The sequence below is a fragment of the Penicillium verrucosum genome, assembly GCF_028828655.1.
Source record: "Penicillium verrucosum strain IBT 35672 chromosome Unknown utg000002l_segment0_segment0, whole genome shotgun sequence".
NCBI lineage: Eukaryota > Fungi > Ascomycota > Eurotiomycetes > Eurotiales > Aspergillaceae > Penicillium > Penicillium verrucosum.
Genome location: NW_026643211.1, coordinates 2956210 through 3952792, shown reverse-complemented (window position 1 = coordinate 3952792; position 996583 = coordinate 2956210). Strand labels below are relative to the sequence as shown.

The 996583-nt window shown below is 47.9% G+C and overlaps 371 protein-coding genes across 371 annotated transcripts; 179 read left to right on the top strand and 192 right to left on the bottom strand.

The window, feature by feature from the left end:
* Positions 1 to 981: 981 nt before the first annotated feature.
* On the top strand, positions 982 to 1293 carry N7516_007156 (uncharacterized protein; the record flags this gene model as incomplete). The annotated part of the gene is made up of 2 exons (XM_057219876.1): positions 982 to 1122; positions 1186 to 1293. 2 exons carry the CDS (start codon positions 982 to 984, stop codon positions 1291 to 1293), a joined length of 249 nt encoding a protein of 82 aa, XP_057073967.1.
* Positions 1294 to 1641: 348 nt separating this feature from the next.
* On the bottom strand, positions 1642 to 3971 carry N7516_007155 (putative C2H2 finger domain protein; the record flags this gene model as incomplete). The annotated part of the gene is made up of 5 exons (XM_057219875.1): positions 1642 to 2176; positions 2236 to 2847; positions 2898 to 3161; positions 3223 to 3893; positions 3966 to 3971. 5 exons carry the CDS (start codon positions 3969 to 3971, stop codon positions 1642 to 1644), a joined length of 2088 nt encoding a protein of 695 aa, XP_057073966.1.
* Positions 3972 to 5548: 1577 nt separating this feature from the next.
* Positions 5549 to 9109, bottom strand: N7516_007154 (putative C2H2 finger domain protein; the record flags this gene model as incomplete). The annotated part of the gene is made up of 1 exon (XM_057219874.1): positions 5549 to 9109. One exon carries the CDS (start codon positions 9107 to 9109, stop codon positions 5549 to 5551), a length of 3561 nt encoding a protein of 1186 aa, XP_057073965.1.
* Positions 9110 to 11229: 2120 nt separating this feature from the next.
* On the top strand, positions 11230 to 12884 carry N7516_007153 (ammonium transporter; the record flags this gene model as incomplete). The annotated part of the gene is made up of 4 exons (XM_057219873.1): positions 11230 to 11241; positions 11299 to 11513; positions 11579 to 12137; positions 12195 to 12884. The coding sequence occupies 4 exons, from the start codon at positions 11230 to 11232 to the stop codon at positions 12882 to 12884; spliced, it is 1476 nt and encodes a 491-aa protein (XP_057073964.1).
* A 1056-nt stretch (positions 12885 to 13940) lies between these two features.
* N7516_007152 (putative nucleoside diphosphatase (Ynd1)) lies at positions 13941 to 16381 on the top strand (the record flags this gene model as incomplete). The annotated part of the gene is made up of 5 exons (XM_057219872.1): positions 13941 to 14083; positions 14137 to 14171; positions 14226 to 14352; positions 14413 to 15774; positions 15798 to 16381. Exons 1-5 carry the CDS (start codon positions 14074 to 14076, stop codon positions 16379 to 16381), a joined length of 2118 nt encoding a protein of 705 aa, XP_057073963.1. The 5' UTR covers positions 13941 to 14073.
* A 727-nt stretch (positions 16382 to 17108) lies between these two features.
* On the top strand, positions 17109 to 18180 carry lea1 (U2 snRNP complex subunit LEA1; the record flags this gene model as incomplete). Its single annotated transcript, XM_057219871.1, has 4 exons — positions 17109 to 17187; positions 17282 to 17322; positions 17463 to 17723; positions 17818 to 18180. 4 exons carry the CDS (start codon positions 17109 to 17111, stop codon positions 18178 to 18180), a joined length of 744 nt encoding a protein of 247 aa, XP_057073962.1.
* Positions 18181 to 18688: 508 nt separating this feature from the next.
* Positions 18689 to 19645, bottom strand: N7516_007150 (uncharacterized protein; the record flags this gene model as incomplete). The annotated part of the gene is made up of 1 exon (XM_057219870.1): positions 18689 to 19645. The coding sequence occupies one exon, from the start codon at positions 19643 to 19645 to the stop codon at positions 18689 to 18691; it is 957 nt and encodes a 318-aa protein (XP_057073961.1).
* Positions 19646 to 21212: 1567 nt separating this feature from the next.
* N7516_007149 (FAD-binding oxidoreductase) lies at positions 21213 to 22943 on the top strand (the record flags this gene model as incomplete). Its single annotated transcript, XM_057219869.1, has 5 exons — positions 21213 to 21518; positions 21589 to 21692; positions 21752 to 22097; positions 22156 to 22391; positions 22442 to 22943. The coding sequence occupies 5 exons, from the start codon at positions 21213 to 21215 to the stop codon at positions 22941 to 22943; spliced, it is 1494 nt and encodes a 497-aa protein (XP_057073960.1).
* Positions 22944 to 23168: 225 nt separating this feature from the next.
* On the bottom strand, positions 23169 to 23643 carry N7516_007148 (uncharacterized protein; the record flags this gene model as incomplete). The annotated part of the gene is made up of 2 exons (XM_057219868.1): positions 23169 to 23328; positions 23426 to 23643. 2 exons carry the CDS (start codon positions 23641 to 23643, stop codon positions 23169 to 23171), a joined length of 378 nt encoding a protein of 125 aa, XP_057073959.1.
* Positions 23644 to 24167: 524 nt separating this feature from the next.
* On the bottom strand, positions 24168 to 24748 carry N7516_007147 (uncharacterized protein; the record flags this gene model as incomplete). The annotated part of the gene is made up of 3 exons (XM_057219867.1): positions 24168 to 24312; positions 24363 to 24695; positions 24744 to 24748. 3 exons carry the CDS (start codon positions 24746 to 24748, stop codon positions 24168 to 24170), a joined length of 483 nt encoding a protein of 160 aa, XP_057073958.1.
* Positions 24749 to 25111: 363 nt separating this feature from the next.
* N7516_007146 (uncharacterized protein) lies at positions 25112 to 25858 on the top strand (the record flags this gene model as incomplete). The annotated part of the gene is made up of 2 exons (XM_057219866.1): positions 25112 to 25120; positions 25193 to 25858. The coding sequence occupies 2 exons, from the start codon at positions 25112 to 25114 to the stop codon at positions 25856 to 25858; spliced, it is 675 nt and encodes a 224-aa protein (XP_057073957.1).
* Positions 25859 to 26338: 480 nt separating this feature from the next.
* N7516_007145 (fungal specific transcription factor domain-containing protein) lies at positions 26339 to 28628 on the top strand (the record flags this gene model as incomplete). Its single annotated transcript, XM_057219865.1, has 5 exons — positions 26339 to 26394; positions 26485 to 26767; positions 26821 to 27404; positions 27452 to 27622; positions 27674 to 28628. 5 exons carry the CDS (start codon positions 26339 to 26341, stop codon positions 28626 to 28628), a joined length of 2049 nt encoding a protein of 682 aa, XP_057073956.1.
* Positions 28629 to 28753: 125 nt separating this feature from the next.
* N7516_007144 (metal-dependent hydrolase family protein) lies at positions 28754 to 30097 on the bottom strand (the record flags this gene model as incomplete). The annotated part of the gene is made up of 1 exon (XM_057219864.1): positions 28754 to 30097. The coding sequence occupies one exon, from the start codon at positions 30095 to 30097 to the stop codon at positions 28754 to 28756; it is 1344 nt and encodes a 447-aa protein (XP_057073955.1).
* A 356-nt stretch (positions 30098 to 30453) lies between these two features.
* On the top strand, positions 30454 to 32126 carry N7516_007143 (uncharacterized protein; the record flags this gene model as incomplete). The annotated part of the gene is made up of 4 exons (XM_057219863.1): positions 30454 to 30594; positions 30654 to 30859; positions 30925 to 31687; positions 31749 to 32126. 4 exons carry the CDS (start codon positions 30454 to 30456, stop codon positions 32124 to 32126), a joined length of 1488 nt encoding a protein of 495 aa, XP_057073954.1.
* A 175-nt stretch (positions 32127 to 32301) lies between these two features.
* Positions 32302 to 34222, bottom strand: N7516_007142 (GMC family oxidoreductase; the record flags this gene model as incomplete). The annotated part of the gene is made up of 3 exons (XM_057219862.1): positions 32302 to 32518; positions 32590 to 33212; positions 33276 to 34222. 3 exons carry the CDS (start codon positions 34220 to 34222, stop codon positions 32310 to 32312), a joined length of 1779 nt encoding a protein of 592 aa, XP_057073953.1. The 3' UTR covers positions 32302 to 32309.
* A 1571-nt stretch (positions 34223 to 35793) lies between these two features.
* Positions 35794 to 37632, bottom strand: N7516_007141 (putative aromatic amino acid aminotransferase; the record flags this gene model as incomplete). The annotated part of the gene is made up of 3 exons (XM_057219861.1): positions 35794 to 36820; positions 36881 to 37439; positions 37509 to 37632. The coding sequence occupies 3 exons, from the start codon at positions 37630 to 37632 to the stop codon at positions 35794 to 35796; spliced, it is 1710 nt and encodes a 569-aa protein (XP_057073952.1).
* Positions 37633 to 39072: 1440 nt separating this feature from the next.
* On the top strand, positions 39073 to 40584 carry N7516_007140 (MFS transporter; the record flags this gene model as incomplete). The annotated part of the gene is made up of 1 exon (XM_057219860.1): positions 39073 to 40584. The coding sequence occupies one exon, from the start codon at positions 39073 to 39075 to the stop codon at positions 40582 to 40584; it is 1512 nt and encodes a 503-aa protein (XP_057073951.1).
* A 470-nt stretch (positions 40585 to 41054) lies between these two features.
* Positions 41055 to 42246, bottom strand: N7516_007139 (uncharacterized protein; the record flags this gene model as incomplete). The annotated part of the gene is made up of 3 exons (XM_057219859.1): positions 41055 to 41469; positions 41531 to 41804; positions 41859 to 42246. The coding sequence occupies 3 exons, from the start codon at positions 42244 to 42246 to the stop codon at positions 41055 to 41057; spliced, it is 1077 nt and encodes a 358-aa protein (XP_057073950.1).
* Positions 42247 to 42727: 481 nt separating this feature from the next.
* N7516_007138 (uncharacterized protein) lies at positions 42728 to 43595 on the top strand (the record flags this gene model as incomplete). Its single annotated transcript, XM_057219858.1, has 2 exons — positions 42728 to 43274; positions 43345 to 43595. 2 exons carry the CDS (start codon positions 42728 to 42730, stop codon positions 43593 to 43595), a joined length of 798 nt encoding a protein of 265 aa, XP_057073949.1.
* Positions 43596 to 44031: 436 nt separating this feature from the next.
* Positions 44032 to 44754, top strand: N7516_007137 (uncharacterized protein; the record flags this gene model as incomplete). Its single annotated transcript, XM_057219857.1, has 2 exons — positions 44032 to 44289; positions 44353 to 44754. The coding sequence occupies 2 exons, from the start codon at positions 44032 to 44034 to the stop codon at positions 44752 to 44754; spliced, it is 660 nt and encodes a 219-aa protein (XP_057073948.1).
* Positions 44755 to 46491: 1737 nt separating this feature from the next.
* N7516_007136 (uncharacterized protein) lies at positions 46492 to 47526 on the top strand (the record flags this gene model as incomplete). Its single annotated transcript, XM_057219856.1, has 1 exon — positions 46492 to 47526. The coding sequence occupies one exon, from the start codon at positions 46492 to 46494 to the stop codon at positions 47524 to 47526; it is 1035 nt and encodes a 344-aa protein (XP_057073947.1).
* Positions 47527 to 51786: 4260 nt separating this feature from the next.
* N7516_007135 (uncharacterized protein) lies at positions 51787 to 52410 on the bottom strand (the record flags this gene model as incomplete). The annotated part of the gene is made up of 1 exon (XM_057219855.1): positions 51787 to 52410. The coding sequence occupies one exon, from the start codon at positions 52408 to 52410 to the stop codon at positions 51787 to 51789; it is 624 nt and encodes a 207-aa protein (XP_057073946.1).
* Positions 52411 to 52424: 14 nt separating this feature from the next.
* N7516_007134 (uncharacterized protein) lies at positions 52425 to 52705 on the top strand (the record flags this gene model as incomplete). The annotated part of the gene is made up of 2 exons (XM_057219854.1): positions 52425 to 52494; positions 52533 to 52705. 2 exons carry the CDS (start codon positions 52425 to 52427, stop codon positions 52703 to 52705), a joined length of 243 nt encoding a protein of 80 aa, XP_057073945.1.
* A 1631-nt stretch (positions 52706 to 54336) lies between these two features.
* N7516_007133 (uncharacterized protein) lies at positions 54337 to 55704 on the bottom strand (the record flags this gene model as incomplete). The annotated part of the gene is made up of 1 exon (XM_057219853.1): positions 54337 to 55704. The coding sequence occupies one exon, from the start codon at positions 55702 to 55704 to the stop codon at positions 54337 to 54339; it is 1368 nt and encodes a 455-aa protein (XP_057073944.1).
* A 436-nt stretch (positions 55705 to 56140) lies between these two features.
* N7516_007132 (uncharacterized protein) lies at positions 56141 to 57921 on the bottom strand (the record flags this gene model as incomplete). The annotated part of the gene is made up of 6 exons (XM_057219852.1): positions 56141 to 56484; positions 56578 to 56815; positions 56914 to 57234; positions 57305 to 57738; positions 57784 to 57859; positions 57919 to 57921. 6 exons carry the CDS (start codon positions 57919 to 57921, stop codon positions 56141 to 56143), a joined length of 1416 nt encoding a protein of 471 aa, XP_057073943.1.
* Positions 57922 to 59038: 1117 nt separating this feature from the next.
* Positions 59039 to 59329, top strand: N7516_007131 (uncharacterized protein; the record flags this gene model as incomplete). The annotated part of the gene is made up of 2 exons (XM_057219851.1): positions 59039 to 59106; positions 59151 to 59329. Exon 2 carries the CDS (start codon positions 59171 to 59173, stop codon positions 59327 to 59329), a length of 159 nt encoding a protein of 52 aa, XP_057073942.1. The 5' UTR covers positions 59039 to 59106; positions 59151 to 59170.
* A 1241-nt stretch (positions 59330 to 60570) lies between these two features.
* On the bottom strand, positions 60571 to 63629 carry N7516_007130 (MCM DNA helicase complex subunit MCM6; the record flags this gene model as incomplete). The annotated part of the gene is made up of 5 exons (XM_057219850.1): positions 60571 to 60693; positions 60775 to 61764; positions 61824 to 61959; positions 62015 to 63395; positions 63449 to 63629. The coding sequence occupies 5 exons, from the start codon at positions 63627 to 63629 to the stop codon at positions 60571 to 60573; spliced, it is 2811 nt and encodes a 936-aa protein (XP_057073941.1).
* A 1234-nt stretch (positions 63630 to 64863) lies between these two features.
* Positions 64864 to 66649, top strand: N7516_007129 (uncharacterized protein; the record flags this gene model as incomplete). The annotated part of the gene is made up of 2 exons (XM_057219849.1): positions 64864 to 65346; positions 65474 to 66649. The coding sequence occupies 2 exons, from the start codon at positions 64864 to 64866 to the stop codon at positions 66647 to 66649; spliced, it is 1659 nt and encodes a 552-aa protein (XP_057073940.1).
* Positions 66650 to 68654: 2005 nt separating this feature from the next.
* Positions 68655 to 71476, top strand: N7516_007128 (uncharacterized protein; the record flags this gene model as incomplete). Its single annotated transcript, XM_057219848.1, has 3 exons — positions 68655 to 68696; positions 68754 to 70554; positions 70611 to 71476. 3 exons carry the CDS (start codon positions 68655 to 68657, stop codon positions 71474 to 71476), a joined length of 2709 nt encoding a protein of 902 aa, XP_057073939.1.
* A 753-nt stretch (positions 71477 to 72229) lies between these two features.
* Positions 72230 to 75802, bottom strand: N7516_007127 (uncharacterized protein; the record flags this gene model as incomplete). The annotated part of the gene is made up of 12 exons (XM_057219847.1): positions 72230 to 72526; positions 72598 to 72774; positions 72830 to 73689; positions 73741 to 73918; positions 73971 to 74058; positions 74122 to 74221; positions 74278 to 74435; positions 74495 to 74614; positions 74678 to 74759; positions 74818 to 74902; positions 74955 to 74975; positions 75029 to 75802. 12 exons carry the CDS (start codon positions 75800 to 75802, stop codon positions 72230 to 72232), a joined length of 2940 nt encoding a protein of 979 aa, XP_057073938.1.
* Positions 75803 to 78206: 2404 nt separating this feature from the next.
* Positions 78207 to 82687, top strand: N7516_007126 (DEAD/DEAH box helicase; the record flags this gene model as incomplete). Its single annotated transcript, XM_057219846.1, has 13 exons — positions 78207 to 78844; positions 78895 to 79657; positions 79719 to 79739; positions 79789 to 79873; positions 79929 to 80010; positions 80068 to 80187; positions 80241 to 80398; positions 80460 to 80559; positions 80623 to 80710; positions 80767 to 80965; positions 81025 to 82061; positions 82119 to 82295; positions 82352 to 82687. 13 exons carry the CDS (start codon positions 78207 to 78209, stop codon positions 82685 to 82687), a joined length of 3804 nt encoding a protein of 1267 aa, XP_057073937.1.
* Positions 82688 to 83403: 716 nt separating this feature from the next.
* On the bottom strand, positions 83404 to 84797 carry N7516_007125 (uncharacterized protein; the record flags this gene model as incomplete). Its single annotated transcript, XM_057219845.1, has 4 exons — positions 83404 to 84116; positions 84212 to 84524; positions 84622 to 84678; positions 84783 to 84797. 4 exons carry the CDS (start codon positions 84795 to 84797, stop codon positions 83404 to 83406), a joined length of 1098 nt encoding a protein of 365 aa, XP_057073936.1.
* Positions 84798 to 87053: 2256 nt separating this feature from the next.
* N7516_007124 (uncharacterized protein) lies at positions 87054 to 89604 on the bottom strand (the record flags this gene model as incomplete). The annotated part of the gene is made up of 3 exons (XM_057219844.1): positions 87054 to 89209; positions 89302 to 89435; positions 89510 to 89604. 3 exons carry the CDS (start codon positions 89602 to 89604, stop codon positions 87054 to 87056), a joined length of 2385 nt encoding a protein of 794 aa, XP_057073935.1.
* Positions 89605 to 90354: 750 nt separating this feature from the next.
* N7516_007123 (cation-transporting P-type ATPase PCA1) lies at positions 90355 to 93470 on the bottom strand (the record flags this gene model as incomplete). Its single annotated transcript, XM_057219843.1, has 3 exons — positions 90355 to 93188; positions 93245 to 93329; positions 93390 to 93470. 3 exons carry the CDS (start codon positions 93468 to 93470, stop codon positions 90355 to 90357), a joined length of 3000 nt encoding a protein of 999 aa, XP_057073934.1.
* A 1058-nt stretch (positions 93471 to 94528) lies between these two features.
* N7516_007122 (uncharacterized protein) lies at positions 94529 to 95371 on the bottom strand (the record flags this gene model as incomplete). The annotated part of the gene is made up of 2 exons (XM_057219842.1): positions 94529 to 95049; positions 95107 to 95371. The coding sequence occupies 2 exons, from the start codon at positions 95369 to 95371 to the stop codon at positions 94529 to 94531; spliced, it is 786 nt and encodes a 261-aa protein (XP_057073933.1).
* Positions 95372 to 96467: 1096 nt separating this feature from the next.
* Positions 96468 to 96689, bottom strand: N7516_007121 (uncharacterized protein; the record flags this gene model as incomplete). Its single annotated transcript, XM_057219841.1, has 1 exon — positions 96468 to 96689. One exon carries the CDS (start codon positions 96687 to 96689, stop codon positions 96468 to 96470), a length of 222 nt encoding a protein of 73 aa, XP_057073932.1.
* A 539-nt stretch (positions 96690 to 97228) lies between these two features.
* Positions 97229 to 97766, top strand: N7516_007120 (anthrone oxygenase family protein; the record flags this gene model as incomplete). Its single annotated transcript, XM_057219840.1, has 2 exons — positions 97229 to 97286; positions 97348 to 97766. 2 exons carry the CDS (start codon positions 97229 to 97231, stop codon positions 97764 to 97766), a joined length of 477 nt encoding a protein of 158 aa, XP_057073931.1.
* Positions 97767 to 98397: 631 nt separating this feature from the next.
* N7516_007119 (carbonic anhydrase) lies at positions 98398 to 99152 on the top strand (the record flags this gene model as incomplete). The annotated part of the gene is made up of 2 exons (XM_057219839.1): positions 98398 to 98540; positions 98612 to 99152. Coding segments are annotated over 2 exons (684 nt in total), but the record flags the coding sequence as incomplete, so codon positions are not given.
* Positions 99153 to 99189: 37 nt separating this feature from the next.
* N7516_007118 (uncharacterized protein) lies at positions 99190 to 99471 on the bottom strand (the record flags this gene model as incomplete). The annotated part of the gene is made up of 1 exon (XM_057219838.1): positions 99190 to 99471. The coding sequence occupies one exon, from the start codon at positions 99469 to 99471 to the stop codon at positions 99190 to 99192; it is 282 nt and encodes a 93-aa protein (XP_057073929.1).
* A 2032-nt stretch (positions 99472 to 101503) lies between these two features.
* On the top strand, positions 101504 to 102492 carry N7516_007117 (uncharacterized protein; the record flags this gene model as incomplete). Its single annotated transcript, XM_057219837.1, has 3 exons — positions 101504 to 101886; positions 102058 to 102313; positions 102373 to 102492. The coding sequence occupies 3 exons, from the start codon at positions 101504 to 101506 to the stop codon at positions 102490 to 102492; spliced, it is 759 nt and encodes a 252-aa protein (XP_057073928.1).
* A 38-nt stretch (positions 102493 to 102530) lies between these two features.
* On the bottom strand, positions 102531 to 103408 carry N7516_007116 (uncharacterized protein; the record flags this gene model as incomplete). Its single annotated transcript, XM_057219836.1, has 2 exons — positions 102531 to 102744; positions 102828 to 103408. Coding segments are annotated over 2 exons (795 nt in total), but the record flags the coding sequence as incomplete, so codon positions are not given.
* An 808-nt stretch (positions 103409 to 104216) lies between these two features.
* On the top strand, positions 104217 to 106061 carry N7516_007115 (MDR family MFS transporter; the record flags this gene model as incomplete). The annotated part of the gene is made up of 4 exons (XM_057219835.1): positions 104217 to 104414; positions 104474 to 105368; positions 105424 to 105881; positions 105945 to 106061. 4 exons carry the CDS (start codon positions 104217 to 104219, stop codon positions 106059 to 106061), a joined length of 1668 nt encoding a protein of 555 aa, XP_057073926.1.
* Positions 106062 to 106424: 363 nt separating this feature from the next.
* N7516_007114 (kinase domain containing protein) lies at positions 106425 to 107535 on the top strand (the record flags this gene model as incomplete). The annotated part of the gene is given in 4 exon segments (XM_057219834.1): positions 106425 to 106525; positions 106537 to 106618; positions 106675 to 107036; positions 107061 to 107535. The coding sequence occupies 4 exon segments, from the start codon at positions 106425 to 106427 to the stop codon at positions 107533 to 107535; spliced, it is 1020 nt and encodes a 339-aa protein (XP_057073925.1).
* A 734-nt stretch (positions 107536 to 108269) lies between these two features.
* On the bottom strand, positions 108270 to 109248 carry N7516_007113 (class I SAM-dependent methyltransferase; the record flags this gene model as incomplete). The annotated part of the gene is made up of 3 exons (XM_057219833.1): positions 108270 to 108719; positions 108794 to 109179; positions 109236 to 109248. 3 exons carry the CDS (start codon positions 109246 to 109248, stop codon positions 108270 to 108272), a joined length of 849 nt encoding a protein of 282 aa, XP_057073924.1.
* A 1664-nt stretch (positions 109249 to 110912) lies between these two features.
* N7516_007112 (uncharacterized protein) lies at positions 110913 to 112007 on the top strand (the record flags this gene model as incomplete). The annotated part of the gene is made up of 1 exon (XM_057219832.1): positions 110913 to 112007. One exon carries the CDS (start codon positions 110913 to 110915, stop codon positions 112005 to 112007), a length of 1095 nt encoding a protein of 364 aa, XP_057073923.1.
* A 365-nt stretch (positions 112008 to 112372) lies between these two features.
* N7516_007111 (putative oxidoreductase) lies at positions 112373 to 113077 on the top strand (the record flags this gene model as incomplete). Its single annotated transcript, XM_057219831.1, has 1 exon — positions 112373 to 113077. One exon carries the CDS (start codon positions 112373 to 112375, stop codon positions 113075 to 113077), a length of 705 nt encoding a protein of 234 aa, XP_057073922.1.
* A 142-nt stretch (positions 113078 to 113219) lies between these two features.
* N7516_007110 (putative aldose 1-epimerase family protein) lies at positions 113220 to 114559 on the bottom strand (the record flags this gene model as incomplete). The annotated part of the gene is made up of 3 exons (XM_057219830.1): positions 113220 to 113407; positions 113460 to 114128; positions 114274 to 114559. The coding sequence occupies 3 exons, from the start codon at positions 114557 to 114559 to the stop codon at positions 113220 to 113222; spliced, it is 1143 nt and encodes a 380-aa protein (XP_057073921.1).
* A 364-nt stretch (positions 114560 to 114923) lies between these two features.
* N7516_007109 (cytochrome P450) lies at positions 114924 to 116659 on the bottom strand (the record flags this gene model as incomplete). The annotated part of the gene is made up of 3 exons (XM_057219829.1): positions 114924 to 116063; positions 116124 to 116396; positions 116453 to 116659. 3 exons carry the CDS (start codon positions 116657 to 116659, stop codon positions 114924 to 114926), a joined length of 1620 nt encoding a protein of 539 aa, XP_057073920.1.
* Positions 116660 to 117323: 664 nt separating this feature from the next.
* Positions 117324 to 118450, bottom strand: N7516_007108 (zinc-binding alcohol dehydrogenase family protein; the record flags this gene model as incomplete). Its single annotated transcript, XM_057219828.1, has 2 exons — positions 117324 to 117849; positions 117906 to 118450. The coding sequence occupies 2 exons, from the start codon at positions 118448 to 118450 to the stop codon at positions 117324 to 117326; spliced, it is 1071 nt and encodes a 356-aa protein (XP_057073919.1).
* Positions 118451 to 118983: 533 nt separating this feature from the next.
* On the top strand, positions 118984 to 127374 carry N7516_007107 (putative polyketide synthase; the record flags this gene model as incomplete). The annotated part of the gene is made up of 8 exons (XM_057219827.1): positions 118984 to 119957; positions 120013 to 120300; positions 120375 to 123155; positions 123215 to 124014; positions 124115 to 125675; positions 125748 to 126472; positions 126542 to 126970; positions 127358 to 127374. The coding sequence occupies 8 exons, from the start codon at positions 118984 to 118986 to the stop codon at positions 127372 to 127374; spliced, it is 7575 nt and encodes a 2524-aa protein (XP_057073918.1).
* A 388-nt stretch (positions 127375 to 127762) lies between these two features.
* On the bottom strand, positions 127763 to 129696 carry N7516_007106 (fungal specific transcription factor domain-containing protein; the record flags this gene model as incomplete). Its single annotated transcript, XM_057219826.1, has 2 exons — positions 127763 to 129050; positions 129119 to 129696. The coding sequence occupies 2 exons, from the start codon at positions 129694 to 129696 to the stop codon at positions 127763 to 127765; spliced, it is 1866 nt and encodes a 621-aa protein (XP_057073917.1).
* Positions 129697 to 130554: 858 nt separating this feature from the next.
* On the bottom strand, positions 130555 to 132371 carry N7516_007105 (amino acid permease/ SLC12A domain-containing protein; the record flags this gene model as incomplete). The annotated part of the gene is made up of 3 exons (XM_057219825.1): positions 130555 to 130942; positions 131014 to 132230; positions 132294 to 132371. The coding sequence occupies 3 exons, from the start codon at positions 132369 to 132371 to the stop codon at positions 130555 to 130557; spliced, it is 1683 nt and encodes a 560-aa protein (XP_057073916.1).
* Positions 132372 to 132780: 409 nt separating this feature from the next.
* N7516_007104 (aspartate aminotransferase family protein) lies at positions 132781 to 134103 on the top strand (the record flags this gene model as incomplete). The annotated part of the gene is made up of 1 exon (XM_057219824.1): positions 132781 to 134103. The coding sequence occupies one exon, from the start codon at positions 132781 to 132783 to the stop codon at positions 134101 to 134103; it is 1323 nt and encodes a 440-aa protein (XP_057073915.1).
* A 351-nt stretch (positions 134104 to 134454) lies between these two features.
* N7516_007103 (uncharacterized protein) lies at positions 134455 to 134943 on the top strand (the record flags this gene model as incomplete). The annotated part of the gene is made up of 2 exons (XM_057219823.1): positions 134455 to 134768; positions 134847 to 134943. The coding sequence occupies 2 exons, from the start codon at positions 134455 to 134457 to the stop codon at positions 134941 to 134943; spliced, it is 411 nt and encodes a 136-aa protein (XP_057073914.1).
* Positions 134944 to 135208: 265 nt separating this feature from the next.
* On the top strand, positions 135209 to 135701 carry N7516_007102 (uncharacterized protein; the record flags this gene model as incomplete). Its single annotated transcript, XM_057219822.1, has 2 exons — positions 135209 to 135262; positions 135315 to 135701. The coding sequence occupies 2 exons, from the start codon at positions 135209 to 135211 to the stop codon at positions 135699 to 135701; spliced, it is 441 nt and encodes a 146-aa protein (XP_057073913.1).
* A 464-nt stretch (positions 135702 to 136165) lies between these two features.
* On the top strand, positions 136166 to 137279 carry N7516_007101 (uncharacterized protein; the record flags this gene model as incomplete). Its single annotated transcript, XM_057219821.1, has 4 exons — positions 136166 to 136220; positions 136271 to 136709; positions 136772 to 137016; positions 137086 to 137279. 4 exons carry the CDS (start codon positions 136166 to 136168, stop codon positions 137271 to 137273), a joined length of 927 nt encoding a protein of 308 aa, XP_057073912.1. The 3' UTR covers positions 137274 to 137279.
* A 203-nt stretch (positions 137280 to 137482) lies between these two features.
* N7516_007100 (NPA1/URB1 family protein) lies at positions 137483 to 140985 on the bottom strand (the record flags this gene model as incomplete). The annotated part of the gene is made up of 3 exons (XM_057219820.1): positions 137483 to 137806; positions 137870 to 140778; positions 140832 to 140985. 3 exons carry the CDS (start codon positions 140983 to 140985, stop codon positions 137483 to 137485), a joined length of 3387 nt encoding a protein of 1128 aa, XP_057073911.1.
* A 923-nt stretch (positions 140986 to 141908) lies between these two features.
* N7516_007099 (GNAT family N-acetyltransferase) lies at positions 141909 to 142704 on the top strand (the record flags this gene model as incomplete). The annotated part of the gene is made up of 2 exons (XM_057219819.1): positions 141909 to 142365; positions 142421 to 142704. The coding sequence occupies 2 exons, from the start codon at positions 141909 to 141911 to the stop codon at positions 142702 to 142704; spliced, it is 741 nt and encodes a 246-aa protein (XP_057073910.1).
* Positions 142705 to 143384: 680 nt separating this feature from the next.
* N7516_007098 (uncharacterized protein) lies at positions 143385 to 147080 on the bottom strand (the record flags this gene model as incomplete). The annotated part of the gene is made up of 1 exon (XM_057219818.1): positions 143385 to 147080. One exon carries the CDS (start codon positions 147078 to 147080, stop codon positions 143385 to 143387), a length of 3696 nt encoding a protein of 1231 aa, XP_057073909.1.
* Positions 147081 to 147899: 819 nt separating this feature from the next.
* N7516_007097 (ATP-dependent RNA helicase SUV3) lies at positions 147900 to 150295 on the bottom strand (the record flags this gene model as incomplete). The annotated part of the gene is made up of 2 exons (XM_057219817.1): positions 147900 to 148971; positions 149025 to 150295. 2 exons carry the CDS (start codon positions 150293 to 150295, stop codon positions 147900 to 147902), a joined length of 2343 nt encoding a protein of 780 aa, XP_057073908.1.
* A 351-nt stretch (positions 150296 to 150646) lies between these two features.
* On the top strand, positions 150647 to 153132 carry N7516_007096 (Sec1 family protein; the record flags this gene model as incomplete). The annotated part of the gene is made up of 7 exons (XM_057219816.1): positions 150647 to 150680; positions 150745 to 150782; positions 150848 to 150935; positions 150995 to 151141; positions 151201 to 151403; positions 151456 to 151922; positions 151983 to 153132. The coding sequence occupies 7 exons, from the start codon at positions 150647 to 150649 to the stop codon at positions 153130 to 153132; spliced, it is 2127 nt and encodes a 708-aa protein (XP_057073907.1).
* A 576-nt stretch (positions 153133 to 153708) lies between these two features.
* On the bottom strand, positions 153709 to 154479 carry N7516_007095 (putative G-patch domain protein; the record flags this gene model as incomplete). Its single annotated transcript, XM_057219815.1, has 1 exon — positions 153709 to 154479. The coding sequence occupies one exon, from the start codon at positions 154477 to 154479 to the stop codon at positions 153709 to 153711; it is 771 nt and encodes a 256-aa protein (XP_057073906.1).
* A 1459-nt stretch (positions 154480 to 155938) lies between these two features.
* On the top strand, positions 155939 to 157280 carry N7516_007094 (putative oxidoreductase; the record flags this gene model as incomplete). The annotated part of the gene is made up of 2 exons (XM_057219814.1): positions 155939 to 156119; positions 156189 to 157280. Exons 1-2 carry the CDS (start codon positions 155943 to 155945, stop codon positions 157278 to 157280), a joined length of 1269 nt encoding a protein of 422 aa, XP_057073905.1. The 5' UTR covers positions 155939 to 155942.
* A 237-nt stretch (positions 157281 to 157517) lies between these two features.
* Positions 157518 to 158879, bottom strand: N7516_007093 (NAD-dependent epimerase/dehydratase family protein; the record flags this gene model as incomplete). The annotated part of the gene is made up of 4 exons (XM_057219813.1): positions 157518 to 157945; positions 158022 to 158478; positions 158554 to 158788; positions 158851 to 158879. The coding sequence occupies 4 exons, from the start codon at positions 158877 to 158879 to the stop codon at positions 157551 to 157553; spliced, it is 1116 nt and encodes a 371-aa protein (XP_057073904.1). The 3' UTR covers positions 157518 to 157550.
* Positions 158880 to 159749: 870 nt separating this feature from the next.
* Positions 159750 to 162408, bottom strand: N7516_007092 (deadenylation-dependent mRNA-decapping factor PAT1; the record flags this gene model as incomplete). The annotated part of the gene is given in 5 exon segments (XM_057219812.1): positions 159750 to 159873; positions 159934 to 161408; positions 161423 to 161965; positions 161997 to 162165; positions 162231 to 162408. 5 exon segments carry the CDS (start codon positions 162356 to 162358, stop codon positions 159750 to 159752), a joined length of 2439 nt encoding a protein of 812 aa, XP_057073903.1. The 5' UTR covers positions 162359 to 162408.
* Positions 162409 to 163135: 727 nt separating this feature from the next.
* Positions 163136 to 164454, top strand: N7516_007091 (glycosyltransferase family 15 protein; the record flags this gene model as incomplete). Its single annotated transcript, XM_057219811.1, has 4 exons — positions 163136 to 163183; positions 163233 to 163991; positions 164043 to 164331; positions 164387 to 164454. 4 exons carry the CDS (start codon positions 163136 to 163138, stop codon positions 164452 to 164454), a joined length of 1164 nt encoding a protein of 387 aa, XP_057073902.1.
* A 618-nt stretch (positions 164455 to 165072) lies between these two features.
* On the bottom strand, positions 165073 to 166126 carry N7516_007090 (mitochondrial 37S ribosomal uS12m domain-containing protein; the record flags this gene model as incomplete). Its single annotated transcript, XM_057219810.1, has 3 exons — positions 165073 to 165214; positions 165300 to 165400; positions 165502 to 166126. The coding sequence occupies 3 exons, from the start codon at positions 166124 to 166126 to the stop codon at positions 165149 to 165151; spliced, it is 792 nt and encodes a 263-aa protein (XP_057073901.1). The 3' UTR covers positions 165073 to 165148.
* A 145-nt stretch (positions 166127 to 166271) lies between these two features.
* N7516_007089 (proteasome maturation protein) lies at positions 166272 to 167010 on the top strand (the record flags this gene model as incomplete). The annotated part of the gene is made up of 3 exons (XM_057219809.1): positions 166272 to 166274; positions 166435 to 166882; positions 166943 to 167010. The coding sequence occupies 3 exons, from the start codon at positions 166272 to 166274 to the stop codon at positions 167008 to 167010; spliced, it is 519 nt and encodes a 172-aa protein (XP_057073900.1).
* Positions 167011 to 168139: 1129 nt separating this feature from the next.
* On the bottom strand, positions 168140 to 168969 carry N7516_007088 (uncharacterized protein; the record flags this gene model as incomplete). The annotated part of the gene is made up of 3 exons (XM_057219808.1): positions 168140 to 168297; positions 168363 to 168446; positions 168558 to 168969. The coding sequence occupies 3 exons, from the start codon at positions 168967 to 168969 to the stop codon at positions 168140 to 168142; spliced, it is 654 nt and encodes a 217-aa protein (XP_057073899.1).
* A 2441-nt stretch (positions 168970 to 171410) lies between these two features.
* erg8 (phosphomevalonate kinase) lies at positions 171411 to 172931 on the bottom strand (the record flags this gene model as incomplete). The annotated part of the gene is made up of 2 exons (XM_057219807.1): positions 171411 to 172518; positions 172588 to 172931. 2 exons carry the CDS (start codon positions 172929 to 172931, stop codon positions 171411 to 171413), a joined length of 1452 nt encoding a protein of 483 aa, XP_057073898.1.
* Positions 172932 to 173880: 949 nt separating this feature from the next.
* Positions 173881 to 175056, bottom strand: N7516_007086 (class I SAM-dependent methyltransferase; the record flags this gene model as incomplete). The annotated part of the gene is made up of 1 exon (XM_057219806.1): positions 173881 to 175056. One exon carries the CDS (start codon positions 175054 to 175056, stop codon positions 173881 to 173883), a length of 1176 nt encoding a protein of 391 aa, XP_057073897.1.
* Positions 175057 to 178180: 3124 nt separating this feature from the next.
* N7516_007085 (NACHT domain protein) lies at positions 178181 to 182440 on the top strand (the record flags this gene model as incomplete). Its single annotated transcript, XM_057219805.1, has 1 exon — positions 178181 to 182440. The coding sequence occupies one exon, from the start codon at positions 178181 to 178183 to the stop codon at positions 182438 to 182440; it is 4260 nt and encodes a 1419-aa protein (XP_057073896.1).
* Positions 182441 to 183022: 582 nt separating this feature from the next.
* N7516_007084 (uncharacterized protein) lies at positions 183023 to 183923 on the bottom strand (the record flags this gene model as incomplete). Its single annotated transcript, XM_057219804.1, has 3 exons — positions 183023 to 183211; positions 183272 to 183497; positions 183550 to 183923. 3 exons carry the CDS (start codon positions 183921 to 183923, stop codon positions 183023 to 183025), a joined length of 789 nt encoding a protein of 262 aa, XP_057073895.1.
* Positions 183924 to 184973: 1050 nt separating this feature from the next.
* On the bottom strand, positions 184974 to 187252 carry N7516_007083 (pyridoxamine-phosphate oxidase PDX3; the record flags this gene model as incomplete). Its single annotated transcript, XM_057219803.1, is given in 6 exon segments — positions 184974 to 185210; positions 185354 to 185447; positions 185586 to 185714; positions 185990 to 186656; positions 186670 to 187002; positions 187075 to 187252. The coding sequence occupies 6 exon segments, from the start codon at positions 187250 to 187252 to the stop codon at positions 184974 to 184976; spliced, it is 1638 nt and encodes a 545-aa protein (XP_057073894.1).
* Positions 187253 to 189236: 1984 nt separating this feature from the next.
* Positions 189237 to 193028, bottom strand: N7516_007082 (pentatricopeptide repeat protein; the record flags this gene model as incomplete). The annotated part of the gene is made up of 1 exon (XM_057219802.1): positions 189237 to 193028. The coding sequence occupies one exon, from the start codon at positions 193026 to 193028 to the stop codon at positions 189237 to 189239; it is 3792 nt and encodes a 1263-aa protein (XP_057073893.1).
* A 1719-nt stretch (positions 193029 to 194747) lies between these two features.
* N7516_007081 (putative salicylate hydroxylase) lies at positions 194748 to 196295 on the bottom strand (the record flags this gene model as incomplete). Its single annotated transcript, XM_057219801.1, has 5 exons — positions 194748 to 195200; positions 195260 to 195341; positions 195402 to 195717; positions 195776 to 195942; positions 195997 to 196295. 5 exons carry the CDS (start codon positions 196293 to 196295, stop codon positions 194748 to 194750), a joined length of 1317 nt encoding a protein of 438 aa, XP_057073892.1.
* Positions 196296 to 196753: 458 nt separating this feature from the next.
* N7516_007080 (uncharacterized protein) lies at positions 196754 to 197653 on the top strand (the record flags this gene model as incomplete). Its single annotated transcript, XM_057219800.1, has 1 exon — positions 196754 to 197653. The coding sequence occupies one exon, from the start codon at positions 196754 to 196756 to the stop codon at positions 197651 to 197653; it is 900 nt and encodes a 299-aa protein (XP_057073891.1).
* Positions 197654 to 198135: 482 nt separating this feature from the next.
* On the top strand, positions 198136 to 199287 carry N7516_007079 (F-box protein; the record flags this gene model as incomplete). Its single annotated transcript, XM_057219799.1, has 1 exon — positions 198136 to 199287. One exon carries the CDS (start codon positions 198136 to 198138, stop codon positions 199285 to 199287), a length of 1152 nt encoding a protein of 383 aa, XP_057073890.1.
* A 700-nt stretch (positions 199288 to 199987) lies between these two features.
* N7516_007078 (amidohydrolase family protein) lies at positions 199988 to 201183 on the bottom strand (the record flags this gene model as incomplete). The annotated part of the gene is made up of 3 exons (XM_057219798.1): positions 199988 to 200136; positions 200199 to 200676; positions 200746 to 201183. 3 exons carry the CDS (start codon positions 201181 to 201183, stop codon positions 199988 to 199990), a joined length of 1065 nt encoding a protein of 354 aa, XP_057073889.1.
* Positions 201184 to 202466: 1283 nt separating this feature from the next.
* N7516_007077 (uncharacterized protein) lies at positions 202467 to 203602 on the top strand (the record flags this gene model as incomplete). The annotated part of the gene is made up of 5 exons (XM_057219797.1): positions 202467 to 202496; positions 202568 to 202748; positions 202803 to 202870; positions 202939 to 203312; positions 203371 to 203602. Coding segments are annotated over 5 exons (885 nt in total), but the record flags the coding sequence as incomplete, so codon positions are not given.
* A 1089-nt stretch (positions 203603 to 204691) lies between these two features.
* On the bottom strand, positions 204692 to 207609 carry N7516_007076 (chloride channel protein; the record flags this gene model as incomplete). Its single annotated transcript, XM_057219796.1, has 7 exons — positions 204692 to 205606; positions 205668 to 206022; positions 206076 to 206401; positions 206454 to 206531; positions 206582 to 206941; positions 207004 to 207071; positions 207129 to 207609. 7 exons carry the CDS (start codon positions 207607 to 207609, stop codon positions 204692 to 204694), a joined length of 2583 nt encoding a protein of 860 aa, XP_057073887.1.
* A 401-nt stretch (positions 207610 to 208010) lies between these two features.
* N7516_007075 (histone-fold domain-containing protein) lies at positions 208011 to 208746 on the top strand (the record flags this gene model as incomplete). Its single annotated transcript, XM_057219795.1, has 4 exons — positions 208011 to 208068; positions 208124 to 208209; positions 208264 to 208354; positions 208418 to 208746. The coding sequence occupies 4 exons, from the start codon at positions 208011 to 208013 to the stop codon at positions 208744 to 208746; spliced, it is 564 nt and encodes a 187-aa protein (XP_057073886.1).
* A 301-nt stretch (positions 208747 to 209047) lies between these two features.
* Positions 209048 to 210248, top strand: rip1 (ubiquinol--cytochrome-c reductase catalytic subunit RIP1; the record flags this gene model as incomplete). Its single annotated transcript, XM_057219794.1, is given in 5 exon segments — positions 209048 to 209059; positions 209077 to 209476; positions 209621 to 209709; positions 209785 to 209935; positions 209994 to 210248. 5 exon segments carry the CDS (start codon positions 209048 to 209050, stop codon positions 210173 to 210175), a joined length of 834 nt encoding a protein of 277 aa, XP_057073885.1. The 3' UTR covers positions 210176 to 210248.
* Positions 210249 to 210813: 565 nt separating this feature from the next.
* she9 (putative mitochondrion biogenesis protein (She9)) lies at positions 210814 to 212417 on the bottom strand (the record flags this gene model as incomplete). The annotated part of the gene is made up of 2 exons (XM_057219793.1): positions 210814 to 211676; positions 211754 to 212417. 2 exons carry the CDS (start codon positions 212415 to 212417, stop codon positions 210814 to 210816), a joined length of 1527 nt encoding a protein of 508 aa, XP_057073884.1.
* A 989-nt stretch (positions 212418 to 213406) lies between these two features.
* Positions 213407 to 213937, bottom strand: N7516_007072 (putative stress response RCI peptide; the record flags this gene model as incomplete). The annotated part of the gene is made up of 2 exons (XM_057219792.1): positions 213407 to 213813; positions 213880 to 213937. 2 exons carry the CDS (start codon positions 213935 to 213937, stop codon positions 213407 to 213409), a joined length of 465 nt encoding a protein of 154 aa, XP_057073883.1.
* A 1401-nt stretch (positions 213938 to 215338) lies between these two features.
* N7516_007071 (SH3 domain protein) lies at positions 215339 to 217020 on the top strand (the record flags this gene model as incomplete). The annotated part of the gene is made up of 3 exons (XM_057219791.1): positions 215339 to 215430; positions 215504 to 215587; positions 215637 to 217020. The coding sequence occupies 3 exons, from the start codon at positions 215339 to 215341 to the stop codon at positions 217018 to 217020; spliced, it is 1560 nt and encodes a 519-aa protein (XP_057073882.1).
* Positions 217021 to 217744: 724 nt separating this feature from the next.
* Positions 217745 to 218567, top strand: N7516_007070 (glutathione S-transferase family protein; the record flags this gene model as incomplete). Its single annotated transcript, XM_057219790.1, has 2 exons — positions 217745 to 217901; positions 218011 to 218567. 2 exons carry the CDS (start codon positions 217745 to 217747, stop codon positions 218565 to 218567), a joined length of 714 nt encoding a protein of 237 aa, XP_057073881.1.
* Positions 218568 to 219601: 1034 nt separating this feature from the next.
* N7516_007069 (actin-binding ADF family protein) lies at positions 219602 to 220313 on the top strand (the record flags this gene model as incomplete). The annotated part of the gene is made up of 5 exons (XM_057219789.1): positions 219602 to 219607; positions 219669 to 219679; positions 219757 to 220002; positions 220065 to 220113; positions 220179 to 220313. 5 exons carry the CDS (start codon positions 219602 to 219604, stop codon positions 220311 to 220313), a joined length of 447 nt encoding a protein of 148 aa, XP_057073880.1.
* A 612-nt stretch (positions 220314 to 220925) lies between these two features.
* Positions 220926 to 221944, top strand: N7516_007068 (cytochrome c oxidase subunit IV family protein; the record flags this gene model as incomplete). Its single annotated transcript, XM_057219788.1, has 3 exons — positions 220926 to 221403; positions 221571 to 221764; positions 221855 to 221944. 3 exons carry the CDS (start codon positions 220926 to 220928, stop codon positions 221942 to 221944), a joined length of 762 nt encoding a protein of 253 aa, XP_057073879.1.
* Positions 221945 to 223103: 1159 nt separating this feature from the next.
* On the top strand, positions 223104 to 225138 carry N7516_007067 (F1F0 ATP synthase subunit beta; the record flags this gene model as incomplete). The annotated part of the gene is made up of 6 exons (XM_057219787.1): positions 223104 to 223114; positions 223186 to 223355; positions 223495 to 223580; positions 223646 to 223688; positions 223817 to 224133; positions 224206 to 225138. 6 exons carry the CDS (start codon positions 223104 to 223106, stop codon positions 225136 to 225138), a joined length of 1560 nt encoding a protein of 519 aa, XP_057073878.1.
* A 1092-nt stretch (positions 225139 to 226230) lies between these two features.
* Positions 226231 to 228765, bottom strand: N7516_007066 (1,4-alpha-glucan branching enzyme GLC3; the record flags this gene model as incomplete). The annotated part of the gene is made up of 8 exons (XM_057219786.1): positions 228692 to 228765; positions 228511 to 228635; positions 228360 to 228459; positions 228199 to 228311; positions 227451 to 228142; positions 227060 to 227395; positions 226355 to 226985; positions 226231 to 226257 (listed from the first exon to the last, which is right to left on the bottom strand). Exons 1-8 carry the CDS (start codon positions 228735 to 228737, stop codon positions 226231 to 226233), a joined length of 2070 nt encoding a protein of 689 aa, XP_057073877.1. The 5' UTR covers positions 228738 to 228765.
* Positions 228766 to 229751: 986 nt separating this feature from the next.
* N7516_007065 (uncharacterized protein) lies at positions 229752 to 230637 on the bottom strand (the record flags this gene model as incomplete). Its single annotated transcript, XM_057219785.1, has 3 exons — positions 229752 to 230000; positions 230074 to 230305; positions 230366 to 230637. The coding sequence occupies 3 exons, from the start codon at positions 230635 to 230637 to the stop codon at positions 229752 to 229754; spliced, it is 753 nt and encodes a 250-aa protein (XP_057073876.1).
* Positions 230638 to 231237: 600 nt separating this feature from the next.
* On the top strand, positions 231238 to 231699 carry N7516_007064 (uncharacterized protein; the record flags this gene model as incomplete). The annotated part of the gene is made up of 1 exon (XM_057219784.1): positions 231238 to 231699. One exon carries the CDS (start codon positions 231238 to 231240, stop codon positions 231697 to 231699), a length of 462 nt encoding a protein of 153 aa, XP_057073875.1.
* Positions 231700 to 233264: 1565 nt separating this feature from the next.
* Positions 233265 to 234417, top strand: N7516_007063 (lipid-binding SYLF domain-containing protein; the record flags this gene model as incomplete). Its single annotated transcript, XM_057219783.1, has 3 exons — positions 233265 to 233307; positions 233368 to 233492; positions 233557 to 234417. The coding sequence occupies 3 exons, from the start codon at positions 233265 to 233267 to the stop codon at positions 234415 to 234417; spliced, it is 1029 nt and encodes a 342-aa protein (XP_057073874.1).
* A 278-nt stretch (positions 234418 to 234695) lies between these two features.
* N7516_007062 (uncharacterized protein) lies at positions 234696 to 237213 on the bottom strand (the record flags this gene model as incomplete). The annotated part of the gene is made up of 3 exons (XM_057219782.1): positions 234696 to 236315; positions 236345 to 236926; positions 236965 to 237213. The coding sequence occupies 3 exons, from the start codon at positions 237211 to 237213 to the stop codon at positions 234696 to 234698; spliced, it is 2451 nt and encodes an 816-aa protein (XP_057073873.1).
* Positions 237214 to 239160: 1947 nt separating this feature from the next.
* On the top strand, positions 239161 to 240133 carry N7516_007061 (dienelactone hydrolase family protein; the record flags this gene model as incomplete). The annotated part of the gene is made up of 3 exons (XM_057219781.1): positions 239161 to 239398; positions 239461 to 239542; positions 239623 to 240133. 3 exons carry the CDS (start codon positions 239161 to 239163, stop codon positions 240131 to 240133), a joined length of 831 nt encoding a protein of 276 aa, XP_057073872.1.
* Positions 240134 to 241091: 958 nt separating this feature from the next.
* N7516_007060 (uncharacterized protein) lies at positions 241092 to 241586 on the top strand (the record flags this gene model as incomplete). Its single annotated transcript, XM_057219780.1, has 1 exon — positions 241092 to 241586. The coding sequence occupies one exon, from the start codon at positions 241092 to 241094 to the stop codon at positions 241584 to 241586; it is 495 nt and encodes a 164-aa protein (XP_057073871.1).
* Positions 241587 to 242090: 504 nt separating this feature from the next.
* Positions 242091 to 243967, top strand: N7516_007059 (ankyrin repeat domain-containing protein; the record flags this gene model as incomplete). Its single annotated transcript, XM_057219779.1, has 3 exons — positions 242091 to 242294; positions 242345 to 242457; positions 242512 to 243967. 3 exons carry the CDS (start codon positions 242091 to 242093, stop codon positions 243965 to 243967), a joined length of 1773 nt encoding a protein of 590 aa, XP_057073870.1.
* Positions 243968 to 245113: 1146 nt separating this feature from the next.
* On the top strand, positions 245114 to 245915 carry N7516_007058 (LITAF-like zinc ribbon domain-containing protein; the record flags this gene model as incomplete). The annotated part of the gene is made up of 3 exons (XM_057219778.1): positions 245114 to 245150; positions 245209 to 245668; positions 245750 to 245915. The coding sequence occupies 3 exons, from the start codon at positions 245114 to 245116 to the stop codon at positions 245913 to 245915; spliced, it is 663 nt and encodes a 220-aa protein (XP_057073869.1).
* A 363-nt stretch (positions 245916 to 246278) lies between these two features.
* Positions 246279 to 246974, top strand: N7516_007057 (uncharacterized protein; the record flags this gene model as incomplete). Its single annotated transcript, XM_057219777.1, has 1 exon — positions 246279 to 246974. The coding sequence occupies one exon, from the start codon at positions 246279 to 246281 to the stop codon at positions 246972 to 246974; it is 696 nt and encodes a 231-aa protein (XP_057073868.1).
* A 2358-nt stretch (positions 246975 to 249332) lies between these two features.
* On the top strand, positions 249333 to 251468 carry N7516_007056 (uncharacterized protein; the record flags this gene model as incomplete). Its single annotated transcript, XM_057219776.1, has 1 exon — positions 249333 to 251468. The coding sequence occupies one exon, from the start codon at positions 249333 to 249335 to the stop codon at positions 251466 to 251468; it is 2136 nt and encodes a 711-aa protein (XP_057073867.1).
* A 1066-nt stretch (positions 251469 to 252534) lies between these two features.
* Positions 252535 to 254343, top strand: N7516_007055 (uncharacterized protein; the record flags this gene model as incomplete). Its single annotated transcript, XM_057219775.1, has 3 exons — positions 252535 to 253023; positions 253092 to 253426; positions 253488 to 254343. The coding sequence occupies 3 exons, from the start codon at positions 252535 to 252537 to the stop codon at positions 254341 to 254343; spliced, it is 1680 nt and encodes a 559-aa protein (XP_057073866.1).
* Positions 254344 to 254815: 472 nt separating this feature from the next.
* Positions 254816 to 256285, bottom strand: N7516_007054 (uncharacterized protein; the record flags this gene model as incomplete). Its single annotated transcript, XM_057219774.1, has 2 exons — positions 254816 to 255370; positions 255461 to 256285. 2 exons carry the CDS (start codon positions 256283 to 256285, stop codon positions 254816 to 254818), a joined length of 1380 nt encoding a protein of 459 aa, XP_057073865.1.
* An 840-nt stretch (positions 256286 to 257125) lies between these two features.
* N7516_007053 (class II fructose-bisphosphate aldolase) lies at positions 257126 to 258046 on the top strand (the record flags this gene model as incomplete). The annotated part of the gene is made up of 1 exon (XM_057219773.1): positions 257126 to 258046. The coding sequence occupies one exon, from the start codon at positions 257126 to 257128 to the stop codon at positions 258044 to 258046; it is 921 nt and encodes a 306-aa protein (XP_057073864.1).
* Positions 258047 to 258269: 223 nt separating this feature from the next.
* On the bottom strand, positions 258270 to 258758 carry N7516_007052 (uncharacterized protein; the record flags this gene model as incomplete). Its single annotated transcript, XM_057219772.1, has 1 exon — positions 258270 to 258758. One exon carries the CDS (start codon positions 258756 to 258758, stop codon positions 258270 to 258272), a length of 489 nt encoding a protein of 162 aa, XP_057073863.1.
* A 2279-nt stretch (positions 258759 to 261037) lies between these two features.
* Positions 261038 to 262852, bottom strand: N7516_007051 (cytochrome P450; the record flags this gene model as incomplete). Its single annotated transcript, XM_057219771.1, has 5 exons — positions 261038 to 261212; positions 261262 to 261428; positions 261513 to 261623; positions 261694 to 262562; positions 262645 to 262852. 5 exons carry the CDS (start codon positions 262850 to 262852, stop codon positions 261038 to 261040), a joined length of 1530 nt encoding a protein of 509 aa, XP_057073862.1.
* Positions 262853 to 263922: 1070 nt separating this feature from the next.
* sdh2 (succinate dehydrogenase iron-sulfur protein subunit SDH2) lies at positions 263923 to 265071 on the bottom strand. Its single transcript, XM_057219770.1, has 3 exons — positions 264598 to 265071; positions 264366 to 264517; positions 263923 to 264315 (listed from the first exon to the last, which is right to left on the bottom strand). The coding sequence occupies exons 1-3, from the start codon at positions 264938 to 264940 to the stop codon at positions 263995 to 263997; spliced, it is 816 nt and encodes a 271-aa protein (XP_057073861.1). The 5' UTR covers positions 264941 to 265071; the 3' UTR covers positions 263923 to 263994.
* Positions 265072 to 265576: 505 nt separating this feature from the next.
* Positions 265577 to 266610, bottom strand: N7516_007049 (uncharacterized protein; the record flags this gene model as incomplete). Its single annotated transcript, XM_057219769.1, has 3 exons — positions 265577 to 266099; positions 266155 to 266249; positions 266302 to 266610. 3 exons carry the CDS (start codon positions 266608 to 266610, stop codon positions 265577 to 265579), a joined length of 927 nt encoding a protein of 308 aa, XP_057073860.1.
* Positions 266611 to 268017: 1407 nt separating this feature from the next.
* N7516_007048 (uncharacterized protein) lies at positions 268018 to 269652 on the bottom strand (the record flags this gene model as incomplete). Its single annotated transcript, XM_057219768.1, has 4 exons — positions 268018 to 268149; positions 268285 to 268729; positions 268793 to 269301; positions 269434 to 269652. 4 exons carry the CDS (start codon positions 269650 to 269652, stop codon positions 268018 to 268020), a joined length of 1305 nt encoding a protein of 434 aa, XP_057073859.1.
* A 1166-nt stretch (positions 269653 to 270818) lies between these two features.
* On the top strand, positions 270819 to 272626 carry N7516_007047 (amidase family protein; the record flags this gene model as incomplete). Its single annotated transcript, XM_057219767.1, has 2 exons — positions 270819 to 271114; positions 271168 to 272626. 2 exons carry the CDS (start codon positions 270819 to 270821, stop codon positions 272624 to 272626), a joined length of 1755 nt encoding a protein of 584 aa, XP_057073858.1.
* A 1633-nt stretch (positions 272627 to 274259) lies between these two features.
* N7516_007046 (polysaccharide lyase family 1 protein) lies at positions 274260 to 275652 on the top strand (the record flags this gene model as incomplete). Its single annotated transcript, XM_057219766.1, has 4 exons — positions 274260 to 274594; positions 274672 to 274797; positions 274875 to 275205; positions 275311 to 275652. The coding sequence occupies 4 exons, from the start codon at positions 274260 to 274262 to the stop codon at positions 275650 to 275652; spliced, it is 1134 nt and encodes a 377-aa protein (XP_057073857.1).
* A 251-nt stretch (positions 275653 to 275903) lies between these two features.
* On the bottom strand, positions 275904 to 277014 carry N7516_007045 (putative sexual development protein (LsdA); the record flags this gene model as incomplete). The annotated part of the gene is made up of 2 exons (XM_057219765.1): positions 275904 to 276614; positions 276667 to 277014. The coding sequence occupies 2 exons, from the start codon at positions 277012 to 277014 to the stop codon at positions 275904 to 275906; spliced, it is 1059 nt and encodes a 352-aa protein (XP_057073856.1).
* A 361-nt stretch (positions 277015 to 277375) lies between these two features.
* Positions 277376 to 279380, bottom strand: N7516_007044 (putative MFS hexose transporter; the record flags this gene model as incomplete). The annotated part of the gene is made up of 9 exons (XM_057219764.1): positions 277376 to 277628; positions 277683 to 277920; positions 277979 to 278081; positions 278133 to 278464; positions 278523 to 278633; positions 278686 to 278832; positions 278887 to 278990; positions 279039 to 279164; positions 279214 to 279380. The coding sequence occupies 9 exons, from the start codon at positions 279378 to 279380 to the stop codon at positions 277376 to 277378; spliced, it is 1581 nt and encodes a 526-aa protein (XP_057073855.1).
* A 1305-nt stretch (positions 279381 to 280685) lies between these two features.
* Positions 280686 to 281660, top strand: N7516_007043 (uncharacterized protein; the record flags this gene model as incomplete). The annotated part of the gene is made up of 2 exons (XM_057219763.1): positions 280686 to 281201; positions 281259 to 281660. 2 exons carry the CDS (start codon positions 280686 to 280688, stop codon positions 281658 to 281660), a joined length of 918 nt encoding a protein of 305 aa, XP_057073854.1.
* A 266-nt stretch (positions 281661 to 281926) lies between these two features.
* Positions 281927 to 283714, bottom strand: N7516_007042 (uncharacterized protein; the record flags this gene model as incomplete). The annotated part of the gene is made up of 3 exons (XM_057219762.1): positions 281927 to 282577; positions 282632 to 283381; positions 283451 to 283714. 3 exons carry the CDS (start codon positions 283712 to 283714, stop codon positions 281927 to 281929), a joined length of 1665 nt encoding a protein of 554 aa, XP_057073853.1.
* A 2651-nt stretch (positions 283715 to 286365) lies between these two features.
* On the top strand, positions 286366 to 286959 carry N7516_007041 (uncharacterized protein; the record flags this gene model as incomplete). Its single annotated transcript, XM_057219761.1, has 1 exon — positions 286366 to 286959. The coding sequence occupies one exon, from the start codon at positions 286366 to 286368 to the stop codon at positions 286957 to 286959; it is 594 nt and encodes a 197-aa protein (XP_057073852.1).
* A 1791-nt stretch (positions 286960 to 288750) lies between these two features.
* N7516_007040 (uncharacterized protein) lies at positions 288751 to 292225 on the bottom strand (the record flags this gene model as incomplete). Its single annotated transcript, XM_057219760.1, has 7 exons — positions 288751 to 288910; positions 288977 to 289324; positions 289379 to 290505; positions 290559 to 290593; positions 290683 to 291905; positions 291965 to 291997; positions 292062 to 292225. 7 exons carry the CDS (start codon positions 292223 to 292225, stop codon positions 288751 to 288753), a joined length of 3090 nt encoding a protein of 1029 aa, XP_057073851.1.
* A 2102-nt stretch (positions 292226 to 294327) lies between these two features.
* Positions 294328 to 294897, top strand: N7516_007039 (RlpA-like double-psi beta-barrel domain-containing protein; the record flags this gene model as incomplete). The annotated part of the gene is made up of 2 exons (XM_057219759.1): positions 294328 to 294449; positions 294543 to 294897. The coding sequence occupies 2 exons, from the start codon at positions 294328 to 294330 to the stop codon at positions 294895 to 294897; spliced, it is 477 nt and encodes a 158-aa protein (XP_057073850.1).
* Positions 294898 to 295026: 129 nt separating this feature from the next.
* N7516_007038 (HesA/MoeB/ThiF family protein) lies at positions 295027 to 296647 on the bottom strand (the record flags this gene model as incomplete). Its single annotated transcript, XM_057219758.1, has 3 exons — positions 295027 to 296050; positions 296112 to 296325; positions 296407 to 296647. 3 exons carry the CDS (start codon positions 296645 to 296647, stop codon positions 295027 to 295029), a joined length of 1479 nt encoding a protein of 492 aa, XP_057073849.1.
* Positions 296648 to 296906: 259 nt separating this feature from the next.
* Positions 296907 to 298684, bottom strand: N7516_007037 (sugar porter family MFS transporter; the record flags this gene model as incomplete). The annotated part of the gene is made up of 5 exons (XM_057219757.1): positions 296907 to 297260; positions 297330 to 297352; positions 297405 to 297639; positions 297725 to 298554; positions 298609 to 298684. 5 exons carry the CDS (start codon positions 298682 to 298684, stop codon positions 296907 to 296909), a joined length of 1518 nt encoding a protein of 505 aa, XP_057073848.1.
* A 1372-nt stretch (positions 298685 to 300056) lies between these two features.
* On the bottom strand, positions 300057 to 301225 carry N7516_007036 (uncharacterized protein; the record flags this gene model as incomplete). Its single annotated transcript, XM_057219756.1, has 4 exons — positions 300057 to 300830; positions 300878 to 300973; positions 301019 to 301072; positions 301127 to 301225. The coding sequence occupies 4 exons, from the start codon at positions 301223 to 301225 to the stop codon at positions 300057 to 300059; spliced, it is 1023 nt and encodes a 340-aa protein (XP_057073847.1).
* Positions 301226 to 302833: 1608 nt separating this feature from the next.
* Positions 302834 to 303247, top strand: N7516_007035 (uncharacterized protein; the record flags this gene model as incomplete). The annotated part of the gene is given in 2 exon segments (XM_057219755.1): positions 302834 to 303118; positions 303131 to 303247. The coding sequence occupies 2 exon segments, from the start codon at positions 302834 to 302836 to the stop codon at positions 303245 to 303247; spliced, it is 402 nt and encodes a 133-aa protein (XP_057073846.1).
* A 2521-nt stretch (positions 303248 to 305768) lies between these two features.
* N7516_007034 (uncharacterized protein) lies at positions 305769 to 306590 on the top strand (the record flags this gene model as incomplete). The annotated part of the gene is made up of 1 exon (XM_057219754.1): positions 305769 to 306590. The coding sequence occupies one exon, from the start codon at positions 305769 to 305771 to the stop codon at positions 306588 to 306590; it is 822 nt and encodes a 273-aa protein (XP_057073845.1).
* An 808-nt stretch (positions 306591 to 307398) lies between these two features.
* On the bottom strand, positions 307399 to 309528 carry N7516_007033 (uncharacterized protein; the record flags this gene model as incomplete). The annotated part of the gene is made up of 3 exons (XM_057219753.1): positions 307399 to 309093; positions 309168 to 309382; positions 309447 to 309528. The coding sequence occupies 3 exons, from the start codon at positions 309526 to 309528 to the stop codon at positions 307399 to 307401; spliced, it is 1992 nt and encodes a 663-aa protein (XP_057073844.1).
* A 1610-nt stretch (positions 309529 to 311138) lies between these two features.
* Positions 311139 to 312974, top strand: N7516_007032 (MFS transporter; the record flags this gene model as incomplete). The annotated part of the gene is made up of 3 exons (XM_057219752.1): positions 311139 to 312197; positions 312248 to 312654; positions 312716 to 312974. The coding sequence occupies 3 exons, from the start codon at positions 311139 to 311141 to the stop codon at positions 312972 to 312974; spliced, it is 1725 nt and encodes a 574-aa protein (XP_057073843.1).
* Positions 312975 to 314088: 1114 nt separating this feature from the next.
* N7516_007031 (NCS2 family permease) lies at positions 314089 to 315974 on the top strand (the record flags this gene model as incomplete). The annotated part of the gene is made up of 3 exons (XM_057219751.1): positions 314089 to 314178; positions 314257 to 315177; positions 315231 to 315974. 3 exons carry the CDS (start codon positions 314089 to 314091, stop codon positions 315972 to 315974), a joined length of 1755 nt encoding a protein of 584 aa, XP_057073842.1.
* Positions 315975 to 317202: 1228 nt separating this feature from the next.
* N7516_007030 (serine hydrolase domain-containing protein) lies at positions 317203 to 318363 on the top strand (the record flags this gene model as incomplete). The annotated part of the gene is made up of 1 exon (XM_057219750.1): positions 317203 to 318363. One exon carries the CDS (start codon positions 317203 to 317205, stop codon positions 318361 to 318363), a length of 1161 nt encoding a protein of 386 aa, XP_057073841.1.
* Positions 318364 to 318533: 170 nt separating this feature from the next.
* Positions 318534 to 319733, bottom strand: N7516_007029 (uncharacterized protein; the record flags this gene model as incomplete). Its single annotated transcript, XM_057219749.1, has 2 exons — positions 318534 to 319335; positions 319396 to 319733. 2 exons carry the CDS (start codon positions 319731 to 319733, stop codon positions 318534 to 318536), a joined length of 1140 nt encoding a protein of 379 aa, XP_057073840.1.
* A 906-nt stretch (positions 319734 to 320639) lies between these two features.
* Positions 320640 to 322065, top strand: N7516_007028 (uncharacterized protein; the record flags this gene model as incomplete). The annotated part of the gene is made up of 3 exons (XM_057219748.1): positions 320640 to 321342; positions 321410 to 321704; positions 321753 to 322065. The coding sequence occupies 3 exons, from the start codon at positions 320640 to 320642 to the stop codon at positions 322063 to 322065; spliced, it is 1311 nt and encodes a 436-aa protein (XP_057073839.1).
* A 1229-nt stretch (positions 322066 to 323294) lies between these two features.
* On the top strand, positions 323295 to 325109 carry N7516_007027 (zinc finger CCCH domain-containing protein; the record flags this gene model as incomplete). The annotated part of the gene is made up of 5 exons (XM_057219747.1): positions 323295 to 323492; positions 323590 to 323637; positions 323694 to 323994; positions 324055 to 324410; positions 324471 to 325109. The coding sequence occupies 5 exons, from the start codon at positions 323295 to 323297 to the stop codon at positions 325107 to 325109; spliced, it is 1542 nt and encodes a 513-aa protein (XP_057073838.1).
* A 574-nt stretch (positions 325110 to 325683) lies between these two features.
* On the top strand, positions 325684 to 326607 carry N7516_007026 (MBL fold metallo-hydrolase; the record flags this gene model as incomplete). The annotated part of the gene is made up of 1 exon (XM_057219746.1): positions 325684 to 326607. The coding sequence occupies one exon, from the start codon at positions 325684 to 325686 to the stop codon at positions 326605 to 326607; it is 924 nt and encodes a 307-aa protein (XP_057073837.1).
* A 219-nt stretch (positions 326608 to 326826) lies between these two features.
* On the bottom strand, positions 326827 to 327551 carry N7516_007025 (glutathione S-transferase family protein; the record flags this gene model as incomplete). Its single annotated transcript, XM_057219745.1, has 2 exons — positions 326827 to 327109; positions 327166 to 327551. The coding sequence occupies 2 exons, from the start codon at positions 327549 to 327551 to the stop codon at positions 326827 to 326829; spliced, it is 669 nt and encodes a 222-aa protein (XP_057073836.1).
* A 1660-nt stretch (positions 327552 to 329211) lies between these two features.
* Positions 329212 to 329448, top strand: N7516_007024 (uncharacterized protein; the record flags this gene model as incomplete). Its single annotated transcript, XM_057219744.1, has 1 exon — positions 329212 to 329448. The coding sequence occupies one exon, from the start codon at positions 329212 to 329214 to the stop codon at positions 329446 to 329448; it is 237 nt and encodes a 78-aa protein (XP_057073835.1).
* A 686-nt stretch (positions 329449 to 330134) lies between these two features.
* N7516_007023 (putative glycosyl hydrolase) lies at positions 330135 to 331376 on the bottom strand (the record flags this gene model as incomplete). Its single annotated transcript, XM_057219743.1, has 3 exons — positions 330135 to 330546; positions 330596 to 330852; positions 330906 to 331376. 3 exons carry the CDS (start codon positions 331374 to 331376, stop codon positions 330135 to 330137), a joined length of 1140 nt encoding a protein of 379 aa, XP_057073834.1.
* A 4058-nt stretch (positions 331377 to 335434) lies between these two features.
* N7516_007022 (uncharacterized protein) lies at positions 335435 to 336776 on the bottom strand (the record flags this gene model as incomplete). Its single annotated transcript, XM_057219742.1, has 5 exons — positions 335435 to 335870; positions 335935 to 336077; positions 336128 to 336349; positions 336402 to 336506; positions 336579 to 336776. 5 exons carry the CDS (start codon positions 336774 to 336776, stop codon positions 335435 to 335437), a joined length of 1104 nt encoding a protein of 367 aa, XP_057073833.1.
* A 1243-nt stretch (positions 336777 to 338019) lies between these two features.
* Positions 338020 to 339796, top strand: N7516_007021 (uncharacterized protein; the record flags this gene model as incomplete). The annotated part of the gene is made up of 4 exons (XM_057219741.1): positions 338020 to 338160; positions 338227 to 338297; positions 338366 to 338943; positions 339009 to 339796. 4 exons carry the CDS (start codon positions 338020 to 338022, stop codon positions 339794 to 339796), a joined length of 1578 nt encoding a protein of 525 aa, XP_057073832.1.
* A 595-nt stretch (positions 339797 to 340391) lies between these two features.
* On the bottom strand, positions 340392 to 340705 carry N7516_007020 (uncharacterized protein; the record flags this gene model as incomplete). The annotated part of the gene is made up of 2 exons (XM_057219740.1): positions 340392 to 340566; positions 340656 to 340705. The coding sequence occupies 2 exons, from the start codon at positions 340703 to 340705 to the stop codon at positions 340392 to 340394; spliced, it is 225 nt and encodes a 74-aa protein (XP_057073831.1).
* Positions 340706 to 341666: 961 nt separating this feature from the next.
* Positions 341667 to 342821, bottom strand: N7516_007019 (uncharacterized protein; the record flags this gene model as incomplete). The annotated part of the gene is made up of 1 exon (XM_057219739.1): positions 341667 to 342821. The coding sequence occupies one exon, from the start codon at positions 342819 to 342821 to the stop codon at positions 341667 to 341669; it is 1155 nt and encodes a 384-aa protein (XP_057073830.1).
* A 1182-nt stretch (positions 342822 to 344003) lies between these two features.
* On the top strand, positions 344004 to 344672 carry N7516_007018 (uncharacterized protein; the record flags this gene model as incomplete). Its single annotated transcript, XM_057219738.1, has 1 exon — positions 344004 to 344672. One exon carries the CDS (start codon positions 344004 to 344006, stop codon positions 344670 to 344672), a length of 669 nt encoding a protein of 222 aa, XP_057073829.1.
* A 1773-nt stretch (positions 344673 to 346445) lies between these two features.
* Positions 346446 to 347742, bottom strand: gprC (the record flags this gene model as incomplete). Its single annotated transcript, XM_057219737.1, has 2 exons — positions 346446 to 347563; positions 347625 to 347742. 2 exons carry the CDS (start codon positions 347740 to 347742, stop codon positions 346446 to 346448), a joined length of 1236 nt encoding a protein of 411 aa, XP_057073828.1.
* Positions 347743 to 352864: 5122 nt separating this feature from the next.
* Positions 352865 to 355330, bottom strand: N7516_007016 (uncharacterized protein; the record flags this gene model as incomplete). Its single annotated transcript, XM_057219736.1, has 1 exon — positions 352865 to 355330. The coding sequence occupies one exon, from the start codon at positions 355328 to 355330 to the stop codon at positions 352865 to 352867; it is 2466 nt and encodes an 821-aa protein (XP_057073827.1).
* Positions 355331 to 355911: 581 nt separating this feature from the next.
* On the bottom strand, positions 355912 to 358653 carry N7516_007015 (putative pre-mRNA splicing factor; the record flags this gene model as incomplete). The annotated part of the gene is made up of 4 exons (XM_057219735.1): positions 355912 to 356380; positions 356404 to 356699; positions 356762 to 357092; positions 357119 to 358653. 4 exons carry the CDS (start codon positions 358651 to 358653, stop codon positions 355912 to 355914), a joined length of 2631 nt encoding a protein of 876 aa, XP_057073826.1.
* A 609-nt stretch (positions 358654 to 359262) lies between these two features.
* On the bottom strand, positions 359263 to 361350 carry N7516_007014 (gamma-glutamyltransferase; the record flags this gene model as incomplete). Its single annotated transcript, XM_057219734.1, has 7 exons — positions 359263 to 359711; positions 359764 to 359897; positions 359950 to 360110; positions 360176 to 360758; positions 360809 to 360968; positions 361022 to 361055; positions 361114 to 361350. 7 exons carry the CDS (start codon positions 361348 to 361350, stop codon positions 359263 to 359265), a joined length of 1758 nt encoding a protein of 585 aa, XP_057073825.1.
* Positions 361351 to 361985: 635 nt separating this feature from the next.
* N7516_007013 (uncharacterized protein) lies at positions 361986 to 363390 on the bottom strand (the record flags this gene model as incomplete). The annotated part of the gene is made up of 4 exons (XM_057219733.1): positions 361986 to 362367; positions 362429 to 362476; positions 362533 to 363156; positions 363218 to 363390. The coding sequence occupies 4 exons, from the start codon at positions 363388 to 363390 to the stop codon at positions 361986 to 361988; spliced, it is 1227 nt and encodes a 408-aa protein (XP_057073824.1).
* Positions 363391 to 364855: 1465 nt separating this feature from the next.
* Positions 364856 to 365909, top strand: N7516_007012 (uncharacterized protein; the record flags this gene model as incomplete). Its single annotated transcript, XM_057219732.1, has 2 exons — positions 364856 to 364868; positions 365008 to 365909. 2 exons carry the CDS (start codon positions 364856 to 364858, stop codon positions 365907 to 365909), a joined length of 915 nt encoding a protein of 304 aa, XP_057073823.1.
* An 800-nt stretch (positions 365910 to 366709) lies between these two features.
* On the top strand, positions 366710 to 367546 carry N7516_007011 (uncharacterized protein; the record flags this gene model as incomplete). Its single annotated transcript, XM_057219731.1, has 2 exons — positions 366710 to 367400; positions 367479 to 367546. 2 exons carry the CDS (start codon positions 366710 to 366712, stop codon positions 367544 to 367546), a joined length of 759 nt encoding a protein of 252 aa, XP_057073822.1.
* A 683-nt stretch (positions 367547 to 368229) lies between these two features.
* Positions 368230 to 368935, bottom strand: N7516_007010 (uncharacterized protein; the record flags this gene model as incomplete). Its single annotated transcript, XM_057219730.1, has 2 exons — positions 368230 to 368431; positions 368484 to 368935. 2 exons carry the CDS (start codon positions 368933 to 368935, stop codon positions 368230 to 368232), a joined length of 654 nt encoding a protein of 217 aa, XP_057073821.1.
* A 1159-nt stretch (positions 368936 to 370094) lies between these two features.
* On the bottom strand, positions 370095 to 371968 carry N7516_007009 (MFS transporter; the record flags this gene model as incomplete). Its single annotated transcript, XM_057219729.1, has 6 exons — positions 370095 to 370349; positions 370425 to 370997; positions 371053 to 371114; positions 371174 to 371568; positions 371632 to 371857; positions 371953 to 371968. 6 exons carry the CDS (start codon positions 371966 to 371968, stop codon positions 370095 to 370097), a joined length of 1527 nt encoding a protein of 508 aa, XP_057073820.1.
* A 1377-nt stretch (positions 371969 to 373345) lies between these two features.
* Positions 373346 to 375338, bottom strand: sit2 (putative siderochrome-iron transporter; the record flags this gene model as incomplete). Its single annotated transcript, XM_057219728.1, has 2 exons — positions 373346 to 374951; positions 375025 to 375338. The coding sequence occupies 2 exons, from the start codon at positions 375336 to 375338 to the stop codon at positions 373346 to 373348; spliced, it is 1920 nt and encodes a 639-aa protein (XP_057073819.1).
* Positions 375339 to 375392: 54 nt separating this feature from the next.
* Positions 375393 to 375890, bottom strand: N7516_007007 (uncharacterized protein; the record flags this gene model as incomplete). Its single annotated transcript, XM_057219727.1, has 2 exons — positions 375393 to 375569; positions 375879 to 375890. 2 exons carry the CDS (start codon positions 375888 to 375890, stop codon positions 375393 to 375395), a joined length of 189 nt encoding a protein of 62 aa, XP_057073818.1.
* Positions 375891 to 376979: 1089 nt separating this feature from the next.
* Positions 376980 to 378202, bottom strand: N7516_007006 (uncharacterized protein; the record flags this gene model as incomplete). The annotated part of the gene is made up of 5 exons (XM_057219726.1): positions 376980 to 377275; positions 377349 to 377543; positions 377593 to 377706; positions 377762 to 377905; positions 377965 to 378202. The coding sequence occupies 5 exons, from the start codon at positions 378200 to 378202 to the stop codon at positions 376980 to 376982; spliced, it is 987 nt and encodes a 328-aa protein (XP_057073817.1).
* Positions 378203 to 379634: 1432 nt separating this feature from the next.
* Positions 379635 to 382062, top strand: N7516_007005 (GH92 family glycosyl hydrolase; the record flags this gene model as incomplete). Its single annotated transcript, XM_057219725.1, has 2 exons — positions 379635 to 381406; positions 381456 to 382062. The coding sequence occupies 2 exons, from the start codon at positions 379635 to 379637 to the stop codon at positions 382060 to 382062; spliced, it is 2379 nt and encodes a 792-aa protein (XP_057073816.1).
* A 548-nt stretch (positions 382063 to 382610) lies between these two features.
* On the top strand, positions 382611 to 383495 carry N7516_007004 (flavin-linked sulfhydryl oxidase ERV2; the record flags this gene model as incomplete). The annotated part of the gene is made up of 4 exons (XM_057219724.1): positions 382611 to 382834; positions 382921 to 383049; positions 383135 to 383425; positions 383480 to 383495. The coding sequence occupies 4 exons, from the start codon at positions 382611 to 382613 to the stop codon at positions 383493 to 383495; spliced, it is 660 nt and encodes a 219-aa protein (XP_057073815.1).
* A 1418-nt stretch (positions 383496 to 384913) lies between these two features.
* N7516_007003 (LYAR-type C2HC zinc finger protein) lies at positions 384914 to 386643 on the top strand (the record flags this gene model as incomplete). The annotated part of the gene is made up of 3 exons (XM_057219723.1): positions 384914 to 384934; positions 385000 to 385122; positions 385234 to 386643. 3 exons carry the CDS (start codon positions 384914 to 384916, stop codon positions 386641 to 386643), a joined length of 1554 nt encoding a protein of 517 aa, XP_057073814.1.
* A 1185-nt stretch (positions 386644 to 387828) lies between these two features.
* On the bottom strand, positions 387829 to 388146 carry N7516_007002 (uncharacterized protein; the record flags this gene model as incomplete). Its single annotated transcript, XM_057219722.1, has 1 exon — positions 387829 to 388146. One exon carries the CDS (start codon positions 388144 to 388146, stop codon positions 387829 to 387831), a length of 318 nt encoding a protein of 105 aa, XP_057073813.1.
* A 1691-nt stretch (positions 388147 to 389837) lies between these two features.
* Positions 389838 to 390992, top strand: N7516_007001 (putative NF-X1 finger transcription factor; the record flags this gene model as incomplete). Its single annotated transcript, XM_057219721.1, has 1 exon — positions 389838 to 390992. The coding sequence occupies one exon, from the start codon at positions 389838 to 389840 to the stop codon at positions 390990 to 390992; it is 1155 nt and encodes a 384-aa protein (XP_057073812.1).
* A 367-nt stretch (positions 390993 to 391359) lies between these two features.
* Positions 391360 to 391737, bottom strand: N7516_007000 (uncharacterized protein; the record flags this gene model as incomplete). Its single annotated transcript, XM_057219720.1, has 1 exon — positions 391360 to 391737. The coding sequence occupies one exon, from the start codon at positions 391735 to 391737 to the stop codon at positions 391360 to 391362; it is 378 nt and encodes a 125-aa protein (XP_057073811.1).
* Positions 391738 to 392777: 1040 nt separating this feature from the next.
* N7516_006999 (ATP11 family protein) lies at positions 392778 to 393859 on the top strand (the record flags this gene model as incomplete). The annotated part of the gene is made up of 2 exons (XM_057219719.1): positions 392778 to 392953; positions 393010 to 393859. The coding sequence occupies 2 exons, from the start codon at positions 392778 to 392780 to the stop codon at positions 393857 to 393859; spliced, it is 1026 nt and encodes a 341-aa protein (XP_057073810.1).
* Positions 393860 to 395747: 1888 nt separating this feature from the next.
* On the bottom strand, positions 395748 to 396843 carry N7516_006998 (alpha/beta hydrolase; the record flags this gene model as incomplete). Its single annotated transcript, XM_057219718.1, has 4 exons — positions 395748 to 395907; positions 395958 to 396083; positions 396141 to 396653; positions 396707 to 396843. The coding sequence occupies 4 exons, from the start codon at positions 396841 to 396843 to the stop codon at positions 395748 to 395750; spliced, it is 936 nt and encodes a 311-aa protein (XP_057073809.1).
* A 194-nt stretch (positions 396844 to 397037) lies between these two features.
* Positions 397038 to 398312, top strand: pre3 (proteasome core particle subunit beta 1). Its single transcript, XM_057219717.1, has 5 exons — positions 397038 to 397267; positions 397320 to 397365; positions 397440 to 397454; positions 397518 to 397793; positions 397849 to 398312. The coding sequence occupies exons 1-5, from the start codon at positions 397228 to 397230 to the stop codon at positions 398171 to 398173; spliced, it is 702 nt and encodes a 233-aa protein (XP_057073808.1). The 5' UTR covers positions 397038 to 397227; the 3' UTR covers positions 398174 to 398312.
* Positions 398313 to 399588: 1276 nt separating this feature from the next.
* Positions 399589 to 401166, top strand: N7516_006996 (putative cyclin-dependent protein kinase complex component; the record flags this gene model as incomplete). Its single annotated transcript, XM_057219716.1, has 2 exons — positions 399589 to 400776; positions 400828 to 401166. The coding sequence occupies 2 exons, from the start codon at positions 399589 to 399591 to the stop codon at positions 401107 to 401109; spliced, it is 1470 nt and encodes a 489-aa protein (XP_057073807.1). The 3' UTR covers positions 401110 to 401166.
* Positions 401167 to 403085: 1919 nt separating this feature from the next.
* Positions 403086 to 403403, top strand: N7516_006995 (uncharacterized protein; the record flags this gene model as incomplete). The annotated part of the gene is made up of 1 exon (XM_057219715.1): positions 403086 to 403403. One exon carries the CDS (start codon positions 403086 to 403088, stop codon positions 403401 to 403403), a length of 318 nt encoding a protein of 105 aa, XP_057073806.1.
* A 352-nt stretch (positions 403404 to 403755) lies between these two features.
* On the bottom strand, positions 403756 to 404363 carry N7516_006994 (uncharacterized protein; the record flags this gene model as incomplete). The annotated part of the gene is made up of 5 exons (XM_057219714.1): positions 403756 to 403791; positions 403840 to 403922; positions 404038 to 404054; positions 404174 to 404225; positions 404288 to 404363. The coding sequence occupies 5 exons, from the start codon at positions 404361 to 404363 to the stop codon at positions 403756 to 403758; spliced, it is 264 nt and encodes an 87-aa protein (XP_057073805.1).
* Positions 404364 to 404706: 343 nt separating this feature from the next.
* N7516_006993 (uncharacterized protein) lies at positions 404707 to 405975 on the bottom strand (the record flags this gene model as incomplete). The annotated part of the gene is made up of 2 exons (XM_057219713.1): positions 404707 to 405598; positions 405971 to 405975. The coding sequence occupies 2 exons, from the start codon at positions 405973 to 405975 to the stop codon at positions 404707 to 404709; spliced, it is 897 nt and encodes a 298-aa protein (XP_057073804.1).
* A 671-nt stretch (positions 405976 to 406646) lies between these two features.
* N7516_006992 (nuclear pore complex Nup192/Nup205 family protein) lies at positions 406647 to 411893 on the bottom strand (the record flags this gene model as incomplete). Its single annotated transcript, XM_057219712.1, has 5 exons — positions 406647 to 406697; positions 406760 to 407028; positions 407077 to 407232; positions 407288 to 411622; positions 411707 to 411893. 5 exons carry the CDS (start codon positions 411891 to 411893, stop codon positions 406647 to 406649), a joined length of 4998 nt encoding a protein of 1665 aa, XP_057073803.1.
* Positions 411894 to 412218: 325 nt separating this feature from the next.
* On the top strand, positions 412219 to 421446 carry atmA (DNA-binding protein kinase TEL1; the record flags this gene model as incomplete). The annotated part of the gene is made up of 9 exons (XM_057219711.1): positions 412219 to 412297; positions 412356 to 412398; positions 412469 to 413806; positions 413920 to 414251; positions 414307 to 418750; positions 418804 to 419194; positions 419274 to 420335; positions 420398 to 421373; positions 421427 to 421446. 9 exons carry the CDS (start codon positions 412219 to 412221, stop codon positions 421444 to 421446), a joined length of 8685 nt encoding a protein of 2894 aa, XP_057073802.1.
* Positions 421447 to 422446: 1000 nt separating this feature from the next.
* On the top strand, positions 422447 to 423721 carry N7516_006990 (zinc-dependent alcohol dehydrogenase; the record flags this gene model as incomplete). The annotated part of the gene is made up of 4 exons (XM_057219710.1): positions 422447 to 422571; positions 422624 to 422672; positions 422727 to 422883; positions 422949 to 423721. The coding sequence occupies 4 exons, from the start codon at positions 422447 to 422449 to the stop codon at positions 423719 to 423721; spliced, it is 1104 nt and encodes a 367-aa protein (XP_057073801.1).
* A 931-nt stretch (positions 423722 to 424652) lies between these two features.
* On the bottom strand, positions 424653 to 425849 carry N7516_006989 (uncharacterized protein; the record flags this gene model as incomplete). Its single annotated transcript, XM_057219709.1, has 1 exon — positions 424653 to 425849. The coding sequence occupies one exon, from the start codon at positions 425847 to 425849 to the stop codon at positions 424653 to 424655; it is 1197 nt and encodes a 398-aa protein (XP_057073800.1).
* Positions 425850 to 427716: 1867 nt separating this feature from the next.
* On the bottom strand, positions 427717 to 429372 carry N7516_006988 (uncharacterized protein; the record flags this gene model as incomplete). Its single annotated transcript, XM_057219708.1, has 3 exons — positions 427717 to 428715; positions 428780 to 429184; positions 429355 to 429372. The coding sequence occupies 3 exons, from the start codon at positions 429370 to 429372 to the stop codon at positions 427717 to 427719; spliced, it is 1422 nt and encodes a 473-aa protein (XP_057073799.1).
* Positions 429373 to 429986: 614 nt separating this feature from the next.
* On the bottom strand, positions 429987 to 430310 carry N7516_006987 (uncharacterized protein; the record flags this gene model as incomplete). The annotated part of the gene is made up of 1 exon (XM_057219707.1): positions 429987 to 430310. The coding sequence occupies one exon, from the start codon at positions 430308 to 430310 to the stop codon at positions 429987 to 429989; it is 324 nt and encodes a 107-aa protein (XP_057073798.1).
* A 371-nt stretch (positions 430311 to 430681) lies between these two features.
* On the bottom strand, positions 430682 to 430888 carry N7516_006986 (uncharacterized protein; the record flags this gene model as incomplete). Its single annotated transcript, XM_057219706.1, has 1 exon — positions 430682 to 430888. One exon carries the CDS (start codon positions 430886 to 430888, stop codon positions 430682 to 430684), a length of 207 nt encoding a protein of 68 aa, XP_057073797.1.
* Positions 430889 to 431836: 948 nt separating this feature from the next.
* Positions 431837 to 435239, bottom strand: N7516_006985 (uncharacterized protein; the record flags this gene model as incomplete). Its single annotated transcript, XM_057219705.1, has 3 exons — positions 431837 to 432172; positions 432259 to 434967; positions 435006 to 435239. 3 exons carry the CDS (start codon positions 435237 to 435239, stop codon positions 431837 to 431839), a joined length of 3279 nt encoding a protein of 1092 aa, XP_057073796.1.
* Positions 435240 to 436057: 818 nt separating this feature from the next.
* N7516_006984 (uncharacterized protein) lies at positions 436058 to 438898 on the top strand (the record flags this gene model as incomplete). Its single annotated transcript, XM_057219704.1, has 1 exon — positions 436058 to 438898. One exon carries the CDS (start codon positions 436058 to 436060, stop codon positions 438896 to 438898), a length of 2841 nt encoding a protein of 946 aa, XP_057073795.1.
* Positions 438899 to 439536: 638 nt separating this feature from the next.
* Positions 439537 to 439833, top strand: N7516_006983 (uncharacterized protein; the record flags this gene model as incomplete). Its single annotated transcript, XM_057219703.1, has 1 exon — positions 439537 to 439833. One exon carries the CDS (start codon positions 439537 to 439539, stop codon positions 439831 to 439833), a length of 297 nt encoding a protein of 98 aa, XP_057073794.1.
* Positions 439834 to 440129: 296 nt separating this feature from the next.
* N7516_006982 (mitochondrial 37S ribosomal protein mS29) lies at positions 440130 to 441702 on the bottom strand (the record flags this gene model as incomplete). The annotated part of the gene is made up of 2 exons (XM_057219702.1): positions 440130 to 440992; positions 441057 to 441702. The coding sequence occupies 2 exons, from the start codon at positions 441700 to 441702 to the stop codon at positions 440130 to 440132; spliced, it is 1509 nt and encodes a 502-aa protein (XP_057073793.1).
* A 227-nt stretch (positions 441703 to 441929) lies between these two features.
* Positions 441930 to 442732, top strand: N7516_006981 (ribosome biogenesis protein RRS1). Its single transcript, XM_057219701.1, has 2 exons — positions 441930 to 442035; positions 442122 to 442732. Exons 1-2 carry the CDS (start codon positions 441977 to 441979, stop codon positions 442726 to 442728), a joined length of 666 nt encoding a protein of 221 aa, XP_057073792.1. The 5' UTR covers positions 441930 to 441976; the 3' UTR covers positions 442729 to 442732.
* A 943-nt stretch (positions 442733 to 443675) lies between these two features.
* N7516_006980 (uncharacterized protein) lies at positions 443676 to 445743 on the bottom strand (the record flags this gene model as incomplete). The annotated part of the gene is made up of 2 exons (XM_057219700.1): positions 443676 to 445153; positions 445206 to 445743. The coding sequence occupies 2 exons, from the start codon at positions 445741 to 445743 to the stop codon at positions 443676 to 443678; spliced, it is 2016 nt and encodes a 671-aa protein (XP_057073791.1).
* Positions 445744 to 449259: 3516 nt separating this feature from the next.
* Positions 449260 to 449843, top strand: N7516_006979 (uncharacterized protein; the record flags this gene model as incomplete). The annotated part of the gene is made up of 3 exons (XM_057219699.1): positions 449260 to 449358; positions 449411 to 449696; positions 449758 to 449843. The coding sequence occupies 3 exons, from the start codon at positions 449260 to 449262 to the stop codon at positions 449841 to 449843; spliced, it is 471 nt and encodes a 156-aa protein (XP_057073790.1).
* A 23-nt stretch (positions 449844 to 449866) lies between these two features.
* N7516_006978 (geranylgeranyl transferase type-2 subunit beta) lies at positions 449867 to 450390 on the top strand (the record flags this gene model as incomplete). The annotated part of the gene is made up of 2 exons (XM_057219698.1): positions 449867 to 450205; positions 450265 to 450390. The coding sequence occupies 2 exons, from the start codon at positions 449867 to 449869 to the stop codon at positions 450388 to 450390; spliced, it is 465 nt and encodes a 154-aa protein (XP_057073789.1).
* Positions 450391 to 451014: 624 nt separating this feature from the next.
* N7516_006977 (uncharacterized protein) lies at positions 451015 to 452754 on the top strand (the record flags this gene model as incomplete). The annotated part of the gene is made up of 1 exon (XM_057219697.1): positions 451015 to 452754. The coding sequence occupies one exon, from the start codon at positions 451015 to 451017 to the stop codon at positions 452752 to 452754; it is 1740 nt and encodes a 579-aa protein (XP_057073788.1).
* A 2978-nt stretch (positions 452755 to 455732) lies between these two features.
* On the top strand, positions 455733 to 459236 carry msh3 (mismatch repair protein MSH3; the record flags this gene model as incomplete). Its single annotated transcript, XM_057219696.1, has 3 exons — positions 455733 to 456531; positions 456588 to 457681; positions 457731 to 459236. The coding sequence occupies 3 exons, from the start codon at positions 455733 to 455735 to the stop codon at positions 459234 to 459236; spliced, it is 3399 nt and encodes a 1132-aa protein (XP_057073787.1).
* Positions 459237 to 459888: 652 nt separating this feature from the next.
* N7516_006975 (uncharacterized protein) lies at positions 459889 to 460533 on the top strand (the record flags this gene model as incomplete). Its single annotated transcript, XM_057219695.1, has 1 exon — positions 459889 to 460533. The coding sequence occupies one exon, from the start codon at positions 459889 to 459891 to the stop codon at positions 460531 to 460533; it is 645 nt and encodes a 214-aa protein (XP_057073786.1).
* Positions 460534 to 461671: 1138 nt separating this feature from the next.
* N7516_006974 (40S ribosomal protein eS28) lies at positions 461672 to 462229 on the bottom strand (the record flags this gene model as incomplete). The annotated part of the gene is made up of 3 exons (XM_057219694.1): positions 461672 to 461733; positions 461927 to 462010; positions 462169 to 462229. The coding sequence occupies 3 exons, from the start codon at positions 462227 to 462229 to the stop codon at positions 461672 to 461674; spliced, it is 207 nt and encodes a 68-aa protein (XP_057073785.1).
* A 659-nt stretch (positions 462230 to 462888) lies between these two features.
* On the top strand, positions 462889 to 464058 carry N7516_006973 (ATP phosphoribosyltransferase; the record flags this gene model as incomplete). The annotated part of the gene is made up of 5 exons (XM_057219693.1): positions 462889 to 462905; positions 462967 to 463001; positions 463121 to 463612; positions 463684 to 463831; positions 463887 to 464058. 5 exons carry the CDS (start codon positions 462889 to 462891, stop codon positions 464056 to 464058), a joined length of 864 nt encoding a protein of 287 aa, XP_057073784.1.
* A 485-nt stretch (positions 464059 to 464543) lies between these two features.
* Positions 464544 to 468571, bottom strand: N7516_006972 (uncharacterized protein; the record flags this gene model as incomplete). The annotated part of the gene is made up of 2 exons (XM_057219692.1): positions 464544 to 467240; positions 468194 to 468571. 2 exons carry the CDS (start codon positions 468569 to 468571, stop codon positions 464544 to 464546), a joined length of 3075 nt encoding a protein of 1024 aa, XP_057073783.1.
* A 489-nt stretch (positions 468572 to 469060) lies between these two features.
* On the top strand, positions 469061 to 470101 carry N7516_006971 (metallophosphatase domain-containing protein; the record flags this gene model as incomplete). The annotated part of the gene is made up of 1 exon (XM_057219691.1): positions 469061 to 470101. One exon carries the CDS (start codon positions 469061 to 469063, stop codon positions 470099 to 470101), a length of 1041 nt encoding a protein of 346 aa, XP_057073782.1.
* Positions 470102 to 470990: 889 nt separating this feature from the next.
* On the top strand, positions 470991 to 472112 carry N7516_006970 (MDR family NADP-dependent oxidoreductase; the record flags this gene model as incomplete). The annotated part of the gene is made up of 2 exons (XM_057219690.1): positions 470991 to 471806; positions 471867 to 472112. 2 exons carry the CDS (start codon positions 470991 to 470993, stop codon positions 472110 to 472112), a joined length of 1062 nt encoding a protein of 353 aa, XP_057073781.1.
* Positions 472113 to 472731: 619 nt separating this feature from the next.
* N7516_006969 (SDR family NAD(P)-dependent oxidoreductase) lies at positions 472732 to 473673 on the top strand (the record flags this gene model as incomplete). Its single annotated transcript, XM_057219689.1, has 2 exons — positions 472732 to 472795; positions 472844 to 473673. 2 exons carry the CDS (start codon positions 472732 to 472734, stop codon positions 473671 to 473673), a joined length of 894 nt encoding a protein of 297 aa, XP_057073780.1.
* A 370-nt stretch (positions 473674 to 474043) lies between these two features.
* N7516_006968 (uncharacterized protein) lies at positions 474044 to 474700 on the bottom strand (the record flags this gene model as incomplete). The annotated part of the gene is made up of 1 exon (XM_057219688.1): positions 474044 to 474700. The coding sequence occupies one exon, from the start codon at positions 474698 to 474700 to the stop codon at positions 474044 to 474046; it is 657 nt and encodes a 218-aa protein (XP_057073779.1).
* Positions 474701 to 476418: 1718 nt separating this feature from the next.
* N7516_006967 (cation-translocating P-type ATPase) lies at positions 476419 to 479715 on the top strand (the record flags this gene model as incomplete). Its single annotated transcript, XM_057219687.1, has 1 exon — positions 476419 to 479715. One exon carries the CDS (start codon positions 476419 to 476421, stop codon positions 479713 to 479715), a length of 3297 nt encoding a protein of 1098 aa, XP_057073778.1.
* Positions 479716 to 480432: 717 nt separating this feature from the next.
* Positions 480433 to 481989, bottom strand: N7516_006966 (uncharacterized protein; the record flags this gene model as incomplete). Its single annotated transcript, XM_057219686.1, has 1 exon — positions 480433 to 481989. One exon carries the CDS (start codon positions 481987 to 481989, stop codon positions 480433 to 480435), a length of 1557 nt encoding a protein of 518 aa, XP_057073777.1.
* A 2332-nt stretch (positions 481990 to 484321) lies between these two features.
* On the bottom strand, positions 484322 to 486657 carry N7516_006965 (putative TBC domain protein; the record flags this gene model as incomplete). The annotated part of the gene is made up of 2 exons (XM_057219685.1): positions 484322 to 485406; positions 485463 to 486657. 2 exons carry the CDS (start codon positions 486655 to 486657, stop codon positions 484322 to 484324), a joined length of 2280 nt encoding a protein of 759 aa, XP_057073776.1.
* A 904-nt stretch (positions 486658 to 487561) lies between these two features.
* On the bottom strand, positions 487562 to 491526 carry N7516_006964 (telomerase reverse transcriptase; the record flags this gene model as incomplete). The annotated part of the gene is made up of 6 exons (XM_057219684.1): positions 487562 to 489472; positions 489535 to 489972; positions 490025 to 490389; positions 490447 to 490689; positions 490749 to 491025; positions 491083 to 491526. 6 exons carry the CDS (start codon positions 491524 to 491526, stop codon positions 487562 to 487564), a joined length of 3678 nt encoding a protein of 1225 aa, XP_057073775.1.
* A 1386-nt stretch (positions 491527 to 492912) lies between these two features.
* Positions 492913 to 498575, top strand: N7516_006963 (putative Rho guanyl nucleotide exchange factor; the record flags this gene model as incomplete). Its single annotated transcript, XM_057219683.1, has 3 exons — positions 492913 to 493005; positions 493065 to 497390; positions 497442 to 498575. The coding sequence occupies 3 exons, from the start codon at positions 492913 to 492915 to the stop codon at positions 498573 to 498575; spliced, it is 5553 nt and encodes a 1850-aa protein (XP_057073774.1).
* Positions 498576 to 501018: 2443 nt separating this feature from the next.
* N7516_006962 (Ulp1 protease family protein) lies at positions 501019 to 502108 on the top strand (the record flags this gene model as incomplete). The annotated part of the gene is made up of 6 exons (XM_057219682.1): positions 501019 to 501084; positions 501136 to 501163; positions 501241 to 501255; positions 501313 to 501362; positions 501423 to 501442; positions 501517 to 502108. Exons 1-6 carry the CDS (start codon positions 501049 to 501051, stop codon positions 502106 to 502108), a joined length of 741 nt encoding a protein of 246 aa, XP_057073773.1. The 5' UTR covers positions 501019 to 501048.
* A 569-nt stretch (positions 502109 to 502677) lies between these two features.
* On the bottom strand, positions 502678 to 504431 carry N7516_006961 (aminoglycoside phosphotransferase family protein; the record flags this gene model as incomplete). The annotated part of the gene is made up of 4 exons (XM_057219681.1): positions 502678 to 503627; positions 503698 to 504103; positions 504163 to 504301; positions 504376 to 504431. 4 exons carry the CDS (start codon positions 504429 to 504431, stop codon positions 502678 to 502680), a joined length of 1551 nt encoding a protein of 516 aa, XP_057073772.1.
* Positions 504432 to 507168: 2737 nt separating this feature from the next.
* Positions 507169 to 510039, top strand: N7516_006960 (cullin family protein; the record flags this gene model as incomplete). Its single annotated transcript, XM_057219680.1, has 5 exons — positions 507169 to 507864; positions 507924 to 509004; positions 509059 to 509478; positions 509538 to 509898; positions 509976 to 510039. The coding sequence occupies 5 exons, from the start codon at positions 507169 to 507171 to the stop codon at positions 510037 to 510039; spliced, it is 2622 nt and encodes an 873-aa protein (XP_057073771.1).
* A 3197-nt stretch (positions 510040 to 513236) lies between these two features.
* N7516_006959 (uncharacterized protein) lies at positions 513237 to 515286 on the top strand (the record flags this gene model as incomplete). Its single annotated transcript, XM_057219679.1, has 4 exons — positions 513237 to 513268; positions 513358 to 513868; positions 513965 to 514593; positions 514658 to 515286. Exons 1-4 carry the CDS (start codon positions 513262 to 513264, stop codon positions 515284 to 515286), a joined length of 1776 nt encoding a protein of 591 aa, XP_057073770.1. The 5' UTR covers positions 513237 to 513261.
* Positions 515287 to 516169: 883 nt separating this feature from the next.
* N7516_006958 (mRNA splicing protein SMD2) lies at positions 516170 to 516911 on the bottom strand (the record flags this gene model as incomplete). The annotated part of the gene is made up of 4 exons (XM_057219678.1): positions 516170 to 516212; positions 516292 to 516540; positions 516787 to 516819; positions 516883 to 516911. 4 exons carry the CDS (start codon positions 516909 to 516911, stop codon positions 516170 to 516172), a joined length of 354 nt encoding a protein of 117 aa, XP_057073769.1.
* Positions 516912 to 517650: 739 nt separating this feature from the next.
* On the top strand, positions 517651 to 521340 carry N7516_006957 (putative GATA transcription factor (Ams2); the record flags this gene model as incomplete). The annotated part of the gene is made up of 3 exons (XM_057219677.1): positions 517651 to 517690; positions 517758 to 517911; positions 517971 to 521340. 3 exons carry the CDS (start codon positions 517651 to 517653, stop codon positions 521338 to 521340), a joined length of 3564 nt encoding a protein of 1187 aa, XP_057073768.1.
* Positions 521341 to 521913: 573 nt separating this feature from the next.
* Positions 521914 to 522127, bottom strand: N7516_006956 (uncharacterized protein; the record flags this gene model as incomplete). The annotated part of the gene is given in 2 exon segments (XM_057219676.1): positions 521914 to 521969; positions 521989 to 522127. 2 exon segments carry the CDS (start codon positions 522125 to 522127, stop codon positions 521914 to 521916), a joined length of 195 nt encoding a protein of 64 aa, XP_057073767.1.
* A 332-nt stretch (positions 522128 to 522459) lies between these two features.
* On the bottom strand, positions 522460 to 523020 carry N7516_006955 (putative ssDNA binding protein Ssb3; the record flags this gene model as incomplete). The annotated part of the gene is made up of 3 exons (XM_057219675.1): positions 522460 to 522524; positions 522607 to 522661; positions 522784 to 523020. 3 exons carry the CDS (start codon positions 523018 to 523020, stop codon positions 522460 to 522462), a joined length of 357 nt encoding a protein of 118 aa, XP_057073766.1.
* A 557-nt stretch (positions 523021 to 523577) lies between these two features.
* Positions 523578 to 525017, top strand: N7516_006954 (microfibrillar-associated 1 family protein; the record flags this gene model as incomplete). Its single annotated transcript, XM_057219674.1, has 1 exon — positions 523578 to 525017. The coding sequence occupies one exon, from the start codon at positions 523578 to 523580 to the stop codon at positions 525015 to 525017; it is 1440 nt and encodes a 479-aa protein (XP_057073765.1).
* Positions 525018 to 525484: 467 nt separating this feature from the next.
* On the bottom strand, positions 525485 to 526364 carry N7516_006953 (trafficking protein particle complex subunit 5; the record flags this gene model as incomplete). Its single annotated transcript, XM_057219673.1, has 2 exons — positions 525485 to 525971; positions 526087 to 526364. The coding sequence occupies 2 exons, from the start codon at positions 526362 to 526364 to the stop codon at positions 525485 to 525487; spliced, it is 765 nt and encodes a 254-aa protein (XP_057073764.1).
* Positions 526365 to 527570: 1206 nt separating this feature from the next.
* N7516_006952 (putative NAD+ kinase) lies at positions 527571 to 529379 on the bottom strand (the record flags this gene model as incomplete). The annotated part of the gene is made up of 5 exons (XM_057219672.1): positions 527571 to 527727; positions 527809 to 528085; positions 528173 to 529178; positions 529235 to 529279; positions 529356 to 529379. The coding sequence occupies 5 exons, from the start codon at positions 529377 to 529379 to the stop codon at positions 527571 to 527573; spliced, it is 1509 nt and encodes a 502-aa protein (XP_057073763.1).
* A 668-nt stretch (positions 529380 to 530047) lies between these two features.
* On the bottom strand, positions 530048 to 531345 carry N7516_006951 (uncharacterized protein; the record flags this gene model as incomplete). The annotated part of the gene is made up of 9 exons (XM_057219671.1): positions 530048 to 530131; positions 530187 to 530213; positions 530265 to 530399; positions 530450 to 530541; positions 530611 to 530821; positions 530878 to 530911; positions 530984 to 531055; positions 531123 to 531210; positions 531321 to 531345. The coding sequence occupies 9 exons, from the start codon at positions 531343 to 531345 to the stop codon at positions 530048 to 530050; spliced, it is 768 nt and encodes a 255-aa protein (XP_057073762.1).
* A 309-nt stretch (positions 531346 to 531654) lies between these two features.
* Positions 531655 to 533184, bottom strand: N7516_006950 (rRNA-processing protein LAS1; the record flags this gene model as incomplete). The annotated part of the gene is made up of 4 exons (XM_057219670.1): positions 531655 to 532147; positions 532253 to 532696; positions 532846 to 532985; positions 533065 to 533184. The coding sequence occupies 4 exons, from the start codon at positions 533182 to 533184 to the stop codon at positions 531655 to 531657; spliced, it is 1197 nt and encodes a 398-aa protein (XP_057073761.1).
* A 473-nt stretch (positions 533185 to 533657) lies between these two features.
* Positions 533658 to 534746, bottom strand: N7516_006949 (uncharacterized protein; the record flags this gene model as incomplete). Its single annotated transcript, XM_057219669.1, has 1 exon — positions 533658 to 534746. One exon carries the CDS (start codon positions 534744 to 534746, stop codon positions 533658 to 533660), a length of 1089 nt encoding a protein of 362 aa, XP_057073760.1.
* An 8708-nt stretch (positions 534747 to 543454) lies between these two features.
* Positions 543455 to 543661, top strand: N7516_006948 (uncharacterized protein; the record flags this gene model as incomplete). Its single annotated transcript, XM_057219668.1, has 1 exon — positions 543455 to 543661. One exon carries the CDS (start codon positions 543455 to 543457, stop codon positions 543659 to 543661), a length of 207 nt encoding a protein of 68 aa, XP_057073759.1.
* A 1157-nt stretch (positions 543662 to 544818) lies between these two features.
* Positions 544819 to 546484, bottom strand: N7516_006947 (glutathione-independent formaldehyde dehydrogenase; the record flags this gene model as incomplete). Its single annotated transcript, XM_057219667.1, has 9 exons — positions 544819 to 545022; positions 545070 to 545142; positions 545195 to 545573; positions 545716 to 545811; positions 545868 to 545897; positions 545947 to 546120; positions 546179 to 546222; positions 546282 to 546307; positions 546368 to 546484. 9 exons carry the CDS (start codon positions 546482 to 546484, stop codon positions 544819 to 544821), a joined length of 1143 nt encoding a protein of 380 aa, XP_057073758.1.
* A 944-nt stretch (positions 546485 to 547428) lies between these two features.
* Positions 547429 to 548638, top strand: N7516_006946 (sugar phosphate isomerase/epimerase family protein; the record flags this gene model as incomplete). Its single annotated transcript, XM_057219666.1, has 7 exons — positions 547429 to 547528; positions 547582 to 547678; positions 547732 to 547869; positions 547926 to 548084; positions 548144 to 548246; positions 548299 to 548471; positions 548521 to 548638. The coding sequence occupies 7 exons, from the start codon at positions 547429 to 547431 to the stop codon at positions 548636 to 548638; spliced, it is 888 nt and encodes a 295-aa protein (XP_057073757.1).
* Positions 548639 to 548859: 221 nt separating this feature from the next.
* Positions 548860 to 549126, bottom strand: N7516_006945 (uncharacterized protein; the record flags this gene model as incomplete). The annotated part of the gene is made up of 1 exon (XM_057219665.1): positions 548860 to 549126. One exon carries the CDS (start codon positions 549124 to 549126, stop codon positions 548860 to 548862), a length of 267 nt encoding a protein of 88 aa, XP_057073756.1.
* Positions 549127 to 549206: 80 nt separating this feature from the next.
* Positions 549207 to 550598, bottom strand: N7516_006944 (uncharacterized protein; the record flags this gene model as incomplete). Its single annotated transcript, XM_057219664.1, has 1 exon — positions 549207 to 550598. The coding sequence occupies one exon, from the start codon at positions 550596 to 550598 to the stop codon at positions 549207 to 549209; it is 1392 nt and encodes a 463-aa protein (XP_057073755.1).
* Positions 550599 to 550880: 282 nt separating this feature from the next.
* Positions 550881 to 552077, top strand: N7516_006943 (uncharacterized protein; the record flags this gene model as incomplete). Its single annotated transcript, XM_057219663.1, has 1 exon — positions 550881 to 552077. One exon carries the CDS (start codon positions 550881 to 550883, stop codon positions 552075 to 552077), a length of 1197 nt encoding a protein of 398 aa, XP_057073754.1.
* Positions 552078 to 552942: 865 nt separating this feature from the next.
* N7516_006942 (alpha-keto acid decarboxylase family protein) lies at positions 552943 to 554808 on the bottom strand (the record flags this gene model as incomplete). The annotated part of the gene is made up of 1 exon (XM_057219662.1): positions 552943 to 554808. One exon carries the CDS (start codon positions 554806 to 554808, stop codon positions 552943 to 552945), a length of 1866 nt encoding a protein of 621 aa, XP_057073753.1.
* A 4332-nt stretch (positions 554809 to 559140) lies between these two features.
* Positions 559141 to 559827, top strand: N7516_006941 (uncharacterized protein; the record flags this gene model as incomplete). The annotated part of the gene is made up of 2 exons (XM_057219661.1): positions 559141 to 559298; positions 559368 to 559827. Exons 1-2 carry the CDS (start codon positions 559219 to 559221, stop codon positions 559825 to 559827), a joined length of 540 nt encoding a protein of 179 aa, XP_057073752.1. The 5' UTR covers positions 559141 to 559218.
* A 463-nt stretch (positions 559828 to 560290) lies between these two features.
* On the top strand, positions 560291 to 562430 carry N7516_006940 (uncharacterized protein; the record flags this gene model as incomplete). The annotated part of the gene is made up of 4 exons (XM_057219660.1): positions 560291 to 560507; positions 560592 to 561047; positions 561760 to 562184; positions 562245 to 562430. The coding sequence occupies 4 exons, from the start codon at positions 560291 to 560293 to the stop codon at positions 562428 to 562430; spliced, it is 1284 nt and encodes a 427-aa protein (XP_057073751.1).
* A 174-nt stretch (positions 562431 to 562604) lies between these two features.
* Positions 562605 to 563927, bottom strand: N7516_006939 (mitochondrial 54S ribosomal protein mL38; the record flags this gene model as incomplete). Its single annotated transcript, XM_057219659.1, has 2 exons — positions 562605 to 563329; positions 563396 to 563927. The coding sequence occupies 2 exons, from the start codon at positions 563925 to 563927 to the stop codon at positions 562605 to 562607; spliced, it is 1257 nt and encodes a 418-aa protein (XP_057073750.1).
* A 2411-nt stretch (positions 563928 to 566338) lies between these two features.
* On the top strand, positions 566339 to 567169 carry N7516_006938 (mitochondrial 54S ribosomal protein uL4m; the record flags this gene model as incomplete). Its single annotated transcript, XM_057219658.1, has 1 exon — positions 566339 to 567169. The coding sequence occupies one exon, from the start codon at positions 566339 to 566341 to the stop codon at positions 567167 to 567169; it is 831 nt and encodes a 276-aa protein (XP_057073749.1).
* A 377-nt stretch (positions 567170 to 567546) lies between these two features.
* On the top strand, positions 567547 to 571270 carry N7516_006937 (uncharacterized protein; the record flags this gene model as incomplete). Its single annotated transcript, XM_057219657.1, has 7 exons — positions 567547 to 567660; positions 567722 to 567883; positions 567941 to 569136; positions 569484 to 570081; positions 570148 to 570187; positions 570245 to 570930; positions 571001 to 571270. 7 exons carry the CDS (start codon positions 567547 to 567549, stop codon positions 571268 to 571270), a joined length of 3066 nt encoding a protein of 1021 aa, XP_057073748.1.
* Positions 571271 to 571437: 167 nt separating this feature from the next.
* Positions 571438 to 573537, bottom strand: N7516_006936 (Zn(II)2Cys6 transcription factor; the record flags this gene model as incomplete). Its single annotated transcript, XM_057219656.1, has 3 exons — positions 571438 to 572433; positions 572486 to 573469; positions 573532 to 573537. The coding sequence occupies 3 exons, from the start codon at positions 573535 to 573537 to the stop codon at positions 571438 to 571440; spliced, it is 1986 nt and encodes a 661-aa protein (XP_057073747.1).
* A 510-nt stretch (positions 573538 to 574047) lies between these two features.
* Positions 574048 to 575463, bottom strand: N7516_006935 (uncharacterized protein; the record flags this gene model as incomplete). Its single annotated transcript, XM_057219655.1, has 1 exon — positions 574048 to 575463. One exon carries the CDS (start codon positions 575461 to 575463, stop codon positions 574048 to 574050), a length of 1416 nt encoding a protein of 471 aa, XP_057073746.1.
* Positions 575464 to 575720: 257 nt separating this feature from the next.
* Positions 575721 to 577633, bottom strand: N7516_006934 (arylsulfatase; the record flags this gene model as incomplete). Its single annotated transcript, XM_057219654.1, has 2 exons — positions 575721 to 577422; positions 577476 to 577633. The coding sequence occupies 2 exons, from the start codon at positions 577631 to 577633 to the stop codon at positions 575721 to 575723; spliced, it is 1860 nt and encodes a 619-aa protein (XP_057073745.1).
* A 541-nt stretch (positions 577634 to 578174) lies between these two features.
* N7516_006933 (sugar porter family MFS transporter) lies at positions 578175 to 579851 on the top strand (the record flags this gene model as incomplete). Its single annotated transcript, XM_057219653.1, has 3 exons — positions 578175 to 578283; positions 578384 to 579045; positions 579114 to 579851. The coding sequence occupies 3 exons, from the start codon at positions 578175 to 578177 to the stop codon at positions 579849 to 579851; spliced, it is 1509 nt and encodes a 502-aa protein (XP_057073744.1).
* A 368-nt stretch (positions 579852 to 580219) lies between these two features.
* On the bottom strand, positions 580220 to 581188 carry atfB (bZIP transcription factor atfB; the record flags this gene model as incomplete). The annotated part of the gene is made up of 1 exon (XM_057219652.1): positions 580220 to 581188. The coding sequence occupies one exon, from the start codon at positions 581186 to 581188 to the stop codon at positions 580220 to 580222; it is 969 nt and encodes a 322-aa protein (XP_057073743.1).
* A 798-nt stretch (positions 581189 to 581986) lies between these two features.
* Positions 581987 to 584129, bottom strand: N7516_006931 (uncharacterized protein; the record flags this gene model as incomplete). The annotated part of the gene is made up of 3 exons (XM_057219651.1): positions 581987 to 582690; positions 582746 to 583057; positions 583106 to 584129. 3 exons carry the CDS (start codon positions 584127 to 584129, stop codon positions 581987 to 581989), a joined length of 2040 nt encoding a protein of 679 aa, XP_057073742.1.
* Positions 584130 to 584538: 409 nt separating this feature from the next.
* Positions 584539 to 585967, bottom strand: snf4 (AMP-activated serine/threonine-protein kinase regulatory subunit SNF4; the record flags this gene model as incomplete). The annotated part of the gene is made up of 6 exons (XM_057219650.1): positions 584539 to 584781; positions 584844 to 585221; positions 585274 to 585311; positions 585381 to 585530; positions 585615 to 585738; positions 585923 to 585967. The coding sequence occupies 6 exons, from the start codon at positions 585965 to 585967 to the stop codon at positions 584599 to 584601; spliced, it is 918 nt and encodes a 305-aa protein (XP_057073741.1). The 3' UTR covers positions 584539 to 584598.
* A 702-nt stretch (positions 585968 to 586669) lies between these two features.
* Positions 586670 to 588631, bottom strand: N7516_006929 (uncharacterized protein; the record flags this gene model as incomplete). The annotated part of the gene is made up of 1 exon (XM_057219649.1): positions 586670 to 588631. The coding sequence occupies one exon, from the start codon at positions 588629 to 588631 to the stop codon at positions 586670 to 586672; it is 1962 nt and encodes a 653-aa protein (XP_057073740.1).
* A 1025-nt stretch (positions 588632 to 589656) lies between these two features.
* On the bottom strand, positions 589657 to 591867 carry mdv1 (uncharacterized protein; the record flags this gene model as incomplete). The annotated part of the gene is made up of 4 exons (XM_057219648.1): positions 589657 to 589932; positions 589992 to 591058; positions 591118 to 591712; positions 591784 to 591867. The coding sequence occupies 4 exons, from the start codon at positions 591865 to 591867 to the stop codon at positions 589657 to 589659; spliced, it is 2022 nt and encodes a 673-aa protein (XP_057073739.1).
* Positions 591868 to 592409: 542 nt separating this feature from the next.
* On the top strand, positions 592410 to 593432 carry N7516_006927 (chorismate mutase ARO7; the record flags this gene model as incomplete). Its single annotated transcript, XM_057219647.1, has 3 exons — positions 592410 to 592480; positions 592637 to 593288; positions 593355 to 593432. The coding sequence occupies 3 exons, from the start codon at positions 592410 to 592412 to the stop codon at positions 593430 to 593432; spliced, it is 801 nt and encodes a 266-aa protein (XP_057073738.1).
* Positions 593433 to 593637: 205 nt separating this feature from the next.
* Positions 593638 to 594599, bottom strand: N7516_006926 (protein-transporting protein BCP1; the record flags this gene model as incomplete). Its single annotated transcript, XM_057219646.1, has 3 exons — positions 593638 to 594180; positions 594235 to 594468; positions 594528 to 594599. 3 exons carry the CDS (start codon positions 594597 to 594599, stop codon positions 593638 to 593640), a joined length of 849 nt encoding a protein of 282 aa, XP_057073737.1.
* Positions 594600 to 595068: 469 nt separating this feature from the next.
* On the bottom strand, positions 595069 to 595893 carry N7516_006925 (uncharacterized protein; the record flags this gene model as incomplete). The annotated part of the gene is made up of 1 exon (XM_057219645.1): positions 595069 to 595893. The coding sequence occupies one exon, from the start codon at positions 595891 to 595893 to the stop codon at positions 595069 to 595071; it is 825 nt and encodes a 274-aa protein (XP_057073736.1).
* A 583-nt stretch (positions 595894 to 596476) lies between these two features.
* Positions 596477 to 596963, top strand: N7516_006924 (uncharacterized protein; the record flags this gene model as incomplete). Its single annotated transcript, XM_057219644.1, has 2 exons — positions 596477 to 596791; positions 596868 to 596963. The coding sequence occupies 2 exons, from the start codon at positions 596477 to 596479 to the stop codon at positions 596961 to 596963; spliced, it is 411 nt and encodes a 136-aa protein (XP_057073735.1).
* An 860-nt stretch (positions 596964 to 597823) lies between these two features.
* N7516_006923 (alpha-mannosyltransferase) lies at positions 597824 to 599314 on the bottom strand (the record flags this gene model as incomplete). Its single annotated transcript, XM_057219643.1, has 1 exon — positions 597824 to 599314. One exon carries the CDS (start codon positions 599312 to 599314, stop codon positions 597824 to 597826), a length of 1491 nt encoding a protein of 496 aa, XP_057073734.1.
* Positions 599315 to 600181: 867 nt separating this feature from the next.
* On the top strand, positions 600182 to 602593 carry N7516_006922 (Zn(II)2Cys6 transcription factor; the record flags this gene model as incomplete). The annotated part of the gene is made up of 1 exon (XM_057219642.1): positions 600182 to 602593. One exon carries the CDS (start codon positions 600182 to 600184, stop codon positions 602591 to 602593), a length of 2412 nt encoding a protein of 803 aa, XP_057073733.1.
* Positions 602594 to 607116: 4523 nt separating this feature from the next.
* On the top strand, positions 607117 to 608348 carry N7516_006921 (uncharacterized protein; the record flags this gene model as incomplete). The annotated part of the gene is made up of 2 exons (XM_057219641.1): positions 607117 to 607374; positions 607476 to 608348. 2 exons carry the CDS (start codon positions 607117 to 607119, stop codon positions 608346 to 608348), a joined length of 1131 nt encoding a protein of 376 aa, XP_057073732.1.
* Positions 608349 to 610586: 2238 nt separating this feature from the next.
* On the top strand, positions 610587 to 612822 carry N7516_006920 (uncharacterized protein; the record flags this gene model as incomplete). Its single annotated transcript, XM_057219640.1, has 3 exons — positions 610587 to 610873; positions 610932 to 611070; positions 611122 to 612822. 3 exons carry the CDS (start codon positions 610587 to 610589, stop codon positions 612820 to 612822), a joined length of 2127 nt encoding a protein of 708 aa, XP_057073731.1.
* A 379-nt stretch (positions 612823 to 613201) lies between these two features.
* N7516_006919 (uncharacterized protein) lies at positions 613202 to 613906 on the top strand (the record flags this gene model as incomplete). Its single annotated transcript, XM_057219639.1, has 1 exon — positions 613202 to 613906. One exon carries the CDS (start codon positions 613202 to 613204, stop codon positions 613904 to 613906), a length of 705 nt encoding a protein of 234 aa, XP_057073730.1.
* Positions 613907 to 614872: 966 nt separating this feature from the next.
* Positions 614873 to 615289, bottom strand: N7516_006918 (uncharacterized protein; the record flags this gene model as incomplete). The annotated part of the gene is made up of 1 exon (XM_057219638.1): positions 614873 to 615289. The coding sequence occupies one exon, from the start codon at positions 615287 to 615289 to the stop codon at positions 614873 to 614875; it is 417 nt and encodes a 138-aa protein (XP_057073729.1).
* Positions 615290 to 615678: 389 nt separating this feature from the next.
* On the bottom strand, positions 615679 to 616274 carry N7516_006917 (uncharacterized protein; the record flags this gene model as incomplete). Its single annotated transcript, XM_057219637.1, has 3 exons — positions 615679 to 616024; positions 616077 to 616127; positions 616222 to 616274. 3 exons carry the CDS (start codon positions 616272 to 616274, stop codon positions 615679 to 615681), a joined length of 450 nt encoding a protein of 149 aa, XP_057073728.1.
* Positions 616275 to 617215: 941 nt separating this feature from the next.
* N7516_006916 (uncharacterized protein) lies at positions 617216 to 617482 on the bottom strand (the record flags this gene model as incomplete). Its single annotated transcript, XM_057219636.1, has 1 exon — positions 617216 to 617482. One exon carries the CDS (start codon positions 617480 to 617482, stop codon positions 617216 to 617218), a length of 267 nt encoding a protein of 88 aa, XP_057073727.1.
* A 1199-nt stretch (positions 617483 to 618681) lies between these two features.
* Positions 618682 to 619604, top strand: N7516_006915 (YoaK family protein; the record flags this gene model as incomplete). The annotated part of the gene is made up of 3 exons (XM_057219635.1): positions 618682 to 618889; positions 618999 to 619171; positions 619215 to 619604. 3 exons carry the CDS (start codon positions 618682 to 618684, stop codon positions 619602 to 619604), a joined length of 771 nt encoding a protein of 256 aa, XP_057073726.1.
* A 1958-nt stretch (positions 619605 to 621562) lies between these two features.
* Positions 621563 to 622621, top strand: N7516_006914 (uncharacterized protein; the record flags this gene model as incomplete). The annotated part of the gene is made up of 1 exon (XM_057219634.1): positions 621563 to 622621. The coding sequence occupies one exon, from the start codon at positions 621563 to 621565 to the stop codon at positions 622619 to 622621; it is 1059 nt and encodes a 352-aa protein (XP_057073725.1).
* Positions 622622 to 622974: 353 nt separating this feature from the next.
* N7516_006913 (uncharacterized protein) lies at positions 622975 to 623676 on the top strand (the record flags this gene model as incomplete). The annotated part of the gene is made up of 1 exon (XM_057219633.1): positions 622975 to 623676. The coding sequence occupies one exon, from the start codon at positions 622975 to 622977 to the stop codon at positions 623674 to 623676; it is 702 nt and encodes a 233-aa protein (XP_057073724.1).
* A 1151-nt stretch (positions 623677 to 624827) lies between these two features.
* On the top strand, positions 624828 to 625067 carry N7516_006912 (uncharacterized protein; the record flags this gene model as incomplete). The annotated part of the gene is made up of 1 exon (XM_057219632.1): positions 624828 to 625067. One exon carries the CDS (start codon positions 624828 to 624830, stop codon positions 625065 to 625067), a length of 240 nt encoding a protein of 79 aa, XP_057073723.1.
* A 548-nt stretch (positions 625068 to 625615) lies between these two features.
* On the top strand, positions 625616 to 627718 carry N7516_006911 (kinesin-3 family protein uncB; the record flags this gene model as incomplete). The annotated part of the gene is made up of 2 exons (XM_057219631.1): positions 625616 to 625973; positions 626049 to 627718. 2 exons carry the CDS (start codon positions 625616 to 625618, stop codon positions 627716 to 627718), a joined length of 2028 nt encoding a protein of 675 aa, XP_057073722.1.
* Positions 627719 to 628121: 403 nt separating this feature from the next.
* On the top strand, positions 628122 to 629947 carry N7516_006910 (translation initiation factor eIF2B subunit delta; the record flags this gene model as incomplete). Its single annotated transcript, XM_057219630.1, has 3 exons — positions 628122 to 628182; positions 628253 to 628881; positions 628955 to 629947. The coding sequence occupies 3 exons, from the start codon at positions 628122 to 628124 to the stop codon at positions 629945 to 629947; spliced, it is 1683 nt and encodes a 560-aa protein (XP_057073721.1).
* Positions 629948 to 634336: 4389 nt separating this feature from the next.
* N7516_006909 (uncharacterized protein) lies at positions 634337 to 634882 on the top strand (the record flags this gene model as incomplete). Its single annotated transcript, XM_057219629.1, has 1 exon — positions 634337 to 634882. The coding sequence occupies one exon, from the start codon at positions 634337 to 634339 to the stop codon at positions 634880 to 634882; it is 546 nt and encodes a 181-aa protein (XP_057073720.1).
* A 210-nt stretch (positions 634883 to 635092) lies between these two features.
* N7516_006908 (DNA-directed DNA polymerase alpha subunit POL12) lies at positions 635093 to 637295 on the bottom strand (the record flags this gene model as incomplete). The annotated part of the gene is made up of 3 exons (XM_057219628.1): positions 635093 to 635370; positions 635442 to 636741; positions 636796 to 637295. The coding sequence occupies 3 exons, from the start codon at positions 637293 to 637295 to the stop codon at positions 635197 to 635199; spliced, it is 1974 nt and encodes a 657-aa protein (XP_057073719.1). The 3' UTR covers positions 635093 to 635196.
* Positions 637296 to 637535: 240 nt separating this feature from the next.
* On the top strand, positions 637536 to 638717 carry N7516_006907 (CRAL/TRIO domain protein; the record flags this gene model as incomplete). Its single annotated transcript, XM_057219627.1, has 2 exons — positions 637536 to 638328; positions 638386 to 638717. 2 exons carry the CDS (start codon positions 637536 to 637538, stop codon positions 638715 to 638717), a joined length of 1125 nt encoding a protein of 374 aa, XP_057073718.1.
* A 751-nt stretch (positions 638718 to 639468) lies between these two features.
* Positions 639469 to 640062, top strand: N7516_006906 (uncharacterized protein; the record flags this gene model as incomplete). Its single annotated transcript, XM_057219626.1, has 1 exon — positions 639469 to 640062. One exon carries the CDS (start codon positions 639469 to 639471, stop codon positions 640060 to 640062), a length of 594 nt encoding a protein of 197 aa, XP_057073717.1.
* A 1428-nt stretch (positions 640063 to 641490) lies between these two features.
* N7516_006905 (uncharacterized protein) lies at positions 641491 to 643506 on the bottom strand (the record flags this gene model as incomplete). Its single annotated transcript, XM_057219625.1, has 7 exons — positions 641491 to 641505; positions 641560 to 641993; positions 642056 to 642634; positions 642686 to 642978; positions 643040 to 643059; positions 643119 to 643248; positions 643304 to 643506. The coding sequence occupies 7 exons, from the start codon at positions 643504 to 643506 to the stop codon at positions 641491 to 641493; spliced, it is 1674 nt and encodes a 557-aa protein (XP_057073716.1).
* Positions 643507 to 645269: 1763 nt separating this feature from the next.
* N7516_006904 (FTR1 family protein) lies at positions 645270 to 646572 on the bottom strand (the record flags this gene model as incomplete). The annotated part of the gene is made up of 4 exons (XM_057219624.1): positions 645270 to 645810; positions 645862 to 646307; positions 646364 to 646485; positions 646542 to 646572. 4 exons carry the CDS (start codon positions 646570 to 646572, stop codon positions 645270 to 645272), a joined length of 1140 nt encoding a protein of 379 aa, XP_057073715.1.
* Positions 646573 to 647422: 850 nt separating this feature from the next.
* fetC (putative ferrooxidoreductase Fet3) lies at positions 647423 to 649238 on the top strand (the record flags this gene model as incomplete). The annotated part of the gene is made up of 2 exons (XM_057219623.1): positions 647423 to 648647; positions 648694 to 649238. 2 exons carry the CDS (start codon positions 647423 to 647425, stop codon positions 649236 to 649238), a joined length of 1770 nt encoding a protein of 589 aa, XP_057073714.1.
* Positions 649239 to 652101: 2863 nt separating this feature from the next.
* N7516_006902 (uncharacterized protein) lies at positions 652102 to 657591 on the top strand (the record flags this gene model as incomplete). The annotated part of the gene is made up of 4 exons (XM_057219622.1): positions 652102 to 652258; positions 652376 to 652699; positions 652768 to 652958; positions 653023 to 657591. The coding sequence occupies 4 exons, from the start codon at positions 652102 to 652104 to the stop codon at positions 657589 to 657591; spliced, it is 5241 nt and encodes a 1746-aa protein (XP_057073713.1).
* A 981-nt stretch (positions 657592 to 658572) lies between these two features.
* Positions 658573 to 660081, top strand: N7516_006901 (GDP-Man:Man(1)GlcNAc(2)-PP-dolichol alpha-1,3-mannosyltransferase; the record flags this gene model as incomplete). Its single annotated transcript, XM_057219621.1, has 2 exons — positions 658573 to 659416; positions 659474 to 660081. The coding sequence occupies 2 exons, from the start codon at positions 658573 to 658575 to the stop codon at positions 660079 to 660081; spliced, it is 1452 nt and encodes a 483-aa protein (XP_057073712.1).
* Positions 660082 to 660311: 230 nt separating this feature from the next.
* On the top strand, positions 660312 to 662369 carry N7516_006900 (uncharacterized protein; the record flags this gene model as incomplete). The annotated part of the gene is made up of 2 exons (XM_057219620.1): positions 660312 to 662159; positions 662259 to 662369. The coding sequence occupies 2 exons, from the start codon at positions 660312 to 660314 to the stop codon at positions 662367 to 662369; spliced, it is 1959 nt and encodes a 652-aa protein (XP_057073711.1).
* Positions 662370 to 662897: 528 nt separating this feature from the next.
* On the bottom strand, positions 662898 to 664866 carry N7516_006899 (MFS transporter; the record flags this gene model as incomplete). The annotated part of the gene is made up of 4 exons (XM_057219619.1): positions 662898 to 663198; positions 663348 to 663559; positions 663620 to 664526; positions 664616 to 664866. The coding sequence occupies 4 exons, from the start codon at positions 664864 to 664866 to the stop codon at positions 662898 to 662900; spliced, it is 1671 nt and encodes a 556-aa protein (XP_057073710.1).
* A 1105-nt stretch (positions 664867 to 665971) lies between these two features.
* N7516_006898 (inositol polyphosphate kinase KCS1) lies at positions 665972 to 669962 on the bottom strand (the record flags this gene model as incomplete). The annotated part of the gene is made up of 2 exons (XM_057219618.1): positions 665972 to 667862; positions 667930 to 669962. The coding sequence occupies 2 exons, from the start codon at positions 669960 to 669962 to the stop codon at positions 665972 to 665974; spliced, it is 3924 nt and encodes a 1307-aa protein (XP_057073709.1).
* A 1922-nt stretch (positions 669963 to 671884) lies between these two features.
* N7516_006897 (DUF614 domain protein) lies at positions 671885 to 673367 on the top strand (the record flags this gene model as incomplete). The annotated part of the gene is made up of 2 exons (XM_057219617.1): positions 671885 to 673037; positions 673132 to 673367. The coding sequence occupies 2 exons, from the start codon at positions 671885 to 671887 to the stop codon at positions 673365 to 673367; spliced, it is 1389 nt and encodes a 462-aa protein (XP_057073708.1).
* Positions 673368 to 676066: 2699 nt separating this feature from the next.
* Positions 676067 to 676867, bottom strand: N7516_006896 (BTB/POZ domain-containing protein; the record flags this gene model as incomplete). The annotated part of the gene is made up of 2 exons (XM_057219616.1): positions 676067 to 676769; positions 676824 to 676867. 2 exons carry the CDS (start codon positions 676865 to 676867, stop codon positions 676067 to 676069), a joined length of 747 nt encoding a protein of 248 aa, XP_057073707.1.
* Positions 676868 to 677781: 914 nt separating this feature from the next.
* On the top strand, positions 677782 to 678063 carry N7516_006895 (uncharacterized protein; the record flags this gene model as incomplete). The annotated part of the gene is made up of 1 exon (XM_057219615.1): positions 677782 to 678063. One exon carries the CDS (start codon positions 677782 to 677784, stop codon positions 678061 to 678063), a length of 282 nt encoding a protein of 93 aa, XP_057073706.1.
* An 826-nt stretch (positions 678064 to 678889) lies between these two features.
* N7516_006894 (uncharacterized protein) lies at positions 678890 to 679372 on the bottom strand (the record flags this gene model as incomplete). The annotated part of the gene is made up of 3 exons (XM_057219614.1): positions 678890 to 679171; positions 679221 to 679280; positions 679346 to 679372. The coding sequence occupies 3 exons, from the start codon at positions 679370 to 679372 to the stop codon at positions 678890 to 678892; spliced, it is 369 nt and encodes a 122-aa protein (XP_057073705.1).
* A 3721-nt stretch (positions 679373 to 683093) lies between these two features.
* On the top strand, positions 683094 to 683406 carry N7516_006893 (uncharacterized protein; the record flags this gene model as incomplete). Its single annotated transcript, XM_057219613.1, has 2 exons — positions 683094 to 683249; positions 683329 to 683406. The coding sequence occupies 2 exons, from the start codon at positions 683094 to 683096 to the stop codon at positions 683404 to 683406; spliced, it is 234 nt and encodes a 77-aa protein (XP_057073704.1).
* Positions 683407 to 683973: 567 nt separating this feature from the next.
* On the bottom strand, positions 683974 to 686210 carry N7516_006892 (putative ABC transporter; the record flags this gene model as incomplete). The annotated part of the gene is made up of 2 exons (XM_057219612.1): positions 683974 to 685445; positions 685499 to 686210. The coding sequence occupies 2 exons, from the start codon at positions 686208 to 686210 to the stop codon at positions 683974 to 683976; spliced, it is 2184 nt and encodes a 727-aa protein (XP_057073703.1).
* Positions 686211 to 687148: 938 nt separating this feature from the next.
* Positions 687149 to 689038, top strand: N7516_006891 (CAIB/BAIF family enzyme; the record flags this gene model as incomplete). Its single annotated transcript, XM_057219611.1, has 4 exons — positions 687149 to 687515; positions 687574 to 687872; positions 687929 to 688429; positions 688487 to 689038. 4 exons carry the CDS (start codon positions 687149 to 687151, stop codon positions 689036 to 689038), a joined length of 1719 nt encoding a protein of 572 aa, XP_057073702.1.
* Positions 689039 to 692766: 3728 nt separating this feature from the next.
* On the bottom strand, positions 692767 to 694254 carry N7516_006890 (integral membrane protein TmpA; the record flags this gene model as incomplete). Its single annotated transcript, XM_057219610.1, has 1 exon — positions 692767 to 694254. The coding sequence occupies one exon, from the start codon at positions 694252 to 694254 to the stop codon at positions 692767 to 692769; it is 1488 nt and encodes a 495-aa protein (XP_057073701.1).
* Positions 694255 to 696777: 2523 nt separating this feature from the next.
* afeA (adenylate-forming enzyme AfeA) lies at positions 696778 to 698771 on the top strand (the record flags this gene model as incomplete). The annotated part of the gene is made up of 3 exons (XM_057219609.1): positions 696778 to 697023; positions 697152 to 698275; positions 698339 to 698771. The coding sequence occupies 3 exons, from the start codon at positions 696778 to 696780 to the stop codon at positions 698769 to 698771; spliced, it is 1803 nt and encodes a 600-aa protein (XP_057073700.1).
* Positions 698772 to 701378: 2607 nt separating this feature from the next.
* N7516_006888 (uncharacterized protein) lies at positions 701379 to 702299 on the bottom strand (the record flags this gene model as incomplete). Its single annotated transcript, XM_057219608.1, has 1 exon — positions 701379 to 702299. The coding sequence occupies one exon, from the start codon at positions 702297 to 702299 to the stop codon at positions 701379 to 701381; it is 921 nt and encodes a 306-aa protein (XP_057073699.1).
* A 259-nt stretch (positions 702300 to 702558) lies between these two features.
* Positions 702559 to 704419, bottom strand: N7516_006887 (ferritin-like domain-containing protein; the record flags this gene model as incomplete). Its single annotated transcript, XM_057219607.1, has 2 exons — positions 702559 to 703959; positions 704024 to 704419. The coding sequence occupies 2 exons, from the start codon at positions 704417 to 704419 to the stop codon at positions 702559 to 702561; spliced, it is 1797 nt and encodes a 598-aa protein (XP_057073698.1).
* A 769-nt stretch (positions 704420 to 705188) lies between these two features.
* Positions 705189 to 705518, bottom strand: N7516_006886 (uncharacterized protein; the record flags this gene model as incomplete). The annotated part of the gene is made up of 1 exon (XM_057219606.1): positions 705189 to 705518. The coding sequence occupies one exon, from the start codon at positions 705516 to 705518 to the stop codon at positions 705189 to 705191; it is 330 nt and encodes a 109-aa protein (XP_057073697.1).
* Positions 705519 to 735916: 30398 nt separating this feature from the next.
* Positions 735917 to 736904, top strand: N7516_006885 (SDR family NAD(P)-dependent oxidoreductase; the record flags this gene model as incomplete). The annotated part of the gene is made up of 3 exons (XM_057219605.1): positions 735917 to 735989; positions 736062 to 736292; positions 736327 to 736904. 3 exons carry the CDS (start codon positions 735917 to 735919, stop codon positions 736902 to 736904), a joined length of 882 nt encoding a protein of 293 aa, XP_057073696.1.
* Positions 736905 to 737103: 199 nt separating this feature from the next.
* On the bottom strand, positions 737104 to 738212 carry N7516_006884 (isopenicillin N synthase family dioxygenase; the record flags this gene model as incomplete). Its single annotated transcript, XM_057219604.1, has 2 exons — positions 737104 to 738090; positions 738144 to 738212. The coding sequence occupies 2 exons, from the start codon at positions 738210 to 738212 to the stop codon at positions 737104 to 737106; spliced, it is 1056 nt and encodes a 351-aa protein (XP_057073695.1).
* Positions 738213 to 738669: 457 nt separating this feature from the next.
* N7516_006883 (uncharacterized protein) lies at positions 738670 to 739884 on the bottom strand (the record flags this gene model as incomplete). The annotated part of the gene is made up of 1 exon (XM_057219603.1): positions 738670 to 739884. One exon carries the CDS (start codon positions 739882 to 739884, stop codon positions 738670 to 738672), a length of 1215 nt encoding a protein of 404 aa, XP_057073694.1.
* A 452-nt stretch (positions 739885 to 740336) lies between these two features.
* N7516_006882 (uncharacterized protein) lies at positions 740337 to 742173 on the top strand (the record flags this gene model as incomplete). Its single annotated transcript, XM_057219602.1, has 6 exons — positions 740337 to 740489; positions 740601 to 740657; positions 740714 to 740997; positions 741061 to 741430; positions 741504 to 741911; positions 741973 to 742173. 6 exons carry the CDS (start codon positions 740337 to 740339, stop codon positions 742171 to 742173), a joined length of 1473 nt encoding a protein of 490 aa, XP_057073693.1.
* A 2467-nt stretch (positions 742174 to 744640) lies between these two features.
* On the bottom strand, positions 744641 to 747164 carry N7516_006881 (uncharacterized protein; the record flags this gene model as incomplete). The annotated part of the gene is made up of 3 exons (XM_057219601.1): positions 744641 to 745484; positions 745542 to 746399; positions 746455 to 747164. The coding sequence occupies 3 exons, from the start codon at positions 747162 to 747164 to the stop codon at positions 744641 to 744643; spliced, it is 2412 nt and encodes an 803-aa protein (XP_057073692.1).
* Positions 747165 to 748020: 856 nt separating this feature from the next.
* Positions 748021 to 748335, top strand: N7516_006880 (uncharacterized protein; the record flags this gene model as incomplete). The annotated part of the gene is made up of 1 exon (XM_057219600.1): positions 748021 to 748335. One exon carries the CDS (start codon positions 748021 to 748023, stop codon positions 748333 to 748335), a length of 315 nt encoding a protein of 104 aa, XP_057073691.1.
* Positions 748336 to 748789: 454 nt separating this feature from the next.
* On the top strand, positions 748790 to 750000 carry N7516_006879 (amidohydrolase family protein; the record flags this gene model as incomplete). Its single annotated transcript, XM_057219599.1, has 2 exons — positions 748790 to 749780; positions 749840 to 750000. The coding sequence occupies 2 exons, from the start codon at positions 748790 to 748792 to the stop codon at positions 749998 to 750000; spliced, it is 1152 nt and encodes a 383-aa protein (XP_057073690.1).
* Positions 750001 to 750142: 142 nt separating this feature from the next.
* N7516_006878 (uncharacterized protein) lies at positions 750143 to 751777 on the bottom strand (the record flags this gene model as incomplete). The annotated part of the gene is made up of 2 exons (XM_057219598.1): positions 750143 to 751608; positions 751669 to 751777. The coding sequence occupies 2 exons, from the start codon at positions 751775 to 751777 to the stop codon at positions 750143 to 750145; spliced, it is 1575 nt and encodes a 524-aa protein (XP_057073689.1).
* Positions 751778 to 752293: 516 nt separating this feature from the next.
* Positions 752294 to 753592, top strand: N7516_006877 (putative cell cycle control protein (Cwf23); the record flags this gene model as incomplete). Its single annotated transcript, XM_057219597.1, has 1 exon — positions 752294 to 753592. One exon carries the CDS (start codon positions 752294 to 752296, stop codon positions 753590 to 753592), a length of 1299 nt encoding a protein of 432 aa, XP_057073688.1.
* Positions 753593 to 753803: 211 nt separating this feature from the next.
* N7516_006876 (YgfZ/GcvT domain-containing protein) lies at positions 753804 to 755129 on the bottom strand (the record flags this gene model as incomplete). Its single annotated transcript, XM_057219596.1, has 1 exon — positions 753804 to 755129. One exon carries the CDS (start codon positions 755127 to 755129, stop codon positions 753804 to 753806), a length of 1326 nt encoding a protein of 441 aa, XP_057073687.1.
* A 263-nt stretch (positions 755130 to 755392) lies between these two features.
* N7516_006875 (decapping enzyme complex catalytic subunit DCP2) lies at positions 755393 to 758009 on the bottom strand (the record flags this gene model as incomplete). The annotated part of the gene is made up of 2 exons (XM_057219595.1): positions 755393 to 757905; positions 757979 to 758009. The coding sequence occupies 2 exons, from the start codon at positions 758007 to 758009 to the stop codon at positions 755393 to 755395; spliced, it is 2544 nt and encodes an 847-aa protein (XP_057073686.1).
* Positions 758010 to 758737: 728 nt separating this feature from the next.
* N7516_006874 (DUF4112 domain-containing protein) lies at positions 758738 to 759677 on the top strand (the record flags this gene model as incomplete). The annotated part of the gene is made up of 3 exons (XM_057219594.1): positions 758738 to 758812; positions 758895 to 759109; positions 759173 to 759677. 3 exons carry the CDS (start codon positions 758738 to 758740, stop codon positions 759675 to 759677), a joined length of 795 nt encoding a protein of 264 aa, XP_057073685.1.
* Positions 759678 to 759804: 127 nt separating this feature from the next.
* Positions 759805 to 760983, bottom strand: N7516_006873 (uncharacterized protein; the record flags this gene model as incomplete). Its single annotated transcript, XM_057219593.1, has 2 exons — positions 759805 to 760828; positions 760898 to 760983. The coding sequence occupies 2 exons, from the start codon at positions 760981 to 760983 to the stop codon at positions 759805 to 759807; spliced, it is 1110 nt and encodes a 369-aa protein (XP_057073684.1).
* Positions 760984 to 761302: 319 nt separating this feature from the next.
* Positions 761303 to 763256, top strand: N7516_006872 (uncharacterized protein; the record flags this gene model as incomplete). The annotated part of the gene is made up of 7 exons (XM_057219592.1): positions 761303 to 761377; positions 761435 to 761629; positions 761683 to 762008; positions 762074 to 762114; positions 762168 to 762242; positions 762293 to 762903; positions 762963 to 763256. The coding sequence occupies 7 exons, from the start codon at positions 761303 to 761305 to the stop codon at positions 763254 to 763256; spliced, it is 1617 nt and encodes a 538-aa protein (XP_057073683.1).
* Positions 763257 to 764330: 1074 nt separating this feature from the next.
* N7516_006871 (uncharacterized protein) lies at positions 764331 to 766049 on the top strand (the record flags this gene model as incomplete). Its single annotated transcript, XM_057219591.1, has 1 exon — positions 764331 to 766049. One exon carries the CDS (start codon positions 764331 to 764333, stop codon positions 766047 to 766049), a length of 1719 nt encoding a protein of 572 aa, XP_057073682.1.
* A 187-nt stretch (positions 766050 to 766236) lies between these two features.
* Positions 766237 to 767458, bottom strand: N7516_006870 (WD-repeat containing protein SWD2; the record flags this gene model as incomplete). The annotated part of the gene is made up of 3 exons (XM_057219590.1): positions 766237 to 767015; positions 767066 to 767291; positions 767348 to 767458. 3 exons carry the CDS (start codon positions 767456 to 767458, stop codon positions 766237 to 766239), a joined length of 1116 nt encoding a protein of 371 aa, XP_057073681.1.
* Positions 767459 to 767996: 538 nt separating this feature from the next.
* On the top strand, positions 767997 to 769217 carry N7516_006869 (putative mitochondrial oxaloacetate transporter (Oac); the record flags this gene model as incomplete). Its single annotated transcript, XM_057219589.1, is given in 7 exon segments — positions 767997 to 768013; positions 768078 to 768152; positions 768205 to 768334; positions 768398 to 768868; positions 768923 to 768937; positions 768952 to 769068; positions 769125 to 769217. The coding sequence occupies 7 exon segments, from the start codon at positions 767997 to 767999 to the stop codon at positions 769215 to 769217; spliced, it is 918 nt and encodes a 305-aa protein (XP_057073680.1).
* Positions 769218 to 770820: 1603 nt separating this feature from the next.
* On the top strand, positions 770821 to 772268 carry N7516_006868 (ribonucleotide-diphosphate reductase subunit RNR2; the record flags this gene model as incomplete). The annotated part of the gene is made up of 4 exons (XM_057219588.1): positions 770821 to 770850; positions 770938 to 771177; positions 771273 to 771606; positions 771664 to 772268. The coding sequence occupies 4 exons, from the start codon at positions 770821 to 770823 to the stop codon at positions 772266 to 772268; spliced, it is 1209 nt and encodes a 402-aa protein (XP_057073679.1).
* Positions 772269 to 772813: 545 nt separating this feature from the next.
* On the bottom strand, positions 772814 to 773462 carry N7516_006867 (SRP9/SRP21 family protein; the record flags this gene model as incomplete). Its single annotated transcript, XM_057219587.1, has 2 exons — positions 772814 to 773242; positions 773391 to 773462. The coding sequence occupies 2 exons, from the start codon at positions 773460 to 773462 to the stop codon at positions 772814 to 772816; spliced, it is 501 nt and encodes a 166-aa protein (XP_057073678.1).
* Positions 773463 to 776161: 2699 nt separating this feature from the next.
* N7516_006866 (EthD domain-containing protein) lies at positions 776162 to 776527 on the top strand (the record flags this gene model as incomplete). Its single annotated transcript, XM_057219586.1, has 1 exon — positions 776162 to 776527. The coding sequence occupies one exon, from the start codon at positions 776162 to 776164 to the stop codon at positions 776525 to 776527; it is 366 nt and encodes a 121-aa protein (XP_057073677.1).
* Positions 776528 to 776930: 403 nt separating this feature from the next.
* Positions 776931 to 780288, bottom strand: N7516_006865 (WD40 repeat domain-containing protein; the record flags this gene model as incomplete). Its single annotated transcript, XM_057219585.1, has 5 exons — positions 776931 to 778724; positions 778784 to 779339; positions 779525 to 779682; positions 779815 to 779969; positions 780201 to 780288. The coding sequence occupies 5 exons, from the start codon at positions 780286 to 780288 to the stop codon at positions 776931 to 776933; spliced, it is 2751 nt and encodes a 916-aa protein (XP_057073676.1).
* Positions 780289 to 780558: 270 nt separating this feature from the next.
* Positions 780559 to 781224, bottom strand: N7516_006864 (2-oxo-4-hydroxy-4-carboxy-5-ureidoimidazoline decarboxylase; the record flags this gene model as incomplete). Its single annotated transcript, XM_057219584.1, has 3 exons — positions 780559 to 780612; positions 780669 to 780768; positions 780827 to 781224. 3 exons carry the CDS (start codon positions 781222 to 781224, stop codon positions 780559 to 780561), a joined length of 552 nt encoding a protein of 183 aa, XP_057073675.1.
* Positions 781225 to 781920: 696 nt separating this feature from the next.
* N7516_006863 (uncharacterized protein) lies at positions 781921 to 785924 on the top strand (the record flags this gene model as incomplete). Its single annotated transcript, XM_057219583.1, has 7 exons — positions 781921 to 781994; positions 782071 to 782258; positions 782326 to 783065; positions 783137 to 784196; positions 784253 to 785021; positions 785066 to 785820; positions 785890 to 785924. 7 exons carry the CDS (start codon positions 781921 to 781923, stop codon positions 785922 to 785924), a joined length of 3621 nt encoding a protein of 1206 aa, XP_057073674.1.
* Positions 785925 to 787231: 1307 nt separating this feature from the next.
* N7516_006862 (uncharacterized protein) lies at positions 787232 to 789327 on the bottom strand (the record flags this gene model as incomplete). Its single annotated transcript, XM_057219582.1, has 5 exons — positions 787232 to 787972; positions 788011 to 788493; positions 788559 to 788717; positions 788783 to 789042; positions 789123 to 789327. 5 exons carry the CDS (start codon positions 789325 to 789327, stop codon positions 787232 to 787234), a joined length of 1848 nt encoding a protein of 615 aa, XP_057073673.1.
* A 714-nt stretch (positions 789328 to 790041) lies between these two features.
* Positions 790042 to 791288, top strand: N7516_006861 (pseudouridine synthase PUS4; the record flags this gene model as incomplete). The annotated part of the gene is made up of 3 exons (XM_057219581.1): positions 790042 to 790075; positions 790136 to 790870; positions 790981 to 791288. 3 exons carry the CDS (start codon positions 790042 to 790044, stop codon positions 791286 to 791288), a joined length of 1077 nt encoding a protein of 358 aa, XP_057073672.1.
* Positions 791289 to 791626: 338 nt separating this feature from the next.
* Positions 791627 to 792752, bottom strand: N7516_006860 (EBP2 family rRNA-processing protein; the record flags this gene model as incomplete). Its single annotated transcript, XM_057219580.1, has 2 exons — positions 791627 to 791916; positions 791993 to 792752. The coding sequence occupies 2 exons, from the start codon at positions 792750 to 792752 to the stop codon at positions 791627 to 791629; spliced, it is 1050 nt and encodes a 349-aa protein (XP_057073671.1).
* A 294-nt stretch (positions 792753 to 793046) lies between these two features.
* On the top strand, positions 793047 to 793440 carry N7516_006859 (heat shock factor-binding 1 family protein; the record flags this gene model as incomplete). The annotated part of the gene is made up of 3 exons (XM_057219579.1): positions 793047 to 793124; positions 793186 to 793285; positions 793355 to 793440. The coding sequence occupies 3 exons, from the start codon at positions 793047 to 793049 to the stop codon at positions 793438 to 793440; spliced, it is 264 nt and encodes an 87-aa protein (XP_057073670.1).
* A 536-nt stretch (positions 793441 to 793976) lies between these two features.
* Positions 793977 to 795144, bottom strand: N7516_006858 (protein disulfide isomerase family protein; the record flags this gene model as incomplete). The annotated part of the gene is made up of 2 exons (XM_057219578.1): positions 793977 to 794551; positions 794616 to 795144. The coding sequence occupies 2 exons, from the start codon at positions 795142 to 795144 to the stop codon at positions 793977 to 793979; spliced, it is 1104 nt and encodes a 367-aa protein (XP_057073669.1).
* Positions 795145 to 795594: 450 nt separating this feature from the next.
* On the bottom strand, positions 795595 to 798175 carry N7516_006857 (MKT1 family protein; the record flags this gene model as incomplete). Its single annotated transcript, XM_057219577.1, has 7 exons — positions 795595 to 795684; positions 795736 to 795928; positions 795990 to 796468; positions 796523 to 797452; positions 797515 to 797612; positions 797742 to 798104; positions 798169 to 798175. 7 exons carry the CDS (start codon positions 798173 to 798175, stop codon positions 795595 to 795597), a joined length of 2160 nt encoding a protein of 719 aa, XP_057073668.1.
* Positions 798176 to 799045: 870 nt separating this feature from the next.
* On the top strand, positions 799046 to 800430 carry N7516_006856 (uncharacterized protein; the record flags this gene model as incomplete). Its single annotated transcript, XM_057219576.1, has 7 exons — positions 799046 to 799216; positions 799277 to 799336; positions 799396 to 799449; positions 799521 to 799537; positions 799602 to 799752; positions 799803 to 800154; positions 800264 to 800430. The coding sequence occupies 7 exons, from the start codon at positions 799046 to 799048 to the stop codon at positions 800428 to 800430; spliced, it is 972 nt and encodes a 323-aa protein (XP_057073667.1).
* A 695-nt stretch (positions 800431 to 801125) lies between these two features.
* samB (MYND-type zinc finger protein MUB1) lies at positions 801126 to 802238 on the bottom strand (the record flags this gene model as incomplete). Its single annotated transcript, XM_057219575.1, has 1 exon — positions 801126 to 802238. One exon carries the CDS (start codon positions 802236 to 802238, stop codon positions 801126 to 801128), a length of 1113 nt encoding a protein of 370 aa, XP_057073666.1.
* Positions 802239 to 802279: 41 nt separating this feature from the next.
* On the bottom strand, positions 802280 to 802963 carry N7516_006854 (uncharacterized protein; the record flags this gene model as incomplete). The annotated part of the gene is made up of 1 exon (XM_057219574.1): positions 802280 to 802963. One exon carries the CDS (start codon positions 802961 to 802963, stop codon positions 802280 to 802282), a length of 684 nt encoding a protein of 227 aa, XP_057073665.1.
* Positions 802964 to 808265: 5302 nt separating this feature from the next.
* N7516_006853 (WD40 repeat domain-containing protein) lies at positions 808266 to 809669 on the top strand (the record flags this gene model as incomplete). The annotated part of the gene is made up of 5 exons (XM_057219573.1): positions 808266 to 808380; positions 808521 to 809233; positions 809301 to 809390; positions 809460 to 809579; positions 809649 to 809669. 5 exons carry the CDS (start codon positions 808266 to 808268, stop codon positions 809667 to 809669), a joined length of 1059 nt encoding a protein of 352 aa, XP_057073664.1.
* Positions 809670 to 811852: 2183 nt separating this feature from the next.
* N7516_006852 (phosducin family protein) lies at positions 811853 to 812852 on the top strand (the record flags this gene model as incomplete). Its single annotated transcript, XM_057219572.1, has 3 exons — positions 811853 to 812467; positions 812543 to 812772; positions 812837 to 812852. The coding sequence occupies 3 exons, from the start codon at positions 811853 to 811855 to the stop codon at positions 812850 to 812852; spliced, it is 861 nt and encodes a 286-aa protein (XP_057073663.1).
* A 1532-nt stretch (positions 812853 to 814384) lies between these two features.
* N7516_006851 (putative transcription initiation factor subunit (TAF30)) lies at positions 814385 to 815929 on the bottom strand (the record flags this gene model as incomplete). The annotated part of the gene is made up of 7 exons (XM_057219571.1): positions 814385 to 814473; positions 814576 to 814696; positions 814759 to 814899; positions 814982 to 815124; positions 815284 to 815435; positions 815728 to 815768; positions 815921 to 815929. 7 exons carry the CDS (start codon positions 815927 to 815929, stop codon positions 814385 to 814387), a joined length of 696 nt encoding a protein of 231 aa, XP_057073662.1.
* A 1010-nt stretch (positions 815930 to 816939) lies between these two features.
* On the bottom strand, positions 816940 to 818010 carry N7516_006850 (Ran GTPase-binding protein YRB1; the record flags this gene model as incomplete). The annotated part of the gene is made up of 4 exons (XM_057219570.1): positions 816940 to 817022; positions 817078 to 817206; positions 817264 to 817522; positions 817714 to 818010. 4 exons carry the CDS (start codon positions 818008 to 818010, stop codon positions 816949 to 816951), a joined length of 759 nt encoding a protein of 252 aa, XP_057073661.1. The 3' UTR covers positions 816940 to 816948.
* Positions 818011 to 818486: 476 nt separating this feature from the next.
* On the bottom strand, positions 818487 to 821051 carry N7516_006849 (uncharacterized protein; the record flags this gene model as incomplete). The annotated part of the gene is made up of 1 exon (XM_057219569.1): positions 818487 to 821051. The coding sequence occupies one exon, from the start codon at positions 821049 to 821051 to the stop codon at positions 818487 to 818489; it is 2565 nt and encodes an 854-aa protein (XP_057073660.1).
* A 175-nt stretch (positions 821052 to 821226) lies between these two features.
* On the bottom strand, positions 821227 to 821575 carry N7516_006848 (uncharacterized protein; the record flags this gene model as incomplete). The annotated part of the gene is given in 2 exon segments (XM_057219568.1): positions 821227 to 821332; positions 821352 to 821575. Coding segments are annotated over 2 exon segments (330 nt in total), but the record flags the coding sequence as incomplete, so codon positions are not given.
* Positions 821576 to 823591: 2016 nt separating this feature from the next.
* N7516_006847 (putative MFS drug efflux transporter) lies at positions 823592 to 826038 on the bottom strand (the record flags this gene model as incomplete). Its single annotated transcript, XM_057219567.1, has 13 exons — positions 823592 to 823596; positions 823653 to 823711; positions 823790 to 824000; positions 824062 to 824217; positions 824292 to 824451; positions 824509 to 824573; positions 824636 to 824993; positions 825048 to 825129; positions 825193 to 825275; positions 825334 to 825426; positions 825486 to 825567; positions 825631 to 825821; positions 825877 to 826038. 13 exons carry the CDS (start codon positions 826036 to 826038, stop codon positions 823592 to 823594), a joined length of 1707 nt encoding a protein of 568 aa, XP_057073658.1.
* A 576-nt stretch (positions 826039 to 826614) lies between these two features.
* N7516_006846 (uncharacterized protein) lies at positions 826615 to 828161 on the bottom strand (the record flags this gene model as incomplete). The annotated part of the gene is made up of 3 exons (XM_057219566.1): positions 826615 to 827238; positions 827292 to 828017; positions 828042 to 828161. Coding segments are annotated over 3 exons (1470 nt in total), but the record flags the coding sequence as incomplete, so codon positions are not given.
* A 647-nt stretch (positions 828162 to 828808) lies between these two features.
* On the bottom strand, positions 828809 to 829784 carry N7516_006845 (uncharacterized protein; the record flags this gene model as incomplete). The annotated part of the gene is made up of 2 exons (XM_057219565.1): positions 828809 to 829561; positions 829620 to 829784. 2 exons carry the CDS (start codon positions 829782 to 829784, stop codon positions 828809 to 828811), a joined length of 918 nt encoding a protein of 305 aa, XP_057073656.1.
* A 1413-nt stretch (positions 829785 to 831197) lies between these two features.
* N7516_006844 (uncharacterized protein) lies at positions 831198 to 834486 on the top strand (the record flags this gene model as incomplete). Its single annotated transcript, XM_057219564.1, has 2 exons — positions 831198 to 831726; positions 831833 to 834486. 2 exons carry the CDS (start codon positions 831198 to 831200, stop codon positions 834484 to 834486), a joined length of 3183 nt encoding a protein of 1060 aa, XP_057073655.1.
* A 488-nt stretch (positions 834487 to 834974) lies between these two features.
* Positions 834975 to 836138, bottom strand: N7516_006843 (uncharacterized protein; the record flags this gene model as incomplete). The annotated part of the gene is made up of 1 exon (XM_057219563.1): positions 834975 to 836138. One exon carries the CDS (start codon positions 836136 to 836138, stop codon positions 834975 to 834977), a length of 1164 nt encoding a protein of 387 aa, XP_057073654.1.
* Positions 836139 to 838112: 1974 nt separating this feature from the next.
* On the top strand, positions 838113 to 839491 carry N7516_006842 (uncharacterized protein; the record flags this gene model as incomplete). Its single annotated transcript, XM_057219562.1, has 6 exons — positions 838113 to 838275; positions 838338 to 838403; positions 838467 to 838513; positions 838586 to 838965; positions 839029 to 839118; positions 839209 to 839491. 6 exons carry the CDS (start codon positions 838113 to 838115, stop codon positions 839489 to 839491), a joined length of 1029 nt encoding a protein of 342 aa, XP_057073653.1.
* A 686-nt stretch (positions 839492 to 840177) lies between these two features.
* N7516_006841 (cytochrome P450) lies at positions 840178 to 841819 on the top strand (the record flags this gene model as incomplete). The annotated part of the gene is made up of 2 exons (XM_057219561.1): positions 840178 to 840475; positions 840567 to 841819. 2 exons carry the CDS (start codon positions 840178 to 840180, stop codon positions 841817 to 841819), a joined length of 1551 nt encoding a protein of 516 aa, XP_057073652.1.
* A 619-nt stretch (positions 841820 to 842438) lies between these two features.
* Positions 842439 to 844835, top strand: N7516_006840 (uncharacterized protein; the record flags this gene model as incomplete). Its single annotated transcript, XM_057219560.1, has 3 exons — positions 842439 to 842505; positions 842553 to 842722; positions 842781 to 844835. 3 exons carry the CDS (start codon positions 842439 to 842441, stop codon positions 844833 to 844835), a joined length of 2292 nt encoding a protein of 763 aa, XP_057073651.1.
* A 1371-nt stretch (positions 844836 to 846206) lies between these two features.
* On the bottom strand, positions 846207 to 847945 carry N7516_006839 (glycosyltransferase family 15 protein; the record flags this gene model as incomplete). Its single annotated transcript, XM_057219559.1, has 6 exons — positions 846207 to 846548; positions 846604 to 847006; positions 847064 to 847150; positions 847208 to 847618; positions 847678 to 847696; positions 847909 to 847945. The coding sequence occupies 6 exons, from the start codon at positions 847943 to 847945 to the stop codon at positions 846207 to 846209; spliced, it is 1299 nt and encodes a 432-aa protein (XP_057073650.1).
* Positions 847946 to 850032: 2087 nt separating this feature from the next.
* N7516_006838 (PH domain-containing protein) lies at positions 850033 to 851229 on the top strand (the record flags this gene model as incomplete). Its single annotated transcript, XM_057219558.1, has 1 exon — positions 850033 to 851229. One exon carries the CDS (start codon positions 850033 to 850035, stop codon positions 851227 to 851229), a length of 1197 nt encoding a protein of 398 aa, XP_057073649.1.
* A 1535-nt stretch (positions 851230 to 852764) lies between these two features.
* N7516_006837 (DMT family transporter) lies at positions 852765 to 854351 on the bottom strand (the record flags this gene model as incomplete). Its single annotated transcript, XM_057219557.1, has 6 exons — positions 852765 to 853070; positions 853133 to 853548; positions 853606 to 853678; positions 853751 to 853756; positions 853816 to 854142; positions 854229 to 854351. 6 exons carry the CDS (start codon positions 854349 to 854351, stop codon positions 852765 to 852767), a joined length of 1251 nt encoding a protein of 416 aa, XP_057073648.1.
* A 749-nt stretch (positions 854352 to 855100) lies between these two features.
* rab7 (Rab family GTPase YPT7) lies at positions 855101 to 856129 on the bottom strand (the record flags this gene model as incomplete). Its single annotated transcript, XM_057219556.1, has 6 exons — positions 855101 to 855210; positions 855284 to 855431; positions 855525 to 855704; positions 855766 to 855861; positions 855952 to 856005; positions 856100 to 856129. 6 exons carry the CDS (start codon positions 856127 to 856129, stop codon positions 855101 to 855103), a joined length of 618 nt encoding a protein of 205 aa, XP_057073647.1.
* A 284-nt stretch (positions 856130 to 856413) lies between these two features.
* N7516_006835 (ATG16 family protein) lies at positions 856414 to 857183 on the top strand (the record flags this gene model as incomplete). The annotated part of the gene is made up of 3 exons (XM_057219555.1): positions 856414 to 856498; positions 856558 to 856934; positions 857025 to 857183. 3 exons carry the CDS (start codon positions 856414 to 856416, stop codon positions 857181 to 857183), a joined length of 621 nt encoding a protein of 206 aa, XP_057073646.1.
* Positions 857184 to 857940: 757 nt separating this feature from the next.
* Positions 857941 to 859521, bottom strand: dot1 (histone methyltransferase DOT1; the record flags this gene model as incomplete). The annotated part of the gene is made up of 2 exons (XM_057219554.1): positions 857941 to 858904; positions 858968 to 859521. 2 exons carry the CDS (start codon positions 859519 to 859521, stop codon positions 857941 to 857943), a joined length of 1518 nt encoding a protein of 505 aa, XP_057073645.1.
* Positions 859522 to 859966: 445 nt separating this feature from the next.
* spb1 (rRNA methyltransferase spb1) lies at positions 859967 to 862603 on the bottom strand (the record flags this gene model as incomplete). The annotated part of the gene is made up of 4 exons (XM_057219553.1): positions 859967 to 860526; positions 860589 to 862323; positions 862383 to 862532; positions 862586 to 862603. 4 exons carry the CDS (start codon positions 862601 to 862603, stop codon positions 859967 to 859969), a joined length of 2463 nt encoding a protein of 820 aa, XP_057073644.1.
* A 297-nt stretch (positions 862604 to 862900) lies between these two features.
* N7516_006832 (uncharacterized protein) lies at positions 862901 to 865612 on the top strand (the record flags this gene model as incomplete). Its single annotated transcript, XM_057219552.1, has 5 exons — positions 862901 to 863011; positions 863080 to 864960; positions 865016 to 865095; positions 865148 to 865297; positions 865354 to 865612. 5 exons carry the CDS (start codon positions 862901 to 862903, stop codon positions 865610 to 865612), a joined length of 2481 nt encoding a protein of 826 aa, XP_057073643.1.
* A 398-nt stretch (positions 865613 to 866010) lies between these two features.
* Positions 866011 to 868678, bottom strand: N7516_006831 (uncharacterized protein; the record flags this gene model as incomplete). Its single annotated transcript, XM_057219551.1, has 10 exons — positions 866011 to 866060; positions 866112 to 866758; positions 866811 to 867070; positions 867124 to 867192; positions 867242 to 867280; positions 867330 to 867897; positions 867946 to 868150; positions 868224 to 868377; positions 868471 to 868516; positions 868575 to 868678. 10 exons carry the CDS (start codon positions 868676 to 868678, stop codon positions 866011 to 866013), a joined length of 2142 nt encoding a protein of 713 aa, XP_057073642.1.
* An 844-nt stretch (positions 868679 to 869522) lies between these two features.
* Positions 869523 to 870197, bottom strand: irs4 (the record flags this gene model as incomplete). The annotated part of the gene is made up of 1 exon (XM_057219550.1): positions 869523 to 870197. The coding sequence occupies one exon, from the start codon at positions 870195 to 870197 to the stop codon at positions 869523 to 869525; it is 675 nt and encodes a 224-aa protein (XP_057073641.1).
* A 193-nt stretch (positions 870198 to 870390) lies between these two features.
* N7516_006829 (uncharacterized protein) lies at positions 870391 to 871029 on the bottom strand (the record flags this gene model as incomplete). Its single annotated transcript, XM_057219549.1, has 1 exon — positions 870391 to 871029. The coding sequence occupies one exon, from the start codon at positions 871027 to 871029 to the stop codon at positions 870391 to 870393; it is 639 nt and encodes a 212-aa protein (XP_057073640.1).
* A 496-nt stretch (positions 871030 to 871525) lies between these two features.
* N7516_006828 (uncharacterized protein) lies at positions 871526 to 874800 on the top strand (the record flags this gene model as incomplete). Its single annotated transcript, XM_057219548.1, has 4 exons — positions 871526 to 871749; positions 871811 to 873320; positions 873380 to 873637; positions 873685 to 874800. 4 exons carry the CDS (start codon positions 871526 to 871528, stop codon positions 874798 to 874800), a joined length of 3108 nt encoding a protein of 1035 aa, XP_057073639.1.
* A 1841-nt stretch (positions 874801 to 876641) lies between these two features.
* On the top strand, positions 876642 to 877970 carry udpA (UDP-N-acetylglucosamine 1-carboxyvinyltransferase family protein; the record flags this gene model as incomplete). Its single annotated transcript, XM_057219547.1, has 1 exon — positions 876642 to 877970. One exon carries the CDS (start codon positions 876642 to 876644, stop codon positions 877968 to 877970), a length of 1329 nt encoding a protein of 442 aa, XP_057073638.1.
* A 352-nt stretch (positions 877971 to 878322) lies between these two features.
* N7516_006826 (DNA ligase (ATP) DNL4) lies at positions 878323 to 881692 on the top strand (the record flags this gene model as incomplete). The annotated part of the gene is made up of 7 exons (XM_057219546.1): positions 878323 to 878390; positions 878449 to 880547; positions 880609 to 880740; positions 880792 to 880924; positions 880987 to 881092; positions 881161 to 881605; positions 881673 to 881692. 7 exons carry the CDS (start codon positions 878323 to 878325, stop codon positions 881690 to 881692), a joined length of 3003 nt encoding a protein of 1000 aa, XP_057073637.1.
* Positions 881693 to 883102: 1410 nt separating this feature from the next.
* Positions 883103 to 883556, bottom strand: N7516_006825 (uncharacterized protein; the record flags this gene model as incomplete). Its single annotated transcript, XM_057219545.1, has 2 exons — positions 883103 to 883289; positions 883327 to 883556. 2 exons carry the CDS (start codon positions 883554 to 883556, stop codon positions 883103 to 883105), a joined length of 417 nt encoding a protein of 138 aa, XP_057073636.1.
* A 1159-nt stretch (positions 883557 to 884715) lies between these two features.
* On the bottom strand, positions 884716 to 886167 carry N7516_006824 (uncharacterized protein; the record flags this gene model as incomplete). Its single annotated transcript, XM_057219544.1, has 1 exon — positions 884716 to 886167. The coding sequence occupies one exon, from the start codon at positions 886165 to 886167 to the stop codon at positions 884716 to 884718; it is 1452 nt and encodes a 483-aa protein (XP_057073635.1).
* A 2349-nt stretch (positions 886168 to 888516) lies between these two features.
* N7516_006823 (uncharacterized protein) lies at positions 888517 to 888783 on the top strand (the record flags this gene model as incomplete). Its single annotated transcript, XM_057219543.1, has 1 exon — positions 888517 to 888783. One exon carries the CDS (start codon positions 888517 to 888519, stop codon positions 888781 to 888783), a length of 267 nt encoding a protein of 88 aa, XP_057073634.1.
* Positions 888784 to 888984: 201 nt separating this feature from the next.
* On the bottom strand, positions 888985 to 889638 carry N7516_006822 (uncharacterized protein; the record flags this gene model as incomplete). The annotated part of the gene is made up of 1 exon (XM_057219542.1): positions 888985 to 889638. One exon carries the CDS (start codon positions 889636 to 889638, stop codon positions 888985 to 888987), a length of 654 nt encoding a protein of 217 aa, XP_057073633.1.
* Positions 889639 to 889892: 254 nt separating this feature from the next.
* Positions 889893 to 890485, bottom strand: N7516_006821 (uncharacterized protein; the record flags this gene model as incomplete). The annotated part of the gene is made up of 2 exons (XM_057219541.1): positions 889893 to 890353; positions 890434 to 890485. The coding sequence occupies 2 exons, from the start codon at positions 890483 to 890485 to the stop codon at positions 889893 to 889895; spliced, it is 513 nt and encodes a 170-aa protein (XP_057073632.1).
* Positions 890486 to 890528: 43 nt separating this feature from the next.
* N7516_006820 (uncharacterized protein) lies at positions 890529 to 891397 on the bottom strand (the record flags this gene model as incomplete). Its single annotated transcript, XM_057219540.1, has 4 exons — positions 890529 to 890644; positions 890709 to 890865; positions 890954 to 891022; positions 891083 to 891397. Coding segments are annotated over 4 exons (657 nt in total), but the record flags the coding sequence as incomplete, so codon positions are not given.
* A 753-nt stretch (positions 891398 to 892150) lies between these two features.
* On the bottom strand, positions 892151 to 892487 carry N7516_006819 (uncharacterized protein; the record flags this gene model as incomplete). The annotated part of the gene is made up of 2 exons (XM_057219539.1): positions 892151 to 892273; positions 892320 to 892487. The coding sequence occupies 2 exons, from the start codon at positions 892485 to 892487 to the stop codon at positions 892151 to 892153; spliced, it is 291 nt and encodes a 96-aa protein (XP_057073630.1).
* Positions 892488 to 892521: 34 nt separating this feature from the next.
* On the top strand, positions 892522 to 895235 carry N7516_006818 (putative C6 transcription factor (NirA); the record flags this gene model as incomplete). Its single annotated transcript, XM_057219538.1, has 5 exons — positions 892522 to 892593; positions 892661 to 892715; positions 892770 to 893733; positions 893785 to 894153; positions 894209 to 895235. 5 exons carry the CDS (start codon positions 892522 to 892524, stop codon positions 895233 to 895235), a joined length of 2487 nt encoding a protein of 828 aa, XP_057073629.1.
* Positions 895236 to 895600: 365 nt separating this feature from the next.
* N7516_006817 (serine/threonine-protein phosphatase) lies at positions 895601 to 897018 on the bottom strand (the record flags this gene model as incomplete). The annotated part of the gene is made up of 3 exons (XM_057219537.1): positions 895601 to 895603; positions 895664 to 896930; positions 897002 to 897018. The coding sequence occupies 3 exons, from the start codon at positions 897016 to 897018 to the stop codon at positions 895601 to 895603; spliced, it is 1287 nt and encodes a 428-aa protein (XP_057073628.1).
* Positions 897019 to 897489: 471 nt separating this feature from the next.
* N7516_006816 (uncharacterized protein) lies at positions 897490 to 897918 on the top strand (the record flags this gene model as incomplete). The annotated part of the gene is made up of 1 exon (XM_057219536.1): positions 897490 to 897918. One exon carries the CDS (start codon positions 897490 to 897492, stop codon positions 897916 to 897918), a length of 429 nt encoding a protein of 142 aa, XP_057073627.1.
* Positions 897919 to 898283: 365 nt separating this feature from the next.
* Positions 898284 to 899665, top strand: alg3 (dolichyl-P-Man:Man(5)GlcNAc(2)-PP-dolichol alpha-1,3-mannosyltransferase; the record flags this gene model as incomplete). The annotated part of the gene is made up of 3 exons (XM_057219535.1): positions 898284 to 898410; positions 898473 to 898996; positions 899063 to 899665. 3 exons carry the CDS (start codon positions 898284 to 898286, stop codon positions 899663 to 899665), a joined length of 1254 nt encoding a protein of 417 aa, XP_057073626.1.
* Positions 899666 to 899692: 27 nt separating this feature from the next.
* N7516_006814 (putative eukaryotic translation initiation factor eIF1a-like protein) lies at positions 899693 to 900276 on the bottom strand (the record flags this gene model as incomplete). The annotated part of the gene is made up of 2 exons (XM_057219534.1): positions 899693 to 899900; positions 899966 to 900276. The coding sequence occupies 2 exons, from the start codon at positions 900274 to 900276 to the stop codon at positions 899795 to 899797; spliced, it is 417 nt and encodes a 138-aa protein (XP_057073625.1). The 3' UTR covers positions 899693 to 899794.
* Positions 900277 to 901361: 1085 nt separating this feature from the next.
* Positions 901362 to 902981, bottom strand: N7516_006813 (sugar porter family MFS transporter; the record flags this gene model as incomplete). Its single annotated transcript, XM_057219533.1, has 1 exon — positions 901362 to 902981. One exon carries the CDS (start codon positions 902979 to 902981, stop codon positions 901362 to 901364), a length of 1620 nt encoding a protein of 539 aa, XP_057073624.1.
* A 2200-nt stretch (positions 902982 to 905181) lies between these two features.
* On the bottom strand, positions 905182 to 905477 carry N7516_006812 (uncharacterized protein; the record flags this gene model as incomplete). Its single annotated transcript, XM_057219532.1, has 2 exons — positions 905182 to 905342; positions 905453 to 905477. 2 exons carry the CDS (start codon positions 905475 to 905477, stop codon positions 905182 to 905184), a joined length of 186 nt encoding a protein of 61 aa, XP_057073623.1.
* A 1016-nt stretch (positions 905478 to 906493) lies between these two features.
* On the top strand, positions 906494 to 913627 carry N7516_006811 (uncharacterized protein; the record flags this gene model as incomplete). Its single annotated transcript, XM_057219531.1, has 1 exon — positions 906494 to 913627. The coding sequence occupies one exon, from the start codon at positions 906494 to 906496 to the stop codon at positions 913625 to 913627; it is 7134 nt and encodes a 2377-aa protein (XP_057073622.1).
* A 503-nt stretch (positions 913628 to 914130) lies between these two features.
* N7516_006810 (BTB/POZ domain-containing protein) lies at positions 914131 to 915005 on the top strand (the record flags this gene model as incomplete). The annotated part of the gene is made up of 2 exons (XM_057219530.1): positions 914131 to 914295; positions 914355 to 915005. 2 exons carry the CDS (start codon positions 914131 to 914133, stop codon positions 915003 to 915005), a joined length of 816 nt encoding a protein of 271 aa, XP_057073621.1.
* A 2546-nt stretch (positions 915006 to 917551) lies between these two features.
* Positions 917552 to 921733, top strand: pkcA (protein kinase c; the record flags this gene model as incomplete). Its single annotated transcript, XM_057219529.1, has 13 exons — positions 917552 to 917771; positions 917806 to 917946; positions 918049 to 918315; positions 918379 to 918873; positions 918930 to 918965; positions 919021 to 919416; positions 919474 to 919742; positions 919779 to 919905; positions 919962 to 920526; positions 920592 to 920793; positions 920857 to 921159; positions 921219 to 921261; positions 921337 to 921733. The coding sequence occupies 13 exons, from the start codon at positions 917552 to 917554 to the stop codon at positions 921396 to 921398; spliced, it is 3126 nt and encodes a 1041-aa protein (XP_057073620.1). The 3' UTR covers positions 921399 to 921733.
* Positions 921734 to 922364: 631 nt separating this feature from the next.
* N7516_006808 (uncharacterized protein) lies at positions 922365 to 922565 on the top strand (the record flags this gene model as incomplete). The annotated part of the gene is made up of 1 exon (XM_057219528.1): positions 922365 to 922565. The coding sequence occupies one exon, from the start codon at positions 922365 to 922367 to the stop codon at positions 922563 to 922565; it is 201 nt and encodes a 66-aa protein (XP_057073619.1).
* A 25-nt stretch (positions 922566 to 922590) lies between these two features.
* N7516_006807 (uncharacterized protein) lies at positions 922591 to 924285 on the top strand (the record flags this gene model as incomplete). The annotated part of the gene is made up of 3 exons (XM_057219527.1): positions 922591 to 922610; positions 922747 to 922912; positions 923005 to 924285. 3 exons carry the CDS (start codon positions 922591 to 922593, stop codon positions 924283 to 924285), a joined length of 1467 nt encoding a protein of 488 aa, XP_057073618.1.
* Positions 924286 to 925019: 734 nt separating this feature from the next.
* On the top strand, positions 925020 to 926504 carry N7516_006806 (MATE family efflux transporter; the record flags this gene model as incomplete). Its single annotated transcript, XM_057219526.1, has 2 exons — positions 925020 to 925646; positions 925704 to 926504. 2 exons carry the CDS (start codon positions 925020 to 925022, stop codon positions 926502 to 926504), a joined length of 1428 nt encoding a protein of 475 aa, XP_057073617.1.
* A 295-nt stretch (positions 926505 to 926799) lies between these two features.
* N7516_006805 (tubulin-specific chaperone D) lies at positions 926800 to 930703 on the top strand (the record flags this gene model as incomplete). Its single annotated transcript, XM_057219525.1, has 6 exons — positions 926800 to 926970; positions 927041 to 929543; positions 929602 to 929884; positions 929937 to 930281; positions 930346 to 930511; positions 930566 to 930703. 6 exons carry the CDS (start codon positions 926800 to 926802, stop codon positions 930701 to 930703), a joined length of 3606 nt encoding a protein of 1201 aa, XP_057073616.1.
* Positions 930704 to 930732: 29 nt separating this feature from the next.
* On the bottom strand, positions 930733 to 931842 carry N7516_006804 (CE1 family esterase; the record flags this gene model as incomplete). Its single annotated transcript, XM_057219524.1, has 1 exon — positions 930733 to 931842. The coding sequence occupies one exon, from the start codon at positions 931840 to 931842 to the stop codon at positions 930733 to 930735; it is 1110 nt and encodes a 369-aa protein (XP_057073615.1).
* Positions 931843 to 932659: 817 nt separating this feature from the next.
* N7516_006803 (U1A/U2B'/SNF family RNA-binding protein) lies at positions 932660 to 933617 on the top strand (the record flags this gene model as incomplete). The annotated part of the gene is made up of 4 exons (XM_057219523.1): positions 932660 to 932700; positions 932756 to 932762; positions 932837 to 933143; positions 933223 to 933617. 4 exons carry the CDS (start codon positions 932660 to 932662, stop codon positions 933615 to 933617), a joined length of 750 nt encoding a protein of 249 aa, XP_057073614.1.
* Positions 933618 to 933903: 286 nt separating this feature from the next.
* Positions 933904 to 935112, bottom strand: N7516_006802 (H(+)-transporting V1 sector ATPase subunit D; the record flags this gene model as incomplete). The annotated part of the gene is made up of 8 exons (XM_057219522.1): positions 933904 to 934148; positions 934200 to 934240; positions 934299 to 934308; positions 934371 to 934419; positions 934473 to 934798; positions 934860 to 934870; positions 934930 to 935042; positions 935098 to 935112. 8 exons carry the CDS (start codon positions 935110 to 935112, stop codon positions 933904 to 933906), a joined length of 810 nt encoding a protein of 269 aa, XP_057073613.1.
* A 171-nt stretch (positions 935113 to 935283) lies between these two features.
* Positions 935284 to 938151, top strand: N7516_006801 (mRNA splicing protein SYF1; the record flags this gene model as incomplete). The annotated part of the gene is made up of 5 exons (XM_057219521.1): positions 935284 to 935457; positions 935516 to 935632; positions 935697 to 935750; positions 935822 to 937833; positions 937890 to 938151. Exons 1-5 carry the CDS (start codon positions 935368 to 935370, stop codon positions 938149 to 938151), a joined length of 2535 nt encoding a protein of 844 aa, XP_057073612.1. The 5' UTR covers positions 935284 to 935367.
* A 663-nt stretch (positions 938152 to 938814) lies between these two features.
* Positions 938815 to 943920, bottom strand: N7516_006800 (uncharacterized protein; the record flags this gene model as incomplete). Its single annotated transcript, XM_057219520.1, has 6 exons — positions 938815 to 939165; positions 939244 to 939626; positions 939688 to 939794; positions 939850 to 940238; positions 940300 to 940645; positions 940703 to 943920. 6 exons carry the CDS (start codon positions 943918 to 943920, stop codon positions 938815 to 938817), a joined length of 4794 nt encoding a protein of 1597 aa, XP_057073611.1.
* Positions 943921 to 945272: 1352 nt separating this feature from the next.
* N7516_006799 (putative Rho guanyl nucleotide exchange factor) lies at positions 945273 to 950184 on the top strand (the record flags this gene model as incomplete). The annotated part of the gene is made up of 5 exons (XM_057219519.1): positions 945273 to 946475; positions 946529 to 947498; positions 947555 to 948593; positions 948651 to 949563; positions 949615 to 950184. 5 exons carry the CDS (start codon positions 945273 to 945275, stop codon positions 950182 to 950184), a joined length of 4695 nt encoding a protein of 1564 aa, XP_057073610.1.
* Positions 950185 to 950518: 334 nt separating this feature from the next.
* N7516_006798 (tRNA lysidine(34) synthetase) lies at positions 950519 to 952718 on the bottom strand (the record flags this gene model as incomplete). Its single annotated transcript, XM_057219518.1, has 3 exons — positions 950519 to 952251; positions 952311 to 952487; positions 952565 to 952718. 3 exons carry the CDS (start codon positions 952716 to 952718, stop codon positions 950519 to 950521), a joined length of 2064 nt encoding a protein of 687 aa, XP_057073609.1.
* Positions 952719 to 953002: 284 nt separating this feature from the next.
* N7516_006797 (uncharacterized protein) lies at positions 953003 to 955047 on the bottom strand (the record flags this gene model as incomplete). The annotated part of the gene is made up of 5 exons (XM_057219517.1): positions 953003 to 953582; positions 953632 to 953876; positions 954137 to 954707; positions 954763 to 954970; positions 955023 to 955047. The coding sequence occupies 5 exons, from the start codon at positions 955045 to 955047 to the stop codon at positions 953003 to 953005; spliced, it is 1629 nt and encodes a 542-aa protein (XP_057073608.1).
* Positions 955048 to 955767: 720 nt separating this feature from the next.
* On the bottom strand, positions 955768 to 957462 carry N7516_006796 (tetratricopeptide repeat protein; the record flags this gene model as incomplete). Its single annotated transcript, XM_057219516.1, has 1 exon — positions 955768 to 957462. The coding sequence occupies one exon, from the start codon at positions 957460 to 957462 to the stop codon at positions 955768 to 955770; it is 1695 nt and encodes a 564-aa protein (XP_057073607.1).
* A 1606-nt stretch (positions 957463 to 959068) lies between these two features.
* Positions 959069 to 959341, top strand: N7516_006795 (uncharacterized protein; the record flags this gene model as incomplete). Its single annotated transcript, XM_057219515.1, has 1 exon — positions 959069 to 959341. One exon carries the CDS (start codon positions 959069 to 959071, stop codon positions 959339 to 959341), a length of 273 nt encoding a protein of 90 aa, XP_057073606.1.
* Positions 959342 to 960187: 846 nt separating this feature from the next.
* Positions 960188 to 960898, top strand: N7516_006794 (uncharacterized protein; the record flags this gene model as incomplete). The annotated part of the gene is made up of 1 exon (XM_057219514.1): positions 960188 to 960898. The coding sequence occupies one exon, from the start codon at positions 960188 to 960190 to the stop codon at positions 960896 to 960898; it is 711 nt and encodes a 236-aa protein (XP_057073605.1).
* Positions 960899 to 961603: 705 nt separating this feature from the next.
* N7516_006793 (WD repeat protein) lies at positions 961604 to 965180 on the bottom strand (the record flags this gene model as incomplete). Its single annotated transcript, XM_057219513.1, has 8 exons — positions 961604 to 961858; positions 961918 to 962113; positions 962184 to 962272; positions 962329 to 963278; positions 963362 to 963578; positions 963635 to 964865; positions 965006 to 965084; positions 965144 to 965180. The coding sequence occupies 8 exons, from the start codon at positions 965178 to 965180 to the stop codon at positions 961604 to 961606; spliced, it is 3054 nt and encodes a 1017-aa protein (XP_057073604.1).
* Positions 965181 to 966559: 1379 nt separating this feature from the next.
* N7516_006792 (uncharacterized protein) lies at positions 966560 to 967109 on the top strand (the record flags this gene model as incomplete). The annotated part of the gene is given in 3 exon segments (XM_057219512.1): positions 966560 to 966841; positions 966890 to 966946; positions 966960 to 967109. Coding segments are annotated over 3 exon segments (489 nt in total), but the record flags the coding sequence as incomplete, so codon positions are not given.
* Positions 967110 to 967200: 91 nt separating this feature from the next.
* Positions 967201 to 968277, bottom strand: N7516_006791 (putative mitochondrial carrier protein (Pet8); the record flags this gene model as incomplete). Its single annotated transcript, XM_057219511.1, has 2 exons — positions 967201 to 968157; positions 968218 to 968277. 2 exons carry the CDS (start codon positions 968275 to 968277, stop codon positions 967201 to 967203), a joined length of 1017 nt encoding a protein of 338 aa, XP_057073602.1.
* A 649-nt stretch (positions 968278 to 968926) lies between these two features.
* N7516_006790 (uncharacterized protein) lies at positions 968927 to 971699 on the bottom strand (the record flags this gene model as incomplete). Its single annotated transcript, XM_057219510.1, has 5 exons — positions 968927 to 969693; positions 969756 to 970680; positions 970746 to 971090; positions 971257 to 971564; positions 971651 to 971699. The coding sequence occupies 5 exons, from the start codon at positions 971697 to 971699 to the stop codon at positions 968927 to 968929; spliced, it is 2394 nt and encodes a 797-aa protein (XP_057073601.1).
* Positions 971700 to 973123: 1424 nt separating this feature from the next.
* Positions 973124 to 973761, bottom strand: N7516_006789 (mitochondrial 54S ribosomal protein uL11m). The gene is made up of 2 exons (XM_057219509.1): positions 973615 to 973761; positions 973124 to 973521 (listed from the first exon to the last, which is right to left on the bottom strand). Exons 1-2 carry the CDS (start codon positions 973741 to 973743, stop codon positions 973189 to 973191), a joined length of 462 nt encoding a protein of 153 aa, XP_057073600.1. The 5' UTR covers positions 973744 to 973761; the 3' UTR covers positions 973124 to 973188.
* A 434-nt stretch (positions 973762 to 974195) lies between these two features.
* N7516_006788 (survival factor 1 family protein) lies at positions 974196 to 975600 on the top strand (the record flags this gene model as incomplete). Its single annotated transcript, XM_057219508.1, has 4 exons — positions 974196 to 974215; positions 974272 to 974487; positions 974571 to 975432; positions 975502 to 975600. The coding sequence occupies 4 exons, from the start codon at positions 974196 to 974198 to the stop codon at positions 975598 to 975600; spliced, it is 1197 nt and encodes a 398-aa protein (XP_057073599.1).
* Positions 975601 to 976155: 555 nt separating this feature from the next.
* On the bottom strand, positions 976156 to 989307 carry N7516_006787 (uncharacterized protein; the record flags this gene model as incomplete). Its single annotated transcript, XM_057219507.1, has 4 exons — positions 976156 to 976602; positions 976665 to 985203; positions 985251 to 988959; positions 989025 to 989307. 4 exons carry the CDS (start codon positions 989305 to 989307, stop codon positions 976156 to 976158), a joined length of 12978 nt encoding a protein of 4325 aa, XP_057073598.1.
* Positions 989308 to 989824: 517 nt separating this feature from the next.
* N7516_006786 (uncharacterized protein) lies at positions 989825 to 995018 on the bottom strand (the record flags this gene model as incomplete). Its single annotated transcript, XM_057219506.1, has 14 exons — positions 989825 to 990121; positions 990175 to 990327; positions 990379 to 990564; positions 990626 to 991139; positions 991200 to 991603; positions 991661 to 992731; positions 992794 to 992976; positions 993031 to 993099; positions 993154 to 993223; positions 993275 to 993333; positions 993401 to 994076; positions 994127 to 994234; positions 994290 to 994856; positions 994912 to 995018. The coding sequence occupies 14 exons, from the start codon at positions 995016 to 995018 to the stop codon at positions 989825 to 989827; spliced, it is 4464 nt and encodes a 1487-aa protein (XP_057073597.1).
* Positions 995019 to 996583: the final 1565 nt, after the last annotated feature.

Genomic DNA, 996583 nt, shown 5'->3' with positions numbered 1-996583 from the left:
AATCTTCAACTTCAAGCAAAAGTTGTCAACGGCATCATTTCACGAGTAGCCATCTAGTCTTTTCCGGTAATTCTCCTCCATTTGGACAGTTTTGACGCCGAGTCAACATGCTCAGTCAACAACATGCTCGTCCTTCTCGACCTTTTTGTCTTTTAATAAGTAAGCGCGAGACAATATGAGAATATAAACTCCATCCGGGTACTGGAGAGTCAATCTAAGCCTAGTTATCTCTAATCTTGTCCTCTAGTGAGCTCACATCCTCGATCACTTCCTTGCGCATGTACCATTTTGGATCCTTTTGTAATGATTCATAGGCAAGTTTTATATGGCCACTGGAAACGCTGTCTTGCCAGTTGTATAGCTCCTACTCCTGATACCAGAATTTCTTCCGGAGCGCCTATTGCTCTTCGTCGGCATTTCGCAATTTCAGGAGTGCCCGACCCTTTTTTTTTTTTTTTTTTTTCAGTGTTTCCTCCCGTTGAGCGAGTTCATGGACATGATAATCACGCATGATAAGCTTTACGAAGAGGTCGACATGACAACGGGCTGTTTTGTTGCCTTTGCCGTACGGAATTTGGTTTGCCATCGGCGTTGTTGGTAGTTGTACGTGGTTTTCAATCCACAAAGACTCTGTTTCGTAGACCATACGTACTGTACTGGAGGGAATATCTTGGAGATGGATCATTCGGTGGTCATGCGCCGACGCCCGAAAACATCAACTCTGTGTGTTAGAAGTAACTAACTCTGGAAGAAACCGAACTTCGATGAGCAAAAAAGCTCTCGGCCACCTTTTATCTGGACTTGTTTTGGATAAGCTGTATGATCATGAGAGAAAGAGAGAGCGAGAGACGGTATAATACATCGACACCTGAGGAATAAATGCCAAGACCACTATACCCGAAATGGAACTCGAACTTCAACATCATCCTGGCTCATCTCCTCGGATATCAACGAGCAAGAAGACACCTTAAAAATCACACTATGTTCTCGCAATCAGCTCGTCGGTTAACACCGGCTGTGATGTCTTTTCAATCTGCTCGAGCTCCCATGAGCCGACGCACCTTCACCTCCACGCAAGCCATATTCAACTCATCACAGAAGCCAAGTGCATACAAGGAAGGGGTATGTATATGTTTTTCTTCAAGCCCGCAGGATTTAATTGGGACCTTCTAATGTTCTATATAGATGAATCAATATCGAACCTTTACTGGCCCCTTCGCCAAGGTCTTCTTGGGGGGGCGTCTTCGTCTATCAAGTCCTTTATTGGACCTGGTTGAAGTTGGAGATGGATGAGATTAAGGTGGCGAAGAATGGTGAGACCAGCGAAAATCAATTAATCAGTACTCCATCATGCATGTTGCTTACCTTTCTTGCAGAGAAAGTGGCCGTGCTTGAGAAAGAGGCCCGGGAGATTACTAGCACTCAGAAATGAATCCGATCTTGAGAGAATCTTGAGAAGACATGTACCATATTATGTTTCATTGATGCGCAGCACCATATTATATTGTGGCTTTGAATAACGCCATGACACTTCCAGATTTGGAGAAACATTGTCTTGGTCATGATCCCAATAAACCAAACATTGCAGAATATCTTTATTATATTACGAGAAGCCAGGACTCCAGTATTCAAACTGGTATGTCATGCCGCGGCATACTTGCGCTTCCGCCCACCAGTTGTTGCAGCCTTCCGACTGTGGTCAAACGTCTGTACCGCAACATCCTTGGACTGATCCATCTTGTCCTCCTCGAGCGACGAAGACGGGAATCGCCAGACTTGACCCCTCTCCCCTTTCTTGAAATGCTCAATATCAATATGATTGAACCTCTCATCCAGGGCCTCGGGGCCATGGTTCTTTAGTGGGACTCTGTGGTTACAGAAGCCACACCAGAAATGCGACTGGCCAGCCAGATCGAGCCGGTTATTGCCAGCCGAAGCTGCGATGTGATATTCGTGAATCCCATGCTGACGCAGGTGGTGAGTATATGTGTCGGCTCGACAGAACAACCGCTCGCACGAGGTGCCTGTTCGCGCATCATGTTCTGTGCAGAACCAACTTGGCACACCGAGATGTTGGGAGCTCTCATGGCGCTTCCAGTCGGCTTTGCTGCCGAAGGATTTGGCGCAGTGGGGGAATGTACAGCCGTAGGGTCGTTCGTGACGCTTCTGGTGTTTTCTGATGACGTTTGTGGTTAATACCCTGGTAAGAATACGGAAGGGTTCGGGGTGGCTTACTTCATTTCACAGCGCAGCCGGGTCTGCTTTGGGCACGCGTCACATTGGAACCAGCCACGTTTTTCGCTATCAGGTTCCTGCGCGGTGACTTCGTTGTCATCGGATAACCGTTCCAAGGCCACCGAAAGCACCTTCTGCAGCATTTGCCTCTGAGGCTGAGAGAGCTGAGCGGCGTCGGTTTCAAGGTCGATCCCCTCGTCAATATTCTGACTTGATCTCCGCCCACGGTTGTTCATCATCTTCGTCATGGCGTTGATTAAGTTATCAGCTGCGTCTGCAACCGATCCATCGGGCCTGGTGATACCGCGTTCAGCGGACGAAGCTTGACTCGTTCTTGATAGACCTAGGGAGCCAAAAGCGGGAAATTGAGAAGATGTCGAGTCTGCAAGAGGCGGCGTAGTATACTGAGGGGGTCTCGGTGCGGCAGTACCAAATGTGAAGATATCAGGCCTCTGTTGGGATATGGAACCGTATTCCGGCTCCAGATCGGCGATCGACTGGACGGACGCTTCGTCTTCTTCCTGCCCTAATACCGACTCATCTCTTGAGCTACGGTCGTCGAAGCTCTGCTCCGGCTGGTCGAGGATGACTTTCTCATACCAATCCATGGACCTGTTCATAAATTAGTGGTTGGAACATTGCATGTCTCATTCTAATCTCACTTTTTCAGGAGTGCCTCCCCATCCTCCTCATGATGCATCCGGTTCAGGTGTTGCTTGAAGTTATCGAGACGCGGCCACCTCTTGTTCGGACGAGGGCAGTTTGCTCCGAAACACATGTATGTCATCTTGGGCCCACGCTCGGGCTCTTTATTGTGAACGCATTTCTTATGACGAGCAAGATCATTAATGGTGCCGAACCCGTCCTTCCGCGGGCAATTTGGCACGTCACATTTGAACTGTTTCTTATGGCGAGCCTCATGTTTTCTATGGAAGTTAGTTTCCTGCCATCAATCACCATTTTCAAATTGAAACCCAAACGACACACCTTTTGTCCGAAGGACATTTCCCAACCCACTTGCACGATGGATGCTCGCATCGCATAGAGGCATCAACCAACTGTGCCGGCGAGCTCATGAATTCCGATGTGTAAGATGGCTCAGACACAGACCCATACTGAGGATGATCAAACAAAGACCCCGACTCGGTGGACATATTCTCTGTCATGTCGATGTGAGGGCTCGAGGAATCCACGCTGTACGAAGAAGCAACCACAGATTGCGTTGCACAGCTGGTCGCTCCGTACCCGGAATCCGTAGAGTGATAGCTATCTATGTACTGGCTCCCGTTCTCGGAGGGTTCGCTATATCGATGTTGCGAGAAGCAGCAATCCTGGTCGGGCATATGGGCAGGCATGTTCATATGTGAGATGGACGAAGCGGGTGGAACGCCGGTGGCCAGCAGCGGATTCCAGGCATCTTGGTCGCCTGTCAGACGGGAGTGAGTGTATTGGGAGTAGTATGAGTCTCGGGAATGTGAAGACCATTGGCCTAGGAGTGGGTTAAGTGTTGGATCGAGTGATCCCAGTTGGAGGTCTAGTAGTGGGTTTGTGGCATCGAAAGGAAGTGAAGATTTAGTATCGGACAGATCATGTCCTTCGTGTCCAACCATGATGCCTTGTAGGACGTCTGTGGAGTCATTCCAGTCCAGCTGTGTTTCCTGAGGATGGAGTTAGATTATGATTCATTCATGTGGAGAGCTGGGGTGTTATAGAGCAAGCAGGGCACGAACCTCCATTGCTATATAATAATAATAGAGTCTTTAATATAAGCGAAGAAAAATTCGTAAAGTCGAGAGAGAGAGAATAAGCCAGTCAAAATGGGAGGGGCACAGTATTAAAAGGCTCACGATGCATGCAAATGCCAAACCCTACACGCGAGAGACACGCAAGCTCCACACCCTCGCCCCGAGCCGGTTGACTTCACCACGCGATAGGCGATTCAAGGGTTGGAATGTGTTAAGCGAACATGATTATTAGGAATATGCCCAAAAAAGAAAAAGAAAAAGAAAAGAAAATAAGAATCTACATAAAAATGTAAAAAGGAAGAAATTGCTAAAAAAATAAAAATAAAAAGCAATACTGAAAATACTGAAATTTGAAAGGTAAAAAGGCTAAGACAAAAAAAGTTCACCCTCGCGTGTTGCCAGCGTGGAATGCAACATGTCATCCCTTGATTGCACAGCCCCTTCACCCGGGTAAATATTATAATTTGTATGGAGAACGGAATATACAGGAGGTAATATTATGATGATATCTTCCATAACAATGAGGCTGATAATTAATATCCAATAACAGATCATCAACACCTTAACCCAGGTCGTCCGATTGACGATCCGCTATACTTCCCCCCTCATCCCCCGAGGTTCCCGGGGTTGATTCAGCCCACTTCTAATATAATCTCAGATAAATCCATAATTTACACGTATCACACCCACACACCCACGCACATAGAAAATGTCGTTAGTCTCGCTGCACGAGGCATGCAAGACAAATCCAGACAAATCCAGCCCCTCATGGAGATCTCGAGATAAGTCTCTAAAGGGGAGGAGGGGCTGCAAGGGAGCAAGGACCGGATTGGGCTGTGACAGGACAGACGATCGACATAGCTGATCGACGGCGATACTCGCTTGCCATGTTCGTGCCGCAAGGGATAGTTAAAATAAGATAAATGCGCACGTTTATACGCGATATGGAGTAAATGTTATGCAGTTTCAGATTTAGGAGTTAAGGAGGGCTGTCTGACTTTGAAACGAGAGTATTTGAATTTATAACCTTAATCGGATAGATACTCCGTCTCGTCTTGTGTGTCCTGTATGTCCACAGATGTTCACTCCAGGCCCGGGGGCTGCCCAGGTGGGGTACACTTTATGTCATGAACCGTGGAACCATGTCTTAAGTGGGAACAGCCTAGTACAAAAAAGGAAAAGCCAAAACATAAATCTGATCTCTCATATGCCATGCACATCGCCGTTTAGCAAATACGCCATTCGGTCTGAAACGGAATTCCTGAGCGCCCCAAATATGTACAGAGAGATATTGAGAGTACATGTTAAAATCATCATCATAGTCATCATTCCAGAAATGCATAAGACTGGGACCTGCTTGCATAACTCTGCTGATGCTGGAAAAAAAGGGTACAGGAATTCCTTCTAGTGATCATGTGCTATCTATTACGATGCAGCTGATGTGGAAAAATAGATAGCAGAACGGAGAAGGGGAATAAGCAGAAAAGAAGAAAAAAAGGAGAAAAAAACAAAAAAAAAAAAAAAAAAAAAGGGGGAAAGACGATCTCAAGGGAGCATCGTATTTATAATCACATTCGGGAGGGACATCCAGAAGAGTAAGTCGCAGAAGTGTAGGGGATGTTGGACTCCATGGGTTGATAAGCCGGGTAATTATCGGGATACAAAGAGGGATGAGGGAGAAACTGAGCGAGAGGATACGAGTGTTGCATGAGATCTGCCTCGGGGGATCTTGATCTCGGCACAGTGTTATAAGGCGGTGGGTACGTTACCGAGTTCTGATGCAGGGGATAGACCTGGGCCTGAGCGGGGTGGAGTGTAGTTTGGTCAAATTGATCTGGCGTCTGCGTGTATGCTGAGAACTGATCAGGGATGAGAGAGTCTGTCATGGACTCGGGCTCCATGGAAAGTTCGCCGCCAGAGATGGTGGAATAATTTGTCAGCGGGACGTTGTTGATTGAGAACGCAGGGTTGGCGGGCGTGCTAGTGTTTCGGATCGCATACTGCGGCTGCAGATGGGTGGAGGCCGTTTCGGGTCCTTCGTGTCTAGGGTGATATGGCGCAACAGAGGGATAGGTTGCGGCCAATGATCCGCGATTTGTCTCCACTTGGCTGGGGTTGGCGACATGGGTTTGAGCGTTGCTCGGCTTCGCTAATCGCAAAACGGGCAGGGCTAGTTGCTCCAGGTGTTTGCCAAGGTGGACTGACAACTTTCTCCACTCACTACAGACATTCCCGCAGAAGCGGCATGGTTCCTGCTGGGGGGCCTGTGCGGTGTCATGCCGACATTCTTCGACCATTTTCCATAATCGATCAAGCTCTTGCTCCCTTCGGCTATTCGGAACAGCCTCAGCATCCACAGTGCTAGAGGCTTTGCCCGTCTTTTTGATCTTGGGCTCTGGCATTTTGTGTTCCCGCACCAAATGCTGAACAAAATTGTCCTTACGATAGCATTTGTGGCTGCACTCGGGGAATGTACAAGTCCACCACTCCAGGTGCCGGTGTTTCTCATTCTCATGGCGAACCCAGTCTGCTTTACGCTTGAATGACTTGGGCTCGGTGCAGTGGGGGAATGTGCAAGTAAATGGCTGCACATCCTCGTGAACGTGTTTGGACCAGTCGGACGGTTTTTGGAATGTTTTTACTTCGAAGCAAATGGGGCACTCAAACCGGGCGGGAAGACGAGTGACTGGCGGAAGGGGCACTCCGGGAGGGAACTGTGTCGCGGCCCCTGTGCCGTCGCCTGGAGAATACTGTTGCTCGTGTCCATAATTGAAACTTGTAACTTGGAACTGGATTTGTCCTCCCTCAGGATCGTTGGGGGCCTTGGGGTCCTGCAACAGAGTGGGTTGCCCTCCCTGAACAGTACAAAAGTTGTCGGATTTACACATATGGTTGGCAGCTGCAATAGAATGCTTCTGTTGCAAATCAACCAAGATCTTGTATCGACGATTTTGCTCATGTGCTAGGCGGTGAATCAAAGCCGGCTCAAGCCTTGGATTCAACTGCATGATCTGCGATCTGAATCCTTCGATTGTCGGCACTGGGAGACTTTGAACAGCAGGGAAATCCATAACCACGCCTATGTTATTGCTGGTGTCCATGTCATTCTCATCTTCGGCGCCTCCGGTTTCAGGGCCCAGAGGTGTACTTCTGGGTGTTTGGTCGGTGTCCGAACTGACTCGAGGCGATGTGATGTTTGGAACTGGTGGTCCACCATGAGCGGTCATAAGATTTATTAGCCCGGGGCTACTTGGTCGGGGGATCTCGCTTCTGCTTCGACCTCGACCCTTAAATTGGATGTTCAAGGAACTCCTCTCCGGATTTGGCGAGGGTGCAGGCGATACTGCTCGGACAGGCTGACTACCCCCGATAGCCGTCATTTGGCTGGTCATTGAAAGAAGTGCGTTACTCAAGCTTGGCGACCGCGAATGGCGACGGTGCAAGAACCCATTTCGTGGTGAGGAACTCGGTTTTGCCGGTGTGTCCTCCGTATCACGATGAGGAAGCCCGGGGTAGCTATTAGATTGACCAATGGAAAGGTCAGATGCTTGGCGCTTCAGAATTGAGGATGCCTGTAGAAATTGACGCTTAAACAGACTGGTGCGTTTCTTGGGTTGTTCGGTGAAGGAAAAGTTCTCGAGAGATGCACCAACATTGATAATGCTATTGTTATCAATGGTTGCTGCGAGCGATGCCGTTTCAAGATCCCGCACACGTCTGTTAAAAGCTATCATAGCGTCGGTAGAGCTGTCCGGCTGCATCGCTTCCGATCTGGGTGTCGCATCGCGAGGGGGATCATGCCAGGGATAAAGACGGACACTTTCCTCAGCTTTTATCGGAGAGAAAGACGAGTAGACATCCGGGGTGCTGCGATCATATCTGCCAGGTTCATCTGCATCGGCTGTGGGCTCGTCGGAGTAAGTGCCAATGCTTGCTTCATCTTCGCTGATGTCGTCGCTGCTCTCATGAACTAGTACACCGGGTCCAGGGAATGATGCGTCTGTGGTGTGGGATTTTAGGTTGAAATAATCTTCTTGTTTCAAAGGGTGGTCCCCGGTACTCCTCGCTCGAAGTCTCCTGGAAACATGGTGTAGGCGTGGAAGCGGTGGACTAGGTGAGTCCCCACCGGCATCGCTGTTGGCTGCGCTTACCGATACAGACCAGTGGGAAATGTCCTCATTTTTCTCGTTCCGTTCTCGCTGAACATGAATATCATTAGGGCTTGGTACAAATTCATCTCCACGGGACCTTGGATCAATGCCAGCTAGATGGGTTGATGGGTTTGGAATCCATCCGCCGTCCTTAGATCGCTTCACGGGAACAGACGAAACCGAGTGACGATCGCCATCATCTTCGTCTTCCAGCTCGCTTGGATTAGCAGATAGGTGTGTAAAGGACTGGCCGAGACGTCCTTGCGGTGACGCGCTGCGTTCCTCGGGCGAATCGCCTCGAGTGAAAGTTGTAACCTTGACGACGGGGCTTCTTCCCCTAGTTGCGCTCGACGCCAGCTCGGTGGTCGACTCCTCGTTGGTCAAGACACGGAGTCTCGATGGCTCGGCGGCTGTGTTCAAGACACCGAGGCCAGCCTGATACGAGGTGGGGATTGATTGTTGTACGCTAGAATTGCTATAAGGCTCTAGACCTGCGGATGGCGAAATCGGGTTCGGGTTGCGGTCCGAGCTCGTCCACTGAAAAGCATTCGGTGCCATAGACGAACCCCATGCCGGATCAACGGGCGCAGTACCCTCCCCAACCCTATACGATGGTAGGTTTTCATTTTGCCATGTCGAACCACTATCCAGTTCGATATCTTTTGGTTCCACGAAGACACTTGTATCAGAAATAGGGGAGGTACAAGTGCTTCGGTCCGTATGATCATTTGTTCTTGGGTCCAAATAGCCCTGGATTGTGGAGTCGATCCGAGTGTCCTCATGGGGGGATGAGCTAGGTCCCGCACTGTGCCCAGGACTTCCCCGCGATGGCGTTGGCGTTAATCGAATGGCACTGGCTTGAAAGAAGACTTCCTCCGGGTCGGATGCGGCTGACAGGTAAGGATCCGGAGCATATCGATCTTGAATCGCATCTGCTGGCGATTGCCCCTGAGCGCTGAGTGGGGAGGCGCGCGACATATTCAAATGGCGGTCAATTAGCCTAAGATTGACCGCGAAAATGAGGGGAGTATCAAATCAAGTCGATTTAAAAAAGCATCGAGTGGGGAGGGTGTTCGGTATAATCTATGGAAGCAATTTTGCGATTATATTGGAGTTTGTTGCCCAGTTGTGTTTGGCGTCCTGTTGTCATGTCCTGTATAACCTAGTCCTGGTATGGTCTTTTTGACCCTCCCAATACATAAGGTAGTGGAGACTGAGACTGAACAGACGATGCCCCAAATAGTTATAGTTGAAATTGTACTTGAACTTGAAAACCAAGAAACAAAGTAAATGAAGATGGAAGATTAAAGAAAAAAAAGAAGAAGAAGAAGTGATGGGGGCCGAAGATCAGTCGGAGATGAGGGGGACAGCTGAACAAGCGCCGGGCGCATCCCTCCACTTATGATTTTATGCAGGACTAATAAGAGAATCCAGTATAAGAACATATATATTAATATATTATCTCTCTTAGTCAATGGCACAGGTAAATGCCTGTCAGCCTTGTTTAAAAGAAGAAACAGGAATTCTCCCTCAAAAAAAAGCGGAGCATTTTTTTGGTGTTTTTTTTTTTTTTTTTTTTTTTTAGAGCCTCACGAGGGAACGGCTCACAGCAAAGAAGCCCCCTTGTGGCTGTGCAAGTTGTATTCTTTCTTTACATCATGGCCTATGAAGTAGTAACTAGTAATGGAGTCTATGGTATTTCCACAAGTAGAAAGTATACATAACTAGGGTAATATGTTTATTATATACGCGCCCTAGCCACAGCATTCCCATTTCTATTCTTATCCTCTCTGAGCTCAGCCTCCCGTGGGGGTCCATCACAACATTATAGGGCTGAAAGTATTGGATGAACGTATTGGATGGGTTAGCTAAATCAAGTGAATTTACCCTTTGACTTTGGAAAGAAATCACTCGTGAAACTGGCTTATGCAGCATTCACATTCCTAGGTTCTATCTATATATCTGACTAGTGTCAGTACATGGGGCATAATAATAATAGATCCCTCCCTACGCGCCCATTAATATATTTATAAACCACATGGTTTATAAACAACCCCTTTGATGAACATGTCAAGATACCATCAATTTCTGAATCCTACCTAGTTACAAACAAAACTGCAATAAGTCTTCAATAACTTCAACCTTCGGTTAAGGTTTGTACCGAATGTATGGTGAAAACTCCTTCAACCAAAGATGCAACGATCAATCACGATCACAATTCTATACGCCCAAATGACAGGTTGGTCAGTAACTGATTTTTAGTTCAATTCTACCTAGTTGTAGGTAGATTTGGGCTACTGGCGTCTGTGTCTTAGATCTCCCATGACGTGCCCCGCAGTAACGACTCAGCCTCAATAATAAGAAAGGATAAGAAAGCCCCACAGCTTTTATTCTAACCACAAAGATTCATATCTTATGACCTGTAAGGAGTCAAGATATGTAAGGAGTCGTACATTGGCCTAAAATCATGAGGTTTATTCTGGCAATGGTGTACTAGTTCACAATTTGGCTGATGACAACGTTGGAAGTAAGGCACTATTGGGGATAACTAGTGAGGACGGGGCTGTGGAAGTATTTATACCCGGACATATAGATCCTGGTTAGGCACCTTATTCGCTTTTAGTATAATACTTCCTTCAATATAAAAAGACCACTCCGTATTCAAAGCCCAAGAACATGTGTAAACTATATTTTCAGATTGTCCCCCAGATAAGATAGGCTTTTCGATAGCAGCCTAAGCCCTAGAGGGTTGTAAGATCCGGGGTCAGCACGAGAACAAGATGCAATTGGATGGTTGAAACTCCATGAAACACATACTCTCGGATCCTTATCTTAGATCAGATCGGATCAAGTCCTCTTACTGTCAATAATTGATCTGACAGTCATAGAAATTGGAGGGACTCGGGGATTTCCCGTGAGCGATCCAAAGCTCCCCAGTGATGCAAGAGAGTCTTAGCTGCTGCCATAAAATAGATAAGATGTTTGGAAATTGTTCTAGCTATTATGAGCCATGTGAAAGTCCATTCTACTAGAGAATATATGTGCTGTGGACCCCCAAATCCAAGAATTCAGGATTGCGATCCATTCTAGCTCTCATCATGGCCGACGGTGTAAGTATATTGATTGAAATGACCCTTGCACACAGCTGACATGGTCATATAATATAGCCAGTATACAATGCGTCTACCCCAACAGGCGGAGATCCACTCAAGGTCGATGTAAATGCTCAATATGCAGGCGTCGAATGGAACTACACCTACATCATATTCTGCTCGTTCATTGTTTGGTTGATAATCCCCGGGATCGGTCTTCTATACAGTGGCCTCGCACGCAGAAAATCAGCGCTGGCATTACTCTTCCAGGCGTTCATGGTTGTGGCTGTGTATGTTGAGGTCTGCTCCAAACCCCACGTGTACATGTGCATTGTACTAACAAAGATTCCACCAGAACAACCTTTCAATGGATGTTCTGGGATTACTCTTTGGCCTATGCTCGAGATGCAAGTCCATTCATTGGGACCTCTAAGAACTTTGGGTTGAGAGGTGTGATGGTAGCACCATCACCTGGCTCGGCTGATCTCCCAGAGATTGTATTCTGCTTTTATCAGCTTCTATTCTGCGCGTGCACGGTAAGCAACACCTGGCAATTCAATGTCGAATTTAAATTTAATGGAATCCCGCGGAAGGTCATGATCGTTGTCGGCGGTGCATTCGAACGAGGCAACATGATCCCCTCGCTGATCTTCAGCTTCTGCTGGGCGACCATCGTCTACTGTCCCCTAGCCTGTTGGACTTGGAATAGCAACGGGTGGCTGTATAATCTCCCGTCGCTTGATTTCGCCGGTGGCGGCCCAGTTCACATCGCATCTGGTTGGTCGGCATTGGCTTATGCCTTTGTCCTGGGGAAGCGCAAAAATATCGACCGCCCTTCACAGGCGAAACCCCACAACACCACCTTAGTCTTCTTGGGGACGGTGTTGATCTGGTTTGGATGGTTCGGGTTCAACGTATGTCACACCTGTGCCTTTTTTCTAAACTCGAATCTGACAGTAGTTATTTATTAGGGCGGCTCTGCCCTCAATGCCAATGTGCGGGCAATGCTAGCGGCATTTAACACCAACACTGCGGCTTGCACAGGAGTACTAGGATGGGTGCTGGTTGACTATATCAAGCACCGCGGGAAGTTTTCGGTAGTAGGATCGTGCGAAGGCGCAATCGCAGGGCTAGTTGGCATCACGCCAGCGGCCGGATTTGTGTCTGTGTGGCTTGCGGCCCTCATCGGGTTCCTCACGAGTATCGTTTGCGCCCTCCTCCAAGATATCAATGAGTGGTTACACATAGACGAGGGGATGGATGTATTCAAGCTGCACGGTATCGATGGGATGGTGGGGGCCTTCCTTACCGGGATCTTTGCGTCGCAGTCTATTGCGGCGTTGGATGGCGTGACCGAGGCTACTGGAGGCATTGACGGCAATGGAGTGCAAGTTGGAAAACAATTAGCCGAAGTGTGTGCTATCTCGGCATATTCTTTTATTGTCTCGTGTATCCTGCTCTACATTCTCAAGTTCGTACCGGGGATGCAGTTGCGGGTGGATGAGGAGGCGGAAGTGGTTGGCCTGGACCGCGCGCAGTTTATTGATGAGCAGATTGGTGAACGGTTGCTCCTGGACGATTTATGCGGGTCTTCATCACCCACAAGGGTGCTTGATGGGCAGGTTCCTGTAGTGGTTGACTCTCAGGAAACGAAGACGTGACAGGGTTACAGCCCGTCTCGTGACTCCAGCCTCCATAATTGTATGTAGAACATACGTATAACTAATTAACCTGTCTCGGATCCATTAACTTAATGTTTTCTAATTTTATTTTTTTATGTCCTTTTGTCTATCTCTTTTATGAATAATATTTTAGTGAGAAATGTCTAAGAAAAACAAGCTTGTGATTTGCAATTTGTGTTAAAATCCGAGCATAAAGTGATACTAGGTAGTATCCATATACCAGTCAGTACTCTCATACATGGAGAAGGCTTCTAGCCACAGGGAAAAAATATGAAAAGCCTTGGCCAAGACATATACCCTGCACCAGACTGACGCAACGAATCTCCGGCTTCCAAGACCGGGGAAGGGAGGGGCTGACGTATACTTTCCCCTCTCCCCAGCATTCTAGTGTAAGCCCTGTAAGCCCTGTAAGAGGGTCCTTTTCAACCTACATTCCATGATGACGAAGCTGGAATACATATCCGCTTACAATGTATATGTAACTAACTACCTAACTATAGTTAGTTAATAAATGATGAAGTTGAGATACATGTAGTCAAGACCCAAGTGGAACCGTCCCATGTCAAGATTTAAAACCGTTTAGGTTGCATGCCGCAGTGAGACGTGTACACATCTGCAGGAGTAAATAACCTTGAAGGTATATGTGGTACATTCGAGATTGTACGATGTTGTAGATCCTTCGATGTTACTATAGATGTTATAGTTAGTTACTAACCTTGGAAGTTATCCTAGTTCTGTTATAGTTAGTATGTTGTATGTATGTTGTATCGTACGATGAAATGAAAATAAGGGAAAAGAAAAAGAAAAAGAAAAAAAAGAAAAAAAAGAAAAAAGATTATTTGGTCACAGGAAGTTACGTTACCCACTAGTTACTCCACTTTCCCTAATTTAGACCAATCTGGGCCCTTTTCGTCACTTAAAATTCCTAGTCCGGCCCGTCATGTTTCGTACCGCCCCGGAGTCGTCGCGTCCAGGCCGCTTTTGGCACTCTCCTTATCTTTCTTGGCTGGAGTCCCTCTCTCTCCTCTCTCTCTCTCTCTCTCTTCTCTCTCAAGTCTTCTTTACTTCCTGTCATTCGTTTACCCCATATTCTTGCTCTTTAATTTGAAGAATTGTTCTCTTTCTTTTTGACAAGTCTGTCATGATCTGCGAATAATCAAAAGTCCAAATGGGCAAATGTATGCAGACCCACCTCAACTTTCATGATGCGGCAAATTGACCTTTCTATTAGGGCGTTATGGTGTTGTCCTGGACGCAGGCTCGTCTGTATGTCGACCTATTTTGGGAGGCTCGGGGTCAGATCACTAATCAACCGTATAGGGGACTCGCGTACACGTTTACCGATGGCTACGAAATGCCGCTGCACGAAAGCATGCCCATGTAGAGGAGTTGAAATCGCTGCCGGAAATCAAAACCAAGGAGGAATGGACGAAGAAGATCCACCCTGGTGAGTAGTTCTCGAGTCAATACCAACCAACAACCCAACACTAACCCACCTGCGCAAAAGGTGTTTCTTCATTCGCCAATAGACCTGAATTGGTTGGATCAGACCATCTCGCTCAACTGTTAGATCACGCCAAGGAAATCATTCCTGCCGAGGATGCCAAGGATACTCCCATATTTCTCCTCGCCACTGCGGGCATGCGACTGCTAGGAAACCTCGAGCGACAATTGCTTCTGGATCAGATCTGCTCTTATGCTCGCGATAACTCTGACTTTTTGCTTCCGGACTGTGGTGTTCACATCCAGGTGATTCCGGGTGTGACCGAGGGACTATACGGATGGATTGCGACAAATTACCTGATGGGATCCTTCGATGCCCCGGAAAAACACGACCACGGAAAGGGACACAACACCTACGGATTCCTCGATATGGGTGGCGCATCGGCCCAAATTGCGTTCGCTCCAAATGTTACGGAGACAGAAAAGCACGCCGAGGACCTCAAATTGTTGCGATTGCGGAATATCGATGGATCGGTTCAAGAGCACAGGGTGTTTGTCACTTCGTGGTTGGAGTTCGGCGTGCACGAAGCCCGAAGACGCTATCTAGATGCTTTACGGACGGCAATTGGGCCGGATATCAAAGAGTTGCCTGACCCTTGTCTTCCCAGTGGATTGCGGACTACGCTTGATGGCAAAGTCGCATCGGCAAGCGAGACGGAAACATACCTGCTAGGTACAGGCAAATTTGACGAATGTCTCCGTCAGACATTCCCATTGCTGGATAAGGATGCTCCGTGTGCGGATGAACCGTGTCTGCTAAACGGTATCCACGTTCCAGCTATCGACTTCGATGTTAACCATTTTATCGGGATCAGCGAATACTGGCACACGACTCACGAAATTTTCGAGATGGGATACAAGGACAAAGCATACGACTTCAACACATATCAAGAACGGGTTCAAACGTTCTGCTCTCAAGACTGGGACGCCATTGAGCATGGCCTTGAGCAGCATAAATGGGGAAAGAAGGTTGATCATCAAAAGGCCCACGAAGTATGCTTCAAGGCATCATGGATCATCAATATGCTACATGATGGCATTGGAGTTCCTCGCGTGGGTTTGGAGGATACAATTGGCTCTTCGCATAATGGAACTAAAGAAGTCCTGGCTCATGGAAAAGAAAAGGGCTATCTTGATGCGTTCCAGGCGGTCAACAAGATTGACTCGACCGAAGTGAGTTGGACTTTGGGTAAGATAGTCTTGTACGCATCCTCTCAGGTGCCTCTAGAGATCGAAGAAGGTCTCCCGGTAGGCTTTGGCAGCAACCTCCCCGGGATCCCGGCCGACTTCCAGTATCCCAGTGTTCAACTACTACCGGATTCAGACAGCTTCCACAGTGAGCACTGGCATGACGCACTATTTGACGGTGATTCCCCCGCCGGATTCCAGGCTTCGTCCTCTTCATGCTCATTGTTGTCATGGCCGGTTTCTTCTTGTGCGGACGCAGCCGTCGATCGCGGATCTTCAACCGCGTGAGCAACGTGTTACGCCGTGGTGGACCATCGCACCCCAATCACCCTAAGAAACGAAAGGGACTCAAATCGATGTTGCCATTCATCAACCGAAGCGCCCCCTCTTATGAGCGAGTTCTCGAGGACGGTGCTCAAGATTACGAGCTTGGTGCCATCGAGTCCGATGGGAGCGAGGATGGTGGACGTCTTTCCGAGGCAGACTCGGCTAGACTGGGACCACCGAAGCGAGCGTCGAGCTGGGGCAGCAACAGCAACACTCCCAGTTTCAAATACGCGTTAGATAACAGTTCGACCGGGACAATTGGTCTTGGGATCAGCGGTGGTGGCGGTGGCTCAGGCATTGCTATGGATCGAGCAGGCTTGGTAGTCAGGACGGAGAGCAGGGACCACCTGGCTCCCATTGCTTTAGGCCCTACAACCAACGGACGTCGATCAAGAGCTGGTAGCCCAACAAGATCCCACCAAAAATCTCCCAGCATGACCCCCCTGGCCGACGACTAACGCGACATATTCACCTGAACCGAATTATGCATAATTACTTACACTGCATTGCATTTTCAATTGGAGTTTGACTTGTTTGACATGCGTCGATTCATTTCGGTGCTGTCTGATTTCTTTTTTTTCTTTTTTTTTTTTTCCTTTCTTTTTCATATGCAAAGGAGGTTCATGTTTTTAACGAGTCGCGTGCGTTATGGCAGCCTGCTTTCGATTCTTCATGTCATATTTCAAACACTGTGCTCTGGAGTACCTTTTTGTTGGTTGGTTGCGGTGCTTTTGATCTTAGGCCGGTGATTTACACGTAATGAGGTGTGTACTATTAGTGGTTGAGAATGTTTTTCCTGAATATAGATTAATACATTTCCAAGGTCTATCTTGTATTTGGATTGTACATCTTAGTGCTGATTAATATTGATCAATTGATTCCAAGGTTAGTTATGCTACCTAGTAACTAATACCTGGAGGTAGGCAATTACATAGATGTTCGCAGTCCAAGTCATGTTGATGCCAGTAATTCCAGGCAAAAGGAAATATCACATGACTGTATTTTCACCGCCTGGCAAAAAATGATGTAGAGAGAAACTGGCGCAAGTAGCTTCTGATTCACTCGTTGCATTGATTCACTAAGCTTGTTCAATATTCTTCCAGAACACTTCGCCTATGCCGTCGCGATAAAATTTACCATCCCATACACCCTTTACTCTCGGCAACTGCCACCACCGTCGTCACCATGCGCTTGACCGCTGAGCTCATTCAAAGTTCCCTAACATACATCAATCCGCTCACAGATCGTGAGCTGGATCTCCGAGGTGCGTTCACCCACTACACACCTGCCTGAAAAGAACAGGTACTACACTTTTGATAAGAGCTGGATTGATATCGTCTGTTTGTGTGGTCGTGTAGGTCACAAGATCCCCACAATTGAGAACTTGGGTATCGCCAAAGTAAGTGCTGTGGTTCTTCCCAATCCTCGAGGCAGATTTGTCTCTGTTGTCTCTCTCCATATCGCTGCTAGACCTATTTCTGAGTCCAGTCCTCAGTCAACTCAGTCATTCCTTGCGAACCCGATGTTGACAGCTCCTAGGATCAAGATACGATCGACTTCACCGATAATGACATCTCTTCCCTCGGAAACTTCCCCCACTTCCCTCGCCTCCGCACCCTCCTCCTCGCCCGCAACCGTATCAATCACATCCAACCGGCACTCGCTACTTTAGTGCCTAACCTGACGACTCTGGTCCTGACCGACAACAATGTGTCTGAACTTGTCCACCTCGATCCCCTGCGGACCTTGGGACGGCTGACACACTTGTCTCTCGTCCAAAACCCGGTGACACGCAAAGAGGTTTGTCTAGTCCTTCATGCATATGCTAGTTATATTTGGCTATATATTATATGGCCTGGATTCTGTTGGAAGTTAAGCTAACTGGTTCTCGTAGAACTACCGATACTGGCTCATCTGGCGCATTCCCTCCGTTCGCTTCCTTGACTTCCAGAAAGTAACTGACGCCGAGCGCGCCACGGCTAAAGAGCTCTTCGGCACCTACGAGGAACCCTCATCCCTCGCATCCAAGATTCTGGGTGTCAAGTCCCGCACCTTTGACGTTTCCGCCCCGGCTGAACGCACCCCCGCCGAAAAGGGGGTCCGAGTACAACTCACGGACAAGGAGCGCAAGCGCGTTGAGCAGTTGATTCGTGACGCGAAGAGTCTGCAGGAGATCACCAAGTTGGAGAAAGAGCTTAACGAGGGACGGATACCCGGTGGAGCGGATGTCGATGGTGATGAGGCCATGCACATGTGAGAGATGATATCTGGCTCTCTCTCTCGTGGATTGTGTCGTGGATCATGAACATGCAATCACGTTTTGTTGTCTTTCTTTTCTTTGGAGCTTAGCTTTCTGGGTTTCTTTTCTGACCGGGTGGGGTTTAGTGTGTATCGTATCTGGGTATTCCTTTATTCATGTGCCTCTAGTCTGGGATCGAAAAAAAAAAATCTCAGCTATGAATTGTGAGTATATCGAATTGAAAAAAAAGAGTATTTGGTGCTTCAAGAGAAAAACATCATGTTAGACTATCAGGCTGTATCTGGAGTAACAATCATCGAGGTGCCCTAAACAGCATTGAGCCTACGAGTTCGTCTCTGCGACTTCACTACTATTGTCTTATATAGCTTCAATCCCTGTAAAGTATTGATAGACCAAGATGTAATCTCAAGGCAAAAATTATATGATATTAAGTCAGATAAAGTCCTATGTACGATTTTGCTTCAGCCTTAAAAATATATACATCAACTCGATACCAACTTGGGGATCATTCATACCCAGGATCAAAGATCCTCGCCTTGTAAAATTCAGCATCATCCCACCCTCTCTTATCCGTCACGGTATTGGGTGCGCTCTCATCACTAAACGACACATACTGTCCCATATCACCTTTTGCCCCGCGCACCCAGGCATACTCCCCAGAAGAATGCTGAACCAGAGACTTAAGCTTATCGACCCCCATGAGAACATCAAATTCCGCACTGGTTGTGTTGTACTTATACGCAGCAGCAGTATGCGTCAACAGCAAGATGTCATCATCCTTGTAACTGGCAGAAAGGTCGTGACCATTTCGCGCCCTGCCTTTCACCTTAGGCAAAGGGATTGGTTTTCCATCCCTCTGTAGCTCGATGTCCTTACCTTTTCCCACCACATCATATTTGTGAAGGTAATCCTCCCCGATGGCCCATAACTTGCTACCATGCCAGAGCACCCCATGAGCCTTTTGAACAGTATATTCATGGCTCTTCTTGATCTTTTTCAGATTGTTGACATCTGACGCATCAGTTGGAACATACAGCGTCAGCTTATGGGAGGCCGAGCTTGCGGCAACAAATGCTCCTAGATAAGGGATTCGTTCGAGGGAATGCGGGTTGCCATCAGGTGTTGCTGACCAGATGACGTCGTCTATCGTCGTGGACTTCTGCCCAGATTTGATATCGATCATACCAACTTTGCCTCCTGACGCAGCGACCAGGGCAACCAGGCCCCGGTCAGCCGTTTTGCGGATTTTGACTTCAGAAAGGTCGGCCCAAACATCCTTTTGCCAGGGCCATGGGTTCAGGTCGGCAGTGAAAGACCAGTGAATGGCGTCTTTGTTCCATTTAGACGCATCTCTTGGGAAGATGCGAACGGACTTGGAGTGCTGGTCGGTAACAGCCAGATGGTAGGCTGTTGCGAAGGGAGCTGCAATGGAGAGACAGAGGAGAGTATTTTTAAAATGCATCGTTGTGATGATGATAGATGTTGATTACACCACTAAGGAACAAGTCACTGGAAAGAAAGTAGACAAGGAGGGATCTCATGAATTTATATCTTCTCCAAGCTTCTACGGGATGATACTATCAATTTGATTGGGGAATTGCTTCGCCATACAACTATTGGGAAAACCATGCTCGTAAAGCTCGTATACAGGCCAATGTGAAGCTCATTCTTGCCATCGACTCGGGCAAGATTCAACTAACTTCCGCGGAAAATTAGAATGAAGCTATTCTTAGATTCTCAGATCGGGGCTACTCCCAAGGGCGGGATAGGGTTTGGCAGGCAAGGGCTGTGCAATACGAGTTCTTCATTCTTTACAACCTCGGTATAGCGACAGGGATAAAACGGAACATAGCTCGTATAATGCAGATCCGATGGGAGATCGAATTAGTTAACCAACAATCACTTACCATTCAAGCTGTGTCCCACATAATACGAGCCTACCCCAAATTCCTTTAACATTTCATCCCGCGTGTTGATCCGAGCGGCCTTTCATGCTTGAAAGCTATTTTCAACATGCAGAAAGGGCTTGACTACTCTAACTGGACTAAGTCTCGTATTCTATGGCGATCACATAATACGAGTAAAGCGAGGGGAAAGGCCCCTTTACGGATATGTGTATGGTTACACTTCATCTGCGGCTAATAGTCTTGACACTCGCTGGATCAAAGTAGTGGACTACGCTATAACTTGTGTCTTCCCCGAGAGCTGGAGTCACTCAAAATTGCTGGTCAAAAGAAAACCAAAGTCCCATCATGCGGTATTATTATTAATTAGTCTTGACTACCCTTCTTTCTTTTTGCTTCACCGTCACCATCGCAGCAGACCCTCGTTAAGTATTATGGAGATCGGTACATTCTGGCCTACAAGGTCTAGTTTTACTGGATCTGTCATTGAAAGAAGTACGGAGTAGTTTAACTACAATATTGGTGGCGGTGCCGAGATGTCATAGTCGTCATGACTCATGATTGTTGAACTACAGTACCTGGTACCTTACCTATTAAGGCAACTGTAATAGTAGTTAACTAGAGATAGTTAGTTAGTGGAGATAGATATCAATACTACATGCTTAGTCCAATATGTCCATCCAATCATATTCAGGTTCAACAAGTTCAGAGTCCCCCTGGACTTGAAGAAACGCCACATCTTCACATTCAAGTCAATGTATAACATTCGACTGTATACAGTTTACACAGACTATAGAGATAGAATCCCGTTGAAATCCTATGCATATCACCCTACCATATACCCTACAACAGCTGCATCGTCCATGACAATTTCGGCAAAATGGGTCCACTCTACGAAGTGGATGAAATGCAATCCCCACTCAAAACAATCCAATCTAATAAACCAGCTAGGGAGCTAGAGAAACTAGAGAAACCGGAGTAGCTTTATAGCCATTCAGAACTAGGCCCATATCCAGTAACACCCCGAGCAGTGAATATAGCCAAGACTCCCGTTTCTTTCTTCCACCCCGCTCTTCCTTGACCAGGCCTCCGAATTTGTATACTACCCAGCTATACTCATTCAACATGCGCATAACATTAGCCATATTCTCGCTAGTTGGTGTACTCGCAGTATCGATAGCCGCTGCTACATCGCCCAATGTTGCGGTAGGCTGCAAGGCGCTGCAAACACCCCTTGGGAATTCGTTGTTCTTCGCCAGCAGCATTGTTTACAAGTACGAGGCAGCGAACTTCTGGTCGAACACGGAGCTGATGGATCCTGGCTGTGTTTTCCGACCGCAGTCCAGCGCGCAGCTTGCGGAGGGCATTGTGGCGCTAGCCGATGCCAATGCTCAGTTCGCTGTTCGGGGTGGTGGACACATGGGTATTCGGGTGGGTTTTTTGATCTTCAAGTTATTAACTGTAATAATATGTTGGTTTGACCCTGTTCTGACGGTCGCAGGGCTCCAATAACATCAATGATGGCGTCTTGATTGTTATGTCGAACTTGACTACTTTGGAGTTGTCGAAGGATCAGTCCATTGTGTCCATTGGTCCTTCTCACCGGTTAGTTCTTTGTTTCGTTCTGTTTGCACCGGTGATGGTCTTTACTTACCTCTGTTTAGGTGGAGTGATGTCTACGAATACCTACAGAAGTTCGAATTGACCGCTGCCGGTGGTCGTCTCGGCCCTGTCGGTGTGCCGGGATTGCTCCTCGCTGGCGGTGTCAATTTCTACGGTAACCAGGTTGGCTTCGGCTGTGATACCGTTGTCAACTACGAGATTGTTCTTGCTGATGGCTCAATTGTGGAAGCTAACAAGACGAGTCATCCGGATCTGTTCTGGGCCTTGAAGGGTGGAAGTAGTAACTTCGGCATCGTCACCCGGTTCGACTTGGAGACTATTAAGTCGGCCAAGGTATGGGCTGGTGCGCACACCGTGTCCGCTGAGCACATAGATCAATTTCTGGCGGTATGTCATATTGGTGTCCTTGGTTGCTCTAGGATTGGTTACTAACTGGTTTCATTAGGCTGCGGCTACCTACGCATCTGAAATCTATGACCCCAAGACGCACATTGTACCAGCTCTTTTGCCCGGCGAGACTACTCTCGCCTCCGTGATTCTGTTCTACGACAGCGACACTATCAGCTACCCCGATATCTTCAAACCGTTCACCGATATCCCGGCTATTAGCAGCACCCTTGACTTTAAGACGGTCGCCGAATTTGCCGCAGAAACAGCCGTAGTGGTGATTGATGGTATCAAGTACGATCCCCCGCTCAGAAGACTATGGTCTAGTAGCTAACCAGACTTAGTGATGTATTTGTCGCCGGAACTGTTAAGGGCACAAGCTACAAGGAGCTCCTCAGTGGAATCAGTATCATCAACCAAACCTTCTTCAACGAGCTCCCCAAGCTGTACGCGCAGGTTCCTACCGCCAACATCTCCACTATCCAGCTGGACTGGCAACCTATCGGCGCCGACTGGATGAAGGCCTCCGAGGCTCGTGGCGGGAATGCCCTCGGCCTGGACTCCGCGCATGTCTACCTCTGCTACGCGGAGGTGGTTGAGTGGATTGGGTCGGCTTATGATGAAATTGTCGCTTCCTGGGTTGAAGAGACAACGTACAAGATTAACAATGCTACCCAGAAGGCCGGCCTCCATGATGCATTTAACTACATTGGTGATGCTGCTGGATTCCAGTCTATCTTCCCTGGCTATGGTGCGGAGAACCACAAAAGGCTCCGTGATATTGCGAAGAAGTATGATCCTCGGGGTGTTTTCCAGACTCTAATGCCTGGTGGATTCAAGGTTTAGGACATCCTCGGGATGTGAATGATTCTTTCCGTGGATGGACAGAATATGCATATAGAGTATATACTGGCAGGATTTGCGCCTGTTACTGTTATACAATACTTCGAGGTTTCCAGAGGGTGATAAAATCCATGTTTCGCGTGATGCAACTGGCATTTGGGTTTGATGGCGAACAAATGGACTAGTATCTTAAAGATACCGATTGCAATTTAGTATGGGCAGATACAACTAGACAATGAATTCCCGGAGTCTTTCTTTGTTGAGAATTTCTGCTTCCACCAATCTCCCCGTCTCGGTAATTTTCCCATTGACTTGCTCATAGCGTACCAGCGCGGGAATGTTGTTAGTGCCCCACGTTGTCCGGTAGACATTCCGAGGGTTAATCCATCTGATAGATATAAGCTCAATGTATCAGATGACATGATTTTCAATATAATTTGGAAAGAAAATATCATAGGTTTAGGCACGGCCATGGTAAAACTTACTCGGGCTTTTGTCCAACCTCGACAATAGCTAATTCTGGCGCATCATCTCCGGAAAACGCGTTGTTGATATGGGGCAAGGCATCCCGTACGTCTGGGCACCAAGGTTGTTTGGTAATTGGATCTGGTGAAGATATGAAGGCAAGGAATAATTTCGAGTCCGGGCTCAATGCCAGCTCTGTCGCCGAACTTGGCAGTGTGAAATGTTTGGTGATTGGCATTCTTGCGACTGTGGATACCGTTCGAGATTGAGTGCAGAATTTGAACAAGAGGTATGGCCGAGACAATGGGATTTTCGAGATCCAAAGTCCAGGCATTTACAAATTCCCCGTTGACATGAGGTGTGGCCTTTGTTGATTGCATGACTAAGCGCATGGCAATTCCAGCGGTGTGCCTGACGCAACAATCAAAGGATTATGGATATTGCTCGATATCACCAATGTCATCAATATACAATGGCCAGACGGAGAGTATCTAGTTCCAGTCGCCTGGGGTGACCGACAAGAACGTGAATGGATTGTTGGTTAACTGAACGGAGTGTGTTTCACCTGCGAGGCTGATCCTAGGGAAACCACAGACGTCGGATTCTACGTGTAAAGGACGTTTTAATAGAAGCTTGAAAGAATATTAGAGGGTAGGCTTATGATCTCGTGCGTGCACATATCAAGGTTATCAGTGTGAGCCACATAGAGCACGGATTAAACATAGGCAAATCCAGTGGCCCCTAAAAGGTAGGCCCGCGTATTTAATTGACCTGGTCGGTTTCATCTTCGGCCTCCTCATCATTTCCGTCATCAAACAGTGCCCGTGAGGCATCCGTAGGCTCCCCAGGCCACAAGGTGGCATAGAGGTCACGCGCATCGGCCCAGTCTTCATAAAGACCATCAGAGCTATAGATAATTAGCATGAATTATCTGGACGGGTATAACATGCAGCATACCCAAGATCAATATTTTTCGGTGCCAGCATCCAAATCCTGAGAAGGATGCATGTAACGACAACATCGTATGGCTTTTGAGCAGTCTTGCAGAAAGTCCACTCGCCCGGCTTGCACAGGATGAAGGGTTCATGAGCCCCATCTTCAACCCCGTTCAAGTCTATGCCTTTTTCAGAGTCCACGAGCACCGGTGTAACTTCGTCTTCATACTTGGTTGGGCCGCTGAGAGGAATCCGGGCTTCTTTGATGATATTGGGGACATCTTGGATGAGCTGGGCCCAGGCCTTTTGCCATTCAGGAGTATCCCAGCCACGTATGGCATAATAATGCGTGTAACTTTTTCTTGTTAGTAATGTAATCTTTTTGGATGATGGATGGACTAACCCCATGGTTGAAGATGAGAGTGTTGTGGTAGTTTGTGTAGAGGAGTAAGTCGAGTTGTTGGAACGAAGTTGGAATGAAGTTGGAATGAAGTAGTTACCTGCTGGGACATTACATCACTTCACAATCCCCCGATCTCTTCCTGCTTTGGAGATAAAAAAAAATAAATAAAAAAAGAAACAAAGAAATGATGAAGAGCAGTGCAAGCCCAGGTGATCACTATTTTACAATTTACTGCATCTTTTAAGATGAACCAAATACAATCTTTGGCCTGAACAAACAGGTGTCTCAGAGCTTCCATTGCTCTAAGCAACCCCATCTTTATCCTCGTTCCCCCGTCTAACACAACTGTCTTTCAAACTTTCACAGAGATGGCTGAAGTGAGTATATATGAGCCTACTATCTAGATAACTTTAGGATGATTACGCTAACATCTCTCCTCTACCACCTAGTCAACAACTGATGAGCAATGTTTAGCTCCAGAGCTTCGTCAAGCTCTTGATGACTTGAAAACGGTTGTCCATGCGACAAATTGCTGTCTGACGACTTCTCGCTTTCTGGGCTCGTTCTCAAACATCAGTACCCAGCACTCGGAGATCCAGAGAGCTATCGAAAAAGTGACCCAGTTTGCACGGGACCAGGAAGAGAGGGCTGATCAGGCTGTTCAAAAAGCCCAAACGGCATTTGAAGCTCTGTCTCCTGAACACCAAAACAGCTTGATCCAGTACTACGGGGAGGATCTCAGTTTCTACCTTGAAATCGCCATTTCTCCAGACTCGTCGCATACACCTGCATCCCCTTTCAGGGAATTCCAGGTTTTGCTATTTGATATTGAAAACCTCCATCGTGCACTTGCCCGGGTACGTGGAGTGGAGGCAAACATCACCAATGTCTTTTCTAGGCTACCGTCCATCCAACGACTGAGGCGGGAAAACCGGGACGAGGAAATTCGGCTGTTAGAGCTACGCAGCTCGGCTGAGATTCAACTTTGTAGGCAATTCCTTGTCTTGGATCGGGAACAACAGGACATGCTCTGGTTATGGTATCAGGATTCTATGGGGATCAGTGCGACCCAGAGAGATGACAATGCGAAAGACCCTTACTCGGCTAGGAGTTGAGATGGAGACAGCCATGAGAATGATGAGATTGTCAATTCGAACAGTATCTCAATGTGCAATCATCATTGAAGCACGCAAACCCGCAAATAGGGAGAAAGAATATCAGATGCCTACAGTTTCCGATTGGTAGTATCATGCCTCGAATCGCCGACACATAATTCACCCATCAGCCAGATATGGGCTCTGAGTCAAACCACTCCATTTATCTCGTATTCTTTAATCCATTCAGATATTCGCCAATTATTGGGAGAGTGTGGGGTAGATAACGGGCCAAATTGCCGAGTTTCGGGAAATTGTCCTTTTCCTTATCCTCTCTGTCCACACTCTTATGACCCTTCGGATAACTGTCCAAATTGATTATGGACTCTGCCTCAAAACGACGAAGAAGAATAAGACGGGTTGCCGATGAGGATCGCAAAAGAGCACCCCGAGCGTATGCATGATTCATTCGAGATGATGCGTATCCACTGACTGGCCTAGATGCGATCGCTGCAAGACCAGAAAAAGCAGATGTGTGGAGGTGATACCGGGAAGATGTCAGTGGTGCTTTACGAGGAACCTAAGCTGCAGGTTTAGAAGGTAGAGAGTCCATGGTTTTGAGAAAACATCTGTCTAACATGCGACAGGGAGAGATCGGCTTCTGTTCAAGATACTGCGTCTAGTGCCCTCACTGAACCTAGCGTACTCACCACATCAAGCACCAGCCAACCACAGCTACTACAAGATAATGTCAATCATAATGATCCGCTTTCTCCGGCATCAGTCTTGTCCCAAAGGCTCGCCGAACATGTTGTTGCAGGTCAATCCAAAAGGGCCCCGTGGCCAAACATCCTCTCCCGTCTGAGGGAGGCTTTCTCGCTAGATAGAGATGCTGCTCCCGAAGAAAGGGACATGGTGGCCATGCAGGCCGTAAGTCATATTGATATTTTGATTCTCGGTTCATGCTAACTAACGAATTCAAGCATATGATGCGTTCAAAGGCACCTCATCCATCTGAGATGGCATGTTTACATGCAGCAATTGATGCATTTCCCCCACGGCCGGTTGCCGACTTCTTACTTTCGGTATTCATTAAACATGCAACAGATACATTTTTCTATTTGGACCAGGACCAAATGCTGTCTGATATTGACCAATTTTACATGGACACCACCTCGCCGTTGAGATCTGATTTGAGCTTTGTCTGTCTTGCAATGGCAACTTTCGCACTAGGCAGCCAATGGACGCCACTAGAAAGACCAGAAGGATTCGCAGTCAGCCTACATCGGGATAATGGTGATTTAGGCCAAGTGTTCTATACCCATGCCAAAACGCTTATCCCCGACCTGATTGACCGACCCTGTCTCCGATCCATTCAAGCGCCTTTTCTATTAGGTGTCTACCTAATGCCAGCGAGTGCCATTGGATCATCCTATATCTATATGGGCTTGGCTTTGCGCAAAGCAATGGCATTTGATCTCCATCTTAACCCCGAGGATCAAGCAGTTGATAGTCGGGAGAGAGAGGTCCGGTGTCGGTTATGGTGGTCAATATATTCCCTCGAGAGGTAGGTGACAGGACCATCGTCAACCTCAACCTCACTAACCACTTCAGATGTACTACCGTCAAACTAAGCAGGCCTCGCTCTATTGATGCCAATGTAATCAAAGTGCCACATCCATCGCCTCTCCCGGCACTCGATCGCCTACAAAGATACAACAATATTCAATTCCAGATGGCGTACAGTCGTCTAATCAAGATCCTCGACCGAATTGCCGAGCCATGGTATGTTGCTTCGGCCTTAATAAAACAATTTGAACTTATATTTTATTCAAGCGGCGCTGTCACCGGAGCGGAAGAGGAGTCCGAATCCGAAGCCCTGGCCTCTGAGCTTCGACAATGGAAGAAGTCTTTACCACCAGACTTCAAGCTTGACGACACGGACCCAAAAGACTCAAGATACCGCACGATCTTCCATCTCTATTTGAATTACTACTATGCGTGGATAACCATGGGAAAAGTCGCCCTCGTAACTGTCGCCCGAACGAGGCTTCGCTGTCATATGTTTCCTGAGTCGCGCCCTCCTGATCCAAGCGATGCTACGTTGAGGCAATCTCGATATTGTGCAAAAGCAGGCAGAAAACTTCTCCTACTATTCGAGGATCTAACGAAAACACGCAACATCACTCGTTTCTCCTTCACTGATTTCCAGGGATGCAGTATTGCGACGATCGTGGCACTAGTGGCTGGGATTACGGAACGCGATTCAGGATACAATGCTCGAGTGAAGTTTGGCTTAGATTGCCTTCGGAGAATGGCAACTGGGAACATGACAGCCAAATTGGGCGTGAACTTTGTGGAGGCTGTACAGTCGATAACAAACGAGGCCGCGGAGAAGCTCCATCAGGCGTCCTCTGCGGTCAACGAAACACAGAATGTACAAGCTTCGGCGTCCATATCTGATTACAACCAATGGGCTGAATGGCTTGCCAGACTGGAACATCCTCGAGCACCAGAGCAAAGAACAATCCATGAGGTAGAGTCTTCTGTGCCGTTCTCACATCCTGTACTGCACTCACAGTCAAACGAGAATACGTCCGACTGGAAGACTGCTGGTGAACAGTATACCTCTGAAAGCCCAAACCCGCAAAACCTAGCATATGACTCAACGATGCTGCGTGAGTTCCAGCCTATAGAGCATGACCCTCTTTCGGGACTCCAGAGTGATGATCCAACGTTTCTCATGGGCTTGACTGGGATCGACGTCCTAGACTTTTCTGGGTTTACATAAATATCCAGGGACAATGATGAGGAATCATACAAACCCATATTTGATTCGTAGGTGTTTAATTCTGTCTTAACACTCACTCACAACACCAACCGCCATGCAATGCAATTCAGTGTGCAACAACATAATCATTGTACTCTCACTGGAATATGACCATCCACTAGCAACGCATCCCACCTACTTTTATAGACACGACCATCCTTCATCACACCAAGCACATGTGCATCAGGCTTATCAAAAACGGTGACATCCTCAAGCGGATTCTTATTTAGAATCACGACATCAGCATGGAAACCCTCCTTGATTTGACCTAGCTCATCCGCATATCCCATCATCTTCGCCGGATTCACAGTAGCACTACGCAAGATCTCCAGAGCCGACAAAACTTGCGATCGCAGTGCAAATTCATGGGTCTGCGCAGAGCCCAGTGGACCCAGTAAATCAGAGCCATAACACATAATCACACCAGCCTCCGAGGCAACCCTCAAAGCCTCAAGACCGGACTTCAACACGATCGAGTTCTTGGTCCGAGATTCAATGGGCAGATAATTTTTCCACCGCTCGGAAGCCATTTGAGCATACGTGATAAGCGTAGGGGTCAAGTAGACCCCCTTCTCAGCCATCAACTTAGCAGTGGATGGATCGATGAAGTTCCCGTGCTCAATACCACGGACACCATTATCGATACAATGCCGGATAGCCTTGACTGTGTATGCATGAGCCGTGACAAAAGTCCCAGCATTATCGGCACATTCCACCATGGTCTGAATCTCCGCCGCCGTAAACTGCAGATGCTCCAGCTTATCCGTTGGCGAAGCCACACCACCAGAGCCCATGATCTTAATAAAGTCTGCACCGCAACGAATCTCCTCCCGGACAGCAGCCATGCACTCCGGCATGCCGTTGCACATACGACCCAAGTTATTATTGCTATGGGTACCGCCACAGCATTCCGTAGCCTCATGCGGGCCGCGCAGATCAGCATGACCACCAAATTGCGAAAGGGCATGTCCTGAAATGAAGATGCGGGGTCCGGGGAAGACACCGTCTTCGATAGCCTCTTTCAGAGCAAGCTGGGCACCGCCACAGTCGCGGATGCTGGTGAAGCCACGATGCAGCATCTGCGAGGCTGTGTAAGGTTGGCGCAAGAGTTGGACGTCATTTGGATTTCCGAAGGCTTTGGATAAGTCGCTGAAACCTGGGACTGCGCATAGATGTACGTGGGCATCGAATAGACCGGGGCAGAGGTATTTGCCTTGGCAGTCTACTGTTTTGAGGTTGGTTTTTGAGGCTGGGATGGATGGTTCTGAGCCGACGTAGGTAATTTTGCCTTCGGTAGTTATGAGGGTTGTGTTTTCTTTGATTGTGCCTGATTCGATATCAACGATGTTGGCGTTGATGAATTTATATCCCTGCGGTGCTGCACGGGTCCATGGCTTGATGTCTGAGCCGGGAAGGGTGGCTTGTGACATGATGGGATTGTGGAATATAGTACGGAAGTATTCTGGATAAGCTGAATATATAGGATTTAATGGATTACAATGGAGTTTAAATACTCTCAATCTAAAAGAGAGAGAAGTCAAGTTGCGGGGGAGTATCTCACATTCGGGTGAATTCGACAGATTCCCGATGCCATCGGACCGATGTACCTTCTCCGCATATCCTCCAACTTAAAAGATAAGTCTCCATTTATAGAAGGGGAGAAATCCAGGGCATATCTTGGATATTTGATCCTCGTCTTTGACTGTTTTGTTGAATCTGAGCTTGTCCAAATCCACATATCTCAATATTGGTGTATCAAGGGGGCACCACTTCACTTCCACCCGTGATGGACAACTTGGAGAAACGTGCTACGAGCAGCGATAATGCCGATCCAGCAAGTGGTGAAATGTTTGAACTTCGTGGAAGTTATACCAAAGAGGAAGGGAAAGCTGTCCTACGCAAAATTGACTTGGTCATTTTACCTTTTGTACGGGATTCAAGCTGTCGTCTTGGTTCTTTTTTCAGGCTAATGATGCATACTTTTAGATGTGCTTCGTGTTTTTTCTACAATACCTTGACAAGCAGAGTCTCAGCTATGCTGGTGTCTTTGGTCTCATTGAAGACCTCAACATGACCAGCTCGCAATATTCATGGTCGAGTTCAATCTTCTATGCTGGCCAACTGGTCGCCGAGTATCCATTTATATACCTCATGAGCAGGCTCCCCTTGACCAAATTTGTCGGCGCGACTGTGTAGGTTTGCTTTCGCGGTGTTATGTACTATATCTGTTCCCATCATGTGCTAACCACCAATTCAGAATCATCTGGGGTATTGTATGCATGTGTCTCGCAGCGCCAAATGACTTCGCCGGATTTGCCACTGTGCGCTTCCTTCTCGGCTTCAGCGAAGGCGCCGTCTCGCCTGCCTTCGTGACAATCACCAGTATCTGGTACCGAAAGGAAGAACACAATGTCCGCACAGCATTGTGGATTTCCATGAATGGTCTAGCCCAGGTTCTAGGCTGCTTCCTGATGTATGGCATTGGCAAAAACCCCTCACTTCCAATCGCTCCCTGGCGCGTGCTATTTATCATCTGCGGCGCTATAACTTCTGCTGCAAGCGTGGCGTTCTTTTTCCTTATGCCAAACGGGCCCAGAGATGCATGGTTCTTGAATGCTCGCGAGAGGGAAGTCCTATCTTTACGCATGGCACAGGACCGGGATGGTGGTGACAAGTCCTCTTTTTCGGTTGCTCAACTCAAAGAGGCAATGATGGATCCCAAGGCGTGGGTTGTCTTTTGGTTTGGTGTTTTGGTATGCATGCAATCACCGGTTTTGACTTTTGCATCTCTTGTGATCAAGTCGATCGGTTATACTAATCTCGAGACTATGCTATATACGGCTCCATCGGGAGCTGTACAAATTGCTTTGTTGTGGATCGGAGTTGGTCTAGTGTTGATCTTCCCTAATCAGCGAATGCTAGTCATTCTTGTTCTTATTATCCCGCCTCTGATTGGGACTGTGTTCCTGATGAAGTTAGATGTGACTGCTCAATGGGGTTTAATTGTTGCCTCGTGGCTGGTATGTAGTATTTCTATTGACCAGACCAGGTTTCTGCTGTTAACCCTCTTTTCTTTTGCAGTCTTCATGCATTACCGCCTCTATGACAATACTTCTTTCACTTGCGGCATCGAATTTCAAGGGAAATACCAAGCGTGCTGTTGTGAACGGCATGTTTTTCATTGGTTACTGTGCTGCCTGCATTGCCTCGCCTCAACTATGGACTCACAGCCCTCGTTATACGGAGGGTGTGATAACATCCATTGTGACATGGTGTCTGCTTTTTGTGGTGGTGATTTTATTCCGCTTCTTGTGTAAGTGGGATAATCAGCAGCGTGATGAACAGGCTGCCAGTTCTAGTGTTGTTAGTGTGGATCAAGAGGTCAAACTGGACGAGAATGGGTTGCCACAGACAGACCTCACCGATAAACAAGACCGACAATTCCGATATGTGTGGTAATTAATTGCTTATATTCGTCTTGGAAAGTATTTCTTGGAGGTTAACTAATATATGCCAAATATACCCGATTGCTGAAGACCTGCCTCCTCAAGTACAGAGGCTACATAACGGCATTATTGTTGTTCAGAATAAATAGTTGTTCAATATGCGTACACTATGTTAATATAAGAGGACAATGCCAAATTACAACTGCCCCTTGATGATATCGGCCGCACGCTCAGCAACCGCATACACGGTGCTCTGAAGGTGACCGCAGACCTGGAAAGGCATGACGGAAGCATCCACGACACGAACGTTCGAGGTTCCGTAAACCTTCAGCGATGTATCGACAACACCACCAAGTTCCTTGGGCAGCATGCCAGCTGTGGTAATCGGGTGGAAGTTTGATCGGTCTAGGGAAACGAAATGTTAGCAATGGAATTCCCACCAAACTTCTCTCAGCAAGTCGAATGATAACACGTACATTTGCTGTAGATAAAAGTAGACCAGGCCTTATCATCGGCACCAGCAGCAACCGTAGAAAGACCGGGGGTGGTCTCAGCACCAGCCATATCAGCAAATGGCTCAGTCTTGAAGATATCACGGATAAACCGTGCTGCCTGTGCCTGAGCGTGAAGATCAAAGTCCAGCATGAAGTACTTGGGGTCAATGATAGCCGGTGCTGTGGGGTCTGCGGAAGAAAGGTGAACGCTGCCGCGAGAGAAGGGAACAGAGCCCCAGTATTCGCTGCTGTATGCGGGTCCAGAGGCCGATAGGAGGATCTCCGCAACAGGAATTTCATCCTTGAAGATCAGATTCCACTGGATCTTGAAGAAACGGTAGATGTCGCGGGCGTTGGTGATGTTGCCGTTGGCGGATGCAACCTGGGCTGCATAAGCGGGAAGCTTGCGAAGAAGTTCGGCTCCCAGTGCGGTGGAGTTGGGGAAGAGCTGGTCAGCTGAGGGATAGGCGACGTAGGTAGCACTCTTGTCGCTACCGTAGGTCTTCTTTGACTCGAACTTGAGGCCGTTGTTCATTTGGTCCTGCAAGTTTTCGCCGACAGTTGGCAGGTTAATCTTGGTGGCGATTCCGTGCTTGGAAAGAATGCTAGAGGGGAGGAGTTTGGGTTAGCTTCCGTCAAATGTTGAACGGGGGCGGTGTTATGCTTACTGTGGGTTTCCGACTCCAGAAAGCTCGAGCAGAACGGGAGACTTCAATGCGCCAGCAGCGAGAATTACTTCACGGGCAGCCTTCACCACGGTCTTTTTGCCGTTGGAAAGAGTGACTTCGACACCATTTGCGATGGCCTCGTCTCCATCCTTCCAGGTAATCTTGTTGGCGTGTGTGTTGAGCCAGACATGGAGGTTGGTTCTGTTCTGGTAAGGATAATAGTAGGCACGAGCAGCATCCTCACGGACGTTGAGATCAGCATCAACCGTCTTGGGATACAGACTGTATCCAACCATGTCTCCGCTATTGGCGTCCCGGTTGTACGGAACAGGGACATCGAGGTTCTGGTAGGTAGCGTTCAACTTCTGAGCAAGACCGTCGTTCAACTGTGTTGAAGTCCAGCCAACCTTCACGGGCCCAGTAAAACCGTGGTAGGCCGGGTCAAAGGCAACACCCGATCCCTCCAAGGATGGGTAATTTGCCGGGTCTTGAAATTTCTCGCTCTTTTTGAAGTAGGGGAGGAGGGTCTTCCAGTTCCAGCCCTTGTTGCCGATGGTCTCCCATGCGTCGATCTGGGCTGCCTGGGCACGGAGGTAGGCCATTCCGTTGATGGTCGATGTTCCTCCAAGTGCCTTTCCGGCACGCAGGACTTGTGAGGATCCACCGGCATATTCTTGGGCAGTGGTTTCGTAGGCCCAGTCAATGTCTGTACCGAACGCTTTACCGTATCCGAGGGTGTCGGTCACGTTTGGGTTGTTATATACGGAGCCACCAGCTTCGATGACGAGGACCGTGGTGTTCTTCTGCTCGGACAATCGGTTTGCAACAACGAGGCCACTGGTACCACCTCCAACGACGATGTAATCGTAAGTTGAGTTCGACTTGTGTGGGGCATGGGGAACAGCAACTGCTAGTGGAAGCAGGGCAAGGCCGAAGAGGCTACGCATGATTGCTATAATTCCGGTTCTAAGGGAGAGTGTTCAACAAGGAATATAACAGAACTTGTTTCCTATTGATTTCCTCGAGGCTACACGAAAGATTTATACTTTTAGGTCCCAGTATGATTATAAGCATGGCGATCCACCTCTTGATTCAGCAAGAGGACGGAGCAATTTGTCACATCAGACTAATTCCTCAAGACGCGATTTACGGTATCTGTTGCTCCGTACTCCGTATGTGGCAAATGGAAGAACAGAAGAACCCACTAGTTATCCACCTCTATCTACCTCGATCTACCACTACATACTTCGTAGGTATTCTTTTTTTTTCTTTTTTTTTTTTTTTTTCTGCAAATCAGATACATAGCCAATGGCCAAGCCTAAGCCCAAGTTGCAGCCGAAATTAGAAGTAGATCCTTCTGAAGTTACAATTGTGGATATAAAGGACAATCCTGACACCTTAAATCTCCGTTATTTCCCCGTTATAGCACCGGTAAGCCAGTTTAAAGTTCTTGTAGTGTCTCTCGATATATAAGCCCCCTGCTTGTTGATTCCATAATCTCCTTCCATCTTCCACTAAGTGGATCGATGGAAGTCTTACTCATCTTTAGTCAGGAAACAAAAAAGGTAATAAATGGATCAAAGGATTTACCTACAACATACTCCGTACCGAGGTATATGTTATAGTAACGGCATGCCGATCTTATTCGTTTCGGAATTGAGACCGAATCTCCACAAAAATAACCGGACCGGTGTTGTGTTTCACTCGTTTTTAGTGTAATAAGCTGTTTTAGTGAATAGTCGGTTATATTATGTCTTGAGGAGCTATATAATCCATGGGCTGTGCAATCCGTGGGCTATGCATATCTAGGTAACCATCGTGACTACTTTTCTGATTGGTTTTCTTTTTTGGGGAATCTGATAAACAGAAGAGCACCTGACGAACTAAGTTTTTTCTTCTAGGTCTTAGTTAGTTAGTTAGACCCTTAACTATGTTAGTTAGGAGTAGTGTCACTGTGGATACAATATACTACCCAATACGGAGAATTCTCGACCCTAATCATAGAGTACTCTGCTAAAGTACAATCGCGTGATTCAATTACAGTCTATTTTTTTTTTGTCAGAAAATGATCACCGATAACTGCTTTGAAATAAAATCGCCTCCAAAAACATACTATGTCTATGTTGTATGTTGTATATCCAACACGCCGGGCTAGTACGTGAAACATTTGGACCCCCGGATTAAGGATAGCACATACGAAGTTAGAGTCCATTTTTAGCATTCATTTAGCTGCACATAGTCCATTTCTTGTTCTGCAGGCATCGGTGATTCTAAGGAGCGTCCACCGGGAATCTATGGGAACGCAGTGAAGATCTCCCCAAATTCAACATGATCTTCAAGATCTTCGATTAAAACAAGTTCATACAGGGCTTTAATTACACTTGCAGTCTTGATGTCTTGATCCCTTTAAAGTATCTATCCATATTACTTGTACGTTGTGCCACAATACAGGAAACTTCAGCGATTATATTGATTCGTGGCGTTTTTAGGAACATTCTGAAACAGATTATCCAGTCTATCAGCATCCGTTCCCTAAAAGGTTAACACCCCGTGAATTCAAAGTATCCACGGCATCCTCATCGCCCAATCCATCAAGATCCTTGCGCAGCCAAAACGACCGGAACCCCTCCACCAATCTCTGGGTAAAAGGCGCCAACTCGTCAGCATCCATAGGGGCAAAAGAAAGCCGAATATACCGATAAGCCTTCTGGGCAGACATAGGTGTCGCAGTGAACATCGATCCAGGACAGACAAGACAAAGATGAGGCTTCTTGGCCAAATGAATCCAAAGCGCCTGTGCGAGTCGCTCGGGAGGATATTTTGAGTGCAAGGGATGGGTATCAACCCGAGTCTCAACCCACACGAACATACCGCCCATTGGCCAGATAAACTCATACATCTGCATTCGATCAACGACCTCCCATGCATCGATGTGATCTTCACTCGATCCATGGAAGAGATACTTGTTCTCTTCTAGAATCGTGCACATGGCCTGCATGCGCGTTTCATACCCGGCGCGTAGCCCTTCCAGCCACCGTACCCAACCATCCATGTGCCAGCCCGAAGCGATGTGTTTGGATGATTTCCCGGATTTATCATCCGGTTGACCAACGATCATTTCCGCTATTAGTGATTGAACAAATCCGGATGGTTGTTGAGTTGACACTTCTGTTATGCGAGTGAGACGTTCGATGATAGCCGGCTGTGCTGTGATCCAGCCTAGACGACTACCCGGTGCAATGGTCTTGGAGAATGTGTCGAGTCGCACTACCCGACCCTCTATGTCGATGGATAGATATGAGGGGACGAGTGAGTCCAGATAGGCATAGCCTGAGGACTTGCCCTCGGCGTTGTAGTTCTTGGTGTATAGATTTGGTTCTGATGATGAGCCCCGGTAATGCACCGTCTTTTCGTACGCGGATGGGAACTGCAAGTTCCAGTATGGTTCGTCCTCGATGATTATCACATCGTATTTCTGGCAGAGGGCGTAAATCTCCTTTCGGCGTTCGACAGAGAGCGTTCCACCAGTGGGATTTTGACCAGTTCTCATCATCCGGTCAGCACACATTCACAATATTTTTTTCTTGCAAAGGATATATACTCACGACACAGTATACATCAAATGAGGCCGTCTGCCACGCCGGAAATCCCAATTCTCCAACACGTCCTGTAATCCTCCTTTCCCACTAGCAAGCATACCCTGACCATCCATCACGACACTCACGACATTCAGCCCACGAGGCGACACGGTCTGGATAGCATTCATATAAGCAAACTCCTCACACAAGACACCCTCCCGCTGCTGGATCCAATCCCGGTCGGGATTCCACGTATTTGTAAATGCTTCAATAGCCTTAGCAAAACCATCGGTCGATCCACAGGTCAACAACACCTCAGGTCCACCCACGTAGGGTACATTTGGATGTAGATGGTCTCTTGTGAACGAGCGCAAAAAGGTAGTTAAAGGAGGGTATCCTTGGGCGGTGCCATATTGGAGGGCAGTTGTTAAGTCGATTTTGCGAGTGAGATCTGATGTGGGACTCTCCTTGGGGACTGTTACTCGGACGAAGGGTACGTCTTTCTTATCTTTGGATTCAAAGCGTTGGGGTAGAGCGGCTTTTGCTTCGAGTGTATCGTAGGGGAAATAGGAGGCATGTGGCAAACCTATAGTCGAATTATCGAATTAGTTATATATTATACTCTGTAGAAGTAAATGGGTTTTCTTTTTATTACCTCCAGCGAGATTAGCAATTCCAGGTGTCTGAAAGTATTTATATAACCCCTTGACACTGCTGGGTTTCTTGTTCTTCGTCGCATAAGACAAGTGATGTGACAGGTCTAATGGTGGAGCTGTCATGATTGCCGATCTAACGGTTTTGCATCAGTCAGATATTAAGGTATGAAAAAAAGCAATAACATATAACTATATAACATATATGTTATATGTATTGAATGAGATAAAAGAAGTACGCTCTCTGAATTACTGAATACAAAATTATTTTAGTCGGAATCCCCCGGTTAACCCCCCGCTGTGCTTGATAATCAGGGACTCCAATACTCTCAGTCTCCACCAGATCTAACTTCTTTTTGATATGAAACTGATTTGGTTGGCTATAAATTGGTAGATATCTTATCTGACTCTGACAGAAGTGGGACTGACTATGATTACCACGCAATAGTGATTGGATTCCTCTGGGGTGATTGGTTTCTCATATGACGAGCTCGGAGTATAGAAGTTGAACTGCACTTTAGGCCATTCTACCTCAATGGGTCTGTGGTCATGGGGCTACTTCGAGGTTGGCTTTGTCCTAATACTCCAGCATCTAACTATGTATACAACATAGGAAATTATTAGGGCTGTCTCTTTTGAATATATTCACCACTTTGTTGGTGTTAAAGCTAGAAGCATGGGAAGAACGACAGAATATAGAATATAGAATATAGAATATAGAATATAGAATATAGAATATAGAATATAGAATATAGAATATAGAATATAGAATATAGAATATAGAATATAGAATATAGGATATAGGATATAGGATATAGACGAAACGGGTGTAAATGTGATTGGTTGCCATCACTATGAAAACATTTACTTGGACTGGGCGCGTGTTTATATGGACGCGACTAGATGTGTTCATATCCGGTGAATTTCTGAAAAGTAAGATAAAGTGCTGGACTTCTGAAGAAGTCATTATGTTCTCGTCAATAGTGTGCACTAGCCCTATGCCATCGGAACTGATTCTATACAAAACCATCATTTGAAACGCGTTCTGGACATTGTAATAGACAAAATCCACAGTTGTCGCGTAAAGCATATTTCCGGATATCCGAATAGTCGGATATAAAATCTGAGATATCGGGCGCCATTGAATGAGTGACTTCCCGTTTCCCCCACATTCATATATCATATATCATAAGCACCAACTAGAATAGCACTCCTCGTTTTAATGAAAATCTTAAGATTTGATCTTGCTAATATGATTGAAGTCAACTTCTAAGCCGAACTTCTTTCGCGGTTCGCGGTGGATCAAAATTCACCATGTGGCCGGCCCACAAAAGGTTGTCAGCGATGAATTTTAACAGGACAAGCCATATTCAGCGGCAACACAATTTCCATCTCTCCTGCAAGACCCAGTTCTTTTTTCTAACGCTATAGGGCTGGTAGCCACCCGGAAAAAGAAATAAACGGGAGATGGATCCAAGAAGAACTACCGACTCAAATCTTCCGCTTCATACCCTTCACTCGTTTCCCCACCCCCTGGAGAGGTTGGATATATGATTTTGTTTAATCATGGGTGACAATGACATGAATCTAAAGCCGGTCGAGTCGGCGCGGTCACTCGCTTCGACTTTCTCGCCGATCCACGAGGTCTTTTTCGTTGCCATTGTTTGCATGGGTCAATTTATGACACAAACCAATGTCGGAGTATGTCTTTCGCCGCTTGATATTGTCGGCGATAGCTTTGGTATCGATGACCCCGGCGTTTTGAGCTGGTTCATGGCAGGGTACTCCTTGACTGTTGGCACATTCATCTTGGTGTCTGGCCGGTGCGGCGATCTATTCGGTTATCGTCGAATGTTCATCATCGGATTCTGCTGGATTGCGCTCTGGTCTCTTGTTGCAGGTCTCAGTGTCTATTCAAACTATATCCTCTTCATCTTTGCACGTGTTTTCCAAGGCATCGGTGGCGCATTGCTGATGCCCAACGCATTGGCTCTTCTTGGAGCCACTTACCAACAAGGAAAGAGAAAGAATATGATTTTTGCCATCTTCGGTGCCGCTGCCCCGAACAGTGCCCTTTTGGGATCTGTCTTCGGTGCGATCTTCTCTCAGTTGGCTTGGTGGCCCTGGACATATTGGACCCAGGCTATCGTTGCTCTCGGTTGCGCTGGATTAGGCTTGGCCGTTATCCCGTCCATTCACCACGAGACTGCCTTTGATAGCTCCTTCTTGGGCCTGCTAAAAGCCCTCGATGCGCTCGGCGGAGCTTGCGGTATCGGCGGCCTAGTGCTCGTGAATATTGCATGGAACCAGGCGCCTATCGTGGGATGGAGCGAACCCTACGTCTATGTTCTTCTGATCATTGGAATCTTGTTGATCGCCGCGTTCTTCTATGTCGAATTTCGGGTGGCTGAACACCCCCTCATTCCGTTCCATGCATTCAGTCGCGATGTCTCGTTTGTCCTTGGTTGTGTTGCCTGCGGTTGGGGCTCATTCGGAATCTGGATCTACTACTTCTGGCGATTCGAAGAGAAGTTCCGTCAGGTGACTCCTCTCCTAGCATCTGCGCAGTTTGTCCCCGTGGGCCCGATGGGTATCATCGCATGTGTTGTCACCGGGTGGCTGATGGGCCGCATGCGCCCCGGGCTGATCATGCTGTTGTCGATGACTGCCTTCACGTTAGGCAATGTTTTGATTGCCATTGCTCCAGTGCACCAGACCTATTGGGCCCTGACATTCGTTTGCTTGTTAGTTATCCCTTGGGGTATGGATATGTCGTTCCCTGCAGCGACTCTGATGTTGTCGAATGCGGTCGAGCGCAAGCATCAGGGTGTCGCTGCATCACTGGTGACTACTATCGTCAACTACAGCATCTCGCTGAGTTTGGGACTCGCCGGTACTGTGGAAGTTCATGTAGACAATGGAGGTCACACTCCCGATGATGTTCTGAAAGGATATAGGGGTGCCTTATATTTGGCTGTTGGTCTTGGTGGGTTAGGGATGTTCCTCAGTGCGATCTACGCATTTAAGGATTATCGAGATGAGAGACAATCAGTGAAAGCTAATAAGGAGGAAGCTTAGGAATAAGTTAGTGTCTAATTGTACATAATATTTGATTTTATAAAATCAACAAACTGGTCAATCAAGCTCGGTAATCTATCACCCTATACGTGAATTCTCTAGGATTGGTTCCTTCTCTGGCATTTGATACATCGACCTTCCAATTCTTTTCCCAACTACACTTTGAACCTCAGCAAAGACCACTTTCATTGCTCAACTCACCGTCGACGAGCAGTTGAAAAGGAAAAACTTGTGACGTTCTTGCATTTTTGGGGCATGCCACGGTTGGGCGGAACAAACACCTGTGTATGGAATTCCTAGTTCCGAACTCTATGTGCTTCTTGGGTATCCTTCTCGATACATAGTCGAAGACAATACACAACTCAGTCAATCCCTTGTTCAAACAAATATTCATACCAGATAGACGCGAAGTGTCGGATTATTAAATGGGACCTGCGTCAAGATAGACCTAATCCGGAAAATAAGAGGCCTCATTGTCGATATCGTGGAGTCCACTGACTCCATAACTCGATGCCGCACATAAAGTATTCCAGACCCTTGATGTACATCTCGAGTTCATATGACAAGCTTTCCATGCGGTTGTGTCGAGTTTCATCAGTGGATTGCTTGAGAGCGAGCTCCAATTCCCGACAGTAGCTATACATCAAGCGCTTACAGGCTGTATATGGTAGTCCTGTCTCGTTGGCGAGAATGTAGATGGCGGAGAATGGCCAGGTCCCATCGGTTGGGTTCGCCTGGTATACTTTCCATTCTCGCTCCCAGCTATAGATATCATTCATAACACTGACATGCCGAAATGCGGTGCTTTCCAAGGCGGCGGTCTTTTCGAGTTCGGAATTGGTGAGATAGAGCTTGGCACCGAACCTAATGAGAGCTGTGTAGAATCTAAATGGCTGTCAGGTCTCAACAAAAATATCCAAAGATAAACAACAACCACAATACATACGGTCTGCCCACATCTATCTCCCTAAATTTCAGGTATGATCCGAGAGTCTTTATCGTAGTCCTCTCTTCAGATGTCTGAGCCTGCAGCAGTTGACAAAATCCCTGGGCAACATCGCTTGCTAGAACCTCATCCATACTTCGCATGGCCATGATAGTATCATGAAGCATCCACTCAAGGCAGATACTTCTGTTGGGGCTGGATGTTCCAAGGGCAATTGTCATGACCCTGTTCCGATACGACAGCATTTGTGTAAAACTCATTCTTTCAAGTTGATCTATCTCAAAGGTCAATAGATGTCCAAACCCAACCTTCAGCCACAAGAACTCACCATCAATGAGGAAAGACAAGTAAAGCATCTTGCATGTCATGTCAATGCGATCATCTAGCGTCAATGGGAGAAAGTGACTAAAGGCGCGGGAGAACCCGATACAAAGGAACCCCTTTTTCTCCTTCTGGCTGGTGAAATTCCAATTGTTGCTGAAATAGGGCTCAACCTGAGCTTGAATTTGTTCCCATCCTAGTGGATGAGTTTGAGATTCTAGTTGACGTAGTGGAATCTCACAAGGGACATTTCGTGGTGTTGAGTACTGCCTGGCTGATTTGTTTACTGAATAGATATGGGATGAAAAGATCGGCCGATTGACAGCCAATTCCACTGTAGATCTGCTTTCATCTGCCAATCCCTTCCAGATGCATACCCTTTGAAATCTATGCATTGCAACTTATGTTGGGGGTTCATTTGAGATTTTGGTTGGCAATTGCCAGTCTCCACCACACGATGCCAAGTTGCTTATAATTACGCACGGACCATCGAAACGTGATGGGTCCATGTACGACGTGACGTCCACGTGTGACAGAACACACTTTGTTTTACGCTTAATCTCTAATTCTACTCCCAAGTTTGCTACAATATACATATATGTACGCACAATACCCAATCAACATTGTCTCCCCATTATTATCTCATCTTGAAGGCTGGACTCAATATTAGAAATCAGTACTACCCCGCTAATCCAATCATCGGCGTTTACGAGAAGAAAAGGCCAAAGACCTTTATACTGACACATGGTTCCAGCTTCGGCTTCTATTAGCCATAAAAGCTCTCTGCAGGTAGCCCTACTACGCCTCCGTGCAATCAAAGCATACAGTGGAAGTATCCCCGGCAGTTCTTTGAGTCTGTCAACAATTGCTACCACAATGAGCACACCGTCAAAGAACCGACAGCCTGCCCCATGGCGCGATATCCTTAATTCTCATCTCGAACAAACACCTGGATATGAATTCACAATTGCAACAATTGGCTACAATGCTCAACATCATCCTGTACCTCGCCTGCGGACTTGCGGCTGTCGTGGTTTCTTCCCAGAACTCGAGCTCCACCCTAAGGGCCAGGAAGCTATGGACCAGCAGGTGGAAGATGGTGGCAATCCACCCATGTTCGAAAGTGACATGCTGTCATTTACCACTGATGCTCGAATGGACAAGCTTCCTCAACTGGAGTCCTCGGGTCATGCGATTGAAGCGGTGTTCTGGCTAAAGGATCTTATGACTCAGTGGCGCATCAAGGGGACGGCATATGCAATTGGCAATCCAAGTGGAGAGGATGCAGAGGAAGAGAAGATATCTCGAAATGAGATAAGACAAGCATTGAGGGTCAAGGGGGATAATGACAGCGACATTGCAAAGTGGACATGGGAAAAGGCTGTCACAAAATACTTTGCAAACCACTCCCCTATCGCAAGAGGTATGTTGTCTCATTCCTGTACTCCCTTGATCGAGATTTAAAAGCCCTGTTTGCCTGACTCGGAATCTAGGTTCTTTCCGAAACCCTCACCCTGGACAACCTAGGTCCTCAACTCCCAGCCAACCAGATCTCAAACTAGGTCAAGAGGTTCTGGACCTCCATGACCCCGTTGCACGGGGAAATTTCCGAGTTGTCGTTATTCGACCGGAGGAGGTTGAGCGTCTAGATCTTACTGATCAAGAGGATGCCAAAAGATGGAACTGGACGTTGATTGACGGAAACGATGGTTCTCGATGGGATGAGGTCGAATTGTGGCCGTGATTACAATACTATAAAGAAATTTACTTTCTACATGTTCAGATGAACTTGTATGATGTTTTCATCTTAAAGTATAAGGCCTATGTATCTATACACATTAATGGAATATCTTGCAAGCCTCCAAGTCAAGCAAGGTCTTGGTAGTTTCCGTAGGTGTTTGTTGGAAGATGCACCGAGTGACTTGATTTGCGGTTTGCTTGATTTGCAGTCGCGTCGTTTTTGTCGTGTCGTTTTTGTCTTACGGTTGTCGCATGCTTAAAAGAATTTTTGCTCTTACCAACCTGCAACTCGGTCACGACGACTAATCCACGTCCCACACACGACAATTACCTTTCATTTCTCACTCACTTTCATCTCATTAGTGAAGGTTCGTCCCCTTGGATCTTGTTCTCTTACCCGCAGTACCCCAGCACATACCTGAGCAGAGTCCGTCACCAAAATGCCTATCAATAACCCTGCCTGTGCTGACTGCAGAGCCAAGAAGAAGCGGTGCATCCACCGTGACCAACCTGTGGAGGTCACCGGGACTCAAGCTGTCCCATCCACCATGTCTTCCTCCTCCGCTCCCCCTCCCCCTCCCCCTCCCCCTCCCCCTCCTGTCCCGACTCCCGCGGCGACTCCCGCCCCTGTCGCTCCCCCTGGTGCAGCCACCAGAAGCCGCCGCAAGGCTGCCGAGGCCGCTGAGGCCAAGGCCAAGGTACGTAACATAGACCTTCTGACTTCTCTTTGGTGTTGTCACCCAGCTAACGCATGGATATAGGAGATGAGTTCCGCCCCAGGGGACTCCAGCGATGACCTTTCCTCCGCGCCCTCCGAGACCGAGGCCGAGGCCGAGAAGGAGCCGGTGGTGAACAAACCCACCAAGCGCACTCGCCGCGCCAAGGCCACCGCCGCCGAGTCCCAGACCGGTGCCCGTGGCCTCCCCTCCGATAACCTCGACGCCGCCTGCAGCATGTCCGTCCACGCCATGTTTGCAAGCCAGCTGGAGGAGAACCTCCAGGAACTGGAGAGGAAGATGGAGGCCTTCCACGAGGCACACCGCGATGGCCTCGTCGCTCCTCAGGCCTTGAACGACGCCCACCGTGAGGCCCAAGCCGCTGGCAACAAAGTCCAGCGCACTGTCAAGGGCTGGGTTCAGACGTGGGCCGTCTATGGCCGTTGAGATGTTTTTTTTTTTGTGGGGGGCTTTTACTGGTTTTGTTCTGGGAGGATTTTCTTCGGTCCCTTGATATGGGACGTGCGTGACCAGGTTGGGATAATTCACGTGGTTTCAAGCCACGTGAGCCTGGTCGGCACCATGGGTCTGTTTGTTTTGTTTCGTTTTTCGAGAACCGTTCCTGGTGTCCCCTGGACACCTACTTAATCCATGGATTTTTCGAAGTCGAGTCATCCCTTGTAAACATAAACCCCTATAATAAATAGTCTCCATACATATATGTAGTTGTAGGCCATAATGATTAGCATAGCCCAATGTTGAACGAGTTATTTGTATGTCACGTGTGAAGCCTAGAGCTAGTAACTTCAATATACAACATAGCCAGCCGTCTTTTACAAGAAAAAATTATTTTCAAAGTGGTTTGGGGGATCTGGGGGACCTGATATGAGAACGGGTACAGGGAAGTCCCTAGGACTGTACATAAGCGAAATGCAAAGGGGAAGTTTATATTACCAATGGCCAGCTCTCGATTTCGACCGATCAGCCAACCACCGTTGCCTATCAAACATGGTGGGACCCAGCCTCCAACCAGGGACACTCCCGGTTCTTCCGCGGGAGGGATCGTCCGGCTCCCCAATAGTGTGTGTCCTGGTGTACCAGTATTGGAGTATTTGAAGTATTTGACTTTCATAATACCAGTACATACCGAGGTATTCCCCGTGATCCCCCATGATCCCCGAGTCCCCGGTTTTTGGTCCCCGACCGTTACGTGTCAAACCTGTCTTAGGAAAGGTACCCGTCACGGGTGTTGATGTTTAGAAAATACAGGGTTCTTATTATCTTTTCTATTCGGCCAGGTCTAATCGAACAATCTCTAGGTTTCCAGGAATCTCTCTATATATTTCGGTTGCTCTGGGAGACTGGACTTTCCGAAGAATGGGTGACTTGAGTACAATATACAGTATTTGGATGATCAGGATCATATTCTCATAATGATCACCATGGACTTTTTTTTAGAGCCTATGTAAGACTTGTTACCATATCCAATAACTAGTGACATAGAGGAAGCTAAAGTACTAATGGAGCACGGAGTATGGAGTACGCCATAGACTCAGTTCCCTAGGGCAACACTACTCTTAGTCTGCATAAACTGACACTGACACATGCAGTAATCCACCTCACCGCTCGAGTGATAATGGGACAAGCGGTCCAATCATTAATGAAAGAAGAGAAGTTGCAGATGCAGTTAGCCCTAAGATGTGTAGGATGTGTGGCAGGATACGTAGGATTCCTATCAAATACACATCAGGGGGGTTATTTTTCCATACGACTTGGTTATATATGTCGTATTAAATGTACCTCTGTACAGTACTCCGTTGTACCCAAGGTATGACCCACTAAACAAAGTATTTACCATACCAATACCATATTCCTTGGATTTCTCGTCCCAAGGTTCTTTTATTTCTCTGTTCAACTTTCCCCTCCTCTCTGCTTCACCGTTACTTGCACCTTTTTAACTGCAGATCATATATCATTGAGGGGTCACTGATCTCTTCTCTTCGCGCTTTCTCTGTCACCTTTTGTCTCTCCATCTCCTTATACGATTCTGGTCGAACTCACGATTTTTTACGACGAAACGAACACCCAGAAGCACACCTACCCAGTTATAATAATTTGACCGCCCATTCGTTAATTTTGAGCCTCTGAAAAGTGTGGCAACGGGGGGGGATTCAATAATTTGTTATGGCCATGGCATCAATGGATGCTCTGGGGGCCTTCACCCACATGAAAGACAATATTCCTACATGGATCACTCGCGTTTCAGAGCTTGCGACACACACTCACAAGAAACACAATGAATACTCCGAAGCTTACAGACGCCACGCAAATGTCAAGTCCCGCCGACGCAAAAACAGCTCTGTTTGCTCCATCCATACCAATGACCTCGTTCCGATCGCAGAAAGAAAGGGTCCCAGCCCAGAACCTCCAGCCCTGGAGACACCACAGGATCCATCCGAGCAAATCCAACGTTCAGGTCGCAAGCGCACTACAGATGAGGCCCCATCACTCGAGTCCAATGAAGAATACAGCACGGTAGTAAGCACGCGGCACAATGTCATCATTGAGTATGATGGTCATACACAACAGACGCTCGAGACAATTGTACGCGATATCGGGGTGGCCAGGAACAACATTAGACGAGGACAGATGTCATTGATGCCGCGCACCGGACTACGCTCGGGCTTGTTAAGCAAAGGCATGATGAATATGCCGAGTGGACTGGGACAGGCGGGGCCACTCTCTTGTGTTCGCAGCACCCGGACCACATGTGGAGTTGTCGGTATCTCTGGGACCAGCGCACTTCGGAAAGACTCCCCTTTTGACTTCGCAGACAAGCAATTGGAACTTGCTCATGCGCTTTGCGAGACCGCAGCTTACCAAGTCCTCCGATCTGGCGACTGTGGCACAGAATTGGACGGCGTGGAGGAGAAATTCAAGATGCTACTCGAGGCAGCTATCAATGAGGTCGACCGTATTATGGCAGAAAAGAAACAACAAGAAGAACACGAGCAAAAACAACAAGAAGGGACTGCCGAAGAAGGGCCTCCCAAACCGCCCCCTACTCCATCCGCAGCCCGACTCGCCATGGTTGCTGCCATTGCTGCGAATAAGCCCTCAATGACCACGGCAGGCACCATTGAAGTTGATGATAACTCATCTCTTTCGGCTGAGTCGATTGACATCACTGCATTCCGATCCACCCGGATCCGAGTGTAAACACTGACCCAGCCAACCCTTGACCTCATATTAGCGATTTAGCGTGTGCTGAAACCCTTCCAGCAAAACCATTCCAGCCAGTTGATACCTTTGATCTATTGAGACCATTTCTTTCTCTTTGATTGGCCTTTTCTTTTTGCCTTTCTGCATCTTTGATTGCGATCTGATTTGTAGTTACGGGAGCGCGCATACCAATTACTCCATTCATTCTCCTTGCGATCCATATTCTACTGTTCTTTCTTACTGTCTTTGAACTTTTTTTTTTTTTTCAAATATTGTCCTTGTTTTGGGGTACATATGATATCTCCTGCCTGTCTCTTGCATCAGCTCATGACTCATTCCCAAGGGAGCACGGCGTTGGAACCGGCGTTTTTATTGTTATTTAAGTTTTTCTGCTTCTGTCCTTGCCCATGGAGTTTCCTGGTCCTCTCTGCGTTCATTGCGTCCATTCTCAGTACATATCTAAGGCCGGAATTTGAGTTCCTTTTTTTTTCTATTTTTTTTTCTATGGATATTCAGCTTTGTTGTCAGGATTGCATGCATATAAGGTCTACAACATACGATGAAGGATATCACAAAGAATTGTATAGAGTACGACTCCGTACACCGTACGTGGAAGGCGTGATGGTCCCAACATTCCAACAGATTTGAGTCAAGTTCCGCCAATAATGTGAAATGTACAAATGAATTTGGATCCTCATCATTATCATTGTCTTCCCTGTAATAATCCTGGATTCAGCTCGGCAACATCCCAATGCATGACCGTTACCGTCCCCTGTCTCGGTACGGGAAGACAACGGCATGCATGTCTTCTAAATGATTCGCCAAGCAAAGTCCCCCAGGATGGGCTCCGTTGTGGAGTCCCGGAGCCAGTGATACTTAACCTTCCTAATGAAGTAAACAGTCTGGTCATATACAAGTTAACGAGTTAGCTTGGAGACATAAGTGGGGGGAGGGTTAGGGGTAAACTTCATTCTTTGTACAATTACAACAATGTTGTAACTATAGTTATGTTGTCTACTCCATATAACAGATAACAGAGTATCACCCGTGTGCATTGTCTCTTAGATCTTCAATGTTCCCCACGACAGCCACGAGGGCTGGGGCGGCAATTTCCTTAATTTGTTTCACGTTCAAAGTACATCTTCAAAGGATTTGTACGTATGCATGCGTAGCACATGCTGCAAAGTACGAAGTAAAATGTACATCATGCGACCCATTAAGGGTGCCTACTTTGTACTTAGTACAGAAAAGCCTTATTTTTCTACCTACGAAGAACTCCGACTTGGCTTCCGGTGTATACGTGGACATGTTACTACTATACATGGTCTAGACACATTTTCTTTGGGTCGATTGATGTGGCAGCTGAAATAATAATAATATATATATATATATAATATATAGTGTATATAGTATTATATATATGTATACTAGTGGCTTCCACCTGGCAGCATGCAAGTGCAGGGATCTTGCTTCTCGAAGGTACAAAGTACGTAACTGAATCATCTGGGATACCATCTCTCTGTATTGGTATTATATTCCTTCTTTCTCCTTTATCTCCAATGTTCCCCTGATAGTCTCACCTTTAACACAGGATCTATATCAGATCTCAATTCAATCTAATAAAAACAATGGAATATATTAAGGAAGATACTTAGTATCAAAGCTGGGACTCTTAATTCTGATATTAATACATATTGTACAGTATAAGCATAGTAATTTAATATATATTCCGTACTGAACCCCGCCCGTCTCTATGCCGATCATTTCTCGCTGTCAACTTTACCTTCCCCTTTTAGGTAGCGCGGATCATTATTCCAGTTGTTGTTGTGTTGTCGTTTTTTTTTTTTTTTTTTTACGAGATAAAAGTACGATGTCAGAGAGGGGACAAATTTGAGTCCTTGTACATGACAGAATTGTTTTTTAAGGCAGTTTGACAGGGCCTTATCCCTGTACATGACAGAAATGTGTCCTCCCCCTTAATAGGAGATTCCATGATACATTTGCAGTCTACATATCAAGCATCAACAAAAACACAAGCACAAATTACAATTACAATTGCAATCCAGAATTTGTATTTTAAATTGATATTATCGACCCCACTCCCACTAGCCAGAATTGACAGGTGTCAAAGGACATAGCAAGCCAAGCAAGCCACCACGGTATCCTACCGTAATTAATCTTGGATAACAAGGATCTTCCCCGACGCTTGACGGCAGCGGCCCTTTCTCTGTTAGTGCTGAATCCACAACAAGGATGTGAACATGGTGCATAGGCTATAGTAACCTCCTTCCGTCCTTGGCAGGAAGGTCACAGGATTCTACTAGCTTGCTAGCAGGGAAGATTCTGCTAGTTTCTATTATTTCAATTATTTCAGGGGAGATGTTGGTACTTCTGGATGTGATATCTAAATTGCGGTAGAATCCAATCTTGCTTGTATGTTGTATACTCCATACTCCGTACGTGGTGTGATGATACACAGCATAAACTTTGTGCGGGTATTTGATTTTGATGGTCAAAAGGTAAAATCCACCAATCCACCTGGGCACTCAAAAGAAGCTTACTTGCAGGGGAATGGGGTGATTTGAGTGGATTAAATACAAGTACGGAGTACTCCGTAACTCACAGAAAACTAGCTGTATCAATCCATCTCAGTCTTTTAACCAAAGTACCTATATGTCACATGTTCACAGGTACTATTGTAAAGTACCAGGTATCATTGATTGTAACTAACTAGTTATAGCACAATAAAGTCCATGCCTCAGTAATAGAGAACCAGATTGCTAATTGAGTTGTATTTCTTAATCCAGTGACTAGATCGCTTATTTTGCAATACTCGAGAACTTATGTGCGGTATACAGAGTAGAATATTGAACAATTTATTAATATAGTTATATATACCCGGGAGAGAGAAACTCACTAACTATATATACTACATAGACTTCTTTACAAGGTCAGAAGATCGGACTGTGATATTCAAGTTCTGTAGCCTCCCAGTGAGTTGTAATATATATAACTAGGTAAGGATTAGATAGTACAGTAAGGACTCGTTCAATATATATACCATTGAGCCACTAGCCAACCATCGTCATAAGAGTTACTGACTTTCTGGGGTTTGATCTCCATCCACCTTGCAATAACAGTCAGTTACACTGTGCAAAATCTATTGCCTAACAAATAACGAAGAAAAAAACATTCATAGGTCAAAAAGATCAAAGATATTGCATTGACGGGGAATCGAACCCCGGCCACTACTTATCAACCACTTCAGATGAAATGATATGGTGGAAGAGTAGTATTCTACCACTGAACTACCAAAGCTCCTTATTGGTTTTATTGCCTTGTAATGTATTCTGACTTCCTAGAATCCAAACTATTTTCCGTTTATATAAGGTGCGGGTGAAATTCAAATTGCCCACTTTCAAAGTCCACCCTCCTCCATACCTAGTAGAGTACAGTGCCCTGTGCTAATCTGGGTTATATATTATTACATGGTATACCCTAGGACTATCCAGTTTCATACCTAGCTTCCTGCCTGCCTGTCTGCCTGTCTACCTATTTGCCCGCCCGTCTACCCGTCTTGACTTCATCTTTACCGATATCCTGCCTGCTCCGCTACCAATGACACCCCCTCTAGTAAGCCAGCTTTGCAAGAACCTGGATATCATACAAAAAGTCCGGGTAATTCGGAAAGCCACCGAATAACGAGACTCTACTTGTGTATGAACTCGTCATCGGAAGTGGGTGGATGTTTTATGTAGACAGATAAGCAGGTAGGGAGGTAGGCAGGCAGGCAGGTAGGCAGGAAACCAGGTAATAAGCTGGATAATCCCAGGGTATACCATATAATATTATAACCCAGATTAATACAGAGCACTATGTTGGATATTCAATTAGGTAGGGGGCAGATCCATTGACCGCTCTGAGAATGGGTGGGATTCACCCACCCATACGGATCTTTGTAGTATATATTCGTAGGACGCTGTAGAAGTTGGAGTCGGAAAATCTCCAAATGAACAACCATCTACTCCCCTCCCCATACAACCTGTCACGACCACCAACATGGCTGGAGCGTATATTATTACAACCACTCTGGGGTATCCTATTAGGAGGGCCCACCCATTCCGAACCACAGAAACCATCAACGCCAATTCCTCTTCAAAATAACTCAAATCTCCCTCCAGTCCGCATAATATGCATTTCAGACACGCACAATGCAACCCCTCCTCTGCCACCAGGAGACATATCCACGCCGGCGACTTAACAGCCCATGGCACCTTCGATGAAGTGCAAGCGCAGCTCCACTGGCTGTCTTCTCAGACCCACACCCATAAGATTGTCATCGCGGGTAACCATGACCTTATTCTGGATGAAACGAGTGAGATGAAGTTTCTTACGCGTGAGGGACTTGGTGCCGTGAAGCGGAAGGAATTGGACTAATATGTATAAGGAGACGCACAGATTTGCATTAGTGAGGGCAATGATGATAGTTGATTTATAGCCAGCTAACATTCGTCTGAAACCATCAATGTCTTCGCCCATGTACTTTAATTTGGCCCAGTCTCGAAAGCTCGTTTTGCCGGCAAGAGATCGCGTCGAACATTTCTTGAGTTCATCCTCGAAATCTTCACAGGCATTCGCACAACGGAGGAGGGGATATTCGAGACTAGCGAGTTCTGTATCGGTGTTCGCATTCAAGGTCTCTGCTAGAGCTCCAAGAACACCAGTCAGACCCTCAAGCTCCTCCGTTAGGTCGCGTACGCGTTTTGGATGAGATCGGTAGCTTTGAACTACATCGAAGAGGGCACTGCTGGATTGAAACCACTCAGTAGCGAACAAGATCTCGAGGCCTATGAGCGGTTTGGAGTGGAAGATCATGTCCATTCTTGAATCATCACATGGTATTCTTGGACGATAGCAGAGCAGACAAGCCGCTCTGCATTGTACCTCAGCTTCGCATCCTGGTCGGTGGGTATTTTATTTGATCTGACCATTTCCTTCCACAGCTCCATTGGTCGTAGTCCCATGCGAAGAGTTGCGACAGGCAGTTTGTGAGGCGGCTTGTATTTTCACGGCGGACCGTGAGCGAGAGAAGGAGAGAATGCGAGGAGACGAATTCATGCAAGCTCAATTCAGAAGGACTTTGCAGGTTCCGTGCTTTCTTACCACCGAAGGCTGATCATCGCGTTACCCACCCATCGTTTTGGAATAGAGCATCAACTCCATAGAGAAATAATACTCTTTGGCAGGTCACAGTGTATCGTAGTAATGGAGCAGGCTTGATCTTTCGAGCCAACTGTCAACGAATGCAGACTAGCTGGCTTGCTTGTGTATATCACCCCTGTGATACTGAATGCTCTCTATGATCACATCGCCGAAAATATCGATTTACGCATCGAAGAAACATATATTTTTCTCTGGGATGATCGGAATGTATCTCCAGGTCCCTGGAACTAACTTGATGGAGCGAGCTGCCCTGATGACGAAGTTTGGTGAGCCGGCCAGGTAACCCCGCTAACTGAACTTTCTAAGGATTCAGGAACCGGACCGAATTTGTAAATCTATTGGCAATTTCGTCTAGGTAATCAAGAAGCATCGAATCGACTTGTATTTTGGTAGTAGTGACTGAAAGTCAGCATAGGGTGATGCACAAAAGACCATAAATAAGTTGATTAGCGTGTTGGTGCCTGAGGCACCAGCTCACTCTTACGCAAGGTGTGAGTACTATAAAAAAAGAAAAAGAAAAAGAAAAAACTGGTATAGTTTGATACCGCGAATCAGAGACTATAATTGAGATCGCAATTAGAAAAAACCGATGCCGGAAAAGCCAGCTTGAATTTCTGGCGGCTAAAAAAGAGAAGTCATTGTCAATGATATGTTCTATATCCTCCCACGACAACAGACTAATCCTTTCTCCTCCGCTTTCAACATGGGTGGAATAGTAAAACCCCTACCCTTTACGTTAAGAAATCAAATGCGATTAAGCTTATTCTCATGTACCTAGGTAAGTATTTGAGGGCCCATAAGGCGTACTTCTCAGACTTTCTTGTCAACCTCACTCCCCCGGGAAATATATACAGAGGTGTCCCGATATTTTGAGACAATGAGATCGCTGGTCGACGTGATTGAAATACTAGTAGCTTGCTCGCAGATACCCTGGACTCGATTCCCCTTGAGCTCAGTCTCTCATTAACGTTTTTTCTTTTTTTTTTTTTTTCTACCGCTGAAGATCAGTTTTCTATCCATTTTCCTTTCTGGTTGGACGATTACTTGCTCAATGGAAGATTGGGAGGAGCGGTGTTTTCGTCAAATTCCCGGCAATGTACCACTCCCAGTCGATTGAGCTGACCGATAATTCGCGCTGCGGTTGGCTGAGGTTGACCGTCTAGCAAGATCGCCTGCCATTGCGTAGGCTGATTGATCTCTTGGTTTCAAGCACAAATTAGTTCGATGCCTCTGGAAAACGCGACTGAAGCTGCGATACCATTGCATTGAATGGTGCTATTGAAACAAAGATCGTGAAGATAAACAACTTCAAAGAGATAAATTGATCACTAGGAGTACACGTATGGCCGATATTGTGACAAATGAGTTTGACTCAATCGCCCCCTTGCTTCCTGAAGAATTTCACTTTCTGGAGCTCGAAGCACATGGCTTGGTTATGTCCAATGTAAATACTACTTATCCCACATCCACTAGTACTGCCTTTTATAGATGAGGAAGGAAAACGAATAGTAACATCCTTCTACATAATCTAGCAAATCGTCTTGATTACATACAAAAAGAGTCAAATTGATCTATTAGACTAGCTCATTCATCAAGAACAACCATTCCCAGCCGCCGAGCAACCGCACTCATATCCACGCCACGCACAATATTCGTATTATCAGAAAGAACCTCCGAATCATTGACCTTACTACAATGATTCTTGTAGAAGTAAACTCCGTTCTCGGAGACAAATTTTGCGCGATCAAGAACGACTGTGAACGTGCCAGATTCGTACGGTAACCAGTTGTACAGATATTTTTCAGGGCCACGAGGAGTAACTCGTTTTGCAGCTGGGGGCTGATCCTCTTCTAAGAGGATATTGTGAAGGGCGCCAATAGGGAAAGGGCTTTCCTGGCTTTCTTGATTTTGCTGGGATAAACTTTCAAGAACTTCATTTTGGGCGGGGCCGATGGCCGACCAGGAATTGGACTTTGGAATGAAGAATTTGAGGGTGAGGGTTTTATTAGCCGGAAGGTAGGAGAGGACAGACGCTGTAAAGAGACGCGCTATGCTTTCGAGGAGAGAGAAACCTGCCGTGTCGCGTATATGACTAAGAAAAGATATGTGGACAACGTATTGGATGTTAGAGGTTTTGCCCTTAGGAGTATTGGTGACTATAACAATGTCGGCTTCTCTAGAAACCTGGAATGCCGGACTAAGAGAAAAGCCACTAACCGAGGTTTCTTGGCCGAGCTGGTCACGAATCTGCTCTTCTGTTGGCATATCTTGGCCAGGAGGTTCGCCCTCATCAACATCTAAGGCATATCGCTGATCGGCATAAGAAGAGACGTTAAGGAATAAATCGAGGATTATTATCTGGCCGATATCTATTTGCTCCGTAACACGCTCGATAGATAGTTCAAATGCCTCTGACCTAAGGTCTTCATTGTCCTCGGGTGAATGTTGCGCCAAGTCAGCATCAGCGCGTGTACTAGAAAATGTGCGGTTGAAGTAAAGTAAATCCGGGCCTTCGCCGATCTCCTCAGCCTCCTCGGAGTCCTCCATATTGCCCACTCGATAACTGTGCGATCGCACCAGAACGCAAAATCCAATATTGGATAGGCGATTGGGACGATTCCATCGCGCAATCAGTGGAAGAGGATTTTCGACTCCTGACCGATGTTGCTGCTTGCGACGCGCGATTTCCATGCGATTATGCTCAATGCAGGCAAAGCCATCGGGCGGGCGGTATGAGTAAATTTCGAACAAAGGCTTCACTTCGTCATCCGAGAACGTCTGCATGAGGTATTCTCGGAGCTCTTCGTGGTCGTCGTCCAGGGGAACAAGACTGTAGACCTGAATGGGAGTTTCCAGATCGGGGTCTGTCTCGTATTCTGGCGAGACATACTGCTCGAGCACGACAGGATGACCCAAATGGTCCGTGTAGGTGCGCACTTGCTGCCAATCCATCTCAGATCTTGCAACTGGGGCTATGGTTGGTGCAAATGAGCAGCGACCTTTGATGAGGAAAACAGGTTTGAAAGAGACTACTGAAGTAAACGTGGGGAGCGACGGGCTTAAATGGAGGGGAGGGGTGTTACGTAAGCAGGGAGAAGATCGACACTTAGGGCTAATCGACCAAGTAAGTTGAGCATCCGGGCATGATGAGAGGAGGTACGTAGGTAGTATGGAGGAGAGAATGTGCAAGTGTGTACTAGTAGATTGAATATGGTACTACTGGTAGGTGGAAATCTTAATATACCGAGAGAGACATAAAGTCAGGTGACTGCCCAGTAGCATGCCCTACTAGTATGAACAGCAACAAAATCAATTGAGTGTTATAGTCAGAAATTGGCTAAATTTACAGCTGCAACTAGGTACTTCTCGGGTGGCCTCGTCAAATCTACTACAGGCCCAGCTTTCCTAGCTGGTTGCCTCCCCACATTCCGTACTTGCTTTCGTCATTTGATGCACTTGTCGCAGTACCAGGAAGCGGTTTACCCGCATTGGACGTTGGGAACTTGAATTTTCCCACTGCTGCGTCTCCAGTAGTCATGGTGGTGTCTGCGAACTTCTTCGCGACAGCGTCTATCTTTTTCGGGTCCGTCTTATCTTTTATGGAACTGATCTGGTCCTTAGCGGTCTTGTGCCAATCCGCCTGAATCTGCTCAATCTTGGCCAGATGGTTGTCAATCCAGTAGGCCCATAGGGTACGCAGACCCCAGTGTTTGAGGCCCCGGGGGGTATCGTCTGGCTTAAGGGCCTATCCGTTTGGCTTGTTCTAGGAATATTGGCGGGTATATTCATGGTCGAATTCGTCCGAGATCAATTCGATGTTCTGACTGGGCTTGGTCCACTTGTCGCTAAATTCCTGCAGATAGTTCCAAACAGTAGCAGTCATCATGACCTTGTCCGCTATCTCTTTTGGCTCAACGATGTAACCGTTGCTAGGGTCGTCCTTAGGGAGGCTAGACTTCCTTCCTTCGGTAATAACCTCTTTGACTCCGTTGGGCTTTTCGTGATACATAACGAGCAGGTCAAGCGATTGGCCATTTCCGAGGAATTCAGCGGTATGTTGGACCTAGTTCATTTTGGGCCCATTATTTCTCGACCAAGTCATTCCGCCACTAGAACCTATACAGATATCATTAGTTAATATCAACAAGACGCTACACACACTCCCCTAGCCTTCTTACCTCCAAACACCTCCGAGCACCAAGTCGAGTCAGGACGTGTCCATTTCTTAGGGAAAGGAACCTCGCCAAGACCTCCATATTTGGATTCCTTTCCTCCGCACACCCACTCAAGGAAATGCTTGACCAGATGTACCTCGAAGACGTGCTCCGTGCGGAAGTCCTTCGCGGGCAATTTGCTATTGCCGTCAATGAGGTATACATTGTTCGCTCCCTTGACGGAGTTCTCCTTTGTTGTCTTTGCCGAGCACCTTCTGTTGTCGTTGATATCTTGTGAGCTGGATAGCATAAACTCGGGAAGATACCACTATTATATTCTCATCAGTATTTGCGTCTTGTTGAACCGGAAGAGGAAAAAATAAACAATTAAGGCATACCTTCGCCACACCCGTCGGCCCGTCGTTCTTTGCGTTACACCGGGGATACCTCAAATATATAAATTTCTTGTTGTTATTATAGAAGCTGAGACTTATCTTTTTAGGCTCTTGTGGGTCAGAAGCGCGGTCGAAAAGGAACGAATCTGTATCGTAGCACTTTCCACTATCTGGGGATAGGTAGATAGGACAAGAACCACTATCATCGTCACGGACGAACAGAGAAGAGACATCTCGTTTCGAGTCATCGCTGTCACTGACTTTCGTGCCGTATATTGAGTATATCACGCAAGAATTCTTTCCCCTACCCTTACTAGGGCAATTAAGGAAGTCATCGGGGATCGTGACCAGAGGGCCAAGGGTAAGTGTGTCACGCTTGGCAATGGAATAAGAAACAGGCATAGGCATGTATTCATTTCTACGCGAGGAAGAGTCTTCTACAGAAGAATTGTATGCTTTATAGCCTAGCAAAGTTCGCTTACCCTTCTCACCAACGTAGGTTGAAGGCGTGATTTGCTTCCTAGGCACCTCTACGAGCGTGACTCGGAGATCGTCGCCCTAACTAAATTCCTTAGGGGCGTTAAGCTAAGCGTATATCTTTAAACCGGCATCAATACCATAGCTAAATAGGTAGCTATTGTCCCTATTAAGTGAGTAGGAAGCTTCCGTATATCCGATTATATATCTATCTAGGATAAGATTAACGGAACACCGGGGTATCTTCTAGCGGTTATCGAAGTCAATTCTAAAGCTGTTGGAGTCACGTGACAGCCATGTGGGGCTGCATGTGATCTCGACCCACAGGACTTAGGTTTATGTTTAGATCGTAGCTAGTTTCTCTTCTCTTCTTCTTTTTCTCTCTAGAGTCTACAATATCAATCCCTTGGATTAACATCTTATTCCTACATAGCCTGTATTTCATCTAACAACTGTGTATACAGAAAACAGCAGTCCTGGTATGTGATTTTCAAGTTGTACGTAGTCTACGTATGAAGCGCCTACATAGTCATACGTAACTAGTTAACTAACTAGACTGCAACAGGTTAATTGAACTTTGATTGATTGATTGATAGGTGGGAGGATAGTGAGGGGCAGAAGTCATCTCAGCTTTGGATAGATATTGGGCTGGCGCACGCTGAGGGTATAGGGTAACACCATTCGACTGGCTACCATGGCCGATGAGGACGATGATGATACGATCTCCATGCAGAAGACCAGAACCATCGATAACGGGAACGATAACGGGTGATGACGTTGTCGAGGTCGAGAGACGTCAACATAGGTAGTTATATATATATATGTGTATATATAGTTGTGTGTATATATAGTTGTGATGGGGCCACAAAGAACATCTGTAGGTCTATATATAACACTGTCGAAGTTGAAGGATACAAGGTAGAGATGTGTTCAAATGTAATTGATCTAGAAGTAACTTCCTATCCTAGAAAGTGGTACCTAGAAGAAGCAAGAACTCCAAGCTAAGAGTATACAACTACCTTCCATCTCTCACTTCTCTCTTACTTCTCCCTCACTTCTCACTCTCACATCTCTCACACATCTCTCACACATCTCTCACACATCTCTCTCTCTACACACCCCACTGCCTCAGTTGCAATTGATGGTGACATTGTCGTGGCCAGTTGTTGGTTGGCGTGTTTGTCGACTCTGGCTGAGTTCTCGCTTCACAGCATCATTTGTCGTCATTGGCTAATACCCATCGTCTTCCACACCGAATAGTCGACGAGATGCCCTCTATTGGGCCAAACCAGGATACATCTACACCGCTTGTGATCTCACCCGCCCGCGTTCTTCTATCCCATAATATCTCACACTTTATCCTCTCACCAAGGATCGAGACTACGATCAGGAATGCGCCTTATTCTCAGCAGCGCCATGAGGCCTTCCTCTGACCGGGGACATCCGCCCGGTCAGTTTGGAGAAGACTTCGTTGCTTGGCCGGCTCGGAACAAGAACCGGCGTAGGCATTGGCGGGTATTCCGACAAGAGATGGCACCGCAACAGACATGAGAGATGTCGTCACAGGGAACGCAACCTTGGATGGTCCCGCATTTGTTTTTCACTCTCCCTGCAGATTTTGGTAAATATCATCCTTATTCCTTAGCCTGGACGTAATCTCATTATAAATAGGTCGTTACTTGGAACTGTATGACACGTTGACCAAATCCGGCGTAGACAACGAGGCCAAATCCCGTTGCCGTATTGACGCGTTGATATTTGTGGTCTATCGGACTTTATCAGAGCAAGACCTACTTCCCAACACTGGAGATAGTAGAGCCACTCTCTCTTTTGAGACTCCATTCAAGTGGAGTCCAGTCCCTGTTAATGGGGTTCCACACACATGTACTGGAACCGCCGACTACACCGTCCTCTTCGGGGGTAGAGATCATATGGCCTGCCACCTAATAGTGTTGGAGGCTAAGAAGAGATACAATTTGTCCGGAGCCGGGCAGTTATTAGCCTACATGGCCATGGTTCAAGTGAACCGAAAGAGAACTACCTGAAAGACCTAGGCTGCCAAAAGCAGGCGCTCAACTATTTCACCATTGCAACTACCTGTCAGTTTGCTCTCGATGGCCGTGGGCCTCGGAATCTCAAGGACCAAGCAATTGCTACTATTTCCTGGCAAACAGCCCAGATGCAGAGAGTTGGCTAGTTACTGGAACATCTCACTGGGCAGGGGCTGATCATGGACTTGGTCGACATGGAAATAGCCAGACAAGCACTATCGGATCACCAAAATGATATTATGCAGCCCCTGTGCAGTAGACTTGGTCATCTGCTATGTTTGGTAAACCCCCGGATGAAGAAAGCTATGTCGGTGTCCACTTCGAAGATGCCGAGATCTGGTTGATGTACATATTGGGTTATAACTGGCTGACACACCCGGACGTGTTCAATCTTGATCGTGTGGAGAACGAGGTACTTGCATTTTTTGGCTTAGTTTGTGTGTATCTCGCTGTTCTCTCGTTATAGGGATGTTACTATTGTTATAGACGGGTTGGTCTAAATCCTTTTGGGTGAAGTCATTCTTAGCTCCTATTCCTTTTCAATGAAGTTGCCGTTACGGATCCCTGAATACCTGGATTGATTTGAATTCAGTATCATTCATGTTCTATTAAACATAAGACGCAACTAAACGGATATCATCACTCATAACCCCCTGCTCCTTCTATTTAACCCAAAAGATAGACAATACGAAATAAAGAAAAAGAACAGCATATTCAAAAGACAGGAAGGACGATCCCATCTCACATCTCCTCGTAGGCACAATCCGGATGCATGACGAAAAGAACCTTGCCGTCATCTTGCTGGTCGTCATCGCCAGTTCCATCTGTGAGGCCAGACCCGGAGATACGCAGCAGGAGTTTGTCCTATAGAATAACTTTGTTAGTGACATGTACTTATGGAAATTCGCAAATTTGCAGATGTTGCCGTAGCAAAGAACGACTAACCTTGACCATGCGTTTCAATACCTTGCCTGCTAACTCGCGCTCGCGCTCGTAATCATCTTCGGTGTTGAGTTCACCCTCAATTTGCTCCAAGTACCAAAGTAGAAGATCTTCTTGCTCGACACCTTCGCCCGAGTTCATCTCGTCCTCGTGTACGCGCCGGACGATCTGGTTCAGGATCTTGGCGTACTTGTCGTAGGTGATCTTGGTCTTCTGGCGTTCCGGCTGGGCGGGGGCTTGAGCAGGTTCCACGATATCACGCATGGGGCTGTCACCCTCGTTGTCACCATCGGCCATCTCCTGGTCTTCGTCGGCGCCATTGGCGTGAGCAGGGACATCATCTTCAATCTCAACATCATCCTTCTCAACAGTCACGATACTCTGGCGGAGAAGATCGTATGCCTCGATGACGAACTTGGGGGTGATCTCCTCAACACAGTTGGCCTTGGCGACAGCCTCAGACAAACGGATCAAAGACTCGAGCTGACGAACGGTGATACGGTATGAAGAGCGACCCACACCTCCCTGGGCGTCATTAGAGCGCAGCTCCTTGTATTTCTCGACCAACAGTGTCTTCGCCTCGTCAGTAAAGACAGGGCGGAATGTGCGGGCGAACCGAATGTAGCGCTGCAGTTGTTCTGTGCTCAGTTCGGGCTCAACAGCCTCATCGCGGTTCATGTGCACGTTAACAATGTGCTCAGCCAAGTTGCGGTCAACAGACTCCTTTGGATCATCGCGGATAACAAAGAACACATCGAAACGACTCATAATGGGAGCGCTGAAGTTCAGGTTGTTCCGAAGGGTTTGCTTCGGGTCGTAGCGACCATTAACAGGGTTGGCAGCAGCGAGGATGGATGCACGGGCATTCAGAGTAGTATGGATACCAGCCTTGGCAATGGAGATTGTCTGCTGTTCCATGGCTTCGTGAATCGCGACCTGATCGGCGATATCCATTTTATCGAACTCGTCAATGGCACAAATACCACCACCGTTCTGTAAGGAAAAGGTCAGCATTGAACCCACACTTAATCGGAGCCACATTTGGAACATACCGCAAGCATCAGGGCACCTGCTTCAATGGTGAACTCGCCTGTCTCGGGATCCTTCACCACTGAAGCGGTCAAACCAGCTGCCGAGGAAGCTTTACCACTGGTGTATACTGCACGAGGGTGCAATGAGCAGACGTATCTAAGCAGCCATGTCAGTAACCAATGGTTATACGTGAGGAGTTGGCAAAACTTACTTCAAGAACTGACTCTTACTGGTCGATGGGTCGCCGACAATACAGATGTTGATATCACCACGAAGTTTCAGGCTCTCAATTGATGTCGACTTGCCAACACCACCAATCAACTGCAAAAGGAGACCCTTCTTGATTTGACGATGACCCCAGATCATGGGGGCAATTGAGTCCACAAGTCGGGAGTAAATATATTCTGAGTGCACCAGTCGCTTGAGATCCTGGACTTCAGCCGGGGTAAGACTTTGCAAGAAAGCTTCTTGGGCTGATTCATCCCCGGTATCAGCCTCCTGGTTCTGGTTCAAGGAAGCCAGAATATTATTTGACTGGCCACTCAACTGCTGCTCCGGCTTCTGGCCAGGAGTCGTTGTGTCTGGGGTAACCATGCAGGAAAGGAAAGCCAATCGGTAAGTCAGATCGCGCACGCCCAAAGACTTCAATCCAGAGACTCCGCTGCCACCGACCTCGTTACCTCGGAAGGAATTGTTATCGCGGACAGCCTCAGGACGCACACCGGGAAGACCCAACTGACTGACATCAGGAACGACAATCAAGGTACCCGTAAAGACGCAGCGTTCACCGGCCTTGGCGCGATCAACCATCTCACCACGTAAGATGACATCCATTGTGCGTGGCATACTACCAGTCGGAATTTCGTGCGACGATTCCTGAAGCTTGACTTTTTGCCAATCGACAAATGTACTCTTTCCGATATCCAGGCGCCATCCTACGCGGTTACCGCAGGTGTTATTGGGGCACTCCGTTGGCTCAGTATATTTGAAAGTTTGTTCCACATTCGGGACAACAGTCTTGCAACCTTCACAGATAAAAGTTCCCAGCGACAATTCCGGTCTAACTTCTGAAGTTCTTGTGACAGTTCCAGAGACGGAAAGCAATTTTCCGATCTGATTCGTCCGAAGTTGTCGCAGTCTGGAAACCAAAGGCAGGTTGTAAAATGCAAGGGCAAACAATTTGTCAGTTTGCTGGTGGCGAGTCTTCTCGCGGATCTGACGCTCCAAGTCGGGGTTATCTGAAACGCCCGCATATGCTGAGGCAACTGAGGTACTAGCTCGCGAAGAGGCGCTGGCAGTCATTCGGTGGGAGACGAAGTATTCGGGTTCGTACTTGGCGATAAGATTGTGAAGTCCTTTGGTGAGGAAAGGTTGGAATCGATAATATTGGCCGGCAATTGCATCTGCCAGGACAGGATTAAGGATGTGTGTGAAATCGACGTAGAGAGTTGATAGTTCGAATTTTTTCATGCCCTTAATCTGAGCAATATAATACTTGTCACTAAGAAACTCCCCTGATGAGGGCGGCGCAGACGACGAGGGTTCATCGATGTATGATTCGAGCAGCTCTTCAAATGCCTGCTGGACTTTCTCTGCCGCTTCATCGACCACCGGCGGGGGCCAGGGGCATATGGATTTCGCATACGGCTGACTGTCGAGCTTCCCGCCCCGACAACTTGGTCATCTGGGAAGGCATTCATATCACTCATAGGGCCATTGCTCTCTGAACGTCGGGAGCTGGGCAGATTGTCGGATCGGAGGTTTTGATCACGAGAAGGCGCAGAGCCCAGCTCGGACTGGATCACGGCGTCGAAAAGGGAAGACATGGCAAAGAGCTAATCAGCTAAAAATCGCCAATGCAAAAAAAAAAAGGGTATTAAGCTCCCACGTCTTGGAGGGGGGAAAAAGAAATGTGGAGAGATGATATCCTTGACTCGGTTTGCTATCTTAGTTTTTCGTGGGTCTCCTTCGCGGGTCTCCTTGGGCAACTAACGCGCGACGCGAACGCGTCTTCGGAAGAATAATTGATCCCACACCGACGCGTTAAGTGGTTTTTACTTATATAATCATATACGCTAACCCATATAAGGCAGTAGGTCCTCTCTCTTCTCCAGTGCAAATAACATTGAGTGTTCTGCTTAGCGCCCCCACTATCGGTCATATAAGGCGCACAAATGCTAGCTCCCGGGGTTTCCGAAGTCATATCCTAACTTCTGGTCTTCAATCCCCGAAACGTGTTCATCTTACATTTACCTATGAAATTAAAGGGGAATAGGGTAATTATGGACTTGGAAACTGCAGCTATGGTCAATTTGGACAGTTTAACCGTAATTATTGTCAATACTAATAATACTCCGTATAAGAGTGGCAAATCAACACCCCTTTTCATTCAATGGGTGACAAATAGGGATATAAGACAGCCCCTCAGCCAGAAGCCCACTTTTAGATGATATATCCCAAATCTCGGGTACTACCTCACAGTTCGGCATCCTCCGTAATATATATTTATTTGGAATGAAATACAATAAACTCCAAATTTGAAATTCGAGATTATTTTCAAGTACAGAGTAAGACAGTGAACAGGTCAATAAGTAACTAGTTTATGCTTGTTTCATATGTGCATATGTGCTTATGTGCTTATAGGCATATGGATCACCTTCCAAGATTGGAAATAGTTACATTGGGTAAATGGTTGATGCTTGGCGCTTATATAAGAGCTCCTCCCCGGGGTGCCCACCGGGAGGTGGTGCCCGGCACTGGAGCATCTGAAACTATCCTGTTATTCCCTCCCGGGGAATTATATTCCCCTCGCGTTGTATTACCTCGTAAGTTAGAACTATTCGGTGCTAGCGTGCTTTCCTCAGCACCCTTTCTTCCGTGCATATTCTCCGTGACCTTCTGACACTGTCATGATATAGGAACTTGACTTCTGTGTCTTGCGATGGTTTCTACCAAATCCCGAGTCCTTGGCTGGAGGAATCTTGGTAACTATTGGTTGGATATGCAGTCTTGATTGTTTCATTGTGTCGACAAAGGAAATCTACCTTTTTGCAGCTCGACATGTCTGAGAACGAACGACGGTTAGTATCGACACTGACCAGGCCCAGCGCTGTCCCGCCGTTGGGCCCGTCTGACACGGATGCATCGGGTAAGCCTCTCGGCCCGCCTTTACGGGCCAACCTCTCAACTTGCATGCACAAATCAGCGAAATCTTCTCAACCAGCCCCCTCTGCATCTGGATATGGCCCGCAAACTGCCAAACCTGGAAGGCGACGACGCGCCGAGTCAACGAACGCACCCAAGAACCAACACTTCTACTTTGTTGATCAGAACTCGTCATCGAAAGAAAAGCGCGCTCATGTTATGCGCCACCATGTACAGGAAAAAAGAAAACAGCGAAAAATTTCACGCGGGTCATCCCCCGCAGAGCAAGGCTCCGATTATACCTCATATCCGGCGAAGAAAGAGGCAGGAGCTATTGAACAGACGCGACTGGAGTCGCTCTCGACAGCTGTACAAAACCACCCAAACGGGGAAACTTCGGTATGGGAATCACTTTCCTTTAGTCAAGTATCTAGGCCACAGCCAAGGCTAGCCTATAGCCTAATCGAGGTGTAGGCTTAGCTGTAAAGACGATGGATCGGGATGCTAATTTTATGGTGTGATACAGCTACAAATCAGATTCTCAAATCTGAAATCACAACCTCATACATCCATGCTACAACACATTGGCTCGCCGATCACGATACTCGATGCTTCACGAAAGGATCCGTTTGCCAGTCTCCCAATCGAATACGACAACCTAGATATTGAACTGGCTGACTATTGGAAGAACAAGTTGACGTACTGGTCCGGGCAAAACCTTCACGTGAAAAACCAGATTTTCCGCACTGCTATGGGAAACCCTCTTTCATTCAAGGCAGTAGTCCTGGCATACTGCGCGCGGTGGAAAGCACAACTGTATGGCATGTCCGACAGCACCGAAATTCAGCGCCATGTTGGTCAAGCTGCGAAACTGATCGATGACGCTACCTCAGGCTTGGCGATAGTCAAGGCGGATGACCTTGCAATGGCCTTGGGTGGAATGGCCTTGCACGAGGGGCGTTTCGGGAAGAAACAACTGGCCCACATGTATGTTGACCGGGCGGTCCAGATTATGCGACCGAGAACAGGAACCAACAGGCCCGTGGAAGTATTTGTCCACTACGTCCGATACCTTATGATGGCAGAAAGCCCCCAGATCAGTTTGACCGAGCAGCAATGGCTGCTCACTTTTCTGCGCGGAGCTGAAGATCTCATGCGGCAACACAGCTCCCCCGAATACATCCTTCAAGCACCCCACAGAGTCAAGGCCTTTGAGATGGAAAGTCCTCTATTCTCCCTGCTGTCTAGTGGTCCCCGGCCCTCTCAAGTGCCGCATGAGTCGCGCATCTATGTGGTCCGCGATGCGCATACCCAAGAGGTCAGCCGGACGGCAGCGCTCATTTATATCACGGCTGCATTGTGGGATTTCCAGAAGTCCCCAAACAAAACTGACCGATTCCTTGGCTTTTTATCTACGGCGGTGAAACAGCACCATCTCGATCGAGATCCCGCTTGCGAAACCCTTCTGTGGTTGCTACTGGAGGAAGGACCTGATTCTGATTTACAAGATCCCGAACGGGCGTGGTCCACTGGTGAGCTGCTTCAGGCACACAAACGGCTACGGCCGGACCTCCAGTTCCAGTTTGATGAGATTCTCATGAGTTTCTTGTGTTTTCAGACACCTATCCGTGGGGTCACTGCATTTGAAGAGGACCTTCGACATAGTTCACATAGTTCTCATAGTTCACATAGTTCTCAATGATAAAAATTTCCGATTTTAACTCTTAATGCGGCTACTCTCTGTACAACATATGGTATTCAACACACAACTCAGGCACAAGTGGAATGTCTTGGCAGTCTTGGACCCGAGTACCAGGATAAGTCTAAGCGTCATTGAGTTCACCCCAGTGGATACTAAGGGGGAACCTTGGAACCTTGGAAGCTCCAGGGCTGGTTACCCCTTCCAGATTTTCAGACCATTTGATATTCGCTGCATAGTATATCATAAGGAGAAAAAGAAAAAAAGGGAAAAAACACACACACAAAAAAAAATAAAAATACAAAACCCACAAAATCTATGATCCTTTATGTTGTCGATGTTTGCCACACCACTTGGCAAAGAAAGATCGGGTCTCTATGAGTCCCAAGCGCATGCGTAACGCCGAGATATCTCCACAGCAAAACTCACCCGAGGCTAACCAAATACGTATGTACCACCCGTGTGTCGCGTCGCCCACAAGTATTCGGGAATTGTGAGATCGATCGTCATACAATTTGTTGGTTGTAACTCTTAACGTTACAATGTAGATACATCATTACAGTAGATCAATTCATCGCCTACGATTCATGATAAAGTCCAGAATGTTACATAGAAATTTCTTTTCATTTTTCCATTGAGGTGTCATAAGTGCAGCTTTAGTTATCTAGGGGCGTAGCCAAGGTTTCAAGTTTGTTTTAGGGCTCGGTAACTTTACCTACGGAGTACAACACTGATGGACTTGCGAAGGGGCCAATCTTAGCCCCACTGAACACACAGATTTGGGTCAATAGTGTAGCCCACTAGCTAACCTTAGCGCTGTGTGGCGACAAATCCCGATCTACGTGAGTTATTGGATCCAGCTTAGGTACTTTGTGTTTGGTATGAAATTATCATTTGACGATCATCTCATGACTTACTAGTGGGAATCGGTATGTCATGACACGACAGACCACAATGATGTTGATAGTCCACTAACAAAGTAGAAAGTAAAAGTAAAAAAAAAAAAAAAAGCAATTGCATTTGCAATAGTAACCAGAAAGCACAAAAGACAATCTCGTGTCTTCTTGGACTCGGATATTGATCTGTGGAGACACAATTTCCATACCCCTGGATTCTCTAAGGCCCGATAGATAAATTCCTTGGGACTTCCCCCAATTTCTGAGTATGTGCGAGGATTTTCTACCTACAAAGTATTCCTAGAAGTTTGTTTTGTCTCACAGCATCCCTTGCACGGTTACTTTAATTGATAAACATCCTTGTCAACTGAACGTCATGATCGTCGGGTAAAGGAGCTACCACATTGTACGGTGGCTCATTTCGGGTTTGCAATGTAGATGTGGCTGAGGGGTGTGTGGCGGACATCTTCCATGTCGAAGGCTGGAAAAAGATTGGATCGACCCTGAAAAAACTCTTTTTTATAAAAAGAAAATGGGTTCATTTTCATGTGATCGAATAAGAGAGACTGGGGCTGTGGATGGGGGTCATTGCTTGCTACGAACGTGGATCTTATGGTCGCATCTCGACCACAGTGGACAAAAGACTGGATTATCCACTACCCATGGATCCCATGGATTGACCAACGCTAGAATTGTGATATCAAGTGCAATTGCAGGGGGAAAAAAAAAGAAAATAGAAAAATAGAAAAATAGAAAAGAAAAAAAAAGAAAAGAAAAGAATTCCTAAATTGGAAAGAACCACAAAAAACTCATCTAAGGTGGTCCAATTATGTAGACAAATCGAAGATCCTCGCCCCTCTCCCTCCTTGTTGTTCATGGGTTTCCATGGGTCTTTGCTAAACTTTAAGCTTCCCTCTCTTCTCTCTCTTCTCTCTCTCTCTCTCTCTTTTTATTTTGATTTTATTTTTTTACCTTATCTTTTTAATTTTCTTCATACCTGGGGAGACTTAACCCCCCTCCTCCCCCCTCCCTTTCTAATCGATCCTTCTCACACGTGAAATTGAATCGTGTTTTTGGACATCTTGAATATACCATTGCGAAATACCTTCAGAATGGCCAACGATGCCGTTCACTGGCTGGGTGCCAGGGCCTCGGTAAGCCCTCTCGCACACCTAAGTAGCTAGCTTTTTCTTTATACTAACGAATACTAGGGCGATCAGCCGAAGGACACCTCGCCGTCGCTGTCTGGCCTACTCGTCGTCCTAGTTCCCGCCCTCATTTCCTTCGTTGTGATGGTGTTACTCTTCATCATCCTGCGTAAGAGCAACCGCAGAATGTACATGCCCCGAACCTACATTGGATACCTCCGTCCCTCGCAGCGCTCCCCCGACTCTCCGACCGGAGCCTGGGATTGGATCAAGGCCATGTACCAGCTACCCGACACCTACGTCCTGCAGCATCACTCGATGGACGCCTACCTCATGCTTCGTTTCCTCAAATTGTGCTCCGTCATGTTGTTTGTCGGCTGCTGTATCACTTTCCCCATCCTGTGGCCTGTCAATGCCACTGGTGGTGGTGGAAAGGCCGAACTCAACATGCTGAGCATTTCGAATATTAGCGATACTCAATACGGTCGTTACTACGCCCATTGCTTCGTCGCCTGGATCTTTGTCGGCTTCATCTTCTTCATGATCACCCGCGAGCACCTCTTCTATATTAACCTGCGTCAGGCGTACCTTTTCTCGCCCGCTTACGCTAACCGCCTCTCGTCTCGCACCGTTTTGTTCACGACCGTTACCCAGGACCTCTTGAACAAGGACAAGCTTCGCACCATGTTCGGCCGCGACAAGGTCAAGAATGTCTGGATCGCAACCGATACCAAGGAGCTCGAGGAGAAGGTCAAGGAGCGTGACGCTGCTGCCATGAAGCTCGAGGGTGCCGAGACCAAGCTCATTGTGCTTGCTAACAAGGCACGCGCCAAGGCCCTGAAGAAGCAGGGCTCGACTGAGAACCCCGAGACCGACATTGGCGATGGCCAGTTTGATGAGGAGTCTGGCTCCGTGGCTGCTCGCTGGGTGGAGGCTAAGAACCGTCCCACACACCGTCTCAAGATGCTCATTGGCGAGAAGGTCGACACTATCAACTGGGCCCGTTCTGAAATCGAGCGTCTCTCCCCCGAAATCGAAGAATTGCAGGCAAAGCACCGCGCTGGAGAAACCAAGCTGGTTTCCTCCGTCTTTGTCGAGTTCTACCATCAGGCTGATGCCCAGGCTTCCTTCCAGTCTGTGGCCCACAACCTCCCCCTGCACATGAGCCCTCGGTACATTGGTCTAGACCCTACTCAGGTGATCTGGTCCAACCTCCGCATCAAGTGGTGGGAACGCCTCGGTCGCTCCGCTGCCACCCTTGCTTTCGTTTGTGCTATGATCATCTTCTGGGCCATTCCCACTGCCGTTGTTGGTGCCATTTCCAACATCGACTCTTTGACCTCGATTGTTCCTTTCCTGAAGTTCATCGACAGTGTTCCGTCATGGATTAAGGGTGTTATCACCGGTCTTCTGCCCACTATCATGATGGCTGTCCTCATGGCGCTGGTCCCTATCATCCTTCGCCTGATGGCGAAGTTGGGTGGTGCTCCCAGTCTCGCTGCCGTTGAATTGACCGTCCAGAATTGGTTCTTCGCTTTCCAAGTGGTTCAGGTCTTCCTGGTGGTGACCGTTGCCTCATCGGCTACAAGTGTCGTTAGTGATATCATTGAACAACCCTCCTCGGCTGCCTCGCTGCTGGCCGAGAAGATCCCTACCGCATCCAACTTCTACATCTCCTACATCGTTCTGCAGGGATTGTCTTTCAGCGCCGGTGCTCTTCTCCAGATTGCTGGCCTCATCATCGGCAAGATCCTGGGCAAGCTGCTCGATAGCACCCCTCGCAAGATGTACACTCGTTGGTCAAGCCTGGCTGGTCTCGGATGGGGCACTGTTTACCCTGCCTTCACATTGTTGACCGTCGTCGGTATGTTAAACCCCGGAACTGGTGTATTCGAATTACGATACTAACTTCCGTTATAGCAATTGTCTACTCTTGCATTGCGCCGCTTGTCATGGGCTTCGGTACCATTGGCCTCTACCTGTTCTATTTCGCCTTCCGGTACAACCTGTTGTATGTGTCGAACGCAACCATCGACACCCAGGGCCGGACCTACACCCGTGGTCTGCAGCAGCTCACTGTCGGCTGCTATCTGTCCATGGTTTGTCTGATTGGCCTGTTCGCTATAGGCTCCGGTGCCGACACAATGGCTCTTGGTCCCCTGATCCTGATGATCATCTTCTTGATCTTTATCATCCTGTTCCACCTCTCGATGAACGCCGCCATGGAGCCCCTCCTCAACTACTTGCCCAAAAACCTCGAGGCCGAGGAGGAGAGTCTGCTCGCCGCGGAGAAGGGCAACGTCAATACGTTGAACGAGAAGTCGAAGGATGACGACCTGAATGGCGCCAGCGGCTCTATCTCGGCCCCCCGCGACAGCGGCGTCGCCAATGTGGACAACGGCCTCGGCAGCGTCGACTCTGCCGAGAAGGGTCTCACCGATACTTCATCCCCAGCCCCTAAGCCGAACCTGTTCACCAAGTTCCTGCGTCCGGACCTGTACCACAACTACCACCAGCTGCGCAAGCTGGTTCCCAGCTCCTCGGAGATCCCCACCTACTCCGCCGAGGTCGAGCGTGACGCCTACTGCCACCCCGCCATCACCTCGCAGCCTCCTCTTCTCTGGATTCCCCGCGACGCCATTGGAGTCAGTTCCCAGGAAGTCGCACACACCTCGCGCGTCATCCCCATCACGGACGAGGATGCCTATCTCGACGAGAAGTGCAAGATCCAATGGAACGAGGAGAAGGGCCAGCCCCCTATCTACGAGGAGAAGATTGACTACTGAACGCTTTCTCTCCATGCTCGATCTTGATGCAGTCCTCGTTAAGAGTGTCTAGTCAATGATCTGTCTCACCGGCCGACGAATGCGCCTTGTTTATATGCCTTGTATACAGACATGTCATCGCCGACCCGGTTTCTTCTGTGATACCCAGCTAGCTAGTCCACTTGACTGGCCCGCTCTACCTCGGATATTTTGTTATATTTGTCCATCTAAGATTGGTTCTGGAGCTTATACAACTCCTGGGCCTCTCGCTTTTCCTTTCTATAATCTTTAAAGTAATCCATCGGTGGTGCTCGCTTGTTGACGTCTCATGTCAATGTTTTGTTGTGAGGATTTTGGCCATAAAATTGGACATCTTATACCATGCTTGACGATTCTTGATTTCGAGTATGTATTGCGTGATGTATTTATATTCAACCGGCCACTTTTGGTTAGGACTCTGAATGATATGGATGATTTTTCCTCTTCTATCCCTCCTACTTATTGCCTTCTTATTCTCTATTTAATAGACTAGCCTGTACGTTTTTCAAGTCTTTATACCATTGACTACGCAGCACGGTCACCTTTTCTGAAGTCAAATGAGTGTAGATGTCTAGGAAACCCATCTGGGCAGTGCAATAAGAATAAAATGCCCTTCGTAGCTGAAGCTCAAACAAGCCACTGCTCAAATCCATCGTTCTTCCCCTTTCCTCTTCTTCAATGTAATTCTTTTTTGCTCTTTTCTTTTTCTTCTTCGCCTAGTCACCAACTAATCTCTTAATCTTCTTCTGAAGAATCCACATCGAGGATCCCTGATTCGACAACCCGGACCCAGCTGTGGACATGACTGTTTCCCTTGTTATTGAAAATGGAGAATCCACCGTTTGGCTTTTCACGGATTTCCCCAGAGAGACCGAGGATCTCCTTGAGCGCATCTGCATTGAACACCTGACGGATATTCTGGGTCTTCCTTTTCTGCAACTCGACCATATAGTCGTCAATGGATCCTTTGGCCACAACCTGGACGGATTCCACAACGCGCGGTTGTCCGATGCGGTACAGTCGACAGTAAGCCTAGCAGATCCAACGTTAGCTTGCTAATGGCCCTTTCAGCCTTTCTAAGATCCGAGTCCTGGCTCCCTTACCTGGTCTTGGATTGCTTCATTCCACCAAGGATCCACGAGGATGCACTTGTTGGCCATAGTCAAATTGAGACCCACGCCGCCAGTCCTCAAGGAAGAAATCATGATCTTGATGTCCTTCTGCTCGCCGAATTGCTCGATTTGTTTATCACGCGAGACGGGAGATACTCTCCCTGTAATCTGTATTGACGCTGTTAGTTATGTGACTCATTTCGTTTTCCCGACCTTGACGTACAACTACGTATTTCCAGCCCTCTTCCTCACACATGAACTGAAGAAGTCGGACGGTCTTCAGGAACTGAACGAAGATCACGATCTTAACGTTCTCATCATCTTTCACCCAGTTTGTGACGAGTTCCCGAACCGCTGTGGTTTTCGCAGATGGCATGCCATCGCCAACCCGCGAAATCCAATCATCCTCATCCTCACTGGGCTCATTCCACTCATCATCGGATGGATCTTTGCGTAGGAACTTTTGTTTGAAATCCTTTGAATGTCGCTTGCCAAAAACGTTGTTGCCCTTTGGCTTCAGCTTTGACTGCTTTCTTTTCTTTGGCGTGCCCTTCTTTGGCGAGTTCTCTGGTGCATCATCGGAATATCCGGCCTCCTCGATGGGGTTCTTGCAAGAGCTGCAAACTCGGGTGATGGTATCGAGGTTTCCGTTTTCATCAGGAAGCTCGTCGAAGCAGCCTTTACAGTAAAGGTGGTAGCAAGACGTAATAACAAAGCCCAGTTCTTCCTTCACGATCACATTGCAACGAGGGCATAGCCTGTACTTGAGCTCTTCAACTACCCCCTTGTCTTGACGGACTTTCTCCATGTGGTTGTAATATATGCCGCGAAGCTCCACAAAGTTTCCCGGAAGCCTGGGTCGAGCAACTTTGTCTCCCAGAGCGAGAAGCAAGTCGATAATGGTTTCAGATGCGGTCTCGGGCACACCGTTTTGCGCCATGTCCTTGAGCGCTTCGATCACGCCTTTGTTGAGAATGGCCTCTAGAGATTTTTGAATGAGCAGCGGGTGGCTCACAAACATTCTGAGCATTGTTATCACGGCAAAGATACATCTGCTTTGTTTTAGTTTTGTATCCGCCGTTCCTGATAGACTGTGTTAGCGGGTTGCCTCATCACTAGTATTGCCAGGCTTACCCTCAATCATCGCAATGCCAAGATCCTGGATTTCCCGGTAAAGCAGCCTTTCAGCTGCTGAAAGCTCGACCTCCACAACTCTGCTTTTGATTCCTGGGAGCGACACGATGGGCTTGCCAAGCATCCGCGTACTGTATGTGCTGCGGTGCAGCACGATTTCCAGGATGTTGTTCAACCCCTAAGTGAAAGGTTAGTTTCCGATTTCGAAGTAAAAGATTGGCGAGACTTACATTGGAATACTTCTTCAAAAAAGTCTCGTACTCCAATTTTCCCGATGTAAAGATGAAATGGAGGTATGGATACAGTTCTTCCACGCCGCTGGAATATATAGTTAGTACACATGATTCCAGTCATTTCAAACCCACAGTAGATAGTGCGTACTTGTGCAAAGGTGTTCCGCTCATGGCCCATTTGAATTTGCCTTTCAAGGCTCGGACAGCGAGAGAGGTTGCGGAATCTTTGTTCTTGATTGCATGAGCCTCTACGAAGCCGGATTAGTATCAACGTGGATATATTCTGACGACGCCATGCACATACCATCAAGGACGATCCGGTGCCAGTCAATCTTATGGAAAGGTCCAGCTCTGCAATCAAATTCTTCCTTCTTCCAGGCCTCTTGCTCTTCAGGAGACCTGGTGGTCGCTGGCGGCTTCAACTTCGGATGTGAACTGCAGATTTGCTCATATGTGGTAATCCTATAAAGTCAGTAACTGGACATAAAACAGACCATAACTCGCTTGAAATGTTGTCTTACACAATGCGCTTTGTTTCCATCGTTTTCACAGCAGCGCTCGGGGTTGCTTGTGAACCGGCGCAATACTCGAAAACGCTGCTGCTTATCTTTGGCACGCAATGGGTTTGGATTTGATTGATCCTATGGCATTCAGGTTAGGAAAAACAAACAGCCTTGACCCGTGAGGCTAGGAGTGATATATACCACTGTGCAATCAAGCTTCTCGGCACAACGATCAGGGTAGGGGCGTTTGAACGACGGGGGATCCTTTCGTGCGCGATAGTTGCTGGTGAGAAATGTAAGCTTCTTGATACCATAACCCTATAACTATCATTTGTTCTTACCGAGAACCGTCAGTGTTTTCCCGAGTCCCATCTCGTCGCAGAGCAAGCCTCCATTTGGCTCCTCCGGTGAGCTTTCGCGGTCGCGCTATTCAGGTTAGCTAGACATCATGTCTCAATACCAAGAATATCAAGCCTACCATCCATGCAGCAGCCTTCAGCTTTTTCAATAGTTAGTCCCATATCATAGTGTCGGTTTGATAGAGATTCGAACCTGATGGTGTTTCAACAGTGTGTTCAGTCCGCCAACCTTCCAATTCATATCAACGATTTTTGCCGAAGGGTCGAACTTCTTAGAGAACTCAACCAGTGCATGGACATCCCTTTTGGCTTGTGGCTGGTCCTCAATGGAAAGCTTCGAAACCACCTCATTAAGCGCTTTCGACTTATCTTTTAGCTGGGAAACAGGGATGTGCATATCGCTCGCATCCGCATTGGCATTTGCAGCACTGAGTATATCATTGCACATTAAGCTCTTGACCTTCTCATTCAAGGTTGACGAAGCTTTTGCCTTCTTTTGTCGCTTTTTCGCGGGCCTCTTTTTTGTTGGCTTGGTCGACGATTCACTGGGATCAAACTCTGAACCATCATCAAAAGACGGTTCCTCCTCATCCTCATCAGATTCATCATCCGAGATAGTTTCGTAATCTTCGTCGGAAGCTTGCTCGTCATTGGAGCTTTCGGTCGAGTCTCTTTGATCCGGCGATTCTTGCTCGGACTCGTTGGACAAATCCTTTGCTTCGGGGTCCACATTAGGGTCCTCATTGTTGTGCACTTTCTTCGAAGCAAGGAGAACTGCGCGGGGTTCCTGATTTGGCTTGACACTTGTGATGCTGATTTCCAGGTCTGGAAATTTGGCAAGACCGGTTGTCTGGTCCTCTGCCTCAGCTTTTAGCTGCATGTTGTTGACAGTAATTGAAGCCTCCTTTGAAGCTTCCATGGGAACCTCCTCAATTAGGTTCATGGTATATTCAATGGATTGGTTCATTTCGACTCGCTCTTGCGAATCAAAATTGAAGGATGGTACTGGAGATGGTGCGGGAATATAGAATGGTGAGACAAATGCGGGCACAGTCTTGGGTACAAGAATGTGTAGTGAGGGAACAGAAGGTTGAGTGAGTTGAGTGAATAAGGTTTAATGAAGAAAGAACTCGCAGGTGTGTTCGAACTCGAGGTAGGGGATGAGACAGGAGCTCGGTGAATTGTGTTAGAGATGAAGAAAGGCTCCAGTATAGCAACTTAGAGCACGCAAATGATGCCAGAGGTTGATGCGAAGAGGATGTTTAAGTCCAGGGCGACAAAAGAGCTGAGTTGAGTGGGAAGTAGAGGATGGTGAGAGAATGATGGTCGAAGGTCTGTGAATCAGAGATTATAGAATTGGAGAATCAAGGAGAACATATAGGTTGATGTTAAAAGGATAGAGCGAAGGAGTAAGAGATACGGATGGGGAACGAACTGAGTAGAGGGATATTGAGGAAGTGAACGGTGAAGACTGTGACTATGGTAGGAATGGAACAGATATTGAAGGAATGAAGAAGGGTAGTGGAGACAAGTTGAGAGTGTCTAGGTGTAGGAAGGGGAAGGGTATAAGAGGAACGATGGTTCGAAAGTAAATATATGATGCCTCGGTGAGATGTTCAGATGTTCAAAGTTGGTTAAGTAGGGTTGATGAACATCACGTTGAAGACGAAGCAGAGATGTTAAGAGAATGTACTTTAAAGGAGTCGAGGTTGTTACCCGGAAAGATGAAATTGAAGTGCTTTATGAGTTGAAGTATGAGAACACTTCAAAAGGCCGCATCAGCTATATCCTTTATCCTTTTTAGCTGCACCCTCAAAGCACTATTTTATAAAACTACTACCGAGGAGAATGTAGAGGAAGGAATCTTGATATCCAACCCATGGGAAAGCAGGATATTTACACCCTGAATCTGACAAACAAGCGCCTAGTCTGCAAGCAAACAACACGAGATGGGATCATCTCAACAATATTCTAACATGTTTGTTCGATGTCTTTTTCGATGTCTTCCTTAGTATCCTCATTAATGCCCTATCATTTTATACCCATTATCAGGTCTAAAACGATAGCAATAATATAGGTGCACTCATTAAGGATAGAGGCCGTGTAAGCGGTCGACTATTCTCTTCATAGGAATATCATGTATCCTGAAATAGTGTATTATTTCAAGTCAAAACAGACGAAAGGAACATACAGATTAAAGTACAGGCAACGAAGATAGTGACGATAGCCCTAATGTATGGGCTGTCACGATGGACCTCTAAGATAGGGCCCGGAGCTCGAGCTTCATCTATATATGAAGAATGATATTTAGGTCTCAACCTCTAGGATGGGTGGTTCTGAAATGCTTCCGCGCTCTTCACACTATATCTTTCGTCTTTCCTGCTTCGCATTCCCGTTCCCACACTGTCCTCATACATTGTCAAACCAAACTCGAGTCATGACCTGATTGATTTCTCTAGTTGCTTCGTCTCCCTAAGGGTTATAAAAGGCCTTCGTTTATTTCACACCCCACATAATTCCTCCCTCCGCATTCTCTTCACGACAGAGTTTTACAACAATGACAAAAACGAGCTAGTCATCGCGTAATGGCCTTGCCTCCCTAAGTGTCAAGCCCTAGAAGTGCTGGTTATAAAAGGCGTCTACTTCCTTCATCCCGAACATTCATCCTCTGTCCTTCTTCACCTAGTTACTAGTTAGTACACTATCCTTTATATCGCCAAACCAAATTCGAGTCTTGATATACTAGCGGGGGTGGCTAAATAACCTTTCTCGCCATATAATTTCTCGATAGTACGCAATTAGCCAAACTACTCATTCTGTTGTTGCAAAACCCGAGTCAACTTGTATTCGATTTCTTAGTCTCCCTAGGCGTGGTGGCCATAAAAGGCTTTTATTTCCTTCACACTATACTTTGCTTCCTTCATATCCCCGCTACGACACTATCAACATCTATAATTACAAATCCAAGCTTGAATTGGTCTTCATCTGATTGCCTCGTCTCTATAGTGGTTATAAAAGGCTTCTGCTTCCTTCCCACCGAACATTCATCCTCTTTCCTCCTTTATACACTTACTTGCTAGTTATATTGTCCTTTATATTATTACCTAGCCTAAACTAGGGACTTCATTTACTAGTAGAAGTAGCCAGGGACTTCCTTCTCGTTATGTATTTTCCTCAACCCTATACATCCATCTTCTTATACCCCTAAACCATCTAATTGCTTTGTTTTCTGTGGGGGTTATAAAAGGCTCCTACTTCCTTCCTACCAAACATTCCTCCTCTCCTCTCCAAAATCCCTATTTGTTGCAATGTCTTCTTAATCCAGCTTTTACTTTTTAGTTCTTACTACCCTGCATCCTTACTTGATCACCATGGAGTCCTCCGAAAGACAGAAAGAAACCAGCAAGAACAGCAGCAAGAACAGGGTCCCGGATATGCTTCATTCCAATTTAAAACTGAATGATCGCCATCTCACTTTCAGAGCCAACGAGGGGACTCAATACATGCCACAAGACACAATCTACTCAGCGGCGCAGAGTCTGCGCAATGACAAATCTGCCTTTGGTGAATTACACTGGCCGTGGACCAAAAAAGAGTTTCCCGATGAGAATGGTCATGGAATCAGAACCTGGGACAGGTGCAATCCATTGACCATCAAACAAGAACCAAGCATCAAACGGGAACCAGGAATCAAAATGGAACCAGGAATCAAGACGGAACCAGGAATCAAAATAGAACCACCGAAATTCAACAATACTCAGCAAGTTGAAGGCCGTCTTGTCATTGACCTCACAGAAGATGACGAGGATTCATCAGCTCAAAAACGTCCGATGCCACGTGCTGAATTATTGACCGCCATCAAAAAGCGCCAGAAGACGACTATGGCCCCGACTGAAATCATTGACCGCTCAGTCAAAGGCTTGTTCGTACAGGATGATGATTCCCCCCGATCTGTCTCCTCCGGCATCAGCGATCCGTGGCTTGAGCTAGGCGAAGATCACGTTTCTGGGTAAGTGTTAAGGGGACCTCTTCATGGGAATGGTAATCTGACGGACCTAGATTCGATGAATACCAGAAACAATTTCAAAGCCTGCAATCTCCTTCCATCGAACAGCAGATTGAGTTCGAAAAGCGGAGAGAAGAAGAGCTCCAACGAAGAAGAAAGATTAGGAATGACAAGCTTTGTGAGCTGACTGCAAAAGCAAAATCGGAAAATGGGTCCGAGGGTGATAATTCTTCTCGTCCTGCCTTGGAAGAACAGCCTCAACCCAAAGACCTTCAGTCCCAAGAGGACAAACAGTCAGAGTCGAAAAGGCCTGCTCGAGTAAAGCGAGTGGTTACACGAGTCTCAAAAGCGGGAATTAGAAAGTCCAAAGAAATTGGCCTTGCTCAGTTGCTTTCCAAGGAAGGGTCTCGAAAGGCTGCTAAGGCTACCGAGCCTGAATCTGAATCTGATTCTGAACCCGAATCTGAACCTGAAGCTGAAACGGCGAAGGCACCTGACGAAAAAGGAAATCGGAAAAAAGCTCGACGCCAACACACGTTATTGTCAAACGAAGAAATCCAAAGTATTTTCCGACGGGATGCTGGTACCAAAAAAGGAAAGGATCCGTTACCCCCTGGGTTTGTCTCTACGGAGAAAAACAAGCAGAAGGCCTTCAGAGAGATGCTCGCTAGTATCCCAGTTGAAGAAAAGGCTGAAGCACGTGGAGACCTATCCATCCTGAATGAAGCTACAAAGACTTTTAATCCAACAGCAAAGTCAGACGGCTTAGGAAAATGGAAGGTTAGAGGGCTGTTAACACCTCTAATGGTGAACCAGGTTTGTGTCCACTTCTTTCCACATTGACTTTAATCAAATAAACGATTAACGTTTAGAGCAGGTATTGGCTACCTCTTGGATGGTGAGTTCGGATTTCTTCCTTCGGACCTCAAATGTACTGATCCATATAGTGCAAACGCGAGACCTCTTCGGGCAAGCCGAACGGTGGTTTACTCTGTGATGTGATGGGATTTGGAAAGACCCTGTCGACACTGGGTAAGAGCAATAGAGCCAAGAGACTATGGCAAAGCACAGAACTAAGCATTTCTAGCGTGCATTGTGAATCGAAAAGTGCCAACTGAGCCAGAAGGTCCGACACTGATTGTCGCCCCGAGAAGTTTGATAGAGACCTGGTACGGCACCTCCTTCAGACTATACTAAATATTCTCGTTTAACACTGAATGTCATAGGATGACGCAGATTCGGCAACATTGTGACCCTGACGCAGTCGGGACTGTCATTGCACATTGCTCTGGTGCACGCGTGAAGACCAATAACCTCGCCAACTATTTCCGACAATGTAACATTGTGTAAGTGCTGCTTCCGACCAGAGACAAACTAAGTTTTTACTAATAATAGCTAGGTTGACGACGTACACGGATATATCCTATTCCTACCCTAATCTAAAGCTGCCCCCTGGGCTGAAGACTGAAGCCGCCATCGAAGAATGGTGGAACCAGGAATATGACCAGAAAGCAGGCGTCTTTCATGAAATCCACTGGCATAGGATTGTTCTCGATGGTAAGTCAATCATGACTGGAAATGGAAACCAAAGGAGACTGGCACTAAGTAAAGTCTACAGAAGCACATATCATCAGGAACAGGGTGACCAGAACATCGATTGCAGTTCGTTCTCTAAGTGGGAATTTCAAATGGGCTTTAACCGGAACACCTTTGCATAAGTGAGTCCAGGCTATGTTTAAAATGGATTCGAGAAGGAATTTGGGGCTGACTCTCTAACATAGCTCCGTTGATGAACTTTATGCTCTATTTGCATTCATCGATGTCCCCAACAGCCACCCATACGATGTGTTCATGCATAACTTTTGCGATGTAAGTTTTGCTTTTGCTCAAAGAATTTCACATTTAACAAGATTTTGCCAATCTAGGGGACGCACCATGCTAAAGATCGGTTGATCAATACGCTTCGCGCCATCATCCATCGCAAGACGCACGAGAGCCGTCATATGGGAAGGCCCCTCATCGAGCTCAAAAGATTAGATCTGAAGAAAGTCAAGATTGAGTTCTACCCAGCTGAGAAGCAGATCTACAGCGCAATCGCGGAGAAGTTCCTCGAGAAAGTCAATGGTGAGCTTGGAAGCCCCCGAGAGTGCAGTCAATTGAATTCACGGCTAAAATGGCTATAGCTACTCAAATGAAAAAGCAGAGGAAATGCGTTTTAACGATGATCCTAAAGCTACAGATGTTCACCAGTCATCCACTCACCGCGGAAGATTACCTCAAGCGGGTGTGTAATTTCAACAACAGACTGGTTACACAGCTAAAGGGCTGGGTGAGGGATGAAGAAAGCCAGGGAAACCCGTCCCCATCAAGTAAAATTGCGAAGTGTTGTATTGCAGGGAAATACCAAACCGGAATGCCTACAGCTCCTCTGAGGGCTCGAACACCAAGCGAAAATCTTCGACCACGGCCGCCCGGCAATTGCGCAAAGCTTGTGTCAAAGTTCGAGGATAAAATTAAAGATCTCTTGAGACGTGAAGCATACTATGAGAGTGACCATCGCACCTGGTTCTGTCCTGGCTGTGAGGGGCTCCCAACAAGGGCTATAATCACGGACTGTCAACACCTTTACTGTGAAGAGTGTTTCGACGCACTCCCCGATGAAGAAGGAAACACCGATGGTGTCGCTCGATCGTGCCGTACGTGCAGAATGCCGATCAGAAAGGCTGCATTCTACGGAATCTACGATGACTTCGACACACCTCCAGTGGAGGCTGCCGAGTCTTCTTCTCTTGGACGAGCGGGCCAGCAAAAGCGACCAGCGACGCCAGATACAAGTACAGCAAGGGAAGACCAAACCAAGAAACGCCGGATGGGTACAGGCTGTGGTTCCACTTTCTCGGAATGGTTATTGGCCGACGGAAATCTAATCGAATTTGACGGCGAAAGCGACGACAGCGAACATGGGAACCATGACGCAGCGGAAGACGAAAACCCCGACGAGGATGATGTTCCCTGTGAAGAAGAGATTGACGAAAAACAAGACTGGATAGCAGAATACGGGAGATCCATGCCAGGCGCCAAATTTGATGCAATCACGTCTCAAGTCAAGAAGTGGCTCGAAGAAGACAGCACCGCAAAGATCGTGATATTTACGCAGTATGTCAACAGCACTAGGCTTTTGAAGTACATGTGTGAAGATAACGATTGGAAATGCTCCCAAGTAAGTGTTTCGAGAACAATGAACCAACAGAGCGCATATCTAACATGGCTTCACCAGATTGCGGGTCGAATGGCCAACAGGTCACGAGAAATTCATTTAGACAATTTCCGAAATGACGATGAAACGAAGATCATGATTGCATCGATTAAGACAGGTGGTCTAGGTCTTGATTTCTCTGTGGCAAACAAGTGCATACTGGTTGACCTATGGTGGAACGAGCCTGTCCAAGACCAAGCAAGTCATCAATGAAAGTTGAAGCTCCCGGGGTTAGCTAACCTGTCGAATAATAGGCGTTCTTTCGCCTTTGGCGGATTGGTCAACAGCGAGATGTCCAATGCATCATTCTAATGGTTAAAGGGTCCATTGACGATTGGTTGAACGAGACCCAGACGCGCAAAGCCAAGCAGATCAGCGAGGTCATGAGTCAAAATGTGCTCATGGCCCGAAGCACGCTCAAAGAACTGCTGCAGATGTTTGGTGAAGTTATTGATGACCCCAAGAAGGGATTCAGGGTCGTACCGTACAAAGAGACGGCCCAAAGTGCGTCAAATCCCACGCGCAACCGCGCGTCCAAATCTACGCCCAAAACCACTACCAGAGCCATTGGCACACGAAAGGCCATTTGATCTACGCCTGTTAATCAACGGAGTTAGTTGGCCGGGATCATTACGGCAGAAGCATGGACAATGAGATGAAGAGCGAGAACGAAAGGAGAGCAAACTACTAGTCCTGAAGTATTCCAAAAGGACACCAAAAAAAGATGAAAAACGAAAATACACCAAATAACAGGAACGATGTGGACCATGGCATTTTGCGTCGCAGGAGGGTTTTGAGATGAACTGCTTATGGCTGAAATAAGCCTTTATTCTTAGTGGAGGACGTCCTTTGTAGGATACTCAGTACATTTACATAGCAGAAGCGACGCCAAATTTTAGCTGGTCAACTTGAATCTTACCCAATATCCTATTAGGCCTAATTAAGCTATACAAATGGGATACGAGAAGTACTGGATTTGTCTATTATATTGGCATAATATATGGAAAGGTCGTTGCATAGGAATTGCAGATTAGGATGCGGTTGATTATTTTAAATGGACATTTATAGCTATCTGAAAAGGTGTCTAAAAAGACATCTCGAAAGACATTTAGAAAGACATCTGAAAGGACATCGACACATTACATCTGGTACTACGAGAATGTTTACGCAGGATGCACCTTTTGTTTGGAAAGTTAATAGCAAAGATTCATCGGCTATCAATAAATTAATCACACATGCCGTGAATCATAAAAGCATATTCGAATTGAGAGCACAAATTGACGTCACGCAGCTGTAGGTCCCCAGCTTACTGGTCCTGGTCATCCTCCTGCTCCAGCTGAGGCTCTCCATCTCCCTCAGGAGTGACAGGGCGACTGGCCTGGGGCTGCTGGAAATCAAGGACGCGGCGAACGTTCTCAATGTTGGGCCGAGCCTGGACGGGAGCATTGTTACGCAGAGCAGGCTGGCGGCCAGAGCGGCGACGATTCTGTCCTCGTCTGGTGATATCCCCGAGTCCTTCATCCCTCTGAGCCCGGGTGTCAGTCAGAGTCGCATTACGCAGCCGACCATTACGCTCCCCGCGGACTTGTGTCTCGTCAGCCCAGAGGGTCTGGAAGACCTCTCGGCCGCGGCGCATGTGGCGCTCGGGAACCGGGTTGATGGCAGGTCGGACAGGTCTGATAAAATCAGACATCTCCCGGTGGAGCGGGAGGCCGAAGGCATCGGCATGGCCCAGTGAAGCCTCACGTCCAGGGAAGTTGGGGCGAGTGTCCTCCACCACAACAGAGTCAGCGGAGTCGGGAGCAGTGAGGAAGATGTTCTCTTCATCCTGGTCGATGTTGAAACTTTCCTCCACAGGGCTGACATTGGGGGTCTCCTGGCCCTCGGGGTCTTCGTAAATAGCGAAATTGAAACTAGATGGACGGTGGGTCTCCCAAACGCGCGAGTTGGGAATAGTAATGGGTTTGAGCTCAGGTAGCTCCATGGGAATAAGAGGAGCCATTGCACTGAGGGGGGAGACTGACACTCGTTGTCACCTAGATTCGGAATGATCAGCTGCTCGTCCAAATATTTAACAATAGAAAGAAGATGGGATGAAAGGGGAGAGAACATACCAGGTCGAGACAGAGGAGACTCCACAAAAGTGCAAGATGTGTCGTTAGCTGGACTTGCCTGCTCGGGTTCCGGGCTACTGTCACGCTTGCGCTTCACCCCAGTAGAGTCGGATGTAATGGAAGGGTCCGTGGCAGGGTTGTCCGTCGAGCGGGGGAATGTAATTCTGAGATGAATGTGGGAGAGTCTACCAGGTCGAGACACAGGAGACTCCACAACAGCGCGCGAGGTGTCGTTAGCTGGACTTGCCTGCTCGGGTTCCGGGCTCGGGGTTGGCGAGCTGGGAGGGAAAAGTTTGATCTCAATCTCATGGACCTAAGGGGTGGACGCACGAGAGCGTCAAACGTTAGCTTGTTGAGACACAATGGGCAACGCGCGCGAGAACGAGGAAAGGGCCGAGAAATATACTTACCCACTCTTCGTCCACGTCCATGGTGACGTACGCCTCCACCTTGGGAAACGGGTAAGTCTGCTCAGCGATTCAATTAGTATACATTGCCCTTCATGACACGAGTCTTTACATCGCGGATGTCTTATTTATTTGACTTGGAAAAGTAATTAGAGAGATCATACCCTTAACGAAGACATATTGCAATATCGTGGATTCGAAATATCGTTGGGTATCCGGTTCGCTCAACTGCCGGTTGACTCGAGCGCTTTGACGACTGTGCTTCGAAGATGTTAGTATAGGATCAAGACGGGGGGTATATTTGGCTGTTTGGATTACAATACCAAACCACTTGAAGCTATCGATATTCCCTTCGATAGCGTCGACGGTAACGACAGGGCAGAGATGGGAGAAATGGGATTTGAGATATAAACACTCGTTGTTTATTCCCAGACACGACGGAGTTTTCTATTGCTTAGTCGCTCCCCTTGCGGGTCCTGCTTAGTCGTCGACGGAATCCGTCGACGGAATCCAGCGGAGGTTACTAGATGTAATGTTGTGATCTATAACATTCACATCATCTGGGGTTATGCTTAGTCGTCGACGGAATCTGTCGACGGAATCCAACGGAGGTTACTAGACATGATGTTGGGATCTATATGGTTCACATTATCTGGGCTCCTGAAATAAGGATATTTGAACACCGGCAACACGTTATATCTATTTTCTGAATAATAACAAAGCTAAGAACGTTGTAAGTCTCCTTATTATGGTTGGGAATTAGAGGTGGTTAGTTATTGTATAGTTCGTTTTATAGATCGATGCGGGCAAGAGTTGTCACGTGCCTATCCCTCGCCCAATCAGCTCACAGCATAAGCGCCAATTATATATGGCTACGCAGAGGGGTAGAGGGGCCAGGGTTACTTTCGGATTTTAATATATACGATGTCTCAATATCTTAACTAATGCCTTGTGTATGGTAGAAAAACAAAATACCTGAATTACAACTACAGAGGCCCGCTGAATATCTACCTTAGACAGCATCTAACCTTATTGTCGTGCTCAGAATGGAGGAAGAGTACAAAGCTATACCCTAGAATATAAGTTAAGATAAGGCAATTGAAGGTATGAAAAACTTCTAATTGGTGTGTACTAGTATGATCTCCTATCGCCATGAAAACGACTTCACGATGCAATAGACGACAGCAAGCCAAAGGCCGGAGTACTAGTTATTCCGTTCCGAAAGATTTACAATACACTACCCAGGTAGTATATCCTAGGATCTAAAAGCGGTCATGATTAAGGTCAGATTGAGGCACTAAGACTGCAATTCTTTACATTAAATCTGAAAAATCCTGGCCCTTATGCCCCTACGAGCCATGGCTTTTCCCCCGAATATGCGTGTTCATTAAAAGATATATAGAGATAAGTAGATCACGAAGAAGACCCACAGACACATCGGATACAGATAGGGCTAGCAAAAGGTCTAAAGAATACGAAGAGAGCGAGACCGAGACAGAGAAGATCTCAGCCGATACGTAATTAGAGAAGGGAAATTCTGCAATCACTGTACAAATAAATGAATTATGTATTACGGCGTAGAAGGGGGCAATATGCTGTCGTGCTCAGAATGGAGGAAGAGTACTACATACTATGTAGTGAGGTACTGCTCCTGAGCAGGGAGGGATAGGCTCACTTGTTTGATTTATATGGCAGCCGTAAAATAGTAAGCGTTCAAGGCTTGACTTGAGATCGGGCCGAGACATATACCCATCGGCCCGGCCGTTCATGGATTTGAACACGAAACATTGTACAAGGATCCCAGTCTCAAACAAATGGTGGATAGATTGTGACTGGTCAGTTATCTATGGGAACAAAGCATGGGTCTACTGGCAACCAGCGAAGAACAGAGACCCAGTAAAGTCATAGGTAAAAGCCAATCCATCCACCACCTTATCAACACATATTGTCAACCCCAAGTTATAGTCGTCACGACTGTACTCATCAGATCCAGCACCAGAAGACACAGCACGGACAAATCACCCTTGAGAGATTTCAAGAACACCAAGGAAAATATTCAGGGGAGAGGGAAAAAAAGGCCCGGTAATAAATACAGCAAAATCACACTAGAGAAGCCAGAGCCAACGCAGCAAAGGCTTAAAAATGCGGAGTAGGGGGCAGTTATTGAATACCGGTATCACTTTGCCGAAATAGCATGAGCAAATACACTGAGGAACGGGGGAGAAAAGACAAGAAAATGGGTATTTTGTTCTCTCAAAAGGAAGTGTGACGTTGACGTGGGATCTGGGTGGATGGAAAATGAAAAACTAAGATCACGTGCTCCTGTACATCGGCTTCACCAAGCTAGCGTAAATAATCATAAATGGTGATTGGGCAGTGGTAAATGGTGCGTAAATGTAAGGAGGCGTTAGAAATCCTTTTTCGGTATTTTCCGTTTATCTGAACTGACCAGGACCAACCATGCCGCCACGGACATCACCGCCGTTGGACTGGCCGAACATCTCCAGAAGGTGTCTAGACGAGGGAGGACCCTGTGGGCCAGGGTTTCCAGGTCCAAAGGGACCCTGGCCACCGGGACCAAGTCCCATCATGGCTTCAGGGTTTGGCGGCATAGGAGGGAAGCCTGGGGGCGGGCCGTTCATGTAACCCGGAGGTGGCATCATGCCTGGAGGCAGACCGCGAGGGAAGCCTTGGCGCTCATTCATTGGAGGCGCGTTGCCGGGCATAGGAAGCATGCCAGGGGGGAAGTTGGGGTTCATACCGCGGCCTGGATTGGATATTCCAGGAGGAGGGCCCATAGGGCTTGGTACATTACCCTGCTGCGGGACAGGTTGGCCAGTCCATCCAGGAGGTGGCAGATGCTCGAGTCCCGGGGGTCGCTGAAGCGGCATAGGAGGCTGACTCGGGCCTTGAGGAGGCCGCGAGCCACCCGGAGTGATAGGACCACCCGGGGTCATGGGGCCTTGATTGCCCTGAGGGAACGGCATATCGTCAAAGAATCCCATAGGCGGACCATTTGCAGGTCGCCGACGGAGATGCTCGCTATCCGGTCGCTGCATGTTCGCAATGGCCGGGTCGTCGAGGAAAGTGGGCGTCTTTTGAGCAGAAAGCCCTGGCGGAGGACGTGACATGCCTTCTGGCATCAGACCTGGGGGAGGGGCAATGCCCGAGTTGGGAGACTGCTGGGGTAGATGACCCGCAGGCGGTGGACCGACTCGGACTTGCTGCATCAAACGAAGCAGGTGCGCCCTCTCCAGCGCCTGGGGATCCTTGGGGCCAACTTGGGCCATTGGATTCTCGGGGCCAGCGCCCATGTAATCGGATCGGTGGGGGTGTTCCCTGGAAGGAGATGACAGAGATAGGGCGGCATGTTGCTGCTCGGCGTGCATCATGGAGATATTCCGTTGTTGCTGGGGCAAACCCATCTCGTGCGGCGTAGAATTTTCCGAGCGTTGTCCACCAAGCATTTGTAGAATGCGCTGGAAGCCTTCTTGGTCCGCATTGTGCGATGGGAAAGGCATACTCTCAGGCACCGGCTGAGGCGGCTGTTGATAATGCTGGGGCTGAGGTGGGGCACTGAAATAAGGCATTGGCTCGGGCTCTCTGGCAGGGCTCTCTGGCATGGGACTAAAGAGACCTGCAAAACGAGATGACTTTCCAGGCTTTCCGGGAAAGGGAGAGGGTTCCTTTTTGGCGACTGGATCGGCAGAAATAGGAGTACTGACTTCTGGGGTCTGAGGCTGAGCCTTCGAATCACCCAATAGTCCGAAGAATCGTTCCATTGACTCGTCGGACATGAACTGAGCACCGGAATTGCTGAAGATCTCACCATCAGTACGGCGGAGCTCCGGCTTTTGCTCTTCAACGTGTGCTTGTCTTTTCTCCTCAGCATGTACCGGGGGTTGTGCGGATGATCCAGATCCAGCCTTCATACGCTCTTTCCACCGCTCAAAGTCCTCCTGAGTGTGTGCTCGTCGTGGTTCGTCTCGGTCATTGGCATCCAGCCATTCAGGTTCTTGTTCAAACTTGGCGCCACGGTTCCACTCACGTTCGGTGCCGTGTCGGGTCTGGTTTTGGCGCCATTCTCGGTTGCGCAACGGCGCTTTATCGTCATCGGCATCAGCGCCCTCTTGGGCCTGTTCCTCGCGGAACCAGCTCCCTTCATATTTGGATCGTGGGGGCTGTCCTTCTTTCCGAGTGGGGAATCGGCCATCTTTGTCACGGGGCACCCGTTCAGCATTGGGATCACGATGTCCCTCTCTGTTTTCCCATCGATCGAACTCGCCGTTTCGTCTAGGCTTGCGCTCCTGCTCATCCGGGCCGAATGTGCGACGTGGGCGCCCAGCGTTCCAGTCTTCTCTTTCCCCGCGCCGGGCAGTCAGTGGCCCTGGCTTGGACTCCCGTCGATCTAATTCTTTATCTGGGGCATCGCGGTCCTTGAAAAACTTGTCTCTGAAGTTGAATCGGTCGTTCTTCGTTTCATCCGAATCGTTTGGCCGCACCGCTGGTCGGTCTGTCTGATCAAACGAGCCTTTGCCGCCAATGCGAGATGAAGCAAAGGCGGTTTTCGGGGGGCCGAGCACAATGTCCTCTAAAAGCAGAAAGAACCCACATTAGCAAATGCCTCGATTGCGGATCAATCAAGATACCTGATGATCGATAGGAAAGGGAGATGATAAATACCAGAGTTGGACCCCCGAGAGATATGTTTGGCTTCAAAAAAGCTAGGTCTTCTGTTTGTGCCAGTCTCAGCCGGATTGTTAGAATCACGGGTGCCATGGGGTTTGCGTTGTGTGGTTGTTGGATCAGGTTGAGGCCTAGAGGTTGTGGTCAGTCTTCACGTTGACAGTGCGGGACAGTCGAAGAATTGCGATCATTGGAGCCAACATACATCCACTCTTCAATTGGAGGCAGACCAGGAGGTTTTGCGACAAGGGGCGAGCCGCGGAGCCATATCAGCTCATCGATCTCGTACCGTCGCGCCATGGCGGCTCGGTCTGTAAGGTTGTGTGTGTGTGTGTGGTCTTCTTCACGGCGATGATCGGTTCATTGGTTGAAGGATAACGAAACTGGATAGGGGAATCAAAAGGGATGTGCGAAGGTATAGAATATCTCAAGCAAAATATGGTGAATAGGTAACAGGCAACGTTGGGTGGTTATGGGAAAAGAGGTTGGATGAGGAGAAGCACACAAGCCACCTTGTGGCGATGGCGGTGACCAGAGTTTCGGGAGCCAACTTGACACTCGCCAGTTGGTGCACAAATATGTGAATCATCCACATTTGGGATACTTCCTATTTTCATATTCATGACCAATTTTGAGGGTCTATATTGAACAATAAATGCAGTCTATAAAAGTGTCAGTGTGCCATACAATTGGATAACATCTTTATACTTGAGGGTAGATATAGGAGTCTATATTAAACAGTAAACGCGATCTGTATGCCAGTGCCATACAATTGGATCGCATTTTATCTTTATATTTAAGGATAGTATAAGAGTCTGTATTGAAATACATTTTCATATTGATACGGAGAAATGATATAAAAGAAAAAAACAAACCATTGGATTCCCTAGTACGATGCGGAGTATTGTTTGTTGAAAACAACCGTACATACATTAACCCACAAAGCCACTTCGACATATCAAAAGAAGATACACTATCCCATTGAAAAGCATAACCTTATATTCCCAGAAGATAATCGAGATAAAAAGAAATGATTGTTTCACCCACAAGCTACATCTTAGACCACCGCAAGAGCACAGCAGCGATGATCACAGGCAGTACGCTGATTAGCTCTCCCAGACCCGCAAACTGAGGCGGAATTCTGGCATGTACAAAAGCCCCAGCCGCAAGGAGAACGGCAAATGTGTTGTACACAAAGCTCCAAATAAAGTTGAATTTGATACGTCTCACAGAGACCTTGCCAACATTCATCATGGTGAGAAGGAGAGATAGATCTGGACGCATAAGGACGACATCGGCTGCAGACTTGGCAACGTCGCTACCTTCATTCAGGTGAACACCAATGGTTGCTTGTGCGAGCGCCACGGCATCATTGGTGCCATCCCCGCAGAAAATGACAATTGGCACCTTACCATCCGAACAATTGTTTAGCAGATTTTTGATGTATATCTGCTTGTCTGCCGGAGAACTACGAGCGTGAACATTGCGCTCGGGGATTTGTAACGTTGTGGCCACGTTTTGCACGGCGCCTTCATCATCGCCTGATATCACATGAACTGACACGCCGCGTCTCTGTAGAGTATTGACCACGTGGGTTGCATCAGCTCGGAGAGAATCTTCGAGACCGAATACCGCAAGTAGTGCGCCATCGATGGCGAAGCAGAACGCAGTATAGCCTTGCGAGAGAACCGGCTGGACCAGGGGGTGCGTGGAAAGCTCTAGCCAACGAGAATTCCCAGCTTGCAGCGTTTGACTACCTAGTTTTGCTTCCACACCTCGACCGGTCACGCTTTTGAGGTTGGGGACAGCTGTTGCAACAATTCCCTTGTGGCTAAGATGATTACCGACAGCAACGGAAACCGGGTGCTTACTGTCGCCGACCAGGCCCAAAAGGAGTGATAGACTTGATTCTCCGTTTCCAAGGTAGTGTTCAACGGCTACGCTGAGCTTTCCTTGGGTCAGGGTTCCTGTCTTGTCAAGAACCACGTGAGAGGCCTTGTGGGCGACTTCGATGGCATGCGCGGACTTGAAAATCACCCCTCGTTCCGCGGCGATACCACTGCAGATTACAACCACCATCGGTACGGCAAGGCCAATGGCGCAAGGACAGGAGACGATGAGCACGGTGATGGCGTAGGTGACGGCCTGGACGGTTGCTTCGGAACCGGTCTTGCCTTGCATCGCTATGCCAACAGCAACCCAAACCACAAATGTGACGATCGTCAAGCCCACAATGACTGGAACAAAATAGGAAGCCACCTTGTCGGCAAGTTCTTGGATCTTTGGTTTAGAAAGCTTGGCTTCATCAACCATGGCGGCGATGGTGTTGATGATATTGTCACCCGGGAGGCGAGTTAGCTTGACAATTAGACTTCCCGACCCGTTGATTGTTCCTGCAATGACACGCGATTTGGGACTTTTTTCAACAGGTCGGGACTCTCCAGTGAGCATCGACTCGTTTACTTCAGATGAACCAGATGTGACAGTTCCGTCGGTTGGGATTTTCACATCAGGAAGAACTTTAAACGTGTCTCCATATTGCAGTAGCCTAACGTCAATTTCCTTGGCCTCCGAAGAGTTTGATTTGTCCACGAGAAGGGCAGTTTGGGCCTGGAGTGATCGAATAGAGATTGACTCTACCGCTTTTTGTCGGGCAAGGGTGGCGATATATCGTCCGAACATTATCAATGTAACTAGAAGGGTACTTGTCTCGAAGAACTGGCCAGTAGAGAGAGGTTTACCAGCGACGAGAAAGCCGAAAGAAACAACAGAGAAGATGTATGCCGCACTGGTACTTAGCACAATAAGAAGATCCATCTCAATGACTCGCGAAAAGAGAAGTGCCTTCAAAGCTTTAGGGTAAAAAGGCCCTGCTATGACAACCTGAATAACAGTAGCCAAAGCTAGTGAGGCAGAGCTATAGGCGATTTCTCTCTCGGGGATGGGAGCCCATGCCATGACTAACACTGGGATGGTGAGGACTGCTGATAAGAGAGTCATGAATCCAGAATGGTGGACATGCTTGCTTCCAGCTGCGAGTGCTGGGTCAGCACAGATGGGGGCAAGCTTTGCAGTCTCGCCCCAGTGTTTTTCAATGAGATCTCGTGCCCCAACCACTTCCGGGTCAAAAGAAACACGAACAGTACAATCCTCGACGAGCGATATGCCACTCACGCCTTCTGGCCAAGCCTGGTTGACGATCGAAAATGGATCTCCAGAAACAATAATATCCATAGTTGACCCATTGCTGGTGATGGTCTCGCATTTGAATTCTGTGGTCCGCTCCAAGTGCTTCATAATAAAGTCCACAGTTGAGAGATTGAGGTCCAAGTCGAATTCAGCTCGAGAGAGAACCAGACTTGTCCTCAAGTTCTTTACACCTGTCACTGTGGCAAGGGTTCTGTTGAGTTTCGTCTCGCAGCCAGTGCAAGTCATACCGGATATCGAGAGAACCACGTGCTCGACGCCTATGGCCTGGTTCTCTAGATCAGGGGTAATGCTAACAGCACCGCTCTTGTCTTTGAGCAAAGCAGGCTTTTTCGAGGTGCAGCAAATATCAGCGCAGGAACCACCCGGTGAGTTGACTTCTATTTCGTCGGTTTCGGGGGCGCAGGGGTCGGTGAAGTTGACACTGGATGTGGTAATATTAGGCTTAGAGCAAGTTTTGGAAGAACATCTTTCGCTGGTGCCGTTTTCAACACCACGTGCAACTTTGTACTTTCCACCATTCTGGGTGCTTCGACGCGGCGATCGACTTGTAGAGGTGCCACTTGCGTGGTGAGATTCAACCGAGCTGCGGGAAAGAGACTGTTTCAGTGGCCTTTCAGAGCCCCGCCCCTTTCCCAGCGAAGAGTGCTTTCGAGGCTCGCAACATGATTCCTTGCCTAGGGCAAGAAGAGCACGGCAGATACATCCGAGTGCTGTAAGCCTGGCGGCATACTGCTCTCTAACCGAGCGATGGTGACGGTCGCAAGCTCTGCGGTTGAACTTTGCACGTTCCACCGGTGTAGATGTTGAGGAAAAAGCTGCATTGCATCCAAAGTCAGTAGAGTTATATAAAAATAAGCCATTTCATTTCAACATACAGTGTCCAGCTCCTGCCATGCAATGGGTGCTTGGCCCCGTATTACACTCGCGTAAAGCCAGGCGGTCGAGGCAGGTCTCATCACAGCAGGGTGAAGACTTGCCCTCGCAGCACTCTGCCACAGTAGGTTCAACTGCAGTAGCAGGGTCGCTTGACCATGGGGCACTGGAGGAGGAAACACTGCGGTCTAACTTCACAGCTTCAGTGTTAGGGTTTCTTGCACAACAAGCTTCCTTAGAAGCAGAAGCACCAATTTCCTTTTCACCAATAGCCTCCGTAGACTGGTCGTTGCAGCAGCCCCCTCGCAAGTTTCGCGTCGAGCATTGCCCTTGCAAGGATCGGTAGGTCCAGTGAGCCAGGTCTCTTCACTTTCGGCAGAGGAAGTTGTATTGTTATTGTTGTTACTCGTTTTGTTGTTTTGTGTAACACGGTCCCCGCAAGAGCTCTGTTGACTGGATTTCTCTATTGGCGCACCGCCATAACAAGTCGCAGAGGAAGTATCGGGTTCTTTTACCTCAACCTCGTGGGTCGCGCCTATTCGAGAGGGCGTTCCTCCGCAGCAAGAGTGTTCCATAATGCTGGTTCGTTGTGGAGCGAAGGAATGCGGGGATGGGGACCCGACGGCCCACGGGGTTGTGTCTGTCGGGGGATTGGGGAGAGAGTTTGGCTTGTTTGCAGGGAACATCAACGCCAAGTCAATACCTGCTCTTCGTGAGCATTCGAGGAGTTCTACTTAAATCTCTCAAGTTTGAATTTATTTCACTTTAAATGTGACTATACTAGTATAAGCCCTAGCTGTTGAATCTACGAGACCGCATGGTGCAACCAACAGTTCCTTGTGAAAAGTGGACATCACATCTTTCTATTATTGCATTGGCTGTCAATGACTTTCACTGACGAGTCAAACGAATAACTATCAAGTCCTAAGTCACAAGGATATCCCTATCTTCATGGATTCACGGCCGCACCTCATAGTGGGGTTCCCCATTGTCCCGGTCTGGGATCGCACGCATTGGGACAATAATGTGAAAGTTGTATGTTGTATAAAGACTTCCAAAAACAATCTGCACTTGGTATACACATCCGTGTCGGGGAAACAGGCAATAGGTACTCTCAAAATTCAATGTCAACAGTATACTATCACATCATGTCCCTTCGGATGCTGGTCGTCGATTCTAACTCAGACGGTGGCGTAAAAAGCTCCTGCGGCGCTGGTTTAGCCTTCATGTAGGAGCTGCCGTCCGGTGCTTGATCCCGACTTCCAGTCATCTCTTGCGGTGATGATCGTTGTCGCCGTCGGAAAAGGAGGAACCCCAACGCAGACAGCACCGCCAGTCCGGCCACGCTCACACCGACGCCGATTCCTGCTTTCGCGCCAGTTGAGAGCCCGCTCGTATCAGACGATGCCGCTTCTGAGCTTGGAGTAGTTGTCGGGGTAGATGAGGACGTCAGGATAGATGAGGTCGCCGAGGTAGATGTGGATGTTGTCTTATTGGGCATCACGTGGAATCCCGGAGAGTATAAACGAGGTTCAGTGGGAGCAAAGCTTTCCCCGGTTGGTTTAAAAGTGAACCCGTACTCGTTGGTGTCGGATAGCGCTTCCTCATCAATGGCGACTTTCCAATTAAAAGTTCCTGAGTACGAAACGTCTATTGTGCTAGCTATTTCGCAATATTGTCAGTCTAGCATCTCATGATCTGTGTTTGGGGATCACGTACTTGAAATCTTTTTGGACCACGTAGAGAAATCGGTGTTCCATGCATTCACCCAGAGATCGGCTTCACTCGTGCCATTCATATCGCGATCCAAGACAGAAGGATCCCAACCAGACCAGTCAATGGTTAACGTAGACCCAATATAATACGTAGTAACGAAGTCTTTATTGTTTCCGCTAGGCGTTCTCCATACAGTTCGGCCTGACGCGCTTTGAGCCACCTGGGACACCGAGATCAAGAGCAGCCATACCCACGCCAGGTTGGCCATGAAGTGCAGCAGAATTGGAGCTCCCCGTTATCTCACAATGAACAAAATGACGTTGTTTCAAATCCGAAGAATCCGAGAAAGGAAAAGCGGAGGGACCAGACCTTAGGGAGGCTTATTTTGGGAGTTGGAAAAGTAAACATTTCCCAAGGGCCAACCCCTGAGAGGTGCGACATACCTAAGTACCTCTATGCACGGCCCGTAGATCATGCCAGGTTTAAGGTGCTAGAAAATCGGTTGGGAACTGGCAACCGACCAACATGCAAAGGTAAATCTAACTACGAATGACCTTTCACTTCCCTATTTGAAGATGCCACTCCCTTTCTTGTCTCGAACTCAGGAACAGTGTGTATTATGGAACTAATCTTCCCATATTGTGTGCCAAGAAGAAACTGCATCCCTTGGCGATTGGGATCTGCGGTTCACTGTGTTCCGTTACATTTTCAGCTCTTAAATTGCCCTTTACATAATACGGAGGTACCTCGATCATAAAGAGAGAGCTAGTTATATCTCCCTGGCGGAGGAACGTAGATTCAAGCATTATTTTTAGGAATTCTTAGTACTAAGAACATACCTTTTGAACAAGTACAATCATAGTCAAAGGCCCCCACACTAAATAACATCGTGAGGCTGAAAGACCCTCGGCCCTACCCGCAGCGCCCCCAAGGTTAGGGCCCACCAACACCGACTAGGTACCGGTTGGTGGGCTTGGCACGGTTATATCTCGTTACAACAGTCTACAGCGTACTATTTTATATAGTATTTTTACAAATGAACACTATATTAATTTTTCAAATACAGGGCTCTTTGTACTCCTAACTCTCAACTCTTTCAATTTCTTAGTATCTTAGTATCCTAGTATCCTATATATGTATAGGGAGTTCTGAAGTGAATTAAATCTGAATTAAATCTGAATTGAATCTGAATTGAATCTGAATTGAATCTGAATTGAATCTGAATTGAATCTGAATTGAATCTGAATTGAATCTGAATTGAATCTGAATTGAACGGCCGGCGCATCGTGGGGCTTACCCGGTGTAGTAACGATCTTACTGCGGGTGTCTGGGTTGTACATTTTCCGGCACCCTTCATTGGAATTCTACCTCGCCACATCTGGTGACACATTCGTGAACTTCGCATACAGTGTGATCAGGCTCGGGGGCTCCCGGAGACGTGCCAGAGTAGAGCGGATAGCCTGGGCAGACGATCCAATCGCATCCACCGCAAATTCCACATCAAAACAGTCAATATCGGGTGTGTCCATCGTCTTAGGGATAAAAGGTGAAGAAGGATAAGGTAAGGAACTACCTTGGAAGAGCATGGTGGATTGGGTAATTGCATCTGTCCTTTTATAATCACTGTCAGGTCAATGGTAGACTAGTCGGTACCTAATACTGGTTGAGACCAAGGCATTCTGATACTCAACCTTATTCTAGAGCAGTATTATAGTTAACTATGTACATTTATTCTAGTTATATTGTATTTGAGGATATATCACCTATATCGAGTCAACCCTTCACGATCCATCCATGGATATATGGATTGATATATAAATGAAGAGTTTGAATTCGATGACACCACATCCCCCGGGTTTGGGAGAGTCAACCCTATTGGTATTAACAATGAGATATACATAAGGCAGTAATAAAGATGCCTGAGAGGGCATTCCTTACGCAGACTTTGCGGGACCTTCTGCCATATAATATTGGCGGGTTTTGGCGCAGCCGCTAAACCCGATATCCAGAATGTACGTAGTGTCGGTTTTTGACCCAACGATTCAATCCGAGCTTCCAACCTTTTCTTCCACGGTATAAAGTCTGAAACGTTGGCAATTAAAAGGGAAGTTCTTACACTATCAACATGAACTCTGATATCTTAACAAAAGTCGTTGCAATTTCGTCATCCTTTTGGCTGTCAGGTATGTATCTATCTGTCTCCAATAAGAAAGCGCATGATACTAAACATGTCAATTAACACAGGCGAAATATTCACCTACTCTTGGGGCGCAGTGCCCGCAGTCTTGGTCGCCACTCCAACCTCCCAGTATTTGGCTGCAAAGCAATGGGTCGCATTTTACCATAGAGGTCATTCATTGGGGCCACCATTTGCCATCCTAGGAGCAGGGGGCTTTATTTGGTTGGCTTTGAAGTCCCACTCCTTGTTATACTGGGAAGCTGCAATCCTCAATATTAGTATCGTGCCGTGGACACTTCTCTTTATGTTACCAACAAACACGAGCATATTCGAGGTTGCGAATATGAAAGACTCGTCGGAAACACCCGTCCGTGATGAAACACAATTGGCTCCCCTGCTGAACAGATGGGCCAGTCTCAACACCATTCGCTCGTTTTTCCCATTCGCGGGCGGTGTTTTGGGATTGGTAGCAGCTTTGAGCTAATCTCCGTACTGCTTGTGCTGGGTGGAACAACCGAGTCTTATCATAATATGAACTCGAAGTACTTTGGCTCGATGGTCTGTTGCTGTTCACTATTTTATCCGACTGGAATCTCCTTGCGCGCCGCTCTGACAGCGGCGTCGAGGTGTGCGACCTGCTGACAGGCCGGCGCCGGGGTAGTGTGACATGGAAGTGCGACACGGAAGGGCGGCGAGTTTTAGTGGTTGTACTGGTATGACCCTGGCTGTTGGAATGTTGACCAGCGGAGTCACGGTATATATAGTAAGTGCTTGACGAAGAGGAGCCCCACGCGGAACTGGAGAGCGACGAGTAGCCAGCGGAAGGTTTGGACTTTGTCTGACTTGAGATTGTAGAAAAGCGAATTAAAAGCAGCTCAGAAATTATATAAAAACAGGACGAAAGTAAGTAATTATTTGATTAAGTAGCTACCTACGTACCACTAGACCTGCAGTACCTTGAAATTGATCAGCGGAAAGTCTTGGCACGCGCTTATATAAGCCCAACCCCTCCGAAATCGTCAGGTCCCAACCGATTCGGAATATCTGACTGACCTCTGTCGCAGAACCTCGAACCGCTATTCACATCTGCGAAACCTTTGCACAGCTGACAAGATGCCCCCAAACCCAATATCAATCGCTATCTCAAGCAGTCGCTTGACCACATCTTCCAGAACAACAAGAAATGGGTCTCGTCGAAGAAAGAGACCGATGCCACCTTTTTTGACAAGCTTTCTGCTGGACAATCGCCTGACTATCTGTAAGCAACATAGACATGACCTCGTGCTCGTCAAAATTGGTCAGATCGGAACACGTCTAACGACCAATCAGGTACATAGGTTGTAGCGATAGCCGTGTCCCCGCCAACGAGATCATGGGTCTAGAGGCGGGCGAGGTCTTCGTTCACCGTAATATCGCCAACCTAGTTCCCAATGTCGACCTGAACGTTATGTCCGTGATCAACTATGCTGTGCGACACTTGAAGGTCAAGCACATCATTGTGTGCGGCCACTACAACTGTGGCGGGGTCAAGGCGGCCTTGACACCTGCTGACCTGGGTTTGCTTAACCCATGGCTCCGAAACATCCGCGACGTTTATCGCTTGCACGAGAAGGAACTCGACGGGATCCCCGAGGAGCACGCGAGATATAATCGTTTGATTGAACTCAACGTGATGGAGTCCTGTAGGAATATCATCAAGACCGCGGCTGTCCAGCAGAGCTACCAAGAGAACCAGTACCCCATCGTTCACGGTTGGGTTTTCGATCTCGGCGATGGACTGCTGAAGGACCTCAAGGTTGACTTCGAGGCTGAGTTGGCGGATGTGCAGAAAATATACTGTCTGTCCCCGGGTGCCAGCTCGGAACATTGAATGGTCGCAATCACAATTGTCAACTGCCAGTCACGACTTAAGCGTTCGGTTTGTCGTTGCTCAGCTTGTATCTTTCAGACTTCTCTTCCGATGTGTTTCTTCCTGTCTCCATGGAGCCGTTCATATGTCTTCGTGACAGTGGGTGGCCTGCCATAGTCAGCTTTTCCTGTTCATCGATCAGTTCTGCTTCTTGTTTCTTGTTTTGCTCTCTGTGCGCAATAGACACCACGCATATCGACGATGCGGAATTGAAGAATCTCCATCCAGTTGTAGAAGAGGTAAAGAGAAAGACAGCCGTGTAATGGAATGAGCGGTTCATTGAGTAAGCGAGACAGGGGAAAGGCTACCCCAACATCTGTCTAGCAGCTTCACGGACTTGTTCGCCAGATGCCTTACCTCAACCAGCCACGAACGACGACGTGTTTACTAGACTTGGGGTTAAGGTCAACCTGGAGGTCACGACGGCATGCTTTATAGTAGTCTCGCAGGACAGGTCGCCATCAATTATCATATTGCCAAGGGTTCTGAGCACGAGTAGGTGGTGGGGATATTAAGGACGGTGCAATCTTTGGTGTTGAAGGGTAGGTATATAGTTTCCAAGGTGGCCTTGAGAGGCTAGTCAGCATCTGAAGCCGCTTTCGCTCCTGCTACCTCCAGGGCTTTGGAAGAGAGTGAGTAAGTAGAGTTGTGGGATGCTGTAGGGAGGGAGGTATCGCGGGGAACAAAAAAGGTCAGCTTAACAAGGGGATTTTGGCAAGAACTGTTCACTCGGTCCTTGCCGATCGTTATCCCAATATGTACGTCTCATGGCAGTCGAACTGCCGGGGCCGATGGTCGGTTCCGAGATATGACCGGTTCGGCCGGAAGCTCCACATTTGAGGCTAACCCTGGATTGGGACCTTGGAATTCGTTTCACTTCCAGAAAGGGAAATATCCCGAGGTCTCTCCAGTGAAATTTTGGGAAGGCAGAACGACTCGGTACAGGTAAGTACCTATGATGTAGGTAAGTACCTACAACATAGCTAGGTACTAGCTAGGTACCTAGGTACCTAGGTAGTCACTTAGGCATTTAAAGTTTGAACTCCCGAGGTCCTCCCGACCTTCCAAGGTTGGCCCCAACGCCGAGAAGAAGGGAAGTACTAAGGTGATTTTCATACAGATATTTAATTAACAATCCCATATATTTCAGAGTAGCTCATTCGATGCCTTTTCACCAGTCTATTGCACTCTATAACTAATCTATTTATGCACGTAACTTGTCACATACGACCATAAAAATAGGGCTTCCCGTCCGCTCAGCCATACTTAAGCCCTAGGAGATCAATGCGGTTGAATTAAATGAGCCTTTAATAATGTTATATTCTTCATTGAGCCCAATAGTAGATGAAATCCAAGCTTAACGATTCTTTTTGTTTCATTGAAGCCTTTAGACACTGAAACTTATTAGACCAAATCGCTTGCTCGTAGGCTCTTGAGTATATGTAGTAAGGAGATAACGATGTTATTGGTTCACAACCAAAAGTCCATCGACGGCCACAATAAACTCATCCCTCGTCATCTCGCCACGATCTAGAGAGTCCTTAAGCCCCTCGATTTATCGACCTTTTTGTCATACTCATCCAAGTCTTGGAGCTTGTCGGCCGCAAAGTGTTTCACCTCCGGTCTGATTTCCAACTCATTGACACGTTCTCTCCACCACTGAGCACTCACGCATTGCAGTAGCTGCATGCAAGGGAAACTGAAGGAGTCGAAGAATCCACTAGATAGGAGCATATGAAACCACATAGCTCCTCGGACCATTCGACAAGCTCAGAGAGTTCCGTACCTAGCCTTTTAGGCATTTTCGCTTCTTCCTTTGCCAAGGCTTCTTTAAAAATGTTCAGACAACTGAAATATCACTTTGTGGCTTCGGGAGGGTTGCCGTCCTTGAAATCCCACTCTTCATTAACCGGTCGGTCATGAAGAAGCCACCAAGGAGCTGAACCGAACAACTGCGCCGGTCCCGCATACACCCACTTAAGATCCACAACCCCGACAATTGTAAGGTCTTTCTCGCTTTTCACGATCATATTTGCTGGGCCGAAATCATCGCATATAAGTTTAAAAGGCCCATTTTCATACGCCGTATTCACAAAGCGGGGTATTAATGATCCCAGAATACTCAGTGAAGTATATTTGGAGATACACACAAAGCCAAATGGGGAGTGGAAGGCCTTAGGCAGCAACACTGTAAACAATGTCTACAACATACAAGGGAGTGGAACGAGCCACATGGAGACGGCGTATATTACACTTCACCTGGTCATTGTCGACCATATCTTGATTCTTCAACTAACTCCCATTCAATCATTATGCCTACCAGCTTCCCTACGTTGGGTTTTGGTACGGGTCAACGGGCTGCAGCCAACCTCCAAGCCCGTAGCCAAGTCATCGCCAAGGTCGAAAATATTTACAGGGACGTCGAACTTTACCCTTCTACAAATATAAACCCTGCCTCTTACGGATTTCTTGGCATCGATTGTCGACCTCTTATGCTAGATGAGAATGGAAAACACCTTGAGATCCCAGCGTCCAATCCCTCCAGTCCGATTTTCTTTGAACCACAAGGTGCTGCATGGGTTCCCGATGTTTGTGAAACCGGCCCTGAAGTCACGGCAGACCTGAGAGAAATCACTGATGAATGGGATAACGACAAGAATCATCCCTTAGTTCCGAGCCTTCATTCCCAGGTCAGGTATGTATTTTTGGGCCTGGAGCGGATGTTCTTCCAGTTCCCCCGAGAGTTCGACATCCAGGGAGATGGTGAATCCCACCCTAATCTTAGATAAGTGTCCAAATAGGTGAAGAGGTAAGATATTAAGCCATATTGCGACAAGAGATTGGTATATTGATATGTATTACGCAGTGGCGCTATTGTGCCGTCGGTTATCACCGATAGATTCTACCCAGCTATTTGGGGATCGATGCGATGCTCGCCGGCCGCTGCCTTTGTGCCAAAGAAATTGCTGTATCCTGCAGGAACACCCCCACACACTATAGTCCGCATCTTGATTGAAGAAGAGCCCAGCGAAACGCTGACCCGGGCAGAGGTGATGATCCTTACCGCAACTATGATTACACGGCTGGAAGGCGAGGATTGCCTGGAGTCCAACACTATTCCAGTGAGCACAGATCTAAGATACCCTTATATGCAAGCCAATATATATTAATTACAACACAGGTCATGGCTATCACGATCTTCGGGCGAATGAAGGCCCGAGTAATCGAAGCCCATTGCACCCCGCAAGTTCTAGTCATCAAGAAGACCGACCTTCTGGATTTTTCGACTAACAAAGTATAAGAATATGGAAATTCTGCTTGGATTCATGTGTGCCGACCTTAAGCCACCGGATTGACGATCAACATTGATCCGAGGATGACTTGCCCGAATTCATCCATTTCCTCACATGAGCCTGTGTGGTACGGACCATATGTCTTCATCACAAGGAAGCTATCAGTGTCGGTCCCGTTCCGCAGGTGTCCTTCGTACGCTCCCTCGATAGACGCAAAGGTGATAAAAAGCTCATGTCGATCCTGGAAAATCAACATGAAACTAGAGAAGTGTGGTCTGTTAGTCAAATCCTTTGATCCTATATACTTAGAGGTGTTTGAGCGTGAGAATGCTGTAACACTTACTGTTCGTTGAAGCGGGCCATCTCCCTAGAGTTGTCCATCACACACGCAACTACTTCACACGCCTCTTGGGTTAGAATGGCCTCAGTGTCCACAGTGCGCAGCCTCTTCTTCGCCTCCACGATAGCGAAGATGTCCCTGGTCTGTTTCGAGCGCAATGCACCATCTGTAAAGGCATTGAACTTCATAGTGTGGAACTGGCATCTGAAGTGCACGCGGTTCAGTACCCACTCTAGGTTGGAGTGCGTAAGGTGGGAGACTGTTTGGAGAAGGATTAAGGCGACCGCGTTTGGTGTTGCCTCGTCCTCACCATCTGGAAGCGGAAGGATACGTCGGCGCCTAGCTCTAGTTTCCTCGGCTGTGCGCTGCATTCGGTCCCTATCGTGGATCTCTCCGACGGTCATTGTTTGCTGTTGTAGACGCGCCACAGTGGAGAAAGACCCTGGCCACCTATTACTGGTGACTGGGATATCATCAATCGAGTCCCGAGTGTCGAGGAGGTGAAGGTATCGTTGCCATTCGGTGGAGGTAGCGAGGAGCTCGGCAGCTCTCTTTAGGACTTCTGCAGTGAACCCGAATGGCACCTTTTCCGAAAGGTGTTAATGCGGGAAATTGAAGGTGAGTACGAGCGCATAGTTTGCTAGTTATGAATAGATTATGAATAGATTATGATTCTTCTTCTGCTTTCTCCCCACCGTGGTCTTTACAGCTTTCACCTCACTTTGCTTTCGCCTCACTTTACTTCTACCTCCTTATATTTACCAACCTAAATGTGCTTAAACGGCTTAGATAGGAATTCATTGCTGCCCAGTAACTAAAACAAAGGATAACCGTATCGCCTTCAACACCATTGGATATTCGATTCGCAAGTCATTTCCGGCATCACGATATCAGACCTTTTCAGCGCACCACACCCAGCGAAACAGTCCGTTGGCCGGCGGGGACTCCGGGTGTTGGTGAAGGCGGTGCCACGATTGCAGGCTGGAGTTGCCAACTGGTCAATCCACCATTTGATATATGTTGGTGCCTTAGGCATCAACTCCTCATAAGGTAGATAATCGGTAGATCTTCCCTCCAACCCTCTCCCTCTCTCCCTCCTCACTTTTTGGCCTACACATTGTAATACGATAATCGTCCTCGACCGTCGAATTTCCTATTATATTCCCTCTGGAGGAGTAAGTTAATTTAAACATATAGTTTTGCCACGTTTCTCTTTTATGAACGGCTAAGGAATTCCCGAAGACAGGGATCAGAGATGCACAATTCGGGACCGGCGACTTTAGTTTCTTTGTTTCGATGTCGCCGGTCCGACACGCATTTTGCAATCCATTACTATTACCAGAGGAGTTGTACCACTCACTTCAACACGATTCACACAATTAGATCTGGGATATGTCTTTGTCTCCAGATCAGATCAGAGCTACCAAGTCAGAAGATGCTGGCAGTACTGCCCAACCTCAACATGAGAACAGTACCGAGGAACCAGAGGGGAACCCAACGGCGATGCACGGCTTCAAGCTCTGGGTTATTTTCATCGGCATATGCTTCGGTGCTTTCCTGATGTCCTTGGATATCTTCGTTATTGCAACAGTACTATTATCACCCCCTTTTTGTCCCTAGGAAATCGGATCATCTGACACCATGGATAGGCCATTCCATCTATTACGTCCGAATTCAAGGATACGTCGCAACTGGCCTGGTATCCGGCCGCCTATTCACTCACGACATGCGCATTGACTCCGCTGGCAGGAAAGCTAAGCGTAACCTTTCCCCTACGCTGGATTTATATTATATTCTTCTCTATCTTTATGGTCGGAAGCCTTATCTGTGGCTTTGCTCCGACTAGCAATAGCTTTATTGTGGGTCGTGCAGTCGCAGGTATCGGGGCGTCCGGCGTCGCGAGTGGTGGGTTTATTATTGTTCTTACGGTTGCTTCGGATAAAGCGAAACCGCTCCTTATGGGTATCTGTAGCAGTTGCTTTGCTATGGGTCTAATCCTTGCACCCGTTATAGGAGGTGCTTTCACGCAAAAGGCAACGTGGCGGTGGTGTTTCTGGGTCAACCTTCCTCCAGGTGCTGTGACATTAGTCGCAATGTTTTTGTTCTTTAAACCCCCATCTATTCAGCGCGATCGGACAGCTCTCCAGCGGATTAAGAATCTCGATCTGATTGGATGTGCAATCTTCATTCCCGCTGTCTTCATGTTGCTTCTCGCTATGATGTGGGGTGGCACGCAAAACCCTTGGGGATCGGCAACAATCATCGGTCTCTTTGTGGGGTCAGGTGTAATGCTCATACTGTTTGTTAGCTGGGAATACTTTCAGGGTGATGACGCTATGATACCCGGGAATCTAATTACCAGACGAAGCGTCACCTTTAGTGTCTTATTTTCCTTCTGTCATTTTGGGTCTCTCGGCATCCTGAACTACTATCTTCCAGAGTGGTTCCAAGCCGTGGAAGGCGTAAGTCCACTAGAAAGTGGTACGCGGGTTCTAGCTTCAGTTCTCGCTCAGATCGTGGGAACACTATCTTCTGGTATTCTAGGTAAGCCTAATACTTGGATTTCACCTGAAAGGTCACGGAGGCTAAAACTAAATAGCGCGGAAGCTCAACTTCTATAACCCATGGCTCTTCATTGGACCTCTCTTTATGTGCACGGCCGCAGCGTTGTACACCCAGTTCAAGCCATTTAATACACCATCCAGCCATTGGATCGGGTTCCAAGTCATCCAGGGTCTCGGGGTTGGTATGGCCCAGCAAATGCCCTCTCTTATAGTCCAACTAGCGGTCCATGATAAATCGGAGCTTATGCCCGCTGCCGTCTCTCTCAACCTATTCTTCCAATATCTGGGTGCTACAGTCACACAAGTTCTCGGCGGTATCGTGTTCCGTTCAATTCTGGGCAAGACCTTGGACGACCATGGTCTGAGTGCTACACAGATAGCGTTATTATCTGCCGCTGGAACTGCCAATATCCGTGGAATCACCAATGCGAACTTCCCCGGACTGTTGCGTCCAGTTTTGGAGTCTTATAACAAAGCTATTACTTCCACATTTGTGAGTGGCCCTTCCCGAGGCGATGGCATAGAGGGATTTTAGCTGACTGATGGACATCTATAGTTTGTTCCAGTTGGTACGACAGCCGCAGCATTCTGCTTTGCTTTCGGGGTTAAGTGGACGAGAATCCATGCGGTAAAGAGTATGGATCCTGAAGCGGAAGAGGTTGAACAGAAGTAGGGGTCTGGCAAGCCTGTTCTATGAGTCTCGGGGGAAAGGGTAATCCATTATTTGTGTACAACAAGTAGCGAAGTGATCGATGCTGAGATCGATGAAGCAGGGGAAAAGACTAAGCTATCTACTACGCTACGTATTTAGCTATAGGTCTGTGGTATATAGATTATAGACGCGAGTTTTGTGATAGTAGAGAATTTGAACATTCAGAAGATGGATGTAAAAAGGATTGTGTATTCTTCAAAAGATTTACAACTAGAACATGACGACTTGTGAAAATGACTTCTCCCTAAACGGTGGTATTCTCAGGCATCAACATTGTTAAGGCCTGAGGCCAACAAGAAGTGCAAACCCTGCAAACCCCCGGGCATGGCAGGAACTCTTGCGCGAGCAATGCAGCATCACCAAGAACCGCCGCGTTTCAAATGGCTTTTGTACTCTTGTCGCAGAAACTACGGCGATTCCTATCAGTATGCTTTAGTCTCAAGGACTGGATAGAGATTGCGTTGATTTCTCCTTTGTTACGCCTGATCCACTGGCCCACTTGTCACGATATTGAAGCGGTATAAGTCGAGCCCGTCCCTTTCTATCGCAAGAGCTTCCTGACCAGCTTACATAGGGACCTCAATGCGATTACGAAGCAAATGAAACTAGACACGGAAAGGTCGAAACCATTAGCAGAGATGCTCAAGGACAATTTATCTCTGGTGGGCTAACTGGGATTGTGGAACTCCTTGGTGATGGTACCGTCCTCAAATCACCATTTCCTGACGCTGAAATGGAAAACCATATCCTGGACATTGCCAAAGAAGCCAGTATCTATCATCGCCTTGGCCCACATGAAAGGCTGGTACGGATATTAGGTCACTCTAGGGATGGCCTTATTCTTGAGTATATGAAAAACGGTGACCTCAAAACCTATCTTCAAGCCCAAAACTCGATTCCGGTAAGCCTGAAGTTGAAGTGGGCACACCAAATTGCGTAAGCCGTCTGTCTCCTATATAGTAACGACATACTTCACTGCGATATCAAACCGCGAAATTTCCTCTTAGATGCGACTCTTAATATCAAAATCATTGACTTCTCTGGCTCTTCGCTAGACGGGTCTAAACCGGCATCTGGTAAGGGAACTCGATTCTATCTCCCACGATATTGGAGAGACCTACCTACCGTGGCTACAGATCTATTTGCGCTCGGGTCGACTCTTTACGAGGTTTTTCAAAGAACCAGTCCCTACGAGGAGATCCCTAGCGATCAAGTGGAAGAGTATTTTAAGAGAAATGAGTTCCCTGATGTTTCTACTATTCCATGCGGACAGATCATCAAGCAGTGTTGGTTGTCCCAAGTCGATTCAGCCGAACATGTGCAGGCTTTCATGCGAGATATAATTCGCAGCAAGCTCAACGCCGACTATATCCATCATCTCGATGGTTTAGACATTGCTCGGGGTATGTCGATTGACCAAGTAAGGTATCCTTAGGATCGGGACAGTCGATGCCGGTTTGTCATATTTGAAAGTTCTGGTCGTCATGTCGCATGATGTTAGACAGCCACGATAATGCTTAGTGGATACAAGATATTCACACGTCCTAGAAGCTGCCAACTCTTGGTGTTTTACTCCTTTTTGATAGGATACAAACTTTGATTGCACTATTTCGTCGCTAGATAGAAGAGCGATAAAGGATCACTGATGTCTGCGCAGATATTAGGAATCACGGCTATTAAGGTAGCCGTCATTTATCCTAAAGCGTCTGCCGTCTGAATAGGCGTCCAAAAGCAGGGAATTACTGCCTGGTAAGAGGCCAACGATATGCCAGCAAAATATTACCTTGGGTTTTCCGCCGGGGGCGCTACATCACATCATATAAGTTCAAACGAGAAAGGATAGCTGTATTCGGACATCCCTTCATCACTCTCTTTCCGTCGCCAAAGGATAATGAATACCACCGATTTTTGCCTCTCCCTTCCTCCCCCAGCCGTTAGCTATTCAGCCATTGACTGTAAATGCTAACAACGGCGCACTTACTTCTATGGTACAACTTGAGGAGATTGTGTTGGCAAGGAATAACCTATGTTTCTAGGTATTGGGGGTGAATCTCTCAATAAACCCCCAAACGGCCATGGACGCATTACTACTCACTTTATCAAGTTACCAAAAATAATTTAGAATATAGGAGTCTTACAGAGTACGAAGTGCATGATGGGAAACTGCAGTTATTTTACCCCAACCGCCAGGAGTGAAACTGCCTTCAAAACTCCTGGCTCCGTGGGACACAGGCTCCGCATCTCCTCCGTCATCAAAATCTTCAACTTCGCCATCTGTTCCTCTGGGAGATCTTGGCTCGCATTCATCATCTGCGTGACACGTGTCATCATCACCCCGATAAACGACTCATACGACCGGAACGGTATGTCGACTGGCACCTCATATACCTCAACGTCGCGATACCCCGCTGTCTTCAGCTGCTCCTTGAGATTAGGTGCCTTGGCCCAATCATCTGGGATAGACGGGGGACTACGGGCTGGGTCAATCTTGGTGATGGTTCTCAAGATCTTGAGCCAATCCGTCTCCGCCCACGACGAAGCCGCCAGGACGCCGCCTGGCTGCAACACCCGCCTGGCCTCAGTCAAAGCCTTCAGGGGACTTTTGGCGTTGAAAAAAGACTGTCATACAAGTGAAGCAAAATGAGCATACGAACAACAATCGGCAATCAAAGAGACAGGTTTCGCCCACTTACCCATCCCGCCGCAACGTGGCTCAGTGAATCATCATCGATGCTATGTAAATCCATGGAATCGAGGACTTGAGTATCGACCCGATTCCACAACGAATCCGAATCGTCACTGATCTTGCGGTTCTTGACTTCCTCGACTTGTTCCACCATGGCCGGCGCAAAATCCGAGCAAATCAGAGTACATGACTCGGGGAGGCTGGAGCCAAACTCGTCAATGATACGCGACATAATTGGACCTGGACCGCAGCCATCATCCAATATACCTGTGGCGGTCGAAAGCGGGAAGCGAGAATTCAAGCACTCGAGCATGACGGTGATCGGCTTCACATTCAAACCACCTGTCATATCCTTGTAGGCTGCCGCTTTCTTTCTCCAATCTTCGGGGGATGCTATTGGGGTGTCTTTGTTAGCGTGTGTCCGCCCATGGGCCATAGGATGGACGAACTTGAGACAGGCATTTTGGTCGGTGGCACGAGTTGGTGTTCTGAAATGTGGTTGCTTATTTACCGTGGAAGGTATGACTTGGGTAGTGACATTTTTGTATAAGACCTAGAGGGAGTCTTTTGATACTTCTGGCTAGCCACTTTCGGATTTACTTGGTTGTGCATCCGGCGAGTTTCTGGACTGAACGGCGGTTATGGGCATGTGTGTGAAAGTCTCCGTGTCCCGATAAAAAATGGGGCGTTCCAAGATTGGGAGATGTGCAAGGCTAATGCTTAGCAGAAAGCCTAACACGGGCTAAGGCTTACGTTGGACGGCAAGAACACTGGGCAGTGACAGTGGGCCTTAGAAATCGTATTGTAGCCCCCCGGGGCTGTGCCAAGCACCCACTACACTGTGCCAAGCCCACCAACACCAACTAGTACCCGGTGTTGGCAGGCTTGACTGGATAACAAATTTCAAGAATTAAGTATCTTTTGTATGGTAACTCCATACAAAAGATACCTCAATACAATATCCCCTAACCATTTGGACAGTTGAGAAAATTGATGTTATATTGATATTGTAACTAGGTACCCTTTGTATGGTAACACCATACAAAAGATACTTAATTCTTAAAATTTGTTATCTGAAAATCTGTTATCCAGTCAAGCCTGCCAACAACGGGCTTGGCACGGTGTAGTGGGTGTTAGTGGGCTTGGCACGGCTTCGAGAGTCCGATCTATATATAGACTTGAGTAAGATGAGTAAAGTGGATTAGACCTGATTGCTACGTTTCATCTAACCTTTACCCCACCCGCTAACCGAGTGCTTAGGAGCTTCATCCTCCGAGACCCTCTCAAATTGAATGTGCTAAAGTCGGATACTCTTGCCGAACCAGTTGGCTAGATCTAAAATTCCCGAGCTGGAAGATTGACCCCCTGGTAATCCACTTCTGGTGAACATGAAAGCCCTGACGCTCACAAGAACCTGTTCACAAAAAAAAAAGTCAGTATCCTGAGCGGGGTTATAGACCATAAGCACACTTGATCGGGCAATCGGGGGCCAAAATATGCGGACATGCATTGCGTCTATCTTGCTCCGTGGTCCTTCGGGAATAGGCACTTGAGAACGCGACCACCAATGTCCTATCTGCAGCCCGTATAATCTTCATTTCTAGTGAAAGAGATTGGCAAATTCCTTTGCGATGTTGATCTAGCCGCTACCGGACTCCCGGCTCATTCGAAGCCCATAGTCGCCGCCTTGTATGGTGGGGGCGATATGCGGATGACAACTCGAACTCGGGCTAGATGTACTTTGTAGACTACAATTGGGGCCCTCTGGGGCTGAGGTCGATGGGTCGATGAGAAGCTAACTGTAAAAGGTATGGCTTATTCAAAACAGTGTGCAACAAACGGCAATTAAGAGAGTTGTCGGCCCGGGCCTTTCTGAGCCAACCTTTGTAATATATACACACACACACACTCACACACACATATCAACATCGTTCTACTTGATCCCTTGTTATAACCAGCACGGCGGGATGATGCGTGTAGAATCCAACGGTGAAGGGAAGCTCCGAGCGGCGTGTGACCGATGCCACGAACTCAAAAATCGCTGTACGCGAACAGGTGGATCAGAGAGTCGGTGCGATCGATGTGAGAGGCTTGATATAGACTGCGTGTACAATACCAGTGCCCAGATGGGTCGGCCAAGAGTCTCTCGGCCCGCTCATAACACCACCTCAACGGGTGCCGGCGACAGACATGCGAAGCATACAGCTAAACGACGGGCGGTCCGGTCCGGACAACAACGTACCACCAACAACAACTTAACGCCCGTTGAACATGTGGATCATGTTGATCCGGCATCTAGTGAACCTCCCGAGAACCCTGAACCCGTTCTCGGCCTTCTGGATCCTTCCATTCTCCCTCAAGGTACATACGCACGCAATGAGCCTGCACTCGGAGACTGGCAGGTAGCGCAAGCTAAGCCCTGGTCAGCCATACCTGGAGAGAATGTGGACTGGTATTTACAATTATATTCTTCCGACTTCACCAATCCACCCAACGACGACGTGACAGTTGGGCATGCCCAATCATATAATCCAGTGGACCCCCGACACCGATACAAAGGAGGGGGTTCAGATCACTCCGATTCTGGGATGGGGATGTCGGAAAAGGCAACCCCGGTGAAGATCGGCATGGATGAGCTTCTGCGGTTGCAGTGCCATTTGAACGCTCTGTTGACAGGCGCGAGTGAATCAGCGACACCCCACCAGCCGGCCCTGGATGAAGTTCTGGTCGCATGTAAAGATCTGTTAGAGTTGCTTCCAGGTCGCCAATCGGACTCCAGTGGACCACCTACTCCCGGGAATCCTGTGGACAACTCTTGTCGCCCCGCATTAGACCCACTGAGGATAAACTACATTGCTGTACTGCAGGTAGCTACGTCTTACGCATATGCCCTGCAGCTGCTGGATCTCGCCGTTGATAATCTCAAGCCCCAAGCTGGGAACTTGGCGCTAGTCAGCTTGGGCATTTTCAATCTTGCGTCACAACCGGCAATGAGCACTTCCGTGAGGGCTTACATGATCTTCAACATGGTTCATCAACTGCGCGACGCTATCAGCCTCCTGACGCCTGAACACGGGGGAAGGCCGTCATCCCATCTATCATCCACAGACGGGTCACAAGTAGCCACTACAACAAATTCGATACAGGCTGCTGTGTATATGGTGTATGAGATGGAGACATCGTTACTCGAGAAGTTGTCACAAGTTATGAACAGTCCATAGTCAGGGTTAACAGTGCTCGGATTATTAGTCCAAACCATATATACTTTGAATAGTATTTATATATTTGCCCTTCAACACGGATGCTGAAATATCCGAGCCTCGACTGTTCGGAGGCAGAGCCCAACCAAGCAGTTGTAAATGGGCCACCTTCTACCCCAGCCTTCGATATCAGAAGTCGCCGGTCACCGGCAAGTTTTAGAGCACTAGTATAATCGGTCCGCTGAATGCCCTAAGCTGGCCCGGGGTTCTAACACACACGGTGTTTTATTAAAGACAGGATTCTTGGGAAAAGAAGTCTTTCTTTCCAGGGATCGACTACGCAATTCATCTCCAAACACACAGTCACCTCAACAACCCCCGGCACGATGCTCCCGGAAATGCGACCCGCCATCATCTGCCTTCACGGCCACGGAAGCAACGGGGCAATCTTTCAATATCAATCCCGGAAAATCATACAAGTTCTCGGGACCCGATTCCGCTTCCTGTTCGTCGATTCTCCCATCACAACCCCCCAGCCCGGCGTAGGAGTCCAGCCCTACTTCGCGGAAATCAAGCCCTACAGACGCTGGCACCAAGATGCCAACACAATCGGCTTGTTCGACGTCACAGCTGAAGATATTGACCGCGAAAGACGTTTGGTACGTGATAACCTGGCCGACGTGATAGAGCGTGAGCGCCAGAACGGTCCGGGCGTCGTCGGCGTCATGGCTTTTAGTCAGGGTACGCGTGTGGCGACTGCTTTATGTCTTGACCCGGAGCTTGGAGTGGATATCAAGTTCGCTATTATGATTTGTGGGATTTGTCCTTCGTTGCCGCTGACTGCTGAGCCTTTGTCGGGGACGTTGGATATTTTGTCTGTTCATGTTCAGGGGAGTACCGACCCTTGGTCGTCTAAGGGGACGAGGCTGTCAAAGGAGTACTTTAATCAGAAACTTGTCAGCGTTGTGAGGTTCAAGGGGGGTCATGAGATTCCAGCCAAGTCGCAGGATGTGGATAATATTGCTGGTAAAATTATGGTGGAATATGATTGTGACTCTGTGCCAACTGCGCCAGCTATGATATCTGTATAGCGGGGAGGCCATGATGACAGAACTTCAAGAAGAAACTCGTGATTTGTTATTTGCAACCAGCATCTTATCTTCCATAGCTTCTATATATATATATCTAGTTGCGACCATGGATTCCATTTAACCATATGTGAATTGTAGTCCTCTATTGCCCATTGACCAAGAACTTGTAGGTCGCAAATTTCGTAAACAGTCCATCCATACCCCAAATGGTCTTTCGGTGTCTCCATTCCGGGTGGTGGACGGCATCCGGCCAGTCTTGCATCTCCAACGATATCGCGCCGTGCTGAGATACCTTGCCTTCGCCTTGATCTTTCTTCAACTTCAATCCACCTACACAAACTGTCAGCTTTTACTCTAACCCACAGGGAGCGGGGTTTCTTACTTATTTCATTATCCCAGGTATGAACGTGGAGAGCGTCCTGATCAGTGTAAAGTTCCATGGTGATACCCGATAGATGCGAGGAGAGTATCGCGACAGGGTCATCCTCCTTGTCACCCAACGGCTTATGGGACAGCGCATAAGTCACATCCAATAATGACCCCTGTTCTTGAAGCTCTTTCCCAACATATTTCGGCGTTGACCAGAAGTCGAATTCTTTCCCCTCCGCGTTACTTCGAATATCTCCAGTCGGAATACCACGATCATCAACATCGAATCGCATACCAGCCACCGGGAGATGAAGTTTATGATCAAGCACTGTATCGCTGGCATTTGGTCTGAAACCATCAAGGTTAAAGAACACTTGTTGGCTGAAGTTGATCGGTCCAGCCTTCAGCAACGGAGTCACCCCAAAAGCGATCCGCCATTCATACGGCGTAACGGTATGTGTCACACAGGAAGCGAAGATACCCGGAAAACCATTCCACCGATTATCGAATAGGACGAATGTGATGCTGTTGTTGATATGCACTGCGATGTCCCAAGTTTGCCGACCCCACCCCCTCTCGCCGCCATTGTATAACGAGGTGCCGTTGTGTGCGTTCGCCGTGAGATTATAGAGTGTTTCATCCACCTCGTAGCTCGCACCGCTCAAGAACCCAGCGTATCGTCCTGAGGTTGGAATATTAGTAAGGTTTCTGGGCGGAGTGAAGGTAACGGAGGATTGCAATCGCAGGTTGGATTATGAGGGGAAGAGCTGCGGAGAGATGCAGATTCATTCTCGAATGTTGGTATAAGATAAAGAGAGATCACATACCTATGATTCCGTTCAAGTACGGATTCGACGTTTGTTGAGGGTAATCCTGAGCATCGTCCATGCCTAGGACAATATCAATCTCTTCCCCATGGGTGTTGTTCAACCAAAGGTTTGTAAGAGCAGCTCCATGGTTGGTAAAAGCCAAGCGAATGCCTTCTGCTTGAATAATATATTTCCCGTCTTCATTTGCCGGCCACAGCGCTGTGAGTGCAGCAAACGGGCTTCCGCGGTTCCAAACCGACTTGACCGCTGCCAGAATACCAACGGAAAGTTTCCAGATATTCATTGCAAGTTCTTATGAAATCTCACGAGGCTTAGAGCTGTTGGAGGATATTAAGCGTCGAATTGTCTTTCCTTTTGATCGCGAACTTGTAGACTGCTATTACAGAGCTTACACCGGCTTACGTCGCATCTCAAACCTCCCATATGAGTGCTGTGCCGCTTGACCGGCGACTTTTTGTTGCACGGCATTTGCGTACTCCAGGCAGTTGAAACGATCTGGCTCAATCAATTTCTATCACTAATATGCCACAACAGTAATTCCTTGGTAAACAAACGTGGTCTTATGACACTAGGTTGATCCTGAATAAACAAATCCAAATATTGTATACCAAGCACAAATTTCAAGTCCACCGACATGTATATGTCACTCACACATTTGCCGGCCGGACAAACTTAAGTCGACCAAAGATTCCCTCTGCGGACTTATTTGTTTGACCGAACTTCAGCCTGCCAGCGGTGTCGGGGTTGACAAGTTCGATCTCGAACGTAGACAATACAGCCGCGACGAGACATTCCAGAGTCGCTCTCGCGAAATTGGCTCCAATGCAGTTTCGTGGCCCAGCTCCAAATGTCAACATAGCGTAGTTACTAGATGCGCCTCCCGAGTTGGCTTTTCCTTCTCCAATCCATCGGTCCGGATTGAAAACATCTGCATCTGGTCCCCAGAGCGTCTTGTCGTGGTTCGTCACCTCGGCTGAGTATATCACAACGGTGCCTTTCGGAATTCGGTGGCCGGTTATCGCAGTATCTTGTTTGGCGACTTTGATAATAATGGGAGAGAAGGGATAGCACCGCAGGACTTCGTTGCAAAAGGCATTTAAGTAGGGAAGATTCTGACCGCGAGGACCATGTTCGGTCACTGCCAGGTCGGTTCCTAAGGCGTCGTGCAACTCAGCTCTCAACCTTTGCTGCATCTCCGGCCGTCTTCCAAGCTCATACATGGTCCATTCGAATGCTGTGGCGGTGGACTCATGGCCGGCAGTGAGGAAGGTCATGACATGATCAATCAGATGGTGTTCTTCAAATACACCGCTTGCCAGAGCGACAGTGACGATATCCTTTTTGCTCATGTCCTCGCCTGCCACTAGCTTTTCCTTTCTCTGTCGGATGACCCCACCCGTGATTCCACGGAGGTAATCCGACGAGTTGGAGATCTCAATGAGCTTTTTCAAAGGCACCTTCATCAAAAGGCGCATATCGAAGTATCGGCTGAGCAACCCGACCCAACTGAATAACCGGGTAGGGTCCAGAATCAATTTTCTGTAGTGGCTTCGGAGGTCATTATCGGGCTGCTGCAACGTCTGGAAGTCGTGTCCCATGCCGGCGAGCCCAATGTTATCTAATGTAGCGCGGGAAACGTATTCGCGGAAGTTTATCGGTGCGTCAGGGTTCGCGTGCAACTCGTCCCCCATGCATTGGACCATTTCCTGGGCCTTTCGCCAGAAGATATCAGTAAGATTGCGAACATGGGGCACGGTGAAAGCCGGCATCATATTCTTGCGGTGTAGCTGTGTGTCTTCGTCAGCTGTGACTTCTAGATGAGCAGCATGATTCTGTCATTGACATACTTTGAAATCCTCGTTGCTAAGAAAGCCAAGGTTGCTACCCGTGAATCTTTTGATGGCAATTTTGACCAGATTTTGGTGAGCGTAGTCGAAGGCATTGACCGTGAGCATATCTCTGATTGCCGCTGGACTTGTCGCTAGGAGAACCTCTCCATTCAAAGCTGAGTATATTCGGAGAAGGCCTTCGTTGGGAGTGTCCTCGACAATCTTCCGCAGTGGCACCCATGCATTATCCGGGAAGAGGACGGGGTAATTTCCCGTCAAAATTGTTCGATGCTACTTCATTATTAGGTTGTCTTTCGATATAATGCAAACAAGACGACTATGCATACCTTCGGGGTTGGGAGATCCCAGAAAGGAGTGAAATAGTAAGGATAGAGAATCATCCAATAAACCGCAAAGCCAACAAAGGCACACACCTCAGCGCCTAGCACTTTGAAGAGCAATGCAGTATAATATCCACCGGTGAAAGCCTGGTAGACAATTCCCACCACAGTCAGTGTAAGCATACACAGCCATATCTCGAGAAACGATCTCATCCTGAAAGTTATACTGAATGAGAGAAACCTCGTGATAATTTGTTGTGTGAATAATGTTTCGATGGATATGGTATGGTAACCGTTTATCTTCTTAACATACGCGTGAAAACGGATGTCATTTGAAACTGAGACTGGATATAAGCCTTTCTCGCTTTCTGAAAAAGTATACTAGTTGCCTGATATTCCGGTGCACCGTCGGCACGTTCGTATGCGCTCCTACAGTGCCAAGACTATGGACCGGCGACTTCTACAAAGAGTAATCATGGAAACTGGCCACTAGTTATGTGGAAGGATTAAGCAGAATTACTAGTGGAGGTGTTGATACTATTTATAAATTACGACCTACATTTCAAATCCCACTGCTCTGAGACTGTATCGGTTCATAAACAGGGCTATATATACGCTTCATGGTGAATCTCGGCTCGATATGAAAATAGTGCAATAGTGCAATATATATATATTGGCAATATTACCTGACACATCCAGTTACTCAAATACAGTTAGTTAAATAGCAGGGAGATATGGATACCAAGATCAATCCTCGTTCTCAGGTTGGTGTGTTTCCACTAAGAATTGTGATTTCCGTGGAATCTAAAGAATAGATATAAGCTAGTGATTGTATCTCCTAAACCGCTAATAGACCCCGAAATTCCGATCGATATCATCAGACTCCGCAGACGAGCTTGTATCCAGATACCTTCTTGTCCTTAAGAAGCTTAAGACCAACCAATGTTTCCCCAAGACTCTCACCTACTAATTTGTGGGGATGTGTCTTCAACTTGCCATCGTCCAGTAGCTCTTGCGCCAATGCAAACCACTCAAAACCAAACTTTCTATACTCTTCATTTCCTTCTCTACCGAATGGCTCTGGCCAACCCAGCCTTTTACCAAGGAGTGTTGGACCCAACACCCAATCCGGAACGACCGTGTTCGGCCGGGTATGGAGGAACTCAGGGAAGGGTTCCAGTGCGGTGTATTTACCTCCAGACCTGCCAATACATTTGTAGCAAAATTGCATTGTTTCTGGCTCCGAAATGCAGTCAAGAACAAACTTGAGGGAATTACGCGTATGTTTGCGAATATCATCCGCACATGTCTCCTCGTGGTAGTCGAATACTGCAGTGGCTCCGGATGATTTCACAAGTTCAAAGTTGCTTGGTGAGCAAGTCGCTATGGGGTTAAGTCCCGACCTAGATAGATGCATGAGGTCCCAAACTTCATGAAGCACGGGTGATAGCAATCTTACAGTTTGAGCAATTGGATGGCGAGGGTACCAGTGGAAGTACTACCACCATATACCAGCACATCTATTGGCTTGCTGGCTGGCGACTTGGGAGAACCAGGAACATCCAGCGACTTGAAGAGTGCGAGACCGATGGTACCAATTCCACTTCCCAGCGTTGCCGCTTGTTCAAGTGACATGTGGTCCGGGACCTTGATCGTAGTAAGATCTGTTGCGCCGACAATCTGCGCAAATGCGCCAACCGAAGGGGTGAGAGAATGCATTCCTGGAACTGCTCCGCAAATTCGGTCTCCAGACTTGATGGGTACGGCAGTTCGAACTTTGGAGCCAATGGATATGACTTCGCCCGCAAAGTCCATACCACCGATTGCGCCAGGGTATGCCAGTTTGCCAACCATTTTGGAGTCAATTGGGTTGAGCGCAACGAACGCATTCTTCACCAAAATCATGTCTTCCTCCAAGGCGGGAATTGAGATATCATCGCGTAGGCCGAGAGTGCCATCGTTAAGGGCAACAATGGCAGTCTGAGTGGAGGGTAGTCCAGGCATTGCGTGGAACAAGCAAAAGGGCGAAATATTGTTGATGAAAGTTCGTGATGTTGAACGTAAAACGATCTAATAGCTATGGACGTTTTTGGTGTGGTAAGGATTCAAAATAAATTCCTCCACTCCAGACAAGCGCATCTACTAGTCCAAATCATAATAGACTAGATAGAATCCAGAACTGTTGAACTGTCAGCTTAAGTTGCCGGTTCTCATATAATTACATTCCAACCGGCGTTCATCCCCACGGTCCGGTCCACCGGCGTATAGCGAACATTTAGCCCGAGTTTTGGCCCCATCAGCCCTCGTAAGGCAGACAGTTTGGCATTTTCTAATCTTAGCGTAACTATGCAATAAGATGGTAGGATTCATGTAGTTATTGCATATATAGATGATGGTTGTTGAACTGGTTTGAAATCAGATTGCTGAAGACAAATCCATTTCCCTTGATCAACTCTGGAGTCATTGAAGCAACATCTTATACTTGAATCAACTCTCAAGTCTACTCTCCTTATCATTGAAAATCACTCCTTTCTACTATGTCGCAAGCCAGGAATGAACCCATTGCCATTGTGGGCATGGGATGTCGCTTCCCAGGAGGTGCAAGCTCGCCCTCCAAGCTGTGGGATCTCCTGAACAACCCAACAGATGTCGCCCAAGACATTCCCTCTTCGCGATTCAACCTAGATCGCTTCTATCATAAAGTCGGTAGTCATCACGGGACCACAAACGCTCGCCAGGCCTACCTTCTGTCAGAGGATATTCGTGAGTTCGATGCCAAGTTCTTCTCTGTCCCTCCAGGCGAGGCAGAAGCCATCGATCCCCAGCAGCGAATTCTTCTGGAAGTGGCATACGAGGCCCTCGAAACTTCGGGCCATACTCTCAGCGATCTGTCCGGGTCCGACACCGGAGTATTTGTCGGCCTCATGTCCCAGGACTACTTTGCGCTGAACGGCCAGGACGTGAATTCCGTTCCCACCTACGCTGCATCTGGCACTGCAGCTAGTAACGCCTCGAGTCGGTTATCTTACTTCTTCAACTGGCATGGACCGTCCATGACGATTGATACCGCCTGTTCATCTAGCATGGTCGCTGTGAACGAAGCCGTGCAGTCCCTTCGGAATGGCACCAGCCGCGTTGCTGTTGCTTGTGGAACAAACCTGTGTTTATCGGCCTTCACATTTATCACACTTAGCAAGCTTAGCATGTTGTCACCGACCTCTAGATGTCACATGTGGGATGCCGACGCGGACGGCTACGCCAGAGGTGAGGGTGTTGCTTGCGTCGTGTTGAAGACTCTTAGCGCTGCTATTGAAGATGGAGATCACATCGAATGCGTGATCCGAGAAGTGGGAGTCAACCACGACGGCCGGACAAAGGGCTTAACTATGCCCAGTGCTACAGCCCAGGCATCCCTAATTCGAGGCACATATGCCCGGGCTGGGCTGGATCCGACAAAGGAGGAGGACCGGTGCCAGTACTTTGAAGCTCATGGGACAGGAACCAAGGCCGGGTGAGTTGAAACCTTCTGCGCATTGTTGGATTAAATCTAATATACCTTCTTTCAGCGATCCTCAAGAGGCTGAGGCTATCATGAAGGCATTCTTCCCCGAGCCTGATTCTGAAGGCGAACTCTTCGTCGGTTCTATCAAGACCGTTGTCGGTCACACCGAGGGTACTGCGGGACTGGCAGGTCTTATGAAGGCTTGTTTGGCCCTTCAAAATGCAACTGTGCCCCGAAACCTACTATTCAATAGCTTGAATCCCGAGCTTGAGCCCTTTACTAGGAATCTTCATGTTCCTACGACAAATCAAGCTTGGCCTCAAATACCAGATGGCAGACCACGGAGAGCTAGGTTAGTTGAAGAGTGGACCCGGACTCGGACTTTAATAATAATATTACTCCTTACTGACTTTTTCTACAATACAGTGTCAACAGCTTTGGCTTTGGGGGTACCAACTCTCACTGTATCCTTGAAACTTATGCAACAACGCCGAGTGGCCCAGCCCTTGAAATACAGGCAGCCACATCGAGAACATGCTGTATTCCAGCTGTATTCTCTGCGGTATCTGATACCTCGCTTATAGCACTCTTGCAGTCCACCTATGAATTCATTGACAAGAACGAAGCTATCGATATATCTGAACTGGCGTACAATTTGAGCACCAAGCGATCTGCGCTTCAGCGAAGACTTGCAATTTCTGCTGCATCGATCGAAGAGCTTCGAGAGAGGATTCAGTCTACTATTGAGGCGGCATCAGGGAAAGAACCCACTTCATCTTCCATTTTAGCTTTGCCTGGCAAAGCTTCATTGCTGGGTGTTTTCACTGGCCAGGGCGCTCAGTGGCAAGGTATGGGATCGCAGCTTATTTCATCGATTCCGCTGGCCCAAAAAACAGTGGAAGAGCTGGATGCATCTTTGGCAAGCTTGCCCTCTTACCACCGCCCAGTCTGGACTCTAGCCGAAGTGCTCACTGACAGCAATGCACCGGTTGGCGAGGCCTCACTTTCTCAGCCTCTCTGCACCGCTGTACAGATAATTCTGGTCGATCTTCTTCACGCTGCAGGGATTAAGTTCCAAGCAGTTGTTGGTCATTCGTCTGGTGAGATTGCTGCGGCCTATGCTGCAGGCTTCATCACTGCACACGATGCCATCCGCATCGCATACTACAGGGGATTCTACGCCAAAATGGCCGCCGGCCCTTCTGGAGAGAAAGGAGCGATGCTAGCTGTAGGAACATCCATCGATGATGCCAGTGAGCTTTGTCAGCTTGACGACTTTGTCGAGAAGATCTCTGTCGCTGCCCACAACTCTCCAACCAGCGTGACTCTGTCGGGTGATATCACGGCTATCACCCAAGCACAGGGAGTTTTGGAAGAGGAGGAAAAGTTTGCCAGAGTTTTGAAGGTCGATACTGCTTACCACTCGGCCCACATGCGTAAATGCGCTGTATCCTACCTCATGGCATTAACAAATTGCAACATTGAAGTCCGCCAGCCTGGGCTCGATGCACCGCAGTGGTTCAGCAGCGTCCGAAAGGGCGAGATTATGACTAGCCTGGAGGGGTTAAATGGCCAATATTGGGTCGATAACATGGTCCAGCCCGTGCTGTTCTGCCCAGCCGTTCAAACATGCATGACATCTTTGGGCAAATCAATCAACTGTGCCTTAGAAGTCGGACCGCATCCTGCTTTGCAGGGCCCTACCAAAGATTCTATTCATGACGGAGGCTATCGGGAAATCCCATATACCGGTACCTTGAAGCGTGGAAAGGACAGCATGGCAGCATTTTCCGACACACTTGGGTTTATGTGGAGTCACTTTGGACCTACTGCTGTGAGTCTCGGAGCCTTCCAGCAAGCATGTTACCCGGATACTCCATATACGATGATCCACGGTCTCCCGACGTACCCTTGGACCCATGACCAGGGCTACTTTGTTGAATCAAGACTCATGAAAACTTTCCACAACCACCCGGCGCCCTTTCATGACTTGCTGGGCGTTCAAACTCCGGATGGAACACCAGATGAATGGAGATGGCGAAACATCCTAAAAATCAACGAACTCAAATGGCTCTCGGGACACTCGCTACAAGGCCAGGTTGTATTCCCTGCCACGGCTTACATCTGCCTCGCCATGGAAGCAGCGCTGCAGCTTGCGCAGGGTAGAACAGTGATGTCGATTGATCTCCTCGATCTTGAAATCCGCAAAGCTATTGCCATCCACGAGTCCACGGGAACTGAGCTTCTCGTTTCTATGGCCAAGATCTCTACACTCGACGGCGAGTCGAGGGAAATTACAGCTGACTTCACGGCCTACTCCACAATCAGCAAAGACTCCGCCAACTTGGCACTCAACTGCTGCGGTCGTGTTCGTGTGCTTCTGGGAGAGGACTCGGAATTCCACTTCTCACCTAGACTGTCTCCCCTCGGGAAGCTGAACGCAGTGGACGTGGACAGCTTTTACAAGATCCTCCGAGACGACTTCGGATTCGGATACGAGGGACCCTTCCGTGCCCTCACGAATGTGACTCGTAAATCTGGATTTGCGACGGGAACAATTCGATGCGAGGGTTTCGATGATTCCGAAACTCCTCTGCTCTTCCACCCTGGTATGCTGGACAGTGCCTTGCAGGGCCTGAATGCTGCCCACAGTGCCCCCGGAGATGGCCGTCTCTGGACCATCGTGGCGCCGACTTTCTGTCGTCGCGTTTCGATTATCCCTGGCCTCTGCGGCACCAAAATGGCAGACAATGTTGGGATCGACTGCACTATTACCGATCCTCGAGATACTTTCGTCACTGGAGATGTGGAGGTCTTCTCGGAGGATTTCAAGGAGAAGATCATCGAGGTTGAGGGGCTCACCTTTTCTCCGTTCGCAGGAGCGACTGTGGATAACGACCGATACCTTTTCCAGGAGCCATTCCTGTGCCTTGACAAGCCCGATGCCTACGTTATCTTTGGCGACAGAGAGGCGACTCGGCAGGAGAGCGTAAAGGCTCTTGACGCTGAGCGTGCGGCATTCTACTACCTCAAGACCTTCCATCTCTCAGTCAGTATTTCACAACGCGAGACCCTTCCGTGGTATCGACAAGCTCTGCTGAAGAATGCTGAGCGGCTCTTCCATATTGTCAATGACGGGAAGCATCCGTTTGCCCCGCCCTCTTGGGTGAACGATACCAGAGAGGATATTTTCAAGATGATCGACAGGTAAGTAGTTTGTACCTTGTTACATGCCTCATTCGGATCCTCTATTAACAGTTTTATAGCTATCCCGTGACAGATGCCGATTTCAACCTGACTAAAGCTGTCGGAGAAAATATGCTTCTTCCTTCGGTACTGAATGGAGATACCAGCATCCTGCAGTACATGACGAAGGATAACTACCTTGAGCAGTACTATGTGGATGCTATCGGATTCCAGCTGCTCAACTTCCTGATTGCTGGGGTTATGGAGCAGCTTTGCTTGAAATCTCCTCGAATGAACTTCCTTGAGGTGGGCGCCGGAACTGGTGGTGCAACCAAGGCAATCTTAGAGAAGATCGGACACTCCTTTGCGTCATATACTTATACCGATATTTCGAGTGGCTTCTTCGGTCATGCTGCGGAACACTTCCCTTCTCATGTCAACAAGATGAATTTTAAGACTCTGGATATCACAAAGGATCCCACTGGACAGGACTACATCCCCCACACCTATGATGTTGTCGTTGCCTCTAATGTTTTGCACGCGACTGAGTCATTGCGTACCGCGCTTGAGAATACCCGAAAGCTCTTGCGACCGGGTGGTTACCTTGTGATGGTTGAGATCATCCGCAACGACGTGATGCGCCATGGTCTCGTCATGGGCGGACTCCCCGGTTGGTGGATCGGCGAGAACGACGGTCGTCAATGGGGTCCCAGTATTACTCTTGAGGATTGGGACCTTATTCTTCGGGAAACTGGCTTCAGTGGCATCGAAACCAATTCGCCCATGCGCGACCCAGTGGGCGTGCCCGGATCCATTATTGTTTCTCGGGCACAAAACGATGTTACCAGCCAATTGAGCATGCCGCTCAACTCAGCTCCTAGTACGGACAGAATCCCCTTTGTTGGTTATTGGCGGCAGCAGTCTGTCTGTCACACCATTCAGGGACCAAATCTGCCTCACGCTGAGGCCCCAATTTTCAGATGTCATCAAGCTGAAGAGTTTCGACAATCTGCCAGCACTCCCTGAGAGCTACCACGTTCTGTGTCTCGCTGAGTGCGATGCGAACTTGTTCGAGGACATGACGGAATCTATTTTCTCGAACCTGAAGACAGTTATAGGTTCTGCAGTCAGTGTACTCTGGTTGCTCCAAGGTCGTCGATCGAACAACCCCCATGCTGGAACTACCCTCGGTCTCTTCCGGACACTGTTCTACGAAGCTCCTGGAACCCTTTTCCAGACTCTGGATATCGCTTCCATAAATATGAATGATTGTTCAGTTATCGCGAAGTCAATGTGCCAGCTCAGGCTCCAATCGGAAATTTCCAGACGTGCCGAGTCGGATAAGATACATTGGGAGTTCGAGCCAGAGCTGGTCCTTAAGGACGGCCAGCTCCATGTCCCAAGAGTCCGTCCGCATGATGGCCAGAACGATAGATACAATTCATCCAAAAGGTCTATGATTCACGAGGTGGACACCCAGACAACACCTCTGGCGCTGGATTTCGTCGACAACTCCTACATGCTACGGGAACGACACACCATTGAAAAATCCCCACATGGCCTTGTTACCGTCAAGGTGTCTTGCTCTTTCTTGTCTTCCATCAAGACTCCAGTGGGATATGTATTTGTCAGTCTTGGAGAAGATGTCAAGACAGGAGACAAGACACTCTGCTTCTCCAACCGCAACGAGTCTATCGTGAAAGTCCCCAAGTCTTGGACTGTATCCATTGATGAGGTCGAGGTTGACGGACAATTCATGTCCTTTGTTATTGCCGACCTCACAGTCCAATGGGTATTGCAAATGCTGCCACCCACAGGTACTGTGTTGGCATACGAGCCAGATCCAGTTGCAGCATCACTGCTATCTCAGCAGTTGAGCAGACTTGGCAAAAAGGCATGTTTCCTGACGTCTAGTCCCGAAATGTCTGGCCGAAACTGGGTGTATGTTCACCCTAATAGTACCAAGAGAGCCATCACTGCTCTCTTACCATCCGACGTTACCTTGTACGTCGACGCCTCCGGAGCCGAGCCTGAATCTCAAAGACTTGGATTCAAGATTACTTCCTCCCTTTCATCGGTCTGTGACAAAGTCAAGATGTCCAGTCTGACTGCATCGGAGGCGTCCGTTCTTCCGCACGATGCCCCCGAAGCCATCACAAATCTGCTCCGTCGTGCTGCTTCCTTTGCCTCCTCACTGCTATCCGCACAAGCAACTCCAGAGGGCGCACCACTTGACATCCTACCATTGAAACGAGTGGTTTCAAACTTCGTTTCTCCAAACCCAAGCTCACTGATTTACTGGCAAGAGGATCAATACGTACCGGTCTCTGTTGAACCTATTTTCGAGCGTGATGACTTGTTCCGCCCCGACCGCACGTACTGGCTAGCTGGTCTCGCCGGAGACACTGGACGATCCCTGGCCGACTTCATGATCGCCCACAATGCTCGCAATATTGTGCTCAGCAGTCGTACGCCCAATCCCGACACAGACTGGATCCAATGGCACAAGTCAAGGGGTGCGACAGTGAATTATTTCGCAGGGTAAGTAACAGATTATTGGTTTAACGGAACTCACCACTTGGAAGAAGATTGCTGACCAGATTCCTTGCTTAGTGATATCACCAGCTTCGAATCCATGAAGCAGATATTTGACACCATCAGGCAGTCCATGCCGCCCGTTGGGGGTGTTGCGAATGGAGCCATGGTTCTACGAGACAGTTCCTTGATGAAGATGAGCTTCGAGGATTTCCAAGCAGTCCTGCGTCCCAAGATCCAAGGCACAATTAACCTTGACCGACTCTTCTCCGATCCCAGCCAGCCACTGGACTGGTTTATCGGATTTAGTTCGATCGCGGCAACAGTCGGTAACCCTGGTCAGTCGGCGTACACTGCCGGAAACTGTTTCATCAAGGCACTTATCGACCGGCGCCGTCAGCAGGGTCTGGCTGGATCATCAATTGATATCACTCGATTGGTGGGACTGGGCTTCATCGAGCGTGAGAGCCACGGTCGCCTAACCAAGGAGCACCAGGAGCGACTAACCACGCGATCTGGCACCATCGCGATGAGCGAGAATGATCTGCATCAGTTGTTTGCCGAGGCCATCTTGTCCGGACGACATGACTCGGGCCTGAACCCAGAGCTCATTACTGGTCTGGCACCCATCTCTGTTGAGCAGTCCCAGGACGCATACTGGAAGACCAATACCAGATTGTCGCTGTTGATCCGAGAGGTGGGACAGGGCGGCACTCAAGGGGGAGAAAGTGGCAACACGGTCCCAGTCCGGCAACTGTTGGAAGCGGCTAAGAACATGGAGGACGCGGTAAAGGTGCTTTCAGGTACGTAAAATCAAGTTTCAGGACTTCTCTCCTACCCAATTAAACATGATCACTGACAATGCCGTCCAGGTGCTTTCAAATCCAAGCTGCAAGCACTGAGATTCCTTTCGGATTCTGACAGCCTCTATGACACAACGCCTCTGGTGGATATGGGCGTCGACAGTCTGGTTGCTGTGGAGGTGAGATCGTGGTTCTTGAAAGAACTCGCAGTGGACGTTCCAGTGATGAAGATTCTGGGTGGTGCCTCGATCACGGATTTGGTGGAAGTTGTGGCGCAGAAGCTTCCCCAGGAGCTGCTGACTCGACTTGATCCCGAGGGGAAGCAAACCCGCGGTAGTGAGGATGTGCCAGCCCCTGCTGCCGACAATAAATCCGAAGAAACGGAGCAATTGAAGACCAACGGTATTGACAGCGACAGCGCCCACGAGGTCAACGGTGTAAATGGTGTGAACGGTGTCGATAGCACCGATGATACCATTGAGGTCGTGAACGTCACCAGTGAGACTGTGATCACCACACAGGTGGAGCTCAAGGGCACAGATGGCGTTCTCCCGATCATTATCAGCGGGCAGGAGGTCGCTTCTGACGAAAGCCGTGATATCCCCGTTTAATTGTATTAGTTCTTGTTGAACAATCTCCCATGCATGCATGTTTGTTATTTGCTACAGACTGAGCCTTTTGTTTGCTATTTACTAGCTTGTTTGATACAGATTGAGCATTGTTCAGATGGTTTAACACGGTATATAACCCCCTGCATTTCTAGTTTAATCAATTAATGATTCTTCCTCTGCTTTCTCCCCACATAGTAGCAATCTAGTTCAACAGGTTGCTCAACAGTTCTGTCGAATAACAAGGTTGAATACCGCGGTGAAATTCGGAGTACAGGGCATCAAAACCTCTGAAGAATCCCTTTGCCAAACATTGAAGATATACCACAATTCGAGGGCGTAGGGCCAAAAGACGTAAACACCGGGCGATGCTAAGGTTCGGGCTGCCAAACTAACATTCTATCACCTAATTACCGTAAGGTAAATAGCAGACAGTGTTGAGCAACCTGTTGAACTAGATTACTACTATGTGGGGAGAAAACAGAGGAAGAATCATTAATTGATTAAACTAGAAATGCAGGGGCTTATATACCCTGCTAAAACCATCTAAACAAGGCTCAATTGCAGACAAGCTAACAAATAGCAAATAACCAACAAAGGGGCTCAGTCTGTAGCAAACATACATGCATGCATTGGATATTGCTCAACAGACAGCAAGGGCATATTTGTATTATCCGCTGTATCAAAGCACAAAACCTTCCGACAAACCTCTTGTCCCAAACAAAAGATCTTCTAGAACAGACGGATCTATATTATCATTCTCCGCCAAATCCGGAAATCCTGATGCAGACAAGTCATACTCCGTCTGAAGGTTATCCATGCCAAGCTTTTCTACCAAATCACTACAGTGAGCAAGACAGTTATCTGCAATATCCCAGTCAAACCTTTGACGGTGGGCCTGAAGGGTGTTGATCATGTCTTTTGCAACATGGAGCGGCGTATTCCGATTATTTCCTTTCATTCGAAGACCGCTTCGAAGCAGGAACATCGTGGCTGAGGTAATCGAAAATGCGTGCACTGGAATCCAGAACCCTTGAAGTTGCGTCTCGTCCAGCTCTTGTATCAGATGTGTGATATCCTCGGCAGATCGTTGCGCGTGCATATGGAGCGGCGAGGGAGTGCTTTCTTCCGTCTGGGCAGAGCCATTGCTAAGATCAAGCTGGATGCGTCGGAGGAGCAATTTTACTGCCAAATAGGCGAGTCGGAAGTTCGCAGCTCCAGGAACGTCCAAGTTTGTCCCTCGAATAACAAGTCGACGGACGTCGTCAGCCAGAGACTCTTCCCAGTCACTCAGAACTTGCTCCAGGTCCATTGCAGACATTTCAGCATAAGACGCGTGTTTTGAAACGCAGTAAACATGTTCCAAATAGCGAGCAAGCACATCGGTCAAGGTTGTGAGCGCGACAAAAATAGAAGCTGCTGCTCTCTGGTATGCCGAGGCACCTGTGGAGCACAGGTCATCCACCGATGGAAATGGCACATCATATTGTGCCCGATGAACTTGTAAGGGTGTCCCATAGGCCAAACTACACCAGCGATCATGTATAACAACAAGCCACCAAATTCGAATACGGAGAGCCTTTTCCAGTGGGGAGATATCCCAGCTTGAAGGGTCTCGATTGAGTCCAAGTGCATTGGATAGGGCGACTGCTGTCCCCACCATCCCACCATTTCCGAACATTGAGGTGCTTGGTCTGCCAGACACATTGATGATTATAGAAATCACTGTTGAAAGTCCGGGTGACAGAAACAGCTCCGAATTTAAAGCCTCGTTTGCTTGATTCCATATGAATCGGATATCGGGAGTGCGTCCTGAGCGTAGCTTGGGTGAACTCCTCCAATAGACAAGGGAATTGGCGTACAGGCTGCAGATCAAGGCCGATGATATCTTCTCTTTGTTCAAAAAATATGCAGTTCTGAATGAAGCCTCGTCAAATACTGGAAAACATGTATTCGCCTTTTGGAAGAACCTGGCGGGTATATTGTAAGTCTCTAGAAGCGATCCGAGCATGTAAGAATACTAATTTTGGATACCCACAAATTCAGATATTCCTCTATATCAGGATCCAAGTATTTTTCGATCACTTCACATTTTGATGCTGCCAGCGATTGAACGGTAGCCACACCTAGTGGCCTTCTTGGTACAACATCAAACCGCACAGGCCTCATCGGTCGAGTCGATGTTGGCCTCGTGGCCAGGCATCTGTTCCGAGAAGTTGAAGCGACACACAGATAGCTCTCCAAAATGGCATTATCACCCGCAACCGCGGGGCTGACAACGTGAGAGCTATCATCCCCGGCCTCCGTAACAATATCCACAAGGTTGGGCGGATTCTCTGCACTTTGCTCATACCCTGAAGCACATGAAATCTGCGGCAGATCTGCCAATGTTGCAGGAACCTGTGGATCCACCCCAGTGCCCGAAGTCGCCAGATTTGCAGGTTGGAGCAAAGTGTGTGGCACGGAATAAGTCCGAGCATGGAGAGGACCGTAACTTCTATAAGCGAAACGGCGATTCACGTTGGCTGGCGATTTCCGCAGCGAACTAAGAACTTGTGACTGATAATTATCATCAGGACGTGGGAAGATGCATTCAGTGCCGTGAGCTTGGCACATTATACATACGTCCGAGGAATTTCGCGTCTTACATCGGGACTTGCGCTTCTTACAGGACAGACATGCTGGGTACAGATGCGACCGGTACGGTCGACCTTCCCCCTTTGGCATTATTCTGGTCGTTCATTTCTATCTCCATATTGAGCCTTGTATGAATTGATGAACGGGAGACGGAGAAGATATGGAAGAGGGGGATAGGCCCTGAGGTGGGGGGTTCCCCGAGGACATTCCCTCGGACATTTCCGGCGTAGGACACTTGCTCCCAGTTGATGGTAGGTTACCTATAAACCTTACCAAATAATGGCGATGCGATCCAGATGGAAATAGAATGGAGAAAACACTGTGTGGATTGACCGTCTCGCACGAAGAGAGGAGGAAGAGGAGGAAAGGAGACAGAGAGAAGCTATCAATACATCGAGGTTCTATCACATTGTTATGCCTCAGGCATCCAACACCAAACGATTCCTTGCGCAGCTCTTCGCTGGTTACAACAGGGGAGTTACCCAAATTGCTCCAAAATTGGTATAGTTAACTCGTGCCCAGCGGATAAAATGGATTCCTTGTATGAGTTGGTGGTCATCTCTCTGATTTACATTTTGTCACATTTTTTTATTTTATAAATAATCAGGTCGTTGGACCATTTCCCTATCCAATTCAAACCCTAGTGTAGTTGCAATTATATCTAACCATCTGAACATAGGCTCATGCTATAGCAAACAAACTAGCAAATAGCGAACATGCATGGGATAAGGTTCAACAGATATCACCATTCTTGAGACCTCCCTTTATCATAATCCGACTCAACCTAGATCAGTGATTTTCCGCTGGTATATTATGACAGAACGAGCTAAACACAACTCAAATGAACCGTAGCCAAACCGATTCCAAAACATTCCTAGGCTTCTTCATTGGCCATTCAATTTCATCAAGTTCGGCCTTTCCACTGAACAGGTCAGCGTCTTCCGATGGGATCCATCGCGTCTTCTTGAGAAATTTCCAAAAGAAGAAGAAGCCAAAGAAGAGCGGGAAGCCGATATAGGATGTGACAAATCCCGGTGTATTCCAGCCGCCTGCGATATAATCGAACCCGTTGAAGAATGCCACAATGCAGAGATATCCTAGTGTAATATAGGTAGAGTAAGGCTGGAGAATGAATGAGAGTGGAATGGACGCTTTGTCGACATTTTGCGCCTTGAGGGCTGCACGGAAGCGGATATAGGCAACGCAGATGGAACACCATGTGTATCTAGATTTGGGGGTGAGTGAGCTTCAGGTTCAGATCTGCGAGATTCTCCTGGCAGGAGGGAAACCACGTACAAGGTTGCGACTGTGGCTAAATTTTGGAACCACTGGAATGCTGTGCTCGAGCCAGATCCCATTGACAAAAAGGACAGAAGAGAGATGCTCATTGTCACTAGAAGAGACCAGATTGGGATTCCTTTCTTCGTACAGCGAAGGAAGATCTTCGGGGCCTGGTTATTCAGCGCGAGAGCATATAGGTACCTGGTCCCCATAAATACATAGGAGTTGCCCGATGAAATAGCTGCAATCAAGATCAAGGAATTGATGATGGACGGCAAGGCCTGTATACCAGCGAGGTTGACCGCAATAACCCAAGGTGACTGAGCACTCGAAGAACCACTGCCCCCCATCAAATTAACGTTATTACTAGGGCATACCATTCCAATAGCCAGCGCAGCAAGGACGTAAAAGAGCAGAAGCCGCCAAAAGACGCGTTTGATTGCCCTGGGGATATTTCGACGTGGATTCTCAGCCTCACCGGCGGCAACGATCACAGTCTCACAGCCGTTAATAGCGAATTGAGCGTTGACCAAGGTATAGAAGAATCCAAGGAAACGACCACTGGTCCCGGTACCAATATATTCCTTCATGATACCATCTGTTTTCCAGTAGTGGAACCCAAGTCGTGGCTGTCCCGGTACACCACCAAGGTCAATGCAGAGGGTCACCAGCAGCAGGCCGATAATGCCGCAAAGTTTGACACATGCACATGCAAATTCAAATTCTCCAAAGATACTGACAGCAAAGATATTCAGGGCCACCAAGACTATGATCAGAATCACAATCCACACGGCAATACTGACCTCGTCTGCACCTGACCAGAACTGAATTATACTGCATGCAGCCGATATCTCGGCACATAATGTAATCACCGCCGTGAACCAGGTGTTCCAGCCCACTGCAAACCCAAGTGCGTCGTCCACGTATCGAGCACAAAATTGGGGGATTGCACCTGGGAGAGGAAGCCAGGCGGCCATTTCTCCCAAAGCCATCATCATCATGAAACCAGCGATACTAGCAGTGAGGTAACCGAGAAAGAGTGACAGAGGGCCGGAAGTCCGAAGTGCATGTCCAATACCGAGAAATAGGCCTGTGCCTAGGTTTCCGCCGAGGGCAATGAATGTGACATGTCGAGCCTTCAGCTCTCGTTGGACGTTGCCGAATTGGACGTTTCTGAGCTCTGCGTTGGCAATATCGGGTGTTGAGTGCTTGTCAGGCAAAGGCTTTTGCTTCTGTGGGCCTCATTAGCATTCTTACAAGGGTAAAGGTGCGTAAAGGTGCGTGAAGCTACGAACCATTAGCCCATCATCTCCTGACTCGAGGTCTGCCTCGCTGGAGCTAGGATTGCGGTTCAGTGGAAAATTGATAGTCATAGCGAATGTCAGATGTTGCCATCGTCTATAGTGCTCCAAGCACTATAATTAAATATTACTCACAAGCCCGGACAAAGCCGAGGGCAAGTAGACCTAGATGATAACGCCATCCGACTAGTCAGTAGATAGAAGTCGGACAAGTTTGGCCGGTGTTTGATCTATTGAATCATTGCCCTTGAGCCACCGGTCTTGGCCGCGGCCACCCCACACAACAGCATTCGCCGCGGGCAGTTGAATTACGAGGACGAGGATAGAGAACAATCTCATTTCAGGGAAGAGTAGTGTTCAGTATTCTAACAATCATTCATTTTTATTATTTAAGATGACCGTCCCGCTGATCTCTCTCACACACTTTCACCCACTCCGGTTACTCAACATCTGATATCGCACCTACACTGCCAAGATCAATATGGGCTCCTTGGACACCACTCAGACGTTCTGGTCGAACGTCGACAAGTATCTCATGACAACGGGCGTTCCTTTCTCTCCAGTTATTATCACGAAGGCTCGTGGCACGCGCCTTTATGATGCCAGTGGCAATTCAATTCTCGACTTTACATCCGGCCAGATGAGTTCCCTGCTCGGCCACTCCCATCCTGAGATCGTGGAAGTCGTATGCAAGTATGTCGCCGAACTGGATCACCTGCTCAGCAACATGATTACCCCTCCGGTCGTCGATCTCGCTGAGCGGTTGGCTCGCTTTCTGCCAGCCCCGTTACAAAAGTCCTTCTTCCTGAACACCGGATCCGAGTCGACCGAGGCGGCTATCAAGATGGCCAAGTGCCATACTGGCAACTTTGAGATTATCGCTTTCTCCGCCAGTTATCATGGTCTCACCCAAGGCTCTGGCTCTGCCACCTACTCAGCCGGGCGTAAGCGGGGTGGACCTTGTACGCCTGGCCAGCTCGCGTTCCCTGCCCCATACGCCTATCGCTCACCTTTCCGAAAGACCGATGGCTCATATGACTGGGAAACCGAGATGGACTATGGATGGTCCATGATCGACCGCCAGAGCGTTGGCTCTCTCGCTGCGTTTATTATGGAGCCCATTCTATCCACGGGGGGTATCTTGGATCTACCTAAAGGATACCTGAAGCGCCTGTTCGTCGAGTGCAAGAAGCGCGGCATGCTTACTATCATGGATGAAGCACAGACTGGTGTCGGTCGCACGGGTCAAATGTTTGCTTTCGAGAATGAAGACGTGGTGCCCGACATTCTCACTCTCTCTAAGACTCTCGGCTGTGGACTGCCCCTTGCCTCTGTGAGCACGACTGCTGAAATCGAGCAGGGTTGCAAGGAAGCCGGGTTTCTATGGCTGACAACTCACCTTAATGATCCCCTTACTGCCGCTGTTGGCAACAAGGTGCTCGAGATCGTTGAGCGTGACAATATCTGCCAGCGTGCTGCTAAGCGTGGCGCTCAGCTGCGCGAGGGCCTTATCAAACTCCAAGAGAAATATTGGTGCATTGGTGACATTCGTGGCCGCGGCCTTCTCCAGGGCATAGAGATTATCTCTGACCCCAAGACACGGGCCCCTGGCTCTGACCTTGGCCAGGCTGTCTCCGATCGCGCTATGGCTTGCGGTCTCTCCTGCAATGTTGTAAATCTCCCGGGTATGGGTGGTGTCTTCCGTCTCGCACCCTCGGTCACCGTCACTGCCGAGGAGATTGAGGAAGGTCTTCAAATTCTTGATGAGGCCTTTGGGTACGTTTTGAAGACTATAAAGGCCTAAACAATCGATTTGACTGGTATTGCACCAAGTAAAAGGGAAAATTGTTTGACGATGTGGAGAGCTAACCTTAAGAGGTTTGTTTTCCGATATCGTGTGTCCCGTTTTCTTTACTCGAGATGTCGGTCCACTCTTTAGTTCTACGAATGCACAAATAATGGAAATAAACCCAATAAATTGGACAATTAAGTATCTTCTTAGTCAGAGCCCTCTGCAGAGTGCTGCTTAGTGTACTTACTGTATTTAACTCTCACGGTTGACGAACCTATACCCTATAAGAGCACCCTTTTCAGTCTAAGGCTCAGGCTCTATTTCTACCAGGGTCATGAGCGGTGGGTAGTAAATTATTACACCATGCGCTCCAAGATCCTAGCTAGTGTCCCCTGGCCTGTACAGGTGATTGTCGGCAACATAATCTACAATAAGAACGTCCGTAATATGCAGGGTCAAGGCACCGGCCTCTTTTCGGGCGAGGAAATCGCCGCATTCCGGCAGGAACTCTGGGAATCTGTTGATAGGCTTGTATCGGCTGCGTATGTCCAGCGTCGGGATCGAGAGGGGCCGTTCTGGGTGTGGGGCGGTGATGCACCCACCGAGGCTGATGCTGTGCTGTTTGGATGCTGTGCTGTTTGGATGCTGTGCTGTTTGGATTTGTGGTGTCTGGTTTGGTCTATGGGGCGTAAGTACACTGTTCCAAGCTGTGCCTTCAGACGTATATCTGATGATACATGCTGACTTTTCGGAAGGGCTCCGGAAACCAAGCAGATTGTGAACAGTTGCCCGGCGTTGGTGGAGTATTCTCGGGGGATTCATGACAAGTACTTCCCAGATTATCAGCTTTAGGAGTAAATTTGGAAGTGTAGCGATATCTAGTCTCAGCTATATCTTTTCGTTCCCGAGCCATTCCTCTCCGAGCCATTTCTCTCCGAATCCATTCTTCTCCGATGCCATGACTCCCCAGTTCCTAACCTATTTGTTCCGTCTATATAACTTACAACATATATTTTTATAAACCTAGCAAGATCAACTGCATCTCCAGCTCTAAAAGCCCATCCTACTTTGCATCCCAAAATACCCCCATACCCCAAATCCCCATTTTATTCTCATAATGTCAGCCGGTCCCGAGCTTGATAACGTCACTGTGCTGGACTGGCTAGAAGCAGTAAGCCAATTTTTCTTCTAGCAAAGCAGAACAACCAACTTATATCGATTAGTTCCACGGGGCGAGTGCTACCCTCAACGCCGATCAGTGGCTGGACGAATTCATGACCGACGACGTGGAGATGCAATATGCAAATAACCCCGTGATCAAGGGCAGCGAGGTGCGACAGATGTTCAAGACCGTCCTTGGCCAACTGGACATGATGGTTCACGATATCCGCTACTTCGACTATGTCGCTCCTCGTATCTATCAAGCCGCGACCATCCGGTATCTTGTCAAAGGAGACAACCTAGACACGGACGAAATCACGATTCCTGGTTTTGCCGTGTTCTCTGTCCGGAAGGACGATGCCGGACGTGTGAAGTGCTATCGGGCAGAGACTTTCCTCGAGCCTTCGGCGGTGTTTCAACGAATTGTTGAAAAGTCGGGCCGACAATAAAGGCGATTTGTGGTAATAGAGGAGTCTGTTTCTCTACAAGGGATCAGTTGCGGGCTCAGGCATAAGTCAGGCCAAAATAAGGCATTCAGGCATTAAATTCAGGCATTGGCATTGATACACCGTCGTAGTCAGAGTATGGAGAACTTAGGTAGTTAAGTATACATAGACTATATTAATCCACTTACCCACTTTTGACCAATGTCACTGTGTATTTAGTACATAAAATAAGATCTACAATCATAGAGCCAAGAGTGCAAGATGCTGAAGCAGGATTTGGGGACATGAATAAGCGTCATACTGACGCGATCGATTCTATATATATATAGATATAATATGTAGATCCATCTATTTTGTCTTAAATTACATATATCATTACAAACTACACATATATCAGTATCTTATTTGAACTTCTCGTTAAACTCCATACTAGTCGATTTCCATCACTACAACAGTCTGAAATCATCATGCAACAGGAAGTAGAAAAGCCCTCCCGGGGACCTCAATCTCAATTTGAACAAGGTAAGTTAATATCCTATAAAATGATAATTGTTTGTTAATAAGTACTGCAGGACATCAAATTCCCGTGGAGCATCAGAAAAAGCCCGGCTTACAAGCTGAAATGGAAGATCCCAAGCCCACCTCAAACAAACTCCCAACTGAGGATAATGGGTACCAGACCTATAAAGCGGCGGGAAAGCTTTCTGGAAAGAAGGCCATCATCACTGGCGGGGATTCAGGAATCGGTCGCGCAGTTGCTATTCTATTTGCTATGGAAGGGGCATCTAGTCTCATCACATATCTGCCCGAAGAGGAAAAGGATGCACAAGAGACCAAGCAACGAGTGGAAGAAACCGGACAAAGCTGTTATTGCTTTGCAACCGATATCCGGGATAAAAAGAACTGTCAAAAGGTGGTTGATACAGCCCTTAAGACCTTGGGTGGAATTGATATCCTTGTCAATAATGCTGGGACTCAAACGATGATTGACGATATCAAAGAGTTGGAAGAGTATGTATCTTCTATTTCTTGTTTCATTCCTGCTGGAATCTGCTATTAACACGTTTCTATAGGTCTCAATGGGAAAGCACGTTCGACACTAATATCCATCCCATCTTCTATCTCTCCAAGTACACGCTTCCTCACTTGAAGAATGGCTCCACGATAATCAACTGCGCTTCGGTCAACCACTACATTGGTCGCCCTGATCTGCTGGATTATACATCCACAAAGGGAGCCATCGTGGCTTTTACCAGAGGACTGTCTAACCAGCAAGTCAAGAATGGAATCCGGGTGAACTGTGTCTGTCCTGGACCAAGTAAGTTCAACATACCGAAATTGAATCCAAATATATAAGAACTAAAAGAACTAACGAGGATATACCTAGTCTGGACCCCTCTAATTCCAGCAACCATGACTACCTCCGCAAAGGAACAGTTTAGCGGTACACCAATGGGCCGCCCGGGACAACCCAGTGAGGTTGCAACATGTTTCGTCTTCCTTGCAAGTCAGGATAGTAGCTTTATCTCGGGCCAAAGCTTGCATCCGAATGGGGGAGTCGTAGTCAATGGATAACTACGGAATCACAGTGGATTATGCCCTTTCTTCCCAACCTGATCCTGACCCGGACTTCAAAAACCAGTAGCACCCTAAAAGGACATGCGTGATAGTATATTGGTCGAAGATAAATGGATATTTGACACGGTTTATTTCACCTAACTACATATGACCAGAAACGCAAGAACGCCAATGATCCAATCTGCTATTGTACAACTTCCAATGCCTCAAACTTGCGCCTGAATCTCATCAACGACCCGTCCAAGAGTCCCATTACTCCAACCGTCAACTCGCTCACGATCACACTTCTCATACAAAGCACGGGCAAGTGCTGCAAGCTGACCGGCCTCCTTGGGATTAGCCTCTGCAGCTTGGATCTGGATCCAACTTATGACACCAGAACGCGTGATCAGGGTGGTACTGCCACCGACCTGAGCGGCGCGGTACACAATGTGCAGGATCTTTCGTCGAGCTGCGGGGCCGAGGGTAGGGGACTGGTAGAGGGAAAGAATGCGCTCGAAGACATTGGCCCGTCGGTAAACCTCCATATCCTACATTCAATGTGTTAGTAATTGTGGTTTGGGAGGTGTAGAACCGAAAAGGTAGAAACTTACAGCCTCGGTGCGGAGTGCCTTGGTAAACAGGTTAAGAAGCCAGTCGATCTCCTCGAAATACCCATCATCCAACTCAGGCTCGTGCAGGAGGATTTTGTCAACCCAGTATGTTGGGATCTTCTCGACTTCCCAAGATGGTGCCTTCTGCAGGAACTTGTTGACTTTGCCGTAAACCTTGTGGAGGGGATCTATGAGAACTTCCAGACAGTTTGCAGCGCACTCGCCCACAATCCAAGGAACGGGCTTCTCCATGCCAATGTTGTTGACTGTCTCGAGAAGCTCACCGGCTAGAGTAAACACCGTGCGCCATTCAGCGTAGGTGGATTCCTTGAGTTTGGCCATGAAGCGAATGATATTGGCGAAGGCCTGTCTTCGAACTTCTTCGTGCTGAGAACAGAGGCAGAGCATCAATTCGGCGACGTGGCCCTGGTCTACTGCTTCCGAAATATCCTCTCTTTCCCATTTGTTCAGGGCATTGTGGGTTGTGCCTTCGGTGGGCAGGGATCCAAAGATCTCATCGAGGTCAACGGTAGAGGCTTTGTTGGAGGAACTAGGCACATTAGAGCCAGAGTCAATGTCCATCTTATCCTCATTGTCGACATTATCTGCCTCCTTCAGGGACTTCTTAAGAAGAGACTTGATTTTCTTAGTCTCAGTTGCTTCAACCAATGCATCCCGAGCAGCTTTGAGCACCTTGGTGCTCTCGCCCGCCTGCTTCAGATTACCCAGAAGACTTGCGATCCAAGTTCCAACGGCAGCTTCCGTGGATGCATCTCCGCTCTTGACGACAAAGGGCCATTGCTCAACAATCGCAGCAACAAGCGCGCTAGTTGTTCTAGACGCATCCTCGGATAATGACTGTAGCAGATCCAAGTAGTGAACGGGCTTTTTGGCGACACGTGAGACACAGTTATCAAAGAAGACCAGCTGTGGATGCAAAGCATCAGCCTCGGAATTCTCAAGACTAGATAAGACAGATGCAAATGCATGTGGGGAACTGTGCAGAACAGAGTTATCAACCAGAACAGTCTTGAGCAGGGTAGAGATACGGCGCGAAGAGTCCTTGTCTGAAGTATCCATCAGAACCTTGAGAATCGAGGTGAAGGGTGAGTATTGCATGGATGCTGGCTTTTGCCACCAACGTAAAGAAGCGGACTGTTGTGCGATCTGGAGGATGCTCTGAAGTTGGCTTAAAAGCGACTCGGAATCATCCGTGCTAACGTCTGGGGCCTCCAGTCGCTTTAGAACATCAACCAACACTAGTGAGACGTCAAAGCTTTCTTCCAGAGCAATGTCCGGCATCACTTCGTAATAACAGGTCAATAGCTCTGCAACAGCTTCCTGCTGGGTCAGGTCATCCTTTTCTGTTCTTCGGAAAAGCACAACGACGTCCTTGACAGCAGGGCATCGGCGAGAGAACTCGGCCAGCAACTTAGCAGAAGCCTGGTTCCAGAATAGCTGACCTTGGCCGTGATCCGCCTGGAAGATTTTGAGAACAGCCCGCAGCTTAGTGAACGCGAGAGTCAGGATTCGGACGGCGAACAGAGTGATAATCTCCGCATTCTGGTTGAGGCAGCGGGTCATAATCTTCTGGCCAAGGGGGCGGGGGAGAATATTTTCAATAACGATAGAAACCGGCGGTGGCAGGATAGGCTGCTTCTCCTTCCAGCCACAGTTTGCAGGGACAGGCAACTGCACAGTTGAGAAAAGGAAAGCGGACTCGGCCATCCATGAGGGGGTGGCCTTGGGGTCTGAAATAAACATAGTTTTCCTCGAGAAGTAATCGGCAACGAGTTCTGGGGCGACTCTGAAGATCGATACCAGCAGTTCAATCTGCAGACTATCCACATCAGGCCGAAGGCACTGAATGAGGAATGAAAGGGAACCATTGCGCACGGGGACAGAATCTCGGTATTTGTCGACGTAGATGGGGGAATCGAGGCCTAATTCAATGCATGCATCATCATCAACAGCTAAGGTCTCTGGGTCGGTTCCGGCGGGATACCAGCCGGTCTCGGGGAGGAGAACGCCGAGTCCGGCAGTTTTGCAGACATTCATCATGACTCGGTGGATCTCATTGGCGATTATGACACCTCCAGCATTAGGTTCATCTGACTCGCGATCATAGCCATAAAGCGTGACCAGTCGTTCGAGATTATGTCTGTTGAAAAACTTGCTCTTCGATTTGCGAGACAGAGCGGAGTCTTGTACCACGTCCCTCTCAATAGCCTTGATAATTTCTAGTACAGTGTCCCGCGGATCTTTCCGAATGTATTCGAGGAAAGATCTGGTGATTTTGTGCTGTTCGATGATATCATTCTTCTCGGATGCATGCTGAACTCTCAGGTTCGCTAGCAGGTATCGCTGAGCGTTGCGTCTAAGGGTCGACTTGTTGGACGCATCCTCTGAGACCTCCTGTGCTTTGTTGGGGGTCAAGAAGACTTCCAGTCGCTTAAAGGTAATGTACCGGCGAAGGTACAGCTGTCGTGCCACTGCTCCTCCGTCAAAAGTCACGATCTCCGTAAGCAAACGGAGACATGGTGAGATCAAATGCTCTTTAGACTTGGTTGCTGTGAGACCGCGGTTGAACAATCTCAGCTGGTCTTTCTGCAGCAGATGCTTGCAAAGCGCGATTCCGAATTCCCGGAACTCCAGTTCCGACGAAATCGTCTTAAGGAAGATCGCAAGAACAGAAGGGACACTAGTCAATAAAGGCTCATTGTTATTGCTGTCGCCAAATGACCAAGATTGGATGATGTCTGCAAAGCACACTGAGGTTTCATCCTCCTTCCCGGAGTTGGTGATTTGCTTATCGCAATACTCCTTGAGGACACGCAATTTCTCTGCTTTGTCGCTCTCTTTTTCTGTCTGTGCAATTGACAGAATAAACTCTTTAAACTTGATTATACCTATCTTCTAGTTAGTTTTGGTGTAGCTTTGGGTGGCTCGCGATCTGCCTCACCTTGCTTTGCCAACGGGGCATTTTGCTGGACAGCTAACAATTCACGCAATGAAGCAGCAGACTTGATATTGGACGTGACAATCGGTTTCTCTGGTTTAGGATCATCGAGCTTTCTTCTCTTCGCCCGAGAGGGATGCTCTGTGATGTGCGACATGATTTGATGGGTTGGAGTTGTAACTTATTTTTTTTTTATCGATGTCCCGATACCATCGACATTTCCAGCTTGTTGATTGGTTGAGGACTCCCCGCCCGGTACAAAAGTGTGGATACACCGCCTCTTTCTGCTAGATTAATATAAGGGCGGTGTGTTATTAGCCTCCGATAAGTGGAGACAACATCATCTCCATCCTTTACCTTTGTACTCCGTACATCTCTGGTTGTCGATTTCTCCGGGTCCTTTACACGATATCTTCGCAATGATGGCTTAGACAGCCTGTTAGCAAAGGCTATGTATGGGAATGGCACTTAATCCTGTGTTGACAGCGATATGAATAGCCCGGATACATACAACGGACTTATCCGAGTCCTACGGTGTTAGCACCCTCTATTGCAGTGTCTAATGCCGATCATTATCAGCTTCTACAGGGATGCTACACGACACTCGGACAATTAGCTCTTGGGGCGTATACTGGCGATTAACTGTGCCACCCAGGACATAACTCTCTCATTGATGAATTATCCAATGGCATCGTTATGTCCCAGTTGGTAAATTCAGTCACCCGTACACGTCCCAAAAACGGCTAGGTTGAAAGATAGGTTGGTGGTATTGGACTGTTGCCTTAGAGCCGTTCAAGATAAGTCTAGCTTATCTGGTCCATCACCCTCAGGACACTTGTTAGGTGGCCTTATGTCCCTCATGGCATCACGACCTTATATATAGTCCAGTAGTTTCCTCCTACCTCCTCTCTCTCTTCATCACTCTCTTCATCGCTCTCCCTGTCTGCCTTTTTTTATAGTGAATGCCATCATTATTTCTCCATTGAGTAGTATTCTCTAGAACACATCCCCTTTGCCTCCAACAGCCGACTCTCCCAGTCAGAAGTTAAAGACCTTCGAATCTTGTTTTCATTCCCCATCATGACATTTGTCATTCAGCCCTGTTTCCCGGAAGATGCCCCGGGCCTTGCAGCGACTATGATGGGTGCTCGTCTCACCGATCCCCACTGGAGGTGTCTGTGGGATGATCCATCTGCCGAAGGCATTATTCCTGGGGCCACCAAGCGCCTTCCTTGGAATTTAGTGACCGGCACAGAAACCAAGCGGCATCAGAAGGTTATCGATGTCGACACTGGTCAAGTGGTGGGGTATTCGCGATGGAGCCTCCCTAAAACTTTGGCAAAGAAGGGCGATGTCTGGCTTGAAGCACAGGTAGCCGAAGGGACTCCCACCGACCGCGCAGCATATGAGAAACAGTATCAAGAGAACACCCGGGATGGACAGGCTATAGGCCTAAAGGTTGGGGAGATGATGGATTATCGCAGTGCTCCTCTCGAAGAAGCGGATGCCCGAATTACGGCAAATGGGCCGTTTCTGAGTAAGATGCACACCGATATATCAGTAGCAGGCGGATTACTGATAACACTCTCCAGCTCTTGATTATTTGACAACAGACCCTTCTTTCTGGCACCAAGGTATCGGGAGTATGCTCGTGCAAAGCGGACTGCAGATCGCAGATCAACAAGGAGTAAAAACCTATGTGATGTCGGAACCAGCTGCACTGAAGCTATACCTCAACCTTGGCTTTCAACTGGTGGATACGGTATCGGTGGACTACTCCTGTTATGGCGGAATGGAGCCCATGGTCGAGTATTTCCTTGTTCGTGAGCCATCTCAGGTGGAGTCTATAAGTGTTGATGAGCAATATTTGTTATGATGCTGAGTTGTAATTCTATATATTCTCTCTTATGACCAGATGGATTGCGATGACCGGGCTTCTGTTGCGAAGGACAATATGGACTCATCTGCATTGACCGAGTATCGGTCTCTCTTGTGGTCCGATTTCATTCCATTTTGTTGATTAAGATTTAATCTCCCCGTAAAACAAATTATCATACCTTGGCACTAGTTGGCTTAGGAATGGACCAAAACAACATTTACCTCGGCCTGATAAGAAGATTCTATATATTTATAGTGAGATAGACGATATGTTTACGGTTCCCCTACGGTGTATGTCTTTCCTATATGCCATTCCAGGGTAATCAGTCGCAAACTATATATACAATGGGGAGAAAGACATAATTCCTAACAAACAGCTTTGTTATATATATTATCGTTATAACTATACTCTGCACTAGATAGGAAGGAAGGCTTGATTTGCGGCGAAGGCTTTTTGCTAGCAGGGTGCCGGTATCACTTAGGAATGCTTAGTGGTGAATGGAACAAACAATAATATCCTCATCTAGATATCATACAAGAACAAGATCGAAAACAAGTAACTCCCATACTTTAAGCTAAGTGATTGATGCAAAAACAATGGTAAAGAGATATAAGACGCAAGTAATAGAAAAACTCACGATTGCAACCATGGCTGGCATATTGGAAAGACAACAAAAATCAACCCCAAGTTCCACCACCACCACCTCTGCCCTGCCGCCGCTGGGCAGAAATACGCCAATCGTCTTCGCCAGCAAAGCGGTTGTGCAGGGGCTGGATGCGCTCCGCCTTCTTACGCTTCGACAATCGATCCGTAGGTGCAACCTTGAAGAAAGTGGGCGCTGCCTCCACGAGCCATTTCGGCTCAATAGCAGTCGTGCAGTGCATGTACTCCTTGGTCGTGAGAACCAAGGTGTGGTAGATGACGTGCTCGGCCGGTTTACCGAACATCGCGGAACTGGGGTGCATGTATACGGGCGTTCCTTCCACCAGGGTCTTGTATCCCTCCTGGGGGTCTTTACGCGCTGCGTTGCGGAAGAAGCCGGTGCACAGGGACTGTCGCACTTTCATGGTATCCCGGCCGCAAGAGACGATGCGGTGCTTGTAGCGGTTCATGATGCCCATCAGCTGCTGGCGCACATCTTGGGCGCGCTTGATCTGTCGTGCTTGAATGAAATTCTCGAAACACCAGGAATTGTTGAAGCCTGCGCTCTTCCACCCATTGTACACATTGAGGAGGGTCAGATGATCGCCGTGCGGATCGTGGAATTTGGACTTCTTCTGGTCTGCTTGTTGCTGCTTTTCTTTGGGGCGATAGAAGACAGACTGGATGGACAGCATGGCGACAATGCTAAGCATTTCATCGGAGCAGCCTGAATCCACAGATGCAATGAGCACCTTGGCAAGCGCAGGTTCCATGGGGAAATCAGCCATCTTTCGTCCGAGGCGAGTTAAAAGACCCTCATCATCAAGTGCTGACAAGGCATACAGTTCTTCGAGTGCTGTCAACATGGTGTTGGTAGGAGGTGGGTCCATGAAATCGAAGTGGAGGAGGTCGTTGATACCCATTGCCTTGAGCATGAGAATGGTATGTGAGAGGTTCTGACGCTGAATTTCGGGAATGGTTGTTGGAAGCATTTCAGACTGATAGGCAGCCTCCGTGTACAATCGGAAACACTTTCCAGGTCCTGTTCTTCCGGCACGGCCAGCTCTTTGCTTAGCTTGCGCTTGGGAAATGGGAGTCACCACAAGGGAATCCATGCCGAGCTTCGGATCGTAGGCGTTCTGCTTCACGAAACCGGGATCAATAACGTAGTAAATCTGATCAATTGTGATCGAGGTCTCCGCAATATTAGTTGCAATGACGACTTTACGTCCGCCCGGGGGTGCTGGATCAAAAATCCTACTCTGCATCTCACTAGGTAGTGCAGAATAGACAGGTAAAACGACCAGATCAGGGACACTAGGTCCCAAAGCTTTCATGCGCTCGAATAAAATCTCACATGCTGTATCAATCTCTTCTTGGCCTGTTAAGAAGACCAGAATGTCACCTCGCGGTTCGGTCAAGTGAATCTGCATGACAGTGATGAGTGCGGCATCCAGGTAATCAGACTCAGGTTCCTTGGAGTACATGACTTCGACAGGGAAAGTTCGGCCAGGAATGGAGAAAATGGGACAGCCGTGGAAGTATTCAGAAAACTTTTCAGCGTCCAGTGTGGCGGACGTGATAATCAATCTGAGATCGGGTCTTCGTTTGACCGTCTTTTTCAACAATCCGAAGAGGATATCAGTTGCGATTGTCCGCTCGTGCGCTTCGTCGAGCATGATAACAGAGTATCTCTTGAGGTCTGGATCCAGAAGAATTTCTCTCTGAAGCATTCCATCGGTCATGTACTTGATCTTGGTGTCTGGGCTGGTACAATCCTCGAAACGGATGGTATATCCAACCTCTGCTCCGAGCTTGCAGCCAACTTCCTCGGCCACACGTTTGGCCACTGACATGGCAGCAACACGGCGAGGCTGGGTGCAACCAATCATTCCATTGTTTCCATATCCGCCCTCGGCCAGGTACTGCGTCAACTGTGTGGTCTTTCCAGAACCCGTATCTCCGACGACAATCATCATTTGATTGTCCTTCACTGCATCCAGCAATTGCTTCCGGAATTTGTAGACCGGCAGACTCTCGCGTTGTTGTTTTATCGACATGGTCGTCCGCTTTCCAAAAGATGGGTTCTTGCCCATCGTCACTCTCTTCCACTCCGGTACAGCCTCGTCCGGCTTGGGCTGCTGCGTACTCCGCAGATCAGCAGCAAATTTTCGCTCTTCCGGTGCAACCATGGGATCCTGCCATTGAGCGTTCAGATCAACATCCGCCGCCTTTTCGGCCGCCTTGTCCTGTGCTTCCTGCTGCTTCAGTTCGCGCCTCTCCTTGGCAAGGTTGGTGCCTGCCATAGCAGAACGGTTCATTGAACCATCGGGAGCCTTGACAACACGAATAGGAGAAAGTTCGAGGGATTGTTTCGTCTGGCCAGCCAAGAAAGGAGGCTCCTCGTCTTTGACCTCAATGTCGACATCTTCCTCCTCTTCGAAAGTGCCTTCGCCGGTGAGCGTTGCGTTATATTCATCGTCGATATCGGGATAGTCCGCTGCAGAGGCAACACCGGAGGCTATCAATTGTCTGATCTCCCACCGCTCTGGCGAAGTCATGCGCTTTCGATTCCTCATTCGCCGACCTCCGGAACCTTCAATAACGGGCACATCGGAGCCGAGGCTGCCGCACCTATCATCTGCGAATCCACCATCGAGACGTTCCATATTTGCACCAGAAGCAAGGCGTTTCTGGGGAACAAGGTCCATGCCTGTCACTTGATCCACCTCTTTCATGGACAGTCCGATGCGAGTGCCTTCAATACTAGCGACTTTGACTTTGACTGGTTGTCCACGTGAGACCAGATCTGAAGGGTGATTGACCCGTGCTCCTTCTTGCATTGCTGAGACGTGAACAAGACCATCAACCTTCCCCTTGACGCCCTTTAGATTCACAAAAGCACCGAAATCTTTCACACCTGTAACGGTTCCATCGTAGATTTTGAACACAACGGGGTGGTCATCCAGCTCGACCGGCGGAGGACGGCGGAAATCATCATCCTCGTCACGATCGCGGTGTCTCCGACGGTCACTATGGCCATTGCGACGGCTGTCTTCCCGGTTGTTGTATTTTCCAATCGATCTACCGAACTCGTCCACGAGATCATCGTTTTTGTTATAACGCTGGGCACTTCGGGATCTTGATCGCAAGCGGTATTTGTCTCTGCGCCGTCCACGGTCGTAATCGTTGTGCTCGGGGCTACGGCTCCGCTTCCTCGTTCCACGGTCGTTTCTCGATGCATGTGGTTTGTCCTCCTTCGCTTTTCCTGCCAGGCCCTCGAGCATGGCGAAAGTGTCGTCCATCGCACCTGCTTGTGCGTCGGCCTCGTCTGCCGCTTGGCGATCTGTGTAGTCTTCTTCCGCCCAGCGCTTCTCCGTATCGGGGACCGCAAGGCCCTTGAACACGCGAGTCTTTTGCTCTAGAGCATCAAGCAAAGCCATATCGTCGTTGGCGTCAGAAGTTCCCTTGTCGTTCTCTGCTTTCTTTCCCTTGTACTTGGGGTGCATCGTGAGCACCATGCGGTCGACACTCTCCAAGAGACTTTGTGGGAATTCGCCGCCCATGTCGTCGAAAAATTTCTTGAAATCGGAAAACTTGCCGTTGCATTTGAGGTGCTGGTCGATTACGAACTCTGCGAGGGTCTTGTCGGCGATTCCGAGGTGATTCTCGAACTCGTTCGTCACGCGCGAGACGAGCGAGAACAGCTCCAGAGACTCGAGGTCATCCATGATGGGCGGTAGAACAAAAGAGATCCGACCAGATAGAAGATAGAACCAGCAAAGCTGGAGAAGTGACGTTTCAATTGGCGAGCGCGCAAAACATCTCCCGTCGCAGCAGCTCGAGATCTTGAAGGCGGAAAATTAGTGCAGCCGAAGTTGCCACCGATAAGATACGGCGGTAACTTGCCAAGACTTATAGCCCCTAGGTGAGAGTTGATGCCTGAGTGCCTTATTTAGCACCGCTTTTTACACTGCTCTATACAATCAATGTGTATGGTAAATTTATTGATACTACAAAAATGAAGCCCTTCATCTACAAATGGCAGTATCTCCATGTTTTTGGACGGTTTGTAAGTGTCAAAAATAAAGAGGATTTGTCAGATCAGGGGCTTTGTCTATGTATGGTAGGAATTGATTTAAATGGAGATGAAAGGCTTCATTTTTGACACTTGCAAACTCCCGAAAATATGGAGATGTCACTCACTATTTGTATGGAGACGAAAGGCTTCATTTGCAAACAATTACGAAGGCTTTTGTAATAGAAATTCAGGTATTGTAATCTTTCTGCCGTTCTAAAGTGAGGCATTCAGGCATCAAATTATCTATAAATGGGGGTTTGAACCCTGGCCACTAACTATAAGTCTTGGTAGGTAACTGCACTTTTTTGACGATGGTCAAGTGAGACTTCATCGATTTATGGTCACAATATAATAGTAAATGTCGGAGAAAGTAATAGTAAATAAGTCTAGAGGTATTAGGTATTATGTATTGAATATTGGAGATCAGTTTTATACATCTAATATACATATTTCTTGTTGTACATATTCATCACTCTTTGGGGATTTCTGTGTCATAGTACGACTCTTTTGAGTCAGACTCCGAGTCATCCAAGTCGGGGGATACACCCTCTTCCTCACCCTCTGCTGCCGGTGATGGCTCATATAATGAGAGATCAGCGTCGGACGACTCGCCCTCTGCAGCCTTTCCAACCTCCGAAGCAGTTTCTTCGGAGAGATTGATTTCCATTTGCTCTCCTTCACCAGATGGTTGCATCCAGTCTCCAGCAACTCCCATGCGTTCCTGCTCCAACAGCTGTTTCTGCAGAGCAATCTGGCGCTTCAGAGAAGCACCCTTCCGCAGCCTCTTGTTAGCGGAGAATTCAGTCAATGCCCGAACCATCCGCTGCTCAACAAGTTCCTTGACATGGCTTGCCAGAGTTCGGTCGGTGAAGACACCACCGAATCGGAAACTGAGCCACAGGTACAAGATAACTGCCCTATGAAGGCTCTCTAGATCATGCAAATACTCATTACTGCCAGAAACGGGCTGCTCGATGACTTCCAGGTTGAGATAGGCGATATCCAACAGTCGCCCTTCATGATGTTCGGCTACACAGTCCGCCATAGCACCGGTAACATCACGCGCACCTGAGCTTTTACGGTCCATTGGAGAAACCATGAATTTTAACTGGTCCTCGAATGGCAGCCCTTTGACAGTGTCGATAATTTCGGCGTTTTCCAACTGACTGCTAGGGTCACACAAGAAGAACAAAGGGTTGACCTTTGCAATGTCCAAGACCCGCTTGATCAGATATTCGAAAGGTACACCTGGTGGGAAGTAGGCGGCGAATTTCCGGAAAACAGATTCTGGAGGGAAGATGCCAGCTGCACTCAGCGGTGGGGGTTCCAACTTCAGAGCTTGCTGGATATATGGAAGGTCAACCTCTTCGAGACAGGAGATCAGGCCCACGTTAGGCTCCTCATTTTCACTTTCCGTGGCATTGGCTGGGCGATATCGACCAGCACGTCCGCCGATTTGTTTAATCTCGGGGACAGTAAGCCGTTGAAGTCCAGTCGGGACACGCTTGACGAGGGTGTCAAAGATAACACGTTTGCAGCTCCTATTGTTGGTTAGTATGGAAGCGCAAGTATAGCAAGTGAGCGTAGAACTCACAGGTTGAGACCCATGCCAATCGCATCACTCGCCACGAGGAAGTCATAATCATTATCTGGGTCATTGAACAGATTCGCCTGTTGGGTCCGAATCTCTGCTGGCAGACCACCATAAACGATGGCTGCGCGTCTTCCGGTGGTCTTCTCGATGTCTGCCTTCATGGCGTGTATACCTTTGCGCGAAAAGACGACTATACAATCACCCTTTTCAAGGCTATTAAGATTACCCTTCAAACTGTGCGGCATCACCTCCAAGGCGTTCAGACGTTCGTAGCGGTGGACTTCCAAATTGTCTCCCGTGAGTGCACATAGCTCCCGAATCAAGGGTATGGCGCGGGTTTCACCGCACAGGTGCAGTTCGGCTACCTGGGCACCAAGGAAAGCTCGAGTCCATGCCCATCCTCTTGACGAGTTAGCAATCATTTGGATCTCATCGATCACGCCAACATCGTATTCCTGCCCAAGGCTAACCATTTCCACGGTATTGCTGGTAATACGCGGCACCTGATCATCGTCGGGAAATTTGACATCGTCACCAGTAACGAGACTGCATGGAACCCCATCTGCCTTGAATCGATGATATACTTCTTGCGCGAGCAATCTCAGCGGACCTGCGTAGAACCCATTCTTGCTTTTCGCCAGCCGTTGTAGTGCATGGTAGGTTTTTCCGGAATTCGTCGGCCCGACATGGAGATGGATTGTTCGCTGCATTGATCGCGCACGCGGGTACCACTCGGCTGGCCATCGAAGGTCCGTTACTTCTTGCTGTGCTTCTAATATGGGTGCTGAAAACCTCGCAGTGATGTTTTCCGAATACTGCATGTATTCCACCTCCTCCCGCAGGCCCTGAATTCCAGAAGCGAGGTAGGCCTTTTGCAGCGCTACCTTTGTATGCCGAAGGGGTCCCCATTGTGCAGATGCCTTCTTATCATCTGATTTACAGGCGTTTTTAATTTGGCGCTCGAATTGAGTCCATCCTTCAAGTGAATCGCCTGATTTCTTCAACTTGCCGTATACATCGTGCAGAGTCGCATCCACCAGTTCATTGAAATCTCGTGCGGCCGCAATATCCTGTCGGGCAGACCTTGCGGCCGAAACTCCTCCTTGTGATTTGCCTTTTTTTGTATCTTTCCTATCTTTCCTGTCTGTGAAGATCTCGGGTTTGACCTTTCTTGATCGTTGCAGAATCGAGGTTGTGGTGAAGGGACGTACAGCGAAACGAGCTAAGGGTCGCAAAGTGAGGGAGCGACTAACGCCAGTCCATGGCTGCATTCCTAGACGACGGGGATTCTCCAATCCCGTAGAGAGAGGAACGATTCAAGAACAAAAGAAAGTCCGAAGTCCGTAACAAAGAGAAAGGGTAGAAGATTTAAAGAACAAGGGGACATAAGGAGAGAAACCAAAAAAGTTCCCTTATCGACTTTGATCCACTTTAAAGCTCCAATGGTGGGGAAAACCATCTTCCCTTCATATACCTCAGACGGGGCCACCTCTCCTCCTCCTTGAACTGAACCTCTATTCACTCTTCCTTACTATATCTGTCTGCCTTTTTCTTTTTTTGTACTCTTTCTTTTCTGTTCCAGTCTTGACCCTGAAGCCCCAAGTTGTGGGCTGCCCGCCATCATGGGCTCCTCGATAATTAACATTCAACGCGACTGTGGGTGCCTGCTTCTACTACCTCTTGCAAGAACCCCTGACTGACCTGATACTGTCTGGAATAGTTATACTGAACACAATCCGCAATACCGGCGGCCATGAGGTGAGCCCGACCCCTCCGATCAGCCCCTCTACCGCGGATACTGACGGCAACCCTCCCCCTAATAGTGGAAAGTACTGGTGGTCGATGAGACCAGCAAGAAATTGGTCTACGGCGCTGTGAAGGAGGAGGAAATCCTCAATTTCAATGTTTGCAGTGAGCTCGTTTTGTTCTTTGCGACTCAAGCGATCTCACTAATCACCACCACACCATAGACGTCGAGCAGATCGAACATCGACGACCGTCCAATCCCGATATGGACGCGTTGTACATATTGTCCCCGGAATCGTACGTGATCGACTGTCTAATGGCAGATTTCGAGGTGGGCCGGTACAGAAAGGCATTCTTGGTGTGGACTTCATGTTAGTGGGCTGGTGAACCGGAACCCATCGCGACGTCATTTAGCTCACACAGCTTATAGCCCTCGACCCGCAGCTGCGATCTCGGATTGACCGGTCCCAAATGGCGCGCGAGCGCATTGCGGACTTTTACACTATGAATATCAATTTCTATCCCAGGGAATCACGCTTGGTCACATTCCGGGACCCGTGGAGCTTCCCGATGCTCTTCCACCCGGGTTGCAACAACTTAATTCGGCGTCATTTGGAAGAATTGGCCCAGAAGGTAAGATATACTCTCCGAGAATGTCGATTGGGCTTGCTGACGTTGAATCAAGGTCGTCTCTCTTTGCGCTTCCCTGGGCGAATACCCTGTGATTCGGTACTATCGGCCCCGGTCTCCGACTCACGAAGCCGGAGTTATGTGCTCTCACTTGGCGCGTTTCATTCAAAATGAATTGGATCAGTTTGCGCAACATCAGCGTGACTTCCCGCCCCAAACAAACCGACCCCGAGGCGTACTACTCGTAGTAGACCGTTCCATGGACTTGTTCGCGCCCCTTCTTCACGAGTTTACATACCAGGCCATGGTCCATGATCTTCTTCCTCTCACAGATGGAGACAAGGTCACCTACAAGACGGTTTTAAATCAGGGCAGCAGAAATGAGGAGGTCAAGGAGATGGAGATTGGCGAGAATGACCGAGTCTGGGTGGATTACCGCCATATGCATATGAAGGATGTTCTTGGAAAACTGGGCGAAGACTTTGCCAAATTCCGAGCAGCGAACCCTCAGTTTGCAGACGAGTGAGTTTCAACGGGCCTTCCCCATACCAGAGTCGAAATACTAACTTGAACTTTTTTCAGTAATGACAAATCTAACGTCAACACCATCAAGGATATGTTGGGCGGACTGACAGAATTCCAACAAGGTAAGGACACCTACACGCTGCACCTCAATATGGCACAAGAGTGTATGAACTACTTCCAGTCCCGCAAACTCTTGGAAGTGAGCTCCACCGAGCAGTCATTCGCAACAGGTCTGGATGAGAACTACAAAAAGGCAAAGAACCTAGCAGCGCAACTCGTACAGCTCCTCGATGACGACTCAGTCGTACAACCAGATCGGCTTCGACTCATACTTCTGTACATCATGTATCGTGGTGGATTGCTAGGTGGTGACATTCGCAAACTCATGGCGCACGCTGGACTCCCACCACAAAACGGAGGGGTGATCGCCAACCTCGAACTCCTTGGGGTTCGTGTCGAGAAACCTCTAAAGGATGAAAAACCACCAGCGCAACCTCTTTTCAACCGACGAAACCCACCACCCGAATCAGAGGAGCTCAGCCTAAACCGGTATGAGCTAGCTATCAAGCAGATGCTCGAAGACCAGCTTCAGGGCAATCTGGACCCGACTGTTTTCCCCTTCACGCGTCCGCACACCGAGACGGACGGCGCCATAGCTGCTCAAGAAATGCAGTCACAGCAAGCCTCTTTACGCAGCGCAAAACCGACCTGGGCACGCACAAGATCCGTCGACCAGCCTCGACAACGCATAATCGTATTTGTGGCCGGTGGTGCCACCTACGGCGAGTCACGAGCCTGTCACGAAATCTCAGCGGCATACAACCGGGATGTCTACCTTGCCACAACCCACATGTTGACTCCGAGTCTCTTCCTCCGCCAGGTAGGGGACCTTGGTGTTGACCGGCGTCGTCTAGACCTCCCATACGAGCGCCCCAAACCTACTGCTCCAGCCCATCTCTTCGAGCGCGAGGCCCCTCCAGCTCCTAATCCGCCGCCACAGAAGAAGCCCGTCTCAACAGCACACCTCAACCCGCCAGCTCCGCCAGAGGCACTGATGGCTGGTATGTCAATAAACGGAAATGGAAGCGGAAGCAGCCCTGCCTCATCTGGTAGCGGAAAGCACGACAAGAAGGACAAGAAAGATAAGGACAAGAAAGACAAGGACAAGAAGGACAAGAAGGAGAAAAAATACCGTTTCTTCAAGTAGCATTTGCCTTTTCTATTTCTCTTGGTCCCACCCTGTTTTCTGTGTCCTGCTGTCCCCATCCAGCGCTTTTGTGATACCATTCTTTTCCTTGTCTTTCTGTTGGTCTGGTCTGGTCCCTAGCATTCAAGGCGCTATTGTCAGCGGTTATTTTATTTATTTCCTAAGATGAGTCCTATAAAGACTCAATTCATGGGAATGTGCTCACTGTACTACAATTCATGTTAGGTAGAATCTGGACTCCAGTTTCAACTTAAATGCCTACAAGTAAATATTCAAGTTAAGCACTCAAAACAGAAACAAATGCTGTATCTCTATGAAACTGATATCCATATGAAACCACACATCAAGGATTATACATAGAAAATTCTCTTGCACAAAGTATGCCTTTTTTACAGCCTTCGTGTACATCTAGAAAGAGCATCTAAAAAAGACCAACAAAAAAAGACATGACAAGGCCGCATAAGCCGCCGATTAGGTATCCTTGGAACAAATAAACAACAAATAGGGGTATCATTGAACACAAAAACAAGAAAAAAAAGAACATTCGAAGCATATTCCATCCATGCAACCCACCACCTAAGCCCCCTTCCCGAGATACTTCAAAACCTCATCATTTTGATAAAAAGCCTTCCTCATCTTCTCCGCCTTTTTCTTATCCTCCGCAATCTTATTCCGCACCTGCTTAGCATTAAGCTTCTGCGCCTTCACCGGCGCAGGTCTAGGCGGCAACGGATCTCCATCCCGATCAAGCCCAGTCCCCAGTCCAGCCGTACCATGCTTGGCATGGGGTTTGATAGGTTCGCGGATCCCCTCACGGCCCGATGCGCCAAGCCCAAGTCTGCTATCAGGATCCCAGCCGTAGGTAGAGAGGTATCGGAAACCTGAGCGTGTGCGGTCGAGGTGCGATGGCGGGTGTGAGTGAGCGAGACAGAACTGGTGCACGAGTGAGGCTTCGTGGGGAAGTGGCTTTTTGTCTGTTGTATTTGCTGTGGCTTTGGGGACAGGTACGTGGCACACTTCGCAGTATTCTGTAGTTGCGGGCGCGGGCCCTGTAGGTGGAGGCGGGGGGGTTATGTCTCGAGTTGGTGGCGCGGAGTGTGTGCGGATTGGTGGTGAGGGTGCGCGCTGGGTTGGTGTACTCGGTGATGTACTTGCGGCTGGTTGGCCCATCACAATAGAAAGATATGTGTCTGCGATGCTGGTGCCGGAGGAAGAGGAGGGAGTTGGGGCTGTTGTTGTGTCTAGATTGGAGGAGCGCACGAACTGAACGGGTTTTCGCCGGATGCCGGAGCTGAAGGGGCGTTGTTGCTCCGGTGGGAGGAAATAATCTTCGTCCTCAGAGGTCATGGTTGAGAATGGTAGAGCTCTTTGAAGAGGAGAAAAGGAAGAAGACGGAAAGAAGAACTGGGGGGTGGAGGATACGACCGATTAAATATGCCACCAGACACATAACTCTCTCATTGGTTCATATTGCCAGGCAATAATTTAGATCTCTCACTTCACAGGAACCGTATTGAATCTAACTATAGTTATACAATTAGCGTAGTACTTTATATAGTATTTTTATAAATGAATACTGTTGAGCAAGCTGTTACTATATGGGGAGAAAGTAGAGGAAGAATTATTAATTGATTAAACTAGAAATGTAGGGGGTTATATACCCTGGTAAAACTATCTAAACTCTACTCGATTGTAGCAAATAAGCTAACAAATAGCAAATAACGAACAAATAGGACTTAGTCTATAGCAAATATATATATAGGAGATTGTTTAACGAATACTATATTAATTTTTCAATACCGGGCTCTTTATACTCCTAATTCTTAACTCTTAACTCTTGATTTCTTACTATCTTACTATCTTAGTCTAAACTGAATCTAAACTGAATCTAAATTGAATCTGAACTAAACCTAAATTAAATCTAAATTATATTATATATATTATAATTAGACCTCCGTAAAGCCTATAGATTTAGGCCTACGAAAACCTATAAAAGCCTTTCTATATAACCTTTTAAAATTACCTTATATTTAAGCCCTATTTTTTTATCTTTTATTAAGATAATATTTAGTTATTAAAGAAGTAGAATATATATAGAGATAAATTTATAAATTACCTATTAGATAATCATATAACGCGTTATATAGATAATTTCTAAATTACAGATATTCATTTAGAAAGTAGTAGTACTCTCTTTTCAGTCAAAAATATATATCTGATATCAAGATATCAACCTTACCCTTTTTACTAATTCCCTAACTTCTAGCTGTCGTATATAGTTTAAAATTAGACTATATACTAATATAGCCTCCCTAAATCTATATGTTAAATTTAAACTTTCTATAATAAGTAGAGGGTCGTAATATAGCAATTACAATAGTAGTGACTCCGTAGGTTTTTAGGCGCCAAGACCCCTTGATTGGGCCCGGATAAAATCTGCGGAGGTCTAATTATAATGTATTGTAGAGAGGGTAGTGAAAGAAGGAAGAATTCAAAGTAATAGCTACATATAGGAAGGAAATTGGCAGATCTCTTGGCCACTGTTATATACCATTATAAAGTGTATAGTATAGAAAAATAAAGGAGAAGTTAAAATTAGTAAATGCTTCAAGAAGGCGGTAATGGACTAGGCGGTGAGATAATAACCAATGAGAGGGTTATGTGTCGGGTGGCATATTTGGCGCCCGTAGGAGGAGCGGGATTAAATGGTGGCGATAAGAGATAAGCGGAGATGGGGACGTGTACGTTGGAGAAATCCCTTTGGACACACACCTGTCCTTTCTCTTCCCATCTTCGCATCTCAATTAAATATGCCCATCCCCATCATTGCCCAGGGTCTTCGGGATGGCGTCTCGTCCATCCCGCATGCCTGGACAATCCTCCGCATAGCACCATGGGTGCTAGCCCTGGCGGCACTGAAATACTATTTCGAAGGAGCCCGCAACGGCTCGGAGCGAATGATGCGATCAAAAGTGATAATGGTGACGGTAAGACACCACATCTAACACCACCCCAACCATCCAATTGCCCAATCTAACAAACATCAAAACCATCAGGGCGGAACATCCGGGATAGGCGCAGAAGTCGTCCGCGAGCTCGCAACTCGCGGCGCCCAAGTAATCCTCCTAACCCGCCAACCACCCTCCGACCTCTTCCTCTCCGAATACATCGACGACCTACGCACCAGCACGAAAAACCCCCTCATCTATGCCGAACAAGTCGACCTCTCCTCCCTGCACTCCATCCGCACCTTCGCAACGAAATGGATCGACAACATCCCACCCCGTCGACTTGACGGTGTAATACTCGCGGGTGGCATAGCCGAGCCCTCCGCAGCGCGCACCTTAACAATAGACGGCATCGACCAAGAATGGCAAACAAACTACCTAGCCAACTTCCACCTCCTCAGCATCCTCAGCCCAGCACTGCGCGCACAGCCCGCACACCGCGACGTGCGCGTGATCTTCGCAACATGCTCCAGCTACATCGGCGGCAACTTCAGCAATTTCGAGTCCGTGGCGCGGGGGAAACAGAAGGTTGTCTCGAAACGGACGAAGACTTCCCCTGCTCTGTACGCACAGCCGAAGGGCGTGTACGCGCTCAGCAAACTTGCATTGACTATCTTCGCGCACTCGTTCCAGCGGCATTTGAATTCGTACGAGAGGCCGGATAGTCTGCCGCCTTGCACGCGGGTTATCGTTGTTGATCCCGGTCTCACGCGGACTCCGGGAATGAGGCGGTGGTTGACTGGCGGGTCGTTGTGGGGTCTTGCATTGTACTTGATTACCTGGCCTATTTGGTGGTTGGTGTTTAAGTCGCCTACACAGGGTGCGCAAAGTATTCTGTATGCGGCGATGGAGCAGCAGTATGGACGGGGTGGGGGTGGGTGGTTGATTAAGGAGTGTCGGGAGATGGATTATGCGCGGGCTGATGTGCGGAATGATGAGGTTGGGAAGAAGCTTTGGGAGTTTAGTGGGAAGATGGTTGAAGAGGCGGAGAAGGAGAGTGCTGTTATAAGGGCTTTGGAGAAGAAGGAGGTTAATATTGAGAAGCAGAAGGTTGAGGATGAGAAGGTTAAGAAGGAGGCAGCTGAGAAGAAGGGGAAGAAGGCTGAGGGGTCGAGGAGGAGTCGGAAGGGTCAGAAATAAGTGAAGATATGTGCATGTGTATATCTATTTTTTATATGTAGGTATTGGGTATGATATGATATGATTATATAGATGGAGTTTGAGGGCTATAATTCCACCATAACAAAAAGAGAAACAAGCTCAAAATTATAGACCAAGCATCACCAAAAAAAAAAAGGAAATTCGTTTCATGTATTCTACCAACTAAATCCAGAATTTTAGGATTTCTCTATCAACAAAGGCAAGACTCATTACAAGCCACAGAACACGACTACATCACCCGAAGTAAATTTACTTCTTGAGCTGAGCGACCAGCTCAGCAGGGGGCTCCTGACGGTAACCCTGGGGGTTGTTCTTAGTCCAGAGCCAGAGATCCTCGCAAGCCTGCTCGAGGGTACGCTCAGCCTTCCATCCAAGCTCGGTGTTAGCGCGGGTGGGGTTGGCAGTGAGGTTGAGGACATCACCAGCGCGACGGGGAGCAACCTCGTAGGGCTGGTCCTTTCCGACGGCGGCGGAGAAGGCGCGGACCATCTCGTAGACGGTGCTGCCCTTTCCGGTACCCAAGTTCCAGGCGCGGACACCGGGGTTGTTGGCGCGGAGGTAGTTCAGGGCCTTGAGGTGGCCGTCTGCGAGATCCAGAATGTGGATGTAATCGCGGATGGCGGTTCCGTCGTGGGAATCGTAGTCTAGGGTGAGATGTTAGATTGGGGGGGTTTTGCTAATGAGGGAGGAAGCGGGTGAGGGGAAGGAAGGGTTGCATACCATCACCGAAGACCATCAACTTCTCGCGCTTGCCAGTAGCAACCTGGGCAAGCAGGGGGAGCAGGTTGTAGGGGACACCCTGGGGGTCCTCGCCCATGATACCGCTGGGGTGGGCACCAGCGGGGTTGAAGTAGCGGAGCAGAGCACCGTTCCACTTCTTGGCCTCGGCCTCGTTGCCGGCCTTGGTGGCGTTGTTGCGCTGGGCGTTGATCACGTCGGTGATGGCGGTCTCGACGGCGAACTTGGTGTTGCCGTAAGGGTTGGTGGGGCCCAGAGGGCAGTTCTCGGGGATGGGGATCATGTCGGGGAAGCGGGTGGCATCACCGTAGACGGTGGCGGAGCTGGAGAAGACAATGTTGGTGACATTGTTCTTGACCATTGAGCGCAGGAGGTTAATGGTGCCGTAGACGTTGACCAGGTAGTAGTCCAGGGGCTTCTCGCCAGACTCGCCAACGGCCTAGATTAAGACAATTGGATTAGCTATTGGATCATGCGATACGGGTTATTTTTTGGTGTCTCATAGGATACATACCTTCAGGGCAGCGAAGTGGATAACGCTGTCAATGTCGGGGTGGGCCTCGAACACCTTGTCGAAGCTGCTCTCCTCGGTGACATCGAGCTGGTAGAACTCGGCCTTCTTGCCACAGATAAGCTCAATACGCTTGAGAGCCTCAGGAGAAGAGTTGTACAGGTTGTCAGCAACGACGACCTTGTAACCAGCCTCGAGAAGGGCGAGGGTGGTGAATGAGCCAATGTAGCCCGTGCCACTAGCGGGAGTTAGTTTCCAATATATAATAAGCTAAATAGGGAATTGTCCACTTCCACTTACCCAGCAACAAGAACTGAACCAGCAGACATGATTTAAATTCCGTGATAATTAACAGGAAAGATGGAAAATACGGAGAGGTCCGGAGTAGAAAGCGGACGAGGGGCAGCTTTTAAGGGGAAATTGGAGGTGGGGGGGACCTGGGCCGCCTCCCCACGTGGATATGTGATGATGCGGCCAAGTGGTTTGATGTGTCGTTTTTGTTCTTTTTCATCTCTTTGGTTTAGGATTAATTTCCAAATATCCATTGATCTACACAATTGAACCTCTTAATTTCCTTTTTCTCCCTTCTCCTATTCGAGGTTATTAGGCCATTGTTGATTGTTGATGCGGACAGTACATCGAAGATGTGCTGTGACCGGGAGAGGTGAAAACAGCCCTGAGTCTCGAAACGGGCAAGGATATGCAAGGATGAGCAAGGATGTGCAACGCAAAGAGAAATCACTCGAATCACTTGAATCCCTCGAATCCCTCGAATTCTCCGAAATCCCCTGAAATTCCTAAATTTCCTGCAAACAACGTCTCAACGCCGAATAGGGACATCTGCAAGGGGGACCAGTCCCCGTTCCCGGGGAATTTCAAATGTTTCCACCACATCTTATTTACTGTTTGAATATAGAACGTTGAAGTGAAATTGGTATTGGAAAAAAAAAAAATTGTAAAATAAACCGGGGTCAGGTACAATAGTATAACCTGATTTTTGGGGCCCCGTATTCCCTGTAGATGTGCTAGATAGTTGTGGTTGCATTTCAGCATTGTCATGAGACCATTGAGTACTCAAGGCCTCAGGGCTCATTCTCATTCATTCAAGTCTGGAAGAGCTGGGACAGAATTGATTAACGTGCCAAGGGTAGATACCCAAGGAGGCTCAAAATTATAATACCCTTATTGATCGAGGTATTTTAACCGAGGAGCTCAACGTCCAGACCAATGGCTCGCATGAAAAGGTTGACGTTGTTCAGACGCTGACTACCCATGTCGGCAGGGAGGGTCTTGCTGTATCCCACGGTCTCCATGACTCGGTCCCTGTAATAAATTGATTAGCACTGTTTTCGCGTATCACTATATCAAACCGGAAACACTCACTTAACGGCAATAACCAGGCGCTGCTGCTGCTCAGGACTGGCGCCAATGCCCACGGCGGCAAGGAACTGCCACACATACATATCGTCACCGGAGCTGATCGATCCAGGGAAAATGTCATTCAAGCCGAGTTCCAAAGCATCAAACAACACGTTGAACTTCACAACCCACTGCTGCCAATCGTGCTCGGAGGCCTGACCGGCCTCCTTGACGATCTCGGCACGACTGAGCAACATGGTCAAAATGCCCAAGCCAACCTTGGTACGAGCCACAGTCTGCACATGGGCTTGGTTAATGACCAATCCCAAAAGACCAATAATAATGTTGAATGGCGCCTCGTTCACGTATCCCAAAAGGCAGGGCATGACAGCCAGCGAGAACAGGTCAATGGCTTCGCGCACACCGAGCGATGGCTGGGCCTCGCCGGGCACGGGCTGAGCAAGACGGACCACATCCAGACTATCCAGGTGGAGGACAACCATGGTGAGAATAGTGACACGCTGTTCCTGGTCAATGTGACGGAAGATGCGAGGAATGGCTTTCTTGCCCTTGGGGTATGACAAGAATGCGATAAAGGGGTGTGGTGTCGTCGAGTTCGACACAATAGGTTCCATCACCTTCAATGACTGCCACAATTTCCGGTTGAGCGAGTGAAGTCTCTGTCTCCATTCCATGTGTTCTTGGATTGCCTCGGCGTCGCCTTCCTCGGGGGGTGGCGGCATCGTGCGCTCCATGTCTTCCATTGCCATCAACGCACTGTAAACACCTTCGAGATTCGTAAGGATCGACTTGCGATCACTAAGACTCAAATCCGACTGCTTCTTGGGCTTAGGTCCCTCTGAGCTATCAGGGCGCTTAATGTTCAGCATCGGCTTGGGGGCCTTAGCATTGCTAAATGAAATTTTTCCCAAGCTGCCCTCAATGATGAGCTGCTTGTTCTTGGGCTTAGCCTTTGCTGCCTCTACAGCACGCTGGACCTGCTGCTGCATTCGCTGCATGTGGTTATCGGCACTCTGGAAATTGCCCCGACGATGCCCACCGAGCCGGTTACCTGTCTGGAGCAGATAAGTCTGGGCGAAGTGACCGAGGGGTTGATGGGGATGTTGGCGCGGTGCGCCTCGAATCTGGCTGTAGACCTGGTAGTAGAAGTCCTCCGCCAGCACGGCCTCAGGGTCGGAATCCGCGATATTTCCAGCAGCCGCGACCAGCTGTTGCAACTGGATACGGGTGATGAAATTCTTATCCTGCGGGGTCATCAGACCATTCCCGCGGGACAGGAGGAAAATCTTGTGATTGCGCTTTGCCCGCTTGGCGTCCTCCACCAAATAAGTGTTACGCTGCTCTTCTGTGAGATGCATGAGTTGCTGCGGATTAGTGATAACCGGCATTCCATTGTTAGATCCCCGGCTGGGCGGCGGCCCTTGCTGTTGTTGAAGAGGTTGCTGCGGCTGGGGCAGCTGAGGGTGCTGGGCCTGGACCTGGGGTGGCCCACCATGGCGCGGGCCAGGAGGCGGCATGTTTTGCGGGGGAGGTTGGCGTTTTGCATCACATGCAACGGCCCACCGGGTGGCATATGTCCAGGGCCGCCGTAAAGCTCCGGCATACCGGGCGGTGGGTGTGGCATTTGCGGGGGTAGGTGGCCCTGTTTCATCTGTGCTTGGATGAACTCGGGAGGTACCGGAGGGAATCCATCAGGAAGCGTCTGGAGGTGCTGCAGCTGAGGAGGGTACTGAGGCTGGTCCACCATGGATCGCAGAAAGGCTTCTGCGGCTGGGGTCGCGGAAGTATGGCCATGATAACGCATCTGTGCTTCGACCTCTTCCAAGCTCATCATCTTCCGGCTCGGGGTAGCTGTTTCAGCAGGAGCGGCAGCGGGTTCAGCTTTCTTCTGCGACACACCCCATACACTAGATTTGGCTTGCAAGTCTGGAATATAGCCAGGATCCGAGTACTTCTCATAGCCTGAGCGCTTAGTGGTCTGCTGGGGGGGCGGCCTGCTGAACAGGAACTTGAGCGGGCTGAGGGGCGACTCGGCCTGCATTGGGATTTTGTAGACTAAAGCGAACCTGCTCCTCACCAATGGCATCGGAAACCTGAGCAGTCTGTCCAAAGAAATCAAAGTCTCTGCCAACAGATGTATCGGGCCCGGCTCCGCCAAACGTGTCATCGTTGAACTCATCCTGATCGTCGGGAAGCTGGTCACCGAGACCATCGTAGGTATCCTCAAAATCAATCCTAAATGATGATAAGTATAATGGCTATAATGGCGCATTCCAATCTATCAAAAAAGATAAGCTCACACGTCGTCATCTCCCAGCGCATTAGCTCGAGCAATATCGGCGAAGGGATCTGGGTTCTCGAAGAACCCCTTGGCCCCAGGACCATCACGGTCCCTAGGTAAGGTTGTATCAAATCCAAAGAAAGCCATCCTCTGGATGAGAAAGGATGGGAAAGAGGTGGGGAGGTGAATAGCTTAGTGGGGGGGAAGGTTAAGGGAAAGGTGCGATCGATGGACGGGAAGTTCTGGAGTGCGGATGCCTCAGGCAGAAATGCGTGCTTTTTGCCAAGCCACAGGTTGTCGATCCTCACTTCTGATGTGCATCTTTTACAGCTTTGGATATGTTAGAGAGAAATGTTTAAGATCAAGAGAAGATAAAGATGTTATAGGGTTATTTAAGACTATAAAGTCTACCTGATATTACTTTGGCCTTATAACTACATATGTCTATAATGTACATACTCGGATAGTAACAATATCAAGTTGACAAGAGAGGCATTACCTCGAACTTGTATAAATAGTTAACGAGAATCTCTTTTCTAAAGTGGATTTGACATCATTATCTCCAAGATCGAATATCGAATGAACTTAACGGAGTACAACAATCTCACTAACCCCGGTACTCTAATAATATCCTCCCCCCTGAGCAACTAGAATGTCTCAAATTGGGTGACACCCAAAGTGGCTGAAAGCGGTTATCATTGTCTTGCGCGGCCTTTCATCTTTTCCACCTTCAATCTCCCCTCCACCCCCTAAAACACCTTTCGAGATTTGCAGTGACTGCTCCTCAATTTTACTTCTATCTCATTCTCTATTGATGTCGCTCGTTTTTTAATCTGGATTGGTTCCAACTGCGCCGATCTGACCTCTATTGTTGCCTTGCCACTTGTCGGGGGAATCATCATTGTTCCTCCCCCCCACATCGCCATGTCTATCACTATTCGATATGCGCGCTATCTAGTCTTTGCCATCGTGGTGAGTCTCTCTTTTATGCTCACGAATATCCGTTGCTAACGTTAAGTAGGCATTGGCGCTCTTCTTCGTCGTCTCAAAATCCTCCATCCCGATGCCTACCACCGGGTTAACCACTCCTACACCCAAGACCCCCACATACGACTCAGTCAAGTCACAAAAACCGCAAGTTGTCGGTTCACACCGCGGCGAACGTGTAAATGCCACCTTTGTCACCCTCGCGCGCAATTCCGACCTTTGGGACATGGTCAAGTCCATTCGAACAGTCGAAGACCGTTTCAACCACAACTACAACTATGATTGGGTATTCCTGAACGACAAAGAGTTCGATGACGAGTTCAAGAAATTGACCACCGCACTGGTCTCCGGCAAAACTCATTATGGTGTCATCCCCGAAGAACACTGGTCATACCCAGAGTGGATCGACCAGGACAAGGCCAAAGAAGCGCGACAGGAAATGGACCGCAAGAAGATTATTTACGGCGGCTCGGAGAGTTACCGCCATATGTGCCGTTACGAGTCCGGGTTCTTCTTCCGCCACCCGCTCATGATGAACTTCGAGTACTACTGGCGCGTTGAGCCTAGCATTGAGCTCTACTGTGATGTCGACTCTGATCCGTTCCGCTTCATGAAGGAGAACAACAAGAAGTACAGCTTTGTCATCAGTCTGTATGAGTATGCAGCGACCATTCCTACCCTGTGGGATAGTGTGAAGAAGTTCACAGGTAGTCACCCTGAGCATATCTCCGAGGGAAATGCCATGGAATTCATCAGCAATGACGGTGGAGAAACCTACAACAACTGCCATTTCGTAAGTACTTCAAACTCGGTTAAACTTCAACCTCTCTAACCTTTCTGTTAGTGGTCCAACTTTGAAATTGGCAGCTTGGAGTGGCTGCGATCCGACGCATATATTGACTATTTCACTTCTCTGGACAAGGACGGTGGTTTCTTCTATGAGCGATGGGGCGACGCACCGGTTCACTCCATTGCCGCTTCTATGATGTTAAAGAAAGAGGAAATCCACTTCTGGGATGACATCGCCTACTACCATGTCCCATTCACACATTGCCCCTCGGAGGAAAAGAAACGCCTCGACTTGAGATGTTCCTGCCAACCGAAGGATAACTTCGACTGGAAGGATTACTCTTGTATGTCTATACCCCACCGATCTATACCTTTGGTACAAAACTAATTGTCATACAGGCACCAAGCATTGGTTCGATATCACCAAGATGGAGAAGCCGAACGGATGGGACACGAAATACGACTGATTTACTCATCTTGTCCATGGTCCCTCTGGGTCTATTCAAGGATGGCCTAGCCGTTTCCTTATTGGCGACAATGCGCGGGTCGGTTGTCTCGTCTGGATATGAAGCGCTGCGCATTTTTGGAGGCTGACAGTGTCACCCATTCACGCGGCAACTACAAAACCTCGGTAAAATCCGGTGCACTTTGCCCACTGCTCTGGCTTGTGGTGGGTATCTCACCTGGATGAAGCAATATGCTATTGATTTTACCACGCTTAGGTAAAAACCTGCACGTTTACCTTTTAACTGTTTCACTTTGATTCCCGTTATCGCGTTACCTTCAAGGGGTTTTACTTCGATGTCTGACATGTGTTACTATTGATTTTCGAGCGTTCGTCCTTGTTTCTGTTTTGTTGCATGGGTCCGGAGTAAAGTGATATTCCAGGGAACCATTTTCTATACCTTTAAAATTTCAAAGACACCGACACAGTTGACTTTAAAGGGCTTGAATATCGAAAGAGATAATATGATAATAAACAGACGCAATCCGTAGTGTTACATGCAAATATGAACAGAAGTTGCTCAGCGAAGAGCACAAGAAGCAAAATCCAAGTAGCCCCATGAGGCTACCTCATATACGGCAGCTGCTCAAACAAGGCCAAAATTGTATAATCTCACAGCAGGTCAACCACAATCAACCTGTATCCCCAAATCCATTTTAGTTGGTCTTCGGCTTCTTCGCACCGTACTTCGAGCGACTCGTCATACGGCTTCCAACACCACCCTAGTAACATACAATCAGTAAAAGATCTAGAAATACACTCCGAAAGTGGGTATGTAGAACCACAACCAAAAAGAAAAGGACTTACCAAATCCATCGCACCACGAACAAGGGTATATTTCACACCAGGACAATCCTGAGCACGTCCACCACGGACCTGAACAACACTATGCTGCTGGATATTGTGGCCTGTACAAGAAAATTAGCCAAAAAATCCCCGTATCCAGCTCCGGAAACAGAATCCATAGGATCCTCTTCCCTACACCAATCCAATTGCAAGTAAATCTTACCTTCACCAGGAATATAAGCAGTAATCACCTTCCCGGAACTCAACCGCACTCTTGCCACCTTCCTCTCACCGGAGTTAGGCTTCTTAGGCTTAGTGACACCAGTCTTAAGACAAACACCCTTCAACCCAGGCGTACCCTTCAGCGCAGGCGATCCACCACGACGAGCCTGCTGTCCAGTCCGAATACCGCGACGGACCTGGTTGTACGTAGCGCGGATGATCGGCGAGCTAGAGAATTGCCGCTTCGGCACGGCAGCGAAGCCAGCAGCAGCTGTACGGAAGACGGGGTGGGAGTTGAGGCGGGAGGTGATGGGGGATTGTTTCGCGGCGAAGGAGATAGCGGGTGATGTGGTGATTGTGCGGCAGAGGGGCGATGAGACCGCAGGACGGTGGATGAGAGTCCGTAGAGCCCGAAGGGCTATTGGGGAGAATAATTGGGTCATGTTGGGTGGTGTGAGATGTGCGATTTGGATCCCCTTTCGCTGAAGAATCTCGCGATAGAATTGGGTTGGTCCGGCGGAAGTGGAGGGCACGTGATTTGATGGTTGGGGGGGTGGTTGCGTTGTTGGTTTCTCTCGTCTGTCGTAGGAGCTGGCCGCGCTGCTTCTCTCTGCCTGAAGCATCATCGGTGCTTGTCATCTTGCATCCCTCCCTTTGGCTCTTGTTTCTACTTTTCTATCTCCTTTCTGAGCTTTGAATACACGTCTAGAATTATCCAATCTGTGATTTCGACCCTTGATCTTGAAATCCTAGCATTATCCATCCGTCATCATGGTACGTTATCAAGCTACGGAACCCGGGACCTCACCCTGGAGTCCAGCCCATAAGCAAAGCATCTAGAACCACCATCTCTTATCCCTAAACTCCCATCCTTGAAATCCGCAATTTATCTCAGCCCCAATTTCAAAACACAAAACTAACAAAAAACCCCCAGTCCCTCCGCATCGCCCCCCCAAGCGGCAACGCAACACAAACGAGCAATCTCACAACCCGCCAACAAGCAAGCCTCCAAGCACCCCGCCCATCTAAGGGTGCACCCTCCGCCCCAGGTCTCCCGGATACTCTCCGCAACAAGCTCACGCAGACCGCTACCGCGCACGGGTCGTCCACGAACTCCAGCAGCGAGGTTCCGTCATCTACGCACCCGCTCGAGGCCCGACTCCTCGCGTGGCGGGCTACACAGGACGCCATGAAGATGGAGGGACTGCGTCGGGCGTATGGTATTGCGGAGCCCGTTCGTCGCGGGATGGAGCTGAAGATCGTTCGGGATGGGACTTTCCGGCCTGCTGTTCTTGGCGGTGTGCGGGGCGGGAATGTTCATGAGGATATTCTTGTTATTGGAGGTCGGGATAGTGAGGTTCAGTGGGAGGATATTTACCATGGTATGTTGCGTTCTTATATTAGGGGTGTTGGATGTGTTTTGGCTAACTTGGTTGCTTCAGGTGATGACCTCCGTGAGCCACCTGCTTTCCATGATGAGATGGAGAAGAGGCTCAAGATGGATTTCTAATGGCTTTGATGATATGGTGTTCTTTTGTTTTTCTGCTTTTCTATGTCGATGTGTTCTATTATTCTCCTCTTACGTCCCTCGTCATACTCCTACCCTTATGTCGTCAAATAGAATGATAGATCACTGGGCTTGATGCATTCTGATGTGTCTGTCTGTCTGTTATTAAGACAGTGCGGTACTCTCGATATATTGAATCAATCCATGGTCTATTTCTACCAAGCAGAACTCCAAAATCCGCCACCAGCCGTGATATATGTAAGAGGGTTGGTTCCGCGGTATAAATGAACTACTAGTATGCTACCCTAAATTGTTCGTCAACCTCAAGTGCTTGACTAGCAATTCTAACGAAGACCGCGGGAATATATAGGCGCTTTAGAAGTTATTTAATATATGACAAAGAAATATATCAACCTCGGGGCTTTCTCCAAAAACACCCTGTACACTACTAGTAATCACCCTAGGCCGTTATAAAAGCAAGCAAAGGCAATGAAACGCAAGGAAAAGAGGGAAAGAGCAAAGAAAGAGCAACGGGTCAAAGTCGTAAGTACACGAAAGTCCATGAGGAAAGGAACAATACAGAGGAAATGATAAAGAGAACACAGAAAAGGAAAGTCGGATTGGAGGGGGTATATATCGAGAAATCGGGGTAAGAATAATGGTGACAGCAATGCGAAAAGCAAAGAACGAATTTCAGATCGAGCCCTCTAAAGACACAGTCGAAAAGAAACCCGGAGCACTCCAGCAGAGAAGATGCATGGATAGATGAATCAGGCCCGCATGCAGACGATATGGCGATGACCGAACAAGGGGACTGCCCAGACCTGGCACAGAAATAAGACGAATAAGTCGAAACCCATAGTCCCAGGATGTAGGTCCAGTCAGAGGAAAGAAATGTCCACACGCCGCTTCCAGAGCGCCCATGTTAGCTCGGCAAAACAGGGATGTTGAACCTGCATCCAGGCAGAATTAGGCGTATCGCTGCAATGGCAGGTAGATAGGGAATGAAGGGTTGGCGGAGGACGGGCAAGGAAGAAAAGGTAGGTATCATGGTAAAAGGATGTACGCAACGGACAACATCATTGCCGGGAGCAGGCCGTTCACACCTGAGACCCCTAGCTGGGGCAGCGAGTTATAGAATCACGCATCGACATCCGGGACTGCGCTCGCTGGCTTCGCGCTCCCGGCTGTACTGTGCCTTTGCTCCCTTTGCGTCTTCCTCGTCGACGACTTCTTGCGGCTTGACGGTCATATGGACAACGTTTGGATGTTCCTTGCTGAATTTGGAGTCTAGTAGGGTTGTTAGTGTCAAAGTCTACAACCATAGCAACCATTCATTAGTGACAAAAACGTACCAGAAACAGGCGACTTATCATCCAACAACTTCCCGAACGAAATTAGACGGATAGAGCTCGGTGACGATGGTCGGGTTTCCCAGTCTGCATCAACGGCGTTAGCTTAACTATTCTCATTCCATGACATCACAGATTAAGACGTATTCTGCCCATCCGATGCCCATGTGGAGGTCTAAATCGAGGGTGAACTCTTACCAGATCTCCATTCGCGCCAGATCAACTCCTTAAGGGTGTAAACGCTCATCAAGAACGGATCGTAGTTCTCAACATTCACCGATCGCTTCTTTAGATATTTCCCATCGATAGTGAAAGGGTGTCGCGACCCCGTCGTCAACAGCAGGGTAATTACCAGCGACGGACCAGCATCAGCATCCTCCTCGAGTTCCTTCCCAGAGCCGTCATCGGAGTGCTCTGTTGAGGTCTCGGGCGCGGTTTTTGGCTCTTCGGATTCCATTGAAGGCGGTGTAGTGGTATGTGCCAGCACGACAGCGGGTGCGTTGTTTTGAAGAGGGTTGGTGGTTGTAGGTGATGTTATGACGGGGGGCGGATTCAGTTTCGCCACTTGAGCCAGTTGCGGGGTGGCTCTGGTTCGCGGGTGGTTGATCATGGACAGATGGGATGGACGTATCAGCGACAAGATCTGATTGGGGTTGGAGCTCTATGGTTGGGGCCGTGGTCTGTTGATCCTGCGGAGATGCTGTGATTGGGGGTTGGTTGATATCTCTGTTGGAGGTTGACCCCGACTCCGGGTGAAGTGTTGTAGACATTTTGAGATGCCCCGATGGCAGGTAAGGATTGACTTTTCCCCGTTGGAAAGGGGCTGTCAACGGGGGATTTGGAAAAGAAGGGTATTCCGTGAGAGTTGGAATGGGAGATAGAGGGAGAGATGTGAATGTGAGGAGTCAAGACAAGACTAAGCGGGAAGCGCAGGATAATGCCTCAACTAGTGTGGATGGAATGGATAGAATGGATGGAATGGAATGGCTGTACATATACTCCGTATGTAAACCCCCTCTCTCCCAAATAGATATTCGATTGTATTTGAATAGGTTGAAGAGGGAAGAAAGAAGGCAAAAAGGGATCTGCAAGCCTAACAGACTTCTTGTCTGGTTTCTGGTTGAACGACCTTGAAACTATCAAATCATTTTCCCTTCTTTTTCCCCTATTTTTGAGTCAAAGGAAAAAAAAAAAAAAAAAAAAAAAACCTGTTTAATAATTTAGTACTTTAGTACTTTAGTTAACTATTTAATACTTTAATACTTTAATAATACTATAAAAAATAGTATTCTTAGTATTCTACGATTCTACAACGGCAAACGGGTCACCGTCTGCTGACCGTGCATCTTATCGATAACGGTCCATCAGTACGGAGTACAAGTAATCTTCTACTTCACTTCTTCTGCCTCCTCTTCCCCACACGCCCCCGTTCAGTCAACATGCTATCTCCCCCTAGCTACAAAGTATGTCGACTCGGCGAAGTCTATCGACAGGTCCGAGTCAGACGTTGCGTCTCGAGCCTCGCAACTGGAAGCAGCGAGGGTCAGTTATTCGTACCTGCCATTCGAAATCCCGGGTGCTGTGGTGTTGTCTGCCTCTTCTATTACTGTCCTTCGAGAAACAGCAAACGGTGTATGCCGACAAATTAACTCCGACTCGAACCAGTTTATCACCGTGAAGAACATATCCCAACCTCTACAGGAGCTATTAGCTGGAGATCGAAACCCCCTTGAGGTTCCCTATAGATTGACACTCGACACACAGCGCCAGCAAGGGGTTATTCGAATAATACCCTCAAAAGCTCATGAGCGAGTCACGCTGTCATTCTCAAGCAAACTCGTCACGAAGTTACTTAATATGGGGATTGATCCAGACGATTATACCTTGAATGGCGCCTCACGGTATAACGGAAGAACATGCGCCAAAGAAGCTGACCAGTCTATCCTATAAAGATTCACCCACCCCTAAACTAGCGGCCAAGAAATCTACCAATTTTCTTCAGATTCACTTCATATTCACTTCAGATTCAATTTACTTCGAAGTCCCTATGCCCATTTTAGAAGGCATTAATTTCATAACATTATAATCTAGATCTTCAGATATCTTTAAGCATCTATAGGCTTCAATTAATAACTACAACATTAGTGGATCTAAATTGCTGCTAGCAATATGAAACAATGAGAGAGTTATGTGTCGGTGGCATACTGCAAATCGACGGCCAAGAACGGCCTGCTTTGCGGCCGTTTCTTACAGCCTACTTGCCGTCTACTACTTGAATTGAGTATTAGTATAAATGTCGATAAGGAAGATTAATTGGAGATATGACGATCCGGGGAAATTAGTTAGGGCAAGAGAAGTCTTGTTTGTACGGAGTACTCCGTATGTGGATCTGAACATCTCGGGATAGTTGCATACAATAGACAGGTCACTTTCTCCACATGTGTAGCTCTGTACCCTCTGTACAACGATTGGGAGGGATCTCATGACTATAATACCGAGTAAACATGCAGTTATCACTGTTTCATTAGTTCACTGTCATCATGAAATGCAAGTGGATTCTATGTGCTATGTGTATTCAATATCTCATATGCTAGGTATCATGAAGCTGAAAAATATCAACGTGCGCAGTTCGTTCCCTTGAGAGCAGTCCAGTCCATATTGAAACACCTGGCAAACAGACCATGGTCGCACACAGGGGGACGTCGGGAAAAAGAAAAGAAAAAGGAACGGGCAACCCTCGGCCAAGCATAGGACTTGTGGTGCATATGCAGGGGGGGATAAGCCTGAAGACAGAGACGCAGATAGGTGGGTACTGATGGAGCGCACGAGTACGAGGAGGTAAAAGATAGAAAACACATCCGAGTCAAAGTCGATGTTTCAGCCCGTGATTTCCGTGCAATTAGTTATCCTACAGGCCTGTGTATTTTCTGGAGGGTCCAGCCCAGGATGCAATAGGGGGAGGCTAAGCTGGTAGCCGAAACACGTTGTTGATAAGTCATGGTGGGCTGGGACACTGGTTGCCTTGTTTCAAAATCAGAGAGCAACCTAGACCTAGACCCAACCGGCATATTGCTCCAGCATTTCGTTTTTCGCACCTTCAGATCCATGCTGCACGCCAAGCAGTCGTACGTTGCCGATCTTGCCTCCAAAGTCATCCTCGATCGAGCTCGTCCAGTTCGCAAGATGCTCTCTCAGACGCGCAATTACAGTGGAGTCATCCTGGATCAGGAGCGCGATGGCATCGTATCCTCCAGCCCCCGGGACGACACCGCCAATGACCCCTTCGATCTCTGAAACACTGTCTAACAGCTCGGTCTGCACACTTGGTTCAATGGGGACGCCCGTCCGGCGGGTCAATGTGCGAATATGCTGACGTGTTCGCTGAATAAGGGTGCGAATATCAGAAAAGTCGCCTTCGGGGTTCGCATCGGGGTGTTGAGCCTGGCGCTTGAGCTCTTGACGCAGTCGCTCGTTGTTATTCTGGAGACTAGCCCAGAGAATATCGGCTTCCTTGCGGTTGTTATTTCGCCATTCGAGAACCTTCTTGACCATCGAGGGTGTCTGGGAACCACAGTCCACGTCGCACAGAACCAGCTGCATCCCACGAGGGAGCTGCATGCCAAAGTCAACACACTCGGTGTCCCATGGATGCTCGGGATCGGAGTCCTCCACGATGGGGAAGAGGCGCTCCTCGAAACCAGCCGAGCCTACATCGCCGAGAGACTCCAAAATTGACGGCGAGAATCGTCGGTAGAGGCACGAGCCGTAGACAGCGCTAGCAACGTCGAATCCAGATCCGACCTTACCCTGGGCTGCGCAGTGGGCCGCTTGAGCGAGGTTGTGGAGTTTGTCCCGACCAGCACCGAGGTCCTCCGGCTGCATGGTACGGTGAATGACCAAGGCGGAGACAAGCGCAGTAACGAGGGCGGCCGAGGAACCTAATCCTGTCTTGTGGGCTTCGAAAAGAGGAACTCCGAAATTGACAAAGCGCCCACCACGTCCCTGCGATGTCGGGCCTCTAGAGGCAGCGGTTTCCGAGTAGTAGTCGCTGTCAGCCATGATGGTGACAGACAGGGACCCGAAGTCCTTAGAGTCGGCAACGTAGCTGATATAAGTCAATGCATAGCTGAGAGAGGTCTCGACAAAGGGGTTTCGCGGTCTAAAAAGAAATGTAAGGTAATTTTAGTCAATTGTCTTCGCGAAAAGAAATAGCAACAGCCCAGCATACCCATCTCCCTTCTGGATGACCTTGACACCCCCACCATTCCCACATCGCTGTACACCATATTCCCACACCGCATTGAGGAACTGCGGGGAACGCACAACAACGGTATCCTGGCCATCCTGGTCCTCGGCGCCCGAATTAGACGGTGCCTCGGCACCACCGACGGGCCCAGATCCTGATGCCCCACGGCGGTGACCCCTCCTCAGCTGCTGGACAATAACATGAATGCGGGCATCAAGCGCAAACACGGTACCCGTGTACCCGCGGTCTAGAACGAGGTAGCCACCGGTTAAAAGAACCTTACCCGGCGCAGACAGCGCTGTGACAGAAGACGGTAAAGGAGACATGAAGTACTGGTAGATTGGAGATATGATTGTTGTGGGGGAGAAAAAGCCGGGATGGGATCTACGGGGCGCCTGAAGATTATGGAGGGACTGGCCCCGCGGTCACGGGGGGGTGGTTGGGGAGAGGGGAAAGGAGTAGGTTGGAACAGTGCAGATAAGATGTGCTGAGTTTACGCTGCCATGCAGATGCAGCTCAAAGCAGACTTGAACATTTCCCAGATTCTAGGGGGATACCAGGGTGTATGGAATTCTCCTAATAGGGACTAGTGGGAATGGTGCAGTACCTTACAGCATAAAAAGTAGTCTCTTGTAAAAGTAAACTTGTAATTTAGTCTCACACTTAGGTTTATAGGGTCAACATTCGAATACCGTACAACGAAAATTTCGGTTGTGTAGTGTAATGGCTCATCACTCTGGTTTCTGATACCAGCAATCCCGGTTCGATCCCGGGCACGACCTTTCTTTTTTTCTTTTTGCATTTTTTTGCATTTTTTGGGGACTCTTTAAACTTACTTACTTTATGTTCTCGTGTTTGTTTATTTTTTATATTTGCTTTTTTTACTGCTTCTTTATATTAGATAGTCATTCAGAAGCAAGATATATTTGAATAAATTATGTATTGTGAATCAGATCGATGTATATGCAGTTGAACTAAACTCCCTTCATGGAACTCATTGCTCAAGAAACCACTATAAACAAAGAATAAAATAACCGAAATAGATAACCGAAACTCCCCATGCATCAAATCCGACAACCTTCTAATCCGTTGATTATAAATGTACAGGGTATGTATTGTTTCGTGAGGGGCGATGACGTGGAGGTGGAAGGAGGATGTGGTCTGGATATTGATCCGACTTGATATCCACATAGTCCCGAGGGCTGATATCAAGAAATCAAGTACTTCCGTCCAACTGCTTCACATATTTCGCCCCGCTGAGGAACCTTGTGAAGCCTAAGCCTTGGGCTTCTGCGCAATGATACTATAACTCGTCGTAGCCAAACGCATGCGATCCATTTTAACAAAAGCCTGACCATCTAAACAAAGACGGTTAATCAGGGTCTTGAAGTGTCGTGGCAGCACATGCACCTTGACCAGTGCCAGGATTGCTTGGCGCAGGGTGCGGAAGTATACATCGACGGTATCGATAAGCGGGGCCTGGAGACCATCGATACTAGCGTTCTCCGACCGCACAACCTCAAACCCAGCTTCCTTCAACGCCGCCTCAAGACTTTCCGGCGTGGGTGTACCGACAGCACCAATGAGAGGCTTGACGCGACGCATGAGCTCCGCGTGTTCCGGATTACTAGCGTCGTAAGCCGGCAAGCTAACCCAGTCCAACAGGGAGATCTTCGAGCCTGGCTTGACGACACGGAAGATCTCGCGGAACAAGGCGGGTAGATCCTTGCACAGACTCATTGCTTGAATCTGGTAAAATGCATCGAAGCTCTCGTCGGCGAAGGGCAGGGGGAGGTCGTTGAAATCTTGCGTGACGAAATTATTCTGGAGTCCGCGCTCCTTGTTAAAGGTCGTCGCCTGCTCGACCTGGTTCGGGTCGATGTTGAGACCCGTTACCTGGGCGCCGGTGTGTTGCGCCATGTGGGCTGCGACGCGCCCGCGGCCACAACCCAAATCCAGCACCTTCTTTCCCGCCCCCAACCCGATATCCTGTGCAATTGAGCGCTCGTACAGGATCTGGTTCTCCAGGACGTTGGATTTGGGGTTCATCCAGGGTGGGATGTACATTTTCTCGACATCGCCCAGTGCGCAAAGGTGGTTCAGGACTCCGTAATAGGATTTCAAGCAATCGCCGACTTTCTCTTGGTAATTGGCGCCCAGAGACTCGGTCATTTGTTTTTCATCGGACCAGTCTAGGTTATAGATGACGTATGACGCCATGAAATCGTCAACTTGTTTCGGGGTTAGGTGCGCGAGGTGTCGGAATGCCGTCCAGAAACTCTTCCACCGCTTCGGTGATGCAGAATTGTCGAGGTTCTTCCCATGAGGACCGAGTGTTGTCACCAGCGCATTCTGCTTCTCCTGCGCGATCTCGTCGAGCGAGCTATCACTTTCCGAGCCTCGTCCGCTGCGTCCGGGATGTTGCGGTGCCTCCGAGAGTATTTGTGCCATGGTGGATGGGCTTTATACAAGCTATTAACGATATATATAAAAAAAAGGTATATACTAGGTATCGTTGCCCGGGAGGAGAGGAGGAGGTGTAGTAACCAGCGGCCCCAGCCCTGCAGGGGATATGGTGCGATTTATAAGCACGGTCAATCCCTTCTTCCAGGATCAATCCGAAAAACCATTTGCCAGGACAGATGTATGGTCCGTAGCCACATAGTGGGTTTCGTCACCAGACGTGGAAGCTCTGACCGGTTATCACGGCAACAATGGGTTGATCGGTTTGAGACGGCAGAGACCCGGAGAATTTTTTCCATTCGGATAACCAAGAACCATACTTCCCAATTGCTTCACTTTTTGCCATCCTCATCTAAGGCCTTCCGCTCTCTCTCCAAATTCCGAGATCCAGCTATGGCGGAGGAAATACGAGGCCGTTGTACTCCGTATGCGACTACGACATGCCCAGGCGCGGATGACGCGGATTCCTTAAAGGAAATTAGCACCGTCATTGGAGCGGCGATCTAGGCCCACTTCTATAGTTTGAATACAAGGTACTGTACTCCGTATTCTACACGGGTATATCTTGGAGTTACTGGTTACATGATAATCGGTTAGTCAACATTCACTGTACATGCCGATCCCCCAACGTGGGATGTGTGATATGAAATATAAAATAAGTATATAGAGGTACAGCCCTAACCAAGGATGGGACTATATATATGAACTCCCGTTTAACCGTTGAAACACCCGTGGCTCCCGGAACTTTCTCCCGTGTTACATAACGTTCGAAGTGTTCCAGGACTTCCAAAGTTCTGAAAACGAATATTCAACGATATTCCACCTTCGAGAAGCCTTTTTGTTTTTTGCTTTGATTACCAATCGAAAGCCAAAATATAGGAAAGAAGAAGCCCTAAATCGACTGTGAATGTGATTGAACGTGGTATGAGGGACTTGATATTGGAGACCCACATAGATCGTCCGGGCGAAAACTCAAGAGCTCCCGAGCGCCGAGTCCGAGAAGACCCTGTTATCGTATTCCCGTATTTCCGCCGGTCACGTGGAGGTCCAGATGGAGTATTATACTCCTCCAGCATATAAAGAAACACTTGGCACTGCTTCTATCTCCGGCTCAGCCGGAATATAATAGGGTATCTTTATGTAGGATTGAGGGAGCATAATGGTAAGCAACATTAGAATATGCACTTGTGTAAGTCTATGGTGTGAGTCATAATGAATATCATCTAGTTATAGTTAATTACTCTCACGTCATAGTTCAAGCCATGCATTAGTGGATAACAAAGTAGTTACCAGCAGATACAATCACCAAGTTGGGGAAAAGGCTGAATTAAATAAAACACTTTTTATTAAAAAAGAAAAGGGGGTTGAAAGATACATATGTAGATCAAACAAGCATTTCAGGTTTCTTGAAGAAGACTTGGGGAAATAGCATTTTTACTAGTACGTAGGTACTCGAATTTCCTGTTGGTCCGAGCTGCCTTTTTCGGCCAAAGCGGTGATTAGCCCACATCGACTACGCGCACGGTGCCTGGGTTGGACTTTAGCTTACCCCAAGAGTATATACCTACTCCATGCAACATAGTATGATTGATGCAGAAGAAAAATAAACGGGTGCCAGTGACGAGAGGGGTCTTTACCACCCCACTCTTTCCCGTGGTTAACTTGTGACTTGTTACATTTGATATTTGATCGGCTATCCACTCAATACACTCTCGCCATTCACAGAGTCAGTACTCTTATAATCTAGCTACAATGTTGTACGTCAGCTACAGTCACGCGCTGGGGTACGGGGTATAGTTTGACGTCTTACCGCAAGAAGGATCACCATAGTCTCCATCCTTTGGGGGAACAGTGTAGTAAAATATATTGTTGATATACGACATATATACGAAAGTCGGTCACCAACACACCCTTCAAGGTCATGGATTGCTTAATGTGTTCCTTCTTTTCGCTCCTCTTAAACAATCATACACTTTAAGATCAAATATCAAGGTAGATACAATGAGTTTTTACCTTTTGTTGTATCCGGTACAGACCTGGTCCATTCTTCATATCTGGAGGTGGTTGGGGAAAGGAAAGGCTATGGCGGGGTAATCCTTTTACGATTCTAACCGTGCTTAGGAGAGACTAATGTTCGTAAGGCGAGACGGTTCGTAGACCTTCGACTATATACGATCCGACTGGTTAATTCTTGAATCTGTTTCTTTGTGGGTCGCTTTAGACCCCGCTCTAGATGGGTCGAGCGGTCTGGGCGTTCATACCGACATACTATATGTACATATTGGAGAGGGGAACGCTCAATGCTATGTGCTCGATGGAATACGGATTGATTCAGCACCCCGCAATTCAGCTTCATACCCAGCCTTACATACAAGAGAACCCGGGCGATCAGCCCAAGTGAAATGAGAGAAGTGCAGGAGTGTAGGAGTGTAGGAGCATGTATTCTCAATATGTAACTACAACATATCTGGTAACTATGGATTTTGTATCCTTTGTACATCAACGATTACATAAATAAACTGTGCCAAAAAAAGGGTGACGACCTGATTCCCCACTATAATTTGCATCTGAGTATGTTAATTTTACTATATAGTTATATTGTTACAACCTGCCCCTGGACTGGCGAGTTACAAACTAGGCCAAAAGACCACTATATCTGAGCATTACGCTCAGATAGTCCAGGCTCCGTTATATATAGTGCGTGTCATGACATATATATATAGTTATATATATAGTTGTAAATAAGTTGATCGTCAGCCTATAAAAAATAAACGGTTAATTGATGGTTACTCTAATATCTAGAGGTTAGTTTAGAGGTCGCTACATAGTTTAAACCCACCTATAGGGGAGGGACCTTACTAGCAGAAATGGCTTCTACACGTGATAATTCTTATGAGGTCCTGACAACAGCTCATGTTGTATACGAGAGACTCAACCCTAGAGGGCTTACTGCACATAACTATTCCTAATAAGGAACCTTGGCAACGTGGAATATCAGCCCCCACTATTGCGGGGGATAATAAGACTGAATTCACGAGATATGATTTATATGCACAACATATGTGTGCAACTCCCTCTTTTCCATTTCCCAGAATTAAATCGCCTGCTCACCATGGTCGTGACTGCAAGGGAGCCTTCTGATAGCAGTCTGCCGTCCCTCTGGCATAGCGCCTGCGTGGATTATGACAGGGAAACCGGAGTTTCATTGATGGAGAAGCGTTTCCCCAAAGTACAGGGGCCTGAGGACTTGTCTCACCAGCTAGAATCTGAAAGAGACCACTTTGAAGATTTTCGAATGAAAAAGCGACCCCTTTTACATGCAATGCAAATGGTTATGGCGCCCTTCGAAAGCTGGGGTGATCTGATCGCTGGTGCTGTCGCTGCAGCTTTCCCTCCAGCATCATCGATCATGGGCGCGATGCTCCTTCTGGTCCGGGCGGCGCGCAGAGTTAGTGACGCATTTAACGGCATCCTCGATCTATTTCATAAGCTGGGAAACTTCGCTCTGCGTCTGGACTCATACAAGGGGATCACCCTTAGTGAGGGGATGAAAACAATTATCGTGAAAGTCCTGGTTAATTCCCTGAGAGTTTGCGCAGCGTCACAAAAGCTCTTGAGCCAAGGTTCACTCAAGGCGAGACTTTCAAAGTGGGCAAAGAATATATTGGTTGAGGATACGTCAATTAGCTCTTTGCTAGGTGAGCTAGAGGAGCTGACAAGCCAGGAGCATATGATGGTTTCTGCCCATGGGCTGAATCTCACCCACCAAGCCCTGAGAAATACTGAGGAATTGCTCAATAGAGATGATCATAGAAAGGATCGTGAGAGGCTGGAAAGGGTCAAAGCATCATTAGACCCAGTTTCTGCATCTGGCCAGGTCTTCTCGTCCATCACCCAGAATCGCATACCGGGATCCGGCAGCTGGGTCGAAGATAGGCTTCGGTCCTGGTGGCAAGGATCTCAACCGCTCCTCTGGCTTCATGGCGGCCCTGGAGTAGGCAAATCTCATCTGGCATCCAAAATCATAACCGAACTTTCAAACGAGCCATCCGCAACCCCGGCACCTGTGGTTGCCTCTTTCTTTTACAAGAACAGCGATGTCGATTTACGATCCCTCAACAAAGCCCTGCGAACCATAGCATGGCAGCTGGCCACGCAACAATCCAGCTTTGCGGTGCACGCCGAGGAGTTCTGCATGAAAGAAGACCCAGGGAACAACTACGTCCTTTGGGAGAAACTCTTCCTAAACTATTTTACTTACGTTCCATCGGCCACCACAGCATGTTTGGTGATTGACGGTATTGATGAGGCTGAAACAGAGGAACAAGAAGTCCTTTTCAGTCTGCTGGAGAAAGGCTTCTTAGCGGAAGACGATATCACCCGAACCTTCCCTTTACGAATTGTGCTTCTTAGTAGGGACTCGGTGCGCTCCATGCTCGACGAGCATTCATTGAACTGGATCCCGGAGATTGAAGTCGGTAATCACGAGAATAAGGACGATCTCCACGAATACGTTTCGCAGAAACTACAGAAGACCAAGTTGTTTCGTGGGCACCCCGATTTACTCGAAGAAACTATCACCGAAATCAGCCAGGAAGCCGAGGGCATGTGGGAATGGGCCAATCTCGTCATCAAATCTGTTTTGCGCTGTCGAACTAAAGAGCAGATCCGAAAAGTGGTTAGGACAATGCCCCGAGGGATCAGCGCGATGCTTCGCGAAGAACTGCAGCGGCTGAGTAAAGAACTGTCCGAGTGGGAAGAATTTTCTGATGATGAGATATCAGAGAGAGAAGAGCCTGCATCACAGATTGCGCAGTTGAACATCTTGCTCTCCTTTGTGGCTTTGGCTCAAAAGCCACTGACCGTGCAGCAGCTTGAAATTATTCTCGAGCTCACCCTGAAGGAGGAGTTCATGAATCTTCAAGATGATATCCGTACGATTTACTCCTCTCTGTTTTATATCAGAGCCAACGATGATGAAGACGACCCTGACGAGGAAGGTGGCGTTGTAACACTTCGGCATAGCTCCTTTTATGAATTTTTCCGGACGTCTGCAGAATCCGGACTAATCCATGTCAACGTCGATCAAGTGGAAGTGAACTTCCTATATGTTTTTCTCTATGCCATCAACGAGTGGTACACGCCTTGTTCCGACAAATTCATGGGAGTCCTCTGGGGATATGCTAAGAATTTCCTGCCATCACATCTCACCCGTGCGAATCCCGAAAAGGCGGGAAATATACGAGGAGATATTTCCATCTTGCTTGCGAGTCTGTTCGGCTTCAGCAATAAAAGAGACAAGGAGTGGTTTCTTAATGAACTGGTTGTTAGGGGGATTACCGCATACTCACCCTACCTAACGTGTGAGCCATCAGAGCTCGGCTCATACTGGCTGGATGCTCAAGATCAAGATACTGCAAATGAGAGAGCCGATGTTGTACTCCGTTGGCTTCTTCCAGGTCAAAAACAGAGCTTTGTGGATCACGCCCGAGCATCAGCGGTGGCAAGTGATGCATGTCCCTTCACAGTTCTCCTGTCACATCTAGTAACGCGCTGGAGCAAACTCTGGCTAGAACCAGAGGAAATCAAGCATGATGATGGATTGCCTGACATCGCCCCTGCCATTTTGACAGTATATGATGCGATGAAAAGAGGGATAAAGGACTCTGGTGCGGACGGTCTAATATCAAAGGTATCAGCCGTATTGTGGGATCACAGAGAGCCTTCTAGCGTCTTGATTCCTGCACAGTCACAAAATCTTCAGCAGACGCCTATGTGGCATGCACGAGTCGCCCAGTCGCTCATGAAACATTGCTACGCGCAAGCTCTTGAGCATTTTCAAATTTCGCTCGACGGAAACCATAGCACCCCGACATTCAGTGACCAGTCTTTGTTCGTCATTCACAGAGACATGGCTCGTGCATGCACCGAGGTTGCGATGCACGAAGAGGCATTGAAGCATCTTGAATTATCAGAGTCCCTATGGAGCACCTTCGCGGGTAATGGGGATGCCGGCGACTATGATGCTGTCAGACGCTTGCTAAACAAGGCACAAATAAAACATCAAGCCAAATTGACAGATGATGCAATTGCAACCACAGAGGAAGCTTGGAATCTGTTGCTGGAAGATAGAAGCGAGAACCGCGAGAATGAATTTTTGCCCTTCTTCCAGATCTTCCTGGAATTGGACCAACCGCACCGTTTGCGGTCCGTGTTTGACCTTGCTTTCACTCATTTCGAGGACACAGCCGGCAGTAGAAGCACATCTATGGATTTTGAGCGCTTCATCCTCGACTGCTGCGTTATGCGACACTTCATGATGTATAGGGTCATTCACTATGCCTTAACCCGCTCGGATCAAAATTATCTTGATGTTATCGCCGGAGTCCTAAAGAAAGTCGATACTGAATCTGAATACCCCGTGGAAATAAAATACCTCATCGCGACAGTCTTATTTGAAAAGGGGCAAAGAGATGCAGCGGTACAGGGTTGGTATGAGGTTGTCTCTCTCTCAGTCTCCTCCGAAAGCTGGGACAAGGGTCCTCGCATGCGGGCAATGAGCAAACTAGTTGCCTTGTGTCTTGACGATGCCGATATCCCTTTCTGTGAACGGCCATTGATTCTAAAGGAAGACATCGAACTCGACGATATTTGTCTAGTCCTGTCGAGTTGGCTCCGGGATCGTGGGGATATCGCAAACGCTAGAGATGCTCTCCGGTGGTGTGTCAAAGAGTGTATCTCGTTGCTATCAGACGATGATCCTTCAAATGACATAGATGCCTATATGAGACTTTTCAGGGTATTCCTTGCCGTTACAGATAGCGATGAAGATCTTGGGGCAGCCTTATACTTGATCAAGCAAGAACCAGCACTCCAAAATGTACAATTGACCGATGGCGAGGATCAATGTCTGGATGCTAGCATTGATGATGATGATGGTATAGACGATACCTTATATCCTGACATCGTATATGACCGTTGCACCGACTGTTCGGGCTGCAAGCGGGAAATCGGGACCATGCAATACTGGTATTTCTGCCGCTCCTGCGCGTTCTCGACAGTTTGTCGACGATGTTACCGCCAGTGTGAGTCGGGCGATCTATCCAACATCCCGGGTATCTGTGATCCTCAGCATGAATTCTTTTATACCGGCCCGCCTCTTCCGCTTTCTGGACGCGTGCCTAAAGGCATGGTGCCCTTGATTTCTCCTTATGGCGAGGTACAGATTATTTGGATAGAAGAATGGAAGGACAGACTTGCAGAGGAATGGGAGACCGCGGATTTTGCGCTTACGGGTGGGCTGTCAGCTTGGTGCATGCGTGTTCTTCCAGAACCGCAGAGGACTCGGTGGGCTACATTGTTTCAGACATGAACTGATGGTTGGATATCAGGTATGATTGTAGTCCGAGAAAGCCCGTACAAGACATCGTCTCTTCCGTTGGCTATGTTGAGATCCAATGTTGCGGTCAGATTCGTAACGTGCTTTATCCCGTGCGTGCACTAGTCAACCTCTCCAAGCCGTGGATTGGTTGTGCATCCATACCTCCACGGTTGGTACTTTCTTAGAAACAGCTATCTAGTAGCATGATCTGTCAATTGGACATGAATCAATGGTGAGCCAGCAGCAACCTATATATAGCTGAGGTTCAATATTGATGAGATACTAGACGAAGGGAGTAGGCAATATGACTGTATTGTAGCTGACTGCTAACTCCTAAGGGGAAAAGAAGAAGAGGGAGAGGAAGTTATTTGCAGCTGCCAGTCCTGTCAAAGAGGGTCAGGTAACCCCAACAACTAGATTTATTTTGAAGCGCATATGCAATCCTCATAAGAATTCAAGTTGTAGACGTCGTTTTCGGAACGAGAGAGCAATTTCATTATCATAAGAGCTGCATTGCTCATAACAAGCAGGAAAATATTGCAGTGTCCAGCCTAAACAAAATCTTGCACCGAACTAGGAGGCTTCCATCATAGTCTGGCCGCATGCATCACCGAGCCAATATCGCGTCAGCAATTGAACAACATCAGTGTTCTTTCGCGTGAAATCGTACAACCCAGAAGCGCGTATATTGAGAATCTCTCCATCAAAGTCAGCCTCTAGGACACGGGCATGACGAGGACCCATGAGAGACAGGGCAAGAATCTACCACAGGAAGGTTAGTAGATCATTTAGAATCCGTGAATCCACCATGGGAAGTCTTACTGGGGCAACAATATGCGGGCGCAGCGTCTTGGTTCTCAGACGAGCAGCCATGATGTCAGTGATAGTCATAATTTCTCCGCGAAGCAGTCTATCGTCCCCGTTCACATCACTTTCCAGGATGACCTTGAAGTGTGGACAGTTCCCCGCTGGATAGTTGGTTACCAACACAGCATACCAGTTGAAATCGATACACTCCAGCAGTTGGCCAAACCTATAGTCCCCAGTTCTGTCGTGAACGGTCAGCAGACATGACAAAGTAGCCGTGAGGGGTAACATACTCTCGATATGCACCAGAGGGCGGGGGGTTATTGGGGTACGCCTTCGATGCATATCCCCAGCAATCATGAAAGTGGTGAGAGAGAAAGAGCTCCATAGAGCGAGTATCCCACATTATGTGATTTGAGTCAGGCTCATATTCCAGCAGCTCGTCCTCCTCCTCCTTCGACGGGAGAGGCAGCTCTTCTTGGTATGGCTTGAAGAAGCATGGATGATGTTGGGTATCGTTTTCAAGGGATAAAGGAAGGTGGCGGATACCGGCCGCCTTCAGGTCAGAGGATTCGACATGGTAACTCGTGGTTTGCTTGATTAGGCCCTCAATCCTAGCCAGCGCGTGGCGACGAGTAGCCCGCTCCATGATGAGTGCCTCATCCATCTCAAGTTTGACGAAAATTGACGAAGATATCAACTTGCTTAGATTATCATCAAAAATAAAAGAGCGATAATTAGCAATTTCGATAGCTGGGAGACAAGATGAGGGGGTCGGTTTATTTGTCTAGATAATGGCGGCAAGGGGAATTCCGCCTGAGGCAGAAAGAACGAACGGTCAGTTGATGCCTAACTAGTTAACTAGTTATAACATATAACTATAACTAGTTAGTCTGCGATGTGCAACCTTGACTTTTTAGAGTACCTCGATAATGTAGCTAGGGTTGGTATAATTGATAGAAAGCCAGGAGAAGGGAGAGAGAGAGAGAGAGAGAGAGAGAGAGAGCAATTGTACTGGTAACTGCTAACTGCTAAGGGAGAAGGGGAAAAGAAGAAGAGGGAGACCACAGTCCTGTCACACAGGGTCAGGTGACACCCTGCCACAACAGTATATCATGACACCTACAGCGGAAGCCAGCTATTTACAGCACACGGTCAGCAGAGGAAAGGAAAATCGCATTTTAGTACAATTTCTATAGCGCTCTTTGGGCATACTGCAAACAATTCGCTCTGGATATTCACAATGGCTTCCACTGGGGCATTGGCCCTTACCGTCGTAGGCTCCACCATAGGGACAAGAACCAACTGGCTAGGCCCAGAGGCAAGATGTCAGTGGGATTCTTATAATAGTCGCCGAATGAGTGATTCTATTGGTTGATCTCGAAACCCCTCAATGGCCGTGGATAGTGGTCATTTTCAAAGAATGCAACAAGTAGGGAGGGGGAGAGAAGAAGAGAGATCAGACCTAACAGGAGAGGTATCAGTTCAAGGCAAGAGCCTCAACAGCTTCATCTCTCTTTACTTCACATCCGTCAAGTTTGCTTATTACAAGACACGCTTACAAAACGCCCAAATTTATGAATCTATCTACTTCCGTACAACTACTATCAAACTCAGAACCAAACCTCAGAGCCCATCAACATATCCAAAATCTCTAGATAAATTATACTATCCAAAAAAGCCTATATAACACCTAAACCTCAACGCAATCCAAAATCTAAGCCCCCTCCCTCATCCCAACCAAAATACACCCAGCCCCCATCATGGCAGCCCCCAACCACCAAAGCCCACCAACAGCCTCCTGAAAAACAATCATCCCAAACACCGCCGTCGCCAAGAAATTCGACGCCGTATTGGTGATGGAGACTTTAACGGTGGATGGGCCGGCCGTTAGCGCGCGTGTGAAGAGCGCCCACATTATTATGTTGCAGAGGACGTTTAGGCCGAGACAGGCCTGTGGGATATATATTAGTTAGTATAAATTGTATGACACATATATGTGGTATACATGTATGTTGTAGTAAGGTAAGGTAAGTAGATGGGTAATGTTTGGACTCGGGCTTTAGTCCGGATATAAAAAGAAAGTTGTAAACATACACCTCGAGTAAGCATCTCGATCACGGGCGATGACTCCAGACCGAAGACGTGGGCGAGGGACTGTGCGAAGGCCGTTGTGTGGTCGTCCGTGGTTCTGTGGAACGTTTCCAAAGATTAACTTGGTTCGGGGTTACACGGATCGTATAGCCTATTGCGTATATGCTTATAGCTTATAGCTTATAGAGCATTGCTTTGCTCCGATGCTGAGATATAGGGTGAATTATCCACGTACAATTTTGCGAAAACACCGTTCAATGCAGCGAAGGCGCCGCTCGTTATTGCGAGGATGATCCAGGGGGATGTGGAGGAGTGAGGGATTGACGGGGGCGTTGAGGTCGACATGGCCGCTGTGGAAATACAACTGTATATATTGTGGTGTATCAGGCTCTTTTTTCTAGGATTGCAGCCTATATCCAAGTAGCGTAGGACTCAAGGGCTAGATGGTTTAGAGTGACGTTGAAGGAGTTCGCGTGCCAAGACTGATAATCGATAAGGATTCAGATAAGCTGATATGGATGATCGACGTGAAACATCAACATCCACGGATCGGATCGTGGCTTGAACAACACTTGCTTAATTTAGAGGGTAAGTATAACACCAGTAGGAATGCAACTAATCTATATATCCCACCTCTACGGCGACAACCTCTGAACTCGCCACTTAGCATCCTCCCCCTGTCCCTCAACACGCACATACCGGAACCGATCATGCAAGCGACTCCGACGTCCCTGCCAGAACTCCACAGACTCCGGCACAAGCCTAACACCACCCCAAAACGGCGGCAAGGGAATATCCTCAACACCCGCGAATTTATCCTCCATCTCTTTAACCTTAGCCTCCAACAACGCCCGCCCATCCTCAACATCCGTCTGCTCAATATCCAGCGGAATAACCCGATCCCCATCCCCATCTCCCTGTAAGCTCACCACACTCTTCCTCCTCTGATTCTCCTCCATCTGCGCCGGCTCCGCAGCCCACAAAACCCGACTCTGCCAACTCGCCCATCCCCCAATACGACTCCCGCGCTCACGCGTCCGCCAATACATCTCACTCTCCTCCCTCCTCAGCGGCTCAAGCAACCCCTCAACCCTCACCTGCCGCTCAACACTCGCCCAGCTAAACGTCAGCGCGCCCCATTTATTCCCAGACCCGACCTCCGCCGTGATGGAAGGTTCTTCCGAATCCGATTCCGGTTCCGGCATGGCATCTAGCGTATCACCACTCTCGCCTCCGAAAACCTGTCCGCCTTTGCCTTCCCGACTACCCCAGTTACTGTAGACGACCCAGCCGCGCTCGTCGAGTTCTTTGAGGTATACGACGCGTGCGCTGACGCGGCCGGAGGGGAGCGAGGCTGTTGATAGAGTGCATGTTTCTGGGGCGGAGGAGGCTGGGAGGCGGGGGGTCGCGGAACCAGGTGTTGAATTGGTGTAGTGGGTTTGTGCCGTGGATTTGGGAGATTGTTAACGGGGGGTTTGTGCCGAATTGGTGGGCGCGCGCGGCCTTGGAGAGGACTTCGGTTTCGGTTGTGGAGTTTGGGGTTGAGGTTGAGGTGCGGAGGGCTTCTAGGGTGGTTGTTGGGGTGGGGATTGCTTGGGGTTGTGGTTCTGGGGTTGGTTCGTTGGAGTTTGGTGCAATGTCGCCTGGTGCGACTGGGGGTTTGGAGGTTAGCTTTATGTAAACTTTGTGTAGAGGGATTGGCTTGGTATGTAGAGCAGATTTACAGATTAGTTTCTTCGGACGCCGATGGGCATCTGGCTGGTGTTCGTTTTGATCCATTCCTGGTTTGCAATTGCTGGGTTGGTTGGTTGAGGAATATCGAAGTTGGCGGGGTTGGCGGGGAAAGGAGCGGAGGAATGAGTCAACGGTTGGACGGAAAGTGAAGAGTACCCGGATCTGCATCAAAATGGCGAGGGAACAGAATAAGTGTAATACCTCAATTGCCAGGGATTAGTAGAAGTAAAGCTAAGCTCCAGGAAGCTGTTAGTTCCACAATAGGAATTCCTATGAAGTGGATGTTTGGGTCTGACCGGAACCTTCCGAGACGTCATGCGATTTCTTCGGACAATACGGGAGTACTAGTTATGTTGTACGATGTAGGAGATATAATTTACCATGCTGTTGACCATATGTGTACTTAACATATGTTGTTTGACGAGTGTTGATCTGCGTAGGCGAAATTGCTGTTTACTAGCTAATGCTATAGCTAATGCTATAGTTAACCAACACATCTTCGACCCCTTTTTACACCCCTCCACTCCAAGTTATATTATTTCTTATATCTTGTCATCTTTATAACTGGCTTGAAGCCCCAGACCTACGTTGCCCTATAATCTCTTACTCTCCAATCAATCTTTCATTCTAAAAGAATGTCGCTCCCCGAAGACTCGCAACGAGCCTCAGTGATCGCTTCTTGCGCAAACCCGTTGCCTAGCAATGTTGTTAGCCAATACGGCAAACGAATGATCAGAATCTCTGATTCTCAAGTCGTTAAATGTGGCCCATATGTGACAAGAGAAGAATTTGACAATCAAAGGATAGCGTATGAACTTGTGGACAGCCGCATAGTTCGTATCCCACGTGTGTATGATTTCTTTACCGACGAGCAAGAATATGGTTATATTACAATGGAATTTATAAAAGGAAAGGTCATCGATCCTTTAGATGATATTAGCGCCATACAGAGGGTTGCTAGCGTGCTTAGCCATCTCGCAACTTTACGGTATAACATCCCTGGATCACTTTATGGGGGCGCTTGTCGTGGCCTTCTGTTCCCTGAAATAGAAGACCTGGTTTTCGATAATCTTGACCGGATGGAGGAGTGGTTTAATAGCCGGCTCTTCGCACATAACCCCAGCTTAGATTTACAAGGCTGTGATCTCGTGCTCTGTCATTTAGATATTGCACCTCGGAATATCATATGGCAGGAAGATGGCTCCCTATGCCTTATCGATTGGGCATCTGCGGGCTTCTATCCAAGATTGTTCGAGTTCTGCATACAGTGGATATTTGATGGAAAAGATGGAAACTTCAATTCCCTTCTCTTGGAGTCCGTGGATCCTTTATCAGATCATGAAATGGCACAGAAAGAGGCTATTCTATGTGCGTGGGGGAACATCCAAAGGTATCCATTCTAAGTCTCAGGAGGCGGAGCTCTAGGTATTCCTCGGTCAATGCTTACCTGCTTTCAGCCGAAACAAACATCAACATCACTCCAAAGATTATCGAGACATTCGACAGATTTTGACCCCACACCCGCTCATCCTATGCCAGATTACCCGCCTGAATGGTACGAAAAGGCTGGATGTGTTGAATCTTCAAAGCTCAGTTGCGAAAGATAGGAACAAAGAACATGATGGATGACCCTATGAAAAATAGTCATTATGCCTCTAAGTAGTCTCTAAGTAGTCTCTAAGTAATCAGCGAGCACCCAATTAGACTCACTAAGCGCTCAGAGGTGAAATCTACTCAGTGAGCCTGACTCTGGCTACCTAGGTATGTATATAGAAGACGAGGAAAACATATTTTTGACTCATTAGATTTTTTTCATTTTGATATTTGCGTCTATAACGCGGTGGGGGAGTTGAGATGTGTCTATAGACAAAAAAAAAAAACACACACAATGGTATACAGTGCTCCAATGCACGCCCTTTTTGATCACCCGAATAAACGCCGAACCTTCGCTGGATGCCAAAATATATAAATCAGAGATATATAAAAAAAGAGTAAAAAAAAAACAGATATCCCACCAGGTATATCCAAGTGCCGCCCTGCAGACGCCGAACCGGAAATATCCCAACACAGGGATCCAGCCCTGGCAAAGAGATTGGAGGGGGTGCAAAACATTAAATGGGTATCACCTGGTCACAAATATAGGCAAGAGAATTTAAAGAGAGGCGGAAGCTCCACCGATGAGATCGACGATCTTGCCGGCCACCGCAGAAGGGTATCCGCGGGACATCATCTCCTGGACGATGGTGGCGGCGCTGGTGCGATCCTCGGCGCTTAGGAACGCACGGGTCATCGCTTCGTAGGTGCTAGGCTCTCGCTTCTGAATGCCGATGCTGTCGTAGATGGCCTTGGCCTTGGACACGTTACCCTCGGCGGCCCAGCCGTGAATCAGAGTGTTGGCAATGTAGGCGGTCATGTCGACCCTGCGTGCGAACATGTTCTGGACGACTTCTTCGGTGTCGGCCACACGGTGGTTGGCGACCATTGACTCGAAGAGAGCTTGGTAGAGACATGGCTGGAGACGAACACGGCGGTCCGAGACGACAGCGTCGAAGACTTTGCGCGCGCCGGCAAGGTCGTGCAGGACGCAGCCCTTAGCGTGCACTAGCGAGGCGTAGTGCACGGCGTCAGGCTGGTGGCCTGCAGCCTTCATGGACTCCAGCACGGCTTCGGCGGCGGCCATATTCACTGGCTCCAGGGAGGCGTGTGCGTCAATGAGCAGCTTGTAGGTGTGTAAGGTGGGTTTGATGTTGCGGGTCTGCATGCGCTCGTAGTAGGCTAGGACCTTGCTGATGTCGCGCTTGGTGTTGAGGAAGTACTGGATCATGGAGTTGTAAGGCGCGGGACGCGGCTTGTAGTTGGGCATGGACTCCATCTCTTCGAACATCTCTTCGGCAAAGCGCTCGTCGCTGACACGGCAGAGAGCATTCACAATGGTTCCGTAGGTAACACTGGTTGGGCGCACATTGTTGGCACGCATCTCGGCGAAGTACGCAAGGCAGTCGTCAATGCGGCGTGCCTTGCCCAGCTTGCCGATCAGCGCGTTGTACAGGAAGGAGGTAGGCTCCACGCCTTCAGCGACGGCACGGTGGAAGACCTTGAGGGCCTCAGTAGCCTCGTCGAAGGTCTTGGTAGACTCCTTGAGGGTGGTGATGTACAAGCCGAAAGTGTTAGCCGAGGGTGCGGAACCGAGAGTGAGAAGCTCCTGGTGGTATTGAGCAGCAAGCTGGCGGTCGCCAAGGGTGAGGCAAGCAGCAACCATGGCATCAAGAATGGAGACCCAACCATATTTGACGACGCTAAAGTTCATATCCAGGGGAACATCAGCCCGTGCCATGTTATGAATATTGTGAGCCAGGGTCATGCGACCAGCCTTGGCCGCGGCAGTGATCAGCTTAGCATAGGTGATGTAGCGCGGGTGACGACTAATGCGGCGCATGTTGTTCAGACGGGTCAGAGCCTCATTGAGGTGAGTCTCGATGCGTCCGCTAGTGTTCTCAAGCTCCTCTGCGATGATGGCGGATCCGCGGAAGTCGGTCGCGTGAGCGTAGGGATCGAACGATTCGGGAGCGGCAGACGGAGTAGTGATCGAGGTCTCCGCCATAGAGACAGGGCTTTGACGATCAGACGAAAGGAACATCTGCGAAGGTGAAACGGAGGTCTGCGAGCCAGCCTCCAGATAATCTTGCCACTTCTTGACGACATCAGGGCGACTGACAAAGAGCTTGCCAACAGCCTGGTCAACAAGGCCAGTGGTGTAGAGATCCAGAGGGAGGGCGGATGACAGAGCGACGTCAAGCATGTGGGCAAAGCGAACGGGATGAGCGACATCGAACAGCATGGAACCGCTGCTGACCAGCATGCCAGCCTGAACTTGGAGCGCCAGTGTGAGGTCGGCAGCCTTGAGCTGGGAGATACCGATGGGACCAAGGTTGGCGACAGCGTGCTCAGCGAGAGGAGACACCAGACCACCGTTCTCTAGCATGGACCACAACAGGGTCATAGATGATTGAGGGGAAAGAATCACAGCCGACTGCATAAGGACGCGACCGAAGAGATGAAGTGACTCAGTAATCTGTTCTCTGGCGACGGCAGCGTGTTGATCTTGGGTGGCGTTGCGGATGCGCTTAAACATGTGGCGGGCCTGGTGAAGACCTTCCTCGACATTCCCACTCTTGAGCAGAGCCACGGCATACATAGCTGTCGGCTGGACCAGATCCGGGGTTGTCTGACCCACCGTGTTCAGCATGATCCACAAGGAACGGGCAGCGGAAACATTGCCCCGGCGCACTTGAAGGGCCAGCAGGGAAATGGCTGGGTTCTGTCGTACGTCAGGTGCAGTGGGCAGACTATCGTAAGCCGCAGAAGCGGTGGGGAGATCACCCGCATCGGCTGCAGCAATACAGATGCGGGAAATGGCCTGATTCCGAGCTTCATCATGCAACTCATTCTTGGCCTGGTCCAATGCCTTGCTGTGGTCGCCCGTGTTGAGCGAGTGTTGCACAAGTGCATCCTCGACAATCACAGCTTCCACGGCAGACCATCGGTCTTGACGACCTTCGGTTACCTCGTCGAACGAAGAACGAATGCGATCAAGGAACTGCGTGGCACCCTCCTCTTTACCGCAGGACAGGTAAGCACGAATCAAAGCAGCATAGACCTGACCGTCCTGGCGCTGAACGATACTGAAGACACCGCTGTCATCTGAGACTGCGAGCCCTCGGTACTCGTTATAACATTCCACGGCACTCCGCAGATCGCCAGTGGAAGCAAATGCGGTGATCATGGAGGGGAAGATAGTGGCATGCGGAGTCATCTTCTGCGATTCCATGTGGGCGTAAATCCGGATCATATCCTCCACCTTGCCTTCCTTGGCACAGGCAATGATGAGATGACGGTACATATCGCCCGGGAACACAAGTCGGTTGTGTCGCGCAGTGGCGGTATCAAAGAGCGTGACTGCGATGGACAGGGAAGTATCCTCGGCGAGAAGATCCCGCTCCAATTCACTCGACTGAAGCATGAACTTGCCAGGCTCTTCCATACCACCGAATCGGACGCGTTCCTGCTCCAATGCCTCCTTGGCCTTGATGATATCATGAGCCCGAGTGACCAGAAGCTGAACCAGAGTCTCATAAGTATCTTCATCGGGAATTACCCTACGACGAAGCATGTCCGAGTAGACATCGAGGGCCTTGGGGATGGCCTGGGCAGCATCAGGGTGAAGACGGATGGCAGCGACCAGCAGGGCATTATATGCCACGACAGTTGGAGTATATCCCTCTCGGAGCAGAGTTTCGAACGCAGCGGGGATTTCTGCAAATTTGTTGGAGTTGGCCAGTTGCACAATGCGATCCGAAGCAATGTGGTTGGCTTCAGACACTTCCGAAACGGCGACATCCTCCACAGTCGGTTCAACAATCGCTTCTGCCCCCAGCGCAGCCTCCTCGGCCTGTGCCTGCTCCTCCTGAATCTGAATCTCACGAGCCACGGCCTCCTCCACTTGCGCACTAACATCCTCGTTCACGGCAGCCTTGGTCGGATGAGGGGGAGATAGATCGGATGCAGCCCGGTCTTCGTCAACGTTCTCAGCCTCCTCGGTTGGCTTCCAGCCAATACGGCGCTTGAACTCGAATTGGGTCCAGTCGCTATCATCCCCGGTCTGTTGGGCGTTCTGCCACGCGGCATAATAGGCCGCTAAACCGAGATCTCCATTTCCAGATCCTCCCTGGCTTGTTTTGGCGCCAGCGCCGGATGAACTGGACGCATTGGAGAAAGCATTCTGTAATTGGGTTGTACGGGAGAATTTGGCGGGTTGGGCGAGGGGATTAAAGGGGGTTGTCGACGCGTAGGACTGCGACGCGGCGACTACGGATTGAGCATAGCCGTGAGTAAAGGCTTTGGTGAAACTCTGGCGCGCGAGGTGGGTGAATGGTTTGAAAACCATTTATCTGATGGGCGACCTCTTTAGAATAAAGAGGTGATGCTGTGAATTCAAGTTAGTGTTGTGTCAATAAACCTCACGTGCATGTTTTTTTTTTTTCTTACCTTGCACTCAAGATAATATCGAAAGTGCAGGTTCATTTGACGACTGTCTGTCGCCAATGAACGCGCAAATGTAATATTAAGAGAATAATAGTATTAAAAAAAGGACCTGTTGATCAGGGCCCAAGAATTGTGTGAAAAAGAGAGAATAGTAGTAGCCTGAAAAAAACGAAGGGGGGGACCAAGTAAGATAATAACTTAGTTACCCGATGGACTTCTGGAAGGAGATGGAGTCTCACAGGTGGACCATTTCCTTAGGGCCGATCTTCTCCGGGGAATCCTCTTGATACTTTCGTAACATTTTGTGACTGCTCCGCCTCATTCCTCCGATTTTACTATTTTACTATGTATCTTCAACTCTTTTTACGTGATTGTACTAGTACATTGATGTATTGTATTGGGCATATCAGATCTTCCCTTATGATGTGGGGGTTTCCCGACGGGTCATCTTGAAGATACATCGAGAGTAAGTATTCCGTAAGTAGTGCTGTACATACAACATCCTAAAGTGAATCCACAATGAGGATTTAAAACGTCAAACAGGTCAGGTGGCCAAAAAGTAAGACGTCGTAACTGTCGTAGATAGACACCAATCAGCATCAACCCATTCCCTTGAAATCTTGGAAAAAGGGGGGTCCCTAGAAGTGAGTCACGTTTTTCTTCCGGTTCTTTTTCTTTTGATTTCCTTTTTTCGGAACTTCTTCATCTTCCCCGGCGATAGTCCGGACACTCGGGGTCCCGACTGGCCGATCGGATATAACGGAGAATCTGAGAATCTGAGCCTGTGAGTGCCCAGTGGGAATGACGAGTGGCAGAATAAAAAGTCTGTAGGCGGTGAATTAGTAATCTGGCCTTGGATCCATCTGATTTGTAACCTGCAAGGTTTTCTCTTCTCTTGGTCTTGGACAAGGGGTTCGGTGCACCCTGTCACCTTCTCACACAAATCCAGTTTATGTGGTTGTCTTTGATTCGAGGAGTAGTCAATTCAGAATCGACGTCATCGAGGTGAATTGCCTCATTGTTTGGGTCTGAAAATACCCAAAATCGGGATTTCGAACTATTTGCAACTCACGGGTCTTACACTTGTGCCCGATCTACCACAGCCACTACACGTGAGGCTCTGGTCTTGATAGTGGCTGGAAAGATACCCAGTTCCTAATGGGGTATGGGTATTCCCTGGGGTAATATTAGTTTCGATAGACCGATTTTGGGTGATTTTCAGGCTCAAACGACGAGCTAATTTACCTTGCTCCCGTCATCAACACTACCGGGCATGGATTGGGAAATATCTATAACAAAGCATGTCAACAATATCCGATAAAGATATGAAAATACTAGCCAACACACCTCCCGAAGGGTTCATAAACGAAGGTGGTGACTGTGTAGAGTCAAAACGCTTATGGAGTTTGCTTGCTAATAGCAGGTCCTATAGGCGATAGGAAAGCTGCGGGTAGAGCTGACAATGAAAATTCAGATGGGATTCAGATTAGCTTAATTGTATATACAATATACACAAATCTACCGGATTTAAAACGGTTCGCCGATCGTGAATCATGCTAAAGGAAACAGTTGAAAGCAGTATCATCCGTATAGCCGGTACCTATTATCATATGATGTGCAATTAGTGTGTCGATCTCCACTCCCCAAAGACCTTTTCACAGTCCCCCAGCACATCTAGACCGAGGGTCTGCCCCTGTCGGAATGAAGACAGCCATGTCCAATCGCTCTTCTGGGTAACTCCTGCATACCCCAACAGAAAATCTCGAATCATTTGCAAAACGCCATCTGGGATGTGGAAAAGCTTCCGATTCATGATTGCTCCTTGAACATTCCGGGCTGTGCGTGCTTTGCGGCATCTTTCGTAGAGGGTTAGCACAGCAGCTGTGAGATCTTCAGCTGAAGATCGCGTTGATATGGACGGGTCACTTCCGGAGTTTTGGGCGTCCAGATAATGAGCCTGCAATAGGCCTAGAAGCTTGCCAATGACTGCCCCGTCTTCGACGGCCATCGCAGCTCCTTGTGCCTGATATGGCAGAGTGGGGTGACAGGCATCACCAAGTAAAGCAACAGATCCCTAGTGGGTTCTAGTTAGCGAATTTGCAAATATAACGAATGCCATAGTGATATACCGACCTTAGTCCAAGATTCCAGCTCGGAGAGATGTGTCAGTTTCCATTTATACACCGATGGTACACAAGAAACCAGCTTTTGCAATCTAGAAAAGCGAGAAGCATATTAGTCGGGAACCAGAGTCGATTATTCCAGAAGTCCTTACGTTTCATCCCAGTCGGCATAGCTCTCTCGCATCTCGTTAATATCCCCCTGCTCCCTACGAGAGTCCGATGATAAATTATCGGGCCGCATGAGAACAAGATTGAACTCCTTCCCACCGCGGAGAGGGTAGAAAATGGTATGCTTCTCCGGTCCCAACCAGCTTGTAACCGCAATTTTCTGACACAGTTCATTTACTTTTTCATCATCTAAAGCCTCCAGCTGGTCTCGTGAAAAGGTTGCTCGATAAGCCATGTCGCCCGTAGGGACTGGAGAATGAGAAGATCCGAGGACAGCCTTTCTGACCGTAGACATTTGGCCTTTTCTTGTCAGATAAGACAGTCCAAAATGTAACTAGCGAAATATCTATTGACGTACCATCAGCACCAATCACAACATCTGCCGATATGTATCTCCCGTCCGCGAGGAGAACGGCCGGCTCCTCGGTGTATATATCCTTTACTTCTGCCCCGAGTTGAAGATCCACACCAAGTCGGATTGCTTCATCAAGAAGAATGCGATGGTAATCCACCCGATGAATAATTCTGGAAAAGGGTTAAAGTGTGTATGTAAACATCAGGGTCAGGCCAATCACGCACATCCACGGCACTCCGAACTCCTCCGTGATATCATCCCCAAATGGCATTGATCGTAGAAAACGGCCATCTTTGTACCTTCGGAAATTTACTTGTTGTACCTCACTTCCTTGCTCGAGTAGTTGTGGAAGTAGGCCAAAATCGCGCATTATCCTACCGCCATTTGGTGGGATTTGGATGCCTGCTCCGACTTCGTGGACTTCAGGGGACTGCTCGAGAATTTCCACGTTAATGCCTTCACGGCGACAGGCAATTGCACAGGCTAGGCCACCTAGACCTCCGCCGACAATAACAACCTTCATGTTCTCCGTTGGTGTCAAGGTGATGTTCCCCGTTGGGTTCCGAATCAGGACTAGTGGGGATTTCGATTGAGATCACCGTGCACTTCGTATGCCGGGAATATATCGATGGACATGTAGAACTTCAGGTTTAGTCCATGGGAGATGAAATCAATATGCTGTGTCTTAAGACTCGCTTGTCAACCTAAAGATGAAAGCTACATATCCCGAAGGAGTTGTGGGGTTTGGGGGAAACATCCCGATGTCGCCCTAAATACACCCACAGGTGATATCCAAGGGGACACGGCCTTCCGGAGACATCAAGCAATCAATGGAAGATCTTCTGTTGTCGCTGTGTTTTTATTTGAAGTGACACCAGAGTCTGTGTGGCAGCACGTGACTGGGCGATTTCCCTGCCAGCAGCCTAATCTCGCGTTCTTTCACTAGATAACTCTTTTCACCAGTACCTTGAAACACACACAATGCAACTATTCTCTTGGCCTCGATCGCATCTTCTAGAGATTGGCGATCAAACCTGGTGCCCCGCATGGCTTCACCAACACGAGCAACTGGTTCTCACCCAACTGTGGAATCTTCGAACTCCCGGGTGGAGCCATGAAAGTCTCGCCAAACAGGCATGTGCAGTTTTCAAAGAGCATCTGAAAGATCTTTCTTCGTATACAGTTCTAGACATCTGCGCCGGCGCCGGTGGGCCGACCCCAGTCCTCGAATCAGAGCTCAACAAAGAACTCGAGTCCGAAGGCAAGGGCCCTGTTCAGTTTGTTTTAAGCGATCTTTACCCCCATATTGAAGAATGGGAGCGAATTTCGAAGAAGCAGCTGAACGTCACGTATATCGAGGGCCCGGTAGATGCTCGAGCTGTTCCTCGATTTGCGGTAAGTTCGAAAAAAGAGTGTCGGATTTTCAACATCTGTTTCCACCACTTCGGAGATGAAGATGCAGCGGGAATTCTGAAGAGTGCAGTCGAGACCGCTGACTCGTTTATGCAAGTTATCATCGCAATGATACCACTTGATTCATTAACTAATTCGATTCCGTTCAGTATATTCGAAATCACATCACGCGATCTTTGGACATGTCTATGTTCCCCTTTGGTCTTCTTTTGGACTTTCTTTGTAACTTTTGTTTGGTACTGGGATTCGCCAGTCTATCTCTTTTTTACATTCATCCTACCGGTGGCGCCTCTAACTATCTTCATTGATGGGTTTATATCCTGTCTCCGAACCCGCACCGCGAAGGAAACCTGGCAACTACTGGATCGGCCAGATCTTGACCTTACCAACTGGACCTTCCACAGTGGGCAAAAGACTGTTTACTTTCCTTTTATCACTTTATATTACCATGTTGGCATCAAATCATGACGGCAAAATGGTTATGTTCATCGAGCTTGATCTATCCTGCACATCTGCCCGACAACCCAGGCCTTCAGTCATATCGCCCTAATTATATATGGCTTAATATGACTTCAGTTATACCTTTACCCCCCGCTTATAAATGGCTTAATATAACTTCAGCTATACCTTTACTTCAGCTTATATATTCGTTATTCTGTGTTATTATTCCTCCATGTCATGGTTTGGTAACAAAACACCTATGGACCAAAAGAGAAGCGGCGATCAACCTTATACTTCCCAAAACAGGACCGGAGCTTCGACTTCGTTGCTTTTCTTCGACTGTCCAACTATTTCTTCTTTTCTTCTTCCAACTCACTGTTATTCTCTTTTATCAACCTCACCATTTTCTTTCATCCATCCCTATCTTATTCACTTTATACGAAGCCTATACCAGTATCCTCCTCCCCGACTACTTCTTTTCTCATCAAATTTCCTACCTTTTATTCAGTATGGGTACCCAAATAGCACCCGCATCAGGTATATATAGTCTCCCAGTTGAGATACTGGCGGATATCGCCAAATTTACCAAGTCTCCCGAACTATGCGCTCTTCGGCTCACTTGCCGAGCGATATACCAGAGCACTTTTCACCACTTCGTACAAACTTTTGTACACACATTGAAGACCGATCTTTCACCAAAGTCACTTGCCCGGGTCGAGGAAGCAGCAAAAGATGTCATCTTTTGCCCCTATGTCCGCAAGTTGGAGATCGTCAGGAATTCACAAGGTTGCCTAGGACCATTATCCCCTCATACCACATCAGAAGGAACAGCTATTCAAGCGTGGCGAGACGTGGTGAAAAGGTTTTCCAACTGCCAATCCTTCAAGTTGCGCAATTCAATATATACAACCGCGCATGCGGGCTGTGACGGCATCACGCTTGACGAGGCCACTGGTGTCGTTCTCGAAGCCATAGCTACCGAGCACATTTGGATGGAATCTTTCTCGATAGATATAATCAAAAACAGAAGAAGGGCCCACGAGCATAACGATAGCCTAACCCAGTTTCCTATCATCAACTTTGGGATCCCGGCCTTCGCTCACCTTAAAGAACTGAGCCTTGCGCTCCCGGATGCCGAGCGCGAAACTCTTCATTGGATGGCGAGCATGATCCAATGTGCCAAATCTCTCCGAAAACTTGCCATCCTTTTCAGCTGGAAGTGCGAAGCAGCTCCACTTCTCGCTCAGATTTCATCGGTTGGGTGCTTGCCGGAGCTACAAGAGTTGACTTTCTCCCGGATGTCATTCCAATCTTCGGCTGCTTTGGGGATCTTTCTTTATAGTATTACAGGCTCTCTTCGCCGTGCGACTTTCTCTTTTGTGGAACTGGACTTTGGAGGCTGGCGGTCCATTCTCCGCGAGTTGGGTGGGGGTTCGTACCAGCTTGACAGTTTGGTTCTGCACAGTGTATTGGAAGAGAACAAATTTCTGAGCTTTCGAAAGATCCCAGAGTACCCACTCGAGAAGGAGTCTCTGGATAAAAGACTATGGCGTCCGTTCCAATTCTGTTTTGTTGATCCGAAGGATAAGGGCTTCAGCTGCTCTGGTCCGACTTTACGACAGGTTTTGGAGAGAGTGGCTGCGCTTGCAGAGATAGGTTAAGATGATTCGGATGGAAGTTGTTCTATGTGTATGTCTGTTTCTCTGCTTTGGTCTTATGTCAATGTAACCAATATCAATATCACTATCATTTGATTTCAGCGCATCATTGTAAGAAATATCTGAAGTGAAAACTACACCTCACCGCAGAAATCAGAATCTTGAAGACTGACAATACCAAATGTACTCCTTTGGCATATGTGTGAAGTAGTCTATATCCTGTCCCATTCATGAGTGCTCCATCCTGATCTTCTTGTGCCCCTTATCATTTCAATCACAATGTCCGACCCAACAGAGTTACCTGATAAACTGTTTGCTACCGCTCTAGACTTTGCTCTACACAACGATTCGAATATACAACCTACAGTCTAGCACTTCTAAACCACAAATAGGTTGCATGTACGATGAGTGGATCTACAAAGCTCCTGGAATCCGTCCCAAGCTTGCCATATCGTATAAGAGTACTTTTTGGCCCTCAGAGGCTTCTTCTCCGCAACCGAAGACCTAACGCATAATCAAGACTGCTCTCCTATACTTGTCATGAATACTTGAAATGAGAGACAGGGGGAAAAAAAGAAAAGAAAATGGATTATAGATATGAAAATAGCTCGCTAATCAAGAATGCAGTAATTAAAGAGTTCCGAGCTCTCTTTGTGTTCTATGTTAGTAATTATCCATATACAAGCCATGCCTAATATAAATCTCAGTGCAGCTTCAAAGCCTTGACAATCCGCGGGAATATTTTCAAGGCATTGAGATTATTGATCTGGCTCATCTCCACCGTGGTAAAGTTACCATTACCCTGGATGGCAGATAATCCCGCCGAAGCCTGCGAGACAGGAACATACGGATCTGCAAGCGTTAGTATACTGCAGCAGCACATCTCGGGGGCATGACTAGCACTGCAGACTTACAATCAGTTCCCGTCACGATCTGATCCGTGCCGATGAAGCTCTTCAGAGCCGCCAACTGAATAGCAGAAGTCGAGGCCGCGGTATCAAAATAATACCCGGCAAGTTGCGCCAGGGATTCGGGGACTGACAACCCACCCAACCAGGGAAGGGAGGCCATGCCGGCGATTCGGGTAGCCAGGAAGGGGATCGCACCACCGCCGTGAGCGAAGATCATCTTGATATCCGGATATTGCGCACGTTGACCTGTCAGCAGCATGTTCTCAATGGCACGCACGGTGTCGAAAGGATACTCGGTCATGGGGATGGGCCAGCCATTGGCGACAGATGTGCAATCCGGAGAGGCTGGGTGGACAAACACGCTGGCATTGCGTTTGTCCAAGGCCGAGAAGACAGGGTCAAGGGATTTGTCACCCAAATATGTGCCGTTGGCATTGGTGTACAGCCCCACGCCGACGAACCCGAGGGTATCCAGGCAAAACTACGATTTCCAAGTTAGATTTGGCCAGGGTTGGGATGGTCTACTAGTTAGGTAGGGGTAGAAGGGTACCTTCAACTCCTCAACAGCCTCGTCAACGTAAGGGAGAGGGAGAAGGCAGAGGGCTCCCAGTCGAGTTGGGTAAGTTCGAGTGTAGTTATGAAGCAGGAGGTTGACTCTGCGGGCTAAAGACTTGGCCTTTTTGGCCTCTTTTAGGAAGAAGACGCCGGGGGCGCTGACACTGATTGTCGAATAATTAACGCCAAGACTGTTCATGGTGCTGATGTGGGAATCCAGTGTCCAATCCGAGACAGGGAAGCCATCTGTATACAAAGTACCATTCTTGACTGGATAGCCTGCAGAGATCAATTCTTCCCTCCAAATGGATGGAACGACATGGGAATGAACATCGATTTTATAATTCGAGCTGACGGAATCAGTGAGGGCATGGCCGGTGGCTAGGCATGCCAGGGGGATTCCCAACAGGAGTTTCTGCAAAAGAGAAGGCATCAGGATGTACTTTGCAGGTCGACAGAGTGTAAAACAAAAAAAAAAGCAAAAAGCAATCCAAGGTACTACAATGTAAGGTAGTTAATAGGAGCATTAATTTCCAAAAGGACTAAACATCTCAGCGATATTGGAAGACGCGTGTAAGGTGGAGTTTTACCGCTTAATTCCAGGTGCCTATAACCGATATGGATTAGACGTCTATCACTAGCATGTTCCTGTTGATATAGTTCACATGGAGAACAGAGTACTCCGTATTATCCGGGGCATATACTAAAAGGCCAGATTCCAGGTTAGAACTATTGAATATTATCAACTAGTCATAGTTCCGCTTTTTTTTAAGCCCTTCACAAGGCCATTCGCTACTTACAATGTGCTTCTCCACCGGGGTAAAACGCCGGATTTTGTAGGGATGTCTCAATATCCGACAAAGCCTTGGTCAATACTTAACCCACAGGGGATCGTGAATATATCCATGTATAGCACGAACAATTTTCGGAGGCTGGTCAAAATCCCTTCGTGATATGACACCATGATAACGCCGGTTTTAGATACTAAAAGGATACTATATATTTTTACACATAGATGAAATAGTACTATCGGATTCAATTAATTTTTATCAATTTTTGTTGAATTTTGACAGATTATTAGGCCGTATGTACCTTTTATATGTGAATTACTAGTAAAAGGTACATTTTACATTGCACAAGAGTTTACATTCCTGTATGTTAACCCAACACGGGGGGTGGGTTACTTGGCAAGGACCGGGTAGTCCGATTCGGTGCTCCATAACAACATAGGTGAAAGGATACGGAAATTGCAATTAAAAATCACGAACTAATCGCGACATGTTTGGGGGCCGGAAGTATTATGTCTTGGGAAATACCAATTGTCTCACTCCGGAGCCGTATAAGCCCTAGACTGCATTTCACCCTTGCATACCTTCTACAGATTCATTCGAACTGATGCATACAATATAAGGCTATAGCTATGTCTAGGTGTCTAGGTACATCTACTCATATCAAATTGGTGGTATATATGGAAGTTAATTTTTGGGTTTCTGGAGGATTTGGATATTTCTCTAACGAGAACGGACTTTCCGAAGCGTCCATGGATCCGATTGGGGGCACAATATATATTTATTATATTTATCTGGGCACCTGGAAAAGAATATTTTAACAACTTCCTAGCATAGAGATCATTTGATATGGAGCTTTTGGCTTTTATAGCAGTTTAGTTCATGCCCCCTTCTCCTCATTCTATTCTGAGTCGGATATCGACATATAATGGAGACATTCTTTCAGCCGCGATCCGAGGTAAGGCAAGGTCCCACCCAAAGTCGAAGAATCCCCTCGATGGGGTTTTCTCTGACTATATATCCATATAGGTTGAGAATCGTGGGCCCCTATTGCTGATCATCAATGGCACGATAACAGTCGTCGCGGCGATCATTGTGGGTCTCCGCGTGGTATCAAGGGTCTTCATCGTGAAAAAGTTCGGTGTGGATGACTGGATAATGGTGGCCGCGATGTTTTTCGCAATTTTGAATGTGGCAGTCGCGGGGCTTGGTACGCTCTCTGCCCTTTATCTGATCAATCCCATCTCTGATATGTTATGAATAGGAGTCAAGTATGGGACAGGGAAGCACAAATGGGATCTTATCAAAGCAGATGTGATGCCTGCAGCGAAGGTATACAACATAGGAGAAATGGAAACATCAATCATAAGAAGAAGGCTAACTAAATATGAACAATACAGATTCGATACGTGACTCACATAATTTATACCCTAATCAGCGGTCTGATCAAGGTATCAATCTGTCTGCTATACCTACGCGTGTTCCCTAACATCCGAATAATCTGCCTTGCAACAATCGCATTCGTCACAGCCATGAGTATCGCAATTATCCTCGCAACCATCTTTCAGTGCTCCCCGGTCGATGCTGTCTACGACGAACAGAAATATAAGCATTATACTTGTTTTGCATCTATTCCGTTCTGGTATGCGACTGCCGCACTGTCTCTGGTGACGGATATTTGGATTCTTCTCCTGCCACTGAAAACAGTTCTAGGACTTCATCTTAGAACCAGGAAAAGATTCGTCATCGCTGGTTTGCTATCATTGGGCTGCTTGTATGTGCAAAGCGTGGCTTTTTATTCGATATATGCATTAGTGCTAACTGGATAACAGTGCATGTATAGCCAGCATCGTGCGGATGGTCTACATTGTGAAATTATATCAAAGCTCAGATCCCTCCTGGGATACCTTTGGGATTTCTATTTCGTCGGGAATTGAAATAGCTGTCGCTATCATTGCTGCCAGTATACCGGCAACCAAGCCGATCATGAACAAGCTATTTCCAAAACTGGTTCCTAGCAGCACTGGCGAATCACAGACTGTCAACCACCGAGATTATCCTTCGGGTAGTCGAAATCACAGTGGTCCACGTCGCTACCGCAGAGATAGTATTCCACTCTCACTTTTCACCAGGAGAAAAGGAAGTGATACGGGGGATGACGAGTCTACAAAAGCAATAGCGCATACAAACGGACCATAATATCAAAAGAATATTGGAGGAAAGCAGGAGAGATATTAATATGACTGTATTTGTACCTATCGACAGGACTCACTCGGCGAAAATAAGAGAAAGAGGAGGAGGAACTACTACTAGAATGGGACGCCAGCGACTATCGCGTGTACTCCCATCCCTCGCCTGGGATAATAGCCTGGGATGTGCTATCCCACGGAGGAGATGGAACATGTTCGCCGTAGTATTGCGGTTTTGTATGTGAATATCGCTACTGAGTCTGCTTTCACTTATAACGTGAAGCACGGGAATTTGATCGTCGGGGACGTAGGCGATGAGCTCTCTAACGCAGTTTAGATGCAGGGAGACACGAGGAAATTGAATATATTCCCATGGTTCTTCGGTACATTGTGCGGTAAAGACCAACCTCACCAATGAAGATTTGGTGTGTGGAAATGCAACGAGAATCATGAGAGTCTCCACAAGAAACTCGCGTCCATAATGGGCGATCTCTAACTCCGCCCGGTATAAGGGACCTAGAAATAGGTTGGGTTGAGGCACAGTTGGAGGTGATGAGGATAGTGAGAAGGTAAGTTATTGGATGTTATGTTGGACTGGACTGTTGGAGAAATTCACATTCCCGGTTTGGCATCTACCTCACACACTCCAGTCAGAGATCCCACCGTTTTTGAAAGGGCCATCTTAAAGGTCATCCTCATACCTGATATACCCTACCCGGGCCAAAGGATCCAGTGAGTAACCTCCGTATAAAATTTAACGGGAGCAAGGTGTGATAGGGCTAGTGTAGATTATATTGGGCATCTTTTACTCTGATGAGATATGAGGAATTTCAGTCATTTCCTCCATCGGCTTGAACATTGGAGCTTGCAATGGGAAAATAGATGAACGAGCAACGCTTGGTATGTAGCAAACATGTCTCTATCAACGTAACGCATAAACATGGCAACATAGCGATCCCGCTTTTCATGGGATCATCGGCCGATCCTCTCTATCCTCCAATTCTACCACCGCATCATCATCCCTACCTTGTATAATATCCGCTGGCTCCGATTGCCTAGGTACATTGCGGCCACGAGGCCGGACCGGCCGGCGAGAGACCTTACCAGACACGAACCCAGCGACATTCTGAATGAGCCGCCACAGGCGGTCTTCCAGTGTTTCAGGAGCAGGGCTATCCAGATGTCCACCAAGCGCACCGAATTCAGACGAACTCGTTGCGGCCAGAGTATGTTCCTCGGCTTCGACCTTGAACTGATACTTCAAGCAGTCCTTGACAGTAACCAAGCCGGTGACTTTGCCGCGGTGCTCGACGAGAATAACTCGCGGGCCCATCTTCTTGAAAATCTCCATGACCGTTTCGAGAGGATGGCGCGGGTGAACGGTCAGCGGTGTGTGGTCGACATATCGTGAGAAATCGACGGAAGAAGTCCCTACGCTGCGCTGGATTGCATCGAATGTATCTGATGACCGAGCGTTATGCGAGACGGATGCCCTGCGTGCAACGGCTGCGTCAGCCGCATCTTTAGTGAATACACACCGGGCGTTTGGCGCGATGATGCCCTGGTTGCGGGCGCGGTCGATGGCGTAGCGGAGTTCGGTTCGGCCGATATATCCGACTAGGATTTTGGAAGTGCGGTCCTCCACGACGGGGAAGCCTTGGAATTTGTTGTCGTTTAGGAGATGTTCTGCTTCGCGTACGGGGAAATCCGATGCTGGCACCGAGAGCGGGCCTGCGGTCATTGCGTGGGATACAGGTACGTTGAAGACGTGATCTTCTTTGTTGTCTAGGAATGGGAATCCGTTGAACCAAATCATTCGATCGGCGATACCGCCGCTGCCGAATCGGTCGCCAACGGCTTTGGTGACGCCTACCACGATCTTTACAAGAACAGTCAGCTTGATTAAAAGTGAAGCAATCCCACTTGGGATGAAGACTTACCATGGTCGGTAGAATGTAGGTTAGTGCGCCAGTCAGCTCGAACATGATGACCGTTACAGAGATGGTCAGATGCATGATTCCACTAAGGGCTGCCCCAGCTCCCAGGAACGCATATGTTCCCGGTGTAATGCAAGGAACATCTGGATCACACGAAGCAAAGAATGCCGATTGCGGAAATGATTCATGTAATGCCTGTACCATAATGCCAACCATACGGCCAAATGAAGCCCCAACGGCCATCGAAGGCACAAAGATACCGGCTGGCACCTTGCAGCCGTAGGAAATAATTACCAAGCCAGTGCGAAGAACAGTTGCAATAGCTAGTGAGAAGACCATCGACCATCGGTTCTTGGATCTGCAATGAGTTAGTAGTGTCCTCACATGCATATGAAGGGGTATAATTCGTACTCGCATAGCCCTTGATAGTCATGGCCACCTTCGCATTCGCGGAATAAGATCTCCATCATTGCGGTCATGTTGATCTTCAAAAACATGTTGGGGTAGCACAGTATCGCAGTGAGCCCCGCGAGGACAACCGACTCGGTTATAGGCCACTGTGAAAGGTATTTCTTGCGGAAGGCGGCCACTCGAAGATTCCATTTCATTACGAATGCGCCGTAAAGTCCACCGAAGACACCAAGGACAATAAAGAAGATGAACTCGAAAAAGTGCCATGTGCGATCATACTCCACTTGAAACATGACCAACTGACCAGTCCGGAAAGGATTGACAGCCTATAATGGGTCAGGTAAGGTCCAGAATCAATTGACAATATGAGGAACGTACCGCCAGCACACTAGTTGCCACCAAGGCACAAAAATAACTGCGCCAAAGAGTCTTAAGTGGGAAATAGTTTGCCATTTCCTAATGACTGTCAGCTTTCATCTTATCAGGTAGCGCGCCATTGAACTCACCTCCAGAGAGAACAGCACGCCTCCAATTGGACTGCCAAAAGCGACAGCCACACCAGCTGCCGCTGAGGCAGTCAGGATTTCTCTCGTCTTCGATGCATTTTGTTTGTATTTACCAAAGAATCGTGAGATCACGTTTCCGGTACACACAGCAAAATGCACACTAGGCCCCTCTTTACCAACAGACAAGCCCGAAGCAATGGCCAGTGGAAGGGCAATTGACTTAATTAGAAGAGTCCAGGCACCTAGGAAGCCCTTCATGACGAAGCCAGCAATAATGCATTTGATCTCTGAGATACCAGAGCCTGAGGCGTACGGCGCAAATGATTTGACCAGGACTGCGGCGATGGATGAAAGTAGCAACTATCTGTAAATTAGCCTATGGATTCATACTTTCTCAGGTATTAGTCGGTCAAAAGTCTTACCGCGCCAAAGAAATAGAAAACATAATTTAACAGCCAAAATGAAGTCCAATGTTTCCACTCGGGGCAGCCTATCATGGAAAAAGGTTAGTTTAATAGGATCTCATATTACAACCTACTGAACATACCATTTTCGGCGCCCCAGCAGCAGAAAGACTCGTTGAGATAGAATGCGGTGGTACAATGGCCCAGCTTAATATCAGAGAGCCATTCCGTGATGATATTGAGCACAGCCGAGTTTAATCCAATTGCCATTCCCACAAGCGTAACAACAAGCCATGCCTGGCCTGCATCGTATGACTCGTACATTTTCCGTCTCCAGCCAAAGATGCCTTCCTGATCCCAGAATCCAGTGCCACTGCGCCGTTTCGCGCGCCGCCGTGACTGTTCATAGACAGCATCTTGAACCCAGTCTATTGTGGTAAAATCTTCATAGCGCTTGATCCCACTGACCTCTTCTGAAATGGCGGGTGCTTCTTGGTTGTCGGAATCGGTCTGTGGGTCGATGGAGGAAGGAATAGAACGACCAGATGGTAGTCGCGAGCTGCGTCGCTCTCGCGAAACTGAAAGGGGCCTATCAAAGGCCGGGGAGAGGTGTGGAGAGGTCATAACATTGATCGAGGAGGTAGGGTCAGCATAGTCAATTTAAGGTTGACTCGATGATATGTTCTTGTGTCCGCGATGGACGTCGCAATTCGCTGCGAGAGGACAAACTCGCTGGATTTGAAATCAGATCTCCCTGGGGTGCTTCTGTTCAACACCTCTATGAGCGACAATTCAGAAGAGGTGAATAGGGGTCTTAAAAGTAGATGATGTGACAAAGCGAAGTCGCCAAGTATCCATGGATCGATAACGGGGAGCCTCCTGAGATAACGCGGCCACGCGTTTTACTCTTCCTCGACTCCACGCTCGCGCCCATTTACATCTACAACGGGTATATTTGACTATCCCAGGCTGCAAATTGTATATTTCTGTTCGGCCAATACTTTATCCCACCAGAATTGAACACCATGGCTCCAAAGACCGTGGGAGAGCCGGATGAGATCACCGGACAGAGTGCACTTCCGAGTAAGTCCCAGACATTACTATTACTTTGGAGTGGCATACTAACATGTTTCTATAGTTGCTCGAATCAAGAAGATTATCCAGTTGGACGAGGATATCGTACAATGTTCGAACAACGCAACCTTCGTTATCGCAATGGCTACCGTACGCCAAACCCTCTACCTCGATGACTCGCACACCGGCTGATACTAGATTTAGGAAATGTTCATCCAATACCTTGCTGAGCAAGGACATAACGTGGTCAAATCTGAGCGAAAACCACGCAAGACCGTCCAGTACAAAGATCTCGGTTGGTTATACCTATCATGTCTATAGTTGGCAAGAGGTCAAACAGCACGCTAACCTGCAATAGCTTCGGCGGTATCACACACCGACAATCTCGAGTTCCTTTCCGACGTGATCCCTAAGACCACGACCTACAAACAATTCAAGGAAAAGAAGGCGAAGGATGCGGCAAATCAAGGCGCCATGGAGAAGGGCCAGCGTACTCTCAATGGTACCGGTGCACCTCCGGCACCAGAAAACGGCACAGTCACAGGAGATGTCACCCCACAAAAAGAAGATTCAAAGACGGCATCTCCGTCGGTTCCTCGGCCTATGGTCCCTGTGAGCGCGTTGATTGCGGACCGAACAGTCGAGCCCGTGACAACCCATGACCATGATGTGGAAATGCAAGATTGATTGCTCTATATTGTCCCTTTTTGCTTTTGAAACTTGTTATTTGCATAGGAGTTTTCTGATGGGTTTCCCTGCGCATTGGTTTTGGGATTTGTGAGGTCGCATTGGGTCAGGTTAGATATTAGCAGAAAAGAAAATGAGATAGTATACAACTATACAATTGATGAGTACATTTTTTAAAACATAACCCATCAATAAATAAATAATATCAACAAAGAAATAGGTTAAATAAACTTATATATACAAATAGTATAGAAGTAGAATGTTTTTCATTGTTAGGGAGTGAACGGGAACTGATCAGCCAATGACAGGCCCCGTGATTCCGATCGCTAGCGAAAGCTCTGGCTCCAACTTCAACTTCCGACTTCATCCACCCTCTATCCTCACCCTCGCTCTCCACAACTCGCGGCTCAATTCCCTCCGTGGTCAATTGCCCTCACAATGTCGCTCTCCTCCGCTTCCAGCACTCTGCTGCGCACCGTCGCTCGGCAGCAGCTGCCCACTTCCCGCGCCGCCGTCACCTCCTGCCAGCAGCGGAGGGGAGTTGCCGATGCGAAGTCGTCCTTCGAGTCTCCCTTCGCCAGCGCTAACGAGCGTGGCTCGACCCTGAAGATCCCCAACTTCAGCAAGTACAAGTCCAACAACTCGCCCCGCTCCAACCAGGTCTTCTCCTACTTCATGGCCGGCTCCCTCGGTCTGGCGACCGCTGTCGGTGCCAAGGCTACTGTCCAGGGTAGGTTTTTTGCGAACTCCTCGAATAAGAAAGAGATGGGAAACAACATAGGCATGGAATACAGGGATTGAACAAGATTATTGAATCATCGGGGAAATTCGGGCGACTTTGAACACACGACTGATGTTATTCCCTTCTCTCCAGATTTCCTGGTCAACATGTCCGCCTCCGCCGATGTCCTGGCCCAGGCCAAGGTCGAGATCTCTCTCGGTGCCATCCCCGAGGGCAAGAACGTACGTATTTCCATTCGCCACCTCATTCGATTCATTCCAGTACCCAGTATCCCTATCTAACTCTCTTTCCGACAGGTCATCATCAAGTGGCGTGGTAAGCCCGTCTTCATCCGTCACCGCACCCAGGGCGAGATCGATGAGGCCCGTGAGGCCAAGTGGGAGGGTCTCCGTGACCCCCAGCCCGATGAGGACCGCGTCCAGCGTCCCGAGTGGCTCGTCATGCTCGGTAAGTAGACATGCGATTCGCCGAGCTGCAACATTCTAACACTCCTTCTCTCCTATAGGTGTCTGCACCCACTTGGGTTGTGTCCCCATCGGTGAGGCCGGTGACTACGGCGGCTGGTTCTGCCCCTGCCACGGTTCCCACTACGATATCTCTGGCCGTATTCGCAGGGGCCCTGCCCCTCTGAACTTGGAGGTTCCCGCCTACAACTTCCCCGAGGATGAGACCCTGGTTATCGGTTAAGCGAATTTCGAATACACCCTTTTTTGATCACCGCCAACGGGCGGATTGTCTCATTAGAAGTGTTGATGAGATAAAGATGGACGGATTATGTATCCTATCTATCTGTGTATGTGCTTGTGCTTGTGTGTGTGTTGTTTCCCCCTTTTTTAGACAGAGCGGCCGTGTGTCTTGTCAAGATTAAGAGACCTATGTTTTAATATGGACAAAAAAATGAGTCTCTTTCTTCCTTTGTTCCTATCTTCCTGGATCTTGGTCTTTCTCCATGGCAAACACACGAGCTGTGGAGTTCAGAGGATATCCTATGGTCTCCTTAAGTACATATGTTCTTTATTTAGTGTATCACCTAGTCATGTTATTTCCTATGTTCCGGATCAACGCTTCAGTTCTTTTGTAATAGCACCAATTAACGTTGATGCTTCAGTGTTTTGATATATATCCAGACAATGCTCAAGTAGTCATACACTAAATTCAACTCCAAGGTTATATCCAACTGCTTATCTATTTTTCTCAATTGTATGTACAAGTATAACCACCCCAAGCAAAGGGGCAAGTTATTATCAAAAATGACCAAACATGAACCGGATGTTGAGTTCTCGCTGGTAATGCAATATAACGTGGTCATAGGAAATGGGTTCTTTTTACCGAGATCCGATCAGGGCGAAGAGTAGGCCCGTCACAGCTGCACCAGCTGCTGCACTCTGAAGAGCCACAGCGGTAAGATCGTATTGTGAGGCAACAATGCTGCGATCACTGAAGAATTCATCAACCACTTGCTTCCAGTACTCGAGCGACAGAACCGGCGAAGTAATGTTCGCGAGACGGGTTTGGAGAGACTGGGATGCATTAGCATCGGTCACCGAAACAACAGACCCCGTAGTGGCCGCATCTATCTCCGGCGCAGCAAGCTTCGGCTCAATCAAAAGAGAAGGGGCGGTCTCGGTTAAGTTCTCGTCGGTAGAATCAATAACTTCGGGGAGGACGGTGGTATTCGGCAACGCCGAGATCGAAACAGCGTTCTCAGCAAACATAGCCCGATTCAGGACCTTCTCTTTCTCCAATGCTTCAACAACCTTATCCTCAAATCCCTTGACAAGTCGCTTCCGACGCCACGGCTCCACGAGGATCTGGAAGACAAGGAATAGTAGGACGTTCACGCCCATCAAACCCCATGTTCCCCATGTCGACATGCGGCGGATCTTGTCAGACCAGACTTGCTCCTCGTGGTATCGCGAGAGGATGCTCTTGCTCAGTTGCCCGGCTGCCTCCTCGGCTTCGCGCTCTGCGGCTGATAGAGCTTGCGAGGTTTCGGCCTCGGCGACCTCGTTTGTGTGGTCGTTGCGGTAGAGGAGGGTGAATCGTTCCAGGTCTGTTGAGGACCAGGCGTGCTTGCGTTGGAGGAGCTCGTTTACCTCGCGTTGGGAGGTTGAGCGGCGGTTGATTGCTGCGGCGTACTCTTCTTTGGCTTGCTTGACCTTCGATCGGGCGGTGCGGAGTCGGTTCTCTGGATAATTGAGCGAGATTAATTAGTGTCTAGGATTGAGCGGGTTGGGGTTTGGGCGGTGGTGCTATGATACATACCGTGGAACTGGATATCGTTCTTCAGAGCTTCGATGCTGGAATATCCAGTCAGGTCATTTAAACGCTGACCCGCTACAAAAACATTGGATTGCACATTGTCCATCACTGTGCTGAACTGCTTGGACCATTTTGACCGACGGTTTTCCAAGTACGAGGGCAGGCCCCCGCTCCTCGTGCCAGCGGAACTAGCATCTTCCTCCGCCGAAGCTGACTGGTCCTTTTCGTTTTCCTTTGCTTGTGGTTGTGCGGTGGTCTCATCGGTTTCTGTGACAGGAGGTACCGAATCGAGGGAACTGCCCGCCTCCACACCCGGGATCGGGACGGGGTCGCGAGCGGCGAGCTCCAGATCGGCCAGTTCCTTCTCCTTTTCTTTGATTAACCTCTCGGTATCAGCGGAGAACTTCTCTCGGTCATTGAAGGCCGAATATATGCCTGGATGTTGGCGAAATTGACATTGTAAGCAGGCGGAGAAGCTCCGCGGAGTCGATCTTGTGACGGAGAATGCAGGGTGGAAGTGCGCTCGCACTGGGGACGAAGTGCTTGTGAGTTGGAGACTTGACCGGAAAGATTGCCTAAGCAGCTGTGGCATAGACTGCATGGCCAAAACGAGGGCCACAGGCTTGTGGCAGGAAGTGGTGGTGGTGCTAAAGAGAACGAGGATCATCTCGGGACGGGACTTGGCCTCGGATAGCCTTATCAGATTGCTTCGCACGTTTACAATCCTGAGGTATTCTATATATTCTATAGTGTAGTATACACATATTTGACTAATTGAATTTAATGTTCTCTGACTTATTAGTGAAATGGTCTTTCTGGGCTATCCCACTTCCTTCAATTTGGTCTACCACCGACATCCATAGCTCCGGCTACCAAACACATGCCAAGAAAGACAACAAGCAGCAAAAATATTGAAACATTGGGGAAATATATGTAGCGAAGAGAAATAAACTATTTAACAAGAACAGAGACAGACTGAGGACAAAGAATATAGGTTTGATCAAACTACTCAGCTGCGGAGAGAACTTAATGCTTTCCAACCATCCACAGCTCTCTAAACCAAGCCAGTGGGACGAAGCTGAGTAGTAAGAGTGACTACTAGCAATGCAATAATCGCCACGACCATGTCGAGCACAAAGGACAGCCATCGCTGTATCATGCTCAACTGATAGGCAGGGCGTGTCCAAAAGAACATTGTTTACAATCAAAAGCTCGCAGGGTGGCTGCGCCTTTGATAGTATTCAAGTGCATACTAAAGACATTAAAGATTAACAAAGAACACCGCAATACAGTAGCAAGAGATACATGCTAAAGCGGGCTCTGTTATATCAAGGACTTGTTAACCCAAAGGCTTAATTAGTGCTGAATGCCTCAACATAAAAATGATTGGTATAGTATCACACATCCAGCCTTATAAAGAACATACAACCGAAGAACATCCACAATCGGTGAACAAAATCAAAAATTCAGAATTACATAGCACATTCCTTCGTCAGGTCATAACATAACGATGCAGTTCTTAGGAAGTGCGTGTACAAGAACAGCAAAGCGGAGGGGTATGGATAGTACAACTGGGTCGGGAACAAAGTGGCCGATGAGACAATGGCAAGCCGAGGACGCCACCCACAAGCACAGCCAACGAGTCGAGCCTCATGCTCATTCCTGACTCTGCACCTTGTTATCACCCTTCACGGCCTCAGCATAAGTAGGTGGCGGGGGCGCGCTGCTGCTCCCCGCATTCCCACTATCTTCGGTTTGGTTGTGTGGTTTGTTCGCCGGAGCAGGCGCCTGCTGGCCTTGAGGGTTGACTGTGCCATATCCGCGTTGGGAGGGGTGTTGAATAGGCTGGTGAGAGACGTAGTAATAGGTAACATTGCCGTTCTCCAGATCGCGACGTCGACTCCCGCCACCGGGGATGGGCTCGTAGGCTACATCGTCATAGTTTGGTTCCGGATGCTTGAGGATGATGTACCATGCGTGGATGAGACCCGGGAAGAAGCAGAGTAGGGTGAGGGTGATGTTGATAATCGAGTCTGCGGTGCAGAACCCGGTCTTAACCCAGACTGTTGATGCAAGGGTTTGATTAGTATTATGACTACCGAGAGGTGGATTTGCAGGTTTAGACTTACCTGCGATAGGTGGGAAGAAGACAGCGAGAACCGCTAGGAAAATGTCGGAGCTGCACATGGCTCACGGTGTTTCTAAAATCTGGTGGAAAAATGTGAGTTGTATCAAGCACACTGGAGATTTGTGGCAATGGTTAGAGAGGTTTTCTAGCGTTTGGACGAGTCGCAGATTGCCTGACGGTAGCCTGGTCCAGATCAGATGATGTCAATGGTCACATGACCACTCTATAATTCGCCAGAGCCCTACATTGTACATCATACAGAAGCATATTGTAACTAACTTATCATTTTATATTTCAAAGTAAGGTGGAAGTAAATTTACTGGTCTATACAAGTCAAAATCAGACTTATCAGATATCTGCCCAAGCGGGGGGGCAATTTTGACTAAACACGTACTAAGTTTGGAAGTACCTGGTACTTGTGGTTTGCGGGTACCCACTGCTTACGATCGGGTACCCTGAACTCTGTATTCTGTCCCAAGTGCACATATCAGTCCCTCGCATTCTCAACTGATAACTCACATACAACATCCGTTGAAATGCGCTACATCTATTGCCAAATTCTGTGCAGGAAGCAAGGGAAATTCGGGAAATTAATAGTTAAGCTCCAGAGACTGGTAATTTCCCCAAGTTTTCAAGTGTTTCCAGACGGCAAAGGGTGATAACGATCGTCTCCCTCTGCCGCTAACGGGTCACTAGCGAGGTTGGTGATGAACAGAGTCAGAATCTGACAATAGATGCCAATCATACCTAACTTGAATAACCGTTGTCATTATCGTATGTTGTACTCTGTATTTTATATAGTACAATCTATGTACCAGGTAGAAATTTAATCCCAATTGAATTTTGATACCCAAAGAGTCCGGAGAATAAAGAGAGAAGGAAAAAAGAAAAGTAAACAACGCGGACCTACTTCCCTTCCTCCCCCAACCCCCTTTTTTATCATATTAGTTATTTATTGTCTTTCTTCAATTTCCATCTATGTTGTATGGAATAATATAACAAGATTGAGCTTGGCGTGTCTGAATCTGTACAGCCGATTATGCCTATTTCCCGTGTTTCATAATTGCCCTTTTTCCCAGCAGTTCATCTCCCTAGCTCCCCCCTGTTACCCACAAGCCCAGACCATCTTGAAGGTCTAATCTTGTCTTTTCAAATCTTAGAACTTCGACTTGTCATCTCTTTCTCCGTTTTTCGAATTCAGGCCTACGGGGCTCGGTTGACCTTTCCTTCCGGGCGTTGAGAACCCCGAGTCACTCGTTTACCTGCTTTTCACGCGATTTTCTTCTTTTCGAGCTTGAGTTTCGACCTGGGGTCGACACATTTTATCCAATTCTCCTATTCGAATATCCGATTCGCATCACGCCTGGAAAACATTCTTGATCGCAACTTGACACATTCCGCGCCGATATAACCCAAAAAGGGGGCCATTTATAAAGGCCAGACCGCCAATATTGCCCGCCATGTCGAACTGCATTTCCCTCAAGGGGTCAAGTGCCTGCCCTGCCTGGAGTAGCTCGTCCATTTCAACCAGTTCCAGTCTATATGCGGATTTGTGAGTGGAAAATGCACCCGATTAGGCATGGATGGAAAAAAAAAAAAAACGATTGCTGACAATGCACTGCTAGCCCTTTCCTTAAAGGCGTATCTAATCTGACGGATTTCGATAATTCATTAAAGGACTATATCAATGGATCATATATCTCGACAAAGTATGTGTTGGCACCAATGGACCGGGAGAAGAGTCACTAACAGGCCTAGGTATGATGACTTACTGGGATGCCAAGGCATGAATTCGAGCGCGCCCAACAACTACTATGCCCAGTATACAACCAGTATTTTGTGCAGCAGTGTCGTGCAAAGTTCCATATCCCACTGCAAACTTTCCACGGCTGAATCGGTACCAATTTGCGTCGATACATGCGCACTATGGGCCCGGAGTGAGCAGGAGACCATGGCAAATACAGAGTTATGCACCAGTGGCGACAAGAACTACACGGACCTAATCTACGCCGAATTGACTATCTGTGAAAAACCATCCAACGCCCTTTCTGGAGATTGTATCAAAGGAGCTGCGAATGAGCCGGACAACTGCGGCTTTGCGACAAATACCATTGGTCTCTGCACTTTTTGTGCCAACGGCACCGATAGCTGCTGCACGAAATCCAACGCCACGAGTCGCTGTGACGGTGTCGCAGTACCGACTGCTACTTTACCACCTCTCACGCCCTCGCCCTCCGCCACTGAAAGTCCTAGCCATGGCTTGTCGGGCGGCGCAATTGCCGGAATCGTAATTGGCGCCGTTGTAGGAGCTGCCATTCTAGGTGCTCTTCTCGCCTTCCTTTGCATTTTCATGCGCCGCCGTCGTCGTGAAACCCAAAACGAAGTTGCACTCAACCAACCAAACCCACAAAGAAAGGGCGGATCGCCATCAATGCAGCAACCCCCAAGCCCAACGTCGTACAACATGGTGCCAGGAGGCCGAGTCACACGGATGTCTGCACTTCGCGAAATGCCCAGTCAATCATCGCCTGCCTATTCGCGCACCTCCGCGGCAATGTACGGCGGCGGAGCCAAGTACAGCGACACATCAGACTCAGAAGGCACGGGCGCCAGTCCAGGAGCTATGTCCAAGAGAATCCCACCAGTAACCGGTAAACGACATGGCTCACTCTCGAGCAGCTCGGTTCTGGCTGGACTAGAAAGCGACAGCTCGCCTCGCTCCGGTCCGACAAACCAATACTCTTCCCCCGAAGCAGTAACCAGTGGTCGATCTGAGCAGATGTCTTATTTCCGCGACTACTACTCTCAAGATGAGATTCACGCTGGCGACAAGGTTGCCGTCCTGTGGGCGTACTCGCCACGGGCGGGTGATGAATTCGAACTCGACCGAGGCGAGATGTTGAGGGTAATTGGCATCTGGGACGATGGCTGGGCGACGGGTGTGCGACTCCCCGAGCGCGCCGAGGACCAAGACATGCATTATCGCGAACAGCGCGACAGTGGTGTCTCGAATGGCTCACGGGTGCATCCTCCGTCGCCAATGCCGTCAGGCGAGATCAAGGCCTTCCCCTTGGTCTGTATCTGTCTACCGCAACACTGGCACAAGATCATCGATGGTGGTCAGGAAGACGAGGAAGTTTGATCACGGCTCTCAATTCTCAGTTTTCATGCCAAATTACGTCTTGACGACAGCGCGTTGATCCTTCTGTTCTGTCCAGTGCATTATACGCCCCGGCTGGCCATCCCCCAAACGATCTCAACAATCGACTCAATGCTCATTTTATACTCGTATTCGATATACCCCCATTTTATGACGGTCATCTCGTCTTTTCCTTATTTTGCCAAATTTTTTTCCCATTATCTTCTTCCACTTGAACCGTATGGAACCGGTCGCTGGCGCATCGGGCTCGGTCAATGTGCTCTTTGCTCCTAGAGCACGTTTCCGGTCTTTTTACGTACTACACGTCGGTTTGCCACTTGAGACTACTTCTATACCCCGATGGATGAGCTCCGCTGAAGGTTGGTTCAGAAGATATCGGACACATAGTGCACGCTTTAATGTATGTATATAATTAGACCAATTTTACCCAAGGGCCTTAATTAAGGTACAATAATTTCTCTATTACCTTAGATATATAAGCAAAGGATCATTTTCTTCAGGTCCCTCCACATCTCCTCCTTCGCCGCGAAAGGGGAACGGGGAACGGGGAACGGCAACGGAGTTAAGCTCGATTTCGCAATTGCTTAACAATTGCATTTTACTAATCCAACCCCTCATTTCGCAATGTTTTTTTATAATGGCGTGTCTTCTTCTATTATAACTTCTTTCCCTATACTTCTGCACAATTACCACACATCAATTCATCATGTCCTCCCCAAAGATCGTCCTCTACACCAACCACCTGTGCCCCTGGGCTCACCGCGCACATATCGCCCTTAAGGAAATCGGCCTTGAATATGAAGAAGTCATAATCGACCTGAGCACACCGCGCGAGCCGTGGTATCTAGAGATCAACCCAGTAAGTGACGAGCCCTCTTCCCCACCACCTACTCTTTTTATCTACACACCACACACACTGCATACTACACCTCATACACTATACTATAACCCATATACTAACCTCTCCAACAGCGCGGCCTCGTCCCCACCATCACCTACGATGGAACCATTGTAACCGAATCCGGCATCGTCGCCCAATTCCTCGCAGACGCCCACCAAACCCACCTCCTCCCCCCTCCTCCCCAACCGAAAACGCCCTCTACCGCGCCCGTCTCAGCTTCTTCGTCGACGCCTTCTTCAGCAAAGTTCTCCCATCCTTCTTCGCCAGTCTCCGCGCCGCCAATGAGACCGAGCGCGATGCGGCCGCCGAGCAGCTCGTCGCCGCCATCGTGAAGGAGGTTGAGCCCCTTCTGGCAGACACAGAAGGCAAAGGTCCATTCTTTGGTGGTAGTGATAAATTGACCCTGGCGGAGGTTCAGTCAGGACCGTTCTTGTTGCGGACTTTGAGCTTTGCGAAGCCCGAGCATGGTCTTGTCTCTGCTAAGTTGTCGACTTTGCTCGAGCAGGCTCCTAGGTTCAAGCGTTGGGCGGAGGCGACTGCTACGCATGAGAGTGTTAATTTCATTTATGATGAGAAGTTGGTGGCGGATAAGATGAGGGCTAAATTTGCGCCGGCGGCGAAGGTTTAGGTTTGGGTTGTGTTTGTATGTATCTAGTTACATAGCTACATACTTAGGTTGGGGTCCGTTAATGTTGTTTATGGATTGAGGAATGGGAAATGAAATTGTTAAATGTGATATTTATGTTTTTGGGGGGATTCTTTGTTCGAGTAACTATATATTGGTTCGGTATGAAGCTATCTATAAATATGCATTTTTCTGGGTTGTATGCGAAGATATATATATTTTGGAGATGAAGTTACATTCTTACTCTTACCGAGCTGTATGTTTATATTGAATATCCATGGTTAAATAGTAAAATAATAGGCATACACCATTTGCTTCTTAATAGTTACTGTATGCATTAAGCAAAGCACATGGTGGGCCAGGACAAAAATAGCCACTGACGTGTCCCATGGTTGACCTGGCCAATTTTAGCCCACACCCACATTAGAGAGAGGCTCACTTCGAACATCTCCTACATAGGTATGTACGTAGTACATGTTATGCAGCTACAGCCTAAGATAATGTGATTTCAGATCCTAGTGTACATAATGTCCGGAGTACCTAGTACTTCAAGACTGCAAAAGGAAAAAAACTCACGAGGACACAAATATTGCTCCATATCAGCTCGTACATCAGTCACTATATGCTATTTCCCCCATTTTTTTTAAAGTGAAAACCACTAACAGTCTTGGAAATACCAAAAATACCAAAAATAAACCCTATAGGATCAATTATCTACATGCCATTCAACTTGTAAACAGGTACCGAGCACTTGAATTATCAGAAGTCTGATATCACGTGCAGCCACCCCCACTATGGCCATGGCAACACCTGGGAAACAATTCACCCCTCAAACTCCATCTTCCCCGTCTCATCCGTCTCCGTTGCTCGATCTCCGCCTCCTTCAATCCTCGTAAGTCATTGGAGGGCATGCTACTTTGACTTCTCTTGTCAAACTAAGAAGCTCGAGAGATCCCCTGAGTTTGGCCATCTCAGCCACTGACATAGCACTAGACAGCCCCGTCCTTTTTTTGTCTCCCTCATCTACATAAGCCATCATGTCGGTTAGTATTGACCCCAAACACATGGCATACAACGTCCAGTACTAACTATGACATTGCGCAGCTCGCATCTGGGTAAGTCGTCGTCGGTTCCCGCGCTCGCAACCCGTTTCCCCTCATTTTCACCATTTATTGACATTCGCCCCCTACAGTGTCCAGATCCAGGATGACTGCATCACCACCTACCAAGACTTCAGCCGCAGCCACGGAAAGACCAAGTACATTATCTACAAGATCGCCGACGACAAGAAGTCGGTTGTCGTAGACTCAGTCGGCAAGGACCAGGACTATGAGGTCTTCCGCAACGAGCTCGCCGATGCCAAGGACAGCCAGGGCCGCGCCTCTCCCCGTTACGCCGTTTACGATGTCGAGTACGAGATTGCCGGCGAGGGCAAGCGGTGCGCATTTCCATCTTCGCAATTGTTTCTTTGACACCCCGCTGACTTGATTGTCCTCACAGCTCCAAGATTATCTTCATCTCCTGGGTGCCTAGCGAGACCCCCACTCTCGTAAGATTACCACCAGACCCAGGCTCAGCCCCAGGCTTCAATGCAATAACTAATTTCATTTTCAGTGGTCCATGATCTACGCCAGCACCCGCGAGGTTCTCAAGAACGCCCTTAACGTCGTCACTTCCATCCACGCCGATGACAAGTCCGATATCGAGTGGAAGACAGTCCTGAAGGAGGCCAGTGGTGGCAAGGCATAGATGATAGCGCCGGCTGGATCCGGGCTGCGCGACTGATAGGGGTGCGCCCTTGACGGCGCCGCGGAACGATCAATTCATAACCTTCTCTGCACACCGTTCTCCCATTTTCTTCTTAGTTGCAATGCAAGACCGTTACGACTTGGCCCGTGTTTGCTTTCATTTCGCGAGAGGCCTGAAAGAGTCTTGATTTCACTTCCAGCTTGTTCCAATCGTTTTGAATGATCTTTCCACCTCAGGTTTGAGGGTCACCGAATCTTGCTGCCTGTTGGTTTATTTTGCACATGGTGGGTGACGAGAACCTCGGGATGCATGATGTTGGGTGTAGAATAGTTAAGCAAACCGGACCACTCCTGGTTTTTCCTGCGAAGTTATTGCTTGACTGGAGGGGGAGGACTAGTTTAAAGGCGGCTAAAGATTCCGACGATGATCAAAAGACTTGAGCGACTAGCTGAAATTGGGGAAATTGCGGGTAGAGGAATAATAAGTGTGGAAATAAAGAGAGAGAATAATAATAAAAAAAGGTCTATAAGCCCAAGAATATCAAAATCATGCCATATCTGAAAATGATGATGATGCTCACTGGCAGAGAGAGCCGGTTTGGGCGAGGAACCAATGAGGAAGCGGCCAAACCAAAACTGCGCTAGTCCCGACCGGATCCTCGCCTTTCCACCTCAAACCACAAGAAACGTCTTCAAGTCATTCCCCATCCACGATCCTCCTCCACTCTCTCCTAAGCCGTGCCCTGGCGTGCTCTCTGGCCTTCAACCTTCCGACCTCCCTCTAATTACCTCAATTGAACCCGATTTCGACGTGGTGCTGCCACCTCCCGCCTGCCGCACAATGTTTCTTCGCACCATCTCTCGCGCTGTCCCTCGCAGCACCGCGGCCATCCGTGCTGCCCCGACTGCCTCTGTGAACGCCCTGCAGACCCGCGCTGCTTCGGACCATGCTATCCCCAACCCTACCCTCGCCAACATCGAGAAGCGCTGGGAGGTCATGCCCCCTCAGGAGCAGGCCGAGCTCTGGATGCAGCTCCGTGACCGCATGAAGGTCGACTGGCACTCGTTGACCCTCCAGGAGAAGAAGGCCGGTATGTGATATCTTTAGAGCAGGTGGGCTTGAAAGGCAGCCTTTCGCATCGACTACCCTGAGCCTTCCGAGGCTATTGGTCTCGGGATGGCTCGACCCCTCGAACATCCACAATTGTCATAATAAGTAGTCATCTTTCGCTGACATCAATTCTTTTCTTTACCACAGCTTACTACATTGCCTTCGGTGCCCACGGTCCCCGCGCCCAGGCCCCCAAGGGTGAGGGCATGCGCGTGTTCGCCAAGGTTCTCCAGCTCACTGCCGCCTCCGTTGCTGTCTTCTACGCCATCCACGCCTTTGCCGGCAAGCAGCCCGGTACCATGTCCAAGGAATGGCAGGAGGCCTCCAACGAATATGCCCTGGTACATATCCCTTCACCCCCTTTCCGATTCGCAGTCGGGAGAAGTCTCTGCCCCAGCCAAATTGGACGATGCTAACCTATCCGACTACAGAAAGAGAAGATCAACCCCATCCACGGCATCAGCAAAGAGGGTTACGAAGGCAAGGGTTTCGTCCAGAGCCCCCCCGCCGAGAAGTCATAGGTGTACTAGTTGCCCGATCGGGAATGATTTGATATCTACGCACGGACGGCGACACCCATCGCACGACCTGGAAGTCGATTTTCTTGCCAGCTACTCTTTTCATAGCCATGTTCGACATGTCTTTGTATCGGAGGATGGATCTCCGCTCGTGCGCGTGGCCGTCGACTGTTCCCCCATTCTATCTTTTTTTTTGGCAAGCATTGGAAAATGCGTGTATCCCGTACTGTGCTATAATCAATGTATCTCTTTTGTAGCCATAGAACCTGAGCTTTTGAGTATTAAGATATATACATTGATAACATATAGAATAGGTGTACTTGTTGTTCCTGCTCCGACATGGCGTGGTCTACGGAGTGAATCGGAAGCCAACGTAAGTGCGGAGAATCCCTGCGGGAACACGGGATTCGAGGGTAGAAGAATATATATATGTTTCTATGAAGATTATATAGAAATAATAATATAATTATGGATATAATGAACATATTTAGCTTTAGTTTAGTGTATTTTTTTCCCCTAGTATAACTAATAGCTAATAACTCATAACTACTCCGTATATTGTAGGCCAGTTCTACCCGGAACTGGTTGACCCCCAACACGTCAGAGTTTTTCCGATATTCGGACCAAAGGGCCATTGACTTTTCTTGATAGTTATATATACTTTGTATACACTCATTGAAACACTTTAATTATTAGCTTATTTCCTTATTTCCCTTCAATTATCATGAATATTTACAAAAGATTTCTCCCGGGGAACGATCTCATTTAGTACAAAAAAAGAAATAATCCGCTGTGGCTCCCCTGCACCCGGCCGCCAAGCCCCGGTGTGTGTGCGCGAGAATTCCAGGGCAACGGGCTGAGCTCCTCTCCCCTCGGTCACCACCTCACCATATAAGATTAGTATCAATGTAGATTTAAAATTCATAGAAAGGAAGATTTATATCTAAAAAAACATTCTAAATTAAAAAATGAAGCTCTTTTCTCTGTAGAAAGCTCAAGTTGGTGCTCGGTTCATCACGGGATCGTCGGCAAAACCGCCCCGGAAAGGCTAAGGGCGACCAGTCCCCATCCACCAACCTCTTCCCTTCCTCTTCTTCCCTCTTTTCCCGTTCCAACCTCACCTCTTCCCTTTCATCACATCTCGCTCTTCAACACCGTCATTATGTTCAAGAGGTATGATTTGATCTTTAATTCAATCTTCTTCTCCTTTTCATTTCGAAACTAATTTTTTTAATTCTCTCTAGCGGTCTCGCCCGGTCCTTTGGCAGGGCTGCTTTTGCCCGGACGACCCCCGTCGCCCGCGCTTTCCAGCCTATCCGCTCCAATGCTCTCCCGGCTCTCACTGCCCGCTTCGCTAGCTCCGATGCTTCTTTGACTGGAAAGGTTCACCAGGTCATTGGTGCCGTCGTTGACGGTACGTGTTGTCGACTCCTGACGGAATGGGGACCACGCGAAAATCTTTTCCCTGGACCCAATCCATCACCGAAACCATCGCAATAAACCCCCAAATCATCAACAAAACCGTATCTGACTTTCTATTCGCCAAATTACAGTGAAGTTCAGCGGAGAGAAGCTCCCTGCCATTTACAACGCCATTACCACCACCAACAACGGCCAGAAGCTCGTTCTGGAGGTTGCTGTACGTGATATGATTGGCTGAACCTTGATTCAAATCCGCAACACAAGCTAACAATCGCCTTACAGCAACACTTGGGTGAGAATGTCGTCCGTACTATTGCCATGGACGGTAAGCTTCACACCCCCCCCTTCCTCACCCCCTTTCTTGGGCCACCGTGTCGTTCCCTACCCAATCGGGGGACCCACTGAGTTGTGGCCCCTACTGTATATGAGAGCTTCAACTAACGTCGTCTAAAGGTACCGAGGGTCTCTCCCGTGGTGTCGCCGCCGAGGACACTGGTGCTCCCATCACCATCCCCGTCGGTCCCGCCACTCTCGGCCGTATCATCAACGTCACTGGTGACCCCATTGACGAGCGTGGTCCCGTCAAGGCCACCAAGTTCGCTCCCATTCACGCCGATCCCCCTGTGTTCGTCGACCAGTCCACCTCTGCCGAGATTCTTGTCACCGGTATCAAGGTTGTCGACTTGCTCGCCCCTTACGCCCGTGGTGGTAAGATTGGTCTCTTCGGTGGTGCCGGTGTCGGTAAGACCGTGTTCATTCAGGAGCTGATTGTAAGGATTACCCCCCCCGTTCTCTTTCTTGCATTGAAAATTTGGATAAAATGGCTTATACTTTCACCTTAGAACAACATCGCCAAGGCCCACGGTGGTTACTCCGTGTTCTGTGGTGTCGGTGAGCGTACCCGTGAGGGTAACGATCTGTACCACGAGATGCAGGAGACCGGTGTCATCCAGCTTGACGGTGACTCCAAGGTCGCCCTTGTGTTCGGTCAGATGAACGAGCCCCCCGGTGCCCGTGCCCGTGTTGCCCTGACCGGTCTGACCATTGCCGAGTACTTCCGTGACGAGGAGGGTCAGGACGTGCTGCTCTTCATTGACAACATTTTCCGTTTCACCCAGGCCGGTTCCGAGGTGTCTGCCCTTCTGGGTCGTATCCCCTCTGCCGTCGGTTACCAGCCTACCCTGGCTGTTGACATGGGTGTCATGCAGGAGCGTATCACCACCACCCACAAGGGTTCTATCACCTCCGTCCAGGCCGTTTACGTGCCCGCTGACGATCTGACTGATCCTGCCCCCGCCACCACCTTCGCTCACTTGGACGCCACCACTGTGTTGTCTCGTGGTATCTCCGAGTTGGGTATCTACCCCGCTGTCGACCCTCTCGACTCCAAGTCCCGTATGCTCGACCCCCGTATCATCGGTGACGAGCACTACAACACCGCCACCCGTGTCCAGCAGATGCTCCAGGAGTACAAGTCCCTCCAGGATATCATTGCCATTCTCGGTATGGATGAGTTGTCCGAGGCTGATAAGCTCACCGTCGAGCGTGCCCGTAAGCTCCAGCGTTTCCTGTCCCAGCCCTTCGCCGTCGCCCAGGTCTTCACTGGTATCGAGGGTACCCTTGTTGACTTGAAGGACACCATCTCCTCCTTCAAGGCCATCATTGCTGGTGAGGGTGACGACCTCCCCGAGGCCGCCTTCTACATGGTTGGTGACATGAACTCCGCTCGCGCCAAGGGTGAGAAGATTCTCGCCGAGCTTGAGAACCAGGCCTAAATGTAATTTTGTCATTTGCTAGCTAGCGCCGTATTAACTTCCCCCATCTATCTTCAAGCTCTTTCTCTCCTTTTTTCCCCCCTTCTTATCCCTCACCTATTCTCTATTGGTTCTCCCGGTTTTCATTTTAATTCCCTTTGTTAGAACACTCCAAATGTTCCAACGTTGTACGCGACAACATCATTTTCCCTTTTTCGAGGCGTGTATATTACAATGTACATTACCCGATCTAAGAGAAAAACAATGCAACGAAGAAAGGGATTTGATTTCACTTCCATTTTGCACTGCATCGTCGTCGTTCAACGTTGGAATATCCTTGTTTTCGTTCTTTCTAGACTCGATCCGAAAGGAACCCGAGCAAGGGAATATGAAATGACTGGGATTACTGAGGGCTGAATCGTGGTGTTGGGGATTGGAGGATGAGGAGTTGGGGGAGTTAGTTGATGGTTTGGGGGAGGTTGATATGCGTTTGTCTATCTTAGCGAGTTGATGGGATTTTTAAAGCCGGTCTGGATTGGAGATACCTTACACAAACCCCCCCTCGACCGGCATGTTTCATTATTTTGTGTATTTAGAGTTCAAAACCTGATTCTCGACATTTCCTTTGTGATTGTGTCCTGGGTTTTGTAGATTGCGTAGTGTGTAGATGTGTGTAGGTAGGTGTAGGTGTACTTCATGGATGATTCGCGATATATGGATGTGCATCCATCTCTATAGCCAGTTCTCTCAATCATTCAGGCTGGTCTTGTCTGCATGTAGCTCGTTCGGATCATTTCTCTTCCCTTTCAAATGAACCATTGAGATGATCTTTCTATTCTACCTACCCTACAGAGAAGCGTGCAACACATTATCTTCCTTAAGCTCTCTCTGTCCAGTCTACGATGGCGAATGCGTTAAAAAACAGTGTATATAATATGAGATAGCTAGGCATAGATAGCTGTAATTAGAAACAAAATGCAGGACATTACACAACGAAGAAGTCGCATCAAGCACACTCGAAGAACAACACCCAGAACTAGTATTAACCAGTACAAGATATTGAATCTCCGACTCGGCCGCGTGCAAAACACAAAACATGGATTGGCGTTCACATTACAGAGTATCTTCCAGAGCCAGGACCTGTAAACAGATAAAGTCAGCAAACCAAACAACGCAAAACGAAAGACAGATGAAAAGCAAAGAAAGAAAGAAAGAAAGAAAGGAAGAGAAAACATACCAAAGCAGTCCGGGTAGGAATATAAACCTGCACGAAATTCCCCCTCCCATTCCACCCCATATCAGTAGTAAAGAACCTCGTCTCCTTAACATTCCTCCCAAACCCACCGAAAACCTTCTCATCAGTATCAAGCACAATGCGATACGTACCGGGGACATCAACGCCAACACGATAATCCGTAAAGCTCTCCTTGGCATTGAAATTGAAGATCCAAAGCAACCCAGCCCTTTCAAAGACAAGAACCTTATCACTCTCATTCTTCAAACTGATATACGCCTGCGACGCATTAAGCCATCCGTACTTCTGCTCGGCCAACTGCATCCCGCGATCGAACTCGTTCAGGAACTTGTACCGTAGAAGAGGGTCTTCGGTTAGGTTTAGTTGGCGTCGAGCGTACCAGAAGGAATTGTCGTTTCCGGCACGTGGGAAATCCAGCCATTCCGGGTGTCCGAATTCGTTGCCTTCGAAGTTTAGGTAGCCCTCGCCGCCGAGGGCGTGCGTTACGAGTCGGATCATTTTGTGGAGGGCCATGCCGCGCTCGATTACGGCAGTGAATTCCGTTAGTGTGGACATGTGCGTGTACATTTCTTTGTCACAGAGCCACATCATTAGGGTCTTGTCGCCGACGAGGCTGTGATGTTTTGTTAGTTTTGGTTGATTGCATGCATTGGGCGGGGTTGGAGGTGGTCGCGGATTTGGACTTACGCTTGGTCGTGGCTCTCGGCGTAGGCAATGGTCTTCTCGCCATGGCGTCGGTTGGTGAGCGTGAAGGAGATGTTGGCCATGTCCCACTCGTCGTCTGTGCTTTCTTTCAGGAGCTTGATCCACATGTCTGGGATGGCCATTGCGAGACGGTAGTCGAAGCCGGCACCGCCTAGTTTGTGGGGTAGACACAGTGCAGGCATGCCCGAGACATCCTCTGCGACTGTAATGCAGTCTGGGTAGAGTTCGTGCAACATCTCGTTTGCGAGGGTGAGGTATGTTACGCCCTCCTCGTCGACGGATGGTCCGAAGTACTCGTGGTACCCACCGGAGAAGCCACTGTTTCTTTGTTGTTAGCAGGCTCTTCTAAAATACAGTAGAAGGATGCACGTACGTTCCGATACCGTGGTGCGTATAGAGCATGCTGGTCACACCATCGAACCGGTATCCATCGAATCCATACTCTTCCATCCAGAAGCGAAGGTTACTCAAAAGGAAACGTAGAACTTCATGACTTCCATAGTTGAACAGACGGCTATCCCACAGCTCATGACGGCCCTTGGCACCGCCATGGAAGTAGAGGTGATCCGTCCCATCGAACTCATTGATGCCATCAATGACGTTCTTAGAAGCATGGCTGTGAACCACATCAAGCAGCACAACCAACCCCAAGCTGTGGGCTGTATCAACTAGCTCCTTCAGATCCTCTGGGGATCCGTAGCGACTGCTCGCCGCGAAGAAGTTGTTCACCTGGTACCCGAAGCTAGCATAGTACGCATGCTCCATGATTGCCATTAGCTGGATTGCATTGTATCCCAGATACTTAATGCGGGGGAGCATGTTCTTTGTGAACTCCTTGTACGTAGCGACCTTAGTCTCCGGCGACGAGATGCCGACGTGCGCCTCGTAGATGCGCAGACTCTCGGGCTTCTTGGGCCGCGCGTGCTGGAACTTATATACCTCTTCCGCGGGCGGGTTCCAGAAAACGGCATCGTATGCAGGCGACACGGTCAGGTCTTGGACTACGCGCTTGATCCAAGCGGGGATTCGGTAGATGCGCTCGCCGCTAGGGAGCACCATTGTGATCTATGGGGCTATTAGTGGGGTGTTCCATTGATGTATAACAGGGTTGATGTGCTTACCTTGATCTTGCTATCGTGGGGAATAGCGGCAGCGCCGTCCTTTGCTGGTACCGTTACATTCCAGATGCCGAAGCTGTTCTTCGTCATGGGGTTGGCATTGACGTCCCAGTTGTCTGCGAGTCTCAGTCAAGCTCATCAAATATGACTCGTATAGAACGTACTGAATTCGCCGACCAAAGCAGCCTCCGTTGCGTTTGGTGCCCATTCTTGGTATTTGATCTCTCCGTTGGGTTGTGCATGTAGTCCGAAGGTTTCGTAGCCCTGATCAGTGTATTAGTTTAGAGGATAGCAATCAATGGGGATGTAATTGACCTTGCTAAACTTGTCCAAGCCACCCTCTGTTTCATTGATAGTCTTGGCCCATTCCTCGACTACCTGATATCTGTGCTTCAAGACATCGCGATGGGGTTCCAGCCAAGGATCTAGCTGGATAACACCTTATTTTTTGGTTAGACTTTATTCTACTTGAAAATGTAGGTAATTTCACACTTACCTGTGCCGTCGGTGGGAATGTTGGAGTTGTCAATGGTAGAAGACATATCTGGTGGGGAGAGCTGGGGGAGAGCTGGGGAGGAGAGAAGATGGTCCAGATTCAAGGAAATCCAACGCGGGGGCCTCTCAACATGTGACATCAACCCCTCAACGCTTTGTCCTTCGGGTTTTTTAACTTGTTTTTTGTTTTAAAGTGGGTTCTTTTTTTTTATTTTCAGTTATTTCAATCTCATTAAATGCACATATACTTACATTTCAAGTAGCATTGGACTTGAAGCTCCAGTGGGGATGTGGAGACGGGAACGGATCCGCAGGTCCAGCTGTTTTCAGACTAAAACATACTCCCTCTGTCTCTATAACAGACTATATTTCTTATTTTTAATAAATAAAATAAGATTAAAAAGAATTAAAAAGAATTAATTCAGTTATCTTCAAAGCTTTCCAAATAAATATTTCGGAGGCTTTGTGCTACAAGGTTATTTCGAACTTGGAAGCTATATATAGTTAACTAGTTATACATCTCTAGGTTACATATACACTCGGAGGACACTTCCCCATTGATCGTATTCTCTCACCGGGTGAGTTATTACTACTATTACGATGTCAAAAGTTACACAATATTGTGCAGGTACCCGTTCAGGTACACCGGGTCTAGTTTCCTCAAAAAAAGTACGTTGGACAGCCTTTGGCTAGAGCGGCGATTTTCCGCATCGGGAATTAGGGCAAGACACTTGTAGATAAGGTATCTGATGTATCTGATCCAAGGAGAATACTCAAGATGAAACTAGGACACTGTACACTATAGTATTAATAAACTAACAGCTTCTCTAAAGAAGAACTAGTTAGTTACCGGTAGTAACATTATTTGAGTGAAGGCTAAGGCTCCTAGGCCACTTTGTGTTTCGGTTTTATTTTTGCTCAGCACAACTAATTCGCCAAATAGAGCTATACTACCTTTTCGTGGTTTTCTCAAAGAACTGAGGGGAATAAATCATATATTATAAAACAAAGACCACGCTAGAAACAGGCATCATAAAAAAGAGGAGACGTTCAAGACAGCCTCATACAGAGATATAGGCTGTGTTGTACGTCGGCTCAGGAACTTGTTCCACGCGATTGCGAGGCAAGTGCCGGGTCACCACTCCGGCTGTTAAATAGTTGACCATCACCAGGAACTCGGGGAGAGTGCCGAGGATGACACGCACTGGCAAGCTGCCTCCGGAGGCTGACTGACTGGCAAATGTACTGGCAACTGCATAGATAACTCGAACACCAATTAGAGGCATAGCAATCATGACACTAAGGAGTATCTTTATTATTATTAATATAATTATCAGCCAATGTATTCTTGTAGGAAGGGGGATATTTTCATCAATGTCATACCTTTTTCTCGTCATCAAGTCGGAGAGAAGCGGAATTTGCTTTCCAAGAAATGAAGGTAAATGCTACCACGATGAGCCACCCGATGGCAAAGATCACCAGGCCGACTTCAAGCAAGGTTGAATTTTTGCTGCTAGCAGCCGCAAGTCCAATTCCAGCGCCAATAACCAGATGAGGGATGAGGAGGCCAAAACCCCCGAGGAACGCGGGGAGTGTTCGCTGAATAGAATGATTCCTATGACAAGTCAGCTTCCATTTTCATTTTTTCATAAAAAGCTCCGCGGCCAGGACGTACGATTCATTAAGGAGGCCCAGGCTTGCCATCAAAAGCGGCGAAAGACCGATTCCATTAATAATGGAGGCAGTCATATTGGGATGTCCAGTTGTAGACATGGCATGGTAAGCCATGCTGTTTCCAACCAAGCGCAGTCCACACATCACAATCACATAGAGCCAGCCGAGTAATCCATGCTTGCCGTGTTTAGCGAAGCAATAAAAGGCAGGAATAGTTGCAATAGCATAGAAGATTATCTCGGCTAGCTCCAGGCCTTCGGTTGAGTTTGGCATGATGTGAATAGTAGCTTCGCGACAATTTGTGCTGGATAAAATTTAGATCCTGTAGGAGGTCTATTGCTTGAGATGAGAGACAATGCGATTCTGGAGTTGTTGGGAGGTGGGTGTTTTCCAGCCTTTTAAGCCCAACCCTAGCCTTATCAGAAGGATTTATCAGAAGGATTTACTAGAAGAATTTATTTATAACTTCCCTATGTCGTATGTAGATCTTTACTGCGACATAATAACTAAGCCTTAGGGCCTTCTGTTTTGGGTTAGGCATGGTTGGGGCTGAGAATATAATTACCATATCACACAGCCTTACGGAGTACGCTAGGGTTGGCCCCCAGTGTTGTATGAATGTCGAGACAGCGAGATTGGCGACTATAGCACTTCGCCCCACAGTTCTACCCAACAAGAAAAGCGAAGATCACAGACATCCATGCCGTGGCGGAGTCATTGGAAATTAGTTACAAGGAACCGTGTGGGGGCCAATTGTGGTTTTTGGAATGAGCTACACAGCTTCCGGTGACAATAACAAATACTGGTCTTCAAACCATCACATTTTCAATCATCTAGATTCTACTGAAACCCTTCCTCCCCTCCTTTTAAAGCATGGGTCTTATCAAGACTGGTCTTACCTTGGCTGGTGCCTATGGCCTCATTAAAGTTGCATCCAAGTGCGTCCTTCAGATCTTCTACGCTTTCCGTCTCTCTCATACTCATATATCCTCAATTAGGGCAGCTACTGAACACGAAGACAAGAAGCAAAACCGCCAAAATACTTCCCAGAAACAGTACTATCCTAATCACAACCCGCAAATGGACCATATGAATGACAACCAAATGAACAACACTCATGTCCAACCATCATACCCTCCACATGGGCCTCGCTCAAACCATGGCAGCGACGTGTACGGGCATTCGCCACAAGCACAATCCCGGTCGATTCGGCAGCAGTCAATGGGCTATACAAGGACCATGGAGAACCCTCCGCCATACTATCAGAGCCACCCATGCGAAATACAGGGAGATGGTAAGACTGGATCAGCTCAGGAATATTACAAATCTAAATAGAGGTAGCTTGGGTCCAATTTGGCAGGCGTTTACGAGGGAGCTTTAGATTCGATTGGTTTGCATTACAACTAGAATATAAGGGCCTGCGAAAATGACGTCGAAAAGGACTACTTTTGGCGCCAGAAACGGCCGTCTTTTCTACGGCAGTCGTTAGGATATTAGGATGTTAGATTGTTAGTTGGTAGTTTACTAGTTGCTTCTAGTAGTCCGTAGTAGGAGGTCAGTAGAAGGTTAATATTACTGGTAAGAAGTATAAATTACGCCCTAGGAAACTCGTAGGCATTAAGCCGACGCTAAGCACTGCCTAGTTCCAGGCTAAAACCGAACGACTAGAAATTTCTAAGCAGTTGAGATTAGACCAGGAAATAGAACGACAACCTGTCCGAATCCGCCGCCCTGGGACAAGACGACCAAGTTCATGCAAGAAATCTACGCCTGGGGACAGTCAAAGGAATAGATCCACAAAATCTTTTCACTGGTAATCAGATTACCAGCCATGTACAGTCAGTGGACATAAGTTTTTGCACCCCCTATAGCCCCACCTAGGCGCCAGGGGTGCAAAAACTTATGTCCAGTCACTATAGACAACAATGTGTGCAACTCTTAACTATCTACTTGATGGCAACAATGTCCCAACGTCACTGCTGGATCCTTTCAATCACTTGCCTTGTGCGTGAAGATGGCTACTGCGTCTATGGTGGCGAGCAGCTGAAGCTAGATAATCCTACCTGCTGCTGAAGTACCTCTACTTCTGGGTACCGTTCCGGACCTTTGAATTTCTCATGATGAAGCAGTGATTGTATTGTCTGATAATAGACCGCTGTTGTCAAGCAAGAAATGGGAGAAGAGTCAATTTTTTTTGGAACGATTTGTATCATTCCCTTGTTGAGCGGAGTGATAGTTGTGAAGTTGTGAAATTGTGAGATTGTTAGTGGGGTTCACGAGGACGGTAGTGCTTATGGTATATACCTAGCAGAATAAATCTGGTTGATTTCATGATATTCTACTTATTCTACCCTCCAGGGCTATTTTTCAGGATTAGAAAGAATTATCCGTGGGGTAGTGATATGGCTACATCGATGTAAGAGATGGTAGTAGGAACACTGTGGACAAGCTTAAGCATGAACTAGAATTTAACAGCCGAAACTCATACTGATGTCTCAAAATAATTTTGTGTGATTTTAGCAATACACGCGATGATCTATGTATCAGATAGACCGTCACGAAGCCATCGCCAACACCAATTCAAGATCGGCAGCAGCCTTGCCTATAAAAGCCCGCCCCCATCATCCCCTGTCTATCCACCGTCTCAAACTGGCCCGCTTCAACCCCTCACCACCCACAGCTCTCTTGATGCAAATGATTCTCTCAAATTTCCGCCATCACCAGATTATCGGCTAGTCCTTTGATAGCTTATCCAGATTGCTGATTAGTTAGGCTTCCTAAGCAAGCGTCAATCGCCGCGCAGTGAAAACGTCTAAATCTTCCACGCCAAGATTCCAAATATAGCAGAGAGCAAGGTATTGACCTCCAGTGTGAGAACTTCTAGCGAGACTAGTTAGACCATGCAGAAGAAGTTAAATAACCCATTGCCTTCCTCGCTGTACAGTAGGTGTCCCACTTCACATGGTTGCCGGTTGAGACTAATCAATGATCCATCTGGCTTAGACGAGTGTAAGAAAGCAGAGAAGATTCTAAATTCATTCGTGAAGCCCCCAAAATGGAGCAAATCGAAATCGAAGTTGGAGGAGCCAGAGCTAGGCATCCCACGCGCAATCCTTTCCGATGCAAAGGTCCGCAAATGGTCATTAAGAATGAAAAACATAATCATAGCTAATATTTCTTCATGTCCAACAGGCCCTAGTCATTTTCACAGCTGTGAAAGCAGGCGCCCTAGCTTCAATGCGTTTCGGATCGGGTCTCATCGTCGCTCGACTTCCGGACGGCACCTGGTCCGCCCCGTCAGCCATGGCAACGGGCGGCATCGGCCTCGGCACCCAGCTAGGCTTTGAAATGACAGATTTCGTCTTCGTGTTGAACAGTGAGCAAGCTGTCAAAACATTCACCCAATCAGGGGCCGTCACTCTTGGTAAGAATCTCTCCGTTGCATTGGGTCCGTACGGACGAAGCGCGGAGCTGGGCGGTGCGATCAGTTCGAAAGGAATGGTGGGCATGTTTGCGTACTCGAAGTCAAGGGGTATCTTTGGCGGGAAGTCCTTTGAGGGTGGGATGATCGGGGAGCGGCCCGAGGCGAATAAGAAGATGTATGGCGTTACGTTGACGGCCAAGGAGCTTCTTAGTGGAAAGATTGTCCCGCCGCCTGATACAGAGCCTCTCATGCGACTCCTGAATTCGGACAGGTTTAAATTTGGGGTTGAGGGCGAGGTGTCACCAGTGGCCTCTATAGCTGACTATCGTAAGCAGGATAGTCAGCAAGAGGTCGCTGAGCTGCCTGCTCAAGTACCTGATCTGCACAAGGAGCCATTTGAGCTAGGTGCTGAAGAGCCATCAAAGTTTGCTGAATTGGATGCGGGACCTGGTCACCAAATTTCCGAGTTGTATTCTGGGGATGTTGACTGCAAAGTTTATGAGCTTGATGCCTCCCAGTCGCTTTCGTCTCAGGTGTCAAAGGACGGGCATCCCGCATCAAAAACCCCAGTGGTGCTACCCTCCAAGGACTCGGCTCTTGAAAAGGAGCTGCCCCCGCTACCTTCATAATGATTTTACGTCTACGTTGGAATATAGACTCGAGCGGCTTGTAAGCCGGGTCACTAGAGGGAGGCCCTGGGAAATACGAGTAATCAATTCACTGACAGTGAAATATCAGACTATGGTATTGCTTTGTCCTTTATGGATCATACTCATCGACTGCTAAGGACTATCGAACTTGATCGATGCAGCTAATTTGTAGAGAGAGATGATACGGAGACAGCTCAATTATCCACATCGTAGTATGAGCGACTCAACCCAGGCCTCTCTCACCCAGTTTCCGCGTTTCATTCAGAATCAGAATTCTCGTTGACGTGGATACCATGGAAATCGCGCAAAACTTTACATGTCAAAGCCCCCATTCCCGATGCTAACATGGAATCAAGAACTGTAGCAGCGGTGACCATCAGCTTGGATGTCACATGGCCAGGCAGCTTCTTGGAAGCCATATTCGCTGCATGGTCAACACCACTTGCCGCAAGGAAAATATAGCCAATCATCCAGGGCAATTGGCTCTCCTTCTCAATGCAGCCTGTCCCGAAGAGTTCGCGAAGCTGGTCTTCACAGGCCTTTTTGATATTAGTCAGAAGCAGCCAACAGGTCCGGTGCGTGACGAAATAGTCGAACGTAATTTCTGGCACCTCGCCTTGTAAGGCGAGCTGGAGTTTAAGAAGCAATGTTTCTGCGGACGTAGATTCATAGGATTGATGGCCCTGACTCCTTTGTGAGGGGTTCCTAGTAAGATCCGGGACAACGTCGTTCAAAATGCCATGGGGGCTGTCCCCGTCAATATCTGCTCCCCACTGGGCTTTGTCCACAATGGTTTGTAGATCTGCCCGTGTCATGTCAATTTGTTTGGAGCCATGGCAAAAACGTTTCTTAAACATGAGAGCAACAGCTCCCTGCTCTGTCAGGCACTTGGGTCCGTTCTTCGAGGCCTGGGGACGTTGATTCCGACGGTTCTTAGCAAAGTTTGTCGCGGAGTATCCCATACTGAGGCAAAACCGTTTGATGTACTCATCCGGGGTTCGTGGAGGCTCGCCAACCCAGCTTTCTGGGTGTATTGCTTGCAACATGTCCAGATCAGCCCATCGCGCTATTAACAATTTTTCCTGCCGTAGAGCGTTGTACAGATGAAGCGAGTACAATACGGAACCCCAGGCCCCGACAAAAATAATCCCTGCCTCTTGATACAACATTTTGAAGCGGTAGAGTAACAAGCCACAGAACAAAGGATGCCATTGGAAAAGACGGAACGTTTCCCCAGTAGGTAGACCTAGGCGTCTCTTTTCGATCTGCAATGGATCCACTCCGCACCAATAATCCATATCTGTTTGGATTTCTCGCAATATTCTATCATTTTCTCGAGGCCAGTTCTCGACGCGGAGCTTTTCGTGCATCTTAAGAGTCGACTCAATAGAATTACGCATAGTCAGCGTGCTTCGCTGCAGCTCGGAGAATGCCCGAGAAACCCCATCACGTAGGACATGATGGATGTTTAGGAAGACTTGCACGGAAAACACCAGCCAGAATGGATGTTCTTTAGTAGCGAAAGCCACCTTGAGACCACGCGACAGCTCATCTTCGGCAAAATTCTCCCTAGTACAGAGTCCGAGGATGAAAAATTCGGGAAATGCCTCCGTTAAGATTTGCATATCTTCAGCGAACTTCTCCCTTGCTGGCATCGATTCGCGGTCGCTTTTAGGGTCGTAGGTTCCATAAAAGCCCGGTTTATAAATTGGAGCGTTGTCCCGGTCGCATATTGCCGTGAAAGACCGGAGAAGCTGCCAGGCTGTGGCGAAAATGTCTTGCGTTTGATCGTAAACTTTGAAGTTAAGGGCATCACGGGGCCTTTCTTTGTAGTCAGGATCTTCCCCAATCTGCAAACAGCGGGCAGCGAAGTATGCCTCAAGGATTTTTTTTCCGCACCACCAACCTTATCAAGGGCAGGCTTCATTTCCTCTTCCATGCGCCGGAGGAGATCGATAGCGGTGTTGGTAGTCATAGAAGCCGGTACAAGGTCCACAAGGCCAATTTTGTATCCCCTCCATGTCTTTTTGATAACATCCATGAAGCAGTTTGCATCCAGGACCAAGAGGTGGAACATGAAAATGATCTCATCACGGTCAAGATCAACCTCGGCTTCAAGGTCGGCTTCCGCTTCGACATCTGGAGCCGAGGGACCTGTAGGTTTCTCTGGTGCCTCTGGTTTAGGAGCATCAGGTGCATTGAGGAAGGCTTCCGATTGTTCTTCCAATTCAAGACGATCGAATCTATTGGCCAGTAACTTCTCATCTTTCTCGACTCCCCGAGTATCCGCTTGCCTCTTGGGCATTAGTGGGCGCAGGGTTTCACGGACACGTTCAAGGACGTCCACGAAGAATCCGTGGCTCTCGGCAGCCTTGTTCGACCCCTCGACTCCATGTTTTCCGAATTCGCGGCGTGCAGAAATGGCACGGTTGAGGGCAAGACTGAAGCCTCGGGAGACCTCCACAGGCCCAACGGGGGGTTGTCGTATCTGGCGATATGTTCCGCAAAGCTCGTGAATTGCTTGACAGTGATGGTGTACTTGGGCTTCTTCGGGATTTTGCTGTTCTCATTGGGTGGGGTGGGCTTTGGTGGAGCTTTAGCAGCCTTCCTGGCTTTCCCTTTGAGTCGACCCCCAGTCGGTTTTTTCACAGGCCCTTGATTGTCGTGGCCCACGTCGAGGCCACATCGTTTTGCAGTACTTGCCAGCCATGTGGCTACAATGTCAGTATCTGTTTTGTATTGAAGATACTGACTCGTCAAAAAGTCTGGCAACATGGCGAGATCTGTCTCACGAAAATTTCAGGTGCGAAAGAATCTTTAGATGGACTGACGTTTACGGGCGACAAAATATCCCACCTGGACACACAACTCTCTTATTGGATACTGACTGACCGCGGTTTCTCACCGCTCCCGCGAAACATTCGAGTTGATTTCCAAGGTTCAATTTGTATCCTAATTCAATTCCTTCTATACCTCGTATACCTCCATCAAATACATTACATGCCTCTATTAATATACCGTGATCGACCGGCCGTTGCTCTTGAACTATTCAAAGATGAAACCATCTCTCTTTCTTAAGCCGGTACATCTTCCGGTTTAATAAGGCCTTTACCTACCTATATCCTTACTTTTATACTTCGTGCAATAAGGAGACGCCTTGAAATATAGGGAAATTGTCAAAGTCTAAGGTTGAATGTAACAGAAATCTGACTGTATTCAAATGTATATAATAAATAGCAGATGTTGACAGTTGGACTTAGATAGAATAACTATATGGTAGTTAGAGACAGGGTAGTTATATGACAACTACCCAGGTATGTTGTAGTTCTGAGCATCCATTAGCCGTGCCAAGCGCCAAACGCCCAATGCACCTACCCGCGCCCCAGCAAACGCAAAATTTAAATTAAGTATTTTTTGTATGACTTACCAATACAAAAAGTACTTAGTTAGCCACCCCGTACGCAAATTAACTTTAATGCCTGAAGGTGCCTGATTATATGCCGCACCGGCCTTACAGTGTATTGTAATGTATTGTAAAAAAGCTCCCAATGGAAGCCTCCCTCCCGGGTAATATTGAAGCTATTCTCACCACACAAATCTTTAAAATCTCCCGTTTCTAGCCGTTGAATCCTCTCATACCATATTCTCAACAATTTTCGAACCCCACGATTTGTATGGGTGCGGGTATTAATACTTTCTGCCGACAAATATTCAGGCATATTAAGGCATCAATATTACTAACATTAGTCCTTCGCAGCGTAGCAGGGGACTAAGTGGGGAACTCCAAGCCAAGTTTTCAAAGATACAACGCTGTGGTTTTATTATCGCTATGACATGGTAGTGAGAAGCTAGCAGTGTCACACTGTTCCATGTCTATCTCTCAAAGTCCAGCGTCCAAGCCTGCGCCTGAGTTGGCGTTCACTCCTTTCGAGGCTAACAATCATCGCAATCAAGTGCCGTCTCTTTCATTTATGTTGACGACAGCGATAGAAAATTTAGTTATATCTTGCAGTCAGCCGAGCGACTTATTCCGACTCTCACAAGTAGATGAAATTAGCACAGTACATGCTAGTTAGTACATTCTTACCTTGATAGAGGTTATCCGCTAGTTATAGGTTCTTTGATTTGTCTAAACCTTGTTGCAGTAGGGAAACCAAACCGGAATTCTCCGAGCCATCAATTCAAACTTCGAGAACTAGATTGGGGAATACATAAGTCAGAAATTATCCTCATGACTCACAGTTTAATCTACTACTTATAGTAATACGAGCACGGTCCTAGGAACTGGCTGGACTGACTCATAGCTTTTCGAGTTGAGACTTTTATCTAAGGTATTATGTTTATTGGATAGACAAATCGCTCCAGGGGCTGCAATCTGCCACGACAGCCCCGGGCGACAACGATAGTACATACACGCAACCAGTAATAATCATGATATTCATTAAAATTCGTATAACAAACTAAATGTAGAAGATGCTAAATGGATTAATACTAATTATTGATATTAGTATTGATATCAGGCTTACTCCAAAATAGGCTAGTATATGCATATGCGTAGGCATACGTAGTTCTCGCCTGAGATGTCGTGACAGGAATATTAGGCGACCCGGGGTAAGTTCTGTCAGCATCTCGAGCCGCATGTGATCCTATGATTCCTACATCTAAGCTTCTTAAATCAGTTAGCAGCCTCACTTTTTCCACCATCAATTTACTTCTTGCAACATGTCGTGCCCTGAATGTTTCAACGGTCATGTCCATCAAGGTACTCTACGAGGTGAAGTCACCACCATACATGGATTACAGGCCTACACCACCAAGCCTTCCAACGATGCAGCCCACCGAGGAATCATCGTTATAGTTCCCGACGCCTTCGGATGGGAATTCGTGAATAACCGTATCCTGGCCGATAATTATGCCGATAAGGGAAAGTACCTCGTCTACCTTCCTGACTTCATGAATGGTAAGTATTATCATCGTCAAATATGAAGAAATCGCCCACTAAGACATTTATCTCAACTTCAGGGCATGCGGCACCGGTCAACATGTTGTATAACACGAGGGAGTTACTCAGAACAGATGGACTAGCAACTTGGCTCATGAAGCCGTAAGTCACAACCACATGATACGATTCACGGATATAACACCGGGATGCATTAATAGCACCATCGCTAAATCGAGAAATAGCTATTATGTGGCCTGTGTGATGACTCAAATCATCCCCTTCAAATACCACAATTCTTTCGAGACTGCATGGCCTATCGTGAGAGACTTCTTCAAGTCCGTGCGAGAAAACGAGGGCTCCGAGCTTCCTATCTATGCAGCTGGGTTCTGCTGGGGAGGAAAGCATACCGTAAATCTGGGCTTCGGGGACGACACAGCTTCCAACGGAAAACCTCTTCTTAATGCTGGGTTCACCGGTCATCCCAGTAACCTCGAGATTCCCAGTGATATCGAGAAGATTGTCATTCCTATTAGCTTTGCCCTTGGCGATAAGGACATGGTTGTGAAGCCTCCACAGATAAAGCAGATCCAACAGGTCTTTGAGAATGAAGCTAAATCGACAAAAGGAGAGGTGAGGGTCTATGAAGGGGCCGGTCATGGGTTCTGTGTGCGAGCTAGTCTTATTGTAGGGGATGCAAGCAAGCAGGCTGATGAGGCGGAGGACCAAGCACTAGCTTGGTTCGAGAGACATTGAAGCATTATTTCAAACCGCATTTTGTATTCAATGTCTTTACCTGACGATTTATTTGGCTAAATTAGGAGCTTAGTGACTCGTCCGTTATAGAACTAATCGGTTAGGTCACCAAGCCATTATCTTGACAACAACTAGCACCCAGAGCCCGCGCTAACATTATCGTGAGCCCTTGGTGAAAATCTTATTCAAACTAGTGTCAGTCACGATAATAGCGTATGATTCTTATTAGCCTCTAGACCTATTAGCTTTTCTATTTATATCTTTCAAGTCGCGTTGCCTTATCCCCACCGTCTCATATATTTCTTCGCTATTAAAGCCCGATGTTAGTCCCTAAAGAGGGTAAGTTTACTCCTTTAACCGTATCACTTTTCTTAGGAGCCTTGTCTCTTTGATGTAAAATCTATTTATGAACGTCTAAGTTACCGATAACATGGCGCCTACGCGTGTACCCTCCTTTGTCGCCAAGTCGGTTGGTGGTGACTCTCAGAGGGAACTACAACAAGCTCCCTAAAAGGATTATGCTTAATTTTAGTAAGTTAAGATCTAGAAATACTGTTTCTGGCTTTCGTCAATTCATCATGGAATCCCAACAACCCCGGCTAGCTTTCACTCACCCCTGACATTATTTGATGCTATATGGAGTGTCTTCAAAACACCAATTTACTACCTCATTATCAACCAGGCCGGCCTATGATATCTGTCTGTGGCGGAACCACCCGCCTTTGTCTGCTTGTCCAAAGATCTATAAAAGGCATTTGTTCCCTCATTGAATGAACAAAGTCTTTGTTCAAATAAACCCAGCTAACAGCAACTAAAAAGCATAAATAGATGGAAATCTCTATCTTTTCGAGTATCCTTCCCACCATCTACAACCATCGAAGATCCCAGGTAAGAAACCCTACATACATCCACCCCGTTAATCAAGCCCCCAGTCTATTCCCTACTACGGACAATCAACATGCCTTTGAATAAATACCCAGACAACGAAGAGATCGGCAACATGAACAATGAGAAGCGATTCCTTACCGCTTGCGCCTGCTTCAAGTCCTGTCTCTACGAAGAGCTTCAATTCCTGAGTCTTGGAGACGGTCTCCGCCCCGAGATCATTCCAATTCTCCACAAGCTGGTGAAGCTGCTACAGGCTATCTTTCTTCTGGGTAAGGAGATGGCACGCACATGTCCTGATTGTCTCACTGTTCGTAATAGGCCTACAGACCACTTCTTGGTCCAGTTCGAGCGCATGTGTAATGGCCGCATTATGGCCCCTTTGACTCGAGCCATTGCTGACCTCGAGGCGGATGAGTTGTTGCCAACTCCGAAGGCGAGCGTTGACTTTTATGTATCTGCGGATTTGGATGATTGTCGTGCGGATGCTAGTGTCTTGCTCTCTGGTGACGAGCTGCCTCTGGATATCGCTGACGGCGTTCAGTTCCCGAAAGCTTCTCGGCCATGAGCTAACTTCTTTTGGCCTTTCTGCTTGTTTAGTTGTTATTGAATAAACCAGGTGTATCTGTTTAACTCTTATTTTCCATTGTAAACCTCCAACGTACCATTAAGTCTCAAGTTAATCACCAATATCTCAATATCTCCCAACCAAAGATACTAATGTAGAGTTGAGAATAAATAGGGAGGTTGTAATCTAATGTCCCTTGCATTCTATGCGAATGAATCTGATCTCAAATCGGATTCATGTCCAATCTTCTTCCTTATGTCCTGATAATTCGCCTATTATTTTGTTTGAAATTACCTCTCTTTACCCTTTTATTTTCTTTTGTAAAATACTCATCCACCCGTGGACATCTCCCATCCTGACATAATCACCAAAAATCAATCGAACCCCCTAAGGGGCCAAAAACCGCCCGATGCTGCACGGGCCCCTCCAGATGAGCCCCCCAATCACCTGGATGTCATCAGCACTCCAGCTCTAGTCGCATTGCTTATTCCAAAGCCCAACACCATGTCTCTACAATCAGCGGCAGGTAGCCAACCATGTCACCAAACAACCGCAATCCGATTACTAGCCGACTCCCTATATGAGTCGACACGTGGGTCAACCGGCCTTACGAACCAGACCCAAAACGAGCTTGGTCTGCTTCTGGCCGTGCTAGGCGCGACCGAGACGTATACATTGTCTCTAGGCGCAGAATGCGTCCACTTTGCAGTCCTAAAAAAAGATTGCATAGCTGCCATGTTGTTCTGCTGGAATTGCAGAAGTTGTTGTTACACCCAGATGCGCTCGGTGCTCAGAGTTTGGTTTCTGATATTCGCGCGCGTCTCTCGTCGGTTACTTTTGGGATTACGGAGGTGAATTTGAACATGATGATGTGTGTTCGCGATGTTCTATTTGTGCGTTAGTCTGGGTTTTAACATTGATACAGATCATCGCAGAAGATTATTGAGCATGCGCTAAGATGTTTCGTCAATGATGTTTCTGCTGGCAATAGGGAGGCTTTGGTTGTCTCTGATGTTTTGAGGGATTCTTCGAACCTTGAGGACGATGGTGTCTGGACCCGCCTACAAGGGGAGTTGGTCGCTTCTGGTATTTCTTCGGATTTGTTGACGCTGAACCGAAACTTCATTATACCAACTCTTCGAAAGATAGCTGATGGTCTACGGTCTACAAGAAAAGAGGACACGACTCCAATGAAAGTCCCTGAGTCCACAGCACCAGAACTAGCCCTGAAAATGGAACGCCAGAGAAGCCTGGACGACAAGGACTGGCTAGCAGACGAACCATCTGGTCTTCCATTCCTCCCGCTCCCGCCAAAAGGCTTCTCATTTTCAGACAAGTACAGCTCATATCCAAGCCCAGAGCAGCCCTATCCAGAAAAAGAAACAGTGCCCTATCCAGAAAAAGAGACAGCACGAGAAGAAAACTTCCCAATACCAGTGATATTGGACATGCAAGACTGCACAGATACACAGAAACAAGCGCTACCTGTCGAGAACTTCCCCATCCCAGTTCTGAAAGAGACCAGACCAGCAGAAAGCGACGGCATGAACCTCCCAATACCAGTGAAAGTACCTCTCTCGCCCAAGCCACCAAAACTCTCACTAGACCTACACGCCTTCAAAGTATCAAGAAACTCAAAAAAACCGCACCGTATGAGCCGCCTTCTCTGGGAAATAACCAGCTCCAAGGAACCCTTCATAGCCGCGATAAAAGCCAACCAACATGAAACCGTACAAACCCTCCTCTCCAAAGGCGCGGACGCCAACACCCAAAAAGACGACGGCACAACAGCTCTAATGGCCGCCGTCTCCTTCGGCCACGAAGCCACAACCCGGCTCCTCCTAGAATACGGCGCGGACCTGAACGCCCGGGCCATAACAGGCGAGACAGCGCTCAGCATCGCGGCAACACGCGGCTTCGACCGCATCGTACAGATTCTGGTTGCCTCGGGCGTGAATATGAATTCCGGGAAGGGGATTGGCAAGACGGCGCTTTCGCAAGCTGCGGCGTATGGACAGGACCGGATTGTGGAGCTTTTTCTGGACTCCGGGGCGGATATCGATGCTGTTAATAGTACGGGGGATACGGCGTTGGCTTTGGCGGCGTTGAATGGGAATATGAGAGTTGCGAGACTGTTACTTGATCGTGGGGCGAAGGTTGATCTTATGCGATATCCTTGGCAGACGCCGTTGTATAAGGCTGTTCGGTCGAATGTGGTGGGGATGGCTAGGCTTTTGATGGAGCGCGGGGCGGATCCGTTTGTTAAGGGGGGAATCGGAGGACGGAGACAGTTATGGCTTTTGCGGGGAGAATGCAGAGGAGGGAGATTTTGGAGGTTTTTGCGCAGTATGGGTATTATCCTGGGGGAGGGGGACCGGTGAGGTATCAGTATTTCTGATGGTTATGATTTATTGAGTATGCGTATAATATCTATGTAGCATCTAGCGTGAAGCGATTTTGATTTTGATTTTGATTTTTTGGTTTGACTCTTGATTTTTAGAGGGCCATGTTTTGGAGTTGAGAGTTGGGATCGTGAGGATGATAACTCTATATTGTTCCAAATGTACGAAAAAGGTAGGTCTATTGGTACCATTGCTAGTTACCTAGAGGCTAAAAGCTAGACATAGTAACACACAACGACCCAAGATGATCGCAATTATAATACATCGTATTCCGAATAGTATTTGGGGGCGAAATATCCCGAAGCCCCACGAGTATCTGCATGATTGAAGCATTTGCGTCTAAGCCTGCCACTCAGCCTTGAAAGGCTCACGGACGGACGCCCAAACGGGCATCGATCGGCTATGGAACTGACTGCCAGTGGCATTGTGATTGGGTTGGCGTTCGCCCACTTCGGGTGTAATAATCTTAAAACCGCTAGGGGTCCAAAGGGGCGGTATGGAGTGTAGAACTACTATGATAGTTAACTAGTTAGTTATAGTTATGTTGTAGTTAAGTAGAATGAACTGCGATATACTACATACTAAGGTCAACAGACTTATATTGCAATATATAGATCTGCATTTGGTTATACGAGGTAGTGGACCTGATACAAATGGAAATTGGTCGCAAAATCAGCCGCATTCCTGTCAACAGCCTTTTACAATACTCCACTGTTTTATGTATCCTAAATGTCGTGAATAAGGGACACGAGTAAAGAGCTGGATCAATAATATATCTTGTAAAGTCTTCTGACAACAATTTCCATTCAAAACATCAAAACATCAAAATAAAAGCTGTGGCTTAGACTTGGCAACCCCCAAACTGAAGGCAGTGCACTCATATGGAATCCCCCGATATCCACTATAATACGAGTTGGAGGTTACTTTACATATTAGCCCTTGACGATCATATCTCTATTTTTATCATTTTATCATTCATTTTATCATTCATTTTATTATCTGGAAGTTCTGCCATATTTGACTTAAAAACCCTTCCCACCCCCATTACACAAGTGAAACATCCCGGCATCCCCCACCAAACCACCTCTCCCCAATACCCCAGACTCAAAAAGGTCAACAGGAACGATGCCAGAGGACATCCAACACCCCGAGCCAACACATAGTACGCATCAGCCCCCTCACCATCCCCCTACAAGTACCCAACAACTAACAACCCCTAGCACCAGCCCCAACATACAGCGAAGCCCCAGAAGTCGTCACCCCAAACCATCAAACCCAAGGCCCAATCAGCCCAATTAACACCGGACAATCCCTCCCATCCACCCTACACACAAGCTCCACACCAACACCAATGAACGGGCCCTCAGAAAAACAATACCCCCACCAACCCGACTCGATCGGCCAAGCACCAGCATACGACGCGTCGACAGTAATGACTACTCCCCCCGAGAAAGCGTACCCGGGCCAGCCCCTGCCCCAATATCCACAGGCGCAAGCGCAAGCACAAGCACAGCTCCAGGGTCACCCGCAGCAGTACTACACGCCTTCTGGCCATCCCAGTGGTTATGCCACGGTTGTACCGCTGCACTGTGTACAATCTGCACCGTGTCCGGTTGATTGTCCTGTTTGTGGAGAGCGGGAGATGACTAGTGTTGAGTCTGTTAGTGGTGGGACTACGCAGTAAGTTTGAATTTCCCATGGATATAAGTTGAAAGTATTGGATTTTGATGGTTGACCTTTTTTTTTTTTTTTTCGGTATAGTGGCTGGGCTGCTGTTCTCTGCTTCTGTTGCTGTCTCGGATGTGTCCCTTACTTGATGTCCTCGCTTAAGGATGTCGAGCATTCTTGTGGGAAGTGTGGTGCTAAGCTTGCGAAATGGCATAATAGTGGCCGTGTAAATGTTTTGCAGAATGGGGCGAGGAAGTGAGGGTTTATCTACTTCGATTTTTGATGTTTTTGTTGTTTCAGGATTGATACCACTTTGTATTCAACGCCATCATTTTGGAAGTTGTAGTTGGCGTTGCGCAACTTTTGACTTAATTTCCTTTTTGTGATGGTCGCAGATCTGACCAACTTATGAATTTGACCTGAATTTTATGAGAAAATATTTCAACTGGCATATTTCTATGACATATTCTGATGATAAAAAGTAGGAACAGATGAACGCGCCAAGCCAACCTCGTATTCGATGATGCGGATCACTTGACAATCCATTTTCTCAACACGAAACCCCCAAAGACCACACTACCCACACAATTGTAGACATCTCACAGCCTCAGACCAAAACAAAATGATTCGTCTCATCTTCACAGCAACGGTAATAATAACCAGTTCCACGGCAATCTATTTCTACATCTTTCACGAACGCCTATCAAAAAGTATATCGCACAAATCGCACCTTGGAACCCTCTCCACAGCCACAAAACCACCAAGTATAGAATCAATTCCAGAAACCGTCTTTGGCGATGAGTACTTTACGCTCTACGACTACGCCTCAAAGTCTGTGTCACGAGCTTGCCTCCCCGGCAATGAGACCACAGACGTGCTCTTCAAAAGACTCGTGCGCCGTAACATGACGGCTTTCTCGCGGTTCCCGCAGGCGCTTGTGCTTGCCATGGCTAGTAAGACGCCGGAGCAGGAGCGGAGTTTCAAGACGGGGTATCTTGCCGCGTTGGACTTTGAGGTTGGGGATTTGGTTTGTGGGGTTTATCGTGTTGTGGTGCGGAAGAGGGATCGGGTTGAGTTTGTGATTGCGATGGAAGCGATGGATTTTGTGGAGGGGAGATTGGCGATTAGTTATGAGGAAAGTAGGAGTTTGGAGGGTGAGGGGGAGGTTATGTTTTGTAGTGAGACAGTTATGTGGAAGAGAGCGGATGAGGTTAGGGAGATGCCGTTGGAGAGGCCTGTTTTGAAATGGATGCATGAGACTGCTGCTTGGTGGTTGATAGACTCTGGGGTTAGATGTTTGACGGATTTGGAGGGTTGAGTGTGACTTGTTTGGTTTTACTTGGAGTTGGAGCTGGGTTTGGGATAAATACTTTTGTGTTGTGAATACTGGCATTACGGAAATGGATGGGCTTTCTTGTGAACTTGTGAAATATAGAAATATGTTATAATTGTAATATATATTTCATGTTGTACAGCCTGACCTTTGGAGGGCGACTATGCTAGCGGTGGTATGGTTGGACCTTACTCGGGGAGGAGGTCCATGCATGCATCCAGCATCATTTCTTTCCTGAGTCGAGTTCGTTCGTTGTATCATTGTGGCAGCCACGTGCTCCGCATCGTACTAGTAAATTATGGCATCCTTCTAGCCGCTTTGATCGTTTCTCTTGCGTTTTCTACCGTCTGCGGCTTTGTTTGCGCGGTTTATTGTCGTCAAGGTGAATGATAGGGTGTGGAAACCCAATGTGAGAGTGTAGCTCCAGCCATTTCTTGTAGAACGTCCCCGAAAGCTCGTCCGGGTAATTGTACTGCGGTCGCTTTCGTCATTCCCTCTGTCCTCTGAGCTTGGAACTTGTCTTACTCGACCAGGATGTTTATATTTTTGGCTCTTTTGGTTGACATAGTTGGGTGACCTTCTCCACGAACTTGGCCTCTTCGGAGTATCGCTCTTCGAGTTAGCGAGGAGGATGGAAATGGTAGCGATACTCACAAGATGTCGATTCCCATCTTCGGTGTCGTAAATAATCACATGAATGGGGTTTCTAATGCTGCCCTCATCATCTTCCCTGAATCATGTCTTCACAGATTCTCTTGGTTCTAGACCTAACAGACGATGTAACTAATATAAGTCAACACCAATCTCCAGAATGGAAGCAGATATCTCACCTGGATGTTATTCTGCAGTGACAGTTGGCGCATTCTTTTGGCCAACCTGGAGCATCGGTGAAGAGAGCTCAAAGGGAGGTTCCATCCCTTCTTCTTGAATCCGTACTCGCTTCCTCTCGCTTCCTCCCGCAGGTTCGCCCAATACGACCTTTTGAAGCGGTATGCCATCGGAAAAGACGGAACATTTTCCCGGTAGGCATACCTAGGTGTGCCTTTTCGACCTGCAATGGATCTGTTGCGCATATCCGCCTGGATTTCTCGCAATATTTTATCATTTTTTTGATACATTAGATGTACGAATAGGTCCTCCAATCTTCTCATTAAACGCTTCCAATATCCACAGATGTGCTTCTTGCAGCATTGGTTCTCCGTCACTGAAAACAGTGGACCAGAGCCAACATAGTATTCGGTTGACATGACTGCCACCTTCGACGTAGGTGCTGCGCATGGCCGTTGTCAGTTTAACAGCTTGTAGTGATCATCAAAGTGAAAGTGTAAGAAATTTGCGAACCTTAAGATCTGGGTGACCTATGTATCCAAGTAACAGGGTTTTGGCGAGAGGTGATAGCGCCAGGCAGTAAGCCAGCTTGAAGATGTGCATGTTGATGAAACTCTGCGCAACAGTAACCACAGTGTCTCCCCAGTGTCACTTGTTACCCATGGACGAAGGGTATTGGAAGAAGCTTGTATCCCAGAAGTTGACCTCAGTCATAATTCATCGTCCACAGGTGGTATATATCTAGTCGATGATGTGGTAGCTTCGAAAATCATGGTTGTGATAGTTGGTAGAAAGATGGAGTGACGGAGAGCTATAAAGCCATGATAAAGAGGAACATACATCTCGCAGGTTAAGCACCTGAAGCTGAGAGTTTGAATATATAGAGAACGGAGATGGGAAAGAGAGAGGGGGAGAAAGGCAGGGAGAAGGATAATGGTCGGAGGAGTAGAGGTAATATCCGCCTGAGGCAAGAAGACCTGACCTGACACAAAAGAACAAGAGCGTCTGAAGTTGATTTCTTTATTTCTACACCTTTATAGCATCAATTTCTATTCGCTCCGGGTAACTGGACCTATAAGAAACTATTCCAGCATGAGTCAACATACCTATGTCTTGCAGTGTGCGTCATCAGAGTTGGATACAATGGTATTATCAGGTGGTTTGGATACAATGAGCATGATTCTTTGAGGATAGTTGAAACAATCCGTCTAAAAGGCCAGAAAGTCCTTGCGAGTAAGTTTTACACATAAAGAATTGTTCACAGACAGCTGTGAACAAAGAGTTTCACTATGGCACCAAAACAATGCCCTTAACCCTATCTTTGTTGTATTATATACCTTTGTCCATCGACTCGGCTTTGTACTCGCCATCGGAGACTCCCACAACCCCTAGAGCAAGTTGTATATAAGCCACGATCCTCGCGCAGATTTAATATGGTAGTAGAGCACTCCTCTCATCTCATCTCATATATTTTCTACTTCCAATCAATCTATTCCATTCCTCTATTACTTAAAAATGTGCAAACACACCTACCACCATTATCCCAGCTGCGGACACATCTCCAACTGGAGCATGACCAGCTGCCAAGAATACACCAACAAGCTCCGCCTGGCCGGTCCGGAGGGCAGCGCATCCTGCACCAAGGTCACACCCTCCCACGACCTCCTCCTCTCCGCCCAGCCCAGCATGTGCGTGCAGTGCGAGAGCGAGTGGGCTGAGAACCTCCCCTCTCACGGAGACGACCAGATCCAATCCTCCAACTCTTACCGGTCAATTGAGGGTATGGAGGTTAGGCAAATTATCGAAGTTAACGCGCGCATAGTGAGTGATCCTACTCACAACGACAGGGACACAAGCAGTACTGACCACAGCGACAATGGTCAGGTCTTCTTGGGTGCTGCCGTTGATTATTCGGGCAATGGGGACGCGGACGGTGCTGGCCACAGCGACAATGGTCAGATCTGCTCGCGTGCTGTTGTCGGCGAATCGGAGGAGGATTGTGGAAGCCTGGCGCGTTCTGATAAGTCGTCTAGAACGGCTTTTAAGCTCTCTCATACTAACCTCAGTTCAACGGTGGTGGCTGGAGATCTTGATTCTATTGCCTCTCCTATCGTCAGGACTAGTCCGGATCATCTCGCACAGAGCGGACACGAAAACGACAATGTTGAGACTGAATCTCCGGGTATCGAGGATGATGTATGTGCATCTCCCAGCGATGCAAGCAGCTTCGACACAGACAGTTCTGGCTCGTCGCTCTGTGGATCCGGTTTGATAAGGTATAATATACTTAAACTGAGAATTGACGAATACCTTGAGAAGCGACAGCGACAACGGGAAGTGGACACTGATAATGGACAGCGCGATGCTAAGACCTCCGATGTGGACGTGAACAATGACCTTGCTGACGTAGTTGACCCCTATGTTGCTCTAAAGGACACACCTGTTGATAACCCTGAAGCTGACCATCACTCATGTGAGGAGTCCGTTCTTGATATTGACCTTGTGCAGCAACGTATCGAAGCGACCGTTCTAAAGCGCATTGAAGAAAACAACGAAAAAGAAGCCCGACAGGAAGCCATCACCAAGCTCCTCGACACCGCACTTCTAAAAAAAGACCGAGACGACCGACGCGAGCAGAACGCCGAGCTGGGCATCGAAGAGGACCCCCATCTGTGGGACACAGAGTCCCTCGACCGAATGTGGCAAGCAAAAAATTATACTACTGCAAGCATCGCTGGCGCCAGCACCCCCGTCTCCCAGAGCACATCCCCCAAGACCGAACATGCCTCACCAATCCCAGTCCCAGACCCCCAGCCCCAGAAGCACCTGTACATGGGCAGTATGTTTGCCAGCGAAGAAGAGGCCTACGAACGAGGACTACGCGAAGTCCGACCCTACGGTAATTACTCCGGTGAGTCTGAAGGGTTCATGCTCGTTCACTCCGAAGACGACGCGAACCAGCAGGGCCTGCTAGACCCGACCCACGTGCGAGGATGCTGCGCGGAGCGACCCGTCGACTTCCACCTCTACTACGGGGCGATGCAAGCACCGTCGGAGATCGAAGCAGAAAAACGTTGGCTGGAGGATATCCGGCGGATCCCCGGCGAAAATGGGAAGTTCCACGGGTTGTTGCGGGCGGATGATCTGCAGCATGCCCGGGCAATGGGACTAACGAATATCAGCCATCCGTGGGGATGTTGCAAGGATGCGCTTTTTACGATGCCGGAACGTGTGCGTCATCGGTACACTGGGTTTATGTGTGCGATCTCACTGGAGGAGGTTGGACGTATGGGACTGTGTGATGCGGAACCGGTTCCTGGAGAATGTGGTGATTACTATGGTGGGGCTTATTATGGGTATCTTGAGGCATATTGTGAGTTGGATGCTTTTGAGATGGGATTGAAGGAGCCTGAACATGATGAGGATTGTTGTGTGAAGGCCGAGGTTGCCGATGTGTCGATCACTAAGGCGGGGCAGTACACGTATTACGGTTATATGTATGCGAGGTCTGAAGAAGAGGTTGTGAATAGGGGCCTTGAGGAAGTTCTGCTTGTTCCTGGATTTGATATTAAGTATTCTGGGAATTTACGGGCGGACTCCGAGGAAGAGGCGAAGGCTTTGGGACTTTTTGAGCCTTCACGGATTAAGTGATGTGCGATGCAGGATTTCCTTTTTGGGCAATGTTTTTCTTTACACTCATTTCCTTTTCTTTCCAGGTCTTTCTTTTTTTTTTCTTTCTGTATGCAGAGTATTGAGTCATGAAATAGATCCATTTTCCTGTTTGTCTTAAAGCGAGACCGAGAATAGAATCTCAAATTTGATCGCGATTGATTTTATAAAACGATAGTCTCTTGGGGTTTTTATATGCTAGTCTAAATTCGGATGCTACTACATCATATGGAGTACTTCCTGGCTTATTTTTTTTTTTTTCAACTAAAATCCAACTCCACTAGACTATTTTTTCTTGTACTATGTAGTATCCCATGTGATTGTGAACTAAAGATTCCACCAATTGTACGGAGTAGAAGATGTCTCGAATTTGACATAGGTACTGTACCCTTGGGGGTTTTGCGGGAATTAACGATATATAAGAAGAAGAAAAGAATCTATTAGAGCGTAAGTACTTACAACGTCATAGAACATAAATGTAGAGGCCTGCCTCTTAGGGCTACGATCGACTTCCTTCACGGCACGTAGTTTTGGGAGAAAAATCAATAGTTTCCAGGGCGGATTCAATAAAAAAAGGGGAGACCTTAATGCCAAGAGATCTTGATCTCGAATTTCATCGTCTTCATCTTAATTTATCTTATCCAACCAATCATAACTAGTCCTCAATTGACAAATAACAAATGTGGATATTCTCCATTCGTGAACGGGACCGAGACGGGCCACCGCAGTGTTGGAGTAACGGAACTCAACTGAGACCATAACTGAGCAAATCATTGAACCTCAAACATACTCCACAATGGAATGTTACCCAGTAGAACCTTGAAGTTTTGGAATGAAATGGATATCCCATACTGATCGACAACTCGATGCTGAAAAAAAGCTGGTTAGGGGGGTCCACTTACTCGTGCAAGTGGTTCCCCCCCCGTGGCTCTAGTTTCCGTCGATGCACGATGTTGTACATAAGGACATGAAGACCCGACATTCTGGAAACTAAGCGCTACCCAACTTCACTCACATTCCTTAAGCACTTGCATTTTTTGTTTTCAATATGGGGTCCGAATATGGTGCCACGGCTGAGTCTAAGGCCCAAATTGATCTCAGCCCCGTCACCATCTGGTGGGCTGTCTGGGCATGTGTGTGGACATCCGCCCTCGTGGCCGGTATGTCCTATCTGATCGCTAATCGCGATATGCCAACACTTCGTATTCGAGGCCTTGCTCTATCGTTAACCTCTATCGTTATTCTTCATTTATACTGGATCCCGACCCAGTTCGCTACTATGATCGGTACTATTCTGCCGGGTGATTGCTCCTATTGGCTTATGGGGACTCTGTTGCCCTGTGGCATGGCGCTTTTCCATGGCTCTAACACTCGTTTTCAACATGTCGCTAAACTCCAGAGGAAATATGCTCTGGATGGACACCGTTTTACTGAATCGCCTACTTTGGAAAACAAGACTGGGCTGATCAATCGTTTCCGTGCTCTTGGATATACTACCAAGATTCTTATTTACGTCGCTATCGCAATGTTTGTTCAGGTATGAATCCCCTACCTTCTCATTTATATATATGACAACTCTTTTATCTAACCCACCTTCTCATGTAGGTGTTCCTCACGGTTCTCATGTGGATAATCTCTCGCAAATACCACAGTTCATGGGGTATTCCCGGTACCGGAGTCCATGGTACCCCCGCAGAGGTGCTCGCAGCACAAGGCGCAGGATGGGAATGGTGGCCCGGTGTGGTCTCGCAGTTCTTCTGGTCTTGGATCGTTGCCCCCGTCGTCTTGTGGAAATCCCGTAACATCCACGATACCCACGGCTGGCGAGTCCAGACTATTGGCTGTGCTGTTTCCAACCTTCACGCTACCCCGATGTGGCTCATCGGCCTCTATGTCCCCGCCATGGCCCCGGTCAACAAGGTCTTCGTTCCTCCTCAATGGTAAGTTCTAACCCAATATAACCACAAAAAGACCTAACTCTCTAACACAACTATTTCATAGGATCTGCTTCTCCATCATGTTCATCGAAATCTTCACAGTCTTCCTCCCCTGCTGGGAAGTTATGCGCCACCAATCCCTCCGACAAGAAACCCTCGAGTCGATCGCACGCTGGGAACTCAAAGTCAAATCCACCAACTCCGAAGAAAAGTCCCTCCACTCCGACATGACAGTGGTAGAATCGATTATGTCCGGCTGGAAATCCAACAGCTCGACAAGCACACTCAACTCGCGCGACAGCATCCTCACAATGGGCGCCCTCGAACACGTCCTCGAGCGTAACCCAGCCCCACTCCAAGAATTCTCCGCTCTGCGCGAATTCTCCGGCGAGAACATCGTCTTCCTCACCAGCGTCTCAGAATGGCGCAGCCGACTCCCACAATGCATCAAGGACGGCAGCGCACTGCACGAAAAGAACAAGCGCGACATCGTCCGCGAAGGCTTCAACCGTGCGCTGCACATCTATGCCGAGTTTATCAGTGTTCGCCATGCCGAGTTCCCCGTCAACATCTCACACCAGGAGCTGCGGAAGCTAGAGGAAGTTTTTGAGAAACCGACACGTCTTCTGTACGGCGAGCAACGCGACTGTGATCCCACTAGTCCCTTTGATAAATTCACTTTTGATCTTCCGTCGCCGGGTTCTGTTGACTCTGGGAAGACTATGGCCGGTGATATGGATATCAAGGACCGCGTTCAATACTGGGGTGATATTCCCGTTGACTTTGATGCTTCGATCTTTGATGCTGCTGAAGCTAGTATTAAGTACCTTGTGCTTACGAATACTTGGCCTAAGTTTATTAAGGATCGGAGAACTTCGCTTGCTTCGATCGAGACTCTCAAGATGGGAATTGAGGTTTAGATGTTTTACTGTGTGCAACATGCGAAATGAGTTTAAGTCGTTTTAAGATTTGGGTCGGGACTTTTGGACTTTTGGACTTTTGGTATATTTGATGTCTTTCTTTTTTTTTCTCTTCTCTGGCTTTTGGGGATATCCCTACACTTGTTAGGGGGTCTTCTAGGCCGTACATACTAATTGGTTTCTCATGGTTGGATATAATATTCTGGATACCCACACACAACGTATTTCATTTCTTATTGATAGTATTATCAAACACATTCTTTTATCAGACTCAAAAAAGACGTGGCTGTAGTCCTTCTACCCAGTAACGTTAAAAAGCCAAAGTAGCATGTCGTCAGACTATATAGGTGGTTGCGCTTATGGCGGGAAACAAAAAAAGCAAGTAAATGACGCCTTAAATAGGATTTGCGCTGTGCATAAAACTGATATTTGGAATACAAACTTTCGAATCTCATCACCATCGACAATTGTACTAATGTTCAAAAGCCTTCACCACACTGGCACTCCCCTCAGTCCCTAACCCAGACTTCTTCGCCATAAACAACACACTCAAAGCAGCATTTCCAAGATTCAAAGGACAGTGGAGGTCGCGCGCCTTCTGCACAGCCTTCTCTAGACGAGAAGTAGCATCATCAACAGTCTCCCCATTCGTGCCCTGTCCAAGTCCGTCAATAATCTCCAACCCCTTCGTCATAAACTGCCGACTAGCACCAGCAGCATCAGCAACAAGGGTATAAAACTGCTTGAGATCGACATTGAGATAGCGAGCAAACGAAATAGCCTCCGCAGCCGCAACGAGGTTAGTCACCTCCATCAGATCCAACACCAACTGCAAGGCCTCCGTCGTCTCCTCCTCAGACATGGTAGACGAGACCTTGGTAATCGGCTCAGCAAAATACTGCCTTACCATAGACGAGTCATCAACAGGACCATAACCCTGCAACAAAGCAGACAAATAAACCTGCTCAGCAGTGGAGCATAGCGGAGTCGGAAATTGACTTTGTCTCGCAGAAGTTGTGATAATCCCCTGATCGGAAAAAAACCAAATTAGCAAACCCACCCCCTAAAATCCACTCCCAAAAAATGAAAGACAAAGATTGAATAAGAATATCCTTACCACATCCTTAAGAATAATAGTCAAAGCACTAGCACCAGGATACCAATCCTCATCCAACATCCTCTGCAACCGATTCTCGTGCATCCAACTCCAAGCCGCACTGGACTTAATCGCCTCACCCGTCTTCACGGCATCTAACCCCAGTCGCGCGGCAAAGCCCTGAGCTTCACTAGCACCAAGGATATGAATACCCGCCAGCACCTGGTGCACCATCTTCATGTTACTACCTGCGCCAATTCCGCCGGGGACAAGGTACAGCTTATTAGCGTCCGACATCTCCTGTAGTAGGAACCGGCCTTTCTCCAGCGCGACATCTGGTGCACCGGCCATGATTGACAATGTACCAGCTGCGGCGCGGAGTGCGCCGCCGGACACGGGTGCATCGATGAAGGATATATCGCTTCTTCCGAAGGATGTCAGCTCTGCGGCAACGGATTGGGCGTAGGATGCCGGGACGGTGGAGCAGAGGAGGAGGGTTGCATTTTTGGGAAGGGCTGTGATGTGAGTTAATTTTATATTTCGGGATTTGAGGGCGTTGGGAATGGGTGTTGTTGGTGTTGGTGTTTTACCTGCAACTATACCATCATCGCCGAACAGAACACTCTGCACCTGCGGCGCGGAAGCTACCATACACACGTAGAAATCCTTTTCCTTTGCTGAGTCCTGTAGTGAAGATGCTGGGATCCCGCCTGCGGCCTTAAAGCGCTCTACTGAGGCTGGGAACACGTCGAAGCCGTGTACTGCGTAGCCTTCTTTCACGAGATGCGTGGCCATTCCGAAGCCCATGGCGCCTAGGCCGACGAAGCCGATTGAGGGTTTGGACATGGTTGTTGGTTATTGAGACCAGGAATTAATGTATAGAATTGAATAAAATAGTCAGTGGAGAATATTTCCTGGGGAAATGGCAATTGTTAATGTATAAAATAAAATAAACATACAATAGCTCAAACTGGGAGGGTTTTATGAGGGGAAGATGCTTGGGAAACGCGGGATAGTTCGGTGGAAGTCCGAGGAGCTTTTACCTTGGCTTTTGCTTGGATTGATGGCTTTGCCAGGGTCCGACTTTTGTTATTTAATGGTTTCTTAATTGCCGGGTTGTAGATTTGAGTCTGTTGGTTCTTGTTGTTGGAAGAGGTACTTGGTGGAAGTTCGGGGGTTGGCCGATATCACAGACCAAACATCACTTTTGTACTATTTTGAATAGCTAATCAAGAGGGTAGTGATATTTATGCTTAGCATTTACAACAAAACTTAATAAAAAAAAACGCTGATCCGTGTATAAGGGCAGAAGAGCCTGTTGTTGCCTCATTCCAAGGTTAGTAACAACAATGAACTAGTTAACTCATTTGTTTAAGACGAATAGTATAAATCAACTCTCTGGAAATGAAAAGTATCCCCAGGAACTTTTCAAGGCTACTGTCGCAGTAAATATCCCGGACCTATATCCGCGCCCAAGCGAATAGCTCAAAGTGACGTAGAGTCCGGAGCAACTCCGACAGTCGGATGTGAAGCGACCAACTCGGACAACACAGCGAGACTATAAAACACCACGGACTCCGGTCTACAGTGAATCACAAACTACAAACCCCTCATTTCCCACGGAACCATCTTCTTCTCACCCTCACCCTCACCCTCAAACTCACATCTACCCAAACCAAACCAAAAATGACCCTCCAAGAAAACCGCGCCCTGCGCATCCTAGACCACGCCTCCGCAAACCACTATGCCATCCCCGCAATGTGCTGCTACAACATAGAAGGCATCTTAGCAACCATCCGAGCCGCCGAAGCCAAACGCTCCGCAGCAATGGTCCTCCTCTTCCCATGGGCCATCCAGTACGCGGACGGCGTCCTCCTCCACGCGGCGGCCGAAGCCGCGCGCAAAGCCACCGTACCCGTAAGCGTGCACATGGACCACGCGCAAACACCGGAGATGATCCGGTACGCTGCTGATCTGGGTGGATTCGACAGCATCATGGTGGACATGTCGCACTACGAGAAGGCGGAGAATCTTTCTCTGACGCGCGAGCTGGTGGAGTACTGCCATGCGCGGGGGATTGCGACGGAGGCGGAGCCTGGTCGGATTGAGGGTGGGGAAGATGGTGTTGCTGATACGGCTGAGCTTGAGGGGTTGCTTACGACGCCGGAGGAGAGTCGGGAGTTTGTTGATACGGGGATTGATTGGCTTGCGCCTGCGTTCGGGAATGTGCATGGCGAGTATGGGCCCAGAGGGATCCAGTTGGAGTATGAGAGGTTGAAGTCGATTAATGAGGCTGTTGGTCGGGAGGTGAGGCTTGTGCTTCATGGGGCGGATCCGTTCACTGAGGAGATCTTTAGGAAGTGTATTGACTGTGGGGTTAGTAAGGTGAATATTAATAAGGTGTTGAATAATGAGTATCTGAGGGTTCAGGCGGAGATGGCTGGGAAGGTGCCCTTGACGACGTTGTTGGAGGAAGCAACCAATGCTATGCAAAAGGCTGTTGAAGGATGCATTGATCGGTTGGGGTCTGGGGGGGAGATACCCATCGAGTTAGGAGATGAGTTCGGAGTGTTTTATGTTTTATGTACTGAGATGAAATCTGCGTGATAATATTATAGATTCAAGGATGAATGAAGAGCCAAAACAGATTCTATAAAGCAAAGCCATTGTGGATATATGAAAGATTTCAGGAGGAAAAAAAAAAAGACTAAGCGCCACCAATCCATTGCCAGAGGTACGGAAGTACAAAAAGAGCGGAAGTGATCAAAATCAACATTAGATACATGAGTTAACCACATTTCACTAATATCACATTAGGTAGATAAAAGTCTCAACGACGGAGACCGAGGCCTGCCAGGGGACCGCCAACGAGACCTCCGACAACGGGAATGTTCTTGACAAGGCCGCCAAGTGGTCCAGCAGCAGCAGATGCGCTGGGAGTAGGAGTTGCGCTAGAAGAAGCAGAGCTTCCCCGCACAGGAGTGGGAATAACGCCGTGGGAAGGAGTGGAGACGGCGGTAGGTGTAGCCTTGGAAATGACAGGAGCCTGCGAAACGGCAAGGGAGGGGTGAGGGATATTCGAGGCCTGGGAGATGGCAGGATCCGGGAAGTTCGCAACTGCATGGGTGGAAGTGGGCTTGGCTAGCACGGCGTGGGTGGTGGGTGCGTGCGCAGAGGACTGAGCGGCCTGCGCGGACTGCTGCTTCTCAGCCAAGGCCTGGTCCATTGCCTCGAGGGCAGAGGGGAAGTCGTCGAATCCATCATCGGCGTCTTGGATGCTGGAGGACCCTTGCGGGTTGAAAGGGAAGCCGCCAGTCATGTCTCCGTATTCGTTGTCGGGCTTGGGAGCAGCGGGGGGCGGCAATGGCGCCGATGGCGAAGAACGCCAGAGAAATGTATGAGACGTGCATTTTTATTGGTACAGTGACCTTGGTCTTGTGAATGAATGAGAGTATAGATGGTCAGAGAAGCAAATGAACGAATGGCGGGTGATCGAAGGGAGGGTTATAATGGTCTTTATGTAGGCAATATAGGGCTCTGGATGGACTGTTATGATTGCTGTTTTGTATCTCCCATGCCTCGCGCTCTTATTGATAGGGATCAACATCGCTGGGATGATGTCTACATAGCAGAGGGCTTATGCCTATCAGAGGGTTGCAAAGGGTTCCATATGCCGCGTATGCTGGCTTCCCGTGGAATGATCGCCTAGGGACCTGCCCAGAAAAGAGAGAAAAGCTTGTCAGGCTCTGGAGACCAAGTCCCACGATCAACATTTTATGTGCAGAGTAGCCAAAGCGTGCAGACTTGACGGCTGGATTATATCGGAGGTAATGTGAGTGGCGCACATGAAGTCCTTTCAATTCCCTCGTGGACGTGAGTCAAAAATACGTAGGTTAAACAATCCAGGGCAATACAAGTGACTGCCTTTTCCTACCATATTGCTACTTAAGTCTATCCTAGGCTGATGATCCCTAGAAAGACCAAACTACGTTGTATAACAACTGTAGCAGAAACCCTTCGAGGAGACGTCTGTCCCAACACAAGAAGTGATCAGACCTTATTAAAACTTCCTTCGAAGGGAGATGAATGTGTAGGGGATATTCTGGCACGCAGGAGGTATCCCCTAGCAACCCTAACTACCCCTTGCAGGGCCAGCCAATCAGTCCATACTATAATATACAAGCTTACTTTGCATTGAGACTGGTTACATACACTTTGTTATTTCTGCATTGTAGTCACATATTCACAGGATCGCGTCAGGATTGATCTATGTCTTTAGATTTGATCGTGCATACAGCGTTGTGGTCTGTGGGGTTACATCGAGTATGATCCCACTCCTATCCCTAACTTGATGGCTTGCTTAATATGGGCAGAGCCTAGTTGGTACATCTTGAATCTATTGTTCAATTCATTCAATATTCAGTTCATCAAAGGCACGGTTGCGGGGTGGGGATTTACAGCAATAAGTCATCTGCAGTCAATTTAAAAAGATCGTGGTATGTTGGATGAAGTACTTTGTGCGTATACCGATGTAGGTATTACGAGTGAATCAACTAATGTCCTTTAAAATATTCCGTATAATGGGCTAGAATTTCTAATATGAAATATGGGTGAACATAATGAAGGCATTGTTTTTCTTGGCATCGGTTCGACCAGTGGGCTCTCCATCGTGTCTGGCTAAAATTTTACATAGCACTACGATGTACATTATATAAGGAATATTTCTGTATTTGTATAAGAGCTATATTAGGGGATAGATAGAAGTCAACAGCGTTATAACCATAGTATATATATAGCACCTAACAAATAGGTATACTTTGGAAACTTTGTAGTATATATATAATTCGTTTTTGAACAGGAATTTTGAAATAGTCCAAAAAAAGCGGTAGACATAAAGATAAAGTTTTAATAAACAGTTTAATTTAATATAAATATACAAGCCTACTATAAATAAACCGTTCAATAACGGTCGCTAGTACAATCCCACCTTATTAATTTGTACCTCGTTCTTCCAATTCGTATGGGCTGCCTGCTCAGGTCCACTGCCCAGGTGGATGATCATGGTTACATAATAATGGATAGGTCACAATACCAAGCCTTTCTAGTTGGGACTAGTCATTAGTTAGTTATCTCTCACTATTTCACTATATGTATTTTGTAAGTCATTCTAATTTTTGTGATTTAGAAGAATCAGATCTCCCATGATTCTTCCGAATTAAAGAGGTGTAACTGATATTTTCCAAGGTAGGTACAACCAACCTACACTTACTCCATCTTTAGATATATACAACAAATACCAAAATCTTCACTTAACGCAAACAGTACCAGCTCGACACACAATAAATATCATCGGAAGTGCGTTCATTAGGCAATTGAAGTATCTAATAACCACCAGAATAAAATATCCGTCATCATCCAGCCGTGTAGTACACATCAAGTGAAACATACCCCACAACATGGTTACCTGCATATGCAATACGCACGTTAAAAAGCACCGCAGAAGATCCTTGAAATAGACGAAAGTACAAGGTCCACTCTTATACCTCATCATACTCATCATCCCCACAGAGAAAACTTACACAACCTATAGTAACAACCCTACTCCTCCACAAGACCCTCCACTGTGGCCTTCACACCAAACAAACCGACCTCTGGACACCCAATGCCCATATCACGATAAACACAGATGTTATCGGTAGTAGTCTCGTATAGCGCAAAGTTGACGCGACGAGCGATATGTGCCAGAGATAAGTAGATCTCTGCATAGGCAAGGCTAGATGAAGTCAGTAACTATATGAAATCCTGTGTGATGCATAACTCACTTCATCCCCAGGCATTGTCTGCTTCCCTTGGTAAACGAGACAATGTACCGACTCAGATACTCTCCCTTATCTGCAGCGCGGATCCAACGCTCCGGGTCGAATTTCTCTGGCTCAGGGAAGAGTGTGGGATCCATATGGACGAAGTAGTTCGACTGACTGACCGGAGTCTGTAATACAACAAATATCAGAAACTTTCTCTAGGAAAGAGGGGACCGAACCGGAATGTTACAACCGGAAAGCCATAAACCTACCCCTGCAGGGATAACCCAATCCTTGTAGAGCATGGGTTCGGTCGGTGAAACACGAGCCAGTCGGGCTGTCATGCCGTGGCTGAGACGCAGACCTTCATTGACAACACCCGTCTAATCCAGCGAACGACAAAATCAGCAATCCACAATGGAAGTAAGAAAGGACTTAGAAACGATGTCCCACCAAGTATGGCAATTTCTCCAAATCCACCCAGGAAGCCTTAGACAACGGTGTCACCAACACAGTCTTCAACTCCGCGCGCAGCTTCGCCAGAACCTCCTTGTTGTGGATGAGATAAAACATTGCAACGGTAATAGACCTAGCCGTAGTCTCGGTACCAGCACCAAGTAACAGCGCAGATTCATCCTCTAGACGATCAAGCGTCCTCTCATTCTCAGGCAACTCCAAACTCGTCAACGCATCAAATATAGTCGACCTCCCCTCAGAATCAATTTTCTGCAGAGCCTGTTTCTGCAAAGTATCATCCGCCTGTTGTCGAAGTCTAGCCTTCAAATCAAACAAATCAGCCATCTGCGGCTGGAGCCAGCGCAACAGGTTAGGCGGCGCATTCCTAAAAACAGAAATAAGGAACGGGAAGAACCGGTTAATGTGGAACATAACCATCAGCCCATTAACCGCGTCGACAAGGTCGTTGCTCCGCGACCCCTTCTCGCCGTCCAGATAGCCATAGCTCCAGCCGTAGCAGTAATCGGTAATGACATCTGCAGTCAGCGCCGCGAAGTCTAGTTGCAGTTGCAGCACGTCGTTGGTTTGGTGGGCTTGCTCGAAGCGCGCGATCAGCTTGTCGACTTTGTCGTGGATGGATGGACCAAGGTTCACCACCGAGCGCTTGGAGAAGTAGTTACTCAACAGGCCGCGACGGAAGCGGTGATGGTCTTGAGTTATTGTTCCTACGAGGGAGTTTGGCGCGCCGAAGGCGATGGCGTATTTGGAGTCTTTGGAGCGTTTGTGTGAGGCGCCGGCGTGAATTTCGTCGTAGTAGCTTGGGTCTTTGATGTGGACTTCTCGTGGGTTGATTCGCACGATTGGGCCTAGTTTATTAGTCACTTTTGCATTTGTGTATATTTTTGCTGGCTTGGATAGTTGATGTTAATCTAGAATCTATATACTTACCATATTTCTCGTGCATGCGCTCAATCTCCCAGATGTACATGCCGCTTTTGACGACATCGTAATAGAACTCATATAGAAAGGTCGCAGCAGCGAGTTTTGGACCGGGGAAGTTGGACAACGGGTGGAAGTACAAATGGTACACAGTGCGCAGGACCAGCAGTCCTAACGGCAACGACAACACAGACACGCATAGTGTCAGAGAATCCATTATAGAAGAACTTGCTAACTACAGCGAGGAAGAGTAGCGGTGGGCGGCCATGTCTTATAGAAGGGGCCAGGACAAGGGTTCAGATTGAAAAAAAAAATAAAACAGAGCCAACCCCACGAGGTCGGTAGTGCATAGATAGTGCATAATACAAAGTTAGTGTACAAATCGTCTCTTTCCTGATTCAACATGCTTATTTAGATAATGGAGCCATATTTGGATATTATGACGTCTCGAGGGCCCGCTAAGGCGCTGTATGTAGCTATCATTCGTTGAGTACTATGCAACCTCGCCCACCGTGCAGACGCAGACGCATCAAACACTAGGGTTGGGTCGAACATAATCCTCCTTGTTTATCACCGCCGGGAACAATGACCCCCCTGGTTTGAAAGGATGTGATATGTGGATGACAAGGTACAGCTGCACGGCCGATAACTGGGCTGATATACCCACCTCCGTGCGAGCCGGCCGCTGTAACGATCCAATGAATCCCGGTGTTTGGTGTTGGATTCATAACTTGTTTTTAGCTGCAGCCGGCAAGAGGACAAAGCAAATAAAACCAAGAAAGATGTAGGGAATTGAGCCAAAAAAAAGAAAGACAAAGTGGACTATCTGGTAATCGAAACCAGGACCTCCCGCACGCTCGCAATAATGCGAAGCGGGCGCACTACCAACTGTGCTAACAGCCCAGTTGAGTATCGCTCAAGACTCTAGTACGATTTGTGGAGGCAGTGCCCAGGTGGCCTTCTTTTAGCGTGCTAGTGGTCTTAGCCGAATGAGCCTAGCCCAGACGGGGATAGGTGTACTGGGATTCGCTTAGCATGTGTCAGGGAGATATGTTGTTGGCCATAGATTTCAGTTATATATATGGATATAGATGGAAATATCAGACATCTAGATTGAGAGATTGATACAATACAAAGGTGTAGGTTGCGCTATCATCATGCAGTCGAATGGACTACCAGTGCATTCCTGTAAGAAACAAACGTTCACAATTTACACCTATAGAAACATGTGTGAAGTAGTCGGGAAAAAAAAGTAAAAGAAAATAGGAAATAGGAAATAGAGAAACAGAGGATAGACGACTGGAAAGGCATTGGACAGAAAAAGAAAATTCCGCAGTACTCCGTTTTATATCAACATATCTAGACAGCCAACATCTTTTTGATCTCGGCAATTGCGCGACCTGGGTTAAGACCCTTGGGGCAAGTCCGTGTGCAGTTGAGAATGGTGTGGCAACGGTAGACGCTCATGCTGTTGTCGAGAGCGGCCTTGCGCTCAGCGGTCTTCTCGTCACGGGAATCGGCCAACCAACGGAAGGACTGGAGGAGGATAGCGGGTCCAAGGTACTCCTCACTGTTCCACCAGTACGATGGGCAGGAGGTTGAGCAGCAGGCGCAGAGAATACATTCGTAGAGACCGTCGAGCTTCTTGCGATCCTCGGGGGATTGACGGAATTCGAGGCCCTGGTAATTGTTAGTTATTGTAGGTAATGTTGGTATATAAAAGAACTCACGTCTTCCGTGGGAGTGTCGCGCTGGAGATATGGCTTGATGGACTTGTATTGCTTGTAGAAGTGGGTCATATCAGGGACAAGATCCTTGACGACATAGGTGTGAGGCAAAGGGTAGATGCGAGACTCGGACTTGGTTTCGGTGGGAATGCGGCCTGTACGAACTAGGGATTAGTTTTCATTCGGGAGCTGTCGGATGCTTCGAGATTGCGCGTCTGCAGGTCCGGGTACATACACAAGCAGGCGAGAGTGTTCACACCGTCGATGTTCATGGCGCAAGAACCGCAAATACCCTCACGGCAAGATCTGCGGAAAGTGAGGGTAGGGTCGAGTTCGTTCTTTATCCGGATAAGCGCATCGAGCATCATGGGTCCGGTCTTGTTCAAATCGAGGTCGTAGGACTGCATCTGAGGCTTCTCGCTGGGCTGGTCCGGGTTCCAACGGTAGACCTTGAAAGTTTTCATCTTGGGCTGCTCGGAGGGAGTAGGCTCGACGGTCGCGTAGGTGCGAGCAAAGGCAGGGCGGAACATCGGCCGCGATGCCGCGAACAATCGCGAAGTGGTACGGAGGGAGGCCATGACGGGTGATCGGAAATGAGAAAAACACCGAGGTGGAAAGGAAAGAGAGGATGGAGAGTGTAGAGAGAATGAGGTGGATACCAGAAATACAAAATAAGAGGGGAGAGTTTTCAAAAATGTGAAGGTAGCGACGACGAAGTCGAGTTTCACAAACCAACAAAGATCCTCAACAACGAAATGAAGTCCAAGGAGTGTCTTCGCTAGTAACCTCGGGTTTGACGGGTCGGGTGTGTAGATGCTGACATCAGCGAGTCTCAGCCAATCACATCCAAGGTGTTTACAAGCCTCGGGCGGACACGGCGTCAAGGAGATTCAGGGAATTGTCTACTGCCGATACTACACTCCGACATGATCATTTATATATGTTGAATATGGGTCAATGGGAAATGTCTATGGGAGATGATTGATAAAATATATCAATCTTCCCATCTTATCTACTCCAAGCCTCCATTGATCAGTGATTTCCCCAGTCAAAACCCACAAAATCAGGTGCCTCAGGCTATAAGGCCAACTCCCGGTTTGGTTGCCGAGACGGGATAACGGCTACTCCGGTCGACTCACATGTCATTCGAAACTGTCACATTGTCACATTACCACTTCATATTCGACTATTACAGTTAACCACTAACTATACAACTAAGCGCGATTAACATAGTTCTGATGCCATTCATAGTCCCGATTCTCGGTCAAAAAGGTCCGAATAGCCTCACGCGGCGGCACGGGTTGACGGCCCAGCACCTCGGCCATGAGCGGATCAATCGTGCACGTCTCCCCCTTTGAAATACTCTCGTACCACGACAACAGCGCCTGGAAGAACCCTTCCGGCTTCCCACCCTCGTCATCGGCCGCTTTCAACCGCACAAACTCCTCCGGCGAGACAAGCTTGAACTGAACATCTCGGTTGGTCGTCTCGTTGATCAGATCCACGATCTCAGAGAATGTGATAGTCTGCTGTGCAGTGAGCAGCACGATCTCTCGATCGTGTCCGCCCTGAATCATCAATCGCGCATTCGCCTCGCCTAGCTCCGACCGCAGTGTAAAGGCAATCGGCCCGTCGGAGGGGAGGTAGACGGTCGATGTGCTTGGATACCAGCCCATAAAAACTGGGAAGGCGTCTGTGTACAACCCCTCACGGATGGAGGTAAAGTTGATACCAGACCTGGCTGGTGTTAGTAGGGCTGGGTGGATTATCACGGTCGGGGGGCGTGGCTTACGCTTTCATCATTTCCTCTGTCATCAGGTGGCCTTGTTGGACAGCCGCCTTGGAGTCGGAAGTGTATCCACCGAATGCGAGAGATGTATACCATATCTGCGGCTTCCATGTTAGCTGGGCTAGTTGTGTGAGGAATTTGATGACTTGCGTGTTTCACGTTCATCTTCTTCGCTGCAATTACAAAGTTTTCGTGTTGCTTGCGCCGCTTCTCGATGTCGAAGGTGTTGGTGCTAACGAAGAAGAGGTTCTCCACGTCTTCGAATGCGGTCTCTAATGTCTCTGGGTTGTCATAGCTCGCTACTCGGAATGCGATCCCCTGATCTTCGAATTGTTTGCGGTTTTCCTCTTTCGAGGACGCTGCGGCATACTCTGATGCCGGGACATTCGCAGCTAGGTAGTATAGGACTCCTGCGCCGAGGCCGCCCGTCGCTCCTGTAATGAGGTATTTGAGGGTCATTCTGAAGAATCGTAGAAGTTGAACGTTTTTGGTCAAGGATCACTGGGGAAGATCAACGTTGTAAATGGAGTGGATAGTTTTATTTTTTAGAACACCAAGTGTGCCTGTGCTTTTGTACATCAAATGTTCATCATATGACAAATCCAGTCATTGTCCCGAGGTCGACAGCTTCGCATTAGAAACATCTCGACTATTCATGAGGTTGGTAAGCACACTACACCCTAAACAGGTTGGGTTAAGCATCTTGGCAAATGACAACATTTCTTCTACCCTCTCGTATTTCAAATATCCACCGTTTAGAAAGATAATTCCTGAATGATCACAGTGCTCGGGTCCGAGGCTAAGCCTGTATCTCATGATATTAGCGGCTTAACTTCACATCTAAGTATAAAACAATTGGCGGCGGTTGAACAAAACGCGAGGCGTAGTCATGGTCATGACTATAATTCTGGCCCCAATATTGATTCCTAAGACTGGCCCCCAAGCTGCCTCTCGAGTGCCCAAGAAAGCTTCATCCTTGTTCCTTCTAACCAATTATACATCCCTATATAGAGTACAGTGACCTCCACAATAACTGAAACCAAGAGAGTATAAGCGCTAAATTACAATACCACCCAGGCGGAATAGAAACCCCTTTTGTGTCTCACTAAACAAACTAAGCGCCGCACCATTCAACGCCTCCAACGGCGCCCAAAAGGAAATTACCAACGCCACCTATTTACTGAAACCAAGTCGTCCGAAAACCCCCTCTAGTTTCTCACGTCTTTTCTTTGCTTCTTGCACAACACCAGCACCAGAGGATGTTTCATAAGATAATTCTTTCGGTGGCTTGTCACGCTCCGCATACTAACTTCGCGGATTGGAGAAACCGGGATCCACGGCCTGAACCTGCAGCGCATGCTTTCAATATCGATGGGGTTTCTCCTCTCGTAATAGTACAACCATAAATGAGCCATGGATTCACAATCGTGGGATACCTGTGGTTTGGGGGAGGATTTGCTGGAAAAACAAGGTTAGAGTGTCGAGTTTCGTCAAGTCGAGATCGTAATACTGTCTGAGAGTTTTTGGGAAGTGGATGTGCTTTCTCCGTAGCAAGACAGGAGTTCAGATATAGATGTATCGAGGCCCACCTTGAGACGCTGGCGTGGCGTATCATGTAGAAGTGCTTGGCTGGTGGGATCATCTGAAGCCATGGTATCGCCAACAAGATAGATATTGATAACTTGAAGCGAGCTCAGATGAGGATAATGAGACAGATGGTGATATGGATAATTGCCGAGATAGAACACTTTATTTGTGTGGCTTTAGATATTGCTGTTCCAACTAATATTGTTTATATCACATCGCCGTTATTGAAACGACCAGCGCTTAGCTGTTGGACGGCGAGCGGGTCATCGCGAGTTTCATTCAAATGTCGAGGTCTCCAAGGAAAGCCAGAGCTTTATATCTAAGCGGTTTCATGAAAGAAACGACAAATGCATAGTCAATGCCAATATATGGAGGGCGCGTAAGATACTTCAGGAGAGAAAAGATAAGGACCTTTAACATTAGTTATATAAGTAGTCTGATATATATATCTGTTGATCTAGAACAAAAAGAAAACCCCTTCTAACTCTCCCTAGACCCGGGCTTCTCAACCCTAACTTCACTGTCATGCCCACGATTAATACTAACCTCATTCGTAACCCGAATCCCAGGACTCCTCGCACCCCTGTCTACCTCCCCACTGTGATCACTCGCTCTCGAGGCGCGTCTAATATCCCTCGAAACTGAAACCTCAGAAGGCATCATCTCATAATCATCCTTCCCAATTTTCGACCAATTAAGGAGACGCTTGCTATCCCGATTGTTGGACACCGCACCACTCCCGATAGTCTTAGAATTCCCGAGACTGGGCAGTTTTGTCGAGCGCGAGCGCGAGTGGCTGGAGGTGTACTCCGTCAAGTGAGCGAACAAGTTTCCGAAGACCGGTTTCAGCGCCGGCACGGAGAGCGCGACTAGAGTTGCCGCGATCTCGGCGTTCTCGACACACATCATCGGATTGTAGGCCCAGCTGCCGTCGGGGTTCCATTGGCCCCGTGCTACGAGCCAGATGCGGATGGCGGAGATTATGATTACGCTGTGTGGCATTAGTTTTATGGGACTTGTTTGCACACAATCTGGGAGGTGAAGGTTTACTCACAGGATACCGGGGAACATCACTATGGATAGCTTGATCTTCTTTTCTAAAGAAACGTGTAGTCCCTTGATGAGTGCTGCCGGGATGGCGAACATCATCATGTCACAGGCGAGAGATAGCCCCGAGTTCACTGCGTACACGAGTCCCCATGAGAGGCAGGTGTAAGTCTTTGGCTCGGCTTGCCACTCGTAGGGCCAGAGCCCTGTTACCGGTCTGCAGTGGAAGATCAAGAGGAAGACCTGGGGTAGGTATGCGGCGAAAAGGAGCGGGGCGGCGATGATAATGCTTAAGTGTAGTTTTGTTGAGCGAGCTGAGAGCCGGAAGTAGAAGGCTAGACCGGAAAGGCGACATAGGAATAGAGCCGTTGTGTAAATAATGTGAGCGACAAAGTCTAGGATCTCGGTTTCGCGGACTGTGGGCATTGATAGCACATATTGGATGTATTCGATGTGGCGACCGCTTCCCAGGTTGATTAGGATGATTGAGAGGACGACAAAGACAATATAGAGCATCTGCGATTGAGAGTTATTGTTAGTTTTTTTTTTTTTTTTTTTGGTTATATATTTTTGTAACTATTCATAGCCAATTCTGTGTATACATATCTAGTGTAATGTAGATCTGGGGTGAAAAGTGGAGGAGCGTACCAAGGTCACCACGGCCAATGCATCATCTAAACCCGTCTTCTTCACAATGAATGCTCGGGCATATAACCGTATAATCATCAACAGGCCCGTGAAGCATATCATGAAAATGATTCCCACAATGGCGGAGCTATCGCGGGACTGTGCTAAGTATTCGAGTGTGACCCCATTGGGTATTCTCCCTGCTGCATCTGCAGCAAGAATATCGTCGGGGATGGTCATTGCTTCAAATGAGTGACATGATAAAATAGGGAAGATGTAGTAAAGGTATAGACCGAGAGAACTTTCCCCATGATGTCCGGAATGTCTGGTATATTATCCCAAAGCACCCGAAGGCAAAAGATATGAGTTTCCTTTGTTCTCATTCTCTCAAAGGAAAGTGGACATGGTGGGTCTTTCTTTCAATAATTTCCAGGGATTTTGACCCCTAGTGACCAACCAGAGTGCCATACCAACTCTTTTAGTCTTTGAAACCAAAGTTTATGGTGAAGTTTGATAAAAATCAAATTCATTGCTTATCAGATTTTAAGAAGTATACCTTAAGGTACCTACCTAGGTATATAACTATGTAAACATCCTAGTATATTGGTTAAAGATGTCAATTAGCACTAGATTAAAAGCCCCAAGTCTGAACCAATGAGATCTACCCTTTCAACATGGGTGAAAAAGTCGGCCAACACCCAAGTTGACACTAGGAGGCTTACTTTGCCATAGTATTCCGGATGACTTCATAGACCTAGTCGCATGTTACATTTTCTATCAATTAACATCCACTGTGCAATTGCCGAGCTTGGCCGTCGTATGATCTTTGGCACCAGAAGGGGACATCGCGCAAAGACAGCCAATCAAAATACTTCAAAATGGATTGGGGTCGAACGAAGGGAGCGCAACTTGGTCCCGATGGTCTGTAATTGGGGCCGGTAGATTTTTTGGATCCAGTTTATCTTGCAGTTTTAGGCAGGTCGTCTCGGTTCTATAGCCGACTACCAAGATTAATATACGCAAGGCACCTAGATTTTAGATTAAAAAAGAAATTGTTCGGTTGGTCATTTCGAACATTTGTCACGGAGGTTTCTGCTGAACAAACGCCACTAATTCCAATGGTTTGGCGGATATAGTGGATGGAATAGAATAGCCGTTTAAAGCAGGTGAATTTTTTTTTTTTTTTAAAAAAAAGAATCCTAAAGCAAGCGAGAAATAATAAAAACAGTGAAAAATGTCGAAAATGTCTTGGAATGCGGCGCGGGGGGCGGTTTAACTATCGGCTCGGTTGCGATTAGTCATGTCCCAAAGGTATATTCTTGGAAGTATAACAACACGAACTCCCCCAAAAGATTGGCATTCTGCCACATGGTTTTTTGGCGGGGGTTTTCAATCTAATTCCCATCATGGCACCTTTAATCCAAACATTAGTGAGCGGCCTCGCCTTAGTGAGCTCCGTTGTTGCTCAGGAGTCCGACAGTTTGGTCGACTCCCAGATCCTTGCTGATCCCTACCTCTATGACTTCCCTCGCCTCGGCGGTGATGGTGCTGCCCATTTCCATATGCGCACCTGCCACGGCTTCAAGCTGGAGGAGGCTACTATCGATCAGATCCAGGCCGAGCTGACGGTTGGTACTTTCACCGCCGTCCAGTTGCTGGACTGCTACATGAACCGTGTTTACCAGACCCAGCCTTACTTGAAGTATGTTATGTTGAAATCCCTGGCATAGAATTATGGACTAACAGCATTATTAGTGCTATCCTACAAGTGAACCCGGATGCTCACGCCATTGCCGAGTTGCTCGATGCTGAGCGTGCCGACGGTAAGGTCCGTGGTCCTCTCCACGGTATCCCTTTCATTGTCAAGGACAACATCGCCACAAAGGACCGTTTGGAGACCACTGCTGGCAGCTGGGCTTTGCTCGGTAACGTCGTGCCCCGTGATTCTCATGTCGTCAACGGCATGCGCAAGGCCGGTGCTCTTCTTCTCGGCAAGGCCGCTCTGAGTGAGTGGGCCGACATGCGCTCTAACAACTACTCTGAAGGCTTCAGTGCCCGTGGCGGTCAGTGCCGCAGTGCTTACAACTTCACCGTGAACCCCGGTGGCAGCAGTACTGGATCTGGTGTCGCGGTCGGCGCCAACTTGGTCCCCATTGCGCTGGGAACCGAGACCGATGGCTCTGTCATTAACCCCGCTCAGCGCAACTCCGTTGTCGGCATCAAGCCCACTGTTGGTCTGACCTCCCGTGCCGGTGTCATCCCTGAGTCGACCCACCAGGACACCGTCGGAACTTTCGGAAAGACCGTCCGCGATGCCGTTTACGCCCTCGATGCCATCTATGGTATTGACTCCCGCGACAACTACACCTCCGCCCAGGAGGGTCTCACCCCGGTCGGTGGCTACACCCAGTTCCTGTCCAACCAGACCGCTCTCAAGGGTGCTGTCTTCGGTATCCCCTGGGATTCCTTCTGGGCCCTCGGCGACGCTGACCAGATCGCCCAACTCCTCGAGCTGGTCGAGCTGATAGAGTCCGCCGGCGCCACTGTAATCAACGGCACTGAGCTGCCTCACTACAAGGAGATTGTCTCGCCCGATGGCTGGGACTGGGACTACGGTACCACCCGCGGCTACTCCAACGAGTCCTCATACTCCTACATCAAGGTCGACTTCTACAACAACCTGCGCACCTACCTGTCCGAGGTCGAGAACACCAACGTGCGCTCCGTCGAGGACCTCGTCCAGTACAACATCGATAACCTCGGCTCCGAGGGTGGTCTGCCCGGTATCCACCCTGCCTTCGGCTCCGGCCAGGACGGTCTGATCGCTTCCCTCGAGACTAAGGGTGCCATGGACGAGACCTACTTCCAGGCTTTGGAGTTCTGCCAGCGCACTACCCGCGAGGAGGGTATCGATGCTGCTCTGAATCACGGCAATGTTACTCTCGACGGTCTTCTTCTGCCCCCCGATGTCGCCCAGAGCGTGCAGGTCGCCGCCCAGGCTGGATACCCTGTCATTACTCTGCCTGCTGGCGTCAGTGATGCCTCAGGCATGCCATTTGGCCTTGCTCTCGTGAACACTGCTTTCTCTGAGGCCAGCTTGATCAAGTACGCCAGTGCTATCGAGGACCTGAAGAAGAGCCAAGGTGCCAAGTGGGACCGTCCACTTCCTAAGTGGCGTGGCTATCTGGAGCGTCCACTGCCCGTCGCTATGTAGAAGCCGTTGGAGTGGATGCTCTTTGGAGATGGTTATAGCTGATCATTTGTGCTTTTTGTTGTATACCACACATCATTACATAGACTGCACATGTTTAATGTGTTTAATGAATAGAAATCTAGAATTCGTTCAGAAATTTTCATCCCCTTTCTTTGTTTATTTTTTATTTTTTTTTCTCTGGCCTTTAGATGAAACGCGCCAATCACTAGTAGGAATATTTATGCACTTTATGTTCCTCCACCAGATCCGCGAAATTATTTTAATCAAAAGAACTTCCGAGTGGATCTGATAGCTCTGGTGGATAACATTAGCCTCATGGGCAAGGTGCCGGATCTTCACATCTTTACCAAGTAGAATTTAGACTACGACTATCATTGCTGCAATAATGTAGTCCTTAAAAGATCGACAGAGGAAAATCCGTGTGTTCGCCAAGACGGACAAATTCCCCCCAATCTTCACAGCTTAATCTTCCCCAGCACACAAGGAGAAAAAAAAGGAAAAAACCACACACGTGGATATTGCCAAAAAGAAAAAGGAGAGAAACCAGAAGAATCCTCGGAGACCGTTCTCATCCGAGTAAAGAGTCCGGCCACATGGCTGGCAAATGTGGGGAACATCCCCCAAGTGAAACATCTTCAAGCGCCGGACCTGATATACGACTGGGATTACTCAACTTTAACTCCTGAGTATGTTGTAGACCTCTTAACAGCCCACAAATGGGCCTAAGTTCCCTGGCCCACAGCCCAACCTGCAGTGGGTTATGGGCCAAGTCTTCAAAGTCCATCAAAGCCCATCAAAAGCCCATTTCTATACACAAATATAGTCTTGGCACGTATAAAGTACCTAGGTAGCTGATTAATAGCCGTATTTTACGCATCTACCAACCTGTATAGTCAGTATTATTATGTTATCATTGTAGTACCAATGGTACCTCTACTTACTATGTAATTCCCTAACAAAAATAAGTACCCTTTGTAAAAAGTAAACATCTGTCTTCCAAGGTTGTGAGTTGATTTATAAGCTTATAAGAAGAAGGGTTCTGTATAGTTTCATAGTTTCATATATCTCTTAGATGATAGTTTGAATACCTAAAAAAAAAAGCGTGAGAAACATGCATTAATTATACAAAGATAGGACCTCCTTTGAATAACTATTGCATTTGTGCCACAGGAGACATGGCGTACGAATATCCGAATAACTATACAATATACGAGTATACGAGTATACCCATTATCCAACCACCCCCTATTGGTGTACTATCATCTTCCATAACATGACTGTTTATTTCTCCGCCAAATTGTGGATTTATGCACAACCTTAATAATACATTGCCCAAGTGGACTGTCCAAGGCTGGTCCCACGTTTATGCCAAGCCCAAGGCGCATAGGGCTTCGGTCACCATTCGCTGGAATAACATCGGCATACCATAACGGAGATTACCCGGGTGGAGAGACATGATTCTCAAACACGCTTGTCTCTTAACCTGGAATAGCTTGAAGAGCTATCTAGTTATATTGGACTGCCTATTGATCCTATAAAAGGTCACGTCTATCACGCCCGAAATGTCTCCCTCAGCTTTTCATCCCAACCATTCCATTCTTTCCAACAGGTAGCAACACTACCAACTCCCAAAATGAAGATCACTGCTATCTTTGCAGCACTCGCTGTGCGAGCCGCTGCCGTCGGTGTCACCGGCGCCGCAGAGGGTTTCGCCAAGGGCGTCACTGGTGGTGGCTCTGCCACCCCTGTCTACCCCAGCACCACAGCCGAGCTGGTCTCGTACCTGGGTGACTCTTCCCCTCGCGTCATTGTTCTCTCCAAGACCTTCGACTTCACCGGTACTGAGGGAACCACCAGCGGCACTGGCTGCGCCCCTTGGGGTACTGACTCTGCTTGTCAGGTTGCCATCAACCAGAACAACTGGTGCGGGAACTACCAGCCGGACGCTCCCTCCGCCTCTGTCAAATAGTACGCACCTCCAGACCCCCAAACGAATCCTATGTTTCAGTCAATCCATGAAGTCCATACTAACTGCCCGCTCCCAGTGACAACGCCGGTACCCTCGGCATAACCGTGAAGTCCAACAAGTCCATCGTTGGCTCCGGCAACGCCGGAGCCATCAAGGGCAAGGGTCTCCGTATCGTCAGCGGCGCGAACAACGTCATCATCCAGTACGATATTCACCACCTGCTACTTACCTTCAAAAACCACCCTAAACCAAAATATAACTAACCCATCCATCCACCAGGAACATCGCTATCACCGACCTGAACCCCAAGTACGTCTGGGGCGGCGATGCCATCACCATCAACAACGCCGACATGGTCTGGATCGACCACGTCACCACCGCCCGTATCTCTCGTCAGCACATCGTGCTCGGCACAGAGGCCTCCAAGCGCGTCACTATCTCCAACAGTTTCATCGACGGCACCAGCGATTACTCCGCTACCTGCGACGGATACCACTACTGGGGTGTCTACCTTGATGGATCCAGCGATCTCGTTACCATGAAGGGTAACTACATCTACCACACCAGTGGACGTGCGCCCAAGGTTCAGGGCAACACCCTTCTGCACGCTGTGAGTGAAACACCCGAAAAACCGTCTCTTTAATTTCGAGATGACAAATCCTCTCGGGATTACTCCAAATATCCTTGTTGGAAATCTAACTAACACATACGCTAGGTCAACAACTACTGGTTCGATAACTCCGGTCACGCGTTCGAGATTGGCGCTGGTGGCTACGTCCTTGCTGAGGGCAATGTGTTCCAGAACATTGCTGCTGTTGTCGAGAGTTCTATTGCTGGACAGTTGTTCTCCTCGCCCGATACCAACACCAACGGTGTCTGCAGCTCTCACCTCGGCCGTGCCTGCCAGCTCAATGGATTCGGATCTTCCGGAACCTTCGATGGCCGCGCTGATACTGGATTCTTGGTCAACTTTGCTGGAAAGAACATTGCTTCTGCTGCGGCTTACACTTCCGTTGTTGCCAGTGTTAATGCTAATGCTGGTCAGGGTAAGCTTTAAAGTGGAGTTGAGTGTTATATAATCCTGGGCAGGGAAGCTGTGAGGTGATGAGGGGGTGGGAGAAGTGGTTGGGATTGTATGTGTGTAATTTAAACAAGAAGATCATATAACTAGTCATCTACTATCATTAATATGAAATCATTTGATTTATTGAAGAGAGCAATGAACCTAGAACTAGTTCGAGTTGGCAAGATGGACAACTTGGGCTCAAGTTATAGGGCTAATGATAGGCGGCTGAGGATGGAATTCAACTACTTGAGGATGAAAAGACCAGGTCCAGCGACAGTTTCATTTGCCACACTGTATGCATTTGGGAATGGTCCCTGGGATGTGGTCACCGCAGCGATGGTTAGCCCGTTCATTTGATGTGCCTCATAGGGGAACAAAGCCTTTGCAGTAATTGTGTGGTTCTCCGCGATGATGTGGAGAGGCTCCACGATTGGCTTATTCTGCTGATTGATGTAGGTGAGCCACAGCATATCTCGATCAATCTTGTCGTGATCGTCGACGGAAAAGGAAAACTTGATGCCTCTGGTCTCTGCGGTGGGTGGTATGATGAAATCGAGAGGTGCAAAGGTTTTGAGCGGAATGGAGTTAATATTGGGGCAAGTGCCGGGCACGACGAAGCTCTGAATGGCAGTGAAGGCAAAATTGAGATCACTAGTCGTCAAGAAGGGCAGTTCACTAGGGATCTTGCCCTGCATGATGCGGAACCATCCCTGCTGCTCTCCCTCCTGGCCGATAATTGAGGCAACCGCGCGTGTCAGCGCAAAGTCACCACCGAGAGCGAATCTCTCCACGACGTCCTGCAGAGTACCCAGAACCACATCTGTGAAGGTGGTGGCGAGAACAAGGGCGGAGTCGAAGTCATGGACGGGGAAAGTGTATTGACAAGGCTGGATTGGGTCAAACCCAAAATGGGCCAAGGCGTTGTTGGCGTCGAGAACATGGAGCTCCTCTTGCTGCGTCAAATTAGTAAATATCACCAAGTGACACGGGAACATCATGTCATACAGCCAGGATGGCGTGCAACCCATCCAAAACATAGTCATAATCCTCTTCATCAGTAAAGCGATAACCCGAGACCTTGTCGGTGATGTTTGTGATCAGTTGATGGAAAAAGGCAACTTCAAAGAGTTCGTTGAATGCGATGAGCTTGAGGTTGACGATCCCTCCTTCGCTGATACCAGGGGGAGGAGGACCATTTGGAAGAGTTCCGTGTGAATCCAGCTCAATGGTCTCCAGATCACTGGGGCTTGGATTAGGCATTCCATCCGGAAGAGGGGAAGTCGACACATTCGAAAACGGAGCAGCAGTGGCCAAGTAGGCCACGCCCAGAAGGATGGCTATGTGGAAACGCATATTAATGGTAAGAAGAGTATTTGGAATGAGAGATGCTGGTATCAATGTATGATAACAGAATGGATGATTATGTATGAAAGAGTGAAAAATGAAGTGGCTTCACTGAAGTTGTGAAGTTGTGAAGTGAAGTTGGGGGAAGTCGAGGGAAGCTGAGGCGAGTGGCAACTACGTAAAAGGAAGGAGCTCATATTCCTTATTTGAATCTGTCTCCTTCTAGACAATCTAATGGATTGAATCCCCTCCTTGTCTGTGGAAATCATAGAACAGCTAAGGAAAGCGTTATCAAATTAATTCATCAGTAACAAGTAAATATTATTATCCAAGGTATGCCCTATGGACAACTTTCCACAATAATACACAATCAAGCATGTTCCATATATTCAGGTGACTCCTTCTCCGTGATTTGAATCTCTTTCACGACCTGCTGCAGATCGACATGCGCCACCTGGGCATCATCACCATCGAAGATCTTAGCCAGCTCCTCGAGAGTAGGACCCCGGGTCTCAACGTAGAAGAAGTAGACGAAGCAAAGCTCGACGAAGATCCAAATAGTGTAGATCATTGAGAGGTTCCAGTGGTGAGGAAGGTTCTCCCACGCAATTGGGTTGGTGTAACTAGGATGGTTAGTTTCGTCTAAAGAGTGGGTACATATATTTCGCGCAACTTACTTTCCAAGAACCAGAGATGCCTGCACCGTCAGGTTCATAATCATAATGCCCTTTGCACGTAGGCGATAGGGCAAGATCTCGAGCGCGTAGGCGACGAGTAGACCCGACCAGGCAATGGCGTAGAACACAGAGAAGAGCCAGACAAAAACGACTTGTGGGTAACCGGTAGACGCGACATCCTGGGTTCTTTCGAAGACGGAGGAAACGACGGTCCATGCGAGGAACATGAGAACCATGCCTAAGAGGAGAAAAGTTAGTAACTCGGCAAAATCACCAAGGGGAATGCTGGCACGTACCAACTGTGGAAACCAGGAAAAGTGGTCGTCGTCCGACTCGGTCAACGAAGAACGCACTCGAAACACTAACAATCAGACTGAGTAGGGTTTGTCCACCATTGAGCTATAAAATGTCAGCGAGGGTCATTTGACAAAGGACGAGGGGAAAACGAACAGGAATCTTCTTGGTTTGTTCAGTGATACCCATGCTGTTGTAGATCAAATTGGTGTAGTTGCTGAACAAGGCATTGCCACTGTATTGGGAAATGATTCCCAGAGAAACCAAAAGTGCCAAACGGTAACGGTTACCCTTGGTCTTCATGAAGTCCAAGTAGCTGCTGTTCTTCTGGAACTGCATCTCCAAGCTGATAGTCTCCTTGATCTCACGGTACTCAAATTGAACGGTGGCGTTGTTCTTATCACCATTTCCGTGGTAGTAGGCGAGTGTGTCCAATGCTTCCTCGTACCGCTCCTTGGAGACGAGCCAACGGGGAGATTCCGGGACCCCTAATAATGATCAGCCACCTTGGGTTCAATCGAGTGAAAGAAGGAAAATGAAACTTACACCAGATGAAGATGATCTGAATGACAGCAGGGAAGATTTGGAGGATGGTCAAACTACGCCATGACCAATCGTTGGGGATATACATCGTTCCCCATGCAAGCCATGCGACAACTAAACCCAGTCAGCATACCAACGTCCAAAGACTGGTCTGAAGGATACACACCTAGTGCGCCCAAATTCCACAAGCAGTTGTAAATAGTGGTGACCTTTCCGCGGTGTTGGGGGTGGCAGATCTCAGCGAGTAGGACTGGGGATGCCATCTGAGCCAGACTGTTGCCGAAACCGAGGAGCAATCGACCGGCGACATACACTAGATAAGATTAGTAAATCTAATGGTCCCAGTATATAAAATAGGTAAACTTACTTCCATAGTTTGTGCAGAATGTACCGAGCAAGCCACCGAAAATCATCAAGACACATCCGATCATGATGGGAACCTTGCGGCCCCATCGATCAGCGATGAAGGGCCTATTCGAGTCAGCGCGCCTCCATTGTGTTCAGTGCAGAATGTCTTACACAAAAGGAAAACTGGCAAGACTACCAATCTGGTAGATTGCATTCATCAATCCCAGCTTCGCCCCACTAGGTGCGTCGAAGTACGTCTGCCACGTATCCAAATTCTGGGAGGTGTTAAGCATCATCCTATCCCGTCAGCTCTATACATATTCAATAACATAGCTATGATTCTTACCCATCGTATCCAGTAGTAGCAGAAGCAATACAAAGCACAGAAGCCCATAAATAGAGCCTGCGCAGACCAGGCTCTTGCCACCAGTTAACCTTCTCCAACTCAGGCTTTGCAGCTTGAGTCGCGTCCAAATCGGACTGCAGAGTCGAAGCTCCGACAGCGATACCCATGCTGTCTGTATAGTCTGCTTAGATGAAGTGTATGAGAAAGTTGAGATATCCACCGAGCCTGGAACACAACAAAGCAGAGGAATGTGGAGATAGGGGGCACCCCCAGAGCTTTTAAGCAATTCAGATTTGCCATCATGGGATAATAAGCTGTGATATTAACCGGTGAATGAGAGCTGATGTCTTGGCTGATTTGCTCGAGTCGACAGCTCTCCCCAGTTTTCATCATCGAAACACATATTGGGGAAAATGGAGACAAAGCAATTCGAGTATTTCCCAAGACGCTAGGACGGATCTCGCGCAGCGCCGGGACTATAAATGCCTATTCATGAACGGACTAGCCGGATTGATGGAATGTCAGACCAGCCTTGCCATATAGGGGATGTTGGTAGGGCAAAGACGTTCTATCTCCGGGTTTTAGGGCCACGGGGCATTAGGCCCAGGCTAAAGTTTGATGCAGAGATGTGATTGGCGCTAACAAATGGGTTACAACAGCCGAGTCACATGGTCACAATTAGCCTGGAGTACTTGAGTACATAGCTATGCGCCGCGGGCTTAGGATACTCGGATACGAGACGAATGTTGTTCTTCCCCATAATTGTGCGGCCCGAGCCCCACAAATAAATAAACATGGAGAAGGAAAAGCGTATACTATTGACGATCCTCCGTGTTTATTTGAGGTGTGAGCTAGGTCAGCTGTGTTGAACATTGGGTCTGTTTCTGCTCAAGGTTTTGGGTGATTTATGTTGGGAATTTCTCTGTATTCCAGAATCCAGATGGATTCAGGCCCTGAATGACAAGCCCCGTGTCGGATTCAGAAACCATATTAGCCTGGACGCCACGGGAAGGCAAATAAAATGGGGTGGTATGAGTGGTGATGACAAGAAGCCCAGGGGGAAGTTGGGGGGGGAATTCTTCATTTGCGGGGGATATGCACTAGGCCATGCTTGACCGTTTAGCCGGAATTCATATCTTGGCAACGCCATTTAATAAAGCGGTTAATGGCACAAGAGATCTTGTTCAGATCCAAGCAAACGCCATATTTTGAAGAAGAGGGATACGAATATCAAATAATAGGGGAACCCCAATTTACCGCTTCCTTCTTTCAGTCTTGTTCCGGTGACCGCCTCGAATACAAGAGTCGAAGAAGGCCTCTAATTGGTGCGATCTGAATTACCGGCAGAAACAAGGAGCACCTTCCCCAAGTAAGTAACTGCCCAGGTGCTATCAATGCACAAGTCCATATCTCCTGATTTTTCTTAAAATGTGGGCTCATGCTGTAGCTTCACCTGAAGCGACCTAGACACAATGCCAGTCCAACCCAAGTACAAGCTCTCACAAGAGCAAATAGATCATTTCATGAGATTTGGGTACTTGGGACTACCAGACTGTTTCTCGCGGGAGAAAGCAACCGAATGGGCAGGCGATGTGTGGACTAGACTCGGTGTGTCACCAACAGACAAGTCAACATGGACAACCGAAATTACCCACATGGGAGACAACAAGGAAGAACCGGTCAGAACCTTTGCCCCCAAAGCATGGGCGGCCATCTGCGAGCTTCTCGGGGGCGAAGATCGCGTAGCCCCGGAATCGGCTACTTGGAACGATGCCTTGATCGTCAATCTTGGCTCACCAGAGTCAGAGGGCACGTGGCCCCATCCTGCTGATCTGCCGGGATGGCATGTGGATGGCGACTTCTTTATTCATTTCCTTGATTCGCCAGAGCAAGCCCTACTCGTTATACCCCTATTTACCGATATCCAGGACCGTGCAGGTGGCACTATGATCTGCCCCGAGGCGATGAAATATGTTGCCCAGCATCTGGTAGGTGATCAAGGTTCTTATTCCACTTTTACGCCTTTCTGACTCGTGTTTTTCTAGTACAATCATCCTGAGGGCGTCACACCATATATGTATCCTCGTGGCCAAGAGCCTGTTGGGAATCCCGAGGACACGCCCTTTTACTCGGATATTGTTAAGAATTGCAGCGACTTCCGCCAGATGACTGGCAAGGTGGGCGATGTCGTTCTTCTCCATCCTTTGATGTGTCACTCGATTTCTGTCAACAGCTTGAGACACCCACGCGTTATCACCAACCCCCCAGTGTCCTTGAAACAACCGTTCAACTTTGACCGGAATGATCCCTCCAAATACAGTCTCGTTGAGAATAAGACGCTGGAGATGCTTGGCAAAGACAGACTGTCTGGCTGGAAAATCAAGGGAAAGCGAGAGTTCGTTGTGCCGGACAGGCTGAAGGATACAAGCGGATCGAGTTCGAGCTAGTAAGACTAGCGAACATCATAGGAAAACCCATTCCAGCCTGATTGCCATGACCTTTACTTTCACCGAGACAATGACTTTTATTCTTAAGTGAAATCAGCTTTTAGCATGAAATCCGAGTTATTCTTACCAGAGTTCAATCGATGCGTTCGCTTCTTGCCCTTACATTGCCTGCCATAACCTCATACACGATCAGGTTAGCTGACGTTCGTTTTGCAACAAATGCAATTACCAATGCTTTTTAATTCTGACACGTTTAATATTCACATTCATTTTTTTCGCCACAGGAAACCGGACGACATCCCCCCAAGGATAGCCACACCCGTGATGAGATCCCATACTCCTTGAAAGGCCTCAACCGAAACAACCGTAACTGCTTCTCTCTGTTTACTTGTCATACTCACGTCCTTCATAAGAATGAGATATCCGTTGGTAGAGTTTACTATGTCTCGATTCAACCCAACACCTGCAAGTCCATTGCCGAAACAGTTCAACAACACAACTCCCCCGACAGGGACCGCGACTGCCATACCCCAACCTCGCATGTAATATGAGATGGTTGTTGGCAGGGTTGACATGGATCCATCCCCATCTTTGGGTAGATTCTGGACGCGAACATTGTAACTTGAAAGTAACAAACCGTGTCCAAGGCCTGCTGTGAACAACAAAAATACCCACGCTACGGTCGGCGTGGAGTTATCCAAGAGTATAGAGCACCCACTCGCCAGGGCAGTCAATACCCATCCGCCAGAGATGAGCCACTGGGTGCATCTTAACTCCTTCGCAAGAATGACACCGACCACTGTAGCCGGCACAATCGCAAGCCCAACCATGGCTAGCAAGGTAACTCCAGACAAAGTGGCGGACATATAATGAGTAGAGATGAAATACAATGGGAAAAATTGCAAGTGGGCAAAGACCTAGACTAGTATGTTAGACACCATGAAGGAGATGCAAAGCGAATGTTGACTAACCACAAAGCCATGCAAAAAGCACCCTAGATGTGTCATAACCATCATTCTCGAGCGAAATGCCTTCCTCCCAAACTGCGGATGCACAGCCCACTTGGCCTCATAAAAGACAAGCGCAAGAATAATGGAAGTGCCCACCGCAAGAGGCACAATCGTCTGCCATTCTCCCCAGCGATACGAGCTCCCACCGCAAGAAAGACCAACCAGAATAACCCCAAGCCCGAAAAAGGCCAAAGTAGTACCTGTCCAATCCAAACCGCGCAATTTGTCCGTGGGGATATATTCCATTGCGCGAAGATCCACAGCGAACGGAATAACCAGCAAACCAAGCGCGCAGAAAATGAAGTTGAAATAAAACATCCACCTCCAGTCCGTATTATCGACAAACAAGCCTCCGATAACGGGTCCCAGGATGCCACCACACATGCGCGTCAACAGGATATACCACGAATACCGTGAATGCATGGATTCAGATGCCGTCTCGGTCATTACCACGAAACACAGACTCATTGCGCCGCCGCCGCCGATACCCTGGATCATGCGGCCGATTATCAGTTCCGCTAGACTCATTGAACCGCAGCAGATTCCTGTGCCGATTGTTGCGAGGACCACGGCGATAATCCATACGGGTCCGTGGTTGAAGACTTCGCTCATCATGGTGAAATAAAGCTGGCTGGTTGCGCCGAAAAGGAGGTATACCGTGTTGACCCAGAATGTGCTTGCTAGTGGCTTTGCGAATGCGTTTGCCAGGTCCTAGATTGAGTCTCTGGTCAGTTCTGGTATGGATATCGAATCACACTCGGGGTATTGCATGTGGCATACAGGTAAAGCTGGGATCAAAATGGTCGCATTGAATGAATCCATCATTGCCAGAATAACGATACAGATAAAGACCAGCCATTCTCGCACTTCGATTCGTTTCTTTTGTTCTTCGGTTGGAGGTTCGCTCTCTAATAGTTGAATTGAGCTCCCCAGCGCTGCGTTATGTGTGGTCATGCCGTCCACACTTCGGACGCTGCCCGGCACACCGAAGTTGACTTTCGACTCATCATCGTAGATTTCTTCGGCTATTGAATGGCGTCCCATTGTGTTGACTTTGTCCATCAAAAGGCCTCTCGAGGTATATATACTAGTCGTTAGGTTGTCGTTTACGGGAATCGGGGTACTGTGGTATCTGAGGTCGTTCGCGGCATCGATCGAAACTCAACAGTGATTCCCGGAAGAAATTTCATAGCTAGCATTGCAAGGTTACCCACACTAACGTGGGATGGAAGAGATGTGTAATAGGAGATCCCCCTCCGCCCCTTCGTCGTCGGGAAACCTGTGAAGGAGACGGTTAGGTGGATTCCACAAAAGAAGGGATACATAGAACCTGCATTGCTATTGGTCCGGAGATTGATATATTCTTATTTAAACCATCTATCGCGGGGAATATTAGAGCTAAATCCCTGGGAATGATGGGTTGAAGGGCGCCAGGGTCTTAGCACAGTTGGCATTCCAACCTCCCCATCCCTTGTTTGATGTATGTGCATCAAGCATTCCGTGCATGATCTAAGGAATTTTGCTGTGTGAACTCCACATAGCTCTTATCTTGTGGTAGTATCTTTCAGTTGTATCGCAAAATTCAATGTTATATAATGTCTCCACAGGTAGTAAGGTGGAAAATATGGAGAAGCTTTAAAAGTAGCCGAGAACACCGGCGCCCTTCGCTAGACTGGCCTCCTGCCTGGAGTTTCAGTCCCCCAATCCCTAACCGCACCTGGTTCTGCCTACCACTCCTCTCATTAGTACTTCCCCTTAAAGGGTTAAAGGCTTCAATGAAACCTTGGAATATACCTAAGCTAGGTATAATGGTCTCTTAGAACCACAACATGTGCAACATACTGAACATACTTCCTTGACACTGCGATCCAGTCATGTAGCGCCTGAGTGGACTAAGATCCCATCTATATGTATATATGTACGTGATATCCAGACATGGTCCTTTATCGCCTTTGCTGTCGTTTTCCAGGAGATCGGGTGTCGTTGACCATACATTTGTTGGGACAAAGCGCGCCACGGATTCCCTGGAATACTCGATGGAACAACTCGAAACTGCACTTAAAAGTTCTAATACGGAGCATGACTGATGCTTGGGAATCTTAGCCATCGGTCCGAGCATCTAATTTTATGAATACTGCCCTTCGCGCGTGTTGTAAACGAGCCACTAAGTGCAGCACATCACCTACCTACGTGCTTGACCATCGAGGTCATTTTGGTTTCAACATAGTTACCCTTGTGGATTGCCCTAAGTCCCTTCAGTCTATTTTTCTGATACTGAACGAAACTTTATCAGCGGGGTTTGCCCTTGTCTGCCCTCTATCTTGGATTTTCTCTGTCTTTCACTGGTTTTCTAATTTTCTGAGTTTCTGCTCCCAGGATTTTTACACTCACTTGGGGGGGCTCATTCATTTCCAAGTTTCCGATTAGTGATGTTGACTTTGTCAAGTTGCAACACGGACGATTGTGGCAGTAAGCAAAGTCGGCCGTGCATATGTACACATGCCAGTGTCATGTGTATTATCAGCTATTAAAGCTAGAAAAATGTAGCCTTCAAAAGCTAGAGGGTATATCAAAGTCTAAATATATGCGGAGATAGGGTAATTTACCTATAAAATCATATAACAACTACCTATGTATGAGCTCAGCATACCATACAGAAGTATATAATACCGTTAGTCGTCGATTTCCGCAGATTTAATCAATTGGAAATGAAAAACTTCCACATGAAAGCCAACATAAGAGGGATTTCTGAGTAGGAAAGGAGGCCTATCAATCGCACAGGACATTGGATGAAGCCTTCTAGGAGGACTAAAAGATATATAACATTGCAAGATGAAGCCCTAGAGTGGACCCTTTGGAGCGGTTGCTCCCGTGGTGGAGATTGACTCTCTGCCTGAGGCATAAGAACGTGACTATATGCATTTGAATAAATAGGTCTGCTGCCTCCTTTCTCTTCATCACTCTCCTGTCTGGTCTTTTCGATCGTGCGCAGGACTTTTTTTTCGCAAGAACCTCAAATTGCATGCTGTGGTGTGTTTATGAAACGTTGTTAAACCCATACCGACACCATCTCCGGGACGACACATCTCCCTTCTCTGAACTCGCATCTCTTATCTTTTGAGCGTCTTCATTCAGCGTGTTTGTCTTTTTAAGATTATTCTGCATACTCGAAGTCCCATTGGGAGGAGAGCCCTGCAATCTTCATAGCTCGACGTCGGTTTCAAGTGGGTCTTATGGATCCTAACAGCCATGACTTACTGCGCCCTGATTTTCTCCTTTCATCCCAGACTTTGACTCATTCTAAGTCAAGATGGCATGCCTCATTATCCTTGGCTCAGTCCGCAACCAACTTGCCTTATTCCTGCAGTAACGTGAATGTTCTCCTCAACAAAACACCTTCGATCCCCCAATGCACTGAGGTCGCAGAATGCGCGGGAAAGAGTTTTTTGTCCTTAGAAGGCTACTCAAAATGGTCAGTCTTGCCGGCTGATAAGTCTTCAAGGAGTACTTGTGAGCTATCCCCTTTCAAAAAGAATTTACCGCGACATCTCTGTATTGCGAACTCTCATCCGCAGACATGCAAGTTGTCGGCAGAATATATCCCGGAATGGACTGGATTTCAACCACTCCAAGAACCTGTGGGTAACTATCTCTGCGCCTTTGTCCTTGGTTGGTCATATATCCTTTCAGCACGGATGATAGAGCTACGCCGGAGAACAGCAGGTGATAAGCTTGTGTATACTAACAATCACGCACAATGGGATAGGCGCGAAGGAGACCAGGCTGGCGATTGCTTCGATCTTGATATTGGTAGTAATGATATTGCTGCAGTTCAATGGTGGGCTGCAATCCTTGCAGAGGGACGTGGCTGGGAGGCAACTCTGACTCGGGATGGTAAAGAGTACTATCCGCCATGGGAATGCCATTTGGACAGCAGTACATTCAGATTACGCCATTGCGCACAAATACCATCCTCGATCTCGATCTCCTCCGAGACACCGTCCGCAGAAGAAGCCCTGGGATACCTCTACAATTTTGCCCGATTTCAAGATGCTTTCGATCAATTGATTGCCGCATTAGCTGCTGCCATCACATTGCCATCGCATAACCGATTTGGAGCTTCTATTATCCTACCTAAACCTATCAATAGCCCCGTTTCACCCAGCTCACGCCAGAATACCCAGTTGATATATGTCAATCAAATCCCAACCACCGCCGAGCTTCCTCATTTTATGGCCTTGTCATGCAGTTCTGGTCTCGTTACGTCATGCCTTATGAGCTCTTTCTAGGAGCCCGGTATCACATGCAACCTGGCCAGTCAATGGCTACATCCACCTATAAAAGAAGTCTTCCCCCTTTCATTCGATCAAAGAATTTTCACCCCGTCATTGTTGCCATGTCTCAACGCAGACCGAGCGTAGCTTCCCTATGGCTAGGTTCTGCAATTACAGGTCTTTTGCCCCGAGTATTTGAAGTGTCGCGAACGTTCCTACCAACAGTGTCTTTAGAGGCTGTCATTTGGACTTCATCTCCTCAATCATTTATGGACCCTCAATACCACCGCCTTACGCCAGTCAAAAATATCGATGGCTTGGACATGATTTCAAGAGAAGATGAGTTCCGCCTTTTATTTATCACGGATGAGGACTCGCAAGAGTATGGAAACCCTCCTCTTTCTCCATACCCTCCATTTGGCATGGTGAATGTCCAGAACACATCTCTCGGGGTTAGACTGCATATGTCGTGTGATCACCGGCTGGAATATCACTCTTGGAATTGGCTATGTCAAAATGGGAAAGACTTGAGTGATTTTGGCATGTCATACAAGTCGAACAAACCAAATCCGAGATCTAAGGTCCATATATTGGCGTCAATCTCCGCAGCCACTATCATTACGTGTGCAAGTTTGTACAAATCATCGTTTAGGATTGATAGCTTGCTGCAAAAGGTTAGCAGATTCGATGATTTATCCAATACATTCCCTGCTGTGTGAAGACCATTTACTAAAATATGATGATTTTTATTTTACAGTATAGCTCCCTCCTTCTCTCAGGCACGCTGGCTGTCGTCTGTCTACTTCCGAATTCAATCCGATCTGCCGCCCATGAACATCTTTTATTCACACGTTCTTGGCTGAAGAAGAAACTGTCACCAAGCCCCGCAAGCATAGGACCGAGCCTTGTACAAGCAAGTGTTGAAGAAGGGTTTGACGACATTGTTTCCGAACTTGCTACACGAAACTTATTCTCTTGGACATTCTTTTCCGAAGGTATCAGGCCAGAAGAAAAGACTCTTTGGAAACATGAATGGTTGGAGTTTTTGATTGATAGAGATGATAATGGCGCGTTAAGTGAATCCAGCTCGTCAGGCCGAGAAGACGAAGTGGACGATCGGAATCTTGACTATGTCCGAAAGTGGCAGGATGACGTCCCAGTTCAATTTGAATGAATGAACGTTGACACCAAGGTCCAGTCACGTAGCACCTAAGCGGGACCAAGACCTCATCCTATATGTATGAAATGTCCCGACTTGCGCATGGGCTGCTGGTAAAATGAATGATTGAGTTAGGATAACCACCTATGTACTTTTGCAATTACCCCGATCATTTAGGACGCCTCTATTGAATGGACACGTCGATAGGATCTCGGGAAGATATGACCAACCAACATTCACACGTAAAATGCTTGGGTAACTACAGTGGAAGCTGTATTTTCATTGCACTAGATCATTCAACAGACCTTCTTCCCTCCGGTATGAAGCCTAGTTAGTGTCAGGAGCACTAGGGTATTATACACATAGGTAAATGTGTAAAAAGGTCGCAGCAGAAAACATGTAGTTCTGCCACTACGCTGCATGCTTTCCATACTTGCGTTTAACGGTGAAATCTAGTGAATACCGCTCGTCATAAGAATAGTACAAGGTCAGTTCTCTTGACAATGAGATCTACCGCAGGAACGTACAACTAATCCCATGCATTGACAAAGGCAGTGGTAGAATGATGCCAGTCATCTCTTTTATGTACAAGCCACGTCAAAATATGTACGGAAAAACTAGCAACCACCAAAAGGAAAGACAATAAATCAATCGTTCTTGTGCCGATCACCACGTTGGGATGGTGCATACTCGCTCAGATCCACCCTTGATCCTGCCCGAGAGGGCATTCGCGACTCGGCCATTGACTCTCCCGTGCTTACAGCATGGAAAGAGAAGTCTAATTCGCCGACTAAATCTTTGACAAGCCTAGAATGAACAGCCTAATTAGAAGACCTGGTCGCATCTAACAACAAAGTTCTATTAGAAACTTACCGAAGTAATCTGTCCATATCACCGACAATGCAGCGGGTCGAGATCTGCAGAACTGCAAATGCCGCGAATCCCGGCTCGGCAATGTGTCGGAGGCTAAGAAGGTCACTGTCGAGTTCCATAAGGCGCTTCGTGAAGCCGTACGGACGGGGTGCTTTGAGATACGGCGGCAAAGGTTGTCGGTTCGTAATGCTAGCAGAGAGAAGGCAGAGCAAAGATGTGACCTCGTGGGTTGTCACTTTGGCAGTATTGATCAGCCGTCGGAAGTCGGTCATCCAGGCTGTATCTGCAGGATCCTCATACATAAGTGTATCAGACGCGTAGCCCAGCAAGCTGAGGTAGTTCACGATGCTAAAAGACAAGCACTGTTAGTAGATGGAAAGGATGTGAGAGGGTATAACACACTTTTCGACACAGAGAATAATCGAATCATACTGCTTCTTGGGAAATCGACCTCCAATCGGAACCTCCCAGCGAAGGAACCCAGAGTATGTCCGTAAACCGGCTAGCATAAGCATCTGCTTTGAAAACACTTTGTGGCGCGCTTTCTCAAGTTTGCGACCGGAAGAGGTCTTGAGTAGGTATTCGCCCTCATCACCACGCATGCGGCCGGAGATCGTCTCGTGGATGATCGAGTAGTAGTTTGCCAGAAGATACAAAGATGCTCCAAGACTTTGACGGAGGACTGAATGCTCAGAGATTGGATATGGGAAGAATGTCCAAATAAATGCGACAGCAATACCGCCCGCCACAACGGCCAGGCGATAAGGTGCCAGGAGGTAAATGGGGTAGAAGGGCTGCCCATTGGATGTCGCGACTGCCTCACCGACTCGGCGAACTTGGAGCTCATATCCAATGATCATGCTTGTAGTGATGATGCTGATGATCCCAACAGCTCGGAAGCGGAACATCTTGATGGGGATATAGAAGGCCATAGATACAAATATAAACAGGAAAACGATAATACCCGGTGTATGTTTTCCTGGAATATACCATATCAGAAGACTTGCTACCATTGCGAGGAATGTACCCAAAATCCGCAACACGAAACTGAAAATGCTCTGTCCTGAGGTGGGTGACATGCTGAGATTGACCATGATTAAGGCCCATACTAATCTTTGCGCAGTGAAGAAGGTCTGCGTATCGCGTAAGAACCCAATTACTGCAATAGTCATGGTGGCACAGGCGACACGGAAGCCATAGGTTGACTCGAACGAGCGCAGAAATCCCGGGATGACCCGAATTCTGTCTCCAATTTTCTCAAAAATAGTTGTCGGTGGTAGGTGCTCGGGGTCTTTGCGCAGCTTGTATGCCTCGCCAAGCTGAAGTATGTTGTTTTGTGTATGGATGTCACCCATATTATCATCTTCATGATCCTGAGCACTCAAAAAGGACTTGGCCCACTTCCAAACTCGCTTACCACCAGGAATGACGAGTCGAGTCTTCGATAGCTTGCCTTTCGCCTCCACATGATTGGCATAGCGGACAAAGTCGAGCACGGTCTGACCGGTTGAGTATAGCAATTGGTCCATCTAAGTTTATGTTAGCTTTCATTGTGTTGACTGACTGGTAGACGAAGGCTTACGTAGAGAAACAGATACAGTTGTCGTCGGCTTCGCTCTTTTTGCGTAGCCGAAGTGTCCAAAAAATCGGTGTCCGGCATTTTAGCAGAATCAGGGTGATCAAAAAGTCGGGCGGGAGCGTCACACCCTTCTCCTCAGCCCATGTTTGTAAAGCAAGGCGTTTTGCGCTTCGAAATTCGCCAAGTTTCTTTTCAAAATGCTGGGTAAATGCTTTTTCTCCAGGCGCAGTGCTCTCCGCTCTGGCCTCGACATCTTCGCCTCCCTCCATCGAATTTTCATTTGAAGATTTAGCTGCACTTTTGCGTTTGGGTGGCTTTGTTAGCCCGAAAATATAGGAGATATGTACCAATCCCTCATCAATAGTTTGGATCATCACCGCGAAGGGATCATGCACCGCCCTCATGATATCATTCCACTCGTGCACAACGCGTTGTCGGATATCTTCTGGGACCACAGGCTCATTTAAATCAATGGGCTGGTTCCATCTGTTATAATCTGACAGTCGCTGAAATATATCCACCACGAAGCTCAACCCCACGACCGGGATCATAATCTGGCGAAGATGACGGAAGATGGCTTGAAGATCATCAGGTCCCAATTTTCCTAATGCGACCTCACGCTTCGCAAACGTGAGATCACCATGGAGTTTGGCGTGGATATCTGTGATCTGCCGCACCGCACCGCGGATGGCTTCTGCCTCGGGACTGTAGATCTTTCCCTTCTTGCCAAACTTCTCACGGGCGTCATCATATGTCTCCGTGCGACCAAACATGTCATCTCTTTCCAATGATTGGAAGTATAGAGCATGGGCATTCAAAGCTGAGCGAAGCCCGCCAATGTAACCTGCCATTTGTTTGAAGACGACCTGCCGTGACGTCATCGGCAGGATGAATAGTGACGTTGCTGTTGAAATGGCGAGGCCAGTAAGGCATGATTTAAGCAATCGGCCCACCATCGCAAATGCAGCTGTCATGTTCTTCATTTGCGGTGCGTATATCGAAGAAATGTTCGCGAAGATTGCGTAAATAATAACGGGGAATTGCAACTGCGGGTACTTGGCGCGGAAGGTATGAACCATCCAGATTTGGATGAATAGCCACAAACCACTGACAGCAGACGCAGACGAATTGTATGCATCAGTGGGGTTATTAGTGGTGTGTTGACGCGCCCTGACACTGCAGAACATTGTCAACAGAGCCAAACAAGCTGCTATGCAGACGGCCAAAATGTCAAAGATCATCATCTGGATGAACTTTGCGCGGGGCATGATCGCAAAGCCCAGAATAGAGACGATAGCCACGAGATAACCCAATGTTGTGTACTCGTTGGCAACAGGCTTGGATTGGTAGCTAGACTAAGGGTCAGGGTGATTCTGATAAACCGAGAACTTCTAAGGTTGATAACTCACATAGAAACAGCTATTGTGGGTGGGATGCCGCCTCTATAGTAGCTGTTAGATATCTCCTACCGTGGAATATTGGATGGAAGCTTGATTCTGAACTCACTTCATCATCAAGAGAATGGTTGGTCTGTCCAAGCCCGTTTTCTGCCATGTCTTTTTGACAAAACCGAAGATTGACGGTTTGTGTTTGTTAGGGTCACCTTGCGCATCTAGCGATGGCGACGACCCGAAGGATGAGCCCGACTGATGGGATTGAACGTGCGCCATATTCACACAGGGGTCGCACAGTGATGTGCCTCGGCCCAGCCACACAAGATCCGAATCTTCAGAAACGCGGCATGACCCACGTGACCTTCAAAAGAGGAGGATCTTCCAAACGGACAAGAACGCGATAGATTTAGGCAAGCCTCCAGAGCTGGTGGAGTAATATGAAAGGGCAAAGTAGTCGGATGAAAGTCCCAATCGTGTCGTGGATGTTTGCAGTACACTCCGCCCTTAAGTGATTGGCTACCACATGTGGGGGGAGGAATGCTCTCCGCATATAAAATCCGGATATTTATGCCTGATCAGTAAGGCAAACACATCAGGATTCTTCACGGTACAATTCTTTCATCTGGTAGATTCGGTAATAAAATTGCTATATTTATTTACTTTTCAAGCACTTGACCTGCCGGGCTAACTAATTGGACCGACTAGAATTATGTCAATCGGTTTGCTGACTCTGCCATCTGATAGTCGATTGATCGGCCATGTTCGATTCCTCAAGGCAGAAAGAACCCTCGATTTGACACAATTTGGGAATTGCTGCGTGAGTGGAATGACTCTGGCGAGATCTACCGGATGGGTAGGATGAATAAGGGTCACTACTTTGCGCTTATTGAACTCCGCCCAAATGGGTGTAAACATTGAATGGCCTAAATAGCTATTACAATGATCATATCTTGTGAACAGTATGACACCGTCAGCATTCAAAATATCTATCCCATGCTAAATCTAAGCTAATACGCCGCCTTCTATGTCCATCCAATGAGGGAACAGACTCGAAAAATCTAAACTTGTCAGGATGTCTGTCACTCAGGCCAGCAGCATATTCATTAGCCTTGCAGGCCAAAGGCTGACCAGCTATAAACCGGATTATGCCATTTCAGGCTATCCTTTGTATACTCCCATCCGCAATGTTTCAATTAGTCCATGAAGAATCATTGCGAGTCGGATACTGCGGGAAGAAGAAGTACAAATCTTACTTTCGGGTCTCATCCCCGGTGGTAGTATGTATACCTGCTCGTTTCGGGGTGATTTCCGGAGTAAAGCGGGGGTCTTTGTTCTCAATTCAACGTACGTTTAACCAGGAGGCCCGTAGAATCAGGGTTAGTTTGTGGTTTGAATTACATACCGTCTTAGAGGTTCATTGTCTCCCGGAATTTGAACCGTGGTGAAATTGGGAAAAGAAACCTCCCTCAAGCTATCTATATAACAAAGATTCAAAGGCACAAAGTGAATCCAATCAAACGCATGAGCTTGAAGGAATCACCTAAGGATATTCACCAGCGCACCTTCAAGAGTTTGGAAGGACACGCTGCTAGTTACCCAAGGTGACTTCGTTGCGGAATCTTTTCGAGGGAAGGAATTGAGTCTTTCTGAATAAGAGGACGTCAATACAACTGGAGTAATATTTGTTGCATGGTTTTAGATCCTTGCAACTTTTCTAGGCGAGTTCTCTCTTCTTGAAGAAAAGTCGCACCCAAGTAGCTGTCATTTCGAGAAAATATATAACAACTCAACTTTAGATGAATTTACATAAATACATACTAAAAAAACAAGCCAGTCGCTGAAGTAGAATCAAGACATAAATCACCCATGACAAGTTGAAAAACCGCTCCAAGTTGTCCTGTATAAAGTGTGGTCTACAACGAATGAAGTACGGAGTGTATTCTTCCTTTTAGGGTTGTTGCTTCCTCCGATCTTCCGATTTTTCGTACATTGTAAACTCGACAGTGCTCCGGGGTCTGGATTATAGTTTTCCCAAGAGATTCTAACGTAATATTGCGCCAAGGTATGTATATGGTTGAATAAACGACAATGTCCAAAATGAGTGCTGTTCCGTTTCTGTCCTTCCCAATAAACAGACAACAACAACACAACAATTCTATCAAAACGCTCCGTTCACTCTGTTTATTTCAGATACTCCGATTTAGTTTTGCTTCTGTTACTCCGCCGCATTGTGATGAACCTAAGTACATACGTCATTGAAGTACAAATGTCTTCACGGAAACATGATATAAACAGCGAGGGAATTCCCCAACTTCGACTTGAAATTGACAACCATAACCACTACCTTTACTGAAAAGCAAGAAGGACAAGAGCTGACAATGGTTTGCAACACAATTTTCAAGTGCAAGGCCATCGGCATGATGGCATCCCTCTTCACGGGATTAGCTCTGGGCCATCCTATGGATCCCCATGAGAACACCACTTCTCGTGTTCTCAGCAAGTAAGTAAACTGATACAAACCTATCGGTTATTTTCATTCCAGCCTGTTCCTAGATCCACGCTTCATCGAGGCCTATGCTAACTCTGCCCTTAGCCCCGGCCGGTTGAACAATACACACGGTCCCGGCGCAGAACACACCCTCGGCGGCGATCTAACCTGGTATGATACCGGGCTTGGAGCATGTGGCTGGTGGAATAACGCGTGGGAGCACGTGTGCGCTGTGTCTCATATTGTCTATGACCGAGCGAATGTAGACGGTAACCCCAACCACAATCCGCTTTGTGGCCGGTTGATCCACATCCAACGGGGTGATAGGGGTGTAGATGTCACCCTGGTGGATCGTTGCGAGGGATGTGCGGAGTTTGACATCGACGTCAGCCGTGGTGCTTTTGAGGTGCTTGGCAACCTCGATGAGGGTCGGGTTCACACTGAGTGGTGGTGGATATAGATAGAGCTATGATTTGGCACCCGCCTCTCACAGTGTCATTGACTATGATGTGGGAACTGGAGGCTGGTTGGTGGGTAAAGATAGGAAAAGGAAGGGATATAGCTCGGACAATCCAGCGACATCATTGATTTAGTATTCGGGCCATGAGGGATCCACTTGTTCTTTCCATGATCGTAGTCCTCCGCGAATGTCACCAATGAATCTCTTTCCGTGCTGATCTAGTCCTAGCTCCTTCATTTTCTTCACGACGATCTGCGAGTCGTTTCCTAGGCGGCAGACAACGTAGATTGGATTCGTGGACTCAGACGAGGCGACCTCAGACGGTAACCAAGAAGGTATTTGGGTAGATTGTTGCCCATTATCGTTCCCCTGTAACCCAGCAGTATAACCGGAGGAAAGGATATTTGAGATAGGAATGTTGATGCTGTTCTCCAGACTGCAAATCCCAAATTGAGCTTCGTCTCGGACATCAATTACCGTGTGGAGCTGTGACGGATCCGAGGTCGCATTTGGGTGTCTCTCGTTGTATTCTCGAGCAGAAATACGTTCCTCGGGACCTAGTAGCGAGGGCAAGTTGGTGGATCCACAAAAGAACAGATAGTCCATTGACCCTGATTTTATTGTGTTCAGTGTCACAGTTGCTTCAGTAGAGCAGACGGCACAATTGGCCCGGCGCGAACGAAGACGGATTGTGCGGACTAGAGGCGATGAGTAGGCAGAGAAGATATGCAAAGACGGGGGATCCTGTGGACGAGTTCCGTCAATCTCAGGGGCAGTGATGACCTTGATTGCCTCCAGGGCTTGCAATACACCCATTGTCCCAACAACCGGCCCCAGTATACCCCCATCCGCACAACTGACCACACTATCGGCCGGTGGTGGTTTAGGGAACACACACCGATAGCAAGGCCCTCCAGTCTTGTCACCGGGCGCTCGGGGCGGATTGTTCAACACCATCAGCTGTCCCTCGGTGCGCAGGGCGGACGCAGAGACCAATGGTTTTCCAAGAAGCACTGCAGTGTCCGAGATCAGATAACGCGTCGCAGGGTTATCAGTGCAGTCGAGAATAAGATCATAGCCCTGGAAGATCGCTGGTGCTGCCTCAGGCGTGAGGTGTGTTCGATGGGCAATATATGTGGGATGCGGATTCAGTCTGGCGATGTCACAAGAAATCGTCAGCGAGTCGTTCAATACCCCTATACAGATCCACTCACTCTTTCAAGGACTCAATTGCGCTGTCGACCTTGTACTTCCCCACATTCTTCGTCCGGTGTAGGACTTGGCGATGGAGGTTCGACACTTCGACTGTATCCCCATCGATGAGCCCGATAGTTCCAACGCCAGCACCAGCGAGATACTGCGCAGCTGGACATCCCAGTCCTCCGGCCCCAACGAGCAAAACCCTAGCCGATCGGAGTTTCAGTTGACCTGTGGATTCAATGAAATATTAGTCACACTGTTCAAGGCGGGAAATTCCCAAATGTCCGCCATAACGAAGCCGTGATTTACCTTTCAAACCAACTTGCGAAACAATCATTTGCCGTCCATATCGTTTGTATTCTTCCTGGAGCAATGGCCACCGTCTTCCTTCACCATTCTGGTCCTTATACTGAATTTCCGCGGTCGGTGCGGTCTCCGATTGCGCCGCTTGTTCGGCGTTTGCAAGGTCGCTTTTCAGGCCAGCAAGCTGTGCTTCTGTCGCAATGATCTGGGCGCGCAAAGATGCGCATGTTTCATCGAGAGATCCCATCGAGAATCGAGATTGTTGGCGTCAACGCGTGTGGGAAACAAAAAGTGACGCGTGAGGGGGAAATCTCGAAGTTCCCCGCGGCATTTATTGTGGGGCTCGGTGATTGGGTAGAGGTATACATAGTATAAGTTTTATTCTACCGTGAGAATTCCGGTCAAATATTCATGTATGGTATTCATTTTAAGCTACTGATATATAATGTAACATTCTAGATCCAGGTATAGCTTAATACGGGGAATCTATGACTCTATCATCCACTTCACTGCTTGTGCTCTGTAGTCTCTGTAGTCTTCGCAGTCTCTGTCGTGTCTGTATGCTCTTGATGCATAATTTGAGTCTTTTGCAAGGTGTGTTCCACATCAGCGCGTCTCTGCTGCTCATCAACAGCGCCGAAAATGAGATCCATCTCCTCCAGGGTTCGGCCTTTGGTCTCCTTGAAGAATACGATGACGAAGACACCCATGGCAAAGCAGAAGATGCCAAACATGAGGAAAGTCTTCCAGCCAATCTTATTGATAGCACGAGGGGTAACCTCAGTGATGACGAAGTTGAACAGCCATTGTGTGGCGGCACCGAAACCGACACCGTAGGCGCGAAGACGAGTTGGGAAGATCTGCCGGTGCAAACAATGTTAGTCGATTGTAATGGACAAGGAAATATATAGTTAGTATGAATGACTAACCTCGCCAAGATACACCCAAGGAACTGGACCCCAGGATGCTGAGTATCCGATGACATATAGATAAATCATCGCAACCATGGCAGTGGACGCCGATGAGACGGATGTGGCTTCTGGGTCGGGGGGGATTGGTAGCCAAGACTGCTCCAATGATGAACATCATGCTAGCCATCCAAGCGGCACCACCAATTAAACTCTTCTTTCGGCCCCAGCGATCGATACCGACGATTAGGAAGATCGCAGTTGCAACGACCTTGACTGTTCCGTAGATACCGGTGGCAAACAAGGAGGAGTCCGTTTTGCTCAACCCGACCTGAAATTATAGAAAAGGTTAGATTGTTGCCAATCCAGAAAATGGGAGAAGATGTAGTGGTATAGAGATACTGCGGTGTACTTACACTTGCAAAGATCTGAGGAGCATAATATCCAATGCTGTTTGTTCCGGAAAACTGCTGCCAAAACATCAGGACGAATGCCAGGAAGAAGCGGTATCTGTTGCTAGGCTTCAGGCATTCCCTCCACGTCAGGCCCTCGGTAGCCTGGGATTCTTCGTCAATGGCAGCCGTGATTTCAGCAAACTCGAGTTGAACAGCCTCGCTGTTTTCAGGCTCATTACGAATGTAAGCAAGGGACTTGAGTGCATCATCCCGGCGGCCCTTCGTTAGCAGCCAACGAGGAGACTCTTTGAGGAAGAATAACCCGATGAGCATCAAACCACCTGGGATAAGCTGAATGGCAACTGGGATACGCCATTGGCTTGTGCCTTCGGGAACATGAAGCGAGACGCCATAGTTCAGCCAGTAGGCGAAGGTACTACCAATCACCAAGAACTCCTGGAAGAGACCGGCAACACGGCCACGGGTTGCCGGAGGGCAGTTTTCACTGACAAACACCGGGGTGATACTGGACATACCACCGATACCAAAACCGGCGATGACACGTCCGCCATAGATCATGCCAATCTCATGGTGAGCTCCAACTTGGACGGCTGCTCCAACCAGGAAGATCACGGCAAAGACCATCAGCGAGTACCTCCGGCCCAGTCTGTCGTTCATGTAAGCAGCGAAGATGGATCCGAAGAAACATCCTGCTGTGAGTAGGGACACCACATTGGAGGAAATCTGAGCGTTCTTCTCGTCGCTGAACCCGGATGACTCAACGGGGAGGCCGAAATCCTTTTTAAAACTGGAAAGGGCCAGGACTGACCCCATAACACCCGTGTCATAACCTAGGCAGAATGCGTCAGTAACATTCTGTGATTGTGTTGACCACATCCACTAACCAAAGAGCAGGGAGCCCAGATAGGCCACCGAGGTCAGGACGTAGACCCGATAGTTTTTGAAATTGATGAAACCCATCTTCAAGTGCACTAGATAATCTCCTCAGACAATCTATCACCAGAGTAAAGATTGACTACGGGATAAGTCTTCTGTAACACAAAAGGCAAAAAGGAAAAGGAAAAGCGCCATTGAGTTGGGCTGGGATCCGATTTATATTTGACCGAGAGCTCACTCGGCATAATACCGAGTATAATACGGAGTAGCAATATAAGCATTAAAAAGAATTAAGCGGCCTCGGCGCCATCTCCCTATATTGATAGCCCTCCAAAGGTACCGACCTTGATAGTCCGGGGCTCCAGATGTGGAGACTGGGGAACGAATTGGGGAAATTGATGGCGGGGGATGCGGAGTCCTACTACTGGATGGAAATATGGCCTGACATTTTCTCCATCCATTCAGCAATGCCTTTGATTTTTGGGTACATGGCTTGATGTCTTTCTCGCAAGGAAAGCCAGTTGGCGTTAGCTGGGCCGCATGGCTTTTAGTGACGCCCCGAGGGTTATCAAAGTGTTGGGGGATTGGTGATTGGTGGAAGAATTATATCCGTCCTTCTCTTTATTCTCCACAGGATGTACTTCTGCTGTTCGAAAAAGGTTGGGAATCGAAATATCCCGTGAACGGATTTTGTCATATTCCATTTGTTATGGGTGTTCCTAATTTGCGAAAATACCATTAGGTCCTAGGAGACGGGCTGATTGTCAAACCTCCCGTGTTCCGTATATAATGGCTATCATCGGAGCCAATGGACTAACATATACTAATATATTGGACAAGATCATTACATAGGCGGTCCTGTGAGTATATCTTCGAAGTCTGCAAGGGTGGATTTCATAATCTGACTCAACTTATCGAATCGGGAAAAGAAAAACAGCGGAAGGAAGAAAACGACAGAAAGACAGAAAAGGCCAAAATCAACTATAGTACTTTTGTTGAAGGTTCCTTGGTGAAAGCCACTCCTAAGACGTTGAGGTTGGGTGGGCATCGAACGATGATATTCAATAGACCGGTGGCAGTTCAGTGGTTTCATAGATCTCCCCATTCCGATACTCATGAACATCGAGAAGCACTCGAATCACAAAATTCGAGTTAGCCGGGTCTGAAAAAATCCCATGCAATACCTTCCACTGGGACCTGAACGCGTCGATCTGATAATAGCAATTATCTGCCTCCGATCGATACGACAACTTCATATCATACAGGTTTAATCCATAACAACCACAGGACATCATATGTCGAATGACGTCCCGGAATGATGCAGCTGTCCTGCACAGTCGGGGGTCCTGTGTCATTATCTGATCTGTTGGAGGGAGTAATTTCCCCTGGTGCACGATATCTGTGAGGACACGGCACAGATCCGCGTTTCTATGTGTGTTTTCGTTCCGGTCCCAGGTTACCTTAACCTGCATTGGGGGAATGGTTTTGGTACTTCCCCGGGAGATGAAGAGGAGCACTGTTGAGCTAGCCTAAGGTGGTTGGGTCTTGGTCTCGTCGCTGTCGGCATCCCGCTGTCATATGTGATGGCGTTATTTTCTGAGGAGACGAAGAAACCCAGGGCTTTTTCCCAGGACTTCATATAAGGAATCCATGAGATGTAGCCCAAGATTGACCAGCAGCGATCATAAGTGTCGTTCAGCTCGTTTCTCCAAGATATGAGCTGGGGACGGGGATGGAAAATGTTGTCCAGCGGGATATCAAGCTCCAACATCGCGCTTAGTTCACCGCGGTATCTCCGTGTGCGATGCAAGTTATCTAGGTCACTGGACCTGATGTACTCCTCTATATCCTTAGACATCCGCACCAGATGCCATGCCATAATGTGTGTAAGTCTCAAAGAAGTGTGCTCCTCCGACTCCCGAGAACGTTGCGGCCAAATTTCGTAAGGGTCCTCGATACACTGTAATTCCTTGCCATCCTGGATGAGATGGTTTATCTCAACTTTCAGCGAGTGAGTCTGCTTATGTGGTGCCTTAATCCAGGTCTTGATGACAGGCCAGGACAAGGCAAAATGTCTGAGGTCGCGTTTGTTCTGAAGGCCAACATACACGGCAAGCTCTGCCTCATCACGGGAGTCACGTACAAACATTCTGAAGTTACCAAGGTCGTCGAGTGTGTTATCAGGATGGTTCGTCGAAGTAGGTCCGGTGACCCACGGTGACTTTCCTCTCTGGAATTAGCCATTGTCAAATACGGAGAGTTTCAATGTATTCTCACCTCACCATGAGGCTCCACAGGGACTTGTAGATGTTGAGTTGAATTTTCCTTGGGGAATTTGTGACCGAGGTCTAGACGATGGGCTTTTTCCTGCTTCTTGGGGTGAATATGTGGTATTCTGGCAGAAGCAACTCATCTTACCTTCTGTAATTCAATCCTAGCCGACTGCCTCTGGGGGATTTTGATATCCTTGGACTATGGAATCGTGAGTCAGTGACATGGTCTCAAACATAAGTGGAGAAAATTAACCTTCCTAGACGTCGGCTCCTGAGACGGCGACTCGGGCCGTTTCCTCTTTCCATTGTTATCAGTTGGACCGGTGCTGGCCGGGCCTCCTTCTGAACTCATGATTCCACTTTAATAACCCGAACTGATGTACTAGACGTATGGTGATTGTCTTTAGAGGATCGGCAGAAATGGAAAGTGCTCTGGTTTATAGGGGAGATGTCTCTGGGACAGTAAGAAAAAGAATTGACCGACACTATGAGAGGCTAAATCTGGTTCTGTACAAGGTTCAGGTGCGCACAGGAACCGGAGAAATGATTGAGAGAATTGCCATAATTGTTTCTCACATAATCTGGCATAGTGATGTTAGGTAAGTGGGATATTGGATTCTTTTCCTTCTTCAGTCCTTTCATCTGTTGCAGTGAATTACGACTTGAAGCCTTGGAATATACGTATTGCGCTCGCTTCATAGGGGCTATATATATAAATGTTGGCCGTAGCCCTATGTTGCTCCTCTACCTCGTTATTCGTTTTCGTTGCACAGGGCAAGTCTAGATCTGCAAAACATATGTTATCCATGGGAAGTGAAATACTATGTGTTTCAGCCATCTAGCCAGCTTCAACGGATGAGTCGACATTAAAGGGAAAGCCCCCTCCACAGAACATGAGGGGTGTGTGATATTGACCCAAATTTCCCTCTAGAACATGGCTAAGAATAGCAATTCCGAGGAAGATCCTGAACCTCACAATAGTCCACGTTCCCCCAAACTGCTTTCCATGTTTTGGGGGTAAGGTATGCGAGTGTGCATCCTATTGCACGGAGTAACGCAACGTGACCCATGAAGACAATAACAGGGTAAGGTTGGTCTATCTACCCAAAGGTTGGATGTTGCACTAAGACGCTTGCTGCCTGCTCATTTGTCAGACCTCTCTTTGGGTCTTCATGAGGACTTTGTTTGGCTTTCTCTGATGTGCTTTCGTTGTGGCCAATTGCGTGTTTTTCTTCGTCTTCTTGAACCTACACGGCTATCTTCATCAGAGTGAAGAGTGAAGAGTGAAGCCGATTTCTCTCTTGACTTCGAACGCCAGCTTTCGTGGCACCAAAACTGCAAGGCCTTGAGTAGCAAGTATTCCAATTTAGCAAGTATCCCAATGTTATCCATTTGGTAAAACAAGGCCAGTTCCAGGAGATCGAGTGCGATGCGCTGTTATAAATTTAGATGATTTCTAAGTAACCGCTCAGTTCCAAGGTCTTGAGGGTCAGATCAGTTTGGATCGTACAACAAGGGGTGGGATGTCAGATTCGTCGGATTCGGAGGAATAAAAGGTTTACTTTTTGCCTAGAATAATATCTTGTGGAAGATTAGCTAAGAATCAAAGCGATCGTAAATGCCATGCAGTGGAGAAACTTCTTCGGCGTGGTGAGATGGAACCAGATGGTGTTCTGTGTTATTTTTCCCACAATCCATCACCATTTCATTTCTCCAAAAGCCAACTACGATTTTTGAATCTACTAATCATCTGAGGTCTGTTTGGGTAACCCAGAGAGAACACTAGTCCAAGACAATGCCTTCATCGAGCCTGTTATGAAACGTGTTGCCCACCAAAGCTAACAAAAGACGCATACATCAGAAATCATTGCCAGCGAAATCAAGATTCTTATTATTGGTTACTATTGATCTTTGACATCAACATCAAGGAGATCATGTTCTTCGCACTTGGACATTACTGATGATATGCTCGCGGAAACTGCCCATCTCGCTTAAAGTTGGGGATTCGTTAGAGCCAAACACCAAGTCAAACATCAACACGCAGACACAAACGTATATCACCACCAACTCTGAGACTCCCAACTTGCCAGTCAAAATCCAAGACATACCTCCCGATCTTAGCGAGGCCATCTGCCTTCGGGTTCGACTGCATGGCAATCCCGGCCGAGGGCGCATATTACGGGATGAGCTAATCACTCGTCGTCTCATAGGACTCCTTTTTGGCTTTCCGTTGCAACATTCGTCGGTACGCAAATAGTGCCATAACTCCAACCACGACGAGAAAAACGATGCAGAAGACAAGCACCACCCCGCGGTTCCTGTTCGCCCAGTTGCCCTTGTGGCCCGATCGTTCGACAATCTGATGGAGAGATAGGGAGGGGGACTTGGTGCGATGGATTATTTTGACCGGCGCCATACTATCGGAGTGGTGGTAAGCCAACGATGTCTTTCTGTTCCATAAGTCAGTCACCGGCCAGGTAATGGACTCATTGGCTGCCTCGTTCAACAAGAGGGGCCAATGGCCCTTAATTGAAGGATATAGTCTCACTGGATATTGCGGGTTTGTGGCGATATCGATCTATGACCCAGCTATATATCGTGGATTTCAGCAATAGTTCAGACCTGATTGTATCAGAACTACATCAACCCAATGACCCCCGACGAAAGCGACGATCGAAAGGAATATCTCAGTGGCGCAGAGAAAGACACTTACTGTCACACCGATAACAAGACAACTGCAGAAGACGAACTCAGGCCAGAGTGGGATTTGGACTGACTGTCAAATTGCAATGGATGCGCACTGATTGATCTAGCACACGACGGTGGTTCTTTTCGGTGGGATGTTGACAGAAGTGCTCAAGCTCACCAGCGTGGCTTTCGCTCATCAGGGAACCTCCGGCACACGACGGACAAGGACCATTGCCAATCGATGATGCTGACTCCCCTGGTACCTTGCATCGTGCTTAGCTGACCTTTAAGTTGAGACAGGCTCACAGTTTGATTGGAGCCCGGCAATTCTTTACCGTGGCTATCGCCTTTGGATAGCTAAAGATACCACAAGGCAAGCTCCGCGGAGCTCCGATATGGAAGCACAGGCTCTAACCGCCTTTACGAGCCCATGTCAAGCTGCACACTCGATATAATTTGACCAGTCGTTATTTACGCAGTTTTCGAATCAAAGAAGCTTGGGGTCGAGTGTACTGGGATAACTGCATGTGGTGAATCGACTACTACCAACAAACTAGGAAGTTGGGAAACTCTGTGGCCTGGTACCGCTGCGTCACCCATCAATCATATTCTAAGATCGGCTGGTCTGGTGCCTGGTGAAAGCCAATTCTGGAAAATGGGGGCCACGACGGCTAGTTATCATCTGTAACTATACATAGGGGAAAATATATATTTGACCTCGCAGTAGACCTGAATACAAACGTTCTTTGAGAGCCATGATTAGTTATCAACTATAACTATTGTCTCTATAAAGGACTTTGTGCGCATCATATCTTTAAGAAACTGTGTTTTGACGTCATATCCGGTAGCATGAACTGTTTAACTTGTTAACTTGTTGTTAACAATGTTATAAGGCCACCTGGGCAACTGTTTGATCGTCGCCAAGGAAAGTGTGGAAAACCACATACAATCCATCCACCCCCGTGCACACAAGACCACAGTCTATAAACCATTATGCCTGAGGCATTCAAGATTTACCCTCCACCAAAGAAAAAAGAAAACGGACATCCATAGACACATAATCGTGAACAAGGTTCGATTTTGGTCCACTGCTGTCATGTTCCATCGCAATAGGTTCCCCCAAAGGATCCTAGTATGGGCCCTTACTGCTCGTCCACTCATTGGTACTAGAACAATCAGAATTGCCGAGGAAAAATTCCTAGGAAACCAAGTGGAAATCAAACCTAAACCCCTGTCAACTCCCTAATGCCACCAAGCATTCTTGTCCCGCAAGTCTTGGCAGTGCCGTGCTTTTTTCTTTTGGTTTTTGTTTATTTTTCTCTATGTTGTACTTAATGGTGATCTGTGAGACCAAAGAGAGCAACAAACTGCTTATATATTGCCTTACAGATATGAACACCAATCTTGTCTTTGTCTTCATCCACAATACAACATATTACGATGATCTACGGTTTATAATATTTTTGCATGCTCATCACCTCGTATTCGGCACACAGGGCACCAATCACCATACTCCACCGACAAAATAGCTGCAGGCCGAGACTCGAATTTGCAGTTTTCGCAACATGTAGTCAGAAATAGCTAGTTAAAGTACTCCATACTCTGATTTAGACTATAATTCTGACAGGGTGGTACGAAGTAAGAGCACAGGACTGCTGCACCCCGTATTCTCGGAAATGGTCAGCCACCAGGGACTAGATATTGACCAGGATGGTATATTCACACTACAACATATACAGCCGCCGCACAAAGGTTATTAGCACATCTCGATATTGGAATCAGGTTCAGGCAGTGACTGTTTTAGGCCATGACTACGTGATGAAACAGTTTGATTCTCCCACGACCAAGGCAACTGATCCATACTAGGACGATCTCCCATCCTAGAAATGCACTAGAGACCGTCTTAATCTGCATTCAAAACTAGCTTCTTGGTCTTCACTTGTCTTTTCCCCCACCCGGTATAGATCGACCGCTGTAGTCATATTAGGGTCCAAAACCGGGAGCTTTAACTGGCTCCGGGTATAGGCTAGAGAGTACCCACCATAGACACGGACGAGGCTCATTTCAATACGAAGTTTATTCTCTGCAAATTCAAAAGGCAATCAGGGTCCCTGCACCCCCTCACACATTTAACAGCTGAAAGTCTAATCCTGACGATTTTGTTCTTCTTTCTGCTCCGATTCATCTTTCAAAAGACATACGTCGCCATGATACTACCACTATACGCACTGTTGCTAACTCCACTGGTCAATGCATGGACCTTCGGCTATACCAACGCAACCGATGCTACTGAAATCGCCCGTGGCGGTGAGGCACAGGACTGCACAACCTCCCCCATCGGCAAAGAAAAGCCTTTTACCTGGGATCCTGAGGGATCAGATCTATGCGTCTCTATATACCGCGACACCAAGTGTGCTTCCAGGGCGGGATACTCATGCGGAGTGTGGAGGAAGAATGCCAGTGAATCTTTTGCGGCTTTCGATGTCCTGCTTGAGAAGGAAATTGATGCCAAAGACCAAACTGCCACGCTTGCTTTGACCTCAACGTCTACATCGGCTACATCCACATCCACATCTTCATCCTCATCCGTGTCCTCGACGTCGGCATCCGCTACCACAACCCCTACCAAGTCCGGACTCTCTGCAGGAAATGACAACACCGGCTCCTCCTCTAATCCATCACTATCCGGCGGTGCTATTGCAGGTGTTGTCGTTGGAGTTGTAGCTGCGGTTGCCATTATCGTTGCCTTGGCTGTGATCTTCATGAGGAAGAGGAACAGAAAGAATGCACCGGTTGCTAGCCAGCATGGTGGTTATGGGCCCCATGAAGCGGATGCTACTGGATCATCCATCAGCGGTACTACGGCAGTTACAGAGAAGGGAACTGATTCTGTTGCACGACCATTCAGACCTCCCCCTGGATCCCATGTTGTTGAGTTGGCTGGTGACGAAGGGAGTGCCGAGTTGGGCAACAGTCCAATCAGTGAGATGGATGGGAACAGCACCAAACGAGATTTTAATCGGGTCTAAAATCTCATTTGTGAATATTTTGACTTTATGTTAGTTGAAGTTGTTGCCTGTGTCAAATGTTTTGGTGGGGTTGGTATATCGGGGACTATCAGGGCAGGTGCGTTGGAGATTGTCCATTTCAGGAAGGTACCTGGGGTGTGAACATATAAAAGGACCCCTTTCACCTCTCTTCCTCTTCTTCTTTTTCCTCTTCTCTCTCCAACCCTCTCCCTCTCGACCATCATCTCACCGTAGCCCCCATGAGACAGCATATGGGGAGGGTCCCGTAGCAACCCGGGTGCCTATGCATGAGACATCAACATCGTTGAGGCCCATGCAGATCCGCACCCAAATCAAACGAGTCTTTCTCGTGAGTGTTCTTCAACAAGTCGCTAAGCATTTGGGCATCATAGTTCACTTGTCGAGTCCCACGGAATACATGGGGGGGTGTTTACTCACTCCTCTTGATTGTAGAGCTAGTCACCTAGGTAGTCGTGACTACTTGTATACTCAGTATATCACACCGTTAGAGAAAGTAACTGTCATGATATTCACTAGGCTAAACAGTCTACATGTAAACCCTATCCCCAATTATACCTCGTATCCACGTACATAAAAGAATCGTGGTTGATTATAAAAGTTGTTTGCTTCCACACCTCAGGGAATAATTATTCTCTCCCCTTTGTCTCGTTGATTTCTTCAGCTACACGAAACAATTATATATTGGACCCAAGGAAAGTCTCATAACCTAAGCCAAACCCGGTACACATTAATGACCCTTGAGGATCCCATTCTCAACAACCTACAGAGTTCAAATCTATTGTTTATCTCAATGATAAAGTCTTCCCTTTATCGCACCAGGGGGAATATCTTGTGCCGCAGTGGTCAAGGCAATACACCCAACGTCAGCTTCAGGCCGAACATCCCCAAGCCATATTTTCTTGTCTCGCATATTCTTTGACCATTCATCTGAAGACCATGTAGAAGACCCAACAATTCCCTCGGTCTTATTTTGCAACAGGGCAACGGAGATAGATCCTAAGTGATCGGGGGCGATCGTTAAGATGTGCAGATAGGCGCCCACTAATGCAAAGCAGAAGATAACGACCGATGAAACAATGAGCACGCCAAGCCATGGACGGTTACACCTAACAATATCTTGCAGATGGGTATTTTCGGCAGTCAATTTGAACGGGGTATCCGTGATTGTGCTTTCTTTGCTTGTGATCTGCGTCATGTTGACAGAGCCCGTGAATGCGGATGGGCTGATTCCAAGATACAGGACAGAATTGAAAAGCTGTGACAGACGAGTTTCAAATACGTTCGTAGTTGTGCTCTGAGGAGACATAAGATTCTCGCCGAAAAAGTTTCCAACAGCGTGAAAAGGATCAATAAAATATCCAACCAAGGGCTGGAGACCACCGTTCTGGTCCATGTGTGGAAACATGGTAGTGAGGAGCTCAAAGAGCCCATTGTTATAGCCTTTCGGTAGCAGATGATCTCCTGGCAAGTTTACATCGAAGATAGTCCAATTCTTGTGGAAATGGGATGTATCCATCGAGCGACGAGCATAGCGTAGGTTGCAAGTGCTCGCAGACTGATTATCGTCTAAGCTCTCGCATGTCACATTGGCATCGACGTAGGTTGTCCTGATGTCGCATATGGCTCGCGTGATGGGGGATCGATGATATTCAGGCCCTGCATAACCACGATCCCATGATTCCCATATCAACTTGCGGGCGTTCCGAGTCTTTGTCATTGATGCATTAAGCGAGTTCGAACATGGTTCCGAGAGGGCGATCTGGAACTGATGCCCACCCCAGGCGCTTGTCCAGCTGCAATCGTCGCCATTGCCGGGAGATGGAGCATCTGGTCCGGTGAAATTGGTCAAATTCAGAGTGTGTATTGTGTCGAACACGGGACAAGAGATGGATAAATATGAGCCCGGAAGAGTAAAGGATGTGTTGCCAGAGCTGGGTAAGTCAATCACCGGCACGCCGACGAGAGATGCGTACGTCAAGTTGTCGCTTTTAGGTACCTTCATCCAACCTGTACTGTTTTTCTCGAGGTTCTCGATCACAGGAAACCGGATGTTGCCCCAGAGGTCTTGGTTTCGGGTTGAAAGTAGCGAGGCCGCGGAAATGGAAGCGGTCATGGGGTTAGCGACGGATGTTATGGCCTGAGTTGCCGCTTGGTTGTAGCCGTACTGGTACGGAGTGAATGTGTTGAAACTGGTCAACTCGACCGGTTTACCTGGGTAACTCGGAACGATGGAAATTACCCGGAGAGATGCTTGACTGCCTAACGGAGACAGGCACCACAGCAAGATGGTAAAGACGGCGACAAAGTTGACAGCACGCAGTCTGATCTGGGTGAGAAAAGCTCCTGAGATAGTCTGACTGCCGAGACATTGCTCTACTAGCCCAATGGTCGCTCCTCTAGTGGTCTGGATGCGCCATGATGCAATGCTTTTAATGCTGCTGCCGGCAATGGCAGCGAAAAGGACTGGGAATACAGTGGGCGCCTATGAGGAAATGTGGTGTGAGCTAGATTTGTTTGACGAGAATGAGGACGAGTGTAGGTTCGGGGGCAACTAACGTATTGAGAAGTTTCAAATAGTTTGGAGCCTATCGATTCCGGGCCTGCCGCTTTCCCGTCGATACAAGCAACCCATATACCGAACACTGTGAAGAGAGAGGCTATAATAGCAAGAACCAAGTCCCAGAGCAGACGAGTAACTCTATCGAACCGAGAGAGCCTGAGCGGTTGTGGTTGCGGTTGAGGCTTTTGCTCATCGACATCAGGAATCTCGACTGTTGTATAATATTGAAATTGAGATTCTGATGATGGCGTTCGATTTGAGTGGTTTTCCTCTACTGGAACAGCCCCGTACGGGGGGTCGCTTTAAGACCCTCATCTCGTAGGGTTTCTTGGTCCACAAATTTCGTACGAGCGACATGGCGGGGATCCCCTTCATTTGAAAAGCGCTCAGGGGGACACACTCCGTCTTCATGCAGGAGATATAAGCGTTATTTGTAATGCGGGCGCTAATCTGGACCCTGGTACCAAGTAGTGGGCACTGCAGAGCATTGCAATTGGGCGCTAGGGAATCCTCCCGGGCTCGTGCGACGCTAAGCATGCCAAATGCCTATCATTCCCATTTACTCGTGCTGAGTCCGGTGCTTAAATGCAGCTGATTGGGTATGAACCTCATGACTTGTCCCCTCAAACCGGGGCGTCAACCCGTTCGGCATTTGTCACACACCACAGTTACCCGGCCTTGGTGAGGGGTGAATCATCACATTACAACAGTTGTAGAGATGGGAGAATCTAATGTATGTATTGAGAGGCTGGATGGAGATGTGACTTTATTATTCTTAGCACGTTGAAACTTAAGTTACTGATATTTGCACTCAAATCAATCATAACGCGTAAAGTTCTAACTAGTTACCCTCCCCAACCAAGTGTAGATGCCCTTTACCCAGGTGAAACAAACTAGGGGCATTCAGTGGACAGATCGGCTACCTCGCACCCACTCCAACCCTGGTGGCACTGAAGATGATAATTTTGTCGAACACAATCCAATGTTATCTTAGAAATTCTGTATTGTCTCATGTTGTCTTATTATTCCTGTTTATTATTCCTATTGTTGTTTTTCGGAGCACCTATTTGGAAGAGATTTTGCTGCCGCGGGAGATCAGCATCTGTTCGCCATGTGCGACGATACTCTATTACAATTAAGCGTTGACACCCTTTTTTTTTAAGAAACTTAGAGTACGAAGTATGTGATAGAAAATGCCCGCCATGAGAAGTTAGGAACTCCTATCACCATTTCTGTCCCCACCTTACGCACTAATAGCCTACATCCCTTTAGTTCTATGCTTTTGGTCTATCCGGCTTCCATCCTCCTTCAATCTCATCGAAGATACCGAAGATATATCGATGCACGCTCAAAGCTTGGACATGAACAATGGCCAAATATGGCAAACATTTTGAATAGCCAAATTCTCATACTGAACATTTTTGTCGTTGACTTCTTGTTAATAATACACTTCGTACTCCGTACTAACCGTTGGGGCGCTGCGGGGCTTTTCTCTGGCACGTTAGGAGACTTACACTATCATAAGCCATATAATTATGTGGCTTTATGTTGCATATTATTGTACACAATCTCGACTGCACCCAGGTATATTGTAGTTCATAACGGCCAAATAAACTTCATATGTCTCCGCGTGTCAAACCATGGTTCTGCGACCGGGATCCGTAGCGTATTACCCTTTTGAGACATCACGGCAGTCCTGAGGTCCATACGGAGTAGCGGCACTGGTTGTATGGACTCCCGTAGCATATTGAACGGATCAACCGGGGTAAACAACACTCCATGACGACATGGCCTACCATCAAAGTGATGAAAAATGGCCGTTCGATCCTTAGGAAGCAAATTTTCCGAAAGGTTTGGTTTCTGTATTCTTGTATATATCTTCGTTGTCCCCTAGATAAAATTAATATTATCAATATTCAAAGGACAATTGCAGGGCAAGTGCATAGTATATTACATCATTCATCGGCATGTCTCACAGCCCACACGATACTAGCTCCAATGGAAGTGATGATCTCAGTACTATCGAGACGGCGCCCGAGCGGCGACTATCGGAAATTGGGTCCATGCGCTCAGGGACCATCAATCGCCGCCAAAGCATCCTAAACGAAATCGAGCTAGAGCGAATCAACACTTATCGACTCCAACATCGGTCAACCGTTGGCTCCGGCATAGGGATAACACCGCCCGACCAGTGGCTCCCCCTCGGAGCTGGGAAGCCTCATCCCCCAGCTCTCCCAGACCCGGAACAATATATCGTTGAATTCAACGATGCGAACGATCCTCTGCACCCCCAGAACTGGTCCCTGAAACGCAAGATCGGTATATCGGGGACTCTAGCATATACAACCTTCGTTTCGTCTTTCGCCAGCGCCATCTACTCCTCTGCAGTCGGACACATCAGTGCTCACTTTCACATCAGCACGGAAGTCGCCATCCTGGGTGTGACCCTGTATGTTCTGGGATTTGCTTCGGGTCCGACGGTATGGGCACCGGCAAGTGAGCTCATTGGGAGAAGATGGCCAATCTGCATTGGCATGTTCGGGTACTCCATTTTTGCCATTGCAACAGCGACCAGCAAGGACGTCCAGACCTTGATGTTGACGAGATTCTTCGCTGGCTTTTTCTCGGCCGCCCCGATCGCTATTGTTCCGGCCGTGTTTGCCGATATTTGGAATAATCAGACGCGGGGCGTAGCTATCGCTATGTTCGCCATGGCCGTATTCGTCGGGCCTTTCGCGTCGCCGTTCACTGGTGGCTTCATCACAATGTCGTATCTGGGATGGAGGTGGACCATGTATATCGCGTCCATCATGGGATGGTTGGCCACTGGACTTTGCCTTCTTTTCTTGAAAGAGACATATGCACCCGCCGTTCTTGTGGAAAAAGCGGCCATCATGCGACGACAGACTCGCAATTGGGGAATCCGCGCCAGACAAGAAGAGATCGAGCTTGATTGGGGCGATCTGATCACCAATAATTTCAGTCGGCCATTCCGTATGCTTTTCACCGAGCCAATTGTTTTCCTGGTAAGGGATTTGTGAGTGTCTTGAACTGATTCATGCTAACTTTCCTTCAGATATCGCTCTGGATGAGTTTTGTATATGGCTTGATGTACGCACTTCTCAGTGCCTACCCCGTTGTATTCCAAGGAATCCACGGGATGAACCTCGGTGTGGGAAGTTTGCCATTCATTGGACTGATTATTGGCGAGTTTCTGGCTGGCGCCTATATTGTTTGGGATCAGCGAGCATATTCTAAAAAGCTAGCCGCTAACAATAACCTTCCGATTCCGGAATGGAGACTTCCTCCCGCCATCCTTGGAGGTGTTTGTTTCTGTGTTGGACTCTTCTGGTACGGCTGGACCGGATGGACAAAGTCAATCCACTGGATGGCCCCTACTGCCAGTGGAGTCATCACTGGATTCGGCATCTATGTCATCTTCCTGCAATGCTTCAATTACTTGATTGACTCATATTTGACATTGTAAGCATCTTTTTCCCGTTTTAGTTTTACCGTGGATCCATATACTGACTTAGAGATCTAGTGCCGCATCTGTGTTTGCTGCGAATACCATTATTCGATCAGCGGTGGGAGCTGCATTCCCCCTGTTCTCGAAGCAGATGTTTCAAAACTTGGGTGTGCAATGGGCTGGTACACTTCTTGGATGTCTCGCACTTATCATGATCCCAATTCCCTTGGCGTTCATCAAATGGGGACCTGCGTTGCGCAAGAAGTCTAAGTTTGCTCCCATCTTCGAGTCTGCTCCTGCAGCAAATTCGAAGAAAGGGGAGGAGGCGGTTTAGGCGCTGGTTCGATGTGACTGTTGTGTTATACATTTCCATACATATAATTTGCATGTTATAATCATCAAATATATTTCTCTTCCAACACGTGCATGCGTTATATTGCCACAAAGAGCGGTGAATGACGCGTAAACACAACACATGGTCAATCTGTCGGTGATGAGCATTGTTTCGGTATAGTCCGCACGTATACAAGCAATGGATACGAGATGACCGGATTGACTTTTTGATGCCTCGGAGTTTTTCTTGATGTCTTTACCTGTCGCATATCCACGTGGCATAGCGTCTCAATAACTTCAGGCTAGCCCCTTCTTTCTCTAATGGGCAGAGCATACGCATGCCACCAATTGGTGTAAGCAACCCCTTCATGGACGAACGCTTGTTCTATGTCAGAGCGAACAAATCCGATATCTGCGGGTGAGATTCATCGATGGCCCACGATCGGATATGGCCGCCCCAGATACCCCAGAGCCATGAGACTGGGGATATTTGGATGCCATATTTCGCCATGCTACTTATGTCATCGGCTTCCTCCGTTATCCAAGCACACGACACACACAAAAGATAAGAGATAAGATAAAGAGCTCACGAGGGCTGAGCGTACCAATGTCTTGGCATTCAAGGGTCTTCGCATTGGAGGGATATTCATCTACAGAGCATTTTTTGGCAACCAGCTCTTGCTTTGAACATCCCAAAGTTGTTTCGAACACTTTTTATGCGCAAGTAATGTCCGTCAGGTTTTTTCTCCATCGCCGGCTTGCCGAGTCTTGACCCATGGACAACCCTGAACAAAATCCTGTCGGCAAAGATATAGCCAATGAGGGCATCTACACGGTATCTCACGGGTGAAATGCGACCCCACCACCACCGCCAAGAGTCCAACAACTCGGAGGTAGCTCAAATTGCAGGCGAATTTTTTTTTTTTTTTTTTTGGGTTCTTATCAGCAAGATGTGGTTGGTCGAGAGACACCATTGAATATTTGCCCATCTCTTCCTTGAAATCTATATTCTACACCTACCCCTACTGGAACATCTTTAAATACTGCGTCTCAACGACGACAGCGTCTCCGGAATTCGCTGTATCCACCGCACACGACCGTGATACTCTCTCGCAATGGGTTTAAGTACCTGGGTCCACGACACGAACGTGCGGGTTGCCCGCAGTCCCGTGGGGAAATGGTTTCGTCTGGAGGGCTGCGGTCATGTAAGTGATACTGCATTCTATGTGACGTGTGATCGCATCTTCAATACCAATGCAATGTGAGACTAAACCATGTCACAGCCTCTCGAGAGGAAAGGTAGCTACTTCTTCACTGAAATCCGCGCCGGTCTCGCCACCTTCTTCGCCATGGCATACATCATCTCCGTCAACAGCAACATCACCTCTGCGACTGGTGGAACCTGTGTGTGCCCCGAGGAAGATATGCAAGACTTCTGCGCAACCAATATCGAGTACGCTATGTGCACGCAAGAAATCAAACGAGATATCGTCACCGCCACTGCAGCCATCGCCGCCCTCTCGACGTTCTGCATGGGTTTCTTCGCCAACCTCCCTATCGCGCTCGCACCTGGAATGGGACTGAACGCATACTTCGCCTACACCGTTGTTGGAGTGCGTGGTAATGGCATGGTCCCGTACTCGACTGCTCTCACAGCTGTCTTCGTCGAAGGATGGGTATTCTTGGGTTTGACGTTGATCGGGATGCGGCAGTGGCTGGCGCGTGCGCTGCCAAAGTCTATCAAACTCGCAACTGGTGTCGGAATCGGTCTGTACCTCGCATTGATCGGTTTGACATACAGTGCTGGTATTGGATTGGTTCAGGGTGCCTCTGACACTCCCATTGAGCTGGCTGGATGTGTGGCTAGCGCCTTCGATGAAGCAACGGGCCTATGTACGAGCGCATCTAAGATGCGCTCTCCTACTATGTGGATTGGTATCTTCTGCGGCGGTGTTCTGACGGTTATGCTCATGATGTACCGCATCAAGGGTGCTATCATTATCGGCATTTTGTTGGTTTCTATCATCTCTTGGCCTCGCACTACCCCCGTCACCTACTTCCCCTACACCGAGCTTGGATCTAGCCAGTTTGATTTCTTCAAGCAGGTGGTCACTTTCCATCCTATCAAGCATACCCTGCTTGCTCAGGATTGGAACTTGGCTGGTAAGGGTGGCCAGTTTGGACTGGCTTTCATCACATTTTTGGTATGTCACCAGACTTTTATACAGCGAGAAATTCGAGACTAACATCTCCACAGTATGTCGATATTCTGGATACCACAGGCACAATGTACTCTATGGCCCGATTTGCCGGTGCGATCAACGAGGAGACCCAAGATTTCGAGGGTAGCGCCATGGCCTACATGGTTGACGCGATTTCCATCTCGATTGGATCCCTTTTCGGCAGTCCCCCGGTCACAGCATTCGTCGAGTCCGGCGCCGGCATTTCCGAAGGTGGTAAAACAGGCCTGACATCATGTGTCACCGGACTTGCATTCTTCATCGCGGTATTCTTCGCCCCAATTTTCGCTTCCATCCCACCTTGGGCTACGGGTTGCACCCTCGTGATTGTCGGTGCGATGATGGCCCAGGCTGCTGCCGATATCAACTGGCGGTACTACGGTGATTCGATTCCCGCATTCCTCACCATCGCCATCATGCCCTTCACGTACAGTATTGCCTACGGCCTGATCGCCGGTATTATCAGCTACATCACGCTCAACGGCTTTGCTTGGTGTCTTGAGAAGGTTTCCGGTGGTCGCATCGTCCCGCCTAACAAGGATGAGTCTGATCCTTGGTCTTGGAAGGTTCGGGGCGGTTTCCTCCCACCCTGGGTTAGACGTGCTGCTCGTGGAAAGAAGGACTTCTGGAAAGATGATGAGGAGTATGCGGAGCCGCGTATTGCATCTGGTGAGGCTGTGTCTTCCTCTTCCTCGTCGGTGGAACGGGTGCCTCTTGAGAAGGGTCACGAGCCTACCGCTGCGCCAATCAAGTCGCAGTGAACTCGGTGTAAATATTCGGAGCATGAAGGAGGGGGGTTACGATACGGTTGTAATTTGTATTTGCATGGCATTATAGCGGATGTGTTCATTTTGTATACTTTCTTTTATGTATTTATTGACTTCCTATTCACACCTGTTGTCTTTTCAGAGGTGTTGTGCATGCCGTGGAATGAAAATATTGTTTTAATACCACAGAAGTACTCCTTTTATGTAGTTGACGATTACATATATTCGGAGTATTAATTTCGGAGACTTTGCATAGGGGCTTGATGCAAATAAAAGAGACAAACACCCGATCAACTACAGCCAAGTCCTTACTATCTTAGGGAACCCCCATAGGCATCTTAAGATAACAAAGGAATAAACAGAGAGATCAAACGTGACTACATTACCTGCCAAAGGGAGTCCATTCTGTACAAAGAAATAAGGTCACACGACCACTGATGATCATCATATAGGGGAACATGTGTGCCTGGTGGTAGCCACTTAGCGTCAGTCTTTCCCAGCTCAACTTTCAGGTCAATCATTTTTCTGCAGATGGGGTCGAAGTAACGGCCGAGCTGAATCAATTATTCGTGTTCTTGGCGGCTCTACCTAAAGAGAAGTAGTCGGAGGATATTGTTAGTTAGAACACTTTTTTGGTGATATTTCGGCTGATATAACAAAGAAGCGAGACTGATCCAAACGTTATATTTGCACTGCATGGGATCCAGTTTATCAGATCATAATTGACAATTGAAATCTATCTGAACCTGCAAGATTCCTCGTTTTGCGAGAAGCAGGGGGCTATTATACCGGAAACTAACTTATGTATTCTAGTGAAGTGGGATATTTTGTACGCATAAAAAAATAAGTATATACACATTGGATGGACTAGTGGTGGGAATATATGGAACCAGAAGTCGTGTGATATATTTGATAGGTTGCGTGGAAACATGCCAACTGGGGGATCTAACCTCATCCACATAGACTGTACCTATTATGGTAATACGTGCGTGCGTATGTTTCTTTCATCTTGAGAACGGGTGTAACTCATTGGATTATGATGGAATCTAGGATCCCCGCAGTAGGCACTAACATGCCGAGGTCTGAAAGATCGAACCGGCTATAAATATGCAGGCACCAGCCTTCCAACACTATATTGACTGTTCCCAGTTATCCAACCCCCTAGGGAGCCTCAAATATCTATATTCAACATATACCAAGAACTAAAGCGACAGACTTTGCAATGGCTGCTACACAAGGTCTCTGCGACCCCGCATTCAACCGAGTGCGTGATATTTTCGAACAAAGACTTGCCTCGGGAGACGAAGTCGGCGCCTCAATCTGTGTGAACATCGACGAAAAGAATGTCTTGGATATTTGGGGCGGTCATGCAGACGCCGCCAAGACACGATCATGGAAGGAAGACACCCTGGTCGTAGTCTTCTCATGCAGTAAGGTGGTCGCTGCCCTGGCTGCGCTGATCCTCATTGATCGTGGCCTGCTCGACGTCGAGGAGAAAGTGTCAAAGTACTGGCCGGAGTTTGCAGCCAACGGCAAAGAAGACACAAAGGTGTGGCACATACTCAGCCACTCGTCTGGTGTACCCCATTGGGAGTCGCGAGTGCCTTTGGAGTCCATTTACGACACCAAAACTTCCATTGAAATGCTCGCTGCGCAGGCTCCATGGTATAAGGCCGGTGGGGCATCCGCCTACCAGATGGTCAACCATGGACATTTAGTCGGCGAGCTGGTGTGGCGCATTAGCGGGAAGACGTTGAAGCAGTTTGTTGCAGATGAGATCACGGGTCCATTGGGCGCGGACTTCGATCTCGGTGTGGCTGAGAAGGACTGGCCGCGTACGGCGGATATCATTCCCTGTGCGCCTCCGGATTTTCCGCCGCTCGACCCCCAAAGTGTTGCGGGTAAAGCCTTGCCCAACGTGATAATCAACGCCGAGGATACCCAGACGGCCGTGTTCAGGGGTGCTGGGATCGGTGCCACGAATGGCTTTTCAAATGCACGTGCGCTGGCTCGGATTGGTTCAATTGTGTCCTTGCAAGGGACGGTCGATGGGAAGCAGTATCTTGGGCTTAAGACTATCGACCAGATGCTCCAGGAGCGGGTTAGCGGTGTCGATCAGATGTTGTTGTTCCACATTCGATTCGGCCTGGGAGTTGGCCTGCCGGTGCCGGAATCTATCACCTTCATCCCCGAAGGAAACATTTGCTTCTGGGGAGGTTGGGGTGGATCTATGGTGGTCATGGATCTAGATCATCGCATGACTATTTCTTATACGATGAACAAAATGGGATCAGGTATCGTGGGCAATGACAATGCCAAGGCTTACATCGAAGCGATTTATGAAATATTGGCAGACCACAAACCACCGTCCGCGTCCATCTAATGTGACAATATATTACTTTCTTTTTTTTGAACAAATTGCGCGGATGATTTTGCATGTGGAATGGTACGAACCCATTGTAGATATACAAGATCAGTTTATGAATGCACAAATATTTCATCAGCATTGATAGCCCAAAAGATGAATTTCATCATTCCCCAAGTAATATCCCATCAGGTAGACTTCTTGGTTTTCGAAACCTGCTCTTTGCTACCATCAGTCTTGGTAAACACGAGTTCATCTCTCTCCCAGATCAACTCCACCGCAGCGCCTGCGGGGCCAGCAAAAACCGTCAACAGAGCAATCTTGGCTAGTAGACTAGGCCAAGAGACAGTGTTCAGCAGGTGCTTGTGAGCGACAGTGTACAATGAGGTAGCCCAAATCAAAACGCCCGCAGAACCAATGGCATAGTCCCATTGGAGGAAAGCATGGACACCGTCGCCAACATTATCAACAGTCAGCCCAGACCAAGGAAGAGGTACCAAGAAAACATTGGCCGGGTGAAGGGAGTCTAGGAAGCGATCTTCAAACAGAACCGGCACCATGACAGTCGCTAGAGAGATGACCCATGACACAATGTGTGACAGAGACGCATTGGCAAATGCAAATGCGTAGACCCAGCGCAAGCTAGACATGGATGCCCGGTGGTTGTTTAAGTAGAAAGGAGACAGAGTAAAGTAGGCGACCGTTGTCATAATTGATACGTATGCCGGCCAGGGGTGCCAGATGGCAATGGCGATCTGCTTTAAGTCCACAGAAATAACAGAGGGAGCGGGTAACGTCATTGCCACGGTCGGCATCATGTACCCGACAACATAGATCAACGGCAGAGTCGCGAGAACTGCTCGCGGGATGCGGATATTATCCGCATGAGGGCGACACGCAGTGATCGAGCTGCCGAGCTGAAGACCACATGTCAATGGGATCCCAAAGGCAAAGGTGAATACTTGAGCGATGAGGCCAAATATAGTCGGGCTAAATTGATTAATGAGTTTTACTTTAACATCAAGATGCTAGTCTGTGGGTGTAACGTACTAAGCGGCTAATGTGCCAGCATTGCCCTTTCTCCAGGATTCCAAGACGATCAGAGTCCAGGTTGCGCCGAATGTACCACTAAACCCAACACCATGAAGCAGCAGACCAGGATTGTTGCCATCGAGTGCTGGGTAGAAAAATGTGGTCAAAAGAGCCAGCACATGGTCGACTGCATCGATTCCCGTGTATACTGTGCGCAAAGGTGCATCAATATCAATGGTTGGAAGTTTGCCGGATTCAATGGATTTGCGGGCTAGTGCATCGAGGCCATTGATGGAGGCAAAATAGAATATGGTATAGAACACTAGGGTGCTCAAAGAAAAGAGTATGTATCTCATTACGAAGGTTGTAATAGCTAGCATGGAATTAATCTAAATCTGGGGAAACAGCGGGAGTCGGACTTATAAACGTGGGGGTGGCCAATGATCTTCGCCTATGTGTACAGGCGACTAAGTAACTCTCTCATTGGTTCATATTGCCAGCAGTAATCTAGATCCACAATTACTTTACAAAAACTAATTGAATACCTATGCCTTCTAAAATGCGTGTAGGGACTTCTAAAGTAAGTTGAATCTAAATTGAATCTAAATTGAATATGAGTTGAATCTGAATTGAATCTGAATTGAATTATATTGTACAAATTGATTTGCTTCAAAAAGGCGGTGATAAAAAGGCGGTGAGGTGGTAACGGTAGATGTGTGAAACCGAGGCCTATGTACTCCGTAGCCGCTCCACACACAATCTTTCACCCTTTCATTCACATGTCCTGTCCATGACCGGATTCCTGTTGATACCTAGTAAGGACCACTTTGCTTATATAATAATCATGTGATTTTCCGTATGAAGCATATCACCTCACCTAATCCTAATGTAGTCAGGTGGCTTGGTCAGGTGACCGGCCCTCTTTTAGCTCAGCCTCAGGCAGTTCCAAGGTTGAATAGATCATCATCATCTTCCATCACATAGCTCGCACCAAAATCTTATAATATATCTTATATTTATTCATATATAATAGTATAATAAATTATATCTTGTTTATATTTTTATTATAATATATTTCAAGATCGATGACGCGCGAACAGGGTGCGTGGATGGGGCAGATGCTAAGGAGGTCATATCCTGTGAGGTTGTCACCTCAACATCTTCCATCCCCGAATCGGTTTGTTCCCACTACCCATCGCCTAGTCCCAGGCCTCATTTACAACTTGTCTTGGCTCTGTTGATCGACCTCCACTTCGTTCACCATGGCTGAAACATTGCCGCTTGAAATTCTTCGGAACATATTCGACTACGTGGATGTTAACCTCGCACCATATGCCTGTGTCTGCCGGCAATGGCAGGTCGCCGTTGAGCAATTCCTCTTCGCCAGTCTGCTTATCGATTCGGCAGACCTTGAGGACTTCCGTCAGATTGTTCTTTCCTCCCATTCCGCCAGTCGGTGTTTTCATATGAGGCGTCTCTATTTCAAGGTTATTCTCCCAGAATATAGTGTTGCCGCCCGGGGCCACTATGAAAACCGAAATGACCGCGATGGCAACAGCAAGGTCTTCACACAGGCCATAACATCTCTCTTTGAAATTTTGAGCTCATGGCCTGATGTCCATCGCCACCAGCTCTCACTGGAGATTTGCGCTGAGTCTCCTAGTGATTGGGATGCGGAGACAAGCTTTGATGCACAATGTACCCGTCTAGAAGAACACTACGCTTACCCAAGGCAGGAGCTGCTACACCGGAGATACGAACGTTCTTATCTGCAGCTGACGGAGATAACACTACCCAACGTCGAGTGTGTTACCTCATTGGACATATTGGGCTATGGCCAATACCGCAATATTTTAACAGGATCTGTATCTGAGATGGTGGCTCGTCTTCCACGACTGGATACTATCAATGCTGAGCTCCGCGACAGTGGGAGAAGAGGTGCCGCAGCATCTGATAATCTTGATGGTAAGTTATACCAACCTTCTCTGTTCAATTCTTTCAAATTATGAACAGGTTCTGACAGTGTAAATAGATTCCCATAGTGCTACTTGGCCTTCGTCCCTGCGGCATCTACGACTGAAGTATGAGGCAAGCCAACGCTACGGCATGAACTTCCCCCCACCAGCAAATCCACACCTATGCCTTGCTTTACACCGATTGACTCAGCAGTTAAAAACTGTTGAATTGTCACAAATCATGATCGATCCTGAATTATTCTGGCCCGCCAATGCCAACGACACCACTCCATCCTGGCCAAATCTTATCAAAATTGACATAAGCTACAAACGTGCACGTAATATGCGTTATGGTCGCCTCCAAACCTTTGCGTGAAAGTGCTATAAAGCTTCACGGTTTGGCCCTTTTAACCCACCCAGAGGCGAACAACACCTTTCGTCCGGTAGACCGTCGAGCAAACAGCTGGATGAGTTATATCTCGCTGCTGGACGCGCTGCACAATACATGCCTCGGCTTAATTCCATGAATCTTGATATTAGCATATCCAATTCGTCGGGAAGTCAGCATTATTTCAAATACGATGCAACTTCGGGCACAGCAACATGGAGGCGCTCCTCGGATTACCGCCCGCCGAATGAAGTCCAAGAAGCATGGGATATCGCGGCAAGGGGTCATGGACATGCTCAGATGTATGCTGACTTTCGTTCTACAGAGGATTCTGCTAGTGCGTAAAGGGTGTCCCTGTGAATATGGAGATCGGAAACAAAATTCAAAGGAACAATATTGAATGCCAAAGCAAAGTTGACTAGCAATCACGCAACACAAGTAATGATAGCAAGTATACCTAGTACAACTGCCAACTTGCATCATGAAATGTACAGTCTTCGCCCAAACATGCAACAAACCAGCATATTACACATTCAACCCAAATATATCTACCATGCCCTCTTGGGCATTTCTAGAGACAAGAAGGGCCTCACGGCCATTTTCACGGGAGCCAATGGCATTTCCGACAATCATCTGCTGAAAGTCCTTTGTTGAAACCTCTCGTCGGGAACAGAAGACCTACGCTCTGTCAAGAAGACCGCCGCATGGTTCATGGTCCGATAATGTCGAGCCTGTAGGGTTGATCTATTGCAGTCACCTGAAACCATTACAGCGGAGTTAGCCAATATGGGAGTTCGTGCAGATTACGTCTTTTTCTTCACGTATGTCCAACCGGCCCACCCGCAAGGACGGAGAAGTGGTTTGGAACCGTTTGATTAGGTCGCCTAAACGATTTGTATTGTACGACCAAAATCAAATGTTCCCAAGGCGTAAAATCTGGAATCGAAGATTGGTTCAAATCAATATGTCCTGTTTGCATCTTAGACATGATAACTCGTTGGGGGTTGTTTGCAACAAGCGAATTAAACAGTTAATCAACCACTAGGGACTCTAAGCTTCAAAGATGTAAGGTTCCATGGCAGAGACGATATGAAGTAGCTGCTCACGTGCCTGTGCTCATACATATCATATCGTATGTGATAACGTATCCACTTTTTGGTAGTAAAACAGTGTCTCTGCCAAACATTTGAAACTTCAGCCATGGTCTCAAACTAGGAACAACTCAAAATAGGAATGGAAATTGTGAGTTCTATGGATGTGTCCAATAGGAGTGAGACCACTTAGTGAGCAAACGGGTCACGTTGACGCTAATCCCCCTTTGGCATTTTTACGGGGAATGTAGCACGTGACACAGCTAGTGTTTCGCATTGTCCGTGAGGGGTCACCTGATGCCTAACGGCCATTGACCGCCCAACAAGCCAAACAGACATTTTCCCCACCATAGCTCTTCATCTCACCTCACAGCTTGGAAAACCAAATTTCTTCTTCTCAATTCCCAATCGAATGCTGGCAGTTTGCTTTGAATCAACTTGGTTTATGGGACTGGCACATGCCGTCCCGGTACCTCCAACAAGATGCTGAGGGATTCTGATATAGATTCCTTGAATGGGCATCTAGCGTCCTTATCACGAGAGCAACAGAAACAACATGACAATCTGCAGGACTTGCTCGGCCAGTTTAAGAGTCTACTAGACGACTACACTTCGCTCAAGAGCGACTACGAAGAGGTTAAAGAAGGCCGAGAGAAATACAAAAGACAGGCCAGAGGCCAGGTACGAGTTGACAAACTTAGAGAAAGCCCGAGAGCAAAAAAAAAAAAAAAAAGAGAGAGAGAGAGAGAGAAGAGAGAGAGAACTGACATTCAACCAGGACCGTAACCCCTTTGTCCTTGTACTAGTAGACGGAGATGGATATCTGGTGAGACTGTCTTACTTCCCTCGGTATCCACTCAGTTGACTAACGCAGCCGTTCAGTTCAAAGAGCATTTCCTCAAGCATGGTAGCGAAGGTGGCATTAATGCAGCCCGCGAACTGAGCGACTCTGTTAAAGAGCTTATGCATTCGACAATGGGAATGCAGGCTGAACAGTGTCGGATCATGGTTCGTGTCTATGCAAACGTTCTCGGTTTGTCGAAGGCGCTAGCTCGAGCTGGACTTATGGGCCACGAGGCTCGATCCATGTCGCCATTTACTTCATCATTTACCCGCGCTCAGGAACTTTTTGATTATGTCGATGCTGCAGAGAAGAAGGAAGGCAGTGATTTCAAGATCAGAGGTAATGAAAATTTGACACGAAGAGTCCTGTTACTGTACTGATATATGTTGCGAAATCAAGAAATGTTCCGTCTCTTCGTGGATCTCCACCAGTGCCGCCATATATATTTTGCCGGCTGCCACGACACTGGATACGGCTCCCTTCTGACGCCCTATAGAGGCAGAAGTGACCGTATCACCCTCATCAAAGCTGCCGGTTTCCATCGTGAATTTGAGGCCTTGGATCTCCCTATCAGAGAGTTGCCTTCAGTATTCATGTCCACTCCTCTACTTAACAGCAAGCCACCCACAGGCCCGGCAGCATCTGCAATTGTGGGGAAGTTCAACGGTGGAAACGGTACACACAGCGTTTCTAACGGTTCAAACGGTACCAATGGTGCAAATACCACCAAACCAATCTGCAAGCATTTCCAGAAGGTATTTATTCCCAAGCAGACGATGATATTGCGAAGAAGTTGTTCACTCACATCGACCTAGGGTATCTGCAAGTTTGGCAACAGCTGCAATAAACAACATGTTATGCCGAACCAGTCCTTGAATCATCAACCGTCGCCTAAACACTCAAGTGCAAGTGATTCACCTAAACAGTTGTGGTCTTCCCCTACAGTTGTCGGTCGCTCTGAGGATTTCCTCAGGTCCAAGCTTCCTTTGCCAAACATCAAGACGGAAGAATTCATTCCAGTCAATAAAGATGGGGACCGCATCGACCCATACTATCCACACCCGTCGCCCGAAGCGTTTGATGAATACCACGCTCGGGCCAAGGAACACAAAGTCTGCAATAGCTACCATCTGTCGGGAGAATGCGGTGACATGAGCTGCACTTACGACCACAGTGATGTCTCTAATGTGATCATTGATGTTTTGCGATACATGCTCCTCCAACACCCCTGTACTCGGGCCGGGGCTTGTCGATCAATCAAATGCTACATGGGGCACCTATGCCAGAAGCCTGGATGCAAGGCCGTAAAGAGCTGGCAGTGTCGATTCAACCAAACCGCTCACACCCTTGATCTTGAAACCGCTCGATGGGACGTGCCAAGTGACCAGAGCGAAATTGATCAATGGTCTGTCAGCGACGGTTCTATCGGAGAGCAAATGACGCTTGCTTTCTAATCAATCACAATCCCCGCCAAGAAGAAATTTCCAATCCATACCTGTGGACAATCCTCTCTTACCTGGGATGTCTTTGTATGTGTGAAAAGTCAGCAACTGCAAAGGCAGTTGCTTGACAAAACAATGGGTCGATGGCTAGCACTAAACAGACAGATTTAAGGAAGACATTTCAATAGGCTAGAAAGAAAGTTGAAGACATCATTTCAATGTTTACAGATGATGTTGCAGCACCTTGGTAACCACAACTATTTGCTGGTCTATTTTCATAGCCGGTAATTCATCTGGTAGATAGCTTAAAGGGCACCAAGCTCTTATTCCCACTGTCCTTACTATATTAATCTACTCAATTTGATGATCTTCGCATAATTCCTATCCGTAACCAACCCAATATATCCACAACAAGGTAAATCTTTTTGAGGTTTGTGTTGTGTGCCTGTGTACCGATTCTTATGCTCGGTGGCACTGATGATCTATAAATACGTAATTTCACCCAGCCAAGCTGAGCACACTGTAAGAGACCTAACTTAAAATCTCCTTTCTACCTAGAGAGCGATTCCTTCAATTGATATTTGCCATGGCCAACAATATGGAACCAAGAGTACACCCCTTCTTCGAGCCCAAGACTTGTTCTTGGCAGTATGTGGTAGCTTGTCCTGAAAGAAAAGAGGCGGCCATAATCGACCCAGTCCTGGATTATGATCCCGGAAGCTTCCTCATCACCTCCGAATCTGCGGATGAACTAATCGAATGTGTTTTCAAGAACGGATACACAGTCACCATGTTGTTGGAGACACATGCCCACGGAGACCACCTCTCAGCGGCCTACTATATCCAACAAACTCTCTGGTCCCGCGGACAACCTCACGCACAGATCTGCATCGGCGAGAACGTCAGGGTCGTCCAAAGTCACTTCGCACAGAAATATCAAATCCCGAGACAAGAAATTGACATTGCCTTCGACCATCTCTTCCAGCCCGACGAAGTATTCAACATTGGTGACGTGACCAGCATCGCCCTCCACCTGCCTGGGCATACACCGGACCATGGAGGCTACAAAATAGGGCACAACATTTTCACGGGAGACAGTATGTTCAATCCAGATGTTGGCAGTGGCAGATGTGACTTCCCAGGTGGCGATTCTCGGGAACTTTTCCGCTCGATGAAACGCCTCCTTGCTTTCCCGCCAGAAACGAGATTATACACGGGTCATGATTATCCTCCTTCCAATGAGTACACGGCACGGGACCCATTGCCGTATGTTACCGTCGACGAGCAGGAGAAGAAAAACAAGCACATCAAGAATGACTCGTCAGAGGACGATTTTGTGAAGTGGAGGTCTCAGCGTGACAAGGAGATGCCTGAGCCTAAGCTTGTGCACCAGGCTATGCAGGTCAACGTGCGTGGAGGGAGGATGCCAAGCAAGTCGCATAATGGAAAGGCATATCTGCTTTATCTCATCAATGTCCCGAAGGTTTTAGTGACGGGAAAGCAAAGATAGGCATGTCTCGGAATATCAGAATTTGATATTTTGGATTTGTTCGTGACTATGTGAAAGTACGAGTGAAAGAATGGATTATAGCGTGATATATATTCTATTCTCCAAGGAATTGCATTGTACACTGTGATTTTTGATTCGCCCTGATCTCCATATGGATAACAATTTCTGGTTCTCATCCAAGTATTTCTTTAGTATGGTCTCAATCCTCATGGTGCACTTTTACTTTTTACTTTGAATCCTGATGTATGCTTCCTGGACTTCCTCTCGTGTAGCCATGAGCCCCAGCCACTTTTTGATCATAGGATAGTTCTCAAGCGAGAGGCCAGCAAAGGAATACAAACGCACCCAAGGCTCGAAATGGTAATCAACGGCAGTGATGCGACTAGGCAAAATGCTCTCACCACCTGTCTTCTTCAACTGTCCCTCGAGGACATCATAGCAGCGATAGGTCTGCGTAGTGTATCGCTGGAGCGCATCCTCATTCTTCTGGGGGTGGAAGTGTCTGAAAAAATACAGAGTCAGTATCATCCTGGAATTTCTTCCCAATTCACACCGAACCTGAACCAATTTGCCTGTCCGGTCATGGGACCAAGCGTCGACAACAAGAAATACTCCCACTTTTCGAAATCTATCAAATCTTGCGCCGAGTCGCCCGACGGACCGATAGTATTACCACTGTCATACACACGACGGATGTAGTTCATGCAAGCTCCGGATTCCCACGAGACAACACCGGTGTTTGGATCTTCGATGGCGGGAAGGCGCCCGTTCTCATTGATTTTGAGGAACTCTGCACCCTTAACACCCTTCTGGGGGTCGTCGCCGAACTCCCACTGCTTCGCCGTGTATGGGATGTGAAGCGCCTCGAGCGCAATGGCGATCTTGACTGGGTTCGGGCCCGTGGCGTGGGCGTGTAGGATTAGCGGCTTGATATGTCCGGCCATTATGTGTTCAGTGGTTTGGCATTTAGTGCTCCTGGGAGAGGGCGAAGAGAAAGTTGATCTCGAGGAAGTTGAAATAAGGGAATAAGTAGAGATGGCGAGGTGATATCACCCTGATGTAATTTGCCTGGTAAAACCTGGGGTAACCGACCGGAGTGGTTTAGCCTGATCTTCGGTTAACGTCAGGAATATTGAGGGTGAAAGTTTTGTATTTGAAGTTGTGTGGTTTTATCACTTTGTGGAAAGAAAGTCTCGTTGGGTTGTAGTTTTGACGATGCGTCGGGTAATTGAGGAGATCTTCCTTCAATGAGATCAAAGTAGGCAAATTTCAACCTACAAAACCAGATAATATGTTACCCGTGGACCTTTCGGGTTTTCTATTTAAGTTGTTAGTCACGCTTGATTGCCTCCAGGGCTTGCGGCGAAGTTCCCATCGGCTATGGCGCAGCCATCACAGAAAAAAAGGGCCATCTGGCGTGAGAAATACAGTGAACAGAAACTTAAAGCTAACTTCCTTAAAGATTCCCCCGCTTATCTCACCGCAACTGCTCATCTTGGAGTAAATGGTACGTACGGCGCACCATCCTCGATAGCTGTTACTGCTCTCCTTGGGAATAGGACGCGCACAAATTTTCATGTTGTCAGACATGCCAGCTTCACTTCCACTCACAACACCCAATACACCCTCGCACTGTTGACAAGTATTGGAGATATGAAAATCGCTCAGCTAGGAAGTCACCCCACGCTGATTCCAAATTCCACGTCACAGATTACGATGTTGGCGGCATCGACCTGATCTACTCCTCCGCGGAGATAACAACATGGGCGGGGCGGGCCAGGGTCAGCACATGTATTAATTATCTACGGAGGGGCCGGAGAAACACATGAGTCTGCTCTGCCTAGCCATCTTGGAAAGCCAACTGTCCTCGAAGGAGAGGGCATCAGAAGACAACAACGCGGGTTCATTTGGGTTGTACAGTGGCATGTTACACCAGCCCGACGTATCATCCGGGTAGCAGATCTTGAGGTATACCTACTCTAGCGGAACGAGGCATACATCTACTGAGTGGTGGAGTTGCCGGTATCAAGTCCGATTGGAAATTACTCATCGCCATCAAAAGGCCTAGTAGATGTCAAGGCCGGATATCTTATCCGCACCGCTGATTTGATAAACAAGCAGCTTCGACCGATAGGTAATGTGAATGCCACAACAGAGATCGAGGTCATATCTACTCCAGCGACAACCCTGAAAGCCATTAGCTTCAATTGGGAAGATTTCCACACCCCGGGAACACCTAATGTGAAACTGCAGGGAACTGTCGGATACAACCCTCCAAAGTTGGACATTTCCGATTTGTCCAACCTGGAATGGAAGTTTATTGATTCGCTTCCTGGGATTCTGGCCTCGTACGACAAGTCAGCTTGGACACCCGGCATAGGAAGCGCAATACAGAATCCACGGCAGCCGGATACACCAAGTAGTGGACTGCGGATATCACACAGGGTCTCTATTATACCGTGGTCATTTTTATGCTATAGCCAAGAATCCAATGCCTGGTTGAATGTATCTGGTGGCGTAGGATTCTGAAATTCCGCGTGATTGAGTAACACGTTCCTTGGCTCATGGGTCGGATCGAGTGCCAACACCTCGGTAGTCCGCAACATGTCGCTGTCACCAGTCTTGTCGCAAGTAGGCATGTATGTGATCTCGCTTCTTATTGATCACATGGGCCAAGATGAGGAGGCTCCAGGTACTGACGCAATCAAGCTCCCAAGAGGAATTTTGAACTATGGAATTTCGGGTCACGCGCAATCCGAGGTTTTATGGAAGTTGCCGGGAACCTTGGAGGAGAGCAGCATCAGGATCTCGCCCGTGGCTCTCTCAATGAGGGAGGCATGATGCCGAGCAGGAAGGATACTATTATCCCAGTCCACCAAGCTCGAAATGGAACTTGTCAAACCCAATCACACAGATGGTTTATCGTACGCAGTCGTCGGATTCTTTCCTGCATCCTTCTGGCTGGGCATCCAATGAGCGTGGTGTTTAACAACTCCATTCAGAATAAAACAAAGGATAATACTCGAGGCAACAACTACATATGTCAACTATTTGTCAACGGATATCAATCTGGAAAATACAGTATGTGTTCCTTCCAATGTTTGGTTCAGCCAATGGTTCCACGGCTCCAACCGGGAATCTACCAACTCTAATTTTTTTTAATTTAATCTCGGCCCCCAAACAGCTTTCTGCATCTCAGAGGGTATTCTTAACCACGAGGGCGATAATCATATATATAGCATTTACTGTGTGGGCACAGAATAAAGACAGTGCAACTCTGGGAAAGTTGGAATTAGTTCCCACATCGGTTATCCGGTCCAGCTATAAAATACCCCAGGCTGCCCCCACAGGCTCTCTGGACCAAGCGAGCACACACATACTAGAAAGCGAGAAGGAGATTGAACAATAAATGTTGCGCTGATAATTAATATATATACAGCACGAAGATATGAATATATACATGAAATCTGTTGAAACCTGTGAACATTAATAGCCTAAAGAATATGAAATGGCTCTGGATTTCATCATTAGGCACCCAATACAGCAACTGCCGCGACCAATGCATCGAGGGCCGAGCTATGTGTCGACGCATCCACCACTGCCTGGATAGGACCAGCCCAGTTGACGCCGAGCTGTCCCTTTTCATTCCGATCATTATCCCAGATGCTGGTCGCACAGCTGCTTATCACCTTCTGGTAAATATCGTTAGGGGATGCTTTCTGCAACATCTGCAGATTGCGAATGAAAATTCCCTTAAATTGTGTGCGATCTGGAAGGCATTGCGGCTCACAGAATTCATGGATAACATTATTCGAGTCGGCCAATGTCGCAATAGCTGCATTTGCAATCTTGTTGGCTGCAGGTAGGTATTTATCATTGGGTGCCGCTCTGTTTAATTCAACTAGTCCGCCAAGGACAACCCCTTGATTATATGACCATCTGCCGAAGGTGAGCCAAAAGAAAGATAATCGGAAAACGAAATGCTTACACAGTATCTCCGTTGGACTGGCAATTGTCTAGAAGACCATCATTGATGGTTCCGTTTGCACCGATGAAGGCCTGGGCCGTGAACCAGTCCCACTCCTTCTGAGCCCAGCGGACATAATATTGTTTTCTATCAGGGACTCGGTTTGCAAGGTGTGCTGCGACGGAGAGAAATAACTCGTTTGTAATTGCATTGACGTAAGTGCTGGTCGGGTTCCAAGGAAGACCACCACCTCCACAGTTAGTGCCCCATGCGTTGGCCTGAAAAGGATTATTACACGTCAGAATAACTATAGACCCGAGACTATACATACCAAGCTCTCAAAGATTCCCTCGGCCAGTTCCAGATATGTTGCCTGTTTTGTGACATCGTAGGCGGCAATCCAGGCAAGGGCCCACCATGCATCATCGTCATAAGCCTGATCGAGCCACTGGCTAGCATTGACGGAAGTTGATGGTTGATTGTCGCGAGTATAAACAGTTTTATGCTCCGGTCCGGGGTTGGGATTGGACACTGGCCCCACATGAAATGTGTTGTTGAAGACATATGTGGCCGTCTCCATCACCGAGGGGTCAAGAGCAGCTAAATCTGCGACTGTATTCATGCAGCTCGCACCATCCCACCAACCACAGGTGTCCCAAATCCCACTGTTGGGGTTATACCAGCCCTGAAGAGTCTGGAGCGCGTCGCGTGCTTTTGTTCTTGCGTCATCAGCGACTGCGTTTCCTGCCAGAAGAAGCGAAATAACTGAAGGGACCAGAAGACCGTGGCGAGAGAGCAACATGGTTAGGGGATATCAAAGGAAAAGCGACCTATTCAAGTGGAGTAACGAGTGGCAGCGCGTGCTCGCTTTAAATAAGACAATTGCGATATTCAGACCCGGCTCCTACATACATTACGACATATCCTAACTACTAACCAAATATTCGTAGTACATTCTTGCGGCTGTAGTGCCTTGATTGGCGATCAAAATCAATCTGGCCCACTATCGCGGATCGCTAGGCCCCTGATCTACAATGATCGCCTCGTTGTGAGACTGAATATCGTCCAAAACCACGAATATGTATGCAGGTGAACGGCAATCTAAGGAACCAGCCTTGCAGAAAGACTGGTCTGATCTCAGTCAATTTGTCAATCGTCCTATTTCTCTTCATCAAGGGGGGGCTGTCGATTCATCAGGTTGGCGCTGTACTCCGTACAAGCGTTGTCATTAGCGCCCATCCCTTGCAATGTCATTATGTGACCCCCGCTCTTTTTCTTTCGTTCAATTAGATTCGATTGAACAAGAAAAATGGAGATACTCATTGTGTCATTGCGAAAGACTCATGGCTCTGTCGGGCCCGCTATGAGTTCATTTTTTGATCAGAGTCGAGAACCCTATCGTCCCCAGGAGCCCACTCAAGCGCCGTTGGTAGGTATTTGTTCGTTGGGTGTGATTGGTCAATTGGAGTGATCGCTGATCAAATCAAGTGAGCTTATAATGAGTGGCGACCGAGCTTACTTCAACCTGTCAGCAATACAATATGCATTTGGGGCTGCATGAGTTTCAGCAGATTGGTTCTATTGCGCTTGGGCGCAATTAGCTTCGAGGGTAGTTATATGAGACAGGTGTTGTCTGACCCTGCATGACATTTAAATCGGACTATTGCTACACTGACGTCAGCCGCAGCTCCGTTCCAAAGATTGTCATCCCCGTGGGAGACAGGTGTCTTGGCATATTTTCCATGTGTATGCAGCCAACTGTCGAGAGGGAGAATTGAATATTGTCGTAAGCGGGTTCCACTTTCTCAAGGCAGCGGGTTGTAGGGGAAAATTGAAAAAAGGGAGAAGTCTCTTTTCCTCCCAGTAAGAACATTTCGAAGTCGGGTTAGCACTGTTCGCTGAGGTTGAGACACACACGTACCACAAGTGAACAACAAGGCACATTGTAATGTGTAATGTTCATTCGGTCATAGTCATATCACCGAGCATTTTCTAACTGTATTCGCAATGTATAACGAGAACAGAAAGGGACACAACATAGGAGGTAGCCAAGTAAACCAAGGGACTCGACATCCCTTCTTAGCTAGGCAGGCAACACGGGATGCTGGTATGTGCATACTTATCGTAGAGACGCCATATATGACAAATATCCTACGCAATTTACCCTCATGTTAACAGAAATCACATCAACACGAAGCACGAAAATAAAAACTCACCATTGCCATCCACTTAATCCCCCCTGCAGGTGTAGCCTCAAAGCCCCGGCCGAAATTAACGACGCAAAGGCCCCAGCCAACGCGGGCCCCAGGAAGAATATTGCAGTGCTCTGTGTAATCTCGTTGGGTGCATACCATGTCGATAGGATGTATTGGCCACCGGCATTAGTGACAAACATTTGCAGTACCTCGATCAAGCCCCAGACGACTACTTGAGCCGGAATCCAGTAGGGCGGACCCACCCTATGGAGGATGATCTGTTCGGTGAAGACGCGAATTCGCTATTCCCAAAAGGAAAAGGGAGAAGTGGAGAGGGCATCTCGAGCAAGACAATGCCCAGCCAGAGTAGAGAGACACCTGTGTTCGCCTGATCCCGCGTCATAGATGTGTCGGACAGGAAGGTGGAAGTCAGCACACTCGAGACATTGGTCCGATCAATGGCCATCCATGTAAACATTAGCTGAGGGGAATGTTTAGCGGGATATTAAAATACGAGAAGTTAGGATAGCGGGGAGACCGACCGAGAATATGGGGAGGAAAAGAAAGTCCAGTTTGCGAATGATGACGGATTCTTCGTCTAGTGTCCAAGTGACGAGGACTTCGTGGCCATTTTTGAGGATAGGGTGAGAGAGCGTGCCTTGTTGGGTTTCTGAGTCAGGGTTGTCGCTTTCCAAGGGAGCCACGGGGCCATTATAAACGTGGTGCACGTGTATATCAACCAGTGTTTCTTTCTCGTCAAAGGATTGCTTTGCAGGCAAATGCGGTTTGTGCTCTACCGTGTTGTAGTGTGGCCGATCCAGCTAGTTCTGTTGGGTCATCTGACTGCCAATACTGCAGTAGGAACGATGCGTAAGAGGGCTAAGGTATGAACTAAATTTGGACTCTCACTACATGAAAGTGTGGATGTCAAATAGCGGATAGGATATATTAGCTGAGTGTCAATCGTTCACCGGGGCTGATGTTGTCCGGAAATATATCGTTGAATCCATGTATACGGTAGTCGCTGTGCATTTGTTGGATGCCCGAGGCATTGCTATGGCATGTGATAGAACTTCCATGTATGATAGCTCTCTGTCTCCTCTCCTTCTCTTCCTCCATCCACGCAGTGTTTTCTCCATTCCATCTCCATTAGCATTTTATATGCTCCAAAGTTGGCGTACGATGTCGTCTTGAATGGAATTATGCCGTGGCTTGCCCTAGGTGGGAGCACCCCATAGCGGTATCTGAAGGTCCTTTTTATACGATTAGGCCTTGCCGTATGGGACTCAAACTTCGAAGAGTAGGTGAATGGCTCTGGTGATTGCCCATTTCGGTAACCGATCTACCTAAATAGGCTTAGCGTGCGACCATCGGACTCATCAGGAGATGCAATGACTTAACTATCTACGACGCCTATGGAAAATATCAAGACTTATGTGTGATGTTGCGCATCTCTCTACATTAGGCGTAATTGGTACGTTTATCTGACCTGATGAATATTCATTTGTACTCAGAATGTATTGGTTGGTCCATTTAGCCGTGCCAAGCGCCCAACAACCGTTCCCCCAGCAGATACCCATTTTTCACCAGATACCCAATCTACAACTTATGTATCTTTTGTATTACTTGCCCATACAAAAGGTACCTTGACACCCCCTAAACATAACATGCATTTTCTCAGCACTCGAACTAGCTAAAGTAATAGAAAGTATACGAATATATATTAAAAGTTCTAGCTTAATTAGCTTAATGGTAGTAGAAATTCTTAGTATCTAATATAAAAGAATAATAATACTTTTAAAATGACACTATATGAAGTCAGAAGGTTATATAACTAGTTAGTAGAAATAACTAGTTAGGTAACTACTTTTTTTATTTTAGTATACTTAATATTCCTTACCAAGGTTTGGTTAAATAATATAGACTTCCTTTACATTATATATCTTCTTATATCTTCTCTTACTAGTTCGAGTGCTGAGAAAATACATGTTATGTTTACGGGGTGTCTAGTTAAGTACCTTTTGTATGGGAAAATCATACAAAAGATACATATTGGGTATCTGGTGAAAAATGGGTATCTGCTGGGGCGCACCAACACCAGGGGACCTGGTGTTGGGCGCTTGGCACGGCTACCGGCGAATCTTTGCTGACGCCATATAGAGTGGATATACGTCATTCCAGGGGTATAAAACGCGTGTTTTAACCCCGGATATGCGGCACATTACGACGAACAGTAATGTAGAGGAATCTCCCGCTCTTCCTTTGCCGCATTGCATATATTTTCGTGTAGCCGTTGACAACATACACAACCAAGTACAGGCCATCCCACGATCCTGGAAATCACATTTGCATCTTGGGCAAGCGTCATATCCAAAGGAGGTATAATAAACCGCAAGGTCTATCCACGGCCATAGGGGCCGCATTAACATCCACTCGGCTGTTGATACTTGGCTTTCCCTTGTGTATGGAGCACACAATTACGATTACGCAAGCTTTAACTATCAAGAGATTGAGAAATAATTACTAGATGGACCCTCTTTCAGAGATAAGCTGAGTAGAATACCCATGGTTATCTTCGGCCTTCCAAGGTTCAACCAGACTCCCGAGGTCAAATTCTACTTTCCTGTCAGCGAGATTCAATCCGATAGGCCAGAAGAAGGGTTTATTAGACACCTGGAGTTCTTATTCGGTTCGATAGCTCTATTGACTCGTCTCGCACGGTTACTTGTACAGTTTTCATAATTTGTAACCCTTGAGTACCCTCGGATGAGTCCATGATCGGGTCCTCTTCTCGCTCCCAGCCTTTTACTGCTGGCCCTGTTCTCATACTACGGGACATCCTGTGAGACAGTGTATCCTTCGGTGCGGTATTTATCGATCGAGAACCAGACTTTGACGGCCCCCGATAGGTGTATGATATCCCAATATCATCTTCGTAGACTGCAACGAAGGACTTGAGAAAGGCCGTCAAGAGGCAGGTGACACTTATCCCTATGTATGTCTCCGTTGATACCGTGGCATAGGACCCGATGAGAGTTGGATCTTCGGAGGAGAGTTGCACTAGGATGAAGTGCAGACGAACTGCCGCGATGGGGATGAGCCTATCCAGTTATGATGGTGTTAACAAAAGAGTTCTTAAAGCAATCGTGCAGTGAATGAACTTACAAAATCCGACTCTCGAGAGCGCAGAAAACCACAATCTTTTTCTTTGTCGATATTCTGACTTGACGGATTGCAAGTGCAGCGTACACAAGAAGTAAAATCTCGGTGCAAATGTCGAGGGCTGTAATGACTTCCCAGCGGGTCCGCTGTAGTTTTGTCAGTGCTTATACTCATCTGCGGTAGGGACAAGTCATACCAATCCACTGCACTCAATATCGCTGATATCGAACCAGGGATTAGAAGAGCACCGAATTCCCAACAGAAAGATGGATAGTATTGTCCACGCCACCATTACCGGAAGCATGGCGTAGGAAATCCGACGTTGTATCTGAGAGAATAGGCCCTCATAGAACATGCAGGCTGTCATCTTTGAAAGGCCGAGCACGACAATGGAGAAGATATCCGCAGCATATACTATCTTCGTAATGTTAAATATGTCAAAATCTTTGAATTCAATCACAACGGCTTACCTTCAACATTTGTCCTTTGCTTGTGGTGTCGATACCGTCGATCAGAGTTCCCCACCCATAGTGGACCTGGCAAAACACAATTATAATTTGGGCAATTGCTGCAAGCTATGAATTTGTTAGTCCAAAGGCCAGAAGCTCAAGCATTGTAAGTTTACAATGGGGTGAATAATACTGTACCACGAGAGCCCCAAATGCGTAATCATCTCGCTGTAGTCTATTCCGATGGTAAGAGAAGGTGCGCGCTGCGAGAGAAAGCAAAACCAGACACAAGTTGACCGCGGTGATGACCACAACCAGTCCGCTATGATTGTACTCATTATCCGTCGTAAGAGGAGGGCTCACGCCCGAAGGCCATGTGGTCGAAGTAGCCGACATGACAAGCAAGAAGCCGTGTAAACATCGACGGGAAAAAAAAACGAGATCAGAAATCTTCACATTTGAAATATGATAGGGAGGGTTAAAGTCATTTTCAATTATTCCATCGGGAGGAACACAGATCGTCGAATGGGAAATTGTTGGGGCCGAATGACCAAAAAAAAAAAAAAAAAAACCTTCAGCAGTCAGCCCTTGTTCGCTACTAATGCAGGGTTTATTGCCGCCGAATTTATTCAATCGACCATATGAGGGCTCCTAGTGCGCCACGGGCACCTAGTTGACGGGGGTTAGGAATTGTGCCAAGCTACCACTTTAATTTGGCTACGGTAACTAATCCCCATCAACTAGAACTCGGTGCGACACAGTAGCACCAAACATGACCGGAGGTAGAGAAATAACCGGGTGGCATGGTTTGCAAGGCTTATAATCCTTGTCGGGCTATATCAAGGCTAGCAGGGCGCTAGAAGCCAAAAGGAGTCCAGGGCGTCAATCACGATTTGATTTCCTCATTGAGGTGACGCGTCCCCCCATTCCTTCTTAAAATAGTCTCCAAGTTGACTTTGAAAAAATTTGTCGACCTGTGCCAGTGTGAGCGACAACCTATGTATGTTGTATCGAATGAGTGAACGCAAAACAATGTTTTTATACGCACGGGACATCTGTGGAAAAGACTTTATCTACCCGCTCCCGTCCCAATCAAAAACACAGGCTTGGCATAAGTCAAGCTAATGCCCAGGTGAGTATGTGGTCGCCGGAGAACATCATTCCATGATATTATGACCTTGGATAGCCCCATAATAACTAGTGTCTTGATGGACTTTCGTACTTTCGACATTCTGCTAAACTAACATTGTTACTTCATACATTGTAGTCAATGTATATTCCCCACTTAGTAAAGCCTCAAAAGGGAATTCGCTCATGTAACCCTAGTCTAGTGCCAAAAAGGATTCCTCTCTCTGAAACAAAAGCCGCTCTAGGCCCCTATAGTTAAGAGGTTCAAATTATGTAGTGATCTTAAATCGAAACACGCCGACAACTAAATAGTTATTAGCCAAAATGAGTTCCCCTCGGTGGGGCAGCACAGGGCAGCACGAGGCACAGGGTTACAATGTAAGGGATCCATTATCCCACGGGTATTCCGGCCCTCCATGCGAGGTAAAATTTGATACTTTACTCCCACGGCCCCCTTAATCCTTGAGAACCTAATTCTATCTCTGTCACTCCTTTGCCCATTCATCGCATCATGGAAACCTCAATTAAAGCGACCGCGATGGAGACGCTGGATATGGGTATAGATCATAGGAATCTAGAGGCGTCCCAAAAAGGCGGGACAACCCTGGACGACGATGAAATGCATCGTATGGGAAAAGTTCAGGAGTTCAAGGTTCGTTTACCCGCTTGTCCGGGTATGTATCCCATGCATATCTAATATTCTGCGACTTTAATTCAGAGAAACATGCGACCTCTCGCTGCATTGAGCTTCGCATCAGTCTTGCAAGCCACTTGGGAATATCTGATCATGTGAGCTTATTGGACTATCCTTTCTCTAAGCGACAGGGATACAGGACAAACGAATTAACTACTTCCAGTTCGGACTACCAGGGATTGGAGAATGGAGGCCTAGCAGGCATGTTCTGGTCATACATTTGGACGTTTATCGGATTCGGGTTCATTATTATGTCGTTGTCGGAAATGGCTTCGATCGCACCTACCGATGGAGGCCAATACCATTGGGTATCAGAGTTTTGCTCCCCTCGATACCAAAAGTTCCTCAGCTACGTCACTGGCTGGATGTCTGTACTGGCATGGCAAGCCGGAACAGCTTCTGGGTCCTTCCTCACTGGCACCATTATCCAGGGATTGATCAGCGTTCGCAATCCGGATTACGATCCTCAAGGCTGGCAAGGGACTCTACTTGTGTTCGCAATGGTTCTGGTATCATATATTTTTAATGTGTATGCGGCCGATCTGATGCCGATGTTAAGTAACATCTTGATGATTCTCCACGTCCTTTGCTGGGCAGTGATCCTGATCGTTCTGTGGGCTATGTCCCCTCATCGATCTGCTGAAGATGTTTTCGTTAAGGATTGGAAAAATCTGGGAGGGTTACCTACAATGGGAGTGAGTGTGATGGTTGGACAAATCTCAGCTATCTATGGCTGTCTTAGTAAGTTCCACTTGTGTTATTCACACAGATAAAATTCTATGGAAAAGAGACTAACTACCACTTAGGTTCCGATGCGTGCGCACATATGTCAGAAGAAATTAAGGACGCTGGCCGGAACGTACCACGGGCTATGGCTTGGGGATATTTCTCTAATGGAATTATGGCAGCTATCTTGCTGATTGCCTACCTCTTCGCCACTCCGTCCGTTGAAGATTCTCTTAACGATGTCACCGGATTCCCCTTCCTCTACGTATTCAAGCAGGCTACCAATACCGCAGGAGTCAACGGGTTAACAGCCATCATCTTGTTACCCGTCATTTTCAGCAATATTATGTTCAATGCCTCCACTTCTCGCCAAACTTGGGCTTTTGCTCGTGACAAGGGTCTTCCCTGTTCTAAATGGATTTCCAAAATTGATCCTAAGCGCAAAATTCCTGTCAATGCTATTGCCCTATCTTGCATGTTCAGCTGCTTGCTTTCTCTGATCAACATCGGCTCGGATACTGCATTCAACGCCATCATCTCTCTCAACACCGCTGCCTTGATGTACACCTACGTGATCTCAATCACCTGTATGATCTGGCGAAAGATCTGGCACCCGGATACCATGCCAGTTGGTCGGTGGGATATGGGCCGGAACTGGGGGTTGGCTATAAACGTCATTGGTCTGTGTTACTCCGTTTTCGCGATGTTTTGGTCATTCTGGCCAGGTGAGCTCCCAGTCACTGCTGAAAATTTCAACTGGAGTGTGGTAATCTTTGGGGCGGTCTTCATTCTTAGTCTCATCATGTATGTCATCAAGGGGCGGAAAGAGTATTCCGGCCCAGCCGTGGATGTCAAACGTGCGGACTAGGTTGTTGTGAAGGAAGAGAAAGAGTACAGGGGATAATTAATTCAACAGCTACTTGTGAATAAATAAGTCAAAATATATATCCAAGATATGAAAGCTTTAATGCCGACAGAGGTTGCTTGTGATAGACTTCCTTTCCAAATACGAGATGTTCCGGAATTTACTAAATGATCACGGAGAATGATTACTTCAACTGGTATGGAAAGCATCTCGCCTACAACCTCAAGAAGAGACTGGTCTAGTTCCGGTGCTCTCTTTTGTGAGACAAGCACAATATAGAAGGGGAATGTGTAGAGAATCGAGCCTAGTCCAGCAAGGAAGTCCCTTTCAAACGGCTCCCAGAGTCGCTTGACCGAGAACTAGCAATCACCCGTTTCATCACCACTAAGCTGAGATGATTACTGAAGCTGGCATGTGGCCTGTGGCTCAAACAAGGCGTAATCGACGCGACGTCCTCTATTCGTGTTAAAGTCTACTAGATGAGATCATGAAAAGGCACAATGTATTGTATTGTGGAGTGTATGTAGAAGTTATGAAGGAAAGGAGAGAACTAGACTACTACTATGGAGAGTACAGATAATGTGATACATGAGAGATATCAACAATTCGATCGAGAGGCAGGCCTTGCAACGACAGGGCTTCCGTGCCAGATACGGGCCCCCCCGTGGGTGGTCACAAATGGGATGCCCTTTCCCGTCAGGCACCCTGCGATCCCGGACCCGGCAAGACTGTCATTCCCTCGATCGACTCCCTGAGACAAGTCGATCCAACGCCTGTGAAAACTGTTAGTAAAATTGAGGTGAAATTGAGGTGAAAGTGAAATGAAAGTGAAATGAAAGTGAGAGAAGTTTGAAAAACTTACTCCTTGAAGTTCATGTCATAATCCTGAAGCATCTTCTTCAGGAAATTCATATCCGCCGTCTCCCACGCTCTCTCCGGTCCTGTCTTCCAGAAACGATGCCAATAGAAGTCCGGGACCTTCAGGTCATTGATCCCGGGTAGGGATCGAGTGATTGGCCTCTCGATGCCTAGTGCCAGTTCGCCACGGTGCCACTCGTAGCGAATCTGGTACTGGTCCCAGCTGTTGTAGTGGATAGTACTACTGTGGGGAGAAAGAAGAGGAAGAATCATTAATTGATTGCAGGGGTTTATATACCCTGCTAAATCATCTAAACCATGCTCAATCTGTAGCAAACAAGCTAGCAAATAGCAAACAAAAGGCTCAGTCTGTAGCAAATAACCAACATGCAAATGGCAAACATGCATGCATGGGATAATGTTAGACAGACTACGGAATGTAGGGTCTGGAAAGTAGAGAGGGCGAGAGTTGATTACTATGGACGGAGAGAAACTGCTAGATAACTACAATCCTGAGGGTTGATGTCTGAGGCATCAATGTGGGGCCTAAGGCCACCACAACAGATAATCGTTCGACACCAGCTCGTTTCGCTTCTGGACTCAAGGCAGGCTCTCTTTATTCTTTATACTATGGTCGTATCATGTTAGGGGTGAGACAAAGTGACACAATGTAGGTGAGATGATTGGGTGAGAATCAAGTACGTACGACCGCCGCACTGGAACGATCGCGTTTATATTTTGTATTGAATAATTTGATACACATCATTATTCTAAATTCTCTAAATCATAATTCGAGCTGGAAGGCCTGATAATCTGCGTACCCCCCAGCCTCACATTCCAGGATCATCCATCTTCCGTGTTTTGTTTGGACGAAAGAAGATATCACATATTCGCAATAGCCGGTGTTTATGTATCATCGCCCGCATAATTTTTGTGTTGTTTTCCCCTTATAATTTATTGCTAACTAATGCATAATAATGTACACATGACTGGCTGTTGGTCAGTACCACCTCCTTTATTCTGGGCTGGTGATAGACTTGGGTGTCTGCACAAATGAATACTGGGCATTCGTAGCCATCAGTGTGGACGTTTTCCCAGTCACCTTAGGATCTGGGCCGATAAAGTTGCCTGGGAAGCCAACGTCGAATGGCTTTTTGCTCTCAAGGTATTCCATTTGCTTCGCTGTCAATCGGATACTGAGCGCCCCGATGTTTTCCTTGAGATGTTCAACTTTGCGGCCGCCAACAAGAGGAAACACATTTGGTGCTTTCGCCATCACGTATGCTATAGCAACCGAAGTGAGGGATTTAATCCCGTTCTGCTTGGCCACCTCGAAAAGTGCAGCACTCATAGCGGCTTCTTCTTCGCTTTGCTCCGCACCTAACATGCTACGGAGGCCCTGTCCCTGAGCTTTCCGGTGATCAATTTCCTCCTTTGTTTTGAATTTTCCTCCGCCCATAACATCCCAGGGTGCAAGTGCCATTCCAAAATAGCGCGCCATGGGGATGATGTCCCGTTCAAAGTCACGGAGCATGACATTCCATCTACCCTGGTAGATGCTGAATGGTGTCTTTCCGTGCGATCGAGCATACACGTTTGCTGCAGACACAACCCACGCCGGCGTATACGAGATACCCAGGTAGAGTACCTTCCCTTGTTCCACAAGGATATGAAGACTGTCCATAACCTCTTCGATTGAGGTGGTATGATCCCACCAGTGGAGATACAGGATATCAATCCAATCAGTTTGCAGCTTCTCCAGTGAATCCCGAACACTCATGTGGAGGCTTCGTCTGTGGTTGCCGCAATGGTTCGGGGCATTTCCCTTGCCGAGCTTATACGACCGAAAGTCTGTGGTGAACTTGGTCGCAATCACCAATTGATCGCGGTTCTTGCGTTCGGCGATCCATTCCCCGATCCAGGTCTCGGATTGCTCGTTCTGGTAGTTGTTTGCTGTATCAATAAAATTTCCGCCGGCTCCATAGAATGCGTCGAGAAGTTTAAAGGACTCCTCTTTGCTCATGGAACCCATTACTTCCGACCACGTATCGCCAATGGACATGGCTCCGAGTTGCAGAGGGGAGACACGAATCCCAGCCGTAGAGGAGAGAACGCGGTAACGTCCCAACTCGGTATCTGGTTCTGGAGCAGGGGCCCAAATATCCGCCATGATAAGTCAATTATAGAACACTGGGGAGATAAAGGGGAATGAAAGTTCAGTTTGAGGCAACTCGAACTTGGCTGGCGAAAGTCAAGCATATATATATTTTCTGACAGCTTCATGACATCACTACCAATGTGTTTTTCCCTGTGTCATTTCCAGCAATTGGAGTCATTGAGAGCAAATCCCGAAGACCATTCTCTCATAACCCCGGAAAGCATATAGCGGGCCCACTGTCGCTGAATTTGGGTCTGGCCACAATAACATAAAGCACATTCATGAGCTAGAATCATGCGTAATAGAAACCAATTGACTGGGTACAAAGTGACTGGATGCCTTATTTATTGAGTAAACATAGTAGTTAGCTACTGCAAGTGTAGTGACACCTAAATCTCACCTCAACCTCATTTTCTTAAAAGCTCCACTCATCCTAATTGAATATTATTGCAACAATATTGCCATTATACCCGTCGTGGTGCCGCCAATGAGAACAGTTCTGTCATCACCGTCCCATGGATGTCTGATCAAGGTCGCAGCCCCGGAAAGCTATCCGATCGTAAAAAGTGGCACCCGAAGAGCCTAAATTCACCTTCATTGTCCACGATCCACCAATAACTTTAGGTATATACATCAATTGTTCCGACAGTTCTAGGATCGGGCATTGGCAGTTCGTCAGGCATGATTCGATGAGCTTGTTATATTCGGAACCTTAATGTCGTTAAGGAAGCAGAGGAGAAAGTTCAGTTCCTTCCAGGCTGCGCCCCTATTATGGCAGAAGCGGTGACGTAGTACCAAGACTTATAGTGGCCAGGGTTCAAAACCCCCTTTATAGATGATTTGATTCTTATGGTTTCCTCTCCATTTAAGTCAATTCCTACCATACATAGACAAAGCCCCTGATCTGTCAAATCCTCTTTATTGTGTTGACATTTATAACCGCCACAAAACATGGAGGTACTGCCATTTGTGTGCAGATGAAAAGCTTCATTTTTGACCAAAAATATGGAGAGCGGTGTAAAAAGCGGTGCTAAGTGAGGCACTTAGGCATCAAATCCCACCTACAAAAGGGGTTCTGAACCCTGGCCACTATAAATCTTGGTACCCCGAACGAAGTACGGTATAATTCTCTAGCACCCTGCAGCCCTCTGTGTTGGCGCCTTTTCTCGACCTCGACACTCCCCGTTTGAAAAAATGGCGTCCCTTCTCTCGACGTCTACAGAGATTCTTCGCATTATATTTGCGTCCCTATCGCACGGCCATCTTGCCGCTGTCTGCCTTACGCATAGGGACTTACGATATCCTGCTGAGCCATTTCTCTACGCCCACATTCGATGGACGTGGTCAGACTCCCAGCACCCTCCAATCGCTCAATTCTTGCGAAGCATCGTTCAGAGGCCCGAGCTCGCAACTTATGTCCACGATGTGGTCCTCGATGGTGACAGTTTCGACGAGGGCGTAGATGACCCAGGAAACGCAAGCCCCAAAATACCAGTTACAGCACTTGTCGTGAATGAGCTAGCGGGGCTTGTTGCAAGGATCAATGTTCCATATGCTGAAGAATGGATCCAAGAGCTACGCGCCGGATCGATGGACGCGTTTACCACTCTTTTTATATCACAACTCCACAATCTGAAACGTCTCTTCCTTGACAAAAATTACAACCGAGAGACCCGCCTCAGGGGCATGATGTTCCGGTCGGCACTCTGCGAGGAGTCCACAAATAGCCATCTCAGTTCTTTCACATATCTTGAAGATGTGTCCGGAGATTCTGCCTGCCTTCACTACGATATTCGCAGGAAAACGCAAACGAGAAACACACAAGACATCCTCCCTCTCTTCTACCTACCATCAGTCAAATAAATAAGGGCTTTGGTCGATAACCCTGCTACTTTCGCATGGACCGGAAAGAGTCCACCAAATCCACGGGGGCTAAAAACCCTCGACTTGGCTATGTTGCGTGAAAGGCATCTTGGCCAAGTCTTATCGGTCACGCCCAGGCTTCAGAAGCTTAAATGGGACTGGTACTACCGCCGAGATCTGAGAGATGATTCCGTCACCGATATCATCGATTTGGACCAAATCGCCACGGGTCTATCTCATGTTAAAGAGACTTTGACAGACCTGACTATTACAGCCGGATCAGAAGGCTATAAAGCCGACCTTGGAGTGCCAGAGGTCCAATTCAGTGGATCATTCAAGGTCTTTAGAGGACTTGACAACTTGAAAAGATTGAAGGTCCCGATTCCGTTTCTGCTTGGATTTTCTCCCTCGGCGTCAAAAGCAAATCATTTGGCAGTTGCGCTTCCTGCCAGTCTTGAATGGCTGACTTTAACCGACGGCTTATGTTTAAACGAACAATGGATGTGGCAATGGGAGACTGACTACCTTTTGGGGGCTATTCGATCATGGCTTCAAAATTGGAAGAGACACACACCTAATCTTCGGGGATTTTGTCTGTTGGGAAGTGTGATGAAAGCGCAAGATTGGGAACCTGACATGATACAGGGGTTAAGAGATTTAGGAACACAGTCCGGAATCGAGGTTCAAATAACTGACATTAACCCCAGGTGGTCAGGTCATATGTTGCGAGATCTCCAATTATGATACAGTAGTACCAGCGATTCCGCAATCCTTGCTAATCGACCCTCCAGCAAGGGCTTCCAGCGTGTAGGGGCCCAACAACGTTTCGGTATCCATGGGTATCATCCCAACCTCTGCGGTGAACCTATTGCAGCCCCAAGGATACTGCGCATTCGTTAGTTGGTTTTTGAGAAGGCCACAGTTATGAGAAAATCGGCTCCTTACTAATTCCCCGGCTCCACATGGGTCTGTTTGTGTCCAGCCACTGGTTTCGTTTGACCGAAACCCCAGATCGTGGGATCTACCACCTTCATGAGGACGCGCAGACCACCTCACTCAGAATCGACAACGTGGTAGTCAACCCGACAGCGCAGGGTCGAGGTTACGGATATCATATAATCAAGTATGCGGAAGTGGAAGCTCGAAATAGGGGGCTGTACAGTGTAACGTTATTCACCAATCTGAAGATGTTCGAGAATATCAGGTTCTATGAAAAGCTCGGGCTTGCGGAAACGGATCGAAGAATAGAGCATGGATTTGAACGTGTCTATCTACATAAGAAGCTTTGTTAGTGAGGATTGGGATTTATTGGGGAAAGGGACTTAGACTCAGGTCAATCATTGTCACTGGTGGTATCCTGGATAAAATTAGGTTATGCCCAACACTTTCTGATGCGAGAATTTACGGGGAAATTCTTTCAATCGAAACCAAGTCATGGGTGTTCAAATTCAAAAACATTAAGTAGCACATGTGAATAGCCATGGTTCACATGAGGAACGTGTCAGTCCTTTTTCAAAATATATACAAAGAAGGTCCGTTAAAGAAGTAGATGCAATGTGGGAGACATAGAAAGAGGAAGAAAAGAGATAAAGAAGAAGAAGCGGAGGAAAACGAGACATGAAGAAGTAGTGATGAGATCGTGAAGGAAGGAATACATGTTATAGTGACAGAAATAGGGTATCGAGGGCATCACACCACGGGAAAATATACATGGTAACGATTCAGATGACCGGAAAATTAAAGAAAATAAGTGTCAAGGTTCATGAGAAACGTTCATCTCCGCCATCCTACATGAGACGGCCTAGTTGAGGAGAAGTCCTCCTTGCTAGAGCGCTCACTGGACACCTCGTTAGGATAAGCAGGCTCGTGGGTGATCTCAATGGTGGTTTCTTGGTACACCTTTCCGATCGGGGTCATTTCATGATCATGGCCGTGGTTGCCGTGTGTGCTGGGTGAAACGATATTATCCGTTGACCCGTCGCGGTCAAGGTCATCGTTGAAGGTGCCGCCCATTTTGCGGGTGGGATCGGCGGTGATGGTAGTCAAGTGAGTCTCGCCGACTCGCTTGCCCTTGCTGCCAGTGAATTTGTTGTAGGAGTGGTCCTGGCTGGGTTCAGACTCGATAATTAGGTTGCGGCGGGTGAGAGAATATAGAACGACATCGACCAGCCCGGAGCTGGTGATGATGGCACCGGAAACACAGAAGAATATGATACTGGGTGCGTCGCCATCAGCTGTGGCCATGCGGCCTGCGGCGAGCGGTAACGATAGGATGATATAGACGGTTGGGTAGATGGTCATGTAGCCTACGACGCGGCGGAGGCGCTTGAGGCTCTGCAGCTGGCTGTTGCCGAGGATGGCAGAGGCGGCAATCTGCCGACGTAGTTGGAAGTACATTACAGCGTAGAGAATGACTGTACCGAATTGGGCAATGAAAATCCAAATGTAGTGAGTCCATAAACGGGTGGTCTCGAATTCATCGCTGATCCAGCACCAGGCGCCGGAAGGCACGAAGACATCGCCACCATGCATTGATAATGGGATGGTTACCATTATAGCCACGAAGGCCCAGACGCCAACGACAAAAGAGACGAAGAACCTGTAGGACATCTTGCGTCCCCAGACGACTAAAAGGAATGTGTGGAAGGCGATGGCAAGCACGAAAAGACCACTACCGGGGTCTCCAATTTGCAGCCATAGCCCTTGGAGAAAGCATCCGGCGGAACCAGATTCGATTTTGTTTTTCAGAATCCATCGTAAACAGATAATAAATGCAAGCGACTGTTGGAAATCGGCCAGAACAAGGTTGTAAATAAGAATGATGTACTGGTTGTAACCGATGTAACGTGTATAGCTGCCGCGCCAGAAAAAAAAGTCGATAGGTGATGAAACTGAGGAGTATTGATGTTGCAATGAGAGATAGGAAGGCCATTACTGCGATTGCTATTAGACCTCGTCGATGCCAGTCTGGAAGAGGGTCGATATCAAGTTCGGGGGAGCTGGTCAATCGAGCTGCCAATGAGTGCTCATTGTTTCTAGGCATCAAGCCCATGAGGATGAGTGCTGACATGGTGGAGTGTCTTGTCGGTTCGCTTCAGTTTCCAGAGTCTGCTATCATTGTCTGGTTGAATTGGTAAAATCCAAGGCTGCAAGATGACGTTCCTGGGGTCCAGAATTTGATCGACGGGCAACGAAAAGTGATATATAAGGCCGATGCGAGTGCCAAGAAATGAGAAGCTGAATATGCTTAAACACTACCTACCCCTCGAACTGCCCACAAGGGAATATAAAGAATAGCTCGGGGAGAAGGAAAGTCCACAAGGCATGAAAGTTGAAAGCCGGATGCAGTGAGAAAGGAACAAGAAACAGCGCAGCACCCAAACTACCTGGACTCATTGAACTCAAAATTTGATAGGCAAGGACAGAATAATGAGACTTCAACCTACAGGCGTCAATGAGGGTGACCCACGACAAGTTTGAAGAGTGGAATAGTCCGTGGGAAATATGGGCAACTTGGGAAACAAGAGTGCGATCTCCATAATAACTCACGGCCCAGAGCCGTGAATCCCTGTATACCAACGGATATTGTACCCCACTTACCCTATTTAGCCTACCTTTAGGCCATATGTGACGCTCAAGTGGATAAATGGACACAGGTTCGCCACAAGATTGTGGAATAAAACGGCCGGAAACCTTAGTATAGTTAGTCTACTCCGTACCAGTTCCACTCGAGAGACAAGGCGAACTGTCTACATAGTTGCATACAAAAGTACAAACTAGAGAAGGGCATTCGCCATCTAGAAACGTTACTACATCTAAAAAGACACACCCCCGTTTTTTTTTTTTGCATAAGAAGACACAAAATTCATCCAGATCCCACGCACCCCGTATTCTCCGTCTCAGGGCCAAAGCGTACGTTGGCCCATTATCAAGGGGCTCAGATCGCTAGTACTACACTATGTTCAGGGGCGAGGCTTCTGGAACACTAGCAGGGTTAGTGGGGTTAATTAAGGCAAGTTTATTCTTTGTACAGAGTACTTTTTGTACTCTGTGTCGGAAGAATTTCCCCAGAATGTTCTATAAAAGCCACCGGACTCTTTCCCGAACCGCTCAGAGGCACTTATAATATAAAATTAACTGATCAGTGGGGGATATATCATGTTCATTACCATTCAAATCAACAAAAGAAAAAGAACACAAAGTACACAAAGTACAAAGCATAATGTGGGCGACCAGGGGCAGGGTGGACCGGAGGTGACTCCAACAAGTACTCCGTATTCCTCCGTATGAAGAAATGATTTTATGTGTAATCCACCCCGCAGAGAATATGCCGAATGCGGATACGGGAGAAAAGTGTTAAACGTCAAAAAAAAAAAAAAAAAAAAAAAACAGAAGGATTATACGACACTTAAACCTCTTAGACATGCGATTGGGCCAGGTTAAGCTTCGATCCGCCTCTTGATTCTCCAACCACAAGAGAAAATCACCGGTTTTTAATGGAGTCAACCGGACTGAACGTAAAATTTCATCGATTGTGGAGGTCACACGGGTAGCAGACCTTTGTTTGGTTCCCTATTGCCGGTTTAATTTAACTATATTTATGCCGATAGACTGGATAGACAGGATAGACACGATAGACAGGATAGACAGGATAGACAGGATAAAGGAGACAAGTTCATGTTCCAGTATGATTCCGGCTAGGACGGACTAGTGGGGACTTGCCCCTCTAGTGGATGATAGGATCAATAAAGTAGAACGCTGAAAGGATGATTACGCACCATGGTCTGGTTTAGAGCCGCAGCGATCGTGGAGTTGGCAATCGTAACCCGCCAAGGAAGGAATCTTGGCCCCGAGTGAAAGGCGGGAAAGTCCACAAGGTAATGCGCACATTTTCCGAAGTGTGTCTCATGTACGGAGTATTCCTCAGGGGTAATTGAGAGTATCCAATTTTATGTTACACCCGATTCTGGTTGACAGCTTAGTAATACCCCCTGATACCTAGTTAGGTAGTTAGGTATCCTAAACGGTGTACTCCGTACAGAACATGCTGGACATACTATATTTCCTTGGATATTGTGGAAACCTCCCGGAGTTAAAACACACTTAGCGCCATGTCCCATTCTATTCCAACCGGATTTCTTCCCACGTCTTATCCTCCTCGCCCCGCCCACTGTCGATCCAAATTCCAGCAACCACATTGTTTGTAGGCCAAGGCCTGCGTTTGGTTAAAAATTGCATATACATACATACTCGAATGAGATGAAAGCTTAGATGGTCCGCTAAAAAAAACTTAGTTCGCCGGCCATTGTTCCATTACCTTCTCTGTCGGTGGAATCCGGGTAAACCCCCTTAACCTTGTTTTACTCCTCGGAATCAACCATATAACTAGTACGGAGTAGTAGTAGCTGGATTATTATAGCCTCCACTAAGGGGAACGGAGTATATCCGGTTACTCAAGCGGCAGCCGCATGCCGAGCTCCCGGCTCAGATTGGAGCCTGAATCATATATATCAACTCCACATTCCTTCGCATACAAGATATACATACAGTATAAAAATGAAGTATCTCGTGCGATAACAACCCAAACGGGTCTAAGACATACGCCAATCAATCTATCAATAATCCAATTTCACTCTTGTGGAAAGTATATACTCGCCCTAGCGTTTTGTTCCGAGCCGTGGACATGCACATACAAAGCCTGTCAAATTTGAAGATTCGACTAAGGGGTCAAATTCCCTATTTTGGTGAAGACAATAACATAAAAACCTTATGGCCTTAGCCTATCGATCATTAGCGTAGTTCATTGTGGTTAAAATCACTCAAATCATACCCTAAGTACCCTATGACTTCGGTAATAAATAGCGTAATGATCACCACCGAGATCTCCGAATTCCGCGACCCGGGAGGCTGGCGATCTACGTGAGCATCTTCTGTGCTCTTGTGCACCCCGTATATACGGAGGTTTTACTTTATACATCGTGGCGGTAAGTAGCAAATAGAGAGACTATTGGGTAGATCCCCTCTAGTAATACGGGCCGTACCAGGACTTTCACTCCTGGCCCGTGTGCCATGCGATCGACAATAGTCCTCTTTCCAAAGCGATTATTGCTGTTGTGCATACAGAAATACGGGGTAGTGTATGCTCATTATTTAGACTGAAATAACATCAATAGATCTACTTGCACAAAAAGTTAGAAGTACAACATACATCGATGCTTACCAAAAAGGAAATCCCATGAATACAACATACCTCCGGACACACCAGCAATGCATGGTCTCCACCAACTTAACCGTAGGAGGATGTGAATGGCCCTAGGCCAGTTAATCCAGTCTGTCATTTTTGCACAAAGTACTCCGTACATGTCGGTGAGGAGTACCATAAACCGCGGTGGGTAGTAGTGGAACTCACTTATGCAGCTTGCCCCGTCGACAGGGGATGGAGTGGCAGGATATAAAAAGATGCCGACGTCCGCGAAGGATTTCAGTCAAGTCCCACAGCGGGCTAAACCCACAAAATGCTTCATTCACGTCAGACATTATTCATGTTGTACACTCTGTACAGTAGAGATGCATGACTGGACCCTGTCAGTTGCCTTTTGCGGTGGATTTGGTGGTTTCACCTCTTGTGGATGATTGCTTCCTTTACTTTCATTGAAACTCGTAGGATCGAGGCTAGTCGTGATCTAATGCACAATTCCTGGTTTCGGAAAATCACCCTTCTTTACTCCGTAGTATCAATTGTTCTTTGATAGAGTGTCCACTCTACGTATTTCGTGCATTCGTTCTATGTCCCGAATTGCTCTCTATCTGTCTTCCTCTGCCATATCTTTTTCTTGATGATTTACCACCTGCCTTATACTCATTTAGTATCGATGTGAGTGAGCTGGAGGGGCTAGAAGGGTATTAAACATCCGTGCGTTTACACCTTACTATTCATTTTAAGGATATAAAAAGTCGGCGCATGATGTCAATCGTACTTTTGTGACCTATAGAGCGATCCACAACAAGGACAATGGTAAGTCACGAACATCATCTGTTACATGCTGCGTGAGGTCCTCTCAAATACATATGTAGCATCATTGGCCTCCATCCAGTTTCATACGCACCCCATCAAATATATATATCAACTTTCAACTATATATATCACTCATCTAATTCAGTAAATATATATCAATTTTAGTATTATTAGATAGAGAAAAAGTCAATGAATGTAATGCATTCAATATTCAGTGTAGTAACCCCCTTACTTTGCGTAGGGCAAGCAATCTCTTGGGCATAGAGCGGTTCAAATTGCCAATTGCACCCTGATCAAGTGCATCGCATGCAGTGTATATGCACGGACTTACTATTGGTGAATTGCAAGACGACATCTATATAGTGTACGGCTAGTGAATGAGCTCCATTCGGTGGGATGATGTCGTAAGATGTAGCTGATGACGAGTGGCGATCCGTATGTGGTGCTATTTTACTATTTCTACATATTTGTATTCCCTAGGCGCATTCACTTTTGGACTCAGGTGAAAATACTACGTGAGTCATACTACTACTACTACTACTACCCCTGTAGTGTCCAAGCAACAAGGTTACTGTCCATCCGTACCAGCCATCCCAGGGTTAAACCGTGGTTGCATGATCGGGATTTCCCGAGGTCCATTAGAGCTAACCGTCGCGACAACGGACCGGGAGTCCAGTTAGACTCAAGAGTCGTGGACGTAGGCTGTTGTAGATCTTAATTTCGCTTTTCCCTTGTTTGGACTTGTCTATAGTCTCCTATAACTAAATCATTGCAATACCTAGATCTAGTAGGCTTATATTGCAAAATACTAAGAATCCAATCGCTGGGAGATGTTAAATCAAACTTGTATCGTAGCCTAAACGCACAGCCAGGCATTGGTCATGGGAGGGAAGCTCATGGCATTCATAAATCATCAAAAGAGCAAAATGTAAAAAGGGGGCGAGGCAGTAAGCCAAGCGCGAAAACAAAAGAATGCAAAAAGAACAAGCTCGAAACATAGTAAAAACACCCAGGACAAGAAAGTAAGGAGGGGTATTATAAGTTCGTCAAGCCCATTGCGACAGCAACAGTTATATCCATATCCCACGCTATCCAGAAAACAGTCCTGGAATGATTCCAACGCTGCACGTAGATCGTAAATCGAAAAGAATTATTCCCATTCCATCCCGGTACCGACCTATCTCCGTCTCGAGTTTCGCGTATCCCGACGATCAAGACCGTCATCTTCCTCGTCTTCCTCCTCGACAGGCGCAGGTGTGCGTCGCTCAGTGCGTCTCTTAGGCCGACGACGGCGGTTCGAGCTGATGTTACTGGCCGAGTCATCGGGCGCAAGAGAGCGCTCGTCGTCGAGGAAGTCGTCTTCGCCGCCGCTTTCCCACGTACCAACGCCTGAGAAGGGCGTGCCTAGACGCGCTTCGACGAACGAGCCCCGGCGGCTTTGGTTTGCTACGGAGAGGCCGGCGCCACGTTCGCGTAGTGCACGCCGCACGACTTCGGCTTTGCAGTGGAGGGCTTCGAAGGCGTCTTCGAGGGCTTCCATTCCGAGGAAAATGTCGCGCTCGACTTCTGCTAACGCGGCTATTTCAGTTTCCTCGTCGAGGGCGATCGGGCCGCCGAATGAAGCGGGAGATGAAGGCGCGCCGTTGACTTGGCTTGAGGGTCGGAAGCTGCCGTCCATATAATTGGGCGTCGGTCCCCGGGAGATACCGCCGCCCAAGGGTGTGTTGGAGCGACTGCCGTTCCAGCGGGCCCCGGCGGCGTTTGCCGTGGGACCGGTGTCTTCTGCGCCACTGCGGAGGAACCCGTCGAAGCGGCCAGAGATGAGGATCTCCCACTCGTCATCGCTGATAGCGGAGAGGGTGGCGAGAACATGGTGGAGGGTAGGGTTATTCAGCATGTACATAGCAGTTTCTGGGTCGCGAGGGAGGGAGGGTAGTCGATAAAGACGCTGGATGGCGGAGGCCGACGAGACAAGCGCTGAAGATTTCGGTCGGGGCTTGTCGTTGTCAGATCGCGGGACAGGAGTAGAAGAATTGATGCCAAGCAAAGAGCAGAACAATGAGCGCTGGTGGGGTTCGAGATGCGTGAGCATGGCAAAGGTCAACGTCTCATCGTCAACCTCGTTAGGAGCGCTGGTGCCTGGATCATTCTGCTCGTAAAGCCATTTGTCGACGGCGACCTTCGTCTTTCGAGATTGCCGCATGAAGTGTTCGCGGTACTCTTCAGGAACGTCAACGTCAAGCTTCTGCATTGGAACATGCTCATCGCCTGGCGCACCAGTGTCCACGGTAGTTGGTGCCATTGTAAAAGGAGGCCACATGGGAAGTTCTCTGCGGCCAGACACGAGCTCCAAAACCTCACCCCAGCTCACTCCATCTGGTCGATCGTCTATCTCCGCTTGGTCGCATATCTGGCAGCTACATGGCTCGGATGAGATGTCGCGCGCGAACACGGCTTCGAGACGATCCAATAAACGGCGGGCGACAGACCGGTAGCCTGTTGCGACAGCGAGAGATCCATTCTTACTCATGACCTTTTGGTAGTCGTCTAGTAAACGGTTATATGGATCGAAGATCTTGCCAGCGATAGCCCGGGACTGAGGTTGTCCTTGCGAAAATGGGTCCTTCTGCCCGAGGCTAGCCAGGAGCGCCCTCGAGACCTTATTTTCCAGACCACCATTTTTCAGCAAGTAATCGACTCGGGGAATAGTAACAGGCAATTCGGGCGGAGGTGGGGGCGGCGGGGGCGCGCCAAACGAATTCGGATTCACTGGTTTCACAAAATCGATCGATTCATCGCTTGCAGTGCGACGATGGGACATGGCCGATCGGTTCTGGGTTCGAGAGGGAGGCTTCGTAGGTGGGGTCATGGGTTTTGGGGTCATGGGTTTTCGTGGCACCGACTGCTGCTGGTTAGGCGCAATAGACGTCGCGTCGGACCCGTTGGCTGACTCTGCGCCGATATCACGAAGCGTAATGTTCGACTGTGAGGCAGACATCGTCGACCGACTCGACCGTTTGGGTAGCTTCCTATCATCAGAGACCTTTGTCTTGGACTTGTGGCTTGATGATCGAGGCGAAGCTTCAGTCTCATCCTTGGGTCTGGATTTTGTAGGGGTCTCTGTTCGCGACGTCTTGCTGGACTTGGACTTGGTGCTATCATCGCGTTTCGACCGGAGACTCGATGAGGACCTGTTGACCTCGGAGGCTCTGATTTTTATATTTGTTTTCTTCTTGGGTTTTTCTGCCTCCTTCTCATCCTCGTTGATGATACTGCCCTTCCTCGATTCTTGGTCGAGACCGGTCAGGGGCGGACTAGGAGGCGCATGGTGATTCTCGCGATGACCGTTCTTCCTGTCGTCATGTGTCAAATCGGTCGGGTCTGGTGTAGGGATGCTGGCTCGGACGCCTTCCTTGCTGTGAGCTTTGGAGAAAGTAGGGTACGGTAGACTAGTTCTCGACTCAAGGAACGAGGCCTCTGATCTCTCAAGTCCAGGCATGGAGGACCTGCGTTGGGAAGTTGATGAGCGAGCCGTGGTAGAATCCTCTGGGTCCTTGGTTGAGGTCTTTCTGTTTGTTTTGTTTGTCTTAGCCTTGACGGTCTTCGACTTCCTATCGTCGCGGTTTAGTCTAACAGGAAACATGGCGAAATCCCTATCGTGTTGAGGACCGCGGACCGCGCGAAAGAGTCGTTACCTGTCTAGGCTCGCACCGCCACTGAGGGGAATGTGATTCTATTTTTGTCTCCAATTGTACTGGCGCTTAGTTCGGGCCGTGACTGGTCGTGATTAGTTGTGACTGGTCGCTTAACGTCGCAATGCACGGGAGCCAATCCGGCATTCCATGTGTCTGGGGGGATCTGGGGAAAAGAAAGGGATATGAGTTGAGAAAAAAGAAAAGAATAACCTCATTCAGGTACGACGCATGAAATTGTTGGAAGTGGAAGGAAGCGCACCATGCGATTATGCGGTGAACAATCTGGGCCCCGCTCTTTGAACTGACGTGGTTTTGCTGCATGGAAGCCTGAAATCGGATCCTGAGAGAGAGATATATATATACATAGACATAACTATATATACTAACTAGTTATATAAAGAGTACATAACCTCTCAGCTGAAAACTTTCCGAGGGAACACAAATTCCTACTGCCTGAGGCAACTACGTATACAAGTATGTGGATTTGTAAACTTGATATTCAGCGTATCATGTACATCAACACTTGGGATCAATCTGATCCATGTAATCCATTCACAGCCTTGACAGGGGAGGTCTCTAGTACCCAATTCCCCTCCTCTTCACGGGCAACTCCTCCACTCTGCGCAGCTCTCATCGTTTTGTCACTCGCAAGTGTGAGATCACCCGTGTGGTAGTCCCAAATCCATCCTTCTTTCAGCCACATCCATGTAAGATAAGCACGTAGCTCCTTGTCGTGTGGGAGAACGCACTTCCATTCAGGCACAAATCCGACCTCTGTCGCATCCGTCCCTTTCCAGTCAGAGGCTTTTCCCAGTAATTCGTCGCGACAGAAGATCCTCCAGCTATCAAGGGAATATGCTCCAACACCGGGTAAATGTGCAATCTCCCATGCCACCCTCAAATCTTCTTCGTCAATGCATTCTTCACGACCAACATTTCGACCGTCAAGCTTTCGTGGGTAGTGGAGCTTGCGATATCTTTTGCTTTTGTTCGGGGGTCTGATATCCATGTTTGTGCCAACGTGATGCATTTCCTTGCTCGTTGATTTTGAAAGCCCAGGCAGTTTATCATCGATACAAGTTCCGGCGGGTTTGCTTCAGCCATCGCCTCAATCGTAGGGTATCGTTCAAACACCTTGAACAAAACCGGCAGGGCAACACCCCCGCGGGTTCGATTGAGAAAAATGGTTGCAATCAGTAAACGAAAGGGGTCATGTGCAAGCTGCTCCTGAATGAGTCCGAAAGAAGATGCTTCGATAGGGGGAAACGGGAGGCATGATTCAGTATCAACTGGCACACGTGGGAAATAAGGAGAATGCTTCAAGGGTTTGGCTTGGGGGTTTTAATGGGTTCTGGGTTAATGAAAAAGGTGGATTTCACGGGAGTTTCAGGGTCGGGGTTTGTGAATTGGGGGACAAGGCAGGGGCTTTTCGGGGGTGATAACTTGATCTGAACATGCGACAGGGGATCATCTATAACGTCCCGATCGGAATCAAAATCACTCGGCGCATCACTCAAGGAAGAATCTGACAACAAGAAGTCCGGGGGTAGATTCAAATCTTTCAACAGCTGTCGGGCTGCGGGTGGAATAGACAAATCGTACAGCGGGGAAGCCATTTCCCGCTTGTTTTTCGGGCCAACCTTGGGATTGCCGGCTCCCAAGAAATACTTAGACTGAACCTCATCACTTGGAGTCACACCTGGCAAATCACTGGTATTCAAAAATCCACCGTCCACTCGGATGGATTGGCGGGTAGCGGGAGCTGATTGGAGCCCCGTCTGCCTCCATTTGGGCTATCGGAAGGGGTTTCTTGCGGAATGGAAGGAGGAATTGAGTCTTGATCTGCTCGATCGACGGAGTCGCCTTGAGCGTGTTGCTTTCGATTTCTGTTGCGCTCCCTCCTCCGTTCGCGCTTGCGCTTGTTTTTGTCTCTCTGTGATACTTTTGGCTCACGACGTTTCGACGGCCTTCGTCCAACCGCTTGTTCGGGCAATGGACTCCGAATCATCTCCATCGGGGCGTCGGGTGACAAGTGAGTGATAACCTTTCCGCTGCTGCCCTGAAGACCCTTGATCTCCCGGATGACATCATGTTTTTGGGTTTGAGATGGAACCACATCAGCTTCACGGGCGAACTCGCGAGGAGACGCAGAGTCGGTAAGGTCGATGGGTGTACTTGGGCTGCCCCGAATGATGTTCGTAGGCATTTTAGGTAGATCCGGCGTGTTATCCTTATGTTTCGGTTCCTCCCGCTCAACGTAGCCGTTGCCCTGACCTTTGGTGAAAACACCTGCCGGAGCTTCCACAACCTTAGTTGGCTCATCATGCTGCATAGCATCATGGCTATGATGTCTTGCCTTATCCGAGTGTCGCCTCTTGCTTTTCTTGCGCTCTTTGTCCTCGGGCTGGTCCGAGCTGCTCTTGCGCCGTTTCCGGTGCGAGCTCTTGATGTGTGTTTCTTCCTCGTCCTCCACTTCGTCCCCAAATGCAGAGCCGGAATCATCGGCTACCATAATTTCACGGTCCTCAAGATAGATCTTTCGAACGTGGTCAACCAAAGCAGCGATAGCTATCTCGTCCATTCCAGCCTCTGCGGCGACCCCACGCACTTGGCCAGTGAATTCTCGCCGGGCTGAACGTCGAACATGTTGAACTTGCTCCGTCATGAAAGAGTGTGATACAACGAACTTCAACACCTCTATCTGCTTTTCGGGGTCCACCGAAGCAAAGATCTTGTCTTCGGCCGTCATCTCACTGTCACCAGTCGGCATTGCCGACGAGTCGGTAATTTCGGGAACTGTAGAAGGGTGATCACCAACCTCGTGGATGGGATGAGGTTCAACTTGTAGGCCTTCGTTCTCACCCTGAGGTTGTGTGATGTTGTCGAGGCTCATAGAAGCTTCACCAGGATCACTGGCATCCTCCATTGTAACACTGTTCCGTATCTTGGAAGACCTTCTCGACTTCGGCTTTTTTGCCGAGGTGGTTGTAAGTGATGAGGTCGATGTTGTAGAAAAATGCGGCGAGTTGGCCCCGGTCCTTTGGTTACGACGAACGCTGAGCTTTGAGGAGTCAGACGCACCGTCATACCCAAGTGGACACGAGATGCCAATGTTGTTATCCATCATATCATCCCGGGATTCTTCAACGCTCGTCTCTGACAAGATGTTGTCAACAGCACGATCAAAGAAGTCTTCGTCAAAGGTCTTGAGGGGGTCGATGTCGAAAGACGGAAGGGGAACAACGACGGAGATGTTGCTGAGTCGAGCCATTGTATTCCTGATACCACAGTAGATGTAGGATGTCTAGGGTAGGAAGTTGGTAAAGCTCCAAGGGTTCGTAGACATATCGCGGTAGCGGTTGGATTGGGTGAACTGTTTGCATGAAAAGCCGTTTGGTTAATGCAAGGACAAAGACAAACAAAGAGCAAGAAAAACTACCTGCAAGAATCGGGAGTGTAATGCGTCCTGGTCTCGGGGAAATCGCGAGTAAAGATTCCTAGCTCCCTTTGACGCGGGGAGGTCGGTTCACGTGTAAAGCTAATAAGTTGACGTGATGTCGTGTCAATGAGACCAGCAAACCAAATCTAAGGAAGCGATAATTCGAATCAACTTTTCACGTCAGGGTTGACTTTTAAAGGAGGTGAAAAAGGTCAAGTGTGAATTGGAGTTCTCTACATCGCAAAAGGGAATATTGAAAGCACAGACCACCTGATAAAGAAACGCCCAATCTACCCCTTGTCAAAGAATCTACAACAAAGGGCTGCATTTGCAAAAGAGTAGAACTTATTAGATTGGTTTGCCTATTTATAGTCTTTTGTACCTTAGCACGCATTTGACAATATATGTACTTTGGCATCCACAGTGCCAACATATCCCATTCTATACAGAATACCCGGCCGAGTTGAGCTGCCTCGGCTCTCCAGCAGCATCGAATGTTCCATTGGGCAAGACCCGGATCAACTGGGCAGTACTCTTTCCCGGAGCAACCCAAGTAACATTATGGCCTCGTTCCTTCATGAAGGCAACAGTTGCGTTGTCATAACTGTATTCGAAGGTGACCTGGTTTGGTACCAGCTGATCATGCAGACGGGGCTTGGCCAACGCTTGGGCGGCGGAGAGTCCCTGATCAATGGAGTGAATGATACTCTGGACAGTGGCAGTGGTGATACGGCTTCCTCCTGCGGACCCCGCAATCAAAAATAGCTTGCCGTTGGATCGCTCAACTATCGCAGGCGTGATAGAGGAGAGGGGGCGTTTTCCAGGGCGAATGTAGTTGGATGGAGAGGGGATATAACCAAACGAGTTTGACGATCCAGGGATAGAGAAATCTGTGAATATGTTAGTTAACTCCGTGACCTAGAACTGGCTTGCTCAACATACCGTCCATCTCGTTGTTCATGATGATACCGGTTTCTGGGACCATGACCTGGCTACCGAACAATAAGTTGACTGTGGTGATTACCGAAATTGCAAGGCCAGTGTGGTCAGCTACTGCGATTTGGGAAGTTCCAGGGCTGATGCGTAGTTAGCTTGATATCAGAGAATGATGCATCAAGTAGGACCTACGTGTCCAGGCTTTCCAGTCCAGCTGGATCATAAGCAGATACGTTCTGAGTCCGCACGTCCGAGATCTTGGATCGAATTTCATCAATCGTAGACTGATTCAGAATCTCTTTCTCATAGTCGGCCAAGCCATCAACAAAGAGGGGATCGCCAAATTTAGATCTCTGCATCTCAGGTAAGCTACCATTGACTAGAGTTCGCGGGTGAAATAATAGTCGGTAATTCATACCTCGCCGTATCCAAATCGTATCGCCTCGTCCAACCGATGGGTACTCAAATTCACAGATTGTTCAGTCGAGAAGAAATCCTTGTATGTCCCAAGAATCTTCAGAATGCTCAGGGCGATACTGCCACTCGAGGGGGCCGACGTACTCGTGATTTTGTAGCCACGGTAGTCTATCTGAGAGACATTCCGAATAGCCACAGTGTAATTTTTAAGATCTTCGAGTGTCATTGTGCCGTTTTCGCGCTGGAGTGCATTGATCATAGTCTCTGCGATAGGACCCGAGTAGAATGCATCCGCGCCACGCTGTGCAATAGCCTCGAGGGTATCCGCATACCGGCTTCGTGTAATGATATCGCCCAGCCCAAGCCTGGTTCCATTCGGAGCAAAGTCAATTGCCCACGTGGGATTCTTAGATAGGAAATCCTCTCCACTGCCAACAGCAGATTTCATGTATTTGACAAGATCTTCTGTGACAGGGAATCCGTCACGAGCTGTGCGGATAGCGGGCTCGACAACAGTGGACCATGGAAGCGAGCCATATTTCTTGTGGAGGTGCTCAAGACCTCGCACTTCGCCCGGTACTCCACTTGTATAGTTGTTAGCTTGGCTTCTACCAGCTGCGTGTATTTTTTTTACCTTGCCAGTCCACCGTATACAGAAGCATCTTCATTGTTTTTGTACATGTCCTCGAATGCCGCAGCCGGCGCCGTCTCTCGGAAATCAATAAACTCATACTCACCCTCTGCTGATCTCACGAGCATGAAGCCACCTCCACCGATCCCACTGTGGTACATGGCTACTCTCCGTTAGCTATGCTCAGATACAATTATTAACTGAATGTAGCCTCACCTATCACACCGATACAAAACTCGGTTGCAACCAACTATGTCATTGTCAGCACCGAGATTCACCCCAAATCCCACCTGGATGGGAGCATTCACAGCATCAGCAGCGTTTCCGCCCTTCTTTAAAATATCAGATCCATGACGGGAGCAGATCGAGTTTTCGCTAGCAACAGCACCCAGCTTTCCAGGGCCAATTCCACCATGCGACCCGAGGTCGGCATTCGGGTCTCGCTCGTTAAACTCCAACGGGGAGGTTTTCGCACTGGGCAGGTGAATTGCGATCAATAGCAGTGAGAAAATCGTCAAAAATCCGAGTTTCAACGGTTGCGACATGTTGATAAGAGTCTGCCTCCAATTTCTCCGTAGTATGGAATGTTGCGTGTGAGTAGATCCCGGAGAAGAAGAGGATGACCAGGCCTCAAGCTGTTACAACATCCTATATTAATATTCCCAACCTGGGCGCAAATGGGGAACTAATGGAGAGGGGAAATATAGTTTACCTTCTCCACATCTTGGCTGATCTTGCAGGGGCCTTGCATATCACGCTTGTTGGCCGCCCAGGTTCCCGACGCTTTGGTATAGGATCAGCGGACTGCAGGTTGCTCGGCGAATATAGCCAGTACCGAGAGATAAGGAATGAGGAAAGGAAATGACAGATGGAACATTTCGAAAGATTAGAAGTTTATCTTCTGGGGACGTTTTACGTTTTTTTTACTGGGTAGCCGACTGTTCTAAAAACCCCGACCCCGCTGATAAGCTGTCGGGCAGCCGTCGGGGGCAAATGTAATGGCGCGGAGGGATTTCGGGGTCGCCAGGATCAAACGCCATACCCCATATATAGCATCTTATCTCCCTTCGATATGATTCGGCCATTAGTTGACTCATCCTTTGCTATGAATAAGATTACCCCAAATCTATAATCTAGACTCCATACCCCCCGTATGCACAACATGGTATCAGTCCCGCGGCTAGTCCTCTCTTGCAGCGGCTTGTCTTATCCAAGAAATAGTTTCCTCCCACTCCTGAGGAACGTTGTCCAGTGCTTCCAGCGTGGCTAACACTAGCCGACGACCCCAGTCCCGCACGTACCATCGATGGCACAAGAGACGCATAGCTATTCCAAAATGTAGAAACAGAATTCGGGCGATCCAGTCGCCATGTTTAAGTAATGATGAAAACTTGTCGGAGAGGAATAAGGGCCACGCAAGGGGACCGCCATGTGGTCCGATTTTTGGCCACGGTTCGATGGCCTGATGAAGCTGCTGCCATGTGGCTAAGTAGATCGGTTGATCCGATCCTTCTCTTGTGTCAATAATCGAATGAAGTCGAACCAGCGACGTTACTATGTCCCTGTGTTGATGATCAGCTTCGCAAGCCATACACCGTCACTCCATACGTTACTGGAACATACTTGTGGAGGGTGAATAATACGTGTGTGCTTTCGACCGGGTTGCTGCCGCTGTTTCGTGTTATCATCCGCCTTCGCCAATGAGTCAGAGGGATGGAGTTCCATACTGATCATATTTCCCAGCTTCGAGAATTTCTTGTGTCCCAGGAGCGCACAGCCATCCATCCAGCTGCGAGTCAACCCCAGCTTCAACTATCCGGGAAAGAAGCATGGCGGGGCCAGACATCAATGTGCGAGCCTCAAGAACTACCGAAAGCGGGTCCAGAGGTCGTGTTTCAAGAGATAATACTCGAGATCCCATGGCGAAAAGCATTATTATGATGGACGAGACGAATGCGGGTTCGTAATCTGGCGGTGAGATTTCCGGAAGAACCTTGCTCAATCCAGCACATGCCTGGCTCTGATATTGCACGGCATGGTTCAGCCATGAATCCCGATTATCAGTCTCAACCGAGGCCAAGTGTAAGGCTGAAAATGCGTGGATACTGTCAAGCAGGTAAGGACAAGATGCGGCCATGTGAGGAATCGTCATGGAGAGGTGGTGTGCTGATAGTCCATCATGTGACAGAGTGTGGTACGTTGAAGTCATATACTGGTGGAATAATCTCGTCTCAAGCAAGCGTGTTGCCTGTGGGAAATCCCTTGATGGGGTCACAGTGCCACTATCTGTTTCATCAAGGGCGCTAGATGAGGCCCCGGGGCTGTCCTCGTCTTCATTTGGCGGAGGATATCTGCAGTCCAATTTTCGCTTCCTGCACAGAGTACATTTTGGAATGCACTCATCACACTGACCGTTGTGTCAGAATATGAGTCTCAGCTGGTTGATAACTGCCGTCCGCCTGAGCCACATGCAACACGCCCGACAGGTTCCGGGGAGCAATCTTGTTGATACTGACCTTTACATGTCTCCTTTTACACTCCAAACACCCCTTTCGAGACTTCGTGTGACTACGACGCGATGACATTGAGGGCTGCCATTCAAGAACGGAATCCTAGTGACCTTGTATCGGCAAAGAAAACGAAAAGAAAAACAACAAGCCTCAGTTTCGCCTCATGTCTCGGTGAAATTAGATCGGTGGCCCCGACCTCGGTTCTTTCTGGGGGATCTGCATATGACACTGCGTGATTGGCAGAGATAGTGCCTGAAGGTGCACCCGCTGGGGCCCGCCCGCTTTACTGTGGCTTATATAATCATCACTTCGACCCATGAACAGAAACGGGGGACCTTCGGGAGTTCTAGCAAGGAAATAATAATCCTTGGATAATACGAAGTAGACACTAATTATAGCAATGCGCGTGGCTGTGCAGTTTCGAGTCGGAAGTTCAGAGTTGAGTAACAAAATTGCCGACATGGGATCACCGTCGATTCACCGATCCATATGAACTTTTGCTATCACATGCTATAAAACACCCATTGAAGGATTTTTGTACCTGATAAGAAAACCATCCTTTGAAAAATAACTTCCCGTACATGCATTGGAACGTTATATATCTAATTTTTTACATATCTACTATTGGTGCGATATATAGAAAAGTTGTTCGGCGTTTCCACTCAACTTTTAGTTCTTTCAATTCAACGCTGAAGCATGCGAGATAAATGAAAAAGGCTAACTAGTTTAGAGGACGTATTGTATACCGTGGGAAACGAGTTTCCACCTGCTGATAATCTGATCTGAGTTGAATTATGGTTACTCAAAGTTGAGCTTCTAACCGAACTAAGAAGTATGATAGCAGACTATAAAAATGCGAGCCCGTCCCGCTCTGATATTGGCCCAATATGTACTTTGTATTCGGGCATTCGTTTAGTGACAATGAGATAAAGTATGGGACATCGCTTAATCATATCGGCAAGGGAACCTTGGAAGGTTGTATATATTTCAAGAAGCGAGTTAGCCTCAATTTCTTCAACTATCTAGTCATGATTTAACACTAGTAACCCTTCACATAAAACAGCAATTTGCTAATGTTCAGACCCTCGAGAAAACTATGGAAGGCACCAGGCATTTTCGACATCACATATTTATGCCTCAGGCCCTCGATATGCGGCATGCCCAGGTAAATCTTTCCAAGAGTGAAGTCCCTCGTCTTAGCTAACTAATCACGATTCGCCTCCAGCTCGACGAGGGATTGAGAGTTGTATCCCATCCTAAAGATCTTTCCTCACTCAACCCAGAGTCATGGCTAGTGCCAATGGTCTAGTGACCTTACCATCTCTCTTATCATACCTAGCCTTGCCATAAGTGGCTTATATTATAAATAGACAATATCTGACGGGTGACTTCCCTTTTCGGAAAAGGTATTGCAAATTTTTTGATTTAATTTCGAGTAGATTGAATTATCGAGCCAAGACACAAAGACAGTATATTTGGCCCCCAGGAACAGCGATCCACATATCTTCCTAATTTCGAGAGAACCAATCAAGGCCGATCAATGATTCAACTTGGTACTTGGCCCACTAAAACATTAATATTCTACAGCGGGGGAGTGGCGGAGTCGGAGTAACTAACTACGGATATAAGACGGAGGACATTATGTCAAGGGCGTAAAATTAATGCCCACGAGCTAAAGTCAATGATACCTAGGTATTTCCCACTGCCCTAGATTTATCCTCTTTCTCGATTATACCAACATGGGCACCCAAGACGAAAGAAACGTCCAAGAAAGTGAAGCCCCACCCGCCTATGATGAGGGATTGAGCTGCCCCACAACATCATCTCGCTATGGTTCGCTTCCGTCAACCATGAGTGTACACGGCCAGTGGACAAAATGGAAATCTATGAATCTCTGTGCTGGTTCTGATGCGAAGGATCGTCTGTGTTTGATTGAGATGCAAACCGGCTATAGCGGCAAAGCTCCGCTTGGGATGAGAACGGGATTTCTCCTGCGTAACGGAATGAGCACGAAGGATCCGCTGCTTGCTGCCGCTGGTGATGAGTCGCGCGGGCTCCATGCGTTTAATCCCGACGGCATCGTCTTCTTACCGCCACTTGATCCGGACGCGAAGTCCGACCGCATGGATACAGAACTCCTGCGCGCCGAACCTGGCACAAACAATGATATCGCCTTTCACTTTTCTATCGAAGTAGGCGACAAGGAGCGGAGGGAGGAGTTTGCATGGAGGAAGGTCAAGAAGGGTGAGGATCAAGCTAAGAGGAATGGGTTCAAGTTGGTTCGACTCTCGTCTAGCCAACAATCATCCCAGCCGAGCGGCGGCGGCAGCAGCAGTGGCCAAGCGCCATCTTCGTCCTCATCTCCATTATCAGGCAAAGACGGTGAGACTGTCGCCTTTCTTGGATGGGTCATGGCCTGGCCCAGTCTCACACATGCGTTCACCCTTGAGGTGGTGGACGGCCAGTCGAGCGCGCTGGGAGGGCGCTGGACCCTTATGGCTATCGCCACTGCGGTCAGGCTCTATACACTGCATGTAAAGGGGAAAACGAGCAAGTTTGTCGTTGATATGGGAAAAAAGACTTCAGGAAAATGATACAAAATCTGATATGTATACGTAACTACACGCACAGGATAATGTCTGCCCTGTGGACTTGCCATTTCCATTGCTACGATTAACCATTAAACTAGGCCCTGTGGCTATATATTATAGTAAACCATATATGAGTACGAGAGGTGAAACGGTATAGGTAAAATCGGCAGGATCTGATGTGGCACACTGGCGGCTATGTCCTATTGTCATCCGCTAACAAAAATTGTCAGTCATCCTTGCGGAGAGCTCTACAACAGCCCGTTGGAACATATTGGGAACCAGTCTCAATAGCCTGCACTGCCTTTGGGACCCTCGATACGATCCTACGTACTCACAGACTATTAGGGTTCCTTGGTAGAAGCGGGCTCCACTTCCAACTTGACCTCCGCAAAGCCCATGAGACCCGCTAGTCACTGCTCCCAGCATTTACCCATTAGACCAAAAGTTCATAACTTTGTCAATTCATAGCTTAGCTGCAGTGGTATATACATGCAGGTAATCCACCTCTGGGAACACCCGGTAGGTGTGTTGGGCGCTTGGCTACGATGACGGTAGAGCCCTGGAGGCCAAGACTGATTATGTAATGGCATTGCCCGGTCCCGGGGGCTGCCCCACGTGGGCAACCGGGTAACCTTTATATGTGCCTACGCTCCAACTGAACCCTCAAACTATACTGCATACTACTTACTCACCACTTTCTATATCCACTGTTAAAGATATTTTGCATCATTTGTTACCAAATAATCACGTACTGTATTGCTGGGAATATTGACACTTCCGGACCGAGCTTGGTGCCCAAGACAATGGAGTCGGGCTCTGAATTGTACGAGAAAACCGGCGGTAACACCTCAAGTGAAATTCTTCAGCCCGCCGTCCTCTTTTTGTCAGGTCAATCTGTCTTCACCGAGTCTACAACTGCAACCCCACTTTACCAATTAAACAGTGACATCAGGTCAATCTCGAACAAGGACTCATCCGTGGCATTCGAAAGAGTCGAGCAAGATACATCTGATTCCGAGACGGAGATCGAGGGTGTCACTCCTGGCACGCGGCGCAAGCGACATCTTTTCTATCTTGCGCATCCTGTGAATGCGCAATACCGGACCGATATACCTGCTAAGTACTACATCACATCTGCAGTGCCCGAAACGGTGGGCAATATCCGCCTCGAGAATTCTGAAGCACGGTTTCAAAAGACGTCCTTTAAGGCGATGTTAAGTCCGAAAAAGACCGCCTCGGATAAACCATTATTCTACGATGGTATCCAACAACTCCTATTGTTCGATATCCAGCCAAACTGGAATGTCGGTAGAAATTGCTACAAGTGGAGTGATTCCAATGGCAGACAGGTCGCCGTTGAAGAAAAGGAAGATGGCAGATATAAATTATCGGTCACGAGCAGTATGTCGCAGGAGTCGAGGGATGCACTGGTCGCTACATGGCTGTTGAGGCTGTGGCACGACACGGCCGAGAGTAAGCAAGCTAAAAGGGAATGTGAGTTATCTTGATCTCTGTTACTGTCGAATTGTAACAATTAGTAGTATTTTGTCCTTAGCTAACTTCTCTTTCTAGTCTTTGAAAGCATGGCATCGCCGGAAGAGTGTAAAGAATATATGCCGAGGCAGTGCATAATGATGTGAGATTAGTTAGGTAGTAACCATCTCTGTCGCCTGCATGTTCGGCTCATAAGAAGCCCTGGGACTCCTCGGTCGGCCAGTGGAGACAATCCCCTGTTCTACTCAACCAGCCTTTATGGGGAAAGGCAGGTTGGATTAACCATCCGCAAAGTGGTACGAGGTCTCCTTATGCCACTCCCCCCATACCTCCATAGCCGACTTCCTGTCCATACAGCGAGCTCCTGCAATCACACGCCTAGCCATCAATATTGTATATTGTTCAGTTAACAACTTCTAGAAGATTCCTTTGATAGCAGCAATTGCGTAGTGCGGATTTCAATTTCCAGCAGTTTCCAATCGATCTTCCAAGGTGACGTAGAGGATCGAAACAAAACCAGCTGGATATTCCTATTTGGAGATTAACCTCGCAGAATCCCGACATGGAAGTGTGTTAATCTTGCGTCCAAGGCCCAGCTGATCTTGAAGAAATGTGTGTGAACTTAGGCTAACCGAAAGTATACTTCTTCCTCAAACCGTATTCAAGATTTTTGTGCTAAAATCAGACACGAGACAACGTCTTGCTAACATTCAAATCCTTATGATAACTATCCCGAGTAACGCCCAATCTTTCTAATATCTCCAATCCCAGAAAAAGGACCACAAGTCCGAAACCAAGTAGTCGAAACCACAACGCTCCTGCTTGAATCTCAGATATATTCCCTGTGAATCCTTCCCACATGCTCCTTCATGTTATCCTTTCGGTTGAAAGACTTGCCACACCTAGGGCAGTTGATAGAGCGCGGATTGATATGCTGGGTCCTGATATGACGAATCAACACACTTTCACAGCTGAACGCGTGGCGGTGCGTGCAGTCTATCCAGTGGCATTCAAAAGAGCCGTGGTAATCCCTGACCAACATTTTGTTAATGCCAGTTTCCAATGTGGGGGTAGTTGTCTTACTCTTGTTTGTTGGCTCGTCGACCGCCAGTACGGTTTCCCTGGGTTGTCGGCATTTCCTTGTCCTTGGGTGAAGATGGTTGTTCCGCAGAGGAGGGAGAGTCCAAAGATGGGACCTGAATGCTTTCGGCTAGAAGGTGATAGTCTGTAGCCGGGCCTTCGGTGGTACCATTCCATTGAGGGAGGAAACCTTGCATAGTACCCTGGTCTATATAATCTAGATCGAGATGACCTAGATTGGATGGTAAAGCGAAGTTTGGGTCAAGCAGCGCTAAAGCATGCTGCACATGATGAGCGTAAATGCTGTACTCGGTGGAGGATTGCTTCGCGGCCGTATCTCTGGGTGTTTGGATAGCAGTCATGTCCTTGTAAAAGGTAGAATCTCCATTGTCGGGCTCGGATTGCCAGGATATGTTTTGGTGGTCCATATGGTCGTTGGGTAAAGGCCATGCCATAATGAATGTTATACTAAGGTAAAAACGAACAAAAGTATAATTTAAATGTTTTTAGGACGATTCCTGTGGTTAAATCCAGTATCACAGTGATGGAGGAGCTGGCTATCTGTTTAAATTCTCGAGGGTGGTGAATACTTCTGCCCTACTAACTATAAAATATTTCCGGGTTCCTGATGCTGAGGATGCGGCGCTCCCCCCCCTTGATTGGTTACCTTCGATGGGGGAAATTACGTGGACCAATCAGGTTATGGATTGCGCCAAGGCTGGTGTTCCACTTGCTTAAGATCACCATAGGTCAAGGTGGAAAACAGCTCCGATACGAAGCCAAATAGCTATCAGGGTCATATTTGGGGGGCATCTATGCCTGAATGGATTGTTTTAAAACAGACAAATACAAATACCCGTATTACTTTTACACTTACCTTAATAATCGAAGTACCTAGGTAGCCCTAGAGCCCTGGCCTTCTCCTAGCAGCGTTGAAGGCTTCCAAATATATGAAGCTTTTGAACTCAAGACAAATCTCGGTATCTCTATATCTTTGGCGGTTTATCAGTCCAAGGAATTCGCTGTTCTATAAGGTAGTATTTGAGAAGTCTCTATTTTGATTGTCATTCTTATCACTGGTTAACCGGTTGCCTTGCTGGGCCGCCAAGGTCATGGATGATTACTACTTCCTACTCTACTTTCTGCTGGGTAATCTCAGACCGCAGCTATTGTTAGCTATTGCTATGAACTCTGGATACCACCATAGCAGAGAGGGTTAGATCTTTGTGCAGCATTCGTCGGCTCTATCACTTCTGACCATACGGTTACACCAATACTCGTGTGTTGCACGAACACAGCTCGCCTACAGAACATCGGGAGCTAAAATCGACCTCCTTGTTAAGAGTAGCTACCATCCAGTCTACATAGTTGGTTCTCAAAGTTGTAATAAATGGGCAAGTCTCTTATTGTTTTAAACCCCATTACACCAACCCACGTCAAATGATATTCATCTTCAACGTCTTCCACGTCTATTACATCCCATGGCACCAACCCACCCCCTGCAAGCCATATATATCTTCCACTTCTCCCGTATTTATATGTCCAAAGTATAATGGACAAAAGCCAAAGAGACGCGACAAACCAACAGTACCCGAAGCGAGTACTGCGACCCGATCACAAGTTCACCTGGAATCTTGGACTTGTCCTTATGCGTTCGCCATAAATCCAAAAGATCACTGGCAATGCGCAAAATGCCAAAGCAATGAACCCAAGCAGAGAGTTACCCCAACCAAGTCCAAGAGCCTCATACATCTTCGGGCCGGCAAGTGGAAGCATGGCACCAGCTAGTGAACGGAACACCGTGTTAGCCGCCATGGCGGAAGCGGCGTAGTGTGTGAAGGCATCTACCAAGTATGTGCTCACACACATCTAAACAACAAGTCCGAGTGTTAGGTGGTCAATTCACAACAGAAAGGAGTCACGGGTAGGAGAAAAGTATCTTACGAAGGTGATCATCATGCCAGCACCGAGGAAGGAGGTACCGATGATAGGCACAATCCAGTGGGTTTTGTAATAGGCAGTCCATCCATACATGAACAGCGAGATGGGAACGAAAACGGCTCCGGGGATCATTGGCGGAAGACGATACTCGGGCTTTTTCTGGCCATTCTTGACAGATAGGTAATTGAGCAGTCTGTCGGATGTTACCCCCAGAATGCACAAACCGATTAAAGAGCCAACGCCTAAACCTAGATACGTGAGCCCGACTGGTCCCTGAGAGAAATTGTACTGCTCTTCGAATACGGAGGTGATGGTTGTAAACAACAGATAAAGGTATCCGTAGATGACGCCGACGTAAAGCGAAAGAAGGAAGACGATCGGGGAGAGGAAGAGCATCTTTGTCGGTCGCACAATGGAGTATAGGAACAGTTCCTTCGGTGTACGGCCTGTGTCGAGTGCAGAGCGCAAGTTCATGTTCCCGGTTTCCTTCTGGAGCTTCTTAGTCTTCCGGGCCAGAATAGTCGGGGCGTAGGATTCGCGGATGGTTATGAGGGAGCTGGCGGTGATGGCACCGCCCTGCCAGTTCTATTAGTATATATGTCCTAGCGTTGTGTGTCACCGTCTAACTTACAGCCATCGCCAGCACATAGAAACTCCATCGCCAACCCTTTGCCTGTGTCAGATACGCACCCGCTATGCAAAGTTAGCAATCGAGTTATCAACTAAAGGAAACATGAGGGAAATAAACATACCAACCGGACCAACGACTGGACCAATCAAAGGTCCAAGAGCCCAAGCTGCCATTGCACCGCCTCTCTGCTCTTGTACGAACATATCCGCGATCGAGCCGGCGCCAATAGTCAGCGGACAACTACCGGCAAAGCCAGCGAGGAATCGGAAGACAACAAGACTACCCATGTCGGGCGCAAAGGCACAGGCAATGGTCCAGATCACGTAGAGGATATTGCATACATGATAAAGGTACTGTCGACCGTACAACTCTGATAGAGGTGCGATGAGCAGGGGACCGAAACAGTATCCCAGCAGGTATACAGATACCACGAACGATGCCAGTTCGGTGCTGGTGACATTGAAGTCTTTGACTAGTTGACCTACGCCGGGGGCGAACATGGATGATCCGAGAGGGCTGTTCGTTTTCAGACATTAGCTTTGATCATCTGAATAATATATAGGAAAGGACCGTCCGTACGTCAGAAACGTGATCAGCGCAATAGAACATGTCGCTTTAATCTTCTTTCCCGAAGTCCAGTTGAGAGGATTTTCGGGATCATCTAGTCCATCCCAATCGACAATATTTGGATCTCTTGTTTTTTCTTTTGTTACATCATTCAGATCGAGGGGGCCGTTTTCGAGATCTGCTCCGAGCTTTTCCCGGTTGCTCGTGCTTATTGTCGATTCGTCGATAGAGGGGGTTTCTGTATGAACACTTTAGATATTTCTCTCTTCGTTGAAGTTATGTGGTGAATATTATCTTCAGATAAACAAATTAGAGGAATATAGAAATCCTTACCAGAGCCATCCTTCATTTCGTGGGGTGTGTTTCACCAATCTAAACGGAATACCAAATCGCACGCTCGGCGTCACAACTCGTTTTGGGTTGGATTTGGTCTCGTTCTAGGATTAATATAGTTTGAAATCGAGGACACCTGAACGATTCTTCCAGTTAGCAGAATTAATGACGGAGAAGAGAGGAGTCGATCATACTAAATAAGACTAAATAAGACTACCCCAAATGCCGGCGGGAACTACCTATTATAAAAGAGCCACCTTCGGAGCTACCTTTGAACACCCGGGCATAATTCTTTTTATTCTGCATTAAAATGGGGTAGATCTTGCAGCTGAGCCCTAATACCCGGGTAAACTCATTAATTTAGCCCAAGATATCTGGTCCCTAATATGGTCGGATAGTTAATTAGGCCGAATAAGATTATAGCACTATAAATGAATCTCATAAAAGAAAACATAGGTTGGCGCATAATTCCATAAGATATACTAGCACTTGGCAACAGAAGTCCTTCCAAGCTTTGTTCCCCGCAAAAAGAAAAGGCCCACCGGATTCCACTTCTAAGGCTGCCCATAACTAATGGCCAGTACATAAAAGTTGTGCACTTGGAAAGACTTAAGGCCTGGATTGCTTGGCCCTGCAACTGGTGATGCGCCTAAAATCTTACGTTAGCCTATGGCGTTTTGATTGGTTTTGTTTCTCGGTTTCGACGATATTGGGTCGGATTTTCTCACTCATTATCCTAATAGACATACTTAGCTCAAGGTCGGATGTTCGGCCGGGCTTGCTTCGCTCTACCAGTCATATCTTTCTATGTATCGTCAATCCTTCCGCGAAATATCGGGGATCTTCCGATCACCAAAGGAATTGCGCAGATTCATTGCTGCAGACTGAGACATGGTGGAAACAATTTAATATCTCTCCTTGAGGATGAGGTCAATAATTAGAAGTTTAGAAGGAAGGGAAGGGGAAATGCAAGTCGACATTTGGATGTATGAGTCTTGCACCAATCGCAGGTTCAGGTCAAGCCCCACCACGGTCTTCTTGCCGTCGCCTCGTTTTCGTACTGATGGGAGTACAGGGACATGTTTGGGGTTGGGATTGAAGGTGGCTATAATATCTGTAATTGGACCACAGGAACAAAAGAAATGAATAAATCTATAGTTATTATTCGGTTTAAATAATTACGAGAATGAACGAGCATTTTGGGCAATGCAAAGAGAAATATATATATTGAGAGCCTACACACTCAAAGAGATAACTCCAATAAATGTACATTGAAGCAGTGGCTTTTGCTCTACACGGAAGAGAATGCAGCACACCAGAAATAACGCGAACATGAACAAGGCTTCCCAACCCGTGGGTCATAACCGGGTATACTGTGCAACGGAAAGCCCCTTTAGAATATCATTTTACCCTTGTTCTGCTTCAGGTTAACGTCGTAGTTCTTCCAGGCTAGGATGCAAGGAATAGTCAATGCTAAGATAGCAGTAGAGGCAATGCAGTTTAAGCGCTGGGCATAGCCCCATGTGTACGCGACAGCTTCACGGAGGGGGGTTCCCCAAGGATAAGTTGACTGCACAGTGATACCACCGAGGTAGATCTGGGTGGCATTGGCCTTCATATTGTCCGGCAATTGTGTCGTGAGGGTATCGACAAAGACATTGTTGTAGATAGCAGCGCCAACAGCCAGGCCAATCGCACCGCCGATGTTCGAGAACAGTCCGATGAGGGCCAGCATCATCGGAGTGCCCTCACGGCCACCTGCAGCCATAACAGCCATGTCTTCGCCAATGACGAGGGTACCGCCAGCGAAGGCAATGAAGATCTGACACATGACAACGTAGCCAATGCCATGGTCTGCGCCACGAAAGTAGATCATCAGCCCGGAACCGAGGATCATGAGCGGGGCTCCGAAGAACAGGCAGATATATTTGAAACGCGCAGTGGCCCATATGATGGCTCCGATGACGGGAGAAAAGAAGCAAGAGCCGACGTTATAAATCTGGATCATGTAATTTGCATGGACTGGGGAAATATCGTAGGAGATCAGGACGTAGTTGTAGAAGTACTGATCCCAGAGTTCAAAGCTGAAAAACAGCACGGCGGCCAGGATGCAGGCACCTAGAATGGTAGGCCGCTTGATCAACTCATAGCGGATAAAGTGAGTGCGTGCACCCCATTTCTCCCATGCCGCAAAGACACCGAGCATGAAGACTCCGAAGATGAGGAGAGCAATAAATTTTGCGCTTGCATACGTAGAGCGGCCATATTGCGCCAAGCTGAATGGTAGGAGGAACAACACCCAACCAGCCATCAGCAAGAAAGCACCAATAACTAGCAATGGAACGTCAGTGCCAACACTCGGAACTTTGTTGTGGGTATTCTTACCATCGAATTCATGGATATAGTGGATGATAGACTGTGCAGTAGTGCGACCACTAGGCTGTCGGCGGAAGATGCCATGCTTTTCTGCCTTCTTCTCGAAATACTTGAAAGCCATGGCGAGGGGCAAGAACACAAATGGCATCACGATGCAGAAGATGCCATAACCCCAGCGCCACCCGAAATTAGCATATATCGAGTTTGCTGCAATACTGCCTGTGAAGGCAGTACAGATAAACGGAGTCTGCATAAAGCCAAAAGCGAACGCTCGGTTCCTTAGACCCGAGGTATCGGCGACGAAAACATTCAAGATCAGGTATAGGCAGTAGTACCCGATCCAGTACAGCACATAGCCCGCCGCATATCCATTCGGACCGTCACATGCCGTGAGGACAATCATACCAAGAAGGTAAATGCTGGTCGAGACCACCAGGGCCTCAGCACGACCCCACAAGTTCAAGGTCTTACCAAGCGGCAGCTTAAGAACGCCGCCCACAATATTCGCGAGGATATAGGACGTTGAGACCTGTGGTGCGGTCTTAAACCCTCCTTGGATATAGTTGATAAGGAAGCCGCTGATATTCGAGTGAAATGCCAGCATGAATGTGCAAATCCAGATCCTGCAAGTTCAATCGTTGTCAGGAAAGGTTCCACCGCAAGAGCACCAGAGCGGATGGTCTGATATCTACTTACCATGCATATATTCCAATTAAAGCTGGCCAGCTCCATACGAGTGCGGCTGCTTCCGCCTTTTGCTGGCCCAACTGAGCACCCTCTGTGACACTATCGGGGTGTTGTGCCAATTCCTTCTCGTCGTCGAACGTGTCGCCCGTACGAGAGCCGTCCGATGAGGGCGGTGATTCGGGATCGTATTGCCATGATCTATCGCCGTTGGCACCGTTTGCCTCCAATTTCACATTTTTCGAGTTATATGATTCCTCCCCCAGTATAGCCCGATCGAAGTTTTTGCTGTCATCGCGATTCTCAGCGGCCGCCGGGAGACCCATCGCTGTATGTCCCCTTCGTCCGATCACAGGAAGCCCAATCCGGATGCACAATCCTCAATTGCTTCCGGGGAGGATATATGAGTATAGACAGAAATTGAGTATTAGGGGCAATGGGGGAGGGAAAGAAGAGACGAAAGATCTGCGATGATGGGGGAGATGCTGTTTGCTATAATCTAGAGAGACCGGTACCCGGGAGATTCCAGACGAGAAAGTTCCGAGTGGTCCAGAAAACTGTCTCCAATTTTTTTCTTTTTCTTTTTCCTTTCCCTCGCTCTTGACCGGAGGCTCCCGACCTCATGCGACGAGGATCAGATAATCTCGGAGTAAGCGGACTGCCAAGGTGGGTCATTCTGATAATTGACCCAATCAGGGGTTGCAGTGGCGGGCGATCACCCCTAGACGGGTAACATCCCTGATTAGCTAATACTGAACTCTGCCTATCTTGGATTAGCGTGTCCCTCCTCTAAAGTTTCTCGGGTTACAGTTCTTTCTCTTTTCAGGGCCACCTGCTTGATGCGGCAACCCGTTTGCGTCAACTACCCAAAGGGACATTATTTAATATTTGTTGTATGCCTCTCTCGCTCTTTTCTTTTTTCCCCTTACTACACTCGAACACAAAAGGCTATCCGCCATGTCTGTCCCTTGCGTATCCACGCGATGTACAGCGCGAGGCTGCCAGATAAGAAGCTTAAAATACAAGAGATCAGGATCTTTTCCAGCCCCCAATCTGTACCCAAAGAAAAAGGCAAATTAACTTTGTGCATGAATCATCTTGTTTACCTACGAGGTCATCATATCAGCTCAGTGGAACTTCGTCGCCCTCGGCTCCTCGGTGCGTGACGCAATTTGACTTTTACGTCCTCTTATCTGATTTTTTTTTATTTATCTGATCAATCAGATATGCACCACCGGAATTAATGACGCTGTTAACCTAAGCTTCCTGGGTGTTCCCTTGGCTTCCCCCAAGGCCAAGCCTCTCAAGGCAGGTTCTGCCTACGGGATGCTCGGACTAGCAATTGAGTGGTTCAACTCCTCGTGGGGCTGGATTGTATTTTCCCCAGCCGCTAGAGGCGCTTCGCAGTATGTACTGAGCTTTTCTGTGGGATTCCAACGCCCCTCTCACTCAGCCCTCCAATGAGCGCGTGCGACCGCACGAATCAGAGTAAAACTTTTGTATCCGCTGTGACGGAGAAAGCTCTTGAATGAGCCAACAATTATTTTAGTCTGCGCGAAATTAGATTAATCATTCAAATCAATCAATCAAATCAATCGCCATATTTCATCTAATCTGATCTTGATTTTGTCTAATCCACTAATTTCCCGAAATACACCCACTGATGATGCCCCTCATTGCGCATTATGTTGACATCCCTTGCCACTATGTGGAGCCTACCGCTACCACGATCCTATCCGAATTCCCGTTTACTCTACCTTGAATGGAGCCTGTAAGGATCCTGTCTATTAGTTTGTGCAATTTTCTACAGTCCCGCCTTTGTCTAGATGCGGCAAAGGCTTGTGTGAAACAAATTCAATTGTGCTCTATCCCCCTAATCCCACTAGAATATCTGGGTTTATTGGCAGCCATACCGAAGTGGATGATGCGAGCAAGTCCAACTTGTTCCCAATTAGATCTTCTTCGGCTTAATGTCCAACCAAAGCCTGGTGCGCAGGACCATATCTGTTACCGTGTGGCTTAGCAGCATCGATAATTCTGCGCATTTCTTGCTTTTCCTCCTCGGTCAATTCAATATCCCGAGAAGCCCAGTTCTCCTCCAGGCGGGCCGCCTTAGTTGTTCCCGGGATGGGGATCAGTCCTTGTGAGACAACCCAGGCGAGCGCGATTTGGCTAATCTTGCATCCCTTGCGGGTAGCTAGCTTCTTTATTTCCTCGACAATGGCCAGATTCTTGTAGAAGTTCTCGCCTTGGAATTTGGGAACTGTCGAAACGGATAGAGTTAGCGATTCTGTTCAGTCTATGATCACGATGCTTGTGGCTGGGTATATATATACCGTTTCGGCGGAAATCGCCAGGGGCGAAATCATCCGGGGACTTGTAATCGAAGTTATCGACGAGCCAACCGTGTCCTAGTGGACTGTATGCGACGTAAGCGATGCCCAGCTCCTTTGCTGTCTCGATCAAGCCGTCTGTCTCGTGGAGTGTCTCAAAGGCCGAGTATTCGGCTTGGACAGCATCAATCTTGGCAACTATTGACGGTTAGTAAAATATTCCCTGCCTGTCTGAAAAGAAACGGACTTGAGTTTGCCTTGCGTAATGTGGCGGCTGAACATTCGGAAAGTCCAATATACTTGGTCTTGCCTGCCCTGCGGATTTCATCAAGGGCAGGAATGGACTCAGTCAGGGGTGTGTCTATTGAAATTAGTAATTTGAGATTGGAAGATGATCACGTAGGTATTCCACTCACTGGGGTCAATCCGGTGCAGATAGTACAAATCAGGTGTAAAGCCAAGTCTCTCAATAGTTCCTTCGATGTACTCCTTGATATGCGAGGCGGAGTTGGTGACGGAGCCATTCCCTCCCATGACGTCGAACCCACACTTGGAGGCAACTATCAATGACAGCGGTTAGTTTTTGAAACAAATATCTTCTCAATGCGTGATGTCTTACTGAAAATCCTATCGCGGACGTTGTGCTTCCTGATGAAGTCACCCAAAAGCTTTTCGTTCACGCCGGCTTGGTAGACAACAGCAGTATCCCAGAATGTGCATCCCAATTCAATTGCCTTCAGCAAGACTGGTTCGGCTTGCTCGAGGCTCAAGTTGCTACCCAAACCGAAGCTCAAGCCCATGGCGCCGAATCCCGGCGTTGGGATCTGAATGTCACCGAAGGGGAGTGTCTTGACCATGTTGAGTAATTTGATGGGTAGTTCTTAGTTTCTGTTGCTTTCCAAGTGACAAGATGTGGCAGTGAGTTCAGATTTATATGATAATTTATCTACTCCCCGGAATTAAGCCTTCAAGTGGGTGGGTCGTCCTGGTTCCCTCGTGAGCCTTAACTCCGCTGGCTCCAATCAGGTTCTAAGGACTATTCTTTACCATTTCATATGTGAAATGTAAAATTAGATGGCATTTCAATCCAATCACAGCGAAAAACAGACAGAGGTACATATTTCTCCTGGTAATCATCAACAGTAACGGATGTACCAATGCCTAACTCCGAAACATTCTATAAGTGGGGTGTCATCAACCCCACTAAACACCGAAACCACAATGGCATCATGCCGTATGCTGGATGATGTTTGTTGAGTGTAGCAATACTTGCCGATATATGATACGGCAATTACAGATGCAAGGCACTGTCAGCCTTCTAAGGTGGTGAACTAGCAGTGGGGCTTGTCAGCAGGATGCATTAAGGCCGAGGCCTAAATAATAGACGATCAATACTATGCAGTCAATTGGCTACATAACCATATACTATCCTAGGCTTCTTTGATACATCAGAAAGTAAAAAAGAAACAGAACTTCGGAAAAGGGAAGTTTCTGTTATTAGGGGGAGTGGGAGTGTTCTCGATGAGGCAGTCGGGTCACAAACGGCAGGCGCGACCAACTTTGTATCCATTGGATCCGGTCAAGTGGACGTTACTTGGAGTCAAGGTTTGATAGATATTTACTTACCTTTTTCGAGCTAAACGTATATTTACAAAATGCCGAAAGCGCTCAATAAATCAGTATTGTTAGCATTGAACCAGTGGCATTATCTGTGTGTCACATAGAGATAGCCCTACCTTTAGAATAGAAAGCGACAGGATGTCGGACATTTCAAAATCACATTTGAGAATGCTTTCCTGTTGCACTATAGTTTAAAAAGAAACTCTTTGTTTATGTTGGAGTGAAGAATTGAGGAATTGTATACAACGAGAGGATCAAGGTGATGTTCACCAAGTCATACATACCAAACTACATGTAGGTAGTACTGTGTACTTTTCCTTTACAGTGACTGAATCTAGTGAAGTCTCAAATAAGAGGCTGTGCTTGATTTTGATTTAAACTCCCAAAACAGCTACAATTTAACTCCAGTCAGTACCTTAACATTCTGAAAGACCCTTCCTGGCTGTTCCTACAACGCAGAATTCTAACCCCGCACCGAAAGGTCTTCCTGACACTCAACACTAACACTATTTAGGTGCGACGTTACAACACGGTGATATGAGAAAACACCCCCTTGCAGGGGACTCGCTCCTTCTTCCCACCTTCTGCATCCATCGTATTCCTCACAGCCCAGATCCACAAGCCCGACGCGTCATTACGTGTGTGTCGACCCTCTCATTCCAGAGTGCCATGGCGATTTTGCAGAAGAATACACTATACAGCCTCCTACTTCTCCAATGTGTTCTGGGTACGGTAGCAACTCGGGATGACCTCCGCTACGTCAATCCCTTGATTGGGTCAACCAATGGCGGCAATGTCTTCGCAGGCGCAAGCCTTCCCTACGGCATAGCGAAACCCGTCGCTGACGTCGATGGCCAGAATACTGGAGGTTTCTCGACTGATGGGAGCAACGTCACCGGCTTCTCGCATATGCATGACAGTGGCACAGGCGGGAACCCGTCTATGGGAAATTTCCCCCTGTTCCCACAGTACTGCAAAGACAATATCGTGGATAATTGCAAATTCCCTAAAGCTGCTCGCGCGGTTCGCTACAAGAATGACTCCGTCGTCGCGCAGCCTGGCTATTTTGCCCTGACACTCGAGAATGGTATTAAGGCTGAGATGACTGCGGCTCGGCGCACGGCGTTGTACCGATTCACCTTCCCAGAGGGACGTACGGCGGATGGAGATGATCTCAATCCATTGATCTCAGTGGATCTAACTGACCTGTGGGATAGTCGACAGAATGCTTCCATTAGCCTTGACGCTGATAAAGGTCGAATCAAAGGCAACGGTACTTTCTTGCCGAGCTTCGGTGCTGGCTCTTACAAATCATATTTCTGTGCTGATTTTGGCGATGCTGAGGTCGATGACAGCGGAATATGGGTCAATGACCGGGCTGGATCAGTGCAGGAGCTGTTTGTCACTCGCGGCTTCAACAACTTCTACCTTCAAGCCGGAGGCTATATGACCGTTGATCGTCCGGACAATGGAATCGTCACTGTGAGGGTGGGCGTCAGCTTTGTTAGCTCGGATCAAGCTTGCAAAAATGCCGAAGTAGAAGTGCCTGAACCGGAAGATGCCTTTGATCATCTGCGCAAAAATGCAGAAGCTGCATGGAAGGAGAAGCTTAGTCCTATCAAGGTAACGCCGGGTGGTGCCAGCACAGACATGATCAGCGGTTTCTGGAGTGGTATCTACCGAACCATGTTATCACCTCAGGATCTGACTGGGGAAAATCCATTGTGGAAAAGCGATGAGCCATACTTTGATTCTTTCTACTGCCTGTGGGATGCTTTCCGGGCGCAGCATCCATTCCTTACAATTATCGACCCAAAAGCACAATCAAAGATGGTCCGTAGCTTGCTGGACACTTTCAAACACGAAGGATGGCTGCCCGATTGCCGCATGAGTCTCTGCAAAGGCTGGACGCAGGGAGGCTCCAATGCCGATATTGTTCTCGCAGATGCGTACGTGAAAAACCTGACTGGTATCGACTGGGAGCTTGCTTATAAAGCTATGGTCAACGATGCAGAGAATGAGCCACTAGAGTGGTCATATGAAGGGCGCGGTGGTCTGCAGAGCTGGAAACACCTCAACTACATCCCGTATCTGGACTTCGACTACATTGGCTTTGGAACCAATTCACGAAGTATCTCACGAACGCTGGAGTACGCATACAATGACTACGCCCTATCAGTTGTCGCCAAGGGCCTCGGCAAAAAGGATTACGCCACTTATTTATCTCGGTCTGACAACTGGAAAAACTTGTACAAAGAAGATCAGAAATCGCTGCTAGGGAATGGAACAGACACTGGCATTACTGGGTTCTTTCAGCCAAGATATATCAACGGAACTTGGGGGTATCAGGATCCTATTGCCTGCAGTGCTCTAGCGTCGTGGTGCTCTCTTACCTCGAACCCTTCAGAGACATTCGAGTCCAGCATCTGGGAGTACCTATTGTGCGTATATCTTTCTCCCGAATAACCCTCCAACTCTAATTCTATATAGTTTTGTCCCCCACGACATGGCAAAGTTGATCAAGATGGTCGGTGGGCCGAAGTCCTTCGTGTCCCGGTTAGACTATTTCCACACCTCTGGCTTGGCAGACATGGGCAATGAACCTGTCTTCTTGACGGTGTACGATTATCACTACGCGGGCCGCCCTGGTCTCTCCGCCAGCCGGGCTCACGCTTACATCCCATCTTCGTTCAACGCTACACACAACGGGCTACCTGGCAACGACGACTCGGGAGCCATGGGATCATTCCTGGCATGGAGCTTGATGGGCCTCTTCCCGAATCCCGGCCAGAACGTGTACTTGATTATTCCTCCGTTCTTTGAGGCCGTCGCAATCACTCACCCTGAAACTAATCAAACTGCTACCATTCGGAATGTTAACTTCGACAAAACCTACAAGAAGATCTATATCCAGAGCGCTAAGCTCAACGGGAAGCCCTACACCAAGAGCTGGATTGGACACGAGTTCTTTACTCAAGGTTTGACGCTGGAGTTGACACTTGGAGACAAGGAGAGCGACTGGGGTACACGCAAGGAGGACTTACCTCCGAGTCTGAGCGACTCGGTTGCTGCAGTTGGAAATCACGATGGGATGTAGACAAGTTTGGACTTCAACGCAATAATGTACTAGCTATATATGTCAATCCCAATAACTAAGAATGCTTTGTGTTGGTCTGGCAACCCTTCTATACATCCAGGCTGCACCCTGCCACATCAGAAGTGAACCCCCGGGACACATCCGATGTGGGTCTAAATGGACCGAGTCTACAAAGTATGATTCGGAGACGAGATTATAGTAAGAAGATCATCTGGCAGGGATATAGATTCTCTAAATCGTGTGTTGTCCCACACTGATCAATCGTATGATATAGTCTAAGACTCTATTCGTGGCCCCGCACTATGGGAGGCCCGGCGAAATCCATGACTAAGCTGGAGTGTGCCCCGGCCCCAGCCCAAGTAGGCAATACGTAGAATCAATCCCCTTTGTAGAAATCTCCCTTTAGCAATCATTTCTCGAATCCTCAGCTGAAATAGTCTACCTCGTATTCCGCGCGGGAATATTCCCTGCTCACAAGTCCCAGGTGCTCCCCCGACCGGACCCTTGGCGACATTACTTTTCCCCATTCACCACCACCCGCCCAGAACATGGCAAGCCGACAAATCACACGGCGCATTATCACCAGCGCATCGATCGCACTATGCCTCATATTCTTCCTCTTTATTCGACCACAGGGGCCACCGAGCCCCGCCGTTCGCGCTCCCGGCCATATCGACCACTCGGCACCGGCATCCGCGCCGGGGATAACCATCCAAGATAGCACGTTGAAGGGCGACGTGGTGATGCCGAAACTAGGCAACGAGACGGTCAAGTAAGACGCTCTTGGGGGGGACACAGTGGGAAATACACGATCGTGGTAGGACAAATTGCTGATTACGGTATTTGTGGCTTTTGCAGGGCTGAATTAGGTCGTGCGACTTGGAAGTACTTCCATACCGTCATGGCGCGGTTCCCCGAGACACCCACAGAAGATCAGAAGGAGGCGCTGCGCTCTTATATCTACCTATTCGCTCGGTTATATCCTTGGTAATGAGATTCTCCTTCCCAAGTGCTCCACCGTTCTGGTGCGAGGTCCTGTGCTAGATTGGAGACTAACGGTTGATGACATCAGTGGAGAATGTGCTGAGCATTTTATGCAACATTTGAGCAAGTATCCGCCTCAGGTTTCGTCGCGAAATGCGGCTTCTGGCTGGGCTTGTTTCGTTCATAATGAGGTTAATGCCATGCTTGGTAAGCCTGAGTTTGACTGCACCAATCTAGGGGAATTCTATGATTGCGGCTGTAGTGGGGATGAGGAGGAGGGTAAGGGCAAGGAGGGGACGGCTTCTTCTCGGTCTGATGCTGGCAAGGTGGTGGCTACGGGGCAACATGATGGCCCTGCTGTGGAGATATCGAAGGAAGAGTTAGTGACTTCCCGTTGTGGCGCATGGATTATGGTTGCTAATATGCGATTTAGGACGACCCGCGGTTGAGGGGGATGAATCTTCGACTATACTTCTGACTCTATGGACCTCATTCTGTCTGGTTTGTACCCGGCGAATGAATGCTTTCTAGACACCTTGTTGGCGCATATTTATGGAGCTGGTCTCCCTTGTACAATAATAAATTGTCAGTTGACTATATCAATATCAATCAATATACCCTTGTTGTGTTCTGCATGTGGCCTTTGGTACACAGAGGGGTCCATCTCAAGGTCCATCTCAAGGTCCCTTGCCTCTGATAGTTACTCTCATTGTACTGATATAGTAGATACCCTTGAGTACATCTTGGTTTCTAGCTCTCTCCCAGAGACGGCATATGCTCAATAGCATTTCCTCGTGTTAGAGAACACAGATACTTTAAGAGTTTGCCCTATTCCTAAAAGCAAAATGTGAATGATAACAAGCTACAACATGATCAACAACTAACTAACTACGTAGTTAGTAGGTGTACAAGTCCCGCCTCTAGATTGTCGATCGCTAAAGTGCATGACCCTAGCATTCTACGAGCAAAGATCATCCTATCTGGTGATCAAGTGTGGAAGATGGCACGCATGACCAAAGAGGCCTGACCAGTATATGCTTGAGCGGCAAAGCAGACAAAAAGGCGCATTCTGTCGTACCAGGCTCTATTGTCTTATCAGAAAGCTCCGATTAAACTTTGTGTTGTTCGAGCAACAGCGATGATGTTGTCAGGTTGCACGCTCGTGATACCAACCCTCCATCAGATCAACTAGTTTTCATGTGGCATGACGGAACCCTCAAAAGGCGATATATATCACGGATCTTAGTTTAGATGAAGGGATAGCCGGGCAGGAGTGTTTGAGTTTGGGCCAAGATTAGCAGTAAGGCCGTCAATACATAGGTATGATATGTTTGAGGGGGCCAGTTAGCCAGTCTGACTGCTTTCTCGGATCCTCCCGTCTGCCCGTTCAACTAGGAAGAAGCGACAAATGAAAGCATGGGGTCTCCTGACAGGCCTGCTACCCATGTCCGCGTGGAATCTGTGTCCTTTTACCCTGAAACAAGTACCGAGTCGAGGGATGATAAATCAGGGGTTTCTTGCTTGCTGTTGTTTTCAATATTTTATATGATTGAATGTTCCCCAAAGTAGTTGGGAAGAGTACAGTTTCAGCTCCCTCGACGCGCCCAGTCCATCCATATTACCCGAAATAGCCTAGTGTGGCTCCCAATTCAGACTAGCGTGGTCCTGCGCGCCAAATTTCGACGCGAAAAGAAAAAAAAAAAAAAAAAGCAGAAAAGCCGAGATATCGAATTTCGTATCAAAGCAAATCCCCCGCTTGGACGATTTCGATTGGCATACTTTCTCAAGGGATACAACACCCCCTCTTGAAAAACCCTCTTCAAAACACTTGTTCACCCTTTGATAAGGGTAATCTTTAGTGTCAACAATGGTCTCCTTCTCTTGCGAGGTAAGTCCTATCTGCTGTCTGAGGTCTATGTCTTGCGCTTGAATCGCTGCTAATAGTCATCCTAGGCATGTGGTGATGTTCTCACCAAGAAAAAGCTCGATCCTCATCGCGGCCAATGTCGCGGCGCCTCCTTCACCTGTATCGATTGCATGGTGCATTTCTATGGAATGGAGTATAGAGCTCATACGGTACGTCGGACCCGCGTCGCATTGTCGCATACTAGTCGTGGACCTACTTTACTAGAGTCCCAACCTTAGATCACTAAGGGAGACATCCGCTAACAAGCCTGGCCACTACAGTCATGCATGACCGAGGCGCAAAAGTATCAGGGTGCTCTGTATCAAGAGAAGCCCCAGAAAGGAAAGAAAGGTCAAAACAACAAGCAGAATCCGAACCAAACCCCCAACGGCCGCCACCAGCAAGGCCGTGTGCAGGACGCTCCTCCTCCCCCTGCCCCCACACCTCCGCCTGTCGGTGAGGTGAGAACTCCTGCTCCTGCCCCAGCCAACGACAAGCCTGTCAATGTGTTCGACTATCTCGTCGCCGAAGAGACCCCGAACACATCCAAGGTCGCTCTTGTCGAGCCGCCCAAGGAACAGATGAAGATGAACCCAAATGCCAAATCAGTTTTCGAGCCCAGCGAGTCCCTCACTCGTGTCGAAACCAACCCCAACACTGATGACGAGGGTAAAAATTACGATATCGCATACCAGGAGAATGGATTTTCATACGGCGCCGGCCACATCCCGCACTCTGCCTCGCCCCCGAACGCGTCGACAACAGAGTTCGTCACACCTGCACCTAAGAAAAAGAAGGACCGCAAGACCCCGGGCACCGTCAGCGAGAAGAAGCGCAAGCGCGGCCAAGCAGAGGTGCTCAGCACCCCAGGCGAAGCAGTCGATACCCCAATGATGGATGCCCCCTCCAGCATCATCAACAACGCCGGCACACCCATGCTGAACCACTCCGGTCTGACCGGCGGCCTGAACCGGATGATGCGCTCTGCATCCCCCGACGGCGACGACAGCCCAGAAACCAGCCGCCGCGCCTACCAAGACACCTCGTCCCCAATCAAACGCAGCCGCCGCAACGGGAAAGAAGCCAACGGCAACGGCGATCCAGGTCTCGGCATCTCAATGAAGAACCGTGCCGGCCGCCTCGTCTCCTCTATGTTCGGCGGCTCCGCCGTCTCCAGCACCAACGGCTCAGAGCCCGGTTCGAAGGCTGTTCTCCACGCCCGCCGCGGCAGCTCCTCCAGCGGCGACGGCCAGCTCGAAGTCCGCAAGAGCAAAAAGTCAAACTGCTCGAAGTCCAAGCGCAAGAGCTCAAACCCCATGGACGGCGACAGGCCTTCCCGCCGTCTTAAGCAAATCGACGAGCGTCACGGTTCCGTCGACTCCTCCCACGGCCACCAGGTCACTGTCTACAAACAGTCGCGGCCGCCGGCGCGCACGGACGAGGATCTTCAGCGAGAGCTGGGTCATCACTTCCTCTCGCTGGTCACCAGCCATAGCGAGCGCGGCTGCTCCATCAACAAGGCGCTCAAGCGCTTCCACCGTGATCTCTCGGATGAGTATGATGCCGATCGTGGCCGTGATAATGGGCGTAGCCGGGCGGACCGAGAACGCAGGGTTGATGATGAGAAGGATCTTTTCCGTGCGTTGAGGCTGAGACGCAATGATCGTGGTGAGATCGTTGTGTTCATGTAGAGCATGGACTCGGTGTGTATGATTTCAACCAAACGATGGGATGGCAGTGTCTTGTTTGGTTCTTTGTTACGAGGTGAATGGGCTGGTCTTTTGCATAGCGCCATGTTTCTTTTGATGCGCCGGATTCGATACATTTTTGTCTATATTAATTCAGGATTGGGACTAAATTGCACTGATAATGTGTTTTGGATGTCTTTTCCTATGTTCTTCCTTTGTAACGCGTATGGAATTGAAGAAAATTACCTTGTTTCATTCAAGATCGAGCATATTTCCCCCAAGTTCCATTGTGCTTTGAATATGCTGCAAGATGGTGTTTTAGATATACGCCTCCTGCATTGGGTCTTTGTTTAATGTCTTGGCATAAAGTGGAGTCAAATACCCGTGGACCCTCACTTTGTGATTATATGTATTAACCAAAACCAATGGATTGTACCAGTTCCTGCTATCTCTCAGTGATACGAGCATGGCTACGAGCATGGCTCTCGAATTCATAGATCGCCTGATCCACATTACCTGAGCACAATGAGTCATGTCGTGTAATTCCTTCAGGGCTGACTCACAAGCCGATTGCCACTATATCACCGCCTGCTGCACCGCCCAATTCTGCCATGCGAGCTTTTATCGCCTTCTAGATAATTCATTGTGCCACCAAATTTCTCTCCTCGGTCGATAAGCGGGCTCTTGCCTTTGGTTTTTCTGTCCTTGCATTATTTAGTGTCTAGCTTGCACTCATTTCACTTTGGCATACCTTTTCAGTCTACATAGACCAACACACTCGGTCAACCGCCAGTTACTCTCATACTCTCTTCAAAATAAGCGCCAGTGAGAAAATCCACCAGAAGCATATGAGTACGCCAGGAGTCTCTAGTCAGACCTCTGTCACATTCTCAGCCATGGCAACACCACAGCCAGAGACTTCAATTCCAGCCGGGCCACGACCCCCACGTTCTTCCAGACCATCTAGACGCAGAGGGCGGGGTTCTGCGAAGCGAGATGGTCAACAACAAATGCCTGCGGGCGAGGCCCAAAATCAGGTTGCACCGCAAGCACAGCCTACACAGACTCAACCACAGCCGAATACAGCACCCCAATCTAGTCAACAGGATGCATCGTCCAGCTCGCGGAGAGGGGGAATAGAGAAGGAAGAGGCCGGAGACAAAGGAATCCTCCCCGGCAGGGACAGAATCAGATTACAGGGTCTGAAACCCAAGAGGCACGACCACAGGCGCGAACCCGTGGAATGAGAGCGCGTGGCTTCGAAGCCCAGTTGACAAGACCAGACCAGGCCGAAAATGCCACTTTGGACAGTGCGGGGCATTTACATGACCACTCATTGCGAGCCGATGTGCCGGATTTTGTACCGGGCATGCCGTCATCCCAACAACGACAACCTGCTGAATCAACACAATCTTCAAAAGGGAAGGGGAAAGCAAGACAGCCTAGGGCACCGCCACCTCCGAAAGTCACGGCGAAGTCCACAGCCGATGACCTAGCCACCCGCATTCACGAAGATATTTCGCATAACCTATACGAATGCCCTATTTGCTGCAGCGAGCTGGGTCGTAGATCCAAGGTTTGGTCTTGTGAGCTATGCTGGACTGTATTCCATCTGAGCTGTGTCAAGAAATGGTCCACGAATGAAGGTGCAGCCGCACAGAGGGCTTCTGCTGAAGAAGATGGACAGGAAAGTTCTATCCCTCGTGCTTGGCGTTGCCCAGGTTGTAACCTTTCTCAACAAAACTTCCCCACGAGCTACTCTTGCTGGTGTGAGAAAGAAGTCGATCCTAGACCGCTTCCTGGTTTGCCTCCGCACTCGTGTGGTCAGACCTGTTCACGACCTCGCAAAAATTGTCCCCATCCTTGTGATACGACCTGTCATGCTGGTCCGTGTACGCCTTGTACTGCTATGGGCCCGATCCAAGATTGTTTCTGTGGCCTTAATTCGTCGCAGAAGCGTTGTCAGGATACCGATTATGAGAATGGATGGAGCTGTGGCGAAATCTGTGGTGAGTTACTGCCATGCGGAGAACATACTTGCCCGCTTCCATGTCATGAGGGATTGTGTGGTGGCTGCGAGGTTAGCATTGACGCCCGTTGCTATTGTGGAAAACTACAAACGGAGATGCTGTGCAAATCCAAGGACGATGAGGAGGATAGTCGAATCATCCGCGATGATGGCTCGGAAGATGAGTGGACCGGCTGTTTCGGTTGTGGAGAGACTTGTGACCGTCCATTTGATTGTGGGAAACATTCATGCCAGAAGAACTGTCATCCGCAAGATCCCCATCCTGCTCACTGTCCACAGTCACCAGACGTCATTGTCGACTGCGCCTGTGGCAAGACACCGTTGCCAGAGATCCCGGGATACACACCTCGTACCTCCTGCGAAGACCCTATCTTGAATTGTTCCAAGCCTTGCGGGAAGACACTGCCATGTGGCCATCCTTGCGAGAAGCTCTGTCATGTTGGATCTTGTGGCGCTTGTTTGCGCAATGTTCACATCAAGTGCAACTGCGGTCGTACTAATAACCTCACAATCTGTCACCAAGGCCAGAATGAGCCTCCCCAGTGCCCACGCACATGCAAGGCGACTCTTCACTGTGGTCGACACACATGCACTGAAAGGTGTTGTCCGGGAGAGCAAAGGGCCAACGAGCGCCAGGCTGCACGTCGTAAACTCAGGCCTCATCTCCGCCCTGCTGACGAGGACATCGAGGCAGAACATATTTGCACTCGCATATGTGGCCGGATGCTGAAATGCGGAAGGCACACATGTCCGGAGCTTTGCCACAAGGGTGCTTGCAATACCTGCCGGGAGGCAATATTTGAAGAGATTGCGTGTAATTGCGGAAGATCTGTTCTGTATCCCCCCGCAGCCGTGTGGTGCAAAGCCACCCGCTTGCAACTTCCCCTGTGAGCGTCCAAAGCGATGTGGTCACCCTCAAGCCTCACATACCTGCCACACGGACGAGGAGAGCTGTCCGAAATGTCCATTCTTGACCGAGAAGGCGTGTCTGTGCGGAAAGAAGGTGTTGAAAAACGTGCCCTGCTGGCTGGCAGATGCGCGCTGCGGTCAAGTATGCGGGCAGCTGCTCAAGTGTGGCTCTCATTACTGCCGGAAGGACTGTCATCGTCCGGAGGATTGCGAAGACGCAACTAAGCCTTGCAGCCAGCCCTGTGGAAAGAACAAGACGATGTGCGGTCATCCTTGCACAGAGCAATGCCACGCGCCGTACGCGTGTCCTGAAAAGACACCATGTTCGTCCAAGATCGCAGTGACCTGTAGCTGTGGCCGACTGCGACAAGAAAGACGCTGCAACGCCGCCAAGGCCGTGACCTCCAAGGGCCAAGTGCAGTCGCCCCAGCGCCACCCAGAATTGACCCCGTTGACCTGCGACGACGAATGCACGCGTCTGGAGCGGAACCGCTCTCTGGCGGGCGCTCTCGGCATCGATATCAACCAGACAACCACGCTTCAAACCATCACAGCAGAGAACCTCCCATACTCGGAAGAGACTCTGAACCAATATGTCCAGCTCGCATGCTCGGTCCCTCTATCAACCCTCCAAACCTACGAATCCAATCTCCATGCCCTAGCAGCAGCAGACAAATCCACTCGCTCATTCCGCTTCCAACCGGCGAAATCCACTCTCCGCGCATTCGCGCACTCCCTCGCCGCAGACTGGGGCTTCGTAACAGAAAGCCATGACCCAGAACCTCACCGCCACGTTTTCGTCTTGAAACCGGTTGTCTGGACGCCTCCCCTCTTCGGCATGGGCAGCGGCTCGACCATCGGTATTGGAGGGATGAGCGTACGTGAGTGTGTCAAGCTCCGCGAGCGCGAGCGCAGCAAAGAACAAGAAGCGCGTCGTGTCGCTGCCCTCGAAGCTAAGGCCACCCGTGAGGCCGCTAAAGTACAGGCTAGTACTGGAGATGGTGGATGGGCTCAAGTTGCTTCGAAGAGTAAGGGTGGTAGCGGTGCTAGTTCGAGGACTGGAACTCCGGTTCCGAACTCGTGGGTGAGCAAGTCTATCTATGCTGCTCTTGACGGTGATGGGGCGAAGAAGGAGCGTTTGGTTCTAAGATCTGGTGTTGGAGTCGGCAAGTCTTTGCGTGCGAAAACACCTGCGCCTGAGGTTGTTGATGATTGGGAAGAGGCCGAGGAGAAGGAGGAGAAACAGGAAGCGGGAGAACAAAGCCAGGACCAGGGTCAGGAAATATCTGTCCGTGAGGACCCTGAGAGAAAGCCCGAACTTGCTCCTGAGGCCGAGACTCCTGCGGACGATCACCCCACTCAGGCTGAAGCAACTCAGGCTGAAGCATCTGTTACAGATGATGCACCGGTCTAAACCTTTGGACAAGATTTGATGATTGATGACCTGAGAAACAACATAAAAGATGTTTCAACACCATTCGACATGTCTCATTCTTTGCGAAGACTTGCATTAACCTCGGAGTTTGGAGTTTAGTTACACGATCCGATATCGCATGTCGAAATCGTCACACGTATCATCCATCTTGTTTCATCCATCTTGTTTTGGCATAACTTGTGAGCAAAAAAGGTTCAAAAATAAAAACGATAAACTAGCTAGAAAACTCCAAAACCACCGTCCGAAAAAAGGCCAAATTATCAATACGCAGATCCAAGATACCCAAAGACGTAGGCCATTAGCCTCCATATATCTCAGCTACACTCAAAACTCGAAAGCCAGACCCCTACTTCTTCACCGGCACGACCTTAACAAACTGCAGACACCCCTCCTTCGTCGCCCGATACGGACCATGCTCCATTCCAGGTTCCCGGTATGCATAAGCACCAATACCCCACGAGTGTCCAAGCGAAAGATCCTCCAGCCCGCCGCGCAGTGTGCAGACCTCTTCGGTGTAGGTATGTGTTATTGGATCTGTCTGCGCAGAGACAGTATTTGGTTCCCACCACTGCAACACAGCTTTGTGTTCTCCGTCGCCGTTTAGCAGGAACTCCCATACCCCCGGTGCTATGGAGTACCAGGGCAGTGCGGATGGAGAGTCTTTGGGTGTACCCACTGGTGGATGGGCTGGTGGGGTAGAGAATTCTTTTTGATGGATTGGCATTTTCGTTGGGGTTTTTCTTAGTTTCCTTTTTATGAGATGGGGGAGATGGGGGAGATGGGGATGTAGGAAGATGGATTATATTGGGAGATGAGGGGGTTGTTTCTGAGTGAGCTGGATTCAGAGGAACGGTGCCTTTAAGGTTATACTTCAGAGCCCAGTCCACATGGGCAACCATGGTTGGGTAGTAAATGATGACTAATATATACTAGTGGGATCCACTTGATATCAATATGGATGTTTGGAGATGCGGAATATTAGACGAGAGTTTTGCAAATGAGTAGCTGGTATTTATGTTGTCTATTGAAAATAGATTAAGCTGGTTTGTAAAAAGTATGTCTGCATGCACAGGCCAGGGCCCATACTGTGGAGAAACAGAAGTGGTATATTGGAGCTAATCGAGGTACGGATGTACGTACGATGATACTATGTTGATGGTGTTTGTTTTTGCCTTTTGGAGTCTCCATTTCAAGTCAATCCAGTTGTGCTGGAAATTGAAAAATTGAAGAGGTAGTCTTGTGGCTACAATCCCCAGATGAAGGGATCGAAAGATATAGCTTGCAGAGCTCAATACGGAGATTATGGAGTGAAATCAGTGAGATCATCCTAGAAAGCTATATTTAGTTGTATAATACTATTTATTGTCTTGGGTGGTCCTTTAGTCCATGTGGTAGGCACCTACTGTGAATGAAATCCAAAGGGTTCAAAAGAAAAAAAGTATGAATCCTCTGATGCTACGTTGAACGTACGCATGGTCTCGCCGGTCCAGCCCTATATGGCAGGCTGCTCACCCCGCCCTAAGCTCGCAGAAAGCATAGCAGCTAACGGTTGGTCTACCCAATGAGGATTCAGAAATATTTACTCCCCAGTGAAATATAAGGGACCCATATGTCCGAATTAGGTAACATTTATGCCTTATTGCCTTAATTCCCTGGCTTGAAATAATATGCTTATGTCAGTAATTATGTCATCTGATAGTCCGGCCCGGTATTTCTCTTATCTGGAGATTCGGATATTCATTTTATTTACTCTACATACTCAAAATGCCATCATTCCGACTGCAGGGATTCCAATCGGTGATCCGCGGCAACTCCCACCTGCTGCGTCATCAGCAGCGCCGGTGGGCTCAGGTCCACGACGTCCGCTTCCTCGCCTCACACCACGATCCCAAGTATGTCTTGGACAAGTATCGGTCCAAGCTGGACCAGAAGGCCAAGGAGTGAGCAAACCTTCCTCGACAATTATTCCTACTTCAATACTAACTATTTTACCCAGGGAGGGACATGAGTCAGTCGAGTCCTTGAAGGAAGCCTACGACGAAAAAATCCAAGACCTCCGCCGGAAAGCATCCACCGTAGCTACCCCAGAGCCCGGCACTCCTACATCCACCACCGCCGTCCCAGGCACACCACCAGCATTCCAAGCACCCCCTCTTCCACAGGAATCGCGCACTACCAAAGCCGCACGCGCCATCTCCAGCGACTCCAGCCCCGTCAAGCCCCTCAGCAGCTACCTGGACGTCGAGAAGATCCGCGAGCTCCCAGCCAAGGAGATCGAAGCGCTGTGGCGTCTCCGCTTCGCGGAGAACTCGCACGCTATCACCGCCGCCATCCCCCTCGACACATACAAACGCATTATGCAGGCCGCACGCGAGAACCCGCAGTTCATCCTGCCCCTCCCGCGTCCGCAGACCCCCGAAGAGGCAGAGCAGGCGCCCGAGGGAGCTGGCACCGTTGCCGACATTCACTTCCTCCAGTGGGCTTTCCACCCGCCTGCTGAGGGGTCCACTCTGTCGCCTTCTAATAACCACACCTCCACTGTGATCTTCACAAACCTGGGTGTTTATAAGATGCACGGCGCTTTTGCTCAGCCTCATACTACTATTACTCACCACCTTGATCTGGCGGATGAGAAGGGTTTGGTCCTTATGCATGGTCAGATTATTCCTGACGGCGGTGTTTCAGCACCCGAGGCCACTTGGCTTGTTAGCTGTGTGCAGCGCTTCTATGACTTTGAGGGACAGGCTTCTGGTCGGAAGAGTGAGCTTGTTCGCATGTTCACTCGGGGTGATGTTGAGAACTTCAAGGTTGAGGAATTGGTCGATGAGGCCGAGAAACTTCAGTAGTTTGATTCTGTTGTACTCAATCTTGTGGCTTGTATTATATGTATCACCACATTCCATTCTGCGTGATGGCTTTATAGATCTTTGGGACTTGGGCTCTTGTGGTTTCAATAATAGGCACGGATGTCTCCAGAGAATTGGCTATTGCGCATGGAACAGATGTAACAAATGAAAAAAGAAGGGATTGATTTCCAACACGTTGGTATTCTGATATATAAACAAGTGGCACAAACGTTGTGGGTTTTCATGCATTATCAAGTCCTTATTTATGAATTTGTACAAACAAAAATGAAATGTAGAGATAGTTAGTGTATATATCGTGCTCCAACACGTGAAACTTATTCTCCTTTGAATTATAGTTTATACCCCAATCGAATAAAATCACCCTCGATATCAGCTCCCATCAGGATCGGCTGAACATAGCCCGATATCAATTGCTAGCTTGTGTAGGTCTTTCCCGAAACAGTAGTCTAGATTGAGTAGGGTCTATTCCTTACGTACGCGGTCTATTACCCATGCGTAGATTGGGGAGAGGCTGATGCTGAAGGTTAAGAAACGGAATAGTCCGATACAGGGGGTATGGATGGCTCTCGGGACTTCGATATTAGCGATGCCTTTGTACATCTGCCATGCTTTGTCGCGGATTTTGTATATATGGTCTTTGACCTCGTCTTCGGATTTCAAGCATATATATTGTAGGGAAAGCTCCACGGTTGGTACAGAGAGCTGTTCTAGGGTAGGTTGATACCATTCAACTGTTTTGCATGCTAGGGTCATAATGGTTGGTTGGTCACTTGAAGTGTCTAGTTTGTGCTGGGAATGGTGTGCTAAATAGTAGAAAGCTCTGGGGAAATAACCGGAAAGAGTACAGTCAGGGCTGGTTATGTTAAAAACGTGTAAAGTAGTGGTTGAAGACGTGACAATGTATATATAGCAAAGTGTGTGTAGCATTGAGTGTAGAGTGAGTGACAGGCTATATTATATAGGACTCCCTTCCGGCTCTATGTTTCTCCAGGCTCTCGGAGGATCTTGAAAGGTTCCTCTACATATGGGTAAGCAGGAGGGTTCTCCGGGGCCGTACCTACTGTCTACTATGCCCCTCTTCTGATAATTCAGGTACCGAGGCAACCTAAGCAAGTAATGGGTGGTTCTCGAGGGTGCAAGGCCTCCCTCCACCTTAGGAATTTGAGGACCATCGGATAATGTCAACATAAGATCTGTTGCTGATCGGTATCCAGGACTGCGCAGCGAATATGCAGAATCAAATTATTACATTCGTACAAGTTGCAAAGGGCCGTTTAGTATTGAACAGAAGGAAACTTGCCGGAGCTGATAAGCAAGGCGAAAGGCAAAGGTCCGTAGAAAAATAAGCCGAGAAAAGAAACACGCCCAGCGCCCGACCTTGAGCCATATTGTAAACACCGCGAGTATGATATCAGTGTGCAAGGAGGAAACAAGAATTAAACAAGAATCGAACGTAGATTGGACAAGAAGAGTTAGAAAGAAGAAAAGAGCAATCAAATGGGAGGTATGACCCTTCACCCCGAGGGCTTGGGGGTCAATAAAGGAAGTCGTCAGGGCCATCTATGGGCCATGAGAGGCAGGCCGTGATCATTTGAAGGGATGCAAAGGAAAAGTCGTGTCTTGGTTGCGTGGCAGGGGTATCATGGTCATAATTAACAGTTCCTGTTAATTGATTCTTGTGTAGTAGGGGCCGAAACCAGACGTCTAGATTGGTCATCGAAAAGGGGGTTTGACAGCCAAGCATTGGAGCAAAGCTTGAAGTATTAGCACTTCTTGGCAGAAAGGAAGACCTGAGAAGGGAGGTGTTAGGCAAAGGGCTCGCCAGAGGGGATTCGAAAAACCAAAGCAAGAGCAATGTCACATCGATTTACTGTTTATTAGATAGCACTTCTTCCGTAATGAAGGAAAGGATGTGCTCGAAGTAGCCTGGCTCAGCAACAGAGTCATTATGACCGCCGTTTGGGAGTGTGCGCCAGATCTTGCATTCGGACTGGCAAACGGCAAATAACTGGGTCATATTGGACGGGCTAAGGGAGGTTAGTAATGAGAACGTCGCGCTTGAAGTAGACGAACTTACGGAACGAGCTCGTCCTTGAGTCCACTCAGGAAGAGAACCGGAGTTTGTGTGATCTTAGGTAGCACATCTTCACTGGTCCAATATTGGTGACAGAAACGTGCCAGATACCGTGCTGGGGGGAAGACACTGGGTTCAAGTTAGCGTTACTCGCCCGGAAAGCTTGTCGATAATTCGAAAACATACTTTGGGATCAATTTCCGAATGCTCAGGAAAGTGTTCTCCAAGATCAGTCCTGCGATATCACCTTGCTCTTCGTTGGTGGCAACTAGATTAATAGCCACCGCACCACCCAAACTTTGTCCGTAGACAACAATCTCGGTATCGCTTGTCTCTGGGCGCTGTCGTAGGTAATCAAGGCCGGTTTGAGCATCGATCTTTATGCCGGCTTCATCCGGTGTGCCTGTGGACATCCCGTATCCACGGTATTCCAGCAGAAAAACATTGCACTGAAGTGTATCCTGCACAGCTTTGGCTATGGGGACACGGTGGCCGATGTTGCCTGCATTTCCGTGGAACATCAGGACTGTCAGATTGCGAGAGAAGCGGCCTGGTCGTTGCCGGAGAAAAAGGGCGTGCAAGGACTCTCCGTCGGGCGTGGGGATCTGGAGGTCTTCAAAGTCACTGATGCCAAATTGGCGAGGACTGGGGACATTTGTGCGCGCATCCACTGGGACATTGCGGGGGTAGATTAGTTCACTGGGTAAAGTGGTTAGCTTCGTAAACAAATGGCCGAGATGCTAATAGCGTACTTTTGCTTGAAATAGAGGAGCCCACTTGCAACAACAGCCAGACCAGATGACGCAAGAACAGGTAGTCGCATGAACTGCGCAGCACTGTTGGCCATGCTGCTGATGCTCCAAGACGGAGGTGGAGGGGAGTCGGACATGGCGCTCAAGTTGGCACTTTAAAAGAGTGGGGACCAGATAGAGAACGCGACAAATCGAGGTCTGGGAGATTCTGGTATTGCGAAAATTTAACGACTAGCAGATATGGTCACTGTGACCAGAGATGGATACAGTAAGTTAAAAGGAACAGCCACAGAAGAAAAGGGCAATTGAGCTTCAGGAGTCTCGCGGGGGAGAAGATGATAAGTCGATCGCAGGGGCTGGGGCCTCACCGCCCGAGCTGCCGCGTTGTGAGCTTCTGCCTGTGTTCATGATAGCATCACCTCTACTTCTTCCCTTAACCTCCTTCTTCTCCTTGCCGTTTCTATCTGGTCTATTGAAGTCATCTTTATACTTTCCCTATTTTCTCTTCAACACAGCGCAAAATGGTCGCCCCCCATGGAACATCAGGAATGCTCGGTGAAGGTTAGCAGAGCTATCGTCATCCGCCGACAGCAACCAGCTAACATCTCTCCAGATGGCATTCACGTCGACATGAACCACCTGAAGTCTGGTGAAGTCAAGTAAGCTAATCCCATGATGGTATTATTTGCCGTGGAGCTATATAACATGTACTAACCTCTCGTTCTTCATTCAGCTTGGGAACCTCGATGTGAGTTGAGCTGGAGCTCTTGAACGTTACCATCTCGAAACATTACCATTAACATTCCAACAGCATGGCCATCAACTTCAAAGACGGAGTCATTCTGGGTGCAGATAGTCGAACAACCACCGGTGCTTACATTGCCAACCGAGTCACCGACAAATTGACACAGGTGCACGACACCATCTGGTGCTGCCGATCGGGTTCCGCCGCAGACACCCAGGCTGTGGCCGACATTGTCTCTTACCACCTCAACATGTACGGCGTAACGAACGCCGAGGCCCCTACCACACAGGTTGCTGCATCACTCTTCCAGGAATTGTGTTATGAGAACAAGGATGCGTTGAGGTCTGTACAGCATCATCGGTTGTTGGTTTCGAAATCCATGCTAACTGAACAATAGTGCGGGTATCATCCTTGCCGGATGGGATGCGCGTCACGGAGGTCAGGTGTACTCGATACCTTTGGGAGGATCCCTTCACAAGCAGTCGTTCGCTATCGGCGGTTCGGGCTCAACCTACATCTACGGTTATACCGATGCCCACTGGCGGGAACAGATGACGGAGGCAGAGGGCATTGATTTCGTGCGGAGTGCTTTGCAGGAGGCGATTAAGTGGGACGGCAGCTCCGGTGGTGTCATTCGTCTCGTGGTCCTGACCAAGGCCGGTGCCGTGAGACATCTCTACCTGCCAGACAACGGCTACACCGGGCCGGGAGTGACGAATTAATAAGTGTTCTAATATTGCGTCCATCTCCAAATGAAATGGTTTCATGATCCCAATTCTCCGGTCTTCGCATTCTGTTATCCGCCCCCACCGGGGATATACAGTGTCTGAGCGCGAATATATGACAAGTCCGGCACTAGTCTACGGGTGCTGCCATATCCCCCACCTTTTATCATCGGGCTATGTAGGGCGAAAAGGACCGAACAGTTCAAGAAGCACTATATCGGAAGTGTTCGGCCAACTGCCTATTGGGTCATAACTGCCGAGTGTTATACTTTGAACTGGGGGAAACACCTGATTTATATACCCTGGTGTATTACCATATGGTATGAGGGACTTGATATTGTAGTATTTTGTAGAGTACAGAAACAGAACACTAGATCTGCAGTTTCTGTTAGTACTGCCCAGACCTTCTAAGGTTAGTTAGTTAGATATAGGTAGAACATGTCACATCCCACATGCAGCATATGAACTGCCATGCTCCTCCATTATTATTCTTTAATGCAAGTCTATATCTGATGAGAGGGGAAATGTATGGTTCTATATATCGGGAAATATCCACCTTAGCATTCTAATATTCATCGATTCATCGATTCCTCCCCGCACTATGTTGTAAATATCAAATTCCCCCGAGGATACGGAGTAAGTATTCCGTACAAAAAGTAAATAACGCTAAGACACTGTCCAAATCATCATTCATGACACGGGCTCACAGATCGTTCTATCATTCGTCAATATATCCTGACCTATAGACCCTCTACACCGTCTTTTATATCAATTCTTTACTAAGATGACAGGTAGATAGTAGATAATGTCTCTTTGAAGTACTCTTTTTATGATGTTGTCTTGTTGTATATATATTTCCTTTTTACTATTATTTAGTCCAAACAAGAATTACAAGAATCATATTCTATAATACAACATAGTTCCAAGTTGAATGTTCAAATGTTTAAATTAATTGAATCCTGTTTCATCTTCCTCCGGGCCACACACAACTTGATCTCACTGACCTCACTTTGATCCAAACTCCCCTTCCCCCAACTCCCTCCATATCTCCCTCCCTCCATATTACCTGTCCTTTTCCCTCTTATCCTGTTCTTCTGGTCTTCTGTTCTTCTGGTCTTCTGGTCTATTCTCTTCCTTTTCAATGGATTCGATCGACAGTCATTGATCCTCGATCTCTCCTTTTTAGACCGGGGACTTTCCCCCGATTCTGTGGTCTAGCCCTTGTGGTAATTTCAAAAGTGTATGCAAATCCTCTCTTCTCTTTTCCCTTGTATTTGTATTAAATCATTTTTATTCTCTCTATATTCTCTGGTATTCTCTTTTTCTACTTGTGTCCTCCAGTTTAATGGCTGAGCTGCGACCGCCTGGCTGACCCGTGTTCCCGCAGAAAAACAGACCACGATAGCCTTGACATGGGCTCCGTTGTCGTCAACCACGTGCCGTCGGATCATAACGACATCTTGGGAGGCGCAATCAATTCAGAATCAGTTTATTCGTTCGCCCAGCCAATGGACACTCACTCGACTTCTTCCTCAAATACCCCCACCTCTACTGCCCCACCGTCCGTAGGCTCTGCTCGGCTTCCTGTGCATGCGAATGATGTACCGGCTTACATCAACTCATACACACCTCAAGCTTCCCGTGCTTCTTCCGATACTCCCAACTTTACCCCACGACCGCCCTCGATGACGTCTCATCCCAGCCATGCCTTCCCTCCGGACTCTTACTCCTCAACACATACCCCACCAACCCAGACCGGGAGCAACCCATACTCTTCTAATCAGTCAGCGCCGGATTCCCCGCGCCTCCAACCCACATACCAGTCCATGCAGTCTGTGCCAGGCTCCGAAGCCAATTCACCGAGTCGCATTCGCGTCCAAAGCTTGTCCCATATTCAGAGTCTCGCCAGTGAAGATCTGGTGGGATCGCGGAGCTCCCACACTCCCGGAACGGGATCGCAGCAACGACAGTATGAGATTAGCTCCATGCCGGTCACGGAGATCATCGAAATGGTCGCTGGGCTTTTGACCAAGATCACAACTACAAATGATATGCATCACGAACATGTACATCGCCACATCCCGCCGCCCGAGGGCACCTCCAACCTTAGCCCTCAGGCTACCAGCGTACTAGCATTCCACGGAAAGAATGTCCCGACCATCACCATCCTGAGTTACTTGACTCGCATTCACAAATATTGCCCTACAACCTACGAGGTCTTCCTAAGCTTGCTGGTCTACTTCGACCGTATGACGGAGCTGGTCAACCGCGATCAGCTCGATCACCTGCACCAACGTTGGGACTCTGCCGAGGAGTCCGGATCTTCGTCCGCATCTACCGAGTCTCCAGGAGACCACCATATGCATATGCAGGATTCCCTAATGGCGACACCTCCCCCATCTACAGGCTTCACTGCGCAGGACTCGCAAGGGTTGAATACTTCAATTTCACCCGGCCTTTCACCTCAGTCGGATGCTGAGGCACTTTCACATTTCTTTGTCGTTGATAGCTTTAATATCCATCGACTGGTCATCGCTGCCGTGACCTGTGCGAGCAAGTTCTTCTCTGATGTTTTCTATACCAATTCACGTTATGCAAAGGTATGTGATTCTTGATCTGACCCGTGGATCACGACTAATCATGGTATGCAGGTTGGTGGTCTTCCCCTGGTGGAGCTCAACCACTTGGAACTACAGTTCCTCCTTCTGAACGACTTCCGCCTCGCCATCACCGTCGAAGAACTAGAGTCGTACGGGACGATGCTTGTAGAGTTCTACGCACGAGAGGTTGTCACCCAACAGCAACAACAGCACAGAAGTCTTCCCCGCGTGATTGATCCCCCAGCCGACACATACTCGGATGCCATGTACATGCGATCTCGCGATAAGCCTCGCGACCACGCCGAGTTCGGACAAACTCCGACACCACCGTAGTGCGTTCATCGGATACCTGAGTTTGTCATTCCACATGGCACATTTCCTTTCTTTCCCCCAGTCCATGATCCACCCATCTTATCTTTCCCATATCTCTTTGCTATCCTCGATCCGTTGAGCGTTTGCTTATCTCATCTCTCGCACTCAACCTTGTATCCATTCCGATTTCTGGCGTCTCATACCCTTCCCCCGTCACCTCATACTCACACCCTTTCCACCTCTCTGGATCTATTTCAGCGCATTTACACGTCACGACTTGTATAGAGTTTTGGTTCTCAGGTCGGGCTTTGCGGGTTGTCTCTTTACAACTATTCCCCCTTCTTGCAACATACATAAACATTTACTTGATCTTGTTACTGGTCTTGTGAGTTTATGCTGTCTTTTATCTTTTTTCATGGGTTGGTGTTATGCTGGCGCTATTCTTGCATCACGAGTTTGTTTACAGATTAACATGTCGCCCTTTAGGGGTAGTCTCGAATATCCTCCTAATATGCTTTTGCTTTCATTCCTGCTGTATTTCCATTGTAGTTGTAGTAGTCCCGTGTATTAGTGGAGTGGTCCGAGTATATCAATCCTCGACCTTCGAGTTTCGAGGCCTACATGTTATAGAGAAGACCATCAAGCAGTGATTGATATTGATATCAGAATCTCAGGCTTCATCCCGACAATAGCAAATAAGCGACTTCTATGTAAAACTAGACGAGTCAAACAGTACAGGGCAGATTCCGGGTCTCGACATCGAGCTTTGTTACAATTAGCCCTAAGTGACAGCTTCCCCGGAATACCTACTGTATCATATATCATAACATATTTATATCACACATAGAGTACATGATGTATGAAGCTTTGGCCCTAGACTGAACAGATCCCAATTCACACTTCTATCATTTATTGGCTATTCGAAGATGCTGTGACGCTGTAGACCAAAAAAGCGCTAATCCCATTCTTTCTCTCCTCGATTATCACTCTTGTCTTTTTACCCTTTGGGACGACACATGATCAGAATTTAATCTCAATTCCTTCTCTACAGACATGGCAGCTGTATCGGTCATTTATTCATGCCGTGGTCTAATGACTGTGCTTGAAGATAACCCGTGAAGAAACGGGAACATCTCGATTATCAACTCATATTGTCTTGTCACTGGTGAAGGCTGCTCTGGCGGCACCTACATTAACCTCAAACTCAGTCGCGATACTCATTCGTATGGACTTGTGAGTCTGGTAATACCCAAATATCGGTAGGCCAAGTATTGACGAGGGTCATTCAGTCCTGCTCATGACTATCTCCATCACCAGACCCATCTCCATCTCCATCTCCATCTCCATCTCCATCTCCATCTCCATCTCCATCTCCATCTCCATCTCCATCTCCATCTATCTCCATCTTCATCTCCAGCTCCATCACCCTCACTCTCGCTGGCACATACAGCGCGTGTATTACAATGAATACTGATACCACAGCTGCAAACAGGGATATTTCAACGGTATCCTCGACGGGAGGTGATCCTACTCCATTCACGATTCTTAACAGCGATCGAGAACACTGGTGTCTCAACTACCACAATGCCTGACATGATCAACACGCTCGCGCACAGTGACGCCGTGGCAAACAGAGGCACCGGAGCCCTATAGGTAATGCAGAGGTAATTGTCCAGCACCGACCGTGACCACGGGAATTGCTAGGACCGAACATTTATTCCTGATATCTGAATAGACATCCTATGATGGTCTGGACGGTTGCTTGTACACGAGCAACAGTAAGGCCTGGTTTCGTATTCGGTGACCGCCCATTTCAGGGTTGGAGACAAGCACAGACCACTCAAATATACTCATTCGGCTTCGGTTTCAACTTCATATTTTCTTCTTCATACCCCTCGCACTGCGAGACCACATGATGAAAAAAGAAAGAAGAAAAGAAGGAAGTAGGAGAGTACTAGAGTGCACTGAAAAGCCTGTTAGTGCAACCACAGAAACCCATGGGCAAAGGCATGAACGTACTCTCTTCGCCAAAAAGGCGAGCCACCACACGTCCTGCTGCCTTCCGCACGTTCACAGACAGAGACGTTCGCCGGCCCTCCCTGGAAGATGCGCGGTCAGCAATAGACGACAAGGAGGTCAAAAGAGTGGGACCATATTACCCTGAAACCCAAAAGATGAAGCCACCACACACTCTGCTGCCTTCCGCGCGATCACAGACAGAGACGTCCCCAAAGCCCTTCCTGGAAGATATGCGGTTGGTATGCCGTCCAAACGAAAGAAGTGGAATCATACTTACCTTGAAGAGAAAACGATGAAACCACCACACATCCTGCTGCCTTCCGCACATTCACAGCTAGGGATGTTCGCCCTCCCCCCTCCCCCGGGAGTCATGTGGTTAGTATGCAGTCAAAACAAAGAAAGACGGAGTGGAATCATATTTACCTTGAAGAGAAAACGATGAAGCCACCACACATCCGGCTGCCTTCCGCATATTCACAGCTAGGGATGTTCGACCGAGCTGTACGATGTTAGCCACAGAGCATGAAGGCCTTGCGGCTCAACCATGCTGTCTACAAAAGGATTGGGGGAATAGACTCAAGGGAGGAAGTAAGTTACCAAACGCTCTGTTGCCCTCCGCACATTCACAGACAGAGACGTTTCGTTCGGTCAGTTCGACTCGTGGCGACGATACCCACCGACCAACTGTGGATGTTAGCGCATAGAACCGTCGGAGGTCTGCAGTATACTTACCCCCGTCACCACCCCAATCGAGCCACCACACGCTCTGCTGCCTTCCGCACATTCACAGACAGAGACATCCCCCAAACCCTCCCCTAGAAGACGTGTGGTTAGTATGCAGCCAAAAAGACGGAGTGGAATCATATTTACCTTGAAGGAGAAAAGGACCAAGCCACCACACGTCCTGCTGCCTTCCGCACGTTCACAGACAGAGACGTTCGACCGAGCTATAAGATGTTAACACACGAAGCAAGAAGACCTTACGGTTCAACCATGCTGTTCTGAAAGGATTGGGGTAAGGGGGAAAGCAAGTTACCACACGCTCTGCTGCCCTCCGCGTGCTCACAGACAGAGACGTTTAGCCAGTGCGATTACTGGCGGCGACGCCCGCCACCCACCTGGAATTGATCGTCATGTTAGCTCTTGGACTTGGAGCCATCAGATGCTTGAAAAGACTTACCCTCGTCGCCATCCAATTGAGCCACCACACGCTCTGCTGCCTTCCGCGCGATCACAGACAGAGACGTTGCCCCCATGTCTCCAAAGTACTTACCGTATCCCCAAAACAAAACAAAAACAAAATGCCAAAACGCCAACAGAAAGCAATGTTTTTGGGGTTTTTTCGTTTTCACAAAAGCAAACGGCAAAAGCCTCAGCAGAGCAGAGCAAAACGTCAACAACCAACACAAAAGCAATTTTTTTGGGGGTTTTTTGTTTTCACAAAAGCAAACGGCAAAAGCCTCAGCAGAACAGAACAAAACGAGCAAACCCAGAAAGCAGAGAGGGAGGAAGTCGGAAGAAAGAGCAAGTCGGAAGAAAGAGGAAGCCAGCCAGTCAAGAAGGAGCGAGGACACCGAATATGGGCCATCAGCGGCAGCATCAGAAGAACATCCCATAAACGAACAGGAGCACAAGCGCAGCATAGAATGCTGGTGCAAGGCATGGGAAGCAGAACCCCAACAGAAGGCAGATCCCACAGAGGCGGTAGAAGCAGGTGACGGAGAAGGGGCCAACCTGCACGTGGGTGTGAACCACACGTACACGAACCTCTGCAGGGATATCGCAGGAGTGGGGAGCAACCACAGACTTAGGGGCCTGTGCAAGGGACGATACTTCAGACCGAGTATCAGGGTCGGGAAGTGCACGCTTCAAGGAGGACATGTCGGAGGCAACCCCGCGTGGTGAACCATCAGGCTCAGGCAGGGCATCCATCAGCGAGCGCATGTCGAAGGTGACATTCGGGTCCGGCAAGGCATCGGTCAGAGAGGACATGTCGAAGGCAGACCCATGCGGTGAGCTAGCCGAGGCAGGCTCAGGCAGGGCGTCCTTCAGGGAAGCCATGTCCATGGTAGACTCATCGGAGGAAGGTGCGGATCGCGGGGAACGGGGCTGAGTTGAATACGCAGCGGCGAGTTGGCGAGCACGGACAACGCTCATCCACTGGGAATGGCGTTCGTACTGAGGTCCATCGCTTCCAGGAAGCTTGGAGAGGAACCGCTGGTTCGAGCCCGAAAGATCCGAAGTGTACAAAAGGAACGACTTCGTGTCCGCGATCTGGCCTCTTTTGAAGAAGGTCTTCTTGTACCGATCCTCGCGAGGCGGGATTCTTATGACCCGCTCAAGGGAGAGCTTGTCCTCGGGGAAATGGACTGTCTTGCGGGCGTGAGGCTCTCCAGAGGGGGCGGAGTCCCGATCAGAGGCGGCGAGGCATGACTTCAGGGGAGCAGGGCGGTATTTAGTGAGGAGGTGGCGGCGAGAAGGATGAAGTCTTCTGCCAAAAGAAGAAGAAGAGGAAGAAGGTCGAGGGGTAGGAGGAGGAGGAGAAGAAGAAGAAAAAGAAGAAGGGTGCATGGTGAAAGCTTTGAAAGCAATAAAAAATTGGGATCAGTAGTCAAAAGCAAGAGCAATTGAAAAATAGCCAGTGGCATGGGGAGAGGAGAAAGAAGAAGAAGAAGAAGAAAACAGGACTTGGAGGGGTATAAATGCAATGGCAACGGGCACTGGCAACAGGAAGGTACGATGAGATGGTCAACAGGATATGATGGAGCTATACAGGAAGGAACGATGGTGGCCATTCAACCCAGTTAGGGCAAGAAGCCATGGTATTGCTACTATACTATACATATGTATACTAGTTACATACTTCATGTATGTATGGACTTGACTTGATATACCCCAAGATGATCTATATGGACAGTTAACTTGGGACTATCAAATTGATGGGAGTTAGGGCATTCTTTCTAAGGCTGATTTATATCTGTTATTTTGGCTGTGCTGGCTAGAAGACAAAAACAGCTAAGAAAAACAATATCAGAAAAGACATCAGAAAAGACATCAAAAAAGACATCAAAAAAGATACATGGCCAATGCCTCTACCAAGTAGATTAAAGATGATGCGAGAGTCCAAATGAGTAATTGTACAATACCATTGTATCATGAATCATAGGACTATACATATCTCATCAGGGCCCCAAAAGGTTGTATGTAGTACATGACCTTCAACACGAGGTTCGGGGTGTGCATTTTCTGGGTATACCTCAGTTATCCATCGGAGAAATGTAGCCTCTCGACCCTAGAACTTGTTTGTTGACTTTCTTACTTCGACAAGAGCGAACATAGCACTCATTTCTACAAAAGATAGCCACAGCAAGGCCCGAACGGTCGAAACGGACGGACGTCTTACACATGACAGATTAAATGTGATGCAAAATAAATTCAGAGTAAAATCGCTCAACCTGGGAACCGCCTGCACTCCACCGGGTCATAATGATACATGCATTTCTTCTCAATTTTTCCAGTGAGCACCAGTAGACAAAGACTCATGAGAACATCGCCGGGCGGGCGATATGTTGGACTTCCTGCTCCTCGAACTACACTCAGTTAGTCACACAATTCAATCTGGTTCGATAGATTGCAGGAAAAGAAAACATACCTCCATGAAATCCGTGGCGGTAACAAGAGCCATGAATGTCTTGACTAGTTCACATAGGGTCTCGTGGTGGGCGGTTGATGTATTTCCAATCTTCGCAGATCGTTTGAAGATTCCCACCATGCATGGTCGGTTTTCGGCCAAAAATATCCGAGTCTGCTCCTTAAGCTGTTCGTTGTGGATACCTCGGGAGAACACCGCATATACAATGACCTGGAGGACCGAAAGGAGAAGATCGTAATACCTCTGAAGGGCATCGGGATTCTCAATGTCTGAGGAGGTCAGCAAGGTATAATTGGAGCTGGATATGTATGACTGACCAATGCCGATGTCTGGATCAGCAGCGAAAAGTCGTGATTCGTGCACAGCTTGGAAGAGACCAGAGTTGAGCACACAATTTGCTCCGACCTTGGTTTGGGACAGCCGCTGAAGTAATGACAAAAGCGACTCGTAGTATGCCAGTAATGCCGGGGTATCTGAAGTTTTGATTAGTTATAATAACGTGGCTGTTTCAAAGGGGAAATTACTGACCGCTTGCCTGGGCATTGTGAAGTTCGATGGGAAGAGACCGCAAGGCATCCAGGAATAGACTCAAATAGTTTGATCTTGAGATTAATTCGGCCAGAACACAATCGGTTTGGCGATCTAGAACAGCTAAACTGTTCAACAGCACAAGAGCGGATGCACGGCAGGACTCTTGGCCAGTGTAGGCGTCATCGCACATGGTCTCAATCAGGCTAGAACCGGCCGCTTTGATGACATGTTGGCTAAGACGTCGTAGGTTTTCGTGGCCCTTGCTCGACGATGTGATGCGTATTATGTAGTGGGAACAAATACTGTAAAGTGTTTCTCTCAATAACACATTTCCTGTTGCCAAGTTGGTACCTCGGATGCAGAGTTGGAAGAGCTGGTGGAGCTTTTCGTCAATGACATCCCCGTTTCGAGACGCATCTGTTGTCGATGGCTCCGACGCAAGTCTTCCGATCAACAATTCAGCCAATCGTGCCAGTTCAAGTGCTTCGGGAAGATCTGCCTCAATTGCCGTTGTAAGCTTGGGGAGAATCAATTGGATTGAGTGGAGAATGAAAGCCGGCCTGCTTCCTTCATCGATAGCAGAGCAAGTTATCATCGTAGCAAGGAGTTCTACCCAGGAACGGAGAGCGTGATAGCGATTGATTTGAATCAGGTTGTTCTGCTTTGTTGCAAGAATGAACAACTTGAGATCATTGGCCTCAGCAAGCAACTGCTCCTCATCATGCGGGCGCAGCGGTCCATTGGCCGTGAGCTCTGCTCTCCGCATTTGAATCATCTCCTCTACCCCCTCCATGTTGTACACGCCATCCTCCCGCTTGCTTTCTAATTGAAGAGCAACATCACCGAGCAAGTAAAGCTGGGGCATCTTGAACTCGCGTCCAACATCAAGATCTGCGAAATCGAAAAGATCAAATACGGACGGACTTGAGATTGGTTCACCGTTATCTGTTAGAGTATTTCCGAGCAAAACCGAAAGAATTTGGGCATGTAGAGCCGGTGATCTAGCCTTTGCTGTTGAGCGAACCTCGGTTGCGGCATATGTGAAGAGGTGACTTCGGTAAAGTAGGAATTCCGCCAAGGCAGTGGCAGCGTCTGTAAGCCAAAATTCCTCTGAATCGATAGGAAATCCATTCCAGCCCGTGCTCGGGCCAATGATCGGTTGGTAGGCAAACATCTCGCGCAGGAATGCCTGAGCGCGCATTTCACCAAGGGTGTAGTAGCTTGCCAGCTTCGATGACCACAGATGCTTCAGCACCTCGAAAGCCATTCGTTTGAGGTGCACTACCCATGATATAATGCCACCATCGAGGATCTCCGGATAAGACTTTAGGAAATTCACGATGGCATGTAGCAATGAACTTTGATTTGCGAATAGCCCTTCCGATGACACATCAAGAATATTGCCCACGCAGTCGAAGCCCAGCAGCAGATGAGCTACCGTCGGGCGGTCTGTGATCGTCCCTAGGCAGCTGTTCAAAAGAGCAAGAAGGCTTTCCCGAATGACATAGCCGGCGGCATTCGGGCCGAAATCAAGTTCTCTCACATCAGGTTCCATTTGTAACACAAGAGGCCGGGATATGCTGTCCACGTCGACCTCAGAGGCAAGCACTTCCACAATCTTGTTCGAGGATTGCCACTTGACGAGTTCCGGCGAAGTCATCTTGTTGAGCTTTCTGGAACTAGTGAGCTTTTCCAGCAAAGCCATGGAAATGACGGTGAGTTGTTCATGTGCCGTGCCACAATAGAGACAGAGTGACGGGATAAGTGTCAGATTGTTCAGCACGGTGTCCTCAAATGAAGCGAGCGAGGAGTTTGCGACGATGGTCCGGGATGGCACGGGCTGGGAGTGTACCAAAGGCTTGACAATGTGAAAGTATGTCGATTGCAGATCCATGAGCAAGTTCATGACCTCTAGACTCCGGTGCAAGGTCAGAACCAAAACAGAGTCAGGTGACGCGGTAGCAACGTCCGAAACGTCTTGTTTAGAGGTTGCAAACAGAGATTTGAGTACATCTTCGTTGAAAAGCCACTCCACCACGCGGGCGAACGGGTGCGAGCGAACGTAGGTGAGCAGCGATGAAGTCTGCGTCGGAGAATCGGACACGGATGGCTGGCTCAGAAGTAACACTAGATCTTCATTGAAGGATTTCAAGCTTGCTACAACGAAGTTTAGGCAGTTGAAGGTCAACATGCGGGATTGATACTCGTTAAGATCTTGAATCTTCCGTGAAAAGGCATGCCCCAAGATGAAGTCGATGTAAGGTTCAATCCCGGACATGCGATAAGTTCCACCTAAGGTCTCCGGGAAAGGAAGTGACATTGGGTCATCGATTGCGTCGGAGGATGGAGCAGTAAGTGCATTGATGAGAACAACAAATGCATTCGTCTGGTCAAAGTTCTCTCCAATCTTCTGCAAGGCTTGTTGCTGGTGCCAGACGGCAGGGTTGGAAACCAAAGGCACTTTGCCAATGCCGGACGCACCGGTTCCTCCCGATAACCATCCATCGAGACGGGACCACGTTTCGTTTCCAACGGTGGAGGATTTGTCAGTCATCAATGCCGAGAGGGTTGAAAAGGTAGTCGCCCGAAGGTGCGATGGAATCGGCCCGCTGCACAGGTCTAGCAGCGTGCTAACTACATTAAAGGATTCGTTTTGCAGCATCCAGTCTCGGATAGGTCGGCTCTGCTTGCACAGGTGGCCTATCAGCCGAAGGTAGCATGTCAGCATCACTGGGCTCTCAGGCTCATTCATCTCCACGGGCTCTGGTTTCCGTGGACGAAAGATCCCTTGCGGCCCTTGGGGGCTTGTTGTAGTGGAAGGCTTCTCAGTGACCCGAGATGCGTAAAGCTTTAGTTCAGCAAACATTTGCGACCAATTCATTGTTGTGGATCGTTTAAATTTGGAGGCCATAAATTTGTCTTCCTCCAACAGGAATTGATGCGCCGCGGCTGCATTTTCTTCGCCTTCGGATATCGAACACAGCATTTCGCAAAAAGCGCTCACCCGAGGAACAGTTTGCCGTTTGGACGCCCACTGAAGGAATCCATAAAGATTGCCATCAGGGTCAGCCCAAAATTCTTGGGCGGCTTCTTGTCGGTGCTCAAAAGCGAATGTGATTATCATAAGAAGGGACTCAAGGTGAGTCCGCACCTCTACCAAGCCACGGTGGAGGTTAGAAGTGAGGCCATCTCTGAGTGCGGTGATCTGGTCCAGTCGCTGTGAGTCCTCTTCCGATTTCAGTTGTCGGACTGCGTCAGGCATATTTGCAACGCATGATTCCACGAAAACCTCGAGGTTTTCCATCAAAAGCTCCTTCATAAATCCAGAGCATGGCTCCGGGTCAGGCAATGATACGACACTTTCCCTGAGTAGTAATGTCACTAATTCGCTCCGCGCGGGGTCCGCCCATTCCTCGGTGTTAACGCTGGAGCATATCGCAAGCATGAAATCAAGGGCGCCATCGTCGAGAGAAGACATGAACATCTTCGTACGCTCTTCGGATTCCTTCTCCGCATCGACTGATGAGGATGAAATACCATCGAAGTACCATCCACTGTAGACCGAGAGCCACAGAGCAACAAGGGCGGCGTGGAAATTTGACAGCTTCCAGCCTTGGCCATCCTTGGATGTAGTGACTAATTTGTGCAGGTCTCGTGCCTCCTTCTCAGATCCAGATCCCTCCGGAGAACCATGCTGCACAAAAGACACAATTGTGACTGGAATGTAGTGGAACAGGTGTCCATCAAAGCGATCAATGTTCTTCAACTGGTTCACAAGTATGCGGAAGTCTTCGGAGCTTGTGTATGTCCCCTTGAACATATAGAATAGGATCGCCCCGAGTGACTCATGCTGCTGTTGCAGACTCGTACGTTGGAATTCAATGGCCTCCATGATATCGCGGTCATTTTCCTGCCCAACAACTGAGGCTTTTTGAACTTGATCTCCAAGAAGCGAGAGCCATTTCTGGATGTCGGCCATGGAACTCAAGGCTTTTCGCGCGAAGAGGGAGGCATTCCGCAGAGGGCCGTTTTTAATTTCCAGAACGTGGGCCAGCGTTTCGTGCATGATAGGGTGGGTCGTTTCATGTTCAATTTCGCGCGATTCTCGGAAAATGAGACGTAGACACTCGAGGGTAAAATGGCGGCGCTCGTGGAAGCTTATTATCGCAGCGATCAGCGGGGGTCTGTCCAGCGCTTGTGAATTTTCCTGGGCGGCCAGAAACATAACTGCTGCTTCCATTTCATCGATGTCAAGTGCATCAGCAAGTTGCAGTGCGCCTTGTTGGAAATCCTGGTTCACCGAGTATTCAACGTCTGCAACGGTGATCTTCCCTAGGGTATCGCATTCGAGGTTAGCTTGTCAAAACTGACCAACAGAGCTTCTTGGGATAACCAAGATATCAAGTGACCACTTACCCGAGAGAACAGCTTGACGGCTAGCATTGTTCTTTGCGGGCTTGTCTAGGAGTTTGCGGAAATCTTGAATATGGATCTCCAATTCGAAACACAAGCGATCGACGTTGGGGAGTTGAGAGTTGGAAAGGGCAGAGAGATCCTGATACAGGCCACGCAGGCCATTCCGAGTGTCCTGGAGCTCTGCCATGGCGGCGAAGTGAAGTTGGGAAGTGAAGCTCGAGCTCTCTGTTTGTTCCAGAGTCCAGGAAGGCGGAACGCGACAAAAATCGGGCGGTAGACAGCTTTCCCAAGTACTGCCACTCCACTTTCCACTACAATCACCTCGCGCTTATCGACTCAAGTTATTAGCTGCACAGACTAAGTTGATTTGAGATGTCTTTTTCTACTAGGTGCCAGCAGAATTGTTGACGCCCAATGTTTCAAGGCTTATTTTATGCCGAAGAAAAAATACGAGCAGATATACGAGCAAAGACTCCAAACAGTCCCCCAAAAACCACCCCCAAAAAGACGCGATGGGGGAGGTCTTCCTTGACAAGACGATTAGCCTGCTCTCGTCAGACAAGCAGAAGGCCCGCTCGGATGGTTTGGCAGGTCTGATACTTCCTATATCATATCATTGCAAAAATCCCCGTGCTAACTCAATTGGTAGACTTGAAGCACATCTTCCAGCAGAATAAGAAGAGCTCCAAGCTGTAAGCAGTCAACTACCCCCAAATGAACCATGCAAGCTATTTAAGACTAATCAGGCATCCAATTACCTAGACAAACACTCAATGACAAAGCTTGCCACAAGATCTTTGAATCACTGTTCCGTTTCGTCGCAGCAGAAAGGTCGATATACAATCGAGCCCAAAAGTCCACAAGCACCCCTTCTGCATCGCGGCTCTCGACATGTGCTTCCGTACTCCGGATGGCTGTTGATCTCTTTCTAAGGAATTTGAGAATCAAAACAGTCCGCGCCATCGTTGATCACATTACTGAGACACTACCGGTCCCTGGGGAAGGTCTGTGGGAACCCCTGAGCCTGGACTATACCAAGTGTCTGTCGTCGCTTCTACGCTACCGTCCTCACACTGAGCATCTTGACGGAGAAGACTGGGAAAACCTCATAAGCTTTTGCCTTGCCAGTATTAGCCTCCGGGAGAACGAAGAAAGTCAATTGAGTATTCGAAGCGGCTATCGATACGTTCCCGAAGATCAAGACGTCAACGATAGCCGGTCTACCCCCTCAAGGGTAACCGCCCCCGTTTCAGTCAGCAGGGAAAGGCACGACGGCAATAGAAATGTCATTGAAGAAGTTGTAAACTGTATTCAACTACTGACAACGAGTCCGAACGCTCCTCTTCAAACTACAGCCCAAGGCATACTTCACGGACTTTCGGAGTTTGTCGAGTTATCTGTGGCTGGAAATGCACACCAGCTCGCCTTCAATAGCATCAATGCAGTCGTTACAAAAGTCATGTTTGATCAATCCGAGCTTGTCCGTTCTGTTATCTTGGGCCTTATCCCAGTAATTCGACGCGTATGGGCCACTAAGTTACAGATTCTCAAAGAGGAGTTACTTGCCACTTTGATGCTGTCGATGGTCATCCTCGTGGACACTGCTCGAAAAGACCCATCTGAATCTCTAGCACATGACATCGAAGGATTGGCCAGTACACTTCATTCTGAGTATGCCAAGCGGTCAGAAAAGGAAATCCTACAAATCGATGAAACAACACTCTATCAGAATGAGGTATGCCAGAGCAGACCAGTATATGGACCTCGCCTTGGAACGGCTAGATCGGAGCATAACTGGACAGTCCTCTGGTTGATTGCAGAGTTATTCAAGCTCTCAGACGGTATACATACTAGAATCAAGTCTGGGTCAGCACGCGACGGCTCAAGAAAAAGGCAGCGCTTCAATTCTGAGATCCATGATATATTTCGAGACTCGGTCTCGGCTACAGGCACAAGGAGAATATGCGCATTACAACTCATCCCGTTCCTCGAATCCGAGATTGACACCGAGACGAAAGAGCCCTTCTTCAAGCAGCTTGTTCTGAACGTTCCTGACGGTAATGGCGCCATGTCATCCTGGGCAATGGTTGCTCTCACGAGGTACGTAAATAAATCATCACTAGAGAGACTATCTGGAAAGACACAGGAAATGCACCCAGACGTACCTTACCAAAAGCACAAGAAGAAACGCCCTAACTTGAACATAATGACAGTATTGCGAACGGCGCCACTGCCAAATCGCCTGGAATTAGGGCTCATTGGCCACGAGTAGTCGAATTTGCTACGCGTGCATTCTCATCTCCGATGACATCGAGAGCTGCATGTAACTTATTGAGTATGGTCTTGCAGTCAGACTTATTAGATTACTCAATAACTATGGACACAGCGCGGTCCCTCTTGACTTCTGCAAATGGACCATCTGCTATCTCAGACTCGTCTTTAAGGCTGTGGGCCTCAATTGCACGAATGAAGACGCAACTTGATCCTGGGTCGGCCCAGCAGGCATCTATACAGATATGCGGCTGGCTAAGAGAAGTCTGGGCTGGTACGACGCCCCAAATTGCTCATTTTATGATTTCTAGCTCTGACAAATTTCGCAGGTTCGGTAACTGATCGAATCCAGACAGCTCGAGTAGCTGCGTATGCCCGTCCGTTGGACTTGCTGGACCTTTTTTTGTCGTGCACTAATCGATCCTTCGCCATTCCTCGTTATCAGGTCACAGGACCAATAGGGCATATAGCACGCATTTGGTTCTTTCTACATGAGAACCGCGAATTGTTGGATTACGGTTTTCATACGAATTCTGCCGCGGTAAACCCCTGGGGTCTGCAGGAAACATGGTCCTTGGGGCAATTCTCTAGGCAAGACCCTGATGACATAGTGATCTTAGATCTGCTTCGAGTGAGATCTGAGTTGTTTTTACACGCATGGCACGCTATGAATGAAGAAAAATCACATATCACTCTGGATAACTTACAGATAATGGCGTCCTTTTGTGTTGTGGTTTCCCTCTTCATGGCATGTCTTCCTCGATCATCGCAGTCCCAATCTCGATCACAAGATCTGCATCAGAACTGTCAGAGTCTGTGGAACGCTATATGCGACTTTTTGGCAGCTCATACTCAAGAACCTGCTTTCGTGCAATCTTGCTTGGACTTGCTGTCGCCGCTCCTCGGTCCTTTAACGAGTTCAGACACCCCACCTGCCATCCAGACTAGTCTTAAAGAGCTCGTTGCTCCACTCTCCAAAACGCTCGAGCATTTCCGCCAGAGCTCAAAGAGTCCATCTACAGTCGAAGATCCTATGGATCTTGACGACCGATTCATGGCCGAAACCCCAGTGGCGACTGATGAGACTATTCTTACCTTGAACCGGAATTCTCTGTCTATCTTCGTTGACCCTGTCGCATATCAACGCTATGTAACCATCCAACTATCAATATTTCTCAGAACCCAAGCAGATTCTGACTCGTCATCTGTCGTTGAATACCTGACAGGCTTGGATGAAGCCGATATCCTGGCAGCCCAAGCTATTTTACCTGAAATTTTCCAGTTCTGCTCGAAATCGGAGCCCTCAGAACTGCTCTCCATCCTGGAAGATTTGGGTGAAAAGTGTCTACAGTCTTATGAAATGGAGCGATGTGAGGCTTCACATTGCGTTTGCATCCGCATGATGACCAGCTTTGTCGACTCTTGGACAAACGGGCCTGACGATACCTTGAAAGAGTCGGCTATGGACTTGTATAATTGGTTTCTGGAAGTGCTGCTGACCCGGAAAAGAGCTGCTCCGAAAGTCTACATTGCCTTAGCCGAGCTCATCCAGGAGGTGATTGGTACTTGCCCCTCATACGGCAATGACCAGTCTCTTCCGTCGCCACGAACAAGTTTATTCACAATCCTTCGAGAAGGAGGTGTTCAGGTAAAATTCAGCGTTGCAAAATTCGTCCCTGCTTTATTTGAGCGGTTTCTTCTCAAAGACCACGATGCCATCTTCGATGATGTGCTGGAAAGCCTCCCGCGAGACCCAGAATGGATCGAGGGAATTGCAGTCCGCCTTTTTGTGCTTTCGCAGTTAGCTTCTCGATGGCACACTTTGCTGCGAAGAAGCATCTACCATCTATTTGAAACCCCAGCTCAAGTCCCACTGTCGCTGTGGTACGCCGAGAGATGTATGGTCTCTGTTTCTCAGACTCTTGGTCTGGAAAACGCCAAAGAACTATTTCGACTTTTCTCATCCCAAATTCTTTACACGTGGACCGAGACACAAAGTATCATGTCTATGCCATTTAGCATATTTGGGTATAACAGCCTTCAAAACATGCTGGTGGACGTCAAAGATGAAATCGTTGGGCAAATGACGATGCGTGCCAAGGAACAAGAGACAATTGAGCTTGCGAAATACCTCCAGATTCCACATCTCGAGCTCTTGGCGACCTCTTTTCACAAAGCCGAGGCCTACGGCATTGCACGAGATATCAGTACTCCTCCGGGGCAGGGTAGTCAGCCCAAAGGTGTTGAGATCCGTCTCCGGAAACTTCTCGGGACAGACCAGTTCGTGACACAAATTGAGAACCAGTTTCCACTGATTATCGCGACATTTTTCAAATCCCTCGACTACTATGACCAGATTGAACGAGCATTCTCAAAGCGTCAAAACTTCGCTTATGCCCTCGACATTCAGGCCCAAATAATCAACAAAAGCACCTCTCAAGATTCACTGCCAGCAAATCAACAGCCATCCTTTCGAGCACGGTATCTCCTGGATGAGATTGAGTTTCTTTGCAGACGCACTGGATTTGAATTTGAGTCAATTTGGACGCCATCACTAGTGTCTTTTGTGTGCCGTTCGCTGCTTGAATCTATACATCCCGCCCTTGGCTCGCTTCATGCCTGTTCTGTCATCCGCAAAATAAGAATTCTAGTCTGTGTGGTTGGTCCCATCATACTTCAAGACTATCCTCTAGAAATGACGCTCAGCGCTTTGCGGCCTTTCCTTGGCGACATTCATTGTTCTGAGGATGCTCTTGGGGTTTTCTGGTATCTACTCGAGGCAGGGAAACCATATCTCCAGGTCGCACCAGGATTCACTGCAGGCATTGCTGTCTCCACACTGGTCACCCTCCGTAGAATATTTTCGTCATTACCTGAGAACACGACTCAGGAAATTCAGTCCAAAACAGTGCAGTCAAATGCAAAAAGATTCTACCAATGGCTGGTCGAGCTCCTTCGAGAACTCCGTTCCTCTGATTGGGGTGCAGAGACGAAAACATCATTTGACCGGCTTGTTTCACTGGCCGAGAAATTCTCAACATCTAAGGACTCTTCAGGCGGACAGCTTGGGAAGGATTTGGTCTTCGAAATTCTCAAAGACAGGGATTCTGTGAACTCGCTGTTGAGTAAACCCGTGGCAGATCTTGTTCTGTCGCTCTTGTGTCCCGAATTTGAGCGGACATCCGACACTGGAAACTGGGTCTCGACTGAAGATGTGGATCCTGCTTCCCACGTTGTGTCTCTGTGGCACACACTTCAAACATCTAACGGAGGACCTCAGTATCGGCTTTGGGCCGCTCGGGTCATTGGAAGATCCTTCGCTGCCACTGGGAAAATCGATCAATTGCTCCTGCGAGAACAGGATCTCTCCCTGTTTCAGTCCCCCGGCTCTTCTCTATCGTCTGACATTTTCTGCGATTCTAAAGCCAGAATCCTTCGGGCGCTTTGCGATATGCTACATGTGCAAAGGCATTTTGAAGCCGGCCTGGTTGAGCGTACTTTGCAACTTATCGTCAGCAATATCGCGCATTATCCGGATTTCCAAGGTTGCAGCGAGGTGATTCCCGAATCTCTGATGAACGCCCTCATCTGGAACCCATACACATGTCCCGCCGTCTTACTTTCAAACTCGGAGCAGGAGAGATGCGAAAATGCAGCAACCAGCGCCTCCGGGCTGTCAGTTGCTGACTGGGCTCGCAGTGTTTCCCTGTTCTTATCGAATGCTGCTTTGGAAGACCCAGTCATTGGCTCTCTTCGCAAGGTCCTCAACGTGACTCCTGGCTTAGCAGTGCAGCTGTTGCCATACGTGGTTCATGATGTTTTGCTTTCAGAAAGGGATGATAAAGGCGAAAAGGGGGAGATCCGAGAAGATATCTCTGCTGCTTTCCAACACGTGTTGTCTGAGGCTGGCGAAGGGACATTACCTCACGCTCAGCTTGTGATCAACTGCATTCTATACCTTCGCAATCAACCTGTGCCCGATGAATCAACTATAGTCCAACGTGATAAATGGCTTGATATTGACTTCGGAGAGGCATCTTTGGCTGCACATCGCTGCGGTTTGCATAAAACTTCGCTGCTTTTCCTGGAAATACAAACATCCCGAGTTGTTGCGACATCTCGTCGGTCATCTGTCGCTAAATACGAGCCACCGCCTGCTTTACTGCATGATGTTTTCAAAAACATTGATGACCCGGATTTGTTCTATGGCATTCAGCAGAGCTCATCTTTGAACAGTGTCATGGAACGACTGGAGTACGAAAGCTCCGGATTCAAGAATCTCCTGTTCCAGAGTGCAAAATACGACAGTGAAATACAAATGTCCGACAACGCAGAATCATACGGAGTGTTGAAGGCTTTGAATGCTACCAACCTTCAGGGCATTGCCAATACGATGCTCTCTGCCTCCAGCAGTGCAAATGATGCCCCTGTTGCCTTTGACAGCATGTTGCAGGCTGCAACTAGCCTTCAAAAATGGGACATTCCAGTGTCACCTCTGGATTCATCGCCATCTGCCACTGTATTCCGTACATTCCAAAGTCTCAACACCTCTGGCTCTCTACTCGAGGTCACTGGCTCAATCGAAAGCGGTTTGTTGACAACACTAGGCTCTCTTCTCAAAACCGGTGGATCTGCTATTCAGCTGCGAAGCTCGATGCGCACTTTAGGGATTATGACTGAGATCAGCGACACTTTGCACTGTGCGTGTTCTGAAGATATGGAGGAAGGGTGGCAGAATATTATGGCGAGAAGCAGCTGGTTGAAAACCGAGAGGTGCGTGTTTCCCTTTCCCACCCTGTCTACAGAATACATACTGACTAGAGCAGTTACCACGAAGTTGGAGAAATCTTGTCGTGGCATGAGGCGTTGTTCTCATCAATCAGGAAGAACAACATCCTCAAGTCACGGACAAAACTGAGTCTCGGGGATTCACGACTTCTAGAAGCGAAAGTCATTCGACAATCCTTGGAAATCACAAGAACTCATGGTATCTCTCAGGCATCGCTGAAATCTGCAATGAGCCTTTCGAAGCTTGCCGAACCGTGCGCGGAGTTGGGAATGAACATTGACGGGGCTGCAAAATTCGATCTTGCCAATGTTCTGTGGGATCAAGGAGAGATGACCGCGTCCATTCGCATGCTCCAGCAACTGAAGGGCCAGAATGACCTTCATAAGCAGGCAATCCCTCTCAGTCGGGCTGAACTTCTCGTGACTTTGGTAAGTTCGATGTCCTTTCACAGACTACTGAAGGGAACCCCAAAAGACTTTCCATCCAAAATGCTAATATCATGTTTAGGGCCACCACGTTGCTGAAGCGCGCTTAGAAAAGCCCGACTCGATTCTTCAAGAGTACCTATATCCTGCAGTCAAGGAATTGAAAGGAGGCTCCGACGGAGAAGAGGCTGGACGGGTCTATCACGGGTTTGCAACCTTTTGTGATCAGCAGCTACTGAACCCCGATGGACTTGAAGATTTCAAGCGAGTGGAACAACTACGTGATCGCAAGGAGAAAGAAGTCCTTGGCCTGGAAGACTTGATGAAGAATGCGACAGGCAAAGAGAGAGAATACTTGAAGAACTATCGAGCCAAAGCAAAGCAATGGTTCGACCTTGACGACCGCGAATATCAACGTTTGCTGCGCAGCAGGGAGGCTTTCCTGCAACAGTGCCTCGAAAATTACCTTCTCAGTTTGAGGGAAAGCGACACTTATAACAACGATGCTCTACGTTTCTGTGCACTCTGGCTTGACAAATCAGACAGTGGAACTGCAAATTCAGCTGTTTCTCGGTATCTCAACGAGGTACCCAGCCGGAAATTTGCACCACTAATGAACCAGCTATCCTCTCGTTTGCTCGATATCTCTGATGACTTCCAGAAATTGCTTACTCAATTGGTATTCAGAATATGTGTCGAGCATCCTTTCCATGGCATGTACCAAATTTTTGCCAGCAGCAAGTCCAAGGGAGGAAAAGATCAGTCGTCTCACTCACGTTTCCGTGCTGCGAATCAGCTTGTAGATCGTCTGAAGAACGATAGTCACATCGGTCAGACTTGGATTGCCGTCCACAATGTGAACATCAGCTATGTTCGATTTGCAATCGACAAACCAGACAGCAAATATAAAAGTGGTGCTAAAGTTCCACTGAAGAACTTGGCTACTGGCCAGCGCCTTGGACAAGATGCCATCGCCTACAAACTACCACCACCGACAATGAAAATCGACCTCCGTGCAGATTGCGACTACGGTCACGTTCCTACGGTCACGAAGTTCCAACCTGAGTTCACGATTGCATCCGGCGTTAGCGCCCCGAAAATTGTGACTGCCGTTGCATCCAACGGCGAGCGCTACAAGCAATTGGTGAGCTTTATCTTTATTTGAAGTCTGTCAACGTTCTCAAACAAAAACTAACGAAACAACAGTACAAGGGAGGAAATGACGACCTGCGACAAGACGCCATCATGGAGCAAGTGTTTGAGCAAGTTAGCAGTCTTCTAAAAGACCACCAACCCACACGCCAGCGGAGCCTAGGCATCCGGACATACAAGGTTCTCCCATTGACACCAAGCGCAGGAATTATTGAGTTCGTTCCAAACACAATTCCCCTGCACGACTACCTAATGCCCGCACATCAAAAATACTTCCCCAAGGACATGAAACCCAATTCTTGCCGGAAACACATCGCCGATGTGCAGACCAAATCATTTGAGCAACGCGTCAGAACTTACCGACAGGTGACCGAGCATTTCCATCCAGTAATGAAGTATTTCTTCATGGAGAAGTTTAACAACCCGGATGACTGGTTCAGCAAACGGTTAGCCTACACACGAAGTACCGCTGCGATCTCTATCCTTGGTCATGTTCTCGGGCTTGGCGATCGACATGGACATAATATTCTCCTAGACGAGAAGACCGGAGAAGTGGTGCACATTGATCTTGGTGTGGCCTTTGAACAAGGTCGTGTGCTACCTGTTCCCGAGGTAGTGCCGTTCCGGTTGACCCGCGATCTAGTTGATGGATTCGGAATCACCAAAACCGAAGGCGTTTTCAGACGCTGTTGCGAATTTACCCTGGAAGCCCTTCGCCAAGAATCGTACAGCATAATGACGATCCTTGACGTGTTACGTTATGATCCGTTGTATAGTTGGACTGTTTCCCCGCTTCGGGTTAAGAAAATGCAGATGCAAGACAACCAAGCCGGTGATGGACCTCCAGCTCTGCCCGGTGCACCTGATGCTCTCGTCTCGAAGAGTGAGAATGAGAACGAACCTAGTGAAGCTGATCGGGCGTTGACAGTCGTGGCGAAAAAACTGAGCAAAACGCTCAGTGTCACTGCTACTGTCAATGAATTGGTGCAGCAGGCGTGTGATGAAAAGAATCTTGCCATGTTGTACTGTGGTATGTTTCTTTTTCCGTATTCAATCATCGACCGCTTTACTAACTTTCAATAGGCTGGGCATCTTACGCATGAGCATTGTGGCATTCTGTGTGAGTCTCGTTTCACGATAGTATTGATACCTTCCGGGGGTTGAGTTCATATGTATATAAGGGAATTGGGGTTAACAAACATAGATCAATGGACATATTATCTCCTGAGTCTAGTGTTCCGTCCAGCGTCTTTCCTCCTATCTGGTTTTTGACCTATAAAATCATATGGCAACTGGTAGTTACTGAGAATACCATACAAATGTGCATGATGGTCATCGATGTCCACACAGTTAGGGTTCCAAGGTTGTCAACATTAACACAGTCACCTAAAGTATTTCTTTTCCCAAATAGGAATAGTGTTAACAGAAGCTCTTTCAATCATGTTCTATCATTGGTTGACCTTCAAGCTCTATCCATGGACCAACAGGGTCTCATCCATGGATGGATTCGTGTAACAAAGCGGCAAGAGATGAGTCCCAAACCGGAAGGGTGGTTTATCGTATAAAATCTATATGAGAGGACCTTGGGGGTTCTCCGATGTATATAAAGCCATTTCAACCTTCCATTCCTTTATTTTTCCTCTACAATATATTCCTCTGACTCCAGTGTTTATCCCAGTAATGGATGCAGTTAATAATGGATGTATGCAGCTGAATGAAACCGAGGTCCTTCCATGACTCCGCATCTCACCCCTCAATTTATCCGGACACAAAGGAACATATTACTACCTAGGCATGATACATATATAAATAGCTAACTTCCTCGGTATACACAGTGTGCATCCGGGCACAAGTTGCATTAACCAGCGTGTGTAAAATGATCCGTCGATCCGAAGGCCCCCCAAACCCCGCAATTCGTTGATCTAGTTCTCCTCTTTTATGTACTTGGCGCCATAAGGAATAATCTACTTAAGAATCATTCCAGCGTTCGATTGCACGTTTTCTCTGCAGATATATCTCCGCTGAAACCCCAGTTGAGATTAACTTCAATTTCACAATTCAATATCCGACCTTCTTCCTATCTATCACCAGCAATCAGTCGATATGGCCGCTCCTGAAATCCCCGCCAAGCAGAAGGCCGTCATCTACAACCAGCCTGGGACTGTTTCGACAAAGGTGGTGGAATTAGATGTTCCAGAGCCTGGTATCGGCGAGGTATTGATTAATCTGTACGCCTTATTCATCGCGATTTTGATCCTAGAATAATGCTGACAATGTTAGAACACATTCGGGCGTGTGTCATTCGGACTTCAGTATCATGACCAACAAAGTATGCACACATCCTATTCTCTTAATGTCCCAAACACCAACTAATACCCGCCAGTGGACCACGTTCCCACACCCAACCCAACCAGGCCAAGTCGGCGGCCACGAAGGTATCGGTAAGGTAGTCAAGCTCGGTGCAGGCACCGAATCTTCAAACCTGAAGATCGGGGATCGAGTGGGCGTGAAATGGGTTTCCAGCGCATGCGGGCACTGCCGTACGTATATACGTTTTCCTCTCATCAACAACCAAAACCTCAAGCCTAACACCACCCCCATCCAGAACCCTGCCAAGCCAGCTCCGACGGACTGTGCTTCAACCAGAAAGTCTCCGGCTACTACACGCCGGGAACATTCCAGCAATACACGCTGGGACCCGCAAACTACGTGACCCCCATCCCAGACGGTCTTGACTCCGCCGCAGCGGCACCACTCCTCTGCGCCGGCGTAACTGTATATTCCGCACTGAAGCGCAGCAACGCGCGGCCCGGACAATGGGTGGTAATCTCCGGTGCCGGAGGCGGCCTAGGCCACCTTGCAGTGCAGCTCGCGAGCCGGGGAATGGGCCTGCGGGTGATCGGTATCGACCACGGCAGCAAAGAGGGACTAGTTAAGGAATCTGGGGCGGAGCATTTCGTAGACATCACGCAGTTCCCGAGGGATGATAATGGCGCGGCGCTGACGAAGCATGTCCATTCGCTGGCGGATGGACTGGGTGCTCATGCGGCGGTTGTCTGTACGGCTATTAATGCGGCGTATGCACAGGCGCTGCCGTTGCTGCGTTTCAATGGTACGCTTGTCTGCGTGGGCATGCCGGAAAATGCCCCGCAGGCTATTGCGACGGCGTTCCCGATTTCGATGGTTGGTAAGCAGTGGACTATTACGGGATCGGCGGTTGGGAGTCGGAAGGAGGCTATTGAGACTATGGAGTTTGCTGCGAGGGGTGTTATTAAAGTGCATTATCGGACTGAGAAAATGGATGCTTTGACGGGGGTGTTCAAGGAGATTGGGGAGGGGAAGCTGCAGGGTCGGGTTGTGTTGGATCTTTCTGGATGAACGCTATGCATGTAGGATATCGAATCTAACTTTATCTTCTTTGCGGCCATGAAACTTACGTTTACTTGGTAAAAAGTTCTATAGCTGGTTGACCGGGGTGAGATGTTACAGTTGGGATATATATATTTACTTCGGCTACCTGCTACTAGTTAGGATACTTCGGACTAATTGAATAGTTTGATATTCTTGTCGAACACACAGAGAAAAAAAGTTAATTTTCGTCAAGTGCCTGTGTTTCGTTCGACTCAGGAAATGCCAAAAATATACTTTGTATTGGAAGGATTAAAAAAAAAAAAGAATTGACCGACGCAGGGATCGAACCTGCAATCTCTTGATTCGTAGTCAAGCGCCTTGCCATTGGGCCAGCCGGCCAGGATTATTATGCAAGTTTGCCAAAATGTGCATTATAACCCAAACACAAGATACCTAAGCATTTGCCCCAAGTAACATTGGTTCATATTGCCAGTAGTCACTTTACAAAAACTAATGTTGTAGTTATTAATTGAAGCCTGCCGATGCTTATAGATAGGTTAATAAAATCAATACCTTCTAAAATAGGCATAGAGACTTCTAAAGTAAATTGAATCCGAAGAAAATTAGCAGATATCTTGGCCGCTATTTAGGGGTGAGTGAATCTTTATAGAGTAGACTGTTGTATGTACCGGTGGCATAACGTTATTGATTTTCGTTTTACCTCATAGCATTCATCCAATGACTATTCAATGATTTTCCTTGGAAAATTAAAAAACAAATAAAAATAGAGTATAGTTTTGATTTGAGTTCGTGTAATATTAACGGCCTCACCAAGCAATGGTAGCAGCAGGCCAGGAGCAAAGAGCTATATAAACTCCCAAGAGCCAGAAAAGACACAAATATTCCACCTCGAAGCACGAAATGCACCCACATAAATGCACCATAGCAATTATTGCAATTAGGTTTCACTTTCTTCCATCCCGGGCAGTCTCAATGATCGTACAAGACCCGTTATCTCCAAACCTTCACGCTGATCACTCCGATCTGCCACAGAACCAGGCTGAGGACTCAGAGAAGTACGCCCATTCGACACAGTAGGCTCGTAGTTATTAGTACAGTACTGAGAAGCGTTAGGCGCGCCCTCAGTCGACCCTACAGGCTCGTAGTAGCGTCGCCGGTACCGAGAAGCAATAGACCCCCGTCTAGCCCGTGAACGAAGTTGAGCACAATCGTCCCCATAGCTCGGCTCAAAATTGTTAGCCGGTGAACGAGATCGAACGTATAAATCCGTGTAGTTTCTCGGTTCGGAATCGTCGGGGGTCTTAATCCAGCCCAGGGAGGTGATAGACTCCCGTCTAGCTGGTGAACTAGGCTGAGTGCAATCATCTTCATTCTTCGGCTCAACGTGGTCCGAGTGTTCAATCCAGTGTTGGGAAGTGATAGAATCACATCTAGCCGGCGAACGAGGTTGAGCGTATACATCACCGTAGTTCTTCGACAAATCATGCTCGGGATTGTGAATCCAGTGTTGGGAAGTAAGAGGTAGCCAGTTCCCGGAGATATCTCCCGCGCTCTCCACACAGTCCCAAAAGACATCCCGCCTTCGAGCGGAACTAGAAAGATACCCCTCGCAGTCTGTGAACAGGGAATTCCATAGTTTGAATAGAGCTTGTACATCTGGCGTATTAGCCAGTTTCTGTATACGCTCCCATCTTGGCTGCAGATCTTCTAGGCGAGATCTCTTGAATTTAACAGATAGCACAGCCATCTGCTCCAGCGGCGTTTCTGCATGTTTGATGAGACTGAAGTGTTCATAATCGACATGGTTTTCGATAAGTTCAAAGATGATCTGCAGTTTTGTTTGAATGTTTTCGTATGCGCGCATCTGCTTCCAGTATTGGTCGACGATCGAGGACAGTTCGACGAAGTCATCCTCTCCAAGGTCAACGATGGATTTTGCTTCGGGTCGGACCGTAGACATATGTGGTTTCTCGGGTTCGTGGAGCTCGGGGTAGTATTCATCTGGGGCATCGGGGTTGCAGTACTTCCAGACTCCTTCTTTCCGGGCGTGTGTCTCGACCTCATTCTTCCATGATTTCCAGTTGCTGCGGGTGAGTATTTCGGGCCCTTCCTCTGAATCCCCCTTGATGTTCATTTTTGGCTTGGATATTTTCTTGATGATGTGTTAGCTTTTCGTGGTTGGTTTGTAGATGTTAGAAAAGTAAATAGGATGCACTGAACTGGAGTGGTCTAATTGTGAGTCAATTACCGAAATAGGTGTCGGAGGTCATCCCATATATCCAGGTTTAATACGTCACTCCAAACCTTGGGATGAACGTGCTTCCCTTCAAGGTTTCCTTTTACGGACAATTTCTTAATATACTATCCATAACAAGAATAGCCGGCCATTAATGCTCTTTCCTTTGACTACGTAGTTTAATAGTCTGATTTGATTTTGGATGATGTAAAGGAAATTATAGTTACGATATCACTACGATGTCCTTTTTTTGATGTTATCACCCATTATTGATGTTGTAGGTAAAAGTATGGATCAATAGTTCATGATTTCGGACCATGATGACTATATATTACAAGGCTCCAGGGCTCCTCTATACCTGTGGACGGACATGAACCACATAGTTAGTTAGTTAGTCTGGGTTAGTACCCGTTAATGTAGTCCTTGCTCGTTTTAGGGCTAAGCCGGTGTCTACCACAGACACTGGCAACATTCTAAAACTGGCCAGTTGCTGCTAGCAGAACTCGAAAGATGTAGAGTTCATTCTCATGGCCGACATAACACTTATCGCACCCTTGCACCTGCCCTCTTTCCTTTCAACACTACATAGACAGATCCCTGCATAGTTATAATGCCATTGTTAAAATACACAACACCCACTCTTGCGGCAGGTGTCCACCTACATACATGGAACAAGCCCACCCCATAAGCTAAACACAGCACTAAGCAAACTAGTCCCCAAAGGATCCAGGGTTATGGCCGTATGCACGGCCCAATATTGACTTTTACGGCCTAAACTCGGCTTTAATCAAATAATAAATATGTAGGTACCTGGGTACATTCCTAATCGCACACTTGGACATCAGTCCCAGTCTGAAACATGGAAAATGTGGCATGGCAATATCCACTTTTGATTGTTCACATGGAATCCCTCCATAGTGTAATATAAAGTATAGTATGTAGTATGTAACTATGCCTAATATTACGATTAAGACACCGTATTTCCCCGGCGCGTTATTGGTGAGCGTTATCGAACTTAACTTGTGCATTGGGCGTGGATTGTGGGGGCAGATTTTAAATTAAGATGCCGCGTGGTTCATATCCGTACCCAAAATGTTAGTACAGAGTATGTACTCCGTAGATAAATAGATCATCGGGTGTGCGAAAAGCGGATCTGAATCTCAAGATCTACATTTGGAATTATGTATCCATGGATGACCTCTAGTCTTGGTCTCTCGGCATTGTATTTGAGTCTTGCTGATTCGTGTGTTTGTTGGGCGTCTGAAAACCACCGAGACATTCCAAATTTGTGGGTGACCCATCGCCTACCGCACATCGGTTCCATGGTTCAACGTCGTAAATTAGGCTAGCTCATCTCTGCCCACATGGGCGGTGACACCCGGCTTACAGGGCCGTACCATGGACGTGGAAACCCAAGGCCGGAGTGCTGGGTTTGGGAATGACGACATGCTAATCATGGGATCTGTATTTTGCTTTTTACGTGGTCATAGATATTGATGGTTCCAGTGGATTTGAAAACTTTGTCCGTGCTGCCTGTGATAGTGATTGTATATGAGAATGACTATGGCAAATACTAACAGCTCTTATGATCGTAAATAGGAAACGAATGACATGATATGACTGCGAAGCAAAATAGAACTGGAGCGATTCGTCGCTGATGAAACGTAAAGACACGATGCAGCGGGGTATTGCAATGAATGAACACGATGGCCTCCCAGAACAAGATAACAAACATATGTATAAGAAAAAAAAGATCGGGAACAATTCAACGGGTTCGTTTAGAGTATCCTCCGGAATTGCCATTTCCAGCCGCCGGTCGCTTTTGTCCTGATCCCATGGCAGCCACAGCGGCAGATTCAGCGATACGGATCAACGATCCTAGATGGAGAAGATATGGCTTCGGGGCACGGTTGACTTCGATCTTGCGGAGGATGTCGCGCAGCCGGTTGGCGCACTGGTGGAGGTCCACCGGCGGAAGGGAATCAAGCGCGTGAAGGACAAAGTGCCGCGCGTCTGTTTCGGAGTCTGTTTCGACCGACCCGATGAGCAAGTGGTATAGATTGCGCTGGTCCTCGTCTTCGCCGTGGAAGGACTGCCGGCCCATGGGATTGCCTTCGAGGGGATCATTATTGCGAGCCACAACTGACTCCAGGAGAGACACGAGGGCTTCGGCGGCGCCTTCCGAGCCGTGCGGGGCACGCGCTGCGATGTTGACTTCAATCCGGGATACCCAACGCTGGAGCTGTGCGACGACATCGTTGACCTCTACGCTCACGGGACCCGCGGGCAACTCGCCGGTTGCGCAGTATCGATCGAAGTCGTTGAGTAGTCGGCGTGAATGTTCTTGTACTTTGTCGAAGTAGATGGCCGCACACGCGCCTGCGGGCATTGCCTTGCAGAGACTGTTGAAAACCCCGTCGTCGTGCATTGCAAGCCGGAACATCGTCGCTTCGAAATCTCCTTGGACCACGCACTCCTCTGCCGTTCGTGCTTGCTCGGTTGTTTCCGTCAAATCCCGGCGGGTGTCTTCTGGGAGAGTCCGGTTGAACGCAGAGAAGATGTCCCGGACCTTTTCTGTCCGCGTCATCCCATCCTCCTCCTCCCGTAGGTACTGCCATTTGAGCTGCGTTGCGACTGAAATTAGATTACCCTTTAGGAGGTCCTCAATGCGAGGGAGGCGGTCCGGACGTCCGTCTGGAGTCAGTGACACTTCCGTCGGCCGAGGCGTCGGGACGAAGCAGCCGTGCAGTTGGTCGACGAGCCACTGTTCAGGGGATGAGGGTTAGTATTGTCGGTTCAAGCTTCCTTTCCCCAAAGGCCATACTCACAAAGATGTGCTGGCACGCCCCATCCGGTCGATCCTGGAAGACGGCACAAGTGCAGGTAGACGAGTCCGCGCCAATGTGCACCTGTGGCTGATCCGACAGCTGGAAGTCATAGCCGGCGGGAGTAGAGCGACAGTTGATGACATCAAAATGGCCGGTCAAACCCACAAAGGCCCTGGCTTCAGACTCGGAATCTAGTTGGCTGAGGTCATAGGTAATGCCGGACGTTGCGAGGACGGAGGCGCTGTTCGATTCAGACTGTCCGACATCGCTGCTTTCCTCATCTTCGTCCTCGTCCTCCTCTTCCCCATCACTGGAGTTTTGCTCTGAAGAGCTATCATCTTCTCCACGATCACTATCGTTGGAAGTGTCCGACCGCCCCGCGTGGGCCCCCTCTAGCAGGCAGGACTGTATCTGGCATGTTTCGACCAATAGACAGCCTGTGAAATTGCCCTGTTGGAGCGGACATGGCGAAAAGAAAAGGGAGAAGACAAGCTTCCCTTAAGGAAATCAAAGAGGGGCTACAGATTGCGAAGAACAGACGTATTTTCCCACACGGTGGACTTTCGTAGACTCACAGAGTTCTCCCGACCCATGGACGGAAGCGGGTACACTGAACCATGGAACGGGCTTCCCTGGCGCCCGCTTTAAATAATCAGGGGCCATTGAAGACACACACTATGCTTTTCATGCTTTTGTCCTCATTTCACCTGCGCAAAATAATTGCAACTTTCATGGGTGGGGGTACGGTCTTCGGGTATTGCAAGGTTTTTTTTTTTTAAAAAAAAAAATACCCCCAACAGCGCGTAGTGAAAGGTAAGTGCTCAGGCAGCAAAGAGGGGGAATTTGGAGGCTCGATTGGAGGTGCCGCAGGAGAGAAGGGAAGGAGTGATGTCTCAACAAGGCTGCGCCGTTTAATCCTACCTAGCACCATCTCATGGGATCAGCATCATCGCGCAGCGCACAGACATCCACTAATGGGGGATCTTGTGGAAAGATCTGGGGTTTAGTGGCTGGCAACCGGGAACAGATTTGGCCCCGAGGATGGCTACGGTAGTCTCCGGAGACACAGGGCCATGTATCGTAAAGCTGCTTGCTGCACGGGTTTTGTCTGAGAGCAATGCATGCGACTGGAAAGAATGTAAATCGACAGAAAGTTAAAATCTTGGTATGTGTATGTAGATCCCCGAGAGTCCCAAGCTGGCTGATTCTACAGTTGGCCAATGCAAAGCTTGCATATCGTATCCGGATGTGTAGACGCTGTTGGCGAGCTCGAGATGCGCGTGGATGATGTCGCCGAAGCTGGGGAGATAACGAGGGTAGGGAAACACTTGTACTCCCAATACAGTACAAGATAAAACCCCAGCCCAGACCTCACAATGTAGAGGCCCAAGCTGTGATCGCCGCCCGAGCAACCGAAAGCAAATTGGAAATTGTTTCGAAGCTCCAGAGCAACATGACTCGGAGCCGCCACTCGGATAAGTTCCTTTTCCTTGACCATGATTGCACCCTTGTATTTTCCGTAGTGGAGCATTACTAGGATGCCATGGCTCTCGGGATAGGTCGGGCACCCGAGGCTCTTTTTTGTCCAGATGCCACACAGCCAGTCCACGCGACAACCATGCCTCAAAAGGAAAATAAAGAAAGCGCACTAAAGCCCCTGTTCATCAACGTGGGTTGATTGTGACAAACCATTCCAAATAAGGGTTTCTTGGCGGACATGGCGGGAACGCCGATGAGAATTCCGATGCTCCAATCCCCAATGATGGCGAGCGCAGCCGAGCATAAGCAAGAGGTATATATCGAAATGTTCTTATTTCTCCGGCACCATACGATGTCACCAGGATCATCGAAGATGCGTTGGTGATAGCAAGGGTCCGTCTTGCATATTGCGCAGAGAAATCATCAATCATTGGGAAGTGGATCACCGAAGTGTAACCGAACAAGGCGACAGGTCAAGTGGCTCAAAAGCCCTGCGCAGGAGACTATGTTGCCTGCGGCGTTCTTTCGGCCGCAACTTGTCCGGAGATTGATATCCATCGTATAGTGCGAGGGCGCAGCGAATCCGAGCGCGGCACACAGGGAACTGTGCGGCACAGCAAGACCCGCCATATTGGGTATTGGGTTTGGAGGTAATCCTCTATCCCTGCAAGTTGATGCGGACCAAGCACCGGGGCAGCTCGAGACAAGGCCTGTTGAGCTGCAGCAGGCACTTGACTGCGCAACACCGTTGATCGGCAGCATTTGGCGTTTAGCTCACTGGATTGGCTATCGCCTGCCAATCGCCATCCCTCGGCGCCTAAAAATTGTGCCCGGCTCTGCACTGCGGCCAGTTTCACACAAGGCGTAGGTGATGGCTTATTTTCTTAGGCATGGTTCTTGAGGGTTCGGAGATATCGTCTGTGCGCTGTTTTCCTTCCGTCCTGCACGTTGAATCACTTGACTGAATTTGGCCCCTGTCCATGACGCAGCCACAGTGGCGGAAAGGAGAAAGCAAGGTCAGCATACCCTCAAAACACATCGGAGTCTTACGGGTTTTGGGAAGGGAAAAGAGGTATGATTTCATCAAAGCCGTCCTGTGAACTCTGGAGGTAGTTAAGACAGAATGCTATGGTGCTGATGTTTTATAGCCAACGAGACAACCTTGGAAGATCAAAATGTTAAGACAAGACAAAAGAATCTTCGTGTAACATCGGGAAAAAGACTTCGTCGGATTCTCGAACCAGGCACGTAACTTTCGATATCCTTATAATCTCATTGACAATACTTTTTATCAACTGGACTACTTTGAAGAAATTACACAAGGGCAAGGGCCCACATAGTAAGGATTGGCTGTAACCTAAGTGTGCGAGACAAAATGATCAAAATAGGCAATTTAGCCTAGTCTTCATTTAACTAGTAGATTGCATAAAGTGGGTATCAACTTGGAAAATACGGAGTAGCAGAAACGCAAACAAGTGAAAGACTGCACAGGACAAAAGATAAAAGGGGTATATTATTGAAACGCAAGAAAATTCGTTGCAATTCGTCGCGTCATGGATGTTCCATTCAACAACCCGGTTAATGGTGGCTCCTAGCAGCGTTGCGCTGCTTGGCTGCCTCTAGCGCTCTGAGAAGCCTCCGTTTATGTTCTAAGTCTTCATCTGTGCTTTGGCTTATGGGCGCTGGGCTGGCCGCTGGGCTGGCAGATGGACCCGGGCTAGTAGCCGAAGGGCGAAGACTTAGAGGTAGAGGAGGCACTTCACCAGATGGACTCGTTGGGAAAGGGCCTTGGGCTGGAGATACCGGGGCAGCGGCTTGTGGGTCATTGTGTAAGCCAAGGAGAAGGCGTTCAATTGTGGCCTCAATCTGCAAAGGTCCTTTTTGAATGCTCTGCAACTTTGAATTCAGCTCATCCTGGATTTTCTCATCCTCTTTTTCTTCTCCTCCCCCAGCCGATGGAAAATATCCGGATCCGAGTTAGCATATTGCGCTTCGGCCACGGAAACTCCATAGTCGGCATCATTTAGGGCCATATCTGCAACCCCAGCGCTACGGATGATGGCCTCCGAATCGGCTCGGAGGGACGCAGCAAAGGTTGCTGCAGATTTGAGAATCTGCTCGATCTCAGAATCTGGTAGACCGGAGGCTCGGAGCGTGGCGGTATCCAGCCGGGCTGCTTTCGAGGAAACCTCGTCTAGGAGGATCTGATTTACACCTAGCCCGTTCAGGATTGCGTCATCGAATGAATCCATGAGTCGGTTGGCTCGGTCATCACGATCCTTGCACGCTTCTAGAATGTTTCGCCGTTCCATCAGGTCAAATTCTCCATCTAGCCTTTGCAGACCAGCTATATCACCCATGACCACAAGTGGTCGCCGCTCAGCCCTCTTCCGTTTTCGCTCACAATCAAGGGCCATCTCAAGCCGTTTCTGGAATCGGATCTCAAGCTTGTCATGGATGTCGTTAATCATTTTCATGGTCACGGATGGGCTGCCTCGCTCGCTTGGTGAGCCTTTGCCCTGTTGATCACGGTCGAGTTGACTGAGAGCACAGTCGTAGGACTTGCGAAGCGCCGCAATTTCATTTTTCAGGCCCTCATCTAAGGGGTTAAAGACATGTGTCATGAAATCGTCTACTTCATGTCGTTCCTCCTCCAATTGGACCCGAGCCTCGGTTTGCCGAAAGTCTTCTTCCAAGGTATTGATGTCTGCATACCCAATCTCTTTCCCATTGAAAAGATCATCGATGTGCTGCTCAGATTCATCCTGACGAGCCACACGCTCCTGTTCTAGCTTTTGCCGTCTGGCTCTCGCTGTTTCTTCCCATTGGCCAACGGTCCGTCCGATGTACGACAAATCATCAGGGAACTTTTCGAGTTCTTCCCGAGTTGTGATGTGCCAGGAGCTTTCAGAGTGTTTGTCCAAGGGTGTCCATACTATGGTGCGTAATTCTTCCACGAGGCCCCTTGGCCGGCCTTGGCGAAGAGTTTCTGGCAGCAATGGAAGCGGCGGAGATTTTCGCTCAGCCGGTTTAGAATAAGCGACGCTCTTGTGACGAATTAGGCCCAGGAAGGTCTCGTCAGTTTCATTATGAGCCGGAGAAACAAGTGCAGTGTTTGACCTCGATCGAGATGTAGGTGCCGGTGCGTTTGACATGACTCGCCCGCTGACAGCAGCTTGCCGCAGATCAGAGTAGGCTTGATAGGCCGGGCGAGCGAAGGTGAGGTTGTCCGAGCCTCGCTGAGGACCCTCCGTATACTGGAATGGCGTGTATATAGGCCGCGGGGGGTTCGTAGTCAGAGGCTCCAAGGCTTGCTTCTGCATATCTGCCGCTATGAGCGATAAGGGTCTTGAGACACTGGACTCTGTACCTGAGGGCACAGTAGATAAACTAGGAACGAATTGCGAGGCTCGTTGCGCTTGCTTAGCTCGCAGAGGTCGACCACCTGAACTGTACTCACTGCGAACATCGTCAAGATCTTCATCCTCTGTAGCCGTTGCCGACGAGAGAGGCGGAGTTTCTTCTGATGCAACGGGGATCAGTCCCGACTCAACAGGTGATTCGCTTTTGCTGGAAATAGATAGCGGTTGTGGTGGAGCAGGGTCCGGGACTCGCAGAGTCAGCGGTTCAGGCTCATGCTCAATATTATAAAGAATTTCCCGGAGTTTGGTCTCTTTGGCCATGAAAGCCGTGAAAATCTTATATCGTTCTTCATCCAAGTCAGCCACTGCCTCCTTACGTAGCATGGCGACGTATCTTTCCAACGATGATTTAGACCAAGGGTCCAGATCTTCGAAGGGGTCTTGGTTTTTCGGTGTAGCTGCCCTTCTAGGTCCTTCGACCATTCGTGTAGAGCTATTTGAGTTTGATCGCAAGTGGTCGAAGTATGGCGAGCTGGTTTGCGCTGACTGTGAGCGCTCTACTGGGCTATTGTGATAGAATGCGCCGGGCTGGCCCTGATGTTCCGGTTGAACTGGTTTATGCGCAGGCGATAATGGACGGACCCATGCATCTATTACATTATCGATGCTTTCTGAGCGTCCACCCGTAGACAAGGCAGAGTTGGTGGTGTCCACGCGAACCAGTGGAGGCGGTGTTGGTATTCCATGTGTCGTGCATGGACTGACGGGTGAATTTGAGTTACCGCGTCCCGACTGTGTCGCCCCAGAGATAGTACTTGAAATCGTCTCGTTTGTATCTGTTCTCGGGCGGGCGACCATGTCAGGCTCGCTTCCCACAAACACATTCGGAATATCGACCGGGAGGCTTGAGGGTGGTTGAAACCCTTCGTGATGCAGAGGGGGCGTTCTGCGAGGTGGGAACCACGCTGCATCATCGAAGTGTCCAGGGGTTGGTCCAAGGTGCTCCCAATCCGATGGTGTCCCAAGACCCAGAGCCGATGCGCCGACAGATGTAGTATTTGTATTGATGATAGGCGCAGGGCGGGTTTCGTAAGATCCAGTCATCGCAGCCGGTCCTGCGCCCTGCGCGAGCAGTGGGGGTCGCTCGGGCTGACCATTTTGTAGGGTTGGTACATGTTGTATGTTTTGTGGGATCTTTGGGGGCGGTTGTGGAACACCAGGTGGTGTTGGTGTATATGGAGGTGGGGGCGGAGGAGTTTGGGTGCCGTAAAAAGGAGTTGTGACAGATGGAAGCGGCTGAGATTGCCCATAGGCATATCGTTGCTCATTGGTACTTGAAGGTCGGGGCTATGCGACTGTTAGTTGTTTATATTTGACATTCCAACGTCGGACTTGCCGGCAACGGGGGACCGGAGTTCTGGTTGAACCGCACTCCCCACGTGGTTGTATCCGCGCCAATCGGTGACGGCAGTCTCTGTGGATTGGAAATAGGACCATAGGTGGCCGGCGAATATGGAGCAGCTGGTGAATATTGAACCGGGGGGCGTGGAGGAGGGGGCGGAGGAGGAGGAGGCCCTGGCTGCGACGACTGCGCGGGGAGACGCGGTGGAAGTCGCCATTCTGGCTGTGAGGGAGGATCGGGATGCGACTGTCCGTGCATTATAAGATGAATCGGAGCACTGTAGACACTTTAAAAAGACATGGGAACCCTTTAAAAGTCCAGTTCAAAAGTGTCGAAGGATTCCCCTCCAGGCTCCAAGGCTGTGTTGGGGGTTGGGTCAGCACGGTTCACCCCCTACGAGATTCCCAGTGCAACTTCCCAACTACAACGTACTACACGTTGGGCATATATACAATAACTATAATATATGGGACCGATGCATCCAAGGCTGATCCAAGGCTTAGGATTACAAGCCTTCAAGAGAATTCCATAGGCCATGGTTGGTGTTTCATCCTTTGTTTTGCTATCCCTCATTATACTTCAAGGCTGTTTCCCACTAGAAGGTGGAGTGGATTTCAAGAACCTCCGAGGATCCCCGATCTCTCTGCTCATTGCATATTGGTGTTGATAGGAAGTTAGCCAAGGGATCTGTTGGCTTTCATTGTCGTAGAAGCAAGTTCATTTCAAAAGAACGCAAGTGTTTGGCTGTTCTTTGTTGAACTATACTCAAGTCAACTGCGATCATCTCCAAAAATAAACCACCATAATCTTATCCTTTCTTTGTTCTCCGGGAATCTTTGATATGTGGATTTCTTTCAGTCATGACCTACGACGAGTATGAGAACTAATCTAACATTTATACTCTCATGGCAACTCCATGGGTCCGTGTCGGCCTTATAGTCTCATACGATCTAAGGAAACTGGAATCCTGAGACCTGCCATACTCTTCCCTTCATATAGTCATCCTTACAACTGTTTTCCATTACTTGATACAAGATGGATCCGAGGCAACGACTACACGAAATCTATCCAGGTGGAGACATTATCCACCCACCCCCGTTTCCAAAGCGTCCAGATCTCTTCAATGGAGCGCCTCTAGCTCCAGCGTTGACCGAGGACAACGCATTTCTTGCCCGTCGATTTTGGCAGCAGCCCGATGAATCCCTTGGACGTGCATGGAAGGTGCATGCCAATCGACCTTATCTACGAGTAACCGAAGAAAAAAACCCGGAAATGCATGCGTTGGCTCACAATGTCTATGAGCACCTGATGAGCAATCCACTTCTGCCTATTTCTCGCGAGAATGCACGACTCAGATTCACAGCGGAGGGCTTGGACGAGACGTATAATGGCGTGCAGGGGCTAGACGCAATGGCACAAAGAGTGTTCATCCACGGCCTCAACGTCAGAGACCCGGATATTTGGACGAAGGATGCACTCACAGACGAACTGACATCAAGGGGGTTAAGCACAGACGGGAGAAAAACCGATCTTCAACGTCGTCTATGGGAATACGAATGTGATGAGCGCTTTGGGGTCTCGAGACAAAGCAACCTGAGTCACTGGGGTATCCATCGTGAACCAAGGCCTGTAATGAGCCCTGCTACGAGAACAGATATGTCTGCACTTGAAATGTACACCGCGGCGATTAAACTGAGCCCGTACAACCCAACTTACTGGAACAGCCGTGCGTATTGCCATTATCTGCTGGGCCATTTTGATCTCGCCATTGGAGACGCCTATCGTGGAGAACTTCTCTGCGAAGTGTTGACGACAGCAAGCCAAAGGAACAAGCGCCCTGGGATGTATACCAGAGTTTGGGACGCCATTCAGCAGCACCTGATGGTGGAATTGAAGATCAAGGGAGTCCAAATGACATGGGAAGTTGTGCAAATGAGGAAGGCAAATGGTATCAACTATTTCATTCCAACTCTGAGAAATTCCCTTCACAGTATCACTAGTCTCAGCCTCGCAGCACTGAATTGTTGGGATGATTTCGAAGACCATATGCAGGGTCAACTCCAAAGACCACTACAACACCGCGACGTATCAGTCCCCAAAAAGCGGATGACAGTGAGCGCTCTTGTGAGAGCGGAGATCGAGCACAGGAGAGAGAATCCCTCAGCGCTTCATCCATCCCTTTATGGACACGAATGGAGCCGAGGATGGATCTCAGGCGCCGATAAATATCCATACGACCAAGCGGACGTGAGACGGGAAGCACCGCATTTCATCAATGCACTTAATGCAAATATTTTCACAGTTAATGCTAGTGCTGGGAAGTCTTCCAAAGAGATATGCCAAGTACGACCAACACTCACAAAGGACAATTCCTTTAATGGGTTGGGAGTCTTTGCCACTGCAAGCATCAAAGCAGGAACCCTGATTCACTACGAGGAACCTGTTATTCGTGGAAACCTCATACCCAACAGGCTGCTTGATGATGAAAGTGAAGACCCCCTCCACGCCCCACGATGCGACAACTGTCAAAAGGTGATTGACCCACACGAGGTTCGGCATATCGAGCAGAACTGGGACTCCATTCACAAACCAGTGCGCACTCTGGGATGGGGACACCCGCCTACTTGCGCGTGCCTTGACATGATGTGTAATTGTTCGGATGTAGGATACTACAGAGCTACGAGGGGCGCTCTGCTATTCTGTTCTTCCAACGATGCAATATCAGACGGCGTGGCTCCCCATTGCTTGGCTATTGCACGCGAGACATACCATTTCCAAGAATTCTGTGGCCTCGATTGGGGCTGGTTGCACGATGCCATGCGACCTAATAAAGTGACGTGGGGTGGATCGCAGTATTTTACTCACACCAATGAACGCCACGGGACTGTTTTGAGTCTACTCTTGAAAAGCGTGTTCGAACTCACGCTCCACCGCCGCCAAGAGGACCCTGATCTTCTCGCGCATGAAATTAACGAACTCCTCGTTCTGGAGGCAGGTACTGACACGAACGAGCCGTGGAGAGACAGCTGGTTCCCTTTCACTCTGGCTGGTAATATCCAGGTACCTTTCGATATCCTCTTCCATCTCGGAGTGGACATCTTCAGCGACCTCTCATTCGACACTTGGGTTATTCAGACCGTGCTGCGGAAGTTACTGGTCAATGCTGTTCCCTGGGAACATGAACGGCGAGGTTCGAACTCAACGTTCAATGACCGGGATGGTCCCAAGCCGGTGCTACACCCAACCCTACAGTCTAGAATGAAAGACAAAATCAAAGACATCTCGGCAATGGAGCCATCGTTCGGAAACTTCTACCTCTTCCCTGGATTAAGCATGTTCAATCATTCCTGTCGCCCCTTTGAGAACGCTCTGTGGGGTTATGACGACAAGGTCCCCAACCGCATTGTCATCTGGGCGAACAAGGATATCAAAGCAGGGGAAGAGATTAGAATTCCCTATCAACGTTATAGGATCGCTGATGCTATAGATAAAGACGCCGATGTCAATATGCACGCCGCGCAGCTATTTGGAAAGAATTGCGAGTGCCCCAGATGCGAAGGCAGGGGACTTGTCCCTTCTGTTGATAATGGGAAGGCCAAGCCCATGCCTAATAGCGACGCCTCTCAGGATGACGGGACTGTTGGTTGGACACCAGGCCCTGTGATTATTCCCCCAAAGCAGGAAACTTGGGGTGGTGTTCTCGGAGAGGACAATTCTGAGCTTGGTGAATATATGAAAGAGTATCAGGAGATTGTGGATGATATCTACGACCAATATTACGACCTCGATGACGTGGAATCCCAGGATGGCAATGAGGAGAAGGACAAAGTAGCGCATGATAAGGATGAGGCCAATGATAGTGAGGCTAAACGTTAATGAGGCCGAGGACGCTAAGGCTGAGGATGGGGCTGCGGATGGCCCTGTATATTCGGGTGGCCCGGCGGATTCTGGGCTTTAATATAACAAGAATGAACGACTCTACTTACCTGGACATGTGAATAAATAAAAAAGTAGCATATACTGTACTAGCATATACTACATCTCAGCGGAGTTAACCCTAAGTTCCCCCAAAACCGATTTGGCCGGATTTGAGAATTAAAGAGGTCATATTATATGTACAACATATACTAACTACAAAGCACACCTTGGGGACAAACATCCTACATAGGTTATTAACACATTTAACCCCGCATATGGTGTGTACTATAAAAGCCCCCTCGACACTTACAGATCCTGGATATATACTTTGAGAACGGAGGCAACTTCATCGATACGTATGCATAGCCTAAATCAAATCAATCACCCCTTTGAATATTCCCCAATGAGCCCAATGAGCCCAATCACTGAGAAAATACCAAGAGCAAATAATTATTAGGCCGAAGAATCCGAAAAATGGCTCGGCGAGTGGCTGGTAGTCCGCGGCGTGCGCGATCAAATCGTCCTCCCGACAAAGTATACCTCGTCCTACCGTATACACAGCCAGTCTGAGATCCAAGCCAACTTCATCGGCAATAATGCAAGAGCTTGAAGACTGCGTTGACCAGTGTTGCGTTGGCGTATGTGATGTGGGTGGGCGGAAGGTTGAGCATTTGTTGAGTAATATTGAGGGGCTTTGGGTTGATTTGTCGGATGAGGATCTGAAGGAGATTGAAGCGGCTTATGAGTTTGATATTGGGTTCCCGATGAACTTTTTGCTCTGGGGGGATGTGGTTAAGGAGGCACATCCTGTGAATTCGTTTTTGAATACTGGGGGTAAGTTTGATTATCCTGATTTGCTGCGTGGGCCTAGGCCGAAGATGATGGATGCTTGAGAGCATTAGATTCAACGTCGAGCCTTGAATGGTGTTGTTCAGGTTAGTATTTCATTAGTCGTGGAAGAGACTAACCCAACGATAAAATCATGAAGCACCAAATCAAAGGATATAAGACATTTCCAAAAACAAATCCATTATATGCATACAGACACAAGCGGACCAAGTGAGATTTGTAAAATACATGGGCAAAGAACACACAAGGAAAACCCCAGGATCCGATATACAGTAGTAAACGTGAAAGACAAATTTGAAAGGCGGAGATAAGACAAGAGAAAAAAATGCAAGATAGAACCTTATTTCGAGACGGAAGCAGTGGCGCGAACACGACGGCCGAACTTCTCCAGCTCGCCGATGATACCGCCACCAGACAAGCTCCACTTCTCGCTCACCCACTGGTCATTGATGATCTCACGCAGCAAGCCGCTGCGAGCAAAGTACTCCATGAAACCGCGAGCCTCGTCGCGAGTGAGACCGCCCAGCGTCTGCAACTCGAGTGGGCTGGTAGTCTTCTCTGCGGGCTGGAGCAGCTCCAGGACGCGAGGATCAGCATCGCTGTAGGCTGGTAGTTGCGGGTACTCCGAAGAGGAGGCGCTGATACCGGCCTGGTGGGCGGCCAGGCGGTCCAGGGCAATTTTGAGAGCCGAGGGGTTGGGGCTGTTCGAGAACGAGGTGGCGTAAAGGACGAGACCGCCGTTCTTGAGAGAATCGCCTTCCTTCATCAATGAGAGGAAGTGGTGGACGAAGGCGAGGTCGTGAGCGTGAATCGGCTTGTATTCAGCGGAGCGGTAGGCACTCTCGGTCATCCAGTGGGCCAGACCGTCCACGGCAACAAGCATAGGAGGACGGGGCTTGAAGTCCTTCTCCAATCCTGCGGCGGGGGCAGTAGCAGTAAGCTCAGTCCAGAGAGCCTGGAAGACGCGCCAGGAGACAGCAGGGTCATTGAAGCCAAGCTTGGCGAGGTCTTCGAGGGTGGAGTTAGGCTTCAGCATCTTCAGAGCCGGGTGCTTCTGGGAGACCTGCAAGCTAGCGAGAAGCTCCCGGTTGGCCTCGACGGTGCGAGTCAACAGAGCTGAGGTCGCACTAGGCTGGACATACTGCACGGGGTTACTACCTTCGAGGGCGGCGTAGGCGGTATCACCGGACACAAGGTCTCGGGCTGCAAGATCGACAAGTCAGTAGCTGCAAGATTGTAATATACACCAGAAGATAGTCCTACTTACCATCGGGAATAGTGACCACAGCCCACTTCTTCAAGAAGCCCATGGCCATAGCCTGCAGCAGGTGCACAGTCTTGCCAGACCCCTTCATACCGGTAACAATTTTCTTGACAACCTTGCCCTTCTGGGCCTCGTTGCCCTCCCCAGAGATCTGTTCAAACAAACGACCCATCTCAATGGTATCACGTCGGAGGACCGTTCCAGGTCGGCGGAATATCGACCAGCCCTGCTTGGGCTTGAAAGCTTGCACAGCTCTCAATTGATCGATCATCGGCACAGGCAACCCCAGAACGGTACCACGGAGACGGGAGTCCACCATAGTCTCCGGAGACAGCTCCAGCATACCCTCGATCTCAAGGGCATTAGGGTTGCTCAGGACAATGCGTTTCCGCAAAGCCTTGCGCTCACCCACGGCCGGGGGACGGCCGCCACGATCAGCAACCTTCTTCTTCTTCCTTCTCAAGCTGGTTGACTGTCTGTGCTTCACTACAGTCATGCTGTTTCCCTTCTTCTTGGCCGGCTGGGCATAGTGCACGGCGGTGGAGTGGAAGGGGGCGCTCGAAATCCGGGGCGTTGCGGACGGCGGGAGTAGTGCTCGCGGTGACGGGCGAAGCCTCGAGAGGCAATTCCAGCACCACGAGGAGGCCATTGTTGTCAAAAACACCGGCGCGGCCAGTGAGGGGACAACCGGTGCTGAGATGGAGAGGTGGGTGGGAATTGAGTTGAGAAAACAACAGCAGTTAACACTTCGGTCAATAATTTGATGCGAAATCCGCCCGCCCTGAGAAAGGAAAGGCGGTCGGGATGCCTTAGTCATGGCAGAAAAGTAAGAGCGGCTGTATCTGATAACCAACTTTTTTTTCTTCGGGCTGATGATACCAACCTTTGAACATCAACAGTCTACCAATACTACTAGTATCGTTATGTCTGATACCGAGATGGCCAACTCCGCACCTGCGGCTGGTTCCAAGACCGAGAGACTGTAAGAACCTCTCTTCCCGAACCGGATACACGACCGCAAAAAAAAAGAAACCCAAGAAAAATATAGAAACTAACATCCCAATTCAGACCCATCACCGTCTCAAAGCCCACTCCCTACACATTCGACCTGGGCCACCTGCTCGTCAACGACCCGAACCCCCTAGAGCTCCCCGCGGACCAGAAACTGAACGACTCGCTGAAAGCCACAGCCCGTGATGGCGTCCAGGTCCTCCTCAACCAGCTCCTGACAACCTGCGAGATCAAGACCTCCGTCTCTGACGGCGTTCTTCTCACCCTGCCAGCGCCTAACATCCACCTCCCGCGCCACAAGCCGCTTCCCGTCCCCAAGGCACCCACGAAATGGGAGCTGTTCGCCCGCAAGAAGGGTATCGGCAAGTTCAGCCAGAAGCCCGGTGCCGCCGGCCAGGACAAGGAGCGCCGCAAGAAGCTCACCTACGACGAGGCTACTGGCGAGTGGGTGCCGCGCTGGGGTTACAAGGGCAAGAACAAGGACGACGAGAACCAATGGCTTGTTGAGGTTGATGAGAAGAAGTGGAAGAAGGAGGCTGAGGCTAATGCCGAGGGCGGTAACATTCGTGGTGTCTCGCGAACTGAGCGCAAGGAGCGCATTAAACGTAATGAGCGTAAGCAACGCTCGAATGAGAAGCGGTCGAACCCTGCTCGTGCGAAATGAGAGGTCGTCGTTGATTGAGCTTGTTTTTATCGGCTTCTTTCGTGCCCTTTTCTTTCTTGTCGCGTTTATGTTATGGCCTCTGGCCTTTTCCTGTTTTGATTCCTTTTACATCTCTGGCGTTGGGGTTGGGAGTCGAATGGGATTCTTCATGTATTGTGGACATACCGTGATTCACTAAAAGCACTCTTGTTACATCTGTCGATGGCCTTTACTCGATAGCTCGATGGCCTTGATTTATCTGTGTGAGGCTACAGGGATTATTGTAGCAGAAATGATCTTGCTCGAACCGAAAAGTGCCTTTCTCACTCTCTTTATTGTACAATCCTCGAAAGGAAACGCCAGATAAATAGTTCAGACAAAAAAAAGATGAAAATGGAGCTGTAACCCCCCATTGCAAAACGGTGCACGCATGAAGCAAATAGCGATGATGGAATTCAATGTCAACCGCAGAGGGGAATCTGGAGATGTCGCAATATCAAGCAAAGCACGGAATGAGATTTGTTGCGCTTCCAAATAGACAAGAGGCAGCGAAAAGAGAGAAGAGCAATGCAAGTTAAGCAAAATAGCACGAGGAAACGAAACGGCCCGCCATTCGCCAATTTCAGAGTAGATGCCAGGAGAGCAAAGGATGTACACATGGAAGAGGGAATATTGATGGGGCATCTGATCTCAATATACGGTTAAGACCAAATGACAATGGAAATATCCACAATCATACGGCTAGCGAGCGATGGGGGGTATCGTATCAGAGGTATGGGGGGAGGAGAAAGTCGTCGTGATGGGGAAAGGGAATTCCATTCTGGAACAACTTGTCCAGTCCTATCCGGCCCTGCAGATAGAACGGAAATCGGGCCAGCCAGATTGGAAGCAGGTCATAAAAGGTAGATAACGACGTGAAGCTGTTTTCATCCAAGACAATTCTGTCCCAAGAGAGATGTCTGTCGGATTTAGATTTTGATAGGAGAGAGCGGTGGGCCAAGCTCGGGAAGCTGAGACATGCTCCGGCTGTGCGCCGTCTCGATATTCTTCGGCGGAGCCTTTCGGGTTCGAGCGGTTGCTGGGCGAGCTGGTTCTAGGTGAGTGGTTGCTGGGCGTGGGGTTGAGGTCGCCGGGCGAACTGGCTCACGAGCAGGCTGCCGAGGTTCTTCCCCAGCGCTACTGCTAGAAGACGAGATAGCGCGTTCATGGCTGGCAGAGGCTAGTTCCTTTGCCTTGGCGGCCTCTTGCTCTACTGAGACCCGCAGGTCGCGCTCGTCCATCTTTTTCTCAATCTCAAGGTATTCCTTCTCGGTCCAGCATCCCTGCCAGCAGTTTTTCCAGTCACATACCAAGAATTGGAAGCAGAATGCGTCGATCTTCATACAGGGCTGGAAGCAAATGCACAAGTTGCGGTAGTCCATTTTGTTCTGGTCCACGTATGAGTGAAGGAGGTTGAGGTGGCATGTGATGGCGAAAAGGAGGTAGTAATGGTATGGTGGTAATTTGGAGAGCTCGTCTTTGAGTAGCTGCGGTGCGGTCGTGGCGCCTTCGCACTTCATAGCAATCATCGTTTGTGTTGCCTTGGGGAAAAGCTCATCCGGAAGCTCACGAAGCCAAGCTTTGAAGAGAGATCCAACCGTATTAATGTCGTAAAGATCAGGGATTTCGAAGAGATCGATGTCGAGTTCTGTGTCGAATCGTCGTTGCCAATGCTTCACCTCCCTACCACTACCAGGAACACGGTAAAGGCCCTCTTCCTCGCAACCCTTAAAGTTGAGATAATCAATTGAGCGGTATGGCAAGGCAGGCATCCAGAACTCGGTCTTGTCTCGGCAGTCTTCGAGCTTCTTCGCAATGCGGGTCTTTCTCGCCTGCTCAATGAGCGGAAGGTTGATCACCGAACACGTGTACGAGTCATCAGTGATCAACTCCCTCTCATTGGTGCTGCCGCTGCGAGTGATCTTGCTAAAGAATCCTTTCCCGGCCTTGCCAATACGATCCGCAGTGCCGCTTGATGAAGACTTCAGGTTGCTGAAAATGGTAGCCCCGGCACCAGAAACTTGACTCAGCGAACCAGATGCAACAATGCTACCGTGGCTACGCTCTTTTCGCAAAGACATGGTATCAGCTTGGCGTTCAGGAGGCTGCAACCCTCCACGAACGGTGCGTTCGGGTCGCGCGGTCGCAGTCGCAGTCGGGGTTGCACAACGGGGTGGATTCGCGGTCGTGGTTGCGCTTTGACTAAACTCTTCAAGTTTCGCCAGACCAGTAGAGGGGCGTCGGCGTGGTGGTCTAGGTCCGGACGAGTCATCAACTCGAATGGAGCGAGATCGGGTCAAAAGGTTTGCAAACCGTGGTTTGTTTTTCTTCGGCGCGGTGGACTCTAGATCTGTGGCGACTTTCTTGGTGCTCGTTTGCTGCGAACTATTGTGGCCTGGGGGTCCATCTGTAGATTATTCTGTTAGATATGGTCCATATATGTGGCCAGGGAAACCCACTGGTCCTTTCGTTTCCATTCGCATGGGCAAGTGTCCCTAGAAGATCAGGCGTTGACTCATATTGTTTCGAAGCCATTGTTGTCTTCCGTTCCCTGGAGCTGCCTCTGCTCTTGGGATGTTCGGTGGAGTTATCCGAACTATCTGAATGTTGTGACTTGTGTGATGATTTCGGTGCTTTGAGATTGCCAAAGAATGACTTCGATGCATCGCGCGTATGCCTTGAGTCTTTGGGGGGAGGGAAATGTTGAGGTATGGCTGTCAGACCGGGTGTCGTAGGCTCGGCTGAGCCTGTGCCAGGAGAAAGTGGGAGAATAGGGCTGGTTGGTTTGCTGTCGGATTCTTGCACGACAGGGCGGATCGTTGCGCCTTTGAATAGTGGAGAGCTTGACGCAGACTTGGGCGAACGTGGTGTTAAAGGGGTCGGTCCGTCTGAACCGTGGTCACCTGGCGTCACAGGCGATGAAACCTTCTCTTTCTTCGACTCAGTCTTGCACGAGCTCAGATCGAGGTTGGGCACTGTTGATGTTCGCTTTGACATGTTGGGCGGCAATTAGACCCGGTCGAGGATGATTGTGAATGTTTGGGGGGGTCAATATTTGTGGGTTGTGTGCCCCGTCACAGCTTCAGATGAATATGAATTGGTCCTTGGGTGCTAGATGTGTACTTGGTCAGCGCTGAAAGCCAGGTCATGTATGCGGCTGAGAGGCTCGTACGGGTATCAATGCTCGAGGTCTGACCGTGTGGTGGAGGGGCGAAGCGACTTTCAAAGCCGAGTAGTGCTGGGAGATAGGTAATGTTGTCTACAACATCAAGTGTAATGACGAAAAGTAGTATGGATCAAACTAAATATCGAGGACGTGAGATCTGAAGCGCCAGTTATAGGGTCAGCGCGAAATCAAAGACATGTGAAAGGAGAAGCAGAAGAACCCCCAAAAAAAAAAGACAAGAGGTGAGACCGCAGGTGACATATGCAGGCGAACCCCCCCGAGTTAAAAGAAGCCACACCCCCTCGACTCTTTGTTGACAGACAAGGCCAGGAACGAATTGCAGAAACAATGAACGGGGTTGCTTGATTCAGCTGATCACTCACCAAATTCCTCATGTTATGGATTTTCAATTTGTTTCCACCGATGTCTCCAGGTTTGTGAGACCAGGACTTGTTCAGTGCAAGTTCACTTTCCCCCCTCTTTTTAGGCGCTTCGAAGTTCGGGGATCGGCAGGGCGGAAGGGGGGCGAGATAGGAGTCGCGGTGGATCAAAGTAACCCGCGATGAAAGAATTCAATTTTGAAGACAGTATGATGTATTGATGTAGGAGTCAGGGTTATGAAAGGTGAAGAATTGAACTTGTAAACAAAAAAAAAAGGTCGCCAAAGTCCAAGTGTCTCCTAATAGACTTAGCGGTACACTAGTCCAAGTAGAGACTATCAGACAAGCCACGCTAGTATTATAGAAGTCATAATTATTCGATCATATCAAGAATCATCATGAATATTGTTGTATTGGTTTTATTTTTGGTCTTTAGAGAACTTGAAACCGTTCCACATTGTATATTATCTTTTTTTCCTACTCAACCACTTAAATAAATCTATAATTTCTATGGATACAGACCACCAAAAATAGTGGGATAGTACTAGTATATCCTATCTGATCCCCCCTGAAGGCAGAAACGTCACTATTGTAGACCCAAGGAACATCTGTGGATAATCAAAGAGTGACGGTGGAGGAGCCATCATAAATGTCCCATACAACATAAGTGTCCCATGAATGGTCATAAACGTTCATATCAAGTTTGGATAACACTCTAGGCTTACTCAATTGGTATTGGCTCACATCAGCCAAAAAAAAAAACCCCTCTCAGACACTGGAGAGGGGATTACAACATAGACTCTATTCGCGTTCAAAGGTAGTGAGTGGGCTGTACTCCGTACGAATGATCGGAGCTCTCCACTTTTGTAGGTCAGAGCCACGGAATGTGTTGCCTTACGTTGCAGTCAATGGTGGTCTATCATTGGTTGATCGGAGAACCTGTGACAGTACAATAAACCTTGGAATCAGTAACACCGTACCTGATTTCCATTGCCGGAAGATCCATGGTTGTACTTGGGGTTTTTTATGGTGTACTATAGATATAACACATATAACTCCATGATCTAAACTATACCAAAAGTAGGTGCTCAAGGCAATAACCAACAATTGCTTTCTCTATGTATTTAACAGAAATCTAAGGGGTAAGAGCTAAATGAATACACACACATGTCCGTGTCCGAAGTCGTCGCGTCCACTTTTTTATAAATTAATTTAGCCTGGTCTCGGATCCAACCTTGGAACCCATATTCCCGCTTGCAGATAAAGACCTCACACCATGGATAAACTACCGCCTGTGGAGAATTCCTGTTTTGGAGACAAGGTTACCATTGCCTACAATTGTGATGCGGTGTACATTATCGGCCAAAAAAAAAAACTTGTATAACATGGGAATACCCGGAGCTACAACATTGACAATACTATACTAGTTATAATAGAGAGAATAAATATGGATACTATATAACGGCTTATATTGTATTTTACACTAAACCCCTACAGCGAAAAATGCCTATTACATTGTATGTTGTATGTTGTTTATTGTAACTATGTCCTATTCAAATGTTTCTATCACATTTTTCTACTTGATACAGTTCTTTCGCACACCGCCCTCGCTTTCGCATATTTCCACTTCAGGCTCCATCATATCTGAAACATGGCTGGAGATGTCAAACTAGCGCCTCGGGGATGACAGTGCTTTTGGGGTGCACGGGACATTTTAGTTAGTCATCCTCGGACCGGGCTCCAGTTGCCAGTTGTCGGCTGGTCTAACATGCATCCTGGCAGTAAACCACTGGTATACATCAGTATGATATTCGAGCAATATTGTAGCTTTGTTTCACAGTAGGAGACTAAATTACCGACAGTGAAGGGCTTAGCTCCAACCACTCCAAATGCCAAATGTAGGGTTGCAAATAATATGACGTATTGAAAAAGAATGATACTTTGAGAGGGCTTGAATAGAGAATGAATACCTATAGAACTATCTAGCAAGTATATTGCTCAAATGCGGTTGATATAGCTAAAGGGCTATAATAGCCATGATTTCCACGCCAACGCCCATGTTACAGCAAACTACTCCGTGTGCTTAGTCTATAAAATATAGTGCTATATATAGTTAGACGTTTAAGTAATATAAGTGATAGTCATATTCTACCACATTTAGTAACAAAGGGCAAGTTCATATGTATCATATGAGAAAGAAAAGCATTGTATAAACAATATGCTGTTTAAAGGAATAAGATTGACTAGTACGATAGTTCTGCATAGTCTCTATATAAGCAAGGTGACTATGGCCATTGCTGTATGCATTTTTGTATATGCTAAAGTCTTATCAATCTCAAAAGGTTGATAACCCTAATTCATACCTACAGCATAGGTACATTACTATGTAAATTGTGGGGTTCACGAGGCTACTTTCAAATACCAGTCATAACTAGTATTTGAGTCTTGTTACAAACCAATTGAACTTCCCTACAACATAGATATGATATAGTTATAGTGGTCAATGCCCGTGGTATGACGATCTTACGTAGGCCTTGTAGAGCTAGGAAATAAACGAAGAATAACCATGGAACTAGTTACAGATATATTAATATGAGTGGATATCATTAAGTCTCTACCAATGAATGTTCGAGTACAATAGTATAGCAAAATGTAACAGAACCTAACTAGCGCCTGCCCACCAACAACATAGGGTGGATGATCAAATTGATCTGTGGACCTTAGAAATTTAGAATTAGCCGAAACACGTGCTCCTCGCTGCACACGTGATAACACACCCGTGGACGTCATGGATGTTTCCAAGGTTACCTAACTACAACATAGGTATGATCTAGAAGCTTCGAGCTTCACCGCCTTGAGCCAAAAGCAATAGTTGCACATGCTCTCAGACCTTCGACTAACCACTAACCTGTCCATCCCTATCCAATCAGTGCTCGTCTTCTGAGACCACCCCCATCGTTCCAAGACATGGCCCTAGTATCGGGCCCTGGTAGAGCTGGGGTAACCCCCGCAGACTCCGAACTACACACCTCAAGGCATGTCACTTACATCAGAAGCCTGGACACTGTGCGTGCTTGAAAGAAAATGTTGAGTGAATGGTGATGATTAACCAACATAGAGGAAAGATGAGCTGGAATATTGGCTGACCGAGCACCTACGACTAAATGGTGTCTACTGGGGTCTCACAGCCCTACATATTCTAGGTCATCCAGATTCGTTACCTCGAGATCAGACTATCGACTTCGTCCTTTCGTGCCAAAATGACAATGGAGGCTTTGGTGCTGCCCCAGGTCATGATGCTCATATGTTGTACACCGTCTCTGCCGTTCAGATCCTCATAACCATTGATGCTGTCGATGAACTCGAGAAGCGGGGCCGAGGTGGCAAGGAGAAAGTTGGATCTTGTACGTGTTCCCTCATATTCACTGATATCAATGATTGTTTACTATTACTAAACCATCATAGTCATTGCAAAATTACAGAATGCAGACGGTTCCTTCATGGGGGACCAGTGGGGGAAACAGATACCCGATTCTTATACGGTGCCCTAAATGCATTGTCGCTATTGCGTCTGATGGACTTGGTCGATGTTCCCAAAGCCGTTTCTCACATTCAAAGTTGTGAAAACCTGGATGGAGCTTACGGTATTCGCCCCGGTGCCGAGTCGCACGCTGGCCAGGTGTTTACTTGCATTGGTGCGTTGGCCATCGCTGGTCGCTTGGACTTGGTGAACAAGGATCGACTTGGAGCTTGGCTCAGCGAACGCCAGATCGAAAGCGGTGGTTTCAATGGCCGACCAGAAAAACTTGCAGACGCGTGTTACAGCTGGTGGGTTGGATCAAGCCTTGCTATGATTGACCGTCTGCACTGGATCGATGGCGAGAAGCTCGCCGCATTTGTTCTACAATGTCAGGTCAGTTGATTACCTATTGGGTGTGTGATGGAAGGAATTTGCTACTAACCCTTATTTAGGACCCTGACGCTGGTGGCTTTGCCGATCGACCCGGAAATATGGTGGATGTCTATCACACACACTTCAGCCTTGCAGGACTGAGTTTATTGAAGTTCAATGGCCTGCAAGAAATAGATGCTATTTAGTGAGCTATGATGCATCTGACTATTGAAGCATTTGCTAACTTGATTGAATAGTTGCATGCCCAAGTCAATCACTACCAAATGCCTTGCGGGATAATTGATCAGTTGGTCAATGAATGGATCAATGACCAAGACCAATACATCCAGAATGCACCCTCCCGCAATCTAATAACCCACCGTTCTTCTCTATAGACGATGGGATACAATGCGGGAGGAGAATAATGACCACGTGGACTTATTCCGCTTCATACCCCCCTACAATGGCCAAAGAGCTGTTAAGACCTCGTGGTACATACTCATTGTATCCGGATTGTGTACATTAAGATACCAATGAAGGAATGAATGAAAGTTGTTTGGGCTGAATGATCCCGTGATTCCCGTGACTCCCGTGATCGAACTGAGGACGCTCCTTCCCCGAATGTCAATAGCTAATTGATAACGAAAACGGTGAGAACCCGTCCGCCTTCTTGTCGTCCACGGGTGAAAGTTTATAACGAGTCTCCCATCCTCCCCCTTCGCTCCTTCACTCATCCATACCCATTTTCTTGGCATTTACACTTTGGTTGTTTTGCCCTTTCCTTTTACATCTCATTCTGTTACTGTGTTGCTTCCTGGAGGGCTTGCATCATGGATGACTCTGCCCTCCTGTGCAGCATCTGTCCTGGGCAACCCCAGTTCAGCGATGTTTCCCACCTGCTGACCCATGCTGCTTCCAAGGCTCATCTAGCCAGCCACTTCAAGCTCAAGCTCCGAACTGACGATCCTAACTCCATCGAGCTTCTCAAGCAATACGATGACTGGTTTGATGCCAATGGCTATGCGAAGCAGCTGGCTGCTCGCATGGCCAGCAAAGAAATTCGGAAAAAGAGAAAGTCGGATGAGGCACAGACTTCCCAGACCACCAAACGCACAAGAAGCCAGGCATCCAATGCCGACCCTGAGGGCTCCAGTACTGTTTCGGTCCCAATCACCCCCACCCCTTACTTCCTCGATCCCCGCCTGGCAGATTCCGACAATGACAAACGGCAGGGTGGGGATACAACCGTCACACCAACGACGCCAAACCAATTTGCCCCAACGAACAACAATGCGAAATCTGCGGAATCTCGAATGGGTCCTGTCCTCCGCTCAATGCGATCCTCCACAAAGCCAAACGTGCAACCAGTGGATGCTTCTGGGCTCAACAATGAAAACCGACCATTGGCTTTGCCTGTGACACCGATACAGCGCCGACGTAAACCGGCCCCCTTGGAAATAACCTGGACTTCCGGCATAGATACCCCTGATCCTTTTATCGACTCTGGTGATCAGACTCAGGCATCGGGTGATGTCGAGACGGACAAGACTCGGGCTGATGAAATCGCAAGACTCAAGGGAGTTCTGTGGCCAGGCATGGATATTTTTGATTCCGCCACGGTGCAGATGCGTCGTCAGCGCAACCAGAAGAAGGATGGTGCAGTGTTGAAGAACATGGAAATTAGCTCTGCGCTCGTGGAGCCAACCGAACTGGTCTTTTCCCCAAACGGAACTCTGTCGAAGCAGCGTGTGATCACGGGTAATGTGGAGGAATACAGTCCACTGAAAGGAGAGACTCCAGTTCCCCGGCGAGGCACCACTCGTACCAGGAGTACTCGTTTGACTAAAGCCGACCCCAACGTGCCCCGAGCTGTAGACAGAAAGCGACAGAAAACCGACAAAGACCGCAAAAACAGGGAAGAGGAAGAGAAGGTCAAAGAAGAACAAAAGTCTCCCCGCCGCTCACGCCGCGCAGCAGACCGTACTCACTCTTTTGCTGGCGACGACGACGAGTTTGATTTCACTGTCAATACCTTTGGCAAGCGGCTGAGGGGTGGCTTCAACATTTTTGTTGACGAGGGAAAAGAAGAAGAGGTTAAACCCGCTCATCCGGAACCGGGATACCGAACTCAGTTTGACACACTAACCCCCACTCGCCTTGTTTTGAACGGAAAGACAAACGCCGGCATTCATGCCTCGAGAATTGGGCACAAATCTATTGCCAAGGAGAACATTGAGCCTATTCTGAACCCCCAAGGCCGAATTGGCCCTCACGATTGGCAGTCTCCATTTGCCAAGCGCACTGCGGCTGACGACTTTGGATATGGCCTTCCTGATCTTGGTGACTCATACAATCCATACGACAACGTTGACATGGCTGGGTATCGATCCAACCCTCTGCAAGCCCCCTCAAAGCATCCTTTCTATGACAGCCACTACGAAGAGGAGCATGAAAGCACTGCAGCCCACAATGGCTGGCTTTCAATGGAGCAGACTGTTCCATCCGAAGAAACCATCCCGGAAGACGACCACATGTTTTCTCCGTACTACTTGACTACTGATGCGAACTAAATCCCACCGGCCTGTTGATCAACCCCTGATGAACCTGCTGGTCAACCCTGCGACACTGATGCTACGTGATGTTTCCCCAGATACAGAAGGTGTTATGGATATCCAGAACCGAAAACCCAGACAGTGACAATGGTAGCTTTACCATGATTTGCCCCCACCCGACGACCGTACCTTGTTCACACCCAGGCTGATTGCTATCTTTCATGGATTGTGATTATCCATGGGAGGTGTCCATTTGTATTTCCCACCCGACGACCGTACCTTGTTCACACCCAGGCTGATTGCTATCTTTCATGAATTGTGATTGTCCATGGGAGGTGTCCATTTGTATTTCCCACCCGACGACCGTACCTTGTTCACACCCAGGCTGATTGCTATCTTTCATGAATTGTGATTATCCATGGGAGGTGTCCATTTGTATTTCCCACCCTTGTCGGGTTGTTTGATATGCTGTACAATATCATGATTAGCCAGTATCAATATGAAAAATGTGAATTATGAATGCTTTCCCTGCCCTAATGTATACACTGTAGACTATTCCCCCTTGCGGGTGCTCGGGTGCTCTTGTCTTGTACGGCTCCAAGGCTTTTGCTCTTTTTGTCCTGGTTTCCTTTTGTAGTCCCTGTATGTACAAGCACCCTAATTTCATTCTATGTCAAAGAAGTACATACCGAAGATCTCTCGAAATGTCGCACAAGCACAAGCTAACCCCATCCATCTATGACATACACTTGCTACCTAAGTCCCACCTTTACGGGGGAGAACCAAACAACTAGTTATGTCTTAAACCAGGATCATCTTATGACACCGGCCATTAAGCGGATACGCACCGTCAATCACATACTTCCTGTAACGATACTACCCGCAGAACTTTCGTTGGTCAAAGATAGGCTACAGTGTTCATGGTCGACAAGTCAGGCATTGACTACAAATCAACTTGCTTGGAGAACGAAATCTGTGTCCTAACTACAACTCAACGCTCCTTTTGAACTCAGCTCTCGATATACATCACCTATGACCAGTCTGGACTCGAGCTCGATATGGTCGAGTCCCTTAAGGATTACGTCTGGGGACGTCGTTGAAGTGTCTCACAAGGTGAAAAACAAGGGAAAAGAGAGAAAAAAAACCTCCAAAGAGCAAACAAATAGGCTATTTATGGTATGACCTCTCTCAGTTTGTCGTGTCTCGTGTTAAGATATTTACGGCTACGAGATCAAATAACTAAACTGAGACCCGATTTTGATTGCTTTAGACAGTCAGTCCCATATCAAGCGCCTCTGCCTAGTATTTTATGACTGGCTACAGGTTGCGATGTTGTAAGCCCATTCGAGAGCACGTATCCAATCGTAAGCCGAGCTGGGTTGATTGACCCCGGGCCCCTGAATGTGAGTATCGTCAGACTTTACCTCATTAAAGCATTATTTGCATCTATCTGGGCTGTACCTGCATAATCTGCCCATATTCTAACCCTGTAGGAAGGCCGCTGGTCAGAATTTCAATTTGTACTAGGCTACTTTAGGAAACAACAAAGAAACCTTGGAACCTTAGAAATCATCTAGGCAAGTCGATTCCAATGTTGAGGTATCACGAAGTTGGTTACATAACATACGGAAGTAATTGATGCCTGAACACGTCGATACCTGGTCAGGTGCCTTCCCTTTTTGGGTGACAAGCACCGTTTGCACTTTCAATGTTTGCACTTTCCCAGTTCGTCTTCATCCACTGGGAAGGTATAAATACCCCCTCCCCCCCCGCATTTCTCTCTCTTTTTTTTTTTTTCTTCCTTCTTCAACACCCCGGGTCCACATTGCACATCGTGGTTCCCGTTCTCCTGACTCCGGGTAAGTGCTGCGGTCCAGGTTAGTCTGCCAATAGATTAGGGCTTCGGCTCCAGTCTAGGCTACGCATGTCGACTTGTCCTACTCGCGACCTCTGTGGATACAGACTGTAATCTCCTGGAGTCTCCACTTCCTGTGAGCTCAACCCCTTTCTCCCGACTCTGGGCAAGTGCCGCGGTCCAGGTTAGTCTGCCAATAGATTAGGGCTTCGGCTCCAGTCTAGGCTACGCATGTCGACTTGTTCTACTCGCGACCTCTGTGGATACAGACTGTAATCTCCTGGAGTCTCCACTTTCTGTGAGCTGAAAACCGTGCTCTTTGAGCCAATTTTTGGAACCTATCGTACAGAGACAGCGCTCTGTTGCCTGAGGAATTCTCTGAGGGCATTCTCTTTTCTTGAAGGTTCCTTCTTTCATAGTCACTTCGTGACTGTGCTGCACTCAGTGCTTGATGCTTTGTGGGCTTTGTTTATTCTCATTCATGTCAAGCTATCATTCACTCCTGTCCCCTCCCCCCCCCCTCCCCTTCCCTTTGTCTTTCTTTCAAGGGTCGTAGATGTTCTCACCAGTAACAATACACATTCACTCATGTAAATCTAAATCATATTGACCCCTACCTGTGGACTCCTGGTACATGAATCTGACATATACTCTCCTTCCTACAATACAGCCTTGACTGAAGTTGTTCTTCGTTAATGTAAATAACGGGCTACAGATGAGCTAGAAATGGGACAGGCCCCCTGAGTATATTCAATGGGACATAAATACAGCCTTTGAGTCTCAAGTGGATGCTTTAAATTGTGAATATTATCTTACTCCTAGCATATTTCTATCTGATATCTGATAACCTGAAGACCAAGGATGATGATTTCGGAAAGGCTGTACCTAGGTAGGTCTATATCGGTGCTGAGTCAGCAACCAATTAACGCCCAAGCGCGTTCTGTACGCGTCGAGCTCCGAGTAGATTGCGGAGAACTCACATGGAACTCGATTTGAAGCATTCTTAATCTGAGATGAAATACCATTTATTAAATTCCATTGAAGTTCATATCCCACCACCACAACACAGAATCCCTACGTTCAACGCCACTGTCACCTTGCATACTTGCGGTGGGAACAGTTGGAGTCATCCTTCGTCAAGATGGCACCTCATTCTTCGCAGTCCTCCGCACCCTCTCCATCGTTGAAACGAAAGCAAGCAAGCATCTCCAGCTTCTTCACCCAGAAACCCGCATCCTCGGCCACGCCTAAAGACCCCGCACCGACCCCGGCCAAGGCGCTCAAGGAAAGACAAGCGTCGCCAGTCAACAAGATCGAGCCGAAGCAAGACGATACCATCCCGGCAGATGACGATGAAGATGACGAGGATGACGAGGATATCGTTGCGCCAGCACCAAAGCGAGCCAAGACCACCGGCACAGACGCGGAGGAGCCAATCCGAGTTGCGACAAGCGCACACTTCGAGCACACCTCTCAGGCAAGCAGCAGCCAACGCACCGATATCTTCAAGTTTCAGAGCTCCCCTGCGATTGTGCCAGTCCACGCAGAGGAGGAAGATCCAGAGCAGGAACAGCGGAGAAAGGAGAAAGAGAAACTCCACCAGCAATTCGTCCGGAAGCTCGGCGGGTCAGATTGCCAGGTTGGGATTGGGAGAATCGCAGTGAGCGATGCAGCCAGCGCGGAGGCTGAAGCTGCAGAGGCCGAGGAAGATGATGAGCCTGCACTACCACCACCCCCGACTAAAGGCAAGGGTGCGAAGAAGGCCGCGAGCAAGCTCACGCCCATGGAGAAGCAGGTCATCGAGATCAAGCGTCAGAATATGAACACAGTGTTAGTTATTGAAGTGGGATACAAGTTCCGGTTCTTTGGAGAGGATGCGCGCATTGCCGCCAAGGAGTTGGGAATCGTGTGTATCCCCGGGAAATTCAGATTCGACGAACGTGAGTATCTCTTACATGCCATACCGAAAACATACTAATGCCATGACCTACCGCAGATCCATCCGAGGCACACATTGGCCGATTTGCTTCGGCTAGTATTCCCGTGCACCGATTACACGTACACGTGAAGCGACTCGTCACAGCCGGCCACAAGGTCGGCGTGGTGCGACAGATCGAGACGGCTGCGCTCAAGGCTGCGGGTGATAATCGCAATGCGCCATTTGTTCGCAAATTAACCAACCTCTACACGAAAGGAACCTATATCGATGACGCGGAAGGTCTGCAGGGTCCTGCGCCGGCGGCGGGAGGTGCCTCCCCTGCTACCGGGTACATGCTCTGTATGACGGAGACCAATGCCAAGGGCCTCGGGAATGACGAGCGAGTCCATGTTGGGATTGTCGCTGTCCAGCCGGCTACGGGTGACGTTATCTATGATGACTTTGAGGATGGTTTCATGCGGAGCGAGATCGAGACACGACTATTGCATATCGCTCCCTGTGAGATTTTGATTGTTGGAGAGATGTCTCGAGCTAGCGAGAAGCTCGTACAGCATTTATCTGGAAGCAAGATGAATGTTTTTGGGGACGCCGTGCGCCTCGAACGGGCACAGAAGAAGAAAACCTCCGCCGCTGAGGCACACAGCCATGTATCGGGATTTTATGCAGGAAAAATGAAGGCTACCAGTACCGAGGAGGATACCCAAGCTGCGAAGTTGCTTCAAAACGTCCTTGGCCTCCCGGAACAGGTGACTATCTGTTTGTCTGCTATGATTGAACATATGACCGAATATGGGTTGGAACATGTGTTTGATCTCACAAAGTATTTCCAGCCCTTCTCGGCTCGTTCGCATATGCTTCTAAACGGAAACACGCTGGTCAGTCTAGAGATCTATCAAAACCAGACGGATTTTTCGACAAAAGGTAGTTTATTCTGGACCTTAGATCGGACGCACACGCGATTCGGACAACGCATGTTACGGCAATGGGTTGGGAGACCTTTGCTGGACAAAGTGCGCCTCGAGGAGCGGACGAATGCCGTGGAAGAGCTTATTGATCCTGCGCGAGCGGTTCCGGTGGAGAGAGTGCGAGGCTTGCTACACAAAGTCAAGAGTGATCTTGAAAAGAGTTTGATCCGCATTTACTATGGAAAGGTAGGTAATACTTCTGCGATGACCACGCCTGTACTAACATCGAGTCAAGTGCGAGCGACCCGAACTCCTCACTGTTCTGCAAGCTATGCAGATGATTGCAATGGAATTTGCAGATATCAAATCACCTGCCCAAACGGGGTTCCAATCATCGCTAGTGGGCGAGGCCATCGCCTCCCTGCCCACAATTCGAGCGTCAGTCGTCAAGTTTTTGGATAAGATCAACATGCACGCTGCACGAACCAATGACAAATATACCTTCTTTCGCGAGGCGGAGGAGACAGAGGAGATCGGTGAACTCAAGCTGCAAATTGGAAGCACTGAACACGGCTTCTCAGAACACCGCAAAGAGGCAGCGTCAACAATCGGGAGGGGCAAAGTCGAATACTCGACAGTCTCCGGGATTGAGTATTTGATCGAGATCGAAAACAACTCCCCAGCTCTCAAGCGCGTGCCAGCATCGTGGGTCAAAGTTAGCGGCACAAAAAGAGTGTCCCGCTTCCACACGCCAGAAGTCCTCCAGCTTATCCGCGAGCGTGATCAGTACAAAGAAGCCCTAGCCGCAGCCTGCGACCAAGCATACAAAACCCTCCTAGCTGATATTGCAGCGCAGTACCAGTCCTTCCGGGATAGCATCCAATCCCTCGCAACCCTCGACTGCCTATTATCTCTCGCAGACATAGCCCAGCAACCAGGATATACCAAGCCCGAATACACAGAAGAAGCAGGCCTCCACATCGAGCAAGGCCGACACCCAATGGTCGAGCAACTCCTCACTGACACATACGTACCCAACGACACGAATCTCCAACACGACGGGACGCGCGCCCTCCTCGTCACCGGCCCTAACATGGGCGGTAAATCCAGCTACGTGCGACAGGTGGCACTAATCGCAATCATGGGCCAGATCGGATCCTACGTCCCAGCAGCTTCCGCGCGACTCGGTCTTCTAGACGCCGTCTTCACGCGCATGGGCGCCTTCGACAACATGCTCGCCGGCGAATCGACCTTCATGGTCGAACTCTCCGAAACAGCAGACATCCTCAAACAAGCAACGCCTCGATCCTTGGTTATCCTCGACGAGCTGGGCCGCGGTACATCGACACATGACGGTGTCGCTATTGCGCAGGCTGTGCTTGATTATATGGTTCGGTCCATCCAATCCCTGACCCTTTTCATTACGCATTACCAGCATCTCTCGCGGATGGTGCATTCCTTCCCATGCCAGGCTCTCCGTAATGTCCATATGCGGTTCACGGAGACGGGTAACAAGGACAAGGAAGGGGAGGCCGAGATCACGTTCCTCTATGAGGTTACTGAGGGAGTTGCGCATCGTAGTTACGGGTTGAACGTGGCGCGGCTGGCCAACTTGCCCTCGGGTGTTATTGACCTCGCCCGTCAGAAGAGTGCTGAGCTGGAAGAGTCTATCCGGCGGAAGCGCTTGGCTGGGCTTGTTGGGGCGGTTGGTCGGGTTCTTGATGATAAGAGTGGTCTCGATGGAGAGTCTACTGCTGATAGTCTTCTTAATAGGCTCATGGCCAGTGCGGAGCAACTGTAGTTTTTACATTAGGCATGGCATTGCGCATTTTCGGTTGTACACTTACTTACATATACACCACACACCATCTTTCAGACGTCGAGTTCTCGCATCCATGATCCCATACCATCCCTCAATTTCCGATTCTACATCCCCTCAGTTTTATGACATGCGTAGATGAGTGTCTTCGTCTGATTTTGCTATTTATATTAACGAAATATCCTACCTACTGCTGATACTTGCGTACATATATGAGTTTGGGTGTTTCTAGAATCCAACACCAGTGAATGTAGGCTAAGTGGCTGCCCCCCCCATCACGTACCTAGCTATGTATGTACATACGTACCTAGTTATGTAGGTAATGACTGAGAATCTATTGGATCATCCCCTTGATGCTGTTTGTTCGTAGAGTGAGTGCATGTTTGCCAGATTCAGGGTATAAATACCCTACTTCCTCTTCCTCTGTCCCCCCGATCTCTATAGTTCTGCTATAACATAATCTATAGCCCCAAATACTAAAGGCCTTATTTTCAGCATGAAGCCTTCGCTCAACGGTCGATACTTTTACCGTTGCTATTCTTCAGCCAGTGCCGGTGCACTAAGGTGTGGGAAATACCCCGACGTCCCTAAGATCCTATCCCATGGATACCTGCTTCGTGAATTCAGCAATCACATGATTCGAAGACAGAAAGTCCCTACTGCACTGATATCAGTTACCGACCGACCCGTTGAAGCGCTATATCGTGCCTTGGAGAAATGCCGCACTTCGCAAGAAGACCCAAAAGAGATATGGATCGCGATAATATTCGTTCCGGATGACGCCAATACACAACCTCACCATGCTCGCGAGTTTGCACAGCAGCTCATGGACAGCAGAGACGCAAAGGTCTTTAAACACGAGTATTTGTTCGAACGGGAAATCCCGATGAGTTACCTGAAGCACAATGTCTCGCTCAGAGAGCTATTCAAAGGTGGACGAAGCATGGGGTCGTTCCTCGACACAAACGGCTCTTTCCCAGGCACTCTGGAAGAATTCCGGAAGGTGATAATGAGTGAGATATTGTTGGACGCTTACGGCGCTGGTCGTTGGATAGGAGGCATCGCCCGAGCTTTCGGTGTCAGGGCACCAGTGTACGAGATCGCGAACGGGATATTTTCGGATTCGCTTGGAAGTTTCAGGCGCATCGATGAGGATTCCCAATATTTCTATGTATATTGGGCGAATGATGATGGATTTCACGGTGGTATTGAGTTTGGGAGCATATGCTACGTTGAAGACGGAATTAGTGATGAACTCGATTCCTGGCTTGGTATTTGAATGATGAGCTGAGGTTTTGATATAGTTCTCAATACGGAGTACTGGTGATTCTTTTCTCATTTTAATTCATGAATTATGTTTCTGGCGTCTTGCTTTGCTGATGCTATCTTCGGTCTCTTACTTTCGGTTATTCTTTGGATTTTATATGGTAGGGCCTTAGAAATATATAGATACATTTACGCATAGATCTAGTTTGAACATCAATCTTATATCAATATCAACGAGGGAAGTCAGCCATTTATATATGTAGAGCCTTTGCCCTGAACATATATATGATGAACAGACGCGTATAACGTACCGATGTTCCAATTTATACATATGTAGGCACATGGCAGAGTTTACCGTCTACATCCATAGACATGCCTTGGGAACCCCAGACAGCAGCAAAACCCCGGAATATCTGATCTAAAACCCACATAAACTACACTGGCTAGATGTTCTACGAACGCTTTCAAAACCTCGACCTCGACAAGGCTGAACTGGAAGTTTTCAAACTTTTTTTGGGATTCCATTGTTCTTTTTGTCGATCGGGGTCCGGTTCGAATCGGCGTTTGTCCTTTCTAAGTACCAGTAATGGGGGAAGCTGGTACGAGGAAGAAAAGAGAGGAAACAACATCACAACCTCGTTTGTCGCATTGAGCCCATGCAAGCACGCCTAGAAGGACGTGTGTGTATGTAGTAAAACACCAAGATCGAAACCAGACCAGACCGTGCCACAAGTCCACAAACCAGCCCTCGCGCAAGAACCTGAATTCGTTTTCTCGTATCAATAAAAAAAAAGGCTTTCTATTATCTTTTTTGCGCTCTCTGCTCCTCTCTCTCACGATCGTTTCTCCATAATCGACCTTCCGGGACTTTTGGCGTTATAAAAACCAAAAAGTCAATCCACCCAAACCATCACCTCCAGTCGAAACGTCGGAAATCGTAGAAACGGCCGAGAGTCGGCAGACGGGAATGGGTTGAGCAGCGCGGCGGTTTAGGGCTGAGGAAGATAGGAGGTTGAAGGTACGGCAAGAAAGAAAAGCGGGGGACTCGATTTTGGCCGAAGAGTAATCATGAAAAACCGGTCGTAAGGGATATGCGAGAGAAGAAGAGAGACAAAATAGACGACGCGAGCGAAATTTCGTTTTGGTGGATTTTAACGGAGACGGCGGGCCTCGCGCTCGGACTCGAGCAGGCAGAGGATGTCGTCAACGCGGACTGGTGCGGAAGGAATAGATGTTAGTGATGCGGTTCGGTAAACTTTTCGTCTTTTGGGTCGATCTTCGAAAATTCCATATTTCAACATGGAGGGGCTCTTTTTCATTGTAGAATGAATAGAGTTGACCAATGTATGTTCCTCCTCTTGTGATCCCAAAAGACGAACGGATTCAGGGAATTCAATGTCGCATACCTGGGCCCTTGACGTTGCGGATGATGGAACGCGAGGTGTCGTCCATGAACTCGACGCGGACCTGGGTGACACCACCACGGGATCCTAAATGAATAGACCACAAATTAGCCATTGCTATTCCTCCAAGTGTCTGGTTTTCATCGGTTTGTTTCGGGCGATCCGGGGCGCAATGGGTGCACCCCGCGAATATCGAATATCGAATTGTGGGTTTTGGAGCTTCAAAAAGTTGGGAAAGCACATACCGGTGCGGCCGAGGACACGGGTCACCTTGACGAGCTTAACGGGCTGCTTGCTGGAATCCATCTTGGAGGTCTGGAGAGGGCGTTGAGCTCGAGGGTTGGAGTTGGTTGGACTGAAGGTAAATGAGTGTTGAAGTGGAATTTGGCCTGTGTGGGTTCGTGCAAATTACGCGAGGGCTCAGGGCTGGACACCTGAGCCGTCAGGCAGAATATGAGTCAGCGGATAAAATTGACACCTAGGCCGTCAGGCATAATTAAGGCAAATTAAGGCAGAACATATTTCTGAACTCCGATATCGTTCAGCATCACCATTAGACAAATTCGGCTTCCACAGCCAATTATCCTATGGAACGAATAAACGAATATGAAAAAACTCATTGAAGACTACCAGACATATCCTGTAGACAATCCCAAATAACCCAATACCACAGAATCTTATCACGTGGGCTCATACTGTCCAGCGAACACGGTACATACTCCTCTGGTCCCGTCACTAGTTTACCGGAGTAATCTGCCCCTCCAATTTCTGCCGCAAGAAGCTCCGGTCTCTCCTACCTCTGACTCTGACTCCTCCGGACTATATCAATTGTTCTACCTTATCTTCGAGATATTTCACGGTCTCAGAATTTCAATTGACTTAACCTCTTTGTCAACTGATCCCCGATCAGCTTATTCCCCCACCAAAAACCCGTGAAAACCCCCGCGCCGCACCGCTCTATCGCCATGGATCTCGTCAACCAGTGAGTCAAACTCAATTACAAACCGCATTGAGATCCCTACTAACACACTTATTCTAAACAGCTTGGAAGGCCGTCTCCTCTTCGCCGTCCCCAAAAGCAAGTTCCCTCTCAAATCGTGACTCATAGACCTCTGCGGGCCGCGATACCCACATGAACAAGAACCAAGAAACAAAGTCAAAGAACCCAACACTGACGACGCAAACCCCACTATACAGAAGGACGTCTGCAACAAGCAACCCTCGATCTCCTCGCCGGCTGTGACGTCCAGTTCCGCCGCGAAACCCGCCTCGACATCGCGCTGGTCAAGAACCTGCCCATCGCGCTGATCTTCCTGCCCGCCGCCGACATTCCGACCTTCGTCGGCGAAGGCCGCGTCGATCTCGGAATCACTGGCCGCGACCAAGTCGCTGAGCACGATGCCACCCTGCCCGCCGGCGAGGTCTCCGGCGTCGAGGAAATCCTCGACCTAGGCTTCGGCGGCTGCAAGCTACAGGTGCAGGTCCCGGAGAAGGGTGATCTCAAGGAGGCCAAGGACCTCGTTGGCCGCAACGTCGTGACCAGCTTCACTGCCCTCGCCGATGCTTTCTTCCGTAACCTGGAAGGCGCCGAAGCTGGCCAGAAGCTCGCCACGAAGATCAAGTATGTCGGCGGTAGTGTTGAGGCTGCTTGTGCCCTCGGTGTCGCGGATGGTATCGTTGATCTTGTTGGTATGTATTGATAAAGCGTTAGTCAGACTGAAATACCGGAATCCATCGCTAACACTCATTCTTCTATTCAGAGTCCGGTGAGACTATGAAGGCTGCCGGCCTGAAGGCAATTGACACCGTTGTCTCCAGCACCGCCGTGCTGGTCAAGTCCCGCCAGTCCAACAGCGACATCCTCACCCTCCTCACCTCCCGTCTGCGCGGTGTCATCACCGCCCAGAAGTTCGTCCTATGCCAATACAACATCCCGCGTGACCAACTGCCCGTCGCATCCAAGGTCACCCCCCGGTAAGCGTGCGCCTACTATCACCGCGCTCGAGGAGGAGGGATGGGTTGCTGTCAGCTCGATGGTGGAGAAGAAGCGCATTGCTACGGTAATGGATGAGCTGATTAAGGTTGGCGCAAGTGATATCTTAGTTATGAACATTGCCAACTCGCGCACGGATTAAAGATTTGATGATATTTGTTTTCTTTTTGGGGTTTTTATAGCATCCTTCTTCTCATGATCTTTTTTTTTTTCTTTATATACTGTGATGGAATTTTTCGGGATAGTGGTTAGTGGTTCCTTTTCTTCTGTTTGGTCTTGATAGAGACTGTCTTAAAGGACAAAAAGCACATACATAGAATGGGATAGGATTACACAGCATGTGTGCAAGGAGATCTATCCATGTTCGTATATTGAGCTTTGCTCTTCTATTTCTATATAAATAGCCTCGTCCTCTCCTGTTATAAAAACGAGAATAAACCAGATTCAAAGCCAGTATGATATACTAGTCACATACAAATGTGCTATATCCAAAACCCCAGCCCAAAACCCACCTAACCAATCGAAAATCATCAAACATATGGCAATGGTATCATCAAAAGAGCATCAAGAAAAAAAAAAAAAACCAGCACCAGAACACCAGAAAACAAAACAAAAAAATAGCACCCCTTACAATTCCTTCTCCCCCAATCCAACCCCTTCCTTCCTCCCCCGATGAATAGCCTTAAGACACTGTCCAACCCCTTCAAGATCCCCAAGCAACCCAACATGCCCACGATCACTCTTCACTAATCCATCCTTAATAATTCTATATCCAGGTGGCAACATAGCAGCCGAAGCAAGACAAACTCCATCCCCAGCCGCAAATGCAAGATCATCATACGCATCAACCTGCTTGATACTCTCACGCGAGACAACCCGCGCACCATACACAGTCGGTAACGTCTTCCCGTACAGCACGGCCGCAGGCGGGTATCTGTTTTCGGAATGGTGCGTCGGCCGGAAGGCCAGATTCTCCTTGAACCGTTTAGTATCTGCCAGCGTCCGCTGGAGGTACTCCCTCGCCGCGGGGAGCGGAATGGTGCTCGTCGTGGCTATCTTGTTTGCTGCGGCGCTGCTGCGCGGTTGCGAACCTGGTCCGACTAAGCCGTCCGCCGGGTTCTGGGCTTTCTCGGCTGCGTATGCGGCGTACGAGGCTGGGTTATGCGGTGTGTTGTTATTGCGGGCGTAGATGTCCTTTTCTGCTCCGGTGATGGCGTGTCCGTCATGTAGGTGGTTGTGTAGGTCTTGGGAGAGGAATTCGTCCGAGTCCTCGCGCGGACCCATGGAGAAGCGCTTTCCGATTAGTATGGGGATGTCTTTGAAGCCGAGGGTTGTTGGTGTTGGGGGTGCGGGGAGAGCTGGGCCCGTGCAAGGGGAGAGACGGTGGTCTTCCCAAGTTTGGGGGTTGAAGAAGTCGATGCGGAATTCTTTTTTGCTTTGTTTGTCGATGAAGCAGTGCCCGTCTTCTGGGAGGAGGGCGAAGCTCGTACGGAAGGTGAAGTTTACTTGCGCTGTTAGAACGCGGGAGCTGAGGAGGACGTCGTCGCCGCTGCGGAGGGGCCCGAGGATGTTCACGCAGTGCTGGGGTACGCCTGCGTACACGACTCCGGCGAAGAGATCGGGTCGCTCGTTGACCGCGTGTCGGGTTATCAGACCGCCCAGACTGTGTGCAATGACTGTAGCGCCGCGTCGGGATTCACCCGGTGCAGGTTCTTGGTTGCATGGTAGGCTCTCTAGGAAGGCGATGAGCCTGCGCGAGAGCAGCTCGGGGCTTAGACGCCAGTCGTATCCATAATCGTGGACACGCATGTCGCCACGCAGGGCATTTTCGCTCTTGCGCAAACGCTTCATCAATCGTCGACAGACGTCCACCGGGCCAACGTGGGAGAGAACCCCAGATGGGATGATGGTCTCTTCCATACGTTCCTCGTCCTCCGGGTGCAGACCGACCTCCAAGTCTACTTTCCGCAGATTCAGACCAACTTTCATCGGCACCCAAAGTTGACGATGGGGTGGCTTAGCAGACCGCAGGATTGATCCTCGATAGCCACCTAGAATCACAACATCGCCCGTGAGATCTGCCATTGCTTCTTCCAAGACTGGATGTGTTATGTTAGGGTTGTTGCGCGGAGTTAGCGGTGGGGTTGCAGCCCGCGGTGGCTGTTCCCCTTTGGCAGTACCGTTAACACCGTTGCTGTTACTTGATGAATTGTTTCCAAGATCTGACAGGAACGGCCGAGAGCCCCAATCATTGCGGAAGTCCTGTAAATGGAGATTTGGCATGCTGAGCAGCCTACTACTCGAGTCTTGGAGACTATCCTTGATTGCTTTGAACCGGCTGTTTACCTGGGTATGCACGTTCTCGTATAATGGTCGCTGCTCTAGGGACGATGCTGTGGATGACGCACGCAGATACAGCGATTGATCCGACGATGACCTCCGCAGACTTGGTGGTCGACCGGGCATCGCTGAACTAGGCCTCCGTATGAAGGAATGTTTCGCGGCCGAGGTTCCATCTGGCGAGCGCAGCTCAGGTATCGGTTGAGCGGCTTCTCCATCATCATCAACGCTAGAGCTGCTTGGAGCAAGAGGTGACGGCGGCGAGCGCAGGACCAGCGATGAAGTTCTTTTCGGCACTCCCGAGTTCTTTTTAACTGCGGGAGCTACCGTCTGGCTGCGGATTCGGTTTTGGCCATTGGGCGCACGGAACGAGAGAGATGGCCGTTTCCTCAAGGAGGTGAGATCAGGGAGGAATTTCTTCAGCTCGCCGGACCAGGCGCGTGGTCGACGAGGCAATGTGTTCTTCAATAAGGCCCCGACAAAGCCAGACCGTTGGCCCACGGCTGAATCTTTTGACCCAGCTTTTTCGGGGGCCGTGGCAAAAAGATCGCTGCGAGGCCCATGCGCGAGGCCTGGTTCGGGTTTCTTGTACTGCGGAGAGGGGTATGATGCCCGAGGCTTATGTCCGGACTTCTGTTCGCGCGGTGATGGTGCTGGTGGTGGTGCTAGTGCCTTTTCGGCCTTGGGCTCCACTGACTCCGGCTCGGCCGTGATTTCCGACGTAAATAGGCCATCCTCGCCAATAGTATCCGGTATGGGGGTGAAGTATGACCCTTGGTGTTCCAGCACGCGATTCTTCTCTTCCACGGGGGTTGCTCGGGCCTTCATGCGGCTCTGCTCGCGCCCAATGCTAACCCCCACCACGTCGCCGGCGGCATCTTCATCGGTGACCTCGGTTGAGTGCGGGATTGGTTCGTCGCTATCGGAGCTGGAGAAAGATGAATAATGGGAGGGGGAGTCTGAGACGACCACATTCGAGGACGTCTCCGATGAGTCCAATGTCTGGTTCTGCGGGTGTGTTGAGGCGACCACCGCCGTAGCGGTTTCCGGAGCCAAATGTGAGGAATAGGATCGATTGGGGGGGTATTGAGGCCATGGCGATTTAAGCCGAGAAAAGAAAAAGGCTCTGAAACCAGTTCAAAGCATGAGGTCGTACGAGTGTGTAACTATCCCCCAAACTTGGCATTGGATGATGCACACACCAATGTGGGCCGCACGTGGAGAAAGAATTTAAAGAGCTTGGCCCTGATGTATATATTGTACAAGGTGTATACCTAGGTATATTTGGAAGAAGAGTGTTTCAATGGTTTTTATTTTTTTCGAGAGAGATGAGTTGGTAAAGACTGGGAAACAGGTGGGTTCCACCAGCACAGCCTTCTCGGGTCGGTCGGATGTTGACCAAAATGCTTGGAAGGTTAGTGATTCTCCGAATCTGCTTTTTATATTTCAGTATTTAGTATGGGATATTGGAAACAAATTTGTTAGGAAATAAGCAAAATACTAAATGCTTGGCCTAACAAGGTACATGGATTACCTATGAACCTATTTCTCTTTCAACTATGTACATGCATGATCGACCATTCCTATTGAATTCGATATAACTATATAACTACTATATATTCTTTTGCATGTGAGAATGCTTTTCAAGGTTATAATAGTTACCGAATAGTTAAGTTAATAGGCCAATCTCCGATTGGTTATGTGCATCCACTTAGCTATACACTCGTATTCGTATACAAACTATCTATCCCCCAAATCGACCAGACCGAATCTCTTCCGCGCCTTTATTCGCAATTTCCTGATTCCTCTCAGCACCCTCATTAGACCCAAAAGCCCGATCAACAGCCGTATTTAACGCTCCACGCAATGACTCTCCAGCACCCTATACCACAATCAGAACCCCCATTTTCCCATCAAAAAAGATATTATCAACTTACATGAACCGACGCCGCAACACCCTTCACTTTATCTCCGACCCCCACACCAGCCCGTGAAGCTCTAGAATCCCCCATTTCCGCCCGCTGTGCCGTACTGGCTGTGTGCGGGAGCGGCGCATCCCCTACAATCCGATCATCACTGCGAGATGGCGACGGTGAGAGCGGTCGCTGGCGGGTCTGGGTTGGTCCACCCGCTGATGACCGAGAGTAACTGGCTCCTGTGGCTGGATTGTAGCCCTTGGTTGAGTCGTACTGGGATCGTGTATCGTGAAGGCCCGTTGGGAGGCCTGGGTCGCCGGTTGAGGAGCCGCCACCCACTGCGCCGCGGGAGGTTTGGGTCGGATCGGCATGTTCGTAGCTTTGGTAAGTTCGTGACATGATTGTATATATAAATATATGTATATATATAGTTGATTTATTGTTTGGTCTGGTATTTGGGGAAATGTAGTTGAGTGTTCTCGTACTTCCGTCGGTTCATACTTCCTGGACAATGACGTCACCATGAACATACAGTTGTAGTCCTGGAGATATAAGCGCTGGATATATATACATCTATGTACATCTATGCATAGTTAGTTATATCTCTTTTATGTCTAAAATAACAAATAATGCATCAAGAAACTGATTGTTTAACAACAACTTCTTCTTTGAGCCGGGGTAAAGTCGAGGTCTAAGGAGCACTCCGATGCTACCTACAACATACGTACTTGATATCCTCTGCCACTTCTTGGCGTCCCCTTTCCGTTTTGGTGCTCGGAAACCTTCCGTTGCCAAAATCAGCCACACTCCCACTGCTTTTCATTTGCATTCAAGTTGACTCCATCTGCAACCGCGAGAAACATACGAATCACCAAACACATTACCAAAATGACACAGAATAATGCCACTAGCATAAAAAACATCAAGACACGCTTCCTGATATGCTCGGACACCCATGGAATCGACAGTTTACCCGGCTTCATTCCGTCCGCGAAGCAACATGCAGACGTTGTTATTCACTGCGGAGATCTCACCACCCAATCACAACTCCATGAATACAAAGCGTCAATCCGTTTGCTCCAGGCCATCAACGCACCTTTAAAGCTTGTCATAGCCGGAAATCACGATTTCACAATGGACATACCAATGTTTCACAAAAAGATCGCAGAGGCCCAGTCATTAGAGCGTGAGACCGTTGAGAAAGCGTATGGATATGACGGGGAGGCTAGAAGATTGTTTGAAGGCACAGGGATTACCTTTCTCGATGAAGGCGTACACTCTTTCCATTTACAGAATGGCGCTATGCTGACTGTTTATGCCAGTCCATATACGCCTTCACTTGGAGATTGGGGCTTTCAGTACCACCCCGATAAAGGCCATGAGTTTATGATCGACAATGGTAGTGATTCTAACACCGTGGATGTTGTGATGACACACGGGCCGCCGAAGGGAATCATGGACTACACTGACTCCGGTGAACGGGCAGGCTCCCCTGACCTCTTTCGCGCCCTCGCTCGCGCCCGACCACAACCACGGATGCATTGCTTCGGTCACATCCATGAAGGCTGGGGAGCAAAACTTGTTACATGGCGTGAGAGAACTACCGCCATGCCCTCTCACCTAACGGATATCGACCATGGACGATCTTATCCTATAGCGAAGCTTTCCGATATTAAACACGGGGCCGGAAAAAACTTGAGCGAGGAAGGCGCGCCTATAAAGTACTTTGCTACTAGCCACTGTTCTGGGGATGCTCATCCACTGAACTGGGGTTCTCAAACGCTGTTTGTGAATGCTGCCATTGAGGGGACGCCCCAAGGCATGGATGACCAGAAAGAGAAGCTATCGATGCAGCTACCATGGGTTGTTGACCTTGAACTCCGATCTTCTCCTCAGGGAGCAGAAGAAACAAGGGAGCGAGCAAAGTGAACTTTGTAATCAACCTTACAATACAACATGCGAGGGGACAGAACCAAAAGGTAATTCGCAGTAGTCGCTCACTGGGTATCAATCTCCAAAATTCTCATCAATATCTATACAACAAGACCAAAAGCTCTGCCATCTTCGGCTTGAAGAACAGAATACAAACTAAACAATTCAACCCCCAGGCAAGACCTGCCGGCATCCAGCATATACTTCAGCTCTTGATCATCGAGCCCTGGAAGCAATTGGCCCGCCTTTACTACCTCGGATAGCAGCCATTGAGAGTCTTCAACTTCCCCATCACTCCCACGATCAACCGCCGTCATGGCCCTCAATCTCAATAAGCGTTGTGGTGGCCTGAGGCCGCCACATTGGTGCCTCAGACATAAACCCCTCCAAAACATGGAGATATCTGCATTTGTATAGGATGAAAAACTTCATTTTTGACACTTACAAAAAAATGTCGAGATACCTCACTTTGTATGGAGGCCAAAAGCTTTATTTTAGGACGAATGATTTACAGTACATTGTATAGGGCGGTGAAAGGAGTGGTCAATAATCAGGCCAAAGCTAGGCATCAAGGCATCAACATTTACCGGAAATAGGGTTCTGGCAGCTGGCGCCGATACTGCTGCGTACACAGCGCTGGATATATGTACATCTATGCATATATCCCTTTTATGTCCAAAATAACAAATAATGCACCAAGAAGCTGATTATTCAACAACTTCTTCTTTGAGCCGGGGTAAAGCCGAGGTCCAAGGAGCAGTTTTCCTAATATGGAACGTCTCCGATGTTACATACAACATAGATACTTTTATATCTCCCGCCTTTTCTCCCTTCTTTACAACACAGCTTTCTCCCTAAACATCTAATTCCCCAGATATCCTCCAAAATGTCCAAACAAATCATCTACACCACCCCTCCGGCCCCGGCCATCGACCCCTCTCTCAGCAGTGGCACCTTCCGCCTAAACACAGTCCCCATCCCCAAAGATGTCCACACAGACCAGCTCCTCGTACGCGTACACTATCTCTCCCTCGATCCGGCCATGCGCCAATGGCTCACCGCCAAGCGCTCCTACATCGCCCCCGTCGAGCAAGGCGCCGTAATGCGCGGCCAGAGCATCGCGCAAGTCCTCGCCGTAGGCAGCGACCTGACATCCAAGTACACCAAGGGCGACTGGGTGGTTGCCGGGTCCGGGTGGCAGGAATACGCGGTGATCACCGCGAAAGAAGCACAAAAGATAACGGTGCCGGCAGGCGGACGGCCCACGGATGCGATGTCCGTGCTTGGCATGACCGGGCTGACGGCCTACTTCGGCATGGTGGAGATCGCGCAGGTGAAGAAGGGTGACACGGTTGTTGTCTCTGGTGCTGCGGGCGCGACGGGCATGGTGGCTGGCCAGATTGCGCGCATTAAGGGCGCTAAGCGTGTTGTGGGGTTGGCGGGGAGTAAGGATAAGTGTGAGTTCTTGGTTAGGGAACTCGGCTTTGATGCGGCGGTCAATTATAAGGATCCAGACTGGAAGAAGCAGCTTAAGCTCGCTACCCCGGAGTACATTGATGTCTTCTTTGATAATACTGGTGGTGATATCCTTGATGCTTGCTTGGCGAGGGCGGCTCAGGACTCGCGCTTTGCTATCTGTGGTGCTATCAGTCAGTATAATGCTGCTAAGCCGCAGGGTCCGGCTAGTTTTATGAGTGTGATTGTGAGTTCTTCTTCGGTTTGGGAGGGTTATTTTTGGGGGCCCCCGGCTAATTAATAATAGTCGCAACGGATCACCCTGAAGGGTTTCATTGTCTTCGATTTTGCGAAGCAATACCCTGCTGCGCTCAAGGAGCTCGGCTCTTGGTTGGCTGAGGGTAAACTCAAGCGCAAAGAGCATATCGTGCCTGGTGGCTTGGAAGCGGCGCCTCAGGGTCTTATTGACCTCTATGCCGGTGCTAACACCGGTAAGATGATGGTTGAGGTGGCGCCGGTTAGCGAGGCGTTGGCTACAAAGGCCAAGCTGTGAGTATATCTACGGATAGGGTGTATTTCTGGTTTCATGTCTTTGATGATAGGATGCCTTTGATGCAGGTCATATTAGACCATGTCTATTTACTAGGCACTAAATATATTTCAATGTTGAGCAAATCTCAAAATCTTTTTCCAATCGAAGTCAGTTTAATACTGAACAGTAAAATATCCAAACAGGTTCATTTCTCCCCCTTTTTGTTCTTGTCTTTCTGCTCTGTTCCAGTATACAGTTGAAGTGACGTCATTTTGATATATACGAGCCCCGGTTACCACGTTCGTCTACGTTGATATATTCAAGATTTAGCAGGAATTGAAAGTCGTTCAATCAATTGATTGGAGCAACAGATGACCTACGAGTGATTCATAGACGCAACAGGCAAAATAGGACTAGAACAGGTTTGAGCTTTTGAGGTTTTGTCCTTATCCCCATGTTAAATCGTCTATATATACAGCCTTTCGCCATGCCTCGATTCTACATACCAGCTCTCAGCAAGAACCAGACAGTTCTAACATCAATTCCATCAATCCGAGTATCCAAGCTCTTTCCTCTCCTAACTTATCGTCAATTTGGAGTAAATCACACCGGAAAAGCTCCCGTCTCAGACAAGATCAAAATGGCAACCAGTGAAAGTAACCAAAGCTTTAAGCTGGAAAACCTGTTCAATGTGAAAGACAAAGGTGAGCAATATATAGTCCCTCTAGTCCACCATATCCTAACAACACCAGTGGCCCTCATCACAGGCGGCGGCTCAGGAATAGGCCTAATGGCCGCGCAAGCGTTAGCCGTGAACGGCGCCAAAGTATACATAACCGGACGCACAGAATCGAAACTCAACCGCGTAGCCACACTCTATGACAAGGGCGAGATAAGCGGCAAAATAATCCCGCTCCCAGCCGACGTAACGAAAAAAGACGAGATCAGAAAACTAGTCTCGGAGATCTCCACGCGCGAAGGCCACCTCTCAATCCTAATGAACAATGCCGGAATATCGGGCGAAACGCAAAAGACCGAAGCGGAAGACGTAACCGAGCTCCGCGAGTCCCTCTTCGACGATCCATCCGCGACATTCGACGAATGGGATGATGTGTTCCGCACGAACGTCTCGCAGATCTTCTTCATGACGACGGCATTTCTGCCGCTGCTGCAGCGCGGCTCGGAGGTCGAACGTGGCTGGTCTAGCACCGTGATCAACACGAGTTCTATCTCGGGGATCGTGAAGGTCTCGCAGCATCATTTTGCGTATAATGCCTCGAAGGCGGCGGCGATTCATTTGACGAAGATGCTTGCGCACGAGGTTAGTTCGTCCAAACTGCGGGTTAGGGTTAATCATATTGCGCCGGGGGTTTTTCCTAGTGAGATGACTGCTGGGGAGAGTGATTATATGCAGAAGAGTTATATCCCGGCTGAAAAGTATCGGGAGAAGGTTCCTGCTGCTAGGCCTGGGAAGGATGAGGATATGGGTAGTGCTGTGCTTTTTGCAGTTTGTAATCAGTACTTGAATGGGCAGAGTGTTGTTGTTGATGGGGGGTATATTCTTGCTGCTGGGTCTGTGTGATTGGGAGTTGGATGGTAGGAGTGGTGTATAACAAATTTGTTCTTTGTTTGTGGATATCTGAAGTGTTTGTGGATATCTGAAGGAAAGCTAGGAACAATGTCAAAGGAAGCATCTTCAAACCACCAAGTACATATTGTAAAGGGGTATCAAATTGCAGCCTTGTTCAATATCCTTTTGCTCCCGCTTCGCAAACCACCACACCATGTATCCATTCTGATCGCAACAACTTCGTAGTTGTGATACGCTTCCAAGAACAGGGGTGCAGCATTGCATACATAGCGTTGCGTCGTCTCTAGAGACCAGATATTAGTGACTTGTCTTCTGCGCCGGAGTCCCAAAAATAACACTATAACATACCTGCCCCAGGGTCTCAATTGGCGGGTATCCATCCTCCCCCGCGACGAGAATGAAGATACTCCAGATACCGCGCGTCTTCCTGATCAGGACGCGCACTACGCCACAACATCCGGTCGGTGACAAGCGCCATGTAAACCATAGCAGTGGCCCATACATCAGCAGGTCGAGAATCAAATTCACCTCGGTTTCCATGTTCATCATGGCAATGGGATTGAAAATGAAGTTTGAATTCCTCCGGAGGAATATACGGGAGCCTCATACCCACAAACGAAGCAGTGGGTGAGTTCGCAATGACGGCCTGACTGTCATTGCCAGAAGAAGACTCGGAATTTTGACGACATAATGAATTCAGAGGCCACGGTAGTGTAAACGACCATGCGCTCTGTGTAGGTGGCTGTGGTCGCGGGGGAAGAATTCCGCCTGCTCCAGCCTCAGCAGACTCCTCCCATATCCGCCGGACATGTCCATCGCCAAATCCGGCTAGCTTCACGGCGCCACTAGCAGTGAGCAGGACTGTCTCGAGGCGGACATCACGGTGTGCCGTGGCGTGATCGTGTAGGAAGGCAAGCGCGCGTAGGATCTGAGTTATTATACAGTCGGCTTCTTGGGTTGGAAGGGGACCTTTGCGGGATAGGAGGGTGTTTAGGTCGCCACCGGCGCAGTATGGCATTACTAGACAGAGCTGGGCGCGTTCGTTGTGGAGGATATCTAGGATTGGTAGGATATTTGGGTGGCTTGGATGTAGGGATGTTGAGTGGGAAGAGCTTGGGGGACCTCTAAGAATAGATCGTCGATATACTTTGATTGCGACAAGTTGGTTATCGCTTGCTTTATTTGTTTTGCTTTCATGTAAACGGGTTGTGCTGTTACAGCCATAGTGTACCATATGGCGATAACGACCGTATTTGTCTATGAAGGGGAGGTTTGGCGATGGGAATGTTGATTGTGATTGGATATATATTGATGGCGTTGACTCTTGCCGTAACAAGGGTTGCTCCTCTGTTGGGATGGCTTCCAACAGGGGTAAATTGTTGTTTTTGATAGCGCTACCATTGGATAGATGGTGTTCAGCTGAGAGCTTCCCTCGTATCAAGGTGTGGTGATGATCGACGGTCTGGGCTGGAGGACGCATGGCAATTATTGGACAAGTGTGTGGTCATGCCCTTGTATCACTGAGGTGATGACCGCGTAGGAGGACTCCAAAATATTGAACAGAGAAAAACTTCATATTTTCAACGAGGCATCAAGCCAATGCCCTTTTATAGACTAGGATTAGATTAAATAAGTGAATTCCCCCTCCCTTACAGATCTAGGAGGAACAATAAGGGTAGCACAGGGGGTGAAAGAATGTTCAACTCCAATTGCCTACATCACCCATAGACCACATTCAAATCGAGTCAATTGGGATATTCTGCGATTGGACAGGACAAACTGCTCAGCTAAAGAGCGATTTAATTTTTTCGAATCCTTTGAAGCCGCACTTAGCGAAATTGAAGGAAAAAGTTCGCTTGCGGAAGAGTATAGTATAATTCCGGGGGAGTGATGTGAGGTCCATAGTGAGTCTGCCAGTCAATTCTGTGGTGAGGAAAAATCCCTCAATGGTCCCTCAATGGTCCCTCGTGGCCGGGGATTAACACCGCACTTTCGTGGCTGCTCTGTTTTACCTGTTTTAGGAAATCTGCGGTATTTGTTCTTATCTTTTTACTAAAAAGCAAGAAAAAGCAAGAAAAAGCAAGAAATCTCTTCTGTTCCATATTCAAAGAAACTTCTTGTTGAACCAGAAGGAAACAGTTAGGGCTGTGTTCTGTATTGTCATAGATTTATGTTTACTGGTTAATGATTGGCCATAGGGCCTGTTTTATGGTAATATTACCTTAAATCCTGTATATGTATGTAATATATATAGGATGACTATATAAGGTACCATCTGTGTGTGGTACCTGTCTTTAATATGTGAACTTCCGCAGTTGCTCATGTACCTCTAGACCCCTACATTTATGGTTGTATGGATGGGATCTTCCCTTTATTCCCTCAACTTCCCAGAACCAGCAGGTCCCTCGTGGACTCGCGTGGCTGCGTGAGACATCTCTTGCGTTTGTGTCAGGGAGAACCTTCCCAATTCATACCTGAGCTTAACCAGCTTGGGTTTAGACATATCGGAGCCTTCCACCTGCGCACATCCTGGTGCCTATATAAAAGGCTGAGGGTCGTACACCCTATTTTCTTTTCTAACCTTTGTCGGTGTACTTATTTAGTCTCTGCTTCCCTTCCAGAGCTATAGTCTCTCTTGAAGTGCTCTGAATTAGTGTTTGTCTTCTTTACGACCTCGTCTTCCTATACTCTTACCGTCCTCTATCCATCCTCTCCTCTATACCTTTTGTTTAACCCATGGCGTCCATGGGTTCAGATAACAGCAAGACTCACGTCGATGTCGAGTCAGAAGGTGATACGCTCAAAGATGATGAGCGTACTGGACGTTCCAGACAGATCACCTTCGAGGGGTCTACCTCCGCAGATGGGGTTCGGTCTATCTACCAGCCGACTCAGATCAATCGGACCCGTTCGATAAGCCGTGACACCATTCATAGCACCAGAAACAGCGTCCAGGGAATGCCCGAACTGCCAATTGAGTTCCGAACCATCTCTATTCAGATTTCGGAATCCCAGAACGCCCCCAAGGAGGCTATTGTCCAAACAAAGGAGAAGCAGCCCCACCAAGACTACTTCGAGAGCTTAGACTTCCATATTATATCCACCGACGGCCTGTGTCGAGAATTCAATGTCGATCAGCGTACTGGACTAAGCTCGGCCTCGGCGGCCACACGTTTGCAGAGAGACGGCAAGAACGTCATTGCTCATAATAGGGAGAACTATCTGAAGAAGATCTTCTTCTACGTCTTTGGTGGATTCTGCTCTGTTCTTTGGGTCGGAGTCGTCATCTTCTTCATTTGCTGGAAACCTCTCAGCAATCCCCCTTCGGTTCAAAACCTTTCGCTGGCTGTCCTCATTCTGATTGTCATTGCCTTGCAGGCAAGCTTCTCGGCTTTCCAGGATTGGTCCACGAAGCGTGTTATGAACTCAATCTTGAATCTCCTCCCCGCAGAAGCCATGGTGATGCGGGATGAGAAACTCATTCATCTCCCTGCCACGGAACTTGTCGCTGGTGACATTGTTCACATTGGAATTGGAAACAAAGTCCCAGCTGACTTGCGTCTTTTGTCCAGCTCGGGAGATATTCGCTTTGACCGTGCCATTCTGACAGGCGAGTCAGACGAGGTTGAAGGCGCCATTGATTGCACCGAGGCCAACTTTTTGGAAACTCGCAATATTGCCCTCATGGGAACTGGGGTCACTAATGGCAATGCTATTGGAATTGTCGTTTTGACCGGCTCTCGCTCCGTGATGGGCCGTATTGCGTCGATGACAGCTGGTGTCAAGCAGAAGACAACCTTGATCCAACGCGAGATCAATCGTTTTGTCACGATTATTGTCATTCTTACGGTCTTCTTGGCTTTGCTGATCCTGTTCACCTGGGTAGGATGGCTGCGCAAGGATCACCCTTCCTACATGAGTGTTGTAGCCATGTTGAACAATGTCATGGGGTGTGTTGTTGCCTTCATCCCCGAGGGAATGCCCGTCGCTGTTGCATTGACCCTTATGATGATTGCCAAGCGAATGAAACATACCAACATTTTGCCTAAGGGTCTATCAACCGTTGAGACTCTGGGATGTGTGAATGTACTCTGCTCCGACAAGACTGGCACTCTCACTCAAAACCGCATGTTTGTCAAGTCGCTCGGAATGGTTGATTGGGAATACAGCGTCGATGATTTAGCTCCTGGCGAATCTGGCACTGTTGATCTTCCCCAAGGCCTACAAAATATGCTGCAGGCATCTATTCTGTGTAATGACGCCGTGTTCGACCCGACTACGAGGAATCTGCCCGTTAATGAACGTGTCGTCAATGGCAATGCTACAGATGCGGCAGTATTGAGATTGGGTGACAGTGTTGGATTAACCTCCCCAACCGCTCTGGCTCCATATGAACGTGTGCATCAGATTCCATTCAACTCGAAGAACAAGTGGATGCTCACCATGCATCGTGATCCCAAATCTACCAAGGAGTTCATTCTTTACGTTAAGGGGGCACCAGATGTGCTGTTGGATCGTTGCGCCACTTATTGGTCTGCCGTTCACAATGCAGTTCGTCCGCTAGATGCCGAGGCGCGGGAAAAGTTCTCCAACTTCCAGGCTAAACTATCACGTCGCGCAGAGCGGGTGATTGTCATCTGCCAGCGTCGTTACATCCCACGCTCTGTTCCTGGCTCCAACGATTTCAGTAAAGAGATGCTAGACCACGGTGTGCATGATCTCACAGTCCTCGGTATATTTGGAATTGTTGATCCACCACGCCCGGAGACGGCCTCCACCGTCGCAGCTTGCCGCAAGGCTGGTATCCGTTTCTTCATGGTTACCGGTGACTTCGGATTGACCGCGGCTGCCATCGCTCGTGAGATTGGAATATATGATGGACAAGCTGAGCCAGATACCATCGAAGAGTTGAGGGATGGCCTCGACTCATCAATGGAAGTCAAAGTTCCCAAGTCTCGACACAGCCTGCTTCTTGAAGGACCCAACTTGTCGGCGTTGACTTCAGAGGACTGGGAAACAGTCTGCGGTTACGATGAGATCGTTTTCGCTCGCACCACCCCTGAGCAAAAGCTTCGCATTGTGACAGAACTTCAAGCTCGCGGTTTCGTGGTTGCTGTGACAGGTGATGGTGTCAATGATGCCCCAGCCCTGCGCGCAGCAGACGTGGGTATTGCAGTTGGATCCGGCAGCGATGTGGCAATTGAGGCCGCTGATCTGGTTCTTTTGGACAAGTTCGACTCTATCATTGAGGCCATTCGTCTTGGTCGGTTGGTCTTCCAGAACCTGCAGAAGGTCATCGCCTATCTACTCCCAGCAGGTAGTTGGTCAGAAATCTGGCCCGTAATCATGAACGTCTTCTTTGGTTGCCCTTCTCCGCTCAGCACCTTCCTCATGATTATTGTCTGTGTCTTCACCGATCTGTTCTTATCTCTTTCACTTATCATGGAGAAAGAAGAATTCGACCTCCTCAGCCTTCCCCCACGCCGTCCAACCAAGGACCATCTCATCAACCTCCGCATCTACGGCCAGTCGTACCTGTTCGTCGGTGTCATGGAGGCTTTCAGCGCCCACGCCATGTTCTTCCTATACATGTGGCGTCACGCCGGTATCCCCTTCTCCGACCTGATCTTTGCATTCGAGAACTACGCCGAAGGCTTCCACGGATATACCCAAGACGAATTGAACCACTTTGTCAGTGTAGGCCAGTGTGTTTACTTGGTGACTCTGGTCATCATGCAATGGGGCAACGTATTGTCTGTGCGCAGCAAGCGCATGTCTATCCTCCAAGCTGATCCGATCCGTCCAGCCCGTCGCAACCCATGGCTGCCTCTGGCGATTCTCATTTCGTTCATCATCGCTATCTTCGTCACTGAAGTCCCTGGGATTCAGAATCTGTTCAGCACGGCCTCAGTCCCAATTGAGTTCTGGTGTATCCCGCTGGGTCTCGCACTGGGCGTCCTCTGTATGGATGAACTGCGTAAGGTCTTGGTCCGCATGTTCCCCAAGGGACCTATAGCCTGGGTTTCATGGTGATCTGGTCTTTGAAAATAATTGTCCATAAAAATAACACCAAAAAAGAACCAAAGATGGCTGCAAATCCAAACCAGGAAATGGGTACTTCATATATACACTTGTCATGGAGCATAGTTATTAGATTGCTTCATTACCTGGTTCCCCCTGCCTCAGGGTGCTTTGTGCTATTTGATAATTTGTAATTACAAGCTATATTTCAACGTTGATAGTTCCTCGTGATGATTTCATGGTTTTACGGGAAAGGTGAATGATGTCAATTGAGCGTGTTTCCCATAGATTTAATGAACACAACTACATATAAAAAATGTGATGTTTGATGTCACGATCTACATCTATCACATGCTCTGGCACATGCTTTGTCACATGTCAAGGATCGATGGTTTGCTACAACAAGTCTACGCTATAAAGATTCACCCACCCCTAAACTAGCGGCCAAGAGATCTACCAATTTTCTTCAGATTCACTTCAGATTCAATTCACTTTAGAAGTCCCTATACCTATATAGTGAATCCTAACTATCTTATACGTATTGTGATAGAAGGCTTCTTCCGTCTAAGAAGGGAGTAAGATCCGATTGTTATGTCTTGATACATATCGATAGGTTTTTCTTTTTGAATAGACGAATGGGGGCTTTTAATTAATGGCCTTCCAAGATGCTGAAATTAAAACCCAATGCAAGATTCAAACCTTCAGCTCGGGATCAGCTGGGTAGCATTCCTAACAAATAATTCCCAGTTTCTTAAGATCCTGGAAATTGACATTGGGCCGAGTGTACTCAGGCTCGAAAAGGTCGTGATTCGTACCGTATCCGTCTTTGGGGCTGCGTGTATCTGCTCCATCCAGCGGATTTTCTCCAGGGCCATAGAGAAAGCTTGCCACCTCGTCTGAAAGCTTGATAAATCTCCCCGGCCATATGCGATGGCCTTCCATCGCGATCGTAACGGTCGGTTTCAGTGGTTGATCTCTCTCGGTCCAATCCAGTCCCTCTCGCATCCTCTCTAGAAGACCAGTCAGACACAATTCATCAAAGGGGAACTCGATAAATTCCAAGTCAAGTGATCGTAATGAGCATGATGCTAACTTGAGTATGTCCATCAACTCCGACGTATCAACGCTAAAACGAGAGAGTGCTAAGTGAGACAGATTCGGCCACTCCTTAATAGGTAGAACCTCCTTCAAGGGAATAGGTGGATCCCCCATTAAAGAATGAGATCCGCTATTAAATGTAGTTGATAAATGGACATGGGTCAATTCCTTGGCCTGGCACATAGCTTGACGGAATAATCCGCTTTGGAACCCTGTCCAGTGACCATTACTCCCAGTAAGCAAAGACAGATGAAGATGCCGGAAGCTTGGACGTTTTATGATGGCCGCAAATTGATTGTATTCCTCACACGGCCGGTCAAAAATCAAAAAGTTTAGTCCGGTATGGAGGTGCCTGGAGTCGAAGCTCAGCTCGGAAACATTATGTTTCTTAGCCTGTGACAAAAGGCGAAGAACAATTCGAGCCCCTCTCCATAGCTCCTTGTAGTCCTCGGTTGCCTCTGACCACGGTAGCGGCTCGACAACCCGACAACCAATGGGATCACATTGCCATCCTCGCGGAATCGGATAGTTCAATCCGTATGGAAATGCTCGGATCATAGGTGTCTCGTACAGCGGAGCAAACAGCCAGCCGTGAGCCGCAGGCGTAACGGTCACTCTTTTGAGCCGTGAGAATCGCTCCAGGCCGTACAGAAAGGCTTTTTTGTCGTCTTCGGATCCGATCACAGACGTTTGATCATCCCGTAGTTGCCGATAATACTCCCAGCAGGCTTTCAACGGCATTTGGGCATCCATCTGGTGCTGACGTGCAACATGGTCAGGTCGGTCCACGTCGCGGTATTTCCGATGCTTCATTCTGTAGCGGTTCACTTCGCATTCCTCCTTGAACCAGATGGGACATCCCTCGTTAGGATTGATTTCCATGTATCCGGGGTCGATGATTGGGTGCCCGGTTTGCCATGTCAACGGCGCGGATACAACCCGTGCGTCGTCCCAGATGATCTCCTTGATTTCGTGGCGAAATTTTGGATGGTCTGCTACAGCCCGAAAAACTTGGATGTTCAATGAGTTGGCCGAAAGAAACACGCGTGAGGAGGAGAATGGTGAAATCTCGCCGAGAGCTTTGCACGTCAAGCGCAAGGACTTGACATCTTTGTTTGACAGAAAGGACACAATGGATAGAATAATTTCAGGGGGGAAATGCAGAAACCACGGGCTTTGTGTTGCCATCCCAACGAGGCGACTGGTGAAGCCTTTGGGGGTATGTCAATGGGTTGAGAGGTGCGAAGTTGCGGGGTGAACCCTTCACTCAAATAAAATCAAGTGTTGCCAGGGCAAAGCGCCCAGGGTCAATTTCCTGGTTTGAACATTTAGTTCGTAGATGTCGAATAGGTAGAAACACAGGGCCCGGAAAATCAATGGACCGCTATAATAGCGTGCTTTATATAAAAATGATGTGGTAATTTACTGTGTGGTTTAACTTAAGAAAACTAGACCACGGCAAATATAAATACATATGTAGCTACATAGGTATGTAATAAAATCCAAGCCCGGAGGAGGATAGATGATCTACATCTAGGAAATGGATATGTGTCAAATGTTACGTGCCAGGTTGATCAATGAAGAAAGAGAGTGCATTCCAACTAAAAAAGCAAAGACAGGGAAGAGAGAGAGAGAGAGAGATCTTGGAGGTTCTTATAACAAGAGGATCCCTGCAAGCAAACAACATCCTTCATAATTAGGCATAGTAGCAATCTCAATCAACAAAGAAAGTACAACAGTCTACCTTATAAAGATTCACTAGTGAACAATTAGTGAAGTATTTTATATAGTATTCTTACAAATGAGTACTATAATAATGTTTTAAAAACAGGGCTCTTTGCACTCCTAATTCTCAATTTCTTACTATCTTACTATCTTACTATCTTACTATCTTAGTAACTAATCCTTTATCTAGGGTCTATACCTCCTTAATAGGATTTAAATCAAGTAGAAAGGTAGCCCATTCTATAATAATAACCCTAAGCTCCTTAAAGAAATCAAGAGTATTTTTAGTAGTATGCCTAGGAGTATTATTGTATATACCAATCGTATATTAGCACTTCATTCTAGCTACGGCTCTTATCATGAGGAATATATGGCGACACAGACATACTCACACGCTCGCTTGTAAGGCAGAGCAGTCGATCTGCACAGCCGGGTTCCAGGCGTAGAAAAGAAGCTACTGGATATCTGTTTGCATGGTAATATCGAAGCACGAATCGTCTGCGACGACCTTGGAAAACGCGTCACACGTAGCAACCATACCCGTCTGAACGGGTTACAGCGTCGTGACACTAGTTCCAGTGGCTGCCTTGATACCAACGCAGACATACTCATCTGGCTGAAGTCCCGAGCAGCCCGTCTTGACCGCTGGGTTCCAAGCATAGAGAGGATCCAGCGGGACACTATGGGTACCAGCAATATCATAGTATCGGGAGTCACCGGAATGAACGTCGTAGAGGTATCACACGTGGAACCCATGCCTGTCTGGATCGGATGTAGTCAGGACTATTCGTCCCATCCGGACCTATACCTGGATGGATTCTGTAGGATTTACCAAATGACTCCTGGGGTTCTTGTCGGTGTAAATACGGTACAGTATCAATGGCAGAGTGTCAATATTAGTCCAAGGTGGATACCCAGCTATATACCATAAATCATTGATAGGGACTTTAACTACTGCGATTAATATATAACCTGGTTCCATAACTCAGTTGGTTAGAGTGTGATGCTAATAACGTCAAAGTCGAGGGTTCGACCCCCTCTGGAACCATCTTTCTTTTTTTTTTTTATTCATATTTTTTATTTATCTTCTATCAAATATTAGTACTAGATTCTTCCCCATGGTATGTTGCATTGGAGTTGCGACATAAGGTGTGCGTATTCTTTTTTAGTCCCTTCTTTTAAATTTGGCCCAATTGGCATTTGGAAAACAATTGCATATATCAATCAGTCAGTCGCCTCCACGGAATATACCAACACTACCTCCGCAGGTAAAGTGTAATATATATATATATATATATATATCACCAATGAAAATGATGCAGAAATTGAAAAAAGACCTGGATTGCTTGTAATACCACTAAACAAGTACGTACCACCAACGATAAAAAACAATGATTGCATCAGGGCATGAAAGTCAGGATGGCTAAAAATACAAGATGCAGAGGTAGGAAAAAACAGGAAGTGAAAAAAGACCAATCAATGAGCTAAGAATATTGGGATTCTTCCTGGATGGGAAAAAAAGAAGATAGATAATCTAATGAGAAGACAGAAACGAATGGTTTTCATGCAGTCCATGATATAGAAAATAGACAAAGCGGCTGTGCAGCGAGTGACATGTGTGTATACAGGGTAAAATATAGACACGTTGGCTAGGGTCTGATGTCATGCTATGCATTTTCTGGGATAGCGAGCGGATGTCAAGATGGATGAAGCATCGTGGGGGGTATGGTAAGAGGGAAAAACAAAGAAGTGAAGGCGCAACCAAACACAGCCCGTGTCATACCCAGCAAGGATATTAAGCCTGCTCAGTTGGCTGAATTGGCTGGCGCACCTTCCCAGCCTCTCGGACGGCCCTCATAAACCCATCCTCGTTGCCTGCAGCAGTAAGAACCCAATAATCACCAACGCCGGGGTTCTCAAGTTGCCCACCCCCAAAGCCAGCTGCAGCAGGTGCGCTGTGCCGCTCTTTGGGTTTCTGGGTGTTTACTCCATGATTGCGGGGACCCCAGCCCAGCACGTCGCGCACAGCAAGACGGGACTGGTCATCAGTTTGGCGAAAGGAGAACAGTTGGGCCTGGAGACAGCCCAGAATGGCGACGGCGGAGCGGATCATGATGCGGTCACCCTCGAAGACCCAGCAGTCCCAGACGCGGGAGATGCGCTCGAGGTCCAGGCCGTTTGTCAGAAGCGAGCGGAAGATCGGCTCCCAGATCTCCGCCTCGGAGAAGTGGAGGGTTTCCGTCAGATGAGTGTGCAGACGAGGGAACTTGTAGCGCAAGGTATCTGAGGCCAATGTGTAGGTGCGAGCCATGGCGCCGCGGTCCCAAGTGAGGAACGCGACGGGTAAAGGACGGTTGAGCGCGTTGGCCATGGCGAGGAAGGCGGAAGCGGGAGTGGGGAATTGCAAAAGGAGGAGGGCGGCGATAGTGTGTAGGCCGTGTATGTAGCCTACATCGCTGCGGTACATGCAATATGCTTTCAGGACGTCAGTGAGGGTTTCCCGTAGTGGACCGCCTTCTTGGAAGATGTTCAGATCTGGGAAGGCCTTGGGCACGTCTGTTTCGATTGCCTCGAAGCAGTCTAGTAGTCGTTTGTTTTTCTCGCTTTCTCCATCCTTCTTGCTTTGCAGATCCTTTGCTCGCTGAAGCGCTTTGGTAAAGGTTTCCTCGGTTAATGCTAGTTCATTGCCAATAGCTCGCTCCCATATAGTGCCTCGATTGCGAGGTGGAATTCCTCGCCACCATAACTCGCGAATTCGGGGCTCGCGGAGAGCGAGCTCCCAATTTGGATACACGTATTCATCCCATATGTTCTGTAGTGTTGCTCGGGTGTTGTCCTTTTCACACTGCGCATTTGCAACCTTAGCAGCTTTGCGTTTCTCTGAAATACCAATTAGAAGGCTGACAATACTTCGGGGATCTTCTTTGAGCACATACCGAGTTCTCGAGACTGGGCCATCATTTGCTGATACTGCCTCAGGTGCTTTTTCTCCTCCTTCTGGTCCTTAGGCGGAAGCCAACTTGGGCGTGTCCGCGATAGGACCTTTTCTTTCTCCTTGCTAATTGGCAGCGGATCGATCATGATATTTGACTTCTGCAGAGGCGGCAAAGTGACAGCATCGCGAGATGCGCGATGCGAGTCTTCGCTAGACTTCCGCGAAGCACCAGTTTGAACATGGTCTTCCCGCTTGCGATCTCTATCATCAGCATGCAGCTCCAGAGCTTCAGTGATGATCTTTGCTTCCTCGGACAAGTCAGATAGATAACTGTTATACGAGTAGGTGCGAGGGTTGCGTGGCGAGAGTTGTCCACGCTCCGGTCCTGCGGAGCTCGATCGCTGTACACGCTTCATGCGGGATGCCTTGGCCGTGTTTTCGGGTGACACTGGCTTATCGCTTCCCACTACGGTGTGCTGGATAGGCAGAGGTCGCCGCCCTGGGCTGCGACCATTTGGACTGGTAGACCGTGATGGAGCCCGTTCTTGGGCTGGCCGCGGAGAAATAGGAATGTTCCACAGACTTGCATCGTCTGGTAGTTCATCGTCCGAATCATGGTATTCTTCCTCCAGGTCTTTAAGCGACTTGCGATTCGGTTGCCAGGTTTGTTTCTGGATGGGCACTCGTGCGGATACCGGAGATAGACCTAGGCTGGTGCTCGAGGTAGAGCGACTGGATGTCGGCCGTAGTGGTGAGACAGATCGTGAACGGCGAGCTTGCGATGGTGTCAAACCGGGTGACTGCAGTGTGTTGCTCGAATGTGTCCGGTTTGCTGCTCTCGCCGTGAGGGAGCCTGCCGACGCATTGGCCGATCCACTGTGAATCGGGGGTAGGGGGCTTCGCTTGCGAGGCTTTGGGGTCGCGGTCAAGTCGCGAGTCGAGGTCGCGGGGACTTTGTTTGACATTCTGGGGGCGGGCGACCGTGACATTACCCCAGAGCGGCCGTAGGAGCTTGGTGGATCTGCGTATGACAGGTCGGCGTCATCTTCCAAGCCGATGTCTTCGAAATTCGAGATGTCGGTAAAGATACTGTCCGGACCGTCCAGGTGGGAGGAGGAATGAAACGAGGAGGATTTGGAGGATTTGGACCCGGAGAGCTCGGGGGGAGAATTGGGTGTCGGTAAAACGGTGGTCATGATCTCATGTAATTATTAAGATGAATTGATCCCCCACAATTCTGATCTACCCGGAAAAAACACACACAGACAGGGTGGAAGGAAATTCAACGGGATGGCCGGAAGGGGTCAACAATGAACGCGAGGATCGGGGGTTTTTGGATGAGAGAGTGGTCGAGGGGTTTCAGACAGGAAACAATAACACCGCAATAGAGGTCAATTAATGTAGAAGCGAATTGCAGGCACAGCCGCAGCCTGATGAAATCCAGATCAGGTGTAATCGTTGTAAAGAGGGATCAGGAGAGAAGATTACGGGGTGACCATGGGGGGCCAGGGGGGGAGGTTAGAGTGTAAACAAAAAAGGCGAGAAATGAGTGTGGGGGTATGGAAGTAAGTAGAAAAGAAGTAAAAGATTCAAACGAGAGACGAAGGCAAGAAATTTCAAAGAAAGTGAAAAAAGAAGAGAAACTGTGATGCTCAAGACTGCAAGCGGAGAGAGAGAGCCTCAGGCAGTGCCGCACTCGGTCTGGCCGAGAACAGGGGGGGTACCTCGGGGATACTTCACCGCACTAGTACAAAAGGGGTGATCAAGAAGTACCGATTAAGTATTGAATACATTTCTGGAGATAAACCGATCTCTGCCTAGATGGGAAGGGATAGACTTACACAGCCTTGGAAGACTCTGAACACAGATTATATGGATCTGAACCCCTGAACCATGATCACTTTTAGTCGGATTTAGTTGGATTTATACCCAAGACAGGCTGAATAGACGTGGCACAGTATGTAACTAGTTATCCTATAGTGTTTAATAATTGGCCCTAGGAGATAGTGTACAATGGTGAGAGCAATTGATTGTACAATTACACTGATTATTTTGGATCTGTCGACATTACATTCCACAGTCCAGCACTCTAGAACTATTCTAGAACCGCCATTCCTCAAACATCGCATTTCCCTTCTTCACAACCTGCGTCATCCTCAAAGCCTCGGAATCTGATGTGGGTCGAGCATCTTTGATCAGCGCGTCCAGCCAACGGAGCACCATCACATACCGGGTTTGCTTGCGCTTCAAAACAAATCGAAACGCCGCAGAAGCCAGATACTGCAGATGGGATCGTTGGACGAAACACGAGAATGAAGACTCCGAATTAGCAGCACGCCGGGCCTGGATCATGCCATTCGTCTGCGAAATTAGATCGTGGATAGTCTGTGTTATGATCGCGGGGCCAGGATGCGCACGGCCCCGAAGTGACTTCATGTAGCGGTACATCTTCATGGCAGAAGTGATGAAGCTGCAGTAGAGGTTGGCTAGCACAACTGCGCGTGAGTTGTGCCCGTCATCGATGTACATGACATGCAGCTGCAGACGGAACGAGGAGAGCACTTTACGGTGAAAGGTGCGGCCGGGGAGGCGGGTGGACTCCACGGTTAAGGTGTTGGAGAGAGTAGCAGCAGCTGACTCGCCGCCCTCTAAGATGCGATCTCGATCGTGGTGGAATTCTAGAGTATGGGTGTCGATGAGACGACCACAATACGGGAATAAAGTGGTCCTTTCTAGTCTGGGGAGTAAAATCCCGTCAACTGTTGCGCTGAAATTGGCCATGCTTTTGGCCGGATTGACTTGTACGCCGTATGCTGGTTGGCCCCGGATCATTACTTCCAGGAACTGCATGGCCACGGCTGCATTTGGTGTGATCAGGAGGAAGTCATCCACGAGCCGCAGGAGTAGAGAATCCTCGGGTTTGATAAAACCCAGTACCTTTCGTTCTAACTCAGCGTAGAAGAAATTGCAAAGGATGCTGGATAGCACGGAGCCTTGGGGGATGCCGTTGCGTTGGCGGAAATATTTCCTGCCTATCTTCACGAGGTTGTGTCGAACATGTTCATCGAGGAGGGCCAGAAGATTATCAGTATCATGATTTTTCTGAGCTATACAGTCAACAAAAACTGTATTAGGCTTTCGCGCCGTGCCTCCGCTGTTGACGTAATCGGGTAGGTGTTGCGGTCTCGTCGCAGGCGCAGCGCGGCCCATAAATCTTCGTGTGGGCTTCCCTTTTTGCGTATTTGGGGCGGGTGGTTGGAATTCGATGTGCTTCGAGATACGGTAGCTCTCTTCAGAGACCAGCTCTTCGATCAAATCAAGCAATCTTTTCTGGGGGATGGTATCAAAACAAGCTTTGATGTCAAGTTTGACAAAGTACATCTGTGGGAGCTTGGATTTCGAAGCTTTAGGACCCGAGGGCAGTCTCTTGGACAATTGTTCTTTGTACGCCTTCAATCGGCGGTGCATGTCTCCAATAGAGAGCATTGAGGAACCCAATTTGGCAGGAGCTTGCTGTCGCTCGTAGGTCAGCATGTTATAGATAGGTGTAATACTTGTATTGATGCTGGCGGCAAGGTACGTGCGCCGTTGCCCCCATGACGATTGCTTCAAAGCTCGTTTGCGAAGATTCAAGATGGGCCGGAGGCCTGTAGATTTGGGAAGCAAACGGAGAGCACCGAACCCAAGAGATCGCCGTGTCAGCACACGTTGGGCTTGATCTGGTTCGAGCTCCTCGAACATCGTTGCCTTCAACTCCCCGAAAGGTTGCTGGGTCAACTGCTGCCACATATCATGGCGGAAATAGAAAAGGCGGTTTCGGTGCGTTTGAGACTCGGTGACATAGAAGTGCGAACGAATGAGAGGAATAAGAATTGAATCGAAAATCCAAAACATGAATTCATGAAATAGTTCGGTGCGTTTGTGCAAGTCAGACAAGGCGATTTTCGATCTTGTCTCAGATGATGGAGTAGTCTGGACCTGCGGTGGCTCTAGCCAAGGAACGCTTGTTATCTAGCGTGTCGATCAGTACGGCTTTGTCTCAGACGATCAGTCCAGTGCGAACGATGACCAACCTTGATGCCTTTGCATACTTCGTGCAGACTTAGACTTTCGAATCGGCGCAATTTGATAAACCGGTCAACATGCCTGAGAACAAGCTTTAAGTTCGAAATACCATCCGGACCAACCCCCCAAAATTGTCGGGGGATCAATTTCTGGATCACCGCTCGACAAAAAGCTGAGACAGAAGACGCCGGAGTCGCATAATCAGTTAGACTGACTTGAGTTTTTCGAGTCCCTGGTTTCTCCGCATCTATTCCACAAGATGCGTTGACAGCCATGTGCGGCTCTAATCTCGAGGCATCACCTGAGGTTTGCGCCGAACTATCACTTGACGACGGGTGATTAATTTGCACCTGTGTTACTAAATTTGACTGGAGAGAGGAGATAGGCTCGCTTTTTTTGGCATCAGGTGTGGAGGCAAATGCGCCAAGTTGGCTAGGTCCGGTTTGCTGCCAAAGGTCAGCTACACAATCTTAGCCATTGTAAACAAATGTGTCTCACTTCGGTTGGACAATAGTATCGCAGTAACTCTCCGTAGGAGCATTGTGCATTGCGGTTCCGGAGCTTCCGGACAAGCTCTATAGTAATTCCACGAAGCCTCCTAGGTACCTTGAAACTTCCCACGCCGCCACAATCTGCGGCTGTAAATTCATTCTTGGGCTGGGGCCGCTGGAGTCGTTTCTCTTCATCCAAACGAGATATCTCACTCTCACGAAACATGAAAGTCTTCGAGTCATCCATGATGTTGCGGCTATCCGAGTCCAACTTGAACACATTCAGCAGGCCAAATTGCCGGGGAAAGATGTACTTCATTATATGGACTGTTTGCGCCATTGAATCAAGCGATGAAAAGCGGCTAAGGACATCTAGAGTGGAAATTAGCTTAGACCTAGAATTCGATGTTCAAACGGCGAAGGACGTACGTGTCTGTCCTAGTCCAGAGGGTGCTTTCTTTTTGAACTCGACGCGTCCATAGAGAATACGCCGTCGTAGAAACACAATGCTGTTTGGACTTTTGAGTGTCTTATCAGAAGTCCGTTTGCGATGGGATTCCTCTTTGGGATGTCTCTGATCAATGGTAGGCATTGGATCCTGTTTTGTAGTCGCAAATCCATTGGCTCCTGAGGACGCATCGCTCAAAGGCTCGAGTACCGAGAGCGGCAGACCTAGAGAAATATCAGCTAATTAGGCTCAGGTCCCTCGCCACACCTTGACAAAACCATACCACTGAGTTGGTAGTATATTCCCTTTCGAGCGTCGATAGCGGCAAAAACTCCGCAATCGAAAAGGAGTTGCATCATAATTTCCTCGCCATTGTTACCGAGTAAGTCGAGGACCTTTGCCCATGTACCCTCTTTGAGAACTTGCACATTCTGATTCGGGAATTGTTGAGCATTTTGCCCATTATACGGGCGTTGGAAGCCATGCGTCAGCAAATGCTCGGGCCTTTGGTAGGACCCAGTGCTCTGACTGAAAAGTTTCCAGATCACAAAATCAACCACCTGCAACAAGGGTTAGCAGTCGGATACCTAGAAATAATTCGCACGTTATGGGCGCACCTCAGACTGCGGACAGGTTGGCCCCGTATCGGTGCTGACGAGACTCGACTGCAATTGAGACTTATTAAAAGATGAGTATTGCTTTTGTCGCTCCGAATTGAGGGTCGGAGAAGATTCCTTGAGCACACCCACCAGGGTGGAGTCTAGTAGCTGCGCCAATGGTTGGGATGTTTGAGATTGTGCGTTGGGGTCTTGGTCTTCACGCGAGCCCAATGTTAGGATGCGACGCCGACGCGACTTGGAGGTCACGGGAAGTTGCTGGAGCAGGTACTCCCGCAAGGGTACGACCTGTTGGTAGTACAGGGAGATAACGGGGTGGCTTGTTTTTGTTCCCAGGGAAATTGGCGCATGGGGGGTTCTGAAACGGCGGGGAGATGTGGTGATACCCATGTGAGACGAGGACGTGGGCCCGTCCTTGATAGGTCTTTTCCGCTTTTTGCCCATGTTAGGCGATTTGAGGTGTAACTTCTGTTCAGATCCCTATGGCTTGCTTTTTTTTTTTTTTCCAAGGTTGGTTTTACTCCATTGCGTGTCGATAGATTTAGGCGACGAGTTCCCTGACGCGCGACGCGTCAAGGTTTCCGCAGCAAACAGGAAGTTCGGGTGTGTGAATACTCTCTCGCTTTTTTCGAATTCGGGGTACCTTCCTAGTATTAGTTTTTTTTTCTTTACAGATGGATGATACACCGTACGGAGTACCTAACTATAGGTATACATAATATAAGAACCTTCACGTGAAACAGGAACAGGGCAGGAACATGGCAGGAACCAATCAAGGCGACCAATTAAACATCGAAGTGAACCATGGAACGGGGCAGTCTAGATACCTGGCCATTGCGTCCCCACTGCGTCATCCATGGATCAAGGTCAATTAATCTCGTTCCTGAAGTTGATGAAGTTGACATACAAGATACATACATTTATTTACAGTATTGTAGGTGTCATTGAGATGTGATGGAAGTATTTCACTACATATGTAGCTACAATATATACAGGAATATATACATTTACCGAAAAAAAAGATGTATACAATCACCTATATTATACATACAGTACAGCCCTACAAAGTACTCCGTACCGGAGTACAACAATGAACAAAAAAAAACAAAGAAATCCAAATCCAACGATATCCACGAAATCCACGAAATCCACACTTCCCCAAATTCAGTTTCACCTTAAAAAACATATTATCCCACCCCCAATTTCTTTCTTCTCTTCTCTTCCCTTTCTGCCTCTTTTTGAACTCGTCAATTTCATTTATCCAACACAAAACCAAAAATAGATCGACACTGTAACCTCACATTGTCACTAGTGTATGTCAGCCCGTCAAAACGGATTGGCCCGGAGAGCTAACAAATTGGCCCACCGCTAGGATTCGCTTTCAAACCCCTCAAAACTACCAGGTCTCATCGCCTATCAGCGTCCACTGCTGCGAGGCAAACCGCCAGTCCTGAGCTCGACCCTCCTATTTATCCTTCCCCTCGCTAGAGTGTAATTTCGGCAACTGGCCGATCATCGATCTCACCACTTTACCCTCCTCCGATCCCTCCGATCCGAACTCCATTCCAACCTTTTCGATTTAGGTTCGACGGGGGACATATCCCCTCGATATCGTCGTCGATAACATTTTTTTTTCTTGTTTTGCGAGTGTCTCAAATATGAATGCTGAATGGGTGTGCGCCACCCGAGAGGATTGCTTTGTAGCCTGAATCGACTCACCTGCGACATTCCCGTTGGGCGACCATCCCGGAACAACGCACCAGCTCAACCCGCCCAGAACCGAAAGGCCGCGACCAGTCCACGTCGACCTGTCGGCCTGAAGCATGCAAGATGTCTGGCGGTGACGAGCAGGGTTTTGATGTCCGGTATCGCGACCCGCCTCCGTTTGGGCGACAATCGTCGACTCCGGTATTTGGCCAATCTGTTAGTGGTCACACTACCACTTCTTTAGGTGACTCGCCGACCGTCTCTTTCTCCCCCAGGCACAATCATCGACCACGTATTCTCCACTACCGTCGGGCTTCATTCGACCCCATAATCCCTCCACTTCCACAAATTATCTGTCGGGCGATCAATTGGAAGATCGTAGAGGGGAGTCTCCAGACCCTGCTGACTATTATCGCCAGCGTGGATCCCTGCCAGGAACTTCATCCAATGTAAGAGAGGGGTTCGGAGATGTAAGAACGGGCATGGCTGCGGCCGATTATCCTGCAGTCGGTGACAAAGTGTCACCCCTGCCAACAAACTTGTTGGAGTCATCGCGCGTTAGACGTCAACCTTATCGTTCAACATCAGATTCTCCAACATTAGGAGCTTCCTCGACCAACATACCCCCATTACACGCGAACGCAAGGTCACGGCAGCCCTCATTCAAAGATCTTGTCAACAAGTTCAACAAAACCTCTGATCAGATCCTCCCTTTGCCCTCTATTTCTCATCCAACCTCAAGGGCACCGAGCCCTTCCGGAAGTGTCGACGGAGAGCGAAATCGCGTGTTGCCACGGCGTCGTCAGTATCGTGATTCGACCCCATCATCGCCAGAGACAGATAGATTCGGTCCGCCACTAGCCACGAAGAGTGTTATTCCGCCGCCCCTGTTTCAACGGACCACAGAGTCGCATCCTCGTCGGCCATTGTTTGGTGACCTGTTGCCGATCAACACACAATTGAACAACGGAGTCATATCGCGTCTACAACAACGCCGCGGGTCGGATGGAAGTATTCCAAGCCCAAACCCAGCCTTCCTTGACCATCGCGATCAACATCCAACAAAAACACCACTCACACCTACTGCATGGTATCTTGGACACACAACTTCTTTGGAGGCAGTCCACGCCGGGATAAATACCACCGGCAAACATCGCCGGGTTCAAAGTGACTTGGATAAAATAAGAGAACCCCTTGCAGAACCGTGGAAACCTGAAATGGCGGTACCCGCGCCCTTGCTGCGGACCAAGCCCGATCATCGGTCGCCCTCGGGCAGTCCAAATTCCAAGTCTCGCATTCCTGTCTCCTCGCAGCGTCTCGTCGCTGCTTCCGGTCCCGGAAGCTTATCACCATCCTCCAATCCAACCTTCAGCAGCCGATCCGCCGCAATTACCTCGCCGCCCAAGGGCAGTAGCCGCCTGCCTCTTCCATCGCCGAAACAAAGCCCTCCCCGCATGCCAGCAGATGATCCCGCTTCGTTCGCGACAACCTCGCGCGGTAAGCGGGATCTAACAATCGGTCGAACCCGCAATCAATTGTCCGAATCCAGTCGGCGACTTCAGGCCTACATTGCTGAGCCACCGCCTAAAAAGTCGCCTCCGTTGCGCAGTTCACGACCCCGACAACCCGTCTCACATGGTGCCGCGGTCTCTCCACGCCCCAAAATCGGAGATAGAGTTTTGAATTTACAAAAACACGCCACCCATAGTGACTCGCGGTCTCGTCCTGACCGCAAATTACCTGAGTTGGGCAAGGTTGATTTTGACGCTCGTCGCCGGCACATTCAACAGGCAATCAACCGACATTCAAGCAACCCAGGCGTTCAAGAGAAACAGAATGACAGAGGATCGGACAGATCAGCTGCTGCAAAGCTTCGACGCCACGCTTTGGTACGAGAGCAGGAGACGCATAAAGATTCCAAGCAATTGACGGATGAACCTACAATTACCCCTAACCCGCCTGTGACCAACGCCCCGACATCCGATGAGATGGCTACGATGATCAAAGAGTCGACCGGTTCGGTTGATCACGAGGAAAATAGGGCTCAAGCCGTTCCTAGGCTGCATCTCAACACTGCCTTGCCGGCTTCGGATATGGCAGCACCCCACACAACAATGGACTCTCCCACTCTTGGCCTCCCACAGGGTGTGAATCCAACGACTTCAGGTGAGGGACGGCCTGCCAATGAAGACACGACACACTCGGGTGCCACATCGGACTCGGACGGTACCCATGTCACTACTTTTGATCCGGAGCCGCAGTCCGGGCTGCCCCAGGGCAATCCCACCGTTTCTCATCGAACTATTCTGGAACAAATAATGCAAATCCGCGGGTCCAGCCCGAGTGACGACTCATGCGACGAACCTGATTGCAGTCTTTCAGAGAACGACGACAGAGAGTCCATCCAGATTATGCTTGGAGACACGACCTACTACAACTCGTCTAGTAGCACCAATACCCAAGAGCCTGAGCGTGTATTAACGAACCAGGCTCAAAATGGGACTCATCTTCACAACCGGTGGAGTATGGGTTCATGGTCCTCTGGACAAAACCAACATTCTACCTGTGACGAGCAGTGTGACGAGAGTGGAGATGATTCTTTCCTACAGGGCCGTGAAACAGAACCACCAATTGAAACTTGTTCAGCTGTCTCAACAAGGCCAGCTTCAATAGCGGACGACGAACCACCCGCTCCAATTCAGGACCACGGCGTAATGGGACCGAATACACTTCAGACATCCGACCAGTTTCGATCCAATGCCTTCTCTACTCCACCAAGCTTGGCTAGATTGGGCAGATGGGATTCGAAACGTGTCACTCAGCTCTACCTGGAGGAGTTGACGCGAGGCAGGAGCCACCACCCTGGCTCATCAATCCACCCCTCATCCGAGCCTCGATCTCATCCCACCGATACATGTACATATGGGCGACCCGATAGTCTAACTGACGATCCAGTTGTCGTGCCAGGATTTGAGGACTTCCAAACATCAGATAGACTCTCACAGACGGCTAGTTTGGTTGGGCGTGATGACTGGGAACATGCATCTCCCTCCATCATGGACTGGATGCAGGTCGCGGCTGAAGATGAGGTCTTGACTCCTAACACCGAAACCGATGGCATGCGTACTGAAGGGGTGCTCACACCCCGCCTGGTGCCTTCGGCACACCACGACGCTGGTGCATCGAGTACGAACAATGGCCTTGGAGTCTCGGTTGATATCCAAGATTCCAACGAGCAGACTCGGTCTCATGTTTATTCTTCATCGGCATTCCTCCCGCCCCTAACAACACACTCAGCCGATAATGAGCCACTTGGCAGCCAGCCATCGGGCTACGTTGGACTCAACCGCAGTACACAGGCTGCTCCTAGAGGTCCGGGACACAGCCCGGACAGCAGCCAGGACTCTTCTTTCCGAAATTTGGAGTCTATTCAATCTACTGTGGCCGCTGACTCCTCTGCCACTTCACTTGTTCCGTCCACTGAGCAAACCTTTCGTGTTGAGCCGAAGGATTCGCCTTCTCCGGAACAACGACGTCTCAAGAAGCGGCGCCACATAATCAAAGAACTCGTCGATACGGAACATACCTTTGGTCATGATATGATAATCATTGAGGACATCTACAAGAGGACCTCGCTCACGGTATTGGATCCTGATGATGTCAAGGTTCTCTTCGGCAATTCTGATCAGGTTGCGGCCTTCTCCGACAAGTTCTTGTATGACCTCAAGCAAGCAGCTCAAAGCATCTACGTCATACCAAAGGCTCTGCGATGGACCAGCAAGCGAAAGCGCAACAATCAGCCTGCCGAGTCCACAACCCCAGAATCCGATGAAGTAACCGAACTTGCAGGAATGTCGGAGCTTGAAAAGGATCGTGCGACGTCTGTTGGTCAGATTTTTGTCACCCACATGACGCAGATGGAAAAGGTGTACACCGACTACTTGAAGAACCATGATGCCGCAAACAAGAAACTCCAGGTCGCCCAGCGTAGTCCCAAAGTGGGCTTTTGGCTGAGCGAATGTCAGAAGGGTGCCATGGATCTCACAACCGCCTGGGATTTGGACTCTTTGCTCGTTAAACCGGTGCAAAGAATCTTGAAGTATCCTCTTATTCTCCGCGACCTATTGGAGTCAACGCCAAACGACCACCCGGACCGAGCGGCAATTGCCAATGCCCTGGAAGAGGTGACAAATGTTTCTCACCGTATCAACGAACTGAAAAAACGAGTAGACCTCGTTGGTCAAGCTGTCGGTCGAAAGCGCAACCAGTCAGATGTGCGTACCGGTCTTTCTAAAGCCTTTGGTCGCCGCACGGAAAAGTTCAGACAGCAAGTTGGCCTCTCCGATTTGTTTGAAGATAAAACCTATGATTCGCTAGCGCAGAAACTTAGCGATGGCTATTTCCAGTTGCAAGTTGTCATGCGTGACGCTGAGAGTTACTCCCGGGATGTGCAACTCTATGTGAACCAGTTCAACGAGTATGCCGATTCGATCGAAGAGATTATTGGCATGTCGCCTTCTCCATATCCACAGTTGGAGAGCAAGTGGCACCGGTTCAAGATGACAGTTCAGGAACTTGTGTCGACTGCCCTCCCAGAACATGTATGTTGTACCGTTTTTATATTTCGAACAGAATACTAACGTTTATTACAGCTCGCTGTCGTCCGCAAAACGGTCATCGATCCGATGGTTGAACTATTAGGACTTTACAACGCACCCCAGCGAGTCATGCGGAAGCGCGACAAGCGACTCCCAGAATATGCGCGCTACAAAGCCATCAAAGACCGTGGCGACAAACCTGACAAGAAGACCACCGAGCAGGGCGAGCAGTTCCTAGCTTTGAACGATACTTTGAAGGATGAATTGCCTAAACTATATGGGTTGACTTCTAAACTGATGGCGGCGTGTCTGAAGAACTTCATCGAAATCCAAACTGTGTGGTACAGTGTTCTACAGAAAAAGATTGGTGCTCATGTGGAATTGTTCCCCAATGACCTTGACAGGCTCATCAGCGACTTCAACAGTGACCACAATTTGATGGAGGCACGAATGGGGGAGCTAAGCTCCTGCAACGGGTCGATGATGGCTCATTCGCTCAATTTGGTCCCCCTCTCACCGAGTGAACAGCAAAACCCCATGTCGCCTCGCCGTCCTTCTACAGTGAACAGCTCAAATGCTGATTCACCAAACATTTCCCGGGATTTCAGCGTCGGCAGCCAGTCATTCCAGTCTCCCCAGATGGAAAGCCACTCCAGCCGCAGCAGTCGTTACCGGGCTGATTCTATTCTATCTGGCCGAATGATCCCGGACACTCCCAGCCAACTGCTGCAACAAGTCACCAGCTCCCCCGCCCCTGTCAGGACCAGCGACGTCGAGCCTTTCCCAAGCCTGCCGAGACTCAGTCTAGACACGCCTTTCCTCGAAGATGTGATCAACGGCTCCTCGCACTCGAGCATTGCGCCGACTTCCCCGACTGATCGATACTCGGGATTCTTTTCGTCCGCCATGCCCATGTCGGATGCCCCAAGTGATACTGTCGTGGATGGGCACTTTGAACGCAGCCCCCCTCCCATGGGCCCTGCGACGTTGTTCTGCGCCGCGAGTGTTTATGACTTTAACATCGACACTCGCACCGAGGGCGGATATCCATATCTGACCTACGCCTCCGGGGATATTTTCGACGTCATAGGCGAGAAGGGCGAGCTCTGGCTTGCCCGCAATCAGGACGATGCCACCAGAACAGTTGGGTGGATTTGGAACAAGCATTTTGCTCGACTCGGCATCTAATCAAAAAACCTCACGCCATGTTTTCGGATGTATTCGCCAAGTGTCTTTTCAAAAATCTGCACGAACACAAAAAAAACACAAAAGGTTCCATACTAACTACAGGATATTACAGGATGATATTCCATGTTTCTTTTACCTGGATTTTTTTTTTTTTCATGATCTGTTTTCATACTTCTTCAAAATAATACCCCCTGAAGACCCAGGGCAAAAACAAAAGTGACTACACCAGTTGCAATGTTGCTGCTTTGTTGCTTTGTTGCTTTGCTCTGCTTTGGCTTTATTCGGCGTAATCTCATACTGATGATTTATGGACTTTTTCTCTTTTTTTTTTTCTGTTCATTTCAATTGCTTTTCCTCTCCCCGTTGTTTTTATCTGATCTCTCTGTCCATTCCATCCGACCTCCGTTCCTTTCCTCCCATCTCACCGCATCGTCTGAACCTCTTCTTCTAGAGCTCTGGGAGGCACATTTAGATACCCCTCTTTCTTGTGAATTAAATTCTTTAATAAAATCCTAAAATCCTAAAATCCTGCAGACTTGTCCAAATTATAAGTATCATTGAATCTATATCAACAGTACAGATTCACCGCTTTCCTTTTAGTGTGTATCCATCCATGGATGGATGGTTTGTCTTAATAAATTACATAGTAAGCATTCTGACATCAAGTGATAGCCAGGGGTAGATAGGTACCTTTTGCAACCAGGATGGTCACGCCAAACCCAACAGCCTTGGTCGTCCTTCCACTTGAGCTGCTGTGGCTCAAATTTGCTCTATCCCTCGGGGCCTGTGCTTGCGAGCTAGTAACACGCCAGAATGTACTATGACCGATATCGAGGAGAATAGCTAGTATATTCCATCTTCATAGTAACCGAGTCATGCAATGACTGATGTTAACATCAATCATTGCTATAAGGGACTGCCTCCAATCAGTGAATTGGTTGCAGTGGTTAGAGAATGGTCCGACTAGCTATATGACTTATTTGGGCATTGTCACCTACTCTATACTTACTTTGATAGTAGGTTGAGGGTTCAGTTTACCGAGGTTCTAGATTTTACTCCTTTCGTAGTCGAGCCCCTAAAACTACTTTGATATGGTCGACTTGTCTAAATACTATAACATGATGGATCAAATGTTAAAATAGGCGTGCTTTATAGAATGAAACGGTGGTATCATATGATCTACCCTTGCCCTAAGGCTAATAGTGGCCTAACAGGTGATATGTGTAAGGGGGTCAGTCCATATCAGGTAGGTCCGTTTCCGCCCATCCGTCGGGTATATGCCACGATTGTAGTAAGGGACCGAGGGAGACAGGACCGAAATATATCAAGTTGCCTTTGAAACCTCTTTCGTCGGATTTGCTGACCCCAAACGACCAAGGAAAGTCCCCGCTATCTCGGGGTGCCTGTAGGGAAAGTCCTTCCAAGGTTACCCATGCGAATTAGCAAATGAACTACAGCCAAGCAGTCAACAGGGGATGTACTTGATGGCCCTTTTAGATAGGTCACGCCGCCAGGGCTACTTTACCACGCAGCCTGGAAATCCGCTGCCGAGTCCCCCAGCGCCTGTTGGATCTCGTTAATGGCAGTGGGCATAGGTCACCTGGGTCGTTGCGATGAGGAACCGCCTGTCTTACCCGTGATGCTAATATATTTCAGACCAAGTGTCGTGAATCCTATACATATTTAGATAATATAGTATATTTACTAAATCTGTAGGGCTATATTGACGTTGTCGATGTCGTGGCCCGACTCGTGCTGGCGGATGTTACCCGGTGGTTTGACCCCATAGAGCACATCAAAGATTTTGTAATCCGCCGTATTTAGCAGTGCTATGTCAAACGGTCTAGGACTTGTGATTATGATTGGCGAAGTTGCGGTTCTGTTAAATGAGTGTGATGTGTATGCGGCCTCGGCCTAACCTCTCTAGTTCGGGTGATCTTCCTCCCATTGCCTACTCTACTTACTCTTCACCTTAGCATAACCCTTCAACTATTGTCCATAGAGTACAATTGAAAATAGCCGCATTCAAGCATTCAATCCATCCTCCTCCCTTCTCCGCCACACTATAAGGCTGACGGCCTCCCCCTCCGAAGCGCCCAATCCCGAGGTCCCGACCGGTCCCACTTCCACTCCGCCAGTGCAGAAACGGGGGGAAACACATTTGAGCCTGTTACTCGGGATATTGCCGTCGCTTTCGCCTCTTGCCACTGAAACGAGGTTGCAGATTACATCCCATTTACATTGTGCGCGGGGGCACCCCGAGCTCTCAAGTTCTGCGCAAAGATCTGCCCCGTTCATCTCAACCGCGATTTGTGGGGTGTCTGGCTTGGCTGTCTGAGGCAACCTAGCACTTATTGCGCGTTCTCGATTGTGGCGCAGTGTATAGCTTGTCACTACTTTTCACGGTGTTCATATTCTAGCGGGTTAACTGAGGTTTTGTGATTAACTTCGACACACATATCATACCGCCATCATGTTGCGCAAGGTGCGCGGGCGGTTTGGCGACAAGGTGAGTTTGGCGCAATTCGGCACTAGCGGCGCGAGTTACTGACTTGCGCAGTTGAACCCAGATGATGCCTTTTTGAGTTGTAAGTGTCGGGAACAGAATCTGTCGCCTTGGTGATCGAACACGGTATACTTACAAGTCGTCCTTGGGTGCTCATAGATTACGACGTGCGATGTATGGAATCAATCCCCGAAGTGAGAAAGAAAGGGTTGGTGGCTAACGAACATGCAGTGACAAGAGAGGATATGCAAACTCTTAAGAACGACTGGCTCACAGATAATGTGGGTTTGAATGGCGAGAACAATCCTTCTAGCTGGGACATATGAGCTAATCTGTCATAGATCATTTCATTCTGGGAGGAGTAAGTCCCTAGAGTCGGTCCGACATACTTCACAGTACCGAACATGGCACTGATCTCCGACTTTCTTGCTCTAGATATCTCGAACATGAATTTCTTTCACGATACCAATCCTCCAATATCATCCTTCTCCGTCCCAGCATGTCATTCATGATCCTCCAGACCCCCGATCCACGCACCCTCCGCGAAGCACTCCCGGATTTCAGTCGAGCCACCCACGTCTTCCTCCCCATTAATGACTGCCGCAACGTCTCCCAAGCAGAAGGAGGCACACACTGGTCCCTCCTGTTGATCTCAGTCGTCGACCGCATCGCATTCCACTACGACTCGCTATACCAAGGAAACGTCTGGGAGGCAGACACGGTCACTCGCAAATTCGGATACCTCCTAAACATGCCCATCAGGTTCCTGCATCTGAATGACTCACCCCAGCAAGACGGCGGCAGCGACTGCGGCGTCTACGTGTGTATGAACATGCGACATCTTCTCATGAAGCGGTTGCTGATGGCAAGCGCACACGAGAAAGTGAGTATGAGTCTCGGAGGGCGCAAGGTCGATGCCAATGCTTCTCGCAAAGAGATGGCCAAGATTATCGAAGGATTCCGGAAAGAAGGCGAGCGTCGACGATCGTATGTCACCCGTGATCAACCTAGCTGCACGGTGCAGTAGGGGAACAGAAGCAAGATGCTAATATTGGAATTTTTCAGAACAAGCGCCAGTCCTATGGGGAAGAAATCGAGGAGTCCTCCGCGTGTTGATTGATTTGACCCTCTTTCCTTTGCTTATTTTTATGAGTTTACGTCTTCTTTTATGGTTCCCTTACACACTCTCAGACTCCTCTTCAGAGGATAAAGCTTCGTCAAAAACATGTGGACATTGCATTGACGATTGTGTACCTACCAGCGTTGCATTATTTGAATGCGTGTCATGAACTACATAATAACCTTCAAGGCACGTTTTACTGTACTGTCTAATTCTCATGAACTTATTTCTACTGGGTTATCCAAGGGATTTTATGTACCTCGGCATACTATCTATACATGTACTAATATAGTCTTTCTTAGGGTGTTTATATCTCACCTCATCAAGACCGCCGAGTGACCTATTCCACGAGTCATATCGCCACCAGTGTGATGGATATTCTGTCGCTGAATTTGGAAGATCCAATCTCATGCTGATAACAAACTTTGACCGAATCCATCTTCTAGGAAGATCGAGATCTGAACTATGAAAAGGTATCATGCATTTTCTTCATGATCATCGAAAGGAAAATGGGAAAGGACCGCAGTTTTCTCAAACTCAGTGCTTGAATGTTCCATCAGGCCATCCTTGATGCTCTGGATGACAGCCCTACACCGTTCAAGCTCATCCTCATCTGAAACCCAGCCTAAGGCGTCTGTCCCGATTACATCCCTCATCTCGCCTAGTTCTTGTAGTTTCTCTTGTTCTTGGCGATAATCCTCTGAACATTTCTGTATCTCTTCCTCAGAAAAGTGAATTGGACATTCAACAGATCTCGTTTGGGCTCCTTCGTCCAGCGACATAGGCCAATTCTTAAGGATCTGCAACATGGCATACTTCAAGGAGACAGAATCTCCTTCCCAGGGAGCCTGTGCATGATGAAAAAGTTTCGCTCGTAGCATACAGTTTTCGGATCTGATAGCGTCAAAATGATCCGGTAGAGATTTCATGGTCAACGCAGCATAATAGAAATGTACGATCCGTCTCCGCATCGTCTCTTGAACGGTTTCCTGTTCTTCATGGCTGAGTTGATCAAAATTATCTGGCAATTTGACCTCTGGCTTAGATAATGTCTCGGATAATGGATCGCCCCAATTTTGAAAATGGTCGGGGATTCCAGCGCATAGACAGAGGGGTAGGATAACTGTATGTTGCCAGTCAATTATCCCTACCACGTCGTTAGACGTATTCACCAGGATATTGCTAGGTGAAAAGTCCGGATGGCGAAGAGTCGGGCGGGACATGCGGTGGCCGGGTGGAACATCGAGGCAGGGCGCTAATTTCGAATAATTGGTAAGGAGATGCTGGTACGGAATAGGCGAGATGTTTTGGAGCTGGTGTATTTCTCGTAGGTATCTTTCGACGTGTAGGCGTGGTTTGCCGAATCTTTTACAGAACTCTATCTCACGCTTAGCAGGTGCTTCGAAGCATGCAGAAAAGGTATTCCCTAGCTCGAGGTTAATACTTCTAACGAAAACAGGTGCCCCTAGATATAAGACTCTAGATATAAGACTTACATGGGCCACGGTCAACCTCTAGAGAGGTACGTTCTCCATACCACCATTCATACTGTGCAGTTGGGCCAACGACGATATCGTCCGAGACCGGGATAAAGTGCTGTGAGCTGTCAAGATCACGGCGGTGAAAAAGACTTCCGCTTGCTGGGAAGTTGATGCTCATAAACTGTCTCTCTATATCAACGATCTGTCTTATTATTTTGACCCGAGTTTTAGTATCCATAGAGAACCACTGGTCACTCAAGGGTGTTCCTTCAAGCCTTTCAAGCATAATATATTCGGTTCCAACGGCGTTTGTCCGATCTGGAGAATATGTAAGGACTTTCGGGACTGGGACCCCATGAGCACGCAGAAGTGCGAGTGTAGCAGCTTCACTAGCCACTGCATGATGCTTCGGAACAGTCGTCTTGTATGGTATCCTTGCAAGAACTGCATATCCGTCATTGAAGGTGACTTGCAAGATACGGTTAAAGCCCCCTCGGCGAGTTTTGTGATCGAGGCCACGCCATTGGGGTGTCGATTGACAGAGTCGCAGGTCGCCCTAACAAGAGCATCCACATCAAATTGAATACGGCGTTCAGCGCGGCGAAGCTCTTCGTTGAATCTGTTTTAACGCGGCAAGTCAGTTTATCGCAATTGACGCGTTCGGCAGCGCAGCTACCTACCGTCACGACTCACAGAAAGCGCCCGGAGGTGTATTCGAACAGATCAGGATTACTCCTCGTAGAGGGCATCCTCCGAGGTGATGACTTCGAGTATCGACTAAAAAGTCTCGAAAAGCGTCGCATTTTCACAGATGGCTGGCGTTACTCCTAAGCTGTTATTACTATTATCTATGTTGTAGGGTACTACTTCCAAAGTTAGCTAGTCCCATTCTGGTCAGCGTGTTATTACTCAGCAGAAATGCGACCCACGTTTCTCTCTTCCAATTCGGGTTAGCGCCCGGAGGTGTAGTCAGTTGCCCAATAGGAACGCAGTGTGATCCATATATGTATATAGAAACCTTGCCAACAGCGAAGCAACAGATACTCCGTACAGTGGTACATATTTGACATTAGGTACTTTGACCTAGCACCCACTTTGTAGCTTTCCAGGCAGATATGGAAATTCAATTCAATTTAATAGCTAGTAATACACAACTTGATTTTTAAATATAGTAGACGGTCTAAAGCGGGGCCTGAAGTATGATGTTGATTGAGTACAACTTAAACGCACTATCACCAGGATGCGCAAAACTGACATGTCTTAGGCCGCTGAGAAGGAAAAATCTATCTAGTCGATCTCACTATCGACCGCATCAAGAGCTGCCTGGACATGTGATCGGAGATGTAAAGCTCATACCGCCGAGTTATTAAACTTTCCTATCGCCCTTGACCAAATTACCATAAAGCTATGCTCTGCTCTAGAACACCGGAGAAGATATCACGGCTGATCTAGGGGACCCAGAACCTGCCAATAGATTAAGATACAGTGGATCATCTTGTGAACGGGTGCTTATTGTATGATGACTTAGAACTTCACTAGAACACCCATTGGTTGCAGACATGTTATTAAATTATCAGCTAGCTGAGGTGCACTCCCTTGCCACCGTATTCCTATAGGGAGGCCCACCGTAGCGAAGGCTTCCTTAGTGACCGATTATGGCATAAAATGGCACTTATTCTCTTATCTCCCTTAAGTAAACCTAAGTGTTGCCCTGTGAAGCACCACTTTTTCTATCGCGAAAAACCTCGAGGATAATAGCCAGATTATTCGATGACATTGGGATTTCTTATTTACCGAAAATCCTTCTCCCAGGTTTTGGTCGTAGATTGGTACTCCTAGACGGTCTAGTATCAAACGATTCCCCGACGTAGCAGTAGCAGTAGCAGAAACAAACTTGACATCACATATCCTTCAGCTGGTCGAGTACGCTTGCCAGGTTGCGTCCAGTAGCGTTTGCGTGCTCCGCAAAAATTGCTAGGTAGGTATTATAGATCAGTATACGTAAGGTAGGAAGAATTTGTGACTAGTTACCATCAGGTGTTCCGTCTAGAACTAGATGATGCATCTTTCCGCCTATAAACAAAGTTGCAGGGCTTGTATTCAACTCTGTCTGGCGAGGAATTTGCCTTGGGGTATAGAGGCGGGGGTAACTCGTTGATCCTAGCAATAGAATCAAACTGTTAAGGCTCGGTTGAATAAGAATCTCGCATAATGACAACGTACCAAATCCAAAGTGTTGAGAATCGTGGAAAAACGTAAGTTGATAACGATATTCAGCACTAGCTGCAGATGCTGGTATAAAGGGGCTAGCAGCACAGAGTATACTACCAACCTCTTGCTCAATCAAAACATAAGTTTCTCCAGGTTCGCCAACAATGGCAGGCACCTTTCTAGTAACTAGATTTCCTCTTGTATCATAGGTAATGAAATCTGTTATGAGGTGATGAAGAAGTCGCGCGCTACGAGCGCTTCTAGGGCAGGGAAAGGAAGAGAGGGGGCGAAAAGCACAGCGAAACATATTGGATCGGACTAATTGAAGACTCAAGTTAGTAAAGGGACAGGCAATTCTTCCGCATTTAAGACGTACAATAGGCTGGACAGGTTGTAGAATACATAAGCATAATAAAGGTCTGTCATGGATTGACTGGGAATAGTCCTCTTACATACCCTTTGTCTCGGGGTGGAAGAGTAAAGAGTATATCAGCGGATAAGTTGCGTTGGAGATCAGTTGCGTTGGATCAGTTGTGTTGGATAAGTTGCGTTGGATAAGTTGCGTTGGGTCAGTTGTGTTGGATCAGTTGTGTTCGGAGAATCCCAGTCAGGCGCACAGGGCATTTGATAACGTGTGGAATGGAACGACGAGGCTCGTGGATAGATTCCGCCTCTGCACCCGCCTTCGCGGCGATCGTCGCGTCGGTCAATGACGCACTAGCCGTGGAAAAGCTTCCTTCAATTGAGGTTTCCTCAACTCATGGTGGTATTCAGAAGGGTGGAAGTCCTTCACCGTGACGGAGGGATCTATCCCGGGTTGCAACACAACCGGTTTTCCCGCCATGGAAGGATGGGACATTGCCAGTGGTTAGAGCACTAGAAATTGAATTCCTCTTATATATCAGATAGGGTGTCCAAGATAGTATATATTAGACTACAATCAATGTACTGTTTGTAAGGTTATGGATGTCGTTGGGGGGCAAATGTGTATACGATACATGTTGTACATACCTAGTTAACTAATGTTAAGGTAGTTATAAGGAGTAGAGACACGTGCATAAAAACAAGTAGAAGTTAGCTATTTTATCAAACGCCCTCATAAAAGTCCAGTTCATCTCCAGTTCATCAGGGCTGGTAGCTCCGTATCTTATCGCCGTGCGGAGCCAAAGTCCAAGCGCGCAACGTCAATTCCCCTCGTCTCTCAAATCCACTTTTCTCCATCATCTCCAACATATTGAGAGTGACCCAAAATCCCAGTCGGGCTGAACCGGGTAGATGCCGCAGAACTCGAGAGGCGACACCGAGCAGAGCGGTAAGCGCCAATCGATCGGCAAGAGGAAGCTTTCTGATCAAGGAGAGCCGTCGCAGCCGGCACAACAGACCATCTCCGAGCTCCTCTCCCAACGATATTCACCCGACCGAAGCCTCGATTCGCAGACAAATAAACGTTCTCGCCTGTCGCCATCCCCTTCACGCCCCTCCTCAACACAAACGGTCCCACATAAGATGTATCCGATTTCCGGCTCCCCGCCTAAGAATGGCGCGCCTGGTCGGGGACTGTCTGGGCCAAACGGTCCCATCAGACCCCAAGGTTTGAACGCTAATACCCGCCCAAACAACTTTTCTCCTCACACCGGCGCGAAAAAGCTCGTCGTCAAGAACCTCCGTATCGGACCACGGCTTAACCAGGAATCATATTTCGATAAGGTGTGGTCGCAGCTGGATGCGGCTCTAGCCGCTATTTTTGATGGCAGGAAACCCGAGAGCTCGCTGGAAGAGCTATACAAAGGCGGGGAGAACGTGTGCCGCCAGGAGCGGGCGGACTTGTTGGCTAAGAAGCTTCAGGATCGATGCAGAGAGTTTGTCGGTGGGAAAATGCGCACGACTCTTGTTACCAGAGCTGGAGGTAGCACTGCTGTTGGTACATTGCGGACTGTGATTGAAGCATGGTCGGCCTGGCACTCGAAGCTGGTATGTGGCAAGGAAATATCTCGAAGGGAGGTTCGCAGCTAACTTTTCCGCTCCCCCAGGTTACTGTTCGCTGGATCTTCTATTATCTCGACCAGTCATTCCTCTTGCATTCTAAAGAACAGCCGGTGATCCGTGAAATGGGGTTGATTCAATTCCGGTCTTACATCTTCTCTGACGCCAGTTTGGAGCCAAAGATTTTGAAAGGAGCATATGATTTGATTGAGGCGGATCGAAGCGGATTTACAAAGGCATTGGCAGATTCATCTCTGCTAGCAGAGGCCATAGAGCTTTTCCACAGCCTCGATGTTTATGGGAGTAACTTTGAGCCTTTATTCATGGCCAAGTCCGAGGAGTTTGTAAAGGAGTGGTCTCAACAACAAGCAGCAGGAACCCTAGCCGCATACGTCGAGAATGCTCACCAGCTGATCGAACGTGAAGTAGAACGGTGCGGGCTATTCTCTTTCAATCGAAGCACGAAGCTCAAGCTGTCCGAGCTCCTGGATGAGACTCTAGTCACACAACAAACGGACATGTTGACCAGTGAAAGTGAAGTGCTTGGTTTGATGCGAGCCGGCAATAAGACCGCCCTGAAGCAACTATACGGTTTACTGGATCGGCGAGATCTTAGTCTCAAATTGAAGCCTGCATTTAGGAAGTACATCATCGAGGAGGGCGAGGGGATCGTGTTTGATCAAGAAAGGGAGGCTGACATGGTCGTCCACCTGCTCCAATTTAAGCAAAAGGTTGACGATATTTGCGCCAATGTCTTCCAGTCGAACGAGGAATTAGGCCACACGGTCCGCGAAGCCTTTGGTACCTTTATGAACCAAGGGAAGAAGATGGACTCCACAGGTGGCACCGACAACCCCAAGTCGGGTGAAATGATCGCCAAATATGTGGATAGGCTGCTTAAGGGCGGTTACAAGCTGCCACCGGGGCGTAATCCCGAGGAAATAAGTCTGATGTCCGACGATGCAGAGCTTGACCGACAGCTTGATCAAGTTCTCGACCTCTTCCGGTTCGTACATGGAAAGGCCGTCTTTGAAGCCTTTTACAAGAACGACCTTGCCCGGCGACTCTTGATGAAACGAAGCGCGAGCAACGATGCGGAAAAGAGCATGTTAACTCGTTTGAAGAACGGTTTGTCGTATCGAAGAACCTACATTTATGCCCTTTGACTAATATTTTGGTCAGAATGCGGGTCGAATTTCACCCATAACCTTGAGTCCATGTTCAACGACATGGACACTGCTAACGATGAAATGACGGCCTTCAAACGGTCGCAACAGGAGGAGCGGAAGGGCCGGTTCGAATTCGAAGTCAACGTGCTCTCTGCCGCCTCCTGGCCGACATATCCTGATGTCCCCGTACGGATTCCCGCAAAGATTGCACGCTCGATCAACAAATTCGAGACATTCTACCACGGCAAACATACAGGCCGCAAGCTCACCTGGAAACATCAACTGGCGCATTGTCAGCTGACAGCAAACTTCCCCCTTGGCAAGAAGAACCTAGTAGTCAGCTCCTTCCAGGCGATCGTATTGCTGCTATTTAACGATATCCCCGATGGCGAGAGCATGCAGTACCCCCAGATCCAAGAAGCGACCGGATTGTGTAAGTGGACCATCTACCACGTCCCCAAAGAGTCAAACAATCCCTAATATAACACACAGCGGACCCGGAATTGAAGCGAACACTCCAGTCTCTCGCGTGCGCCAAGTACCGAGTCTTATCCAAGACCCCCAAGGGCAAGGATGTGAACTCCAGCGACCAATTCTCGTACAACACGAGTTTCAGCGACAAGCAGATGCGCATCAAGATCAACCAGATCCAGCTGAAGGAGACCAAAGAGGAGACCAAGACGACGCACGAGCGGGTTGCGGCCGATCGTCATTTCGAGACGCAAGCTGCTATCGTGCGCATTATGAAGAGTCGCAAGGCTCTCAGTCATGCCGAGCTGATCGCGGAGGTTATCAATGCTACTAAGAGCCGGGGTGTTCTTCAGCCTGCGGAGATTAAGGGCGAGATTGAGAAGTATGTGTCTTCACTACTACCGGTAGTCTCGGTTATCACCCACGAATTGAATTGTCTAACATTGTTTTTCCCTCTAGGTTGATCGAGAAGGAATACATCGAGCGCAAGGAAGGAACTAATCAATATAGCTATGTGTCATGAGGCATTATGTCTACATGTTGAGAGCTGCAAGTAGGTATTTTATTTCACTGAATGCACAGATTATCTTGGTTTATGTTTGATTCTTGGAGTGTGTGGACTATTTAGCATGTTTTCGGCAATTGATTAATATTGTTATACCCTTGGGGAAATAAAGAAATAACGGAGTAGCTCCGGTCTTACACAGTTGGAGTACTTGACCTCGGCCAGCGCCGATGATTAATTAAACCAAGGTCAAAGCCACTAAAATACGAGAGATTAGGTAGAGGGGGAGACTAAAGAAGAAATCCGTGCCACCATTCGTTAGGGTACTCTGTGAGTAAATCTCAGTCCGGGCTCAAGCTCAGTGAGGCCGGGTTTGTTTAGATTCAAAGGTAACTAACTTGTCGATAGGAATTCCCTCCCATCCAATAGCAATGCCTAGGCTATTTAGGAAATTGCCCAAGTCTCCTTTTGTATTCACAGCTCTAGGGCCTTCATGCCGAATCATACGTGGGATCTACCTATTGCCCTTTCTTTCCCTTTCCCCTTCCTTTTCCCATTTTCCGATAATACTTAAAAAAAAGGACTAGCTTTAGAATACGGAGTGAAATATAGGGGGCAAACGTCTACTTTCTTTGAATTTTTCAATATGTCCTCCAGCAAGACACACTCTAGCCCTCGATAGCCTTATTCTCTTGGACGGGTGAGGGTAATCAGCTTAGATAATTGGAGAAATGAACAACCGATAGTATAGCTTGCCCTAGAGAGGGTGCTAGTAGTTCTTTAAGTAGCTTATAGGGGTCCTCCCTACTAACGCCTAGAGAAAGCATGACATAAAAATGTTAAAAGCACAACTAAAATGGTCTTATAACTACGAGGCCTCGCTACTGGTCGTCCCCGTGTTTGATTACGCAGCCGCATTGGAGGCCTTATATCCTTAGTATTCTAATTAGAAGATAAAGCGATGCCGATGAAGAATCAGAATCCCTACGAGGATTGTACTATATTTCCGGCATAGACTACTCTAGAACTAACGCAATCTCAACCACTGCCTTAACTGGCAATGTTCTCGTTTCTAGTCGGTACTAGTGTGTAGCTGATTTAACGCGACAATCGCTAAGCCTAATGTCTGGCCGTTGATCATCACTAGATGCAAGTTTTGTAGTTCTAGGTAGGGTCCTGGATTTCTTCAGAACACGACGCCTAGCAACAGCGGTGGATATATACCGTAGGAAATTAACCATCTCCTAGATCTTCGGATTACGTTCTGATATAAACGGCTATGAAGTTGTTACAATGATACTAGTTTACATCGTGACTTAGTTACCCGTATATCGATCAATAATTTCCGGTGTTTCCCAGTGTTTCCCAGTGTTTCTCAATACTTCCACCCAGTATTTCCCAGGAAATTTGTCAAGGCACCAGTCACGAATTCTTTCTTCGTCACTACCGAGGCTTTATGGCACGCCCTAGGTTAAATGAATCCCGTTAGATCCCCCACCCTTAAGGTATCAGCTGTCAGAAAGATTTTATCGCTCCAATGTTCTCTTTTCTACCATGAAGATGACATCAGCATCATGTGGCTTAGTTCTGTTTACCGGACTGGGGAAAACGGAGGGGTTGAGCAACCACCTGATAGAATAGTAAACCTAATATATATAGCCCTACTATTAATTTGCCCCTTAGCTAGAGGTAAAATAACTAGGATCGACCGACAAATAGATAACGGTCAAGAGTTCTAGTGAACAACTACATTTAGATAGGACTAGCGTAGTGCATTTTATTAAGGTGAGGTCTCCCGAGGTCGCGTCGTCGTGCTTAGTAAGTAGGTCAGGCTCAGGTCAAACTCAGTGAGTGATCTCGGGAGCGTGTTGATTATATAATACTCAGGAGCGTGCTCAGTTCTACTCAGTGAGCAAAAAGCGGCAAGGACTGAGCACTAAGACGGAAATAGAAAGCCAGGAAGTGGCAGATATAATGGAACACATTAGGATAATATTATAATATATTATGAATAATGAATGAATATCACTATAAAGTACGGGATAACAGCCGAATGCACCTGATACCCACAGTTATCCCCATTGGAGAGGCTTAACCCTATGAGATCAACGATATTGAAAGGAACACCCCATGACCTGGAACTACATATATATTGACCCCACAACACCCCTGGATCTGACAGCAGATCCGAGGCTGGATGCTCCTTTTGTATGTGAGTACCGGAGTAGATCCTCCTTTTTTTTTTTTCGAGGTCCCATGATGTCCCCACTTAAAACTTGCAGTATTCCATGTATATGTTGTATGCCCTGGCAATTGGCATTGCCATTGGCATTGAGATACCATATTGTAGGTATTATGGTGAGAGTATCTCAATAGTAACTGAGAATAAGCTTAAAAGATGGGATAGCTATCCCTGGAATACATCAATCTATATAACGTCCATGGGTATACAACATATATAGCAAGTAAGAGGTGGTAGGTGCACCAGGAATGCCGGCATACCTACCCAGTTGAGGTTGGAACAAAAGTCCACTCGGACGAGAGTGGATCGAATTGCATTGCAAAGCTCTGGATGCATCGAATCTTACGTTCTAGGAATGTTCTCTGGCGGTGAAAACGCCCATTCGGACGATAGAAGACGCCTTTCTGGAATGTGGTGCCTGGCGGGATATCCCTAGAGGGTAACCCGAACCGCAGATCCGGGCCTTGGATGTTCATGTGAGCGGAAAAAAAAAGGAAAAAGAAAAGAAGAACAGTACGTACTTCATTGTACGATGTGTGTACACGATGTACGTACTCAGGTTCCTTAAAGAGGGAGAGGGTACCCTCTGTAGTTGAACACGTACCTTGTACTCCCACACTTCTCTCCCCCGACTTCTCCGTACGTGAATCCCAACAATATACTTGCCCAGGCTATGTATAAGTATACTAACATTATATCACTAAAGAAACCCACTTTTTCCCCGCCTTCAAACATCCTCAAATCCAATCCGAGAGCTTCTCGCTGGCGTCGACTTAGGTTCAAAATATCTTGGAAATCTTGGGAGCCTCTATATCCTCATTGGTGAAAAGCGAACAGTCTCCTTAGACTTGGATTTTATGTTGGAGAAACATTTAAAGCCACGCGAAAACCCGGTCAAAAACCAGTGATCTCTTCTTATTCTTCTTTTTTCTTTTTGGAATCTGAAGTCCTATATATATATATCCACTAGTTTCCCAACTGTCCACTTTTGATCAACAATGCAGAGTACGCTCCACACCCTCTGATCCCCTCAGATCCCCTCAGATCTCCCCCCAGATCTTCCCATTTTCCCCACAAATCTGACCATTTTCCAGCCAAACATTTCTTTACCGACCCAAACCATCTGGTCCTCACAGCGCTTAACTCGCTTACACTCACAAACCCATCTTTGGCCCTGGACCGCCAGAACAAGATCATTTTCCGCCGTCCAGATGCGCCCCGTAGAGCAAACAAAGTCTCCATCGTGACTGGCGGCGGTTCCGGCCACGAACCCGCATTTGCAGGCTTCGTCGGCCATGGACTCTGCGATGCCTCGGTCGCAGGTACAATCTTTGCTTCGCCGTCTGCCGAGCAGATCCGTAGAGCGGTGATCGATCGCGTCCCCACTGATAACGGCGTGCTGATCCTTCCTATGAACTATACCGGTGATGTGCTGAATTTCGGTATGGCCACGGAGAAGTCCCGTGTTGCTGGGATCAAGACGGAATTCTTTGCTATCAATGACGACGTTGGTGTTGGTCGTCAGAAGGGTGGAAAGGTCGGTCGTCGTGGTATTGGTGGTGGTGTATTGATTCTGAAGATGGTCGGCGCTTTGGCTGAAGCTGGGTGAGTTGATATCACATCACATATCGCATGTTTACATGTTTACATGTTATACCTCTTTATCGCCATCGAATCAAGACTAACATGTTCCCCCCACAGTGGCTCCCTGGACGACGTCTACGCTCTAGCTCAGCTAGCAAACGCAAACCTAGTCTCACTAGGATCATCACTAGAACACGTTCACGTGCCAGGCCGCGGTGTACCCGAAGACACGATCCCGCACGGCGAGGTCGAAGTCGGCATGGGAATCCACAACGAGCCAGGCTCACACCGCGTGAAATTCGACCTCGTCGAGCTGGTCGAGGGTATGTTGCTACAGCTCCTCGACCACAATGACCCAGACCGCTGCTACGTCACCCGTAAGCCGGAGGATCAGTTCGTCCTGCTGATTAACAATCTTGGCGGCGTTAGTCCGCTCGAGCTCGCCGGTATCACAGACGAAGTTTACCGCCAACTCCAGCGTGATTACCAGGTCAACATGGTCCGCGTGATCCAGGGAACTTTCCTTACCAGTTTGAACGGCCTCGGATTCAGCATCTCGCTGCTGAAGCTGGTCGACCCAGGCGTGGGTGTGAAAACCACCATGCTTGAGCTTCTCGATGCACCCGCTGAGGCGGTTGGATGGTCTGCTCCGGTGAATACTTCAACCTGGGAAAACAACCGTAATGCGGACGCCGTTGATCTGAAGACATCCAATCTGGCCGAAGACATCCACAGCAACCTACAGCGTAAGTTTCCTTTCGCATCCCACCCGTCTTCTCTTCCCCAAGAACAAAACTAACCCAACCCTAGTCGACCCAAGCCTCCTCCAAAAGGCCCTAAGCGCCGGCCTGCAGCGTGTAATCAAAGCCGAAGCCGAAGTAACCCGCTACGACACAATTGTCGGCGACGGCGACTGCGGCATCGGCCTAAAGCGCGGCGCCGAGGCAATCCAATCCCTCCTAACCAACGCCACCCCGCCGCTAACAAACGACGTGGTCGGCACCGTCGCGCGAATCGTGACAATCGTCGAGAACGTAATGGACGGGACATCCGGCGCGATCTACGCGATCTTCCTGAATGCCCTAGCACACGGCTTATTAGCCCAGGACACATCTTCGCCTTCGACGATCACGACAGAGACGTGGGCGAAGGCGTTGAAGTCTTCGTTCGCGGCATTGGGGAAATACACGCCTGCTAAGCCTGGTGATCGGACGCTTATTGATGCGCTTGCGCCGTTTGTTGATACTTTGCTTGAGACGGGGGATGTTAGGGTTGCGGCGGCGGCGGCGCAGCAGGGGACTGAGTCTACGAAGGCTATGAAGGCGAGTCTTGGGAGGAGTGTTTATGTTGGTGGGGAGGAGGAGTGGATTGGGAAGATTCCTGATCCGGGCGCTTTTGGGTTGTCGGAGTTTTTGACGGGGCTTGCTGAGGGTGTTTAGGGTTATGTGTTTGGGTTGCGGGTTGCGGGGTTTTGGGGGGTGATTGTATACTTAGCGACATACCTGGCCCTTCCTTTTTCTCTTTTGTTGTTCATGGCTGTGTCTTGATATCTTGATACAGCTTGATATGGTCATTTGATGATAGTGATATTCTTATTTGGTTGATATTACATGGCGAAGGATAAGATATAATAAGAATAAGATATAATATTTACCTCCCTTGGGCTTGGGCCTGGTAGGCGAAACCTAGCTTGTGTGTACGCAGTGTCTAGTATAGCGGAATAAGCGACGATAATCTACATCTCTGAGGCTGGGGCTGGATGAACCCTAGCTTGCAAGACATCCCCGAATGACGAGCTCGCAGGGGGAGTATGGGTCATAGGATCTATGGTAACTTGCTAGCTTACGACCATCTACTGATGTCTGAGGAAATTTTTCTATTAACATTGATTGCTAACCAGCTCTGCCCAGGTTGACGCCGCCCGAGGATTCCCTCGACAAAAAAAAACAACAACGGGTCTAGCAGCCCGCGCAAAGATCTGAACGCCAACAAGTTTTTTTAGTCCATCCCCCTTGGAAGATCAAAAAACAAGACAAGATCAACCAGAAAAGTCTTATGCATGTAACAGTTACTTTGGGACAAGTAACCATAACAATCAAGACAGTGGTTGGATCGGCCAACAGTGTTCTGGCGGGGACCAGAAGCAAGGGAGGAAAAGTGGGATGTGAGGGGAAAGGAAAGAGAAAAGGGTATCGAGATCGATTACATGATAACCCGCCCATGGAAAAACGTTTATGGGTTCGAGATGCTGTGCAAATAGCTGGATATCGATCATGTCAACATGGGAATCGAAGTGTGCGAGAGGAAAGTGTGATGAGTTGCTCAGCTGAGCAGGACCAGAATGACAGTGTCGCCGCGAAGGAACCTAAAGATAAGCCATTAGTTTAGAGACCGTTTCAATGATAGGGAATAGGGACGAATATCAGTCCACAATTTGCACGTACATCTTGCTGATGAAACGGTCCTTGTTCACGCCTTTGCCCTTGGCACCCTTAGGCTTCTCGGTCCATATTTCCTTAACATTCTCGAGGACCATGTTGCAGTGTCGGTCAAAAGCCTTGACACGGGCCAACAGCTTGCGGTTGTTTCGGCAGGAAATCAGGACCTGGGTGTGTGCGCGGGTAGCGGTCTGAAGGATAGACAGCGGACCGGCGGTGAGCTCGTGCTCCTCAACGAGAGCGACCTCATATTCACTGTTGAGATGCAAGATGCAAGATTAGTTTTTTTTCTTTTCCCATGCTATATGTGCTTTGCGCAGCCTGCAGAAGAATGTGACGACGTCGGTCGCAAAGTTTCCGAGATGCGGGCGCGGTACGCAAACCCCGCGAGTCCGACAATCAGGCAGAAACTCCCGAGGTCAAGGGACAAGTGATTACTCGTGATGAGGAAGACCACATGGGAAGGGAGGGGGGTAAATCCAATGTAACGGGTGTGCATACGTGAGCTCGCTCTTCGGCTTGTTCAGAAGGTCTCTGTTCGGATTGTTAGCTGATTGATCTTCGACAAAGCTATGTGTCATTGATATATTAACATACTGAATCTGGGGTTCGGGAGCAGTCGACATGGTGGGCATAAAAAGGTCGTGGAAGTCGAGAGATTCCGTTGATGTGACAGTTCCAAAGGTGGTGGAGGAGAGTTCAAGTCACGTGGAAATCATTTCAAACACCTGAGGAAAATATCAACACCTTAAGTTTCAGGCACCAACTCCCAGCCATTTCCCGAGGTCGCGATTGGTTGCCGTCACGTCGCGTCACGCTTGTTTGGTGATCTTTCGAGATAGCTTGGACCCGCGCATGCAAGGCTTCTTAACCTCATCCCTTCCTCACTTTTCTCTCTTCCACTTCTGTCAGCTCATGCAGAGCTAGTGGAGAGACTATTGTTGCTCTTTTCTGTTTAATTGGTACGAATTGGTTTTTTCCCTTTTCCCGTCCCTATGCTTCCCCTCTGCGAGGATATGCAAATCAATTGCTAACATTCCAGGCCTGCAGAGAAAAAAAAAAGACCCCCCACTACTCCGTACCTACTCCTGCATAACTGTCTATTCTCCCGGTCGACGAGATCCTAGATAATGCACTGCTGATCGGTTGGCTCGCTAATACGTTCTGGTGCATCCCCGGTCCTGAGTGAAAGGGCTTTCTTATAATTTCGCTCCGCTCTCTCTCCCCTCTTTCTACCTGTCAACTTTTTTGGACCTCGACCCTCATACCTTTCCCCATACTTGAATACCTTTTGCTCGCTATCCTCCATTTCAACCCCAGAATTTGATCCACCGTCTTGCATGGTGGGCAACAAAGTCTGATGAGATGGAATCTCAGGACGGTATTGATGTCCGCCCTATGAGGCGTATGTTTTCCACTACCCTTCTAATAATGAGGTTGATTGAGTGGCAACTAAACATGTTATCCTACAGTGAAAGTTCTTTACACATTCGACAACGAAAATAAGACCAATTGCCTTGCTCGGTGGCCACACGTGCTTGACATCCAAACGGCTTTTCTAGACGAGAACACTCCCGTTGGAGTGATCGAGTTGAAAACATGCATCCAGGCAATCGTCTCCGCTAGGTTTGACTCCCTTACCCTCGGATGACCAAAACAGCATACTTACCCAGTTCCTTGTTCAGCCCGGAGCTTGTCGGTCAATTAGGGAAGGATTATACCGTTTATGCCTATGACTATTCCGAATTCGAAACCCCTCTTGTCGGACAAGGCATGCTTTCTGGGGTGCTGGCCACCTTCTCATCGACACCCGAGACACCCAACAGCCAGTCGAAGACTATGATTACTGGGCGGGTTTGCAAGAGCCCTCTCAGTGGTCTCTTCTCCAAAGGTGCCCAAGAGACGTTGGAGGTCAAACTACGGCTGGTGCCTGTCCCGACCGTCTCTCAGAGTAAGTACTTCACTAGCATGCAGCAGCATCAGAAGTTGACAAATGGCAATTCAGACGACTTTGACACCCAATCATGGACAAGTTTTGTTCGCCAAAGCCCCGCCCTCCTGGAATCCTCAAGAAGCCAGAGCCACAACGACAACGTCGGATCTCCGATGCATCAATCTGGTATTGAGAGATTCCACCAGCTCTTAAGCGAAGGCTCAACGCCACGAGAGTTTCCTACATTCCACAACAATGGATCGGTCCGCTCGGTATCGCCTTCACACTCATACGCCGGCAGTCGAGTGTCAACACCTGGTGGATGTCGAACACCAGCTCATCATCAATCCTACACCAAACAGAGCATTCCCCATAGTGATATGATTCGCCCATCCTCAAGTGCCTCTATGCGGGACTGCGACAACCAAACCCAGCTTTCACACATCTCACAGAACAACCTTCGAAGAGGGTCCATTCAGTCAGGATATGGCAGTGGTGACGAGGAATCAACGGAGGCCCCGGCCCGGAAGAGAGCCAAGGTGTATCAAGCAAACTGGCCCGGAAAGTCAGGTATGAACATCGAAAGACAACCAAGCTCGCTTCGAGTTGCAGCCAGCACGGCGGCCTCTGTACGAATCCACCGCCCAACCCCCGTGAACCCTGCTCTCGCGGTTGAGCATTCCCACGAAGAACCTGTCCGCCCACCCACCCCCATATCTCGACCATCCGATTTTGCCCGTCGAAGCCGACCCACGGGTAGCTTGTTGCGGGAGTCGTCGAGCATGAGCATTGCCTCGTGTCCTGCTCAGTACAATTCTCCATACTGTATGAGCGATGACATTCCTACCACAGACGCCGCCGGTCCCTCTCCCGAGGACACTCGCTACCAAGGTCTCTTCGAGCCATCTTTCAACATCCCATCGTCACCTCCGGTTTTCGATAGCCGGTTACCAAGTAGATCAAGCCCCGTCTTGCCTACCATGTCTCTGGACAATGATTCCGGCTTCATGAGTGCTGGACCGGACGAACTCATGGATGATGAAACCGTTATCCCCTTAGACGACTCCGGAATGGAAGTGTCTCGTGGAATAACCCGAGACAAGTGCTCTGTCCGCACTACCGTGCAGGCAAACTCTCCAGCCAGCATTGTCAGTGCTGCGCAGGGAACCAACAATGATCCTCTTCCCGTCGATGATAATCCAACGGAGCAGGTTTCAAAACAGCCACCGGGTCCGGTATCTCATGCTCCCCCTTCTCGCCCCGCTCAGTCCCGTCCCACATCCCGTCCGCCCACAGCTACGACATCGAGACCTTCTTCGAGCTCTGGCACACAACGATTGGCCCCCAAACCCCTCGCCCCGGCGCCACATATCTACCACAATGAAGTCCCCCAAATGTTCCGCGCAATCCCTGCTAGTGACCCCATTATTCCTCCTCGCTCTTCTGTGCCTGTGGATGTCACTTTCATGCCCTGTGAGACAGCTAGTTCCAATTCCAAGCAGTCGAAGCAATCTTCGAAGTCAAAGCCATCGACAAAACAAGGATCCAAACCGGTGCCGAAGAACATAAAGGCACGCTTGGACAATGCTATTCTCAACGGGCTAATTCCGCCATATTGTGAGAATTGCGGCTCCATCGAAACCGCCAGCTGGCGGCGAGCGTGGGTGAAAACAGTCAAGGGTAGCGAGAGCCTTGCAGAAGAGATGATGAAGTCTTCTCCCATGCTCTATTGGGAGGCCGTGGACCGAAACGATAAGGGTGAAGTGGAATGTTTCAAGATCTACAAAAAGGCTCTCGAGCAGGACGATAATGATTGGGATCAGATGACCTTCTGCAATCCATGCGGTCTGTGGCTCCACAAATTTAAACAAATGCGCCCAGAAGACAAATGGACCAAGCCGGGAGCAGCGAAACCGGCCAAGAAAAGCAACAAAAAGCGTCCTCTGAAGAGCCGAGAGGGTCAGGCCAAGTCCTGCCCTGCTGCCAGAACTCGGAGCAAGGCCGCACCAAAGAAACCTTCGGCTTCCTCTCCAGCACCCACTGAAACGTCTTCTGTCCATCCCGATGGGGAGACTCCCCAAATGGACAACGACGATGACGATTATCATGACGGCGAAGCAGAATATTCTCCCAACGAGTCTCATCGAGCCACCAGTGCCGAGTTGGAAGGGACCTTTGACACCCCAGGACGCCGATGGTCCAAGGAGGACGCCAGAGAGGTCCTGGCGCGCGCTACTAAGTCTAGCCCAGTGAGCCGTATGCACGCCCGCTCTGCTCAAAAGACAGATGCCAATAGTCTCACTCCCAGGCCTTTGAGAAGGTCACTTTTCCAGAATCCCCAGAATGGCGGGCCTCTAAAGGAGCTTGATTCTTCTGCAGTGAACAATTGCTCCCCGCGTCGCAGTCCTCGCATCGCCTCCACAAAAGATGACAAGCCGAGTCAACAGAAGGAGAACCTTGTACCCACTCCGCGAGATGACCTCGATGATCTGTTCGAAAGTCCCTCAATTGGATTTGATTCAGCAAGCCCTACTCCTCGCCGACGCAACCCGCGTATCAATGCGATTGACAAGCGTCTCTCTTTCCCCGCAAACTCCCCTATCATCAACAAACGCAAGGATCTAGGCTCGGTTATGTCTCCAGCTCGACTATCCGCAGAGCGCCTGCAGCGTATCCAATCAATTCACGGAAGTCCTCAGTCATCGCCACGGCAACAGAAGTCACCGGCTAAGCAGCAGTCTTTGGCACCACAGCCTGCCAACGACAGTCTTCCGGAATCCTTCGAGTCCCTTGATGGGATGATGCTCGGCATCTTCGATGACGCCGACAAGGCCGATGCTTTCTTCGAAATGGAGAACAACAAGTTCACTGGTGAAAACTGGGCCGAGTGGCTTCCAGCGGACTATGTCTCCCCTACTGGATCTTGCGAAACTCCTGCCAACGAGCTGCTCGACGCTCTTTTCTCCGACAACCCCAATGAGAAAGACAACTTCCACCCCGACCTCCTCCCTTTCAACTTCAATGATGTTGTCATTCCCGACTCCGGGTTCTTCAGTTCGGATGCGCTCACCACCGACGCACCCAAGAGCCAGCCCGCTTGTGAAGAACCTGAACGCCAGTAGGCTATCTCTTTTCTCTAAGACTGGGAGCGACTCCATGGATGTGCTTGCTACATGTCAACTCAATCATCTTTGCTTTTTTTTAAATTTTTTTTTATACATCCTTTGCTGTTCTTTTAGCGACGGCGTTCGGTTTATGGGTTGATCTTGTTGCATACAGCCAACGGATTCTGACTTCCACCTTGAGATTTGTGGTCTTTTCTTATTTTTTCAAACTGATGACCTGGAGTATCTTGAAAGAACTCCGAAACTGCATTCGCTGTATTCCCCTGAAGTGGAATCGGTGATCCTTGTCTGGGATAATACCCTTCCTATGTAGCTTTTATGATAGCACGAAATACTAAATCAAATCAAAAAATCACATTAACTATGTCCTGATTTGCCAACGAAAGTACCTAAGCACTTGCCTTAACTAATTGTCCTGTCGAAGAAGTAAAAATAAAAGACAAGAGCGAAGGGCCATCCATTTTAGGAAGGTACCTGGGGTGTGAACATATAAAAGGACCCCTCCCACCTTTCCCCCTCTTCTCTTCTTCCTCTCTTCTTTCTCCAGTCCTCTCCCTCCCGACCACCATCTCACCGTAGCCCCCATGAGACAGCATAGGGAGAGGGTACCGTAGCAACCCGGGTGCCTATGCATGAGACATCAACATCGTTGAGGCCCATGCAGATCCGCACCCAAATCAAACGAGTCTTTCTCGTGAGTGTTCTCCAACAAGTCGCTAAGCATTTGGGCACCATAGTTCACTTGTCGAGTCCCACGGAATACATGGGGGATGTTTAATCGCATCTTCTTTGATTGTAGAGCTAGTCACTCAAATGATCCTATTCTCTGTCCAGCATCCATATCTACTACTCTCTCAGTATTTGAGAAGTTTACCTCAATGTAAATTCTTGATTTGGAAGAAGCTTCGATCATAACCTCATATGTAAAACGCAAAAGCCGGGGAATCACAAAGGGAGAATCACAGTGACAGCATTGACATCGGTCAAATAGACATATGTCCCATAGGCTTTAGTAGAGGACGCCAACAATGTCACAACAACCAGGCTCATATCAGACCTGGGGACATATCCCTCAGAAAAACGACCGTATATTCAAATCCCTCAACTCATGACCCATCAATCGTAGAAGATAGTCTTGACCTTATGCGTCGCATTGACAACATTCTCATAGATCTTATAGTCTATATAATCACAAGACACACAAACACACACAAGTCAGTCTCTAGTCCAGTTTACCTCGAGGGAAAAGCATTCAACACATACCGCAATCGGCTGGGTCACCCCACTCCGTTGAGCCCAGTACACGAATTCCGTATCCCTAAAAGAAGCAAAGCATTAGAACACCCACTCTACATAGTTACCAAAGCCCGATTCCAGGATAGCAAGTCAAGTCCATTCCATTCCATCTCCCTCCGGGATAAATGTCAAAACCAAACATACCTGTCCACCCTCTAGATCAGCAACCTTCCCAACAACCTCAACCAACTTCCCGACTTGCAGACGCGCATCGGACTTCAAGATCAGAGTGACATCGCCATTGTTGCCGCAGGTGATTGTGCCGGTGTTCCCGTGGAGCGCGGTGACGGTGCCGAGTACACGGACGGTGTTCGAGCTAGTGCTGGAGGGGTGGAAGGCGTGGAGGTGGGAGGGGAGGATGCGGGGAGTCTGAAGGGACATTTTTTGAATATTGGAAGGTTCTTGACTGTCTGAGATTTCAAGATTTGACGGTGTCGAGGTGATGGGGTTCGTTGTCTTGGTTTTGATGCTGGAAAACGGCGGGGAGTGAGTTAAGGTTGATCGACGCGACGCTGGGAAACGCGTGGTCACGTGGTGATTAATTAGTATGAAATGGCTAAGTGGACTTTTTATGTTGGATATCTGGCAATACTATACTATGTGAAAGTATATCTAACTGGAGATTACGGTCTGGCCATTGTTGCGCCGAGAAAAAAAAAAAAAAGTACTCAGTTACAATAAATCAACAACTGAGTTGACACAGTCAATTACCACTTCTGCCCTCCTGCGCTTTGTGATATCATCACGTGATCGCATATCAATCTCCAGCAAAAGCTTCAGCCCGATACGTCAATTCAACGAGTCCTCACCACACCATACTACAGAGCTGACCTGGCGCGATTTTTCTGGCATTGAACTACAAGCTAAACAACGAAGCTCTATATCTCTCTACATAACCGACACCCACCCTCCTTCTACACACATCATATCCGACCACAATGCCTCCTCCGTTCCCCTCTTCCCACCGGGGAATGACCAAAAACCCCGTCAGACCTGCTCGCTACCGCCCTGGAAAGCCTATCGCAGAGGAACCCTCATCTGAAGAAGAGGAAGAAGAAGATGATGACAACGAAGAACGGGAGGCGCGACGAGAGCAAGAACGACGCAGACGAGCCGAGGCACTGCGCCGAGCAAAAGCGCCCAAAGCCTCATTACCAGCCCCTGCTGTAGCAGGTCAAAAGGTTGAGGAGGATGACGAGGAAGGGTTCGTCACCGACGACGACGAAGGTGACAAGCCCGCACCCGCGCCGAAAGCAGTACCGCATCCTACCAACGATTTAAAACCTACTGTGTCCACAACTGCTGCCGAGAGCGACGAAGAAGAAGAGGAAGAAGAGGAGGAGGAGGAAGAGGAAGAAAGCTCCGAAGAAGAGAGCAGTTCCGAAGACGAAGCACCCCGCCGCATGCTCATCCGACCAACATTCATCAAAAAAGACAAGCGGAGCACCGCAGGCTCAGCAGCAGGCCAAACACAAGCAGAATCGGACGCCGCTCGAGCCGCCGAAGCCGAAGCCCAACGCGCGGCGCAACGCCAAGAAAAAGCCGACCAATTAGTCCGCGACCAACTAGAGAAAGAAGCGATAGCACGGTCAACAGCGAATCGCGCGTGGGACGACGACGAGGTCGTCGAAGCCGAAGACGAAGAAGCCATCGACGACACAGACGGTCTAGACCCCGAAGCCGAGTATGCAGCATGGAAACTACGTGAACTGAAACGCGTTCAACGATCCCGCGAAGCCATCGAAGCCCACGAGAAAGAGATCGAAGAGGTCGAGCGTCGGCGAAACCTTACGGCTGAGGAGCGGGAGCGCGAAGATAGCGAGTTCATTGCGCAGCAGAAGGAAGACCGCGATGCTACGCGTGGTCAGACGGGCTTTATGCAGAAGTATTATCATAAGGGTGCTTTCTTCCGCGGTGATCTTGAAGCTGAGGGTCTTGATCGGCGCGCGCTTATGGGTGCGCGTTTCGAGGACGATGTCAATCGTGATACGTTGCCGCAGTACATGCAGGTTCGGGATATGACGAAGCTTGGGAAGAAGGGTCGTACGCGTTACAGGGATCTTAAGTCTGAGGATACGGGGCGGTTTGGGGATGGGTTGGAGAACAGGAGGAGGAGGGATGGGCCGCCTCAGGGTGTTACGGATGAGAGGTTTATGCCTGATCGTCGGGGTGGTGATGATGGGGATCGTGGACCGACGGGTGCGAATGCTAGTGTTGTTAGACCTCGGCGCAGGTCGAGGTCGCATTCACCTCGACGGGACAGACGTGATGATAGAGATTCTGGTCGGGTTGAGAGGAGTCGGTCTAGGGAGAGGCGGAAGCGCAGCCCGTCGCCTTATGATGATCGCGAGAAACGTCGGCGGGTGGACAGTTCGTGATTCGGTTCAGTGGTCAAGCGGGCGCTGTTGATATCCTACTTTTTTGTTGGCGCTGGGGCGCCAGTCTATCAAAAGGTGCATGGTGGGATCTGCTTCTTGATATCTGAATTCCGAGCAACCAATGTGCCAATACTCTTCTGTATGTACGTGTACGTAATATAGCATATCCTCTCCTGGAGGAATTGCATTGTATGATATCTGCTGGGCGACAATCAAGGACTTTTTTGTACAGATCCACGAGCAGATTCCAAGAACTGCTAACAAGTTCCTCATATCGAGCGTCCAGAGTTGTACTTGCATGACTTCGTGAAGGGAATGTCGGTGCCGGAACCAAAGAACCAAAGAGCCGCGAAATAAGAGCTTCATAACCACCCTATCACATCTCAAACGCCGTAGATCTACCACGCTAACACGCACATATCGATCAGCCTGCAGCCTGCCAAACAGCCCGAAAGCAAGCTCATTCATTATTTAACACCCGCCCTCTCAAGCACCTTCTCCCTCTCCATAACCGGATCCCCAAAACGAACCAGGAACACTGTTCGACTAGGCCAGAGTTCCGTAGGCTGATTATGCGCTGAGACCTTCGTTTCAAAGCCACACCCATCACAGACACCCTCGATGATGCCGGCAACATAGGCAGCGCAGTTGAGCATGCTCATATCGCGGGGCGCACTGATATATGTGTTGACCATTGGGTCGTTATCGGTGATCATGTATTCGTTGGGTGTGTCCGGGGACACGGAGTGCTCGAGGGCATCTGCGGCGCGGTTGAAGAGAAGGCGCCAGAGGGGGCCGTGGATCAGGTGCAGCAGGGTTATAATGCGGAGGGGTCGGTTTGGGGGTGAAGAGGAGGTGGAGGAACTTGAGAGGGCGGAGGAGGAGGTTGAGGTTGAGCGGTAGAAGAGGAGGTCGAGGAGGCGGAGGCCGAGGGGGTAGCCCTGTTCGTTTAACCTGGATGGAGGGGTTGTTAGTTACGGGTTGTTGGGCAGGGACATGGTGATGACAGTTTTCTGAGAGAGCTGGAGAGGGAGAGGGTTCCGGGTTTGAATCAGGGGTTGTCTCTTACCGTTTCTCCAGATCTTGGATACCTGTTACTCGTCGTTGAGCATATGTGACCATCTCCCCAAATAAAAAGGCGAAGCTCGCCCGGCTGAGTTCTGCATTACGACTTCGGTTCAGGTGTCGGTCGTAGATGGTCTTGCGATTGGAAGGTACACGTAGCCCAGGGGATTGTTGTGATAGCTGGGCTTGCTGTGTCTGCTGTGTCTGTGGTCTGTCGGTCCCTTGTGCTGTGCTGCCATTGCTGATGGATTGCATCGTGGCATGTCGAGGTGGTGCCGCCATTGGAATGGCGTTGTATTGTAATTTGACTCAGAACCAGCAAATGTTGACTTGGGAGCTTGAGGATCTAGTCAAGTTGAGATATATCTATGGGAGTTGTGTTGACTGGCGTTGGCTATGGGGTGGTGGATTGCGGTACGGCGGAGCACAACTCCCTCGGGTGCAGTCCTGCGAGATTTATTTTTGGGCTGAGAAACGAGAAAATACGAGAGATGGACTATGTTTTATAGAATACTACAAGATCTGATTGGAAGAGGTTTGGAGACAAAACTGTCATTCATTTGATACTGATTGATATACTAGAGTTTCCAACTGCTGCACTTCCACTCCCGACACACGAGTCCAGATATCCTGTCGAGCCCGGCCAGTGGAGCAAAGCAGCAACCATCAACTTAACTAGCTATAGAGCCAGACAGTAGACACTGCAAAGCGATGATATATATTCCGTATGATATCGAAGATCGAATGTGTATCAAAAGAGATCCTAATTCTGAGAGACAATTAGCAACCGTCTCGACTGCAAAAACATGAAAAGAATTCATAAAAAGAAACAGCCAAATATTTCTCAGACATCCAAGGAAGATATTCCGCTCAATGCCGCCTTGATTGGGTTCAAGCGACGGCTAGCGTGGAAACTGCGAATGTAGGAAGATTTTCATCATCGAACGGCGCGAGGCCGTTGGCTGGGGGGAATGCAAGGCAAGAAAAGAGAAAGTTGCAAAAACTCACCAAGTCAGTTGGGAAGAGTATATGTGATTTTATTCACATATACTCTTTATGAAGATGTCGGGCTCAACGGGGTTCCAAAGTCAATATTAAGACCTTGAAACCGAGTTGGTTGAGGAAGATGAAGAAGAAGAATTTTCGGGCTGGGCGATGGCCTTTTATAGGGTCGAGCGGAGCCGCAGCTTCAAGCGAAAAAAAAAAAAGAGTGTCCACTTGGGAAAAATCCCCGAAAGAAAAAACAAATGGCTGGGAATTATAAGCTAATTAATTACGGAGTAGTTGTTAGTTGAAATAATCAAAGTGTTTTTGTTTTTATTTTAACTACAACAAACCATATACGCCCAGAAATGAACCAACCAGTGGCTATATAACCCAAGTAACCAAATCAAAATCAAATAGACACCAAATATGCTCATAAAAGAGGAAGAAAAACAGACAGAAAGAGCTAAAGGCCATGCTGAAGAAGCATTTTCTCCACTTCAGCTACTTGAAGCTCTTCTGCTTTTGTCGCGAATTCCAATTCAAAGTCTTAGAGATGCTATGCACCCAACCCTCGCCCTGTCCACCGGGAGGCAAGACATTGGCAAAAGGATATCTCGAAGCTGACACAGTAACGTAGTCACCGGGATGTAACTCGATTCTGGGGTTTGTCAGTCAGACAACAAATCCAAGCACCAAACCAATAGTGACACGGCAGATGCAACAAATATAATAAACTCACCTTTCGCGTCCATCAAAGCTAGCCCATGAGCTCGTGCGCGCATCGTATGGCACACCCATGCGCAAGACAATGGTGTCTGGTAGAATAATCGGTCGGAAGGACAGCGTGTGGGCGCAGATGGCGGTGACAAGTATAACGGGGTTTTCCGGGTGCGAAAGAGAGCCGCCAGCGGCGAGGTTGTAAGCAGTCGATCCAGTTGGAGTAGCGATGCATATTCCGTCAGCGAGCAAGGTGGTGAAGTGCTCGTCGTCCCCGAAGAGTTCAATTTGAGACATGGCTATCGAGGATTGGTTAGCTGTTTGTCTGTTTCTATCGTGAAACCTGACACATAACACTGGGGGGAGTCAAAAATCGGAAGTCATACTTGGGTTTGGCCCCCGGTCGAGGACTACGTCGTTGAGGATCTCATACACGTTATCTGGGGTATGCGTCAATGTGTCCTCCCCTTCCTCTCCGATTAGTTCCTCTACCAGGTCACGGTCTGGTAGAGAACGCGCATGCGGGTCTCTTATCCGCGCTTTGCTGCGCATGATGGTACATTCGAACCGTAGCCGTAGGCTGACAAAAACACCATCCCGGAAAGCATTATCGAGGCTCTTCTGATAATCCGCAAAGTCGAAATTGGTCAAGAAGCCCAATGAGCCCAGCGCAAAAGAAAGTACGGGCGGCACGATGCGCTGGAACAGCCAGCTCGTGTAAAGAACGGTTCCATCTCCGCCGAGCGTGATCACAAAGTCAAACAAATGCGGTTGTTCTTGGGCAAGCTTGGGATCCCAGTACTTGAGCCGGCCCTCGGCGGAGGGCTCGTCTTGTACTAATTGTAACGCACCGAAGTCCGGATGCGTCTCGAGCCGCCGTTCGACGTATACTATGTATAAAGAGTCCCGGTCCGCGGATAGTAGCCACCTCGTAACCTTTCGAGTCAGGCTTACCAGCGACTGGTCCTGCGCCTTGCTTACTATGAAGATATTCTTCACGGTGAGCTTGAGCTTGATGGTGCCCAACTTCTTGGATAGCTTCCGCACGTTCCAAGCCATATCTGATAGCTGTCTCTTTGTGAGATGCCGGGATTCAATGATTGTGGGTAGCGGTGTGTCGTCACGGTCGACCACTGAGACCAGCTCTGGCTCGATACCTTTGTTATTTGTCACGGGTTGATCCTCGTCCTCTCTCAATATCCGTATCATATCGTCTCTGTCTTCTGTATCTTTAAGGTGTTTTTGGGGTGAAGTCCACTCGCTCGCAATGAGGTTGTGGACGTAGCAGGCGGTCGCCGTGTCATCCTGAGCTGGGTGAGGCTGGACCCTCGGCTTGTCCATCGTAGCAAGGGAAGACTTGCGACGGTGGTTCGAGTCGGGATAGAACACGACCTGGGTAGCGACATTCACTTAGTATGGAACTGTCATGAAATCATCAAACTGCTTACCTCCAGGTGATTCTGAGCCTCCGTATCGCTCGCCCCTCCATTGTTCTATGATGGCATTGGTCAGTCACTGCAATAACCCCCGAAGTCCACCTGGGCAGTCCTGGAGTCTATTAGCACCTACATCATCCTTAACTGCCTTATTCATCGCGCAAAAGTACTGGACTTTCCCTGTTGGTCACTCTGTCACTCTGTCACTCTGTCACTCTGTCACTCTGTCACTCTGTCACTCTGTCATGGTTGAGTTGTCCAAGCTCCGGGGAGTTGGTGGACATGAAAGAAAGTGGGTAGCTGTGCCCCACCACACCGTTGCTTGGCCGCCGCAAACAAAAAGAGGTATATTTTGTATGGCTTTCACATATGAAAGATACATACACATAACCTCATTCATCTACACTGCCCAGGTGTATACATCTAAATCTTCCTCGACTACTTTTTGGACAAGAAAATTCTTGTTATGTCTATATTGCGCATAAGTATCTTTTGTATGTCTTTCCCATACAAAAGATACTTAATTTCCATGTTTCTGAAGAACAGTGGGCTTGGCATTGGATATGACGTACACGTCCACTCCCGAGGTCATTGGGAAGAGCAACTCCAAGAAAACAAGGTCGATTTCCAGGATGGACCTTTTCAATGACTTCATTTGTGGGAGATCTTGCTTATATGGGTTCTACACAGTTTCCTATCTTACCAGTTCGGTCTAGCCTTGGGGTAGTTAACTACTTCGTTCTTACGAAAACACGCATTCCACAGATATATATGTATCGCAACAGGTGATATAGTAGATTTGCTCGCTAACTTGACTCCCATAATTTACATCGCATTCTTCATCTCTCTCAATGCTGCCATCACATCCACAGGGTCAGTTTTGCCAGTTACCTTTTGGATCTCGGGTTCCTGTGTGTTCTAAATCAGCAACGGCAGATACAAGGTCAAGGGACAAGAAACTTACATTGACGCGCATGAACACATTGTGGAGCTAAATATTTGTCAGTCCCGACTGGAGATATCGCCTAAGTCCAGCTCTTACCTTCTCGTCGCCGATGGTGAATTTCCCTTGTGTCTCCTTGTTCTTCTCCGCAAATGCCTGGAGCTTCTTGATGGGCTCTGACTGCGACACTGCAATGCAAAACTTGACATTGGCCTTGGTATACTCGTGGCCGGGCTAGAAGGAGTCAGCATAAGCCCTATACCAATACGAAAAGATAACCATACATAAACCTTGGTGTCATCGGGCAGAGCCGCGAGGGTCTCGTTCAAGGCCTTGTGCATCTCCTTCGCATTTCCTTCGAAGAATCGGCCACATCCTGATTTCAAAATTAGACCACGGCACTACATGGACGTGGTGATAGAAGGGTTGGAGATGTTACACATACCGCCAATAAAGAGAGTATCGCCCGTGAAGACAACACGCTGGTCTCCATCTTGCATATAGTAGCAGACGCTGTCCTGGGTATGGCAGGGAGTATGCAATGCCTTCACCGAGATACGATCTCCGATCTTGAACTCTTCGCCATGCGCCGGAGTCTTGGTGACAGATGCGCAGTCCTTACCACCAATGACCTGAAGACCCTTGAATTGTTTCAACTGGTGCAAAATTTTAGTTCGGGGTAACACCCAATATTCCGAGAAAGCATGCATACAATGTCATTATTACCGCCAGCATGATCCCAGTGGCTTCAGCAAATGTCAGTAAACCTGGACTTTTTGTGCTCTTTTTACCAGCTTGTGAGAGTTCAGTCCACATACTGGTGTGTGTTAACTATGGCCGTCAGGTCAATCTTGCCAGAAGCAATCTGAGACTTGAGCTCCGGCGCAACCCTGCAATTCCATAGAATCAGTTCCAGCTCATTAAGTAGATTCAACCCGATCTAAATATTCAACTCACTCCGGAGGATTGGCCGGATCAATAATAACCGACTTCTTGGTCGATTCATCCGTCACGAGATAAGCATAGTTGTTGCCCTTCCCCGTCCCTGTAGAATTGACCTAGAATAAGCAAATATTCCTCCCGCAGTATCGTATCCCAAAGTTCCAGCCGTTGTTGATTGGTAATCTATATGACGGGACCGGAAGATCAACATACACATAGGAATTGATTGGATATGCATGGCTCTGACTTGTGACTTGAATAGACGCGAGCTAGTTCCGGATAATTGTGTCCTTAGAAAGTTCATCACCAACGAAGAATCCAAACAGTGCGGGGAGCTATTGGAAGAGGTACATCTGCTCAGGTGGATCTGTCGGATTACAAACGTCATCCGGAAAAACTATTCTCCCTTTAGCTTGACGGCTTTTAGTAATGCCATTGCTTTTGATTGGTTGCACTACACAGCTGAATATTGTATGGGAGATATTGGCCTGGGGTTCTCCAACGCTGCCAGCAGCGTGTGCATTTTTGGAATTGCAAATAAGCCCGTCTAATTACTTGATACCACGCCCAGTGGCCTACTGTCCCATTTCTCCAAGAATCCCCATCCATGTTCCAGCAGCTTATCCGAGAGCTGAGTTGGAGCGTATTGCGAGTCATTTCTAACGTGTTTGGGTTTCGAGACTCGGTTCTTCGCAGCAGGTCGAGCCGCAAGAGCTGATTTGGGTTTACTCGCGTGCTTCCTTAACTGATCTCCCAATATCTTGGTCCAGTGGTGTGGACTTTCATCGCAAGCTCGAAGAACATAGCTCTGTGGACATGATTGCCTGTGGAACTCCCAGGCAGGAGATGTCAAGATATGCGCGATCCACAGATACAATGCCTCGGAAGACGCATCTGCCGATATATCGGTTGTATTCTTAAAAGCCAGATCATTCACCAGATCTTCGGTCAAATGCCTCAAGAACGCAGGATGACTCTCTGCAACCTTTTGCAGCACCGGGTTCCATTCCTTGAATGTATCATTCAGCGAATCCCCAAGGCTAAGTAGAAAAATGTCACAGTCAGCATGTACTCCCCGACAACAGCTGTGCCCCTGACGACACAGCCGAGACAAACGCAAAAAGAAGTGGAGTGGGGGGACTCACTCCCGCCCATTAGGCACCAAGAATCCCTGCTCGAGCAAAACAGAAGACAAAAGTCTAACCCCAGTCGCCGAAACATTACAAACTGAGACAAGCCGCATAGCGACCGAAATAGCCTGATCCCGCTTCCGCTTCTTGGGCACAGGATCCATCGATCCACCGGATAGAAGTCGCAGAGCGTCGCACAAGGCGGCCCTGACAGACGCACTGTCATCATTGGTCAACGCAGACGCACAGTCATCAGCAACACCGGCCCAGTAATTGTCCCACAGCCACTCGAGCGAGCGCTGTGCAGCTTTGCGCAGTACGACAAGCGACGGCGGCTCGCGGTGGGTTGCTTCGTGGCGGAGTTCCACGAAGGAGGCTGGGAGACCTAGGTCTGTGGCGCGCTGGAACATTGTTCGGCGAACACCGTGGATCTTGGTGTCCACAAGACCAGTTACAAAGCTAAATTGGCGTTAGTTTGAAAATGGGATGTGTTTTGTGAGATGGGGAGTTTGAATTTGAGACATCAATCTCTCTCAAGGGATTTAGAGTGAGGTAGGTGTCTCTCAAATAAATTTAAAAAACGAGAATCAGGTAGGTTCAACACTCACCGACAGAAAGCTGCGGAATATGTAGCACGAATTGAGAAGATGGAATTCCTCTGCGCGTCATCATGGAGAATGGCATCTGTCAACAACGCCGTAGCTTCAACATGGTGCGGTACATTGCCACGTAGTTTCCAGGCTTCGACCTTTAGTTTCGGACACCGTTAGCAAACCACATACACAGCTAGCCACCATATTTATTCTGCCCATGCATATGTAACATACCACTGCACAGCCATGGGAACGCAAGTCGGGTCCAGTGTACGCAGACGGAGGATAAAACTCGTCCCGCACTTCTAGCAACTGAGACTTGGTTTTCCAAGCCGTGAAAATGACCTTTGCCATTCTCGACGCTGAGTTTGAAATGAGAAATTAGAAATTAAATTCGACGCCGGATGAGTGACCTTTTGCTTGCTTGACTTTTCGTTGATAGCCTGCGAAATATTTTCGGGGAATTGTTGTTCCTTTGGGAAGGTTTTGCCGAAGCTTAATTTCTCCGCAGCCAACCAAAGGGCGAGTTTGTATATCGAGAATTTGGAATGCGACAAAATGATTTACCACTGTGGTTTTTAACAACTAGAAATGGAAATAATGATAGGTAGCAAATATTGAGATAGATTGTGTATCAGATCGTGTACGAGAGTACACCTAAAGTAAATGTAGCTAGATGCGAGTCGCGAGTCGCGAGCCGTCTCGTCCCAGGGTATCCTTTCCGTGTATCCGACTCCGAGAAAATAAAAATAATAAAAAAACTCCGCGCAATGCCGCTGGTAAGTAAGAAATGCAAAAGAAAAAAAAAAATCCGTTAGGCGATCCCCTCAGATCCACCCATATCCATAGTTCATGCAGGGCTGGTTGAAACCAGTAAAAGGCTGTGCAGCAGCCATCTGCTGCTGTTCCGTATCGTCGTGGTCGAAGAAGAAAGACCGCTGGAGCAAGTTCAGAGCTTGTCTGGGCTGCTGCTTAGAAGTGAAATTCGACTGGCGAATGGTAGGCGCGGATTCATGGTAGGTTTGTTGTTGAGGAACTTCACGTTGTCCAATGATTTCCACCTCGTCAGTCTCGTCGTCCTTGTCTTCGTCGGATGGAGTGAATGTCTCTTCGAGTTTCAGGCCCTCGCCCGATTTGCTCTGCGGGGCACGTGCCAGTGTTCCATTAGGCTGACTGTAGAGGCCCATGCCGACGAGTTCTTCTTCACCCTTTCCGGTCTTCTTAGGCTCGGCGGTAAGCTGGAATGGATCCTCGAATTGTTGAATGGGGAGAAAGTCTGGTGTTGATGGGCCACTCAGTTCACCCGGGGAAGGGACGCTGACGTAGCTTGGGCATGTTGTCTCTGGTGGGGGGATATTGGTGCCCATTGATAGCATGTCCAGGTTCCAGTTGTCAGAGGCTGGGTGTGACATATTTAACATATCGGTTGACGTGGCGGCGGTCTCCCATCCCATCGGGTCGAGATGTGTCATGAGCGCCGGCGTGTGTTGTGAAAGTGGCAAGTCCTCTTGCATGGTTGAATAGACGGAAAAGTAGTTGGGGGAGAATGAAGGGTCGGCGGTCATGGGATATGAGATGGAGTTGTCGTCGCAGTAGATGTCTGAGCTGAGGTACTGATCAGGCACGGCTCCCATACCGGCATAGCTATTCGAAGGGAAATCTGAGATGTACGGGTTGGAAAGACCGCGAGTTCTTGCTGATGAAGGATGCCAGCTCATCGGACGTGAGTTCCGGGCGGCTGAGGCGAGAAGGGCTTCTTCCAGGGTTGACTGATATTGAGTGGGCAGTTCATGCATCACATTTTGATTCACCATTGATCGTCTCCTGGTTACTGATGAAGGGCTGTTGCCTGCACTACGAGGCTTCATGACGCGAGTGTGCCTCGGTCGAGGGAAAGCATGGGTTGAGTCTTGCATGGTGGACTGGCTATAAGAAACATGGTCTTGAAGCCATTGGGAGCCTGTTGAAGGGGGCTGAGGTTGCCAGGAATAATTGGCCATATAAGAAATTGTAAAGAAGTAAAAGCTTGAAGAGAGGGAACCAGGTTAGTATATAGTCAATTGTGGTAGACAGCAAATAGCTTACGTAGTGTGGAGTTGAATAAAGAGTGGATGTGATTATTTTTTTTTAAAAAAAAAAGAGCCGATGCTCCCGTTCAGGAACAGGTGAGAGTATTTAATTCCAAGTGAAGATCCCGTTACTAGGCAAGGCAGGCTTATAAGGGAATCCAGGGAGCCCTGGATCTACGATGCCACCGCACATGCTAAGATGACACGACGTTGACACTAAAGGAGCCTAGACAAAAAAGAAAAAAACAAAAAAACAAAAAACAAAAGGGCAACCTGGAACCGAATCCATGAATCAGGGCAGTTCCACCGTTTCGACCAAGGCCCATAGGAATACTCCGGAGTGCAGCAAATAGCAGAGTGGGGTGGGATCGGACCTGTGGGAACATGGAACATGCTTTTTGAGGCGAACATGGGGAAAAGAAATAGATTAATTAAAATAGGTATAAGTGTAATAAGTGTAATAAGTGTAATAAGTGTAATAAGTATAATAAGTATAATATAACCTACGGAGTATAGGGTGTATAGTGGATATATAGTGTGGATGGTATATTATGCTAAAAGTTCAAATAGTCCAATGGATAGTCTCACACGCTTACAACAGAGACTGGTTCTTTCTTTTTTTTATACGTTTTCTCCCCCTTTGGGTAAGAAAACCATACGAAAAAAAAAAATCAAAATTCCCAAGGATCCTTGACCCTTTAGCCGCTGGGAATGCTCATGTACCTATTGGACCTGCGATCCGGCCCGATCTGCGGTCAACACTTCCAAGGCTGAGTCTGTCTCTCATCCTTTCTTCTGATAGTAAGAATGCGGTTAGATGTGCATTAATATTAATCTACTCCGTACAGGACACCTTGTCCTTCCCTTGTCCTTCCCTTTTTCCAATTACAGCGTTACCGAGCTCGTTACGCAAGGGTTACAATGTGATGGGCTTGTAGAGATCGACTACGCACTGCCATTTTTGGATTTCGACAGGGGTGTAGTACGGAGTAAGTGGAGTTTAAGATAATTATCGTCATTGCCCTTCCCAAAAGTCTAGATTAAAGAACTTGTCGTCTCTCCCTTTGTACCGTGCATACCCGGATGTGAGGTTGCTATTCTCTCTGACTTTCTCTTCTTTTACCACCCGGACTACGGAGTGCATGATGCAGGAGATGCATCATTGCCACCATGATCTTTGTTGATGTATTTATTCATTTACTCTGACTCTTATTTTAACTTTTTTTCCCTTCATTTCAATGTTCCGAGCCCAGAAATAGACTACTCCGTACTTGACTCGGCTTTCATCACAGGTCCATAGCCAATCGTCTAGGTCGGCTTGGCTGAATCGAAAATGGAAACTTGGACCATGCGAGGTTTTTAGGCTACCTACATTTTTGTAGGATCAACATTTTGAGGTCATTCTCTACTCCGTTAGTATCACCTGAGAAAAAGAAAAGAAAAGAGGGGCGCCAACTAAAATTATAGCTAAATACGTCGTAGCGTATCGATTGCCTCAACGTTTGTGGGCCTGTTTCATCGGGAGTGTGGCACAGAAACCCATTACAGGCGCCACCAAATGGGAAGATGAGGATACAACATGGTAGACAATCTCGAAAGCAGTCTAGTAAACGGCCTAGTAAAAAAATAAAATAAATGGGCTCTGAGCGGGAAGCTCGGCTATCCCAAGCGGGTGAACCCCCGGTTGAACTTGAATTTTGAGTTCATCTTAAGCGGAGTTTTTTCTTCTTTTCTTTCAATGACGTTGGAAGATGTATTTAGAATGTGATCAGTCTCATATCACCTGCAGCTTTACAATGTACCCCGTACAAATAACTATAGGCAGGTTGCAGGTTGCAGATTGCAGATTATAGACTGCAAGTAGAACAGACAGTTCCAAGTTCCAAGTTCCAAGTCCCTTAAGATTGGCGCCAATTGCTAAAAACTTGGCATGGACTAACGTAGAACTAAAATGAATGGAGCCACATACGATAAAAAATAAAAAACCAACCCGTCAGAAAAAGGAGTTAGCTGGAGCCATTCACAACGTGGCTAGGTGGATCTGATCGTGCTTAGGGCTCTGCCAAAGCCAAAACCAGACCAATACCCGGTGAAAGCCCGGACCTTTTTGGTCAGGGGCGTTTTCTTCTTTTTTCCCTATGTTGTAATCTATCTATATTGGTAGGATTTGGGGGATAATTTAAATTAAAATACTACATCCTTTGAGGAGAGGAGGAACACATATTACAAACATTGTTTCAGTTCGATATATAAGACTAGGTCACATATCTACAAATAAGAGCCGATCTTGATGCAAAACACATCAAGCCCATCACGCGGCATCCAAGCCTGCACTGGAACGCATTTGTAGACCCACTTCATGCACCCATAAAAAAGGGAAAGGGAAAGGGAAAAAAAAACGGAAATAAGGAAATAGTTGGAGACAATCTTCCAGAAGGCCAGATGTGTCTGATTTGTCTTGATCAGAGGAGTCCGTAGTGGAACCGCTGACATCTGAAAATTGCCGATCTCTGGAATGCTGAGCACACCGTAACAGCGGCACATTGGGATTTTTTTTTTTTTTAGGAGCCCTGGTCTGATCACCCCCTTGAACATAGTGGCATCTTAACAGGATTCAGCTTATGTTGTACGGGGGATACTCCGTACAGACCTTAGTATTTAGCAAATACGAGATTCCCACCCTGCATGTCGGGCAAGATCCGAGGCCCAGTAGCATGTTTTTGTTTTCAATATACAACATAATCTAGTACGGAGTACGGAGTACATATGGAACATTATAAAGCAATCAGTGGTCTCGTCCGAGACCAGGCGCTACAACATGGATCACAAAATCAGCCTCTTTTTTTTTTTCTCTTTCTTTTCGCTCTAACAGTAACTTCCGAAAGGGCGTGTAATGTGTATCCACTAAGGGACAATCCTATAATCAACTAGCGATGAACTTCCCTTTTCACCGAATCCACCTCTCCACTATTGGGGCAACAACAAGGCGGAGCCGATCCCAGCTTCCTTCATCCTTCCAGACGTTCTAAGTCGGGGGTTATGATTGCCCGGTTCCCCTTCTTAGCCCCAAAGAATGCAGCGGGAGCTGCGGGCCAGGTCAATTTGGCTTGCTTTAGCGCCATGTCATCAGCTCCTTACGGTGTAGCATCGGATGCACACGTCCTGGTCACCCTGGTCCCCGTGCGTTTCTTTGTTTCTTGTTTTGAGCGAAATGTGATGAGATTAAATAGGGATATGAAGTGCCTGTTGGTATATAAAAATAAAAATAAAATCACAGAAGTACAAAGAAAAAAAAATAAAAAATAAAAATGTTTACCGTCTCGGTCGCTATCCCTAAAATCAGATGTTGGTCAGCATTATTGGCGGGGCCCATTTTAGGACTCGGCGATCGTTGGGATTATCATTCCGATACCCAAATGTCTTCAAGGTTGAAACTTTGGCTCCTGCCGTCTCCCGATAGGCTATATTGGAATCAGCTGTTGCTTCAAAACTGGGCGATTTCCAACAAGTGGTTTCAATCCTAGTCTAGACCTTCGGGGGCCGTGTGACACACATCACCTTGGGATATACAACATAGACGCCTGGACAGAACACGTAAGGTCTAATGCACGATGCACGATGAAGGCTGCAGCCTCACGGTTATCCTTCGTCATCGACTTTTAACTCTACGAACCATAACCAGATCCCAAAGTCAAAGATGTATACGGAGTATCGGGCGCAATCATAAATGCAGGCTGCCATCCTCGGATATGTTGGGTCCTGACGCCACGCAAGGTCCAGGTTTAGTACGGAGTAGAGGGGGGGGCACATTCCTTATCCGTCTGAAGTCAAACGTATGACTGGTGGCGGAGTAGAAAACCCAGGTTGTTGGGTGTGGATGTTGTGGATGTTGGGAGGGGAGATGGTTTGAGTCAAAGAGAGATAATGACGGCGCCTAGCGGTCAAGCCAACGTGGTTCTCCTCAGAGAGGTTGGACCAATCACATTCCTTGGCCCGGAATCGATCGAAATTACTCCCAAAACCTACGAAAATCCCTTTCAGCTACCCAATTTACCCAATTTACTCAATTTACTTGCAACTAGCTCTTTTTTCTCCCGTTTCTCCTCGGTATGTTGTACTCGACCGTCACAAGTTCCACATTCTTGGTCTATGCACTCGCGCCTTTTCATAACTCAGGTGCTGATCTCCTTAGTACGCTGATCTTGTTCCCAACAAGGGAAAGTCAAAAAGATCAATGAGTTGGGGATCCATATTGTACTCCATACACATGCAGGGGCTGATCCTGAGGGGCTGCCCCTCGTATATTGTATACTACGCTGCTCCATATTGACTAACTATTTCCTATGGAGTATGTTGTATATTGTATACGGAGTACGGAGTAATCCGTAGGTTATTACTCCGTACTATTTACGATAATGGTCCAACAGTCGACATGTCTAGCTTAATACAATATGCTTTGACATACAGATGTCGCTAGAATAAGCCCGGTGCAGCTGATGGCAGGGGTATATGCAACGAACAGCTGCAGTGAGATGGCACACCAGTTCTAGGGTATCGAGGGAACACAATCATATCACTGGTTATGATCCTAGCCTTGATTCTCGGCAGTTATCATGTGTCTGTGATAGAGATTTGCCATTCTGGACCATAGCAATTTACTGTATGGAGTAAGCAATATTACACATGAGATTAGAGGTGCTTCCAAGGCCATTTACTCCATAGTTGCTTAAATAACAAAACAAATCATAGTTATCCACAATGTAATTCTACTTTTTCCCATGCCTTTTCGTTGCTAAGAAAATAAGAGGGGCTCAAGCCCTGGAGTTATCTCCCGCGCTCTCCATAATAAAATTAATAGACTAGTCTAAATGAGGAAATGTAATTGCCAGGACGCGCTTTAAGACTTTTGAGACATCAGAATCTTGCCTATCACTCCGAACTCCGATTCGACTCCTCGTACCTGGGAGATATACACCCGCTTTGCTCTTCACCGCGTTCTCCATCGAGCCTGCAATTATCGTTCCACAAGCTCTGTATGCCGAGGCACACAGATGTGATATACAGTGTACCTCTCCACACAGGAATTTTGCATCTTCCGTGTTGTGTACAACGTATGTTGTATGTTGTATACCGATGTGCCCGTCTACTAACTAGTTAGATAGTTAGTTACAACATACTCTGCACATGTACTCCATAATATGCACCAGGTCCACATTACTTCACCTTGTCATTCCAATTCTCCCCTACATATGCACCTCCAACACACCAACACTGATTAAGTGGTATTCCGTGTATACGCAGTACAAAACTCCATAGTTGATTCCACTCTAAAAGCCACCCAAAAAAAAAAAGATCCGAGGTGAAAAAAATACTACATTATCAGTGGGAAATAACCCACTCAAAAGCCCCAGTTTACTCAAGTTACCCCCCCACCTAATCCGAGTATCATTTCCATATCGGACAGATGTTCCAACGGAGTGCCCTCTCCCGCTTCTTTCCCGTTCCAACAGCGACACAGTGGATACAACATAGAAGGTGTGCTACTAAGAGCCATGAGCGCATTATTGATTTCGGGCACGAGCCATTGCAGTAGACTGGATTTTTACACGTTTACACTTTACCTGAGTGTAAACTCGTAGATCACGAGTCGATGTGGAGTCCGGAGTCTTGTGAATGGAGCACATTACTTGTACTAGCGGGCTTACGGTGTTGCGGTGTTGCGCTGTGGCTGTTTTGAGAGTTATATTTTTGTTGAATGTGAGTATACAGCATACTACGTTGTAGGTTTGGGATCTGCGACCGCTTGGATCTTTGTTTGCAAGATGCGGACGAAGCTATTAAAATAGATATAGCCAAGTCTGTCTTCAATTGCGACCTACATCGGACAATTTCCCAGTTAGGGGGAGCGTGCGACTGAGTTTAATTTCCTTGGCGCAATTATCAGAAGCTCGGCGATATGGTGGAATCAATGGAAATATATGAGACCAGCCAGCCCAACTTGAACTGACAAGGTCAAAATTCAATCATATGAATCATCTAGCATGGCTTCGATTTTCTCTTGTTTGAGTTTGATTCCCTGCTTCCTTGTGGGGTTCGAAGGCAGACCAAAGCATCAGCGGCCGTCACACGTGAACCCGGAGCCTCTTCGAGCATGTTTCGGGAACATCTAGCTAACCATGAATTTTGTTGTAAATCCAAAGAACCTCTTGATAATAGGCGAGGCCAAAGCGGCTGGGCACGATCCTTGACTCAATTACTCTCAGACGCCTAGAACTAGCTCCATACCGCAACTCCGACTTGATCATGGGGTTTCTCCTCGGCCTGCTCAGGTGCAGGATATTGTACAGTGTCTGCAACATGATAGGGTTTGACACATACAATGAGTGAAATTTGGTACTCGATAGGAGATATGAATATGTATTTCTTGTAGAATACTTTTTGAATTTCCCGACCAAGCCAATATCTGATCCGGGTCGACATGGGAACACCTGGGATTGTTCGTCTCCTTTGGGAGACAGGATTTCATATCACAACATGAAAACACATTTCCCAATTATGATGGCATCCTTAGACTGGATTACGTGTTGGTCAGTTCTGAATATCTCTTCATTCACCATCACCTTCTTTGTCCTCTCGTTGTCCAAGAACCATATTGAGAACCATCTGCATATCCTAAAACATCCACTCGTTCCCCTTCAGGGTCTCCTCCAGGGGATTGTTTGTCACGAGGTGAGATGGCATGCTGGTCGTTTGGACGAGGTGTCACTTTCCTTGTGTTGGGATGCCTGCTTGCCTCGGGTCCTAGCTGACACAAGACCAGGCAGGTCCTGGTTTGTTCATAAATAGAAGTAGTTCTTTTCCTCTTCTCCCTGGATTTCTCAGGATCGTGGATTTTGTTAGCCCTTCTCTTCGTTTTATCTTCCTACCAGCCCCTCTTCCTCTTTATTTTTATTTCTTTCATCTTCCTCGCTCTATTACTCTCCGAAGTCGATCTCTCCATGTGAACGACGTTAAACTTCACCCTACGGCCAAGCGAAGAACCCGGTATTTGCAGATCACTGGTAGGTGGCCATGAAAAGCTAGATATGATCTCAATTCCAAGGACACTTTCGACGTTGGTAGGAAGCCAAAGGGAGTCAGGGGTAGTCTACAGGCTACAGCACTGTTCAAAATGGAAGATATACACACATACTACACAAACTGATCACTAATCATGAACAGCTCCGGCTACCTCTACCAACTCAAATATATTAGACATAAGCTCTATCTAGTTCCCCGAAGTAAGCAATTGCGTGACAACTATTCTAGCGCCGCAGAGCCTCCAGTGGATCAAACGCGAAGAGGATGAGAAGGATAAGCATCTGATGTATTTGAAGCTATACAAGATCCACTCAGTCACCCACTATGGGAATGAATATATGCTGATAGTGAAAGGAAAGGATAAAGGCGTTGTTCTAAGTACAAAATGCGTGAGCGACGTGCGTGACTCTAGGACCAAGTGCGATGGTTGTCCGGGAGGCGTTAGGTGGGCGTTTAGGGAGTCGTTAAGGACTGTATCTAGACCTCAGCGGAGCCCATAAAGCCCAAAGCCCAGCCCAACTCAACCCGCAAATGGGTTGGGTTTTGGGCCCAGTCCTTAGGCCTATCGATGGGCTATGAGCCTATACCTCAAGCCCACTGTGGGTTAATGGGGGCCCAAATAGGCCCCAAACAATACAAACATGCCGAGAATTTGGATGCCAAGATAAGTTGAACCCCTCTTTTTGGATTAATTAAATAACCTTTGTTTTACGTCCGTTTCTTACCCTAATCCCTAAAGTAATATTTTATCAAACCTTGTAATTTAGAATCAGTTACTAGCATTCTCTCTATATCACGTAAAAAGACACGAGAAAACGCATTGATTAAGAAATTCATAAGATTATAGAGGTTCACTAGGAAGTGGTAGTGCTTCCCATTGAAACCCAGATATATATCCAACATCAAAACATCAACATTCACTCTTTCGGTTATATCTCAACCCCTACCGATCAGATTATATTTAAGAGTAAAATACGTACCCATACGGAGTAGTATTTCCCTTATTCTAAATCTGAAATTTGAACCTCATACGATCGGTGGAAGATCGTAATACAACGATTACAGAGTCTGCTTTATCAGCGCCTGCATGGGTTTTATAGGGGCCCATTTATAGGCTCTGTGGAGGTTTAAAGCCTGTATCTACGTATCAAATGGCCCTCAATGGGATCAGGTATGTACGAAACTCACATTTTGGGTTCAACGTTGAAATAAACTCACCCTCAGGGCTGGCTTGTCCAGCAACCTGGAATAGCCCTGGACCGCCGACGAGCAAAACTACGTAAGGATGACAGCAAATTAGACGCACGACTGATCCCTACCACGATAGCCATTTCCATGCTTAGGCAACATCGCGTTCGTCATCCTTTGACCTCAACCTATTTTATGCGAAAATATCTCAGAGAAGGTATTTATCCCCGTGTTACAGCTGTGTCTTTCTAGTACCGTTGCCAGTTCCTGTCTGAAGTCTAACAACAATGGCGTTTAGTTCCACTGCCCCATGGGCAGAAGATACCTCCGAGAACGCGTTTGGGCCCGTTAGCCAACCATTGCCATTTGAACTTTACTATCACCTTCGAGCAGGCTATACTGTCAATCATTCCTTCGACGTTCCTACTACTGGCAGGACCACCGCGACTACTCCATCTGTTTCGTTGTCAACGAAAGACGCGATCCGGACATGACTACTGTTTGAAATTGGTCAGATAAACTTTTCATTTAATTACTGGGCCTGTTGGTCGGGTAAAACTACACTGCTAAAGACCATCCCAGGGGAGCTTAGTTGTCTGTCGGGCGCCGTGTCTATCAGTTCGAGAAAAATATCCCATTGCAGCTAGAATTCATGGTTGCTTAATACAACAATCAAGAAAAGCATAACTGGTATCTCTGACCACGAAGTCGTTGAGAAGTGGTACAAAACTGTCATTTATTCATGCTGCTTGGATGAGGATACCCGTCGTTGTACTACATGTTGCTTTGCGCGCAGAGATGGTTGAATCTGGTCTTGGACATCGTGGTGACGACATTAGCAACCGTTGTGGTAACACTAGCTGTCATGCTGCGTAACAGTACAGATTCGAGCCTCCTCGGCGTCGCATTGAACAATATCCTTGGATTCAACCAATTGTTGTCGTACTTCATCACACCATGGACTAACCTTGAGACGTCACTCGGAGCGATCGCCCGTGTCAAATCATTCATTGAGACAACTTTATGTGAAGACCAACCGGGTATAGCCGCAGAACTGCCTACATCATGGCCTGATAGAAGGGGGGGTGGGGATTAATATACAGGAGCTCTCTCTCCGCTATTATGATGGAGCCCTGGCTCTGGATAACATCTCTAAGCACATACGCGTTTGGGCAGCAATTGAAAGCCGCGGGGGCCTGGACGCACTCCTTGAGGACCATCCACTGTCGCAAGGAGAGCAGCAACTCTTCTGCCTGGCACGGGCAATTCTTAAAAGATAAACTAGTGATGGTGGATGTTAGGTGCTAATCCTGGATAAAGCCGCGAGCAGTCTTGACGCCCAAACAGACCGACGAGTGCAGAAAGTCATGAGAGAGGCGTTCCATGACTTTACTGTGCTCAGCATCGCTCATAGAGTATGTTCCTTGTTGCGTTTGTTACCTAAACGCAAGCTAATTATTGAACAGCTTGATACAATCATAGATTTTGTAGAATTGCAGTATTGGATGCTGGATGTCTTGAGCTTGACACTCCACAAAATCTTCTTGCTAGAGAAGGTTTATTCAATCAGATGTATTCTAGCACAAGTGGGCAAGAGCTTTAGTGTATAGATCTGGTGTATTATAGCTATTTGACATCAGAAGGCAATTTATCAAAATCCACCATTTGGGTGGATGATAACTTTTGTGTACCCATCCTCCCTTTTGTCAAATTTATCATAAGCAGTCTCGGCATCTGCAAGTGCAATCGCATGGGAGATCACGAAGCTGGGCTTTGCTTTGCCAGCAATAATCATGTCTCGAAGGTATCGGTTATAAGACTTGACATTACACTGTCCAGTACCAAGAGAAAGACCCTACAAAAGGTTAGATAGGTCCAATGAAACAGCAGAGAGGACGTTACCTTTTCAAACAACTTTCCGAAGCTAAGGCTGATCATTCCATTTGCGGTGGCAGCATCAGATGCACCAGGGTCGCTATAGAATCGTTAGATAAGTTCTCAAGAATAGAATATTTTAGTTCACATACCTAGGAACGTATAATCCAGGGATTCCCATCCCACCACAAGCCCGTGTCACCCGAATCATATTCTCGAGCACGATATTCGCCTTTTCAGCAGAACCATTCGAATCGACAGCCTGGTATCCAACAGCGTCTACCGAGCGATCAACCATGTCCCCGTTGTGACTGATTATCTGATCGACGGCATCTCCCTTTGTGAAATCTATAGGAATAGCGCCAATATTCTTGGCGGCATCGAGTCGCTCGGCAACGCGATCAACAACGTAAATGTTAGATGCTCCTCGTAGAGCAGCGGAGTATGCGGCCATCAGTCCGACGGGACCAGCACCGAATACTGCAATACTTTCACCTGCTTGGAAACCCGAAATTTCCACACCGTGCCAGCCTATAGATATATCATGAGAGTCAGAGATGTACTTCAATCCTGGGAATAATATGTCTGATAGTACCGGTTGGGAAGATATCTAACAAAATATGCGTTAGTATAAGGAAAAGAGAAGAGACGAACGTCAAATTATCAAACTCACCAGCTAGAAGAACGAAGTCTGCTTCATGCTCTTTACCTGGGGGTAACTTAAGAGCATTGAAGTCGGCGTATGGGACACGAATGTACTGTGCCTGGCCTGCATTCACTGTTAGGGGTCTTGTATCAAGATTAAATCTTTGCTGGAAATTTTACCTCCGCGGTAGGGACCCATTGCGACGTATCCTAGGCCTCGTTAACGCAACATAATTAGAGCCCAGGTTTGAGGTCTTACCATAGGCACCACCAGCAAACCCAGGGTTGACACCGGTGCAAAATGCAGTTCTCCCCTCCTCACAATTTCGACACCGACCATCGGCGACATTGAAGGGCATAACGACACGATCTCCCTTTTTCAGCAGTGTAACTCCCTCTCCCAATTCTTCCACGATTCCCATGTTTTCGTGACCTGCGCTTGGGTTAGCGCTTGTAACAATTTTCAAGTCTTTCAGGCGAGGAAGTAATACCGAATGTAATCCCGGGCTCAGCGGCTGTTCTTCCCTCGTACATACTGTATCATAGTCAGTATGGGAGAAATAAGCGCTTTGGGCATGGCGAAGGAAAACCCACTGCAAGTCCGAACCGCAAATGGCAGCCTTGATACCCGATTAGTTTGCTTTTCATTATCGAGTTATCAGAGTCTTCACATCACTCACCGTAGTCACCTTAACAATTATATCATCAGGATGTTCCATCTTCGGCTTTTCAACATCTTCAACCCGAACCTGGTAAGGCCCGAGGTAGTTTAGCGCTTTCATAGTTGTTGTAGCCATTGTGATTGTGTTTCGTGGGGGCAATTAAATTGTGAGGAGTTGAGGCGCACACTCGACACTCGGCGGGGGTGTTTGGATATTTGTAGGAAATTGTCATAGCAGTAGCTCACAGTTCAGCCAATGCGTACCTAGCCATTAACGCGGAGCTTTATTTCATCATTTGCATTGCTATAAAAGTGATATGAGGGGGAGCTGCAGTATCCCCGCACTGAGTTGACGCGGGGAATGTTGCCTTTTCTGGAGCACTCACCTTACCATAAGCAGGCACTTTGGAATCGGGGTTCATTGCTGTGAGGGAATTAGCTGATTCCCACACGTTCGATTGAGATTTGTACTATGATCAGCATCGTCAATATGTAGGCCAAAAATTCTTTTAAATTCTATTAATTTCTTCCAGTAAATCATTTCTTAAGGCCAATAATCGTAGCCTCAGGCGTGCAATTTTGTTCAGAAAGGTTTGTACCCTTGCAGCTAGTATTATCGTGTTGGTTGTATGTTGTACTCCTTTCGTCTTCAGCTTTGAGCATGAAGGAATTTTTCTTTCTTAAATCACAGCGTAGTGGAGAGAGAGGAAAATATACCGCGTTCCTCTCAAGAAAAAACCCCAGCACGCAATGAATTTGTTTTGCCTTGATCAACACTACGAATATCCCCCGCATCTCCAGGGAGTCTCATCCTCGAAGTGGCATTTTCCCCCGGAAAGAGATTTGATTTGGACCAATCGAGCCTTGGCAGTGGGGTCACTCTAAAATGGAAGGAGCCAATGACAGCGTTCGGGTGAGTACCTAACCTTGGAACTAGGGCGGGGAACTTTACCTATTCAGCACACGAACCTTCAACGAGGAGAAGTATACATTGGGCTTTCCTAAAAACATAAATGAATTCGTTTCTCCAGTCCAATTGAAACTTCTCCAATACACACAATCTGGCTTTTATCCTACACCATGAAAATTGACCGTTTTCGATCTGCTTGGGGAATTGCTCCTGGTCCGAACATGGACAACTGGGCTCAATGGTTTCCAGAACTAAAAGCCCAAGGTTACAGTATGTGCACATCTCCCCGCGCTTGGAAGACTTTGTTGACATCGTCTTGGTAGCTGGTGTCGAAGTGGATATTCATCCGCTGGAGCCAAGTACTGACTTCCCTCGTCTGAGGGAACTATGCAACCAGACTGGCTTAGAGCTTGGATTAATGTGAGTGAGGCATTCTAAGAGGGGGAAATGTAACTTGCTAATTTGAGTAATAGGATACACTCGTCTTGGTTTCAGTATCTCGGACCCCGCCCAGTTGGTACCAAAGCAGACCATCACTTGCAAAATTATCGAAGCCTGCTCAAATCGGTGCAGCAATTGAAGCCGTCGACTATGAACTTCCAATCAGGCGAGTGAGTTACAACTTATAACCTGATTATTGGATATTCTGTCTGATATTTACCTAAAGAGACCTCTGGGACGTTGAGGAGTCAATCAAATTTTATAAAGGGACTATCCAGATTGACAGCGAGCTTGGAATATCTGGTCGTGTCTACCATGAAACTCACAGAAACCGATCACTTTTCACGCCATATGCCACACGACGCATTCTAGAGGCTGTCCCCGAGTAGGAAAAACTTTGCCTAACATTATTCGACCATTGAACGATTGCTGAAATTACCCTAGGCTTCGGATTACGGCCGATTTCTCCCATTGGATGGTTGGATGTGAAAGAGTTCTGGACCTCAGCGAAGGCGATAAAGTCATGATGGACGCAATAATACCGCATGTAAGCGACACCCACACCGGTTTCGGGTTATTTGATTCTAATACTGGGTTAGGTTTACCATATTCACGCAAGAATTGGAACAACACAAGCATCACAATGCCCGGAACCTACCAACCCCGTCTTCAGAGAAGAAAAAGAATGCTTCGAGAGGATTTGGAAAGATGTCATCCGTTCGCGCGTCAAGGATGGAGCAACCAAAAGGATTGTTTTTGTGCCAGAATATGGGTTGGTCCTCTATAATTCCCCGACTGCGGACTCAATGCTAACTTCTTAGACCATTCCCCTACCACCCAATCGGAAGTGCCAAAACCCACAGCCAAGTTGCGGATGAAGAGGGCCAGCGGTTGCAGATTATTTTCAATGACTTCGCTGCAACCTTGAACGATGCTTGATTGGGCTCTGTCATGATGTGGCCCAATGTTTTAGAAAAGAAAAATCCGATGCAGCTTGAATATAATGTCCTCAGGACTTTTTTCTTAGCTAATACACTAAATCTAACAAACAAGCATTCAGTTTGTAGGAAAACGGGAGATGGGATCATCTCGAGAGAAATTTTCTGTGATTCCGATCCTTCGTGATGTTTCTAACTTGTAGCTATTGATATGTACCTGCTCTACCCCCTGGCCGTAATGGCAACTCCCACCCGGAAATGCTTCATAAACCTCCCCCAAACGGCCTTTCCCTCAACCTCCCCAACAGCAATAGGCCACAAAACCCTCCCAGCACCATCTTCAAACCCAATCGGACATCCCTCGTCAGTCTGGCATTCCGGCGCAGCACTCATATACCCCGGATCAACAGAATTCATAGCAACACGCCGTCCCTTCCATGCAGCGTGTGCTTCTGTCTCTGTTATCATGTTGATCGCTGCTTTTGACATATTCGTGTGTACGTGGTGTCCAGCTTTGCTTCTTGACTGGGTCGTATCTTCTAGTATTCCTTCGCGAGATGAGACGTTTATTACGTATCCCGCCGGTGTGAATGGAGCCGAGGGGGAAGGGGGGAGGAGGATGAGGGTGAAGTGCCCATAACTGGAAGAAGTTCGCGACAGAGGATTAGAGGCACGAAGGCGTTGACCGAGTGGGCACTTATTAGATCTGAGTATGGGATTTCGTGGAGGGATTGGACCCAGGATGATTTTGAGGGCTCTTCGTCTTCATTGTCTGTCGTCCGAAGGCCTTTTGTGGCAATTTGGTTTGTAGATTGGGTACTGCTTGTGCCTTCGATTTGTGCCTGGGCTTTGTTGTTCGCGATGCGTGGGATCCAGGTTGCTTGTTGTCCTCCTCTTACGCGGGGTGTGTACCTGTCGTTCTCAGATTCTGCAAGTAGAGCCATGGTCTGGGGATGCTCTTTCAGATGGTCCTCTCTGGAAATGGCTCTGACCTCCCCCTTAATTGGATCGGTGAGGGTTTGCGCGGCGTTGTTGATAAGTATGTCCAGGGATTTTGACGTATCAGATGGAGTCTCGTCATCCCAAGCACGGAGTAATTGTTTGACAATGTGTACCAGCCGGAAAGCATCATTTGCTGTTCTGAAGTCTGCACCAACTACCTTCAGACTTTTCTCCCATTGGGCGAAGTCTGGCTCCGTGGAATATCGAACTGCAGCATCCGCTGGATACCGAGAGGATACGATGACTTTGGCTCCACAGCGGAGGAGTCTCAATACAGTTGAGTAACCCAAGTTTATTCTCCCACCAGTAACGAGGGCAATTTTACCAGTCAGATCGAGCTTTCCTGGTAGGGAGAGATTGGAGCAGCCGATATTAAACATGCCGCATTGGCGACATAGTGACGGGTATAGTTCGTGAGAATCAGTGGGCGAGAAGCGATACCGACAGATATAGCATCTCTTCTTCACATCCGAGGTTTTCGGTGTGTCATTTCTTTGAGATCTTTCATGTTGTGTGTATCGAGTATTGTCGTCCATGGATAGTTGGCCTCGCACGGCTAGAAGAACTTCAGATAGAGGTTCTGTTGGAGCAACCACTTTGTGCCTTTGAAGATAGTCTAGCACCTTGAGTGTTGTCTCTAACTCTTTCAATTCTGGGACATGCATACTGTCCATGGACATGTGTTCCTCAGATTTGGTCATCACTTCCAATTGGCCTAAGTAGACCTTGATCCCTTCGATGATGCTCTTGCATCTAGTCGATCGCAATGCTTTGGAGACTTCGCTTTGTGGAGTGAGATGCCAGGCTACTTTATCAAAGATATCTTCTGTAAGAGAAGATAGTTGGATTGCTAGATTACTAGGCACTTTTCTCTCTCTGCAGGCTTGTTGGTCTTGTCGCAAGCGCTGTGCGATCGACTCTGCATCTGGCAGATGCAATTCCGGGAGTCCTTCCTTCATCTTGTTGTTTGAATTTTTCTCAGGACAAAATACAGAACAGGATAGAAAGGCATAGATGAATAGGTAGACGCTTGGGATGACTCAACGCAAATGACTCAGGCTAGTGCTGCTGGCCCCCACTAACTAGGTAGCCGCATCGCATGAGGCTCCATAACATTCTTTTGTGATCTTTTGTGATCTTTTGTGATCTTTTGTGATCTTTTGTGATCTTTTGTGATATTTTGTGATCTTTCCCTTGTCTTGCTTTTCTTCCCATTTTTCGAAGACAACGGACGTGACAAAATGGGTAACCAAGAAAAACCAACCAGTTCCATAGTCAGCAATATAGCGGCTATGCCGACCGAGCTCGCTCATCAAATCATCGATGACCTGCGAGTATGGGACGTCCTCAAGTTGCTATGCTACGATAATGATCGAGTGGACGCCTGCATCATGTCCCATCCAGTCTGCGGCAATATGTTCGGTGCTGATCCGGAAACTCTCGCCAAGTGGAAATTCGCTGCCCACCTCTACCAAGACATATTCAAGGCAGTGGGAAAGGGATTGGTACAGGATCATTGGCGTGGGACGAACTATCTTGGCACAAATATCCACTGTATCGTGCCTCAGAAGTATGGAGAGACTTATATCTGGGACTATATGAAGTACCGCATTCATGATGAGCTCAATACCCATTGGTGCAAAACAGACCTGACTCGATTCGGTGCTCCTGATTACTCCAACGGCATGGAGGATCGAAATCTCAAGACAATCCATTCTTTCGAAGAGCAGAAGAAATGTTGGGATGGCATACAGAAAGCAAAAGCCAATTTATTCCAGTTGAGAGCTTCAGAGCTTCGCTGGACCGCTGATATGTTGGAAGCAAATTCGGATATCCTAAAGCGCACACTAGACCCGACACAGGAAGTTCGGCCAAATACTGCACATATCGTGTCGAGATTCCGGCATTGTGCCGATGAAATCGTGCGGGCTCCGGTTGAGAAGTTTGTCTTTTCCGAGCATTTCGGTTATGACTTCCTGGCAATCATTCCGTTCGACTCGGCCTTGGACCTACTGTTGCACATGATGCAAAAGCACGGTCTGATAGCAGATGATCAGGTTGTGGCCAGCAACACAATCACTCTTACTGATGGCACTTCACATCCATCTTCTATCATCAATTCGGTGCGAACCATTATCGATGGAATGCCAAGACTTTATATCTCGCCTCCGGAGACGACAAAGCAACGAGCGTGGAGGCCTACAGCCAACAAATATGGCGATCTTTTTCGAACGGCAAATACTCCGTGGTCCGAACCGTTTGGTGGAAATGAACAGGTATCATTAGAGGGGCCCTATTTCACTGCGCTCAAATTCGGTGATAAGAAAGGGTACTGGCGGTCAGAATCCCTTTATTGGGAGCCTCACAATCAGATAGAGAAAGAATGGCTCATCAGCTTTGTCGAGGTCTATCGGTACCTGAAGAACTTGGATGGATAGATGTCTTTGTTGATGGGGGCTGTTTTTTGTGCCTATGACCCTTTGACTGAGATCAGTAGAGAGCAAATAATGTCATCAAACCTTGCTTACAAAAGAACAGTGTATTCGATGTTGCTTCAGAAATGGTTACTGAGTTAGTGTAGAAGGGTATAGTGTAGCAGGACCACGTTCCCAGGAGTCAAAAGGTATCGCACGGAAGACGTTGAGGGGCGAATTTGCCATGTGCGGATTACCACATTGATGATGATGCTGGCCTTTTGTTGAGTGGACAACGGTCAAGAGTTGGTGAAGCTATCACAGACAGAGAGAGAGAGAGAGAGAGAGAGAGAGAGAGAAGTAGATTTCTACAAACATACAGAGAGCTACTTATGTAGCCTGACAAACATGGCCTGATAAATCAAGTGTCCACATCAACAAGAGTACTGAATGAAATGAGTACACTGGTATCTCTATTTATGACTTTGGTTCCCAGGTGATTCTCCGCAGAAACAGTATACTATGCAAATATTGACATGGTGACCTGTACCCGTCTGATTCTCTGCCACTCATTCTCGAGAATCCCCCAAATGCACTTCGTCCCACCATTTACCATCCCTGAACAAGTACTCCCTTCTTCGTCCCTCCTCCTGGAGGCCAAGTCTCTGATAAACCTTCTGTATGGGGCGTGATTCTTGCGCCGTCAGAAGGCTATAATGAGATTGGACATGCGACTTTTACAGATTGTATTTTAATACCACTAGATGAGGGAAACGTGTACAATTAAGGTCTCACGGGTATATTAGGCTTATCGAAAGGTCTGGAAAGAGGCAAGTCTATGACATTACTCAAAGAAATGGTACTTGCTGATTGGGATGAAAGGTTCAAATCAGCCAATTCTGATTTTTGTCCTTCTCTTATTTACCTTACGTGGAGTAGAATCAACCACGACGTCGCCATCTCTGTCCCTCCTCTTCTTTAACTTCTTTAACTCTTGACGTGCCGGTGTGGTCTCAGCACCTCCCTCATTTCTCTTCGCTGCCATTCGCACAAGGTTCTTCAATGATGTCGGCGCGTCTTCTTCGTGCATGATAACTTCAACCATATTGAAACCCTTGCCAGCTTTCAGCTGCTCATCTTGCATGACATCCAACAACTCGCCCCAGTTTTCGACTCGCTTATTGAACACCGGGTACTCGGGATCGTTCTCGGGAGCACCAAAGTACCGCGCGGACTCCAGATATCGCCAGGGCTGAACCCAGTTGTATCCTGCCTGCATGCCGTTGATATAGCGTTCAATGGTGTACCCATTGTTATTGATCACAAAGATAGTTATATCCAAGCGGTTGCGAATGATGTCCCCAATAGCCTGTACACTCATCTGGAGACTGCCGTCGCCTTCAAACAGAATCGTTCGACCGGCCGGACGGCTCTTTTCCGAGATCATCTCGCGCTGAGCGAGGGACGCACCGCTGCATGCCGCAAGCATATACCCAATCGAAAGCCAGAGAGCGGAGTTGATCACTGTTGTTTGAGGAGGCAAGACGAAGTCTCGTCCACCGGAAGACGAGGTGCCGGTCTCGGTCATGAGAATGTCGCCAGAGCGGAAGAATTTTGAAATGCGCTGCCAGAAAGTATTCTGGTCAATGATTGCATCGCGGGCCGGTTTTGCTAAGTCATAGAGCTGCTTTTTAGGATCCCCGAGGTCCGGGTACGGGCTGAGTCGCGGCAGCTTTGATTTATCCAGTCGATCAAGCAGTTTCCGCAAGAGGGTTTTGGTGTTCAGATCACGATAGAACGCTCCACAGACCTCGACCCCGTTTTGGTGCACCACAATAGTCAAGTTGCGTTTCGTCAATGTAGTGAAGCTGTAGGTGTTGGTGTCTGCATTCAACGGTGCAATGCGGACAACGAGGTCACAGGAGTTTACCCAAGGCACATATACCTCTTTGCCTGCAGCCCCTGCGTAAATACCATGGAAGTTCGGATATGTCTCGTTGATGATTCCTTTCCCAAATGGCGTAGTTGATGTTGGAAATCCAGTGACACGAACGAGCTCATCCGCCTCAGAGCTTATTCCATACCGAGGGGCAAAGCCGTCGACAATAATGAAGGGCTGTTTGGCAGCATACAATCGCTTGAGGATATCTTCAATGGCAGAATTTTCGATAACTGCATCATTCGGAGAAACAGATAGATCAATTGGTCGTTCGAGTTTGGCAGCTGGAATCCCAGCCTTGATCAGGTCCGTAGGTAGTTCAATATATACAGGTCTGCTTTGGAGCAAGCATTGGCGCAGAGTCTCGTCAATCAAAGCAGGCGCAACCTCTTTATCTCTCAGATTTGCCTGAGCACATGTGAACTTGGCGTAAACGTCTGCATTCAGGCGGAAATTTCCGTCTCCAAATGAATGGTGTAGACAAAGGCCCTGATCTTGGGATGCGGTCGATGGGACACCGACAATATGAACCACCGGGGCCTTCTCTGCATATGCTCCACCGACTGCATTTAGGGCAGACAACTCTCCAACTCCAAATGCGGTTACCAATGCTGATAGCCCTTTGATTCTCGCGTAGCCATCGGCTGCGTATCCAGCATTGAGTTCATTGGCATTACCAACCCAGTGTAGCCCTGAAGGTTCAACATAATCTAGAGCAACTAAGTTGTAGTCCCCAGGAACACCGTGAACACTGCGTACTCCAAGCTGATGCAGTCTGAGGAAAAGATATTCCACGAGGGTCACTTCCTTAGCCATCGTTATTGCTTGATGGCCACTTTCTAGATAGCAAGGTGTAGTCGGGAAAGAATCATCTAGCACTAGGACAAGGAGGAATAAGGGCCAAGAAGAAATGTAAATGTGGTACCTTCGTCTCTCTTTTGTGGAATATTTGTTTGCTTATCAGACTGCCATTTTATATTATTTGTAGCCAAGTGAACACCGCGGGAAATGCGGAATTTAGCAGATGATCCTTCTGTCTACCTTTATCACAAGATGAGGATCAGTTGTGCGGGTCATTAATATATGATCCACACTACAAACCCAGAGGTATAGTATAGTGTAACTATCCAAAGCATTGTCTTCCGAAGGTAGTAAAAGATCCACGACAGGCATAATTTCACCCGCGTGGACCCGAAAATTATCCGAATATCCTATCAGCAGACCGCACAATTGCGGCATCATGAATGAATACAGCTAGTAATTGCAATATCTCTTCACAAAGTTTTGTGCGGGTTCCAGCTCGTGGAGACTTGTAAAAGGTCGAGGGAGAATTGTAGGGTGTGAGTAACCCAATGAGGAAGAAGGCCAAGCCACGCAGGAAGAAAACACATGTTTTATATTACCTTTACAGCGATCTATTCTCTATTAGGGCGCTTGATTTAAGACATATTCAATAAGGTCCTATAAGGATCAGCAATTTAGGGTTTAGCGACTCTAGTTTTTACTTAATGATGTTAGTTCCAGGTCGCTGTGGACATAAATGTTTCAGGTCTAGTCTCAAGGGGGCCACCCAACCCTTTACTCTCGTTCATTTCGAGTTTTTCTACGCAAGCATCCCATATACACTACATTGTGAACTACTCTAGAAAACACGTGAATCCTCATACCGCTTCTTGCCAAGTTTCGGGGCCGCTAGTCTAGTAACCAAGTGAGAACACACTTTGATGATTTTGATATTGCCCTTTATCTACAAAGATCAGTTGGATGATTGAAAAACAAATACGTGACATCTTGCTTATCATAGGATAAATTTCACTCTTCTTTTCCGCGCACGTACCAGGTCTACCAGTAAATGCGATGGATAAGCATCCTTACAACCCACTATACCTTCACCGACGAGCGGGCCGCGCCGGCCGAGATGGAAACATCTACTCCGTAGTGGAATAAAAAAAAAAAAAAAGGAATGAAGATCACGAAGACATTGTTCACAAGAAGGTGTGTGCTGGAGTCATAGCTTTGGAAAACTAAGTACATACACTGGTTTCCGGGGTAGTGTGTTATCGATAGGTGTGGTGTTAGTGTCTGGTCTGCCTACATAGGTGGATAGATACATTCTGATTACTCAGATGGATCCATCGAAACGGTTACCCGTTATTGAGTTCACGAAAGTGTTCATGTCGGCATTGGTGGTGGGTGGTATCGGTCGGGCTAAAGGTCTCACGGCTCTGGGTGGCTGCAATGATGGTTGGTGTGTGACAGGGTTGGGAAATTACTCCTGCAGGAGACGCCGGCATTGCAGGGTTTATCGATGTTGATGCAGCCGTCCTGCAGCACTCGATACCGGTACTATTAGAAGGATCGTCCCTGTAGCTCTTGATATCAGCGCTACGAAGGTTTGTTGATGTTGATGTTACACATCCTATAGCACTGGGGACCGATAGTGCGGGGTGTAAAACTAGAGTAAGAAAAAGCAAAACCAAGTCATGTTATCGCTCTAGATTACTGGGGTAAGCATGACATGTTATTAGTTATTATGGTGGAAGCAAAGAGGAAGAAAAGGTTGATATTCCGCCTAAGAGGGCTGCTGCCACGTGGTACGTAGAGCGGTGTACCGGTCGGGCTGTGGATGCCCGGGCGTGTAGGGGCGATTAGGTAATACTATATTGCCCGGCAGTATTTTAGATCCACTCTCACTGTACAAAAACTAATTAGTCGCACAACACCAGGGGACCTGGTGTTGTCTAGTATATCATATAAAAAAGGAGTATAATATTAAATTATATTAAATGAAAGCATACTAAATTGAAATATATCAAATTGAAACATGTTAGATTGAAATAAGTAGTTATATAGACTAAAATTAATATGTATACCTACTTCGAGGGAGCGGTGGGAACAGCTGTTCGGGAGGGAGTATCGGATGGATGAATAAAAACACTGTCTCCGAATTTCCAAGTCGCGCATATTCTATTGTAGAATTCCCAGAATTTTATTTCCCAACGCGACCCTCATAGACTGGTGCATCTTACAGGCGGAACCTTTCTTGCCGTCATCTGTAGCGTCCCAATAACTCATGCTGGTAACGCGTATACACTAACCGGCCATGTCCGGGTATGATATGTCGGTAGCCATAACGATGCTACTAAAGCGGCTACTCTCGGTGTATTTCTGTGGAGCGGAGTAGCGTAGTGCCTATTGTTTCCTCTTCTGGGTCTACGATGTGACAAATCTCGCGATCAGCTGGCCTTCCCACGTTCCTTGGCAATTGGTTTGCTCGAGGAGTGAGATAGCATCGCGTCGGGCGGCTGGGTCGCGGAATTTTATTGTAATGAGGCAGAGGGAAGGGACTGTGCCTGATTTCAGTGTGAATTTTACGGGTCATTGCGATAAGGGTGCGGTACTGGCTCCATGAATGAATAGCTTTGATATGTAGACAATGTGACGGAGAAGGTCGCTGAAGTCATCGAAAGCCACTTCATGGGTGTTCCGACAGGTGTATACCATGAAGTATATATGGGAGTGCTAGATCTCAAGGAGGACGGACTGCGCGTAGGCGGATGATGAATTTTGAGAAAGTTCTTTGAAAAGGGAAATCCACCTCTCTAACTCAAACGGCAAACCGGCTTGTCACCCTATCAAATCAGGGCGGAATGTCAAGTCGACTGTGCGTGCATGGTGTATACAATGTCGAGCTGCCAAATCTAAGTTATGGTCTTCCATCCCCACAGCAGTGAGAAGGATCAGTTTCCCTCGGAACGGAAGAGCAGCATTGTGTAGAAGGCATAGAGAGTTCCGAGCTTCCTTCACGCAAGAAAGGCCCGTTGGCACAATCCAATTTAAGAGCGGGCTGTTAAAAGACGCGAGGCTCAGAATAGGAACCTGGCTCCCCGAACATGGCCGATTCGTAGTCTAGTCGAATGAATATGCTATCCACCTGGTCAACGGGTGAAGTCGACTCGAAGCACAATGTATCTGCCTATCGGTCCATTTTCAGCATCAAACGAATGCGAAGCCCCATCCTTAGATGGGCAATAGCACCGACTCTACTCCCTTGTGACATTTCCAAACAGATAAACAACAGACAAGCTACTAAAGTAACCTGACCACAGGAGTCTGGTGCCTCATCAAGTCGTCTTCCAAGTAGATCCACGAATTTTATGTATTGTCTTATGGCGCTTAATGACAGGCAATTTTAAGCTTGTGGATCAGGACAGTGGTCAAGTACTCTCTCGATTTAGGAATAGGGTCTGGACTCTGGAGTGTTGAGGAGGTTGGTTCGTTTGAGATGGTGGGGAATTTACCAGAGACCTTCAAGGAAGAGATTCTTATTAGCGGATTGGCAGTGCTTGCTATGGTGCCGAGTTTGGATTTGGCTAGGATGATTTTTATGGGGAGTCCTTGATCACCAAGAAGGGTCGGGTCTGACTCTGCCCGCACTTATATTATGAATGACTCCTGTGATTCCATGACTTGGATAATTGTGGGCTGTCAGCGACGGTAGTTTTCCATTCTGACTTTAGAATTTGATGATTTGCTCCATACCGAGATATCTAGGTAAAAGAGTCAGCACATGTTGGTCGGTAGTTAACTAGTCTACAGTACTAGTTATGTTATGTATTTTGTGTGAGTTACTGATTTACCCCTGATTCCCACCCCAAGAGCAACATATAGGCTACAACATTTATGTATATATCCGTATACATACATATGGAGTTCGTATATGTACGAATCCCCTAAGGTACACCTTACGTATATGCCCGAACACTGGAAGCACTGGCACGACGCTAATAGGCGATTCGACGCTAGCGAAGCCACTAATTGCCTAGTCTTCTAAATTTCTATTTTTATGCTGAGCCTAGTCCTACTTGCAGGGGTTTTCTTCGTTGGGTTGGAATTTCTAGAAATACAATTGGTCCCTTTTTTGTTGGTTCAACGTACGAGGCACCTATCCGAGCAAAGTGCTCAATTCCCTTCTATTTTAAGAGAAGCCATCGGAAGACCTACTGCAACCCGAATCACAGTCACATTCTATCCAAGAGCGGCTATAGGTTTAGGTAAAGCTTCTAGCAACTATTGAACCATGAAAATATACCACGAAAATATAAAGACTTCCATACAGCCCCGGTATAGACTAGATTTAAAGAAGAACCCCATTGTGACCAATCTTTCGGCAATAATCGGCCCAATTAGCAGAATATTTAGCCATCTTGGTTAACGTCACTTGCAATGCCCTCTAACAAAGACCGGATATATGTTGTTCTCCATGCACGAGGAGGCAGATCTACCATGCCAGACAAGGAAGACACGTGAGAATCACCATCCAGATGTTGCTTAGCTCCAAACAGCCAGCAAGGTTAATACCATATCTTGACTAGGTACCATTGGTCCCTGATTGTAGGGCCCAAATTTGAAAGAGAGAATAGTACGGGTTTCTGCTACCACGCGAGCGAGAGTCCTAAATTGGGAGGAGGCTCTGAGTGGCACTTCGAAGAGCTCGAGTGTTCACTTAGCGCTACTGGCATGTTACTTGTTCGTATCATGATTGGGAAGGTATTGGATGGATATCATGTAGCTGAAATTATGCGCAATACACCTGTCCGACAGGGTCGACCAGGGTGGAATTGTGTTGCGTGGGTAAAGGAGGCTTTGGAAACGCTCAAGGCCGATCACAAGGCTTTGGGCACGAGCATACTTGAGTGGAACACAGTTCGCAATGAAGCAATGGCTTACTGCCAACGGAAGAGAGATCAGCACCGTTTTGATGGTCGGGGGGATTTTGATATGAGAAAGGCTCCAACTTATGACTTATTGGAGAAAAAGGAGACTATCGCTTGACCTATCGAGGCAGATTAAGTCCAATATATCAGAAGCACAATTGACGCAGCCGCTCCAATAAGGTATTGCTCTATGAAGGAGAGGTGGTTTCTAGTATATATGCACGTATTCTATGCCATAAGAATACTATAAAATATACTTCGTACAACACTTCATATTGGAATTCAACCCGAATATGTATAACTTGACTGTTAACAGCTTGAAGTGCAACCTATCATTTTCGTATTTCCACCACACATATGTATATATACTCTATAGCCACTTCGCCACCTTCTAAATGTAGTAGGTAGTCCCAAATAGGAAATCAACATTCATCGTGACGTCAAATTCAAGAAACTTGCCTCACGGATTCATATCATTCAACTATGCAGTTCGCAGTTCGTGTCGTTTGAAGACTCCATTAGCAAACACTCATCTCACAATTTGCGAATACAACCTTCGAACTCAACCTACATACGGCAAAATGTCAACCCCCGGAAAGAGCTGTTGCGCCAATGCAAATGAACTCCCAGGCGATCCTCGGACAATGAAGAGCCGAGTTCTTGAACGTGGAGCTGCAATGATCCAAGACTTCACGCCAGTAAAACAAATCTGCGCACATCTCAATGCATTCCACATTTACGCCAACGATCCAACCCGGTGTGTCGAAGCCAATCACTATTGCACTCATTTAACAGAGGGTATGTAACAACAGTCATGTTTATAAACAATAAAAAAGAAACCGAATGACCCAAGTACGTACTTGACATTAATATTACACCCAGATGTCCGCCAATGCCTGATCTACGACTCGCCCAATGCAAACGCCCGCCTCATCGGCGTGGAATACATGGTCTCGCCGCGGATTTTCGCGACTCTTCCCACCGAAGAGCGTAAGCTCTGGCACACACACGAGTTCGAGGTCAAGAGCGGTATGCTGGTCATGCCAGCACCGGTTGGTGTGCCTGATGCTGTATGGGAAGCTGCCGAGACGGCGGAGATGCAGGATGTTGCGCCTATCTATGGCAAGACTTATCATTTCTGGCAGATTGATCGTGGAGACCCTGTCCCTCTAGGTCAGCCGCAGTTGATGGGCAGCTTTGTGTCGAATGAGAGTGTGAAGATAGCTCATCCTGCGGGGTTGGATTCGTTGCTTGAAGAGCGGAATAAGAGGTATGGGGTGGATCATCGACAGAAGGCGAAAAAGAGGGAGGGCATCGAGGCAGTTGAGAAGCATCCCGGTATGTATGATGCCTGCTAACTAATTGGCTTTGCCTGGACTTGGACTGACATGGTTCTTAGATGCTGATTCGTTGTTCAAAAAGCGAATTTGATTTGACACATGGATAAATGTCAATTGATATTGTCCAAGGAGGCTACAAAAGAAATTAAGAGAGTACGAGAAATCGAAAATGATAATAAATTGTCTAATTGATGTCTCCCCACTACGTATGCCTCAAGAACCCAGTCCCATAATGAAATGGGGTCAAAGTGAGGCACACTGGAGGACAGTCTATCTAACAAGATAGGCTGGTTGTGTTCATCTTGCTTCATATTCCACACGTGCTCGTCCTGGTTATGTATTTCGGCGACGGCAAGCTCTAGCATTTGGAGAAGCGAACATCCCAAAAGGGATTGGGGGTAGGGGTAGGGGGTAATGTGTGTATATGTAAAGGATATCGACTGTTTAAGCATCTCTACTGATCGTCGAGGTGCTCAAATAATCGAGACATGAATTCAAAATCCAGGTCCTTCTCAGCCCAGCACCCAAACATTAATGGGCAGCTGATATAGCTGGAAGGCTTCTGGATATCAAAATCCAATGCGACGGCGATATCCAATATCCTGTCAATTGCTGGTTCAAGGCACAAGCTCGATTGACTGATGTTGGGAGAAGAGGAAAAAGCGGAGCAAAAAAAGTATTTTAAATGCTCCTGACGGTCACATGACCAGTTCCGACCGCGGAACGGTTGATGCAGCTCGATCTGAGCAAAGACCATGCTTCCAATTCACCACAGATGGAGCACTTAATCCGGTCGGCAATACGGGCTACCAATCTGCGCACTATTGGTCGGCTCGCGCTCAATGGCACCAGCACGTTCTGCGCTTGCGCGCTGATATGGGAGCACCTGATAACTGTCCAGCTCAGCGAGGGCCCGTCAATGTACCCTACTTTCGATGTACGAGGTGACTGGCTCCTGATATCGCGCGTCCACCGCAACGGAAAGGGAATCGAGGTCGGAGATGTTGTGCGCTACGGTCACCCGAACTTTCAAGGCGTGCATGTGGCCAAGCGGGTAGTGGGAATGCCTGGGGATTTTGTCTGTCAAGATAAGCCGCTGAGTACGAGTATTGGCAAGGAGGGGAATATGATTCAGGTGGGTGATATGTTTTGGTTCTGGTTGGGTTCAACTGCTGACTTGTGATCTTTTGTGCAGATCCCCGAAGGTCATGTCTTTCTGGCTGGCGACAATCTTCCCTGGTCTAGGGATTCGAGGAATTACGGTCCAGTACCCATGGGTCTTATTAATGGAAAGATAATTGCCAGGGTATGGCCTTTGTCGAAGATGGAATGGGTGACCAATCCATTGAAACCGGCGCAACTGGATTCCCAGAACATTTGAGAATTATACAGTGTACATTATATCAGACAGGTGGATTACGGTTTACCGACGTGTGGCACTCGGGCCCATTTTGTTTAAGCATACGCATGGAGTTTGGTTGGAAGGGATTAAAACAGTGTGCATATTCATACATATATCAAATTGTACAATACAAAGGCTTCAAGACAAACAAGATCAGCGGAACGAAGAGGGGTTACGTCTCTTATATGGCAGAGGCTCGACTCTCTTGCGGCGCAGCTCCACATTGGCACCGTCGAATCCAATCTCCTTCATAACCTCCAGGGTCGTGTCGTCCCATTGGGTACGGAACAGGTGAGCACCGATGGCCTTGAGGTGGTAACGGGACTGGAGAGTGCGAAGGAGTGTGTTGTCGCGGCTGCTCTCCTTAGCCTTCACGGCGGCGAAGTCGAGAGGCTGGGAATCCTTCTGCTCCATGACGAAGAGAGAAAGACGATGGTAGGGACTTCCCTTCTGGGCAACAGGTGGTAGCCAGGGGAGAACCACCTGGGAATCTTCCAAAAGCTGCGCAAGATCGACCTTGGTGGCGGTGGCCGAGATGGGGACGTTGACGGCCAGGAAGTGTGTCTTATAATCGAAGTTGTCGTTCTCGACGTTAGGGACATCAGGGTCAACAACTGCAATGGTGACCAATTTTTCACCACCCTCGAACATTTGCACATCGAGTTTAGGCGCGCTTGTGCTAAGTTTCGCTTCGACAAATTCACCGGCTTGGACTTGTCGCTTGCCGAAGTACAACTTTGTTTCGACGACGGGGTCGCAGTGAGGCAGGACATCGGGAATGACGTTCATCTGGGTGATACGCTGGACCTGAACCTTGCGGCGGTATTCGCGCCATTTGCGGTCGGCCAAAAAGCGGTAGATGGGCTTGGACATGTCACCTGGATCGATAGAAAACAAACCATTAGCCTCAGCTCAATTTCATTAGTTGACCCAGAGATGATTACCTTCATTATCTTCGAACTTTCGCTTGACGAGGGGGTCGTTAATATCGGCCAGAATCTTCAGGCGCTCCAGGTGTAATTGCATCGCAGTAACGCGGGATTTCTTCGCCTTTTCTCCTCCGGCCTCCTCAACGGACAGAGCCTCCTGTCTGGCAAGGCGCTGTCTCATCGTCTCAATCTCCTTCAACTTTTCTTCACGGTCCGCAAGCAAAACCTTCCGGGCTTCTTGGAAACATTGGTAGGGCAGTTGTTCAAAAGGAAGGTTCTCGGAGTCTTGGAGCGCGGCACGGCGACGACGAGATCCAACGGGGGCGGTTCCCTGTCGGAGCAATCGTCTTTCAAGACGAGGACTCGTGACAAGAGAGGGATCGGGTGCCTTATGGAAAGGTTGGCTCGGGGATTCAGCTTCGGGCTCTCGAACGTTGGCGGTCGATTGGAAGGCTCGCGTTTGGAGCTGGACTCCAGCCACGCCTCTAGAGTAGGTATTGCGAAGGCATTGGAGCAGAGGCTTTGAAGCCCGCTCACAGTGGGCCATGATTTGAGGAATTGGGGGTTATGGTGGGCTTGGCTTTGAAGATCCGATGTTGTTGTCTTCCCGGGGAACTTTTTCTGTTCGGACCTAACCAGTCACGTGATACCTCCTAATGGCACCGTTTGCTGTCCAGAATCCCATCAATGAATTTTGCAGGTAAGCTCTGAGACGTTTTTCCAGTTGCAACTTTCCGACCTGTTGTAATTTATTATTCTGAGAATATTGTCCAAAGTTCTGCATATATCCATCTTCTACATTAGGCTACATTGTGTACATAGTTAGGGATTACCTCACATAACTCTCTCATTGGTTAGTGCCTTACAGCCTATTTTATCACCGCCTTCTTTGAAGTAAGGTCTCTTTTACACCTACATACTTCACAGGTTACTATATCTTCTTTTTTGGATGTTCTTCTTGGGGTCTTTCTAGTTGTCTTTCTAGCTGTCTTTCTAGCTGTCTCTTTATATGTCTTTTTATATGTCTTTTTCATATATATAAAGGCGGCAAAAAAACATAAACCACATAGTGAAATTAATTCAGATTCACTTTCTTTTCTTTTTCCTTCTTCATCTGCCTCGTCTTCCCTTCCTGTTCTACCAAGTCAATGAACTGCCTTGATAGGGCGCGCCGTCTCTCTGCCTCGTGTGGCTCATTCACAATTCCAATACAGGTCCCACTGATCTGGATGTAATATTCTCGAAACACACTCCATAGAATATCCCCCTCAAGGCCTGGTCGGGGATAATAAGGATCATTGCCCCAAAAGGCAGCAGCAGCTTGTTCCACTCCTTTCGAATCCATTGCCATCCTTCTACACAAGTCAAAGTCGAGAACCCACATCGAATGGTCTCCGAGGACATCAGACTCCATCTTAAGAGGAGGATCTGTACAAGGTGGAGCAAGAACAAACTCAATATCATTCCCATCAATCTCGCCAACCCAGTGCATTATGGAGAGAGTTTCTGCCATAGCTCTTGCGTACTGACTTACATCGTGTGTTGTCATGCCGAGTTCTTCGAATTGGTCGATATGAAGTGGGAAGTTCCTTAGAGAAAACGCTGTGAATCGCGACATAGTAGTATGAGGCTTTCGTGTTCGTCTCCGGCCAAGATATGGCCTTACCAAGCAGTCCTTATTCGGATCGCTAGCGATAATTTCTTGCATGATCTTTGGCGGACAGTACTTGCTAATAAGAACTCGTCTTATAGTGTCGGAGAAAGGCGGTATACGTTGAGACTGGATCATATTGCATGGTGTCGTATAGCCTGGTGGAAACTTTTGATGGTTTACAAACCACCATTTCTGGTCCGTTGCCTCGATAAAATCATAGCAGGCTGGAATCTGGATTCGGAATTGTAGGGTTGGAAGCGTTCGAAAGCTTTGGATAACTCGGTGATGCATTTCGAAGTCGTTTATTAAAGATCGATCAGGTCCACCGTCCTCCCTTTTGAACGCATAGCCTGTCTCAGACGCCGCCCATACGGTGCCACAAAATCCTTGCCCGATAGTATGTAGCGTGGAGGTATCCGCTACTTCGATATCCGCTCCTCCAGTATCTTTCAGGGGGTTGCTAGTTATTGTATCTTTCTGGTTGTGTGATTGTGATTGTGATTGTGGCTGTGGTTGCGTGGTTGTATGGTTGTGGTTGTGTGGTTGTGTCAGTGTGTGGTTGTGTCTTTGTAGTTGCATCTCTGAGGTTGTGGTTTTCAAGAATAAGAAAGTGACCGGTAAGTATGTACATATGTAGTAGTGACGTGAGGATAAGACTCTTACCTAAATTGGACAAGTGGTGTTAAGTATATATCTATATCCCTGGATACTACCCGTGGACGTATAAGTCATGTTCGAGTAAGCACGAAGTTTTTACTATTAGGGGTCATATAAGCATCCTAGTATAAAATATTAAGTCTATAACTATTAATCGATCTAATATACTACGAGTAAGTAACTGTAGGTGCATGACGGTATATATTTGGTCCTTTCAAAAGTTTTACTAGTATACCTAATATTCTGTATCATAGCTTAATTAAATGAAATGTATACTAAGTACATTTTTGATATATCTCGAGGATAAGATAATTTATATTACGCTTATAATGAATGTAGCTTTTGTATGCGGAAGCAATATCATAGCGCCAAGATTCTGCTAGCACCCACCGCCCGGGATCAACTTTTGCTCCATTCAAGACTCTGGACACCACCAACTTATACGGCGATCACCCAGTGACTTTCACAATGCCAGGTAACGATGTTATGCGGTCGCTGAGACTGCTGTCCCGCAGCTCTGGTGGACTTATGTCAGGCCAGAAGCAGGTGACGGTTAGTGCACTCCATGAATTATTTCTCGGTCCGGTTTAAGGACGCACTGGCTGACAGCGTATCGAATCATACAGCAACGATGCCTCACACGCTCAATGGCAACCGAAGCCACAACACAGCCCCCAGTGACAACTACGGATGCTGTCCAGGCCGAACAAGCACAACGACCAGGGGGCCAAACCCCTGTTCAGGTCATGACCTACCGGTGGCCCAACTTAGAACCCCAGCGCCTGGTCCACTACTCCCGGAGGCTACTTCAGATGCCTACTCGTCACGATATTCTCCACCGCGCAGTCATCTACGAGGGTGACAGCACCCGACAAGGTTCAGCCAGCACCAAGTGGAGGGACGATGTGCACGGTAGTCACAGGAAGCTGTACGCGCAGAAGGGCTCCGGTCGTGCGCGTGCGGGTGATAAAATGTCGCCAGTTCGACGAGGTGGTGGTGTCGCTTTCGGACCTCACCCTCGTGATTTCTCGACTGATCTGCCCCGAAAGATCTACGACCAAGCCTGGCGCATTGCACTTAGCCACCGGCTTTCACGCGGTGAATTAATTGTTGTTGATAACAGCATCGGTATGGACGAAGCCGCCAGTCCATTCTTCATCAGAAATCTCGTCAAAGCTCATGGCTGGTATCAGAAGGGCCGGTCTACATTCGTTACACTGAAACCGAATGAGATGTTCTCTGATGCCGTCGAAAAGTTCGGCAACCACGCACGAACTATCAGCGTCGAGGATTTGGATGTGAAGAATGTCTTGGAGACAGCAAGATTGGTTATTGAGAAGAATGCACTGCACAAGATCCTGCTTTCGCATTCGACGGACTTGGCCAAGGTGGACACTCTCTTTTCGCCTTCAGTAAACGGAGAGAAGGTGTATCCGCTGGACTTTAGCCGGATGAAGTCTACATGGAAGAACGTTTAATTGTATTATTCTTTGGTTTTTATGTTTTTTTTTTTTTGGCATTATCTAGCTGTGTACAAATAGATCATCTATACTTCGAACTTTATCACTTCTCCGAGTCGACTTGGTGGCTACAACATATGCAGCAATTACCTGACATTTTGTATTATAACATAGTCATAATATGTGTTTCTATTTGGACTATATAAAAGAATGACCCTAATTTGCGGTGATGTCGCCGAAATGTACCTCCGAGCTTGTCGGTTATGGGCGGAGAAGTTGATCCTCGGAGCGGAAAGAAAATCCAGCGAAAAACTCCCGAGGTCAAGGAAAGCGGAGAAACACCTGATTGTCACCACATAACCCCCTTCTCTGGTTCTCGTCATATTCCAGTTCTAATGTTACTTCGACAATTCAATCGCGTCTCCTCGCCGAGCTGGATCTCGCGCGTTCCTTCAGCAATGCCTCTACGCGCTAAGGTGACCAACCCTGCCTTTCGGGCAACAGCTATGGTGCGCACCCTGTTCGGAGAGAATCCCGATATCCAGATGCTTACTTGCTTACTATTGTTAGATGTCAACTACTCCTGATATTCCCAAAGAGCTCCCCGGCGATGAGCGCGATGATGTTCTGTTCAACTCGATCTATGGAATCCGCAGCGTTGAGCTCAACCGACCCAAGAAGCTCAACTCCCTCAATGGCTCAATGGCTCGCAAGATTCTCCCTCGGTTGAAGGTTAGAATAAACACCCGGAACCTCAAAAACATACAATACTAAGCGTTGGATGAATAGGAGTGGGAGAAATCTCACCTTGCAAACATGATCCTCATCTCCGGAGCGGGCACCAAGGCTCTCTGCGCAGGAGGCGACGTTGCTGTCCTGGCGCAGCAAAATGAGAGTGGAGAGGAAGGACAAAAAGCATCGACAGATTTCTTCGGGCTCGAATACCGCCTCGACCACCTGATCGCTACATATTCGAAACCTGTTATCTCATTTATGGATGGAATCACCATGGGTGGTGGTGTCGGCCTCAGCATGCACGCCCCCTTCCGAATTGCGACTGAGCGTACCCTTTTTGCTATGCCCGAAACCACCATTGGCTTCTTCCCCGACGTTGGCGGCTCGTTCTTCCTCCCGCGTCTCGATGGTGAGACCGGCACATACCTGGCTCTGACCTCGGAGCGCCTGAAGGGTGTCCAGGCTCTGTATGCAGGCATTGCCACACACTACCTGCACTCGAGTGTTCTGAGCAGTGTGGCCCAGCGTCTTTCCGAGCTGACTTTCCCCGACCACGTCGAGCTTCCCGAGCGTTTGGAAATCGTGAACAAGACTATGGCCGAGTTCTCCCTTGGCCTCCCCCGCTTGAGGAGGAGCCTATGCTCATGGCTGGTAGTCTGCGCACTGCCATTGACCGCTGCTTCGGGTTCAACACTATGGAGGAGATTATCCAGGCTTTGGAGAAGGAAACCGAGCACAAGGAGTGGGCACAGAAGACATTGGAGACCCTGTCAGGACGCTCCCCCGACTTCTCTGAAGGTGACCCTGCGCCAGATGCGCCTAGGCAAGAAGTGGACCATCTCAGAGACCTTCCAGCGCGAGCACGAGATCGCTGCCAAGTTCATGCGCCACCCTGATTTCGTCGAAGGTGTCAAGGCCCGTCTGGTGTCCAAGCCTGCCCGCCAGGCCGAGTGGCAGCCCGCCACTCTCGAAGAGGTCTCGGATAAAACCGTGAACAGCTTCTTCCAGATCCCCAACAAGGCATCCCGCCTTGCGCTTCTGAGCGATGGAGATTACAAATACTACCCTCATGCCCACTTCGCTCTTCCCTCCGAGAGAGAGATTGAGCAGGTTGTGCGCCAAGGCCACGCATCGCGGAGACCTGTGGTCGATCACTTCCTCGAAAAATATGCCCACCGCGAGGGTGTGCGCCGAAAGGTTGTCGAGGTGATTGCCCGACGGACGACGACATCAGCTCCCGAAGGACTCAAGTGGGTGAATTAAAGAGAGGGATACCGTCTATAGCTTGTAATTTTTATTGAATTTATTGGGAATTGGGCCCATATACCACATACCATTTATTGCATTTCTTGTATCTGCAACTATTGATCGTCTTTAGAAAAGATACAGTATCCAACCTGATCAATATTTTGTTATATAAAACGTACAAATAGTTAGCACACAATTCCACCTCTGAAAGGTTCCCAAGGTCCTCAGCCCACCCGCGACATTGCTGATCCGCCACCCAACTTAATCTCTCCCCCATAAACACCCGATTAGACACTTGCACACCTGCTGTAAATTACCAGAACCGATTTTAGATGAATTTCGAAAGCAGGCCCCTAGAGCCTAGCCGGCGCTCATCAGAAAGCAACAGTACCATCAATGTTTCCAGCAATTTGTTACCGACATCGGCGGATGATGCTTCGCCAACCTCAAATGATATCCCAGCACCAGAAGCCCGCTCAGTACTAACACGCCTATATATCTCGCACACTCTGTCAGCGTGGAACTCACGCATGTTCGAATTCGGCGCTGTGCTCTTCCTAGCCTCGATATTTCCAGGGACACTACTATATGCTTCGATATACGCTCTAGTGCGGGCGTTTTCAGCCGTCGCGCTATCGTCCTGGTTGGGTGCGCAAGTTGATCGTTCCGATCGGCTTGTTGCTGTGAGGTATTCTATTGGTAAGTCGATGTTGATTTGGGTATTGCACTGTGTTATGTTTCGCCGTGTTATCATTCAGGGCCAATGGCTAATCAAACGAGTAGTGTGGCAAAGAGTCCCCGTCGCAGTGTCTTGTTTGTGCTTTGTGGCAACCGTATCTACGGACTCTTGGGCGGTTACGATCGCCTTGTTCGTTGTCCAGGGCTTGCTTGCTTGTATAGAGAAATTGGCCGCTACGGCTAATACGGTGGCTGTGGAACGGGACTGGGTATGTCCATGCATCAGATACACATTTTTATTCTAGGAAGAGACATCGCTGATAACCTGATACTAGGCAATTGTGATCTCGGATAGTATCAATGTCCCACGACAAGGTGAGAAACCTAAAGCGACATGAAGCTCTACAATATCTAACTTTGACCAAACGACAGACTTGAACGCTTCAATGAGACGAATCGATCTCTTCTGCAAACTACTAGCACCAGTATTCATCTCCTTAATCGACAGCATATCATCTCAATACGCAATTTGGACAGTATTCACTCTGAACACCGCATCCGTGCTAGTCGAATATATGGCCATTTCCCAGGTCTACCAATCCGTCCCAGCCCTGACAAAGACACAATCTCCAACAACACAAGCAGATGATATAAATAGAGCCGATGATCCCCAGGACAACGCATCTCGCAAGATCCTCAACTCCGTACCAGAGACACTAGCACCCTGGAAGGAATACATAGCCAGCCCCGTATTCCTAGCATCCTTCGCCCTGAGCCTGCTCTACCTAACAGTCCTATCCTTCGGCGCAACAATGACCACATACCTGCTGGACACGGGCTTTACCTCGTTACAGGTTAGCTACATGCGCATCGGCGCCGTGGCCGCCGAGATATCTGGCACATGGACAGCGCCTATTATCATGAACCGGATCGGACCCATTCGGTCCGGGCTGTGGTTCCTCAACTGGCAATTTGTTTGTGTGGCTGGTGCTGCGGTGGCTTTTGTTGCTTGGGACTCGAGCTCGCGGTTTGTGGCGGGTACGTTGATTGCGGGCGTTGCTTTGAGTCGAATTGGGCTTTGGGGATTTGATTTGTCTGTTCAGTTCCTTGTTCAGGAGGTAAGTGGTTTCTCTGACATCAACCTATTGCATTGTGCGTTGTGTGTGCTAAATGAATGGCATTATGTAGAATATCCAGGAACACACTCGCGCCCGCTTCTCGGCGACGGAAATGGCGCTGCAGAATGTTTTCGAGATGCTTTCTTTTGCTTCAACGATTGTTTTTCCACTTCCGGCTCAGTTCGGGTATCCGGTGATGATCAGTTCTGGGGCTGTGGCGGTCGCTGCTGTTTGTTTTGCGGCGTATGTGCGCAAGGAACGAGGTCATCTACTGCATCGATCACGGTGTATGGGTGGGGATAAAGTGTTATATCGAGCGGTTGAATCCGGTTCGGTTTAGCATATTTGTTGTGGTTCTAACTTCTTGTATCATAATTCATGAGAAAATGTCTATATATGAACGAGATCGTCACAAAAGTTCAACCAGAAAAGCAAACTCACTAGTTACATGAGCGCACCACCGAGCCATTGGAAAGTTATATATACATCTCATCTCCAACATGGAGTCTAAATAACAATAAAAAAGTCTGAAAACAATTCCCGCCTCACACATTTCGAGTCCGCCCATGTACGTGACACGTCCTGCCGCCTCGTCATTTCCTCCACAAGCACGAGGACCCTATCAGCAGCTGGGTGACGAGTGACGGAAGGCGCCGGGTCAACTTCATGGACAGCAGCCACACGCTGAATCTCATGGAGGATCCACTTGCGCTGGTCTTCCGTACCCTCGAGCCCAGCAACGAACAGCGGCCACAAGAAGCTGACAGGCAGATGGTCTGGCCCGGTAGAGTCAACAGTAGCCAATTGAATGATTTGATCGACGGCACCGTTGACACGGTCTGTACGAGGGTAGATTGCAAACGCAACGCGGTGCAAGTAGATGAAGTTCGCTAAGAAGTTGGCCACGTATTGTCGGAATGTACGACAGATTTCCGATGCCACAGACGCGCTCAGGATATCTGTTAGGGCTTCTGGTCGTCCGTAGACGTCTATTACTGAGGGGCGTCGGTGCCAGAGTGTTTCAAGGTCTGCGCCGACTTTGTGGGCGAGTTGGAGGACTTCGAATTCGTCGGTTAGGGTTCCACGGCTGCGGTGGTGGAGGTCGAGGCAGATTATTCGTCGGACGACTTGTTGGGCTTGTGTGAAGAATCGGAATGCTGGGCCTACGATGGCCTCGTAGACGAGATAGTTGGGGCTAAGGAATGGGTCTTCTATGCTGTCTTCTTCTTTGGTATCTGCTGGCGTTGTTATCAGGCGTGTTTGGGAAGTTTGTGTATTCAGTGGTTTCAGTGGTATGATATGTTCTGGGATGTTGCCGAGCTCAGCGAGAGGATCGCCATCCCGACCAGCAATCAGGGACTTGACATCTAGCAGCGAGACCCATGACACCAGGAGATGACCGAGACCGGTCCAATGTCGGGTACGATCGTAGAATCGTTGTAGAATAAGGTAGCCGGAGTGTATATAGGAAGTTCCGGTACATATTTCGGGAGACGAGAGAATCTGGGATAATATGAGCCAAGTCCGCTCGATCTCAGGACCAAGCAGAACATACCTCGGATAGCATTAAGAGAAAAACAGCACCCAAAACTTTGATGAGTGTGGAATCGGTCACCTCGCCATGAATACAAGCTTGGATCTCCGAACTGGACACTCTATAAAAGGCAGGCGCCCAGCGCCATCTTTTCCCTTCCATCATCGCTTTATGGACATCTGCATAGCAGTATACAGCATTCAAAAGTGGACTAGAATCTCGCGCATGTGCCAGCAGCGCTGGCCGCATATACTTCCACTCGATGTTTATCGGCGCAAAAAAAGCAGCCGGCGGGTCAATAGTCAGAAAGTGCTGTAATAGCTGGTCCTCATACGAAGTGCCGCCTGCGTCGGACAAGCTGCGCCACGTAGTTGAACCCTCCGAGCCGCTTCCTGTGGAGGTCCTATCAATAGACGCAGACGGGGTATCTGGAGTAAGTGGGGCACGGCGGTCTGCTGAAAAGTTCCCTTCATCCACGCCCGGTGTGAGTGCCGCGGGTAGTGACTGCGACGCCGGACTAGCGGTGAAAGTCATCAGGGATCCGGTTGTCAAGTCCAGGTGTTTCTGTTCCAGCTCAGAAGTGATCCCGCCCATAAATCCAAGCATATCAAACTCGGACGGGTAGGATTCTGTGTCTGTAGGGAGCTGCCGAAGTAGGTTTGTCGGCGCCGGTATTGTGTGGTGGCCATCTGCGCGGAGAACGGTACTGAAGAAGTTGATGTCGGGGGAGCGGGATGCAGATGCGGCTACAGCGGAGGAGCCTGCACTTCCTGGGTCCGCTGTATTACTCGGCGATTCAGTTGTAATATTTGATGGACGGATTGATGATGAACCCCACCCCACGCTGGGGGTGATGGGTGGTTTGTAGACACATCGTAGACGCAGTCGATCGCAACTGGAACAGTTTGGTTTCCCTTCGTCGCATCGGACCTTGCGGGCCCTGCATGTTAGGCACCCTGTCCGTCGACGCGGGCCGGACCTGCCAGGTCCCCGGGCTTTTGGCACCTGTGGATAAGAATTTACGGGTTAGTTTGGGTCAGGAACAAGGTGAGGAAGATTCAAATTACCTCCATGATGGGATCAAGCCCGGGTTAAACCTAAATAAAGCATACTTCGTACAAGATACAAAGTACGGAGTAGTCGCAAAGAAATTCGACGTTGGTTTCCCCGCAATCACGCCGGTTCTCGGGGATATGACGACGAGCTCGGATGGTCATCAGATTGAATTTGTGAGATTATTCCAAATGAGATTGTAAATAAAATGAACTTGGATCGGGAGACTCTATAAGCTCTATATTGTGGGAGGTCCTTACAACATTGCTAATATACACAATTCTGGTGATCTACACGGAACTAACTACGCGCCACAATTAGGGACTATTGATGTACTATGGAGTATAGAAATATGATATATACACTTCCAAGGTTGCATTTTCATGCCTAAAGGATACATGATCTACATAATAAGCACATTCTCAATTCAAAATTAGGTCGAGGACATAGAGAAGTTCAAGTAGCTGCAGGCCAAACAGCACCTATTCCAACCTTTATATACTTCTAAAACGAGATATAAAAGTGCAATATCAACTCCTCAAACCCCCCTCTTCCTTCTCAGCCAATTTCCTCTGTACAAACTCCTCCATTCTATCCCTCTCCTCAACAGTCAACAACCCAATCCGATCCTCCAAACTCCCCTCCCCAAAGAACCTCCGATCAATCCTCGCCCAGTAGATAACATCAAAGGCCCAACTCCTCCTCGCCACATAACTAACCCAGAACCCGCCATTATCCCAGCTCTCCCGCATATGACCAGAAAGCCGGTTCTCCTCCCCAATAACCCCACGCTGAATATCAACATCCTCTCGCATCCGCAGCTCCTGCAAGAAAACCTCCAACCGGGCTTCATACACCCTCTCCCAGTCATCAAGTCCGTCTTCCCAGTACTCCGGCCGTTCAAGCAACAGCCAGCACGGCGGACTATACACAAACTCCAAGGGCGCAGCATAAGTAAACTCCCAATCAATAGCCCCGGATATCTCATAGCCCAAGTCCGAGTTGGCAAGTATATTGGCCGGCCGTAGATCATCACAGAACAACTTAAACACCCCTTCCTCACTAGTCCAGCAAAGTCGTCCCTCCCTCGCAAGCTTCCGAAACAAACACCGCGCAATATACTTCATCCTACAATCCTCCGCATCATCAATAGCATCATTCCGCTGGGACGAAAGATGCGTCATATGCAACTCCCCAAGAGCAAGTAAATACTCCGCCCCACTTGCAAATGTCTCGCTCATCCCCGGTAGATCCTCAACACGAACACCACCAACCTGCACAAGCTCATTCATATTGATACTCAACGGCCTGTGCTCAACAACGCACTCATCATCGAACTCGTCCTCGTCCGCAGCAGCATGAGATATACATCCAATACGCGGAAACGAGTGTTTAGCAACCTGCAACAACAATCCCGCCATCTGGTTATACACCGACCGCAGCCTATCTTCGTCAATATTGGGATCGAGAACAGGCCGCTCTTCATCCGGTATTCCCGGTGTGTTCAATGCATCAACCAGATCGGCGTTATGGTCGATATACTCCATGATAATGAACGGGCCGAGGCCAGGCGGACTTTCGGCACTGCTGCCGTGGTGGAGGATGTGTGGGATGCGGATTCCTGTGTTTCGCTCGAGAAATCGCATGACGGAGACTTCGTGGTGGAGTTTTTCGTCCGGGAATATTGAGTAGCCTGGGATTGGGAAGCGGATTACGGCTGAGGCGCCGTCGATGAACCGGAGACGGATTATCATGTTGAAGGAGCCTTTTTGGGGGATGAAGAGTTGGTCTGCTATGCCCTGTCGGTGGGTTTTGATTAATGTTGTTATTCTTTTCATGGATTCAGAGGTAAAGAGGGTTGTTTTCCAGGATGATAGTTCGTCGTCGCTTCTGTCCCAGGCTACTTCGTCGAAGTACATTAGTTTGCCGTTCATGATTGGTGACATTTTGGGATAAAGGTGCTCCTGGGATGGGGAGTATTGGGTTCAGGGGATATTATTGTCAACTGGTATCTTTGATGGTGTCTTTGATGGATGTCTCTGTATCCTGGCGAATCCCTTTACCCCGCGGTTACTCAGGAGTTATCGGCAAGTTGCATGTTCTGAAACAAAGGCGTTCGACTTGTAAGTTATTTTGTATTTGTTTTGGTCTGTTTGAATAATTCAGGGATTCAGGGATTCAATTATAACAGTTCTACCTTCCTTCAGAAAGGCTTCACAGTCCGCTGAAACCTCGGCGGTTGACGAGTAAACTTCTCCGGTTCATCTCTCGCTCCATCTTTCCAATAATCAAACTCCATCCACGCATTCTCAGGCATCTGCGCCTCAGTCGCCTCCAAAAATTCCCCAAGATCAGGACAAAGTGGGACAACACCCGTCTCAAGCACATACTGATCCCAGAGTTTAAGCAACTGCTTCAATTTCTCTGGTTCGATATCCGCTAGATCGTGAACCTCCCCGGGATCCTGTACAAGATTATACAACTGCCACTTCTCCGGACCCTTAGGCTTGGGAATGAAAACGATCTTCCAATCCGCACAACGCAAGGCAGCCCGTCCACACGTCTCCCAACCCTGAATAAATTCAACCGGGTGGATCCGCTCTGCCAAACCCACCGCCCAGGGGTGGAAGCTCCGTCCACGCATCTCGACGATCTCACGGCCCTGGTACGTCGGCGCCGGGTGCTTGATCCCCGCCATATCCAAGATCGACGGGGCGAGGTCCATAACCGTGGCGAACTGATCCGTGATCCCGCCCTTACCGACTGCAACATCTGCAGGGTTGATATTGAAGTTCGCGGGAAAGCGACAGGTGAATGGAACGCGCACGCCGCCCTCGGTGGTATATGCTTTATACAGACGCGATGGCGCGGTAGCAGCCTGCGCCCAGCGCGGACCGTACCAGATAAAGGAGTTCCCGTTCCCGAGGTTCTCTAAGCTATTGTTGTAGTATTTCTGCAGATGGGGCATGACGCCGTTCTGCACCATTGGATAGGCTTCGTAGGCGGCGCCTTCGGCTCCGTTATCCGACATGAAACACACGAATGTGTTATCCAGTTCGTCGATTGATCGAAGGTACTCGACTACTTTCCCGACGTTCGAATCAATGCACTCGACCATCCCCGCAAATACCTCCATGGCAATTGCGGACTTTTTCTTCTCCTCCGCGCTGTACTCCTCCCACTCTTTAACTTCCTCCGCTTGCACGGGATGCGGCTCGACATCCTCCCGCACCATCCCCAACTCCTTCAGACGCTGTAGTCGCTTTTCGCGGAGCACGTCGGGGCCTTCGTCGTATACGCCACGGTAGTGGTCGATGTACTCGCGCGGTGCTTGCAGCGGCCAATGCGGTGCTGTGAAGGGGAGGTATGCGAAGAACGGACGGTCTCCCTGTCCATCGGGGCCTTCGCTGCCACCACTGGCTTTCCATTCTTTCAGATAATCCACCATCTTATTTCCGTAGCCGTCGGATGAGTACCAGTCCTCTGGGAGATGGCGCACGTACTCACCATTCTCCATATGCAAGGCGATATAGCTCGCCTCGATGAAAGTCGGGGACTTGTCTTTGTCTTTTAACTCGGGCTCAAAGGCATAGTGATTTGAACAGGCAGGTAAGTGTGCGAATGAGCGTTCAAAGCCTCGTTTGTGTGGTGATCGCTCTGGTGTTAGACCTAAGTGCCACTTGCCCGACATCACTGTGTGATATCCCCCGTCGCGTAGGACCTCGGGGAGTGCGACGACCCGTTCGTTGAGGTATCCTTCGTACCCGGGCATGCCGCGCTGCGGCGCAGTGCTCATGGCCGAGCCTTTAGGTCCGTTCTGACCGGAGATGTTGGTCCATTCGATTAGATTGCCTAGACCGGCGATGTGGTGGTCTGTGCCGGTCATGATCATGGCGCGGGTGGGACTGGGCTTTGTGAGCTTGACTAGAAGTTGGTTGGCTGGGTAAAAGTGACTTACGAGCATGCTGCTGCGGCGTGGAAATCGGTAAACCGGAGTCCTTCTTTGGCGATCTGGTCAATGTTGGGCGTATGGATCTCTCCACCGAAACAGCCTACATCGGAGAAACCTAGGTCATCGGCGACTATGACGAGGAAGTTGGGGCGTTTAGCTGCCATTGTCAAGAAGGGACATTTGAAAATAGAGAAGGCAAGGGGAGTACCAGTGGTAAGTCAATATTTATATTGGATCTAGCAGACGCACGTAATGATCGCCAATCGGCTCTCGGCCATCGGCAAGAAATGCGGGGAGATTAAGTCTCCACATTTGATGTGGACGATGAACAAGGTGAATTGAGCTACTGATATTGGAATCACGCAATATACAATGCATAAGAGTATATACAATAGAAGAAGTGTAAGAAATAGAAGAGTATAGAAGTAGAAGACATCAGGTACCACCTCGGTCACGCAATCACAGTAGTGACATAATCCATCAATCCATCGATCTACCAGATACAACCCTACATCCCTTCTTTCGGACTTGCTATGACACCTTTGATTCAATTTTGTATTCATTTCTAATTAGATCATGTCAAATGTAAACCCTATATATTTTCCCCTCATCCTCGAAATGATATATAAAACTCTCCATACCTGGTGGAACTCAACCACAATCTCCTACTCACAGCTCCCCCAAACACCCACAATTGAATCTACAATGGAAACAGAAACAACTCAACCACCAAAACCCCACTGGCGCATATACTGGTTCGCTCTCGTACTCTGCTCCGGCGGTGCCTTATTCGGCTATGACTCGGGGGTAATTGGTGAGTAACACTACACCACCTCCGACCTCTCTACCTATATACCCATCCTAGCATTCCAATTTATATTTCCAATCTATTCCAATCTACTAATACCACCTAGGCGGAGTCCTAACCTTCCAAACCTTCCAAACCTCCTTCACAATCCCCGCCACCAACAAAACGCACACAAGCGCGATCGCAGTAGGAATCCAACAAGCCGGCGCCTTCACAGGGTGTTTCCTAATCTGGCCAATAACCAACCACTACGGACGACGGGTGGCAATGGGTCTCTGTTCTGCGATTTTCAGTCTGGGTGTAATCCTCGAAACCATCGACTCCCATTCCCTATCCGTCTTCTACGTCGGCCGTGTAATCTGCGGACTAGGTGTCGGCGGGTCCGCAACTGTGATCCCGATCTATATGTCCGAGATGAGTCCGAAGGAGATCAGAGGGAGGTTGGGGAGTTGTTATCAGCTCACGTATACGGTTGGAATCCTTGTTTCGTATTGGGTTGATTATGCGGTTAAGATGATGGGGGAGGAGAGCGGGGCGCGGCAGTGGCAGGTGCCTGTTGCACTGCAGCTTGTGCCGGGGGTTTTGATGGGGGTTGGGATGTTGGGGGTGAAAGAAAGTGTGAGATGGTTGCTTGCGGTGGGGAGGGTGGCGGAGGCGTGGGAGAGTCTTGTTTGGGTGAGGGGTGGCGAGGGGGTGGGGGTTAGAGGGGAGTTTGAGGATATGAAGACGGGAGTGGAGGTGGAAAGGGAGGTGACGGATGGGGTTTCGGTTTGGGAGTTGGTTGAAGGGGGAATTTGAAGAGGATGGGGATTGCTGGTGGGTTATTTCTTGCGCAGCAGTCGACGGGGTCGACGGCGTTGGCGTATTTTGGCCCGCAGTTTTTCGAGTTACTTGTTGGGGCGGGTGATAGGACGCTTTTATTGACGGGGATTTTTGGCGCGATCAAGGTCGTTGCTTGTTTGATTTTCGTGGTGTTTTTGTCCGATCGGTTTGGGAGACGGCCGTTGTTGGGTGGTGGTGCGGCGTTTATGGCGGTTTGTATGATTGCCACGGCAGTGGTTGTCAAGTCTTATCCTCAGCCTGGAGATGGGACGGTTACTTCTTCGGGAATTGCTACGGTTGCGTTGATATACCTCGATATCATCGCTTACAACTTCAGTTGGGGTCCGTTGCCGTGGCCGTGTGCGAGTGAGATCTTCCCGACTCGCATTCGTGAGCCTGGTGTTGCGTTTGGTGTTGGATCGCAATGGTTGTTTAATTTCGTTTGGAGTTTCTCGACGCCATATATTCAGGAAAGTCTGGGATGGGGCACATTCTTGCTCTTTGGATTGCTGGATGTGGTGATTGTGGGCTTTACTTACTTCTGTTTGAAGGAGACGGCTGGCAAGTCTCTCGAGGAGATTAACAGGATGTTCGATGCTGATCCGGATGCTGAGCATGGGTGGAAGGATCGGAATGATGATGTTGCGTCGCATGTACCTGCTGAAAGACATGAAGATGCGCAGATTGATGCCAAATCAGTACAGTCCAAGCATCAGACTTCGCATGTCGAGTCAACTGCTGGACGGTCCTGACTTGTTATATCGTCAGTTCTCCTTTATTTACCAAAGTATATATTGATAGAAACAAGTTCATTTCCATCTGCCATGTTATTGTAGAAGATACATCCCAGGTAACCAGGCCATTGCCCACAGCAACAATCCACCCCCTAGCCAATCGCCCTCAAGGCAGCTAGAATTGACAAAAACAATACCAAATATCAAAAGGTTCCGTTTACTCGAATCGGAATCAAAACGCCAGACACCCTCCAGTTCCACTGGATCGCAATTCAAAGGTTGGCAAAAAGAAAAAAGAAAAACCAACAACGCCAGACAGACCTGCTGCCCCACCATTACCTCCACATAAAAAGGATTCGTTATCACATAAGCACTCCTGTTCACACTCACACATTAATCAAAGCATCAAATGTATCCTCCGCCGAGAAAGAATACGACCCTTCGGAGACAAGCGAAGCCTCCGACTCGCGACGCATCTGCTGTTCAAACGCCTCCGCCGCCGCCGCAGCAGCCGGCTCAAGCTGAAGGGGATCATCAAAGCCAAAGGACATGGCCGCAGCCGCAGCCGGGGCGGGAGCAGACACAGACACGGCGGTAACCGGGGGTGGAGTGGTTTCGAGCGGGGAAACAGAGGGATTGTTGTTGTCTGAGATTCTGACCGGCGAATCCGGCAAGGCTGGTGGGGCATCGTTATCGGTGATCTTCTTTACCATTTGGGCGAGATGTAGTTTAATGGGTTCATCTCCACACTGAGCATGTTTCAAGACCTCATTCTTCAATCCAAGGATCTCCGATCGCAGCCGTGCAATCTCCGCAATAAGCTGCTCTTTCTTCTGGAACTGTTCCTTGTATTGGAATTCCAGACGCTGGGTATGCTCTTTCTTCTTCTGGCGACACTTGCTTGCTGCAAGACGATTTCGCTCGAGGAACTTGGCACGCTTGGCGCGTTCGTGTGGAGCATCGTCGAGATCTGGACTGAGGCTTGCAGCGGCGGTTTTGTATTCCCGCACACGCCGTCGTTTACTTGCGCTTTCCATCATGTCTAGGGAGAGGTCACGGCCTTGATCATCGTATGGAGGCGGGGTTGGTTGGCCATTTCGAACTTGGGCGTTTTTGAGATCCCGTTCGAGTGCGGAATTGGCAAATGCTGCCGAGTCGGATTTATCCCAGGCTGTGGCCATTGGTGAGACGGGGCTCAGACCCCAGAGTTGGTCGTCGTCTGGAATGGGAAGACCTAAGAAATCACCTGAAAAGGAAGATGTGAATGGTGATGGATCGATGTTGATATTTGCAAGGCCTGGAGGTAACCCTGATGGTAAACCTGATGGCATTGCAGATTTGAGGTTGGTAGACATGTCAAGAGAAAGAAGAAGCTTTCGAGAAGAAAGTTATGTTTTCCTTCTAAAAACATGGAGAGAGAAAGCAAGAGAACACACTAAGGAAGCTAAGACAGACTCTCTTGCCCTAATAACCCTAAATAGAAAAAAAGAAAGTCTCTCTGTCTCTGTCTTTCCTTTTCTGATTCACTGATTCACTGGATTCACTGGGTTCATTTGATTCATTGGATTCACTGGATTCAATCAAGAGGAGGGTTTGGTTGGTGCCTGAAGAAGAGCAGAGTCCAGGTTGCGGTCGACCTGGTTGGAGCCACGGTCGGACAAGACTTCCTGCGGTCCAGAAGATCCGGGCGAATGGGCACAGAATTGAGATGTTGAGGAAGATGTTGAGGGTGAGTTTTTTTTTGGTGTCACCAGGAAATAGAAATCAAAGTGAAAAGAAAAGGAATGTATTTGTATTTTGTTGAAACCTCCCAACTCTCCCCCTTCAAACACCTATCCATATCCAGACTCTCAAAATTATAAAGACCATAAAAGAATAAAAGAAACGGTAAGAGATAGAAAACAAAACAAAAAATAATGGTATCCAACAGGATTCAAAGCCGAAGGGGAATACCCAAAAAAAAAAAAAACAACAACAACAACAACAACAACAACAAAAAACAGGGTTGGGGCTGGTGGAGAGAGAGAAAGAGAAAGAAAGAAGTATACAGGTTCTTTTCTAGAATCCAATCAGAGAACACCCCCTCCAACCTGGTTTCTCAATATGAAACAAGAGAAAACAAGAGAAAACAAGAGAAACATGACTGTGTCCAATTATTCCCTGCCCACCACGTACCGTCCACTTGTCCAGTTTCGTAACTGTCGGTGCACGAAATGCCAATTATTGAGCAACAGACTCGCCACCCGTTGATCATCAATCTCCTTTTGAACTTCTGTCGAGACCCCTTCTGAGTACTCTTGCCCCCTGGGCCCGAGGAGCAGCGGCCCAAACACCCGCACCAACTCGTGGAATTTCGGATTCGCCACTGGATCACGGAGCTCTATCCCGGGTTGCTCTTCGACGTTGGTCTCCGCATTCATCAACAAGGAAAGTAGCCCAAATACCGCACAGATAAGGTCGCGCTGCATCTCAGGAGCAAGGGCAATGAGCGCAAGACATATCAGCTGAACTCGGGCAGCAGTCGCGGGGCTCGCTTCAGAAATACATTTTGGCACACGAAGCTGATGAGATTGATTGAGGATGGGGTGATAGTACATCGCCCTCAAAACCTGGTAGAGCCGGACACTCCCGAGGATCCCGCTTGGAAGCCCCGCCAGCACGGCCTTGAAGGCCCAGGCCACCCCCAACACGGGCGCCAAGTTTTCACGGAGCTGCGGCATGGCAACCACACGCATGGTAAGGGAAATCTTCGACTCATCTTTCTCAACCTCAAGCACCTGGCTAGCAAAGTGGTCATACAACCGGATGGCGGCTTTCAGATCGCCGGACTGGATGAAGATCTCGGGATTGTCAATACCTGCAGGAACCCAGGGTCAGTCCCAAGTCATGACGTAGAAGAAACAGCCACCAACCATATTTGTGCAGAAACAGCAATGTTGACACAATGTATGCGGGCAGCTGCGCGGGACAAGGGGCCAAGTCCGTCAGCATAAGATAGCCATATCCTCCAAGACGAGCTAATGTCTCGATCGATCTTCCTTGCAACGAAGTCATTGGAGTCGGACGGCGCAGATTGGCGAATGTTTTCATCCGTCGCAGCTTAGGAGGTGGCGCCAAAGGGGTGGTGTCGGCATCCAAACTGGATCGCACCTTGCGAACTTTACCCAACAATCCGAATCCACGACGACTCGTGCCCTCTTCCTCGGTAGGATTGCCCTCCGCTGCTAGAATCTAGTCAGTGACAATCCAAGCACAAGAAAAGATAAACCTACGTGGACTTGGAGTCTCATCACCTGGAATGGAAATCGGAATGCCAAACTGAGATGCCATGCGGTTGAAGGCCGAGATCGCCTTGGGCGAGTCAAGTGTGCTGGTCCAACTTGTTTCGCTGTTGGCCGGACTTAGCCTCTGAGAATCCCGACCTTCGGGCTCGGCTGGTTCGATGACAGGTTCGATTGTGTCAAAGTCAGTCTCAACGATAGGCTCCAGTGTCCCTTCGGAAGCCCTGGATGATTCCTCCCGGCTATGCCTCGAAGGCCCTGGCTTTTCTTGTCTGGCATCGACGGCCTTCCCATCTGAGAACGGGTCCGAAACCTCCCGTATATGAGTCTTGGGGTTGTTGCTACTCTCAGAGGGATACAGCATGAGTCCCGGCCATCCCCACTCCTCCAAAGGTTCCTCAATAGGCGTCGCGATATGTTGAGCAGGGTCTCGGCAAACAATATCCTCAGTCTGGCTGGACTCCTGAGAATGAGTCGTCTGAGCGCTGACCTTCCGCCCCGATTTTGGGTCATCGAATCTGACAGACTTGCTAGCGGCCGTAGACGGCTCCACGGCAGTGGTATCGAGCTCAACGGGATTGGAGGACAAAGGTATAGAGCTCGGTCTCTCTGTGCCGGAACTCTCCTGCGCAGTTTGAGGCTGTGTGTCTGTGATAGGATCATCTTCGTGGGATAAGCTGGCACGGAAGCGAGAAACCATTTTCTTCAGACGCCTGGTGCCATTCTTGGACCGGGAAGGAAGTTCGCTAGTGTTTTGGGCTTGTTGGGAATTCGACCCAGTTTCGGCATTGTCAGTATTGTCGACGGGGGCTACTGCGGCCGAGCCAGATGGCTTGTTTGCGCTGGTTCCAGCTTCGGTTGTTGGCTCATCGTCTAGTTCATTCGAAGCGGCTTCTGGCTGAGGCTTCAATGGATCTCCTTCAAACGGCCGACGCCGTCGTGGCCAGACAGCACGAGATGCAGCAGGGTCAGATGTCTCAGATTTGGACCGGAATGCATTTTTAAGCCGCCGCATGATTACGTTTGGATAATGTATAATGTATACGAGAGGAAGAGATGGGGATGAAGTAAGGACTAGGATGGGGGCCTGGGGATGTCCACGGGTGACTTGGGCCAAAGTCTTGTCCTTGAGGAAGGAGCTGAGAGACAGGAAGGTACATCTTAACAACCAACCATATAAGAGAATATCAGATAATATAAGAGAATACTTCAAACATTCAAGTTCTTCCAAGTCTATTCTGAGCAAAAAAACAAACAGTTTTGGAATCCATATCATTACCTCTGTACATTCGTAAAGCCCAAAATCAAAATAATAGCCCAGAACAAGCATGACCTCGCCGGGCCCATGTGCTCCCAGGCAATTCATATGTTATCTTCAACTTTCGAGGGTTCCCTCGAAGAGCCAGAACAAGGCAGATCAAAAACGCCGGAACCATGCAAAACGTAATATGTATGGGAAAAGTCACTTTCAAACTCCAAGCCGATCAGGCTTCCTCATTCTCTCCCTCGAGAAGAATGTAGTGCAGGATATCACTCAGAGTCAGAACGCCCTTGAGCTTGAAGTGCTCATCCACGACAACGAGACGGTGCACCCGTGATTTGCGGATAGTATCAAAGATAGTGTCCAGGCCATCATTCAATGAACATGTGTAGATACCCGGGAAACCCTGCGCAGAAGGTGCAAATGTAAGTATCAAACTGGTATCATTAGGAACGGGGGTTCGCATACCGGAGAACGTTTCTTCAATGCTTCCCCAACCGTGAGGCTCAAATCATCGTAGAAACCACCCTTGATCAAAGTAATGACATCGACCGACTCGAATACGTTATACACCACGCCTTCAGAATTCACAATCGGCACACTAGATATGCTACGCTCGACCAGAATATGGATGACATCAATGACCGGGGTATCCATCGAAGCCGTAGCAACGTTATCGTATGATCCAAGCAAGAGCTCCCCCAGCGGACGCCGCAGCTGCTGTGTATCGGGGACATTGACGGCGACGAATTTCAAGATACGGTATTGGGTAATGACGCTGAGAACGTGGGGCCGCTCGGTCTGGCTATCGCTGGTGACGAGGGGGGATACGGCGGGCACGCGATTCTAGCATGCGCCGACAGGCATCATAGAGGGGGCGCTCTGGGTCGATAGAGACGGTCTCCGGCGGCGCCACACCTAGCGCCTTTTCAACTTCTGTATATTCCCGTTAGCCGGGTGCACCTGCAGGAAATGCGGCGACACGGGGGAAAGGGCCCAACGCACCTCGCAAACTGTCCAGGCGGAATTGATCGATCTGGTCCAGTGCGGCGGGGTTCTGGAAATAGTATTGGATGACATTAATGTAGTCGGAGGTGGTCAGAAGACCTGCGAATTTGGAGGCTTTGGAGTCCCACAACGGAGCTGAAACGATGCCTGTACCTCCCGATTCCCCGGTTCGCAGTCAGCTGGAGTTCGGTAATTTTATAGAAAAGAATGAAGGAATCGCGAAAAATGTACCGTTTTGAATCAGAATGTTCAGACTCTCCTTGACGGAAAGCGACGTATCGAAGATGATGAGTCGGAAACTGAGCGGTAGGACATCATAGGAGTTTCGGGCCTTGAGGAAATCACGAATGGCACGCTGTTTGCGTTAGTCAAGATCTGGATATGGCCCCAGGTGATCTGGTGACTGATGAACCCATGCCCCGAAACACGTTCACAATGTCCGATCCCCCACATCGTCCAACGTCAGGTATAAAGAGGGGTTTCCCCCTTTCCCCGCCCTCTTTTGGGAAAAAGTAATTGAAAAAAAGGGAGGGACTTACAAGACCCTGTCGCTCTTCCCGATCGATGGCTCGTTCGGAGGCCATTGGGGGCGTAGGTACGAGGATAGGCTGCACGAAAGGCGCGTGACCAGAGATGAAGGTCCCGAATTGAGGGTCTTCCGCCTTTCGATATGTGGGGGGAAAGGGATCCTACGCAACCAGATTGAAATGTATTGGAAAAGAAGGGATACCAATAGGAGATTTAATTTAATTTCTTATTCTTTTCATATCAGATTCTAATATTTGATATTTATTTAATTATTTAATTAATTAATTACTTCAACTGGGCTGCAAGTACGCGGATCATACGGGAACATTCAAATGATCCTTGTTCAACAATATATAACTACATAACTATTCATCTTTCCCTCACCTTTCCATGTCCTCGTACTTTTTGGGAGGGGAAAACATGAAACTACCAAGGAGAAACAAGAGAAGCACGGGAACGTGCTGTTGGCAAAGCAAAGCGGCTGGAGAGAGAGGGAGAAGCAGACCCGAATGAAATGATGGCTATCATATGATAAGACTAGAAGATAAATATCTCGAGGCAAAAAGAAGGAAGAAAATAACCCAAAAAGAAACCCAAGTAACGCCGCCGAAGCCATGCAAGGTATCATCGCAAAGCACATTTTATCCAAATTCTAGAACCAGCCAGAACCTGATTCCTTGGGAGGTAAATACATGAGAGGTGTAGGAGACGAATCGAAGCTGGAACGAAGCTCATTGACTGGATATCTGTACCCGGGCCTAGAGGTGTCCGTGTAACTTGAATCGGTAGATGCAAGTATGGTTGGCACCCCAATTCGAAGTCACTCGGAAGACAACCTTGTCCACACGTATTGTTGACACGTCGACGATGGTGTTGAGCTTGAATGCCTGCGCGTAGTCCGGGCTATGGAGGTCGTATTCGACCTTCCCGATGCGGTAGAAGTTGGGGCCGAGAATTGGGTCGTCCGAGTAAGCGCTTGGAGGTTCGAAGGGGTTGCTTCGACGCAATAGATCCATCACCAACCCGTGGAGTGAACCGATTCCAGGGATTAGGAATCCTCCAAGTCCTGTTTCGCGGGACGAAGGGGCCTGAGTTGAGGGTGGTGCTGGTGACACGGTAGCATCTCCAAAGAGATTCAGGAAGCCTCGGGCAGGTCGAGCTGCGGGTGTTGGCTTGGCTTTGACTGGTGTTTTGTGGGGGTTCACTTTGAAGCGAGCCCACAGCTCGATTGCTCGGGGTGCCGCTTCTGGTTCGAGAGATGCGCCCACGGGAATGTGTTCAACAACCAACTCTTCTGCCACGATGTCGCGGCCGAGAAGGACAGATAGTTGGGTTATTCCACTGCGAGGGGCACTGCACCAGCAGTCGCCTACCTCTTCCCACGTGCTAAGGGCAGACAGCGGGGATTGCGGTGTTCGGAGGGCGCGTCTTGTTGCAAACGAAGTCGCCCAGAGGAGTGCTCGGAGGGGAGCGCTCTGCTTGGGACCCAAAGTCGGTGATGTTTTTGCTGGGTCAATGATTGCCCCCAATGCCACCGAAAGGAAATTCACCTTATATACCGGGTTCCGATGGAGGCTTGCATCTGTGGGCGTCGAATCATGAATGGACTTTTCTGATCGAACAGAGCTGATCTCCTTCGATAGGGATGACATCTGAACGTCCATTTTTGATACCTGGCTCCGAAGGCTATGGAAAACTTCCGGTTTAGACATGTTTACGTTCGAAGACATGTCCCAATCCAGAACACCGTGATCTAGATAAACCCGAAGCTTTGCGGCAACCAGAGGCATAAAAATAAAGCTCAGGAACAAAAGCAAATAGAAGGCAACCCTGATCCAGTTTCGATAGGGGCCCTCCATTACTGCCGCGAACCAGCTTTTTCTGCGTACCTCGCTAGAGGGTTCATTATTACTCTGGGGCTCCTGATGTTGGGGTCGCACTGGTCCTAGCCATCGACGCAAAAAGCTTTCCTTGGGGACATCGGGCTCTAAATCGTGATATATTGCCGATTCAAAATTGACATCTTCTTCGTCCTCCTCGAGAACATTAGCCAGGCCAGAAATTCGTCGAGGGGGCGCTGTGATGTTGCGTCCATGTTTGCTTGGTCGCGTTCTTTGCAGGTCATCTTCGTTAACATCACGTTCCAGATTCCAAGATACAACAGAAGCATTGTCAACAGAGCTGTGGCGGAATGGCGAGCTGCTACCCGGAGGACTGTGAATGCGAGGAGATCCCGCCCGTTGAAGCGGCGATGGATACAGAGGAGAGTTCGACAACTGACGTTGAAATGGGGGTTGAGCGCCCGGACTAGAGTCCGTTGATACCGAATGTGGAATAGGAGGCGAAGGAGTTCGATCTGAATGTTCGTCTGCCGCATTGTGCAGCGACTGCTGAAGCTGAGCCTCGTCTGGTGTTGGCTCACGCTTTGACGGGCGTGCCTGGGGGCCTTGCTTCTTCTTTGTAGCGGCTGTTCGCTTCCGAGCAACCTCAAGATGGGCATCGACCGCTCCAACCGCCTGGTCAATCCCAGCGTTAGGCCGCATCGACATGCGCTTGGGTAATGCTGTGGTGGTAGTAGCGCCATAGTTGAACGATGCTTGGACTGGAACACTGGGCAGAAGAGGCCCTTCCACAAGGTCGAGGATGGACTCAAACTCGGGCGCCGGATGTGGCCGTTGAGGAGTCGCCCCAGCCCGGCGCGTAGCACGTTTAGGCGGCATCTGAGCCTTCAACCTGTAGAATCGATTCTAAAGGTGATGATGATATGTTCTTGTTTTTGTATCTAGTTGAGATATCAGCTTTGGACTGGACAAGTAAAGCAAAATAAACCCAGACAATGGGGCATAGTCAACGTGTAAATTAAAACCTTGGAAATACCAAGCAATTATTGAAACAGAACATCCACACATTCATGTATCAAGACATAATGCGACATGAACTGGAAAATGGTATCACGAGGATGGAACATGTACAAGTATGGTGGACCAAGGTCATTGGGTTCCCACGAGTATTAATCAAGAAGAAAAAAAAAAAAAAGAAAGCGACAATAATTTCAGACTTACTATAGAACAGATTAAAAATGCAGACTCCGAAAGGCCGTGTGTAGATGTCCGAAGCCTGTAGATCGCGACCTCGGAAAGACGCGCAGACGCGACGGGAACGTGACTTGCAGCTACCAGCAGCTTCCGAAGGTGATGCGCCCGAGAGAGAGATCGAAGGGTGTTCGCCTTATTCCAAGGATAGCGCACAATCTTGGTCTGAGTTGCCAGAAATCCGGGGGAGAACTCAGAAGGTTGGGGGTGAAGTGAGTGAAAAGTAGGGGAAAAAAGGGTGGAGGCGCAAGTCTTGAAGATCACTGAAGAATCTCAACTCTCAACTCTCGACTTTTGGAGTATATATGTATAACATCGGACTCTGGAATTTGATGTTCTTTATATCTCTGCTGTTCTTTATAGACTACAGTCTCACTTCCATAGTCTTTGTTGCTTAGGGTCTCTTTGTCAACTATTGCGCCTCGAACTGCTACGATCTTGCTATTTTTGTTTCATCCTACTCCCCTGTCTGAAGGACTTTGTTCAATGTATACAGAATAACCAACGTGGTCCTGCTCCTGATTCGTCCAATCGCTACTAAGACATAGATTGAATAATATACAACGGTCGCAAAAGGGCTGAGGTGAAAGCAAGATGTGAACCTCCCCCATACCCCCAAAGTATGCACCTCCTAAAAGAAAGATCTTACATGTCTAACACGTCCAGGCAGCCATGGTACCGTCTTTACGTCCCTCAACAAGGTATCCGTCCTTAAGACGAACCCGCTCAACTGTCGCAGGGAATGGCCCGTCATCGTCAAGCCCAACACCTGGACCGCAGTCCCAGTGGTTGCCATCGGCCTTGTCGTAGACCTTAACTACACTCTCTCCGGCAGCGGCCACGATTCGTTTGGCATCGAACATCATGTCAGTAATCGGCTTCTCGTAGGCATAAGCGTCGTAAATAGAGCCCATACGTAGATCCCAAATCTACGAAGAATTAGAAACAATAGTCAAGCGAGTGAGAAAAGAAAATCTGGAGTGCTTACCCGAATACTGCGATCGAGACTACCAGTGACCAGATGCACATCATCAAATTGAAGACACGTGACCGGTCCCGTGTGTCCTACAAGACTCCGGTGGACATGACCACTCCGCAAATCCCAAAGACGGACCATGCCATCCGCTGTACCGCATGCCAGAGCAGCGTCAAAGCACTGCACTGCACCAATAAAGTCGGCTGAAGCATCGGGCATGCGACCCGAAGGTCGCCAGTCAGAGTCTCCCATCATGGATGACGATGCCTGGGCGGACGCCCACAGAACGTCCAAAGTTTGGACACAGCGGCCTTTGACTAAATCCCATTGTCTGAGTGTCTTGTCTGCAGAACCTGAGACAAGGGTGTCACCCTTGAAATGAAGCGCTGTCACCTCATCAACGTGTGCCTCTAGCGAGAATACATTACAGTCTTCAAGGTTGGAGGATGGTGGTACTGGGAAGTTGTGCTCTGAGGCTCCCTCTTCTTGGTCCCGCTCGTGCTTGTTGAGGCGCCCGTCTCGGGTCGCGGGCCGAGCACGGCTCAGGTCCCACAGCTTGACAGAGGCATCCATAGACCCAGTGGCCACGATGTTATCCTCCACTTGTAGGCATCGAACCGAGGCATTGTGTCCCTCCAAGAAACCGGAGCACCGGCCAACATTCATGTCCCAAACTCTCACAGTATCATCTAGTGCAGCGCTGACCATAGTACCAAATGGATAGTCAAAGTCAATGGCTGTGATCATATCGGTATGCGCTTCTATTTCCTTGATCAGAGACCCAGGGGCGAAGTGTTCATGTAGAATTGGCATCGATCGTTTCCCTAAATCTGTTGTCAGTTGTGATTCGCCTACCAGACCGGAGGATTTCATACGATTAGATTTATGTCGTAGACTTTTTGGTGAAGGTGAGGGGATCTTCTCGTAGATCGATTCTGACATGAACGAAGCGTCCATCGCTGTATCTCCTGACGATGCGATAGAACCATCCTGTCCGTCTGACCGCGGCGTCGCAACTGGTGTTTCCTGTGATTCCTCCTCTTCAGGGAAATCTTCCAATTTATTATCGAGATCCGTCACTGTTTCATTTTAATCAGTTTTCTCCCATGATTTCGTTTGCGTCGACATGTTCACCCACGTTCTTGCTCCAATCCCGCTTCGTCCATTTCCAAGCCGGCCAATCGATCGAGAACAATCTTGCGCATTTTGTGCAAGTTGGCGACCTTGTTATCTATTTCATGGATCTCCGCGCTGCACATGTTCTTCCGGATTCCCATCAACTCCAATTTGCGACTCAGCGATTTCCGCTGGTGCTTTAACCCGGCCGGACCAGCAGTCAAGGTGCCGCCTCTCTCAACGTCCTTCAAAAGCTTCCCCTTGGAGTTACGTCTTCGGTGTCGCTTCTTCTCGTGCTCTTCTTCGGGAACGGAGGCCTGGAAGCCTTGGAAAAGGGAGTAGGAGCTGTTGTCGTCGGGAATGTTGGCGAGAAGATCATCCGGGAGGGATGAAAGGGCACGCGACTGGATCTCAGTGGTCGAAAGCTTTGAGCGGACAAGGTCGGTTGGTGTTGTCTGCGTTAGAGAGAACACCTTGCGCTGCGTGGCCGGCCGCCGGAGCTCGCGGTGGATGTCGGTCATAGCATCGTGCAAGTGGGTGCTGTTCTGTTCGCCCGGTCCCATCAGGTGTCCTGCGGTCGTTGTGACTTTTCGTCCGAATGCTTCAAGGTGACGAGTCTGCAATCACCGCAGATGAAATCCAGTCAGCCTGCAGTTTGGCGGGGGTCGGAGGGTGGGAAAAAGCCTACCGTTAAGCCGGTACCCAGAAGGCCATCGCCCTCGACAATATCTGATAGACCCGACGGTGAGTCGTCGCGGCGCTGGTTCTCCATGAGACGGAGAGTATCTTGGGCTCAACCAAAACCCATGCGATACTAGGAGAGGAAAGTTGGAAGCTTGCGGTAGGTTGAAGTAGGAGACTTGGTGTCCCACGCAGGTTTACCGCGTTCCCCGGGTACTGCCGTATCGTACTTTTACAAGCTGAAACCAGCCCAGATGCTTTTCAATGTTCGCTTTCGACTGTCGGAATGTGTATTTCGATCGATATTTGATCGAAGTGCAAGGTTCTTCAAGTGTGTTGGTTTTAGCTCGATTGTGGTGTTTCTGCATGTGCTTCGGTCGCATATGGTCCAAAGTACCAAATGCACCAGATCATGGGAAGCCAGCTCGTCTTCATTCACCGTTTTTTCTATATTCGTAATTGTTGACCTCTGCATATGAGATCGATGTAGCCTTTCTTACGCAACCTGCATCCTTTCTTTTCCCCGTCTTCTGTCATATATAAAGAGGACGAGCGGAGTGGACTTTGGGTATCCAGAAACAACTTTGCAGTCCCCGCAGACTCTCTCCATTTACACATCACCACATACAAGCCATGGATACCGCTATTGACCTCTCCGATGCCCTCAAGGCATTGGACCTTGCTAATATTCGTTTCCAGTTAATGTGAGCTCTCACTTTTCCCTCAGCTAAAATACTGCCCAACTCTTTCCCCGCCCCCGCCATAACGTTCAATACACTATACACGAAATTACTACATTTCTATTGAACCTCTTACCCCCACCACCACAATGAAAGCTGATAACTGACATTCCAGGCCAGTCGACTGGAAGACACAATTACCTTCCATCTAATCGAACGGGTTCAATTCCCGGTGAACAAGACCGTCTACGCCCCCGGCGGCGTTAAGATTCCCAACAGCGAACTCAGTCTGCTAGACTACCTGCTCCGCGAGCAAGAGCGCATTCAGTCACGAGTACGCCGCTACCAGTCGCCCGACGAGTACCCCTTCTTCCCGGACGTGCTCGAAGAGCCCATCCTGCAACCGCTGGAATACCCGCACATCCTGCACGAGAATGATGTCTGCGTCAACGACGTGATCAAGGAACGGTATATCAGCGAGGTCCTGCCAGCAGTGTGCCCCAAGTTTGGTCGGGAGGACCGTGGCGAGACACAGGAGAACTACGGCTCCGCGGCAACCTGCGATGTTGCTGTTTTGCAGGCGCTGTCGCGTCGCATTCATTTCGGAAAGTTCGTTGCTGAGTCGAAGTTCCAGAAGGATCCTGAGACTTTTGTGCGTTTGATTAAGGCTGAGGATCGGGCGGGTATCGATGCTGCTATTACCAATTCCGCGGTTGAGCTCAAGGTTCTTGAGCGTTTGGGTCTCAAGGCCAAGACTTATGGCACTGATCCTGCTTTGCCTGATGAGAATGGTCCCAAGATTAACATTGATGCTGTCGTTGCTATGTACAAGGTGAGAAGAGACATTTTGGAGTTTGGTTTGGGGGTATGATCGCTGACTTTTGTGCTAATCTAAAAGGAATGTGTCATCCCATTGACCAAGATTGTTGAGGTCGAGTACCTCATGCAGAGACTCAAGGGCACGCAATGGGAATAATACGGATGGTTATGATATGACCAAACCATCGCATGTCAACATTTATGAGCAAGCATTATAAGAATTATGTGGCCGACGCAACACCGTCACTGCCCCGGGGATAGACAGAAAACAGAAGTGCAAACCAAAACAAGCTAGAATTGAATATATTTTTTTGTCGTAAACTGGACATGAGATGCATCAGACTACAAAGTCTTAACATTAACTACGACATATATTGGGCAAGAGCCTTGACCATAGGCTCGAACTTGGCCGCCTCAATCAAAATCAAGCTACCTTTCGTCCGGATACCCAGCTCCTGGAACGCACGCTTGGAGTCTGAGTGACCTTCATCGGACTTATGGGTGTAATCAATAGAGCCAGCACACAGCGCATGGCGCTCGATAACCTCGTCTTCGGGGTGGAAGAAGAAGCGTTCGGCCTGCTCACCACCCTTCTTTTTCTTCTGAGGCCGGGAATCTTCCTGGTCCAGCTTGGACTCGACTTCCTCGTAATTCTTAGAGATAACTAGGTAATGAGAGAAGGTGTAGGGTTCCTTGTCCTCAACAGCCCAGGCAATCTCCTCCTGAAGCATGTTGTACATGGGAGGGACAATCTCGGAGGGCATGTTGATCAGCCGCTCGGTCAGAATGAGACCGATGGGAGGGATCGGGGTTTGAGAAAGGAGCTGGGAAGCGACAGAGAGGGACGGGTTGGAGGCGGATTTGGTCTTGAGGTAGTTGATCAGGTCCTGGACGACAGGTTTGTCCTAGGAGCAGATTGTTAGTACGATGAAGGTACAAAGAGCGGGGAAATTACGAACCTTGTGTTCCTGCAGATTGAGAATTGACAAGACCGCATAGGGGTCCGATTCATGCCCATCAACCTTCACTGTTGATCCCAGTGTTGGCTGAGAGAGAATCAAATCAGCCAGCGCGGACATGTCGAAGATCTGGGCATCGTTGTCGAATAGCTGACGCAAGAGGTTCTTCAGGCCGTGGAAATCGATAGGCTGAGGATCGAACCATTCAAATTCGACATTTACCATGTCCATGTTCTACAGTCGTCATCATTGTTAGCAGTCCGACGGCACACAGTCCGGGGTATAAGTCTAACCTCGTCGGAGTCGGACTCCTCTGGCTTGGTGCCGCCCATGGTAACATCACCAAGTTCTTTCCGCTTAACCATATTGTGATAATTGAGGTGCTTTTTGTCTGAGATTGGGTAGAATTGAAGTTCAAAGGTTGATCTTGGCCCCGCGCTCGGCCGCTTTCGAACTTTTTTCCTTATCAGTTGTTATCGCGGATGTAGGTCATTGTTGGCTGCCCAGGTCCCAGTGGTCATCGATTGATTCGCGTGTACTCTGATGATATGCTATAGTTATATTACGGATGTATTTAGGAGTCTTCAAAAGTCTTGGGAAAAGCCTTGTTAGTCTATGGGTTTCATTGACAAGCTGTCTAAGTGTGCAATAGGTATGTATACCTTCACCGAAAATATATAGACCACATAAATAACATTTGAATACACAACCAAAATCCGAACAATTAGAGCGCTTGAGGCTTCCTAAGAAGATGCAAATATGCATTTAGATACTATGCAATTATAACATATCAAACTCCAAAAACCATTGCTTTTCGAAATCAAGCCTCCAAGTCTAAACGTCATACTCAACCGCTTCAACAGTCGGCACTTTATGAAGCTTAACATCAAAGAACTGAGCGACAAGCTGCACACAATCCCAAATAACCTGGACCTCCTCTCGAGGAACACCAATGCGTCTCGTACCACGAATATGCCAATGGGTTTCCTTGGGCAGGTTCTGACTCATGATACCCGGCAGCACAACAAGTTGTGTATCAAGGTCATCCAAGACTTGACGATCGGACAAAAACAACCCATAAGTAATCTCCTTGGAGAGCCAAGAAAAGTCCTTATGCGCAGCGAACAAATCCAGCGTGCCTGTCGTGTTACGCGCGTACAGCTTCTGCAGCCACCCAGTGCCGCGCTCGTGGTTTGCCTCGTCGCATTGCCATCCCTCGCGGGTGAAGGTGAAATCCTTATCCTCGTCGCGCTCGACCTCGCTAATGGCCAGGATTGCCTCAATGGGCTTACATACTCCGACTATAGGTACGGATTTGACGAGCGCCTCGCGCAGCCGGCGAATCAGGGCTTGCCGGGCGGCTGAGGTCGCATAGTCTGCTTGCTGGGTGAGGTGGAGGTAGAGTTGATCTGCTCGCTCTGGGTCTGGGCTGGCGACTAGTGTGGAAATGGCTAGGATGTACCATTTATCGTTGCCCAGATTGGTGGTCTTGAAGCGGTTCTCTAGCTCGGTGAAAAGTTGGCGGTAGCGGGGCTGGACCTCCGGTGTTGCAGTGGAAAAACTCATGGTTGTTCTTGGCGGTTGGTATGGGAGAAGAATTGAAAAGATCTTGGGCTGTAGCTGTAGCTTGCTGGCTCGGATGGGTAATCGAGAGAACATGGTGTCGTACAATTACAGCGGTCAATGGAGTAAAGTTGGTGATCTCTCTCCATCAATCGTAGTGCACTCCGTACGGCTGAAGTGGGTCGGTGCAGATTAAGGCATTTTGGATGAACTTCCACGAAAACAATAAGAAGAAGTCAATAACTAGGTACTAAGATACCGAAACTAAGTCATTCTATAACGAAAACAACGCAATTCATGGATTAGGTATTACGAAGTTATATAAGTTCTACACGAACGAGTAGTCAACTATAAAGTGGGGACACTAACCAGCCCTGGAGCGGAACCCTAAAGCATCAACAATGTCATCAAGCCTTACTCTCTGCCTTGATTGCAACGTTTTCTTCCAAATCAGAACCCCAAAGAAGGGTCCAGAGCATATACGATCAGAAACGAACAAGAATCTATTATTGCCCCCCCCAAAACCGGACTACGCCCCACTATGATTTCAGTGACTCCAGCGTGACATCACAAGCCATAAGGCAAGTATAAGAGCTTTGGCAAGGAACAACCATTCTCAACGTCTCAACCCTCTCAACCCTCTCAATAAACCCGCCCAAATCCACTCTATATATACAACATGTCAAGCTTGTCAGGCTCCAAATCCACCCTACACACACAGGACAGGGCAAACTTGTCAGGCTCAGGTCATTCCAGTGTCGGAAACCCCAGTATCTATGAGGCAGGTGACCAGCGCAACGTCCCCGTGTCTGATCTCCAAGAGCGCGCCCGTTACGCCGAGGGCATGCCCCATAGCCACTCGAACCTTGATTCCAAGGACGGCCGCTCTATTGCCAACAAGCTTGCCTCCCAGGAGAACAAGCCGGACTCCTCCAAGCACCACACCGAGTATGACGCCGAGGCCGAGTTGAGCAAGCAAGATCCTACCAAGCCCGTAAGTCTCATACAATCTCTGCTCACTAAAAAAGTCTTTGATTAAGACGCACTTGCTAATGTTGGTTTCGATATAGGCTAGGTTGCATGGCAACGCTCCATCTAAGGGTGCTAAGATTGACGCCGAGCTCAAGGCTGAGGATGAGCAACGTCTGCAAGAAAAGGGTATTTAGCACTGAATTTGTTAATGCTGGTTTTGATGTTGCAAAACGAAATACACCCCCACCCCCCTTGATGTCTCCTGATTGGAATTGAATATAGTCGGGGATGGAGGTGTTGGTAGAACATATGTACGATAATAATGATATCTGGTCTAACGTTCTCTTGAATGAGTAACGGGCTACTGAATGAATACCTACATTGAACCTTGGAAGATAAGACAGATGGTGTTGGAAACGTACACATGTGTCGTTTGTATATACTAGTAACTTAACAAATCTTGAAGCAACCTTAGAAGAACCTCCCTACATGTAAGCAGTTATATAACTTGTGACTTTGTGTATCACTTGGAATGGCCACCGTAGGCCAAATGTTTCATGCCACTTCCACTTGCCCGGGGCGCAGAAAGTGGCGTCATATATCATTTACACGTACAAGCGAGAACCTATATAGTAGCAGTCTACACGAAACAGTAAAATGCTGTTCAAATACTGGTATACCAGTGTAAAAAGTAGGAATAAATAACTAGAACATATGTCATGAGATATGTACGAGACCCGATTTCAAGAGCCGAGCTTTTGTACAAGCCTATACAAAGCCAAATCAACAAGCGTCAGATACCTGGGACCGTTCCAACAGTGTGACTGGCGTGTCTAGCCAGAAGGAAATGGCTTGGGTGATCGAAGATCCCCACTGCTAACCAAGATGGTGCTTATCGCCGCAGATACCGAGGCAATGGGGCCATATATCCGGAGTGCATTTGGAATTCAGCCAAACACCGGAATCCCGCTTGGGAGGCGGAGGAGAGGGATGCGGAGGCTGAGCAAACGGAGGAGCGGCCCAAGACACAGAATATGGCTAGCGAGATCTGAGATTAACTATCTAAAGTAAACTTAGGATCATCGTCATGCGGATTAGTAAAGACATGGCCCCAGTATTCCTCGACTGTCTTGCATAGGTCCACTTTGTTCTCCCACGTTCTGAACGCCGTTTCGAGCTCGCAGCTCACCCATTTGATCTCCTCCCAGTAAGCCTTTTCGACATCGTAGCCAAATCGCTTGATAGTATCTGGGGGTGCCATCCAGGCGCGTCCAGCTGAGCCGTCTTCCTTCAAGGTAGGTGTTGTTTCCCATCCCATGCCGAAGATCCGGTCACCGGGGTTGAATTTGGGATAGTTTGCGTGGATGAAGAAAATGTGCGGTGCGGGGGCAATGGCCTCGTCTTTTACACGCCACTTATCCTGCTGGACCAAGGCAAAGTCCTCGCGTGGATCTGACTGTGCCATAGCTGATCCAGACAGCCCATCCGCATTGGCGTGTCCGATGGCTTGCACCCTCTCACTGACAGTGTAGAAAGGTGCACCTACAGCGGAGGCAGCTTGGATAAAGGTTTCCTTGTCTCCCTCGCCAGGCCCTCCTTGACTTAACAAGCGGAAATAATGCGAGGGGCCGTAAAAGTTATAATACGCCGCCAGCAAGAGAGCAAGAGAATGTGTTTTCTTAGAGACTAGGAATGTCCCAGTTTCCGACGACTGTCTAGCAGCCATAGATGGTACTTGTTGTCGTGAAATTCTGTAGTACAACGGAGATGCGGAGGTAGCCCAGAAGTCGGGCCATGTGACAAGACCGTTGGTTTTGAATGGCTCCGAATCCAGTAGTTCCTCAGGCTTGCCAAGAGGGAAGCAGTCGGCATCCATCCAGACAATCTCTTCAAAGGACGAGAAAAGAACTGCGAAGATCTTGAGTTGATAGTGTTCAATGATGTTTTTACCCACCACGTCCGCCAGCACCAGGCACCGCGCATCGAGTTTGGGAAGCACCTCGTTGCAAACCTGTTTCTCATGCTCGGTGGCATCCTTCATGTAGAGTTCAACCGGCAACGTTGACCCCACGCGGCGGAGCATGCGCAGCGATGAGACAAAAACCGGGAGGTACGTAGACCCAGCTGTTGATACCAGGCCTCGCTTGCCTGGGGTGTGAATCGGCTTCAACTCCTTATCCGACTTCTTGACATCCTCGATGAAGGCCGCATGGGATTCTTCCATCTTGTGTACATCTTCCTCGCTCATGTCCGTCAGGTCGGGTCGCGGCTGTTCTTTGGTGGGGTCAAAGTGTAGAGCTGCGACATCGCCGCGCTTTTCCGGGGAAGGACAACTCGGTTTGTGGCGTTCAATTATGGGTCGCAGGACTTTCCAGAAGTCTTTCTGGCGTTGTGTGAGGGGAACCTCGAATGCTGTGTTTGGGACTAAGGGGACGGCGGATGACGCGGTAATCGGGGATCGGTACAAGTAGACAGTGCACACTAGAATCAGAGCGAGCATCGCCAGTATGAGCGCTTTCGCTCTCCCAGTTCGAAAAGCACCCATGATTGCTAGATAGTTCGGAGCAACAGCTCTTTGATTCAGGGGGTTAGGAAGCGGCGCACGGCCACGCCGATCGAATTTCACCAAGTCAAGGAGGAAAGAAAGTTTATATATCGATTCACAGAGCGCGGATGCCGAGTTGTAGAGTTGCGCCGCATTCTCCGAGGGCGGAGAGAAGATTAGCCAACTGGGCTTGGCACGTCAACGCAATAACTAACGTAAGTATTTCCATCTTACATCACTTGGGATCAGCATTGTCTATATTGTATAGTTATTTATATTTACAGGATTAATGTTGGATCATTTGAAGGATTTCAAATGTTCAATCTCGGATATTAGGTATGAAAGACACTGTGAAATGCCACTCCGCACCTGAAAGCCTGAGAGAGGCTTGCTAACCATACGTTATCAGGCCAACTTCAAGGCAAATCTATGAATGGAATTAGAACACATGTGAGACACTTGAGGGATATTTGATTCGAGATCATCGTGGGACCATTTGCCTTTTCGAAAAGGCGCCCCAATCCACCCAGTTCCTCCTAAACGACTAAAGCGCGGATCAGCCTCCACTGGGGAAGATCGCATATCCACCCCCCAACCTTTCTTCGTCATATTATTCCTTCTTTTTCAGTCTGCAGGATTCAGAGAATTGACTGTTTCTATTCAATTTTATTTAAATACCCCATTTCCCCCCAAACCCCTGTCAGAATTGGCCGTTCTCGTGGTATTCGACATTTCCGCCCCCATTACAAATCTTGAACTCCCCCGAAGTGACCTACGCCCCCGTGAACATCTATTACTCCAATCAAACAGGTCCTTCAAGGTCTAAACGGATGGACTCAGTGCGGGCATTGCCCACGCCCGTCCAAGATGGCCTCTGCCTCCGATAAAGCAGATCGTCCCGCGAAAGACCCCGCGCCCAAGGGAAAATCCCGCAAAACCGACCCGAACGCTCCGGTCCGAAAACGCCGCAAGAGAACGGTGGTCAGCGGAGCCCCCGACGACTGCTTCGCCTGCTCCAAGCGAGGAGCGCGGTGTGACCGGCGCCGACCATATTGCTCCCAATGCCTCGACCTAGGCCGCGATTGTTCCGGATACAAGACGACGTTGACATGGGGAGTTGGAGTCGCAAGTCGAGGGAAACTCCGGGGCCAGAAGCTTCCGGTGATGGAGTCGGAAGAGAAATTGACGGGGGATTCTGCGAAATCACAACCAAAGGCCTCAAGCAGCAGCGGCCCGTCTTCTTCACGGGTACCCGCTAATGCTGCGGCCCCGATGCCTCCGTCCACCGGCCCTACAATGACATCGTTTGGTGGCAGCACGCCGAGTGTGAAACTGGAAGATAGTCCGCCCATGATGCCAGCTGCCTTTGAAATGCCTTCAAACATGGCTTGGACCATGGACATGCCAGATCCCCAAACGTGGTCGAGCACGCTTGCCTCCCCGCCTGCGATTTCAGGGCTTCCGTTACCCAGTCGGCCATTGATTCCAAATAATACGAGCCAGAGTATGACCCCGGAGTCGCCATTGCTATATGCTCCCATTCCGAGCCCGACGACTAATTCGGGATCTCTGGTTTCGCCTACTGCAGTCCCGTTCTCATCTTGGGCTGTTAGTCCCCCAGCGTCACAAAACGCGGATGAGGAGGATGTCCAACACGATCCTAATTACCATATGCTTTGGAACGCCGCCCATTCTCCATCACTCTCTCAGCTCCTATTGGCACGATCTGTGGGGCGGACCCCGCGTATTCGTTATCTCATCAGTTACTACGCCGAAGTTATTGCCCCTATGATTGTTGCCTTTGATACCCCGACAAATCCGTTCCGAACTCACGTTATACGCTTGGCGATGGAGAGTGAGGCTCTGCAGGAGGCGATTGCCACGTTGGCTACGAGCAACTTGCGCCAGAGGCGAGAGCACAATCACCTCTCTACGGAACGAACTTTGCCGGCACGTATGTCATCAATGGCTCACCGCGCCCTCACCGACGAAGATTTCCACGATCGATATGGTATCTCAATGGTGGAAGGGTATAGGAGAGAAGAAAATCATCATCGAGGGATGGCTGTCAAGGCTCTAAATGCTGATTTGGCCGACCCTCGTCGCAGATTGTCAGACTCTGTATTGGCAACTTTGTTAATTCTCTGTCTTTTCCACAGCTGTGATACCGGCGTTGCCGGATTCCGTGCACAGTTTGCTGGAGTAACAAGACTACTTGCGATCCGAATGCGCCATTCCCGTGTTATAACGGACGACCTCAAATGGTTCATCCGCATGTTCTCGTGGTTTGATACATTGACGGCAACTACAAATGACCGTGATGTGCAACTCCGTGGAACATGTTTGGAGATCAGCTCCCTAACCGATGGAGAATGGGGGCTGGAGAACTTGGCCGGCTGTGATGGTCGTCTGTTCAAGCTGATTTCTCAGCTGGGACGTTTAAATCTTCTGAGTCAGGACCAAGAGCCCAATCTATCGCGCCCAAGTGACGCTGCTATGTCCACCACGTCACTCCCTCCTAATATGCTGTTCCCAGGATGGGAAACAGTGCCCAACACTGGAATGGGCTCCGCGCCGGAATACGGATTCTCTCTTCCCACGCCGCCGCAAAGCAGTGACTCATGCCGTCGTCCTTCCTCTCCAGAATTCTGGACAGAGTGGTATTCGCTCAGGCAGCGACTCGAATCCTGGCGATTTGATCCACCTGCTCAGGCCGCTTTTCCCTCTCCGCCCTTATCTGCATCTACAATGACCTGGAACTCTACTACCTATGTGACGCCACGGAATTCCTCGTCAGGATACCAAGTGGCACCCGAGAATCTCCAGGACGTCTACCAGATCTCGGAGTGTTTCCGTCATGCTGCCCTTCTCTACTGCGAACGCCTAGCCGAGCCGACCCTTCCATCGTCTCATGGCCGTATCCAGCACCTTGTCCAGCTCGCCATGCACTGCATCATTACCGTAAAATCAGATGTATATCTTCTCTGGCCACTATTCATTGTGGGTTCGGAGTGTGTCCAGGACGATCACCGTTCGATCATCCGCAATCGCTGCGAGGATATCTCCAAGGACTCTGGCTTCATCAACAACCTTTCCTGTCTAGAGCTTCTGGAACGGATCTGGGCTGAAAATTCTGAGGGATCCTCATTCCCAATTTATCCTAGCGGGTTCGGTCCCCCGCCTCCGCTGGCTGGCGGCAGGGCACCATCATCGCAGGCCTTCCGTTGGTCCCGAGTTATGCAGGCCAAGCGGGGCGACGGCGAGTATATGGTTGCATAGACCGTTTAGCTTCTCTCTCTCTCTCTTTTTTTTTTTATTTTTATCTTTGCCCAAGGTATATACTTGTGGTTTCTAGCTTTACAGCATTCTGGTGGGAGGACTCATTGGATTTTTCTTTGTTCGGGGATCAGCGATTCACGTGTTGGGTTTTGACAAACATGATACCATTCATTCTATATACAGCGATATGGCCTTCAGCAAATGCCATCTACGCTGTACATACTGGCTTTTCTTTTTTCTGGGTTTTTTAGGGGTTTAAATAGAATTTCATGCATTCCTGTACATGTACCTACAAAATCAGGATAGTTAACTAACTACCTAAATATAGACCATGTCATATAATCTTGTCCATGGAATGAACCCATGAAACAATGGGTTCACTGCTCGTCCGCCTTAAACAAAAGTTCGTAGTACATACGGAATATAATCCATGTCCAACACCATCAAGGCCCAAAGGCCAAATAGGGGCTGGCCCAAGCCACTTGGAGATAACCACACCGCGAAGGATGCGCAAAAAGTAGAGAGAAAAAAAAAGGCGCAACATGACCACCATCTATGTTGTAACAACCCAACGCAAGCCCCCTGCCCCTATCACAAATCCCATGGCGCAACGACAAAAGTACCAGCCAACACCTCGCCCAAACCTAGACCTATAGGTGCTTACGGAGCATATTCTTTATAGGGCACAGGGCAAGGGCAGCTATGCAAACCCTATATGATCAGCACGCACAATGAAAACCTGAAAAGCTCAATACACAAGCCTGATATGTACAATACAAGTCCGAATTACCCTCGAGGATCTTCCCGACCGCTAGTATCCCAGCCGGGGCCTAGAATACCAATAACAGACACTAAAATGGGTTCAAGGTTTTGTTTTGATTCTCCGCCGGCACAGCCGAGTCCGTGCAAGGGGGTGGCAGATAGATAGGATTCTGTCGGAGATACTCTTCATGTGATATGATTTTATGAATCTTGTCTAGAGCGTGCATGTACATTTAATTAGATATCTAGGGGGCGAGGAGGTAAGTGCATTGCAAGTGTAGGTGAAGGTTGTTATCATTACCAACTCCCCTGGACGGAGTATAATAAATATACTCCGTCCGAAGTAGTACTTCGAGACTTTGTGGGCTTGATATCAAAAAGCAAAATTTACCAATCAAACCCACATTGAAATCCACATTCTACCAGGGCTCTCTGTACGGAGTAATCCACACGGAGAACGGAAGTACACAGTATCCACACGGCAATCTAGGCGTCCACCAACCCCTATATCCAAAACCTGATTGTCTCGCAAGGATGTTCAGCCGTTTAAACCACCGTGCTTTGGAGGGGGTGAATATTACATGATACATTAGCTGTAGGCCATACTAAGCTTACCTATGTACTATGCGAGTCGCATGTCGCACGAGAAGCACGGGATATAAATTAGACAGAGCCAATTATTTCGCTCAGGGGGGGACGGTGTACAAAGATTTGTGTCTGTGTCTGTGTGTGTGTCCCCGTGCGCCTGTTCAAGGTTATGTTCCTACAGCCGAGGGAATATGCGTCCCGGCTTCCAGCCCGTTGGCCCCCCCTGCAGCCTTGTTAGCGGGCTGTGGTTTTTTTTTGGGCTTTAAAACCTTGTTCCAGAAATTCCATGAGTCTTAGGCGAGTTGGCGTTCCGCACTAATCAAACTAAATATTTATATCGATTTATTTTTTTGTTGCTGGCTGAAATCAGCTTGGTTTGGGTGGCGAAGAGAAAATAGGGGAGTGTTGTCGAGTAAGATCTGTTAGACGCCGGATTATCTATGGTGAGCTGAGCAGATACGTCTATATTTCTCTTTTCTTTTTTTTTAATTTGTTACCTGCATGTGAGATCTATCATGCAGATACGATCAAAAAAAACATGTTAGGCGGGTGATTGATTAATTCCATTTTGGAAAAAGAAAAAAGAAAAAAAAAGAAAACAGCCATGTGCAACCCTAGATGATCGGCAGTGCAGGATGGTTTTTTGCTTTCTGTTTGGCTGGTTGGCTAAGACAGGGGGGATTCTCGAAGGGTTGAGTCATTCAAGAAAAAAAACAAAATCCTCGAATCAGGGGTGGACCTGGGATTCTTTTGTGTGGGCAGCAAGGACGCGCTGGAAATTCCATCTTTCATCCCTTTACTTGGTGCGTGAGCATAAATAACATGTTGGTATTGGTGGTATTGGTGGCGGTGCGAAGTTGCGGTGGTCCTGTTCTTTACGTTGAACATACACAGACATGTGCTTTGTTTCATAAGAATAGAGAATAGTTGTATATTGTAGTCGAGGTCGTTGTAATATTAGCGTGTAGTCTATGTTGTATATAGCTCTGCCGGTCATGACGCACACTGCATATCTGATAGTGCTGGTGTCAGACCAGTCCCGAAAAGGCAAACTAGGGCTTGAAATTGTATGCGATCGCAACCATCGCGAGTCGCCTATTGTTCATCGCCCCACGCTGAAACAATGAACTGTCGGCAGCCAAAATGTTAAAAATGGATACATAACAGTTTTGTGATTTATGATGTAGATATAACTTCATTTTACATACGGTTGGAGGTCACTGCCCCTCCATTATGCGGCTTCGATCCTAACGCGTTGTACACAACCGCTGCGCATCCCTCGATTTCATACTCCTTAATACGTTTATCCTATTTTTACTACTGGGAAGACTTTTCAGCCCACTCAAGATATTGATGGTCAGACCTAAGAAGCAAGTTGCGGTCTGTGAATTCTCTATATTTTTGCCCAAAATGGCGGTTGCTGCCCAGCGACGCAGCGGTAAAGCCCATGCATGGCCCGTGATGTCGCCCAAGATGGCAGTGCGAAGTGGATGTGTGTATAAAAGATATACCGATGGGGCTCATTAGTTTCTCTTGCCATGGCAACGTGTTCGTATATGTTACAAGATAGTATTAGAGTATGTAACCTTGAAATATTGTCCGAATTGTCTGGGGGTTTAGTGGAGTCTGAACCACTGGATGAGGCGGGATGGGCCGTCATGAAATCTGGGATGCCGTCGATCCAACCATGGAACTGGCTTTGGTTTGCTGGGGATCGAGCACCGTAAACATCGAGCCGCTGCCTATGGCAAATACATACATTAGAAATTGCTACTAGTGGAATATATATTTTCATATGATCCATATAAAGTACCATTTTGCTGTATATAGTATTCTCCGTGTTGCTGCAACTAATGATGGCGTTCATGCAGATGAACTGTATGAGGCATGGAAAATGTAAGCCTAGTTCTGGAAGTCGAGCACATGGCTTTGCGCTCATCCAACCCAACCATGACACGCCAGCTGATGGAGGGGTGATCTAAATTAGTTCCATTGCTGGACATCTGTAAGGCAGCCAGTAAGATGTCTATGGAATCACACTACGTCTTCAGTGGCGACATCTACGCCTGGTGTTTCTTTTTTGTTTTGTTTTTTACTCAGAGTGAGTCAGTCCACAAGAGCCAGAAAAATCTCGCTATGCAGTTGCCTTGAGACCAGAAAAGTCAAAGACACCGAGGAAAATGCAGTTGGCCGCTGCCCGATTCAACTGAGGGGCTATCAGCCAAGCGGGTTGCCTATATACCTAGGTAGCGTCCAATGGAAACGTCTCCATCTGGACTAGCTTGAGGGGTAGCGACATCAAGACTTGATGGTACTTTGGTTATGGTAGTTTAGGAGGCAAATAGAAAGTACCAGTTTCTACTGGAATGGTGACTACGTATGTTGTAGAGGGTATTTGTAAGGTTAGCACCTGAAGTTGAGTCATAATATGTAAAGGCTGACCTCGAGCGCAAGGTATAAAAACAGATGGAGTATCATCCGAAGGAATACTATATACTCCGTACTAAATTTAAATAAACTGAAATTCAAGAGGAAATGAATAGAATACCTTGAAATTCAACGAATTTCAATACACGTAAGAAAGAATCCAAACGCCACAACCCACAACGCCAACTTACACGCGCCGGTCACTAGCGGATGCACTGATTGGCCTGCGCCAATATCGCCGGCGCTGACATTAGGATCCATCTTCCTTTTCCCTTTCATCGGGTTGAAATTTTTCTCTCTCCACCGATCTCCACTGAATTCAAAGCCATTACATCTTTTGGAGCGGAGGGTCTCTCTGCTCTTTGTTTTCCTCAATCTCCTTTTATCAATAGGAGATATTGGGTCCTAGGATCCCCTAAACGCACTCTCTCTCTTTTCCTCGGATTGACCGAAGAACGTTCAAATGCTCTCTCAGCACATTCAGTTTCAACCCTCCTCTCTTCGATCAGAAACCGTACCACGGTGACGGTCCTACTATCAAAAAAAAAAATCCTATCTGACCTGCAGTTCTAAAGTCGGCGTCGATTTCTGTTTGGGTGCACGATATCCTGTATAATATACTCGGTGTTTTTTTTTTTTTTGTTCTTCTGATTTCATTTAACTGCCTTTTGGATTGTTTGCATTTCCGGCTTGTCGCCTCCCATTTTACATCTATCTGATCGACTTTTCCATATGCTCGTGCGATAATGTATCATTACTCCAGTCCACCGCCCGGGTGGTCCACCTACGACTACACTCAATCACCTCCCACCTCACCTCAATACGCCTACTACGCCTCTCAATTCGCCAACTCCTACGCTTCACCCCGGGGCACCTCGCGACGACACAACCGCAAGGCCAGCTACACGGCCACCAAAGAAACACCCTGGTATTCATCGGGCTACCCTCAAGGGTACTATGAAGCAACCCCAGACTATGGAATTCCATCGCGAAAGCACGATCATGTAAGTGCTTCTTTTGCGGGAAAGCCCAAACACCGATATTCCTCGACCGGTCACCCTGCGGGGATGGCCTCGGCAACGGATACCACCCGTCGCAATCGCAGACTCGACCCATCTTCGTAGATGTGGTCGACGACGCATTCGATGTCCCGCGCACCAACGCCCGCGAGCCCCGTACCGGTCGCCCAGGCCATCCCCCGGCCTCGAACCCCACTCGAGATGGCCCAGGCCAACATCGTCGCACCACCTCGACCTCTTACCGCAAATCAAATCCAGCTGATTCTCACTTTTACTTCACTCAGGCTCCTAACAACGAGGATATCGAAGCGGCCAGACGCTCCCGCACAAGGCGCCAATCCACATCAACGCGCACTCCCAATAAACCAAAACCACCTCCTGCTAGTGCCAAACCACCACCCACCGCCACCGAGGATGACGCCGAGGCCGCAGGGATCCCGGCAGGCTATTCGATCAAAAACTGGGACCCAACCGAGGCACCGATCATCTTGCTTGGTAGTGTGTTTGATGCGAACTCTCTTGGAAAGTGGATCTACGACTGGACCGTCTTTCATCATGGGGCATCGACGCCCATGGCCGACGTCGCGGGCGACTTGTGGCTACTGTTGATCAAGCTGGCGGGCAAAGTAAAGAGGGCCGACGAATGTCTCCCTCGCATCCAAAGCGTGGATGCGCAGGAAGTCGTCGAAGATTTCCTGGAAAGTGGCGAGCGCCTCTGGTCCCGTTTCAAGAAGCTCCTCAAGGGCTGCGAACTTTACATGTGGAAGGCCGCCAAGCGAGAAGGTGGCAAAGGACCCGTATCGATGGGTCGCAATGCAGGTTGTGAATTTGTCGAATCGATTTTCGGTCGCGATCGTGAGCTTGAAAATACAGAGAAGCTCATGAATAGTATTCGTCTTTGGAATATGCGATTCGATGCCAACTGCGAAGACATTCTGCGCCGACCGGCTGCTGCATAGGGTGTTTTTTACACGCTTTTTTTTCCCCTTTCTACTACCGACTGCCAAGGGAGCGATACCTCCCCAAAAGAGACACAGACTTTCCTATTACTGTTTTCCTTATCTACACTTGGAGCATTTGACATTTGTTGAATCGCATTTGAAGCGTGTTGCTTTGGCTTCGGCTGGCTTTGCTCATATTTATTGTCTGTTTTTTTCCTTCGATCCATCGGCATATGTTTTGCCCAAGGTTCGACACAAAAGATCATCGTTTTTGTTTTGTTTTTTTTTTCTGGTGCCGGCGCCTTGCGTTTGATATCGTTTCTTTCACATAGGACGGCGCTCTTTTGATCCATTCTATTCCATTTCTGGCGTCCTTGTTTAATCTTTTCATTTCTGGCCGTCAAGTCCGTTTTGTCTTGCCGTTGAAGTCCGTGTCACTCTGCTTCGATGATACCATCTTGCGATTTCTTATATACATGCTTTGCTTCTTTTTTTTTTCTGCCATCTTTTATTATTTCTTTTGTCACTCGCATTACAACTGCTATTTTTTTCCTATTGCTTTGATTTGATGTTGGGTCGGAGGAACCGGGTTGTATATAGAACCAACACGACCCAAACATCCGATAGACCAACTCTTTAACACTCGTTAATACTTTCTCATTCTTATACTTTACTACCCGAGACCAAATCCAACTGTAATGTAAAATCAAATACTATTTCCACGTAGTTCAAATCCACCAAAAAGAAAAAAAAACCACACTAAATCGATGTGATAGCCCTAGAGCTACCCCTCACCCCCAGCGCCTGCGCCATGCAAGTACCTACATCGTACAGCTGTGGATCACTACATCACTACCCCGCCCCCCGTAGAACCGTAGAAAGTCCATAGAATGACCCGTCGTTGCTCGGTGAGAATTAAATATACATAGCTATTTGTTCGGTTACTGGGTTGTACGCCCTCCAAAGCAGGTACTATCACTCCGATGACGGCTGATGTCACATTTCATATAAGTGTAGGTCCCAGCGTGGGATCAACTTGCGTGTTTTTTTTTTTTTTTCTTTTCTCATGCAGGTGATCCCAGTTGCTATTGGTCTATATTCTCGAAATTCAAACCTGCATGTACGTTGGGGGTACCCGAGGATGTGGCGACCCTATCACAGACGAGGGGCAGGGGTGTTGGGGGGTTGCATGGGTTCTGGATATTTGTCTTGGGTTGCATGGTGATCCTGGGTTTAATGAGTTTGAGGGATTATCTTTTTAACGGTGATGGCTATTAAACATACCTAGGTAGTTATGGTTGGATATTAAGGTTGTTTGATTTGGTAGTTATATGTTGTACGCAGTACATAGGTCGAAGCTTTGGGGGAAGTGATAGCATAGTATATAAGTGACTTAATTAGGTGCTATGAAACATTAACTTAACATATTATAAGCGCACATTTGGTTTATGAATCGAGATTTAGATTTCCTCCCTGACTTGGAGTTATACCGAACTTGTGAGACGTTGGCTCAGAATGTTGAGCCGGAGACAACAGCCGGCCATTTCTGAACATGATGGGGACACTCCTGGGAGACATGAGATGGAAAGCTCACGACTGTCTTGACCTTGAGATAAAATAAGAAGTATATGTAATTGCCCAGGCTAGAGGCCATACGATTAACTACTGTGACCAGCCCTGGGAGTGGATTGCAAGTCCATGTGGTCATGCAACCTTATCGGCCCTGTCAGACCTATTTTGGGGTTTCTTAGAACATGTTTGCCTCGTCCAAAACTTCTCATGTTCAATAACTCCTATACCTTTGTAGTCTTTGTAGTTCAGATGTTTTTGGATTGTTGACTTTGGAAGAATGACCCATGGATGACGCCTGTGGAACGGTCACGGGACCGCGAGCTGTCCTGATCGTTGACATCATTCGATCTGCGCTGCTTTACCTACAATATAGGTAGTGCCTGAACCCTCGAATTAAGATGATTAGCTGAGATATCATTCGAGTCGATATCATTTAGAGACCTGCTTGAGAGTCAACAACTACCAAGACTCCTACCCATCCTCTACGCTCTCCTGATTAAATCTCACCATACCAAGAACAGATGAGGATGCGACTCTTCGAATCCATCTCCAAACATCTAGCCCTGGAAAGTGAACTGGTGTGCTGGTGTTCCAAGGTCTCTGAAAGCCTTATCCTCAGACCTACAAGGATCATTCGACCTGCGACTGCCCCCGATATGCGCACATGGTCTTGCTGAATGAACGATGCATCATGGATCTACGACAGTTGAGATGCCCGACGAAAATTCCGATAGGTTATCCCTATGGGAATGGATCCGGGGTCAATTTCATATGAGACCGTCTAAAGATGACGAGCCCCAGTCGTGGTGGATTGCATCAACGGCCATCCCGCTAGTTGCCGCTACGACGGGACCACTCGCCAATGTCATGTCAATCGTTGCGCTGGTTATGCCATGGCGAAGCAAAATTCTTTCAAATGAATATAACGCTGCTGGAATCTCCATTCAAGAAGGATATCCAGATCCTCGTTGGTGAGTATATAGCAGGAGGGTGCTACCCTGAATCAGATCTCTCTAACACCACGAATAGGGACACTGTCCTAAACGCCGTTTCACTTTTCTGTGGGATCGTGGGGAATGCGTTTTTACTGTTCAATTTTACTCAGATCGTACGCTATATTATAGCTTTACCCGTGACGATCATTTTGTGGTTCATAGCCGCGGGAATCGTGAGTGACCTCATTGGTTTTGTATGTCCCAGACCTAACGTTTGCTTGTAGCTCTCTGGAATTACAATAGCCACACACATTTATGCCCCTCCGGTAGGCATTGATAGGGTCTACTCGCAGGCTTATTGGAGTGCCGTAATTGCGGCAATCCTCTACTTTGTCTTGAGCATTATCTTGATGATCAACATGCTAGGCTATTTCCTGGGTAAGTACCCGCAACACTTTGCGCTCACCGACGAACAACGGACCTTGATCCTACAAATGACTGCATTGGTGATTTGGCTGTTGATAGGTGCTGCTATGTTTCAGCGAGTGCTCGGGATCTCTTTCGCCGACGCATTGTACTTCTGTGATGTCACCGTACTCACATTAGGGTATGGCAACATAGTTGCCACTAGTGCCGTTGGTAGAGGTTTGATTTGGCCATATGCAGTCATTGGGATTATCATTTTGGGACTGGTGGTGCAAAGCATCTTTAAATTTGCTCGCGAGGTTCACTACGACAACGTCGTTCGGAAACACATTGAACAGAAGCGGCAATCCACTTTCGAGCGATCAATTGCTTTTGACGAGCTCGAATCTTCTCAAGAGAAACGCCTGGCCAGTGGAGAAGTTATCACTCCTCCGGGTCTCACTCGCCAAAAATCCGGGCCTGATCACCATCTGCATCATCGGCCAATTCGCAACACCATCAACGCCATTGCCACGGGTCGCCGACCCAGGATCCTTATTATGCGTGAAGAAAAAGATCGGTTCAACGCTATGCGCCGTATCCAGCATGATACCATGCGTTTCCGTCGCTGGAACAATTTGATCATCAGCATCGTTGCATTTGGAATTGTGTGGTCCTGCGGAGCAGTCGTGTTCTGGAAATTAGAAGCCATGACGTACTTCGAATCACTCTACTTTTGCTTCACCTCCCTGCTAACAATCGGATATGGTGATTTCACACCGGAATCGAACCCAGGGAAACCTTTCTTTGTGGTATGGTCTCTAATCGCCATCCCAATTATGACCATGCTCATCTCCGAGATGAGCGATACAGTTGTCGCCGGCTTCAAGCGCGCCACTGAAGTATTCGCCGATTACCTCGTGCTTCCCCAATCGCGTGTCTACAAGACATGCTTTAGTCGGATTCCCGGCGTCGCCCAGTTCGTCCAGTCTCGCCAAAAGAAAAAGCGACAAGAGCGCGGTTTCCCACTTGAGGGAGCTAATGAATCCGACATCGGGGAAACAGCGGACCCCGAGGGGTCTGGTCAATCAAATATTCAAAGTGAGGACTCCGCCGAGTCTCATCCACACCGATCACTGGAGGAACTTGTCCGCAATCCGACCTCATTCGAGCTTGCCCAGCAACTTGCCTTTGCTATTCGCCGCACCTCAAAACAGGCACGAGAAGGAAAGCGAAAACGATACTCCTACGAAGAATGGGTCGAGTTCACCCGGCTTATTCAGTTCACGGATCCGCGAGCTCGGCCACCATCATTACAGAGAGACCAGCCGGCAAGTGAGGAAGGCACCCCTAGTAATGAAGACGAATATGGACTTATCAATTGGGACTGGATCGGTGAGAATAGTCCCATGCTGGCAAAACAGACAGAGCCTGAGTGGGTTTTGGATCGGTTGTGTGAAAGCTTGATTCGGTATGTGTCAACTCAAGAGGAGAGTCGGGCTGTGAGAGGTGACGCCGATTTGACGGAGGAGCCAACTTTGAGGAAAGAAAGGGATATTGGAATAGAGAATTACCCTTAGCAAGATATGCTTCCAAAAGAGGAAGGTGGGATCCGGTTACATGTTGGTGCCTGAATGTTTATCTCTGCCTGCAGATCATATGACCACACCCATGTATGTACATAGAGAAGGTGTCATACCTTGGTAATAGCTCGCCCTAAAGTACAACTAGTATATAATAGATTCATTCATCCTCTGAGCGATTGACATATATATCCATTCAATAGGCAAAGCCACAGTCATCATCATGTTTAGTGGAGCGGGGGCTGTGTATATCGCTGATGCTCATTTAACCTTACCTACCCAGATACTACACCCTGCTGTCTAAACTCTGACTCTGCCAACCCACATCAAACATACAATAATTCATCTTTCACCAACATCCCCCACCAAACGAAAGATGACAACCAACATTCCCGAGATCCTCCTGCTCTGCATGGACGAACCCTTCCTAAAAGCCTTCAACGATGCCCTCAAAAAGACCTGGCCAGACCACGATTCCACAAAACTAAAGATCACCGCAATACACGAGCGCCTAAACTCCCTCCCAGAAGGAACAACCTTCGACCTAATCGTCTCACCAGCAAACTCCTACGCCCGTCTCGACGGAGCCTTCGACCACGCCATCTCAATGACCTTCAGCCCACAACAAGACTACGACGCTGTGACGCGCGTAGCACAAAAAGTCCTCTACGAGAGATGGCGCGGGTTCGCACCCCCGGGATCATGCACGCTTGTCGAGTTCCCATATGACCTAAAGCAGAATAAATACGGCTGCGGATGGGTGGCTATTTGTCCGACGATGCGGGAGCCTAGAGATGTCCGCTGGGACAAGGAGATTGTCTATGAGTGTATGTGGAGCTTGTTGTGTCAGGTCGAGGGACATAATCGTGCTGCGAAGGGGAAGGGGAAGATTGGGAGGATTCTTATGACGCCCTTGGCTGTTGGGGTTGGGAAAGTTAGTAAAGAGCGTTGGGCGGCGCAGACAGCGCTCGCGCTGAGGCAGTTTGTTGATGCTATTGAGAGGCCTGCGAGGTGGAGCAATTTGGGGTGGGGTGATATTGGGCAAGATACTCGTGATGTTGTGAGGACTTGGGCGCTGTGAATTCAATTGTCGTTGTGGGTGGGTTTTGCTGGCTAAGGTTGCGATGGGCTCAAATCAACGTAATAGTGTCGTCTCTACGACTTTGGTCTACGATAAGCGGCCGATGATGGTCCATTACCGAGCTGTGAAACATAATATGTGGCCGGGTGTGTTGAGAGTAAAGAGTGGCAGGGTAAAGTCTACTTCTATTTGACGAGATGAGAGGATTGTTATATTTAATATACCTGGGTCATTGACAACTTCGCTTCGGTAGAAAGTATGTTGTGTCTAATGAATGTGTTAGGAGAGGTCTACGTGGTAGATGTTGAAGTGCATGGTGCAATGTGAAATGCTTGAAGAGTCGAGAGTTAAGCTAGAGGAGCTAAGAAAGAGACTAAGAGATCTGACAGTCGATCAGACGTAAGAAGGATTTTGACTTGGCCTCGAGAATTACTCTTATTGGCCCATCCTCTCCCCCAAAGTACCCATCAACTTGCACCTCCATCTCCACGCCGTTGGCAAATTTGGCTTTAATTGGCCTCCTATGGGGTGTCCAGCGGCTATGTAAGGAGGGGTGTTTTGGCGGCAGCAGCGACAAATGCTGCTGAAGGACATCGTTGTCTGCACTAAGCCTTCCCTCAATAGTGGTCTTTTCTCCATCTATCTTGCCAATTTGCCAGTTCAAGTGTGCATGCGATGGCAAAAAGCTCGACAGTGGCGCTATCGTGAACGCTCAGGGGGTAGAATACCCCCTTACCCTCCCATTCACTGGAGGCAAGGCTTCGTGGCCAGACAATTCCTGCGACACCACATAGACAGCGGATAGACGCATCACAGAAGTATATGAGTCGCTTCGATACGTTCTGTGGAACAGGTAGCCAACCTGGCCTATTATCTGGCCTGGCTGAGAGATTGTTCTTTAGAAAGCAGTTCTTGGAGTAACGGTTACCCAGAGTGTTATGGAACTTGCAGAAGATGACGTTCTCTTCACGTTCGAAAGGCTGCTTCTTCTGCTGTTTCTGCTTCTTTCTTGTCTTTGAAAGACGAATTATTTGAATCCTTTTTGTTGTAAGACTGGCCTCCAGATTTGTCATGTGATCTTTTCTTGCCATCCTTCTTTCTATCCGAACTGGAATTGTCATTTGGCGATGAAGAATTGAGTGTTGGTGTCGTCAAGTTTACCGATACCATTCCTTTGACCATTTTCTTCTCAGGAACCTCATTTTCTCCGATAGTAGACTTGACATAACTGGTGAATGTTGGAAGCCAGCTACCATCGAAATCCTTTGGGTGAACGGGGTACTCAAAGTTACCACGTTTTGCCTGAATAATACTCAACAAAGACAGAACGTGGGACTTTCCAGTCCCTGCTGCTCCAGTCACGACAAAAAGGCGTCCGGGCATATGACCCAATTTCGTGAAGATTTGACCACCATCCGTGTAGATGCGATCAATGCCAGAGTCTCATCGAAGAAGCACAGGATGCAGCTGGTAAAGAGACCGTCAAAAGCACAATCACCTCTGCCGAAGTCCGTACTCAGGTAAAGGAGCTTGTTGACTTGAACAGATCACTTCGCGAGGAATGCAATCCTGTAGCAACAGGGCTTGCATTCAATTACGGAAAACCCTCGGTGCCGAAACTGCACCTCTTGTGTCTCAAATCACCGCTGTCCGTGAGGCTTTCAAGAAGCTGCGTACTAGAAATGTTCATTGAACCCACGGAATGGGGCTGAGATGAATACGCAGCGGCAAGATGACGGGCACGTAAAACGCTCTTTCACTGTGGATGGAATCTACTCTCCTTCGCACTCCCCATCCTGGAGCCCAGTGGCTTTAGTGGTTGTAAGCGGGACATCATCAGTGTCATCCCCTGGGTGACTTGTGTACCGAGCTCGAGGGGCCCCAGAAAGCTTAGACAGGAACTGGCCGAGCCCGAGTGATTCGAAGTGTACAGGATGAAACGACTTCGTCTCCCATGAGGTTGGGCACCGAGTCTGTAGCCCAACTCGGCATATCCACTTCTTTGGTGTCGCATGCCAACATCTCTGCTTCCTCCGGATTTTCTCTAGGCCTTCTGTAGCCTGCTCTCTTATGGCAGTACCAACACTCCCTCGTGTCTTCCTCAAAGGCCCGTCTCTCCTAGCACGACACGCATGATTGAGGTGTCACTCGTATATATAAATATAGATACCGGCCGCCCTCGCCATGGCCGCGCAAGACTATGCCACAGGCCAGATGGACACTATAGAAAATTGGAGTTAGGTGGAACAATTGCGACAGTGAGAGCTGATCAAGAGTATTGGACTTACATCGTCGAGATCCTAAGCTGAACATACCATACCGCTCGGGTCGTTAAGAGAATCAGAAAGAACTGCCCAGGTGGACTCATGGTGGCGGGTAAGGACTCGATTGATCCCCCCTTTTTTGGCTCCCTGATGCCTCCCAGAGATAATATGAGAAAGGTAGATGCTTGACAAATTGTGTGCCGATGAGAGAAGATATTCCGAAAACGACAATAGCCTGGATCATGCGTTTCAGTCAGACATGGTGGCTCTGTGGTAGATGACCAATAGGTATAGCTATAATAATCTTTCTGTCGGTATCAGAATAGACCGAGTAGGAAGTCCAGTACGTCCCACGCGCCTCGTTGCTCTTTTATCTCGGACGGGCCCTGTCCAGCATTAGCGGGGCCTTCGTAAGCTTCTTAGAAGTGTGGGCGGATCCACGCGCTCCCTTGTCGGATTGGAACTGACTCACGAGGTCATGTATGTGGAAAATTAATAATAAGTGAGGTGGACATGAAGTGAGGTGAGAAAGCAAAGAATCTGACTTCTGTATTCTTCAGTAGCGTATCAGATGCCAAGCTCTCGATTTCATCTCCTTCTCAGCGGACAAGCATCGGGTCATGGTAGGATACTTCTTTGGGGTATCTGGGACATCCACAGTCATTGTTGTTATCACGACTTCGGTTATGACTGTGACTACCCTTGCGACCCGGTACTGCTTGCTTAGCGGTATTTGTTGAGGGATAGAGAGTCTCATGGCTACAGGCAACTGCGGGAGAGAGAGAAGGAAGAATCATGGTCTATTCAATCTACCAGGAGCAGGAATTTATACCCCACCCTCAGAGTAGCAAACAAAACTGCTTAGTCTGCTAACAAACAAGCAGGTAGGCATGGAATAATTTATCAAAGACGAAGGAAGATCAATCCTACAGAGGGACAGAGGTCCAATCCGCCTTAGGCATACAGGTTGCCTCAACACTGGTAGACAAAGGCCAAAAGGCAAACAAGTCCCAGGGCATACATGTTGATAGTAAGAAAAAGCGTCTTACAAGACAAAATGAAAAATTGTCTCCATATATTGAGGAACGTGTAGGTCCTTCACTGTGAATGAACACTGAGACGACTTCTCCTCGGTTTTACGGAAGATAACGACAAAAACATCCGCAAGCCCGGAATACTTGCATTTGCCAAGGTCCTGGCACTCCTTGGAGTGCATCTCAATTGCTGACCTTGGCACTCCTTTTGGCTTACGGTGAACCATACCTAGCGCCTTGGTATCCGGGTGCAGATCATGGCGCGTGGGATTGACCATTGTAAATTTACCCCAGAATCTGAAGAGGATTGCGCTATAAATTTCAGTAATTCCTAAGTGGAGTATGTATTTTTATACCAAAATATATATGGAGATAATGAAGATAATGAAGTTGAAATAAAGAGGTTGAAGAGGGGGAAAGATGCAGCTGTTTTCTTAGTTCAAACAGTGGCTGCATTAAATGCGGGATACTTACTAGGATTGTGCATATTCAATGTAAGACAGGAGTCCTCCTTGCGGAAACCGCCATCACCTGTTCCTTATATATTACAAGCACGTGCGAAAAAAGTGGTTAGGGCTTACATTTTCCAGTTCTTTTGTAACCCTGCACTGCATCCCTTCGTGTAGTGTCGGTCTTGAACCCATTCTGGTCGTCACTTCCATGTTCTAGATTAACTCTTGCATATTGGCATATGCGATTGACTCTCAATGAGCGTAGTAAGGCCTATATCGGCGGTACGGGTTGATAGTCACTTGGAGAATAAACTTAAGAATCTGAGTCTGATAGGTAGCAGATAACTAAAACCTAAAGAGGCCTGCCATATCAATAGGATTGATAATAGAATTGATAATCATTTGCTAAAGAAATTGTTAGAGAAATGGGTTACAAGAAGATACATAGTAGTTAATAGGCCCCCTAAGGGCCCTAACCCCCTGTAAGCCAGAACTATAACCTTGGAATATCAATCCCCTATTTATACATACAACCATAATATCATTCAGGTGTAACTAGTAATACATAGGATACAAATAATAGTTATAATCATGTCCTAGCACTTGTAAAAATGGGTAAATACTATAGAGAAGATATGGTTGGCTGTGTATCTCTTACCTTAATTCAGCCCTATCCGAAACCACTTCAGGACTCTCCACTATTGCCGAGCTTCCAGGCAACACAATTCTAAAGGAGTTTAGTTTTGGGAATATTTAGCAATTTGTAGATATTACGGAGTATATGGTTAAATTTTATAACCCTGAAGAAGATCGAAACAAAAAAAAAAAAAGAGGACCGTGATCGGACCCCAAGAACTCTCTCGGAGGATAAATTAAATTAACTTTTCCCCTCGGAAGTCGCCTCGTGCCGTTCAGGAACGAGAAAATTCTGTACAACTCGGACTTTTCCCTGTGACATCTGAGATCTTTTGATCTATTTATTACCCTGTACAGAGTACATCTTCATATACTCAGACTCTGTCAAAATGGAGAAGCCAGAGGTCCCAGATGTCCCCGATCCCGATCTCGAAGACCCGGATGTCCCCGCCAAACAGTCCAGTGTCGCCCAACGATGGAAGCAGAACCTGTCGCCCTCACACGCAGACTTGGTCTGTCTGCTTCTCACTTTCCTCACCGGTCTATGCGACAGTAGCGCCTATAATGCGTGGTCCTGCTTCCTGGGAATGCAAACAGGTACGAGTCATAGCCGTCGCTCTCCCGCAAAGGGGGCACAAAGCCAAAACAACCAACAAACTTCCCCCCCAAAAACATACAAAACTAACCATCTCTCCTCAAAACACAGGAAACACCATCTTCCTCGGTCTCGGTGCCTCAGGTCAACCCAACAACAAGCCATGGGGCTGGCTCAAGTCCCTCGTCTCGATCGCGTCATTCTTCTTCGGCTCAATGATCTTCTCGATAGCAATGCGCACCGTCGGCTCCCTCCGTCGCGGAACCCTCTTCGTCTCATTCTTCGTGCAAACCATACTCATCATCATCTCCGTCGCCTTACTCGAAGTCGATCTTATCCCCCCACACCTCCTCCGACGCCACCCTAACCGGCGGCGCGCTTTTCCTCGAGTTGATCCCAATCGGTCTGCTGGCTTTCCAGTCCGCCGGTGGAATGACCTGCAGTCGTGCACTGGGCTACAATGAAATCCCGACCGTGGTTTTGACAAGTGTTTACTTTGATATTGCATCGGATCCGAAGATCACCGATAAGCCGAATACGAACGTTAAGCGCAACCGTCGTATCGGTGGTGTTGTGTGTCTGCTGGTCGGTGCTATCGTCGGTGGGTGGCTGAGTCGTAGCAGTGGTGGTATGCAGTCTGCCCTGTGGATGGCTGCTGGTTTGAAGTTTGTTGCTGCCATTGCGTGGTTGTTCTGGAAGGCTGCGCCGGCGAAATAGATTCGTCCAGCTATTCGGTGATGTGGGTTATCTTGTTCTGGTGCTGTAGAGGTTGAGTAGATATTACGATTTACAGTTAGACTTGCATATATATCAATGTTAATAATTTCCGAGGTCGATCCTCAATTAACTATGCAGATCGCTACAAGCGAACATAGATCCTTCGTAGGCATATAGCAAATGGTCCAACTGATCCCATGAATACATTGCATTGAAACCATCTTGATGCAAAGAGTTAAACCAATAAATAATGACAAAGCACTCTAGTTAACTTTTCCCCGCCTTGGAGCTCCTCCTTCCGCTCCTTCAGCTCTTCCACATCCCAGTTACTCCGAATGATCTTCCCCTTTAAAAAGGCTCCCTCTGGACTAGCAGCCTACACCATGAAATGGCCTGGCAAGTCGATGTGATCAAATGGAATGGAGTTTCACTGCCTAGACCCCCCTTGGTAGACTTGGCATACAACATACAACAGTCTACCCGATGTTGTATAAAGATTCACCCACCTCCAACTCATTTTTACTAGCGCAGGATTAGCGTAGTGTTTTATATGGTATTTTACAAATGAATACTACATTAATTTTTTTAAGACAGAGCTCTTTCTTTTTGCACTCTCAACTCTCAACTCAACTCTCAATTTCTTACTAGCTATCTTTCTTACTATCTCAGTATATAGTAACACCCTCCTCAGCATCAATAACTGCCTGGCACCTCAGTGGCATACTATCAATCAGAGCAGACAGGAATTCCTCCGGTACAGCATCCCAGGCCGCCTCCTAAACCACACGGCGAAGCTTCGATAAAGGAAAGTGCTGATCCCCATACTTTCTCTCGATATGGTCCTTCATCCAGTTCCATACCTCCTCAATAGGATCTAAATCAGGTGAAAATACAGGGCACTCCATCATGACAACCCTAAGCTCCTCGAAGAAACCAAGAACCTCTTTGGCAGTATGCCTGGGAGCATTATCTTGCATAACAATTGGATCTTGCTCTCTTCTTAAACGGAAGAAGCCTTCTATCAAAGGAGCAATATATGCAATATAGGATGTTTACCACATATCCAATCCTATTCTTTCTCCTAAAACAGATATGGTCACGTATTGCTTCTTTGATAAGAAGGGAGCAAGATCCGATTGTTATGCACGATAATGCTCCTAGGCATAACTACTAAAGAGACCCTTGGTTTCTTCGAGGAGCTTGGGGTTATCATAATGAAATGGCCTGCCTTTTCACCTAATTTAAACCCTATTAAGGAGGTATGGAACTAGATGAAGGATTATATCGAGAGATCGTGTCGGGATCAGCACTTTCCTTTATCGAAGCTTCGTCGTGAGGCCTAGGATGCTAGCAATACCGGAGGAATTCCTATCTGATCTGATTGATAGTATGCCATTGAGGTACCAGGCAGTTATTGATGCTGAGAGGGTGAATCTGTATACAACATCTCTTAACCGCTAGTTTAAGGGTGGGTGAATCGTTATAGGGTAGACTGTTGTAGCCCGGATGCACATTTTGGGTCTGTACCGCCTCGAAGAATTTCAGCGCCGCAGTCTTGCTCGTCTTGTAACCTGAATAGTTGGGCATTGAGGGCATATGAACGGCGCCGGTGGTGACGTGGATGAGCACGGTGAGATAACCAACTGGATGCGCATTCCGACTCCGTGAGAACATGTCTTTTCGTGACAGGGCGGATAATATCCAACGTATTAAAGTATGCTTCGTTCCAGTACCGACCCTGATGCGCCCGTCCTTGCCACCACTGTGGGTGGAACTGTGAACCCTAGACAGATCCATAGTTGGTGATCAAGAGGGAACTGAATGTATGTGAATTGGTGGTTTTTGATCGGACACTGGGTGAGTTCATATGATATTTATACGGTGGCCCCTCACGCTAACCACTTGCTTCTACCTTTCAACTTCCCCCGTGCAAAATTGAACCCATCCACTTTCCCGCAATGGCGCTCAACCAACTACCTACAGAGATCATATGGATCATCGCCTCATGCTTTTGCAAGCAGGGTGACATTTACGCCTTGATCCGGACCAATCGTCATATACACAGAACCCTTTTAAAGTTTCTATATTGTTTTCACGGCCAGTACAAGCATGGAATCGGGCTCTCTTTCGTCGCTGAACGGAACCTCGTTCCACAAGTTCGAGGTTTGCTAGACGGGCTGAACACTGCCCGCTACTACAATCCATCATCCGACGCAGTGATATTAGCAGCGGAAGACAAGTTACCAAAAATGTGCGAAGACGAAGATGAAATGACAGTTTCATCGACAATGCAATATAAATGGCGACAGACGGACCCTCACTGTCGGGATATTTATACCCATCCTCTTTTGCAACAAGGATACAGCGTCCTGAGTGTCGTGAACATCCAGCACGCTCTGGTAGTAGCAATTCAGGGTGGCCATACCAAAGTCGTGGTCATCTTACTAGACTTCGGTGCACAAGTCAACTTCTACTGCAGGACTCGTGCTGATGACCTAAATCATAAACATAATGTTTACTGGTGGCATCGTCGGGGCGTTGACTACCCGCCCCTCTTTACTGCGACGCGGATAGGGAACCTGGAGTTAGTAAAATTACTACTTCGGCGAGGTGCTGATCCGGAGCTCTATCCCCCTTCCCCTTTGTATCGCGCCGTGAAAGATGATCGACGGGATATCATTCCTGTATTGCTCGAATACGGCGTGGGACCCCAGGAAACAGCATTGAAGCTAGCTGTACTGAATGAGGATGCATCTATGGTGAGGCTTCTCCTTGATCGAGAATTCAATGTCTTACAGTATGGTCATACTGGACTCTTCACTGCTGAGCAGAAGGGCCTTTGGGGTATCGTTGACCTCTTGAAATCTCATGGGGCAACACTGGCTGCACTTTCCCACCATGATAGATGTATTTGGGCACAGGAAGACGGGGATGGTACTGGAAGTCCTTATGGGCAACCGACATGCGTTGGCTGGGGAGATGAGGTGGATGAATCGGACGATGAACCAGATAATTGAATCACAAGTCTCTCGGCTTCTCGCCGAAATTAAAACACTGTGACTACCCGAAGGCCAATTGGGGCGGACTTTAGATGTCCGGGCCCCGCGACTGTGAACTTGGTGGGGTTTCGTATCCTATCAGCCCAAATGCTAAATGCTGTATGTTCAGTATTCAATGACTCGCTGAAATCCAATACGTTATAAGTATATAGCTAGGGATTGTTTCCTGATACGAGACATCGGCGGCTTCCCCAAGGGAAATCCGACCCGGAGATAACCTGGGACTAGAAAATGCCGAGCCGACTCTGTTGGGTTTAAAAGGCCCCCGATCCGCTCAATTACATTAACCAACACTTAAAGCACTTAGCAACATGTCCGCTTCACCAACGATCCTTCTCATCGGCGCTTCGCGTGGCCTCGGCCATGCCATGGCAGCAGAATTCCTAGAGAGGGGATGGAAGGTCGTTGGCACGGTCCGCGGGGGGTCACGAACATTACTACACGACCTAGCAGACAAATACACTGGCCGGGTTGATATTGAGACGTTGGACATTTGCGAACCCGATCAAATCAAGGCGCTCGACAATCGCTTATCAGTATCGGGCAAGACATTCGACGCCCTGTTTGTGAACGCCGGAACAACAAATCGTGACCCAACCCAAAACATTGGCGATGTATCAACGGAAGATTTCATCCATGTCATGGTCACAAATTCGCTCAGCCCGATGCGTGTCGTTGAAACCCTGGCACATCATGTGACCCCAAAGGGTCTTATCGGGGTGATGTCATCGGGACAGGGAAGCATAAGCAACAATGAAACGGGTCTGCGAGAGGTATATCGGGGTACTAAAGCTGCGCTGAACATGTTCATGCGAAGCTTTGCAGCTCGTCAGGATCCGTCGCGTCCAATGGTGGTGATGGCTCCTGGATGGGTCAAAACTGAGTTGGGAGGTCCCGATGCTCGGCTGACTATCGAAGAAAGCATTCCCAGCTTAGTGAATGTACTTGTTTCAAAGCAAGAACGACCCGGACTTGAATACCTTGATTATCTTGGTCGAACTGTGCCTTGGTGAATGCTTTCCCCAAAATCACTCGGAGTTTTACCGATATCCCCCAGTCTTGCCAACACACCGACACTTACATGGACAACGTTGTTTCTTTACGCACTTTATCACGAACCTTGCGCATATTCTATGGAAATAGGACGATATATGTACATCTCATATGTTACGAGTTCAATCTTAGTCTTCTCCGGATATGGAGTAGGAAATCCTGCGGGGTCGGGTTTAGATGGGGATTGCCATCTTCGGGCACATATGTTGAGGATATACCAATGTTCTTGGGAAGTAGGTCTAGATGAGGACATTACGGCGTCCCATTGATTTTCAAGGTAAATGCATAAAATCCACATCTAATGGGCACTTAGTGTACATCGGTCATTATACACGTGACGGGGTGATTAGCCTGAGCATGTACGTATTGTTAACTAGTCACCGACAGCCTCAAGGGATTCCAGTACTAATAAAATGATATCTGCTATTAAGTAACCCTTTTGTGGATTATCTCCATCGGCGATCTAGATCATAAAGAAGTGATATGTCGGCGTCATATATACTCGGTAATTCACTTTCACCTGCACATGACCGGATTGCAGGCCTGTGATACATCCCAACCAGGGTAGTTACTAGGCCAGTAGAATCAATGCATTTCGGTTGCCACCAGACAGATGGTTGAAGAAGGTACTATCCGTGGGGCACCGAAATCATAACAAAACACAACTCTGTGGCAAAAGTGTTATGATAGCATATCCAAACATCCAGCATCCATGAATTACCTCAGAACAACCACGGCCCACAATCAGCCTCAATTGACTGACCTATAGTAAGTCAGATCTCAGAACATAATAGAATCAGTGGCACAAATAGATGCATGTAAAATGGCAAGTGCGGAGAAGGACCCAAAGTGGTGGTGAATGTCATCGTCATGGTCTAGTCATTGCCACCACCTTCGATAAACGCATAAATATGAACTGCTTTCTCCAGATATTAGAGGAAGTATGAAACAAATTTGATGAACACTACATATAATACTCTAATAATCACAAACAACTCTTGGTATGGAGCCCAATTCAACCCTCGGAACTTTTATTGAAAGAGCATCGGGAGTTGACGGTGTGGGGGATGCGATGCTCTATAAGAACTCTCGCTAACATTGTCAAGACATCATGCCTAAGGAGAAAGGTGAAAATAGGGGCCAGGAAGCTGCTACCTGCAGAGCTAAGAGCCACGCTACGCAAAAGGCCTCCCACAGTGAGATGGGCCCCGCGGAACTTTTGAGTGAACACATGGACTCTTCTGGCAACCCAGCACCCGATCCAAGTTGGGGCCCAACAAGAAAGCCTGACGAGGATGCCGATATGTTCCAGGCTATGAATGCGGAGACTTCAGACTTCGATCATGAATGATTTCATATGGAAAGGGGTTGGAGGAGCAAAAACGAAATAATTACATACTAGTATGAGTATGCATTAAAAGAATTTAACTACATTTGAAAGCTATCTATCTATCTACTTCGTACTGCATGTTTCAATATGTTTCAACAACGTACATATATAGGTTTCAGTCAAGAGCCGAGAGAGTACATATGTATGAATATATATAGTGGAGATAGCGGGTCATTGCTATGGCAACAGTTCTCATAGACGGTGACACTTTGATGTTGTAGAACCTTGGGAAATCATCACCTTTTTACTATTATTGTCATATTATCATATTTCCAATTTCAATTTCAATTTCGTTCTTTCTTTTTCTTTATATATTATACACTCTTTCCATCAGATATGCTCTAGACTCTTTTGTGTTTACAATGAACTGAACTTCCCAAGGAAACAACGCGCAACAGTACCGACTCCCCCTCCCTCCCCCCTTCACTCATTCCAGTCTACATATTCCCTCTACAAATCTATTTCTTATTTTCCCCTTCGTCAATCATATTCCATGTAATCAATTTTGCATGTACCACTCTCTTCTTGATCGACGACGCGACGCCGTCACCGCTTGTGTGCAGCTATTAAGCGATAGCAGTAGGGACATGGCGCTCGATCCGCGCTTCTATCACCACATCGGCCATCCGGGCCCAGGCTCGATATCTTCAGCCGCTTCATCCGACATATCAGCCGCCACAGGAATCACCTCCCCCAGTATTATCTCCACCTCCGCTTCCGCCGCCACCCTCCGATCCACAGCTTCCAGTCCTTCCTTCCGCGCGCGAGAGGGGTTTGCAATATCCCGTACCAGAGATGGGATGGCTAGTCCTACACCAGGGGGAAATGTGCGCGTCGTCGTACGAGTACGGAAGTTCTTACCTCGAGGTAGGTGTTGTCTGGGGATGCGGGGAAGCGCGATAACCCCAAAAATGGAGGGCATATTCTGACCTTATCTTGCAGAAATCGATCGCAAGGCAGAATGTTTGATCTCGATGGACCCGCGCACGCAGATGACCTGCCTTCAAGCACCTAAACCCAAACCCGGCGATCAAGGAAAACCAAAGTCACAGGCCCGCGGCAAGATCTTGGAAGATAAATCCTTTACATTCGATAACTCCTTTTGGTCTCACAATGAGGAGGATGAGCATTATGCACACCAGGAGGATGTCTACAACTCTCTCGGCGAGGAGTTCTTGGATCACAACTTCGAAGGATACCACACGTGTATCTTCGCATACGGACAGACGGGTTCGGGAAAGAGTTACACCATGATGGGAACACCGGATCGGCCTGGCTTGATTCCTCGAACTTGCGAGGATTTGTTCCAGCGCATTGAGAACTCGCCTTCTCCCGATATCAGCTACAACGTCCGAGTGTCTTATTTCGAAGTGTACAACGAGCATGTTCGTGATCTTTTGGTCCCGCGAACAGATCCCCCGCACTATCTCCGCATTCGTGAATCGCCGTCAGAAGGTCCATATGTCAAGGATTTGACAGAGGTCACCGCAAGGAATTACACTGAATTGATGAAATTTATGCGAAAGGGCGACGTCTCACGAACTACAGCTAGCACAAAGATGAACGACACTTCGTCCAGATCTCATTCGGTGTTTACCATCACTTTAAAACAGATCCACCACGACTTGTCAACAGATGAAACGACCGAGCGCACTGCTCGGATTCGGTTGGTCGATCTGGCAGGCTCTGAGCGCGCCAAATCTACCGAAGCAACTGGCGCTAGACTTCGTGAGGGTGCAAATATCAACAAGTCTCTGACTACCTTGGGACGTGTCATTGCAGCACTCGCAGATCCTAAGAAAATCCGCGGTCCACGAAAAAGCAAAGAACAAGTACCATACCGCGACTCGATCCTGACATGGCTATTGAAGGACAGCCTCGGCGGTAACTCCAAGACTGCGATGATTGCCTGTATCGCACCTGCGGACTATGAGGAGACACTTTCGACTCTTCGTTATGCGGACCAGGCCAAGAATATTCGGACACGGGCACGAGTCAACCAAGATCAAATGTCGGCAGCTGAGCGTGACCAACAGATTGCGGAGATGACAGAAACAATTCGCACCCTCCAACTCAGCGTGAGCCAAGCAACAGTCAACCAGCGGGCAAGCGAGGCCTCTGATGAAAGGCTTGAAGAGTACCAGCAGAAAGTCGAGAAAATGCAACGCCTCATGGAGGAGAACAAGATGGTCAGTGAATGCAAGATTCGACAGCTGCAAACAGAAAACGACGCTTTGCGCATGCATCTGAAGCTAGCGGTTGAGAGTCTCAAGAACCCAATCCCACCCATTACCTTTGAGCAACGAAAGCCTAGCTTTACATCCCTGCAAGACGAGAACATAACCCCCAATCACGATCCAGAAGACCGCGAGGGCTCTCCTTTGGTATCAGATGTTGAATCTGACATGGATGTTTGGGAAGATGACGATACTATCACCGATGATGTCACCGATGAAGATGCCCAACAGATGCAAAATCACATGCATGAACTTCTTGGTGACCTGAGTGTCTTCAAGAGGAAGCTAGCCACGGACCATGAACGGTTCCGTCCGATCGAGGAGCATACGACTCGGAAGCGCCGTGCCTTAGGAACTATTGCCAGCAATCGTTAATATGTGGATATGACTATTTTTATCTTTTGGGTGTACAGGGATTGAATGGTGTTGGCGGCGATATCTTTGTCTGCTCTTCTGCGATGCCCTTTTGAATGTTTGAAGTCTTTGTTCGGACTTCCTTGTTTGAATTGGGACCAGACTAGTTTTGGCCTATGTACTTATTTCTGTTATAGCGAGCCCCTGCGATGAATAACGAGTCACTTGATGTTATGCATGTTTCAGTGTCAACTACCCTCATTGGGTATCGCGAGTTTCTTTCAGGCAGCACTCTTATATAGAGACCATGTCATTTAATTGGAAGTAGTAAATTATTGTTGTTTGAATCAAGTACTCAACTGAGTAGAAGCTGAGAGTTACTAAACAATTCAACAATTATAGACATTGTTCATTACAACGCGCGATGAACCACAAGTTAGGGCTGCGCCGCTCAGTGGGCCGCTTATGGCATCATTTCTTTTTCCGTGAGTCAACCCTCCCTCCATCTCCCCACCATCTTCGAAGATCCACCCTCACACGAGAATTAATTCACAGACAAGATGGCGGGACCCTCCGATCCAGTGCCCACTGCGCCAGTCTCAACTCCTGCCTCATCGGCACCAGAGCAAGCTCAACCCGCGACCGAAAACACTCCGCAAACTCTCCCGATCCGCGACTCAAAACCCACCCAACCCACCGGAGATGCGCCCGCGTCCACAGATGGCGCCACAGACAAGCCGCTTAGCCCAGCCGAGCTGAAGAAGAAAGCCAAGGCCGATAAGGCTGCCCGACGCATCCGAGAGAAACTTGAGAAAGAAGGAGGTCCCGTCGGCAGTACCACTCCCACTCCTGGTGTCGGAGCCCAGGCTCGTCCACCAACTACACCGAAGAAGGATGCTGCTGGCCCTGGTTCTGCACAGAAGGGACCACGAGCGCCGACCCCGCGCCGTGGCTCAGGTCCCATTGCGCAAACCGGGTCTGTTCTTGTGGAGCAAAAGAAAAAGAAAGATGATAAGAAGGTTGCTGTCTTTGGGCATTTGTACGGACAACAGCGCCGCGTCACTGTCGCTGGTGCCACAAAGGAAGTGCACCCTGCCATCCTAGCTCTGGGTATGCAGTTGATGGACTACACTATCTGCGGCAGCAGTGCGCGCTGTGTCGCCACGTTGATTGCTTTCAAACGAGTATGTTGTTCTCTTGTTTCATGTCAGGAAGACATCACCTTGATTATATATGCTGACAATCCGCTTTCTAAAGGTCATTGAATCTTACACAACCCCTATGGGCACCTCGCTGGCCCGCCACCTGACCACACACCTCTCGTACCAAATCACCTACCTCTCGACCTGTCGACCCCTCTCTATCAGCCAGGGAAATGCTATCCGTGCCTTGAAGCTCTTCATTGCCGGTATTGATCCCTCTACCCCCGAGGCGAGCGCCAAGATTTCACTCTGCGAGTACATCGACAGCTTTATCCGTGAGAAGATTACCGTCGCCGATCAAGTGATTGCAGACAGCGCAGCGCAGAAAGTCCAAGACGGCGACGTGATCGTGACATTTGCCGGTAGCAGCATCGTCAAGCAGACCCTTTTGCTAGCACACAACCAAGGCAAGCGATTCCGCGTCTCAATCATCGACTCACGGCCCCTCTTCGAAGGCAAAAGTCTCGCCCGCGATCTCGCCAAGAGTGGGCTCGACGTCCAATACTCCCTCGTCCACGCCATCACCCACGCCATCAAGGATGCCACTAAGGTTTTCCTCGGCGCCCACGCTATGACCAGTAACGGCGGCTTGTACTCCCGCGTCGGTACCGCCCTTGTCGCCATGTCCGCCAAGGAGCGCGCCAGTGGTGTTGAAATTCCCGTCATTGTTTGCTGTGAGACAATCAAGTTCACCGACCGCGTCGCCCTCGACAGCATTGTCGTTAACGAGATCGCCGACGCCAACGAGCTGCTACCCATGAGCACTCCCGTCTCCCTCGTCGTCCCCGACCCGGCAGATGCATACGTGCCCCCTCCGCCTGAGAATAAGAAGGGTGCAAACCGCACCCCGGCCCCCGAGCCTTCTGTTACCCCTCACAAGAACTCTTCGTCGCCTCTTGCCAACTGGCACAATACTCCCAACTTGCAGTTGCTAAACATCATGTATGATGTTACGCCTGCGGAATACGTCGACATGGTTATTACTGAGATGGGCAGTCTGCCTCCTAGTGCTGTCCCGATTGTCCACCGTATGGTGACAAACCTGTGATGTGTTAACTTCTTCGCTTTTACTCTTCAACATGCTCATGAACCTGGAGCGTATCCAACCTATCCAACCTGTAATCTAAATTAAAAGCAATGAAAGTGGTTCCGACTGCCCAGGCGTCGTGATTTCCAGGTCTTTTTTTTTTTCTTCTTCTTATCCTTCTTTTCTCTTTGGGGACCCGTGTGGATGGCATCTGTCTTGGTTTACCTAACTATGCAGGTATACCTAGGATATTTTTCGCATTTCTTATTTTTCAATCTTGTTTTATCGTTAGACTTTGGGTTGGAATGAATGCACCCATCCCGACATGTGGTGATGCTTGTCGAAGCAGGAATAAAACAAATAGACAATAAATTCTCTTTTATGTATTGTGGTTTTACGAATAAGTGATTCTTATCTTCGCTTGCTTGTAAAAGTACTATACATACTATATAACTATATACTACCTAACAAAGCACCGCGGGGAGTATAAAATCCGCACCTCTTCCCTTCTGCCATTTGTTTATCTGTTTGGTAAAATTTCAATCTCACCCTAGGTTCTATGGACTCTGGAGTATATTATGATCTATCACTTTTGTCATACAACACCCCGTACATACATGGTTCGCGAGTCCCCATCCGCTATGTCAAGCACTGAGCCGCCAAGCAAAGTACAACATATGTTGTACGTAGGATATCCTCTCTTGTTGGGTGTCTGGGTGCCTGAGGCACATATCCCCCTTTACGTAGTAACTAGATAGTCTCTCTCTCTCTCTCTCTCCTTCTCTCTTTCTCCTCTCCGTCCATCCGCACACAGACAAATCCTACCGTGTTGTTTCTCCAATCTCAACTCCGTAGGGTCTCTGTTATCTCTTCACTGGATCCTCTTACCTTGGATCGCTCCACCCGAAGAAGGGTACAAACAGCCTCTCGCACTCAGCTTACTGAATGTCCCCGAGCAGCCCAATCTCTAGTTCACGCATAGAAGGGTTGCCTCGAGCTGGGAGTGTACTCGCAATGAGACCTCCGTACAGCTGTACGAAAGCGATGCCGATTCTCTTTTATAGATAGCTCTGTGAGGTGACGTACCCAAATGCGTGAACTAGAGATTGGGGCTGCTCCGGGACATTCAGTAAGCTGAGCGCGAGAGGCTGTTTGGACCCTTCTTCTTACCGGGGTTATGTCACGACCTGACGTTATACGTCATCGTTTATCTGATCTATGATCACATGCCACTCCTGCTTGCCTTCTTTGTTTGCTTCGATTAAGCGAGAAGGTTGGGGTTTGCATTGTTTAAATTCTATTTCCTATGTAAACTAGAATTATATGGGGGCAGAATATATGGCAGAATATATGGCAGAATTCAGTGTCGCACCCGATTCGTAAGGCGGTACTGAAATTTCAGGCAGGGGAAACTACCTAGGGTTACATCTCCTTTTTTGTATGTATATTATTCAATGTCTTCATCTACCCCAATATCTTTATTTGCATGCTTAATTTTGTTAGTGGTTTATATACAAATTGTAGGTATATGTCGTCTTGCTCTACTTGCAAGGGTAGTTTGACACAAAGGCGGTGTGGATAGCGGTAACTAAATTAGGAAGGCGGTTCTCATCTTGATTTTCAGATCTTGTTTCGGATAAACTAACCGCATCGGAATAGGTATATTCCGAAAACTGGGGTATATAAGGCCACGCTAGTAGATCACAGACCCACTTCCTTTTTCCTTTTTCCCGTCTTCCCCAAAATTGTGTAGGTTTGTAGGTTTGTGTCAGTGGGACGAGGGATCAGTGGGACGAGGGATGGGAAGACTATAACGAAATTCAATTTTTAGTCCTCGTGGCTTGACTAATAGTCAGGCCACACTGTGTCATTGGGCTTACACTATCCCCAAAGGACGCGACCATCTTTTCATCAACTGTTCGGCTTGTCTGGGCGCTTGGAGAAGAGTTGTTTGTATTGTAGTCCCATGGCAACGCGTTCTCTGTCACTACCTTGTTACCACCGGACTGGCCCCTATCGCGTACACAAACCACCCCAGAGTCTCCACATATTATAATCCCCGTTCCGTCGTGTCTACATCTACTCAAGGCCTTTCGGCTTGTGCTCATCTTGTGACAACTTCAGCCTCAATGAGCTTGCCCTAGACCTTGTTCTTCTTCTAATCCCAAACTCTCGAAATGAGCCCTTTGGCCTTCTCAGTTAAGGCTTATCCTTTTTATCATCATGCAATTGCTGATAGTATCCATTTTGATGACAGCTTTAACTATACCTTCTCCCTCTTCTTCTATTTACTCGTGATCGTTCGCGAAGACCCGCAACACCTTCTCAAATTTCCATTTCCTATCAGTCGAGTGTCTCTTACCCGGCCGCGTGTGCCTTTGCCTCTATATTCCGCACGTTGTCTGACTGTTTTCCCTTCTGTCTTCTCGGTTTCCATTCTTCACCCTTTGTGGATCTGAATGATGTCGATGTTAAACATGTCTGATGGATGTTCAAAGAGGAACGAGACGACCCCTGTACAAGATCGTGGAAGCTGACGGGATTGAACCTTTCCTGAACTTTAAAATGGCGCTTTGAGTTGCTTTATGGACTACTGAAGGCCAGCTGCTGATTGAACTTCGCAATTGGTGGTCTTGAGAAGCCAGTTTCCATCTACTCAGACAATAATGATGCGATTGAACTGGCTTGGGACCACAAACCATACCCCCATCCAATTCCATCGTCTTGGGCAGGAAGTGACTGATGACATAGTTGTCTTCGTGAAGAATGCTACCGCGGAGATGGCTGCATATAATTTAGCAATGCTGTTCAGGATAGTCATGTTGAATGGACGGATTTTGTGTAGTATCGACACGGAAGACTAATGAATGGCGTATTTGCCATGTAGATGGAATACCTTACGGCTTTTGGTTGATGTTCTCATGGGATGTTTTCTCAATACTAGATAGCTGTCGATGAGAATGACTCCCTGCCTCACCTTAGTAAGCATTCAGGGGTACCTGGGTAGATATAAGTTTTCCGCTTCTTGCAAATTACACTCATTTCACCACTTCCTCTACATAGTAAGATTTTGGTATCAAGCTACATTGCCTTTCTCAGTTCGACAGTTATGAGTCCGGTTAGCCAGTAACTCTTTTTGATCCTTTTCAATTGGTTATTGCATTGTCCCCTGCAACAAGCCTCCATACCCCTGAGCAAGAAGTATTCAAGAAGTTGTCCGGTGAATTTCTAAAATAGCCAGTGCATTCAGAGCTAGTTATCTAGTATAAACCTACTTCTACCCCTTCCTCACTTCCGAACCAACCGAAAAATAAGTACTGTGGCGCCGAGATGTCACTTCTTTATAATGATCTCGCTTCAAGTGATAACTACCGAGCAGGCAACACACACCCCGAGAGTACGAATCATCTTAAAAAGCTCGCTTCAATGGCGACTATGGATTGCACAAGTGGAGACGATGGCACAGAGCCTGGATGTATGGAGATACTTTGATCCCACAACTCCCCGGGAAAGGCAGGCCAACCCTCCGCCAAAGCCAAAGCGACCGAACAAGGACGACGACAAGTACGCCAAGGATCCAGAAAGTGGTCACTTAACGGAAGATGCCCGGAGAGACTACGAGGATGATCGTGATGACTACAACTATGACATAGCGGAGTACCGAACAGTTCGACTGTCGCTTTACAAGGTATCCGAGACAATAATTGATACACTTGCTCTCGAATTACGAACTCTTATAGTTGAAGAAAGGGACATTAGGGAGCTTCCCCGAATGCTTCAAGAACGTTTTTCCTTGCGGAACAAATACGGAACATTACACCACTAGACCATAACAAAAACCAAGGGATTATTACAAGTCTAGTGGGCTCATGTTTCTGGTCGACAATAGCTTTCTCATCGTGGGAAGAGCATATGTGAATGTTCATCGCTGCTTCTCTATGAATGGTTCCTTTTCATCCCTTCGTTTACATATCTACATCTTGGAGTCTCATTTAGTAGAAGTTGTCAAGGTAGACAAATGATTACCATTACCTTTAGACTGCATAGCGATCAGCCAAGTCTCGTAGTCCACAGAGACGAGACCTCTTGATAATATACATCCATGGATGGACTAGCGTATGTTTATACAACATATAATATACAATACACGTGATATAGGCGGTGTATCTTATGGCTATTCTGCCCTCAACCACCATCTACATACATACCGATAAGCCATAAACATAAACAGTGAGCTTCCTCAACAAGTCCCTTGACAATATATTCTCACATCCCTCAAGATCTCGATAAGGGGATCAAAATTCCCTCAAAATGGTAAATACTGAACCACAGCCTCCAGAATTCCAGGCCACAATCCCAAGTTAACACCCAAACCACCAGAGCAAAGACTCCTCCTCCTCATATTTACACATGCACCAACCACGGCTAGCAGACCTCTTCGAAGAATTTACACGCCCACACACGTCAACAGCCACCAACTCAACAACAGACCCCCACAATGCCAACAGCGCCTCCGCCGCAAACCGTGAAGCAGCAAGCACAGCCGCAAACCCCATACCATACGGCTCGACCTCTCCCTCCACAATCCCTTCATACCTGCCAGTCGAAGACATCTACGTGGCACCACAATTCCAGCCCCCGAACCCTGAAGACGAGGACGATGTCGTCCCAGACCAGCATGCAGCGTTCGGCATTACCCGCGCTATGGAGCGGAGACGGGATGCTGTGTGGCGCGATCTTGGTCTTGAAGCACTTGTTAATGGCGAAGGACATGGCCCTGATGCTGGGCCTTTGACTGGTCCCGGAGGTGCTGGAGCTGCCGGGGCTGCGACCTCTGGGCCTGGGGCTACGTTGCGGGGTAGTGGGGGTGGTGCGGCGGCGGCCGGGGCGCCTGTTATTAGGGTCAAGGATTATGGGCGCAGGATGGGTGGGCGCAGGGTTATTGGGTTGCGATAATGGGTATCAAGGTTTACTGAAACCTTTACGAGGTTGCCTTTCACTAGGGCTGGTGCCGCAAGCTTTTTACCTACCTGTATCGGCAGGTAAATGGGTGTCTTGTGTTGTATTTTTTACTGGAGCTTTATTTTTCCCGGGGCTGGATAGCCTTGTTATGATACCCATGTTGGATTTATCCTTATATATCTCCTGAAGATCATTGATTCGTTTCCATTTGCGATTTTGTTCCAATAATCGCCAATATCAAATGGCTGCAGACATAGCTTAGTCTGAGCTTTAACGCCGCGCGTAATGCGATATGATTATACATTCCCCTAGATACGATTGATGTCGACCCGAGCCCGCTCGTACAGCTTGTGGCCCAGCTGTTTCTGTTCGCGCTCGTCCTCTGCCACCAGTCGGGGGTGGACGGCCATTTGGGCATATGAGCCTGCGGCGCGACGCTTTGATAGGGTGCCTGGGTTGATGACTAGCACACTGTCGACAACCTACAGAAGTATTAAGGTTAGCACCGTTGACGGTAGTTGGGAACAAAAAGCTTGGGCTAGGGACAACATACCTTTACGAAAGGCGGCAGCATACTAGGCACAAGTAAAATATCAGGCCGGACATTCCACCACTCGCCCAGTTTCATGTAGGGCAGATCCACCATAGCACCTGTAGCCAGGCTACCTTCGGACCCGGGCTTGGGAAGATTTGACCGTGCGGTCGGAGGGAACAAGGGGAAGAAATGGCGTTGCTCGACGAGGTATTTGGGCAGACGGGTGAGCAAGTTGCCCTCTGCGGGCCGGCCATTCAAGACCTCTTCGCGGCGAAGCTCGGAGAGCACATCGTGTGAGCACATTCCGATAACGCATTCGTTGAACGATAATGTGACGGGATTCGAGACAATGCGGACCTGCTTGGGCAGACCAAGGTCCTTCTTGGGAAGCTGCCCCTGGGGCCAGGAGACGTGTCGGCTGAGTGCATCGCGCACAGACGGAACCATCACGATCGTGATGCTTGGGACGGCGGCTGCAAGTCGTGCTAGTGGCACCGAGATACAGTGTCGGAACATTATGGACAGTGTAGCTGTGTCCGGGTCGAGGCCTTTGATATCTGGGAGGTCAAAGTCGCCCGATGCAAGAAGAGGGTGTTCAATATCCAGGAACGGTCCCATCAGCACCAAACTATCGGCGTAGCTTTCGGCTGCCTTCTGGCATAGTTCCTGCAATGGCTCAAAGTCCAGGTTGTCGTCCGCTGTGTAGGGCCCGGCTGCAACCATGATCTTCAACGGTGGGTTTGCATCTCCGTCAAGTCGCTCGTTGATGTTGTCCAGTGCTACAGCTGAGGATGCGGCTGGTGGCAATAGAGGGATTGGGAGTACTTCTTTGACAGTGAAATATTCACCAGAAGGGTTTATTCCCCGGAGAGCCACGATTTGGCCTGGGAAGAAGTTCACTGAGGGTACGGAATCCACCTTCAAGGGGACTCGTCTGCCGGCCCCGGTGCGGCGCGAAGTCTCGAGTACGAGGGAAGCTGGATTCAATTTCCCCTCGAGACTATCAGAAGCGATTCGTCCGACAGCAATTATCTCGCTTGTGCTCTGTATGGCTGCACTCCCGAATGTAATTTCGTCTGAATTGAATTCTGCCTGGAATATAGTCGCGAACTCGTCGATACGATCATCCAGAATCTCCGATGCTTCTGACAATTTCATACCCATGGGCTTGTAGCCAAACTTCTTGAGGTCCGTATTCGCGGTGGGCTTAATGCGTGGCTCGGAAAATGGCGCCATTGGGGTTTCTGGCAAGGATAGGTGTGTATTGAGGGTTTCCACCGTCTGGCCAGCGTTCGGTCGATCGGAGAACGGAATTGCTCTATTCTTGATGTCAGCATCTTCAATACATCCTACACTCCCGAGAAATACATACTGCATTCCATCGCCAGGTGTTCCAGTGGGGGTTTTTGTGCCGGCTTGTGATCCAAGCTTTTCGAACTTGCTTACTCTTGGTGTAGCGGGAGAGGTGAATTCAGCCTTGCGCTTTGCGGATCCAAAAGCATTCCCAGTTCGACCATTCGAGGCAGTTGGTGTCAATTGATCGAACATCCCAAACATATCGCCGCCAGCCGCGGCCGCGCCCCGCGGAGTTGCCGTGTTTGCGCTTCGCTTTTCTGTGTGTCGGCCAGCCTTATCGCGACTCTCACGCTCCAAAGCTTCTTGGACATCTTGCTTAAAGCCTCGCACTGTTTGCATGGTCAAAGTCACTCCCTCGCCCATCTTTATGCTGTATGATTCCCATTTGTAGAAGAGCTCCTCCGCGGGGATCGAATGCACTCGCAGCATGGAGAGAAGCTCAGCAAGGATATCTTTGGGGATCCCATCGGGGAATGAGCCCGCAAAAAACTCATTGAGCTCTCCCTCGGCGTCCATTGTGGCGAGATGTGTGTCGTGGAAGGGCAATGGACATTGAAAGTGCAGATACACGCGAGACGCGTGAGACCGTGTCGCTGACCTAAGCGTCCTAAAGCAGTAATATTATTCGAGCATTTGATGGGGAGTGGACCTGCAGGAATTGGTCAATTGATTGCCCCTAAATTTATTCTTCATTCTCTAGATTTCCACGTGTCATTGTATAGTCTATAAATTTAGATTTAGATACCATCCAAGATCATGTCTAACCCCGAACAAGGCGCTGCTGCGCATGCGCCCACCAATGGCGATACTGTGACCGATACGAACATACAGACATCGGTCGAATCAGGCCATGTGAACGCCCAGGCCGAGCCTACTTCAACTGCGAAGCCAATTGACCTTCAGTTACCGACCTCCGCCGCAGACGGCCTCGTCCAGAAGCCTTTCGGTAAACCGCTGGACACAGCCAAGCCAACAGCACCCGCGGAGCTTACTCCGGAACAACAATCCAAGTACGAAGCTGTGTTGAAGTCTGCTTCATCATGGACCACAGTCGCTACCAAGGCCGAGAAGAATGCCCCGACGTCTCCCATAACTGAGGATGAGAAGATGTGGTTGACCCGCGACTGTCTCCTGCGATACCTACGCGCTACCAAGTGGGATGTCTCCGAGGCGGAGACACGGCTCCAGAGCACTCTCACATGGCGCCGCGAGTACGACTTGAAGAAATTCACACCTGAGTATATCTCAATTGAGAATGAAACGGGCAAGCAGGTCCTTTTGGGCTATGATATTCACGGACGTCCATGCCTGTATCTCCTGCCCTCCAACCAGAACACGGAGAAGAGTGACCGTCAACTCGAGCATCTTGTATTCATGCTGGAGCGGGCCATTGATCTCATGGGACCTGGCCAGGATACTCTTGCCCTAATTGTCAACTTCAAAGAGACAAAATCTGGCCAGAATGCAAGCCTGGGTCAGGCCAAGCAGACGCTTGGCTTCCTGCAAAACCACTACCCTGAGAGACTTGGTCGGGCTCTGGTGATCAACGGTTAGTGATTTCATATTCTAGGCAATATTATAATAAATTACTAATTTCCTATCATAGTGCCCTTCGTCATCTGGGGATTCTTCAAGTTGATCACACCCCTGGTTGACCCCAATACTCGACAGAAGCTCAAGTTCAATGAGGACCTCCGTCAACATGTTCCGCCTAGCCAACTTATGAAGGCTGTGGGTGGTGATGTCGAATTCCGCTACGACCATGCATCCTACTGGCCTACTTTGAACCAGCTGGCTGACCAGCGACGTGAGGCGTACCGTGAACGCTGGGTTCAGGGTGGTAAGCAGGTCGGCGAGTTCGAGAACTACCTGAAGGGCGAGGACGTTCCTAGCCTGTCTCAGACTCAGGTTGAGGCCAAGGCCAGCGAACAAGCTTGAATGGGAGAACATATGATTTTGCGCCTATTTTGGTATGTCTGTCATTTTGATCGCCATTTCTTTTTTTTTTTCTTTCCTATTGGTTAGTTGCCGGCATTTTCTCAGAGCGCTGGGGTGATTTACTGTTGGATTCTTTTACATATACCGCTCTGTTTGGAGACACCTGTTTATAGACATGTCAATCTTTGTCAATACTTAGCGATAGAGTACCGTATTAATTAAAGTACCTAATCTTTCTTCTTCAGCCTTCCTTGCTTCCCACTCACATAAACACCAATTTAGATCGCTTTGGAGAGAAGATAAAAATATAGTGATGGGTATTGTGGTAAGGCCAACGGCTAACTTGAGGACTACATATAGACAGGACAATGTCTGACAAGGTTTGGCTTTCCCTTTCCGTTTTAGGGATCACCCCATGCTGCCTTTTGCTAACTGAGTAGAACTGAGTACGGCCTGAGTATGAGCGCTCTGATTTGCGTACTGAGCAGTCTGATCATCCATACCCGTGGACTCACTGATCACTGAGCACGACCTGCAAAGCGCGGCAGCAGCTAAGTCAGCAGCTCACCTCAATAAAATGCACTACGCTAGCCTCATCCAAATGCAGTTGGTCTCTCCAGAACTTTTGACCGTTGTCCCTCAACGAAAGGCTTTTGGCTTGACACTAGCACGTGTTTAACAGAAGACTCAAAGACTTACCCTTCCTTATCTGATTTCACATAAATCGCGATTAAAAAACGATCAGTTTAATATGAACGACCTCCGAAATAGTCTTTGCACTTACCCAGACTGGGGATATGTCATCTATCGCACTACCTACTCTGCTGAATCAGACACTCTATTCCCAGACTCTATCAGTCACATCGAGGCCTGTATTAAGCAAGCATTCTTCCAAGAAAACCAAGATCCTATAAATAAGCCCAACCAAATTTGGGCCAAACACCAATCGACTATCGTGCAAGATCCCGCGCAATTCAACGGGGCGTTTCTCGAGGCAATTCGCGCTCATTTTGAGGCCTGGGTGAACGCTCAAGGCATGCGTGACGATTGGACTAAATGGCGAATGTGTATGATTATCGATGAAGAATCCCTGCAAACGCTGAAAGGTCTATCAGTCGAGGCCGTTGAAAATGAAAGGCTAAAGAATTCCGATGATGAGCTACGATATGTAAAGGTTCTTGAAGCATTCCCGTATACGGATCAGTATGACAAATTTCCGGGCTGGATGAAATGTTGGATATATGCGCTCTGGGATCTCTGGACGATGATGGGAGATGGGGATGAGATGAGGCAGTTGTTTGACTGTATTGATGATTTTCCATTTGAGGGGGTGTACTGCGGATGATTTAAGATCTTCCTCTAAATTAGAAGAAAGATAGAAACAATATTATGTTGTATAAAACAGATAGGGTTCTCCACTCCGTCCTACGCCCTGTCGTCAGTGCTCTAAAAATTGAGGGCAGTAGTACGGAGTAATGCTATCAACGAACTAACTATCATAGTATAGACGACCCTATGGGGGCTACTCCCTTCTAGGCATAGACAACGTGCGAAGAAAAAGGCCTTGGAGCGAGCGATTTATCTTACGCGAAAACCTACACTTCCATAGCCCCAATTAATTATTTATAGACCAGAACCAGTTGGGACACAAAGTAGATCATTGTGGTATTACGCTAAAAGTAAACAGCAATAGCTAGCTGCAGTCGCCGTCTCTCTATATTTAGTGGTGTCGTGGTGGACACCTGATTTCTCAGGCCGTGATGTTAGACTCGCCACCTATATAAGTAGCTCTCTGGAGATCAACCTTTCTTCTCTCTCTCTCTCTCTGGCACCCAATAACTTCCTCACAATCTCAACCTCACCATATCTGACCTTCTTCTCTTCTATCAGATACCGTACCCCAAAGTCGACGAACATGGCAATCAACTGGCCACGGCAACGTCACCGTCAATTACAACTGAGGCGGGGGGTATACAGAGAGAGAAGTGAGAGAAGTGTGAGAGAGAAGTGAGAGATGGAAGTGTTTTCCCAGCAAGGTTAGAGATGTTTGATGACCTTCCAAGAATGGACATCAATTGGATGGTTCGCCTGCTCATGCAGGCGATGATACTCTTACTGGATATCTACACGCCATGTAAGAGGCTCAAACTCAGAGAAACGATTGGCTACACCCAGGGAATGTATCTCGAGGCCCTTGAGCAGTGCCAGATACCTTTGAGTGTCTTCTACCCTTTTAACCACGCAATGCCACTAAAGCCAACTGATATAAGGACTTCTGGTCGACGGGTCTGCCACCATTGTGCTACCACAAAATCCGGAGCCAAAGCATGGTATTTCTACCCTAACGCCACCGACGAGAATCCGTTGTACTATTGCGGAGCTTGTTACGTGTATCAATCTCAGCACACTTCTGATCGCCCGACCGCTTTGTCTAACGGTATCCGTTCAAGGCCTACCGCCGGACCATGTAGCCATTGTGCAGTGACCGAATCTGTTCAATGGTGTTGGCACTGGAGGGATAAGGACCGTGTGGTCTGTTTGTTCTGCCGTTCTTACTGGTTGAAGCATAGAGTTGATCGACCGATGAAGAGAGAAAAGAAGTGCACTGGTACTATGCCTACGATGCGAGTGGACAAAAGACTGGGGATGGGTGCTCAGTTTGTGCCATGCAAAACAACAGAGACATCAACAAGGAAGCCAAGAAGAACAATTACGCAAACTGTGCATGTTCAGTAAGACCAACCTTTTTCACTAAGCTCCAACGAATTGGATATCACCACTTAAATTCCTGCGTTGTAATTTTAGCCCGAGTTTCTCCCTGGTAGGACTCTCATTAACTTACCTCAGTGTAGAGTGTTATGGATGGTCCGCCATTGAGCAACTCATCGTTAACAGCCTTCCGTGTTGTACTCATAAGCTTGCTAGGACCACAAGCACCAACAATAACGCGGTCATCTAAGTTGCCGCTTCCAGTGGCAGCCGCCGCGATCAAGTTGCCAATATTCGGGCGCCCTGACAACATCTGGTTGACCGAAGAGGAAATATTGTCTGTGGACTGTTGCTCAACGCCTTTCTCAGGATCATTCGCTGAAAATACCAGAGATGATTCTGCTGGGACTATATCGTTCTTTATAAATGTTTTTTCTGACAAAGAGTCTTGGGATGTGGGTGGCGATGTGCCGGACAGGTCAGTCTGGCGGGTGACGTAAATTTGCACATTCACTTCTGGATGAGACTGAAGTTGTTTGAGCTCTTGGGAAAACCATTCAAGACTCTCTGTGACACAGGGTTAGTTGACGAGCATATAAACATTGTGTCCTTGTCAACCTTTAACATACCCTGATGTCTCACTATCCAAATAAAGTCGATCGACTTGACGGCCTTCTTAGATACCTCGATCAGGTCTAGTGCAATAGCAAATGTGAAGCTAGCACCACTGCCACCGGCGACAAGAACGACCTTGTCAAACACTTTGAAGTTGGGGACTTGACCATATGCACCGTCGACGGAACAGCGTAGAGATCTCCCAGGGGACGCTTGGGCAGCTTTATATAAATCCTGCGTAAAGCCATCGTACACTCGAATCACGAACTCGGACGGGTTCGAAGACAACAGAGTGAACGGATGGCTTTCAACCCAGCGGATCGCAGGAACCCACAAGAATGCATGGGAACCTGGAGTAGAGTGCATGCGACGGCTGAGTTTCACCCGAATAGCATTGTTAGGCAAAGCTGTGACAGTAAGAGAATTTCCGAAGAAGTTCCAGAATATCTTTGCGCCGCGGATGATGCGGTCCATGACCCAAAGACAGGCAGTGAAAATGATGATAATCACTGTTGAGGTTGAAAATTTCGGACGGTGCATTCCGACTGTGATCATAATCAAAAGGAACATGATTATGTGCAGCATATAGAAGACTGTAGATGTTAGAAGTGAAAATTATAGTAGTACATGAACGGATGACCTACGTTCATAATACCCCCGCATGAAGTATGTGATAGTTGAAAAGCCAATGATGACCATAGCAATACCTGCAATTCCACCGGCAAAGTTTTCTACTTCTTCCAATTTGGACAACCTCCCACTCTGTGACCAGGCAGATAGGTACAGTATGGCATGCAGGACGCTTGTGAAGATGCAAGTGTAACCGGCAACCTTGTGTAACGGGCGGAGCTTTTCGTAGGATGTGGCTGTCAAGGGTGCGAGGGGCGTATTCTTCAAAGCCAAGAAAACCAGGAGCACCAAGTTTGCGACTGAAATCCTGTTTATTGATGCTTGTCAGTTTCTAGATCATGGGGGAATAATGTATCGAGAACACATACCAGCCAAATCGTTTGGCAACCTAGGAAATTGTCAGTTGAAAAGTATACCAAAGACGGAGAATGAACGAGCTAAGCTCACGTTGACAAGAATTGTAAAGTCTAGATTGGTTAAAGCGAGAATCAAGTTGATAGCCCAGTAGATGATATACAGAAGAGACCGGTCTGTCCTTAATCCCATTGGTGAACTAGAAAGAAAGGACTGTAATTGCCTGTTACATTCAGAAGATTAGTATTATCCTTGGCTCATATTAGCAATGAACATACCTATACTTCCGAGTCAATGTAGGATGATTCTTCCCTCGACCGTAATGAGAGTGAATTACACTTGACCAGTGGTATACGGCAAAAAGAACCATGATTGAGCCAATAGCAATAGCAAAATACTTGATACTCCACACGTTGTTAGACAGGCGCAATGCCCTCGCAGCAGCCTTCGCAGCAGCCTTTGCAGCCTTGGGGTCACTCATCCTAACCCTTGTAGACGGAGTCAACCTGGAAGCTTGAAAGGAAAATGTCTAGAACCAACACAGCCTGGCCGGGGAGCTCCATTATTAATCTTACTTCCTCTCATTGGAACTACACCGGAGAAATACGTGCCAAGAGCAAGAGGATGAACAAGGCTCCTCTGTCGACCAGTATACGTACTCGGCCTACTTCCGTGTCTCATAGGTTAAAGACTAAGTCCGGCGGAGCATTGCCTATATCGTCATGTGAACCGTTCTTATGACGAGATAGGAAATATAACTAGAATATCATCTGCAGGGTACATACGCCAGTAGAAAGGTAGAACGGGGATACCGAAAACGGTTGGGGGAGCACTTTTTTTTCCCACCAATCTCAGACAAATAAAACCATTAAATGCGGGTTATTTTATAGTTTTTCGACGGCTCTTCGACGGTTCTTCAACGGCTCTTCGGCGGTCCTTCGTTGCTGAGCGGATATTTAGCGGACGTTTCGCGGTGGTTTAGCGGCCACCCAACTACAAATTGGTTGTCAGCAGGCTTGCACAGAACAAACGGCTAATTAGTAGTTGTTATATATTCAGCAGTTGTCCAACCGGTCCTATATCCCTATATCCCTATTCCTCCCGTAATGTATGTAGTTACTATCCTCCCGTTCTGATAGGGCCGGAATGAAAGATATGTACTCTTCGGTCATTGTGCAGCATCAAGTCTTGGAATTTTAAGCGTTCTCTCCAGCCAAGGAACTGTATGAAGTGAATAACGAGTCACATTGGCTGTAAAATCCGTGAAATTTTATCGTGTGCCTCGATACTACAAAGGGTGGGGCCATGGGCATGAAAAAGTTAAAATTTAAATTCATCTAATCAATCAGATAAAATCTTGGAAAGCTAACTACCTACCTAGGTACCTAGGTACCTACCTTTCCATGGAAATTTCGGTGACGTTAGGTTGTGGAACACGGAGATACAGGTGCCAGCAGCGTGTGTGCATAACCGTTGGAAGCGCAGGGTATAGTATTTTCATGCAGAAGGCCATATAAACCGTCTGGCTAACACCCTATGCAGTTAATGAAAACTCGATATGTACAGGTTAAAGCGGAGCTAAAAATTACAGCGTCCAAGACAGACAAATTTTTTTTTTCATTTCCGAATTGGTTGAGCGGGTACCTGGGTACGTACATATACAACATAGCCACCGTATAATGATAAGATTAAAGGTGATCGATCAGTTAAATACTAGTACATAGTCCCCATATATTGTACTAGTGCGGGTCAAGAAAATCTTAGAATGCAGGTCGTTCGTGGGAAGTAACCCGATGGACTGATGCTTCGGATCCCTTACTAGGCTGGTCAAGTCGTGGGAAAAATGCATGTTTTCAGAGCGCATTTAGTGAGACTATCTACTTCCAAGAAGCCTTGTATTAGATGTATTAGAGAAAGCATTTTGACCACGTTTTGACCCATGGAACATATGTTGTACCTAGGTATGGATTTGGCTGCTCCGGTGGGGACACGCTCTATTCACCGAGACACCAAGACCTCGGGGTGAGACCGTGCGTTAAACCTTAGTGCCGCTTGGCAACGGTAAAATTACTAGCTCGCATTTGAAAATAATTCAGGTTGTTTTAATTTACAAAAACTAAACCTTGAAAGCTCCTCGTTCTCGCTTCCTCCGGCCATTTCGCCCAATGACCCGTTCGCCCAGTCTCTCGCCCATATAACCCCCTCCGATATTGGAACCGATATATCTGTCTCGACTGATTAAATCTAAAGAGCCAAAACGCCTGTCTCTGCACGTTTCTCCGAAACGGGGACGGCCGTATCAACAGGTACTGTTGTCTCCACGGGTGCCGTCGGATCTTTATAGGGACGGCACAGGATAAAGGCTCTGGCTCTAGCCTTGGCTCTTGCGACTCTGTTCATAGCCGGGTCAATGACAGGAATAGCCCCGCGCTTCTCGCGGTAGAACATCAGCCCGTAGCCAATCATGACACAAATCCAGTATAAGTTGTACGCGATCACGGAGCCATAGTCGGCGGAATTGGTCCAACCAAGAAGCGCGTTGAAGATACCCCAACCGCCGCCACCTCCTAGCTCTGGGTTGCAGCAGTTCACGTGCCAGACACTCTGTCGGATGTCGTAGGATCCAGCACCGGAGCCAGTCTCCGACGCGTCGCCTCCGATAATATTGTTCCAAGCATTGTTCTCCAAGTACCAGACACCACGCGAGAAAAGACCGGCGGCAACGAGGTAGAGGAAGCAAGTGGAAATAATCAAGAATATCTGCATCGAAGTCTGTCGTCCACCTCTATCGGTGTTTTAGCCCGTATCTTTCTCAAGAGCAATTGAATTGACATACCGGTAGATAATATAGCCCACTGCGATACCGGCCAAAAGGCCGCAGACGACAGCCAAGGGGAAGGAAGTGGCAGGAAGCCCTAATCCAACACCACCGACATAGACAACGGCCTCGAGACCCTCCCGGAGAACGGTGATAAATGGCAGGATAAACATAGCGTATTTCTCCAACCATCTCTTGACGCGACCCTTCTTTGTCTCATTGGGATCATGCTCGGTTTGGAGGGCCTTGGCGAGCTTGACACGCCATTTGTCTTGAAGTTTAGACACCCGCAGCAGGGCCGCACCCATAATCGTGATAATGATCGATGCAATGATTCCCAGAACACCCTCCCAAATATCCTCAGTGCTGGAGAAAGTATCTGTTCCGAGGCCGTAGAAACCACCGATCATGCCTGCGCCGACTGCGAGACAAATAAATAGTCCTAAGCCGCATCCCAGCCAGACCTGCTTTCTTTTAGCCTATGAACTTGAATAGCATTGTGAGAGTCGGTCACACATACTTGTTTCACCAGTCTTTTATACGTCGGGCGATCACTTTCGGACAGCGACTGCTTTAAAAAAGCCAGCAGAACTGATACAACCACCGTCGTCTCGAGACATTCTCGAAAACAAATAAAAAACACTGAACCAAGTTGATAAGCAATTGTGTTTTCCAAAAAGGCAGTGCATGAACTATACCGGTGACAGCAAAAACTTTGTTACTCCCCATGATGCTTGATATAGTATATATGACTTTGAAGGAGAAGAGATTCAAGCAGAATCCAGTGGCTAGAAAGTCAAGGAGCACCTGTATAAGGCCGCTTGTAACCCGGTTACCAAAACATACTCTGTATTGTTGGAAATTCAAAGTTCAAAATTACACGGGCTATGACCTCGGACCTCTCTTGAACAAGCATTCGACGACCCACTCCGTATTTATCCGGTTGAGCTTGGCTTCTTGTAAGCTCACCTGTCTCCGTATTGGAAGCTTTTCCTAAGCGTTTAGCGTTATGATTGGTGGCAGTGGATATATGTCTTAAAACATCCATGTATCATCACATGTTCAAGGGTCCAGCCACCTAAGTTTTTGACTCGCAAATAAACCCCGCCAGGAGAGATAACGATCATACCATGTTCTCCCGATTTGGCAGGTGAGCACAAGTTCGTGACCCTTTGATTCGCCTACGATCGATAAAGCAACCCCAATTCCACCTGGGCACCTTTTGACTCTTCTCGCCATGGTACACCTGGAAAACCAACGAAAGAATAACAACCTCCCACGTGGATATGCCATAGACTTCTGGGTTACATCTGATTGGAATGAAAACCCCTCCCAGAGTTCCCAGGTTTCCCACGGTATGGGCCCAGATTGATTAAGATAATCGGAAAGGATTAACTTTCCGCTTATCAATCTTGTACTGCGCTAGAATTGTTACAAGCTTCCGTTCCAAGCTACCTAGGTACCTATGTTGTAGTCTTTTTTGTTCGCCTTCTCTTTCCGTCCGGAATCCGGAAATTCTTCTTCTACCTCCTCCCTAGCGAAACCAGGCGAATCTTAAAGCATGGCTATTTTTCATAGAATGCTGATTCGCCTTGCGGTAGTACTACTTCTTGTGCAGTACTGTCAAGCGAAGACGGTGAATCTGGATTTCAATGTCACTTGGGTCAATGCAAACCCGGATGGCCTCCATGAGCGCAAGGTGGTCGGTATAAACGGCCAGTGGCCGTTGCCTGTCATTGAGGTGGACAAGGGCGATCGCCTGATTGTCAATATGTATAACGGGCTTGGGGACAAGGAGACTTCCATCCATTGGCACGGCATGTTCCAAAATGGCACCAATAACATGGATGGTCCGTCGATGGTCACCCAATGCCCAGTCGCTCCTGGTTCCTCCATTACCTATAATTTCACCATCCCCCAAAATGGTACTTACTGGTACCATTGTCATACCGACGCCTGCTACCCGGACGGTTATCGACAGGCTCTGATTGTGCACGATGATGACGCATATTTTAACGATATGTATGATCATGAAGTTACCGTTACGATGAGTGATTGGTACCATGAGCTTGTTGAGGACATTCCGTTCATTCGTGTTGAAAACCCGACGGGAGCTGAGCCTGTTCCGGATTCCTTCCTCTTCAATGACACTTTGAACACAAACATTCCTGTCGAAGCTGGAAAGACCTATCTGATGCGATTGATCAACATTGGTGCCTTTGTAGCGCAGTATTTCTACATCGAAGATCACACTTTCCGCATTGTTGAAATCGATGGAGTATACGTTGACGCGCAAGAGGCCGATACGCTTTATATCGCCGTTGCGCAACGTTATGCCATCTTGGTCACCATGAAAAATTCTACGGATAAAAACTATCCGATCGTGACGGTTGCCGACTCGCTTTTACTAGATGTGATCGAGCCTTCTCTTCAACTCAATCAAACCAATTGGCTCGAGTACAATAGCAGCGCGGCGCACCCGCAAGCTGTAATGACGGTGGATGTCGCCTCTGACCTTGTTCCATACGATGATATGAAACTTGTTGCCCACGATCGGATGGAGCTCCTCCCAGACCCTGATATGATCGTTCAGGTCGATGTTATTATGGACAACCTGGATGATGGTGCGGGTTATTCATTCTTCAATAATATCTCCTACACGATGCCTAAGGTCCCGACATTATACACTGTCCTCACATCCGGGGATTATGCCACAAACCCGGCGGTCTACGGAGAATACACACATCCCTTCATTTTTGAGCACAACGCTGTCATTGAGATCGTTCTCAATAACCTGGATGGAGGTTCGCATCCCTTCCACTTGCACGGACACAACTTCCAACTCGTCAGTCGCACTCCGTCATACGGTCCGTCTTTCAATGACTACACTGACGGTGACCCTCTCCCCTTACAATGCCACCGAGAATCCCTCCAGTAGCTTCCCGAAATACCCCGCTCGCCGAGATACCTTCGTCGCACCACCCCAGGGTAACTTTGTTGTCCGGTTCGTCGCCGATAACCCTGGTGTTTGGTTGTTCCACTGCCACATCGATTGGCATATGTCACAGGGCTTGGCAATGTCATTCATCGAAGCCCCGAAACAGATTCAACAGCAATTGTCGCTAACAGAGAGCGAAATTAACATCTGCAATGCTGCCAACATGTCCTATGAGGGAAATGCTGCCGCTAACACGGAGGATCTGCTCGACCTAACCGGTGAAAATAAGCAGCTTCCGTGGCTACCTGTCGGATTCACGGCGAGAGGAATCGTGGCAATGGTTTTCTCTTGCGTGTCTGCTTTCCTTGGCATGGCGTTCATCACCGTTTACGGTATTTCAGGCATCAAAACACCGAAAGGGGAAACTGCTGTGGTTACCGAGCGTGAGGGATTGTGAGTTCCTTTTGGGATTTTTGGGATTTTTGGTGTACTTAATTTATATATTTGTCTCGCTTGAGCGGATATACATTTGCATTCTCCTTGAAATTTATCTCCTGGTTGTGAACTCTTCCTTGTGGCATGTGGAGTATAGAAAACTCATTGCCAATCCATATATTGGTTGTTATATTCCAAGGTTGTCATCGGTGCTATTTTAGATACAATGTTGCCATTATGCGTAAAATTATCATGCCAAACAATAATAGAACGCTTCAATCTCGTTATACCTCCGATGCCGGCCAACACATCAACCGACTGGCCCCATATAATGAGATCTAAAGTGTTCTTCCCTGTCTTCTCCAACTCTAATGTCTGTCTTCCATTCCTTCTCCCCGGTTTCCCGGCTTAGGTTGAGGTAAATCATGTCTTGTATAATGTACCTCAAACCAAGCCTATATTCTCTAATGATTCAAAAATAAAATAGACTTCTGGTAGATATTCCCTAAAAGGAATGTTACTGGAGAAGACATCTGTGCCTCAAATATCGATTCCAAAAAATGCCCATAGGGAGTAAAGATGGAGGTGTCTTGATAATCGTGTCTAGATCAGGAAAGTTGGCGACATCAAATGCTAGCATATTGACTAGGCGAACTGTATGTTGTAACGTAGTTCACAGCGAGCTGTTATCTGTTAAAACACATAGTAAATGGGATAAATCAAAACTTGATAGCTCAACAACGCAGCTTTACAGGAACTGTTCATTTTAGCCTAATAGTTTTCACGTGGTATCTGACCAATTTAGGGAAGTTTGAGAAATTGAATGATGTGTTCACTGAGAGATATATATTTTAAAGTCCAACGATGTAATTTTCGGTACAACAAGAATGTAAGTGTTCAATTGCTTCAATTTTTATTTCATCATTTTGACGGCAATGTAATGATCACTTAAGTGGCACATGGTGATCACAGCCAGTCCCAGCTCGCTGGTCCGCACCAATACATCTGGTAAGGCACACTAGTGAGAACACTACCTACTATATGGCTGAAATGTACTTTCTGACTGAAAACTAACGGCCGACTTGACTTTTCTTGCAATCCCGACCTTCGGTCAGTCATCGAACCTACTTCCCATGCCTGGTCGGCGACACTAAGCAGTACGATACCGCATTCCTAGGTTTATTATCATTCGACCGAAATGCGCAAACTGTCAATGCGGAGTTGTCGACGATGTACGTGCTTTCTTTGTATACGTTCTTCAAAAACCGGGTCAAACAGGCCGACTCATTCTTCCTTTGTAGAGCTGTCGCAGATGCTTTGTATGAGGTACTTATCATTATGGCGAAGAAGGGTTCATTGTCTATTGGCGAAAAGTCTTGTAATTGCCCATAGTTGTAGAAAGGAATTTAAGTGTGGACGGACATTGAAGGATTCGAAACACTCTATATCAGGTTGCGAACAAAGAAATTTGTTTGTTGTTACCTCTGTGGACAGGTGTTAGGGTTCGGGTTCTGGCATATGCAATGCAATGCAACGGGTTTTATTAGGCCAGATATTGAAACCAAAAAGCGATCGGCGATCCTTCAACGGTTTCTCTGACGATAGTGGACCTCTTTTCAAATTCAATCCAGGAACCAAAGACAAAAAAAAGTCCCATATATGACATTTGTGTACCCCTTGTTTCAGCGCAATTTCCACGTGGATGATAGAATGTAAGACTAAAGATGTCGGGTTGGGGATGAATTAGGGCCAATTATAGAACACCCCAGCTGAGTACGGAGTACGGAGTACTACATAGACGAAATACCCGTTTCACATCGTAGACGGGTGGATATCAAGCGATGAACCTCCGACTCCGCATCACAGTCAATTGGAGTGGACCCCGGGTGCCAATGAACTATCGGATTGGTTTGGCTGGCCCGTCTCCGACACGATTCGGCTCCATCTGGAAGTGAACACGCAGCGATCGGCACCCAGAGACCCATGAAGATGGTCGATTGGGAGAATTGAAAGGAATTGAGCCTGGATGGTTCCCTCCAGCCTCCTCCAAAATGGACCCTGTTGAAGCTAAAAGCAAACCTGAAACGAACGGACACAACGTGGAGGGTTCGAGACACTCGGCCTTTTTTTAATTTATTGTCGGTGGAGATAAAAGCTTTGAAAGAGATATTTTTACTAGTTCGCATTGGAAGACCGATGTAAGGCATGGCACTATTGAACCATGTGCCCCGGAGTATTTACAGAAAAGGAGATATTTCCAGGTTGATATGTTAATAGTTAACCCCCTAACGTAGGTACAATATACGGAGTACCCGGAATTACAATAAAGAAAACCAGTTAAACCTTGGTAGACAGTAGAAAGTAGTTACATTCCATTGGATAACTAACTATACTACTCCATATTCCGTTGTTACTCCTGAGATATGTCAACCCCTGAACCAAAAAAAAAAAAAAAAAAAAAAGAAAAAGACTCTCCCCCTTGGGGAAAGATGAAATCGTCCTTCATCTTAAATTAAAAAACGCTAAACTATTCTAAGGTGGTGCACGGTGGTCAATCACTCCAGCATCTTTCCAATCTTTCCATATTAATTTTGTATTCTGCCATATTCTACTTCCCTACCTCTCCGTACTTTCTCTCTCCTACACAATAACACAGAAGGGGGAAACTGGGAGACTATCAGGTACGCGTTGTGTTGTGATTCTCTCTCTTATCGATACCCGCGAAAAAAGAAAAAAAAACTAAAGGAAACTGACACTTCTCTCTCCACATTCCAGACCATCTCCTTAATTCTACGCCTCATGACTACACCTATCGATTAACACTTCGAATTCCTTGTATTTCTATCCCACCTGGTGTGGTTCTCTTGGGGATATTAGGGAGAGAAATGACTGTCTCACCGCCAGCATCGCCCACTGGCGCACCCCCGCGTCCCATCAGTGCTGTCATGCGCACTCCGCGTAGTACCAGTCGTTTAAGTATGAGCAGCAGGCAAGGTGGAAGTCGTGCATCTGATGAGGATGGCAAGACTGCAGTTAAAGTCGGTATGTGGATTCTTCGAATGCTTCCCCTGATTATGCCCAGTTCCATGGTTATCCGATACCTGCAATAAAAAGAAACAACATCAGCCAGCAACTAAATTCATCACTAACCGACCGCAGCTGTCCGTGTACGACCACCACTGAAACCAACCGATCCTGGTTATGAATTGATTCCTCAGCGGTTCCAGAAGTCCACCGTCCAAGTCACCGCCCCGACTAGTCTGGCCGTCGATGTGTCGGCTGGGCGCAAACTATTTGTGTTTGATCGGGTTTTCCCTGAAACTACCGAACAGGAGGGTGTCTGGGAATATGTCAGTGATAGTGTCGACTCATTTGTTCAAGGATACAACGTCTCGATTATGGCATATGGCCAGTCCGGTGCGGGAAAGTCCTTTACAATGGGTACCTCGGGCCCCATTGACCAGAATAACATGCAGGATATGGGTGAGTTTGAAAGATGCTGGTTTACCAATCAACCCAGGGACTAACCGTGTGTCTTCATCTTGATTTAGGTATCATCCCCCGTGCTGCCCAGGTCTTGTTCGATAAATTGGACGGGCCCTCAAAACATAATCGGACTGGGTCGCACTCGACTACTGGGCTCCGAACACCCCAGCGATATTCAATGACTTCCGCCGCAAGCTTTGGGAAGTTGAATCAGGAAAAAGATAAGGCCTGGCAGCTGAAGGCTACATATGTGGAGGTGCGCTTTTTTGTCTTTTTTAGGAAACTGCTGGTGTGGCATTGTTCTAACTATTGTTCCACAGATCTATAATGAGCACCTGAGGGATCTGCTCCTTCCCGAATCGACCGCCGCAAACGACCGCAGCAACGTGACGATTCGTGAGGATACTAAGGGCCGTATTATTCTGACTGGGTTGCACCAAGTCAACATTAACTCATTTGACGATCTAATCGGTGCCTTGAACTTTGGCTCGACCATCCGTCAGACAGACTCCACGGCAATCAACGCCAAATCATCTCGGTCGCATGCCGTCTTCAGCTTGAACCTTGTGCAGCGCAAGTCTTCACCAAATCACGCGACCCCGAGCACTATAAAGGAGAAGCGCATGTCGATGCCAGTCGACACGTTCCACGCCGGGGAATCGATAACTGTTGATAGCAAACTGCACTTCGTGGATCTGGCGGGAAGCGAACGGCTGAAGAACACCGGTGCCTCTGGAGAACGTGCGAAGGAGGGGATCTCTATTAACGCGGGTTTGGCTGCACTCGGAAAAGTCATCTCACAACTCTCGTCACGCCAACAGGGCTCTCACGTCTCCTATCGTGACTCGAAACTTACCCGACTACTCCAGGATTCGCTCGGTGGAAACGCTTACACGTACATGATTGCTTGTGTCACTCCCGCCGAGTTCCACCTCAGCGAGACTTTGAACACAATTTCATATGCTCAGCGAGCCCGAGCCATTCAGAGCAAACCTCACATCCAACAAATTGCAGACGACGGCGACAAGCAGGCTATGATTGAGCGACTCAAGTCCGAGATATCTTTCTTGCGCCTGCAGATCCGCAACTCAGAAGGATCGGAGCGACGTGAAGGAGGATCCACCGAACGAAGCGAACGCAAGAACGAACGTGAAAAGCACTTGCAGAATCAGTTGTTGGACATCCAAGAAAGCTACAATTCCCTCAGCCAGCGCCACGCCAAGCTGATTTCAAATATGGCCAATGATTCGGAGTCGCATCCAAACGGCGAAATGGACGATGCAACCTCCGAGATTGGGAAGAACTCCGTTGAGCGAATGCAGCGGTCCAAGTCTTTTGCCGAGTCCGTGGAGCAGATGGTTCTGGAGTACGAAAAGACCATTCAAAGCTTGGAATCTTCGCTCTCTGAAACACGCGCCTCCCTCTCTATCACGGAGAGTGATCTACTCGAGCGTGAGACCAAGTGTGCCTATATCGAGACTGTCAAGGAACAGCTTCAGACCCGTGTCCAGAAGCTGACGGACCGGGAACTCAACACTGAAAACTACCTCCACGAATTGGAGTCTAAGCTTGATGGTCACTCTACAGGCGAAGAGAAGCACGCTGCTATTGTTGCCGAATTGCGCAAGGAATTGAGCCGGGCCCGCGACAGCGAAGCCAGCTGCGAGGAATATATCTCGACGCTTGAAGAACGACTTGCGGAGGGTGACCAGGACATGGAACTTATGCAGCGCGAGGTGATGCGTTTGGAACATGTTATAGAGCGCCAGCGAGGCCTCGGGCAGCTAGACCGCCTACTTGGCGAGCTGGACCAACAAGATGGTGGGGATAGACACGACAGTGTCAATGGCATTGACTACCCACACTATCACCAGCCCAGGAATATTCAGACCTCTCATAGACACACGCCCTCTCTCGACGTTCTCAGCGAAGCAGTTGAGACAGCCATTCCGGAATCAGACGAGGATCTTGTCGAGCCGACCATCGAGACCGAGCTTGAATCCATTGGAGAATCCGAGCATGAGACCGGTGAAGACTTGAAGGTCCTGGAAACCATGACCAGCAAACTAGAGGCACGTCGCTCGGAGGCTCTTCGTGAGGAACCCCTCGCAAGTCCCGCCCAGTCGAAGTTCGTTGCCGACAAGCTTGAGACTGTCACTCAGGAGCTTTTCGACCTGCGCCTGCAGCATGAGAACACCATTGGTGACTTTGAGACCCTCGAATCCAAGTACGAGCAGGCTCTCAAGGCCCTTGAAGAGCTTCGCCAGGATAAAATCGACGAAGCCCGCCACCCGGCACCTGACGTACAGAACGAACTTTCGCCGCGCCCGGTGACTTTTTTAGGAAATGGAGGCACTCCGACCTCGAAGGCTGGACCACAACACTCATCCTCGCAATCACTCTCTTCGGAATTATACTCGGTCGGGGAGCAATCCACTTTGCGCGCATCCTATGAGGACGGATCAAAGGGAATGTTGTCCGCGCCCTCAACCCCGCAGGTGCTGTCGACCCGTCAGGTGGACTCTGAAGAGTCCGAAAGCATGCGCAAGATGCTCGCCGAGCATCAAGAAAGTGCCGAGCTCCTGACACAGAAATACACTGAGTTACAAAACGAGCATGAAGAGATTCTTGGACTGGTCGAAAAGCTGAAGGCCGAGGCTCAACGCGCCAAGTCGAGCTCACCCCCTACAACCCCCGGTTTCAAAATGATCCGCCGCATGACTAGCCAGAACCTTCTGTCAGGAGTTGACCGTGCAACCCGAGCCCTTACAGGTCTCCGGGTCCTTGCGTCCGAGGAGTTTGCTGACAAGCCGGACGCTATGCACAACTTCGACTACCATTTGGATCAAACCATGCACGAGTTGCAAAGCCGTATGGAGCGCCTCCAATCCCTTGAAGCTGAGAACCAAGGCGTTAAGAAAGAAATGGAAATGAAAGCAACTATTATCTCTGGCCTGACCAGAGAACGGTCGAGTTTGCAGGGTGCCTCGCCTGTGGACATGGCTCTGGTGTCGCAACTGCGCGATCAGGTCGTCTCGCAGGAAAGACAGATCAACCACCTTCGAGACGCCCATGAATCCCGCCAGAAGGAGCTATTGACCGAGATTGATTCTCTGAAGGCTCTTTTGAAGTCCCAGGAAAGCGCTACCCGGGCAATGGACGCTGGCGCTGAGGAGCAGGATAAGAAGATCGGTGCGCTGGAGGGAGAGCTCACGGAGTGGCAAGATAAGCACAAGAGTGCTTTGGAGTCCCTCCAGTCCTCGGAGTCGCAGCTCACTACTACTCTCGCTGAGCTGGAGGGTGCTTTGGCTTCAGTCGCTGCTATGCGCTCTGAGCGTGCTGCTGCCGATACTGACTCTACTGAGAAGGAGGGTGCTGCTCGAGAGCTTGAGGGTGGCCGCGCCGAACAGCAGCAGCTTGTAGATAGCCTGATGAAGAACATCGAGGATCACAAGTCTACAATTGCTACCCAGCTTGCTACAATCGCCGGTTTGGAAAAGTCTTACGCCGATACCCGGGATCAACTGGCTTCGCAGACCACTGTCGAAGCCGGAACCAATGCCGGCGCTGTTGACTTGGATCTGTCTTCTCGTATGGCCGAACTTGAGCAGGAAATCTCTACCCATAAATCGGCTGTCGACTCTCACAATACTACGCTGGAAACCCTCCAGGAATCTCACAAGCGTGAACTGGTCGAGTTGGAGGAGCGGACTAAGGCTGCTGCCCAGGCCGAGTACGATGCTCGTCTCCTCGAGAAGGATGCCGAGCATGATCAATCCATGGCAACTTTGCAGAAAGATATTGCCGAGTCTCGTGACGAGTTGGTCAAGCTGCTTAAGGCTGTGTCGACTCTTCTCAACTCCGAGGTCTCAGCCGAGAACTTGCCGGATCAGATCCGAGACGTTTTGAACCAGAAACAGCACTTCTCAGACAAGTATGCTGAGCTCATGGGCACCAACGAAGACCTTCGCAAGCAGCTGGAGGCCAATGCGGACGCTGAGAGCCGCCTGGACGAGATAACCAAGAAGAACAACGTCCAGGACTCTAAGGTTAATGAGCTCGCTCTCTTGGTGGCTACGCTGGAGGATACTCTTCGCCAGAAGGACGAACAGGTCAAGAAAAAGGAAGCCCTGGTTGACGAGATCACGATCGAGAAGCAGAAGAGCGTGCGTCTCGTGGAGGAGCTAGAGGAACAAATTACCAACAGCTTTGATCAACACCACAACCGTCTGTCCGTCATTCAGCAGGAGCGTGATCTGGCCCTGGAAGACGCCAAGGCCAAGATTGTTATCTATGAAGGCGATATCGAGACTTACCAAGTGAGGATCGAGCAGCTTGAGCTTCAAATCAAGAACACCGGAAACTCCGACAGCTCCCACGATCGCAGCAGCTCTCTTACATCCAATCTTCGCAAGAGCTCTTCCGCTGCTTCTCTTCCCTCGCCTCCACCGGCGATCCCTCTCCCTCCCCTCCCTACCATTGCCTCTCACTCCAACGGTAATGTGTCCCCGCCCAGCTCTCGACACGCCAGCAAAGAGTTGTCCAATGTCCAAATGGTCGAGGACCAGGAAGCTCGAATTCGAACAATCGAGAAGCACCTGTACGCCGAGAAGCAGCTGACCGCCACCCTGGAAGAGGCCCTAGGCGACCTTGAAGCCCAGAGCACCAAGGTTAAGAGCGACTGCGAGGCCTGGAAGAAGAAGGCCTGGGTATTGGAGGATGAACTCTCCTCCCTCCGCAAGGAACGCAGCTCTGCCCGTCTATCCCTGCAGGCCGTCGAAGAGGAGCGCAGTGCCCGCCGTGAAGCCGAGGCCGCGCGCGCTCAACTCGAAGAGCGCATGCTCGCCCTTAACAAGAAAAAGAAGAAGAGCACCCTCAACTGCTTCTAGGCGGTTTTGGTTTTGACATTGCTCGAGCTTGAGCTTGCCCCCAGCATCAAAAGCAATCGCATTATCATCTGTCTTTATCCTTTTCTCTGATTGTACACCTTCTCCTTCTCTGTTACTTTTCTTCTCATCTTTTTTTTTTTTTTTTTTCTTCGGCCCTTGTTTCATACCCCCTTATTTCATTCGATTCCAATCAATTTCTCGCCCATTTCCTTGTATTATGAGCTTTCACGTTTTTGTCACTGTCAATACCTTGCCCTAACACCCCCCTTCTATCTCAGTTCTTCACGTATTTCCTTTTTTTTTCCTACTCGCACTCATGAATCTCTCATGACCAGGTGGTAGATCTTTTTATTGATCTTTTTATTGTCTCTACGCCGAATAACCTCGATATTGTACATTCCGTCGGCTTTCAATCTTTGTGTCGCAGTCCGGGGGATCTTGTCAGCCCCGACTCGCTTTTCCCCTCTGCTTGAATTTCATATGGATGCTCATTCATATTGAGTTGCTTGTCTCGTACATTCTTGTCAATGATGTTTGTAATGTCGGCTTATTTTCTATCTCGCGTAGAATGGCAGAGGTAGTTGCAACATCGCTGGATAGGTTTTGGACAGATTCATCGGCAACTTTAAGTCCCCGGTAGAAAGACGTTAGATAGAAAACCTTGGAGGTGATTTCTGTTGAGGCTGATCAAGGTCCTGGTGCCAACAGAGGCCCATATCGGCGGAGTTACTGTACAACATATTTATACCATGATAGCCACGAAGAATAGCTTTTTTTAACCCTGATCGTAATAAATACTACAATACTACACTTGTACACTCAATCTTTGCTTCACAGCCCCTAATTGTTAATAAATAACCATCTCTAATACCTAGTGCTGTCAAAAGTCATAGCATATGGGCATCACATGACGCGTATACCCCACGTGTCTTTAAGCTTGTCGCAACAGCTCCAATCTTCAAGCTCCGAAAACAACTCATCATGGGCCTCCAACGGTCCAATGTGACAATAATCCACCCGGATCTCGGTATCGGAGGTGCCGAGCGGCTAATAATCGACGTCGCCCTAGCCCTTCAGAACCGAGGCCACCGCGTAACGATCTACACATCCCACCGCGATAAGGCGCACTGCTTCGACGAGGCGCGCGATGGCACTCTAGACGTCCGCGTGCGCGGAAACACCCTCTTCCCCGCCCATGTCTGCGGCCGACTTCACATCCTCATGGCTGCGCTGCGCCAGGTACATCTTACCGTGTCACTACTAGGCGAGCTTGGGACAAGGGGGACACCGGAGACAACTACCACAACCACCGACGATGAGGAGGACGGCGATGATATCTTCATAGTGGACCAGTTGCCAGCTTGCGTGCCATTTTTGAAGTCTTTCGGCCGCCCGCGCCAGTCCCGACGTCAACGAATTCTCTTCTATTGTCATTTCCCGGATCAATTGCTCGCGCGCCGAGATGAGGGCGGCTCGCTTCTTCGCTTGACGAAGGCCCTGTACCGGTTTCCGTTTGATTGGTTTGAAGGATGGGCGATGAGCGCGTCGGATCGGGTTGTTGCGAACTCTAGGTTCTCCCGTGGGGTCGTGCGTGACGTCTTTGGCTCGGATAAGTTGGGTGACGTGGAGGTGGTCTATCCGTGTGTCGATATGGATCCCGCGGTGTCAGTGCCTGATAAAGCGGAGGAAGACCCCCTCTGGGGTGGCAAGAAGATCTTGCTCAGCATCAATCGCTTCGAGCGTAAGAAGGATATGGCATTGGCGATTCGCGCTTATAATGGACTAGGAGCGGAGAAGAGGAAAGGGACGCGGCTGGTGATTGCTGGTAAGAACCTGTGCATGAATTTTCGATTTATATAAAGTCTAACATGGTATTTTACAGGCGGTTACGACAATCGTGTCCATGAGAATGTTCACTACCACCAAGAGCTGGATGAGCTCGCGACCAGTCTCGGGTTGAAGACCGCAACCTCCAAGACAGTCGTGTCTGCGCTTTCAATCCCCGACACCATTGATGTCCTCTTCCTTCTTTCCGTTCCCACTGCATTCAAAGATACCCTGTTGGCGCAATCAAAGCTCCTTCTCTACACACCGATCAACGAACACTTTGGAATTGTACCCGTTGAAGCAATGCGTGTTGGCCTCCCAGTACTAGCATCTAATACTGGCGGTCCATTGGAGACGATTGTTGAGGGTGAAACGGGCTGGCTCCGCAATGCTCACGCAGATGAAGAGTGGACTGCTGTGATGGACAAGGCACTTTACGGACTGAGCCGGGAGGATCTTCAGCGCATGGCTATTGCTGGCAAGAACAGGGCGCAGCAGGAATTCTCACTCACTGCTATGGGTGATAGGCTAGAGGAAGAGATTTCCATCATGCTCAAAGCTGAAAGAAGACCATTCAATGGGTGGCAGCAGGTGTTTATCATTCTCGTATTGGCTGGGGCTGTTCTTGCAGTAATAACAGCCATTTTACTTCGAGCGATATAATCCATAGCTCATGCATTTTAAATCCGTGTACTTTAAATTAATCTACTGTTTCTCAATTGAACAAGTTCCCCTATCTCCTGTTCTGAACATTGTTCACTCCTTCACATAACGACTCTCACATATAAGTCACATGACCTCGTGTTTTGTTCGTGGTGACGTCGCGTCCCTTCTATGTACCAATTGATCTTTATCCTTAATCGCCGGCCCTAGTGGCATTGGGGCCTCTCAACATGCCCGAAATAATAAACCTCCTATCCTCCGATCCTCCTACTCCAGAAAAGCCCCAGCCACCAAAACCGCGACAGCCAACCGAACTGCCATCGCGACGGCCAACCCACCAGCTCCCTCCGATTTCGTCAGACCCGTTCGATACATCCCTGTTCGACTATGAAGACGTGTTCGACAAGCCCGCCAAGAAACGGCGAGTGAGCGATCAAGACACTTCTTCTCTGCGACAAAGCACTACGCCAAATGAACCTCGAGCTCCAGCTTCTGCGGCGGAGCCTTGGTTCTCGATATCCGATGATGATTTTGACCTACCGCCAGTAAACGCCGCGGCGCAGAGCAAACCATCTCAGTCGCGTGTTGAAGAATCGGATCCAATTGTCTTTACCTCTTCGGCCCCAGTTGCTTTGCCAAAGCCCCCATCGCGGAAACCGAATCTTTCAACCCGGGATATTCTTGCGCTTGCTGATGATGACGTATTGTCGGACCCCATGGACCCTCCGCCCTCAGGTTTCCGAGGGCGTAGTGATATTGATGAATTCAGCGATCCATTTGCTCTGCCGGAGGTTTCTGAACTACTGAAAAAACCGACTGTCTCGAATCCTATCTTCTCCGAGTCAACTGCTCGCCTATTATCTCGCCTTGGCGATGAACAGACTTCAGGCCCTAAAGCAAAGTCTGGTCCTAGAAATCAGAAAGAAACCAGCTTGAAATCGACGGCTATGGAGGTCCTCTCCGACGACAACATTGACGAACCAGTAGCACCCCGGAAAACAGCAAAGAAGACAAGCAAAGTTACTACCGCCGAAAAGGAAGCAAAGGCCAAAGCACGCGAAGAGGCAAAGATACAGCGAGAGCGAGAACGCGAGCTCGAGAAAGAGCGGAAGCTGAAGCTCAAAGAGGAGAAAGCGAAAGAGAAACAACGGGCAGCCGATATCGCGAGCGTCAACAAGCTAAAGGTGAACAAAAAGGATTCCACACCAGAGATGATCGTCGACATGGCCACATCTCTCGAAGACAGCAGCGTTGGCACTCAAACCGTCGAGTTCTTGAAACGCCTCGGCGTCCAACATACATTCTTCACAAGCGCAATTCCCAACGTAGTCAAATGGCGTCGCAAGATGAACGCCACGTACAACAGAACCCTACGCTACTGGGAACCCTGTCCATCCTTCATCCAGAAAGAAGACCACGTGCTATGTCTATTACCCGCGCAAGAGTTTATCAACATGATAACCCCACCACCAGACGACGAAGAAAGAGAGACCCTAGAAACCCACGTCCTCCGAATAAAAAGCGCCTACCCGGACTGCAAACCCATCTACCTAATCGAAGGGCTGACCGCACTAATGCGCAAAAACACAAACGCACGCAACAGAGCCTTCCAAGCCGAAGTCCTGCGCCAACTGGCCGAAACAACCGCACCAGAAGAACAAGAACAAACGACAGCGCGCAGAGCTCGAAAACCAAAGAAAAAGCCCGACACAACGCCCCTCGTCGATGACGAGACTGTCGAAGACGCTCTGCTCGAATTGCAGGTCACGCATTCTTGTCTCATTCACCACACGACCGCGCCGGCCGATTCCGCGGAATGGATTAAGAATTTCACGGAGCACATCTCGACAGTGCCATACCGTCGTGAACGACAGGAAGCGCACAATGCTGCTTTCTGTATGGATACCGGGCAGGTGAAGACGGGCGTGGATAAGCAGGATACTTTTATCAAGATGATTCAGGAGGTCAATCGCGTAACGGCTCCTATGGCTTATGGGATTGCGGCACAGTATCCCTGTGTTGCGGACTTGGCTCGTGGAATGCGGATGCATGGTGCTATGATGTTGGAGGATATCAAGGTAGGTTTTTGTTTCTTCCCCCTTTTCTTCTTCTTCTTCTTTTTTTCAAATATACTGGCTTTCTCTTTTTCTATTGGAATGTCTTGCTGACTGCTATAGAAATCCGCGAACAGAAACGGCTCCTTGACGAACGCGCGCATTGGACCCGCTGCTAGTAAGCGGCTGTACAAAGTGTTCAATGGACTTGATCCGAGTTCAACGGACATTTAGGTTTGTTTTTGTCTTCATGCTTAATTTTGGTTATGATTGCCATTTTTAGCTTGGGCTACTGCAGAGCATGTCTCTGCATTCTGGATATTGCATCCATTTGGCACATCGGATTATATTTTGGTTAAATTGTTACTTGGGCTTGGGCTTCTAAGACCCTGCCTCTTCTCTCTTCTGGCTGGGAAATCGGATATTGTCCAACTCTTGAAGCAGATGTCCTGTTGGATTATGGGGCATATTGCTATCGACGGAATGCCAGTTGGCACAGAGTAGTTCCGAGTAGTGCATCACCACCTACAAACGCAGCGATTGGTTTTTCTTTCTCCCATGCAAATGTTATATTTGAACATCAATATAAGATGTTAAAACCCGAAATAATAAAAAACTGCCTAGCTATATGCAAATGCGAAACCACATCCATGTGTAGAACCCATTATCAACGCCCATATAAAACACCAGACATCAAATCAAACAGATTAGACATCTTAAAAACAAACCAAAAAACCAATCCTTCCTTTACTAAATAGCCAACTAAACAACAACCCCTCTCCTCTTCCACCCCCTCCAAGCAGCCAACCAAGCCAAAACAGCAATCCAAACGCTAACCGTGCAGCCGACAGCCCAGAACCCATAGCATCGCCATCCATGACATTGCCCATCAGACAATCCATCACCGTCGCCGCGATTCATAGCACTCTGATAAGCAGCGGAGTAGACAATACCCCAGAGCGCGGCACCAGCCGCCGGCATCATGGCAACGATACCCCAGTTCGTGGCGAAGTTCTCGACGCCCCAGACGACAGAGATGATGATGGGCGCCAGGGAGAAGGCACTGCCGTACCCGAAGCCGATTAGTGCGGTTGTCAGGTTGAAGATTCCTGGGTGGGCTAATGGGAGGGGGAGGCGAGGAGGAGGTAGCCCAGGGAGAGGAGGAAGGCTGAGGGGATGAGGAAGACCATGCGGGAGAGAGTGAGGCGTGACGATGGAGGGGATGTGTTTCGGGAACCTTCGGGGATTGAAGGGAAGAGGTGTGTTGCTGGGGGTGCGAAGTAGTCGGAAAGTGAGCCTGTTAGGAGTCGGGCGATGGTCGAGGTTAGGGCTATGGTTGTGACGTGGGTTGAGGGGGATCCGGCTGGGGGTGAAGCGCCTGTGGGATAGGATTGAGGTGTGAGGGTTGGGATAACTGTGCCCAGCTTTTGGATAAGAAGTTAGCGTAATGGTATAGCTGGAGGTAAGACTTTAGACAAACTCACGTTGTTGATGTACGATTCGCCGGGGCCGGTGACCAAGAAGAAGCCGGCGGCTAGCCACCACATGGTGTTGTCTTGTAAGAAGATACGGGTTTCATAGTTGAGAAGCCAGTTCTTTTTCCGGCGCTCCTCTTCCTCGCGTTCCTTCTCTAATCTTTGCTGCTCTCGCTCTTCATCGGACAGGGTTGATTGCTCCTCATCGAATGCATCAGAGAAAGTGCCGTACTCAACCGCTTGCCTGATTTCATTCCGCGGTTGGAAGAAATCACTCTCCTCCAGCAGTCCACTGCGCTCTAGTTCTTCAACCGTCTCATCGATATACTTATCATCATCCTCCACGATGCGCAATGCAAAGGTACCGACGATCCCAATTCCCAGCAATAGCAGCGCTAGAAAGACGAAGTATTGGAAAACGTCGAGATCACCGTGGCTCCCATCCTCGAGACGTTCGTAGAACAGATACGTCCCGAGTTGACTTTGCCACATACCACTAAGACCGAACGCCGCAATAGGAACAGCAAGCATAATACCCTTGTGCTTTCCCCTGCCGAAGTTCTTGGCACATGTCGCAATAGCTGCTAGATACATGCAGCTAGTGCCCATACCAATGGCGATAAACGCCACGATCATCACCCAGAACGGCCACCCCGAGCCTCCCGCATCAACAGGCGGGCCGCTCTTATACGTGAACGCAGCGAGGAGATACCCGATTCCAAAGACCAGTCCCGAGAACATAGCTAGTGGCGACGGGCTGTACCGATCACACAAGTAGCCGAACAAGGGGACGGGGAGGTACATTGCGATTTCCGCAGCGATAGAAACGGCATTAACCTGGAGCTGCGAGTAATGGAGCCGAGTAAGGAGTAGATGGCCATACAGAGAGAACGCAGTGATACTCCCGGCTCCCAAGCTACAAGACACGAATATACGGGTCAGCTTCCAGGGCACCAATTGAGATCTTCTGGTAAATATCACAGCCAGGATAAAGGTTTTCCATACCAAGTAACAACACCCCAGCTAAAGCTAAGCACTCGGATAACCTCCTTCTGCATCTTCCGTCTGTCTCGCTCGACAATCTCCCCGACGACATCGCTCAGTAGCCCATCATCACTCCGACCAATTTCGTGATTAGCAGGGCTCAATGAATGTCGTCGCGATGGCTCTGCGCTTCGGTCGGTTGTATCTTGTTCTGTATCGAGATCCTGGAGGAGCGGGCGATTTGCGTCGAAATCGCGCTTATCGATCGTCATCGTGCTTTCTCCGCACCGATCGCGCTAGGCGGTATAACCGACCCTTCGCTGGGGAAGGGGAGGGGGGAGAAAGGGTAAGATAGGCGAGGTAGGTATAAAAGGGCTATGGAATACGGGAAGGTGTTGAAAGATGGAAAGTATGTGGCATGAACGATGGAATGCCGAGCACAATTGTCCGAGTGAATGGAGGATGGAGCTTCAAGGGCGGGGAGCGGTGTCGGCTGGGTGGATCCCGGGATGTTGTGTTGTTCAAGGAGTTCAACTTTTGAGCTACAAAGTAATAAGTAATAATATATGGTATCCAAAAGTTATAAACTCTCAGAATACCTAGTATTTCTATTTAGGCAGCTCCTTAGTGAGGTATATGCGTAGTACATGTGTGTAGATATCAAAAGTGAAGGTTACCCCATAGAATCACATGACATTGGGATCTATAAATTTGGCAGTGAGCTGAAGGACTACTCTTTCTTAATAAAAGAACACAGTAAGTGGGTATTAGAGCCCATTAAGTATTTGGGCGCATCTACGGGAGATTCTGTTTCTGACAAACACGAAGGAAAAGCTTCAATCAAGAATGGTCCATGTCATTTTGAAATGGATATTGTGAAAATAGTGGAAATGAAGGGAAATAGGCCATCTAGAGATAAAGAAAGGATACTCATGTACAAATAAAGTAAGATCATAGTAACAACCCATGAAGGAGACCGAAAAAAAAAAAAAGAAACAGTATTTGGAGACATTGGGGGGTATTATCAATATCAATAAAACAAGACTGAGAAAACTGATACACGCCCGAGAAAGAAAAAAAGAAGAAAAAGGCTTCTGTGAAACAAAAAAGCAAAGAAAAAAAATACCTCAAAACGACTCTAAATGCATCCAAGCGTTGACGGGGATCATAGAAACACCCATTGAAGGGCCGGGTCGTTATTTCGTAGTGTCGATCAGGCGAGATCAGGCACTGGTGCATATGAATGCTGGCGTTCCCATGGGGAAGGGCCTATCCTCCGAACGCCACGTATCGGCAGTGGGCCGACAAGATAAAAAACAAGAAAACAAGAAAGAGCAAAAAGGCGAGAAAGAAAAACAACAAACAACAAACTAGAAACTAGAAACTGACTTCGCCCGCGTCGGTTTCCATCATGGTCTCATCCCAATACTGAGCAGACGGTCTCTCACGAGCCGCAGGTTGAGAGCCCAGCGCGATGGCTTCACCTTCACCGCGTTCCACAAATTCATCCAGACTGACCTCTTTCATGATCCGCTGGAAATACATCCGGAGTGTACGCAGGCCACGCAGATACCCACGATCAATGTCGTGCGGGGTGTGAGGTGGACATGGCGTATCTGAGGGAAGTTCGTCCTCGCCAGTGACGCAATTAGCGAAATCGACAATCTTCAATTGAACGTTCACTTTGCTCTGGCCGTCTTTGCGGGTTCCATGTTTGAGTGACGTGTGTTCACCAGAACGAGGCGGTTCTTGATCAGGTGGAGATTGTGGTTCTCCGTCATAAAGAATCAAGAGACTGCTAGCATAGAGTCGGTAACTATCCAGCTGTCGAATCATGTGCTCCAACAAAGCTAATTTCTCTAGAATGACAGGGATCTTTTTGGCTACGCTGGCATAGTTGACACCGTCATAAAGGAACCGAGTGAGCGCATCCTGGAACTCACGACCGGATTTCAAATCTCGTCCGAAATACTTGTCTTCGAAGATGTACTCCTGCTTTTTGACGTTCCAAGTTTGCATGCCACAGAGTCGCACACCCAGCTGCTGCGAGGTAGTGGACTGACATTTCCGTCGCTGAGACTTCTTCTTCTTCTCATTCGCCTCGATACCATACTGCCGAGTGCCCATCTTCAGATCTAGCACACATGGTTTATTCATACCAGCTGTCAGATCCTCAAGGAGAAGGAAGAACTGCACTCTTTCATCCTTTCTCAGCTGTGCCTCTTTAGGGTTGCTGGGCAGGATCGGGTTGATAGGTTCTTGTGGTCTGAATCGGTTTGGATCAGAAGTTCTACTAGAAGCAAAAGCTTCGGTGGCGTGGTAACCATTGGTCGGGTTACTTTCCGACACTGGCGAAGTTGGCCGCTTCGCGGTGGAAGAAGCATTCGACATTGAGGCATCGGCTTCCATGGAGAAAATCTCATCCTCCTTGTCACCGCCATAATCATCGTCATCGAAGAACATAAGCTCTCCATTATTGCGGGAGTTTATGCTGCCACGTCTCCGGAGGCCACTCCCGGAATGCCGCCGTCTGTGAGGAGTCCGAGAGACCGAGCTCGCTCGGTTCTCTTCTTCGGTCCGGATCTTCTCTAGGCGGTTTTGGTTGGCATCGAGGGCCGTGGACGCTGATGATGAAAGAGCAGGACCTTCACTAGGGGGCGCCTTTATGTCAATCGCTTCTGTCTTTAGAGCTGCGATTGGCCCAGGGACGGGTCGTTGATCGCTAGCTGTGCGGTCTTCCGATAGGTTCTCTCGGCGGTGGGCAGTGGTGGGCATGTCGGAATTAGCTCTTGGCAGATGGACATGACCTCGAGCATGTCGCCGATGATGATGAATGGCAGGAGGGCTGAATACCTCGCGGAGAACCTGCTCTTGAAGCTTGAGATTGACGGTCGTGGCGCCCCAGATCTTGGCCCGCTTGCTCAGAGCGGATGTATCAGATTCCGCTGACATACCCTTGAGGCCGTCGACGGATCGAGCGCGGTCTATTGAATCGTCTGCTGTCCGCGGTCGCTGCTGGTGGGTAAAAAGGTCCGCAGGGATGATGTGGCGATTGTTCTCAAGAATGACTTTGGGGATGACGCCTGTAACTTGGGACTGGCTAACAATTCGCTGTGGCTTCTGTGATTCTGCTGCCTCGTGAAGCTGAGAGCTGAGCGCTGAAGTTCCATTGGCAGGTGTCGTCTCTGAAGTTATTCCATCAGCAGAATCAACCTGATCCTTTCGTTTAGATGTCTTGGAGAAGGTGACGTTCAACACTCCGATGTATCTGACAAGAATATTAGTATTCGATACGCTAATAACCATCTGCTTTCCGTGGAATAGATTTTACGTACTTTGGGAGAAATACAAGCATATCTGGATGCCTCCGTTCAATGCGTTCGTAGAACTCATTCTCTCGGTTGTTCAGCTGTTTGCATACAGCGCGTCGGGAAAAGCGGAAAACGGTTGTGTGCCCGCCAACCTGATGGCGATAGGGCTTCAACTCCACGGCACCAAGAGGCCCCGGGGGCGGGGGTTGGGGGCGAGAAGGAAGTTGGGAACGCTGGGTCGGTGTGGCAGTCGGGGTTTCGACCTCGTCAACAGATTGTACACTTTCATCTGCTGATAGTGGTTCGAGTTCGGAATCGTAGATTGAATCGCCGGATTCAGAGATGGTACTCAAAGGCTTTTGTGGAGAATGGATATCCCCATAAAGGATCTTACTTTCATTCTTAGATCGAAAGGATATATCCACATGGCTGATTTCCTTCTCGGGAGAATCGCTACGCTCTTGGGGTACTAACATCAGCTCATGACCTTTCTCTGCAGACGACACCTGACCCGGCTGCACATCGAGAGGGCCATCTGGAAATTGTTGTAGGCTATCAACCCCATCACGCACTGTACGCTCGTGAGGGAAGTAAACGGCAGAGGAGATCTGCTCATTTTCCTCCTCCTCAACCCCAAATTGCCCTGATCCTCGGTCCTCTTCCTCGAAAGAGTCAGACGGAGATACTTCGACGTGAAGATCCTTCTTGAAGTAGTCCCGGCTGCGCTCTGAATATTGAGTTGGAATGCTCTTCGAGAAAGAAGATCCATGGCGACCGCCAGGCGTGAGATGAAAATTTCGGATCTCCTCCAGCAAGTTGCGGGGCAACGATGTAGGGTGACGCTTGGAGGGCTCATGGTCATGCATGATGTGGGGCAACTCAACCTGAGGTGCAGGTTGGAAAGATGGAGCATCGGCAAGTGCGGAGAGTGATATGCTTTTACGAAGCGAAGTCTCCTGCTCTGAACGAGGTAGTTCTTGTTCATAATCCATGATGCGATCCCTCAACTCCGTTTCATCTTGTGGTCGGCCGCGATCCTCCCGTCGTTTGCGATCCGGTGAAGAAGCGGTGTTTTCTTTGAAAAGGCCCAGGTAGTGGCTGGATTTACGGCTGCGCACATTAGAAGCCGGCTCCGCGTTGGTCAGATTGGCTTCAATTGAGCTGTCAACTCGACCACGACGACCTCTGCTAGGGCTTCGTTCAACCGCCACCGGGGTCTGAGGGGTTTCTTCTTTCGGGCTGTAGGATAAGGCACCCCGACTGACCTGAGAGCCCTGGCCAGAGGATGGGATGGTCAAAGAATGGGAGGTACGAGGGACATCATCTAGTGTGGACGGGAAGAGATTCCGTTCAGGTAAAGTGCCTTGAAACCGACTGGTTTTCGTACCTGTGTTATCCAATGGCACCTTGTACCGCTGAGATCCGCCCAACTGGGCCTGCGCACCGGCCTCTACCACGGTTTTCTTTGGGTGATCAGTCGGCGAGGTGGATGCGCGTAGGAGAGACAAACGAGGGAGATCGGTTGAGAAGAGAGTAGAGGAACGCAATGGAGAGTTTCTGTGGACGTCAACTTCCATGCGGGAAGGGTCGACGTTAAAACGATGGGGAGAGACCTTGGAGAATGCACTTGGAGACACGGATGCATCGTCAAGGCTAGGGATCAAGTTGACCTGGCGTTCATTGCCCAAGGCCTTTTCGGGGGGTAATTGTGGGGTATTTGCGGCACTATCTGAGGGAAGGTAATGAGTAGCGAAAATGCTGTCACGTTCTGACAGCTGAGGCCTGTAGACGATATCCGGGTGCGCGGTATTCTCCGGAGGTGTGGTCGCGGTCCTTTTTAGAGGAAATAATCGTGATGCGGGCTGAGACCAAGAATGGGTGGGGGATTCAGCGCGCGATGGTGATAATACCTTCTCCCCCTGGGACAGATGCTGGGTTTGCCCCAAGTGATGACGTGGGGTAGCCTGGGTATTGGAGCAATCATGTTGGGCAGGCGTAGCAGGTGTCACCAGGGGACTAGGCAAGGTATCTTCGGGAACGGACGGCGAGTTTGACATGGGGAGGACATTGGTCAAGTACAGGACGGGAGGGTATGGAAGCGGAAACCGGAGTGGTTTAGGCGTAAAGAAAAAAAAAAGAGGATTTAAGACTAAGATAGATGCCTAGGACATGAGGAAGAAAGATTGGCGTCAGAAAGAATTTCCAACTATTTGCATTCAAGGGGGTGGGGGAAGGAGTTATTGGGGGGGCACGTTTAGGCAGAGAGAGATCTTACAGGCTAGTAAAAAGCCGCAAATCGGTTAGAATGCCGGGGATGAAGAGTTCAAGGAGTTAAAGGGAAAGGGAGATGGGGAAGTTTGAAGAGGCACAGTCTTTGATCGTCACCGCCCTTGAGTGGATCCGATTTAGGGGGGGATTTAGGGGAAAAAAATAGGAAAAAGAATAAGAAAAATAAAAAGATGAAGATGAAGATATTGAAAATAGAAAAAGAGTGAAAGGAAAAGAAAATAGAAGAAAGATGAAGTTATTTAAAAAAAAAAAAAAACCGAGCGGGGAGTTTGCCTCTTTTCACTTTCACCTTATGCAAAGAATATACAGCTTCCTATACAAGTACTACAAGACTACAAGACTATAAGACTTGGTCTATTGTGCAACGTCTTACAGAGCTTCTCTTCTAGTTAGTTGTATCTTTTGGACTGGGATTCCTAGAGTATTGAGATTGAGACTAATATATATATATATATATATATACATGTCGGTATCTTTATTCTCATTCCTATCTTGTATGATCTACCAATCACCTGTCTCAATTCATAGTGTGCAGCCATGTTGATCGCCAATAGGTGTCCTTGATTCACCTCTAGTTAGTTAATGATCTCTGTAACATAATATTTTCATATCTTACTTAGGTAGTACCATCTTAATATCTTAATATCCGTTAAGCTCACAAACTAAAATGACCAAGGCTTATATCTCTTTCACAGTATGTCCCCGATAAAGGAATTAAAACTAAACGAACTAGTTAAATAAACTAAAAAAGCAATCTCAAATTAATTGCCCCCACTTTGACAAGCCACGAAAAGGACCTTATCTCGAAAAAGAGATGTCAACTGGTAGTACATGGCCAAGAGGAAGCGGTATACTCTGTACAAGAATTAAAATTCTCAAAGCTGCTGCCTGTGTAGTATCATATTATCAACTTATCAACTCGGTAACTATAATATCATGTTATAATCCCAGTATATATATCTATCGTTGGATGTCGCATTTGTAAATTGTTCGGCATATACATTTAGTACTAGGTAGAATGTCCAGATAAAAGGTCATATTCTTTATATTCCACAAAAGCTTAGACATAAAAAATAATAGAGATATTTAGAAATAATAAATACATACCTAGATAAACCACCCTCGAACTACTCCCTAGTCAAAAAAACCAACAGCGCCTAAGTGTGATTGTGATGGGAGAAAAGTGATTGGGAGCCGAGCGGGTTGTAATCCAACCAGAGTCCTCAGCGAGGTGAAGAACATGCATTAGGGGCCAACCACCAACCAGGATGAGTATTTCAACGAACCAGAGCTTCGTGGAAGAAAAAGAGAGGAGAGATCCCCGCAGACCTCTGACTTTTGTACTCCCCCGCTTACAAGGCTCCTATGGTCTTCCACTCCTTAGTTTGATGCCGGCTTCCTTCCACCATGCGCCTTCGTTCACACTTGAGGCCTTATAGCCACTGGAACCTTATAGATCCTATTTTCCACTATCGATCGCATGTTCCTTAACAAGTGTTTCTTCTTCTAATACCCCATGTTGATCCCCGCCAGAAAGCTGTTGAGTCGCGTGTCATACAGCTTCCCACTTTCAATTATCTACCTTGCGATCAACTAAATCTACTATTTTACGACAGAGTAATCTCGATCAAAGTTGGATCTATTTATTTGATATTAGGTTCACGAGAAAACCGACTGTCTTGACTTCAAAATGAGTCGCTTGAACGTGGACACTACAGTAGGAGGAAACCACCAGAGATATTCGTTTATGGAAACACCACTCGAAATGCACCCATCATCCTACCAACGGGACTTAGCCTCGCCTCCGCCGGACCAGAGTGCGCCCCCGCAGCATTCCGCAGTGGAAGAAACTCCGAAAGAGCACCAGCGAACGTGGTCATATGCGCCGAGTGAGAAAGAGCAATTTCAGCATCAGGGAATAATCCCGGATTATGCAAACTGTCCGCCCATCGAGCAGCACCCGGCCAATTATGCGCCTTTGGTGCATAATCAGCAGCAGCAGCAGCAGCAGCAGCAGCAGCAACAACATAACACTTCAATGTCTCCTCAGTCATACGCAGTTGCGCCCGAGCACCAGCAGCACGCCGCTCAACCTTATACCCAATCATATACCAGCCAGTCGTATACAAACATAGCCGAACAGCAAAGTCACACCATGTCTCCTCATACATATGCAACCCAGTCGTATGCAAACATACCAGAGCAACAGCAGCACGAATGGCACCAACAGATCGGCATGACCATATCTCCTCAGTATGCGAACGTACCTGAACAACAACAGTACAGCACCCCGATGTCTCCCCACTCATATGCGAGCCATCCATATGCGACGCAGCCATACACCCACCAGGAACAACAGCACAGTATCGAAATACCCACCCAGCAATATGCCTCGTACACCGAACCTCCCAGCTCACCACCCCCGAACTCACCAGGGCCACTGCCCCTGAAAGTAAACCCCGAAGCTCCACCACGGAGCGAAACCATGCCCATTGCTCCGGATGAAAATCCCCTCCAGTCACCCAAGTCACTGTATTTCCCTCCACCCACCAGAGCGACCACATCGCACGCTGTCCAACCAGATGACCTGAGCGCATACCACCAACCTGGCCAAACCACGCATCCAAACCAGGAGATCAAGGGAGGAGGATGGAGCAACGGACTGTGTGAATTTTCGAATTTCGGAATCTGTTGCCTGGGACTGCTATGTCCGTGTATTTTGTATGGGAGGACACAACGCCGACTCTCGATGAAATCGAAGAAGGAGGACCCGACCAATATGCTTGGATATGAGACCTGCAACGGGTCATGCACGGGGATGGGATTGCTATGCGGATGTCAATGTAAGTCCCAAGTCCAGTTCCAAGCTTGAGTGAGGTCTAAAACATCGCCACCGAGCAACCCACAAAAGAAAGTATCATTCTAACAGCACAACAGGGTTACTGGCCACAGTCCAACACACACGAACGAGAAGGGCATATGGCATCCAGGGTAGTATCCCATCGGACTGCGTGCGGGCGACCTGCTGTACATGCTGCACGTTGATTCAGGACGAGAAGGAGATCCTGAAGCGTGAGGAATACCGATCTCGTGCGGCTAGGGAACGGAGTGCGACTCTGCTCTCCCCGTATACTACTCCCGGGCCGATGTCGTACGGCCCGCCACCGAGGTAATGTGCTATATCTAGCGAGAGGGCAGATTTCGATGGCGTGGAGTCTTGTGTATATAGTCTATGCATTGTGATGTGAATAGCGTTTGTTATTTGATATGTCTTGAGTTTTGTACCACGGAGTATTCCGTAGCTTGTCAGCTTTGCCCACTTAAGTTGTGAACAGGACGTATAAACAGGGCATGGTGGGGCCTATTTTACCTTAATAAAAGAAGGGAAAATCACACGATCTTGTTAATAGGATGAACTCAGTGGCGATTAATTTGTGGGTAAAGAGAGGTAGAGTGAGGTCGCGAAGGAAGTGTCAGTAGCCCAACCCTTAGGATTTACCGCATATATTTCTCAGACAAGCATGTCCTGATGCCATGCACATTGTGCGGAACCTTCCCATCTCCAAGGCACAGAAGTTGTGTTTTTCTGGCATTTTCATTTTGGGATTCTTGTACATATGTAAGCCTTAATTCGTCTGGTCATCCTGATCGAGCTTTCCACAAAGGGAGATGACATTACCTGTATGCATAATTTCTGCTCCAGATCACATCTATAAGAACTTCCCACTAACATCCGACCAGATAACGAAGTCCCAGTAAGTTTTATATTTTTAAGGGGTAGGTTGTGCGGTTGGAATCGAGGTTAAAACCAGTGAGTATTGTATGATGAAACTTGCGAAGAGCCAGGTTTATTCAGTCGAATACTCTCTGCCACTACCGACCGATTAGAGAGTTTGCTTTATTCGAAGAAAATAACCTAAGACCTATGCTCCACCACACCACCACTCATCCTAGTCCAATTGAATTGCCGCATGTCTCTCCCGGGGTCGGATAATTCGATTATCCCAGTCCATCTGACGGCGCAGGGCGATTTCCTCCACACCAGCATTCTGCGCAATCAAACAGCAGGTTTCCTGCCACGCGTCATATGAGATAGTAGGCCGGCTTTAATCCGTCCATTAGGAGCGCCGAAGAAGAATGCCGAGCGGTCTCCTGTGGTGCACGGAAGCAGGCCAAGTTACCAGCTGTGCAACGCTGGCAGGTCGTCCCAAGACCGGGCTTATAGAAAGGCCGCTCAAACACTAGGGCCCTCTTATCATCAAAGGCCACACGCAGAATACAATATAGATATATCTCCTCTGTACCGAATGTAGTCGATCGTAGTGCCGGGTTGATCAACGCGTTTGGGAAGCCAGTTTTCAGACAGTCCAGCAGGCTAATATCCGCGCCGTACTAGAGTCGCGCGACCCACGAGGTTTTGCCTATAGCCGGCTACGAGGTTGGGAGTTCTTCTATATCCGAGCTGCGAGTAGAAGAGACCGAGAGAATCGAGGTATGACTGTTAGACTGCCGGTAGTGCTATATACGGGATGCGGCTAGGGTGTGTCATGTCGGGCGACGGAGCTCGTGAAGGTATAGGGGCCGGAAAAGCCTCATCGATCCTCTCTAGCGCTTAGCCGAATTGTAGGGATGCCATTTCGGTACGACACTTCGATAGTATAATAGCATAAGTCAGTTTTAAACTCCGATATAAGGATTCGGGCTATACATCCATAGCGACAAAGTCGATATAGCGTGTGGAATAAGCCCAGGATCCGCCGTATATAAGTGAGATGATAGTCTATGTGAGACCATGTGAGACCAGGCGAGGTGTGTGGACATGCATCGAGCCCGCTGTTAGAATTGTCACCTTCTGCCTGTTATATGCGGTCTTTATTTAAGGTCATGCATGTCAACGCCTCTGACTTGCAGTTCTGTGGTATAATCTGGCGACTTGTATGTGATGGTTGTTGTGTTGTTCGAGTATCCGGACCTGGTGGAACAACCAGGTGACATTGGTTGGTGAGGTAGATCGAAAGAGACTGTCGGTCGATCTAGTGTGCTGGGGTCCGATGGCATTCTAGCCAATATGTCATCAACAGAGCCCAGCCGGCGAAGGGGGTATTAATGGAGCGAGAGAGAGAGAAGAAAGGTTGATTGCTATTGATATGCAGAGAGAGCTACTTATGGGTGGTGACAGCCTAACTTACCTTTTATTCCTTTTATCCTAATCGGGAAACAGAGGCTGATTTCCTAAACACGTGTTATTCAAGTCATTACGCTAGCTTACCTTACGAGAGTGGTGATGTGGGAGATGGCAGTAGGGCAGTAGGTAGGGGATGGTATTTCAGGGGGTAGCATTAGTACCCCCAATCGGGTATAGCCCTACAAAGTGTGAATAGCTTCAATACTTCGTACACGCAATGGTATTAATACTAGGCGGTGATCTAATTCGTACGCGGTGAGAAAGGGTGGTGAGCTAATCGGTAAGAAGTTGGAATAGATGCCTGGAAGGTCAGGCAGGGGGTCAAATTAGACATGGGGGGGGTCGCAGTAGCAATCCCCATAAGATATACGTGATATATTAGCAATGTATTCAACATGCTTCTGCGGCCACGGAATGCGGGTCAAGAGACATGTCTTTAGCAGGTGCGATTAGCGAGGAAATGGAAGGGTCCGGGTTCAATCCTTCTATCACTATACCACAGAAAGTGTTTATTTCTCGACGATATGATAGACTAATTTGATACATTAGGGCTCCAGTCTACGATGGCCCAAGCTTTCGGCATATCTTGCCAACTTTGCGTTTTCGACAGTTTGAATTTGCCCAGAGCCACGTTCTTTAGATGTCAAAATCACTAGTCTTGTATACACAAAATCGATGAGGAATGCTTCATTCATATGACACCCACTCAAATACGTTCGAGTTTAGCTCTAATTTTTGTCCGCTGATAGGATCTTCAAAAGTGGCAGTCCGATGGGACCCCTCCATCTTACATAGGACAAGCCTAGTCTCTAGGAGAAGGTCAACTCCGAAAGAAGGGTAAGCGTGAACCTCTTCGCTGAATTTGTGATCAATGCTTCGAAGGAACCCTTCAACGGATGCTGCAGCCAGAACACTTCGCACTGGATGCTCTCGGGGCAACAAGGTTGCTGAGGCAATATGCTCAGGTATGAGATAAAAAGTGTTGGTATCAACCTTTCGGTTAAACTTGGTGTTGTCTGGATGAGGGTTGTGTTTTAAGATGTTCCTAATGTATTGGGCCATTATAGTTTCCAGCCCAATAATATCGTACTTGTCGGCAAGTCTTGCGAGCTCCATGGCGGCCGAAATATGCTCTCCTGGGTCTTCTATCCCAAAACTGATAGTGCGATGGTATAGCCATTGAATGAGTGCTTCAAGACTGCGCACCGAGACATCGTCCTCAGTCTCTTCTAGAGTGGCCGTTTGCTGTTGTGACTCTAGAAATTCACCGTTGAACATTTTCGAGAAGACTGGCGATTCCGCGCAGAGAAGGCCTTTGGAAATTATATATTCCTTGTTGCTAGGCTGTACTCGAAGTTTGACGGAAGGGCCTTGATATAGAGGAAGGATACTAGAGATTAAAGTGGTCAGATAGCCACTTCTCAAAGATATCTCAGGTACTTACTTGGCCACAAAGTGCTCAGCACTTCCTTCGGGGGCGTCGGTCATTATATGCTCAAGGGTAGATCTACCCACTATTATGGATTATGGTCAGTTATCGAGAACGACAAGTGTGGTTGGAACGCTGGTCGTGGGGCATCGAGATAGTCGCGATTTCCGGAAGTACTGTAATGCTGTGGCAGACAGAAAGAGGGGAACAGAGCAAGGCACATTCTCGCATTGTACAGCCAATTTCCTGTAAAATACACCTACTACAGTGACTGTTCATAAGTTTTAACACCCCCTTTAGCCCCACCCATATACCGCCTTCCCTAATCGTCTATACCGCCTATATGAAATGAACTGGTAGACCTCAACTCTCTTGAGTTCATGTCATATATCTGGATATTTTGGTTTATTGTCCTAAAATGATATCTAGCCTTTTGTAAACAATCATTAAAAGCCAGAGATTTTGATTTATAATGGTATTGAAGAAAATCTTCTGACCGGCAGAATATTATATAATCACAGTGGTGTGGGGCAGGGGTGTTAACACTTTTGAACAGTCACTGTATATGATGTCATACTACTGTATTGTAAGATACACCTACCAGTCTAGAAAGCGGTCTGAAAAGCGGGCCCTTATCCCCTGTCCAATCAGGAGCCACCGCTTCCGGATCTATCATCCGGGAGTCCAGACACAAGAGTGCGGAGGTATAACTGAATTCGAATGCTACTGTACGGATAGGAGTTTTTCTTTTGTCAATTCAAATTTAATTTACCTCACAAGTCCTTAAGAATCTAAATTGAATCTAAATTGAATCTAAATTGAGCTATATTGCTTCACGTCAATCACTAACCCTCTTTAGTTTTATAGTATCCCTGCCATCGACAAGGAAATAAGCGCATTGCCCGGGCTGGTCCCGAATGCGTTGCCTACGGCGTATGGAATGCGATATTGACCTGGCAGTTTCCCATCGTTGATGGCTATCAGGACATCTGTCTGGGACGAAGGGGAGAGGCAGATGAAACAGTATCTCAGTGCAACCCACAAGACCCGTGCTCCACAAAGACGGACCCTTGTTTACGGTATTACTACCGTGGGGAGACACTTTCGGGCGTTTAAGGACTCGGATAAAACAAAGGATGTTGTTCACCGGGTTCCGCGTGGCGTTCGAAAGAAGCCTACTCCCTTCGATATTGGAGATGAACAAGACCGTCGTGATATCGCGAAGATCCTCGATCATATCAGAGACAACCATTGAGCCTTGGAGGTGTTCATTGTGGCTGGATCCATACTACGAAATATCTCAATTTCATTGATACATCTAAAACTACCGAAGATAATTTATCGTACAAAGGAGTGGAAAGAGGGTAGTGGTGTATGAGTACGAGTCTGTGGCGATGACATCAGAGGGGAAGCGGGGCCAGGGTCGGGGAGGATTTGGTAAGCGGTGGCCGGACATTTCAATTACGGTATTTCTGGCGGCTGCCTAAGGGTACATTTGATATAATCGGATAGGTCCACTTCTAATCGAATTAGGTACAGCGCGATCTAGGTGGGGCATGGGGAAAGAGAGTAAAAGAGTTTGGCGCTAAAGCTGATTTCACCTCTTATTGCACAGTCTCGCGCGCACGTACATCCGTGTTGACTATTCCCTTTCTCTCACTTCGTTCGTTTCACAAGAAAATGGGTCAGAGCCATAGTAACCGTAATAGGTATAGCGTGTTTCGAAATAGAGTTCGAGAAAGAAACTCCGTGTGCAGGTGAAACTGATTTTGATCCATCCCGTATAACTTGCTCCCAATGTGCACACGGTGCAGTGCTTCGGGAATGCGGTGTCACTACCTACGTGTTCTTTGATTGTTTCTCGGAGCCTAATGTCAAGGGAGGATAACATTCTTTAGGCGGCGTACAAAAGCATCACTGTTTCAACGACATAGGTATCGTAAGACTGAAAAGTATTTTGTAACACCCCGTAACACAAATAGAAAAGCCATCGTAATATGTCTCGTTGACAATTGTGCTGGTCCTGATGTCCTGCAGAATGACATACAATTTGTTTTCAATCTCAAGGCGATAACTTGGGTTTAGCGGTCGTGAGAGGTATGATCGTCCTGTCCCTCTTTGCTTATCGGTTTATCTTTAATATCTGCTTGGTGAAGGAGAGGACTCTCATCAATACTCGCGCTTTTCATATGCGTATCTTGGTTGGCATCTTTGTCAACGTTGCTAGAGGCTGGGACGGGGGCATAAGGGTGCGAAATGCTTTCCCGATAAGGATGGGATCTGCCCGTTTGAATAGCGCCGTTATTAGTCTCGCGATGAGCGGAAGAAATAGCGAAATCGCCAGAGTCAAAGTATGTCCGTTCCTACCGGTCATTAGTTATCGCGCGTTATACGAAACTGTATTCTGTGTACCTTAGGCGTTTGAGCTAGTAAGCCTCCACGCCGCAGCTTTCCGTACTTTTTGAGACTGTTCTCGGATTTAGACAACAGCGGAGAGGATCATTAGTGTCGTTCGTTCCAGGAAGGGTGGGACGTACTCCGAGATCTGGTCCTCCTGGCTGCATTCTGAGAGATGAGTTGTGTATTTTCAGATGATTTTCCAAGCCTGCGATAGGGACTGCATCTGAACAGGGAATACTAAGATTCTCGAGATTATGATGTTCGTGACGTTATTTGCCCTGCGCGTGACCTTGGGACCTTCCAGGTTCCAGGGTTCCAAGGTTGGGATCCAACGGCGATCGATTAGTCAGCTAGATCGGCTGGGCAATTGGGAAGCTGTACTCCGTACGGATTAAGTCGTCATTACCAGAGAGGCATATTGGTATTCCCGAGCTATTCTCAATACAATGAATGAATCCTGGCATTAGGGCTCGAGAAGTAATCAAAGAGGTGATGTAGTGGTAACCCAGGCAACCTGCAGGAGCTTTCGCCTTCCATGTCGGACAATACTGACGAGCTTTTCCAAACCCTAATCACATGCTGCGCTAACCCGTATATGGTTATTTCCGTATTTGAGGATCCGTCACAAGGGCTGGATGGTATAATACTAGACGCAAAGGAACGGCTTAATAAGGTATCTGTTGTGTATTGTTACGGTACTTCACAAGACCGACCCCTCTTCCCCTCTTCTGACTACCACCGCCAGACCTCACGAAATCGCACTGAAGGCTCAAATTTGAAAGAAGTTGGAAAACAACATGCAAATCCCTACGGAGATATACGATCATGTAAGGCCTAGAATTGTGTCGGTTGATCTTTTTGCTTGGTGCTTAACATTCCTTACAGATCGTTCATCGTGTTTGGAACGTATACAATGAGATCTTATATTTGGAAGACGATGCCAGGAAATACTCAACCTTTAAAGGCGAGGCTCGACGGGACTTAGCCAACCTACGCCTTGTCAATAGGGCCTTCTGCCGCAGCGCATCACCTTGGCTGTTCCGGCATATCAATGCAGAGTGTACTTCCTCGCTGGTGACTCCGTCTCTAGAGCGGCTTATACGGTTATCGAAAACCCCGTATGCTACATGTGTTTGTCAAATTGACTTCGGCTTTAAGGAAAGCCGTCCGTCTGATGCCAGCACACTATATATCGAGGCCCTAGCAGAATGGCACTCCTCCCTTCTAGTCAAATTCACCAATCTCAGGGCCCTTGGATTTCACGAACCGCCCTTATCATTACCGCAAGCCCAGAGAGCAGTGTATATGGGCACAGTTATCTCTATGTTGCGTTACTTGCCGCTTCCAAACCTGTCAGAACTTGAAGTCAGATTTCCTATCACCCACGACTTTGGACGTTTCTTTCCGAATAAGACCAATTCTTTACAAATCCCTATCGAAGATATTCTACAACATCTTCGACACCTAGAACTATGCGTTTGTGTATACACGGACTCGGCGGACCAGAGGCACATACAGACGCCAGTTTTGCCGGAATATGCTGCTCTTCCCAATAGCACCTATGCTCCCCATTTATTCAGAATGGTTGAAAATGCGCCAAACCTCGAATCACTCATATTGTCTAGTGTCAATATTCTAGATTTCGACTCTGTCACCTTTCCATCTACCCTTTGTCTAAAGTCTCTTCATCTAGGAGGGGTTTCAATTTCATCCGACGTTCTCCTTTCGCTTATCAACCAATCTGCGCATAGACTGAAGTACATCAGTTTCTGGCTGGTGAAATTAAAGTCTGGGACATGGCAGCAGGTGCTATTGCAAATGTGCAAGTTACCACGCCTTCTCGATATCAACATCGATTATGGTGGATATACATTGACCGGATCGAGCTCTCATCTGGCCGACAGGCTACTTCCAAGTCCGGATTGCCGTCCAAATATTGAAACGATGCATAATCTTGATTTGACTGAACTTGGCAATCTACAGTGGCAAGTCAATTCGAACAGAATCGCTATGGGATTACAACCTTTCCCCGATACAGACTATCGACATATCAATAAGCCATCACTGGAGTTCGAAGGGTGATTTCTTGTAACTATCAAGAAGCTTAAACAGACAGGGCGATTTTAGTCAGGTTGAAATCCAGGGGATTGATTTTCAATAGGCTAGTTCAGCCCTCTATACTTCCAAGAGAACGCGTTCCTAGGAGTGGATATAATAGGCGTACGACGAAAGTAACCGAGGTGGGGGCATATTGTGGATTTTCGTTCTTGTTGGCCATTTGTGGAGACCTTCAAGTCTTGCAAGGCAGATACAATCAGATATGATAAGCAGTGGCGAAGGTTGTGAATAAGCCTTACTGTCGAGCCTTGCCTACTACACTGACTCGGAACTGACTCGGACCTGACTTCTTGAAAGTACCGGCTGTTTGCAGTGATGCAACCTGCAAGTTGAAAATTAGAATTGTTGACAGATTGCCGTCTAAAGACTTATATGTTTGCCGATTTTGCATCGAACCTTCCAGCAAGTCCAAGCATGTAGTCCTAGATCTTTGTATCTTCCATACTGGTATTTTAAGCTCCTGGTAATTATTACCTGGTTAGGTACACATCGAATTATTTACGCACTATTCATATACGGATTAGCGCATCATGTGATTAGGGTTTGAAAGAGGATCTCTGTGTTCCTAACATGGAAGGCGATACCGGTCGCCACTGTAAACAGTGAGGTATATATAATGAGCTAGAGAACCAGGAATATCAAAATGTGATTAGCTTATCTCTTAGTCTCGCTGAGAGCGCCACTATACCAAAATAGGCAGTTACAGTGTCTATGGAAGGCGAAAGCGGTCGTTACTGTACTACAAAATATCTTACTTCCATTGATACATCTAGTTATACAACAGTCTACCTTATAAAGAGATTCACTTTTACTAGTGCACAATTAGCGTAGTATTTTATATAGTATTCTTATAAATGAATACTATCTTAGTATCTTAGTATGTAGTAGGTCCCCTATTGACTAGCAGCAATCACTGCCTGACACCTCAGTATAATACTACCAATCAGATCAGATAGAAATTCCTCCGGTGCAGTATAGGCCTCCTAAACCACACCACGAAGCTTCGATAAAGGAAAGTGTTGATCTCTATACTTTCTCTCAGTCTAATCCTTTGTCTAGTTCTATGCCTCCTGGATAGGGTTTAAATCAAGGCTATTCTATTACAATAACCCTAAGCTCGTCGAAAAAATCAATAGCCTCTTTAGTAGTATGCCTAGGAGTATTATCGTATATAACAATCGGATCTTACTCCCTTCTTAGACGGAAGAAGCGTTCTATCACAATACGTATAGTATAGGATTCACTATATAGGTAATTCAGATTTAATTCGGATTTAATTCAATTTAATTCTATGAAAGGACCTCGGGAGGAGGTATTACTTCGTTCTTTTTTGGTCCTTGTAATTCTTTTACACACAAAAAGGAAGCCACGATCGCTTTGTTCCCGACTTCAACGTGTTCGTGGAAAAAACACAAAGAATCCAAACAATGCGATTGTATTTTATCGAAACCATGTCCAGCCAATCCACAAAAGCATTGACTCGGTACAACTGGGAATACTAAAGACTTGAAAGAATTGAGAAATAGATCACAAACAAAGGCTTTTGTAGCCCTTTGGGATCTCTCTCTTTCTCTACCAAGAGACCGGAAATCATAAGTAGGTCATATTCCAGCAATTTCCCGAGTAGATCAATCAAGCCATTCACATTCAAACATCCAAGAACAAGGTCTACACTTTCTATTTCTCTCAGTTCAATAGATTCCAAATCGCCAATCACAATACCTAGGTATGTCCAATTCTAACCTAAGTTGCTTCCGCAACGAAAGAATGTCTCACCGGGACCAACTGCGCGCGCCATACCAGAGAACCTTCCAAAAGGAGTGTTGGGACTTTGTAAAAAAGGCAGAGGCTACGGCTAATCACGCCAGGAAATACCCAAACAACCATGAATTCGAGCCTAACAGTGCGGTTTACAATGGGCTTGTAAGTTTGTTGTCTCGAATCGCACGAGTAAAAGACACAGGACTTGATATGGTTGCAGAGACCCCAGTATGCTCTCTAGTTCTCAGACAGCGCAGCTACTGGTTTATCCGGGATCTTGCAGATCAGACGGAGTTTGAAGACGAATGCGATGCTATAGAGGCCCGTATAGAGGGACTTATGCAAAAGGTTGAACGCCACGAGATAGAAAATCTTTGGCTTGCCGGATTTCTTGAGTCTACGGCTTTGCATATCAAGGACCAATTTAGCGTATAACAAGTCTACCCTATAAAGATTCACCATAATTGAATTTAGCGTATTGTATTGAACATGTATAGCTATGATCTTGAATTTTTCCTTCTTTGCCTACTCTCTCTACAATACATATTGATTTCAATTTGACTTACCTGCGACATAATGAGGGCAGAGTCGAGTTTTGTTGGAGGAAGTCCCCAGGTGGTACTAGATGACGGTGGACCTTTTATGAGATACAGACACGGTGACACGGAGGCAGTTTCATTTTGCATTTGTAGCTGTTTGGCGTGTCTGATTACTGACGAGGGGATGATTTGGTCCATTTTATTGTTGATATTGCAGATATTGACTCGGACCTATGAAAAAGACCGGTTAATATTGTCACGGATGAATTGGGATTTTAATTAAATGTACAAGAAGCTCTATAATATAGACACCAAGAATGCTAGACGAAATCTAAATTTATATACCTTTAAATCGACCACCATTCGAATTCAGTCATATCCTGTACCGGCAATGTATGTTGCTGGCGGCGCCAGGTCCTGCGGGCATGTTTGGTGAACTCCTCTGGAGGAGACCAGGCGGCCATCCAGGTCTGAGGTTGTCTGAGAGTAGTTCTAGATTGTAGAATGCCAAAGCGGAAATCAAGTGCATCGACGGTGCCTGCAGGAGACGGCAGTCGCATGTAGTAACGGACGCTGTCAGGAATCTCCTCAGCCACATGACTAGTCATGATCAAGGCTTGATCCTCTGAGAGACCAGTCCACCGGAAATTCGACTCCATTACAGTACGGGGTTTGGCATTAAGGGCACGGCGTTTAGGCCTCTCGCCAATTTCCAAGAATTGCAAGCACCTGTTACGCTGTGCTGCAGATAGACCCGAGAAAGCTTCGTCGAGGATAACAATGTCCGGCTTGGCGACGATTGCCCGGAGGAAAAGCACAATACGTTGTTGGGCGGTGGTGAGCTCACTAAAGAGAATTTCATCCGCGTACCCAACAACGTGATCCATTAGTGCATATGTTTCTAGCCTGACGTGAGTCCGTTTCGTCATGAGCGGTAGGCCATCAGTCGATATTTTGGGCACCTCGCTCGTGACGTAATTTGGATCGAGCTGGGGTTTGAAGAAATGCAGGATTGCAGATATGTCTTGATCTCTTTCAATGTTCAGCTTCGGCTTTGACAGGAAAGTCTCGGCGAAGGCAGTCTCAAGCGCTTCGCGAATTGATAATTGACGTGGGAAGAACGCATGGATCTCCGGTGATGAGTGTCCAATGCGGGATTGCAGTTCAAATATCGAAATTCCTGGTTTTCCAGGTTCCGCAAGTCTGGATCGTCCGAAATGTTTGACGGGCTGCCCATACGCCTGCGGATGGTCGGATGTGATCAATGATAGTAAGGTCGTCTTGCCTGACCCATTGGGACCGAGGATCGCCCAGCGTTGCCCCCGACGAACTCGCCAGTGTAACCCATCCTTTACTTCACCATTCACATTCTGCTGCCAACCACCGAGTACTACTTTGTCCCCATACTGGACATGAACTCCTTCCATATCAATGACTGGCTCTCCGCCCAATGGCGCCTGGACTTCTGAGGACTTTATAGGATTCGTATGCGCCACCAAATCCGTAAGCAGTTCTTGGTCTAAGACACCAGCCCTCAAGTCTGCTTTACATTTTTTCAATATTTGCTTTTTCTCTTCGGGCAGAGAGTCCGGCTTCGACTTATTTGCAACGTAGCTCCAGACATTGAGTGTGTCCTCGATAGCCAGCCTTGGCCCTTGCAGGAGAACCTTATGGGAATTACCCACAACCATAATGTGTGTGATCCAGTCCGGCACCTTGTCCTGGGGGCGCAGAGCCAGAATGAGCCGTGGGGTTTTTTTCTTCGCTAGCTCATGAAGAAGTTTAGAGATCTTTCTCACTGCCACCGGGTCCAATCCCACTAAGTAGAGGTTAGAATGTCACAGGCGTCAAATGTGAACTCGGAACACCCACTGAATGGCTCGTCAAGAAGTAGTAGCTCTGGTTTGCTAAGAATCGCCTTTGCAATTCGCGCTCGGCGGGTTTGACCATTGCTTAGACACGAGACTGGCAAGGTGAGCAGATTTTCAAGTTCAAGACGGCGAACGGTGCGCTGAAGGAAATCCTCATCATGTAGGGTGCCTTCCTCCTCGCCCTCCATCGGGTTTAAGGAGGTCTGGCCACGCAAGTATTGCAGCAGGGTCCAGTCGGTTTCCTCCTGATAACTCTCATAGCGAGCACTGAGGTATGCGCCACGGACTCCCCCAATAGCCCCCGAGCCCTCGCCACTAAATCCAACATATTGGACGGCATTTTCCACAACACGTAACCGTGGGTCCTTGGCGGCGATTTCGTCTGTGAGGAGGTATGGATATGAACGTGCGTTGGGCGGGATACAGATGTGTTTGCCGCGGAGGATATTGAGGAGGTCGGTTCGGTCAGATGGGCCGATGATGGCCCAGTGTTGCAAAGGTGCCGCCTTAGCTGCGCCGGGAGCGCGAATACCGGGTAGAGTGAAGTTCAGGTTTGGGAAGAGAGGTGGATTAGACGGGTCTTCGGCGGTTGGATACTTCTTGTAAAACGTCCCATCTTGAACGCGAATGAACGGAATTTCAGATTTGAAACGGGTGGGGCGATAAGATGTAAGCTGCAACGCCCTGGGCCGCAGTTTGGTTCGGAGTAGCATCGTCGTCTACTGGAAAAGGCACAACAGTGCGGAGATTGGAGATTCGGGGTCAACATTTTAGAGGCCACGTGACTATATGCAACAATTCTAGATGCAGGGGTTAATATCGGAGCCCCGGTGGGATCGATCGATGGACTGCTACAATACAGGTAAATTTGGTGCACGATCACGAACGAGGTATTTTTCTTTTGCAGTGGCTATCGAAATAGGGGTTATACACTCAGGACTTGTCTTTTTATATATCATGTACCCTGACCAAAGGTCCCATTTTTTTGTCTCATCCCATTGTTGAATCAGTCCAACAACATAAATAACCAAGTCGCAAGATAATCCGAATTTTGATATTGATCATCTCTTACAGATGCCTAACTAGTTAACTAACTAGTTAGTTATATTGTACATTCTCTCGAACATTGAACCTGACTTCCCCACGTGACTGTTCCGATCTTATCGCATCCGATCCCGGGGCCGGATAGCTCTCTTTTTCGGATCTACATCGAGCGGCTTGATTGTTCGAGGTGTGTTTTGTATCCACCATCTATTGAGACAATTCGAAGTTGCAACTAATGGAGAGAGAGAGAGAGAGAGTTCCAAACATAAGCATGTCTTTCTTATAATTCCCACCAAGTAGTTATACCTGGGTAAATCCCAATATAGATATACTAAGCCGACGGGTAATGTTGCGGGTGTGGCCACCCGACGGCGAAACTTATCGGGAGCCGATTATCAGAAGTCGTCATGGACCCTTATATAACCGGTCTTACTCTTACCTCACTTCCCCACAAACCTTCTGCATATCTCGTGCTTTCTAATTACGGACTCTCACCTGGGCACGTGGCAACCACAATTCGCGTTGATCTGACATCAAAGAAATCACCGTGAACGGTCAGTCAACCACCATCCAAGTGCAAGTATCTACATAGAGAGAAAGAAGCAACATGACAGGCAGCATGTACTCTCCGGTCCTTGAGACCAGTCGGATCTTCTCTGAGTTGTGCGAGCAGTCGGAACGCTTCAACTTACCATCCGAGGTGCTTGCAAAGAAAGACCTCGTCTCATTCTCTACCAGTCATAATGAAATCTACTTCCCCATTCCTTTTAAAGAGACCGAGACTCTCGCCGCCCTGAAGGGCGTCGAAGGCTCTGTGGCCGCTGCCATTGCTGACCTGCGCTTTGGTGCTGGCGCGGAACCTCGGGGCATCCAAGTCAACCTCGAAGCTGCCACTGCCTTTGGATGTCAAGCGTACATGGCAAAGGTGGATGGTCTATCAAAGTTAGACCCGGATGTGAAATCCAAGCTAAAGGGTAAGTACTTTGGTATACACTGGTTTATGAAGCGACAGGACAATATTGACAGTAACAGATACGGATTTTCTGGCTGCCCAATCCAACGGCTACCGTCGTATGTCGGCAAATCTTTACAAGACTAAGAACCCAGATGAATACTTCCATATTCATGGCTCGCTGGAGGCTACGACGACCTTGAACATGATTGGGCTGGAGGGCCACCGGCCAGACTTGACTGACTATGAAGAAATCATCAAGGTCATTGAGAATAAGGTACAGCAATACACAGCTACCGAGCTTGAAGAGATGAACAAGGAGAGACGCCAGGCTGGTGTGACTGCTTACAAGCATGAGGACTTCATTAAGACCCCCCATGTAAGTTTTATACAGTGCTGTATCCAACTGCAGCAAGCAAGCTAACCCTTTGACAGGGAAAACTTAACGTCGAGGAACCTGCATGGAAAGTCAGCAAATTGCCTGGTGATCTTCCCCCAACTCCTTTTCCAGCTAGACGCAACGGCAGCAGGAAGATCCTTGAGGGCGTCAAGGTATTGGAGATGTGCCGTATCATCGCAGGCCCAACTGTTACTCGTATTCTAGCCGAGTATGGTGCCGATGTTTTGAAGATAACCAGCCCAACCCTTTCCGATGTGCCGTTCTTTCAAGTTGATGGTAACATGGGCAAGCTTGCAGCAGATCTTGATTTAAAGAGCGAGGCTGGACGGAAGGAGTTTGAGAAACTCCTGGATGATGTGGACGTTATCGTGGATGGCTATCGTCCCGGAGCACTGGATAAGCTTGGCTACGGAGCAGAGGCCATGGCTGCGTTAGCCAAAAAGCGCGGCAAAGGAATCGTTTACGTGAATGAGAACTGCTTCGGATACGAAGGCGAGTGGGCTGACCGCGCTGGATGGCAGCAGATCGCAGACTGCGTAAGTTACCGGATCCAATTTCCACAGACCTCGGATCAATACTTACCTTAACTACAGGTTACTGGAATTGCTTGGGCCCAAGGCCAGTTCATGGGCCTCTCAACCCCCGTTGTACCTCCCTTCCCCATCTCTGACTATGGCACAGGCTGCATGGGCGCCATCGCCGCGCTGACTGGTCTCTATCACCGCGCGAAGACCGGCGGCTCGTACCACGGTAAAGCCTCGCTGATGCACTACGACCTTCTCCTTTTTGCAATGGGCCAATACCCCGCTGATGTGCAAGAGGAGCTTCGTAAGGTGCAGCCGCCCGATTTCTTCAAGCTGCGTCACTGCGACAGCGTTGACCGCATCTCGTCGACTGTGCTGAAAGGCATGCAGGAGCGGTTCCCCCACTTGTACAAGCCTGCCGGTTCTGAGTCGGAAGGCCGCAAGTCATTGACAGAGATATGGTCATCGTACGCATATGGTGAGGATATCGAGGTTGTGAAGCCAGTTGCAGTTATTGGCGGAGTGGATAATCAGTTCGTGCGGTCTAGTCGCCCGAACGGATATGATCGGGCTGTGTGGGAGGATTTTGCCGTCCAGGAGGTGGATGAGAAGAAGTGTTAGTCCTTTTGGCATTATCTTCGTTCTTTTTCTTTTGCCCTTGAATATGGGGAATGCACTGTGCATAGATTGCAATTTAACCTTAGTCTCGCAAGTTATCTTGGAACCAGAATCTCCGACGTAGATGCAGTATGACCCAATAAAGGTACAACTCGGAATCGGAATGATAACACAGCGTAACCATTCTTGTGCTTGAACAAATCATACTATTGCTATGTGTATTGTAGGTATAGGATGATATGGGAGTAAGTCTAGACCAGTCCATTTACCGAGCCACTAAGCTCCACCAGACATATATATCTCCCTTATTTTGACAACATATCATAGTTATCTCGAGAACTTCTCAACTTCTTACGTGGAAGTGACCAGCTATAGATTAGATGACCCATCTAATGTGGGTCAGTCGGTGAATGACGAGCACGAGAGAATCCGGGATTTATCGAAGTTGGTTGTTTTCCTGCCCTGGGATTGCGAGAGATATTATTGTACTTTTCATCCAGTCTCTACAAGCTCAGACTCCGAACTGCATGAGGTCCCACAGGATATACCCTCCCCTAGCTATTCAACCAATGTGTTCAGGGTACAACTAGGATGGTTATTATCCTGGCATGGTCGATTGAAAAGGGAGAGGGTGACATGATACATCGCGGCCGTTGATGAGAGGCAAAACTCAACGCTATGTTGAAAGACCAATCACTCTCAACTACAAATGCCGGCCATCATTTCAAACTTTTATTGTCTTGGACAGCGCGGCATCCTCGCCAGCCAACCCTCTTCCTCGGAATGCTATCCTGGTTTCACAACCGTACGTCCAGAATTCACAATTTTGTAAATACCTGAGCTAACATTCGATGCAGATATGGACCTCTGTGAAACCGCCCAAAGAATCATGGATCTGCACAAGTCATAAGCTCAAATTGGGCGGTCTTGAAGCTCTAAATTCCGTCCTAACAAGTTAGTAACAACAAACCATGATATTCTTCCGTCAAAGCCTACCCCACTGAGGCTGGTGGAGATAAAAAGATCCTTCATGCCAACCTCTATTTGAATTGATATCAAATGCCCGGGTGGTCTAGTGGAATGATTCGCGTTTAGGGGGTCAACCCTGAACATCTTTAATACGCGAGGTCCCCGGTTCAATCCCGGGCTCGGGCCGATATCTTTTTTTTTCTCCTTTAGCTTAGCACGTCCCACGTCCCTATACCGCCCAGGAGGTTCGGGAACAAGGGCTCCGCCCTCGTTCCTCTGGACGTTAAATACAACAACAACAATAACAACAACAACAATCCAGTTGAATTGGTCCCCCGGAGTCCCGTTATCGGGAGCTTGCCAACCCGATCAATTGGTCAAATGAACGATACGCATATTCTCATCGTAGACGTCAATGATATCAACCTACAAGTAAGTTGGCTCGCTGCAAACTCAGTTCTGCCAAAGTTGCCCTCGCTTTCTCGTATATCAATACCCGAAAGCCATTCCTTGCGATCTCACTTATGAACATGGAGCAGATTATGGCCACGTTCATGCGAAAGCTTGGCTATAGCTACGACACGGCTTCTAATGGTAGTTGAAAATCCAAGTCGAAGATATGACTTGATATTGATGGGTTAGTCTAAAAGTTTGCTGAACACCCCATTGCTAACTGCGCTGTTAATTGTAGATTTATCAATTCCTATAATGGACGGGCTGGTTTAAACTAGCAAATCGACAACACGAAAAGGACCATGGTCTCCAACCCTCTCGCATCATGGCTATTACAAGTGTCGCTTCGGATACGATGCAACAAGCAGCATTGACAGCAGGTGTCGACGACTATTTAGTGAAACCTCTCTCTCCATAAACTGAAGAAGCTTATGGAACCTACACTCTAATCAGATACCATTTCCTGGGACTACAACCGTTCCCTCTAACGACTTTTGGAAAGCGGGTTGAAAATTCGCATTCAGCGTTAACCTTCCCGTGATACCATGGCATAAGCCCCAGGAGCAAGAAATTGAACAGCTCGATAAGACTCACACTTAACTGACAAGATATACAATCACATCGATGGTTTTCACCATATCATAGAAGAAATGCCACTGTCGAATTTACATTTATCCATGACCAAAACTCTAGAAACGCTTGTATACAGCCCAAATGCTGTCTCCGTGATCCACCATCCACACGGACTAATATTCTTTCAACATCATCCTTGACCCCACCCCACCAACTGTATATTTCCTCAATAATCTTTAGCACAAACTCCATAACTGACCCAATCTCGCCCTTGCGTATCTCCACCCCTCACCGAGCCTGATAAGGCACGCTCCCGCAAAAACCCCACACAATGTCATTCCTATTCGCTGTGCAACGCTGAAAGGATTCACCACGACCAATCATCTCCCTACCCCAGCCTAAGAAATAGGTACCCTAGCAGCATCAGCTGCATCCCACCACACAGACTCGGAGGTCGTGATACACATCCCGACAGCCAGCCGTAAGGCTTTAGACATAACAATTCCAACTACGCCATCGAGTCATCAGCTCGGTAACCACGCCGGTGAGATGTTTTGCTTGGACAGGTGCAGCGCCGTTGCAAGACCGGCCAGTCTAGCGCTGATTATTAGGGCGTCTATGGCGGGGTTTCTTAGCGGGGTTTGCTTTTTGCGTTGGCGGTCATCTTCATAATGCATGTTGCCAATCTGCTGTGCGTATTTGTGTCGTACATTATTAAACCTCTAAACCTCGAGATACGCCAATCTGTGTGGGTGGGTATGGCTTTCGAAAAGAGTTTGGACATGGGACATGGGTTGCCAGTTTATGTGTTGGTTTGGGCTGTGCTTACCTTGCATGGTTCGGATATTGCGGTGGGTTTGGTGTAACGTTCGAGATCGGGGATATTTTTCTTTTTGGTTCTTGGGATTTGGATTTGGATTTGGATTTGGATTTGTATATTGAGTATTTGATTTTGTTTATTTTAGATAGTCTTTGAGAGAAAAATATATTTGACCTCGTATACAACATACTTCGTAGTTTGCGTACGAACTGGGCAGGTATTCCCTGATTGGATAAATACTGCCGCCAAGATCATAAGTATATATATATCCCTGACCACAACTGACTATACAACAACTTGATATAGGAAGGGATTTGTTTCTATATGCGAGAACATGTACGAAATCTAACTTAAATTCAAGCACATACAACATCAATATTGACAGGCGAAGATAAACTAAAAACATATGCAAATTCAAACAAACTATCTACTTGATGTGACTTAAGCCCATATCACTATCACAACCACTATAATTGGCCCCCAACCCTCGGGTGGAGCAGGTTCATATGTATTTGGAATTGTACGACTATCACATACATGAATATTGTCTTTCATAGGGGTGATTTTGTCATGGTTGCATTTTATAGGCTGTTCAATGGGAAGTTCTCTAACGGATACCAGCAGGGTCATAGCGCGGGATTCCAAATTCCCCTAGGAAGCACTGACATATGTACACAAACAGGCCTCCCCCCTGAATAGGAGTCTTGCAACTCAACATCCCTTCGAAAATATCAAATAAAATCAAAATCAAACAGTGTACCGCTAATAAACGCCGCCAGCCAGAGGGGATATATGGCAAGATGCTCGAAGATATAAACTCCTAAATCAGAAAATCAAACAAAAAACAAACAAAAAGGGGCAAAAACAGGTATGTACGGTTCAAAGACAGACAAATAACAAAACCATGAATGAGGAATCAGGAATCAAAAATCGGGCCAAAGGCCGGGGTCCCTCGACATTCAAGCTCATAGACGATTCGCGCCGTCAGCACAGGGTTACTGATCACGCACACCGCTTCGGCGTTGAAGTCCTTGACCTGCTGCAGGATGATGGGAAGCATGTCCATACGCCCACATTTGTTGGTGTCAAGGATGATGGGTGTTGAATCCATCTTGTGGACCATATGCATCACCCCGTCACCGTAGGTCCTTCGAGGCGCACGAGTTTGCCAGAGGACACGGAGGGCGGGTCGGTTATCATCACCGAGGAACGAGAGACAGGGTCCGATGCCCGATCCGGTAGTGACGACTATCACTCTCTTGAAAACGCGCATGGCATATGCGAAGCCATAGATCAACACGCCGCGCTTCCAAAGATGGGTAGGCGGGTTTTGGATGGTTTCTGCAGTCCAGTCACCAGCTTTGGACACCAAGGAGGAGAAACTTGGGTTGCCATGGACGCCTGCGGGAGCAGGGTCTGGGAAAGTGGCAAAACCATGCCAGTCGCGGAGGGGGTGCTTGGCTAATTGGATGCCCTTTCCAAAGGTGGTAATAGCATGGTCGAAATGCAATCGAGTGGCGTGGGTCGAGAGTGGCTCGGCCCGCACCGCGACCTTTCGGAGGAATAGCCAAGGCTGGATGATGGCCGCAACCGTCAACATCAAGAACCAGAATGCTGGTAGTTCGATGAGGAATGTTCCAAAGGGTTGGCCCATGGACTGACTAGCGCCTCGTGAGAATACGAGCAGCAAAGCGACAAACAAGGCCACGACAAGCCACCCCGAAAAACGGTGGGTGAGTTCGAAATAATCATGCCGTTTCATCCGGAAGGCGGGGTGGGCCACCACGATTATCGCCAACAACAACACCAAGATGACATAAGCTAATGCAACTGGCGCTGCTGAAATTCCGATTTCCGGACCATCCGTGGATGGTTTCCAATACTGGTGGGATAACACGCCGACGAATCCCATGTACCACACGAGGGAAGCGACTCCACAGCCACTATGAACACCACCGTAGTGGTAAACCTTCGCGGCAATCCGACGGAGGAGAAGTGGTGCTGAGCGTGGCATCGAGCATACTACCACAAATATAGCATTGACCACCAGTGGCTGACGGGCCAAACCGCAAGCGAGCAAATTGGCAGCTGTGGCATTGACTAGGGCTAACAGTTTTTGTTCCGTGCTCATGACGTATACAAAGACAGCAACGTTGGCGCAGAAGACTAACGTGAAAAGACGTCGATATAGTGTGAGAATGGCATATCGGGTGGATGCAAACACCTTGGGTTTGCGCTGGGTGCTCTGTTGGGTCTGAGCTTCCACATCGATCTCCTTTGAGAGGTCGAAGTGTAAGGATTCGGTGTCTTTGGAATCGAACTTCTCATTGATTTTCTCTCCATTGGTAAGAGTGGCCTCACTGACAGTCGGCGTGTGTCGGGCAACGACGACCTTTGCAGGCATTGTGATGGGGCTTTTCTCTGACATAACTATGATGGGTTCTCTGGGTTCTCCGACGGTCATATAAAAAGGTTCAAAAGGTGACCGGAGGTGAATGAACTAATCAAACCAGGGATTCCTTGGAAAGAAAGAAAATAGTTGACAATCCAACCAGGGCGAGTGTTCCATTTTTGAAGTGAAGCATGTTAAATCCGAGTCTCTTTATTTTTTGTTTTTTTATTTTCTGCTTTTCTGCTTTTTTCTTTTTTTTCTCTCCAAGCTCCACCAAAAACGATCAGCCTCACATGCCCCCTTCTGCATGGCTCCTACCTTCGCATCCTTCTTTCCCCAATCGAATTTCATCTGTCCCTTTTGGGCGTCACCGGGCATCACCGCGCATCACCGTGAACGGTGACGCCCTTTTCGAATCTTCTCCATTCTATTCGTCCAATCTGATCCGTTTTCCCTTTAAGTTTGGTTCTGAAAATCAGGTATGCATTGCATATGGTCCTATTATTTTCCCCATTATTTTTCCCTTTACCATTCTAGGAGGTAATGATGTATGACACTATCACCTCCGGGGTCAAGACTTCACACTATTGCAATTGGTTCTTGCCAATCAGAAATCAAAGAACCATCCTACTCCCTTGCTTTCAGCTGCTTCTGGTTCTTCAGATACACCTCGGGGAAGTGTCTGACGCAACCCTGACCCACGCTATAGCCTGTCAAAACTTTGTCTGATCCTCTATCCAAAGGGGAGTGGAACCTCCCTTCGGGGATCAACCGGAAAGGGAGATCAAAGAATGTGCTCATTGAAGTTTGATTGCAACCTAGTTAAGCTCAATATCTCCACAAATAACTAACCGTGAACCAGTCAAGGCTAGTATGCACTCAACCACTATCACGGGCCAAGTGCAACCTGACCAGGGTCCGACTTGACTAGCCCTGATGGGATGCAAGCGCCGGATATGATGGGCCAGTGCACCTGATCATACGGTCAAGAAAGCCTTCAATAAAAACAGCCGATCTGCAGCCTAGGGATGGCGTTTGACCACAAGTCCCCTTCGACCGGATGCGCACTCGGAGCGCCATCAACAATGCCAATGTGGATCTATGAGAGGTGTGGCGGAATCGTGCCATGAGTTAATGCAATAAGCCGTCGGATGATAGAGCAGTTCATGTTTGTTGGGATTTTTTTTTGCTTTTTTTTTCCGACTTTTGTTTTTTTTTTTTACTTTTTCAACGCGCGGTCGATCATCCCGATGCAGCTGAAGGATGATTCTCGCGCTATGTCCAATTCCCGCCCCCTCTCTTATCTGGCAAGGCGAAGTTCTAACGCTAAATCCCCCACCCAGCGCCGAGGTAGTGGCAACCATGCACGGGTGCAGTACATAACCTGGGAAGTGGAGCATGGTTTCGTTAGCCGATGTTTAGTCGATCTGGATCTGGATCTGGATCCGGGGAGCAGAAGCCGCTCTGATATTCAGACTAACATGACTCCACAGGGGGAAAACAAAGAGGAGATGGGGTCTCCACTGAATATCAGCTGCAGGTTTTGGGTATCTATTGGGAGTATTGGGCCCAATAACCTTCAATTGCAAGTGGAAGGAGAGTGCATCCCTTTCATGACATGGGAAGACGTCAGAGGCGAATGACAGCGGGGAGATGTGACAGAGGTAAAAATTACCCCGTGGAAGGATTCTAGATGAATAAGGCCATATTGGCGGGAACATGGGATATATCTCCCCCTCCCCCCTACCTAAGCTCGTGGGAAGCCCTTGACGAAAATGACATTTTGAATTTCCCTGAAAAGGGAATGTGAGTTCCTCTGATTAAAGTTTGGAGCATATCTCACGATCCGGTCGATCCTACGAACCCATTTTCTAAACTATATCTCATCTCACGCAAGGCAAGAGAAACCTTCGGGAATCACGGGGACACGGATGAAAATCCGATCTAATCGTGTGTGGCTCAGCTCTTGGAAAGGCTAGTGAATTATTAACGAGATTGGTTTAATTTATTTTTAATTTTTTTAATCTATTTATTGGATTTCCGAAACCCGCCACAATGGATGGCGCTAAGAAGTGTTTGGTGGAGATACTCCATAGTGCCATAGTATTGTGATTCCCATTCTATGACATAGTCCTAGATGTTTCTTTTTTATACTTTCTTTTCCCTTACTCTGGAAGTTTTGAGTTCAAATTTTTCAGCTCCTTGGGTATTGATTTTTATTTCTTGATTTTAATGTATATTGTAGTATAATGTAGTATAGTAGAGTATAGTATGAAGTTCCCACCTTACTCCCGATGCAGCACTAGGGGCATTACATAAGCGTGTATTCCAAATCCTGGAACAGGTGGAACAGCGGCCCCAAAAGCATGTCCAAGGTAAAATCAAATCAAAAAGGGACAAAATGGAATATACATTTTACCTATATAATCCCCCGAACTTCACAGTTTCATGCTTTGATACTCAAAATATATTACACTTATCCTTCCGACTCTTCTTACTTTTCTTACCATTTTCCCCTACTACATCTCTCCTACTATGGGTTGGAACACAACTATGTCTTCGAATATACACTCCCAGGAGGTCTACTCGGACTTGTTGAGTTTCACATTCGATGGCCCAAAACCTTACAACCAAAACCAACCCTTATTCATTGATGCAGAGGATCCTTCTCGATCATTTACAGGTGTTCAATTCCGACAACTAGTTCGGACTTTGGTCGCTGGTTTGAAAGCCCATAATGTCCAACCAGGAGATTGTGTATTGCTACACTTGGGAAATAGCGTGAGTGAAAGAAATAATCCCAAAAAAAAAAAAGAAAGAAAAGAAAATGATTCAGATCGAAAAGATCAAAAATGAATCCAAGATTGGGTTAAGAACCATCGCTGACTCGGGCCTGTCATATGCAACAGATACTATATCCCGCACTATTTTTCGGTATAATTGGCGCCGGCGGTGTCTACATGGGATCTAACCCCCGCAGCCACCCCCAAGAACTCGACCACATCCTCAGCCTCGCCGAACCCAAATTGATCCTCACAACTCGCGATGCCCTCTCCTCGGTCCTCGATGTCTCTGGAGCCCGGGGCATGCACCCAGCACAGGTCTGCCTCGTGGACGAGCGAGCGATCGATCACTGCGCCCAGCTATTCCTGTGGTACGAACTAGGATATTCATCGGCAGGACAATTCTGCGCAATGAATGGCGACGCGTGTCACAATAATTTCGCAAATTTACTCTGCTACGGCGAAAGCGACTGGCTGAAATTCGCCGACCCCGTCGTCGCACAAGCCACGCCTGCAGCCATGTACCCGACCAGCGGTACAGGTGGACTTCCCAAAGCAGCAGTCCTGTCCCACTATGCGCTTGTCTCACAGCACCGCACCATTTACTATGAAGTACCGCATCCAGTCAGTCGACTTATCTCGCTACCCATGTTCCATCTGTTTGGTGCTCTTTGGACACATTTGTTCCCTGTTCGCTATGGACACCCGTTGTTTGTCATGCCGCGCTTCGAGGTCAATGAGTTTTTGGCTGCTGTTCACAAATACCAGATCTCAGAGACTTATCTTGTCCCTGCTATTATTCACTCTATCAACCAGTCGTCTGTACCCATCGGTGATATGTTGTCTTCCCTGCGCTATGTTGGTGTTGCGGGCGCTCCTATTGATGGTCACTCCATGCAGCAGTTCCGCAGTCATATCAACCCTATGGGATACGCTTGCCAGATCTGGGGAATGACTGAGGTCGGTGTGACATTCCAGACTCGCTGGGGCCAGCAGGGTGATCCTGGAAGCATTGGCACCTGTATTGCCGGGTACGAGGCCCGTCTGGTGGAAGCCGATGGCAAAATCGTGCAGAACGATTGCTGCTCGGGCGAATTGTACGTCCGTGGACCGGGTCTGCTGAGTGCATACAAGGGCCGCACGGACGCATTGGAGCCACATGGATGGTTCCGAACAGGAGATGTGGCGTACGTCAAGCAAGGCCAATATTACATTGTCGGGCGGACAAAGGAGCTTATCAAAGTACGAGGGTAAGTTCATCATCAAGTCCCATTTTCCTCATCAACTCAACCAACATACTAATCATTCTACAGATGGCAAGTAGCCCCAGCTGAGGTTGAAAGCATCCTCCTCCAACACCCGGGAATTCATGATGTCGCCGTGATCGGCGTGCACAAAGATGGTGTGGGCGAGGTTCCACGCGCCTTCGTCGTTCGTTCTCGCGACCCATCCCTGCGTCGTGTAACCGGTGAGCAAGTTTACAACTACGCACGCCAGCAACTGGCTGCATATAAATCTCTCGATGGAGGTGTCGTATTCGTGGAAGAGATCCCGCGCACTGCAAGTGGAAAGATCCAGCGCTTCAGACTGTCGCAGATGAACTCCTATCGTGAGATGGTGGCGTCCCTTCTATCCCGATTCGACGGTGAAGGTTCCGCTGCAGCCACCGCGGCCCGACGTGGACTACCCGCTGCGGCTGAGATGTCGCATGTTGGACTCATCCCTGAAGGACGGGTTGCAGTCTAAATTAAGAAAGTGGGGCACGGTATCTTTGCACTATATACATCGCATATGAGTTGTATCTCACTCATTCAGCGGTGAAGTGGTGCGGTGAACGGCACATGGGATGGTGTTTGGGTTAGAAGACGGCGCTGTCGGACATTTGGTGTTTTGGTGTTTTGTATTTATTTTTATTTTTTTCCTTTTCGGGCGGTTCTCATCTTTATTCTCATGACTCAGATTCAATATTCTCACGATACTTCCAAATTAAATGATTGTTTTTATTCATTCACACCAGTATTACCTACGGAGTAGATAATTATTAGCAGACCCTCTATCTACATAGTACTACTTTATTTGTTTTTGATAATTACAAATAACACCAAATCCACGGCCAAGGCCATCAATCTAGTATACATATCAAGTTGTCCAAGTAAACAACACAGACTAGACCCATCTACCGATCCCCAACCTCCGAACCACGACCTCTACATCATGCAGTGAGAATCTAGAACATCCCACACCGCACTTCCAGTCCCACTTCCCTGTCCCAGCCCAAGGCCTCGGTTCTCGATCTCGGATCTCGGCTTGCATCCGTAAAACCCGCTGCACGGAAGAAATATGATGTATAACAGAGACGAAAATACAAAAAGCAAATTAATATATATATATTTTCACGGCCCCACGTCGATCCAGTTCGCGTCATGCAGATGCGAGGTCCCAATGTAAAAAAAAAAAAGTACGTTATAGCTGGGTTCGTACGGAATCCGAATCCGAGAGACCGATACCGATGGAAAATCCCACGATGAAGTGCATCCGCGCCAATATATGCAGGCTGGTCGGGTGGGGAACATTGGAACATTGGAACATTGGAACATTGGAACCATGGAACCTTGGAATCACCGTGGGCCCCGTGGATGTTCCGTTTCCAAGGTTCCCGAGGTCCCTGCAAGGGACACGTCCTTGGTACTGGAGCGGGGATCGACGGAGCTAAATAGGTTAATTATTGATGGCCCGATTAGGTTGCATTAACTGTCTTGGTTAGAGTTTCTTTCTTTCTTTTTTTTTTTTTGTTGGAAGTACTAGTTATTTTCAATATTCAAGGTACGGAGTGTCGGAGTACTCCGTTCAGCGGGTCCTGTTCCAGCTGGCATGACTCTTACTATTTCCGGTGGTTTGGTGGCTTCCTTCCGACTCTTGCTATTTCCGGAGTAGACGGAGATGTGTTCCTGCGGGCCGCGAGTTATTGTTTGGTTTAATCCGCCTTGACAAAGTTCGGGATGTTACATCGGCCCGATGGCATTTTGGCACGTCAGGTCTTGCACGTCAGGGTTTTTTTTTTTTTTTTTTTTTTTACCAGGTCTACGGGTTTTGCCATGTTTGGGTCATTTGTCCTTGCTTTTCTCGGGGGGTTATGTCTTGCCCTTCTTTGGGTATAAGGAGAAATATCATATCGCACCTTGCATGGGGTGAAGACAAGGATTCTGAGGATTCCCGTCCCTCTGGGAGACTGATACATGTGACTCAGAGGAACATGTCTTCGGGAATAGAATTGCGTAAATGTGTCAAGTTAACGCATGTAAATATCTTCCGAATCACGAGGCCAGTTTACGGAGTACTCTGTAGAGGAATTACAATATTTCTTTTTTTTTTTTTTTCGTCGGGTGTAGGTGCATTTGCATTTGCATTTGTTGAGCTTGCCCTGTGCGCTGGAGAAGCTCGGCCCTAATATCTACGACATGTCAAATCCACGCTCTCAACAAAGTACCTAAAGTGCCCAAAGTACTGAGAAAAACCAAATTCCAGGCACAGATTAAAATTGATGGAATTCGTCCCGTCCATGCATCTAGAACACGTCAAAATCACGCTCATATCCACGCAAGATCCTCAATGGGTTTTCGGGGATGATTAGTTGTTTTACGGAGCAGTAATATATCTACTCCGTATTGAACTCCCAATTCCTCTCATCAGGATCTGAGTGGAGCACATGAACAGGAAATCGACGTCTTGCCGTCTTTCCTGGGGATAACCCTGCATTTCCTAGACATAACCGCTTGGATACGTGTCCATATCTATCTGGATCTAGATTCCTCGTTGGCCTGGATGTGCCTTTACGAACAGGCCCCACTGAATGTCATGGCTGTCACAGTCGGTGAGGAAGAATTTGATGAATAGGAACGCCAAGGCTAGAGGACTGTCACCGCGACGAGGTTGTGCAGGGATAATGACAATTAAGCCGAGTCTTCGTATACCGAAAATAGTGTTGACGATATTTTGTCCAAGGGTCGTATTGGGATCATGGTGGCGTTCGGATAGTTGGATTTGGTGGGAAGATCTGTAGGGGATTTTACTGTTCTTCAGATGAGCTGGTGAATTGACTACTAATTTGATATCATTCTGTTGCTATTTTGCGATCGATGTCTTCCTCATGGTTGTTTCGGTGTGTCTGTGTTGGATATGTTGGATAAATATATATGTTTTGTTATTATACAAATTAGGATGGATTGACAAACCTACCTACCTATCCTGAGATTTCATTCCCAATCATCATCAAAGCGATCGAAATTCCTCCCCAATGCAACTCTTATCTTGATAACCATTCTGTATAGTGTATCCATATCTCCATCCCCAGTCTCAAATGATACCATACCCCATCCACCAAACCCCCCAAACCAAAGGTCCCAACGCCCCAAGCACAGCGGCACCAACTGACAATTCCAGAATACACCAAATCCAAATAGTCCCAACAGCAGGCGCCTTCTTCATAACCGCATAATACGGCTCTCCATTCGTAATAGCGATAAGATGAGCGCCTAACAACGCAGAAAGAGGAAGAAAGACCAGAGTCTTCAGTGCAGGCGGGAAAACCAGCCTTCGTAGGAATGAAAATGTCAATTTGTCCCTTGTCAATGGGAACAAATAAAGAGGAGCAGGCTCTGCCTTTGAATTGCGCTTTTTGAAGGAGATGATATGACCGTGTGCTAGGTGGACGAATAAAGTAAGGAGAGGGAACGCGGTTGTCACGGATTCTTTAAAGAGTTCTGGTAGGTCGATTCTTTCGGCGTATTGGTGGGCTGCGAGGTATCCCAGGGTGAGGTGGAGGGTTGTGAGAGGCAGGGAAAGGAGGATTGTGTCGAGGAATGGCGGGAGGGGTTTGTCGGATTCGGCTTCAGAGTCGGATTGCTTGAGAGTTGTGCCATTTGTACTCTTTTGAGTGTTCTTGATTTTGGTATTCTTTTGCGAGGGATCTGAGAGATGGCTGCTGATGTCGCCGTCGGTGTCGACCAATTCTCCAGACGCGTCGACCGTCACGAACCGCGTTCCCTCTGACTGCGACGGTATGCCCTGTGCTTCAATCGAAGCTGGCACTGCTCCCTTCTTTTGATGCAGTCCGCTTTGTCGCTCTGCGATGATGTCATATAATGTGCGCTCGACGGTTGGTTTGTTTTTGGTTGGATCATCGCGTTGGGGATGGGCCATGGCGATTTCGGGTTCAACTTTTTTAGTGGAAGATCCAGCTGCACGGCGCTGTTTGCGATTCCTTGGAGTCTCCATCCCGTCGGATGTATTGGTGTGGAGGGATGAGTGGCGGGCAAAAAGAAAGTTAACAAACACTGACGTGGAGAAATGAGGTTGAGGCTCGGCGATAAGCTCCATCCACCGGGGTTAAGGCGGTCGCCAGTTGGCTCCCGGCTCTACATTTCTATTCCTCAAGCTTAGGATAATATTGGGAAAACAAACTTTTATAAATTGATTCCTCCTAATCCTCTGCACCCTTTGACACACCCACACAACAAGTAAATACACGGACCATTCAACCAGCCTGGTACAAGGCTGGACCGGCAACCACATGCGGGTTGATCAAGCTCAGATTGAACGGGCTCACATATGGAGCGCTGTCGGTGATAGCAATGAAAATGGTACCATTAAAAGCCGAGTTACCTTGGTACGTTTCCAAGTCGGGCTGGGTAGTATATCCTCGAATGGGATCGGTGGTACTGTTGGTGGCATTGGTGGTATTTGTGGTTTCAGTGGTGTTGGCGCTGGTATCGTTGGTGCCGCTGATAACATGCAAAGGGGTGTAGGTAATGTTCAGTTGCGACACCCAAAGTACATACTGTGCACTGCCAGCTTTTGTCTCCGTTGTGGTGATGTAGCTGTTGTTGGGGCCGACTTTCTTCCCAGGAAGATCCCACTGCAACAGTACCATACGACCCGCGGCCGTGAGAGGTATTGGGCGAATCTTGCTAACAGAAGCACCGCAGCTATTAGCTGAAGTAGACGAGTTGAATAGTCCGGAGCCTTTGGGTGACTTGGGGATGCTGACGCCTGATCCGACGGTGTTGTTGATTCCGGTGGTCTCATTGAAGATGAATCCCGCACTCTGATTGAACCGAGAAGTCGTGTTGAGCCTTGAAATTTGATCGGCACTTGTGGTAAAATTGTACCTAGTAGAATTGAACCCAGTAGAATTGAACCCAGTAGAATTGAACCCAGTAGAATTGAACCCAGTAGAATTGGACCCAGTGGAGTTGAGCCCAGTGGAGTTGAGCCCAGTGGAATTGAGCCCATTAAAAACGTACGCAGTAGGATCATACCCAGTGGAATCATACCCGGAGGAATTATACCCATTTGTTCTGTTATTACCAGAGGAAGAGTTGCGAGCAGTCCCCGAAGTCCATGGATCAGGCTGATTAACCACCATCAACGTGGGGAAATTTTGCCAAATCAAGCGAGTCTGATTTTCAGGACAAGAGCTGATGAAAGGTGCCAGCAACGTCCAAGCCCAGGACTGTGGTATGCCAACTTCAAACCACTCAACCATCGGGAAGAGACCCTCAAACTGACGGAAGATCAATTGCTGTCTTGCTTCCGTGGCGATGGACTGGGTCAAAAGAGTGGCTGCCTCGCGCGAGTCAAGATGAGCCAAAAACCCATACACGCCAGCTTCGCCCCAGCGAGTGAGTTTCTGAGAGAAGTCGATAAACTCCTTAACATTCGTGTACGGGTAGATATAATTGCATTGCTGTGGGGCACGGTCTCCGAGGATGTTGCTGAGCATGGTGGCATGGCCTATCTCTTGTTGCGCCATTAATGCGATCAACTCGCGGTCTGAAGCGGTCAATCCTGCGGCTCGGAAGGCTGAATCGTTGAAACGACGGAGCCCGTCTTGGAATAGATCGAGCTCAATCCATTCTTGGTATAGAGCAAGCGCCTGTGGATTGTAGATTAGCTTCTAGGCCACGGCAGTGCTTTGGAAATCTAGTGCGGATGCATACTAAAGACTCGTAGTCGAAATCGCTCTTTGTATTGTAGACAGGTATGCTTCCATTGGTCCCGACTCCACCTGCTGGAACATATGGAGCAGGCTCGGAATGATGGAGATTTCCATCACCGGGATAGGTTGTCGCTCCGGGTGCAACGCCTCCGCGCGATATTCCCGTTCCGATTGAAGAAGCTGTTAGTGCGCCTGTGGTTGTCGGAGTTCCAGTAAAAGGTGTATACAGCCTGGAGCTATTGTACGTCTCAAGTGGCGGCGCTGAAGCGGATAAATCTGCAGAGGGCAGTGGCGGTTCAAGGGTTGTTTTCAGATCTTGATTGTGTTTCCTTGGGGAAGCAACCGTGAAAGACAGTGAGCTCAATACGCTCAATAGAATGACACTCTTCCACATCATCTCTGCTGTAAGTTGGATTCAATTCAAGATAGGGTAATCCTTCTTCTCGCTAGTCATCAAAGCATTGAGTTAGTTGTAATGCGCAAAAGCCGGATAGGTACGGACCTTGTGTAGAGTACATATAGTGTTCATCCAATATCAGTATATAAATGATCACCGGCCAAGGCAATCCAAAGTCTGGGGTCCTTGTTTTTGATGTAACAAAATCGCACAATGGCGAAGACACCATCTTCAGGGCTAAAATATGGGTAGCTCTGAACGGGGATGAATTCCGAGTGGTGAAATTGCCACATGGTAATGTTAAGGTTCTTTGGTGTAATTTCAATGGCAACTTATTCTTCTCAGAGAGGGCGTTCTCTGTACACTTGGCTGATTGAACAGTTTAGAAGACACTGCAATTCGCTCTTAGACAATAGCTGCGGATGCTTCGGGAACAGATGACGTCGAAGTAAGCTTCCCCTGTCAACATTCCATGGACCTGAACAGTCTAAAGTACAATTTAAGATATCTGTGGGGGTGGAAGTCGAATCCGGCCGGACACTGCCGGATGACCTTTTAGGAACAAGGGGAAAGGCTATACGAAACTTGGGGGTAAATTATCAGCATATTAAATATATAAGAATGCAGAGTGGTCGAGTAGAAATAGAATTGCTCAGTCAACGGAATCCAAGGAGAGGGGATATTTCCCATATAAATAGTGCCGAAACCGCAATATCAGAGTGGAAAATGCCCGAGTAGTTCATCAACCTAACCCTATAAGCACCCAACTTCACTGCGTCCGCCAGCCACCCTCTCCCGAAAAGTAACCATAGGTGTCACAATGGGGCACATTGGCAGTGATCTTCACACCATTAGACCAAACAATCTCCATAGTAGAACCCATAATAGTCGCGGTGAAAGGCTCACAGCCTTGAAGTGACTGGCGGATACTGTCGAGCTCCTTCCAAGGGATATTCACGACTGCAGGGGCTCGTTGAAATGGAGCCGCTGGTTGGCCTCGAGCATGCTTTTCGAATATCCATGGCTCGCCGTTAATCATGAATACACCAGCCAGAGAATTGCCATTCTGACTAGTTAGGGATCCGATCCATTGAGGCATGACTGGATGGTCAGTGGGGAAGTTGGCAGTCTTTCTAGGAATAGATACTTACTGGACTTTTAGGCAACCTTTGAGAGCTGTGAAAAGGAGGAAGTGGGGAAAGAAATCGGTGAGGATTTGCTTCTTTTGTGTGACATTTACGTATCTGTTCAGAAGAAGCAAAGAGGAGGGATTGGTCGTATAGCTAAGCCGTGGATGTCTCATTTACCGCTATCTTTGTGTGTATCCAGCCATAGCATAAATGGATGTTCCACCACAGCTTCAAATTTGTTTCTTCACCGCTCGTTCTCACATTTGCGTATGACAGCGCTTATGCAGCTTGGTAATGTCTATGCTATATACGAGCATTGCCGAAAGGTAAAGTTGAAAAGAGTGGACTTTTAACCGAGCGTAGGAGCAAATCACATTAAACTATCAAATCCCGTGTCCAGAAGCACAAAGAGGCCTAACACCTTGAGTTTACAGGAATATGACCCCTCACAAGCTCTATCCGGTGCAGAGTGGATCGGCAAGTGTTTCCGCAACTAGTCTTTCGCATTTTAATGGGGCTTTATACAAGCGTTCTATGCTTAGCACTATCACACAGGTAGGCTTGGGGGTACCATCATCTAGTTACTGGGTGCATTATGCTGGAAGTGACCCTAATAAATCACGTAGAGAGAACAGCATTGGGGAGATACTGCAGTTCATTGTGCCATGTAGGCTAGACAGCTCGCATAGGTCCATGTAATCGACTAGAAGCCTCGAACAAGTTGATCAGACTGATAGTGATATAAAAAACTAGGAAAGGATGCATTAACTACCTACAACATACCCAGGCATATTGTAGGTGTATATAAGGAGGTGCGCTAATATAGATCCAAGGAAATAGTGGAGCATATATCTTCACTTGGTGTATGTTCTTTTTCTTTCTTCGGGGGAATTTCGCCGCGTAGATCATAAGCAGCCTTATATCAAGTTAGCAACGCCCATGAGGCTTTGGGGGTGACCTATGGAAACCTACATATGCCTGCAGACAGTTGGCCTTGGGCATTTAGGCAAGCATTCGAAGTGGCCTGGGCCCAGTGACGAGCTGCGTCACCGCTGCTATTTAAGAAGTATCAATGCCGTGTTATTGTCACGTCCTGCACCATACAAAGTAAGGTGCAGAACCCGCCTGGACCCGAGATGGCACCTTCAAGGTGGACCTTCGGAGGTCTTCGGGACCTGCGCAGACATATCAATGGCCTGCGAGATATATGGGTCCAATACACATGATCTCGCTTAGGCTGCGCATATTGTATAACTAGTGGATTTGGAACTATAGACAAAGGTTTATAGTTTAGTTTGAATATATACGTAGTACTAGTTGCAATTGCTTCGTAGTAGTAATTCGTATTATATATACCCTTAGTACTCTGATCATACCCTTTATAAGACCCTTTATAGTAGGTCTTTATATTCTAAACTATCTTATTTTTAATCGGACCGCTACTAGTAAAATATAGTGCCTATACGCCGAACCCGCGTAACCATAGAGTAAAGTAAGGAGACGCCGGAGGTAACTATAGAAGATAACTTCGAAATAGACCTCGGCCTTCCCGAAGGTAAATACGAAAGGGTATAAGTAGGATCTATAAACCCGACCGAATCTATCGCGGAAGAACTAATCTCTATTATAACTATTAAAGATAATAAATAAACTAAGGGTTTAAAGGTAGTAAAGGCCCGCGTATAATAGCTTAAAGAACTTAAAGAGTATCTAGAGATATAAGCGTAGATAGAGAAACGTATAGCGGAATTAAATATAAAGGCTAAGCTAAGTATTCCTCTAATAAGAATAATATTATTAGTAAATATAGATCTTAATAATAATAGGGAAGAAGATAATAAAATAAGCTTTAGAGTCTTTTTAATATACTATATATTAAGTACGAGATATCCTTTATATCTAACGAGTATTATAAAATACTCTAGAAAAATACTCTAAGAATATAAGATATAGTTAACGCGCCTAAATAATTACTTCGGCTAATATCTATACTACTTTAAAAATAATATTATAAAGATAGATAGGAGGGTCGAGGTCCTTAATAGTAATATAATAATAGTATAGGAATCCTATATTACTAAATCTAAGATACTAAAAACCTATATAGAGTTTATCTAGTTCTTATAATATATAGTAGATAATCCTTAGATTATCTATTAAGAAGTAGAAGAATAATAAATATATTACTAGTAGAGGCTAGACTAATTAGTTATAATATACTCGTTATATATCGACTAAATAGTAAAAAACCTATATATATTATTACTAAAGAATATATATAAAATACGTCTAAATATAGATATAATTAATAATATTAAAATAGAAGATTATAAATAGATCGAGATAGATCTAAACTATTTATATACCGATCTTTTAGATCGCCTATAAATTATCGAATTAGATCTAAATTTATAGAAGAAGATTTTAAAACTAAATTAATCTATCTTAGAGAAATAAGATAAAAAAGGTAAATAACTTTTTATAAAGACGTAGGATATAAAGGAAACCTTATAACTTATATATAAAAGACCGGAAAAGAAGTATAAAAAGAATAAGAAGTCTTTATCTATATATAAATATTACTAGAAGTATAGCTATAAAAAAAGTAAATACTACTTCCTCTATAAAAAACTAAGCGATAATATAAAAAATAGTAGAAAAGATAATATAAAAAAATAAAAAATCTAATACTCTAAGTAATAACTATATTAGGAGTTACTACTTTAAATCCGTAATCTCTAAAAGCCTTTATAAATAAGGCTATAATTTATATTAGGATAGAGAAAATCCCTATATATATCTTTATAGATTATAATATAAAATAGTCTTTTATTAATTAAAAATAGGTAAAATAGAACTTAGAAGACTTATAACTCCTACTACGAATAATTAAAGCTATCGATAGATAGGAGATTAGGTCTTATAGAATATAAGAAATAAAATTTAGCCTAATTAATAGTATAGGTATAAAAAGAAGTTATAACCTTATAATAGAAATAGTAGATATATAAAAATACGACTTAATCCTAGGATTCGACTAATTAATCTATAAAAACCTATAGATAGATTAGAAAGAAGCTTTATAATAGTATTATAGTATATAAAATAAAGATAATTTTAAAAGAATTATAATAGAGGACTATATATAGGACCTATTATAAAATATAAAATATATCTTAGTATACTTATAGGTAGGCTTAATAGGGTTTATAAGACTAAGAGTAATATAGGAAGAAGTCTTATTAAAGGAATATATAGACTTTATAAATATATTCGACCCTATAGAAGTAGGGATTTTAATATTATATTTAAAAACAGATTATATAATTAATCTTAAAAGAGATATATAACCTCTATAGAAATCTATATATCTACTATCTAAAGAATAGCTTTAGATATTAAAGAAATATATTAAAAAAGCTATAGATAGGGGGTAGATCTAATCTTCGTAAAGTCTTATAGGAGCGCTAATACTCTTTATACCTAAGAAGGACGGAGGATTAAGGTTATATATCGATTATAGAGGACTAAATAAGATTACTATTAAGAATCGGTATCTATTATTATTAGTAGAAAAGTCGCTAGATTATCTTATAGGAGCTAAGATCTATAATTAGTTTAATCTCTTAGATATATACTACCGCTTATATATAAAGATAGGAGATAAATAAAAGATAGTATTCTATATAAGATATAGGCTTTTCGAATATAGGGTTATACTATTTAGACTTTCTAATACGCTAGTAACCTTCTAATAATATATTAATAAAGTCTTTATAGACTTTATAGATATCTTTATAATTATTTATTTAAACGATATTCTAGTATTCTTATCTAGCGTAGAAGATTATATAGAGTATATTCGAAAGATTCTTATAAGACTCTATAAATATAAGCTTTATATAAAAAGATTAAAATATATATTTTATATTATAAAAGTAGAATTCTTTAGCTTTATTATTATATTAAAAAGTATATAGATAGATTAAAAGAAGATAGTAATTATTATAGATTAGCTAGAGCCTAAGAGTATCTATAATATCTAGATATTTTTAAGATATATAAACTTTTATAGAAGATTTATAGTATTCTTTTTAAAGATCTATAGACCTCTTAATATATTAGTAAAGGAACTAGATACCTATAAGAAGGGTACGAATAAGAAGATATAGGACTTCGTCTTTATAGAGGAGGCGAGGAGAGTATTCGCTATTCTAAAAAGTTACTTTATAAAGATATCTCTTTTAACCTACTTCTAACTAGATAAAAGACTACTAATAAAGATAGATATATTAGGCTTTATATTAGTAGTAATTATCTTATAACTTAAAGAAGATAGTTAATAGTACCCCCTTATATTCTATTTAAGGAAGCTTAGTAGGCTAAAGATATATTATAAAACCTATAATAGTAAGCTACTCGCTATTATAGAGGTATTTAAAATATAGAGATACTACTTAAAAGATACTATAGATATCCTTATATTATTAGATTATAAGAACCTAAAAGATTTTATAATACTTATATCTTAGAATCTTAGTAGGAGATAGGCGCGATAGATAATATAATTTATATCGTTCGACTTTATAATATAGTATAAAGTAGGTTTAAAGAACCTAGCCGATAGGCTAAATTAGAAGTCCGACTATACTTAGAAAGTAAAGGAGATAGAGTTAGTAGATCCTATAGAAGATAAGTTATTTTTAAGGATTAGGTAAAGCCTATAGAAAGTACTTTTTATAAGTAAAATAAAAGAAGCCGAGAAGATCTAATTAAATATTATAATATACGTAAAAGCTATAAAAGACCCTTAGACTAAGGATATAATAGATACGAAAACTATATTAGAGTCTAAAAAATAGGCCTAAAGACCTATAAAAAAGAACTAATAGGTATATAAGAAGATTATAATTATTCTAAAGGAGTAAAAATAGACCCTTAAAGAACCCTATAAAGTATAAAAACTATAAGTAGATAAGTACTAGATTATTAATAATTATAATAATCCGGAACGGTATATTACCTACGCGGAAGTAATAGTTAGCTTTATAAGAGAAATAGCGCTAAAAGATACTTCTATAAAGTCTATCGTAAACCTTATAAAATAGTATTAGAGCTAGAACTATTTTATAAAGAATAAGCGTAATAAAATAAATAAAGTAGGGAGTAATAGACGTCTTAGTAGTACGCTATAAATAGTAACTATCGAAGATAGCCTACTTAGATATAGTAGGAAGATTTATATACTAAAAGACCTAGTTATAATATATAAAATTATATATACTTATTATAGTAATCCTTAGATAGGATATTATAGGAAGAGGCGAACTATTAAAAGGATTTATAATAAATATTTCTAGTAATATATAAAGAAGGAAATAACTTTATATATAGATAAATATAATATTTATTAAAAGAATATAGTATATAGATATAAACTATATAGACTATTAGAACTATTACTAATATCTTAGAGATTATTATAATAGATAAGTATAGACTTTATAATAGGTTTACTATCTTCGAAGTAAGAGTATAAAGTCTATAATATAATACTAGTAGTAGTAGATCTATTTATAAAATTTATAGTCTATATACTATATACTAAGGATATAATAGTAGAAGACCTTATAGTTATATTATATATAAAAGTCGTTTTATAGCTAGAAATACTAGAGAACCTCGTTAATAATAGAGGAAATCTATTTATTAGTACTTTTTAGGCTAGTTTCTACTTTTATCTTATAATATAGAGAAGATTATCTATTATATATTATCTATAGATAGATAGATAGACGGAAAGATAGAATTAATCTATTAAGTACTACCTTTATAATTATATTAATTAGTATTAAGATAACTAGACTAGATAGATTCCCTTTATACCAGCTACCCATAAGCGCCCACTAGGGGTGGAAACGCATATAGGTGATATTTTGCTAAGCTTAGTAGAAGCAAATCCGGGGCGGATCCGAGCTAAGATGGCCTATAGGCTGCCTTTCTAGCCTATAGCCGGCTCTTTTTCGGGGCCTATAGCGTAGTTTTTGTATACCGGATTTTATAGAAGACAGCCGATAGCGGTATTAGGACTATAGGGGTATAGCCGGACTATAATTAGCGGGCCGGTTTTCGAAATAATAGATACTAGGGACTATAAACTATATAGACGTCGGATAGGGCTAGGTAAGTAGTATTAGGGCTATATAAGAAGGGCGCCGATTATAGCGTATTAGATCTAGGCTAGGATAGATAGAATTAGAGTTTATTTATAATTAAAGGATATAAAAAGGGGAAATAGGGCCCGGATAAACTATCCTTTATCCTTAGTAGCTATTATTAATTATAATTAGCCCTAGTCGACTATTAATTAGTATATCTCTTTTAGAGGGTTAGGCGTAGAGCCTATATAGGGTTTCCTAGGTTTTATAATTAGACGGCTAGTAAAGATTAGCTATATATCCTAAATTAGATCTATATATACGTAGAAGTCTTAATAAAAGGGCTTTTATAATAGGAAGTAAAATATAATAAGATACTTATAGTCCTTAATAAGTTTCTTTAATAATTAAAGGGCGGAGTATACGCCCGGAATTAGTTAAAGAATAGAGACTACTCGCGTAGAGAGCTATATAACTTAGTAAATCTAGCCGGGGAAGATATAAAAGGAGTTACGTCTCCTATAGTTAGATTTCTCTATATATACTAAGTATATAATAAGAGGACTAAGATTAGGGAATACCCTCGTTAAGGATAAATTAGGATCGCCCTCTAGTAAGGAATCTATATTATCCGATTATAAAATAAATAACCCGGAAGTACCGGTAGCCTTTAGGGCTATCGGTCTAGCTAATAAATAGTCCCTTAGGTAATATATAATAACGAGTTTAACTACTAACGGACTATAAATAAGAATAGGAGGAGGAGCTAGATTTATAGGAGGAGCTAGACCTATAGGAAGAGGAGTAGCTAGACTTATAATAAGAGCTAGACTTATATCTAGGCCTATAATAGGAGGAGACGAAGCCGGAGATAGGGATAAGGACGGAGGTACGATAATTAATAGTATAGCGATCCCTCCGATTATCGCTAATAATAAAAATAAGGATACGAAGCTAGTATAATAGGCGAAGCTAGTTATAAAATATAAATAGATTAGTCTAGATAATAAAGATCTTATAGATAGGGCGACGATATAGATACTCCGATAACTAGTTACTAAATAGGAATCTTATACGCGGAAAATACTAGTAGTAGACCTCTTTATAAAAGCCCGAAAGTCTATAGCGAATATAGAAGTATTAATAGACTATATTATTAGAGATAACGCGGAAAAGATATATAGTTATTATTAGAAGAAGAATAGTCTGTTTTCTATATATATAGTTATCGAGGGTAAGCTAAAAAGCGCTTATACTAATTATTATTAAAATAATTAGGGTACTCGGTACGGACTTAATAAGTAATATAGCTAGTACTAGAAAAGGATAATAAGCTAACGCTATATAAGAAAGATAGCCGAGGGCCTTAAAGCCCCTAGTAAGAATAGGGAAGGTAACGATAATAATAATAGCGACGATAATAAGGGCGGTAGTATTATTACTACTATAAGGCGGCTAATAAAAGGTAGGAAGACTACTAAAGATACCGCGAGGACCGGTAAGGGCGGGGGTAGGACTAGAAAGACTAGAAAAAGTAATAAAGTTAAAGAAAAGGAGCCTATATAGGATATACTAGATAAGACCGGGAAGAAGGCGAGTAAACCCCGAGTCGCTAAGTCGAAGCCGACTAGGATAGGGCGGCGTAAGATATTATAGGATATTATATAAAGTACTAACGGGATAGAGTAGTCGATTAATAATCTTACTACCTTAAGTAACTTAATTAAATCGATAATTAATAATACGTTAATCTAATTAAAAGCTATAATAACCGGTACCGAGTAATAGTAATAATATATAATTAAACTATAGGACGCTATCGAGTTACTTATAGAAGGAATAAAGACTAACGATAAGGATATAGACGATAAGGACGATAACGAATAAAGAGATTTAGACGATTAAAGCCGATATAGGGGGCTAGATTAATTAATATTAGGCTCTCCGGGCCGGATATAATATAATAAGGGTATAAGATAGACTACTAGTATACTAGATATTATAATACTAGACTAATAGAATATATATATAAATTAATTATTTTAAATAATAAAGATTAGATAAGGTATATAGATAGGAAATATATATAGCTCGCCTACTTATTTTTATATCTCCGCTCCGGGTTATTTAATACTATCCTATATCTTAACCTCGATATTAGAAGACTACTTAGCTAGACCTTAGGCTAACTTCTTATAAAACTACTATATATAAGCGCTTAATTACTACCGCTTATAGTCTATATAGGCGAATACGGCTAGGGTCTCGCGATAATACTTATAGTATCGTATCTATAAAGTAAAAGCGTTATCGGTAAGTAGTATATAAGTTAGGATTAGTAATATAAGGGGCGGTAGGTTAGCTAGGCTTAGGTTCTTCTACTACTTTAATACTTATCCGGACTATATAGACTAGGCTAAAACGGTAATATAATAGGCTAGGTATTACTAATATTAGTTTATACTAGTATAGACGCGAGGGTAGGGTATATAATTAACCTACCTTAGGCTATAAGGAGCTTACTCTTAATAAAAGTAACCCCGTTATCGGACGAGGGGACCGGGGACTTATAATATAGGTATTTAGAGGTCTCCGGCTACTTTCTAGTCTTAACTTTAGCCTTAAGCGATAATATTATTAAAGATAGTAATAGATAATAGTAAAGTATATAATAAAGAGTCTTCCTAGAATAAGAAGTAGGAAGAAGAGATTAAAGAGAGGAGTAAGTAAGGAATAAGGGGAAAATAAAGACTATATATAGGAAGGATAATAAGCTTTTAGTAGATACTATTAGTATATATATCTACTCGACGCTACTATAGTAGTTATTTAGCTATAAATATCTTTACTATACTACTAGAGGATACCGGAGAGAGTTCTATAGATATATCCTTAACTAATAATATCTTTATAGATCTATTAATAATATACGACTTACCGGCTAATAATTATATCGCCTATATAGCCTAAAACCTTAAGAGACCGAGTAGCTTACTAAAGATAAAGCTATTATAAATAAATAGTAAGCTAGATTAGAAGAAGGATTAGGGGACTTTACTAACTAGTAATATAGCTAGAGAGATATATCTTAATATTAACGGAAACCCTAATAGTCGGAAGCTAATCTAAAGCCTAATAGAGAAGAAATACTATAATATAGTTTATTAGGATAGCCTAAATATAGACTAGAAATATAATAGTAATAGTATCTTTAAGATACTAATTCTAGTATACCGTTATAGAGCCGAGGCCCTTTATAGCTAGCGAATCGGGATAATAGCGCTTAAAGATTAGGAATATAACTAGTATCGGGCCGGCCTAGCGCCTTTTAAGTCTTATAAGATAGCTATAAATAAAAAAAAAAGCCGGTATTTTAGGGTACGTATATAGGCTACGCCTTTAAGATAAAATACTATATATATAGCTTTAGTATATAGGGAATAATATATTCTATAATTATAGATAGTATCTAACGAATTTAATAGTCCGGGCCGGACCGAGCTCTATAATAAACTAAGACGTTATACTAAAGGGCAACTTAGGCGACTATAATATAGCTATAGTAAGTAGAGGTAAAGATTAAGTCGGGTAGCTATAGGTATATAAAGTATAATATAGTTTATAGAGGGTTTAATTAAAGAGATAGCTATAGGCGTTATTAAGATTACTATAATCCGGGCCGTATTCTAATAATATAGATTACCTAGAAGCTATACTAGAAGGTAGTAATAGCGCGTATATAAGTATTACTATCCTTAATATATAGTTTAGTAAGTTTAGCCTCGCTAAAGAGGGTATAGGTAAAGGAAGGTAGGTTATAGACTATAAGGAACTATATAGTTAGAGTCTAGGGCTAGAAATATAAGAGAGAATAGTAGAATATACTAAATAAGTAGGCGGTAGCCTAGCTATAGAATATATAGTTTATATATATCCCTTTAAAAAGGGCGTTATTATCTTTATTAATAGTAATATAATAGGACTAGAAAGCGTATTAGCGGAGGGAGTAATTATAGTAGGCCTAATTATAAGGCGCGATATAGCTAAATCGCTAACCGAAGAGGGCTATAACGCTATTAGTATAGCCGGGGATCTAGTAAATCTTAAGGTTATACTCGTTATAGATCTAGTCGATATAGGGACTAAACTAGTTAATAGATAAGGCGTAGATAAGTTCCCTAAGAGAGCCGGCGAGGTTAACTATAGGATTACCCTATCGGTCTAAGAACCGCTATACGGCTAAAGAAAATATTAGTATAGTATATAGGCGTATACTTAGGCTATAGCTTATAATACTTACCGCGTAATAATAATATAAGGGATATAACTAGTTTAATACTATTAGCTATAATAAAGATTACTATATATAAGTACTAGATAGATATAGTATAAAAAGGAGTAATAAAAAGTAATAAGAAAATAAGATCGAGGTAGTTAGCTAGGCTATTATTATATATATAGATAAGGATAGAAGGGCTAATAAGATAGTATCTAATAAGAGAGTAAGGTAAGTAGGTAGTAAAATCTTTATATATTTACTTACTTTTTCCTACTATCGACTCTCTTACTATCTATACCTATTAAATAGTTAACCCGTTAAGTTAGACTACTAAGTATAGGGCTAATATATAAGCTATAAGTAGAATATAGGTACTATATAGCTACTACTAGTAATATACTAACTCTATTCGACCCTATAGTTCCTTAAATTAATTAATTTACGTTATTATTAATCCTAGTTTATCTTACCGGGCCCTATAAGTATTACCCTCTATTAATACGATAGAGGACTAGCTAAAGAGTCGGTTTAATATTATTCTTAGGGCGGTACGAGATAATAATAAAGAAGATACTAAGGAAGAGACCGACGATAAAGGTATACTTATATCTTATATATATAATAGGATAATATTAATAGTAATAGATACGAACTAAGACGAGCTACTATTTAATAAGAATCTAAATATTAGGCTACTAGATAAGTTATTAGTTCCGATTAGTAAGGATATATACTAGATACTAATTATAGACTATATACTAATATATATAGTAGATAACTTATAAGAATATTAGGTCTAAGAATAAATAGATACGACCTAACTTTTATCTAATATATTAATATATCTAGGGAGTATTAAGGATTTATAATACCTAAATATTAACTAGTATACGGACGATAGAGGGGCCTATAAGATATAAATACCGATAGACCTAGCCGGCTATATCGCCCTATACGGATAACGCTTCGGTATCTAGGCTATAAGTATAGATCGCTATAAATAATATATTATAGGGCCTACGGTTTTCGAGACCTATAAGATTATAGTTAATATAGATAATTCTATACTTTTCGATAGTATATATATATACTATATATTCTAAGGTAACTATACTAGTTATTTATTTATAGGTAGGGTCCTAGACTAGGTACTATAGGTCTTTATAACCTCTACCCTAACGTATAGGTTTAGGTATAGGATACTAAAGGGCCTATTAGCTAGCGATTATAATTAACTATATACTTTAAGTAAAGAAGTATAAGAGCGTATATTATAATTCTAGGGGAGGATTATAGTAGAGTATACCGACCTAATTAGATAGACCTAAAAGTCTTTATAGTAGCTTTAAATCTATAATATATATATAGATCCTACTTTTAATATAGATATTATATAGATATTAGACCGTAGAGTATAATCTATATATACTACTTAAGAGGGTACTCCTAAGGATCCTCTAGAGGGTACCCGTAAGGATCCTCTAAAGGGTACCCGTAAGGATCCTCTAGAGGGTACTCCTAAGGATCCTCCTAAGGATTGCTAGTATAATACTATATAATAAATCTATAATAAAGTCTATTAATAATATATATATATATATATATATATATATCCTTAAAAGCATCCTATAATAATATACTAAGTTTATAGGTAGATAGATATAGATATTAATACTCTAATAGCCCTTAAAGATTCTATTTCTAACGTATACGCTAGGTATAGGGCCGTAGGGAGAATTAGATATATCCGAATATATTATTATAGTCTAGGTACTAATTATAGTATAAATCGAGTTAACTACTATAGAACTACTAGATAGTCTAGAGTAAACTAGATTCTATATATATTTAGATAACGGCCTATAACTTATATTATCTATATAGAAAGGTCCTTCTTAGCTTTATCGTCTACTAGGTCCGGCTTTTAGGCGGCGTATTTAAGCTTAGTAATATAGGCGTTAAGGACCGCCCGATCCTAGCTAACCCGGCGATATACCTAATCTATCTACTCTCTAGCGTACTATAGATTTCGAATAGGCTTAATATATAGGCTCCGGATAACTAAGGACCTATATAGGGATAAAGAATATAGTAGGTATAGTCTAGGCTTAGGCCGGGCCGTATCGGAGTATAGCGTACTACCGGGCGATAAAAGAATAGTAGGTTTAGATAATAAATATATTTTATAAGGCTCGGATTATATATTCTAGTAAGGTAGGAGAGATATTACTAATTATTAAAGCGTTATATAGCGAAAGGTAAGAGTATAACTAATCTATTATCCTTACTAGAGAGGAATAATAATCTTAGCGCCTAGGGCCTAAGTAATAAAGTACTAGGCGACGCTATCCGGTATATCGGTACGGAAGGAGTAGGAATTACTACTACTATCGAAAGTATAGTTTATATATATACTACTAAATAATATTTAAGATTCTAAGAGGATAGCGATAATATATAATTAGTATAGTCTATTACTCTATATATAAGAGGCGTATTAATTAGAGGGGTTAATTATAACGCTAAACCGCTAATCTAGGGCCGAATAGATTAATAGTCTTTTTAGCTTTATATAATAATAATAAGGCTAGTTAGATACTTAATATCGCTAATCTAGATATAATAAGTTGGTATAGATTAACGCTTAGTACTTCCTCTCCTAGTCTAAAGAGTTAGGATTAGATATTAGATTACTATTAGTATCGAGACTATATAAGGCCGGGCTCGGTAAGGGCGTTATAATAAGATTAGAATAGCTAAGGGCTAAGAAAGTATTAATAGTATAAAGATATAGGAACTAGCGGAATATATACCTAGATAAGTTAATAGCCGGACTGAGGTAAGAGAACGCGGGAGTTAAGAGCTTAATAAGAATTAAATAACTATCGGAGGAGAATTAGAGTATAAACGTCGACGGCGCTTTTAATAGGTATATAATAATATAATTAAAGATAATAGGAAGGGGATTACCTAGAGGAAATACTAGGAAGGAAGAGGATAAATATTAAAAGGGTAGTAAAAGATAAGGATAGAGATTATAACTCTATAGGCCTAAATTAGAGCTATAAAAACGCGGTAAAAGTAGTAAAGTAAATAGATAAATTAAAAGATAGTATTAGTAGTTAAAATAGCTTTTATAAGACTTAGAAAGGTCCTTATAGAGAAGAATTAAATATTATATTAATATAAGCTCGCTTATTATAGAGACGATAAAGAGGATAGAGCTAGGGGCTATACTAACTAAAGAGGGAAGGAGGCGATCTAGTCTTCTAGAAGCTACTTTAGCGGTAGCCTTAGCGATAACGGTAGGCGGGTAATAGTCCTATAGAGAGAAAGGGATAAGGCGGGTAAGAAGATAATAGGAGACCGGATTAGGAGATAGGATAGTATAAATCGGCCCGGTATAAAATATAGGGATAGATAAAGGACTAGGGTAGCTATAAGGGACGAAATCGAGCCTAGTAGCGGTATATATTATAGTATATAGCGTCGCTAGTTATCTAGATATATAAGTATAATTAGCGTAGGCCGAGCGGATTAGAGGCGATCGAAATTAATAGCCTTCTTAAAGAGAATTCTTATAAGAGTATAGACCTAAGAGACTATAATATAGTAGAGGCCTAAGGAATAAGGCCGCTTAGTAATATTAAGTACTACCCGGTCTATACTAATATCTTATACCTTATATATTATTATAGCGTATAATAAAACTAGAGGAAACTAGGTCTTTATATACTATTAGTTCTCTATAAGGAACTTACGTATAGCGGTAAAAATAGGGATAGTAGGGGAGCGATTAGGCCTAATTTTACGGCTTATAAAGTAATCGAACTATATAAGGAGGGCTATAGGGGTTTCGTATCGGGGGTTTATAGTACTAGGGGGCTATACTATATCTTTAACGGTACTAAAAGCTCTATTTATAAGGCTACGTTTAGTCTAGATATTATCGAGGAGTATAATATAGCTACTAATAAAGAACTAGATTATATAATAGAGGTTACCTACCTCCTCGGTAAAAATAGTATAGGTACTAGTACTAGTATAAGTAGTAGAAAGCGTAAGTATAGGCTAATTAAGGTCCTAGAGACGGCTATAATTAAACTACTATATCTAACTCCGAGTAGGTAGGATATATAGGGTATTAATAAAAACGATAGTTTAATAGGGATTATTAATATAGACTCGGGATATAAGGAGCTTAAAGTCCGCCCGAGTAAGACGCTTCTTATAGAGCCGGTCTAATATATTACGGAACTAAACGCTAATATTATCGGTACCCTACTAGCGTATAATAGTATTAAGCTTAATAGTCTAATTAAAGGCTATATAGAAGGCCTTAATCTATATATTATAAGGTTTAGATATAGGTAAGTTAGAGAATATAGGCTTCTAGAGGACTAAGGGGAGCTAGAAAAAGTCCCTTATAAGTAGGATATTAAGACTACTAAAGTAGCGGTCTTAGGAGTAGGGGAAAATCTCCTAGTACCGCTACTCGATCTAGAATAGTATATTAAGCTCGACTATAGACTTCTTATCGATAATAAGATAATAGATATTATAGAAGACCTTCTATATAGCCTTAAAAGAGTCGATAGGTAGGGATATATACTTACCTATAAGTTTAAATAGGAGGCGGAATAATAAATATAAAGTATAGCCTATAATATTAAATACGGTAATCTTTATTAGGGCTATACGTAGGATAGGGGTATAGACGCTAGCCTCTCTAGTTATCTAAGTAAGTATAGCGGATAAGAGTATAATTAGGTAGGACTTTCTAGTCCTTATCTTACTATCGATATTTAGTAGTAGGGAGTCTAGTCTTATTAAAAAGGACTCGCGGAAATACTCGATAATTATATCGAATACTTACCGCTACTTTAGCTAGAGGATACTAGGCGAGGCGTTAGACTAGGTTTTAAAGGGGGTAGGGTCTATAGAGATAAACTCCTTCTAGTAGTCTAAGGGAATATAAAGATCTATATTACGGTATATATAGGGTATCTAGTTATACTTATAGTTAAGATTACGCTCTCTAAGGTTATTAGGGTCCTAAAGATATATAATTAGATCCCGATTTAGGCTACGCCGCGCTAAGTCTTACTAGGAGTAGGGCGGCTCGTCCTTATTATCCTTGTTAGCGGAATCTTTATATAGGTCCTTTAGGGTATTATTAACCTCGCGGCCGTACCGATCGTTAGGGTAGCTATAAAAGACCCGGTAGTACTAATACGCGTTAAGCTAAGAGCTAAACCTAATACTATTAAGCTCGAGAAGCTTACCTTTATACTAGAATAGGTAGTAGAGCGTAACCTTAATCTAGATATAGTCTAGTATACCGGGTCGGTACTAGGGCTAGTATAATAGGATATAGTCTAGTATAGTACTACCGCGGGGCTTCTTAGTCTTATAGTTAAAATATTAAAAGAATTCTAAGTACGTAGTATACCTATATTCGGAGGGACGTTAGCGGTACTTTATAAATAGTAATTTATATAGCTAGATCTCCTCGTTAGATTAGGTATAGTATAATATCGCTTAGTTATCCTAAGCGCGATACTAGATAGCGACTATAGTCCGGCTACTATAATATAGCGGGATATAGAGTAGAATCTATAAAACTTCCTAGGCGGACTAATTATACTAGGAGAGTAGAGCGTTTATTATCTTATATACGGCCGAGAGAAGCGGATTATAATTATTAATATAAGATAGAATATCCTATATTAGGTCGAGATAGCTTTATATTAGGCGCTCGGACTTACTAATATACTTAAAGAGGTAATTTAATAAAGCCTCGGTACCGGTATATAGAGCGATATCTATATTAGCTAGCTATACTATACTAATAATCGGATTATATAGGTTAAGGTACGCGTTATTACGCTCCGGTTATAGATAGTAGTAGGTAGCGCTAAGCGGCTTCGCTAAGACCGGTTCCGTACGAATCTAATAGAAGAAGCCTATATAGTAATTAGTCTAGCTTATAGTATTATTCTTATATAGGTAATACTAGGCGCTATACTAATAGCGCTAAACCTAGTTAACTATACGCCTTAGATATTCGATAGTATTATATTAATCCTTAGGCTAGAGCTATAGGTCCGACCGGGTTTATTTATAGATAGCGTATATTATATAGCTAGGAGTTAGGTTTACTATAGAGATATATATACCCTAATACTAGGTAAAGTAGAAGCGGAGCTCGGGGGTATCTAGGAGCTTAGGATCTAGGTAGTTATAAATCTAGAATAATATATAATTATAGACCGAGCCTTAGCCCTATTACTTATATCGGTTCTAGTAGTCGCTAATATAAAATATCCGCTTTAAGACCTTCTCTTAGAAGGCCCTAAAGCGTATATTAAATTACTAGGCGACGATATAAGGATTCTCTTAGAGGTTAGTCCGTATAATATAGCGCTATATAACGCTATTAGCTACTAGCTAGTCCCTATATTAAGGGAGATAGCGTATAAGATTATCTTAATAGAAATCGGCGGCCGAGAGGGTAATAAAGAGATAGGTAGTACCGAGGTTCTAGATATAAGCGAGTAGATTATAGTAGCGGGTATTCTAGTAGGGCTAGGTACCTCGGAGGTAGGTAGAATAATACGCGATATCCTAAAGTAGTTTCTAGGCCTTAGGGGTATTACTTTTAAAAGCTATATAAAGATTATCTACTAAGATTTTATAATTACTATAGCCCTTAACGAAGAAGTCGGCCTAGGATATAGCGGAGCGTTATATAAATATATTAAAAATTATAAAGCGGAACCGAGGATACTATATAAAACGGCCTAATTTATAGTATATTAGGTACTAGTATTACTTTTTAAACTTAATTATATATAGGTAGGAAGCCTAAAACTCGGCCTTATTATACGGGAAAAGAGTCGGGAAGGCGAGGGAGAGTATAGGCTAGCTACTACTAAACTCGAATAGCGGAGTAGCCTTAATAAAGAATAGCGTAAGATAGCGACGCTAGGATAGTACGCCTTCGGGCTAAGTAGAGGATTCTTTAAGCGGCGGGCGGGCTATAAAGATAATATTATAAAATACGGCCTTCTCGTCTAGTTTATTCTCGAGATTAGGAACGGCTACGTACTCGGGTCCTAAATTATCCTAGATAGAAGGGTCTAGCTAGGACGACGCTAATAGATCCTTAGGCTTAATAGGCTAGATTTAGGATAGTATAAGATCGGAGACGTTATTATAAAGCGGTAGCTAAGATAGGCGGGCCGGGTTAATAGTAAGATAACGGTAACTAGGGTAGTAGGTAGTAAGGAACTAGAGTTATTATATAACCGTTACGTAGCGGACTATAAAGTTACGATTAAACTAGCGGCGGAGCTATAGACGGTCTATAATATCTATAAGTCGAAGTATAATAAGATCTAGCTCGGTAGGGAGTAGTAGTAACCGATTGTAAATCTTAAGAATATTTATTAAGAAGTACGCTATATAGCCGCGGTAGAAATACTATTAGCTATAAACCTAGCGGACTTCGATAATAGTATAAATAAAGAAAATTAATATCTCTTCTACCTATATTAGAATAAAAAGGTAGGACGGAATGTTATTAGGATATATATTATTATTTAAATTATAAAAGTAGGTATAGTCTAATAGAACTAGCTTCTAGTCCTTATTCTTATTTTTAGTATAATATTAATAATAGACTCCGGCCTAGGGCCCTTATATTACGTATTTTATATCGAACTAACGCTTATTATAACGCGTATAGGTCTTTATAGTAGATTCTCGAAGTATATCCTAGAAGTTATAGACTAGAGCCTATTACGCCTCTATTAAAGGTCTAAACGTCGCGGTATAGACCGAATAGGCCTATAAAGATTAGGATAAATACGGTAGTATATAGATAGGGGTAGCTATATACTAACTAGGGGAAGCGCGAGGGGTACCGGGCGTAAGAAGAGGGGGCGAGGATAGGAAATACTATAATAAAGATAGCGTAGGGGGATCGGAATATAAAAAGATATAAGAGGAGGGGGAACTAACGATACTAGGAGGGGAGGCGTCTAGGAGACCTCCTTATTAACGCGACGCCGGACGCGGTACTCCTTCTTCTTTATATTATAGGCCCTAGTAGAGGCCGCGTAGCTAAGAATAGCCTTAGAATAGGCGACGGCGGGCCTAGATACTATAAGCTATTTAGATAGGGGATATTAATAATATAAAGATAATAAGGAAGTTATAAATCTTAGTAGAGGCTTCCTCGCGGTACTAGAGATAAGCTTAAGTTAGGGGACCGGCCTAGTAGCGATTCTAGAATTAGTCTAGCGGCTTAGCGGTACTATATTTAATATATATATAATAATCGGTATATAGGACGGGCTATATATAGATCTAAACCTTAATAGATAGGGGCCTAGTAGGTAGTTTCTAGCTCTAACGGTAATCTAGATACTCTATAATAAAAACCCCTAGTTAGTAGCGGTTATAGAATTAATCCGTATACTTATAGATATAGTACCTAGCGTATCTACGGCTACTAGGTTAGAGATCCGGCGGGCTTAATTAGATAATAGGCTATAGCGGGCGAGGAATCTTGTAAAGGATAAAGGTCCTTTCAAAGGTGAAATAGGAACTTGGGCGACATATGTATTCATAGAAGTTTTGACACGTGTGTGAATCGTGCGGGGTTCGTCACCCGATCGGCGCCGAGCCTTAGCACGCACATTTCCTTTTAATCTTAGGTCCCCCTAGGACCCCCTAAATTCTGGCAAGAATTAGTCTTAGTATATATAGCCTAATATACCTTTGTTCCTCCTCCTAAGCTAACGTATCTTACCCGGTTGATAGGCCTTATACCTAAAATAGTATATTCTTACAATTCTAATTCTTCTTCTTTAACTACCTAAGATATAATAGCTCCCCTAACTATCTATAGTAGCTCGCGTAATAATACCGAGGCGTTAGAGTATCCTACCTAAATTGGTAGCGAATCGGGAATACTTCTACCTACGGAAGAACGGGAGGAAATACTAACTTAGGACCTATCTAAAAAAACTACTAAGATAGCGGTAGAAAGCTCTTATATCGCTAATAAAACCCTTTAAAGCCTAGAAGAAAAAGTTATAGAATATAAAGCTAGAGTAGTATTATAAGAATATATTCTCGCGGCCTAAAAAATAGTCGCGGAAAACGAAGAGAAACTTCGGGATTTCGGTTAAATAATGAGAAGATCTCGGAATTACCGCGATTTATCCGCGGAAAGCGAACCCTCCTAAAAAGGAGAGATTAAAAGAGATATTAGCCGATTTAAATTAGATTTCGGTATAAAATAGAGAGAGGACTAGCTAAATAACCTCGAAGCGCTCTTTAAGAGGGCTCTAAAAAAAATACGTCTTAGGAACCTAAAAAATCCTCGCCGCTATAAATTATCTATATACCTCCTATAAAGGAAAATAGATATCTTATAAATAGAAATATCCTAAAGAGGTATTAGATTAGGATATATTTAAGGAATAGACGAAGATACTTTTAAAGAACTCTTATAATATTATTACTAATATCCTTATCTAGTTCTAAAAGGCTATAATAAAACCCTATTAAGACCCTCGTAATTTCGAAAACTACCTCGAATCGCTAGAGAATTACTTTCTAAATTAGAATAAGGAATAAAAAGCCTAGACCCTATTTATAAAATTATAGAAACCTCTCTAAGATATTATAATTACTACTAATAATAGCGTCTTACCTATAAACCAAGACGAAATATTAAAGCTAGTATCTATACTTTACTATATCTATTTTATATACTAGAGGCTAAGGAAGGACTCCTTAAACTATTATTACTAGGATAAGAAAAGACGGGGAAACTATATTAATTCGATATTAAATTACTCCTACGTCGAAACCTTAACTTCCTAGGATAGAGGATAACCTTAGGATAAAGGGTAATCTAGGGGTTTTAGAATCTAAGGCCGGGGCTAGGAATATAGATTAAATAATCGAGATAATTTATAAAGCTCTATAAATAATATATAGCCTAAAAAGGGAAATAGTACTAAAAAGATACCGGAAAGCGCCTATTTTATCTATAGAGATAAAAACTACTAGGCTTAGGATTACCTCTAGAAAGCCTTAGTTTAATCTATTATCTAAATATTAAAAACTTAGGACTCTAAATAATCGGGAAAAGTCGAAGAGCTAGAGTAGATCCCGATATACTAGCTTAATACCTACTTATTAGGACTATAGTACGCCTTTACGTACCGATTACTATATATAACGATATCGAAATATACGCGGATCTAGATACTAGTATAAAATATAATATAGTTAGTAGAGAGTTCGCTAAAGAAAATAAATTATATACTATATCTTTTATATCTCTATTACTAAAGGGCGTAGTCCTAAAATAACTCTATACTTATAGTATATACTAGGTACCTTTCGCAATTAGAGACTCTAAAGGGACTAAAAAGATAGTAAATCGATCTTATATCGGGATCGAGAGAGATCCTAGACTAGAAGGAAGCCTAGTGCTTCTATCTAGGATATTTATAAACGAATTCAACGTGATTCTACGTCCTAGTATAGATAAATAGTAGTTCGGAATAAAGAGTTTCGAACTCTAAAACCCCTATAAATTTATAAAATAATTAAGAAATACCGCTATTATCTATATATTAGTTAAGATACTAGAAGAGGTCTAGTTACTAGACGAAGACGCCGCTATATCGGATATAGATCGGGTACGAATACCCCTCGAATTAGAAGAGTTCTTTAATATATTTAATTACGAAAAAGCGGGTACCCTACTAAGGACTAAAATATCCGATTATATAATCGAACTTAAAGAAGGGAAAACCCCTTTTTATAGGCCGATTTACCTATTATCTAGAACCGAACTTAAGGAGTTATAGGCCTACCTAGTCGATAATATTAAAAAGGGGAGAATTCGCCTATTAAAGAGCCCCCGCGGGCGCCTCTATCCTTTTATCCTAAAGAAAGACGGAGGCCTACGGCTATATATAGACTATAGAGGGTTAAATTATATATCGGTTAAGAACCGGTACCCTCTACCCTTTATTTTAGAGATTCTCGACTATCTTTTAGGAGCCTAGTTTTTTAGTAAGGTCGACGTTAAGGATACCTACTACCGGATTCGACTCTAGGAAGGTAACGAATAGAAGACGGCTTTCCGAATAAGATATAGCTATTTTAAATATATAGTTATACTATTTAGGTTATTTAATATACCCGCTATCTTTTAAAGCTATATTTATACCGCGCTAGTAGGGCTAGTTAATATAGTATATATAGCTTATCTAGACGATATCCTAGTATTTATAAAGGATTGAGAATCCTATATAAAAGCCCTTCGATAAGTCTTTAAAAGGCTACGGAGAGCGGAACTCTATATAAAACTATTAAAATATACTTTCTATTAGAGAGAGGTCGAGTTCCTAGGATTTATCGTAGATAGATTAGGGGTAAAAATAGACTAAAGCCGCGTCCGCGTAATCTAGGAATAGGAAGAACTAAAGAGCTATTATAATATCTAGATCTTCCTAGGATTTTATAATTTCTACCGCCGTTTTATAAAGGGGTATTCTTAACTATTCCTATCCCTTACGTCTATAATAAAAGAAAGTAAGAATAGTAAAAAGCTGGGGTAAGTATAGTTAAACGTAACCGAATCGTAAGTATTTCGGTAGTTAAAACTTACCTTCTAGTTAGTATCTTTATTATATTATTTTAATCTAGAGAAGTATATTATATTAGAAACGGATACTTTAAATTAGGGTATAGGAGGCGTACTCTTATAGTTAGATTCGGAGGGTCGGTAGTACCTAGTAGCCTTTTAGTTAAAGAAATTTTCGGGCCTAAAACTTAACTATACTACCCTAGATTAAGAGCTTTTCGCTATCGTTTACTCCTTTTAATATTAGCGGTATTACTTAGATAGTAATAAGTATCCTATTAAAGTATTATTAGACTATACTAATTTACGTATATTTATAATCTAGTAGAAGCTTAACGGCCGATAGGTACGCTAGTATATATTCTTAACGCCTTTTAACTTTATTATAAAGTATAGGCTTAGAAAAATAAACCCTATAGATAAGCTTTCTAGAATTCTAAATTCCGAATAAGTAATTATAGGGAAGGAATTAATTAGTCCGATTTAGAACCGAATTATAGACAAAAAGACCCTAGCTCTAGGAGAGACCGAAGGACTAGAGGCCTTAATAATCTAAAGTATTATAGGGACCTAAGATCTAGACGTAAATTAAGAGTATAAATCCTAAGGATATAACTCGATCGGATTAATAATAAAACGTATCGATACCGATATAGACCTATAGTCTAAATAGAGAGAGCTATATAACAAATTAGATATTTTATTTAATCTAAAGGATACTATAGTAATCTAGTTTATAAGTATAGCTACTACTATAAATACTCTCGAATAGGTAGGAAAACTCTAGTTAGATAACCTAGAAACAATCCGCCGGAAGGATAACGTATCGGCCTAGAAACTTAGTAGTAAGGGCTAGTTAGTTAACGCCTTAGGTTACCTTAGATACCGAGGACGTCTATATATATTAAAGAAGGAGGGTATCCGTTAAAAATTAATAATAATATATTATAACGACCCTACCGTAGGCTATTTTAGGAGAGTAAGGACTAAGGAACTTCTTAGAAGAGATTTCTATTAGATTAACCTATAAGAAGACGTAAAAAAATACGTAAAATCTTACGCGGTATATTAAACCGCCTAAACGCTAAGGTATTACCCTTTTAGTAAGCTCGAATTACTACCGATTTCCTCCCGGCTTTTTACCGAATTATTAATAGACTTTATTATAGGCTTACCTTAATCGATCTAGAAAGGAAGGATAGTTAATATAATTTTAGTAGTTATAGACTATTTTTCGAAATAGTGCCTTTTCTTCCTAGTTTCGACTATAATAAACGCTTCGGAATTAGCTAAGCTATTTTATTAAAGTGTTAAACTACGATTCGGACTACTAAATAGTATTATATCCGACTAGGGATTAGTTTTTATAAGTAGGTTTTAGTTAAAATTATACTATATATCCTAGGTAAAACTAAGATATTCGATAGCGTTTTATCTCTAGACTAACGGTTAAATAGAGAGGATAAACTAAATACTCGAATACTACCTTCGGTACTTTATTAATAAATAATAGAAGATATAGTCTATACTTCTATATATCGCGGAATTCGCCTATAATAATACTATTAATATAATAACTAGAATATCGCCTTTCTAAGTCCTATTAGGGTTTAATCTAAATTTCTAAATACGCGCCGAGGACGGTAGCGTTAAGAGGGAGGTACTAGTAGCTTTAATAAGAATTTAAAAGCTTATAGAGCTTCGCGAAAAGCTATAAAAAGTATAGAGAATAGTAACCGAAATATAGGTATTTTATTATAATAAGCGTTATAAAGAAATAATATTTAAGAAGAACGACCTAGTAGCCCTATTAATAAAAAACCTACGATTAAAAAAAGGTACTATAAAGAAGCTATTACCTAGATAGATCGGACCTTTTAAAATCCTCGAATACGTCGGAAAATAGGCGTATCGCCTCTTACTCCCTAGCTAATATATAGTAATCTATAATATTTTCCCTATCTCCCTACTTTAACTATAGTACTAATAAGAGAGCGAATTAGAATAATTGCCGTTACTAGAACTAGTAGATAATAACAAATAGAAGGTCGAAGAGGTTAAGGATTACTATCGGTTTAAAAACGAACTATACTACCTAGTAAAGTAGTACGGCTAGCTATTAGAATATAATTAATAGGTACCCGAAAGCGTAATAATAAATACGCTAAAAATCATATTAAAATATTAAAAAACTCTAGGAAAGAAGAAAACCTAAAGATAGCCGTAGCTGCCGAATTAGAACCGGAACTAGCCCGCTATACTCGCGGGTCTAAGGGGAACGTAGCTAGGTACGCCTTTAGGAATTATCCTATAGTATTAGATACCTAAGAATTATCCTAAGTAGCCTAGACTAATTCCCGTATATCCTCCCGGAAGGTAACTACCCTAGTATACTAGCTATACGCCGACTCCTCGGCTATACGTAAATAAGGGTAGTAACTAGCCTTATTTATAAGTTTCTCGTACTTAGTAGCGGTAGTAGGAACGGGTAATAAAGGAATTACTAACAAACTACGGTCGGATATTTACTAGGAATAAGTATCTCTAGTAGCCTAGGAATAGATTAGAATAAAATCCCGAAGATATAAAAGAAAATACTTTACTTAAGATATACGAGTACTAGGGAGAGAGTAGGTATAACGGTAAGACTTTATAAAACTATCGAAGCTTACGATAAGATACCGAACGTACGCTATAACGCTAACGACTAGCTTATAAGGTAGCCGTAATATAATCGCGGTACCTTAGTCGTTAATATTAGGCTTAGCGTCTTCGCTAAAGCTATTATTAGAGTTCGTCTAAAAGTCCCGAACCTATAATAAATATACCGAAAGTTTATAGCGGTTCTCCTCGATATCCTTAGGGACCTAAGCGAGGTTAGTACGATTTAGTACCGAATCTTTACTAGAGTAGTCTAGAATACTTATTATCTCGTAAGGCTTATATAACCTATTATAGTATTAATAATTCTTTCTATTATACGTCTTAGCGAAGTAGCGGATAATAAAGGGTCGAAGAGATACTAAATTAGTATCTATCTACTCGCGTATAGAAACGCGTAGGTATATTATATACTAGGTATACTAGCGTAAAATTAGAGAGCGTAGTTTATATAGCGAATAACGAATAGGAGGTATAGTTACGATTAACCTATAAAACGATAATAAAGAAGTAGTAAAATATAAATCTAAAGGAGTAAGAAGATAGAAAGTTATAAAAGGAAAATAAATTAAAAGTTATTAACGCGACGAGGTCTAGATCGGATTCTATATAAAATAGGAAACTACGGATTAAATCTAGGAATATAAGTTATACCTTCTATTTCTATCTATTACCTACTAAAAGCTAAAAGCTAAAATCTAAAATAACACTAATATATAACCTTCCCGCCTATAATTCGAAAAGCGGAATAAGAAAAGAATCCGCTAGATCCTCTACTAAGTCTCTTAGAATAACGCCCGGTACTATAGGATTAAAGTATCCGATATATATATTTTAGATTACTACTAAAAGGTTATACTTATCCTAGGTCTAAACGATAAAACTATTATCTCCTATCTAAAAACGCTACCCCGTTTTAGTATAGAACCGTTTCTACTACTCTTCCGTCGAAGAAATAAGGGGGTATAGGATAAGGTTTAGATATATTATATAGCGACTAGCGAGATAGCTACGATACTAAAATAGGTCGTTAGCGAATTACTATTAGGATATATAATTTCCGAGAACCTACCTCGGTCTTTATAGAATCCTTCCGGTCTTTATCCGAAAACCTATAATCGGACTTATACGCTTTATAGGTAGTATCAAAGTCTTTTACTAAATTAATAACCCCCTTACCTATCTCCTAGAGATATACTATATCTTATATATAATATCTATTTATAGATAACTAGTACTAGGCTATCTACTCTAGAATCGCGATTAATTTAACGCGATCTCCTTATATTCCCTCTAACGGAGGTTTATATATCGACTTCTATTAATTATATTGCTAGTATTTTTTAGAGTTAGCCTTATATAAGAAATACTAGATAGAAAACGGAACTACGCTTATTCCGGGGGTAAAACGAATAATTATTAAGCGAAGATAGCTTATATACCACGTATTTTTTAAATAGATTCAATTTCTATAAATAGCGGGTATAGTAAAATCGATACTAAATATCGAGGATAATTAGGAAATTAGGGTTCTCTACTATAAATATATCTATAGCTATATAGCCTTAATACTATAAAGATATAGTAAAATTAGATAAAGATTCGGAACTATTCTAATTATAGCTTCTTTATTATAGAGTACTACCGATATCTCCCCGATGCTTTATAGCTATAATCTATTTTCGGATATAGATATCCTCGTAGGAGAAGGGGGAATAATTGTAAAGGATAAAGGTCCTTTTAAAGGTGAAATAGGAACTTAGGCGATATATATATTTATAGAAGTTTTGATACGTATATGAATCGTGCGGGGTTCGTCACCCGATCGGCGCCGAGCCTTAGCACGTATATTTCCTTTTAATCTTAGGTCCCCCGGGACCCCCTGAATTCTGGCAAGAATTAGTCTTAGCACACACAGCCCAATATACCTTTGTTCCTCCTCCCAAGCCAACGTATCTTACCCGGTTGACAGGCCTTACACCTGAAACAGTATATTCTTACAAATCTCGACGTACGGGCTAGATAGGGGACGCGGTTTATAGGGTATTAACGTCGCGGCTAGTACGTCTCTTTTATATGTATAGCGCTATAAAGTATTAGATAATAGCGTATTATATAGATAAGATATTATATAGATACCTAATTACGCCGAGTACGATAATTAAGATAGGTTTGAAGGGACTTAGTACCGGCCGGGGGATCCTAGGATACGTCAAATTTACCCGTAGGCTTAGTATAACCGTATTTACTATAAGTAATAAGATCTATTATAGCGCGAGGATATCTATAGATATATAGAAATAGAGCTCTAGCGAGAGGTAGAGGTAAGTTAGTATATAAGGTAGAGAGTTAGTATTAGACGACGCGGTATAGGACCGTATTATAAATAAAAATAGGGCCTAGCTAAACCCGGGTTATATACGGGCCGGATAACGATAATAGCTTTCTATATAATACTTACGTAATCGCCGCCTAATCCGGCGTAGATCGGTATATATCACGTGATTATATAGGTCACGTGCTTTATTAGGCACTAAGGTATCTATATCTCAAAGTCGAATCACGTGACTAACCCTACCCTGATCACATAAGGAGTCAATTTTCCAGCCAATCAGAGGCCAGGATCTCAGAATTCGCAAGGCGGGTTTTTTGGCATAGTATTCTTGACTATATTGCCTATATTATTTGCTTCGCTTACGCTTAGCAAAATAATACGTATATAATACGACTATATATTCGGCTCTAGGTATATCCCTAAGCGAAGCCTTTATAGGAATCCGATCTAAATTCTAATTAAGCGTTAAAGACGACGATAGAGAGGTTTATAAAGATACGAAAGAACGTATAAAGAAGCTTATAGAACGGCGAGAAGAGCTTAGGAAGAGGTTATAAAAAATAAAAGATACTATAAAAAGAGCTACGGATAAGAATTATATAGAGAAAATCTTTATAGTAACCGACTAGGTACTACTTCGAAATAAGTATATTAATTTAGGACGCCTCTTTAAAAAACTAGATAATCGTTATAAAGAACCCTTCTAAATAGTTTATAAAGTAGGATAATAAGTATACTAATTAATATTAACCCTTTTATACCGGAAAATCTATACTATATAGTATATCTCTATATTAGAACCCTATAAAGATAAACTAATTTGTAGCGAGCGGCTAGATCTTATCGAAGTTAATAGAGAATCTAAGTTTAAAATCGATTATATTCTATAGGTTAAAAAGAGGAGTAGAGGCTTTTAATATCTAGTACGTTAGAAAGGCTATAGAGATAGCGAGAATATCTAAGAACTAGGTAGTATATTAGACGATATAATTATAATAGATTAATTCTAAAAATCTAATTTACCGAAGACGACTTAGAAGAAGTTATAGAAGTCTTAATAGGATTTAAAAGAGAGATAGAATAATTCGTAGACCCTTTTAAACTATCCTAAGTATTATTTATAAATTATAGCTAGTAGAAATATAAAAATAATAATCTTTATAACGAGGCTCTCGTTATAATTAGCCTATAATAAACCTACTAAGCTAATATTATTAGAGGAGATAACTTATAGCTTTATAGTTAATAAAATAGGCGTTACCCTAAAGATTAGTAAGGAGTACGAATCCTTAGATAGACTAATAAAGGATATATCGCCTTTATAAAGAATAAAGAGATATAGGAGTAAAAGTCTTTATAAAAAGCTTCTTATATTATAAGAATAATAATAGTTTTTATAAAAACCTATAAGTAAATACTTTATAGAAGGCCTAAGAAAAATAACCTAGATATTAGAAAATATAAGAACGTATATAAAAGCCTTATAGGTCCTATCTAAATATCTATAAAACGCTATATAAACCTATCTAATACTCTATTAAATTATTCTCCCTATACTTCGAATATTATTAATAATAAAGATAGAGGAGCCGGAGGGGGCGGCGGTATAATAAATAGTACGATAGGGGGTATTATAGATACTACTATAGGCGGTAATAGAGGTACGACTATTAATACGATTAATAATATAACCGGTAGTACGACCGATAAAGTAACTAGTAATACTACTAGCGGTACTAGCGGTACTAAAATAGCTCGTATAATAAATACTAGAGTAGTTCCCTAGTTAATCTAAGAATAGAGAGTATTACGAGTACTAATAAAAGTTCTATAAGTAGCGTTCCGAGCCGGGATATTCGGTACTAGAATAATAACGTTCGCTATAGTATTAAGATAAGGATCGACCTAGATAACGTTAGGAGAGGATATATAGGGGGAAAAAACGTATTTACTATAATATAAGCCTACTGATTAACCTAGTAATAATTATATTTATTACCGGCTAGGGAATTAATATAACCTATAGGAACCTTTATAATCGAATTAACGTAGCGTATATACTATACCTCCGCGGGAGTCGTAGGTACGGGATTAAAAACCTAGTTCGTAGTCCTATTATTTAAAGCTATATTATAAAAGACGAGTATAAGGATATACTCCTTCGAAAAAGGGGGGTAAAAATAGCGTTTAAATAAACCTATAGTTATAAAGAACTTCGTAGTCGACGAAAAACCTTATACTTAGTACGCTAAATAAAGGATAAAAAACCTCGCTACCGCTATAGAAACCCGGCTAGGAAGCCTCGGAATATCCTATTTAATAAAGAAGAACCGCGCCGGATAAAGGAGATAGGTTTATAGAGGGAACCTAGAAGCACGCCGAGGTCGACGAGTATAAAGGAAGGAGGTAATGTCACGTCCTACACTATATAAAGTAAGGTATAGAACCCGCCTAGACCCGAGATAGCACCTTTAAGGTAGACCTTCGGAGGTCTTCGGGACCTACGTAGATATATTAATGGCCTACGAGATATATGGGTCTAATGCATATGATCTCGCTTAGGCTGCGTATATTGCATAACTAGTGGATTTGGAACTATGGACAAAGGTTCATAGTTCAGTTTGAATATATACGTAGTACTAGTTGCAATTGCTTCGCAGTAGTAATTCGTATTGTATATGCCCTTGGCACTCTGATCATACCCTTCATAAGACCCTTCATAGTGGGTCTTCACAGTTGTGAATAGGAAGCGTACATAGGCATGAATACCCTACTCAAAGGCGAGAAGTATGGATCTTCCAGAAATATATGCAATAGTACTGACAATTTCAATATTCAGTTTAACTGTCTGCAAAAACCATGTATTGCAGAAGGCACATTGGTCAAAGGCTGAAATAAATGGAAAGTCGGCATCGGTCCGATATAATGTTACGGCAGTCCAAATCGGTCAAATTGACAATGGGCACGCAGAAACTTAGTAATCACCGCTAATACCTGAACTGGTACGTATTATATGTATTATAGGTATTGCATGGTACGGAATACAAAAGGGGCCCTCAATATTACGTATTAATAAGCATTGTCAATTTGGCCAAAATCGACTGCCGTACAATCTATTCTCGGCAACATCGCCGATCCAAAGAGGGGAAACTCCACAATGACGATTATCGCAGAGGGATTTATTGATATAGGAAACATCGATTTCAATTGTCTTTCTTTTTATCCACACCTCTTACATTACCAAACGAACAGTCATGGCCCATCTCCAAGCATCAAATCTATTCTCAGTCAAAGACCGAGTGGTCGTGATCACTGGAGGCGGAAGTGGTAAGAACCAAACCATCACATCCCAAAGATACAAACAATGTACATAAAAGCTAATAGGTAAAAAAAAAAAAGGTCTCGGACGTATCATGACCAAAGCCCTGGATGCCAATGAAGTCTCCAAGATCTTCATCCTAGGCCGACGCGAGGACGCCCTCCAAGAAACCGTATCACAAACCATAAACGGCACCGTCATCCCGATCAAATGCGACATCACCTCAAAGGAATCTCTCGAGGCAGCCTACCAAGCCGTCGCAGCCCAAACAACACACGTCGACCTCCTAATTGCCAACAGCGGCATAATGGGTCCGCTCATGAAACCCCCCGCAACCCGCAGCAGACGGCTCCCTCCCGCCTCTATCACAAGTCCGCGACGAACTCTTTAATATCCCCATGGAGGAGTTTAACACCGTATTGAATGTGAATGTTACCGGGTCGTATTACACGGTGTTGGCCTTTTTGCCTCTGCTTGAGGCGGCGAATAAGAGACGTCCTGCGCCACAGGAGGATGTTCTTGCTGCTCCGACTGCACAGGTTATTATCACTAGCTCAATTGCAGGGTTTATTCGCAAAGTACCCTTTAGCTTTGCGTATAATACCTCCAAGGCTGCTACGACGCATCTGATTAAGTTGCTTTCGACTTCGTTTGCTCATTACGGTATTCGGGTCAATGGCCTCTCGCCTGGTCTTTACTACTCGGATATGGCAAACCATATCTTCCAGGCTTCGGGTATTCAGGGTCGGGCTATTTCTGATGGCTCGTTCCCCAAGGAGATGGTTCCTGCTACTCGTGGTGGTAGTGAGGAGGATATTGCGGGTTTGATTGTTTGGCTGGCTAGTAACTCGGGTGGTTATATCAATGGTAATATCTTGGTTACTGATGGTGGCCGAATTTCTGTTTCGCCTGCTGTCTACTGAGGGTTGTTTTGTTCGGGCTAAGTGCCGTTTGGTATACATAGACCGTACAGATTTGAAATTCAATAAAGATAGAAATATGTAGATTGATTCCTTGATTCGCAGAAATGGATGTTCAATCGCTCATGGGTGCAAGGCAAATAAAACGCAGAAAACGAGAGTGATCTTCATCAGGCCAACCCCAAATCCATGGTCCGACTATTTAGTAAGTCGCCGTCAATCGCTGGACTAGGTAATCGCCTGAAGTAATCGCCGAGTATTTCTTCTCCGCTTTCATTTCGCCGCCAAATGTTCCCGGGAGTGCTTCAATAAGTTTATCGCTGTTGGGGTTGCAGAAGTACGCTATGCTGTAACGAGCGGGATACTCCGAAGCGTCGTTCTCAGAGCCCTCGGGCATGGGCGGTTGAATTACCCGATGACGGGTACTCTTGATAGTGTCATTGGACCATCGAGCAAGCAGATCCCCGGCATTGACAACAATGGTATCAGCAATAGGAGTCGCATCAACAAATGTTCCTTTGGGGCTGCGCACTTGAAGCCCACCGTGTCGATCCTGAAAAAGCAGAGTGATTGAGCCATAGTCGCTGTGCTCGCCGGCACGGACTTGGTTAGGGTTATTTTTGAAGACTTCTTTGCTAACAGCAGGATAGTGCAGTAGACGGAGAGTATTGTCGCCGGCATTGACGGAGTCGTCGAAGAAGTGTTCCGGCAAGTTCATCCCCAATGCAATGGCTCGCATGATATGCTTATGTAGGGTCTTTCCCATTTCAAAGAATGACTGCATGGTTTCTTTGAAACGCTTTCCTTCGCCGTCCAGGTGGTCGGGCCAGCGATTAGGCAGGCCTTCAACTCCCTCACGACCAAGTTCCATAGTCTCCTTGATATCAGGTGCGGACGCACGCAGAGTCTCGACTCCAGCTGTCTCCTCGACGGTGGTCAATTTCTCCCGCCCAATAGCGACGTAACCGCGGTTCGACTGTGGGGTTGTCCAGCCCAACGAATCCTTCTCACTCTGGGGACGGGCGAAGAAACGGGCAGATGACGCAAATACTCCAGAAACAATGGATGGTGGAATGCCATGTTCCTTTAGGTAGAGGAAGCCGGATGTTTTGAAGGCTTTTGTTATGGAGAGAGCCACTCTATGCTTATCGGATGGGGTTCCTGTGAAGAATGGGCCGAAGTCGATCAGCTAGAACAGATTCCATTAGTCGTAGCTTGAAATAAAATGAAGACAAAGCATACAGGTATGATCAGATCATCCTTATCTACCGGAGCAGACGCAGCATTGTCTGAGAACCTGTTGGAGGCCATTGCTTGCACAGCCTCTGGTAATTGGTATAGACCGTCAGGATGAAACTGAGACAAGGAAAAAGCCTGTGAAGTGGGTTTCTGTCCGAATGCAAAGGAAAGATCTGAAGAAGAGGGGAAAGTCGGAGAAAGGGAAGATTATGGGTCAGGTGCATACATCAAAAAGATAAGCACATGCAGGCAGATAAGCCATCAGATAAGCGTTGAAGGTGACACCTACATTGGATTGGACTGTATGTATTGACATTTATTCAACTGGCTGCTATCAGACAAATGTTCGTTTGACTACAGTATCTGGACCTGAACTGACAGCGCAGATCAACCACACCTTTCCCCACCCCTGCACAATGACCCTGCATTGTCAGCACGGCATATCAATCCTCGGGCCGTGATATCAAAACCAAGAATAGCGCTGATCCCCCTCATACAACTCTAAAGAGCAAGCAAAGAAGTACTAAAGCTAAATATGCTGCTCACATATGGTTATGAATGGCGATAAGATTCCCCCAAGGAACAACCGGTGCGATTTCACATCTTGCACCACAACAGTCGAACTGGGAAGCCATTTGGCATCTCTATCCTCCACAAGCTTTGACACCTCACAATTCCCATTGCGAGCTTTCAGCTGAGTGGCTATTCCTCTGACAGCGAGAACGGTGGCAGGAGCAACAACCCTGTATGGGTCCTCCATAGACTTCACAAATTCAATGGAGTCCGGAAATGCAGCAGCTAGGAGGTTCCCATCTGCGTCGAGGGACACATTATCGATTGGGTATCCCGTGGAGATTTTGTCAACTTGAATCAGCTGGTCACCAACTAATTTGTGGACAGTCACGATTCCAGACACTGAATGAGCCACATAATAAAGCCCGTTCTCGTGGACGATCCCGTTGGGAAAGGAGAACCCTTTGTTGGCAGCGACATGACAATTCCCTGTGTCAGAGCGACAATAGGTGAGACTTCCTCCGCCAATCAACATGCCCAACTCCGCGAAAGTGCCAACCTTGGCGTTGCGGTCATTGGTGATTACGAACCCCAGACCATCCTTGTCAACGGCCAGGTTGTTAGGCGAGATGATCGCGTCGCTGGCGATAGTTTTGACATACTCAAGTGTCTCTGACGCACTGTCCAACTCAAATATCTCAATTGTGGAATTTGCTCCAACAGCTCGTGGATCAAGGAACTCCCCTGTTGTAGGATCAACTGGGGGTCTATGGTTGATCAACCAGAATCGAAGTCTGCCTTCAATACTGTGCACGTCGAATCCATGCAGATCTAGATCGTCGAGATAGCCACCGAATTTGAGCTTGTGGAGGCCATACTGTCCGTCCGAGCCGGGTTGGTCGATATTCAACACTGCGATATGATCCGTGCGGGATCTCGCGGAGATATTGAGTTTGCTGCCACCGGGACTCCATCCCTTCCTGGAATCTACAGTATTACATGCTGCGTACAGTTTTCGTTCTTGGTCGTCTAGCCACATATCCTCACATCCTTCTAAGAGAGGATGCTGGAGGCGAGTGCAGGTCCATGGGAAATCGTCAATTGATTGGATCTCACGGCCAATACCAATTGTGAGAAAAATGATGTTGTGCACATAGGTTTTGTACAAAATTCCAAGGACGAGCACAATCGCGGCCCATATCCCAGCTCGCAGGCTAAGAACACGAGTCATTGTGATGGTTGTTGGTGCCTGGTCTGTCCGTCAATCTGACAAGTGTACGTGTCTTGGGATTCCCCGGACCGGACTAATTTGCGGGGAAATTGCCTACAAACAACACATAATATTATTTTGATCCGGTTCCCCTGATAGGCTGCTTGCGACGGCCCCGATTAAAATAAAATTTTAGCATTGCCGAGCTCACATTTCTGATTGGAGCAACAGCCGATCAAGCCCTGATCTTGGACGCTTGGAGATTCGAGGATTTGGAGATAGTGGAGAACAGACATAGAGTCCCATCTCCCACATCATCATCCCCTGCCATTGAAGCTATGCCGACGCCAAGACGGTTGTTGGATAGCCGGCCATTTGCCGATGTACGTTGGCCACCCGTCAGAGTACAAAAGATCTGGTCCTCCAGCAGTATATCCTCTTACGCAAATAAAACGCCCAGCACAGGCCCAACTATGCAAAATAAATCACAGCAAGTTCCCAAAGATTCGTCAGCGGTGGGCAATGTGGGTGAGGTGAAGCCATACCTAGAGGAATTGGAAACCCAAAATGACGAGGTAGGCCATCTCATGGGAGAGGCTTCAACGCCAGAAGAGGAAAGCAGAGTGGTTCGTAAATTGGACATGATGTTGGTTAACGCCTTCCGATCAACAAGGAACGGGAAATACTGACACTGTACCAGCTTAGTCCCAGTAATGGGCCTCTGTTATATGATGCAGTACATGGACAAGCTGGCTCTGAGTCAAGCAACTCTGTTCAACCTTCGAGGGGATCTCGTGAGTTTCCACTTCACCATCCCAGGGCACCTTACGCAAGCACTAACGATAGTTAGAACCTTCAAGGATCCGACTATTCCTGGGCCTCGGCCGCATTCTACTTTGGATACCTTACATGGAGCTGGCCCAGTAGTTATCTCATGGTTCGCCTTCGTCTTGGTAAATACATCACTGCCAGTGTCCTTGTCTGGGGAGGGGTCCTGATGTGCCACGCGGCATCAAAGAACTTTGGGGGGTTGATGACGGTGAGATTTTTCCTGGGCGTTGGTGAGGCTGCTATCGCCCCGGGCTTTGCTCTTATAACTGGCATGCTATACAAACGGGAGGAACAGCCAGCAAGGTGAGCGATCTTGAGCATGAAAGGCAGGATGAGTGTACGTTCCTAACCCGTGTTTTACACTAGACAAGCTGCTTGGTTCCTAGGTAACTTCATCGCAACCATCATCGGTGGCATTGTCGCCTATGCCATTGGCACTGTTGAAAATACTGTACTCAATAGCTGGCAGCTTCTCTTCCTCGTTTTTGGAACAATTACAGCCGGGATGGTCCTCTGGCTCGTCTTCCTACTTCCCGACTCGCCCAAGAACGTCATCTTCCTCACCAAAAGAGAGCAGGCGATAGTCATACAGCGTACAGTGGCGAACAAGACTGGTATTATGGACAATGGTGCTTTCAAGCCGGGTCAGGCATGGCAGGCCATCCGCGACCCCCAGACGTGGTTTTTGGTGTTGTACAACCTCTGCGTTAACCTGTGGAATGGGGGTGTCACCAGTGTATGTTCACAGACCTCTTTTCCTTACCCTCGACAGTGAGCGGTTAGCTAACGACCTGTTCTCTCACTCTCAGTTCTCCTCAATTATTATAAACAGCTTTGGCTTCAGCGAGTTGGATTCCCTCCTTATGCAGATGCCGGTGGGTGGTGCACAGGTGGTCTTCTTGCTCATCACCGCCGCCGTTGCGACCTGGTTTCCTCGAGCTCGTATTATCATGATGATATTCAACGTTTTGATCTCTATGATCGGCATGCTACTGGTTTGGAAATTGGACGAAGACAACCAGACCGGTCGCATGGTCGGGTTAACGCTGGGCGGAATATTCGCCGTCAACATCCCGTTGTCATTGAGTGTTATCAGCACCAACGTCGCTGGCTTCACAAAGCGCAGCGTGACGAGCACCCTGCTCTTCGTGGCATATTGTGTGGGAAACATCATTGGGCCTCAGCTCTTCCTCACTACAGAAGAGCCAACTTACCCTGTAAATCGGGCCCCGCTTACCCCTTCCCATCAGTATGATTGCTAATTTCGTATACCTGTAGACTGGCATGAAAGCATCAATTTCCGGCCTAGCACTGGGTGCGTTTTTCCTCATATGCCTATTACTTTATTATATCTTCGAAAACCGCCGTCGGGATTTGAAGTATGGGCCACCAACTCAGCTGACGGACGAGGAGGAGCGCGCTCACGCCTTGTCAAACAGGACGGACCTGGAGATCGAGAGCTTCCGGTATTTGATTTGATTTGAGACTAGTTAGAGATATTGTTAGGAATATTCGCCATGGCATTCTAAGGGTACAACTTGCGGCATAGACTACAATAACAGCATGCATTCCCATCAAACAGCTTGACGATTTTGGGTTTCGAGGAAATTAAAGAGGGCATGAAAAGGTCTGTTTTCGATATTAAAGACTATAGGAGGGTGTTTCTTTACTAGGATCTTCGTTAATATAGGTATATGTTCTTACGGTATATATTATACTTCAATATGATAGGTCTCTGCTTAGGGCTTTAGGGCTTTAGGTCTCATCCAACCTGATCGTGTCCCCTACGGAATCTATACATTCAGCGACTGGACTGCGAAAAGAGGACGATCCCGAAGAGGTACATTGTACGCTAAGTCTTCGAACTCAAGTCAGTGGCGATGAGTGATTTTCTACGATTTGAATTTGCCGAGAAGGACAGTCGTATATAGTAGACTAAGCTGGTGGGTTCGCCGAGGAACAGGTGTACCGAAGCCGCTCTTTTAATATGTTCTTTACTATCTTATACCTATGAGCCTTTTTCCTGCAACCAAGACGCCATATATTACGCAATTTTATAAGTCACGAATTTCCGGAACGGTAGATTTACGCTGTGTTGGGTAGCCAAACATGTACCGAGGTAATGACTTCGAAATTTAACTTATGGTGCTCGAACGTAATCGTACACAATGACGATCTGTACCAATGAGGCAGAGCTCTAAGTCGGCAAAGAACCGGCTGGCTAGTCGGCAAATGCCAAACTTAGTACTCCTTCTCAGTGAGTTTGAGACGTCACTTACCACAAGGCTTGATTTGCTGGCCAGTACGAATATAGGATAATCGACAGAGTTCAAGCCCCGCCTCCTCCCCCCACAAACTCAGCCAGCTTGAGGGCCGAGGTAAGTTTGGTTCCTATACCAACTACTCCACACTTGGAATGATTTCAGAGAATTAAACCCTTCATATCTACTAACTACCACTAATTGGAAGGTATATAGTGGATATTCTTCCGTACAAACCCATAGTTAGATTAATAACGATTGCGGTTGGTCATCGGTTCGGTCCTTTTAGGATACCTCGACGTGATTTGCGCAGGGCGCGCTCTGGAGCCAGCGTGCATGATTATGGTTTGCTATATGTCCTACCAAAGTCGATGAAAAGGCCCACTGTCGCTACATTAATATCTGCCGAGGGAAACGGACCTGATTTGGCCACCGCTCAGAGATGGATATAAGAGGGAATACTCCTAGTTTGGTGTACATAGTTATGTTGTAACTATACGCCTTTGGCCACCATACAAATCTAGGTATCTCTATAGGGACTTCTAAAGTGAATTGAAACCGAATTGAAACCGAATTGAAACTAAATTGAATCTGAATTGAATCTAGATTGAATCTAAACTGAATCTGAGGTAAATCCGAATTGAATATATATTTCATAGCGGTTGCAAGTCCAAAAAATGGAGTTACCTGATTTGTATGGAGGTCAAAAGCTTCATTTTTTGGGGTACTTGGATTACCAAGGCGCATGTAATAGTAATTCAGGTATTTTAATTTTTCTGCCGTTCTAAATTAAGGCATTCAGGCATAAACCCCTCCCAAAAGGGGTTTTGAACCCGGGCCCCCATATGTTGTACGTCTTCGTAGCCCCGTCGACATGGGGATCCCCCGTTTACCTTGTTGAAGGGAAACGGGCCGACAAGGATCCCTTCCGGGACGAGTCAGTGCCAAGAAATACCATGAAATGGTGTGAGGTATGTTATCAACTATTTAACCATATATCAGACTTACATGGATATCTTTAGACCATACATTATCAGATGTCTCACAACATCCAACCCGGGCACCCGTAGGCAAATATCATATAGAATATTATAGATACAATATGATATCATTGTTGTCTGATGCTAGTCACACGCTCGTTTTCTATCAATACCTAGGTAGCTTCCCCATACCCGGTTCTTGCCAAGTATGTAACCCCACCCACTGCGGGTTGGGCCGGGGGCTTGGGGCTTGGGTCCATTTGTGGGCCATTGAGAGGTCTATTCTAAGCGGTGCTAGGACTTCACGGGATCGTCTATCAAGCCATCGTTCTTCAAGAATCGGGTGCCATACGGGACTTTGGTCACATTTGCTAATATTAATTCACTGGCTTTCCTCTGTTTTTCAAATTAGTATACGTCGGTGTCGATTATGTCGATGTACAGCGTGCATACAGGTGATGCAATTATATAACAACTAGTACCTTGATGGGCAGAGTTCACCCCTGGGGCTCTAGCGCCCCGGCACACAAGTCCCTACGTAGCTAGGCAATAGGGGTGAATACTACCTATGTACATGATTTCCTCGGCCACTTCCTGGCGTTCCCTTTCCGTTTTAGTGCTCAGGCCTTGCCGCCTTTTGCTCACTGAGTAGAACTGACCAGTGGATAGGTGTTCTATCAGCGTAGGGGCAAGATACTCTATGATCTAAGCGTATAACTTGTCCAGAGAAGGCTGCCTTGCTTCTGATGGGGTGAAACTGCAATGTCCCTTTGCGTCGTCGCTTTCATCATCATCGTCGTCGTCGTCATCATCATCATCATCATCCCCGCTGCGCAAGGCCCATGGCAGATCGGTCTCTCCCCACATCAGCTCCCCGTGCGCCACGGTGTTTGTACCAACGTTCTCGGGCAGATGGCAGGCCGCGCTTATAGCAGCACTGCAAGTTCCCGCGAGAGGTATTGCTGACTTGAGTCTCCGGAATGACATGCCAACAACCATGATACCCAGGACACCGAGAAGTGCACCGGCGATTATTAACGGCATATATGAGTAGGTTGGAGTGCTTTTCTTCTCTGCATACATTGGATTCCCGTCTGTATTGTAAGGAATAACCAGAAGAAAATAGACTCCCTGCGAGACAAGCCAATGGAGTATTGTAAACAGGGCCATCACTGGAATTCCGTATTGATATGGGATAGATAGCCAATAGGTTGAACGCTGCTTGCTCCCCTCAACAGGCCAAGTGACGCGAAGTGGCTTCCTGTCAACGCCATAAGAGCTATACTCCGCACTCAATAGCATCCTCGTAAGAAGACTATTATAGAAATAATAGCAGAACGTGACTATCAATTGGACGCTATTCACAATCACCACGCCTTGCAGTTCTGAATATTTCCACACACCAGAGGTAGCCCTAGCATTTTCTCTTGCGATGGAGTCTATGTCCCAGATTGCTTGCCATGTAAGTTGTACGGTTCCTAAGCCACTGCCTGAGTTCACAGCAAAGAACGGGTATATTAAAGTCGTAGCCACAATGCACAAAAGGACGCTAGATTTTGTTTAGCTTCGTGGCATTCAAGTTACATATAGGGTTCAAGAGACTCACATCAACACAGTTACAAACCAGTGGACTGGATTGGATGCTTTTCTCCATTGCTGAGGTCTGGTAAGGCGTTGATATCTCACGGAATGCTGTTGTGGTTCCTGTCCTTTCGGACAGGCTATCCAGTTCTTCTTTTTGATGTTGTTCAGCGACGCCCAACACATGCCTTTCGTAGTCTCATCTGGGTCCTCTAAGAACGAGGCTATCGCATCACCTGACGTGAGGAGAGGGGTTGATCGGAATTTATGAATTTGGGCGGCCAAGAAGATCGCAATAACTTTGACGAACGTGGCAACAATAACGATCACAGCGATAATAGGGTTGTAATACAGTCGGCAATTACTGTTTCCCTCGAATCCCAGGCACTCCGTTATGTGCATTGTGTTGTTTTCTTGGTATTCACGGTAGAGGAAGGTATCGGGGAACATGCATTGATGGTCCTGTATTGTTTCTGGATCCGAATTCACAAACGGACCAGCAAAAACTTCTCCGGGAGTAAGGCTCGAGCCACCGAATCCAAGGACGGACTCATTTCCGCCATCGCTCATACTTCGGTTGCTCGTTAGGATAATTATCCCTTCGTAGCCGGCTTTGCTCCAGGTCGAACCTATTATTTCGAAGCATTTCTCGGCGGAGATCTTCTCGCTCTTTGATCCTTCAATCTGAAGAATTTGTTGGTTCCAGTCGTATATTCTAGATGATTTTTGAGTTGGATACTCTACGTATGCCGTGCCTATCCCAAAACAATCCTGCAAGGCAGGAGTCGTGAGATTTCGCACGTCCTCAGGCGTAAAATCATGTGGGGCGGCGAAGGTCCAGTGAGGGTTGTAAGATAGGCTCTTAAACACGAGTGAGTTATAACTAAGGTGACATTAGTACGCTGTAACTAAATAGAACAATAGGTATACCTCCATACAGTAGATGAAACGGCGTGGCAGAAAGTAGCAAGACTATCCATAGACCAAGTCGGGTATATGGTATAACGAAGAGGTTTCTAAAACTAGAACCTCCAACGTCCAGCCAGCGGCGTTTTGCGTGGGCAATATTAATCTCGTCTCTTGTTGGGGCGACAAGAGTCTGCATGCAATAATTGCTCATTGCAAGAACGCAGGTGCTGATAATGTTGATTATAATGTGGAGACCTGTGTTCCACCGACTTGCCACGTCGCAAGAACCGTTATATATCACTTTTGAATTGGAGGATCCTCCTGTTCCCGGGAATTTGGACGACAATCCGGCAGTCACAGAAACAAATATGACATTTGATAGTAGGAGGCCGGCAGTTGCGTATCCACAGAGGTATACACCTTTAATCCAGGAGGCTTTTGATTTGTGAGGACTGTTATTTTCCAAAACATGTGCTGGAATGTCTCTATGTTCGTCGGTAGTAGCTGTTGCTTCGCCTAACATAGGAGTGACAAGAGTCGGATCTTCGACGGCTCGCTCTTTTGTCGTGATTTTTGAGACGGAAGACAGCGACTGTTGGCTGGGAAGTACGAGGAGCTCGGTATCGTGTGGATCGCTGTGTGCTGCCCCATCGTAGCGCTGAGAAGGGGCTAGAGAGCGAGCCCATGCCCATATGTTGCGTATTTCGCGCTTCCCCGGCAAGGGAATGGGAGTTTTCATTGTGAAACACTAGAAGATTAAATCATTCTGCGGTGAAGGGGATGGTTGCTTTTTATTGTTTTCGGCCCTCTTAACGAAGACTCGCGATCCGTGCATTTTAGTGCGGTTGAGCACGCACCCGATCAATCAACTTTGTAAGTGATTGGCGACGAGGTTACCAATTATGGAGAAAGTACTCCGTAACAATACGAGAGTGGAAATTCAGGATGATCACAATATTTGGGACTGTGTCTGGGACATATACTATAGTTCGTAGTAATCATTCTTTTGCAGGGCAAATTTCTACTACAACAGTTGTAGAAGACAGCAATCAATCACAATCACTAAGCGCTCACCTCCGGCTTTATCACGTGATGTATTTGGGCAGCTGACTCTAAGCGCCCTCGTAAAGCGGCGGCTGCTAAGATAAGGAAAGCCCCATGTTACAAAGAGGTGCTTATATTGTAGGTAATCTTCTACCGGCAATAATAGCTTTGGTGACATACTTTGTCGCAAACAACGGTGTTTTAGGGTGCGTTGCCTGCTTGTATGCGCCATCCAATATCCTCTTGTGAGTCAAGAAGTATGCGGTATGATATTGTATGGTACCATTCAGTCTATGGAGTACATACATGGCTATATAACTAAAATGAACCAGGCCGAGATGTTCTCCGAGGTCTAGGGAGCTCTTGGCGAAGATCCCAAGCTTCCGGACCTCCCACCCGTGGACCTCAACCTATTAATAAGCTCAATTGGGGAGTCACAGCTCTAAAACATTCCATTCCATTTCTATTTCTCTTCCTTCGACTCCATTTCCAAGATACAACATCTCTTCTTTTTTTCCCCTCAAATACATTTACATTTCCCAATCGTCAAAATGACTTACACTGCCATTGTTATGTACCCCAATGAGGCCGGCATCAAGTTCGATGAGTCCTACTACATGAAAACCCACATGCCACTTGTCGAAAGCACCTGGAAGAGCTACGGCCTGATCAGCTGGCGTGTCACCAAGTTCCCCACTGCGCTCGATGGCTCCCCATCTCAGTTTTTGATCATGGCTACCCTTGAATGGGAGAGCCAGGAGTCCGTGCAGGCTGCTCTGCAGAATCCTGGCACTGCGGGGGTGTTTGCCGATATCCCCAACTTCACCAATGTGAAGGCTGTCACTTTGGCTGGTTCTCAGCTGTGATTGATGGTCGAGAATGTATGTGCAATTTTATGCTGATGAGTGTCTGCGTGCTGAAATTGATGTATAGCGACTATTCAATGCATGTTATCAATGAATCAATGAGATTGGATTATAAAGGCCGAACCTTGAAGGGACTTGGCCTTTCTAAAGAGAAACTGTGTATATCTCCTTCAAATTGGAATTTCGAATCTTTAACCAATAAAATACGTAACAATCAAAAGACGAACAGATGTATCTGAGATAAAAGAAATTGTAACATCACCTGGGGGATTCTTGTCAGGACTCAGGGGAGGGGGCATCCCCGCTTCACAGGGTCTTATCTATGTTGTATGTAAGTACGGAGTACATAATTATCCCCTCATTTGGCTATCCCCTGTCTCGAGTGTTCCTCTCTTCTTCCTCTCTTCTTCCTTTTCTCTTGCAATTAATTCTATTCCATCTACATATCCCAAACATGTCTCGTCCACTAGTAGTCGACGTTCACACTCATGTTTACCCTCCATCATACATGGCGATGCTCCGCGCTCGCAAAACAGTCCCCTACATCCACGACCCAGCGAATGGAGAACCGCGTCTGATAATCCTCTCATCAGACGATGACCCATCGATTCCCATCGATGAGCGCGGCCGTCCCGTCGACACATCCTACTCCGACATCAATGTCAAACTAACCTTCATGCAACACCACGGCATTGACTGCAGCGTGATCTCCCTCGCAAATCCCTGGCTGGACTTCCTCGATCCCGCCGATGCCCAAAAATGGGCCGAGCGCATCAACAACGATCTAGAGGAAACCTGTGCCCAGAACAATAAATCCTCTGATCCGGACAACAATCTTCCTCTACAGGGGAGGTCGACTTTATTTGCATTTGCAACTTTGCCGCTGAGCGCTCCCAGTGCGGATATCATCGTGAATGAAATCAAGAGACTCAAGACCCTACCTCATATCCGTGGTGTGATTATGGGGACTTCCGGGTTGGGAAATGGTCTCGATGATGAACAGCTCGGTCCCGTTTGGGCTGCGTTGGAGGAAACGCAGTTCCTTCTCTTCTTGCATCCTCATTATGGCCTTCCTGATGAGGCGTTTGGTGGTGCTGAGGTGACAAAGCGTTACGGTCATGTCCTCCCCTTGGCTCTTGGGTTCCCGCTTGAGACGACTATTGCGGTTACCCGCATGCTACTGTCTCGTGTCTTTGACAAGTTCCCGCGGCTGCAGATCTTGCTGGCGCATTCGGGTGGCACTTTGCCGTTTTTGGCGGGACGCATCGAGAGCTGTATTATGCATGAACGAAAGTTCGTGGAGAATGGTGGTGATGTGCCTGGTCCACAAAGGAGTATTTGGGAGATTTTGAAGACAAATATCTTCCTTGATGCTGTCGTTTATGGGACTGCCGGGCTCAAGGCTGCCGTTGCCGCCGGGGGAGGTACCGATCGTCTTATGTTTGGTAAGTTTTCTAGTTCTACTGTAGGTCTTACTATGGCTGTATCAAGCTAATATATACAGGTACCGATCATCCGTTCTTCCCGCCTCTAAATGAGAGTGAGAAGGAATGGCTCAGTGTGACGACCAATTATAAGGCTATTGACGCGACTTTCGAGGGGGAAACAGAGGCTGTGGCTGCTGTTTTGGGTGGCAATGCTGCTCGTATTTTGAAACTTGAATAAGCACATATACTATCTAGCATATATATCGTTATACTGGTCTGCAGATATAATCACATCAATAACAACTGGGGTTAAGGCAATAAAGGGGAACAAACGTAAAACGAATATAGTACCATGAGCACAAATTCCATGATCAAGGGCTTTAGGTTGAAGCAAGCACAGTCCTCAACACATCCCAACCAACTAGCCGCCACAGCTCCTGTGTAAGCCAATCCGAAAACTTCTCCTGATCCATATGTTGATCATCAAGTACCTGAGGAGGCGGGGTATGCGGACGCCGCAGACCCTCCCGAAACAAACGATCATCAGGTCCGAAAACAGCCCGGAGGAGAGTCTTTTGCAGACGATCTTTGGCATTTCCAACAAATTGACGAGCAGCCGATGCCTCGAGGGCCGATTCACGGGATTCAGAGTTAAGCATTCTATCGAGAAGCCGAACGAGATACTTGGCTTCCAGTTGTGCCTCGTTCGGCATAAGACCCTCGTCGGTCATTGCTTCCAGTCCATCTGGGAATGTCATCCCGGGGCAGAGGCCCATTGGCAGTCGCAGGTCATGGAAGACGTGGAGAGCTAGCACTTTGCCCATGCGATCGAGGACCAAAAATAGAAACCCTTCCATTACTTCTTTGTCTTCGGTACGGGTTAGATTGAGGGATAGTGCCATCGTGCAGAGCAGGTCTGCGAGGTGGGAGGCTATCTCATTCTTGGTAGGTGAACTCTTCTCTTTTGTACGTTTGTTTTGTTCCTCGGTTCCGGTGACTGACTTCGAGTCTCTGCCCGATTTGGTTTTGGTGACTGGTTTTTGCTTGGATAGTGCAGTGCAATGGAGAGTGAGTGCTGTCATGGTTGATTCAAAAAGACCTACTAGGTAGAAGATGGCCTGACCTTGGTGCTGTATGCCATTCTCGGCTCCAGCTATTTTGTGCAACGCTTTGTGTGTGAGATGGAAAGCAACTGTCACACCTTTGATAACAGTATCTGTATCCGGCGTATTGGCCTGCTCGGTTTGGGAAGGTTTCTGTCCCGTCATACTGATCTCGTTCTGGATGGTTTGGATTAGTCTCTGCTCTGCAGATTTGCAGAGAATAGCTGCATCCACGGCCAGGGAATTGGTTTCAGCACTACTGGTTGCCCTTCTTTGTAGGGCTTTCTGGACAGTATGCAGCTGTCTGTTAAGACATAAGACTACAATGACATTAGTTATCATGGTGACTCGTTTGCGAAAGGGGAACCAAGTACCATCATCTTCTTCTCCTGAATCTTCACCGTCCATCAATGGGATGCTTTTCTGCAGACTTTTGGGTAGCTTTGTGCGTTTCCTAGCCGTATTCGAACTATTCGCATTCTTGGCAGCTGCAGGCGCCTTTCGTTTGTTCGCCGGCACACTCTCATTTTCATTTCCAATGCCTTTGGCATGCAGTTTGGCAAGAAGGCCCTCAATACGCTGGTTAAGTTCATGAACTTGATCTTGTAGCTTGCTTTGTCCTGCCTCGGATCGTTCGTATGCTTGTTGCCAGAAGGAGACGCTGTCAAAGAACTTGTCCGTCATAACACCTTGGTCCAAATCTTTGGTCTTTTTAATGAACTGTCGAACTTGCAAAATGTAGTCTAGCATGTATGGTCAATGATAAATGGTCTGAGTCCATAGAAACTTCGTGTTCGCCTAACCTTTCACGCTTTGGCCTGGTGGTTTTCCCTTGAGAACAGCCAATGCTAGGGCTAATTGAAGCTTGGTTGGAGGTGTAACACCAGGTTTAGACAGTGAAGTTCCTGTCATCTTGTGGATGGACTCGAATTGGTCATGCTGGGGGTAGAAAGGTTGCCAGCTACTGATTGAACAGCAGAAACTCCAGGATGTGCCAATTATATATATCCGCCTCGATCCTAGCCACAATAACAATCCAATGTTTTTTTTTTTTTTTTTTTTTACAAAAGAGACGAAAGCCAGACAAAACTACATACCGAATGGTTTATTTGGCCAATTTATTATAGTAAATAATTAAATAATAGCTTTCCTTATGAATTTTGATCTTATAGTATAGCAGTTGGCGGCCTGAGGCGAAACAGATCCACCGCCCAAGCTCCGAACTTGAACCTACAAATTCCCATCTCAACAACACCCTCACTTTCAAACCCACGAATTTAGGGTTATTTCCCCCTTGGGGCCATCACTGTGCTCTGTATTATTCCACGTCATTACCCAAAAACCACAGAGTCGAAAACCGCAACAGCAAACCCTCCACTTTATCTCCACAAACCTCTCAGGCGACATCCAGTCGCATAAACCACCAAGATGCCAAACGACGATCTCAAGGCACACGCTGCCTCAAACCAAGATTTCTACGCTCTGCTAGACATCCAACCAGCAGCCACCGAAACCGAGATCCGGCGCGCATACCGACGCACTGCACTAAAGTACCACCCCGACAAGATCAAAAACCCCACCGCAGCAGACATCGACAAGTTCCATTTCCTCCAGATTGCCTACGATGTCCTCTCCGACACATCAGTGCGACAGTTGTACGACAATGCGCGGGAAGCGCGACAGCGCAAACAGCGCGAGCGGGACATGATGGGAGCGGCGAAACGAAAGATGCGCGAAGACCTAGAAGCGCGGGAGAGGGCAGGCGCCGCCGAAATGGGTGGCGCCGGTGCCAAGCAGGGTGTCAAGAGATCGTGGGCAGTGGATGGGGACGAGGATGCGGAAGAGAAGCTGCAGCGGGAGATTGACAGGATTGCGGAGGATGGGCGGCGAAGACGACGCGAGGCTGAGGACAAGGTCAAAAAGGAGATTGAGGAGGAAAACAAGAAGATACAGCGGCAGGAAGAGGAGGCTCGAATGGCGGCAGACCGCAGTAGCCAGCGCGTGGACCGCTCGAAGGAGGGTGGTGGCGCCCAGGTCCCTGAGCTCGAGCGTGCGGTGAAAGTACGCTGGGTCCGGGAGGGTCGGGGGCTGGAACTTGATATTGAGCAGTTGGCGGTGCTGTTCAAGCCTTTTGGGAAGATTGAGAATACCTTTGCGCTCAAGGATAAGCGTCAACGGATCGGGGAGAACAAGGAGAAGAAGACGGTTGCCACGGGTGTGGTGGTGTTCACGTCTATTGTGAGCGCCCACACTGCCGTTCTCGATAGCGAGAAGAAGCTTCGTCAACATGCTGGTCAAGATGGCGAATGGGGCCTCATCGAGTCTGTCTTCTGGGCCTCCGGCAGCCAACCTGATTTAGGTCCTGATATACCATCTAAGCCCGACCAGGCTGAGCCCGCACCTGCACCACCAGCACCCTCTATCGACACTTCCAGCAGGCCCCCTAAACCATCATTCAACTTCCAAGGCTTGAAAACAGCAACCCCATCCGATAAAGCGCCTTCGTTTGGCTCATTCGCCTCTGCATCTGCTGCGGCAGCTGCCCCGAGTGCAACGTCATTCAATACATCCACCAAGGCTCCGGCCGCACCTAGTCTACAGGAAGTGATGATGATGCGGTTGAAGAACGCGCAGCGTGAGAAGGAGCGCAAAGCCCTCGAAGAACAACTGACACGAGAAGACGAGGCCGCGGACGCAGCAGAAGCAGCGGCAGCGAAAGGCACCTAGTTCTCGAGCTTCAAGGAAGCTAGCCTCATTTCTGCGTTTTCGAGAAGGTCCAGCCAAATTTTGCCACTATATTTAGATTTAAGAGATACCCTAGAACATGTTGTAGTTATTTGCATTGTTGAGTTGAATAGAGATAAGATATTTACATCATATCATATCATTTTGTGTTGTGCTATATTATACAGGAGTAGTGATTAGACACTTCGACGTCTTAGTCTCGACGTGCTTCCGCTTCCTCTTCCTCTTCCTCTAATTGCCCGACAAATTCCCGCGCCCGTTCACCCTCTGCTTCAGGATTACGGGGAGCGGGTTTCTCCTCTTTGCCACCGGAGATAAAATCTCTAAGCCAAGGTGGAACGAAGGCACGTACTCCGACCTCATTAGGCTGTTCGACTTCCGGAGCCCAGGATAGCTTGAAGTGGTGTTCGTGAGGACGAGCAGGAGCCTCACCCATTAGCGCAACATCGGTCATAACTTCAAGACGACATAGCGCAAGTCCAATATTGCCAATGCCATGAAGGAACGTCCCTGCACTGCGGTTTCGGCGAGTAGTGACACCAGCCTTAACAATATCCGCTTCACCAGAAGGTACACTCAATTGGAAAGACGGGTCATATGTGAGGGTATCAGGGGCACTTTGTCCATCCTGACCCAAATCATAAAGCTGAACGGGCAAAAGACGCTTCCGCGTAACTCCACGGTGGTGAGTGCGAATCGTCAATTCCTGGCCGACATAACAGCCCTTGCGGAAATCGATACCACGAGCCATGTCGATATTACACTGCAAAGGCAAAGCCGATCCACTAATAACCTCCGCCTGGCCCTCCGCAACACCGTGCAGTATGCGACGGACGGTATACGAGTCTAGCTGGACCTCGGGCCCAGCAACCTGCGCCTCATCCTGGAAGTAAGTGCGCAGACCGTCCGAGCCGGGCGTGATAATGCGGGATCCGAAGCCCGGAGCACGTGTATCAATGCATCCGGCAATTTCGGAGGTAGGTGAGAAGGGTGACGGCGATTCCGACTCCAGGCTGTATGCAGCCCACCGTTGCGGCTCGGTGTGGTTCTTCCAGGAAGACCAGATTGTGCGCTCGCCTTCGTCCAGGGCGCGGAGCTTGAGCTTCGCACGCAGCTTATGTTTCTTGAGGTGCTTCAGCAGAACCGAGACTTGGTCCTTGTCTACCTCCACTAGCCAGCCTGAGTCGACACCCTGGGCCTCTGCGCCGGGAAGCGGGTAGATGAATGCATCGTTCAGGACCCGGCCTTGCGAATTGAGGAATGCCGTGTATGCACCTGTGCGTCGAATGCTTCGGTTCGGGTCGTTGGCCACTAGCATGTTCTGGGTCATCAGGCCCTGGAGGAAGGTTGTGCTGTCGATACCGGTGATGGAGATCAGTCCGCGGTTTGTGAGTCGGCTGTACCCTGCCGTCGGCGGGAAGGGGGCATTTTGGCTCCGTTCAGTACGTTGCGCTGTGGTAGAAAACTGCCTGCGGCGGACCAGACAGCGGTTACAGACCGAGGGGCTCGGGCGCATCATGGCTGAGTTGGTGTAGCGGAGCCAATGTGAGTTGGTCTATTTCTTTACAAAGCATCCGATGACGTTGAGCGGTGAATTGTGGCAGAAATAGATATTATAGAGGGAACGTGCAACCTACTATTGCAATTCCAGATGCCACTTTGTAGCTTTCTATTGTAAGACAGCCATTAAACGTAAGAATAATTGGTTCCAATATTACACTATTGCTATGTATGCCACAGCTGCCCAGTTAGGGGAAACTGAAAAGCCAGCCGATCACGGGCCTACTTATTGCCCTTGGCCACTCCCTCCAAGAACTCAAGCAAGAATGCCTTGTTGCTCGGCGAGGAGACCTGTTGACCGCTGGCGTGCGCACCACCATCAGAGGGCGTGCCGTGACGAGAGATAGAATCCCCGCTGCTCGGACGATTACGGGACGACATCGGGCTGACAAAGCCTGAGTATGCTGCCGGCTGCTGGTTGACGGCTCGGGGGTCGAACGGGCTCGCAAAAACGGGCGACGGAGAGACAGGTGCCTTGCTAAAGAGAGACAAAAGTGAGGCTTTCTGCTCAGCAGTTTGACTCGGTCGACGGTCGAAGTTGCCCTGTGGGGCCAAGCCCTCGGGATCAGCTCCGGGCAAACTCAATTTGCGTTCAATGGCTTCTGCCTGAGGAGCTGTCGCCATCGATGCTTCATATCCAGGTTTTTCGGATCGACGTAGAATCTGCGGTTGGAAATTCTTGATAGGCTCAGGCGCTTCGGGCATCTTCGCAGGCAAAACCTGGGTTGCTTGTGCAACAGGTCTCGACGAGGATACCTCCTGTTTGGCAGAATGAGGTCGCGATAGAATGGTAATGGGCGAGGATAGCTGCTGTGGCTGGGGGTGCTCTCGCCTGTTCGCATGGTTCTTTCGGGAAGCTGCAGGATTTGACTTGTGCGGTTTGGCAAATGTATCAAATTGTGGCATATTCAACGGTCCAGACACGGTAGCTGATGTTTGACCTGCACCAGCCTGGTGCGTGGGCTGGTTGTGGTGATCGCGAGGACGCTGAAGAATCTGCTTCTCTGAAGGAGCCGCAGAGGGCACAATAGGATTGCCTAACAATTCCGCTGGTTCGGAAACACGGGCAGTTTGGGGATCTTTGAGCAGACCCAAAAGACTATCCTGATGCTGAGACCTCTTACGGTCGTGGGAAGGACCCTGGGTGGGAGGCGCCAACATCGCTGGACTCGGACCCTTGGGGGTCTTGACCTTGAAGACTTCCAAGAGCGCCAGGGAATGGCTTGTGAGCTTCGGGGGAGGTAATTTGCTCGCAGGCGGGACGACTGGGCCCCGAGTTTGAGATAATTGAGCGGATTCAGAGAACTCGGGGTCTCCTGTTCGTTGAAACGGCGCGGGCATATTGCTTGGGTTCAGAACGCCAGGGGCCATAGGAGGCTGGTTATGGTGCTGATATTGAGACATGGTGGTTTGAGGGAATTGTGGTATCGCGTGGGGCTTTGGATACCAATTATGCGCAGGACTTTGGAATGCATTACCAGGAAGAACCTGTGGGCCATTCTGGGAGTGTTCGATATGAGGTTGGGATGGAATAGTGTGGAATGGTGTCGAGTTCTGCCGCATGAAAGGGGATGGACCCATATTCTGTTGCTGCTGAGGAAAGCCAGGGAAGAAATTCGGGCCCAAATGAGGCCGTTGTTCTGCAGATTGGAGGTTGGACTGAGATGTATTAGGTGACGCCATTAGATTACTGTGAGAGTCCTGAGGGAATGTCTCTTGACGTCCACGCTGCAACAAGGCAAGAAGACCATTCGCCTTAGACGGGTCAACGGCAGAAGCTCCAACTGACTCGAGGCCGGGTGTACGGCCTTGCACTGGTGCGGCGCCGATCTTCAAAAGGCGCTTGAGGTGATCTGAAGCATCTTGCGCTGAGGTCACCTCAGGAAGATCACTTGGAATGGCCATTTTCGCGAGGGACATGCCTGGCGTACCATTGGTATGGCCATTTTCATCCACAGAAGCATATCCCTCAGCCTGTGAGACCTGGTTTGTACCAGGCTGGGCTCTCGCGTCAAGCTTCTTCTGCTGCGCTATCCACTTCTTGAGGGGACTAAGAAACGGGGCAACCATGTAGAACTTATTCGCATTCGCAACTGCGAGTCCTTCATCATGCTGTTTATTCTTCTTCAACGTCGGCAGCTCTGAAAGCTTGTACCACTCAATCTTGCTGATTTCCTTCCGGGTGCGCGGCTCAAAGTAAGTATCACGGAGCACACCTCGAAAGACGTAGAGTCGCATGTGCTGCTCTCTCATCGTAATCTCAATGTATTTGACATCGTCGTCGTTTTTAACCAAGTTGGCGGCCCGAACATCGAACCCGGTCTCTTCGTAGACCTCACGAATAGCACAATCAAGATCCTTTTCTCCCTTGTTAATTTTGCCACGGGGAAAACTCCAGTTGGCACCCTTCTTCCAACCTTTAACCAAAACGACCTCATCCATATCTTGGTTCAACATGATCGCACCACGGACCGGAACGCGTGTCTTGTAATCCAGAAATTCTTGGAAGGCAGCCACATGATGATAATGAGACCATGACGACATAAGCGGGCAATGTTGGAAAATGCGCATAGCAAATGTCTTCAGGTTCATTGACGGTAGCGCAGGGTCGAGCGGACGAATGAAGTCTTCGTAAAACCATTGTGCTTCTTCGACTTGGAAGCATATCCGTTCAACCGATTCAAGCTCCTCGCGCGGAAGGTTTATGATGAAACGGACACAAAGATCATCCAGCCCTGTTAGCAACGGCCCACCGGCCTCGGTCAGCAACCTGTCGTCACTCCGATCTATCAGCAACCAGGCACTCACAATCTTCTAACCGCATATTTGTTTCGGTCATATCGGTAGGTAGGCTCTGGCATTTCAAAACCTTGGTGGCTGAGAAATAACGGCTCACTCAATCCGACAGCGCAAACGGTCGAAATAAGCAAGCGAAACAGTGGAGGTAGCAGCTTCCAGGGAGGGTAGACCAACCCAGGGCTGTGTGGATACGGTGAATGGAAGGGGGCAGAGACTAAACTCAGGAGGATGTGCAGTATACGAAGGTAATCAAGGTTACAATCAAGCCAGAGAAAAGAGTTGAATGAAGGCGTTGGGAAACAGAGCAATGATCGGAGCTGCCCAAGGTGGTGATCGGGTGACTAAGGTAATTTGTGGCGGTGATGATCTAAATCCAAAAGAATGCGCCACATATTGATGTGGCTATGCCATGGGTTCCAGGATTCTCGGGAAGATGACGTCTTGTCGCGCGAAATTGATCTCCTTGGATCCCTTACATTCTTTGGGGGTTGCTAGATTAATCCATCTGGGATCAAAAATCAACTACTTTCTTCAACCACCTTTACGCGCCCTTTGTCCTCCCCAAAAATAAGTGAAACGAGCGCCTACTCAAACCGCTGTCTATCCAACCAGGAAGGGTTTAGGGCCTGAAAGGATCAAGGACTATACATAGTCTATTTTAGTTGCCCTTGCTCGACGTTCATCTATTTCTTCGGCAATTCTCCCGGGAAGATTTCAATTTCCACAACTACATTTACCTCCGGTGAAGTACTGTGGTCTAAAACAAAGATGTCGAAAGTCCTGGTGTCTCTGATTGGCAAAAAGGTGCTCGGTGAAACCGCCAAGAATCATTTTGGTACTGAGGTGAGTTTACCCTTGAATGACCAATATTCAATTAGCATTGCAAAGAAAAATCAGGCTAACCCAATATTTCCTATCTACCTAGGATCCCTACTTCGAAGAAGTTCCTGCTTCACGCCTCGGTCGTACATTTGGAAAAAAGACCCAAAAGCGTCGCAAAGCGAACCCCCCGGGCCTCTCTGAGCATGATGCCAAGGTCCTGACCAAGGTCAAACGCAGAGCATACCAGCTGGACTATGCTCTTTTCAGCTTGTGCGGGATCCGCTTCGGCTGGGGAAGTGTGATTGGACTTATTCCATTGTGAGTTTCGCCAGGATCTATTGCACTAGCGGGAGGAGACCAATTCTAACAAATGAACCGCAGTATCGGCGACGTTGGCGATGCTGCGCTCGCAATGATGGTAGTGAGATCTTGCGAAGGGATTGACGGTGGACTCCCTCCTGCTCTACGCATGAAGATGTTGATCAATGTGATACTCGACTTCATCGTTGGCCTCGTCCCTTTCATCGGTGATCTTGCCGATGCAGTGTACAAAGCGAATACCCGAAACGCTGTCATTCTCGAAACTCATTTGCGCCAAAAGGGAGCCAAGGCGGCCTCACAGCAGAGCAGAAGGCAGGAGCCGATAGTCGAAGTTGACCACAGTCTTCCCGATGCATTTGATAGACAAGAGGATGGAGTTGCGGGCGACCGTCCACCGGCCTATGATGAAGCGCGATCATCAGGCCAAGGAGGAAGGAGCAACACTACTACCCATGGTCCAACCAGGCCACAGCCGGCCAAACAGTCCCGGAATAAGTCATTGGGAAGGTGGTTTGGCGGAGCAAGTCACCCAGAAGACGATTTGGAGCGAGGTGGTGCGAGGTAGAGCGTGGTGCATGAAGATATTGAGACCATAATTTCAGATACCCCATGGTTGTATGTCGATAATTTTAGGTAATGTGGGATGTGCCGTTAGTTCATTTAATTTTGTCATGAATAAAGACTTCTTTTCTTCAACAAAGCTCCTCAGGTCGAGACCGCATACATCCATAGCAGAATTGAGAGCTGTGATTATCCTCTGCCTGGTTTGCAACAGTAACTCCAGAATTACCCTTCACATTTCCGACTAGACCAGCACAAAGAACACACGTTGGTGCATTATCGGAAGTGGAGGGGTTGAGCTTGTTTGCAGTTCTGGCAACATTCGCCATAACACCTGGGTACTTTGCGCCTTGGTTCTGAACATATCGCAGCATCAACTCGTCAATAGAAAGGTTCTTGGTAAGAACATTGTCGGAGGGCGGTTGATCATGTATGACGATATCAGAGAGCTCAGCACATACACTCTCATATTGGAGCAACTCAGCCTTATACAGATCACGGAGCGGATACTCGAACCTCACGCCCCAAGGAGACATGCCGTCAGATACCTGCCAGGTGAGGGAAGCCCCACGTCCCTTGGCCACACCGGCAAGCGCTTTCGCGGCGAGACGGCTGTCCGAGTCACCCCAAATCACAGACTCACATCCAGACTTCTTTGCAAATTCAACAATCAGTCTGGTCAGCAAAACAGTGTCGACGTCGGTCCTGGAAGTGGGGGTGGAAATGGATGCACGAAAGGCAGCTAAGCGCTCTTCATTCGACCGAGTGCTGTCGTCTATGAATTTCGATCCTGCATATTCCTGCATAATCTCTTCCATCTCCGAGACATGGTCGAAGATGCTATGAAAAGGTATCCGACTAATAGTGTGCATCGGGAAATTCTTTTCCAGAGCTTCATAGTTTTTATCGAAGGGAATGCCCGTAGCCGCAACTGTTGAAGGTTCAATGACCAAGATCTTAAAGTCGTACCCCAGAGGGCGTCCATTGTCCAGGCGATGTTGCCGATCGGTGTTCAGTATGTGCAACAAGACCGAGGAGGAAACACCGAAAGACACAGGAAGAAGCAGCTGGGTTTTGGGGCCGTCTAGACCAAAAGCTCTGTAGACACTCAAGCGCGAGTGAACCTTGTGTGCTATAAAGCGCTTAAAGCACAACCTAGAAAGAAAAGAAAAAAGTCAGAAACTATGAGCTGGAGGGGTTGTAGATTGTCGACTTGTCGCGTACCTGCAAAGCTGCCTCTTGCGGACAGTGAGCTCGAATTCTGCATCCTTGCATTCCATGCATGACTTGTTCAGTTCTTTTGCTGGCATAATGACTGCTCTAAAGGTGACGATTAAAACCTGGGCTCTGGACTGGACATTGAAAAAAAGTCGGCCAAAGTTGGAAACTAAAAACTAGTGCCCAGGTGGCGGTGCCCGCTTAGATAATGGCCACGCGCGGCTTCCCCGGTTTGGGGCCATCGCATTAAAACAAGAACACCTTAACCTTACAATTTTCTAACGGAATCACAAACAACGACCATATTCGGCCCTCTATCTTGTTTCTTATATCGTTCCTTTGATACTGTGTGGTCTTAAAGACCTCATCTCGAATCCAAGAGCATAGTCTCGCTTTAACTCTACGGTCGCCATGAAGGGCTGGCTTCAGACCTTGGGCTTGACAGCCCTATTGGCAAGCCATGCGCTTGCTAATGACGCTGAACTAGTATGTCCCCTCACTTCATTCAATTGGTAAATGTCGGGGGCTAACGTTGTTCTGCAGAAATCCGACGATGCGCACCGACAACGATGCTCAGGGATGTACAGTCGCAAAGCTTGGGGAGGAGATGTTGACCCCTTCATTTTGGTTAAATTTACCAAGTCGGAAGCTCAGGAAAGTGATCCTTTAGCTAGTTTGGTGATCTTTGAATGGTCAGATGAGGGATTGATTGGCCAGTACCGATCCGAAGATGCTGAGGTATGTCTGTCAACTCCGTGGGAACATCCGACACGGCTAATTATAGGGTTTAGGTCAAGGAAACAATTTGCGATGCCTCCAACGTCGAAGCAAAAATCTGCACTCAAGAACAGATCGGCTCCTTTGTTCTCACCAGCAATGCCACCGACGTCTCCAAAAGCCCTATCATCTCGAAGACAATCCACTTAAACAACCCCGACGCCGTGAAATACCCCGTCAGAAAGACTGGATTTTACTGTGTGAGCACGTATGCGTACTCCGGGCAGGACTACAAAGCAGTGGTTACCTTCCGGAACTCTTACGGCGAGCTTCCCGCTGCACAAATCGCAAAGCTTCCATTTTATGGGGCCTTGGCCATCGTGTACGCTGTTATTGGAGCGTATGTGACTTGTAGAATCCATGGACTCGAGAAGTTACCGAGTAGATGCTTACGCATGATTTTAGATTCTGGGCCTTCCTTTATGTTCAGAACCGTTACGACATCTGTATGTTGTGTTTGGTTCCCTGTGGCTATTCGAGCTATGCTAACACAGAATAGTGCCCGTCCAAAACTATATCACTGCCATTGTGGTATTCTTGATCGTTGAGCAGCTTATGACGTGGGGATTCTATGGTAAGAGACACCAATCGATTCCTTGCTTGACTCTTATCTGATCTTTTTAGAATACCAAAACCGCCATGGCCTAAATGGCGGCGCAAAGGCGCTCATGGTCACTGTAGCAGTGCTCAACGCGGGCAGAAATGCCTTCTCTTTCTTCCTCCTCCTGATTGTCTGCATGGGTTACGGCGTAGTCAAGCATTCATTAGGCCGAACCATGATCTATGTTCGCATCCTGGCCATTGCTCACTTCGTGTTCGCGGTCGTCTACTCGGTTGCCAGTCTTTCGATCACCCCTGATAGCGCCGGTCCTCTAGTGCTTCTGATCGTTCTACCCCTTGCCGGAACTTTGACAGCCTTCTACGTGTGGACCTTGAATTCCCTGAACGCGACGATGAAGGACCTTATCGACAGAAAGCAAAAGACCAAGGCGATGATGTACAAGAAGCTGTGGTGGTGTATCCTCGGCAGCATCATTGTGATCTTCGGTTTCTTCTTTATCAACTCGTTCGCTTTCGCTGGAACAAGTGACGCCAGCTTTGTGCCCGAGCACTGGAAGGCAAGATGGTTCGTTCTTGATGGCTGGCTCAACCTGGTTTACTTATTTGATATCGCATTTGTGGCTTATCTGTGGCGACCAACGGTCAACAACCGCCGCTTCGCCATGAGTGATGAGGTATGGAGCTCTTCCCTAAATAACCAAGAGCAAAATCAGAGTACTAATATCTCTTACAGCTTGCTCAAGACGACGATGGGTTCGAGATCCGATCATTCGGCAGTGGTTTGGATGAAGAAGATGCCTATGATGCTCCCCCGGATTATCCTGGCAGCTCAGCGGCCGAGGGCCGTCGGGATCTCTCCCCAGTTCCTCCCAAGCCCTTCTCCTCAGCACCCCGCCATCGTGAGTCACTCGACGAAGAGACAATATTCGCAGTCGGTGAAGAGGATGCTGAGAGGTGGTCCGATGATGAAGAGTCGCCTCGCAATTCAAGCGAGAGACAGAGACTCACCGGCAAAGACAAGGATTAGATTAAAGATTGACTCATTTTTTCTTTTTCTTTTTCGGTTGTTGTTGTTCCTGGTTAGTGTAAGATCTAACCAGGACCAGGCATCTGGTAAATTGATAGGGTTGTCATTTCACTCAATGTACAACCTGCCTTTGGAGCAAGGATGGAAGCATGTCATGGCGTTGGTCTTTCCTTCACACTTATGTCAAATACTTAGTTCTCCTAGCTCACTTTTTAGTTATATTATTGGCTTATACGTGTTTCCTAGCGACAACCATTCCCAAATACATATCCTCAAGCCAATAACCCCAAGCCAATAAGATAGCGAAAGTTCGAATACGTCCGCATGCAAGTTTCAAATCTAGCACCTCTTGGAGCTCGGTATCCTTAATCTGTTTCTGACTCGTTATTCTCCAAAACGTCGTGCTTTTTTTTTTGGAAGTTCTAAACGACCATAAAAGCAAGTTGATAGAGTAACAGTTTCTCTCTCAGTAACACCACCTTTCTCCGCGGATGGAAGACTCCATGGAGACTGGGTCATTTTGGGTCTGCTGTCATATCATATCCCCCAACAGTTTGGTAACTGTAGCAACAGGTCAAATTCTTACCGATAACCTGATCCATTTAGCATAGTCAAGATGATATTCGAAATATTATATTGAGAATCTTTTGGGAACCTCTCTTCTTGGGGGTGTCTTTTCCCCTCAGCGTTAGAGCTAGAAGGAGATAGAACCAAGAGGTTTAGCCCTCGATGTTTGAGTCATCCGGAGCCTCATGTGGATCCCTTCTCTTTTAACCTTACAAGTATTATACAAGACAAGATATAAATTGATTCATTCCAAGGATGCAAAATTAATCTTTGTTGAAGAGGACCTTGAAATGATTTGATTTCTATACTTCTATACTTCTATACTTCTATACTTCTATACCTTCTATACTTCGACCAACCGATAAGAGAATCTTATCACCGCAACCCCACAGTAACAACAGCTCCGACTCTCAAACACAAATGACACTAGCAAATATCTAACCTGCATGTGCGAGGCAGTATCCCACAAACATCACATATACGCAACTGGTGCCTAAGCAATACACAATGGCACCAGATATACATCCCCACGTCCCCACAGCTCCCTCCTCCACATCCGACAAAGAAAGCGACAATGACAACACAAGCACAGCAACCGCGAAGCCAGAACCCCAATCAGCAGAATCCAGCTCTAGGACTAGCATAACCCTCTCATCCCAGCTGAACCAAGAATGTAACGAGCTACTCTCCCAGATCGACAGCTATCAATCCCTCCTCGCATCCACACTGCGGAACCCACAGCTCGTCGAGGTACGCCAATTCCGCTCCAGCGTAGCCTCCGAGCTCAAGATGCTGGAGAAGCTCGGACGACAGATTAAAGAGGCAATCGGAGAGACAAGTACAGGACCAGAAACAAGTCAAACGGAAGATGGGGTGACGACACAGACACGTCCGAAAGAGTCGCGTGACCCTGATCTAGAAATGCGATTGGTACATGCGCTTCGCTCGTCCAATTTGCCGTTCTACCAGGCTGTCTGGAAAATCGCGAGGGGGTCTTGTTCTGGGTTGGTTGCGCTAGGGAAGAGGTTTTACTGGGGTGGGGAGACGAAGGCGACGGAGAGGATGAGTGCGAGTGGGAAAGGGAAGGCTGGTGGCGTGGAGAAGCAACCCAACAAAGATAAGCGCAAGAGTGTGTTTGTGGATGTTGTGGCTGATAATGGGGAGGAGTGGGTGAAGGTGTCTACTATGTCGGAAAGCCGTCTTTTGTTCGAGATGGCGAAGAAGGGCTGGGAGGGTGATAGTGATGAGGATGAATGGTCCGATGGGGGTAAAGGGCGGACTATTCTACAGAATTTTGAGGAAGATGACTATGGGGACGAAGATGATGAGTTGGAGCTCATCAAGTTGGCCCGGGATCTAAGGAAGGCGTCTGATGCCACGCGCGTTAGATATAGACATCCTCGGCTACGGGTTGTTATACCTAAGATTGAAGAGGGAAGTGTTCCTGAAATTGACGCTGTCTTAAACGAGATGCGGAGCTATGGTATTCAGGTTGACTGTCAGGGGAGTTTGCTAGCAGAGACTCGCACCGGGCTAGCCCATCTCCTGCCTCAACCGTTCAAAAACTTCACCTCGACTCTCAATGTCGACTGCACTTTACTCCTTGCCTTGGTGTCTGACCTGTCTCACGTCAAGGATATCCCACTATCACCCCATTTCCATAGAGCCATCATTCGACAAATCGAAGTTGAGCGGGAAAAGCCACTGCTCACTTCCGAGCTCTGGCCGGCAATGGATGGTCGTGAGCTTCTATCCACCACAGAAGCCGCCGTGCGCTTCCGGGAAATTGTCGAGACCATTGGGACAGAGACAGAGAAGAGCCGGACTCGCATGTTGCTGGGAGACCCGCCATACGAACAACTCGATCGTGAGGCTCTTCTGCAGAAGTTTCAAGAATTGTCTGATTACCAGGTGCCCGCACGTTGGAAACTCCCCATCAAAGTGGTTGAATCCCAGCAAGCGATTGATGCGGGAAAGACACAGGGTAACCTTCATCCAGTGGTACATGAAGTTGGGAAAGACCTATCGGATATAAACCATAGCGTGTTTTTGTACGGCTGGGTCACCGGTTTGACGACCATTTCCAGCAATCGCACAATCGACAAGCAAATCGAGGCCACCGTTGAGGACAACCGGAAAGGCGATGATGGCCTAGAAGGCCCTGACGTTTGGATCTGTGACACGGCAAGGAGTTTGGTGGGCAAAGACAAAGATCGGAAAGTATAAGCATAGAGGTTCATCTGCTAGACCGGTGGGAATAGAAAGCGCTTTTTATGACCTTGATACTTTCTGAACACGGTGCCATTGTTCCACAGGGCATCCAGTCATCCTGTGTGTTTGTAGACGGTGATTTGCTGAGAGTTTGAGAGAAATTCGGAGACCTAGTCCTTTCCATCGCGCCATCACATTTGATTTACTTCTCTGAAGATTTGCCGTGGTCGTCGGGGACATAGAAGATAATTTCCTTGTCCGCGCTGGCGATCATGTTGTAACGCGGGTTGTATTCCACCATAGCCGCACAGCTTGGAGCAGGCAACCTAGCCGAGGGCTGCAGTGTGATGTCCCCGCCGCCGATCTGTCCCAAGTCCCACACGAGCATACCGTGCTGATCACCATTTCCTCCGAAAACGTATCGACCATCAGGACTAAAACAAGCGTCACCTTGTCCAAGAGGCTTGCCAGTCGTGGACACCGGTGCAGCACGACCAGACACTCCACTCTTGCCGGCCAGGAATGCCTTGAGTGTGCCATCAAAGGCATCTAGAACATAGTGACCATGGTAGTCTGTTCCAAGCATCAAATATTTTCCGTCGTTGGAGAACTCCAATCGAGTCCATGCTCGTCCCCGTGTTGACGGTGTGAATCTCTCGTCATATGGCGCAAGGTCGAAGGTGGAGAATGGCGACTTGTCAAAGTTGCGGAAATCATAAAGAAGCACTGCAGCTGTGGATTGAGACGCGATTGCGATAACTGAACCCGAAGGGTCAAAGGCAGCAAGGTATGGTGTTGCAAGGTTGAGCTTGCCCTGCGCATTCCTCGAATTCAGGTCCCACAATGTCACGGTATCATCCTTGGAGCAGGACATGAAGGCGTCGCTGGCGGGGGACTGAGCTAGGCAAGTTACTTGGTCGTTATTGCCAGTGAAATATCGTATGTACCCCTCATTATGCAGGTCGAGTAACCGCAAATTATCTGTAAATGGTGAGCTACGTAGCCAAAAGCAAGACCATCCAGTCACATACTATCAATCTTGGTACTCGCGTGGAGAACCTGGCGGGAGTGATGTGTGAATCTTGCAAGATGAACACCGTATTTCTTGCTAGCAACGGATTTGTTGAATTTGCCCTCTTTCACGTCATAAACATGCATACTGTCATCGTTACCGGCGCCGATCAGAACATCACCCTGGTCGTCAAAGTCCAAAGAAGTCACGTATTTGGATGGGTCTTTTTTACATGGGTGGAAACCCTACCAAACAGGACCATCAGAATAGCACCATAGCTTCAATCCTAACTTGAACCTACCTTGGATGGGCGGAAAATGTCCACAATATCCGTGATTTTCTGCGACTTGAGGGGAGCTTGGGCTAGGGCGGCGGGCGGACCCTGCTGCGGCGTCGATTGGCCTTCTGTCATGGTGGTGTGGTCGAACGATGAAGCGGAGAAGCGAGAGGTTACTGAGAGTGTAGATTGCAACTTGCAGACAATAATAAAGCGAAGAGAATGGGCGGAAGAGGGAAAGAGGAGCCCGCATAGAAATCACAAGCTCCAAGGTGAAGCTCCGCGACTGGGCTTTTTTGCGCGACTCACCGCCTCGGCTGACATGAAAATTCCGGGGTCCGACGCCGGAGGGCCCTGGGCCCATTGACCAATGAGCGTTTAACCGAGTTCCAGTTCGCCGCATGTAAGCTTTTATGTCCACGGTTATCTCAGGGCGCGTATTGACTCAACTTTCTTCAATATCTGGCCCTGGGTGAAATTATTGTGTATTCATTCATATTTCTCCCTCACATTTCAATTTTGACTTGGCTATACCGCCTCGATAACTTGCACATATTCCGCAGAATTCCCGCTACTGGCCGCATTCATTTCATCCTGCGGGTCCGATCTTCCTCCGCTAACCGACAAACCTGAGTGTATCATCACACGGTCAAAGGATCACATATAAGGCGCTATGTCTACTACTGGAGGGTATGTTATGTCTATGCGTGGGAGATGTGCAGAGCGTGCGCTAACAGCAATTGTTGGGGAATAGTGCGTTCATTGCAGGTGGCATTGCAGCATGTGGTGCAGTCACTGTCACCCATAGTTTTGAGACGGTGAAGATCCGGTTGGTTTCCTAATACTATGAATTTGCTGTCATAATACTGACTGGTTACAAGACTTCAGCTGCAGGGTGAATTGCAGACCAAAAATCAGGCAGTGAAGATGTACAAGGGCCCGTTGCACGGCATCAAGGTCATTTTGCAGAATGAAGGACCTCGGGGTCTATTCCGAGGTATTGGATCTGCCGTATGTGATATCGTCTCGCAATTATATATAAAGGCACACCAAGCTAACATCCAGGACATATAGTATATCTACCAGGTCTTGCTTAACGGCTGCCGTCTGGGCTTCTACGAACCTATCCGCTCGAACCTCACAACTGCTATATACAGTGACCCCAAGGTCCAATCCCTCGCTGCCAATGTCGTTGCTGGAGCTGCTTCAGGCGTCATTGGTGCCGCAGCGGGTTCGCCTTTCTTCCTTGTCAAGACCCGTCTTCAGTCCTACTCACCATTCCTCCCCGTCGGCACCCAGCACAACTATAAGAACTCCTTCGATGGCCTTAACAAGATCTACAAGGGCGAGGGTATCAAGGGTATCTACCGTGGTGTCGGTGCTGCTATGATCCGCACTAGTTTCGGCAGTGCTGTGCAGCTCCCCACATACTTCTTTGCCAAGCGCCGTCTAACCCGCCACCTGGGTATGGAGGAGGGTCCTGCTTTACATCTGGCCAGTAGCGCAGCTTCTGGCTTCGTTGTGTGCTGCTTCATGCACCCCCTGGTATGTGGTCTCGAACATGAGCTATATGTTCTTCGCTGACTTTCTTCTCTCTAGACACGATCATGGCTCGTATGTACAACCAGACAGGTAACCTGTATGGTGGTGTATTTGATTGCTTGCTGAAGACCATCCGCACCGAGGGTCCCCTTGCAATTTACAAGGGCTTCTTTGCCCATCTCGCCCGCATCCTTCCCCACACCGTAAGTGACAGGAGTTGAGTCTTGTTTTGTCATTCATAAACTAATCCCGCCTCTAGATCTTGACTCTGAGTCTGGCCGAGCAGACTAATAAGCTGATGCGCCGTGTCGAGGACCGGGTCCTGCCCGACTCATTCCGTGAGGGAATCTAAACAACGTATTGGATAGATTTTGATTACCAGTATCTGCATTGTCTGGCTGTGGTTTCTTTTCGAATGTTCTGTGCCGCACAATTGCTTCTGACTGGGCATATATATGGCGTTTGGTAGAGTAACCTTTTGAGTCTGTATATATTGTTATTCACATATAAGCCTTGAGAAATATTTTGGATATGTGCATTGGCATTATTTGATTCCCTTGACAATTGGTTTCCCTGGCATAAATTACGAAACACGAGAACGCGCTAGCACGTGGTGAAGCAAGGCATTCCCCTGCTACTCCCACTAGTCTCCCACTAGTCTACTAGACTAAAAGTATGTGGAGGTTGCCGGTGCACCAGGAGCTCAAACCTGGCAGGTGGAGATATTTTGATGGGCACTTGCAAGGGAGTACTCGCCACATTGCATTCAACCCTTGGGAATAGTGTCAATATACCGTACAATAGAGACAACATTGGGCCCTTGTACTCCATACCCCGTAGATATATCCCAATGCAACTTGAATATATACTCAAAAACTGGTCAAAGAAAGACCCTTAACCTCAACATACTGGCTGCCTAGACGTGACGGAGCTAAGATGATCGGCGCTCTTTGTTTTCTTGTACGGGTCCACTCCCAGAAACTTCCCTATGGGGTAAAGGGTAAAAAGATCCTTCATTCCTGAGACTTGACAGGAGCTGCCACATGTTATTAGCCCTGTTTGAAATGCTACAGACTATGTACCTAACTATGTATTATGTTGAAAGTAATGGATGAGAATAACCCTTGGAGGATGTTAACATAGGTACGGAGTACTCCGTCCAGCAGATGGAACGCGTGTGGGGAGCTGAGCACACCCTTACGCGATGCCATGGAAAATGAGCTATAAATTGACGAATGAGATGCTAACGCCTGGATCTAGACCAATAACAAAACCAATTAGATCCGTAAATCCGAATTGTTTTCCTTGTCGCGTCGCGCGTTGGTGTGGATTCTCTGGCTTATCTGATCATGATCAATAGTGGGGACTGTAAAAAATTGGAGACGCGTGGGAGTTGTTGATGTCTTAGGTTGTAGGCTTCTGGAGGTACGGAGTAGTGGCGGTAGTGGCGTGGCAATTGCTATATTTCTTTAGATATTCACCATTATCAGAAGAAAGTGTTAAAATCATTCTTTCGAGAAGTAGTGATATACAGATGTGTAAGAAGATAAGATCGGAATCTAATAGTTAAATCTATCAAATCTACATTCAAAGTACAAAATCCATATTAACATGCACAAGAATGGAGCTGGAATGGAGCACGGCCAAGGACTATCCTTTCGGATGTTGCTGGGATCCAAGTGGCATGAGAAAATAATCGCCCAATTAGGAAAGAAGGGCTGGGAAAAAAGGCCGGTGGACGCGCCGGACGTTACCTAAGCGGGGCGCGTAGTCACGTGTGACGTGACTTAGCACGTCGCGCTAAAGAGAAATCGGCAGTACTTAATCGAGTTTCTCTTCCCTCGTCCAACTTCAAATTTCCCATCCCAATCTCAAAGCTTCTATCTCATTCTTACATGCTGTGTTTGTTCTCAAGAATTGCTCTGTGATAATATATTCCTCACATACTTGTTACAATGGCCGCTCAAGTCACTCCCTCAAAGCAGGTACGTGATGTCACGCTTCTCGCCTCTTGCCTATTCGCGTCAGACGCGTCGTGAAATTCGTTTGAGCTAACATTTCTTCTTTCTTAGGCTGCTTCCTCCCTCGAGGACCTCAAGATGAGCGATTCGCCTATTAAGAAGCTCGACTTCCAGTCGGCTGGCAAGGAGGACGCGCCTGCGTCTCTCAAGGCTGTCGACGCCTCCATTGAGAAGCCCACCGAGAAGGCTCTCGCGCCCAAGCCTCTCACCATCAAGGAGATAGAAGCCTCAGAGCCCCTCCTCCAAGAGAACCCCCACCGTTTCGTCATGTTCCCTATCAAGTACCACGAGGTAAGTCACGTCGACGCGTTTCACGCGTAAAGTGGATATCGTCAAGGATGTCCTGTCATGAACATTGAAGCTAACCATGTCCCTCAATCCAACAGATCTGGCAAATGTACAAGAAGGCCGAAGCCTCTTTCTGGACTGCCGAGGAGATTGATCTCTCCAAGGATCTTCACGACTGGCACAACCGCCTGAACGACGATGAGCGTTACTTCATCTCCCACGTCCTGGCTTTCTTCGCCGCCTCCGATGGCATTGTCAACGAGAACCTTGTCGAGCGTTTCAGTTCCGAGGTCCAGATCCCCGAGGCCCGTTGCTTCTACGGCTTCCAGATCATGATGGAGAACATCCACTCCGAAACCTACTCCCTGCTCATCGACACTTACATCAAGGAGCCCAAGCAGCGTACCTACCTTTTCGATGCCATTGACACCAGTAAGTACTTCTCAAATTGACTTTAAAAGTCGTTCATTTGTCTAACTTGACATTTAGTTCCCTGCATTGCCAAGAAGGCCAACTGGGCCCTCAAGTGGATCAACGACCGTGAGTCAACCTTCGCTTCGCGTCTGGTTGCCTTCGCCGCTGTCGAGGGTATCTTCTTCTCTGGCTCATTCGCCTCCATCTTCTGGCTCAAGAAGCGTGGCCTGATGCCTGGTCTCACTTTCTCCAACGAGCTGATCTCTCGTGATGAGGGTCTCCACACTGACTTCGCTTGTCTGCTGTTCTCCCACATGAACCACCGCCCCGACCCCAAGATGGTTGAGGCTATCATTGTCGAGGCCGTCGGCATCGAGCAGGAGTTCCTGACTGACGCTCTTCCCTGTGGTCTGCTTGGCATGAATTCCAAGCTGATGTGCGAGTACATCGAGTTCGTCGCTGACCGCCTGCTGGTGGCCCTCGGCAACAAGAAGTACTACAACGCTACCAACCCCTTCGACTTCATGGAGTCCATCTCCCTGGCTGGCAAGACCAACTTCTTCGAGAAGCGTGTCGGTGACTACCAGAAGGCTGGTGTCATGGCCAGCACCAAGCAGGAGGTCAACGCTGAGGGTGAGAAGGTCGTAAGCGATGGTCTCAACTTCGATGAGGACTTCTAGACGCCGTCCTTCTCCCTTCCCTCTTGTGTTGTTTTATACCCTCTCCCCTTTCACGTGATCTTATGCTTTTCTTATTTTGTTTTTTATTGATTGACGCAATTTCCGTTTTGAAGGCTCGCATGGGACTGGCGTTTTTTTTTTTTTTTTCTTTCTTGTTCTTCTGGTTTGTCCTGGACTCGGGTGTCCATGGATGAATGGCGGAATCTCTGTATCTAGATCCTCGAATCACTTCTCCAATGTGTCTGAATATGTTTGTTTGTAGATATAGTAGATATAGTAGATAACGCCAATGGCCTTCTAAAATACACATTATCAATTGTCCAGTCTCAGCTCTTATCCGTACTTCAGACTCTTGAAACTCCATTTAATCCACAAGAATATCTGTGGATTTGCATAACCAGCCCGAACTCGAAGCCGGTATTTCATTCCCGATATCAAAAGACCTCACTCCCACATCTATGAATGCATCATAAAAAGTAACAAGCGAAAAGAAGCATAAGAAACAGAAAGCAAACCAATCTCATTCAAAAAGAACCCAAATTAATTTACCGCTTCCCCTTCCCACCCTTCTTCTTCCCCTTCGCACTCTGTCCCTGACCCTGCGCTTTACCAGCAGCCGGCGTCACCTCCTCAACAGGAGCAGGAGCATCAACCATCTCCACATCGGCGCCGGCAGCAGGTACCGCAGCCGACAACCCCAACCCCGCTACATCAGCACCGGCAGCCAGTTTGCCCAGACTCGTAATCAGGCGACTGACTTCCTGTGCCTTGTTTGTGCGGTAGTGCAGACAGATTCCGGTGGTTGGATTGAATGTTTTCAGCGTGAGGGTTGCGATTGCGGTGGGTGGTTGTGCGGGTGTGGTGGATGGAGCATCGGTGGCTTTGGCGGCGTCTTTTCGGACTTGGGATTTATGGGCGCGGGTTATATTTCCTCGTCGGTTTGTGGGGAATGAGTATTTTGTTACTATGCGGGTCTGGAATTTGTTGTTAGTTTGGTGTATTATTTGGTTTTGGGATTGGGATTCGGGGTGTGTTCATTGTTGCCCGCTGTGGCGGGACGGACGCGGTGTGGAGGATTGCATGGCGGGTTGGCATGGGGAGTAGGTAGGTTCGGGTGCTTACTGTGTCTGGGTACGCTTGTAATAACTGCGCTGACTGTTCCAGGTAGGCCTGGGAGGTGGGTAGGTAGGGCATTTTGGAGTGGTGGTGAGCGTCTGTAGAGCTCGCGGTTTTGGGGTTGAGAGGTGTGGTGGGATGCGCAGGTTGGTGGGTGTCTTGGTGTCGCGGGGAATGATCAGAACGAAATGTCGCGGATCGACGGGAAATATCCGCTGAGGTTCAAGGATTGGAAGAGGAATTGGTGGGTGAGTTGGTGGATGGAGAGAGAGTGTGGAGGTGTTATCAGTGTGCTGGCGGCTTTTTCCATGTCTTGGCATCAATCTGGGTTCACTCCGCAATACATGTACACTTCGAGATGACTATCGTTGAATGAGATGTTTCATGATTGGGAGGAATACGAATGATACTTATCTATTATCCTATGCTAAGCCCACCACTTGGGATCTAATTGAATATGATCATTGGTCCTAAATGGGAGCGAGGGCTAAGTCTACCGTCAACCGCATCTACTTCATTGACTCAATTTGAACACACTACACAAAGATGATAATCGAAAGGTCCTCAAAATTTTCCCTACAAGCCATGTAGTATACCCATGATGGAGCTCTTAGGTATATGCATAATATAATGTATGCATCAAAGGTAAAGGCTCATCCCTCACAAGGTTTAGAGGGCCGCAACCATTTCGGTATTCGGAACTCACAGCTTGACTAGACCATTCCAAGCTAATAGGTTAACAACTGGTGACATATAAAGCGCTGGGCTTTTTCCAAGGCTGCTCGTCAACAATCTATCACATTTCATCAACAGTTATCAACAACACGATCAACAAAACGCCATGGATCATGTCAACGAATACCAACATCCTCAAGTCCCCTGCTCTACCCAACTAGGAAATTTCGAAAAGCTACCATTTGAAATCCGCTTGTTGATATGGGAATGTCTCTTCTATGACATACACACGGCGCCCCATGTCTTATCCATTCTACGATGCAGCCGCTACCTATACCAAGAGATATCCGACCACCTTTACAAAGGAATGCGACACGAGATTCGAATTTCAGGTGCTCGTGACAGTCTAAAGTGGCTCTATTTCCGTTTAATCTCTAACCGAATGCCCGTAAAATGGCGAGGACTAGAGACCATCAAAGCCGTCCGAAAACACCTTCACAACTTTCCTCATAAGAGAATCCAAGGACATGAGATATTCCTCAACGCTAGGTTATCTCTTAAAGATTACGATCAAATCATACGGCTCAGAGAGAAAGCTAATCGACTCCTCGAGATATTGAAGGCTGCACCGGTTACTACTGTGGTGCGTGTGAGCCTATTGGAAGGAAATCCGCCGAAGACTATCAACTACACTAAGTAGTTACCTCATGTTACAAGTTTGCGACTATCCCTTTCATGTGCATTTTCAACTGGCACTGTCGAATACCAGTAGGTCTTTTCCTGGTGTGGTGAGAAACAAATGAGAGTCGCCTGGCCTGTCTCTTCTGGATAAACCTACAGAGGATGATGGATTAAACAATCCAGATTACCAAACATAAACCGGAAAGTTAGCATTGGCTGGGGAAGTGTCCAGATGACTCACTTCCCTAACAGTTTCGAGTGGTGCACGATGTGCGAAAGCAGAATAGCGGGAGTGACTTCTGAATGCTAAGTCTTGAGATACATAATTCCCGATCTTTATCTACTAGATTCACTGTATCGAAAGCATTCCAAGGCATGATTTAAAACTTATTGGTTCATATTGCCAGTAATGTAGATCTACTCTCACTTTACAAGCATAGAGACTTCTAAAGTAAATTGAATCTGAACTGGATCTGAATTGAATCTCAATTTAATTATATTGTAGAGAGGACTGTACTACATAAAACCAGAAAGAAAGGAAGGAATGTTTGATAATATGGGTACAACATATATAATTAGAATAGTAAAAAAAAGTCTTAATATACCCGGAATGAATGATAGTGTACATAGGGTTTGCTCGTTCGAGATATGTGGTGATGCTTTCTTCTAAACCAAGGCCTTTTCCTTCCTAAGGAGGTGGGATATCACCATTCCGTGGATAAACGTTCGAGTGCCGTAACATTTCTGATTCGCCCCTCACTTTAGGGGAAGGCGCGTCTATAGGGGTTTCCGCAATAACCGTCCCTTCCAGAGGACCGACTCAACCCGTTCCTAGACGCTATTCAGACGACAAGAAGAAGGTACGATGATTCTCGTAGAGTTTAACAGCCGGCTTTTCCCTAAAGATGGTAAGGTCCAATTTGATCCTAGCCCATTGATGCTCTGTCATTTAAATACATAAAGCGCCTCGAAACATTATCTAGTTGGATGATGGCCGTACCTGTTCATAGACTAGGCATCAGCCGGGTTTTACCCAAGACTGTTGGAATTTGCCAGTCTATTCTTTCAATAATATTGTTTACTATACACGAAGGCGATAGGTTGATTGTCTACGTTCATTATTACCGGCTAGGGAAGCTGATGCACACGGTCCCCTAAATGCAAATATATAGTTAGGGCTTACATGTCAGCCTAACCAGCAACCTCCTAGTTAAAAGATGCCGAAGTCACCCGAAATAATAAAGAACACCCTAGAAGGTTCAAGAAACTCTAAGAGGCAACAAGAATCTTAAGTTCGTATATAAGAAACCCCGTTTCCGGTAGTAGAAGCCTTACCTATCATATCACACTTCCAACTAACATCATAACCACCTCTCACAATCCCCCACAATAAACACTCACAAATACCAACATCCAACACCATGGTATACCGCGTAATAGTCTTCGCCACACGCAAATCTACCATCACCCACGAGGAATTTAAAGCCCGCTACGAGCAGCACATGCGCATGGTAGCGGAAATATGCGGCGATGCAGCACCGCTCTCGCACACACGGTCGTATCTAAAGCACGACGCGGAATCTACCCCGATGTTGCTAGCGGGAAGCGACAATGAGACCTACGATGCCGTTGTGACCATGTCGTTTGAGGATGAGGCGGCCTTTGGCAGGTTCTGTCTTGCGTTGAATACGCCGGAGGCTAAGGTGATGATTGAGGTTGATGAGGCGGGGTTTTGGGATCGGGAGAGGATGAAGGTTATGGTTGTTGAGGAGACCAAGACATCCTAGATACTATAGTATATAGTATAGTACTTTTCTTAAGGTTTAGTTCGAACGAAGTCTGGGTTGGAAATGTGGCGTGGGAGAGCGAGAAAGCAGGTTAGGAAGACATATCAATCCCATACTTCGAAGGTTGGACGACTATACAATGTGCCTGGTCTCATCTCTCATTGTGTCTGATACTGTACATGGCCTGTTATCCAGGCCTCCGAAATGTACACATTAAACAAACATATCAACAATCATAACTACATAAGTAAATATCCAACACACCCATCGTATCCATCCAATCCGTCCTCCAATATGTACCGGAAATGCCCAAAACAAAACGCCAAAAACTATCGTACATCCCAGAAATCATAGATCGTAGATCATATGTATATCCACAGACATCCATAAATGACCAAATAACTCAAGAAACAGGCCGATGACACTCCGAACAAATAAGCTTCTGCTTCCCATCCCTTCCCTTAACACCGCGGAAACTCGTCCCACGACAGTTATCACACTTAAGCACATCTTCCTCTGCATCACCAACCGAAGACGCATAGTCACTGCTCAGCACACTACCTGCTGAAGTACTCTGCCTGCGCTCGCGTGGCGGGATCCTATCCGGACTGAGCAAGTCATTCGAATTCCGGGCCTGCATGGCCATCGCATCATGCGTGATCTTGTTCCAGTACGCGTAGCTGTGATCACCCTGTAGCCAGAGCGGGTTGTCTTGTGCTTTGTTGGCAGCTAGAATGTCTGCTGCGGACGAGGCGATTTTAGGAGGAGCTTGGGCTTTGGAGTTCGAGGCGTTTACACGACCGTTATTGTTTCCATTGGCCCGGCTCACGTCTTCACTAGTGCGGTTGCTGTCGAAGCGGAATCGGCGTGATGGTGATGGTGGTGGTGATGTAGTGAAGACGGATAGTGATTCGTTCGGACCGAGACTTGAAGGGCGGGACGAGGCTAGCCTTGAAATCGCTGGGCGGTTCTGCGGAGATGGAGTGCGGGTTCTGAGGCCGGCGCGGGTGCCTTCTGTGCTGGAGCGGCCGTGGTGGATGACGGAGTTACGCCATGAGACGATGCGCTCGGAGGGGGTTTTGTGGGAAGATTCCTTTCCGGAGGAGGCAATGCTGCGGCGTGCGGAGTTGGAGCGTTTGAGGATCCGGCGTGAGATGGTGGAGTTGGCGTCCCAGTTCTCGTAGCGTCTTTTTTGATATGCGCAGTCTTGTCGGAGGACTTTGATCTTCCCGGAGTAGTCGGCGATCACGATTATCTCTCCGCCTGGATGCTTGGATCGGGCCAGGTACGAGGGTGATTCGTTGGCCATTTTGCTGACGATGGATAGCCGGGGTGCTGATGCAGAGCGCGTATGGGGGTTTCTGTTTTCTTTGCCTGGGCCTGTTTTCTTTGAAGTGTCTGTTGATTCCGGACCCATCAGGGCTACCGGGGGTGGGTTGCAGATGTCGTAGATTGGGTCTTCCGATAGCGCCAGGACCTGCTTGGTTTGAGTCGGTGCCATTATTGCAGCTGTTACCATAGCAGACTGTGTCTCGAATACCTCAACCGCCTGCTTTTCGGAATCTCGTTGCACAGACCCAATTGGCCACACGTATGCCCGGCGATCCTCACTTCCGCATATGATGTACTTGCCATCATTGGTGAACGTAGCTCTAATTTGGCTGCAGGTGTTCTCGTTACCGCGGAATTTAGCCTCCAATGATCGATCATTGAAGTCGTACAGCCTGATGCGGGAGTCGTTGCTGGTAACCAGTAACTTGATATCACCCTCAGTACTGTCCTTAGAATCGTCCTTGGGAAACGCCATCGTATCGATTCCAGTGATTTTGCTACCCTTGGCGTTGCGCCCACGCGCCGATCGCACATGAATCTGGGCTGATACTTTCAGGCCCTCGGTGTCATAGATGTTAAGCATGCCATTCAAACATCCGGCAATGGAGTATCGACCATCTGGAGTGAATGCCACCGCAGTAATCATATCGGGCACAGCAGTCACAAAAGCCACGCTCTTATCCGGGATACTCCAGAGTCGCAATTTCGTATCGAGGGATCCAGCAAGGAAGAAACGGTCGTCACGCGGGTGGAATTGGATCGAAGTCACAAAGTCACTGTGCTTGAAACAGCAAAGACATTCCGATCGAGAAATATGCCATAGTCGCACTGTTTTGTCCATTGACGAGGAAAGAAGGAAGTTGTTCTGGGTCACATGTCAGCATAGCCATTTCCCACCGTGCTAAATGTTCCGAGCATGCATACTTTGCTCCAGCTTAGGTCCAATATACTTCCCGTGTGTCCCCCGTAAACCCGAACGGGTTCCGGCTGGAACACGGGTGCCCTCAACCCGGAATTATCTTGTGCGTCTACGGGCGTTGCCTCTTCGTCCCCATTGGAATCCTCACGCTCCTCCGGTGTAGCGATAACAGTCCATACTCGGACCTTCCGGTCCTGGCCAGCGGCGGCGAGATATTTACCATCTTTGGAAAACATGAGTGCCCAGACGGCCTTCCCGGTGTGGTCGCCATTCTGCAAGGCCGAGGACGTAGATATCCGTCTATCTGCGGGTTTGGGTGGTGGGCCGCTCCCCTCCAGTTCTTGGGCCAGGAACACGCGGTTGAACGTCTTATCCTTCTTGTGATGGGCTCGTACCTTCAAGTATTTGGACGGAGCAAGGTGTCGAGGTATAAATCCAACTGGATGCGAAGTGTCAACGGACATGCGGTTGGCTTCGGATTCCGAGGTCTCATCTTCCGCCTCCGACAGGTGTGCTTTTTTCTTGTTTCCAATGATGCGGCTGAGAAAGGAGACACCTTTTCTATAGTTCAAGTAGAGCGAACCACGGGTCAGTCGCTGGTGATATAATGTATATTGTTGCTAGAGTCCTGGGGATGGAACATGCGGGGGAGGCGCAAAGAAACTCTCGACAAACAAGTGTCGATGACACAAACTGTCTGCACGACTATAGTTCCTAATGCAGGCTGACAAGGTCTAAAAACTCACTTCTTCTCTTTGGGAGGTTTCGTAGGCAATGCATCTCCTCGTGTCGGGCTTGGTTCTGGTTGGCCGTACTCGGAGCCCACGGCCTCTGCTTCGTATGACGCTCTTCCCAGTAACTTCAGGGGAATAGATTTTTGGGTATTGGTGCGTTGAATAATGTGCTACAATGGCGATAGAGCACGGCCCTCCTGTCAGCTTGGCTCCTGCATCTCCGTATCTGCATCTCAGATGCGGGTCGCACAAGGCAAACAAGCATCGGTCCATTCGGTGCAGGTCTCCTGCTGAGAGCTTACCTGCGATAACGGATCTATGGCACTTGACTCGGTCTTCTCGAGGGGGGTATGCGAGGTCGAATCTCGTAGAGAGCTACCAATGACCGAGCGTCTGGGATTTCGGGCATCTTGGAGACTATGGGTCGAGCCCGAGGGGACATCCGATGTTGCCGAGCCTAAGAGTTCCGTCAGCATCTTCCATTGACAAGTTTGTCTTCTATTCTTTTTTTTTTTTTTTTTTTTTTTTTTTTTTTTTGGCGCGTGACAAGGGACAGCCCAGAGCCAGTGGGCAGTGGCGCATTGGAGTTTTCCAGGCTAGGACCAGATTCAAATTTCAAATTTCAAGCTTGGAAAGTCTTCTTGTAGGATTCCAGACTCAAAATCCAGAAAGCCGAAGTCCAACTTACCGGGGAATGTCGAGGTCCCGAGGGGGGTCAAATCGGTTATTGCGGGGGTCGTCGCGATTCGTAGTTGGAGATTATTTCCCTCCGCCATATGGGCAGTCGCATGGGGGGTGGTATAAGAGTTGGTATGGATGGTAATAAACACAATGCAAATGTACACTATGGACAAAAGACTTTGAATATCAAAAAGAAAAGAAAGAAGAAGCGAAGTAAAGCGGCAAAGACCGGATAGATGACATCAAATTGGGGCGATGAGGGTGGAGACATTGGACCCTCCAAGTGCTTATTTTACAATGAGACTATAGGACTATAAGGGTATAAGACTATAAGATAGAAGATAGAATAAAGAGTATAAATTACATTAAATGTGTGATTGAAGCTTTCTCGCTCGGTCCTTTGCAATATCACACATCCCCTACGGAGTACAGTCAGTATATATATAAGCACCACTCGATGAAAAGAAAACATTACCTGAATGATCTCTTCAATCTCTTTCTCCGCATTGGCCCGGTCAATGCGCTGGCGCATTTCAACCATGATCACGTCGCGACTGCGCCCATTGACAAATGTGCTATAATATCTCAGGTCAATATGTGTATACACAGCGGCGCAAGAGACATGGTCCTTACACAAACCGCAACCCTGGAAACTTCTCCTCGTATTTTGCATTCAGTGCTCGTAATTTCTCCGCCTGTTCCTCTGCACCTTCATTCAATTGGGCCTGTTCCTTCTTACTCAGTTCGCTCAGATGTTCTGGGTTGGCTGGGGCCCGGCCAAGACGCGGATGCGATCCCAGAATACCAAAGAGTACGTCCCGGTCGGTAGGAGAATTCGGGGCTGAGAGTGCAGACATACGACCCCCTACAGCATCGATGAGACTGGTGTATGAAGAGAAGGTCTGGTTGGCCAGCACAGGGATCATCAGTTGGTGGAGCTCTGGGGAGGGTTCAAAGAGGGTATCGAGCACCCGAAGCTGGGTCTCTTGGGGTAGGGAAGGGATCGTCGATAGCGGGGGAAGGTTGGCCATAGTGTAGGTTATTGTAACTAGTTTATATATCAATGTACTTTGTAAAGGGAATGTATTGCAATTAAGTATTCTGTACGAAGTATATAAAGTCGATAGATATCTGAGTTCCGCTTTCGGAGGACGCCGAGGCGGAGAACAGCGGGAATTGTATTATGTGCCCAGGTGGCTTTATATGTTCTATTACGGAGTATATGTTGTAGTTATATAGTTAGTTATTATACTAGTTAACTAGTTAACTAGTTATTATTGTTATTTAGTTATAAGTAACTAGTGTGTTCATATATTCATATATTCATATATTCTTGTTTCGTTGTAGTATAACTTATTCTTGGCTACATCCATGACAAAATGTACTTAGGTGCCCCTTAACAATGAATTCAAGGACATCCATACTAACTATGTACTTTGGTATAAAATAAAAGACTCGGATATTTTAAATTGGGATAATCAAAAGGTGGATCCCTCTCCCCTGAGAACATTTGAAGAGTTCGCCTAAATCAACTTTGTTTTCATGAAACAAACCAAATCTGGCACTTCGGCCTTGATTGGGCACATCGCGATCTTTAAGATCCGATCCCCAAGTCAACTTTTAGTGTCTTTACCCGCTTTCTGGGGCCAAAATTTTCCTCCTATTCTCTTCTTCACATCAATTACCTTCGGCATTGTGCCTCTTCTGGCATCCATGCGGCCCACGCCATGTCTTTGAATGGGCTCGATACTGCCCCCGTCCTTGAAGCATACCAAAGTGCCTTGGCCGATGCGGGCGGGTGGTGAGTACCCCCTTTCCCCGGTGTTCAACTTGCGATAGATACATGAACGCCCGCCACTGACACCCCTATGTTTCAGGTTTCTACTACATTACATCGCAAGAGATGAGGTTGCCCTTCATGAACGAGGCACCGGCGGGGTGCCCGAGATCCGGAATGCCATTGAGGGCTACGAGGAATGCTCGCCCCTCTATGGCTTCCTTCAATACCGGCGCAGAAAAGTGATCATCCGTTACATGCCGGAGGGGTTATCCCGGCTCATACTAGGTATGCCTGTCAACCGGGAGGTTTTGTTTTTCCCCCAATAGAAATTGGTCTAATCAATCTGTTCCAGCCCGAAGCAATGTCCAATTCCAGTCTGTCACCGACAAGTTCACCCCAAACGACACCGTACTGCCTCTATCCAAAGCCTCCGATCTCACCGAAAGCGCCTTGTCCTCCGCCTGTCTCCTCCATACCGCTTCGACCTCAATTACCTCTTCTTCGAGTTCTCTTCGCCGCCGTCGGCTGATGGAAATCACCGAAGATGCCGAGGAAAATGGGGCAAAAGATGAGGCTCCGAAACCAATCCCACCTCCCCAGTCGGAGGCCCGACACAGACCAAGGAGCGTTAAGTCGGAAGCTACCCTCGTGCCGTCACCAATTGAACCCCCCGGCCCCGTTGAACCAGAACTATCCCCGATTTCACCAGAACGCGAAAAGGCATCAGTCGATCTCATGCCACCTCCATCCCGGGCGAGCTCCAGAGCCACAATCTCTCGAGGAAGTCCCATCGAACCACAATCAGCAACAATGTCCCCCAAATCCATAAAATCAGATCGCTCGCGATCTAGTTCCAGGTACCGAACAATCTTGGATGAATTCCCACGTCCTTCGGAAGAGGCCCGGCTGTCCACCCAATCCAGCCGCCCCTCACTCCGAGATTTGGAACGGGCCGCGGGATATACCCCAAAGGTTAAGTTGGGACCCCGACCGTCCGTGGATAGCAGTGGAAGACCCCGTACATCAGGCAGTTCTCGGAATGTAGACCAGCGCCCCGTTGCCTCCTTGCCGACAAATATGCGCACTTCTTCTGTGCGGAAGCAAAATGGTGATGCACCCCGCCCTCGATCTCAGGGGAGCACTTTTGCAACTAAGCCCACCAGTCGTGTCCCGCCAGTCCCACCTTTGCTGGTCCCACCCCCTCCATTCCTATTTCGAGACCTCAACTTTCCCCTGGCGCAAAATCTCTTGGCGCGTTGTCGACCTCCTCAGGATTAACCCCTGAGAAAGAACGTTTGATGAAGGCTTTGCAGCAAAGGAAAAAGAATATGGCCAAGCGTGCGGAGGAAACGAAGAAGAAGCAAGTCTCGGAGGAAGGAGAGCTCAAACCAGTGAAGGAAATTGCCAAGGATATGGATGAGGATAAAGAAAATCTCATACAGATTCAATATCCTGATTCTGAAATGCTGCTGTCGGAGCCGGAGACAATTCAACAAGATCAACAGGAGCTTCCTTCGGCCATGTCACCCGTGCCTCTTGAGGTCGCCCCTGAGCCTCTTGCTGAATCTATTCCTGAACCTGCCTTCGAACCTGTTCATGACCCCACTCTTGAAATTGCCCCTGCGCCTGTTCCTGACACCGTTTTTGAATCCGCTCCTGGGCCTGTTGAGGCAGTTGCTGAGCGCATTCCCGAACTTGCTCCTGGGCCTGTTAACCCAACGTCCGAGGCTGTCCTCGCGCCTGCATTCGAGCCTGTTCATGATTCCAGTCTTGAACTTTCCCGCGAATCCGTCCCTGACGCCATTGTTGAATCCGCTCCCGAGCCTGTAGAGGCATTTGCTGAGCCCCTTTCTGAACTTACTCCTAAGCCCGTTGAGAATTCCGAGGCTGTCCTCGAACCAGCCGAACCAGCCGCCGAACCAATTGTTGAGTCTGCTATGACGCCTGAACTAGAGCAGCCTTCGGAGCCTCTTGAGGCTGAATCAGAACAGATCGCTGATCTGCCTCGTGCTAACGCCAATGATGGGTCCTTGCATATGGGCGTAGGTGCCGAAAGTCCTGTCACAGCCGATTGCGCTGCCACCCCTTCAGAGACTGTCAAGGCAGAAACGCTGCAGACACCCCCTGAAGATGAAACACGCACTGAGCATGAGGGCTCCGCAATCCCTGGTCTCGCCCCACCTACCTTTAATCTTGGTGTTCCCCTCCAAACTGAGGCTTTAGGTGCCCAACGACCTGAGTCAGGGGACGTCCCCGAAACACATCTCGAAATCCCCCAGTTGCAGATGTGCCAACTGACGAGCCTTCTGAGGTGGTTATCTCATCAGAGGTCCTTGAGGCGGTTCCTCCTTCCTCCGCCTCCTCTATTACTCCTCCAGAAAGCACTGGCACGGAAACCCCAACCGCCCCCGTTTTTGTCTCAATCGAGGCGGATGAGCCAACCCCTGATCACCCAATTTCCGAGAAAGCCGAGCCTCTTACCCTGGATCAGAGGCGCAGGGTCCACCTGGAGCCTATTCAAGTGCCCACCCTAGAGTTCTCGGACGACGACAACCTCCTTTCCGACGATTCATTCATGGAGGAATTGACCTCAGCTACTGTTCAGGAGGCCAGACCAGTATCTGTGAAATCTCCCAACGGCGTCGATCACACCTGGAGGAATTCACGCGCCGTCTCTAGCCCATTCTCAATGGGATCGCCGTCGGGTATGCAAGCTCTCACAGTGGGCCGGTCCATTTCTAGCTCTCACTCTGAAAATGGCCCGCCTACGCCGGTCCTCATGGCCAAGAAGATCAACGTCTCCTCTGGAATTTCCAGTCGTATCAAGGCTCTTGAAAAGTTCTCGAGCCGCGAAGGCACTCCCTTGGGTGCGAGTCCGGCGGTAGGTGGACCATCAGCCTCCTCGTCTTTCGAGAACCTTCGCAAACGCGGATCTATCTCGTTGCCCGGTGGGAACCACGAAAGCACTCCACCGAGCACAATGAATTCTGCTCACGTCCCCGCCAACTTTACCCGTGCGCCGAGCTTGAGTCGACACAACCGTCAGGTGTCTGTGGATGTTACGCGCCCAACTAGCTCTGTCTCCGTGACAGCCCGTATCGTGCGCGATGCAGATATCTCCCCGGGTCTTCCGGACTTGAGCCCTCGGAGTCCGATGTTGTCAAGCTTCAGGCTAGTCCTTTGACTGTGGAGCATGAGACAGCCGAGGCGCCACTTCCTCCGGTATCGTCCATCGAGCCTGCCAGCCTTCCCCAGGACCGAAGCCCATCAATGTCATCTACTACATCTAGTCGCCAAGCGACGTCTCGTCCCGACAGCCGTCCCTCTCTCTCCTCGCGCTCCAGGACCGACGACAGCGTCCAATCCGCCTCTTCCATATCCGAAGATAAGAAGATATCTCGCACCTCGCGACTCATGCGCCGTATGTCATCGATCACATCCAACTCTCGCCGCAGCATTGTCGGAGCCCTTAGCTCTCCAGTCAAGGAAGAGGAGCATGTTCCCGCCCTCACAAATGGGTCTAGTAAGGCTCCAGGGTCTACTAGCTCGCGTACTTCAGAACCCATTGACATTGGCGAAGTAAACGTCCAGTTCCCAGAAACTCTTCTGTGGAAGCGTCGGGTCATGCGCATCGATGAACAGGGATACGTTGTTCTCACGCCTGGCACCAACGATGCCACCACCCGCAACATGACTAAACGTTACCATCTCACTGAGTTCCGCACTCCTTGTCTTCCCGATGAAGACATGCAGGAATTGCCCAACACCATCTTGCTCGACTTCCTAGATGGAAATACGCTTCAGTGTGCTTGCGAATCCAGACAGGGACAAGCTTCTGCTCTTCAGAGTAAGTATCTCAGTCTCCATGGCATTTTCTTCGAAATCCCGAGAAATAAATAACTCATCATCTATACAGCTCTCACCGAGGCTCACAGTGCCCACCAGCAATAATCCTCCCAGTTGGTCAAAGGACAGGACTCTTCACGCCGATAATCCTGTCTTCCATTTTTCATTCTCTTCTGGCTTTCGTCGCCCACCCTTTTTCTTTTCCTTTCCCAACTACACACGCATCTTGCTAAACCTCCGACATCTATTTTTTGTCTCTTTTCTTACAATCCTCCCTGTATCTCTATATCTTTACTCTCTCTCTCTCTCTATTATCTCTCAATATGGTGTGCATGTGTTGTGATATATGTGGCGTGTTCTTGGTATACCCCTCCGAGTCAAAAGAGCTTCCCTTTCTCTTTTCTTTTTTTCCCATCTCTCAATACAAATCTACTGTTCTTCGTCATGTACAGACAGACAGACAGTATCTTTCTTGCCCCTCCTTTTTGATCACTTTTCCTAACTGGCTTTTTGCTCTTGCATACACACTCTATGCCTTTGCATAGGGTGTTGGTGTTCTATTCAATCCACTTTGTTTCCTTCCTCTTCTCTTGGCTTACTTCTAGAACCATTTATTCTAATATGTTTTCTGATTGCTATCTTTTGGTATATACTAAAGTTGGAATTGGGATTTCACACATGCTCAAGACTTGTGCTGGCTGCTAGTAATACACTGGATTTCAGGGTCGTGCGGTCGGTTTGGGAGGAGACAAGTAGACCCAAGTTACTGCCTTCTTCCCTGACCAGAGGATGAAACAAAAGGTAGAGGATATATCAAAGGTTATACACAGAAAACTCTCCTGCACACGTATTCGTATACACCTATAAAAGACATTCAAAAAGACTTGACAAGGCCGCATAGACGGCCGACTATTCTTGCCTCATTTGTGCTATTTCAAGCTCTGTCTTACTTTGGGCGGGGGGTATCAAGTGGAAGAAATAAAAAGCCCAATCCGAAAAAATCATCAGCAAAAGCAAAAGTGTCCATCAAACAAACCCCTAGGGTTGTGCATGTCTAGCAAATTCATTCTGTAGAAGACATCCCCCCCTTCCCCCTTTTTGGTCTGTCCCTTCTGCCACCCAATGCCTTGATTTCAAGCGGTGATGGGTTAAGCTTGAAATTCGTGGGTATCTCTCTGTCCGCAAAGAAATCGTTAGACAGTATTCTTGACAGCCGCAAATAAGGAATTTGATAACATACTTGGGAGGAGAGGTCTGTGGGTGTGGCGCTGTGTTCTATTCCCGTTCACGGGCTCCATTGTGCTTTGTGATCATCAAAGTCCAGCGATGTGAGGTTTTGATTGTTTAACCGTGTTTCTCGATCTCGATGAACGTCGTGGCACATAACGGTCGTTAATTTCGGGATGATCAGATCAGGTATAGCCGTTCGCAAGGTCGTCAAGCTCCTGATCTTCATCATCCTCTTCATCCTCGTCATTCTCCTCTAATCCCTCGGTCTCTGGGATGGATGCTTCTCCATTCAGTTGGTCTTCGCCGTTTTGAGTAGCGCCGTTTTCTTTACCTGCAGAATAGAACTCCGGGAATGCAGCCCGCATTTGCAGCACATGCGCGTCAACGACGTATTGCATGAGGTTGTTGACGGGGAAGGAAGAGTGCATGCGTTTCTCCGATTCCATCAGCTCCACCTTCATCTGCGTCTCCCATTCGTGCTCTCCGGCATGGTCGCCAATAAGCTTCTTGCGCTCGATTCTGTCGGTGGTCGAGATCACCTTCTCGCATCCGGGCATGCGGCATGTCCAGGTATCAGATGTCTCGTCGACGGATTCTTCTTCAATTTCCTGTGGCATATCTGGAGTTGGATCCCGCTCTGGAGTCAGAAGCTTTTGGTGTGATGGCGACGAAGATACGGGAGGAGTCTGGAGTTTGTCTTTCTTGACATTGTCCTTAAACAGGCTTTTCATAAGAGAGGAGCCGGCGCCGCTCGAGGAGGCTGACACGAACGAGCGAGTCCGAGGCTTCGTGGCTGAGAATGGATCTCGGATTAATTCATGACCACGGGTTTTGCTAGGTGTTTGGATTTCCTCGATTTCTTCGATATCGTCGATTTCATCGGTGTCCTCTTGGTCTTCCTCGTCGTTGGATTCGATTGTTTGCTGGTTTGGGGGAAATTGCGGTTTCGCTTGCCGGTCACTTTGTTGGAGACTGTGTGGACCTTTGGACGAAGCACGGATTTCTGGGTCCGGCCGTACCGTTCATCGTCGCTGGATTCCTCCTGCGAATCCAGGGGGGTTAGGAGTGCGGCTGGCAGAGGAGCGGATTTCGTGGATGCATGTGTGAGCTCCCTATGGATGACATAGCGAGGCCATCTAAAGTCTTCTTCGTCCATCATTTCCAACACAGCGCTTGCCCTGATCGCAATGATTTTCTGGGCATCTTCGTTGTTGAAAGAGAATCGTTCTGCCAAACGTTCTCCCAGGAGGTCAATATGCAAGCGACGCTTTGCCAAGTGACCTTCTTCTCTGAGGTCCTTGAGCAACTGGTAAATGGCCTCGGCTTGTGATTTTGAGATTGCTACAGGCTGGTGTCGAGGAGTTGCCACTTCTGGTTCTTCTTGGGGTTCGCTTTCGCTTTCCTCAGAGGGCGAAAGTTCTTCCATCAGCCTATTATAATCATCCTAGGCTCATTGTCAGTATATGTATGCCCTAGGCTATTTGTAAACGAGGGTGCCTCTTTACTTACATTAAATTGGCGACGCAGATGGACGAAGACATTCGTCTTCTTCCATTCTACATCTGCATCCCCTTGGATCATGCACCGAAGCAAGAAGGCAGCATGTATCGCAAAGACCTCGGCTGACTGTTCTCGAGTCTCACATGAGCCATATGTGTGGTAAGTGTACTAAGGGTGGATGCATGTTAGGACTCGGTTTGTACAGCATGTACCCCCAGAATCAAAAGACTCACTTGTTCGCAGAGACTCCTAAAAGATGGATTGATCTGTCGCTTTCCTTGCTGATGCCTATCGACTAGGAAATACAGCATGTCGATAGCCTGGACCATGCGATTGTATGTGGGTGTGAAACCCTTGGCGGGCGAAATGATGTCGTACCAGCCCGCTTTACCAGCAACCCAGAGCTCAATGCTCTTATCTTCGGTTTGACCGTAGGCATAGTGTGTAACTTCATCAATAATAATGCGCTTAGGAGGGTTGTCCGGGTTGAGTACTGGTGAGCGATTGACTGGTCAGCAAGCTGCTTGATAAACGCCGCATTGATAACGGGCTTGTAACTGCATCGATACGAACCTAAGTGTTCCTGATTCTCACGAAGTGGCTCTAAGCAGCCGATAACCTGCACTGGGTTCTGTTCAGTGGCTTCGAGTAAATTTGCATATAGCATCTTCCCAGGCTTTAGGACCTTCACATCAGTTAGGCCGAACTCCCACCAATCGTTCTCATCGGTAATAGAGGGATCGGTGGGAGCTAGGACGGTTTCTTCGCGGGACGTCATGGTGGCATTGGCATGGTGGGTGTTGAGACTAATGTATGTAGAAGTAGTAAAAGGTAGGTGAGGTCAAGTAACTGAGGATGTGAGAGAGTGAGAAGAAAGTGAGCTGGTATGGGAGTCTTGTAGTTGTTAACAGTCGAAGTCATCGACCCGTAAATTACAGATACGAAGAGGTACCCAGGTACCCGCAATTTGTTACAGGATTTCTGCCTGATTTACCAGGAATCCATAATTACATAAAATGGAATTCACCTGGGCAACCTTCCAGGTCCAACTGTATAGAATCAAACTAGTTACATAGTTATGTATCCCATAGCTGTAAAAAGTATTCAAAGAGGGTATAGTCAACCACAATGGTGTCCTGGGTTGCCTTGATTATCAAATGGGAATTTAATTATCATTTTGGCTTTCACTTCTATGTCGTAGGTCTATCATCCTCTAACTATCTATCTACTATAAGACAAAAGAAAAAGAACATAAAAGATGGCATTTACAAGGATATTAAAATACATCATACTGAAGACTTTCCTCTGTATAGGACTACAATATCTACAACTAGTCAGATATTCCCTCCCATTGGTGATTGCCTTGTCCAAAAGAACTGCCGTAAAGGCGGGAGCCAGATCTCTACCAAAATAACCATTTTTTCCCATTTTGGTCCGACTCCCATCCCTCCAGATGCCATTCCCTCCAGGTTTCCGACTTTTTCGCAACACAATGTCTGGTGAAAAGATCCTCGAAGGCGTACTCGGTGAGCGCGACTCCCCCTAAAGTGAAGAAAGTGAAGACCTCGATCTAACTTCTCCGACAGCCGTCCACAAGCCGCAAGGCGTAACCTCCGCCGACGTGATCCGCACTTTGCAAAAACACTTCAACCCCTCCAATACATTCAGACCATGGCTAGAAGAGGAACGCGCCCGCCGCGATCGTGAGAGTCAATTCCAGCGCAAACGCCGTCGCCACCAACGCCTCGACGTCAAGATCGGCCACGGCGGAACCCTAGACCCTCTCGCGACAGGCGTGCTCATCACCGGAGTTGGAAAGGGCACAAAGTGCCTCCAGGATTTCTTGGCCTGCACCAAGAGCTACGAGACCATTGTCACCTTTGGCGCGGAGACGGACACCTACGACCGCCTTGGAAAAATCGTGCGTCGCGCGCCCTACGAACATATCACGCGCGAGGCAGTCGAGAAGGCGCTGGAACAGTTCCGTGGTAATATCATGCAGAAGCCGCCCATTTTCTCCGCTTTGCGGGTTAATGGAAAGAAGCTATACGAGTATGCGCGCGAGGGCAAGGTACCGCCGATTGAGATTAAGCACCGGCCTGTTGAGGTTTTGAACATGGAGGTTGTGGAGTGGTATGAGCCTGGCACGCATGAGCACAAATGGCCCGAGGAGGAGATGACTGGCGATGAGAAGGCTGTCGCCGAGAAGCTTCTTGATCAGGAAGCTTCGGCACCTGCGCCAGCGGCTGAAGATGACGCTACGAGCCAAGTTCCTGAAGCTTCTTCTACCAAGCGGAAGTCGCCACCCCCCGGCGGACGAGGTGAAAGATGATAGTGCGGAGGCTACTAAGAAGCAAAAGGTGTCCGAGACCGAGGCGGCACCTGCAGCTGCAGCACCTGAGCCTACTGCCCCCCGAACCTGCTACCACAGAGGTCCCTGCAGTCCCTGCAGATGAGCCTAAGCCCCAGCCTCCGGCGGTGAAGATCAAGATGACTGTTACCTCAGGCTTCTATGTCCGCTCGCTGGCACATGATCTGGGTAAAGCTGTCGGTAGCTGTGCTCTGATGAGCGAGCTAGTGCGCAGTCGTCAAGGTGACTATGAACTCTCTTCCGACAAGGTTCTGGAGTACAAGGACCTTGACGCCGGCGAAGAGGTCTGGGGACCGAAGGTGGAGAAGTTCCTGTCAGAGTGGGAGGAGAAGAGAGGTGCCAAGGTTGAATCCGAAGCAGCTCAATAGACTATAGAGTCGCCAAAATGATATAGCATTTGTATATAGACGTGCTATCTGTAATATCAACCCAATTCAATACTATGTAACTATCATATCTTGCATTCTATGTCTAACACCTAGGTAGTTAGCGTATAATATCTGCAACTCAAAACTGTCCATTCTTGGAGCTCACCTCGTGTCGCTTATTCGGCTACAGTTACAAAGTCTCACATTTGCAAGTCATAGAGATAATAAATCAAAACTGCCATTTTTTGGTTATCCAGACCCAAGCGAGAAAAAATAATTACATGATGCACGATACAAATGCAATGTCACAACATAACACATCACGTTAAAAAAAAGGATTAGTTGCGTCCCTTGGCTTGGACTCTCTTGCTCTTGCCGGGTCGCTTTGCACCAGCCTTCATCTTCTTAGCGGAGAAGTTGCTCAGATCACCACTGGACGCGGCATCACCGCTCTTAGCATGACGCTTCTTGCCTCCGAATCCGAACTTGGCGTCCTTCTTCTGGCGCTTCGAGCCACCGGGGCCATCGCCACGGCCACGCTTCTTCTCGGGCTGGGTAGCCTCATCAATAGCAATGTCGAACATATCATTGGCGTCATCGGTAGGGGCAGAGCCGTCAGCCTTGCGCTCTGTGTGGAAAAATCAGGTTAGCGACTGCGAAACCCATAGAAAGATATCAGGAGTAAAAACAAAGTGGGAACATACTCTTCTTGAGGGTGTTGATTTTCTCCAACATATCGCGCTTCTCCTTGTGTCTCTGCTGCAACTTGGAGTTCTGGACCTGCTTTCCGAACTTCTTAAGATCACGCTGGCGACGTGCCTCAGCAGAAGCCTTCTTGCCAGCAGCCTCCTCGTAAAGCTTCTTCTTGATCAAGCTCATGTGCTCATCGTTCTTCACCATCTCCGCGAAGTAATCGCCCGGCCGTGTGAAGGGGATGCCATCCTTCTTCAGCAGGCCACGGGCCTGGGTAGCAGCAGCCTGGCAGACCTTGTAGAAGGCCAATTCACGGTTCAGATCGTCATTGGCGTCTTCGACCTCGATCGGCTCTTTCGAGACTATGGAGTTGTGCTCTGAGAATGGGGTGTTGGGGCCGATGAAGGAAATGCGCTTGAGGGCGGAGAGGATAGCGGCAGAGTTGTTGATAGTCAAACGTTGGTGGGGAACGACATCTTCACGCTCGTCTTCTTCGAGGTCGGAGAGCGGGATGTCTTCTTCCTCTTCCTCCTCATCTTCCATCTCCTCGTCCTGGTCGACCTCTTCTTCCTCTTCTTCCTCTTCGGCGTCAGAGCTGGCGGCCTTCTCTTCCTCCTTCTCTTCCTCCACGATCTTGTCTTCGGGGGCGACAGCAGTCTTCTTCGCCTTCTTTTTTTCTGCGGCCTTGATCAATTTCTTCTGCTTCTCGGCGTCAAAGTCGCGGCCCTTGTGGGCATCGAGAGCCTGGAGTAACTTGCTGCGTTTGCCCATTGTTGCTTTGTGTAAAAATACAAAGAGAAATTTGTACTTTATGTAATGTGATGGGAATTGAAAAAAGGAAAGCGACTTGCTATCAAACCCGCAACAGAGAATCTACGGGATTTTTTTGAAATTGCACCAGTCCTGATCCGGCTAGCGCCGCCGATAAGACCACGCTAGTCCGCACATAGCAATATCTCGGAAATACACATGACCCGATCCCTTATCGAGTCCACTGCCCTTGTCATCTGACTCTCTGTCTCTAGATATCGCAAACAATCTGTACAGCAATTGCATAGTCTCACAATGGTTGACGATTCCAAATCCCCTTCTCCAGACAAGCTCTCTCCCCTACCAGAGGGGGAGTCTCTCCTATCCCAACCGGTACATACCCTCCACAAGCTTCACTCCCACTTATCGGCCTTGCCAACTAAATACACCCCAGAGCTCCGATTCCCAAGGCCAGCTTACAGCAGCCGTGGACGATCTGCTCAATGAACTCCAGAGCAAATTCGACAATGTTTCTACGGAGATGTTCGGGAAACGTGAGTCACCACAATCACCCTCCGCCATCACATACCTGCGACTGTATACTGACCTATACTTATACACAGTGGATGACATGACCAAGCGCCTTGATGAGCTCGAGGCGTCTCTAACTGCATCTTCTGGTGCCGGCGCCCCGAATCAGGCAAAATAAATACGCACATTTTCCACCCATACTCTGACCTTGTGCATTCCGCATTCTTTTTATCATATGGCGTTTTTGGCGGGAGAGCAATGAGCGCTGCATTTTTGGGCTGTCCAGCTCTGCTGAACCCCTATACTAATAGCTCAACATACACTTTACTTATGGCATGCATGATGCTTTCTGGGGTTGTGCATTGAACGGCCATGTCACTAGCCTGTGTCTGGTTCTGATACTTATGCTTTTACGATTTCAGATACCCTACAATCAAACGAGGATACTCATACAGAAGAACCATATATCTTTAATTGTTTGCATGGATCTAGGTCATATATCACGTAGAAACTTTTGAAAGGGTAAACCTCGAATTTGGCACTCAATTCGCACAATATACAGCATCAAGCTAATAGTTTCGTATACAATCCATACATCTCCATTGAATCCACGGTTTATAGCAGTCCCGGTCCTCAATCTAGGATCACAGTGACTAGAGCCTTGAGCCAATAATCCAAGAGGGAACAATACAAACATCCAAAAATAAGAAGCACTTAAAGTTCATCACGCTTGTCCTGGCCAACAAAGCGTTGGAGGATGTTGCTGCGAGAGAGGATGTCATCCAACTTCTCGGGGGCAGAGCCACCCTTGGCCAAGATCTTGCGGAGGCGAGTGAGCTCCTTGACAGCATAGCCCTCGTTCTTGCTCAGCTTCTCGGCAGCCTTGACATAGTACTCAGCGTACTTGTCGGGCAGACCCTTGGCGGCCTTCTTAACCTCAGTCACGAGCTTGTCGAGCTTCTGGGCGGCGACATTCTCAGTAACGATCTCGTCCAGAACGGCGATGGTTCCGGCCAAGTTGTCAAGACCACCACCGACGGCACGGTGGGTACCAGCCTTCTCGTTGATGAACTTGACAAAGGCCTCCTCGGAGCGAGCGCCGGAGTAAGCCACGGCCTCGGTGGAGCCCTTGGGGAAGAACTTGATGGTAGGGAATCCGGTGATACCCTGCTCCTTGCTCAAGGAACGGGAGTTCTCAGCTTCGGCGTCAACCTTAGCGATAACGACGTTGGACTCGAGGGCGAAGTCGTTGGCGAGGGTTTCCCAGGTAGGAGCGAGGGTCTTGCAGTCTAAATGAAGGACGAACAATGAGCAAAACGGACCAGAGGCATTTCAATTGGGGAATCAACTCACGTCCACACCATGGCGCAGTGAAAGCAACCAGCACATCCTTATCTCCACCAACAACGGTCTTGAAAGAAGCATCGTTCAGCATCTCAACGTTGCTGACCACCTTCTGCGCGGTAGCGCTACGAGGCTTGATGCCGGTCTTCTCGGTGACGAATGCGGTCAGACTGTCGAGATCACGGCCGCCGTTGTACTCCTCGGGCTTGTCGCTCTTTCCATCGAACCACTTGACAGTCGGGAAGCCCTGGATACCGAAGCGCTTGCCCAGCGAGCGGTTCTCATCGGCGTCGACCTTAGCGATGGTGACCTTGTTTTCGGCGAAGGCGAAGGATTGCGCAAGCTCCTCGTAAACTGGGGCGAGGGTCTTGCAGTGGCCACACCAGGGGGCGAAGAATTCAACCAGCGCGGGCTTGCCGGCGAGGACGACTTCGTCGAAGTTGGTGGGGATTAGGTCTTTCACTGCGGAGTTGCTTGCAGTGGCAAAGCCGCTGAGGGTTGAGAGGGCTCCGAGGAGCAGGAAGCTCAAGCGTGCCATTGTGTATATGTATTTGGGTGTGAGTATACTTTCGGGGAAAGTATGAGGTTCACAAAAGAAATTGGATGACGGAGTTGGAGCTCGGGGAGGCGATGACAAACAAAGCCGAAGAGGCCACTTGGTGACTCCACAGCTCCGCAGATCCATCTAACTACTTCCTTGACGTCTTAACATATACCACATCCATAGATATCTAGGTAATACTACTACAGTTAGGTACTTCCGGTATACTATGTTTCTAATTATTCCTTTGTGGTAATATCGAGTTTCTTGTTCGTTTTCTTGATTTGTTTTGTCTGGGTAGTTAGTAATACACTGGAGAATTGCCAGTATCGAATGTCCTTGGGTAAATATTGGAGCTGTAAGCATAAACTTCAATTGCAAGCTGCCGCTTGTTAACCCAGAATCCCCACGGTGGTTAATTGGTGTCGTTGGCAAGCTTTGCCCATCTCATCGTCTCTCTGCCAGCCATTTGTTTGCGTCTCCCCAGAACTTGGCTTCCTTGAACTCGTTGCCCGTACTCTGTGTGCCTGCGTAAACCTATCTTGATAATCAGCTTGTGGTCAATATTCAACATCAGGCAATACGAACCGCATCCCACAGCTTGAACGCCAAATCCAAGTTTCCAATAAAGCTCTCGCTGTGTTGGAACCATTCCTTGCCCTTCGCCTTCACATCCGCTCGAGCCTCAGGCGAGGTCGGATTTGCCTGTAGGGGTAGGTCGTCGAGGTAGGTCCGAACCGCAATTCCAAGCCCACAGTCGTTATCATCAATAAAGGGAAGCCTAAGAGAATAGGTTAGAACAACAAACTAAATACAGTATAGCTAGTCTAGAAGAAACATACTTGATAGCCATCTCAGTCCAGTCGTTGCGGTCCCGATCAGCATCACCACTGAGCAGCAGACCAGTCAGTACCACCTCAATCAGATTCCTCAGTGCAGAGCGCACCTCGGAAATCAAAGAGCGGTAGCAAAGAAGTTGACGGCTGAGAGGTCCAGAATATCCGATGCTCTTGTGCTGAAGCTTGGCAACGCACGCAACACGCGAAACCAGCATATTGAAGGTCTTGTCGTCTTCGGACCCTCTCATGGGACCGCCAGATACATTTGAAAACCAGTTCTTGGTGTTGAGGAGGCCTAAACGAATCATCTCAATGGCAATAAAGATAGATTCCTCGAGGTTGTCCGCAGGGTCGATAGCTGAAAATGCCTGGACTAAACACTGACCCCAAGGAGTGAGCCTGTGCTTGTCGTCGACGTATCCACGCAGTTGCAGGAAGCGCCACGTCACATTAGATAAGATATCCTCCTGCGATGAAAGGACCTTCGGAAGCTGTTAGTTATCGTAAGCAACGTCAAATCTATGGGCAAAACTCACAGGTGTTTCTTTATTAGCAAATGACTTGGACACAAAGTCGGAATCGGTTAAGCTCTGGACGGCAAATTTAAAGGATCCACACGGCGCCTGGAGCTTCTTGATACTTTCGGGGAATTGGTCTCCGTGGATCTTCCAGGGATGGATAGTGTCCTTGACTGATGGGATACCCTTAAGGTTGATTGACCGCTCCGAGCTCTCATCGAACCACGGGCGGATCCGAATGACTTTCGTTTGGTAGAATCGATGAAGCGAGTTTGCTAGAAGGCAAATAGACTGAGTGCGGACCGGTGTCAAAATATCACCAACGAGCTGGCGGTAAATCTCGGTGTCTTCGGTACCCAGTGGTAGCGAGATGCGAACTTCGCCAGTTGTGAGGAAATTGGGTACATCAGCTCCAATGATACCTTTAGAAAGATAAAAGTACAGCTCCTCCGGGAGGCGTTGCCCAATAAGCTCATGCATATCCGACGAGGTATTCTCTGGATCCATGGGACCGACCCGACCGTCCACGTCAACGTAGACATGGTGCTTCACAATCATATACGCTCGCTTATACAGATCCGCGTATTGGAGCTCCTGCATACGGCGATCCTCTTCAAATTGGGCACAAAGTGTCAATGCACTGCGTCCGGCAGCATTGAACATCGGCAACGCATCACGGACGGTGGGGCTTTTGCCGGGGTAAGCAGGGTTCTCGAAAAGTGGGAGGGAACGGAGGAAGGGGGATCCCAGTAATAAACAGAACTCCAGGAATTGTTCATTGGAAAGCCGACCCAGCTCCTCCTGGCAGGTTTGCTTCGTGATCCAGAAGAATTGCGCGGGCTCGGTGTCGATACGGGTGACCAGCTTGTCAAGGTCAAACAAGAGGGCTTCTGAGGGGGCAAAAACAGCATCGAGCACAGGGTTGCTACCACGGGCGAGGTAGGAGAGCTGTTCGGAGAAGTTGGTTAGCACTGAACAATCCAACCATGGCGCATAGGGTAGACACTCACCTGAGCCGCGGCGCTGTATGGTGCTACGATGAATTCCACTCCGTTCTGGGCCAAAATCCGCTGCAGGAACTTGAACAGGGTCTCCGGGGGCGGGGTGCCTGAGGGTTTGGTTTTGTCAGCGGGTAATGGGAAGGTTCGCTGTGCGAAATAGTAATGACAAGGGCTCGACGGGTCCGTGACTGGGGAGACTGGGGAGAGTTCGTAATAAAGATAGTGGGATATCATACCAGCACTGCTGAAGGCATCAACCACCTGGTCTGCTTGTTGCTGGTCGTAAAGGTCCCAAGCTTGTTCGAATGAACGCGACGCCGCGGGCTGGGTACGGTGCTCTTTCTTGCCGAAGTCCAATCCATTAAAGACGAAGATGGTAGCAACTCCCAGGTTCTTGAAAGTCTGCAATTCCTTCTCGATGTTGGTCCTCAAGGCGAACGGGAATCCGCCTAGTGCGCCTAGCAGCGCTTCCCGGGTTGACTGGTTCACGAGGTGTTGGTTGATGTAGTGGGACGCATCTATGCCGACAACGGCGCCCTTCAACGCGGAAAGGGGCAAGGACTGGGTGCGGCCGATGACCCATTCATCGAGAGGACGGACTAGTCATGGAGATAGAAGGTTAGCTGATGCGATTGCGGATTGTGGAGCTGTGGTATTGCGTACTCGGCATGGTTCTGGAGCTTGTCTGTCACGGGCTGAAAGCACGGCAACGCCGGGCATCAAAGCCCGAAGGTGGGGAACAAGAGGTTAAATCTAAGATAAGAGCAGATCAAAAGCTCCGTTAGGAATATGATGAATTGGAGCTGGGATTGTTTGGGTTTCCGGAATGGGGGAGAGGGAGATCACGAGGGGGGAAGGCGGAGTTGGAGTTGGCCCTTCTGTTTTTTTGCCTTTAATGCATCTCACATCAGTTTGCTCTTCGCTTGTTTCAACCACTTCTGTTTGGAATTTGAGGGGTTTTTTTTTTTGGTATTATGTTTGATTTGTATTTGACTTGGTTATTCCATGCTCAGCTACTCAGATACCTGTTTATCTGTGTTCTATTGAAGAATGTACAACTTATAATGAAGTCATCTCCAATAGGTGTTTAAATAGAAACAAAACAGTCCCACAAATCCACAAATCCACAGTGTATTATGGAGACTATATTAGATGTTCCGAACTACCTAGGTATGTACGATATACGTAGTTATTCTCTTACTGAGTATCTAAATCAATCCTCACTCGAACCCCGAGCAGATGTATAAGCGGGGGAAATCACACATGGGGGAGGTCTCCAAGCTTGGAAGTCCAAAAAGTTCATTCAAGTCGGATATCGCCTGAGTCCGAGGCTAACCCAAAAATCACTGACTGGGGCCGGCTATTAAACGACTGATTGGATTGGTTGAACCCGATTTGATTATCATTGATATATAGATACGCGTGTTGCCAATCACATGGGCACTAACAGTAGTTTCAACCCCATCCTCAACTATATATTCACTCCAACCTTTGGACCCTAGCTTCCGAACAACCCATTCCTACATATCTACTCTCCAAAATGGCAGACACCACAGTCCCAATTGAGCTTCCTGTCATTGACATCTCTGATCCCCATGACCCCGCCGTGGGGAAGGCCATGTTGGATGCCGCTGCAAAATATGGTTTCCTATATGTCAACAGCAAAGGCATCGACTTCACCGTGGAGGATGTGGACCGTGGGTTCGGATTGGTAAGACATACACTTCAATTGATTGGTTCCCATATGTACAGCATCTGACCATGCCTATAGTCAAAGAAGTTCTTTTCGTCTCCCGCAGAGGAGAAACAGATATGTCGGATCCAGCCTAATGTTCGTAATAAGACTTAGGAAATGAACAAACACATATGATCTAACGCCAACATCTATAGAACCGTGGCTGGTCAGGAATGCATATAGAGACCCTCGACCCGGAGCATCAGCGCGTAAGTAATGGCTCTAACTCACCAATTCCCTGGCATAGAGTACGAAGACTAACACTGGATATGTTAAATAGACTGGGGACTACAAAGAGTATGAAATACCCACATCTACCAGCCTTGAAAAGCTTACAACCATGAACTGACCACCCAACCAGAGCCATGAACTTCGGCGACTTCAAAGACGGCAAAGCCCAACAGCCTCTGCCGCCGTCACTAACCCCTCACGAAGCAGAGATCAATGGCTTTGCCGAGATCTGCAACAAAACCTGCACCCGAATCTTGACTCTGCTAGCCCTAGGTCTAGAGGTACGTAACTCATCCAAAATATACAAATGTATACTAACCACCCAAACCAGATCCAAGAAGACTTCTTCACAACCCGCCACGACCCAAACACAGGCCCGACAGGAAGTATCCTACGGTACCTGTGGTACCCATCAATCTTCTCATCAGAAACCGCATCCTACAAGCACGACAAGGACGTGCGAGCCGGCGCGCACTCGGACTACGGCAGCATCACGCTTCTCTTCCAGCGGCCCGGCCAGCCAGGCCTAGAAATCCTAACCCCGGAAGGCAGCTGGGCGCCCGTTCCCATTGTGCCCGGCACCGCAGCCGAGGCCGAGCAGTATCCGTTCCCGCCGATCTTGGTGAATATCGGCGATTTGCTGAGTTACTGGACGGATGGACTGCTGAAGTCAACGGTGCACCGTGTTGTTTTCCCGCTTGCTGAGCAGCAGAGCCCGAATCCGCAGGATCGGTATACGCTGGTTTATTTCTGTCATCCTGTCAATGAAACGGAGTTGGTGCCTGTTCCTAGTGCGATTGTTGCTGCGCATCGGGAGCGGACTGGGGGGTGTTGCTGCCGATGGGAAGGTTGGGTTTGGGGGTGGAGCAGGGCATTTGGTGCCTGGGAAGAGACCTTTGACGGCGCATGAACATCTTATGTCAAGATTGGAGGCTACGTATGGGTTTACTAAGGAGTGAGGGTGAGGATAGGATCAGAGAGATCTTCAATATTTGGCGCTCTGCTAAGCCTGGACTACCATCTACGCTTACAGATCATTAAGTAGATGTAAACAGAGTCATTCGTGAGACTGGGAATAAATTGTAAAACGCCGGTGCCGTTGTGGCATAGTGCAAACATAGGAAAAACAGGTTCCCCCCCAGGACATAAATCAGAATCATAGATGGGATGTGCACCAGAATGAAATGCTCCAGATGACCATAACACGGCCCAAGTTGTCGGCAATGATGCCCATCTACTAACATAGGAAACTCGTGACAGCGCAATTAGGTATGAGAGAAAACATAATGGCCCAAAAAAAAACTTAAAAAAAAAAGGCAAAAGGGAGTATTGCCGATGATGTGGTTAGAATCAGATATACAGTCATGAGAAATGGTCAAATGTGGATATGAGCAATGAAAATAGGGCTTGCAAATGACGACCCCACGTCAATGAACCAAGATGAAGACAAGCTGTGCGAGAAAGGGAATATGAAAAGGCTAGACATGTAAAAGGTATCTTCGGGTCGAAATGGAAACGCCGCCAGATTCTGAAATGCCATGCATGGGAGAAACCTTGGAACAGAATGGAAGGGATACGCAAGACGGATATGATGCTATGCGAGTCGGTATGCATGGAAATCAAAATGAAACCCCTCTGGGGTCATCGGGTCGTATCAAGGGGTCGTATGGCACCAGTGCCGGTGGTATACCCAGGCGGACTTCTGGCAATCTTTGCTGCAGTATTTGGTGCGACGGCAACGCCGACACTTGGCGAACTGACGTTGGAACTCTTCCCACTTGCCACACTTGTAATAGGCGCATTGGCGGATACCACCTCTCGCCTCATCCTTACGGCAGAGGTTTCTCATGACCACGCATGCCCAGTATTGCATGTCCTTGGTGTGATGTCGAACAGTAAACTTCTCCACCAGGGGGAAGATGTTGAAATCGTCTGGAATCAAATACTCGTCTTCCTCCTCACACACATCGATTGGCGAAGAGGGGTCGGTGTTCTCGTCCAAAAGATGGAGTTCGCGATCAATATTCAACTTGGGGACAAGGTGGGACGACTGGAAGTATGATCGGAGGTAGCAGTATTTAGAGACATATGCCAGCAGCTGAAGGGACATCAGGACATCCTCGTCACGAGGCATGGTTGTCAAGACTCCCTGGGCTGCGGGGCGGTCACGAAGGTACATGGCGTACGGGCTAGCAGGGAGGGTAGGAGAGTTAGGATTGTTGGTGGCTTGGGTAGGAGAGAGACCGAGTCCGCCATTGGCCTGTGTGTTGCCGTTATTAATGATGCTTCCGTCGACAGTCGAACGATGAGTGATGTTGAAAGTCTCCACCTCCGGGCCATCTTCCTCGGAGGGGTCAGTGACGGTCAGATCATGAGTGTTAGAGACACCGTCTAGCATCGTTGTTTCCCGTTCGTCGACACCGTCAAGTTCCATCCGGTTCGGGAGTCCAACGATGGTTTCAGCGGGCTGTCCCATAGTGCTATCATCTCCCATGGTCGAATCTTCGCCGTTGGCATCATCCGATTCACCGGACGCTGACTGCTGCTGGCGGATCAAAGGACGTTGACGGGCAGCAATAGTTTGGGGAAGGCTGCGAGGTTGTGAGTGGAGGGGGCCACTTGGGGTAGTCGGAGAGTCGGGTTGCGAGACAATCCCAGTCTGCAGACCGGGGAGCATGCTAGGAAGACGCTCGGCGTCGCGCACAGGACGTAATCTGAATCCATCCGTGGTGTCCATTGAGGGGACTGCCGTGGCAAGAGGTTGCATTGACCGCAGGCGATTGGTAGCACGTGGGAACGGCCCATCGTTCAACCGGTGGTTACGGGCTTCTTGGACAAATGTACCGCGCTCCGGGGGGATGTCATGGGGACACGAGGAGGAGATGTGATATCCATGGCATCGGAGTCGGTGGGTTGGCTGTCTTGGTAGAAAGGCTGGGGGATTTCGATACTCGGCGGAGGGGCTTGTCGACGCGGTTGGTGCAACTCGACCTGTGGGTGTGACTCGGTGTGGGTATCTGCATTCATAGGGATATCTCGGCTGCCGCTAGGCTTTGACTGCTTAGAAGACGCCTGCTTCTCGGATTCAAGATCGCTGCGCGATCGCACCTTGTCCACCACTTTGATGTAGTTGTTCAGAAAGGTGGCAATGACGGGGACCATGTCGGCTTCCACCACTCTTGTCCTCACACTCTCAGAGCCCCGAACGCCGATATTGACAACACATTGGAAAGCGAGGCTCCATTTCCACATTTCCAACAAATCATTGCTGCGACCTTCCTTGAGGATGCATATCAGTCGCTCGATGCCGCCATCGACGGTGAGGATGTCTCGAATCCGAGCGGACGAGGTTGTGAGGTATGCAAGATGGTTGAGAGAGTTTATGAGCGGCAAAGTCGATGTGCAATCAAGGGCACGACGGTCATAGAGGGTGGTGGTGATGTTGACCGAGGCCTTATTCACATTGGGAATACTAAAATTGACTTCCCGCATGATGAATGAATGACAACGGGAATGTGATGAAAGAATGGGAGGTTAAATGTAGTGTCGACCGATGCAAGATTTCATCAAGAAATGAATGGATCGAATGCAAAAAGATGAGGACCTTGACGATATTGTAGAATCCAGCCCAAAATAGGATGATGCCCTCTGCGGATCAGGAACTCGCACTGAGAGGAATCAATCCAAAGACATCAGGTGGATGAAGAGGTGATGGGGGTTTTGGGGGATATCGGAGAGAAGAAATACCCAATGACCAGAAGGGGGCGAAAGGGTAACCAAGAGTCAGACTCAGACTCAGACTCAAGAGGGTGAGACTTTTGAAGAAAAGGGGATATGAAAGAGAGACCAAATGCAATATGCAAGACGATAGATGCGTCTACGGCAGTATTCGATAGATATGATGGGGGATTGTCGATGGAGGGGGAAGAGAAGAGGAAGGCTTTTGCGAAGGCAAAAGCGGAGAGAGAGAGAGAGAGAGAGAGAGAGAGAGCGTCAGGTGCCTCCTTAATATTACCAAATATGGGTTGTACCCAACAAGTATTTCGGCGCCACCTTGGGGGTTTGTACCCTTTCTTCTCCCTTTTTTACTCCCTTATTGTTTTAGTGATTTATCTAGATTTTGTGTACGGGGTACAATTTTATTCTTCTTTTGTTTTTTATACTCTGCAAATCTCTTCATCTTCATCTTCATCTGTCCTCGACCCCCTCTGTCACATTGGGTACCGACCTCGGAGTTGCCACTTGACAAACATCAAAATCTGCTTTGCATACCATTACCTCCTTGCCACAAGATCGATTGATTTCTGTCAGGTCAGACTATGTGCAACATATATTGTACGTGACGCTCGTTCCCAAACCCTCTACAGACCGGCATGACCAAGCGGATGCTGTAGATCTTGAGCAGTGACCATCGCAATCCACCAATAACCCCGATGAACTATTTGAATAGCTTCGGTCTATTGTCCTAACTCGAAGAAGTTCAGCCTGAGTTCTCCACAGATGAAGCAGGCCGTTTATAGTGGCTATCCCTAGAATTATCATAACAAGTGTGATTCGACATCAGAAATGAGTTATGTTACAACTAAATTTCGTCAACGTCAACAGCCTAAAATGACTAAACGACCGAGTCTTAAAATCAAAGAAAGAATCTAAATGCTTATTGTATGTTGAAGCTGCTCATTGTGCATCTTCAGAGTATGATATACGTTCCGTCACTATTGACCCTACAATATATATAAATGACCCATTTTTGAATAGTCTAAATGGATTTCGTGGAAACGGCCCGTCAAACAGAATCTTCAAAATATTCCGTCTGGCCTGGACCTTCTGACCCCTGATGTCTACACCCTATCATGTGTAATAATATTGCGAGTGGAACCTTCTTGATACTCCCTGACGTTGTTTCATCAGCTCTCAAACGGAGTAGTTTATTTTGAGAATGTGTTTAAACTTAGCAACGGACAATTGTCAGGAACTTGTCGAGGACCAATCGAATATCCCCGCACAAGTGATAGCATTGGCCCCCAAGTGCCTCTATCACATCTCGACAGGGCTTACACGCGCTTGCAACTGTGCGCACGGACGAACTAATATTAGAACACCTGCGAACTACGAAATCCGGCCTGTTTGGACCTCGAACCTTTTCTGTAGTTTCAAGTTTGCTCGTTTTATCCTCGGAGTGTAGCAAACAATAGTGGGTGGCTACGTCCATTAGATAGGGTAGGGATTACACATTGTAGACATCTGCTCCAAGCCCAGCCCCCATCAACTAGGTCGGCTCTAAAGTTCCTTGACATTTAGTGCTGAGTCACATTAAAAAATTTCAGGATAAGAAATCCATTGAACTGGTAGTCGGTTTACCATCGGCAGGGGTCTTAGATCGACTTAGAAAGATGCCTATAACTATAGTTACACTATAGAAGTTCTTCTACGGAGTAGCACTAACGAGGCCCACTTGTGCCTTGGTTATGCATACTTCTGACCGTCCTGTCTATAGAAAGGGAACAGCTCGATCCATCGTATGTAGTTCCCTTTCTACAAATAAAGCCGAAGTTATTGCTGTAGTACAGCAACAAGGATAGAGGCAGCTCTATTGCTAAGGAGCAGCTCAAAAATATGTATTTAAATGTACTAATGATATATAGTTATGCGGCCTTATCATGTCTTTTGGTGGTCTTTTTAGGTATATACCAAGGCGATAAAAGGCGCCTTTGGTGTCTACGGCATTGCAAAGATATGCCCATTCTTAGGACCTTTCCAACGAGTGGACTGCATTAGCTTTCCATTTCCTCCTGGGACATAATGCACAGTCTGGGGTCCATTGTAACGTGTCTTCCAACATCTGTTGATATGCAAATTCTTTATTTCATAGTTGACGACTACAACTACCTTTGAGACATTGTTTTATCACGCCATCGGTACACTTCTGTGTAAGGAGTTAAAACTGCCAGCTGAACCTGTGACCACAGTCTCGTTCTGACACCGACAATGTGCCCTTTGAAGCTTATACACATTCGTCATACCTCGACTTCCGATCACCCGCCATTTGAGTAACCAGAGAGGCGCCATTTACTCGGGAGTAGATCTAAGGCGATTTACAATGCACGTGATATTGACATGCATCATCCACTCCTTAAGAAACAAGAAAAAGTTGGAACCTGGCGGCGGCCATCTATGTGCACAGGCCAGAAGCTGGTCTTCGTCAGCAGAGCCCCATGGTTGTCTCGGGAACCGTTTCTGAGATAATCACCATCATGTCGTTCTCGAATCGGAATATCCAGTGCAGGGATTCGGTTGTATCGTGTGATATGATGACATGATATAAACTATAACTGGTTCTGTTTGAGTTGGGCTGAAGCCCATCCCTGAAGCTGAGGGCGTGGGAACGGTGACACATACATTGACGGTCTCTCATACTCGAGATTATTTGCTTTCTTTGCCTATGGGTGCTTGCTTATAATGTTGTGTAGTTTTCTTACTGAGGATATGAGTCAGGATATAACAGTTGGGATATCAACGCTGTACGTTGAGATCTGTTCCAAACTCCTATCCTAGTATGCGCCATGCCTCAAATAATCTATTAGACTTTGATCATCTTGATAATCTCGGCGTTGGCGCGTGCCTTGCAGCCCCGAGCTGAGACGAGGTCACCCCTCTGGTCGATTATTTGGATCATGACTGTACGTACAGATTAACCCATCCTAGTCCGACAGGTAATCATGGCTTTAAGACCAATGGACTTTTACCAAGAGAGGAGGTTCGGGATCCCACTATACTGGCTCAATTGCCCATTCGTGCTTTAATATATATATATTTATGTTGTAATCACGGAGTAATCTCATTACCAATCTCCGATGAACATTGCATGACAGACGCCATATTGAAGATCCCGAGTGGATGTCTTGGCAGGACCTGTGATGTATGCCTGGAGAGTATAGAGCACGTGGACATTCATTGACAAGGGCATCTTGTCCCTATAGTTATATGGATGTATACGACGTAGATGACTAATGTTATATCCAATGCAGAGAAAATTGCCCCCGTATATCGAGCCGATTTTCCAAAATCAACTTTGCAGTATCTCAAATAATGATCGACGAGAGACCAAGAGTAAGCCGAATGATTCCCCCCGGGCCGGAGTAAAAAGAAAAGGGGCCAAGACAGACCAAGTGGGCAGGTGTCGGATTGTTTGGAGGAAAAAAAAAACAAAAAGAAAATCCTTGCTCTTCCAATTATTTCATTTAGATGAAATCCGCTTACCAATGTACTGGAAACGGTTGGACCCGCCGGAACGGGTATTGAAGCCGAACGGCACGCTCTAGAGTAGGGTCAATGCTGTGTATACTTCGCTAGTTGATGCCAGTAGACGCCATTTGCATATATCCCTAGGATTATATCCAATAAAGAGTGATTTGAACCACTTGAATAGCCAATAGATCCGGAGGTACGGAGTATTGCAGACCAAGACAATGGGTCAGCCACAGGGCCGTGCGCTTGAACGAACGCACCAGGTGTGAAGCTTGGACCTGTAGGTATGTAGTTATATAGTATATATTATTGTTTAAGCATGCATAGATTGGGAGTTTGGGATCGGAGGGGGATCAGGGCAATTCATACGGAGTAGATATATTAGTTTCAATGTAAGAATTTAGACTCATGTATGGAATATAGTGTATTTTTCTTCATATAGAGAGTTTAACAGAGTAATAAACTGACATTATACCTAGAATGGACATGCAGGATAGTCCAATCTCCGTTAGCTCCCTAAAAATCACCTCTATGTGAACGGAAAGGGGGACGCAAGGGTGTTGATTTAGCTCGTGAAGAATGTATGGCGTACTGCACTAGATATGTCAGAGTCATCATATAACTAGGTTTTTTTCAAGAGCCGCCGGCAGTTAAATCTCAACACTTCAAATCAAGATTATTTGCCGCTATCCAACTTGATTGGATTTACAACTGTGTCTTCAGTCTTGGGGCTAGTGGTCCTAGCACCTACAACATAAGCCGATCCTGAACGCCACAATTTCTCATCTCCTAATATGAGGGTTCAGGAGGTTGTCTTTTTTTTTTTTCTTTTCTTTCTTTTCTCTCTTTTGGACTTGAATCCAAGTACATAAGTACATAAATGCCTAACTAGGGAGTACTCTGTACATAGTTAGATATGCGCATGTACGTCGGCTTTGGCTCGAATATCAATAAAAAAGAAACCGGCATCAGGTACCCGGAGAAAGCGATGTGCGTGTATTGAAGGTGTATTGTAGCCAACCAGAAGATACAGGAAACCAACTCCACTTTATGGGGATTTGGGGAAACAAAGAACTTGAAGGATCGAAAATCATTTGAAGATGGACTATACATATAGTATGTATGGAGTGTTCAATGATTTTATTTGCAATGTTAGAGAAGAAGAAAAAAAGAAAGTACTTCTGGCCTCGTATAAATTGATAGTAAGTTGAGGTACCCTTCTTATTTCAAGGTCATTACCACTAGTAATACACTGACCTCCCTCTCCCTCCTCGGTCTTCACCCCCTGTTCCTCTCTTCTTCTCCCTCCCTCTCTCTCTCTCTTCTTGGTTTGTTCTTTTTGTTCCCGTTGGCTCTTTTCCCCTTCTCTTTTCTCTTCTTTACTTTTGGTTATCCATATTATGATCCAAGCCTAAGGCGCTTTAACTTCCGCCTTTCGATTCTCTTTCTGCTTCACTCCACTCCCATTCAGCCCCCTCTCTACCCTTCCCCTCAACTCAACCAATCTGATCAAAATTGTTTTTCTCCGGGGTACCGTTTCGATAAAATGGCCGATATGAGCGGCGAACAGATGCAGGCCAAGATCACTGCGGCCAGGCGCGAAGCCGAGGGGTTGAAGGACAAGATCAAGCGCAGAAAGGATGAGCTGGCCGATACCTCCCGTGCGACTCCCCCCTCCCCCATCACCCATTGTTATGTTTTGAGGGTTTCCTCTTTTTTTTTTTTCTCTCCCAGCATGTTGCCAGCTACATCGTTCTAGGAGATTTGAATTACCCTGCTGACTTTTTCCCTGTCCGTCTAGTCCGTCAAGTCGCGCAGAACCAGACCGATGCCCTACCACGAATTGGAATGAAGCCTCGGCGTACACTGAAAGGTCACCTCGCTAAGATTTATGCCATGCACTGGTCCACCGACCGGCGCCATCTAGTTTCGGCTTCACAGGACGGCAAGCTCATCATCTGGGATGCTTACACCACAAATAAGGTCCATGCGATTCCCTTGCGCTCATCTTGGGTCATGACTTGTGCCTACGCCCCGAGCGGAAACTACGTTGCTTGCGGTGGTCTCGACAATATTTGTTCGATTTATAACCTCTCATCGCGCGAAGGCCCGACTCGTGTCGCGCGCGAGCTCTCCGGACACTCGGGATATCTCTCCTGCTGTCGATTCATCAACGACCGCCGCATCATCACCTCCTCCGGCGATATGACTTGTATGCTATGGGATATCGAATCTGGAACCAAGGTTACCGAGTTCGCCGACCACCTGGGTGACGTGATGTCGATCAGCATCAACCCGACCAACCAGAACATCTTTGTTTCCGGTGCATGCGATGCTTTCGCCAAGCTCTGGGATATCCGTACCGGCAAGTCCGTCCAAACATTCGCCGGACACGAGTCCGACATCAATGCCGTTCAGTTCTTCCCCGACGGCAACGCCTTCGGTACTGGTTCCGATGACACTTCCTGCCGTTTGTTCGATATTCGTGCCGACCGCGAGCTTAACACCTACCAGGTAATTATCTTTTACTCGAGACACTGATTTGATTAACAGAAACTGACTTTTGAATTTCTTGCTCTAGAGCGACCAAGTTCTGTGCGGTATCACTTCCGTTGCATTCTCAGTCTCCGGCCGGTTATTGTTCGCAGGTTACGACGATTTCGAGTGCAAGGTACGTCGAGCCTTGTTTTTTTTCCTTCCTTTTTATAACAGTGTGATAAAATGCTAATCCATAATTTAGGTATGGGATGTTCTGCGTGGCGACAAGGTTGGTTCATTGAGCGGCCACGAGAACCGCGTGAGCTGCCTCGGTGTCAGCAATGATGGCATCAGTCTGTGCACTGGATCTTGGGATTCCCTTGTAAGTGTTTTTTTCCCCCCTGCAGTTCATTCAAATGCATCTACTAACCTCCGATTTTCTCCCGTACAGCTCAAGGTCTGGGCCTGGTAAACCAACAAAAACAAAACGCAAGATACCCCGTGTCGATCATTCTGCAATGCTCTTCTTCGAAATTTTTTAGGCTCGATGGTTCGAATCTCCGCCATTGTACGATAATAATCAATTACCGGGGAATCCCTTGGGTTCTCACGATAATACACTACCCGCGGCGCAGACATCGTCGTCGCATACGATACGGAAGGTGATGGAGGTGGAGGTGAGCGAACAAACGATAGCGATGACACAATACTTGTTTGGACATGACGAGAGCACGACTAGTTCCTGGGTTGTCGATGGATGTACAGTGACTGCCAGCGGAAGGAAATGCTGGAACGAGTCGATCCATAAGACAATTCCACCGTCGCCCTCTTCTCTGGTCCCCTGATTTCCCCTTTGACTTCTCGGTGACACCCTTTCCCCCTTCTCTTTTTTTTTTTTTTTTTTTTGAATTTCTTTATCCCCCCTTCAGTTTACCATTTCGTTCTGGGTTTCCTCCACATTGGTTTCGACATGTATTTTGTTGGCGAAGTCTAAAAGAAGGACCTGGTTGCCGGATTCTGGCCAGGATTTCTTTCGCCAATGTATGCCTCTGCGTTGCCTTATTATTCTCTCTTCTCATTTATCCTTTCTTCCCTCCTATCTCCCCCTTATTTGTGTCTCCTCTAAAGAAAGAGTCTGTTGTACTTAACTGTCTTTGCGTTGGAATCTCTTGCTCTGGGATTCTTTTGGTGTCGGATTTTGATAATGGTTCGAGCAACTCCAATTTCCATTTGTGAACTTTTTTTTCAAACTCGATCCATCTTTCGTTTCCTGTACCGACTGAAGGTGATAGTCTCGGGCAGCATGCTGTTTCTTGCCTGGCTTGGTTCTCTGCAAAATGTGAGCGTGGCCAGTATCAGACCCAGGGCATGCATACACAGTCTTGGACCTCGGTCCAGCCGTAGAGTAGAACGTGCCATGCCTCCCGGGCCAACCTCGAGGGGGTAGTCTCTGGGTAATCAGTTGGGAGGATGGAGCAGGTAGTATACTTATTTCTGACCTTCGATTCCACATATATCGGACTACGAACGACACAGCCAGGAGTAGTGGCTAGGAGTATGTCACGCATGCCCGCATGCCCGCATGTCCGCATATCCGCATGTCAATCTAAATCAGTTGCCCCGGCCTCATTCTCACCCAAGTGGACATTGATGCCTAACATGTAGCTCACCGAACCTGGGACAGCCTTGGAACGTCTGAAGTGAAACATGAAACAAGGGAAGACACACCGACGGGTAGGAGAATCGACCTCTGATACTAGAGGGAGTTAGTCGATAATTGAAGGGAAAACTTGGAGTTAGAGGGTACTCTTGACACTCGAAATAAGAACACAAACGGAATCAGCCCTGTGGTTCTCCTTATAATAAGTATCCACGCTATTTACCGAGACAAATTTCACCCTTACATATCAAACTAAACTGGGAATACGAAGATACTGCGGCTCGAGAAAAAATAGAAACATCTAGCCTTGGAATATTCCTTGGTGGAGACATAAAGATCTACATAGTCGAATGGGGGCTACCTTAAAGTAGATACTTCGCCGTAGACACGTCACATGGGATCGGGAGTTGTACTGAATGCCATTAGTAGAGGTTCGTTTCAGAAAGGACAAGGATAAATGCCATTGACCTATATGTAAGGCTATTTAAGGCGACTGAAAGGTGCCAAGTACGCTAAGTATAGCCTCGATTTTTTGCTTTTTCTATATATGTGATATATAAGATATAGAATATAAGATATAAGATATATGTACGGAGTACTCCGTACAACATAATGTTGTATGTTGCATACAATATGCTACACGGAAGAATATTGTATGATATTAAGAATAATCATACATTTATTTTCCAAAACAAAGAACAATCTCAACAATTTGCATTGACCTTTAATATCTCCAGGGCTCGGATGTTCCAATGTGGAGCCTGAAATACGAAGAAAAAGGGGGGACCTCACTGTTTCATGACTTCCATGACCTTTCACGACGATCTCTTTCCAACCTCAGCCTCACCTCCGTTTCAACTTCAGGGGCAATCTTCGAATATCTGCATATTCTCGATCCTGGATCCTAGTCGATCCCAAAACATACCAGTGTCCGATCATCTCCCAACTTAAATCCCCCTCTTACCTAAAACCGCCCCGTTGCCCTCTCTTTCAATATGTCCGCCCAAGAAGAATTCAACCAGCTGGTGAACAGTAACCGTTCACGCTTCACCTCTCACCCCGAAGATCACCTCGACTCAGACCCGCACTTCTCCGACGACGAACCATCCTCCCGCCTCCGCTCCCGCCAAACACTCGACTCCTCCGACGAAGACGACGACGACGCAGACATGGTCTCCTCCCGCACCGCCAACACAAACTACCACATCCCAAACACCGTCTACGAAGCCAACACAGGTCCCAAGGGCGTTATTGCCGATGCCCAGGCTTTCGAGCGCGCAAGAAAGAAGTCCTTCCGTCGCACTCTCCTTAGTGTTGCGGGGCTAGACTCCAACAACAGCCCCTCCTTCAGTTCAAAGTCCACTCGTGATGACGCACCCCTCGCACCCGGCGACCAGTCCTCCGCCAGCGAGGACGACGACGAAGCCCGCTTCCTGCGAAAGTGGCGTCAATCGCGTATGCATGAGCTGCAGGGCCGGGATAATCGTCGTCCCAGTCCGCGGGGTAGACGGTATGGATCGGTTGAGACCGTTGATGCAGTGGGATACCTTGATGCTATTGAGAAAGTGACATCTGACACCGTTGTTGTTGTCTGTATCTATGATAACGAGGTATGTGTGGAATTGGGTCCTCTGGGATGTAATTGCGGGGTTGGAGTTGCTAACTTGTCTTGTTTGGTTTTATAGTTTGATGACAGTGCTATTGTCGAAGAATGTCTTGTTACTATCGCTCGCCGACAACAAACTGTCCGCTTCGTGAAGATGCACCAAGCCATCGCGGAGATGGATCACATCACGGCCCCTGCCCTGTTGGCATACCGTGGCGGCGACGTCTTTGCTACTATCGTCGATGTCCTGCGGAACATTCCTCGTGGTCGTAGCTGCAGTGCTGACAGTCTTGAGGACTTGTTGAAGCTGTGTGTACTCCCAAGCTCTTGTTCATTTCCTACTGGACTGTATGCTAATTCTTGACGATTATAGACACCGAGTCCTATGATACTTTCTTGGCTATTATGTTTTCAGCCGTCCACATTTACTGACATAGCAGCAAGGCGTCTTGGTTCTTCCCTCTCGTGATCTCTGCATGAGTTGACTTGTCCCTCCTTTTTTTTTTTTTTTTTTTTTTTTCCTCCCAAACACTCTCCTACATCTCTCTTTGACATTGGATGCAATACTACATGGAAAAAATTCCCAAGAGCATATCTTGAAATGGCGTTGTTCACTAGAATGGGGTGGATGGATTTGGACTTGGTTGATCGATAGTCTGGTTACTATCTTGCCGTGTCCCATTGGACACGTTTGCGATTCTTTTCTCTCCTTGTCTGATTATGTCCCTACTATTTCCAACCCGGCTGGAACCGGGCTTGATGTTGATTTACTCGAGATATCCCATGCTGTTATTACTTTCCTTGCTATATCTTGTTTCTCATTGGTAATCTCCTTGAAGTGAGCCCTGAATTTGCATTTGCAACAAACATGTGAAGTAGGTAGGGTTCCGCATGGTCACCTGCTACAAGCAAAAAAGGCAGGAGCAAACGGCTGTCCAGATTGGGAAGGTACGCATGTGCTTGAGGGTATAAAAGGCCTCCCACCCCCCTCCCACCTCCTCTCTTCTTCTTCTTCTCTTCTTCCTCTCAACCCTTTCAGACCTCTCGACCGCCATCTCACCGTAGCCCCCATGAGACAGCGCAGTTGGAGAGGTCCTGAATCACATGGTGCTTGCACACTTATGGAGAGACATCAGCATTACCCAGTTGCTGAAAGTCATACCATATACTCGATGCCCACCAGATCAAACACCAGTTCTCGTGCGAGCCCTTCGGTAAAGTCATGGCTGAGCATTTGGGCTCCATAGCTATTGGCGGTCCCACGGAATACATGTTTCTACCTAGTTAGTTACTCGATAACATTCCAAGTTTCAGACGTGTAGCTTAAGACGGATGTCTACACTAGTTAGTCCTAGGATTACTGCCCGAGAAAACCTGGCATGTAGACATCCACAGTCCCACGATCCTATACGCAAGGTATATCTATCTGTCTGTACTGATGATACATCTTTGTAGACGGAGACAAAAAGCGATGAGTTTCGATATTGGTATAAAATCCATAGTATCTAGTGCAAATCATCAATCGAAAGGAACCCATTTACGAGGTTCCTCCCCCAATCCAAATCCCACCCGTCTTCCGCAAGCAAGAGAGAGAGTGAAAGTATCGAATCCATCACATCCATCACATCCCTCCCCGAGAGCGAGAGCAAGAGAAAAGAATACGCATTTTGGAACCAGCGAAAGCACAAAAGAAATGAAAAAAAGAGCCATCCAATTTCCTTCGGTAGTCCGCTAACTCCCCAAAGACAGAAAAAAACATGAGAAAGTAACTAGACGTATGGCCGTGGAGAGAGACCGAGGATACATAGCACCAGAGAGAAAGAAGCCAAGACCCGAGAAATGAGAAGAAAATGAGAAGAAAACAGAATAGACACTCCCACGCCCTGGTTTCTCTTCCCTATTCCGCTTGCTCGATGGTCCTTTACAAGGCTCCGCGATCCGCCGTGAAATCCCAGAGCATTTTGATCAACACCTCGGGGAGAGTGTACAAGTCCACGTGGAATTCTCCGACTGTCGAAATGAACGAGGAGAAGTTAGCGTTTTGATCAGAGTAAACGTCAAGCAAGCCATGATTTCCTTTTCTCATATCTTGAGGATAGATAGGAAACTTACGCTCAACATCGTTCTTTGTGTATGAGTCCGCCGCCTTGTTGTCATGAACCATCTGCACAACCTGGAGAAGGTCGTCCTCGTTCAACTTCTGCAGCCCGTCGGCAAGCTTGTCCATGTCGACCTTGAGCGCGCGTTAGTCCTGCAGCGCCAACCTTAAAACCCCACACCCCAGAAACAACTCACATTCTTATCTGTGCGCTTCTTCTTCTTGGCACTCTCCTCACCACCAGCAGGGCGTTTGTGCTTGATACCATTCTCGTCACCGGGGACGGGACCGGACTCGCGCAGCGCGGCCATCAAAGCAGGCTTGGGGTTCTTGAACGTCTACACGAGCGAAAAGAACGCGCCATCGATCAGCACACCATTACCTTCTCTCGAACCAGGGGAATTTCAAAATCAAACTCACGAGCACATGCTTAGATTCATAACGGGTCTGGGCGAAGTTCAGGTCATGTTGAATGGTGTACGACTTGTCGGCCGTCAGCTCGATGGACATATCGAACTCACCCCATCCTTCCTCCTGAATGCGGAACGGCGGCTGCTTGAAGACTATTCGAAATTATCCCACGTTAGCCTCCAATCGGAAAACCAGTCCACACAGAGAGCACTGTCCGACCGAATCTTGATGGCCGTGGGATTCTGGAAAATAGAGAACCCAGGCGTCGCCAAGACCAAATCCAAAAAACACCAATAGGGACCAAAACATACCCTGTGTGGCGCGTTCGCCGAAACTGGGGTGCAGGTGGTAGGTGACCTTGTCGAAGAGGTTCGCGGGAACCAAAGCGCCCTTCTCGTTCACGATCCAGACCTCAATATGCCAAGATCGTTGCGGGAAACCTTCGACTTCCGATGGCTTATCTCTGCAGTGTGGGAAGAAAGCCCAAGTCAGCCAATGTGTCTAATGCAGCGTGTTTTGTGTGTGTATGTGTAGGGATGGGTGTTGGGATCCGAAGAGAAGAGTGGTGTGCAAAGCGCGCTTCCCTTCATCCTTGAGCCCATATCAATCTTGTATCCTGCAAGCTACAGGACATAGCGTCGAAAGGAGACTGTGGGGGGAGACAGTAGCTCCAGGCGCTCTTCTCAGGCCGAGGTTTTGCGAAGGGAGGGAAGCTGAATGTAGAGGTAGACAGAGGGGGGAAGGGGTGCGCATACATAATGTTCTGCTCAGTGATGAGACGGACAGTGCGTTTGACCTATTGAGGAAAAGCGTTAGTGTATGCAAGCTTAATTGTGCTGGAAACAGAGAAAAGACCAGGTTTGGGCTGTGTCGGCCACAGCGACAAACCCACAGTGCTAGAGTATAGATGCAAGTTCGCGATAGTTGATGAGGGGACAGTATACTCACGTCAGGCATGGTTATTTTATTGGTGACCTCGGGTCGTCACTTGAGAGGATCGTGAGGTTCTAAGGGTTTGAGGCCGAAAGGGGACGTTGACGTGCGGAGAGGTGGGCGTCTCGGAGACAAGTTTGCGCGGTCTATCGGGGGTGTGAGCATGAGAAATCACTAACTACACACATATATGTAGGCAATACCTCAATGTAAATAGGCAGCGAGAACTCATATATAGTGTTGGGTCTTTGGATATATTCTCAAGGCAATTCGATGAAGTGGTGAATTAAGCTCGAGGTCAGAGAGTGGGCTATATCCTCAGGTTTGCCCACTATGTTCAACTTGACCACTCTCTCACTTTCTACGCTATTTACTTCTTTTTTATATACATATATTTTTTCAAAGACTTGAGACTGTTGAGATCAAATGAGAGATACAGCTATAAACAATTTTATTTTAAGTCCTAGCATTGTTCTGCAACCTGCAATCTGCAATCATTATGTCTTTGAGCACTCGAAAAGAAAATATGAGCTACAGGCTTTTTCTTCTTTGTTTATTTTATTTGAAAAATTGTAAAATCTGGGTATTCTTTTAGGCATACACTTGTTTAACTTGTTTATTTTGTTTAGGCATACTCATCATTACTTTTATTCCTTGGTTTTTGTTTTCTTTCTTTGGATATCTTCAGGGTGTGTATGGGGTTGATGTGCAGGTATATTGGATGGGGAAATGTCTATCTACTTTCGAACCACCGACGTTAGGGAACTGCCCTCCATTTCGTAGACTGCATGGCTCGCAATAGCTATGCGAGGAGCATCTTCATAACTGCTGCCTCGCTCGTCGCGTCGTAGGGGATGGGGTGGGAACGGGATGAATTTGGGGATGATGATTGGGTGAAACGGTGTGAAAGGGGCGAAGATTGTGGTGATTTTTCAAGAGCAAGCTCCGGGACGATGCACCCAAATGCCTTGGAATGCCAAGTGCACGGTAATGGGGTATCCTCATCCTCGAAGAGTTTAGCAAAATGAGAGAAGAAGAGTCGTTTACTCTTCAGCGTTGAAGAGCTTCTCGTTCTCAACCTGGGCGGTCTCGAAAGCATCCTTGAAGGCGTTGGCGTCTAAAACCATGGTTAGTAATCGGATCGACATCAGGTTGGCATAAAAACCACTCACTCTCGCTGTTGGCGAAACGGATGGCCAGGGTCTGAGCTTCGGGCTCACCCTCGGAGACATCGGCGGCGGCGTTCCAGACCCAGCTGCGGTCACTGCCGACATTGGCGCTCAGCTTCATGTCGGGAACGACTGGAAACATATATTAGCATTGGACCTTCGGAAAATATGACCGGGCAGTAATCTTACTGTAGTGGTTGGCGCAGACCTTGAGGGTCTTATCGCGGCGCATGACGAGGCGGGTCTTCTGGTTCTCCTTGTGCTTCAACAGGCGGACATCACCAGTACCACGCTCCTTCCACTCCTTCGACTCCCGGTCGAACTTGAAGAGCTTGGCGCGCATCTTGAAGGACTGCTCCTCAAGCTCCTCGTTGGTCTTGGTCTCAACCTTCTCGGTCAGGTGAATGACGGGCTCGAAGTGGACATCGGTGGACTCCTCGACTTCCTCCTGCATTGAAATAACATGGTTAGTATTATGCGCGGAGCTAAAATAATCATGGGCACTGGCATAGTATGCATAGTTTGGCTTATTTGCGACGACCCCACTATCGGGAGAAAGGGGCACAAGACCCCGCCCCCATCGTAGACGCGTCCAACAACAACCGCCCATGTCGCCAGCATCAGATGTATAAAACTCACCTCATCGGTGGCCTTCTGGGCCTTGGAAGAACCGGAGGGCTCATCAGTAGGCTCCTCGGCCTCCTCCTTCTTCTCCTTCTTGGGACCGCCACCAAACATGGAGAACATGCTGTCAGAGGTCTTCACGGTGGAATCCTTGGAGGTGTCGGCATCCTTCTCAGCGGTCTCAGTAGCAGTCTCGGCAACGGCCTCGGTGGTAGACTGCTCACCCTCGCCGGTGGCGGGGGTGGTCTCCTCAGGCTTAGTCTCGGAGGCAGAGATGGCGGGGTCGGGCTTGGTCTCGGTGATGTCAGACATGATGACGAGGGGTTCAAGCGGATCGGTTTAAAAGGATAAAAAGAGAGATGGCAGATATCCACAGGAGATAGAGTGGAATTTCAGTAAGAGATAGTGTTTGTTGATCAGAGAAAGCGGCGATGAGGGGGAAAAATTAATACTTAGTCCCATATCTGGCAGAACCCGCCACCGCTCTCGTCTGCCAATAGTGTACTCCATATAAATGTGAACTACATGCAACAGAAACACACATCAAAGAAAAGAAAAGAAATAAAGATTCTATTTCAGTGGGTACTGTCAGATAAGGCCAAAGTTGGAGTATGATTTAAATAAGAGATACCATTGCGCCGACTGAATAGTTCGCGTGAAACCCCCCATTTCCAGTACAGTTGCTACCCCCCCAATCCTGATCGCCATAAACAAAAGCCAGTCCCCAGCCAACTCATTAATAAGGAGAAAAAAAAAGCAAATACAAAGTCATAAAGGAAGTTCGTTCATCATTTCGAGCCACGGGTTGAGCAAGTCCCAGATTTGCCGGGCCGTAATCCCATAACATGTCGAGCACGCGATTGAGCCCGATCCAGCGCATTGCATCTCTTAACGTTGCGCACTCGATCCATCATACTGCGAAGGTCAATCTTCGTCGCTGACTTCCCAATTCGACTCCATGCATCATAAACAAGGCCCTTGGTTTCCTTGTTCACGCGACTAGATCGCATTTGCAGCACAGAAGAAACACTTTGGAACCGCTGGATAGTATTGCGAGCCAAGACTGCTGAAAGTTGTTTCGACCGTGATAAAACGGCATCGCGTGCATCCAGACTCTCACGGCGTAGGTTTTCGGCATCGCGGCGCAAGAGATGGGTTCTCTTCACCACATCTCCCATGATCACCTGTAAGTCGGTGGAGAGGCGACCGCATACCTCAGTCAAGCCAGTCTGAGCCGTATGCATCTCCTTAGCAAATTGCGAAGAAATTCCCTGTGCTGCGCGTTTCCAGTTTGCGATCTTCAGCCACGGAGTTCCGAAGTCAACAGCCATGGTCTGGTTGATTGGCTGTTTTGATTTGGTTGTGATCGTCAAGTTGATCAGCCCGTGCGCATCCTCACGGTTCAACTTCAGTGTATAGACCCCATCAAACAGCTGAGACAGCTCGTATGTAAGAGGTTTGTTCTCTCGGTGAACTCTAACATCGAATTGTGGCTGTTTCTTGGACGACGCGAACTTGTGTGGGGGTTTGATGATAACATGGCAGTCTCCAATAACCTGAAACTCAAACTCGTTTGTCGCTCCCGATGATTTCGCGGTAGAAATAGTTGGCACGTTGACATCTTCGGAGATTGAATTTCCCCAAGAAGGTACATATGATACCCGCATAGGAGTTGACGGCCGTGTTGAGATTGAGGTTTGTACCACTCGATCCAGAGTCAGAACAGAGGCGGGAGGGACATGGGAAGCCGCTGGGAAGGATGCATTGGACAAAGCCGATCCGGCAAAGCATTGCAATAGAAAGACGACGAAGACTCTAACGGCCGCATACCCAATAGATATGGCAATGGCCGAAATGAGAGTCAAAGTAACCAGACGTAGCGTGGGAGCCAGCTCTCGGGCCCGTGTGGCATACGAAGGCGGGAGCCAATTGCCAGGATACTTCTCGAGATCCGCAAATATATGCCTTTGAAGAGGCTTGGGAGTATCGGCAGTGACTTTATGTGCCTTCCTTGGATACAAGCCAACGAGGGAAGCCAGGTTTCGATTCAACTGACCAGGCGTGATGCTCTCAAAAGTCTTCAAATCGATAGGGTACCGTCGGAGGACTGCGGTCTCCCCGGAAATTGGATGGCGGGATTCCAAACATGTGTGCAGACTGTTGTGGTTAAGGGGGATCACCTCTCCGGCCATCTTCCACAGTGGCTCCTCTGAAATCACCATCGCCGGGACTCCATGACGTTCTAGGAACATATGGGCAAGGCGCTGGGCCTTGACGGCTGCTGCATCATCGAGGCCGGAGACAAAGAGAATTGCCACATCTGGTAAAGTCCAATCTGTTGCAGATGCTACATGGTAGTCAGACCCATTCCAAGCTGAGGTGCAGACAGGTCGATTCTTAAACTTCAGGTGAAGTGTACTGGGTCGATCCGCGTGGGGATCGGCCGTGGCTTCCAGACATTCGTCAACCACCAGCTGAACATGAATCGGGAGAAGTTCCGCAAAGTTGGGGACAGCCCCAGTGCCAAATGAGGTTGGTACGACATGATATCGGGAAGATTCGGCCGAGCTGGTCTCTGAACCAGCACATGAGCTTGATACCAGAACATCGCCAATCTTGTCGAGAATAATGTTTCGGAACCCTGGTTGTCCGACATAGAGCACACGGAAAGGTTTATCCAGGTCGAGGCTCTGTTTCGTCATGGTCTGTTGAACCGTAGCCATGAGGATGGAGTCGGTTGAATTGTAGGGCAGTCGGCTCTTCAATTCTGAGGCTGCGGCACCCTCGAAGATGCGGATAGTATGCTTGAGCTCCACTCTCTCGATCTCGGGCCACTTCTCAGGCTCCACAAATTCGATCGAATCACTGGTGTGGGGGAAGGAGGGCTTCGTGGTTGTGGTGCTGTCATCGATAGTGGTTCGTCTGGCAGCAAAGAGGGCAGGCAGCTCCTGGGAGACTGATTCAGTGCACTGCACTTCATCTCTGTCTATCCCATCATCCTCTTGGTTGTCTTCATCCTGTGCCTCGGCCTCGGCCTCGCTCCCGCTGTAGCGTTCGTCGAGGCTTGCAACGTCGTCAGGGCTGGCCTGGTCGATCAACGAGCCTGTATCGGTTTGTTCGGAGTGGCTGCCATCTTCTGAGCGTATATCAGACACACTCAGAGTTGCCCAGCTATCACTCAGGGTTTTGGGTGAATGATCAGAAAGTTGATCTGACGTCATATTGGTAGGCCGTGAACGGGACAACCACTCCTCGACAGAAGCTGTCAGGGGTGGAAGAGTCGGATATTGTAGACTAGAAGCAGTCTGTGCACGGAGGGAACGCCTATGAGGCGAGTCTGGATCGTCAGTCATTTCGTCGACGTAAACTTCATAGAGCACACGGGGTGCCGCGGAAACAGGAGCTTAGGGATAGCCCAAGCCGTAGGGAGAAGGTCCAAAAAAAAATAAGCCAGAGTTAGAAGCAGAGACGGAGATAAAGAGTAGGGAAATAGAATAGAAAAGGGAGGGTCGGAAGATACTGGGAGTCTTAGGCAGAGAGTCCTAGGCAGAGACTCAGAATGCCCAAATAGAGTGATAAGGTGGGTCTGCGGGGAGCCGGAGGGTCAGGATGGTCAGGATGGTCAGGTGCGTGACTGGAAAGTAAGGGCATACCTGGGCAAAAGGCGTGAGAAGGTTAGGCAAAAGACGTGAGAAGGTTGGAAGGGCAAAGAAGCACAGTAATGAAGATAAAGAGTATAAAAGAGAACTGAAACGTAGAAGTGGAAGTTGATGAAGGGGATTGCGATAAGAACATTTGGAATGGATGACCCAAGGTGACAGTAATCGCCGGGGAGGGAGGGGGTAGTACAGGGTACTTGGGTGTTGTACGGTGATACCTGTGGTGATAGAAGTACTAGGTACCAGCACAACATAAGGTCCTTTGTTTGCCCCTCTTCGATGCACCTCCCAACTCCAACTGTACTCCAACTGTTTATTTCATAAATAACTATTCTTATACAATATTGTACTTGTTCTATTTCTTGTTCTATACTTCCAAAGTTGTTTTATACTTGTTCTATATTTGACTTGTTCTATACTTGATGAAGGTCGAGCTCAACTATGACCCACCATGATCGCCGCATAACTATCTAGTTAACTATCTAGTTATATCGTCCATGTTAAAGTCTACATGGAAGCAACTCAAAAAAAAAAAAAAAAAAAAAAAACCAACCTGGGATTGTACTCTTTCCCACCATGGCAGCGTAATATCGTCAAGTTCCAGTGAGGTCGGAGAGAACTTTGAACTTTGTTCTCGCCCGCTACCCGAACAGTATAGAGATTCCACTTACAGAAAACTCGCTCGTCACGTCAGAGCACCCAATACCCAATCCCGAGATTCCCAAGCCCAGGAAATCAGCTCTGAAGTCGACAGCCACTCCTACCACCCCAGAATGTCAGACAGTCAGCCAGCTTTGCGAGCGCCACTCGTACACAATCACCCGGCTCAGCCAGGTCAGGTCGGTCGACCAAAAGTGTGACCTACAAATCTCGGCAATGCCGCTATGAGCTGACAGAAAGAGGAATATTTGAATCTAAGGAGCCAACTGAATACGAAGCAATAATCAACGTCCTGGAGGACCAGAACAAAGGAAGACAGACCCCGATATACAACTGACATGTTTGATCAATGTCTGCGTGTCCCAGGAAACGAATTGACCACCCAAACGGCCATTGGCCCCTCCCTCATCAATCTGGGTGGCATTATACTCGATTCAAGAACACATGCCGCAGCTGAAGCCCAGTTTATGAGCGAATGCGTTATCCCTTTGCAATTTCGACCAGAAATAACCGCCCAACACAATTCCGCTGTACCCAGACTTCACGGTTGGACTTCGACTAGAAAATTTCGAAATCACCTACCAATAAGCCATACCAATAATTCAGATTCAATCCATATTGAATTTAGATTCACTTCAGATTCAATTCGCTTTAGAAGTCCCTATACCTATATAGTGGATCCTATATTATATTATAATAGAAGGCTTCTTCCGTCTAAGAAGGGAGTAAGATCTGATTGTTATATACGATAATACTTCTAGGTATACTACTAAAGAGACTCTTAATTTCCTCGAGGAGCTTAGGGTTATTGTGATAGAATAGCCCACCTTTTTACCTGATTTAAACCCTATTAAGGTATACAACTAGATAAAGGATTATATCAAGAGAAATTATGGGGATTAGCACTTTTCCTTTATCAAAGCTTCATAGTATGGGTTAGGAGGCCTAGGATACTATACCGGAGGAATTCCTATCTGATCTGATTGATAGTATGCTATTGAGGTGCAGGTAGTACTGCTAATAAAGGATCGACGGCGTTGTAAGGGTCCGTTCAGCTACCGTAACTCGACAATCGATTACAATCTCCGTTTATTGGACCACTTTTTCCAAAGAAAAGAAGGACCTCTACTTCTACTCCTATTTGCTGAAGTCCCTCAGTATTGAATGCCTCACGAACTCACAGTGGAATGACGCGTCGATGTGCTTGCAGAATGCAATCGAGCTTGTCGTCAACAAACCTCAAAACCAAATGGAGTGAATGATAGCATGCTCTTGCCGCAGCCTCCCATTCAAGAACCAGAGGAGGAGACAGACAACCCTGTCCCTTCACGCGCGGCTTCCACTCGCCGTAAACGGCGCCGTACGAATGTTTGAGAATGACCAGGCTTGTCCTTTTGTACGTTTTCTTGTGTGTATTGTGTGTATTATTATATGTCTTTTTTCACCTGTTTTTCGCGTGTTACTCCTTCCCTAGGAACATTCAACCTTTCGCTCATGGCAGCAAATAAATCTCCTCCTTGAGCCTAAAATATAAGTTCTAGGCTCCACCTGCTGCCGCTTCCATGAACAATCTTTCACGCTAGATAGAAAAGAATGTCAGTGGCGTGGTAATAGACCATGGTAGAGAAAACCCACCTTCAAGAGGAGAGAGGAGGAGGACACCGAGCGCACCGGCAACGATTAAAAGAACATAGCTAGGAAGAAAAGGTTAGCAATTGAGTGAGTCACTAAGCGCAGTCGAAGAATAGGTTGTTCAAGAAAGAAAGACTTACACATCATCGATGGCCGAAACAATAATATCAAGAGCTGCGGTCTGTTGTGACTTCGTCAAGGTCTTGAAGAATCCACTAGACGTTCCCGCAATGGAATTCTTGACATCAGCAGGGTTGGCATTTGGGAGCAACTGTAGAAGTTCCTTTGTTGTCTTGTTGACGAAAATAGCACCAGCCATGCCCAAGGCTAAGACTATGCCTCCCAATTGGGCTGGTTTATTTGAAATTAGCCCTAAGACAAAGAAGAGACTTAGGAACTGGGCTTCACTTACAAACCATCATATAGCCCAAGGCCCATGGGATCTCAGCTTTCGGTACCTTTGCCTGTACCACACTATAACCTGCCTGATTGTAGGCACCTACGCCTAACGCCATCAGGGCTGTGTATCCATAGATTGCGCTAGCAGAGGTATCGGCCTTGACGCGATCTAAATTCGAGTCTCAATTAGCACCAAGTCTATACGTCCCAGTGGGAACAAGGGTAGATTTCCAGGCAACATACACATCAACACAGCGGCAATAAGCTCGAAAGCGGCACCGAAGAAGTACCATGGAATATAGTAACCGAACTTGGACATCATATGGCCGTTGGCAATGATCGTGAAGATAAGAACCAATACGAAAGGAAGAAGGCGCAACGACGTATAGACGGCCGTATCCCCCTGTAATACTGTTAGCTCCTATACCTTATGCATAAATATCAAAGTGGCTATCCTGACCTGTGTGAACTGGAAAAACAACGGGATGTAATAAACCGCAATAAATAACCCACTGCTGGCACTTGCTAGATAGAGAGTATGGATTAGTGGAGCGCAAGAAAGGAAATCCGTAGAGGGCTTGACTCACTGTTGAGAATGAACAAAAGCAGCAGAGAGCGTCTCTTGAGAAAGTGAATTGGGAACAGTCGTGTTTGCTCATTGCAAAAGATGAAGAAGGTCTGCTGTACTCCAAACATGACGAAGAGCACCCCGGACACCACAAAGAGCGCAATTGACTGGCCGCTGCCCCATTTCCATTCCACACCTCCAAAGTCAATGCCCATGATCAAGGTTGTTAAGGCACCAATAAAAAGGACGCTGCCCACCCAGTCGATATTCATTGCCTTTTCCTTAGCAGTGGAATTTGGGAGGGGCTCGAATGAAGGCAAGAGAAGGAGATACACCGGAGCGAAGACTGCTCCAATCACAAGATTGATGTAGAAGGCCTAGGAATGGTTAATACAATACGACTTTATATCCTCAGATTGCTGAGAACCCACCCAACGCCAAGTGGCGGCACTTTCAGCGAATGCGCCTCCAATGGCCGGACCAGTCACTGTTCCGATACCCCACGAGACAGCACTATCCAGAAGGGAGGTTGATCAGCATATATCATATATACAAGCCAACTAGTGGGTCACGTACGTCAATCCAATATAGAAGGGACGTTCAGATACTGTCGTATTAACGGACAATTGCGTCAAGACACCGAAGTACATGCCACTTCCCTGAGAATTTCGTTAGTGTTTAGGGTTGAAGGATCTAACTAGGAAAATATTTACTTACTCCAGCGCCAGCCATTGCTCTACCAACAATCATAGCGTTCATATTTGGCGCACCTCCACACAGAGCAGAACCTGCCATAAACAGGACGACGCACTAAACAATGATCAGAGATTTTCTATATCGGATGGGATAATCGGGCCTCATTGACTTACCCCGATGTAAAGCCACTTAGCATTGTAAGTCGCGTAGACCTTAGACCAAGGAAGCACGGTTGCAGACGAGCAAAGAGTAAATCTGCAAGGAGAATCGATGTGAGAAATATGATATATGTTAACCCGGATATGATAGGAGACCTACCCGACAGAGAGCCATGAAATCTGATCAGCCTCATTGAATTGCGCTACAATGGCCTGATAATCCAGGAAAGTTAGCGCTGCCTGCCTGTAAACGTGAGGCAAAGTACTGACTGGTTGAATATTAGCCACGATTGTATTGTCGAGAGCGAAGAGCATATGGCTGGATAAGATAGCAGTCACAACCAAAATCCACTGGTGTTTCCCATATTAGTTCTGAGAAGGCCAACTCGGGGTAAATCTTGCAAACCTTGAATCCGGTGATGGCTCGCACTTCATCTTTCTCCTCCATATCAGAAGACCGGGCGTCCTTCGTACTGAGCTGGGACATGATAGAGCTGGGGGTATGGGCCTCCTTCAGAACGGGCTGGGTCCCCGATTCACCATCATCTCCTTTGAGATGTTCAGTCATTGCAATTGGTCGTGCAAAATATGCAAGTTAAACGTTGCTACTCTGTAGAGAAAGATTGCGAGAGATATGGAGGTTCTTTAGATTATTGGATACGGTGCCATTTTATAAGAAATTTGATCAACCGGAAAGCGAACTATTAAATCAACTCCATGACTAAACCTATGCGTAAATAATCTAAATGGGATGAAAGTAGACCTAGGATTTACAATCCGGGAACAAGATGGGATACCGCCTGTCCCACCAAGATTCCACTGGGATAGCGATGGGATGCCAACCCGCAGCCCCAATGGGATACCGATGGGATAGCGACGGGATATCGGTATCCCACTAGTGCTATCGCTATCCCAGAGTTGGAAACAATCTGTCAGACTGGGTTATGGCCTCCATAGGCCCTAAATGGAAACCTTGGTTTTTCTTATGGTCTAGTGATAAAATCGGCTGTATTTATTCTCACACTATCCTCCAAGGCGACAAACACTCAGCTACATCCTATGACATCTACCCACTATCAACGTTCAGTTTCGCAAGTCGAAGATGTATATATGTACACGGCAGCGTCCTTTCAATTAAATATTATTATATCCACTGAAATTGTTGATCACGAGGCTGCAAAACTCGTGCAGTCTGAGAAATCCAATTGTCTTCAATATTCTCATTGGTATAGGCAGCTTCGTTTCCTGTGATTTTAGCGGCCAAATCCGAAGTAGCATGCCAGAGCTCATCACTGTCCGGCACCGCAAATTGCAGGTCTGTCAGAGAAAGAAGGCTTCCACCCGGTGATCGTGGTCCACGCCGGGGGCCGAAATCCGACGCGTCTTCCAAGGGTTTGGTGTTGCATGTCCGGGCATGCCTACATACTCTGTACAATGACAAGTCAAAACGCTTGACTTCCTCGATACCAAGCCAAATGAAGACATCGGGGTCAACTCCTGGTCTGAATTGGGCCAATATTGAGGGATAGAAGAACATGCGCTGCTCCAAACAGGTGCGCACGAGGGAAATGAGAAGCTGAGAGGGGATCTCGGGGAGTACTTGAGTCAATTCCAGATCTAACTGGTCGTGGTTGAGGAGGAGGGAGAAGATGAGGTGTAACAGGATTCCTTGATATGTTGCCATCGGCCAGGGTGTGGGACAAGATGGGGATATTCCACGGTGTTGCGAGTATGGTCCGTCGTGGTGATTCGATATGTCCCATTTTCCCTAAGTGGCTCTTTAGTAAAATGTGGAGAAATAGAAGGAAAGACTAAACTAACTCTTTGCTCGTATATCGACAAGGTCAGTCTTTGATGTAGGTCCTTTGCGGTCTGTTGTGTATGGCTTTCCATCATTGCCCACGCGCCCATCATCACCACTGACTGGGCAAGAAAAGGTAACTCGTTGTCGGGATCGAACGTCGCTGGGTGCAAGAATGGCCATTTTGGGTGAAATTTGTCGAAATAAGCCTGGACAAATGGCGCAACTCTACATGGACTATGTTCAATAGTCTCTGAACGCTGTATAGGGCCCGCTGATTCCGTCGGAGGAGAATAGAATTCATCGTCCGATTCTACCGAAGGTATGGGGCTTTTGAGGGGATCTCGAGGCCGATTTTGTTCCAATGGCCGGCCTCGTGAGTTTTGGGTATATAAACATTGAATTTCCTGCTTGAAGCACGCGCCGCAGGGAGACTGTCCGTCGCATTTTGATCGCCGTGAGCGACAGTAGGTACAGGCTTGAATTGCCCGGGAGTATTGTAGCTTTTTGGTTTTGTGATGAGTGCGGACATGCTGCCGTAGCGTGTCATTCCTGGAAAAGACGCGATCACAAAAGGAGCATTCGAAACTATTTGTTTGAGAGTGGCTTTTAGCATGTCGGGTCAGATGTTCTTTCCGTCGATAGCTTAGGCCACACCCGGGAAAGTGGCATTGGAAAGGGGATTGTTGTGTTGTCATCGGAACCACGAATGGAACTGGGCAGAATGGACCGGAGGTTCTTTGAGCCTAAAGAAATATTGCCGAGTGTACCCAGGATGTGATCGCGAGGACTGGAGTGAAGATTTGGGATAGCGATGGGATAGCGGACGGGATAGCGGGGAAAAGGCTTGGCAGCAGGTACGGCAACGAATCTTCATCACAAGCACGCTTATCTTCGCAACCTGGTTTTTTGGGATGATGGTGGGAATTCGTATTATCATATAAAAAAAGCATAACATAATAAAGACGGGTATTCAGTACCATAGTAGACGAGATAAATGATAACGAGTTTATTTTCTTCCATTGCTATTGATAGCTAGACTTCTCAGCACTAGATATCTACCTAGGTAATTTGTGCTCGCCCGCTACCTGAATAGTACCGAGATTCCAGCTATAGAAAACTTGCCCATTATATCGGAGTACTTAGTACCTGATCCTAATCCCCCAAGTAGACCTCTCAACAGCCAGTGCCTCCCCTTCTTCCGGTACGGGCGACTAAGTATACCACCGGCACATAACTTTTGTCATTGGTGATTACCTCACCTTTTTGAAACATATACGCTAATTTTAATTTGTATACAACATACTACCTACATATGTAGTTACTAGATAGCCATTTTTTCCACCAGGTAACAATCTACAATTTAACTAGTATGTATCATTTGTATGACTTACCTGCAATAGTCTTCTACCCTATAGAGATTCACTCACCCCTACAAGAGATCTGTCAATTTTCTTCAAATTCAACTCAGATTCAATTCAGATTCAGTTCAGATTCAGTTCAGATTCAGTTCAAATTCAATTTACTTTAGTAGAAATCAAGAGAAGTTGACTGCAGTGATGAAACGGAAGTCTTCTGCACCAAGCACAACATCTTGCATGTTAGGGGGTCGGACAGGAACGTCGAATAGAGCACAATATGGTATTGTCATTGGGGCACCATCGACTGTGGTTTTAGTCACATCCACTTCAGCGTATGAATATGGCTGCTGTATATTGAACGGCTGTTGGAGGAGGGGTGGCACGTTATTAGAATGCTGGCGGAGGCTATTAATATAGGCTCTGGTTAGGGGTCGAGGGGCGTTGGGTGGAGCGAGCTGCCATTGTTCGAAATGTACGGCGGTCTTCTTGATAGATATGATAATCACCATGCGTACATCTCCATTAGAGGCCCCGAACCACCATTTAGCATCTTGTCGTAGTCTTCGCAGGCTCTCGGATACACCCGTTTCAACAACCACGGTAGGCCATTGTAAGCTAGTGCTCGATGGCCAACGTGTAGAGGGGCTGAATACTTGGTCTCCCTCTTTGTTCCGCGATAGAGAATTATATGGCGTCGCTCCGCCCCAACGATACTGCCGATTTAGTCCTATACTAGCTAGTTGTAAAATGACTTGCTGTTGGAGTCCCGTGGTGGTATATTCGTGGCGATACCCTGGTATCACGCGTAAAATACCTGTATCACCTTCAAACTCAAACCGGTAGTTCACGCCCTTGAGGCAATCATGGTCCTCAAAGAGTCGCTCGGAGGAACTGGTTTCCGTTTTCTTCCTCATCTTCTTCAAGTTTCTCTGCGATCTTCTCAGCTTCGAGATGAACATCTTCCAGGCGGCTAAATATGCGAGTTACGACACCAGATGGGAGCGCTGTCATGACGTCAGGCATGCGGGGTACGGGTGAAAGAGCTTCGGGAAACATGGCTGTCATGGCATCAGGGGAAGAAATGGATTCAGGCGAAAAGAAATCCAGAGTTAGCGTGAGGAAGTAGTAAGAGGAATCGACAGCGGGTTCCATAATTAGGATCACGTCAAATACAGTCACGTGACCGAAGAACCACGTGACTATATATATTCTGCCGGCTTGGATTCTGCCGTTTCTTAGCGATCAGTTTTTACCGCATAGATTCTGTGGATTTTGAGCCCATGTAATAAAATCCAGATCACGTGACGTGCGAGGCCCTTATGAAACATATTGCTTCGCTCCGCTCCGCAATTATTTCACCGGCTAACCCCGCCTCCTCTAATGAACACTGGCACTGATTCCCAGAATTTGGGCTCCATAACACCTTTGTTTGTCTCATATTCACATGAACTCAGTGAGTCACAATAAGCTATTCGCTTTCAAAATCCAACCATCATATATCCCATCATGGCAGCCAGGGCCCCTTTATCCCATGAAGATTACACTGGAGTTTGCAGCCGCAAAGCTAATGTTGGACGCAATACACCCGAGTCTACCCCGCCCGCGGACAGACCAAAATACGTATATTCTAGGAAATATCAGGGATCAAATCATCGTTATTGCCTGTTTACCTAGTGGTACATATGGCAATATATCAGCTGTAACGGTAGCGATGTTGCTCTCGAGTTTCCACTCTATCCGGTTCGGTCTGATGGTCGGTAACGGGGAGGTGTACCAAGCAGCAAGGCAGACATTCGACTAGGCGATAATGTGGTAAGCTAGCTAGCTGACACATTTTGTGGCGTTATCCAATACGATATTAGTAAAGTATTAAGCGGCGGTCAATCTTAGCGGATAGGGATGCTTAACCGGCCACCTAAGGGAATGACGGATTTCTTATAGAAACCAAGGAATTTGTACTGGGAATGGGAATCGTAACGCTTCGATAGCTCTAGCATAATAGAAATATCGTTGGTGCGTCCAGAGCTCTGCCCTACTGGAATCGAGTTATTACCATCAAATCGGATGCCTATTTTACGATCTCATGTGGGCGGAGGAGACAATGATGGGCGAGGCTCATCTATAGGTGGTGGTACTTCGATGGATTCTATTTACTGTTGGCCTCCTTGGCCCAGCTGTCGGTGCAGTAACCAACAGGAAGCAGATCTCTACCTGAAGGACTCATAATCGCAGCCTTGTGGCCACGTCAGCATCGGGAATACGACAGGACTAAAGCTGACATTGGGGAGGAAATTACCCCGCCATCTGTGGCGGTGCTCAGCTCAATATCCAATTTTCCAACACCAGTCTGACAGGCTTCTTATTAGTGGTCTATTGAAATGGCGACCATGACGGTTGCATGAGAGTTCAGCCTTGGGGAGTCAACACAAAGCCGCTGCTACCCAAGTGGCCATCGGGCAGTGCTGGGTTTGAGAATAAAATCTAATTGTAGCCGGCCGGCTTTTTACAATATTGCAGTTGATACACCTCTCAGTGTGGGAAGTAGTCTCAAAAAGGAACGACAAAATGGAACCAGTCGGATTGGCCGTTGGAATTATAGGACTGGCGGGGCTCTTCAGCTCTTGCTTGGATGTCCTGGAAAGGTTCGACTCTTGGAAGGACTTCAGCAACGAGTCGCGCGCACTAGCAGCTCGATTTGAGGCCGATAAGCTTCGTTTTGAAAAATGGGGCCAGGCAGTGGGAGTTGGCCAAAAAGATTTGTTAGATTACCATCACGAGACTCTCAATGATCCACGAACCTTGGCAACGGTCGAAGGACTTTTGTCGGTAATACGTGACATTGGAAGTGAATCGGAAATCAGGTTCCCGTCCACATTTTTAGGGCCTGATGCCCGGCCTGCAAAAAGTGGAATCTCCTTCAAAGTCAATGTCCATCCAACTGAATCAACGAGACGGAGGCTTGGGTGGGCAATGAGAGACAAGGCAAAACGCATAGCCCAGGTCGAACAATTTGGCCAGCTAGTGGATCGACTGTATATATTGGTTCCATTGACTGGACCTAGCAGTTGTGGAAATACCTTTGGTGATACAGATGGTAAGCGGAATTTTATCACCCCCTTAATTGATATATCCCTAATAGCATATCTAGGAAACAAAGAAACTTGGATTGCCGAGGTTAAACGGATATTCAATAAATTTAGGGAAGAGATTGAAGGTTGGTCCCATGGCACTTCCAGGTCTTGGCCTTTGTCTAATTAGCGAAGCCGAAACAAGACGGGACGTGGAAAAATGGCTGATGGGCCGCCACTCTCCGAATGAACTCTTTGGTGATTTTACCGAGAAAAGATTGGACGGCACCTGCGACTGGATTCTGACCGAAGAATCATTTATCAACTGGTCTTCATCCGACTTTTCTGCTGTAGGTGCAGCAAAGCTTCTGTGGATCAATGGGCCTGCAGGGTTCGGAAAGTCTACCCTCTGTGCCAGACTGATCAAGCATCTCTCCGACACAATCGAAGAGCCTACTGCTCATTTCTTCTTTTCCTCCGATTTTGAGACTCGGGCTGATCCCTTTGTGGCGATACGGTCATGGATCTCCCAAATGGCATCTCACCCAACCGCGTTTAGGCTAATCCATGAAAGATGGACAAGGCAATGCAGCCAAACAGCAACTCGTGCAGATATCATCAAGCTTCTCCAAGAAATTTCTCAAGCTATCCATGGATGTACATTTGCTCTGGATGGCTTAGATGAATGTACTTGGACAGGAGGAGAAGACGATTCGGTCACTGTGTTTCTGGAGACAATCACGAGGGCGACCAAGGGCACAGCCACCCGAATCCTGGTCGTTAGTCGCAACGAACCTGAAATCAGACATGGCCTCACCAGCCCTATCGATGGGACTAACATGTTTGAACATAAGATCTCTCTTGAAGATGTCAGCTCGGATATAGAGTTGTATTCAATGAGCATCGTGGAAAAACGACTTCCTCACAAGACCGAAGCGACGAAGTCCGATATTTCGCAGAAAATGGCCGCTGGATGCAATGGACAATTTCTCTGGCTTAAGATGCAGGAAGGTTCTCTCCGCAGTTGGAAAAACCAAAAGCAGTTGGAGGATGCAATCGACAAGACTCCAGCCGGACTGGAACACCTATACGAACGGAATTGGATGAGGATGGCAAGATTCCCCGAAAGAGAACGAGCTCGGGCCTTTGCCTTGTTGCGTTGGACGGCATTTGCTTTTCGACCACTGACTATCCGAGAGCTCACAGAAGCCCTGCTTATCGATGAAAGGAAAAATGAACTGCTACTCGATGAGATGCCAGATACCATTGATAAAGATTATATTGATAGTGAGATGGTCAATCTCTGTGGATCTCTCCTTGAAATTCGAACCTCCCAATCTGAACTGCATATTGGATTGAAGACCGTACATCTTGCACATTTTTCAGTGAAGGAGTACCTTCTACGCAACATGCCCCTCGATTTGACCATTCCAACCTTCCAATCATCTACCGAGTCAATCCAAAGTATCTTTTTCTCCAGGATGTGCCTATGCTATGTGAATATCCCAAAGGTCTGGTCGAGCAGTTCTCCTCTGCACGATGATCAGATCTTTGGGTCATTCCTAGATTATGCAGCTGGCCATTGGTATGAATACTCCGCAGTGAACGATCTGAATGACAGCAAAACGGTGGAACAGATAAATGCATTTTTTAATTCAAGCAATCCAACATGGGATTATTGGAGACACTGGATGGACGAAAATGATAAAACCTTGAAGATAATGAATGTGGGAAGCAGAAACATGTCAGAAAGTCCTTTATTCTATGCAGTGTTGGTTCGCCTGCCAGAGACGGTGCGGTACCTGATAGAGAAAAAAGGGTTCACACCCAACGAGCAGGTCTTCTTGGGTTGGACAGTTCTGACAGTCGCGTGTTACCGAGGTGATTTGAAGACAACCCAGGTTCTTCTTGACGCAGGAGCCAATGTCATGACCGTCGATGATGATGGATGGACGCCACTCCACTTTACTTCAGCAGCCGGATATGCCGATTTAACCAAATTGCTTCTTACAGCGGGTGCATATGCCACTACGTCAGCTAAAGGAGGATGGACACCACTCAGACTAGCGTCCTATAACGGCAATCATGAGATAGTTCAGCTACTACTGGGTTGGAACGCAAATCAAAAAGCGGCAACACAAGATGGGTGGACACCTTTGCATACGGTCTCAGACAACGGCCATTCTGAGATTGTCACAGCCACTCCTAAAGTCCCTGAGCCTCCATCGCAATGCCAATGCCCCTGCCTCACTATGCCAAGTGTGGAGTATAAAGCCCATGCCAGTGCCCACATATCACCCAACGAACGCGTGGAAATGACATTCAGGATGTCCCCCGCAAGCTGGGGATTCAGTCATCTTCCCCACTCTCGAGTGCAGGTATTCGTCAAGCTCTTCAAGCTCCACTCATCAATATCTAAGTCAAGCACAAAGAAGAAGCAGAGAAATCGCTCTATTACATCCGAAACCAATTCAGAAGCCGACGCCGAGTCTGATACCGACTCGGGCCATAAGCTCTCTCCTATATCACCCTCCGGTTCTGAGCTTGCTCCAGTCCTATCATGGACCGAGGATATTCAAGACTGGTCATTCGAGTTTGATCTGAAGTGGGCTTTGTCAAAGCTAGCCCAGTGGACCTGCGGCGTAACTGCCGATACGTGCTCAAAAATGTTCCTGTCTGACCCCGGCCACATACTAGATTTGATCTCGATGTATATTATGTACAAGTTCAAAATATGCTGGTGGTTGCTGGGCCGCGATGGGCTCAGTCTGTTTCTGAGCATCTAATGTCACCTTCTATTACCCTTCATGTACCCCTACCCCTTCACATTGACACTTACGACCACAGCCCTTTGACGTCTTGTACCCAATCTTTCTAACGTTTCGCTCTTTTCTTCTTTGGATAAATTGTTTCCATGCATAAGCCCCTTCCTGAACAAGACTGTATACTGGCTCAAATAACGATAGGATCCGGCGACTTGCAGAGATGATAAATGCATTATGTATTGTAAGTGAACCATAGTGCCTCTAACTATACGTCTTCGTACCATGCGTGTCCGACATGGAAGGCGAAAGTGGTCGCTACTGTAGGGCTGATCCAGTGACCCGGACATTTTCTGACGGATCGATGGAATCTCCTGGGAGATGAAAACACAAGCTCACTGAGACAACAGGATTGTATAGAATGTATACAGTGGAATGGAAAGTGCTTGACTGATGATATTTCGTAGATTTCGTAAACTACCCGAACCAACTCTGCAACCTGAAAATGTGTTTCAGCGGCCACCAGAAGGGCCGACCTCACCAAGACACCCGTACAGCTCAGCTGAGAGATAAAAAGTGTTGGACCGCGTACCGTCCAACTTCTCCTTCATACTCACCCAGCTATGTATGCCACGACCAGTCTCCAACGGCCGGCGCTGTACAGCACTGATGGCATTTCTATACCTCTCTCGGTAGAGCCGAGGCGCAGAAATGGCATCCATATACGTTTCGATGCGCTGCTGCGCTTCGGCATCATTTGCAGCGTAGCTGTCTATTGGGTAGAGAACTGTACGGGCCGCCGGCCTGGATGGATCTTTGTTCTTGAAATGGAAACAGGATAGCCCCGGTTTTCGTAGGTACGGCCCCAGCGATCCACCCGCCATAATCGAGTAGAACAGTTCGATAGCACGGACGCTGGAATTGGGATCCATTTTAACATGTTTTTGCGCGATTTGTGTTGCAGAGGCGCCGCTGTGTGCAACATATATCTTGACTTCAGCGTCGTCTGCATTCTGTGACAAGCCAAGCGAGAAGTAGATGGGATAGTCGTTGCCAGTCATGATGCTCTCCAATAATTTCCATGAGCTGGCCAACCCCAAGCGCTCCAGAGCCTTCCGGGTGACATTGAAAGCGTTTTGGCGTCCGGTGGCTAATGGATTCAGGTAAATCTTCCACTTTTCCAGTGTATTTGAGGCAGCGAAGCTGTGCCATGAGGCTAGGTTACCCTCAGCAACTGAGGGGAGAAACAGATCTCGAACGAGGTCCAGACGGTCCAGGGAGACCTTTGTGGGGCCGTACTCTGTCGCGATGTCGTCGGTCAAGCGCGAGGTTCTCTCTTGGAGGGCGGTTAAGCTGCTTTCCTCGGGCTGAGCTTCGATTAAGAATCGCAGCTCAGGTGCTCCAGTCGCTTGGCATAGAGCCAATGAATACTCAAAAGGTGAGTGATCATTGCTCACGTCGGAGACCCAGGCCGATGTGTTCAGCTTCTGTGGTATGGCCTTTTGACACCATTCACCACCGGAAAACCTCAAGGCGTGCAACAGCTTCTCTCGCGTGACATCTTCTTGTCCAATGGCTTTCGAAAGACATGTGAGTTGCCGATTGGCCTCGCTAATATAGTTTCTTCTGATCCCATCATTTATGGGAGCTGGAGCAGGAGCAGAAACCATACACATGGTAGGCCTGATTGCAGTTGTCGTGTGTTGGCGTTGGTTGGGCCAATTGGTGACTTTTCAGGTACGACCAAGCGTCTAGTTTATTCTGGTCTAGGATAAGACATCAAATTTGTGACTGTTATTGTTATTATCAACTCTAGGATAGACGTTACATACCCGAAGTATATATTTGGCCGGTGGGGCTCATAAGATTGGGCTGCTACTCGGAAATCAACCCGAGATGTGGTGTAGACAGATGACTTGTGATTTCAAACTACCTGTAACTATGATCGCCTCTTCAGACCGTTGACAGGGAACTTCCAAGTATGTAGAGTTTCAAGCAGTGGAGATAAGCGCTTGGTAGGTGCATATAACACAGCTGCCGTTGGCATAAAGATACAGGCAATCACAAGACAAAATACATAAGATCTTTGCTACATCCAATTATTCTACAGTCCGATATAAGCCACACCTTCACCCGTTGCGCCACGTGGAAGACTTTAAAGGGTAATAGGTAAGTTGCGGAGAATAATAATATCAACGCCACTAGCAGACCATTGACAGAACAAGATGAAAATGTATATAAATTCAATAATGTGCCTGCGCAATATTGTGTATTGAATTACATCCCAGGGTGCCTTTAGTGCCTAATCTTTCGCCCCTACGCTAACACTAGTAAATAGGGCGTTTTAATTAGGAATATGCCTCGGTTTCACTTAAGGTGACGAATCGTCATTTTCATACTACATATGCAGGGCCCCGGGGGAAAGGATGAATTACCAACTATGGAGTCCATATGTAGTTACGCGCAATCTGCAGGTATGCGGAGTATATGCATGTTATATATTAAACAATAGCATACGGAGTACAAAGCACGTAGTAGCGCTTATGTGGTTATTTACATACATGGATATAAAACCACCTATTGTATCAAAATGATACACCCTTACTAAAACTTGCCTAGCCCTGAACCAGGGTATAAATCATAGCGAAAAGAAGAGAAAAGGTAGGTCGTAACCGGCCCCACCTCTTTTCCAAGCAAAAAAAGGGACCCTCGCAAGCGAGGGTCTGACACCCAAACACAAAACCACCCCCAAATGCAAGTGTATCTTTTACTAGGCGAGCCATATAAAAGGTACATACATAGATACTCGTTTTTCTCGACCAAATTACATAAAGACCTTCTATTTTAAGTGTATCAGTAATGTTATAATACTACCTTAATACTTCTATTAAATTTAAAGGGCAAGTTTCCGGGACGCCTTAGTAGTCAAATATCTTATGTTCGGCGCGATAGTAGGCCAAAACTTCAAATCGTAATACTTTAAGAGGGCTCCCTAAAACCTAGGCTGAAAATCAAATATAGTATTTAAATAGAGCGGATAGTTTTATATGCTAGGTTATAGTAAGCTTTCAAAGACTTTTGTAGTACTAAAAATCAGCATTTTGTATGTACGTTTTATATGGCTCGCCTAGTAAAAGATACACTTGCATTTGGGGGTCCCCTTTTTTTTGCTTGGAAAAAGAGTGGGGTCGGTTAAGTACCAATATTAGATAACCCCCCTCACTATCCATGGATGTCGATGTTACGTGCCAGGTCTTTGAGAGAAAGAGTGCATTCAAACTAGAAAAGCAAAGATGGGGGAAAAAGAGAAGAAGGCAGAGAGAGATCCAGAGGGGTTGATATAGCTGGATCTCTGCAAACAAAGAAACAATACTCTTTCCCAAATAGGCTTAGTAGGTATGTCCAATTAGGCATAGTAGCACTCCATCAAACAAAGAAAGCAAAGAAAGAAAGAAGAACAAAGAACGATTGATGAAGCATGTGATAATTGTCGATCGTGACAGTCGATATTGCGAATGACGCTCTAGACATGGGGCTAATCAATCCCCTTTCTTGTGCAATTCGGCCTCCCTAAGAGACCACCCATTGCAATCTTCCAACGACCAGTGATTTATGTGTATATGTTTGACGTCGTTGGTTAAATCAATAAAATGGAAGGCATGAACCCTATTGCGGCCATTGTACAACCAACCGCCTTGAAGCCCCCTGTCTTCGTGGGATTGGCGAGCGCTCTATGTGCACTTTCTGGCAGCCTTATTGCACTCCGGCTTTGGACTAATTTCAACCACCTTCGAAAGCTCTACATTGATGACTGTACGTATAACCATTCTGGTTCCGGTGGGAGTGTCCATGGCTAGCCAAGCTTACCTTGGTAGACTTAAGCGTGCTCGCGCTCCTGTTCCTGATATGGAATTCTGTCACCTTCTCCTTGCTGTTTGATGGTAAGGGGTTTTACTTATCCTGATATGAGCCCATATATGAAGGACTGACCAAGTTCAAAATAGTTTTGAACTCGAACCCTGATGATATAACAATTGAGCACCTTACAAGGGTATGGCCACGATAATTTCTATACAGGTTATATCCCCTTGCCTTAGGCTGTTTGCTAATATTCTCCTCGCAGCTTGTTGCAGTTGGAATCGCCTCGGGCAACAGTTCAATTTACAGCGCAAAGTTGCCTCTGCTTTTCATGCTCATCCGAATCTTTGGAATCAAGGATTGGTTGCGCTGGACCTGTATATTTCTCATCGTCATCGGGACTCTGGGCGGCGTGATCACGCTGTTGTATGCTGGCATCTCCTGCAGTCCGGATCTTCACGAACCAACCCCTCCATTCTTGTTCTCATGCGTTGGTGCCCTCACAGAGGCGACCATTGCCCGTGGGTCTATATCGCTCGCCATCGACGTCATTGCATTCATCCTCCCGATTCCAATTATCGTGAATCTTAAGATGCCACTTCGCAGAAAAATTGGAGTGGCATTTGTCTTTGCTACGGGCCTTCTGTAAGCTCGGCTATTTCTTCCCTATTGCCTTGAGCGAATTTTCTAACCGGGATCCTTCAATAGCGCCATCGCAGCTAGCGCATTGGGGTTGTATTTCCAGGAAGCGCAGTCCACGGAATCGTCTACCAACTTTGCCAATGCCTTGCTTGTCACGTAAGTTGGTCAACCCCCCCCCCAGGTCACCACCGCCCTGGGCCCTAACCCAACCTCCTCCGAGTCCCTCACTGACAAGCGCATAATTAGTGTGATTGAAAGCGCTGTAGTCCTCATGGTCAGCTGTACGTCTGCCATTCATGTATTCTGGACCAAGTATGCAGGATTCTTGCGCAGCCGCTTTGGACTGCTAATCTCATCATATACTAAGTCGAAGCTTTCGGAGTCCACAACTAATCTGGGAGCAACCAGTACCTCAAACTCGGATCACACAGAGGTCCGGGCACATGAATACGTTGAACTAGACGAGTTGGCTGACACGGGGAAACCACCGTACGAGCGTAAGGTGTTGAAGGACCAACAATACGTGTAATATATTATGTATTTTGAAATACTATCTTGATTCTTCCAAGGGGGGCTGTCTTACCCGTCTTCAGTACAGAAACAACGCGATATACAATGCACGTGTCAAGTAACTACCTAGGTAACTATGTTGTAGTTAATTATCTACGATCCTCCGGATGTAACGATCGACGACGCACGAGCCGCGTTTCAACGCTCTGATCCTTTGAGCTTTGAACTGCTAATCTTTGTACTTCGTACTTCGTATGTTGTATAGTTAACTAGTTAACTAGTTATGTCGTATGTTGTAGTTAGGTAGTTCCCAGGCTCACCGGAGTGTCCTGGATTTGGAAGGTGGTCCGAAGAGACATTCCATCCTCATCCAATGAATATCCTGATTACCTTAATCTATTCAATCAGACCCTTGACTGTACGGAGATGAAAGGATTAGGCGGCTTACATTGAACCCCTGTATAAGTTTTCAACAATTAATTACGCCAATTCTCCCCTATGAATTCATACTACTTACTAGGATTCTAAAAAGCTCGCCAAAATAGGTAGCAAAATAGGTAGCAAAATAGGCACCGGAGCCATAATTGTCTTATTGCCTGCTTTGATAACCTTTGGTTTCTCTTCCCACAACCCATTCAGGGTAGTTAAAACCCATTTCCGTCGCCGACACTCTAGATCTGGGTATTCATTCTTAACATTTCAACCATGCATCTAGCGACATTCATAGTCATCGCCGGGCTACTAGTAGGCGTTTATATTGTCACACGCCGTAAATCAACATCATCTCTGCCCCTTCCGCCAGGTCCCAAGCCATTGCCGATAATTGGCAATGTCCACCAAGCTCCCAAGTCCCACGGCTGGCAGACATATCGCGAATGGAGTAAACAGTATGGACCCATTGTTCATGTCAACATGCTTGGGCAGCCCGTCATTATTTTGTCTACATCTGAAGTAGCTCATGAACTGCTAGCGAAGCGTGGAGCGATATTTTCAGACAGACCTCGTCTTTTTGCAAGGCCCCAAACACCTCGACTTGGATGTGTAACAATGAGCTAATAGGAAATTGCAGTTGGCAACTGAGTTGGCCTTGAAAGGACTCAATATTCTCATGATGAATTACACCGATCAATTCCGACAACATCAGAGGTTACAGGTTTCCGTGTTAAACGCGACGCCGGCAGCCGCTTACCTTCCCTTCCAGACTCTGGAATCACAACAATTGATGCAAGATCTCCTGGAGAACGCGGGTGGTGTTAGTGCTGAGGTTCAAGGACATTTCCAGCGCGCTGTCGCTAGCATCATCCATACGTTGCTGTATGGCTTCCGCGTCAAAGACCCCAACGACCCAGTACTTCGCACCGTTGTGAAACTCAACGAGGAGTTCTCCGAGTTTATCCAGGTTGGGGCACACATCGTTGACCAGTTCCCTGTTCTTAATAATTTGCCCAGCTTCTTAGCTCCATGGCAGGCAAAGGCTGAGAACCACTACACGACTAAGTATGATCTGCGCGACGAAAACTTCCGGCGGGGCCAGGAGTCCGATGCATGGAATATATCAAAACATCTCAAAAAGACTGTCGAAAAGGATAACCTCGATATGCCCTTGAATGAGCTAGCCTTTGAGCTCGGTACCATGATCGACGCCGCGCTGGACGGCACGACGGACAGCTTGATCTGGTTTGTGGTAGCTTGCATCACACAAGATCAGGGCTTTGTCGCTAAGGCACGCAAGGAGCTGGATGATGTTGTCGGACACGACCGTCTCCCATGCCCAGATGACAAACCCAACCTGCCGTACATCACCGCGATCGTTGAAGAGATATTCCGTTGGCGACCCGCTGGCCCCGAGGGCGTCCCTCACTTGAACAAGGAAGAGTCCACTTACAATGGATACACCATTCCCAAAGGATCTGTTATTATACCCAACGTGTGGGCAATTTCCCGAGAAGAGGCCGTGTTCGGCCCAGACCCCGACGATTTCATACCGGATCGTTGGCTCAGTGAGGACGGCAAAACCCTCAAGGACCTTCCCGCTGCTGCCTTTGGCTATGGAAGGCGGACCTGTCCTGGACGGTATTTTGCCCGCAATGTTATCTGGGTCGTCGTCGCACAGTTGCTATGGTCATTTGACATCAAGGCTGGCTTGTCTGAGGAGACTGGCGAACCGATCGTAGTTGACCCACTTGCATGCACCTATGGCCTCGTTATGCGGGCCCTGCCTTTCAAGGCTTTGTTTAACTCTCGTGGGCCTTGGGTGCGTGAAGTGATCACCAAAAATGGTGACACTTACAGCAAGGATCATCTGGCCATGCTTAACCAAATTGGGGCGGAGTTCGCTAAGTTGTAGAGGACCCTTGTTCCCTGTCTCACTCTCTCGTTATACACAAGTGTACGGAGTACTTCGTACGATTTGTGACAATGTGAATGTGGCGAACTACAATATGTACAAAACATCTACGCTGACGGTGCCAATATTCTGCCTTGACCTTTAACTTCACGATAGCCTTGGAAGATAATAGCGAGAATACCATCTCAGTACTCCGTACTCCGTACTCCGTCCGTACTTTCACGGATGGAATATAACCCCTGTCCAAGCGGAATAATATCGGCGTATTACGTGTGATTGTCTCAAGTGACATACGTACGTCGGTGTGTACGGAGTACTAGTTAACTAACTAGTTAATTAATACTAACGTCCTTTTCCCTCCACTTTTACCCTGACTTAGCGCTATCATCCTAGCTCGGCGCTAGGAAAGCTTTAATATAGTACTCCGCACTCCGTGCGGAATAACTAGTATCATGCACATGTGAGGGACCAGTAAGCACTACTGTATAGCCCATATTCCTGATCAGTACATTCGTAGTCCTAGCTCATATTGCTTTCTTCATCACATCCGCAACCACTCTATTAGCCGCTGGCCACTAGGAGCGCTATGTGGCGTCATGCTAAGGCATGGATTCGTAGCATGGAGGAATATCTTGATGCCCAAGAAGGTGCCCAAGAAGGTGTTTGGTTTGGTCTCGGTGAAGGGAGTATGAACTGTGTCGAATATATTGTAAACTTGATGCCATTCCCATAGTTATTGCACAGCAACTTATGATGTTCGCCGTCAGTAAAATATCCACAATACTACAAAACTCTAGTACAATCTTCAAGAACTCTCAAGATGATTCGTCGTCGTCCTACATGGTTAACTTAGCCCTTGGGGTTATTTTCCTCTCTGTTTGCCTACGATTACTGACATTGAAGGTAACGTGTGCACCTTATTGTAGTAATGTATGAACATTCATGTGCTTACATTCTATAGACACGGTCTACCTCACCACCCTGCGAGAGAATAATCGAAGAGGCAGAACGGACAAACCGTCGCAATGGACACGAAAACGCCGGCTTCCTATCCAAAGAGGCAGGATTCTCACCTCTCAAAACAATGAAGGCACTTCCGCCTTCCCATGCAGCATGGGACCAACTTGTTTCCGACCTACCTCACCTAATCCAAACACAGACCGTCCGAGATACTGTTACCAAGATTCCACTGCTTGATGCATCTCCCGAAGCTTTGCCAGACATATATCTCCAACGGGCCGCCACCATCCTTGGAATGACAGCCCATGTGTTTGTCCGCATGGAAGGGAACGAGCCTCTCTCACTGAAATACGACGGCCATAGTGATATACTGCCTCCATCGCTTGAGATCCCGTGGACGGTGGTGTGCAAACGTCTTGGACGACCAGCCCCGGCTCTCACCTACGTTGACGGAATGGTAGCTAATTTCACATCGACCAGTTCGTCACATAGTGGAGTGACGCTCGAGAACTTGGAGTTGCTGATTCCAACTGTCGGTACGAAAGAAGAACACACATTCATTGGCATAATGATTGAAATAAATGCCAAGACGATACCAATTCTGCATCAAATCATCGAGGCCCAGAGATCTGTCATGGTGAAAGATGTCTCCTCCCTCAAAGACGCAATACGAAGTCTCCATTCACTCATCAAACAAATCACCCGGATTCTCAGTAAGCTCAATACGAGCCGAGCACACAAATCGCATATTGATCCGGTCTTGTGGACGCTCACCATAGGGAATTTGGGAATCCCTTGGGTGAAAGACGTGGTCGGAGCGGCAGGTACAGCACATCCATTCTTTCACATGATGGATGAATTTACCGGACGATTTGAATATCTCACCGGTATCGGCCAAGAAGCGCAAATTGTTCGAGCGACGTATCCTATCCATTGGCGGCAGTTTCTCAAGGCCATGATGGAAGTGTCAGTCTCGGAATATGTTGCTTCGTCCAAGGATAGAGAGTTAATGGACCTCTGGAAAACCTTTACATCCTCATATCACGGCAATGACGGTTTACTGGGATTCCATCGGCGAAAGGTGTTCGGCTTTCTTGCTGTCTCGTTTAGAATTGGGCGAAGCACAACAATCAATGGTCTAGGTCACAAGCGAGAGACAGCGCCCTGGCATGAGGTCGATCAAGAATTAGAAAAGGCACGCCTGGAACGAAGATGTCTCGACCCAGATGAGCACAACCTGGATACCGAACCCAGCTCGGACAAAGTCTTTGTATCCGAGCTCATCAAACATAATTCTGAAGAAACTGGTTATTGGTTCTCGGCCAAGGGGAGTGTATACGACGCAAGCTCATTTATGCAAAAGCATCCGGGAGGGGATACTGTGATTGCGTTGTGCAGCGGCCAAGACATTACCGACAGTTTGAGGGCAGTGGGTCATTTGACGAATACTTCAATACGCAGTAAACTGGAAACCTATCGGATAGGCATATTGGAAAAGCCGAAATTCGCTTCTTCCCAGATAGAAGACGTTTACATGGCCGCGGTTGAACTTGGTCAAAAGGCAGCCGAAATGGAAAACGTGTATCGGAGGAATTTCCAGTTGTTGAATGGGAAACTCACCACGCTGGATCAGCCAAAGATTCTCACGCCTCAGAAAGCACGACACCTACTTAATGCCAAGAATAGATTTCAGGACGAGTATGTGCCGATATTGGCAATGCTTCTGGATGTCCTACTCGAGAATATCGCGATGCTGGACATGAAGCTTGACCTTACTACCACTCTTGACCTTACTACCACTCGTGCACGAATGGTCGGTCTTCTTTCGCCAGGAACAGGCCCAGGCACTGCAGCCCGTTTCTTGGACTATGGAATGGTGCTAGACACGCTGCGGAGAGACTTGAGTCGGCTGACTGAAGTAAAGGAGCTTGTTGCGATGATTCTTGGAACCTTTGAAGACGATGGCTTCACATGTTCTCAACCAAGTCGGCTAGAATCAATTGTAGGCATGTTAAATAGAATAGCAAGTCACTTGGTAGTGCTTGCTGGGAAATGAGTTCATATATATCTTTATAGAGACCTCTGAATTATTTGAACCAGCTTCACCAGGATACATTTGATTTGGAGAAGGCGAATGGGTCTGCACAGGTCGAGGGTATGATGAATTAATTATATGAAGGCAAACGCGTGGCAGTAGGTTGCCGGTTAAGAAGCTTTGGGGTATTGTCCTAGTGTGTGGGAGCTTCCCTGCATCCTTCGGGTCTATTTCCAACAGAAATGCAGCCTTAAGATGAAAAGGTGTTGTGTTAAAGAATTATTACGAACAATTCGGTCAGAATGAACTTGGATTCGGCTGCAGATGAGTGTCGTCCTACGTGTTACTTTGGTTATGAAGATAGTCTAACTTTGTTATGCTACCACCATCTGTTCTGTGTATAAGAGCGATGTAGATTGGGAATGTAGATGCGATGCCCATCTTAATAAGAAGTCTTGAGGAAATGATACAATTCAGTCCAAGCTGTGAGTAGCACAGTTGAAAACCACAACGCCTCTATTCTAAATAAAAAAATCCAAGCCACAGTAAAATCCGAAGAAATAAAGTGCATTATACTGATATCATTCTTCACGTAATTGACCTGGTGATTATTCCATACTCTATAGACAACCATGCTCGATCTGGTATTTGCGAGGGTCAAGGGTGGAAGGGTGGGCAATGCGAGAAAACAACCCGTGCATGTATGCCACGGATTCAAGGATGGGTGGGGAGAGAGGAAAGGTATGTACATTTCATGAATGCATGCTGGAAGACAAACCACAAAAACTGCGCACACGGGGATAGGAAAGGGGAAAAGCAGCTGGGGAGAAGTGGCCGATAGGAAGGCAAAAGAAAAGAGGCGAAGGGACGTCAAATAGACGGCGGGATTTGCTTTGGGTGATGCTCCCGGCCCCCGAATCAATGGTCTCCTACCACTGAGACGAAGATGTGCTCTTGGTAGAACAGAGGATATAGCAATGAAATCTAAAGAAAACATTGGATATAAAGCTTGTCCGAGACCATTCAGGACGGCCTCGGACATCCCACAAGGTACGGGACCAATGTTCCACTGCCGACGACGCGCACACGTCTTCTTCCAAATACAACCAAGAGATAAATCACAACAGTCAGTCCCAGTGGCACAGCATGCTTGATGAATGTGTCAACAGTGATGATGGAAATGGTGACACCATCTTCCGATAATAAAAAAAGCTCAGATCCGTTGAACGCCGCCCAGAAAGGAAACCCCATGACCAACTTAACATGCAGGCTCCAGCTGGAAACTCCCAAGGGCGGGCCCAAGAGATACACGCAGCCGAATAAATAGACAGGGGAGAAGGACACGCAGGAAGACGTGGCGAGCACTGAGCACTACGGCATCAGAGTCAGGATCTATGGCGAGGCCCAGCCACCAGCCACATCCACCCATTCGTTAAGACAGCTGCCTTGCTTTCCCTCGACATCGACAATGTCAGTGTCGCAGCGGCATCGGCAACCAACACCGTTCTCCTTGACTTGGTCAGGGTTCGCCCAGTACTCGTCTTCCTCGATCCGTTTTTTTTCGTCATCGGTAGTCTTCTCGAGGTAAGGGATACGGGTGAGTTGGCGGGCCGGAGCGTTGGCCGGGCAATGCTGAATGGTGGTGTGCCGGTAGCCAAAGTCACGGAAGTAATGAATATCGCTAGGCGCGAGGAGAGCACCGGCGGCGAGAGAGTGAATAGGAGCATCACCCCACTAGTACTACAGTCAGCAAAGATCCCCTGGCAGAGTTTAAAGACATATAACATACCCGCTCATTCCAAAATCCTCCACTTCTGTCCATCATGGTGAAGAAGTCCTCATACTCCTTGCTGCGGAACCAATCAAGACGGGCAATCTCGAAATTGCTCCAGAAATGGCACATGTTGTAGCTCTCGCCTTCCATGGCTTCCGGGTCCACGTCCTTCAGATTGTTGTCACCGGGGTCGGTCTGCAGAATCTCATCTGGCAGCTTGTCCTGCTTGGCCTCGGGAGTCTCTGGTTGCTCTGGCTGCTCTAGGAACATTTCCCACAGACCCTTGGACTTGAGGTTGTTCTTGCGCTTGTAAGCAGCGGCATAACGGAATATGTTGGGGACGGTCTCGCGAAGCTCTTTCACTGCAATTGTGAAGCCATAGGTCTTGTTTGCCTCGGCCATCTTGAGGAACGGATCACTGAAAATAACAAGTCAGCAAATTGGCCAGAAAATCATGCCACAGTCAGTATCTTACTAAGTGATGTCGCAGAAGTACTTGATCTCGGGCTCCAAACGCCAGTACCACTCGTACTTCATCAGGAGAGGGTGCTTGTAGAAGTGTCTATCACAGAGTTAGCTTTGTAATCCACATCTCATAAATCTGGCATTGACAACTGACCCAGAGTAGAATCGGCACATGTGGTGGTAGCTTTCCATTCCACCGTACATGATGGCAGCATCACCCTGCTTCTTGATGCCCTCTTTAGCAACATCATGGTCAACCCAATCGGGGAATCCCCACATGCTGTTGTCAATCTTGCCGAATTCAACCTCCGCGTTGGTGTAGTTCTTCACCGTTGCCTTGAAATCCTCGTCGAAGTCACCATCGTTGAGGAAAACATAGGGGTATTGCCACCACCGGTTGAAGTGTCTCTCAATCGACTTGAGCGACTGGATCACGCCATCCAACTCCTTATTTCTAGCAAGGACGACGAAGGCGGCGTTGGCGCGAGGGGCCTTTGCGATTTGATCGGGCTCAATAGGCATACAGCCAGTAGCAAAGACTTTATCATGCTTTTCGCTGATTTTTCTATAAAGCGCAGTAGGTTAGTTATCGCACGCACCACCGATGGAGAGGGAGATACTAACCTGATAGAAGGCGGAGTGCCTGCTGGAATTAAGATCCCCCAGGAGAGGCAGGGTGTCGGACAAAGAGAAGCAGAATAAGCACAATTACAAGGCATGGAAATAGTAAAACAAGACCCAGGGGTATAGAAATAGATGAGTTGCCCTTTAGGCGAATCCTCCGCCGGAAAAAGGCGAATCTAGGATGGTGGCCTTTTTCGTTGGGAGCATCTTCCAACGGCAGACTCGGCGCACTGGGCAGCCGTTTCGTGATGCGTTGGATGAAGCTCATGAGTGCGATTGTGGTGAGATCACCCAAATAATGGTAGAGGTCAGCTGTCAGGCCCAAGCGACAGCACAGGGCCGTTAGGAAGATAGCGGCGAAATTGTGTCGGAGGTGTGTTCAGAAGAGATATGCGTCTTGGACGGGGAAAAAAAAAAGTGATGAGCACACGATCAAACGGAATTCAGATTGTATGGCTCACAGGAAGATCGGAAAGTCAAGAGATCTCGAGAAGTGAAAATGGGGAAAAATGACAGCAAAACGAGTGGCCGGAGGAATGCCTCCTTTCGTCCCCCAACTTTCTCAGTCCCACGGTAGATAGATGGGGAGAGCGTCGGGAGTAACGCGGGCAACTGTGAACAGCAAGGTACACAGAGGAGAGATCGGGGACATCAAAACAGGACGAGGATGATGGGAGAGAGAAGACGGGATGGGGAATTGGAAGATGGGAAGGGTTCCAAATGTTGCTTGCGCCTCCCTGGTCTTGGCGAAGTCCGGTGGCCTCTCAGTTGTCACCCTAAGACGGTTATTTTACCCCTAGTTACGGTTTAGTGGCGCTATAACCAGTATTGTATGGTATTGAATTGTATTCTTTTCACTTTTTGTGCGATTGTACTACCCCGGTGCTTCTTTGCTTAATAGTATTTCCAAGATATATCCTTGTATCATTCAAATATCTACCTCCATTACTTCTTCTTTTTAAGTGTTGGTCATGGTTATATCCTCTATATGTGAGGCTTACGTGGTTTTGATACTCTTATCCCCTTTGTCCTTTTACCGGAACCGTGATTGGCTTCTCATGGCGTGGTCTAGGGGGCCAGGTGATTTTAAACCATAGCCCCCTCAAGCTAATCAAAAAAAGCTTCTGTACGATCATTTTGATCCCATCTGCTGGGACTATGCTTGTGCTTGTGTACTTTGTACTTTGTACAAACTTGTACCTGGATCCCAAAAGAATATCTGATGGTACAGCTGATTGTACCTAGTCCACTTGATCTACTAGTTCGGCCCTACGGGGCAATGATACATATAATATATTATACTATACTATAGGCGATGACTGCGGGCATGGATGCTTGGTTTTTCTAGAATGTATCAGTTGGTTCAAATGGTCCTTATTCCAAAGTTTATCCAGATAACTTCAGTCAGAGCCGTCCTAGGATGTCTCACTTGTCTCTATGTACTCCGTACTCCGTAACCAATACAATCTGTAGAATTAGCGCATGTCGATCGAGGGCCCAAACTTTCTCTGGCCGTTAAAATCCGAAAATAGTGTCTAATGATTCTTAGGGACGTCTGACCCTATCATCTGTTCGCATTCAGCCTCTTATAACTGTTGTAGTATGTGCCTATTATTGAGTTGCTGAAGTATCTGATACATGATATTTCATATTAGTTGGAGCGTTCAAACAGGTATTGGGTACATACTACGTGTCATTCCCCATTCAGGGTCCTGCCAATCTCATACATAAGATCTACATACACGTGACGTAATACGGTATTGTAATTTATGTAATTCACTTTTCAATTGAATTGCAAATTTAATTTCAACTTGCAAATTTAATTATCATCGATGGGTCTCAACTAAGGGTCTGGACCCTGGCACGGCTCAAGTCTTCATATTGAACACATTGCCGTTGTTATATCGCCTCCTATCTCACTTCACGGGATACTTCTCCTATATTTCGCCTACCACTCCTACAGTACATACATATGTCCTCGTGTACATAGTACATAGGACAGTTATAGTTAGGACTACCTAGGTATGTGACTATACAAAGCTTACTTTGCTTGTATGTGTGGTTACTCCTAGGAAAAACAGACTTCCAAGAGCAAAAATATATTCTAGTTACAATATAATCACTACTTGCATATCAAAGTCATATAATTTCCCATGCACATTGTAGATCCTAACTTGCCTGTCCAAAAGCCGACATCTGGAAGGGTCAAAAGGCTTGGTTCCGGCCAAGATCATCCCCCGTCATCCCCCCCCATCATCACAACTCCGCATGACAATAAACTATATGGAGTCACCACCGTGGGGTTCCCCCCTATTTTTTTATTTCTTCCCTTCTACTGAACCTCTCCTAAGCAAAATGAATACAGTGCTGACAAGGCCCTCATTCTCCGAGGGCAGACCCGCGATTAAAGTTCCAGAATCTGGCCCCTCCTCTCATTTCCGAGGCCCTCACAACAGTGGAAATTTAGATCCCTTTTCGCCAGTCAACGAAAATGGAAGCTTCGAATTCGATCGAGTCTTGAAGACGGGAAGAGTCTGTCGCCGAGTCAAGCACAAACATGTCTTTCGCGCCTCATGGAAAGCAGCCTACCTCGTCCTCCGACCGAACCTCCTTTCTGTATACAAAGACGAGGAAACCACCCGCCTTCGAGTCTCCATTTCCCTATCTGAAGTGACCGCCGTCGCACCTGTCAAGTCTCCGCGATCGACCCGGCGACATGTTTTCGGTGTCTTTACTCCATCTACGAATTACCGCTTCGAAGCCCTGAATGCACGCGACGCTGAAGACTGGATCGATCGCATTCGCGCCGAGACCCCGGGCGACGAGGACGAGCAAGCTTTCCTGGCTTTGAGCAAAATGCGCGATGCCCCCACCATCCACAAACAGCTCGTTGACGAGACAACCGATCACTCCGATTTCGATCACACTGGCCGTGCCAGCTCTCCCGAGCCACGCCATGCATTATCCCCACGCAGCAAAAATGCCCAGAGACTCCCTTACATCCAGGATTACTCCGGCAACGAAATGACTTCATTTTCCGAGTTCTCCGATGGACCTGCACCAACACGCAACAGTCACCTACGATCTATGCCCTCCATCCATTCATTGTCTGTTTCAGCACCAGAGGATAAAACAGGACCCCGGCCGTCAGCATCTCTACCACGAGACACCAACAAACAAACAGATCTGGGCATCCTGCGTGACCCAGAGCGGGTCATCTGTCAGGGGTACCTGCAGGGGCTGCGCATCCAAGGGACCGTGCGCCAGTGGAAACGACTCTGGGTTGTGCTTCGACCCAAGAGTCTGGCCTTCTACAAGGATGAATCGGAGTACGCTGCTATCAAGATCATCCCCATGTCACAAGTATTTGATGCCGCAGAAGTGGACCCTTTGTCGAGATCAAAGACGTTCTGCATGCAGATCATCGCCGAGGAAAAGACCTATCGACTTTGCGCTCCAGAGGAGGAGTCCCTCGCGCGCTGGCTGGGCTCTTTGAAAAGCATTCTCGCTGCCCGCAGGAGATTAGATCCGGGCCTGGGCACTTCTGTGTAACGCCTCTCGCGCTACGGAGTAGAGCCTGTTTCATTACTCTACTTATTCTCTTCATCCCACATGCCCCTCCATATGCCCTACATCTCAGCGATCCCCTTTCTTCATTTCTTACCTTTACCTTTTTTTTCTTTCAATATACCCAGGTTGATGATTTCATTTTGACTACTCGTCTCATGGCGAGCTTTGGGTCTTCAAGAACGATTGGCGTTAGTACCTTCGTACACATTCAGTGGGCAAAGGGATTTTTCTTTTTTCATCACGAAGCTACCCAGCTTTTTTCCTACTTTCCATTTCTCCAATACCCTTCTCTATTGATTTCTTTCATCGAGGCGATACATTCTCCTTGCCATTCATGTTTTTCACTGTCGAGTCTGACATTCTCTTCTTATGCGTTGTCTGTCTTCTTCCATTCCAGCGTCTATATTGAGCACCTATCCTATTATGTATCATATCGCTTCGGGCCGTAGTACTTTAGTGCATAATGCATAATACAGATGAGAAACATTACGTCCAACATCCCTTTTCAGCAAGAGAATTATATTCAATGCTCCCAGATGTACATCCTGTTTACATAATATAGCTCATTCGACGAAACACTAACCGTGTGCATTTGATCCATCTAATGCCTCGGGGCTATGCAATTAAGGAGTCCAATGAATGAAGACTGGCGCAGTGGCGCAGGCTCTCGTGAGAACTTTTATGGGTGCCCCAATAGGGCCCAATAAAAAGCATCGGGAGGATTTCCAACGCGCCACACGATGTTACGGTAATGAATTTTGCACTAGGATTTTTGTATCTGACTATTGGAAACCTACAATCTTTTGGGGTTTCTTTCTTTTATTTAGAGTATGGTCTGGGCCCGGACCTCTTCAGAGTCATTTTCGGCTATTCCAAACGGCTCGATGGGAAGATATTCGACCCTCGTGGTGTGACTGCTTTCCTGCCGTAGGATTCCTGTTCGATGGACAAACCTCAGCTATTCAATGTTGGTTATGGGTGATTTGCCATTCATGCTGTAAACAAACGTGGCGCACTAATTCCGGTGTATATGTAGGTATATGTAGGTATATATATATATCCAAACTCGTTATGAAAAAACCCCACTATTCAATTTTGTCAGTTTAGATTTGTAACTGTTCTAGATATATCTTCGAATGTTACACATATATAGCTTCAAGGTGTGACTATATATCACAAAGCTTGTCTTGGTCAAACCAAGCTTTTGGCCAGTCTTGGCTGAAACCCTGCATTCTCAAATGTGAGAGATCACATTTGTGACTCTTTTGAGTTGAAATAGGAATCGGCAAATCGCCCATCAACAATTGGATGACACTATTTGCGGGGAGGTCGGCCAAAATGCATGCGCAGAAGTAGAGTTAATGAGAATGCTGCTGAATAATTCTATAATCTATGTTGGGAATACCAGCCCTTCCGCTAGGTAGCTAAGGGTAGCTGGAGAGGGTACCCGGAATTGTTATGTGAACAAGCTACAACCAATGTGTAGCGATAATTACAAAAACCGTCCAAAACTCAAACTAACGCATTTCCTCTTCTTCAACAGGAATGCTGTTATACTCACCCGAGAAGGACCGGCCTGCTCCATCAGTAGCGGTGAGATCGTCCTGGGGCTTGCTTTCGTGCTGCACAACCAAGAATGACAAGAACACGATAGCTGCTCCAACCCAGTACATAGGGCTGGAGTATTGTGACTGCAGGACCATCTGTCCAATCAGGGAGAGTGGGATGGTCATGCTGAGTCCAACCGTCACAATAAGCGGTGTGGTAAGAAGCATAGCGTAAGCCCAAGCAATGTCAGAGACAAATGATGCGAACGCGTTAGTCTGATGAGCGTGAGGTTAGCTAAATAATAAACAAAGGTGAACAGCAGGACTTGGAGTCGTACCAGAATAATTGACCACACTCGTGACGTTTCGGGCAAAGAGAAGGGCTCCATTCCAGTCCAGTGCATGATGAAGAAACCAGGCCACAGGAAGATAATGTTGAAAAATCCAACTAGTCCGAAGAACAGAGGCATGTTGACCCGGGACTCGTCGCCGACCTGTTTCTTCATCACAACGGTGTAAAGACCGTACAGGATCGCGCTGAACGCCGCCATGGCATCACCAAGGGCAATCTCCCCTGATGATTTGTGTGGGAATGAACCCTCACTGCCATCTGTAGCATCGCCTGTGTCTGGCTTGGAGAGATCGACGCGCGAAATCAGGATAATGCCAATCAGAGAAGCCATCACACCCATGAATTTGCGCATAGTGAATTTCTCAACTCGGAGCAGGGCGCCGAAGACCATGGTCCATACACCTACAAGAGCAAGGGTGAGAACCATATTTGAGCATATCTAAACAGGGGAATCCTTACCACTGGTGGAAGTCAGAATGGTTGTGCTTCCAACTGTCGTGAATTGAAGGCACCCCATGGCGAAGTAATTTGCCTGTCCAAAAAGAAAGCTTCGGTTAGTTCACTTCCAACACATAAGCTACACATCATGAGATATACGACATACAGCAAACTATAATAGGTTGGTTAGCCATCTGATTATATGTCCAAACCTCAAGATTATGTGCTTACCCAAAGAAGACAGAACTGAATACTGAGTTTAGCTGTTGCTTTTAGCCCTAGCTTTCCACTTGGAGCATCCTGTCTCTCCCGTGAGAATCGTCCGCCGTCTTCTTCATCGGGGCCGCTGGGCAGCATGCTCTCCTCCTCACCCTTGGGGTCATGCGAATCCAAATGATTCAAAAAGCTCTTTACCGAAGTGATCTGATAGAGTTTCCCGAGACGCCAAAGACCCCATGTTCGACGAGCCACGATTAAAAGGAGGGGCATCATAAACATCGAGGTATTCGTATAAGTTACGAAGAAAGGTTTCGGGTAGGTTTTGTCGGCGAAGATGGTCTGTATGGCATTCCATATGTAATTAGCCCACATACTTGCAATCTATATGTCTTTGCGTTGGCGATGTTTTCAAAAAGAGCGCGTACACTTCCAAGGAAATTCGAGGTTGTCCATAGCACAACCACAACCAGGAGCAGGATTATTCCTAATGTCCGTCGCGATATCCCCAGTGGCATCTTGCCGGGCCCTTCAGGTGTGGTTGAGGCCATGGTAATTGTGAGCGGAGGTTGATCTGCGCGACTCGTCGGTAGTGCTGGTCAGGAACCTCGTGTCGCCGATGTCGCAATCGCTACGTTTGCAGCCGAGGATGCCGAGTTGGACGGGGTATCTGTCGGACAGCTGTCATCTAAAGCGCAGCGAGCAATAGATGTCCAACAGAGACAAATAATTGTCACGAGACTTCCTGCCTAAAGATATGCAGGTTGAAGAGAACACGGGGCTAGATGCCAAGCATTGGCGAGATAAGGGTTCCGGGTGGGGAAAAATGTAGTCGCGGCCGATGTCATTTGACGCTGTCATTTACTCCGTACAACTTGTTGTAGTAATTAGTTAACTAGTTACCATGAGCCACATGTGATAAGTACACATGTGCAATGGCTTCATTAGGAGGAATTTGCCCTGATGATGACGGGTCATCTGATGGTACTGCCTACTTTGGTATGCGCGACCAACTGCCTATTACGGAAATATGAAGATGGTATTGCGTTAAGCCCAACAAAGATATTATCTGTATAAGACTGAAGTGAGAAAGATTTGAGTGAGAGATGTTTCTCTCTCAGGCGAATTCCATAATTGAAAATAAGACATCTACAAGACACCAGGGGAAGAGCAAGGTTATCCAAATCAAAACCCCGTGGTCTTCTCTACAGACCCAGGACCCGAGATCAACCAAACAGTACTATGAAAAAGGAAAGACAAAGGAAATAGGTCGCTGGAACATGGGAATTGCAAGGGTATATCAACAGGCACATCCATCACGGTCATTGTCTAGATGGATGTTGATTGGGTCGCTGAATTCACCGCTGAATTCCTCAGCCTCTTCCTGGGCAAGCGCACTCCGCGCGATAACTAAATATTGATTAGCAACCTTGTAAGAGAACAGTTTTCGAGAAAACCAGCTAAATGGTTGGATTTAACTCACCTTCAAACGCCTGCTCGACGTTGACAGCTTCCTTGGCACTGGTCTCGAAGTAGGGGATGTTACCCTTTGACTGGCAGAAAGTCATGGCCCGTTTTGAGGAGATCATACGCTTGTTCTCCTCTACATCGATCTTGTTACCGATGACAACCTGCACATGACCGTCAGCACGGACCAACATATCATTCCTGCCAGCTATTGCGGCGCACGAGATAAGGAAAAGGAATGCGGGAACACCACTTACGAATGGGAAACTCTCTGGATCTCTTGGGCTTGCCTGAATCAGGAACTCATCGCGCCAGCTGTCGAGAGCTTCGAAACTCTTGGAGTTGTTCACATCGTAGACCAGGACACAGCAATCGGCTCCACGGTAGAAGGCGACTCCCAATGACTGGAACCGTTCTTGGCCTGCAGTATCCCAGATCTAACACCTCCGAGTCAGTTATTGCCCCTCATCACGATTGTGCTAGTCTCCAACGCCTTACCTGCATTGTCACCAGTCGGTCGTCAACGAGAACTTCCTTTGTGAGGAAATCGGCTCCAATAGTGGCTTTGTAGCTTCCACTAAACTTCTTATTAACCTATTCATCTCGGAAAATTGCATGTTAGCGGTTATAGGTCTTCGTGAGTGACCGCGGTACGGCGCTAGTTGGGGGCGAGGTTGAACGGACATATTGGTTCATCAAACTTGTTTTTCCGACACCACTGTCACCAAGGATGATAACCTAGATTTCCAAAAAGGTATCGGTCAGCAATAAGAACTCCTCTTTGAAGCATTCGGTGTCTGTCACACGGAGCAGGTGCGGACGGAGGTTGTACCTTGAGGAGGACCTTCTTTCTTGACGCCATGGTTGGGAACCGGCCAAGTGACCGAGTGTAAATGTGCGAGGGATAAACACGTAATTCAATATGAAGTAAAGACTTCTAGTCAGACTTTACTAAGTCTTTATAGAACAGATAAGGACAAGTCAGGAGAGTTGAGGTCGGGTTGCAGCTGGATTCGATGATGCATGAGACCTGGGCGGTGGAGCGGGCGGTGGGCAATTGATAACGATTAGCACCGCATCTCGCGCCCGAGGCGGCAATCAACTCCACTTCATCACATTCGTACATCCCCTTGCTTGGGAAGGCTTATGGCCCACTGGAGGGAGGAGTACTTGGCTGCCCTGACAGTTCGAGATCAACGAGAGAAAGCAAATGCTACCCTTTACGATGCTTGTCAGTTCTGTCATGTTCGTTGTTCAGCGATTGCGACTGACATCATTTACCAAATCTAGATGCCCAGCTTGCAGATCGTACCAGCAAACTCGCAGCACCAACAAAATGTGCCAGTCCCGCAACAGCGCAAAGTGAAGCTCAACCCACTGTTCCATCTCCTATAGTTCCACCGTCCAGAAAGCAACGATCAACTGGGCCAGATTCTACCCCGACAGACCTTCTCAATACCACCCGTGCAGACCTGTCCCAGGCACAGCGATCCCGCTCAGAATTACAAGATCGCTTGAATCGAGTGAATACAGAAGTGGAAACACTTCGCAAGAAGAGTTCGCAAGAGGGTCGACGAATCAACGCCCTGGAAAGTGAGAGGGCACAACTAAAGCTACGATTGAAAGACAGAGATGCGGAGCTGAAAGGCAAGGCCAAGCTGCTTGAGGTAGGCTGTCTTAATATCAATATAGGCTTTCCAATCACGCAAGGGTGAGTGACGGAAAGTGGCTAACATGGATTATGTGCGTTTCTGCAGGATTTCCAAGATGAACTGGCGACACTAAACCTTCAGCTTAATATGGCTGAAGAACGATCAACCCGACTGAAAAATGAGAACCAAGACCTAGTTGATCGTTGGATGGCTAGAATGGGCCAAGAAGCTGAGGCCATGAACGATGCATCGAGGTATTCTTGATTAGTCCCACAGCTGGCAGGGCAACGTTTCTAGAAAAGATTGGAACACAGCTTCTGTGACATCTAGATATCGAATCGTGATAGTTAGCCACTTAGATGGAATGTGAAAGCGTCATATGACCATGTGGCCTACATCACGGCTTAATGATCCTTCCACTAGTCTGTACCAAGCCCGCGGTTCATGACCTTCTTCCCTACCTAGGTATAATCGGAAGGTTACTCCATCCCAACCACCATAGTCCCTCTGCAACTTCTTGAGTGCCTCAAAAGTCCTGATAATTGTATACCCCCGTTGAGTTGTGTACGGTAAGCCTCATTACGAGCGCAATGCTGTCGGTTCACGTAGAACAAAATCGACATGTACCTCATCCATAGATTGGATTTATGCAAAGTCAGCTTTGATTTCTTGATGGTCTAACGATTGACAGCATCGATCTTTAGTCCCTGTGACAACCTAGTATGGTCCACCCTGCCTATGTATGTCGTGTGTCAATTGCTGAGACGCATTGAATGTTTACCTATACTCGATAGTTCGGAATACCGAGGAACGGTAAGATCAGAACATGTTTCTCACTATAACTAAGCCTGAACTTGAAGAGACAATCCGGTTTGTACAGGTCAGATTGTCGAAAAATGGTATCATACAAAAACTCAACAGGGACAGTATATCCAAGAACGGACAATGTAATATACAAAAGTACCACAAACGAAAGATCTATGTGCGATGCCAAGATATCAAGCCAAGCAGCCATTGAAGACTATGGCGTGTTCTCAATGAAAGCTTTCAGCCGAGAGCTGTCTTTAGTAGCAATGAAATATGTACCGCCAACATCGGTCCAGCTCACGTTGTTGGACCAGTAATTCTTCTGCTGGACCTTGAGGAGATTGATCGGAGAGTTCAGGTTGCGAGACTGGATTTTGTGCCCAGCGGGAACAAAAGACTTGAGTGAGACAATTTTGCAGCCTTCTTTCATATCCAAAAAGTGGTTGATCAGCTCATTGTTCAATTGTGGGGTGAAAGCTTGGTTGTTGATGAGCACCACATCAGCCCGCTTTAAGACGCTGGTAATACTCTCCTGCTCAAGGAAGTCACCTCGAACAAGATGAGTTTTGCCCGGCGCAATTCCCCACAGCCGGCATCGGGCCTTGAACTCGGATTGCTGCAAATCTGCCAAATCACATGCGTTTGACATCATCTCGCAACCCCAACTCTCACAGCCAACCTCAAGTGCCGCCTGAAGAACGACATTACCTACGCCTGAGCCAAGATCTACAAAGACCTGGCCCGATTTGAGCTTGGTTTCTTTGAAAATTGTGCTGATAAAGCGAGGGAGAAGCTCTCCGTAGACGTTGTCCGTGCCATTCTCGTATTGCCGGAGGGACTCCACTTGTGGGGATACCGTGCGCGAATAAATTTGAGTGAGAATTCTTTCCACCCACGGTAAACCAAGGCTTTGTGTTGCATCCAAATGTTTTGCAAGACTGCCGTTGGTCCTTAACTGCTGGATAGCCTTATTGTAATCATCGACAGCTTCCCGAAATTGGGTCTCGGATTTTACAGCCAGAGCCCGGCGCAATCGACGCTTGATCCCGGTCGTCTCATCGGTGAACTGACCCGCCTCTTCGCTGGGGATATAATTATCGGAGACCGTCTCGATGACCTGGACAATGTCGTCGATGGGTCGGAATTCGTCATTTTCGCGGGGAACCACAGAGTCATATCTGGTCGAGCAATAAATTAGCACATCGGTACCCAGAAATCAACCGTCAAACTAAGTAACGTACCTCTCCTGCTGTGAAGCACTGGGGTATTGCAGGAGAATCTGTTTGGGCTTGCCCTCGGCGCCGAAGGCGGGCTTGAACTTGCCGGCCTTCTGGCCCGACGTTATATCCGCGGCATGTATCATTTTAAACGGGCGAGATCCTTCTTCCGAAAACGCTTTCACCGAGCGGAGACGCCGCTCCGGGTCGGGCTCAGCGCTAGCGCTGGTCCTCGCACGTTTGTGCACTTCAAAGGAGGCCTCGCTATCGCTCACGTCATCATCACTCGACAGTCGTTGTTCGGGCGTCGGCCTTTTTCGAATGCGCGAGGAAGCACTGAGTCGTTTTGCCGGGCGTGCTTCTAAATCACTGGAGACCGATCGAGATTTCAACGCCTGCGCCTTCCGGTTCCTCTCCGTCGAGGGCTGGACTCGAGGTGATCGAGTATCCGAGGGTTGTGTAACCGATCGCGTAGGTGCTGCAGGCCGAGTCTGCACGACCTTGCGAATTTGCGCTTTCTTTGGTTGTAGAGAGAAGGCCCCGGCCCCTCCTTTCTGAAGGTGGTCGAAAAAGCCCATATGGATAGGGATATAGATATACACAAACTGATGCAGAAATGAAATAATGTATGCAAATTATGCAATGAAAAACGAGTCTAAGAATACGAGAAGTAGAATGTGAGTAAGATGAAGGAAGTGGGAGAATCGAAAAGAAAAGAGAAGGGCTTATCGATTAAGGCGCCACTCGGGGGGAAACCACGCGATCCCGCGTCCCTTGGCACTCCTTGGCGCTTTGTATACAGCCTCATCCATGTCTTCTATAAGCGTCTAGTTAGTTAACAAGTTAGTTATATGGCTCTACATATTGTTATATTCATATCGCTATAAAATGATGGAATTTTGAAATTTTGAAAGTTTGACATGTATTTTGAGATTGTACCTATGGAAGAATGAACCCTGGGGTATCATAATTATTTTTGCTATGTAAATTGTCTGATTCAAACATTTCAACTATGAACACTCTCTATTTCTTAGACTTCTTCTTTGCCAGTCTCTTCTCCGCACGAACATCCTTCTTCATACGAGCATCGACAATCTTGTATTTGCCCTTGACACCCTTAGGACGACCAGAGATACCACGATTGGGACCCGTGGCAACCACGAGCTTGACTTCTTGCTTGGGCTTCTTCTTGGTTGCCCTGCTCATCAGTCTTGCGATGGCACCAGCCTTGTCACGCTCGCTGAGAGCATCATCCTCTGCCAGAATCGCTGACTTCTTGCGCAGTTTCTCCAGTCTTTGAGCTGCCTTGTACTTCTTGCGACCCTGGGCCTCCATTACCTTCTTGATCGGGCGTGCATTGATGGCACGCATCTTTTCTCTGATAGCAGCTGCGGCAGCCTTGGTAACGGGCCGGACTGGCTTGCTGTGCTGGCCTTCATCATCGAGGAACCACTCGGGAAGGCCGTCCATGTCGCGGAAGGCAAATCGGTTGAAGCCATCGTCAACAATGTCTGTGGACCTCTTTTCTCCAGTAGCCATTGACTGCGCAAGGGCCATGGCTTCTGCGGTAATGATGTCGATGTCTGTAGGGGAGGAACAAATGTTAGTCAGGACTTTATTCATGTTTGGCATCGTTGCAACTTACCCAGCTGGCCATTCGCTTTTAGTGGGTCTTTTCCTTCGGCCTCTTCTGCCTCGCTCTCATCGGACTCATCGACCCACTCAGAGGTCTTCTTTCCGTTCTTCTTTCCGTTCTTCTTTGCGTCCTTGTTCTCTTTCTTGGGGGCAGGGGTCTTCTCTTCCTCCTCATCTTCATCCATCTCAAAGATGTTGTCGCCTTCTTCCTCTTCCTCCTCGGCCACGTCTTCCTCGGCCTCTTCTTCCTCCTCCTCGCCCTGTTCTAGCCCTTCGAAGATATCTTGATCGAAGAACATGGAGGCGTTGTTTGAGAGTTTCTTAGCCTCAAGTGCTTGATCTGTAGTGGTGGTTTCTCCATCGGAATCCTCCTCCTCTTCTTCTTCTTCATCATCGCTGCCTTTCTCTCTGTCGGAAAAGCCCTCCCACTCGTCAACCTCGTATTGCTTGCGTGTCTTTTTAGCACGCAGCTTCGAATCTTTGTCTTCCATGCGGCCGGTGTACTGTTCGTACATCTGGTCGAGCTCCCTTTCCAGGCGGTCCTCCTCCTCGTCGCTCTCTTCAGTTTCGGACTCATCTTCGTTTTCACTTCCGCTCTCGGCGGGAAGATCACGAGCATTGACAACAGCATCTCTGGCATTCTCCCGGTCGACGCGTCTCAAAGTGAACGTGGAGTCGTCGCCTCCCATACCAAGCTGCTCCATACCAATTTCCATGGGGGTGGTCATGTTCATCTGCATTCGAATGATATCCTTGCGCTTCTTTTCATTCTCCTTGCGCCTTTCCTTCTTGCCCTTGGTGGTCTGCGCCTCTCGCATGCGGATCAAGTCCTCCTGGATCTGCAGTTCTTCGTCCATAGGGGCCACCTCGGCCACTTCTTCTGCCTCGCCTTCTTGGGTTGGCTTCTTTTTGATGACAAGTCCGAACTTCTCGCGACATTTGATGCGCCATCTGAGCAAGTTGCGGAACTCCTTTTTACCTAAGATCTTCAAATCCTCACAGCAAGTTCGGATCTCATCTGTTGTTTCCTCCAGACGGTCTAGTGTGGACAACGCAAGATCTCCACCTGGTGGTTGTTGGAAGCTGAGTTTGTTGTAGCCACCCAGGATAGAGATAGGATCCGTAGTGTTGACGAATTCCATCACTGGGAGCTCCTTGTGTTGGGTGTAGTCTCCTTCTTCGTAACCTTCACGCTTGCGCTTCTTCTTTTCCGGGTTGAAAACCTTCGCCTCGTAGTTGGGAGTGGGAGCGGCAAGTTCAGCAAAGACGTGCTTCGGGTCGAGGAACTTCGGGTCAATGCGCTTGGGGGCCTTGAAGCCGCGGCAAACGACGAAAATTTCGGCGGAAACATTTCGGGACGAAGGAGGCTTGGTTGCCTCAACAGAATTGAACAGCTGCTTGAAAACCCACAGGAGGGGGTTGTAATCCTTGGACCGGAAGACCTTGGTAACGAAGGTTCCGCCCTCGCTCAAGAAATCAGTAGCCAGCCGCAGGGACTCCAAAACCAGTTCTGCCTGAGAGAAAGCATCCTGAACCCACGCGGCACCAACGTTGGGGGCACCGTCGTGAAGCACGACATCTGCTTTCCAGTGCTTGATGTGGGATCGGATCGTTGCGCGACACTTGTCCGTTGTGATATCGCTTTGGAAAGTAATGGCTCGAGGAATTGGTTTGATGGGGGAGAGATCGACACCAATGATAAGACTCTGCGCAGGCATGTACTCTGCAGCGACTTGACACCATGACTACTCGGGCCGTTAGAAAAAGACTTTTGGGATAGAAGGTGGAATTTGCGGATACTCACACCTGGCGCAGCGCAAAGATCGATACAAACTCTGCTTTTCTCCAAGAATCCATACTTCTGGTTCAGTTGGATCAACTTGAACGCGGCACGAGCTCTGTAACCCTTCTCTTTGGCAAGTCGATACCATTTATCCAAACGACCTTTTCCATGCTGCAAATAGTCAGTACATGAAGTGATGCAAGCTGAGATAAAACTGAGCACACCTTTTTCTGGATCGCCATCTTGAAGGATAGCTGATCTCAATAGATCAGAAAATCCTTTTAAAATGACCGGGGAAATAGAACGAATGTATACTTTCTCTATGGAAGAGGATCCGAGAAAAAAAAAGTTGCAATACTTATTGCTCACCGCCTTTGAACTTGTTCTCCGGTTTGTTGCCTGAGGCCAAAGGTCAGTGCCAGACATGTGACGTGATATCACTCAGGCACCCCCCCAAGTCACTTGTGGCGCTTTGTAGATGCTTGGTCACTTGTGCTTGACCGTCTAAACTATAGACCTGATGTTTTTACCCTACCTCCATGACACCCAAGGGATCTCGCAAGAGAGTGAAGACCAGCCCCTCCGGCGTGGACTCACCCGCTGGACTGAGCGGTGATGGCCGAGACCGCCCGTCACGGGGGTACAATGCCGTAAGCTCTTTGTGACCAGAATAGCCAGTCCTTTTGTCATATTTACTGATCACCTATTCTTTCTTCAGAGCTGGTACCCCGGGTCCTGGTCTTCCATTGCGAGAGTGTCTAAAGCTGCCCCAGTTACCGAGGTTGCCTGTGAGAGCATTTCAGCGGCCAAAGCTATAGCATCGAACGTCACAAGCTCATCGACTACTCTTCTTGATACCCCAACAAAGAATCGACATCCTTCCATTCAACTTACGCGAAAAGTGGGTACCTCAACCAGGTCTCTGCCCGCTGACGCTACCACCACTCGAGTCAACATTGCATCGGATGGGTCGGCTTCCACGACGGCTGCCGACGATACCGAAGAATCCAGGGCTGTAAAACCGGCAGCGTCCGATAAAGAAACGCCCGAGGATAGTAATATAAAGCCGCTAGAGGAACCCGCCAAGGAACAGAAGGCCACCCCTAACGCCGACCCCAGCACATTGCATGCGGGATCTGCAGAGGGCACTGAACAATCTAGTGGTTGGCTCTCATGGATCTATGGGCCATCGGCTACGTCTGAAGTTGCTGCGAATGTCCCAGAATCTACACAAGCTGTGGAACATCCGTCAGCTGAAAACCAAATGGCAGAGCGTGGTGCTCAATCAACCATGAAAGACTATACGGCACGGGAAGAAGAACTTGAACCCGAACCAGAGCAGACAAAAGATACTATTGGTACTGCTGAAGTTATCCCCGCATCTCAGAAGCGATCGTGGCTTCAGATGTGGTATGGTACAAACCTACCGAGCAAGCAAGAAGATCCACCATCTACAAAATACATGATCTCCCATTCCACGAATCATAATTCCACTCAGGCTGTCGACACAAACATGGCTCCACAAGATCCCCCAGATGAGCGAACGGAACCAGCTGGTGGATCACAGCCCGCAGTCGGGACTACGAGATCATCTGGCTGGTCATTCTGGTCCAAAGATCCAAACAAAGATGGACCCTCGGACAAACCACAGGAAGGCGAAGCTATTGAGGCGTCAACGGGACCAAACTCGCCATCAAAGCATGCAGTACCTGGCCTAGATACAGATTCAAATACCAAGATAACCCAGAAAGGCAGTATTAAAATCAAACCTCAAAAAGACAACCGTCTCAAAGATGTATCTGGGTCCACCATTGAAGGGACTCCCACGTCTATGCCGCCTGTTGAACCTCGACCAGCTGACACCGCCGCCTCAAAACAATTACAGCAAATTCTCCCCAACCAAGTACTGCCAAAGTTCGAAGAAACCTATCCTTTTGAGCAATCGCCCTCCATCTTGCAAAGCCTCGGTCGACTCCTGCATTATGGGAAAGGACCAGACGCTAGGCATGTCAGCAGGGTCAGAGATCCGCTACACGTGGGACGTGCTTTGGCTATTGGTGTCCATGGATATTTCCCCGCTCCTTTCATTCGGAATTTACTTGGACAGCCCACAGGGACATCCATCCGGTTCTCCAATATGGCAGCAGAAGCTATCCGGAAGTACACCCAGAGTCATGGATACTCGTGTGATGTTGAAAAGATCGCATTGGAAGGAGAAGGCCGCATTACGGAGCGAGTGGATCTTCTGTGGAAGCTGCTTCTGAATTGGATGGAGGAGATCCGCAAGGCTGATTTCGTCATGTTCGCATGTCACAGTCAAGGTGTGCCAGTAACGATTATGCTAGTTGCAAAGTTGATACAATTCGGCTGTCTTGACGCGAAACGAGTCGGCATCTGCGCTATGGCAGGTGTGAACCTCGGCCCATTCCCGGATTATCGCTCTCGATGGATCAGCGGGTCTGCTGGAGAACTGTTCGAGTTTGCACTGCCTTTCAGCAAAGTCTCGAAAGAGTACGAAGCTGCTCTTAAATGTGCTCTCAATTTTGGTGTTCGCATATCTTACATTGGAAGTATCGATGACCAACTCGTTTCACTGGAGGTTAGTAGATACCTCGATATTCAAGTATCCATAAAATCGCTAACTAGCCTGCCAGTCCTCCCTCTTCTCCCCCATAACCCACCCTTACGTCTACCGCGCTGTCTTCGTGGATGGCCGAGTCCATGCCCCAAGCTTGTAAGGGCCCCCACACCCGTCCCAAAGCAACAATGCTAATATGAAAGCTCAGCCTCTCTCATCTAGTTGGCTTCGCCCTCAAGCTTCGCAACCTTGGTATCCCAGACCATGGTCTAATACGCGAACTAAGCACCCCATTAGCAGGAAGTCTATACTCAGGGGAGGGACATTCTCGGCTGTACGACGACGAAGCCGTGTACTTGTATGTACCAGTCATGGATCTTTTTACCCACATTCAAAACTGACATCATCTTCCAGCATGGCTATAGAATTCGCACTCGAGACGTCTTCCGTCCCAGACTCTGCGCTCAGCGTCAAGCGAGCCAGCAGCTCTGTCACGCCAAACCCGTACATTCTCCCTTTCGCCATGCGCGGTCTTCTGGAGGAGGAATATGTGCGCCAAGAGCTGCACGACGAGACTATGGAGTTGCTCAAGCAATTTGATGACTGGAAACCTTCTAGTAAGGTTCTGAAAGATGTGAAGTTTAGACTAGAAGGTATCCGGTCTAAGCTCTAGCTAGGTTTGTTATTGAAGAATTAGAAAGTATCTTGCTTGGATGGAGATTCGATATTAGCGGTTTATTAGATGGAAATAGTTACACGTTTTCTTTTGAAGTACTTGCTGCAAGTTTGTATAGAAGTACAATTACAACATTCATACATAGTGGACACATTCCCTTCTTGGTCTTGGCCGAACTGTGATGGTAGACAGGTTAATATGTATACGAAATGTAACTTCTACCATATTAACCTGCCTACCAACGAAGGTAATGATATTTGTATTATGCCTGAGATATAAAAAAACGCCCCGATTCTGTTGATTGAGCACGGAATAAGAATAGAACCCAATCGCAAAAAGAGAGGAGGGGATCATTAGAAAACTTGCAAATGGCGCCAGAAAGAAAGAACCCCCAATTAAACAGATGCTAATGTGAACGCCGTTTTATATGCACCTTCGATTTCATCTACAACAAAGTTAGCATGGGGACCGCATACCAGAAGGTAGAAAAACCAACCTCTCATCCCATCTAAAGCTTCAAAAGCAAGTGCATAATTCGACACAGTCCCGATAATCCGCTCTAAACCCTGCCGTATTTCCTCAATGAGCTGGCCAGTCGAATCCCCACCATGCTCATTATGCGGACTGCCAGGCGCAAGTTGCTTCGCCACGCGCGCCTTGTAGTAGATCATGAACATAGCATAGCTACTTTGCATCAGACAGCATGCGAAGGAAGGCATGGTCCTAGGCAACGGACGACCCTGCTGCTGCTGTGGATCCAAGAGAGGCTGTGGGACGGGAAGACTGTGGAACATGCGGGAGATGACGAGTGAGGCTTGAAGACAGATTTTCGCGGACTGCTGCGTGCTGTAGGGGAATCCGGCTGCGAATGGATATTGCGAGTACTGGGGTGCGTATGAGTTGATTTCGGAGTGGATATCTGATGAGGTGGAGGAATCGGACGGGGTCATGTATTCTGTTGAAGCTGCTCGTTCGAACGAGTTTAGGTTTGAGCAGGAGCAGGTTACGTTGTTGAGGCCGGCGGGTTTCGTGCTGACGGTTGTGGTGTTGTTGTTTGGGTTTGCTGCTGTCAGGTCGCAATGTCTTTTGATGAAGAGGGGGATGTCTGAGAAGGCTCGGAAGCGGTGCGTTTTGATTTGGGCACTGGGGTCTTTTGTTAGTTTAATCTAGGTATGAGAGGGCGAATGGCTCGAACCTGGATAGTTTGATTCGGGATATTGCGCGTATGCTCTGGGCTGTAATGGATTCGTTGTGATCGCCGAAATCTGATGTTTGGGGTAGAAGAGGGAGTAGCTCCGCCTGTGCAATCACAGAGTGGGTCCAGGCATCGAGTTGCTGCATTCGTTCGAACATATAGTACATCCCCGATTGTGATGCAATGCACTTATTCAGATCACCAATAAATTGGGTTGCTGATACAAGCACTTGTTGAGCTTGTATAAAAATACCCCAGCCCTGAAGACGGATTAGCAGATGGAAGATAACCCAAGGGGTCTTGGAGTTCAAACCTCGGTATCCGACGAAAACGAGGGATATGGAGTCGTGAACTGCGGGTCATTGATAACAATAGCAGGCACCTAGTTCTTTATTAGCTTTAGATCATGTTTGAAGAGCTATGTTACTCACAGTTGTGCTAACAATAGATCCTTGCATCACACAATAATACTGAACGACAATCAGTTTAAGAACCAGGAAATCAAAGAGGGATACAAACCGTCATCCACCAGGCTCTTCGTCGAGCTTCCGAAAATTCATCATTCCCCATTTGAGCATGAAGTGACTTGTCTAAAGCAATGGCAAGAGCTTGACTAGCACGATATCGCATCTTGAGCAAGTTACCGCGTTGAGAGTATTCATAAACTGAAAGCACCAGGAGAGCCAGGAGGCTCTCATAGTCCACCGGAGTATGCGAGTGGAATCTTTCCCGTCTAACAAAAGGTCGTGCGGCAGACAAAGCCTGTCCGGGATCAGTCGCTGATAGATCAAGATCACACTCTGTTTCGACTGTTGAATGAGCGAGTTGGGCAAACGTATGCGCATATTGCCTGCGCTGGAACACAGACGCTGCGGACGACGGCTCAAGATCATTTGGGTGCGGGATCAAAGCCAAGACCGCAGACAGGGCAAGACTCAGAGGCGAACGGGGCCGGTACATCATTGTCGGCTCAGATGTATTCGAACATGGAACAGAGCAGTTCAATGGTCGATCTCGGCACGGTGGTGATGCCCGTGCCGGAAGAATGGGGAAATAGTTATGAATAAAGTCATAATAGGCATTCAATCTGAAGACATTAGACCATATATGGAACTTACTGCAGACGGATACTTACATTTCGGGCTCGCTTCCATAGGTCCTTACAAATGGTTGAGTGCTGTTCAAGGGTGGTGATGCCAAGGGCACTTGCATGTGCGACTGACTGCCATCGCCAGTGAAGAAGCTCTGAAACATGGAGGGAATTTCAGATTGGAAATCTAGATGCCTCAACCCTGCGCCAGGCAGAGAGAGTTCATCGATTTGGTTGAACATCCCCGGTGCTAAAATTTGATTAGTATATCGGTTTCTTTTTTTTTTTTTCTTTTTTTTCGGGCATGAGGACAATTGACGTACGCTCTTCAAACTCCGGGGGTGAAGGGACAGCATTATACAGAGCATCATCTTCCCTCGATTCTTGTTCTGGTGACAGGGAGGACTTCTCCTTCTTTTTGCGTGGTCCCCCTCGTTTGCTGGGTAGATAAGAGCATTCTCTATCTTTGCTAACACACTAAAGTAAATGTCAGTTCGATGCAATGAACATTGATCAACTCAGCCACAATAAATAAGCTCCCAAAAGCACTCAAAGAACAAACAAACGTACGTTGGCGCATGGCATCTGGCCGCCACACCGTGTTCTTGAAGCCCGACTAGGATAATATTAGTGGAGAAGTTCCCTTTTTTTTTTCTTCCACGGGGTTTGCTCACCAAGGCAGACAGGCTACCTTAACTGGCGGTTTAGCAAACTTCTTGCGAATCGATCGAGGCGCTGCCGAGGCCATCCCGTTATAGTCGTGAAAAGTATCGACCATGGTGATACTTAATCTGGGATCAAATAAACTACAAAACCATTAATTTGAAACTGCACCTCCTGGGTGTCTTTGCAACCAAGTACTAGTTGAAATGGGGCATTCTGCGGCGTAATAAGAATCACAAGTCCGAAAGGGCGCTGATATAGAGACTTCCGTGTGATTGCTTGATCTTCGCAAATCCCGAGCCGTGGGGAGGTTCGGGATTTGCTTTTCGCAACTAAGCAAAGAAGGGACCAAGTTCAACCCTAAATTGGAGAGATGGGGTCAGAATGCAGTGTATATGCAGGATAATCGAAAATGATGCTTCTCATTTTATGGTCTTTTTTTTCTTCAACATAAGACCTCGGGAATGAAAAGAGAGAGAGAGAGAGAGGGAACCCTGATATTTCAAGGTTCGGATGTGAACGTATCGATACGACAAATACCCGTATTAATTCACTGTGGCATGGTAGAGACATGTAATTTTACACAGCTGAAATAGTCGATCACGTGGACCCACCGCTATCAAAACTATTTAATATTAAAGATTTAGTTAGTCTATGTACTTTATCGTGAAGGCTGAACAGGATCTGGGATTCAACATGATCTGTCGATCGAAAAGGTCCCGGCGATCTCTTCCAACCAAGATTCGGAAATAATTCGGAGAGGTCATCAAATCATTGATTCATTCTTTTACGGAGTGGATCTTCAACCAATCGCCAAGCAGCTCATGTTATATGTTGTAGGCTACAATAATGATGGAGTAGATATGATTTGGAATACATTTTCATGCGAGGCATTGTCGATCGATGTCAAACTATCCACAGGGGATGTGCACAATCCGATTCGTCATTACAACATCGACTTAAGCATGAGCCTTACCTTTTCCAAGGGGGATCTTAATACCCGCAATATGCCGTACACTCTCCCAGACACTGTCCCGAACTTTCACAGGGAGCTTGTGTCCCTTCAAAAACTGGTCGATCAACCACATTCCGACCACGAATTCCTCACGCACCAAAAGTCCGATATGTTGGTGATCGACTAAATCCCACACTTGCCCCAAAATCGCCTCGGGCAGGCGACTGCGGGACCAGATTTCCCGGACCACCAGATTGAGAACCATATCCGAAGCATTAGGTGGCCATGGCCCGGTTCCATTGGGTTCAGGAGGGATGAGAAGCCCTTTATTAGAAGCCCACACACCTTCGTAACGTTTGCGTTCCTTCTCGGTGACCTCGCGTCGCCAGCGCTTACGGTCGCCCTCGTTGTGTTTGTGGGGGTGTTTGTGCAGGGGGTTTCTGTGTTTTCGGTGGTCGGCATCGGTGGGTTTCGGCATGCCGCGGAGTGTCATCGGCATGCTCTTCGGTGGACTTGGTGTCCTTGATAGATCACTCTTGGATTGGTGTGGCAAATGTAGAATGGATCGTGCCCCTCGTCGCTGGGGAGGAAGCGGTGGGGGAGCCTTGATAGATGGGGATGCTCGTGTTGATGCCAGGGAAGAGGCGATAATAGCATTGGAGAGGGATTCCTCGCTCATGCCAATCGAGTCATCTATTATGCTGGAGGTACTTGTCGTATGTGACTGACTTGATAGAGATACCTCGCTCGGTGTTGAAGGTAGCTTGGGTATTGCGATGGCTCCATGGTTTCTCATAGACCCTCGTGATGGAGGCACACGTGGTGGAAGCCTTGGTCTCATCTCATCTGGCGGTACAGAAGAATTCTGAGACTCAAAGGAGGGATGGGGGCTCGGTTCTCGACCATCCTGATAATTTAGAGTTGATTTGGATTGTTGGGATGGCGAGCGCCCGTATATAGGCAGATCTGAGTCGGATTTTAAGCCATTTTCGTGCAACATGCGATCCAGGGGGAATATCTCTCCCTTGGGTCGAGCGAAGCGGGGTTGGTGCTGGTAGCTGTCGCTTTTCTGGTGAGGGTGGCACTCGACTCGCACTTCGTGCTGCACCTGCGCCAAGTCTGGCGGTTGTCGACGGAACACTGGTATCCCGCCCAGGGGATCTCGACGCAGCGAGCCGTGCCGCAATTTGGGAGGCTGAGGAGAGGGAGGCGGCTGAGGTTCGTCCTCTCACACTTAATGATGTATTGGCTGGAGGCGAAAGTGGTCTGGCCAATCTCCCAATCTTATCCTTTACGGATCCCACTTCGGGGGCATCGGATCCAGTCCTCTGACGACTTAGAGGACGATGATCACTTGCCATTGCAGTAGAAGGTGTACTAGCCCTCACATTGGTAGCCCTCACATTGGGTGAGGGGTCCCTGGAGTGCTGGAATGCAAGCGTGGCGCCTTGTAGAGCGTCATTCCGGGCCACACCCAACCGCTGGTTCGCGGAAGCGGCCTCGCCATTCATGGAATCGATTCCCCGCAAAATTCGGTAAGTATGCGGGTGATGCGAGTTGAAACAAGGATCATATAAAGATAATCAGATCAAGATGACTAGGATGATCCTTTATATGATTTGTTTTCTTTTTCTTTCCTGAGATGTTTAGGGGGAAATATCGACGGGAAATGGCCGTGCACGCGACCGTACACATTTCTTCTACACAAGTATATGTGTACATCTTACGGAGCACACATATAAAATCAAATATCACAATTAAATCTTTTTTTTTTCCAGATGTTATATCTGTATGATTTCACTCTATTTTATAGTTTTCTAATAATTCGATTGTACTTCGTCAACTCCGCACTGTTTACCCCAGACTTTAATTAACCGAGCCGTCATTTATTCATCCGTTCTCCGCTTTGCTTCCTTTTCCCCCTCTTCATCTGCATTTGCAATGTGACTTACATATCAGCTTGGCCTGGGAAAATGTTATCTGCTTCTCTGAAGCACAATCGGAGCCATGTCGGGTAAAGATGATCCCGAGGATTCTCATGTTAGAACAGAACGGAGATCCGAAGTTCGAGATACAGATCAGAATCCAGACGAACTGGTTGCTGGTCACATTCAATGCTCAGTGTGTAGCAGTACCTTCCGACGACCAGAGCATCTGAAACGACATTTGCGGAGTCACACCAAGGAGAAGCCGTTTGAGTGTGCCCAGTGCGGCCGGCATTTTTCAAGAACGTATGCGCGCTTGGGTTATAGCTATCCTTGCGTCCAGAGTCATATGCTAATCAACCCCCAGTGACACCCTCCATCGACATGAATTGAGTCACCATGCACCAGGTACAGGAGGGAAAGATCGCACGCACCGGATTACCGTCAAAACATTCCGGGCGTGCTTTAGTTGCGCAACGGCAAGAGTAAGATGTAGCGGTGGGACGCCATGTGGACGGTGCGACACTCGCTCGCTCGAATGTCAATACCCCACACAAAGGCGGTCTAAAGCAAAAGACATAAAAGATTCAGAGCAGGAAGCCTATGTCCAGAGCGGCAACCTCAAACCCATGCAGCAAGGGTTGAATTCAGCTTCTAGTCAGAGCCAGTTTTCTATACACCTACAAAATGAGCCGGCATCATCCAAATCTTTGCTCAATGCGCCGTCTACGCCCGGCAGTAACATCACAAAACGAATACCACAAAATGCACACGCCATTGCAGATGCCTCCAATCCTCGTTTCTATGTCCCGAATGAGGTACAAGGGCCGTCCAAAACAATGCCACCAGGGGTTTACCCTAGAGACATCAACCAGGCATATAACTCGGGCTCCGACAACCCCAAATTATTCCCCGTTGGTTTATCCAACAACCTAGACTCTGAAGTAAGGGATATCCAGCCGGGAATGACCAACCCAGCAGGTGACATTGAGATGACCATGGCAAGTAATTCGGGGGTACCACTAGAGTTTGATCCCGCGTTCTTTGGCCAATCTATGCTTTCCACCATCAATTGGCTCCCTAGCGAGTTACTTTCTGGCGATCCTCATGGCCACCCGCAGTCCACCGGTGTCAGCTCGCAGTACAGCCAATCTCTCAGCCCAAGTGCCTACTTCTCTCGGACAACATGGCAACCACCGGTCATCGACCCTGGGCAAACCAGTTCTTTGCAACCAGGGCGCGTCTCCCAGACACCCTCTGTGCAAGTTTCTCTAGGAACCAATATGAGAAGCCCTAATCAATATTCCCACGGTATTAGCGAGCCCTCTCCTCATACCGAGTCAGTGGGTTCCGCTAAGGGATCGGCGGACTGCTATGTCGATGGCGCGCCATTCAGACTCCCAAAGTACGGAAATAAACACACTCCTTGGCCCAGCGAATCTATAGAGCCGGTAGATACTCAACTGCTCATTGAAGATGGCGAGCACCGGTTCAACTTCCCTCTCATTTCCGGACTGCGAACAGATCAGATACCGGAAGATATAACCCGGTTCGCACAACGGATTGAAACCTCCACCTACGATGAGATTTATCGGCACTTTGTTCAACTATGCTGCAATGAAACTCCATTTTTTGAGGTGTTCGAATCGGAGAGATTCCCCACCGTGGATGAATGCAATCAGTTCATCGTCTACTTCTTCGATTCATTTCAGGCCGTTTATCCGATAATACATCTTCATAGATTTGATCCAAATACAAGCCATTGGCTTTTGACTTTGTCAATAGTAGCACTTGGCTGCCATATGTCCCAAATTTCCGAGATGGAGAAGTGTACAATTGCTTTCCACGAGCTGATTCGGCGGGGTATCTATCTTGAGGTGAGAAAGGCGTTCCCACCTCATGCATTCGTTTCCAACTAACTGTTTTGCACTGCCAGAAGGAAAAGAGCCACCCTAATCATGCTTCTCTCGAGATATTGCAAGCTATGCTGTTCAACTGCATTGGACTTCTCCATGGTAGGAGCGAGCGGGAAAAGGCCTCGGCCTTGAGCACTTTTGGTGACTTGGTGACACTCATGAAAACCTCCCGGTTATTGACACCGATGCGAACAAAATTCGATGAGGCGTCACAAGATGCAGCTTGGGCATCCTGGATCCAAGATGAGCTCAGGAGACGCACCGGCTATTGTATATGGGTAAGCTTTGTCGAACAATGGAGCCTTTACATTACTGACGATGATAGCTTGTCGATTGTACTCTTGCATATTACTTCGATGATAGACCTCTGCTCTCCCTAGATGACGGTCAAGCTGCGTTGCCCGCGCACGAGAAGCTATGGCAAGCAACATCCGCAGAGGCATGGAAGCCACTGTGGGCGAAATCATCTGGTAACTCATATTCAGACCCAAAAACAGACCAATCTCTAACATCTACAGCCAACGAATCCTTATACGACGCAGTCCATATCCTCTACATTGAGAAGAGGGTAGTACCTGGGATAGGAGAATTCAGTCACATCTTACTCATCCATGCTCTCTACCACCGAATGTGGGAAGTGGGAGACTACTTCCGTCGCCCATTATCCTTCTGGAACCCGACAGCGAAGAAGCAATCATGCGAGACCGCCATCCCCACAGGTTCAGTCTGGCTCCCAGGAATTCCTTCATACTCAAAATGGCGCAACAGCGCATGCGACTGCCTCGACATCCTCCACTGGACCGCCAACAGCACCGTAGCCAAAACCGCCGGCCTTGAGCACCCAACCATCCTTCACCTCCACACCGCACGAATATTACTCCTAGCTCCGTTCCGCGAAATGCGCTCCCTCGCAACCTCCCTAGCAACAGAAGAGCAGCGCTGGAGCAAACGACATCAGTCCCTCGAGTGGCAGTACATCTGGCGCTGGATGAAACACGACCAATACAAAGCCCGACTTTCAATCATCCACGCCGGCGTCACTCTCTGGCATATCCGTCGCTACTCGACGAATGCTTTCCACGAACCCGTCGCGGCATTCATCGCTGTGCTGACGCTGTGGGCGTACGGATCATGTCATCCACATACGTCCCATGAACCCAGTCCGCGTGCAGAGCCGCTCCATGAACTGAGTTTCATTCATCTTGACCGGCCGTGTGATGATGAGCTTGTGCAGCTTTTTGTGAGGGAGGGTCATGCTATGATAGGGAATGTTACTGGTGTTGGTGATATTTGTGGGGCCGAGGGTCCGGAAAGGGTTCTGCGGGTTGGATGTGAGATTCTTTCGGGCCTGGCGGCGTGGAGTGTTTCGAAGAAGTTCGTGGCTATTTTGACGCGGCTAGCGGAATTAAGCTCGTATCATACCTCTTTGGGAGCAGAATAGTCGGCATGATGCTGAGCATGTCCGATCTTAGTGAGGTCTATGGCAAATAAAGACGTTTCTTATTTTGTATATTAGTGTCTGTACCGGTCTCTTTGTCTATTTATATGTATAACCTTGGCTGCCTGCTATGCCACCATCAGACTACATGGCTCAGAATCCTACGTGGAACTTTGCGCTTTCTTGATTGTTCTATCTAATTATGTTTACTTCAGTCACAAGACACACTCCAAACCGACATCTGACATCTCGGGTAATGTGATCTGATAGCGCCTTCACTTCGTCACCATCCGCCTCTCCAAAGTTGACAATAATAAGAGCGTGGTTATGATAGACTCTAACCCGCCCTATCCGCCTGCCTTTCCAGCCACAGTTCTCGATGAACCACGCTGCTGGAACGATGCTAGGCCCATTTTCCTTGGGGAAAATAGGAGGTGCGGGATATTTGCTCTTGATATACTCGCAAGTAAAATCATCGACGGTAGGATTTTGGAAAAAGCTTCCCGCATTACCCAATTCTCTTGGATCGGGCAGTTTGCGTCTGCGAAGTAGATATACTACCTCACTGACAGTCGGTGTGGTAGGTGTGAGGATGCCTCGCTCACTCAAAACTTGTTGAATCGAGCCGTATGTGGTATTCAATCGATGGTGAGGAGCATTGGTAAGTTTTATACAAGTTTTATTGTTACAGTAGAAATGAATAAATCCTTCAGACGCTTGAAAATGCTGTCTCGATAACCAAATTGACATTCGGCCTTCGTCATGGTACGTGTATTGCCATCCACCAGGTTAACAGTTTCCACGCTTTCGAGAACATCACTGAGTTTACGAGGACGTATGGGGTCAAAACCTCTTTTGGGAGGGGTTTATGCCTGAATGCCTTAATTTAGAACGGCAGAAAAGTTAAAATACCTGAATTACGACCTAGGTAGTTATGTAGTATGTAGGCAGGTTGATGTATTAAATAATTTACAGTATACTGTATTAGGGCGGTGTATAAAGCGGTACTAATTCAGGTATCCAGACATCAACACCCTCCCAAAAAGGGGTTTTGACCCCGGGCCCCTATACGTCTTCGTACTGAGTTCCACCCCATAAGCCCCGATATTTTGAATGGGAGCTGCGCCCACAGTGCCGGGAATGAGGGATAAGTTCTCGATGCCACCAAGGTTGTGAGGAAGACAATAGTCAACCAGCGAGCTCCATGTGACGCCTCCGCCGATCTTGACTGATGTATGCATATCGTCTCGAGAAATGGGTTCAATTCCGAGAATCTCGTTCTTCAGAACAACCCCGTCATAGGACCTCTCAACAAAAAGTAGATTACTTCCCCCAGCCAGGATAACGTGGGGATGGGTTTGGAACAATGGTGACTGAACGAGCTCGTTGAGACTGGCATTCTGGATACGGACGACATAGCGTGCAATCACTTGAATCCTGAAAGTGTTGTAGCATTGCAGGCTGATATTTTCCTCCCAGTGAAAGCTTGACATTTCGGGGGTGGCGGTGTGGATTGTTGGTGCAGGGGGTACATACAACATATATATCTTAGTCTTAGATTCCGCTAGGGACGACAAGTCATTTTCAAATCAGTCACGCGGGCCATACAACAACGCTATTTATGTTGTATGTAGGTACATACATGCATATTCTTGACAAGATCTCCAATTACAGCTCACTGTAGAGCGCCATGGCCCACTGTGGCACACCGATCTGGGTTGAGCTTGTTGTACAGAGATCTGCAATCTGCACGGGGCGATTTGATCTTGGAATTTCATTGTGCGATAAATATTCTCCTTTATAGAAGATACCAAGGGAGCAATTTCCCAATCATACCACATGCGATGACAAGCATCATAGCCATCGAAGGCGGCCACGATGTTTCGGGAGATATACATGTATCTGGGTCAAAAAATGCCGGGCTAGCCCTCATGGCCGCATCTTTACTGGCGTCCGGGCAAAGCACACTTGAAGGGATCCCGCCTGTGTCTGATATTGACAGCTTGGGTCGGATTTGTCAATACTTGGGCGCGAATATCATACACACGTCTGATTCCTTGCAGATTGATACAATGAATCTAGGCAGTCTAAATGTCCCAGACCGGCTCACGCGATCATTACGCGCTTCAATTTTGACATTGGGTCCCCTCATTGCGCGTTTCGGGTTTGCAAAGATATGTCTCCCGGGGGGGTGTTCGATCGGAACACGGCCAATCGAGGAACATCTGAGAGGATTGGAGAAAATGGGAGCTTGTATCAAAGTCACGGAGGGGTCTATTGAGGCTTATGCTCCTTCGGGATTACATGGGGCCACCATTTATATGCAGACCCCATCCGTGACAGGAACGATGAACTTGATGATGGCAGCATGTCAAGCCTCCGGAGTGACGTATATCTACAATTCAGCCCGTGAACCCGAGGTGACAGATCTGGCTCACTGCCTCATCAGCATGGGTGCGATGATACAAGAAGGAGTGGGATCCGATCCTATCACCATTTTCGGCTCTGATAAGCCCCTCCTCCCCTACCGATACAGAGTCATGGAAGACCGAATCGAGGCAGGAACATTTCTGATTCTCGGAGCAATGGCTGGAAATCCTCTCGCAGTGCATGGATGTACTTCTAAATACCAGACCGCATTGATAGAAAAACTGCGTGCAATCGGTGCTCAGATCGACATCAGGAAAAGTTCGGTAATTGTCCGCAAGGCTATATGTCCCGTAGCCGTGGACATCCAGACGGGCCCATATCCTGCCTATCCAACAGACCTCCAACCGCAATTCATGGCATTACTCTCGATCGCGCGGGGCACGTCCCGGATCACTGAGATGGTCTTCGAGGATCGCTTCAATCAATCTGCTGGACTGATCGCCATGGGAGCGGCTATATGCGTTGACGGGGAGGACGCTGTGATATCGGGTGTGGGAGGGCTATCTGGGAGCATGGTAACTGCTACAGATTTACGGGCTGGTGCTAGTCTAGTTATCGCAGCCATCGTCGCCAAGGGGATCACTGTTATTTCAGGTGCTCAGCATATCGACCGGGGGTATTATGGGCTACAGAGAAAGTTGGAGAAAATCGGCGTGATTATGACGCAGTCTCATGGTTTTGATGAAGGAGCCGGGAAAGTAGACATTCGGATGGCGGTTCATGCTCTCTGCTCAAGGGCGTAACATCGTGGACGACTTTTCACATCGTTGTCAGAGGGTTCAGTGGTAGCTAGTTATATAGTACCATTTACATACCCTACAAGCTTTACCTTGTTACCTTGTTACCTTGCAACTATGTCATTCGATGCAACTCAGTTCATTCATACCAACTGCCTCCCTTAGGGATTCGCTAAGCCCTACAGAAGACGGGATGTCATCGTTTCATGTGAAGTTCAAGCTAATAAGTAAGTGTTCTACAATAAGTATAGCTGGTCGGAGGAAAAATAAGTGGGGTCATCCCTTATCTTATCAGCAGTGCAGCCTAATCATCTGGGGTAGTTCAACTTACAACTTTTGTTTCTTAACTTCCCCAAACATGGATTCCGACGAGATTCCGGGGCAGGATCTGCTGAAGCCAGAGAAAGAAGAAGAACTAGACGAAAAGTGAGCCCTTAACTAATTACAGTGAGGTTTTGGGTAGACCACTGATAGTAGCTGGCAGATACCCCAACAGACCTCACAACTGGGCCCCGACATTGCCATTCCACGATCTGTATCTCAACCTATTCAATCCACTAAGTGAGCTTAAAAAGAAGCCGCCAGGGCCTGCTCTAGCTCGCCGAAAAGTTGGCCCTCACGGAAAAGGTGCTACGAGTCTCAACCCGTTCGAGCGCCGGCGCGATGTGATTGAGCGCTTCATTTCGCGTTGGCGCAAGGATGTCGGCGACGACATTTACCCCGCCCTTCGACTGATTCTTCCCGATAAAGATCGTGATCGACCTATGTACGGGATTAAGGAGAAGGCCATCGGGAAGATGCTTGTCAAGATCATGAAGATCAACAAAGAATCAGAAGATGGATACAATCTTATGAATTGGAAGCTTCCAGGCCAGGGTGCTACCACACGTATGGCTGGTGACTTTGCTGGAAGATGCTTTGATGTTCTCTCGAAGCGGCCTATGCGGACCGAGCCGGGTGATATGACCATCGACGAGGTCAATGAGAAGCTGGATAAGCTATCGGCTGCCTCGAAGGAGGATGAACAGCTTCCAATATTGACGGAGTTCTACCGGCGGATGAACCCCGAAGAGCTTCTGTGGCTCATCCGCATTATACTTCGGCAGATGAAGGTTGGTGCTACCGAACGAACACTCTTTGATGTTTGGCATCCCGATGCCGAGAATCTTTACAGCATCTCTAGTAGTCTGAGACGTGTTTGCTGGGAACTGCATGATCCCAATATCCGGCTTGAGGGAGAGGAGCGCGGTGTCGCGTTGATGCAATGCTTCCAGCCGCAGCTAGCCCAATTCCAGATGCACTCATTCGAGAAAATCATTGCCCGTATGAAACCAACAGAAGATGACAATGTGTTTTGGATTGAGGAGAAAATGGATGGTGAGCGTATGCAACTCCACATGGCGCCTGACGATTCAACCAAAGGCGGTCGGAAATTTGGCTTCTGGTCGCGCAAAGCGAAAGAATATACCTATCTGTATGGAAACGGGATTTATGATGAGAACGGTGCTCTGACAAGGCATCTAAAAGATGCTTTTGCGGATGGAGTACAGAGTATTATTCTCGACGGCGAAATGATCACCTGGGATCCTGAACAGGACGCCATGGTTCCCTTTGGCACTCTCAAAACCGCGGCGCTGGCGGAACAACGTAATCCTTTCTCAAATGGCCCGCGGCCCTTGTTCCGTGTGTTCGATATCTTACATCTGAATGGACGCGATCTAACGAAGTATACCCTCCGTGATCGCCGCAATGCCCTGGAGAAAACCGTCCGACCTGTCCATCGTCGGTTTGAAATTCACTCTTACGAGGAAGCCACTACCACCACAGAAGTTGAATCAGCTCTGCGGAAGGTCATTGCTGAAGCATCAGAAGGTCTTGTATTGAAGAACCCGCGCTCTCCATATCGACTGAACGAACGCCACGATGACTGGATGAAAGTCAAACCAGATTATATGACCGAATTTGGAGAATCACTTGACGTTGTTGTGATTGGCGGATACTATGGCTCTGGCCATCGAGGAGGTGCGCTGTCCAGTTTCCTCTGTGGACTACGTGTCGACGACAGCACACAAGCAGCGGAGAAATGCTGGTCCTTTTGTAAGGTCGGTGGCGGGTTTACTGCTGCTGACTACCAGGAGGTCCGCCACCATACAGATGGCAAGTGGAAGGTGTGGGATGCAAAAAAGCCACCGACTACTTTTATCGAGCTGGCGGGTGGAGACGCCCAGCATGAGCGTCCAGATATGTGGATCAAACCATCTGACTCGATTGTTCTGTGTGTGAAAGCTGCATCTGTCGCAATCAGTGATCAATTCCGCATGGGATTGACGTTGCGCTTTCCTCGCTTCAAGAAATTGCGCAAGGACAAAGACTGGAAAAGTGCGCTCTCAATTCAGGAGTTCCTTGACCTGAAGTCCAATGCAGAGCAGGAACATCGGGAGAAAGATTTCTCTGTCGACAACTCTCGTAAGAAGCGAGTGAAGAGGACCACCAAGAAACCGCTCACGGTTGCTGGATATGACGAGAATGTCGATGCCCAGTATCTTGGGCCTTCTGGGCATGTATTTGATGAGCTTAACTTCTGTATGTGGCTTGATGGTGTTCCCTTCCTGTCATACCGAATACTAACATGATGGCTTTCCAGTCATAATGACCGAGTCGACCATCCCAGAAAAGAAGACAAAACTTCAACTGGAACAACTCGTGAAGGCTAATGGTGGCAAGATCTATCAAACCAGGACGGCCGCGGTAGACACGCTCTGTGTTGCCGAGCGGAGTAAGCTTCATTTTGCACAAATAAAATAAGCACAAGCTAATGTTTTGACAGGAACGGTCAAAGTAGCTTCGTTACAAAAGAGTGGAGAGCAAAACATCATTCGACCATCTTGGCTTATCGACTGCGTCAAACAGAATGAAGTAGATGCAGGTCTGCCTGATCTTCTCCTCCCGTTCGAGCCACGGTAAGTTTTGACAGCTAAAAGAAATGCATCCATGTGGAGTTAATATTCATCAACCTCTATAGACACATGTTTTTCATGACAGAGGACAAAGAGGAAGAAGTTACAGCAAACGTCGACAAATTCATGGATAGCTATGCCCGTGATACAACCGTCGACGAGCTCAAGGATGTATGGCACCTCCAGAGAAATAGCGAGAAACAACCACGACTTTGGCTAACATTTATTCGACCTTGCAGATATTCAAGCAAATGGAACAAAACCAAGAACAGCCCGACCATGCCCCGGACCCGGAAACCATTCAGAGGGTCGAGGCTCGCATCCAGGAAAAGGTAAACGCTGGTTACACAGTACCCTGTGGATGGCTTTTCCGAGGCTTGAAGCTCTACTTCTACTCAAATGGGGATCAGCCGGACGAACCAGCCTTCCGAGAACTGAGAAAGGAGGACCAACGCCTCCAGTTCGCTCGCAACACAGCCCGGTTCGCAGGCGCCGAGATTGCCAGCTCATTAAAGAGCTCGGGCACCACACATGTGATAGTTGATCCGGAGACTTTGTCTTCAGCGGACATATCATCTCTCCGGAAATCTCTGACCGAGAAGCCGGGTGCAAAAATGCCGCATCTTGTTAGCGTCGGCTGGGTGGAAGAATGCTGGAAAAATGGCACTTTGCTAGATGAAGAGAGTAAGTTGTAACATGCTTTCCGTCTTTTTGGCCTTTCGGAACTTTCTAACATGTGTTCTGGTGGTAGGATTCCCAGCTCCGCGATGAACCGTGAGAGCTGAGTTCGATCGCGTAATGAATCATGCCTTCCTTTCATTTTTTTCAATATCCTCTTTTTGGTCGCCGGACATTTCCATGTCTATTCAAAGTGAGCCAGTCGAAATCAACAATAAGTTACAATAAGTCACATTATCTGACTTTGCTTTGGCCAGCCAGCGAGGCTATATCAAACTGGAGAAATACCGGCGTAGTCGAAATGACCTACCTCTTAAACCAATAACCCATTTTTTTTGAGTAGAAACGCCGTATCATTGTAACCTTGCAGCTATTATGATGGCTAAAGAGCCCAATATTAAATGACCGAGGCTCATCGGGCCACGCGTGATCTCATGTCATGGCCACGTGGGATGCATGATGATGTCACAATACGGAATGTCCAACCTTCCAAGGTTGGAAAGTCAATCTAAGATTACATAAACAAGAGTTTATGTTGTACAAGGTACTCGAGTAGGATCTACCCAGTATGCTCCCAAGGCAGTCTTTTTGGCGTATTTTCTGGTCTTATAACTAGAACGACGAACAATAACTACATGAAGCAAGCACGTCCTACATAAGAAAATGAGAGTTAGATCAATGGCTAACATCAGTCTCAAAACTCCAGGGCTAGTTGCACGCATACTTTCGTGAACCCTAATTGCCAAGACGCGCTAGTCTATAATGGGATTTCCCCATAACTAGTTAGTACACAGTACATACATGTATGTATCGTAGGGCCTGTATTATGTATTCTACAGATGCTATGCTTCCACTCCTTACGTCGTCGTTGCTGAGTTGCACTTTTTCGTGTTACCGCCAAGGTACTCGCTGCGGGGGGCATCTTGAGATGAGGAAACATCAAATGTATAACACAAAATAGAGCTTCCTATCTGGAGGCCAATCCCATCTCCGTGAACAGTCCAACGATCTCAGTCACGAGGCTATTCTCGAGTCGAAAAGGTTCGGCTTCTTGAATACCAACGGGTCCAACACCATTCACGATGTCAAGCATACTCGTGATAAATGACGCAAATACTTCTTGAGCACACGTTGACACAAGCGAACCGTTTATCGGAGCGGACCAAAGGCTGGATGTCTCAGAGCCTGGACTCTGCGACAACTGCGCAACTTTCCAACCAGAAAAGCGAACCCGTGGTGGGCTTCCGGGCTGCGCAGCTGACGAAAATATCATGATGTACTTCACATCCTTTTCGCCCGTCTTTGTCCACATATTACGCGTCTCCACTGTGAGCGGGTGTATGGTGAAGATTGTATTCAGTGATAATGTTGATGTCATCACCAAGCCATATTCACAGGTCTGGTTTCCTGGCCTGGTCAGTTGGGACGATCCGCCGTGCCTGAATATCATCAGCTGTGGATCTCTTGAGACCAGTCACTGTGTCTTCGGTTTCTACTGCTGGATCAGACTTCAGCGACCAGACCCACAGTCCTAGTATCCCTGAAATCGTGATCAGGATCGTGAACAACCTCTAGAATCTTTGGACGGCCGAAGACGCGCGCAATGCCACCACTGTTGTAGAGCTCACACACGTCCCGACTCGTAGAGGAGCACAGTTCAGCCTCTGCGTTTCCCGCTCCTTCTTGAGCTCTGCCGATAAAGGCAGGTAGCGAGGGGGTCCCCACACACACGAATTGCAGAGACGACCGCTGTGAGGATGTTCATTGGCGCCATTGCGAAAATGAAATAATCAATTGCAGTAATGCTCTCGCTGAGGTACTGCTTCGTTATCTGTCCACCGAAGAGGGATAGAAACGGCGCGAGATCGGTTGCAAGATTGTTCGAAAAGTCGTCCCAGCCATCTGCGCGAACAAGTGGAAGAGCGATGAGGATCGTGAGAAGAGTTCTTGCGGACATCTCAGAAGATGCGCGCGACGAGGATTACGAAAAGAATATATACGGGCCTTTCAGTGAATGTGCGCAACGAGAATGTGGACATCTCAGTAAGTGCAGGACAAGGCCTTGGACAGATCGACACCGCCGGGCTGTAAAATATTAAGTGCTCATCCAGCCATGTCTTAATAAGACATGGGGCTGAAAACCACCAGCTTGGTGCTGCCAAGAATATCTAGTGCTCGTTGAATTTCCCAAGCGCGCTTGACGATGCATTTCAATTCGCCGCACTCTTCTCGATGCCATACTTCTCTGCACTTCTCTGGTTTCAATAGTTATCTGCATACTGGTACATGTTGATACCCGACGTGTCCGCGATACGTACCTGGGCACAGCCCAGTATGATACGGATTGTTCTAGCCAATACATGTTGGCTTAGACTAAGAAAAAGTCGGGGCTGGTCGGCTGACAGGCCGAATGTGATGATGAGCAGGGTCACGAGTAACTATATAAGCAAGCAAGGTATGTCTAGGTGTGTCGCCCAAGTGTAAGTCATTATCCGTCCTAGTATCGGCTATAGTTAATTCAGAGGAGGCCCCAGATTATCACTTGGCTACGCTTGCCATTTCTCCAGCTCCTCATGTTTGACTTGTTTGCATTATTACCCCTTACAGTGACGATACATGGAGTCGTGACCTTGAATGTAAGATACCGTACGGAGAACAAAGGATATTACAGGCATACCAATAGTCCGAATCTAGTCCTAATATGGTATAGTATATTTAGCATTAGGGTTCGAAAAACAATCGAGAAGATCGACTTTCCCATATATTAGCCACGAGACAAAAGAAACTTGATGTGTTCAAGATTTGATATGAGTTGAATAGATATCTTAGGTAGTGATCGAAAGATCGATCCGAAAATAAAAAAAAAAAAAAAAGCAGCCATAGAAAAAGCATAGCGCTGTCAAGCTAGAAATGGGGGTATGTAACAAGAGAGAGAAAATATGTCACGCCGAGCAGGAAACCGTCCTAATCCAACGCCTTGCTTGCAGAGGATAACCAAAGATAAAAGCAAAAGTAAACAAAAATTTATGTACTGAAGTGAAGTGACCAAAAAGGGAAATGTATCGTGCCATATCTTGCGCTCTGCGCTAAGACAGGCATCCACCAAAATCTTTATTTCACTGGGCTGAGGCGCCCACCCACCGGGACGGAACGGCGTTATCATCTCGATCATCGTATTGTCCCGATAAGTGGCAATTGGTCTTGCGCGCTGGCAGCCAGATTCTCGCACGGGCGGGGACGTCGTCGCGGAGTTTGCCACTTCGTCGCATGTTCATTTCAAGAACGACCACGCGCAAGAAATCGCTGTTCTCCCGAATTTCACGCTGGCGTGACATGGATGGGACTTCCGGGTCAAAGGTGATGTATTTCTGGTCCTTGCTCGCGATGTGGAAATGGTTTCGCCGGTTCCCACGGCCGCCGGCTCGACGATATGTCTGCATTTGGATCGAAACGGGGCACGTATTGGAGGTTTGTGGCTTGTCGTGGGGATGATCATGATAGACATACATCTCTGCCGGTGACATCGGCGTTGGGTTCATGGGAGATGGATTCAAGTAGCGTCGTAGTGCTGGAGAAGGTGTTTCTTGCATCGGCAAAGGACGGCGATCATCGGTCATCTCTGGTGTGATGGTGAAGAGAGACCGGGTGAGGAAATCCTCTGGTTGAACGGAAGGTGTGGCAAAGGTCGAGACTGACTGGGCAGCGGATTTGATGGCCCGTAACGATGCTGTGAGGTTCGACTTGAAAGTAGATCCGAGGCGCCCGAATGATGCAGCTCGCTTTGCGGGTACTGTGTCGGGTGTGGTGGGCTCATTGTCGTTCTTGATTTCGATGAATTCACATTCATCGAGTTCGGTTACAAGCAGAGGATGGTCCAAAGCACACTCCTCGCAATTCGAATACCGAGGCTGTCGTCTCTCCGTTGGACTTCGATGGCTAGAAGGGCTTGGCGGCGAGAGAAGACTGGAGGGTGATGCCAGGTTATGATCTAATGACGGTGTCGAATCACTTGATGTTGACCTCACTGAAAGTGGTGATTCGTGCTCGGAATCATTGCAAGGCAGGTGTTTCTCGTTATCGTTATCGTTATCGGGCGGGCTGAGAAGGATGTCGAGAGGCGAGTAGGCGGTCCCATCCAGGAAACTATCTTCTTTCGACTTGATGTCTTCCTGCAACATGCGCCTAAAGTCCTCTTCATGATTTCCGCGAGGTAATTTCCGAGGTCTGCGAGTGGTCCAGTTTCGTCGCGGGACGGGAATGGCCGTTGCATCTAACATCGAGGTGAATGACGTAGGAACAGGGCGGTCATTGGACGAGCTAGAGGACCGGCGAGAGGATTCCGAGGTTTTGGATAAGGTACGTGGACGAGTATCTCGACGTGCTGACAGAGTCCGCGATCCACGCTTTGGAGGAATTACCACTGGGATAGTGTTCATTGATCCGCAGGTCTCAGCGGGAGTGGGGGGACGAAGACCAGAACGATCCGCTGGGGTGAATGGCTCCGTCCCATGAGACTGAAGTGGTTTCGGCGGCGCCGAGCTGAATAGAAATGCTCTTGGGACCATCATGTTGAGAGTTGTTTTACCACACGAGCACAGTTGCTACCGAGGCCTTGACCGGATGAAGCGCTCTGGTCGAGTGTCTGAGCGAGATACATGAAGGGGAAAATTGTGGGAAGGGAGAAGCTCCCAAGAAGTCAGATGAGAGAGGACCGGCAACCAATCCGAGGATGTATGTGTTGGTCCAAAGAAATGCCAGGAAAGCAGATAGGGCCGTGAGACAAGGGTATGCAGGCACGCACGCGAGCGGATAAGGTTACAGAGAAGGGCGATAAGGTAGAAAATAAATTTAGGAGGATGGATAGTAGGTAGACGAGTATTAAAGGATCAGAAAAGAGGATAATAGGAAGAGAAAGAGACATAGAAGTCAATTAAGATAGAAAGTGAGAGAGATTATAATGGGGGAGAAAGTAGTGATCTCAGATAGATAAGCCGTATTGGGCAGGTAAACGCATGTAAAGATCACGGGAGGTGTAGGACAGTAATTTATTTTACGTTGTAGTTGATTGGTTGTACGGGGGACAATGCCGGGATCCGGACTGTGTTCGGTGATTGAAACGGTATTTCTGTACTCCCTCAATACCATTCAAATGTTACCATTACTCATGGAACATTCCGCCGGTGGAGTCCGGAAGGAAATATTTTTCTTTATATTTTTAGTTAATTTTATTATTTTTTATGACAGATAGTATATCACTACTTACAATATACAAGATATATACCCTTACAACGTATGATTAGCTCAATGTAGTAAGACATACATATATATCCCGTATATATATATGCAGTATAGATAGATATGTATGAAAACAAATCTCAGCCATCTCAACCTTTCAGATCAGTTGTTGAATAAGATATGTGGGCCGTTTAAGGTTGCTTTTAGTGCGGTGCGGGCTGATGCACACCGTTCTCCCCAGAACTAAGACTGCAAAAAAAAAAAAAAAGGAAGATCGATTTTCACCTTTTTATAGTTTGGACTGATCTTGTTAATGTGCTTATATTTTACGGGAAAAGAAATGATAAACATAAATCATATATAGTTGTATCTGAGTCACTTTTGATAGATCCGCAGGAGCTCCGAGGCTCACTCCGGTTCCTTCAGATTTTAAGGGGAAAAATAGAAAAATATTAAAAAAAGGAGCGGGTGGCTGCAGTGTCCCAAAATGTCAAGTCAAGGAGACCCTACGTGGCTAGTGGACCGCCTTTAGCGAAAATAATTGCATTAATAATTGCGGTGAAGCCCCCTATTTTCTTGGGGATTTCCTTTTCCCTATTTTCTTCCTTATATTGGTGGCTTGTAATCATGGCTTAATAATTATATTTCGACTCATCGCACTTCCCGGTTTGGATCTTTGCTTCCGACACACTCCGTAAACAATTGCCTATTTTAATAATATTCGATGTCAACTGTGTTATACATGCAAATATCGAGATAACTACAACATACGGAGTACCTAGGTAGGTCTTGAAAATCAAAACAACCTTGAGACCCACCTACATTGTTACCTAAACATCCAATTTGACAGAATTTCAATAGATCTGAATTACAAACAAACATCAAAAATATCCACAATCCCAAAAAGCAAAGTTAAGACGTGGCTGGTGGAGCGCCTTTAGCGAGGGTAATTGCGGTGAACCCTTATACGAGGTATAGATGTACAACATATACCATGTTGTTTTTTTGTCTTATTGTGAGGTTAGGCAGTCATACATGGATGGTTTAATTGATTTGGCCTTATCTATTCGGTCACGTACTTGATTTCCTCTGCCACTTCTTGGCGTTCCTGTTGAAGCGATCACGTGACTGGCATGTGAATGGCCACGCGATCACACTTTCCCAGGACTTCTATAGTTAGCTAGCATTCTGTTAGAGAGTCTACAGATATGTAGGGTCTGCAACGTGAGGAGGGAGAGAGAAGGAAACTGTTCGTTATCTACCATTGAGAGGTTGATGCCTGAGGCACCAAATGTGGGCCTAAGGCCACCACAACACGTACTACAACAAGCCTCGATGGGGCCTCACTATAGTTCCTCATTGTTTTTACGCTTGAGGTATGTCCGCAAGGTGAAATTTTCACAGTTACGGAGTAAATAGTTCGAACTATCAAGCACCGGATCAAAATGAAGGAAATTAATCCCTCATGCTAACACGGAGGAGAGCCTTGGCTACGCCCAGTAGTAATTGAGTACGGGGATATCGGATGATAGAAGAAATTTTAGTAGAAGTAACAGAAAACGAGATCGCACCCTGCGAGAAAGATTTGTGAAGTACAATGGGGGCCTTCCATTTCAATCGGAGCCCTCTCTGGCTTTTTGGCGATCCGAACGAAGCCCTACGAAACATCTGTCATCACTGTCATGAACTCTCTGAATGATGATCGAGTACGTCCTCATATGGTTGAAACTTCAAATGAAGTACGCCGGGAGTTTGGCCTAGTAGACCAGAAGTGGGTCGCCGATGGAAATGAGGCAGTCTATGTCCAATATTGGTTGGATCAATGGTTCCCAAACCGGCTTCAGCATATTGGAACAACAAATATCAACCGGGCCACGGGCCAGATAGCTGACATGACGGGATCCAATGTCACACCTACTATCGAGGCTCAAGTCGGATGTAAAGATTGACACGGATGATCTGGACTGAAGCTGAGTAGGTAACCATGTGAATTGATAGATATATATATCTAGTCCATACAAGATGCCTTTTACATTTTGCTTGAAGGGCAATGAGATTTGATGACAAAACAATTTCGGTCGCAGAACCGACAATATGCAGCTATTGAACTTGGGTCTAGTTAGTTATTGTAGTATTTAAGTCCCACAAATTTATAAAACATCAGTACCGTCGGGTCTCATCGAATATCTGTCCTTCATATAAGCCATGTCCTGCATATCCGACCACACCTCGAACAACGAGGGCAGGGAACACTTCATCCACCCTGGAAATGACTCATATGGATCTACCTCCAACGCCTCGACGAGTTTCACATAATGACGTCTCTCCTGTTCGTATTTCGAGTCCTCTGGAAGGGGAGCGTTTTGTAACGTTTGAAAACTTTCTTCGTCAATAACAATAAACATGCGATAGCCAGGAAACATATCGAGCACATCACGCTTAGTTGCCTCGGCCCTAAAATGCTCGCGGAGCTGGTCTATCGATGCTCCGTCGAACTGGGAAGCATCTTCAATGACCCGTGGCTGGTAATTGGGCCAGATTTCATCCCAGGGAGCGATTTTGAACTTATTTGCCCTGGAGTTGTACTGACGGGAAGATTCGTAATAATTGTAGAATTCGTCTTTCATGTACTTCGTGGTGAGGTCGACCATACGCGGGAAAGCGGCATTGGATTGGGGAGTATAGGTCGTCCGGTAGATGGTGTAGCCCCAGGTGGGCTCAGAGTAATGGAGCCATTCATAGATGTTACGAATAGAACCTGGAAGCCAGTGGCATTGCTTCATCGGCTTTCGAAGTAGCGACATGTTAGGTCGACTTTGGATGTTGTGGTTTAGATGGGAGTTGTGGACGGAGAAAAGTCCAGCCTCATTGGAACCTTAGAAGGACCGCTTTATAGTCCCCCTCAGGGTTGTGAGCAGGTTTATATCAAATTTTCTATCCCCCCTTACAATACCCTACCCTACTTGTACTGGTCCCTGGTCAATCCAGTGTCTCCAGCATAAATTATCGTTAGCTCCTGGGCATCATTCCCACATATCTTGGCATGTTCGCATTCGAATTAGGGCCATGGACCGTCCCTTTTCTCGTCGTTAGTATCGGCATGACCGACCGGATACTTCTCAACCCCTATCTGTGCACCCAATCCGGTACAAGCATATCTAGTAAATCTCCACCCCGGAACCTGCGCCTGGAACATCTCATCGATATTTTTCAGCGACCTCCCTTTCGTCCTAGTTACAAAAAACCACACAAAACCCAGCGCCGCAACCGAGAACGCCCCATAGATAAACGTCACAGGGCCACCGATACTAACCTGCACATAGGGGTTGACAAATTTGATCGGAACGGACGTCAAGAAGCTACCCATAGAAGCGAGAAAGATGGTACGCTCATGCAACTGACCCGTTCCTACTTCACCGGTGACGATCCAGCATCCTGGTCCCCAAGTAAAGCCGTAAATGCAGTACCAAAGAATCAAAAAGGCTGCACAAGCATTCTTGGCTTGTAGGGATAGGTTGGCTACAATGCTACTTTATTCGACAGCACCATCCGTTGATATCATTGTCGCTGCTAGTCCGATCGAGCCGAGAATCAGTGACCAACGAGTTGATCGAAGGTTATGAGTGTGATGATGTGGCGGCGAATGAGCATCCGTTGATTAGGACGTTCGTTCGGAGGGGACCCGGGAACCGAGTTATTGCATGAAAGTCACGATGAAGTTTTGGACAAATGAGACAGTTTGAGCTTGCTGTAGGATTTGAACGCCCATGCATGCGATTGTTCGGGGAAGGTTGGTCCCTTTGAAACAATCTAAAAGGGAGGTAGCTTTATGAAGTTCTCTTTGTTCTTCGATTTGGAGTTTGAGTATTTAGACTTCTTGTGCAATGTTGTCTTTTTGGTAGAGTCTTCTCATTATCTCTTCTGCTTCTTGGTATATGTGCTTGTAGATGAGGTAACGCGGTGGTTCGGGAAAGAATGGTAACGCTATGAGGTATCCAAGTGGAACGAATAATTAACAGCAGGCGACGATACTATCTATTATTTTAGCTATATCTAGACAAAAGGATGAGAAATAAGGGTCTTTACAGATATTGTCATTTATCTGTACGATTCCGTGACAGGTAGACTACCAAACGTGGCAATGAACACCGAGTGAAGTGAAGAATGAGTAGAGCGCAAGGAATACCCCTAGCAAAAAGAGTTAGATATGGCCACAAGAAAGGTCAATGACAGTAAAACATGACAAACCTCGAACACGTGGTGGCGAGCACTCAGATAGATAAGTTGGAACAATATTTGAAGCGAGTCCAATACCAGAATAAATAATGATTCACCAACAACAATCTGCCAAAAAGAAGCCACAGCGCTGGCTTCCAGCCAGCACAACGATGAGTAGGGACAGGACCAGGAACCTAGCCTTGCGACCATATTTGGAGGCAATAATGGAGCAATGATGCAGCCTAGAATGATACCAGCTGAACCGGTGCCAGTTCCAACAGACAGCTTTTCCGATGGAATGCTCCATTCATCCAATGTCGGACTGTGTGAGCCATATCTGCTACCCTAAAGGTATTCGCCAACATCACTGCTCAAATACTACAACAGTTGAAATCATCAACGCCGATTCCACTCGACTGGAGCTGAGTCCATGGATTCGTGGTGTTTGGAATCGTATACGCCCCTTTCATCTCATTGTGGCAGCGATCTCTGGACGAGACCTTTCCGACTCAGCTCGCAGTCCAGTCTCCGAAATGAAACGAGAAGAAGTCCCGAATAAATTCTATGGTCTTTCCAAGGTTGTTATATCGATACACGTGACTGAAGCCGTGCTGGTATTTACTCTGAGAACTTGAGTCCGCCCTCATTAAAGCGGCAACTCAAATTGGTAGGATAGAGCCGGAGACACAAACATCCATGTAACCTCAATCCCTCTCCCTATGTAACCCACCGAAGGCTTGAATTTTTTCAAAGTGGAATCCGAAACATGTACGGAGTATCGGAGATAATATCCTGAGAATTACTTGGCATGCATCTAAATAGATTTACCATTTTCTATAGACAATTACAACGATATAATCATATAGAATGCGGCTAGAATACATGATCAGATGTTTTTGTAGATGCTCAGCCCCCCCACCTGAAGACATTAGTCAGCCGCTTATCGAAAATGGACATCCCAGCACCTGCACAGCCATCCAGAGGCCGGCGATAACCACATCTTGTCTCGTCTTGCTTGCATCCTATCATTTCGAGGACGTCAACAATCCCCAATCTCACCAAATTTTGCACTGAGCTTATCCCCATCTCCACTGCGGGTCATTGCAATCGTGGGGTATTCCATTCCGTTCTACAATTGCCATCAGGCCTGTGTAGATATTCAAGTGTAGCTGGTGCGTTGATATTTCCTTTTTTGTAAGGCGCAATCTCCAATCTTAGCGCCTGACTAGACGGACCGGATCGCCATGGATGGTCCGGAAAGACTAACATGCCGACATAGCCACCGTGTGCACCCTCGATCTAGCAAGCCATCATGTTTTATTAACGAGCTCTGTACTCTAAAAGATGGACATCCCATGTCGAGGTTTGGACCAGTCACCGGCAAACACGACACTAGGCATGCGAAGAAACCCCGCGGAGAAACCGTCATACTCATTTCTTAAATCGCACCTATCAAAATATTTGAAATTATGAGCGCCCAACCGTCCAAAAGACGATGCGTCAGCACAGCCTGTGTCGCCTGCCGCAAAAGGAAATCAAAGGTTGGACTTTCATATTCTGGTACCTCGGTATCGAGATCTCACATTACTAAAAATATCTGCGTGTTAGTGTGATGGGAACCTGCCCAGCTGTGCAGCTTGCTCCTCAGTATATCACACACCTTGTATGTACATCTCTTTTACAAAAGAGCAATACCATCATTGCTAACCCTTCATAGGTGTATATGATCCGAACTCGGATCACCGCCGCAAAGGTGTCTACAAGAAAGACACTGATACATTGCGGACCCGGAACACCACCCTACAGACATTAATTCAGGCAATATTAAACTACGAAGAAGCAGATGCTTTCGAATTAGTGCGTCAGATTCGCTCTTGCGACGATCTCGAAGATGTAGCCACTTCGGTGATCGCCCAGGAGAAGGGTCTCATGTCTGCGGACAAAGCCGCAAAGGAGTCTGCCGCCAGCAATGAGAACTTAGCCGAGATAGACCAATTCGAGTCAGAGCTGGCTGGCAAGATGAGTGAGCTCATGCTTGACGGTTCTCGCAAATTTATTGGAGGTACCTCGAACCTCATCTTCTTGCCGCCAGGTTCCGAGCTGCACGAGTCTGCTTCGATTCAAAACAACCTCCTCGATGCCGATGATCAAACACACGCTGTAAGCCGGTGGACTGAAGTCACAGACGACGACTCCCTAATTGGCCATCTGATGACCATGTACTTTACATGGCATTATCCCTTCTTCACTACGTTGTCCAAGAATATGTTCTATCGGGATTACATCCGCGGTGTTTCCAGTTCATATTGCTCTGCGTTACTCGTCAATGCTATTCTAGCTCTGGGTTGCCATTTCAGCTCATGGCAAGGTGCCTTTGATGATCCCCAGAATCTTGCAACAGCCGGAAATCATTTCTTCAGAGAGGCGAAGCGACTCGTTTTAGAAAATGACGAACATGAGAACGCAAAGCTATGCACTGTGCAGGCATTCGCGCTTATGTCTGTCCGAGAGGCGGGATGTGGCCGTGAAGGAAAAGGCTGGGTCTATAGTGGTCTCAGTTTCCGCATGGCTTTTGATCTAGGGTTAAATCTCGATTCGGCAAATCTTGGGCCGCACAGTCTTAGCGACGAAGAGATTGATGCTCGGCGGATTACCTTTTGGGGTTGCTATCTCATAGACAAGTCAGTCTCCATTGCCTTGATTATCTCTAACGCCCCTCTAACACTCTACAGATGCTGGTCAAATTACCTTGGTCGTCAACCCCAATTGACCTCAACCAACGCTAACGTGCCCAAGTTTGATGTGTTGCCACAAGAAGAAATAGAGCTATGGTCGCCCTACACTGATTCTGGAGTTGGTCACGAGCACACGCAACCTTCACGAACCAGGGCCGTTGCGCTCCAAATATCCAAACTGTGTGAGATCAGCGGAGATGTACTTGTGTTCTTCTACCACCCAACCGAACTTGAGAGTTCCCAGCCTAAACATTCGGAACTAAAGAAACTGAGCGATGTTCACACCCGACTTGAGGCGTGGAAAAACAAATTACCCAGGGAACTGATGGCAAAAGAAGGACAGCTACCACAAGTGCTCGTCATGCAGTAAGTTGACACACACCTATCCATATGGTGTTGCCTCAGCTGACTCTTGTCTCAGTATGCTGTATCAGCTTCAGATAATTCATTTGTACCGACCATTTCTAAAGTACACCAAGGCCAATACTCCACTTCCTTCCCATGTCTCACCTCGCAAGATATGCACGCAAGCTGCCGCAACTGTTTCCAAGCTGCTGCGCATATACAGACGAGGATATGGTCTGAAACAGATCTGCAACATTGCCGTCTATATTGCCCACACCACATGCACCGTCCATCTTCTAAACCTCCCTGACAAAAATGCCCAGAGAGACGTGATACACGGCCTCAAGAATCTCGAAGAAATGGCAGAGGGCTGGCTCTGTGCTCGACGTACCCTCCGCATCCTCGACATATCCGCAAATAAATGGCAAGTAGAGTTACCACCCGAAGCAATCTCCATCTTTGAACGAACACATAACAAATGGGGTTCCTGGGGCTCTTGGGACCAGGCGACTTCCCCCTCAACATCCGACGACTCTCCCATCGCAAACATGTTACAACCCCCTACAAACTCAAGCCAATTCTCACCATCCGGGATCCCATTCCCACGTTCTCACACCGAACCCATCGCCATGGTTGACCCACCAATGGGCCCTCAATATGGACCTCTCGCCGCCGCCCCGATATCGTTCCCCTCCATGCAAGGAATACACCCACATCAAGCCCAGCTGCCCGAGCTTGCTCCTCCCGAACCAACATATCTCCGGCCCCAAATGGCCTACCAATTCACTCCCCTCCAAAGATCCGTTCCAGCTCCCTCCTCTCCTCATCCGAACAAGTGGTACGATAGCTCTGGGGCTCACATCTCACCCCAAAATGCAACGCCGACATCGGTTGCATCGCCCGTGTCTGGGTATGACGGCACCGAAAACCTGGTCGAAGAAAGCCAGGACTGGTGGTCGAGAAATGCTAACGCGTATGGCATCGGCATGGATGGTTGGAGTGGTACTTGGAATACTCCTCCTCAAACCCAGCCTTCTCTCATTCAATACCATGATGGTAATCTCATGTCTGTTGCTCAGTCTTCTGGTTCTGGCGATGAGTAGCCTCAAGCCCCCGGGGGGAATATTGACAGTTAGGTCAGTCATCCGATGACAAGATTGGGTATGGGGATAGGTGGAAATAACGCATGGACGTTGTGATTTTTGACTCATGGAACATATCTCGTTCAATTTTCGATACCACTTTAAGGGGTTTTTGTCTTGTGCGGGCGTTCATGGATATGCCATCTACAATTCTCTTTCTGTTTAAAATCTTATGATCAATTTACAGGCATGGATATTTAGAGGTGCAAGTATCAAAAGATTTGTCATAGATGATCATTAGTTCTCAAAAACCAACACCAAGGCGCAAAATGCTACTTCCAAGAGAACCATATAAAAAGAAAGAAAAAAAGGTGCGTGGGATGGTATCACTGCACGGATGTTAGTAAAATGATATCAGTCAAGACAACGGAAAATAAAAAAGAGCTCACCAAGAAATAATCAGCGACAGGTTTCTTCGCAGGCATGCCCCTTGTATCCTGCGCCGCAGCGTCAAAGACACGATATCTCCTTCCAGGACTGACAACTCTATTATCTGTAACGATGCCGTTGCTCCGACCATATTCGCCGTTACTGCGAGCAACAGTGCCACCGCCACTTGCGTCTTCACCGAGCTCAAGGATAGCGGCAACATTGCCGCAGCGGTAGCAGTAGTTCGGAGCAGACCAGACAGTGACGATACCGCCATCAAACATTTCTTTGTACCCCTCCATAACAAGCTGGTGAGCGCGCGCAACAAGAGACAAGCCGTTGAGATGGTTGAACTGTTTGACGATATCGCCGCCGAAGAGGAACCCAGCCCCACGAGGACTCAATCCCCAGCCTTCGATCTCATCCGGATCTGACCAGAGCAGATCGCACATGGCACCTTCGTGTGGCACCTCTTGCTTGCGGTCAATCAGCCGAATTTTATCGACGGAGTCAATGAGCGGTGACAATCCACCGTGTACACAGAGCACCGCACCAGTCCGGCTAGTAGCGGCGCTGCCGTTGCCATCGCCGCTCGCACCTGTCCCCGGTGCACCCGATCGTGAGGGCGCGGCAGCCTGGCCTGGGGCGGCGGAGATGTCTCGAGGCGGGGATATATTTCTGGAGTCTGTGGATGCATCGGAAGACGAACGTTGTCGCGGGCGGTACGTACTCGATGTAACCTCGCCTCTGGAATTCAGTACTTCTGTTTCCAGCTCGCTGTCATCGATCGGCATGCTTGATAATGCTGTGTTGGAGGAGGGTTCTAGCTCCGAGCTCGCGCCGAGCACGATCGCGCCCAGGGCCAGGTAGTCAAATACTTCGCAGCAATACCGCCATACGTTGGCGCTGCCGTATTTGCGGATGCATTCGTCGTAAAATCCATATACTGTTGTGATTTGGCGTGATTCGTGGTTGCCGCGGATCAGGGTGATGCGATCGGGGTATCGGACTTTCAAACAAAGGAGAAGAAGGAAGGATTCAAGGGAGTAGAACCCACGGTCGACGAAATCGCCCATGAAAAGGTAGTTGGTATCGGGAACGTCGCCGCCGACGCGGAATAGTTCCATCAAATCGTGGAATTGGCCGTGGATATCGCCGCAGATAGTCACGGGAGCGTCAACGGATACGACATTGCCTTCTTCGATCAGGAGCTCACGCGCCTTGTAGCACAATTCGCGAACCTGGCTTTCGGGGATCAGGCGGCAGGCCCGCAGCTGCTCGATCGCCCTATTACACAATAACATTAGTTTGACGGTGAACGATGGGGGTTCTAGAGAGTTGAGGGGTTGCTGCCATACCGGTCTAGGTCACTCATGTTGTCGAAAGAAGGAGGGGGAAGGAAAGGGAAGGGGGGGACTGTATGGAAGTCGAGAAATCCCCAAAAAGAAATCAGATGGCTCAGTTCTCCGAAAAATACTATCTCATCTTCGCGAAGCTCTCTGATGCGCGACGCAGAGACTTGAGAGAAAGCGGAACATCCAATCACGCGGGAGCCAGATAAGATTAGATGCACCCAAAGCCTTTCGCTGTCTTCTCTCCCCACGATTTCCTTTTGAGGACTCCCTTCACATTTGCTGTCGGAGGTTCAGAAGCTTGTCAACTTGAACAATTCTCACTGTACATTCAATTGACCTCCTTTTGTGCGCTATTCCTTCCCTTCCTGTCCGACTACACCAGCCAGCCCACTCCGAGCCCTCCAATGGCTTGAGAAAATCCAGAAACAGTCGGCCACGCCCACCTCGTCTCAATTGAACATCAAGAATCATTCTCTTTCACTTTATACACAATGCCGCCACATCTACATCCCCGGTCGCGGTCAACCACCGGCCTATTCGCCGGCACCCTCCTCGCATCTCTCCTAGTCGTCGGACTGCCGCACGTCTTCCCCTGTCCGGCCCCACGCCGCACCTTTGCCGATTCGGAAATGACCATGACAGCCGATGGACAACAAGTACCACGCTTCCGACGTAGACGGCGTAAGGATCTCGAAGTGAGCGCAGAGGGCAGTCAGCCGGATCAGCCCATACCAGCTGTCGCGGACGAGGAGGTCTCAACATTCCTTCAAATGGAGGCGGAAGCAGAGAAACTCTCACACCTCAATCGAGAATGTCCCGTCCCCAAACCTAAAGGTGCTTTAGGGGAATTGCTGGGCTTCCACGATATCCAAGCGAATTCCCAGCACCAGCAAACCGCCCTGTCAGAAGGAGACCGATAATGCGTGCACATCGACAACACTCTCCTTCGATTCTTTTGCGTTTTGTTTTGTCGGCTGTTTAATGATACCATGGATTTTGAATATAAGGGTTGGGCGGACTGGTGGATGTTTAGAAGAAAGACCATGCTCGAGGTCCCAATGCGAGCTAGACCTACAACATATGTATTCCCTATGTACACTGAGATGTATAAAATAAATACCAATTATATTATGACTAGACATAGTCAAATGATACATGTATATAGTTGCCTTGATCAAAATGTGTTACCTCCAACTTGAGTACAATTGTAGACACTTACGCAGTAGGCGGAGCCAGCTCCGGCCACCTCGACTATTCCCCCGTCAACCATCGAGCGTATATCGCCATGGCATTGACAGCCAAGAGCTTCGTCTACGACGTGCTCACCAATCCACAACATGCACGATGGATTGCACCTCTAGTCATTCTAGGCGACGCGCTACTCTGCGCCCTCGTCATATGGAAGATCACTTGTAAGACCGCGTCCAGGTGTCGCGTACTGAACCAGACCCAGCTAACCAACCAACAACCACAGACACCGAGATTGACTGGTCGACATACATGCAACAAGTTTCTCTATATATCTCTGGCGAACGCGACTACCCCCTGATCAAAGGCTCAACCGGTCCGCTCGTCTACCCCGCCGCCCACGTATACATATACACCCTCCTCTACCACCTCACCGATGAAGGCCGTGATATTCTCCTCGGGCAGGCGCTCTTCGCCCTGCTCTACCTGGCTACTCTGGCTGTGGTGATTGCCTGCTACAGACAAACGGGGGCACCTCCGTATCTTTTTCCACTCCTTGCTCTGTCCAAACGGCTGCATAGCATATTCGTCTTGCGCATGTTCAATGATGGCGTCGCGACTTTCGCGATGTGGCTTGCTATATATCTGTGTCTGAGACGCAGTTGGACGGCAGGGATTGCGGTGTGGTCTTTTGGGGTTGCGATTAAAATGACACTCGTGCTGCTTGTGCCTGCTATTGCGGTCATCATTCTTCTCGGTTTGGGGTTGGTGCGAAGTATTTCGCTTGGGGCTATGGCTGTCCTTATCCAGGTGGGTATTTAGAAAGGCAATTGAGTTCTGAGGAGTTGAGAGTTGGCTAACGCGAACAAAATACAGGTCCTACTTGCGGTTCCCTTTCTCCAGACTAACGCTACAGGCTACCTCTCTCGGGCATTTGAGCTATCTCGCCAGTTCTTGTTCAAATGGACAGTGAACTGGCGGTTTGTAGGAGAGGAAACGTTTCTCTCAAGGGAGTTCTCTGTGGGTCTCATCGTGCTGCATATATCCTTGTTGGCTATCTTCTTCAGAAACTGGGTAAAACCTTCAGGCTCGAACATGGTTCGCTTCCTCCAGGATACTCTCCAAGGACGCCAAAAGACAGTTCCACTCTCAAAATCCTTCACTATGACTGTCATGTTGAGCTCACTGGCCATCGGCTTGCTTTGCGCCAGGTCCTTGCATTACCAGTTTTTCGCGTATCTCGCGTGGGCGACCCCCTTCCTTCTCTGGCGCGCAGGTATCCACCCAGTTCTTATATACGCCGCATGGGCGCTGCAAGAGTGGGCCTGGAACGTTTTCCCCAGCACAAACGCAAGCTCGGCGGTTGTGGTGTTGTCGCTCGCGGTCCAGGTCTTTGGCGTGTTGTTCAATGGTTCGAGCGAGGTAGATAAGAAGAGTGACAAGGGGAGCAGCCGCAGCAAGGCAACTGTCCAAAAATGAGAGATACCCCCGGCCCCAATTCATATTGAGACGTGCATATTTCGAGAATCATTGTTGATAGCCCAGAATCCCTGTGTACCGTAGCGACTGCCATTGAACAAACGCTTGGTGCCTTTGAAAGGCGATCATTCAGTCTGACTCGTCGGAGGAAGGCATTCGGCCCACACGAGACTCTTCCTCTTCGTCGTCAGAGTCAGCAGCCAACACAACGGGCTGTTTCACGAATTCCTTAGGCCTGTGGGAAAACCAATGCCAATTAGCAAACGAGTTTGTGGCTAATCTTAATCAAAAAACACATACCAGAAGGGAGCCTTCCTCCAAGCTTTCTCGTCTCGGACGATATTGACAATCTCTCCTTGAATTTTATTGTCCCGGTCCTCCTGGCCCTTGGTATCGACCACGACGTACGAGCTGCGCTTGATCCAGATAGCGGAGCGGAATCGTGCAGGCAATTCGACTAGCATCTGCTTCTTGTCTGTCTGTTCGACCAAGTAGATGTTGTTTCCGGTGGCTTTGATGGCTCGCACGATCTGCTGAGTGTCGGATAGCTCGTCTGGAGGGGTCAAAGTTCCCTCTGCTGTAGCCAGCATCTTTCGGCGAGGTGGTCCCATTTCTGAAGGTGTAATTTGTATTGATGGATATTGCAAATGTAGAAACGCAGAGAAATAAATTGCAAGAGAGAAAGTCCGGAAGGAAATTCTTCGGAAATAATTTGAGATCTTATCGGCGGGGCAGCTTTCCCAAGGTTCCCCCTGCCCGCATTTACTCCAGTGTCCCCATGTTATATGCCATCAAGTTATCTTTGGACTGGCCAATAACTCAGGTCGATTCCAGAAATATCATGGATGACAGCACTATCAAACAGCACTATTGATGAGTTACATACTGCCCTTCGGACTATCTTAGTAGTGTTCAATCACCATGCCCCGGGATCCCAGTGAGCACTCAGGTCCTTCGGGGCTTGCTCACTAAATACATAAATACCTAGTTACAATATGCCCAGTTTTGTAACTTGAAAACAAAGATGGAGAAGAACAGTTTAGTCACGCGACATGTGATGAGCCTCAGAAAAGCCTCCGATGTCACGATTGTCCTGTCACATGCTTCGAGATCGTTTGTTTACTTCCAGGGGGCTTTCTTCGTTTCGCTTCCGAGGTGCCCAGGTGAGAGCGATTCTTTTGATTTTTTGAACCTCGGAGGATCACAAGCTTCATGATTGTCAAGCTAATATCGGATCCGAAAATTACCAGACGGTGATAACACGGCTTGAAAACGCAGGGCTGAAAAAAAAAAAAAAAAGAGTTACGCGTCTTCTGGGAGAAAATAACAGTTCAGGCGCGATGGGCCATTTATGTTGTAATTGCAATAGGTGGGAATCTGATCTTTGTGGTATTACTCTCTTCGCAGCCAACGTAGATGCTTGATATGAATGATTCTACGAGTACATACTCTCGAGGCTTGACTCGGCCGGCCATAGTCTACAAAACACCATTTCAAAGTCCGTTGGAGCGAAGCACTTCAAAACTTATCAACGAGACGGTGATTCTAGCAAGTAATTAAGTTTCAATTCACGGATCTATCAGGCAGTGAAGCCCGATTTGCCAACAGGGTACTAATACCCAGGACAACTATATGACATGGCGATGGCTATTTACCACGCTATTTCCCAACGCTCCCCTTCCACACCCCGTTTGCTTTACAGTTCACGCTTGTTCTCGCTATCGCCGCTGCTAGTAGCAATCTCAACTTTCTCGGACTCAGCGGCGTGGTGGTCACTGGTAGTCAAGCCAAGGTCGATCTGCATCTGGGTGATCTGCTCAACGGTGAGCTTAGGCAGCTCCTGGGCGATTTGGAAGGGCCACTTCTTATCGACGTGGGCCTTGGCAAAGATGACATCAATCTCTTCCAAATCACGACCGGCGGTCTCAACGTAGAAGAAGTAGGCGAAGGGAATGGCGCTGAAATTGACTAGGGCGAAGAACAGATAGAGACCCCAGGAACTCCGGTTCGAGAAAACAGGGGTGAACATGACAACAGCGAAGTTGTTGATCCAGTTGGTGCAAGTGGAAGCGGAAGCAGCCATGGTACGGGTGCGAAGAGGATTGATCTCGGGAGGGTAGATCCAAGGTAGAGGCAGCGTGGTAAAGGCGAAGAAGCAGATAAAGAGGAAGATACCGACGGCGGCACCCTTAGCGTTTTGGGCTGACTCGTCGATTAGGCAACCCATGGTGATTATAAAACTAAGACCTTGGCCGAGGAAACCGATAAAGAACAAGTTACGGCGACCGACTCTTTCAATCATGAAGAAGGAGGGGATAGTAGCGAGAGCGTAGACAGTGGAGAAAACACCGCCGATAATCATAGCCATCTGATGCTCCATTTTAAGGTTATTCTCGAAAAGGAGGGTAGAGTAGTAGATAGCTGCGTTACAGCCAGTAAATTGCTGGAAGAACTGGCCGGAGCAACCTATCATCATACGCTGGAACTCTTGGGTTTTCCCAAAGGTAAACAGGGTCTTCCAGCTGTTCGACTGTTGGGATTCAACAGCCCTCATATCAGCCTTTATTAGGTTAAAATCACGAAGGACGTCCTCGGCGTCCTCGGTGCTATCATTAAGGCAAGCCATGACTTGGAGAGCCTCCTTATCTTTGCCCTGCATAATAAACCATCGAGGAGACTCGGGTAGCATAAGAGCACCGACAATAACGCCGCCAGCGAATAGAATCTGGAAGGCGACGGGGAATCGCCACTGGACAGAGGAGTTGGTGAAGGAAAACCCGAAATCGATCCAGTAGGCAATAAAGGTACCAACTGCAATGATAGCACCCTCGAAGCAGACGAGGAAGCCACGGTTGTGGGCCCTAGAACATTCCGACTGCCAGACGGGGATAGTGGCGGTATCCATGCCGTTTCCTAGACCGGAGACCACACGACCGATCACAAATTGACCCAGACCCCAGGAATGGCCATAGGAAGCTGTGGAGAGGACAGTACCAATCACCATGAGAGTACCACCAGCGACTAGCAAAGGGGTACGGCCAATGCGCTGACCGAAGCAGAGAGTGAAGATAGCGCCGAAGAAACAGCCGAGTTCGTAGCAGGAGTTGAGGGCACCCTGTAGGACGGAGACATGCGAGGCAGAATTGCCAGGAATGCTTTTATCGAGGACAGGGAACTCGCCGATGAAAGCTGTACCTTGTAGAATACCGGACATCAGACCCTGATCATAACCGAACAGGGAGAAACCGACGACGGAGGTGAGGGTGATGGCCCAGTGGAGCTTCTTGCCCCGGAGGCCGGAGTTGGTTGTCCACATAGTGCGATGCTGCTTGCCTCTACCTAACTAAACTAGGGAGGATAAGGAGGTACTGAAACGACAAAGAGAGAACAGACGCAGACTCCGGGGGGGGGTGAGTGATGCTTTTTGTATCTTGTTTAGACGCATGCGCCTGCTTTCTGTGTCTGTGGACATCAGGGGCCCCGGCCCCACTGGGTCTCTATCGGTTGGTTCCGCCATGGGGGAGGAGGTTAAAGATGACGGCGGCGGCTTGGATATCGTAGGCAAGTGTCGCGACCCGCCTTGGGGGCTGAGGACTTTACAGGGTTGTGAGTGGACAAGTGGTATAGGGAGGGGCAAGTCTCGCGGATTGCCAAGAAGGCCAAGCGCCCCATACATGTGAATGGAGTCCTGGCAGCCGCTTAAGACTTTTCGGTTCTCGCGGCCGAGGATTGACCCGTTGCCAAGGGCAAAGAAGCTCCCGCCAAGTCGAATGGATCACCCATTTACATAGATGGTAGAGTTAAAGTTGAGAATTCGGGGAGGAAGGAAAGATTCGAAGTAGAAGGAAAGTTAGGTTTATTCTGTTGTATGCTGTACATGGAATCAAAAGAAATCATTTTAATGCAGATTAATCGAACTAACGATTAATGACATGGATTAAATTAATCTAAATAAAATAATAAAAGTACTAAGTACTAGAATAACTAAAATACCAAATTACTAAATTACTGACTAGGATTATTGTCTCATCCTAGGCTGATATAGCCTCGTGGAGGTAGATCACTTCTTCGGCGGCCGCAAGAGGAATCTCGCCCGACCCTCCATACTCTCCATACTCTCCATACCCTGGGGGAAATTGGGGAAATTGGGGAAAACGGGGAGAGAGAGACCGGTGGTCCAAGGGTCTTTCCTTTGTCCTATGTTGTAGGTGAGTCATGAAGCGTGTCCCACCCCCCCCCATAGTAAGACCATGAATGAATCGACCTTTGGGGCCAGGGTCAAATCATGTTGAATATCACACTCATGAAACTCGCCTTAGTTGCCCCCCTTCATTCCTCGTCTTAACCTCGGCCCTATTTGACGCTGGCTCCGATGCCGACGGCCAGATAGGTTACACTTCTAGACATCGCCCACATCTTCGGAAGTTCGAGGGCCAATCGTACTTCCCGGGGCACTCCCCGCGGGGACAAGGTGGCCCCCTCTTAGTGGCCCCCTCAGCCCTCGTCTCGTCGGGATGGGCTCCACGCTAACGCTACATTGCCGATCACAATGGTGTTTTCGACTCAAAGGACGCCTGGCCCGACCGGAATAGGTAAGTCCTGACTCGCCTGCAGGGCAAAGGATCCCCTTGCGAGTGAACGTGTCATGGGTCAGACAAAGCGAACTACGCGAAGTCCAAAAGTCCAAGACTTCAATTTCCATTTTCATCTGCCTTATGGACCCAAGGGCCGAGCGCAGCCCTACCTGAAGCTAAGTCTGAACCATCGGATGTTTTATTCGGAAAAACGAAATCCGACCTATGAACATCTAACATCCGACATACGACATACGAAGTACTCCGTACATACGAAGTACATACGGAGAAACCACTCAAATGGAAATAGCCCAAAATGGACCGGAAATTAATCCAAATGGAACTAGCCCAAAATAGGTCAACTAATGATCAAATACTTTTGGATATGAACAAGGATTATCTGCACTAGCCCTAGAGGGGGCGGTTTGACTACAATGTTGTACGTAAATCCTACCATCTGCATTTCATAGCGTGGTGTTTCCTTTTTCTTTCTTTTTTTGCTTTTTGCTTCTTTTGCTTCTTTTGCTTCTTTTGCTTCTTTTGCTTCTTTTGCTGTTTCCTCTCCTCGTGAACAATTCCATTCTCAACTAGTAAGACTAAGTGCGTACCCGTAAAACTTAGAATAACATGGCCTATTTATCCGTATCCAGTGAAGCCCTAAAGAAGCCCAGGTGTGTATGGGGGAGAAGGTACGTGCGGAGACAAGGATAAACCCCATGCAAGACCAATTAAATCACCAGGAGACCGGAGACCAACAGATCTTTTTTGACAGGGGGATGTTGTTAAATGCACATGAGTTTCAGAACCAAATGGAATGTGAGAAATGGGGATACTCACCTCCTTTTTGTATATTGTAAGGCTTTTACACCATTAAATAGTACCCATAGATCCTCCTACGATGCTTTTGAGTCTGCTGTATAACATAGAAAATAAAAAGCATTGTCAAGCAATTCTAGCCATAAACGGTTCATCCATTAAGTCTTGGTGTACTCCACATTCAAAAGGGGGCCCAGTCAGAACGTAAATCCCATCCACTTCAAAGTTCAGACCCTCTCTTTTGGAAACTTCCTTGGGGTCCTCATTTTGATTGCGCATCTCGCGACCTATTCATCAGTCAGTAAAAACAGTCCATTAGCCCAAGAATCCCAGCACCCAAACCACACTGATCCTAGAAATCCCCCACCTCATAACTTGATTGAGAGTCCGTACGTACCCCTTGGGTGCCGGGGGGTTGTCATTGTATAATAATGTACAGAGTAGTATTTATTAGATAACTTCCATCTGCCGCGAGGGCATTCATCCACCTCTAACGCAAAGCGACGTCATTCTCGATGCTTGCGCCCCATCTGTTCGCTTATTGCATCTTTCGTAAATGAATTGCTCGGCGGGGAATGCTTGTACTCCATGAATCTCCACCCCGTTAAGCCCGCTATGGTGGCGTATGGGGGCCAAAATTCACTGATGGTATCACGGGACAATATTAAATATTATACTCCATACAAGGGTTTGAAATGACTAAAGGAAGGCGATCGTCATTTCTATAGCACAAGGACGCCTGGATAACCGGATGGCGCTTATTTATAGTGCCGAAATAGAGCCGGGAAACCTACTCTTTAAAGTATACAAGTATGTTGTAGTAAATAGCAATTGAACACTTACCAGTTGAGAAACTAAAAGATGCAGGAAATTGGAGATCATTATAGTTACTGCTCTATACTATTACCAAGACCTCTTTTATAGACTTCAGAACTTGAATTCCTAATCAAGATACTACCCCCTAAGCCCTAATTCCTACCCTGAATACCCTGGTGTTGGTAGTAGTAGTAATAGTACTACTACTACTACGCGCGGTTCTCCAACACTCTGATGATAGACGTATTTTTGCGCTAAATATGAGGCCCATGTCGAGCGCCACCCGATGATTGCACTAGGCGAATCAGGCAAGTTAACAAATTAATATATAACAAATCATTATGGCAGAACGTGGCAGGAATCGCGGGTCACTCTGAGAAGCACACGGCAGACCTCACAGCATCATCCGATTCGTCCGGAGGAACGACAGGGGGTGAATTAGTACTCAGTCAAGAGGTTTAACGAGGACGAGGTACACCAGGGGCCTGAGGCACTAGTCCGTATGTCTATTTACTCAATCAGTGCTCACAGGGATGAAAGCCCTCAGAGTCTTAACCTAATACTCACAAACATACATACATTCAGCCATCATATCTGGCCGAAGACCAGAGGTTGCCAGACAATGCACGACAACCAAGTGACGGGCGGAGTGCGGCCTGTCCAGTCAAAAGAAACATGCCTGGTACCATCCCCGATCAAGTTTTGCTGTTGGATTGAGTGTACCTTTGACTTCGGTGCCCTCAGTTTCACTCCAAAGGATGTTTCCCCGGCACTCCTCATGCTCTGTGCAGCCGCGTCTCATGGAGACCTTCGAAACTACACTGGGTGTGGTATCATTGGGATTGATGCAAACACCCAGCTCACTCCCATCCACAAAACCGACGACCTCGCGGACTGCCTTGTACCCATGGAACCCGACTTCGACCTTGAATCATCAATATCCCAGAATTTACATACGTTGAAGGATGATCTGCATGAAGAGGCCCAGCGGCATCATCAACACCTGAATGTCATGAGCAAAGACACCATTCGTCACATCCTTATACTCGAGGAGAAAAACGCAGGTGGAAAATCCCCGAAATGGATGCAACAGCTCAAATCTGCTGGACAGACGGATGAGCTCATCCCCACAACCGTTCTGCATTGTATCCTGGAACAAGGCCTTTTGTCAGTTCGAACATGCATCGGTAACTCACGGGTAGATGGGGCTCGCCGAACGCAAAGCGTCCTCGAGAACTTCATGCACCTCCTCGTTGAATCGCTCAGTCGCCCACAATTGCGACTACTGGATGCAGTAGAAGGTTTCCTGCCCACCTCTCCTACCGCGTCCATCCCAGATGTTCCACCATTCTGGGAGGTGTGCGTGCAAAAGGTAATCCAAGACCAGTGTCGAAAATCCCCAGACTCTCTGGCAGTTGACGCATGGGACGGCTCCCTCACATATCGAGAGCTGGACGAACTTACAGACAGGCTGGCACGTGCACTGATGCTCCTGGGGATCGGACCGGAACGCTTCGTTCCCATCTGCATGGAAAAGTCCCAGTGGACAACGGTGGCCATCCTCGCCGTTATCAAAAGTGGGGGCGCGTTTAGTCTACTGGACCCAGCTCATCCTTTGCCCCGCCTGCAGCAGATCTGCGACGATCTACAAAGTCCGTTTATACTGTCGTCAGAAGCCCAGGCAGCGCGGTGTCTGGAGCTGGGAGAGGTTCTAGTTATAGAGAATTTGGATAAAGCATGTCGATCAAGCCGTGACCTCGACGAGATGCCACTGGCCCAGCCAGGCAATGCGCTCTATGTTGCTTTTACGTCGGGGTCCACGGGGAAGCCGAAAGGAGTCGTGATTGAACACCAGGCTTACTGCTCAAGCGCTCAGTCCCATACGCAGGCCTTCCAGATCAACGACAGGTCTCGCCTCCTGCAGTTCGCTGCCTACGCGTTTGATGTGAGCATCCTGGAGACGTTAAGCACGCTGATGGCTGGAGCGTGTCTCTGCGTACCAAGTGAGGCTCAACGAAATGATGTGGTGTTGTTCGAAGACGCCTTGAAGACCTTCCGTCTCACCCACGTAGGCCTCCCTCCGTCCTTTGCTCGAATAGTCCCCTGGGCGAATATCGAAGACCGGCCCACGTTGCTACTAGGCGGCGAGCCGATGCGCAAGTCAGACAGGACCATTTATAGCGCGCTTGGGATGCGCTTGATGAATGCATACGGACCTACTGAATGCTCTGTCAATGCGACAATCCATCATCGCGTCCGGCCCAGACATCCGGTGCAGAACATCGGCAAGCCTACCGGGGCGGTTGCATGGATCGTCGACCCTGACGACATGGAGAAGCCGATGGAATGGGACGAGGTTGGCGAGCTACTTCTTGAAGGCCCCATCGTGGGCCGGGGATATTTGAACAACAGTGATGCTACTCGCAAGGCCTTTATCGAGCCTCCGACATGGCTTCGACGGCTGCGAAAGGGGCAGTATCAGCATCGGGTTTACCGGACGGGAGATTTAGCATCTCAGGATCAGACAGGAGCTATTCATATAGTCGGTCGCAATGACGGACAGTTCAAGATTCGAGGGCAGCGCGTCGAGGTCGCTGACGTCGAACATCACATCAACGACTTTGTGGACATCAGCACTGAAGTTATCGTGGAGAAGGTCAACACGTCCGACGACTACCAAAGGCTCATCGCATTTGTCGTCCTTGATGGGCCGTTACCTGCGCAGGCGGCTAGCTCGCTCTTTCTAGCACCGAATTCCTCTCACCTGGAGAGTTTCAAAGTCATTCAGGAGCAGCTGCGTAGCCGTCTTCCCCGGTACATGGTTCCCGATTTGTGGATTCCCTTGGCCCGTCTACCCAAGGCGGCATCTGGAAAAATCGACCGACGTTTATTGAGAGACACCACAGCGGCAATGTCGCAAAGAGATCTTTATGCCTTTGCGTGCTCCGCGGGAGAGAAACGGTCTCCTACCAGTTCCAGTGAACGGACATTACAGCAAGTATATGCTGATATCCTTCAAATCCAGCCTACCGCCATTGGCATGGACGATACCTTTTTGCGCCTTGGTGGCGATTCTGTCCAGGCTATTCGTCTGGTCGGGGCTGCAAGAAAGGCGGGGCTGGCCGTTCAGATGCAGGAGGTCCTCGCTGAGGTCAGTATCGCCGACCAGGCGAACAAAGCAATAACGATCACATCTTCGCCCGAGGCTGTCTATGAGCCATTTAGTCTGGTGGAGGCCTCTGTGCAGGCTGATGTTCTTAGGCTGGCCCAGGAACAATGTAGTGTGCAACGGTCACAAATTGAAGACATCTATCCGTGCACGCCGCTGCAGGAGAGCATGTTCGCATCCTCGTTGCAGCACCCTGGCATGTACACCGGAAACATTGTCTTTCGAATCCCTCTCGGTGTGGATACCTCCAGGTTGAAACATGCGTGGAAGGACACGGCTTACAACAATCCTATCCTGCGCACGCGGATTATCCAAACCTCGCATGGGTTTTTCCAAGTCGTTGTCGACACCTTTTCGTGGCGAGAACATACCGGCCCCGTTCTGGAACCCTCAGGATTTACGGAGCTGGTCGGGCAACCATTGGTTCAATACCTCCATAACGAGAAGGATCGTGAGCTGATATTGACGAGTCACCACGCTGTGTCGGATGACTGGACGCTACGTCTCGTTCGACAACAGGTGGAAGCCGCGTATCACGGTCACTTGCTGGAGAAGCAGCATTTCCATCCCTTCATTCAATACACCCGAGACCTTCAAGGCGTGGAGGAGTTCTGGGCCACCCAGCTGGCTGAACTGGATGCCACGGTGTTTCCTGAGCTTCCAGCCAGCAATTACCGGCCTTCGGCCACGCAGTCCCTTCAACATAAGATCGAGGGGCTTTGCGTAGACAAGCAAACTCCCCATACCCTCCCTACTTATATCTACCTTGCGTGGGCATTGCTTACCGCTCACTATACTGATTCCCCCGACGTGGTGTACGGCGCGACCCTGAGTGGACGCAATGCCTCAGTCCCAGCCATTGAGGCCATGGTCGGGCCAATAATCACAACCCTTCCATTGCGCGTTCGATTGCAGTCTGTGACCTCGGTGGTGGCCGCGTTGGACCAGGTACAAAAGACCCTGGCTGCCATGATTCCGTACGAACAGGCCGGGTTGCCACGGATTGCCAGGAGTTCCCAGGATGGCACGAGAGCCTGTCAGTTCCAAAGCCAACTCATAATCCAGTCCCCAGAGGAAACAGAGGATACGAGTCTTTTTGAGACCATCGAAGGGTCCACCCAAACCGGGCTTGATTATACAACCTTCTGCGAGTTCGCGATGATGCTGTCGGTCTTACCTAGCCCAGACCGGACCAGGATGACTATTGATACTGCGTTCGATCCCCATGTCCTCTCGCCGGATCTCATGCGCCGGATGTTGTGTCAGTTTACACATATTCTGCGTCAGATCATGCAGCATCCTACGCAGCAGATAGAAGCAGTGGATATGGCATCCCCGGATGACTTGGTTCAGCTCCAACAGTGGAATTCTCAGATACCTCCGGCGGATTCCCGGTCCTTGAACGACCTGGTTCTAAGTCGGTGTCTCGATAAACCACAGGCTATGGCTGTATGTGCGTGGGATGGGTCTTTGACGTATTCAGATCTAGATGGCTTGTCCTCCTCCCTGGCGCACCGACTTGGATTGCTGGAGGTGCACGCGGGCTCTTCGGTGGGGATCTGTCTGGAGCGGAGTAAATGGAGCGTTGTCGCTATTCTGGCCGTCCTGCGTGCCGGCGCTACGTGCATTCTCCTGGACTTGTATCATCCGCGCCAGAGAATCCACGATATTCTCAGAGAAACTTCCGTTCAAGTCGTGATCAACAGCCAGACAACGGCGGCACTAACAAGCGGTCTCACGCCAATTGAGGTTTGCCTCGATCCAGTGATCACAGATATTCTGTCCCACACGCCTTACCTCCCTGATTCACCAGTCCCCCCTACTACACCCGCCTTTATTCTGTTCACCTCCGGCAGCACCGGTCGTCCCAAAGGCATTGTCATGCCGCATAGCACCTTAGCCTCCAGTATTAGGTACCATAGTGCACCTATGAATGTCGGAACTGATTCGCGGGTACTCCATTTCTCCTCGTACGCGTTTGATGTCAGTATATATGAGATCTTCACTACACTGGCGGCGGGCGCAACCCTCTGCATTCCGTCGGAATTCGAACGTAAAAACGCGCTTGCCGAGGCGATCTGCCGATTCCAGGTCAACTGGGCGTTTCTCACTCCATCAACTGTGCAGACTTTGCGACCCTCGGAAGTACCCTGCCTATCGACGTTGGTCCTGGGAGGGGAAGCAGTCACCCGCGAAAACGTCAACGTTTGGGCCCCTGGTCGCACGCTGATCAACGGATACGGCCCCGCGGAAGCCACCATCTGCGGTGTTGGAACCATTCCGCCGACAAGGTGGAAGCAGGGGTTGATTGGGTCAATTGTCGGTGGTGTCGGCTGGGTGACGATGCCCACTGACACGTCACGGTTGGCTGCCATCGGGGCCATCGGAGAGCTGCTGCTGGAAGGACCTTTTCTGGCAGCGGGATACTTCAACCTCCCGGATGTCACGGCCGCTTCATTTATAAAGCCCCCGGCATGGAGACAGAGAATGCCCCTGGGTTCATCCTCAGGTCTCTATCGGACGGGAGATCTCGTGCAGTACCAGGATGATGGAACTATTCGATACATGGGCCGTCAGGGCACGCGCTTAAAGCTGCACGGCCAACTGATCGACCTGGGAGAAGTAGAAGCTAATACGCTTCGTGAATTCCCTGCGGCCAACGGAGTAGCGGCCGAGATTCTCTCTTTGGATGTTGGCGGGAACGTAGCAGCAACACTAGTCGCTTATATAAAGTTCGACTCTAACGACCCCAAAGAGGGCGACGCCAATGGTATCTTAGGCTCGGTCTGCCAGGAATTTCGCCGTAGTACGACCGAGGCGCAGAAGCGTCTCCGAGGGCTCCTTCCATCGTACATGGTCCCGTCCATGTTCATCCCAGTCCAGGTGATGCCGCAGACCGTGACGGGAAAACTTGACCGTCGCAGCCTACGGTCAGCTGTCCGGTCGCTTTCCTCCGAGGAGCTCCAGAATTACCGGGCAGCGCCGCTAGCGAAGACCTCAGTCTCTAATGACGCTGAGCGACTGCTGCAAGCCATGTGGGCTGATCTCCTGGGAACGGCCAAGGAATCTATTGGGGCAGAAGACAACTTCCTAGTCATTGGTGGTGATTCGATCTTCACCATGCGAATGGTCGCCACGGCTCGACGTGCCGGGTTCGGCTTCACCGTGGCGGACGTCCTGAGCCCGAACAGCTCATTGTCATCTCTTGCACTTTCCTTGCAGGAAGTCGGGCCCGGTCAAGAAAAACCTGCTTTGTCTGCTCCAGCTCAACCATCCATCCTCACATCAGTGGATTTCCAGCAACATCTCAGTTCCCTGCAACAGCAAGGAATGCTGCCCCTGGCAGGAAACGTGACCAGCGCGCGGCCAGCTACGGAAGCACAATCAACACTCGTCTCGCGGTATCCATGGTTCCATTTCCAGTTTCCATTCCAGGGCGAACTTAATGAGCATCGACTGCGAGATGCTTGTCGAGCACTTGTCCGTGCTCACAGTGTGTTGCGGGTTGTCTTTACTAAATATCGCGGGGAGCTCTTCCAATTAACCCTAATGGAAGATATAGATCTCCCTCTGCAGGTAGTAACGACCGATAACCTGTTAGACTCCTTTTGTGAATCTCTTTGCCATTCGGAGCAGGCTGCTTCGGTTCCTTCAGCTGGAGTCGCGACCCGTTTTACCCTGGTCTCCAATCCCGCGCATACAGACCAGCGACTCATCATTCGTCTAGCCCACGCCCAGTATGATGCCAATTCCATTCCGATTCTAATCCATGATCTCGTATCAGCATACGATGAGGAAAAGAAGATCGCAGATACCTCTTTCGACTGGTATCTTGAACAACGGGCGCGGCACTCAGATCAAGAGCAGCACCGGGCCTTCTGGCAGGAGTACCTGGCAGGTTCTTCCCTTGCCTCATCTCCCCTCGATCTCACGTCGACCACCCAGTTGGTGACAGGAACCTGCGATCTCACTTTACCAGCCGAGCTCCCACCTTATGTCACCCTGCCCACCGTCGTAAAAGCCGCTGCCGCTCTAGTCCTCGCTCGACACCTCCACCAACCTGATATCGTCGTCGGCCAGACCGTCGATGGGCGCAGTCTGCCATTCCCCGACATCGACCGAGTCGTAGGCGCCTGTAACAACTATATCCCGTTCCGCGTACAGCCCCGTGCGTCTATGACCGCCCGAGACTACCTCCTCCATGCCCAAACCCAGCATGCCCGGAGCCTGGGTTCCGAGTCTGTGGATTTCCGAACGATCGTCTCGCACTGCACGGATTGGCCGTCTTCCACGGAATTCGGGTACATCGTGCAACATCAGACGGCTAATCACGGCCTAACCTTGACACTAGGGTCCAAGTCTGCGTCTCTAAAACTGGTGGGTGGGCTCTCGCCCGGATCGGAGGTGTGGATTTGTTCTACCGAGACTCCATCTGGGGTGAGAATTGATATTCACTCCTCGACGCAGAAGATGAGTCTCGACCGGGCCACATCTATGGCGTCTGAAGCTTGCGCAATGATTAATGATCTTCTGACGGGGTTGGATCGGTGTTTGTATGATATTGAAGGGATCACATTCCTAAACTAGATAGTATTTAACTAGTCAATGACCTATAGTTTAGGAAAGCGTTTGTCTTCTTTGCTATGTTATTTATAAGTGTAGTGGAGCATCATTATAAAAATGATTCCTTAATATTCTCTCTGATAGTCTTTACCTTTCTCGTTCTTATGTCGCGGCTCGAAGTTTTTCTTGTTCTCGGCCACTGCCTGAGCTTGCAGCGCCGCATAAGAACTTGGGTATAAGAACTTAGCGCTGCAATCGCCCTAGTGGTTATATTTTGCTATACATACCACTGTGGGATATGAAGGGCGTTGCTCTATTCTATGGTAACTCATCGAATATCGCTCCGCTGCTAGAGCAATCTAATCATATCAGATACTGGATTGTTGTATTGTATGTTCACAACTCAGATATATACAGTATACGCATCATAATGACATTAGTTCCTCTTACGACCTATACCTGCCTAGGTTCGTTCACGAAAGATTATTTGATTTCTCGAGACACCATCAACCATCAAAGACGACAATATGTCGACGCCCGCTGATATTCAGGGCGTAATGCAAGACTTGCTCCTTCATGGGCAATTCTACGATATGGAAATAATTTGTCAAGGGATCACTTTCAAAGTCCACCGGGCTATTGTTTGCACCCAGTCAAAGTATTTCAATAGCGCAATTTGTGATGGCTTCAAGGTATAATCGACCGATTAAGCCGCGGTTGGTTTATGTATCTCATTTGCTGACTTTTTCAGGAATCCACTGAAAGATCTATCAGAATCCAGGAAGACACCCCAGAGACAATTGAACGGGTTCTTTCCTATCTCTATCTTAGGGAATATGACGATAGGGGTACAATCCAATGCCAAACCATTTCTGAGCCCGCCCCAAGCAGTCCAGGGGATAAAACGAACGACACAGAATCTACAAAGAACATTGCTCTTAACAACATGAGAGTGTTCATCACGGCTGACAAATTTGGAATCGATTCATTGCAGTCGTTGGCGACCCAAAAGTTCTCTCAATGGGCAACTAAAAACTGGAACTCTCCGGTATTTCCCGAGGTCATCCAGGAAGTCATGGCGTCAGTCCCTTCATACAAATCGAGTCTCCAGGAGATTATCGTCGACATTATCGGTACGCACGTTTTTGATCTCATCGAGAACCCGGGGATCATTGAGGTCTTGAATTCTTTCGGGTGCCTTGGATCACAGGTCATCGCCAGATCAATCCGGAATGGGCAGTTGAGACATCCTAATGAGGATAACATCTTCAAGGAATTTACTCAGAAAATCAACTCCTGCCGCAGCTGTCGACAATGTGCAAGGCCGTTCAATGTAAGAATAGAAAGGGGGGAATATCTCATCTGCATTTTCCGTTGTTCTATTTGCAATACACGACATTAACGAAAGGATGGTAGTTACAAAAGTCTATTCCGTCAATATAATTATGACTCTACAGGGTCGAACCCTTATACCAATATGTATGCATATAATAAGACCTATTTCGATTCACCGCGTCACCGTATCTTTTCAAGTAGGGCGCAGAATCATGTTAGGAGGATCAGTAATAAGTTTGAATATCAGCTCGTTAAAGCGTTAGGCATACATGACTCGCATTTTTCACTCCTGATCCAAGCACCCACTGAGAACAACATCGGTGTTTGCTAACAGAGACACTTGAGTTTTACATGAAGAAGTTCTAGAATGTTACTCACTATTGACCACAGGTAGATTTACCAATTTGGCAATATCGGATTCGCGGCCTCGATTCTTTCCTCCCGTCCTTCAATAATAGGATTGTAATGACCAGAGTAATCATCTTGTACATTGATATGTATGTAGGTAGTTAATGTATTTAATTAGAGTAATTTACACCAAGTCATCAAGGTACATTGATAGATACAAGGATGGCGGAAAGATATCCTAATAGAGACTAGTGCGCTCCAGGAGGTATAAGTGGCACTTGGAATCTTGTTCTTGGGAAGAGCGACGCGATCTTTGAGAGATTGCGTATTCGACACTCTAAAAGGTCCTTTACCTGTCCTCAAGCAACGGCGGTCATGATACAGTCTCAGTCCATTCTGTTGCCGACTCTCAGTCTGTCCAGATCCCAATCTCTGTGAAGGAATTGGCTTGCTACGGCAGCCTTAGGTCGATCATCTCTTTTTCATCTAATCTTACTGTACTGTACTTCCGGAAGGACTGTATGTACGACGTCCAGTGAACAAATCAGAGTGCTCAGGTTACTCTCAGTGCCCAGTGATTGGGCTTATGTTATGTAATGATTAAGTGATCAGTGAGCGATATGATTATGTAATACCCTAGAGCGTGCTCAGTTTTACCCAATGATCAAAAGGCGGCAAGGGATGAGCACGAAAGGGGAAGCCATGTTGCACGATCGACACGCTACTATATAAACTTCTTAACATGCCCCAAATATGCAGTCAATAGATATTTCCAGCTTTTCATTGTAACATATTTAATTGACATCCATCTTGCGAGGGTTCTCTAAATAACTACCGCGTAGCATTGAGTAACAGTGACCCAGGCCCAATAAGGAAGGTGAGCTAGTGCCCAGGTGGACGCCAAGCATACTCTTGTTACTACGATTTGTTTATTTAGATAGCATCCATGGATCCATGGATGGTTATATGCGGATGTTGTTAGCGAATGTATGGTATGTCATAGAATATATTCATTGCAAATCGCTTTGGGTTTCAGCCTCTTGACCAGGGTACTATGTATGACCCCTCTCACTTTGAGGAAAGTATTAGTTAGTTAGTTAATTATTTGGTCTGATACCTTCCATTTAGATCAAATATTCCTCTAATGGGATTGTAATCTGGTGGTAAGGGCGGACAATAGACAAATCTCACTCCTGCTTCATAATATCTATCGAACCATCTTAAACTTCGCGAGGTTAATATATTACCATGTTCCTGAAGTCTCTCGTTGGGCTGACAAGGGTATGATCTTTGGAATGCGAGGTCTATCCATAGATGAATTGGGCTTAGTCTACATGATAATAGTAAATGTAGGATGAATGCCCTATGTATTCCCTTCGGAGCCTTGGCCTTGTAGTGTATTTCTTCCTCTATTGGTGGTGAAATGGTGAAACTAGTGACATCACCAGTTTTAGCCGACTAGAAAGACAGAGATGACTTGGTCATCAGATACGAAGACCTCCGGAGTGCATCAAAAGTAACTAGGATTCCTTATTATCCCTCAATGTATGCGGTAAGGGGTATGTGGCACGATCTCTGTGCCCGATGAGAAATTCCTGCCAAACTGACAATTCTAATCTTTTACAATATTGTACAGTGAAGTTGTTCCGACTTATTGTCGATCACTCTTGAAAGACTAAAGATGTTGTGTTAGTGATACATATATATATACCTAGGAAGTATGCCCGACTTGGGGAATCTGTCATTAGGTTGATATAGACATGGATACATAACATATGACACATAAGATATAACTAACTAAGATACATAGATCTACGATTCACATGTTAATAACTGTTTAAATGTGGACAATACTATTAAGAGCGTTCAACAGTTTTCGCCACTTCCTTATCGGAGGTGCGTGGTAGTACGGACCTCCCCGTAACCCTCGTCTGGACTTCTTTCCTGGATCTAATTCCATTCGGGTAAAATTAAAAGGATTCTCTTCTTATTTACCTCCACCAATTTCGTCCTTTCTTCTGTTCCTTTTTTTTTTTTTTCCCCTCGGCTTTTATCAATTCAATTTCGGCTGTGAATCGAGCTGGGTGATCATCGCGGGCAGACTGTCTCACATTTTCCGAAGTGGCATTACCCGCGCCCGTTGCACCCCTTGTCAACAACAGCCCCGCGAATCCTCTCCCACCAACAACCCACCTCGATCTGGCGCAAGCGCACCCTTGAATTTTGAGCCAGCCTTGCTCTTTGCCCCTCGTCGGACCTACCATCATGGATGGGGACGAGCTGATCGCCTCGGTCTTCCGCAAGATCGAGCGGGAGAAGGCCCTCATCACCGCTGCCAGTAACATGCGGCAGTCGACCGACAATCCCCTCGTGCAACAGAGAGTCGATGCCAACATCCGCGATGGCCGCAAGAATATCGCTTACCTGGAGGAGAAAATGAGAGAATTACAAATCCGTCAGATGAACCAGGAAGGTGGCTCACCCGGTCAGCGTGGAGGCCCGGCCCTCCCCCCCCAAAGACCACCCCGGATACGCTGGCGAGCAAGGTGATGGTCACTATCCCCAGGGTGGCGCCGGCTCCATGCCTTCCGGTGCCCCATTCGCCGACCCCCGACCTTATGCTCCGATCCCGAAGGCAAGGCCCAATTACACGAAGCTTGGTACGTCCTTGGATCCCGCTCCTGCCTAGCCCTCCCAAAAAAAAAACATACCGCGCTGCGCTTAAATCGCTTGGAATGCTAATATGAATGGCTATGTTTTAGATCTGATCAAGTATGACACTCCGTACCTCGGGCCGAAGATCCAACTTATGCTGTCTCAATTGGAGTTCAAGCTGAGTGTGGAAATGCAATATAAAGCCGGCATCGAAAAGATGGTCCGCTTGTACCAGGACGAGGGCGACCGGAAGAGCCGAGCTGACGCTGAGGGTCGTCGCATTGAGAGTAACCAAAAGATTCAGCTTCTAAAGCAGGCGCTGAAGCGATACGAGGATCTTCATGTTGATATTGAATCCGCCGATGCACCAGACGGTATGAAAAACATGGCAATTCGTCTGCGAGCATAATGCGACATGAGTACTAACTAGTGTGCAGATGAAAGTCTTAGTGCTCCGAACATGCGCAAGCCGCTGACGGGTCTGCTGACAATGCGCATCCATGCGGTTAAGGACGTGGACCATGCGGCTAGTTCACGATTCTCTCGAGGACCAGAGACATACATTGTCGTCAAGGTCGAAGACACCATCAAAGCGAGAACCAAGGCCACCCGAAACGATAAATGGCTAGATGAAAGCTTTTCCATGGATATCGATAAGGCAAACGAGATCGAATTGACGGTGTATGACAAGTCGGGAGATCGCCCAGTGCCAATCGGTATGCTTTGGGTGCGCATTTCTGATATAGCAGAGGAAATGCGTCGCAAGAAGATCGAGACGGAGCTCAACGCATCTGGCTGGGTATCCGCAGATAAGATGGGCGATGGTGGATCCCCTCGACATGACCAAGCCGGTTCTCCTATGGGCTCTTCACATGGCCCTAGCTCCGGAGGACGCCCGGGCACCTCGGGACATGGCGCACATGGACACCACGGTGGCGAGAGCTCAAATGCTCCCCGAGTGTGACGATCGATTCATGGTTTGCCTTAGAACCGGTTGGCCGAGTTCAGCTTCAAATGAGCTTCGGTAAGACTAACTTTCATTAGCCCCAAAAGAAGCATCATGTACTGACTGGATATAGCCAAACAATTGAAGGACCGCCGTCCCTTTGACATTGGTCTTAACCGTCAAGGTGCCGTTCGTCAAAAGAAGGAGGAGGTTCACGAGAAGCAGGGCCACAAGTTCGTCACCCAGCAGTTTTACAACATCATGCGCTGTGCACTGTGTGGAGAATTCCTCAAGTATGCTGCTGGCATGCAATGTGCGGATTGCAAATACACCTGCCACCGCAAGTGTTACCCCAAGGTTGTCACCAAGTGTATCAGCAAAGCGAACTACGAGACCGATCCGGACGAGGAGAAAATCAACCACCGCATTCCTCACCGATTCGAAGGCTTTTCCAACATCTCCGCGAACTGGTGCTGCCACTGCGGTTATCTGCTTCCGTTCGGACGCAAAAATGCCAAACGCTGCTCTGGTAGGCACATTACTGACATCGCAGCTTCTTGATAGTCCATACTGACCTCTTTTATAGAATGTAGTCTTACGTGTCACGCTCAATGCACTCACCTTGTGCCCGATTTCTGTGGAATGACGATGGAAGCCGCCAACCAAATTCTAGAGACGTTGATTCGCACCAAGCATCACAACAAGTCTGCCTCTGTTAGTTCTGGCCTCAGCAACCGTACCCTTCGAGCAGGCGGTCCGCCCCAGCCCGCTCAAGACAACGCTGCCCTCTCCTACCCCCAGAAGCCGATGGAAGGACCCTACGGGGTTATTCCTAGACAACCCTCCGCAGAAGCGGTAAGCGCTGCCACTAACTCCTTCATGACTCCACAGTCACCAACTGCTGTTGCACAGGCTGCGCAGCGCCAACATGTGCCACCGAAATCGCCCACAGGGCCTTCCGCCGCCGCTGCCGCCGCCGCTGCCGCCGCCGGGCTACGTGGCCCCCAGCAACCCCCAAGTATGCACTTCTGATCATGCGTTGAAGAGAGACTCTTGATACTAATCAAATCTTAGCCGAAATGGGCCGTCCCATGCCGCCACCCCAGGCACCTCCGCAGCCTCAACACGCCCATTATGACCCATCCGCTTATGCCAATTTCCCGCAGCAGCCTCCACCCCAAGCTATGCAAAAGGTGCAGCCTGCGGCTTATCCAATGGCGCCACCTCCGCAGCCCATCCAGCAACAGATTCCCCAACAACAGCAGGTTTCATCCCCTATCAAGGAGGACCCTGCAGCGCAGGCAAAGGCTCGCATTGGATTGGATCATTTCAATTTCCTTGCTGTTCTTGGAAAAGGTAATTTCGGAAAGGTCATGTTGGCTGAAACAAAGAGCTCCCGCAAGTTGTACGCCATCAAGGTGTTGAAGAAGGAATTCATTATCGAGAACGATGAAGTGGAGAGCACCAAGTCCGAGAAGCGAGTTTTCCTGATCGCGAACAAGGAACGTCACCCATTCCTTCTCAACTTGCACGCTTGTTTCCAAACCGAAACTCGTGTCTATTTCGTCATGGAGTATATTAGTGGTGGTGATCTCATGTTGCACATTCAGCGTGGCCAATTCGGCCTCAAGAGGGCACAGTAAGTCCTATGCCTAACTAAGCCTTTGCCCTGTTTTGGCGGTTGGAAATGCTCACATATTTTAGATTCTATGCCGCCGAGGTCTGCTTGGCACTCAAGTACTTCCACGAGAACGGTGTCATCTACCGTGATTTGAAGCTCGATAACATTTTGCTGACCATGGATGGTCACATCAAAATTGCTGATTATGGTCTTTGCAAGGAGAACATGTGGTATGGTGGTACAACAAGCACGTTCTGTGGTACCCCTGAATTCATGGGTCCAGAAGTAAGTGGGATCAAGTTTGATTGTGTGTTTTTGAAGTACCAATGAGTTAACTTTTTGTCGTAGATTTTGTTAGACAAGAAGTATGGACGGGCCGTGGACTGGTGGGCATTCGGTGTTCTCATCTACCAGATGCTTCTGCAACAGTCTCCGTTCCGTGGTGAAGATGAGGATGAAATCTACGATGCCATTCTTGCCGACGAGCCTCTCTACCCCATTCACATGCCTCGCGACTCCGTGTCGATTCTCCAGAAGCTGTTGACTCGTGAGCCCGAGTTGCGTCTGGGCTCCGGTCCCACCGATGCCCAAGAAGTGATGTCTCATGCCTTCTTCCGCAACATCAACTGGGATGACATCTACCACAAGCGGGTCCCCCGCCATTCATCCCCACAATCAGCAGTCCTACCGATACCAGCAATTTCGACCAGGAGTTCACCAGTGTGACTCCAGTCCTGACGCCTGTGCAATCTGGTAAGATATTTTTGGCTTTTTCTTTTGTTGTGTGCTTGCTGGGAGATGAACTGTAACTAACCGATACTTATTTAGTGCTCTCGCAAGCCATGCAGGAAGAATTCCGTGGATTCTCCTACACTGCTGACTTTGCTTGATTCCACCGATGTGTGATCGGGATAATTATCGCTTGCTTGGACACCTGTCACGAGTTGTTGACGAGGGTGTCAATTCGGTTCATAGGGAGTTTAATGCCGACACGTCTGGTTTCTTCAGGGCGCCGCGGGTCTCTCGCCCTTTCCAGCACTTCTTGCCATTCAAATTGCTTCAACATACCCAAGCGCAGTTTCATTTTAAGTGCCGGTGTGGACCGGACCTCACTGACATGCTTCGACCGCCGGATACCCTGGTTAATGAAACCTCCAGGTTGCTTTTGCTTTCTCGATTCCTTTGTGTGCTTATCTAAATTGCTTGTTCTTTCCCCCCACCCTTTGGGTTGTTTTTTTCTTTGCTTTTTCCAAGCTTTCCTTCCGACTGGTCGGGTTTATGACTCTATTCTATGTCGGGCATTTGATGTCCAAAAAGGGGAGGAGACAGATTCCTATATGGGAATTGTCGTGTGAAGTGGTTCCAGGTTGATGAGAGTTTGATGAGAAATGACGAAGTTTGAAGATCCATGAAGATAGCGTAGGTCCCTTCAGGGACTCGTGCGCGTTATGTCCAGTGTTATGTTCTAGCGGTTCGTGGTATGGAGAGAAGGAGATACAAATACGAACTAATATATCCCATCTGTCTATGTATTTGTAGTTTGGATCATGCATGTCCATGAGTGTATACGGAGTATCAAGTTCTGGGATGCAACTGCCCTCGTTCTTTCCAAGCCGAGGGCTCAAGTACCTCGTTCCTTCCCAAATAGGAAGCCAAACTGTCTGTTGTCTGTACCTTCCTTCTCTTGCGTTCCTTCCTCTTGCAAAAGGACGTACACCTTTCTTTTGTTTACCTTTGTGTCCTCACCTGTTATTCTCTTCTTCTCTTCCTCTCTTCTTTTCCATATCTTTATGACTCTGTCCAGCCTCTTTTCTTTGTTCCAGAAATAGACCAGGTTAGCGAGGTCTATGTCAAAGATGCTGCAAAAGATTAAACGTCTGTTTCGTCGGAGCGTTCGGGCCTTGAGTAGAACCGCCGAGACGGTGCCTTCGGGCAACAAAGATAACCTGCCCTCGGGAAACAAAGAACCCTCGCCCCCAGTCAACAAAGAACACACCCCCCAGGCCACCCAAAGATTGGGCCAACCGCCGTTGAGCTCCCATTACATCGAGAGATGACTTGAGAACGTGACTCCTCCTGTTTATGGGCCTCTCACCAACAGGGTGCGACCCGAAGTCGACAATATCGACTTCCACATCGGCTTCTCTAAAATTTCGGAATCAGGTTCCCCTCCACCCTAGTTCAACGAGACTTGGGACAACGATCCCGAGATCCGTCGTTTCCTGTGTGAGGACGAAGCTCCCACGACACTCACTCACGTCCTTCTCCCTCTCCTGCTACCCCGGTCCTGTCACAACCGGCGGTTGCAGCCCCTCCCTTCGATCGTCCTGAAAAGCCGCCAAACTCCTCATCGCTGAACACTATGTCTGACACGGTTACTCAGTTTAGAGAACAAGGTCAAATTGTAAGTTTTTTCTTCATCATAGCTTATCATCTCAATTTGGCCTCAGTAATCTCTCTCGTGTCACTCCTTGCATTTTACTGACTTCATACCAGGTGACCACAGTTGAAAAACGGGCTTTCTCCCCCAATGACACGGAGCCTGAGCACCTGGTTAAGCGATTTAAACTCGAGTCGGAGGGCTCTGTAACAGAACACAAGCTGTCCGTGGATACCAACATCAGTGAGGATAACAAATGGGACTCCGATCCACCCACCTCGCCTGAATACAAGATTGTCAGTGCGAGCGATGGGGATGGCAGCGATACCAGTGACTCTCCTTCCTCACCATCCGCAAAGCGAGCGAGGGGGGATGCTTTGCATCCCTCGTCCAAGGACGGCCTCTCGCTTAAGCCCACGGCCAAAAAGGCCAATAAGAAGAAGACGAAGACGAAGAAGAAGAAAGCGGACTCGGATTGGTCAATGTCTGAGCCAAGTGACCGTGACGACGAAAGTGAGGAAGAATACTTCATTCCGGCAGCAGAGCGGGATGACGAGCTGCTCAACAATAGACTGACCCGAGAAAGGGCAAAGCGCCTACTTGACGCAGTGGAACTCCCCCAAGGCCACGACCTATCACCAGACGAACAGCGGACGGCCCATCAACTTCTTACTCGTGGCTGCATGCCAACCATTCACAGACACTGGGAGAAAGATTTCTCCACCCTTCCAGAGTCGCTGTTCTTTTCTGGGAAGGATGATGAAACCCCACGTAACGAATCCCATTTTGTCCTTGAGAACGATAAGTGTTCGGAGTTTTATGCGATCCGCGCATTTCAAGAGATTTTAAAGATATGCGGCAATGTGAGGGACTACTGCAATATTCTTGACATTGGTCCTGGAATCTACATCAAGAAGTCAATAGAGAAATATCTGCGCTGGGCATTGAGCGATGCTGGTGTCAGAGTCCAGCCGGACACACCCCCTGTGCATATTATCTATTGCCAAAATGAGGACGAAGAGCCCAAAGAAACCTTTAACAAAGTCGCCAGAGCATTGGAGAAGCTATCGAACACCTGGCAGAGCCTACTTGCTACACTCAATGATAGCGAAGCAGCCTGGCCGGCTTTGATGGGGCTCGTTCTCTGTGGACCTGTTCTTTCTGTTATCTCTCTAGACACCAATCCCAATCCCCAAACCCTAACACAAGGAATCAAGTTCCTTGGTCATTTCGACCTTTCGGATTTCGATAATGACGTCTGGAACACCCTGGCTGTCGCAATTATCGTTATGCACATCAAAAGGACCGTGGCAAAACTCGCGAAAGCTTACGATCAAAAGTTTGTGGCCTCAATCTTTGATGGCCCTGCCATGGGTTCTCCGGATCCTGATCGTTAATTTTTGCTGTGTTGCCCAACATCGATGAGATCCCCTGGCTGCAATCATTCTTATGCATGCCACAAGAAACTTTACAACTCTATATCAAATAAACCAAGGGAAACGATATCCCCTGGTCTTCCATGATTCACCTGCACATAATTCACCCGCAATTGAGAGACTGAGTGTAATTAGACATGATACTCCCTGCCATAATTATGTCAAGGTTGATATGCATTTCCGGGAAATTTTTGAACCCTCATTGACAATTTAGCGTGTGAACTTTGAGCCATGTACAGGTAGTTCATTGGATGACATGCTACAACTTTTTCCTATGAAGCAACAATAGTCTCTTGTCTTCTTAGACGCTTTTTCCCCCATATTTCCCCTTATTCATGTTGTAGTTAGAAGTTAGAACATAGGCTGTGAAAACGGCTTAAAATGTGCAAAACGGATTTTCTACAACATTGTATGTATAGTTAACCTTTGATAATGCCCATGTATATCAGTGGAGTTCATTCATACGTGAAGCAACTATTGCCAATGGATGTGTCGCGATCAATACAAGGATTGATTTGTTCGTCACATCTCCACTTTTGCTGGATACATGTTTCCCCCATTTTTCAATGATCTTTAAAACATCCTTGTCATTGTATTTCAATGAACTCAATCTAAAATAAATAAATAGAGTGTGTTGGTGGGAATCCGGAGAAGCTCCCAACGCCCTAAAAAAGAAAAAAGAAAAAAGTCCAACGATGATCTCCGAAGACCAGGGGGCCACAGAGTCTTCCCCATTGCTACGCAACATCGACCCAGAAGCAGCAAACAATTCCAAAAAGTCAGGATGGCGACAAGAATTAGCAATCATCTCGCGATACTCGGCCCCTCTCATGATATCGCTCCTGCTTCAACATGCATTGACCGGTTCTAGCATCTTCATGGTGGGCCATCTGGGCAAACGCGAAATCGGGGCCGTGAGCTTGGCCAACATGACTGCCCAGATTACTGGATATTTCGTCTTCCAAGGACTAGCAACATGTTTGGATACTTTATGTCCTCAGGCATATGGTTCAGGGAATCTGCCCCTGGTCGGGCTTCATGTTCAACGTCTGACGCTTTTCATGCTCGTCCTCACAATCCCAATTGGAGTTATATGGTGGAACGCAGATCAAATATTTCTCCTCGTTCTACCGTCTGAATCCCAGGAGACGGCTCTTCTTGCAGGATTGTACCTGAAAATTGCCATCGCGGGCGCTCCCGGCTATGCGTGCTTTGAGTCCGGAAAGCGATTTTTCCAGGCACAGGGATTGTTCAGTGCTAGTCTAGTAGTTCTGGTGATATGTTCTACTCTGAATATTTTCATGGGATGGTTATTTGTTTGGGTATGTTATTTGACCTTAGAACTCTCCGGAGCCATTCACTGATATCCTCTTTTCCAGAGACTGCAATGGGGCTTCGTCGGTGCGCCTATCGCCGTTGCGGTCGCAAACAGTCTTCTGCCCGTCTTTCTGGCATTCTACGTCATCTTCATCAAGGGTTCTGAATGCTGGCACCCCATTTCTGCCGAGGTGTGGCGCGGCTGGGGTCCAATGTTGCAGCTTGCCATCCCGAGTTGGCTAATGATCGAAGCCGAGGTCCTTGCATGGGAAATCATGACACTCATTTCGTCCCGGCTAGGTGAGACCGAGCTCGCAGCCCAGGCTGCTATTTCGACACTTTCGGACTTTGCATTCCAGGTTTCGTTTTCCATTGCTGTTGCGGGTGGTACACACATCGCCTATCTGATTGGAGCGGGCTTCCTCCAGCGTGCCGCAACAGCAGCCAGAGTTATGGTTATTGCTGCTTTCGGGGCTGGTATATCAAATATGCTTGTGATTCTTGCTCTTCGGAGTGTCATTCCTGGCTTGTTTAGTGATATCGGCGAGGTATGGCATTACATCTTCTTCTTGCTTCCATTGGGTGCTGTACTTCAGATTCCAGACGCCGTGGCTACTTCCCTAAATAGCTTGCTGCGGGCCGTGGGACGGCCGGATCTGGGTAGTTATGTTCAGCTCTCGATCTATTACCTCGTGGGATTGCCTTTGGGCATTGCTTTTGCATTTGGTCTGCACTGGAGCATTTTCGGGCTATGGTGTGGAATCTTTATCGGCCAGTCGATCATTGTGTCGATCGAGGGCTTTTATTTCTGGAAAATGGTGGACTGGGCGAAGGCATCCCGAGAAGCGGTAGAGCGAATGTGATCATAAAAAGAGCTTCTCAAGGTTGAGCGACGGGTGGAACAGCGAAGGCCACAAAATATATCATATCATGTATGACGAATATAAATTACATATTTTTCCCTTTCTTGTCTGCTTGTACATAGTAGATCTACAAAGGAATCCATACAGGTAAAGAGTATCAGAAATCTATCTAAGAAGACATCTAGTGAACGAAATAGTGAACTTTTATATACTTAGACGTCACATGACCGGTCCCGCTGTTGACGCTATTCCCAACACTGTAATCTTCAAGACGCACTGCATCACCCATTCCACCATGGATGCCGCTGAGGATAAAGACGTGAAGCTTCAACGGGCCTCTGGGGATTTGGTGTCCGAATTTTCCGCAAAGCTGCCCTCGTTATTGTGGAGAGTCCAAACTGGCACTCCCCTCCGCACCCCACGTAAATGGGCGCAGGTCACCAAAACAGAGAAGCTTGTCAGCCTTGTAAGACCACACTACATAGTTCTCTGTCTTGACTATTTTTCTGTTCTTTTTTACTAATATTACACTACAGCTTGAACCCTTCCAAGAGTGGCCTCAACTCTTAGATCCACATTTGCAGACATTGCTGCCTCCTTTAGTCGATGCTTTTCTAGCATATCTAATCAAGCATCGCACCCAGTATGCCTCAGTTTCGGCGAAGTCATCACAGGGAGGAGATCAGTATCCCCTACCAAGAGCCATCTGCAGGCTGCTTTACACTTTCTGCAAAGTCCGTGGTGTTAAAGTGATTAGCAGGTTCTTAAACAATGAGCCGAAATATCTTGATTCAATGCTTCGGGCCTTCATCGAATGGGATGCGGTCCAGTCATCCTATTCCGAGGAACTGGTTGAATCTGAAACCCAGCGACTCATCTGGGAAGAACGATATGTGATGCTGGTCTGGCTTTCACATCTTCTGCTTGCTCCATTTGATTTGTCTTCTTTATCCTCAGATAATATCCCGGTACCCTACGACAATCTGCAACAATTGACTTGGTTGCCATCTGAGACTCCTATGATTGCCAGGTCTCTTCTTTCCTTGTCGTTGCACTATATTGGTGCGTCGGGCAAAGAACGCGAGGCAGCGACGGCGCTTTTAGCACGATTGTCTTTGCGTGGAGACATGCAAGCTCTCGGTATGCTTACCGGTCTGACGAAGTGGGCATTTGCTACAATCCAGCCGACAGAGAACGCCGAATCGCCCTCTGTCTATGCTTGTATCGGGGTCCTCACATTCATTGCTCGCTTGGGCGCATCGGGCCAGGTAGAGGACTTTGCTCCCTTGATCAGTTATGTCTTCCAGCAGACTCTCTGTGTATTTCAAGGGAAGTCTTCAACATCTACAACCATCCAGTCTTCGGCGTTGGCAAGAAGGATTGTTGTCAAGATCCTTCGCAACATCACAGTCATGGCCTTATCGTTGAGTGAGCGAGGTGACACCCGTATCACTGATGATCAGTTATCGACCACATTGGAAGATTCAATTGATCATTTCTTGGTTTCTTTGGCCGACAAAGATACACCCGTACGATTTGCCTCGAGTAAAGCACTCAGCATTATCACACTGAAATTAGATCCAGAAATGGGGACCGAGGTCATCGAAGCGGTCATTGGCTCGCTGGGAGAGAACATCCTCTTCGAAAAAGACGATGGCTCCCTCGTGACGCCATTTGAAGCAAGGAAGATTGGCACACACACCCTTAAACGTAATCTCAGTGCAGTCGATGCCCAGCGATGGCAAGGATTAATCCTGACACTGTCGCATTTACTTTTCCGCCGCGCACCTCCTACCAACCAACTCCCTGAGATTCTTCAATCACTCGTCTCTGGTTTGGGGTTCGAGCAAAGGTCTTCTACTGGTGGCTCTGTGGGAACTGGTGTTCGAGATGCGGCGTGCTTTGGCATTTGGGCCATGTCTCGAAAGTATACAACACGAGAACTCCTGGCATTGCAGCCCCAGGTAGTGGCGTCGCAATCTGGCCAGAAAGAGGTCGATGTTCTGCAAAAGCTGGCCGTGGAACTCATCTGTGCTGCCTGTATCGATCCATCTGGGAACATCCGACGCGGGTCGTCTGCTGCGCTGCAAGAGTTGATTGGTCGTCACCCCAATACCATTGCGCAGGGTATTCCCCTCGTTCAGGTTGTGGATTATCATGCTGTTGCGCGGCGTTCTCGTGCACTAATTGATGTTGCCAAAGCAACAGCCTCTCTGGATCAGATTTACTGGAGTCCACTTTTGGACACTTTGATGGGTTGGAGAGGTATTGGTTCTCCGGATGCCGAATCCAGAAGACATGCGGCTAAGGCGATTGGAAATTTGAGCACGCAGGAGCTATTCAAAACCATGAAACTGGTCCTAGATAAATTGTTGAAGATGTTCTTCAGCATCTCTCGGAATGATGTAGAATCACGACATGGCTGTCTGTTGTCCATTGCTGCCACGGTCGATGCTTTTACCTCCCAATGGGAAGCATCCGCAGAGAAGAGAGATACCCCCGAAGCCAAGGCTGTATCCTCTCAAGTTGCCAATATGTGGGATATCTTTGGTTCTGCATCATGCCCTACCGATGATGACTTGACTTTCCAGACTTCACGCCCCGAGTTGACGGCAGAGGCATCATCCTGCTTGATCTCCTCGCTCTCTCGGTCTACCGTCACAGCAGGTATAGCTCAGCCTTTAGAACAACCTTTGAACCGAACACTCCAGATTCTGTCCATCTGTGTTTCTCGAAGTGATGATATCTCGATTGGAACATCTTCAACCGCCTTGGCGCAGCTGTTTCCTCTCCTATCGCCATCAAAGCAGGAAGAAACTGTGCGCACTTGGCTCTCTCATCTCCGTACTTCATGGAGATTACCATCAGGCCGTGGTCAAATTCTAGCACTTGGTACAGTGTTCAAGCAACTCAAAACACAAAGTGACGTCCAAGAAAATATCGTCACCGAGATTCTTTGTTATACCGGAAAGGAAGAGCTCATCGAGAAACGAGTTGCTGCTGTGAAGTGCTTGGCCATCAGTATATTGCCATATATGGGTATGTTGAATAACTCTTGTTTACAGACCGGTACAAATATGGGCTAACAAATTCTTAGATACCACCGACACAATTACGAGCAACTTCGTCGAATTCTTGAATGATTATACCACAGATAGACGAGGTGATATTGGATCCCTTATTCGAGTCGAGGCAATCCAAGCAACCGGAACCTTGCTTCAAAGACAATCGGACCCAGCATCACACTCACCACTTATTCAAAATTTGATCGGGTGTCTTTGCCGTCTTGCATGTGAAAAGCTGGACAAGGTCAGACTACAAGCATGGCTTTCTCTACAAGGCTTCTGGGAATCAGCAGGGGATCTACCTCCACTTGAAAGGTAATCAATTACCAATAACGCAAACTTCAATAACAAATGCTAACAAAAACAGGAAATTCGAGCACTTCAGTCATGTTTCGTCACAAGAGTACTTCGCTCAGCTACTTACTCTGCAGGATATTGACTGGCTGCGCCTTCCTTTGCTACAAGGACTGGCTACATCAGCTATCTCAGGAGCAGAAGGTCTGGTCCGAGTGTCTCGATCAGCTCTGACTCAGTTCCTCAATTCTCAAACCCAACCCCGACGCCAGGAGATATTGATGGTTTTCTTGCAAGATCTTTCCACAGTACTGAGTGACAACCTTCACGATGACCGTTTTGCCATTCCTGCCGTCGAGTTTGTTGCATTTTTAATTGACAGCTACATTCCTGTTATCCCGGCAGGCTCCGATCCAATGTTTGTGAACTCGCCTTCTATTGCGTATATATTCTGCATCATCCACTGACACCTTCCTCTCTAGTTTCCGAAAACTGTTCACGCTAGTCCAGAAAGCACATTTCAGATCCGCAAATATCGCTCGGCTGGAAGCTGCAGTTAAAGTCTATGCTGCATTATCAAGGATCGACTCGTTACGAGATGGTGTTTTGAAGAAGATGACCGGACTTCTTTTGCATCCTTTCCCAAGGGTACGTTAAGCCTCAACCCTATGGATTTACGGTACTGACAATTGGCTTTCCTAGGTCCGATCAAGCGCTGCAGAATACCTGTTTGTAATGACAGACTCTGAGATTGCCAAGTACGAAGACTGGTCTGCTTCGCCTAAACAGCTAAAGCCCCAGGTGGATAATTTGAAGAACACTTTTTCTTTGGAGGGTTAGACAGCATCTCCACAGAGAAGCCGTAGAACTCAAATATGCATCGAATTAATAACAGCAGCTGAGAATATAAGATACAAAGCATAGAAGGACATGGGGTGTGCAATCTTGGGGCTTTGGTTGTGATGAGTACTTGTACTTGTAGATGCTGTGCTAGTACTTGTGCTAGTACTTGTTGCGGTAGGTGTGCTCGAGTGATCCTGCGCAAAGAAGTCAAATATGTATTGAGTCGCATTGAACTCAGACTTGCCCAACGGGCACTGTGCAGAATTTCGGTCAAAGTCATCATTGCCAACAGTACTTGGCCAGCAATGACCATTGTCTTCCTCGCGGTAATGCTGGACAATGCCTGTCAGCCCGTTACAGTCCCAAGAAGCATGCTTCACAACCGGGTCATCGAAGATCGTCTTATTGCTGGTTGGCTGCGAATTGTTCGCACATCCATTTTGAGCTGCCCAGGCCTGCAAGACATCAATGACAGGCAGCTTGGAGTCTCCATCACCATCGATAGGTGCCGTCGTATCGGCTGTCCCATGGAACTCTAGGAAAGGATATCCCGAATCCCGCTTAGCGGGGGCGCAGGGTCCAACGCCCTTGATGTCGTCGGTATCATACCAGGCGCCGCTGACAGCCGCAAAAGCCGCAAACCGGCTTCCAACCGTCGCGTTGCAGGCGATGACGCTGGCGAATGCAGCGCCGTTCGATTTGCCGGCCGCGAATACTTTGCTTGTGTCGATGCAGAGGGTTTCTTCCAAGTGCGTGAGCAGATCGTCGGTGAAGTCCAGATCGTTGGGGCGCGACGTTTTTGCAGAGGGGCTGGAGAGCCAGTATCCATTCCGGCTATTTGGGTAGACGGCGATCCCGTTGGGATTGAATTCCGGGTTTGAAAATTGTGACAATGATTCTTCCTCTACCATGTCCCGTGACGCGCCGTGGAAGGAAAAGTATACTGGTGTTGGCGTGTCCTTGTCATAGTTGGCAGGAATGAATAATCTGTATTCCCGGTCTGAGTCCGGGAGAGTGAGGGACTCGCTTTTTCCTGCTTTGGGGTATCTGGAAGGTATGTCTTCGCCGCAGCCTGGGGTTTTGGCTATGCTAATGCCCGCCAGGGCTGCAAGAGATAGTAGCGATGCGATGTACATCTTGTTTGGATGGATGACCAGGTGGGCAGCTATGAGAGATGCATAGTTTGGTTATATTTCAGGGGAGATTGAGGATTGAGGATTGAGGGGAGGGGGTGTATCAGGTACTACACCCCCTTAGCCTGAAGGAATACGATGATCCGCAGGTCTCAGTGGATGTGGGGCGAAGGTATCAGCCAAGTCTTCACGTGTCGACGGGTGTCCCCTTGCTTGGCTTATCTCTTCGAACTTTTTACTTCGTACATTTTATATCTGAATATCTTGATCATGGGATCGACATAACATCAGTCCAAGAGTACCTAGGTATACGTAGTAACTTCTATTAATAAAATGAGAAGATCAAAAATAGGTAAAATATGAAGATGATCTATTTCTTAGTGATTAGAAATTTTTAAGCATACATACTAACTACCTCGTCCCATAGTTATTAAAACGACTAAAACCACTGAAACTACTGAAACTACTGAAACGGGGCGACCTAATTTTAAGGGAGATAAGCCATATGGAGTACGAAGTGGATAGAGACGTTTGAAAATCAAGTTGTGTGGAAAAGTAATTATGTGGGCCCTTGAGCAACAATCATTGACAATGAGAACAGAAAAAAGAAAAAAAAAAAGTGCATCATCCGTGAATCGAACACGGGCCTCGTCGATGGCAACGACGAATTCTACCACTAGACCAATGATGCTGGTTGTTGTTTGAATTTCTAATATTATGCAACATATCTATTCTCCATCCATCCCAAATTAATTCCCTCCGCCCCAAGTCAACCGGAAGCTCGACTTCGCTGGTTTCTAGAGCTCCAACCGTCGCAAAAATGGCAGCCGTCTCCGCAGCTGGTATTCCTCCGAATGCGACGTGAGTCCTATACTATATCCGCATAATCAATTTCCAAGCTAACAAGTCTTTACAGAGTATATGTGCGCCTGTCCCTCCCCTCCTATCATATCACCACCCCGGTCCCGCATTATCATACTGACGGATTCCTGATTAGGTCAAAAACCTCGATGAGCGAATCAAGGTCGAACAGTTGAAGCATGCCCTGGAGGAGATCTTCTCTGAATATGGCACCATTCTAGAGGTCGTCGCAAAGACCAACCTCAAAGCTAAAGGCCAGGCCTTCATCGTATTTGACAACGTCGACTCCGCTACCCGCGCTATTGAGGATATCAATGGGTTCGATCTCTTCGAGAAGCCCATGGTTCTGGATTACGCGAAGACACCCAGTGATGCGACAGTCCAGCGGGAGGGTGGTGGCGACGAGCTGGAGGCTCACAAGCGGAGACGCTTAGCTGAGAAAGGTACATCGAACAGATACTGGCTGATACTGGCGCACTATATTCAAAGACTCATTCCATGCTAATATTGTTCATTTTAAAGAGCGCAAACAAGCCCACGAGGCCCTCGAAGCACAGAAGAAACTCAAGCGTCCTGCTGCCGCTGTCGAACCCGCACGCCCAGCCAAGACCACCAAAGGTGCCGGTCTCAAGCCCACCGCCGCTGCGACGACCGCTGTCGTTCCCGACGAGTACCTTCCACCGAACAAGATTCTGTTCTTGCGGGAACTGCCGGACGACGCAACACAAGAAGGCCTGTCTGCCATCTTTGGCGGGTTCGAAGGATTCCTGGAAGTCAGATTGGTGCCGGGTCGCAAGGGAATTGCTTTCGTCGAATACGAGGCCGAGGCTGGAGCAATCAGCGCCAAGGAAGCTACGTCGGGCATGTCTATGGGCGACCAGGGCAAGGCGATTCGCGTTACCTACCAACGACAGTAGTCGTGGGTGGTTTGTTGCATCCTACAAAATATCCCGGTCTTGTTCGTTCTGGCGTTTGGAAGGTCTTCTCTCAAGTACATCTGTATTAGAAATACGGAGAGCTTTATTACGGTTCTCGTCCTATCGCAATGTGTCAAGATTGCGTATCACATGAAGTTCAATATTTCCCAAAGTAGATGAAACGAGCCATGGGGCTAAAACAAGTATGAGCATACAAAGTGGTACATGTCGCGGTCACGGAAGATGTCAACAAGAAAAGAGTATCAATACGAAACAAAATGGCAGTCTAGAAGATGACATCGTTGTCCTCCTGCTCGCCCAGGACATCTGTCGTCTCTTCCTCCTTCGCGAAGATAGCAGTATCGGTAGCAGCAGGTGCCTTGGGGTTTGCTGCTTGCTCTTCCTCTGCCTTTTGCCGGGCCGCGAGAATCTCAGCGTCTGCGGCAGCAACGTCCCTCTTCTTCTTGCCTGAAACCTTCTTCAGGCGGTAGAATTCCTCTCGGTCGAGCTCATCGAGTTCGGAGTTGATGTCTTCACAATGGTTAGCATGTGCAAGAGACACTCGAAGTAGACGGTACAAACATTTGATAGTGTTCTCGGTTCGAGGAATGATAACATGTTCACTGTTGATTACATGTTAGTATCCCTAACAAGGATCGAATTCATGAGTCCCGGTCTTACATCGCATTTACTATATGACACAAGTTAGTTACCAGCCGTGAGCCATCACAATCCATGCAAAGAACGACTTACCTCTTCGGTTGACAACCTTGATTACTTCATCCAGAATCAAGAAGGCAGTCTGGCACAATTGGTAAGCGATATTCCAACCCATTGCGTAGATACCAAGCATACCTGTAAGCTTGCCAGTTCCACCAATGTCTCCACGGCCCGTGCGTATGTCTCCCGACAGCGTTGGATCTGCTGTCCTCCCTTTCCTAGACCTGTCAGACCAAAGTCATTGACGCCCTCCTGGGTGTAGCTTTCAAATGTAGGCAGAAGAACACCGGAAATGTTCTCTTGCTTGGTTCGCACGCGGAAACGAGCCTGCTTGGCGGACTCCTGGATCTGATAGCCGATGTCGCCGCCTACCGCGTAGCTCACTTCCGCTAGCGAGAAGGCAGCAATCTGCATGACCCGACCCATCTTCTGTTTGGCTTCATCGATGCGACGAGTGATGTCTGTCGAAGTATGATTAGCGGCTCGATAAGGTGGGGAACGGGAATGTGTCGCATTTCATACCTCGGAAACGCCTGTTGAGATAGAGGGTCAGCATATATTCTGGGAAGCAGGAAAGGCACAGGAATCATACTTTGTTAGAGCTTCACTCTTTCTCTTTAGTAAACTATGGCCAATTTCCGCTCCCTTCAGCTTGTTCTTCATCAACCCCAATGATTGGCGAGTTGGGAATACTGCCTCTCGGCCCTGAATAGAGGTCAGATGAAGTCAATATCAGAGTTCAATGCCACAATAAACTTACTACAGCGCCGGACATGATTGTAGCAGAACAAAGATCACAATATAGTCCTTGTTGTTCAGCTAGAGCGGCCACATTGGTATGACGCCGATAAAGCTCCACCGCCCACCTGATACAGATGAATCACGTGCCACAATCAATGTGGGTGGGAACCTCATCCATCAATTGCTTTGGGCCTTAAAACGCGCACGCCAGCAGCCTCTTGTTTATGCAATTTTCCTTTATGCTGACACGTTGATCGTGTAATTGGATTTCGCTCGACTGAGTGGCGCAATGCCAGGGACGCTTTTGCCCCCGAGATCCCACCGGCAGCACGCAGAGATGGATCGACCATCTGCGCCCCGGCCTGACCTCTACTTGATCGTAAGTTTTGAACCATTGGACCATTCGAACTCGAGGCTTACTTGCATTTCATCACTAGACTGATCAAGACATCATCTACGAACAAGATCTGCTCCGCAACGCTGTTAGTGTCAAGCCATGGCTTGCCTACATCGAATTCAAACAGCAAAATGGCACGCTATATGAGCAAGCATTTGTATGCCTTTACCCACCACAACTGAGTCGCCAAGGATCACCACTAATCTAATGGCTTCTATTAGGTCATGGAGCGCGCTTGCAAGCAATTTCCGCGTTCTTACAAGCTCTGGAAGATGGTAAGTGACTTTTTCTTTTTTGGAAAAAAAAAAGAACAATCCAAAGCCTCTGCTTTTACTGACCGTCCTAGTATCTGGAGTTCCGAACAAAGCACTTGAAGGGCCGCAATCCCACGGTGTATCGCGCCGAGTACCAGAAAGTCAACTCACTCTTCGAACGAGCCCTGATCCTCCTGAACAAGATGCCGCGCATCTGGGAAATGTACCTCGCCTTCCTGCTCCAGCAGCCCATGGTGACCCAGACTCGACGAACCTTCGACCGGTCCCTTCGCGCTTTGCCGGTCACACAGCACAACCGAATCTGGAGACTATACAAAGGCTTCGCTCGGTCTGCTTCCGGACAGACTGCTATCAAGATATTTGCTCGGTACATGCAAATTCACCCCGAGAACGTCGAGGATTACATTGAGCTACTTGTTGAAAATGGTGAATATACGGAAGCCGTGAAGAAATTCATGGATATCCTCGACGACCCCCGATTCAAGTCCAAACATGGCAAGGGTCCATTCCAGTTATGGTCGGAGATGGTTGATCTCCTAGTCTCCAAGGCTAAGAAGATTGTGACTGGCCCTCAGGTCGGAATTGACGTTGACGCCATTCTGCGGAGTGGTATCGAGCGCTTTGCGGACCAGAGAGGGAAGCTGTGGGCCGGGTTGGCCACATACTGGATCACCAAGGGCAACTTCGAAAAGGCACGGGACGTCTTTGAGGAGGGAATCACTACTGTCATGACGGTTCGTGATTTCACTCTCGTCTTCGACTCCTATGTCGAGTTCGAGGAGTCTATCATTGGAAGCTTGATGGAAGGTGCAGCGGTCCGCTCTGACAAGGGCAAGGCCGACGAGGACGCCGACTTTGATCTTGACCTCCGCATGCTGCGCTTTGAGCAGCTGATGGACCGCAGACCATTCTTGGTGAATGATGTACTCCTACGCCAGAACCCTCACAACGTCATCGAATGGGAAAAGAGAGTGGCACTCTGGAATGATAATAAAGAAGAAGCTGTCCACACCTATACAGATGCCATTGCTGCAATCAACCCGAAGAAAGCGCTTGGAAAATTCTCCGAACTTTGGGTCAATTACGCAAGGCTTTATGAGAACGGGGAGGACTTGGATACCGCAAGAGTCATTTTCGACAAGGCTGTTAAAGTTCCATTCAAGTCTGTAGCCGAATTGGCAGAGACCTGGTGTGAATGGGCTGAAATGGAGCTCCGCGCCGAGAATTTCGACAAAGCAGTCAATATCATGGCGAAGGCGACACAGGCACCGAAAAAATCGACTGTGGACTACTTCGACGAGACACTGTCCCCACAGCAAAGAATCCACAAGAGCTGGAAGCTATGGAGTTTCTATGTTGATCTTGTTGAGAGTGTTTCGTCTTTGGATGAAACCAAAAAGGTCTACGAGCGGATCTTCGAGCTTCGCATCGCCACACCCCAAACTGTCGTTAACTATGCCAATCTCCTGGAAGAAAACAAGTACTTTGAAGAGTCTTTCAAGGTATACGAGCGAGGCTTGGATCTTTTCATGTATCCAGTGGCATTCGAACTCTGGAACTTGTACTTGACCAAAGCTGTGGACCGGCATATCGGCATTGAGCGACTCCGCGACCTGTTTGAACAAGCCTTGGAAGATTGTCCTCCCAAGTTTGCCAAGTCTCTTTACCTGATGTACGGCAACTTAGAAGAAGAGCGTGGTCTCGCACGACACGCGATGCGGATCTACGAGCGTGCAACTCGGGCAGTGTCCGACGAGAACCGTTTCGAGTTGTTCGAATTTTACATTACAAAATCGGCCTCCAATTTCGGTCTCACATCTACCAGACCGATCTACGAGCGCGCCATTGCCGCTCTGCCCGACCAGGAGGCCAAAGAAATGTGTCTCAAATTCGCCGAGATGGAGCGACGACTGGGCGAGATCGATCGTGCTCGCGCCATTTATGGCCACGGTTCTCAATTCTGCGATCCCCGCACAAACGCTCCCTTCTGGAAGAAGTGGGAGGTATTCGAAGTCAACCATGGAAACGATGATACTTTCGGCGAAATGCTTCGTATCAAGCGAAGTGTTCAAGCTCAATACAAGTATGTGATCTCCACCACCATCAAACTGATAACCAATTTTCTAACACTATCTACAGCACCGACGTCAACTTCATTGCATCGCAAGCCATTGCCAGGAGCCAACAGCAGCCCCAGACAGGCGAAGAAGGCGAAGGCGATGATGATCAACGCCGCGCAGATGCCATGGCGGAACTGGAGCGTCAAGCTCGTGCCCCAGTTGGCTTCGTGGCTGCCACCAGCGGTCCTGAGGGCGGTAGCCGTCCTCCACCTGCCGGTCAAGAGCCAGTTGTTGCCGAGGCCAACCCCGACGCTATTGATCTTGACATGGATGATGAATAGAGGGAGAACTTGATATGGGCTATCTTTTTTTTTTTCAAGAGAAAGGGAACATTCCATGAAGGTTTTTGTTACTGACTCGATCTCCTATCTCTTTTTTGTCTCATCCGCCAAATTGTATGTTGTATACTTGCTATCTTTACGCATTCTAGTATGAGTGTTTTCGATTGATCGCCGCCTCAGTCCCCTTTTATCTGCTCCGAGCACACTGCATCTCAAATCATGACTTCTTTTTCCGTTTGTTAACCAGCGGACTTTTGGACCTCTCTGATTTTATGTTCGATTTTATTATATTTGTCTTGGGATACCTGATTCAACGTGGCGTTCTATTGTTGTATGTGTATGTGTATAGATTGCCCGAAGGAATGATACACCTGTGTCGCAATTGTCCAGCTCGATATGTTGCAACTACGAAAGTCCATTCTATTGGCGAATTCTAAGTAAGCTTTACGTTGATATAGAACCAGCCTTATCATAGGTAACAAAGAAAGCAAACAGAAACATGGGCAGACTTCTCGCACGCAGCGCATCATCAAATCAAGCTATATCTACATGTAGGAGGACATAAGGCCCCGGCGCTATTCTAGGGTAAATGTAAGAAGAACAGGGGAGTCAAGAAATTAAAAAAGATACATCATACATCCACGGAAATGGTTCAACGCTCCTTTAGGCGGTGCTTTCCTTTGTCTCTTGGAGAGGTTGGCTCTCAGCATTCGCCTCCTTTGCTTCTTTGCTGTCCTGGGGCGCAGTATCTTCGCTCTTCTGCTCTGTCTCGCCAGCCTTTTCCGTCCCATGGGGCTGCTCTGGGGATGAGATGGCAGAGTCCGGAGACTTTTCGGGTTCGTTGGGGGTATCGGGGAAGATCTCCGAGAAGAGATCGGGCAAGAAGCGGCCAAGGCGCTTGCGGGTCTCTACCCAGATTTCCTCCTTGCTTGGGTCTTGGGATGGGGACACAAGGTAGCCTCCATCAGCCATGACTAGGAGGATATTCTTCAAGCTTTCAGGGACGGCTTCTGCCTATAGTATCGAAAGAAGATATGTTAGATGGAATTGGTCTTGATATACTTGAGTCATCGAGTGGAATATTAGACTTACCAGACTATCGCCCTGACCACTGTTCATCATGCGGTCAAGGATGTCGAGGATTCTGAGCCAGAGAGGGAGCATACCCGTCCGGTTGGGGAGCTGGTCAAGGAAGCGCAGGAAGATCTTGCAGACCAACGTTGCGGCTTGAAATCTGGTTTCGCTCATACCAATAGGGTCGGAATGATAGACCTCTGGCTTCAAAAGAAGTAGGACGAGCGGGAATAGGACTTCATCAAAGATGCTAGTCCACTCCTTGTCATCGCTTGAGATCAGTTCGGCAGATAAAAGAGATCGCTGCAACGTGGAAATAGCATGGTGTCGGATATCGCGACACGGGTTGATGCATTGAGCGGTCAAGGACTGGAAGATAGGCGACCAGTAAGCAGCCCAGGCTAGAAATCCACATATTAGAAACTAGTTGCAATATACATATCAAAGGGTCAGTGTAGTTACCTTCGTTCTCCTCAAGGTGAGATTGTTTGATAAGAACCGGAACTCGTCCAGTCAGATGGTAGATCAAGCCAATTGCCTTAACGCCACGAGTCACAACTTGGTTCTCACTATGGAAGGAGATGTAAGTATCAACACTAAAAAGAGTTGCACGAGTGCCCTTACCTCGGCTTAGATTGTTTGACCCCCTTATTACGACGGGCCTGGGCATCCCTGTGTCGTTCTTCGATAGATCCCACACGCCCGGCACTGACGAAGTCGTTGGCAAGGCTGACTACGAACTCATAGTTGTCGGCCGTGATGATATCGGGCATTGACTCAACAATGCTTTGTAGAAGATCAAAGACAAGAGAAGCGACCGCCTCGTGTTGGTGAAGTCTTTGCAAGATTGACCAGAAATCCGGAGAAATTGTGATCTCGTTCCGTAGACGACCCGTATGAGCAATGCACCTGGAAAGACCCTTGACCGTAGCCACTGCCACGGTTTCCAAGGTATCCTGGTCAAATCCAGAAATAGCGTGGAGTACAACAGGTACCCGCATGAAGTGTTGGTCCTAGAGCGTTATTAGTATAGAAGCACACACACACACACACGACAGGGTAGATATCACATACATGACTCAGTCGCAAGAGATTTAGGAGGTAAGAAACAACGCGGGACACAGTTAGCGGATGGAGGTTCTTCGCATCGCGCACCAGTGTTTGAAGAGTTGTTGCCAGGTTTTCGCCAAGAACCTCCAGGGTCTTTTCGTCACGAAGAGTGAGCACCGTTGCCAATTCCAGAACGAAAATCATCGAAGGATCATATTTGGGCTGGTTAGGATCAGCTCTGTTGTTGGCAGTCCTCGACGTTGGTGCCGGGCGTTCGGATTTTACGACGATGACTGCTGGTGCGTTCTCCTCGGGAAGTAGGGACAGCAAAGCGTCCACGAGCATCTCCAATGAAGAGAGGGGAAGAGATCTGCCAGAGAAGTCAGCATCATGGCCACAAGCTCATCAATGAAACACCTTTACTAACTTGATATTTGTTAAAATTTCGGATATGGAGCATGCAGTCACACAATCCACTGTGCAGAGTGTGTTGTCGAGTTCTTCATCCGAAGGCTCAGGAGGGTCGTCTGCCGCATAACTTGAGAGGTAAGACGTAAATGCAGACAAAATTCCCGTGTCGTTGTTGCGTCCATCCCGATCCACCACCTGTGATGGAGGCTGTAGTGGAATTGGAGAAATCTCAAGTTCGGACGTGAGTTTAGCATCAAATGGTGGGATGAGAGAGTTGATGAACAAATTACTCAAGATCCGGACAATATGCTCCCAGCCTTCCTTGACAGTTGCCTCGTTTGTTGAGAGGACTCGGAAAAGCACCACAGTTGCCAGTTGTGCTCTGAAGTCTCGGCCAAATTTGACGGCTAGCTCACTTACCATCACGCTCTTCTGACCTACTTGGACCTCGGTGTTTAGCGCTGTGCTTGGAGGTTTGCTAGTAGCCAAAGTGCTAATCGAGGCAAGGGAGAAGACGATACGGTCGAACGCCTCAGTCAAGCCATAGCGGGCAGCGATCTGTGCACACTGGTCGAAGCCATTGACCACGCGAGAATACACTGCATCATCTGATGCAGACATGAAGACATATGAGAGGGTCGCGATCACTGGTTTCCACGTGGCCGCGAACATTTCGGCATCATACATGTTCGTCTCTCCAACTATGATGTCGCCAGCAGACGAAGACTTCAGCAATAGCTCCTTCCAAGCATAGTCAAACGCATGCTTGTTTTCGTGTTCATCGGGCAGAATGATTTCGTTGTTCTTGATAGAATCGTAGATATCCTCGAGGAATTCTTCCGCAAAGTCTCCACCCCCGTTGACACCTCGCAAGTTCCTTGCGAAGCCAGAGCAAGTCATACGGTTCTGTGACTTCACGTTGCGGTTATAGAGTTCAGTGTTAAGCATGATGATGGCGTAGGTCAAAATGTATAGTGCATCTTTGTCGGCGATGCCATCCGGCTTGACCTTTTCAACGTAATGTTCCGAAAAGGTAGTCACAATGCGCTCAATAAGCGGCGATTCGCCGGGCAAACGGAATGAACTGAGTAGTTCCCGAAGAGCTTCGACTGCATTACGCCCCGAGAAGTCAAGAAGATCCACAAATGCTCCCAACAACTCCTCATTGCCACGTTTGGAGATGTACTCTCCGAGAACTTTCTTCGACAAGCGTGTAGTTCCCTTCAGGAAGCGAGCAACTAGAACAGGATTGTTTGCATCCTCAATAACACCGTTGCTGACAAGGAAGGCAATTCCCTTCTTAGGGTCCTCATTGAAGATCTGCGCTCCCTTGATAATGAGTTTCTTCGTGTGACGTTGTTTTTTCAAGCTTTCTTGAGGAGGATAGTCTCCTTGTATCGGCTCGTCACCCAGCCGGTCATGGATGAACTGCACATAGCCCAAAAGAGAATCGAGACATAATGGGGGCACATTGGTAGTGCTCCAAGTTGCAGAGTCTGGGAAAGCATTACGAGATAGCAATCCAATCATATCCTCGCAAAGATCTGCTCGGTCCACGTCACAATCATAGTTGACGAAAAGCTCAACCATAAAGCTAGGTATGCGTGACAACATTCCAATGCTCTCTACCATTGCCTCTCGGGCTTCGGGCCTTCTCGCCCCACCTTCGAGTCCCAATTTCTGTCGATCTTTAACAGGTACAGGTGTGGATCTTCCACTATTAGCCTGAGAAGCGGGTTGTTTTACCAACTTCGGTGATTGGGGAATGCCTTCGTAGAGCGATGGGTCGATACCAGGTTCTCGCGGTATTTCCACGCGAGGGTGCAAGCAGGCCACTAAATAGGAAATATAGAGTTCCTGTTGTAATTTCAAAACCGGCCTGCAAGTCGATAACAACGTGCCGGCTACTCTCAACGAGCCAGTCAGGATAGCTATGTGTTCCGACCTGACTAGCTGGAAAAGGTGTCGACAAAGATCGTCCTTGGCCAGGGCAGCCAGACTGGGATGCCGAGCAATGGAGGGACCTGCTACCTCCAAGGCAACGTCGATAATCCGGAGTGCCATAACACGCATGGCATCAGTATGTTGCCGGTTATGAGGGTCCAACAGGTCGATCAAGACACGGAATAATTCTTTGATGGATGGTAAAGAATAGGGTTGAAGCTCGGTTTCAGCGTCATCGTGCGGGCTCGGCGGTGCAGCTGCAGCTGCGCTGCCATTTCCTGCCTGCTCGGGCGATCCCTCTCGACCGGTACTGTGCCGTTCTGCGGCCGCTGTGTCTGCGCTGATGGCTGAGAAGTGTTGCGATGTGACGGTGTCTCCGTTGACCGACGGGTCCATCTTCAGACGAGACGGTGGGTCCTTCTTTGTGTCTTCACCAGCAAATGGATCCGGTCCTACAGGCATTTCTTGATCGAGATGCGACAGACGCATGAAGATCACCTGGCACATTTTGACCATTGCCATTTCGGCGGATCTGCGAAGTACCTCTGATAGACGGCCCTGGCAACACATGCTCAAACCAGTTTCCATCATTTCGCAGACGCTCTCGTCACCCAAAAGTTCGCCTTCGGGTCGTGAAAGTATGCCCTCCATCAACTTCAGAATCCTCAACAGCACTATCTCATCCGCCGAGGAGTCGCTGGCTTCGAATCGACAGTGTGTAATGGCGGCTGAGAGCAGTTGCATCGCGATCGGGAGCCGTGGGGAATTTGGGTTGATAATATTGTAAGAGAGGAACTTGGTAACGGAGACCAAGGCGATAGAGGTAATTGCGGCAGAGGTCGAAGAGGAGCGAACGACCTGTAAGAATGGATGAAGTAAAGCTGGGGTATCAAAAGTTCGGATATCTTTGCAATCTTTCAGATCACTCCGCAGTCGTGTAAAGGCCGATATTAATGGGTTGTCCTGCATGCTCTTCCCCTTCTTCCCTCGCAGACCCCACCGATTGGCCAGGACATGATCTTCATCGGGACGAGTTATCGATTGACCAGTTCTGCGTGGACTTGGGCTCGAGGGAGCAGAGTTATCCCGCTCATAGACACGAGAGGCTCCATTGCCGCCCAAGATGGCGGAAACCGAGGAGTGAGCCCAGCGGGCATGCTTGCGCATGGATGAGGTGACGGTGATACATTCAGTGGTCACCAAAGCCACCGGGTCGATGGCAATTGGGAGTGAGGACGAGTCCATGGTGGGATCGAGCATCGCAGAAGATGCTCGCTGTTGTGACACCATTTTGGATGTCGGAACGAAACAGCTGGTCTCTTGATCATCATACTGCTGGTTACCTTATCGAGCTTAGCGTCTTCCCCGCCCATTCACCGCCTACGACAGGGGCTGTATTGCACATTACCACCTAATTTGTATTAAACTGATTTGATTGGATCCAAATTTGTACCGATGGGGTATTTAGTACCATCTGGTAATCGATCGCATCCATGGATCCAAAATGTTTGATTTCGCCTTTGTTGACATCCTTCCATGCGAGTTCAACACCACCTACCAATAATAGTCAGATAATCAGACTATAAGAAGTCGATATGGGAGGTAAAAAAGACAATAAGAAGCTCTAGGCACATCATGTATGCATGAATTAATCAACATATTAACGCGGCGATCATCGATATAGTGGCTGATATATTTTCCGAGTAAACAAAGGTGGAATTTCCGAATTGACACGAATATTATTATTTATAAAACAAGTTTTGTTGAAGTGTTCAAAATATAATGGCATTGTGCGTCAGACATATCTAGTATTTCTATCTATAACTATATACTTATCATGAAACATTCTCATATAACTACATGGGTCTAGCCATCAAGCTCGTGTATAAAAATTGAAAATATGGAGACCAACAAGGTGCGATGAACCCCATATATTCAGCGAATCATGCAGATGTGACCTGTCACACTGGTCCTTGCAGCTGTTGGGGATCGCAACGATAGCAACGGTGTTGATAGCGTTGGCCGGACAAAACATAGTAGAGTAAATATTAAAAACAAGAGATTAGGACATTTCAAAGTAGAGAATGTAATTCTTACAACCTAGTCAATCAGGGTGTGCTGGACATATTCAAGTCATTCTTTTATTTACTATTCTTAGTGTTAGGCGCTAATACCCGCTCTTCTATCGGGCTATCGCGATATCAACCCACCGCTTCTCTTGTCCCCGCCTCAAAACAAACGCCTCCCCTCAATCTTACACTTCCTTTACATACCTTTTGGGGATCTACCCTTCTTTTCTTTTTTGCACTGCACGTGTCTACTCCCTGAATCTATGAATTGAGTGGATATCTTCTGTACCTCAGCTTCTATGGAGTGGAGCGCGAATGTCGCAATCGCTTTATCAACAACAGGATAACACATCCTACATGCGATCTTCAACTGTCTTTCACTCAGCCTAGGAAAATTCCTCTCATTTAATTCCAAGTACAGCGCTCTTGTTTCCCCTCACTCGCTACCTTGCTACTGCATCGCTCCTTCTACGCCAAACCTAGGCGCATTTCATTTGTTTATCGCGCACGATAGCGCTTGCTCAACAGCTTCTCGCATTCCGCACTTGCACTACAAGTGCCTTTCCATTCGTTATGGCGACCATCGCACCTCCCCCCGCAGCCCCTACGCTGGCAGACCTACCCCTCGAACATCTTAGCCTCTACCATGTCGTCGACTCATGCTTATCATCCATCTTCGTCTTCTATGGTGCTGTTTCCACCGCCAATGCCACTGTGAGCAGTTCCCGCATCCAGGCCCATATATTCACTCCCGCCGGGTTTCAAAGTTACCCTCGAATTACGGTGTCCCCAGCCGCTCCCGTGTATGCTGCAGTCAACCACCTACCCCGCGAAAAACAAGGAGATGAGGTGTGTCGCGGACTTGCCGTCAGCATGCTGAGGTACTTTGCCGAGCTGTCTGAACCGGTTAAGCACCGTCTGACTGGGGTGGCTCGGTCAGGAAGACCGGGAGGAAAGGCCCCCAAGATGTTCGATGAGATGCATGCTGCGGACCTGGCCAACCGTATGGCAAAAGTGGATGATTCATTGGAGATTATTCAGGATATACGGAGCGCATATCAAGAACGCAGGGTGCCGTGGATTGACATCGATGTGGTGCTTCCTGCAGGCACTATACAACCATTCCACCGGCGAGAGAGTGTGGGATCAGATCTTGAGGGGAGTCAGAATCCCCAGTACGGACCATACACACCCCTGATAGAGGCGTTGGGAGATCCTATGTTTTTGCCAACATCCCGACTAAAGCGTGCGCCGTCTCAGCCGACCAATGTCAGCAAATCGCGGCTGTTCGCAAGAAGCCAGAAAGAAGCCCTTCGTCTCACCATGTGCGAGCTTGTGGATACCGAAGAAAGATATGTCGCCAAACTGTATTCTCTCGTCCATGAAGTGGCCGACGAATTTCGGCAAAAGGCTGTGGGTAGAGGACCATCCAGTAACAGCCCCGACGAGGCCGCTTTGGCGGCATTATTCCCACCGTGTTTGAATGAAATCCTGGAAGTCAATCTGGGCTTCCTCGATGTCATCCGACAAGTTCTCGATGAAACGGAGAAAGATGCCATCACAGATATTGGTCAGGACACGGAGCTCCCTTCCAATCATCGCGGTTTACCCAGAGATAGATCGGATCCGCTTGGGGCTCTGGCATTCGCAAAGGCCCTCTTTGAATGGTTACCGCAATTTTCACAGCCATACGGAGATTATATGCGAGCACATACAGGTTTCACACAAACTCTGAATCTGTTCATGAAAGATAAGAACTCTAGCTTTTCGAAGAGGGTATACGAGACGGGGAACAGAGACTGCGCTCTTTGTTGATGGAACCCGTTCAGCGACTCCCTCGATACAGTTTGCTGATTGACACCATGACTAGCAATCTGCCCTTGGTTCATCCTGCTGTGCGAACTCTGCTGAAAGCAAGAGACATTGTGAAGGATATCTGTGCGCTAGAGAATAATTCCCCATCGAGCCACGCTCAAAGCCTTCAACGCCTGAAAGAGCTAGTTAACGGATGGCCAGCAAAGACATTTCCTGAAGGTCGGCTGATTACCGCAGTCGACTTCAACGAGATCACCCCTCCCTACAATCTGGACACCCAGTCATCTGGAAACAGCACGGGGATCATGCTTCTTTATAAGAACTGCCTGGTTCTTCTAGCAAAGCCCGCCGAAAGCCGGGCCACGGCCCGTGGTGTACTGGCTGACATCGACAATGCGGCCGCCGCAACGAGTGATATCTCTACGTCTTTACCGCCAGCAGAACTACAGGTTGTGCAGGTACTAGACTTTCATAATGTGCGTTGCATGCAATCTGCATGTGGTCGAATTTTGTTTGCTGTGCCAATTTCAGCCAAGTCCATGACAGATGAAACAAGTGCTGGAGCCGACCTCCTTGCACTGGAATTGGCTGGGACATATGAAGGAAGAGCCAGTCGATTTATTGAAGAAATATCCAAAGCGAAGATTGAGGGTCGGTTTCCCGAGAGTGAAAGAGAAGGAGGCAAGTGGACACTCCGAAGCCCTGCCACCGGAGCTGCGAGCAACGTGGGAATCCTGGCCTGTGTGTGCGAGGATGGTGAAAGCGCCGCGTTGAATCAGATTCAGTCATCCCCCATACGGGTTGTTTTTGATGCATCCAAGGCGGCCTGTGGTCAAATGCTGAGAGATTCCAATCTTGAGGTCATCATATCGATATCTCCTCCCAATGGAGACCAATACAGACTAGACATCGATTCAGTGGTTGGATCTGGGTCTACGGATTTGATCACGGTGGACACCTTCATTCCCACTCTTTCACGCCGTCGTAAGTGACCTCCTGTGATATCTTTATTTTCTTGACACTGACATTTAGAAACAAAGTTCAATATTTGCTGTCGCCTCTACATAGCCCCCGAAACCCGGCATTGACGAACCCATTGGTTCATTCCAATTTTGAAATCCTTCGGTATATCGCCAGCAGCTTAATAACCCAAGTCAAGTCTTCGCGGGGGTTCCGGCCACCTTCGCCGACCAAACTGATCTCAAACTTGTTGGGGAGTAGCCGTGATAACGTGTCCACTCACAAAGGGTCAGGATCAGCCACTCTTACCGGTGAATTCCCAAAAATGCTCCCGCCAAGAGGCACCCTGTCGAGATCAAACACTTTGCCTTCGACATTCCCCGGGAAAGATAAAGATAAAGAGAAGGACAAGGAGAAGGACAAGGAGAGAGACAAGGACAAGGAGAAAGAGGAAACTGGGAGCAAAATATCAGTTGTTGGGGCATCTACCTCCAAGGGACTGGATACTCAGTTCGGGTTGCTGGAACAAACATTTGCAGCCTATGTAATTTCTCTGCAGTCTCGGAGTGGAAATATCCTGGGCCGAATGCTTCGGGTCAGAGAGCATGTTGACCGTGCGCCAGTCAATGAGCTCTACAACATTTTGCTGGAAGACCCAAGCAGAATCCAGGCTGCCGCTGAAGTGCCAGTTGATACGCTTTTCGTCGCATTTGAAACCTTTCTGGCGAACGCTTGGAGAAGAAGCATGGGCTCTGTCTTGAGCCCCTCCTCTCTGAAATGGATTCAAAGCCAGTTTGACACCATGATACCACGAGATTTCGATGAGCAATTCCGGAAATTCGTGACAGATATGAGCCCGCAAAACAGACGAGCCCTAGCTGCGATCATTCGACTACTTGCCGAACTACTCGATGCATCTGGAAATGACGGAGATCGTGGTGCTTTGACGATGGCATTTGCGGAAGTACTCACAGAAGACGGAGATCCCAGTCATCATGTCTCCCTTTTAGATCGACTGGTCGAAGACTTTGACAACCTCTTCGAAGAATTTATTCCTGGAGGTACCTCAGTGGAAGGAACACTAACCTGCGATCAATCGAAATCTCACACCAATGCTGGGTCAGTCGGTTCCAATTCTTCCTCTTTCCGGAAACGCTTTGGCTTTGGTATGCACAGGGACACCTCGAAAAATGAAGGCGAAGGCAAAGTCGCGGCGATTCTAAGGACATTGAGCAAGAAACAAAGCCCGGCCGGCTCAGAGCCCAATACACCCAAGGGGTCTGTGATGCGATCAAAGTCGACTGACGTAGACTCTCGTCTGGGGTTCTTCCGCCCTACATCTCGCGATCGTCCTACATCTCGTGATCGACCTACATCCCGCGACCGACCTACATCCCGCGATCGCCCTACATCCCGTGATCGTCCGTACCGTCCGTATGGGTTCGCATCCGAGGAGCAAATCTCGAGGCCGGGCACCGGGTACGAAAACCCACCTTCTCTATCTTCTTTCCGAGGCTTCTCTGAAGATGTCGCGCCAAGGACTCGCAGAAAAAGAAGGAGCTCTCTTTCGGACTTACGACCACCCACATCATCCTCAGATGCATCCAGTATCTCTCCAACTCAACAACTCCGCCCGACGACCCCTTCCAGCCACCCGCGAGCGGAGGTGGTAACGCCCACCAAGCAGTCTAGACCCCAGAGCAGTTACATACCAACATCACCTATGCGGGGTCAGTCCCCAATGCGTGGTCAATCACCAATGCGTTCTAAGCCGCCAGCGAAATCCGGTTCACCGACGCGACTAGGATCACCCATTCGCCGCCTGTCGCCGCCCCGTCCCTCTACGCCGAGCAGGAAGGAGAACATTGATCCCAGGAGTCCACAGACAGAACGTACAACCAAGCCCAGGGGGGGTGTGTCTGAATCGCCCGTGGAGGAGGCAAGGAGGAGATCCCACACGTCAGGCATTCCTCAGCGGACTCCGGGCCTTCGAGAGCGGCCAACCGTCAACAGTTCCGATACTAAGCGGCCACAATCTTCGTCTTCCTTGCAGAGACCGCTGAAACCGCGGATGCAAAGCCCACAAAAGGTCGGTCGCATCTTATTTGTCTCGATTATGACTTCACTGACATTCTCTTAGTTACGTGATCGTGTTCAACTAGAAAAGAAGACCCAAAAATCCACCCAATTGGGCCTGAAAGATGAGCTTACAGAGCTTGGCAACGAATTGCGTTCTCTGAAACTCACGCCACCAAGGCAATCCAACGCAATGAACTTGGAGTTTGATTTTGACCGTACAAACACCAATCCATATTCTGCTACTACCGCATCCCTTGAATCTCGCATGCGCAATCTTGAAGCCAAATTTGACACGCTTACCGGGGAATACAATGGCCGCACAACCGCTCTCGAGCGAGACCTGGAGTCGTCGTTGATTCTTAGCGAGAAGCGCGTGAAGAAATTAGACGAGCTTTATCGCGAGGCAAGCGCGGAGAACGAGGCTCTCTATGATCGGTTTAATACCGAGCTCAGCAAGATTGCAAAGGATGTCCGTTCGGGCCACGCAGAAGATGCCTTGAAATCTCAATTGGCAAGTGCTCTAGACGAGATCGGTCGAGTGAAGAAAGAAAACTTCCGTTTGAAGCGAGAAGTTGGAGGTCTTCGAGCCCAGTCAGCTGCCGCTGCACTGGTCAAGGCGAGCGAGCAATAACCGAATATACAGCATCGAGGGCTTGTCCCATCACACATTCATTTCCCACACCTGGACATCTTACACAACCTGACACCTGTCACAATTATCTTTTCCTTTCACCTTGTATTTTGATATCGCACCAGCCTCTTCTACTTTCCTTTGGACACCTATTCATTTGCATACATATCATGAGCCTTTCTTACTTGTATTCATTCCTATTTCTTGTTGCCCTTCACACTGGCCTATCCGCACAGATAGTCATTGACCATGCTTGCATAGCTCAGGAGACCAAGTTTTTACATAAATGGCTTGCGTTTTTTTTTTTTTTGTCTAGGTGTTGTTGTCATGTACACTAAGTCTCTTCGGCATTTTTACCCACCGGCCAGCCCATCAGGCGTAGGGCCTCAGTATCAATCATTTTGTACATCCACTGCCATTGCAGTTTCCACCGACATCGTAGATGTACTAATTCCACCTCGCTGAGGGAAGGATACTTAGTTGAATGACCAGATAGCCGATATTCCAAAGTCGGCAATGCCAGCTGTTGCCAAATCTTCCGACCCAGAGGATTCCCTGGCTTAGACACAATGCCTTCCCTTGATATCACAGGTAGAGTGAAACGCAGCTGAGCAGGCGCTTCAGCAGACAAGACGGCTTTGAGGTGCTCAAAAGTCCCGGGAACTTTCTGTTCAGCAGTAGAATCCTTATTCATTCGCCCCTGCGGCCTTGAATTAACCGCATCTTTGCGTATCCGTTCAATATCAAATTTATGGAACGGACGTATCGTAAGAGGAAGACTTATCAATCGACCTCCCAGTTCACTCGGATCACGGTCGCACGGAACGAGACGAAGTCGCATCCAGTACCGGTTATCCCACAAAGCCCACGGAGTAAAACTGCCACCAGGCGAGACATTGATTTGCGTCACGGGATCCCGATTTCTCATGAATGGTTGCCGGGATAGCAACCAGATATTATCACCCCCGAGACGAGGATCCTGGGACTTTCCAGGCGTCGAGGATTCATCTGCGAGACGCTGGAACAGAACACCCGCTACCGTGAAGGCCTTTTTTCTTTTCTGGTCATTGGACGTGGCGCTTGCGTCGGGAGATTCATCTTGACCAGGGAACACGTTGGAAACTAGTGGCTCGTAGCTGCGTAGCGAGAAATGGCTATCGGGGAATGGAGAGACTAGTTCTGTGATGCGGCGGAGAACGATGGTCTGGATCTGTCGGATTCGAGACGCTGATAATGTTGCCAGTTGGGGGTCCATGGATGCTGGGCTTGTGTCTAGGAATTGAATGACCGCTGACCCTGCCTTGGGGTTGAAATCTAGGATTCGGCATTGGGATGAGAGGAGACAGTTGGAAAGCTCGTTTGACTTCTGCAGGAGGTTTTGGCTTGAGCGGATGAGGGAGAGGATGGATTGTGACTCCAGTGCACGGGGTAGGGAGCTTGAGGTGCGAAGGCTGCGGATGGCGTTCCGGGGAGTGAGGGTTGGGTCGAAATTTGTTGGATCGGAGACGTAGGGAACATTGTTTTTGTGGCAGGTCTCCAGAAGGCTTGTTTTAGTGAAAGAGAGTAGAGGTCGACAGATGAATATGCCTGGGCTTGCCATGTTTACATTGGATGTGAGATTAGAGTAGATTTGATCTGTCGTAGCGTTTGAGTCAGGAGGGCCGATGAACCCATGCTTATGGTTATCGAATCGAACTTTGAATTGCGGTTTTGTTGGTGGCTTTGTGGGGATTGATGTAGTTGACCAGCTCTCAGAAGCCCCGAAGAGACCATGGCATTCGGGGATTCGTGCAACTTCGGGGATGCCGCCCAGGCCTAAACCATTTGCCCCAGTGGAGAGCCGCCAAATGGTGGTTTCAACGTTGTCATCTTGATGATGGCCTAAAAGCAACGTTTCAAGTTTGAATGCATGACAAGCTATGCCGAGGGCTTGGAAACGGTGTCGTCGAGCATGTGTCTCAAATGCGGACGGTAGGGGACTTGATGCTCCAGTCTTTGGTGAAGTCAATTGATTCTGACTTGAAGTAATCTCTTTCCAGTCCAAACTGAGGATCTGTGTTTTTATATCTGTTTCAGAATGGTTAAACAATCTTCCAAAAATGTAAATATCCCGACTTGAAATGTACCCATATCACGAAGCCACCCAGCAACCTTCTGTGCTTCAACAGTGCTTTCTGGACGAGCACGATGATCTACCACAAAAGCAGTGAAAGAAATGGCTCCAGCAACATCAGAAGAGCGTTCTAGTTGCTTGCATAGGTATGCCAGAGCCATGGAGTCGGCACCACCACTAACGGCGATTCCTACCAATTCACACGTCAGCTAAAATCCCTCGAGATGCAAACAACAATTGTATAATTATTCGATCTTTAAAGCTTACCAAATCTCCGTGGAAGCCGCAGAGTATCATTATCGCCAGGTTTAGTTCCATATTTGGTGTCGCCATAATTGATGCGAACCCGTCGTGATCCGGACCATGCTTGCTGGAAGCAACGCTGGAACAGAAATGGCGAGATTGATATATTCCCGGCCATGTCTATTCTCCTTAGAATCAGACACGCGCAGGAGAACCTCGGGGTGATCTCGTCGGCTCGGCCAATCAATTTTCCCGAGAACGTGACCAGATGGCTTTCACACAAATACGTCCCCAAAGATTCTATCGATGATTATTTTGAATAATTAGCAGTCATTTTTGGGATATTTGAGAGGAAATACGTTAGTGCTCTGATGTTGACATTAGTGTAAGTGGTTGTTGCTGAGTTCCATATGTAGCTCGCGGGATGATATACATTGCTCCAACTTCGTGATTTATATATTTCTAGATCTCAAAACAATTAGGAAAAGCAGCCAGGTAAGCGCCCTCGATTTCCCGCCCCATACCCCCAACACCCTCAAAAATCACATCAGATTTCAGATCTCTGCCAATAATTTCCACTCCATGTCGCAGCTCCTCCGTCAATCTCTCAGCATCAGCAATCTCCGACGCAGGAGTAGGGTTATTAAGCAGGTGGTAACAATCTGCAAGTCGATCCGTCGCCATGGATGCACGCAGTCGATGTAGTAACATAAGAAGAGCGTAGCAGCTTTGTATACCGGAGCAAGCAAAGTAAGGAATAGTTTTCGGATATGCTGTGGACCTAGAAGAAGGTGCTGACCCAAGTAGATTCGGATACGGCAAATTGCGATATATTGTCGTCACAACGAGCGAAGACTTGAGACAGATAATCGAGGATTCTTGCTCGGTGAACGGGAATGAAATCTCGCAGTCTGTCACCCACTTAGAAGGAGACGTTTGGGGCGGGAAATCCACGCTGTTGATTGCTGCGAGATCACAGTATTTGTCGAGAAAAAGGGGGATGTCCATGAATGCCCGGAAACGGTGCAGTCGAGTGCGAGAACTAGAAAGGTCAATAAGATATATATTGAGGCTGAAGATGAATCACTCACGCATGGATGAACATGCGGCTGATCATCCACATGGTTTGAGCTACGGATGCCTCTGGCTCTTCATCAAAAGTTGTCAGAAGATGGCGGTCTGCTTCACCTATTAAAGATACAAGATTCGAATCTAGCTTGCGTATTCGAGTGCCGAAGTCGGAGAGAACGGCCGTCTCATCCATGCGTTCGATGTTTTGGACGATTTTGTGAGACTCAAAAAGAGCTTCTTGTGTTTTCATCATTATGGGCCATGGCTTGTAACAGTCAGTAGAGGATTCAAGGAAAGGAGTTGAATAACCTACCTCCAGAGACACACCAAATTTGGGATAAGGGGTAGTTATTCGTGGATCATTCATATAAACAATTGGTGGCTGGTATCAATTAGTCAAAATCGGCCAGGGGAGTGTTCATATGTTCTCTTACAGAAAGGTGGAGGTTCGACGATAGATATGAGACCCAAATCTATAGGACTAGTGAGCAGCAACTCTAAGAATAAAATGTCTCTCTCACTAACTGTCATCCACCAAGTTCGTCTCTGTGCCTCAGAATAATCTGTCGTCGTCGTATCAAGTCTATGAAGGGAGATATCCATAGCAGTTGTGATAGCCTGGTTACCTCGAGCCCGCATTCTAGATATATTACCACGCTGGCAATACTCATAGATACCGAGGACCACAAGAGCCAGCACCGGATGAAGCTGATTTGGAACCTGCGGATGCAAACCATTTCGTATTCGACATGATTCTGCTTCAAACACATTAGTGATCAAAGCAGCCGGCAAATCGTCAGTCTCGGTTTCCACAGCAGTCAGCGCCGCCTGGGCAAATAGCTGCGCGTACGACCGCCTAAGCGCAAGGCTCGTTTCAGCCATCGGAAAAGTGTCTTCAGTGATGGGTATAAGGACTAGCATTGCGGACAAGGCAAGAGTCAGAGATGACGTCGGCCAATAAGGCATGCGGGACTTTTTTGCTTGAGAATCTTCGTTAAATGGCCTGATCACGGTAGGGCGATCTTCGTGCTGCGGTGCCACTGGAGGCGGCAACAAAGGTAAATATGGATGGATATAAATATAATAGGCATTGGCACTGTGTGTCCGATTAGCAGTCGGTCGTGCCTGAATAATGTCTCTTTTACACCAACATTTCCTCTTCGGATTGATAGGCGCGTACTGCCGATGACCCCCTATCGTGCATAGGGACTGTGTCAAAGGAACTATCATCATGCGGGGTGAGTTGACCCCAGATCTGCTGGGCTCCATCCACAATTGACAGAGAATCCGGGGAGAGATCGAGATTGTGGATTCCAGCATATGGTGATGCCAGGCCGATCATGTTGTCAAGGAATGGTTCTGGCCGTTGGTTAAATACTATGATGGCTTATGATATAGGAAGTTGAGTTACCAATTTCATTGGCGACATCTGACATTGAAGATGGCAGTGAGTTGCCTGCAGTTGGTTGTCGTTGTCTCTCATACTGGGCTCCTCTGCGAGGACCACCCCGGCGACTGGGTTGATAACTGCATTCTCTTTTTCTGTCAGAGCACTAATCAATAAATTAGCCAATGAGATCCAGAATGAGTGATTTGGCATACATTGCCACAGGGATGCTGGCCGTCACAACGTGTTTTCGATGTTCGACTACAAAATATAAGCTCAGGGTAAGAATGAGTGGCAGACAAGGTATGTAACAGACCATGTCAGACACGCAGCTTTCACAGGCGGTTTCATAACACGAGGCATCGTCTAATTGTTTGGAAGATGCAGTTAGCAAATGATTATATCTGCGTAGGGACGTCACCAGGGCACGTGATAACTATGACCTGATTGAATGAGGGCGGTGATAAGATCTACGTACTTTAACTTAATCGTTGCTTCTATTGCTTGAGAAGAATCAATAGGTCGCTGAAGGTATAGTTTGTCCAAGGAGAAGAAGAAGTTACATTTGGCTCGGCGTTTGATCTTTGGATCAAACACCGAGTCAACTTCCGAGGTCGTCATTGGTAGAGGACACCCGCTATCGGTGATTGGCCAATCTTGGAATGTTTTACTATGAAGACCTATGTTGTATATAGAATCTTAAGAATACATAGTGCATTAATGATGAATTGGTAATATGAGTTAGAAAAACAATGTACATGTATCAATTTTATTTGCAACAGCTCTTGCCAACATTGGGTGCTTCAAAGGTATCCAGACGACAAAAGCAAGAAGATGTTACAGGCACATCAGCCACAGCCACCGCTATCGCCAACTGTGGTCCAATAATGCGCGCCTCATCATGTCGACCAAGGCGTATCAAACATTCATGGTAGCCCTGCAAAGCCCATACATTATTCGGATGCTGACGCGCACGGATAAGAGTGCTATCAAGGCCCAGATCAGCCTGGTAGACAGCCGCTGCATCCTCGATATGGCCCTGCTCTAGCAAAAGAGCAGCGTATGCATGACGGGTAGGTTGCATCCAGCTCCAGGGTTCACTGTAACCCAGCCCATCATCCAATTCAATCGAGCGACGTAGATGCTCAAAAGCCTCCGTGTAGTTCCCACGACGGTACTCGATCTCTCCATCCAACATTTCCGACGCCACCCCCAGAATATCCATGCACTTGTTGGGCCAGTCCAAGCGCGTATCCGGGACTTGAGCCCGGGCTGCTCGGTACAGCTCTCGCTGACGCTCTGCATCCGGCACGTTCCCTGATGCTGCATATGCCACGCCCTTGGCGTAGTGCAGAACCGCTATCGTCATGCAGTAAAGCTCTGGATCTGAAGGGATGGCAATCGCAATAAGTTCATCCCACATGCCGAAGCGTATCATGATGTGTGCGCGTACAGACATGAAGACTTCGATGTAATCCGCCAGGGCCGAGAGCAGTTCTTTTGGCAATGTCGCCTCCATGCGGTCCACAGCTTCGAATGCGGCCTGTTTCTGGCCCGCGAACATGGCTGCGTAGATGAGTGAGTGGTAGGTGTGCATGCGGTAGACTGAGTAGAAATTAAAGGGGCCTTTCAGCGCGAGGTATTTCTCATCTGCAATAGCGGCACGCTGGTTTGCGCGGACAGCATTTCGATAGTCCCCAACCAGCACGTCCAGATGGGAGGGCATATGAGTGATATGACCGGCATCTGGGACGAGATCCCGGAGGTAGTCTGCCGGTCGGAGACCTAGTTCTGGGAAGGGCGACATCTCAATAAGATGAATGTACATGTGCAGGAGACCGGGGTGTTTAGAGGCATCTTTATGTTGGAGAGCTGCCTCTAGCACCCTCTTTGCTTCCATGGTACGAGTACCTGGATTTGGTGCACCGGTTACCTGATCCCACAACTTCCAGGGTGTGAGGCTGATCATGGAATCAGCGTACAGAGTAACCACGTCCAAATCATCACTAAAATTTTCATACGCCTCTTTCATTGCATCGGCATACGCAATATTTTGAATAGCATATTGATCCATGCTAGCCGGTTTATCACTTTGATAGCGGGCGGAGATCGCCTTAGAGAGGGCCTGTTCCAGTGGGGAACCATTTCTTTTAGAGAGAAAGCGAGCTTTGGTTGCAGCTCGATATGTGTTTTCAACCACGGCTGCCAAATCGTTACCGAGAAAATCCCAAGGCTGGTTGTAGTTGGGACCGAGAGAATAGGCCAACCCCCAGTAGGCCATCACACATAATGGATCATGCACAAGTGCCTGTTTGAAACAGACGATGGATTCCTTATGGTTGAAAGAATATGCCCAGACAAGACCACGATCGAACCATATTTGGGCTTCAGGGCTCGTGGTTTTAATGACCTTCCCGTACGAGCCCAGATTATATGGATAGGCCTCGGTTGATGCTTTTGTCATTTTTTGGGAGGGGGGGATATATATGGGGTTGCCAACCGTATGATGTCGGGAAGGTGAAGAAGAATGAGTTGCGGGTTTAGGCGGGGTTCCCGCTACTTGTACCCAACGGCTTCGGACTTTTCAAGACTCCATTTTATTTGATATTTTATGTTGACAGGATATATTTTGAACTTGGGGAACTAGTGAACTAGTGAACTATTGTGGACTATACTGTATATACTGCATAATTATTGGACCCCAGTTGGTATGTAAATGCCGATTAGGTTGTACTAGATTGTACGATTGTTCAGTAGACCTGCACCTCTTACACAATATCTGATTTTATTTTATTTTATTTTCATTCTTTAGTTCTTTAGATCTCATGATGGGGAAAAAAAAAAAAAAGAAGAAGAAGAAGTAGAGCAAAACTATAGATAAAACTAGAGGCGAAACAGGGGTTGTAGTTCAGCCTCAAAACATCCCAGTCCCTATTTTCCCCGTCGGATCAGCCCACACATCTCTTTTTATATACAAAATCCATTTTGAGCTCATCACATGTTGTCCCCAAAATAGGAGGTTCGTCTCCTTAATTTTAAGACTCGAACTTCTTTTTCTCTCTTTTGAAACCATCTAGTGTTCGCGAAACTTCTCACTTTGCCTATATTTGCAGGGATATCTAGCCAAGGCCTCAATACAAGGTTAGACACGCTAGGTAAGGATACACAATTGTACGAACGGACCTCCTATATAATATTATCATATATAATAGTATATCATATATATATATATATATATATCGTAACAAAAAGGGGCATCTACAATCCTGCTAGACTAAAGTTTTACTTAGAATCATACACATCTTTAACCCATTGACACCATGGATGCCCACAGGCGATGGCAAAAAGTTAGTCAGCACCCTGTAAGCAGCCCTGGAGTCATCCAATGACAGATGAAAATAGGAAATGGAATATCAATATCACACATATTCCATAATGCCAATAAATCAATGTGAAGAAGATGCGTTATCCCAATTTCGTAGGACATGCCACACAGCTGAGTATAAACTAACCCTTTTTGGAATATATTAGTTATACTAGTTATATAGCCCCAATGTAGATCGGAGACGAGGCTGACTACACCAGAAAAAGCAAATTGCCTATATTACCTATCTAGGAAGGTACCTAGGTAGCTGACTATCTCCTATTAAAGCCTTAATAACGCAGAGTACTCCGTATGTTGTACTACAAAGAAGTATTAAAATGATCAACCCTATTCTTTTAAGCCAATGAGAGTCAAGTTGTACTTTACCCATCCCCATCAGTGCCATCAGTTGCCATCACCATTGATCTGCGGGTGAGATATAAAAAAAAATAAGCAAAATGTGACATGTCTGCATAATCATAATAGATATTCCTAATAAAGACATACTGCAGATCCGAGACAGTCCAAGCTCGTTGGACTCTAGGCAGACGCTTGAGAGTCTTTGTTTGCTATAGCCCGAGTACTCCGTATACGTACTCTCCCAAGATCCTCCACCTTCCTCTTCTCTCTTCTTCGCCCCCAACTACGGAGTAGACATTCATATCTTCCAAGCACCAAGCTACATCCCAAACACCCAACATCCAACATGGCACCGCCAGCTTCACTTGAGACATTCCTAGTGCACTGCGGTACCCTCATCGGTGAACGACTCGAAGCAGCTCCCTTCCAGACCTTCCTCGTGTTAGCCTCCGTCTGGATTTTCTCTATTCCGGCTTTTATTTTTCTGATAACCCGCTACTCATCGTTGTTTAATTCCAAGAATGCCAAACCTCAACTGCGATGTCGCTCGTGCGGGAGTACCGATGTTACAGAGACCCTTGCGGGGCCCTCGATTCCAACCCCGAAGAAGGGGAATTGAGTCACGAGGAGAAAAACGCCAAATACGACAAGGGGAGAAACATGGGTTCGTTGGTCACCATGTGTCAGCCCTAGGCTAAGCAATCTATTCTGAGTTTTGGTTACTGTAATGGATGCTTGGCTTAGCTTGTTTCTGCCTTCTTCTAGGCTAAGCTCATTTAAGAACGAGTTGAATACCAATAGCCGAACTTGCCGTACACATCATGTAGGAGACCTAGATCTCTATCTCATGCTTCATGCTTTTACTTGCTTTGACAATGCTATATTATGATTCTTCCTATTTTATTTTAATTAGAAATAGGAAAATACAGTAGAGCAAGCTTTGCTTTACACAGTCAAGAACCTCCTTCATCGCCTTGCTCCCATTCCTTAAACCTGCTGTCAATGTACCAACAGGCCGTAAGCTTATTCGATCTACAAGCCACATTCAGCGCTATTCTTCAGATTCGGTTTATCCGCACACCACATGTGAGGGGAACACTGCCATGCTCAACGCCTCTCAACTAGTGCGTGTCAAATAGTCCAATCCCACGAAGGAAACCGTCTCATCTGCATGGGATACGAGAACGCTAAGCCATAACAGAGCCATGCGTCTCCAACATGTGTGGATGTAACCTCATGCATGCCCAATTTTGAGCAAAAGACATCACCTACATGGACATCACCTCTTTGGCGACCGCAGTATCCTCGACCAGGTACATGTCTCACTGACTACATGAGACCGCATGAGCAGAAGCCAAAACTATAAGAACCCCGAGGAAGAACGGAGGAAAGAGGGCTCCCAACCAGAACAGACAAAGCAATCATCTTCAAGATCAAACCAAGCACTTATTCTTTCCAAGACGAGATGCTCTCAACCACCATCATCACCAGCCTGATACTGGGTCTTTCCCAGCTAACCACGGGCTCAGCACTGCCCCCAACCTCAACCCCGCCAACAAGCTTCATCGTCAACCACGTAGCAGCAGACTACTTCCCAGACTCAAAAGCCGACCTCAGCGCCTTTGACGTCGACGTCCGCTTCGTGGGCTATTCCACCACAACAGAGGCCTGGCTTTCAAGTCTGGACCCGCACTCCGCGAGCAGCGAGGAAGAAAAAGCGCGTATGCTGACCGAAGCCGCGTACGCGAAGAAATACGACGAGAACGACCCCGACATGGCAGGCGACGTGGAGTCCTTGCTTGCGCACGTTTCTGGGAACGTGACTGTCGCCAACAAGGGCATTGAGAAACGGTCGAGCTTCAGGACTAGTGCTGCGCATGCTGTGCTGTGGAGTGTGTGCGGCTCTGTGTTCTCTTGTATCTCTGGTACGACTTGTACGTTTGATCAGCAGATTGGACGTGCGCCGCGCAGTCATTGTGAACAGCAGGGTGGTTCGAGCTGTTGTGTTAGTTGGTCGACTTATAATGTGCGGGCTGGGTTCTTCTCGACTACTTGGACGGCTTGTAATCAGGAGGTGCAGGCTGAGCAGAAGAGGAGTGCTTCTTGTGAGGGATATGGGACTGGGGATCAGGGCGGTGATGTTTGTCTTAGTAACCGTGCTTCTGGATGTACCTAGATGGGTTATTGAGTGTGGGGTAGTTGGGGCTGGGGGAGGGGAGGAGGGGAATGGGAATGGAGTTGGAAATGGTTGTTTGAGTGAGGGCTTGGAGGATTCTCAGGTGGAGAGTGTGCTTGTTAGATGAGGCACAGGGTGAGGGTTGTTCCAGGCCAGAGTCATGATTATCGTTATCCATGTTTTGTATAGTCAAGCAATACAACTAGTATTACCCTTTTCCGAGTCCTCGGGGCCATCATATCTAACCGAAGCGAAGAACTGAAGCTCATTTTATAGAAGCAAGATGCATGAGGGAAATGGGCAGATAGTTAGTACGCCGGTTTCTCCTGATTAGTGTAGCTAGTCAGTGGTCATGAACGGAATTTACAACAGAATAGGTCTTGAGGATCCATAAATTCGATTATTTGCCAACGTTGCCGGTGTTACCGTCAACATAATACACGAGAATGCAAGTTGCAAGCTGCGAGGCAAAAGGCAAGGCCCAAAGCAATAGCCAAGTAAGCGAGATGCGCTAACATCCATAAGAAGAGAAATAGTAGATGCCATAGACATCAAAAAAAAAAAAAAAAAAAAATCAAAATCAAAAATATCTCGCCCATATGTACTAGAGATCCATGCATGTAGCATTGGCGTAGGCTGAATATCAAATGTGCCGTTCGAAGAAAAGGAAAAAGACGAGAAGGTCCCAGAGGCTGGTGTGAATCATTAGGTGACAGCAGAGCCTGCGACAGAGGCCGAGTTAGTCACGGAATGGATACTCCCGGGAGGTGCATTTGCACTGCTATCCCCGTTCGAAATATGGGCTTCCTCCACAATGACATGGTTCTCATCAATTCCCAGGAGAGACCGCGGCGGGTGAATCTCCTTCTTGCCGTTTGTCTTGTAATGGAGAACCATGTCTCCCGAAGTGCGCCAGAGGTGCGTGCGAATAGTTGCCAGAGTCATGTTTGGTGAACAGAGCTAGTGGGAAACGATCGCGATTAGTATGGCTAACTGTGTAAAATGAGAGAAATCCTTACCATCTTCTGGCAATATAGCTCGAGGTACTCCTCTGGTGGCATAACGGATTCCGCTGGTTCGTCCGGGTTTGCAGGGTCAATGCGCTCTGCGACATAAGCAAGAATCTTCTTCGCTCGGAGCATACGATTGGCATTGAGACGAGAGCCATTATTATTAGTGTTCGGATTACCCGGAGGGGCACCGTTAGGAGCCGGTCTGGATGAATAACCGACATTAGTTTCATCAACAACACAAGATTCCAGGGTACAGAAGATCGGAAACATACGGTTCGGGCTTGACGACTGGCGGCACGGTCTCATCGAAGGGCTTCAACACAAAGGCGATCTTGACCTGCTCTTTGAAAGGAATTTGATTCTAGGACCAATCATCAGTAAGAGGGAAAGGAAAATATCAGTCGAAATTAGACTTACCTTCAGAAGAAGCTCACCAAGCCAATGAGGAATGGATTTATTGAGCCTTTCGAGATCTTCGCCAATGCGGCCCACGCTACCTCTGTAGAGATCCGAGGCCACGGCAGTATCGCCGGTCTCTTCCTGGATGAAGACCGCAGTCCGAGATGGAATATCCAGTCGCGGGGTTTCATCCTCAGTACAAGGAAAAAGAGCAGTCTCCAACTCCCGATCTTGATTTGTAGCTAGGAATTCTTCATAATCATCATGAATGCGATCAACCACGCCACAGAGGTTGGGCTCATACACCTTCTCTTCCTTGATGGAGGAGATCTCCGACTCCTCGGCCTTTTCTTCCAATATCTGAGGCTTCGTGTCCGTGGAATTGCGACCTAACTTCTTGGGGAAATTCATTTGGAACTTCTTTCCAAATAGCGACTTCTTCCGCTCTTCCTTATCGGGTTCCGCGGGGGATTGAGGAACCCCTGGGTTTGAGGCTGCATCTGACGGAGACAGAAGAGACTTGTCGGTCTCTGTTTGTAGGGCTGCTAGAGGCCTTTTCGAGAAGTAGTCACTTGATGAGAAGGATGATGGTCCGCCATCGATATGGGAATTTGTGGGCACTGAGGCGTCAGGTGTGTCTGGTTCAAACCCTGGGAACGGAGAATTGCTCTGCGTGGAAGTGCTCAAATAGTTTGACGATGGTGTACCAGAGTTGATGCCAAAGCCGACGTTCGGGCTAGCGGTGAAGTCTGAGTTCGGACGCAGACTCGCTCTCCGATTAGGATTCGATATAGGTATACCAACGCTGCGAGGGATATCATCGCCAGGCACCGATGTACTCAGCGGATTCAGTCGAGCATTTTCCTCTGCTCGCGCAATAGCAGCCTGGCGGTATTCGTTATCTCGTCGGATTTCCTCGTCCACTACAGGAGCAAACAGCCAACGCAAAATCCATTTGCCGAGATTGACTGCATGTTGTTAGTATGACAAATAATACATGCGAAGCTTGACAGCAGAATAAAAGAAATAATCCAAGGAAAAGGAAACACACTTCTTTGGTCATCCCTAAACTGATAGAGGTTAGATGCCGGTAGATCGGTCTCGTCGGCATAAACTTCTGCGTCGAAGCAGCGATTGGGTTCCAAGATGACTGACAACCTGCCAGTACGCACGTCGATGGCACACCAGTGTCCAATGCTATCAACAGTGTTTACCTCTGATTCAACATCATCCATATGACGTTTGCCGAAGCTTTGGATGGGAATACACTAGGTTCATGTCAGTCGATGTCTTATACTTGTCAACTGAAATGTGAGCAAATCACCTTCAGCAAGTCCCAGAGAACAACTTCTCCTGCCGAATCCTGGGTAAGTGTACGCCTCCGATCATTCAACATCAAGCACTTGATCAAGCCGTGTTGACCTTCAATGGTTTCCTCGGGCTGTTGATGAACTGGGATCGTCAAGCCAATTGTCTCCAAGTTAGGCTCCGAGGAATTCAGCGTAGGAGCTGAACCACCGATGATTGATGTCGCTGATAACTGTAAAACAGCATTAGATGGAATCTTCTTGGGTCCCTTCTCTGAAGGGGTTGCAGGCACTGTAGCAGAGTCTATGGTAGGGGCTGGGTCGGGCGGCGGCTCGATTCCAACTGTAGTATCAACATCTCGCCAGCGGTGGATGCTAGACTTGGGAGTAGCTGTCCAGATGTAGTCTCCCGCCGCGACAACTTTGACAACGCCCTCGTGCTCTTGTAGCGCGGCGACGGAAAGGCCCTGGTCAGGGTCAGCAGACCCTCGCATGTCGGTCTTAGCCACCAAGCCAGATCGGTCACTTGAATAGAAGACGGAGAGATCAGGGTGGTCCGAGTAGAGAGACCACACGCTATCATTGTGCATGGTCAGGGTATTCATACATCGACCAGCCGTGAGAGACCAGATCTTAATTGTCTGGTCAGACGAACCCGTCATGATTGTATCGCCAGACTGGTTGATCATAATATCACGAATATTGTCCGTATGACCCACGAACTTGGTCACTGGCTTCCCGGACCTAGTATCCCATACTCGGACGACATTTTCAGGGCCACCGCTAGCGAGCACCGACGAGACGGCACCCAGTGCATAGACAGATCCTTTATCCGTGGAATCCTCTCCACCAGCATTGATGTTCAATACCTCTCCACCGCCATTCAAATCCCAAAGGTAAACTTTTTGATCGAGACCGCCCGAGGCAACCCAAGTGGCGTGGCTACTGGGGCTCGCCAAGGCCTTCACATAATCCGTATGTTTTCCAATGCGCTCCGGCACATCAGTGGACTCGGAATGTGGGCGCCAGAGTCGCACGGTCGTGTCGGACGAGGCGGAAACGAGCGCGGAATTGTCCTGTGCCAAGACTATGTCGTTGATCCAATGACTATGGGCTTGAACCTGGGTTTTGAAGCCGGTCGGGCTAGGCTTTTGATTAGGAGACGATGCGTCTTTCGAGGCAGACGAGGAAGGAAGAGGAAAGTCGAGATCCCAGGAACAAATCACGCCGTCGCGGCCCGCGGAGTATCTGGGAGAGGGGACGTCATATTAGTTTCCGTGCAACCCACGTGTAAGGGAGTCTGGTTTCCGGGAGATCAAGGTCGCAAACGTGGCAACCGTGTCAGATCTAGATCCTGTATCCTGGCATAACGGGGGAGAGATACTTACAGGATGGAGTTTTGGCGATCGACAGTCAGGCCATTGATCCCCAACCGGTGCCCACCGGGGGCATCAGGCAGAGGGAGGACTAGTAGAGTGATAGACACAGTCAGTGACCTGAGAGGAGACATACTGGATGCAACTTACCATAGGCGACCCTCTGGTGGCTCAGTTTTCGTGCCATACACGCAGCGTTGAAGGAATGAAACCAATTGCGGAGATGCGAATGCGGAGCTTATCTGCCCTCGAGGCCGATCGCACGTTCAATTTTGGTGGGGAAGGTAAACGTCACAGGACCATTCGCGTCAATCAAAAACAGAAAAGAAGTCAAAAGGTCAAGGGAAAACAAAGAAGCGAAGGGGAAATACTTAAATGAGGGGAAGTTCTCTAAAGTTGGAGACGCCAGGGGCTGTCAGTGGCTGTTTGGCTGTTTGGCTGTTGGGTTGTTTGACTGTTTATAACTACTTATTATGTTAATAACATATATAACATGTTGAATTAGAAGTAATACTTGTAACAATTACGCGAAATCTTTGTCTGTTTATTTAATAGTCCGGGAACCTCTCCGTTTCCCTTTCTGGAATGCTTCTCGGTTATTCCTGGCTATTTCGCTACATCTATAACTAAGACATATGTACACCCTTAAGACACACAATACAGATCCACAAGTTTTCTATTTCTGATTGAAACAATCCTTTAACTCCATCAAGAGGGTGGTGAACTACCCATGCCGAATGGCTTGATAGTGAGGGAGATTTGAGACCCAACAGATTTGCGCTGCGTTCCACAGTCAGATGCTCCGCTCGTTCTAAGGTTACATATGGAAGGGGACCTTAAGCTCATGTCGAACCCCTGATAGAGCAGCTTGGCTGCATCGCCAAGATAGGATAGGCTCGGTTTGGGGCTCTGGGAAGGCTGCAGTTCGCATCTTTTCGAAGAGCGTCTCACGCTCTGAAGCTGTACGGCTCTGGATATCTGTGATTGTATATGCGATGAGACTGGGTTTGCTAAGAAGGCAAGCTCTGATATGGAAGTTGCCATGTTGATGTCAACTCCGTTCATAGAGTGGGTGGTTGTCCGTTATTATCAAAATCAGGTTGAAGGCTATATATATTCTCTTCCAAGAGGCCCTTATAAGGTGTATTCTAAGCATTTTAGTTAACTAGTGGATAGTTAATATTATATACCACTATCAAGGCATACAACCAACATTCGAGACGAGATATACCTCATTCAATATAGATCCTTTATATAAGCTAGTAAGGAATATATACCTGAACGCGACATGCTCTCGTTATTGTCCGTTACCCTGTCACTCTAACCATCTATAATATATAACTATATCTCTATCATCAAAGCCTACCGAGTAAAAACAATATACAAAAAAAGCCTGTATCCTAATCTCTTCCCGTATAAAACCACCCTACCCACCTCCTTCAAACCCTAACCCAAAAAGAACCTCCAATCAAATCTACCATAAACGCTCTAAATCTCCGTCCACATCCAGCGGGTACTTCCACGAGATCGAAATCCATATAGAGTTGTAATCCCTTACCAACAGCCAATAACCTTGTTACAAACCCAGACATAAATACAGATACCAAGACCCGCTCCGTAGGCTCCCCAATCCTCTACCTCCTCACACCGCAGCGCCCACTGGCCGCTTTCCACCGTAACCAACGCCGCACGGTGTACTCCGTACGTCTGGCAAAGGGGCGGGGTTGGTACGTCATTGTCCACGCGGACGAGGTAAGCCGGGAGCACAGGCGGGGATATAGCGCTGAGAAGCCCAAAGCGCGGATTGAGGCGTTCGTTGTTGGGCCTGGTTTTGAGATCGGGGAGAGGGTGTAGTTGGTTGTTGAAGGGGGTAAGTAACTTAAAGTAAGTATAAAGCTTCTTTTTTGTTACCGGATGCATCTGAGGGAGTACATCTTTGAAATGGGAGAAATGGTTAGCTAGGTAGTTCCACAAGGTTGTTGTTCCAGGCTTTGAGTTCGCAGGGCATGATTTCCTGCGCAAAGAGCAGATGGAGGAAGTTCTGACCGCCGGGCAAGTTCGGAGATTACGCTGGATGCTTAAAGAACTAAGCAGTCCTAGCCAGGAAAGCAAATGACATATATAAGCAACTCGCTTTCTTGAATATATGCTCTTTCGGTCTTCTATATACCAAATATATACAAACCACAAGACCAGAAAGTATCTAATCAAAGGCCCTTCTCCGCCTGCACCTCCCGACGTCCCTCAAGGGTATTCGAAGCATATTGATAACTCCCAAGGAAAACAGCGCCACCAATACCAATCCACGTGATACGCGGCGTAATACCACGCCAGAAAGCACCGGGTCCTTCACGCGCAATCCCGCGCACAATCTCTTTGACCCGAACAGGCGCATCAACGCCCCCGTCTCCACGTCGCGCAAGCATAACCCGTGTCTTGATCACGTCTAGCGGGGTAGTTAGACCAGCTGCAATTGCGCCGGCGACACTACCAAACATGGCGCTCGTAGAAGCGGGGATCTGTGTCTCCGCGAGAGACGAGGCCGTCTCCTTGGTTCGCAGATACCGCTTGCCGTAAGCTTCCTTCATCGACTCCCACATCGTGAACTGCAGCACAGTGAAGGGGATCTCGCGGGCGATTGTGATTCCAGCTCCGCGGTAGAGTTCGCGGAAGACCTGGCTGTAGCCGCGCTTCGCTGCTGGGGTTGAGGATGCTGGGGTTGTGCTTGTTGGGGCAGCGTGTCGCAGGGACAGTATATCCTTCAGTGCGAGGAGACTAGAGCCGCCGAAGAGGCCGGCTTGGGCGCGTTGCTTGATTACTTCTGTTGGGACGCGGACGGCGCATGCGGCGATTTCGCCGAGGGAGGAGGCGAGGGAGTGGGTGAGGATTATGTGGGAGCGGGATTGAGGATTGGTCTTGCTGTTCGCGGGTTGGGGTGCGAGGAGGGTGCGCTTGACACCATCATAGACGATGAAGAAGGAGGCGGCGGAGGGAGCAGAGCCAAAGAGGACGGATGGGAGACCGGCGTAGATACCGCGGAAGGTTTGGCGTAGGGAGACTCGGTTTTGGGGCGCGGTGTGGTCGCGTGCTTTTTGGAGTCGGGTTTTGATGGTGTCAAGGGGGTAGAGGGAGCAGTCAACGGTTAGGCCTGCAATTGCGCCGGACTATATTGTTGCAGAGCCGTTAGAGGGATATTCCTGGGAAGAGCTTTGGAAAAGCTTTACAATTAATGACCTCGTCCACAAGGAGGAGACCAGTGGCTCCCCGTCAGGTTGTTGGGCCATCTTTGTATAGAATTGAATATGAAAATCGTTTTTATCACAAGCACATGGCCAACTGGGTAGAAGTAGGAAGTCGAGAACAGCAACGAAGTATGTTGTACAGAAGCGGGCAAAACGGAGACCTCTCGGGACCTCGGGAAGCTCCGCGGATGACTTGGCAGTTTCTTTTGGCCCGCGGTCAGGCCATCCGATATCGCTGATCTTCGCTATGTCAGGTTCAATCCCAAAGATATAGTATGTTGTATGTTTGTACGGAGTATTCACATTTAACTATTTACTGTTTAAGAAAATAAAGCCCCCTTGCACAAGTGTGACACCTTCATAAAAGAATGTCCTGACAAAAAGCAAAACACTTCGACATCCCATACCAAGTCTATCAGCAACATCGATCGTCGAGCCAGAGCCAATGCTCCGTTTTCTTCGAGATCTTGAGAAACTCAAGCGCGATAAAATGTCAGAGAAGTTTATTCAAGAATATCAACCCATCTCAAAACAAGGCCCGGGGAATGAGGAAACCGCCAAAATCATCTACAGTACTCGTAGGGAATCACACAGGAAACGCGAAAGGAAAAGGGACAAAAAGTGCCACCCCATTCTCAAAGGATAAAGGGGATATATAGACACGAGGAGAAATTGATACAAAGAAGGGATATTATTTAGCCTTGGTCGCTTTGCTGGTGACGGCAGCACTTTGCGCGGGGGGCTCGAGGACGTGGGTGTGGCCAGGGGCACTGATGGTTTCACCATTCTCGTCCTGCCGGCATGCATGGATGTTCCTTACCCAGTCATCCGACAGTACTTCGTCGAGTGTCGCTCGGTTTTTCGGGTTGGTCTTCAGCATGCGGCCAACGATGTACCGACTTTCCCGCGGCAAAATCCGGAGAAGTCGCCATGGGCCCTTGATGACTTCCTGGCGCTGCCCAGAATTCTGTGATGATGTCGGAACCGGTGGTGCCTCTTTGCTGGTCGTGCGGGTGGGCCGCTCATGGGGGCCGTTGCTGGTTTGGCTGATCTGCTTCTGAGCAGTATCGGGAGAGCAATCACCGTCCCTCTGCGAGGGCTCTGGTTTGTTTGCATCTCCGTTTTCATTTCCGGTTGGATTCTGCTCCGATCCAGACTGGTCGGAAGGACCACTCGAGCGTGGAGTCAGACGCTTATTGTCCTGGCCTTGGGAAGGAAGATCAGGTGTCGACTTGGGCCGACGGCGTGAGTCGGGTTCAGCAACCGGGGTGCCGGGGGTCGGGCTGGAAACGAACAACTTGTATGAGTTGTCGGTCATGCGCGGTTGCTTCCACGGGAAGCGGCGCAAGGTCATACAGCAGAAGATGATCGCCAGCGACCAAACATCCGTGGGGCGGGGGTCATATTTCTTTTCATCGTAGACCTCCGGGGCAAGATAAGGATCTGAGCCAACGATACCTGCTCATACAAATCAGTAACCATCAACTATGGCCGAAAAATAATAATACAAGAATACATACCTGAAGCAGGGACAATGTCGTTCTCAAAAGGATAGCGGAACACGACGGCACTTCCGAAATCAATGAGTTTCATGATGCCACGGTCGTTCACCACCACGTTATCCAGTTTCAGATCTCGATGGGCCAAACCCATGCCATGGAGGTACGCTACACCGCTCAAAATCTGTTTGAAAGAGCAGGCAATCTCCTCCTTGCCCATTTTTCCCGTCATCACGATAGCAAACAGATCAAACGGTGCATATTCCATGACCTCATACCAGCGAGGGCCTTCTTGGATGATATCCAAGGTCTCGATGATATTGCCATGGTGCAAGGTGGAGCCAATACAGAACTCTGCTGTCACCTTCTTGGAATATTCCTTCAAGCTCTCCCAGTTATGACGGTCTCGGAATTGCTTCACTGCAAAAGTGACACCGTCACTATTGCGCTTCAAAAGACGCACGGAACCGCCAGCTCCAGATCCGAGTACCTTGCCCAGCTTTCCATACTTGGAATTGAGGCCATGATCATCGGCAAAAGGAACATTATCTGGAGCCATTTGACAGGAAGTGGATCTTCCAGAGGATCGACTCGACTTCTTAGGCATGGATGCCGGGGATTCAGATCGCTTGTTGCGATGGCCCATCTTGAAGAATCGTTTCAGCTCAGACATGGAGCCATGATGTTGGTGGCCATGGTTCTTGTCGCCATGCTCCTTCTTGGCACTACCAAATATGCTCCGCTTGTCACTAGATTTACTGAGGTCACTTGCGCTGGTGGATCGGGCAGCGCTCGGACGGAATGAGCGCTTGACATCCCGACCGCTGAAGATAAACCGGGGATCCAACTGGGCAAGGTTTTTAGACTGAGGTGGTCGCTTGTGGCGGGCATATGGATCATTAGGTTCGCCAATAGGGGTCATAGCCCCTGGCGGGGTGAGCGACTCCTTTGGAGTGGAAGGGGGGCTTTCTTCTTGGGAGCCCCCGTCATTTCCTATGAAGAATTGCGCACGGTGTTTCGGTAGTTGAATAGAATGAGGAGCTCGCTCTGAACCTTCGCTTTTGTGGTGGGCAGGTGATCGGTAGACAGGGGTCGGGAGGATGAGGCGGGTCGAGGAGTGCCGTTCTTGTCGGTCGAACCAACTGGAGGTGAAGCTTCCGGGGTGAAATTGGTGTCTAGGTGGGATCGGCTGGTAGCTTTCAGAGATGCGCTGTCGCTGATTCTGCCTTCCCGAGAATGGGTTGCAGCTGGAGTAAGAGGAGGTGACTGGACTGCAGAGACTGGAGGAGACGCATGTGGAGAGGCAAAGGCACCGGTGACATGGCCGCTACGATCACTCGACTCTCGAGAGCCAACCTGGGGGGATCCAAAGTTAGTATGATGACGAGATTGCCACGGTTCACTCCGTCTCCGCCCAGAGCCCGGTGTTGGACGTAGGGAAATGAATATCATTTTGAAGCATGAAGAGACTGGAAGACTCGGAAGAACATCCGATGGCAAATTAGAGGTAGATGTGACATACCCTGGAGGAAGGAAGAGACATTGGGTCAAAAGAGAAGTTGCGCAAGCGCGACTCCTGAAGCTGTGCGCCCTGCATACTCATCGCCAGCGACCGTAATTGTTCCTCGTCCGTAGGTGGGTTTTGCCCGTATGATAGAGATTGTTGCGGTTGCTCTGGTACAGGGGACAACTCGGATCGGCCGGGTTCGATCTCCTCTGTGATGGAAGAGAAACGGACCTGAGTAGGCGGAGCTCTCGACTTGGCGTCGGCGTCACCGGGCTCCGGAGCCTGTCCGGGGATCTTGGCGGGGTTGTGCATAGTTTGGGAACCTGAGGGGATAGAGACATGCGTCAGACGGTTGGCAGGAATTTGGGACACATCATCACACCCGATCAGCATGGCAGCCAAGACATACCTGAATCCATCGGGTTGGTGGGTGTTGAATCAGTTATTTCAGACGTCATAGTCTTCGACGCCCGCTCGGAACGTGAGACACATTCCCCTCACGGTGGGAGCTTTAAAGGATTAGATACCGAACTGAGTACCAGTTCAAATACTATCAAGGTCACCGAATTGGACGATTTTCTTCAAATGGAGTCTTAAGAAGTCAAAAAGAGTGATGCGAGAGGCAAATCTTTCCCTTTTTTTAACTTTTTTTTTTTCCCTCTTCCCGCCGAATGCGATCAAGAACCCGGGTTTGGTCAAGGAATTCAGGAATCCGGGTATGCCGGGTCTGAATAAGAAGGATATGAGAACAGGAAAGGGTGGAAAAAGTGGAAGAGATAAAGAAGTAAAATGAGAAAGCTGAGAAGAGGGGAGATGTGAGAAGTCGTGGGCCTCAGGCCAACTTGATTTTTGGGGGCGAGTGGGGGAAGACTGTTCAGACTATGTTGTATGTATTTTGTACTTTGACCTCATTTACTTCTTTATCTTCCTTCTTTCTATTCTTTTTTTTTGTTTCTTCTTTTTTTTTTTTCATTAGATATGGGGGAATATATAGGTCAAATATACCCAAATTTATTCAAAATTTACTCCAATTTTACTTAGTGAATACCTTACCTCATAAGGTCGGATGGTCGCGGAGAATTGAAGGATGATGTCGACCCGTGCCGACTTCCCGGACCAGGACCCCTACCCTCTCTAAGCTTAGGGAGTACCCCATGTGGACGTATGGAAGTACCTAAATAGGGTATGGAAGTAGTATGGATGTTACCCTATGCAGGTGTACATTCTGTGATCTTACATGATCTGGAACATTACCTCAATGGGGTTAGTAGATCTGCTGACTCCACTGGATTTCCCTTTTCCTCCTCTCTGTATATATCTACATCGGGGGGCTAGACCATCTTTCTTGAGAACCTCCAGACTCTCATTACATGCCAAGTACTATGTCTACGTTATATTGTGACACATAAAACATTCTTGGCCATGCCAAGGTCGGACTGAGTCATACACCTAGCCATATGCCAAGTTCTCCGCTCCGCGGAAATGTTGAAGTCGGTGACCTCATCTGTAGTCTTCCCTCTTGGCTGTCTGGTCTTGACTGATAAAATGGTCGACATCTCACTGTTGGATGGTAAAATGGCGTATGATCACATGTCAGTCAATTAATTCACATTGCAGTGATTACTAATGGCGATGAGCCGGTTTATATTTGTCATTTTAGGTCACTCTACACTCTACCTTGGTAGTTAATTCCCCCCCCTAAAAGATTCGAAGTAACAAAATAATTTACAATGCAAAATATCTCTTGAATTGCGATCAAATAGATATGACATACAATTTGGGAAAAAAAAATAATAATAATCGGTATCGTACAACAGGAGGAAGAAAATCCCCCCCCAATTTCGCAGAAAACGCCCAATAAAAGGATCCAAATCAAAAACAAGTAGAGCCCCTTGGAGCACGACCGGAATGACCAATAATTATACAAGTTGATTGTTCTTGTGATATTCAGGGAATGACCTGGATACCGATGGACTTGGCCTGGGACATGACACTCTTGCACAATCCTTCCAGGGACAAGCCTGATAACCGCGTCTCGGTGTGCTTGAGCTTGGCGATCTCGTAAACGTGTTTGAGGGAGATCTTGCCACAAACATCGTGACCAGGGTTCATGGCACCACGCAGTCGGTTCTTCCGGGGTTCGACATTGGCCGCGTTGAGCAGGAGGTAGGTGGTAGTCGGGGTGCGGAGTTCGAAGGAGAAGGATCGGTCAGGACGGACGGTGACACGCGCGGGAATGGGAACACCAGTGTTGATGTGAGCTGTGCGGGCATTGAATTCCTATAGTGAGGTAGTTAATATATATTACAGGTTCAATCTGCTAATTTCCCTTGAGGGTAAAGGGTAAAGGGTAAAGGGTAAACAAATACCAACCTTGCAAAAGTCCATGGACTTAACACCTTTACTTCCCAGAGCTGGACCAACAGGTGGACTGGGACTGGCCTGACCAGCTCCAACAATGAGCTTAACAAATTGATCCTTGGCCAATACGTTTCGTGCCATGATGAAAGAATAATGTTGGAGAATAAGTTTCAAGGCCAAAAGCAGAGAGACAAGATGAATTCGGAAGATTTGCAGATTTTCAGTTGAGGACGCTGATTGGTTGAAGAGTGGGAAGCGAGCGAAAGCAGTCCAACGTCATAAGATGCACTCCTTTCTCTGCTTTTCGGGGGATTTTTGAAGTCTTTTGGAATTCATTTGACTCTTTTTTATTTTTGAATTTTCATATTCTTGATATTCTTAATATTCTTAATATTCTTGATAATCTTGATAATTCACAATATCCAGAATCGATTATCTGGTGTATCTCCCTCTCATCCGAATAGTCCCCATTGACATCCGAACTAGAACTCTCTTGGGCCCCGCGCGTCGATCTTCCCTTCACCTCCCTTTTTCCTCTTTTCTTTCCTTTCTTCTCCAGTTTTAATTTATTAATTTCAACCTTATCGAAAACCATGAACTGGTTGAAGTCGACGTATGTTCCGTGCCCTTCTCTATTGTGGTTCCACTGACCGATTTCCGTGCGGGCAGTCTCTCCGCCGTGGTGGGCACCGAGGAGCCTATCTATGGCCCGGAGGCTCTTCAGTCTGTTGCGAAGCAGACCGAGACAACTCCCTTCTCTGATGTGAACAAGGAGATTCTGCGCTGGCGCGCATTCTCTTACACCAATGTCGAAACCCAGACCTTCTACATCATGGCCGACAACGGGACCCTGGTTTTCGTTCAGGTTATTTACAGCAACATCGTGTAAGGAACACTCAGAGCTTAAAATTTCTACTCTGGAATCAAACCCCACAGCAGCTGACTCTGATTCTTGATCCCGATTATAGCGGAATCCACACCACCGCCCAGTTCAATGTGAAGGTTTTCGACGTCAGCGGAAAGGGCGACAACAAGTGGTTCTCGGATCCGCTCTCCAACTTCATGTTCGACGAGAACATGCTCTCCTTCGGCGCCGACAACCTGTCGCTCACCCTGAACGAGGAGGGCAACTCTTACACCATCAAGTCTACCGTTAATAGCGGCGCCTTGGTCGACATTAAGTTCTCCCAGACCGCACCTGGTTTCGTCGTCGGCAAGGACGGAACCTCATACTTCGGAACCGACCCCAAGAACCCATGGGGTTCTATGCGTCATGCCTTCTGGCCCCGCTGCGCTGTTGAGGGTAGCATCACCACCAAGGACCAGACCTACGATCTCGGTGGTCGTGGTCTCTTCATCATGGCCCTGCAGGGCATGAAGCCTCACCACGCTGGTAAGAAGCCCTACACAGAAAGTAACAAGCGGAACCGCCCCATGCTAACAAAAACACAGCTGCCCGCTGGAACTTCATCAACTTCCAAACCCCCCACCTACTCCGCCGTTATGATGGAGTACACCACTCCCCCCTCCTACGGCTCCACCACGGTCAACGTCGGCGGTATTGTCAAGGATGGCGAGGTTATCTACGCCGGCACTACCAACAAAGCAACCCACACAGAAACCGGTCAGGACGAGGGCAGTGACTGGCCCGCCCCCAAGTCCATCAAGTGGGAGTGGAGCGGCAAGACAACCGGCGACAAGGAGCTCACAGCCGAGGTGAATGGCGCCCTCGGCTCGCGACTGGATCGCATCGACGTCATGGCCGAGGTGCCCGGCTTCATTAAGAGCATTGCTGGCAGTGTTGCCGGTACTCGGCCGTACATCTTCCAGGTATGCACCACCTTTCCTCTCATTTCTTGTGTATCGGAGAAAACAAACATATCTAATAATCTTGCACAGTACTCGCCCCAGGAGAAGCTCTCATTCAAGCTGAAGCTCGGCGATGAGGAGATCACCGAGGAGGGAATTATGTTCTCCGAGTCGACCTTCATCTCGTAAAGGCCCCGCCTAATTTGCGTACATAGGACCTCATTCTCCCCTGCGGGACCTGATTGTTGGCGTTCATTGTGATGATTTTCCTGATGCTACATTTATGTCTAGAGGACTGGCTTGACTACTTCTTCCCTTTCCCTTCATGCGGACCAGATAATCCACAGACTGTATACATGATACTTAATGCTATTTTGACTATATCCTGAACATATTTTAGTAGATACGCGAGGGGAGGCGGAGAGAGAGTACATCCGGGTTCATTGGGACTCGTAATAGTTATAGCTAACTAATGATACATGTTACATGTAGGATGCAACGAGGTAAAAGGTACAAGTGATTGTACAGGAAAGACCGGACGTGTCCGGTGCTAATCCTCAAAATAAGTGTAGAATGTACAGAGAAAGATGCAAAAAGAAAGATACAAAGCTGTATACAGTACAATTGAATTCAGAACAAAAAATAGAAAGCCGCCAGCGGTGTTTATGAACTCATCCACCAACAGTAAATCTAGGAACTTGGAGAAAAAGAAACAAAGTAAACAGACACAAAAACAAGTACAGATCAATTATCAACCATCAACTGCTCGCCTTCATCAAGAAGGGTCGTAACCCGCGAGAGATCGGAAATCATCTTACGGCCATGGCCGACCAGCAAGAGCTTCTCGGCGTTGGCAGGGAGACCCAGGTAGGTAGGAGGTTCACGTTCAGGGAGGTTGTTAACCCAGGCGACGAAGTCGCGCATGCTAGTGGACTCGGGAAGTGTCAAAAGGCTGTCGTTCTCTACACCGGAGACGAGCTTGTAGCCGTCTTCGAAGGCGGCGGGTGTAAGGAAGCTATTGACGAGGTTCTCGAGCTGCTGGTAGTCTCCTGCGTCGTCGATTTTACCACCGTACATCTCTGCGACGAGAGTGCGGATCATCTCCCATGGAATCTTCTGTGGAGCAACGTTGGAACGGCCTTGGGATACTGAATCGACCCAGTGGTCGATAATGTAGGCTGAGCATTCGTACTGAGGGAAAGTGTTAGCATCTGTATGAATAATAAATGGATGGATGGATGTAGGGTACTTACGTCGCTGTCGTTGAACTCCCAGAAGCCCTTCCACCCAAGGCTTGGTGCATAGCGGAGTCTTTCCTGGACGACGGCGTGCAAGAAGCAGAGCAAAAGATAGACACGGGCCTTTTCGACAGGGGCCTTGCTGGCTCTCACATTCAGCGAAGAGAGGGAATCCTTCATGTTTGCACGCACACCCGCGGGCTGTTCGTACATGAGCACACGCGAGGCCCGGATCAAATTGACAGGGATCTTAGGGCTGGACTCCATGGACAAGAAGAGGCGGAATTCCTTGTGTGGCTTGAGAGAATCCAGTCTCTTCTCGAGACTCTGCAGCCAAGCAGGCGCCAGGTGGACGTTCTTGACCAGCACCCAGTTACCGACTGCAGCTGCATTGCTGATGGCCTTGTCTGCGCTTTCGAGACCTTCGTTGGAACCCATGGCGATGTTAGCGCAGGTTGCGCGTGTGGCTTCGACCAGAGCGTCGACCTTGTAACTGGCATCGAAGCCAGGGCTGGAGCTGAGTGCGATGGGTCTGGTTGCAGTGACTTGGTCAACTACATCCTTGAGGTCGGCACCACCCTCGAAGAGCTCGCGGCCGAACACCGCCCCGATGAAACGCTCGGCGGAGGGCACGAATCGGTCCATGCGGCAAATCTTGATAAGGAGCAAGGACCGAAGGAGCTGGTCGAGTTGCGACACACTCTCGTCCCACATGACCGGAACGACGTTCTCTGCAAGCTCCTCGCCGAAGAAGCGATCCCACTGTTCTTCGGTGACATTCGAAAGATGATCTCTGAAGAGGGACGTGTTCGCCAACTTCGTCATCACTTGGTCGCGGGAGTCCACGGCAGTTGAAAGATCCGTGTCCTCCACTGTCTCATCAAGGACGCGATCGAGAATCGTCCTGTCCATTGGGTACGGAGTAGCTTGAGCGAGCAGGATGGCAAGGGTAATGCGATCCTTTTGAACGAGACCCAGCGAGGTACGCTGGTAGGTGTTGATAAACAAGTCCCTAACAATAATCTGGACACGCGCAGAATGATCCTTCTCCTGAGCAAGACGTTTGTTCTGGTAGAGAACAGAGTTGAAAATATCGACAAAGTACTGTAGGGAGAACTGGTAGAAGTGGTTGATGTGATGAAGCTGTTCCAAAACCGCAAAGACGGCACTGCATGAACGAGCAATGATGCTGTAGTTCTGCGTAACGTTATCGACCTCGAGCATAACGCCTTCGGTCTGGTCCATCTTCAGAGAAATATCGGCAGCCTCCTTCTTGAGAGTCTCAAGAGTTTCAATGACATTGTCATCGTCAAGGATGTTACCGCGGGACTCGTTGAGAGCTTGCAAAAGACGCTTCTCGAGTTGTCGAAGGTGGACCTTGAACTCTCCTTGCATCTTGACGAGATTGTTTCGACGCTCATCGACATCGGGTCGCTCGAATTTCAGGACATCGTTCAAAGACTGTGTCTGCAAACTGCTCTGGGTGACAGTGAAGTTGACGAAGGTGGTACGACTGCAAATATCTGGCGGGAACGAGGCAGATGGATCGCGAGTTGACAGGAAGAGCTTGAAGGATGGCGAGAAATCGATTTCTTGCTTGCCCAATTGAATGAGGACACGACCACCAGTCTTCTGGTATTCCTTGTTGAGGACGTGATTGAGAATAGGGTCCAGATGCTCGGCATCCTGGATAAGGATGGGGTTTCCGAAACGCAAGGCACTCTCCAATTGTTTGACAAAGGAATCGTCCAAGAAGCTCGTGACAGTAAGCTTGCGTTCTTTGCTTTCCTTCTGCAAGAATTCTGTAATACGGCCAGATGGATCAACAATAAGGGGGTATCTGTTGAATCTCTTGAGGATGATCGCGTTCTCTGTGCAAAGGTCATCAACGGGAAGAGAATGACTCTGCCAGGTCAGACGCTCATCAGCATTGGACAAGTATTCCGTGATGGGATTGTGAGGCTTGTACTGAATGCCAGAGGCCCCCAGTTGGTGGACCCAGTCCTCAGCCATTGCCTTACGGAATTGCTGATCGTAAAGACCAGCATATGCAAGGAATGCAGCTGCAATGAGGACATCGCCAACAAGTGTGCCGATCTGAGTTTCGAATGACTTGCTTCCATCTTCCCAGCGCCCACGCTCAGAGGACAAACTATCAAGCAGACGAACACTGCGGTCGACCTTGAACTGAACTCGGTTCATCTCGGTCTTGATCGCCTGCGTCTCACTGATAAGAGCCGCGTACTCGACCTTGTAGGTAGCGATGCTGCTTTCGAGGCCGTTGATAGTATTTTCGATGGCCTGAGCTTCGGCCTTGGTTTGCAGGGCCTGCTCCTCGAGCTGGTCCACCTCGTCACGTAGAGGGCCAACACGATCAAGGATGGCAGAGTAGTTGACTTGGGCTTCAACCCATTGCACGAGAGGACCACAGGCCTTACTAGCACGGTTGACTCGCTCATAGGTGAAGTCTTCCTTCGAGAGGAACTCGTTTTGCATCTTGGTACGGTGTCTGCGCGTCATCTGGCGCTCGTTATCGTAGTTGACGATACTGGCAATGAAGTCATCCCGGCGAATGAGACCTTGTATTGTCTTCCAGCTGTCGACAGTGTGACCGAGGAGTGTGCATACGGCTTCCAGGGCAAGTCGGACGCTGGCCGGGGGGTTACCCATAGATCGAACTTCCGTGAGGTGTTGACGCTTAATGTTGCTGACACTCTTCTGGGCTTCCAGGACAGCGGGTTCAGCCCGGGCCAGATCGTGCAAGACAACTTCCTTCCGAGTTGCTACTTCCTTCTCTTGTATCTCCAACGCGGCCTGCACTTCCAACGAAACGTGCTTCCGCTGTTCTGCCTCCTGCTGATCAGCAACCATACGCTGCAATTTCTCGTTCGCTTCCGTGTCCTTCTTCTCCAATTGTGTCTTCTTTTGTGCGAGACTAGCTCGAAGGTCGCTGACTTTGTCGACGGTGTCGTGAAGCTTTTCGAGACCAATGTTCAAGTGACGCTGTTGCTCCTCGAGATCCTCACGCTTCTCGTTGAATAGCTTGACGTACTGCGCAACGAAATCCAGATAATGGCGAGGGGTGAGGAAAGTCGCCCGGCCCTGTTGCTTCTGAAGTCGGCCGTTGAAGCGATGCAAAGAGTGGTGAATGTACACCATGGAATTGACAACAGTGTCTCTGTGTGATGCCGGGAGAGCCAACTCGCGGTACGCCACTGGGATGCTATCAGGCGAGATGAAGTTTGGCTTGTCCAGATCGACCGATTGAGTCAGCTCAGAGCCGACCTGGAACAGGGCTTGGTCAGACCAGTCACCCATCCAGTTCAGGACACAACGGTTGAACAAGGCGGGACTAGTAGCTGCCTTTGAAGATAGGCCTTCCTCTGGCGGGTTCATGGTGAACACAACGTGCAGGTTCTTCACAATTTGCGAGGTGAACCACTTGTATAGCTCCTCCTGCGAATCGAGGAGCAAGCCTTGACGCTGGGCACCCTCTTTACAAGCAGTCATCAACGAGGAGAATTCATCGCCCTCGAAGAGACCGGGGACTTCGGCGTTTGCAAGCAAAGTGTTCATGCGTTCCAGGAATCCAGAGTCAAGGACGTTCGACTCGTCCATGATGAAACAAATCTTTTCGCCCTTGCATCCTGCCCGGCGAAGAACGCTGCGCAGATCATCATCGAAATCTTCCGAAGAATACTTTCCGTGTACCTTGATCTGGAAGACCTTCAGACCATTCATCCAAGCGACGAAGCGAGATAGGGTTGTCTTTCCACTTCCGCTTACACCGATGAGAATGAGATGACCTTGAGGCTGGCGGAAGACTCGATCGATGCGTAGCGCGTGCTCAAGGACATCGTTGAACAACACAAGTGGAACATCCACTTCTTCTTCGCAGAAGGTTCTTAGACGTGCCTTCACGAATTCACGCAGGCTCTCCTGTTCGACCGGGATGTAGTTCTTAGACAGCCAGTTTGAGAACAAGATCGGGCCCTTCAGTGCTTCTTGGTCATCGATAGTAGGGAAATGTTCCAGAGCAATCCGGCGGACAGCATCTGCCGTCCAATCTCTCTCATCTTCATCCACAAGTCTGTCTTGGAATAGACGCAGCGCCTCGTGCGCCCAAATGCGGACCAGGCCTTCAACAGAAAGAGTTTCCAGTGGCTTGATAGCCTCGTACAAACCACGAACCCATCTGGTGAGCTCACGAGGCGAGTACACGTAGTGGGGCTGGATTTGGGGTGTGAAGCGGGCCTGGGATTCGAGATAGAACTGAACCATAGCCCTAGTGAGGGCCTCGGAGTACCCACGCAGCAAGGGGAGGATCTTAAGCACAGCAGAGTTGAATGTGCCATAAATCTGATTGAGAGAGATTTCGCCGGGGTAATCGACCATGATCAGGGGCGCATGACGGAGGAATCTCTCGGCCATCGGCGTACGACCAGCATCCGTAGGAGGGTTACAGGCACCAACAAATTGAATGCGATCTAGAGTAACCCAGGTCTTGTCGGTAGTTCTCCAGAAACCGTTCTGCTCCACAAGTTGACGCAGGAAGGAGATGGCGCGCTGAGTGCCGTAGCGATCAGGGGCTGGAAGATTGATCTCGTCGCAGAAAATGACAAGCCAGCGGCCGATCTGGTTCGGAGACATCACCACACCATTCAGAGTCTTCTTGTACTCGCAATATTGCTCAAAGGTCTTGATCAAGAGGTCAGGTGTGGTGGCACTCGAGAAGTTGAGACCAACAACCTCCATGTTCGGGAGCTTTCGGAGTGCGGCGAACAATGTCATGGTCTTACCGGATCCAGGAGGACCACAGAGCAACAAGGGCTTATGCTCGGCAAGCCACGAGTACAGCACATCCTCGTGACGGACAGTATCGACCGTGGGGATAATGACGTCGGTTTGAGTGACGGAATGTGTGTTGATATCAATTGTGGGAACCTGCGAGTGCCAGCTGGTCCAGTCAGACTTGGGAAGAATGACGTCGTAGTCGATAAGAGATGAATCGCCGTCCGGTGGAAGATCGATGGTAGACATTCCAGTGATGTATTTTCCGAACGCCTTGCGGTCAGTTAGTGGACAATCACCGGTAAGAGACCAGACCAGTGTCAGAAGAAGCTTCTTGGACATGTAGGACTCGATCTGCTCAGGGTCCAGAGGGAAGTCTGGATGCTGAGCATTGTATTCGAGGACGTTTCGACAGGCCTTGTTCAACAAGCTGAAGAGAGTGTTGAGAGCACGGATATCTGTAAACTCCATGATATGGTTATATTTCTTTGCTTCCTCCAGAGCTTTGAGAACCAGGTCATCGACCTCCAGGAACTGTTTGAGAATTGTTGCAACTGTGTCCTGGGCATCCTGTGTCCGAATCGCTGCTGTTCCTGCGGGTGCGCTGTCTTCATCCAGGTCCTCGAAGGTCTTTGTCCTAAGGCTCTCCACGTAGTTGGAGATCATCATGGTTGGAGTAACAGTGTCGGCATTGAACCACACCATACCGCAACGACTGACAGTGGCAAGCGTGGCATATTTCAAGCTTTCAACTTCGAACATGATACGAACATTGGAAGGTAGGTTCAGACGCTCTCCGTTGGGAAGAGTGAGGAGCTTGTTATCATCTAGAACACTGTTCAGGTTCTCAACCCACTCAGGATCAACATCTCCATCGAAAACAATCCAATGACGTTTGCTGTCCTCGCCACGGAGGTTGTCCACGATCTTTCTCAGAATTCCAGTGAAGAGACCGTCTGTCCATTCACGGGTAGTGCTGTCAAGGTTACCATAGAGAGACTCCTTAGACATGACCTTGGAGTCGATGATGTGGGAGACACCCTCAACGCCTTCAATGCGCTGCATCGCTTGCAGTAGAATCTTCCAGGCAGCCGATTTACCGGCCCCAGACTTTCCAACCATCATGACACCATGGTGGATGCATTGAATTTGGTAGAGTTGCAGTGCCTTGGTGATCCACATCTCACTGTCGACAAGATGTTGCTCTTTGGTGGCAATATCACGGATCGCCTGGGTGAGTTTCTCGAAGTTGGCAGGCACATAATCCACGCCAGCAAAGTCTTCCACCTGAATGTCTAACATGACTTCCACATCTTCCCGGATAAGCTTAGGAGCGATTGTCTCCCGGAGACTTTGAACAATAATTTGAGGTTCAATAATATCGTCGGGGCCTAGATCTCCATCGGTGTTGGCAAGACGAGCGCGCTTAAGACCACCTGAGCTAACAAGCACACTCTTCAATGCACGGAGACCGAAGTCGTAATGAGCCTGCTTGGAGAGTCGGGAAGCACAGTGGTCGAAGAAGGGAACTGTCTGCTTGGAGAGAGACTTGGCCTGCTTGAAACCTTGAGAGAAAAGCATCACTTCCGCAATTAGTTCCTTATCCGGTTTGGACATGGCAACACTGCGGAACAGCTTCTTCAAGTTGTCTGGCAAGTTGGAACGACCAGCGTAACCAGGGTTCATGGTAATGAAAATTCCGGTGTTGGAGTTCACAGCGAGTCGTCTTCCGACGAGTTCGATTTGAGCCTTATCGCCATCTCCGCCAGTTTTCAGACCGATCTGAATGTTCTGAATCTGCTGAGAGACGGCGGACAGAATACGTTCTTCAAGACGGTTAAACTCGTCAAAGCAACCCCACGCACCAACCTGGCAGATACCAAGGAAAATCCGACCCATTGCCTGGAAATCGAATGTGTCGTCACAACAGAAGACAAGGGTGAAACGACCGAGTTGCAGACCCAATGCCTTGACGGACTCAGTTTTTCCAGTACCAGCAGGGCCATAAGGCGAACCACCGAGGCGCTGGCAAAGAGCCTGAGTAAGGGTGAGGAAACAACGATCTGTGAGAGGGGTGCGAACAAGACGCTCAGGAACGCCCAGATACTCAAATCCATAGGCGAGCTTAGCGTTGGCCATGTGAACATATAGACGCTCCAAGAAGTCAACTGAACCGTTGAAGACGTAACGCATCTGGAGGAGCCAATGGTAGTGCGTGGACGTCGTAGCATTGAGGCTGATAAGCTTGGAGATGCAGTCGCGCTGGTGAACGAATTCTGTGATCATATGCTCACACTTCTTGCGAGTGATCGGATCGAGTTCACCAAGCACCGTGGAAGCCAGCAACTCGAGAATCCGAACTTCGGAACCATGCAACGCGGGGAGAGTTGCACCTCCTTCCTCCAAGGAGTGTTGCACTGCGTTGGTCCAAGTAACCTGACTGGCGAGGACCACAATCTGAGCAGGGTAGTTAGACAGGAAGTCATGGAAACCCGTTCGGTCCACATCGCTGCTATGGTAAAGAACTTCGAATTGTTCAACGGCCTCCCCGAGAAGTTCTGCCAGAGTCAACTTCATGCTGGTCTCTAGCGCGGTGAGCCAATCATTGATCCGAGGAGTCTTGAGGAGGTTGACCTCTTTCTTCAAACGGACTTCTTCACCCTCCTTGGAAGTGAAGGCAACAATATTGTTATCGTCATCCATGACAAGGCCCGACATTCCAGCAAACATCTTCTTGAAGTGCTTGGCGACACGGAAGATGTCATTGCTGTTACCAATAATCTCCAATAGATCCTCATCTCCAACAAAGTAGAAGCGAGGGAATGAGACACGCTCACGCTCCAAATATTCACCAAGCGCCTTCTGGATTTTGTTAAGCAAATCAGCTAGTCTCTCCAAGGACTTTTGCACATCAACAATTGCGAGAATATCCAGAACGAATGGAGATTTGTACACCTTCTTCATGACAGTGAAGAATTCGGAGTTAATATTTTGGAAACGTCCCGATTCCAAAGGAAGAAGATGCTTGATGTCAGCATTGCCGGTGAAGACGCCTTCCAGGTAGACCCATTGCCGTTGGACATCGATCCAGACATCGAAAAGAACATGGACTCGGTTCAGTTTATCTTCCCAAGATGTGGCTTCTTCTTCGAATTCTTTGTAGTACGGAGAATGTCTCATAGCCTGAAGGGAGTTCAGGTTCTCGCTGCACTTGGCGAATAGATCGTCGAAGCCTTTGATCAGACGGCATTTGTTCTGGTAGTGCACCAGGTCCAGAGAATAGTTTTGCCAAGTCTCGCGAACAGACTTCAGGAATTCCTCCAATGCCATCTCACCCTGTGCCTGTGCGATGATAGCACGAATGATGGAATCGCTTGATGCGAGTTGCAAATCCCAAACATCACCAAGAGTCAAAGAGACAAGAGAGAAACGCTTGTCGGGCTTGAGGCTCTTGTAAATCTTATGCCAGTGTCTTTCCTTGACGGCTTCGGATTTCATATCTGACAAAAGGGAGTTGACTTTCAGCAGCTGCCGAAGGACATTCTGAATATGCTCAAATGCAGCATATTGTCTCATGCGACTGGGCATCTCCTTGGTCATTTTGATCAAATTATCGAGAGACTGTCGGAGCTTCCTGGGTTGCACGCTGGTCCAAAGCCCATCGCGGAGGTCGTTGAGACTATTCCAGATAGTTGCGAGAGCAGCCCAGACTGACATGAAGTCCTGGACCTCCTCAAGGATGGGAGGAAGTGATGACTCAGAACTGGGGGAAGGTCAAGAGCTTCCTTGGCCTTTGATACCATCTCAAACTCAGACTGGAGAGACTCGAGGCGAGACTGGAAAGAGCTCAGGGTGCGAGACGCTTCCTCGGGTGGAATAGTGCCAGATACCGGCTTCTCGTCGTTCCATTGGCCAATAACTTCAGCAATCTTGCCGGCAATGACGTGATCTTCGGCACTAATCTTTGCACGCAGGCCTTCGGTTTGCTCGTTGACAATCTTGCTCTTGCGGCTAAGCAGCTCGTTGAGGGCTGCCCATTCACCATCAACATTCTCAACGTGAAGCCAGTCATACGGGAACTGGTAACGTTGGCGGGCGAGTGTGGTTTGGCCTTGGCGGAAGAGGTCAACCTCGGGCTCCCAGACGCGAGTCTTCCGCTTGCACTGCTGAACAATGGTGATGAAAGATACGGCATGGGCGGTTGAAGAGGCCTCCAGGGTTTGGCCTTCCAGATCCCTGCGGGCAGCAGCAATCTCGGAGTGAACCTCTCTCATGCGACCGCCAAGCTTAGAACCGAACTTGACGAGGATCTCATGCTGCCACTGATCGTATTTGGCATTCACCTTGGTTTGGACTTGCTCATAATCAATCCTGATGTTCCCAAAGCCGCGGCTGACTTCCGAAGTATCGAATGTAGCACGGCTCTTTCTGATTTCCTGAAGAAGCTGAAGCCACTGAGACAGATCATCTCCCAGGATCTCGTAGACCTGCTCAGATCGAAGATCCCAAAGTGATTGGAACTGCAGCCACTTATCGACATACTCAGAAACATCCTTTACTCTCGATTCGACGACATTGTAGACTTCATTGAGCTCATTGGTGCAATTTTGTGGGAGGTCCGAGAAGCAGACTTCGGACAGGCGAACATTCTGCACAACAATTGAGATCTGGTAACGCGAAGGTTTGATCTTTTCTAGATTGCAAATCACACCAAGCCATGCATCAAAGTGGGAGAACCAGCTTGCGCGTGCGAATTGCAATGGTGGGTCCAAGTGAAGGACTTGGTTCTTCATCAGAATCTCGTGGAAGAGCTCAGGGAACTGGATCTTGTAATTCAAAGCATCTGACTCGGTCGCTGAAAGTTGATGAGAAGTAGTTGAGTTTTCATTGTTGGTACCTTGGAAGGTGATGATCCACTCGCGCACAGCGCGAAGAAGTCGATCACGCAAGATTGTCTCGATGCTTCCATTAAGCTGAGCAACCCAGTATCCAAGGTTCACGTAGTTTTCGAGGTTAAGCTTATCAACAGCAACTTGGATGCTGTCTAAGCGTTGCTTGAAAGCCGATGCCTCGTATGGGCATGTCTTGAGCTCATGGATCGATTTCTGGATGTTCTCGTTGATAGTGTCAAGCACAGTAGTTTTCGTCTGAAGTGTGGATGCTGAAATGGCAAACTCGCGGACAAATTGCACATGCTTGCTTTCAGAACGACCAGGCAAAGACGCCTCAATGGCACCATTTGCCAATGCTGACTGTTTGACATGCAGTTCGTAAGAATGGACAAATGACTCCCACCGGAGAGGGATACCCTTAGCAACCATAATCTGGGCATCGTTCATGTAGCCGTTGAGGAGCATATTGACATCGGTCATCGACGCGATTGCCCGATTCGTCTGCAAAAGAGTACGAACACTCTCCATCAGACTAATGGCGTAGGGGTAGACACGTTTCGCTTCCTTGGAGATATTGCTGACAGCATGAGGAACCTGGAAGTTGAGCCAGATAAGATTGCGGACCTCCTTGAAGAGGGCAATGATCTGAGCATCGAAGTTGACTGCCAGCTCCAAAATGTTTCCTGCGGATCGGTTACGCACGACATTAAACAGGCGTCCAGCGATTGTAAAATGGCGTCGTTGAACATCCCACAGCCATGACTCGAAAACAGGCCGGGTGTCGAGCTTTTTACGGAACAAGTTACCCTCATTCTGCAACTTCTGGCCCTCGGCGTGCAAGTGCCAGTTTTCACCGAGGACATTTTCGACCTTGCGCATGTAGCCATTAAGCTGATGCTCAATCTGGCGAGTCCAGATAATGGCGCCCGACACTGGTGGTAGGTCCCGCAGTTGGGCCATAGCATGAGCTTCCGAATTACCATACTGTTGCTTGAAGCGCTCATGCAAAGCACTGATATCTCGCTTGACATTGTCAATGAGTTGCGTCTGATACTCGCCAATTGCACCACGGATCTTAGGGCGAACGAGAAGGGCGTTGAACTTGGAGAACACACGGAACATCTCATTGGCATTCCTAGCGGTCGCCAGACGGTCACGCAGACGAGCAATGATAGAATTCTCAACGCGGGAAGTACGCTCACTGTAGGCAATTTCGGCCTGCTCCCAGTTAAATGATCCCTCCGGTGAAACATCCAACACATCCACGTTCTTGAGAGCAGCGTAGGCGTGTGCAACTTCCTCCACGGCATCGACATCACCAATCTCCTCGACTATCACAGCGCCGTCGGCATCAACCCCGGCTCCATTCTCAGCAGATGAAGAGCTGTTAGGTCCGAGGACATTGATAATGGTCTTCTGGAGCTGTTCATGGTTGATCCTAAAGGTGTCGATATACTTCACCCGCTCGCGGGTTTTGTCATGTCTCGCATTGATTTTGATTGGAATGAATTTCTCGTTACGACGCCGTGTTGATTCACGCGCAACGTTTGTGAATTCCTTCAAGTTTTCGTCCCAAGTACGCCAGATCGCTTGTGTGGTCTTCATCAAAGACCGGAACTCACGGTAATCCAGATGCAAGACTGTACGTCCAGTGATAAGCTCATGGATCTTCTTATCAAGATCCCCGGAGATAGCTTCGACGAGCGAAAGTGCCCGCTTAATGGGGTAGGGGCAAATCTTCAACTTCTTATTCAGGTGAGTGAAAATCAAGTTCAGTGATTCCTGGACCTTTTGCAAGGAAGTTGCAGACAGGAGTTCATCGAGAGGGAAGTCGCGCATCAATTGATTGTATTTCTGGACCAATTCGGTGGCCTCTTTCAGCCCAGTGTCTGCCACGAAACTGAGGGTCGGCTGGTACCGTTTCGCATGGCGGAGAATATCCATAGTCAACTTAACACCCTCGCTTTGGAGTTGAGCATCGATTCCCTCCAGGGCAGCCTCCAGGGACAGCCAGAAGTTGACCTCGGGAGAAGCAGATTCGCTGTCCGGGTCGCGGGTCATCTTAGTGATCGTCTGGATGGATCTAATCCAACCGTTCACGACATTCTGAATGCTGTTTGTGAAAGCACTGCTCTCCAATACCGCCGACGGAATTAACTCGACCGATGGTTTGATACCACGCGCTTCCGCATCCGTCAGAGCAGCCTGTACGACTTCATGAAGAGGCAGGTTCAGAGCTGGAATCTCCACATTCTGCTGGAGGTGTATCAACCCCAGCTCCAGGTCCGCGAATTTCTTCTTTGTTCCCGGAATACCAGTCTTTGCCTCCGTATCGGTTTTCGACTTGGTGCCGACGGCTGTCTCTTGGCTGCGAGTGTAGGATTCGAAGTAAGGACTGAGACCATGGTGTATCATCAAGTGTAGGATCTGGTAGGGCGACATTGAATTCCCTTGCTGGGCGCTGGTGTTGCTGAGAGAAGCGGGACCGGGGAGGTTCATGACTTGGACCTGCGACGCTATCGGAAGACTCATGTCGATTGGAACAGGCCGTTTGATTATAGCCACCGAGGAGACTGTTGTTGGAGCGGACGAGATATCGGAGGAAAGGTTATAGACATATTGCACTGCTGTTTCATCGCCGACATCATTAGCATCGCATCATCTAACGGCTGATCACTTGGGCTGGACTTACCTTGGTCCTCCGTTTCGCCGTTGGTTTCCTCCACTGTCACAATGTCCTTTTGCACATAGAGTGCGACTTGCGCTTCCGAGGCGAATCGCGTACACCGTTGCAGTGTTTCATTGTACCTTGATTCCGAAAGCAAGCTCCCAGCGCTTTCCAACTCGGACCTTTGGGCTCCCAGTGTCACCTGGAGCACTTCGGTCAAGTACTGAATGACCGCACCGGAATCAACCAGAGCTATGGTTTCTGGTGTTGAGGCACCATTTGGCACGCCTGATGAGGCGACCTCCATTATGTCGAGATTATTATGTCGAATTCGAAATGTTCATCGGTGGTAAAGCAAGAATAGGAGCGCGGATGTGGTGGGAGATCGCGTCAAGCGGGAGTCGGGAAAACAGAGCAAAAGGATAATGACAAAGGCTGGGAAGGAAAATAAAATCTAATAGATTAAAAATGATTGCAAAGATAAATCCCAGGCCTATGCCGTCCTGAATCGTTATATCTGTTGAAGATCAAAAAGATACGCGGCGTGTTTGCTTTACTTCAGGGGATGCACACTATTCCCCATTAGGTTAAGCGTGACACGACCCCCATGCGACACCGACACCGCACATCCATGGCTCTTCTCGTCCCTGGCCCGTTCCTTTCGAAGTATAAGCTTCACTTTATATTGACCGGTTACATTTCTACAATTCTCGTTTACAGACCCCTATTTAATAGCACCTCCATATCGTATTTTGCGAAGGCAACTAAAATACAGGAAAAAAAAAAACAAATTGCCCAGCTGTCCTCCACAATTTCCCTCCTTTTCAAACTGCCGTTCCGATACTTGAGCGGTCCGTGGGGGGCTGACCCTGACAAGCACAATGATATTTCTCCTGGAACTCCGAAAGTGACATTCCATCAATAACAGCCAATGCCCGGGTGCTAGCCCTCACTTTGGCATATCGACTAGAAGATGCGACTGCGCTAGCAATGGATTGGCCATGCACCATAACTGCAGCAAAGACCTTGGGGTCTTCTCCCTCCACGGCAGGAACCTCTGCAGATTTCAAGCAGTAATCGGTACATCGATAACTGTGAGTCATTTGGCTATGAAGGAATGTCTATGATTTATTAGTACGAAAGATATATTCTCAGGGGAAGGAGATGGCCTTACCGTTGGATGCCTGTTTGCAAATGTGTCATAGATAGACATGTCGTGGAAGAACGGCAGAATATGTCTCTTGAAGAAGGCCTCAACCACTGGGAAGTCGAAACCAGAATCAACAAATATGGCACCGAGATATGCCTCAAGCATGTCGGGAAGACACTGTAACTTCGTGAGAATGTGGATTATGCCCATGTTAGATAGGGACCTTACCTTTGGAGAATCTGACGTCGAAAGCCAATAATCTACCTCTCCATTGCTTTCGCTCTCAGCAAGCTGAATTTCCTCCGCGTATTTGCTGTTTTGGATCATGAGAGGATTGCTGAAGTGCTGAAGATGAAGGTGAAGCCCTAGTTTTACAGCCAAAGCACCGAGGAATTTGTTGGATACCATGGCCATCTATTGATTAACGTTAGTCGGGAATTATGCGTGACTTAACTTTACTAAATAGAATACAGACCTTGTGTTCAGTCAACCACTGCGGATCTCGGTCGGGGAACCGATGAAACAAGTGCTCCACGCACACCATATCCAGGAGTGCATCACCCAAGAACTCGAGCCGCTGGTAGCAAGGCACCTTGGCCCATGCCAATGGATAAGACGGATGCGTGAACGCCGACCGTAGAAGACGAGGGTACTTGAACTTGTAGCCTACCTTCTCGAAGATCTGCTGAGCCAAGTTCTTTTCAAATCCATCGGCCGCCCTATTCTGGTACGAAGGAAGAGAATATGCAGAGATGTAGTCTTTCCATGATGTTGCGGTGTGGTTCGGACTGTTAACGAAGACGGTCACAGCTTTGATGGCCATGTCATAACGATTATCATCACCTCCTGAGAGCAACGATGCTCCTATCAATGCCTCGCAGACATCTGCTATGGTCTTCTCAGCTAAGGAGTGTTTGCCTTCACTAGCAAAAAATTTGGCGTGGTCCCGACCATACTCGAGCGAAAGACCTGAGGGATACCACAGATGCCTGTGGTTAAGCGTCAGTAAAAAATTCATTCATGAGAATACAATAATGCAAAGAACATACCGAGAGAATCCACGACTACGTATGTATTCGTATAGCTTGAGCTCAGTTGCGTTTTTGAACAGGTTTTTGTTGCAGATGAGGCACATTCGGTTAACATGATAGTCGTATTCATCATCGTCGGGTCTTTGGATAAAGAGCGAAATCGATGTTGCCATCTTGAGCACAGAGTCTCCTAGTAGTTCAAGGCGCTCGTAGTTCTTTCCCATTCCTCGCTGAACGTGAATCTGTAGGCTCCGATGCTCTTCAGTGTTGTCCGAATCCTTGGTGAAGGCCTCCAGGGCATACTCGAGCTGAATGTCACCAAGACCTAACATTTTGCATCCTTCCTGGGCAATCAGGTAGGACTCCATTCGAGTGATAATCGCTGGGAAGACAAAACACGTCGCGGCTACGGACATCGAAATCTGGATTACATATTAGCATCTCGGGTGAGCTAGAACATATAATGATACAAAACTAACCGCCGATATGACCAAAGCCTGAGGGCAAATTACACATCTCGAGTTGGATGCTTTCTCTTCCTCGGCCGCTTTGTCAAGAAAGTTTCGCCGAAGGCAGATCAACTCTGCCTGTAAGACTGGCTGAGACCAGATACATCGATTGAAGAATTTTGGGCGTGAGTTTTTGCTCAAACTCAAGGACCAATTCATGATATTGTCTGACCATTTTCTAGATGGTGCGTAAGATGGGGGTGGGTCTGAAGGGCGTAGATTGGGGTCTATAGCAAGCGGGAAATATCGATACTTTCCATTCCAATCGTCGTAAATGAACCGAGTCAGCAATGATTCTGGCTCCATGTCAGTAGACCACACAAGCTTAGGGTTATCTTGGACGTAGTGCAAAGCCGCCCAGTCAATTATGTCAAAGACACTTGTTGACTTTCCAATGTCCACATCTTCTCGAGCAGGCGCAAGCCAGTACGGAAACTGTTCCGAGAGAGGCTTGTAGGTCTTGTGAAACACGTCGTGGAAGACAGCAAGTGTAAATGCAGTCACAATTTCGAGCTCGTTGGAAGCAACCTCAAGGTCCCCATCAATACACAAAGACTGGACCGTAGTCTCGATATCATTATCCAAGAAGACCGGAAAAGTCGGAATTGTTGTAATTCGCTCTCGTGTCAACAAGACGATACTGCCGTGAGCTCGGGCCAGAGGCTCTGATGGAATGAGACGAATGACTATCCCGTAGAGACGTGTTGGAAGGGTTCCCTGCCGCCTAGCCCAGATTGAGGGCTTGGTACGCATTTTGTACTGGTCAGTCCTCTTTGAAGTAATGGCCAATTTGGCATTGCGCATCGCTGGTAGGCGCTTGTGGTAGATAGAGTTGAAGTGCTCGTCTAACAGATTCCTCTTGCGAAGCAGCAAACATGCATCGAAAGCAGCGGACTGCTTAGCGAGTGATTTCTTTGATTCGGAACATCCAAGCACTCTTCGCACAGGCGACTTCTCTGGCATAATTATCTCACAGCTGAATGATTCATTTTCTGACATGACAATGTATGTCACCGAGGCTGAGATCTCGTTCTCGTATTGCTGGGATTTTGTCGACCATTAGCTTTGATATTCCAAGTCAGCATAAGCAAATTAGCTCTTACCAATGAGCTGGCAAATCGTGCCAGTACACCAATCGCATGGCGATAGGTCAACATGGCGCCTGTGCTTGGGATTGTGTATGTTCTCTTCCGATTTTCTTCTTGAATAAGCACTCCCATATTGTGATCATCTCCGCACAATTTCCGATCCTCCGGCAGCAGGTTACAGAAATTCTTCATGAGGTTCTGTTTATGTCAATGAGTTCAGTGTTATAGCTATCACCTGGGAAGTACCCTTACCTCTGCTCTTCGAACTTCCTGCAGTCTCATGCTGTGGTTGCGATTACCACTTTCAACGACAGTTGCATACTACAAAGTAGTGAGTGAATGAATTGCATCTCATAAAAGTGAGGGTAATCTCACCACTGAGTCGGAGCGTCTGGCACGGCCTCGGCTTTGGACATATTGAATAACCGTGTCATACAAATCGAATCTTTCTTGGTCAGCAGAAGCCACAGTAGTGGTTCAAACCTAGATGACCTACCTAACCACCAGGTTACAGTCTGGGATATCAAGGCCTTCCTCTGCGACCGATGTTGCAAACTGAGAATGATCAGATTTTCTCCACAGGCTGTTTTTTGAGGTGGGGGGGTTCTGTGTGAAAGCTCACCAAACAGTTGACTTCACTTTTTCGGAACTTGACCAAGACTAGAAACTGCCCACGGAATGTGGAATTCATTCCTACAGCATCTCCTTTGCGAACACCGACCAAGATCTCGGGACGGAGGTTTGGAATTTGTAGCTTTTCGCACAACTGTAACAACACTTTAGCTGTATTGCGCCGTTGTGTAAACACAATGCATTTGGTATCTGACGATTTCGCAAACTGCTCTTGCAGCTTTCTCATCAAAAGCTCGACTTTGGGGCTGAGATCACTCGGTTGAAGTGTCCGGTTCAAAGTATACTCCTTGACGAGCTGGTTTGCTTCTTGGATTCGCTTGGTTTCCTCCGAGGCCTTTTCGGAATCCTGGGGATCCGAATCGGTGACTTTGCCGATACTACCCTCCAGCTTGGGCAGCACTTCGTCCGCCAGGGCAAGAGCCCATACCTGGTCTGCGCACCAAGCCCCTAATTCTGAACTTGCAATAGATGCAAATCGAAATGCGCCTTCAAGAATTGGCATGTCCCCATATTTGCTTTTCAACGTACTGTGCAGATTTGTCTCAAACGGCGGAGGAAGCTTGTCGTAAACCCATTCCTCTTCTATTGGCTTGTTCACGAAATTCCGCAGAAGGGCAAGATCCGCTGTTGTTGCAATGCGGCTGTCTAAAAGAGTCTCAAGTTGACTATACACAGTAAGCAGAGGCTTTCACTTTTGTTATTTTGGGGTTCTCACGTTGCTGCTTCCGCTATGTCACACTTAGCATCAACCGGGGAAGCAGTCATCCCGAAGATCCTTGGGCGCTTTTCAGGATCGGCTTTTAGATAGGCGTCTCGGATGATACTAATAAATATCAGCTTTTTGTAGTCATGTTATAATTAAATCATTGGTTGCATACCGGGCATATGGATGCTCCTTTTTGGCATGGTGGGCTTCGTCGAAGATCAGAAGATTGATCTGGTCAATCCCTATATGGCCATTCAGTAGAGACTGGTTTAGAATCTCGGCCGTGCATACAATCACCATGTATTTTTCAAGGTGCTTCTCCCACGTCTGTTTGTCCCAAAGATCAGGTCCCAGATGGCCGAAAAAGTGCGCGACTGTTTGATCGAGGTTGTTTCTCAAGACCGCAGACTGTTGGAAGACCAACGTTACACTGTCCACCAGAAAAAATGCAACGCGAGGTTTTGCACCATTCGCACGTTTGTTGAGTTCGATTTGGAGAATGTGCTTGAGCAAAAGCACAGCCACTAAAGTCTTTCCAGATCCTGTGTCGAGAACTGCGATTGTGTTGCGAGCCCTTGCCCTTTCAAAGAGCTCGATTTGGTATTCGCGAGGATCCAGAACCCCATGCCCGGGCTCTGTGTTTGCGAGCAAACGAGCGGTTGAAAGTTCCGCATCTGGTAGTTCGATATGTGCCCCATTAGGGCCGTTTTCAGGCCCGTTCATAACATGCTCCTCGAGCCTTCCAAGCTATCAGCATAAATAGACCTAAAAGCTAAGATAGATTGGAAACTTACAAGGCAGTGAATGAAGCATTTTGAGCTCTGTGGCGGTGAGACTCAGTCGGCCGTAGGGCCACAGCTTCATCGCCAGATAGATCTGAGGTTGTTTCTTCGGGCTCCATGTTGATGGTCTGATGCTGTGCTAGGATATGTTAAAGAAGAAGAAGAAGAAGAAGAAAAAGAATTCTAAAATAAATCTGACAGAAGGTGGGAAGTAAATCGCGCGGGGCGAGGGAGTAAACGGTAGGTAATTGATTTAGCAAGACCCAACGAGTCACACGGTTGGGTCCACGAGTACTCCTTCCTATAAAGGTATGAACTTCTTATAAGTGAAGTGAGAGTGATAAATCGTACCTATGTATATAAGTAGACGGATTGAGGAGGCATCATAAAAAGGGGACCATATGTTTGACAAATATCCATAGATCGTTGTCTCGGTCTTTTCTTTGATACTCTAATGAGATTGCATTTTCTTTCTTTCAGCATAATGAGGTCGCTTACACTTGGAATATATCGCAAAGCACATGTATATATGCACCTTGACAGGGTGTTCTAACAATAATGTAAACCCCGGACCAAAAATTCCAATGAACAGGGTGAGGTGAGAATTGAGAGTATAAACCCATGTGATAACATAACCTAAAAAGAGCGATGATCTGAAGAGAGAATGAAAGAAAGGAGAGGCCTAGGGGAGAATAACAGTGGTGTGAACATATATCGATGCAAAGCACCAACTAGTATATAATTGGGATAGAAAGAGCATTGCTGACTTTAATAAGAAATGGCACCGTTTGAGATAGGCCTATTTAGAATATGTTGAAGCCTGCATTGCGAATATGTCGCCTTTTACGTCCACAGAGGACTATATTAAGATAGCAATCTAAGCGATAGGGACCATAATTGATTCGATCATAAATATCTAGTGTGGCTCATTCAAAGGTTATACATAGAAAAGTCTCTTGCACAAAGTATGTATGTTTTTTATTGCCTCCATATGTACCTAAAGAGACATCTAAAAGGAACATCTAAGAAGACATAAGAATGCCACATAAGCGGCCTAATATTCTGGTCAGATATATATAGAGGAACAAACATATTAAAACAACGGGGATACTATCTAAAATATTCAATCATTGTTAGGCCAGGTTGACCCAACACCACTCACCAAAGTACTTATCCGATACAGATCAGCAACTTTATTCAGAGACCACTATGACAACCAGTTGGTTGTCATGTCAGGTTTCTAATTCATAACTATACTACCCACCCCATTCACGCCACACACTAACCCGATTTATAGACCTACTATATAGGAGCTCTAAATCTCGACGATATAGGGGATATGGTTTACCATGTGCTGGTGACCAGAGAAAATGGTGACGTATGGATATACCTGGTCCTGGAGCATCCTCATGTGATATGAATATGCAACCCTACCCTCTGAAGTGTTTGGAAGAGTGGCATTTCTCAAGAGCTCACCCTAGCTTCTCTCTGGGTATACCACCTACCGCTACTGGAGTTATCCTTACCAAATCAACAAGATGGAGTTTCAGTCGGTCTATAGACACTCTTATGGGAGTACGACATGAAATCCTCTGCAGATATCGCATTTGCCTTCGAGTATAACCATAGCGGGAAGCTTGATGATATTGCTCTATATCGCCCCGGACACGGGAGCTTTTTTCAA

Bases quoted from the DNA above. Each gene is read 5' to 3' on its own strand.
- sdh2 (XM_057219770.1), bottom strand. From the start codon at position 264,940: ATGGCCTCCCTCCGTACCACTTCGCGATTGTTCGCGGCATCGCGGCCG. The intron at 264,518-264,597 runs GTATGTACCCGG...TAGTTCGTACAG, and splicing joins GAACACTCTCGCCTGCTTGT to GCCGCATTCCCACCGAAACC. The intron at 264,316-264,365 runs GTGAGTTCTTTT...AACAATTACCAG, and splicing joins GCGACACTCCCACGGAAGAC to GGCCTCGAATTCCGTCAATC.
- pre3 (XM_057219717.1), top strand. From the start codon at position 397,228: ATGGTCGCCCCCCATGGAACATCAGGAATGCTCGGTGAAG. The intron at 397,268-397,319 runs GTTAGCAGAGCT...ACATCTCTCCAG, and splicing joins ATCAGGAATGCTCGGTGAAG to ATGGCATTCACGTCGACATG. The intron at 397,794-397,848 runs GTCTGTACAGCA...ACTGAACAATAG, and splicing joins GAGAACAAGGATGCGTTGAG to TGCGGGTATCATCCTTGCCG.
- N7516_006981 (XM_057219701.1), top strand. From the start codon at position 441,977: ATGTCTGATACCGAGATGGCCAACTCCGCACCTGCGGCTGGTTCCAAG. The intron at 442,036-442,121 runs GTAAGAACCTCT...ATCCCAATTCAG, and splicing joins GGTTCCAAGACCGAGAGACT to ACCCATCACCGTCTCAAAGC.
- N7516_006789 (XM_057219509.1), bottom strand. From the start codon at position 973,743: ATGGCACGAAACGTATTGGCCAAGGATCAATTTGTTAAGCTCATTGTT. The intron at 973,522-973,614 runs GTTGGTATTTGT...ACCTCACTATAG, and splicing joins AGTCCATGGACTTTTGCAAG to GAATTCAATGCCCGCACAGC.